Below are 1,153,433 nucleotides of genomic sequence, written 5' to 3'. Positions count from 1 at the left end.
ATTTTATGTATCTCTGGAAAAATCTTGACATTAAAGATATTTTTCCTTTTTCCAAAATATGTCTTTAGATAGTGAACAGGAAACCTGGGAACTTATGGTGGGGAATTTAGATATGTGTACATTAATAAAAGTCAGCCTTTTCATCTCCTTATATTAATTTTTTAAAAATATATTTTATAGAGCACTCCTAGGATAAGCCTTAGTTGAGCTTCTGCATTATTAGCAGAAAATAATAATAGGTGACATTTATGAGGTGCTGTCTGTGTGAGGGGAAGAGAGATGAGCACTTTGCATGTACTATATACAACAATCCTATGATAACACAAATACAAACCCCACAATAATACCAGAGTGTTACCCTGAGTGAGAAGATAGTTGAGAATGAGCTTATGATGGTTAAGGGAATTGCATGCAATCACACTGCTCTTAGGAAATAAAAATGGAACAAGAACCTGGGCAGTTTTATTCAGTCAGGCCCTTGGCCCTTCCATGAGCTGCATCTAGCTGCTCTTTGTGGGTCAATACCTGGGGAAGTAGGAGAACATCTTCCTGCATCTAATAGGCTGTGATCCACTGTTTGCTCAGCCCTTGTTCCATGTACAACATTGAAACTCATAAACTCCAGAAAAAAAATGTCTACAAAATATTGTGGAAGAGAATGAAACTTAATTTACGATAAATTATTTGTATGTTGATGGGCTGAAAGGAACAAGAGAGAGGGACAGAGGCACTTTATTTTGGTGGACAAAAATTTTTGTTGTTTCCTCAAAGCCTTGAAATTGCTGGCTAGAGAGGAAGTGCCAGCCTGTCGATCTCTAAGATTGGTGATAAGCAAGCATAACGGTCTCTCCCCACCCCTTGCTAGTAAAATGATTTCAGCAAACCAGTTTTTAGCAGAGTTTTAAACAAAGGCTGTCAGCTTATAGTCAGTGGTTTAGGAAACTCAAGAATAATATGATAATTCTTGGGAAGTTTTTATTGGAGAATAATTAATGCAGTTAACAGATAAAATTACACTGAGAATCAATGTAATTCATTGTATATTAGATATATACATGTGAATTTTTTTTTTTTCTCTTTAGGGCCTCACCTGAGGCATATGGAGGTTTCCAGGCTAGGAGTCTAATCAGAGTTACAGCTGACGGCCTACACCACAGCCACAGCAACACCAGATCCAAGCTTCATCTGTGACCTACATCACAGCTCACAGAAACGCTGGATCCTTTAACTCACCAGGGATCAAACCCACAACCTCATGGTTCCTAATCAGATTCGTCTCTGCTGAGACACGATGGGAACTCCTTAAAAATAAATCTTGACCTCCTTACTTCACACCATATTAAAAAAGCAATAGTAGAAGTTCCCTGGTGGCTTAGAGGGTTAAGGATCCAGGATTGTCACTGCTGTGGCTCTGGTTACTGCTGCAGCTCAGGTTCAGTCCTTTCCCTGGCAACTTCTGCATGCTGTCGGCACAGCCAAAAAAAAAAAAAAAAAAAAAAAAAAAGTCCGAACAAATGATAAATTAAAAAAAACTAAAAAGCAATTAAATAAATAAATTAATAAGTAAAAGTGAGGAGTTCCCACTGTGGCACAGTGGAAATGAATCTGACTGGGAACCACAAGGTTGTGGGTTCAATCCCTGGCCATGCTCAGTGGGTTAAGGATCCAACGTTGCCATGAGCTGTGGTGTAGTTGCAGATGTGGCTCAGATCCTGTGTTGCTGTGGCTGTGGCATAGGCCGGCAGCTGTAGCTCTGATTGGATCCCTAGCCTGAAACCTGCATATGCTCCAAGTGTAGCCCTAAAAAAAAAAAAAAAAAAAAAGCCCCCAGAAAACAATTCCAAATGGATTATAGAACAAAAAGTACAAAACAAAGCAGTAAATATACTAGGAAATTACATATGATAAATATCTTTGTGACTGGATTAGAAATAGTTTTCTTAAACTGGGTACAAAAAAATACTGACAATAAAGGATAAGATTGATATATTATACTTTGATAAAATTAAGAGCTTCTGTTATCAAAAGACACCATTAAGTGAATAAAAAGGCGTGCCACAAAAGAGAAGAATATATTTGCAATGTGTAGAACTCATGAATTACTCATTGCCAAAAATATTTAAAGAACTTCTATAAATCAAAAAGAAGTAAAACAGAAAATCCAGTAGAAAAATGTGCAAAAGACTGAAACAATTAGACCCCTAACCTGGGAACCTCCATATGCCACGGGAGCAGCCCAAGAAATGGCAAAAAGAAAAAAAAAAAAAAAGAATGGAGAAGGAATACATTTGGAGTTCCTGTCGTGGCGCAGTGGTTAATGAATCCGACTAGGAACCATGAGGTTGTGGGTTCGGTCCCTGCCCTTGCTCAGTGGGTTAACGATCCCGCGTTGCCGTGAGCTGTGGTGTAGGTTGCAGACACGGCTTGGATCCAGCATTGCTGTGGCTCTGGCGTAGGCCGGTGGCTACAGCTCCGATTCAACCCCTAGCCTGGGAACCTCCATATGCTGTGGGAGTGGCCCAAGAAATAGCAAAAAAAGACAAAAAATAAAATAAAATAAAATAAGTTGTGAACATCTTTAAAAAAAAAAAAAAGACTGAAACAGAATTGCCACAAAAGAAGATATTCAAATGGCCAAAAAGTACCATTAACCATTAGGAAAATACAAATGTGATTCTATTATAACTTTCCCAGAATGGCTAAAATTAGAAGGACTGACAATACTAAGAGCTGACAAAGACATAAAGTAACATACCCTGCTGATAGGAATGGAAGTTGGTACAATCACTCTAGACAACAGTTTGATAGTATTTTCCAGAGCAGGAAATATTTATATCCTATGACAAATTATTCACTCCTAGGCTTATACATAATAGAAATGCATTAACATGTTTACACAAGACAGGTAGACATTTCTGGGCCAGGGATTGAATCTGAGCCTCAGCTGAAAACTATGCCACAGCTGTGGCAGTGCCAGATCCTTAACCCATTGTTCAGGCTGGGGATTGAACCACAGAGAGAATGCTGGAACTTAATCCTCTGCACCACAGAAGGAACTCCTGTTCTCTTTTAATGCCTGTTTTCTTCTTCTATCACTAACCCCATCCCATCATATACATGCATACTCATACATTACCTCATTTCCATAAATATACTCACATAATGATGAAGAAAATATAGTTAGAATTATTTAAGGATACTCCCAACAAAATTTTTAAAATAATATTTTTACTGAAGTATAACACACATATTAAAATGTGCACAAATCGTAATTATATAGGTCAATTAATTTTCACAAAGTGAACAACATCATGTAATGAACACACAGATGAAGAAATAGCACTTATTTAGTACCCCAGTTATTATTTTTCCAAAGATAACCAATCCTCAATCAAAACAATTATGACTATTTCTCAGAGGAAGGATGTATTTCCCACCCCAAATTTTGTTCAGATGTCAAGATGAGTAATGTCATGCACATACCAAGATGATATGAGAAGATTTACTATGTAGTGTAGTGACGTTTTTGCAGAGAGTAAGGGAAGCCTCCCAAACGGGTCTAAAATGGCTTCAGTGATCAAGAAAAGGAGACTGGCCTGAAATTTTTGTGGCAGTTAGAGGTTGGGGCCAGAGTGAATGTTCTTTTGTGTAAGAATGGTCCTGGATGGTTTGAACCTCCCACCAGTGTCAAAGAAAGGAGCACCCAAGGTTTTTTATCAGCTTTTGCAGATGTGGTACAGAGAAGAAGGGGGAGGAGTAAGGTTTAAAATATGTCAGCAATCCAAAATCAAAAAATGGAGTTAGGGAGTTCCCCTGGTGGCCTAGCAGTTGGGAATTTGGCATTATCACTACTGTGGCTCAGGTCTGATCCCTGGCCCAGGAAATTCCACATGCTGTGGGTGCTGTCAAAAAAAAAAAAAAAAAAAAAAAAAAGAGGTAGTCAGGCTTTTTATTACATGAAGATAATCTACATTTATTTCTTGTTCATGCAGCTTGTTCATCATGGTTTGAGTGAGGCCTCTGGTCCATGAGGTTTATTCTAAGTTGTCAGAGCAACCATTATCTGGAACATTGCTAATCACTTCAGTGGGGAAAAAAGAAAAAGCCAATCTCAAACTAAATTGTAAAGCTTCTATGAAAAAGAAAAAGCCAATCTCACACTAAATTGTAACTATAATTTGCACTTACATTTCACTGGCCAAAGCAAGTTGTATGAATCTGCTGAACACAAAAGGGTAAGAAGAGTACAGTCTACCATGTGTTTAACAGGAGAAGAAAGGACCAGAAATATTTGATGAATGGTGCAATTGTCTACAACAGGTAAATCTTAGAGGATGAATAGAGTATTAATAGGTGAGGAAAGAGCATTTTTGAAACTGAAAGAATAATGTGAGTAGAGTTGTGGAAGTGTGAAGGGTGTGGCCTACTCAGAGAATGCCTAGAATAAATATGTGGAAAATGAGATCAGAAAGAAGGATTGAGTTTGGTAATAGAAAACCTTGAAAATTAAGTATTTTGTACTTTTAGCATTGGGCAGAATGAACGATTTTGAGCATACTAAACATGTTTTCAGTAAGATAATTTAGATAAATAAAAAGTCAAGAAGTTATTGTAATAGAGAAAAATAGATCAAGGTCTGAACTAGGACAGCAGCAGTGGGAATAGAAAAGTGGGTCTTTGGAGGTCCAATTAGGTATGAGGTAAGAATGAATAGTGAATGTTATTCCATTTTCTTCTATCCTGGATGAATGGAAGAATGGTGAAGATATTTCCAGGACACAGAGGATGACATGGGGTGAATTAATAAATTTTCTTCTGAAAATGCCAAGTTTAATATGATGGAAAGACATTACTATAGACTGAATATTTGTGTCCTTCCCCCTAAATTTATATGGAAGTTTCTGGGGCTGGGGTCAAATCTGAGCTGCAGCTATCAGCAGCAATGCTAGCTCTTTAACCTACTGAGCAAGGCCAGGGATTGAACCTGCATCCTCACTGTGGTGGGTTCTTAACCCTCTGAGCCACAGCGGGAACTCCTATATGTTGAAATCTTTGAGAGGTGACTAGGTTATGAGGATGGAGCCTACATGTATAGGATTAACAACTTTGTAAAAAAGATCCCAGAGAGCTCCTTCACCCTTTTTGCCATGCGAGGACACAGAGAAGATGGTTATTTATGAACTAGGAAGTGGGTCTTCACCAGACACAGAATCTGCCAATGCCTTGATCTTGGACCATCCTTCATCCAGAACTGTTGCTTATATGCCACCAAATCTATAGCATGCTGTTATAGTAGCCTGAACAGTCTAAGACAAACATCCAAGTGTAGAGGAACATTCAAAAATTATTGTCCACCAGCTAAGAACGAAAGAAAGAAAGAAAGAGAGAGAGAGAAAGACTGGTTACAGATTGTAAAGTCAGCCTTGGATAGGAGACAGTTGAGGCCTTGGAACTGGACGAGGTTGTCCAAACAGAGACTATAACGATAGAAGGAAAGAAGGATTAGGACTGAACTTAGGAAAACATCTACATTTAGGGAGCAGGATGAATATAACAGAAGCTAATAAAGAAAGCCAAGAAGAATCTGTCAGAGACAAAGAAGGAGCACAAACTGCAGGAAAAGAGAGATCTGAGAAAAGGGAGAGAGACTCCCAGTGTCCGATGCTGCTGAGAGGACAACAAAGATACCATTGGCTTTGGCTATTGAGAGGCGATGACTGACACAGGGAAAGCCATTTTACAGAGAAGTGGGATTAGGTGGCAGGAGGGTTAGAGCAAGGAGGGAGAATCAGCAAATACAGATTATACTTTCGGTAAGTCTGGGATCGAAAAGGTGAGTTATGTGTGGGAAAGCTTAAGAGAAAGGCAGCGTTTCTGGAAAGCTTAGCTGTGTATCTTGGCATGCCATTCTATATACTTTTTTTAGGGCAAAGGTTTTAGTTAAAAATAAATTATGTTAAAAAAAATCAACTATAATTCTTGGTAAATTCTAAAATACCCCATCAGTACTTTGTAGGTGTGGCCAAGGAGAATTCCATAAGGGTGGGCACATGACTTGAGAGGGACCAGACAGAATCAGCTCCAGGACTGTGTCTGTAATGATCCAGAAATTCTTGTGCTGGGTTTGGAAGCTGGCCGAATGGAAGCTGAGCCCTGCCAGTGTCCATCTTTTCCATTACATGGGTTGAGCCTGCCTGAGAAAGTGCCAACATTGAGGAAAACAGTGAGAGAGACAGTCTGGAGATAGACGCTTGGCCCCTTGTGCTCCCCTTTTAGCTGTGCCTGAAGCAAGTTCTACATCCGTACTTCTCTATTATATAAGCCAACAGCCAATCAATCCCACTTTAAAAAACAACAGCAACAACTAGTTTGTGTTGGGTGTTCTGCCATTTGCCACTGCAAGAATCCTAATACAATATCGCATCACTTAAATCTAGGTACACACACTCTCCAAAAGTACCTTCCACATTACAGTGGGATTTTAAAGAAATTAACATTTGTGAAAATCTGTGAAGCTGTAAATATGAGAATTTCTGAATAGAACTGAATTTAACATTTGTCTTTCTTTAAATTGTTGATGTAGGAATAGGAAAAATGTAATGAGATTAACATTGACTTTTGAGTCATCAGTGTACATAGTTTTCTTTGAGATAGCGTTATGGAATGCATATGCATCTGAGTATTAAAATGTTGTTTTCTTCTAACAGAGCCTTTTAAAAAATACCATTGCCACTAACAAAAAGATAGCATCTTTGATCTTTTTTAAGGACAAATGTTCCATCTTTACAGTGGAAAGTTCAAATTGCAAGGTTCAAAAATCTAAGACTCCTTCTCTCCACACACTGCACAAGCTGGTCCTCCTTATTTGTTTTTGGATTTGTTCCCAATTGACAGCAGTGAAGACCTTTTCTCCTTTGTGTGGTATCAGGGAGCATCAATCCCTCCTAAAGATTAGCCTTAACTAAATTGCCCTGGGGACAAGAAATGAAGAATTCCTCCTCTACTTGCAGAATTAAAAAAAAAAAAAATCTAACTTTCAAAAGGAGCAGGAAGCAGCTTGTCTACAATAAATCACCAGCCAGCAAGTGTTCTGAGGAGGAAAATGTTGATATTAATAGAGACAGCATTTTTCTTTCAGCAGAAAAGATCTTTCAGTGAATTTGGAACTGATGGCATTGAAAACCTAGTCGAATGCCACAAACTTAAGGAGAAATGTTATTGTGTTTTATATACTTGAGACTGCTTCTTTCTCTAATTGGGAGGTAGTTACATTGAAATGTCCAAATCATCTATGGCATTTGTAAGCTCCATACACTTAAGACCACAGCCCACTTTTGGTTTTTATGTCAAGGAGTTTGACTAATCTATATAATTATCAGTGGGCATAAAACATCAATGGGGATAAAATTGTGGCATGACAAAGAACGGTTCTTTGGACCCTGCATGTAATTATACAGAAATTTTCTTAATGCATCATTACATATGAGAAAGCAAAAGGCAATGGCCTGAGGGTCAGAAGACTGGTTCCTAGGCCCTGCTTTACTGTTAACAGTTTAGAACCATGGATAAATTAATCTCTCTGGATCTCGGTTTTCTCAGCTGTTTTTTGTTTTTTCTTTTTTTTCATTTTTGTTTTTGTTTTTTGTCTTTTTAGGGCCGCACTCAGAGTGTATGAAGGTTCCCAGACTAGGGGTCCAATTGGAACTGTAGCTGCCAGCCTATGCCACAGCCACAGCATGCAGGATCCCAGCCATGTCTATGACCTACCACAGCTCATGGCAACGCCAGATCCTTAACCCACTGAGCGAGGCCAGGGATGGAACCTGCATCCTCATGGATGCTAGTCAGTTTCCTTAACCACTGAGCCACAACGGAAACTCCTTCTCAGCTGTTAACACAGAGTTATTAGGGAAGATTCTATGGAGATGTGGATGTCTTCATTACTGTTGTGATGTAATAAATTATCCCAAATTTACTGGCCCAAGTCAACAACCATTTTATTGTACAAACAGACTTCTGAAGTCAGATATTCAGGCAGCACTCAGCTGGGCAATTCTTTTGCTTTGCAAGGCAATTACTGAGATCATGCAAAGGTGCTCAGCTGGCAGCTGAGATAAGTCTTGAATGTTCAAGATAACTTCACTCACATTTCTTGGCAGAGATGAACTCACTCTGTAGGCTGGAACACCTGCACATAGCTTTTCTGGCCTGATGGTTTCAAGGTGGTCAAACATCTTACATGGAAGCTGGCTTCTCCCAGAGGGAGCTTAATAAGAGAAACAAGTCGTTCCGACCTAGCCTTGGAAATGACACACCATCATATTCACTGTACGTATCCTCTTTGTCTCAAGGTTGCCCACATTTAAAGGCAAAGGATATAGGTCCCCCCTTTTGATGAGAACCATGCCAAAGAATTCGGCAGCCATATTTTATTTTATTTTTATTTATTTATTTTGTCTTTTCTAGGGCCACACCTGAGGCATGTGGAAGTTTCCAGGCTAGGGGTCCAATCAGAGCTGTAGCTGCCGGCTTACACCACAGCCACAACAACCTGGGATCTGAGGTGCGTCTGAGACCTACACCACAGTTCACAGCAATGCAGGATCCTTAACCCACTGAGCAAGGCCAGGGATGGAACCTGCTTTCTCATGGATGCTAGCTGGGTTTGTTAACATTCGAGCCACGACAGATACTCCTGGCAGCCATATTTTAAAACCCCCACTTGCATGGTCTCTAATATTATTTCTCATTATTATTCTCCAACAGTGACTCCACTTCCATATTTTTTTTGTTCATTCATTCATAACATATTTTTCTCCCTTCTCTGGGTCAGACATAGTGAGTAGCCTACAGTAAAACTGAAGAGCAAAATAGAAAGATGACTCCTGCCTTTATGGAGCTTATTGTCCAATGAGGGGCACGCACATTAACAGAGTGAAGGTAAGTGTATAATTACAACTTACTGCATAGGAGAGATACAAGGATCTCTGTGGTTCTACAACAGAGAGACTGGTTCAATCAAAGTGCTGGGAGGCTCCCTTGAGGAAGGAATGTTCACTTGGAGATCTAAAGAATGTGTCAGAGTTGGCTATGTGAAGGGATCACCATGCAAGACTTCTTGTGGCCATGTTGCCTTTTTTTTTTTTAAGAGCGGCACAGACAGTATATGGAAGTTTCTAGGCTAGGGGTTGAATTGCAGTTACAGCTTCTGGCCACAACAGCCACAGCAACGCTGGGTCTGAGTCTCGTCTGCCACCTACACCACAGCTCATGGCAACACCAGATCCTTAACCCACTGAGTGAGGCCAGGGATCGAACCCACATCCTCATGGATACTAGTCGGATTTGTTAACTACAGAGCCAAGACAGGAACTCCCCTGTGTTGCCTTTAAATCTTGGCGTCCTAACTGAGAAGACCCTTTCTTTCTACTGTACTGGATTGCTCCTTAGCAGTCGTTCATTTAGAAGTTATATGTCTGAAATTGATTATATACCCAAACTTCTATTTGTTCTTGTGCTCAGAACTTCTACTGGTTCCCAAATAAAGAATCAGGAGGCTCAGTATGGCTTTGGAGGCCCTCCATGTGCTGGCTCCATCCTAACTTCCTGGCCCCATCTCCCCTACCCTCTTTGTATTCTGTGCTCTGGCCATACCAGTCTACTGGCTGTTTCCAGGACATGCCTTCATTTTTGTGCCTTTTGTTCTCACTGATCTCTTTCTGAGATGAAATTCCCCCCTTGTCTTCACTATTAATATACTATTCATCTTTCCATGTCTTGCTCTAGGGCCATCTCCATTATGAAGCCTTTCCTAACCTTTGGGCATACTCTGTCTTCTAAGTATTCTCTATAGCTGTTTACTGATACGTCTTTTCCATTTTTCTTTGTTAGCTGTTTTGTGACTCCACTAAATTTTAAGATCTTTAAAGACAGGAAGCATTAAGAAATCATGCCTCAGTCTATCACAGTGCTTTCCCCACAGCAAGCTTTCAATAATTGTTTGCAGAATGAATGGATGAATGAATGAATGAACAAATATGCATCATTTCGATCAGGTTATAGGGATATAAGTACAGGAAGCTTTGCTACGTTTTTGTATACTCAGCATTTAGTATAGTGGATGGTACCCAATATTGATATTTCATTGTAAATAAGCTTGGAGATTTCATATGTATATATTTTAAATACTGCTGAATCTATTAAAATGTCTTGCACACAATACTGTATACATTTTTAAGCACATAACATTAAACTATAAATTCTTTGAGGCAGGAGTTATGTCTTCTCTATATCTGTGTTTTATACTCTCAGGAATTTTATATATAAATCACTGATATGAAATAAAAGTGCTTATAAAACATTTCTTAATTTCAAAAATTACTCAGATACTTTTCATGCTTATTATACACATCACTCTGCTAAGCAATATGTGAATATTGGTGTATATACACATATATATCAGAACTCTGGGTAAGCACTGCCATGGATTTGGATGTGATCTGAAGGAAAGAATCTACCCTGAAAAGTAATAACCACTTCTAGTAAGTCTTTGCTAAAATAACTCAATAATCCTTAAGTAGATCTCAGTCTTGTCCTTCAGTATTCCCATTATACAAATGTTGTCACTGTCCTTGTTCCTGTATTGTGTTTCATTGTTTTGGAAGAGGATGAAAATGATGACTATCTGTGTGGAGTGGTGGACCCCAAAAGCTGGGAATAGAATTGATAGTCAGAAAGTGACAGATGATTAGAGCTGGAAGGGACTCGAAAACTAGTTAAGCCCAGCTCCTTTATTCAGATGAAGCAACTGAGGTTCAAGTTCACACTCTTGGCTTTGTATCCCACGATGCTCAATTTTGGGACCCAGAAGTTCAAAAGGGTGACTTCACAGATTAAAGGAAGCATAAAGTTTATTGACTGTTTTTCCAACAGATCTCTTCCAAACAGGACTATTCCGGAACAAACTTGCTGGATTCCAGTCAAAGCTTAGTAACCACACGCTTACTTATACCATAAGTGATGTCATCCATCCATCTTGGAAGCCATAGCACTCACCCCTATGGCTTCTCGGCAGTTGCTAAGATGTCCCTTGATTTCATTGACCTCTGTGTGTCTTTGAGCCTTGACCTTTAAGGCTTCCTGGTGCCAGAATGTCTGCAGCTGTAGGATCAAAGACCCTCTGGGAGAAAATCCACTCTAACCGAGATGGAGATGGGATGAGTTATGAGGAAAACCAGCTATATACCCCAGAACCCTTGTTCATCTGGAAAATGCCTGAACTGTATCCCAAATATAAACATCAAGACCTAAGACCTAAACACAACAGAAGCCAGAGACAGTATCCTGCCTGCCAGGCCAGAGTCACATTCCACCTGCCCTCCAAAAAGACTCAATGTGCCCAACACATAATAACTGCTTAATAAAAACTTCTGGCATGAATTTGAATGAATAAATGAGGGTAACACACAATGAAAGATACAAATAAAGCAAAAGTATAAGCAAAAGATCAATCAGAAGTTAAAAACTTTTAACTAAGGGGTTATATATGTAAGTATAAGTCCTGAAATTAAATTGTTTCCAGTTTCCTGGCAATCAAGGTAAAATGGCAATGCAGTGGGCCTCGCCTAGTTCTCAGTGTGGAAGAGAATACCCCATTCCTGGGCATCGCATATTTTTCTCACTTTTCTGTCTTTTGGGAAAAATGAGTTGTGTGATAAATCTTTCTACTACACCAAAGCATTGTTTATGTCTTGAGGACAAGCGAATATTCTTCTTTGGTTTGCGGCCAAAGTGATTTTTTACAACATTTTGGTAGCCCCACACCCAAGTGGTGGTTGTGCAAAGTCTCTGCTTAAAAAGAGTACCTCCATTTTGGTTACCATCCCCCCACTGCCTGTAACTGCTGTTTCTTCACAATCATCAGCCAGGACTTACTATTTGAAGCTGAACCTCAGAGCATTCTTAAAATATTTCCTAAGCCCTCTCTACTTCCAGATGCCCTTCCTCCACTAGACTTATAGACCTAGATGCTAGGATATTTTCAGTCTACTATACTTAGCTTGGTGTATAATCCTTGGCCATGTTATCTCAGGAGCCCCCTTAAGAATCCCTTAACAAATAAAGTAACCTGAGTAGAATAAAATCCTTGTTGATTGATCTGAGACTTGCAGTGCACTCAGCCCAACACTGCTTTACAGCTCTCTGCTCTGGCTCCCTCCCTCTCAGTCTGTCCATACCACTTAGATAATTTCTTCTACTTACAGCCAAGCTCCATATTTTTCCTCCTATTGTTCACTATCTTTATAATAGTGTCCATCTCCCTGTCTACAGTCATAATTCAACACTGAGCTTATCTTCTTCATGATACTTGTCAAGCAACACATGTGAGGGTTTGCAACTTTAAATTCACTTTTAACCCTGGCATTTATTTCTTTTAGTTCCAGAATTTTAGGGTCAAAAAACATTACAATTAATTTTACAGGTTACCTCCTTCATTTTATAGATGAGAAAATTTAAGAGACCCAAAAAGGTGAAATAAATGATTTTCTTTTCAGTCCTTAGCCTGGAAATATTAAATCCATTAAAACTTCTTTGTGTTTTTTTTTTTTTTTTTTTTTTCAGGGTCATCTCTGTTTTGTGGAGTAGGAGATTTCATTTCTCAATTCTTTGCCACTTGTCCTCTGGCTGGCACCCTGCATGGTCTTAATTGAGAATAAATTCATGAACAAAGTGAAATGATATTGTGATGATTTATTTATAAACTGATAAATAAATCACTTGAAAAGAAAAATAAGGAGTTCCCGTCAGTGGTTAATGAACCCGACTGCATCCACGAGGACGTGGGTTCAATCCCCGGCCTCACTCAGTGTGTTAAGGATCTGGTGTTGCTGTGAGCTGCGGTGTAGGTTGCAGATGAGACTCAGATCCCGAGTTGCTGTGGCTCTGGCATAGGTCAGTGGCTACAGCTCCAATTGGACTCCTACCCTGGAAACCTCTGTATGCTGCCAATGCGGTCCTAAAATACAAAGAGACAAACAAACAAAAAAAAAAAAAAAAAAAAAGGAAAAATAAAATACATAAGACCTTTCTGTTATTTGGTTATTTTAAGGCAATGCTGCTAGCAGGTGAGTTTTTTCACTGTTTTCTATCAGTCGTATCATTAGAGTATATTAATTACAAACACCATTTTTCACCTACCAATTCTGACAACTTTTTGTACTAAAAATACCTGTTTTAGTACTATGAATTTAAAAGCCATCATAAAGAATCTATGCAATGGGTAAATTCCTTTTTCTATGATGCCAAAGGGCAATGAAGGGTCTTGTTTATGAGAAGTAGATTTACAGAAAAGAAAAACAATTCAGCTCATGCAGAAGCTTCTACAAACAGGAGATGTGAGACGTGTTCAGAACAAAGAAAGGGTCATCTTTAAAAAATACAGGAAGCTTTGATCTTTTTCCCTGCCTAGAGCAAGGTGAAAGGGTTGAGTCTTAAACAAGCCTGATCTGTGTATTTAAGTTAAATGACACTTTCAACATGTATGGGCAAGCAGAAGTATTACTCACATGGTGAAAAATACCGGCTCCAGATCTGGTGACTATACAAATACACCAAATGTAAATTAAATTGCTTTTTATTCTTCATAGTTTGAACTATAAGAAATAATGAGTCCTTAAAAGGGAATGATTAGATAGTATAAGAATGCAAATTTGACAGAGTAATAAAACCCCAGTAACTTTGGACATTTTACATTCTTGCCCATAATTTAAAGCTCCATACCTCTTTCTAGGCTTGTTATGCTTCCTAGGCTTGTAACCACTAATACTTTTGACAGACTTTGGAAACAGTGACTCATTTATGAAGACCCACACATTTGAGAGAACACCCACAGGATAATGAAAGAAAGGTGTGACAACTATGCTTGTTTTGACTCATCCTGGGGAAATGTATAAGCCCTGCAGATATTTGCAGATTTTTCCAGAGATAGCATATTTGTGACTACAAGGTCTACCCAGTTACCATGTGATGATTTATAGATATGATGCTGTATAAACCGTGTCTCTGAGCATCCCCGACATCTATCCACTCAACAGCCATCGAGAGCTTAAATCTATTGACAAGCCTAGCATAATATCTACAAATCTTGCTTCTCCTATAGAACTCCATCCCAGTTCTAGGACTTTTCATTTCTGAAATCCCAAGTGTTTGTTTTTTTTTTTTTTTTTTTTTTGGTAGTAGAAACTTGTCACTATTGCTCACTCTCCTTCATGGACATAAAAGTGACTTAGTATTAATTTTGTTTCAAAATGGACAAAAGAAGCATCAGGAAGCTGTTTTCCTCTGTCCTATCTGCAGTCTTTGTTTGGCAGATTCCACTAACTCCCCCAGGAGGATTCAAGTAGGGATACAAGTGGAAGAAAAATGACAGACGATAATAACACTAGCCCCCCTTGCTTCACTGTTTCTAGAAGGGGCCTGGGAGTGGTAAATTGAGGGAACAGAGACTTGTTCCCAGGCAGTACTCATCAGGCAATCAGCCCTCAGAACCAACGTACGAGGTGGGAACCCAGTTATTGAAACTGAGTCACAGGCCGCAAGTGGAGAAGCAAATGTGATTTAATGTGGAGTCCCTGAGAGTAGGCCTGCACTCTTAAATAATTCTTGCCTTGGAGTTCCCATTGTGGTGCAGTGGAAATGAATCTGACTAGGAACCATGGATTGTGTGTTCCATCCCTAGTCTCACTCAGTGGGTTAAAGATCTGGCATTGCTGTGAGCTGTGGTGTAGACCACAGATGCAGTTTGGATCCTGAGTTGCTGTGGCTGTGGTGTAGGCTGGCAGCTACAACTCGCATTAGATCCCTAGCCTGGGAACCTCCATATACCTCATCCATGGCTCTAAAAAGACAAAAAGAAAAAAAAAAAGACAAAAAAGTAATAATAATTCTTGCCTTGATTCAGGTCTCAAAATTGGTCTTAAGGGGAGTTCTCGTTGTGACTCAGTGGTTAACAAACATGTCTAGCATCCATGAGGATGCAGGTTTGATTCCTGGCCTCACTCAGTGGGTTAAGGATCCAGAGCTGCCGTGAGCCGTGGTGTAGGTCACAGACACGGCTCAGATCTTGCATTGCTATGGCTGTGGCATAGGCCAGCAGCTACAGCTCTGCATGGACCTCTAGCCTGGGAACCTTCACATGCTGTGGGTTCAGCCCTAAAAAGCCCCCCCCCGCCAAAAAAAATGGTCTTAAGGACTGGAGCAGTTCTTTCTATATGTTGAGTCCAGGACGAGGTCTACCACATAGGGAGCAATAGGCCCACTATAGTTACGTAGATTGCATACAGAGCACCTGGCCAGGCTGAAACGTTTCCCCAGACACTTACTAGCCAAGCCAGGTGCCTCTTACCATCTGTGTTGGCTCACTGAAAGCACCTGTCCCTAAATTCCAAAAGGGCCCCTTATGAGCTGGGGTGACCCTGCCAGGAGGCAGATTTGGCCCAGAACTTTACATGTAGGTATATCCTCAAATTCACACTTCTAGAGACGCCCTGAAGACATTATGCCTACAGTTACAGAGACACCCAGGATTTAAAGCAGAAGACTGGTTCATCATTCAGCTTCCAACTGTGTTCCATTCCAAGACCATCTATCACAGGTTGTGAGGCTTTTGTGTGAATCCAGAAAAGACAGATCTAACCCTGCAACAGTAAGCAAGGTTTGGCCATCAGAGAGTGAGCCAGTTTTGAATCCACTCTCTGCCTTTGGCCAATCTGCACAATCACCCCTGGAGGCTCTGCCTATATGTCAGCTTGAAAAATAAATCTGGAAATCCTTTTGTAAGTGGAAACATTATATCTTTGGGTCTAAATTAGTTAATGCTCTACCAACTAAAAAATTCCACAATTTTCGTAATGACATTTCAGCAAATTTTTATTTTAAATACATAAGGATCACTAAATGGAAGTAGCCTGGGTCTCTCTGTCCCTGAACTCTGGGAAGCCCCAGCCAAGGAAGAGGAGGGAGGGTGGCAGGAATTGGAGCAAGGCAGGCCTGACACCTTCCACTGCAAACACTGCAGCTAACTAAGGCTGCTTGTCAGCTCTAATCATTTTTCCTGCAGGAAATGTCATTGCTTCATTGCATTGCAAGAAAATGATGTCATAGCGTGGGGCCCTGATCCATTTCCTGACTTTTAACCTGAATCTTGTACCCTTTTTTGGTACTGCACCCAGAAAAAATGAAACACATTGACTGTAAAGGCCAATGTGTCTCATTTAGGCTTCTAAGACTCCAGGGTGGGGGTAGCTTCTTCATATATATTAATGATTAACATAGAGTTTTGTTTGGGTGTCATATTCTGAATATGGCATGGGCACAGTATTTAGGAAAGTAAATGGAAAGGAAATAGTCTTCAGGATATGTCTGTATTATTTCTTGGCAGAAAACTTTCCTTTTCCTATATGGGATTTAATTAGTGGTGACAATGTTAAAATTTAATTAGGAAACCTTGCTCAGTTTTTGTTTTGTGGTGGTGGTCTTCACTGTTAAACTCTGTGTGAAAATGCGCAATGGTCCTTGATATTTAAGATTTTACATACAGCATTTGTGTCCCTATATCTTAGGACTGGTTACAACCCCAGCCTAAATGACATTATTAAGCTATTTCCTGGAATGTCAAGGGCTGAAATTGCGCTGTCAAGAACGACTCTGTTCTTTCAGGGGTTTCAGAGAACAAGGGCTCAGATTGCATTCTTGCTCTGTTATTATAAGTTTTTCCCTGGCAGGAAACCACTGGGTCCCAGAAAATTTGCATATATCCAATGAGAGTGATCTGCTGTATGGAGGTTTTCAAGATTGCATGACAACACTGTGGAAGAATCTCATATGGGGAAAGGGGATTTTTTTTTTCTTTCCCTAAGCCCCATTTTAAATAGTTTCCTTCCCACAAGCTGATGTGTCCACATTCAAAGAGTCAGAAGTAACTGAGCCTATTTTCCCGCCTTGGCATCTGTCACTAGGCCAGTAATATCAACAGCCCTACAAAACTGGAAACAGGCTGTTTAAAGTAAAGGTGCCTCATTATTTCCAATCTGTAAAGCAGACTTTTGGGGGTTATGTGACAGTGAGTATTTAGTTTTCCCAGGCAAGGGCATAACATCATGTCTACCCATCTCTTTGTCAATGCGAGAGCAAGAAATAACCCACATGTGTCTTGATATCAGATTAACAGGTTATACCTCGGATTCCAGTTAACCCAAAGCACTTAGTATTGATCTATTTCTCTTATACATCTGTTTTGGATCCTCAGAATTGTGTACCGTTTGCTGAGAACCTCTTGCAAAAGTTCAAGCAACTATTGGAGGTTTACTGGTCTAACATTTAGAGTTACAGGGGCTGGAACTCCAACTGTTGATAAAATGCTCTGGAGTGATCTTAAATCCTTTCAGAACAGAATAGGATATAAATAAGAAAGCAAAATATAAGTAAATAAATAGCTACAGTGCCTAGATCTGGCTGGGAATATTCAATTAGTACTAAATTAATTCAGACAGTTCGTTGATAAATTTGAAGTCCCTCCTTGTATAATCATCAGGCCCAGGAATAGATATTTTATTGTTGCATTAAGTGACAGATAAATGTGTGCCGATTGAAGAGCTGAACACTGGGAGGCACCTAAAGGGCTTCCAGACACCAGCAATTGCTGAAGGAGCCATGTGTCCTTCAACATGTCGCTTAGCCTCTCTGAATGTTATGCTTTTCATTTGTAAAATGAAGTTATTTAACACTGTTATGTCTAAGATGTTATGTCTAAAATTTTCTGTACTTTCAAAATAATGGACTTTATGTAGACTCATATTCAAAGGTATCTAATAAATGTGTAGAATGAATCAATATCACTAGACACTAATTTTGAGTGCTTAGGGTGCCTTAGATTTCCCTCTGTGTGCTTACCCATATGTATCATTGAATTCTCTCAGTGAGTCCAAGCATTAGCTGCACCTATCACCTCCATTTGAAATGGAGGCTATTGCCTAAAATGACAGAGGGCCAGGATCTGAATCCAGGTACTTTTCATTCCAAAGTTGCACCCACTTTCTGCTACTCTACACCCGTGCTTCTCAAACTGGGCATCAGGAGCACATGGCCGATGGTTTCCTAAAACTGATGGGAGATGGGGACCCAATCCCAGAGTCTTGGTTCTTACAAGTTCCCAGCTGATGCTGATGCTGCTGATCTTGGAGCAACATTTGAGAACAACCACACTGGGTTCTCAAGGGCTACAGATGTAGGACCAAGACACAGAGGCTATAAGAAGCAGGTCTCTGGCTAAGACAAAAAAAGACATCTTACGTTTAGAGCCACTCAGCAGCTGACTGGGGTTGCTTCTTGGGAATGGCTGAGCTGTCAGGGGCATAACAATCTTGGGACATTTAAACTAAAAGTTGGTCTAAAGTGTCTCTACTCAGGTGCCTTCTAATTAATTAAACTGTCTTAAGTGCAAAGACAAGCTGTAGAGAGGTCAGGAGGGAGAGCCATCGTCTCCTTGCAGGAGACTCTTCTCACTATGGCCACTATTCAAAATTTTGACTGTGCTTTACAGATTTAGAGTCCTTTTGGTAATGGCAATGAAGAAAGGCTGAGGAAAAGTTTCCTTAATTTGTGCAATATGAAATTACAGTTTAATGAAACATCACACAGTGAACAAGAGGAATTTAAAGAAAACATTCATTCACTGCCAATTATATTTCAGACATAATTTCAATTTTTATGTCATAGCATATAAATCAGAAAAAACAATGTTAATCAAAAAAGAGCTAACATGTACAATTTAATTTTTATTTTATAAGAACATAGAGGGAAAAATTTTAAAGATCACAAAATAATGTTTCAAAATAATGGTCACAAATATGACAAATTTAAGAGGAAACATTGCTTCAAATTTATTGTCCATTCTTTTGACCCTAGGAAGAAAAAGAAACACAATAGTGTTTATATCTACAATTTATCAAGGGAAATAGAGTGTCATTTCTGACATTTAATTTAGCCTTTTTTATGTCACAGGAACCCATTGAAGAATGACTCAAGTAACAGCATCATGGTACCACTTAAGGATTTAAGAGGAATCACCAGAAAGAACAAAATTGGTGGTACTGGGGGAATGGCAGAGAGAGATTAAAAAAAGACATATATGTGTAATAAAATACCTGGCATAAGCATGAAAGAGTCTAGAGAAACTATCACTTTTGTGGGCAAAGGCTGTCTAAGGAATGGGGATGCTCTCTGTTGACTGTGTCTTTTGGTCATTTGCAGTTTGCTTTGTCTGGTTTGGATTTGTTTGGGTTTTTTCAAAAATTACAAAAGGCTAAAGATAACGTTCTTTCTTTCTTCTTCTTCTTCTTCTTTTTTTTTTTTTTGGCTGCACATGCAGCACGTGGAAGTTCCTGGGCCAAGGATCAAACCCACGCCACAGCAGACACCCAAGCCACTGCAGTGTTAATGCTGGATCCTTAACCCGATGCTCCACAAGAGGACTCCGAAAGGGCACTTTCTAAAATCTTTGACTAAGAGTCAAGAGTTTAAATTTGGTTATAAGTGAGGGGAAGATAGTAGACATTTCTTAAGGACTTATCAGGTACCATGCTTTTAATAGTAATAATGTCATTTCATGTTGCACTATGTGAGGTAGGTGTTATCTCCATTTTACCAAGGAGGACCCTCAGGCTCAGGGAGGTTTAGTCCTGGTTTGCTCAAAGCTACTTAGGTAATAGGTGATAGAGGAAGTTAATTACCCTCAAACAGTCTGACTTCAAAAGTACCGTATCAGGTTCTAAATGTCTCATAAATAATGTGACACGCAATAAACCACTTCAATAAACCACTGCGCCTTGGTATGGAAATTCAAATCACTTTTTCTATGTATTCCATTCCAGGGATTCTTTTTGGATTCCATAACCATAGTAAATTTCCCCATGACATGTGAATTGTTTTTAAATTTGAAATACCTCCGTTGTAGGTTTAGGGAAGATTTAACTATGGCTAGGAGGACAGAAAAAATGACCTCTTGTGTTGCAACCTGCTCCTCTGCTCTTCTAGTGACTCTCACACTCTCAGTCCCACCTTTCCTGCTCACCTTGAACAGTCCTCGTCTTCAAGGAACTCACATACTTAGAGAGGAACTGAGTACATGTGGATGTTATTGCAAAGGAGCTTGGCTGTATCCTGGGTGTGAAGGGAATTGCAGAATAATTTAAAGCAGGGGAATGATGAGTGCAGATCTGAACTTTAGAGAGCTCATTTGAGAGCCCACATGGCGGACACTTCTTCATAAAGACAGCTGGAAGCAAAGACTGAGTGAGAGAAGATGGGGGCCAAACCAGTGTTGTCACAGTTGGTACAGAGAAAAAGGAGGACATAATAGAGGAAGACTTAAGAAGTACAGTTGTCAGGATATGGTGATGGATTCAAGTGTAAAGAGTCAAGGATGACTTTAGGTCTCAGGCTTGTCCTGAGTGTCATGGGTATTGGCGATGAAGTTGGAGATACAGGAAGAAGAGCAGGTGTTGAGGACAAGGAGATGATGAACTACATTCAAATATCCTGAGTTTGATGTATCTGAGAGACATTTAGGAGAAAATAGTGAGATGTAGAGCTCATTAGAGCAAGAGAGGGGACTGGGCTATAGATGTGGATATGTGAGGCATCAGCCCCAGAGCGGTAAGTGAGTGTCACAGGTCTTGAAGTGGTGAGCAAAGCAAAGGAGCCTTCAGAGGAGACTGAGGAGGAAAAGCCATGGAGAAGGAAGAGAACCAAAGAGAATGCTGCGTGGACGTCAAGAGAGAGAGTTTTGTGGTGAAAGTGTTCAACAGTTTTAAAGGCTGTAGAGAGGTGAAGATGTGGATTGAAAAGAGTCCATTGGGCTTGGCTATCTACAGGTCATTTGTGGCTAATCTTTTCCATAGAGATTCAGTAGAAGAAAAGAAGAGACACTTTGCTAAGTAAATGGCCCATACTGAAACTGCTTTTTAGCCCATGTTATTCTGCATTAGATTTATTATAAACTCAAAGCAAGGCATCATTTATATTTGATATGTGAACAACTTGAGCCATGGAGTGTCCAGTGGCAAACTTTGGTACCTCATTGGCTAGAATCCCAGGCAGGTGTACTCTTATTTCTTCTATTAAGTTCTTACAATGGCTTTTTATTAACGATGATATGTGAAACATTATTTAGCCTAAGTGACAAGAGTGGAACTCACACATTAAATCCAATTACTCTCTCTTGCCCGTCATGGTCCAGGATCCCTTTGCATCTTCTGGGCTCCTCCCTTGTCCCCCATGCTGTTACTAAGTCCTGATGATTCTACTTCCTAAATATCTCTCAAATGTATCACTTCTCATGTCCACTATCACTACCTAACTCAGATCTTGTTATTCCTCATCTGGGCTCTTGATCCTCCTGTCCCCAGTCTCACTTCCGCCCAGTTCTCATAAGTCAGTAGAGGTTCAGAATGTTTCTTGCTCATCTTTCTGTACTTTAACATGATATCTGACACATAGTATATGCTCAATAAATGCTGAGGATCAAGTATAAATAATTAATATTGTATTTAGGGTTTGGGGTTCATAATTCTCACTCTCTCTCTTTTTTTTTTTAAAGGCCATACCTGCAGCATATGGAAATTCCCCAGCTAAGGGTAGAATCGGAGGTACAGCTGTCAGCCTACACCACAGCCACAGCAACACACTGGAACACTGGAACACAGGCTCCAAGCTCTATCTGCCAAGCTCTATCTGTGACCCATGTTGCAGCTTGCGGCAAAGCTGGATCTTTAACCCCCTGAGCAAGGCCAGGGATCAAACCTCCATCCTCATGGACACTCTGTTGGGTTCTTAACCTGCTAAGCCACAACAGGAACTCCATGAGTTCATAATTATTGATATGGGACAAGGAAAAGTCATTTCCAGTGAACAGAAAATACTCCTCTTGTCAGATAGGTACTAATTACTGTCCAGCACCTAGGAATACTATTGATTTAGCTAGCAGCTTTCTTTTACATCCAGGACACTAGGTTAGTTATATGGTATAAGAGAATAAATACACTTAAGAATGATCTTTTTTGCAAATAAAATTAAGTGGAATCATAGGTCTCAATTATATAATGCTAAGTTTTTGTTTTTAAAAAATTGTTTTAAATCGAAGTAGAATTGATTTATAACATTGTGTTAGTTTTAGGTATACAGGCAAGTGATTCCATTATATATATACATGCATATTTTTTCAGGTTACTTTCCATTATGGGTTACTATAAGATATAGAATATTGTTCCGGAGTTCCCGTAGTGGTGCAGTGGTTAACGAATCCGACTAGGAACCATGAGGTTTCGGGTTCGGTCCCTGCCCTTGCTCAGTGGGTTAAGGATCTGGCGTTGCCATGAGCTGTGGTGTAGGTTGCAGATGCGGCTCGGATCCCGCGTTGCTGTGGCTCTGGTGTAGGCTGGCGGCTACAGCTCCGATTCAACCCCTAGCCTGGGAACCTCCATATGCCGCGGGAGCGGCCCAAGAAATAGCAAAAAGACAAAAAAAAAAAAAAAAGAATATTGCTCCATGTGCTATACAATACATCCTTGTTGCTTAACTATTTTATGTGTAGTAGTTTGTATATGTTAATCATATATCCTCAATTTTCCCTTCCCCTCATTCCCCTTTAGTAACCATACATTTGTTTTCTATGCCTGTGAGTCTGCTTCTGTTTTGTTTATAGATTCATTTGTATTAATTTTTAGAGCCCACATGTAAGTGATATCATATTTGTCTTTGTCTTACTTCACTTAGTGTGATAAGCTCTAGGTCCATCCATGTCGCAGCACACGACATTTCATTGTTTTTTTATGGCTGAGTAATATATAAGACTAAGTTTTTAAAAAGACAACCATCAGTATAATTCTGGTCAGTCTTACACAACAGGTTGAACATGGAGCAAAGAAAGGTGCTTTTCCTAAAGCAGTTAAAGTAATCTGTGGATCTGTGACAGCTCTCATTGTACCTCGCTTGAGTAATGTTGCTTGCGTGTATTGCTTCTTGAACTCAAATAGTGAGGCCATGTGGTGCACCCCAGCCACACATCAGTGTGGCTTAGGGCAGGTTGAGAACCACCTATTGCTGCTGACAGTCTTCGGTTCTGAATGTTAATCTTCTCAAGGGGAATAAAGGTTTATTTCAAAATCATAGACTGAGGCAGATGTGGGAAAGGTGTTTGGAGGCTGGCAGCCAAGACCTGTGGTCTCAGAGATGTGGAAGCTTAAGCCCATGGTGACTGATGTATGTCCGTGGTGACTGATGTGTGCGAGGTGAACCGCTGCCTTCTCCATAGTCCCCTCTGGGTCTGTCTGAGAGGGGACGTGTCATGGTGTCACTTTTCACCCTGCACAGCCCCCTTGTGTTTCACCTACATCACTTCCTCTGTTTCTCTCCCTTCTTTCACAGAGGGAATGAATTCAGGCAATCAATAATAGCTGTCAAGTATTCTTCTCTTGAATTTATACAATTTAAAGTATCCCACCAACATGTTACATTTCCAAATGGTTTTGTACTCACAGATTAGTGCCACTCAGTCATTCTGAAATATTCACTGGTATAAATTCAGTTTTCTTTGTTGAAAACTGAATTTATGTGACTATAGAGAATGGAGGCTTCTGATTTTTACACAAGTTTCTGCCCTTTTGTGAAACAAAAATTTCTTCTTTGTTTTAAATCTATTTCTAATTTTTTAAAATATAACATTTAAAATTTGTTTAAAAATATCTTCATAGTAATAACATTTTAGATTAAGAGTAAAGATTAAGGGGGAAAAAAACCCTCTAGGATATTTTATATTAAAAGATTTAAATGGGAATTCCTGTTGTGGTGCAACAGAAATGAATCCATGAGGATACAGGTTTGATCCCTGGCTTCACTCAGTGGGTCGACAATCTGGCATTGCTATGAGCTGTGGTGCAGGTTGCAGATGTGGCTTGGATCCTGCGTTGCTGTGGTTGTGGTGTAGGCCAGCAGCTGTAGCTCTGATTTGACCCCTAGCCTAGGAACTTCCATGTGCCGTGGGTAAGGCTCTAAAAAGCAAAAAATTAAAAAAAAATTTTTTTAATTAAAAAAATAAAAGATTAAGTTGACTCTATGTCAGAAGGAAAACATGCTTAAATTCACAATAATTTATAAAGTGAAAATTGGCAAAAAGTAGTTCTCAGGTTACTAGCCCCTTCCCATCTATTGCTCCTTTTTTGACAAAGTATCAAGTTTATTTTAATACATTACAATGGATACTTTGGTATCATTTCCTCTCTTAGTAAGTTGCTATCACTCTGGGCATGGTCTCACTGATTAAATAGAAGGAAAATATCCTGGAAAAAATAGCTTCTATTTCTAAAATATGAGTTAATATTTTGTTTGTGAGAAACCTAAGAAGAATTGTCCAGGAAAAGAATGACTATGCAGAATCACTTGGAGTATGTAAAACTAGAGCTACACCACCTAAGAGGTGTGGTCCAGGAGTGAAGAGCCTGACCTCCAGGCCCTGGGAGAACTGGAGAGAATCCTGACCCCACGTGGCTGCCTCAACGTCCTCATCTGTGAAATGGGGACTGTGAGTGAAATTTGGAGCTTCATGAGGAATAAAGTAGGCAAAGCACCAGACAAATAGTAACTACCCAATAAATAGCACCTACAATTACTCTTTAATTACCCGGTTTTATGTCACCACTATTATTAGAGAAAATGATGAGATAAAAGGAATAGTAATGCTCTTTTTCTAGATTCTGATTTTCCTGTGGATTAATTTGAGGAAACTACATAGTTGTGTCTGTGGGGAAGAAATACAGGAGATTCTTACTGTTGCATGATTCTGCTTGAGTTTTGCTTGGATCTACCCAAGGGGATTAGTTCCCAGCAGCACCAGAAAGATCTTGCTGTAGCCCAACATGGGACCTCAGACATTTAGGATAAGAGTCATGGATGAAATTGTTTCAAAACACATTTCTATTGCTAATGATGCCGAGTACATCTGTTGGAAGATTTGGAACCAGTATAATGCTGTTAGTTGGTCTCTTGTTTGGAGAAAAGGATCCTCTACTGATAAATAATATGTTCCCATCTTTTGAGCTGTATTTAAAGGGTTTACCTACATCTTTTATGGCAAATATTTCTCAATTCATTGAAAAAAAAAAACCGCATTGTATCACATGATAAGGGCAAAATATTTTCTTTCCCCCTTTCATTAAAACAAAACAAAACAAAACAAAACAAACAAACAAACAAAAAAAACCCCAAACATAACAATGAATAATGAAAGGAAAACAAACCAAGCCATTCCATTCCATGGAGGAGGGGCAGAGTAGCTGCAGGGGACAGCTGCAGCGCGTCTGGCGTCCCAATTCTTTCCTTTCTCATCACTTTATTACTTACTGGACCAAGAATGTAGACAATTTCAGCTATGGTTGTTTTGCATTTTAGTTTCTCAACTTAATTCTGTGTTGGGCTCATTTGCCTCCTGCACTGAGTCCTAAGACAATAAGGGTCACTTCAGCGTGTTATAAGGAATCACACAAGCAGGGGGCTCTTACTCCTTTCCCAGCTCCACACCTTCCCACGAGGCCCTTAAAATTGGGAAGGGCTCACTGTCTCATTCAGCCCAGGCTGCTATCACACTTAATAGACCACATGGCTTAAACAACAGACGTTTTTGTTGGAGGCTGAAAGTCCAAGATCAAGGTGCCAGGAAATTCAGGGTCTGGAGGGAGCACACTTCCTAGTTTGTGGACAGCCACATTCTTGCTGTCTACTATCGTGGAGGAGAGAGAGAGAAAGTTCTGGTCTCTTCATCTTCTCATCAGGGCACTAACCCCATCACAGGGGCTCTGCCATCAAGACCCCATTTAACTAAATCTAATTACCTCCCAAAGGCTCCACCTCTTAATACCATCATGGTGGGGGTTAGGACTTTTATGTAGGACCTGGGGGCGATACATTCAGCCCATAGCACTGACTCTATGCTCTTGTGATTGTCAAAAATCATTAAATCTTTCATGCCTCTTTCAAGCATTTCTTACCCTGATTTTAGTTGGCTACGACTGCATGCTCATACACCATCACACTGTGATGCTATTAACGTTTGTGTCCCCTCTCCCAAATCCAGAGTTGAACCCCTAATCCCCACTGTGATGATATTTGGAAGTAGGTCGTCTGAGAGGTGATAAACTTTAGATAAGCTTGTGAGGGCAGGCCTGCATCATGGGATTAGTGTCCTTAAAAGAAGAGGAGACATGGAGTTTCCTGGTGACTTAGTGGTTAAGGATCTGGTGTTGTCACTGCTGTGGCTCAGGTCACTGCTGTGGTGAGGGTTCTGTCCCTGGCCAGGAAGAATAGGAGACAGAGAGATGGCTCTGCTCTCTAGGAGCAAGCCCAGGAAAGGTCATGTGAGCACACAGTGAGAAGGCAGCCATCCACAAGCCACGAAGAAAGACCTCATCAAAAACCAACCATACTGGCATTTTGATCTTGGCCTTCCAGTCTCTGGGACTGTGAGAACTAAATATGTGTGTTAAGCCACTCAGTCTGTGGCATTTTGTTATAGTAGCTCTTGAGCTGACTGGGACACAAGATGACTTCAATTCTACTAAACTGAGCAGGTGCAGGGAGGAAGAAATAACAAATGTGGTGATTCCTAAGGGGGTGTTTGATTCATTTCTTAAAACATGTTTTTGAACTTAGAGGAAGAAACCTTTAGAAGTGAATATTTTCTATCATAATATTAACTATTACATAGGAATCTGAAAAAAATTGATTTTGTTCTGCAAAACAATACAACTACAATTTACCCCAAATCTTCTTTCAAACCATCATTTTTTTTTCCTTTTAAACACATTTTTGCTGCTCTTGAGTTTCCTGCTATGTGCTATATTTAACATGAGAAGTTTAATTTTGAAGCAGATGCTTAAAAGTGTAGCTTTTAAAAGCATTTTCAGTGTCTTGTTTATATGTAAAAAGTGTGAATCAGCAGCATATTTCACAATATTGTTATAGTTTTAAATAAAATTTAAAAATATTACTTACCCCTTTAATCATGTAGGGAATCTAATGACATAACTACACAGAGGTTCATTAAATATAGAATCATTTTGTAGAATTCTGTATCCCCATAAATGATCCACCTTTCCTTCCAAGAAAGTTGTGTGTTTTCTAGAATTTTGATAAATAATCCATTTATTTCATAGATGCAATTGTGCCTGATAAAACTGAGATTCTTCCTGGTATCCAAGGTTTGTTCGGGCTGCACATGCTCCTTTTAGGCTCAGGTCATCAGTGGTGTATTTATTCATGCAGAACATCATACCCCATTATGTCAGCCTCTCATCCTCACTCATGAAACAATATCTCCCACCTCTGTAGATGAAGTGGTGTCAGGGCACCCAGAATGTTCACCAAAGACATGCTTATTAAATTTATCTAGAACTCTCACCAAAACTAGTGCTACATTTCATGCAGATGGGAAAACAGATTCTGTCCAGAAGTTACACCAAGTGAATCTGATGCTAGTAAGAAAAATTTCATCAGAATCTCCTGGGGGCATGGTTTAAAAATGCACATTCCCTGCCTCCAACCCAGGAGCTTCTGGAAGGGATCCAGAAATCTCATTTCGCAAGAACCCTGAGGGATTTTTCTGATGTCACCGATTCCCTTTGAGGAACATGTTTAGTTGTGCCGGGTCTCATACCTAGCTAGAAACCATGCACTAAGAAACTGTTTTCAGCAAGATGGGCCAAGACAAAACCCTGAGCTTAGTTTCTCTCTCTTCAGGCACTTTAGGTTGCTTCACTGTTGGGTTTCCATGGGGCTGGCTTACCAAGCTCAGCATATATATTTTTTCATTCTTTTCTCCCTTTCCTCCACCTTATGTTAAATCTCAATGTCATAGGGGTGGTGTCCGAGATGACAGCTAGATGTCTGATTAGTTAACCATGCTGAGGTGTTACAGCTGTCAACTAACTCTTTAATATGTGGTTCTCCTTAGCATACGTTCCTTTTAACAAATGGCTCTAGAAAGTTAGGACATTCACCACAGGGGAGAAATCCCAAATACTAAACTCCTACAGACCCTGGCAGTAGAGTGGGGGAGGTGATTTTGGCCTGCTTGCCTCATCTCTTGGCGGGCTCCTTGTAAAATCAACTCTGTTCCTAAGATTGTACCGGATTTCCTTTGCAGATTTATGTAGAAGTTGAAGAGGACAGACTGACCACAAAAGGCATTGAGAATGCCAAATTCTTGTCTTCCAGCTTTACTGGTTGGTGTTGATAGGATGAAACTGGAAAAACATTTGGCTAACATAACCTAAATTCACTTGACCCTAACTTGTATTATAAAGGCAGTATGAATTTGCACTGGGAAAGATCTTTTTTTCAGAGGGAGGCTGTTCAACCCACAAAGGAGGAACCCAGTGTCAACCCTAGGAACTTGGAATCAGAAATCACTTGTGCTGTTCTCCCAGTGACTCTGCTCTAATCCCCGTGGAGGCCAGAACCTTGTATCTTAATGGTCTGGCAGGGGAGGAGTGGATGCAAGGTGGGTTACCATATGGCCCAGGATAAATCTGGCCTGATTAAGAGAAACAGATCTGGGTTCTGAATCTGGCCTTACAACTCATTAGCTGTGTGATCTTGGGCAAATTATATAAAGTCTGTAGCCTCTGTTTACTATCTGTAAAGTGGGAAGTTCACTAACACATGGTAAATATTCAGCTCATATTTCTATTGCTATCATGTCATTAATATTATTTTTTTATTTTTTAATCTTTAAATTTTTTTTTCTTAATTTTAAGGACCTGTGGCATGTAGAAGTTCCCAGGCTAGGGGCTGAATCAGAGCTGCAGCTGCCAGCCTATGCCACAGCCACAGCAATGCCAGATCTGAGTTGCATCTGCAACCTACACTGCAGTTCACGGCAACACCAAATCCTTAACCCACTGAGTGGGGCCAGGGATCGAACCTGCAACCTCATGGATACTAGTTGGGTTTGTTAACACTGAGCCATAACAGGAACTCCTTCATTAATATTATTATCAGCCCTTTTGGAAAAAGTTAGAAGCTAAACTCATGTTGATGTATATCAGCCTGTTGGCTGGGATAGAAGTAGAAAGAGTGGGAGAATTTTGGTTATACAAGATACAAGAGTAAACAAGAAAGAGATAAGGTATTAATATGCCAGACTTTCCATTTTAGCATTTAGGATGTAACAAGAACTGGCTCCCCCTTTCTGGAAACTTACATTTATGTGTCCATTCCAGAGAAGTCTTGCAGAAAGCTTGAAGAACATGGTCAGGGACACACAGAGCATGGCAGAGCTCAGGCACAAGTCTAAGGCTTGAAGTGTCAGATGGTACTCTTCATAGTGTGGTGGGTCTACACAAACTGATGGGAATTTTGCATACGGAAAAGGAAAGGCAACTGCATAACCAAGGTAATTGGTCCCTGCAATCCCCAAAAATGAGTAGAAGCAATATGGGCCAAGGAGAGCAGATTCCAAGGCCACTGCAAAATGAAGGGCACATCCCATAATGCTCAGAATCACAAAGGTGAAACCAGCTTTCCACTGAAAATAAAGCAGAAACAAACAAACTGTTACTTTGGGAACTAGCTCTTTCAGAAGCAAAATGAGGAAAGAAAAAGATGCTGAGTATTAATCTTTCCTTCTGGGAAATGAAGAAGAAATAGGTTACAGTCTTCTCCTTAGGCCTCTTATTCTCCTCTTGAACCTTCACTATGGGAGAATGACATGTCAACAAATTGGGACAAAAATAAAATCAACTCCAGTCAACATTTATTTACTTATCTTCTATCACGTATGTGTTGAGAACCAGTCTAGAGTGGGAAAAGCAAAGAGGAGTAGACAGAATCCCTGCCTTACCCTGGACCTTGTTGTTCAGAGTGTGGTCTATGGTCCAGGAGCACTGACTTCCCATAGGAGCTTATTCAAAATATAGACTCTCAGGCCTCCCTTAGAGCCACTGAATCAAAATCTACCAGATGATTCACATACACATTAACGTTAGAGCAGCACTGCTGTGGCCATGAGAAGAGGAGCCATAATCAGATCAAGGTAGTCTTTCTGTACCATGGGATTTACTTGGCTCTTTCCTGTTGAAATTTGGGGACACTAACACTGGTTCTGTCCTCTCCCAACTACAATAATTGATTGCAATAATCACAGGAACTTGTAGAAAACGTTTGGAGGAAGTATCAGATAAAAAATATTCATTTAAGAGAGTTTCCACTGTGGTGCAGAGGGTTAAGGATTTGGCATTGCAGCAGCTGTGGTGTAGGTCACAGCTGCAGCCCTGATTTGATCCCTGGCTTCAGAACTCCCATGTGCTGTGGGTGCAGCTGAAAAAGAAAAAAAAAATTACTCCTTTAAGACATGGTTTGTTACTGAAATCCGTCATAGTAAGGCATCTGTTAGACAGAATTCAATTACAATTGGAAATCACAGTCTCTGTGTTCCATCCTGAACTAGTAGAGATTTGACCTTCAAATGTATTCTACTGCTCTACTCAATGTCTTTATATTTACCAGATATCTCTGGGTCCACTCTTTGTGAGCCAACAGCAGGAGTACACCAGTTGTGATAGCCTGTGAAAGGAAAGTGGAAAAACAACATCCATGAGAGAAAGTACCTCTGGAAAGTCTTCAATCTGTTTCATAGTTTGACAACTTTATCATGAACTAGAAGGAATAGTAAATGGCTAAATGGATTTATGGCTCTGATCGCCTCTTCATCCATGATGACAATTAGGAAAAGAAGCCATCAGTGTCACACAGACATGATTCATTCAAGCTCATTTTTTGATTTTCTATGTTGCCTTTGCCATCACAATCATAACCTTTTACTACTGTAAGATGTCACTGCAATAACAGCTTGGCTTTATAACCCTTGCCATATGGTTTATTTTGATTAACTGTCTATTGTTCATCTTTCTCACACGTTACAAAAATTACAAATGGGAGGAATCAGAATGGAAACATGACACAGAACCCCAAAACCCTCCAGGCAGCAGTATGTCTTTTATTATTTGCTTTCTTTTGAGATTCTGCAGCCTCAGCCTCTTGGTGGAATACAAATTCATGGTCCCTGTTTCTTAAGTGACAACGATAATCATTAGAACGAATGCATGATGGGCATTTGTTGTTCTGGAGGCAGTGGTGTATAGCTTTTCAAAAGAGATTTCTTTATAGTCTCTGATGCAGAAAAAGACTCCAAATGCAGAATGAAAATAGTTCAACAAAGGAGGGAATGGTGTCACTGGAATTGAGAAACAGATAATGAAAACAAAAACAAAAACAAAAACAAAAACCCTGGGCTCATCTTTGATTTGGCACTGGATCTGATGGAGACCTTTGTGGTCACTGAGTCTGGAAATTGCTTATTCCCAACCCATAAATCATTTGTTCCCGGTCAAGGAATGTTTTGAGGTTGAGAGAGAAAACCAGGAAGAGATGTGCCTGAAATTAGATATAGAATGAGAACAGGGCTAAAAATAGTCATGATTTAAATTTTTGACAGAGAAATAAACATGACTGGATGTATAATATCAACAAATTTAAGAAGAAAAAAAATCAGAGATTTTACCAATATAGTTTTGCGGGATACTGGTTTTTGTAGCTCTGGGTCTGGCATAGTTATTGTTTTGAGACCTAGCTTTTCATTTTCCTGGCATATTCTATTTTCAATATTGGATTTAGAGAATTTGAGAGCAAGGGGAAAAAGCACACACATGTACACTCACACAAAACTTCTCATGTAGTTAAGCCTGAAATTTCAGGCTTGGCATCACCATACCATAATACTCCCATGGATAAAAACAGAACCATCTGTAGTCAAAAGAGGTTGGCTTGATTCTGCAAGAGGAAAGTTTCCAAGGGACCCTATGGAGGTTGAGCCAGCATAAATAGTACAACAAAACAGGAAAATTGTTAAGAGAAACTGTAGCAGTGATGCTGAGCCTGGGGCCAGTCTGCTTTCAGAGGCAAAGTGCTCAACTGACACGTCACTGCTCTGTGAGAGAGAAACACTAAAGCAACTGAGATAAAAAGCAAAGGAGTTTAAGTCCAAGTAGATAGCTGACGTTATCAAACACTGAGATTCTAGGTTGCCTTAACTACTTTGGCACAAACTGTTTCTTTCCTTTCAAAAGTTGAAAAATCCTGCAGAATTGCAGTTGCCTGGTATTTCTGTTGTAGCTGCCAGCTTGAATTTTGCTTTGTTTACACAAAACTTTGAAAAAGATCTTTCATAAGGTAGGCTAGCCTATAAATGCAGCTCAGTAACTTGTTAAATTCACCCTGAGGATGGTGGCTCAGGGGCCAAGCACACCCCTCTTTAGGGTGCACTGCCATATGTGGGAGACAGAGTGGGGGTGTTTCCCCAGGAGTCACAGGCTTTTCCTTTTTCTTTCTTTCATTTTACTTTTATTTTATTTTATTTTGTCTTTTAAGGGCAGTGTCCACGACATATGGAGGATCCCAGGCTAGGGGTCCAATTGGAGCCATAGCCACTAGCCTATGCCACAGCCACAGCAATGTAGATCTGAGCCACGTCTTCAACCTACACCATAGCTCACAGCAACACAGATCCATAACCCACTGAGTGAGGCCAGGGATCGAACCTGCATCCTCATGGATACTATTCGGGTTTGTTAACCACTGAGTCACGACGGGAACTCCTCATTTTATTTTTAGATAAGGAAGGGGGAAAGAATAAAAATGAAAGAGTTTGGAGGGTAGAGAAGAGAAGTCAAGTGGGAAAAGGAAATGTGGGATGGTCTGAGAGGTGAAGCGTTGGGCAGAGCAGGGCAGTCTGGTTGTGAGGACAGGAGGCTGTGCTTGGGGAGGGCGATAGCAGAGGGGAGGCTCAGCCCTGCCCAGTCCTCCTTCAGCTTCTCTTGACAGGCTATTGGCTTGCTCGTTCCAGGGACATCACTTGGGTTTTGCAAAATTGTTGCTAATAGTCTGCATGCTAATTGTGAACCTTCCCACTAAATCTTTAAATTGCCCTGCTAAGGATTCCGTTCCCAGAAGCAGATTAATTGAAAGAAGCAGAGAGCAGTCACAATAGAAATAGAAACTTTTGGAGTAATCATTGTAATATGGACTAGTTTATTCACTTACAGACATCTATTTTGGGTCTATTTCGAACATGGGATGTGACAGGCACTGTTCCACTGGAATAATGATAATAATGTTTAACATTTATTGAGCACTTACTCTATGCCAGGCATTAAACCAAACACTGTACATGTGTTAACTCATTTCATTCTTATAATGAATGACCTGAGGATGTAAGTCTTCCCCTATTTTTTAAATGAGGCACAGAGAAGCTAAATAAGATAAACAAGCTCACCAAGCAATAATTATACAAATAATGGCTCCAACTCTCAATGGAATGTATGGTCCAGATGTGAAATGAATGCCATATAAGAATGTCCACAAAATTAGGCAAGAGTGAGTGCTTTCTGTGTGAGAAGAGCTCAGTGACAAGATACCACTATTGGGTGGGGGGTGGGGATAGTTACTGATGAAGACACAATTGGGGAAACAGGACAGATTTGAAGGGTGGATGTGATTTCAGTGGGAGGTGGTGGAGGGAAGGGCAGTTGAAGCAGCTAGAACAACAGGGCAGTCAAGCTTGGGGACCAGTGAGAGAGGAGCCTGGTCTTGAAAGCCACATGAGGCCAGGCTGAGGAGGACCTCAAAAATCCAGGCTAACATATCTGAACTTTGGACAATAGAGCAACATGAAAAGGTTTTGAGGAGGGGGCTAGATTGACACAGCAGAAGTTTAGAAAGATGGACTTGCTGTTGCATGCATGTTGGGTTGGAATGGAATGAGGCCGAAGGGCTCTGTGGGACCTTGGTCTTAAAGCTTTTTTATTTTTATTTTTACAAAACCTATACCCACAGTAAGAAATATATTTTGCATCATGACTGTTATAAATATTTTATGTCTAACCAAAATAATAACTTTATTATGTGTGATACACTCTAATATTCTCTTTTCTGTTCTATTCTATTCCATTCATTCATGCTTTACATGCTGCTAGTTACCCTATAGGCTGATTTTATAACAAACTAATGCATAGATTCCCACAGTCTGGTTATCAAAGTTATCAAGGCGTAAAACCTGGGTGGAGGTGGGGTGGGAAGTGGTAAGGGATGGGGTGCAGGATGGGTAGGAAGAAGAAGAAATGCATAGGGGCACTCCTGGTAAGAAAAATAAAAGCAACTCACTGGACAGGATGAGGTGGGAGTGGGGCTGAGGTGGGCTGGTTTAGGGCATTGCTGACATAAGCATGGCCCCAAGGACGAGTAGCATCTCATCCTTTGAGAACTTGTCAGACATGCAGAATCTCAGCCTCACCCTAGACTCATTGAATCAGAGCCGCATATTAATAAGATTCCTGGGTGATTTATATGCACATTTCAGTTTGAGAAACACTAGAGGAAAAGACAGAGTCAAAATTCACTCCAGGGTTTGAAATTGGGTTCGTAGACTGGGAAGTCAGGAGCAAAAAATAATTGTTTTTAGTGGTAAGAGGATTGCATTTTTGGACAAGTTCAGCTTCAAGGAGCTTAGGATATCTAAGTGGAAAATTGACCATCAGCTGGTTGGAAATCACAGGACTTGTTGAAGCCATAAGAGACTTGAGCAATGGTGCAGTCAAGTCCCTTCTCTAATGGATGAGGAAACTGGGATTTGCATGGGTGAGTCTAGCCCTACCTATCTTGAAGGTACCCGTCTCCCAGTGGGGTTCTGAGAGCAGCACTGCTGCTGAGCACCGAGTCACTGGACCCTCTAGGCTTTAGCTCCTGTATTGAAACTCACTATACTTCAGTCTCTTCTTCAGAGCTTGATATACAGGTCAGGTTTTCCAGGATTAAATCAGAGCTCAGTTCTTAAGGCACTATGATCTCCTTGCCGCATACTTTCTAGCAGCTGATGCCTTTAAATAACCTAGTTCAGAAATCCTAGGAAAACTGCTCATCATGTGGCTGTCAGAATTGAGCTAGGAGAGTGCGAGGACGAATATTTGTGAAGAATTTAGAAAGCCTTGAATGAAAGGCACCGAACAAATACAAAGCAAGGGCCACCTCTCAAACTCTATCTCTTCCAATATCAAAAGAGATATGGAGTCATTTTCAAAAGAAAATATGATCGAAACTTACAAATTATCTTTCCACCAGAGGAAGACACTTTGCAGACAAGCTGAGAAGTGATTGTCAGGGAAGGTTGTGGGATGAGTCAGAGACCTTTTGAAGTTGACCCTGATCAGACAGAGCTGTGGTTCACTAGGAAACTCAACTAGCAGAAAAAAAATCATGTTGTTCCAAATATAGACATTATTGAAGGGGTACACATTCCTATTGCTTTCCTTCTCATGAGGATTTTTTCCTGCCTTAGTATAAATACAAGCTTGACCTTTAGTCTTTGCCACCCAATCAGAGTTCAACTGTATAAGGAATTCCGTACTATCAGAATGGGATTCACCACTTATTCAATAATATTTATCAAGCAATATTTATTGAATACTTAGCATGTTACTTACTCACTCAGTTTCAAGTGCTGGAGATATAGCAGTGAACAAAATAGAAAAAAAGTCCTGCCTTTTTATAATCGACTCTTGGGGGAAAGGGGACAAAACAATAAATAAGTCAATTATATTCTACATCGGATGGTGTTAAGGGCTCAGGGGGAAAAACAGAGCAGGGTATGAGAGATTGAGATTGAAGTTTGCAATTTTAAATAGGGTAATGAGGGAAGGCATCAGCGAGAAAGTGACATTTGCTCCAAGAACTGAAGAAAGTTCGGGAACTGGTGTATGAGAAGAAGCTTCAGGCAAAGATCTGCCAGTGCAAAGGCCCCAAGACAGAAACACACCTTGCCATGTTTGAAAACAACAGGGAGCCAGTGTGATGGGAAAGAAATGAGCAAATGGAAGAGTGGTAGGAGATGAGGTCCAGGAGGTAACAGGATAGGGCACCCAGCAGACAGCCAGGGAATGGAATGGGAGAGACAGGCAGGTGGCAAGGGATTAGGAACAAAGGGTTTGGACAGAGACCAGGGCATAAATGAAATCCATGGTATTAACCAGCATTTGTGTGGGGCTTTAAAATTGGCAAACGTCTTTATTATACAATCTTTGTTCAAAGTGTACAAATTGTACAGAATGATCTCTCGGAGCATCTTCAGGTAGACCGTTTCACATGGGTTCTCTTTACCTGTGAATTTCCCCATTCTATAGGTAAAGGCAATGAGGCACTGGCAGAATGAGGGCCCTACTCTTGACCACATACGAAGAATGTCAAAGATGAGACTTGAACACAGGCCTACCTTTCACATCCTAACTGACTTTACCTCCCCAGGCTGTCACTCTCAGAATTAAAAAGCCACCAATGCACTCTGTGCTGGAGACATGTTGTATCTTTGCTCTAGGCCTAATGAGTCAAACAGACCTGTGGTAAAGAACAAGCATATATTCAATAATTCGTGATCCTAAGCAAATCACTATTATCTGTTGACTCTATTATGATAGACCCTGCAGGGATAGGCAAAGAATGATAAGAAATGGATACAGGGTTGGGCTATAATCATGGTTTTGTTAAATGTTGGGTCAGTTGTCAAGTCAGAATTTTTAAAAAATCAGGATTCATGTCACATGGAAGGTGAGGTATAGTTTTGTGAAACTTCTGTTACACAGATCTTGTTATATGTGTATATCAATATCTATTACCTCAAGAGAAATATATAGATGTATTTATGTATGTTCCAGGTCCTGATGTAAAATACTTTTCTTACATGGGGTCGCCAACAAAAAGTTTGGACACTGTTTGTATAAATGTAACTGCCACCTCTTCATGCTATGTTAATAAACATTTCTTTGACTGACTGGGGTTTGAGGTAGGTGTTGGGGAAAAGGAAAAGTTCAAGACTTGGGTGGTGGTTGTAAAAGAATGCATTAAATAAAGAAAAGGAAAATACCATCAAATGGTTTCCACATTCAGTTCCACGTTCCTACCCTCCTGCTTTCCTCCATCTGCATAACACCACCTGCACTAGACCGAGTTCATTTTACATTAAGGCCTTGTTTTATTCTCTATGGTAACTTGAGCAGGTAGTAGGCTATCAATACCTATTTATTTAATAAATTAACTGCAATTATATTCTTAGGGTCTTGCTTTTAGATGGCATCCCAGTTAAAGTTTTTTGTTTTTTGTTTTTTGTTTTTGCTTTTTAAGGCCACACCTGCAGTATATGGAGATTCCCAGGCTAGGGGTCGAATTGGAGCTACAGCTACCAGCCTACATCACAGCCACAGCAACGCCAGATCCGAGCTGTGCCTGCTCGGATACTATACTACAGCTCACGGCAACACCGGATCCTTAACCCACTGAGTGAGGCCAGGGATCGAACCTGCAACTTCATGGTTCCCAGTTGGATTTGTTTCCTCTGTACCATGACGGGAACTCCAAAGTTTGCTTTTTTAAAGACTTTAAACACTGCCCCTCCGGAGAGCGGCTACATTTTAATAGAAAACTCCTTAAGATCAAAAAGCTTCAAAATCAAATTATTTTACATTCCAGTAGTGATTGTTAGGAAGCCCAGGAAACAATGGGAGAAGGTTTGATGGGTCTTCGGGCCTCTATAACTCCCCTTCAATTGTACTACCACAGCAGCCACCTACTCCTAAGGCCAGGTGTGTTTGTTTCTTTGACCCAGGGAACTGGGGAACTGGTGTCATCGTTCCTCTGTGTGATCATTCAACGGGCAGATATTGAACATTTATGTAGTGCCCACATGTATTTGGTACATGTGAAGTCTGAAGTTAGTGAAGTCCATCCCAGAACTTTTTAAATTAAGTTCAGTTCAAACAGTTGTGCGCAAAGAAAAAGATGGGAGAACTAAGATTTTGGGCTTGCCAACCTCTTAATCATGTAAATACACCTCAGTGTTTCTAGTAAAAGTGTTAGTCTGAAAATCGCTTTCATTTGTTCTCATTTGATAATTATTTTCATGGTTTATAGTTTTTCTCAAAATTCAAATTACTGAAGATTGATTCCAATTTCTCAGGATGTCAAGGTGAGATCAACTTTTTAAGAATTTCTTGAACAGCATTTTATTACAGTATACATGATATACTGTATATTAAATGATATTAAAAAACCCTATATTTAAAAGATAATTAATAGAAAACAATGTTCTAAGGTTTTTGATTTTCTGCAGAACTTTGATGTCAATGTTGTTGGAAAACTTAAAAAGAACATGTTATTCTGGTCCCTCTTCCCCCTTCTTTCCTTCATTTCTTCAATATAGGTAATAAAAGATTTTCTCCTACCAAGGCTCCATCCCAGATGGGGCAGGCAATCCAGACACTCCATCCTGTGAACCAAGGCTTGTAGGAAAAGACTGGGAAGAAAGCAATAACTCCAGAGAGTACACTGAGAGCCCCCAGAGTGATGAGAATCTGGCCAGCAGCCTGGTATAAGCCCTGCATTTTCTTCTGTGACTTGGGCCCTAGGTCTCAAAGATGTTTTGTTACCAAAACATGAGAGTATGTCAGGCTTCATAAACACAAGTTTCTTAGAGACGGTAGCCAAGACACACGTGGACTGTTGATCTGCTTGGAAACAAGATTATACTGGTTTTTAGTGAAATAATAATAAAATGTAGTGAAATAATCCTCAACATAAATTGGACACAATAAATTCTTATACCAATTTACTTCACAGAGAGAGAGAGAGCGCGAACTCATTCCTCATTTGGGGTAACCGCCTTCATTCCCTTCATTCTGCCCTGTCGTGGGGAGTGACCACTTCCTGGCTTAATCAGATTCAAAGGCTTGCTGACTGAGCTAATTGTTTCTCTACTCAACCTGCCTGGTGGTTCCAGCATAAAGCCAACATCCTTTGTGCACAATAGATCCACATTCCCAGCACAATTTCCCACAAAACAAAGTAAAAATAAGCACTCTGATTACTTTTCGTTACATTTAATTTAAATGATTTAAAGCAAAAACAAGGCCTCTCCCCTGCTCCCCTTCAAAGTGTAATTCTACTACAATTATTTCTGACTTTTTGACATGGATTCAGCCTCAAAAAGGCTAAGTTCCATGATGGGCTTCTGCACTCTTTTCACTAAACCAGCTTTATCTTAGTAATTTTGTTATTAATTCAGTTATCAGGTTAAGTGCAAAGATGGGAACGTATGCAAGTTGTCAAGTAAACTTTGAGGAATAATTCATTAGTTGAAGCAAATACCGATCTCTATTCTTGAATTGTAGTTCAAAATTTAGGTGACTGGCTTATGTACCTTCAAGCAACTGCAAAAAGTTCGCCTCTGAATTTCTCATGCATTTGAGAAAGTGGTATGTATTTGCTTTTGACCCAAAGAACATGTTTGACTGTCTCTTCCAAGATAACATCTGGAAAACACAGACCACTTTCTGAAGGGTTCTGATTAAATTTCCTATGCAATATTAATACCTTTCTTCTCTTCCCTTAAGTAAAATGAAGAAAAATCATTTTATGGATGGAAATGTGGCGATTTAGAACATGGATTTTGGAGGCAGCTGGAGCTAGGATCCTTTTCTTGTTCTACTCTCTACCAGGTATGTGTGCCTGGGCAAAGGCAAGTTGCTTAGCTTTTCTAGGGCTGTTTCTTCATATGCGAAATGGGAATAAAATTAGTGTTTACCTTACTGGGTGGTGAGTGTAGGGATTAAATGAGCCAATACTTGTAAAATGCTTAGCACTGAGCTCTGAATAGCTTGCGAAGTGACCTGTGATTTCTTCAGGACATTCCATCTTTAGAGTTCTTGCAGTTTGGGACAAAGGCATGGACTTCATTGTTTCTCTTATCATCGTCTTATAGACATTAGGTCTGACTCTTCTTGATCAGTTTGGTAAAAGCTCCCAAAGGACCCTCCTGAGTACAGTGAGGACAGAGGTGTCTCTCCAGTTCTCTCTTTTTCCTTTCTGTCTTTTTGTCTTTAATTGCCATTCCACAGGGTGGCTCAGATTTTGAAGCAGTTGCTTTCCTGAATATACAGAATCCAGGAAACCAGCTCAGGCTTTCTGGTACAGTTATTTTCCATCTCCTTGCAACACTATGGGAGTATATAGTCTTTCTCTCCCCCCCTCCACCAATGCCACTAGGTAAGTTCTACAAGGGCAGAGGCCTCCTATGGTTTAATAAATCCCCTTCTTAAGACATCCCCAGCATCCAGAATTATGTCTAGTTCCAAGTAGATACTCAGGCCCCCCTTGTTGAATTAACTAGTGAATACATTTGCCTTTCCAGACTTCCCAGCTACACATTTGCCTCCCCTGCCCCAGGTCTGCCCCATGTAGGTCTGTGTGTGTATACCATGGCCAGAGTGTGCTAATGCTAGTGTGTCCCCTTGTTACAGAGGCAAGGGATCTGGGCTGAAGAAAGACTGATTTGTGTTAATGTTTGGTTTGAGCTGTTTTGACTTTTTCCTTTACTTTTTATCTCAAGGTTATAGCTACATGGTATGTCAATCTACTGTGGGTCAGATCACTCTCTCCTGTTTGCATGCTTGGAAGATAAAGGCTGTTGAAATACTCATGTTAAACAGTACAAAGATGGCAAACAACGAGAATATTTTTTGTTTTAATTTGGGGGGGGGTGGCTTTTTCAGTGTTTGTGACACTGACAGGCTAACCCTGACTCTGCCATTGTGACCTGTAAACCTACATTTATCAGTGATTAGACGGTTTGTCCCCATTTACTATAACAAAGACGAGGGACAGAGGCAGAACTAGGGATTTTTCTGTGGGTTTTCCTGGCTACAGAAAACCTTTCCCCACTAATTTCATTAAAGCAAGAGGACTTTCAGGGAGGGCAGCTACCAGGAAAGGAGAGAAAGTGTCGTTCTGCTCCTGGCCCGGGGGTTCCTCTCAGATTGGCCACATCTCCAGTTCCAGTGTCCTGCAGCCAGTGAGGCTCACAGGGCCCCTCCAGGCCCCCTCCCTCTCTCTTGGCACTAACTTACTGGAAGGCGGGTCTGTAATCCCCGGTGGAGATGGTGTTTGTCAAGGTCTCTGCAGGCTGCTTTGCAGATCCTTCACTCCCCCCCTCCCCCCTGGCCCCGGGAGGGAGAATCCCAGCATCTTGGCTGGGGGAGAATGCTATAAGTGCCACCAAACTCACCAATCTATCTTTACCACTGAAAAAATAAAAGCCCCCCAAACCAATTGACATTTAGATTCCAACACTCGCCCATCCACCCCCTGGAAAAAAAAAAGAAAAGAAAAGAGAAGAAAAGAAAAGAAAATGTACCCTGGATCCCCAAAGAGGTGTGATAATGTCAGCAATGCTGTGGGGGAAAGCCGATTTGGACTTTCTCCACCTCTCTAGACACACATCTTCACACGTGAGCCCTAGAAACAGCAGCTGTGTGTGTTCAAGTCTTGGGGGTTATTTTCATTTTTTTTTTTTAAGTAGGTTTCAAAGCTACAGAAGGGGTCCATATTTGCCAAGATGAAAGAAGCTGGCGCTCTAAACGAGAGATGGAAAGAAAATGCTTTATTTCCCTGGCAGCTTCAAGTGACTAGCTTCATTTGTTTACACGTTAGAGAGGTGGTTCCTGTAGCGGAAAGAACATGGCCTTTGGCATTAGAAAGACCTGGGTTTGATATTGAGGATTCCATCTGCTATATACAAAAGGAGTGAAAAAAATTGGAAAATTAATAATCTGCTCACCCTAGCGCAGAAACAGATTCAAGCACAACGGATACCTTTACCATGGAAAATACGGCAGTCACCATCTTAACTGAGCACTGGAGCTTTGTATCACCAACCTCAAGACAAACTGACCTCGTTGACCCCTGATAGGATGCAGTGGAAGGACACACCATCACCTGTGTAGTGTTTTCGGTAAAAATGTTTAACCTGAATCTAATCACAAAGAAACTACGCAACTCAGATTACTGGGACATTTTACAAAGTGCTAGCCGGGACTCCTCAAAACTGCCCATATCATGAAAGATAATAAAAAGGTGACTGGGACAATTGGGAAATTTAAATGTGGAGTTTTTATTAGATCACACCAGTAAGTCAATGTTAAGTATCTTGGGAGTAGGGATGGCATTGTGGTTGCATACGGGAATGTCCTGTCAGTGAAACAAGGTAAGTTCATGTTCTTTCTGCTTGCTTTCAGCTTTTCTGTAGGTTTGAGCATTTCAAATTAAAAGATGGGAGGAAGTAAAGGGGGGGAGATCTATAGCTTTAGTAATGTGCAAAAAAATGAGCATGCTGCTCAATAATCTTTGAGAATATTGCTCAATGTAGATGACAGTACAAAGACTGTAAGGCAAAAACAACTTTGATCCCTTCTGTACCAAGGTGAACCTGTCTTCCTAGCATAGGAACGATGGTGAGGTTGCAGAGCTCACTCATACAGACACACAGGTGGATGTGTTTCATACACTTTTTTGTCTTACCAAATACTGCAGGTTCCTAACCGGCTTAAAAATGCTTCCAATGTTCATTCATAATACATACTTCCCTCTGCTTTTCACTGGCTGTTCAATTTCAACTTTGAGTGAACCCTCTCTTCTCATGATGGCTTGGGGTTTAAGGAGAGCAAAGTTCAGTGTTTATCATCCCTCACTGGGAATTGTCAAATTGAAAGGCTTTCAGTCGGCAAGATGTTTGGACCAAAATAGGGATTTGTACATCAACTTGTACTGACCTAATTCAGATTTTTATCTGCCTTTTGTATATCAGACCCTCAAATGTGTTTTGAAATCATCTGGAGTTTATCAGAGTTTTCCCCTGTTTTTGCAAAGCAAAACAACTTAAGTGTGTCACCCGGCAAACTTGTGCAGATTTGCTGTTGGTTGGCTCTCCCAAGCTCTGCAGCTGGAAGGAAACACTCTTATTGGCAGACGTGCTGTGCCAGGCAGCCTCCTACAGGCTACTGTGGAGATGTCTGTCTTTTGGAAAGGCCGTTCCTATCCTGTTTTATCATGGAGATAGAGGAGCCTCAGATAGAACTGATTGTGACAGCCGTGGTGATTGATTGGTGCTTTGGCCACCAAGGAGAGGGGATGAAACTAAGAAAACAGGAAGAGAGAAAACAGTGGGGGTGTCTGGGGAAAAGAGGTGGGGAAAAGATGGAGAGGAGGGAAGGACAACAAGAGGAGTCAGGACATAGAGGAAAACATTCCTGAGGCCAAAAACAGCTTCTTGCGTCACTCACAGATCCAAAGCCTGGGTCTGGACAGAGTTGATTCCGGGACAGAGGAGCGATGGGAGCCATGGGCCGTCTGTGTCCATTTTACGAGAGAGTTGTAGGGAGGACAAAAGGGACAAATTAGGGGGAAAGGGGGGGGGAGCAGAATGAGAAAGAAGCTGCTTGAGTGTTCTGAAATGTTCTCAGATGATGCTTGTTTTTTAAGTTGTTTTAGGGACAAACCTCTAAGTCCTTTTATATGGGAAATGTATATTCACTCAGTTCCTTGTCTTGGCATTTTTGAAAAAGAAAAGAACCAAATTGTTCAATGAGAAACTAAACACCATTTTTGGGTCTAGTTATACCCAGGTAAAAGGCAAAAGTTAGGGAAGAACAGTGAGATGTGTTCACTAAAGCCCTCTACGGTTGTCATTGTTATTCCCATTTTACAGATGGCAAATCTGAGGCTCTAAGATAATAAATAACGAAAGTGACCCAACTAATTAGTGTTGAATCCTTGCTTTGAACTCAGGAATACCTGACTCTGAAGTTTATAATTTTTGTCTGTCTCTAGTAGATCATTATACAGGTGTACTCCATCTTTTTAAACGCCTATGTACATCTGAAAATTGAGCCATGAAGTATCAAGGCACATAGGGCTGCACTCAATTCAAAGATGATGCTGCATACGCACAAAGGAGACCTGATTAGAACTGCTGATTCCACTCCCAGTTACAAAAAAATAAATTAACCAAGAAGTGAACAAAGAGATTCCTTGCTATTTCTTTTCTAAAAATTAGAACAAGGAGGGAACTAAAACCAAAGTTTCTTTTCTGCGTATTGATGTAAAAATCCCAGAATTTCTATCCAGAGCATTGCCAGGGCTGGTTTTCCATTCTGCAGTGCTTCATGTGTGGGCTCTTGCCCTTAATGTGGAGATGGACGGGGATGGTTACCGTATGGAATGTTCCTGAACATCTGTTTGAGGGAGTGTGGGCTAAAACAAATGAACATGATGAGGAGCAGCCTGGTGCAGCAGAAAGAGACCAGGGCTGTATGACCTTGAGTAAATTAAAGCCTCTTATAATCTTTGTGTCCTCAGGAACATGTGGAGGTTAGACCAGATAATTTCTAAGACTCCTCCATATCTAAGATTCCATGGCTTAAAATAAATCCCAAGGGAGCAAACGTACCTAAGTGGCCAAATTGCCTGTCCCTAAGAAGCCTTTATCTGGAAGAATGTTATCTGCTTGAGGACTGGGAACTTCCAACTAGAGCTTCCCCTCTATCTGGTATGAGCAGTGGGCAACTGGTTCTTACTGGACAGATTTCACCCAGAGTTCCTCCAAGGAGCCTCACTTTGACCTTTGTGGCACACAAATAGCCAGTAAATGGAAGCCAACATCCACCAGCTGGACAATTCAAAGGCTCCAAGAAACAAATTGGTGATCTCAGCCCAGCTCTGGTGACTATGTTATAAAATAATGAAAACTTGTCAACAAGCACAGCAGAGGCTAAGGAGGGCAAGGATTGAAGGAACATAAAACCAAATCACTTTTCCTTCCCAGCTTCTTGAAAAGGGATGAAAAGCTGGGAGGGAACTGATAGCAAACCTTTCAGGCATGGAGTTCCTGGTGTAGATAAATGGAGAGATGAGAATTTAATGAGGATGTGGACGTGGCAGAGAACACAAAAGCAAATCCCCGTCCACTGGCCAAAAGGGACTAGGTTGAGTGAACTTCTTGAAACCAGTTTCTGATTAGTCAGAAAACAAAGCCTTACCTAGCTTTCCGAGCAACAGTTGAAATATCAGCAGCCTCATTTCCTATATATTTTAAAATATAGGGAAGCAACTTAAACTAAGTATGTACAAACCACTGATTCACTCCCTTGCTTCATCCAGGCCTCTGCTCAAAGGGCCCCTCATCACAGACCAGCCCTCGTCAACCTTTTCTTCATCCTTTTTCTGAGCTTACTCATTACCACATGATTTTATTCTTCCTAGCTTTTGGCTCACTTGATTTCTATGCGTCTTCCGAACTAGAATGAAAACTAGTTGGACACAGAGGCCAATACTTTGTTTTGTTCACTACAACACCCCAGAGCCAACAACAGTGCTGGACTCACAGTAGATGTTTAGAAATGATGAATGAATGAATGAATTTATGAAGTCACTGCTTATCACAGTCGCTAGTTTATACAGACTGTTTTGCTGTGAAAGCTAGCTCTTCAGGCTTTCACCTAAAAATATTTAATTTCTTGCTACCTTAAATCTCTCCATCCCCTCTCCATGAAAATCCACACAGAAACACAAGGAAAAGCTTCCCGGTTAGCTCACCCAGCTGTGAGACTGCACTGTGACACTTCCGCATTGTATGCAGATCATGGGAGAGGCACCCTGAAGTCACCATCCTGCGATTCTTTTGGCCTGAGGACACCAGCCCCTGACATACTGCCACATGACATTGTGTGTTTTAAAGGAAAAGACACAAGATCACAGACTAACTGCTTAAGTCCAGCAGGAACTTCTGCCTCTGAAAGAAAGCTCTCATGCACATTTTTCCTCCACTGGTGATGCCAGCTTTTAAAGCAGTTCATGTTCATGGTGATCTATCTAATTTAACGGTTTTTATGTATCTCTGCATATTCAAAGGTTTTATCTATTTCTTTATCTGACCACTTTCCATAAATAGTAAGTATTTTCCCCGGTCTATAGACAAATGAAATAACAAAGACATAGAAAACTTGTGCTCCAGAGAATTTGGCTATGAAAACTTATGCTCTTTTTGTATTTCCATACAGATGATATTGTGATCTCTTCTGAGATAGGATAATAAAAGAAGTGCGTCCTTATGACATAAGGAATTGAGTAGCATAGAATAAACACCACCTACTACTAGCAGATGTGGGATCATTTTTTTCATACAAAGGCCCACACTTTCCTTTTTCAACAATGGAGGTATCCTACCCTAGTTTGTACATATGTATATATTTACTATTTTTTTAAAGAAGAGAAAGGGCATTTCTTGGAACTTCCTCATGGCATTGTCCAAGTACATAAACACTTCTGCTTCTTTCTCACAATCTACGCAAAGCTAATTGACATAAAAGGTAAAAGCTAGGCCTAAGCAAGCCTCCTTTATCTAATGGACAAGTTCACTAAGAAGAATGTAGGGCAATGAAAATGAAAAGTACATAAAAATAACCCAACTGCAGGATCACACACTGAGTCTATAAGAACCTTAAAGACCAGCCAGTCCAGGCTTGTCATTTCACAGAATAATTCCATGGTTAAAATACCAAGGAAAAGAGTCATCCTATTGCAACCATAAACTAAAACTTTTTAAAAATTTATTTTATTGAAGTATAGTTGATTTTCAATGTTGTGTTAATTTCTGCTGTGTAGCAAAGTGATTCAGTTATGAATAGGTATACATTCTTTTTTCCTATTCTTTTCCATTACGATTTATCATAGAATATTGAATATAGTTCCGTATGCTACAGAGTAGGACCTTGTTGTTTATCCATTCAGTATAAAACCTAAGGCCTAATAAGATGGTTGTGACTGAGATCTTTCTGCTATATCTGTGCTTAGCACTAGGTGTTGCTCTACTGCTATTTATAGATCAGCTTTTCTTTGATATGCAGCAGGAGTTGAATCTCCTAATTGCAGTTCCATTCTGCAAATGCTGAGTTTCTAGGATTATACTCTGCTAATATATTATATGTTACACTGAACAAGCTTCATTTAAATGGTGTAGGGATAGCATATTAGAAAGAGCCACTCTAGAAAAAGTGATCAATACATGCCAGGGAAAGGCTACTCCAAAGTTAAATTTTTCAAATTGTCCTAATTCAAATATTTACTTAAACTCTGTTTTTATATTACGTGCAATACAAGGGGAATGACATTGTTAGCCGTGTGTTTCCTGGAACTGACCGTCTGCTACAAGGCCACAGATAAAGTTTGTTTATAGAAAAACAAAATATGAAAAAAAAAAGTTTAGCACTGCTCTATTTGGGGTTTGATACTCCCACACATACCAAGTGGGAGAAAGGACAACTTTCTAGAATCTTTCTTGCTCTGTGGCAACAGAGGACAGAAATGCTTCAACCCCCTCTAGTGACAGATGAATCATTACTTAGATTAGTTCAGTTGTTCAAAATTGAAAGATAATACCACAGGGAGAGACCAGTCATGCTTCAAGAAGTTTATAGTTTAGGGAGAGGGCAAATTTTCAATTCATGTGTTAAGTTTTAAAGGGTTTAAATTCAGCTAAGTGTGACTCTTCAACATTATTACTCAGTTCTTTCAACTCAGATCAACTTGGTATAAACCTCAGCATAGATGTTCCAAATTCTACCCATTACATATGTGATAATGATCTAATCTGAATTTTAAATCTTCTGGACTGGATATATGTAATAAAACAATGTCTAGTATATTGTTGCTAAACATGATTTTTTTTTCCACTTTGGTATTTATGAATAACTATTTGTAAGGCCAACAATCATGCAACCATGCTAATAACAGTCCTGGGTTTTCAGCACAAAAGAAAGTGGCAGCCTTAAGCCCAGAATGGGAAAATTATAATCACCATTACAGAGTTTAGAGTAAAGGGAGAGAAAACAGGTCATGCAAAGCTGGCTGCTGGGATGCATAATATAAACCCTTCAATCTAGTCCTAAAGAAAGGGTTTCTTCTAATTTTTATAGTCTTGGCCTCAAGCTGAAAAAGCCGAGTTCTGAGTTGAAGTCTGACTTTCTTGCAAAATATACTTTTCAACTCTCTCCCTAGCACACAGTCATTCTTTCCTAAAGATTCTATTTCCTTTACATCCTTTGAGGATAAAACTATGCTTTGTGGTTTTTATACCATATTCACTTAGGATATTTTAAAACAGAGTGAACTCTACTTTTTCTACCAATTCTCTCTTCATGGAGGCTCTCCTTTCCCCACTCCTTACAGCCTCAGTGATCATGTGAAATAGTTTCCACTATTATTTTTGCATTTCTTTTGCCTGACTCCATGTTAAAGATGGGCAGTTTTTCGAAAGTGATAGGTCAAACTCCTGATCCATGTTCTTATAAACTTGAAGTAAGAAGTGTTTATGTGTTAAGAAAATTATCTATTTTCTCTAAAAGGGAGAGGGGGAAGAAGTTTTGAAAAAATCCATTTTGGAAATCAATGTTTAGTGAATGGCAGGAAGGAGAGGCCCAATGCTAATAAGTGCCAAGGAAGTTTCTGCCATCTCTAGTCAGACCCAAGTCTATAAGGGACCATTTACAGGTAAGTTTACATGTGTGTGTGTAGGCGTAAGAATAGTAAGAGCTATGAAAATAGGCTTGCCATTCACACACACACACACACAGAAATTATGAAATGTTTACCCTTCATTTTTCATAATGCTATATTAACTAATGTTTTTAATAAATATCTGTTCTATAGGATCTTTTAATGTCATCCTCTAATCTCTTCCATTCCTTTCCATCCTCTAAGCAGATTTCATTTGTATAACTCCAAAGAGGTGAATATGAGTCCTGCTCTTCTTAAAAATTGTTTCCAGCCTATAGCTTAACCACCTCCAATGTTCAAATTTGTTCCAAGATTGAGACAAAATCTCTCTACCAAAAGCAAAATAAAAGCCAAATTCCTACCCTTTGGTCTCATTACTTGTTTTATTATTCTATGTTTCCTAATAATACATTTTTTTTAAATATTGAAATGGGCACATGTTCTGTGGTCCAGAGGCAAGGCTATGCACAGTAAATGCAAATTTCAGCAAATGCAAGTTTTGAGCTCCAGAGATGTCCATTTCAAACCCCATGAAATTTTGTTTTTTTCCTCCTTTCTTGATATAGGAAAAGACATCTAGGAAATATTATTGAATCCAACTATATGCATTTTTAGACAAATGATAAACCATAGACTTTTAATGTCTACAGCAGGGACAGAGCTGGCCTGAATTGTAGCCTGGGGAGGGGTGTAAGCTGACACAGCTGTGATATCCACAAACTGGAAAATGTGAGTAGATCATATTATTACAAGGTGTTACTAAAAAGCTTATTTGAGTCCTTCATTATTAAAGTCTAGAAATGTTTGCTTAATGCCAGCTAAGCTCATAGATACTATGAAGAATTCATTTTATGTGTTTACAATGATAATAAGAGAAATAAAAAATCTCCTCAGTCTGCTTACGTTTTCCTAATTCTGGGCTAGAGAAGACAGTAATTGTAAGAAAGACATTTCTTTCTTTTTTTTTTTTTTTTTTTTTTGGCTTTTTTTCTTAGGGCCACACCTGCAGTGTATGGAGGTTCCCAGGCTAGGGGTCCAATTGGAGCTGTAACTGCTGGCCTATGCCACAGCCACAGCAATGCCGGATTCTTAACCCACTGAGCGAGGCCAGGGATCAAAGCTGCGTCCTCATGGGTGCTAGTCAGATTCGTTTCCACTGAGCCACAATGGGAACTCTAAGAAAGACATTTCAAAAATTAGATATACTTTTGTCAAATAAAAGAAGTATTTACAACATGGATTTAATTATGTTTTTAAAAATTTAACTATCTCAGTTAGACAAACCTTGTGCGCTATTTCCTTAGAGAAGAGATCTGCAATATTTTGGGGGTGCACTTTTAGTGAGCAAAAGTTTTCCTTTTGAATACCCACATCAGAGTAACTTTGGAATGAGCAATTAGTAGATTCTCCCTAATATAAAGGTGGTAAATGTGGTGTTTGTAAACAGAGGACAATCCTAAAGCACAGGTGAGTTACCTTTTATCAGAATCTCCTCATGATGAATAATAAGGAAAGATGCTCTTTGAAGTGCATCAGTTTCCTCTTCAGATTTTTTTTCAAAATGTTGCAAAACAATCCCTGGGCCACACTATTTTCCTGAGACTTCACTCCTGCACACAGAATTGCAGGACTCTGCCCCATTTCTGCAGGAGACTATCTTCTCTCCGGATATTTGCTTTTCTTGCAGCAGAGGCTCCCACACTCATTTCCTCCAGCTGCCTCTAGGCGGCCCTGTGCCCTGTGCCTTCATCCAGCAGCTGAGGTGATGCTCCAGCTGCTGCATGTCCTTGGCAGATGGCTGCAGAATGATCTAGCCCATTATCTTTGGACCAGTCCTCTGGCCTTGACTCTCCTTTCTTGTGAGTCTCCTTTTCTAGGGGAGTCCTCAGTCTCATACAAATATAGCTGGCCCTGGAACCTCCCTAGGTTTGTCTGAATTTGCAAAAATTTAGGCTGGCAGGGGATCTCAGTTATGTAAACACTGGAGCTCTTATTGTTAGTCATCAGCTGCTTGGTGCTTAGCACTATTTGATACTGTAGGAAGACAGCAGGAAAGGGATGGAGGGAAGGAAGAGAAAGGAAGAAAAGAGGAAGGAAGGAGGGGACGAAGGGGGAACGAAGGAAAGAAGGGAGGAAAGAAGGAAAGGAGAGAAGGAGAAGGAAACAAGGAAAAGAAGAAATAAATAAATAAATAAATATTTGTTTATTTATTGCTTTTTAGGGCAACGCCTGCAGCATATGGAAGTTTCCAGGCTAGGGGTCCAATCGGAGCTGCAGCTGCTGGCCTACACCACAGCCACAGCAACTCAGGATCCAAGCCACATCTGCAACCTACATTGCAGCTTGTGGCAACACTGGATCCTTAACCCACTGAACGAGGCCAGGGATCAAACCCACATCCTCATGGATACTAGTCAGATTCATTTCTGCTGCACCACAACAGGAACTCCCAAGAAAGAAATTTTTAAAGGATGAAAGAAAAGGATCAGAAATACAAATTCTGAAAGGTACAGGTTTCCTGACTGTAAGAAGTTAATTATCTACTTGGTTATAATTATTCATAGCTAAATACACTGCATATTTCATAATGAGATGACTAAATCAGGGCATATCTACATGCCAACTTAAAGACTATTGGCAAACAGACAATCAATATCAATCAAGCCATTCAGCAAGCTCCTCTTATAGGAGATGTCATTGCAAAAAACCACCTTCTCTGCCTAGGAACAAATCCAAGTTTAAGGTTATAGCAAACGAAGGGAGAAAACTTCTATCCATCAACCTTAAATTCAGCTGTGGCCTGGACTTCAGAAATAAGCTTAGTGCTAACAATTTTTGAAAGTCCTTATGCAATATTTTTTTTTCAAAAATACTCTCACAGAGGAGGAAATTGCAAGTTAGGAAAATTGCAAAAGGTACCTGCTCTTTATCTGATCTAAGCATTGGGTCCAAAGAAATGTGTGAAGTTCAAAGACACCAGCAGCCTCAGCATTGCTCCACTGGTGCTAAAGAATATCTCCCAAATTCTCTGGGATGAGAACTATGCCCTCTACTCATGCCCCAGTCAATGCAACTGGATCAATTAAGGCACAGATATACAAGTAATGAGGTTGTCAACTAATTAGAGAATGAAGAAATATTCCTACCTTATCCCCGTATGTGATATTTTTGTCAACACTGACTCACATCACAGTAGCTCTGGGCCAGGCAGGCAGCACTCTTACATCTCTCTGAGCTTGCAGTCAACCGAAACTCTCAGGTGTGCTATGATCCAAGCTCTTTAATCATCTTCAGCCATATAAATAGCATGGACTTGTCAAACTGGACACGTCACTGCTAAACTTCTTGGTAATTTTAACCCATTCTCTTATTCTACTGAAATCATTGTGAATCTTGACTCTGATATTTTTCCCTCTGTTTCCATCTACAAACTTAATAAAGACATATTTGTTATCGTCACCTACTTTATTAGATGAAGCTACCTGGAATCTTGTGGCAGTCTACTAAAGACTGTGTTCCAAGTTGATAATCACATATTTAAACACTTTTGATTATAAAGAAAACAATTATTCAAGCAATTTTGGTTCCACATAATAAAATAATTGGAAATACCATGTATATGTATTCTCCTAATTTACGAGCCCAGTAGCTCTATCCAAATATTATATTAGGTTTGTTTATGATAACTAATTCCTAGAGAACTCTTGTTGGCTCATTGAAGCTTCCTCATCTGAACAAAATAATATTCACGAGTAGTTTTCTCTTTATAAAAGTAATAAGAAGCTCTTTGTAAATAGTTTTGTTGTTGTTGTTTTGCTTTTTAGGGCTGCACCTCCAGCATATGGAGGTTCCCAGGCTAGGGGTCTAATCAGAGCTACAGCTGCTGACCTACGCCACAGCCACGGCAACCCCAGATCTGAGCCGTGCCTGCGACCTACACCACCGCTCACGGCAAACCAAATCCTTAACCCACTGAGCAAGGCCAGGGATCGAACACTCAACCTCATGGTTACTAGTCAGATTTGCCTCCACTGAGCTGCAACGGGGACTCCCTATTAATGGGTTTTTAAAACAAATACATAAAGAAGAAAACAAAGCCACAGAAAATCTCACCACCTACCACTGAGAACAGTTTGGTTAATCCTTTCAGCTTGCTCCCTCCCTGTCTCCACTCCTCTCCCTCCCTCCTCTCCCATGAACACACTTGATTCAGTCCCCTCTGAGGCTGTTCACTCTGTACCTTCCCATCCCCTAGCTCAAATCATTGGTTAATAGTCACCTGGCACTTTGAGAATATATGGGTGCAAAACTTGAAGGAAAAAAAAGGGGGTAAGGTCAAAAGCTGCAAGACTAAAAGAGAAAGGTCTTCAAATATACTTCTAGAGTGATTTTTCTTGAAACAGATCAGAGGAAGTCAAGGAAGTCTGAGGTGTAGACTTGGACTTGTCATAGTCAGGAGTAGCCTGAGTTCAAGAGAACATGGCCCCAGCTGGTCATTGGCACCAGGGAGACACTGGGTACTAAGATAGTGCCCAGGTCTTCTCATTTATGCCAGTGGAAGCCACCAGCCAACAGTGGCCAGTCAGTTGTCTTGCAAGTTATACTCTTCTGTGGCCAAGACTTTTTCGCATTTGACACAACCCTCTCTTCAATGGCCCAAATAATATTGGAGGAACAGATAACAACTTTCATCAGCCCAAAGCCCTAAATGTGTTGAATGAATTTGAGGCCCAAGTAAAACTATTGCCCTCTGTCCCCCAACAAACCCCCTTCAACATTTATACACATATCAACATGTACATATATGCACATACACATGTATATGTATATTTATCTATAGCTGTACTATATACACTTATACCTATACACCTCTGTGTACTTGCCTGTCAAAGTAGCTGCCTGGTCTCTGCCAAACTGAAGTGCCATCACCTCTCTCACAGCTAGAAATCTACTGAAGCCCTTCTCACCCACCCTTCCAAGCCTCCACCCCTAAAGACCAACTTCTCCCACTGCTTTGAGTCTCAGTGCCCTCAGCCCTCACACTACTTGGCAGCTCAACATCTGTTCAGTTTTAGGTTAGAATGTTGTTTTGTTCCATATAGCTTTTCCTAGTCAGGTGTGCACAAATTTTGTTTATTGCACTTTATTTTACTTTTATTTTTATTGCACTTAAATTTTTGTTTTGTTTTGTTTTTTATGTTTTTTTATGGCTGCACCTGCAGCATATGGAAGTTACCAGGCTGTGGATCTATCCCATACCTCCAGGGACCCAACCTGCTGCAGTCAGATTCTTAACCCACTGTGCCACAGCAGGAACTCTTTATTGCACTTTATATTTTAAAACTCCAAGTGAGATTAAATGCTTTTATTACAATTTATTTGCCATTTTTAATTTTCATTTGCAAACTGTTTGTAAAACTCATTTTCCTGTTTGTCTTCTTTTATATGCCTCCCTCCCTTCCCATTACAAGCAAACCCTTTTCTCAACTATTGGGAAGTAATCTCTTTGGAGGTGAGTTAACCAAAAGTCACTGAGAGTCTTATTAATTCCTACATAGAGTAAAAATATAGGTCTAAATTATGTCTTCTCCTTGACTGCCTATGGAACCCACTTCGATAACCTTTTCACTAAAATTATGAAACTCTGGGTTCTGTGTGGCTCAGTTTGCACAGTCATGGTCAAAGAATTACAGTCCAATCACAAATAGTAATTTTAGAAAACCTCTGTTAATTATATATCACAAAGATCATAAAAGGGGATCTATTTCATACCCCTAGCAACACACAGTTCAGGCCCTTTCATGTAGCCACACCAAATCTCTTGGCTCCATGCTCTAACACTTTCCCTCTACACCATTCCCACAGCCAATTTTCTTTCTCTCTTTCCCCCACTGTCTCCTAGATCTTTATCATATAGACAGCTCAGCTTCTCTCCGTGAGTCTTCTCTGCCTTTATTATTATTATTATTATTATTATTATTTTGCTTTTTTAGGGCCACACTTGTGGCACATGGAGGTTCCAAGGCCAGGGGTCCAATCGGAACTATAGTCACTGGCCTATGCCACAGCCTCAGCAATGTGAGATCAGAGCCACATCCTCAACTTACACCATGGCTCATGGTAATGCAGGATCCTTAATCCACTGAGTGAGGCCAGGGATTGAACCTGCAACCTCATGGTTCCTAGTTGGATTGTTTCTGCTGTACCATGATGGGAACTCCTCTCCTCCTTTATATCTACCTCTCCTGCCCAGGTCCTTCCTACTCATACTCCTAATTACAAGTCATGAAAAACAAGGATAAGGAAATTGACTAGGCACATTCACACTTTGACAATTTTGTTCTTGTGACATTTAAAACATTTGACAAAATCCACTATAATCTGCAAGAATCCACAGGCCTCAGATACCACCAGGAACCATAGTTTCCACCTGCATGGAAATAACTCTATACCACAGACCTATTAACACTGAATCCGATTAACTCCAGCTCTGGCTATCCTCTCTGTACCATTGGCCAGCTCCCCAACTGCAAATGCAATGGTCATTCACACTCACATGTTCTGTGTTTGGTCCTTTTTGCTTCATTAACTACAACACTAACCTACCTCTGGAGTCTTCTTACTGTACTCTTGTGCCCTCTAAACAACTGTTTCATCTTGAAACACTCACAGAACAATAGCATCTCTCTTGCACTCCTGTATTACTACTCTCTTTGGTGCTGACTTCTGGAAGGAAGCCATTGTGGGATTTAGGGCACCAACTTCAGATCATCAAAGTTGACTCCTCTTTTTGCCAATGACTTCAACAGCTCTTTGGAATGATTTTATCTTCCATTTAAAAATGTTTGTGGATCAGTCCCTCCCATCAGGAAGCCTATGGCAAGTACCCCCCCTTACCAACTTCAGCCACAAGGGGGGCAGACACCAGAAGTAAGAGAGGCTACAACTTGATTATCTGTAGAAAGGTCACCACACCAAAAACCTATAAAAATGAAAAGACGGTGAACTATAACTCAGATGAGGAAGAAAGAAAAAACCTCAGAAAATCAGCTAAGTGATCAGGAGATTCTCAGCTTCCAGGAAAGACTTTAGACTGTTGATGCTGAAGATCATGCAAGACATTGGAAATAAACTGGAGGCAAAGATGGACTACTTATAGGAAACACTAAACAAAGAGATACGAGTAATAAAACAAGCAAGAAGAGATGCAAAATACGATAACTGAAATAAAAAATTCACTAGAAGCAGCCAACAGCAGAATACAGGAGGCAGAAGAACAAATAAGCGAGGTGGAGGACAGATTAGTGGAAATTATGGATGTGGAACAGAAAAGAGAAAAAAGATTGAAAACAAATGAAGAGAGTCTCAGAGAACTCTGGGACAATGTTAAACACACCAACATCCATATTATGGGGTGCCAGAAGGAGAAGAGTGAGAGAAAGGGACAGAAAAAAGTATTCAAAGAGATGGCCAAAAACTTCCCTAACATGGGAAAGGAACCACTCACTCAAATCCAGGAAGTGCAATGAGTACCATATAAAATAAGCCCAAGGAGGAACACCCCGAGATACATATTAATCAAACTGACCAAAATTAAAGACAAAGAGAAAATACTGAAAGCAGCTAGGGAAAAGAAACAACAAACAAGGGAACTCCAATAAGGTTATCAGCAGATTTTTCAGCAGAAACTCTGCATGCCAGAAAGGAGTGGCTTGATATACTTAATGTGATGAAAGGAAAAAACCTCCAACCAAGATTACTTTACACAGCAAGGCTCTCATTCATATTTGAAAGAGAAATCAAAAGCTTCACAGATAAGCAAAAGCTAAGAGAATTCAGCAACACTAAACCAGCTTTACAACAAATACTAAAGGAACTTTTCTAGGCAGAAAAGAAAAGACAGCAACAAGAAACAAAAATACCACAAATGACAAGGCTCACCAGTAAAGGTATATATACAGTAAAGATAAATCAGCCACACAAAATTATGCCACCAAAATCAGAAAGTGTGAGAAGAGGAGGGTACAAATGCAGGACACTGGATATGCACTTGCAATTAAGAGGCCAACAACTTAAAACAATCTCATATATATAGACTCATATCAAAACTTCAGAATAACTGCAAACCAGAAATCTATAATTGATACACAAACAAGGAAGAAAAATCAACTAAATACAACATTAAAGATAGTCATCAAACATAAGAGGAGAGAACAAGAGAAGAAGGAAAGAAAAAATAGCAACAAAAACAAATCCAAAGCAATTAATAAAATGGCAATAAGAACATACATATCAATAATTACCTTAAATGTTAATGGACTAAACACCCCAACCAAAAGACATAGACTGGCTGAATGGATACAAACACAAGATCTATACATATGCTGTCTTCAAGAGACCCACTTCACTTCTAGGGACACAAATTGAAAGTGAGAGGATGGAGGAAAATATTTCATGCAAACGGGGATCAAAAGAAAGCTGGAGTAGCAATACTCATATCAGACAAAATAGACTTTAAAATGAAGAATATTTTAAGGGACAAGGAAGGACACTACACAATAACCAAAGACTCAATCCAAGAAGAAGATATAACAATTTTAAATATCTACACACCCAACATACATTCACCACAATATATAAGGCAACTGCTAACAACCCTAAAAGAACAGATCAACAATAACACAGTAATAGTGGGGGACTTTAACACCCCACTTACAGCAATGGACAGATTAACTAGACAGAAAATCAATAAGGAAACACAATCCCTGAATGAAGCATTAGACCAGATGGACTTAAGAGATATTTATAGGACATTCCATCCAAAAGTAACAGAATACACATTCTTCTCAAGTGCACATGGAACGTTCTCTAATATTGATCACATTCTGGGCTAAAAATCCAACCACAGTAACTTTAAGAAAATTGAAATTATATCAAGCATCTTTTCCAACCAAAGCACTATATGACTGAAAATCAACAACAAGAAAAAAACTGAAAAAACACAAACACGGGGAGACTCAAAAACATGCTACTAAGCAACCAATGGATCACTGAAGAAATCAAAGAGGAAATTAAAAATACCTAGAAGCAAATAACAACAAAGATACGACACTCCAAAACCTATGGGATGCAGCAAAAGCTGTTCTAAGAGGAAAGTTTATAGCAATACACGCCCACCTCAGGAAACAAGAAAAAGCTCAAATAAACAAGCTAACTTTACATCTAAAGCAGCTAGAGAGAGGACAGACAAGACCTAAAGTTAGTAGGAGGAAAGAAATTATAAAGATCAGAGCAGAAATCAATGAAATAGAATCAAAGAAAACCATAGAAAATATCAATGAAGCAAAAAGCTGGTTCTTTGAAAAGATCAACAAAATTGATAACCCCCTAGCCAGACTTATCAAGAAAAAAAGAGAGAGGACTCAAATCAATAAAATTAGAAATGAAAAAGGAGAAGATACAACGGACATCACAGAACTACAAAGGATCATAGACTACCATATGCAACTGTATACACCAATAAAACAGAAAACCTAGAAGAATTGGACAAATTCTTAGAAAAGTACAATCTTCCAAGACTAAACCAAGATGAAATAGAAAAGACTAACAGACTAGTCACAAGAACAGAAATTAAAACTGTGATTAAAAATCTTCCAACAAACAAAATTCCAGGACCAGATGGTTTCCCAGGCGAATTCTATCAAACATTTAGAGAAGAGCTAACACCTATCCTTATGAAACTATTTCAAAAAGTTGCAGAGGAAGGGATACTCCCAAACTCATTCTATGAGGCCAACATCACCCTGGTACCAAAACCAGACAAAGACTCCACAAAAAAAGAAAATTACAGGCCAATTTCACTGATGAACATCAATGCAAAAATCCTCAACAAAATCCTAGCAAACCACATCCAACAATACATTAAAAGGATTGTACATCATGATCAAGTGGGATTTATCCCAGGAATGCAAGCATTCTTCAATATCCACAAATCCATCAGTTGATACACCACATTAACAAACTGAAGAATAAAAACCATATGATCCTCTCAATAGACATAAAAAAAGCCTTTGACAAAATCCAACACCCATTTCTGATAAAAACCCTTCAGAAAGTGGGCATAGAGGGAAACTACCTCAACATAATAAGGGCTGTATACGACAAACCCACAGCAAACATCATTCTCAATGGTGAAAAGCTGAAAGAATTCCCACTGAGATAAGGAACAAGACAAGGATGTCTGCTCTCCCCACTACTATTCAACATAGTTCTGGAAGTCCTAGCCACAGCAATCAGAGAAGTAAAAGAAATAAAAGGAATCCAAATTGGAAAGGAAGAAGTAAAACTATCCCTATTTGCAGATGACACGATACTATACCTAGAGAATCCTAAAGACTCTACCAAAAAGCTGTTAGAGCTCATCCACGAATTTGGCAAAGTCGCAGGATAAAAAATCAATACACAGAAATCGACAGCATTTCTACACACTAACAATGAAAGATCAGAAAGAGAAATTAGGGAAGCAATCCTGTTTACCATCACATCCAAAAGAATAAAATACCTAGGAGTAAACCTCCCTAAAGAAACATAAGACCTATACTCTGAAAACTACAAGCCACTGATGAAAGAAATCAAAGATGACACAAATAGATGGAAAGACATACCATGCTCTTGGATTGGAAGAGTCAATATTATCCAAATGACTATACTACCCAAGTCAATCTACAGAGTCAATGCAATCCCTATCAAATTACCAAGGACAATTTTCACCGAACTCGGACAAAGTATTTTAAAGTTTGTTTGGAAGCACAAAAGACCCAGAATAGCCAAAGACATCCTGAAAAAGAAAAATGGAGATGGAGGAATCAGGCTCCCAGACTTCAGACTATACTACAAAGCAACAATCATCAAAACCACATGGTACTGGCACAAAGACAGAACTATAGATCAGTGGAACAGGATAGAAAGCCCAGAATTAAACCCCCACACCTACAACCAACTAATCTATGACAAAGGAGACAAGAATATACAATGGAGAAAATACAGCTTGTTCAATAAGTGGTGCTGGGAAAATTTGGACAGCCACATGGAAAAGAATGAAACTAGAACACTCCCTAACACCATACACAAAAATAAACTCCAAATGGATTAAAGACCTAGATATAAGACCAGACACTATCAAACTCTTAGAGGAAAACATGGGCCAAACACTCTCCAACATAAATGACAGCAACATATTCTCAGATCCACCTCTTAGAATAACGATAGTGAAAACAAAAATAAGCAGATGGGACCTAATTAAACTTAAGAGTTTCTGCACAGCAAAGGAAACCCTAAACAAAACAAAAAGACAACCCATAGAATGGGAGAAAATCTTTGCAAATGAATCGACTGATAAAGGATCAATCTCCAAAATTTATAAATACCTTCTGCAGCTCCATACCAAAAAAACAAACAACCCCATCAAAAAATGGGCAGAAGATCTAAACAGACAGTTCTCCAAAGAAGACAATATGGATGGCCAAAAAACACATGAAAAGATGTTCAGCATCACTCATCATTAGAGAAATGCAAATCAAAACCACTATGAGGTACCACCTTACACCAGCCAGAAGGGCCATCATCAAAACATCTACAAACTATAAGTGCTGGAGAGGGTGTGGAGAAAAAGGAACCTTATTCCACTGTTGGTGGGATCGTAAATTGGTGCAAGCACTGTGGAAAACAGTATGGAGATGCCTCAGAAAACTAAAATTAGAACTACCATTTGATCCAGCAATCCCACTCCTGGGCATCTATCCAGAGAAAACCACGACTCGAAAAGACACATGTATTCCAATGTTCATTGCAGCACTATATACAATAGCCAAGACATGGAAACAACCTAAATGTCCATCGATAGAGGAATGGATCAAGAAAACCTGGTACATATACACAATGGAATATTACTCAGCCATTAAAAGGAATGAAATAATGGCATTTTTAGCAACATGGATGGACCTAGAAATTATCATGCTAAGTGAAGTCAGTCAGACAATGGGACACCAACATCAAGTGCTATCACTGACATGTGGAATCTGAAGAAAGGACCCAATGAATTTCTTTGCAGATGCTGACTCACAGACATTGAAAAACTTATGATCTCTGGAGGAGACAGTTTGGGGGGTGGGGGGATATGCTGGGGTTGTGGGATGGAAATCCTATAAAATTGGATTGTGATGATCATTGTACAACTATAAATGTAATACATTAATTGCGTAATAAAAAATAAATAAAAATGTTTTTGGTCTTCTTGTTTGTGAGTATGGATTACATGCAAAAATTACAAGCTAAAAAAATGCAGCCATTAGTAAATGTTTATTAAATATTATCTGTATGGGAAAATTGCAGATATTCTAATATGTTTAAGAGGGCTTAGAAGGGACCCAGATATATAATACCAAGTACAATCAGTGTGCCAAGGCACACTTTCTTTCTTGAGTCACATTTATTTTCTTACTGAAAACCTGGAAATCAGTTTTTGTTTTCCAGTCTTCTGGTGAGTTTCGTCTTCTCCACGACTCTGCGAATGTTACCAAGCACATATTCTGCAACTACATCTACTGCGTTTTTAGTGACCTGGAATGTAAAGGATCTGTGTTTAGAAACCGAAACTTAGAGGAACTAAGGGTTCTCTTCCTATTTGATATCTGATTCTTTGCTTATCTTAGCCTCAACCCTTCTTGTTGTTCTCAATTTTTTAGCCTGAAAGTTCCTCCCTTTGATAAAGTCAAGGCTAAAATAGAAATCAAGTATTTCTGCTTTCTTTCTGCCCTATCTGACACATGGTTCCATTGTTTCATCCTCCTATATTTTGTTCCAAACCTTGCTTTATAAAATAGTCTTTCAATTTGAACTTAGTATTTGTCACGAGTCTTTCCTTTTTCAAAGCTTGAGCCTTTCTAAGAAAATTCTTACTCTTTTGATTTTGGGTCCTTCTTTCTATCTTTTCTATTTCTGCTTTAGAGGGCTGGGAAGCTCCAATAACATTCCTTGAAGAGTATTTTGCTACGCAATCATGTCAAAATTTCTCTGTTTTTTGAAATCTGCTTTTCTAATATTTAGAGTTTGTTCGTGAGTAGGCTCAGGTTTCCCATTTTTAGCTATTGCTAAGAAAAAAATAGACACTTTCTGATCTCAAATCAATGATCAAAATTTATAATCTAAGGAACTAGAAAAATAACAAAATAAATGTGAAAGCAGAAGGAAGGAAATAATAAAAATTAAGGCAGAGATAAGTGAAATAGAGAATAAAAGAACAATAGTTGCAGTCGTTGAAACTAATTGCTGCTTCTCTGAAAAGATAACAAAATTAACAAAACTTTACCTAGGACTAAGAGAAAAGAGGAAGATTTAAATTGCTAAATCAGAGATAAGAGTGGAGACATTACTATTGATTCATTGATTCAATAGAGATAAGAGAATATAAGACCAGCTGTACATTTAAAAAAAAAAGGATAACTTAGATGAAATGGGTGAATTCCTAGAAACATAAGATCTATCAAGACTAAATCATTAAGAAATAGAAAATCTGAATAGATTTATGACTAATAAAGATATTGAATCAGTAATCAAAAATCTTTCCAAAAACAAAAGTCTTGGACTTGATGGTTTCACTAGTGATTCTACAAAACGTTTAAAGAGCTAATACCAATCCTTCTCAGACTTTTTGAACAAATTGAAGAGGAGGGAACACTTCCTGACTCATTTTATAAGGCCAGCAGAACCCTGATACCAAAGCCAGACAAAGCCACTACAAGAAAAGGACACACATCTCATATAAATATTTATGTCAAAATCTTCAACAAAGAGAATTCAGCCCTATATTAAAAGAATTATACACCATGACTAAGTAGGATTTATTCCTGGAACACAAGAATTGTTCAACATATGAAAATTGAGTAGTATAATACATTACATCAATAAAATAAAAGGGAAACTCCCACTTAATCATCTGAATCGATGCCAAAAAATATTTGACACAATTCAACACCCTTTCATCATAGAAATACAACAACATAAGAATAGAAGGAAACTATACCAACATCATAGAAGTTATACCTTCTTGAATAACGAGGGAATTAGAGGCAACATACCCATGACAGTTGAAAATCTGTGTATAACTTTACAGTTGACCCTCTGCACCTGCAGTTCTGCATCCATAGATTCAAGAATGTATCATGTAGTACCATTGTATGTATTTATTGAAAAAAATGCATGTAAGTGGATGTACACAGTTCAAATCCATGTTGTTCAGGTGTCAGCTGTATATGAAAAGCCATGTTTCATATATAAAACAGCAAACATCACACACAATGGTGAAAGACTGAAAGCTTTTCCTCTAAGATCTAGGGACAAGGCAACGATGCCCACCTCACAACTTCTATTTAACACAGTACTGGAAATTTTACCCAGAGCAATTAGGAATGAAAAAAATATAAAAGGCACACAAGTTGGAAAAGAAGAAGTAAAATTATCTCTGTTTGTAAACAATATGATCTTACATGTACAAAACCCTAAAGACTCAACAAAAAAGAGTTAGAACTAATAAGTGTATTCAGCAAAGTTACAGGATAAACATCAACACACAAAAATTGCATTTCTGTACATGAACAAAGTGAAAATAAAATTAAGAAAACAATTTAATTTATAATAACATCAAAAATAATGAAATGCGATTTAGCTTCACCAAGGAGCTGACAGACATATGCAATGAAAACTTCAAAAAATCGCTGGAAAAAATTAAAGAAGACATAAATAAATGGAAAGACATCCCATGTTTATGGATTGGAAGACTTAATATTCTTACTACCCAAAAGTAAAAGACTTACTACCCAAAGTGACTCAGTGTAATCCCTATCGAAATCTCAATAATGATTTTTTTTTCCCCCAGAACTAGAAGAACCCATCCTAAGATTCATATGGAATCTTAAGAGTCCACAAATAGTCAAAACAATCTTAAAAAGAACAAAACTGGAGGATTCACACTGCCTGGTTTTAAAACTCACTACAAAAAGCTGCAATAACTAAAATCAAGTGTGGTATCAGCACAGAGACAGACATATAGACAAATGGAATAGAATGGAGAGCCCAGAAATAAACCATCACATACATGGTCAAATGATTTTTGAAAAGAGTGCCAAGACTATTCAACGGGGAAAGGACAACCTCCTCAACAAATGGTGCTGGGACAACTGGACATCCACTTGCTAAAGAATGAAGCTTGATCCTTACCTAACACCATATATAAAAATGAATTCAAAGTGGGTCAAGGACCTAAATATAAGACCTATACAATGGAACTCTTGGAAGAATAGATAGGACAAAAGCTTCACAACATTTATTTTGGTAATGATCTCTTGGATATGACACTAAAGGCACAGGTATCAAAAGAAAAAATAGATAAATGGAACTGAAAATTTTTTAAAAATTGTGAAACAAAAGACGGTATCTGCAGAGTAAAAATGGAACCAATAGAATGGGAGAAAGTATTTGCAAATCATCTATTTGATAAGAGATTATATCCAAAGTATATAGAGAACTTTTTTGGGGGGTTATTCCCACATTATGTAGAACTTCCCAGGCTGGGAATCAAACCTGCACCATAGCAGCAACCCAAGCCACTGCAATGACAATGCTGGATCCTTAACATGCCTGTGCCACAGAAGAACTCCAGACTATATAGAGAACTTTTAAAACTCAACAACAATGGGAGTTCCCATTGGGGCTTGGTGGTTTAAGAACCTGACTAGTATCCATGAGGATGCAGGCTGGAACCCCTGGCCTCTCTCAGTGGGTTAAGGCCTGCATTGCCACGACCTGTAGTATAGGTGGAAGATGTGGTTTGGATCAGATCCAAACCACATCTGGCATTGCTGTGGCTGTGGCTGTGGCCAGCAGCTATAGCTCTGATTTGACCTCTAGTCTGGGAACTTCCATATGCCACACTGGTGGCCCTAAAATAAAAAAATGAACAAAGAACTTGAATAGGTATTTCTTCAAAGAATGTAGGCAAATGGCCAATAAGTACATGAAAAGATGCTCAAATCACTAATAATTAAGGAAATGTAAATCAAAACTACAATAAGATAGCAATCCACACCCACAGGATGGTTACTTTGAAAAAAACAGAAAATACCAAGTGTTGGTAAGGATATGGAGAAACGAGAACCCTGTGCACTGTTGGTGGAAATGTAAAATAGTACCACTACTGCGGAGAACGTTATGATTTCCTCAAAAAAAATTAAAAATAGAATTATCATGTGATCTAGAAATTCCACTTCTGAGTATATACTCAGGAGAATTGGAAACAGGGTGTCAAAGAGATAAACGTACACACGTGTTCATAGGAGCTTTATTCACAATTACTAAATGTAGAGCAATCTAATTGTCCATTGACTGATGAATGGATAAGCAAATGTGGTTAAATATATATAATGGAATATGATTCAGTCTTAAATAGTAAGGAAATGGTGCAGTATACTACATTATGGATGAATCTAAAGGGCATTATGCTAATAAGCCAGACACAAAAAGACAAATACTATGTGATTCCACTTATACGAGGTACTTAGAGCAGTCAAAAATCATAAAAACAGAAAATGAAATGGTTGCCAGGGCCTGGGGAAAGGAGAGAAGGAAAGTTATTGTTTAATAGGCATAGATTTTCAGTTTTGTTAGATGAAAAGAGTTAAATGGATGATGGTAGTGATGGTTGCACAGCTGTGTGAATGTATTTAAAACCACTGAACTGTGCACTTAACAATAGTTAAGATGGGAGTTCCCTGGTGGCCTAGTGGTTAAAGGATCTTGCATTGTCACTGCTGTGGCTCAGGTTGCTACTGTGGTGCAGGTTCGGGTCCCGGCCCTGGAACTTTTACATGCTATAGATAGGGCCAAAAAAAAAAGAAAAAAAAAAAGGTAAGATGGTAAATTTCATGTTATACATATTTCATCACAATTTTTTTAAAGAATAGACTCTAGATGCCTTCTGCCAAGATTTTCTTCATTCCTATCTTACCAACCAGTTCTTTCTTTGGGGTCAAAATTAAATCCTGAATAGCAGATTTTTTTTTTTTTTTTTTTTTTTTTTACTGCAGAGAAACTGTGAAAAAGGCAGATTAAGAATTGTTTTTCTGTCATAGATGACAGAATCACTGCCCACAAGTGAGGCAGAATGACGACATCCTTTTATTGGAAAGAGAACTGCAGAGATGTTGCCATTCTGTCCGGCTTGTGGTCAATAGTTCATTCATCTGCGACAGGGAAACATTGAGTCTGTGTCTAGCCAGGTAATTTGTAATTTATTCCTAAAATCATTGTCAGTTTCAAAATCTTTCTCTCCTTTTACCCTCATCCCCTCCCTTTGGCTCATATACTTTCTGTAAGTATATGATTTCTTAATTTAGAGAGTTTAAGAGTTAGCCTTTCTAGTGCTCTATTTCTTTGAACAAATTTTAACTCATCATTTTATCTTCAATATTTATATGAAAAAAATTTCCTGACATATGTAATTTGCATAAAACTATAAAATTACATCGCTCATTATTCACATGCTGTAATTGATGTACAGCTAGCTAAATTGAAAGAAACAAAACCCAAAGGGAAAAAAAGAAAATAAATTAGTATATACCTCATTTACAAATATTGAACCTGGAATGAGTTTCAATATTCATTATGAAAGTCAATTTTTAAGTGCTAGACTAACAGATTTTTTTTAAGTTCTGGATTTGTAAACGACATGAGAAAATGATTCCTTGATTTGGATACATTATGTACTAATCTGTTTTCAAAGGGTTCAAGTCTAGAGAATTTATTTTATAGTGACCAACCAAAAGAATAATATAAGAGGCACTCTGATTAGAATTTATTTCTGATTATTTCCTGAAAATCAGAATTTCTAAGAGCAAATATTAAAAATAGCTACTCTTACAATTCCCTGCAGAGCAGGGAGAAAATATTAAAATTTTATTTATTTTTATTTTTTAAAATGAGGGAAATTAAATCTTAATAAAGTATTGGTTGACATAGGCATCCTCTCCCAAGTTTTTCTTTGAGTAAAAATAATTAAAATAATATGAGGAAAGCAATACGGCAACCAAACACTGGCAAATAATTGTGATAGATACCTAAATCACATTGTGGGAAGGATTTAAGAAACAAGTGTTAGGAGTTCCTGTCATGGGTCAGTGGAAATGCATCTGACTAGCATCCGTGAGGATGCAGGTTCAATCCCTGGCCTCTCTCAGTGGGTTAAGGATCCGGCATTGCCGTGAGTTGTGCTGTAGTTTGCAGATGTGGCTGAGATCCTGCATTGCTGTGGCTGTGGTATAGGGCAGTGGCTACAGCTCCAATTAGACCCCTAGGCTGGGAACCTCCATATGCTGCAAGTGTGGCCCTAAAAAGACGGAAGGAAGGAAGGAAGGAAGGAAGGAAGGAAGGAAGGAAGGAAAGAAAGAAGGAAAGAAGGAAAGAAGGAAAGAAAGAAAGAAAGAAAGAAAGAAAGAAAGAAAGAAAGAAAGAAAGAAAGAAAGAAAGAAAGAAAGTTAGTTTTAGAACAAATTTCACAGCATGGGAGCCTTGCTATTCAGTTGGAGGAAAGATGAATGTTTCTACAATATCAGGGCTTATATTGGATTCTGTTTTAATTATATAGTAAATTTTATGTTATATAAGCAGTGGCAATCAGCAGAGGTCATACTGCTCCTTTGGAACGTTTTAGAAACGGAGTTCATTTTTGATAACCACAGTGATTAGGGAGGAGGCACTTACTGGCATTTAATGAGTGGAAGCCAGTGATGCCATTTGTGGAATGGTTTTGTACAATGAACCATTCTCTTTGATCGCAGACAAGCTCCAAAGGTCTTACTGGACACTCATGTAAGTAAAAAACCTGCTAATTATCTGAGCCTAGAAACAAGCTGTTTTACATAATAAATTCGAAATATTGTTTGTATACTTTTCACATATGCTGCATTTTTTGAGAATATAATCAGTATGCAAAATGAGAGAAAATTGTATTTTGGAACTTCGTTAAGAGTTGTTTACAAACAACTCTTGTTCTTTCAGCAATCATGAACTGAGTTTGTAACTCATTTGGCAGCAAAATCTGACCTGAACTGATCTGAGGCTATTTGAAAAATCAAGTCATTGGTGGCAACAACACCTTTATCAGTAATTTAACTGTCACATTCACAAATCAGTACAAAGAAATGACGTTGACCCTCTCTACTCAAAATGTCAAGTTTTGAGTAGACCAGCAGTATCAGAATCACAAGCTTGCTAGAAATGCCCCACCCTAGACATATGAAAATCAGAATCTACATTTTAACATGAGCCACAGGTGATCTGTATGCACATAGAAATTTGAAAAGAAATGGTGTGGACAATAATTAGATGAAAATCTATCTTAAAAAACAACCAGTATTCATTACAAAGAGTAAATATCTATCCCCTTTATTGTTTTCCAGTGTGGTTTGTTTGAGAATATTACATATTGAGAGTTATTCTACTTTATTATCATTTACCTTCTCTTATTTATCTTTAATTGTCAATATACATTTGTATTTTTTGAAATTATGAATTGTTCCATTTCAAGATAATAAAGAGGATGTTACAACAATAATAAGGGTGTGCTGCTCTGATAGGGCTGAAAGCTACAAAAAAAAAAAAAAAAAAAGAAGAGATGTACTTAAGGAAAAAAGTGGATTTGCAGCATATATGAATTATGTAACAAAAGCTATGTTTTTTTGGAAAAAAAATGTATCAATGTAACCACTGATGGAAGAGTTTCTTTGAGTGGAACAGAATTTGGATTCTGGAATAAAAATACAGAGGTAGCTTCAAAATAAGTTTATTCACTGCATCATTCAGAGGCAAGAAGCTCTTGCAGCAAAGAAGATGAAGCTACAAGTGTGCAAATCGCTATATCACTAATATAGATAATGGTATAAAAATCAGACCTTTAAACCAAAGCTAACTACTCACTGTTCTTGGAAGAGATAATGATGAAAACATTGTGTATCCCAGACAAGGTTGCCAGTTTCATCATGGCTGAGTATTTTTTAGAACTGTCACATTTAAAGGAGTGACACATTCCTATTTTCTAAAACACTAGTGTTCCACACTCTGTCTTTTCTATGATAACAAGTATCTATCAATTCTGTAATAGTAAAGCAGAATTTAAAATTAAACTTGTCTCTTCAAAATAAAAGTATCATTTTCATAACAAGTGGGAGAGTTTATGCATTTGAAAGAAATGTGGGCTATGGTAAAGAGCATAATGATAGCAAACCTTTGGAAGTGCTTCCTTCTTAACTGATTGACTTTGGAAAATATGTGTCACCTGTATAAATTCTCACATCTGCTCACTTGAAAAAGCTTGGAATTGGAGTTCCTGTCGTGGCACAGCAGAAATGAATCCGACTAAGAACCATGATGGGTTGGATCCCTAGCCTTGCTCAGTGGGTTAAGGATCTGGTGTTGTTGTGGTTGTGGCAAAAAACAATGCAGCTATAGCTCCGATTGAACCCCTACCTAGGAACCTCCATATGCCGCAAGTGTGGCCCTAAAAAGCAAACAACAACAACAACAAAAAAAAACACAACACAAAAAAACCTTGGAAAAATCTTTGCCAAAATGACTTTCAAATGGATTTTGAATCTACTTGCTAAATACAATTGTTAAAAACATTACAAAGCAACACATCTGATTAGTTGGCAAAAAACAAAAAGTCTTCTAAGATACTGAATGAATTGGGAGGCGGTAGGGAAAGAGTTTTTACTCCTTGTCTCCAGGGTCTACTCCATTCTGTTTTAATTCAGGTCTGTGATGCTCTATGCAAAATTCTAAAATCCAAAAAGTTCTGAAAACCAAAAATTTTGTTCATAAGTCACTTGGCAGGAAAATCTGAAGTAAGTTGATTCAAACCTATATCTAGTCTCTATTTCTCCACGAAGTGTGTCTATTCATTCCTTTTGCTGCAGAAACATGAGGGTGTTTAATTGTGAGGTGTTTCCCCAACCTTCAGCGGGGGTATTATATAATACATGCTATATGAATTTTCCAAAATTCATAAAATTCTGAATATCATAAATTCATCCAGTCCTAAGGATTTTGGAGCTTGTGGACATGTACAGAGGGGTCCCAGTGGTGAATATAAGATGAACAAAGAATTGCAAAGTATTTTTGATGATAAACAGGGGTCTTTTTCACTGTGTTTTAATGTTAAGGATCTATAACTCTGAAATTTGTTTCCTGAATTTTTGTTTTGTTTGTTTTTTGTCTTTTTGGTTTTTTTTTTAGGGCCACACCCATGGCATATGGAGGTTCCCAGGCTAGGGGTCTAACCGGAGCTGCAGCTGCTGGCCTACACCACAGACACAGCAACATAGGATCTGAGCCATGTCTGCAACCTACATCACAACTCATGGCAATGCCGGATCCTTAACCCACTGAGCAAGGCCAGGGATCGAACCCGCAAACTAATGGTTCCTAGTTGGATTCCTTTCTGCTGCGCCATGACAGGAACTCCTGAATTTTTGTTTTTAAAAGGATAGTGGAGTCACATCTTTGGCCAGAGGGTTCGTAATTCAAAGTCATCGTCCCACTAAAGAAATAATATACGTGTGTGTATGTGTGTAAAAATTTTCTTCTTTCTCTTTTCACTTTGTCCTGGCAGGGGGTTCTGACTCTTGGAAACACTCAGAGCTTAACTGAAGCTGAGAGGTTTCTAAGTGAGGCTTTCTCTATATCTGGGTGTGAAGATAGGGCAGTCTTGACTGGCTTATAAATGAGGCTAAGGCATGAGACTGAAAGTGGACATTTAGTGTGACAGATTGTACAAGTATAAAAAGCTATATAGCAACAATTTAGTGTGAGTGTCCATCTGATTACATTTCTACTGGAAAATGAAAAGTGATGGAGGCAAATGAAAATGTTTTCCAAACCCCTTAGCTGTTAGTAAGTGTTTGCCAAGAAAACACTTCCACATACATATACCCAATGGAATATTACTCAGCCATCAAAAAGAATGAAATACCATCATTTTTAGCAACATGGGTGGACCTAGAAACTATCATGTTAAGTGAAGTCAGCCATACAATGAGACACCAACATCAAATGCTTTCATTGACATGTGGAATCTGAAAAAAGGACAGACGGAACTTCTTTGCAGAATAGATGCTGACTCACAGACATTGAAAAACTTATGGTCTCCGGAGGAGACAGTTTGGGGGTTGGGGGGATGTGCTTGGGCTGTGGGATGGAAATCCTGTGAAATCAGATTGTTATGATCATTATACAACTACAGATGTGATAAATTCATTTGAGTAATAAAAAAAATGAAGAAAAAAAAAAAAAGAAAAAAGAAAACACTTCCACAATTCTCTGGAGGTCCTAAGAGATGAGAAGGCACACAGGCAGGGGTCCAAGTGACTCTTATCCTGGGAAGTTTTGCCATTCTATTAGTATTAAAGAAAACTTGTATAACATGTCCTTCTATTTATAATATGTCCTTCTATATGTAAGTATATCAAACTATACTATTTCTAGTATAACAACTTTCTAAATGTAAACTGAACTAGGAAAGTAAAAAATCAAATAAATGTGTATAGAAATATTTCACTTAGAAAATGCAAAGAATATTAATGTGTAATAGAGTCTGAATCTAGATGCTTTTGAGACTATAGGTATAATATCTGATTTCAACTGGCACTCAATTTCTGATGCAAAAAAGTTGAATTCGCTGTATGTTTATTTTGGCAAAGGCTGAGTCAAAACTTGATGGGAAAGAAATTTGCCTTTAATTTTGAAATGGGAATATGTGTGGTACAGGAACTGGTCTGAGGGCAGTAGAACTGAGTGCTACACAACAAAATTGCCATCACTCAAACTTACATTTCATAAACATTTGCCCAGATGAAAAGTAAAAATGCAACAGTAATGCCTTCACTTATTCATCTCCCCATGAACTTTACATGGTCAGGGAATGATTAATGCCTTGACAAGACGAGTAAGGTTCATCCTAAATATCTGTTTTCTTGAATTTTTTTTTTTGCTTTTTAGGTCCGCACCTGCAGCATATGGAGGTTCCCAGGCTAGGGGTTAAATTGGAGCTACAGCTATCAGCCTACACCACAATCACAGCAACAGCAACAAGGATCCCAGCCTCATCTGCAACCTACACGACAGCTCAAGGCAATGCCAGATCATTAGCCCACTGAGCGCGGCCAGGGATGGAACCCACAACCTCATGTTTCCTAGTAGGATTCGTTTCTGCTGTGCCACAATAGGAACTCCATTTTCCTGAATACTGATTTCTTTCCCATCTACACCAAGATGCAGAATCCGACCCCTTCCAACACTTCCATGACTCTCACTCTAGTCAATCCTTCCTTGAACTGTTGCTTGGTCTCTTGGATTCTACCTTCACTGCCCCCTCCCCCGCCCCCGCCGCCCCAGTGTGGTCCTTCTAAAGCAAAAGTCAGAATGTGTCACTCTTCTGCCTTGAGCTTTCAATATCAATTAACTTCATTTTTTAATGATTTTTATTTTTTTGTGTTATAGTTGATTTATACTGTTTGTCAATTTCTACTGTACGGTCAATTAACTTTAAATTCAAACTCCTCTTCTTAGCCTGCCACCCCCACCCCCACTCCCTCCCCCACTCCATTTTTCTATTACTTTACTCCTTGTTCACACCACTCTATTCACCTTTGCCTCCTTACTCTTCACTGGAAATACCAAATGCATTTCTAATCCACTTATAATCCATGGCCTTTGTACTACCTAGTCCCTCTGTCCAGATGCTCTTCCTCCAGACATCTGCAAACCTTGCTCCTTTTCTTGTTGTTCCAGTGTCACCTTATCAGAGAGGACTTCTCTGTCAACCTCTCTCAACCTCACCCTGGAAGCCCCTGTCTTTCCCTTTAACTTGATTTATATTTTTTTATAGTACTCATCTCCTACATATCTCAGTCTATCCTCCTACAGAAAGCAGAGGCTTCATCTGTTTTATTCAGGTAGTATCCTCTTTTAAACTTAGCATTGTAAAAACCCACTATATTGCAGCTACTAAAACATTTACGTGCAACATAGGGGGGTTTTATAATGTACGAATGAATGAAAACTCATAGTTGGTGTTAGTTTAAAAGTTAAAAACACCTAGATGTGTTTGTAGAAAATATATTAGCTTTGAAAAAAAAGTTAGTTTTTCTTTATGATGGGTTCCTAGAGCATTACTTCCTTGAGATCATTTTTTTTTTTACCTTGCAAATTACGGATTTTTTTGCAACTGATTATAGTTGCTTTGACAGTTACCTTAATATGATTCTGGCAACCAACTGACACAACTATATTAGTCTAAACAAATATTCACTCTTTTACATGATTTTGCATTTTTTCTCATTTAATAATTATGCTACTTTGTATAAGTGAACACATTCATGAAAATGAGTACAATTTTAAAAGCTGCATAAACATCAAAGATATAAGGATATTTTAATCAAGTTTTTAGATTGACTTAATGACTGTTAGGGCAGTTGGATCATTTTGGGCTTTGAGATATGAAAACACTTCAAAGGGACTGGCTGAGACTAACTGAGAAGATTATCTCTGGTGTTTTGGTTGGGGCCGTAGGCATCAGTGTGGCCTCTTTTTAAAAAGTCACCTGGTACCCCACACACTGACCGCTGCTGGGAGAAATTCTGAAATATATGAACGGTCCACAGGAAGCTAAAGTGAAGATCTAGAGTCACTAAGCTTCTGTACACCTTGGCAATATCCACTCTGCTCCTCATTCTCTCTTGAAGGTTCTGGTCCTAACCACTGTCATTTTTTTTTTTTTTTTTAATTTTAAGCCTCTATAATCACACTGTTCTCATCTTTCATTCTGTCACTGTTATGATGGCTAAAGTAATTTATGATGGCAGGTGACCGAGGATAAAATATCCTGCTTCCTACTCTGTGTTTCCTGAGTAACATGTTAATGATGAACCAATGAAGCCACTAATCAGGGGACAATTAGGTGGATGGTATGAGACAGAAGTCACACAGGTTATGTTTGAGAGGGTTATCAGGAGACAAGAAATGAATGTAGATCCTTGCTCTGAAGGAAAAGGCCCCTAGGGGCTCAAAGACTCAAGACAAGGCTGAGAGACAAGACTGGAAACAGCGGATACGAAGGAAGTTCCAGAGGGTTAAAAACAAATCAGGAAATGGGAAACTGTCTCTAACTGGGTCACCGGGTCAGGGCCAAGCTGCTGCGACAGCTACTGCCTCTGCTCAGTGAGCCCAACCCCGAAGCTACCTGCTCCCTCCTTCCTTGGGATTCCCTCCACCTGGCCTACAGAGTAAATGGAGTTGGTGGTGGAAATAGAGAGGAAGGATCTGCCCTTTGCCTTGGAGACTGGTGCCTAAATCGCCTAAATTGCCCTCTTGTTGAGACTATACACATTTGGGGAGATGTAATTCTTCTTTATAAGAAAACAGAATTATCAGATATGACAATGAATCCTGGGCACCCAAAAATAATCCAGATGATTTGGACAGCAGGGTACATATAAAATATACCACAAAGTAAAATCTGGGGGAGCACACTGGCATGTAAATTTTATAGAGTATTCTATAAATAATATGTATATGTATAGATGAACAATATGCTTCTATTAAAAGCATCAGTGCAAATTAACGAGAAATAATATCACAGAAAAAAAAGCAATAGGTATGAATAGATCATTTTCAGTAAATTATAAATAATAAACATGAAAAATAGTGTTCATTATTGATTATTGGAGAAATGCTGATTAAAACACAGTATGATTTTGATCCATCACATTTTCAAATTATAAGCAAAATAATAATATTGGAAGGTATTTTTTCAGCATCTCAAAGAGCTTCAAAAATGTTTATAAATGTTGATCTAGTAGTAGTTCCTCTTTTAAGACTCTATTCTAAGAATTTAGAGTCCTCACCTCAAAATTCTAAATCTCAACAAAGATTGGTATCCACAGTGTTCATTTCAGAATGACTTAAAAATTTCCAAAAGGTCTGGAAACACCCTAAAAGCCATCAATAGATGAATAGATAAGTAAATAATTAGAACAATTAGCAAATAATAAATAGTAAATAATTCTTCAACCACTAAATTGAAAATTTTAGTGACAGCAAAAATACTCAATTTATAAATATTCAGTGAGATAAACAAGATTCTAAATTTTATAATGGGGTGTTAATTTTGAAACAAATGTTTATGCAGAGAAAACAAAAAGGAAATATTACAAAATGGTATTAGTGGTATGTGGTAGGATTATAGGTAATTTTAATAAAAAATTGCTTTCTATAATCTCCAAAACCTTGTATTTTTGTAAAACATAAATGTAAAAATTATAAAAATGGGCATATATTTACTTTTATACTAAGAAAAGATTAAAACTGAAGAGGATTTAGAATACCACTGGTCTGATAAAAATGTCAAATGTTTCCAAATGGATATACAAGAGGATTTCATAGTCATTTTTTCTTGACATCTCTGACAATATGCAAGATTTGGAAAAACAACCACTAACAATCAGCAAATCTCTCAGGAAAAATTACTTACAGAATGGTACTATATATAAAGCTTATCTTTGACAGTCCATAGCTTAAGTTTATCGTTAAACAACATATGGCATTTTCCTATTTTATTCCTCTAGTTCAGGGAAGCAGAAATTCTATTACTGTGAGTGCACTTAAATATTTTATTTCCAATTATAGTTAATAGAAAAACCTATTGCCAAATGTTTTCATGATGACACTTAGAACCTTGGGACGCAATATTATAGCCCACTGCTTCTCAATCAAAAGTGTTATAATTTCTAAATACAAGCTTGTAAGAGTGCATTGCTTGTATGTATAAAACTTATCAAATCATCTGTGACTAATAAAACTTGAGAAAGAAGGGGAGGAAAGGGTATTCAACCTTTCGGTAACATGCTTGTCTTATACTTGCCAAATTCCTCTTAGGCAATACTCTGTTCAGAGAGCCATGTGTTTAATTGTAAAAATCTGTCAGTCTCATAGGATTCAAAAGATATCAATCATTTTTGTCAACAAAGAAAAGAGTGAAGGCTATGTGACTCTTCTTAGGAAAAGATGTGCTCAAGAGGGAAAAAAATGCAGTCCAGGGAGGGCTGAGCAACTATAGGTTACAGGAAAACAAGAGTTCCAGACTATAATTTCATTCCTCCTCCTCTACTTTGGAGTCGAATATTATATTTTTCATTTCACATAGTTCCATGTGCTCAGTAAGATTATGCAACTCGGCCAGTCTCGGCCGTGCAATATCCACTAAATGTTTTATAGAGGCCATCAATATTAGCAGTTTGGGGTATGTGGAGGCCATAGCTTCCTTCGGCTTTGGCAGAATGGCAATGTTGTGTAATGAAGTTGGAGCTGGCCTATATTCAAAGCTATATTTCAAAAGGGCTGCTAGTCAAGCCACATGACAAGTGGTTCTTTTTTTCTTAGGACTTTATTCTAAGTGGCCATCAAAACTGCTGTATTACAACAGTTCCATGGGTGGAATGGGAATTTTCCATGTTTTACTCCTGATTTATTATTTTATACTAAGATTTCTGAATTATACCTTACTCGAGCTTTAAAGACATCAGGACACAAAGTTCAGTTTCCTGAGTTCTTGGTTGGGTGATCTTAGGCTGGTTACTTCACTTTTCTGCCTCAGTGTCCTTGCTTGTAAATTAGTGATACATCTACACCAGGGAGTTGGAAGAAAGCTTATAGATGACTTCGACAAAACTCCAACTCCTTAATTGTGTCACCTCAGGCAAGTTATTTCACTTTTTTTTTTTTTTTTAAATCTTAATCCCTACTTGTAAAATAGACCAATTGTGGTTACCAGCTACAATAGATTATGATTAGATACAAAGTTCCTACAGCAGTGCCTGGGCACTGGGCGGCTCAAGAGGACCCGATAATACAATAAAAATGCTAGCGAATATGCCCTCGGTTGACGCGGCTGGGTTATGAAACTTTGGGAGAAAAGAGAAACAGAAGCGGGGACCAGGAAAGAGGACCAGCTTCCGCGCCCTCCTGACCAGCGGGGCGACCAGCCTGCGCTGCGACTCTCCCGGACCGGCACCACCTCGCCCCACCCCTGCCAGGCCTGCGCGAATCCGGGCGGCGGCACAGCGCGGTCCCCAGTCAGGCCCTCCCTCCTTCCCTCCTCCCGCGCCTCCTGCGGTGCCAGCTGCGTCCGAGCCCCAAGAAACCGCCGCCGCCGTGCCGGTTCCTGCGGCCGCCCTCGCTCCACAGGTAGGAGCCGTGCCGTGGTCCGGGAGCCTGGATTCCCCCGCGCTCGCCCTCCGCCCCTCCTCCCGCCGGCCCCAGGCAGCTGGCTGCTCCCCGCCCAAGTTGGACGGGACCTTGGCAGTGGCGTTGGCGGCCGGCGCCAGCGCCGTGCGGCCTCGCAGGACCGGCTTCCCTAGCAGCCCCACGGGGTCTCCTGTGCAAGCCTTGGTCCCGGGTTCCTGCAGAGCGGACGCTGACAACTTCGGCGCGCACTTTTGTCAGGGCGAGCGGCTGCCTGGAGCGCAGAACCGTTCTGGCTCCAGGCCGAAGTTGGGGCGTGCTCTGCAGGATGCACCCACCCACCTCGCCGCCAGGGACCCCAGTGCCGTGTGTTGGATGCCTCTGTGTTACTTCGCGCGCCCGGGGTTAGCGTGCGCTGTGAAATGACCGGGATGGCGGGTGCGATGGGACTAGCATCCCAGACCAACCAGGAAGTGTTGCATTCCGAGGCTTAAAGCCCAGCCTGCCAGATGCACCGTCCTGGCGTGTGGCCACACAGCTGCTCGCGGGGGCGCCCACGAGATGATGACGCCAGGGTGGGGCTAGGGAAAGGAGGCAAGGAGCTGGGCGTGTGTAAAGAGATTTATTTTTCTCGCCCCATCTCAACGAATTTGTGGCTTAGGTCTGGGATCCAAGAGGGCGGTGCTCCAAGCCTCGGATAGGATTTTGTGACGCCCTTCGGAACTAACCCTTGTGGAATCAGCTCAGTACTACAGACACGCCTGTATTTGTTCCTTTTCCAAGTCTCAGATTATTGTCTTCTTTATTTCCTCTGTAAAGTAGTAAACGCAAGTAGATTTTTAAGGACGACAAGGGTTTCTACGTTTGCTTACCCATAGGTTTCTCCGCAGAATGAGGAATTCGCTAAACTTTACCTGCCGGGCCTGCCAATTAGTTTAGACCACCTTTTGAGTGCTTTCCCAGGGCTTTTGGGAGTCCAGGCACCTAGAGACCTTTGTGTTGGGTTTAATGGCTAGTTAATGGTAGTGCAATGAAAATGTAAGGCATGAAAAGAATCTACAGCTTGAGCTATGAACAGACACCACAATTACACACTGCCTATTTAAGAAAGAATTTCTTTCAGTATTCAATGTTTTATGATAACATATATAAAAGTGAATTGTACACAGGCTTTTAACTTGAATTTGCACTCAGCCTTTAAATGTCGTTTGGGGATCTTTTCCCTAATTGGTTGAGCTCCCAACCTGTCTTCTCAGGATCTGGTATAATTCACAATCCATATTAAAAAAATGTGAGTAGTTAAGGCTTTGAGGAAGATGTGTCTTTACCATGTTTGTCCATGATGTCAGACTATTTGTGGAACATGATGAGAAGTACCTGTAACGTTGGTTGATTGACTTATAACTAAGTAGTGGGGACTCTGTTCTTTGGAAGTTGTCTGATTACTAAATGTGTTTCTTAATTAAAAATTGTTATAAAATTCATTTAACTTTAATTATTACAGAGTTTTTAAAGTTATTTTATTTCATTTTATTTTTATTGTGATAAGATACATATAAAGTAAAAAAAGATACACATAATGTAAACTGCCATTTTAACCATTTTTTTGTATACAGTTCAGTGTCATTAAGTACTTTCACATTATTGTGCTACCATCAAGACTATCCCTCTACAAAACTCTTTTCATCTTTCTTTTGGATTTTAATAACATGTTATTGATAAGGATTGTGATGCAAGCTTTAGGTTTCTCATTAAGCAAGGTTTGAGTTCCTTTTCATAGCTTTAGAGAAATTCATTTTTAAAGAAGAGAAGTGGAAAGCTGTAGCCAGACTCTGTTTAGTAAATCTATTTATTTATTTAATTTTTTAATTACTCAAATGAATTTATCACATCTGTAGTTTATAATGATCATCACAGTCCAAAAAAAAGTAAATCTTTTTTAAAATTAAAGTACAGTTGATTTACAGTGTTTCTTCAATCTATTTAGTAAATTTAATCTCCATCAGGAAAGGATAAGCTTGTGAGCTATTTCCATTTGTAGGTAAAGCTACTGTGAAGTTTAGCCATCAAGTGGGCGAAACAAGTAAGAGAATTATTGTTGATAGTTTCATCTCCTTAGTATCTAAGAGAAAAATGAAATACTTTTGTCTTCTTAGCAGTGAGGTAGCGTGTTTCTAAATTATGCTTGAGCTTAGGTTGTCCACAGCTTTTTAGTAACCAAAAGCAGTTTTGATCAAGCTAGCGGCTACGTTGTAGCAATTTCCTTTCCACTCCAGGTGTTTACTAAAGATGTATGCCAGAGGAGCTAGCACATAAGATATAGCCCTTTAAATTGGCAGTTAGTCTGAGTCATGTAGATGAGGGGAGCTGGAGCTGTGAGAGCTGTGAGAGTTTTATGTTTATAATCCTATAAATTTTAGCACCGTGAAATAAAATGTAGTTTCTGCCACTGGTGTGAATGAATATTGTTGCAGAGTTAAAATGCAACAACTTGTAGGAGTTCCTGCTATGGCTCAGCCCGTTAAAGGATCTGGCCTTGTCTCTGTGGTGGTGAGGGTTGGATCCCTGGGCCCAACCCAGTGCAGTGCGTTAAGGATCAGGGGTTGCCACAGTTGTGGTGTAGGTTGCAGCTGTGCTGGCTGGATCCCTGGCCAGGAATTTTCATATAACATGGGTGCCACACACACACACACACACACACACACACACACACACACACACACGCGCGCGCGCGCACGAAAGAAAGAAAGAAAGAAAGAAAGAAAGAAAGAAGGAAAGAAAAAAAGCTAAAACTGCTAACCTAAGTTTCCCGTAAGCCTGTGACATTTCTGATTAGAAAAGGGATCATATAAACCATATCTCATGCTGCAATGGAAATGCATTCTGAATATTAGTTTTCCTAAATCCATAGTGCAGTTAAAATCTGGATCCCAGATGTTTTAGTGCTGGGTTATTGAACAACAGTGTATGCTATGTAAGTGTTTCATAGTGTCACTGTTATATTTTTCCTTTGTGTTGTGTAATGCCTAATTTTTGAATTTATTGAACACATACTCTGCGACAGAATAAAATGATTTTCTTGCTTAATCGACACTTAAAGGTGTTTACTGTTCGCCAGGCACGGTTCTAAGCATCTTGCAAACGTGAACACATTTTATTTTCAAAACAGTCCTGTGGAGTAGATAATAGTCCTACCATCCTCATTTTATAGATGAGATAATTTGAGGCACAGCAAGGTCGTACAGCTAGCCCATGGCAGAGCTGGAGTTCCATCTCAGGTATCTTTAATGCAGGGTTTTGGCACTGCTATCTTACCAAAAAATTATAACCTGAGAACCTACCCTCCTATCAAATAAACTTTTTTCATATTGTTACATTCCTATCTTGTCCTTGTTCTCGGGGATAAACAATTGGACATAACTGCAACTGAAGTGCAACCCAGACAATCAGTTCACATCAGTGGAGGAGATGAAAGTGGAGTGTGGTTATGTCCAGCTCTGTGAGCAGTGGGGCAGTGTCCTGGAGGCCCTCCACTGATCTCCTTTATTCTTGGTTATGAACAGCTTGGGACAGGGACCCTGGGAGGGTCTGGGGAGACCGGTGTGTTTATTGGGGGGTGGACTTATTTGCCAATCAGAAGGGAAATGCTTCAAAATTTTAATAATCATTATGACCATCCCAGAACTAATCTGTTAAATAAAGGCCTGGGTTATGTCAGGGGTGGACAAAGCAGAAGCCTAAGACTGACTATGGGTCCTAAAAAAAAATCTTGCTGCTCAGGGCTCTAGAATCCTGAATTCCTTCTTCAATTGCTGGTTATGGCTGTGACCTCGGGCTCCCCCTGGATGAGAGGAATATTTTATTCTGTACTCAAATCTTTTTTTTTTTGAGCTTTTTGGATCTAGAGTTGGGGACCTTTTGAAAACTTCTGACGCACAGAAGAAAATCAGCCAAGAGCAACATGGAAATAAAAATAACTTCATTGGGCAGATTGTGTTGTTGAGACAGGGAGACTTCTAAGGGCATAAACTGACAAACTTTGTATTAAGAACTGAAAACTTTAAGTTCAGTATTCAACCATGATTCTTTTCAAAGCAGGCTTTTACAGACAGTGTACATTTGGATGAAGGAGAATAAGGAATAAACAGAGGAAAAGGAAAGCAGTGGAAAAGGAAGGAGAAACCAGTGCAGAGAGAGGAGCCAGCATAGGGGACAACAGGATGCTGAAATCTTTTTCACTTCTTTACACAAGCCCAGGCTTCCCCATGGTTCCTTTTAACAACACCTTTTGAAATGTCAAACATAGTTGAAAATGATCTTTCTTTGGTTGATCCTGGAGTGATTATTTATTATTGTTATTTTCTATCAAGGTAGCATTGATTTATAACATTATATGTTTCCGTGTGTACAACATTATATTTCTACTTCTTTTTTTTAAATTAATTTATTATTTTTTATTTTCCCACTGTACAGCAAGGGGATCAAGTTATCCTTACATGTATACATTACAGTTACATTTTTTTCCCCACCCTTTTTTCTGTTGCAACATGAGTGTCTGGACATAGTTCTCAATGCTATTCAGCAGGATCTCCTTGTAAATCTATTCTAAGTTGTGTCTGATAAGCCCAAGCTCCCGAAGTATATTTCTACTTCTGTATGCACTACAGTCACCAAAATTGAGTTTCCATCTGTCACCATACAGTTGACCCCCTTTATCCATTTGACATCCCCCCTCCCGCCCACCCCTCCAGCCCCTGGTCCTTCCGCTCTGGTAACCACTACTCTGTTCTCTGTATCTACCTGTTTGGTTTGGTTGGTTTGTCCATTTCTTTTTTGTTTTTTATATTCCACAAATAAGTGAAATACAGTTTTATTTCTTTCGTCTGACTTATTTCACTGAGCATATTAACCTTCCAATTCCCTTTATTTTGTGTAAATGGTAAGATTTCATCATTTTATGACTAAGTAATATTACATTGTATATACCACAACTTCTTCATCCATTCATTAATTGATGGGTTCTTAGGTTTTTCCATATCTTGGCCATTATAAATAATGCTGCAATAAATATAGGAGTGCATATATCTTCTTGAATTTGTGTTTTTGAATTCTTTGGATAAATACCCAGAAATGGGATTGCTAGATCATATGGTAACTCTATCCTTAGTTCTCTGAGGAATCTCCACACTGTTTTCCATAGTAGCTGACCCAATTTACATTCCCACCAACAGTGCATGAGACTAATCCCTTTGCACATTCTCACCAACACTTGTTATTTCTTGCCTTTAAAAAATTTTAAATTTTTTAATTTTTTGCTTTTTAGGGCCACACTCGAGGCATATGGAGGTTCCCAGGCTAAGGACTGAATTGGAGCTACAGCTGCCAGCCTACACTACAGCCACAGCAATGCCAGATCCGAACTGCATCTGCGACCTACACCACAGCTCATGGCAATGTCAGATCCTTAACCCACTGAGCAAGGCCAGGGGTTGAACCTGTATCCTCATGGTTCCTAGCTGGGTTCATTAACTGCTGAGCCATGACAGGAACTCCTATTTCTTGCCTTTTTGGTAATAGCCATTCCAACACAGTTGATATCTAATTGTTGGTTTTGATTTGCATTTCCGTAATAATCAGTAATTTTGAACATCTTTTCATGTGCCTGTTGGCCATCTGTATGATTTCTTTGGAAAAAAGTTGATTCATTTCCATTGTCCATTTTTATTATTTTTTTTATTTTTTATTTTTTTATCTTTTTTTGCCTTTTCTAGGGCCGCTTCCAGAGGCACATGGAGGTTCCCAGGCTAGGAGTCCAATTGGAGCTGTAGCCACCGGCCTCCGCCAGAGCTACAGCAATGCCGGATCCGAACCATGTCTGCAACCTAAACCACAGCTCACAGCAATGCCGGATCCTTAACCCACTGAGCAAGGCCAGAGATTGAACCCGCAATCTCATGGTTCCTAGTCGGGTTCGTTAACCACTGCGCCAGGACAGGAACTCCCATTGTCCATTTTTAAATTAGGTTGTTTTTGTTGTTGTTGTTGTTGAGTTGTATGAATTCTTTGTATATTTTGGATATTGACCCCTTATCAAATAACTGACTTGCAAATAAATATCTTCTCCCATTTGGTAGGTTGTTATTTTGTTATTTTTTTATTATCCATAACTAATTTATTTTTATTTTTTTATATTACTCAATGAATTTATTACATTTAGAGTTGTACGGTGATCATCACAACCCAATTTTTAGCATTTCCATCCCAAACCCTCAGTATATCCCCCCCACCCCCAACCTGTCTCCTTTGGAAACCATAAGTTTTTCAAAGTCTGTGAGTCAGTATCTGTTCTGCAAAGAAGTTCATTGTGTCCTTTCTTCAGATTCCACATGTCAGTGATAGCACTTGATGTTGGTGTCCCATTGTCTGACTGACTTCACTTAGCATGATAATTTCTAGGTCCATCCATGTTGCTAAAAATGCCATTATTTCATTCCTTTTAATGGCTGAGTAATATTCCATTGTGTATATGTACCAGGTTTTCTTGATCCATTCCTCTATCGATGGACATTTAGGTTGTTTCCATGTCTTGGCTATTGTATATAGTGCTGCAATGAACATTGGAATACATGTGTCTTTTCGAGTCGTGGTTTTCTCTGGATAGATGCCCAGGAGTGGGATTGCTGGATCAAATGGTAGTTCTAATTTTAGTTTTCTGAGGCATCTCCATACTGTTTTCCACAGTGCTTGCACCAATTTACGATCCCACCAACAGTGGAATAAGGTTCCTTTTTCTCCACACCCTCTCCAGCACTTATAGTTTGTAGATGTTTTGATGATGGCCCTTCTGGCTGGTGTAAGGTGGTACCTCATAGTGGTTTTGATTTGCATTTCTCTAATGATGAGTGATGCTGAACATCTTTTCATGTGTTTTTTGGCCATCCATATTGTCTTCTTTGGAGAACTGTCTGTTTAGATCTTCTGCCCATTTTTTGATGGGGTTGTTTGTTTTTTTGGTATGGAGCTGCAGAAGGTATTTATAAATTTTGGAGATTGATCCTTTATCAGTCGATTCATTTGCAAAGATTTTCTCCCATTCTATGGGTTGTCTTTTTGTTTTGTTTAGGGTTTCCTTTGCTGTGCAGAAACTCTTAAGTTTAATTAGGTCCCATCTGCTTATTTTTGTTTTCACTATCGTTATTCTAAGAGGTGGATCTGAGAATATGTTGCTGTCATTTATGTTGGAGAGTGTTTGGCCCATGTTTTCCTCTAAGAGTTTGATAGTGTCTGGTCTTATATCTAGGTCTTTAATCCATTTGGAGTTTATTTTTGTGTATGGTGTTAGGGAGTGTTCTAATTTCATTCTTTTCCATGTGGCTGTCCAGTTTTCCCAGCACCAGGTACGGAAGCTTTTTAGCTTGATGTAGACCCACTTGTTTATTTTTGCTTTTGTTGCCCTTACCTGAGGAGAAATATCCAGAGAGATATCGCCAAGACCATTGTCAAAGAGCATACTGCCTATGTTTTCTTCTAGGAGTTGTATAGTTTTAAGTCCTATGTTCAAATCTTTATCTTTTTTCCTTTTTTCTTTTTTTATTAAAGTATAGTTGATTTATAGTATTTTGCCATGTTACACTGTAAAGCAAAGTGACCCAGTCATGTATGTGTATACACACACACACACACACACACACATTCCCTTTTTTATATTATCTTTCATCATGGTCTATCCTAAAAGACTGGATATAGTTCCTTGTGCTGTGTAGTAGGACCTCACTGCTTATCCGTTCTCAGTGTGATAGTTTGCATCTACTAAGCCCAGACTCCCTGTCCATCCCATTCCTTCTCCCTCCTTCCTTGGCAACCACAAATCTGTTCTACATGTCTGTGAGCCTGTTTCTACTTTGTAGATAGGTTCATTTGTGCCATATTTTAGATTCCACATATAAGTGATATCATAGGGTATTTGTCTTTCTCTTTCTGACTTACTTCGCTTAGTATGAGAATCTCTAGCTGCATCCATGTCGCCGCAAATGGCACTATTTTGTCCTTTTTTATGGCTGTGCAGTATTCCATTGTTTATATGTACCACATCTTCTTGGTCCATTTGTCTGTCGATGGACATTTAGGTTGTTTCCATATCTTGGTTATTGTGAATAGTGCTGCTGTGAACATAGGGGTGCATGTATCTTTTTGAATTATAGTTTTGTCCAGCTAGATGTCTGGGAGTGGGATTGCAGGATCTTATGATAGTTCTGTATTTCGTTTTCTGAGGAAGCTCCATACTGTTTCTTCATAGCAGTCTTCATGTCTTTATCCTGAAGTGATTTTTTTTTTTTTTTTTTTTTTTTTGCTTTTTAGGGCTGCACCCAAGGCATATGGAGGTTCCCAGGCTAGGGGTCTAATTGGAGCTACAGCTTTGACCACAGCTGCAGCCACAGCAACACCAGATCTGAACCCCTTCTGCAATCTACACCACAGCTCACAGCAATGCTGGATCCTTAACCCACTGACCAAGGCCAGAGATCAAACCTGAAACCTCATGGTTCCTAGCTGGATTCATTTCCGCTGCACCATGACAGGAAGTCCAGTCTTGAGGTGATCTTAATGTTGCTTAAAGCCGTTGCTAGTCAAAAAAGCATGTGGACAAGGAGACACCAGGGAACTCTTAGCCTCTGCTTAGGATCTTCATGCCAACCTATTTTTGTTTACACCGCTTTTTTTTTTTTTTTCTGCACCCACAGCATGTGGAAGTTCCTTGGCCAAGTATTTAACCTGAGCCACAGCAGCAACCTGAGCTGCTGCAGTGACAATGCTGGATCCTTAATCCACTGGGCCACAAGAGAACTCCCTACACTACTTTTATCTGAATGGATTCTACATGTAGATGATATTAGAATCACTGGGTTTGAAATTATTTTATCACCTGTCCTAACTGTGAGAGGTCACAGATTGTGTTTTTGCATTTTTGTGTCTTCACTGTCTGCCATAGTGAACAACAGGTGAGCTAAATCAAAGGGTGAGTTTAATAAGTAAAAGAAGATGGTGTGATTCATTTTATTAAAAAAGTAGATATTTCCAGAAAAGAAGGCTTTTATGGTTAATGTTTTACTTATTTATTCTGCTGTGCTATTTAACTATTTTTACACATTAATCTGTAGATGTGGAGTGGACAGTGCGTGGCATTTTGGATTAGCAGCTACACTCACTTTATTGACCTTTTTCTGCAGTGTTCTCTACCCAAGTTCCGATGAAGGAGTTCTTTGAAATAAGGAGATTGGGAATTGAGATGCAATTCCATGGCTTAGAGCAGGAAAAGATTTTCAGATATGTGCGGGAATAGTAGTACAAATATGCAGAGCCCCGGGGCGGGGGGGGCGGATTTGATACAAGATGCTAGGAGTAGGAAAAAATAAATAAATTGAAGATGTGGTTTGATACTGTTTTTTAAAATCTCATCATTATTTCCACTTTAGAATAAAAACATAAGCTCGGGTAAGGGTACAGGATTTGGAAGCGAAGTATATTTTTTTTGTAGTAACATGATTGCAATGTCGAAAAGATTTAAAAACAAAAAAGGGAGGGGGAGGAGTTCCTGCTGTTGCCCAGTGGGTTAAGAAACCGACTGCAGGGGCTCAGGTCACTAAGGAAGTGCAGGTTTGATCCCAGCCCTGCGAAGTGGGTTAAAGGATCTGATGTTGCTACTGCTGTGACTCAGATTCAGTCCTTGAACTTCCATATACCAGGGGTAGATCCTGAGGACTCTAGCCCCATATGGCCTGAGACAAATAACTTTAAAATCCCCTGTCTTGGAATTCCCATCATGGCTTAGTGGTAACAAACCTGACCAGTATCCATGAGGATGTGGGTCTGATCCCTGGCCTCACTCAGTGGTTTAAGGATCTGGCATTGCCGTGAGCTCTGGTGTAGATTGTAGATGCAGCTTGGATCCCAAGTTGCTGTGGCTGTGGCACAGGCCAGAAGCTGTAGCTCCAATTTAACCCCTGGCTGGGGAACTTCCATATGCTGCAGGTGAGACCCTAAAAAGCCAAAAAAATATATATATATATTTGATTTAAAAAAAACTCCCTTGTCTTGGTCTCCCTGTCTAGTGGGGCTAAAAATAATATCTCAAATAGTAGCTCAAAGGATTATTGTGGGGCTAAAATAGTATCTCAAAGGATTATTGTGAGGACTATAGGAAACAATGCCTATCAAGTATTTAGCTTAGAGCCTGGAACATGGAAATGACCCAATAAGTGCTAGGTTCCCCTCTTTCACATTACCCTCCCTGCTCCACCCCAAATCTGGCAGGAGTGACATGCATAAATAACCAAGCAAACTGGAATTGCTGCTAGAATAGACATGGAGACGGGGCTCTATGGGAATAGGGACAGGGGAGAAATTAATTTTTCCTGGGAGGGATTCTTGAGTGAGAAGTGCCTTCCATGAGATCTCAGCAGTGAGAAGCTGTAGGAAGACTTCTGACAACAAAGCTGGTTATAGTCGGAGAGAATGGACTATATACCTTTGATAAGCAGGCTTTGAGGATGTGCGTTTTGACATGAGGTAGAAAATTTGATTTTTCTTAACTTATAAGCATAGCATGGCATTTAGTAGAAGCACGATGCATTGTGCTTTACCTATGAGTGTATGTATAGAGGTGAATTTTAATTAATTAATTAATTAATTTTTTTTTTTTTAATGATAGTTTCTATAGACTAGAATCCTTACATTATTTTAAGCTCCCTGGGGAGGGAGTGCTCTGAAACACTTTGCCTCCCCTGTCCTGTGCCTTCCTCCTCTACTTAGAATTGGAGTGAGATACTGGGAGAGAAGACTGCTGGAAGCCATTGTCTCAAGTTTCTCCCTTAGATGGAACTTATCTGTCAAAAACACCAAGTTGGGGGCTTTCTTCTCTAATAGTGGGAGGAAGTAACCTAGGTAAGTGTGTCCTCCTGGTGACTGGAACTTTCCCTCTGGGGAACCATCCCAAAGTCATAGAGGTGTATTTTTAAAATGTATTTAGGAATTCCCGTTGTGACTCAGCAGGTTAAGAACCTGACACAGTGTCTGTGAGAATTTGGGTCCAATCCCTGGCCTCGCTCAGTGGGTTAAGGATCCAGTGTTGCTGTGAGCTGTGGTGTAGGTCGCAGACTGGGCTCTGATCCTGTGTTGCTGTGTCTGTAGTGTAGGCCAGCAGCTATAGCTCTGATTCGATCCTTGGCCCAGGAACTTCCATATGCCATAGGTGCGGTCCTAAAAAGAAAAAACAAATGTATTTAGTATTAAGAATAGAGAGTACTTTCCAGGTTAGGGTGAACCAGCTCATACTGTGTTTGGAAAATCACCCTTCCCATCATGTTCTTTAGCTTCATATTAAATGGAAGGAGGGCATCGTGGCACCATCAGCTTTCTAGGGCGTGGGTAACCCATATCCACATGAATCATGGGTGGAAGTGTGGACTATATGTCAGTAACCAACACCAGCAGTTTCCACCCTTAAAAATTTTTTTAGTTACTATTTCCCACCACTGCTGAACCACTTGGGGTTCTTCCCATGCCAAGAACCACTTTTCTGAATGAGCTCTGCTATGAAGCCCCAGCATGTAGAACACCCCGAGCAGAGCAGTTCTTCTTGAGGATTCCTAGATGGGGCCAGTGAGTCAGCTGCTTCCTCTCAATCTCCCCTCCCAACCTGCCTCCTGTCACCAGCTGCCCCTCAACTGCTAGAAGGAAACAGGAGGCTCCTGAAAACAGATGCGAAGGCGATGCTGTGCCCTCACTGTGGGGAAAAGAAGACCAAGGATGCCAAAAGGGAAAGTCGAGGCAAGGCAATGGACTGTTGATTGTTTCAGTTTTTGCCAGTGGTGCCCTGGAACTGATTCATATTGAAGGTTGATTTTATTTAAACTTTTAGGAATTTCATGAGCCAATGGTTAAATATTAACAATCAGGTTACCTAAGTTTAGTTTTTAAACTTATATTATACATGTGATGTTGAAAACAGAGGTAATATCTCCTAAACTTGGAGATGTGATTGGAGGGAAAGGAATACACCCTTGTCATGTTCTTAAGTGTTGGTTCCTATTATCTGGTACAGTTTTGGTTGTTTTCATACTTTTTTTTGTTTTTTTTTTTTTTTTTTTTTTTTTTTTTTTTTTTTTTTTTTTTGCTTTTTAGGGCCACACCTGCGGCATATAGAAGTTCCCAGGCTAGGGGTTGAATCAGACCTGCAGCTGCTGGCGTACACCACAGCCACAGCAACGTGGGATCCTTAACCCACTGAGCGAGGCCAGGGATCAAACCTGCATCCTCATGGATACTAGTCAGGTGGTTTCATACATTTTTATCTCAACTGCATTCATTTTAATCCTTGATTCTATTCTTTTGTAGAGATAGGATTCTTAGTTCAGGGAGAGCCTAGCCTTTCCTCACTCCAAATCACAGGGATTCCAAGGTCTGGCTAAACCAAATCACCTGGGGACTTATTTAAACTCAGACTCCCAAGTTCTATCACATACCGACTAAATTGGGCTTCTCAGGGTGGGGGAGACTCTGCAGTATTTTGGAAGTTCTCTTGGGGGTTTTGATCATCTCATGCACCTGCTGTGCCCCTCCTGTGGGCCCTCGCTGGCCAGCCTTGGGGCCTCATTGCCCTGTGTAGTATCAAGTCATTTGGGTTGCTGGGCCCTGGCCACATTGCGTGGGAGCCTTCATGTTTGTTTGGCTTTAAATTCTCTTCCCGGGAAACAGCTTTCAGAGGCTGACTCTGTGTGTGAGAACCTATTTCTTATACAAGGACCTGATTCCCTGATCTCAGTTCTTTTGGGGCCTGGATTCCCACCTAAGGAGACAGCTCTGCGTGCTGCATGGAGATGAGCAGGGGAGTTGGCTGTGCTGGGTTTATTTCTACTTTAGCCTCAGTTTTCAGTTTTCTGAACTATAGGTTGCTCATCTCTGGGGATTGTCAGGAGGGTTCTGTTTCTGGAACACACCAATCCATTTCCATTTTGGGGTCTTTGCGTTGTGCCATTCCCTCTGCCTGGAATACTCTTCTCCCAAGTCTTTGCATGGCTTGCATCTTTTTGGCATTTGGGTTAGTGGCAAGAAGTTCAAATGTTACCTCTCTGGAAAGTCTTTCCCTGCCTCCTCCTCAGTCTGCATTGCGTTGCTCACAGTGTCATCGTCCTAGCCTCCTACCATGGACGATTTTCAGCCCAGCACTTATCACCGTCCGGATTCTTCTTCATGTCTTGTTGTCTTGAACATTGTGTTTTCTGCATAAGAATACAAGCTCCGTGAGAGCTAGGACTTGCCTGGCATGTTATAGGTGCTCACTAATTGCTTGTTAAATAATTCTCCAAATGCTACATAAGTATATGCTGTTAGTGTGAACCTTGGGTTCCCAAGTGATTCATCTATGTTCCCAGTTGTTCTTTCCTGACTCCATAGATGTTACTTTTATGACTCCATAAATGTTACCTTTATGACAATGATTCATTGCTGAGATATTACTGCCATTTAGAGCAAGGGCCACTTTCAACCTGGGGGAATTAAAACCTGTAGCTCTATATGTGAATGTTATACAGAATGTATAAGGGCTTGATTCAGCTGCACCCATTTGACCTGTGGGTGATTAATCTGTGATAAAATGGATCAATTCAACATGAAAGTAAGGCAAAATAAATCTGATCAGTTTGGGGAAACTCCTGTTTTCCCCTTTTTCTGAGTTCTACTAGAGGCAGTTTTTGGGTGGGATGAGGGGAATATACATCACTCCGTAAGACAGAGGAAGGCAGAAAGTCATGTGAGAGGTGCTTGTCCTGTCTAGCTCACAGGAAACAGACTTGACTAATGAGGAGGTAATTTTGCAGATCTGTGGCCAAGGAAGGCCAGTAGGGCTGGCAGTGAAAGCCATCACCTTATGTTTGCAACAGTGATGCTCTTGCTAGAGCTGTAGAGTTTATCAGCAGAGTCTTTTATTGAAAGTGGAGTTTGGAGAAGTCCCAGAGCTTTGCTCTCTATACCTCTGACTCCAGCTGCTCTCAATCCTAGCTTGCCCCTGAAACCGAGAGTGATTCAAAATCACTAGCATGAAAAAATGGGACATGTTATCATTACAAAACACCAGCCTGGCTGGAGTTTCCCTTGTGGCTCAACGGGTTACAAACCCCACTAGCATACATGGAAATGCTTGTTGGACCCCTGGCCTTGCTCAGTGGGTTAAGGATCCTGCGTTTCCATGAGCTATGGTGTAGGTTGCAGACAGCTCAGATCTGGAGTTGCTGTGGTTATGACATAGGCCCGTCAACTACAGCTGGGGTTGGACCCCTAGCCTGGGAACTTCCATACGCTACGAGTTCGGCCCTAAAAAGCAAGCAAGCAAGCAAGCAGACAGACAAACAAAAAACCCAAATCAAAAACCAAAACCAAAATCTCAGCTTATTTCAGGCAGCCTGGCAGGACCGGCTGCATGATGAAGTTCAGCCTTCAACTGACTGCATTAGACCACAAGTTCTTTTTTTTTTTTTTTTTTTTTTTTTTTTTTTTTATTTTCCCACTATACAGCAAGGGGGTCAGGTTATCCTTACATGTATACATTACAATTACATTTTTTCCCCCACCCTTACTTCTGTTGCAACATGAGTATCTAGACAAAGTTCTCAATGCTATTCAGCAGGATCAGACACAACTTAGAATAGGCCACAAGTTCTATATGGGCAGAACCACAGCTTAGCTGCACAAGTGCATGCTGAGCACTCCATTGGCAAAAAAGACTCTGCTGATAAACTACAGCACCAGTATGAGGTGGGCCTTGAGATCTGGCTAGACAGGTCTGAAGAATTATCTACTATAATCAAATAAAAGACACAGTATTTATTTAGAATGTGTTGAGAAGTAATTATTATATTATACGGTAATTAAGCACAAGTAGAGCATAAAGGATAAGCACCTCACTTAATTGACTGTAATTAGAATTATTTTAGCACAATCAGAGCAAACTTTCCATTCTTATTCTTTCTAATCAAATCAGTGCCTGTATTGACACCGTCTTCTAGTTCCATCCAGGTTTTTTTTAAATCAATTAATGTGTTTATTTGTTAGTCATAGACCTTTAATCTGATGAGTTCTATGCAGTAAAAGTTTCCTTATACCCCGATGTCCTAGGGCCAAGGGCTCAGGAAGCCTATGAAATTTGTCCATAACTTAAGGTGACCGTATGTTCATTGAGCAGGAATGACAGAAATGATGAATATAACTTCTCTTTCTTGTCATGGCTCACAAACCAAGCTGGGTCTGGGGCAGGGAGGGAGAGGCATGGCTTCAGATAAGGCCTGGGTTTCTTTAGCCTTGAGTCCTCTTCACCACAGCCTCCAGAACTGATGTGGAGCAAAAGGGACTGCAGGGCTCCAGGACAGAGAGGATGGTGACTCCCACCCCAGCTGGAGGCAGGTCCTCAATTGGCGTCTGGGCTCAGCAGCCACCCTGGGGCCTCTTCCCCTTAGAGGGAAACCTGGAGGACATTGTTACCCAAAATGTAGGCTTGGTTTTCTTCAAAGTGGAGATCCATTGCTTCATGCTGCAAAAATGCGTTCAGAGTTAGTTATATGAGTAAAGGATGTTTAAGTGATCATAGTTCATTGAACCAACACCCTCATCATTTAGTTCTGCCGCACCTCTCAGCATTTTATGCAGTCCACTTCAGTCTTATCTAACTCACATTCTTACTGTTGCTGATTGTTGACTGAAAAAAATACACAGTCTGAAAGTTGAGAGTTATGTTTTATTTGGCGGACAAAACTGACTAAAGCTGGGAAGACAGCCTCCCAAGTAGCTCTGAAGGACTGCTCCGAAAAGGTAAGGGAGGAGAAACAGGATATATGAGTTTTTGTAACTAAAACCAGGTAGTCAGAACATCCAAAGAGTATCATTAATTAAAACCAGATATCTCAAGTTGATGAATTTAGCTCTTTGTATGGGAAGATGTAAGAGTATGGGCTCACTGAAATCATTCCTTTGATAAGCACCTTAACTACCTACGGCTTTCTCCATCCTGAATCTCCTCGGGGTGCACAGTTGGGGTGGCTGCAGTGGCTGTTGGCTTAATGGCTCTAACATCCTTTGCTTACTGGTATGGCAGGCAATATTTTTCATCCACATGACTATATAACAATGGGACAGTCTTGGAGTTCCCATCGTGGCACAGTGGTTAACGAATCCAACTAGGAACCATGAGGTTGTGGGTTCGATCCCTGGCCCTTGCTCAGTGGGTTAAGGATCCGATGTTGCTGTGAGCTGTGGTGTAGGTTGCAGATGTGGCTTGGATCCCTCATTGCTGTGGTTGTGGTGTAGGCCGAAGGCTACAGCTCTGATTAGACCCCTAGCCTGGGAATCTCCATATACTGTGGGAATGGCCCTAAAAAAGACAAAAGGACAAAAAAAAACCAAAAACAAAACAAACAAACAAACAATGGGACAGTCTTATACAAGTATGAATGTTACCTGAATTCAGTGGCCTGAGCGCTTTTTCCTCCCCTTTAAAGTTTCTTTGGGTTTCACATCGTAAGGGTCAGTGATACTTACATTTATCTACTGTTTAATTTTACAAATAAGTCATGAAAACACAGAAATGGGTTTTACTATTCTCATATGACAGCCATCACAAAACTCATAAGGAGGAACAGCACTTAAGAAATAGTAAGCCTCTAAAAATTCTAAAGATTGAGAGAAAAGGGGTGAACTCTAAAAAAAAATTAGCCAACTTCAATTTTAAATAGGAGGCCCCACACAAATGAGAAATGTATTTACATCAGTACATGCCAATTTTTCCATATTATTAGAATAGTTGCATATGTTTTGGTCAAAAGCTGCTTACTTAAAAAAATATGCTTACTTAAAAACATGCATTCAAAAGAAAGATATCCACAATATAGAATAATGTGTTTTTAAAAAGAAAACCTTCTGAGTTTACCACTAATAATCGTTCTGTGAGTATAATTTACTTGTTTTTTTTTTTTTGGCTTTTTGCCATTTCTTGAGCCGCTCCCGAGGCGTATGGAGGTTCCCAGGCTGGGGGTTGAATCAGAGCCGTAGCCGCTGGCCAACACCAGAGCCACAGCAACGTGGGATCCAAGCCATGTCTGCAACTTACAGCACAGCTCATGGCAACGTCAGATCCTTAACCCACTGAGCAAGGCCAGGGATTGAACCCACAACCTCATGGTTCCTAGTCGGATTCGTTAACCACTGTGCCACGACGGGAACTCCTAATTTACTTGTTAATAGTGAGTTCTGTGAGAAGTTTGAAGAACAAAAATTCAGTGACTGCTTTTTCTTCAGTTCCTGTGGGATTTCTGCTTTCATGCAAACAGGGCATCTCTAAGCAAACCTTCTTGGCCAGCTCAACTAATTTATCGCTTTGAAGATGACATTGAAAATGATCTGATTTGTTGTTACACATCTGTGATTGTTAGGTAATGTAAATACATTTTCTACTCCACATAGCTTTTTATGCATGGATATCTTTGTTTGCTTTTTTTCTTTTTAGGGCTGCTCTTGCCGCATATGGAAGTTCCCAGGCTAAGGGTTGAATTGGAGCTACAGCTACCAGCCTACGCTCCAGCTGTAGCAACGCGGGATCCAAGCTGTGTCTGTGACCTACACTACAGCTCATTGCAATGCCAGAAACTTAATCCGCTGGGTGAGACCAGGGATCGAACCCTCATCCTCATGGATACTAGTCGAACTTGTAACCCACTGAGCTCCAATGGGAACTCCGTTATGCATGGATTACATGGTCTAAATTCACTATTAGAAACTGTAGACATGCTGCAAAGAACTCTGGTCTGGTATTCCAGATCATCTGAGTTCTGATTTTTGTTCCTGCCCCTCACTTATTGTGACCCTGGACAATTTATTACTGGAAATTCCACTGGTACTTTTGTCTGTTTCAGGCCATGCCTTTGGAGTTGGGATGAATTCATCTTGGTCCCTGTCACTGCCCTCGGGGGATTTACGGTCTAGTGCAGTGGTTCTCACACTCCACTGTGCACCAGAATCCCCTGGAGGGCTTATCAAAACACAGAGTGCTGGGCTTCACCCTAGCATTTCTGATTCAGTAGGTCTGGGCTGGGTGGAGAATTTGCACTTCTAACAAGTTTCCAGATGCTGCTGATGCTGCTAGTTTGGGGACCACGATTTGAGAACCACTGATCTAATGGTTTAGCTGACACATCAGTAACCACAATTCAAAGATTAAAAGCTGTGAAATAAGTTCAAGTAATGTGCAGTGGGAAACAGAGTGTGGAGAAGTGGGTCAAAAGATTAATGAGCAGCTGGAGATCTGAGAAGCTCTAATGGAAGAGGGAGAGGTTAAGCAGGATCTTGACAAATGGATAAAGCCTTGACAGGTAGGGTGTTTTGGAGGCTGGCGCCATCGCAATCTCTTGATGGGGGGTGGGGAGTGCAGACTGTTCATAGGAATAGGGGTGTGGTCTAGATGGACTTTAGCCTTGGTTGCGGGGTGGAAGACAACCAGAAACTGATGGAATTGGGAATGAGAGCGCTGGAAAGTTAAGCTCAACCTGTTCTTGGGTTTTGTATTTTGGTAGCAAGGGGAACAGATGCTTAGAGCCATGCTTAAGAAGGGCAACTCTGGCATAGTATGGATGGCTTGGAAGGAGGAGGACTGACTTCAGGAGAGCCAGTAAGTGATTACCAGGGCAGCCCAATCCACAAGCAAGAAGATCACAAAGGTGGGAAGGATGTTGTTGTGGGATTGATTTGTGCAGAAGCCACAGATTTGGTAGTTGATTGGTTTCTGGGGGTGAGGGAGATGAAAAGGTCAAGAGAGATGAAGGATTCAAGTCTGAGTCACTGGGAAAGAATGAGGGTGGCTGGATCTCTCAGGTGAAATGGGTTGTATAAGAAAAGGAACCTAGTGGTTGGGACCTTGGTTTCTTGAGGAGGGAACTTGATCAGATGCCCTTAAAGGTATCTGTCTGTATAATTGTAACCAATGTTATGAGGGTTGCTGATTGTCTAAAATATTAAAGAATATATTTGTACAAAAATTAAATGCCTTGTGTATGACAGGTACTCATATATTTGTTGATTGGTCCATTTGGGTTAATATTAGGTCTAAAATATTTACATCTGTATATAGCCTTCTTTTTGAGCTTTTCTTCATTTTGCTTCTAGTTTTCTTAGTGTGTTGACTTGCTCTTCATTTATGTATTATGCATATGAATGTTTTTTGGATATGTGTTCTACATATACATATATATTTTTAAAAATAAGTATAGCAAATAATTTAAAACTTCTGGACTCATTCTTCCATTATTTGGATCACACAGTGTAGTGGTATATTTGTGTGCAACCCTGGCTTTCTTACTGAATTACAAACTCCTTTTGAGCAAAGAACATGTCTTATTCATTTTTTTCCTTCCTCACTGTACTCATCATAAGTTCTTGTATAAAGTGGCCAGCAAATGTTTGAGGAATTGGGTTGAATCATTGAGTAAAAGTCAATTATTATCTCCTTCTTTAGGGAGAGACAAAATGATTCAGGCAATAAAAAGTCGTAGTTTAAAGGGAAATGGAAATCCTTGTATCCAGGGAGGTTGAAAGAGGAAACATTTAATTAAGTAGACTTTCAGGACTAGAATAGAGATATTCATGGACATTTTAGGAACCAGAAGCAGAAGCCCATAAGAATGAGAAGAGTTTTCAGCTGTCTTAAATTAGCCATTGAAAACCTTGTGCCAGTTGCTGTACTCTGGGACTCAGTTTCTTCATTTGCAAGCTGGTGGCTGTAGTAGCCTTTTTTTTTTAACTTTTTTGTACACCCTTTTGGGGAGAATTCTAAGCAGAACAAAGCATCAGAGATGGGAAAGAGTATGTGTATTCTTATGACTAGCGTGTGCTAAAAAATGCTAGGAAATGAAGCAGGAGAGGGAGAGAGAGGCCATTACTGGTAAGATAAAGAGCTTGGACTCTATCTCGAGGGAGAGTCTCATGCCATAGTTTACTTGAGAAGGCCATTTGGGGAGCAGAAGTGAAGGACCAGAAAGAGTCACAAGCGGAAGGAGGCAAAGCCAACAAAAAGGGGAGTTTATTGAGTTGGCCATTGCTATAAGCAACTGGTCGTTTGTTTCCAAGGAATCTTAGGAGAAACTTTATGAAGTGCATTTGGCACAGTTTAACTGGAGAAAAAAATGGGAGAAGCTTTGATTCATGTTTCTCTTCTCCCATCAATTAAAGGCAGCCCCCGCCTTTTCAGGCAAGGTACATCTGACCCAGGCAGGTTCCCATGGGCACCTCATGAAAATGGCATCAAAGGGGCTTGGGCTAGAGAGGTTTTGTCTGGTTGCACTGTGTGGAGCTGGTTGGATTCTTCATAGAACTGCAATAGCAGGAATGCAAGGTGAGTTTGAGAGGCTTTGAAGTCATGGTTAAAAGATGACTGATAAAGGGAGCCATTGAGGGATTTTGAACAAAGGAACCACTAATCAGATTTATACAATGCTGTGCTGGTAAATGTTTAACAGCCACCTCTTCAGGAAAATAAATGTCTGTGTGGGTGTGTATTAGTAATAAATTGTACTGATATAAAGGATGTATATATACAATTTACAAATAATAATAAAGTAGATAATACTCTTTATTGTAAAGTCCATATAGATAATCGATTCTGACAGGTTTTTATTGGTTTTCAATGAACTCTTTGTATCCATAGCCATCCTCTGGTTACAGTTGACAAGGGGGGGGGGGATATTTGATGCTTTCCTATGACAATATGAAGTAAGAGGAAAGTGAAATAATGAGGGCATATCCCAGAACTTCACTTTCTTATTAAGCATCTTTTTTTTTGAACTCAATGAATTTTATTATATTTATAGTTGTATAACCATCAATCACAACCCAATTTTACAACATTTCCATTCCAAACCCCCAGTCCTTCCCTCCCCCTCAACCTGTCTCTTTTGGTAACCCTAAGTTTTCAAAGTCTTTGAGTCAGTTTCTGTGCTGCAAAGAAGTTCATTGTATCCTTTTTTAAAATAATCCACATACAAGTGATAGCATATGACGTTTGTGTCTCACTGTCTGACTAACTTCACTTATTAGCATAATTTCTAGGTCTATCCTTGTTGCTGCAAATGCTGTTATTTCTCCTTTTGATGGCTGAGTAGTATTTCATTATATGCACTACATCCTCTTTATCCACTCCTCTGTCGATGGACATTTAGGTTGCTTCCATGTCTTGGCTATTGTATATAGTGTTACAGTGAACAGTGGGGTACATGTATCTTTTTGAGGTATGGTTTTCTCTGTATAGATGCCTAGGAGTGGGATTGCTGGATCAAAAGGTAATTCTATTTTTAGTTTTTTGAGGAATCTTCTTACTGTTTTCCATAGTGGTTGCACCAATTTACAACCCTACCAACAGTGTAATAGGATTCCCTTTTCTCCAAATCCTCTCCAGCATTTACTGTTTGTAGACTTTTTGATGATGGCCATTCTGGCTGGTATAAGCTGGTAGTTTACATAGTAGTTTTAATTTTAATTTCTCTAATAATTAGTGATGTTGAACATCTTTTCCTGTGTTTTTTGGCCATCTGTATGTCTTCTTTGGAGAATTGTCCGTTTAGATCTTATGCCCATTTTTTGATGGAGTCCTTTGGGGTTTTTTTGGTATTGAGCTGCTAAGCATCTTCTTTTTGAGCTGGATACTACTAGAAGAACATTTCCTTAACTTTTGGTTTTATTCACAATATAACTGCAACAGGCCCCCCACATTTTATTAACATTTTTTTCCATCACTTTTTTAAGCATAGATAATCAGCAAAACAAAAATCAAGCTGTGATTTGTAGGGTTTGTCAATTTCTTTTCTTTTTTTTTTTTTTTTTGAATCTCTATTTTATTGATTTCTTCTCTGACCTTTATGATTTTCTTCCTTCTGCTAACTTTAGGTTTTCTTTGTTCTGTTTTCTAATTCATTTAGTTGGTAGGTTAAGTTGTTGATTTGAGATTTTTCTTTCTTTCCTTTTTTTTTTTTTTGGCTTTTTGCTATTTCTTGGGCCGCTCTTGCGGCATATGGAAGTTCCCAGGCTAGGGGTTAAATCGGAGCTGTAGCCACAGGCCTATGCCAGAGCCACAGCAATGCGGGATCCGAGCCTCGTCTGCAACCTACACCACAGCTCATGGCAACGCCGGATCGTTAACCCACTGAGCAAGGGCAGGGACCGAACCCGCAACCTCATGGTTCCTAGTCGGATTCGTTAACCACTGCGCCACGACGGGAACTCCGGGTTTGTTAATTTCTATATGAGGAGTTCCTGCTGTAGTGCAGTAGGTTAAGGATCAGGTGTTGTCTCTGAGATGGCATAGGTTCAGTTGGTTAAGGATCTGGTGTTGCCATAGCTGTTGCCATAGCTGTGACATAGGTTGCAGCTATAGCTTGGATTCCATTCCTGGCCTGGGTACTTCCATAGGCAATGAGCTCATCAAAAAAAATTTTTTTTCTGTATGAAAATACTCCCATTATGGCCAATTTCCAGTTACAGGAAATTGGGAAAAGATGTGAGTAGCACAACATTATATAGTATTTCCACAGACAGGAAATAGACCTAAGTAACCCAAAGAGCATAGATATTACTCACATGTACTAAAGTAATAACGAAGTGATGAATTTCAAGTATTTATTACCTTTGGAGTTAATATAATTTATTCCATTGTAAATTTGTATAATCTAATTGTTAATAATTGCTATGTTTAATAACTGACTCATAAAATTTCTGAAAATTTACCAATCAGTTCTTAGGAGCTGGCGTGAACCAGCCCAGCTCACTCCTGGAGTTATATTTTCAGAAGATCACTTTGGTAGCAGTCTGTAGAAATGTTTTGAAGGGGAATGATCTGGAAGCAGGGAAAAAAGTGCCTGAGCTATGTTAGGGGTGAAAAGTAGGAGACAGACTTAGGAAATACCTTTGGATCCCACCAGCATGAGGCTTCAAATGAAACTGGGTTACTAAAGATCATATAAATTTCAGTGGTTTGTGTTTAAACATGAATGTGTAGGACCTTTAATAAAAGTCTCCTCCAGATATTCTTGGAGCCTCCGAGGTATCTTCGGTGTGCTTGCAGAGGCCCTTGGACTCTGGGTTTCTTTTCTCCTTCCTTCCTTCCTCCCTCCCTCTCTCTCTCTCCCTTTCTTTCTTTTGCTTTTTAGGGCTGCACATGCGGCATATGGAAATTCCCAGGTTAGGGGTCAAATCAGAGCTATAGCTGCTGGCCTCTACCACAGCCACAGGCAATGCCAGATCCAAGCCACATCTGCAACCTATGCTGTAGCTTGCAGCAAGGCTGGATGCTTAACCTCCTGAGCAAGGCCAGGGATCGAACTTAAATCCTCATGGAGACTGCATCAGGTTCTTAACTTGCTGAGCCACATTAGGAACTCCTGGGTTTCTTGTTGATGACCACAGGCCCAAGGCATTTGAGGGGGAGGCCCCACCACTGTCATAGCTGCAGGGGCCTTCCTGGAGAATGGGATCTGTGCCAAGGAAGCCATGCACCATGCCTTGTTTTCCCAAGTTTGTAAATCTAGGGAAGGGGCTTCAGAAGGATGGTGGAACCCAGCATGTGCCCCACAGAAATTTATCTCCAGGAGCCTGCAGTTTCTGGGTTTTTCCATGACTCTGATACCTTGCAGCAATCCCAGCCAGTCCGGAGCTGCACAGGGAAACAGCCCCTCTTCCCTCTCCTGGTCTGGCCCCTGCAAGTAACAGAGGTGCCTCTGTCTGAAGGCCCCCTCTCCCAAGGCCCTTCTTTTCTTTCAGATCAGCTGGTGTAGATGAGTGCCTGATGGCCAGGAGCCCTTCTGATCCACCAAACTCCCAGGGTGAGTGAAGTTCATTTGGGGCTTGTCCAGCCCCTACTGCTCTTGGTATAAAAATGAAATAGAATAAGATAAAAGGGTGGAAGTGGCCCTTGAGTGTGTAGTGGGCCCAGTAACTGAGGCCTGGAGTTTGAAGGATGGGGAATGTGTGGCTGGGCTGTGATGGGGAAAGAGGGCATGACTGAGGTTTGAGGGAGAGAAGCTGAATCATGTTCAGTTTTGAATTGATAAAACAGGGGCCGTTGAGACAGTCCAGTGGGTACTGGGCCTTCAGGAGAGAGAAAGGAAAGGAATGGTGGTGGCAGAGTAGTAAAATCGGTAAAACCATGGATGACTACCTGACGCTTCCCCATGAGGACATGGAATGGGAGAGAATCGACAGTAGACTAATAGGGTCCAGATCCTTAAGGAACACCAGTGTTTAAGGATGGTGTGGGGGTTAGGAGCCCAAGAACCAGACACAGAGGAATGTCCAGGGAACTCTGAAAGGAAGGAAATGGCACGAACAAAGGAGCTGAGGCAGGATTGTGGCTTCTCCTGAGAACAGTTTGGCCCATTGTGTTTATGGTCATAGTTTCCTATAAGTTCATCTATTCAGAGTTATGATTATGTTAACCTTGCCCTGCTTCCTCTCTCTAAAAGAAAGGGGTCGAAGACTGTAGTATCATAAATGACACAGAGATAGGAAGAAATCTGACACTCTTGTACCATGTTAATACTTTGATTCATCCTTTGAGAGTCAGGGTGAGAAGAAAAATTTACTTCAAGCTAAAGGTTTTGGAAATGTCAACTTTTTCCTATTTGGTGTTTCTTGCTGTATTTTCCATATTAATCACTTCATTTTCCCCTTGGTCATGGGCCTGATTTTTTTTTTTTTTTTCCTCTCTCATGCTTGTCAGCTGCCTGGTGTGTCAGACAGTTTTTCACCTTGATATAGGGACACAACAAGAGCTCGAGCTGTCAAGGTTACTGTCAAAATTGTCTGCCCCTCATGGTGGTTATGTTCACGAACACCCAGAAAGCCCAGTGCGACTAAAGTGAATTACAGGCTTTGAAATGATCATGTGGTTTGCATCAGTCAAAAAAATATAACCAAGACATGTTTAAGAGTTGCTGGTTTGGGAGAAATTAGATGACTGCCATGAAAAGACAGAGCCTATCTAAAGAGATAGTAGTATGAATTTTCTACAGCACAAATCTGTCAGATAAGTAGGTTTGGCTGTGACCACAGGCCTTCCATGTGAAATTCTGTTCCACGGGGATTAAAGTTAGTGGCTTCGTGAAGGTATTTATCGCAGACTATGAAAACTTTTCTTGCCTTCTCTTGCCAAAGCATAGACACATGGAAAAATAAAGATAGGCTTTTATTGTGATTGTGTATCTGCTCTAATCCTCTTAAACACTTGGTGTGACCCCATGCACATGGCAGTGAAAGTAAATATAGCTATTCCTTATAAAGTAGCAACTTAGATGTGTTAGTTTATGGCTAAGGGTTCAGAGAACTAGAGAAAACAGTCCTTGTGTGGGTTAGGTATTTTGCTTAGTGACAAGTATCAGAGACCCCCAGATAGTGGCTTTATTTGTCATGTAAAAGGAGCCTGGAAGCAGGCAGTTGAGAGCTGGCATGAAGCAGGAATCATTAGGCTCTCCTTAGCTCTGCAATCTGCTATTTCCAGGGTGTGGCCCCTGTCCAAGAGGGCTGCTGGAGCTCTAACCATCATATAGTTGCCTCTCCATTATCCACGGGTTTCCCTGTCCAACCCGGATTGAAAATATTTGGGGAAAAAAAAATTTCAGAAAGTTCCCCAAAGCAAAACTTGAATTTGCCACACATTTGCAACTATTTCCATAGCGTTTACATTTACATCATATTAACAATTTGCATGGCATTTACATCGTATTAGGTATTATAAGTAATCTAGAAATGATTTAAAGAAATAGGAGGATGTTCATACCTTATATGCAAATACTGTGCCGTTTTATATAAGGGAATTTAGCTTTGGCAGATACCAGCAGATAGGGAGTGGTTCTGGAACCAGTCCCCCAAAGATACCTAAAGATGACTGTATTTACATTACAGGCAGAGAATGAAGAGGGAAGAAGGGCATGCCAAATCCCCTTTCAAAGATCTGTCTCCAATTTCTACCATTCTTATTTACCTCTCATTGGCCAGAGCTTAGTCACATAGCCTATGTGTTTAATTCACTCCATGTCTCTAAATTATTATAAATCTCATTATTTATTTTGGCCACACCCATGGCATGCGGAACTTCTTGGGCCAGGGATCAAACCCACACCACAGCAGTGATAACACTGAATTCTTATGAATTCTTAACTGCCAGGCCACCAGGGAATTCCATAAATCTCATTTTTTAAAGAATTAGCCCACAATCTCTGTTTTCCTATCCATTACTGCAAGAGATTGGGAAAGAGCTCATGCAAGAGTGAAATTCTTTTAGTCTTTCTGGGTGATTCCATGCCAAGAGGTCTTCCTCTGTCTTTTCAACAGTGATATGGATAACCTCAGGAATCAGCCAGGGTTTACCCTAGAGGCAGAGCTGGTAGGTTATCTAGATTAAAGGATTAATCTATTAAGAAATTGGCTTACTCCGTTGTGAGGCTGGCTAAGAATGCTTGAAATCGTTAGGGCAAGCAGCCAAGAAAAGAATACTTTTGGTGTGCTGGAACAAGAGTTAAAGCCTTGTAGTCTCTGAATTCAGGGAGGGCCTAAGTCCTCTTTTAAAGGGCTTTTGGGAGTTCCCGGTGGTGGCTTAGTGAAATGAAGATGACTGGGAACCATGAGGTTTTGGGTTTAATCCCTGGCCTTGCCCAGTGGCTTAAGGATCCAGCATTGCCATGAGTGAGCTGTGGTGTAGGTCACAGACATGGCTCAGATCTGGCATTGCTGTGGCTGTGATGTAGGCTGGGAGCTGTAGCTCCAATTTGACCCCTAGTGTGGGAACCCCTGTGTGCTGCGGGTGCGGCCCTAAAAAAAAAAGCAAAAAAATAAAATAAAATAAAAAAGGGCTTTTGACTAGTTACAACAGTCCCCACCCCCAGTATAATCGTACTTCTGAGAATTAAAGTCAACTGTTTAGATACCTTAATTACATCTGCAAAATCCTTCTCCTGCAGTGCTAGGTTAATATTTTATTGACTACCTGGGGCAAGGTGTGTGTGTCTTGCAGCATGGCTGCTGCCTCCCTTTATTCCAGCTCTCAGGAGTCAATGTCTCTCCTAGTTACCCTAACCTGAGACAGGTAAGAAAGGGAATCTTGGGGAATGTAGTGACACTAGACAAGGTTGACACATCACAAAGCCATCAGATACCGTTATTTAGCTGTCATCTAAAGAGAGAGAGAAGGTAAAAACAAACCACTGTTTCTTCATTTCTTATATTCTGGCAGAGGGTGTACCAATTCTCTGATAAGTAGCTAGAATGAGGCCTGGTATTAATTGTACATTTTAATTATTTTTTCTGCTTTGTTTTCCTTCTCTGTTTATCATAGATAGTTAAGACTTTGTTTTTCACGCTTTCATTAGGCAAATGAAGAGCTTTTAGGCTCAGTAATCATTATGAATTCATCAAAGTTAACAGAACTTAAAATTTCATTTTAAAACTAATGGTGAGATATCCTATTTTTTTCTTTCACTTTTATTGAGATATAATTGATACGTAGCACTATGAAAGCTTAAGGTGTACGGCATAATGATTTGGCTTAAGTACTTCATGGAAATGATTATCACAATAAGTTTAGTGAACATACATCATCTCATGTAGATACCAAATTAAAGAAATAGAAAAAAAATTTTGTGATGACAACTCAGGATTTACTCTTTTAGCAATTTTCGTATATATAACATATAGCAGTATTAATTATATTTATCATGTACATTACATCTCTAAGATGTCTAATTTTTTAATAGCACAAATATATTTGCTCTTTAGTTCTTTTTTTGGAGTCTTCTTTATACAGAGATACTAATGGATCCTTTCATTCTTTTTTTTTTTTTTAGTACCACATCTGCAGCCTATGGTGGAGGTTCCCAGGCTAGTGGTGGAATTGGAGCTGTAGTTGCCAGCCTGTGCCACAGCCATGGCAATTTGGGATCTGAGCTGAGTCTGTGACCTACACCACAGTTCACGGCAACACCGGATCGTTAACCCACTGAGCAAGGCCAGGGATCGAACCTGCAACCTCATGTTCCTAGTCTGGTTAGTTAACCACTAAGCCATGACAGGAACTCTGACATACCTGTTTTGTGTTGCACACTCCCTCTCCCCCACTGCCCCTGGGCCCAAGAGAGCAGATAATTTGCTTTATTTGCTGCACTCTCCCCAGGACAATGTCTAGTGCTGTATCTGGCACATAGTGCTAATAAGGACTTGGGGCATACAGGAATGAAAGACTGAAAAAAGGTGCAAATTATAAAATTCTATGTTTCCTTATGCAAGCAGAAATTAATCTTCTTTTTTTGGTCTTTCATAATTCAAATTTCTTTTTTAAAATTGAAGTATAGTTGATTTACAATATTGTGTTAGTTTCTGGTATACAGCAAAGTGATTCAGTTATACATATTATTTTAGAAATTGATTTTCTTAATAAATATCTCAGATGTTTTGGTGTGTATTTATTTGTGGGTAAGCTAGTTTTTCATTACAAAATAGCAATTTGAAATTTGAATCCACCTTATCTTTTCTGTTCTTGGACCTCTGTATGAAGCTGAAAACTCTGGAACTTTGCTAATCTGTCCAATTAAAAAGCATGCTTTTGGAGTTTCCATTGTGGCTCAGTGGTAATGAACCCAACTAGTATCCATAAGGATGTGGGTTTGATCCCTGGCCCCACTCAGTGGGTTAAGGACCAGCACTGCTCTGAGCTGTGGTGTAGGTCGCAGACATGGCTCCAATCCCGTGTTGCTGTGGCTGTGGCGTAGGCTGTCGGCTGTGGTGTAAGGCTGCAGCTGCAGCTCCAGTTCAACCCCTAGCCTGGGAACTTCACATGCTGCAGATGCAGCCCTGAAAAAACAAAATAAATGAATAAATGAATAAATAAATACATAAATAAATAAATAGCATACTTTCGGTTAGGGTTATGGTTAGGGTTAGGGTTAGGGCCTCACTTAGAACAGAAGCTTACTGGGAGCATGAGCTTTGTCTGTTCTCTTTTGTATTCACAGAGTCTAGAATGATGCCTGGCACACAGTGGCCAGCAGATAAACTTCCACCCCTTTCTTAACAATTGACCTTGTGTCTTCTCCAAGAAAACAGGCTGCAGGAATGAATTCCCTCAGAATCCGCTTAGACTCTAAACATTTCCATCTTCCCTTCCCTCTTTCTTATCTATCTCAAACTTCTTGGAAGTTCTGTTTTTCTTTCTTTTATGAGACTTCTTGTGGGAGACTCCCACTTTCAGATATGAAGCCATTGAATCACTATTAAGTCTTTCCCTTCAGCTTACGCAATTCCCACGTGTCTCCCATATGACCAGACCTTGTCTGGGCCTCCAGATCTCTTGCTTTTTCCTCTTTGCCGCAGCCTCCTAATGTATGTCAGGGCTCCTGCTTCCTCCTTTCGTCTCCTTAAACTGCCCAGGAAGAGCACCAGGACACTGAATTGCCTAACCCAGTAGCCTTGTCACAGTATTCAGCTAGTCCACTCTTGGCACCTATTTGAGCCTGCTAACTTATCCCCATCCCCCCAAGTCCTCCTGAACTGTGCCGTGACACTCCACTTCCCCCCAACCCCCATTGTGGCTTTGTACACCTCAGGCCATGGCCTTGCCCACACTTCCTTGTTTAAGTAAGAAATGTGGTTATCTTTGACCTCTTGCCTCCTTGCCTCCTCACGGAGCTCATTATTAAATTCCTGTCTTGATGGAGTACCATAATACTGCCAATTCTCTGCCTCCAGCTTTACAGAGTGGTCTTTCTAAAATACAAATTGGCTTAAATCTTTTATGCTCCCCGTCTCCAAAGGTGGGATCTAAAACTCCTCAGCATGGCGTTCAAGATCTGCCTCAGTCCATTCATGCTGCCATAACAAAACACCACTGCCTGGGTAGCTTTTTCTTTCTTTTTTTTTTTTTTTTTTTTTTTTTTTTGTCTTTTTGCCATTTTCTTGGGCCGCTCTAGCGGCATATGGAGGTTCCCAGGCTAGGGGTCGAATCGGAGCTGTAGCATCCAGCCTAAGCCAGAGCCACAGCAACGCAGGATCCGAGCCGCATCTGCAACCTACACCACAGCTCACGGCAACGCTGGATCATTAACCCACTGAGCAAGGCCAGGGATCGAACCCGCAACCTCATGGTTCCTAGTCGGGTTCATTAACCACTGCGCTACGACGGGAACTCCTGCCTGGGTAGCTTTTAAACAACAGGCACTTATTGCTCACTGTTCTGGGAGCTGGAAGCCCGATATCAGGGTACCAGCATGGTTGCTATCTGGTGAGGGCCCTCTTCCTGATTCATAGCCAGCGTCTTCTCATGGTGTCCTCACCTTTTTGAAGGGGGTTAGGGATTTCTCTTTTATGAGTTCTTAATCTCATTCATTACGACTACACCCTCAGGATTTTAGCACCTCCCAGAGACCCTACCTCTAATGCCATCACCTTTAGGGGTTAGGATTTCAACATATGAATTTGGGGGCGGGGGACAAACATTCAGACTCATAGAAAGACCCTTCTCAGAGCGACTGTCATGTGGTTTTTCAGCTCTTGTTTCCAGCTTCCCCAATATACAAACACTCATCCTCTCTACCTCTCCCTCCCCATCCCTTCCTCTTTCCCTTTCCCCCTCTGCAGGGATTCTCAGTGCCAGGCATGCCATGTGCTCTCTGGTTTTGGGACTCTTTGAATGGGATGGCTTTCCTTCTTTGTCCGCTTACAGATAGAAGCATCCTATACCTCTCTGGAGTCTTCCCTGACCACCTAGTTCCCCTGCATGCTGACTCACCTCTGCCCCCCTCTGTATTTGCACAGCACTTACAGGCACAGCTCTGTACACAAGTCTCCTGGACCATGTTGGCTGCCTCCTCCCTGAGTTTGCCAGCTTTCTGAGGACAATGTCTCTCCTTCGTCATTCTTGAATCCTCAGTGACGAGCAGAGTACATAGCAGATAGAAGATATTCCACAGATATTGGAACAAAGAAATAAAATTGAAAGAAGAGTTCTCATTAACAAATACAAACCAACTGCTGTCATGGCAGCAGAGAATAGCAGCAGGTCCTTGGACTTGGCAGTGAAAGTATATCTGAGCAGCAGGTCATGGACTTGGCAGCAGGTCCTAGAACTTGGCAATGGAAGTATATCTGAGCAGTAATAAGTGCTCTTCTCGGCCTACTTAAGCTATCTGCTGCAGTGACGTGTTTTTATAAATGTGGAGAACCACAGCTCAGCATATGTGTTAAAGCTCTTTTGTCTAGGACTGAACTTGAATGTTGTTGTCATCTTGACAGTACTTTCCTGGATTCAGGAAACGTGGTTCAGGAGATGTGGAAAGTTTTTAGAACAATTCAAAGAATGTGTCATAAAAGTTTGTTATGTTATTTCATTTATTGCAGTATTGTTTTTATCTGTGGGTTTGGGGTTTTATTTGGGATGCTAATGAGAGACAGGCTGTTAGAAAACCAGAGGCAAACTGGTTTACTGACATACCAGCTGAATGAATTCAGTTGTATGGGTGATCCAGGAATCTATACGTTAAAGAAAAGTTCATCCCTACCACCGCCCTGATACTGGTAGCTTGTGAACTTGGCCTGGTGTTCTCAGCAGTTGGTAAACCGATTATCCTGTTTCTATCACCTATCTCATCAGTTTACAGGTCAACATATCCTCTGTTCAGTTCTTACCCAGAGAAAATGCAGCTGCACTCATAAACACAAAAGTTCATTTTGTCCTGGAGGCTGACAATCATACTTTTTAAAAAGAATACTTTTCTTCTTCTTCTTCTTCTTTTTTTTTAAGAAGACTAGTTCTTGTATTATCTGAATTTCATGAGATTATCAGAGAAAAGAGATTTCCTTTTTCCAAATGAAAATGCAGGTACTTCAGACTTGTTGCTTCATAGGACGCATTGGCCCTTAACTTGCCAACTTGTTTATAGCTGCTCTCTCACCCCCAGTACACACCCCACCCACCATACACATTAAACACCATGAATGGGAACACCACATCAAGAACATTAAAAAGGGAAAAATGTTCTTAATTTATTTTCTGAGCCTGTCGATAATCTACTTGAGTTGCTACATAGGCAAATACACCTTAGATTCCTTTCCTGGTGCATAAATCCATAAGATTTTCTCTTGGGTTAGTATTATGGTTGTCAGGCTTTTCTTGGGTGCTGCATTTTCTATAGCTGGCTCTTGCTGTGTGAGAGGAGCATCAGCCACTTGGGGGCACCCAGATATTTATTTAGTGAAAAAACTGAAGAAATTGCCAAGGGAAGGTGATTTGATCCTAAGAAAGAAGGGGAAAAATATTCAAGGCAGAGAGACCATTTCAATATAACTAGTCCAGAAAGTAGGTCTGTGCTGGACACTGATGACCATATCCTAAGGAAAGAAGTTCACCAGACAATCTCATTTACTGGACAGAGTCATAAACCCTAGCCAGATTTTTGTTTGTTAGTGAGACTTTCTTGTTCTTGTTCTTCTTCTTTTTTTTTTTTTTTTAGGGCCTCATGTGTGGCATATGGAAGTTCCCAGGTTGCAAATTGGGGCTGCAGCTGCCAATCTACACCAGGATCTGAGCCACGTCTGTGACCTACACCACAGCTCACAGCAACACAGGGTATGTAACCCATTGAAAAACTCCAAGGATCCAACCTGCATTCTGGTGGATACTAGTTGGGCTTGTTACTGCTGAGCCAGAGCAGTATTGCAATGGCACGTAGCCTTGAGGATCTGAGAAGGAGGCTAGCTGTGGAAAAACAGAAGGAACAGTGATAGGCAAGAGACTTCAACTGTGAGCTTCCCCAGGATCAAGACTATGTTCTCTTGTTCTCTGTTGTGTGCTAGGTGGCCAGCCCTCTCTTGGAGATGTGTGCCCACAAAATACTTGTTAACTGCATGATTTGATGGATGAATTGAGTGAATGTACATTCCATACAAAGAATAGGTGGACAGAGGCTGGAACATTTGAAACAATGGTTACCTATTAATGAAGGGAGCCTATTAGTCTGAAGTATAACTCCAAGGCACTGCAGGTGTCATTAGACATATTTGCTTGGCTCGAACATTTGCATGAAAGATGAGAATTGGTAGAGAAAAATCCCATGTCCCCTATTCTAGTTGAAATTTTGGCAGGGTTGAGATATTGTGTTATGTACATTACATATAATAATATGTATAATAGACTTCTTCATTTGCATTTTGAGTATGTAATCAAACAACACAGAAGTTCAAATGACATGGACGCTCAAATTAGAATTTTTCTGGTACCATTCAGTACAAATTTATAATGTTTTTTGAGGCATAAAAGATTCTGAAATGCCTTTTGAATTCTCAAATAATATTCAATTATGTTAAAATGTATTTTTAGTGTTCTTAATTTTTTATTCTGTTTTACTTCCTTGGGAATTGGAGACCCACACAACTGCTTAGGTAACTCAATTGCTTTGTGAATCCTGACTTGGTAGACAGCACTCTGGGATGGAGGGTCCATCTGTCCAGCTATTTTCAGTTGTGGTCAGGGCTGGGTGCTCCCTGGTTCTAGCTTCCTGAGTCGTCTCTTCAGTTTTGTAGCTTCAGAAACTCACTTTCATTAAGTCAGCTAGAGAGGGATGAACGCTTCACATTTGCTAGAAATCAAACTCACTGAGGACTGATGATGACAGGATACTCTTTTATTTGTCCTGAGAAATTATTATTTCTAAGTAGTCTAGGATTTATTATTTATTGGTGGGTAGGTAGAATAGTCTTCTACCAGGAAAATCTGCTATGAAACCACAGTAATTTCACAAGGCTGCTCAGAGGGAACAAAGCAGAATAAAGGTTCTCTTCCAGCCTCGTGATGGAAGCACTTAAATTGGGGTACATTTTTTGAAGGCTAATTTGGCAATATCCCACAATAAGAAAGTCTGGATCTCTATGCCAGTTCCTCAGTATTAGACACAGAATGCTGAGGTTAAAGAAGACGTACCTACCATTGTGTTTAACTTTCCTTCTGAGTCTCTCTAAGATATAGCTTTGTACTGTCAACAGGTCTTTACTGATTAGCTCTTACAGCAGGCCCTACGTGAGGCATTCTGAATCCAATACAAAGGTGGGTCATGGAGAGCTCCAGATTATAAGGATCCTCACTGAGGGGGCAGTTTCTGTAAGTCCCCACTAGCTCTGATACCAGCCACAGCTAGATAGACATCTTAAGAGATGCGGATCCAGAGCTTTGGCAGTTTGTGTTTGGGCTGGAGCCTGAAGGATAATAGGATGAGTGAGCCCAGAGATTGGCCAGGCGGAAGAGATCTCCTAGGTAGAGGGGAAAGCAAGAGCAAAGGCTCTGAGGTAAGGCAGGAGGGGTCTTGCTTGGGACAGGATGTGTGTGCACATGGGAATAGGCAGGGGTTGGACTTTCATAGTAGGAAGCCAGGCTGGGGAATCTGGACTTTTTCGTGTAGTACTTAATGCTAGTGAGAGTATGGTGCCTTAAAATAGTTTCTTGAATACTCAATTATCAGTCCTTCTAAAATTCTGAAGGCCTGGGAGTTCCCTGGTGGCCTAGCAGGTTAAGGATCTGGCATTGTCCACTGCTGTTGTTCTGGCTGCTGTTGCGGTGTGATCCCTGGTTTGATCCCTGGCCTAGGGTCGTCTGTATTCCCCAGGCATAGCCCAAATAAATAAATTAAAAAACAAAAATAAAAATAAAATTCTGAATGCCTGAAAGAGTGCTAGCATCTTTTTTTTTTTTTAAATCACGAGGTGACTTAATGCTTAAATGTTTTAAAAATAAGTTCTCTTGAATTAATTACTACGAGTCTAGTTTTTTAAGATCCTCTTAATGTGGTATTTGTTTTGTTCCAAGGAACAACATGTTCTTTTCAAGAGGGGGAAATATAAGGCATAAAGGGATATGCTGAGAGACCAAAGAATGAATTTTTCTCTTGCAGCCAATCTGTTGAGATGAAAAATCACATCAACTCTTCATGTCTTATGTTTCCCATTCAATGAAAATAAAAAAACACCTTCTATAAAAAATTATTTTTAAGGACATGAGGGTAAATAGTACCCTTGAGTCTTGGAAAGATCAAATTGGGATACAAATTGTCCAAAAACACAATTGCAGAGGCCAGGAGTCCTGAAAATGCTATGGAATGTTACAGTTAGGAGTGTGGACTTAGGAATCAGATACATGGGCTGAAATCCCAGCTCCACCATCCACCTACTTTTCTGTTCACTTCTAATATCCCACGTCAGTAATTTTACCTCCGATCCTTTGATCTGCCTCTTTTGCTTTCCATCAATGACCTGTGTATTCCCCCTCTATTCACCTTGTATTCCATGTTGTGTCACCTCTCTCCCCCTTTCTTACTCTCCTGCAAAACCTAACCCTGGTTAAAATCAGGGTTATCCAGGCATAACCCTGTACTCCCTGCAGAAACACACACACACACACACACACACACACACACACACACAGAACTCTGATGACACTAAATTGATCACTCCACCCACAGTATCGACTGACACTCAGCACTTTTTCGTGAGCCTACCACCTTCCCTAGTAAATTTGTCCTCTGACTTTCCCAGGTGATTTTTTCATACCTTTGCCTTTACCCAAATCTCCAGTCCCCTCCTATCTCTCTATCTCAGCCAGTGATCTTCCTGCTTATTTCAGTAGGAGACTAGAAGCAGTCAGAAGAGAAGCACTTCATTTCCCCACTACCAGATCCTGCATTCATCCATAATTCTATTCCCTCACCCCCTGCTCTTTGCTGTGGATGAGCTGTGTGTGCTCTTGGCTCGGGTCCACCTCACTCACAACCTGCCAGATCCTCTGCTCTTGCCTATTTGGAACTTTGCATTTACAGTATCCTCCCACTAGCTTCATCAAAGTTCTTCTTTTTCCTGGCTTATTCTTATTATTCAAACATTCTATAACATCCCCCCTCTTTGAAAATGCCCCCCTTAATCCTTTGTCTCCCAGCAGCTTTACCCCATCTCTCTGTTCCTCTTTAAAGCAAAACTCTTTTGAATAAGTTGTCTGTTCTCTCTGTCTCCAGCAGCTTACCTCATACCTTCTACCCCACCCTGCCTAACATGTTATTATGAACGTTTTCAAACATACAGAACAGCTGAAAGAATTTTAAAGTGAACACCCATATAGCAACCACCTAGACGCTACAATTAATGTTTTGTTTTATTTGCTTTAACGTATATCTTGTCATCTATTCAATCCTGTGATCCTTTCATCTTATGTTTTGGATGCATTTTAAACTAAGTTGCAGGCATCAGTACACACTCTCCTAAATACTTCAGTGCACAAATCATTAATTAGAGTTCAGTATTTGTTCAATGTTCTCTTTTGAGGAAAAATTTATATCCATTGTAATGCTCAAATCTTAAATGAATCACTCAGGATTCTGACAAATGTGTACCCAACCTCTGCATTCCAACCCTCATCAAGGCTTGGAACATAACACAGAAATTTCCCTCATGCTCCTTCCTAATCAGTCCCCAGCCCACCCTCCCGTTTCCTGCTAGAGGCAACCTCTGTTTTAATTTTCTCCCATTATATAAAATTTAAGTTGTACAGTATCTGCTTTTTGTGTATGTTCTTCCACTCAGTGTAATGTTTTTGGGATTCATCCATAATGTGTGTATTAGTCATTTATGCCTTTCTATTGCTAAGTATTATTCCATTGTTTGACTTTTTTTTTTTTTTTTTCTTTTCTTCTTTTTAGCGCTGCACCCGAGGCATATGGAAGTTCCCAGGCTAGGGGTCTAATCCAAGCTATAGCTTCTGGCCTACACCATAGCCACAGCAATGTGGGATCCAAGCCTCATCTGTGACCTACACCACAGCTCAAGGCAACACTGGATCCCTGATCCACTGAGTTAGGCCAGGGATCAAACCTGTGTGCTCATGGATGCTAGTCAGATTCATTTCTTCTGAGCCATGATGGGAACTCCCTGACTATACAAGATGTTTATTCATTTGCCAGTTGAGGGATATTTAGGCTGTTTTCAGTTCAGGGCTGTTCTATGAATAAACTTGCCACAAACAGACACAAAGTCTTTTTGTGGCTATATGTTTTCTTTTCTTGTGGCTAAATACTTAAGAGTGAAATTATTGGGTCATAGGGTAGGTATATATTTAGTTTTATAAGAAATTGCTAGAACTTTAAAAAAAATGGTTGTATTATTTGACACTCTGACCAATAGTATATGGGAGTTTTGATTGCTCTGTATCTTTGTCAGCATTTGGTTTTGTCTCTATTTTTAATGTTTATCTGTTCTGGTGGGTATGTAGTGATATGTCATTGTGCTTTTTATTTAAATTTCTCTGATGAATATTAACATTTAGTACTTTCATGTTCTTATTGATCATTGCTTTATCTCCTGTGAAGTTCTCGTCAAATCTTTTGTTCTCTTTTTATTGGATTTTAAGACTTCATGACATATCTTAGATATCAGTTCTTTGTCAGATATATGATTTGTAGGTAATTTCTCCTAAGCTGTGGTTTACCTGTTCATTTTCTTAATAAAGTCTTTCAAAGAGCAGGAATTTTTAACTCTGATTAAGAACAATTTGTTTCCTTTTAAGTTTATTGCTTTTTGTGTCATATTTTAAGCAGTATAGTTTTAGCTTTTATATTTAGGCCTATGATCCATTTCAAATTAATTTTTGTGTGTCGTGTGAGTTTAGGGTCAAGATTCATTTATTTTGCCATATACTTAGTTGTCTTAGCATCATTTGTTATAAAGCATTGTTTTTCTCTATTGGATTTCTTTGTCAACTTGTGAAAATTCAAATAATCATGTAAATATGGGTGTTTCTAAGTTCTCTGTTCTGTCTCATTGATCTCTTTGCTGATCCCATACCAGGATTAGACTTTTGATTAATGTAGACTTACTAGTCAAAGTCTTAGGTGGTATAAATCCCCCAACTTAGGTCTTAATTTTTATAATAGCTTTGGCAATTATTCTAGGTCATTTGCATTTCTGTACATATTTTAGAATTAGCTTATCAATTTCTACAAAAAGCCCAGTGAAATCATTGTGATTAGATTTATTGAACTTATAGATCAGTTTGTGCAGAAAGCTACATCGTAATATTTAGTCTTTTAATCCATGAACATGGTATGTTCACTTAAGAGATCTTTAATTTCTCTCTGCAGTGTCTTGTAGTCACATTCAAATTTGAACCCATTCCATTTAGGTTTTGTACCCAAACTCCTCTGAAACCATTTATGTCTAGGTCACCAGTGACCTCGATGCTGCTGTGTTCTATGGTCAGTTCAGTCTTCCTCTTTCTTCGTCTTTCATTTTCATCTTCATCTTTATGGCCTCTGACATAACTGATCACTCTATTCTGGAAGCATTTTGTTCACCTGGCTCTGTCTCCCCATGCTCTCCTGGCTTTCTTCTAATCTTACTGGCAGCTCTTTTTTGGCCTCTTTTGCTAGATCTTTTCTTTCTCCTTGACATTTAGATGTTAGAGGGCCTTGAGCCTCAGCCTTCAGACTTCTGTCCTTTATCCGTTCTCAGCCTCTTTTTGGTGTGAATATGTTATTTAAAGCCAATCATAATGTCTAAAGCCATCTGACTTCCAATTTTTTATCTCAGCCCTGAATCTCAGATTTATAAATGTATTCTATTTTCTACAGATCTTCATTTGAGAATCTAAGTTACTCAAACATAACCCTTCCAAAACAGAACTTTTAATTTGCCTCTGAAAAGTTTTGCACCTTCTCACTCCCCACTACCCCAATGTTCCTCAGCTCAGTAATTGGACTTTTCTCCTTGTTGCTCATATATACACCAGTCTTAGTGTGTTTCTTGGCACTTTTCTTTCTTTTACACTCTGTATCACCTTACATCACAAAATCCTCTTGGCTGTGCCCTCACTGTATATCTTAGATCTGTCTGCTTCTCGGCCATCACTCTAAGATGCCACCATCATCTCCCATCTGGCTGACTGCAGTAGTCTTCTAAGTAATCTGCTTTCTCTCAGTCTACTCTTTAGTTACACAACTTGAGTCACCTCTTAAAATGTCACGGCATTTCACTCCCCTGATTAAAACCTTCTAGAACCTTTGTATTATATCTCAGGGGGAAAGAAACCTGGGCAATGGCTTGCAAAGCCTTACGTGATCAGACCTCCCCATTTGCTCTCTGACGTCATCCCCTTCTGTTGCTCTTTCTTTCACAATACTCTGACTACTTTGACCTTTTTGTTGTTCTTGAACATTCTAAGCTTCCTTTGGCCTCAGGGCCTTTGCAATTTCTATTTCTTCTGCTTGGAATCTTTCCCCAGATAATTACATGGCTTGTTATCTTACTTCATCCAGGTCTCTGCTTTAAGTGTCATCTCCCCAGAGAGGCCTTTTCTGACCATCCTTTGTAAGAGGTGTGCCCCCCACCCTATTACTCTCCAGTCCCTTACTCTGCTTTGGTTTTCTTCTTAGCACTTAGCATTATCTGGTTTGATATTTGTTTTATATGTTGATAGTCTGTTTCCTCTGGTATAATACCTACAAGCTCCCTGAGGATAGGGATTTTCTGCTTCGAATCATTAATGCTGTTAACAATGCTTGTCACATAGTAGGTGCTCCATAAATGTATGTTGACTGGATGGCTGTGGGCAAGTTAACCTTGCCAGCCTCAGTTTCTTTATCTGAGAAGTGGAGGAAATAATGTATCTACCTCACAGGGCAGATGTGAATGCCAAGTAAGATATTGGGTATAATAAGACATTGTGGCAATAGCGTTGGCTGTTGTTATTGCAATTACTATTTGATAATATAAATGATTTAAATCTCTTATAATCTTAAAATAGATATGAATGCTAGTAAGATGGAATTTTCCTGTAGGATGCATTTTAATGGTGGTTGATTTTAAAGGTATAACTCATGATCCGTAGTTATTGGTAACTTGATTGGAGGAAATAGATATAAATATGTGAAACACTAAATGCCAGAGAATATTTAAATAACCAATCCAGACAACAGTAGAAATGTCATCAGGCTTAATTTGTTGTCTAACTCATCTGCTGCTGCTGATTGTTCTAAGTGTGAGAAATAAAAGCGATTTTTTTTTTTTAAATTAGGGTGGTCTGAGAAAATTTCATGGGAGATATAGATTTGGGCTGCCCCTTGAAATGCTGGGGAGGATTTAATCCTTTATTGGCCATGAGGGGGAAGGCATGAGGGTGGGGCAGTGGCATAAACCCAAAGGGAGGGAAGAACTAGGGGAGTTGGAAAATGGAATATAGGAGTTCCTGTTGTGGTGCAGCAGAAACAAATCTGACTAGTATCCATGAGAATGCATGTTCCATCCCTGGCCTTGCTCAGTGGGTTAGGGATCTGGCATTTTGTAAGCTGCGGTATAGGTTGCAGACACAGCTCGGATTCTGTGTTGGTGTGACTGTGGCTTAGGCCAGCAGCTGTGGCTCCAATTTGACCCCTGGTTGCCAGTGTGCCCCCCCACACACACACAAAAAAAAAAGAAGAAGAAGAAAAAGAAAAATAAATATAATAAATCCATTTGGCTGGATGGAGAGGTCTCATGAGGAAGCGGTTTGAGAGAAACACAAAGAAAACAGGGTAGGAACAAAAGCAAGTGGTTTCAGGCTACAGGAACTGCCAGGGCAACAGGATGCCCTTCCTTACTTGGATTGGGCAAGCAAGGAAGGAAGTGCTTCTGGGTGGTTAAGAAAGAAAGTAACACGTCACGGGCTTGGTGCTGTCAGGTTCAGTCACTTCTCCCCTGCAGTGCAAGTGGCCAGAGCATTACCCTCTGATACCTTATAATGGATGGCTTGCTGAGTCCATGGGTCCTTGTGTCCAGAAGTCTGTAGAGAGGCAGCCACAGGAGAGCACTGCTTTTGTGCTCCCAGGGCCTAGAAACCAATTTTGAACTATCTCTCTTTTTTTCAAGCCACAAGAATTTTCACTCTAAATTTTTTTTAATTCAGTGAGTTTTATTATATTTATAGTAGTATAACCATCATTGCGATCTAATTTTAGAACATTACCATTCCAAACCTCCAGTCCATCCCTCCCCATGCAACCTGTCTCCTTTGGTAACCATAAGTTTTTCAAAGTCTGTGAGTCTGTTTCTGTTCTGTAAATAAATTCATTGTATCCTTTTTTTGAGATTCCACATGTAAGTGATACCACATCTCACTCTAGTTTTTAAGTGGCTGTTTTTAAGAAGGCAATGGACAATTTTCACCATGGCTTCTTATTAAAAAAGGAAGAAAAGAGTAAGGGAACTTAGAAACTAAAGGCCACAAGCAAAATAGTAATTAATGTTTTAATATGCACATGAAAAAATACTCATTTTGTTTTTCAGAAGAACATGAAAGTGAGAAGCATATGCCGCCCCAAAATAATGCTGCTTCGGCCTATTGATTATTTTGAATTAAAGTTAACTTAAGAAACAGCTGGTACAAGGACACTCTGATCCTCCCATTACTCCCTGAGAGCAGGAAATAAACTCCCATGTGAAAGGGACCCTCCCTGTACCAGGAAAGTGGAAGGCATCCTTATTGCCAGAGAAGCAATTCAGGGCCAAAAAGAATGTGTAAACAAACCTTGTTGTCTTCTTCACTAATTTGCTACCTATGTTTTGTCCTCACAGATTTATTCTTTATTTGTCTAAAGGGTATAAAAGCTGCTGGCTTTGGTGACATCTTTGAATCTCACGTTTTTATGGCCTTTCCTATATACAAAATTCTATTTATTTTTCTCTTGTTAATCTGTCTATGTCAATTTAACTTCTAGACCAGCCAAAGAATCTAGAAGGGAAGAAGGAAAAAGTTTTGCTCCCTCCCACAAGTATATTATGTCAGTCATGTAAAGCCACATTCTTTTGTTTGTTTTTGACTTCTTTGATTTTTTCCTTTTTTTTTTTTAAGTTTAGTTGATTACAATTTGTGCTAAGTTCTGCTGTACAGCAAAGTGACTCAGTCATCCATATACATACATTCTTTTTCTCATATCACCCCCCATCATGTTCTGTCTCAAGAGATTGGACCCAGTTCCCTGTGCTATACAGTAGAACCTCATTGCCCATCTACTAATCCCAAACTCTCAGTCCATCCCACTCCCTTTCCCTCCCCCTTGGCAACCACAAGTCTGTTCTCCATGTTAAAGCCACCTTCTTATTATGTAAAAGGAAACACACATTACATAAGAAGAAGCCAGAGTAATCTGTGAGCAGATCAGATTAATTTTTTTAAAAAAGATGGATTATCTAGCCAACCATGAGATAAAATTTGCTTTAATGATACAACTTTGTGTAAATTTGCCCCACTCTAAAAGGGTATCTGTGGGTCCCTTGAGCTTTTTGTTATCAGCAAGTTAAAAAATAAATGTTAGTACCTTTTGGAGCATTAGAATAGATTTCAAAACAATTTAGAAATGTTAGTAATTAAGAAAATGACCCCATAAAAGTACAAGAATCAAGATAAAAATGATAAAATACAGTTATGAGACATGACAGACATTGCAGAATAGTGAATGAATAAGAAGACATTAGGCCACGATGTGTTTAACACTGAACTGGCAACCCACAGCACAGATTAAATAATGAGCGCCCATTGGTGGGCACAGCCAAGAGAAAACAGAGAGCACATTGTTTCAGCTTGTCTATGTAATTTCAGACTAATTGCTTAAGTATAGGCTTCTGTCTTGTTTATAGCTAGAGGAAAATCAAACAGTTAAAATTATTCTAAGTCTTGTAATTCACCCCATCACCAATCAGAACGAAATAAAAGAGCTTTGAGCAAAGCATCCAAATACATTGTTAGCCCTGCCTGCAAATAGAAGCCTGAAGAGAAGCAGGATCTACCCTTCAGGTTCCACACTCACTCTTCCATCTTCTCCTAATTAAGTTCTAGCTAAGGTGATAAGGGCTGGCTCCTCATCACCTGTCTGTGTGCAGAGTAGGGCGGCAGATGCACGTTCCATGCCTGGGACTGGCCCTGGGAGTAGTGTCTTCTTGGGCAGCAGCTTCCCTGAGGTTTCCGGCAGTTCGGCATCACCTGCCTTTTCCTACTCTGGTGTTCGTGATGAGCTAGTGAGTGGACACCTGTGAAAGCACTTTACTGACACAAATGAAAGGATTTTATTTTTATTATTCTAGAGTGTGGAGTTGGTAGAGGAAGGAACACAAAATGGAAATCCTGGGTTTGAATCCTGGTCATCTCATACGTATATCTCCCCCTTTCTGAATATTTTTATTTTTTTAAAAAAATGTAATTAAAATGTGTTAGTTTCAGGTGTACAGCAAAATGAATCAGTCATAATTCATGCATATTCAATGCATAAATATATCCATTCTTTTTTCCCAAGTAGGTTATTACAAACTATTGAGTAAATTTTCCACTGCTATACAGTAGGTTCTCATTCAGAATTCCTTTAAGTGTCTTCCTCTGGTGTTTTTCTTTCTGCCTTAAATTAGATGGTCTTTGCTTTGAGGGTGTGTGCATGGACCCCTTTGACATTCTAGTGAAGCTGATGAATCTCCTTTCAGAATAATGTTTAATGCATTAAATCAAATGCATATATATAAATAACTAAAGTTAGAGGTTCCTGGTATTTTCTCTCCAAACATCTTTGTTGTAAAGCAGTTTTGTTGCACACCTAATTGGCCGTAAAGCAATTTTGCCGTAAAAGATTAAAAAAAAAACAACCTGGTTAACAGTTTGGTTTCAACTACTGTTAAATCAACTTGATAGAAAATACAGTGATGAGAAAACTTACTGATGTGTGAAATAAGACAGAGCAAAGCCATATTGCATAGGATAGTAGAAAATGATAACATAACAGTTTGCAAATCCTTTGGTGAGCATGGTCCTTCCTTTCTCTCATTGGAATCAAATTTGCTAAGTTAGGGCAAAAGTAAAAGAGGTAGCTAGTAATACACAACAGTCTTTGAGAGCATTAATTATCAATTCTCTAGCTAATTTAGAAACAACAGCTTGTTTTGTAGTGCCAGCTTTACCAAATTTATCATGCAGTATTGGAGTTCCCATTGTGGTGCAGCGGGAATGAATCTGACTAGGAACCATGAGGTTGCAGTTTCCATCCTGGCCTCGCTCAGTGGGTTAAGGATCCGGATTGCCTTGAGCTGTGGTGTAGGACACAGATGCTGCTCAGATCTGGTGTTGCTGTGGCCGTGGCATAAGCCGGTGGCTACAGATCCTATTAGACCCCTAGCCTGGGAACCTCCATTTGCTGTGGGTGCGGCCCTAAAAAAAGAGAAACATCATGCCATTATTATTTGAAAGTTGGAGGCAAAAGAAGAATCAAGCTCCTATCTCCCCAAAAGAAATGGTTCTGTGATTCTTGGTAAGTTTTGTGAAAATGGTGAAATTTTTTTGCTATTTGATAGTGGAGAACATGAAGTAGACTTTTGGCATTTGGCATAGAACGTGGCTTAGATGATTTGGTGAGATATAAGGACTGTCGCGGAACATTTAAATGTAGTATAGATATGACTACTTGACATATATGTTTATATATGTTTATATATAGATAAATACCAGCATCCCTTGTCTGTTTGTTTTACTTCCAGGGAAATCTAAGGAGACTTACAGTGGCTTTTTTTTTTTATACCCTGCAGAACTTACATTTAACTTTATATCTGGAGAAAGAAAGTGTCATTGCTTTCACTAAGAAAATATTTTAAACATTTAGTTATTAATTTTTATGTGCTATTATGTCTTTTTAAATGTCCCTGTTTTATTTTATTTTCATTATTTCATCTTTTACAGCAAGAATTGTCTTACAGCCAGTTACTTGTGTGCTGAAAACTGCTTGCAGAAAACCTGCCTATGCCAAAAATACCAGAGATGAAAATTAGAATGCATAGGATTACAAAGGAAACCAACTAGATTGATATACAGTTATCAATATGCCAAAAAGTAATATAATATCTGTCTTTTTTTAATGCACTACATAACCAAGAACTAGTGGTAGGTTTAATAATTACTATAATTTTGAAGTAGCAATGAGTGGAAGAGATACTTTGAGGCATTCATAATGTGATATGAAGATATTTTTGATTTCTACTTATGACAAGTCACAGGTATGGCTAATTATACTGCAAATTATTGCCTATATTTGTGACTGAAGGGAATACTAAATTTTGGTTAAAGATGAGTAAAAATTTCCCTACCCATGTCCTGAATTCTCTTTGGGATTCTTAAATACCCCCAGCGTTAAAACTGCCATCTCTCCTCTTAGGCTACTGCCTTCCAGCTTCAGTCACCCTTTCTGTGCAGTGAGTCCTAGATGGGTACCTCCTGTCCTTGCAGGGGACCAGAGCACCAGACCTCTGTCTCCTGCAGCTCACTATACATACACCTGGGATGACCCACAGGACCTCACACTCAGCCTCCAAAAGCCAACTCCATGGCTTGTCCATCCCACCTACCCTCTCCTGCCAGCCTTCTTTTCCTCCTATGTTCCTGGCTCTGTGGATGGCATTAACAACCTCTGATTAACAGTCCCAAACCTAGCTTTAATAAGTGAGTAAGTGAGCATGGCTGCTGCGAGGATTACTGCCCCACCCTCCTTGATAATGTCTGTGAAAGTAAAGATTTGTACGTTTTATTTATTTATTTACAAAATTATTCTTTATTTTAATTTAATTTTTCTTATTTTTAAAATTTTTATTTATTTTTTAATTGTTATTTCCCCAATACAATTTTTTTTTCTACTGTATAGCATGGTGACCCAGTTACACAAACATGCATAGATTCTTTCTTCTCACATGATCATACTCCATTGTAAGTGACATAGTTCGCAGTGCTACACATCAGGATCTCATTGCTAATCCATTCCAAAGGTAATAGTCTGCATCTATTAACCTTAAGCTCCCAATCCATCCCACTCCCTCCCCCTCCCCCTTGGCAACCACAAGTCTATTCTCCAAGTCCATGATTTTCTTTTCTGTGAAAAGGTTCATTTGTGTGTATATTAGATTCCAGATATAAGTGGTATCATATGGTATTTGTCTTTCTGACTTACTTCACTCAGTATGAGCATCTCTAGTTCCATCCATGTTGCTGCAAATGGCATTATTTTGTTAAAAAAATTTATTTACTTATTTTTAGGGCCACAGGTGTGGCATATGAAGTTCTCAGGCTAGGGGTCAAATTGGAGCTACAGCGGCCAGCATACAGCTACGATTGCCACAGTAATGTGGGATCCAAGCTGCGTCTGTGACCTACACCACAGCTTATGGCAGTGCTGAGTCCTTAACCCACTGAGCAAGGCCAGGGATCAAACCGTATCCTCATGAATACCATTTGGGTTCATTTCCACTGAGCCACAAGGGGAAGTGCTTTCTTTTTTTTTTTAATTTTATTCAAGTATTGTTGATTTACAATGTTGTACTAATTTCTGCTGTGCAGCAAAGTGACTCAGTTATACATATATACATGTATTTTCTTTTTCACATTCTTTTCCATTACGGTTTTTCACAGGACATTGAATATAGTTTTCTGTGCTATACAGTAAGACCTTGTTTATCCATCCTGTATATAATAGTTTGCCTCTACTAATGAAGATGTGTAGCTTTTAAAGTCCTGGTCTGCCCTTCCCATTATCTGGAATGTTCTAAATTTCTGCTTACTTTACAGGGCCTGGTTCCTTCTTACTTCTCTTCCCAGCATGCACATCTGGTCACATTATGATTTCAAATCTCTTGGCAATTCCTCTTTGCCTCCGTAATGTGACATTGGAGGACTCTTGTCTCCATCACAGAATTTTCTTCTATCGGTTCCCCAGCCTCAGCAAGCTCCTTGTGGTCCCTCTTGTGGCCAGCTCCCCACTTCCCCCTTGGCCTTGGCAGGCTGAGTGCCTCTGCCTGAGGGTCCCTTACCTGTCCTATGTGGTAACAGGTCTCAGTTCTGTGGCTGCTTGGCTGGAAAGCCTTTCCCAACCTGTTCCTTCATGAGAATCTGGCAGGGTTTTACATGTGGTTTGCATGCATGTGGGAGGACAGAGTTATCAAAGTATGTGGTTAGCAGCACTGAATGACCTGGGTTCTAATCCCAGCTCCACTACTAGCAGTTTGGTCTTTGCAAGGTGCTTACCCTTTAGATGCCTCTGTTTTCTCATCTGTGAAACTGGTATAATAATGGAGTAGTGTGATTTAAATGAATTAATCTTATAAAGCACTTAAACCATGCCTAGCTTATAGTGAGAGCTTAGACATTAACTGTTATCATTAGTTTTAGTTTCAGAAATATGGCTTGAACTCATTTAAAAAATCCTACTATACTGTTGTTTTTGCAGGAGTTTTAGTAAAGATTGCAGTGTAATTTGAAACCCTGTTCTTTTTTTTAATTTAATTTTTTGGAGCATAGTTGATTTACAATGTTGTATTAGTGAAACCCAATATTTAACTGTTCCTCAACTTCATTGAGGTTGATATCAGATGTCGATTTTAGGAAAAATAACATATATGAGACAAAAAGAAATACTTTTTGAAAGAAAGAAAGATTCCTGGGGATACAACCTTTTAACAGAATGATGGAGACACCATCCTACCAGCAGTTAGCTGGTTGGGGATTTACCTATAGTTCTTCCATTTCAGAGGTTATATTGTCCTCACAGGAAATTTCTTTGCAGCCCTTTGGGTAAAGGAGAAATCAATATTATTTATCAGAGGACTTCTCTGGGAATGCAAATCATCATATGCTTGCAACCAGATCCACATAAAGGAGATGGTTTTGAATATAATTACTTTTTTTGTATTTTCATATCCTCTATAAATATTCCCCCCTGGGAGAAAAAACTTTTCATAATTACTACCACACATTGTATTTAACATTAATATGCTCCTATCACTGATCCTTTTCTTCCTTTTTGTTTTTCTTCCAACATCACGGTATTATATTCTGAGGTTTAACTATTTCAGTTTTTCCTTAATTTGGCCACCAGGTGGGGCACTGGCTCCTTTATAACGTCTGGACAGACCGGCTAGAGTTTGGTTTCCTCACTGAGATGGCTGACTTGCCCCTCCTCATTCTGAAGGGACCCCCTGGAGAAACTGTTGAGCCTTGTCTCTGGGAGTAGGTGGGGGAAACTGGTTGGGCCAGTGTTAGATCTGAGGGAATCTCAGGGCTTTTCAGGCCTGATCTTGTTGGGTTAGTAATAATAGTGGCTTACATTTCATAGGTTTTGAGTAACTTGAATTTTGCCAGAAATACATGTAAACCTACTTGGCAACAAGTGAATCAAGTTTTCCTCAGATTATCTGGTCCCATCTTGATGGCTCAAAAGAAACGTTAAATGTGGCAACCTTGACTGTTATGTTAAACAGGTCTTATTTAAATAAAATAGAAATTGTGGAAGCAAACCATTGCATTTAAAACTGTTCTTGGAGGTGAAAACTAGGGGAAAATTGTGTATAATGCGAATACTTAATGTTAAAAAGCAGATTATGAATTTTTGCTTTTTCTTCAGCAATATGCTGAAACATTATTGACTGTTTTAAGATATCAATGCCTTATGGAATTATCAATTACATTTTTCTAGAATGAAAAACAAATTTAAATTTCTTGCTTTGAAACCCTCATAAGTCATAGTAAGTCCCAATTTAAACCATAAAAAAACTACAAAACTCCCAGCCAAATTTACCACCCCCCAAACTTTTAAATTTTATAATCTACCTGTAGATGGTAAAACTGAATTAGGAGTGATTACCAGATTTATAGACACTAAGTCAGAATCGGAAGTTAGAAGGCTCTTTGATAAGCATTCCTCTTAAACTTGATTTTTAGAGTTTAGTGATTAATTAGGTTTCATGCTTATGTAATGTATTATAAAAATCTAGAACTAGTGGTAGTATGTGACTGTGATTCTCAGAAATAATAATTTCATGTGTCCCTTTTAGGCAATGTGAAATTATACTGCTATATGTCCCATCACCACCACTGCCAACTTGGGCAATAATATACAACTCGTTTATTGGCCCTAAGGGAGGGCAGACTGTATTCTTCTTGTTTAAAATGAATGAGTTGCTTTAGTACAGCGACTGAGAGGAGAGAAGGGAGTGAGAGTGCTCTTTGTTTAAGTTGGTGTGTTACAGTTTTCTTGGGCAGCAAGTATGAAAATGAAGCCCAAGCCTTAGCTCATTCTGCATGCGGGTTTTCTTTCTCACAGCAGCCCAGTGTCTATTTAACATATGGGAGTGGTTTCATGTTCATTACTAAAGCTTATAGGCTAAAGTGCTTTGTGGGCTTGGCTATGACTTAAGTTGCCTTTGGGGAGTCAGCCAGAAAACGGGGCTTGGGAACAGCCTGTCTGTGGACTCTCTGGGTAGTCAGTTTTTTTCCCCTCTCAGCTTTCAGCTGCTTTGGAGATTAGTTTCATAGTAAAGATTCTTTCTTTAAAGCAATATGAAGCGACTGCTTGCACAGGGGCACCAGGTTAGTAAATAACGTTTTGAACTTTCTGCTGCACAGGTCAGACTTTCTTTCTGTCCTCACAGGCGAAAACATGACAGTCAGCAGAGTGTTTGTGCTGTTGCTGTATTCTTTTAGAAAAGCGTATGAGTTCGTTGATCCTATGGAGGTTTGGGGGTTATGGCTCTCCTTATAACATATGCATTGTTGGACAGTAGATCATGCAGGTAGAAGCCGAGAGGAAATGACATGTATGTGCTGGATGTGCGGTCTAGAGAACAGTTCTTGTTTGTATGCATTCCCGGTTCCTTTTTCAGAATTCCTTTCTTGGTGTCTCCCCATTATATCTTCTAGGAATAACTATGCTCTTAAACACAGTTAATTTTACTTTTTGGGACATTAAGCAGCAGCACATTGCACCCCAGCCCGCGGTGTCGACCCTCACACACTTGTGCATGCTTGCCTGATCCATGGTTTTTCTCTGGGCCCTACTGCTTATAGTGACAGGGAACCAGAATATCATTTCAATTTTCTCTTTGAAAAGTCTGGCATTTTTCTAGAATGCCTCAGAAAATACCTGCACGACCGTTGCTGTGGACAGAGCATACAGATGGATTAAACTGGACTGAATCCCTTCCCTTGTCGTCACTGTTTTTATTCTTAAGGGATTCCTCCCAATCTGAGATGACTCTAGGAACAAACACGACTGTCAAGACGGAGTGTGCCTTGTAAGGCATAAAAGTATCGCTAATAATATGAAAGTAAAATTAAGTCAATAAAGCAAAGTATCAAGAGAATATCTTCCTTAATTTCAGTAACTTCAGCATCTAGAGAGCGATGTTACCTTTGTTCATTTGTCACGAAAGCAACCCAGCGTGAAATTGTTCCACAAGAGTAGTTCGATTTGATGGTGTTTTCAAGTTTGCAACACTTTATGAAGTAGATCGGCTTTTATGTTATTTTAAATATGCTTTAGTTCAAGGTAGGCACTAGTGTCTTAAAGTATATTAAGATGCTTCTATTATTGCCATTTTCATCTCTTTTTTTCTCCCCCAAAGGGAAATACAGTGTTTCAGAGAGGGTCTGTTCTCTTATGTTCTCTTCTGTTGGAAAATATAAAATTGAGGGAGAAAGGAGACAGAAGTAGGTACTTAAAAATTTTTGAGGTGATTTGCTAAACTTTAAAGATCCCAGTCCCATCTCTGCCGAGACTGCAGTTGTAAAGTTATGGCTCCACGCCGTCTCAGAATTGCAAAATCGATTGTACTTTATCCCCCCAAGACACAGCTGTACAGCTGTATTATTGCCCGGGCCTCTGCAGATATTTCCTTCAGCAGAAGTCGTCAAAAAAGCAGAGATTGCTATGACTTGCTTAATATATGCCATTATTGCAAATAATATGCTATCATTAATTATTGTATGCTATTAACTTAAATTTAAAGGAAGGCTTTTGTCAATCTGATTGTCGATCTACTTGATGATTTTAAAGGACAATGTTAAGATATTTTACGTGTTGATTTACTTGCTTGTGCTGAGTTGGCAGGGATAAAAGTCTTAAAAACTCACAAAGCTCATTTATGTCTGGTGGGTCTCAGTTTCTGTGTTCCCAAGTGCTTCACAGCCTTTCTTCTACAGATGATAACAAAACAAAATAGCACTGATTAGAAACAGAAATAAACAATGTGGCAGAGGACAAAATAAGAAGGGAAATTCCCTAAAAGCCAGATTTTAGGGTTTTCCCAGAGAATATTCATTACAATAAGTTTCCTCCAAATATGAGGGGGGAAAGACTGTGCAATAGAATGCTGAAAATCTGTAATTTGGAATGGAAGCAAATCTTATTCCTGATTCTAGGCTTGGCACACACATTGCAACTCCTGTTCTCATCTTGCCAGACTGGTTTAGTTTTGCTATATCTCTGCCTTTTGGCTAAAATCAAACAGGGACAGGCATTTTTCCCATTCCCTATCATCTAATTTTAAGTTAAGCTTTGAGCCAATTAATTTTTTTTTTTTTAGGGGCGCACCCCACAGCCTGTGGAGGTTCCCAGGCTAGGGGTCAAATTGGAGCTATAGCTGCCAGCCTATGCTACAGTCACAGCAACACCAGATCCGAGCAGTGTCTGCAACCTACACCACAGCTCATGGCAATGCCAGATCCTTAACCCACTGAGCAAGGCTGGGGATTGAACCTTTATCCTCATGGATGTTAGTCAGATTCATTAACCACTGAGCCACAGTGGGAGCTTGAGAGTCAATTAATTTTTACCCAGCATGCTTTCTTGCTAAGACTCAAGATACTCTGGATTTCTTCTAAATCTCAGATGGCTATGAACATAGTTGATGATCCAGAAGCATGTGATCCTTATTTTCTTTTAAAATGAATCTGAGCTTCGAAGTGGGAGGCAAATCCTTAGGTAAATTATTTCAACATGAATTGGCCCACTCCAAACTCATGAAACATCGGGAAGGTTGAATGTCAGTAGAAGATAAGAACTTGGAGGAAAGAAATCAATAACTAAGAGTCATTGTGCTGTTAGGAGTGGGTTTTCTAAAGACTGATAAACCTTGATAAATACTCGTCTGTTGGCCAGTTCCATTCACACCCCAGAAAGCTGTCATCCCTGCCTTCAGTCTTTGTTTTTGAGGTGCATGTTTTGGGAGCTGTTGGCTTTCAACCTGCAGTTTCTGGTTTTGTCAGATTTGTGTACCCCCCACCTCCCACCTTTACTGGTTCTTGCTCTTAACCTTGCTCATTGAAGATGCTGATATGCCTTGGTCTTGTGCTTACGTATCAGAGAGTGGGCCAGAAAGCAAGGGAGATTGTGATGCCACCCGCTCCGGAAATTCACTATTTTAGTAATGACAGTAAGTGCTAACTTCCCAGAGGGACCACAGAGGCTGAGGTCAGATTCTGCTCCCAGGGCTGTCTGACCATGTACTTCCCCAGGTTCCTCTTTCCTTCTGAAAAACCCAGTTTAAGTTTGACCCTCTGGCATTGCTGGGGGTGATGGGATTCATTCTCCTGGCAGAAGTAGTAGAGGCAGTGGTCAGAGTAATAATATCAACTCACACTCAAAAGGCATTTCCTAAGGGCAGTCCCTGTTGTCAGCCTCTTATTTAATCCTCACATCAACCTTAAGAGGTCAATGGTCTTTATTAGCCCCATTTTACATTTGATAAAACTGTCCCAGGAAGGTTACATAGTTCATCCTAAATCATAGCAACTAGTCAGCAGTCATGGTATTGTGCCTCAGAGGGGTGCTCTGGTGGGAAAAAATGGTACGGGAAGTTGATGTCTTTGGGCAATATAATCCAATCTTTATTATTGATGAGAAGCAACCATGTGAATACTGACATCTGTGCTGCTCTTCTTGCTCAAAGATGCTTCTCTTGACCCACGGTCGGCCCATGAGGCATGTCCTTTGTGTTCTTTTTCCACTGGATGGAAGGTGAGCTTGTGCTCTGCTTTCTCACATGTTCTGCTGGTGACCAGTGACAAGAACCAGTGGCCAGTGGCAGGATATAGAGCTTGCTCATGGTCAGCAAACGAGACCAATGGTGAGCAATCCACATGGAGAATAAGCCCATAGCTTTGAAAACTGTCTTTTAACTACATAAGCTGATCTTGGAACTTTTGAGACTTCTTCAGGCCAAAATAATAAAACCATTAAGGGTAGGAACTTGGATCTTTTGATTGTTTAGCTTTAATTTGCCCTGTATGAGTGTCCTCCTTATTCCTGCCCAGTATGATTTCCTGCTGATAATCAAAGGTCTTGTTATTTTGTCCATGTTTGAAGGCTTTCTGAGACTTAAAGGAAAGCCAAGAATATGAGATATGTATTTCCTTTAAAAACATAAGTGTGTATTTGAAAATGCTGGGCAAATAACTTACTCTAGATTTGCCCAAAACTTAAACATGTGGCAAATATATAAAAATACAGTCATAGGTTAAGGAGTTAAATTTTTAATTTGAAAAAGAAAGAAAAGACATCAATAAGAATCCTGGCCTTTGTATGGGGTAGCACTTTCTCTTCCTAAAACCAATTGAGGAAATTATAAAAGGAAGAGGGCAACAGATTGCAGTTTTCCAGTTAGGTAGGAGTATAAAAAATTTGACCACAAAAGTAGAAATTAAAGTATTATTTATTATCATAAAAAGTTGGAATTAATCAAAACATACAGTGATAGAAGAAAACTGCATGCTGGACCATTATGCAACTATTACAATTTTAATTATGAAAAATTAAGAGTAGGAAGAAATAGTGATGGTAGATCTTTCAGTTAAAACAGTGGATTTCCGACTTCCAGTTGTGCCTGAGCAGTTGACGAACCCGACTAGTATCCATGAGGACTCGGGTTTAATCCCTGGCCTTGCTCAGTGGGTTAAGGATCCTGCATTGCCTTGAGCTGTGGTTTAGGTTGCAGACACAGCTCGGATCCTGCATTGCTGTGACTCTGGTGTAGGCTGGTGGCTACTGCTCCGATTGGACCCCTAGCCTGGGAACCTCCATATGCTGTGGGTGTGGCCCTAAAAAGACAAAAAGACCAAAAACAAACAAACAAAATTCCTGTCTTGGAGTTCCTGTTATTGCTCAGTGGTAATGAATCTGACTAGTATCCATGAGGATGAGGGTTCAATCCCTGGCCTCAATTAGTGGGTTAAGGATCCAGCGTTGCTGTGGCTGTGGTGTAGGCCAGCAGCTGCAGATCCAATTCACCCACAGCCTGGGAACTTCTTTCTGTATGCTGCAAGTGCATCTCTAAAAAGACAAAATACATAAATAAATAAAATAAAATATTCCTGTCTCCATGTGTTTTGTGCTTCTGGAGACAGCAGGTGTGCTTGAGGAGTCATCTTAAGTTAATAGGGATTTAGGAATCGTTTTAAAGGTGACAACTTCTGGCAGTTTTAGTTTTCTTCATATGCTTTCCAGAATATTAATATTTAAAAATGATTCCATTATATTTGAAAACATAAAAACTATTAATGGAGAGAGAAAAATTAAAATAAGATGTAGCAAAATATAAGTTAACACCACGAGTAATCTATTTAAGGTGGTAGCTCTAAGAATGACTTTTTTTTTTTTTTTTTTTTTGGCCATACCTGTTACATGTGGAAGTTCCTGGGCTAGGGATGGAATCTGTACCACAACAGTGACTTGAACTGCTGCTGTGACAACGCCAGTGTGTCATTAACCCACTGCACCACAAAGGAACGCCTCTAAGAATGATTTAATTTCCTCAAATAGTTTGTAAGTTTAAGGTTTCCTTTAAGGAGAAATTTATTATTTTTATAATAAACATTAAAATAGCTTAGGAATGACAGGTTAGAATTTCAATTTTTGTAAGGGAGAGGATGTTTTTACTATGGAGAACAATTATTTCGTTGCATTTATACATTATTTTAGGGAACTGTCTTTTGATTTTTATGCCCCTTTTTTTTTTTTTTTTTTTTTATTATTTTCCCACTGTACAGCAAGGGGGTCAGGTCATCCTTAGATGTATACATTGCAGTTACAGTTTTTTCCCCCACCCTTTCTTCTGTTGCGACATGAGTATCTAGACATAGTTCTCAATGCTATTCAGCAGGATCTCCTTATAAATCTATTCTAGGTTGTGTCTGATAAGCCTAAGCTCCCGATCCCTCCCACTCCCTCCCCCTCCCATCAGGCAACCACAAGTCTCTTCTCCAAGTCCATGATTTTCTTTTCTGAGGAGATGTTCATTTGTGCTGGATATTAGATTCCAGTTATAAGTGATATCATATGGTATTTGTCTTTGTCTTTCTGGCTCATTTCACTCAGGATGAGATTCTCTAGTTCCATCCATGTTGCTGCAAATGGCATTATGTCATCCTTTTTTATGGCTGAGTAGTATTCCATTGTGTATATATACCACCTCTTCCGAATCCAATCATCTGTCGATGGACATTTGGATTGTTTCCATGTCCTGGCTATTGTGAATAGTGCTGCAATGAACATGCGGGTGCACGTGTCTCTTTTAAGTAGAGTTTTGTCCGGATAGATGCCCAAGAGTGGGATTGTGGGGTCATATGGAAGTTCTATGTATAGATTTCTAAGGTATCTCCAAACTGTTCTCCATAGTGGCTGTACCAGTTGACATTCCCACCAGCAGTGCAGGAGGGTTCCCTTTTCTCCACAGCCCCTCCAGCACTTGTTATTTGTGGATTTATTAATGATGGCCATTCTGACTGGTGTTAGGTGGTATCTCATGGTAGTTTTGATTTGCATTTCTCTTATAATCAGCGATGTTGAGCATTTTTTCATGTGTTTGTTGGCCATCTGTATATCTTCCTTGGAGAAATGTCTATTCAGGTCTTTTGCCCATTTTTCCATTGATTGATTGGCTTTTTTGCTGTTGAGTTGTATAAGTTGCTTGTATATTCTAGAGATTAAGCCCTTGTCCGTTGCATCATTTGAAACTATTTTCTCCCATTCTGAAAGTTGTCTTTTTGTTTTCTTTTTGGTTTCCTTTGCTGTGCAAAAGCTTTTCAGTTTGATGAGGTCCCATGGGTTTATTTTTGCTCTAATTTCTATTGCTTTGGGAGACTGACCTGAGAAAATATTCATGATGTTGATGTCAGAGAGTGTTTTGCCTATGTTTTCTTCTAGGAGTTTGATGGTGTCCTGTTGTATATTTAAGTCTTTCAGCCATTTGGAGTTTATTTTTGTGCATGGTGTGAGGGTGTGTTCTAGTTTCATTGCTTTGCATACAGCTGTCCAGGTTTCCCAGCAATGCTTGCTGAATAGACTTTCCTTTTCCCATTTGATGTTCCTGCCTCCCTTGTCAAAGATTAATTGACCATAGGTGTCAGGGTTTATTTCCGGATTCTCTATTCTGTTCCATTGGTCTGTCTGTCTGTTTTGATACCAGTACCACACTGTTTTGATGACTGTGGCTTTGTAGTATTTCTTGAAGTCTGGGAGAGTTATGCCTCCTGCTTGGTTTTTGTTTCTCAGGATTGCTTTGGCGATTCTGGGTCTTTTGTGGTTCCACATAAATGTTTGGATTGTTTGTTCTAGTTCTGTGAACAATGTCATGGGTAATTTGATAGGGATTGCATTGAATCTGTAGATTGCTTTGGGTAGGATGGCCATTTTCACAATATTGATTTTTCCAATCCAGGAGCATGGAATATCTTTCCATTTCTTTACATCTTCTTTGATTTCTTTGATTAAAGTTTTATAGTTCTCGGCATATAGGTCCTTTACCTCTTTGGTCAGGTGTATTCCGAGGTATTTGATTTTGTGAGGTACAATTTTAAAAGGTATCATTTTTTTGTATTCCTTTTCTAATGTTTCATTGCTGCTATATAGAAATGCAACTGACTTCTGAATGTTAATCTTATATCCTGCCACTTTGCTGAATTTATTAATCAGTTCAAGGAGTTTTGGGGTTGAGTCCTTAGGGTTTTCTAGGTATAATATCATATCATCTGCATACAGTGACAGTTTGATCTCTTCTCTTCCTATATGCATGCCTTTTATTTCTTTTGTTTGTCTAATTGCTGTGGCTAAGACTTCCAAAACTATGTTGAAGAGCAGTGGTGAGAGTGGGCAATCCCTGTCTTGTTCCAGATTTGAGTGAGAAGGCTTTCAGTTTTTCCCCATTGAGGATTATATTTGCTGTGGGTTTATCATAAATGGCTTTGATTATATTCAGGAATGTTCCCTCTATACCCACTTTGTTTATGCCCCATTTTTAATATTTTATTTTATTTTATTTTATTTTTGCTTTTTAAGGCCACACCCACAGCATATGGAGGTTCTCAGGCTAGGGGTCTAATCAGAGCTGTAGCTGCCAGGCTACACCACAGCCACAGCAACTCGGGATCCCAGCTGTGTCTGTCCTACACCACAGCTCACGGCAACACCAGATCCTTAACCCACTGAGCGAGGCCAGGGATTGAACCCGCAACCTCATGGTTCCTAGTCAGATTTGTTTCCTCTGTGCCACAATGGGAACTCCCCATTTTAAAAATTTTAGTCAGATGTTATAGCTAATCAAATTATTATTTAATAAAGGATGTGGGAAGAAGCTCACTTGGAATGCTTGAAACATTAGTCCAGGAAAGACACTTTCATGATGTCTTTATAATGCTTCCTTGGTCCAGGAGGAGTTGCTGATGTTTAATTTAGAATGTGACAAGCCACCATACTGAAACGGTCCTTCGAAGATATGACTTGACTGGGTTAATGGAAGTTAAAGAGATTCTTAGAGTAGTTGGCTTCATTCTTCCTCTTCCTTTTACAGATGAAGTCACTGAAGCCCAGAAAGATTGAGTCCCCAGGGTCACATGGTTCTAGTCGATTTGACTGGAGTCTTTTGGGGTCTTTTGCGGTCTTTGATTCCCCTATTGCTATTTCATTTTGTCCACTTACAACTATTTTAGTAATGAAGAATGAAATCATATTTCCATTTTTCCTGGGTTGGTAAAAATCAAAAGCTAATACCATTCAGCAACCTAATGACACTAAAGAGGCTGAAGACTCATTAGGGCGTCTAAGGAAAACTTAGCTTCATAGGCATCATCTTTATTCTCATTGTTGTTCGAACATTTTGTTCTTGAGTAAAGGCTTACTTAACGCACATCTGGTTTCTGTGTTTGTTCTGGAAGACAGCAGCCACAGAGGGTGACTAGAGATCCCTGGATACTGAACCTTGGGAGTTGTTTCTTAACAGCTTTATTGAGATTGTATGATTTACACATCAAAGTGTACAATTCCACATTCTTTGGTATATTTACAGAGTTGTGTAACCGTTACCATAATCTAATTGTAGGAAATTTTCAGCACCCTCCCCCAAAAGAAACCTTGTACCCACTCTTCCTTCTTCTCTCATTTCATTACACAGCCCTAGGCAACCACTGTTCTACTTTTTGCATCTTTAGATTTGCCCATTCTGAACATTTCATAGAAATGGAATCATCGACTAAGTGAGAAAGCTGGAACTTTTGACTTGTTGCTTAGGTGAACATGACTTGGTTACTCTGTGGGCCCTTTCTTTTCAACAAGACACTGTTGAGAAGACCAAATGAATTTAGCATTGTCACCTGTTTACTAGATCAAGTGGCTTATTTTTTTTTTTTATGGAGTCCCTGTATTTAAGATTCAAATAAAAGTATTCAGTATTCAAATCTTAAAATATATGGAAGTACATATCATTAATATGTTGTAGGCTATGGTGCAAAATTTTTAGGTTAGACCACTGCTTTTTAGTTGGGACCTTGAGTGAATTACTTGGCTTCTCTGACTCAATTTCCTTATCTATGAATTGGGGATTATAATACTAGTACTTACCTTTTAGGGTTATTAAGAGTATTAAATGAAATACTGTATATATAAGGTCTTCTAAGATGCCTGATGCATTATAAATGTTAAGTGAATGTTACCTATTGTTGTTATTAGTGTCGTTTATAACACTATAGAAGGTTGTTTTATTTCATTTTTTTTCTGACTTCATCTGTGTCCTACTAAGACTTGCGTTAGCTTGTAAACATATTTTCATACCATTAAACACACACATACGCACAGGAATAAAATAAAACCAGGGATGATAAAGTTAGAAAGATAATGTCAGAGGGAATAGTAATAATATTTATATAGCAGGTTTTCAACATATGGTGATATATCAGGTTAGTTCTTTAGTGTCTTTCCTAGTGGGCTGAGGGAATGTTGCCTGATCAGAAATGGGCAGAGACAGTCAAATGAGAGCCCCAGGTTGGCACCTGAGAGGCACCTTGATGATCTCTAATCTACCTTCATACCCCATGCATGAGACAGTGCCAGAGATGACAACTTGGTGTGATCTTGGAACTCACAGTATGAAGGTGAGTTCATCATCTCGTAATATATGTATAGCTACTATTTATTAAGCACTTACCACAAGCTAAGCAAGAATTAGAACCCAGAATGACTCCAAAACTATGTAATTATGAAGGAAACTCGTCTACCCAAGCAACCAGTTTCTTTGTTAATAGTTCTTTTTTTTCCTAGTTCTTCATAATAGTTCTTAGTTAATAGTTTTCTAATAGTTCTTGCATGTATTAATCTGAAATGTACACTCTCATTGGTACCCCCCCATTCCACTTCTCAGAGTGCCTTTTACGTGTGGAGAAGCACACACCTAATCAGATAGTCCCCCAGATATCAGAAAAGAATTATTATGGCCCTCACCCTGCCTCACTCTCTTGCAAGAATATTTGTATTGTTCTTTAGATTACAGAGTCCAACACACTGTAACTGTTCCTTTTTCGTGGAATATATTTTTCACTTGAGTATGCTCAGTGAACTCCTATCTGGTCTTAAAGATACCTTTCCAGTGGGCCTTTCCAGCAGTAACCTTCCCCAACACCCCCCACCCCCAGGTTGAGCACTCCCTGGTGCTCCTCCTGAACTTCTCTTCACACGCTGGGAATTAGCTGTCAAAACCTGTCTCCTCCCTTGGACTGTGAGCCCCTAATGAGAGTGGTTGACCTTTATGCTCCTGGACTCTGTGCTAGCACCTGACACGTAGTAATTACTCAACACCATGCAAGAGAGAATTTTGATCTTCTCTCATATGGATTCCTGAGTGTAACTGGTGTTACAGAGGTATCAATGATAGAAATGTCTTAGGCAAAAAAGTCTTTGACTCCCTGAGGGCTGAGCCATAGCCTATGGATTCCCTTGTACCATATGGGGAAAAAGACTGTGAAGCTCATCAGCCGATTACTGTGCCATTCGTTTTTACTTGGTAGAAAGAAGTATCCACTCATCACCACTAATCGTAAGCAAGGTACGTTTTTGTTGGGAAAGGTTGATACCTATCACCTTTGCTCAGAGAGACTTAGATAAAATGGTTGTAATACTGGCAATGTAGTTGAATCACAAAGTTCACAGTAAGCTTAATACCAGTGTTTGAATAAATGTTGATAAGAAGATACAGTCCAAGGTTACGCTTTTGTTTTAATCTGGGATCTTAGCAGTTCTTCATAGAGTATGGATGGAGGTTTTTCCTTAAAGCCTGGATATAGGGTTAGAAAAAGTATGTAACTGGGGCAGGAAGGGAGCTGACCTATTGCTGAATGAAAGAATGTGAATCTCACCAAGGCTTTGCTGTAATTCATAAAACTGATCCACACCTTACACGGATTCATTAGGGCCCAGCTAGAACATTCTTTGTGGAGTAGTTCAGGTGCCATACTGCTTCTGAGTTTGAACCTGTCAGTCTTTATCCAAACTGCGTCTTTACCTCCCATGTGAACTGCTACAATACCAGACATCTCCTAAATCCATCTTTTCCTCCCTTCACTTTTTGCCGGTTTTGTGAAGCTTTTCCCTAGATAGTGGAGTCTAAGCTGGCGGAGGCCTCAGGGGCCACTTCTGCTCTGAGTGGTCTCCAGAGGTCTGGCCTAGGTTTGGAGGAAGAAGAACCAGGCATGGCATTTAAAAGGTGCAGCCTCTGAGACAAAGAAGGAGGCGTTCTGGAGAGTGCTGACATGGCACCATCCAGGTGCTGATGGAGCACTTCCTGTTTTAGGAAGCCATCCACTCACTAGGGCCCTTTCACTCCTAGAGAGCTCAAAGTGTTAGGAAGTTCTCCTTTATGCTGATGTGACATGGGCCTCTCGAGAATATCCATCCCTGTGTTCCACCTCTGTCCCTGGAACCATAGAGGAAACATCTACTTTCATCCATAAGTCTTGATATATACAAAACTCTTCTCATTTTCATTCAGCCTAAAAACTCCAGATAGTTGCAAGCGTTCCTTATGATATCACATATTTTAGACTTCTCCAACCTGGCCCTGTTTTCTGAGTATCCATGGTTTGTCTTTGTTCCATGGCCCTCAGACTGAATACAGTATTCCAAGTGTAGACTGACTAGCAGGCTAGGATTATTAGCTCCTTTTCTGGGTCCTGCTCTTCTGATAATGTATACTAAGAGTGCATCAGCTCTTAAAAAATAATGTTAACATGTGCCATTGTGTGGGGAGGTGGAGATAACTATTTTCAAGGCAATGTGTTGAATTGTATTATATATGTTATGTCATTTAATCCTTATAACAATACTGAGGTTGGTATTACTATTGTTATTTCCTTGATTCTAAGACATTGTTGATGGCAAGATACATCATCAGTTAAATTTCAGCTTTTCAGGGAGAAAATAAAGGATGGAGATTGCCATCACACTAAACGTAGACTTAAAATGCAACAGTCATGCCAATTTTAGAAAAGTTAAAATGTGTGTTGGGGAAAGGGGGGCAGAAAGCCCATTTAAGAATCAAGGAACTATATCTTCATTCTGTAAATGAGGAGCCCAAGCTTAAGGGATCTGAGCCACTTGCTACAGTCTGTAGAAGGGAGAACCTATTCAGACCCAGCTCTGCTGACTGGGGTGTGTGCTCCCTCCACTCTTGTTACTCCCTCCTGAGGAGCCCTGCAGGCCTCTCTCTCTGCCACTCAGCAGTTTGAGTGACATGAGCACATTGCTAATCCCTCTACACCTGTTTCTGAATTTGTGATGTGCAGATACTTTGAAAACCTACTTTGTAGGATTATTGCAATGGTTAAATTATATAATATATGAAGTACTTTTAGTAAGTGCTTGCTAAATGTTAGCTGTTGGCGATGATAATTCAGAAAGCATTTATTGAACACTTACTGTATGCCTGGCATGTGGGTGTGTAAAGATTCAAAGGCAGCTTTTAACTTCAAGAGATTGAGTTGGTTTGGGGGGCAGTCCCTGGAGTTGAGATTAGACCTAAAACGTTGGCTCTGTGGCCAGTATTCTTCCTGCCTAATTCATTGGCTGTTTCTTATGTTGGATAGCCATAATCAAGCTAACCTGGTTTCAGACAACTTTAAGTAAGTGAAACCCGTATGTTGAGTCACAGTGGATTCAACACGTGACTTAAAACCAAAACTGAGTTATATTTGGTTCTGTGGGTTTGAGCAAGTTATCTCTGAGGATAGAAATTAAAGGATAGGTTTTTGTTTTGTTTCATATCAGCTGAATTGGTTTGCTTAGTCAGCTGAAACTGAGTGAGATCAGAGGATAAGCGTAGTTAATGTCTATTTCGGTGAATCATATTCTGAGCATACACCTGTCTTCCACTTTGGTGTCTACCTTTTAACATGATTTCAAAAGACTCTGTCTTTGCATTAATTAATTTGTTTTTCTAATAGAGACTAAAATAATTGCATCCTGCATCTTTTCAAACAAGCACTCAGCACACAGTCATGTGTGCCTATGAGGAGCTGAGTACTGCCACTTTTTTATTTATCTTTTGAGCTTTTCTTGGCAACTCTGTCCTGAAAAGGAAATGATCACTGACCTAGAATTTGTCTTTTCTTTAATAGTTTTTCTAGGTATTGAGACTTCATGCTTTTTCTGAGCTTATAATAGTTCTCTTTGTGATACATACTTTTGTAATTTCTTTAAAAGATACTGGTTTGGCAGAAACTTCCTGATGTGACTATTATGTTTGTGAAAACATAATGATCTCACTGGGCAGAGTGTTCTGATAGTGAAAACAGTGGAATTAAAGCAAGATTCAATGTGGAAATTGACAGATTGCTTTCTTTAAGTGTTTTGACAATGTCTTTTACCCTTGTCTTTTTGCTTATAAGTAGCAGTTTGTCTTTTTGTTATAAGAAACATAAAAATGATTTTGGCTGATGGTTATTCTTCTATAAGATCAAGGAAAATTGCCTGCTCTTCCTCTGAGGATTGATATATGTTGATTGATTTTTATAACTCTCCTTACTATTCCTATGTCTTAGCAGATTTTTTTTTCTGTCTTTTTTTTTTTTTTTTTTTTAAGATGACCGCACCCACTGCATATGGAGGTTCCCAGGCCAGGGGTTGAATCGGAGCTACAGCTGCTGGTTCTTACCACAGCCACAGCAACGTGAGATCCGAGCCGTGTCTGTGACCTACACCACAGCTCACGGCAACGCCAGATCCTTAACCCACTGAGCAAGACCAGGGATCGAACCTGCAACCCCATGGTTCCTAGTCAGATTTGTTTCTGCTGTGCCATGAAAGGAACTCCAAGCAGATTGAAAAAAAAAAACAAAACAGCCTTATGGAGATATAATTTACAAACCATACTTTTCACCAATTTAAAGTGTACAATTCAGAAGGTCACAGAGTTATCTTTATAGATTTTTACCAGTACATTCTCTCTAATGAATTTGGCTACGACTTATAGCTTTAGGCAGGTATAGGTACCATAACCAGAAACGCTTAGAAACTACTAACTTACAGCACTTCCTGATTACTTTGTGGCTTTTTATTAACTTTATATTAGTGCTATTTTAATGATGAATCGATAGACTCTGTCAGCTACGCCCATGCGTCATTAGGCCTTGCCTGTTTCTCATCATTCTTTCTGTCCTTCCTTCCTTTATCCCTCACCCTCCACACACATCAGGTTTCATCTTGTTTACCTTAAATATAGCCTTGTTTCTCAAATGTGGCAGAATTGAACTCTGATGGTTCTGTAAAGGATTACTTTCCATACCTGAGACACATCTGGAAATCATTATTTCCTGCAATAACTTTTAAGGAGAGCGGAGCCAGTATTCCATTTAGCCCACTGTCTTTTTTTTTGAAACCACCATTGGTTAGTTGGGTAATAAAAAGTAACCAGTTAAAAGTGGTGTTGTATATCCTACAAGATCCCATTTTAGGCAGCCCCAAATTGTTGTTATTAATGCTTTTTAGCTCTAGGCCTCCAGCATCAAGAGTGGGAGTGAGGGTTGGTGGGTGGGGACTTTTAAATTAAGTATAAATGCCTCACTATAACCTGCCCTTAACCCTATGCCCAGCTAAGCTGCACCCTTTTTCATTTCCTCAAACCTGCCATAGTTATGGAGATAAGATAATGGTTAGATTGAAGAGATATTTAGAATTTGACAGGATTAATTGATTGGACAGGGAATTGCTAAGGATTCAGTTTATGCAGCTGGTAGATGATGTTCCCAGTTCATTTAGGAAGGAAACAAAGGAAGAGGAAATGTTTTGGGATTTTGAAGATGATGAATTCTGTTTGGAGCCTATTAAGATCACCCAGAGCAGAAGTTCAGAGGTAGCTGGGTATATAGAGCTGAAGCTTAGGAAAAAGAAAAAGGTTCGACACAGTTACAGAGGGCCCAGTAGACACGAGTGACTGGGAACACAGAAATGGCCCTTGCCCTCAGGGAGCTCCCTGTTTTCCAGCGAAGACAGAGGGCAAGTGGAAAGGAGTGTACTCAATGGGTATCACCAGGGAGCCATAGAAACACCAAGGAAAGGAAACATTGGCATATTTTTTTTAACCATTAGAATGGGTGAGATCACCCTGAGGGTAGGGAACATGGGAAAGGGGAATCTTAGGACCCTGAAGAATACTAGCATGTAAATGCTGAGCCAAAGAAGAAAGGCTTCAAAGAAGATTCCATCTCAGTGGCACTGAGAGGGAGGAGTAAAACTAGAAGAGTGTGGGAATGTGAATGCCAAGAGAAGAGACTCTTAAGAAGAAGAGTCAAGGGTGAAGCAATAGGGTGAAGGGTGAAGGTTAAGTGAGACAAGAAAGGAGAGGGGTCCTTTGGATCATATACTATGCAGGTGTTTAGGAACTTCAGTGAAAGCTCTTAGAATGGAAAGGTGGAAGCCAGTTTCAGTGGGATGAGGGATGAAGGAAGAGTGATGATATATAAGGAGCAAATAGACAGCTTTCTTAATAAGTTGGCCTTGAAAGTGGGGTAAGAGATAGCCGGGTAGGGCCAGCTGAGGTTGGGGTCCATAAACACTGGTCCATGCCATAGTTGGATGCTTTTTATGCACCTGTTTAGATACCTTGTGGTAGGGGCCAAGAAGGCAGATGGTTGGATTGGCCGGGATGGGTTTTTTTCCAGGTGACTGCAACGGGACAAAGGGACAAGTGAGTAGAGGTTTTCAGCGGGAGAGGAATTAGGGTGATGGATCATGTGCTCTCAGCTGGATGAATGGGCATGAGGCCTCGAAGGGGCTGAGGAGAGGTTAACAGCCTCTGGGCAATGCAGTGTTGCTGGGCATCAAGGGCGTTCTCAGATAAAAGTTGCCTTCGCCGTGCCCTCCTCCTGACCACCGATAGGATGGTGATTTCTTGGCCTTAATAATGTGTGTATCACAGGGCAGATCTGCAGCCATTTCATTATGAGCCCTAAGTCGCAGATGTTTTGCAGGTTTAGCAGGAGGATATGATACCTAAATCATTATGTTCATTCATCCAAAGAAAGGAAGATGGAAGAGGTATCTCCGTTGTTCTGACTATATTACTTCCTTTTCTAGATTTGCTTCCTTTGTTAAAATTAAGCAGAATTCATTTCTGTTTCTTCTAATAAGTAGTTTGGTTAGGCACAAGGCAAGCAGACTAGCTTTCAGATATCAGGTTTGGGTGAGGAAAGTTTATAGAGCCTTGTGTACTTCTGAATATAAAGATAGCAGCATGTGGGGAATGGAGAAAGCAAGAGATATGAAATCCAGGGGCCCTAATTTGAAGGTCAGACCTGCCACTTACACAGTGTGACCCTCACTGAATGGTTAGACCTTTTAATTATTTCAGACCATTGCTACTTCAGCTGAAAAGAGGGTTGAAATAAGACTATTTCCCTGCAAGGCTTAGGAAGGTCAAATAAGATATATGTGTGGGGAGTTCCCATTGCGGCTTAGTGGTTAACAAATCTGACTAGCATCTATGAGGACACAGATTCAAGCCCTGGCCTTGCTCAGTGGGTTAAGGATCTGGCGTTGCTGTGAGCTGTGATGTAGCTTGAAGATGTGGTTCTGATCCTGTGTTGCTGTGGCTATGGCATTGGCTGGCAGCTACAGCTCCGATTTGACCCCAGCTTGGGAACTTCCAAATGCTGCATGTGCGGCCCTAAAAAGCAAAAATAAATAAATAAATAAATAAATATAAAATGTATGTGTGAAATATGCTTTGTAATCTAGAAATCTTTATGCACATGGTGTTCCCTGTTTTGCCCATACTGTGAGGTATTTCAAGTCTTATTCATACTCACACATTTGATCCACAAACAGTAGCCCAGTAGACACTAGGAACTGGGACTATTGAGATGTCCCCTCCCTTCAGGGAACTGAGAGTCTTGTAGAGGAGACAGAGGCCAAATGGAAAAGAATGTTTTCAATGGACTCACCTCTCTGCTGTAAAAGCACTGAGGAGAGGCAATCTGAACCAGCCTGCGAGGTCAGGGGAGGCTTCCTGGAGGAGGTGGCACCTGGGACAATTCAGAACATATGATAAGAGTTAGGCAAAGAAGAAAATTGGAGGGAGACCAAGCTGCAGAAAGGCAGCCTGTTGAAAGCCTGAGAGGTTGGAGAGCATGGAGCATGTTTGGTTATTAAAGTCCAACTAGCAAGGAAACATAATATAACTTCAAAAGCTTGCCTCTGAAGTTACAGGGAGAGAGAAGTGGTGATAGGAAAAAACCCACAAAAAGTTTATTAATGGAGCGATGAGAGGAAGGTTGGAAAGACGCAGAGGTGGGGAATAGATGAGGTGGGCTCTTCTGGGGTTTTGGTGGGAAAAAAGGCAAATGTACAGCATAAGGTGGAGAGTAATGAGAATTCCTCCCTCTTTTTACAGTGAAGTAAACTACGTGAGGTCATTTTGTATCCCTGGCACCTATCCTGGTGCTCAGCCCATTGTGGTTGCCCCTTAAGTACCCACTGCGTGAATTACATCATCCCAAGCCTGGAAAACAAGATGACTTGCCAGTCCAGCTGGCACATGCTGCCTCTCTCCAGTTCACCGAAGTCTGGCAGACTGTCTTTCAGTCTGGCATTTCTTGTTAGCACTGATGCAAGCCGGGTGCTTCTGACCCTCAGGGATGTCACAGAGTCAGGTGTCAGTAGAATAGCTCTGTTCCTTAGGAACATTCACAGGAGTGGTGGTTTCTTGAGCCAGGACCAAACTAGTTCTTTCCCAATGAGGCTGGCAGCTGGTCCACACCCACTGAGCACTGTCTGGGACGACAGCGGCTCATTCTGCCTGTCTGGTCGTACCCCTTACACATTTGGACGTGGCTCAGAGCTGGACTATGTGGAATGAATCTGCCCCTGAAACAGACTTGTGCAAACATGCAGAGCATGCAGGAGGGCTGAGTTCTAGTCTCAACTCTGCTTTCTCTGTGTGACCCTGGGGCTCTATCTTCTTCTCAGTGCATCAAAAGAGGTAGAACCAAATGATTATCTAGATCCTCATGTGTACTGGATGTTACTGGCCAGGTTCTGTATCCACTGGTTTCAACAATCTAAAGATGGTATCCTCAGTTCTTACCCAGTGTCTGCCACCAGATACATGAGCCATATAGGTTTATTGAGTTGATTGCATTAGCTTCTGTTTCCTCTCCCTCTTTTTCCTTCTCTCCCCCTGCCCCACTCATAGTCACTTACAAACACCCAGGATAAAATAGTGCCCATTGATGATGCAATTTCCTGTCTTCATTTAATTCATTATTTCTCAACAAATGCTAAATAAATGAAACAGATCAGACTAGACTTCTTTCAGGGACAGCAAGGAGCTTAAAGCCCCAGAAGTGCAGAGGTCAGAGGAATTAGGAGGTCATATCCAGGTCCAGAGAAGAAAAAGGGCTGTGATCACATAGTGAAGCTAGACATGGGGCTGTGATTGGAGAGGCTGGACCCAAGTTCAACACATTATCAGTCTGGGTGCTCTAGGAGTTCATAGCTCAGTAAGAGTGAAAGAGATGCAAATAGATAACTTTAGCAAAAATGATGCTGGGTTTGTATGAAGGAGACCAAAGGAATAAAAATCCACTGAGTTTTCTACTTCCCACAGTTTGTTTGGCATTGAGTAAACCTGTCTGTTACCAGGTTTTATGTTTTTACTTCACTTGGCTAAAGAAATCAGTGCTTGATGATTGGCCTACCTTTCCTATTAATGATACTAATAGTTATAGTAACAGTAATATTTGTAATATTAACTATGTATTAAGTTCTTACTTTTTGTCATATACTTGGTAAACTACTTTATATGTAATATTCTACATCTTATTAGGTAGGATTAGCCCTGCTTTACAGATAAGAAAACTGAGGCTTAGAGAGACTCAAGTAATATTAGGCAAAGCAAGAGGTTACTACTTACAAGACTAATAAGTGGCAGAGATAGAATTAAGACCCCATGTTTTTAACCCAGGGGAACACTCAGGGTCTGTACATTGGTTGCAGATAAGCCAAAACAGTAAGGAAAGATTGGGGGCTGATGATGGGGATCTTTTGTCAGGGTAAACCCAATGGGTTCAAAGTTCTCACCTAACTTTTGACTAGCTTCCTGTAGGGATGATCCAACTTCCTGTCCTCAATATCACAGAAGAGATGAGGCATGCCCCCAAAACCTTTGAGATGCAAGTGCCACCAAAGACTTAGGAAGCAAGTGCTGCAAAGCTTAATCAGGGGAGATGCTGCCCCTGTTTTCCAGGGATGGGTGGGAGAGCCAGGAGAGTTAGTAAAAGACAGTGTGGAAGGTCTCATCAGGTGGAGAAGTCGAGGAGGGAGGTAGGTAAATGACAGAAGTTGCATGAGCGGGGAAAGGACCAAGACCACATGTAGAGCTTGGTGCATAATTATAAATCGGACACCCACGTGACCACTACTCAGGTCAAGAAACAGACCTGTGCCAGCCAGGCCAGAACCCAGTTCTATGTACCCTGTCTCAGTGCCAAACCCCTGCTCCCCAGAGCAATCACTGTCCTTATGTTTCTTCATGGTTTTTATCACCTGAGTATCATCCCCAGCCCATAGAGTTTAATCTTGCCTATTTTATCATTTTCCTATTTAATTTGGATTTTGAGTCACCTTGAATCTACAAGTTCTCTTGTATTCACTTCCTTATAATTTTTCTGTTGATGAACCCAGGACGTTTGACTTCTGGAAATGCCCACAGTTGGGTTTTTCTGATTCCATCCTTGTGGTACAGTTACTGTATCCCTCTGCCCTCTGCAACTCCTGTAAATTGTCAGTTGGGTCCAGAAGTCTGATCAGATGAAAGCTTAGTCCCTAGGACCTGTTTGACCAGACAGGAGTGAATGAATGGAGCTAGAGTAGGAGGTTGGCCTATAAAGGCATTTTCAGGCCAGATCAGAAAGTGTCTTGAATGCCATGATAGTGAGCTTGAGGTGCAGTGTGTGTTTGTATAGGTGGCAGGGGGTGAGGAGACTCACAGAGGCCCAAATTTGTAGGGTTTTGAACCAAGGAACAGCATCTTCACAAGTATCCTTTCCAGCTACATATCTATGTAGGAGTGGCTGTTGGTCATCATGTTAAAAGGGTGAACTGATGAGTGTGAACTCTTGAAATAAAATGTAGATGGTTGGTTGTCATTTCTATAGTACTGTGATGTATTATAAGGTTGCTAAAAATTTCCTATAAATACATTGTCAGTGAAACTATGTGAATAGTGCTTTAATAAACATGGGGGTGCATGTGTCTTTTTTAAGGAAAGGTTTGTTGGGATATATGCCCAGAGTGGGGTTGCTGGATCTATGTCTAGTCACTTATGATGGAACATAATAATGGGAAAACCAAGAATGTATACATGTGTGTGTAACTGGGTCACCATGCTGTACAGTAGGGAAAAAAATTGTATTGGGGAAATAACAATAAAAAAATTAAAAAATTAAAAAAAAGAAATTAAACTAAGAAACCCATTAAAATAAAAAAAATAAAATGCTTAAACATTAAAAAAATAATATACATATTTTTGGGAGTGGCTTACAAATATAAGACTAGGTCCATACAACATTGTAAATAAACTAAAAATAAATATACTTCAATAAATATATGCATAAAACATAGCAATAAAAAAAGTAAGACTAGGTCTAGAGAGAAACATATGGGTCTTAAATCAAGAAGTGTAAAAGGAGAGTTCCCGTCGTGGCGCAGTGGTTAACGAATCCGACTAGGAACCATGAGGTTGCGGGTTCGGTCCCTGCCCTTGCTCAGTGGGCTGTGGTGTAGGTTGCAGACGCGGCTCGGATCCTGCGTTGCTGTGCTTCTGGTGCTTCTGGCGTAGGCCGGTGGCTACAGCTCCGATTCAACCCCTAGCCTGGGAACCTCCATATGCCGCGGGAGCGGCCCAAGAAATAGCAACAACAACAACAACAAAAAAGACAAAAAAAAAAAAAAAAAAAAAGAAGTGTAAAAGGAACAAATCAAAGAAGGGTGTCTGTTGAGAGGGAAATTTTACCTATTCTGCTTAAGAAATCCAAAAATACTCTTTTCCCAAATGGCATGTTGAAGACTGCCACCACCAGTAGAATTTAAATAGGTCAATGGACTCACAAGTATTATTTCTTAGAGTGTTGAGGAACTTCTTGACTTCATTATTCACCTTGTTTTACTTTTAAAAAGTAAGAAGTCCAGTTTATAATAACAGCACCTCACACAGATAGCACGTGCTATATGTAGCATGACTTTAGGCCATGCATTATTCTTGGCATTTTATACATTGACTGATTTAATCATCACAACAATCCAGTGAGGAAGGCATTACTACTCTCTGCATTTTATGGACTGGGAAATTAAAGCACAGAGAGGAAAAGCTGCTCGTGTAGGTTTATACAGCTTCGTAGTGGTGGAATGGAGATTAAAATTCAGGTAGTCATGGGATTCCACTAGGTTGCCTCTCAGCTAGAATCCAGGTGGGGGCTGGGCCAGTGGCTCAGGTGTTTTCCTTATAGGAAGGCTCCTCCATATCTGTTTTCAGTCTGAAATATCCATTCTCTGTCGTTTCATTGGGACTCCTGGCCCACTGCACACTGTGGCTGAATGACCAGGCCCAGGGCCTCTTTGCTCTTTGAGTCTCAGTTCAACTCACCTCTGCTGTGGCGATGACAGTATTACCTCCTTTCTAGGGTGTTCTGAAGCTCAAATGAGATCAAGGCTAGGAAAATGAGCTAAAAGAAATAAAAAACTACATATTGGTTATAATTTTTAATAATTATTGTTACTTTACTTATTTTTGAGAAATCTGTGAAATGAATTTCATTATATTTTAAATGTTGGGGCTCTTAGAATAAAGAAAGAGACTTCGTAATTTGAAGAGTTAAATGACCCAGTGCTAAGGAGGGGAAATTTTCAAATGAATTTATTAAGGTTTTCTTGTTTTAAAAGTTTAAGTGAAGCAATTTTAATATGTACCCTAGGCCTATATTCTATTGAATTTTGGATCGTCTTCTGTATTTATAGGGGTTTTAAAACATATTCTATGTATGTCTTCTTCAAATCTGGGCTTGTTTAATTTTGCCATTTGCCTAGTAGGTTTTAAAATTTTAGTGTAATGTAATTTACTAATTTTTCCTTTATGCTTTGTGCTTTTTATTTCTTGTTAAGATTGCTTCCTGACCCTGACCTGATGTCATAAAAGCATTCTTCTATATTTTATTGCAGAGGTTAACATTGTTTGTAATACTTTTAAAATAAAAAGTAAAATCCTAAAATAAGGATTTTAATCCACATGGAAATTCTTATAGAAACTGTGAGCTAGAAAACTAATTTAATTTTATATTTCTTTATAAATATCCAATCGTCTCAGCATTGTTTGGTGAAGAATTCATTTTTTCTTCACTAACTTTTTAATGCCACTTTTTGTCATACACTAAGAACCTGTGTATATATATATATATATATATATATATATATATATATATATATATATATATGTAGGTTTGTTTTGGGATCTCTATTTGGTTCTATTTATCTATTTCTGTACCAGTACTATACCATTTTAATTTCTCCAGCTTTATAATAGTTTTGATATCTGGCTGGACAAGACAACTCCTTATTCTTAATTATTTTCTGATATGAATTTAAGATGATTTTGTCAAGTTCTGTGGGAAATTCTTGGGAATTTAAATTAGTTAATTAATTTGGGGAAAACAATGTATATTCTTTTATTCAGTTCCATATTTATTAAATTCAGGTTTTTTTTTTTTTTCACTGTCTTGTGGCCTTTATTTGTTTCTGATGAGTTTAATGGCAGTTTGTGTCCCCTGAATGTTAATAAGACATTTTTCTCAGACTGCTTCTAAGATCTTCTTTTTTTATACTTCAACCGTTTGATTTTAACATGCCTAGGTGTGATTTTCCTTGTATTTATTCCTTCTTGGGTTTCACCAAACTTCTTCAATCTGTAAATTTATTTGTTTTGCCAAATTTGATAAACATTTTAGCCATTATTTCAAACTTTGTTTCTTCTTTCTCTTTTTCTCTCTAGCCTGTCCTCTTGGGACTTAAATTACATGAATGTTAGGCCTTTTGATATTACCACACTAAATCACTGGGGCTCTGTTCATTTTTTTAGAAATCTGTCTTCCCTTTTGTCTGTTTTTCACTTCAGATAATTTCTGTGGATCTATCTCTCTTCAAGTTCATTGACTCTTTCTGTCATTACCATTTTGATGTTAAGCCATCCGGTGAATTTTTCTTTTTTTCTGCTGGGTTTTTCTACTTGTTAGTTCATCAAAAACATATTTTACTTTACATTCTTGAACATGTTATAATATTTGCCTTAAAATTTTTGTCAGTAAATTTCTACATCTCAGAATGGGCCTCCATTGATGGCCTTTTTTCTTCAGAATGGATTCTGTTTTCCTGTTTTTTCTGTGCCCAAATAAGTTTGGATGATATTGTAACTGATTTTTTACAGAGACGCTGGATTCAGTTATGTTCTGTTCAAGAGTTTGTTTGTTTTTCATAGGGTGTTAACTTGTCTGGAGTCATACTTCAAACTCTGTTCCCTTTGTTGGGCAGCAGCAGAAATCTCTGGTGAAGTCATACTAGCTGAGTTGCTTTGGAGTGTACCCCATGTTTATATGGTTCAAGAGTTGGCCTAAGCAGAACTTGGCATTGCCCCGTGTGGCTCTCTCCTTTCTAGGGCTTCTCAATTTACTTTTAAGCTGTCATAATTGCCATTAAATTTATTTTCTGGTTCTTTAAGCCAGTACAATTATGGATTTTCTATCTGAGTTTTGTCACTCTATTAGCATGGACAGGGTGTGCCCTTAGACAAAAATGGTACTATTCCTTTCTTCCAAATGATGATTCCTTTCCAGTTTCTGCTTGCTTTCGGTTATTCTTCAGTCAGTTATTTTTTATATTTTGTCCAGAATTTATAGTCATCATCTGTGGGAGCTACACATCCATTACTGAAAGCCAGAAGTTGTGATCCTGGATAGTTTTTAAAGTTTCTCATTTTGTAGCTTTCACAATTTCATGCAGTTTCTTTCCAGAGCAGCTGAGTATACTTCTTATAGTCTTTTTTAAAACAGATAATGCAGCTCTTTGAGGCTCTCTGTTTTTGTAAGAGTCTCACTTCTAGGTCCCTGCCTCCCACAGTCCTGAGATCATGTCTCCAGGCTGTCATCTGGGGATGGAAAAGTAATCCCAGACCCTTTAACCATGATCAAAATCCTTTAGGCCCCTTTAGCTTAAGTTCCAGTATACCACTCTGACCTTGTTTCTTCACTCTAAGAAACTGAAAGTTCTCCTTCACTGTTGTTTTTGTTGCATGTGCCTCTGTTTTTACCCTTGAGTAAGTATTTTCTAAAAATGATTACAATTTACTCAGCAGTTCCGTTTTTGCAGTGGGAAATGGCCAACTGCATTAATCTGTTTGGTTTCCAGACATACACAGCAGTGTTTTCTATAGTGAGAAGCAAATAGACTCCCCTCCATCCCAACCCCCAGAATACAACTCTGTGGCTGCTAATTCTTTTACTCAGGAGGGAACTGAAGTTCTGTTATTGATATTGATGGACTTTGGACAGAGGTTTTGTAGCTCTTAGAATAACTAAGGGCATAGAAGGAACTAACATGATTTCAGCATCTACTATAGCCCAATCTCTAAGCTATTCACTTTATATCATTTAGTTCTTATAATTCCTTACTTTAATGGTATTACTTGCAGTTAACAACACATTAGAAAATTGAGACTTTAAAGAGCCATAAATAGCTTGTTTCAGTATAAGGAGAATCAGAGTTCAAGCTGTTTGACTCAAAAAATCACATACCTTCCATGGTATGCTGCTGTCTCAATGATTTTTTTTGTAATTATATAGATAAGTAAAAAGTTTGGGATTTTGCTATGTTTACCAGCAGTCAAGACAAAATTTGAGAGCTTATTAGCACTGGAGAATGTCTGGAGGAGTTTACCCACGTGTGTTTGCCAGTTTCATTCTTTTCATAGGTGAAATTCATGGGTTATCATTGAAAATGCTTTATTTGATGCCTAACGTCACACTAATGGAGGTTGTTTGCCAGTTCCTTTGGAGGGAAGTGCAAAAAAGAAATCATAGAATTTTAGACAGCAGGAAATAATTTTAATGATAAACAAAGTCTTTATATGAGAATGTAGTTTCTTCTAGCTAAATGGGACTGCCATCATAACATGCAAAGAACAGTTTTAAGAAAAAGAAGCAGAAAAAGTAGAAATGATTATATTAAAACCCTTGAATAGCTATAGCTTCTTGATCAATGTGTGTTCTTACCAAAAGCAACATTGTGCTCAATAAAAAAATCTTTATTTACTATTCTGAGCTGGTGAAAGAAATTTCTTCTTAAAGTTATTTCAAAAGAGATTAAAGCTATCCCAGAAAAAAATATTTATCTTGTTCATATATTGCTCACCCACTGAATCTTGGTGTTCTAAATCTCCCTTAGTAAGAAAAATGTTTGTATCACTTAGCATAATTTGTCAGCCAAAATAAAGTGTGTTTCTATAATTTATATACAGTTAGCTTCTTCTCTTAAAAGCCTGTCATGATGCATATTCTATTCTTGGCCATAAAAATTGAGCATTTGTTTAGAATTGAAGGATATTATTTTTAGAAGTCCAACCACAGTTTATAACAATGCTAATTATCCTTCTTTTTATAAAGAGGAATTTTCCCTTTGAGATCCTTATTTTTTTATTTTCTTTTTTTTAAGTTTTATTGAAGTATAGTTGATTTACAATTTTGTGATCGCTTCTGCTGTACAACAAAGTGATTCAGTTGATTTAAGACAATTCAGTGGCTTTGCAAAGTCTCTCATCATATCTAATAAACTTATTATTAAACTTCAGAGTCAAGAGGGCTCCCCATATTTTCTCTTCAACACAAATGTTGATAATATACATTGTAATTTATAGAGGCAGGAACAAATCTTACTTCAATTTTGGCTTAGAATCATCACCTGAATACCCTTTGCATTTGGGCTGGGTTTTTAATCTCCTGGTTGGTGTTGCTTAGATGTCTTGTTTTCCCTGACATTTAGTGGTGCTGAAAGAAGAATTTTTCTTATGTGAATATATTTGTTGTAAAATCCTAAACACAGACAGCTGCTTGTTAACTTCAGGATTTAGGTATGGAAACCGAGTACTACAGCCCAGGTTAGTCAAGGCAAAAACAGGAGCAAACCAGGCAGCTGACTCCCATCAGGTAGCTGTGTGACTTTGACCAGATAACTTAACCTGTCTGAGTCCTCAGCTTCCTTCTCTATAAAAGGGAGATAAGGATAGCACCCTCTCCATAGGCCTGTTGTGAGGGCAGGTTGAATTAATGCATCCAAGCACCTGTAGCCTTGCCTGGAACATAGTAAGCACTATTCAAGTTTCTTTTTATTATTACTGTTAACTTGAGCACAAAATGGATTTCTTTAGGAGGCAAGATGGTTCAGTGGTTCATGCTGGTTCTAACAATATCCTAGTCTGGATAGTAGAGCCTGAGCTAAGGTAGGCTTTACTGGGAGCAGCAAGAGGGAAAGGAGAAGAGAAGAGAGGCAGGGAAGAGTGGGAGGTGGAAAGTTACTCAGCTGGGCATAGATTCATAAAAGTCAGCTAATTGATGGATCATATAGGATAATTTCCAGATTGGCTGTGTGGTACCAGTGTGTTCAGCATAGTCAGGAGAGGAGAGGGGAATAAGGTACATCTTCCATTCACACAGGCTGTGTGGCTCAGTTCCCCATGCTCCTCCTGCCTCCTTTTTCCCCCCACCACCCATCCCAACACACACACACACACCCTGGTGCTGTACTCTTCAGAAGACTCAGGATGAGGCAGTTCCTCCGAGGTTCTGGCCAGAGGTGGATGGAGCTAGGATGCTGGATCCGTGGTAGCTCCTGCTGGGTTGTACTATGGAGGCTGTGCTCAAGCCCTGCCCTCAGCCAAGAGGAAGCCATGATGGCTGGTGGCATTAGAAGACGAGGTGAGGGTGGCGATGATGGGGCTCTCCGTTGAGCCAATGGTAGAGGCCAGGGAGCCATCCAGGGAAGCCCGTACACTGGGACCAGCCCCACCACCCACAACTATGCAGCCTCAGTAAGCTGCTGTGGTTCCATGTTCTTGATTCTAAATGAGGTGATCCTGAGGCTTAGAAGTGATGCATGTAATATACCTTTAGCGCTTGGCCCAGAGTAGGCACTCAGTAAATGACAGAAAATGCTTTCCTATCAACTCATATTTGAACTAGACATCAGTTTCTCTTAACACTTGTATTTGTGTCTGGAAATGAAATATCTGTTTGAATTCAAAGATATGACAGAGACGAACTAGAAGAAGCTGATACTACTGCAAAGACGGTAATATTTAATATAACACTAGAACTTGTCAAAAAAATAACTAAGAAAGCTTATGGCAGAGAACAGAGGCCATCCCAGGAGGCCAGAGGATTTAGGGAAAATCATGAGAACTGAGAAATGATTTTCATGCTAAAATTGCTAGTGTAATTGTAGATTTGTTTTTGTTTTTTAGCTGGGGAGTGGGGAAGAGAACATATTTTCCAACCCCTGTTCTGTGGATACAGAGAGTCCAGATTATTTAGCACCATCATCTCCAATCTCAACACCTCAGGGAGAAAAGCAGTCAGTGTTAGGCCAAATAGAGGCTTGGATATGAAACCAAGAAAGAAAGATGACTAAGTGAGAGATTTCTGGGCTCTGGGGGCTGCAGAACCAGATTAGATATGATGCTCAAAAGGAGGATAGTGTTTGGGAATTAAACCTTTATCTCTTAGAACCATATAAGTAATAGCAAGTCTGTCATGTTTGCGTTTTACAGGGGAGAAACGCTGGAGGCTATTGGTTGCCCAGGTTACACTGATAATGAGAGAACGAATTTAGGTCACCTGACCTGTCCCCCACACCACTGACATTTAATTATCTGTCCAAGGCTTATAACCAGCCCTCTAGTGATATTTGTGGAACTGATGTTCTCTTTAAAAAATTCAAAGATCAAAGTAAACATTGAGTTGGGTTCTTTTTGATACTTTTTTTCTCAAAATATATAATCTGGAATGTAAAATATGGTAATATCATTTGCTTTATTCAAGTAAGCTAAACTCAAAAATTTATCCAAGGATTACTGTGTCACTAGAGATTGAGTCTAGTACTTGAGAACACATTTATGACTTTTGTATTTCAGGGAGCATCAAATCAATTCTTTACAAATCACTGCTGTGTAATATATTTAGGGAAGTTATGTACTATGGATCTGCCAATTAACTTCATCAAAATGAAAAATGGGACGAAAGGAAATCCCCATGATTCAGTTTGGTTTTAAATGATCTGATTATAATTCATTCGCATTCATACATCACGATATGATTTTTGGCTTAGAAATCCATTGCATTTATTTCCCTTGGTAAGCAAACATCCCGTATTAAAAAAGTGTGAGGGGAAACTTTCTAACCTATGTTAGGGAAGCGAGAAGGAAATCACAGTTATCATCACAAAATGAAAGTTGAAGGGTTTTTTGTTATTGTTATTCTTTTTTGAATTGTTTTATTCTAAGACTGCAAAGCAAAGAGTAAAGGTATTCCTGTGTCCATCCTTCCTCCACCCCCAGTTCCATCTCTAGCTGGTTAAGGAGCTAGATCTTGGAGTCAGATCAATCAAGGACAGATCCAGGGACGTCACTTCCAGCTAGGTGGCCCTGGACAAGTTGCCAACCCTCTCTAAATCTCTCATCTTAAAAGTGGGGGCGGAGTTCCCGTGGTGGCACAGTGGTTAACGAATCTGACTAGGAACCATGAGGTTGCGGGTTCAGTCCCTGCGCTTGCTCAGTGGGTTAAGGATCCAGCATTGCTGTGAGCTGTGGTGTAGGTTGCAGACGCGGCTTGGATCCCGCATTGCTGTGGCTCTGGCGTAGGCCAGTGGCTACAGCTCCGATTCAACCCCTAGCCTGGGAACCTCCATATGCCGCGGGAGCGGCCCAAGAAATAGCAAAAAGACAAAAACAAAACAAAACAAAACAAAAAGTGGGGGCAACAAAAGGCCCCAGCTCCTAATGTTGTTGTGAGAAGTCAAGACGTCATGTAGTTAGTCTTTTTGTAAAGTGCCTGGCATACGGTATATATCCAGCAGGTATTAGCAAATGTTAATATTTATTTTAACATTAATAGTCATAATTGATATTACTATTCTTATATTTTGGCCAAGGCAATGTTTATCTGGGAAGGAAAATACCTGTTCCCTTTGATGTTCTATTTCCCAATCATGTTGAAAATTAAGATCAGAAGAAAACTCTACATTTCTCTGATTTCACCACTAAATAACTGGAGGTAATTAATGTTCCCTGCAAAGATTTTTAATTCTGGTATTTAACACCAGGGGAAAAAAGAAATCCTATTTACTTCCCGGATACAGATGCAAACAGAAATAAAACACAGCTGCTCTTATCGCTCCATGGGCACCATCTCTACTTGGTACCGAAAGAGATAATGAGCTTGCAGTATAATTTCATAGGGAGGTAACAAAATCAATTGCATTATCTCAAGTGTAAACACTGAAGGCCTTATCCCATTGCTGGTTAAGATGGGCTGTAACTGTGACAGCTGCTCACCCACCATTATAGATTATTGTAGATAAAAGAAAACATGGGCTAATAAATTACAGTTGGACAACGTAGGAGTGTAGATGGCCTTACAGCATGATATTCAAGAGACCAGCAATACAGTTGTTGAATGGAAAGTCAACACAAAGCAACCATGCACTCAAGTGAAGGCAGTGATGGATAAATAATTTGGTTCATTTTCCATTATTAAATGGTAAAGTCTTCACAGAAGCATGAATGCATCTGCAAAGCCTTTGGGCCAACTGAAATGCCATGTAATCTTACAAAATATTATTAACCATAAAAATAAAAGGCTAAGAAGAAGTTTAGCAGGCTGTCAGGATATTTTGTTTCCATAATCGTAATGACAATTTGATCCCTTTAAAGGGTGGTGATTAAAGTAGAGAATATCTATTGTTGTTATAGAACTTCACCTTCATGTAAATGATTAAATTATAGACATTCGAGCCCATAAAGGAAAATCAATAGTTATGAACCTCTGTAACCAAGTGCATGAAATTTCAGAACCAGATAAATCTGTGTTATAAATTCAATACTGACACAACTGGAGTGACCTTGGACAACTTATTTAACTAAATCATCAAAGTTTGAACGCGGATAAATCAGAATAGTTATGAAGTTCAGGTAGGATCATTGTGAGTACTAAATAACATTATCGTGCTAAAATGGTGCTTAGCATGTTGTAAACACTTGAGGATAAATAGTAAGAGGATTCCTTTCTGTTTCTCTTCTCACTCTTCTTTAAAGTTTTCACAAGTGTATATCCTTCTTTTCTCTCTGAAATAAGCTTTTTTAGCTTGATCCAGTTACTCTACAATTTATTCCATTTAGCTTGCAATATGCAAATTACTCTGGTTTCTATATATCTTAAATTAACCTGCATTTTTAACAACAATACTCTGTCCAAAAGGAAAGTCATTTGGAGTAAGTAACCCTTGGTTTCCTCTTATGCTGAGAAAATTAACAGAGTTAACCATTAAGCTGTTTAATCAATGGAAAATACCTAAAGTCTTTGCAGATTCACAAGTAGCAATGATCTGATGTAATTTCTTACTTGTTTTTTCTTGTTTCACTTCCTATCTTTCATTACTTTGTATTTTAAATAAAGCAACTCAATTCACGGTTGGCATCTAATAAGTGTTTGCTGGATCGGAGGGAAGCAATTAAATATTTAAATTATGACTATCGGCAATGGCTTCTCATATTCCTATGAAAAACAACTGCAGTTAATTTCTTAGGAAAGGAAAAGGGTTAAAGTGATTACCTTATAAGAGGAGGCTGAACAATTTATAGCATCTTTTATTTAATTTAGGGTTTGAGTGTTAAAGGGCCCTTAGAGATGAAAATGCTCAATCTCCTTAATTTATAGAGGAGGATATGAAGGCCCTGAGTTTTAATGGCTGGGCTGCAAGAGGAATTCATTTCAATTTTTTGCGTTTGAGTCAGCTTCTAAAGGGACTTGCTCAAGGGCACTGGTTTTTTGAAAACTTCCATCTATTCTAGAGGCACTTACATATATCAAAAAATGTACAGGAAAATAAAGACCATGATTGAGAATGTCAGCTTTTGGGTCAGAGAGACCTGGTTTCAAATTCCTTTCCTGTCACTTACTAGTTACGTGACCTTGGACAGATTGTCCAATGTATTTATCAAGTTACCTAATTTCTCCATGCTTCGGTTTCCTTATCTCTAAAGAGGGGATGACAAACTCCTGTCCTCTTCAAAATGAAAATACCAAATCTTTATAGATCTATTATTGATGATAAATGTGACAAGGTATATAAAGGATTATCACCCAGCCAGGTGCATAGGAAAATTTACATGGTTAAAGTACACATTAACTCTTATTATAATATGAAGTGGGAGAAAAAGTTGAAGGGAAGTGATGCAGGCAAGGATAGTCCTATACCTTGCTCATAGTAGGTCACAAATTTGGCTCCAAGCTTCCTTAGAGCCAACATGGAGGAAGAAACATGATTGATTACATAGTTCACAGAGAACTTAGAAATACTGATTCTATACATCTGGCCAAACCAGTACCACCCTCCTCTACTCTCGTCTTTGTACAGTTTCTCTTTCTAGCAGATGCAGCAGGATAGGTCTTAGAGACTTATCAAGTTACAATAAGGCTGCCCCAGTCTGCCCAAGACTCAGCATTTCTCACAGAGCTGCCCAGCTTCTTGATAGCACCTGTAGGTGAGAACTCAGCTAAGTGTCTTCTGCTGAATACATGCCATTCTCAGGAAGGCCAAGATCGTAGAGGAGGCCAGGCATGAAGTTGGAGTCACATAGCTTCATTTCCTTCACTTACATCAGGCATACCTTCATTGCAGGAACCAGACTTTTTACATATTCACTCATTCTATATCACAATGAATAGGTGGTAAATGCTCCATAAATATTTGTGATTTGCAATAATAAGTGAACATGTGAAGAGGAATTACTGGTATGGAAGCTCTCCTGTTTTGGGGTCTGGTTGTAACAGAACGATTACTTGAGGCAATGCGGATTTTTCACCCAACTCCAATGACAGCATTCAAGGCTTAAGTCTCAGTATGTTAAATGAAAAATAAAATCTCTATGTACTATTCTTCCCTGGGTACTGGTGGGCAATGACCTGTGTTATTAAATGTCAGAATGAAATAGAGCTGGTTTTCCCAAAAAAGGAGAGAAGTACGATTCTTGCCCTTCTGGGATCTTTCAGAATAAGTATTCTAATCAGTTACCTTGCAAGACACATTCATCATTATAACTCACATAAAGTCATGGCCAAAACTCATCTCCTCTCAAAATGATAGTATACACTTTGCTTGGGATATCACCTATAGAAGAAGTGTAGAAAGGTTATCCTACATAAATATATTCTTAAAATCTGCATTCTGAAATTATTGTAAAATGCCCTAAATTTTCTGTGGAAAATATTTAAAGTTGCTTATTTTAGATGATATTCTTTCTTTCCGTATTTTTGTTAGAAAGCCACTTCCTTTTCTCTGAATAACTATTCCCAAACCAATCTCCCTTGAGTCTCTCCTCACTTATCCAAGTTTATAAAATTGGATGAAAGATATATTGGCATTTATTCAATGTGGCATTTCTTTTTCTTGCTTGTTTTTTTACTTGAGGTACGATTAAATGTCTCACTCCAATTTAATTTACAAGCTAGGAATCCTATAAATGTTAAACTAAAAAATAAATTAAAAGGTTGTTTGAGATAACAGGGGCTCACATAGAGTTAGTTGACTTGTTTCCTTAACACTGCTTCTAAGCCTGGATTCAAAATGTAGAATAGGGCTTTATTTGACCAAAATAACATCTAGTAACCCTTTCCTTTTTCCAGCTCCTTCGCTTTTACCCTGTCTCAAGCCAACATGTCACTGAAGAATGAGCCAAGAGTCAACACCTCGGCACTGCGGAAAATCGCTGCTGACATGAGTAATTTGATAGAAAATCTGGACACGCGGGAGCTCCACTTTGAAGGAGAGGAGGTGGAGTATGATGTGTCTCCCAGCGATCCCAAGACACAGGAAGGTACAGACTGATGGTCTGAGTGAGGAGAAGAGAGTTTATCAAGGTTGCTTGGCAGAGCACAGACTTGAAACAACCACCTGCAAATGATGGATCCTGCTTGCTGATGTCACAACCCTGGGCTGGGATTCATTAGCTGTTTTCTTGTTGCAGCATGTTATGAGTCTTAAGAAAGATGCCTCTAACAGACAAGTTATGCTAATATCAATGTATTCTTGCAATAACTTGCTTTACTTATTTGTTTTTCTAGTGTATATCCCTTTCTCTGCTATTTATAAGACTCAAGGATTTAAGGAGCCTAGTATACAGACGTATCTCTCCGGCTGTCCAGTGAAAGTGCAAGTTCTGGAAGTGGAGCGCTTTACGTCCACAACAAGGGTCAGAACCTTTATGGATTCAACATATATTAGTCAATATGTGCAGACTAACACATCGACTTACATTTTCCTCCCGTCTAGCTATAACTATGTTTTCAGCTTTCATTTGTGTTTTTGTTGATCAGTTCTGAATCCTCATCACCTCTCAAGTTTTGGCATCTTTCTCATTTAGTCTTTATTCTCCTATGCTTCTTTCTCCATTCTGGGAAAAAAAAAAAAAAGATTTAAGGCAATTTTTAAGTTGCAAAAACTAAGTTTCAAAGTGCCTCTCCTAGTCCTACTCACTCCCCAATTTTCTGTTCAGTGTGGCCTCATGCGGCATTGCCATTCCACCTAGAATGTCAGATATAAGCCAAAGAAATTTTTAGCTTTCCTAATGCTTGTTTAGCAAGAAAATAACGGTGCTACCTGGGTCCTGGGGAAAAAAAAAAAAAAAAAAAAAGCCGGAATGCTGCACTGACCAGTGCTATTGCCCAGAAGTATGGCTGAACAAATTCTGCTGGCATACCTTGCCTCTGACATGCTCTTAATACCTATTCACAGGTTTTCTCTTTGAGCTCTGGAAGGGCATTGGGAGTAGAATATGTTCATCAAGCAAAACTGTACCTCTTGAAGGGGACTGGACTAAGCCATTAGGGTTGCTGAGTGGCTCCTGCCTCAAGGGAAGTGTAGAGTAACTTTTTTACTAGGGGCAGGGTCTGCCTTCCCTTCCTCCTTGTTTTTTGGAGGGTGGCACAGGCTACCTGCGTCCTGATGGTTTTGCCTCATGCTCTGTCCTGACCGATCTGTTCTTATCCTGACTCCAAGCATAAGAACACAGCCACCTCCATGTCCAGCTTCCCTTCAGGTTCTTCCACATCTCCCCGAAACACCACTGAGCACAGCCTACCCAGAAGTGTCTCTAAGATGACATTTTCCTTCTTATTTTGCTTACCAGCTTTTAGATTGGGAAGTGATAACATGTGAGGATTAAGTGCACAGACTCCAGAGCCCGACCACATAGTTTAATTCCTGTCTTTGCATTGTGATCTCCAGCCAGTTACTTAACCTCTCTGTTTCTCAGTTCCCTCATCTAAATAATAGGTATAAAAGGGCGCACCTTTAGGATTGTTACAAGGATTTAATAATAATAACACATAGTATATAATTCAAGGATATTATATTGTGTATTATACAAGTATACAGTAAATAATACTGTGTACTATTATTACTAGGTATTTTCTAATGTTATTTATAAAGATAAATATTCAAACTACCAAACCAGGGACTTTTCTTTGCTCATATTCTTCTGTTAGGCAAATGAATTTAGTTTTATATAATTTTTCTTTTGGATCCCAATTTTTAAAACAAGGTATCATGTTATTTTCAAGTTTTGTTTTAAATCTTCGTCTGTGCAGGAAAACCAAGGAACCTACTTATGATTAATTTCACTAAGACACATGAACTGAACTCATGTAGTTTGTATGTGATTCCAGGTAAATACAATGACACTTTTCTGAATACATTTAAATAAAAACAACACTTTTCTGAATGCGTTCTAGTGCAAGCTCATGGCTAGGCACTTCTCTTTTCAGTCTCGTGACAACCCCAAGGGACAGATGGAGTCACTTGCCCTCCCAGGCAGGAAATCTCCCACTTTCCCCTCCAGCTCTGCCTCCCACCAGCCAGCACTCTGCCCCTCCAGGCTCCCTGCTTCTGTCGTCTGGCAGGGCCCAGGCAGTGGAGAGTCCAGCTAGGAGACCTGGGCCCCCCAGGGCTGGCTATGTGCCTCAACCAAAGGCACCCTCCCCCGTGCAGCCTCTGTACATGGCTCTCTCCTTCCCACTCCAGCACCTGGTCCTGCCTCTTCCCCTTCAGAACTAAGGATGCCTTCACGAGTCCCAGGTTACTGTCCTCTCACTGTGGTTTCCTCACCCTTATCACTCCTTCGTAGGCAGTCCCTTTATTGAAACTTCTTACACTGTTCCAGTTCTAAAGAATTCCAGTAATTCTGCTGGGACATTGTCTGACAGAACTGATGCTTGGCTGAGTCTTTATAGCTGGCAGGCTGCACCACAGGGTTTCCAAACCTTTAACATCTTCAAAAAGTTTGTGACAGGCTGTTTCCATTGGCCTATCCTGGCTTAGAATTGCTTAGAAGTTTAATGTCCAAAATTTTGGGTTTAAGTGCAAGAGAAAGAACTTGGCATTTGCAATGGTTTTTAAGTATTCAGCTTTCTTAGATTGGGAAATATAATCCTAAAATAGGTGGCAGCTTGCCTACATTGTATAATTTTTCTTATTTATTTGGCTTGTCTTAAACTGAGCATTTTGCACTTGAATGCAGAGTTTCTGGCCACTCTGAGTTTTCCTGCATCCTCCTCTGTGAAACATGATACAGGATGATGCCTATAATGAAAGGTGAAAAGACAGCATATAATAGACCCCAGAGCTGGGTTCTTTCAACTTCTGGTTATAGTACCTGTCATGGATCCTCACTGGATGCAAAGCAAATGCTAGATTTGAATATTTACCAGTGATATGTATGGATTCCAGACTTAAGAGCACAAATTGCATTGACTCTTGTCCTCATTTTTTATATACTACATCTACAGAGTGGTCATGCTTTAGAGTTTTGCAGAATATACCAAATATCAGCGATGAATGGTAGCAGACCAGGAATCACCCATAGGCTTGCTGACACCAAAGCCTGGATGACTAGCAAGGGAGGAAACATTTACTCTCTCCCCCCACCCCACCTCAAAACCTGTCAACACCTGTGGTACCTAAATCTCCCACAGGGGCCAGTGTCCACTCCCCTACCCCACCCCCACACAACATAGGACCTTCCTTCAAGATCTCCTGTCCCCCCATCCCCTGACACTTTCTGCTATATCAAAGCTTTTATCCCCCAGATCTGTTAGCTCTTCTGCTTGAAATAATTCACCAGCCACCAAGATATAGTTGCATTTTAATAAAAAAATATTTTAAATAGAAATTGATTTTAGGTTCATAGTGGGGGACTATATTTTGTGTGTAGGACGCTCTTTTGTTCTTTTCCCTCTAATCATCCTGTTCCTTCCTAGTCACTGGTGTTGCTTCAGGACAGGGAAAAGATTGTAGACAAGGATGGACCTTGCAAGGCGTTTCAGGAGAGGGCATTCATGTCATTTGTAAAGAGTAAAAGTGGGCTAAGATTGTGCTCTACCACGGAATCCATTTCCTCCAGCTCCCCCCTTGCCCCCTCCAATTGTCTGTTCACTGCTTGTACTTTTGGACAATCTCTTGGTAGCTAATTAGGGCTTTCATTCATTGTCTCTTTTACCGAGTTTCTTGTTTCAGAGGTTTGTGTATGTGTGTGTTTGTGTGTATTTGGAGTGATAAGATTTGTGGGAGTTTGTCTCTTTGGTGTGATTCAGAGTTTGTCTTATGTACAAGATGAATATTTGATAGAATATTATTTCTATAATTGGGTGTTTTTGAAACCATTTTGCTCAAGTACTTACACAAAATAAATGCACTGGGTTGTAAGGTACTTCCATGTTACTTATTAATTATTGTTCATTGATTTTGGAATTTTTATCGTTATCTCAAATACAAACCATTTTTATTTATCACTGTAGGTACCAAGCATCAATCTTTACACCATTGAATTAACACATGGGGAATTTAAATGGCAAGTTAAGAGGAAGTTCAAGCACTTCCAAGAATTTCACAGAGAGTTGCTCAAGTACAAAGCCTTTATCCGAATCCCCATTCCTACCAGAAGGTAACTGTTTCAGGACTAATTATAAAGTTATCCTGGTATGCGAGTTGGGTGGAAAGAATATTTTGTTCATCTATTGGCTAACTAGTCCATTGTTGATGGATATTGTTTATTAGATAGGCTGTTCTAAAAATAAGCCATCTTGGAGTTCCTATGGTGGCACAGTGGTAACGAACCTGACTAGTATCCATGAGGACACGGGTTCGATCCCTGGCCTTGCTCAGTGGGTTAAAGATCCAGTGTTGCTGTGAGCTGTGGTGTGGGTTGCAGACACGGCTCAGAACTCACGGGGCTGTGGCTGTGGTATAGGCCAGCGGCTACAGCTCTGATTCGACCCCTAGCCTGGGAACTTCTATATGCTGCAAGTGCAGCCCTAAAAAGAAAAAAAAAAAAAGCCATCTCATCAAAGATGTTATGAGAGTCATAGTTTGAAGGATAAGCTAATAAATGTTTGCACTGTGTGTGTGTTTTAGACACACATTTAGAAGACAGAATGTCAAAGAAGAGCCTCGAGAGATGCCCAGTTTGCCCCGTTCATCTGAAAACATGATCCGAGAAGAGCAGTTCTTTGGTAGAAGGGTGAGTCCTTTCACTCTTCTGCTGCTTTGAACGTACCTTCACAGCACACTATAAACATGGCATCTGCTGAGGGGTGGGGTGTGTCTGGATGCACCTTATCTCTCTCGCTTATCCATCACCCAGGCAGGTTTAGCTTCTTCAGAACTAGTTAGGCAATCCTTCTTCCCCAAGCTGCGCTGACCCTGGGGAGGTTGCCTTTCCCCAGAAGAGGTAGAGTTCTATGTCAGGAGTGACTTTGGGAGGAAGCTGCCCTCCCTGCAGAACCCCCTGGAGTTCATTGTGAGTCAAGATTGAGTTCATCCTTGAGGGCCTTGAGATCTATCCTTTTAAAATAATCTACTTCCATACATTTGTTTCAGAATTTGTGGAGGCTTGTCCTAAATGTATGGTCTCATGTCCAGGCTATATTGGGGCAGTTAGGGTCTGAGTGGAGTAGGACAGAGTACAGACACATACGACAGGAAGATAGAGACCTCACGAGCAGGACACTCTGCTTCGGTCTTCAGGGGGTAGAAGGTTAATTTATTTTATTTTTTACCAGAAAATTAACAAGTAAATGTCGGTTCTGTTTTGTAATCTGAAACTTCCATGTTCTGAAAGGGGTGTATTCAGGGTTCCTCGTCCAGTAATAGCATTAACAAATAATTGAAATAGTTTACAGAAGTTAAAATGGAACAAAGATCACATCATTGTTACTGTTTATGTTTTTCTTTAAGTATGATGACATCTCTAATCTTAAATATTCACATTACAGAAACAACTGGAGGATTACTTAACAAAGTTACTAAAAATGCCTATGTATAGAAACTATCATGCAACAGTAAGTACTATTCAGTTATTTAAATTTTGATGTAATTTATAAAATTGTAAAGTGTTGCCTAAATTTTAGATCATTTTATTACCTACAAATACTTGTATCCACTTCTGCATTATTCCTCAGGTTAAACTAAATGAAATGAATACAAAATTGATTTGACAGCAAGAATCTGGTTTATGGGGATACTATTTTAAAAATACCAAATATAACTTATTATGTCTGTAACAATACATGTAAATGAATTTGAAATGCTACTACAGGCTAGATTATCTGGAATTGAATCTCCTTCTTTCCTCAGGCTTCCAGAATAATGCCAAAAAGCATTTGTATTGCTGAATAAAAAACATTGAGTAATAGGTGATGAAAACAGTAGATTGCAATGGAAAAAAATATAAAAAACAATGTATATATGTATATGACTGAGTCACTTTGCTGTACAGCAGAAATTGGCACAACACTGTAAATCAACTATACTTTAATTAAAAATTTAAAATAAAAACAGTTGAGCAGAGCTGAATACCCAGAGATTATCAGGGGCATACTTAAGATTGCCATCTGATTGGCCCATGATGGCTATAAAAGGGCTGTCTTTTCAAGTGAAATTGAGAAGCATGGGAAAAGCTCAGGAGAGAAAACGCTCTTGAGAGTTCAGAGAAAAGAGAGGAGAGGTGGTAGGGCTTAGAAGTATCTGTAGAGGCTAAGTTTGGGAGACAGATAGCTGGCAAGCAGGAGGCAGTGGGCTTTGCAGAAGAAATCAATGAGCTCTGCCCTCTTAGAGGCCCTCGAAATAGGGAAGGGGGTGTTTTTAAAGGGTCAGCCTTCAATTATCTAAAGTTTCAGATAACTGAGAGTGCACTGGGTTATTATATTTTGTGCCTGTGTTTGTTTGTATAAACTGCACTGCTGTGGAGGTTGAACATGGGTATATGGTATGTGTGCAGAACCTCAGAACAGGTGCAGTTAGGATTCAGCCTCTAGTTTAGGGAATGGCATTAGGTAAACACATGAACAGAAAGAGGGAAGCCCTCTGGTTATTTAGGAGAGGAAGCAAGAGTGCCTTGACTCCTGGGAGTTTCTGGGGGGTTTCACTTCCCTATTGCTGCCTGCCAATGTGTTATTTGGAGGCTGGGTGTGGACCAGCTATTCCCCTTTACACACAAATGACCCTGGGGCTCAGCCACAGTACACCTTCTGCAGCCACTTACACTGTGACTTAAACAAGCTTCTGTGGTTTCATAATCCTAGAGAAGAGTTTTCCCAGTAAGACCAGCAATTTGAGTCCAGAGAATCTCAAGAGAAGGCTAATGGAAGGATTTCTTCCTTTCTAGGACTCAGGAATGTGCGTCTTTGAAAGACCACAACAAATAAAGCTATTGCTTCTAGTATTATGAAATCAGACATGGCTGTTTTCTTCAATAGAGAATTATTTAAATCTGTAGTAGTACCAGTATGCAATAATTTTCCATTCGTTTGACTTTTCTGCCTGCCTATGACTTGACTTTAATATTTCCTTTGGCTCTTGAATAGTACTTGCTGAGTCTTTCTATGTACTTTACTATGTTTTGGGGTCTAATGTTGATTTTAAAACTTTTACAGTTTTTCAAAATGTTCACTTTAATTTCTTTTCCAATCAACCTTTTAAAAAGATTTTAAAAGATTTCCAAAATCTTTTAAAAGTTCAGCCATATTGTATTTAGACATTCCAAAGTGTCTTCTAGACATTTCTGCTGGAAGGGGAAGCCTGGTTACAACTGACTATGTTATTTCTCATTTTTAATGGCTACTTATTCTCCCCAACAGCAGAATTCTCCAGAATGCTTCAAGAAAAGGATACAATTTGATCTGTCTTAATTCTCTATCATTATTTTCCTCTCATACTAATTATAATCTGGTCCAGAGATTAGATTTGCAGGCCTCTGCCTCTCATATTTGTGAAACTAGATTGGCACCTATGTGTTTCCTTTGATAATTGAGACATATGTTAAAAACTTCTGTCTGCAAAAAGCATATTAAAAGTTATTTTTACATAATCACATATAATTAATGTATATTTTTGTATGTGTAAAACAAGCCCCCAGTAATTTCTGGTGTCTGTTATTCCCCCAGGGCTTGTTTCTTGTCCCTTGGCAAGGGCACGCCTTGCTTCCTGTTTCTCTAACATTTAAATGTGTTTTTCATAAGTTCCTTTGAAAACAAAAAAGATACTGCTTAGTACATTATTCAGAGATCTGTAAGTCCAATGAAATATTGTCAGACTAAATTGATCATTGAATTCTTATTCCTGAGAATCACCTGCCCAAATGAGGACTGGAATTCTTTGTCATTTTTTTTTTTTTTTAGGGCTGCCCCTGCTGCATAAGGAGGTTCCCAGGCTAGGGGTCAAATTGGAGCTAGAGCTGATGGCCTATGCAACAACCATAGCAATGACAGATCCAAGCTGCATCTGTGACCTACAACACAGCTCACAGCAATGCTGGATCCTTAACCCACTGAGTGAGGCCAGGGATCCAACCTGTGTCCTCATGGATACTAGTCAGATTCATTTCTGCTGAGCCACGACAGGAAACTCCAGGACTGGAATTCTTATCATTGAAGATGCATTGAGAAGTTTAATACAATCTTTGTTAAATTTCAAATGATATTATTTAGGTTTGTTTCAAAATTGGCTTTACCACATTTGTTTTCATTTCCAAATCTGTACTAGAACATAACATTGCCAAAGATTTTTTTCTGTATAAAAGGACTAGCTCTTTCTTCACAATTCTCTTTAATAAACCATTAGAAATATAAATTTTATCTTAACACAACTTTAAATTTTCTCCATTGCCAATGTGTACCTTTTTATTTAGATGAAGTTCTTTTGCTTTTTTTTTTTGTTGTTGCTTTTTTTTTAGGGCCACACCTGCAGTATATGGAGGTTCCCAGGCTAGGGACCAAATCAGAGCTACAGCTGCTGGCCTACACCACAGCCATAGCAACACAGAATCTGAGCTGCATCTGCGACCTAAATCACAGCTCACGGCAATGCCAGATCCTCAACCCACTGAGCGAGGCCAGGGATCAAACCTCGTGTTTCCTAGTCAGATTCATTTCCACTGTGCCACAGTGAGAACTCCTAAATGAAATTCTTTAGATTTAGCAATTTTGCTATGACATCCTGAAGTTATGATTTCTGAATTATTTCAAAGAATATTTCTGTTGTCAACTATTTGATAAGAGCTGTGTGAATAAGAAAATATCCAGGTATTAGATAAGTGGTTTCCCTGATTTTTGCTTTTTATTTCCTGTTTTACCATTCAGAGTCTCTGACTTTGCATAAATTAGTTACGCCTCTGTAGTAGTTTCTTCCAGTGTAAACTAGGATTAGTGTTTTCTCTCTGCTCCCTAGCGATAAAACGAGAAGTTGTGGCTTAGGATTTTAAGGCATTTTGGATTCTGTGGCTTAAAGTCTGTAGTATCACTTCTAATAACCTATGCATTTCTACATTTTCCATTTAGAAAGCATTTCCACAAATCAGATTTAAAAAATGTATGGTACCGAATCACCATGTTTTGTACAAGAAATAAAATATAAAGACCTTAACTTTCAAAATCCTTATAAAATGCACTATGTGAAGATACATTTTATTTGAGGATTTCAAAGATATTTAAATCTTTTTGAATTTTAAAGATTTCCTCAAAGAACCTTAAGAAAGAAAATCAAGCATTTAATTCGACCTCACAAGTACTGACAACTTTTGAGAGATGTGTAATTTTTCTTACAAAGTTAATATTAGATAATCCCAATCACACATACAAAACTTCAAGGGAAAGTTGTTATGTTTCATTTTATTAATCTCATTTTCAAGCCCAGATCAGATGCCATTTCCTCTGTGATGTCATATTAGCTAGGAAGAAGTCACCTTCTCTTTATAACTATAACTCTGTAACTCCTTTGGCTCTTCCCACAGAACTTGGCTGATGTGGAGTGTTTTCCATGTCTGGTCTCCTCTCTGCCTCCTAAAGCCAGGAGCATTTTTTTTTTTTGCCTTTGATTTTCTATTAAGGTCGATATTGCCATGGTCTACTGCTGTTGGCAGATCTCTCCATGACTTCTTCAGCATTTTGTCTCTACATCTTAGTGCACACATCACTTTCTTGGCTGTGTTTTAACTGCTCCTAATGTGTACTCTTTCACGGCAGTACCACTGTTATTGATCTGTAGGAGTACCCCAGATTGTTTATAAATGGAAGTACCTAATAGTGTTTTTTTGAATGCAAAAATTTCTCCCTCTCTCTCTCTCTTTTTTTTTTTTTCATTCTAAAGTATGGTTTTTTTGGCCTCTTTTTAGACAGAGTTCCTTGACATAAGCCAGCTGTCTTTCATCCATGATTTGGGACCAAAGGGCATGTAAGTTTCATGTTGGGTTTCTGAGAAGTGAGAAAACTTGATGGGCATTAACAATTGATGTATGCCAAGGTGATGGAACTCGCCTGTCTTCACTTAGCCGCTTTTCTTCCCAACAGAGTTAGAGCACCTGCAAGGCCTATTTATATAAGACAGAGTATCTTGCTGCATTAAACAAGAGTGGCAACTGCTCCACCCTCCTCCCCATGTGCTCAGCTCAGATTTCCTCTAACCCACAGCAGGGGTATTTAACAGAGGTGGCAAATATAATGTGTGGGAGAAGGCATTAAAAATCAAATATACAAGATCCTTTTTTTCAATCATAAAAGCTGTGTATCACTCATTTTAATGACTGAAAAATCATACTGTGTGAAATGTATGTTAGTATAACAGGATTTAAATTTACTTAATGATTATTATTTTCCTTCACAATATGAGAGCCTGACATTAGAAAGAGCTTAACTTCAGTAGTTGTTTTAATTTTTTTGTTGGGTTAGCCATTATTATTGTTCGTTCTTTTCACATCTTTCAAAACCAAGATATTTCTCTTTCCAAAGTAATAGCTTTACTCTGTGTTTAGTGTGGCTTGGTTCTAGAACTGTAGGTGAAGAGATGCAGAAATACCCTGGAATCTGTGGGTGGGCACCTCAACAGCAGCTGAAACTTCTCTGCGCAGACATTTGGCAATGTTTGGCATAATGACTGGAGGGAATCCTCAGCACTTAGAGCTAGAAGCTGGGATGCTTAAGGTCCTGCAGTGTGTGCAGCAGAATTATGCTGCCCCCAGAGCCAACACAGGTCTATATCTGTTTTTAAAGATTAGCTGTGGAGTTCTTGTCATGGCTCAGTGAAAACGAATCTGACTAGGATCCATGAGGATGCAGGTTCGATCCCTAGCCTCGCTCAGTGGGCTAAGGATCCGGCGTTGCCATGAGCTGTAGTGTAAATTGTAGATGGGGCTCGGATCTGGCGTTGGTATGGCTGTGGTGTTGGCAGCAGCTGTAGCTCCAATTCGACCCTGACCCTGGGAACTTGCATATGCCACAAACACGGCCCTAAACCCCCCTCCCCCCGCAAAAAAAAGATTAGCTGCTACGGGGACTCAGCCTAGTAAACATGAAGGAGGAAGGAGTGGAGTGGGGCATGTGAGAATGAAACAGTTTATTTAGTCCCAAGTTGTGAGGCTGTATCAGCTAAGTGTGAGTTGGAAGTTTGAAGATGATGGGTTAACTTGATGTCTCTTTCAGAGAAGGTATGATAATGAAAAGATCTGGAGGACACAGAATACCAGGCCTGAATTGCTGTGGTCAGGGAAGAGCCTGCTACCGGTGGTCAAAAAGGTAGGACTTAAGAGTTTTGTTTTAATAAATTAGATATTTAGGGAATTTTTATATGCTAGTTTTTAATTATAAATCTTCGAAAGTCATGACACAGAAAATTTTAAATTAGTTTAGGTTCTAAATTTCAGCATCCATTTAAACACTCTACTCAAACTTGAACTTATAGGCAGCATGTGCAAATTTATGCATTAAATACATAAAAAAAGCAGTGGGCCATAGGATTAAAAAAAAAAAACAACTGGTCAGCCAAAGAATATATAGAGTGGCCAATAACACAAGTAAATATGCTCAATATCATTAGTCATTAGGGAAATATAAATCAAAACCACAATGATACACAACTTCACACCCACTAGGATGGCTATAATTAAAAATAAAAAAAAGATGGACAATAGCAAGTATTGACAAGGATGGAGAGAAACTGGAGCCCTCATATATTGCTGGTACAAATGTCAAATAGTGTGGCCACTTTGGAAAACAATGTGGCAATTCCTCAAATGTTAAACATAGAGTTAACCACATCCCCTGGCAAATCCACTTCTAACTACTTCCAAAGAGTATTGAAAAAAAAATCTATATTAAAACTTATACGTGAATGTTCATAACAGCATTATTCAGAATAGACAAAATGTAGAAATAACTCTGATGTCCATTGATTGATGAATGGTTAAGCAAAATGTATATATCTACATGGTGGAATATTATTTGACTATAAAAAAGGAATGAAGAATACTAAGGAGTATGGAGAGTCTTTCTGGAAAATGTCTGGGATTAGATGGCCATGACTGTTGCACAAATTCATGAATATACTAAAAACCATTAAATTGTACATTTTAAAGATGAATTTTATGGTTTGTGAATTAGTCTGAATAAAATTTTTAAAATTTTAATAAAAAAAGGAAGTACTGATACATGTTATATCATGAATGAACCTTGAAAACATTGCACTTAGTGAAAAAAATACAGAATCAAAAGGTCACATATATAATTCCATTCATATGAAATGTCCTGAATAAACAAATCTGTAGAGACAGAGTAGATGGGTGGTTTCCAGGGGCTACGGGAGGAGGGGAATAGGGAGTTACTACTAGGGTGTGGGCTTTCTTTATGGGTGATGGAAATATCCTGGAATTAGATATTAATGATGATGATGCACAAATTTACAAATATACTGAACTAAAATATATTAAAACCCCACTAAACTATACATTAAGAATAAAAAAAAAAAAGATTGGTCAGAGTTCAGGGATAATTTTAGATCTGTGTTTGCGAGAATATATATTATGGTGAGTGTGACATAGACAGAGAACTTTAATTTATATTCTATGCCCTATCCAGCTAAAGACTCCCCATGGAGCAGTGTTCTTACCTGGTTCTTATTTCTCAAACATTTATCACAATAGTTTGAACATAGTAGACAATAGCTATTTGTCACAATGATAATTTACTGGGATTTTGAAAATGATTAAGAAATATGTTATTTCTCTAACCTTGAGAAAGATACATGAACTCAGATATAAATATGAAATTGAGCTCTATGTGTGCTAAAAATATATAAACTTAAAACTAGGATCTATCTTTAAACATATTTCAGATACACTACCAGCAAAGAGTACTGTTAAGTTGGGCTTTTGTTTTTTGGGTGTTGAAAGGCTAGGAGACATTATAAGAAAAAGATCAAGAGATTATGCCAGAGAAAATTGAAAACTTCTGTTCTACAAAAACCTTTTTTTTTTTTTTACTAAAATAAAAAGATAAATAAAAGACTAGAAAAAAATTATTTTCAAATAGACTAATTAACTTACATAAATGTCCCCAGAAGCTTAGGGTTTAAGTAATAGCACAAGAAATCCAGAAATTCTCACTTGAGGTACCTTCCCACCTCTCCCACCCCCATTTGTACACAACCCTGGGAGACACTAAATGCCAACCTGAAGGAGCAATGGAGTGAGCCAGCCTGCTCCTGCCCTTGCTCCCTGTCCCATGCCATGCCTCTCTAGGAGGCAGGGCTTCCCAGGCCATAGGACCCTGCTGAAGATTCCTCCTGCTTACTTCTCCCCAGTCATCAACTTTGCCTAAGGTTACTGCTGAGTGCCAAGCGTGGATTTGAAGACTGCAAGCACCTGCATGTCTTCACCTGACTGAAGACTTGCTCTGGGCTGCCTGAGCAGAGTGGGCTGGAAGTGTTCGCAGCCCCTAAGAGCAGCCCTCAACCAACAGCTGGCAGGAGTCAACTAAGAGCCATCTTCGATGGCCCCTTCTTGCTCTTCCTTCCTTTCCTTCCCTCCCTGGCTCCCTAAGAAATCCCTTTACAAACTTATGTCCCTGTCTCAGAGGTGCCTTCTGGAGCAACCCAAGAAATGGAAACCTTCGTTTGGTCCATTCAGTCATGTATTGAGTGCCTAATGTTTGCCAGGCTGTGTTCTAGCTGCTGTGAGAACATTGGTGAGCAAGACAATGTCCCTGCCCTCACGGAACATTATTGGAGGGGAACGCAGGCAATGGAGAAGCTGACATGCAATGTGAATGACATCAATGTAGGTGGTGATCAGAGCTTTGAAGGCAGTGGGATAGTGAGGGGTGTGAGGACCGCAGAGGGTGACTTCAGCTACAGAAGCCAAGGAACTGACCTTTGGTTGTATCTTCTATGAGAAAGGGCAGCTGAAAAGATGGGGAGAGGGGAGACTTTGTTATGGAATGGAAATGTACCTCCCCCACTTTTTAAATTTTGGATTAAATCAGACTTCAACCAGGACAATCTAAAAAGATATGATCCTCCCTGGAATGAAATGTGTCATCATTTTAAATTGGGTAAATCTTTCCATGAAGATTGAAGCCTCGGTTCCATATAAATGAGTCACATTCGTGGGATATAAAATATCAGTACCAAATAAAGATGATACGATGTAGCTGACAAAATTCATTTAGAAAGTTTCCCACAGTAGAAAGCTATTGGTTTCTAAATAGCAGTTACTTTTTTTATTTTTTATTTTTCCCACTGTACAGCAAGGGGATCAAGTTATCCTTACATGTATACATTACAATTACATTTTTTTCCCCACCTTTTTTCTGTTGCAACATGAGTGTCTGGACATAGTTCTCAATGCTATTCAGCAGGATCTCCTTATAAATCTATTCTAAGTTGTGTTTGATAAACCCAAGCTCCCGATCCCTCCCACTCCCTCCCCCTCCCATCAGGCAGCCAAGTCTTTTCTCCAAGTCTATGATTTTCTTTTCTGAGGAGATGTTCATTTGTGCTGGATATTAGATTCCAGTTATGAGTGATATCATATGGTATTTGTCTTTGTCTTTCTGGCTCATTTCACTCAGTATGAGATTCTCTACTTCCATCCATGTTGCTGCAAATGGCATTATGTCATCCTTTTTTATGGCTGAGTAGTATTCCATTGTGTATATATACCACCTCTTCCGAATCCAATCATCTGTTGATGGACATTTGGGTTGTTTCCACGTCCTGGCTATTGTGAATAGTGCTGCAATGAACATGCGGGTGCATGTGTCTCTTTTAAGGAGAGTTTTGTCCGGATAGATGCCCAAGAGTGGGATTGCGGGGTCATATGGAAGTTCTATGTATAGATTTCTCAGGTGTCTCCAAACTGTTCTCCATAGTGGCTGTACCAGTTGACATTCCCACCAGCAGTGCAGGAGGGTTCCCTTTTCTCCACAGCCCCTCCAGCACTTGTTATTTGTGGATTTATTAATGATGGCCATTCTGACTGGTGTGAGGTGGTATCTTATGGTAGTTTTGATTTGCATTTCTCTTATAATCAGCGATGTTGAGCATTTTTTCATGTGTTTGCTGGCCATCTGTATATCTTCTTTGGAGAAATGTCTGTTCAGGTCTTTTGCCCATTTTTCCATTGCTTGATTGGCTTTTTTGCTGTTGGGTTGTATAAGTTGTTTATATATTCTAGAGATTAAGCCCTTGTCGGTTGCATCATTTGAAACTATTTTCTCCCATTCTGAAAGTTGTCTTTTTGTTTTCTTTTTGGTTTCCTTTGCTGTGCAAAAGCTTTTCAGTTTGATGAGGTCCCATGGGTTTATTTTTGCTCTAATTTCTATTGCTTTGGGAGACTGACCTGAGAAAATATTCATGATGTTGATGTCAGAGAGTGTTTTGCCTATGTTTTCTTCTAGGAGTTTGATGGTGTCCTGTTGTATATTTAAGTCTTTCAGCCATTTGGAGTTTATTTTTGTGCATGGTGTGAGGGTGTATTCTAGTTTCATTGCTTTGCATGCAGCTGTCCAGGTTTCCCAGCAATGCTTGCTGAATAGACTTTCTTTTTCCCATTTTATGTTCTTGCCCCCCTTGTCAAAATTTAATTGACCATAGGTGTCAGGATTTATTTCCGGGTTCTCTATGGTTCCGTTGATCTGTCTGTCTGTTTTGGTACCAGTACCACACTGTTTTGATGACTGTGGCTTTGTAGTATTTCTTGAAGTCTGGGAGGGTTATGCCTCCTGCTTGGTTTTTGTTTCTCAGGATTGCTTTGGCAATTCTGGGTCTTTTGTTGTTGCATATAAATGTTTGGATTGTTTGTTCTAGTTCTGTGAAAAATGTCATGGGTAATTTGATAGGGATTGCATTGAATCTGTAGATTGCTTTGGGTAGTATGGCCATTTTTACAATATTGATTTTTCCAATCCAGGAGCATGGAATATCTTTCCATTTCTTTACATCTTCTTTGATTTCTTTGATTAAAGTTTTATACTTCTCGGCACATAGGTCCTTTACCTCTTTGGTCAGGTGTATTCCGAGGTATTTGATTTTGTGAGGTACAATTTTAAAAGGTATCGTATTTTTGTGTTCCTTTTCTAATATTTCATTGCTGGTATACAGAAATGCAACTGACTTCTGAATGTTAATCTTATATCCTGTAAATAGCAGTTACTTTTAAGGGCAACACTCAGTCATAACTCTATTTTTTATTTTCGTGTCCATAAAAACCATTCTGATCACTTTATAATTCTATACTGACAAACTGACATAAGGCAAACAAGACAATCAAACTTTCAATCAAGTCTCATGATGATCTTATCTCAGACACAAGTGTAAAGGAAAAAGACAGCAAACACAGCAAACATTTCTTCCCTCAATTGAAACATCTGCTTAAATAGCACATCCTATTGATGGGCTGGATGGTAAGTTCCTTATCTCAAATAATGTCTTAATATGAAAGAGGTAGTGTTTAAGAAATAAGTTTAGCAGTTACTTTACTGAACTGGCAGCTATACAATAATTATAACTTTTAGACAGTGACCATGTCTAAATGATTTCATTTACTCTCTTGGAGCCACTTGTGCAGCCATTATTTAGGCGAGACAGTTGCTTTGCTTGAAGACTTGCTCTGGGCCCTGGAAAGGTACCAGTGGATATGGCATATATTCCCTGCTCTAAAAGATCTCACTTTCTAGTGGAGGAAAGACAATAAACACAAGACAAATAAATACTTCCAGATAGTGATAAATGCTATGAAAAAGCTAAGCAGGATGGAATAGGGGGTGGCTGAGAGCCTGGGATAGCCTCTCTGTGGAGGAATGTTTAAGCAAAGGATTGATTGACAGGAGGAACTGCCTATGTGAGGATCTGAAGAAATAATTTCTAGGTAAGGAATAGCAAATATGGAAGCCCAAAGAACAAGCTTAGCAAGTCTTAGGACCAGCAAGACCAATGTGATGGGAGAGACTAATAGGATATGAGGCTGAGAAGGCCATGTCTAGCTCAGATGGGTCTATCTGTGTTTTAATGATGCGGCAAGTATTATTAGCACAGGTGGAAAGCATCTTGTTAAAATAGACCATGACGTCACCTGATTTAGAACAAGAGCATTCATAGAAGCTTACATTTATTGGTACCAGGCAGTATGCTGAGCAATGTCAGTGAGCCATCTTAGAGACCTTCAGAAACACTATGAGCTGGGCATTACTGTCATCCTCATTTTCTGGATTAGACCTCAGGTTTGGTTATCCAAGCTCATACAAGCAGCGAGTGGTAGAACCAGACAGAATTGGAGCCCAGGAAAGCTGACGTCAAGGCAGACACTTAGTCCCTGTGCAGCAGGTCTTGATGCCCAAAAGGTTGCTTGATAGATTCCTTTCTTGATGCATATCCTTCTGTTAAAGAAAAAAAAAAACATATTGACAAGAGAAAGGAAAGAAACCTGAAGAGTTTTAATGAATGGCATCATTAAGAAGAGTTATAAATAAAGGCCAGGAGTCAATTCACCTGATAGCTAATGGCTGTTACAGAGAACAACACATCATTGTCAAAACAGAAACCATCATCTCCTGCCTTCAGCAGTCACTGAACAGTCCTATGTTTCCAGTCTGCCAGGTCTTAGAAGGGCAAGGGAAGAAGCTTTCATATAAGACACATTGTTGATGGAGCCCCAGGTTGAGCAGTGCCTTGGTCCGACGCTACACTCAGCCCTCTGATTTCTGTTGCTGACCAAGGCTGTTTGTAGCCTCTGTGAGAGAAAAGTTCCCATTCCTGCCAGATGTTGCAGCGTACATCGGCATCTCTCTCAGCTGGTGTTCTGCTGCAGGAGGGTATTTCTGCACAGTGGTACCTCTGGTCTATTCCTGAGGGCTTGTTTTGCAGTACTTAGCCTTGGCGGTTATGCCAAGAGCCTGTGCTTGTTGGTTTTGTTAGCCCCTCGTCCTCCCACTCTGTTGTCTCTGGTTTGGAGCTCTGGCCAGAGCTGGCTCTGATGCCATTTAGGTACCCTTGACTTCTAGGCAGGCAAGTTCCCAAGTCTGGTATGCTTGACTTTCTTTCATAGTTTGGCAAACCTGCCAGCTGTGGTTTTTAAAGCCTGTGTCTCCTTCCCGGTCAGCACCATGGCACATAGGTGTTAGGAGCCTGTGCCCTGCTTTCTGCTCTCTAGCTTACTAAAAAAGTCAAGCCTTGACAAGGTACTGCAGGTAAAGAAGGACCTTTAACTGATACGTGATCCATCTACTCTCTCTTAACCTTGACTGATGTTTATCAACAGGCAGCTGCATGTCCCTGTCTCATAACTCAGCCCCATCAGAATGATCGAGTTACCATTTGACATCATGGCCTTGGCATTCATATGGAGCAGTGTTATGAGAGTTCTTATAAAACATGTAATTTTTGCATTTGCTGAAAATTATTGAAAATGTTTTCCATTATTACTATCAGTTGCCTTAGGTTAGGTTCCAAGTGAGAAACTTTCTTTGAAATTTTTTGGTTTTTTGGTGGGAGACCTCTTTATTTCTTTATTCATTTGATAAGAAAAATCAGGAAGCCCAAACCTACATCGATGTTCCATCAGTATAATTTTATTAGTGTTGTGGTTAGGTTATTTCTTTCTGTGACCTTGATGTTTTTCCTTTTATTAACCATATCACATGTATGTCCTTAACTGTGTTATCCTAATCCATCCCACCCCCTTTTATTGGAAAGTATACAGCCTATAAAAAAAATGAAATAAATGAAACTATGGAAATCAATGGAAATTTGTCTTCATTAAATCCCAAATTAGCCACTAAAATGTAATATCATTAGCAATTTAAGTAACGATTTATCATAGATTTCTTATCAATGCTAAGTTCCCATGTTACAATATTACTTAATTTTTGATCAGGTGTTCTGACCTTACCTATTTCATAATGTGCTTTATGTTGCCTAACATGGGATGTAATACTCCCATTGTTACTTAATTTAGTTATCTACCAAATCATTCCATAACTACACAGTTGAAGGTAAATATGTTAGCTGAAACGTGACAAATTTCCATTTGTTTTCACTTTAAATCAACACTTCCCCTTCTCTCTTGCTCTTTCCATTGTCAGTATCACGCCTATCATATGTGTCCTTACTACTCAATGGATGGTCTTGACCTCAGCATCCCCTTTGAGTCTGCTGGAATGCAGACTCTCAGGCCCTGCCCCAGACCTACAAATCAGAAACTGCATTTTAACAAGATTCCCAGGTGATGCGTATTTACCATGAAGTGTGAGAAGCACTGTTCTCTGTTATTGCAGCAACTTGCTAACCTGATACGGTGCATCCCTCCTTATCCCTCATCCCTTTCTAAAACACGGTTCCCATGATTTATTGTCCCATCACCTTGCCAGAGCATGAGAGCTCCCTCATGTAATAAGCACCTGGATGTCTTCATTAAAAACACAGATTGTTAGGCCTTTTTGAATGGATCTGTGATGGGGCCTGGGAATCTATTTTTTTAACAAGCACTTCAAGAGATTCTAGTGATCAGGCAAATTTTTTTTTTTTTTTTTTTTTTTTTTTAAGAGCTGCACCCACAGCATTTGGAAGTTCCCAGGCTAGGGGTCCACAGGCTGTGCCACAGCCACAGCAACATCAATACCAGATCCAAGATTCATCTGCTGTATCTTCGACCTACATCACAGCTCTCAGCAACGCCGGATCCTTAACCCACTCAGTGGGGAGAGGGATTGAACCTGCCTCCTCATGATTACTGGTCAGATTTGTTTCCTCTGAGCAATGATGGAACTCCAGTCAGGCAAATTTAGAAAACACTGGTTCCATGATATAAAATCAGCCTCCTTGGCATGGCCTTCGTATCCTCCTCAGTGTGGCCTTTGCCCGTTCCCCCCATCTACCCTCATCTGTCTGTTTTCCCTTACTACACTCCCTGAAACTTTGGCCTTCCAAACTTTCTCCCGAGATAGGTAGCATCCTCAACTCTTAGCACCTTTGCTAACTCTCCCCTTTGTGAGGGGGGTACACCTTGACCAACCCCCTAGTCTCTACCTGATGGGTTCCTCCCTGGCCTCACTCAGACACCAGCTCTTTGAGCAAATGCCACCAGCTCATTCTCTTAGTCAGAGCTAAGGACTGCCTCCTCCTTACACACATGACTTTTTGCTCTTTTCTTCTAGCACCTGTCCAGTACAGCCTAGAATTTTCCTTGTGCCCCACTAGCCTAAGAAGCTCCTTTGAGAACTTCACCCAAACTCGTGGTTTATCACTGTACTTTTTCATCACGAAGCTCTTACACATATGTTGAATTGAATGCAGATGTGCTTTTGAGAGATCATGTTCCACTGAACATCACTTATTAATGGTCCTTAAAGCCACAAATAATTTGAAATGAACAATGGAATATTATAAAGTACTGCATGCTTACTGTAGGTGTTTTAAAGGGGGGATTTTACTTACGGAGAGATTTATTTGCCTCTTTTATGGTGGTTTATTTGACCAACACCAACCCAGTTCACTTTGCCAACAGTTGTGCTGCTGCATCTTATGAGCCCTGCCTACTATTATTGGCTTTCTTTCAGGCTTTGCTATTAGTGTGGTTTGTTGTTTGTTTTTACCCTGCCCACAGCTTGTGGAAATTCTTGGCCAGGGATCAATCCAAGCCTCTTCAGTGACAATATGAGATCCTTAACCTGCTTCACCACCAGGGAACTCTCCATTAGTGTTTAAAGAGATATTGAATTGTCTTGAATTGCTTGATGCCAGTACCTCTCAGAAAAAAGTAATAGAAAGATATTTTTATTATTTTATTCTTTCATAGTGAGTTTTATTAAAAAATAAATCCCTTGTGTAGAAAATAAAATTATGTCTGCTGTCTGCTAGAATGTTTAATTCAGACTTGTCTGTTGGTTCATTTCATTTCAGTAAATTCAGTGCAACTCAAAAAAATATTTATTTCCTTCTTGCAGGTGGTTGATAGTGAAAGATTCCTTTTTACTGTATATGAAACCAGACAGTGGTGCTATTGCCTTCGTCCTGCTGGTAGATAAAGAATTCAAAATTAAGGTGGGGAAGAAGGAGACAGAGACAAAATATGGACTACGAATTGATAATCTTTCAAGGTAGAAATTGCAAGTATTTTTTAAATTACACTGAAAAACAGAGTTTTTCTTCCAACCTTAAGTGAAGAAGAATGTGAAATAATTTAGATGTTAGAAATTGTGGAATTCATCCTCAGTCAAAAGTAATGAAACTGCTTTTCTTTATGTTCATTTTTAAGAGTAGAATATCCTATGTTCAAGTCAGAAGAAATGATCCCATGTGTTACTGTGTGCCTGTTTTAACGAAATATATGCCTATCTTAGCAAAATCGATTACTCAATAATACCGATTTACTGAACAGATGAGTGATAATTTGTAGTTTTAAAAAGTAAAATTTTACTTTACAACCTGATATCCTTTAATTAACAAACATGTAAAAAGTTACGTGATTTACAAAAATTCTGTTTACACACAGATTTTTAAGAAAGATACCCTGAAGGAAAAAAAAATTAGGAGTTCCCGTTGTGGCTCTGCAGTTAATGAACCTTACCAATATCCATAAGGACACAGGTTCGATCCCTGGCCTTGCTCAGTGGGTTAAGGAACCTGCGTTACCTTGAGCTGTGGTGTAGGTCGCTGACACGGCTTGAATCTGGCATTGCTGTGGCTGTGGCATAGGCTGATGGCTACAGCTCCAATTGGACCCTTAGCCTGGGAACCTCCATATGCCTCGGGTGAGGCCCCAAAGGGACAAAAGAGAAAAAAAAAGAAATATACCTTGAGGGATATTGGAGTGTATATTTTCGATATTTCTGATAAATATGTTTCTTTCTGGAAGGTTGTAGTTATACAATATAATGTTTGTATTTCTCTATGTATCTATACATTTGTTCCTATAAAGTTTAGCCTCATACACATATATATATATATATATATATATATATATATATTTCTCTCTTTATACATACTGACATTAAATATATGTATTATATATAAATATATTACTCTTACTGGTATATGTTTGCATGTACGTTTGTGTGTGTGTAAAAAAATGCTGAACTTCCTGATCTCTGACAATAGAAGGTTCAGGATTGGTTACTGGAAATGTAATAGTGCTGCCATTAAACCTTCCTCCTGGTACTACATTCTTATATTTCAGAGGACGGAAGAAATCAGGCCACAATTCTCATTGTAGCTATAAGTTACTTTACTCACTGTCTTATCTCCATTTCCTATCCTTATTGACTTGGGCATTGTTGCCAAACGAATCCATGCAGGACCAGGTTTCATCTGCTTCCTCCCTGGTGTAAGTGGTCTTCCTCACTGTATCAAATAAGCTCAGATTCCTCCATTTGCAATCTGAGGCCTTGTGTCTCTCTGCCGTTATTAACACCCCCGCCCTAATGCAGCTTTTCAGTTTTCTTTATCATCCCTTCTCACCTGTGTTTAGATTACCTCTTCACCTTTCCTCTTCCTATCTCCATGTTTGGAATAGTTTTGTTTTGTTTTCTCCTAACTCTGATTCACCCCTGTTTATCATTTATCTTTGACAACACCCCTGTTTGTCATTTATCTCTTCTGCAATATCTTTTCCTCCTAACTGGTTTTCACGTTGGGCAGTACTTACATACTGACTCAAGCCCAGGCACGTTCTGTGCCCTGGTGACCCTGCCCACAGAAACCCGTGTCTGGCCTGCCCCAGCGATGGAGATGCCCCCCTTCCCACCCCCAAGTGCCTCCACGCCTCCCCTCACCCTGCCACCCCGACACCAGAGCATTCGCCAGCCAGACAAAAGCCAGGCAACATTCTCGCACATGTTGAGGGGACCAGCTTGGACATCCCCAATCTTTATAAATAATTATTTTAGCCCCTCCCCTGCATCTCATCAGGATCAGTGCATTTCCCCTCAAGGGCAAACTCTCCCTCCTCACTCTCAATGTGCTTCTCATATTGAGATGGGTTTCTCTCTAAATGGCAGGGAGACTGCTAGCTCCAACACCGTGTTTTCTCTGAACATCAAATTTGGATAACTTATTTTCACCTCTTGGTGGTAGTCGGCAGTTCTGACATTTGCCATGTAATAGCTTTCTGTAATCTCTTACTCTGTATCTTTTTTCAGCACTTAGAAATCTGTAACCATTTAGGATAGATTGGTCATTGATGACAGAAAAATCCAATGCAATCTAGCTTTTATCAGAGGTAATTAATCAGCCACGTTAGGCATGGCTAATGCAAAGTCTCAAACTATGTCATGGAGACACAGTTTCCTAGCTTCTCCAAGCTCTGTCTCCTGTGGGTTTGCTCCATCCTCAGCCTGGTCCTCTGGTGGTACCAAACCTGCTTCAGTGGAAGGAAGAATCTCTTCCTGGAATTTCCGAACAAGTCCTTGGTTTTGTTCTCACATATGGGGTGGAACTGGCTTATGTCCTCATCCTTGAGCCAGTGTTTGGGATCAGGGCTGGAACATGCCATTGTGTTGACTTTGATGGACTCAGAGTAAGGAAGGAGGGAAGAAATTACCCTCCTAAAGCACAATCAGGGTGTTTCCAGAGGCTGAGGGAATAGACACCAGGCAGTCCAAAGGGAAATGTCCTGCACAGGAACCAACAACTCTTACACTTAGATGTTGGACCTCATCTTATGCCTCTGATAGAGTTTGTTCTGGAATGATAAAATTGCTGTTTCCTTGGTCCACACCCTGCTGTAGTGGCAAAACGCTGAAACAACAGGCATTTTACAAATTCATTAAAGTGAAAGTACATTTTTAGAGAGAGAGGGAGTGCCCGTGCATGTGTGAAAAAAGAGGGCCCGCCTCTCTTTACAATTGTTTTTATATCCCATGTTGGATACCTTAAGCATGGGGAACAGGTTTCACAGAGGCTGGTGAGGAATAGGCAGCCTTCCTTCCCTAGTAGGGCATGAGCAGCCCAGACAGCTCAAGTTGGAGGTAGGGGCATTACAATGAGACATGGCCAGAGGCTTTTGGATTTAATCTCCTTGAAGGGGACTTGAAGCCTGTAACACCTCTTCCATTGTCCTCCTCTCAGCATAGCACAGCTAGCTCAAGGTCTATAAGAAGTGCCTTTACAAGTGTTTATATGAGTGAGTGAGGGAATAAGTAAACTGAAAATTTGTTTATGCTACATTGCATATACTTTTCAATCCTGCTAAGAATGTTTAAAAGTCTGCTTTTTTGATGTAGGTAAGGTGTTCTTTGCTTAAAATCTTCAATTTATGCTTGCTACAGTACCATAACAAAATGTGACGTGTTTAATTTTTAAATTATTTAAACAGACAGAACACAGAGTGACCATTCTTTTCATATTTTGCTTTTCTTTGAAGGACACTTATTTTAAAATGCAACAGCTATAGACATGCTCGGTGGTGGGGAGGGGCTATAGAAGAATTCATCCAGAAATATGGCCCCAACTTTCTCAAAGATCATCGATTTGGGTCATATGCTGCCATCCAAGAGAACACTTTAACTAAATGGTAAGATCTTTTTGCTCTAAGACTGTCAAGGTAGTCTTGGCATTTAATATTATAGTTGTCTAAATTCACTTGGAACCAATTTTTGAAAGGATAATATGTATCATACTTAACAAAGACCTTTATTTATAGGACTACCTGAGTGTAGATTAATTTTCCACCATTTATTTTTACGATTTTTTTTTTTTACAATGAGCTTTAGATAGCTAGCTTTAGATTTTAAAGTGTGATTTTAAAAGCTAACTTCATACATTTTCTTTATGATGCAGATGGAAAGATTCTTCAAGTCATTAGCCATAACCTAAGAAAGAGAATTTATTTGCTAATTATTTCTTTGAAATAAAATCCTGCTTAGTTTTTTTTCTACCCACGGATGAGAAACTGGTCTCCTTTCATTTTCAGGAGAGCAACCATGTGTGAGGATAGGAGAGTTCATCTAATCCCATATGATGAGGAAATCCATCAATTTGTAGTTCTCTCAGCAGAAAAGACTCAGATTGCCTACTACTTCCTTCATTGCAGGCAGAAGGTGTTCCTTTCAGTCCTTGTTTTCCAGTTATACAAGCTAAACTGCTGGTCTTGTAGAGACTTGAGCAGTGGCTTCCGTCTTCTGTTTTGCCATACAATAGATCTTTTTTTCTTTTCTTTCTTTCTCCCTCTCATTCTCTCTTTCTTTTGAAAAATGAAACAAAAAAAAATTGTCTTTCAGGTATGTTAATGCCAAAGGATATTTTGAAGATGTGGCAAATGCAATGGAAGAGGCAAAAGAAGAGATTTTTATCACAGATTGGTGGTTAGTATTTGTCCCTGGGGAGTTGTTGTTTGGAGGTCTTTATGTTTAGAATATACAATAGTGTTGTGCTATTCCAGAATCATACATCATGAAAACTGGCAGTACTCACAGATGATTCGGCTAAAGCCGCAACCAATTAACTGTAATAACCTCCAGTGAAAGTTCGTTTAAAAAAACCTGGCATCCATATATATTCTTAAAATATTTAGCTTGAGCAGTTTTGTTTTTGTCTTTCCATTTGGAAGCAGATACTCAATATTCATTTTAGTAAAGATTATGTTGCAGTACACATAGAGATGTAGAGAAAATGGAAAATAATCTTCTTTGAGTATCTTTCCTCATCTTGCTATGACTGTCACAGGTCTGGTGAGTATACTTCTTCTGAATTGTCCCTTTGAAATTGGAATATTTGCATTTGCCTATTACCATTAAAATAGGCTGGGTAATGACTAAAACTTGTGAGCTTTTTTGGAGATGCTTAGGTTTCAACTTTCTGACTCCCTTGAAAATCATCTGTGAGAGTTATGATTCTTATTAAAGCCACTGGAAGTCTTGTATCTAAAATTCATTTAGCTCTTGGGAAATTTTACTCCTGGAGTAGGCTTTGTAGTCTGACTTTAGTTCCAATTACTCATCTGCCTGGAGAGCTAAAACCCATTGCAGATGCTAATATTTACTACAATGGAAGCAAAACTGTTTAACATGTATTTTCCTTCTACAAACTTAGTTCCTTGAAATGCCCTCCACTTTTCCCTATCCTGTTTCCTTCCAAATGCTACCTTACATAAAACTAAGAAAATGCATTTCCTCTTGGTTTGGCAAGGGGACAGTAATTAGGAGTGTGAATTCATCTTCTTCTACTATTTTGCCACAGTGATGAGGAAATCTGTATTTCAAGGGCACACTTTCCCAACCTGGCACTATTGACATTTGGGCCAGATAATTCTTTTTCTTTTTTTTTTTTGTCTTTTTGCTATTTCTTGGGCCGCTCCTGCAGTATATGGAGGCTAGGGGTTAAATTGGAGCTGTAGCTGCCAGCCTATGCCAGAGCCACAGCAACACGGGATCTGAGCCGCGTTGCGACCTACAGCACAGCTCACGGCAATGCCGGATCCTTAACCCACTGAGCAAGGGCAGGGATTGAACCCACAACCTCATGGTTCCTAGTCGGATTTGTTAACCACTATGCCACAACGGGAACTCCATGGGCCAGATAATTCTTTGTTATGGGAACAACGTGGGATGTTTAGCACCATCAGCATCCCTGGCTTTTATCCAGTAGCAAGCTAGATGCCAGCAGCAAGTTTCCAGTTGTGATAATTAAAATGTCTTCAGACATTGTCAAATATCCCCTGGGGTCACAGTCCTGCTCAGTTGAGAATCATTGGTCTAAAGCCAATAGATACGGTGTGTGACAGCCAGCATGTCTATGAATCTATTTGTTCTCATGGTTTTTGTTTGTTTGTTTGTTTGTTTTTGTCTTTTTTTTTGCTATTTCTTGGGCCGCTTCCGTGGCACATGGAGGTTCCCAGGCTAGGGGTCTAATCAGAGCTGTAGCCACCGGCCTATGTCAGAGCCACAGCAACACGGGATCCAAGCCGCGTCTGCAACCTACACCACAGCTCATGCAACGCCGGATCATTAACCCACTGAGCAAGCGCAGGGACCGATGGTTCCTAGTCGGATTCGTTAACCACTGTGCCACTACGGGAACTCCCTGTTCTCATGTTTGTGAAGGAACTTAACCTTGGCCTTTATATTCTTGCCAAATTTTATCTCTTTAGTCAGTTACCAGGAATGAAAATTTTATAATTAGACATTATTTCTTTGGTTAATATTTTCTAGACATTTATGAGAATAGATTCAAGCTTCATATAGGAGCATATTGCTTTAAAAATATTTCTGAAACTTTGATGAGGACATGAAAGAGACTGAAAATTAGTGTTTCCATTAAGCCCATGCTTTCATGTTTTACACAAGCAAATGCTCTCATTTGAAGGTAGCAAACACTGAACTACAGATTCTCAATTAAACATCTAAAGAGATGGAACCTTGAATATTTTTTCTTCTACTGTCAGTAAGAAAATGAATCAAGAGGTTATTCTTTGTTTGTGACTGTGCTAGGATAACATCTTATTATAACACTCTTTGAAATAAAATCTTCACAGGAACTTCCCTCAAAATAAATGGAGGAAATTCTTGTGCAAGTATGTTGCAGAAGAGAGCACTCAGAAAGTTTACCCAACCCTGACATATCTGGATCTGAGAGTGAAAAGCCTCATGAGAGATGCACCTGCCCTTTAGAAGCTTCTAATCTAATTCCAGAGACATCATATACAGGAGTGAGAACTGTGTTAATCTGTTTCTAAAGCAATTAGTATGCAAGCAAAGGCAGATTTAGTGAAATGAGAAACAATCTGGTACCTAGAAGTGCTTCGTTCCTTTGTTCGTTAATTCATTAATCTACCCATCCATTCATTTGTCAATTCATTTACTCATTCATTCCAGAGCTATGTGTGAGCACCCACTCTGTGACAGGTACTGATCTAGGCCAGGTGTTGAGAAAGATGAGTAAGAAGCAGCCCTTGCCCTGGAACAATAAAGTCAGGAAGTCATGGGTTAAGACATGGGACTGGGGCAAGCTCAGTGGTGAGGGTCAGCACAGCAGAAGGCGTGGGGGTGCACAGAGGAATGGGTGGTGCTGGAAGAGCTGTAGAAGTTTCACAGGTGAGAATGCTGGCCTGGGTCCTGGGTGATAGGGTTGACCAGTTGAAGACAGGTGAATGTTTTAGGTAGAGGGTTAGCCAGGACCATGGCATAGAGGGGTGAGGGAGCACTGCAGTTTTGGAGGAAGGCAGAGGTTGTGTACAGACTAAGCATAGCATCCTTTGGGGTGGTGGGTGAACAGCACTCAAAAGATGGGTTAGGGCTAAATTGTGCAGGGCTCTTTGTGAGCTGCTAAGGAGTCTGCATTTCATCCTGTGAACACTGGGAATCACTGCAAAATTTTAAGCATGGAAATTTTAATCAGATTTTTTTTCTGAAAGTGACCATTTTGGTAATAGTTTAGAAGATGAATTGAACAGTGATTATCAAGACCATCTGGCAAGTTATTATTGTGGCCCAGAAGAGGGACGGTGATGATCTCTGCTCAGACCACCTTAAGGGTCTGATTATTACTGACTCGGGGCAAGTCAGGTTAACCTTTTTAAGGGGTAGTTTCTAAGGCATAGTTGAATAACATTAACAGTAAGTAGCTACTATTTGTTGAAAAAAAATTTTTTTTTTTCTGGCTGCACCTGCAGCATGTAGATGTTCCCAGGCTCAGGGATGGAACACAAGCCACAGTAGTGAGAATGCCAGATTCTTAACCCACTGAGCCACCAGAGAACTCCTAATTGCATTCTTACTAGAGGCTGTGGGAAAAGTGAGACTCAGTGAGGCCGATTAGGAAACTGCCCATAGCCACAGTACATTCTGGTGCTGGCTTGGATCCAGGTGTCTTTGCTTTAGTGCCCACATGCTATGGAGCTGCCTCTCCGAGGAGTTGGCTGCACCTCATGGTATCTGAAGTTCCTTTTGGCTCTGACATTCTTTAAGTGCAGACTGAATTTTTTTTTTTTTTTGAGTTGCTGGATATGCGGATAAAGAAGCAATCAGATTTGGGTAGGTTTAGTCAGGAGAAATTTTCTGAAGAGGTCAATTCTAAGGCAGGTTGTCACACTATTCTAGAGAGAATGATTTGTTAAACAGCCCAGATTATCTGAAAATTCCAAGGAAGAGTAAATCCTAGCTAGAAGTTGAAGGCATCAAAATAAGTAGTTTCTATATAAAAATTAGTGAGCGTTCACTTGTTTATCGCTGTTTTATGTCTTTTCTGTGCTTGGTGCTATTTCAAGTCACCTATGAACTACCTATCCAGTGTTCTTTGGAGTGAGTCCTAAAATGAGGCTGGACACCTAGCTGTGGCTTCCAGTCAGTTGCTGTAACTTAGGGCAGATCCACAGAACAGGGCTTAGATCAGCTTTCCTCTTGGTGATGGTGGTTCTGATTCCCACTGGCCAGCAGGGATGTATAGAGCAGTGTGTTGAGTCTTTGCCCACATTGGTTCTCTGTCTGTCCTGTTGGGGTCTCCCACAGTGCAAGTGGGGTCTCCCACAGTGTCTGTACTGAGTCTGTGCATTAAATGGGTCAGAGATAGATAGACAAGGTTAGTAAACTGGAGAATAAAGAAGAAAAACAATAAACAAAGGTTTTTAAAGAAGGTGTGTATCAAAGGAAGAGAAACAGTAGTGACGTCTCCTTTGGGCTGAAGACAAAGGCTATAAAGAATAAACTAGAAGTGTCATTTTAACTGGCTCACAAGCTAAGACTGTTCTATGTAGGAGAACACATTTAAGTTGATTTTAATGTTATGATTTTCAAATAATGGGTTGCTACTTTTTAATAATTATTTATTAAAAGAATTTAGTGGGTTATTTAAAGGATGCAATAGGATAAGAAAAGGAAGGAAAGCAAAGAGAGTTGCCACTTGAGTGGCAGTAAGGGTTATTTATTGTTTTGTGAAATTTTATTTCAGCAGTAAATAGAAGATTGATAGGTAGGTAGGTATGTAGGTAGATAGATAGGTAGAGAGAGAGACAGATAAAAGTATTGGGATGGATGCATAATGTGTTCCTGTGGATTACCACCCCAAAAGCTCAAAATCTGCTGACTTTCCACAGAGTTGGCAAACCTTTTTGGTAAAGGGCAATAAAAATATTTTAGGCTTTGGGGGTCACATGTAGTCTCTGCTGCATAGTGTGTGTGCGTGTGTGTGTTTGATAACTCTTTAAAATGTAATTATTTTAATGGGCCATATTAAAACAATCTATGGACCAAAAGCATAGTTTGCCAACCCTTGTCTTAGAAAGTAGATTCACATTACTGTATTATATCAATATCAAGAGCTAAATATACGACCAACCTAAGAAACTATCAATTTGCTTTCCAAAGTGGTTGTACTAGCAAAGTATGAAAGTTTCAGCCTTTCTCATCATTGCAAGCACATGGTATTGTCAGTCTTTTTAAATGCTAGCCATTTTGAAGGATATGTAATAGTTTCACATTGTGGTTTTAATTTGCAGTAGCAACATCTTTTCATAGTAAACATATTTTCCTGTGATTTTTGGACATTTCCTGATTAGTTTTTATGGAAACATATTCTCATCTTCTTTTTCATCTTTTTTTATTGGATTGTCTTATTACTAAATTGTAGAAGATCTTTATCATTCTAGTTACAATTGTTCTGCTTCATCCTGGCCTCCATGTTTTCTGATGAGAAGTTCAGTCACTTTGAATCATTGTTCCCCTCTAAATAATGCATTGTTTTTCTTCAGAGTGCTTTCTACATTTTCTCTCTGTCTGTAGTTTTTAGAGGTTTGATTATGGTATTTGAGGTTTTCCTGTTTGGGGTTCATTGAGCTTCTTGAATCCGTACATTTATCTCATTCATCACATTTGAGAAGTTTTCAGCCCTTATTTCTTCAGACTTTTTTTCTGCATTTCCCTCTTTCTCCTCTTTTTCTGAGTCTCTGATAACACAAGTAGTGTCTTTTAGCCACAGGTCTCTAAGGCTCTATTTTTTCTTTCAGTCTTCTCTTCTCTTTGTTATTCAAATTGGATAATTTATCTTTATCTATCTTTAAGTTCATTGATTCTTTCCTTTGTCACCTCTGTCTTGGTACTGAGCCTATCCAGTGAGAGTTGTTTGCCTTCTGTAGTTGTATTTCCTAGTTTGAAAATTTCTGTTTAGTTCTTCTTAATATCTTTATTTCTCTGCCAAGACTTTCTGTCTATCCATTCATTTTAAGAATGTTCACCCTTGTTGAAACATTTTTATAATATCTGGCAAAGACTTACATTACCTGAATCCAACATATAAGCCATTTTGGCATTGGCAATTTTCGAATGTCTTTCCTGCAAGTTCTGATTCTTCGTATGCCAAGTAATTTTTTATTGTGTTTTGGAAGTTTTGAATATTATGACACTGAATCTTAGTTAAATCTTATGGAGAATGTTGATATTTGTATTTTAGCAGGAAATTGGCCCATTTGGGTTCATGTAAAATGTTCCAACTTGTTTTATATCTCTGTGTTTTTAGTATTAGTTTTGTTTTCAAAGCCTTTGTAGTGCTATTCAGTTCTGTCCCCCATGTGCTCTACCTAGCGACCAGTTTGGGCCATGGTTTATTGCTTATTGCAGGTCTTAAATTCTTTGGTGTAATATTTAGGACCAGATCCATGCTTGGGCAGCTTGGGAATGAGCTAGAAGTTTATAAACAACTCTGTACTATTGCTTTTTATGAGATCCTCTCTCTCTGTGATCTACCCACTGCTTAAGGGTTGCCTATGACTTTGCATTTTAGTCCTCTAGCTGAATAGGTGTGGCTTCATTTATTCTGCTCTTCCAGACACTTTCTGCAGTGATGCTTTATGTCCAGAGCCAAGCAATGGATATTTATATTGTCATCTTGGAACCACAGCTTTTTCATTGAGAAGGAAATTTCCACTGCCTCAAAGTTTTTGATTTCCATGGGCCTCTCACTGCCAGAAGATCCCACTCTTGCCCCTCAAGCCTGAACTAGAGGACTTTTCCTGGAGTTCTCTCTACCTGTGCCAAAGCCCATTTTCATGTTCTCCTTCCAGGCTGAGAAATCAGAAGGAAGGGAATGGTAAAATCCACTGATTAGATGATATGTCAAATTTTGCTGTCCTCAACAGTGATTTTTCCAATTCATGAACACTATATATCTCTCCAATTTTTAGATCTTATCTAAATTTTCTCAGCAATGTTTTGTTCGTTCCATATGCAAGTCTTGTACATATCACTAAGTAATTCATGTTTTTTAATGTTATTATAAATGGTATTTAAAAAAATTCATGTTCCAATTGTTTACTACCAGCATATAGAATGCAGTTGATTTTTTATATTGATCTTATTTATTGCAGTCTTGCTTAGTTCACTTATTAGTTTGAGTAGCTTTTTTGTAGATGCCTTAGGATTTTCCCCATGGAATATTATGTGATATGTGAATAATGCCAGTTTTCCTTTTTCCTTTATAATCTGTATGCTTTGTATTTCTTTTTCCTCTTTCTTTCTTTCTCTTTCTCTTTTTTTTTTTTTTTTTTTTTTTTGCCTTATTGCATTGGCTGGCATCATCAGCCAATGCAATATGCTGCAAAAATGTTAAATAGAAATAATGAGAATGGACATCTTTGCCTTGTTCTCAGTCTTAGAAGAAAAGCCTTCAGTCTTTTATTATATGCTGTAGGTGGGTTTTTTTAACAGGTGCCTTTTATTGCTTTGAAGAAAATCCTTTCTACTTATAATTTATTGAGGGTTTTTATTGTGAGTGGGTATTGAATTTTATCAAAAAATTTTTCAGCATTTATTGAAATGATTGTTTTTTCTGTTAATGTATTGATTACATTGATTGATTTTCATCTTTTAAACCAAACTTGCATTCTTAGAAATAACCCCACTTTGTCATGATTCATTAAACTTTTTATAAGTTGTGAGGTTTTGATAAAGATTTTTGCCTCTATGATTATAAGGAATACTGTACCTAATTTTTTTTTTCTTTTCTTGGATTGTCTTTGCTTGGTTTTGGTATTAGGATAATGCCTGGCTCATCGTATGAGTTAGTAAGTGCCACCCTGCCCTTTGTTCCCTAGAAGAATTTCAGTAAGATTGTTGTTATTTCTTCCTACTTACATGAGAAATCTAAAATAGTCAAACTCTTTGAGTTCCTGTTGTGGCTCAGTGGTTAACAAACCCGACTAACATCCATGAGGACGTGGATTCAATCCCTGACCTTGCTCAGTGGGTTAAGGATCCAGTGTTGCCGTGAGCTGAGGTTTAGGTTGCAGATGCGACTTGGATCCAGTGTTCCTGTGGCTGTGACTGTGGTGTAAGCCAGCAGTTACAGCTCCAATTGGTCCCCTAGCCTGGGAACCTCCATATACTGAAGATATGTTCATAAAAAGACAAAAATAAAATAAAGTAAAATAAAATAAAATAAAATAATCAAACTCCTTTTTTCTTTTTCAATCTAGCTTGTTTGTCAACTTTATTAATCTTTTCAAAGAGCTAGATTTTTATTTTATTGAGTTTTCTTTATTATTTTTCCGTATTATATTACATTGAGTTCTACTCTTAATTATTCCTTTCCTTTTTATTACTTTAATTTATTCTTTTTTTTCAATCTTCTTAAGATGGAGCTCTGATCATTGATTTTAAACTCTTTCTTTCTCATATAAGCATTTAAAGTATAAAATTTTCTAAAAGGAGCATTTACTTAGAAGTATATTTTAACTACTGTGAAATCAGGATACATTTTACACTCAATAATATAGTTATAGCTGTCATCATTTTTTCTCTCTTGGTGGTACACTTTATGATGATGCATCTTACAATCATTGGTGTCCTAGACTCAAGGTAGTATTATACAATTCTTTTGAATTTTGCTTATCTAATAGCTGATCTCTTCTTGCTATTGCTTATACCTTGTTTATGGCATAAGTCTCATATTATCTTTTCATGCATTATTTTCAAAATCAAGGTCTACTTGAGAGTAGCTTAAGATCCTTCAAAGTATCTAGTAGAATATTCTGCATACAGGGTACATGGTGCTTTTAGATTAAATAACAGGTGATAAAGACTTAAGAAGAGTATAGACTTAAAAGTGGCCCCCAAACTGAAGCTCTTTGAGCAAGTATTGGGAGGTCTCTTATGGTGCAGTCGGTTAAGGATCTGGCATTGGCACTGCAGCAACTTGGATTGCTGCTGTGGCACTGATTCAGTCCCTCACCTGGAACTTCCCCACATGCAACAGGAGTTACACACACACACACACACACACACACACACACAATCGCAAGTGTATATATGTTGTTTGGCATGTCCTACTTTCAGTGAACTAGCAGTACCCAGTGATGCACTTCTCTGTTTAAACAAATGTGTTTTTAATTTATCTTAGATCTTTTCCTATGAATTGCTGTATTTTTTGTTTATTTAAACATAGATTACCTTTGAGTTATTTCCTACTCTAAATATGTAAATATTTATGCAATATATATCCCTCCATTTGTCTGTTTTCCTATTTATATTACCTTATATGTGTTTCCTTTAGAAACTTTATCTCTGTATTTTTATTTTCTTTAATAAAAAGAAATAGAGCATAAAATCATTTCTTTTAATCTCTTTAGCTCCTTAAAACCCTGTTGTTTTCACATGCTTAGAGGACTCTCTGGCAAGCAGTATTCACCCTAGTATCCTGTAAGGCTTTGATTCTTACAATCTACCCCAGATCTAGCATTTCAGCAGATGAAATTTTCTTTGTTGTTTGTTTTTTGTTTGTTTTTTCCCATTACAGAGGAGTTACACCACTTGCCGATTTAACTCAGGCACTGACTTTGAACTAAACCCCAAGGAAAAAAGTAACTCTTCTGTTCTATGCTGTCTGTGGCACTTCTAAAGAGGAAAACCCAGGGGTCCATTTTCACACAGGGAAAAGCTCATCTATCAGCAAAGCTTTCCTTCTTCCCTGCTCAGAAAGCCCCAGGTTTCCACGGAAACTGCTCCTTGTTATAGGAAGTCAGTGTCCATGTTTATAAATTAGAATACTTTTGGCCTGGATTGCTATCATGCTCAACTAAAGAGGGCTCAAACAGTGAGGATTTAGTTGTCTCATTTAATGAGAAGTCTAAAGCTAGGCAGATCTAGAGTTGATGGAGTGATCTAGTGATTTCAGAGTTCTGGCTTTACCCTTAGAATTCCAATATGGCTGTGCCTGTCTAAGCATCACACCCCATACAGAATCTATCCTAGAGGCACTTTTCCTGGGGTTTTTTGGGTGTGTGCATGTGTCTTTTCCTCTCATCAGAAGAAGAACTTTTCCATTAACCCCACGTATACCTCCTCATAATTCTCATTGCCCAGGATTGTATCACGTCATGCTGGAGCTATATAGGAGTCTGGAAAAGAGGTCATTTAGAATATTCACATTCAATAGTGGGAGGTAGGCTCTGACAGCAAAGAAGGATAAGGAGAACACGGCTGTTGGGTGGATAATCAATAGTATCTGCAAGCATGTGTATGTATGATGCATGAGTAAGATAGAGAAATCGAGACTGACTTTTTTGTATAAAGGCTATTGTTCCCAGATGAAGTCATACATGGACTCATAGTGGGACTTTGAATGATCTGCCATAGTGGAGGAAGAGGATGGCGTTTGGGATAAAATTGCCTTTGCTTCCTATGACACAATTAGAAATTTGTGTTTTGTTTTAGTTTCTTGAAATCTTGGTTTCATGATTTCAGGTTGAGTCCAGAAATCTTCCTGAAACGCCCAGTGGTTGAAGGAAATCGTTGGAGGTTGGACTGCATTCTTAAACGAAAAGCAGTATGTACTTTCCTAACGAATGCTGATATAATTTTTAAATGTTTATTTCCTCTGAAATGCCTTTTCCTTTTCAAAGCCTTTCATATACGTTTATAACTTTTTTCTTTAGTGTTTGACAAAAAGTAGACTACTTGCTGCTTTTAAGTTCATTTGGTTCTGATTTTTTTCCTCTTACTCTTGAGTCATAAATATTTTGCCTAATTACAGCATAGATGATATTAGCAGCTCTAAGATTTTACATTTTAATCAGTTATGGGCAGCTAATTTTGTAGGCAAAAATTATAATAAAATTTCATCATTGAATACTAAATGACAACATTAAATAGGATTTTTTTCATTATTCTGTCATTTGAACAAAAGATAAACTCATTTGAAAATTATTTAAGTCAAATGGGATCAAGCTGATCTTGAAGAATATCAAAGAGAAGGGACATTAAGAATTGGTGGTTACGGAGTTCCCGTCGTGGCGCAGTGGTTAATGAATCCGACTAGGAACCATGAGGTTGCCGGTTCGGTCCCTGCCCTTGCTCAGTGGGTTAACGATCCGGCGTTGCCGTGAGCTGTGGTGTAGGTTGCAGACGCGGCTCGGATCCCGCGTTGCTGTGGCTCTGGCGTAGGCCGGTGGCTATAGCTCCGATTCAACCCCTAGCCTGGGAACCTCCATATGCCGCGGGAGCGGCCCAAGAAATAGCAACAACAACAATAACAACAACAACAAAAGACAAAAAAAAAAAAAAAAAGAATTGGTGGTTACAATTTTGGGACAGTTCATGGTAATAGGGTGAAATTGCCCCTGTAGCTTCTGGGTGAGCAATGAGTGTGCTCTTTTTGTTATAAAAAGTAACAAAAAGAGTAACTGAGGCAGTATAGGCTCACCAGTGACTACTTTACATTCATATTTCTCATGAATTTTTTTATGTGATTGGCCCTCAACCAAATTAAATTAAAATTGAATTAGGATCGATCTGGATTTATTATTAATCATGTTCAAATTAGGGAGTGCTAGAATTTTTGCTATTATTTAGCACAGTCTTAATTTTTTATTCTATCATTAAACATTCTAGCAAAATTTATAGATCCTAAGTAATTGGGGTTAGTATTTTCAGTCTCCCCCAGCCATGACTCATTTTTTTCCCATCCTCTATATTCCCCAACTCCTTTCCTCACTCACCTTTCCCCCTTCTTTCAATGTCTTTTCATCATTCCCTTACTTTAGGATTTCTGGGAATATCCATAGATGTGGGCAGACCTCACTGCTGATATGAAGGGCAAAAGAAGTTGATTGTCTTTATTTCAGACACATGTTCTGCCTAACAGCAACATTTTCATGGCTAGTCTAATTTGTCATCTCAACAGACTTCCATTCACAGAATTGGAAAGTCTAATTTTGAAAAGTATTATTTGCACATTCATTAAACAATTCAGCATACAGTTACTGTATCCTCTGAGCCTGGTACTACACTAATTACTAAGGATGCCATGTGTGTGACTAGGATTCCATCCCTGCCTATGGAGGGCTTACTGAAGGACTCATGTCTGGGCTTAGTCCTAGTACTACCAAACATCTTTCTATATATTGAAAGGGCTCTATCTGTCTCCATGTTTCTCTCTGTGAAATGACACCTTTCCCATTTCTTCTTCAGAAGTTAACTCTAGAAACTCCATTCTAGTAATTTTTTCCAGCCATGCCTCCAGTCGACAGTCATTCTCGTAAATCCTTTCCTTGTAGCACTTATCTGATATTTTCCTCTTTTAGGTTTCAATTAACATGCTTTTGTTGAATGCCTCCTATGTGCATATGGTAATGTACAAACATAAAAGATGCTTCTTGACCTGAAGGAGCTTAAAAATCTGCAGAAGAGTCAGTTGGGTACAGAGACAGTGCCAAGCTTCAAAGCAGGAGAGAGAGCATTGGGTAGGTCTGGTGTGGAAGCCTCTCACAACATGAGGACTTATAGGGTATTAAGGATGGGCCAAAAATTTAAAAAGAAGAGGTTTTCAGGTATTGGAAATGTGGTGAGGAAACATTCTGGAGGCAGGAATTTATAAGGCCTTGTCAGTCATAGCAAGGTGACAAAGTTGATGATAGCCAAGTGTTAACATAAGCAGGATGGGGGATCGAGCTAGAAAGCTGAGATGTGGAGGCTTATGAGCCCAAGCCAATGGTTTGGACTTTATGGAAGACAGTGGTGAACTACTGTGGCAGGTGTGATGGACGAAAGGTGATGAGATGAAAATGATGTGTTGCGACGGAGAATCTGATAGTGGAAGGAAGTAGGAAGAACCTGGAGTCAGACAGCTACATTTTAGATCACATGAGTGCAACGTGCCTATCAGATGTCTAGTGTACTCCAGAAAGCTAGTAATTGCCAAAGCGGAGCCTAGGAGGAAAATCCTGCAAGCCTGGTCCTCCATGTCATGTTAGCTGGCCTATGTTTGTCTACTCCCCCTGAGGTACCTGTGCAAGTTCCTTTTCTATCATCACCATGGCTTCTCTTAGCTTTCACGGTCTGTAAAATGAGGTGCCAGGTGAATACCATGGCCAAGCAAATGTTACTGCCTGAAAAAAAGGGTGCTTTGTTTCAATTTCATCTGCTTCCTGAGACTTGTCATTTTTAAATTGTGTGTAAGGATTTTTTAAATTTCCTAAGGAAATAGTTGTAGTATTAAATATTAATTTCGCAGTGGTACACTTAGTAGAATTGATCCAGCTACACCATATTATTATTTTGGACATAAATTTTTAATACTCACATCATTCCAAATTGACATTTAATATGCTTATAAGCAGTGCTTCACATAAATAATTTCATTTCTGAAAGCCACTAGCTTCACACAGTGCTGGGTTGAAAATAACATTTATTCTTGCATTAATGGGTCCCAGTGGTCCACAAAGTTGATTGAAATGAATTATTTTTTTCCTCTATCTGATTGTGCAGATCTTTGGGGAGAAATTTAGTCTCTGCCTTATAGCCAACATATAGGCAAGTATCTCTTTTAATGGTTGTTTCTTAGGGGAAAATGCAATATTTTGTTTCTCTGGTAATAACCAAGTCGATATTTTCCTATTTATTTGGCCTTCTGGTATGCAATGTCATCATTTAAAATAGTGTAAGCCAACATTGAGAGGCGGACTGTTTACAACTCAAATCAGCATCCCAGGGCTTTCACAGTCCTGCATTTATTGCACCAAGAAGTGAGATAAGTTGCATCAGAGTTATACCTGCATCCCTGTACCCAATTTGTATATTTTAACCTTAGAAATATGTGATATTTCTGATGACACTTTCACCAAAATGTTCTTCAAGTACGGCAACCTAGACACATATAGAACCTAGGTTCTCAGGTAGGATTTTTATCCTCAGGTTAATTTCTTAATGTCCTGGACCACAAGACACATTCTAGAGTACAGTCAGTGGGAAAGATGCCCAGGTTTGCAAACAGGATGAATAATCACATCTCTGTACAGAAAAATCAAAGAGAATCTTATCAAAATGGTGGGCTAGAAGGGCATGGCAGGGAAGGAGAAATGGGATCTTCAACCTTAAAAAACAGTTTAAATAAAACTGTTTTGTTTTGTTTTAATGCATGAGTATTTGTGCTCTTACTTAAAAATGCTGCCTGCATTTAAATGTTGAGGATACAATTTTTTTTCAATCCTTTACTTTTTCAGTTTTTCTAAAATATTGTAAACGCCCCCCCCCCCCCCCCCCGGAGAAATCTTGACAAGTGATAAAAGTAGTGATTATCCTGGGGATGTATTAGCTAAACTCTCTTTAGCAGTGGACAAAGGTGGATACATTTAGAAAATATTTTGACAAGAGTGCTTGGAACAATCAGAGGAAAAGCTGATTTAGAAACAAAATGTCTTGATTCCACCTATAAAATTTTTTTTTAATTTTTCATTTTCTTCATACATGTTTGTATGTGTCCCTGAAAATTCCTGCTGTTTATCATATTGTCTGCTTTACTTGATTAAAGACTGATTAGAAAAGAGGATAGAACATTTATATTTTGAAATTCAGGTGTCATAAAGTTAATTCTGTGGAACCCTTGGGTTGGTTGACTTCAGCAGAAATAAGAAACATGGCATAGAAATGCAAGAAGCAGTCAAGTCTAGGCCATCTGTTTTCCTACTTCACCTATTAATACTTTTCTTCTGAGCAAAAAGTAATTTCCCCTAGGTCTCTAAAAGGCACAGGAAAAATATTGGATGTTTCAAAAGCATTTTTTTTAAATTACAGAATTAACATCAGTCCTTTTTTATTTCTAATCTGGGTTTCATTTTGCACAGATATTTCCCATATTTTGTATAAGTCTGCATTATTATGACCCAACAAATGCCTTCATTCCCAAGGAATGTATTTTGCTTTACAGTTTACAGAGTTTATGATAGTGTTGTAATACCTTGGCCAAAAGAAGAGGAATTTATTGCTTTATTATCACAGGAATCTTGTCACTAGTTAACTCTTCATTGTGGATATGGATGTGAGTAAATGATTGTAAACCACACTACATGAAAATGAACTTTTTATATTTAATTACTTCCTTATTAGTCATTCTACTTAAGCTAAAAAGACTTAAAAGTCTCTACCCTATTTCTTTAGGGTTGATTTATTTTAATGAGAAAAGACATAGTATAGGAATTCTATCGTGGCTCAGTGGTGACAAACCTGACTAGTATCCATGAGGACACAAGCTTGATCCCTGGCCTCATTCAGTTGGTCAGGGATCTGGCATTGCCATGAGCTGCAGGCATTGCTGTGGCTATGGTAGGCCAGCAGCTGCAGCTCCGATTCAACCCCTAGCCTGGAAGCTTCTATATGCCACAGATGCAGCCCTAAAAAGACAAAAAAAAAAAAAAAAAAAAAAAGACACAGTATAGAAGGAAATGTCAGATATTAATAGATAAAGGATAATACTATAATCTGTTAACATTAACATCTCTATTATTTCAAAAATCCATTAGCTATGCAGGTAAATGGAATATTGTAAGATTCAAACTGGTTCCTAATTTGCAACTACTGTCCTTCATGGGTAATAATCTCATAAGCTTAAAAAACAGAATGTCATTGTTTAAAACAAATGAACCATGATGAAAGATATCAGGTGTAGTGTCCTATAATTTAGGTTGAAATTTGAGCTTTTAAACTTTGTATTATATCATTCAATGGGAGGCAACTTTTTGTAGCTGTTATTCAGTGCTGAATCCTAAAATATTCAAATAGCAAAGTAAATCTGAATAGTAGAGGAGAAATATAAAATAATGTTTGTTTTCATTTATAACACTCACTGGCCAGATCATTAGAAATAAATCTGTTTACTTCTTGCCTACGCTTTCACTTCTTTATTTCTTTACTGAGGTCTGTACTTATATACTTGATTACAATAATAGTTTCATAATATAATAAATAATAAGCATGTTCCAAGAGTCACCTGTTAACTAGAGGAATAAAATAACACATACACACACACAATTTTTTAAGAGCAAGAATGGGTCTTATCCTTGTACTCAAATGTCCTCAATGCATCCCAGAACATAAATCTGCTGTATCACTTTGAAAATGTATACACTTTCCAGATATTAATAATACCAAGTAAGGTAGCATAGTAGTATTTTGAAGTGATGTATTATTGCAAGGATTTAGGAGCCAAAGTATGCTCGGTAGTATTGGCAGAGCAGTATTGGAGAACTGTATATAAGTTTGGTTTACTCCAGGATTTTACTTCTTACAACCTAAAAATAATAACTCCAATGTTATTTCACATTTTTACAGCATCACAAAAATATCCAGTTCTTGTAAATTAGATGTGTTCAACCCAGTATGTCTTCTTAAATTTGTGAATCAGATTTCCATTCTAAAGAATGCCTAATTACCATGGGTTAAATTTAAACTGTAGCAAAGTATTATGGTAAACTTCCTGCCTTAAATCTCTATGATATTAAATGCCTAGGTATAGCTATAGTATCCAATATGTATATAATGTGTTTCAGAATGCTTTCAGAGCTGCTGGATATAGAAAATGCAAGTTAAAATGTTGCAAACCATACAGCAATGCTGAGGATGCAAACCTAAAAAGTGAAAAAGTGATAAGAGATGGGGGGTAAATAAGATAGAATTTTCTGGAGAAACTGTGTGTTGGTGGGAGAATCACAGGAGAGGATAGGAAGAAGGGGGAGGTGAACAGATGTTGAGCAATTTATCATAGGTTCAAACCTTGTCACCAAGCTGAACAGGGACAGAAAATATAAGTACTTTTCTATACTGCCAGCTATTGTTGGACACTGTCTTTTTTATGGTTAACATTCATGATAAATGTAATTAGTATAGCATGTTAAAAATTACCAGGAACTTGTGATTTAATTTGACCTTGTCTATTTTCTTTTAGGTCCGAGGTCCGAGGATAAATCAGTGTTAATTTCTGTGCCGCTCAGGGATTTTTTAATATTAGAGAAGCTGACTTTTGAAGAAGTCACTTCAGTAGTGAAATAGACAGTAATGATTTAATTATGGGTTAAGAGTGTGAACCAACACATTCATCTCTGAAGATTAAGAAATGTTTCTTTCACTGAAATAACTTTTTAAAGAAAAGTTTTATGAAATTACCCTCATAAACATTTAAGGCATGCTTAGTATAATTTATTGAATGAGAGTTTTTTTTTTAAAAAAAACCTGTTATTTCAACTCATTATGATGTAATAAAAACAAACAAAAAAAATAGCATGAATCAAAACTTTCCTCAAGGTCAAGTGTTTGGAGCTGTTTAAAGGTATCAGATACTTTTAGTATTTGAAGTTGTTATTTCAACTTTCTGGCTGTAATTAGCCAAATAGTGACTCTATTAAAATTCACAGAATGAAAGAGAGGTAGATTTTTATTTTTTAGATTTATGTCTTAAGATACACTTATATTTCACCTTCTATTGAATTTTTTATTAAATATTTTATGGTACTTGTTTATAGAATAAAGTTTTAGGAAGTAAAATGCCCAGGAAGGAAGAAGAAAAAATAAAGTCATAACCTACCCACAGAAATTCTTATTTCTCCCTGTATTTTCTCTTCTAACAGCAACAAGGGGTGAGGATCTTTGTCATGCTCTACAAAGAAGTGGAACTTGCTCTTGGAATCAACAGTGAATACAGCAAGAGGACTTTAATGCGTCTGCACCCCAACATAAAGGTATTTGGGTCATCTTGCTCAACAATGTTTCTTTATTTTTCTGCAGTTTTTCAGATATATTTTGCCTTGAGCAGTGGTAACCTGTAGAGTTTCCTAATGTATATTTTGAATAAATAGTATTGTGAACTTCTCAGAAATAAAACAAATTACTCTACTTTCTAATACTTCTGATATTGATGGAGTCAGCAGAGTTCTCATCTGTTTCTCTTACCCTGATAATTTAGCCCAAAACATTCTTCATAGAGTTATTTTAATAATTCAAGAGCCCTATCAAGTTTCCATACTCCTCTTTAAGATGACTGTGGAGCCTCTTAGACGTGATCTCCCTGAGACATCTTTTGAATACTAATAGCAACACAGAGAGCTGTAGGATTAAAGTACTTTTCTTTTCTTTTTGTGTGTGTGTTTTGCTTTTTGTTTTGGCTGTGCCCAGAGCATGTGGAAGTTCCTGGACCAGGGATCAAACCTGAGCCACAGCAGTGACAACAGCCAATACTAACCACTCGGCCACCAGGGACCATCTAAAGAGATTTTTCTTAAAAGCACTTTGTAGAAAGTACAAATAAAGTGAACAAACATGACAAGCAATTTGAAAAAAGCTGTTTGATATTTTGCAGTAAAATATTGATGGTTAACATTCATGGTAAATGTAATTAGTACAGCATGTTATAAATTACCAGGCACTTTTGATTTAATTTGACCTTGTGAATCAGATTTCCATTCTGAAGAATGCCTAATTACCATGGGTTAAATTTAAACTGTAACAAAGTATTATGGTAAACTTCCTGCCTTAAATGTTGCCCAATCACTGAGATACATCAAGACAATGAATTAATAAATTGCCCAATCACTGAGATATATTAAGACAGTGAATTAATAAATCTCCAGCCAGCTTAAAGTACATAGTGCTTCTGTATTTCTCTTGATTAAAAAAAAATTCCATATAAATAGTAACCAAAAGAGAACAGGGATGGCTATACTAATATTGGGCAAAATAGACTTCATTTTTTTATTTTTTGTTTTTACAAATAAACTTTAAATTTAAAAAAAAGTGTACAGTAGGAGTTCCCATTATGGCTCAGTGGTAATGAACTCAACTAGTATCCATGAGGATGTAGGTTCCATCCCTGGTCTTGCTCAGTGGGTTAAGGATCCGGCATTGCCATGAACTATGGTGTAGGTCACAGACGTGCTTAGATCCTGCTTTGCTGTGGCTGTGGTGTAGCCGGCAGCTGTACCTCTGATTCATCCCCTAGCCTGAGAATTTCCATATGCCTTAAGTGTGGCCCTAAAAAGCAAAAAAAAAAAAAAAAAAGTTTACAGTGGACAAAGATGGACATTATATATTAATAAAGGGTTCAATTCAGAAGAAAATATAATAATTATAAACATTTACATATCTAATAATGAGCATCAAAAAATATATATATATATAACAAACACTGACAGACTTGAAGAGTGAAATAAAGCAGTTCTAAATAATAGTAGCCAGACATTTTAATATCACATTCTCAATAATGGTTTGGTACATACATACAATGGTATATTTTTCAGTCTTAGAAAGAAAGGAAATTCTGACATATGCTAAAACATGAATGAACCTTGAAGATGTTATTCTAAGGGAAACAAGACAGTCATAAAAAGACACATACTGTATGATTCCATTTACATGAGATACATGTAAATTCATAGAGATAGAAAGTAGATGATGGTTGTCAGGGTTTAGGGGAAGGAGGGAATGCGGAGGTAGTGTTCAATAGGTATAGACATTCAGTTATGCAAAATGAAAAGGTCTGGTGATGGATAGTGGTGAAGGTTGCACAATATCAATGCATTTAATACCACTGGACTGTACACAAAAGGGTTAATATGGTAGATTTTATGTGTATTGAAAAATACAATGAAAAAAAATCTTGTTAAAAATAAAGTAACCTCCACATTTTTTGGAATGTTTCAACTTAAAGACATACAAAACTAGAATAGGTCAGTCTAGGATCATTTAGGGACTTCTATTTGAAAGCAGGAGGTTAATAACTTCTCAAAGTACCTTCAAGATCAAGAGCTGCCAAAACATCTATATCCCTGTATCCATATGTTTACTACTTCAACTCAGTCACTGCCAAAATATCAATATACCTGTTAGAAATTTTGTCAGAGATAGATGTTTGTTAAAATGTTTTAGTGTTTTTTAAATAATACTACATATAACATAATCCTTTTGAAGGGAAAGGGAATCTGCTATTCCATTTAGCTGACTTTTATTGACTGTGGCCAAGTCTCAAGCTAAATGGTAGCTGCCTCCAAATGTGGGGGGTGTGGGTTAGGCAGGGGAATTTTATTTTTGCCTTTTTTTTTTTAGGGCTGCGCCCCACAGCATATGGAGGTTCTCAGGCTAGGGGTCCAATGGGGAGCTATAGCTGCCATCCTATACCACAGCCACAGCAACTCAGGTGTTCCGAGTCACATCTGAAACCTACACCACAGCTCAGAGCAATGCTGGATCCTTAACCCACTGAGTGAGGCCAGAGATTGGACCCACAACCTCATGGTTCCTAGTTGTATTCTTTTCCTCTGCGCCACAATGTGACCTGCAGGCAAGGGAATCTTGAAAATAACTTGGTGTCTTCTTTTGCTAAATACTGAGGATAAAAAATGAGAAGATTGGGGATTTTCTTTGATGTCTAGATGGCCCATTTTAGTATTTGAATTGTAGGAAATACTATCCAAGGGAGTGAACAGACCAATTTTATTACAATATTAAAGACATTTTAAAAAGCATATTACATGTTTGTTTTCCTCTTAAGGTGATGAGACATCCAGATCATGTGTCATCCAGTGTCTACCTTTGGGCTCATCATGAGAAACTTGTCATCATTGACCAGTCAGTGGCCTTTGTGGGTGGGATTGACCTGGCCTACGGAAGGTGGGACGACAATGAGCACAGACTCACGGATGTGGGCAGTGTGAAGCGTGTCATCGGGGGACCATCCCCAAGCTCCGCCACAGTTAGTAAATTCCACCTTTATGGAACTGAATGAAAGGGGCACAGTTTGTGTAAGTCCCTAGTAATAACACATTGATCGACTGATGGATTGGATGAGAGGTGGCATATCCCAAGAGAGGTAAAGAACATTGAGTCCAACATAGACCTGATTTCAAATATCACCCAGTGAGTCTATAACTATGCATCTATTAGTCTCAATTTCTTCTCTCTTTCTCTCACTCTTTTTTCTTTTCTTTTAGGGCCATACCTGCGGCATATGGAAGTTCCCAGGCTAGGGCTCAAATCAGAACTGCAGCTGTTAGCCTACACCACAGCCATGGCAACACCGGATCCGAGCTGCATCTGCAACCTACAATTCATCTTGTGGCAACTCTGGATCCTTAATCCACTGAGCAAGGCCAGGGATCAAACTTTAATCTTCACAGAGACAATGTCTGAGTCACAATGGGAACTTTGATATAGCATAATGCTATCTCATAGCCAACTCCTTTGTTTTCCACTTAAATTTAAGATTTATTTCCAATTCGGGGGGAAAAAAAAAAGGCCATGAGCAAAAATGTGTGATAAAATTGGACTTTAAGTTAAATAAGTATCCTTGTTATTGTGAGTATCTGCCAAGGTTTTTTGAGTCTTCCTCTTCACAGACATTCAAAAATAGGATAGGTCAGCCTGGAGTCATTTAGGGAATTCTGTTTGAAAGCAGGATGTTAATAACTACTCAAAGTACCTTTCAAATCAACAGCTTCCAAAATATCTTTATGCACATATTTATATACTTATTATTTCAATTCAAATGGTTGCCAAAAATATCAATACACTGATTAAAGTATACTCCATCTTATTTTATGGCTGGTTATGTGGGTGACTTTCCTGGGAAAATAGAGATTTAGTGAAAAGGTAACATGGAAAAAAGGTAACATGGAAAATAAGTGACAGAAAAAGCGTGGCTTCCTTAATATTTATCAGAGGAAGAAGTGCAATAAGCTCAACAGTGAATAGAACTCTTGTAATTGTAATTAAGACATAAAGGTTAATTGGCATGAAATTTCAAGAATTTGGCCCAGTGAAAGAGAACTATAATGGACTGCCTAGTATTCCTTTGGAAATATTCAAACACCTCACAGGAATCCCCCACTGCCTTGTGGTGACCTCCCAGGTTACTGTATGTCTGTTAGGGAGCCTCCATCATGCATAAACTTTAAACTGGAATTAAAGGGCCACATTGCAGCATATCTCATGCAGGTTCTTCTTTTCTTTTCTTTCTTTTTAATCATTTTCTCAGGCTGAAACAACAGAGTCTATGGAATCCTTAAGCCTCAAAGACAGAAGTGAATCTAATAAAGATCTTTCCATCCTGAAGAATGTTGATGATGCAGATTCAAAACTGAAAGGGATAGGAAAGCCCAGGAAGTTCTCCAAATTTAGCCTGTACAGGCAGCTGCACAGACACCACTTGCACAACGCAGATAGCATCAGCAGCATTGACAGCGCCTCTAGTAAGTCAACTGTCTGAGCTGGAATTGATCTCAACTACACCCTGGTCCTCCACAGCCAGACACTGCACGCCTGTTTTCAGAACCTGTCCTTCTGTAATGGAGTAAAGTGAGCAATGTTGAAAGGTCATTGTATCATGACCTTTCATTATTTAGTCTCATGCCATTTTATGGCTTTGTCTGACTCATTTTAGAACTCTTATTGTTTTAGTCACATAAGTAGTCATAACAATCACAATTCATGCTTATTATGGTAGCAAAATGACTAAGCATTTCTAAAATGATGCCAAGTTATAAAGGAAAAAGAAAAGTATTAACTGCGCTTTATGAACTTTTCATAGAAGAGGTTTCATATCTCTGCTGATCCAGAAATACATCAAACTTTTATCCTTAAACATCAGATTTTCTACATCTTGTAAACTTACATCTCGAATTTGTTTTAAAGCTCTGCAATTTTGTGTTACACACAATTTGTGACTGATTTTAATAGCCTTTCCTTATTTTCAAAAATGATCAAGCCTGCTTTCCAGTTCAGAAAACTTGGTATATTTCTATATACACACACACATATATATATTCCTTTGTAAAAAAAGAACTCTCAACTTTCTCCAGGTTATGGTAATCACTGTAGGAGTCGTCAGAATTTAATCCACGGTTTAAAACCTCACTTGAAACTCTTTCACTCTTCCAGTGAGTCTGAGCAGGGGCTCACTAGACCTAACTCTGGTAAGTATGTGTGATGCACCAGAACCTCCTTAGGCTTTGGCTTTTGCAGCATGAGCAGAGCTTGCGTGTTTCTGGATTGGCTTTCTGTTTGCACAGTTTCCACCCAATGTGTATTATTAGGAATTGGGAATCTGATAAGCTTTTGTAAGAACCAGGTACTCAAATAATTAATCAGGGCCTAAAATGTGGTGGTGGGAATGAAGAGGAATTTGGCAACGGATCAGATACAGGGACAAAGGAATCATCATAATAAATAGCAACCACAGTAACATTGTAAGCTAGTGCTGACTGTGTGCTGACTCTGCCCGCCATGGCCCTGAGCACTTGTGATGCTTGGTAGTAATAGTCTTATTGCCTTTTTACAGATGAAGAAACTCAGGGTTAGAGATGATGAGTGATTTGCCCAGTGAAGTTCCAGTTTATCAGCCACCCACAGATCATGATTCAGACTTGTGATTTGGATGCAGATGACTGCATCAGGCCCTTTTGGCTAAATTCTCAAGGCCAAGGTTCTGTGTACTGTTAAGGAGATGACGGAAATAGAGCTCAGCTAGCCCGGCTGGATGTGAGTCACTTGTGGCTGTCAGGAGCTGATGACCCTGAACATTGAGCTGGATCTTGAGCAGTGTTCCCAGCATTCTTTCATCTGGGAGCCCAGCAATTTTTAAACTGATTAACTATTTATAGTGAACTAAAGCTCCAGTGTAACTGTTAAATAAATTTGCATGTCATAAATCACAACATTGATATTCATTAAAATATGGAGAAGAACCTATATGGGGAGAGATTTTTAAAATTTATTTATTTATTTAGCATACAAAATTAGCCATACTCGGTGCCTCTGTGGATTCAAAGATAGCTCACAGTAATTCAGGGACTCCATAGAGATCATGGTCCTGAGACAGGAAATGAGAAAGTCCAAAGAGCCAGGTCGGAGGTAAATGCAGGAATTAAAGGTAAAGGGTTGCAAGCAGGTCCAGGTAGTGCTTTGTAATTCCATTGTGTGGCATTGCTCAGTTAGGACCAAAGTTAAAGATGAGATGGAAGAATGAAGTTGCCAAAACATGAAGTCTAGGTGACTCAGTGTGTGTTTCTATTGCTTACAGCAGGATTGGGGGCAACTGGAAAAGAAGATGCAAGCCAGGTGCTGAATATGTTAATTAATTCAGGCCAATAGAAGGCTGAGAGGGGTGATCCCCACAAAGGTGATCTGAGGACAGCAATTTGGGTGGTTTTCGGGTGTTGATGGAAACCCTCTTTTTATTTAACTGGATACACATCCTGTGCAGTGTTTTTTATTGAGAAAGAGAGAGTTATTTCATAAACAACTTAAACATCCAAGAGTAGAGGATGGTGAAGAATATAATGAGCAATTCATTACCTTGATAGAATTGCACAGCCTTTAAAACCTGTGAATGGGGATACAAAGAAAAAGTATATGATTCATTTGTTCCTTAAGTAAGTGCTTATGAGCTCCTACAATATGCTCATCACTGTTCTAGGTACTAGGGATGGAATAAACAGCACAGATAAAGTTCAGGTAACTAGTTGCAGTGTAATGATGGGAAGAATATACATAGATAAATCAGCAAACACACTGTATCAGGTGGTAAGAATTATCATGGAAAATAGTAAAGCAGGAGTTGGGGGAGAGTCAGAGGGGAGGAGTTACTATTCAGAGAGAGTCAGAGAATGCTTCTTCAATGAGGTAGGTTTTCAGAAAAGATTAAAAGGAAAAGAAGAATGGTGATAAGAGAATGTCTGGGGAGAGGGAGTCCAGCCAGGAATAACGACAGGTATAAAGGTTATGAGGCAGTGGGGGATTGGTGTGTTCCAGGAGCATGGCTGAGGTCAGATGGGCTGGGCAAGAATGAAAGGAGCAGAGCTGGGGAGGGTTGAGTGAATTATAGAATTTTGGCTTATACTTTAGGTGAAAAGGGAAGTCATCAGATGGTCTTGGCAAAGGACAGACAAGATCTAACTTACATTTTTACAGGCTTATTCTTCAGAGCATACCAGGGTGGTAAGTATTCATTGTGCAGATACTGAATATGTCTTGAGGTGGAGCTGACAGCATTTTCATATACAGGACATGGGATATGGGAAATGGGGAGGACTTTCCATTAGCTACATTAAGTTAAAAATTTAATTTTTTTTAAATGAAAAAAAAAAATTCTTAAAACAGAAAGCCAGAGAATAGCTGAGCAGTGTTTTGCAAAGTGTGTTCCTTGGAGCCTGGTATTTCTTGGGGGAGCTCTGAGGATACTACTGAAAGCCCTGGACCCTCCCACCTCTATTGGTACCTGGTTCAGCCAGAAAAATCCCACTTGCATTGTTTTATATATTGAAGTGGCATGTGAATTTGTTTTGGAAAAAAAAGTAATATTCTACTATTAACAATAAAGGAAGTTTAAAGAGCACAGATCTACATTTAAGTCATGTAATGACTGAAACTTATATTGTCTTATAGGACTTGAGACCCAGACCCAGATTAAGCATAGAGTAACTCTTCATCAGAATTTGAAACTGGGAGTTCTCTTTGTGGCTCAGCAGTAATAAACCCGACTAGTATCCATGAGGACATGGGTTCTATCCCTGGCCTTGCTCAGTGAGTTAAGGATCTGGCATTGCCATCAGCTGAGGTGTAGGTTGCAGATGTGGCTTGGATCTGGTGTTGCTATGGCTGTGGCATAGGACTGCAGTTGCAGCTCTGATTTGCCCCCTAGACTGGGAACTTCCATATGTGCTGCACCTACAGCCAAAAAAAAAAAAAAAAAAAGCCCCCCCCCCCCGCAAAAAAGAGGAAGAAATTTGAAACTGAATGTTTGCTTGAGTTAGTAACTTCCTTTCCTTAAGATATGAACTGGATTAACCTCTGCAATGTCAGACTCATTTGACTGCAAAAGGCCATGCTGAACAGAACTCCTAGTGAACCTTACTGGTGCTGTACAGAAATCAGTACAGAATGTGCACGCGAGAGCACTGTGGGTTTTCAAGTAGAAAACCTGCACTAAAATCAGCTCATCTTAAATGAGATTAGTAATCATGGTAGATTTCTGTATTGTACATTTTAAATCAAAATTACTCAGCCATCTACAAGACCTTTTTTCTTTCAAAATCATGTTGCAAGAGAGAGAATTTGAAATTGACATTGCTTTCCTTGATACTGTTATTTTAAAAGAATTGAATTTTATTCCTCTTACATTCAGTAATTGTTTCCTGATCCTTTCCTTTTAAACAGGATTGACTAGATGGCTGATCAGGAAAATAATTTTTGTCCATTTAGTTGAGACGGATGTTTCAAACTCAATTATTGAATCATAAGGGGTAATGAATAGTTTAGTTGTTTATTTTTTTTCCATTTCTTTTTATTACTCAAATGAATTTATCACATCTGTAGTTGTATAATGATCATAACAATCTGATTTCACAGGATTTCCATCCCACAGTCCAGGCACATCCCCCCACCCCCCAAACTGTCTCCTCCGGAGACCATAAGTTTTTCAATGTCTGTGACTCAGCATCTATTCTGCAAAGAAGTTCCGTCTGTCCTTTTCTCAGATTCCACATGTCAATGAAAGCATTTGATGTTGGTGTCTCATTGTATGGCTGACTTCACTTAGCATCATAGTTTGTAGGTCTATCCATGCTGGTATTTCATTCTTTTTAATGGCTGATTAATATTCCATTGTGTATATGTACCATTTCGTCTTGATCCATTCCTCTGTCTATGGACATTTAGGTTGATTCCATGTCTTGGCTATTGTAAATAGTACTGCAATGAACATTGGAGTACATGTGTCTTTGCGAGTCATGATTTTCTCTGGGTAGATGCCCAGGAGTGGGATTGCTGGATCAAATGGTAGTTCTAGTTTTAGTTTTCTGAGGAATCTCCATACTGCTTTCCACAGTGGTGGCTGCACCAATTGACAATCCCACCAACAGTGTACTAGTGTTCCTTTTTCTCCAGCCCCTCTCCAGCACTTATTATTTGTAGACGTTTTGATGATGGCCATTCTGGCTGGTGTAAGGTGGTACCTCAGAGTGGTTTTGATTTGCATTTCTCTAATAGTGAGTGATATTGAACATCTTTTCATGTGTTTATAGGCCATCTGAATGTCTTCTTTGGAGAACTGTCTGTTTAGATCTTCTGCCCATTTTTTGATGGGGTTGTTTGTTTTTTTGGTATGGAGCTGCAGAAGGTGTTTATAAATTTTGGAGATGAATCCCTTGTCAGTCGATTCACTTGCAAAGATTTTCTCCCATTCTGTGGGTTGTCTTTTTGTGTTGTTTAGGGTTTCCTTCGCTGTGCAGAAACTTTGAAGTTTGATTAGATCCCATTTGTTTATTTTTCTTTTTATTGTCAATACTCTGATAGGTGGATCTGAGAAGATGTTGCTGTCGTTTATGTGAGAGAGTGTTTGGCCTATGTTTTCCTCTAGGAGCTTGATAGTGTCTGGTCTTATATCTAGGTCTTTAATCCATTTGGAGTTTATTTTTGTGTATGGTGTTAGGGAGTGTTCTAATTTCATTCTTTTCCATGTGGCTGTCCAAATTTTCCCAGCACCACTTGTTGAACAAGCTGTCCTTTCTCCATTGTATATTCTTGCCTCCTTTGTCATAGATTAGTTGACTGTAGGTGTGGGGGTTTAATTCTGGGCTTTCTATCCTGTTCCACTGATCTATAGTTCTGTCTTTGTGCCAGTACCATGTGGTTTTGATGATTGTTGCTTTGTAGTATAGTCTGGAGTCTGGGAGCCTGATTCCTCCAGCTCCATTTTTCTTTTTCAGGATGTCTTTGGCTATTCTGGGTCTTTTGTGCTTCCAAACAAACTTTAAAATACTTTGTCCGAGTTCTGTGAAAAATGTCCTTGGTAATTTGATAGGGATTGCATTGACTCTGTAGATTGACTTGGGTAGTATAGTCATTTTGATAATATTGACTCTTCCAATCCCAGAGCATTATATATCTTTCCATCTATTTGTGTCATCTTTGATTTCTTTCATCAGTGGCTTGTAGTTTTCAGAGTATAGGTCTTTTGTTTCTTTAGGGAGGTTTACTCCTAGGTATTTTATTCTTTTGGTTGTGATGGTAAACGGGATTGCTTCCCTAATTTCTCTTTCTGATCTTTCATTGTTAGTGTATAGAAATGCCATCAATTTCTGTGAATTGATTTTGTATGTTGCGACTTTGCCAAATTCTTGGATGAGCTCTAACAGTTTTCTGGTAGAGTCTTTAGGATTCTGTAGGTATAGTATCATGTCATCTGCAAATAGCGATAGTTTTACTTCTTCCTTTTATTTGGATTCCTTTTATTTCTTTTACTTCTCTGATTGCCATGGCTAGGACTTCCAGAACTATGTTGAAGAGTAGTGGGGAGAGCAGACATCCCTGTCTTATTCCTGATCTTGGCGGGAATTCTTTCAGCTTTTCACCATTGAGAATGATGTTCGCTGTGGGATTGTCATGTATGGCCTCTATCATGTTGAGGTAGGTTCCCTCTATGCCCACTTTCTGAAGGGTTTTTATCAGAAATGGGTGTTGGATTTTGTCAAAGGCTTTTTTTTTTAATTTATTTTATTTTTTTAAATTTATTTTTATTTTTTTGTCTTTTTGCGATTTCTTTGGGCCACTCCCGTGGCATATGGAGGTTCCCAGGCTAGGGGTCAAATCGGAGCTGTAGCCACTGGCCTACACCAGAGCCACAGCAACACGGGATCCAAGCCACGTCTGCAACCTACACCACAGCTCACGGCAATGTCAAAGGCTTTTTTTATGTCTATTGAGAGGATCATATGGTTTTTATTCTTCAGTTTGTTAATGTGGTGTATCACACTGATGGATTTGCAGATATTGAAGAACCCTTGCCTCCCCAGGATAAATCCCACTTGATCATGATGTACAATCCTTTTAATGTATTGTTGGATATAGTTTGCTAGTATTTTGTTGAGGATTTTTGCGTTGATGTTCATCAGTGAAATTGGCCTGTAGTTTTCTTTTTTTGTGGAGTCTTTGTCTGGTTTTGGTACCAGGGTGGTAGTGGCCTCATAGGATGAGTTTGGGAGTATCCCTTCCTCTGCAATTTTTTGAAATAGTTTCAGAACGAGAGGTGTTAGCTCTTCTCTAAATGTTGATAGAATTCGCCTGTGAAGCCATCTGGTCCTGGACTTTTGTCTGTTGGAAGTTTTTTAATCACAGTTTCCATTTCATTTCTTGTGATGGGTCCATTCATCTTTGTTATTTCATCTTGGTTTAGTCTTGGAAGATTGTACTTTTCTAAGAATTTGTCCAATTCTTCTAGGTTTTCCATTTTATTGGCATATAGTTGCATATAGTAGTCTCTTATGATCCTTTGTAGTTCTGTGATGTCCATTGTATCTTCTCCTTTTTCAGTTCTAATTTTATTGATTTGAGTCCTCTCTCTTTTTTGCTTGATAAGTCTTGCTAGGAGTTTATCAATTTTGTTGATCTTTTCAAAGAACCAGCTTTTTGCTTCATTGATATTTTCTATGGTTTTCTTTGTTTCTAGTTCATAGATTTCTGCTTTGATCTTTATGATTTCTTTCCTTCTACTAACTTTACGTCTTGTCTGTTCTTCTCTCTCGAGCTGCTTTAGATGTAAAGTTAGCTTGTTTATTTGGGCTTTTTCTTGTTTCCTGAGGTGGGCTTGTATTGCTATAAACTTTCCTCTTAGAATGGCTTTTGCTGCATCCCATAGGTTTTGAAGTGTCGTATCTTCCTTGTCATTTGCTGCTGGGTATTTTTAAATTTCCTCTTTGATTTCTTCAGTGATCCATTGGTTGTTTAGCAGCATGTTGTTGAGTCTCCATGTGTTTGTGTTTTTTCAGTTTTTTTCTTGTTGTTGATTTCCAGTCGTATAGCGTTGTGGTCGGAACAGATGCTTGATATGATTTCAATTTTCTTAAAGTTACCGAGGTTGGATTTGTAGCCCAGGATGTGATCAATCTTAGAGAATGTTCCATGTGCACTTGAGAAGAGTGTGTATTCTGTTGCTTTTGGATGGAATGTCCTATAAATATCTATTAAGACCATCTGGTTTAATACTCCATTCAGGGTCTGTGTTTCCATATTGATTTTCTGTCTGGTTGATCTGTCCATTGCTGTAAGTGGGGTGTTAAAGTTCCCCACTATGATTGTGTTATTGTGGATTTCTCCTTTTAAGCTTGTTGGCAGTTGCCTTATATATTGTGGTGAATGTATTTTGGGTGCATAGATATTTAAAATTGTTATATCTTCTTCTTGGATTGAGTCTTTGGTTATTATGTAATGTCCTTCCTTGTCCCTTAAAATATTCTTCATTTTAAAGTCTATTTTGTCTGATATGAGTATTGCTACTCCAGCTTTCTTTTGATCCCCATTTGCATGAAATATTTTCTTCCATCCACTCACTTTCAATTTGTGTGTATCCCTAGCAGTAAAGTAGGTCTCTTGAAGACAGCATATATTGGGTCTTGTTTTTGTATCCATTCAGCCAGTCTATGTCTTTTGGTTGGGGCGTTTAGTCCATTAACATTTAAGGTAATTATTGATATGTATGTTCTTATTGCCATTTTATTAATTGCTTTGGATTTGTTTTTGCTGCTCTTTTTCCTTACCTTCTTCTCTTGTTCTTTTCTGCCTATAGAAGTTCCTTTAGTATTTGTTGTAAGGCTGGTTTAGTGTTGCTGAATTCTCTCAGCTTTTGCTTATCTGTGAAGGTTTTGATTTCTCCTTCAAATCTGAATGAGTGCCTTGCTGGGTAGAATAATCTTGGTTGAAGGTTTTTTCCTTTCATCACGTTGAGTATATCATGCCACTCCCTTCTGGCCTGCAGAGTTTCTGTTGAAAAATCTGCTGATAGCCTTATCAGGGTTCCCTTGTATATTATTTGTTTCTTTTCCCTAGCTGCTTTCAAGATTTTCTCTTTGTCTTTAATTTTGGTCAGTTTGATTAATATGTGTCTCGGGGTGTTCCTCCTTGGGTTTATTTTATATGGTACTCGTTGTGCTTCCTGGATTTGAGTGAGTGATTCCTTCCCCATGTTAGTGAAGTTTTTGGCTATCATCTCTTGGAATATTTTTTCTGTCTCCTTCTCTCTTTCTTCTCCTTCTGGCACCCCTATAATATGGATGTTGGTGCATTTCACGTTGTCCCAGAGTTCTCTGAGACTCTCTTCATTTGTTTTCAATCTTTTTTCTCTTTTCTGTTCTGTATCCGTAATTTCCACTAATCTGTCCTCCACCTCGCTTATTCATTCTTCTGCCTCCCGTATTCTGCTGTTAGCTGCTTCTAGTGAATTTTTTATTTCAGTTATTGCATTTTGCATCTCTTCTTGTTTAAGTTTTATATCTTGTATCTCTTTGGTCAGTGTTGCCTGTAAGTTATCCATCTTTGCCTCCAGTTTATTTCCACTGTCTTGCATCATCTTCAGCATCAACAGTCTAAAGTCTTTTTCCTGGAGGCTGAGAATCTCCTCATGGCTTTGCTGTTTTTCTGGGGTTTTTCCTTTCTCCCTCATCTGAGTTATAGTCCTCTGTCTTTTCATTTTTATAGGTTTTTGGTGTGATGACCTTCTTACAGACAATAGAGTTGTAGCCTCTCTTACTTCTGATGTCTGCCCTCCTATGGCTGAAGTCAGTATGGGGGCTTGCTGTAGGCTTCCTGATGGGATGGGCTGATGCCTGCCCCTGGTAGTAGGAGCCAATTCTCATCTCTCTGTTGGGTAGGGCTTTGTCTCTGGATGGGATTAGAGACAGCTGTGTGCCTGAGGGTTCTTTAGGTAGCCTGTTTACTGAGGGGTGGGGCTGTGATCCCACCTGGATTGTTGTTTGGCCTGGGGCTTCTCAGCAGCTGGCTGAGGAGTGGGGCCAGATTTCCCCAAAATGGCCACCTCCAGAGAAAGGCACTGCTGCTGAATATTCCCGAGAGCTTTGCCTTCAATGTCCTTCCCTCACAACAAGCCACATCCACCCCTGTTTTCCCAGGATGTCCTCCAAGAATTGCAGTCAGGTTTGACCCAGATTCCCTTGGAGACTTGGCTTTGCCCTGGGACTCAGTGCAGGTGAAAGTCTGTGTGCGCCTTTTAAGAACGGGGACTCTGTTTCCCCCAGTCCTGTGGAGCTCTTGCGCACAAGCCCCGCTGGCCTTCAATGCCAGATGCTCCGGGTCTCTTTTCTCCCTGTGCCAGATCCCCACACGTGAGATTTTGATGTGTGGCTCAGAACTCTCACTCCTGTAGGTGAGTCTCTGTTAACCAGTTAGTTTCCAGTCTGTGGAGCTTCCCACCCAGGAGGTATGGGGTTGTTTATATCATGAAATTGCCCCTCCTTCCTCTTGATGTGGCTTCCTCTTTTTCTTCTGGAATAGGGTATCTTTTTTTAAGGTTTCCAGTCCATTTTGGTGAAGTGTGCTCAGTCTTTAGTTGTGAATTTTGTTGTTTTTAGGAGAGAAGTTGAGCTCCAGTCCTTCTATTCTGCCATCTTAATCCCGTCCCCAGGTTTAGTTGTTTCTAAACTTTGTTCTCAGGGATGCAATTGTTAGAATATATCATTTATTTTCAGCCATCAAAGAGCTTATTATCTAATAGGTTAGGTGTCAGTATTAAATGTTTTATTAACCTAGAACCTAAATAATTTATCAGGGGGAAATATCCTACCAGCAAGAGTTGCCAGTGAAGCCTTTTCCACAACTGTAAGCCTGATCTAAAGTTCCGAAATGCAAGAAGTTTTAATAATCTAAAGATTTTTTTTTTTTTAATACATTGAAGACCTGTTTTGGAACTGGCCCTGAATATAGGCAGAAATTCAGTAAGTAGAGACTAAGAACGGAGAAAAAATAGGCACTCCAGGTGGATGTTATATCTTAAGCACAGGCCTGAGAAATGCAAATAACAAAGGGGGAAACCAACAACAAAACGAAAAGACAATCTACGGAATGGGGGGAGATATTTGCAAATGATATGACCAATAAGGGGTTAATATACAAAATATATAAATATTTCATACAACTCAATAACAACAACAACCAACCCAATTTTAAAATTGGGCAGAAAAGCTCAATAGAATTTTCTCCAGAGAAGACATAGGCACAATAGGCACATGAAAAGATATCTGTTCAACATTGCTAATTATTAGGGAAATGCAAATTGAAACCACAATGAGTTGTCACCTCACATCTGTTAGAATGACTATCATCAAAAAGATAAGAAATAAAGTGTTGGCAATGATGTGGAAAAAAGGGAATCCTCATACACTTTTAGTGGGAATGTAAATTGGTACAGCCACTATGGAGAACAGTATGGAGGTTCCTCAAACAATTAAGAGTAGAACTACCATATGATCAGCTATCCTTTTTCTTGATATTTATCCAAAGAATATGGGGGAAAAAACTAATTCAAAAAGATGTATACACCTCTATGTTCATTGTAGCATTATTTATAATTACTGAGATGTGGAAACAGCCTAAGTGCCCATCAAAAAATGAATGGATAAAGAAGATGTGGTACACACACACACACATGAACATTATTAAGCCATAAAAAGGTCAAGTCTTGCCCATTTTGACAGCATATGAGTATATTATGCTAAATGAAATATCAAATGGAAAATAGGTAAATGCTGTATGATTTTACTCCTATGTAGAATATAAAAAAACAAACAAATGTGAAAACAAAATAAATGAATAAACCAAACACACACACACACACACACACACACACACACACACACACACACAGAACGGAGTAGTGGTTACCAAAAGGAAAGGGGTGGTGGTGGGAGGTGAAATGGATAAAAGGAATCAACTGTATAGTGACAGATAGCGACTAAGTTTTTGGTGGGGAACATGCTATAGGGAATACAGATGTAGAAATATAATGTACACACGAAACTTATATAATGTCATAAACCAATGTTACCTCAATTTTAAAAAATTAGAAGTTTCTGGATTTTAGAAAAGTATTACAATACCTGTACTCTATGTTATGTCACATCCTTGCAGAGTCCAGAAAATACCCTGTAAGCAAGTCATTTATATTTGTGCAACACCAAGCGGGATAAAGATAATAATTTCTTGTAAGTTCAGGTCAGGTTTTGCTAACAAATGAGCTAAACATTTGGATTTTTAGAGCTTCTGAATTTTGGAATTGTGGTTAAGGGTTAATATAACCAGAATTGATTGGGCTAGTGGGATGTACTTGAACTAATGTATACAGGGTCTTGAAAGTCAGGCTGAGACATTGAACCTCATCCACTAAATGCTTGGAGAACCCCTGGGGGTGGGATTTGGAGGGGATGAGTGCTGGAGGTATCTGGGTGGTATTTTATGAAAGTTATTCTAGAGACATGGGGAATCTGGTTAGCTTATTCCAGTGGGCCCAAGAATGAAGTGAATGAGAAAACCTTTTTTTTTTTTTTTTTTTCCCTGAAGAAGGGATCTGTAGAATTTCAATAGAATTTGAGAAGTGGTGATGGGGAGGTGGGTGGAGAAGAGAGTGAAGAAGGGGGTGGGAGCCAAAGGTGATTCCAAGGCTTGTGCTTAAGGAACTATGAGCAGAAAGCAGAAATCTTAAGGGAGGACTTGACTTTGTGGGGCTGACAGTGATTTGTCTTGCCTGTGATTTTACAGTTTGATGGGACAATCAGATAGACAAGGTCAAGTCAGACACCGGAAGTGACTATAGATCTAAAGAGAAGCCAGAGCTCCAGGGTTACATTTAGGGGAAAATTAGAGAAAACCTTGTGAGGGAGGGGGAGCTAAGAAAGATCAGGAAGAGTGGGTTGGAGTAATGGTTGGGGAGTGGACACCAGGACACAAGAAAAAAGAAGGGTGGTATGGCAAAGTCAGAGGACCCAGGGGGACGGGCAGGAAGACACCCTCTTCCTGAACCTAAGCAGCCAGTGTCTGGGCCACTGATGGATGAGGCATGCAGTAAACTGTCATGAAAAACCTGTGCCAAAAGACAAGGCAGATGCAATCATGAAATCAACTGGGAGCCAGATGCAGGCTAATAGGAACCCCCAGACCAGCACTGCTGTCGAAAACGATCCTCTCTTCCTGCTCATAGATGCGCATGCAAGTCTGAGCAGTAATTGCAGCAACTAGGTGTGTTTGGTTCTGTTTAACCTTAATATTTCATTTTGTTCTGAGGAGGACCTGATTTATTTGGAATAGTTTAGGCCACAACTAAAACCAAAACCAAACTGAGATTATGAGCAGGTTTTATTCAATGAGCACCAAGATCATTTTCTGAGACTTCAGAATTTTCTTTGTTCTGTTTTTCTTATCAGAATTGATTATTAGGTGAAAGTTAATTTTTAAGCAAGTATATGTGTATACATGTGAAGATTAGCTTAGAGTTTCCCAATTGCTGAAAACAGTACACACACACACACACACACACACACACACACACACACACACATATGTATACTTAAGTATACGTGTATATATATATACATACACACATTTAAAAATTTCTTTTATTTTGGAATTGACCTACTGTTTATCTCATTCTTTGTCCCTTTTTTTCTTTTCCTTTTTTTTAAAAAAACAAAGTGCCATGCCTACAGGTGAGCAAACAGACCTACCAGTACTTTGGCCTTTCAGTCTTAGCAGGAAAATAAATCACTGGGAGAAATCAATAGAATTCAGTTTTTTAACATTATTAAGTTTCGTTAATTGTTAGCACTTTAAGACATTTTCCTTTTATGGAAAATTTCAATAACTTTGGAGGTTAACTATTCAGTTTGAGATAAAATATTAGCAGTTTGTGTGGTGATTGTTTAAAAACTTTTGCTCTGCAAATATTGATTGCCTACTGAATGCCAGCTACTCCAGGCATTAAGAGGACACACTCCTCACCCCTGAGTTTATAGCGGGCAGGGAGGGAGCATCCTTACACAGGTGGGTCGCAGAGTCAGAGGCCCTGGGTGCACAGTTATCAGTGGTTCTGCAGCAGTGCTAGTGACTGCTTCTCTCTGCTGGGATCTGGGATGTATCTCTAAGGCAGGGCAGGTGGCAGCTAATGAAGCTCTTGAAGGATGGTGAGGAGATCAGACCAAGAGGGAGAGAAGAACATTCCAGGCAGAAGGAATAATGTGCCAGCTGCATGACCGGCCAGGCCTGTCAAAATGAGTGAGAAATTTAGTGTGCACGGGGCCTAGGTTGTATGGGGAAAACAAGGACCAAGGACCAAAAAGATAGAGATTGGCAGCAGTTTGAGAAGAGGCACCTGAGTACACAAAACCCTTAGGATTTGACTCCCTCTAGGCAGTAGATCATCCTAGAAGGCTTTTAAGCAAAGACATCTTCATTTTAGAAAAACAGTTCTGGGCTAGTGTGGTGATAGGGGGCCCAGCTGGGCACTTGCACTGGCTCCTGCAGGTGGTACCATTTATTGATTTAGCATACATTTTGCATCCAGTGTCTATCTGTTAAGTGTCTCTTTTGTGCCAAGTGCTGCATTTTGTGATTTGTGGTTCTGCAGATTTTCCTGCTTAGTTGTCTTTGTGATCAGCATACCCCATAAACGTACGAACCACATAAGTCAATGTATTTACCCTCAAGTAAAATGTTCCCGACAAAGCTCTTTGTGAAATATTGCAGTAGGTTGCTGCTTTTGCACCTATATGATCCTAAGCTTCTGTCTGTTGCAATATTTTTATGTATATCATTTACTATTTTAGAAATATAGAATGTTAGAGCCCCAAAGATCTTAGATGTCATCTGGGACAAAGTCTTCCTTACACACATAAAGGATTTCTAACCTAGAAAAATGAAGCTGCGTGTCACTTAGCTTGTTGATTCAGGGGCTGGAAATTTGAAATTCTTGAATTTTGAGATGCTAAGGACAAGAATTACACATTAGGTGTACACCGTATTTGTTGAGAAAGGGAAGGACATGACTTGTTCATGGCCTCTGCATCTCACGTTCCTTCACCTGACCTGGCTTTACTGCTTTCCCACAGTCCCTTCTAGAAAGTTTTTTATTCACAGTTCAACCTGTGATCCATTTTTCCAATGATTTGGTAGATGGTGAGAATAAGAATTAAATTTCATTGTCAAATGATAAATCTGGTTATAGTCAACTACCACTAATAATATACTTATGAGGGTTTTAAAACCTTGCCATCCTATAGCATCAGGTGTAATGAACACATGCTGCCCTAGTTTTGAGAAAAGTTAAGAAATCTTTAGGTATATGATAAATGAGAGTTGAGCCTCCCTCTCTGGGGCCTGCCTGAACCACAGTCTCTGAGTGGGTCTTCCTTCATTTACAGCCACAGGCTCCATCCGAAGTTTACAGACAGGGGTGGGAGAGCTCCATGGAGAAACCAGATTCTGGCATGGAAAGGACTACTGCAATTTTGTCTTCAAAGACTGGGTCCAACTTGATAAACCTTTTGCTGGTGAGTACCATGTTGTAGATTTCTGCTTATATTTTTGTCTTTTATTTGTCAGCATCTCAACAAATCTGCATGTTCATGACCTCACAGCTTTTGTTTTGCTTTATTTTGTTTTGAATATTTGGTAAAACATTGGAGACTAGGATTCAGTCATATACTTGAGGGCTTTCCCTTGTAAGTATAGTAAGAAAATAAAATGAAAAAGAGCTTACTTGTTTGAAATCTCCAGGTTTCATATAGGCCTATTTTCAGGGTAATAATCTCTAATTCTCCAAGAGATGATACCCTTCCTTTGATCATCTCCTTTTCTGCTTATCCTCTTCTTCTAGCATCAAAACAATGCCTTTCATATTATCAGTGTGCTTATATGTCGAAGAGGAAATAGAAATAACACTGCATAGCTTGGAGTTATTTTGGATAAAAAGGAAAAATGTAATATCAAGTACAGACTTAAATAATTAGCACCAACTCACATCTGCCTTGCCTAGTGAATATCTAATACTAAGCGAAATGGAAACATTTGGGAGAGGCGCATGGGGGGCTGTGTTCCTCAGTGTAAGATCTATGTTTCTCTTGGCCATAAAGGTATTGTTCTACCCAAGTCAAGAAATACACATCGTCGACATTACAAAAAAGATCTGTTTTCTCTTACATATCATAGTTGGGGTCAGAGCTGGGATCAGGGTCTTGTGTTCCTGGCACAGAAGTAGTAGGACCCTTGCCTGGTGCACCTGGGCAGATTTCATTGACAGGTACTCCACCCCCCGGATGCCATGGCATGACATTGCCTCTGCAGTCCATGGGAAGGCGGCTCGAGATGTGGCCCGCCACTTCATCCAGCGCTGGAACTTCACGAAGGTACATGATGGTTTTATCTTGATTCGGTCCACATAAAGAGAGACAGTCCTAAAAGAAGAGGTAAGAAGGTGCTGAGGTGATCACAGCTGTGCCACCCATCCAATGCTGGCTGCCTGATTGTCAGAGCACCTGGGCTTCTGAGCAAAAGAAAAGAAAAAGGTTCCCGAACTTCCATACCATGGGCAGTTTGGAGGACAGAGGGCTCATGGCCCATGGTTTAACCATTTGAGCACCTGGGACACTCAGTGTTGCTTAAGCATCTGGCCTGGACTGATAGTCACGTGGAGGGCTATTGGCTACTCTAGGAGGATGAGAGCCTTATCCAGGTGAGGGAGCTGGAGCTTCCAAGTCCTTTCAGTCCTGGCACTGCCCTGGGTCTGTATTGGTACAGGCTTCTGAGGATGTTCTGAGCAAAGTGTGTGAGAAGACGGAGCCGTTTTTCTTTTCTCTCAATTGTGTCTTACGTAGTGTGATGCCTTCATTACTGATAAGAATTTGACCTAACCTTTGTAGGTTAAGTACCTATCCTCCAGGTGTTATTAAGTTTCCATTTTATTTATTTTAAATAATGACCAGGTAATTTGGAGAAAGATTTAGTTTTAGTAACTATTTAGTAAAATAGTCACCTTATTTTTCATTTATATAACATTATAAACAACAAGAGCTCTTAGAAATAGTGGAAATATTTTTTACAAGAAGCGAATGAATGAATAAGTAAATAGATATTACTTTTCACCTACTGGACTGATAAAGATAAAATCTCTGTGAATACCTACAATTGGATTTGAGACCTTTGATGCTCTTATACCTTACTCCTAGGAGGATAAATAGGTGTAATACCAAATAGCTTCTTTTTCTTTTTTTTTTTCTTTTCTTTTTTGGCCATCCAGAGGCATATGGAATTCCCGGGCCAGGGATGAGATCTGAGCAGCACTTGCAACCTATGCTACAGCTGCAGCTGGGAGTCCCAACACTGCAGAAACACTGCCAATCCCATTTTTGCCACAGCGGGAACTCCCCAAAAAGCTTTTTTAAAAGTATGTAACCTCTGACTCAGAAAATCTATTTCAGGTATTTAAGCTAAAGAAGTTATTCAATAAGTAATTTATTTTGACATTGCATCTAATAAGTGATATGAAATGAGAAATAACTAAAATGCTCATTAATAGAAACTTGTTGCAAAAATTATGATTGTTCCATGGCATTTTATTATGAAGTTATTTTAAAATGATATATATAGTGCTTCTATATTGCTGTTGCAAGAAATCTACAACATAGTAAAAAATCAGCTTATAAAATAATCCCATTTTTGCAGTTGTCTACTTCTATAATCTAGGTCGTATTTACACTTTTTTAAAAAATACAAAGCAATATTGCTTTCTCCAAAAGGTAACAGAAGGAAAAAAGGAGTTTTCTGCCTCTGAGAAATAGAAAGAAAACAAAAATAATCTATTGTCTCTCCACCAAGAAACCCCCACTGTTAATATTTCTTTTTTAAATGAACCTGAATTTTTTTTTTTTAAATAATCACAAAGTAGGGAAGAATGGAACTTTTTTCATTTGAATTTTTTTACCTGTTTTTCTTTATTTTTAGATTATGAAACCAAAATATCGGTCCCTTTCTTATCCTTTCCTGCTTCCCAAATCTCAAACAACAGCCCATGAGTTGAAATACCAAGTGCCTGGGTCTGTCCATGCTAATGTACAGGTAAGTCTGGCTTTTTTTTTTTTTTTTTTTTTGTCTTTTTGTCTCTTTAGGGCCACACCCATGGCAAATGGAAGTTCCTAGGGTAGGGGTCTCATCAGAGCTGTAGCTGCCGGCCTAAGCCACAGCCACAGCAGCACCAGATCCAAGCCATGTCTGCTACCTATACTGCAGCTCACAGCCACGCCTGATCTTTAACCCACTGAGTGGGGCCAGGGATTGAACCCGCATGGATACTCGTCAAATTTGTTAAGACAACTCCAAAGCAAATCTGAATGGACTTTTTAAAATTTAGTATTATAGTTTCTATTTTAAAATATGTGATTTATCCTCTTTTTAAAACGCTTGTATAAATATAATAATTGCATGTCTTAAGGCCAGCCAAGGAGAGGCTTGTTGTGTAATTCCTTCTGAAGTGATCCTAGAAACACAATACCCTGTAAACCTAGGACTGATACCAGTTAAGTACCTGGAGTGTGGCTGAAACCTAGCATCTAAGAAACTAGTTATAGTGCAACCTAATTTTAGTTCCTAATTAAATGGCTTTTAGAGGTACTTTTTTTTTTTTGGTCTTTTTGCCTTTTCTAGGGCCGTTCCCACAGCACATGGAGGTTCCCAGGCTAGAGGTCTAATTGGAGCTGTAGCCTCTGGCCCATGCCACAGCTACAGCCACAGCAACTTGGGATCCTAGCAGCATCTGCGACCGACACCACAGCTCACGGCAACACTGGATCCTTGACCCACTGAGCAAGGCCAGGTATCGAACCCGCAACCTCATGGTTCCTAGTGAGATTCGTTAACCACTGAGCCACGTGAACTCCTAGAGGTACTTTTAATAGAATGAGGAATTTGCTTTTTAGAGTCACAAAATTTTACCATATCCAGTCCAACATTCTCAAATTACAAATGAGAAAAGTAAGACCTGGTGGCACTATAAGACTTGTTCAGGGTCATCCAGCTGGTTATCAGTAGACGTGGAGCTTGAAATCCTAATGTAGTCCATTGTTACCCAATCTGTTCCCTCCACCAAGTCCAGCTTTTATATCTTGAGATCACACAGGGACAGAACTAGGATTGGTCTCCTGTGGCATTGCCTTTTGTTCAAAGTCATCACTATCAGCATCAGAAGTGTTGTTTAAGTAAGGATCCAGTAGTCTGCTGCTGACATCACTATTACAGATTTCTTTAATTTGGACATGGAGTCCAGTGAATATGATTATATAAATGAAAAACATAAATCAGTTACTTTGTACTGTGTGCAGATAGACATACAAGAAATAGACATTTTAGGAGTTCCCGTGTGGTTCAGCAAGATAAGAACCTAATATAGTGTCCTCAAGGATGCAAGTTTGATCCCTGTCCTCATTCAGTGGGTTAAGGATCTGGCATTGCCACAGCATAGGTCACAGATGCGGCTCGGATCCGGCATTGCTGTGGCTGTGGTGGAGGCTGGCAGCTGCATTTCTGATTTGACCCCTAGCCTGGGAATTTCCATATGCCATGGGTGCAGCCCTAAAAAGGAAAAAAAAAAAAAAAGACATTTCAGACCATACATCAAATAATAGAACAATCAAAAAGATAAATCACTTAAGAGAAATACCCTCAGCAAATATTTATTCATCCCAGGCTAAAGAAGACAACCAATTTAAACTTAGAGGCACAGATTGATATGCATTTATACATAAGTTAATGAATATTTTATGAACCTGTTTAATTTCATTCTACTTGGAGGGACAAATTATCTACTCTGTAAGACAAAGTGGGAGCCTTGATATTAAGAAAACAAGAGAATTTAATATTTAAGATGACAGTAACACCAACTCAGTGATCAACTTATCAAAGTTAGCAGATGCTAATTAAGCATCCATTGAAAAGACATTGCTGGGAATTGTGTATTTTTCTGATTAGCAAAAGATGTTTTATCTCAGTGTTGCATATACATACATCTTCTAATGCTTTTTGGTAAAGACCTGTTTTGCATATTCTTATCCTGCCCTGATGAGGCAGATAGATGCTTTGCATGTCCACCCTTCAAAATGCTGTGCTTGGTTTACCTCCTCCATATCACTGGATGTTATGGTAGAAATGCAGCTAGATCAGTGCTTTCTTCTTCCATGTTCATACATTCATCCCTGACATGCCCTAGCTGCCTGGTCTCTGCAACGCCAACATCTTTGAAAGGAAGTTTACCAAGACTCAGTGACTCATTAATTCATTTATTCAGTCACCTTGTATCTATTATGTGCCGTCTGTTTGCACAGTCAGGTCATCAGTGCACATTTGGATCCTGAGGAGGCAGACAAAAGGAGTTCTCTGCCTCAGGAAAAGGACTTGGCTGGGGAGAGACAGCTCTGATGTTAACAAAGCAAGGCGTGGTCTAGGACCAAATGCCAGGCTGAGAGTGCAGACCAGCGTGCCATGGAAGTCAGCAGATGAAAGGGACAGAACCGGGCGCCTCCTCTAAGGAATGAACCCTCTGCTCAGAAGACGGTCGAACTAACTGCAGCAAACCATTTGCTCTTGAAGAGGTGGTAGATGAGGTTCAGACAGCAGAAGGCAAGGTTAGGGGTGCCCCAAAGTGCTGGCCTGGTTCGCTTCTACCTGATCCCGGAGACATTAGTGAACTTTGGAACCTTTTGGAACCTTTTTTTTTTTTGATTTGGGAGGAAGTGTGATACTTGAATATTTTAATGAAGTTTAACCTAGATCGTGGTTTCCTAATAGGCTTTTGCCTGTGAAATGCTAATAGCTAAAAAAGGTTTCTATGGACAGAAAAGGTTTTGCAGATTTTTAAAATAGAAGACTTCTTAGTGCCTTTGTTATGCTGATGTGTGTCATGAAACCGCTAAGAGTGAATATTCTATGAGCATTTCCTTAACTGACATAGGACCTCTCGTTTTGTCACATGTCTGTATATATGTGACAAGTAGAACAAGGAGACAAGTAAAGGGTCCATTATGGTAATTCTAGCATGTACTGATTTTGTATTGGTAAATTAGTTGTCTTTTTCTTTAAGAGGGCTCTCCTGCAATTTTAAAAGGTTTAGACCTCACAAAACCTGGATCCCTGCTGGTTGACAATACATGTTTTTCAGAACTGCCAAAATAATACCAGTTGAGAAAATACTGGGTACTGCCAGGCAGTGCATCTTTTTGAAGACAGGAAAATCTGAGATGACCAGAAACTTAAAAAAAGAAATTACCCTGTTCTATTTCTCCTTTTCTGTAAAGTTCTGACCACAGTATTGTTTCACTTCACATTACCTACTTATTGGCTTTAAACGTTATTTCTCTTGTTCTGGATATTGTTGTCAAGTTATGACTGTAACGTGCTTAGAGGGTACAAGCAATAATTTAGACAAATCCTTGGTTTTCCAGAGAATCCAGAAGGGAGCAAGGAGATAGGAACCTTGCTGTGTAGGAGGCTGCTTAATTTCGAAGGAATTGGTTGTCATACTCTCAAACCATTGACCCTCTTAGCTATTGTGTGGCAATAAACAAATGGCTGTTACACACTCTTGGTAGAGAAATTAAATAAAATTCTTCCTTAGGTGTATTCTTTTTAACATTGATTTTAACACAGTTTATTGTTGATAACATAACCAGAGACCACAAGTTTAATTAACTGAAAAGGAGCAATGAAATGTGGTGAGGGGAAGGGGCAGATTCTAGAGTCAGACTGTGTTCAAATTCCTGTTTCTCTATGTATGAGGCATAGAGCCTTGGGAAATAATTATTTCACCTTTCTCTATGCATAGCCTTCATCTTTAAAACAGGGATCATAATAGTATCTGTCTCATAGGTTTGTGATGATAGTTTAATTCATGCAAATCACCTAGAAATGTGAGCTAGTTTAAATTATATCAATATTAGCTACCACCTTCACGCTTTCCCTAGTCTTTTTAAAAGTTTGCAGCAAAGAAGCTGACATTTCTCTGAATGGGTCACCAAGCTTGTTCTGGACACAAAACCTTTCTATCATTTATACCATATATATTGAAATGGAAAGAAAGAGCGTTAGACACAGTAAGGTAAATCATAGATAAAATTCATCTCATTCTTTCAGCTGCAGAAGGGATCCCAATTATTTAATTTTTTTAATATGAGAACATTGGACCTAATCACCCTTAGGCACATACTGCCAGTAATTCCACACCAACTACAGCTGTTGTAGAAGACTGACACGGCCAGCCAAGGAGACGAGGGCTAGGCAGGCAGGATGGACGCCTGCCCCCACCAACACCAGTTTCTGCTTTTAAGAAAGTCATGCAGACCTGAGAGCTGACTTCAGCAGCTTCCCCTGACACTTTAAAATAATCTTGAGTGTTTCCCCTCAGTGCTGGGTGTTCCCAGAATCCTACCAAGAGCACTTGGAGAAGACAGAGCAGGAGAAAGGCATGGGGACGGGGCTTGGAGGAAAGATGATTCCGAAACTGCTTATGCACAGAGTATATTAAAAGAACTTGTTTTCTCCCTAAAAAGAACAAACTAGGTTCCTGAATGCTGTTATTGCCAGTTTCAATAAATGACCAAGGCAGAGGACATTTGACATGTCTATTAAGGTAAAAGAAAGTGTTTAATGCCACATTAGTATCAACATGGAATCGATACACAAAACAATCCTTTTTATTAAATTGGACAGCTTATAGTAGAAAAATCATTTGTTAGACAGTCATTGCCAAGAAGTAACAATTCCACTGGTGTCACGTCTTTTTTGTTTGTTCGTTTGCCTGTTTGTGTTTTTAGGGCTGGACCCATGGCATATGGAGGTTCCCAGGATAGGGGTTGAATCGGAGCTGTAGGTGTCAGCCACAGCCACAGCCACAGCAATGCGGGGTCTGAGCCACATCTGCAACCTATACCACAGCTCACAGCAACACTGGATCCTTAACCCACTGAATGAGGCCAGGGATCAAACCCGCATCCTCATGGATGCTAGTCAGATTCTTTCCACCGAGCCACGACAGGAACTCCTAGAGTCATGTCTTCAATCTCTTATTCTGTTAAAAGAAAAGAAGAGAAAAAATATATACAGGCAAATGTAGATGATATCCGAATTGTACTACTGGAAAAAAATGTGTACCTTCACCTGGGAAAAATATCCAAATGACAGTTCAAAGGATGTCAATGTAGGAATCAAAGCAGATTTCAAAGGACAGCAGAATGTTTGGTATAGTGATGGAATAAGGTAGGCAGCAATGGTGAAAGAAAGCCACTTGACTTAGTCCTAAGGATATTTCTTACCATAGAAGCTGTTTTCCATTTACAGACCATGTCTTTGTGCAGAAAGACTTCTGTGGATGCTGCTGTGGGTCTGAGCTGGCTGAAGCCACATGAATAGGAAATGTTGCCTCTGTGCCTGGCACTGCACTAAGTTTATTGTGAATTATCTCATTTAAAATTCACCAGTCTATGAATTGTGCTTCTCTTTGACCCTTTATTTTTATAGATGAGGAAACTAAGACTTTGAGAGGTTAAAATAACACAGTGAGTAATGGAGGGGCTGGGACTGGATTCGAAGCAGTCTGATTTCAGCCCCTGAGGTCATAACTGTGAGGCAAGGAGACTGTTTCCAATAAGTCCCAGGATGGTTGTAACCGCCAACGGCTTGGCAAGGCGACAATGTATCTCATGCTGGCCTTTTCATCCTCTGCTGCCACAGACTCAAATCCAGCCCCAGCCACCCCCTTTGCTTCTTTTCGGCTTCCAGGAAGCCCCAGCTCTATGGCTTTTCCCTAGGACTTCTCTCCCTTTTAAGCCTTATTCTTCAAAAATCATATCCTCTTCCTTTCCTTCAGCTTCAAGGTTAACCTGTTGCTCAGGCAAAAGGATCATCCTCTTTGAATAATGGCACATGGTGAAATGAATGGATGACATTCAACTATAGAGAAATGGTTCTTAGAAGGAAGAGCTTGGTAGTCTGAGGCAGATTCTTGAGCAGCCTCCGTTTCTGCTGCTCCTTGCCTGCTCTACTCCTCAATGCAGACTAGAAGGATGAGGCCCAAAAGTTTAAGCACTTCTTTCTCTCCCCAACCCATGTCATTTGTGAGCTGTGAAATGGAGGCCAACTTCTGTTTGAGAGACCAAAAAAAAGTGCTTTTGTCCTGATCGTCTTTGTTCCATAATTGACTTGGGAGCTTAGAGAAATAAAAAGAAATTAAGACATGTACTGAATGTATAGGGAATAAAAGCATTTCAGTAAGAGAATGGGAATTTGGGACAAATGTTAAAGTTTAGAAAGTTTTCCTTCAAGAGGTATTTCAGTCTGTATCTTCAGCTGGAGCCCAATGTATATATGGGGATTAGGGCTTATGGATAAAGATAAGGCTATCTTTTAAGTTAAAAATATGGCACAATACAAAGGAAAATGACTGGTTTTAGTTATAATCTTGGTAAATAAAATCAGAAATATGACCTTTTATATACTTTGAATTTGTATCCTGTGGATTGGATTGGGAGTTTGGGGTTAGCAGATGCAAACTAGCATATATAGAATGGATAAACAATGAGGTCCTGCTGTATAGCACAGGGAACTGTATTCAAGATCCTGTGATAAGGCGTAATGGAAAAGAATGTAAAAGAGAATGTATGTACACGTATAACTGAATCACTTTGTTGTATAGCAGAAAGTAACACAACATTGTAAATCAACTATATTTCAATTTAAAAATTCTTAAACTATTCAAATTTGAGGTTTGAAAAGTGTGGGTTAGATTTGATTCTCAAGCTACTTGGGGCAATGAAATGAGCAACATTTCTGCATGTGTAAGGAGGAGTTTGAGGCTTGTCTCAGTTACACTGGTTTGAAACAGAGATGAGAGACAAGTTGGTCAGGTCAGCTAAGAAAAAAGTGAGTAAATCTTAAGTTTAAAACAAAGAAAAATCAATCAAAATGTCTTTGACCTGGAGTTCTCTTGTGGAGTAGCAGGTTGAGGATCCTGTGTTGTCAGTGCAGTGGCTTGGGTCGCTGCTGTGGTGCAGGTTTGATCCCTGGCCCGTGCTCTTCCATATGCCACAGGTGCAACCAAAAAAGCAAAAAAAAATTTTTTCTTAAGTTAAAGAATTTTATCAAATATTTTAAAATATAACAGACATAAAACCAATTATGTATTGGATCACTTTATGTATTTTTAATAAGTATGGGTATTCTTTTATTTTTAATTTCAGTTTCCCTCAAGAGCAACAGTTTCAATATTCATTTCAAATCAGGATTACCAAATATATTTTTAGAGTGATTCTTCTATGATGATACACTATTGTTTAAGGAAAGTCAGGTGATAAATATTTATTGACACCTACTATATGCCCAACATTATATTGGAACACTAGTTAGAATGCTTAAAAATTGTAACCAGTGGCTTTTAAATGTTGAAAAAGCCTCTCGTGCACAGCTATAGTCTACTCTGAAGCATCCTGGCATGATCTGCCATAGCTCAAATGCATCCTCTAGGGTTCTTATTAATAATATCAAACACTTGTGTACCACTTACTAAGTGCTCAGCCTCCTTTTGCATCCTGCACAGTAATTCATTCAATCCTCTCTACAATCCTATGATGTAGATATTCCATTTTATAGAACAGAAATCTGAGACACAAAGAGGTTAAGAAACTTGACCAACAGCCCAAGAAATGGCAAAAAAAAGAAAGAAAGAAAGAAAGAAACTTGACCAAGATCAAAGCCACTAAGTGTTTGAGCTAACCTAGGCAGTCCCACTGTACATCTGTGTATTAAGCATATACTCAGGTGTCTGAGCTGGAAGCTCTTATTGTAATCCAGGTGGGAACAGGTGAGTGTCTAAAGAGAGGGAGGTGGCATCAGTGAGAAAGCTGAGTTGAAGTGACATGCAAGACCTGACAACTAATTAAAGGCAAAATCAGGATTACATGCCTAAATGAATCTGTTTGTCTTTTAGAATGTATTAATCTTAAGAGTATCTATTTGAGAGAAAAGGAGTTATCACCCATTATCTGGTCAGAGCTAAGGTGACCATATCAATGAGGTTCAAACCAGGACACTTTTATTAGTAAAAGTGGTGTTATTAATACACCAGGTGTTCTGAGGTAATTGTGGAGCTATCATGGAAAAAGAGTGCAAATAGTCACCCTACTCATAGCCATTAAAAGAAGTATTTATTTAAATATCTCTTTTAAAAGTTTATTGAAGTGTTGTTGATTTGCAACGTGTTAATTTCTGCTATACAGCAAAGTAACCAAGTTATACATATATATTATTTTTCATATTCGTTTCCATTATGGCCTTTTCCATTTCCATGTGGCCTTCCTCCTGCCAGCTCTGGTCTGCTTTGAAGGATCCTGGCATGATCTGCCATAGCTCAAATGCATCCTCTAAGGTTCTCATTAATAATAGAAAACACTTATGTACCATAAGTGTTGAATTTCAGATCACAGAGTTTGTGTGTAGAGACTAAGAGAAACTCTGCGGGTAATGGGTTTAGTCTGGGAACCTTAATCATACTTTAGATCTGAAGTACACTAGAGCTAGTGAATGTAGCTCCCTGTGCTGTAAAGTAGGACCTTGTTATTTACCCATAAAAGTATCTCTGAAATGCTCTTTGTAGAAACCACACTATATGGTTTCCAATTTTGAATGAAAATAATCCCGGGTCAAAGGGCATGTATTCAGGACTTAATTTCCAGCTGGACTCCTTCATTATGAATTATGTCCAAGGACCAGTTCCCCACCCACCTACTCTCCTTTGGCCCATCCATGACACACATGCCACTATAATCATTTAGTTGTTTAGATGAAAGAAGATTGACTTCATTATATTAATACTTCTGGTGTCATCTCTATTGACTTATGTTTGCTCCTTTCTGATTGCTGCCTTGTAGTTGCTCCGCTCTGCTGCTGATTGGTCTGCTGGTATAAAGTACCATGAAGAGTCTATCCATGCTGCGTATGTCCATGTGATAGAGAACAGCCAACACTATATCTATATAGAAGTAAGTCTTGCTTGTGTAAATTGGTGTGACAACCTGCTTCCTTAAATATCACATAGAGATTGCAGTGTCCCCAAACTCAAACCTGCTGCAATATATTGAGACATGGAGAGGTCTTGGGTCACCTGAATTTTGATTTCCCCAGCATATCTGACATTCACTTTGCATTTTGATTAACTCAGGACTCTAAGAGGCATCCCTTAAATCCTTGTTATTAAAATGTATCAACTTGTAATAGTATTAGCGAGAAATACCCCAACCTAGAGACATAAATTTTGATTTGGCTTGAGTTGAAAATTATAAATGTAAGGCATGTCCTGCTTCAGGAGAGCAGGCATAGAGGTAAGTGGCTCATGGATGCCGCTGGTCTGGGGATGTGAGAGTGGAGAGAGTGCAAGAAAAGGAGCATAGAAAAGGGAGATTAGAGATTTTTGAGGGCAGGTGCCACCTTCTTCAATCCTGTGTGAACTTTTTTTTTCAGAAAGCTTTTTCAGATCCCAGAGTTTGTGTGTAGAGACTAGGAGAAACTGCAGGTAATGGATTTAGTTTGGGAACTAATTATATTAATCATATGTTAGATCGGAAGTTAGTTTGGAGCACTTGGAAAAATCCTTAAAAAATAGAAAGTCATCAGGAGTTCCCTTTATGGCTCAGTGAGTTATAGACCCAACCAGTATCCATGAAGATGAGAGTTTGATCCCTGACCTCACTCAGTGGGTTAAGGATCTGGCGTTGCTGTGGCTGTAGTGTAGGCTGGCAGCTGTAGCTCCAATTCAACCCCTAGCCTGGGAACTTCCATATGTGGAAGGTTCAGCCCAAAAAATAAAAAAAAAGAAAGTCATGACAATGGAAAAATAAATCAAAGCACATCTTTCTTCTTTATTTTAGTCTTTTCTTCCCATCGAATTAAAAAAATATATGGAGAGGGACAGGGTCACTGAGGAAAACCATTCAAGCCCTACTTCCTTCCCCTTGCATCCTGGCCCTCTCCCCTGCCATGCAGTGACAATTCATTAAAAGGCAAGTAGGAAAGAATTGGAGCTTAATTTATTTCACAGGCCCGAAGACAGAAAAAGCTGATTAAAAATATTAGCAAGCTAAATGCAATGTCGTATCCTGAGTAAGATCATGCAACAGGAAAAGGATATTAGTGAAAAAATTTGTGAACTCTAAATATGATCTAGAGTTTAATAATACTAATACTGTTAGTATTATTAATTTCAATAATTATACCATAATAATGTGAGATGTTAATGGCTGGCTCATCTGTTCCCCAGGATCCTTTCGCGTTGTCTCTCTTTAGTAGTATTCAATCAGCTTTTCTTTTTAACACTACCACAGTACTAAATGAGGTCAGTAAAGCCATGTCGGTACACATAGCTGTGGACATAAATTTGGTTCAAACACCTGTAGCCTAGAAGAGCTGTTGGCATTGACTCTGCTCAGTGTTTCCAAAAAAGGAGAAATGAAGGACACGAGTATGTTACAACTGCTGAGGAATGCTAAGCTTCTCTGTGATATGAATTCAGAAAAGCAAACATGGTTTGGTTGCCGCTGAGATTTTGATTTTCTGATGCCCTAAAGGGAAACATATTCTCAAATGAATTTTTGAACAATGTCTTTCTGTAAGTTTGGCTTCTGGAAGATTTATGCATATAAGTTTAAAAGTGTGCACGCTAGTAAAAATGATAATATGGCAAAGTATGGTAATCCTATTTTGAGTTGTTGCTTATGTATCTCTTTCAGATAATTAACAAAGAATTACACTTTGTGATGATTATACTTATAAATTAGGGGTATATTATGACAGTCTGTATCACTGGTAGAACGTGTAATATTCCTAATATTTGTATCTAATTTTTAACAGTCCTTTATGTGGCAGCTAAATCTTTTATACCATTATAATAATAATGGTATACTCTGGCTTTTTAATAACAGTTTTAAAGAATGTTTTATAGATTCATGAATCTACAAGCAGAAGTACTTAAAGAAAAGGGGAATAAAAATATTTCTCTATGTGATTGGTTTATTTATATATATGCAACACACTTACAAAAGAGTTTTGAAGCTACCTAAAATAGAAGTTCAGGCCTAAAAAGAGACCTAAACAAATGAGATAAGGCCAAAGCAGACATTAGGAAGTAGTGATGAAAACTAGACCAGGATTCTGCCATCCCTGTTCAGAAAGTCAACTTAGCATGAGATAGAATGTTTGCCAATGTAAAATTTTTAATCATAAGCAGTTATATAATGTATGAATCTGAAAAACCTGATTTCCCTGTTGGTTAAGTTCAGAATGTTCCTGCCATTCTAGGAATGTACTCTACAAGGAATTTGCATGATTAAATAATAGTTTAACCTTCCATTTGACTAAGGTGATATAGGTGATATTACTTAGAAATGCATGAGACCCAGCATGAGACTTCTTTTACTGTCAGTGTCATTTACTTTGCTGAGGTGATTCCAAGGATCAGAACATGTCTGCTATGTGAAACATCATTTTTTTAAAAATCAGTGTAGTTTTTGTTATATGCCACGTTTTCCTTTTATGCATATTGCTAAGATAAGAAAAACTTATTACATAATTATCCCACTTATTCCTCATAGAACCAGTTTCTCATAAGCTGCGCTGATGACAAAGTTGTGTTCAACAAGATCGGCGATGCCATTGCTCAGAGGATACTGAAAGCTCACAGGTAACATTTTTGGCCTTTTGGTAGGAGTTGTTCCTCAGGATGTCTTCCATTCACTGCTAAAATAACTTGATAGCCTGTTAAGTACTGTCTTGTCATAGGAGGCATAACTTTGGTTTAGCTAGCAGTAGGTTATGGATTCCTTTAGTCTGAGCCACTTGCTGAGAGTTTTTGAGTCCATTTTGAGGGAATGCAAATGCTCCCAGAGCACAGTCATTTTTTCCTGGCCAGTCTCTTTCCCACGCATTAAATTTGTGATTTGATTTATTTAAAGGCAGACAGTGAGCTGTGTTCACTTAAAAATCAAAAGCAAAATAGTCATAACATTTTTCCATGGGTTATATTTAAATTCTTCTTACCCTCTGTCTTATTATTTCAGCTCATGGGATTATTTTCTTTAATAACTTTTTTACTAAGATATAATTCGCATACCATACAGTCTACCCAAAGTAGACGATTCAGTCATTTTCAGTATATTCCCAGAGTTGTGTGCAACCATCACTGAATCAATTTTAGAACATTTTCATCATTCCAGAAAGAAACCCCATAACTGTTAGCTGTCACTACCCAGTCCCCCTTTTAGCTCCTGGCAACCACTAATCTACTTTCTCTGTAGAGCTGCCTGGTCTGGGCATTTCATATAAATGGAATCATACAATCTGTGGTCTTTTGCGACTTGCTTCTTTCATTTACCTTAATGTTCTCGGGGTTCATCAATGTTATAGAACATATCAGTATTTCATTTATTTTTATTGTCAGGTAATATTCCGTTATCTGTATGTACTTCATATAAAAGGGTTTGTCCATTCATTTGTTGATAGACATTTTGGTTGTTTCCACTTTTTGACTATTATGAATAAAGCTGCTATAAACATTCTATATTAGTTTTTATGTGCAGACATGTTTTTCTTACCCTTAGGGTGGAATTACTGGATCACATGGTGGATCCATTTAACATTTAGAGGAGTTGTCAGAATGTTTTCTAAAGTGGCTACACCATTTTACATTCCCAAAATATATGAGGGTTCCAATTTCTCTACATCATTACCAATACTTAATATTATCTCTCTCTCTCTCTTTTTTTTTTTTTTTTTTTTTTTTGTCTTTTGTCTTTTTAGGGCCGCACCTACAGCATAAGGAGGTTCCCAGGCTAGGGGTCTAATTGGAGCTGTAGCTGCTGGCCTATGCCAGAACCACAGCAAAGCAGGATCCAAGCCACATTTGTGACCTACACCACAGCTTATGGGAACACTGGATCCTTAACCCACTGAGCAAGGCCAGGGATTGAACCCGCAACCTCATGGTTCCTAGTCGGATTCATTTCCACTGCACCACAGTGGGAACTCCTATCTCTCTTTTTGATTATAGTTATCCTAACAGGTATGAAATGTTATCTCATTGTGGTTTTGTTTTGAATTTCCCTAATAACTAAAAATGCTGAACATTTTTTATTGGCCATTCATGTGTTATTATTGTCCATTTTAAATTAAGTTGTCTTTTTATTTTTGAATTGTAAGTGTTCTTTAGTCTGGATACAAGTTCCATATCAGATTTATGATTTGCAAATAATTTCTCCCATTCAGAGTTTTTTTTTTATTTATTTAATTGATAGTGCCCTTTGAAACACAGAAGTTTTAAATTCTGATACAGTTCAATTCATCTTTTTTTCCCCTTTTATTGCTTGTGCTTTGGCTTCATAGATGAATGCTGCCTAATCATGAAATCATGAAGATTTATGCTTGTTCTTTTCTAAAAATGTTATAGCTTTAGCTCTTAGATTTAGGTCTTGGTTCATTTTCAGTTACTTTTTTTTTTTTTCTTTTTTTTTTTGTCTTTTTGTCTTTGTTGTTGTTGTTGCTATTTCTTGGGCCGCTCCCGCGGCATATGGAGGTTCCCAGGCTAGGGGATGAATCGGAGCTGTAGCCACCGGCCTACGCCAGAGCCACAGCAACGCGGGATCCGAGCCGCGTCTGCAACCTACACCACAGCTCACGGCAACGCTGGATCGTTAACCCACTGAGCAAGGGCAGGGACCGAACCCGCAACCTCATGGTTCCTAGTCGGATTCGCTAACCACTGCGCCACGACGGGAACTCCTCAGTTACTTTTTGTATATGGTGTAAGGTAGGGGTCCAACTTCATTCTTGTGCGTAAAGATATTTCTTTGTTCCAGCACCACTTGTTGAAAAGTCTATTCTTTCCCTACTGAATTTTCTTGAAACATTGGACTTTTCATTTTATGGCTGATTTTAACTCTGTGTAAAAAGAGCAAAATAAAATCATTACAGTTTATTAGTATTATTATTTTTTTTGTATTTTTACCATTTTCTTGGGCCTCTCCTGTGGCATATGGAGGTTCCCAGGCTAGGGGTCTGATCGGAGCTGTAGCTGCCGGCCTATGCCACAGCCACAGCAACACAGGACCTGAGCCGCGTCTGCAACCTACACCACAGCTCACGACAACACCGGATCCTTAACCCACTGATCAAGGCCAGGGATCGAACCCACAACCTCATGGTTCCTAGTAGGATTTGTTAACCATTGAGCCACGACGGGAACTCCTACAGTTTATTATTTTAATTCACTTAACATATGCAGTGGGGAATGTTAAGTACATATACTTTGAGACTTAAGACATTTTTTGACTTCCAGTGTTGTGGTACTTTTAATATCTTTCTTTCAGTAATATATGGGGATTTTTAGACCTATGAACATTTTATAGTGGTAGCTACTAGCATTTTTGGTGATACACAGTTTGTATCTACAGACTCTTACTGACTTTTGACAACTTCTCTTGGAAGTAGGTCCTATAGCTTTTGTTGTTGTTATTGTTGCTGTCTATTTTTATTTTTTCTTGTTTGATTTCTTTATTGGCATTTAAGTGAGACATCTTTGGATTTTATAATGGTCGGTATGGGATTACAATAAGCATCTTTCTTTTTCTTTCCTTTTTTTTTTTTTTTTTTTTTTTTTTTTTTTCCTTTTTTGGCCACCCCTCAGCATATGGAGTTCCCAGGCCAGGAATCAGATCTGAGCTATAGTTGCAACCTAAGCCACAGCTGCAGCAATGCCACCAGATCCTTAACCCAGTGGGCCAGGCCAGGGATCAAACCTGTGTCACAGCATTCCCAAGATGCCACTGATCCCATTGCACCACAGCAGGTACTCCTTCGTCCCTATTTTTTAAAGTTAAAACTGAGGTTAAAGAGGTAGTGTGACTTGTCTGGACCACAAACAGTAAAAGGCAAAAACAGCTTTGAGCCCAGGTCTTTGGACCCTACGCTGCCCACACCCTGAAACCCTATATCATTGACAGGATTAGAGACCACTTCAGAGGTATCCCAAATTGAGACAAGCAGGTTGGGCCTTTGTAATCCCCTTCTCCCACTGACTGACTCCAGGAATGGGGATAGCCATGAGTGAGGCAGGCCCCTTTGGCCTATGGAGGACAATTTCTGGAGAAGGACTTCACTGTGTGAGTGGTCAGCAGCCAGCACTCTCAACAGCTGAGGGGATGGCTGTCTTGACCCACAGTGAAGGCATTTAGACAGCTCAGCACAGTACTCACACAGCCTGAAACAAACACTGTTGTTTCCCACCCCTTTCTGCACAGTAAAATTACCACTGGACATTTACCAAAACACAGAGGGCTGGACTCAACTCAAGACTTACTACATCAGAATTTCTTGGAGTGGGGCCCAGGCACCTGTATTGTATAATATTCCACAGGTAATTCTGGGGCACAGCCAGGATTATGTAGTATTCATCTAAAACAGCATATATGGCTGTAAATATTAATGATGGCCTGCTTTTCCAGGTGACCTTTATTCTTTGCCCTCTCATATGCTTTTTTTTGGGGGGTAGGTATACTATATTATTAACATTTAGATTTCATCAACAGTGAGTTCAAGTATATGCTTGTCATATGTTTAAATTTTTGAAATAAAGATAAAAGGACAGACAACTTTAAAGGTGCAGTGTGTTAAACACTGCATAATATACTCAACAATTAGAGAAAATCTAGGGGGTAGTATACCTGTATACCTTTATATACTCAGTAGCACAAGTATATGGACAAGCCCTGCAATTGGGAGGAAAAATCCATCCAGGACTGAACAGAGTTCCTTGGTTACTGACAGAATCTCCCCTTGACTTCAGACTTGAGACAAACCAAGGAATCTGTTAATATACAAAAACCACTGACTTCAGGAGAAACAGTCAACAGGATAGATTGGCAAGAGCCATTCTGGATTGTGGGGGCCAGTCTGAAGCAAGCAGGATTAGCTGGAGCCTGGAAAATGTTGCAGCTCAAGTCCAGGATCTGTAGATTAGATCAGCAGTCTAGAGATAGGATGGTTAGTTCATCCTTTTAAAATCACTTGTTTCCAAACAAGTTCCTAAGATGCTTTTACTAAACAGAGTTATGTCCTTTTTTTTTTTTTTTTAAAAAAAAAAAAAAAAAAAAAAGAAAGTCACCATAGGACTGTTTCTGTGATGACTTAAAAGCAGTCTTATTTACAGTTAAACATAGATGTACACACAGATATTTCTTGCATACTTGCCAGTCTCCCAATTCTGAAGGTCAATCCATGTTTCATTTACAAAATTGCATTATATTTCTGTACACTTTTGCATTTTATTGATATAGCACTACCTGCTTTATCTATAAAGCATATTGGACAAAAGAGAAAAATAAATTTTTGGTGATATTGAAATAAGTCCCAGGGAGTTTCCGTCGTGGTGCAGTGGAAACAAATCCGACTAGGAACCATGAGGTTGCGGGTTCAATCCCTGGCCTTGCTCAGTGGGTTAAGGATCCAGAGTTGCCGTGAGCTGTGGTATAGATCACAGATGAGGCTCAGATCTGATGTTGCTGTGGCTGTGGCATAGGCCGGCAGCTACAGCTCCAATTAGACCCCTAGCCTGGGAACCTCCATATGCCACAGGTGCAGCCCTAAAAAGACAGACAGAAGGAAGGAAGGAAGGAAGGAAGGAAGGAAGGAAGGAAGGAAGGAAAGAAAAAGAAAGAAAGAAAGAAAAAAGAAAGAAAAGAAAGAAAGAAAGAAAGAAAGAAAGAAAGAAAGAAAGGAAAGAAAGAAAGAAAGAAAGAAAGAAAGAAAGAAAGAAAAGAAAGAAAGAAAGAAAGAAAGAAAGAGAAAGAAAGAAAAAGAAAGAAGGGAGGGAGGGAAGGAAGGAAGGAAGGAAGGAAGAAAGTAAGTCTCAGAAATACATGAAGTTGATAGATGAGCTCATTGGGCTGAGCAGTGAATCATGAATTTTGGAACTGTGATCAGCTAATCAGGAGAGTAGGATGAATCTCAATTTTACCATCCCAGTCATTAGTTCCCCAAAGTACATGGTTTAATAAGTATCTGTAAGATTTGTTTTTAAGTGTTTAGAAGCCTGAAAGAGTATTTTTCTTTAGCATGTTAATTTGCCTTTTAAAATCTGGACCTCTTCTAAAATCATAGCGTTTCAGGGTTGAAAGGAACTCGAAGATATTTTCTGTTTGAATATTTCCCAGTGATCCTGGGATCCACCATAAGAGAGCATGGTGAGGTAGCATCTGTTGCAGATTTTATCTCATGCTTGGAAGTTAACAGAGCACATTAAAGGCTGGAAATTTCAAGCTCACTTTGTAGAAACTGGGAAATGAGTTCGTCGAATTTCAAATGAATCGTGTGTCATTTAGCTCTGATCTCTCAATTGTCTCATTTATTTTGACTGTCACATTTCAAAATGGTATGTATATTACACATTCAGACTTTTAGGAGATACACACATAAAACCTGGAAACATATTTTGCACTTTCCCCCTTCTTTGCATCTCCACATTATCGTTCCTCTCCCTTGTTAATTCCAACTGTAAAATATATTTTTATTTAATAATTACAAATCAGTGAGCTTGTATTCTTAGGGAAAAGGTAAAGGGAGAATTAAAAAGCTCATCTTGGAGTTCTCTGGTGGCTTAGTGGGTTAAAGGATCCGGTGTTGTCACTGCTGTGGCTTGGGTCACTGTTGTGGCACAGGTTCGATCCCTGGCCCAGGAACTTCCAAATGCTGTGGGTGTGGACAAAAAGAAGAATGTTCATCTTGCAGGCTGCCTGCATTAGGGCCCCTCCCTTTCACTGAGGGTCATGACATGCCATCTCCAATCTCAACCACTCTCTCTTCCTTCCACACTTCTCTCTACTCTTCTGAGATCAGACCTTCCCTGCCAGAGTCAGGTGCCTAGTAACAAGTATACTTTTGGCTGTTGGAAAAAGACTGGAATATAGCACAAAGCAGATGGAGGGAAATAACAGTCAGCATTTAGCCAGCCTGACCAGGAACACAGGCTCTCTTCTAGGGACCCTCCCACCTTGGAGAAATCTGAGTCTTTAAATTGCTAACTCCCTCAACTGGGCTGAGCCTTTATTTTTATGCCAGTGCTGCTGAAATCTGGTCCACACCAATGCCCTGAAGTGAGTTCTCTGCTCCCCTTATTTCCTCCTGGTTCCTTCTCTGCAGCCATTGATTCTTTACGGAAACAGGGTTTTGCCAAGCCTCCATGTTCTGATTCATGACCTAAAGCCTCAGAATGTTGTTCATCCCATTCTGAACTAAGAATAGCTGTGGGAATCTCTGCTGTCTTGGAGTTGAGACCATCTCCCAACTGGAAGCCTGTCTTTAACAACTCAAATCGAACTAGAGATCAGGGAGAAGAAAACATAATCCACAGCCTAGAATCGACTTGTCGATACCATGTTTGAAGAAGTCAAAAGATAGAGTAGAACCATTTGATCTAAGCAAATCACATTTTAAGACACTGTGTACCATGAATGGATGGTTTTTGAGGATGAAACCATTTTTGCTTATGGACACTTAACATGCGTAAGTTTGCTGCCTTGGTAAAAACGTTTGGAAATGAGAGTGCATTTTGCACTGTTATCACCATGAGATTGACACATGCAATGAAAATAGGCAGTTGACTGAATGCCTCTGTATTTTAATACGAAACTGCATTGAAAAATACATGATCGAACTGCCTTGGAGGATGCATAATTTTGAAAATTGCTCAAAATCCTCACGCTTCCTGTAACTGTGCCAGATAGTGCGTGCAGTTTGCTCACAAGTGAGTGATCTGAGGATGCTCCTCTGGGGAATCTGGAATTAATTGGGAACCAGATGTCTGGAGATCTGGGTTCTTCCCAACTCTGTTGTCTACAGGTATGTGACCTTTTGAATCTATTATTTTTGCCTTTCTGACCCTCCGTTTTTTTCACCAACAAAGAGAATAATAATATCTGCCCTGCCTAGCTCACATGAATAGAGGTGAAAGCAATTTGAAAATTGTAAAGCACCAGTACATGTAAGAAATTACTATGTTATTTCCAGAAAATTCATCATCTGGAGCTATGCTAGCTCACGGTAAATTCGAGCAGAGATAAGGAACCATAACATTCAAATCAGCTATGTTAGAAATAAATGGGTTTTTTTTGTTTGTTTGTTTTTGGTCTTTTTTGCCATTTTTTGGGCCGCTCCTGCGGCATATGGAGGTTCCCAGGCTAGGGGTCGAATCGGAACTGTAGCCACCAGCCTACGCCAGAGCCACAGCAACGCGGGATCCGAGCCGCGTCTGCAACCTACGCCACAGCTCACGGCAACGCCAGATCCTTAACCCACTGAGCAAGGGCAGGGATCAAACCCGCAACCTCATGGTTCCTAGTCGGTTTTGTTAACCACTGCGCCACGACGGGAACTCCAGAAATAAATGTGTAATTAAAGAGATATTTAATGTGCCTCATTTTAAATTGTGAAATGACTATTGCAGGATAAGGAAAATTTGCTTTGGTTTCCTACCACTGGCTCTTCTTCATCCTGTGACAAGTAGAGGCACATGATTAAACCATTGTCATGTTGGGCCAGAAATCTGTAGCTGACTCCTCATGGGAATCAACTTTTGGATTCACCATTATTGATTGGCTTACACCTTCCCCCCAAATAGAAAATAAAATGAAATGTGTTCTGAAACACCATGTGAATTCAGTTTTGCTTTGCTTTGTTTTAATTTTAGGCACTGTTGATTATTCTTTGAAGGTATGCAAACTTTCTAATTGAAATCACTTGCTGTTAATTGATTAATAATGTTATTAAATAGTTTGAGTCATTCCACATCCAAGGTACTTTTTATGCATAACTTCATTTTATTCTCACATCAGTCTTATGAAGTGGATGCATAATTATTTCCATTCTACAGATGAGGCAGCTGAGGCTAAGTGAGATTATGGAAATTTGCCCGTATCATAGGGATATTGATGAGTGGAACTGGGACTCAGACCACATCCCTAACCCTTCAACTTGGGGTCTTTACCTTGTGCTACCTTTGTAATTCATCTAAAAGCTTTCCCCATTGCAGGGAGAGTAAAAATGTTCTAGTGTTGAACCTACCAGAAATCTATGAGAGATATTTTATTTTAAATATTTTTGAAAACCAAATGAATATTTTCTTTTTTAAAAGTAGTTGCTGGGTAGAAAAAATTTTCTTAGGTTTAAAAAAAAAATCTGCATCCTATAATTACCATATCCTATAATTTGTGTACCAAGCTGAAAAGACATGTTGGGTATCTTTCAGAATCACTGTCTTAAAGAAATTTAAGCCACAGTTATAATAAAAAGAATGAAAATATGAAAATGAAATATGCCAACTGCTGGTTTCACATTTTATCTTGTCGGGTAACCTCCAAGCTCTATAAAATTCCTTGGGAAGAGGTTACATTAGGGCAGAGTTGACAGATCACAGCAGGAGAACTTGATTTCCATCATTTAATTGCTTTTATTTGATTCCGAATAGTATATAAATGGTAATCTCAGTAGATAAAGATTAGCACCAAGCAGAGGCCAGTGATCATTTGGAGTCTGAGCATGTGCCCTGGCAGAGAGAGGAAGGAAGGGAGAGACTCTTTTAAAAATGAGAATGGGAGTTCCCTTCATGGCTCAGTGGTTAATGAATCAGACTGGGAACCATGAGGTTTCGGGTTCGATCCCTGACCTTGCTCAGTGGGTTAAGGATCCAGCGTTGCCGTGAGCTGTGGTGTAGGTTGCAGATGTGGCTCAGATCCAGCATTGCTGTGTGTGTAGGCCGGTGGCTACAGCTCCCATTAGACCCCTAGCCTGGGAACCTCCATATGCCACGGGAGCGGCCCTAGAAAAAGGCAAAAAGACAAAAAAAAAAAAAAAAAAAAAAAAAAAAAAGAATGAAAAGGGCTGGACCATTGTAGGAACAGTGTAATAAAAGGTTTTATAGATTCATATTTGAGAGGCGCTGAGGCACATGCCAAAGGTTATCAAGTCCAGAATAAAGTCTAAGTCACATGCTGGGCTAACCTTGAATATTCTTACATTTAAAAGCTTGCCATTTTCAAAAGATAACCGATGAAAAAAAATTACGTGTATGTGTGTGTGCATGCACACATGCACTCATTCCCACAACATGTAATGTTATAGTCTATAGAGTCTCATGTGTAATATGCAAAGTCCATGCTAAGTAGAACCAGCGTTTCTAGTGGACTAACAATGATTTTCGCCAACTCCCCCATTTAGGATGAAAAAACTGAAGATTTACTGTATTTTAAAAGATTTGCCAAACACAAAATAAAACCGTAACCCACACTCAAATCACTGAGAAGCTACAGATCCAGTTCTTCTGTAACAGATACCGCTATAGAATGCAGTTCTCTCCACAGAGAAACACCAAGTCCCAACTGCAATTCTTCTTATTTCTGGCAGTAGATTTTCTACTGCCGCAAAATCTACAATAATGAGAGGATTTATACCGGCTCTTGACATTTAGGGCAATGAAATATGCTCTATAAATCCCAAATTCTCAAAAAATAAAGCATCTTGTCACTGGAAAGCTGGGTGAGCTCCTTTGGGGCTTTCTTATAGATCCTGAGACCCCACTGTGAGCAGACCCCTCTTCTCCTGACTGCCTGCCCTGCTGAGCAGGGAGGTGAAGGAAGATGGAGTTTTGCAGAAGAGCAAGGAGGGAAACTAGAGGAAAGCCATCGCTAAGACCCATTTACCTTAGTCAATTAGGACTGTTTTAAAAGAGACAAACAGCATTTCAGCAAAGAGAAAAATTAAAAATATGAAAGAGCCCACATTCTCGCCACCTAAACAGTTGACTTTTTATCTTCCTATTTCCTTTTTGGTCCATATTAATAAACGTTTTCTGAGTTGTAGTGTATTTCCTTTTCCTTAACTCATCTGGATTTCTGTCTTAAATCCCATTTCCATGCAATAGAAGGAAATTTAGTTTAGACACTTCCTGATAAATGTTGCCAAGTTCAGTGATTTTTCATTATTTCTCCTCCATATTCAGTTCTGTCAGGATGCTCTCTGCTCTTCCCTCCCCTCCCCCATTCTTGGTATAGACATTGATCTTTGGGAAGGGGCTTCTAGCACTCAGTATTGATCTGGCCGAAGCCTTCCTAGCATCTACTAACTGTAACCTGGGGGTTCAGGCTACACCTTTCAAGCATGCCTTCCTGCCACTTCTCCTCTATTGCTGCCACATCCTGTGGGTTGGTAGTCATTTCTCTGGGGTTCCCTAGAAGCAAAGCTTAGATCCTTGTGGCTCCATAGCCTGATTGAAAGAGAATGGGGTCTGTCTTCTTCTCCCTGGAATTCTGCTTGAGGGCGAAGGACAGGGTCTCACTGAAGCTCACTCTTATTTCTTTAAACTCCTGCCTCAGCTCAAAGGATCTCTATCCATTTCCCTAAGTCTAAGAAGCTGACACTTTTGTGCCCTGGTTCCTTTGTGAGGGCACCATCCCAGGAGCAATCTCTGCTTCTTTATCTCCGGTCATAGAGAGGGGGAAGTTATCACACTGAAGAAAAAAACTTATTTAATATTTCAGCCTGCCACATCTGTAATTGTCTTGTAATTAGAACTTTGCATTAGTACAAGAAGTATTTTGCTAGTAAGTCATCACAGTGGTCATTTTAGTGCCTACAAAGAAGTTACATCCATTGAGGGGCTATAACATAATTTAGTTAACCGTCCTCCTATTATTGAACATTTATTTCCAACTTTTAGCTATTATATATAGCACTGCTATAAGAGTTGGTGAATTTGGAAGGAAAAATTTATTTTAACAAAAAGCCTGAGAATGTAATTTTTTAAAATTGTTCTGGACTAAAGTGATGGAGCAATTGCCTGAAAGATGGCCTGGTGCTCACTAGTTCTTCTCTTGTTTTTAGGATCATAAATAATTGTGCACTTCAGGGGCTTCAGTGCTTTTATCCTACACTGATCACTGTCATTTGCAAACTCCAGCACTGTGAGGGTGCAGTGTTTCTGAAGAAGTTAGAATCCTCAGTGGCTGAGAACTGTTTTTTTCTGGGACTGAACCAAGGAAGGAAACTGGACAGACCAGCACATAGAATTTTCTCTTCATTGGCCTAAACTTAGCCACAATTTTATGGTTTGAAATGCCAGAGCCCCTTTTTTCCTACAGCAATGAAAATATAAGTCATTTCTGATAATTTGCTGAACACAATTTAAAATTTTCATCATGCAGGAAATTCAAAAACTACTTTATTGTTAAGAAAAAAAAAGAGCAAAAACTTTGATCTAGAACTAACTGTCCCAAGAACAAGAAAATATTAATATTTTGATTTCTACAAACTAAATTTGCAGGAATGTCTTATCAAAAGGTATAAGATTTTTATAGGACATTTCCAAGTATCTACATTTTGAAGTCATTTTTGCTTTTATAAAACACAAGGACAAAAGGGAACCATCTTTACAATCAGAAGTGCGAACACTTGGTGTTTGAGGGCAGCAATACTACTTCTAAGACTTTTCTAACAAATGTGAAAAATGACTTATGTGGGTCAACACACATCACAAAATAGGTATTTTAGAGTAGCAAAAATTTAGAAACAGTTCAATGCCCATCAATAGGAAACTGGTTTATATATTATGGCATGGATTTGGAACACTGTCATGGTTGTTTAAATATGGACAGCAGCACTTTTTGTACAGATATCAAAGGGTTTCCAGGATATACTGATAAATTAAAAAAAGGGGGGGGGTCCTGTCATGGCTCAGTGGTTAACGAATCTGACTAGGAACCATAAGGTTGTGGGTTCAATCCCTGGCCTTTCTCAGTGGGTTTAGGATCCAGCATTGCCGTGAGCTGTGGTGTAGGTCTCAGACGCAGCTCAGATCCCACGTTGCTGTGGCTCTGGCGTAGGCTGACAGCTACAGCTCCAATTAGACCCCTAGCCTGGGAACCTCATTATGCTGCAGGTGTGGCCATAGAAAAGACAAAAAAAAAAAAAAAAAAAGATAAATTAAAAAAAAAACTTTCAGAAAAAAAGTGTTTATAGTATTCTGACATTTGTGTAGAAGGAGAATATATATATATATATATATATATATATGCTTATAAATTCATAGACTATTTCTGAAAGAGCATGGGAGGTAATATAAGTTGCCCTTAGGGAGGGGAAATGAAAGATGGGGACAAAGAGGTGAGAAAGAAGTTTTTTCATCATGTAATCTTCCAATCTCTGAAGGCTTGTACTGTGAGCATATATTATCCATTAGAAAATGTATTTTGGGAGTTCCCGTCGTGGCGCAGCGGTTAACGAATCCGACTAGGAACCATGAGGTTGCGGGTTTGGTCCCTGCCCTTGCTCAGTGGGTTAAGGATCCGGCGTTGCCGTGAGCTGTGGTGTAGGTTGCAGTTGCGGCTCGGATCCTGCGTTGCTGTGGCTCTGGCGTAGGCTGGTGGCTACAGCTCCGATTGGACCCCTAGCCTGGGAACCTCCATATGCCGCGGGAGCGGCCCAAGAAATAGCAAAAAGACAGAAAATGTATTTTGTTTAGTGGTTCCTCAAAAAGCTAAACATAGAATAACTGTATGACCCAGCAGTGCCATTCCAGCATATATACTCAAAATAATAGAAAGCAGAGAGCCCCGTTCACTGCAGCATTACTCACAATAGCCAAAAGGTAGAAACAGTGCAAGTGCTTGCCCACAGATGACTACATAAACCAAATGTGGTCTGTACATACAATGTAATATTATTCAGCTATAAGAAGGAAGGAAATTCAGACACGCACTACACCATGGATGAATCTTGAGGATATTAAGTTAAATAAGTCAGACACAAAAAGACAATATTGTTTGATTCCACTTAGATGAAATATCTAGACCAGGCAAATTCCTAGCGACAGAAAGTGGATTAGAAGTTACCAGAGGTTGCAAGGAGGGGAAGTGGGAACTTAGAGCTTAGTTATCACAGTTTCTGTTTGGACTCTTGAAAGTTTTGGAAATAGAGATCACAATGGTTGCATAACATGTGAGGGTAATTAATAACACTGCATGGTACACTTAAATGGTTAAAATGGCAAATTTTGTGTTACATATGTATTTCACCACAATAAAAAAAAATCAAATAAAATGTAACCTAATTTGAAGGAAAACATCCTGTTTAACCTCTTGTCTATCAGAGGCTTCCCAGAAAGAGACATTCTTTCCATCTGACCTCATTCTCCCAAAGCAGATAGTACCAGGTACAGAGAGTTTGCAGAGCTCCTTTGTTGGGCACTGCCCCAAACAGAAAGATATGAGCATGGATATCCTATGCTTCAAGAGGGCTTATCATGTGGTCTAGCCAGCAGATGTGCCTATTGCTATTGTGTGAAGCAGAAGGGATGCTGCATAGCCATCCTAGCCACATGCTAGGGGAGTGCGGAGGCAGAAGCAAACCAGTTTTGACCGGCACATCCAGGTTGGCCTGAGCGAGGAAGGAGCCATTTATCAGCCCTCCAAGGAGAGGGCTCCTACGATGCGGAGAAGCGCACTCCGGGCTAAGGGGGCAGATGCGCTATTGCTAGCCTGCCTTAGTAGGATGCACTCTGAACACAGGATGGTGGTTCCTGTCTGTCACTGGAGTGTGGGCCTGGGAGGACCGGACTGAAGGTGAATCTGTCAAGGCAGCAGGAGACAGATGGTGACAATTTTTAAGTGTGAGATTCATTTGGACTTCTAAATACTGGCTGTGGGGAAATAGCTTAGGTGTTCTTTCTGTTCTTCTTCTCACTGTCTTGTTTACCATCCAGGAATGTGTGCCTCTTACTCTTATCTGACAGAGGACTTTAACAGTTCACATTTAAAAATTTAAAAAATTTTTTTCCAACTCAAACTGTGTTTGCCATCTAGTGATTAATCCATGCCATTACAACACCCTAGTCCAAATTCCTAAGCATGGAAGTCAAGCTCACAGGCCTCCAGACTCTGTTCTATTGGCCATTGCTTCTGCTTGGAACTGCACTTTCCCTGGACCCTAATACGGTACGTTGGCATCAGAGACCTCAAATCTGATCGCTTTTAGGGTAGTAATAATATTTTTTTCTGAAAGAAAAATGTAGTTGCTTAGAAGAAAATGAACTTTAGAAATTAAGTATTATGAAAAGTTTAGGTTGGTTCCCACTTGAAAATTAACCTGTAGCAGCAACTTTGTGTGAATATAAACTTCTCAGATAAAAGGGCAAGATTCCATGAACACCACAGTCATCTCCAGACTTTCTCTCTCTTCTTCCTGTGTGTCTTTTAGAGATAAGGACCTTGACAGTCTAGCCTCCAAAGAGGTGGTATCTATTTGAACATAATTTTCCAAATTTCTGACTTTCTGAATACAGATCAAAGGAAGGAGCCGCATTTCTCCCGTTTGTTACATCACTGGGAAGCAAAGGCGGTTCAAAGGCTTTTCCTTTCAAAGATTGTTGTTAATCATCAGTAGGGAGAGTGGGCCAAGAAATATTGTGTTGTATATGTAGGAGATTTAAAACTCGGCATCAGTGACTCAGAATGCATGAAGGGCCTGGGGTAAAATTTTGCATCTGAAGCAGAGTTTTCAGAGATGAATCAGAGTTTCCAAACAATGATGAACATCTGCATTGGAAATCATACTGAGTCCAGTATGTCTTTTAGCCCCTGAGATCTACGCTGTGGGATCTCATTTACTCAGTAATTAACAGCTGAATGCCTACTATTTGCTGGATTCTGAGTTAGGTACTTATACATAAAACTCTTAGGTCAATGTCTTTTTCAGAACTAAATTTTAACCCCTCACCCTTCCAAGGGATCCAAACAAGGCTTTGTTGCAATTGATTTTGTCCTAGAAAGGATTATGCTGTGGGAGGTAGTGGATACAGTCCTCACTTTACTGCCAAGTTCAGCTTATTTTTCAGGTTGCTATGAACAGTTAGCCTGGATAATAGCTTCTGGTCTCCAATGCAACAGCACCTCCTTCCCCCGCAGAGCCTGGGGATTGATAGAATGTATTGTAGGAAGCCATTTGCTCAGTCTTTAAATCCATGTGAACTGCTTGGCTATCTTTTGTTTTTGTTTTTGTTTTTGTTTTGAGTACTGTAGCTGCGTCATACGGAAGTCCCCAAACTAGGAGTCAAATCAGAGCTGCAGCTTCTGGCCTACACCACAGCCCTAGCAATGCTGGATCCAGCTGTGTCTGCAACCTACTCTGCAGCTCATGGCAACACCGGGTCCCAACCCACTGAGTGAGGCCAAGGGTGTTACTGCTGAACCATAGTAGGAACTCCTTGGCTGTCATTTTTAACTGTTACTTTGTCTTTTTTTTTTCTTTTTCTTTTTAATTGTAAAACTTTCTGCCCCTGACTTTTGCAGGGAAAGCCAGAGGTACCGGGTGTATGTTGTGATACCACTGCTGCCAGGTTTTGAAGGAGACATTTCAACCGGCGGAGGAAATGCTCTGCAGGCAATAATGCACTTCAACTACAGGTGCCAAAGTTCTAATATCGTCTTTTTTTCAGCTTTCAATCAGTCACGCATGTAAGCTGGTGAAAGGAATGGAAATGTTTCTCCACATCTATTCAGTGGAGCGTTGAACAAATGGATACTTTTCTTTATTTTGCTTTTGAATTTTGGCCTGTTTACAAGTTGATAAAATTCAAATAAAGCCCAAATACATAAATGTAGGCTTAGAACACATGGCAAGTATAAAAGAATTAAAATATTATCCTCTTTTTTATACTCATTGATTATCATATATATACATATATAGAGAGAGAGAAAAGAGAGCTTGTCTATAAGATATATATATATGTACACACACAATATATATGAATATAAAAAGACTAATATTTTAGTTCTTTATATTTATATATTATAAATGGGAATAAGAACTTTTAATTATGTAGATATAGATATGAAATCCTTTATAAACAATTAATTTTTAAAGATAATTTAAAAATTATCTTTAAGCCACCAAATAGCTATTGAGTTTCATATTCTTTGCAGTAAGTAGATGAAAGAAAAAAATTAAATGCTTAAAATGGCACAATTTGTGCATGTTGGTTTATGATTATTTTAGGCTGCAATCCTTCAACAAGTTTGGCAGTAATGGTCTCTGCTAGTAAGTGAAGGATAAAGGTTCTTTTCTGTCTTCTGGAATTTTAATTGTTTTCACTACCACCTCTTTGTTAAAATTTGGGGAAAAGTTCTAAATCCTATTCTTAATATTTTGAAAAGTAGAGTTTCCATATTTGCTCAAAAAGGTACATGAGGCTTCAGACTTGGCCATCAGAGGATTATGAAGGAGCTTGAGAGGTACTAACTTGGGGAGGGGGGGCGCTGGAGTATAGAGAGGTGGTGTAGAAAGTGATGGAAAGGCAGCCCTGACAATCTCTTTGGGCCACTTACCTGGGAAGAGAGGAGGTAGGTGGACAGGTCTGGCATGAACCCAGCTCCCAGTGACAAACTGTGACATGAGACACAAGAGAGCCTTATTCAAAGATCACACTCTGAGTCAAAGCAAGGACTAGTACTTGAGTATTTTCTTTTCATATCCCCTGTTTTCCAGAACTGCCTGTAGTTTCCCACCTTTCTAATCAGACTCTTTTCTGGGGGAAGGTCAAATGAGACCCAAGAACCCCCAGTGTGTAAAGCAATAAGGGTTCAGGGTCTTGGACAAATTGGGATTGGGGGCTTACATGCCCTCTTACTTGAGTCATCTGAACTCAAGGCAATCCTAGAAGCACCTCTGCAGAATCTGAGGATCCATGGTTTGAGTACACCATTGTAGTGGAAATATATTTTTTTTTAATCCTGTGTTTCTTCCTGACTTTTTAAGCTTGTGTCTTTCTGTCTGCCAAAGTTTCAAATAAAGATGTTGTGTTTCTTTTGGGATAATTATGCCTGATTACAGTATGAGAGAATTTTAACTGGGCTTTGGTCTATCCACTTGGGTTGAAGATTTGTCCATTTCTAATATTATCTGATTTATAACATGACAAACAAAGCTTTTCATGTATGTAAGGCACTGACATAATGTTTAATCGGATTTTTTCCACTTCATTTGCCATGCTAATATTATTTTTGGAATAATGTCAATTGCAATTATTTTCTATGACTATTTTCTTGGGTTTGAACCAGCTGAATGAAATAACATGCTTGGCTTTTGTTCAGCAACCAAAACTATAACCTTTTATTATGCAAAGACATCTCAATTTGCTGGCATCACCTTTAATAATATCAGCATTTCCCAGGAAAACTGTATTTTTAATTACTTTCATAGAGCAGGCAGATGGAGCATAGAATTTTTTGTTTTGTCAGTTTTTATAATTCATCGACTATTATCAGAGTCTTGAGAAACAAAATCATTAGTAGAGATAGTTATTTGAGACTACATTTTTCACTTTTAAGGAGTTTGCTGACTTTACAGAGACAGCTCAGGTATAATAGTTTCTTTAATTCCAAAATTACTCTATCAAGTTTGCCCTTTTCACATCTGAACGTAATGTGATTCTGTAAGTATTCTTATCTGTTGTGGCATTCTAAATTTATCTTTGCACTTGCCAAATTTTCTAAGAGAGAAAGCCCATTCATAATCTATCTTTTTAAAATAGCATCTCTTTCTGAAACCTAACATCAATTTTATAACTTTTCTGTTTACCCACCTTAAAGCAACTATCTTGTCCCATCAGTAATATTAGAAAAGTGATATTTGTATTTTTTTGGCTTAAAAAAATCTATGTAGCATCTTCTCATAAAAGCACTTGCTCTGTTTTTACTTAGATTAGGAATATACCCCACAGGTATTGCAATTGAGATTGGTTCCTTTGAAACCTCCATAATTATTTCTTTCCTTTACATATCTTCAGAACCATGTGCAGAGGAGAAAATTCCATCATTGGACAGCTAAAAGCAGAGCGTAAGTAGTTGCTTTTTTTCCCCTCCATGGTCATTTTTGGTGACATATCAGTAATTATTAAAGTTTTCACATCGTGATTATAGAACTCCTTACAAAAGATAGCCCACAAAATGCTTAACAGAGATAAATTATTTGTTCTCATTAAATTGCCCAAATAGATATTCAAATGAAGACACCATGGCATGGGGTACATAAGTAATAAAAATAAGACTTTTTATAATTTATTTCTATTTATTATAATAATTGTTTTTATAAGAAATGGGATTTGTAAGGCACTTCAAAAAGACCCCACGTGTGTCTTCTGCTATGATTCTTCATCACAGTCCTGGGGAATAAGCAGGACAGGTGTCATCCCTGCTTTAATGATGAGGACACAGTCAACATATATTTATGTGACCTCCTATAGATGCAGAAATCCTGAGGTTCTTGGACACTGTCATATTTAGGGAAGGAAACTGGTTTTATAACTGCTTCGTCATCATAACTTTTCACTAAATCTTTGAGGGTATAATACTGGAAGCAACTAAAGAGGAAAAAAACAAAACAAAACACAGTAATACCTTAACTTCTGCAATTCTTTGTATTTTCAAAGGTACTTTCTCAGATATCTTCTTAATTGATCCTTCCACATACTTCTAAGCTACAATACGTTGTAACTATGGGTTTACTTACCTATATCTCTGTGAATTTACCCTAAGTTTAGCACATAGTAGGGGCTTAATAATGTTCTATACCCTGAACAGTAGCTACAGAATTTTGTGCAAGAATTATGCTGAAGAAAGAACGCAAGTTGTATGACTTCCAATTCAGATTGGGTCCAGATCATGCAAATTTGAAGGTCAAATTAAAAATATTATACTTTGGGAGTTCCCTTCATGGCTCGGTGGTTAATGAACCCAGCTAGTATCCATGAGGATGTGGGTTCAATCCCTGGCCTTGCAGAGTGGGTTAAGGATCCAGCATTGCCATGAGCTGTGGTGTAGGTTGCAGATATAGCTCATATCCTACATTGCTGGGGCTGTGGTATAGGCCAGAAGCTGCAGCTCTGATTAGATCCTTAGCCTGAGACCTTCCATATGCCATGGTTGTGGCCCTAAAAAGCAAAAATAAAATAAAATAAAAAGACTAGATTTTATCCAGAAAAAAAGACAGAATAAGTTGATGGCAGCCTCTGATCTCTGGATTGAATTCATCAGAAAGGTGTTTATGTGATGATTCATTTACTATCAGTAAACAGTATGGTGGACTAGTGGCAGGAGAGAGATATAGCACATTGGTAAAAGAAAGACAGGTCATGTATGAACAAAATTGTAAAGGAACATTGGAGGAGACATGAGAGCAAAAGAGTAAGTGAAGTGTCAGGTAATCCTGTTTTAGCCCAACTGACTGAGAGAATGGAGCTGTCACAGGTAGGTCTGGAAAAGTTAGGAGGAGCCAGAAATTCCCTGGTGGCCTTGTGATTAAGAACTCAGTGTTGTCACTTCTGTGGCTAATGTTCAGTCTCTGGCCCAGGAACTCCCATAGACCACAGATGTGGCCAAAAAAAAAAAAAAGTTAGGGAGAGCCATAGTAATCATATGATGCTATGTGGTGTGGCATTCACATATGCTATAAACCCCAATTGAGTTTTTTTTTAATTTTTACACTGGTAGCCTTCTAAATGGGGTACACAGGATGATGTATCTAAATGTGGAGGGAAATTAGTCCTTCCATGCTTTTATTTTTTCCTTAAAAATAAAGAATTAAGATATCAGCAGGAATGGTATAGTAAAGATCCCCCCAAGTCCACTCCTGCATAAAAGCAACAGAAATACTAATAAAAATGGTCAAAAATCAACTTTTTCAGAACTCTAGAGATTAACCAAAAGCTTGTAACAATCTGAGTGTTTATTCGAGAAAAGCAGCAGAAGCTCAGTAAAAGCAGCAAGCTTTTTAATTTGCCATATACCCATTCCCCTCTCCTCAGTTCCACAGTAGCCTTGAAAAGCAGTTCATCACTGTAAAAGAAAACCAGCAGCCTAGAAGCCACTGCAGGAAGCCAGATAGGTTTGAAGTTATCACTCCCTGGCAATTCTCTGAGAATTGTCATAATATGACCTGTATGACAATTTAAAAGGCTTTTTAAAACAACTAGTTTTACTATGTTCTAAAAACTAAAGGAAACAATATCTAATGAACTATAGAGAAGTATAAAAAAAATCTCTCCTCAAATAGAGGATATGAAATATAGAAAACTTTAGTTAAATTTCATTTTTAATTAAAATTTTCTATAAAAATTATTTTTCTAATAAAAATAAATATATTCAATATATTATGTTGAAAAGTATAATAACTGAAATGAAATGGACATTAGAGGGCTCAGTAGCAGATTGGAGCAAGCAGAAGAATCAGCAAACTTGAAGACAGGTCATTTGAGATTATCCAGTCTGAGGAACAGAAAGAAAAAAAGAATGAAGAAAAATGAACAGAGCCTCAGAGACTTGTGAAATGCTATCAAGCATACCTGGATATATATAAGGGGGGCCCCAGAATGAGAGGAGAGAAAAGTATAATAAAATATTCAAAGAAATAATAACTGAAAACCTCCCATTTGATGAAAATATGAATCTATACATCCAAGAAGCTCAACTAAATCCAAATAGAATAACATCCATACCAAAACACATCTTAATCAAACATTAAAAACAAAGACAAAAAGAGAATCTTGAAAGCAGCAAAAAAGAAATAAATCATTAAGTACAAGGGATTCTCAACAAAATTAGCAGACAGTTTCTCATGAGAAACCATGGAGTTCAGAATGCAATGTAATAATGTATTGAAATGCTGGGAAAAAAAGACTGTCAACCAAGAATTATATATCCACCCAAACTGTCCTTCAAACATGAAGGAGAAATTAAGGCATTTCTAGATAAGTAAAAGCTGAAAGAATGTATCACTTGCATACCTTCCCTATAAGAAATATTAAAGGGAGTCCTTCAGGCAGATATGAAAGATCACTGTACAGTTACTTAAGTCTTCATGAAAAAATAAAGAGGACCAACAACGATAACTACTTAGATTAAATTTGAAAATTAAATTAAATTTTTTCTATTTGTAACTCTTTTTTCCTCCAATTTAAAGTAAAAGACAACTGCACAAAACAATAATAATAAATCTGTGTTAATTGGTATATAATTTTTAAAGATTTAATTTGTATGATGATAATAGCATAATACATGAGGAAAGAATGTGAGTGAAAAGCTTTGGTAGGCTATTGAAATTAAGTTGGTACTAACCCAAATTAGATTGTTATAAATTAAGATATTAATTTTAATCCCCAGAAAAACTTATAAAAATATAGTAAAAGAAACAAGGGAATTAAAACAATACACTGCAAAATATCTACTTAATACAAAAGATGGCAGTATGGAAAAATTGAGGGACAAAAAAGATACAACATGTATGAAAAATAAATAGCAAAATGGTAGTGGTAAGTCCTTTCTGACCAGTAATTACATTAACTATAGATGGAGTAACTTTCCAATTAAATGCAAAGACTGGCAGAATGGATTTTTTTAAGGACCCAAACATATGCTATATACAATAGACTATAGATTCAGGACACAAATAGTTTGAAGGTAGAGGATGAAAAAAAAGATTCTATGCAAACAGTAACAAAAAATAGCTAGAGTTGCTATACCAACATAGACAAAATAGACCTTAAGACAAAAATGCTTATGAAAGGATGGTATGTAATGATAAGAAGGTTTATCCAGTAAGGAGATATAAAAATTAGGGAGTTCCTGTTGTGGTGCAGCTAAAGAAATCTGACTAGTAACCATGAGATTGCGGGTTCAATCCCTGGCCTTGCTCAGTGGGTTAAGGTCCGGCATTGCCATTGCCATGAGCTGTGGTGTAGATTACAGATGCTGCTCATATACTACATTGTTGTGGCTGTGGTGTAGGCTGTCAGCTACAGCTCCAATTCAGCTCCTAGCCTGGGAACCTAAATATGCCATGGGTGTGGCCCTAAAAAGCAAATAATAAATAAATAAATGGATAAATAAATAGATAAAATATGAAAATTATAAGCATATATATACCTAACAACAGAGCAAAAACTTTACATGAAGCAAAAACTGACAGAATTGGATAGAGAAATAGATAATTCAAAAATAATAGTTGGGGGGAGTTCCCATCATGGTGCAGTGGTTAAGGAACCCAACTAGTAACCATGAGATTGCGGGTTTGATCCCTGGCCTTGCTTAGTGGGTTGAGGACCTGACGTTGCCCTGAGCTGTGGCGTAGGTTGCAGATGCGGCTTGGATCCCACATTGCTGTAGCTCTGATGTAGGCTGGTGTCTCCAGCTCCGATTAGACCCGTAGCCTGGGAACCTCCATATGCTGGGGGTGCAGCCCTAGAAAAGGCAAAAAGACAAAAAATAATAATAGTTGGATTTTCAGTACCACATGTTCAAAAATGTATAGAAAATTTGGACAAAAGATCTGTACTGAAACTGAAGACTTAAGACTATAAAGCAACTAGACCTATAAGACATCTATGGAAGGTTCCACCTAATAACAGCAGAATACATATTCTCCAATACACATGGATTATTCTCCAGGATAAACCACATATTAGGCTATAAACAAGGACTGCAATAAAATAAATTATGTTCTCTGGCCACAACGGAATGAAGTCATAGGTCAATAACAAAAGGAAATTTTAGAAATTCATGAATAAGTGGAATTTAAATCATACATGGCTAAATAATGAAAGAATCAAAGACAATACTATGAGAGATATTTGAAAATATTTTGAGATGAATGAAAATGAATACAACATATCAAAACTTATGAGACACATCTAAAACAATGCTTATGAGTTCCCATTGTGGCTCAGCAGTTAGCAAAACCGACTAGTATCCATGAGGACACAGGTTTGACCCCTAGCCTTGCTCAGTGGGTTAAGGATGTGGTGTTGCTGTGAGCTGTGGTGTAGGTTGCAGACACGGTTCAGATCCCATGTTTCTGTGGCTGTGGTGTAGGCCAGTAGCTACAGCTCCAATTGGACCTCTAGCCTGGGAACATCCATATGCTGTGAGTGCAGCCCTAAAAAGACTAAATAAATAAAACAATGCTTAGAGGGAAATTTATAGCAATAAACATCTGTATTACAGAAGAAGAAAGATCTCAAATCAATAACCAAACCCTATACCTTAAGAAATTAGAAAAAGAAGAGCAAATTAAACTCAAAGAAATCAGGAAATAATGGAGATTGAAGGGGAAATAAATAAGAGAATAAAAAAATAATAAAGAAAATAATGAAATAAAAAATTAATTCTTTGAAAAAATTAACAAAATTTGCACACCTTTAGCTAGATTGACCAAGACAAAAAGAAAAAAACTCAAATTACCAAAAAAAAGGAGTATAAAGTATTATTATGAACACTTACAAGCCAAATTAGTTATCCTAGATAATATGACCAAATTCCTAAAAAGGCATTACCTACCAACTGACTCAAGAAGAAATCGAAACTCTGAATAGATTTATAACAACTAAAGAAATTAGTTAGTAATCAACAGTCTTTCTACAAAGGAAAAGCCCAGGCCTAGATAGCTTTGTTGGTGAATTCAACCATCCAGTTCTTTACAAACCTTTCCCCAAAAATGTAGGAAGAATGAATATTACCAACTCATTCTATGATAAAATTATTACCCTGATATCAAAACAAAAGTCATTATGAGAGCTATAAACCAATATCCCTTGTAAATATGGAGACAGCATTTCTCAGTGAAATACTATTGAACTGAATGCAATAATATAAAAAAGATTATATACCATGACTAAATGGAATTTATCCTAGGAACATGGTTGGTTTAATATCTGAAAATCAATCAGTTATACCATGTTAATAGAATAAATGGCAAAGACCACATGATCATCTTATAAGACACATGAAAAGCATTTGACAAAAATCCAAAACTCTTTCATGATAAAAACACTCAACAAACTAGGAATAGAAGGGCATTTTCTCAGCCTTATAAATGGCATCCAGAAATGCCTACAGCTAACATCATACTTAATGATGAAAGACCTAAAGTGTTCTCCCTACAATCAGTAACAAGGTGAGGATGTCCACCCTTGTGAACATCATACTGGAAGATTCAGCCGGGACAGTTAGGCAAGAAGAAGAAATAATAGATAGAAAGAGAGGAGTAAAAGTATCCTTTATGAATGGCATAATCTTGTATATTGGAAATCGTAAGGAATTCACACACACACAGAGCTAATAAATGAGTCCAGCAATATTGCACGATGCAAGATCAATATACAAAAGTCAGCTGTATTTCTATCAGCAGCAATAAGTACGCTGAAAGTAAAATTAAGAAAACAATTCTATTTACAATAGTATCTAGAAGAATAAAATACTTAAGAAATTTAATAAAAGTATAAAATTTTATACTAAAAATCATAAAATATCACTAAAAGAAATTAAAGAAGATCTAAATAAATGGAAATGGATTGGAAGACAACATTGTTAAGATGAGAGTACTCCCCAAGTGCTCCCCAAATTCAACACAATCTCTATCAAAATCTCAGTTGCCTTTTTTTCAGAAATTGACAAGCTTATCCTAAAGTTCATGTGGAAGCACAAGGCACTTAACATAGCCAGAAGCAATCTTGAAAAAGAATAAATTGGAGGACTCAAGCTCCCAATTTCAGACTTACTACAAACCTACAGTAATAAAAAAAATGTAGTACTCATATAAAGATAGACATATGGATCACAGTAATAGTATTAAGAATCCAGAAATAAATTCTTATGATAATGTTCACTTGAATTTCAAGAAGGGTTCCAGGACAATTCAATGGAGAAAGAATAATCTTCAACAAATGGAGATGAAACAAGTGGATATTCACCTGTGAAGAAATGAAGTTGGACCTCTACCTCATACTATACACCAAAAAATAAATCAAATGGATCCAAGACCTAAAATGTAAGGACTGAAGCTATAAAACCCTTAGAAGAAAACATGGGCATAAAGCATAATGACCTTGGATTAACAAATGGTTTCTTGGGAGTTCCTGTTATGGCACAGCAGAAAGGAATCCAACTAGGAACCATGAGGATGCAGTTTCAATCCCTGACCTCGCTCAGTGGGTTAAGGATCTGGCATTGCTGTGAACTGTGGTGTAGGTCGCAGACATGGCTCAGATCTGGCTTTGCTGTGACTGTGGCGTACGCTGGCAGCTGTAGCTCCAATTGAACCCCTAGCCTGGGAAACTCCATGTGCCACAAGTGTGGCTCTAAAAAGCAAATTAATTAATTAATTAATTAATTATGTAAAAAATGTTTTCTTGGGTTTACTCCAAAAATAAAAATAGAAAAATTGGATTTCATCAAACATAAAAGCTTTCATGCTCTAATGGACAATCTTAAGGAAGAGAGAATGAGACGAAATGTTTGCAAATATCTGTTAAGGGATTTGTATCCTGAATAAACAAAAGAACATTTACAAGTCAACAATGAAAAGAATAATCCAATTTAAAAATGGTCCAAGGATCTAAACAGACATTTCTCTGAAGAAGATACAGAAATGGCCAATAAGCATATGAAAAGATGCTCAACATCTTTAGTCATTAGGGAAATTCAAATAAAAACCACAAGATACAACTTCATATCCACTAAAATGGCTATAATTTAAAACATAAAAAAAAGAATGATGAGACTGTGAAGCTATTAGAACCATCATACACTATCGTGGCAAGTTCAAAATGGTGCAAGCTCTTTGGAAAGTTATGTGGCAGGTCCCCAAAAGTTAAACAGAGTTACCATATAATCCAGCAATTCTGCTCCACAGTATATACCTAAGAGAACTGAAAATATATGTTCACACAAAAACTTGCACATGAATACTTATATCAGCATTATTCTTAATAGCCAAAAAGTGTAAACAATTCAAATATCCGCTAATTGGTGAATGAAGAATCAAAATGTGTATATTCATAAATGGAATATTATTTAAATCTTAAAAGGAAGATCCATGCTACAACTTGGATAAACCTGGAAAATATGCTACTGATCCATGCTACAACTTGGATAAACCTGGAAAATATGCTATGTAGAAAGAAGGAAGACACAAAGGTCACATATTTTATTTTATTTAAAATTTTCATTATAGCTGATTTACAATTTTCTGTCAATTTCTGCTCTACAGAAAAGTGACCCAGTTATACATGTATATACATTCTTTTTCTTACATTATTCTCCATCATGTTCCATCACAAGTGGTTGGATATAGTTCCCTGTGCTATATAGCAGATCTCATTGCTTATCTACTCAAAATGCAATGGTTTGCTTCAACTAACCTCAGACTCCCAGTCCATCCCATTCCCTCCCCATCCCCCTTGGCAACCACAAGTCTATTCTCCATGTCCATGAGTTTGTTTCTTTTCTGTAGATAGGTCCATTTGTGCCATGTATTAGATTCCAGATATAGGTGAATCACATGGTATTTGTTTTTCTCTTTCTGACTTACTTCACTTAGTATGAGAGTCTCTAGTTCCATCCATACTGCTGCAAATGGCATTATTTTGTTCTTCTCCCCTATGGAATGGGATAAAATAGTTGCAAACGATGAAACCAACAAGGGCTTAATCTCCAAACTATACAAACAACTCATACAACTCAACAACAAAAAAAACAAACAACCCAACTGAAAAATTGGCAGAAGACTGAAATAGATCTTTCTCCAAAGAAGACATACAGATAGCCAACAGGCACATGAAAAAATGTCCAACATTACTAATTATTAGAGAAATGCTAACCAAAACTACAATGAGGTACCACCTCACACTGGTCAGAATGGCCATCATTAATAAGACTACAAATGACAAATGCTGCAGAGGTTGTGGGGAAAAGGGACCCTCCTTTGCTGTTGGTGAGAATGTAAATTGGTACAACCACTATGAAAAATAGTATGGATTTACCTCAGAAAACTAAATATAGAACTACCATATGACCCAGAAAATCTCAGTCCTGGGCATATATCTGGACAAAACATTCATTCAAAAAGATACATGCACCCCTATGTTCATTGCAGCACTATTCACAATATCCAGGACATGGAAACAACCTAAATGTCCATCAATAGATGTAAGTTTTATTAGGTCCCGTTGGTTTATTTTTGTTTTTATTTCTATTGCCTTGGTAGACTGAATTAAGAAAACATTTGTATGGTTGATGTCAGAAAATATTTTGCCTATGTTCTCACCTAGGAGTTTTATGGTGTCTTGTCCCATGTTTAAGTCTTTAAGCCATTATGAGTTTATTTTTGTGCATAGTGTGAGGGTATGTTCTACCTTCATTGATTTACATGCAGCTGTCTAGTTTCCCCAGCACCATTTGCTGAAGACACTGTCTTTTTCCCACTTTATATCTTACCTCCTTTGTTGAAGATTAATTGACCATAGGTGTCTGGATTTATTTCTGTGTTCTCTATTCTGTTCCATCAGTCTGTATGTCTGTTTTTGTACCAGAACCACACTGTCTTGATTACTGTAGCTTTGTAATATTGTCTGAAGTCTGGGAGACTTATGCCTCCTGCTTGGTTTTTGTTCCTCAAGGTTGCTTTGGCAATTCTGGGTCTTTTATGGGTCCATATAAATTTTTTGATTGCTTGTTCTAGTTCTGTGAAAAATTCACTTATGATGGAACATGATAATGTGAAAAAAATGAATGTGTATGTGTGACTGGGTTACCTTGCTGTACAGTAAAAAAATTGATGAAACACTGTAAACCAGCTGTAATGGAAAAAAATAAAAATCATTTAAAAAAATAAAATAAACTTTAAAAAAATGTCATGGGTAATTTGATAGGGATCACATTAAATCTGTAGATTGCTTTGGCTAGTATAAAGGCCACATCTTTTATAATTCCATTTTTATGAAACGTTTTTAATAGGCAAATTTTTGAAGGCAGCAAAGTAGATTAGTCATAGCCAAGAAGGGACTGGGGAGAGTGGAATGGAGAGTGACTTCAAATGGGTATGGCATTTCTTTTGGGGGTAATTAAAATGTCTTAAAATTAGACAATGGGGATGATTACACAGCTTTGTGAATATACTTTTTAAAAACTCTAAATTGTACCCTTTAAAGAGGTGAATTTTACAGCATATGGATTTTTACATGCTTTGGAGGCTTCAAAAATAACGAATTAAGCTTTTAGGGTATGTATAATTTTAAACTTCCCTGTCTATTGGTGTTGAATATTCAATAAATTTTCGCTAATTGTAGGCTCAATCTAAAAAACTTTAGAGAGAACTTTGGACATAAGACGTGTACCTCACCAATAATAAATACTTTTGAAAATTGTATCTGATTTTATCCAGCACAAAGATTTTTTTCCAGAGCATTGCCCCTATCTTTATTTTCTAACAGCATAAAATGAAGCTGATAGTGAATGAGTAAGGTTCTAAAAGATATATTGATAAAAGCAAAATCAGGAAAGCCATTCAGTAATGACAGTGGCTAGTAAAATGCAAAGGTGAGGTTATAGGAGAATAAAAAGTCAGAACAAGCCTATTATTTAGTTTCTCGACCGTAAAATGTCCTGAGCTTATTATAAAGCATTTCCTTTGGCTCTGGACCCTTTTTCTGCCTCTGCCTATTCAGGGGGAAAATTGGATTTTAACATAAGAAGTAATTTCAATGTTAAGCCCTCTTATGAAAAGAGTTCCAAGTACCCTGGGAACAAGTCAAAATCAGGCATCTCAGTGGGGAAAATGTTCATACTCTAAACATGGAAGAACAGATTAATTGCATAATGCCCCTTTTTGAGGTACAGTGTTGTATTGTTGGTTTTGTTTTTATAAATGTGTAGTGGGTTTTAAATACATGAACCAGCTAATCTCTAATTGGATAGAGAACTGTAGTTTTCCACTGTTTCAATTCTTTAGAAATAACAAAACTACTTCTATGAATATGTTAAAATTCCTGGAAAGAAAACCAGCTGCGATTAATGTATAATTTCTGATACTCCAATAGTCAGGGATTTAGTGTTGAATTTAAAGCATTTCTTTATCATTTTTATAATTTTTGTGAATTATGGCATTTTAGCAGCCAATTTAGTATAATTTACCACAAGGTCTAGAGGTATTTAATCAGGATTAGAAATGTACATATAGGAAGTGTTTGTTTAAGCATCAAAAGCCTGTAACAACTCTTCAAATCCTTTCACAAAATTTCCTTTAAACATGGAATCTATTGTATCAACTTCTTCATCTTTTGATGTATATATGCACCAGTGTTTACAACGGATATGTCCTGGGGGCCTGTACAAACCCCCGATTCTCAAATACCTCCATGATGTGTAATTTGGAAACCACCCCCATGATACTTTTCTATCTATTGCTTCTTATTACTATCTATACATGCTCCTGTCTTATATTTTCTTTAAAAGGCACTTGCTTCGGCATAGCCTCACACCACAAGTTAGCATTACCAGCTCTCTATCTGTTACTTGTTGAGCTACTTTCCTGTGCAGAATAAAGTACAGTCAGCCCTCTGTATCTGTTGGTTCCACATCCATATATTCAACCAACAAACCATCTAAAATATTTGAAAAGGAAAAAAATCCAGAAAGTTCCAAAAGGCAAAACTTGAATTTGCCACTAGTGGGCAACTATTTGCATAGCATTTACACTGTATTAGGTATTATCAGTAATATAGAGATGATTTTAAACGTACGAGAGAATGGACGTGGATCATCTGCAAATATGATGCCATTTTATATAAGTGTCTTGAGTAGGGCAGATTTTGTTATTCTCAGGGGTCCTGGAACCAGTACCTTGAGGATACTGAGGGACGACTGTACTGGCCGAAGTAGTTCCTCAATTTGCTTTTTCTTCTTTGCACTAGAGTGTGTGGTGGATCCATTCACCTCATTTGATAGGTCACAATTTATTTCATCAAAATGCCCACTTTCTGGCTTGGGACCCTTATCTTTCTTTGGGTCCCTGTTACTGGTACTAACCCTTAGCTTTTCTTAAAGGTATTTACTATAAAGAAATAAAGATTTTTATCACTTCAGAAGAGCTATTTTGTAGCAAGGAATGGGAGTAGGTATGGACTTTGGGCTGTGAGGCTCGCCCACTAATGGATGTGTTGCTGAGTCTCTTCAGACCTGTGATGAATGGCACAAATCTGTGTCTTAGGAAATTGCAAATTATTATGCCTTAGGCCCTCAGGGTGCTGGCAGCCAGTACATATCATTAATATTTTAAAAATATTAATGCCATATACCCTTCATTCTGATTTCCCAAATATTAACATTTTGCTTTCTTTGTTTTATCATTGTCTCCAGATAGAAAGGAGGGGGTTGTTTTTTTCCCCTCTGAACCATTTGAAATAAGTTGCAACCATGATGCTCAGTTTCTTCTAAATACTTAACTGTGTGTTTCTGAAAAAGCAGAGTATTTTTTCATCAGCTATAGATAAATATTGAAATTAATGCAAATAACACTGATATAATACTATCATCTTATTTGTAAACCTTTTTGAAATTTTGCCAATTATCTTACTAATGTACTTTATAGCATTTATAGCAAAAGGGGAAAACATTTAAATTTTTTTTTTTTTTGGCCCAGGATTCAATCAACAACCATGTGTTGCATTTAGTTGTAGGTTTTTTTTTTCTTTTCTTTTTTGGTTTTTTTTTTTTTTTTTTTTTTTTTGCTTTTTAGGGCTGCACCTGTGACATATGGAGGTTCCCAGGCTAGGGGTTGAATCGGAGCTGTAGCCACCGGCCTACACCAGAGCCACAGCAATGCCAGATCTGAGCTGCATCTGTGACCTACACCAGAGCTCATGGCAATGCCAGATTCTTAACCCACTGAGCAAGGCCAGGGATCAAACCAGCAACCTCATGGTTCCTAGTTGGATTCGTTTCCACTGAGCCATGATGGGAACTCTGCATTTAGTTGTTAGGTATCTTTATTTTCCTTTAATCTGAAATAATCCCTCGATCCTATTTTTGAGGTTGAAGGGACTTTCATGATCTTGATGTTTTTTTTTTGGCCATGCTCATGGCATGCAGAAGTTCCTGGGCCAGGGACTGAACTCATGCTATAGCAGTGACCTGAGCCACCATAGTGACAATGCCAAATCCTTAACCACTAGGCCACCAAGAAACTTTTATGTTCTTGATATTTTTGAAGAGCACAGTTATTTTGTAGAATGGCCCTCAACTGGAGTACGTGTGTTGTTTCCTCATGATTAGATTCAGGTTATTCATTTTCAGCATGAAGGAACATGGCAGAAGTGATAATGTAATTCATGCACCATGACAGGAGGAACAGGGTGTTGATTTTCCCCATTACTGGTTATATTAACTTTGATCATTTATGGAAGGTGGTATCTGCCACGTTTCTCCACTATAAAATGACCATTTTTCCCTTTATAATTAAATATTTTGTGGAAAAACACTTTGAGTCTATGTAGTAAATATACTGCTTCTTATCAGAATTCACCCACTGGTTTTAGCATACATTAATGATTCTTCCTGAATCAATTATTACACTAAATTCAATTATTATCACTATGACATTAGTTCCATCACTTGTATATTTATTACTTTCCTCTACATTTATTAGTTGGAATTCTATTGTAGGTAAGTTTTCCTTCTTTCCTATTTATGTATTTATTCATGTATGTATGGACCTATGGATTCATAATGTTATTTAGTGAGTTATAAATTTGATATTCAGCTTATAAAGGTTTGGCTAGTGAGTGCCTTTTAAAGCTCATTTGTGTGTGCTTTTGACATATTCCCAAAAGCCTTTTTTTCTTCCTGGCACAACCAGAATCCTGGAACCATCTTATGTATTAAGAACTAGCCCTGGAACCAATAATTTCTTCAAGGAACCTAGGTTCTTTTAGTGGAAATTGGCATTTAGAAACCAAATTTTGGGGGGCTAGATATGATTATTACTGCTAGGTTATCACTGCTTTAGGCCTTTTGCATGCACATTTATCTATCTAGCTATCATCCATCTCCATACTGGTACTTATAATTCCAGCCACAGGATTCCTTCTTGCCATCTCTCTATTTTCTATAACTTCTTCCTCTCACCATAAGAAACCTGGCTTTATTATCTGTAATATATATACTGTTTCAATTTTATAATACACAGAAAATAGTTTCAGAATTGCTAGCCCATTCTGCTATGAAAAATAAATCTCCCTAGAATTCAGTATTTGTTCATAGTTCTTTTTATAGTCTTTAGCCCAAGGGTATATAGTCAAAAGACCATGTTCAAAATTTACTTGGTTTGTGTTATTAATTTAAAGTAGTTAGATTTGTTTGCTTCAGTTTGTATTTCATTTTAGAGTTTTTTTTTCCTGTATTTCTCTTGATTTTTTTTGAGTGTGTGCAATAGATTTCCAAAAGTGAGAGCTATACAAACAGCATACTTAAGCAGTGCCACTCCCTTATACGTCCCTTCCATTTCTTCCCCATCCATCTTTCCTATCCTATTCCACCCATCCCCTACTGGAAACCAATTCTGTCAATTTCTAAATTATTCCTGCTGTGTCTCCTTTTATACAAAGGAGCAGACACGTGTAGGTTTTCTTATTTCTCCCCATCTCTTTCATAAGACTAGCATGCCACATATTTTCTTGTGCATTTGCTTTTTTTATTTAACATTACATCCTGGAAATCAGTCCATATCAATTCACAAAGGTCTTCATTCCTTTTTACCTCTGCATAGTCTTCCATGTATAGATTTGCCATAGTCAACTTGATCATTCTCCTCTGTATGAGCATTTAGGTTGTTTTCAATATTTTTCAATTATAGTTATGCAATGAATCTCTTTGTGCATATTTGTTCTTATTTGTTGGATGTGTATATTTAAGATAAATTTCTAGAGTGGGAATGCTAGGTCAGTAGGTAAACACATAGGTGGTTTTGTTAGATATTGCCAAATTCTCCTCTAAGTTTGTACCAATTTGCATTGTCACCACCAATGTAAGAGAGAGCTTGCTTCAACCTAGTCTCTCTAATAGAATGTGTTACCTTACTTTTTTTTTCCCCAGTCTCATAGGTTAAAAAATGGTTTCTCAGTGTAGTTTTAACTTGCATTTCTATTATTATAAGTGAGGATAAATAGCTCTTCAAATGTATCTTTTGTGTGTGTAAATTGTTAGTGTCTTTTGCCTACTTTTCTAACAAGACTTTGAACTTTTTCTTCCTTCAGATTATTTTTTGGTCTTTTTAGGGCCATACCCGTAGCACATGGAAGTTACCAGTCTGGAGGTCAAGTCAGAGCTGCAGCTGCTGGCCTGTGCCACAGCCACAGCAATGCCAGATCTAAGCCACATCTCGACCTACACCATAGCTCACAGCAACCCTGGATCCTTAACCCACTGAGTGAGGCCAGGGATTGAACCCACATCCTCATGGATACTAGTCAGGTTCATTACCACTGAGCAGCAATGGGAATTCCCTGAGGTTTTTTTGTTTTTTTTTTTAATGTAATTTTGTTATTGAGTTAATTTGCATGTTAAGACTCTTAGCTCTTAATCTGTAATATATACTGCAAATACTTTCTCTTTGTCATATATACTGCAAATACTTTCTCTTTGTCATTTGTCTTTTGGTTTTGTTTGTTGTGTTTTGTATCATGTAAATGTATGTGTTTTTTTATTTTGCCAGTATTAGTGATCTTTCGTTTTATTGCTTCTAGATAGTTACAAGTCTTCCCTGCACTCAGGTTATCAGAAATTCACCGTTTTCTTCTAACACGTGTATGGTTTCCTTTGTTCACATTTTCATCTCTGATTTATTTGGAGTTCTTATGATTGCTGGGAGGAATGCATATCATTTTTAGCTTTTCCAAATAGCCCGCAATTATACCAGGAGCTTTTATTTAAAAGTCCTAGTCCTTTATGTAAAAAGCCCTTTCCTAGTCATTTGAGATACAATCTTTATCATAGACAAATTTTCCATACCTACTTAGGTCTGTTTCTGGACTTTCTATTCTATTCCTTGGTTTGGCTGTCTATTTATATATCAATTCTTCACTGTTTTAGTTATACAGACTTTATAGTATGTGTTAATATCAGATAGGGCTAATGCTCTCTTATAATTTTTCCAGTTTTTTCAGTCATTTTTGGAGGTTAATCTTCCAAATGAACTATAATGTCAGGTTTTCTAGTTCCTTAAAAACTTGTTGGTGTATCTATTGTGATTACAATAAATTTATAAATTAACATGGGGAGAGTTGGCATCTTTTTAATGTTGAATTGTCCTATCCCAGAACAGGGGATGTCTTTTCATTTGTTCAATCTATTTTTGTATCTTTTGAGAGAGTTTTAAATTTTTTCTTCATAATGGCTTCGCACATTTATTTGGTGTTTATCTTTAAGTGTTTTATCTTCTTTGTTGGACTTGTAAGTCAAGTTTTATCTGTGATTATATCCTCCAAATGGTTATTGTTTGTGTATATAAAGGCTATTGTTTTTTATATGTTAATTTATTTTTTCATTTTGTGTTTTATTAAAGTATAGTTGATTTACGATGTTGTGATTCTATATGTTAATTTATATTCTGTCACAATACTTAATTCTCTTATTGTTTGAGGTAATTTTATCTTTTATTCTCTGAGTATACTATCATGTAGTCTGCAAATGCAGGTGATTTTACTTCTTTTTTAAAAAATTCTTTTTCTTTTCTTAAAAAAGGTATTGGAGTATAGTTGGCAATAATTTTGTAGTAGTTTCAGGTGTACAGAAAAGTGAATCAGTTTTATATATAAATATATCTATTCTTTTTTCCTACATAGGTTATTACAAACTATTGAATAGATTTTCCTGTGCTATACAGTAGGTTCTTGTTAATCATATATTTTTGACAGTAGTGTGTATATGTTATTACCCCCCTTTCCAGTTCTTCCCTCCCTTGTTTTACTTCATGTAAGATTTTTCTTATATAAATGCATTGGGTGATACCTCTGAGGCAATGTTAAATAGTATTGAAGATATTACATATACACATATACATGTACATTTTCCATACACACCCATATATATAAAATACATGTATTATGTATTTTCAAGCATATTAGGAAAGTATTCATCATTTCCTACTTTCTTCATTGTTTTTATCAGGAATAGGTACTGAATTGTGTCGGAAACTTTTCAGTGTCTATTGAGATAATCACATAATTTTTCTCCCTAGATCAATTAATATTGCATTTTTTTATTAATAGATTTTCCTCATATTAGGCTAACTTGCACCCCTGGAGTGCATCTCACTTGGTCATAGTGAGTTATTTTCTGAATGTGTATCACTAATCTTAAATCTATAAATACCAAGGCTCAATGACAGTGTCAAAGAATGATGTTCCCTAAGGCACTTATTGAATTATAGATTTCTATTCAATTAGAATCTCTGGGGAGGGTCTCAGATTCTGCCTCTAACACATCCTCACAGAAGTGGTTCTTTGTACACTGAGAACCAAGGTCTACTATATGTTCATCATGGATTTTTTTATGGAAGTTATTGAAAAATTATATTTATTTTAGCAAAACATTTGCTCCATGATTCTTTTAAAAAGCTGCTTTATGTATTAAAATTTTAGATCTTGAGCCAGCTTCCAGAAAGTAAATGATACAGGGAAACTAAAAGCTAAGATATTAGCTGCCAACTGAATATTTATTTATTCATCTATTCACCATTTATTCTTCTTTTTTAAACATTATGCAAGGATTGAAGATACAAAGATGTATGAGACCTCCACAACAGTAGGAGAAATGAAGAATTAAATAAATATTTGTAAAATAATATATTAGGTATCATATTAGAAATATTTTCCAGGAATTTTGAACATGAAGGACTTAAAAGAGAAAATGCTTGAATCAGAGAAGACTTTAAAGTGGAGGCGGTGTTTAGATGAAGCTTCTTTGAAGTATAACATTAGCAAGCTGGGAAGATACTGATTTGCAAAAATCTCACTTACGTGAAACTTTTTAGAAATGCATCTCTTCCACATGATGTACTAGTACACCAATACATAAACTTTTGGCAAACACAACTACAAGATTTTATATATATGGGTTATCTGTAAATGGAGGAATGTGTGTGTGTGTGTGTGTGTGTGTAAAATCTGTGAACGAATTTCTTTCCAAGATACCTAAATTTAATAGACACATTGGGTAACATCAACAGTAAAATGGAAAATACCAGTAATATACGGAAACTTCAGTAAATGAAACATGAACTACCATGCTTCAGATTGTCTTTTAAAAATTTACATTCTCTTTGCATAAGAATCTGTTACAGTTTGGTTCCACTCCATTTATTCTTAGTATCGGACTTTGCTTATCCAGGACAACTGCTATGTGGGAGAGAGACCATAAAATCTTGTGACTAACACTCATGTCAGGGTGATGATTATGGGTTGGTTTGATATGGAATGCATTTCTTCCATTTCTTATCGCATAAATGACCCTCATATGATGAGAGGTCAGCATTTTAAAGTACAAAGCTGCTAGTGCTCATTTAAGAAGATTCTCCAAAGTCAAATGTACCCAGGATTCTTTCATTCCCTAATTTTAATGATTTAGAAGAAAGAATGTTATTTAATTGCCAACATTTTTATTTATCCAAAGTCAATAAAATTTAAATGCTGCTTTGTACTGAATATGCTAGAAACTATGGGCTCACATCCTGCGTCTGATTTAAACCGCAGCAAGGGTCAACCAAAACAGATGCAAAAAGCACACTAAAACTTTGGTTATCCATTTGCGACTATCAAATCATTAAATTATTAAATGATTACTCATCAAATTATTAAAATAAAATGTTGATATTTGAATTTATTTTTGAATTGCTTCAGCATAGGGAATTCATAGAAATCACTTCAATATGATTTTTTGGCCATGCCCATGGTATGTGGAAGTTCACAGGCTAGGGATTGAGCCCGAGCCACAGCAGTGGTGATGCTGGATCCTTAACCCAATGAGCCATCAGGGAACTCCTGATTTTTTAAAATTTTATATACATCCATATTAACAGTATAAAATTCTTCAGAAAGCAAAAATAGATCCTAGATGTATTCTGTATATATACAGACATACTCACAGACATACGTATTATACAATCCATTCTTTATCTGTCTATTTAAGTGGAATATTTATTTTGAAAGACAGTAAAATTTAATGTGCCTTTGTTGAACTTGGTCATATTAATTTTAGTGATTTCTCATTTAATTTACAGTTGGCAATCAGTGGATAAATTATATATCCTTCTGTGGTCTTAGAACACATGCAGAGCTTGAAGGAAACCTAGTCACTGAGCTTATCTATGTCCACAGCAAGTTGCTAATTGCTGATGACAACACTGTTATTATTGGTAAGTATTTTTTCTCTAATCTTGTGTCCCTTGCTAATTGACTTACCTCATGCAAAAATCTTTCTATTCCTCTGAAACTTCCTTTGCAGTTAAGACAGTCACACAATATCTAAAACATTTCTCAAGCAGTCTTCTCCACTTATGTCTAAGCCCTGTTTTTATCTATGCTGTAACAGAGGCGCAGAGCAATTAAATGGCCATTGTGCAAATTACAGTGTCCAGAGACAGCAGTTTAACCCAGCAGTGTAATAATCAGCCTGCTCTCATTAATTCTTTATTATTCCCTTATTTTTATTTTGAATCTAAGTACCTAGATTTGGGGCTTGGGAGGGGGAAAAGTGGGGAGGGAAATGTGCCATAAATGAATCTCTAGTGGTAATTTGCATGTGCTTGAACCACACCCACCTGACCACTGCCAGAGAGCTGAAGTCTTGCCAAAATCAGCATCAGAAGGCTATTAAAATATTGCTGCCTTTGTGCTTACGCTGTTTCCCTAGAGTCAGTGTTTTGGATGTTATTAATCAGGGTGTAGAGTGGACCAGCTTTGCTGGTGTGGGGGTGAGGTGGAAATTGTGTGTAGTCTGATGGAGCTCTAGACTAAGGTCTGCAGTCTGTCCCTATAGTCATCTCCCAGCTGACAGATTTGCGAGAGAATTACTGGTTGTACATTCTACCCAGACTAGATCACCTTGACCAGAGGGGTGGATTTGCAGCTTCATTCTTTTATGCACATGGAGAGCTTCATTTTCCCATTATTGAATGGGTTTGCCTTTTAATATCATGTTTCACGAACACTAAAAGGCCAGGATGAGAAATAGAGTAGTAATAACCAGCCAGACAAATGAACTGACAAGGGTGGGAAGATTGTTACTTAGAGATATGATGTGTCCCACTATTGAAGATTCCCCTCATTCATTTAAAATAAAACATAGTTTCTCAGCTATAATTAGATCCTTACCTGTTGTTTAAGAAACTAAATGTCATAGAGTGGTTTGAAAATTTTGGCAGTAGTTATGCCTTTTCCATCTCTATCCTCCACTGAGAAATGAAAAAAATCTCATAATCTAAGGGTAATGAGTCTGTCTTATCTGGAACATGTTTGAAAAGAAAGAAAAAGTAGTTCTGAAGCCAGAAAATGTAGAGACCACTGTCTGATCACACACACACACACACACACACACTTAATACTTATTCAGGACATTTAAGAAAAATATCTTGTGTCTTCAATCTCTTGCTCTATAGCGATTAAAACTCTTTAAGGATTTATTTCTTCTCCTATTTCCCCAATAAATAAGTTTTCTCTTATTTCCCCTAAGCTATTCTGGTCTTGCTCTTCAGAAGCCAATCTCAAAATATTTTTATATTAAATTTGGCAATGAGGGTAAAGAAAAGGAAAATATCAATGTTTGCTGAAATGGAAAAATAAACAAACAAAGCCAGATAAAATTCAGTTGATCTCTTCAACAAAATCTCAGAACTCTTGAAGTAAAAATTGACATTTTCCTTTTAAAGGTCATTTTGACTTTCAACCTGCTTTACTTTACATCAGGTATAAATTCAAAGTAGTTTTCAGTAACTGAGCTTACAGTTAATCAATTTGTAGAGTTTTTTAATTGACTTATTTTCTAGAAAGGTCTCTGAACCTTCAAAGGCTACAATTTATTTAAACTAGCAATAATTGATCCATTTTGCACATAGTTCTTATCTGCTCTCTTGAAACTGAAAAAGTGGCCTTGGGAATATGAAGAGGACTCATTTGGGGGCTGGTTCATTTCCACCTTCCCCAAGGGTAGAGCAGATTTTCCCCATGGAAAAATCCAAAGGTACTTTTGTTCTTTTTGTCTCAGTGGCAACTCAAGAAGGAGCAGGCTTATTGTTGCTATTCTTATATACCTGCATAAGTTCATAACAGAGACAAGAGTGTTTAAAATTCTTAGAGAGGAGTTTGAGAAGTTAGGTTGAGAATATTTTACAGATGTTAAGCAAGTAGTTAAGAGCTTAAAAGAAGTTAAAGTAACTTGTGATTAAAATTTCTATCATGGCAAACTTATGCCAGAATTATTGAGTAATTGACATGAGAAAAATGACTAATGATTTATCCTTATTTTTTACTCACAAGGAAATATTTGTTTTCTGACACTGAAGATGTCTTTTGTGTATAGCTTTAATTGTCTCTTATGCCCACTGGCCCTGTTTGTCCTGAATTCTGTGACCAAGTCCAGTTTTCTAATCTGTCTTATTGGCACATAGCCAAACTAACATTTATTTGCTTTCCTAACAAAACAAAGCTGTTCTTAAATAGAATTTGTCTATCTTATTGACTAAGTGAAATGATTTTTTTTTCTTTTTTCTTTTTTTGGTATTCACCAATCCACTGCACAGCACAATAGGGAGAGAGATACAGAGCATGAATCACACAGTGTCGCTGCCCTACAGAGCTCATGGGCTAGAAGGGAAGCAGGTATTCTTTCCACAGGAACATCAGGATGGGTATCTGAACATGAACAAGAAGGTCCAGAGGTAGTCAATGAGGGTGGGTATGTGGGCAACTATGTGGAGGGAATGAATATCAATGCTTAAATGGCAGGCTTGCAAGTGGCTGATGAAAGTCTGGTTAAAAGGCTGCTGCCCCAGCTAGGGAAAAGAAACAAAAAACATACAAGGGAACCCTGATAAGGCTATCAGCAGATTTTTCAACAGAAACTCTGCAGGCCAGAAGGGAGTGGCATGATATACTCAACGTGATGAAAGGAAAAAACCTTCAACCAAGATTATTCTACCCAGCAAGGCGCTCATTCAGATTTGAAGGAGAAATCAAAACCTTCACAGATAAGCAAAAGCTGAGAGAATTCAGCAACACTAAACCAGCCTTACAACAAATACTAAAGGAACTTCTATAGGCAGAAAAGAACAAGAGAAGAAGGTAAGGAAAAAGAGCAGCAAAAACAAATCCAAAGCAATTAATAAAATGGCAATAAGAACATACATATCAATAATTACCTTAAATGTTAATGGACTAAACGCCCCAACCAAAAGACATAGACTGGCTGAATGGATACAAAAACAAGACCCATATATATGCTGTCTTCAAGAGACCTACTTCACTTCTAGGGATACATACAAATTGAAAGTGAGAGGATGGAAGAAAATATCTCATGCAAACGGGGATCAAAAGAAAGCTGGAGTAGCAATACTCATATCAGACAAAATTGATTTTAAAATGAAGAATATTTTAAGGGACAAGGAAGGACATTACACAATAACCAAAGACTCAATCCAAGAAGAAGATATAACAATTTTAAATATCTACGCACCCAACATAGGTTCACCACAATATATAAGGCAACTGCCAAAACAAGCTTAAAAGGAGAAATCCACAATAACACAATCATAGTGGGGAACTTTAACACCCCACTTACAGCAATGGACAGATCAACCAGACAGAAAATCAATAAGGAAACACAGGACCTGAATGATGCATTAAACCAGAGGGACTTAAAAGATATTTATAGGACATTCCATCCAAAAGCAACAGAATACACACTCTTCTCAAGTGCACATGGAACATTCTCTAAGACTGATCACATCCTGGGCTACAAATCCAACCTCAGTAACTTTAAGAAAATTGAAATCATATCAAGCATGTGTTCCGACCACAACGCTATACGACTAGAAATCAACAACAAGAAAAAAAAATGCAAAAAACACAAATACATGGAGAGGAAACAATATGCTACTAAACAACAAATGGATCACTGAAGAAATCAAAGAGGAAATTAAAAAATACCTAGTAGCAAATGACAAGGAAGATACGACACTCCAAAACCTATGGGATGCAGCAAAAGCCGTTCTAAGAGGAAAGTTTACAGCAATAAAATCTCAAATAAACAAGCTAACTTTACATCTAAAGCAGCTCAGGAGAGAAGAACAGACAAGACCTAAAGTTAGTAGAAGGAAAGAAATCATAAAGATCAGAGCAGAAATCAATGAAATAGCAACAAAGAAAACCATAGAAAAGATCAATGAAACAAAAAGCTGGTTCTTTGAAAAGATCAACAAAATTGATAAACCCCTAGCCAGACTTATCAAGCAAAAAAGAGAGAGGACTCTAATCAATAAAATTAGAAATGAAGAAGGAGAAGTAACAATGGACATCACAGAACTACAAAGGATCATAAGAGACTACTATATGCAACTATATGCTAATAAAATGGAAAACCTAGAAGAAATGGACAAATTCTTAGAAAAGTACAATCTTCCAAGACTAAACCCAGATGAAATAGAAAAGATGAATGGACCCATCACAAGAAATGAAATGGAAACTGTGATGAAAAAACTTTCAACTGGAGTTCCCCTCATGGCGCAGTGGTTAACAAATCCAACTAGGAACCATGAGGTTGCGGGTTCGGTACCTGGCCTTGCTCAGTGGGTTAAGGATCTGACGTTGCCGTGAGCTGTGGTGTAGATTGCAGACACAGCTCGGATCCCGCATTGCTTTGGCTCTGGTGTAGGCCAGTGGCTACAGCTCCGATTTGACTCCTAGCCTGGGAACCTCCATATGCCATGGGAGCGGCCCAAGAAATAGCAAAAAGACAAAAAAAAAAAAAAAACTTCCAACAAACAAAAGTCCAGGACCAGATGGCTTCCCAGGCGAATTCTATTAAACATTTAGAGAAGAGCTAACACCTCTCCTTCTGAAATTATTTCAAAAAATTGCAAAGGAAGGGATACTCCCAAACTCATTCTATGAGGACACCATCACCCTGGTACCAAAACCAGACAAAGACGCCACAAAAAAAGAAAACTACAGGCCAATTTCACTGATGAACATTGATGCAAAAGTCCTCAACAACATACGAGCAAACTGTATCCAACAATACATTAAAAGGATTGTACATCATGACCAAGTGGGATTTATCCCAGGGATGCAAGCATTCTTCCATATCCACAAATCAATAAGTGTGGTACACCACATTAACAAACTGAAGAATAAAAACCATATGATCCTCTCAATATATGCAGAAATAGCCTTTCACAAAATCCAACACCCATTTCTGATAAAAAACCCTTCAGAAAGTGGGCATAGAGGGAACCTACCTCAACATGATAGAGGCCATACATGACAATCCCACAGCGAACATCATTCTCAATGGTGAAAAGCTGAAAGAATTCCTGCTGAGATCAGGAACAAGACAAGGATGTCTGCTCTCCCCACTACTATTCAACATAGTTTTGGAAGTCCTAGCCACAGCAATCAGAGAAGTAAAAGAAATAAAAGGAATCCAAATTGGAAAGGAAGAAGTAAAACTATCCCTATTTGCAGATGACATGATACTATACCTAGAGAATCCTAAAGACTCTACCAAAAAGCTGTTAGAGCTCATCCACGAATTTGGCAAAGTCACAGGATAAAAAATCAATACACAGAAATCGACAGCATTTCTACACACTAACAATGAAAGATCAGAAAGAGAAATTAGGGAAGCAATCCCGTTTACCATCACAACCAAAAGAATAAAATACCTAGGAGTAAACCTCCCTAAAGAAACAAAAGACCTATACTCTGAAAACTACAAGCCACTGATGAAAGAAATCAAAGATGACACAAATAGATGGAAAGATATATAATGCTCTGGGATTGGAAGAGTCAATATTATCAAAATGACTATACTACCCAAGTCAATCTACAGAGTCAATGCAATCCCTATCAAATTACCAAGGACAATTTTCACCAAACCCAGACAAAGTATTTTAAAGTTTGTTTGGAAGCACAAAAGACCCAGAATAGCCAAAGACATCCTGAAAAAGAAAAATGGAGCTGGAGGAATCAGGCTCCCAGACTCCAGACTATACTACAAAGCAACAATCATCAAAACCACATGGTACTGGCACAAAGACAGAACTATAGATCAGTGGAACAGGATAGAAAGCCCAGAATTAAACCCCCACACCTACAGTCAACTAATCTATGACAAAGGAGACAAGAATATACAATGGAGAAAGGACAGCTTGTTCAACAAGTGGTGCTGGGAAAATTTGGACAGCCACATGGAAAAGAATGAAATTAGAACACTCCCTAACACCATACACAAAAATAAACTCCAAATGGATTAAAGACCTAGATATAAGACCAGACACTATCAAGCTCCTAGAGGAAAACATAGGCCAAACACTCTCTGACATAAACGACAGCAACATCTTCTCAGATCCACCTCTTAGAGGACTGACAGTAAAAACAAAAATAAACAAATGGGACCTAATTAAACTTAAGAGTTTCTGCACAGCAAAGGAAACCCTAAACAACACAAAAAGACACCGCACAGAATGGGAGAAAATCTTTGCAAATGAATCGACTGATAAGGGATCAATCTCCAAAATTTATAAACACCTTCTGCAGCTCCATACCAAAAAAACAAACAACCCCATCAAAAAATGGGCAGAAGATCTAAACAGACAGTTCTCCAAAGAAGACATACAGATGGCCTATAGACACATGAAAAGATGTTCAACATCACTCATTATTAGAGAAATGCAAATCAAAACCACTCTGAGGTACCACCTTACACCAGCCAGAATGGCCATCATCAAAACATTTACAAACTATAAGTGCTGGAGAGGGTGTGGAGAAAAAGGAACCTTATTCCACTGTTGGTGGGATTGTAAATTTGTGCAACCACCACTGTGGAAAGCAGTATGGAGATTCCTCAGAAAACTAAAACTAGAACTACCATTTGATCCAGCAATCCTACTCCTGGGCATCTATCCAGAGAAAACCAGGACTCGCAAAGACACATGTACTCCAGTGTTCATTGCAGCACTATATGCAATAGCCAAACCATGGAAACAACCTAAATGTCCATCGACAGAGGGGTGGATCAAGACGAAATGGTATATATACACAATGGAATATTAATCAGCCATTAAAAATAATGAAATACCGGCATTTTTAGCAACATGGGTGGACCTAGAAACTATCATGCTAAGTGAAGTCAGCCATACAATGAGACACCATCATCAAATGCTTTCACTGACATGTGGAATCTGAAAAAAGGACAGACGGAACTTCTTTGCAGAATAGATGCTGAGTCACAGACATTGAAAAACTTATGGTCTCCGGAGGAGACAGTTTGGGGGTTGGGGGGATGTGCTTGGGCTATGGGATGGAAATCCTGTGAAATCAGATTGTTATGATCATTATACAACTACAGATGTGATAAATTCATTTGAGCAGTAAAAAAAATGATAAAAAAAAGAATGCAATTAGAAATATGTGACCTGAGAAAAGGTCATAGAATTTTGTAACATCATGATTCCACTGCATGTTTTTTAACACCCATATATGCACCCTGTACAATGCTGTGTTTCAGAGTGATTAAAAAATAGTTGGTTAAAAAAAAAAAAAAAAAGGCTGCTGCCCCAGTTAAGTGTGATTACATTTTTTTTAAATGGCTGCACTCACAGGAAGTTCTCAGGTCAAGAATCAAATCAGAGCCTTAGCTGCAATTTATACTACAGCTGCAGCAACACTGGATCCTTAACCCACTTCACCAGGCCAGGTATCAAACCTGAGCCTCTGCAGTGACCCAAGCTGCCAGTTGAATTCTTAACCCACGGCCCCACAGTGGGAACTCCAAAGAGTGATTACATTTAATCTAGTCCTGTGGGTTTCAACCCTGGCTGCGTTAGGATTGCCTGGTGGCTTTAAAAATATGTCATTTAAGGGGAAGTTTGTTCCTGTCTGCAATTTATGTTCAAATTAATTTCCCTAGCCAAAGATGGATTAGTTGATAAATAAAGAGAAGAGAGTGGTATTAGGGGAAAATATTAATGCCTAGTTCTTACTTCCAGAAATTCTGAATAATTGGTTTGGTTTGGGGCCCAGGCATCAAGGTGTTTTTGTTTTTGTTTTGTCTTTGGCACCAGTAACTTTTATGAAGGCCTGTATGACTATGAACTTCCCTCTAAGAACTGCCTTTGCTGTATCCCATAGATTTTGCAAGGTTGTGTTTTCATTATCATTTGTCTCAAGGTATTTTTTAAGTTCCTCTTTGATTTCATTGTTGACCCATTGGTTTTTAGTAGCAAGGTGTTTGGTCTCCATGCAATCTTTTTTTCTCATTTCTTTTTATGTGGTTGATATCCAGTATCATACTATCATGGTCAGAAAAGATGCCTGAGAAAATTTCTATACTTTGAAATGTATTGCAGCTTGTATTGTCCCCTAGTATGTGGTCAGTAGAGAATGTTCCCTGTGCACTTGAAAAGAATGTGGATGTGATGTCCCAGTACCAGTATCTTTCAAAAGCTTCCTAGGTGTTATAGTGTAATTAAAATGTAAGTGTGTACGTATAAAGGATGACTTGTTGCTAAAAATCAAGTGTGTTTCAAAGATGAGTCCCACCTTTCAAGGCTCTAATAGTGCTCCTTAATTTCTGTGAAATGTTTCATCCTTTCTCTGTCACCCAGGGTCCCTGTGAGGCACTGTTTGCATCTGCAGTTATCATAGATTTATATGTTAACTACATGACAATATTGTAGCAAATGGCAGTAAAGCCTCTTCAGGAAGGGCCAGCCTCCACTCATGTCCCACCTTTCGACATTTGGGCTAAGGGAAGGGCTGCTAACACCTTGGACTCTGATGGTCCCCGTCACAGAGGGCAGCTCATGCTCCTGTTCAGCCCGACCATTCGGCTCCGCATCTGCAGAAGCAGTGACTATAGGACCAGGGAAGAAGGAATAAGAAGGAAAAGGGGTCAGCCAGGCCCCTTCTGTAGTTTGTAGGACACCTCAAGGATTCAAAAGCATGGATCCACAATGATTAATGCAAAAAATGTAACCAGGTTTTTGAATAGACAGCAGAGGATCCCAGAAAGCACAGGTTGAACTAATATTAAAATACTTGCCCTTCACATGTGAAAGTAACATTCTCAGCTCATTTGGATTTAAAAATAGAATGGAGGGCAGTTGTTACAGAAGCTGTTGGCATGCCACACAAATGAAGCAAGAGAATGGAAACCCAAAGCCACTAATAATAATCTGTGTTTGAGAGTGGGCAGTATTGCTTGTGAAGGTCCTCTTGGGTTTTGAGATTTATAATTAAATAACCATGAGTTAAAGTCTACAGTCTGATTCTGAAGTATAAAAGCTGACTGAACTAAACTGGTAAGCGTTCTTGTTCTTTGTGTGCTTAATGGCTATATCAGTTAGAATCCTTTGAGCTGCAAGATAGAAAACTCAGCTAGAGGTATGTGAAATAATATGGAAAATGTATTACTTCACATAAGAGATGGTAAGAAAGTTATAGTTCAATGACTTAAAAAACCCAGAGTCTTTCCCCTTTCTGCTCTGCCATCTTCAACTTGTCTGTCTGTCCCCTTGGCTACAAAATGCTGCAGGAGCTCCATTATCTTGTCCTCCTGCACCCCTTCAAGTCAGAGTATCCAAAGATGGCAAGAGACACCACCTTGTTCTGGTATCTGTTTATAAGAGAGAGAAAAACTTTCTCAGAAAGTTTCCTTCACATTGCACTGGCTAGAGTCATGTCTGGTGCCACTTCTAAGCTAGCCACTGGCAGAAATAATGAAATGACCATAGCTGGCTTAGACCAATCAAGCAAGATTCACCCTGGGTTAGGGAGGGCCCTGCCTCCCTAAAGCACAGCGTCTCTTGGCAACCTGAACAAAATTAGGGTGTCGTTAGCAAGGAAGAATTGAGTCTGGAGGACAAATGAGTGTCTGCCATGATGAGAAAATTGTTCACTTTGACTGTTTTTCCTTACAGGCTCTGCCAACATAAACGACCGAAGCATGCTAGGCAAACGTGACAGTGAAATGGCTGTCATTGTGCAGGACACAGAGACAGTCCCCTCCGTAATGGATGGAAAACAGTACCAAGCTGGCCAGTTCGCACAAGGACTTCGGCTAAAGTGCTTTAGGTGGGTCTCCACAGCTGGGTCTCCCTGACGTAGTCCAGCTTCAGTGGGCACGGAACCCAGCCCAGCCTCCTGCCCTTAGCACACATGCCATCTCCAGATCTTCCTTGTCTAAAACAGTGTCTCCTCAAGAGTTCCTGTTGTGGCTCAGCAGAAAGGAATCGACTAGTGTCCATAAGAATGCAGGTCGGACCCCTGGTCTCGCTCAGTGGGTTAAGGATCTGGCTTGCTGTGAGCTATGGTGTGGGTTGCAGATGCAGCTCGGATCCCATGTTGCTGTGGCTGTGGCAAAGGCAGCAGCTACTGCTCCAATTCGACCCCTGGCCTGGGAACTTCCATATGCTGCAGGTGCGGTCCTAAAAAGACAAATAGGAGTTCCCATCGTGGCGCAGTTGTTAATGAATCCGACTAGGAACCATGAGGTTGCGGGTTCGGTCCCTGCCCTTGCTCAGTGGGTTAACGATCCAGTGTTGCCGTGAGCTGTGGTGTAGGTTGCAGACGCGTAACCACAGTTCCGATTTGACCCCTAGCCTGGGAACCTCCATATGCCGCAGGAGCGCCCCAAAGAAATAGCAAAAAGACAGAAAAAAAAAAAAAAGGACAAATAAATAAATAAATAAATAAAACAGTGTCTTCCAGAACATGGGGTGTGAACTACCAGTCGTATGCAAAATGACTTTATGTGGAGCACAAACATTTCTTCTTTTAATATTTTTTTTATTGTTTTTAGTGTAATCCAGAAAACTAGTATTTTAAACCTATTGATTTAGGACCAGGTCAAACCATCTGGTGTTTAACTTTTTTAGAGTGAGTCCATTTTTAGAGACTGAAATAGCTCCAGTGATACAATGACATGTAAAAATTACTAAAGGAGATTGTTAGAGACTCTGGTGTTAAAGTTAAATGTGGAAGCTTCAGTTCTCAGATTTAAGGTGACTCCACAAATGGAAGATTCCCTGGTCTTCTGCAAGAAGACGTGCGTTTTAAACAAATTGTGATTAAGCAGGGGACACTGGGCTAGGAAGCCAGGGTCAGGTGACCCTAAGTCCTTCATTCAGTTAAGTGTTACTGAGAACTTTCCTGGGCAGGGCTCTAACTGACCCCTAGCCCCTGTGGTCTAGTCCCGGGGTCAAAGTGATCCTTCTAGAACCTAATTTCAGAGATCATCACTTCCTCTGTTCAACCACTCCCCAAGGACTCCTTATCTCTTTTTTTTTTTGTTTTTGCCTTTAGTTTTCCTTTTTTTAAAAAAAATTTTAATTGTTATTTCCCCAATACAATTGTTTTTTCTACTGTACAGCATGGTGACCCAGTTACACATACATGTACACATTCTATTTTCTCACATTATCATGCTCCATCATAAGTGACTAGACATAGTTCCCAGTGCTACACAGCAGGATCTTATTGCTAATCCATTCCAAAGGCAATAGTTTGCATCTATTAACCTCAAGCTCCCAATCCACCCCACTCCCTCCCCCCTCCCTCTTGGCAACCACAAGTCTATTCTCCAAGTCCATGATTTTCTTTTCTGTGGAAAGATTCATTTGTGCCGTGGGAGAAAATAATTTCAAATGATACAATTGACGAGAGCTTAATCTCTAGAATATACAAGCACCTTATACAACTCAACAGCAAAAAAGCCAACAACCCAATTGAAAAATGGGCAAAAGACCTGAATAGACATTTTTCCAAGGAAGATGTACAGGTGGCCAACAAGCACATGAAAAAATGCTTAACATCACTGATTATTAGAGAAATGCAAATCAGAACTACCACGAGATACCACCTCACACCAGTCAGAATGGCCATCATTAATAAGTCCCCAAATAACAAATGCTGGAGGGGGTGTAGAGAAAAGGGAACTCTCATTTTTTTTTTTTTCCAAAAAAGTTATAATCTCCCTTCCTTCTTCCTGAGCCACTTCAGACACACACGTCCCCACTATGTGTGGAATACCCTGAACACTCTCCCACCTGTATGCTTTTGTCCTTAAGTTCACAGCTTTATGATCCTGGAACCATATTGGCCAGGATGGGATTTCAGTGTGGCCTCTGCAATAAGATAGACTCAAGTGGCTCTGAAGAAGGGTAGTATTGCAAACTGTTTGCTGAAAGATACTGTACAGACACTGTTGCACTGCTGTTGTTTAACCCTTCCAGTGTTAATGGTTGCTTCTGGAAACAGGCTCACTTGCAGAGAAGCACAGAACTTGTACTCCCCTCCCTCGGGCAAATGCTGACAGCCATTTCCTCATCCCTCCCTCCAGACTCTGGCTTTTGAGAACCAAGCTTCAATTCCAGAGATTCCATTCTGCCTCAGGAGTTTAGTAAATCCATCCTTCAAAATCTGTCAGTACCTTCTCACAGTTTTTATTGCTTTATTTATTGCCTTTGTTACTAATTGTTTTACCAGTAAATTTTTTTTCAGTTCATTGATATTTCAGTTAGCGTCTAATGTTAATTTGTTTTGTTTAGCAAGGGAGAGTTTAAAGTTAGTGTGCTGTTAATCAACTCATTGATTGCTTACTGCAGCTTATATAAAGAAACTAATATTTCCTCCTAAACTAGAAATAAATGTCATACCTTTTCAGTTCCATGAGAACTTTAGTATTCTCTTCAAAGGTGCAGGCTTCTTTATAGCTTTTGAAATTATTATATATGTATGTAATTATAGAAGCAGAGGGTTCTGATGACAACATATTTTCATTGTAGAAAATTTGGCAAACACAGAAAAGCAATAAGAAAATTAAAATTATCTGTACTCTCACCACTCAGTGCTAACAATTTAAAATTTTATGTATCTCATTCCACTTTTTTCTATACATAAATACTACTATACTGTATTTTTAAAAAAATATATATTATAATCTTGCAGTTTAACAAAGTTCTTTATTGTTTAAATGATGTTAGACGCACACTTTTTCATATCATTAAGTGTTCTTCTGTAACATTTAATGGCTGCATCATATTACATTGTGTGAGTATGCCATAATTCCTTTAACCAAAGCCCCATTGACGGGCAGATTTTTCATTGATATAAAAGAGGGGATATGGTTGTAGATAGCATCTTGCTTACTTTCTTAATTGTTTCCTTCGTGAAATCCTAAACTATGGAATTTCTAGCCAAGGGGAGTGTGCAGTTTCCTCTGCCCTCTGACTACTTATTGTATCTTTAGCAGTGTTTCAGAGGCTTTATTCCTCTTATCTTTTCTGAGTTCTACTATTTTATTTAATCTTTGCCCATTTCTTGGGTTTCAAATGGAATTTTATTATTTTAACTTGCAATTCAAGGGGTTAAAAATGCATTCATTAGCCATTTGTAATTGTTCTTTTGTAAATTTCTAGACCATTCATGTCCTTTGCCCATTTTTGTGGGAATGTTTCTGTTTCTTGTCATGATTCATAAGTAACTGAAGTATATAAGAGGCTGATTTCTTTCAGCCATTCGCTACAGATCTGATTTGCCAATTGCCTTTTAATGATATGTAGAGTATTTGGGGAAACGTCAGTTCTTATTAATCAAATCTGTCAGATTTTTCTCTTTTCCCCCTTTTTAAAAATATGCTTAGAACGCTTCCCCAGCCCAAGATAAAATATTTACTTATATTTTCCTCTAGTGCTTGGTTGATATTTTTATATTTAACATCTGCTATTTATTTATTTAGTCTTTTTAGGGAAGTTCTCAGGCTAGGGGTTGAATCAGAGCTATAGCTGCCGGCCTTCACCACAGTCACAGCACCACAGCTCAAGGCAACTCTGGATCCTTAACCCACTGAGTGAGACCAAGGATCAAACCCACATCCTCATGGATACTAGTTGGGTTCGTTACCACTGAACCATGACGGGAACTCCCATGCTATTTATTTTAACAGAAGATATGAGTAGGGATGCTAACTCTTTCTCCCAAACAAATCAACTGATCCAGAATTGCATGACTCTGGTGCCCTTTGCCTCTCTAACCTCAGTCCCTCTTCATGGTGCACTGAACTGCCACTCATCCTGACTCACCTGTACTCTCCGTTGCATCCTACTCAAAATCCGTTGACTTGCCTGCCAGTGCGATACCTCTTTAATTATTGTAGCCAGGCACTTTAATACTACTTCCTGTCATGCCACACCCCCAATTTAGAATTCTTTTCCAGAATAATCTTAGCTACTCTTAAATAGTTATTCTTCCACATGAACTTTAAAATTGTATATTCAAATTCTCTCTATTTCTAAAATCAGGATTATAGTATATTTACACATTGATAGAAAAAGAATCGACATCTTTATAATACTGTGACATTCTACTGAAGAACAAAGTATGGGTTTCAATTTACTCCATTTTTTGAAATAAAGTTTCAGAGTTTTCATTATTGGAAGCAGAAGTTGGTCTTCAGTAATCATTGAAGTATTGTGGGAGTTGCTATTGTGGCTTGGCGGGTTAAGAACCTGATGTAGTCTCCATGAGGATGCAGGTTCCATCCCTGGCCTCACTCAGTGGGTTAAGGATCCTGCGTTGCTGAAAGCTGTGGTGTAGGTCGCAGACATGGATCAGATCCAGTGTTGCTGTGGCTGTGGTGTAGGCTGGCAGCTGCAGCTCTGATTCAGCCCCTAGCCTGGGAACTTCCATATGCTGCAGGAGCAGCTGTAAAAAAGAAAAAAAAAAAAAAAAAAAAAAAAAGGTTTTTTTTGTTGTTGTTCTTTTGTGGGTTTTTTTTTTTTTTTTTTTTTTTTTGCTGACTCTATACATCTCATGCTAAGTTTATTCCTAGGTGCTTTATTTTTCCTGGCGACTTTCAAACTGCCTTAAAGAGGCAATTGTTTTTGAACAAGCTTTTTTACCTTCCCGCAGGGGTAAACACAAATTATGTGTTAAAAAGTACCATGAAAGCCTGGTTGATTTTAGCTTTTTTTAAATTAGGAAATAAGGAAATATTCTCAAAGATAAATATTGTGGTCTAGAGTAAAGCTATTTACTTCCTTAAAAAATGCAATTTCAATCCATTTTCCATCTGGGCTATTTCTGAATAGAAACAGAGAGATACGTTTTGATGTGAAATCAATTCCAAATAGAATCCACCATCAGGGTACTGCACTGAATGTCAAACTACATGCCAAACAGTTCATTAAGTCCTGGAAAATTATACAAACTTTACAGATAAAACATCACTCAACAGATGCCATTATCTACACAAGTAGAACTCAGATTCATTTACAGTGATAGACCTGAAGAGTGGAGAGAACAGAAACAATTTTGTGCATTATTCCTACTGTCCCACTGGAGCACAAGCAATTAAACATTAAATTATTGCCCTTATATGCATCAACATAAAATCAAATTTGTTTTCTCTGAAACCTTAGTCCTCAAAAGAATACCCAGAGTACTACATATTATTTTTACTTTCATTTTACAGCTAAAAACTGTCAGGAAAAATAATTGATTACTGAATACTGCCTGCTACAGACTTAAAATTAAATAGTTTTTCTACACACCAGCTCTTACTGAAAACTTGATAGACACATTGCCTCACCTCTTGTTCTCATTTAAAAGCAAAGTCACAGAAATATTCTTTCTGCTCTGTTTTCACCTGGTTAAGACCTGATTCAAATCAAAGGTACTTTTATAATTGGCTTATTGTTATAACTTGCACTGTCCTTCAATTTGGTGCAGTTAAATTTTGCTTTGGATCTTAAGGAGCTGCAGCATCTGTGTGCAAACATCATCCCTTAGGACTTTTTTGAAAGTTATTTTTATATAGTCTGAAGGAGACATTATTTGAAGTGGAAATAGAATTTTGAGGTTATAAAACTCTAAGAATCCTAGTGAGCCCAGGTCCCAGATCCATTTAGTTTGGAGAATTTTTATATGGTAGGAAAAGTGCAGACTAAAACTAAAATGAGATGCCTTTTTATCCTCATAAGCTGGCTGAGCTTTTTCAGGAGTTGATAATATTGGAGGTGACCGGGGTGAACACGCATGGTTAATAGTGCGTGTGTACTGGAACAGCCTTTCTTGAAGTAAATTTTGCATATCATTTGACCCAGGGATTTTAATTCTTAACTTTCTCCTGGTGAAAATAATCATAGAAAATTCACAAAGTATTATATGTGATGAATACATTATGTTCATCATAGCACTGTTTATAAATAATGGAAAACTGGAAGTGACCCAAAAAGTCATGATGAAATAATTGGTTGAATGAGATTTCACATAATGGGAAATTCCGCTGCCATTAAAAATGATGATGTGAATCTACATCTTAAAATACAAAGAGGATGACAGTATTATGACCACCACACTGTTAAATCCAATGGTCAATTCTCATCTGAATGTGATACCATATGGTTCCCAAACACCCATCTTCTGGGTAGCCTCGCTGCAGCCTCCCTTGCTGCTCCTTCCCCCTCCTATTGATGCACTGGTCCTCTTCTCTTTCTACACTCACTGCTTTGGTAATTTCAGTTAAAGTCACATAGCTTTAAGGGGATACATATGTGGACAATTCTCAGATGTATATCTCCAGCCAAACCTCCTCTCCCAAACTCCCAGTTCATTTATCCAACTGCCCACTTAGCATTGCCACTTGAATATTTAATAGATGTCCCAACACGTTCAAAATTGAATTCCCGGTGTGCTCCCACCAACTGTCTCTACCTAGAGGATTCCCCATCTCAGCTAATGACAGCTGCATTCTTCTAGCTGCTCAAGCCAGAACCCTTTCCATCATCCCGATGCCCTACTTTTTATCACATACTATGTCTACTAGGTCAGTGAATCCTGATCTGGCCACCACCCCAGCCAGCACCAGCTCCTACTCAGATCACTGCAGTGACTCCTAACTGGCCTCCCTGTTTCAGCCCTTGTCCTGCAGTCTAGTCTCAATACCGCAGCTGTATTTTATTATGTAAGTCAGATCTCGTCCCTCCTTGTTTCAGTGTCTGTAGTTATGTCTCAATTTCACACAAAGGTAAAAGCCAAAGTCCTTCCGAGACCCATTTCCCCACTTCTGTTTCCAAGGTAGCACAAGCCCTTTGGATATTCTTTGAACCTGCCAGGCAAGTGAGAAAAGGGCTTTGGACTCAGTTTCAATTCTAGCTCTACTGACAGTATGTCTCCAGTCTTTAGTTCTCCATTTGTAAAATGGGAATCATCTACCATCTACCTTAACAGGATTAAGGTGGAAGTGCTTTTTAACTATCAGGCTTTCTGTAAGTACAGAGACCCTACAATTTTCAAATATGACCTCTAGAACTTGTTTTGCTTGAAAATGTCTTGTTATTTCTAGTCCCCTGTTTATATTTGATCAACTCAGTCAATTTACAACATGGCTTCTTTTATGCCCAGTACTCTGGGGATATGAGAATAGCCAAGTCATGTTCTTTCAAAGAATTTACATGCTAGCAGTGGGAGATCAGCCTGTTAAGAACAAAAGTGTGTGAAGCATTGCAGGTACTCTGATATAAACAAAGCAGATATGAAGCACAGTAGGGGGACAAAGGAAGACAATTCAAATCTCTCAGGATTGATGGGGAGAAATATGATACAGGAGAAGGAGGAATTATAACAAGTTTTATAGATGCGATCTTTTACTGAATCCTGAAAGATGGGAAGGAGGGATAGGCAAATACCTGGTATTTCCACATTTTAATTAATTCTTTTTTTTTTTTTTCTGCTTTTTAGGGCCGCACCCAAAGCATTCGGAGGTTCCCAGACTAGGGGTGGAATCCGAGCTACAGCTGCCAGCCTACAACACAGCCACAGCAATGCAGGATCCGAGCCATGTCTGCAACTATACCACAGCTCACAGCAACACCAGATCCTTTTTTTTTTTTTTTTTTATTACTCAAATGAATTTATCACATCTGTAGTTGTATAATGATCATAACAATCTGATTTCACAGGATTTCCATCCCACAGCCCAAGCACATCCCCCCACCCCCCAAAAGCAACACCAGATCCTTAACCCACTGAGCGAGGCCAGGGATTGAACCCCCAACCCCATGGTTCCTAGTCAGATTCATTTCCACTGTGCCACAACGGGAACTCCTTAATTAATTCCTTTTGAGGGTGATTCTTTATTCATTGTTGATCTAACCCACCAAATTAAACTTCACCCAGAGAGGCTCCTTGTCTTTTGTATTCATTTCTGTTCCCTAGAGTTCAGCACAGTTCTTGGGCCAAGGGAGGGAAGAGAGAAGAAAGGAAGGGAGTGAGGAAGGAAGGAAGGAAGGAAGGAAGGAAGGAAGGAAAGGAGATCAAGTCTTGGTTAAGAGCACAGGTTTGGGAGCCAGGTGGTCCTGGTTGGAGTCCCCAGTCTACAGTTTACCAGCTGTATGACCTTGAGTGGGTTACTTTACCTCCCTGTGCCTTAGTTCCCTTTTCTATAAAAAGAAAATAATAATAGTTGCTTCTCCATAAAGTTGTTGAGGATTTACTGAGATCGCTTGGAAAGGGCTTGAACACTGGCTGAAACGTGCTTTGAGTACTAATCCTGTTCTCCAAGCTCCTCACTCTCTTAGACCAAATGACAAGGACTCTCTTAGAACAAAATGCAGGTCTTTCTCTAACAGTTAAAACTTTCAAGAATCACAGCAACTTAGTGTTTTATTTTTTTTGCAACTTAGGTCATTTTGGTATAGACATGCAGACACACACTTAGTCTTAATTTTGAAATCTTTGATTTCCTGAGAAAACAGAAAAGGACTTGGTGCTGTGGCTGAGTGCCTGAGTTACTGTAACCATTAGAAACAGTACCTGCAACAAACTGCTTTGTCTCAGTTACTCATTTTGGAGGACACTTGTGTTTCAGGGTTGTCCTAGGCTATCTTTCTGGACCCAGTGAAGACCTTCAGGATCCAGTGAGTGACAAATTCTTCAAGGAGGTATGGGTTTCAACAGCGGCTCGAAATGCTACAATTTATGATAAGGTGAGGTTCACATACCCCCCCCCTTAATTGAATTATATCACAAGGCATATCATTACTATTGGTATAGAGAATTCTTAATGAGTGTAAAAAACCAATACACCTCCAAGTTTGGTCGAATAAAATATTTCTGTGTAAACATTAAAATGACAGAGTCAGGAGTTCCCTGATGGTGCAGTAGGTTAAGGATCTGGCATTGGCACTGCCATGGCGCAGTTTCAATCCCTGGCCCGGGAACTTCCACATGCCGTGAGTGTGGCCAAAACAAAATTAAAAAAAAAAATTAAAGTGTTTAAATAAAAATAAAAAAATGAGTCAAAAAGTACTTATGGATTATGGTTTTAGAAGAGACTTCAGTGGCATTCTGGTCTCAGATTCCAGAATCCCATCTTGAGCATCCTTAGTAGGTGGTTATCCAGCCAGCTTTTGTACTCATTTAGTGACACTGAGGCAGATGGGATCAAAAAACGAATCAGACCTGGGTTCAGCCCAGCTCACTCAGTTGCTGGTGATAGAATTTGTATATGGTAACTTGACATTCCAAGCCTTCCATTCTTTCCCCTCCTATAACTTGGGAGAGGTATTCACTAGATAATGAGGATTAAAAAAAAAAAAAAAAGTTTGTTAAATGTATTTAGTACATAGTAAGTGGTATCCATCCTAATGATGAAGCTTATTAATAATGAGAAAATTTCTTTGTTAGACAGCTCTAATTTTGGAAAGGCATTGTAAAACCAGCTTCATTTGTTAGGGAGGCCAAATGCATCTTCTGGTAAGTTCTGTACGGTGATGATAAACAGTGTGCAAGAATTGAGTCATCCAGTACTGGAACAAGTTACATCATGAACTAGCTAACTTTCCATCATACATGTATTCAAGCTGAGATCCGTTGACCATCATTCAGAAATTGCGTAAGAGTGTGTTCTTCTGGAGTTCCCATCGTGGCTCAGTGGTTAACAAATCCAACTAGGAACCGAGAGGTTGCAGGTTTGGTCCCTGGCCTCGCTCAGTGGGTTAAAGATCGGTGTTGCCATGAGCTGTGGTGTATGTCGCAGACGCAGCTCGGATCCTACGTTGCTGTGGCTGTGGTGTAGGCTGGCGGCTGCAGCTCCATTTAGACCCCTGGTCTGGGAGCCTCCATATGCCGTGGGAGTGGCCCTAGAAAAGGCAAAAAGACAAAAAAAAAAAAAAAGAGTGCATTCTTCTGACTGGCAGAGTCACTTCAGTACAGAAAAATTCATCATTTCTAATGAAACGTGACAAATCTCATAGCCTTATTTCCTACTGAGGACTCAAGGCCATGATTAACTAGGTCGTGTGCATGGAGTCTTTTAAAATGTGATTTTTAAAATGAAGGGCACAGCCTTATTTGGATGATGTATGGGGGGATGATAGCTATAGAAGACATTTGGGGAATAATTGGATAAATCTGAATATGAACCATATTTTAAATGACATGGAATTGATTTTCTGAGGTGTGAGAGTGGTATTGTGGTTATTTAGGTACATGTCCTCATTCTTAAGAAATACATGCTGAATTGGAAGTTCCCACTGTGGCTCAGTGGTAATGAACCAGACTAGTATGCATGAGGAAGCAGGTTTGATCCCTGGCCTCACTCAGTGGGTTAAGGATCCCACATTGTCGTGAGCCATGGTATAGGTTATAGTCACGGCTCGGATTCAGCATTGCTGTGGCTGTGGTGTACGCTGGCAGCTGCAGCTTCAATTTGACCCCTAGCCTGGGAACTTCCATATGCCACGTGTGTGGCCCTAAAGAGGAAAAAAAAAAAATGCTGAAGTTTTCAGGTGTGAAGTGTTACGATGTGTGAAACATTTTCAGTTAGCAAAATACATGTACAATTGACAATTTTAAGTAAAAGTACAAATATGAACATTTTCCAAAATCAAAAGTTAGAGAATATGTACTATACATATTTCCTTCTGGATCAGAACCTCCAGTGAAATTCTGGAGGTGATCATTACTCCCAAAATTAACCTTAAAGTGAAGTATCACACATGAAATTCCTCTCCTCTAGCTTGACTTTATCCCACAGTCAACCCCTTATGTAGATCAGGTATAGGATTTATCTATGTTTTTTTGTTTTGTTTTATTTTTGATGGAAGCAAATCTAGCAGCCTCTTTGTAGCAAATAAAGAAGCAACCCTTCAATCAGGTCTGTGCTATAACATAAAACAAACATGTTTCATAAACAAAAGTTTTGTCTGTTGGAATGAGTGTTTTTCATAAAGAGGACATACTTTCTTTTAAACTTATTATTTGGTTTCCCATTTGCATTTTAATCAGGTGTTCCGGTGCCTTCCCAATGATGAAGTGCACAATTTAATTCAGCTGAGAGACTTTATCAGCAAACCCATATTAGCAAAGGAAGATCCCATTAGAGCTGAGGAGGAACTGAAAAAGATCCGTGGGTTCTTGGTGCAATTCCCCTTTTATTTCTTGTCTGAAGAAAACCTACTGCCTTCTGTTGGAAGCAAAGAAGCCATGGTGCCCACAGAGGTTTGGACTTAAGAGTCATAGGTGTTTGCAGCTCAAAGACTTCCACCCTGAAGAGTACATAGCATACTGTGACTTTCTGGAGACACAACAGCCAAAGCCAGACCAAGTGCACTCTTGTATCCAACCTTGGATCCTTTGGATTGCTGGGAAGGGCTGTAAGGACAAGAAATATCAGCAGGGCTTTATAATTCCTCTAGCCTATCCTTGTGAAAGGAGACTACATTCTTAAGTAGCATATACCCCACAGCTTAAACACATACTTAAATTCCATGACGTCTACCAAAGTGCGTGTTCTTCACTAACAAGAATTTACCTGTAACTGTGATCTACATTGCCAAAAGTCATCTCAACCTCCTTATTTTTCCCTGATCCTTACTTACACAGCTGATGTCTGCTGGACGTGCCTTCTTCTTATAGTTCATGAAGGCTCTGATGGAGATATATTCATTGCCAGAAGATGTGATGCCACTTCAAGGTTATTCAGGGTTACATGGGACGGTCCTGCTCATCTGGTCCTAGAGTATGTGTGCACCCAGCCGAGGATGTGGTCTGCACTCCTTTCACGTGACTGAAAGGATAGGACAGACCTTAGTCTACATGGCAGCCCATGTTAGGTGCTTCTGACTGACACCACAGAGCAACAGGAAGGAATTAAATTTGGTTGTTACGACAGAGATTTCACTTTGCCTCCGAGGGCACTGACAAGATGTGTCCTTGTGATAGGGCCCACCTGATCAAATTTGAAAACATGTGGGATATGTGATTACACAGCAACCGATGAAACTCAAAGACAGAGCATGCTGCCTTTAGAAACTTCCATGTCAATAGGGATCTGCTCCAGATTAGAAGAGAAGATTTCTAATAGTCCTGTAAATTTTCTGTCATCCTTAGCTGCTAGGTTGATTGAAATTTGAGTTTCTACATTTCAAAAATCAAACCAGTGAATACAACTTGTCTTTCAAGAGAATCAGGAGCTTCAAAACTCGAACCAAGGGAATGAGTAGGAGCCTAACCTTATTTGATATTCAGCTCTCTAGCTGGGTTACCTTCTTTAAGAAAAATTAACTGATTGCAAAATATATGCTATTTCACTTGCATTATTAAATATATATTAACATTCCACCAGGGCTTCCAAAGAGGTTAGAATTATTTATTAATTCACGTTATCCTAGTCTGTGAATTGTTCTGGAAACTCAGTTTTTGGATGTTAGCCTACCTTTTGGCCCCACATTGCTCTAATTTTATTAAGCAGAACTATTCTCACAGCCTGAAGAACTAATGTGGGCTACCAAGAGGCCTGAGGCACATGTGTGTAGGTGTAATGATTACACATCGAAGGGTTGCCTCATCTGAAGAAGCAAGGATCCAGTCTATGTTTTCATAGGGCTGATGGTCCAGTGGGAAAGGAGCACTAAGTCAGTGACCTGGGGTAGTAGGAGAGAGACAGTGTCACACCTAGGAGAGAGTTTTACAAATGAGGTGGGACTCTGTAACTCACCGTGGAAATGAATAAGCTTTTATGATGGCTGAAGATTGTGAAATGACTTCATTCCACAGCAGGTATATGCATAAATTTGCTATTTATGAAGGTTAGATTGGCATTTAAAATGTTGAGTGTACGTTCAATACCTAATGATTTCTTAGGTTTTCTTTTTAAATGTTTTTTAAAATATAGAACAGTCAACACACTGGTTCTTGATTTTTTGCAAGGTGTTCCCATAAAACCATGACAATTAAAGCCTGAAAGGGACCTTTTGTCTTTTTTAAAAAAATCACTTAATCCAACCTCTCCCCCTCTTATAGATGAAGAAACTGAGACCCAATTTAGTTGCACTCGAAGGACTCACTGAGGTTCACCCATTAGGATCAGTGACATTGCTACAGTTCATGGCTGGTCTCTCCTTTCACTCATTGGTACCCCAAATGAGGAGCTGCAGTAAATGGATTTCAGACATGATGTCCTGAGCTATTTTGAACCCTGTGATATTATGTGTTTATGTGCTTGTCCCTCTCACTTTCCAAGAATGTAAGCTCCACAGGGCAGGGACTTCCCTATGTTTTGTTCATAGTATATCCTCAGAGCCTGGAACAGTGCCTGGCACATAGGAGGTGCTCAGTACATGTTTGTTGGATGAATATAGGAGATGGAGGAGAAAGCTAACGAAATGAAAAACTTATGGAGTCTCAGACAAGAAATCTTCCTGCTGGTTTCCGTAGCAAGTTTCTTTTCTTCTGCATCTTCTCAAAGGCAAGATGATCGTCTGCAAAAATGAGAGGCTACAAGATTTATCTGGGTAGATTTTATGGGAAGTTCAGTGCAATAACTGCCCATTTTGTGGTGGCAGTTTACACAGTGCAGCATTCTGCAAAAACTGCATGGACTGTGGACACAGATGTCCTGTATGGCCTAATTACCCATCATTCTCTGACACCATGACTACCTAACAGTAGTTCAAATAATTTACCTTTAACATTGCCATGTCTGTTATAAACTTTAAAATGCAAGTGATTCAAGAGTTTTTTAAAGCTCTTATGAACCTGTTCCACCTCTTAAGTTGACTATAATCTTTTCGAAGTGCCTACAAATGCCGTACCTGACACTCTGATAACCTCTGTAATAATTTTTGTTTTCAAGAAGGAAAAAGTCTATAAGAATTAAAGGGTAGAAAGTGGTCATGGCCTAGTAAAGCAAGTCAAATTGGCCAAGCTTAGCTGTTAGAGGCAACTCAACACAGCACGTCTGGTGCAAGCATTTTCTCAGGAGCAAGTATCCATTTTGTGACCCACCCTTCCATGGGATTGTCTTAGTTCCCAGGTGTAATGATCACAGAGAAGCTCAGAGAGTTAGATGACTGAATGGCATACTGTAATCAAAATAGTGGTTTTATTTCAGTATCATTTTTGGAATAAAATTTTGTTTGTAGGTAGTCAAAAACACAAGCCACTAATCTCTTAAGTAATAACTTGGGAAATTGTAATAGATCAAGAATTAACAGCCTTTCAGATAAAAACAGCAAGCCAGGAGTTTCCGTTGTAACTCCAACATAGTGTCTGTGAGGAGGCAGTTTCAATCTCTGGCCTTGCTCAGTCGGTTAAGGATCCGGCATTGCCGTAAGCTGTGGTGAAGGTTGCAGACACAGCTCGGATCCAGCATTGCTGTAGCTGTGGCATAGGCTGCAGCTCTGATTTGACCCCAAACCCAGGAATTTCCATATGCCCACAGATGTGGCTGTAAAAAATTTAAAAAACAAAAACAGCAAGCTGGGAAGACTTTTTTGTAGATATAAGGCAACAGACAGAACAGATTTTACATATATCATGAAGAACCTGCAGTTCTTTCTACCTCTCCTTATTCCTTATTCCGTCAACCTTTGTCCCCAGCCAGAGTCCTTCCTTATTATGGAAGCCATTCTAGAGGAAAAGAAAATGATTTCTTGGAAAAAATAACATTAGGCCTCTATTAAATTTTTGGTTTAACTCCTGTTTTTACGTGACTGACAAAATACTAATATTTTTTAACAGAAGTAATGGTTCTTTTTAACATCTCTAATCTGATGTGGCACTGGAGCATTTTCAGAGCTGTCCCCCTCTGTAGCGGGGCTAAAGAGGACCTTTCCTGTCTTCTCATCTCTCTCTCCTCTCTCTTGTATTAAAAGGGTAAACACTAATGGATTATAAGTTTTCTTAGGATACATTTCTATTTCCTTGTAAGATCCTCTAAAACCAATTACTACTGGCAGTTTGGAGGTTTCAAATGGGTTTTATCAAGGGTAGGCCTTGAGAAATTCTTAAATCTAGAATTCCACTGGAAAAAAATAATTCATTGGCATCTCTCAGAACGTTGCAGGTGAAGAATCAATAGACTGGCATTGATTCTTTAGAGTGGGGCAGGTGCCACAATATGATCCTTAGAGCATTTAATTCACATGGGGGACATTGCTTTGACTTGAGATTGGGAGGATTCATTAAAGGAATCCAAAACTCTATGGCTTGATTTCTTATGAGTTATTTTATTTTTCCTTTTTATCAGTTTTAATTTTTAACTTAAGAGCAAAAAGTAGTCAAAGTAAGATAAATGAAAATTTATCACATTAATCATTTTAAACTTTTAAGAGTTAGAGACTGGGATGACAATCCAACTAAAACGTAGGCTTAATTACTCCTTCCTATTCCCCAGCACCTATAATTGTTCACTTTATTCTAGATAAATGCATTTAAGTGAATGTTGTCCTAGTTCTGTCTGAGGCTAGGAAATATAATATCATGCACTCCTAATGTATATTGCATTTGGATTCTTCACATAAGATGGTCTGGGTCAAAGATGCTAATATTCTCCTCGATTATTTTAAAAATTCATACCCAAGTATCGCAGTTGCAGCACATGACTTCAAGACAAAAACCAGATGCTTGATGATGAACATCCATTCCAAAGCTTCAGATGTTCTGAACCGAGCTCGGGCTCCTAGCCTCACACTTATGACAGAATTTGGCAAATTAAGGCTGGGCCTCCTGTTTTTGTAAAGAAAGTTTCATTTGTACACAGCCATGTCCATTTGTTTACATGCCTTATGACCACATGATCCGTAAAGCCGAAAATACTTACCATCCTTAAGAAACACTTATTGATTCTTCCTCTAGAGGGCACGGAGAATGTCCAGCTAGATCACCTCAACCAAACCGATTTGGGTGAGTTTTAACCTCTTCCATGAACAAAGTTTTCCCTCTCCCAAAGCCCTGCATTCTATGATAGATTTATTCTAACAAGGTAATTCCTTTCAGGAATGAAAAATCCCATGGTTTTTGGTTCTGAAAGAGTTATTGTCCATTAACGCAAGCCTGTCCCAGCTGAGCACTCAAAGACAAGCATGGCTGACAATGTTTGTCACTAAAGTGTTAAATGAGGATGGATAGGCTGAAGGGTTTGTATTCAGAATGAGAACTGTGAACTCAAGAAACTCAGTATCCCTGGATTTTCCTTCTAGTAAGCCTTGGAAATGATGCATACATTCTCTGTCTCATAGTTAATGCTTTTTATGCCTGGTCCCTTAATTGCTGTTTTTTAAATGTAAATATTCATGAATTAAACAATTAAAGGTGTGAGATCAGCAGCATCCCTCTATTTGAAAACAAGATTCCTCATTCTGCATATGGGGTTTTTGGAGCTCCTGTGCTGCTGTAGGTCTGACCTAGAGACAGAAAAGTGTGCCTGTGGAGCTGCTGTGGGTGCCCACGAAGGTTGATGTAAGAGTCCCAGCATCCCCTGCTGCTCCCAGTCTTCTCTCGAAAACTGAATGCACACGTCTTGGCAGCCCCCAGAATGAGAAAGAAAGAGAGGCCCCCCCTTTGGCCCCCTCCTCTTCCAGTCACCTCTTATACCCTGAAGGAAAATCATTTTCCCAAGTTCTTGAAACAGATTTGTTTTGCCTATGTTTGTACTCACTGGCCTTTTCAGCAAGGACACCTTCAGCCTTTATCTCAGCTGGACGTCTCCGAAGCTTTCCTTGGCTTCCAGGCGACTGCTCACATTTTAGAGTCATTGCGGGCCCCCCTTTCTCCATTTCATCTCTTCAGAGTCTGGCTTTATCTCTCATTCTACACAAAGCTCAGGTGATCCCATCGACTCCCATGTTTGACTGCCAGCTCTGTGCTCACCTGCAGCCCAGAATCCCTCCTAAGCTCCAGACACATCAGACCTCTAAGCAATAGCTGTCTCTGCTTGCTTCTCCCACACATACCCCACACTCACAATCCAGCCTGCTCACGACAGCAGCCATCATCAGCAGTCCTGAACGCTCCTGCTCCCCGAGTGCTCCTCCCGTTGTTCCCCATACTAGAGAACAGCCCCACTGTCCAATTGCCAAACTGGAGAAATAATTACCATCCTTGATTCCTTCCTTTCTCTCACCCTCCACATCCCATTGCCCCCAAGTCTCCCAATCCCACAACTAAATGTCTCCTGTCACTTAGTTTTCCTCCTGGGGCTACTTCCTACTTTACCTGGTTCACCATCACCTCATGTGGATTAACTGGTCTCACTCAGGTCTGGTGCCTCCCAAATCCCTTTGCAATAGTTATAGAGATAATTTTTTTTTTAATCTTTTTAGGGCTGCACCTGCAGCATAAGGAGGATCCCAGAGTAGGGGTCAAATCAGAGCTGTAGCCTCTAGCTTATGCCACAGCCACAGCAACACAGGATCCAAGCCATGTCTGTGAACTGCACTACAGCTCACAGCAATGCCAGATCCCTAACCCACTGAGCGAGGCCAGGGATCAAACCTGCTTCCTCATGGATGCTAGTCAGATTCTTTTCCACTGAGCCATGACAGGAACTCCAGAGATAATTTTTAAATGCAAATATGATCCTATCTCCTCCAGCTTAAATTCCTTCCAGAGCCTTTGTGTTTAGGGTAAAGTCCTATAAAGTTTCATAAGGCTCTTTACAGACCAACAGCTCCTTAATGCTCCAGGTGAATCACTCACAGTTGACACTGTTCTTTTGAACAATACTCAATTTGGCTTCTCTGTATTCCTTGTCTCTGGTTCACAAAGGCTGTTTTTTGGGGGTGTTTTGTTTTGTTTTTTGCTGAGAAGGCTTCTTTAACTTCCCAAGGGTGGCTTAGTGCCATCCCCTCCTGAGTAATTCACACATGCTGTCCTTCTCAGGACACGCCCAGACCAAATATAATGCCTGCTAAAGCACTACCATGAGCTCTAAGCAACGAGAGGACATGGACCATGGCTGTCCTGTGCATTGGGGCATCCCCAGTACCTAATATACATCGGACACACCAGATGCATGACAGATAGTTGATGGAGAAAATGAAAAATGGGGAGAGGGGTAGGGAGAGTGAATGGAAAAGAGCAAGATAGCAGATGCTGTATATTTACCAAGATATGCAAGAAACAGAAGTGTTCAGATTGTGTCATTGCTGGAGTTAGAAAGTCAAACTTAAGGGTGAAGAGAAGGCAGAAAGGGGAGCTGTCAACTGAGGCAACTTCTGTCTTAGCCAGCCTTCCACATGGTCAAGGCAACCAGCAAAAAGTTAGGCAAGTGGGAATCAGTGTTGACTGCTGGGATTTTCTGCCTTGTTCCATTACTAGGGAACTGGGAAGGGGTGTTAGAGCTGGAGGGGAGGGAAAACTAAAGGGCTGATGAAGGAAACTTTGCTTAGCCCTTGATTAAATTCTTCCATGATATGATAGTTAGGTTTCCCTCAAGGCAAACCCAGAGACAAAGACTTGGATGCAAGTAGTTCATTTAGGTCTCACTTTCTGGAAGCAACATGAAGTGGAAGACAGGGAAAGTAACAAAGATTACATTAAAGGAGTTGTCATTTAAAGCCGCAGGGCCCTTCCCACTGGAGCCTCTGAGAGCTGGGGAGACTGGCTATTCACTTTCTAAACAGGAGGTCAATAGGCTGGTTTAAAATTGCACCAGATAACTCAGGAGGCAAACGCTTAGTGATTTATGAGAAAGAACAAAAATAGGAGCAATATCTCTAAAATGTCTTTTAAACTAAAGACCTTATTTCTGAGCCTCTTTTTCATAACCCTTCTTCACTTATAAGAAATTTTACTTTACAAAGCATTCCCTAGGTGCACAGCAACCCTATGTAGAAGGCAAAATCAGAAATTCTTGATTGGCAACTAAATCATCCTCCCCTCTCCCTGCTAATTACCGTTTATGCTCAGAACAACTCAGCCTTGTATCACAGATTGCTTTTTGTTTTGATACTGGTCTGTGGTTTCATTGGATGCTACTCATTATTATTATTATTATTATTATTATTATTATTATTAAGGTATAGTTGATATAAAGTGTTGTGTCAGTTTCTGCTGTACATCATGGTGACCCAATCATACAAATACATACATTCTTTCTCTTACAGTATCTTCCATCGTGGTCTATCCCAAGAGGTTGGATATCGTTCCCTCTGCTGTAGAGTAGGACCTCATTGCTTATCCATTCTAAATGTAATAGTTTGCACCTGCTAACCCCAAACTCCCAGTCCATCCCACTCTCCCCCATCTTCCTTGGCAACCACAAATCTGTTCTTTATGTCTGCGGATACTAGTCATTTTTTATCACTTTTTCATAGCCTTCTCTTTAGAAAGTCTGGATTTTTTCCCAGCCTTTTTTTTCTCCCTCTAATTTTAGTTTTCAACTTCTAGTAGAGAAGAATGAGTAAATCATATTACTCAGTCCAAGTCCAATTTAGACTCCCACTCTTAATTCATTTGTTATTTACTTTTATCTACATATTCTGTTCATTTTCTATTCTTTGCCATCATCAGCATTTTAATGTATTTTTATATATCTTTTTACTTGAATGTGTTCTTGAAAAATGTATATTGTTCTTTGAGGAATTTTTATTTGCATAAATAATATTATTTCTGGAGTTCCTATCATGGCTCAGTGGAAATGAATCCAACTAGGAACCATGAGGTTGGGGGTTCAATCCCTAGCCTCACTCAGTGGGTTAAGGATCTGGCGTTTCTGTGAGCTGTGGTGTAGGTCAAAGGCATGGCTCAGATCTGGCATTGCTGTGGCTGTGGTGTAGGCTGGCAGCTGTAGCTCCTATTAGACCCCTAGCCTGGGAACCTCCATATGCCATGGGTGCAACCCTAAAAAGACAAAAGACAAAAAATAAATAAACAAATAATATTATTTCTGGGGAAGCACTATTTTTAATACCTAAGTATGTTGATGTATATAGGTCCAGTCTGTTGCATTTAATCATTGAGTTTACTATTACACAATCACCACATTTCACCCATCACTTTCCCACAAATTAACACCCAGTTACCTCGAGCTACCTATCACCACACACACGTTGCAATGAAAATCCTCGTATCAGTTAGTCTCCCAAGGCAATAAAAATAAAAACAAAAATAAACCAATGGGACCTAATGAAACTTTCAAGCTTTTGCACAGAAAAAAGAAACAATAAAAAAAAAAAAGACAAACTACAGAATGGGAGAAAATAGTTGCAAATGATGCAACTGACAAGGGTTTAATCTTCAAAATATACAAACAACTCATACAACTCAACATCAAAAAAACAACCCAATCAAAAAATAGGCAGAAGACCTAAACAGACATTTCTCCAAATGATGGCCAACAGGCACATGAAAAAATGCTCAACATCGTTAATTATTAGAGAAATACAAATTAAAACTACAATGAGGTATCACACCAGTCAGAATGGCTATCATTAATAAGTCTAAAAATAACAAATGTTGGAGAGGGTATGGAGAAGAGAACCCTCCTACACTGTTGGTTGGAATGTAAATTGGTACAACCACTGTGGAAATCAGTATGGAGGTACCTCAGAAAAAGAAATAGAGAGTTACATTATGATCTAGCAATCCCACTCCTGGGCATATATCCACATAAAATTTTCATTCAAAAAGATATATGCACCCCTATGTTCATTTTAGCACTATTCACAATAGCCAAAACATAGAAACAATCTAAATGTCCATTGATAGATGAATAGATTAAGAAGATGTGATACATATACACAATGGAATACTACTCAGCCATAAAAAAGAACTAAATAGTGCCATTTGGAGCAACAAGGATACAATTAGAAATTCTCATACTAAGTCAGAAAGAGAAAGACAAATACCATAGATATTACTTATACGTGGAATCTAAAATATGACACAAATGAACCTATCTGCAGAACAGAAGCAAACTCACAGACATGTAGAACAGACTTCTGGTTGCCAAGGAGGGGGGGAGGAAATGGAATGGACTGAGAGTTTGGGGTTAGTAGATGCAAACTATTACATTTAGAAAGGATAGGCAATGAGGTCTTGTATATCAAAGGGAGTTTGCATCTACTATATCCAACCACTTGTGATAGAACATGATAGAAGACAATATGAGAAAAAGAATGTGTGTGTGTGTGTGAGAGAGAGAGAGACTGTACACCAGAACATTGTAAATCAACTATACTTTAATAAAATTTAAAAAAAAAATCCTTATATCATAGGGCTGCTTGAGTGACTTCACAATATGGCAGCTGGTTTTCCCCCAGAGTAAGTGAGCCAACAGAAAGAAAAGCAGAAAACATGTCTTTTATGATCTATCCTTGGAAGTCACAAACCATTATCCTACTGATTACACCAGTCAGTCCTATTCAGTGTGGGAGAAGACTATAGATCTTCCTCAGCTTACAGTGGAGTTACAACCCGATAAACCCACTAACTTGAAAATATCGTTAAATTGAAAATGTGTTTAATATATCTAACCATCACAGCTTAGCCTTGCCTACCTTAAATGTGCTCAGAACACTTACTTTTGCCTGTGGTTGGGCAAAATCAGCTAACACGGAAACTATTTCAAAATAAAATGTAGGCTATCTCATGTAATTTATGAGTATTGTATCAAAAATGAAAAATAGAATGGTTGTATGGGTACAGAATGGTTATAATTATATCAGTTGTTTACCTTGGTGATCTCATGGTGGATTGGGAGCTATGTGCTCACTGCCACTGCCCAACATCGCAAGACAGTATCATATTGCATATTCCTAGCCTGGGAAAAGTCTAAAATTCAAAATTCAAAGTAAGGTTTCTATTGAATGCTTATTCCTTCATGCCATCATGAAGTCAAAAAGTTTTAAGTTGAACCATCGTAAGTCAGAGGCCCTCCATATCCACAGCATGACTACCAGCAGGCAGGGGTCTCTGGGATCACCTTGGAAGTTTGCTATCACAGACAGCCATTGTACTTCTTTCCCCCCAAATCCCCAGGCTTCTTGTTTTCCCAGGTGGTTATTTGGTTTTGCTCTGTTCTTTTCATGAGTAGATTATTTTTGTGATAACTCTGCTACCTAGAAGATGCACGTTACCTTCCTGCACTTGCAAAAATCCCAAAGCCTTTTGTGTTCATATTCACACTGAGTTCTATTATAAGAATTGTCAAATGGTTGTCAAATTCCATTCATAGAAAGGAAAATCATGATAGATTTTCAACACTTGGGAAAGAAGTGCATCATACTCAGGAACCTGCATTTCAAATAAATTATGGCATTTTTTTATTCATTTAAACCAACCTCAACTGTTCTTTCTATTGTTATAAGTAGTGAGTAATGGGATCTGTGTCACCTGATCTCATTTCATTTTTCAATTTGACAGTATTTTCAAATAACATATATATTATACATGTAAGATACCTGGCCTTTTTTAGAAGTCAAAAGAGGCATAGAAAGGGGAAGCATCCTTTGATAGGTCACAGAAAGCTCCAACAAATGCAGTGGTCTCTAAAAGGAATATTTTATTATAAACAGAAGATGGCATTATAACAACTCTGATGTTATACTGCATGAAATGTTTAAATGTTAAGTATTCTTTCTGTTTCTGCTACTGTGACCCTTGAGTTTTTTTACACATGGATGCACATCAAATAAAAGAACATGAATAATAGCAATACAATGGGGACCCAATGTTCACTTTTCATTTGGAAAAATAAAGAGAAAATTTTATCCTTGTTATGTTTTATTTACTGAAGCCAAAAAAAAAAAAAAAAAAAAAAAGCTATTCATCACAAATACAGCCTCACTAGCTAAAGTGAGATGCAGGTGAGCACTGAGAGTCCCTTAGCCTTGGGAGTTGCTCCCATCACATAGGCCAGATAAATAAATTATTGAACCATGCCTGAGTTTGTATAGTTGCCATGATTGAGAGCCTCAACACAGAAGTGCATGACTATGATTTAATTTTTATCTTGGCTATTTCTTTTATTTTGAGGTGGCCAAAGCTTTCAAGGGCGTCCAAAGGCCCTTTGTTCTTATGCTGATAGGCACATCCTGGACCATTCAGTCTCCTACAGGAAACCTGCCTCTGATGGGGATAACTTGTATGATGACTCTGTTACCTAGAAGATGTGTAGCACCTTCTTTCACTTGTAAATATTCCAAGTGGGTGCTCAACCTGTGTCTAACTAGACCGACGGAAGCCAAAGGACCACCAAATTATCCCCCTCCCCAATGCACCAAAACTGTCAGATTTCAAGCAAAACCAATCAATTTATTTATTTATTTATTTATTTTTTGCCTTGCTTGATCTCTCTGGAGATTTATAGTTAGAAATGGAAATTTCAGGGAATAAAAGATAGATAACATTAATTGGACATCCATCATAGCCAAATTTCTGATTTTATTGTTGAAGGTAAGATTTGTAGTAAAGAACACATTAAGTCCATCAGTGAAAGTGGCCTGAAAATTGTAAAGGGCCATGTAAATATAAAGCATGTACCTGGGGCCAGAAATAGATTCAAGACTACTGCTCTGGGCCTGGCAATTCCAGACAGCATGCACCAGACTCAAGTACCCTGAATTTTCTCTGATAAATTTATCTCTGCTTCTTGGTAGCTAAGAATTAGGGCCAGGAAATAGTTTGACTCTCAGATGATATGGGGTGTATGTGCACGTTCTCCATTGACTCTGCTACTGTTTCACTCACTGCTTCAGGGCCTTTGTGCATCAGAACATGCCAAGGACACATGATAGATATTGACCAGGTAATCCTATGGAAGAGCCACATATTACCACCAAAAGGTCCACTCTTCTCCAAACCACTTCAGACATTTCCAAGTCTAAATAACAGGTAGCGAGAAAGGAACAGACCTGTCAGTGCTTAGAGCTGACTAAGTTAAGCCCCCTTCTCCCCCTGAGGTTGAGGGAGTGTGCCCAGCTAAGCAGCCTATTTATTACCTGTCCTATGCTTCCCTCGTTCTCCCACACTATCAGGCTACAAATAACACTAGCCACAGCCCAGGTTTATAGGCTTCATTAACCTTTCCTGACCTCCTCCATTCCATTTCGAAAACCCTAATGGTTTGCTTGAGTCTCGACTTTGTTTGTTTGTTTGCTTAAAAAACTGAAAGTCCCTCAGACCATACCTACAAGTCATAGTGGTGATGAAGAAATGGAGTAAACTTGACAAGTATTGGAGTGGAGGTCAAGCTACTGAAAGGTCAAGGTATTAGAAGAGCCACCTATCTGGACAATGAGATGACCTTAATTAACAGTAAAAATTAGATGAAAAATCTCAGTGGTTTGGGTGGGAGTGACCAAAGCCCTGGTAGATGACAGGTAGAGAGTGATGAAATGTAAAATTAGGGTATATCACCAAGGCTGGTTTTAGAATACTTCCATCACCTCAAATAAAACCTGTATCTTTTTAGCTATTGCCTCTCAAACATCCACCACCACTTCACTCCTAGGCACCAATAGTCTACTTTCTATATCAAAAGACATACCTTTTCTGGATATTTCACACAAATGGAATCATAAAATAATGGGCTTTTTATGATTAACTCCTTTTAGCATAATTTTTTAAATTTTTTTAAAAATTACTCAATGAGTTTTATTATATTTATAGTTGTACAACCATCATTACAACCCAATTTTATAGCATTTCCATCCCATACCCCCAGCGCATTCTCCCACCCACAACATATCTCATTTGGAAAACATAAGTTTTTCAAAGTCTGTAAATCAGTATCTGTTCTGCAAAGAAGTTCATTGTGTCCTTTTTTTAGATTCCATGTGTAAGTGATACCATATGACATTGATGTCTGACTGACTTCACCTAGCATGATAATTTCTAGGCCCATCCATGTTGCTTCAAATGCCATAATTTCTTTCCTTTTAATGGCTTAGCAATATTCCATTGTGTATATGCACCACATCGTCTTTATGCACCCCTCTGTCAATGGACATTTAGGTTGTTTCCATGTTTTGGCTATTGCAAATACTGCTGCAATGAACATTGAAGTACATGTGTATTTTCGAGTCATGGTTTTCTCTGGATAGATGCCCAGGAGTGGGGTTGCTGGATCAAATGGTAGCTCTATTTTTAGTTTTCTGTGGAATCTCCGTACTGTTTTCCACAGTGGCTGCACCAATTTATATTCCCACCAACAGTGTAATAGGTTTCCATTTTCTCCATACCCTCTCCAGCACTTGTTTGTAAACTTTTTGATGATGGCCATTCTGGCTGGTGTAAGTTGGGAGGTACCTCATAGTGGTTTTGATTTGCATTTCTCTAGTAATTAGTGATGTTGAACATTTTTTTATGTGTGTTTTTTTTTTTTTGGCCATCCATATGTCTTCTTTGGAGAATTGTCTGTTTAGATCTTCTGCCCATTTTTTGATGCCGTTGTTTGTTGTTTTGGGTACTGAGCTGCAGAAGGTGTTTATAAATTTTGGAGATTAATCCCTTGTCAGTGGCTTCATTTGCAAAGATTTTCTCCCATTCTGTGGATTGTCTTTTCGTTTTGTTTACGGTTTCCTTTGCTGTGTGGAAACTTTTAAGTTAATTAAATCCTATTTGTTTATTTTTGCTTTTATTGTTATTACCCTTTTAGCATAATGCTTTGAGGTTCATTATGTTGTAGCATGTATCAGTACCAGATTTATTCTTGTGACTAAATAGTATTCCATTGGGTGGGTATATCAAATTTTGTTCATACACTGATCAGTTGATAGACATTTGCGTCATTTATATCTTTTAGCTATTATGAATAAGGCTGCTATGAACATTTGTCTGTAAGTTTTTGTGTGGGTATATGATTTCATTTCTCTTAGGTCCATACCTAGAAGTGAAAATGCTGGGCCATATGGTAACTCTACCTTTCACTTTGGGGGAAGTGCCAGAAGTGGTAGCACCATTTTATATTCCCATCAGCATGTATGAGGGTTCCACATCCTCACCAACACTTGATACCATCTGATGTTTTTATTATAGCCATCCTAGTCAGTGTGAAATAGTACCTCATTGGGGTTTTCATTTGCACTGACCTGATAACTAAAGATGTTAAGAATATTTTCACTTTTTTTTTTTTTTTTGGCTATTTGCCTATCTTTTTCAGACAAATGTCTGCTAAGATCCATTTTTTATTGTTTTTTTTTTTTTTTTCTGTTGAGTTATAAGAACTCTTTACAATTCTATACAGAAGTTTCTTGTCAGATATATGATTTGCAAATATTTTCTCCTATTTTGTGGTTTGTCTTTTCACCTTCTTGATAGTGTCCTTTGTAGCACAGAACTTTTACTTTTCATGAAGTCCCATTTATCTTTTTGTTTTTGTTGCTTGTGCTTTTGGTGACATATCTGAGAATCTATTGCTAAATCCCAAATCACAAATATTTACCCTGATATTTTTTCTAAGAGTTTTATAGTTTGGGCTTTTGCATTTAGGTCTTTGATCAATTTAGAGTTATTTTTTGTAAACAATGTGAAGTAAGAGTCCAACTTCATTTTTTTGCATGTGACTACCTTGCTTTTTCAGCACTATTTGCTGAAAAGACTATAATTTCCCATTGAATGGTTTTCACGTCCATGTTGAAAACCATTAGTTACCATAGATACATGGGTTTATTTCTGGACTTTAACTTTATTTTATTAATCTATACGTATATCCTTATGCCAATACCACAATCTCGATTACTGCCATATTATAGTAAGTTTGTAAGTTTTGAAATTGCAGAGTATGAGTCCTCCAATTTGTTCTGCTTTTCCAAGCTTATGTTGGTTATTCAGGGTACCTTACATTTCCATATAGATGTTAGAATGAGCTTGTTAATTTCTTGCAAAGAATCAGCTGGTATTCTGATATAGATTGCATTGAATCTAGAGATAAATTTGGAGAGTATAGCCATCCTTTTTTTTTTTTTTTTTTTTTTTTTTTTGCTTTTCAGGGCCAAATCTGTGGCATATGGAAGTTCCCAAGCTAGTGGTCTAATCGGAGCTACAGCTGCCAGCCACAGCCACAGCAACTCCAAAACCAAACTGAATCTGTGAACTACATCACAGTTCATGGCAAGGCCAAGTCCCTGACCCACTGACCAAGGCCAGGGATCAAACCTGCATCTTCATGGATACTAGTCAGATTTGTTTCCCCTGTGCCACAATGGGAACTCAAGTATCACCATCTTGGAGTTCCTGTCATGGTGCAGCAGAAATGAATCTGGCTAGAAACCATGAAGTTGAGGGTTTGATCCCTGGCCTCACTCAGTGGCTTAAGGATCTGCCGTTGCCGTGAGCTGTGGTGTAGGTTGCACACACGGATCGGATCTGGCATTGCCCTAGCTCTGGAATAGGCTGGCAGCTATAGCTCCAATTAGATCCCTAGCCTGGGAACCTCCATATGCCGAGGGTGTGGCCCTGAAAAGACAGAAACAAACAAAAAAAAGTATCACCGTCTTAGTTTAATATCTTCTGATCCATGAACAAATGATTTCTAAGTCTCATTTATTTAGATGCTCTTTACTTTCAGCAGTGTTTTAAAGTTTTCAGAGCTTTGGTTTTGTATTTCTTTTTTTTAAAAAAGCTTAACAGTGACTTAAATAGTATAAATATATCTCATGCATACTCATTCTCAAGTATGGGGCATACTTACACCAAAAAATTATACCTTGTTTTTCTGAAATACAAATTTAACTGATCATTCTGTATTTTATCTGGCAATCCTACCTTAAAAGTTACCAAAATGTAGAATGAAACATATGAGCCTAGAGCTCTGAAGGGCATCTGAGTATCTAGAGACTGGAAGCAAACCAAAGATAATTAGATCTATATAAAAGCAAATATTTAGCTCATAGAAGGTTATAACCGTTAATTCACGTAACACCCTTTATCCCTAGAAGTTGTTCTACTTTCAACTTTACTCTTCAATATCAAGTTGCTTTGAAGGTACTTTGAAAATAAGTGTCATTAATGTGAGCTTTAAAAAGAAATATTTTAGTATCAAGGTTCAAGATAGTAAACTCTGTGCTATGCCTGTTATTCTCAGCAAAGCCATTTCTGTTTCCATGGGCAGAAACTTTCAATATCCTTGAAGCCTCTGTTGATGCGGCTGTGATGTGATGGTATGGTTACATCCCTGAGCTCTTGCTGGAATTGTTTCATGTTTGAGAAATTGTTTTTTTCAGCCTGACAGCTAATAAGAAATTACACTTTATGTCAAAATTCTGATCTGAGAATTACCAAAATTAACATGACAGTGGAAGAGAACACAGCCAGAAAACATGGAATAGTGATGGGCAGAAAAAGAAAATATTCGAAGGGCACTTATAGGGGAGAGAATGCATTTTCGAAGTCACAAGTGGCTTAAGAGCAAGAACTTTTACAGAGTAGACTAGGGAAAGAAATCTACTCTAGAATCAAATTATAAAAACAGGACCTAAGGTAAACTTTTGAAATATCTGAAGATACAAAGTCACAAAGTCTATGATTAATAACTGACCTGAATCAATGATACAATATCTCAGGCAGATCAGCCTGGACCAAGAATATCATGAGACTCACAGAATGAATCAGCAAAACTAGGTGATGTTCTTTAACAGAGAATAAACTGGTCCCTCAACAGAGACTTATTTCTAAGTCACACTTAGTTATTTCTAAGATCTTACTGGATCTTTAGAGCAGCAACATTGCATGTGGTATAAGCTCCCCATGTATTGTATACTTGTTTATATATAATTGTGCCTATGCTGATGTTACAGAGTTTAGTCATACGTATATTTAACTTAGATGTATACAAGGGCATGTCCAAGAACATGAGATGGGCATCTAGTTTCAGGATATGATGGGGGACATATCCTGAAATGTCAAGCAGGTAGCAGTTTCTTTTCTATTAGACTCCAGACATTTGGCAGGCTGACATCTTAGCCAGCTTTTTCCCCGTCCTGGAGTGCTTCAGGCAAAAGAGAATAAAATCTTACTGTCAGAACATCAGAGTCTTCAGTCATGCAAGAGAGGCCATGGTCTTTTCTTCTTTCTTTCCTTTCTTTCTTTCTCTTTCTTTCTTCCTTTCTTTTCTTTCTTTCTTTCTCTTTCTTTCTTTTCTTTCTTTCTTTCTTTCTTTCTTTCTTTCTTTCCTTCCTTCCTTCCTTCCTTCCTTCCTTCCCTCCTTCCTTCCTTCCTTCTTTCTCTCTTTCTCTCTTTTGCTTTTTAGGGCCACACATACAGCATATGGAAGTTCCCAGGTTAGGCTGGGAACTTCCATAGCCATAGCAATGCAGGATCCAAGCTGTGTCTGCGACCTACACCACAGTCCATGGCAATGCTATTTCCTTAACTCTCTGAGTGAGGCCAGGGATCAAACCTGAGTCCTCACAGATACTAGTCAGATTCGTTTCCACTGAGGCATGATGGGAACTCCCATGGTCTTTCTTCTGAGTTTAAGGAAGAGATATGTGTCTGCTAACACATACTTCTATGTGTGGGAGAATCCCATTGATATTTTATTTTTCTTTTTGGTCACACCTGTGGCATGTGGAAATTCCCAGGTCAGGGATCAAACACGAGCGACAGTAGTGATCTGAGCCACAGCAGTGACAACACCAGATCCTTAGTCCACTGAGCCACCAGGGAATTCCAGATCTAATATTCTTTTAGCTGAGACAAACTACCCAGTAGGAATGTTGTGGAAGGGACCAGTGGCTCTCACAACTCCAATCAGGGAAGGCTATTTATATCCACCACCACAGAACCTGAAGTACATGAAAGGACAAACCAACTTCAGGTAATATACAACATTGATTTAAAAAATTTTTTTTCCTCTAACCTATTATTGAAGAAAAGGCCAAATTGGGCTTTTTGGGGGGTGATTAAGATGCAAAGATGGAAGAAACAAGGTGTTATTATTTCTGATTCTGAAGATCCCAGTGAGAATATGTAACTGGAATAATGTTACTGCTCAATCTTCTTATGTTGTATTTTTCTAAAACAAACTAAAGCTGTTTCCAAATCCTAAATTGCCAGTGTGCTGAGAGGTCTGATATCAGTCATTTGTAAGAAGATCCCCTCCCAACTCCCAACCCCCCCAGTCTAAAGTCATTTAAGAAACTCAAGAAGTTCAGACTGCCTAGAAAACTTGGGGACCCTATAGTCTTAAGGACTCTGGTAGCCACTACGGTTATATGCATATACTCTTCCACTAGAGATGGGTAATTACTGGCCCTTCTTCCAAACTTGGCAAGAGGATTTTGATGCTTCTCCCAATGCCATGGCAGTGGATTTTATAACAATGCATAATGAATCACATCCCCCTATATCCATGCCCTCCCAAGTTGACTCAAGCCTTTGCCATATGACTTTCTTTAGCCATTGGAACATTAGCAAACATGATGCAAGCTTGGAAAGGGCTTGCACACTGAAGCTTATGCTCACTTGCTACTGTGGGACCACCATGTGAAGAAGCCCAGGTCATTCTACTGGAGGATGAGACCGCCTGGAGCCAAGCCAAGCTGTCCCAGCTGAGACCTCCTAGATTAATATGCTCCCAGCCAACCTGCCAGTTGTCTGCAGTCACATGAGGGACCTCAGGTACAATCAACAGAACTGCGTGGCTGAACGCAGCCCATATTCCTGACCCCTAGTTTCATGAGGAAGTAAAATTTAAAAACTGGATTTTTTTAAGCCACTATGTTTTGAGGTGGTTTCTATGGCAGGTGGTTTATAGAATGGTCCTCTGATTCCATTTTGGGCCTGTATATCCTGCAAATCTCCTCCCTCCCCTTATGTGTGGAAAGGACCTGTGACTTGCTTCTAGCCAACAGAATATGGGAAAGGTGAAGGGATTTTGCAAATAATTAAGGCCAATTGATTCTGAGTTAATCAAAAGGGAGACTACCTTGGGTGACCCTGACTTAATCAAGTAAAAGCCCTTAAAAGAGGGACTAGGTCCTCTCTGAGACCAGAGACACTTTTTCTGTTGGCTTTAAATAACTAAGCCCTCATGAGTCCTGTGGCTGCGGGGCAATGAATTCTGCCAACAACTTGAATGTATTTGGAAGATTTTCCCAACTCAAACCTCCACACGAAAATACAGCCCAGGTGACACCTTGATTACACCCTCATATGACCCTGAGCAGAGGACCAGCTGAGCCATATCCAGACTACTAACCCACAGAGATTTTAAGATAGTAAATGTTGGTTATTTTAAGCTGCTACATTTGCAGTAATTTGTTATGTAGCAATAAAAAGTGAATTGTTACTAAGCGATATATAACCTATATGGCCACATTATCAGGTATTCAGTCCCTTTGTATCCATAGGCTGACCCTTTAAAGTGCTGTCATTTTCTAGTGCATAAATCCAATGATTCCCCAGTATTCATACTTGAAGTCCTGTGTCCCAGGAAATCCCTTAGTCCAAAGCAAACAAGGATGGTTAGACACCCAACAGCATGGTAGGCCCCGTCACAGGTGTACTGGCCACCCACATCTTTCCTCTCAAGGGAAGATGTAGTTCTTTCTCTAGGGAACCTTGGTCCACCTCCCTTTTAGCTTCCACCCAACTTCAGCTCTCAGTGAGCCATGGACTCAGTCCCCTTCCATGAGCCAGGGAGCTGTTATCCATACTGCCCCTCCCCCAAAATAAAGTGGTGGGGGCACACAGAGATGGGAAGTGGTGTAGATAGAGTTATATGTAAGGAGCTCTGATATTTTGAAGAACAAAAATTAGGAGGGAAAGAAAGACCTTTTCCAGGGAGGTGAAAACAGTCAAAAAATTGGAAGATACAGAGTTCCCATTGAGGCACAATGGAAACAAATCCAACTAGGAACCATGAGGTCACTCAGCAGGTTAAGAACCCGGTGTTGCCATGAGCTGTGGTGTATGTCATAGACTTGGGTCGGATCTGGTGTAGCTGTGGCTGTGGCATAGGCCAGCAGCTGTAGCTCCCATTAGACCCCTAGCCTGGGAATCTCCATATGCCTTGGAGTGGCCCTAAAAAAGCAAAAAAAAAAAAAAAAAAAAAAAAAAACCCAAACCCAACAAAACAAAAACCTCTAAGATACTAGGTAGTCCAGCTCCGCCCCGCCTCCCATTTCTCTCTTCATAACTAATCTTGTTCAAACAGAATAAGATTTTGGAGAAGAAAGTCAGTGTGAATTGGGGCGGATTATTGCTGCTACTCATGATTGGCAGGCTGAGACCAGACAGTTTCTCTCCTCTGTTTCTCACTGAGCCTGCCTCCAAACTAGCTTGGAGTCCTACCCAAACCAAGCTAGGAGGACTTACCAAAATCCTTCCAGCCATGCAGAGAGGCCCAGAGCATCTCTTCAGACCCTGGTCCTTCCTGCTCTCCAGTCCAGTCTGGTTCTAACTATACACTATATTGCTCTTAATGGTTTTAGTGTCCTTCTGTCCAGTCCTTTCACATTGGTGCTCAGGATTGGTCCTTGCTTAATGCCTCTGCCACTCCAACCTCATATCTAACCCCAGGTCCCTGATCTCTAGCCTAGACTTTCAGCCCTAGAACCCCCAGTTACCCAAGATGGGGTTAAGAAGATGGGCTAGCATGATGCTGGCCTCACAAGCAATTAAGAATGTTTAAAGTTCTAAGCTAGATCTGGCCCCAAGCTTTGTCTCAATTTCTGTGTCTAATCAACTAAATTAAGGATTCCTGGGCTTCCTGTGTGGTTCCAACACCCTTTTGCATTAAGGCAAAGCCTCTGACAGCTCTTAGGGGTGCCCCCAGGGTTAATCCACAAGGCTGGCAAATAGCAATTCATGCTGCACAAACCCCAGCTAGATTTGTAAAGAGATGACTTTCTATAGAAAAACAGAAAACTGACAAGGGCTCTCATCCCCAGTTCTCTGTCATCTGGTGAGGGAAGAGGTAAGAAGTTTGTACAGAGTGGGCTGTAGAATTAATTATCTAAATAAAAACATGGGTGCACTTCTCCCCCAAACCCATCCTATATAAATCTACACAGAAATCGTTTTGTTCATTCTCAAATGGTCCATCAGTTTTAGATATGGGGCATGCTCATATTTATGTAGAAAACTTAATTTGTTATTATCCTTACAAGAGTAATCATGAAAACGAAAATCCAACAATCTGTAGATTAATGTTCTTTAAGCCTCTCTTTCAACTAACCCTGTAAAATAGTAACCTATTGTCACAATGATGCTGCTTGAGAGCTTCAAAATCCAGGAGCTTTAAACTTACTCTTGTTTGCACATCTGGTGGTGGGCTGGGGGTCAGGTGCTATAGGTTGAATATACATCCACATGTGCTTCATGGATCTCTCCTCCTCCTCCTCAGACCACTGGGTTGGCCATTTTCTTCTGACGACACTGGCAGGAGCACAAAGAGGGAGAGCACAACTGAAAACACAAATGCCTACTAAGGATTAAGCTGGGACTGGCACAAAGTCACTCTGCCCACATGCCATTGGGCACAGCAAATCCCATGTTCAAACACAGCATCCATGCTTCTAGTAGAAGGAACTGCAAAGTCACAAGGCTACCAAAATTAGAGCCAATAAGTCAATTATCAGAACATCTCATAGGAAGCTCTTTTCTATACTTACAGTATATCCCACCAAATCAATTCCATCTGGTTTTCCCCTAATAGAAATATACCAATAGCATTCTGAACACTTTTGAATTTCTTTGCCTGAGTTCATTCTTTTGGGGACAAAAAAGCACATCCAATGACTTTTCCTCTTCAGATCCTGGCTTTCCCAAACAGTAAGATTTCTGGAACTCACAGTTACTTCCACCTCTTAGATTTATCACTTGGGTGAGTATGAAGGAGGGTACAGCTCATGGAAGACTCATCTGAAATAAAATCCTTCAACTTTTCTTGGGGGAAAAATTCCCTGATTTACATACTTTTGAGTAGTTTTGTCATTTTAAAGATTATAGTTTTGTTGAGTTATTGATGTATTTTCCTGCAACAGGACAAGTATTTCATTCCGTTGTTTTCTCAGAGACTTAATATGGTTCTGGCCATATTTTCCTGACTACAAATCAGGTGCACAGGCTGACAAGGAGAGGGACAACAGGAAGGACTATTTAAAGCTGGCAATTACTGCATGTGACATACTGCCTATTACTAAGAATTTGTATTCCTCATATTTCCCCTCACAGGGTATTAAATTTTGATTAAACCCAAGGACCTCTGACTCTCTTCCATAAATAGAGAAAACTCTATAGAGTCCTAGGCAACATTTCTATATGCAAAATGAATTGCTAACTTATCATGCTAATTGTTCCAGTGTTTATCGCCCTAAGTCCTAACCGCTCCCTTCAGATTTGCACTCAATCTTCTTACCAGCCTATGGCACTCTGGGTGACAAGTAATATATATTTTTTATGAGGTTCCACTTCCACAAACATTGTATCACCTCTAAAGGAAATTTATACCTCTGTTTGCTAGGATCTCAGGCTGAAAGATCCAATGAAGAAAATGTAAAGGGTCTCAGGAATAAACAGAAGTCAATGTCACTGTTTCTGGGTATCTAGAGCACAATCCAATTCCATGCAAATAACTTCAGAATTGACCATCTGCCCATCCCTATGCAAAGTTCTTTGCATTCACCAGGTAAGTGAGTCTGCACAACAGTTCTGTAAGGTAGGTGCCATTGCCTCTCAGGATACTGATGAGAAAATTGACCAGCCAAGTCCTTATACATGTTGACCAAGCCTGGATTTGGACTCAGATGCATCTGATCCCCCACTTTATCTTTAACTTTTGAAAGGGCTTTTTGACTACTATCTTCGCAATAAGGAGGGATTGTAACAGGACCTGCAACTTCAGACACATTATGTCCAAAGTCTGCATCTGCTACATATTGTATTGACTCAAGAAGATGTCCTTTAAGAACTATCTTTGGGAGTTCCCTCCATGGCTCAGAGGTTAATAAGCCTGACTAGGATCCATGAGGATATGGGTTTGTTCCCTGGCCTCACTCAGTGGGTTGGTGATCCAGTGTGGTGTGGTATAGGTCACAGACGTGGCTCAGATTCTGCATTGCTGTGGCTGTGGCGTAGGCTGGCAGCTGTAGCTCCAATTTGATCCCTAGCCTGGGAACTTCCATATGTTGTGGGTGCAGCCCTAAAATAAATAAATAAATAATAAAAAGAAAAAAGAAAAAAAAAAGAACTATCTTTGACCCCTTCTAATCCATCAAAGCATATCCTGAATTATTTCCCTATGTTTATCCTGTGTTTCTCCAAGACTGTTGTTCCAAGAGTCCCCTCGGTTCCTGGGTGTATGTGTTGAACCCAGGACCCAAATGGATTCCCCTTGGGCACTTCCAGATTGTTTACCATATTTTTTCTCCCCAATACACAAAATGTATATAGCTATTCTTCTACACATTTTAGTCACTGCTCTGTTTAGTAATGAAAGTTTCTTGCCTAGAAATGTGACTTTCATACAAATATTCGCAGTAGCATTATTCAGAACAGCTAAAAGTTGAAAACAATCCTTAAGTCCATCAGCTGGTGAACAGACAAATAAAATGAGATCTATCAGTACAATGGAATACTACTCAGCCATAAGAAGAAATGAAATGCTGATAAACGCTACACTAGGCAAACCTAAAAAAACATTACATTAAGTGCAAGAAGCCAGCCACAAAAGAACACATGTTGTATGATTCCATTTATGCAGAATGTCCAGAAAAGGCAAATCTATGGAAACAGAAAGCAAATTGCTGACTGCTTGGGGCTGGAACATGGGGAGGGAGATTAAGTGTAAAAGAGGTAGAAAGGATCTTCTTGCAGTGATTAAAAAAGGTTCTAAAACTGCATTATGATAACGGCGGCATAGCTCAGCAAACCTACTAAAATTAATCAACTGTATATATAAAATCAGTTAAATTTACAGAATGTAAATCACACTTGAATAAAGTTGTTTAAAAAGTAATCAATTCATGGAGAACAGTTCCAATCACATGAAAAATTGGCCAAGTTCTTTGTGCAATAAGCTCATGAAAGATGAATTTCTTCATCTGTACAATGATGATAGAAATTCATACCTCAAAGATAATTACCTGAGTATCAAATGAGACATTAAAATGAAAGCATTTTGAAAACTGAAAAATTGTTAATAGAGTCTTTTGACCTGAGAGTGGATAAAAATTATTTCATTCTCTCCCCTAGGTGGTGCTAGAATCTAAAAATGAGCATGTCACTGGTAAATGCAGCTGCTTTGTACAAAATTACCTTTCTTTATGAGGTTACATCCCTAAAGGGATGTCTGCTTGTCCTTGAGTCCAGAGTGTTCTCCTGAATTAATCTTAGTATAATAGACATCCAACCTGCAACCATCTTCAGCGTCAGCATTCTAACCTCTCACAGTCAGTTGTACAGTCCATGCTGCACAGCTCCCTCTTTGTGCTGGGGAATTAGCCCTCAGATTAAACCACATTCACCTTCCATTTCTTTCCAATTTCATGGTAACTTTAGTTTTCATCATAATTGTATACTTCTCTTCAGTTGCATTTTCAAGACTCTCAAGTGCTCCTAGTGTTTAGTTTAATTCAGTTCATCAAACCACTTGTAAAAGGTCTCAAAAATAAACCCAAGCCTAGTAAACACTGCCACATCAATGAAGAAATGCCACTGAAGGGCCCCTGTTGTCTGGTGCCGTGTGTTGGTAGAGAAACAGCTGATATACTGTTATTTTGCTGTGTGCTGTGTGGCTTTATGTGTAAAATTAATGCTTCAAAGGTTGTAAGAAGAGCTTCTGTATCATGTTCAGGGCTTCAACCTGAATCTAGCATCTTAGCTCTCCTTCTCTCTTTTAAAAGAAAAGGGGGTAGATTGTCTTTTTGCTCTTCATCTGACAGGTTCTGAAGGCATTTGGTTCAAGAGGAAAATGAAGGGCCCAGAGAGCTGTGCAGCAAGGACACTCAGGGCCATTATCTGAGCCCTGAGCTCCTACACAACCACTTAACTCAGCTCCAAAAGGTGTCAGGGCTGGTCTTTCAAGGGAGCATGAAAGCTAAAGCTTGTGCCCCATGACGTGTCTTGCAAAGGAAGAATACAGAAGCATCACAAGAATATGCACGCAGGAGTTGTGCAAACAGACAGCTCATTATTGACAATTCTTTACCAGGGAAAATGCTTTCCCACAAGGGGAAGGAAGGGTTTGAAAAACAGCTCTTGCCTCATGGAGCCTGCTCTTAGGTGGAAACAAATCAGCTTTTAAAATACAATACCATAAAAGCTTTAAAAAGTGGTATTTAAGCACCATGGAAATAGCCTACGAGAAATTAATGCGAAATCAATGCAGGCACACAATTTACATCTGCTGCGTTACCCAGAATGGCTCTCTTCTATAACTGGAAATCTATGGACCTAAATCTGGGATGACTGGAAGGAGTTTTATGTCTTCTGGGATGTAGCTGTACAATCTGTCACGGAAAGGGAAAATCTGTAACCCTTTAGGGCCAGCAGAAGCTGGGGTCCTATTGTTCCAAAATACACACTTAAAATCTTAACACCCAAGAAGTAAGTGTTCACAGGTCTAGGCCTTTAAGTCTGACCCTCTGCCTAAACCAGCAGTCTTTCCACACCCAGCAGGCTTTGCCTTTCCTAAATATAGTTCCTAGCAAACAATGAGCTGCTGCTCCTGCTTTGAAGGTTCACAGTGAGTGCCCAGAAGAGACAGAGCCAAGCTCAACACCATGCTGGAGCTGGAACACATCTTCTAATGGAACCGGTGGGCAAACGCAGGGTGTGCTGTGAGCCTTCCTTGCGATGTTTTTCCCATGCTCACCCCTTGGCATGATGCAGATAAAGTTTATCAAAACCACTATGAGTTAATTATGCATTAAGCATATTTAAAGTTCCATGTTTTGAAATTACTTACAATGAAAGATATTGAGAAGTAGCAGCAGAGGAGTGGGAGGGAAACAAGAAAGGGGTGGTCTTGGAAAGTCATTAGAGTTTCAAGAAAAGGGAGTTTCAAGAAAAAGTTGGTAAGAGTGTCAAATGCCACAGAGAAGATGGGCAGGATAAGGAGTGTCCATGCCCATGAGGCCTGGCATTTAGGGGGGCACTGTTCACCAGGTGGAGCATTTCATGTGTGTGGGGGGGGAGGGGAGGGAGAGTCCAGGGTTGAGTGGATGAACATGAACAGACAATAGGTGTCAGCCCTGTCGCTTCCTCCTGTGAAGGCAAACGGGATCGGTTTGCCAGGTGGAGGCACTAAGTAGGAGAGAGCTTGTTTTCACATTGCGAAGATTTTCTAATACCATTGCACGCCTCTATCCAATGCTGAAATCACAGCCTAGGAACTCTGATCTCACCACCCTTCTTTGAACGGCTCATGGTAGGGTTTCAATAAATATTTGTGGAAGGAAACAAGGCTGTGTTCTCAGAACCGCCCATATGCAGGTGGTTGAAAGAAGAAAATTTTTTTTTTTTTAATTATACTGAAAGATTTCCGCTCCTCTGTTTTTTAAGGTTTTGTACTTCTTAGCTGTGTGACCTCAGACAAGTGACTGAACTTCTCTGGACCTCAGTTTGCTCATGTGTAAAAGTGTAAAAGTGTATGGCTCATGTCTAAGAGTACATGACTCAGAGTAAGCAGGTTACATTGTTTCTTGTTGTTGTTACTGTTATTATCCTCAACATATCTATTTGTCATCCTGGGAACCATGCACGGAAGGCATGTGATATCTGTACTGCATACCCCAAGAACTCACAGAATATTTCTGCTTGAAGGGAAAGGTTTGAAAACCAGCTCTTGCCTCCTGAAGCCCTCCCTCAGTGGAAACAAAATTGCTTTTAAAATACAACACCATAGTAGCTCTTTTTAAAAATCCCAAACACAATTCCAAAAGTTCTTAAGAAATTAAAAAGTCAACCCCAAAAATAAATTCTAATTTGAACTACAGACATTGGGTGATTATATCATGTCAATGTAGGTTCATAAATTATAGCCAATGCACTTCTCTTGTGGAAGTGTTGATAACATGTGGGGGCAGAGGGTTTATGGAAAATCTTTGTACCTTCACCTAAAGTTTGCTGTGAATCTAAAACTTATCTAAAATACAGTCTTGTTTTTAATTGAAGTATCATTGATTTACAATGTTGTGTTAGTTTCAGGTATATAGCAAAATGATTGAGTTATACATATATATCTATTCTTTTTCAAATTCCTTTCCATCATAGGTTATTAGAAGATATTGAATATAGTTCCCTGTGCTATACAGTAAGTCCTTGACATTTATCTAATTTATATAACAGTAGTATGTATCTGCTAATCCCAAACTCCTAATTTATCCCTCCCCTTTTCCCTTTTCCTAACCATAAGTTTGTTTTCTATGTCTGTGAGTCTATTTCTGTTTTGTAAATAAGTTCATTTGTATCATTTTTTTAAGATTCTACAGATAAGTGATATCATATCATATTTGTCTTGTCTGACTTAATTTCACTTAGCGTGATGATCTCTAGGTCCATCCATGTTGCTGCAAATGGCATTATTTCATTCTTTTTACATCAAAAAAAAAAAAGTCTTTTAAAAAGTCTGACAGAAATGCTCTAATTGTGTTTGTGAAAGAAGGAATCACTGCATTTTGTGCCAGGAGGAGAGCAGGCCAGCTGGGCCAGGGCAGCTGTGGCTCTTCGGGGCTGGAGCTGGGGAGATAGCTTTGTGTTTTGTGAAAGGCAGCCAGAGGACTAGAATGGGTACCAGCTGGGGACCGGACTCTGATAGCACCTAGTGAGACATATTCTGTTGCTCTTCCCACACAGTTCAGATGCAGGTGAACTCCTGGGAAAGAGCCTCCAGGTTAGACTCTTGTTACAGGAAGTGCCCAGTGAAGTGCCCAGTACTCTTGCCCATGATCATGGTGAGGTGAACTATGGTTTTTTCTTTTTAAGAAAACACCCTGAAGTGGGACTGAGTAGCAATCTTATAGGAGTAGGCTGTTGATGGCAGGGGAGGGGTGCTGACAGTTTACTGCCCTGCCTTGGTAATCAGACAAGCCTGGTTTGAAATCTTAATCTCATCACCTGGCTAACTGACCTTGGGCAAGTTACCTAACTTCTGACCCTTAGCTTCTCATCTGTCAAGTGATAAAAATAGGACCTGACTCAAGGGCTGATGTGGGCTCTAGGGAAAGAGTGTGTATATAAGGCACTTTATAATGCTTGGTTAACAATGGCTAATTTTTTTTATTTATTTTTTTTGAATCAGAGACTCTAACTCTTTCCACCCTTTGCTTTTGTCCTTCAGAACAGAAAGGAAAAATTTCTGCCTGTTACTTCCAATTCCTGACATTTCATTAGCTTCCACAGCAGATTTCCTAGTGGAGATTTTCTTCCTTGTTCTCACAAAGATCCAGGATTAAATTGGGGAAGGGTTAGTGATGAAATTGTTCTTCTTTTCTAAAGGTCAGAAGCTAAGTTCATGTTTCTCTTACTGGTTTCTCTCTGACTCATCCCAGTGCCTAAAGCAAATTCTATATTTCCGGTCTCATTTTATTTGTCAGAAAAATGGGCTTTATTTAATGATTTTCTCTCCTTGCCTTTCTGTTTGGGGACATTCTATAAACTGCATGTGAATGTTTTGCTTCCAATTCCCTCTTTCAGGAGATGTTTTAGATTCCTTTCCAGTAAAATAAGAAATGGGGGAGGTGTTTCTCCAGTAGTGGCATCAGAGAACAATAACACACAGCCATGCTTCTCAGCTTGGTGTGATTTTGCCCCAGGGGACTTTTGGCTATGTCTGGGGACATTTTGGGTTGTCTCACAACTGGGGGCCCCAGTTGCTACTGGATGTTGGGGGGTAGAGGCCAGAGATGCTGCTAACCATCCTACAATGCACAGGATAGCACACCACGAAGAATCATCTGGCCCAAATGCCAATAGTACCAAAGTTGAGAACCCTTTCCATCGAAGTCTCTATATGTTAACTTTTTCTTTTTACACTGCCATCCTTGAACTCAGTTTTCTTTACCTCCCTAATCAAACCTCCTTCCCTCTCTCCTACCCATCTTGCTATTCCTTCCCCTTCTAGAACTAAGTCTTTTTTCATTCTCTCTCTCTCTTTTTTTCTTTTTTGGCTGCACCAGGGCATATTGAAGTTCCCAGGCCAGTGATCAAATCCCTTTCTGGGACCTACACCACAGCTGCAGCAATGCCAGATCCTTAACGCACTGCACTGGGCCAGGGATCGAACCTGCGCCTCCACAGAGACAAGCCAGATCATTAATCCACTGCACTATACCGGCAACTCTCTATCTTCTGCCCTATCGTTGTTTGCTGCTTCCTAATCCTCCAAAGCTCCCAGTCCTTGGGCAGTATTTATAAAGTTGCTTTTCCACCTTGGTCACTAATTCACTATGTGCCCTTGCACGTCATTCCACTTCTATGGGTCTCAGCTACCTCCCTGTACATAGACACAGGACTGAATGACCTAAGGCTCCAATCTGTGACCAACAATTGTCTTGCTATTTCAAAAGCCTAATAGTCTTACTAGAAAATCTTAGTGTGAGAGAGGGTCCGTATTTAAAAAAAAGAAAAAATCAGTTTCAGTTTACTGGTATATAGTAAGAAAGAAAAATATGTTTATGCCAGTATGTTAATATAAGGAAAATTCAATCCTATGAAGGCAACTGGGGTAAGATAAAATCTGTGGGCAAATCGAATGAATTAAAAAGATTTATTGCAGCATTATTCGTAAGAGTAAAAAGTTGTAAATACACAGAGCCAACAATTGGGGATGAGACAAAGAAGCATGGTGTGTTTATATGATAAAATAATTATTATGAAGTTTTTAATAACTTGGAAAATGCTTAAATGCAGGTAACAAAATTATATATAGTTTATACTCATATTTCGTGAAAGAGAATGTTTCTTAGAATTAAAAATATTTTTTTGGCCATGCCCTCAGCACACGAAAGTTCTTGGGCAAGGGATCTAATCTGTGTCACAGCAGTGACCTGAGCTGCTGCAGAGTCACTGCAAGAACAATGCCAGAACCTTAACTTGCTGAGCCACCAGGGAACTCCTAAAGTGAAATTTTTTAATTAAATTATTTTGCCTTTTCTTACTTTAAAGGCAATATATGCCTACTTGTAAATAAGTTCAAAAACTCGGATAGGAAAAAAGGGGGGAATTTTTCTATAATTTGACCACCAGAGTTAACTCCTGAGACATCTTTCCAGTCTTTTTTAATTCTATTTTTAAAATAATAATAGGGTTATACTCTTTTTATAACCTCCTTTGCTTGTCACTACACAGTTATCTGCAGTCATTTATTTTTGTTGCATAGCATTCCTTTGTATCTGTACTGTATCTATTGGGCAAATGTAAATACATTTTTTTTAAAAATAAAGAGTGTCAGTTCAGTCAGAGACCCATTGGAACTGAATGACTGATGCTTCTCTTCATGACCCATTAGTGGAATTGCCATCAATGGCAGCTTGAGCGAAGTGGGCCTCTTTAGCTCCTACCATGAAATCATCAACTGGCAGGTATGGTGAGGGTCACAAAAGTTGTTTCGAGCAACCCCTTCCCCTCCTTCTCTTCATATCCCCACTAAATGGATGAATGGGTCCTACCTTCCTACTAATCTATGACCTGGTATGTTTGGTATGATCATCCGAGAGCAGGAAAGTATTTGTGTGATCCTCCCCTCCCCGCCAGTCTCCCTCCCCTCCCCATCCCCATCTCATCTGGCTGAAATGATGGGGCTGCCTGTTTCCCATCCACTTTCTTCCTGGATGGGGGTGGGGAGCCTCAGGGCCTTGTTTGTCACTAAGTTCCCATGACATAGGCTCAGTCTCAGACGCTCTTCCCTCTGTGATTCACTGCCAAGTCTGCATTCTGCTTTCCTGTCTGGGGATGTTATGACATCAGATTTATCTGGTTAAAGGGGGAAAAAATGCTTACCAGCTCTTTTTTGTTGTTGTTTTTACCACGGGCACTCTGAAAATCTTCTAAAGTTCACACAACTTCACCACCAGATCAAAGCCTCAAAGGACCCTCTACAACACAGCTCTGGCCAAGGCCCACCTGGCCTGAACAAAATTCTAAAGAAGACAAAACTGGAGTTCCTATCATGGCTCAGAGGAAAAGAATCTGACAAGCATCCATGGAACGCAGGTTCGATCCCTGGCCTTGCTTAGTGGGTCAAGGATCCGTCATTGCCGTGAGCTGTGGTGGGGGTCGCAGACATGGCTTGGATCTGACGTTGCTGGGGTTGTGGTATAGGCTGGCAGCTATAGCTCTGATTCGACCCCTAGCCTGGGAACCTCCATGTGCTGCTGGTGCAGCCCTAAAAAAAGAAGAAAAATAAAGCCCTAAAAAATAAAGAAGACAAAACTGCTTTATTCCAGAAACTCCTCCCTCTGTGTCCATATCCCATTTCAGATCCTATTTTCCAGTGCTCTCCCAGCAGGCAGAAAGTACCTGACAAATGTATTTTCCCACGTCCTGTGGGGATTCAACATGCTGCTATCTGTGAGGACTTAGGTTCAATCCCTGAACTCATTCAGTGGGTTAAGGATCCCGAATAGGTCACAGACATAGCTTAGATCCCAAATTGCTATAGCCATGGTGTAGGCCAGCAGCTATAGCTCCAATTCAACCCCTAGCCTGGGACCTTCCATAAGAAAAAAAAAAATAACCCAAAGATGCGAATTGGTAACTATGGGACCTCAGGGTGTCTCCGCCCCAGGACTTTTTGACTGAGAAGCGCTTATAAAGGCTTTTGCCACGGGCTGAGCCCTCTGCACTCACTCCTGAAGGATTGGGGTAGGAGGAAACCAAAATTCATGAAGCCCATTAGTGTGCCAGCTCCAGTGCCAAATGCTTTCTGTAGGTGTCCACACTTATTCCTTATAGCACTGTGCACTGTTCTCCCAATTTTTACACAGAAGAATGGAGACTTTGAGAGGTTAAGTCATTGGCAGAAGGGGCAGGGGCAGGATTTGAACTCAGGGCTGTTGATTCTAAGGTTCCATCCTAATGTTGCCGCTCTATAAAATTAGAACCTGCGTATCTTCAAAGAAAAACAGAATGCCTGAGCCTAAATTAGTGCCCTTCTGTGCTTCCATTAAAAAAAAAAAAAAAAAAAAAAAGCAAAGATGTGAATGGGTAACTACTACTAGACACAGTAAGTACTGTGTCTTTGGACACAGTAAACACCCCTAACTGAGTCCTCTTGCTATAGGTCCATGGGCTGAGAAAGGTCTCCTCCAATCCATGTGTACTGGCTAACAACTGCCTCTCCTGCCTTCCTTGTTCCTTTGCAGTAGCTTCCCCAGAGTCACAAAAGTGAGCCACAGAGGATCTGGAGCAGTAGTTCTCCAAGTGTTGTCCTTGGACCAACAATAGAAGCATCTCCTGGGAACTTGCTAGGAATGCAGATTCTGGAATCCCACTCCAGACATGAATCCAATTCACAGGGTGGGGCCCCCAATCTGTATTTTAACAAGCCTTCCAGGTGATTCCGATGTGCTGAAGCTTGAGCACCACTAACTTAGCGATGGGCATAAATCCGTGCTTCCATCCTCACATTCAGTCAGTTGCTAAATTCTGTGAATGCCGCCTCTGCCTCCTAGTTTGTCTGCTTTGCCCTAACTCAGGCCTGGTTAACTCCTGTCTGCACCCTGGCAGCACCTTCTGGTAATCTTGCCTCTCATCCCTCACCTACTTCTAGTCCATGTCACCCTCTGATACTGCATTCTCTCTCTGCTCTGACAATGTCATCGGCATTGGAATAAAATTCAAATACCTTAGCTGGATAGTCAAGATCCTCCAAAATATGCATCTGACTTTTATTTGTAATCTTATTTCTTGCTTGTCCTTCCTTTTATGCAACCTATACCCAAGTCATACAAAACTACTCATTGTTTGTATGGATTAACAGATGCACACTATCATATATAACATACATAAACAAGGATTTACTGTAGAGCACAGGGAAGTACATTCAATATTTTGTAATAAATTATGACAAAAGAAAATTTTTAAAGAATATGGATATATACTTATATGTGTAACTAAATCACTTTGCTATACAGCTGAAACTAACACAACACTGTAAATCAACTCTACTTCAATTTAAAAACAACTGCTCAGGAGTTCCCGTCGTGGTGCAGTGGTTAACGAATCCGACTAGGAACCATGAGGTTGCGGGTTCGGTCCCTGCCCTTGCTCAGTGGGTTAATGATCCGGCATTGCCGTGAGCTGTGGTGTAGGTTGCTGACGCGGCTCGGATCCCGCGTTGCTGTGGCTCTGGTGTAGGCCGGTGGCTACAGCTCCGATTCGACCCCTAGCCTAGGAACCTCCATATGCCGAGGGAGAGGCCCAAGAAATAGCAACAACAACAACAACAAAAAGACAAAAAAAAATAAAAACAACTGCTCACTGTTTGCTACAGATTCAGATTTTCTCACCTCTGTGCCTTTGCTTATGTTATTCCTTCTGCCTGGAATTACATTCCACTCATCCCTAGGTTTCTGTTAAGGTCCAGTTCACATGTCATCTCCTCCATGAAGTCTTATTCATCCTTCTCACTACTTTCTATTTTTAAAAAATAAATTTGGAGAACTTTATTTAAATCCCTAAAGACTCGAAATTGGTCTTTCTTACATTTTAAAATTTTGAGGTATAATTGACCTACAATACCATGTTCCAGGTACACAACGCAGTGATTGATATTTCTTTTTTCTTCCTTTTTTTTTGTTTTTTTTTGTTTTTTTACTTTTTAGGGCTGCACCTATGGCATATGGAGGTTCCCAGGCTATGGGTCAAATCAGAGCTTCAGCTGCCGGCCTACACCACAGCCACAGCAACATGGGACTAAGCTTTTTCTGTGACTTACACCACAGCTCACAGCAAAGCTGGGTCCTTAACCGACTGAGTGAGGCCAGGGATTGAACCCGTATCCTCATGGATCCTAGTCAAGTTCGTTAACCCCTGAGCCACAAAGGGAACTCCAATATTTCTACATATTATAAAATCTTCCTTCTTTTTCTTTAACTCACAGAATTGATCTTTACTTCTCTTATGGCACTGATTAAATTATATTTTATGCCTATTTATGCACATGATTTATCTCCCTACTAGATAATAAGGGGACAGAGTTTTGCCGTTTTTCATCTTTGCATTTCCTACAGCACCCAACACAATGGCAGAGCTTGATACATGGTTGTTGAATGAATGAATACGTGAATGAATGAATGAATGAATGTTGGATCCACCAAAAATGAAATTGAAAGATTTTTCATTTCTTAGTTTTCTAAGTAAGCCTATCAAAATCAATGATATTATCATTGTTTTTCTAACAAGGTACTGTCCCTTTTATCTCCTTTCAAAACTGGGTCAGTTAGAAAGCACAGATTATAACATAGAATTTTCAGGGATGACAGTGTGGGTAGAAACAGATTGTTCCTATAATATCTGTGGCTTAAGTAACAATACAGGAGAATGAAATTACAATTTTTTATCGCTAAACTTTACTTTAAATAGCATAATGGACAGCCAAGTCCTAGTAGTTTCTCTTGCTAAGTAAAGTAAGAATAAAGCAGAAATGACTCTCAAGGAAACAACTGCTGGAGCCTTGGAAGTCCTCAGTTACAGTTACTGGCCTGGCTTCATTCCAAAGTTGGGAAAGAGACTTTCTTCTCAGACCAAAATTAGTAATGTAGGTAGCGCAATACTCTGCTCCATCTTAACATCCTCACTCATTGAAGACCTTTTTCCACATGGGCTAAAAATGATGACCAGGGGCAATTTTTTCAGGCGCTCAGCCCTGGGGCACCAACAAATGTGTATTAAGCACTGAACAAAAACCAGAGCAAGAAAGATAGCTCTGGATCCCTCGTTTTACTTCTCAGCGGGAAGGTCTATGGCTGTGGAGAAGCAGAAGGGTCTGGTGTTCTTCAAGAACACCCAGGCTTTTGATGGGTTTTCAGTTTTCCTAATTGCATTAGAGATGCAATTCCTCCTTTTGCCACCTCTGGGCTTCTGGTTCTGTGTTGCACTTGGTCTGCATCTTCTTTCTGACTTAAAACTTGTCTTTTGTTGGAAAAGACTTTGTAACCTTTCTAAGTCACACTTCAAGAGGGCAGTGGGCCCCTTTTCGCCAACCTCCATGTAGGCCAAAGGAAGAGTTAGGAAATGATACAACACCACAGAGTTGTGCCTGGCTGGCATGGCTCCACTGGAAGAAAAGCGGCCATTTCTGCTTCCACCTAGTTACACAGGATGGCTCCCCAGCCACAAGCAGCCCTTTCTGGTTGACGTCTCAGCCCTAGCATTCTTTTACCATGTGTGGTGGTTTCGAGTGACGAGACTCTGGGGGATCCTCCACCATTCTTGCCTTGTTTTCTGCTGCAGGAAGGTTCTTATAAGAAGCAAGCATATTTCCTCTCATATCATTTTTTTGTCTATCAGTGAGATTGTCTATGAATGTTTTGGTGTGCCTGGCATTTGTTTAGCGGAATGCTCAATAGTTCCCCCTCTGTCTCAAGAGGAGTTGCTAGATGGAAGACCACACCGGAGCTGGAGTCACTACAAGGCAGCCTTCCAGCAGTATCCAAAAATGCTCTTGTAGAAAAACGAATGTTTAATGATGTGGGAAGGTGATCAGGATTACCATAGATTAAGTATAAAATACAGGCTCCAAAGTAATGAATGTTAAAACATATATACTCACACACAATTATATATAAAAGGGATAGATACTAAGTATTAACAGTAGTTATCTCTAGTAAGTGGATGGGTTTTTCTTTTTCCTTTTTTTTTTTTTTTTTTCTGTCCTGGTACATATCTTTATTTTCCAAATTTTCTACAATGAACAGATTACATTTGGGTGATAAGTTAAGAGACAAGTCAAAATATTTTCAATTTTCTAAATAAATAGCCCTTGGGGAAAAGAAGTTTCCAGGAGGGCCCCTGGATTAGTACATGTAGGGGTTGAGATATACACATGATGCTCTGATCTCAACAATATGGGGCAGGTGAACAGGGGCTGCAGGGAATCTGCAAAAGCCCAACCCCTGAGGCAGATGAGTCCCTGGCTCTATCCCATTCCAGCCACAGTTGACACCAAAGGAGGCAGCCAGGCAGCAGGGCTCCTCAGTAGTGTGGCAGGTGGGCTTTCTGCCTTAATCAGATTTGGCAACTGAAAGCACATGGCAAGAGCAGCAGTGGTCCCCACTCTGAGGAATTGGGGGGCCATCCCAGGAGCTGAAAAGAGATCCCCTACCTTCTCTCAGCCCTCTCCTAACTGTGGGGAGTGTGTTCCATATGTATTTCAGCAAAGCTTTTAAGCATTGATGCATAAAGACAAAGTACTATGTCTATCTAGTAAAGACTGAGTTCCAGATATAATTGCTTGTTTTCCAGGGCCAGAATAAATTAAGCACTAGAATTTTGAAAGATGCCATGTATGTAGGTTGGTTGAGAAAGTTCACGTAATTATGCTTTCTACACATTACATCACCTTTCCTGCTTCCCATTTCCACCCTAAACTGCTGAGAGGGTCAATTACACTCACGTCTACAACTACTCTGTGGAAAGGCAGTTTTCGATCAGGGACAAAGAGTCCTGAACACATTTCACACTTGAGAATTGCCTTGTGTGGTAACATCAGGGGTCTCTACACCCTGAATCTTGGACTGGCCAGGTTGCAGCAGAGCAAGACCCATTATTCCTAGTATTGATGCTTTTGTGTCTTGTAGAATTCCCTCTCTTCACCTTGTAGTCTCTTCACCGCGCAGATGGATATAACAAGGGAAATGTGTTTAGGGTGGTACTGGTTCTCTTGCTGAAGCTCATGTTTTCCAGATGGTGCAATGGACTCTGTTTAAAGCTTGAGGCTGAACACAAGGTCGTTTGGCACAAACTTTTTTTTTTTTTTGCTTTTTAGGGCCACACCTATGGCATATGGAGGTTCCTAGGCTAGGGCCGAATCAGAGCTACAGCTGCCGGCATATGCCACAGCCACAGCAAAACCATATCCAAGCCATGTCTGCGACGTACACCAGAGCTCTCAGCAATGCCAGATCCTTAACCCACTGAGCCAGGCCAGAGATTGAACCCACAACCTTAGGGTTCCTAGTTGGATTTGTTTCCGCTGTGCCACAATGGGAACTCCCTGGCACAGACTTCTTTTAATACTAAATACACATTTGTTTCTCCTTTCCTTAATGTGTTTTCCCCCCTTCTCCATAAAGACCACCTATTTATACTCCCAGGACAAAATCCTTGTGATGTGGGGGTACACTGGGGACTGCTCCTGAGGCTGCTTTAAAATCTGGTGATTCTAAGTCACATTTCAGAGGTCTGTTGGGAAATAATAAGAATAAAAAATAGAAAAAATATTTTATCAAGTATTTTTAATTAATGATAAATCTAAACAAATGGCTAGAAGTCATATCAAAGATATATGTGGATAAGAATTTGAGACTTTGGTTCCACAGCTTAGGTCCAATACAACTATCACCTGTGACATTTTTTTAGGAAGTACCGAATCTCTTCTCTTGATGGTCAAAACTCTATGGTCCTGGACAAATGTCCTCATCTCTCCTAAACCCTTGAAAATCTTGTTACATATAAATTAAATGACATATGCATTCTATCTTCCCTGAGAGAGATTTAATAGTACCCTGAAAAAGAAAATGTGACTTTAAGAGATGAGACTAGTGTGTTCTCAACTACATTTAGGAAGATATTCCTAAAAGCTTCTGCACAACAAAGGAAGCCATCAACAAAATGAAAAGGCAATCTACCGAATAGGACAAAATATTTGTGAATCATATTACCTGATAGAGGAATTAATATCCAAAATATATAAAGAAAGCATAAATTGTAAAAAAAAAAATCTGATTTTAAAATGGGCGGAGGATCTAAATAGACATATTTCCTAAGAAAACATACAGATGGCCAACAGATACATGAAAAAATGTTCAACATCACTAATCATTAGGAAAATGCAAATAAAAACCACAATGAGATAGCCCTTCGTATCTGTCAAAATGGCAGTTATCCAAAGACAAGAGATATCAAGTATTGCTGAGGATGTGGCGAAAAGGGGAACTCGTGTGCTGTTGGTGGGAACATAAATTGGTGCAGCCACCATGGAAAATGTTATGGATGTACCGCAAAAAATTAAAAATAGAACTACCACATGACTCAGCAAACCCACTTCTGTATATTTACCCAAAGAAAATGCAAATACTAATTTGAAAAGGTACATGGACACCAATATTCATTGCGGCATGTTTTCAATAGTCAATATATGAATACCCCTTAATGTGAATGGAGCATTAAGGGGTATTCATAATACTCATAGCATTCCTATGTACAAGGAATACTATTCAGCTATAAAAAGAGAATGAATGCTGTTGAGGAATACTATTCAGCTATAAAATATACAGCTGCAATACAGGAATACTATTCAGCTATAAAAGTAATGCAAGGAATACTATTCAGCTATAAAAAGAGAATGAATATATACAAGGAATACTATTCAGCTATAAAAAGAGAATGAAATATACAAGGAATACTAGGAATACTATATACAAGGAATACTATTCACCTATAAAAAGAGAATCAAATTATGCCCTTTGCAACAACAGGGATGATCCTTGAAGACATTACCCTAAGTGAAAAAGAGAAAGACAAAATACTGTACAATCTCACTTATATGGGGAATCTATAAAAGACAAAAAGCAAAAGCCCACCACCACCAACAACAAAAAACCAAGTTCATAGATACAGAGAATAGACTGATGGTTGCCAGAGGTGGGGAGTGGGTAAAATGGGTGAAAGGGGTCAAGAGGTCCAAGCTTCCAGTTATAAAATAATTAAGTCAGAGGGATGTAATGCAGCTTGGTGACTACAGTTAATAATACTGTATTGCAGATTTGAAAGTTGCTAAGAGTAGATCTTCAAAGTCCTCAACATGAGAAAAAAATTTCTGTAGGTAAATATAATGAAATTTTTATGAGAGCTATTGCACTGATCATTTCACAATGCATACAAATATTGAATCATAATACTGTACAGCTGAAATATTTTTAGTTTAATAAAATTTTACATGTCATTTATACCTCAATTTTAAAAAATATATTACTGTGCACAGAGAAAAGTCTTTAGAAAATGTGCTAAAATGAGGAGTTCCTGCTGTGGCACAGCAGGTTAAGGTTCCTGCATTGTCTCTCTGCAGTGGCTCAGTTTGCTCCTGAGGTGCAGGGTTGATCCCCAGCCTGGTGCCGTGGGTTAAGCACTTGGTGTTGCTGCATCCATGGCAGAGGTTGCAGCTGGGGCTTGGATTCTACCCCTGGCCTGGGAATTTCCATATGCTGAGGATGCAGCCAAAAAATAAATTTAAAAAAATTTTTAAATGTGCTAAAATGAAATCTTTGGGTCGTGAGGTTTAAGGGTGATTATTTGCTCCCTTTGTTTTCAACAGTGAGTATGCTTGACTTCTGTGATCAGGGGGAAAATTAACCACTTAAGGGAGGAAAGTTGAATGCTAAGCCACAGTCATTATGTGGCTCTTGGAATCAGCTTCTTGATTTTAATCTGCAGTTGGGTGCTTTTTGACTTGCCTCCCTTATCTGTTTGGTCAAGAGATCTTTTAAGGCACACAACTGTCTGGGTTGTGTTTAAGAGAAATGTTTTTTCAGTGACAAAAGAAAATTCCAAGTTGTCAAGGGGGCCAAGCTTATAAAAAGAAAGCTTTTGAGAAAGAAGCCATTCTCCCTACCCTTTGCACATTCCACCCCATGAGCAACACCGTGTTAATGACAGAACTCCTGCATGGGGACGTGGCGGGGGATTTTCTTCAATACAGGGTTGCATTGTACAGACAGCCTGTGTTCCCGAGGCCCACAGCAGCTGTGTGCCCTCAGGTCAGCAGGAACAAATTCCCCTGGAGAAGGGGCGCCCTGCCAGCACTCAAGGAAGCCTACTCAACTCAAGCGCGTGGTAAGAGCTGGAGCTCCTGAAAGAGTCAAGAAGTTGGGGGATTTACAGAAGATAGCCTGCCTTTCAGGCCTCTCTCTAACTTAAATCTGGGATGAAATTCCCTCACAGCATTTCTCTTTTCTTGCCCTCTTTTCCCTCCATCATTGATTCAAACCTTGCTCTTGACAAGAGCTTCTTTGCCCCGTGGGTGATCTCCCCTCTGTGGCCTCTAAGAGTCGAAAAGAGAAAATGAGAAATTAAAATAGGGACCTAGCTGTGTGCTCTCACCTGCTGTATACAAGAGATGGAAAAGGCTAATTCTGTGCCTGCCATGGAGAGCGTGGCTGTCAGCGATCTACAGGAAGAGGTGTAAGAGATGATGTCGTCAGCTCACAGCTGGAAGCACCTGGAAAAGCACACCAAAGCTTCAGAGTTCTGTAATTCTCCTCCTACCTGACTGCTGAGGCTTAGGGACCCTTTATGCCTAGGTTTTCTGGTTATTAGGGTTGGCAACAACATCAGAGGTCATCTCACCAAGGGATGGTCAGCTCAAATGGAAGGTGACATAAAAGAGGGAGGAAGACTGGGGATTAGGTAATGGGGAATGGTGGGGCTAAGGCGAACGGAAATACAGGCATTTTAAAAAACACTATCTAGCCAAAGAAAACAGGGCTACTACCTAACATTGTCATTTAGCCTGCTCGTTTGTGACATATGGCTCCAAACTAATCTAAACTAATTTTGTGGATCAAAAAAGAAAGGCTCAGAGAGGTGAAGTGACTCACTCCAGGTCACACAGCCATGCAGTGTGGAGCTGTACTGGCAGCCCAGTCCCTGGACTCTGTGCCCAGGAACTCCCCACCCCACCATACCACCTCTTAGCCTGCACTGGAGATGGAGCTGGATCACTGAAGAGTGGACCTCTCTCCTCTTAAGCAAGTTGACATTGGGCATTTTAGTGAGACCCAGGGAACTTTTTCCTTAACTTCACATGAGCTCTGGTTTACCCAACAACATCACACCAGCTGCAGATTCCACCACCAGTTAAGGCCTTTCCCACACCCTGAATTTCTTCCTTTGACAGTATACAAAAACTTTCCTGCTGTTGAGTTCTCCTCTGGGTACAATTTAGAAACTGGTTGTTCCTCATTCCAAGGTTTCAATCAATGAAATGATGGCCTGGAATTAAAACTTCTGAGTAAGGTATTCTGAGCATTGGTGCGAATTTTGCAGGAAGTTAACTTTAAATGTGTCATAAGATGTTGGAGAAATTAATTACTAGTTTTAAAGCACTTTGAAAATTAGGGATGAAAGGATCCATGGATCTATAAATATTATTATAATTAATGAATAGCTATCAATAAACCATTATTAAGAATAATGAGCATTCTTCCCAGGTTATCAAGCTAAGGCATCTTTCACACGACTACTTTTAGTATCATCTCTTTTGCCAGAAATATTCTCTTTGTAATTAGCTCATGGGAGTTTTGGTTCAATGTAAAAAGGTACATTTTTGAGGAGAATATCATTGATATTTTTATACACCATGAGTTAGTAACAAGGGATATTACACTTGATTTCCCTTTATAATTTCTTACTCCTGAGAAACTTTTTTTTGTTTTATTTAAATATGGTTAATTTACAAGGCAGTAATCTAGATTATCATAGATTACTGGGTAGAGTTCCCTCCCTGTGCTATATAGCAGGTCCCCATTGGCCAGTCATTTCATGTAACTCAGTGTGCATATGACAATCTCAAACCCCCAGTCCATCACTTCAACCTGTCCCCTTTGGTAACCATAAATGTTTATGCGTCTGTAAGTCTATTTCTGTTCTGCATATAAGTTCATTTGTAACCATTTTTTTAAATTTAGATTCCACATATAGGTGACATCATATGATGTTTGTCTTTCACTTAGTATGATGGTTTCTAGGTCCATCCATGTTGCTGGAAAAGGCATTATTTCCTTCTTTTTTATGGTTGAGTAATTTTCCATTGTGTATATGAACCACATCTTTACCCATTCCTCTGTTGATGGGCATTTAGGTTGCTTCCTTGTCTTGGCTATTCTAAATAGTGCTGCGATTAATTTTTTCAAATTTCCTCAAGCATGGATTCAAGGAGAATCTCATCAGACAATATGTATAGGTTTCCTTCACTTACTGCTCCTCCATCCATTAACTCAATGCCCTTTTCATCTTTCCAAATAGGAGAGACTCTTCTGATTATAAATATTAAACACCATGCAGAGCTCTGGGTCTACACACAGTAAATGCTAAATAAACCCTTGATGAGTGAGTGAGTGACAGGTCATGTTTTCCTGAGCCTAGTTTGGAAGCACGGATGATGTTAGCACTCTGAGTTGAGCAGTTATATTAGTTCCTTGGGTAAATGGACAGAATGTCCTCTGGTAATGAGACCTGGCTGGAATCTTTGATTTCCTGAGAATTGGTTTGCATTTCTGGTCCATCGCTCAGTCCATTTCCAGCCCATATAATGACCTGGTAGTGGTCTCGCTGCTCAGTGGCAATGAAGGAAGGCTTTCTGACTTCATTTATTTGTGGATCATTTATAAAAATTCCAAAGTGATTGGGCCTGAGAACAGAATGAAGCAATTGCAGTGATTCCCCTGAGGCTCTCAAACCACACAGATGTTGCTTTGAGGCAGAGATACTTAGGTTCAAATCCTTAGCCAATAACACTGGCAAAATTTTTTTTGTCTTTTTTTTTTTCAGGGCCACACCTGTGGCGTATGGAGGTTCCCAGGCTAGGGGTCACCTAGGGGAACCCTAGAACTATGAGCTAGTGATCCCAAGATAGCTAGTGATCCCAGACACAGCAACATGGGATACAAGCTGCATCTGCAACTTATACCACAGCTCATGGCAATGCTGGATCCTTAACCCACTGAGCAAGATCGGGGATCAAACCTGCATCCTCAAGGATGCTAGTCAGATTCTTTTCTGCTGAGCCATGACAGGAACTCCAACACCGGCAAATCTTACATTATGCCTAGTACTGTGCTAAGCACCTTTCGTGTATTATTTCATTTGATCCTCATGATTATCTTAATGAAGGTTGTACTATAATGATGCCCATAAGGCATCATTTAAGTTGAGAAATAAGAGGCAAAGAAGTAAAATAATTCATACCAAACAATACTGGTAGGTAGCAGAACTGGGGCTTGGGCTCAGATCTACCGGGTTCTAGGGTCTGACCTCTTAATCCCTATAATAAATTGCCTCTCACGAATCAGACCTTTGCCACTTACTACCTCTATAACCTTGAATGAGTCCCCTGACCCCTCTAAGACTTGGCTGTCTCAGGATTTTTTTTTTTTTTTTTTGGCTGTCTTATCTTTAAAGTGAAGATAGTCACCTGCACTTTGCAGAGTATACCTGAACACTAGCCTCTTCTTTGTTCCTCTCCTGGACTCCAACCAGAAAGTTGAAAGGAAGCTGTTATTTTCTCACAGTGTCCATTCCTGACCCCACTAAAAGGCAAAAGGGTGAGCACAATACCCCCCAAAAGGCCCAATCAGGGTAGCCTATCTCCTTGGCCATAGTTGTTTGATCGGGGGATGGACACCTGACTCAAGTCAGGTCAGTCGAGTTCCTCTCTGGGATTTTTTTTACTTGGCACCAGAGAGGATGAGCTTGAGCCTCTTGGCAGGGGTAAAGCAGAGAGACAGAAGCAGGCTATGCTTCCCTGCAACAGGAGAAAGCCTGTCAGAGAGAATGAAACCAACATAAAGACTGAAGTGGACGGAATCAGTGGAGAAAATGTCCAGGTTTAACCACCCTGAAGTCCTAGCAGCTCCTCTGCTGTTTCCCCAGTGTGGTTACAGAGCCTATAAATCCTTATTTAAGCCTAAGCTAATTTGAGTTAAGTTTTCAGTTACCGGCACCAAACAAACATGCACAAAGGATCCTGTCAAGTACAACATTGCGTTGGGCCTTTGAAAGCCTTTATGAGCACATGCAGGGAAACCATTTATAAGGGTCCAGATTGTAGATATATAATTAGGCTTACAAGGAAGCTTGGGCAAGTCATATCAATGCTGGAAATAGTGTCCCCTGGAGTTTAGAGTTTACAGTATATAACCTTTGAACTCCAGGGCCATAGACATAATCATTACATCACCCTAAACTTGATACCTGGCCCATCTCCTCCCAGTGCAAGCTTTCTGTTCATTCCAGGCCTTTGCAATCTTGGCTTTTACCAGTAGTTCTCTTTTGCCATAGAGCTAATGCCAAATGTCAGAGAGGAAGTTTAACACATGCAAAATGCTCCAAAAAGCAGGCAACATTGATTTTATTCAGGACTTCTCAAGATTACATGCATCGATGGCTTTTTAGGATCTAAACTCCTTAAAGATACTATCAGGATACCTTTTAATTTCTATCTCATCAGAGCCTGGAACTTGAACACACTGAAGAGAATGGAATATTTTTAAGTGTCGAGTATTTTTGCTTTTTAAAAAAATTTCATAGATGGGGGATTAGACCTGTAGAAACTGGTCTACAGTAGCAGAAATAACACTAATGGCATAATTCATGCTATTACAGTTATTTGTACAGCAAACATTAATTACATACATATACACACATAAAGTTATCTCTTGCTTTCCCAAACTATCACTATTTGAATTCAAGAACCCAGTGGATAGGTATAAAATTCCTCTTGTTCTAGTAATTCTCTCCTTGCTCTCCAGATCCGTTTTCTACTCTCCTGTGTCTACTTTATGCCTAAGACCTGCATTACCTTGGATCCCTTATCCTCCAGCTCCTGGTTGGGTATGATCAATGGGAGGTCAATGAGGGGTGTAGTTGGGTTATTTATTTCCTTCCTCCCCTGTGGCAGGCACTGCTGGTGCTATGCCCAGAAGCCTGTTTCTATGTGTCCATGGTCTGCTTCTATGTATGTTCATTTGTGTTTCTGTTTGCTGACAGCTATAACTGTCTTCAGAAAACCACCTTTGGGCCACCAGACCTACTTCGTTCAGTACAGGTAGAAGGTTGGGAGTGTCGAGGAGTTCATGTCCCCCAGAGATTAGCCAAGAGGATGGAAACCCAACTCTCTTTCCTAGAAGTAGGACCAACTCTTGGGTATGATTTCACCCCAGAAAAATGTGTGGAGTTAGTTTAAGGCTGGGATTTTGCTTGTGCTCTTATAAAGCTTTATCCCCTTCCTTGTCTTGGCTCTCCTATTCTCTTACATGAGTCTTCTGTGAGCACTTCCTCAATAATTCACTTACACATGAGTCCTTGCCTCAGGATCTGCTTCTTTTTTTATTTTTTAAATTTTTTTTAATTTTTTTTTTGTCTTTTTGCTATTTCTTGGGCCGCTCCCGCAGCATATGGAGGTTCCCAGGCTAGGGGTCGAATCGGAGCTGTAGCCACCAGCCTACGCCAGAGCCACAGCAACACAGGATCCAAGCCGCGTCTGTGACCTACACCTCAGCTCACGGCAACGCCAGATCATTAACCCACTGAGCAAGGGCAGGGACCGAACCCGCAACCTCATGGTTCCTAGTCGGATTCGTTAACCACTGCGCCACGACGGGAACTCCCAGGATCTGCTTCTAAAGAACCTCAGCCAAGACCTCCCCCACTACACATTCCCCCAGAACCTCAACAGTGGCTGAACTCCGCTATAGCCACAGATCCTGTCATGTGGTCCCTTGTCCATGACTCTAGTTGCCATGCAGGCCCTGGGAACACCATTTCTTCTTGTTCCTTTAGGTCTAAGAATGCTAACCCACTGGTGCCGGTCCTTGGGTTCTTGTTGGTTCTCTTAAATCTTCCCACAAATCTCTAAATAGTGTCTCTCTTTACTCCTCTTTCATTCAACCCTTTAAATGTACCATCTATTTTTGATTGGGACCCTGACTGGGAAGGATCTTCTCTCTTCCCAATTCTGCCACTCATCAGCTAAAAGTTAAAAACCAAGTTGATCCAGATATCAAGGTATAACTTGCTATCCAAATTCTCTGTAAAGAATGTATCCATTTGAATTTAGGATCTAACAGATTATGAATAGTGAGGATAATTATACACATACTCATACTCACATGTATACATATACACTTGCCTCACATAACTATTTTGAAAGTTATGCTGAAGGAGTTCCCATTGTGGCTCAGTGGTTGACAAATCTGACTAGGAACCATGAGATTGCAGGTTCAATCCCTAGGCAGGTTAAGGATCTAACATCACCATGAGCTGTGGTGTAGGTTGCGGACATGGCTCGGATCCTGTGTTGCTGTGGCTCTGGTGTAGGCCAGCGGCTATAGCTCCAATTAGGCCCCTAGACTGGGAACCTCCATATGCAGCCTTAGAAAAGGCAAAAAGACAAAAAAAAAAAAGAAGAAGAAGAAGAAGAAAGAAAGAAAATTATGCTAAAGACAGTAAAAAAATCACTTTGATGAGAAGTGGTAGAAAATGCCTTAAAAATGTTAAGTAGGAGTTCTTGTTGTAGCTCAGTGGATTAAGAACCTGGCTAGTATCCATGAGGATGCAGGTTCAGTATCTGGTTTCATTTTGTGGGTTAAAGGATCTGGCAATACTGTGAGCTGTGGTGTAGGTTGCAGACCTGGCTTGGACTGGTGTTGCTGTGGCTGTGGTATAGACTGGCAGCTGCAGCTCTGATTTGACTTCTACCCTAGGAACTTCTATATGCCACAGGTGTGGCCCTAAAAAGAAAAAAAAAAAAACAATGTTAAGTAGATTTCCAATTCTACCAATTAATTATTAACAGGAATTGCCCCCTTGATACATGCAACCAGAAAACTGACAAACTATATGAAACAACTGTTTGCATATTTCAGACAGGCAAAGACTATAAGGCTAAGAGAAAGGAAAATATGACATGAGCCCTCCCTGTAATTACCCCAGTCACTGCCTGCAAGAAGTTTCGAGACTGCAATGCAGTAAAAGAGAAACCCAAAGAGAAAGCAGCAGTCCCACTGAGATGAGGAGCTGGACATTAGATTTCTTGGAGGCTATAGCAAGAGAATCAGTGGGGCCAAGTCCTAAAAAGGAAGGAAATGCACAAAGAGAAAGTGCTGGAGATCTGCAGATGGGCCCCTTGGAATCTGGGTGAATTCAGACCTGTGCATGTGTAGAGTGAAAGCCATGAGCCTGGAAAAAGAAAAACAAGAAAGAAGCAAACAAAACAATTCAGGGCTGGGAAATATTCATTTTTCTATCAGTCAGGAGAGAAAAACTGCATAATTCACATGGAATTAGACATAGTATTTTGCCTTCTTAGTGAGGCTAAATTAGCCCTAAAACAAAGGCTTCTTTAGTCCTCAACTAACAAAACATAAAAGAAAGCCCTGAAAGAATCAAATTGTTTCCAAGTAACTTAACTGTATGTCGGGAAAAAGTCCACAATTATTTAGAGGAATGCAAAAAAAATCCAGCACTCAAAAACAAAAAAGATTTTTTACAGTGTCTGTTATCTAATAAAAAAAAAAAAAGCTACCAGACATGAACCAAGCAGAAAAATATGACCCATATTCAGTATAATAATAAATCAATATAGACAAAACCAGATATGACAGAAAGTATGGAATTAGAAGGAAAAAAAACATTAAAAAGTTGTTAGAAATATGCTCATGTCCTCAGGAATGTTAAGGAAAACATGAATACAGTGATAAGATGAATAAAAGATACAAAAAGAAGACCCAAGTAGAACATTTAGAAATGAAAAATGCAATATTTTATTTATTTTTTTCAGCTGTGCCTGCAACATGTGGAACTTCCTGGATCAGAGATCTAATTTGTGCCACAAAAACTCAAGATACTGCAGTGACAGTGCCAGATCCTTAACCCACTGGGCCACAAGGGAACTCTAGAAAATGCAATATTTTAAATAAAAAAACACACTGGGTAGAATTAGATGCAGATCAGATACTACAAAATAAAAAATTAGTGAACATAGGAGTTCCTGTCATGGCTCATTGGAAACAGATCTGACTAGTATCCATGATGACACAGGTTCAATCCCTGGCCTCAGTCAGTGGGTTAGGATCTGGCATTGCCATGAGCTGTGGTGTAGCTCACAGATGTGGCTCAGAACCCATGTTGCTGTGGCTGTGGCACAGGCCAACAGCTACAACTCTGATTTGACCCCTAGCCTGGGAACCTCCATATGCCATGGGTGAGCTCTAAAATTTTGACTAAATAAATAAAATTAAAAATTAGTGAACACAAAGACCTAAGGACAGAAATTATCCAAAATAAAGCACAAAGATGAAAAAGATTTTTTAAAAATAAACAAACCTTTGAAAAATGTCAAGAAGCCTAGCATATGGTAAATAGAGTTCTAAGAAGAGAAGAGAGAGTGAAAACAAAATATTTGAAGAAATTATGCTTGAAAATCTCCAAAATTTTATCAAAATGGTGAATGTATAGATCTAAGTATCTCAACAAATGTGAAAGAAAATGAACAGAAAGAAAATGACATAGACACATTATAGTGAACTTGCTGGAAAACAGTGATAAAGAGCAGCCAAAGAAATGAAGTAAGATAAAATAAGAATATATTTCTTGTCAAAAACTATGAACTAGAAGATAATAGAATGACATCTTTAAAGCACTGAAAGAAAACACAATGGTCAACCTAGAATTTTATACTCAATGAAAATGTCTTTCAAAAACAAGGACAAATTAATACTTTTTCATACAAAGGCCAGCAGACCTCCTTTACAACAATGTTCAAATAAGTTGTTTAGGAAGAAGGAGAATGGTGGCAGATGAACATTTGGCATAACAAAGGCATAAAGAACTCTGGAAATGGAAAATATATGGTTTATATAAAAAACATTTTTCTCATTCTTTAATTGTAAGGTTTCTACCATCTGCAGAATTAAAATGAATGACATCAAAGATGAAAGGTTTTATATACCATATATAAATTTGAAGATAGACTATGGTGAGCTAAAGATGTGTAATACAAATCCTAGAGCAATTGAAAAAATAAGTAAAGAACAACAATAACAATCAAAAACTAAGGAAGTAAGATAATAAACCAACTGTGACATTAAAATAGGATCACAAAACATAAAGTAAAATAAATGAGTAAAGAAGGAAGAAAGAAACAAAGAACAGATAGAGAAATGGAAAATAAAGAGCAATATGGTAGATTTAAATCTAGCCATATCAACTATTATACCAAATATAAATACATAGTCTAAACATTCCAATTCACAGAGATTGTCAGCTTGGAAAGAAAAATAAGAACAACTACATGTTATTTATAAGAAACATACTTTAAAAAATAATGCAGCTAGATTGAAGGAAGAGTATAACAAAACAGCTTTTCAAACACTAATAAAATGAAAACCAGAGTGATAATATTAATATCTAAGTAGACTTCAGAACAAAAAATATTACCTGAGATAGAAAGGAACATTATAGAGTTAGAAATAGGTTAATTCATAAAGATGTAAAGATGTCAAAACAATCCTTAACTTGTATGTACCTAATAAGAGCATCAAAATACTTGATACAAAAACTAAAAGAACTGAAAAAAGAAATAGACAAATTCACAATGATATTTGGAAATCTCAATACACCTCCCTTGGGAATTGCTAGAACAAGTTGGCAAAAATCAGTAAGTACATAGAAAACTCGAGCAATACAATCAACCAACTTGACATAATTGAGTGATTCTGGGAATCAAACTATAATCATGGAATTCTGGAACTGGTTCACTCACCAGCCAAGTGACAATGACCTCATCACTAGTGGTAAGTATTGATAGTTCATGGCATGTTGTGACAAAGCAACTGCTAAAGCTTTCACTTGTAGAAAATGGGGATAGAAGAAGAAGCTTGTACAACATCTCTGACATTTGAAAGCTATGAGGGGAAATAACGCTAAAAAACTGTGCAACCGAGTAGCCAATTCAAAGCAAAGGGTGAGGAGTTCCCACTGTGGTGCGTAATTGGATCAGTGGCATCTCTGGAGCACTAGGACGAAGGTTCCATCTCTGGCTTGGCACAGTGGATCAAGGATCCAGCATTGCAGTATAGGTTGCAACTGCAGCTTGGATCTGATCCCTGGCCAGGGAACTCTGTATGTCTCAGGGCAGCCAAAAAAAAAAAAAAAAAAAAATCAAAGGGTGAGTGTCTCTGGATAGTACTTAAAGAGCCCCTTATTTCTTTCTCCAGAGGGCAGCAAGAGCTAAATGCTAGGCATAGTAATTAATTGTAAGAGAAGTAGAATTTAAGAGAAGCTGAGTCCCAAGGAGGCAAGTCCCAAGCTGAAGTTAGAGCCTCTCTATTTGCAAACTGTCCTCTCTATTTGCAAACTGTATCAACACATACCTCAGCATCTTACACAAAATTCTTCCCAAATTCAATTGCTTTCAAGAATTGGTCTATAAGACAAATCCTGAGACAGCCCCTGCCAAGGCCAAGGTGGACAGATGACCATGACTACACCAAGTCAGAGAAGACGACGGTTTTCCCCTGAGACCCTAGCTCTATTGCCCTCTCCATCAAGCAGCCATAGTTTTGCATTGTAGTCATGGAGTAGCAAATGCTTGGAGCAACTCCTCTCAGTTTGCCTCACATCCCTATTGGTGTCATTTAGGAAGACAGCTGATCTTCTGAATGCATTTAAATTCTTTCTGGAGGGTGCTTCTGGGCATAGCAGAGTAGCTGCAGGCAATTTCTGCTGTACACTCAGGGCTGAACTTCAGAGAAGAAAGAAGCAGAATTATTTCCCTAGAGGAAAACTCAAACTTACCAGAGAAAAAGTTATGGGAGCCCCAGCTGTATGGGTTAGAAACATTTTGCTAGTCTTGGTCAGCTCAGTAGAAATTCCTTTTTTGTTATGACTGGTGAAAGTTAGTGCAGTGGGGAGAGTCTCCTACCTAAAGCTGTTTAGAAGGCTGTTTAATGTACTTGAGTCCCCACCTTACTGTAGTACATTTGCAAACCATATTCCAGTTACTTCAGTCTCCTGTATTTTCTTCCAAATCATCAATAGAATTGAACAGTTGGGCTGGTCTTGTCTTTTCTAGGAAAAGAAGGGTGAAAAGCTAACAAGACAGAGATGTAGGCATAAAGAATCACTGTTTATGCTACCTACAAATCGTCTCTAATCACATGAAATGGCTTGCCATCTAGCACTAGAGCTAGCTCCACTTGCCAGGTTGCATTCACCCACTTCTGTGGGATTGCATCATCTGTTTCAAATGCTCTGGCCTTGTCAGACCCCCTCCCACAGGGAGGCAGTTTGTGATGCACATAACCTTATTAGTGGTAGGAGGTAAGCATGGTGACTCATTTTTTGGATGGCTGTATGTTAAAATGTCAAGGCCAGTCACTGGAGGACACTTGAGCCCCGGAGCAGACAGAACAAGCCCTATGACAGGGCTGGTACCTAAGCAGAGTAGCCCTGGCTTCTGATTGGTTTTCCAGTCAAAAACTTGCTTCTTGAGGTACCTCTTCTGTCTGTAAAGCTATGCTTTTTTAGTTTTGTATTTGGCAAACTGAATGATTTGTATTTATTCTGCCTTAGCTACAATTAACCCTTGATTAATCCCCCCTTGCCCTGCCCTTGCCTCTCTCCCCTCTGACTCACCCTGTACAATAATGCCATAAGGTTCCTGAACCCATGCCCTTCAAGCCCAAAAGCCTATTAGGTTACTTGCTGGACCTCACTTTAAGGATGTCCCATTCAAGGCCCTTTCCAAACTTAATGAACTAACTCCCCACTCTCCTCTCCCACCTAATCTTACCCCATCATACATTTAGATTGACTATTTTTCCAATGCCAAATCATAACACTTGCTTCAGCAAATAACAGAATAATTGTGAGGCTATTGGGAGAAAATATTTTTAGTTTGTGCAATATTGGGACAGGCTAGGTCTTACAGCATAATTTCTCTTTCCCATTTCTTGCCTGCTTCTGTGTCACTCTTTTTTCTGCCTAGAAGCACTTTTGACTTCCTCAATTTCCTCATTCTCATTCCCCAGCCTGTTGATATTCTATTTGCCTGTCCAGTCCCAGATCAAATGCGCAGACTTCATGTCACAGTTTAAATTCATTCTCTCTTCTCTATGCCCTCAACCCATTTAAAAAACCCATCCCATATTTTCCCTTCACTGAAGAAGTATGTGTGTATTTTATTCATCTTTACATTTCCCTACACATCTAGTTAGAATAAACCTTTCTTGAGCTTCTGTTATGTAACAGTCCCTTTTATTACCTCATTTGAGTTTCACAACAGATTTCTCATACGTTATTCCCATATTACAGTTGAGGAGAGCTAAGTAACTTATCCAGATTCTCACAGTCTGTAAGTGGTCGGCCTGCAATTAAAACCCAGTTATCTGTGGCATCAGAGCCCTACATGCACAGGAAGTGTTCAAAAAAAAAGTCCTTTCAAAAACTGGATCGAGTCAGGTGCACGAAGAGATAAGGGAATCGCTCTGCAAAAGGGGCTACACTGAGATTAGTGACCCTCACGTTTTTTTCTTCATAAAAGGAAGATACAAAATAATTGATTAGATTTCAAAGATCACTGTAGATGAAGTACGAGGGAAATAAATGAGTACGGAGTAAAAAAAAAAAAAAAAAAAAAAAAACCACAAAAAAGCTTTGCTCAAAATGTATTTCCTCTCTCCTTCATCAGAGGTGAATGTTCTCCCTTTTGCTGCAGGCTGAGCAGCCTCTCAGACATTCCAGGACCCAGAGTCGGCAAAGCCTGCTCTTTCAGTTAATTGTGGCAGAGCTCGGGGCAGTGGGGAGCGGACCCTCGGCTCACCCCTAGGCCACACACTCATCCACCTCTGCGCCATTTACCCACCCGAGTAAGAGGTGACACCTTGACACAGAATGACATTCAACCAATCACCAGGGACAATTAGACAACAAAGCCACCCCTACTCCACTGGAAGTACGTTGATAAGAAGGCTTATTGGGAAAACGCAGCAAGTGTGAGTGTCCTCGGGAAAACATTCTCTATCTCCTCTTGCACAGGAAAGGGCCCAGCCTTGTCTCATAGGTGGGGACGGAAATGGGAGTGGCGTCATAGTTATTACTGCCATGAATAGTAATGTATAGATCCCACTTCCGTCAACCAATCTTGATGACTTTATAATGGGTTCCTTGCGGGTCTGACTCGGCTAAGGCTTCCAGAACGAAATTACTTCATCAAATTTGGACTTTCTTGATGAGATGCCTCTGGCTTCATCACGTGATCAGCTCTCATGGAGTTGAAAGCCAGCTGCTATTCCATTTTAATTTCTTTTTCTTTTCTCCTCTCACCCTTAGGGATTTGGGATAAAAGAGTTTATTAGCTGAGTTCACTGGCCTGTCTCCCCAAAGCTTGGAACTATACTTCAAACTCAGCCAAGGCCCTTTGAGAGAGTGCCAGCTACGGAAGACAGACAAGCAGGTGCAAACTGTTTGTTCCAGTCAGCCTTCCTGCAGAAAGCTTGAGGACATCCCGCTAGGCCAGCGAGAGACACCGCCCCACAGCAGAAAGTGCAATTGGTGATCAGCTTCAGAGTCTGAATACAATTCCATTTCCCACAACCCCAAAGTCTAAAAATGTTTGAAACAGAAAAGTTTCTGTTTCATTTACAAATCTATAGTGAGCTCACTTGGTGGTAAAATCTGACTGATATGAACTGGAGAATGAAGCCATTAATAATCTTTATCTCGTTTACATATTATGCTGCAAAAAAATTGGTATGTTTAATTATGAGGTATTCCTTGCTAGTGGGGGGGGGTTCAGAGTAGGGGGGTGTATCTGAAATATTCTAAATGTCACAGCACAGACAACCCCAGGGATTGCAGATAAGGAACTGTAGACCTGTGGTATAAAAACATAAATAAAAATGCCTGTTAATAACTTAAGGAAAATTTTAGCCCATCCCTATATCCATGAAGTTCTATTTCTCTCTCTTCCTGAGTTGGAACTTGGCTGCTGGCCTAACAAAAGTTAGCTTACTATCACAGAATCAGTCTTAGACTTTTAGCTGGGAGGCCCCAAAGGAATTATTTAACCTCTCTGAGCCCCCGTTTCCTCATCTCTGAAACAGGGATGAAAATTCCAGTCCTACTTGCTTCAAGAGTAGGTTTGAGACTCAAAAGGGAAAGCCCTTTGAAAGGGGAAACTGCCACAAAAGTACCAGACATGATTACAAAACCAGGTCACACGGCCATTCAGTTGATGTCCTTTACAAAATTCGCCCAGGTTAAAAAAAATACATGCCCTATTAGTTCATCTAAGGCCAACCTCCTCCTCATCAGTTTGTGAGTCTTTTTTTTTTTTGCTTTTGCTTTTTAGGGCCACACTCTCGGCATATAGAGGTTCCCAGGTTAGGGGTCCAGTTGGAGCTGTAGCCTCCGACCTACACCACAGTCACAGCAACACGGGATCCGAGTTGTGTCTGCTACCTATACCACAGCTTACAGCAACACCAGATCCCTCTCAATGAGCAAGGCCAGGGATTGAACCCACAATCTCATCATTCCTAGTCGGATTTGCTTCCTCTGCACCACCACGGGAGCTCCAGTTTGTGAGTCTTGATGCCACCTCACTCCTGAATCACATTGGATAAGTGTGGAACGCCATACCTGGGCAAATTTATGATTATATATTTGTGTGAGCTTAAAAGCATGGGAACACACCTACTTAGTTTGCACTAGGATTGAAACAGGATAAGACCTGGTGCTTTGACTAATCAATATCTTTGGTAACACCAATGTATTTTTTTTTTAATTTTTTTCCACATTGGAGAGAAAACAAGACTGAGAGAATGAGTTTATGCAACACCACAGACAACTAGCATGGCTGTGTATGGTGATTAATCTTAAGTGGTTTGTACTGGTGGATCAAAGGAATACCCTAAACTAGGCAGATAAGATCCTAGTCACAGGCTGGAACTGGAGGGAACAGAAACTATCCCAATAAAACCAGATATAAAGAATAGAGAAAAAGATGTACAGCAAAGGTCAGGGAGTCTAGAATTCATTATGGCTTTTGACTGATGTACATTTGCTTTCCATGAGGCGAATCTCTCTGTTCTGAGTTTCAAAATGTACATCTGTGGAACATGACTTCAATGAGGCCTAGGATTAAATATAACAACATTAATCCTGTGTAATTTACTGATTGCCTGGGATGGGCATTTAATACATTATCTCATGTAATCTTCACACCATTTCTATGTGGTAAGTATGGTTATCACCCTCATGCAGTCTGTCTCTTTATTACTACTGAACAAATCACTTCCAAATTCAGAGGCTTAAAACAGTAATTCCTTATTATCCTCATGGTTCTGAGGGTTAACATAAGGTTTCCAAGGTTCACTTACGTTGCATTGTCTCTCAGTACTTTGTTCTTTTTTATTGCCAACTAATATCCCATGGCATGGGTACAATCACATTCTGTTTATCTGTTCATCAGTTAATGGATATTTGGGTTGTTCCCAATTTAGGGCTTTTATAGACATTCATATACAAGTTTTTCTCTGGCATATTATTGTATGTTTCACAATTCTCTTGGTATATACATATCAAGGAGTAGAATTTTCTGGGCCACATGGCAACTCTATATTTAATTTTTTGAAAAACTGCCAAATTATTTCAAATAAAACATTTTGATCAATAATTTTCAGTTTTGCAGTTCTTGCTGTGGCGCCACAGAAGCGGTGGCGTCTCTGGAGCATTGGGATGCAGGTTCGATCCCTGGTCCAGCACAGCGGGTTAAGAATCTGGCATTACTGCAGCTATGGCATAGGTTGCCCTAGCTCAGGAACACCATGTGCCATGGGGTGGCCAAAAAAGAACAAAATAATATTAATTTTCAGTTTTTTCTTAATAAGCTCATAGACCCTAATCAGTTCTTCTGACCATCATGAGATAACCTTTGTGAGTATTTTAGCCACAAGCAGAGAAATTTGCTCTCTAGTCTATACAGACTAATTTTTGGCAAATAGCAGTTTTCTTTAGACTTTTAAAAATGTTCTCAATAGCTTAAGGTATCCTCATGAGAGTACCTTTGAAAGTCCATAGGCTCCAGAACTACATACTGGGAACAGGGCAGAGGAAGAATAGCTTTTCGGAATGTTTTACTAGAGTTTAGGACATCTGTCCTCTTCTCTTTCTCCTTCCTCCTCCCTCAACTAGAGGCCTTAAAAACAAACACACAAACAAACAAAAACCTCTTAACAAACAGTAGATCAATGGTTCTCCTACTTCAGGATTTAATGAACTAGTAAAAAAAAAAAAGTTTTTTACACAGTGGGTTCACATGTTTGCCAACTTTCTATTTTGTCAAGTAAGTACATTTTAAAAATCCATGACAACAATTTAATTAAATAAAGGACAACTCCAGAATGGCAGCTACTAGACTGAGACAGTTTTAAAAATTCATTTTAATAATCATTTTTATAAGCTTACTAGCTTTTTTTTTCTCATGTTGCTATGAACCAATGAAAACAACCTCATAGAGTAGAAAGACAAATCGGATCATACCAAGTGGGAACTGGTTAAGTCTACATAAGTGTTCCTAGCCACACCCACCTTGCTCTTATTAAGGATGTGCTATCATTTCCTAGTAATATTTTTTCCTCTCCTCCTTATTAAGAAAGTTAGATTTCTCTACCACACACGTTCTAGGCTTTGGTGATTGAAAATGAGGAAGAAAGGCCAGAAAAGGATGACTAAAAGAGATTAAGTTGATCTAAAGAACTGCGAGGGAAAGGGGTGAAGAAAACTGAGAAAGAAGGAATAACATCCTCTTGGGCTGAGGGTAGTTTTCTTTGGGTGGGCCTGGTGCTGGGGCTGGCAGATTCCAGAAAGTGTGTGTGGGGTGAAAGACTTAAGGAGGGGCGACAAGAAGAAACAGGAAATGTTGCTGGGATAAAGGGGTCCTCTTTACATTTTTCAGAAATATTATATAAGAAGAATGGAATTCCTGGTTGTTGTTGTTTTACAGTTTTGGCCACCCCTCAGCATATGGGAGTTCCCTGACCAGGGATCAGATCCAAGCTGCAGTTGCAACCTACACCAAAGCTGCAGCAATGCCAGATCCTTTAATCCACTGTGCCGAGCTGGGGATCGAACCTGCATCTTGGTGCTGAAGAGATGCTGCTGATCCCCGCTGCACCACAGTAGGAACTCCTGGGGTTTTTTGTTTGTTTGTTTTGTTTTTGGCTGCGCAGCACACAGATGTTCCCCAGTCAGGGACCATACCCATGCTTTAGCAGCAACAGTGCCAGATTCTTAACCCACTAGGCTACCAGGGAACTACTAGAATTCCTGTTTTAAAAATTATAAAGACTGTACCTCAGGATTCTGGATTTATAAAGGTCATACAAAACTAGACAAATGCTGATGTTTATAGCTTTGAGACCATCAATCTTCCATATTTCAACTGGTATTTCCTTATTTCTCCAAGACATTTCGATTCTCTTCCTCTATCTCCTAGGTAAAACTTTCTCTTAGGAAATAAAGGAACTTCATTTGTATGAGAATAGTATACATGTGGTATATAGATATGATTATTATCCTTTGGGGTTGGAGGACGTAACTACAATGGCAGTCTTTATGCATTCCTAAGTTTATTTGTTCATGCATTCAAAAAACACTTATTGAGTATCTCCTAAGTGAAAAGATTTTGCCTGAGGGCTGACTATATATACAGATAAAATTAATGCCTGGGCCTTGAATTAACAAATATTTGACCTGAGATATGTAAACAAAAGAAATTACAACGGTGCACAACAATATTACAAGGCACAGAGGTGTGGTGTAATCGACTCAGCCTTTGGAGGGGTGAGGCAGGGGAAAGTTCAATGAAGACTTCCTGGAAGAGGTGACAATGGAGCCTAAGAAGGTAAATAGAAGTATATCAGGCAAACTAGGGTGGGGAGAGTATTCCTGGAATAGAGAACAGGGAAGAGTGAACTATATACAAGTATACTGTAAAAAGTATAGGCTGGGAATGGTGAAAGATTAGGCTGGAGTGCAGGGGGCAGAGCATGAAGATGGATTTGGGACTTTGTCATGGGGGTGACAGAAGGACATTCAGAAAGCTGACAACATAAGGTTGAGGAAAATAGAGCAGGCTAGACAGAGACCAACTTAGGCAGCTCTTGCAGCAACCCAGGTGAGAGGGAATTCAAAGAAAGCTATGATAGAGAAACTATCAACTGAGGGTGGAAAAGGGAGAGTCATTCTGCCTGGAAAGACCTGGGCAGACATGGGGCGATAGGGGATCTGACTGTTTTGAAAGAATTGAACTTCAACGGCACAAGCAGAAGGAAATGGAAACTCCTTGGAGATAGTCTGTGTTTGTGCTAAACCCCAAAGCCAGGCACAGACCAAGTCACATAAACAAGCTTTTAATGTACATTTGCTGGATGAATGGAAAACAAATTCCAGCGGTATATGCCTTATCTCTTAACCCACTCCAAAACATGGGACTGAAACAACCACCCTTTAGTCTTGCTTGCCAGTCTACAGAGTAGATGGACAGCTCTGCTGGTCCCAGCCAAGCTTGGTTGATCTCAGTGTCAGCAGTCATCACACGCTCAAGCATCTGCAGTCTTCTAGATGGTGCATTAGAGGCTGGACGGCTATCAGGTTGAGAGACAGGGTGACTGAGCATCTAAGTAGACTAGCCTGGGCTCATTCCCATGGTGGTGCTAGGGCTCAGTAGAGTGAACAAAAGCATGCAAGGCCTTTTTAAGGCTTAGGCTTAGAAGTTGAGGTGCATAACTTCTGTTGCCTCTTTTAGTCCAAGCAGGTCACAAGGCCTTTCCAGATTCAAGTGGAGGGGAAAATACCATTTCTGGATGAAAGAAAATGGAACATCACCTTCTGAAAGGATGTGGGTAGAGTGGGGAAAAGAATTGCAGTTGTTTATAATCTATCACACAGGAAGATGGCAGAAACTGAGCAGGGTTGAGAGGCTGGACTTTGCTGAGCATCATCAGGGCAGCACAGACAGACAGAGATCACTCACAGGAGAGGCAGGTGAGGGGTAGCCAGGGTACATGGAAGACTGAGCTGGAGGAGAATGTAGAAGCCACACTAAGAAGCTTTGAACGTCAGGCTAAAGATGTTTGTAATGTGTTTTATACTCCCCGGGTAGCTCTCAAAAGGTTCTGAGATAGGAAATGACACCATCAAAAGAAACCTCAACCAATGTGGGAGGTTAGGGGAGTTCATTTTAGATGCTGGGTGCTCGTCGTTCAAGAATGGGCTGTACATTGCAGCTATGAGAAAAGCACGTAGAGCAGGATCTTCTGGGTCTCTCCATCATCTCTCACTGCCCAGTGTTCTCTAGGGTGGCAACTGAAACCATTTCAAATGCAAAACCAGAAGCCAGCTTAAGTCTACCAAGACCACCATATGATAAAGATTACAACATTCTCAACAACATATAACACGTTTGCTGGCCCAGGCCAATTTTAAGCTACTTCTTTCTCTCCTTTGGCAGCATCTCGGCCATAAAATGAATGCAATTAACAATCTCTTGGAGTTCCCTAGTGGTTAAGGATCCAGGGTTGTCACTGCTGTGACTTGGGTCACTGCTATGGCACAGGTTCAATCCCTGGCCCAGGAACTTCACCATGCTGTGGGAGTGGCCCAAAACCAAAACAAACAAACCAACAAAAAACTGTTCTATTTGTGGGACATAAATACTAAATACTGTGGTAGAGCAGATTCATTATTTTCAAAGCTCAATATGTTCTCTTTTAAACTTAAAGTATAGTCTCCTCTTGCATAGCCTTTGAATGAACCTGGGGTTTGTTCTCTGTTTTGCAGTGTTGGGAACTTAACCAAAGAAAGGCTATGAACAGAGTGATAAATGATGGGTCAAGAGGAGGTGAGTAGACTTAAATCCTAAGCCATCTTAAATGACAGTCCTTGCCCTCTAAGGATAAACTCCTTCCACTTATCTTTAAGATGTACCAGCATGACAAAATAGGTCCCATCACCCATGCTAAAAATGGCACCATTTCAGACAGTTTAGTTTTCTTAAAAGGAATCATGGGATGTTCCTCTCCTGACTTTTCTGTAATCCCTATGCCTCCTCCAGAGTTCTACCTTGGCAATGTGAACCCAGTGCCATGGCCCTGTGGCACCCTGCTTTATCACTAAAGTCTAACCCTTAATTGGTGCTTCATGATTATTAGTCGAATGAATATAGGAGTGAATACTGGAGCCAAATAGAGAAGATTAAAGAGACTGACAATATTGAATTCAGCACTTACCTGTGCCACTTGCCAGTTGTGTTTTCGTGGACAGGTTACTTGCTTAACCTCCTAAACCTTAGACTTATCCCATGTAAGGCGGCAAGAAGAAACTCTGCTGCAGAGTTTTCATGGAAGAAAGTACCAGAGGAACTGCTGTGGGATGAATGCTCAATAAATAAAAGATGAGAAGGGCAAGTTGGAGAAAGAGATGGCCCCAAATTCTGGCAAGGCAAAGTTCTCTCCAAAAGTACAGAAGGAGACATATGGAGCAAACCAATTCGATTTCCCTGCAGCTGGCAGGAAGATGTCAGGAGACCACTCGCACTTTTTGGCTTCTTGCTATCTCACCAAAACCATTCCCTTCCTCATCTGGAGATGGGCTTTTAAAGTGTAGTCCATATGTCAGATGGCAGCATGATGTGGACCAAACATGAACTCCCATTACTAAATACAGCTCATATATAACTGCAGGGGGTCCGATTACACAGCCCCCAAAAGGTCTGTCCAAGTCTTAACGCTGGTACCTGAGACCTTATTGGAAATAGGGTCTTTGCATAAGTAATCAAGTTAAGACAAGGTCATATCAGATTAGGATGGGCCCTAAATCCAGTGACTGGTGTCTTTATAAGGGGAAGGAGAGGGAGATTTGGACACAGAGACATACACAGGGAAGAAGGCCATGTGATTGCAGAGACAGGAGTTGGACGGATGTATCTAGAAAACAGAGAAATGTCAAGGGTCGTTGGCAACCACCAGAAGCTGGAAGAGGCACAAAAAGACCCTACCCTACAGCCTTCACAGTGAACAAGTCCCTGACAAAACCTTGATTTAGACTTCTGGCCTCTAGAACTGTGAAAGAATACATTTCTGTTACTTTAAGCCACTCAATTTGTGGCAATTTGTTATGGCAGCCTTAGCAAACTAATACACATACAAATAGCTTTCATTCTGGCCTCCAGGATTTGTTACCAGCCTTTCCTGGAAAAAGTTTCATATCCAGAATAAAGCCCTTTTAGGCAATAGGACATTTTCGGACATGCAAAATTAGTGATCATAGGAATAAAGAAGGGGAACAAAGGGATCATCAAGAGGAGGCAGCAAAGGAGATAACGGCCAAAAGAAAATCATCAAGGCAAATGCGGGCAGCAGCAGGGCGACAGCGGGCAGTGTTAGCCAGAGCCGGCTTCCAGCTGAGAGAGGCCAGGTGGGGATGGCCTTGACAGTTGCTACAGAAGACAGGTGTTGTGAAGTCAGCGGGCCCAGGACAACTGAAAGGTCACACAAGATCAGGCCAGAAGCCAGGCCTGGAAATGCCCATGTCAGGCATTTGATCATTCTTTCCATCCTACATCACGGGGATTCTGGGTTTACTTACACTTGCAAGGGCTAGTTTGGCACGTGGGTGGAATTTCTACCTAAATCATTCCTGGAAAGTTGTGTTCCTGTGAGTTTATGGTCTCAATCTGTAATGGACCTTTCATCACCCACTAGGGTATCCCTTTATTTGTGTGTTACTTACAAGGACTTGGGTCATTCCCTCCTCCCCACCTTCTGTATCCTAAGATTGGAACCCAGAGTTCCATGAGTGGGCTGAACTTACCTGGGCTCAGGGCCAGATAAAGGGAGTGGCAGCTTCATGGAAGTGCCACCGCCACTCACAGAGACAGACAAAGAACTGGTGCCAGGCTGTTGTAACAAAGGACTGTGGTTCCTTCCCCATTACCTCAAATAAAGAAAACTGTGGACCACATGATAAGTTAACTAGAATCTCAACATTTCAACAATTTTGAAAGACTCTGGGGCCAACAACTGATTGTAAATGTTATTTAAAATTTATTCTTGGAGTTTCTGCTGTGGCACAGTGAGTTAAGGAGTTGGTATTGTCTTTGCAGAGGCTTGGGTTGCTGCTGAGATGTGGGTTCAATCCCTGGCCTGGTACAATGAGTTAAGAATCCAGCATTGCAGCAGCTGTGGCATAGGTCACAGCTACGGCTCAGATTGGAGTCTCGGGCGGGGCAACTTCCATATTCTGCAGATGCAGCCAAATAAATATAATAAAATAAAATTTATTCTTGAGGGTCCTCTCTGTGCGGGACTCTGAACTAAGTCTGGGGGACCTGAAGTCAGAAGTTATGACTGCTGGCAGCTCATAATCTCTTGTGGAAGGAGGAACCACATGAGCATTTGGAGATCAAGCCAGAAGAAGGCACAGGCAAAGGGCCAATGGGAAGGTGGTGGAGGAAGGGTTACTCATATGGATGCACATGGTTTCTGAATACCTCCTCTGGGCCAGGGGCAGCAGAGACTGAGAATAAGCAAGGGCCTTGCCTTGGGAGTGACTGAAGACAAAATATGTTCAACATAAGCAGCCAGTTTCTGGCAACTTCTCTCTCCCTACCTTCCTCTCCCCACTTCCCTGTCCTTGTCACTGCGACCTACTTTTTTTCACAGCCTTCATCACTTGCTGAAACAGTCTTGCTGGTTTATATGCTACTTGTTCATTGCCTCTCTCTCTCAACGGAATGTGTGCCTAGTGAGTGCATGCTCTACACTATCCCCAAACCCTAGGTGCCTGGCACTTAATAGTTGCTCAATGAATATTTGTTGACTGAATAAACTATAACCCCACAGGAATAAAAGAAGCCAATAATGAAAAGAGATTAAGATTATTGGCTTTGAGTCCAGACTCCCTGGGTTTGAACCTGAGCTCCTCCATCTTTTCCCTGTTTGACCCTGATCTGGTTATTCGACATTTGTATGCCTCAGTTTCCTCAACCACAAAATGGGAAAACTAACATAACCCGCCTCATGGGATTGTTAGGAAGAGTAAGTGAATTCATATATACAAAAAGCACTGCAAGCAGGGATTAACAAAAGTTTTCTTAAAGAGTCATATAGTAAATATTATAGGTTTTGCAGGCTATATGGTTTCCTTGCAATGACTCAACTCAGCTCCTTTAGCACAAAAGGAGCCACAGACAATAGATAAAGGGGTTGAGTGTGGCTGTCTTTCAATCAAAACATTAAGAATTATGGCACAACATGTAACATATAAGAATTATAACCCAAAATAATAATCTATTGGCTAGAGAATTCAAAGTCTTTCTTTTGCAACAAATTCACAGTATGATTTCAAAACTTCCTAAGTCACAGTTTAGTCATCTGTAAATGGAGATAATAACTACTCTTTCCTACCTTGCTGGGTTATTTAGTGATCACATCAGATAAAAGATGAAATGAAAAGTACAGATGTTCTAGGTACAAATAATGCCAAAAAACGCAGGACAAATATGATTCTCCAGCACTGTTTGTACCCCAGGTTGCCATGCAGAAGTTAGGTCAGATATTATTATCCTCAGTTTATAGATGAGAAAACCAGAGATATTAAATGATTCATCTGAAGTCACATAGCTCATAAATGGAGGACCTAAATTTGAACCTAGAAAAATTTTATTCTAGCACAATGTCTATCAGCAACAGGGCAACATATCTCCCCATATAAAACATGAATCTTATACACTGAGTTTCTCTTGGAATTTTTCACCTTTACCTTTTCTATTCATAAATATCCCATTTCTTTAGGCTAATCCTAGGCCAAAGAATTCCATAAGAATTGTAGCAGTTGCTTCCTATCCTTGTAATTATTGAGAAGTCATTATAACTCAGCACACACCTTTTTGTCAAAAAAAAAAAAAAAAAAAAAAAGAAAAGAAATTCCCGTCGTGGCTCAGTGGTTAACAAATCTGACTAGGAACCGTGAGGTTGCAGGTTCAATCCTTGGCCTTGCTTGCTCAGTGGTTTAAGTATCTGGTGTTGCCATGAGCTGTGGTGTAGGTCACAGACATGGCTCAGATGTGGCGTTGCTGTGGCTGTGGTGTAGGCTGATGACTATACCTCCAATTCAATCCCTAGCCTGGGAACCTCCATGTTAGGGTTAGGGGCCCTAAAAAGGCAAAATATAATAAAATAAAATATTAAAAAATAAAAATTTTCATTAATGTTACATCTTAAGCTTTTTACAAAATTCTTCAAAAATATAATTTTTTGAAATACAAGTTTTCAAATTATACATTCTAAAAAAGTATAACTTTTGGCAGCTGCCTAATAATCCGTTGTATGGGCTATGGTAGAAGACTTACTTACCATCTCCCCTTTGTTAGATGTTTCTGTATTTTACTCTTGTAAAGTTAGATTCTGAAAGTATAATTTAGTTCCAAAGGTTATGAATAATTTTTGAGGCTCTTTGTAGATATTTTAAGATATCTATCAGAATCTTTCAGAACTATATTAATAGTGTAAGAGAATGACCACATCACTGCTGCTTTGGTAGCACTGTTTTCTTCTTTTTTCATATATTCAAAATTTTAGACAACTTTGACTTCTGGTGAGGTTGATTTGTTCTTAGGTGCTATGGCCATCCCTGGGGCTGTTCACACACATTTTTGTCCTCCCACTGGGAGCACGATAGGTTTGGATTTCTCCTTCTTTGGAGATAGGCCTGGCTATATGACTTGCTTTGGCCAGGGAAATATGAGTGAAGTGACATGCCACTTCCAGAAAAAAGCTTTAAGGGCCAGCACAAAATTTACCATGTTCCCTATTCCCTACCTGGATGACCATGCAGGTCTGAATCAAGATAAAGCCTCTGCTGGTCTAGGTCATTGAGAGACTCTGATGACCAAGGGTCTTCAGCCAACTCACACTGGGAGGTAGTGTGAGTGAGAAAGAAAACTTATTCAATCACTGAAATTCAGGGTTGGTTTTTACTACAGCATAATTGAGATTGCCCTGTCTCACATATTTTTGTACACTGATAAGGTGAAAAATTGACCAATGTCCTTTCATTCAGGAAAATGCATAAATTGTCACAAGCCACGTGTGATTATGAAACAAAGGAAAACATATGTCTTTATCACCAATGATTTTTCAATTTGAAAATGATTTCCTAATGAATTTCTATAAATAGAGTGAGGAAAGGAAGTTATTTGGCTCATAGGAATAAAGTAAACCATAGGTTTTACGGAAATGTCACCAAAAATTCAGTATGGAAGAGAAAAGTCAATTCTGGGATTCTGAATTGGTCCACATCTAATTTGTTTTCTCCTTCTTCTATTGTTACCCAGACAACATTGTGAGCATTGTGATTCACAGAAGCATGGGGATGCTGCTGTGATGAGAAGTGTTTAGAGCGGGTACACAGGACATGTTATAACAATCAAGCTGCTGCCAATGGATAGAGAAACATTCCATGTTTGGATCTCAAACAGGAAGTTACTTTTCTTGTCAAAGGAAAGAGAATAAACGATCTTTTCCAAGGCCACACAAGCAGAAAAACACACAGGATGCAGGAGGTCAGGTAGAGCAATGGTGGAGGGAAACAGAGGTTAATGTGAACAGCAAGGAGATAATATTTTGTAAATCGTATGGGAAGATAGATCAGAAATGTTCTGACATAGGTTTTAAAGTCCCCAAAAAGTGGCCTCTCCATACAAGTAGCCCTGAGATTTAGGGTCAGAATCCACAGAGCTCATAAAATGCAAGAAGAAAAGAAATCACACCAAATGCCACTGGCTCAGTATTTTCATCCTACAAAATGATAACATTTCCTACATAGTGTTTTTTGGTTTTGTACACATGTCATGTGTGTATGTGTGTATGCATGTATATATAAACATACATATATATGTACTCATATTCTAAGTACAGTCATTATCAAAAATCATTTGCAGGAGTTCCCGTCGTGGCCCAGTGGTTAACGAATCCGACTAGGAACCATGAGGTTGCGGGTTCGGTCCCTGCCCTTGCTCAGTGGGTTAATGATCCGGCATTGCCGTGAGCTGTGGTGTAGGTTGCAGACGCGGCTCGGATCCCGAGTTGCTGTGGCTGTGGTGTAGGCCGGTGGCTACAGCTCCGATTCAACCCCTAGCCTGGGAACCTCCATATGCCGAGGGAGCGGCCCAAGAAATAGCAACAACAACAACAACAACAACAGACAAAAAAGACAAAAGACAAAAAAAAAAAAAAAAAAAATCATTTGCAGAGTTCCTGTTATGGCTCAGTGGTAATGAATCCAACTAGTATCCATGAGGATGTTGGTTCAATCCCTGGCCTCGCTCAGTGGGTTAGGTATCTGGTGCTGCCTTGAGCTGGGGTGTAGGTCACAGACGTGGCTCAGATTCTGCATTGCTGCGGCTGTGGTGTAGGCTAGCAGCTGCAGCTCTGATTCAACCCCTAGTCTGGGGACTTCCATATGCCGCATGTGCAGCCCTAAAAAGAAAAAGAAAAAAAAAATCAATATGCCATCTTTAACAAGTCCCAAGTTTCAGAACCCTTCTAGGCATTGCTTTAAAGAAATATCTGGGCTAGTGGGTTCTTTATGTGACTATTACAGTCAAGATTCTGGTGGCTACAATGGGAAGAAAAAAAAATACACAGCCTCTGTACATACTCATGTCTCTGTTAAAGAATGCCCTGCTTGTGGGTTTTTTGTTTGTTTCTTTGCTTGCTTGTTAGAAAAACTATTGGTAAAGCATGAGTGATTTATTCATTTACTATTGAAATATTTATAGTGACCTTGATCTGATGGAAGAAATATCAAATAGCAAAGAAATAGAAGAATTATACCTATAAACAAGGATTTATAACAAATGTTGGTTAAAATCACAAGAACCAACAAATGACTTTTCCTTTTGGAAGAATTAATGTTTAGATTTTAAATTGTGAGTTCAAAGCCATTTTTAGTGAGACTACAGAATTTTTACTTTTCCAAACCCAGAATATTAGGCCACATCTTTGCTGGATTTAAGTTATCACAAAACATCTATTAAGCAGCACAACTGAGCATGAAGGAAAAATAACTACAGATCTACTTCTGCTGGAGAAGATAATCAAGAGGCAAGAAATCAGGTAAATCTTCATCCCCTGTATATTTATAAATAAAATAGGAATAATCCCCATGGTCACTGGGATGGATTTTGAAGGTTATGTCTTAATAATAGTGACTAACATTTATTAAATATCAACCACATGGCAGCTAATGTAATCTTTGCAAAAACTCAGTCACGTCAGCAGTGGTGGTTTTACATTGTGATCCCTAGCCATACCTTCACTCCCTTTCCACACTGACTCTGGGCTTGGCCATGGGACCTGCTTTAGCCAATGAAACACGGGCAAGCATGGTATCAGCAGAGGCTGGATAAGAGCTTAAACACTGGATTTGTCCTTTTGAGATCCAGTTGTCATGTAAGAAGCTCAGGCTAAATTACTAAATGATGACAGGACACATGGAATGAGGTTCTGGAGGATGAGAGATCATTGTAGATTATTCAAGCCCCAGCCCAGATCCCTGCCTGATATAGCTGTCTAAGTTATTCAAATAAAACCAAAGGAAGAACCCCCCAGCTGAGTGCCACCCCTCAGAATCATTTAAAAAGTAATAAATAATTTTTTAAGCCACTATATTTTGGGGTGTTTTGTTACAAAGCAATAAGCAGCTGAAATCTGGGTGATGAAATTTACAATTGCTAAATATGGATATTGGGGCTCAGAGAGGTTAAATATACTGTCAAAGTCTTATAAAAAGATTGTAATTCCAAATGTACCACATAAAATCTCAAGTTCTTTTCACAACGCTCTCCTCGAAATTCCAAACTGGGTATCTTAATATCTCCTTAGCACCGTAATAAGCGTCTTAAACATAAAATGTCCCAAACCAACTCTTGAGCTTCCCACCTCCTCTTTGAGTTCCCTACCTCAGTAAGTGGCATCTGTTTCCATCAAGTCGCTCAGTAAAAACATGTAGTGTTATCAGAGTCCCCAATGTGACTCAGCTGGTTAAGAACCCAACAAAGTGTCCATGAGGATGTGGGTTCAATCCCTGACCTTGCTCAATGAGTTAAGCATCTGGCACTGCCATAAGCGGTGGTATAGGTCGCGGATACGGCTCAGATCTGGCATTGCGGTGGCTGTAGTGTAGGCTGGCAGCTGTAGCTCTGATTCGACTCCTAACCCGGCACTTTTATATGCTGCAGGTACAACTGTAAAAAGGAAAAAAAAAAAAAAAAAGTACTGTTGTCATCGACCTCTCTCTTTCACTCACAGCAAGTCCTGTCTACTCTAACTTCACGGGATCCTCCGAATCTGACCGAACTGCTCATCACCTCCTCCTCAACCACTCTTGTGCAGGCCACCATCCTGCCTCACTTGAACCACCACCACAGCATTTGGGTGGAAGGGGATAGTGGGGGAAATGGCACCAGAGAGAGCCAAGGGTAAAGGAAAAAGGGATACTAGAACAACATCTTCTAAGTCAACAGCTCTTGTGATCAACCCTCCCCCCCAATCCCCACTGCCTATCCCAAGCACTCTTGGTTATGTTCAGGGAAATGAGCCTGGAATCTGGCAGCAAGAGAGGTCTGCCATCTCTCTTTCCTCTTGTCACAGAGGCTTTAGGTCATTTCTAGAAAAGCACAGCAACTGAATGTTGATGCAACACACCCCCTGCAATTGACTTGGGAATAAGGTTCTACATCTAACTTTAGGGAGATTACAAGGGTAGGGGATTAAGGTCTCAAGCAGGTGTTACCCCTTCCTCTGTACACTAAAATGCTGCTTTGGATTGTGAAGGTTTATTCTCAAGTGAGGAGATCTGGTCAGGGGAAGGTTAATTGACTAAGCAAGGCCAGGACTTCCCATAGAGAATAGTCTTAAAAAAAAAAAAAAGCCTCAGCATGTGTTAGCCCAATAAATAATTCATTGCTCTGTCTATTCACAGACTAATAGCAAAATATTGCAGAATGCCTGCATGTCAATCAATCTTCAGTTAGTTAAACACTATGCAGATGTCACTTGTAAAACCCAGATTTATGCATTAATTGTGTGTTTTACCCAGGCAAAAACATAATATCTAGTAACTTCACTTCAAATTCTATTAAAATCTCATGGCCTTGAAAAGGTTACCTGACATCTTGTAGGCCAGATCCAGGGCTGAATAGACATGTCCCCTGCCACTGAGTGTACAATAGCCAAACACTCAAATGACACTTGCTGCCCATACAGAGAGACATTGAGGGCTGTGATCCTTCTGGGCCCTCTGGAATTCTCCTGACTTCAGGGTGCACAGCTGCAGCAGCAAATGCAAAGGCAGAATGTGTGTCTGCAGATGCTTCAAACCCAGCTCTATCATCAATTTCCATTTTTACATAAAAAATTTCCTAATTGTCTGATATGCTTTTAAAAGAAGAAAGGATAATGATGGACTCTACTACTACTAAAAGGAATGATGGTAAATGCTTTAAATGCCATTTTTTTTTTCCTGTTTAACCTCACAACAACCCTGTGAGGCAGGTACTATTATTAACCCTCTCCCCCTTTTTTTTCAGATGAAATGTCTAGAATATGAAAAAATGGAGTAGTCAAAGTTAGGTCACAGATATACAACAACAAATTGACACCATGTAGCTCCTGATGAGAGGCTCTCAAAAGGAAATAAAATCACTTCTATGGAATTCTTGCTACAGGTGCACAGTCTGAATTCAATCAAGATCAGATAAACCCAGAGTTCCCATCGTGGCACAGCGGAAATAAATCTGACTAGGAACCATGAGGTTGCAGGTTCGATCCCTGGCCTTGCTCAGAGGATTAAGGATCCAGTGTTGCCGTGAGCTATGGTGAAGGTTGCAGATGTGGCTTGGATGTGGCTGTGGTGTAGGCTGGCAGCTGCAGCTCCGATTAGACCCCTAGCCTGGGAACCTCCTTATGCCATGAGTGTGGCCCTAAAAAGAAAAAAAAAAAAAAAAAACAGATAAACCCAAATGGAGTGACATTTTAAAAAAGACCTGGGCAGTTCTCTTCAAATGTGTCAAGGTCACAAAAGACAAAGACAGATTGAAACTATGTTCCATGTGAACGGAGACTAAGAAGATAAGACAACTACATGCTGCATGTGGACCTGGACTGGATTCTGGGCCTGAAAAAGAGCATTAGTAGGACAGATGGTGACCCTGAGGACTATGGTCAGGTAATCATATTTGGTTAATATTAGATTTCTGATTTTTATCATTTTATTGTGGCATGAAAATGATAACATTTGGGTAAAGTATATGATGGGTATTCAGGAATTCTTTGTGTTGTCTCTCCTCCCTTTCTTTGGAAAGTCAAAAGTTATTTCCAAATTAAAAGTTGAAAATCAGAAACAGGAAAAAACAAGTTTTAAAAACCCCACAAAGTAGGGCATCCCAGCAGGGCATCTCAGGAGACCTAAGAGGAGGTACCAAATAAGGAAAGGAAAATGTTACTCTTCCTCTTCCCACACCTCTTGATGCCATTTGGGATGTGTCCTTGGAGTGGTTCATCTAGGAGATAAATTTCTCTAGTGTAAAATTCTTGGGAATGACAGGCTGTTAGATGAGGCTGATAACTTAGGGGTATTCTTGGGGGCCTCGTTGTGCAGAAAAGACACCTGAAGCTCAGAAAGGCATGGAGACGCTGGGCATGAGGTCACACAACCAGAGAGCCAAGATCAGTGCCCCCCTAGATCTTCTGGGTCATGAGATACTATTTCTGTTCCACTACTCATTTCTGAAAGAGGACACCTCTGTGCCTGATGGAACTCAAGCACAGAGTTCATGGTGTAGGAGCGTTATCCATTAGCTGTGAGATTTTTTTTCTATGAATTCGCGAGAAATTTGCTTCTACAGGTCAGAGAGCCACTCATTCATTCATTCTGCATATAATGTTTGAGTTTCTCAAGTGCCCAGCATGGCTTGAAGGGCTACAGACACTGCAGCTACTATCACAAACAAAGTCCTCAGATTCTAGTGGACGGGCCTGGGCACTGATCCTTTTTCCACCACTAGTAACCTGCATGACCTTGGGCACATTCCTTTACAGTTTGCTCTTCTGTAACACAGAAAAGGTAGAATTACTGAAAGGCTATTCAGAGTATTAAATAATACATCACATCTAAGTTCTTAGCAGAATTTTTTGGCATGTAAGTAGTCAATAAATGTTAAATATTACCATCATTTTTTTCTCTCCAACCTGAAACTCTGTCAGTTATAGTACATGGTGGGGATATCAGAAATTCTATAGAATATTTCTTTTGCTTTTTTTTTTTAGGGTCGCATCTGCGGCACATGGAAGTTCCCAGGCTAGGGGTGTAATCGGAGCTATAGCTGCTGGCCTACGCCACAGCAACAGCAACAAGGGATCAGAGCCATGTCTGCAACCAACACAGCTCATGGCAACACCAGATCCTTAACCCACTGAGCAAGGCCAGGAATCAAACCAGCATCCTCATGGATCCTGGTCAGTTAACCTCTGAGCCATGAAGGGAACTCCTAGAATATTTGTAAATGTTTTGAAAACTCACATTTAGGAAGGTGAATTTTTCCAACAGAGTAATTTTCCATTTCCCACTCCATTTCTTTGTTATTTTCAAAGGTAGATAAACAATAAAAAGAAAGGACAAGAAAGGCCAACTGAGAAAATTGGTGCTAAGCAAGAAATTCAAAGGGGAATTGTAATATGCGGAATATCAGATAGGTTTTATCTGGATTCAGATGAGACTGTTCTTGGAAGCTGGTTGCATCAAGCCTCCTCACAGGGGTAATTTGAGTACCAACCCTTGATTATTTCCACAAATGGAAAGAATAATAGATACCATATATAAAACAAGACAAGCAGAACCCAATAGTGCTGCTTGGAGCAAGCTTCTGGTGCCTCCCTATTGCTACATCCTGTCAATATGACATTGATCTTCTGCCGCACTCGTTGTCACTTGCCTCCCCAGGCTCAGGTCCATCTAGGACCTTCTTCCCCTCCCCCACCTTCCCCCAAAGCACCCAGCAGAGGGCCTCAAACATGGGATACTCTACAAATTTCAAAACAAGATTCAACAAATTTGTGTTCAACAAGTTTGTATCCAACAAATGTGTGTTAAATAAATACATCTCTTTGGGGGAGTGTAATCTAGTCAAGCAATCAGTCCAATCATACTGAAATTTCTTTCAATTCATTCAAAATTGAACGTGAATAGAATGTATTTCAGTTTCGCATGTTTCTTATGACAAAATTTTCAATGAGAGGTAGGGTATTTAAGGGTATAGTTTCATATTCTCCAGTCACAAACTCTTTAGAGAAATGACACTAAAGAAATCCAATAAATAGTCCATTTGGCTATATAGCCTATACATCTGGGGGCAGAATTTACTGGTATTACAGTATGTGTATCTTCACTTTTCTTGCTAAACAGGGATTAATCATTACTAAATAAATAAATCACTTATTTATTTGCTTTTTAGGGCCTCACCCATAGTGTATGGAAGTTCCCAGAGTAGTGGTTGAATCAGAGCTGCAGCTGCCAGCCTACAGCACAGCCATAGCAACACAGTATCTGAGCTATATCTGCAACTTACACCACAGCCACAGCAACCCCAGATCAGAGTTGTGTCTTCAACCTATTCCACAGCTCACATCAATGCCAGATTCTTAACCCACTGAACGAGGCCAGGGATCCAGTCCCTATAGATACTAGTCGGCTTCATTACCACTAAACCACATGGGAGCTCCTAATCAATACTTTTTAAAAGTGCCCCACCATGCCGTGCAGTAGAAAAAAAAATTGTATTGGGAAAATAACAATAAAAAATAAATAAATAAAAGTGCCCCAGGTGACTCTATGGAGTAGGTAGGGTCAAGAATCAATGCTGTAGATACATTACCTGGTCAAGTACCCAGCCCAGCAGATCTCAGCATTTGTCAAATAACATTTTCAAATTTCCAGAGGGAAGAACCTGTGTAACTCAGCTTGGGTCAGACTACCTCAATTCCAGTCAAGTTGGCCAGGCAGGTAGTAGTACCACATAGTTTTCTGAGGGCCCCATTGTCGTGATAGTCCAGGCAGTTCTTAAAGAAAATGGTGGGGGGAAGGGGGGTGGTATTGTAGATTGAACAGATACCTAAAAATGTGGTGTGACAGTATATAAAGTCCTAAAAATGTGGTGTGACAGTATATAAAGTTGTTCCTACTTGTTTCAGAATAATTTAAAACAGCTTAAATGACCAAAGCAATGCAAACACTTTAAAAAAACACAATTTGAATGAAGAGATATAGTGGATAAGAAAAGAAGTTGTAGGAGGAATCAGATGAAAAGAGAGATAAGATTGGTGCTCCAGACTATGCCATGAGGCCCAGCACAGTCAACTAGAAGCAAATTCCAAATTTGACTGTGAGTTTCCACGCAGCAAACAAAAAGGAAGAAAATCAGCTACATGATTTCTAGCATTCATAAGTTTAAACATACCAGTCACTAGTAAAAGGGTAGCTTTTCCTGAACAGAGAACTGAGAAGAATTTCTCTTGTGTGGTTTAGTAAGCCCTGCTGTCAATGATCTTCTGCAGGAAATAGGGCAATGAATTGTTTTGACATCACCCTCTGAAGGTCTTTAGCCCAAGGTCAAGGGTAGAGGGCAGGGCAAGTGTAGAGATCGGAGCACAGCCTGTGGTCAGTGCAGAGTGCTTGAGGATGGGTCACAACTGGTGGAATAGAGAACAACTTTTTTGAAGCAAGACTTCATTTTCTTTTTTGAAGAGGAACGTCGTACTTCACATTTCCCTCAAGCTTTCTTTGCTACCCTACAGCCTCAACCTCCACCCTGACCACAAGCTCTGTTATCAAAGTTGGGTTGTTTACTTAACAAGAGCCTAGCAGTTAACTCGACAGAAACCATATTTGGGTTGGCCCCCTTAAAAGAGCTCTGAGGAAGTTCTTTGAGGTTCTCTATGTCACTGACATTAGTCAGAGCACAGAGGACACAAGAGCATTTATGAAATAAGGACATGAAACTAAAAGGAAATGACAGAAGGAAATAATGTTCAATAGGCAGGGCACTGCCATTTTGGGTTCACTTTTCAGAAAATCCACCCCATTGTCAATCTTCTACCTAAACCTGTTTCTGAAACAGATTTCATTCTGAGCTCCACCTTGTCTTATTTAAGCAGGAAAATTTCTCTGTACATGAGTTGAGTGGGGTCAACACATTAAAAAATCAAAATACAATGAAACAACTGTGGCAAAAACTGCCTATTGTGTTGGCAAAAAAACATGATGATGGGAGAGTCAGCCATGGGCCATTTGAAGATCATTGAGATACTGTCCATGCCTGGGTGCATGGGCAGAAATACTGCCTATGAGAATTAAATAAGAAGATGAAAGTAAAAGCACATCTAAACTGTCAAGTGATATGCAAATATGAAAAAAGCAAAGTATCTTGCAGCTCATAATAGGAAGATGCAAAAGATGCCAACTCTCCAAATGACTTTACTTTTTTTAAGAGGCTCCCAAGAATGAAGTTACTGAGTTCTCTATTGGGTTCGGATTGCTAACTGAGCCAGCCTCAGGGCCTAGCTGAGCAGAGACAACCCCAAGTTCTTGGACCTCAAGTGTGGTCCAGTGGGTAGAACAGCGAGTTCATGAGCCTGACCATCCGACCTCAGGTTTACCAACGGCCCTTGTTCAGCCAGGTTACATATTTAACTTCTTGGTGAGTCATTCTCTAAGATTCCCAACTGGGACAATCAGCTTCATCATCTGCTTCACTTAATGATCAAAAAGAAGTTGGGATGACGACTGGGAGAGGAGGGATTTTTACGACCCTGGGAAACATTTCCTCCGAGCGGGAGTGGCAGGGAGGAGCAGGGTGGTGCAGTGGGGAGCCTGCAGGAGTCAGGCTGGGGACGCTTTGGCTGGTACCATCTCCACCCGGTGTACTTCAGTTTTGTTATCTGGAAATTGACAATATTTTTGGCTCTAAACGAGTTTATTTTTCTTTGCAGCTTTATTGAAGCATAATTGACAAATATAAATGAGTTGATTATAATAACTACCTCTGATAATATTATTCTTTATTACATATGATAATGTTTATACAGTGATCTAAATTTATATACATAATGCTGGTTTTATTCTCTAGAGAATCCTGAGAGATAGATAGTTTGATAGTCATTAGTCTCTATATTACAGGTGAAGAAATATGGGCTGTGATGGTTCATTCTACATATCAACCTCTCTGGCCCAAGGGGTTCCCAGAGAGCTGATAAAATATTATTTCTGGGTGTAGCCATGAGCCTGTCTTCAGAAGAGAGTCGCACTGGACTCTGTGGACTGAGTCAAGGTGGTCCTCACCAGTGCAGGTGGCATCAGCCAATCTGTGGAGGACCTAAATAGAACAAAGGTGAAGGAAGTGTGAATTCCTTCTCTCTTCTTGAGCTGAGGCATCCATGTGCCCTTGCCCCTGGACTCAGTACTCCTGGTACTCAGGTGTTGAGACATCTCAGTTTGAATATTAGACTCAGAAGGGCCCCCTACCCCAGTTCTCAGGATGTCAGACTTAGACTGAATTACACCACTGGCTTTCCTGGTTCTTCAGCTCAGTGTTACCAGATCTCATGACTTCCTGGCCTCCATGATTTCATGAGCCAATTCCTATAACAAATCTCTTCTTTACATATTTATATATATTCTATTGGTTCTGTTTCTCTGGAGAACTCTAATATATGGACTAAGAGAGATTCGGCGTTAAAGTACTTTAGTGGTTAAGACACATCAATAGTTCCCTGTTGGCTTCATAATTTAATCCAAACACCTTAGCATGGGCACTCTTCTAACCCCTGATCATATCTTCAGCTCCAACAACCCGCAGTTTCTCCATGGCAGTGGTTCATAAAGTGTGGTTCCTAAACCAGTAGCAGCAGCATCACATGGGCACTTGTGAGAAATGAAACTCTTGGGCCCCACCCAGACCCACTGAATTAGACCCTGTAAGGGTGGGACCTGGCAAAGTCTGCTTTAACAGGCCCTGCAGGCAATTCTGAAGGATGTTCCATTAGAGAACCCCTCTAAAACTTTCCACATCTCTCTCACCTCCAGGCCTTACCTCAGCTGTTCTACCTGCCTGGGGCATCCTCCAGTCCTGTCTCAAGCTCCAACTCTGCCCTTCTTTCCATACTGCTTTCTGAGATCAAGGAGTGTACTTTATTTATTTCTGTTTTCCCAGGGCCATGCATAGTGTTTGGAACACAGTGTCCAATAAATGTTCGTCAAATGGAGAAATAAATGATTAAATGAATAAATCTATTTAGTCATTGTGTGGCAACTAAAATTTAAGTATGGGTCAGCTGACTGCAAGCCAGAAAAGATTATGCACAAAAAATAAATAAATAATGCCACTTGCAGCAACATGGATGGAACTAGAGACTCTCATACTGAGTGAAGTAAGTCAGAAAGAGATAGACAAATACCATATGATATCACTTATATCTGGAATCTAATATACCATACAAATGAAACTTTCCAGAGAAAGGAAAATCATGGACTTGGAGGACAGACCTGCGGTTGCCGAGGGGGCAGGGGAGGGAGTGGGATGGATTGGGAGCTTGGGGCTAACAGATGCAGACTATTGTCTTTGGAATGGATTAGCAATGAGGTCCTGCTGTGTAGCACTGGGAACTATTTCTAGTCACTTATGATGGGAGTCTGATAATGAGAGAAAAAAGAATGTATCCATGTTTGTGTAACTGGGTCACCATGTTGTACAGTAAAAAATTGACAGAACACTGTAAGCCAGCTATAATAGAAAAAAAATAAAAATCATTATATTAAAGAAAAGATTATATACAAAAAGATCCAGCATGATGCCTGGGTCATAGTAAGCGATCTACAGATGTCTATTCTTCTCTCATTTGCTTCCTTCTCTCTTTTAAAACATTTTGCACAAAAACTCAAATACCAAATCAATGTTCTTTATTTTTTTCTGCCACACCTAGGGCATTTGGATATTCCTGGGCCAGGAATCAAATCCAAGCCACATCTGTGATCTGTGCCACAGATGTGGCAATGGTGGATCCTTAACCCCCTGCGGGGGTTGGGGGGGGCAGGGATCACACTGGCAATGCCATAGAGACAAGCCATATCATTAACCCACTGTGCCACAGTGGAAATTCCAACAATGTTCTATTTGATTGATTGACTGAAGAAAGATGAAGAATGGTTTCCAGCTGTCTACCTAAAATCCATGGTTTCCAAGAGCATCACGGCACTCAAAGCGTTGCTCTACCATCATCAAAAATAATTCATCGACTACTTAGAGAAGATTGGTTTTTCTTTCTTCTTATATTTTAGCTTTTGTTTCAAACTTCCTTTAATAAGAATTTAAAATATTTTGGAGTTCCTGCTGTGGTGCAATGGGATCTGTGGAGAATTGGGAGCGCTGGGATACATGTTCGATCCCCACCATGCACAGCGGGTAAAGGATCTGGCATTGCCCCTGCTGTGGCTTCCATTGCAACTGTGGCTCGCTACTGATCCTTGGCTCAGGAACTCCATGTGCTGAAGGGTGGTCAAAAAAGAAAAAAAAATTAAAATATTTTGGACATTTGAAAGACTAGCACTAGCACCATGATCACCCATATACCTACTACCTGGAAAAGGGTTTTTAAGCCTTGGCACCAGGACGTTTGCATACAGATAATTTTTAGTTGTCAGAGGCTGCCCTGGGCATTGTAGGATATTTAGCAACATCCCTGGCTTCTCTACCACCCTTAAATTGTGACAGCCAGAAATGTTTCCAAACATTGCCAAATATTTCCTAGGAAATGAAATCATTCCCCCTCCTCCACTGAGAATCATTTATATCAGATGATTAGCATTTTGCTATATTTGCTTTACTATACAGTTTTTTTTCAAAACCACTGGAAAATAAGTTGCAGATATGCTGGCAATTCACCTCCAAGTACTTCATTTATTTTTTATTTATTTTAATTTAAAAATTTTTATTATTTGGGGGGCTGCAGCCACAGCATATGGAAGTTCCCTGGGCAAGGATCAGATCTGAACTACAGCTATAACATACACCATAGCTGTGGCAGTGCCAGGTCCTTAACCCGCTACACCACAGTGGGAACTCCCACCTCCATATACTTCAGCAAGCACCTCCTAAAGTTAAGGATCTGGACTTGCATTACTATTATACCATTATACATATAAGAATATTTTAAAATCTCCAGTATTGTCTAATACCCAGTCTACAAACTACTTGTACAAAGTAATATTGGTCTTGAGTCAGAGAAGGAAGATATATTTTACTGGTTAATTCTGATCCTAATCTGAAAGACAACTGAATTATAATTCAACTGAAAAACAACTGAAATGCAATTGTCTTTGCTATTAGGTTGAGGCAAGGAATTTGAATTAGCGTCAGTGTTCTGGCCAAATTTTCAAAATCAAACCGCAGCATAGTTGCATTAAGACACTGGGTGATTAAAAAAAATAACAAAAGTGAAAATGAAAGTCTTTTTTTAAAAAATGAGCCATGGAGGACACAAATTGGCTGGCTGTACACTTTGGTAATTTCAATCCTTAGATATTTTCATTTTCTCTTTCCATCGCTTCCTCCCTGACTTATTTTTTTTTCTATATTGCTTTGACAACTATCACATCAATTCTTATCAATGATCAATTCTTTTTTGACTCCTCATCTCCTTTGCCCCTCCCCACCCCACATCCTTTACTCACAATTGTTGGCAAATTTGTGATTTGCTGCGGGATTGTCATCTCGATTGATACCACTATAAAGCCTGGTCCCCACAGAAAAAGAAATCATAAAAAAATTAAAAGACAACTTATAGAATGGAAGAAAATAGTTTCAAATGATGCAACTGACAGGAGCTTAATCTCCAAACTATGCAAACAACTCATACGACTCAAACGCACACATTCACACACAAACAAACAAACCAAAAAAACCCAAGCAAAAAATGGGTAAAGACCTGAATAGACATTTCTCCAAAGAAGACATACAGATGGCCAGTGGGCACATGAAAAAAATGCTCAGCATCACTAATTATTAGACAAATGCAAATCAAAACTGCAATGAGGTACCACCTCACACAAGTCAGAATGACCATCATTAACAAGTCTACAAATAACAAATGCTGGTGATGGTGTGGAGAAAAGGGAACCCTTCTAAACTGTTGGTGAGAATGTAAATTGGTACAACCACTATGGAAAAGAGTATGGCGGTTCCTTAGAAAATTAAATATAGAATTACCATATGATCCAGCAATCCCACTCCTGGACATATATCCAGACAAAACAATGATTCAAAAAGATACGTAGCAACACTATTCACAATAACCAGGACATGGAAACCACCTAAATGTCCATTGACAGATGAATGGATTAAGAAGATGTGGTGCACATACACAATGGAATACTATTCAGTCATAAAAAAGAGTGAAGTAATGGCATTTGAAGCACATGGATGGAACTAGAGATTCTCATACTAAGTCAAATAAGTCAGAAAAAGACAAATACCATATTATATCACTTATACGTAGAATATAAAATATGGCACAAATGAACCTATCTACAAAACAGAAACAGACTCACAGACATGTAGAAGAGATCTGTGGTTGCCAAGGGAAAGAGGAGAAGAAATGGGATGGATTTGGAGTTTGGGTTTTGTAGATTCAAACTACTACATTTAGAATGGATAAGCAATGAGGTCCTGCTATATAGCACAGGGAACTATGTCCACACTCTTGGGACAGAACATGATGGGGGATGAGAAAAAAGAATGTATATATACGAGTGGATCACTTTGCTGTACAGCAGAAATTGACACTTTTCAAATCAATTATACTTTAATAGAATAAATAAATAAAGCCCGATACTCAGCTGGGCTTCCACAGCCTGGAAACGCTATGATATTTCCCCTAATCTCTGCAGTGACCATTTCACAGACCTCTGACTTTTGCTCACTCTCATTGTAGATGACTTCACCTCTACTCACTGAATCTAGAGAAGTTATCAGATAAGGAAGCCTTCAACTTCCTGGTATGCTGCCCACAAACTCATGTGCATTCTCTTCTAGCCTTTGCTCCTTGTTTTCTGTCTTTAGAAAGTTCTTCCTACTTCTTCCTAAGACCCCATGCCTTTTACTCTATTATGGAGTCTCCTTGTCTCTTTCCAGGGACTTGGTCTTCTGATTATGCCTCTCTCTCTCTTGTTTCTTTAATCATCCCCTTGCTTCTTGTTTATGTTCAAGTCTTTCAGCTGAAAAAAAAAAAAAAACCTCTTTCTTGATCCCATGACAACCTTCAACTGCATCCTGACTTCTTTCGTCCTCTTAACAGCCAAATTCTTTGAAGATATTAGTGGGGAAAATATTCACAGGGTTCACCAGAATCTCACTCTTTTATTTCCAAGAAAACAGAAACCTCTTCTGTACATCTTTCTCCTGGGCAATCTTATCTACTCCTATGGCTTCAGTTGCCCGCCATGTGCTGCTGACTTCTGACCCCTCTTCTGAGTTTTCCATTTCCTGGCTTTCCAGTCACAAGCACCTCAAACTCATCAGGTCCCAGGCTGAACTTGTTATTCACCCCCAACCCCCAAACAAGCTCCTACTTTCTTCCTTTCTCACTGAGTGACATGGCCCCTCTTGAGTGCCCGACGCTAAAACTAGGAGGCACCCTAGATAATTCTCAATCTCACTCTCCAATTAATACCAAGTGCTCCAAGATGTCTATTTTATGGATGTGTGTCCATACCCACCGTGACCATCCCCTCCACATGCCTGTGGGACTGCAGCAGTGTCATAATCAACCTCTCTGCCTCTAAGTCTTGCTTCTCTCTAGTCCATTTGACAATATGCAAATTCTATACTCTTTCTAATATGCAAATCTAATGACTTCACTGGCTTAAAACCCCTTATTGTTTTACTGTTATCCTTAGGATAAAGTTCAAACTCAAATTTGGTCAACTGTCCCATTCGTACCTGACAACCTCTCCAGACTCATCCCGAGCCCTTTGCTCTCAGCACCACTAACTCACAGACTTCGTGCTCCAAACATAATGACCTTATTCAAATGCCTCAGATGAGCTTTGTGGTCTATCACTTTTCAAACTGTGCATGTACAATACTCTGCCCACTGTCTTGAAGCTGTTGGAAACCATTGCATATTCTGCACTATGATAGGCCAAAGCCCTTATATTAATAATAGAAATTTTTATGGTTTATATAAAACTTCATACTTGTTTATAAATAAAGTTTGGATTTTGGTGCAATATATATTCATCTCAGAAAATTTAGAAAAGGCAGGTGTGCATGTAATGTGTATACATACAGAGGTAGATATACAGACATAAAGATTTAAAGAATGGGGTTGTCCTGTACGTACATGTATTCTAAAACCACTTTCCTTTGTGCTAAAATTTAAGCAAATAATTTAATAGAACATCTAATTATATGCCCCTCATGGTTAGAATAGTTACAAATTGTAAGAAACAATTCATGAAAGAATTGTTTTTGACCTTCTAAGCATTTCCTGCAAACTTCCAGCTACCTAATTTTTTTAATTGTGGTAAAACATACATGACATAAAATTTACCATTTTAACCACTTCTAAGGGTACAATTCAGTGGCGTCAAGTACATTCACAATGTTGTGTTGCCATCACTATATTCATTTACAGAAATTTTCATTATCCTAAAAAGAAACTCTGTACTCACTAAACAGTGACTCCCCATTCCTCTTTTCCCCAGTTCCTGGTAACCTCTACTTGTACACATTGTTTGTAATTTTTTCCACTTAATTTTCCAATGCCTTTAACTGTTCTCCAACATAATTTTTAATGATGGTAAATATTCTGTTGATTACATCATAATTTATTTAACTGGCTCTTGTGTTTAGATTTTTTAGATTATGGCCAATTCTAATTTTTCACTCTCAACACAACATTACACTGAGCTTTCTTGCCTTATTCTTTGTTAAGCAGCTTTTATCTTCTCAAACCCTGTGAGAATTCAGAATCAATCATGTTACTGACACATTTAAGATAAGGACTAAGATTTGGAGAAAAGGAAACCCTCCTATTCGGTTGGTGAGAATGTAAACTGGTGCAGCCACTATGGAAAACAGTATGGAGGTTTTCTCAAAAAACTAAAAATAGAACTACCATATGATACAGCAATTCAACTCCTGGGTATATATCTGAAAAAACTGAAAACACTAATTAGCAAAGATATATGCTCCCCAATGCTCATAGCAGTATTATTATCATTTCTAGGATATGAAAACAACCTAAGTGACCATCAACAGATGAACATATAAAAAAGATGTTTTATACACACACACACACAATAGAATAGTGTTCAGCTATAAAAAAGAATAAAATTTTATTATTTGCAGCAATAAGGATGGACTTGGGGGGCATTATGCTAAGTGAAATAAGTCAGACGAAGACAAATATTATATCATATAACTTATATGTGGAATATAAAAAATATACAACTAGTGAATATAACAAAAAGAAACAGACTTACACATATAGGGAACAAACTAGTGATTACCAGTGGTGTGGGAGAGGGGCAATATAGCTGTGGGGAAGTGGGAGGCACAAACTATTACGTGTAAGATAGGCTCAAGAATGTATTATATTGGAGTTCCCGTCACGGCTTAATGGTTAACGAGCCTGACTAGCATCCATGAGGACACAGGTTCAATCCCTGGCCTTGCTCAGTGGGTTAAGGATCCGGCATTGCTGTGAGCTGTAGTGTAGGTCGCAGACACGGCTTGGATCCTGCATTGCTGTGGCTGTGGCGTAGGTGGGCGGCTACAGCTCCGATTAGACCCCTAGCCTGGGAACCTCCATGTGCCGTGGGTGCAGCCCGAGAAAAACGGAAAGACAAAAAAAAAAAAAGGTTGTATTATACTGCAGAGGGAATAAAGCCAGTATTTTGTAATAACTGTAAATGGAAAATAACTTTTAAAAATTATATAGAAGTTTTTTTTTAAATTAAAAAAATATAAGGAAATAGGGCAGTGAACTTACTCTTTATGGTGCTATAATGAGGGATATGTTATTATGCATCTCTCCAAATCCATAAAATGTACAACATCATGAATGAACTATCATGTTAACTGTGGACTTGAGCAATTATGATGTGTCAGTGTAGATTCATCAATTGTACCAAATGGGCCATTCTGATGGGGGATGTCGTTAATGGAGGAGGCTATGCATGTGTGAGGGTAGAAGGTATACAGGAAATCTCTGTACTTCTTCAATTCTTCTGAGAACCTAAAACTGCTCAAAAAAATTATCTTAATTTAAAAAATGAGGAGATAGAGCTCAGAGCAACTCTGAGTTTTCCAGTGTCTCAAGGCTAGGAAGGGGTGAGCTGGGTCTGGAGTCCGGGACTCCTAAGGGCATGCCACTGATCTATCCTGTCTCAGTCTCTCATTTCTCAGTTTAGCAGGGATGGCAGTTTGCACAGAATGAAGTATCAGGGGATAACAAACATGTGTGGAGATACGGCCCAACACAGCTGCCAAGTCTGAGTCTAGTGGGAAGCGTGCCGACTTAAGATAACATAGGCAAGAGAGTTGTGAAACGCTCATGGCCAGTAAGCCAAACTGGGATACTACAAGTCAAAGAAGGTGTAGCTATGACATAGTCAAGAAAAAGACGCTAAGGCACCTAAGACAGAAGGGTGGGCACTGCCCTGCTCCTGGGTTCCCCAAAAGCCCTTCATATAAAGATCTCAGGTGAACAGCATGAAATTCCCAGCATCTGGTGTCCACCCAATCTCTATGTTCCAATTTGATCATTAATACAGTTGCAATAATCCTATCTGAGGAACTGTTTTGAAGAAATTTAACAACACACATATGCAGCCATAATAAGGTTAAGTGGGCTAGTTAAAATTTCAGGCTTCTTTGCTCTTTGGCAAAAATAATATTATCTTGGTGGGAAAGCACTAGTATTTAAAGGAGATTATCTTTGATCTTCAAACAATAACACTTATGACTACTTCATAAATACAATTTTTGAATAAGAAAAAAAGAAAATACTAGGTCTGCAGTGGAAAAATAACAAAGAATTCTTGAAAGTTAATAGTTTCTAGCTTTCATTTTTTTTTCATTTTTTTTTATTGTAACAAGACAAAAGCAATATGGTGTCTATATATTATCCTCTACTTTTGTTTGTTTTTTTATAGCCATATTTTTTATTTATTAATTTGCAGTTCTATTGAGAAATAATGGACGTACCTCACTGTATAAGTTTAAGGCATACAGCCTGATTGTTCAATTTACATATATGGTGAAATTATTACCACAACAGATTCAGCCAACATTCATCTTCTCATATAAATAGATACAGTAAAAAGAAATAAAGGGAAAAAATCTCCTTGTGGTGAGAACTCATAGAATTCACTTTCTTAATCTATTTCCTATGTATCATACACAGTGTTAACCATAGTCATCATGCTGCACATTACGTCCTTAGTGCTTATTTATCTTGTAACTGGACGTTTGTACTTTTTAACCACTTTTTGCCAATCCCCCCCACCCCCCAGCCCCGCTGCCACCTCACCACATCTGCTAACCACAAGTCTAATGTTTAGGTATATAAAACATATATATATATACACATAATTATTTTTATTTTTATTTTTTTCCATTATAGCTAGTTTGCAGTGTTCTGTCAATTTTCTACTGTACAGCATGGTGACCCAGTTACACATATATGTAAGCTGGTACAACCACTATGGAGAATGGAGGTACCTTAAAAAACTATACATACAACTACCATATGACCCAGCAATCCCACTCTTGGGCATATATCCAGACAAAACTTTCATTCAAAAAGATACATGCACCCTTATGTTCATTGCAGCACTATTCACAATAGCCAAGACATGGAAACAACCCAAATGTCCATCAACAGACAATTGGATTAGGAAGATGTGGTATGTATACACAATGGAATACTACTCAGCCATAAAAAAGAACAAAATAATGCCATTGGCAGCAACATGGATGGAACTAGAGACTCTCATCCTGAGTGAAGTAAGTCAGAGAGAGAAAGACAAACGCCATATGAGTTTCCAACTTTCCAACCAGTTAATGATGACTTTGGCCATTTTTCACTTAGATATTTTTGCTTATTTTGATTTCCCTGAAACTAGAGACTGGGATGAAGACTTGTGAGCAGGGAGCTTATCTGTGAGATCCTGGGAATCAGAAATGTGAGAGTTGGGATAGAGAAATGCCAATTAAGTGCCTGTTAAGGAGTGGGTTTCTGCTGTGACCAACTATGGCTCACTACTGCTGGGTGTTTCTAAGGACCAAGTAGACCACACCCTGGAATTGCCCCATTAAGGACCAAACACTGAAGAGTTTGTCCATCAACTTCTAGCCCAACTGAGGCTCCCACTCTCTTACTCTCTCTTCCCCCACAACCCCCACGTCTGGGCTCCAGGATCTGTCTTACCAGCTTTCTGTGGCTGTGAAGAAAGACTTGAGGCTCAAAACAGACCCTGAAGGCATGGGCACTCAAGGTGAATACAGGAAGTACTTACTTGGAACTGGCCAGCATAGGTGCCCTGAAGTCAAATGGGCAGAGAGCATGTGGTTCAGAGGCCACTAGTGTCTACATGGATTATTTTGTACAAAAACATCTCCATTTCAAAACAAAACCAAACATGCACATACATACACACCTACAATAAGGCTGTTCTAGCTAGAACAAAAAAGGAAATTAATATTTTAAATAGTGTATAAAAATTTGGAATGTATAAGATGGCTATAATAAAAAAGATGGACAATAACAAGTGTTGACAAGAATGTGAGGAAAATGGAACTTTCATGTGTTGCTGGTGGCAATGTGAAATGATACAGCCACTTTAGAAAACAGGTGGGCAGTTTCTTAAATTAAACTTACCCTTTCCATGTGGCCACCCAGCAAATTCCACTTCAATAAGAGGGCTGAAAATATAGCCTCACATAAAAGCTTTTCACATAAATGTTCACAGCAGCATTATTCAAAATGGGTAAAATTAAAACCACCCATCTGATGATTAGGTAAACAAATTGTGGTAAAGCTATAAAATGGAATATTATTCAGCCATGAAAGGAATGAAATACTAATACATGCCACATCAAGGATGTGCCCTGAAACTATGATGCTAAGTGAAAGAGGCCAGTTACAAAAGATCACATACAGTATGATTCCATTAACATGAAATGTCCAGGATAGGCAAATCCATAGTATCACACGCAAAGATTCTGTGACTAGAGACAAAAAGGTTAGTGGTTGCCTGGAGCAAGGAGTAAGGATGGGTTTTATTTATTTATTTTTGTCTTTTTTTTTTTGTCTTTCCTATGGCTGCACCCGCGGCATATGGAGATTCCCAGGCTAGGGGTCTAATCGAAGCCATAGCTGCTGGCCTACACCACAGCCATAGCAACACCGGATCTGAGCCACATCTGCGACCTACACCACAGCTCACAGCAACGCCGGATCCTTAACCCACTGAGCCAGGCCAGGGATGGAACCTGAAACCTCATGGTTCCTAGTCAGATTCGTTAACCACTGAGCCACAACGGGAACTCCAGGAATGGGTTTTAGAATGAGGTATCCCTGAATTCAACATTACATGTTTTGAAATCTCAGGCAATGTATTTAAAAACTCCTGCCCTCAGTTTCCTCAGATGAGGAAATAAAAATGCCAACCCACTGTGAAGACTCAATCAGGCAACTCAAAAAGTGTCTGACACGAAACACATTTAGTGGAGTTCCCATCGTGGCTCAGCAGTAACAAACCTGACTAGTATCCATGAGGATGAGGGTTTCACTCAGTGAGTTAAGGATCTGGCATTGCCATGAGCTGTGGTGTAGATCGCAGACATGGCTTGGATCTGGTGTTGCTGTGGCTGTGGTATAGGCCAGCAGCTGTAGCTCTGATTTGACCCCTAGCCTGGGAACTTTCCTATGCTGCGGGTGTGGCCCCAAAAAGACAAAAGAAAAAAGAAAAGAAACACATTTCATAATTGGTAATTATTATGAGTATTATTATGAATAAAGAATATGGGGTGAAAAGAGCACAGGATAGGAGACACAAAGACAAAAATACAGTAGAGAGTGGGCAAGGAACCTTTGAGCAAGATTTTTCTGTATTAATAGTTTGATCATTTCAGGCATCAAGGACTGCTTTAATTGAATTCCAACTCTCAATATAATAAAATGTGTTCAGAGAAGTATGGAGAAAAATTAAAACAGTATGGAGAACAAATCAGTATAAAGACAATTTCTAAACAGTTTGCAGAGGGATTTTGTGGACTTCGAAGGTGGAACTTCAGCCTTAGACTTAAGACTTACATCAACAAGTATGTTTGACTAAGCCTGCCCCAGGACCAAGACATTATCTTGTAGACATTTTCACATTTAGCCCATACAACAACACTGGAGGTAAGTGTTATTATTATTCCTTTTTTTTTTTTTTTTTTTTGTCTTTTGTCTTTATAGGGCCATGCCCATGGTATATGGAGGTTCCCAGGCTCGGGAACCACAGCCACAGCAACACCAGATCCAAGCTGCGTCTTCGACTTACACCACGACTCACTGCAATGCCAGATCCTTAACCCACTTAGCGAGGCCAGGGATCAAACCCACAACCTCATGGTTCCTAGTCAGATTTGTTTCCACTGTGCCACGATGGGAACTCCCTATTCCATTCTTCTAAGAAAACTTAAGTAACTTTCCAAAGGTTGTGTGGCTAGGAAGTGGCAATGTCACCATCCAAACCCAGGTCTATCTAAATCCACATGGTGCACTTTACAGTGAATGAAGATGCTAAGGTGGAGGCAGAAATGAAGTCTTGATGAGGACTGGAGTTCAGCTGTGGGCTTTCCTTTTGGGTGGCCTCAGTGACTTTCCACACCTTGGCGCTTCATTCCCACTCTGTTCACTGGGCACAACTCTGGGGACTCCATTTACATAGAACACGTTGTGAGTGGCAGCAAACCAGCTGCCTGCCTCCATAGATTGCCAGGTTGGGTGTGTGTGATGGAAGCTGGAAGGCAGGAAAACACTGGGACCAGAAGCTGGGGAATGTGATAAGGCGTGAACTAGAAATAAATGAAAGGACAGACTGCAGCACCCAGTTGAGGTCAGAAGCAGGAAAAGATGGGGGTTTGTCAGAAAGGGAAGGAAAGAGTAATTTTGGTTCTGGATTCTTTAAGGAAGAATAGCCTTGGGGATCAAAATATCCCACAAGTCCATGGGCTCAGAGGAACCGGGAGACAACGAGAGGAAGGGAGAAGAAAGCCACAGAAGAACCTCGCCTACTTTGCAGTTTCACCAAAGACTATTTCTGAGTTGTTGATCTTGCTGTCGATGGTGGGATGGAAAAGAAAATAGGTTAGTGATTGGTCATTTCACTTAAAAAGCAAGACTTAGGAAGTTTGAATGACTCAGTAATGAAAGTGATATCGTTTTTGAAGTGTAAAGCGTACAGGGGGAATTGTTTTTTTGTAATCATTTTTTTCACCATTTGATTTTTCAAAAAAAACAAACAAACTGGAGATGGGAATATTTTTCCACATGTGTAAGATATGTCTCAGCTATGGAAGACGTGATTTCTACCCCCAAGTTAGCTCAGCAATAACACAGTAGATTTCTCGTTTGATTTTGGATGCCCAGGTTTTAAATGTTCCAACAGTCTCCTGTTGCAGCCATCAGAGTGCAGTCTGACATGGTTTCACCAAGTCACCAAGTGAATGACTAGAAGATAGGGCCAATCTCGAAATCCAAGATATTAAATTTCAATCCTTAATTAAAATTATAATATTTTTACATTATGATAAACTCAAAATCATATCTGAAAACATTCAGAAATTTTAAATCAGCTCTTAGGTTAAAAAAATTTTTTTTGTTATAGTTGATTTACAATGTTCTGTCAATTTCTGCTATATAGCCAAGTGACCCTGTTATACATATACGTACATTCTTTTTCTCACATTATCCTCTATCATGTTCCATCACAAGTGATTAGATACAGTTCCCTGTGCTATACAACGGGATCTCACTCTTACCCATTCCAACTGCAATAGTTTGTATCTACCAACCAAATAAGCTTTCTTTAAAAAATATTTTAAATGGAAGGTCAGTTCAAAGCCATTTGAGAAGATGTATTCATGGTAGTTTAAAGTGTAATTATGCATTAATAGTGTATTAATAATTAGACATTCAAAAATGTATACAGATACCACCCTATACATAGAGGTTTCAGATCTAAACTAGTGTCCCCAAACCTTTTGAAAGCCATCATGCTTTCTCAGGTGCAGGAAGAATGCCACCAAGGTTGTGGGTCGATCATAGTAAAGACGTTTAAGGAGAAAAACCCTCTATTTCATTGCCACAGAGTAACTGCACAGAGTAACTGCAAATTCTAAAGAAGAAATCATATAAATATATACAACTAATGGGCTGAAGGTACTACTTACCCCCACACTGCTAGAGCCAACCATGCCTAGGTGGTTCCCTTATGCACAGTGTAAAGACCAGCAGTGTAATTTGAAGAAAAAAAAAAAAACTGTGAGTTTTAAATTCAGGCAAGCCTTGTGTGGAAACCTGACTGAATAGATACAAGCTGCATATTACTCTGGAGGCATTATTTACCTAATTCTCAGTTTCCTATTTGTAAAATGGAAATTGTAATATTGCAAAGTTCCTTGCACTATATGTTCCTAAGTTCAAACTTGACCTATCTTTGTCTCCCTAAACACAGGTCTGGTGGGCCTGATTTTAAAACAGTATCATACTTTTTTGATTAATAAAGCTTTGTAATATAGTTTGAAATCAGGAAGCATGGTATCTCCAGCTTTGCTCTTCTTTCTCAGGATTGCTTTGGCTATTCAGGGTCTTTTGTTGCTCCACGTAAATTTTAGAATTTTATTTTCAATTTCTGTAAAAAATGTCATTAGAATTTTGATAGAATTTGCACTGAACCTATAGATGATTTTGAGTAGCATGGACACTTCACCAATATTAAATTCTTCTGATCCATGAACACAGGATAGCTTGCCATTTTGTTGTACCTTTTTATATTTGTTTCATTAAAATCTTAGTAGTGTTCAGTGTTTAGATCTTTCACATGCTTGGTTAAATTTATTCCTAAGTGTTTTATTGTTTTTGATGCTATTGTAAATGGGACAGTTTAATTTCATTTTTAGATATTTTGTTGTTGTAGATATCACCCGCTTGTCTTAAATATTCACTGTTAAGTGTGATGTTAACTGTGGGCTTGTCACATGTGACCTTTATTATGTTGGGGTATTTTCCTTCTATACCTAAGTTTTTGAGATTTTTCTTTATCATAGGATATTTTATTTTGCTAAATGCTTTTCATCTACTGAGATAATCAAATGGTTTTTATCTCTCATTTTGTTAATGTTGTATATCACATTTATTTATCTGGATCTATTGAACTATTCCTGCATTCTAGGGATAAATCCCAAATCCCAGTTGACTATGGTGTATGATTTTTTTTTTTGGCTGTGATATGCAGCAGATTGATGTGGGCTCTCAGTTCACAGACCAGAGATTGAACCTGGGCTACAGCAGTGCCCAGATCATTACCACTAGACCACAGGTTACTCCCATAGTGTATGATTTTTTTAACAAGCTTTTGAATTTGGTTTGCTAGTATTATGAGAATACCAGCAAATCGAACTTTGGCATATACATTTCTTCTAGCTTATTCAATTTATTACACTCCTCCATTTTTATAATAAACTTACAAATTTAGAATTGTTTTAGGTCTACCAAAAAGTTGTAAAGATAGTATATAATTCCTATATACCCCATACTAAGGTTCCCCAACTATGAACATCTTGTGTTACTCTAGTATATTTATCACAACTAAAGAATGAATATTAGCACATTACTATTAACTAAACAACATACTTTACTAAAATTTTACTAGTACCTTTCTCCTTATATCTTGTCAGAAGTACATTCTATCAATGACTTATCACTGATCATGTTAAGCTTGATGACTTGGCCAAGCTAGTCTGCTACATTCCTCTACTGTAAAGTCACTTTGTCTCCCTTTCATGCTTTATGCTTTGGAACACATCACTATGCCCAGCCCACACCCAAATCCATCTTTCTTTGAGATACATGTTGGAATATTTAGAGGTGAAATGACATGATGTCAAAGATTTGTTTTAAAATATTTTAGCAAAGAAAAAAAAAGCTTGGGGAGGGGAGAGAGATAAATAATAACTCTGCTGATATGCTGTTGACTGTAGAAGCCAGTGATGTGCATACTAGAAGACTAAGTATTCTAAACAACTTTTCTGGGACTTTTTCTTTCTTTCTTTCTTTCTTTCTTTCTTTCTTTCTTTCTTTCTTTCTTTCTTTCTTTCTTTCTTTCTTTCTTTCTTTCTTTCTTCCTTCCTTCCTTCCTTCCTTCCTTCCTTCCTTCCTTCCTTCCTTTCTTTCTTTCTTTCTTTCTTTCTTTCTTTCTTTCTTTCTTTCTTTCTTTCTTTCTTTCTTTCAGAGCCATACCCTCAACATATGGAAATTCCCAGGCTAGGGGTCAAATCAGAGCTGTAGCCCCCAGCCTACACCACAGCCACAACATAGGATCCAAGCCACATCCGTGACTTACACCACAGCTCACGGCAATGCTGGATACCTTAACCCACTGAACAAGGCCAGGGATTGAACCCACATCCTCATGGATACTAGTCAGGTACATGACCACTGAGCCGCAACAGGAACACCTCTTGGCCTTTTTCATTGAGAGATCACTAACAACATCTGTAAATGTCTAGAACCTCTGTCTAACCAGCTATTGGATACTATTTCTTTTTCTTCATAAACTGGGCTCTGTCCTTAATTCCTTCCACCCCCTCAGCTTTTCTGACATCTTACATTTAACCTAAATTACTTTATGTTCATTTATGAGAGTGGATTTGTCTCATGTTGATATGAACTGAATGTTTGTGCCCTCTGTCCCTCAAATTCCTATGTTGAAATTCTAATCTCCAAGGCGATGAAGTCTTTTAGAGGTGACTAGGTCATAAGGGTGAAGCTTTCATGACTGAGATTATGACCTGTTATAGAAAAGACCCCAAAGAGCTAGCTTGTCCTTTCTGCCATTGGAGGATACAAATGAGAAGATGGCTCTCTGTGAGGAAGCAGACTCTACATCTGTAGGCACCTGGATCTGAGACTTCCCAGCCTCTACAACTATGAGAAATAAATTTATGTTGTTTGTAAACCATCTAATCTATGGTATTTTGTTATAGCAGCCCAAAACGAAATATAACCAACTTTCATTATTCCTTTGGTCCAAGTAAAGGCCTGGCCCATCAAAGATGCTCAAAAAATATTTGGGAATGGGAAAAAAATCATCTGGAGGCTGCCTGCTTAAAAGTGAAGATTCCCAAGCCCTGCTTCCTCAATATTCTGGGAATCTATGTATTAATTAAGCTCAACACCTCTTTTTGACACAAGAACCCAGGGGCCACACTTTTAGAAACACTGCCAAAATAAAAGCAGAAACCATTTTGATGGTCCCTGTATTCAATGCATGTTTTTGATAAATGGATCTATTAATGAGTGAATGTATTTATACTCCTTGGGTGAATGGATGAGAAGGGTAGACACAGAATTGATTTTTATTATCATTTTTTGATACCATCTAGTCTAGTCTTGGTTTGTTCTTAGAATCAGCTAGTCATGTAGAATCTAACAAAAAATGTTGACACCTAGAGGGCTCAAAAGACTTATCCCAAATTTCTGGCTTCACAGTGGCCAGTTCTGTCCACCTTTACCAGTTACTTCTCTACTCTGATTTATTAATTTTATTTATTTATTAACCACAGCATATGGAGGTTCCCAGGCTAGGGGTCTAATCGAAGCTACAGCTGCCAGCCTATGCCATAACCACAGCAACGCCAGATCCTTAACTCAGTAAGCGAGGCCAGGGAATCAAACCCTCAACCTCATGGTTCCTAGTCAGATTCGTTTCTGCTGCGCCACGACAGGAACTCCTATTAATTAATTTTATAAGCACCCACTTTACTTCAGGCATTATGCTGTGTACTAGAGAAATAGAAAAGTTTCTTGGGCTCAACAGATTCAAGGAGGAAAAAAACCCCACCAAAACTGCAATACAGCATCTTAAGTGCTATAAGAGAGATAACACGTATTCCAGTATAGATCTCACAAGTCATCCATGTAATTGTATGAAAAGAGTTTGTTAAATCTCTAGAGAGGTTTGTACTCTTTGGCCAAGTGACCAAAGTAATTCCTCATTCCTTGTTTTGTCTCCTGGGTTCTCTGGCTTACAGCCCATTCAGACAAGTTTCTAGGCTCCATTTTTTGGCACTTCCTCCCACACTAATATCAATACCATGCATGACATACACACTCATTTAGCTTAGAGATCTCGGGCAGCCCACATATTAAGGGAAATATGATCAGATGTATCCTTTACAGTTTCCTTTAGATAAAAAGCACAGCACGAGTGGATTGTATCTGAGGTGCATTATGTATGGTAGAAAGAACAGTCAATCAAGAATCTTGAGGAAAACAATAACAGTAAGTACAGCCTTGCTTTTTTTTTTTTTTAACCACAAAGCCTTGAGTTCCCAAAGCCTTTTCCTGTACTAACTCTGTGACATTGAGCAAGTCACATACATAGTGTCTCTGGACCTTGGTTTCCTTATCTGTAAAATGAGAGGGTTGGACCTTATCTCAAAGGTTCCTTCCAGCTTTAAAAGTCTGATAAAAATGTTTATGTACCTTATGACTTCATGTCAAGATCCAGCTGGGCTGCTCCTCGCCTCTCCCAGCTCCAGGCTAACCTGTGGAGTTATGCCATTCGAATATATGGACATGAACTAAAACTTGGAAAAGTATTTGTATTTGGTGAGGTAAGGGAGGTTTAGAATCTACAATTAAACAGGATATGGTTCTGTAGAAAAGTTCTGTAGAAAAAATGGAAACTAATTGAGATAGCTAGCAGGAAGTGATGCACCACAGGCTTTTGACATGGTCCAGACAAGCCCTGGTGGTCAGAATAGATGTCCTTTTATCATTTCTATTACAGTATATTTGGTCATTGACCAGACATGTATGGAATGCTAACTGTTGCAAGACACTAGGTTAGGTCCTGAAAACACTGAGGAAGAAACAAGCTGAAAATTCCATTATTTGGCTAGAATATAATTAAAACTAAAATTGCTTTAGGATTTAAGAAGATCAAGCAACTTCCAAAAAAATTATAAACAAAATTTTACAATAAATATTGAAGGCTTACAGCTGCATACTAAAATTTATATATATGTTTGTTGTTAGAAATTTCTCAAAGAATGAAAACAGAAAATGCTGTTTTGAAAGGGCTTGCCAAATTTTTAGTAAAAATAGTTTTCCATATTTGGGGAAATGTAATACTGATATTTTAGATAAAGTGTTAAGTTTGCCATTTGTATTAAAAGGTGCTAGGAGTTCTGTTGTGGCTCAGGAGGTTAAGAACCCAACTAGTATTCATGAGGATGTGGGTTTGATCCCTGGCCTCATTCAGAGGGTTAAGGATCTGGCATTGCCATGGCTGTGGTGTAGGCATGCAGTTGCAGCTCCAATTCAACCCCTAGCCTGGGAACTTCCCTATGCTGCAGGTGAGGCTTCCACCACCACCCCCAACCCCTTGCAAAAAAAAAAAAAAAAAAAAGAAAGAAAAGAAAAAAAAGAAAAAGTGCTAGATAGGAAAATTGCTCTGAACCCATTTAATACAAAAGAGATATAGTCACTTGGCATTATTATTCCAAGGTAACTGGGTTAAAAATAAAACTACTCATTATCTATCTGGATAAGAAATGACAACTATAAAACAACTATACTATTTTTCCTCTTCTGTTTTAGGATCTGATCTCAGGCAGTTCAACTCCAAGGACCATGCTCTTCACCTCAGATCACAGTGCATGGAATACAATACATTGAATTTCAGGCTTCTAGACACTTTGAGGTCCATCATGGGAAGGGAAGGAAGAAAGGGTAAGAGAGAAAACCAATTGGAAATGAGAAAAGACTGTCACCAATGGACAGAAATGGCATCTGCGTGAGACTGCACACAGTGATGATATTAATAAAAGCTACCAGGAAGCTAGAGGATAGGGTGTGTAACTGGATAAAGGGGAATTGTAGATGTATTCTGCAAGGAAGAGCTGTTTAAGATGATGATAAATTTCTGATTGGGTTCCTAGGAGTAAGTTTAAGTTCAGGGAGAGACAAAAGTGATTCTAGAGAAGAAAGTGTAAGAATTCTGACTCTCTTTAAATAAATCTGTGACATGAATATTGAAATATTTTGGTAATGTGGTTTGAGAATATGCTGCCTTCTGGAAATTATGAAACCCTGTGCTTTGTAGCCTGGGCAAATTTTATCAATTCCCTATGGCAGATTTGTATATTCTTAGTTTTTTTTTAATTTGATTTTTATTTTAATTTGATTTTTTTTGTCTTTTTTTTTTTTTTGCCATTTCTTGGGCTGCTCCCACGGCATATGGAGTTTCCCAGGCTAGGTCGAATCAGAGCTGTAGCCACCGGCCTACACCACAGCCACAGCAACACGGGATCCAAGCCGCCTCTGCAACCTACACCACAGCTCAAGGCAACACCGGATCGTGAACCCACTGAGCAAGGCCAGGGATCGAACCCTCAACCTCATGGTTCTTAGTCGGATTTGTTAACCACTGCACCACGAGGGGAACTCCATTAATTTGATTTTTATTTTATATTATATAGTTGATTTACAATGTTGTGTTAGTTTCAGGTATATATCAAAGTAATTCAGTTATACGTATATCGATTCTCTTTCAGATTTTTTTCCCATACAGGTTATTACAGAATGTTGAATAGAATTCTCTGTGCTATACAGTAGGTCCTTGTTGATCATCTATTTTATATATAGTAGTTTGTTACGTTAATCCCAAACTCCTAATATACCCCTCCCCCCACCTTTCCCCTTTGGTAACCATAAGTTTGTTTTCAAGGTATGTTCAGTCTGTTTCTGTTTTGTTAATAAGTTCATTTGCATCATTTCTAAAATTTTACATATAAGTGATATCATATGATATTTGTCTTTGACTTATTTCATTTAGTAAGATGATCTCTAAGGCCATCTAGGTTGCTGCAAATGGCATTATTTCATTCTGTGTATTCTTAGCCTACTGGGGTTGTCATGCTTTGTTTTTATATACTCTGATTCTAAAAAGAGAATTTAAACATTTACACTTATTCTGATGTGTTTATGCTTATGCCTAGTACTTTATTTTGCGGTTGCAAGCAACAGCAGAAACCAACTCCAGTTAACATGAACAAAAGACACTGATACTGAGATCAGAGAATTGATAATATAGCTGGAAGGATGTGCTAGATTTTAGTTTCCAAAAATACTGCAACAATTACTTCTGTCCGACATGTTCTTCTACAATGTGACTTAGATACTCCTCCCATCAAAAGCTGGGATGTATGTGTCTTCCTTTTAAATTTGGGTAGATTTGTGACAATGGCAGAATTAAAGTAACAGGATTTCTGAGCAAAGGCCATAAAAGTTGATCCACCTTCTATCTGGGTCCTGTTCTTGGAACTCAGCTACCATGCCACAGAGAAGCCCCAACAGCCCATGGAGAGGCCAACCTGGAGAGGAACAAAAGCTTCCAGCCACCAGCCTTGACTGAGCAGTCAGCACAGTCCAGAACCAAATTTGCTAGGTGTGTGAGTGAACCATTTTGGAAATAGGTTCTCAGCCCTAGCTTATACTCTGTGGAGCAATGAACCTTTCCCACCAAACTCTGCCCAGATGACAGATATGAGCAAAAGAAATAACTATTGTTTTATATCACTGAGCCTTAAGATAGTTTGTGACACAGTAATAGATAACTAGCACAGAGACCAAGCTTGGAAATGGACACAGAAAAGGCAACTTCTGAGAAATAGAAAGGAGGAAAAGACTTTAGTAAATACCTTTTGGTTGGGGTGCCATGATTGGTACGAATGATGACTAACAGTTTTCAGTCTGTTGCCATTTTTCTTCACTTCCAGGTTTCTGTGAAAGTGCCTTCTATGGTTCTAATTTCAGACTCCTTTCACCCTTTGGATACCAATGGGCAGAAAACCCAAGGAACAGCTCTAACAATCTGTAACGAAGGAGAAAGAGACATTATTCAAAAGGAAATATGGATGGGAGTTCTCTGGTGGCCTAGTGGTTAAGGATTTGACATTGTCACTGCTGTGGTTTGGGTTTGCTCCCTGGCCTGGAAAAAAAAGGAAATATGGATACAGGAAGTTTTATTAGCCCCCCCCCCCCACTGCTGTGACAAATTACTAAAAATTAAATGGCTTTAAAAAACACAAATTTATTATCTTACAGTTTAGAGGACTGATGGCAAAAGGGGTCCTCCTGGGCTAAAATTGCAGACCTGTACTCCTTGTTTAAGGCTCTAGGAGAGAACCCATTTCCTTGTCTTTCCAGCTTCTGGGGGCTGCCCACATTCTTTGGCTTATGGCTCCCGTCCTTCATGTTCAAATCCAGCAATGTTCTATTTCTCTGTGCCTTTCTTCCATGTCATTGCTTCTCTATTTTGACTCCTCTTCTACCTCTCTCTTTCACTTTGAAAGACCTCTGTGATTACATTGCGCCCACTCTGCTTAATTCAGAGTATCTCCCCATCTCAAACTCCTTAATCACACTCACAAAGACCATTTTGCCTTGTAAGGTAACATATTCACTGGTTTTGCAGGTTGGAACATGAGCATCTTTGGCAGGGGAGGGCATTAGTTTACCTATCACAGTACACAAAAGCAGAATAGATGCTACATGGGACCCACCATTCCAGAAACATGTCCTTTATACTACATATTCTGGTTTACATTTTTTCTTGTCTTCATTTTATTGAATTCGTCAAGTTATCCTTCTTCCATTTTTCCTACTCAAGTAGTCTGTAACTTAAAATATCTAACTTACACTTGCCTATATGGTGACCCTTATATTTATCATACATAATTGTCTCATTTTTTTTCTGTTTAGAGAAAATATCTATATAATATCTCTAAATAAGACAAAAACCTTAACATACTCTTCTCTCTCTGCTTTTTGTTTATCCTCATGATAAGATTATTTTAGTTTTATATTATCATTTTCTTTTTATTTTATGAATCAGCAATAAAGAAGATGCAACTCAAAGTTTTAATTTTTCTTTTCTCTAGTAGGAAGTGTTTGGCTGCCAGTAACAGAATATACAAGTAAAGATAGCTTAAACGAAAAGAGAAAAGCTTATGTCACATAAAAAGAAGTTCAGAGGTAGACTGTTCCTGGATTTCTTTAGTGGCTCAATGATGTGATTAAGGGTCCAAGTGCTTTTCATCTTCTCCTTTTTTTTTCCTTTTTAAGGGCCACACCCACAGCACATGGAAGTTCCCAGGCTAGGGGTCGAATCAGAGCTAGAGCTGCCAGCCTACACCACAGCCACAGCAATGCCATATCCAAACTGCCTCTGCAACCTACACCGCAGCTCATGGCAACACCGGGTCCTTAACCCACTGAGCGAGGCCAGGAATCGAACCTGCATCCTCATGGATAATAGATGGGTTTGTTATCACTGAGCCACAGCAGGAACTCCCTCAAGTGATTTTATAACAACAACATTTGTTATATATCATGGTTTCTGTGGGTCAGGGATTTGGAAGCAGCTTGGCTGGCTGGACCTAGCTCAGGATCTCTCATGACATTGCAGTTAGAGACAGCAGGGACTGTAGTCAGTCAAAAGCTTGACTGGGCTGGAGGATCCACTTCGAGGCAGCTTACGTGGCTGGCAAGTTGCATGAATGTCTGCAGAACATGGTGGCTGTCTTCCTGGAGAGCAGTGGTTCTCAACTAGGGGTGATTTGCTTTCTAGGGGACATTAGACAATGTCCGGAGACATTTTTGATTGTCCAAAATGGGAAGGAATTATTGGCTTCTGGTGAGTAGGTGCTAGGAATGCTTCTAAGTGTCTAACACTGTACAGGACAACCCCCCACAACATGAGTTTTCAGATCCAAAATGCCAATAGTGCTGAGGCTGAGAAACCCTACCTTAGAGCACGTAAACCCAGAAAACAAGGCAAAAGAGAGAATAAAGATTTCCAGTTTATTCTCTGTTGGAAGGAACTACACAAGGTTATAAATACCAAAAGATGAAGCTCATTGGGAGCTGTCTTGAAGGAGGGCTACCTCAGGCAGGAAGCTTTTCCTGGCTCTCTTCTCTTTTCTTGCTTCCTTCTTTTCTTTGTTGTAGTTTGAGGGGGAAACCATTCTTGTAACCCCCACCAGACTGCTCTTCACTCTTCCTTAGTTAATGTTGTATGATATGCTTATGTCTAATCAAGCATTAAGAGAGAAAATGGAATTACTGTGATGAGTTTAGACCAGTTAACATTCATTCTTTCTCTGGGGGAGAGCCCACATTCTTGAAACACATGGAGAATAAATCCTCAAAATCAGAATTTCTGCCAGTAAAGAAGAAAGGGAATTACTGAGTGTGTAGCAGAGTTCACTACCTTTGGTGACCATTGTCTTTTGTACTGCATGTATTCTTTTTTCATTCAATTTTCTCTTTGGGAGAATACACTTTCCAATAAAATTTAAGAGATGATCAACTATTTGAATCCTTATGTATCTGAAAATAAGTCATTATTTTGTACTGTTTCTCAAATGATAATTTAGGTAGAGAATTCTAAGTTAAAACAATTCCTTTACAATTCTTCCATTATTTATGAGAATCCATTGTTGCTGATGAGAAGTAGGTGACCTGGTTACAGTTGCCTTTGTATCCTTGAGGCTCTGAAATTTATTCATGATGTGTTCAAGTGTGGTATTTTTACTTATACACTAAAGGAGAGATTTTAACTTTAAGATACTGGGTCATTTTCTATCACTTCTTTGAGTATGTCCTTCCATCCGTTCTCTAGCTGCCCTATCAGATAAATGTTGAAACTTCTGGATTTATTCTCCACATTACTTAAATTATTGCTCATCACTATAGCTTTTCTCTTGAAATCTGGGAACTAGGCCCAATCCTCTTTTTTTTTTTTTTTTTTTGTTAGGCCATACCCATGGTATATTCCAATTTTTCTTTCTTTCTTTCTTTCTTTTTTTTTTTTTTTTTTTTTTTTTTGTATTTTCTAGGGCTGAACCCGAGGCATATGGAGGTTCCCAGGCTAGGGGTCTAATCGGGGCTGTAGCCGCCAGCCTACACCACAGCCACAGCGACGTGGGATCTGAGCAGCGTCTGCGACCAACACCACAGCTCACAGCAACGCCGGATCCTTAACCCACTGAGCGAGGCCAGGGATCGAACCCGAAATCTCATGGTTCCTAGTCGGATTCGTTAACCACTGAGCCACGACGGGAACTCCCAATTTTCTAATTTACTACTTCACCCTTCGGTTCAGCTAGTCAGTATATATAGTCAATATATGTAGTCAGTATAGCATGGTGAGTAAGAGCCTGAGTTCCAATCCTGGTTCAGCTATTTGTTACTGTGTTGCCTGTAGTAAATTAATTAACTTTTCTATTTTTCAGTTTACTCATCTGTAAAATGAATATACTAATAATATTGCCTATTTTGTAAGATTATAAAGATTAAATGTTAATATACCAATGTTTATAAGAGTATCTGCAGCATAGTATTACTTATTATTGCTCACCTCATTAAAAAAAATTTCAATAAATATATTCTTATAGTTCTCTAACTAGTTTGCTTTCATAATAATCTGGTTGCTTTATGAATGTAAGGTCCTGTATTATCCTTCTGAGGGTAAAATATATATATATTATAAAACTTCTTTTGGCTCTATTAGAAGTAACTTGGAGCTTTCAATTTGTTTATTGATTGAAATCAGCACCTCTTTCAAGTAATAGATTTCCATGAACAGTGACTGGTCTGTTTGGAAATCTCACCTGCCTATCAGTGCTGCCAATTCTCATTCTGAAAGTTTGCTTTGCTGATTGTGGTAAGAAAGGGGCAGGACAGGACAGGGGATGCAGGGCAGCAGATGGAGGTAATTTACCTTCAGCATGTGTGTGTAGTTGCTAGCAATTGATGGGCAGCTCCTTGGGGTGAAACCTGTTTCCTTGGCCCTAGCACCCATTAGTAACGATTCAGACTTAATTCCAGACATTTAGCAACATTGGCTTAAGATTTAAAAAAAAAAAAAAAAATTAAATTAGCTATCATTGTTGGAGCCTCCTTGGTGCTTTCCCATTTCATTTCTCTTCTTTCCTCTTCGCTGTCCTGAAGTTTATGCTTCTGTATCCTTCCAGCCTGTGTCCATGCTTTTTGTGGTTATCCACACATTTAGACAGACATAAGCAGCATATCTTATTATTTTGCAGGCTTTGAAACTGCACATAAATGATACAATTCTTTCAATCCTTCAGATTACACCAAGAAGAAAATCACACTTTGGTGAAGTTCTGAATGCCTTTTCTGGCATTTGCCAATCTCTCTTTTAACAAAGGAAGGGAGGGCCTCAGGACAGACAGCTAGAATTTAATATTACTGCTTTACTTACCATTGTATTTCTTTTAATGATTTCTTTCTTTTTCTTTTTTCTTTTTTAAGCAAGTGTGGTTAGCTTTCCATCCACAGCAGTGACTTATGTTTCCTTTTAAGTTAAATATAAGAAAAAAAAGAAAAGTGGTGATTTAAAGAAAAATGTTAAGCAAATAACAATAGTCCAGGAAGTACACAGATACGGCAAAAAAAAAATAGGAGTTTGTACTGAAATGGCTGAAATTTGATATACACTCAACCTAAAAAATAAAGTTTGAGTTCCTTAATGGGGTATGCAAAGCTCTACCTGATTTGACCTCTGCTTTCCTCCTTAGCTCAGTCACCACAATTACTTCACCCCCAGCACGAACTGCCTGGAGTTTCCTCCTTCCCTTGGCTGGAGGGGCCTTGGCTATTGTAATCTCTCCTTGTAATGGTGTTTCCTGCACCCAGCATCCCTGTCCTCTACCTGACTCTCATCATCCTCTCAGGTTCCTAGGAAGCCCTCCCGCACTTAGTACACATCACTGTACTGAATATATGGTTTTCTAACCTGTTTCTAAACCCAAGGTAGAATTTAGTGCCAGAATCATGACATCCTCACAGCCTGAACAGCTGTCTAATGTTAAAAGAAATGAACTATTTGTGATGATTCAGATAAGATTTGGGGTATACAATGAAGGTTCTTGAAAAAAATGTTTACCTCATTTTTCATGCTTGGAGTTTTAAAAATAGTTCTGTTCACAGATCTCAATACCTGGATCTTAATTATTTTCTTTCCACACTGAGACAACACATTAATCTAGATAAAAAAGGCACAGAGAAGGGAAAAATAAGGACAATGAGAAATAACAGGTTTTTTTTTTTTTTTACCTCATTTCGACATTACTTGGTGGCTTGCTGCAGTTACTACCTTGAGCTGGATGATTTTATTAGAGAATGAGAGATCAAATCTAATGTTTTGAGGAGCTCCGTTGTGGCAGAGCAGAAACTAATCTGACTAGCATCCATGAGGATGCAGGTTCGATCCCTGGCCTTGCTCAGTGGGTTAAGGATCCGGTGTTGCCATGAGTGTGAGTGGTGATGTAGGTCACAGATGGGGCTCCGATCTGGGGTTGCTGTGGCTGTGGTGTAGGCCAGCAGCTACAGCTCGGATATGACTCCCAGCCTAGGAACCTCCAAATGCCATGGGTGCAGCCCTAAAAAGACAAAAAACAAAAAGAAAAAACTAATGTTTTGAATATCACATATTCCAACGTTTGAATGGCCGTAACTCCTAGAAATGTTGTGATCACTGAGATGTTGGAACAATTTTCAAGTTTCATCATATGCACAATGCATATTAATAAACACAAGATTATTAACAAAAACAGCAGAGCGCATACCGAACGTTTGAAAATCTGATATCTGCAGTCTTGATGAACTAACTGCATTGGCTCCCATTCATTCATCTAAAAGCTTATTCTGAAGCTGATATTCACACTACTCGATTTAAAAACCCTCAGGGCATTTGGCTAGAAGAAAATTCTCTTCTTAAAGGAGGTGGAGAAAATGCTTTCAAAGCTACCGCTGTATTGGGGGAAAAGTTCAATTTTAGCATTTCATCCTATGGATTTCGCGTGGACAAGGCCAGAGAGGAAGGGCTGTGCGAGGGGACTGGGGGAAATGACTTCACACTCCAGATTACAGAATATCATGTTTACCACTGTAAACGTTCAGCCTTTAGAGGAGAAAGAGGGTGGAGGGGAATCGCTCTCAGCCGTAGGTCTTCTGTGTTACATCTTAGCCGACAGCCAAACTTTCTCTATCAGTCTGGGTAGGTCAGCAGCGGAAAAGCCTCCTGAAAGGAAAATGCTGGGTGCTAAGGCGGCGCGTGCTGCCTTAGCCAGTGTTGGCTTCGGAGTTACCTGAAGCAGTCAAGTCACTGCACCCGGAGAAAAATTCTCGTTTCAATTCGGTCGTTTCCGTGCGGGAATTGCGGCATGGGTAGGTTCTGGGTGTGGCGAGGCCCAAAGGAAGCTCAGATCTGCTAGCTTTCCCGCTTCTGGCAAACCTTCCTAACCCTGAGGCGGCGAGTGACCTGCCCTCGATAACTGCCCTCCGGGATCCCGGGGGCCCTGGCGGTCTCGACCCAGCGGCAGTTGCAATTTGGAGAAGCCCGGGGCTGGGCGCCCTGCGAGAGTGCGCGTCTCCCCGATTTGTTCCGCGGCTGGAGGCGGATCCTCTTCCCTCCACACAAGTCCTTATATGCACCGGTTGCACCAGCCCGCGCTACTCCAACCCCACAAATAATTAATGGGGGAGGGAGGGCATCGCTCTTTTCTTTTTTCCCTTCTGGATTTTTTTTTTTCAGCGCTAAAGCAATTGAACCCTGCCGAGAACCCCTCAAAATGAGACTGAAGGGCCATTTTGCTGCAGCGCACGAACTGGACACACGAAAATAAAGCCCCCTTGTCCCTACGATAAGCGAGGCATGGTTCAGGAACAGCTTTTCAGAACCAGCCCGATTAGCCTGCAAATGCCTGGGCTGAAAGGGTGAGTGCCCCTCCCCCACCCACGTTGGTGCAGAGGGACCGGGTCAGGAAGCGCGGCCTCTCCCGAGTCGGAGACCACGCCTCCTCCACCTCCCCCACCCCCACCTCCTCCTTTACTCCTCCCAGGAAGCGGTGATAGACAGTTCTGTGTGGTTCTCCACGCCCCCCCCCACCCCAGCTGAGTGGAGGAGTTGATGTGTCTCATTATAACAGCCAATGCAGCCGCCATCCACGCACAAGCAAAGAAGCATGTCCCATTTAAATACACCCACGCAGCCCCAGCGCCCTTAGCCGATCAGGGCGCGCAGCCCACACGCACCGCGGCTCCGGGCTTGGAGATCCGTGCAGGTTGGGCTCCCGGACTAGTGGACCGACGCGCGGAAGATCGCGTTCAGGCGCTGTGGGGCCGGGGTGGGCGGGGGAGGCTGGGCCCCGGGCCTCTGGCTCCACACCCGCATGAGGACGCGAGTGAAATAGACCAAGGTGGAATTTCTAAGGGAGAAGCTTCGGGGTGGTTTTGGTCCATTTCTCCCGCGAAGAAGTCGACATGGCGAGCGACTCCCCGGCTCGCAGCCTGGATGAAATCGATCTCTCGGCTTTGAGGGTGAGCAGAACATGTTTTCCGATTTCTTTCCAGTGTTTTGGGTCACGGTGAATTGAATGGGCTCCGTGTGTGTACTGGGGCTGTGGCTGGTGGGCAGAGACGGGCGAATGCGACGCGAGGGAACCTGGGTTCTAATTTTGATTCGGGGATCTGCTGAGGTGTTCCTGGCTAGCCCCCCACGGCAGGGGCTGTACGGTTCGTGTCCACCTTCGGTGGTAGCCAAGGCGCTCCCAAGAACGCGTGGAGATTATGCCAGTTTCATCTTAGACCGGTGTAAGAGCATTAAAAGGAAAGGCTCGTGTGTGTGTGTGTGTGTGTGTGTGTGTGTGTGTACAAGCCCCGGACGGTCGTCTAGTGCCAAGGCTCTAGATCCCACTATCTCTTTCTGCAAAAAGAATAACAGCGTGAATAAAGGCACTGGCCCCTCACGTTTTTCGGCTACCTCCAAGATGACATTGTGAGCCTGGCTGTCCCCACGAAGCCGAACCTGCCGCTCCAAGGGGACAGCTATTGCTATGCTGGTTTTGTAGATGGCACCTGCCTCCCCTCTTCCCCCTTTTCTGCCATTGGTGCCCAGACTCCCTCTCAGCGCTATCCTAAATGCCGGTCTGCCACTCACCTTTATTTATGGTTTTAACTCAGCCCTGCCTATGCCTTCTGACTTTGTGGCTATGACATTTCAGTTTTATGGCTGAACTTAAGCAGGTGAAAGGGATGTGTTCTCTGCTTTGCCCCCATCAGACCGGAACTCCTAGGAGAGAGAGGGAGAGAGAGTGTGTGTGTGTGTGTTTTCTCCGTGTCTGTGGCCAGTCCTTTGTAAAGCACCTGTCTCCCCCCAGCTCCCCTGGTTTGCATTTATCCTCACGTGAATTGCCTCAGACGCCGTTTCATTGTATTGACTAAGACATCACTGATATAGAATCCATTTTGCTGTTGTTTTGAGATCAGAATACCAGGAATCCTAGTGCAGCCTCGACGCCTCCCCACCCCCACCCCCCAATCCCAACACACTCCTTCAGGGAAGGGGGCAGAGCTTTCTTGCCATATTAATTAGATGCTGCCTGCTTGCCGGGAAGGGGGTGAGGGTTGGGGGGGGTGGCAGCAGCAGCGGGGGTCTCAGAAGGATTGGCCACCAATGTAAGCACGGCTTTTTCCTCTCTCGAATCAAAAATGAAATTAAAAAGAAAAAAGCGACTGTATATACTTGAAGCAAGGAGGATCGGTGAGATGGAATTGATGGTGGCTCTCAACACAGAGACACACAGGATGGGTGAAGCTTGGAAGTTCACACGCCCTCCTGAGGAATACATTGCTAGATTGATGCTAAATCTTGGGAATCTTGATACCAAATCTTCAGTACTTTTCTTAACATTGCCTCCTTGTCTACGGTTATTTTAAACAACTACCTTTGTGGTGAAAGTGGTACTTTTTCTTTAGTCTTCTTAATCCTCTCTCTCCCTGCCTACCCCCCCTCCTTTTTAAACCCACCCTCCCCTTCTCCTTAATCCTTACATCTCAGAGGTGGGGTTTCTGAGAAGCAGTCAAGGGGCTCAGAAGGAACAGAGATGCCATTTGAAATGGCTTTTTTGATAGTTGGGTAGCAAAAGCTCATTCATGCATTATTACAGTAAGCTGTCTATTTCCCTGGCACAGAAATGCCACATTCAGAACCCGCTGCCCCTTGGGCAGCTGGGGGTGGGGGTTGGTAACAGGGTGGGTGCTTTGGCCAAGTCTGTGGTTTCCTGCTTTACAGACTCTGTGTGTTCATTTGCCCTACTTTTCTGTGCTGGGAGTTGCTGCCAGCGGGTTAATCAGGTGGATGGATGGCCCAGACTTTCATGGTAGGGGAAAGTGGCAAAGCAGGGGAGAGGGGGTGGGGGAAGGGAGTCAGAACAATGGGCAAGGCTTGTGATTTCCCTGAGCTGAAAGGAGTCTCAACATCTCTCTGTAATGGATAGCACTCTGATGTGATTTTAAGTTGGGTTGGGTCTGAAGGTGTCTTGTGGGCTTTTTTGCGGGGAAGGTTTTCTGAGATACCCAGCACAGAGCTTGTAGGCCTATGAGCAACCACAAGGGCTCAACGGCCGACCTGGTGTGAGATTCACACATGGGAGACCTGTGCTCCTGAGATCAGTATTTTGAGAACACGATTCACTGAAATGGCTCTTCGTGGCCTGGGCTTCAGTGCTTTGCCTCTGTATTTCTGACTGGACGAGGGGTAGAAAGAGGGAGGGAAGGCTACAGCTTCCAGCTAGCCTAGGAGAAGAGGAATTGCTGGCTGGAGGACTTAAATGCAGATGTGAGGACAATTACATCCTGGAGGCTGGAGTCTGCCACCAGTCTTGTGGTGGGTGAGTTGGGCAGGCCCAGAGTCCTGTCTAAAGGCCACAGAGGTAATCTCCACAAATCAGGGGTAGGTCATCTCTCTCTGTTTTTCCAGATTAGGAGAGATGGACTCATGTAGATGAGAGGTCTCATATGTTCCTAAACTCTCAGGAAAGCCTGCCTGCTGAGAACTTCCTGGGGGAATGTCTGACCCCTGAAATGCAGCCAAGGTCAGCGGCATCTAGGAGAATTTGCTGCAGTCTTACCAGTCCCTTGCTGTTTTGGTGGCTCTTTAATATACACAATCCATGCCCTTTTTGTAAACTTTGCGCTTAATGCATTAAAAGCAGATCCTGTCCGAAGAAACCTTTATCCTTTCTCACACCGGGGGCTTATCATTCTCAGCCCGCGATCCCAGACTGGACCCAGTCTAAATTTTCCCCAAATAGCAACAATGCATAATTTAAACCAGAGCAACCAGTGACAGCACAGATCATTTAAATTATGCATGATTTGGGTGGTTTTTAAAAAGTAGGTAAAAAAGAGAGTGGTTAGAAAAGAGGTGATTCGAATTCAGTTTTATTAGTTCTAATTTTTAGAGCTCCGGAGATAACTAAGTCTTGAGGGAGAGAAGTGATTTCATAGACTTAGAGATGGAAGAGATTTGGTGAACACTTAGCACTCCTTTCATTTAATACCTGGGAAGCTGAAGCCGAGAGAGGTGTAGTTTATTGCCCAAGGTCACACAGCCCCCCTCCCTGCTTAGATGTGGGGGTACTGGGAGAGGGGAGAAGAATGGTTTGGGTAAAAGATATAGGTTTCTTGACTTCTCATTCAGTACTCTTCTTTTTCCCTAAGTCACATTGTCTATGGTTATATCAGCCATCAAGAATACATTTTCTGCCTGAGCATAAAAAAAGTCAGGAGGAATTATTTCACCAGGGTCATGGAATTTTATTTATCAGAAATAGAGAAACTGCTTCATGCAGGTAAGCTCATACATAATACATAAAACCGTGGAGCTTTAAGGTATCTTTGGAATTTGTCTTGTCCAGCCCCCCCTTCCATTCCTCCTCTGCAGGCAAACTACTGAATCATCCAGGACAGATGGTTGTCCTGCATGTTAACCTCTCTTTGTAACCCTTTTCCATCTGAACATGTCCCAAGGGGTCAGTCTAGACATACACACTCTTCAGATGTCTCTGCATGCAAGGTTTGTAGAGTTCTCTGTGCATTTTGTATAATCTATGTAGATATTTATATATAGTATTATGGATATAAACTATCCATGTGGGTGTATGAAATGTGTGTATACATACATAGGCTGCAGAAAACACTCTACTCATTCAAATGCAGGGCTTGAGTCATTCTTCCTTCAAGATATCACAGAATAAAAAAAATGAAATGTGCCACCAGTATGCTTTATATCATATGAGGTGAGATCAGCCCAGAAAGCTTTTGGGTGATTAGAATATCTGAATCTGAGCACCTTGGCTATCCTTAGTTTGGCCCACAGACTAAGGCTTTCGAGGCCAAGACTGGCCGCTGCTGACTTCGTACTCTAAGTTTCTGCCAGGACTCACACTTTTCTGTTTAAACAAAATTGGATGACCTCTGCTTGTCTTTCTCTCTTTACCCCTCACTCCCTTCTGAGCCTAGCTATTTCTTTCTCCATCAAAACCTGGGTTTAAGAATTGACCTCTGAAGGACTTGCATGCATTCTTCCTGCTTTGCTTTTCACGCTTGTGTGATAAATGATATGGTGTTTTGTTTTGTTTTGTTTTGTCTTATTTTTTTCTATCCACTCACTAAATCGTGGGCTTCTTGGGGCCAGAGGCTAGGTCTAGTTCATCTCTGAGTCCACAGTCCCAGTTAGTTGAGTAAATGAATAAATGCATGAGTGAGTGAGTTAATGGAGTGGACTGAACACTGAGTTCTATGTCCATGTCTTATTAGTTATGTGACTTTGGATCAGTCCTTTAACCATAATTAACTCAAATATGGGAATGATCACAACTGATTGCTGTCTTCCTCATACATGGGTTTCAAAAATCAATAAAGTACTAATGGCAGTGCTTTGAAAACCATAAAACACTAAACAAATATGCTACTCCATGACTAAATAGAATTTTATGTGTAACTTGATTCCACCAACATTTGATTCTAATAATTGCACCTAAAAGAAAATGATCCTAAGAAAAAGATATCAGAAGGTCCTGTATCTTTTTAGTAGTGCTCTTCCACTTTTATGTGTCATTATGCCCTTCTATTCCTCTGATGGCCTGTGTCTTACCTTCTGATGGCCTGGGTTGACCTTTGCTCCAGGATAAGCATTCATTACATATGCGGTGATTGAAGCCCAGAAGCTTTTTGGAGATGAACATAGTTCTAAACCAGGATCAAATATTAACATTATTCATTAAAATCTTTTTCTTTTTCTCAGACCTTTTCTTCTCTTTATGGATTAGCCATTGTTCAAGTAAAAACTCGTTTATGATGCCTGTGCCTTTTCAAAATTTGTGTGGGGTGGGGTGGGGGAGGGAGTGGACCTGAAATGATAACACTATTAGTTCAGTATTTAAAATCTGAAAAAATCAACCTTCTGGTCAGAAGTCTCATGGGCTTAAAGAAATCTTGAAACATTAATAATTCATTACCCCAGGTAATTAATTAAATTTGGTCTTAAATGAGAGTTTAGTAAAATTGCATGAATTGGTAAGATAATATCTCAAAATGGTAATAGTATAGCAGTTTTTAAATTTGATACATTTGTTGTTTTTTAGAGATATTAAACAGGTGTTTTCTTTGCCATGACATTGCCTCACAATAAAAAGAGTGTAATGGTAGTTATCAGAACATCAGAGAAATATGCATAATCATTTTCAGTATTCATTATTAACCAGAGTAATCTTAGGACAAGCACTAATATAAGTCATGGTTTGTTGTTTGAATAATTAGTTACTTAGGAGGTCATGGAATATTTTGTTGATGAAAGAATACCCAACACTTTTCCTTCACAGAAATATCTGTTTTCCCCCTTTATCTGTAAGGCTCTTTGAAATCTCATAATTTTGTCATGCTGATTGGCCCTTTCTTCTTTCTGTGTCTCTGCCCTGGAATTAACCTTCTGGGTCCTTCTTGTTCTCCATCCTTCCTTCTTTGAGTGATAGAGGTTTTAAAGTACACCCAGCTTTGAGCTGCTGTGATTGAATCATGGCAGCCGTGCCCAGCTGAGCAGAATCAGCCTGAGTCTGTCATCCTCACAGAATTTGGGTAACTTGCGTTTGAAAGATGCTTTCATGTCATTTTGGTTCTTCCATTTTTGTGGGAGGAAATACGTCTGTGAGAACAGGGTTTGAACTAGCAGTGTGCTGAGAATCCTAAGAAAATCTGTGTTTTTTTTTCTTTCTTTTTTTTTTTTTTGTCTTTTTAGGGCCACACCCGCGGCAAATGGAGGTTTCCAGGCTAGGGGTCAAATTGGAGCTGCAGCTGCTAGCCTACACCACGACCACAGTAACACAGGATCTGAGCCACGTCTGTGACCCTACGTCACAGCTCACGGCAAAGCCTGGATCCTTAACCCACTGAGCAAGGCGAGGGATCGAGCCCTCGTCCTTATGGATACTAGTCAGATTTGTTACTGCTGAGCCACGACGGGAACTCCAGATATTTTTGAATGAAATGTTATTCTGCACGTATAAATATAAGGTTTCTGGTGGAGAGAGAGGGAGAACTTAAACAGAAAATGTTGGATCAATTCTGCCTATAATTTCTTCCATTCAGGTCGGATGCTTATTTCCCTCTAGAGAAAGATGATTCTCTCTCCACTTTTTTACAGGCCCAGGCTGCCTCCACTTGTCCCAAAGGGGTGCCTGGAAATCCTTGGAACACATTTTGTTACCCCAATCTTAAAAATCCTTCCATAATATCTGTTGCATGGATCCGCTTATCTCCAATCCTCCTGCTGCAAAAACTCTGCCCTGGGCAGCACCCGTGACAAGTCTTGACTCTTATGTCCCTACTACCAGCCTTCTCCTGGCTGGTGTCCCTTGTACACTGCATCCATGTTAGTCTTCCTAAAACATGGTTTTGATCTGGGTATTTTTTATTCATGGCCTTCCCAGACTCCTCACAGTCTACAGACTAAACTCTTTACATTAAGACCAGCTAATGTTCAGCTGGGCCCCCCATCGTGCCCTGCAGTTTTAAGAATCATTCCTTCTGACCATTATCTGCCACAGGGAACAGCTTCCTTCTTCCCTTGGATGCTTTTTGGGGGGTGACCTCCCTCCTTTTCATTTTCTGCTACCCCAATATGCAACATTCAAATACTGCCTTTTCCGCACAATTTTCCCTGATTCTTTGAAATAGAAATTATCCCTTTCACTTGTAAATCTCTCCAAACTGAACTCATACCCCCCCCCTTTTTTTTTTAAAGAGCACTCAAAAACCTTCTATCTTGGATTATGTCTACTACTAGACAGTGAGCTTTACGAAGGCAATGTGTATTTTTGATTCTTTTATGAACCCTACAAGGATGACTTCTGGGTAGGTAGGGAAGGGAGCAAATGTAGGTAGGGAAGGGAGCAAAGACTGATGAATTGTTAAAAGTTTGTTTAATTACAACACAGCTTTTTGTTGTTCTGATTATAAAAATCAATGCATGATCATGGCAGAAAACTTGGAAAATGGAGAAAAAAAATAAACAGAATCCACGATTCCCAGCGATAACCACATATATATCTTGGTATATGGCTTAGTAGTTTTTTTCTATGTGTAGCTAAATAGACAGCTTTAAAAGATTAAGATCGTATTTTATATATTACCTGCAACTCTTTTAAACTTAACAGTCAGTCTTTTTGCACACTATTAATATTTTTCTGTGGCATAATTTTTAAAACTTTTTATGATAGAGAATTTGAAACTTATGTAAAAGTAGAAAGAATACTAGAACACTCATGCATTATTGGTGGGAATGTAGAATGGTGCAGCCACTTTAGAAAACAGGTTGACAGTTTCTCAAAATGTTAGAGAGTTATCATGTGACCCAGCAATTCCACTCCTAGGCATATGCCAAGGAGAATTGAAAACATATGTATACACAAAAATTTGTACACAAGTGTTTTTAGTAGCTATTTATGGTAGCCAAAGAGTAGAGACAATCTAAAGGTCCATCAATTGATGAATAAATAAGCAAAATTCATGTATATCCACAAGATGGCATATTATTTGGTAATGAAAGGAAAGGTTGATACAGGCTTTAACATGGATGAACATTATGCTAACTGAGAAAAGCCAGACGCAAAGGCCACTTGTCATATGATTCCATTTATGTGAAATGTTCAGAAGAGGCAAATCCATAGAGACGAAAAGTAGATTAGTGGTTGTTGGAGCTGAAGAAGAGGGGGAGTAGGAAGTCACTGCTAATATCCTAAAATGAAGTAGTAGTGATGGTCACTCAACTCTATGCATATACTAAAAATCACTTGTATACGTCAAAAGGCTGAATTTTTGCAGTATGAATTAAATCTAAATAAACTGTTATTTTAAAAAGTAGACAGATAGTATAATAAGCATCCAACTTAACAATTATCCACATGTACCCAATCTTATTTCATCTACACCCCCAACCACTTCTTCCCCCATCTTATTTTGAAGCATCATCCTTTCATTTGTAAATATTTCAGTATGCATTTCTAGAAGATAAACACTCTTGTTTATTTATTTATTTTATTTTATTTTTTGTCTTTTTGCCATTTCTTGGGCCGCTCCCGTGGCATATGGAGGTTCCCAGGCTAGTGGGATTGAATTGGAGCTGTAGCCACCGGCCTACACCAGAGTCACAGCAATGCGGGATCCGAGCCGTGTCTGCAACCCACACCACAGCTCACAGCAACGCCGGATCCTTAACTCACTGAGCAAGGCCAGGGATTGAACCCAAAACCTCATGGTTCCTAGTCAGATTCGTTAACCACTGAGTCACGACGGGAACTCCAAACACTCTTAAAAACTATATAACCACAATATTATTTCATGCCTAAAAGATTAATATGTAATTTTTAATTTCTTCAAATATTCAGTCAGTGTTCAGATTTCTAATCATATGTTTTAAGGACTGCTCAGCATTTTACTGTGGGAATGCATCATAATATATTTAACCAATTCCTATTGCTGAAACTTGGTTACTTCCAACTTTTCAACTCACGTGAATAGTGCTTTGATGATCAAACATCCTTCTATATGTCTTTATACACATTATTTTATACTTTATAATTATTTATCCTTTATGCATAAGTTTCTGTATGTATCTGTTTCCCTAGAATAACTTCTTAGAAGTACAATTTACAGTGAAAGTTTAAGTGCTCTTTAAGGCTCCTGACATTGTCAAATTACCTCCCAATTTCCTGTGGGGTGAGTATGTATCATTTACAGATGGACACATGAGACTTCGGAAAAATCAGTTAATTTACCAAAGGTCATAGAGCTACCAAGTTGGCTGAGCTTATGATGACCTGCCCCAAAGCCAGTAGCCATAGTAACTCACATGGCCAGTATTTGACTTACAGACCTTGCCATGACATCAGAACTATCTAGGAGTTTGCCTTGTGGCCCAGCAAGTTAAGAACCCGACGTTGTCTCCTTGAGGATGTGGGTTTGATCTTTGGCCTTGCTTAGTGGGTTAAGGATCCAGCATTGTCCCAAGCTTCAGTGTAGGTAGCAGATGCAGCTCAGATCCAGCGTTGGCTGTGGCTGTGGCGTTGGTTGGCAGCTGCAGCTCTGATCTGACCTCTAGTCTGGGAACCTCCATAGGCCACAGGTGTCACCCCCTTCCCCGAAAGAAAAAAAAAAAAAAAAAAAAAAGAAAGAATTATCTGATGTATTATCTCCCTGGGTTCACAGATTTCCCAGAAACCTTTCATTTTGGGTACAAGATCTCTTTGATGAGCGTGGTTGTGTTTTAATATTTCTTTCTTGTGATTTCGTTTTTTAAAATAACCAAGGTCAGCTTCGAACAAACATGTTAATTGTTCTTTTTCTTGTCCAAAAACCTAAAAGAATAAAATATGAACAATTTGGAGATTAGCACTGATTTCCTGGTACATGTTGTATAAGGTACATTTACCTTTAATCTGCTACTCTCTTTGGGAAAGAATCCAACAAGTGTGTTTGGAAGGCATGTGGAATCAGGTTCAAAGGTTTCTGTTTTTCAAGAATTGGAGACCCCTGAGTTTGTGATTATCATAGAAGATAGCAAGACAGGCCAGAAGACATGTAAGGACAGGGGCCATTCTCAAGCTTTTTTTTTCTCCCAAATAATTATTGAAATCAAAATTTGGAGTTATGCTTTTTTTCATATGGATATAGATATTTTAAGATTACAAGGGAGAAAGTGAAAGATGGAACTGGCAGCCAAAAGAGTATCAAGCCCTGTATTTCCACCTGGTTTATAAGTAAGAAACTATTAAAATCAACATAATTTTGTGGTTCTCAGCCTTGTGAAGGCCAATTGCCTTGATTTACTAGATTTTATAACCTAACCCTCCATTTACAATGCCTATAAATTATTTATACTTAGGGTAAAAATCTGAGCTTCACATGCACATGGTTTCATCATTTCTACTTCTAGGTGTTTTTTTTTTTAGCTGCTTGTAATCAAATTATAGCAGTGTAGTGGGTGGAATAGGTTGTAAGCAGTAATTGCAAACTGTATTTAAATAATATTTAGCATTTATAGAGCACTTTATATCTTCAAAGTACTTGCAAACATTATTTAATTAAATACCCTCTCTGATTATAATCTGGACATAAATATAAATGCACTTAAATCCAGAACAGCATCATGAGAAAAGTATGCATTTGAAGTTAACGTTAGCTATACTTTAAAACCTAAGCAATCACTGGGGAGTTAGAGCTTGGGTTTCCGTCAGATAGGTTCTGGGTGTCCTTTTGTTTAGCCTGATGGCAGTTTTAGATTATATCTGTACCCTATCAATGCCTCTGCTCAATTTCTAACCATGAAGGACTGACTGAGTGTTGATCATCACTCTGGTCCTTACAAACACTAAAATGTTAACAATATAAATCATCTTTAAAATGGGCTCCCTCACTACATTTCGTGCCCTGGCTTCAGATGAAACTCCCATTAGTAAGTGAAATGAAGTGGGGTAGTGAGAGGGAGAATGGCTATGCATTGTGGTTTAGTAATTTCTATCTGAGAAAAATACATTAAACTGCGCAGTAGGATACATCATAAAGAAATGCACTGGAGAAATGAAACATCTTTAGTCTTACCAAACTAATGACCCCTTGCTGTTTGGGACATGTGTTTGTGTATTGCCCCCTTGCATGTGTCCTTTGTTGGCAATTTTGAGAGTGTTTAGAGCAAGGACCAGTGTGGCTTATCCAGTAGGTAGAAAAGGATTCTGTAGCTGGTAGATTCTCAGTAAATGTTATCCTGTACATTGGGGACTTTTCTAAGAGCTGGTTGACAGGTTAACCACCTAAACAGTGGTTCTCAAAGTGAGAACCTCATTTCAGCAGCTACAAGATCATTTTTTAGATCCTACCTCCTTTACCTACTGAATCAGAACCTCGGGGCGGGGGCAGCAAACTGTGCATTAAGAAGCCCTCCAGGTCATTCCAACGCATTTTAGAGTTTCAGAACTACTGGGCTAAATGTTTGAAAGACTTAAAAGACAGTTTTCTTTCTTCTTGTTTCATGTTGGCTGATTTCATTCATTCAACATGTATTTATTGAGCATCCTCTGTGTACCTGGCATTGTTCTGGATGCAGAGGGTAAAGACAAATGTGAACACTGTGTCTTTAGATGTGAGGTAAAGACATGTGAACACTGTCCTCATGGATCTTAGTGCCTAATGAATGGGGGAAGTATATGTTAAATCATAAAAATGGTTTACTAAACAAGGTTGCTTTGGAAAACCATAGACTATATCCACATAAATTTGAATGTGCCTGAAAATGTTGCAGAGTAGGAAATACGGTTTTATGTAAGGTAACTGCAACTTTTTCTTAAGGTGTAGGGCTTCAGTTGTGGAAGGCACATACTTTTAGGAAAATGGACTTTTAATTTCACACTAATATTATATCCACATGAATTGTTTGTAAGAAAGAAGGATACTTGAAATGTTTTCAAGTGTCAACTAGTATCATTTCAACTGATAATCCTGGATTGTTCTTTTCATTGCTTTTTTTTTTTTTTTTTTAATTAGCAAGTTTATCCAGGGGGCAGAAAAAGCCCCATCTCCATGATCAAGAAGATGCATCCTTCTGGTGTTAATTTCCTGTTTTTCCCTGTGGATCTGTAGGGATTCAGTCTAAAACCCCATGAGGTTCTGACATTTACCTAGAAGCTGGAAAAAAAAAAAAAAAAAGAATTGTATTCACAAACTCTTTCAGCCCTTCTTTTGTTTGTGGTCTGAAATCTTTGGGTTATTTATTTTTTGAGACTTGGAAAATGAAATGGACATTTGAAATCTAGACAGCAGCTTCAGGATTTCCTTAGAGAAATCCCACAGGCTTTCCTCTTAACAACAATGCATAAACATCTCTGACCTAGCCACAAACATGTCATATGTTGTTATTTAATCTACAGTTCTTAGTAAACACACTGCTTATATCGCACATCTTTTTATTTGGAGGAAGGTTGATGATAATTTGTACACATCTTGATAGTGAGCATGTATCAAAATTTTATTTCATACTCACTAATGGGGAAGATGCTTTTGAAAAATTGAGTTCAAAGACCCCTCTTGAAAGACCTATTTTAAAGGAAAAGGAGATGATTAGATAATAATCAGACCAGATATAAAAAAAAAATCTGGTTAAGATTAAGATTTTGGAATATTGGGAACATTTGGAATATTTGGAATTAAGGGAACATAAATAGCTTTCTCAGAAGGTGAGGGAGGTCTTAATATTATTAAAGTATCAGGCAATTTTGCAACATTTAAATCAGGAATGTTAATTACTCTTTAGAAGGGGTAGTGAATTAATAGCATTATTCAAGAGGTTCTGTCTGGGACCAAGTTTGGGAACTTCTTGTTTCTAATCCTGGTTGTATCTCATATTCTGAGAAAACTGTGAATTTAAAATGACTTCCTGGAGTTCCTGCTGTGGCTCAGCAGTAACAAACCCGACTAGTATCCATGAGGACGAGGGTTTGATCCCTGACCTCACTCAATGGGTTAAGGATCTGGCATTGCTGTGAGCTGCATTGTAGGTCACAGATGCGACTTGGATCCTGCGTTGCTGTGGCTGTGGTGTAGGCCAGTGGCTATAGCTCCAATTTGACCCCTAGCCCGGGAACTTCCATATGCCATGGGTGTGGCCCTAAAAAGACAAAAAAAGAAAAAAAAAGGCTTCTTTGTAGCCATTTCCATGGTTGAAGGCATCCTTTGAGTTTGGGAGTGCTGTGGTTTTCTACTTGAACCCCTAAGACTCTCCTAGAGGCCAAAGACTGGGTATAGTCTTACAGTTCGTAAAGTCAAAGCCAAGTGTGAGCTGTTCCTAAAAGGCCACCCCCTCTTCTGTTTCCTTTAAACTGGTAGCTCTAGCACCAGTCAGAAAGAACACAGTTTTCTTTCCATGCATACAAATAAAGAGAAGCACCGCTGCACCTTCCTGCCGTTTTATACCCAGATGCTTCTCTGGGAAGGAACACTGCACACCTTCTTTGGTCTGAACGCTGTGTATGTTCTTTCAGTGAGTGTTTTAAAGATGTAACTTGTGCTGATATTGTAGTCATCATTTCTTGAATATAAACAACTTTTATTTTTGGAGAAGAACAGATGTAACAGTGTGAAATACAGAAGTCTACACATCTTGGCAGGGGGAAAGGGGAGGAGGAACAAGGTTTCTTGAAAATCATGGTAACCCAATCTTAGTTACTCCTTTGTTTTCCTTGAGTGACTGGAAATTAGCAGGGGAAATCTTCTGGAACCTGACCAGCTGGGTACCTAAACCTCCACCACTCAGCTGAGCGCCAGCGGGTAATTAGCATATGTCCTCCCAGGTCTTCATCTCTAGGAGCAAAAAGGGTTGCTCCCAGAGAGGAAGCCTGTTGGCGAAGAGAGGCGATTGTACACATTCAGTGAAATGTTTCAGTACACATTCAGTGAAATTTACACATTAGGTAAAATGTTCAAGGGACAGAGATCCAGGCCCTAGACAGGGGGGTTGTTTTCCAGATTGGAAAAGTGTGTGGAAGGCGTTTGAGAGCTTTGTGTTCCTCTGGGGTCCCTGAACCAAAGCTCTTGCCAGTCCTCTGGGCGCCCACTCTCTCTTTTCCTGTGTGCGTACACTTGTAAAAGGTACCTGGGGTTTTCAAAGCAGCAGGGGCAATCCTGTCCCCTTGAGGCCAAGTCTGCTTCTTTTCTTTTCTGGAAGCAGGGCCTCGTCTTTGTGGCTCATCCTCTGATATAGTGCAAGTTGCATCAGATTTAAAGTAAGAGTTCCCTGACCTTTTGTCTGGGTTTCTGGCTAGGGTTGCTGCCTTCTGCAGGTTGGTGCTGGTTTTTAGGATTCACTGTTAAGATTTTTGTCTCTGTGGAAACTATTGAATGTAGGAAGCACATTCTCTAATTGGTCATGCTTGGTTCTTGATAACGCCCTTTTGACAAATATTTTGGTTGAATTTTCTGTGATTGGGCCTACATGTTTTTTTTTTTTTTTTGGTATTGAGTTTTGATACTAAATGATTTCAAGCATGTTTCAGAGGAACATCTCTGGTAATTTCTTTTCTAAATTTCAGAGAGATTTGGAATGTGAATAAATTACAAGGCCACATGTACCCCACAGTTCACAGAAATGGCTAGTTCAAACCTTATTCAGGCTATGCTTTATGCCATAATAAATGTGAATCTGGATTTTAGAATATACCTGAGACTGTGGATAAACTGGAATGCTTATACATTGCTGGAGGAAATGTAAAATGGTTAAGCCACATTGGAAGATTATTTTGGCTGTTTCTGAAAGAGGAATGAAATCATATGTCCAGGCAAAAACTTGTACATAGCAGCACTATTTGTAATAGCCAAAAAGTGGGAACAATCCAAATGTCTATCAATTGATGGAAAGTAAAATAAACTGTAGTGGAAGATGATGGAATACTATTGGGCAGTTAGAGGGAGTGAAGGATTGATTCCTACTACAACACAGAGGTGAAAGAAGCCAGACACAAAAGATCACATATGTATAATTCCATTTATATGAAATGCCCAGGAAAGGTAAATCTATAGAGACAGAAAGTAGATTAGTGGTTGGCGAGCCTAGAGAAGAGAGCCAGGAGTGATTACACATGGGCATGCAGGATCTTTTTCAGGAGATAGAATACGTTCTAAAATTGGATGGTGGTAACATGAGTGAATTGTACCTCAATAAAGCTGCTAAAATATAATATGCCTGAAACATTACTTCATAGTTGGACCAGCTCCATATACCATAAGGGCAAATTCCCTAGTCAGGTTACTCTGGTATTTCTAGGAAGACCATCTGTTCAACACCTTGAGGGATGGGGACCTTGGGTCTGTCTTCTGCTTCCTACTTACCTTCATGTCATCCCTTTTCTGAAGAGCTTCTAGCATGTTATAGTCATTACCATAATAATTTCCTTCAAGAATAACGTGGATAAGGCCCAGATAACTTATCTCTCCTTCCAGAGAAAGGAGGACTTTGGAGTCAGGAGTAGGGTAACTACAGTAGTTCCTTCTTATCCACGGGGTGGGTGGTACAATCTGAGACCCCCCCCTCAGTGATGCTTGAAACAGCAGATAGTACCAAACTCATATACTCTCTTTTTTTCCTATGCGTATATATCTATGACCAAAATTAATTTATAAATTAGGCAGAGTAAGAGATTAACAGCAGTAATAATAAAATAGAACAGTTGTAACAATATACCATAATAAAAGCTATGCGAATGTGTTTTGTTCTTGAAATATCTTATTGTACAAATTTAATGCCTTTCCCATCTTAACTAAGCACTTATCATGCACTATGACCATGTCTTTTGCAATATGAAGTGCAACAGTAAAATTAGCATGGATTTCTTTTTCCTTCTTCACAATTTCACAGATAGAAGATTCATTCTTACCGTGGATCTTAGCAACCTCTTATAAAAATTTTTTTTCTTTCCTTATTAAATTGAGAACTTTCACCTTTTCACTTAAAGGAAGCACTTTACAGCTTCTCTTTAACAGATGCGAATGGCCAGCATCATCACTATTCTTGCCTTGCAGGGCCATTATTAAGTAGAAAGGGTTACTTGAACACAAACATTGCAATAATGTGATAGATGATCTGATAAAGAGGTGGCTACTAAGTGACTAAGGGGCAGGATACACCGGACAAAGGGATGATTCAGGCCACCGGCAGGATGGAGCCGAATGGGGAGATTTCATCACGTTACTCAGAATAGTGTGCAATTTAAAACTTATGAATTGCTTATTTCTGGAATATTCCATTTAATATTTTCAGACCACGGTTGACCGCAGGTAACTGAAACTACAGAAAGTAAAACTGTGGAGAAGGGACCGCTGTACTCCTGTCTAAAACCATCCCTACTGAACTACTTTTAATTCTCAAAATGTTTCAGGCTATTTCTTGCCCCTGTGCTGTTCCCTCTGCCTGACTTCAGTAGTCGTTACTATGGATAGATAATTTGTCTCTCCACCGCTCCTCCAGAGGAGTCTAATCTCTACAAAGACAGGACCTAGGCTTTGTTTTTCCTCATATCTAACTATTGATGAAATGAATATCTCTTGACTTACAGCACAAGACCCAACTCTTTAATTTAGCAAGGCCTTCTATGATCAAACCATCCCCCACTTCTTTATAATATCTGCAGTCACCACACCACTCCCTCTTGAGACACCAACCCAGTGGAGTAAGTTAAATGAGTCGCCATCAGCTTTGAGAAAAAAAGGATTTTTAGAATAGAGTAGAAAAGTATTGCTGTGCAGGTACTGTACTGTTTGCGTGTGTGTATTAGATCACAATGTGGAATGTGTTTCTTGCCAGGTACAGAGACCAGAAGTTTGAAGTTCACTGCTCCAGCTCAGTCCCTTGGACTGCCCAAGACTCAATTAGAGGGATTTTCATTTGCCCATTTCGGTTGAGTAGTTAAGCAGGAGGTTCACAGATCTGTACCTCTGTGGGCCTCTTATAGTTCAGATGCATGTGGTCTGTGTTTTAAGAAACTATTGAGTTCCCATCATGGCTCAGTGGTTAACAAATCCGACTAGAAACCATGAGGTTTCGGGTTCGATCCCTGACTTTGCTCAGTGGGTTAAGGCGATTAGACCCCTAGCCTGGGAACCTCCATATGCCGCAGGTGAGGCCCTACAAAAGACAAAAAAAAAAAAAAAAAAAAAAAAGAAACTATGACAAACTGCAATTGCTAGCTGATTTAGGCCCTTTGTTTATTTATTCATTTATTTATTTTTAAATTTCATTCACTTGGCATATTTATTTAATTTTTTATTATAGTTGATTTAAAATGTGTCAATTTCTGTTGTACAACAAAATGATATATGTATATATATGTTTGTGTGTGTGTATATATGTCTACACACATTCTTTTTCTCATATTATCTTCCATCATGGTCTATCAATGTTTATTTATTTTTATTTTTCGTCTTTCTGTCTTTTTAGGGCCACACCCACAGCATATGGAGGTTACCAGGCTAGGGGTCCAATCGGAGCCAGAGCTGCCAGCCTATGCCACAGCCACAGCAACACTGGATCTGAGCTGTGTCTTCCACCTATTCCACAGCTCATGGCAACGCCGGATGGTGAACCTACTGAACGAGGCCAGGAATCGAACCTGCCTCCTCATGGATGCCAGTCAGGTTCGTTAACTGCTGAACCACAACGGGAACTCCTCAGTGTTCATTTATTAAACACCCATGAGGAGAGGAAAGAAATGTGTGGCCCTGGACACAGTGGTAAGTGCAAGGGCTACGGTCCAGCTGAAAGACTAGTGAATGCTGTTGTTTCTTCTCCTTGGGAACCTCCTTCCCCCATCTTTGCTCCACCAACTCTGTGATTAACAACTGTTCATCTTTCAAATTTTAACTCAGAAGAATTAGACAGGTCTTCCTCTTTTTACGCGGGTCGGTGACATTTGGTATCTGTGTAGAGATTCAAGGAAGAAGAGATGCTGAAAGGAGCTATGATCACTTGAGAAAGGGAATTCTCCATCCCTGTGAGAACAGAGGAGCTGAGCTCTCGGGGTGATAGTGGTGGACTGAAAGCATAAGGAGGAATGAGTTGCTGGATGGCAGCAGCCATCACAGCCACAAGAGCAGCCTCTGGGAAATGTGGGAAACGGAGGAGGCTTGGGAACTTAACCAGTAGCAGAACTGGGTGGTGGCTCAGAGCCAGTTATCACTGTGGTCATCCCCCAGGCTGGCATGGTCTTGATATCATACAAACAGAGACAGAGGAAGAGCCATGGACACGGTCATATTATGCACAGGAAAGCTATAGGGAGCAGCCGGCAGGCTTCTACCATCTGGTGTGCCCTAGTGAGGATGGGGAGGTGGGGAATATGACCCTTCCCTCTGAGCAGTGGGGATACAGGTGGAATGTTCATGAAACAGTGGAAACTGAGTGCATGTTTAGCTTTTGATGGCTGCTCGTGCCAAGTGCTGAGCTGGGGCTGGCAGACAGGTGGTGCAGGCAGGTGGTTCATGCTGGCCTTGGTTAGGGCAGAGACTTTGTCCCCAGCTTTGCATTTCTCAGATGTGATGTTGTCAGGGTACCAAGTTCCAGGTCACATAAACACATAGATGCACCTTACACTGATCTGGAACCTAATTTATATAATAATAATAGTATTAATAGTAATACAAATATTAATGTCAAATACCCCTTGAGACCACTTGCCATGTGTGCGGCACTGTGCTAATTATTTTAAAAGTCTGGTCTTAAGGAGTTCTTGTCGTGGCACAGCAGAAACAAATGCGACTAGGAACCATGAGGTTGCGGGTTTTATCCCTGCCCTTGATCAGTGGGTTAAGGATCTGGTGTTGCCATGGGCTGTGGTGTAGGTTGCAGACACAGCTCAGATCTGGTGTTACTGTGGCTGTGGTGTAGGCTGGCTGCTATAGCTCCAATTAGACCCCTAGCCTGGGAACCTCCACATGCCACTGGTTTCCTAAAAGGACAAAAATAAGATAAAATAAAATAAAATAAAATAAAATAAAATAAAATAAAATAAAAAAAATAAAAAAGTCTGGTCTTAATAATGCGGTTGCTTTTTGTGATATGTGCTATTATTTAAAGTTTATAACTATGGAAATGGAGGCTTAGTTTGAAACACTTATTGAAAATGATGGAGTTTGATTTTGAACTCAGGTTGGTCTGATTTTGAAAAAAATTAAGAATTGGTTTACATTTGTATCTTATTACACCTGTGATATAATTCAGGGATAGGCACGTTCTTAGAGTTAGGCTGTTGGGATCCTGCAGCTTCTCTCTGCACTGAAAGGATAGGGCATTTAGTGGTTTTAGCCTGTGAGAGGAGAGGTCGTGGTATTAGAAAGTGAAACCTTAAGAAAGTGCAGTGACTCCAAAGACATTGGAAAAACCTTGTCCCAGGTAGTTGTGAGACCTGATATTGGTATTATCTGAACCCTCCTAGGGTTTTATAAATTTCAATGGGAAGAAGCAGAAAGGGGTTTTGAGATGGTGAAATGGCCTCTAATTATTACGTTTCTACCTCCCCTCAGACTTTAAAGTCGTTCATTAACACGACAGACCATAAACCTCTTTATAAGCACAGACTCCGTAAATGAGACACTGGTGAATTTTTATTGGCGACAAGTCACAGTAGATGTATAGCAGTAATATTCCCAATTTTGTCCCATGGACTTTAAAAGTCACTGCATGTGGGGCAGCTTCACCAATGATAGCAGAGAGGCAGGGTAAAAGATGTCATATCATGTCATGGTGTGGATAGCTAGTCCTAAATCAGCTGGTTATCAATCCCCTGGATTTCCTCAGCACCTGTTTTTCATGGCACATTGTGGACATTCAGATATTCGTTGAATGAAGTCATCTGCAGCCTTCTAAGCTTACTTTGGAGAAGTGTATGAAGGAGAAAGATTCTCTCCGTAACCAGGAACATCAGATGAAGTTCCAGGATTGCCTCTTGGTGTGGTCAGCAGATGACGCGTGGGTTTCAGTTACCTAATAAGCAACCTTGGCAGTAGACTCACTCTCGCCTCACTGACCACTGTGGCTGTTCTGCCCTGGGACAGAAGGAAGGACCGAACCATTCTTCAGAGGCTAAGGGTCTTGAGAATGTCATGCAGCAGTAAATCCCAGAGCACCCCAGAAAGTCAGAGATACTAGCCTAGAACTAGGTCTTGGGGGCATGAGGAAAAAGCTCTTTTCCTTTTGCCCATGCTGACATTTGTCTATTTCTTTATTTTCAGTTTCTAAATATTGATTAGCTTTAGCGAGTGCTCTCTGGCTCTTGTGGCCTCTTTCTTACAGCCGTAGGAGGATAAGACCCCTGGCTGTTAAATCGCCTTCTGGGAACAGAGCAAGCTAGAGTGGGAGTTTTTTCCATCAGGTCTGCAAAATATAGTTCAGCAACAAAGGCTCGCCCCATGTCTCCATGTTCTCTACTGGGTATTGCCTCTTAAGCCTGAATTCTTTTTGCTTTTACAAATGCAGACTGTTGCACTTCACAGTAATTAGCGGAGATGACGGTAATGGACTCTGGCTTCATTGGATAGAATCTTTGAAATCAAGTGTATTAAATTGACTCTTCCTTTCTCAGGTAATAATGAGTGAAATTCTTGCTATAAACATAGAATTAATAGATTTTAAGCTTTTATAGACTTTGGGGAGGTAATAAAAAGAGAGGGGAACTGGCATGGATACAGCTGCACTTGATTTCATTCTTTTTGAAGTGTGTTGAGATTCTAGAGAACGTGGCTAGGTGATCCTGAGGGGGCAGATGCAGTGAGGGCTCTGGGAGGACTCAGAAGGAAGGCGAAGCTGATACACTGCCTTTTCCAGGTCAGGTTTGTGCTGGAATGCTCAAGTCTTGCACTTGTTCTCAGGGCTTCTAAAATCAGGGAGTGTCGGAGTTCCCGTTGTGGCGCAGTGGTTAACGAATCCAACTAGGAACCATGAGGTTGCGGGTTTGGTCCCTGCCCTTGCTCAGTGGGTTAAGGATGCAGCGTTGCCGTGAGCTGTGGTGTAGGTTGCAGACGTGACTTGGATCCCGTGTTGCTGTGGCTCTGGCGTAGGCCAGTGGCTACAGCTCCGATTCAACCCCTAGCCTGGGAACCTCCATATGCTGCGGGAGCGGCCCAAAGAAATAGCAAAAAGACAAAAAAAATAAAAAAATAAAAATAAAATCAGGGAGTGTCAATGAATGATGATGGCCCCTGGCGTCTGGTTGGGATTCTCCAGGTGACACCTTGGCATTGAATTCAGCCAGCACATTTTTGGCAATGCCATGGAGGGTAACCTATAGGAGAGGTGACTGTGACATAATTTGGGCTGGTTTGTGAGCTTGCGGTTTATTTTGTCTGTCTTCACAGTCACAGGAAGCAGAATGGCTTAGAGGTAACATCAGGGACCAGACTCTGGCCCTACAGCTTAAAAGCTTTGCAATTTGGGGCAAGTTATGTGAATTCTCTAGGTTTTTCCCACACCTGTTAAATGCAGATAATAATAGTACACCTAGGGATATTGAAGAAATTCAAAAACCATATTTCATATAAAGTGCTCAGGACAGTGCTGGCCATATTACAAATGCATGATAAAATGCTCAACACATTAATACCAGCATCATTTTTTCAAATAAGTGGAAAGCCCACTGTATATGTGGGGCAGAGCAGGTAACTAGGTGTACGTAGGGAGGTTTACAAGGTATAGGTTTTGCCCTCAAGAAGCCCAAAGTGTTGTGTAGATACAGATAGAAAAATAGATATATCCAGTAGGAGCACCTGGGTGGATGGCTAGTTATATAGGGGTGAGGAGGGTGGGAAAGTGGACCAAGATGGGCATTGAGACCTGCAGGGAGCTGAAACACCTTAAAGCACTTTGCAGTGATTCTTTGGTGGGAGCACCAGTGATACAAAACATTGATGTGAATCAAGTATGGGTTGTTCCTTAGAAGCAGACTTTGCATCTTTCTTGTGCTCTCCAAGCTTCCTCTCCTGCTTGCCACCCTCTGACTCCGGTCTTTCGGTCTGCAACCTTTATAATATAGGATATGGAAAAATTATATGTGTATGAAGTGTTGATTAGTAAGCAGCAATGTGTGTGTCCTGCTTTGTATGAGAAAGTCTAAAATTGCTAATCATTATGGAATTGTAAACTTTTTCTTTAAAATACTCTTGCTTCCGTCTTAGGAAATATGTTATATATATGATATAACATATTAATAGGCCAAAATATTAACTATCGAATCATCAAAGATATTGGCCAAATTTAGCAGTCATTCTTGACTTTCAAAACAAAACAAAACAGAGTTCCCCTTGTGGCTCAGCAGTAACAAACTCTACAAGTATACATCAGGATTCAAGTTCATTCCCTGGCCTTGCTCGGTGAGTTAAGGGTCTGCCATTGGCTGTGGCTGTAGGCCAGCAGTTATAGCTCTGATTTGACCCCTAACCTGGGAACTTCCATATGCCATGGGTGCGGCTCTAAAAAAAGATCCCCCCAAGAAAACCCCAACAAAAACAAATAAACAAAAAACCAAAACCAAAAAGGAAACAAACACTCTTTTTAAACTAACTCTTGTTTTCCCTATTACTCTTATTCATAAGGGGATTCTTCTCAACTTGATGGAGAATGTGTCTGAAACCAACATCCCACTTCATATCTAATTGTCAGAATTAAGCAACTCTGTGTAGAAACACTGTTGATGACCAGCCTTCCAGCTGTTCCCATCTCCTTTCTTGCTTCAAAGCTCTGGGTTTGTTTAGGGGTTTAGTCTTCCCACCTTCTCAGGGGAGTGGACATCCTGCCCAGCCCCAGCATAGAGGAGGTGGAATAGATGAAGCCAGTCATTTGGCTTCCATTTTTTTGTTGTTGGTGATGAATTTAGGCAAGTTATGTGACACAACCCTGGTCAATGAATGCTCTAGCAGAACCTTACTGAGGATTCTTGGGAGGGTTTTCCTCACTTTTACAAATGGGTTTTTAAAAATGAAACTTTCCCTATCCTGGACTTGGAAATTGTTTATAAGACTGTGCTACTTAGATGTGAGGCAGCCATCTGGGAACCATGAGGGAAGAGCTTGAATGAATAGTCACAGGAAGACAGACTCAGGTCCCCACATTGTTGGGCAGCTGAATTAATCAACCCTAGAACTGGCCTGACTTCAGACTTTATGTTATACCTTCTAACAACTTCCTTATTGTTTAAGCCATTTTCAGTTATTTTTTTTTTTTTTTACTTTGCAGTTGCAAACATCCTAATTGATGTATATTTCTTTTAAAATCAGGCACTACGCAAGGATGTTAGGGTTAAGATAAGGACCAATAATGATAGGTAATGTTCTGGAAATTTTAGCCATCTGAAATAAGGCAGGACATAGAAGAAATGAGAATTATAAATAGTAGATGATAGGGACAGTGTTGTCATTCTATACAAATAGGACTTTTAAAACTTAGGAGAATTAACTGACAACAATTATTAGAAAATAATGATTCAGTGTGGTTGGTTACAAATTAAGTATACACAAATCAGAAGTTATTCTCATTAACCAGACAAAATAACCAATTAAAAAGCACATTTGAAAGAAAATGATAGCTTTACAAAAATTACAAAAATGGTAAAATACATGAGAATAAATTTGCTAAGAATTCTGCAAGACTTATATGAACAAAAGTTATTTATTTATTTGCCTTTTAGGGCCACACCCAAAACATTTGGAAATTCCCAGGCTAGGGGTCAAATGGTAGCTACAGCTGCCAGCTTACAACACAGGCACAGCAGTGCAAGATCCAAACTGTGTCTTCGACCTACCCCACAGCTCATGGCAATGCCAGATCCTTAACAAAATGAGCGGAGGCCTGGGATTGAACCTACATCCTCATGGATCCTAGTTTGGTTCACTACTGCTGAGCTAAGACGGGAACTTCTGAAGGAAAATTTAAATCATAGCAAGGAACAAACTGAATGAGTAAATATAGAGATGCCTCACGTTCCCAGATAATAAGACGGTCGTGTAAAGCTATCTATTTTTCCCACGTTAATAAGGGGTTTCAATAAAAGTATCAAGCAGGAATTTGTTTTAGGATTTGACAGAATGATTCTAAATGTCATCTGAAAGAATTACTAGACCAGAATACGTTCTGAGTCTCCTGGTAAAACTTGTGTTTCTGTTATTTCTATTTGTGTGTGTTATAAATGTCTGTATTATATTATTGGCTGTATAAAAGCTGTAATGGTTATAACTTTACAATAGATTATGATTTTTATTAGTAGAAAAAGATTCTGCCTCAGTTCATGGCTTTTCCTAGGAATTATTTTTGGCTTCTTGGCTTTTCTTTGTGTTTTTGATTGCTGTATTTGATTTTTCTTTTTTTCTTCTTCTGGACTTGGTCTTGATTTACTTTGTTGTATGTCTTCAAAGCAACATAGATAGTAAGATTTTGTTTTGAACCTAATCTTAATTTTCTTCTAAAAAGAGTTAACGCATGTAGTTTTATTGCCATAAATGATATGTTTGATCTTCTGTTATATTTTTAAGTCTACCTTTCTTAGTGTCTGCTTTGTTTTTCTGTGTAGACTGTTTTCAAGTGTTCAATTTAACTATATACTTAGACCTGTAGTTTTCTAATTATGTAAATTAATAATAAAATGGGATCCTTTAATGTCCTTGTTGCATAATAAGAGTGAAACCTTATTTGCCCTACCCTGATCCCGTGTTTCTCCTGCACTTCCCAGTGTTTAATTCAACCTGATATTATAGATCAAGGTCTTCTCTGGTCTCAACTTAATACTGTATCTTTCTTATTTTTTAGAGATTGCATTTTAAATTGAAATTTGACTATATTAAAACAATATGTTGTTTTTCAAGTGTGCTTTTTATGATTGCCTTAAATTCTTTATATTAAATTAGATGTTTTTTTCTGTTATCTTACAGTCTCTATTATGATTTATCTACAACTAGCTGGAATGTACTTGTTTTTAAGGAATATTATGTATGTGTGATATTTATGAGTTATTGCATAGCTTAAAATTTTTCTTTTGCCTTTTTTTGAAAACAACAATTTGGCCATACAATCATTATATGGCAATCCTTTTCCTATCAAACTTCATAGATAATTCCTTGGGTTGTAGTGTTTACTATTGTGAAAGAGAGGTTTGGGGCTGGTGATAGGAATTTATAGTTAAACTGATTTTCTCTTTGATTTGTTGTATGAGTTTTCAAAAATATTCGAAATTACTTTTAGTGCACAGGTGGGGTCTGTTTTCAGTTATTTGCTTGGAACTCCATGCATTTCTGCTTCTGGGAGCTGGTTTTGGTCCATGTATGAATATTTACCTTTACCATTTGTATTATCCACTATTGAATTAGTTCCTGTGGAATAAATATATATTTGCTTTGGATCTCTGTCCCCTATGATCCCTTTTTATTTCCTTTCCTGTCTTCATTTTTGTATCTGCCTTATAAAATTACATCTGGTAGTGTTTTGTGTCTGTCTTTCAAAGCATGGCTGTTTCCACTTTCCCTAGACAGTTCTGTCTGTATGGCCTTCACTTGCATCTTAGCCTTCCTTGTCTTCTTTTCATTTCTGTTCTCATCTCAGTCTTTTCTTCCCTTTGGCTGTTTCAGTCTTTTGTTTTGTTTTGTTTTTGTTTTTGTCTTTTTAGGGAGGTTCCCAGGCTAGGGATTGAATGGGAGCTATAGCTGCTGGCCTACATCATAGCCACAGCAACGCAGGATCCGAGCCGTGTCTGCAACCTACACCACAGGTCACAGCAACACAGTATCCTTAACCCACTGAGTGAGGCCAGGAATCAAACCTGCAACCTCATGGTTCCTAGTGGAATTCATTTCCACTGTGCCACAACGAGAACTCCTGTTCCAGTCTTAAGGAGGCCATCCTCTCTTGCAGTTCTACATTTTGAAGACATTATGAAGGTGCAGTCTAAAATTTTTATATGTTATAAGCTTTGTGTGTTTCCTTTTGAGCTATCAGGACATCATAATGCAGACTGGAAGTGGACTAATGTCCCAGATCTATGAGACTAATGTTCAGGTATCATAGATCTGTTATTATAGTTGGATTGCTGTTCATACATTCTCAAAAGAGGTGATGAACCAATCCTGGGATTTGCCAAAAATCAAGGTGGAAATTGCCAGCCTGGGTGCAGCTTCCCAGTGGGTGACTTTAGTGAACTCGAAGGTCATTCTGCATGGATTTGAATTCTGTGTACGATATACTTAATTTCTCCGTGACTCAGTTTTCTTATCTGTAAAAATGGGAATAATGACTTTACCTATCCATTGTATTCGATATTATAATTAACCTAGAGGTGAGTTAAAGTATTCTCGAGGATTATAGGTAATTTATATGTAAATGCTATGCCATTTTATATAAGGAATTTGAGCGTACACAGATTGTGGTGTCCAAGGGCAGGGTGGGTTGGCCTGCCTGGAACTAATCCCCTCTCAGGTACTTAGGGTCGACTGTACAGGGTACAGCAGAGGAGCCAGAGGAGAGAACCAGAGAAGGGACTGTGTGAACAGTGGTGTGGAGGTGACATTGGGTAAGGCTTGTTTGAGGGGTGGAGAGGCCATCTGAAAGGAGAAAGTGGTTTTTGTTGGACTTTTGTAGGGAATAAATTTGGACAGATCAGCAGAGCCTGGATTTTTAAGAGTCTTTAATATTTAGTTAAAGGGTTATATATACTTTGGCTAGTCAAGGGGATAGGTGGAGAATATCAGAATTTCAAAGGGTAAAGTGTATCTAGAAGAAAGGTTTCTTTTACAAGAAAAGCAAAGATAACCAAATTCAGGACCAGCTTATATACTCTTGTGTTCCCCCCTCCACCCTCCCTGTTTCTCTTTCCTTTCTCTCTTCCTCTCAACTTCTGAAGGCAGGTGTGGAGCCAATAAATAATCATTTATCAGATGAGCAACAGCATCAAAATAGCGTTTAACAAAATTAAGTTGGTGGCAATGTAAAATGAATTGAAGATGGGAGACGGAAGGCACTTGTAGAAATTCTAGGCTTAGGCAATGAAAGTTTTTATGCTGGAATTGTTAGATCCTTACGTGGGGGAGTTAAGATAAAGCAGCTTGTTTTGTGGAGGACACTAAGGTGACTGGTTTAGGCCTGGGGAACCTGATTGGGGAGCTTGATTTCTCTCAGGAATGTGAGTTCCTGGCTGTGAATACAGAGCTGGAGTTTGGGAGACAGGTGAAAACTAAATATAGAGATATGAGGATGGACGAATGGATGGGTTGATTTACTTATCCAGTCAGCAGTGTTCCAGGCACGGAGCTGGAACTGTCAGAATGGAGGAAACAGTCGGAATGGCTGTAAGCATAAAGTCTTGGTTGTGTGTGGCTTCAGAGGATCAGGGAGAAGTCAGAGGCTGTGACATCTGAGAGAAGGAAAAGGTGGAGACAGTGAAAGAGAAAGAGGAGAATGTGGAAGGAAGATCATAGCTGAAACCCCAAAACCTGCAGAACGCGTCTCAGGACTTAGTAAAGTATAGGTTCTTCTCTCTTACTACAGAAAGAATTCGGAGAGAGACAGAGTGACAGGTAGGGAAAGAGTTTGTTAATGTAAGGCTCTTGTGAGAAATATAAGCAGGCGGGCAAGAGAGCACCACAGCCTGGGAACTTAGAGGGTTATGGTTATATAATCAAAAGAAGAATGGGGAGGTGGGGCAGACCACCTTCTTCCTCATTCTTGAGTAGACTTCCATCATCAGTGCCTCCCCCAGTTTGGCAGGGGAGTTTTCTTGTCCCTACATGGTCAAGCTGAGACTGTCATGGTACAATGGATATGAGCAAAAGGCAGTAATGTATTAAATATGCTCAATCCTCTCAGGTTTCAGTATGATGTTACCTTTTCCTATACTTTTGTTTTTGGTGTGTGCAGAAGAACATGTCTTAGGAGTCATTAACTTACTAACTGGGCAAGATGTGGGTCTCAGTCAACCATTGGTTTATTGTTATGGGGCATGTCTCATGCTTCTGTTCCATGGTTTGTTGATAAGCAAATTTGCTTGGTTTTGTTGTTAAGCAAGCTTGCTTCCTTGAGTAATCATTAATTTACAGGGTTCTCCCATATTTTTTTTCCCCTCCTTATAATCCCCTAGTGGGAATAACTGTGTTTTTTTTTGTTTGTTTTTTTTTTGTTTTGTTTTGTTTTTTTGTTTTTTTTGCTATTTCTCTGGGCCGCTTCCGCGGCATATGGAGGTTCCCAGGCTAGGGGTCTAATCGGAGCTGTAGCCGCTGGCCTACGCCAGAGCCACAGCAACTCAGGATCTGAGCCGCGTCTGCAACCTACACCACAGCTCACGGCAACGCCAGATCGTTAACCCACTGAGCAAGGGCAGGGACCGAACCCGCAACCTCATGGTTCCTAGTCGGATTCGTTAACCACTGCACCATGACGGGAACTCCGGAATAACTGTTTATCACCTACTTAGGCCCTTGACTCTGTCCCTACCACAGTCATCACAGTAAAGCAGAATACAAAGCTTTTCCATTGAGGTGAGAATCTGAGGAAGAAGGGATTTGGGCAGTGCCAGATGCTACAGCAAGCAAGAAGCTTCCAACGGAGAATTCCAGCTGGTGGACTGGATGATTGGAATGCCCTGGTTACCCAGCAGGAGTGTTGAAAGGAAGGGAAGAGGAAGTGTCTTTTTTAGTGGGGGTAGGAGGAGGAGAGTTCTTAGGGGAAGGCATTGCAATTGTTCAGGAAATGCAGTATTTGGAAGATTAGGACAGCAGAAAGAGAACGTGCTTTCTTTCTTGTTCTAAAGTGAAGAAGACCTTTGGGTGGTTGATGACAGGGACCAAGAAGCAATGGTGGGGGAGAGATAAAGGCATGACCCTGCCGTCCTGCCCATTTCAGTAAAGGGCCACTCCATCCTTCCTTGGGAGTCATCACCGGCTCTTCCCTTTTTCTGTATCTCACATTGGATTCATTGGAAAATCCTTTTCGTTATATAAATACACACACAAAAATATATCCAGAATTGCAACCTCTCACATCTACTGGCGTCAACCAGCCCCTATCATTTTTTTCCTGAATTATTGACATAGTCTCCTTACTGCTCTACCAGCTCCTTTAGGTTGGACCGTGCCACTACACAAATTTCCCCAGGGGTTTCTTCTCTTTTCCTAGATAGAGTAAACGCTGTTTTTTTTTTTTTTTTTTTTTACAATGGCCTGCGGGGCCCTGGCAGCTAATCTGCGCCCCCCCCCCCCATTGTTCTGCCTTCATCTGCTTTCTCCCCTTCTTTGCTATCTCTTAACCCTTCCAGGAATGCAGTTCTCCAGATATCTGCTTGGCATCTTACCTCTTTGAGGTCTTTGCTTATGCACATGCCGTCCTTGTTTTTTTTTTTTTTTTTTTTTTTTTTTGTCTTTTGCCCTTTTAGGGCCGCACCCGAGGCACACATGGAGGTTCCCAGGCTAAGGGTCTAATCGGAGCTGTAGCTGCTGGCCTACACCACAGCCACAGCAACACCAGATCTGAGCTGCGTCTTCAACCTACACCACAGCTCACAGCAACGCTGGATCATTAACCCACTGAGCAAGGCCAGGGATTGAACCTGCAACCTCATGGTTCCCAGTCGGATTTGATTCTGCTGTGCCAGGACAGGAACTCCTACACATGCCATCTTTTAAGTAAGGCCTCCCAGGACCTGCTTTCAAAAATTGCAACTTTGTAGGGTTTAGCATCTTCTAATTCTGTGTAATTTATGTCTGTATTTTAGTTATTGCCTGTCTCTCTCTCTGCCTACTTGGCTGTTAACTCCAGGAGGGCAAGGGTTTGTCCCTTGGTGTGGTTCCATTGCTGTTTCCAGCAGCTAGAATGCCTCTTCGAAAGTTTACTCTAAGTGAATTTCTAATTAAAGTGAGAGAAGTGTGCATGGTAACTGAGGGAGACAGGCCTCAGAGGGCAATAACAACAGCTACTGTTTGTTGCTTTTATTAGGCTATTGTATTTAAATCTTAGAGCTGCCTTACACAGTGGGCATTATATTCCATTTTACAGCTAAGAAAGCTGACTATTAGATTAATAAACTTTAACAAAGTCAGTAAACTTCTATAAGCTCTTAGATTATGGAGGCACTCGAATATACCTAAGAAAAGGGGATCAAGACAGAGGATTTAGTCTTAGAAATCAGGAAGAATTTTTCTCAAGTTAGGAAAAAAGAAAGATATAATAGGTGAAGAAATGTAAGAGCTGAGGATTGAAGGGAGAGTGTGTATACAGTCTCTTTGCTAATGACCTTGATTTTTCTTAGTAAAAGAGGAAGCCAGCTTATCCATTGAGGTACAGAGGAGAGACTGGGGATTTTAGCAGGGCAGGGAAGTTGTGAATATAGATCTGTCTGGGCAATTTGCCAAAGGATCTACAGGAGATCAAACAGTAGGATTCTTGAGGTGTTTTTAGGGCCCAGTTAGAGTAACCAGTCTACCAACAAAAGGATGTTAGCAATGGATAGCATCTTTGAAATCGTTTAATATACCTCTCCAGTTTTATCCATTATCACTGTGTATCCCTTTTGTCTGCTGTCTGTCAGACGCTTCCACTCATCTTTGGAGATCTTACATCAGTCTGTTTTCCATTTATATTTTAGTTTGTTTACTATCTTTGTCATTATTTTTATTGAGTTATAATTGACATAACATTATGTTAGTTTCAGGTGTGCAACATAATGATTTAATATTTGTATGTATTGCAAAATGATCACCACAATAAGTCTTGTTAACATCTATCACCATACATAGTTACATTTTTTTTCTCGTGGTGAGAATTTTTAAGATTTACTCTCTCAACTTTCAAATACAGCATCATTATAATACATTGCAATACTGTCTCATTAACTATAGTCATCATGCTGTACTTTACATTCCTATGACTTATTTATTTTATAACTGGAAGTTTGTACCTTTTTAAAAAATTTTTTTTATTACTCAATGAATTTATTACATTCATAGTTGTACAACGATCATCACAATCCAATTTTATAGGATTTCCATCCCACACCCCCAGCGCATCCCGCTTACCCCCCAAACTGTCTCCTTTGGAAACCATAAGTTTTTCAAAGTCTGTGAGTCAGTATCTGTTGTGCAAAGAAGTTCATTGTGTCCTTTTTTTCAGATTCCACATGTCAGTGATAGCATTTGATGTTGGTGTCTCATTGACTGACTTCACTTAGCATGATGATTTCTAGGTCCATCCATGTTGCTAAAAATGCCATTATTTCATTCCGTTTTAATGGCTGAGTAATATTCCATTGTATATGTGTACCACATCTTCTTGATCCATCCCTTTGTCGATGGACATTCAGGTTGTTTCCATGTCTTGGCTATTGCAAATAGTGCTGCAGTGAACATTGAAGTACATGTATCTTTTTGAGTCGTGGTTTTCTCTGGATAGATGCCCAGGAGTGGGATTGCTGGATCAAATGGTAGTTCTATTTTTAGTTTTCTGAGGAATCTCCATACTGTCTTCCACAGTGGTTGCATCAATTTACAATCCCACCAACAGTGTCATAGGATTCCTTTTTCTCCACACCCTCTCCAGCACTTACTGTTTGTAGACTTTTTGATGATGGCCATTCTGGCTGGTGTAAGGTGGTACCTCATAGTGGTTTTGATTTGCATTTCTCTAATGATGAGTGATGTTGAACATCTTTTCCTGGAAGTTTGTACCTTTTGACCACCTTCAGCCATCCCTTTACATGCTGCTTCTGGTAACCACCAATCTGTTATCTGTATCTATAAGCTTGTTTGTTTGTTTTTGTTTTTAAAGATAACACATACAAGTGAAATCACACAGTATTTGTCTTTCTGTGTCTGACTTATTTCATTTAGCATAATGCCCTCAAGGTCCATCCATCTTATCGAAAATAGTAAGATTTCCTTTTGTTATGGCTAATATTCTAGAGTCTGTGGCCTTATAAGGAAAGCATGAATGGTTGTCAGTGGCAGGGTGTTGTGAGAATGGGTTAACAGGCGGGTACCAAGGAGATGAGGAAGATTTGGACAGTCTAGAGAGGATGGAGCATCAGTCAAATGGGGAGTGATTTGAGACTATATAGAACTGACTAAAACTCATTCTTGTTTGAAATAATTTTGTATATATTTCAAGATAATTTTGATGTTTAAAAAATATGCAGTTTTAGGGAGTTCCCTTTGTGGCTCAGTGGTTAACGAACCTGGCTAGGTTCCATAAGCATGTGGGTTTGATCCCCAGTCTCGCTTAGTGGTTTAAGGATTCGGTATTGCCGTGAATTGTGGTGTAGTTCCCAGACATGACTCAGATCCCACATTGCTGTGGCTGCGGTGTAGGCCAGCAGCTGTAACTCTGATTTGACCCCTAGCTTGGGAGCTTCCATATGCCACAGGTGTGGCCCTAAAAAGCCGAGAAAAAAAAATGCATTTTTACATTCCTGGTGGTGTCATTTCTTCCTTTTTTTTTTTGACAGATAGGACCCATATTGTTCACATTAAGACTTTTTTTTTACCAATGGGATATCTCCTTCATAGAATTAAGGGTAAATACTATGTAGGTAGGAGTAATAAATATAGCATGAGTGATATGAGTGACAAATATAATTTCTTAAAATTAGAACTTGTAGATAGTCAAATTATACATACTTATTTATATTTAGCTAAAGAGGTGCTAAAAATTTGGCATTTATATTTGTGTGAATTAGTGTTACTATTTATAACATTACCAACAGCTATCTGAGAAAAATTGTTAGTTTGTATACCCATGCTTTGATATTTGGCAGGTTACTTAAATTGTGGTTTTTCAGAAAAATTAGTACATATCTATTAAAAATAAATGTTAACTTCTAAAGCACACAAATTAATCATACATAATGCAATGGGAATGTACATAAATACAATACACCATTTTGTACGAATTCAGATAATGTTTTAATGTAAAGGTAATTGTAGTCATTTCCTCTATTTAGTAACATGTGCACAGGTTTACATAGTTGTGCAATAAAGAGCTAAGCACATATTGACATGATGCCATGCACTGACTGATTTGCACATTGGCCAAAATATCTGCAACTCTAGCCACGAAACTTTATAAAAACAGAAGAAAATTTCAACCTGCCTTAAAATGGCTTAAAAGAATATGATTAGAACCCCATATTCTTATTGGAGAAGGGATGTGCTAGACTTAGGCCACCTTCTCATTTGTGCAGAGGAAGATTCCAAGATGCTGAAGATTGCAATTGCTCAAATCCAACCCATCTGGGAAGTGTTAGAGCACTTGTGAGAACTGGTTATTTCATCAATGAAGAGAATTAGTTTGGTTGGTTAAAAAAATTTTTTCCCTAGGGGTTGGGGTGTGGGGGAAATCAGGAAATATTGGTCAAAGGGGATAGAATTCCAGTTAGAAGATGATTAAGTTCTGGGGAGCTAATATATAGCATTGTGATTATAGTTAGCAATAATGAATTTGAAAGTTGTTAAGAGAATAGATTTTAAATGTTCCCACTGTAGAAATGATAATTATGTGACTTGGTGGAGGTGTTAGCTAATGCTACAGTGGTAATCATTTTGCTATATATAAGTGTATTAAATCAACAGGTTATACGCCTTAAACTCACACATGTTATAAGTCGATTGTATCTCAATAAAGCTGAAAAACATTATTAATTTAAAAAATGTTTACAATTTCACTGGGCTCTGAGCTCTTCAAGGGTTAAAGCTAACTGGGGTCCCTCATAACTTGTTCATCTTTGCATTTGATGCACAGTACAATTTATGGTCCATATGAGGTGTTTGATAGATGAATAACTAACAAAAGTAAGTTTATTTTCCTTTTTTTCTGACCACATTTCTGAAAAAAAAAAAAAGGAAGATATTCTGAAAGAAGAGAGTTGAAAAAAAAAACGATTATTGAATTAAGCAAGCTAGTTTTTTTAAAGCTGTGTAAATCTTTTCATGTTTATAATCTAATTTATTAATTCACAGAAATAAATTGACTTAATTTTAATAGTATGTGTATGTGATTGCATATATATATAAACGTATATATATTTGTGTGTACAACCAAATGGTGTGTGTGTGTGTTTATGTATATTTGTGGTATAAACTACGGACGTCAAAGAGCTGATAATACCATGACCTCTCATGGAGAATATATGTCAAAGTTGAACCACAGCATCACTTTACATGCAATCCCATGCAAAGGCCATGGAAAGAAGTATGTGTTTCCTAGAAGAGAGGCTGGTGGGCTATCCCTTGAGAAAAGATACCCCTCATATGGATGAATTTATCACGATGGGTTACTTCTGCCACACAGGCTCTAGGACCTCACTTTGTGTTTTGGGGGGGATGTATATGTGTGGCAGAATGTTCTGCATCTTGTATGGATATTGTACCAATTTATCAGTTTATACTGAGAACTAGAATGGTCACTAGCACTCCACTATGGGCAACTAGTAATAGATGTGTTAACTAACTTTAAGTGTAATCACTTTGCAACATATACATACCCAATCATCGCATTGTACACCTTAAACTTATGCAATGTTATATATCAGTTATCTCTCAATAAAGCCAGGAAAAAATTTATGTACAATTAGTATAAGTGTTTGTTTGTTTGTTTGTTTTTAGTCTTAAGTGATGGAGAAACTAGTTAATGTAGAGGCTAGGCCTTTTGTATTAAGTGACGGAAACAGAAGCACAAAGGGTGAAGTGATTTGGACTCATGGGAATGGATCTCTGCCCTCTCAGCCTCTGGCCTGGAGGTCTTTCCTCTGGGCTCACATGGATCTGGGCGTGTGAAATGCTGGCAAAGGTGAGCATCACCTTGAGCGTTACTGCTCTTTGCGACTATCTGCCTTCAGGTACTGAGCAGTTTTACTGTTTTTCATGCAGAGAGCTGGATGAGTGGCAAAATTAAAATGAAGGTAAATTTAAAAATTTGTTTAGGACTGAATGCTAGAGTACAAGCTCCCTAAAGTCAGGGATCTGCCGTTCCTCCTGCAGAGCCCCAGAGGTCAGCACAGGGCCTATCTCACCAACATTTATTAACTGCTGTTGAAATAAAATTGTTCAGAAGTCAGGCATGAATAAGTTAATCAGTCAGCAAATATGGAGGGGGAATTCTAGGCATAAATCAGTAAAGTATTTTGACCACCTGGAAATTTGTTGTAATTCTCCATCTGGATCACCTATGCTAAAAGCCATTTTGATTTTGTTGACCTGCCTCTTTCTGAGTCAAAAACCCACTTAGAAGATGGCCAGCTTGCAGGTAAGTGGCACTTACTTCTGCTGTCAGAAAATGAAAAAGGAAGTTTTCCTGCTTATACATGAGGTGCTAAAAACTTGCAGGCACATTCAGTGCCCAAGCTTTGAAATCAGTGCATTTCAAAAAACAGGTAGCTTGGTCTTCTGCTGATGGAATTGTAATAAAATCCACAGCAGCCATTGTTTATTAAGTGTTTGGTGTATGTTGGATACTGTGCATCACTTTATTTAATTTGTACACCAACTGAGAAAGATTGCCATGTTCTCCCCATTTCACAGGTTAGGGGAACTGGGGGTTGAGAGACTGGCCCAAGATCATGCAGCTATTGAGTGGAAGTGTTGGAATTTGAACTCAGGGCTTCTATCAAAAGGTCTTTATTCTTTCAACCTTTGGTAGTAACCTGCTGCCATGTTTGTTTGTTTATTTTTTAAAAACAGTTTTATTGAGTTCTAATTTGTCTATCATACAATTTATCCATTTGACATATGTAATTCAGATGATGTTAAGTATTAGTCACAGAGTTGTATAGCCATCATCTCAATCAATTTTAGGACATTTTCATCACCCCCCACACCCAAAGAAATCTCTTTCTCATTATACTCACTTCCCTCCAGCTCCCTTCTCACTCCAGTCCTAGGCAAACATTCATTTATTTTTTGTATCTATAGATTTTCCTATTATTAAATTTATATAATATGTGGCCTTTTGTGATTAGCTTATTTAGTGTATAAATAATTTCAATATTCATTCATTGCTGTAGCAAGTATCAGTGTTCCATTCCTTTCTGAATAATGTACCATTGTATGGATGTACCACATTTTGTTTAACCATGCATCAGTTGATGGACATTTATGTTGTTGGCACTTTTGGGCTAGAGTGAATAATGCTGCTATGAACATCAGTGTGTAAGTTTTGTGTGGACATGGATTTTCCTTTCTTTTGGGTATAGACCTAAGGGTAGAATTGCTGGCTCATCTGGTTTGCACCATGTTTGAAACCTCTAAGATTTTGTAGGTCATTTTGGAAGTTTCCAGAGTACCCAAAATACGCTGAGGTAGCAAAATACAGAAGAGCTACCCAAAGGTTTATATGGTATTTTTGAAATTTGATTTTCATGTTCCCTTCTCTGTCCTACATAGGAACATTCGATGGAATTATAGAATCTTAGAATTGGAAAGCAACAGAGAGGTGACCTAGTCTAACTGCTTTATTATAAAGATGAGAAAGCTGAAGCTCAGAGACTCACTTCCCAAGATTGTATAGCTGGATAGTGGCTGGACTCTGACCAAACACATAGTCCCTTTTTCTCCCAGGACTTGATTTCCACTGGGTTAGCCTCTCCAAGAAGGAGCGGTTCTTAGAAATGAGGCTCAATTGCCGAAGGAAAGATGATTTGTATATTGTTGCCGCTGGCTGAAATCTATCTGGAGTGACATTCTAGAACTAGGTCAATGTAATTCTTTGGGATATGCTATGTGGCCTTGAAGACAGCTTGCCTTGCAAAGCATTTTGATTATAGCAAGGGGGTGTATGAGGCCCCAGCCAAGGTGGAGGTCTTAGAGATTGTCATAGAAAGGTGTTAGTAAGTATAAAAGAAACATAATTGTGGAAGTTCAGTGAGCAGTCTGATTTCAGTAAAGTAGAATGTGAATATCTCAGAGCTTGCTGATCCAGGACATTTACAAATGTCAAGATTCACAAATGGAAATGGAAATTGAAAAAGCAAGGTGTAAGATGAAAAGCAGAAAGTTAAATGATTTTTAAACGTTATAACACTTTTTACAATACTGGAATCAATTCAGTAAGTACTAAAGAAATAAGCAACTGCAGAATTTCTCATTGAAGAGGATGAGTAAAGATGTAGTTGATATGAATGGAGAAAGGTGTATAAATCATGATGTGAAGATGATTTGGTGAAACAAACCTTGTTAGCAGAGTATTCAAAAGATCATACTAAATGTTCTTAACGCCACCTCAGTTTGAAATAAGGTGTGATACTGCCTTGTTGAGTCACTTACTGAATTTTTTATACAAGGTAAGACTATTTGGACTTTCCAATTTCTTCAAGAAATATATTTTTTTGAGATGTGAAAGTAGTTTTATTGTGAAACATTTCGTGAAATGTATAAGAGGCTTGGAAATTGAATGAAAGTTATAAAATATCAAAGATGTATTAGTTCCTCAGTACCTTGTGTAGCACAGAGAGATTCAGGGTCATTTAAAGATTCAGACAAGTAAGTAGTCATCACACAGTCTAAATTAAAGTGTAGTAATTAAAGTAATTCAACAACTACCTGCAAGCTACATAGTCTATGTGAGGCATTGGATTAGCCTCAAGGAATGCTAAGATTAACGGGGTGTCATTTCTGCTCTCAAGGAATTTACAATTTAGTGGTTGAAGTAGTTTTTAACAAGAAGTACACTAAATGTCAATAGTGAGGAGTTCCCATCGTGGCTCAGTGGTTAACGAACCTGACTAGCATCCATGATGATGCGGGTTCGATCCCTGGCCTCGCTCAGTGAGTTAAGGATCTGGTGTAGGTTGCAGACACAGCTTGGATCCTGCGTTGCTGTGGCTGTGGTGTAGGCTGGTGGCTGCAGCTCTGATTCAAACCCTAGCCTGGGAACCTCCATATGCCGTGGGTGCGGCCCTAAAAAGACAAAGGACAAAAAAAAAAAAAATGTTAATGGTGAGAGAGAGAGAAAGAGGGGAAGGGAGAGAGAAAAAAACATGCAAAAAGAATAATAGAACTGCAGAAGGCAGGCAGGCTTAGGAAATACAGCTTTCATAATCATCTTGTAAATAAGGATTTACAAGCCCTGTCTCCTCCAATTAGCATTAAAGATGCCCTGTGGAGGCTAAGTCCTGTTGAACTCAGGATAGAAATCTTATTGCAACCAGATGTATATAACTGGAGAAGGACATGTGTATGTGGAAAATACATAATGACAAATTGGATCTTGGCTTTAAATTAAATAGAATAAATAGGTATAGATAGTAAAGCTTTGGTAAACTATGCAGTCCATGTTCAACTTTCCAGTTTCAAGTTTATAGCTATATTTTCCCAATGCAGGATCCCAAAGTAGTGTTGCTTTGTTTTGTTTAAAATACAGGAAAGTCTTCCTGTCTTTTTTGTTCTTCCCAACATAATTTTTTGGGAGTCCTGACCAGTTATTTTGTGGAATGTCCTACATTCTGGACATGTGATGATTTTCTCATAATTACATTAAGGTAAAATATTTTTAGCAAGAATACTTCGTGGCCAATGTTGAGTAGTTCTTATTGCATCAGATTAGCACACGTGATGTCCTGTTGTCGTATGTGCAAAATCTGAGAAATAGCTTGGGCCTCTTTTTAGAAGGATAGCCTGAGGCATGTGATGGAGTTGCCTTAGGCAGTGAGGTGTGGTTGGGGTAGACGAGGTGTGTTGGTCATTAATCTGTTCTAATCAATTGAATGGTATTAGTTCCAGTGATGTAACCTCTTTGTAACCGTTGAAATTTTGATTGTTTTGGTCCCAGAGATTCTGCCTCCTTCTTCTGTGTTCCATCCATAGGACTCATGTTTCTTTGCATTTATCCTAATTGTGAGATTTGGTTTTGTTCTTTTGGTTTCACGTGTAGGAGTCTTTTCAACTTGGAAGAAGTAGAGGTTTTAAATAGAGAAATTTATAGGCTGCATCTCTTAGTTAACATATTTTGTTGGGACCTTCCTCTTGTCAGGGACTATTCTAAGTGTTGGTAAACTCTACAAAGACCTGCTCTAATGGGAGCTTATATTCTAGTAGGGAAACCATGTATAGACAGAGAGAGAAGAAAGTTGTCAAATGTCAAATAGTATTAAGTACCGTGATGAAATAGAATGGAAAGCAGTTAGAGTATGTGGGGGGATGCTGATGAGATGAGACGGGCCAAAGACCTCTCTGAGGTGATATTTATGCAGAGGTGTGAGTGAGGTAAGGTGACAGGCCATGCAGTGGGAATGGTCCCTGGGTAGGTATTCAGATGGAGCATACACTGTGTGTCTGAGGAGAGCCAGAAAACTGGTGGGGCAGCTAGGGGGCAGTGAGTTGGGGGAGACTGATAGAAAGCTGGATGTAGGAAGAGTATTTAAACACAGTCCCTGCTCAGTATAGTAACAGGAAGTTCCTTCAGGCTGGAGCTATATACACCTACTTTACTGCAAGAAAAACAAGAATGGAAGAGCCTGAAAATGGCTAGGGCAAAAGCAGACTTTTAACTAAGGTCTCCCACCTAGTCACACGTGGTATAGAACTGCATTAAATACCATGTGACAATTTTGCTTTTCATTCCTATCTCCAAGGTGATAGTACAAAATACAAATTAGCAGTGGGTTCCACTCTCTCCAGCTGGGCATCTCTTTGTGAAGATGTGCAGATAGTTTTAAATCCTGTGGTGCCACAAAAGAAGCATTGAACTAGGAGTTGGAAGATTTGAACCAGCAAACTGGCATGTGGGAAAGCTCTTGAACCCCTCTAAGCATTCCCATTTATCACACTGAGATAAGCCCTCTGGGTATCTGATGGGGCTGTTGGAAAGATGGAAGAGGATGATGGATCGAATGTGCTTTATACATTGTGGTGCACTCTGCAAGTCTAAGGTATTATTATCATTTAGACCTTTATTATAGTTTTGCTAAACAGAGGCAGTCTACTATCTACCTCTCATTTGAAAGCAGAATGACAAAGAGTTACTTCAAGGTAAAATGCTTCTCAAAGAGCAGAATCTGATCAATGCACCTTAAAGGACCTAATGAATTATTCAGCTGTTCTTCAGACTGGCATATCTGTAGTAAGGAAATGATCACTTTTCACTCCCATTTCAGCCTCCTGGAAATCAGTATGCTCAGTATGAGATCCTATCTGGAGATTCTTCTTGAGTTTCAATGTCAGATTAATAAACTAGAAACAGCTTTGTGCTTCTTGGAGAAATGGAAATTTGAGAAGGATTGGTGCATCTAAATGAGGCAATTGGTAAACATTCACTGAGTGTCTAACATAGATAAATGCAAAGGTGGATGGATGGATGGATAGATAAATGGATGGGTAGATGAATGGACAGATGGATGGATAGGTATGTGTGTGTTTGTGTGTGTGTGTGGATGGGTGGATGGATGGATGGATAGGTAGGTAGATAGATAACAAGATCAGATAGTTTGTGCTGTGGGGGACAGAAAAATGAGTGAGAAATGGACATTGATAATAATCATAGCTGACATCATTGAGCACTTATATCAGCTTGGCATGAATCCTCCTCCAAACTGTAGAAGGTAACTAGTATTTTAATCCCATTTTATAGGGAAGAAAAATACTATTTCTCAAGGTCATAGAGCTAGAAAATTGCAGAGCTGGAATTTGACTTTAGATTTGTCAACTACAAACCTGTACCTTTAACCATAGAGGCTCTCTTCATTTGTATATGGCATCATAGGGGAGAGAAGAATTTTTTTCTAAGGGAAGTTATGTAAGTGTTGAACCATGTATATGTGCAGTGGAGAGGAGAAGGCCATACATGTAGGAATTTAGAGGAAGAAGAGAATGGATTATTGGGAGCTGAACTGGTCATGGGAGGTGTGTTAGTTGTTCAGCCTGCCATAACAAAATACCACAGGCTGGGTAGCTTATAAACAATAGAAATACATTACTCTGAGATCAGGGTACCCAGCATGGTTGGGCAAGGCCCCTCTTTTGAATCACAGACTTCCGGCCTCTTTACATGGCAAAAGGGATAAGGGAGCTTTCTGGATTTTCTTTATGAGCCCTAATCCCGTTCATGGGGCCCACTCTCTTGACCCTGTCACGTCCCAAAGGCCCACTTCCTCGTACCATCTCCTGAGGGGTCAGGATGTCAGCATATGAGATTTGGGGAAGAACACAAACTTCAGACCACATCAGGAGGATTGTTGGAAGAGGGAAGCCCTTTAGCAGGGACTACAAAGATTGAGGGAACTAGAATGGGAGAAAATGAACAGGAGCTGGGGCTCAGGGGAACCAAGCGGTGCGGATACAGAAGTGGGAAGGAGCGAGTGCATGTGGCCATGGACAAGTGGGCTCGGAGACCCTGTCCTTCCTGAAAGGAGAGTTCCAGATGAGATATGAGAGGAGAAAGGATTAGAACAGAAGCCTGAATCTCTGCTGCGGTAGAGATGGCCAGACCACAGAGCCTGGGTTTTACTCCCTTAACATGAAAGGTCCTTTTATGACTCTGAAGCCAGCTAGTGATTTAATGAGAGCTGTGTCAGAAGAGGTCATCATTTGGAATCAGATGTAAGGATCTACTGGAGATGAAAAAATGGGATATGAAGAAAAGTATATTTTTATATGATGTTGTTATACCTCGTCTCTCATGGGAAGAGGAAAAAGAAAATGTAGACTGATTCCTTGAGTTATGAACACAGCCTAAACAAACTCTCTCAGAGTCATGCCTGGTCCACTTTTAAAGACAGGGTCAAGGCTGTGGAGGGGGAGCCCTCTCTAAGGTACAGTTTTCCTGCAGAGCTCAACAAGGGGTGTTCGTGTTCCTGATGCTTCTAGGTTTCCGTCTCATCCTTATGCTTCATTTGTGTTAGCCTGACCATTTTCCCTCTGGCCCACATGATAAAAATAGTTATCATTTGTGGAAAACCTAGTTTTAGGCATTCACAGCAACTGAAAGAATTGTTATCTCTATTTTGCTAGTGACAAAATGGAGGCTTAGAGAGGTGAACAACTAAAGTCACATAAGTAGCACAGTAATTGGTGAAGTTGGGTTGACACTAGCCTGACCTAGTCAGAAAACTCCTGTTTCTTTCTTTCTTTCTGTCCTTTTAGGGCCACACCCAAGGCATTTGGAGGTTCCCAAGGCTAGGGGTGTAATCAGAGCTGTAGCTGCTGGCCTAAGCCAGAGCCACAGCAACACCAGATCTGAGCCACGTCTGTGACCTACACCACAGCTCACGGCAATGCCAGATCCTTAACCCACTGAGCGAGGCCAGGGATCGAACCCGCAACCTCATGGTTCCTAGTCGGATCTGTTTCCGCTACTCCACGACGGGAACTCCAGAAAAGTCCTGTTTCTTTTTCCATTCATGTGGTAGGTAAGAGTATGTACTTAATTATTGGGTAACCCTGCCCCCTTGCTTGTTAAGTGCTCTTGGGTAAGTTATTATGTGTATTTCTGCCTCATTTTCCTCATCTGTAAAATGAAGGTAGTCATAGAATCTACCTGGCATCTTATAAGGGTCTCAATTAATCTCTCTTTTATGAGTAATTTTTATTATTATTTTCTATGACAAAATCCTTCTTTTGGCTCTAACTCTGTGGTGCTCAGAAAAAGGCTTTAATTCTGGCACAAAGGAAAAAAGAACAGCTTTGAAAATTCATTCCCGTTTGTGCATATTAATTTGGAAACTCTAATTAGCTGTCTATTTTTTCCCTGGGATTTTTTTTAACCCAGTTTCCACATCGATGCTGTACACCTTCTTCTCTGTACCCATCACAGTGATCATGAGCTGCTGCTCCATGTTGGACTCTGGATACTTAAAGTTGGTGAAGCAGGAAGGAACTTGATGTTGCCTCACTGTCAAGTCCTGCTTTGTCCTTAACAGGGAAGAACTGCTTCTCCCCAAAGTGAAAAGAGTTATTAGAGCAATTCTACCTTACTTGGTCCTTGTGGAGCAAGGACAAACTCGAGTGTCCTCAAGATGGTTTGAGATTTCTGAAGAAGTCACTCAGCAAATTTGGAATAGGCTATTACATAACCAGGGGAGCCAGGCAAAAAAAGCTACCTACTTGGTTGAAATTATCAGGAAGAGAGTAGACAAAGGATTCAGAGAGAACCAGTTTCCACAGGGCTTACCAGTCATCTAAAACAAAACTCCTGGCCCTGTCCTTTGTGTGTTCTTCTGGAGCCTAGAACATTAGAGATGTTCATTAACAAGTCACTGGTGGGAATCAGCTTTGATGTAACTGCTAAGTTGGCCTTTCCAGCAGTTACTTCTTTCTCGTTTGATTTTAATGAGCAGTTTTATATCCAGATATATCCTCTAGGACTGGTACTATTGATTTCTGGGTCTAATTTAAAATAACCTGAAGTTTTCCAGCTCATCTCAATGATTATTCACAACAGGAATTCAAACACAAGTTTGCATTGCTAATGTTCTGAAAATCTGTTTGTCCAGTACTAATTATCCATTCATTTCCACTTGGAGCACCAGCAGAAGAAGATGAACAGTGAAGTCTTACGAGCAATCCAAATTTGAAATTAAACTTCTTGCTCCTCCATGAAAATGCTAATTTTTTTTTTTTTAACCAGAAGGCATTAAAACACTTGCAATAAATATGTAAATCTGATGATTGTCAGTGACTGGAACCAAATCTTTTACTTCTCTTTCTTTCTAATAACTTGCCCAGCCTTGGAGATTGGCAATAAGATGAAAACACTGCTGTAAAGAGCTAACTTGCACAGTTGACCAGTGCCTCTTTCTTTCTACCTCCCAACATTAAGATTGTCATGACCCAGGGTGTGGACAGTCACATGTGCACAAATATGATCCTTTGGAGCTCACTTTGCTGTCAGCTCTTTATTTGTAAAGGAGACCATACAAGGCTCTCTGAGTCTAGTGTGTTAATGCTGACTTCAGTTCAGTTCTCCTATTTACAGATGGAGTCTCTACCAACTTCCTGTGAATTTGGGTCAATGTAATGATGTCTTGCCATGGAAATTATGGCAGAAGTGACTCGATGCCAGTTTTCTGGGCAAAGTCTTCAAGAACATGCAACCTCTACTTCCTGGACCTTGGAACACCTGTTCCATATAAGAAGTCTGAGTACTTTGAGACCGCCATGCTGTGAGAAAGCTCAGAGTACGTGCTTGGAGAGGTTGTGTGAAAAAGAGATGCCAGCCAGCTATCGCAGCAAGGTGCCAGAAGTGAATGAAAAGCCTTCATATGAATCTAGCTTTAGCTGGGAAGTGAGAGCCCCTAGAACCACGAAAAAAAATTTTTAAATGTTATTTTAAGCCAATAAGTTTTGGAGTGGTTAGTTATCCAGTATAAGAAAACCAGAACAAGTAGACATTTTATTCTTTACTAGCAGAAGAGGAAAGATACTTTTGATTATCTAGAATTGAGTAATTCTGTTTCTATAGCCAGATGCTGGGACCTCTTGGGATTGATGTTATCAGAGTTCTTTAGAGTTTCCTAGAGGAGCAAAGAACCCTGTATAAATTGCTGCTTCTTATCCAGATTCTACTTTCTCTTTATTTAACTTTGCATTACTCGTTTGTACAAAATTGTGATGAACATACATTTCTGTTCCTCTGGCATAATATCCATGCAAAACTAGTATTGCACTGGCCAGAAGAAACACTGGAACAGGTAGGAAAAACCTAGAAACTGGCAGAAAGGAGAGAGTAAAAATGCCTCTCATACTAAAAAATGGAGAGAGAAAACTCCAGAAGTTTTTGTTCTGATTTTTTTTTTTTTTTTTTTTTTTAACATTTGGCATGAGTGAAAAGAATTCAAAGTGACTGTGTTCCTCTAAAACCCCACGTGGCATGTATGGTGTCTAGGGGACCATAGGATAAGGTCCCATCCCCGGCTTTGTCTGTGACCGTCAAGTTCGTCACCTTCTTGACAATATGAGTAAGGGGGGTTTATAGAGATCTTTTTTTTTTTTTTTCCCTTTGGTCAATTTTCAACATCTTGGAGTTGAAGACTATAAATATCTAAAGGTTACACGTGGCCCTTGTGTGAATCAGTCAGTAGTACTATGTATCAATAGAAAAAATGTTAGTGCCTTTCAGATTTAGTGTTGAGCTTTTTCTTTTCATTCATAGGTGGTGGTAGATTGATGTCATGTTTTCCTGTAGACAGAGAAAGTGCCCAGAACTTTGCTAGGTGTTGAAGATTGTGGGAAAGTTTCATCCCAGAGGAAGTCACAGTGCTTTTGTTCTCAGCTCTTGCTTTTGTTTGTTTCTTTGTTTTTTTCTATTATCTATTTTCCAAATATCTTACTCCTTTTGGATCCTGGTACAAGGATAAGCAAATATCAAGTTGCTTGCTGCTAATATTTGTCTTTAGCATTTCAAGTTCTGGTTTTCTCTAATTTTACCCCAGAGTATGAGCACAGAAATAAAAGCATTAATTAAAAGCACAAAATGAAAATGAAAATAGCTATAACGCACAGTTTAGTCTCCCTCGGGGGATGCTAATATAAAAGTATATCAACATTTAGCAGTCGGCAGTGGTGTAGAAAGAAACTGCCCGAGAGATGCTTCTTACTCATATTCCATGAAATTCAGTTGTGCGGGAGAAGTACTGATTGGTGCTAATACCAATATTTCCAAAATGTGTATATTAATTTAAAGCTTTCACATACATTAGCCTTCCTTAGTGGAAGAAAGTGAAGCTTAGAGATATTTCCATTGCCATACTACCGGTCTGGGGTTCAGCTAGAGGGGAGGAAGGGGGAGGTGGAAAAAAGCCTGATTCATCTTCTGTGTCTGGTGTGCACCAGAATCTTTAACATGTCCCTTCATTTAATTGCCGTAACAACCCTCTGAGGCAGGTGCTGTTACTGCCGTTCTCACCTGACCATTGTTAGGACTGGGAGTAAGGAAGATAAACACAACTGAGGCAGCTAATGAGGGCCAGGGGCCAGATTTCTGCCTGCTTTCTGATGTCTTCCGTCTCAAAGAGGAGAGCCTGTCTGTCTTGGGACACCGAGTAAGGATCCCTAGAGACAGGAAAAGTCTGTGACACTCTTCTCCTCAGTCTCCCTTCTTTTGAGGGCTTTCCTTGGTCCCCGTCCTTGTTGATGTGTCCCTTTGGGCTGAATGAGCCACTGTGTTCTTCCTTCCTTGAAGCTAAAGTGTTCCTTACTAAATAAGATGAGAATGGTAGGGCTTCCTTAAATAAAAGCTCCGCTTTTGCAAAATTTTCCAAATTGAGTAAGGAAAAAAAACCCCTAATACAGTATTTTTGTTCTCTATGTAGACATTTCCTCTCCCTTCTATTTAATGAAGATATAGAATTTATACCAGGTAGAAAACATAAAAATAATGTGAGAGGTGTTATGTTTACTATTTTTTTTTAAGAAGCTGCCACCAAAATGATTTTAATGGAAATTCTATCTTGTTATAATTCTCATTGTACTGTCAGGATTTTTTCTTTCATCTTTAGCATGTTTCTGGACATTGTTGTACCAGAATGAGTGCTTCAGAATTGGTGTCATTCACTGCCTGCTGTAAAAGCTGACTCAGAACTGTAATTACTGAAGGGATTGGAGACAGGAAGCAGCCGTGAGGCACCTGAACACCTTCCTTTCTAGATGGTTAGATGATACTGAGGATGCTTACATGGTCCTAATGAGAGAGATGGGTGCAGCTCACAGTGCTGAGATGCTCATGTGCATTCCATACTGGGAGATACTGGTGTTTCAGTGTGCACACTTAGGGGAGCCAAGCCCATAGCAGGAACCACAAAGCACTTTAAAGTTAAAAACATTAAACCTTTGGATGTTGCTGGTGACCTGGAAAATGGAGAGAAATGTCCTGCTCTGCCCTTCTGCTAAAGGGTGTTTCCTGAGTACTGATTTGCAGAGGGTAGGCGCTGCTCCCCTGCCTGCCTTCTCTCTCCGTGTCAACAGAATGGGGTGGGGGGTGTGGAGTATCTACCTCCCAGACTCTTCAGGATGCTATGAACCCAGTAAAAATTGCAGTTTTAATAATAGGAGCCAACCGTCCCCCCAACTGCACTGCATTATAAATGAGAGAAAAATGGACCAAAGCAACAAGGCAATTTTCATTTTACAAGTAAAAGACTTTCTAAATTTGGAACAGATAACTGCGGAAGGTTAATAGAATGTTAGCATTGTTGGAGGTCATCTGGGTGGATGCTTCCTTGCTTTTTATGACATTCCTGCCAAGACTGTCATCACCCTCCTCACCCCCGCCCCTGGCCCCCCTCCTGCCCTTGTCATCGTTGACCCCAGTAGAGACCCACCCTAGTTCTCTTTGATGCCCCTTCTCCCACTTTCTTCAGTTCCATGGCTCTTTCTACTTTTCCTTACCTCTTTCACCCACTAAACAGCAGTGGAGACGTCCTTCCTCCTTCCCTCAGGCCCAGTCCTCCTGACCTTTCCTCTCTCTATCCTCACCCCGCCCCCAAGGGTGACTGAGTGGCCTCTTCCAGTCCTATGCTACCTCTCTCCCCTCTTTCCTCTAGGTAGTCTTATGGGATCTGTTATGATCCTTGTCAACAAAGAGTATGCCTTCTGACATATTTAGTACAGACTCAGTGACTTGAGGAATATTACACTTCTGGATGCCTCCATTTTCCTTCTGTAAATGGTACACGGTCACTTACATGGATCAGCTAATCTGTGGGATCTTTTCTGGAGACCCTTGGGACAGTGATTGTTCTGTGTAGGGTGTCTGCTGCATGCCTCAGAGCTCTGGGTTCTTAACCTCTGACTCTGATGGTCAGGCTCCAGAGCTCTGCCAGGCACTCACCCTAGCATCTGATTCCATCATCTAAGGAGGCAGTGTAATGGAATAGCCACAAGGTTCTAAGATTAAGGACTGATTGCTGGCAACAGGGACTGCCAGCAAACCAATAGCAAGTGGTTGCTGTGTTTTTTCCTTCTAGCTCTTCTTTGGTCATCCATCATTGAATATCTCATTATTAACTCAGTTGTGTGCTTGTGGTCCTGGTATTGTTGACCCAAATTATTTAACCTATATTGTAGCATCAAACATAAATTATTACCAAGTTTAGGCCATAGAGAATTTGACTAATGCTCCATTTTCTCCAGCCCTTTCCAATCTTAGCTTGTAGAGCTGTAGTTCTTCTGAGGAGTTAGATGAATGATTTCTTTGGCTGTAGCTCAGGGCTTTCCTTAAATTCTTACCCTCAACCTGGCCTGTTTTTTAGGCATGAGCATGACTCTGGTGTTGTACTAAACTAGTGTTATTTGACAACTGAATTTTTATTTTAAGTAGTGTTTCCTAGCAGGATATCATGCTCCTACTTCTGGAGATTAAATTTGGTTTAAAAAAAAAAATTTGGGGATGCTCTGTAGAAACTGTAGAGGAGAAAATCTGTCAGTCTTCTGCATTGGTTATCAGTCATGGCCAACAAAACCTATGTAGAGTAGAATAGAGTCAGCTTCTCCATTGCTATTTTGAATTAAATGGATCTGTTTTCTCCAAATTGTTCTTTTACTCAGTGGTTGCCTCTATATTAATGTGATCTTTTACCAAATTGGTATTTTGGAGTTCTTTGTACATTTACCTCTTTAGACTTTTTAATATATGCATTAGTAAACTGAGAGTAGAAAAATTTTAAGACCTTCATGTCAACCAAAAGAGATGGTCAAAAGTGCCTAATTTAAATATTTCAAGGTTACTGTGTTTCTACAAAAAATAAAGTGTAGAAAATTGATTATTAAGTGCCCCTTACTTGAGTAATTAAAGTACTGGCTAGCTTGACAGAGTTATGTGAGTGTTTCTATACTGTGAGTCACTTTTACAAATCAACAAGAAAATGAGGGAGTCTGATTTATATGTCATTTACAAAAGCTAAAGGGAACATTTCTTTGTTCACCTAAAGCATTCCACCTACCAGTTTTTCTTGTGATTTATCTTTTAATTTAATATTAAGTTTTCCCTACAGAGTTAGACTGCCTGCATTCAAATCCCCACACTTAATTGATGTGTAACCGTTAACACACTGCTTATCCTTTTCTCTGCCTCTGTTTCCTCATCTATAAAATGAAATAATGACTGTACCTACCTCTGCCAATCTTCATTGACTTATAAAGTCAGCTTTATTGATTTTTAAAAACTGTACCATTTTGAGGACTGTTATATCTGGCCATTATATAATGATTTAAAAAGAGATGCTGGATTTCAAATTTCTAATTGTGTTGAAAGTTTGAATTGACTTGCTGTGTTATAGGTTTAGCATAGAGAAATTACCGTCTAAAGTAAGTATTAGAGCTGAGTGGAGATGTTGTGCCAGCCTGGCAACCAAAAAATCCTGGTTTCTACCCCAAGTTCTGTCAGTTATGTGATTAGAAAAATCACTTAACTGCTCCAAGCCTTAAGACACCATGTCTGTGAAACTGGGGAAAATAATATTTTCCTTGCCAAGCTTATAGGCCCCATAAAGAGAATTAATTAGCGTAATCAATGAGAGAATATAGACGAACCTAATTTTTAAAAAAATTAAACTGTACACTCTGCAGTTGTGAAGTGGGTTTGACTGAAGGCTGGCAGGCATTTTAGATTCCTCAGATTTTCTTTAGCTCCCTTTTTTTAAACTCAAGACGCAAACTATCTTTAGTAACAGCCAAACATATGCAAGATCAGATTGCTCATCATTTCTTAACGAATGTGTTATGAAGATTCATTAAATTAATGAACTGATGAAAATTAGTTGAAGTGATAGGAAACAAAGTTGGCAAGTTTTAATTTTTATTCTGTTTACTTATTCCTTACTGTGGTTCTCAGAGGCTTTTGGAAACATGGGGCGGGTGAAAGGAGCATTTGGGTTGTCATCATGAATGAGGTGACATAATGGCATTCGATGGGCAGGAACCAGGGATGCTAGCCTCCATGCAATAAGCAGGGTAGTCCAGCTTAACAAATAATTGCCCTGCTCAAAATTCTAATTGTGCCCCCCTTAAAAACAGTTTGTTATCTGATTTCTATATCCTTACATAGGTCCTAGATGTGACCTTTTAAAGTCGTACCTAGCCAGTACCACTTTATGGAAAACAAATGGCTGCACTTCATGTTTTAATTAGTTGGAAATGCTTCTCCCACTTCTCTCTTTATCACTGATGTCATTTTCATGGCTGTAGCCATGTCTGGGGACTTTTTGCCTTCGACATTTGTAGATGGGCGCAGTAGGAAAGCCAGGCCGAGGTCAGCAGTGGTTGCTGTTATGTGCAAAACAAGACCAAGTAAAGCCACTGGCCTATCAACTCCTTTTTAAAAATTTTTAGAATCTATTTTCTTATAATTAATTTTTGAGTAGGTAATTTATTCCCATGGTTCAAAAATGAAAACAATGTAAAAGGTACACTTGAACCTCTATTCTTGTCCAAATCTATCCATTGCCTTCGTCGTCTCCTATAGTAGTCATTGCTATTAGTTTCTTACTATGCTTCCATTGTTTTTTTAGTCAAGCAAATGGGGATATGTAGTACTTTACTGCTGTTTCTAATGCGAGCTATTGTCTGTTTTCTTAGTTTCTTGTATGCTCATCCCTGCTATACCCTGGACTCTTGCTCGCGTAAGAGCTGCCCTCTGACAATATATTTAGCTACAGCAGGTGTTTAGCTTTCATCTTTCATCTTAGCTTTCCTTTCATCTGCTTGGAGCCACTTCTTCTGGAACCTTGGATCACCTCCAGTCTGGATGGCCTGTTGTCCTGCCATCCCGGGGTTTCCTTTTACGCTCCTGCTTTGCCCCACTGTGTAGGATTTTTTTTCCCTAGATTCCTTGTCTTCTCTTTCTTAGCCTATTTCTTTATTTTCAGGGAACATGTCTTTGAGGAGTTTTTGGAGAAAAGGTAGAAAATTTTAGACACTGCATACCTGAATATGTCTTCATTATGTTCTCAGGATTTCTGGATAGTTTTGCTTGTAAAGAGTTCTAGGTTGGAAGCTGTATTTATTTGTAGGCCTGTGATTATATGGGTAATGTGTAAGTGTGTGAATTTATTTCCTCCAAAAGATGGTAATGTTAATTGATTTGAGCTGGGTGTGATTCTGCCTACCCTGGAACAAAAAGACTAAAAAAGCAATATAGAAAAGAATTCTGAATTTCAGAGAGCTATCCTTTGATTCTGGTACTTTGTCTTTCCCACTAGGAATGAAGGGTGTTTTGGGGGGATGAAAGAAGGATAATTTTTTTTTTTTTTTTTTTTTTAATGGTCACATCCATGGCATATGGAAGTTCTCCAGCCAGGGACTGAATCTGAGCTGCAGCAGTAACCTACACCACAGCTGTAGCAACTCCAGGTTCATTAACCCACTGCGCCAAGCTGGGGATCGAACCTGCACTTCTGCAGTGACCCAAGCTCTGCAATTGGATTCTTAACCCACTGCACCAGAGTGGGAACTCTGAAAGAAGGGACCTTTTAATCAAGTGACTAAGTGCTGTTTTTTTTTGTTTTTTTTTTTTTTGTCTTATTGCCATTTCTTAGGCCGCTCTCGCAGCATATGGAGGTTCCCAGGCTAGGGGTATAATCGGAGCTGTAGCTGCCGGCCTACGCCAGAGCCACAGCAACGCGGGATCCGAGCCGCGTCTGCAACTTACACCACAGCTCATGGCAACGCCAGATCGTTAACCCACTGAGCAAGGCCAGGGATCGAACCTGCAACCTCATGGTTCCTAGTCGGATTCTTTAACCACTGCACCACGACGGGAACTCCCTAAGTGCTGTTTTAAGGATACTTTGGTAGACATTTCCATTGTATTACTGTCAATTTATGAAGGAAAAAAATGTTCATACCTCAATATGAACAGTACCAGAATTTCCCCTTAGTTTTGGAAACCCTTGATTATTCTGCTGATCCTTTTTCCTTCTTTGCATTCACTGCCAGGTGATTCATAGTCAAATTTGAGACCTACTACTGGCACCAAGAAAAGAGGCCTATTTGCATGTCCATTCATTTCTATTGGGCATCAAATATTTTCTCCTACCCTTCAGTTCTCTTTAGACATTACTTCACTTTCTTTTCCTAATTTTATTCTGCATGTGTCTTTGCCAACTTCCGCAAATCCTTTTCAAATGAGGTGGGAGCAGCAATAATGGAATACACGGGCTCAGATTGTCTTACCCTAGAACAGCCTCACATGGCCTTTCTAAAGAGAGCATTATTTTTCATTCTTTTTTTTTTTAAGTCTTTTGTACTGCCATATTTATAGTAAAAATGGTACCAGTTATTTTTTAGTCGTTATCTAAAGAATGCTCAACCACCAACTATTCAAAAGTAACTATGCGTGGAAACCTATAGAAATGTATGGTCATTAGCATCTCTTGTTTGAAGGGTTTAACACCCCACATTGCTTGTAAATTTTCCTTTTAACTGAGGAGTAACTGCTGACATATTTCACAAGTCCCTAGGAGACAGGGATCACTTTGCTTGGTTCTAGAAGTAAATAACAACAGCATTAGCAGCGGTGACAACTACAGCTAATTTATTGAGCTCTCGTTTTGTGTGAGACACTGGGCTGTGTTTAAATGCATTGCTTAATTCCTCCAGCTGCCCTTTAAAGTTGATATTAAATTGCTTCTTTGCTCCTTCCTGCCAATTTCTCCTGATACTCCCACATTTAATATTCATCTGACCATCTGCTTTTCACTTGGTCTCTGCATTGCTGAGTCCTATAGGGACACATCATTCCAGGGTGGACGTTGGTGCTCATGGACATTCCATAAAATGATGGTCCCCACCTCCTGTCCTCAGATGCCTTGCTCTGAGCTGCGCCCAGAGACCATGCTGAGACTTCATCGCCCCTAAATCCTCTGCTCTTGCCTAATCGCTTGGCAGGACCTTATCCTCTTGTTAAGAACTTTGAACTCCTGATTAGTTTTTGTGTTGAGTCCTTAGGGCTTTCTATATGTACTATTCTGTCATCTATGTAGAGTGACAGCTCTACTTCTTCCCTTCCAATCTGAATACCTTTTATTTCTTTTGTTTGTCTGATTGCTGTGGCTAGGACTTCCAATACTATGTTGAATGAAAGTGGTGAGAGTGGGCATCTTTCTCTAATTCCACATTTGAGCAGGAAGGCTTTCATCTTTTCTCTGTTGAGTATTGTATTGGCTTTGGATTTGTCATAAGTGGCTTTTATTATGTTAAGGTATGTTCCCTCAATACCCACTTTGGTAAGAGTTTTTATCATGAATGGATGTTGGACTTTGTCAAATGCTTTTTCTGCATCTGTTGAGATGATCATGTGGTTTTTGACTTTTCTTTTGCTAATGTGATGTATGATGTTGATTGATTTGTGTATGTTGAACCATTCTTGTAAACCTGGGTTGAATCCCACTTGGTCATGATGTATGATCTTTTTTATATGTTGTTGGATTCAGTTGGCTAAAATTTTGTTGAGAATTTTTGCATCTATATTCATCAAAGCTACAGGCCTGTAACTTTCTTTTTTGGTAGTATCTTTGTCTGGTTTTGGTATTAGGATGATGGTGGCTTCATAGAATGTGTTTGGGAGTGTTCCTTCTTCTTCAGCCTTTTGGAATAGTTTAAGAAGGATGGGTATAAATTCTTTGTATGTTTGGTAGAATTCACCTGTGAAGCCATCTGGTCCTGGACTTTTGTTTGTAGGGTGGTTTTTATTACATATTCAATTTCATTTCTAGTGATTGATCTCTTCCTCAATCTCCTCATTTTTAGGGTTTCAAAAAAATTTTTTTTCAGTAAGATGAAGAATACAATGGAATTTTACTTAATTTACAAAACAGCATAGCAAAGAATATTGTTGGGTAGGAAAGGTCTTTCTGGGAGCGGTCTGGAGCTAGCATTTTTTATGAGGAAAAATGAGGACATCAGGGCACGCATTCATGTATGATTTCTTAAAACCCTTATGAATCAAATTGAGAAAACTTAAAGTTTTAGGTCTTTGGTTTAATCCTAGGATGGCAAGAGTATTGTGTGTCCAGAGTATGTCTGCCACAATTTAAAACAACCCGCTGATCCTAGATCATTTTTGAGCCTGGTTAATTACTGGAAGCTGGGTCAGATCTAGGGCATCCTTGTGTGCACATTCCTGGGAAAGCCTTACTACAGAAGTTTTCTGGGACCCTGGCAATGGACCTGCTTCCCAGAAACCTGCTGGACAATTGCATGCTGCCCAGAGCAGGACAACCCATCAATCAGCACACTTCACTTCCTGATGCTTTGATTTTTTTGTGTTGTTGTTCCTTCCTCCTCTCCTGCATACAAAAGTAAAGCATGTTTTGTTTGGAAAACTTAGAAAATATTGAAAAAGTGTGGATAATAATGTACATTTAATTATCACCTATTATTCCATTGCTCAGATATAGACACCATTAAACATTTTGGTATATTTCTTTTCGGTATTCTTATTTATGCAAATACTCATGTACAGTTTTTTATTAATTAAATATGGATCAAACTCTATGTAGTGTTGTTTATTCTGTTTTTTGGTAATGATCTTTATTATGTCATGAAAAATTCTTATCAACATGATTTTTTTTATGGCTGCCTAGTATTCTAGCATTGAGATGTTCATAATTTATTTAACTAATCCCCTGTTGTTGAACATTTAGGCTGTTTCCAATCTGTGCTCTTATAAATAATGCTACATTTAATAACCTTGAACATAATTACTCCTGCATTGCTGATTATTTCTTTAGGACATATTTCTAGATGCTGAATGTTGCTGGGTTTCAGAGTGAGACCAGCACTCTTGTGATTGATGGCCCTCCAGCTAAACAAGCCTCCAAGAGGGAGGGAGGCTCAAGGGCCAAGGGAATTTGCCTGCTGCTTAAATTTGTTCACATCTGCTTGAGATCTCCTAGACTGCATGCCTTTTTTCAGAGTAAAGAATTTCTTCGGGAATCCTTAAATGGGAAATTCTTCAGGAATCCATGAATGGGAAGCTTTGTCACAGGTGAAACCAAATACATAATGCTTCAGACTAGATCCCCATTTGTTAGGGACTAGGTCTGAATTTCCTCTGTTCCCTGCAGGCTTTGCATGAGTTCTAAGTTATTTCAGAGAACAACAGTGGAGCACCTACTATTTGTCAGCCATTGTGCTCACCTCCAGGGACATAGAAGTAACTAAGCTGTGAAGGGGCTTACTTGCAGTGCAGGAGGCAGATGGGGAGAAGGCTTATTGTGGGAGCGCAGAAGAATCTCTGATTTGGGGGAATAACAGGGCCAGGAAAGCCAGGAAGGGCCTGTGCTGCAAAAATAATGCCTAAGCTGAATCTTGAAAAACAAGAAACATTTATTTTTGCAGAGAAGGAAAGATGTTCCAAGGGGAAGGAAAGGCATGTGCAAAACCACAGAATTGTGACAGTGACGTGACAAATCAAGGGAACCATGAATACATTCCCATAGGTGACATCTAGGCAGAAATTCCCAACTTCTGTGTCATACAAGGTGGCAGGTCTGTATAGACAATGACCTTGTCAGTCCCAAGGCTGAGCCCCTAGGGCCTGGGTAGGGTCACCTGTTAACCTCAATGCACCAGGAGAAAAAGTTTAGTTAACACTGAATTGGGCAATGGTCTAAGGGTGATGGGGGATGGATTGGAAAGTTGGGCCCGGTACAGATTGTGAAGGGCTATGTCAGCCCTGCAAGGGGGAGCTTGGATTCCTTTGCCTGCTATTTCTGGACCGTCCCTCTATGTAATAGAGGCTACTGTGGAGGTAGAAGATACAGGTACTCAAGTCGCTTACAAACACATGCAGCTGGCATCTCTTTTTGCTATCTTAGCAACTCCACAATATGCATTCTTTTCCCCAAATAACAATTGAATGCTATTAGCTCTGCACACTGACCTGATTCACACCTCTTTGGGGAAAATATTGCAATGTTGGAACCACACAGTGGAAACTTGCAGTTGTGAAGTCTGTTTTGAGCTGGCAAAAGGTGACAGTCTAAGGAGGAATGATTTGAAAAGTGCTAATAGTAAAACATCAGTTATTTTGGTATCTTCTGTGCTATTTGCTGTGACTGGTGTGAAAAGAATCAGTAAATGGGAAAATTGTGTTTTGGCCAACATAAATTAAACTTCCACATACTATTGCTGCATTTTCTTTTTCCAGCATTTCCTATTTATTACATCTCACTTCATACACGAGGTCTAAGAATGCCTCAGCAGTGTGGTTAAGAGAAAAAAAGATAAAGTTAAGATTCCTAAAGGGATATGAGATAGCCCTTTGCTTTTCTATTTTTTTTTTTTTTTTTTTTTTTTTTTTTTTTTTTAGATATTGTAAACTTAGACCATAGAACTAGGCAGAAAAACAAGATAAAGTGTTTATGCTGTATAACAGAAACAGTTTCAGTTGACTAAACTCTTCATACTGGTGTCTGGTATATACGGATCATCTGAATGGATTTGGATTTTAAATCCATTGTACAAGTCTTTGTATATGTATTTAGTATATGTATATAGTATAGAGATATAAATATATTACAGAGATATCTGTTTTCTGATGTAAATAAAAATTTTTTGCAAGTTGAAATTTCATTTCTTTCTCCTCTTCTTTGTTAGTTGCACTTCAAGATTAAGGCAATGTGGCATTCCCATGGGTAGCTGGGCAGTCAGCATATTTTCATGCCAGTCACCATGGGGTATGTAGAATCCTTGCTTTGTGGGGCCGACTCCACTTCTTTCTTAGCAATGGTAAACATGAGTCTCAGACACTCAGAAATGCCACATTACAATTCAGAGGCATTTCTGTATTGACCAACTTCTTAACCCCCTCAACGTAGTGAATGTAGAGGCAGGTAATGGAGTCCTTGGTCTGTCACCTCTCTGTGTCCATCAGTGTGGCCACAACTGAGGGAAGAAGCGTGCAGCAGACCATGGAAAACAAGGCAGGCATTCAGTAGGAAAATCAGAGACAGATGCCCTTAGTGCTCTTGTATTGAAGACTTTAGAGTCTGACACATCAGACCTACACTGATCTCTGAGGGTGTAAGTAGATTTTCCGGATGCCACATTTCAGGGGCACTCAGATGAATCGTCTGCACTTACGCTCTCTCCTGTCACTCCCTGCCCACTTTCCAATCATCACATTGGCAGTATCAGCATATTCCTGGCCATTCAGGGTCTTGGTGGGAAGTAGACCTATCTTAATTTTTATTATCATTTCTTGCTGGAAAGTAAGTCTGAAAAAAATAGACTGTGCATAATGGCTTGGTAATTCTGTAGGTCTTCAATATTAGTCAGTTTTTATATTCCACCTTCAGTGGCTTCATTATTAAAATGACAAAAATTGTGCACTGGGTAAAAAAAGAAATGCTTTAAAAATGGCATTCTGAGATTTTCCATTGTGGTTCAGTGGAACTGAATCTGACTAGCAACTATGAGGATGCAGGTTTGATCCCTGGCCTTGATCAGTGGGTTTAAAAATCTGGTGTCGCCATGAGCTGTGGTGTAGGTCGCAGATGAGGCTCAGATCCAGTGTTGCTGTGGCTGTGGTGCAGGCCAGCAGCTACAGCTCCGATTTGACCTCTAGGCTGGGAACCTCCATGTGCTGTGGGTGTGACCCTAAAAAGATCAAAAAAAAAAAAAAAAAAAAAAAAAAGGCATTCTGAGAGTCAAGGGACCAAACCAAGGATGGTAGGAGGTGGGGATGCCTTGATTCTTGTCTGCTTATACTGGCTGACTTTACAGCTACTAAATGTCAATTCTTAGAAGATGGTATCTGCACATATGTGAATAATCGATATGTAACTACTTATAAGACTTGCCACAGGCATTGGACATCTACCTTTGGCTGAAAAGTTTGATTTAGCCCCATAAGTCATTAATGAACTTTTACCTTTTTGTCTTCTGGGAATCAGTATAAAAGCTGGTGAACCCAGTTCCTCAAAATATTAAATAGAGTTACCCTGTGACTGAGCAATTCCACTCCTAGGTATTGTAGTCCCAAGAGAAATGAAAACGTACATCCACTCAAAAAGTTGTATGTGGATGATGATAGCAGTGTTATCCTTAATAGCCAAAAGGTGGAAACAACCCAGATGTCCAGGAGCTGACAAATAGATAAATAAAACTTGGCATTTTCATACCATGGAATATTATTTGGCCATAAAAAGGAATGAAATCCTGATACAAGCTACTACATAGATGAACTTTGAATACATTATGCTAAGTGAAGTCACAAGAGGTCACATATTGTATGATATTATTAATGTAAGATATCCAGGACAGGAGAATCTACAGAGGTAGAAAGTGTATGAGTGGTTGCTCAGGGCTAAGGGGGAGAAGATGAGGGCATGTGGGCTGTGATAGCCAAAGGGCATAGGGTTTCTTGTGAGGTGATGAAATGTCTAAAAACGACTGTGGTGATGGTTGCACACATCTGTGAATATACTAAAACCACTGAATTATATACTTCAAATGACTGATTGCATGGTTTGTGAATTAGATCTGAAGAAAACTTTTTTGAAAAAGGCAAGAAATGATAGACATAAGAAACATGAAATTCAAGGTAGGAGTTTCTATTGGAAGTGGGAGGAAGTTCCTCCAGATGATGTCAGAGTGGGAATGTTCTGTTTGCTAAGCTGGGTAGTGGCTCCAGGGATGGTCACTGTGTTTAGTTTATTGCAGTTTTTATTAAACTGCACACATATGTCATAAGCACTCTTGGTATCTGTGGTTCATAAATAAAAAAAAATGCTTGCTAAAAAGCAGGTAAATCATAAAAAGATCTCTTTTCAGTACCTATTTAAAAAATCAGATGCCACTCCATGGATACTTATTGCTTCATCTGACATCATCTTCATCATTGTCATCATCACCATCACCATTTGCCAATTTCCTGAGAGCATCTCCACCATCCCATGCCATGTAATGGAGCATGTAATGTGATCTCTGTGATTGAAGAAAAGGATATTAGTAATACTGCTTGTAATAATTGAGACCATTTATTAGGAGCCTGTTAAATGCCAAGCACTGTTAGAGGAGCTTTATATGCAGTCTTTAAGAATGACCTTATGAGATGTGTATGATAATCCCTATTTTACTGATATCAAAACTAAGGCTGGGAGGGAGTTTCCACTTTGGCACAGCAGAATCGAGCCCTACTATTATCCATGAGGATGCGGGTTCAATCCCTGGCTTTGCTCAATGGGTTAACGATCTGGTGTTGCTGTGAGCTCTGGTGTAGGTCGAAGATGCATTCAGATCTGGCATTGCTGTGGCTGTGGCATAGGCTGGCAGTTGCAGCTCTGATTGGACCCCTAGCCTGAGAACTTCCCATATGCCATGAGTGCGGCCCTAAAAAGCAAACAACAACAACAACAACAACAACAACAAAAACCTAAGGCTGGGAGAAGATTAAGTGTTCAGAATCACAGAGCTGCTTATAGAAGACAGATTTGGAATTTGAACCCAGAGTAGTACCAGAGACTATGCCATGTTAGTTTTTATAATAGTGTTCTGTGAGCTTCTAAAACCTATGCTACACGTTATGAAAATATCATGCCTTCTCTTCCATAGGGAATCACTGTCTTTTTTCTTTTTCCATCTGCCAAGCTTACTTTATCAAATCTTATCTTCTTTTGCTTGTAATGAAAAAGGAGAGTATTTGTTTTCTAGATCTAAAATTATACTGAATATGCCTTTTCAAATGATACATTTGCCCTGGACTTTTAGACATGCCCTCTCTCCCCAACATACAACCTTGAGAGTCTTGAGCACAGGCTGTTTCACCAGTCTCAGAATCCATTTTCAAAAGATGATTCCATTGTGGAAAGCAGTATTTGATCAGTGCCAGATATCAGAATAGCAGGTAGTTTTCACTGGTGTGTGAATGACAGAATTGTAGGTCATAAGGGAACTTAGAGATCATCAGTCTAGAATTTTCACTTTTCAGACAGAGGAGACCTGAGACTTTAAAAGTAACCAAGAAGACGTGAACTCCTATCTGATTTCTGATGACCTAGAGAGTCGTGAACTTGCAAATGTGAGTCACCCTGTGAAATGAGGAAGGAAAGAGTGTCATGGGGTTTGTTCATCCATCCTTTCAAGAATTTTGTTTTGATCTCCAGCTCCATCATGGGCAGAATCCCAAGGGCTTTGCATCAGAAACATGCAAGATTCAGCCTTTCCCTTCACAGCAATCATGGTCTTTTGGAGGAGATAAAGAACCCCAAATAATCGTAGGGCAATGCTATAATATAGCAAGGAGGTTGTGGGACATCAGAAGATGGACATTGATTTCTTCCGTGGGGAAGAGGAGGTATCAGAGAAAGAGATTTCAGGTAGTTTATCCTTGAGCTGAATCCCAAAAGTTATGTGGGGAGTTCCTGTTGTGAAGCAGTGGAAATGAATCCAACCAGTATCCATAAGTATATGGGTTCAATCCCTGGCCTTGCTCAGTGGGTCAGGGATTCAGCGTTGCCGTGAGCTGTGGTGTAGGTCACAGATGCAGCTCAGATCAGGTATTTCTGTAGCTGTGGTGTAGGTTGGCAGCTGCAGCTCTGATTTTACCCCTATCTTGGGAACCTCTGTGGCCTCTGGAGTGGCCCTAAAAAGCAAAAAAAAAAAAAAAAAAAAAAAAAAAGTTACATGGAATTGAGAGAAATTTGGTATTTTGAGGAAAATGCTCATAATTTGGCAGGAGGCACAAGGAGATAATGGGAGAGAGCAGCTCTGGGCCACGTCCTGGGCCTCCTACTCCTTCTTAGCCACGGGCAAAGGGAATTCTTTGGCTCATTTAAATCAGGGAGAAGGGTTACATGACCCGAGAGGTTGCTCTGGTAACAGTGTCCAAGGATGCACTCAAGAGGAAAGGACAAAGTCAAGGGGAAAGGTGGTTTTACCCAGTTGAGAAGTACTGAACAGTTCCTGTGTGACAAGTGTAATTGTCAGATGCTCTTTTATGTACCAAGGAGGAAAACCCTTGTTAATTTTCAGCAGTATTTCAATTCCAGAGATGATCAAATGTGAAAAAAATATGTGTATTTTAGAATTGATGAGATGCAGTCCTAAGTACTTAATATATATTTGTCGAAGAATGAATGATTTTTTTTCCCATTAGTGTCCTGTGTAGGCTTGGAATAAAATAAAAGACCTGAGAAATGAACATTGAATTTGACCCATTTGTTGGTACATTAAAATCAGGAAAGAAATGACTGATTCTTTTCCTTGAACTCTTGTCCTTCTGTGGGTATAACAGTCACTCTTGATAGAATTTTTTGAGAAAAAAAATTCAGAATTGGCTAAATGAGGAAGTGCTCTGTGGGGGTGACATTATTCCATTTGGATTTCGGGTCAAATAGTGGAAGCTGTGTTTATGGACCTACAACTGACCCCTTAGGGGACCATCATAAGGTTCACCAGGCAGGGTTTACGAATCAGCCATAAGGTCCTGGCGTGACTGAAAAGAAATATCTAGAGATAATTTACAGATCTGCCCTTGGGGGCATTCCTGCAGGGAAATTGCTGTTTGCATGCTTAACTCATGTTTTTTTTTTTTTTTTTTTTTTTTTTTTGGTGACTGTTCCCTCTGGATGCAGCTGGATATTTCCTGATCCTCTGGTCTGTCCTGTCTTCTCTTCCCCCACATTTGCTCAGTGGAATTCCAGCCAGGAATGTCTAAGAGACAAGGGCAGCTGGGTCTGCACTGATCTCGAAATTGCATTTTGCTTCTGTGGCTGTTTCGCTTCAGTTCGCACCATTTGGGGGCACTTCTCCAGGCAGAATGTGGCCAGGCTGCCAAACTTGGATACATTCTTCACATTCTCCATGTGTTTATACTTGTGCAACCGGAGAAAACCCACTGAGCCGGGGAGAAGGCTGTCGCCCTTACATATACTGATAGAGTGGCCCTCCTATAATGGTTCCTAGAAATGTGACTTATATGGGCATGCTACACTGTGTCAAAAGGGGATAGCCAATGTTTTTATTGGAGAGAAAACAGGAAAGTTATGGAACCTCTTTCTTTGGGACAAACTAGGATGGCTATTCTTATGCCCAGTAAAACGTGTTTCTTCTCTTAGGAGACTAAAGAATGCATTTAAAAGATCCTTATGTATGATAACTCTTTAACAAGGCATTAGAATCACTACTGACTGTCTTTGGGCAGATCAAGAATGTGCTGTTTTCATGCACTGAATATACTGCCCATTAATATGTCAACATGTCTTTCTTTTAGGTGGAACCCCGTGAACCTTTTGTGGGGATTTCTGTCACTACCTTTCATCTGGTCTTGCCTACCCCAGCCCTCACCGCACTTTTCTCACAGCCACCCAATTGGATATTGTGAGCTTTAAACATCCAGCCCTCCACCACGTCCCTTCATCTGTCCCTGCCCTGAACTTACCTGCTCTGAGTCCAACTGGATGACTCCTACCATTTGCATTTGTCCAAATGCTGCCTTTCAACATTTGGGCTCAAACTCATGCCCCTAAACCAAATATTCTTTGCTTCTTGCCTATTGGAAGGAATTCCCCCTTTCTCTAACTGCCATGGCTCTGTTTGTGCTTTTGGGGGTACTCCTTTATTATTTGCTACTTTGTGTGATGGATACAGGTATTAATTTTGCTTGAAAACAAGACATTCTGTTGAAAAACTCCCTGGGGCAAATTTCTCTTTAAAAAAAAAAAAAGAGAGAAAATTGATAATGTGTTACATATTAACGCCAAACCCCCAACTAGTTTCCTAAAGTGTAGCTGAAACACAGTAGAAATGCTTGTTAAGTGAGCTCCTTTGTTAGAATATAAAATGCTTAAACTTTAGTTTTCTGATCCCTAAGGATTATTTCATGTGTGAATATGCAGCCACCTACAATTCCTTTTTTGTTGACTGAATTTTTCACTTTCCCAAATTTTCTACACATCCTTATGTTTCACCGCTTGAGTTGGAACTGTAACTTAAAATTTTTATTGTGTGTGTTTAAAATGTTGTTTTGAGTTTTGCAGTAAAGAACTATTTTGTATGTATGCGTTGGCCAATATATTGTTTATCAAGAGATGGGTAAAGTCTCTGCCACTTTAGAATTGAAAATCAAGAGGCATTCTGGGAAACCAATAAGAAGGGAGATAGTCTGCAGGTGTGTCTGATCTTGGTCTTGGTGTCCTCTCCTCTGTAGTCTCTAAGCTCCTAGAGGGCAGGATGCACTCACGCTTGATCTTTGTGTTTTCTGTAAGAGCCCATACAACTATCCTGGGGTGAGTGCTTACCATTCTGGGGAATGAACTAGTAGATTTTATGAGGACTTGATGGGAGGTTTTGAGCTGTTACTTTGTTAGAACTTTAATCAGTTAATCTTCAGCAATTATAAGGTGTTGGGAACTTTGGGATCTTGAAGTTCTTTTCTCTCAGTCATCTAGTAGGTTTTTTTTGGTGTCTGCTATAGGTTTGTCAAAGTCTCGTCCCCTCTTATCTTATGGCCTTATATATAGACATTAAGAAATTGTCCTACAAGTGTCTTGTGACAGAAAACAGAAATAGTTATCTATGAAACTGAAAGTATTTTCCTTCAGTTGACTGATTACAGTTATTGTTATTGTATAATTATATACATATGTATATGAACACCCCACCCCCAATACACACACACACACACACACACACCATAGAAAACAGATAAAAGAAAAAAATCGTTTCTGTCCTTAGGACTTAAGGGTCTAGATGAGAGTGAGTCATCCCAGCCCAGGTGATAAGTGTGAGATGAGTCTTAGAGACAGTGGCCGCATCCTGTGTAGAGATGAGAATGAGGAGGAAGAGGGCTCCCTGACCTTTACTCAGGTGACTCAGCGAGTAGCAGCTGGGAGGTTGTTCTTTCCTTATGAGGTGGGGTTGAATGTGCCACCACCCCAGTTCATGGTGAAGGATTACTGAAGGGGCATCTGAGATGCTGGATATTAGAGTCCTTTCAAATGAGCAAATGTTTGGATTCTCCTCCTTAAAAAATGCAAAGTGCACGAAACATGGAATCTAGTTTCAGGAGGTTCACAGACTCTGGTGGGCACAGGTTAAGAACTATTTGATAAATATAGCTTTAGAGAAGGAAAAGAATCTCTTCCCTTTACCAACCTTAGGTTCATTGATGGGGGCCCTACAGATTAGGTCAGCAAAAGACAAATTAACAGGAGAAAAACTGAGGGGTTTGTTTGTTTGTTTGTTTGTTTGTTTTACATGTACATCACGCATACATAGGGGAGAACTCAGTGATGAATAACTCAAAGGAGTGGTTAGAACTTAGGCTTAAATAGCTTATTAACAAAAAAGCCAAATAAACACAAAGAAAATGAGTTTTAGGCTTCCAAGAGCTGCAAACTGTAGGAAGGTAAATATCCAGGGCAAACCAGTGGAAGATAGGACATGTTAGTTAGATTTGTGGTAAAGATTCCTCTGATGCCATCTCTGGGCCATAAGAATCTAGAATTATCTCTGGGGATTAATAAGAATCACCCAGCCCTTCCTGGTAGAGCAGGAGAGGGTAGAGAGGTTTGTGTGTGTGTGTGTGTGTGTGTGTGTGTGTGTGTGTGTGTGTGTGTGTGTGCATCTGTCTGCTCTTCATTTGTTGTGTGTCTGCTTCTTCAGTTGTTTTCAACTCAAAATAATTCTTATGTCAAAGTGGCCTATTATGAACCCCCTCAGCAGCTCCAAGCCAGCTTACTCATCTCCTGTGTTAGGTTAACATGCATCTACTCAGCTAGTCAGAGAAGCAGGTTGATGGTCTTGGACTTTCATTTGAAAGAAGTAGGATCATCAGCATTATCCAGCAGCAAGTGCTTCCTTGGAAGCAAATGCCAAGTGCAGTGTGGCAGTTCGTTGACAGCTTCTGTGAACCTAACCAAGACATTTAGTTCTACTAATTAAGTGGTTATGTGGGAGACCTTGTGAAATAGGGGTTCTTCAGAGGGATGTGTAAACCATAGTTGCTCAGTCCATGAGGGGATGATGGTGAGAACTAAAAGCCTAGAAAAGAGATCAGATGTGGTTATTGTGACAAGAGGCATAACATGAGGCTGTAGTTTTGCCATTGTTATTTATTATCCATTTTCAGTCCTATTTGTGTTGCTTTCAAAGATGGTGGGGCAATTATTAATGTGGAGTTAACACCGAATGGGGATCTGACAAGAGTATATTCACTTGGATGGCATTTTAATTGCTACATTAAAGTGCTGAGAGTAATTACACAGGGCCTTTTATGGGGTTTATTGTGTGCTTGAACTTTTGGACATATAAAGGCACCTCAGCCATCAGGCTTTGCTTCACCTTGGTCAGTTGGCGCCAGAAAGGGACCGTGGGCCTCTCACACACTGCCTGAAAATTGGATATGCCAATCATGGCTTGGTCACTGAAGGTACATGGGAACCTTAATTCTCTTGGTAGTAAGGACCACTTCTGCTGCACAACATTCGTGGTATATTCCTATCATATCGTGTTGTACTCTGAGTGCCATTCACATTGGCTGCTAAGTGACTGCTGCTTCTTAGAACTGTAAGCAGAGGTCCACCTGGTTGCCAGCCTCAAGGTGGATGTGATGGGTTGGTGGAAAGAAAGGGCTCCTCCAGGGAGAGGTTGGCAGCATGTGTAATAAAGTCTCAGTGATGGATGACTTTGATGACTGCTTTGCTGAGTAGCAATCACATTGCCGTTTCATTGGAAACTCTGATCAGCTCTCTGAGGCCTCATTTCAGTACCCTGGGAGCTAGGAGTCCACATGTGGGCTGCACTTCAATTGTAGCATGAACATTATCTTCCTAAAAGAACCTTCTGTGGCCACATTCGTGGCACAGAGCAGGCTTCTCACTGTTCCATTAAGTGATTCATAGATCCCCTAATGGCAGACCTAATGGGCGTGCAACATCTGCCCATTAAGAATATGTGCTCGGAGGCAATCAGAAGTTCCCATCACTGGCACTTCCACAAATGCCAGCACCTCCCCATGTCCGCTTCTGGAAGACGGGGATCGTGACTTTTCATCCATGGCTCCCCAGTGCACAGTACAGAGCTGGCGCAGAGCAGGCACATGGGAAATATTTGGGGAGTGATTAATGTGCGACTGAAAAAACTGTTCATGAGTGCTGATGCAGATTTTTTGGAATGAGCTTTTTGTTTCAAATTTCCCAAGTGACAGTGTTGACCAACACCATGGAACTTCGTTTCAGATACTGCCCTCCATCACAGCAGTGACATCCTTGTTGTTTGAGCAGAAAGAAGGCATATGCTGCTTTCTGAGGCCCTCAAAGGCACTGGATTCTTTGTAGGCAGATTGTAGGTCATCCATCCAGTCCTGACTTTAATCATTTGTTTGCTGTGGTTGGGCCTCTGTTTTCTCACCTGTGACATTAAAATATTCATGTCCTCCTCATAGAGTTCTTACCAGGATTGCAGATAATATGGGTAAGTGCTTTTAGCACAGAGTAGGTGCTCAAGAAGAGAACCCTGTATCATTCATTTACCACTTCCTGAGGAGCTCTTGTGCATTTTGACAGTTAGAAATTAGAGGTACCACTATGACTCAGACCTGTTTCAAGTAGCTTACTCACAGTTTAGAAGGGGGAGTCAGACATTTGAGCACACAATTACAATAGATGGCAGGTACTGTTGTCATTTTCTAGAACAAATACTGTGAGAATACTGAGGAGGAGCAACTAAACTCTGCTGGGGGAAAGGAAGTGGGTTTTGGGGAGGGCTTGGCGGACGAAGATGCTTAATCTGATTGGAGGGTGGAAACCGGCGGGTAAGGAAGATGTTTGTGAGCAGACTCATTGAAGGTCAAGTTGAGCAAGGGGGTGGTGTGTGTGAGGATGTGTGTCTGTGTGTGCAGAAGGGGTAAGGGGAGGAGTGCTCTCTGTGGAAGAGATACCTCCTTCCCAAGAAATTTGGGAATTCAACAAAATAGCTTGTTCAGACTGCCATGGCCAGCAAGTAGCCAGGTCTGAAATGCTTTCTACAACGCCAGTAGTCTTTCTACTTTTTTATACCTAAATCTAAATAGATACAAAATTACATTCTTAAGGGTGCTTGATATTACTTCTTACAGCCCCAGCCTTTTCAGGAGGAGGGTATCTCTAGTTAATATGGTGTCGCTATACTTCTGTGTTATAAGTCCTGTGTTACATAGATGAGGTTCTAAGCCAGGCCTTTCCACAGTGCTTGCTTGGGTAAAATGAGGTTTGCTGGCCTTCTCCAGCAAGTCAGGCAGCAACCCTGTGAAGGGGAAATGAAGACCTGGCCTTCTGGTCAGGAGGGGTGGTACCAAGAGATGTAGGCTGAGGGCAGGCTGGCCAGTTCTGCACCCAGCCTGTGTCTCCACTTTATAGGGTGTATGGAGATCCCCACAATGTACAAAGGCTGTTTACTAGTGTTATCTTTTTCCTGGAGAGGGTTAAAGTATGTAAGCAATTAAACACCCAAATAGGTTATGGATAGGAATCCTTTCTTCACTTTAGTAAGGTCCTCTCTGTCCCCATTCCTCTGCCCTTATTATTGATTAATGATTGTTCAGTCATCACTTTGGTTCTGTTGGGGTCCACGTTCTGAACTACTAAGCCGCTTTATCTGTATATTTCTCCTGTGGAGAACTTAGAATTACTCCACCTCCCCCTGGAAGATGCTGCCAAGAGAGAACTGGTCTCTTGTGCGTTTCCGGGTAGAACTTCACCTGCCTCAGTCTTAGTGGTTAGATTCTCCTAGTTACACAGTGGTTTTGGTGCAAGCCAAATGGCTCTACTCAAGAGGGAAAGTTTAGTGACTTGTAGATTTTCACGTGTTTCATTAATTGATTTAATAATAAAATTTCCACTTCTTTCTAAAAAATATCTCCAGCCACATATTCCCCGAGTTTCTTGTTTCAGAAAAGCATTTGGATATAGTGACTGAGAAGGGCAGATCAAAGAGTTGTTTGAAAGAACTATCCCTAGAAAAACTTGGAACAATGTGGAAGATATGAGAGCTGTTATCAGATTTTGAGGAAGTGGCCATAGACTCATTTTAGATATATGTTCACTGGCAAACTGTATGTCAATGAAGTAGATATTTTATCTGCAAATGTCATAAGGTTTGTGTTGTGTTTTATGGTATGGTTAACTTCTGAGTGGAATTCAGTAATCAGAGTGAGAATTTCTATACTGTAACAAAAGATACTTACCTACCAGGTTTGTAGTAAGCTTTAGTTTATTGATCTCTGAAGCATTCCTAGGACAGGGAACTGATATTTTAATTGTTGGATTGCTGCTTATGTCTATTTCCGTATTCTTCAAAATTGAAGGCCCCTTTTTCTTGATTAAATTATTTTTAAACCTTTAATGGTGAAATATATACTGAAAAGTGTACAGACCAAAAATATTGAGCTCATTTAATGAGCACCAATGTGGCCATATCTCAATTTGAGCACTAGAAGGATCCTATTTGGCTCACAGAACAACCTCACTGATCCAAAGAACTGGGAGGAGCAGCAGACATGTTTATATGGGCAAAAAGTTAAGACAATAATCCTTTGTAAAGAATCTTAATCCTTTTTAAATTTAGATGATACCTAGGAGGTACTAGAATGGCAGTATTATCACAAGTCCTGGAAGTGCTGGCTGTAGCAGAGATGTCAGATGGTAGTTAGCCAGTGGTCAGATGTGAATGGCACTTGGCTGTTTGAAATGGTTTTTTGTTTTTTGTTTTTTGCTTTTTTTTTTTTTTTTTAGGGCTGCACTCGCAGCATGTGGAAGTTCCCAGGCTATGGGTCGAATTGAAACTACCTACACCACAGCCACAGCAACACGGGATCTGAGCCACATCTTCCACCTACACCATAGCTCACAGTAACGCGGGATCCTTAACCTACTGAGCAAGGCCAAGGATTGAACCCACTTCCTTGTGTATGCTAGTCGGATTCGTTTTTACTGAGCCATGTTGGGAAATCTTTTTTTTTTTTTTTTTTTAAATAAGTATACCTGGAGTTTCTGTTTTGGCGCAACAGGATTTTGATGTCTCTGGAGTGCTGGGACTCAGGTTTGATCCCAGCACAGTAGGTTAAGGATCCAGGGTTGCTGCAACTGTGGTGTAGGTCACAATCATGGCTTGTATTTGGTCCCTGGTCTGGGAACTCCATTTGCTGTGGGGTGGCCAAAAAAAAAAAAAAAAGGAATTCCTTTTGTTATCTTTTTAAACTTTCTTAAGATAAAAACTTTTATCTTTTTTTACTTTCTTAAAATCTATTCTGTATGAGCAATAGAAAGTTAAGCTGCTGTCCAGCTCTGACTTAAGTAGCAAGTTCTGAATGAAGGGAGGTGAAATAAAGGGCATTTACTCTATTTGAAAATTTAGGATATATGTGAACAGTATACTGCTGCATGTTTTTATCAAAACATCACTAGGGGTGAAGGAGAGTCAGTTTGAGCCCCTAGAGATAACCGGTGGACTGACTGAAGTACCTCCGCTGGAAACCTGAAATTTATTAGAAACTTTCTGCTTTATCTTTAACACTGACACACACTTATCCATGCTTAATTTAATATATTCAAATAAACAAACACTTAAATCCTCATGGAAAATTGGCTTTCCAGGAACATGTACTGTGCTTGAATGTGGATTCACAAATTCTCTGGTATCCCAATGTGTACTCTTGAGGAATGAGTATCCATGTCTTCGTATATCTATAAAGTCTACCTTACTTAATATATTGTCTTATTTCATCAAACAGAAAGTACATAACAGCTTTCATATGTAATCTTGTTGTCAGTCCTGGTAAAACTATTTATTTACTTAACCAACATTTATTATGTGCTTTCTGCAAGTTGCTAAGAATATACTTAGTATGAAGAGAACCGGCCTCTGCCTTTTGGGAAGAAGGAGCAGAGTTGAGGGGGGAAGATGAATGTAGACAAATTATTATAGCAGTTTAACTCATTTCTTTGTTCCTTTGTTGCCTGGGAGATATAAGGCTTCAAACAGGGCATTTTGTTTTTTAAAAAATGGTTCTATAGTCCTTGTCCTATGTGTGTCTGCCACTTTATCATAGCCATGTGCACTCAACGCTTGAAATCTGTTTTCCTTATGAAATGTGTATGGAACCAAGGATTCTGGAAATAATCTAAAACTTGTTGAATGAAGGCACAGCCCTATGAGCAGGCTTGGATTATTTCTTTTCTTTTTTTTCCCCTGCTTTATAGGGGCCACACCTGTGACATATGGATGTTCCCAGGCTAGGGGTTGAATCAGAGCTACAGCTGGTTGCCACAGCTGCAGCCATAGCAACATGGGACCCAACCCTCGTCTGTGACCTACATCACAGCTCACGGCAATGCTGGATCCCTGACCCACTGAGCAAGGCCAGGGTTCAAACCCACATCCTCATGGATCCACATCCTAGTCCCTTTCGTTAACTGGTGAGCCACAAAGGGAACTCCAGGCTTGGATTAGTTCTGATGGAAGTAATACATATGATTAACATGTATCCTTTTGAAATAAGACCATTAATACTAGTAATCTTGTTTAAAAAAAATAGCATCACTTATGGTATTTAATCTTAATCTCTGTTTATAAGAAAGGGAAGATTTTGATTGAGCTATATTAGTGTGCTTATATGAACACAGGAGAAGTTGAAGGAGTCGTCTTAATGCTATTATGTATCATTTTAGGAGTGGCTGGATTTGGTATTCTTTCTGAAAGTTTTGAGTACTGCTTTAGAGTGTAGTTGAAAAGAACTGGAAACCAAGAACTCTGGAGTTTATCACAGTTATTGTGCCGTAGCTTGAAGGAAGCTGGTGTTGTGAAATCTGAATCCTTCATAAGACCAAACAACTCAATTTCCACACATTTATATTGGTGAATTATTATTATGTTAGTAAATTATTAAACATTAGTATATGTTTATCATTAGTAATAGTTTCCTCATTTAGTGAATATCTTGCTCCTTGCTGGGTATTTTTCATCAGCTTTCCCTCATTCTCAACATACCTCTGCTATTTAGGTTTTATCAGTATTATCACAACATCAGTATTCAGTGAAGTCATCTGGGATTTCATTAAAATGTTAGTTCTGATTCAGTAGTTCTGGGCAGAGCCCAAAATTCTGCATTTCTAGCACCTCCCGGGTACTGTGGATGCTGCTGGTCACGGGCCATACTTTGAGCAGCATCTGGTCGGTAGGTGAAGAAACTGTGGCTCAAAGAGGTTAATTTTTCAAGGATTACACAGCTGGAAGTGGCAGAGTCCCACTCAAACCCTGATCTCTTTGTGCACAATTGCTTCTCATCTTCCCATGTCACACTGTCAATGTGTCAGGCATCACTGTTGTTCCCCTTGAGGGATTAAGACACAATGAAGACATAGACCTTGCTCCCTGAAGAGTTGCCTTCCAGGGCAGTAAGACAGACACATCCAAGGCAATTTGGGGGATGCATTTTAATGTGGAGTTTACTGATGCAGTGTAATGGGAGAAACTTGGGTGTGAAATACAATTTGAGTTCGACTTCAGGGGAGTAGTAAGGCTTTGACTGACAGAGATGGGAGCAGAGGAATTTCTCCACAGCTAGAAGGACGCAGAATGTAAGAGCATCTTCTGGGTCTGGTAAGCAGTTGGCTGTGGCTGATCCATGGAGAGGAGTGTACTGAGCTTTAGATACAGCATTGGGTTGGATAGTAGAGAAGAATAGGCCAGGGTAGCCACTGGGGTTTGGAGGAGAGGTTTACAATAACACATTGTGAGTGTCCAGGAGATGGGCCCTGGTCAGTTTAATGTGATCTAGTTGTTAGGGATCCATTGCCCATATTATGCCATTGATATCTCCATGGAATTCTGTAGTCTGGTTAATAGGTTGCTTACTCCACAAAGGCCTTTACTTTTGTTTGTGCAGAGCCTGTCTTAATAAAATCTCTTTGCTGGTGGCAATAAAGGGTATATTCCGTTTCCCCCCTCCAAATTTTTCCAGGCTATGAAAATGCTGTTTTTCCACACAAACATTCTTAAAAGAAGCATTGTTCTTTTGGTAGCAACTTATAATGGGAAAAGTGGAGTAGAGACAAAATGTAATCCTGGTCTGAATAAAGACCAGTTTTTCTTTGTGTGAATAACCAGCATTCCAGTCAGGTTGCCACGGTGATGCTGAGATTATAACTGCTCATGCCAGCAGTCAGAGAATGTTGCCCAATTAGTTATTCTTAGCTGCTAGGTTACCTTGACAGTGGCTCAAAAAGCAGGTTTTGAGTTCAAAGGCATCTCACATGAGCATCAGAGCACTTGCAGTTCTGCTGTCCTTCATGGGGTGCCAGGACTACAAGCCTGGTTTAGTGCATACAGGATGTGGTCAGTCCTGTGAGCACAAATTGCATTTTTCAATTCTGTCCCCTCCCACCCCCTTGGTAAAATAAAAGAGTTCCAAGAATTTTGGGTCACCAGTCAACTTTGCAAGGGTTTTCATTGTTTCCAGGGCTGTCCTCAGATGTTGCACTTTGGGGACAGTGGGGAGAATGTATGCTTTGTCTTTGGACAGTCATCTTGCATAGGTAACTCTTTTAGCCTCAGTTTTCTCTCTCGTGAATCTACCTCAGCGGATCAATGCAAAGATCCAATAGATTAATTTTTGCAAAATGTTTTGCACAATGTTTTGGGCATAGGCGACACCTCGTCAAAAAATGCTCCTTCTCAAATATAGTTTCAGAAATCATAAAGTATTATACAGTGAGATTATTATTATCACCAATCTTTTGGTCATTTCTATCAGTCAGAACATGCTAAGTTGTGCTGTGATAATAAGTACTCTTAGAGACTTAATACAACTAAAGTTTATGTCTTGACCATGTTACATGTCCAGAGCCTGTCAGAAGAGGACTCTGTTCATCAGCCACCCAAGGACACAAACCAGTGGAGACTTCATGTCTACGTCCACTTCTGAGTCATCACACTGTCTCCCAATAACAGTCAAATAAATATTCCATCTCAAAGTGGCACAGCACTTTCACTCACACTGCATTTGCCATACTCAACTTAAAGAGGGGTGAGAAAGAGCCTATAATGTGCCAGTAAAAGGAGAACAGGAATATCTGTTGAACAACTCTCCTGTCTGAGACCTCTCCAAAGCAAAGACTCATGGAGAAGAGTACTTTAAAGGAGTGTTAGTTAAACACAAATAAATTAAAATATCTGAACAGTAAACTTCAAAGTAAATAAATTAAAATTCAGCTGTAGTGAAGAGAAAACCCAAAATATTAGAGTGTTAAGGAATATAGTTTTTCCTCTCAATTTATGGAAGTCCAGATATAGGCAGATCTCAGTGATGGTATGATAGTTTCATGGCCGTCAGAGACTTAGAATCATTTTATTGTTCTGTGATATTAACCTAGTGTGAGGCTTCCGTTCTTAAAATCACCTTAGGATCAGAAATGGCTGCAGGGTTGCAACTGTCACATCTACATTCTAGGCAGCTGGGAGGGAGGAGGGTGGAGGACAAAAAGTACTCCTCTCAGCTAAGTCGGCTCCATTGGAGCAACCCTTCTGAAAGTCCCACATAGTAATTCTGCTTACACATCACAGTCACATATTCACCCCTAGCTTCAAGAAAGCTATAGCAGGTAGTTTTTGACCTGGGTACATTGTCTCCCAAATAAAATTGAAGTTTTTGTTACTAAGTAACAATGAGAGAAGGAACGTGGGGTGGCATTGAGCAGTCCCTACTATAGTAACTTAAAATGCAAGCTTTGGTTAAGTATGAATGAGAAGGGAAAGATTGCTGTGTGCTCTATCATTTTCTAACCTATGCTCCATAGAACACCATGCTTAGAGAGATACAAGTTTCCTTTAAAAAGTGTTCCACAGCCAGACAGATTTGAAAAATGTGGAACACTTTACCCTCTTGGAGATTCATGAGGTATAGTAATCCATTAATGGCTCTGGGAGACCCTGCAATAAAGAAAGAGCTAAATTGCTAATCTTTTAAACTCAGTGTTCCCAAACCTATTTGACAATGGAAATCTAACACCTTTGGAAGCCTGGAAGGTCACAGAGAAGTTTAGCTTGAGCTTCTTGAATTTGCCCAAAAACAATTTAGATCCTTGAAAAGATGGTCTAAAGCCCCCATTCAAAGAATTATCTGCCTTGTGAAACAAAAAATTCGTATAACCTTAATGCTAGCCTAGCCATAGGGACAAAAGCCTTGAAGAACAAAAAAATAAATTAGATACCATTGAAGCCATGTTACAAACAATCTGTATAAGGGTTGGTGTTAACCAGCCATCTGGGCCATTAGTGGTGGCACTGAGTGATGGACTGGGATGGGCTTGCACTGCCATCTGCCAGATGAGAGGCCCCTGGCCCAGGTTGATGATGGTGGGCTCTTGGCTGTTTGTCCACGGCTCCTGGCCATTCCCCTCCTCTTTGGAAGTGAGAGTAATAGGGGATCCGACCAGCCAATATTAACTTCCTCAGCCCACAGAGAGGGCCTGTTTTCCACTGCATAGCAGCTTATAGGTATGGAGATAAAGGCTGAAAATGCTTTTAAGCAAGTGTGTGCCACTGGTCTGATGGAAGCAGGTGGCAAATGAATACCTTTGGGGGAAGGGTTACGGCTCTTTTTTTCCAAAATGGAACCTTGGATGGTTTCCTAATCTTTCTTACTTAATTATTTAGGTAATCAGTTCTTGTCTTTAAAGTCCATCTGCTGCAATTGCTATCTTTTTTCTTCATCTAAGCATCTTTGAAAAGGCAAAATGCCAACATCTTTGCTAGTCTGGTTCCCATCATTTCAACCTCGTGTTGCTGCAAATACAGGAAAGTTACCTTGTCCTAACAGGCCTAGAGAGATCCCATGTTTTCATATCTCTACATTGTAGGATACATTTTTCCAAATAGCTCTATGATCTCGAAGCCTGATGATGGAGGGAAGGGACCGGGGAAGGAGGCCTTTATGTACGTATTAATCTTTAGAGCAACTTGATACATTTGAGCTGGAACAGACTGTGCGTGAGTTGAGGAAAGTTCTGGAAGGTGGAGATCTCTTCCTTGCCCCAAATCTGCCTTGTGACCAAGTATCTTGGAGGAATTCTCTCAGTTTGCTTCATGGAGTGAGTGTGACTTTCCTGCACCATGGTTGTGTTGGAATGGTTTCTGAAGAGAGCAGTGGATTCATGGCAGGTTTGTGGCCATGGCTTGGGGACTCCAGGTCAAGAGAGATGAGACAGCCTGGCTGGTGAATCCCAAGAGCTGACAAAGGATTAAAGTACCTGTGTCCCCAAATCAGTGTAAATATCTAAGTTAATAAGTCCTTCTTGGGTTGCTCTCTTTCATTTTGTGTACCTAATTGTATACGACCATGTTTCCAGTCTAAGCCAGCAAACAACAATCAACAATGATGCAGAATTTTTTTTTTTTTTATCATGTAAGGAAATACAGTTGACCCTTGAACAACATGAGTTTTAACTTCACAGGTCCATTTATAAGCAGATTTTTTTTTTCCAATAAATACATAGCACAGTACTGCACGATCCACATCTAGTTGAATCCACAAATGCAGAACTGTGGATACAGACAACCAACTGTAAAGTTACATGTGGATTTTTCAACACCCCTGACTCCTGTGTTGTTCAGGGGTCAACTGTGATTTAGAACTAAGCTGAATATGAGTATCAGCATAGATCAATGGGATTTTTCAAAATATAGTTTTGAAATATAACTTGGCCATGTGTGATGTATCTTGTTACATCATTTCTGGGTATGAAATGAATTCACTTCTCAACCCAAGTACCTGGAATTCACACCTGAATCCTCTCACCCTCCTCACAGTTTCTGCTCTCTTCCCTTCCAGGGTCACTTTTGAAAAGACAGTAAGTGATTCCTTTGGTTTATCAAACGATTTTCTTGAACAGAGAGAGAAAGACTCAAAGTCAAAGGACTAGGGATCTTGACCTAAATCTGCTACCAGCTGATTGAGACCTTGGACATACCACCTAAATGCTTCCTTTTGGAAAAACCTATGATTTTAATGAGTATATACTACCTGTCTGGGTTTTACTTTGTTCTTCTGTAAAAAATGAGGAGAGGGATTTTATTGATATAATCTCAGAAATATCTGTTCCAGATGTCAGAGATTTTATCACATTGTGGCTGTTGGTGGTGGAACTAGTGATGTGGGGACATGATTCATCCAGCGACTATTTATTGAGTGTCTGTAATGTCACAGTTACTGATCTAAGTAGTGGAGATACTGCAGTGAGCAAATCTCATATATGTCATCCCGTCTTAGAATTCGTATTCTAGAATAAAGAATTATTGGTGAATACTTTTGAGTACTTACACATTGCTTTAAATGTTTTATATATATTATTTTGTAGTAATCTTATGAAATAAGTACTATTGCTGTAACTATTTTACAGTTGAAAAAAGTGAGGCACAGAGAGATTAATATGTTCGAGGTCATATAGCTAGTAAATGGTGAAGCTGGGGTCAGAATCAGACTTTCTGGCGCTCATCTGTGGTCTTAACTACTATGGTTTATTGCCTCTTACTGTCAATTAGTTGGTTAACTTAAGTACTCAGTATTCATCCTTACTGCTGGCAAAGTAGAAAAAAAAAGAAACTATAGCTTTGGATGGAAATCTCAGCACCCGTTGGATCTGTATCTTTGGGACTCCAGGCTCTGACGGGAAGGAGAGGCCCTGAGCAGCCATGAGACATTTTATGTCTGTGTTCTCATCCACTTGGCTAGTTGTGTCTATCTGGTTTGAGGTTACTGGTCCTTCTCTGCCTCTACTGTTAACTGCAAGGCCTTCATCACCCCCACTGCCCCAAGTTAATTTCAGCCCTGGCCATTTGTAGAGAATCGGGTAATGATGATGGACTTGGATTCAAATGACCAGGATTTAAATTCTGCCTCTACTATTGACAATGCTGTCATCTCATCTTGGGTAACTTATAACGATAACTAGCAGCAAGAGCAATAATAGCAGTTGCTTTTATTTGTTAAGCACTACTGTGCATAGTGCTGAATGTTCTATATATGTTGTTTTCTGACCCTCAGAACAATCTTCGTGGGAGGTGTTTTTATCCTTACTTTATAGTCTGGTCTTGGCTGCTCTCTCTACCACATACTGTTTAGCCTGAAACAAGTTACTTACCTCCTTGAAGCCTTTGTTGCATCATCTGAAAATTGGGGTTCATAATATCTCCTTCCTACAGTTGCTGTGAAGATTAAAAATGGAAATGTATGTAAAGCATTGAGGCCATCGTCTATCCCAGAGACAGTGATAATGACTGTTATAGCTTATTAACCTGAGGAGCTGGGTTTCCAATCTCATTCTAAAGGCTGCCTTCATGAGGACAGGCTGGAGTTGCAGTGTCCCACTGTAGCAGATGAGCAGTGGCAGGTGAGGGGGACGCTGGTTCACGGGTGATGACTGTTGAGTAGCAGGTGAAATTTTGGACCGAACAGGAAGTGGGGAGGCTCGGGTCTCCCTGATCTGAGGACTGGCAGCTACCAGCATTGAGGACCGCGTCTCTTGATCTTTGGCTGGGACCATGTCCTGATCCTGCCAGAGTTAGTATTGATGAAAGGACACTGATACAATCTAGCTGAGCACAGCTTTAAGGGGCAGACAGCACCCTAGAGTCACCTGCACTGAGCACCGCCCCTCCCGAAGGCAGACACCCTACTCATGGGTCTGGGGAGGTGCCCGCCCATTCTTGTGCTGAAAGTCTGTGGGCCAAACAGGATTATTCCATTTTACAGATGTGAAAATCGGAATAGGAGAGGTGAAACATTAGCAAGGAGCAGAATCCCTCCTTGAAAGCTAACTTTTTTGCACCCATCCTCTGATAGGTCTGCATAATTTAATTTGTTCGACATAGGTGATCGAGTGAAAAAGTTCAGCAATCAGTGTTTTATCTTTATGTTATTTTATATACTTTTTTTTTTACTTGGATAATCTGTTCCGTTTGAGAGGCATGGCTTGGCCAGTATGTAAATAAAGAGAAGTCTGGGATCTATTTTCTTTTTTTCTTTTTTCTTTTCTTCTTTTTTTGGCCTCCCCAAAGCATATGGAATTCCCAGGCCAGGGATCAGATCCGAGGCGCAGTTGCAGCAGCTGTGGCAATGCTAGATCCCTAACCAACTGTGCGTTCCAGCGCTCCAGAGATGCTGCTGATCCTCTTGTTCCTGGGCTCTATTTTACACCTCTCAGGTGTATACTCTTGGAGCACCTTGTATTTTTCCTGTGTGGTGCTTGTCATTGTAATTTAATGACTGTGGACCTGTAGTTATGTGCTCATGCCTGTTCCTTTCCCAGACTAGAAGCACGAGGAGGCAGGGACAGTGTACTTCCTGCTTCCATCCCAGATGGTAGGTGGGTGTCAGGGTGCGGGTAGCACTCAGGGATTGAATAAAATAAACCCCTCTGTGGAGGGCAGGACCTTTGGCTCCTCAGACCCCTGCATTAGTAGGAAAGGTCAGTGAACAATGATTCAAGGGATCTTACTTGGCTGTGAGTGCAGCATGGACTAGAATTGGGGGATGTTGTGTTGCGTCAGCAAATGTTTCCCAGCTCTGTACTTACTTTGGAATAACGATGGTGTTGAAAAGCCTGAAGGCTCAAGATAAATGTGGAGAGTTCTCCTACTGTTCCTGTTTTCTTTGTTCTGTTTTGCTTTTGTAAGCATATGCTTGTCAGTTAGGGCTGAAACTGAACAAAACAGCTGCTAAATATGGTTCTAAGAGAAATAACATTTTGGTCTTTTTAAGACCCATAAGTTTAGAGTAAGCACAGTCTTTTGGCAGATGTCAGTAGGGAATCTGGGGGTAGGTAGTCATTTTGGGAGCTATATCAGCCATCCACATTCTGCGGGGGTTTATTTCACCCTGCCACAGAGCTGGTGACCTCAAGTGAAAGATCCGCCAGAGATCGGCCATGTCTTTAAGAGGAGTTTGGGAGAAGGGTTGTCTAGAGTCTGTGCAAACTATTGCTATGATCCCTCACAATTTCTCTCTTGATTTCATCTTCAGAGAAAGGGGAAGGGGCTGGGTAGAATACGTAACATCTTTTATGATGCTGAGCAGGTAGTCGTCTTAGTTGAATACTTAGGTTTGCCTTTTTCAGTATTGGGGATTTAGTCCAGCGATGTTATTTAGTGTTCCAATAAATCCAGTGTCATTCAGGGGACCTGGAAGAATTAAAGTATAACTCAGTGACTGAGAATATTAACTCCTAGATCTTAAATCACTCCACCCTGCTGAGAAGTCAGACTTGAGCCTGCTGATGCCACCTGAATTTCATCAGCTGAGAGACAGAATTTATTCCAGCATCCCAGGAACCCAAAGAAATTAATGTGTCTTCCAAGTTGTGTCACTAATTTCTAAAGAGACACTTGTTTGTCCACAAATATCTGACCCTGATTGTTAAGTGTGTGGTGATCTTGGTTGACAAACACTAGGTTTTTCTTTTGCTGGCTTTATTAGTTGAAAATAGATGAAATATAGACTGAGTTGTCTATTAAATGAACTCTTTCCCAGGGAAAAAGAAAAGGAAGGAAAGAAGTTAGTATTTGTTGGCCCTGAGCTAGACTGGACACTTTCACAGTCTTCACAGTAACCCTGTCTGGGAGATAATATAGTCCCCGTTTTAAAGATGAAGAAGTTGAGACTTAGGGTAGTTTTGAAAATTTGCCCAAGGCTGGAGAGCTAGCAAGTGGTAAATCAAGGGCCGGGAATGCGGATTCCATGAAGCAGATGAGGTAGTGAGTGGTTAAGAACCCAGGGTTTGGAATCTGACCCACCACCCATCCTGGCTCAGCCACCCCTCAGTGGTGTGATTCTGACTTGGAGCTTACTCTCTCTGGGCCTCAGTTTCCTCCACAGTAAAATGAAGACCACAATAACATCCACTTGATAGAACTATGATCATTAAATAACCTATTCATGGAAAATGCTTAGACTAGTGCCTGGCACATTAAAGGATCATGAAATGTCAGAGATTATTGTGTTTTTATTATTACGACTAACCAAATTTGCCTTCATCAGGACTTGCTGAGAAGTTACATTTTCTTTCATGGAACAGCTTGTCTTTTGATACGTCGTTATATTTCATTATGAAATAATGTAAACTACTCTACCTTAGAATTAAATTTTCTTTTCAGCCTCCCAGCAAAGGTTAAGATCTGAATAAAGGCATGTGTAGCCAACAGGGATTTCTGACTTTGGTAAATGTCAATGATTTGCTCTTTTCTCCTTGGTGTATGTAACCTTCTTCCATGCTGCCCGTCCTGGCTTTACGAGCCACTAAGCAAACATGAGAGGAGAATTAAGCTGATTCTTGTCTCTTAGCTTTCCTGTCTTTGTAACATGATTATTAAGCATAGAGTCTTCTCCTTTTTGCATTGCACATGGTCACATCCTGACAGCCTGTCTTCTCCACGCACCTGCGGCACATCTTACACCAACGGGTTTTATGAATTTTCTTTAGAGCTGAGAATACTGTAGCAGCTTATGCCTGTGACAAGTTTTGTACAGTTGGGAGACGAGTTGGGGGGTGCAGAAGGGGCAGTGGCCGGGACAGCTTTGTCTAGATTGAAAAAGAAATGACATAAGCTTGTTAGACCTTTGGCTCTACATTCTGATCCCCTCCCGCTCCTTTTTTTGCAACTTCCTCTACATATGCTGTGGAGCACTGGAAGTGGGATGTCAACCTCATTGAGTAAATAGTTATGTCTAGCAGTTACGTGTCGGACACCATGATAAGTGCTGGAAAACACTGAGATAAATATGCTCCAGTGCTTGCTCTCGAGCCATTTATAATTCATCAGGGGAGAGAAATGGAAGGGCAAATAGTGTTGTGTGAAAGCAGTTATCATAGAGCCACGCACAACATGCTCTGGGTGCACTGAGGTGGGGCACTGATTTGAGGAAGGCTGCACAGAGAAGGTGTCACCCTGGACCTTCACGGATGGGCTTACCTCATAGAGAATGGTAGAAGGAAGAATCTCTGTGGCAGACCTTATGAACTAAAGGAGAAAGCCATGGCCAAGTGTGATGTATCAGGCAAGTGAGGTTTAAGGTGGTTGGTTTTAGCACACAGCGATGGAAGATGACGCTGGGACTGAAGGCTGAGCCTAAAAATGACAGGACCTTGACTTTGAATTCGAACCACATTGGATGGGATTTTAAAGCGTGGCGTGTTGTGTTGAGAAATGTCTATTTCAGAAATGTTGTGTTTAGAAAGATCCATTAGAAGGATGGATTGAAAGGAGGAGAGAATTGATTGGAAGTAAACAATCCCAGCAAGAGATTGGAGGCGGGTATATTGTATGAACAGTGTGGAGTAAGTGCATATGGTGGACTTTGAGAGAGAAAAATCACTAGTTCTTAGGGAACAAGATGGGGATGGAAGCTTGGGCTCAGCCAACTTTTAAGATATGGGCAGAAGAAACAATCTCTATGAGAAGCTGAGTGGTATGATGGAAGACAAAGGAGAGGTCGGTTTCAACAAGCATCACAGTGCTCAGCAGTGTAAATGCCTCAAAGGGAATAGCCAGGACAGGTTGAGAAGAGAACATTAGAAACAAAGAGATTGAGGTCATTGGTGAGCCATGGGAGAAATTAGAGTCCTGCAAGAATGGAGAACACAGCTGAGTGCTAGCAGTGTTCTAGCTTTGTCACTGTTCCCCAAGAAAGTCACATGTACATGCATTTGTGTAAGAGAACATTCACAAACATCCAACTCTCTAGGTGCTCGGTTAGAGGGATAGTGGAGAGGGAAGCTTAGAGCCGGGACTAAGCTCAAATGTCCCAAAACAATTTCTGCCTTGTGCTTTGTAGGATCTCAGATAGCCCCCCTTTGGAAACACCATGAAGCTGGTTGTGCCATTTTGTCTTACTACTGTCAGTATATTATGGAAGGTAGATGCTTAGAGACTTCTCTTCCGGTTCTAGGTGGGTGCTCATTTCTAGCCGCAATGCTTGTGGATGCTGTGATGGGTCACCCAGATTCCCTCTCCACTATTGAGGCACCTGTTGTCTACCTGCTTGGAGACAGGTGGCTAGCAATGGTTCTCACCTGGGAATTGTCCTCAGTTGAAGAGTGTCACTTCACCCAATATCATAGCTTCTGGGATGAGGCCAAGTAACAGCCTGCATGCAAAGACTAGTCAATGGAGGTGGGGTACTGAGGCCCCCTTGCCTCAGGGGAGGGTAATTTTGAAGAGTGAGTCATTCCCAAACCAGAGCTCCTTTAGCAGCAGATGAAGTCTCTATTCTGCTGCATTGTGTTGACCTTCTCCATCTGTTCAGTCTGGCCTTTCTTCCCTCATTCCCTGCTGGTGTTGATTCCGAGGCACACCCCAATTAACCCTCTGTGTAAATCTCAGCTATTCTCAGAGTCTGTCTCCCGGGGAACCACCCTAATTTGATGATTATTTCCAGTTTGGTTGCCTACCCAAGGCGGGTTGCCAGTCAGACTCTGCAGTCCTGCTGACCTTTGCTTCCGAGCCCCTTGGATGTGTCCCCTGCAAAGAGCCTCTCTCCCCGCAGTTGGAACGGAAGTCTTGGCATTGAGCCTTGGCTCCAACTGGCTAGGCCATATGCCTATTAAAGGACTATTGGAGGAGAAGAAGGGGTCTAGAAGTCAGCTGCCCAGCTCCTCTTGAGACCTGACCATTAAACTCCAGCCCTGAGGAGGGGTCTGTGTGGTGGGGTGACCCCTGGGTGACGAGGCAGGTCCCCCGTTTCTGCTCCTGTTTCCCCCTCTGTCCCTCCTCTGCTTCCCAGGCTCCTTAAGGCAGCTAGTGGTCACCACGTTACAACTCCTTTTTTTCCTTTATATATATATATATATATATCCTTTATATATATATATCCTTCATATATATATTTATATATTATATATAAATATATTTCCTTTATTATATATATATGTGTATATATATATATATATATATATATATAATTAATTTTAGTCAGGAAAAATGAACGTTGAAAACACAATTGAGATATTTCAAGCACATGTAGAACCTTTCTTGAAATTTGTTGCAGAAACGCCACTAAGCAAACAAACTACTGGGAGGCACAGCTTAGAAACAAACAGCAGCTGCCACCATTTGTGGTTTTGTTTTCCCTTTTCCTCATTTCTTTCTAATCCCGTTTGTAATAAAACCTGCTGCTTTAATGGCCTCCTAGTTTAACAAACACAAATTTTCTTTCCCTTCTTGAGGTGCTTCACAGGTGGCCTTGACAGTAGCTTTTAGCTCTGGGGTCTCTCCGTCTACAGAGACCCTTACTGTGTCCTCCTGTGTCCTGGTTCCCTCCAGGATGTTGTCCACACCTCCCTGGCCAGGTGGGGCATAGCTGGAACTTGTGGACTTCTCTTCAGTCAGGATACGAGTCTGTAGTGGGGTTTCTTGCCCTCTTGGTTTTATAACAATGTATAATGCTAATTCCAGTCTTCGTGAGTGACTAAGTGTTTCAACTGTTGGTTTTTCATTTTTGCTTTAAATTGTTTTTTTTTTTTTTTTTTTTTTTTTTTTTTTTGCTTTGCTTTTTAGGGCCGCGCCCGTGGCATATGGAGGTTCCCAGGCTAGGGGTCCAATCGGAGCTGTAGCCACTGGCCCACACCAGAGACACAGCAACGTGGGATCCGAGCCGCGTCTGCAACCTACACCACAGCTCATGGCAATGCCAGATTCTTAACCCACTGAGCGAGGCTGGGGATCGAATCCACAACCTCATGGTTCCTAGTCGGATTCATTAACCACTGAGCCGCAGCGAGAACTCCTAAATTGTTTTTCAATGTGGGATTTTAGAAGGCGCATCGAAAAGGTCTTTTCTTGGGCTTGATTTACTAAAGATTGTCACTTTATTTATTTGCATTTGTATTTTTATTTTTAAGCCCATTTTTTAAGCCCGTTTTTTTATTGAAGTATTGTTGATTTATAGTGTTTCAGGTTTATAGCAACATGATTCAATTATACATGTATATAGTCTTTTAAAAAAAATTTAATGAAGTATAGTTGATTTACAAAGCTGTGATAATTTCTGCTGTACAACACAGTGATTCAGTTATGCATATGCACATATCCATTGATATTTAGATTCTTTCCCATATAGATTATCACAGACTCTTGGGTACAGTTCCAGGTGCTGTATAGCAGGTCCCCGTTGGCCAATCAGACTGCCTCTTTGAAGCACTCTAACTTGTCACATCAAACTCATTTGTCTCCTTTGCCATGAATAGCAGCCCTTCTCCCTTTAAATGGTGTGGGATTCTTCAGCTTGAAAATGATTCCTATTAGATGTGTATAGATTGCTGGCTGTGTACAGGATATGGTGTCAGGCCCTCTCTTCCTTTTCCCCAGAGCTCTCCTGGTAGATGTCATCCCTGTTTAATCTGCCTTGAGACCAAGTTGTTCTCCGGGGCGGGGGGGTGGTTTCTAGGATCCCATAGCTGGGAGGGCAGAGCTGATGTTCAGCCCCGGTCTGCCTGAACCTAAAATCCAGGCTTTCCCCTTCCTGCCTCTCAGACACTGTCATACCACATGGCAGTGCCCCATAAACTTGCTGGAAATGTTTTTCAGGCTAGAGGTTGAAGTCTTTTTTATTTGTCCCTCAGAGGTTTCTTACTTGTTTGTTTTTAAGTGAGTTAGGGAGCTCCCATTGTGGCTTAGCAGGTTAAGAATCTGACTAGTATCCATGAAGATGTGGGTTCGATCCCTAGCCTTGCTTAGTGGGCCAAGGATCTGGCATTGCCACAAGCTGTGCTGTAGCTCACAGATGCTGCTTGGATCCCACGTTGCTTTGGCTGTGGTGTACGCTGGCAGCTGTGGCTCTGATTCGACCTCTAGTCTGGGAACATCCATATGCCACAGGTATGGCCCTTTAAAAAAAAAAAGTGAATCAAAGCCTAACATTTTAAAATGAAGAGATCTGATATTAAACAAAATACTCAGTTTTTCTTAAAAAAAATCTTTAGCCCTGACAAGACTGTGCTCATAGGTTGACATTCTGACTACTGGTACCAGTTAGGATCCCTCTCACCACCCCTACCAAAAGGAGACTTGACTTTCCAGTTTGCCACAGGCCCACCTTGCTCCTTTCCATTACTTGCCTGGGATATGTGGACATGTGTGATTGTGATTCCTGCTCTAGGCCTTTCGAGAAATAATTTCTGTCCAATTAGGAATCAGTAGGGGTCAAAGTCACTTTCTGCCTGAGTTGAATTTTATAGCCTTTTTTTCCCCTACTGTCTGGGACGGTAGTTCAGTGATGATAGCCATGATTATTGGATATTTATTGAGCACTCTAGCATTTAGTTGATGTTGAGGGTTAGCAGACACCTGTTTGGTGGTAAGAACTTGCATAATTCTCTAGTTTGGTTTGCATTCTAAATTCTGCAGGGATTCCCCAGCCACTGAAGGAACTGGAGACCATCTGCAAAAGCGTATTTTGCAGAGGCAGCATTGTCGAGAGGGGAGATGAATCCAAAGAAATAGTTTCTGTGACAGGAAGTTGGGTTGATGCTCTTTTCTTTTGGAAACTATTGACTCCGGGAGGGAAGATTGCCCCACAACACCGGAACACACCGTTTTGAACTGCTGGCGTTCGACACAGTGAACAGCTCAGAAATGTCAAACAGAAAGATCTTAAAAATTAGAGCCCCCTCTGGATGAGTCTTTGATTTTATCCTGATGTGCCTCTAAGTGTATTTCCACTTGAGAGTGAGAAATGTGTTGATTCTTTTTTTATTGTTTCAGTGGAAGACTTGTCTCCTTTTGTCTGATTTAAACATATCTCATAGAAATGTAAAATAGAAACAAATGGATTTTGACTAATTTCATAGCTAGAGCTGAATTAAATTTTAATACTCTTTAATATTAACATATGAGTACCCCCCAAAGCTAAAGTTGTTATTTATTGGCTTATTTCAAATGTGTATTTGCTTTTGATTAAGACAATGCCTGGAATATTATTTCGAATTTTTATTGTTTATTTGTTTTCTTTCAGGATCCTGCAGGGATCTTTGAATTGGTGGAACTTGTTGGCAATGGAACATATGGACAAGTGTATAAGGTAAGTTCATTGAATTTGAACATGGTTTATGTGTGGTTTCGGTTCATAGCAGGCTGAATAGCAGTGCCGTCTGTACTTGTATATGTTTCATAACAGATTTAAAATGAAATAATATACTTATTAATTGACTCTCCATCTTTTAAAATGTATCTGTAGTCCCATTGCTTAAACCAGATTCTGGGGTGTGGGCATTTCGCTTCATCATACATTACAGAGCTTATATCCGACACATGAATTCTGACGTTGCACGTTTGAAGCTCTTTATTTTGCTTTTTAGGGCCATACTTGTAGCATATGGAGGTTCCCAGGCTAGGGGTCAAATTGGAGCTACAGATGCCGGCCTACACCACAGCCACAGCAATGCCAGACCCTTAACCCAGTGAGCGAGGCCAGGGATCGAACCCGAAACCTCTTGCGTCCTAGTCAGATTCCTTTCCACTGTGCCACAACAGGAACTCCAAGTATTTGAAGCTCTTTAAGTGTTTAGTTTCTTTATTTTCATCGCTGCCAGGATTGGTTTTAAAAGGTGAAAAGGATGCTATTTACTTTAGAAATTTAAGCTGTTAAAGTATTGCCACTGTAAAAGAAGATTTGTTACTGGCCTAGGGCATGAGTTAAATGAGTTTAGTAAACAGCATTAGGAGAAAACTGGCCACCTCACCAAGAAAGACCTAGTGCAGCAATGGCTTTCACAAGATAGAAAATAAAAGTCAGACCTGAGTTGAGGTTGAGCTGAGGAATGAAAAGTTCTTTTACTAATTTTGGCTTACAAATTCACTCCAAACATGTTTTTAAAAGGTATTTTTCTCCCAGTGAATGATTTTAGAAAACGACTATTTGGAAAAATGGGTTGGTTCTCCTGATTACCAAAAGAAAGTGGAAATTAACTGTTTTTGGACTAAAGCTCGGGGAGTTTTAGTGAACAAGCTATTGAAATAAATGCTTCAAAACAAAGCAACTGTTTCCTCATGATTATTTCTAGGGAAATATCCACCACTTTCCTGAGTGGTGGTGATATGGGATGGTGTTTCCACTACAGATTATCTCTCTTGTTCTATTTTTAATGAACTGTTTCTCTGAATCCTAAACTTATCTTAGTTGATTAAAATTATTATAGAAGTCATCCAGATTATAATATTTCCAATTCTACAGAATGTAAAAAGTATATGTGTGTATATATTATATATATAATAAATTTAAAATATTTTATATATATATATAATAACTATTTAAACTTTTATTTACCAGGAGGTACACTTTTGTGTCCACTCCAGGGGAAAATTTTTCTCTTACAAGAAATGATTATTTCCTAAAATGTCAACCCCTTGCAATTAGAGATATTGTAGTCTTTCCAAGCTTTTCACTTGACATAGATCCTGTCTGACACAAGAAAGAAAGGTGTCTCAGCAAATGCTTTTAAATACTTTCTGTGAAGATAATTAGGTTGGAAGATTGTATTATTGCATTTTGAGAGATTGGATTGAACTTGTGAATTAACGTGAGCTAATGAATTAAGCCCTGATTTAGGTAGAGAATTACTTCTGATTTACTGTCAATATGGAGGAGCAACTATGCATCGTGTTGGTTTTCTAGTGCCCTGCCCCCATCCTATGCCTCCTGCTTGCAGAATACACATTTGGGAGACACTTCACAGCTTTGTCCATTAATCTAAGAGGTGGACTATATATACATTCCTGCAAGACAGGATAACAAAGAGATAAGGATCCTCAATGAATGATGAGAACATTTGGAAAATGCAGAATTAGCCCTATTTTCTTGTCATCTGAAAAAAAAAAAAAAAGAAAGAAGGAAAAGGAATGAAAAAAAAAAAAGAACAGGAGGTTTCAGAGCTGTAGAGAGGAAAGGAGTTTACTGACTATGGTGTTAGCATTATTGTAAAGAGTGCTCTTCTCTTAGTGGTTGATACAGAATTTTGGCACCTCTCAAGTTGAGGGGAGACTGCAAGGATGGCTATGGTGATCACACTGGACTTTGGGACAGGAGACCTGGTTTCTTTCTACCAGCCCTTTTCTGTGCATTAGTTAAGTGAGAATGCTGTGAGAAATGCTGTGGGGACCTGGAAAGATTTATCTAAAGAATTAAACCACCATACCCAGCTAAGGGTTTGGTTTCTAGGCAACCTACATATATTAGATGGCACCTCCTCAAGGACAGGGAACCTGGGTTTCCTAAGTCACTAATCCAGTCCTGCCATTCCTCTGAGCTCTGAAGGATTAAAACAAACAAACAAAGAAACTGAACTCAAATATATGTGAAGCTAAAGAGAAATGAGTTAGGAAGTGATTGTCTACGTTATAGGTTATACTTAACTTTAGTGGAATAGATATATTTCTAAATACTGTAGACATAAATATAAATTTTATGGCCCTAGGAACAGATTTGAGTACTAAAAAATTCTATGATAAATGTTTTCTTTATGTTAAATATTAAACCTTTGATTTTAATTTTTTGTAACTCCAACTTTGTTGTTCCTGGATTTCATAAAATGAGATATAATTTTATGAACAATTATGTGGATGAAGCCATTCTTTTCTGGAAAGATTCTCATAAGTTTCCTTTATTTAAATTATAGTTGATTTACAGTGTTGGGCCAGTTTCTGCTGTACGGCAAAGTGACTGTCATATATATGACGTATATGCATATATATATGACACACACATATATAAACACGCATTCTTTTTTATTTTATTTTATTTTATTTTATTTTTTTGTCTTTTTTTTTGCCATTTCTTGGGCCGCTCCTACGGCATATGGAAGTTCCCAGGCTAGGGGTCTAATTGGAGCTGTAGCCACTGGCCTACACCAGAGCCACAGCAAAGCGGGATCCGGAGCCGCGTCTGCGACCTACACCACAGCTCATGGCAATGCCAGATCATTAACCCACTGAGCAAGGGCAGGGATCGAACCCTCAACCTCATGGTTCCTAGTCGGATTCGTTAACCACTGCACCACGATGGGAACTCCCACATTCTTTTTTAAATATTATTTTCCATCATGGTCTATCCCAGGAAACTGGATATAGTTCACTGTGCTATAAATAGGACCTTACTGTTTATCCATTCAGAATGTAATAGTTTGCATCTACTAACCTAAAACTCCTAGTCCCTCATAATATGTTTCTTCTAATAAGCTGTCCTAAGAGAATCTTAATACAATTTTATTTACAAGCAGTTTTTAAGAAGCATATTTAATTCAATAAACAAAAGTATATGTAGATATTGAGAACATTTCTTTTTCTTTTTTTTTTTTTTTTTTTTTTTTTTGTCTTTTCAGGGCCACACCTGTGGCATATGGAGGTTCCCAGGCTAGGGATCCAATTGGAGCTGCATCTACCAGCCGACACCACAGCCACAGCAACGTGAGATCTGAGCCTGAGCCACGTCTGTGATGTACACTGTAGCTCATGACAATGCCGAATCTTTAACCTACTGAGTGAGGCCAGGGATCCAACCTGCGTCCTTGTGGCTACTATTCGGATTCGTTACCTCTGAGCCACAACAGGACTTCTTAAGAAAACATTTCTTGATGTATATCTTCATATAAGCCATATACGTCTAGATGTGGAAATGTTTTATATAAAGTTCATTTAGTAATGTTTAGCTTTTCAAAGTTGCTTCTAGTCTTACTCCAAAGTCTAATTTGGTCTGTCCTTGGAAGTTTAGACATGATTATCTTCTAATCACATATTTTGGTCCCAGGTGGTCAAGTGGCAGTTCAGTATCTGTTTTGTTTAGGTTTGCTTTATTTACTGGATAGAATACATAAATAAGGAAGAGTAGAGATTCTCTGTCAGGGTTTTAATGAGGAAATCATCTTTTTGGGCCTAAGTCTCTCATTAAAAAATAAACCAACAAAAGGCCACATATCTGTTTGCTAAAGGCTTTGGCTGTTTATTGGCGTGCCACCTATTGGGACCTAATGGAATCCAGACACGTTTTTGTTAAAAGAGAGTAATTATTTTAGAGGGTCTAAATAATTATTTAATGTTTATTTCTTAAACACCACTAAATTGTAGCCACAGATTTCGAAAAGGAATACTTGTCTATCCTGTTTCTTAATTTGCCTTTTAGAAATATATACTGGTTATTGCAGAGACAGAGACATATTGTATTCCAGGGTGACAACATGAATCAGGAATATAGTGGAGTCCCTCAGTATCTTTCAAGCTTCTTTTAAAACCCTCTTAAGGTTGTAAAGTGTGAAGTAAAGAGGCTATGTTAGTGGGTATAGTGCTTGTTGAGAGAGAACACTATGACCGAGAGAAAGAAAGAGAGTGTGTATGGTGTGTGTTCAAGGGCTGCAAAGGTTCTTATATGTCATCTAGTTCAGTCATTCCTCTGCAGCTGTCTATTCATCCCAGCCTTGATTACCTCTGGTCATGTGGAACTCATTACCTCCCAGTAAATCCGTTTGCTTGAAGTTTCTTTGAATGTTCATTATCTTATTGAGACAAGATTCTGCTTTTCTAAATTTCCAGTGTAAGCTCATTCCATGCCTTCAGAACTATTTAAAAATGTAAATCTTCCTCAATAACCTGGTCCTTCAGATATTTGAAGAAGACTTCTCCTTCCTTCTGCCAAGCACATACTTATGTCTTCTGATCTCCAAGCAGTGTAGCCTTAGTTGCTTAATTCTTTCTTCATATGACATAGACTTGAGATCCTTCATTACCCTGGCTTCTGTCCTGAAGCTATTGTAACATATTAATAAAGACAATACTTAATACTTTCAAATAGTTTTCTATGTCCTGAAACACTTTGTATGTATTGTCTGATTTCTGATTTAATTTCTATAATAATTTCATGAGAACCTTGCTCTCACTTCACGGTCTTTATAACAGTTCCCTCTGTCTAGAATCCTTTGCTCCTGGCTGGCTTCTTCTCCTTCAGGTCCAGCTCAACTGTTACCTCCTCAAGGAAACCGTTTTTCATCCTTGTATCTAATGTAGCCACCCACTGCCTCTGCTTCCCTCCCTTACTGACTTTATCACATCAACTTTGTTTTCTGTCTTCATGGCACTGCCATTCTAAAATTATCTTACTTCTTTGTTTTTTATTCATTAAATAATTTAAATGCATAAATAGAGGAAAATAAGGATAGGGACCTCATATCCTCCATCTGGTACCTAGTAGATAGTGACCTGTGTGGGGTCCAGAATTGAGTTCTGTTTTCCTTGATAGTTCTATTTATATTTATTCTCGTTTTTTTTTTTTCAGCATTTTCCATGAACTATCAGTCTGCTTACTTCAGACATGCATGTTTGCACAAAAGTAATCAACAAAATGCTTTACCTCTTTTTTTATGGTAGGAGATGAGTGTGGATTTTACATTAAATTAATTATTGGTAGTCTGTAGTAGTAAGATCCATGCTGGAAATTTATAAATGAGGCAGATCAATTTTCTGGGGTTCGGTACCCTGGAAGAGGTTCCCAAACTTTACTATACAAAACAGACATTTGGGAAATGACTAAAAATATAGATTTCCAGGCCCAACCTCTCAAATTTTGATGCAGTAGGTCTGGGGTGGAGTGCTGGAATCTACATTTCAAATAACTATATGAGTTCATTCTGATGTGCAGACTCTGGAGCCACACCTCCAGAAACTGCAAAAATGACATAGGTTATCCTGTTATAGGACCATTTGAGTGCATTCTAATCCTAACATTATCTGTAATCATTTACTTTAGGATTTTCATACTGACTCTAACATGCATAAACTGAGAAAAGTAAAAAAAGCACAAAGGTCTTGACCTGAGATGTGATGCCAGTCATTTTCAACATACGCATTCTGAGATTTGACATTCGCTGTTTTTATTTGACATGCTTGTGATTACAGTTTAAGGTTGTTTCTGAATAATTTGACTCAAGACCTGAGAATCGATATGGTCAAAACTGACCTGGTATAGATAGAAGAATCCGAGCCTGTTGCATGAGATTTCCTTAAATCTGTATATTGGGATCTCTCTCTCTCTCTCTCTCTTTTTTTTTTTTTTGTCTTTTTGCCATTTCTTGGGCTGCTCCCGCGGCATATAGAGGTTCCCAGGCTAGGGGTCTAATCTGAGCTGTAGCTGCCGGCCTATGCCAGAGCCACAGCAACGCGGGATCTGAGCAGTGTCTGCGACCTACACCACAGCTCACGGCAACGCCGGATCGTTAACCCACTGAGCAAGGGCAGGGATCGAACCCGAAACCCCATGGTTCCTAGTCAGATTCGTTAACCACTGTGCCACAATGGGAACTCCTGTATATTGGGACCTCTTAATAAATCTTCTGGTGAAGTAAGATGTGGCATTTTCGTAGTAAGCTTATTAACAGTCTTGATATGGAGGTGATTCTGTGACATACTCAGGATGCAATGTAGCTTTTCATTGTCTATTGTAATGAATCATGAATTATGCTATTCACTTCTTGCTTGGTAAGGAATGAGTATGTGAGAATGTTGTTTCTTAGATAATAGTGGCATTTGTTTTTTTAAGCAAGAATTCCAATATAAAGAGTACATTATTTCACATTTGTTTAGTGCCAATGAAGAAAGCCCTGTGCTTTGTGTAGGAAGAATATGGGGCCAACTGAGGTGGTTCCTACTCTAAGACATGTGCAGTCAGCTTAACTAATGAGGACTCTTGAGTGCTAAGTCTGTGGTGAGGATTTTCATATATGTTGTCTTAGTTACTCTTCATGATTTTATTTTATTTTTTTGGCTGTGCCCATAACATGTGGAAGTTCCCAGGCCATGGATAGGACCTAAGCCACAGCAGTGACCTGAGGCACAGCAGTGACAGTGCCAGATTCTTAACTGGCTAAGCCACCAGGGGACTCCCACTCCTTGTGATTTTATTTTTATTTTTATTTATTTTTTTTGCTTTTTAGGGCTGTATAGAGGTTCCCAGGCTAGGGGTCAAATTGGAGCTGTAGCTGCTGGCCTACGCCACAGCCACAGCAACAGGAGCCAAGCCACATCTGCTACCTATAGCACAACTCACGGCAACGCCGGATCTTTAACCCACTGAGCAAGGCCAGGGATCTAACCTGAGTCCTCATGGATGCTAGTCAGATTCATTAACTGATGAGCCATGAGGGAACTCCTTCTTGTGATTTTATAGGGGAGCAGACTAAAGCACATTTACTAAACCGCATTATCCTTTCAAGGCAGGGTTTCTCGACCTAGGCACTGCTGACGTTTTGGGTGGGCTAGCTCTTTGCTGTTGCGGAGGGCTGTCCTATGCATTGTAGGATGTTTAGCAGCATCCTGGGACCCTACCCATGAGATGCCAGTAACACCCCAAAGTCCTGACAATTAGAAATGTCTCCAGACTTTGCCAGATGTCTCCTGAGGTACACAATCACCCTCCATTGAGAACCACTTTTCTAAAAATAAGACAAAATGGTAAAACTCTGTCATAAAATTGATGTCCCAACAGAGGCAGTGGGAGTGTAGGCTATGGAGCAATTACTGCTGTCCAGGCAGATTGGGGACCTGAATGGACTGTGGGAAGGGGGGGAGTTGAAAAAAGCTTATAGGCCTTGGTATCTACCCATCTTGGGGTGTAATTTGGCATTTTCATAAGTGGAAAGCATTTTCATAATGATGAGGACTTTGGAGCAAGACTGAGCTGGCATCCCAGTCTGGTTCTGCCTCGTTCTAGTTATGTGAAGCTGGCCAATCTACTCTCTGAGCCTGGATTTCCTCATCTGTTAGGAATATATAGGGTAGGCTTATTGTGAAAACTGAAGTGTAATGTGTGGAGAAGCCCCTAGCCCAGTTCCTGACCCGTAGTAGGCACTCGGCAACCTTTTCTTCTTCTATACGCATGTCCAGCTTACCAGTTCTTTTCCATGGTCTTAGTTTAACAGAAGAATTTCTGATGTGAAAGAAGCATTCATAGAAGATTAAGTCAGAAACACACATATCATTGTGTTTCACCTTCTACCTTTGATTTCTTGATATTTATGTAGCCTCAGAATTGTATTATGTATATTAAATCTGATTCGTCATACTTCTTATATGGGCATTTGATAAAATTGCCATTTAGATACTATAGTTGGCCTTTAATGTTTTAAAAAAGCCAATTTCTCAACAATTTGTAAAAACAAGGTAGATTATTAGAGGAAATGAGATGAATTAGGTTTAGTACTCTGGAACTTCAGTGAGGTGAGAGTGATTTTTTTTAAAAAAAGGCTATTTTATAAATTTAGGGGAAGAATCAACAATATTTCCTCTTAAGGTAGTCTTACTGTGAGAGGAGTGGGGTAGTAAGGACCTCACTTGGGAGCTGAAGGTCTGTCATTCTGGGTTTTGTTCTACCTCTAACTTGCCGTAGCTTTGAGCTTGCACATCACCACTTAGAGCTTCAGTTTTTCTCATCTGTAAAAGGAGAATAAAATACCTCTCCTGATATGCCCCATCAACTTACTGTGAGATTGAAATGCATTAAGGACTATGAAAGTATTCTGTTAAATTTAAACTGTTATGTACCCTTAAGGTTTGATGATTGCTGTTATCATTTATGAGGTAGATGGTAGTTCTGTGTACAAGGATGAGGGAAGTATACTCCTGTGTTGTTCTTTCCTTTCTTCATCTTTATGCCCATGATGCTGTGTGTTACCAAGGACATGAGAGTCCCCTCCAGGTGGCCTGACTCTAGCTCCAGATTCATTCTTGTACCCCTTCTGTTTTGTGATCTTCAGGCAGACAGGGTCTTTGGATTGAGTGGAGGTCTCTCTGGTTTTGCCTTTGCCTGACCTTTGTCTCACTGACATTTGTTAGCTAGTTAGTCACATTTCCCAAAGTATGTTCAGTGGAACCCAAGATCAGCTCTGTGAAAAAAAGGAGTAGAGTGACAGAAGAAGTTTTCACAGCGTTACTAACCATCCCTGCCTCTCGAACATTAGCATTTATAGTACTTTGTTTTATCCAATATTTCCCCAACTTATTTAACTATGGAATCTTATTTTTCCTCTCCCTGTCCAAGTAACCCCCATTAATGTCTCTTGAAACTATTCCATGGAACACAGAAAATCAGGATGGCTTATGTCCAGTGCCATAGGTAAGTGCCCATCTCCACATTGCTGCAGCCTCTGAATCATCTGCTAGATCGGGCATTTTATGTAAAACATTGCTGCAGGTCTGTCTTTCTCATTTCCTTATAAACCAGGCTCTTGGGCCAGGTCTGTTATGTTGATTGCATTTTAAAATATTTTTTGTACCATTTATAGTAAAAGATTACCTATTAAGATAAATTAATGGTATAGCCCAAGGGTGCTAGTCCGTTTCATTCAGTTAGATTTTTTGTTTCTTTGTTTTTTGTAGCTGCCAAAAATCCCAAGCACTGTTTTTCTAGGAGTGCAGAAATTGTGATTTTTAACATTAAATAGACAAAACATCTCTAAGATGCTGTAGGACATGCAAAAGCATCATTCTTAGTCACAGGTTCATTTGACTAGCTAAGGCTTTAGGATTATTTAGTTATTATTATTACCTCCCAGAGAGTACTTTAATGGCAGTTGGCCAGAATTATAAGTAACAATCTTACTCCTGCCCCATAAATAGAATCATTTGCTTTTGAAATGGGTTGGCTTGATGTGCTTTTCCAAGATCCCTCTGTACTTTGCATCTAATTTGACTCCAGACCATGCTGCCTTATGCTCTGATCCAGTGGGAATAATGAATTAGATGGTTTGCTGGGTAAACACAGAGGGAAGGAAGACCTTTGTGAGTCTGTGTGCCATATGCATCAGGAAGGTCACTTTCTTTGCTGGGTGGCAGGACCTCCAGAGTTGCTTGCAGGGGACTTTGTAGGATTTCTTGTTCCTACTGGTGGTTTTCAGCCCTCACTACTTATGGAAATCATCTGGATAACTTAGAAAAACTGAAACATATCTGGGCCCTTCTCTAGAGATTTGGTTTTAGTGTGTCTGCTGTAGGGCTGGGTAAAGCTGGTTTCCAGAACTTCCTAAATACCTCTTACAGGCAGCCAGGGTTGAGATCCACTGGGCTCAGGTTCTGCCTCTCAGGTGGCATAAAGGCTCTTTTTGGTGTCTTTGACTTTGGGGTGGAGTCTCATCCATCCTTATCTCTATCTTGGGTTTTTCTTTCCCTCATTTATTTCTTTAGCCTCAGCCTTTTCAATAAACATCTATTACTGTCTTGGCAGGTGTATGCCCACTTTTCACTAGAAGTGTTGGGATGGTTTTAGCTTGAAATACTTCTCTTCCATCTCCTATCAGTGAATTGCCAGGTAACTTGATGCACAGCACCCTGGTGACCTGCAGTTTTTAGTTCTCACAACACCCTTAATGACTTGGCGATTATAAAGCAGTCTCAAGTAATTAAACAATCAATAGTTACTATGTTAAGTGCCGTTATTTGAGGGTGTTTGCGACTTGTGAAATGAAACTCCATCAGGATTATGTTGAAGACGTTAGGGCTGTGCCCAGTTTTAACTAGTTAAACCTGTTAAACATTGGAGACTCTTTTTAAAAGAATAATCAATTAATTGGGGCCCTAGATTGAATTTCTTATCTCTGTGGTTTAACCTCAAATATGATTTTACTGAGTCCACTTGGATATTTTGCACACACAGAAATAAATATCTGCTGTATTGTAGGCAAATATATACTCCCTACTAAGTAGGAGCCCTGTTCTGCCGTGAGGCTCTGGAATGGGGGGAGGAAGCACTGCTCAAGCCTCCAAATTAGGTCGAGTCCAACCTCTTCTGTGAGTGCTGTGGCCTTGGGCATGGCTTTTGGTCCTGTTGCTTACTTTCCAACTGCTGTCTCTTTTGTCCCCATCTACAAGAAAGGAAGGGAAGATAGCAGTTGGCTCACAGAGAACCCTTAGTAAACACAATCTAGCTACTGTCATGTAAATACAAGATCATTTTTCTGGTCTACAGGGCAGAGTTCTGAACTAAATCATGTGAAGTGCCCTGTCACCTTTAGGGGGAAGGTGCTCTATCTTGTTTTAGAAAAGCTGCCCATGATTACAAAATCTAGCCCGTTGGGACATATAGTCTTTGGCAGGCTACTGGCATGTTCCAGGTGATGCTTTTCTTTTTTCTTTTCTTTTCTTTTTTGCTTTATAGGGCCACACCCATGGCATATGGAAGTTCCCAGGCTAGCAGTCAAATCAGAGCTACAGCTGCCAGCCTATGCCACAGCCACAGCAATGCCAGATCCAAGCTGTGTCTGCAACCTACACCACAGCTCATGGCAATGCCAGATCCTTAACCCACTGAGCGAGGCCAGGGATCAAAGCCGCATCCTCATGGATCCTAGTCAGGTTCGTTAATCGCTGAGCCACAAAGGGAGCTCCCCAGATAATGCTTTTCTTAACGTGTTTCCTGAGAAATTCAGTTTGGGGCTGTACATCACATTCAGTGTGAGGCTCTTAGATGAATTTACTAGAAATCTTGCTACTTTTAAATTTTGCCTCTCTCTCTCTCCACTCTTCCTCCGCGCCTTTTGTTGTGGTAAAATATACATGCCATAAAATATTGTTCAGTAACATTAAGTGCATTCACATTGTTGTGCAATTGTCATCATTATCCAAATCCAGAACTTTTTCATCACCCCAGACTGAAACTTTTTACTCATTAAACAATAATTCCCTCTCCCCCACTTTCCCCTTTTATCCCCAGCCCCTGGTATTTCTTTTTAAAAATACCCCTGGTAAACTTAATTATAGAGATGATGGTTTCCTGGAGAATTTCTTGTGACATTGGCTCACCAGCAAGCCTGGAAGGGCCCTGCACACCTGCGTGCCCGTGTCTTGGCATCCTCCAGGTGACTGGCTGCCCATACCTGCAGAGCTGCATCTTGTTCTCAGAAGCTGAAACTGGCTACAACCCTTGATTTTTCTACCCCGTTTATATCTTAATAAAACAATTTTTCAGATAGAGTTAGAAGTAGAGGTAGAGGTCAATAAAAAAAATGTGCAAGCGTTTTGTAGGAATTCTAACAGGGTGTTGTCAATGATTTCTCTATTCAGCTATTCCAGGCTGTGGTTATTTTTACTATTTTATTTTATTATATTATTTTTATCTTTTTAGGGCCACACCTGCGGCATATGGAAGTTCCCAGGTAAGGGGTCGAAATAGAGCTGTAGCTGGTGGCCTGCACTGCAGCCACAGCAACCCCAGATCAGAGCTGCTTCTGAGACCTACACCACAGCTCACGTCAATGCTGGATCCTTAACCCACTGAGTAAAGCCAGGGATCGAAACCCATGTCCTCATGGATACTAGTCCAGTTTGTTACTGCTGAGCCATGACAGGAACTCCTGGACTGTGGTTATTTTTATTACAATTTTATAAAGGTGATTTATTCCCTTTTACCTTTAATGTATCAACTATTTTCAATTTTTAGTAGGAAAATGTTTTCCACAGGAAACTTCAGTGTTGAATACAGTGGCAGAATGTTCTGGAAGGAGATAGTGGGGGTGTCCCTCGGCCAGTGCACCACTCCCCTGAGCTCCACTTCTGCATTGACCCACAGGGCGACCCCACACTTGGGTCCCCAGGCCTGGATTCCTCCTGATGTGACCTCTGCCTCCCCCTCCAGCCTTGTCTTTGACTGACCCTGGCTCACTGTGTGTTGAACACTGGGCCTCTATGCCTGCAGCCTCTGCTTACCCCTGCCTGCTACCCAACATCCTTAACACTTGACTTGAGCAGCAGCCCCCCTCTGCCTCACTCTGGGACACACGCTGACCTCTTCTCATCGTCCTGACCTCAATGTTCTATCTGGCTGTTTCCACTCTAAACTCAGAGCTCCTTGAGTTCTGGAACATTACCTTACTTTTTCTTTAGTGCCAATGCAGGGTTGATGGTTAAAATTATCAACTTACAAAAATATATATTTACCACTGTCATGTTTTGCTGAGGTTGGTTGCCCTATCTCAGTGAAATATGTGTCAGTTTTGCTTAATCTCAACAGTTTTAGCATGTTAATCAAGGCAACTGACACTAAATATAATATTTCATAACAACCAACAGCCACTCAACACTGATAAGTTAAATAAAACCAGTGTCAACCTATCATGCAATGTAAGATAAAGTAGATAGGATAAGGAAAAAAACGTTTTCCTTTCTTTCTAAAACTGGTTTCATGGACATGATTCTAAAATTGTCCCAGTGCCTAAACCCAAGAGGCTACAGCCCATTAAAACTTGTAAAGACCCTGTTATACAATTCTGGGAACAGAGGTAGGTTTTCTTAGGTTTTTCCTTTTCTACCCTGACTCTTGGACTATGGACTTAAAAATCAATATTGGTGATTATGACAGTTTTCATAAAACCGTCATGATTTCATTTGATCATCACAAGTGAGATAAAAGGGGTATGATTATCTCTGGTTTTTTTTCTTTCTTTTTTTTTTTTTTTTTTATGGCCACACCCATGGCACATGGAGGTTCCCAGGCTAGGGGCTGAATCAGAGCTGTAGCCGCCAGCCTACACCACAGCCACAGCAACGTGAGGTGCGAGCCACGTCTGCAACCTACACCACAGCTCACGGCAATGCCAGATCCCCGGCCCACTGAGCAAGGGCAGGGATCGAACCCGCATCCTCGTGGATCCTAGTCAGATTCATTTCCACTGCATCAGAGTGGGAACCCCCAGATTATCTCTGTTTGAAAGTCAAAGTTGAGGTCTCAGTTTATAAATGACTTTCCTTAGGTCACCAGGTAAATGACAGAGCCTGACTCATAGTCAAATAGCCTGAATTCCCTTAACTCCATACTGAAGCTTCCCAGGAAGAAATCTTAGGTGGGGATAAGGGTTGGGGGTGAGGTAGATCCTCTTCAGTATCTGGCAGGAGTTGGTTTTGCTCTGCTCTTATATTGCATGTTTAGAATTCATTCCAAGTAGATCTCTGATAAGCCTGAATGTGTAATATAAAGCAGTGATGCCGCAACTTGTTTCAATATATATATATAGTTTATATTAATTAATTTTTATATCCAAAATACTGAAGAGTGATTAATGGTTGGGTAATTAATCACTGATCTCTTAGTAAGTGGGGACACTGTGTTTTCGGTACAGCAAACAAAATTGCTATTTCCCCAGCAAGATAAGAAGGGGATTCTTTTCCATCTACCAAAATGAGCTGGCATGCCTTGGGCCTGTTACACTGTACACTGTGAAATGCTGCTGTGCTGATCAACCTGAGGGAGTTAGTTGCTTTTTTTCTCACAATTTGTTATTGGTGGGAGGGGGTGGGAGAAGCATGTTTCTAGACTTCTTCAAAAAATCAGCGCCAATAGCCAGGTGCATGATTTTTTTTTTTTCTTAAAGACTTTGCAATCAGACTGGAGCTTGATAAATGTTTGTTGAAATGAATTGATTTATTCTCTCAGCTGCAGTTGTGTGCTTTTGTGAGCAAATGGATGAATCTGACTGCTCCGGAGACCATGCAAATATTTGCTAGGTGCATAATCTGTACTTTTCTTTATTCTGAGCAGAGGGAAGGCCAGTTAGCTGTAACCTGGTGTGGCATAGTAGCTTACTTTTTGCCTTTGTATTTCCCTCTCTTGGGGAGGCCTAGATTTGTAAGTTTGGGGTTGAGAATAGGGAGAGGTAATGAAACGGAGGCTAAAAGGAAAGAGCTTCTATGTAGTTGAGAGTGATCTGGCTGCAGTATCAAGATACAAAACATTTGTTGAATAATTTATCGTGAGTGGAGGTTGGGAATCTCTATGTAGAAACTTTTTGTTTTTATTAAAGTATAGTTGATTTACAGTATGTGTCAATTTCTGCTGTACAGCAAAGTGACCCAGTCATCCATATATATATATATATATATATATATATATATATATATATATATAATGTTACCTTTCTTTTATTTTTTTCCATCACAGTCTATCCCAAGAGACTGGATATAGTTTCCTGTGTTGTACAGAAGGACCTCATTGCTTATCCATTCTAAATGTGATAGTTTGCATCTACTAACCCCAAACTCTCCATCCATCCCAATCCTTCCCAGCTCCCCCTTGGCAACCATGAATCTCTTCTCTATGTCTGTGAGTCTGTTTCTATTGTTCTTTGTGCCATATTTGATATATGTGTACATATTTTATATTCCACATATAAGTGATATCATATGGTATTTGTCCTTCTTTTTCTGACTGACTTCACTTGTAAGGTAATCTCTATTTGCAAGTGTGTTGCTTCAAGTGGCATCACTTTGTTCCTCTTTATGGCTGAGTAGTATTCTCTTGTATATACGTACCACATCTTCTTAATCCAGCCATCCGTTGATGGAGATTTAGGTTGTTTCCATGTCTTGGCTATTGTGGCACCGTTTTTAGGTATATGGCCCCCATGACCGAAGAACACCAGTAGTGTCTCTAAAGGCTGCTACCAGATGCTTCAATGACAAGTTTGACCCAAATTCATCTCATTCTTTCTTTTTATGCATCAAAAGATTGAAAGTTAGTGAAAACACAGGACAGTGAGTCTTTTTCTTTGGATGGAGGCAGAGTTGATTGTATAGCCTCTTAAAAGGAGTTTCAAATTAAGCAGATTCTGATTTCTCCCAGCTAACCCTTCTGGCAATTTCAGCATAAGAAGAATGTTTTGTTACCTAATGTTTAGTACATTTTGTTCCACTGTTTTGTACCCACTTACCCATGTTGAGAGGTCCTTCAGAACTTTCAAAACCTTTCATTCCCTGAAAAAATCTATCACGGAAGCTAATCGCCAAAACCGCTTCTCTCCCCAGAGGAATATGTCTGGAGTGCTGAGAGGAGGAGGTGCTTGGCATTCAACTTTCATGATGGGCAGTGGGCTGGGGATGGGGTGGGATGAGAGATGACTAATGAGGAGCCTTGTCTGCCCACTTCCTTGTGTCTCCAGCTTATCTGTGGCTCAGGACAAGACTTGCTTAAACAAGACTCATGACTACAGTTAATCCTCTGAGTACATATGTTCTAAACTTAAGAAGGTGTGTCTAAGAAACCCATGTTTGAGTGTTGGTAGGGGTTAGGGAAAACCACAAGATAGGAGTTAAAAAAACAGTAAGCCTGCCAACAAAACCCCAAACAAAATAGCAACATCCAAAAACAAAATGCTCTCTGTTTGAACATTGTTTTCCAGTCCTGAAGCATAGGGATTTAGGAATACTTGGTTCGGCTGATGAGTAAATCTGTGGTCAAGTATGGTCTTTGAAATTTGGCCTAAATACTATGCATCCTGGCATTAGTTCTCCTTCAAATCCATGTATTTTTGAAGATGTAAAAGGAAGACAGATAGGGACAGTGTCCCCGTCACACCCCACTCTCTACTTCCATCACCCCCAGCTTGTGCATCTGCAGGCTCAGTGTGGAAGGGATTCCTTATTCTGTGGATGGGTCTCTAGGGAGCATCTTTGCATTTCCAAGTCTGTGTTCCTCCTGTATTAGTTCTAACAATCGAATCTGGAGATCAGTTGGGATTTTGATATCCATTTGCTGACTGAGACCGAACATCCTGAGGCTTCGACGTCTTACTCAGTGTCTTGCTTCTCGGGAAGGGTGTGACACACAGAGCCCTCAGGCCCACAGGCCTCTACTAACGAGCTGTCCTCTCCACTGTCTGAGGTCCTGGTTAGAGCCCAGAGGTTTCCTTTCCAGATTTCCTTGAGGAACATTGCTGAGGGAGCTGACCAGCTCAGGTTTGTGGGCATGTGAAGTTTAGCTTCGCTGTGGTTTGTGCTTATTTCCAGAGTAAATATAGGGGAGAAAATCCCCTCTTCACCATCCATGGTTCGGGTTAAAATGGAAGCAATTTAGTGCCTGTTGTTGGAAGATTAGTTTAAAAAAAAATGAGTAGATATACAAGGGTATATGTATCTATTTGGTATTTGTGTTGACAGAGTTCTATGCTTTATTAGAATTGGATTTCTCCCTAAGAAGACGTAGTGGTTGAGGACAGTTCTTTTCCTGGTGGTGCAGTGTCATCCTAAGATATAAATGTGGCCAGAAAAGCTGATTTTGTTAGAATAATGGCACTTACACTAACATACACTTGGGGGGAGGATTGGGAGGGTGGAGGGTATTTGCCAAAAAATTCTCCAGTACAAAAGTTGTGAGAAATAACATGGAGTTTCCTGGTGGCTCAGTGGGTTAAGGATCTGGCATGGTCACTGCTGTGGCTCAGGTTGCTGCTGTGGTGTGGATCCGATCCCTGGCCTAGGGACTTCTGCCTGCCACTGGGGTGGGAAAACCCTACCCTCCCCCACCCCAAATATCAGCTTTGCTCAGATGAAGGACAGGAATATCCTAATGAAATGCTCAAAGCCTAAGAATTGACTTACAAGCTAAACACAGCCCTGTGGCCTGTGTGCCGCAGAAGGTCAGCAGAAGGTCACATTGAGGAAGAATGTTACTTTCTTTCTAGACTTGAATCTTAGAGGTTAAGATGCATTCAAACCTCTTGGTAGAATAGTCTCCTTATATTTTTTTTACTCTGGCCCCTCTCATGTGGTCAGTAGTTTCATAGATTTAATATATGCTTTAGGTGGCAGTTCTTTTTTGTATTGAAATATAGTCAATGTACGATGTTATATTAGTTTCAGGTATACTATATAATGTTTTGACATTTGCATACATTATGAAGTGATCACCACCATAAGTCTAGTAACCAGTTGTCCTCATACAAAGTTATTTGCATATCATTGATCACACTTCTTATGCTGTGTCCCTGTGACACATAACTGGAGGTTTTGACATAATTGGAGGTTTGGACCTCTTAATCCCTTCACCTATCTCCCTCCTCCCCATCCCTTCCCTTCTGGAAGCCATTCGATTTGCTCTCTGTATCTGTGAATCTGTTTTTGTTTTGTTTGTTTCGTTTTTAAGATTTCACATATAATGAGAGCTTGTGGTATTTGTCTTTCTCTGTCTGACTTAATTTCACTTAACATAATACCCTCTAGGTCCATCCATGTTTTTGTAAATGGCAAGACTTCATTCTTTTTTTATGGCTATTGTAAATAATGCTGCAGTGAACATTGGAGTGCAGATAACTTTTTGAATTAGTATTTTTGTTTTCTTCAGGTAAATATCCAGAAGTGAAATTGCTGGATCATGTTGCGGTTCTATTTTTAATTTTTTGAGGAACCTCTGTCTGTTTTCTATAGCCACTTCACCAATTTGGGATCCCACCAACAGTGCATGACTTCATCAGCACTTTTTATTTGATGTCTTTTTTGATGATAGCTATTCTGACCAATGTGAGGTGATAGCTCATTGTGGTTTTAAGTAGAAGTTCCTAACTTTCTTTGTGGTTCATGTGTCTCCCTAAAGTTCAAGGACTGACTTTGTTCTGCTAGCCATAGAAGCAGTACTGGTATGTAAACATATATCTATAGTGTGTATATATAGTATTTATGCCCATTGTAGGAAAGACTCAGTGCCACAACATCATGAGGTAGATACTTAGTACTTATTATCCCTGCCCTTTTGATGAAGAATCTGACCTTAAAAAGTTTGACTCTGACACCTGGATGTTGAGCCCACCTACAATCTTTTGACAACAAAGACCTAAGCAGATGTAATTAGTTGGAAGAATGAAAACATGGTGGGGCTGACTGCTCAACAGAAGCATTCATCTGTCCAACTTTTAAAATTTCTAGTTTAACTGGGAACTACTGTTCCCTTTAAAGTGGAGGGAAGCCATTTTTTCCTTCAGCATTGCTTACATACTTTATTTCTCCTCTTTGACCATTTAAAAAAGGTTAAAGAGAGTTATCCTACTGCTTACAACTGACCTAGTAATTCTGCTAATATGTGAAAAAAAAGTTCAAAATGCTCCACTTAAGAGGATAGGTGACTTAATGGTAGAAACCCAGCCAAAATATTATGCTATTCTAGAGGGTTCTTTGGCTTGAGTCCGTCAAGTAACCTTGACACCACTGCTGCATTTCTGAGTACATTAAAACCTTATTAATTTTCAGAGAGGATATATGGGCCGAACTTGACCTTTTAAAGTGTCTTAGAAGAAAGAGTTTACTAAGTTGTTTAAGAGGATAAACAGAAGTTTAAGAAGTTTGTTGAAAAACCTCTGTCCTTAAGTACCCTCAGGTATCAAAACTGCTGTTTATTTATTCCTATTGATATGCTAATCACAAGTTGTTTTTCAATATTGAAGAGCATTTCCTTCAAGGAGTTTGAACTGCAGGTACTTGTTTCATTAAATTATACAGTAAAATTGTTCCTTATTTACAGAGTGGTACCAACTCTTACATCCAAAGTTGGCTGAATTGTTGAAACTTACTGAGTATTAAACACATTTATGTCACGGGCTCGCCATTTTGGAGAATTTGAAATTATTGTTGCTTATTGTGGCTCATTAGACACTAGAGAACACGTGGTGGCTCAGTGGCAGCAGGAATGCCTTTAATTCAGGTGTGGAATAATGGCCTCCCTCCTTATCTGAGGTGAGATAACCTTGTGGAGTCCAAAGACTGGGGAAGTGAATGGGCATTTCTAAGGATTGTCTAGGATTTTTAATTTCACCTGGAGATAATCGAAAATTTTATAGATCACTATGGGTTTGACCCCAGGGTGGGTCTTTCAAAAATTCAAACACTTTTTTATTTTTATTTTTTTGCATTTGTCTCTGAACTAGACCCTAGACTCTGAACTGCATGTTTCAGATGCAGTCTGCTATGCAGCAGCAGAATCACCATCCCCTGGGAGACTGTTAGAAATGCAGACTCACAGGCCCTCCCAGACCTATTAGATCAAAATTGCCTTTTTTTAAATTTTTAAAATTATTTCCCCAATACAACTTTTTTTTTTCTACTGTATAGCATGGTGACCCAGTTACACATACATGTACACATTCTTTCTTCTCACATTATCAGGTTCCATCATGAGTGACTAGACACAGTTCCCAGTGCAGGATCTCATTGCAAAAACATTCTAAAGGCAATAGTTTTCATCCATTAACCCCAGGCTCCCAGTCCATCCCACTCCCACCCCCTCCCCCTTGGCAACCACAAGTCTATTCTCCAAGTCCATGAAAATCACCTTTTTAATGAGATTCCTCAGATGATTTATATGCTCATTTAAATTTGAAAAGCATGTAATTAAGCCACTTTATTGGCCCTAAGAACTAGATATTGCTTGATTAGGTGAAACACTTTTTCTAAATAAAGAGAAGGCATACATCCAGATTCAGGATAGGCTGGGTACCTGAGTGGGCTGTTTTGCCTCTGTGTTGAACTGTTCCTCTGGGAAGGGAGAGGACGAAGGCCAGGCCTTGAGGTCCACTGCTGACTAACTTGTCACATCCACAGAGGTAAGTCATACTCTTGGATCAGTAAGGTGGAGAAGGCAGATCTGAGATGATGGAGCCTTATAGTCCTTAAGTGCAGAATACATGCAGATTTGAAATATTTGGCTGCTACTATGCCATGAAGATTTTCTTTGGAAGTTTTATAAATTCAGTGATTGTCCTAAAACTTTGTCCTTCAAGATATGGCAGAACTTTCTCTGGTGCTGTTACACTTCATATTAAAATGGAAAAAAAAAAAAAGAATATGAAAGTAAATGAATTCTGTTCTTCTCAAAATGAAGATTCAATCAAATCACCTATTGGAAATATGAGAAGGTAACATATAATGCAATTGGGTGGATGCTTCATAAATTAGTCATAGAGTATCTAAGATGGATTTCTTTCAAAAGTTGAGAGATTTGTCACATGGGTGATGGGGTACAAACTAGAATCATTCACACACACACATATACATACACCTACTTCTATACCTGCAGCCATGCAAACAATATACATACAAATACTCTTCCTATGGTTGTTGGAAATGGTAACTGAGATGATGTACATAAAGTGTATATGGGACGTAGAAAAGTGACCCATCAGTGGTAGTTACTTTTATAGGAAGCAGCAGAACAAGGTAGTTAAGAGCATAGTCCTTGGCATCAGATCTCTTGGGTCTAGAATCTTGGCTCTACCACTTTATTAGCTGTTCAACCTAGACTTAATTGCTTAACCTCTCTGTACCTTGGTTTCCTTTGATGAAAAATAGGAATAATAATAGTACCTATTGCATAAGGATGAAATGAGATAATACACGAAATGCATTTTAGAAGAATTTAAAAATGGAACAAATACTCAAAAAAATGGTTGCTACTTTTTAATATACTGTACACTCTGTTATCTGGAATCCAATTAAAGGATTGAATTTCTTTAGACAATTTGTTAGACTGTTTTTTAAAGGAACAGAATTTTAAGCTTTTTATATGGAAATTTGTCACTTTTTCTTATTTAACTGTAATAGTTAATTTTGGTCACCCATATTGGATTTCAACAAGGAATAAAAAACAACCAAAAAGGATAAGCAATGAGATCGTACTGTATAGCATAGGGAACTATATCTAGTCACTTATGATGGATCATGATGGAGGATAATATGAGAAAAAGAATGTGTATATATATATATATATATATATATATATATATATATGTATGTATAACTGGGTCACTTTTCTGTACAGTAGAAAATTGACAGAACACTGTAAACCAACTATAATGGAAAAAATAAAAATCATTAAAATAAAATATTTCAACAAAAAGTATTTGAATATGGTATTATCTAACCTCTTCAGATGTTTAAAGGAACTCTTTCATTCTAGGAGTTGAGACTAGTTGTAATGTAGCTCCAGAAAATACTTCAGAATCCTGGGTCAGAAAGACCAGCTCCTTATCTAGATTCAGGTTCAAAAATATGTACAGACTACGAGTTTTGCTCCAGGCACTATTCTAATACAGGGGTTAAGAACATGAGTTTGAGTCTAAACAGACCTGAGTTCATATCCTGATTCTGTTTATTCCTAGTTACAATATTTCTGTCCAGATATTGGGTAAGGATGATGGTGTAGCTAACATTGGCAGAGCTGAATGAAACAAGTGAGAATCATATTTACCTTCTTCAAAAATGTTTGCAATAATGTCGTAGTCCATGACTTATTTGCTTCATGGCTCTCCAAATGTTGATGAGAACTATATAGAACAATTTTCTTTGGGCAGCTCTTCTTGCAGTTCCCTAGGGAAAATTTCATGGGCCATTGAAAACAACACAAGACCTTCTTAAGAAGAGTTCCCATTGTGGCTCAGTGGTAATAAACTTGACTAATATCCATGAGGACATGGGTTCAATCCCTGGCCTCGCTCCGTGGGTTAAGCATCTGGCATTGCCATGAGCTGAGCTGTAGATCCCAGACACAGCTCAGATCCTACATTGCTGTGGCTTTGACGTAGGCCAGCTGCTATAGCTGGGATTCAACCCCTAGCCTGAGAACTTCCATATGCCATGGGTACAGCCCTAAAAAGATGGAAAAGAGAAAGACCTTCTTATTGTGAGAGCAGAGGAGCGCCTTCTCTCTGAGTTAACAACTCTAAGACATACAAGAGAAAAAAGAAGCCCTAGAATACTACTTTTTGAAGGTCCTGGATGCTACTGGCTGCTTTGAATTCAACAATGAGTCTATGCTCTGGGGAACTAAAGCATGCAAGAATGAATTCATTTCAAATATTAGTGGGGAAAGTGTTCTTCCCTACACCCAAGATGTGACTGAAGTGGAGTGGATTATTGGAATGTTAGACACATGAGTCCAGAAAATTATTCTGACTTTCCATCATCGTGTGTTGACAGGGCCCCAGACAGACAGTTTTGGGAAAATGTGTCAAATTTGTGTTGAGTAAGGGTAAACAATCTAATTGTGCGATGCTGCCTTTGGGAGTCAAGAGCCTGCTTCCTCCAGACCCTGGAGTGATTAGTTTATGTCCCAAGGCTGTCTGACCCTTCTAAAATTATCCCAGCTGGTCAGACTGAACTTGCTGATCTCATTTTTACATGAATGTCTTATTCTTGTGGAGAATCTCTATCAATTATCTGCCTCTGTCTGTACAATGCAAGAGTTATGTAGGGTCATTTCATGCGCTAGTAAGAAGAAATGCTTTGTTCCAACCAACAAACAACTTCTTGCCCTCTTAACACTGTGACCCACTAATTCTGAAAAACATTTATGATCTATGATTTAGAATGGAATTAAGCAATCAGAACAGTATCCAAATTTCTGATTTTCCCAAAAGGAAACTTTATTGCTACCGTAAATAGGAAGCCCATTATTTTCAATTACACTTTAATATATAATGCATACTTTTCAAATTAAAAATGTTTGCTGTTGTTCTACCACACCATGGTGTTATTTGGACCACCATACTTGATGAAACAGCATTGTTACCTGTGATTCGAGGTTTATCACCATGACAGTACTAACTATCCAAGGTCACAGTGTGACTCTCATGGGCCCTAAACACTTACTTTGCCTTCATGGTCTCCTGACTCCATAAAAAATTTTTAAGTTAGATTTTACAACTCCCATGGTATAAGGACAAATATATTAATATTATATAGTAAAACATTTTCTTTGACCTGAGAGTTGTTTTCTTCTGATTTTAAAACTAGTAGGACCTTTTTGTCGGCTGCTAAAAGCATTGTGGGTCCCAGGTGCTGTGCCCACCAAGTCTTCTAGATGTGTCATCTTCTAACTGCTCCCTTGATATCAAGGGGTCTAGGAGCTTCCCCCAGGGTGGAGGTGGGGAAACCACAACAATGAAATGTATTTGAAATTTTGTGCTGTATCTTAGAAATTCAGGTGGATATTTCTTTTTATAAGTTAGAATAGTCATTGCTATCTTTAACTTGAAATTATTTGAACTTAATTCTTACAGAAAGGTAGATTTTTTTTTTTTTCCTTTTTAGGGCTGCACCTGCGGCATACGGAGGTTCGCAGGCTAGGGGTCCAATCAGAGCGGTAGCTGCTGGCCTACACCACAGCTGCAGCAATGCCAAATCCGAGCTGCATCTGCGACCTACACAACAGCTCGATAGCAATGCTGGATCCTTTACCCACAGAGAGAGGCTATGAATGGAACCTGTGTCCTCAAGGATATTGGTTGGGTTCCTTAGTGCTGAGCCACAATGGGAACTCTTTTTTTTTTTTAAAGGGCAGAAAGGTAGATGTTTAAAAAGAGTTGTGTAGCTTCCCACCCCTACATCGCGTAGTGTTACCAAACCAAGTTTGCTTGCCTGACACACAGCAAGCTGAGACTGTGAGGTTTGCAGCAGAGAAAGGGTTTATTTACAAAGTAGCTAAGTGAGGAAACAAGTCTCAGATCTGAGGGCTTCCGGATGCTTATGGGATAAAGCTGAGGCCAGGAAGTGTAAGGAAAAGTGACTGGTGGTAAGAAAAAGGTACAGTAATTGTCATTCTATGTGGGAGCAACTAAGCTACATGCTTCTTCATGGGATGCACGTATACAATATGGTGGTGTCAGCATGCTCTGAAGGTGGAGTTTTGAGCCCTCTGACCTCTAAAGGTCCTCTAATGGGACACTCATGCACGCCCAGTTGGAGGGTCAGTGGTCCTAACCAGTCTTAACCAGCCCCCTGAGCTTGAACTTGAGAGAATTGACTCCAAATTTCTGAAAAACCACTTGGGCAAACATTTTATTGATTAAGCCATGCAACGTGTGTTTTTTGTAAGAGCAATTACAGCAGCTTGATCAGTGAAGGCAGGTTACAGTTTATTATTTATTAATGGCTGACCAATGACTACCTTCAGTTTCAGTAGGATGGCATGCCCTCTCGGAGTGCACGTCCTCTGTTTTGAAAACCCAGGCATAAGGCATTTGAGACTTAGAAGGTCCCTTTTTTTTTAAACCTATGGTCAAGGGGAAAAATTGGATTTTTGATGGATTTATGGCAAAAACAAATAAATAAATTGCAGTTATTATCCTGACCTGTTGTGACCATGCATGGGTGATCCTAAGATGAATCAAGTCCATTAGAATTCTTTGACGAGACTAGAAGGATCTATAAAGCACTGCTTGGCTTCAAGCTCATTTATAGGAACCTGTTTTCTCAGGGCCTCTTGAATGATTTAGACTCTCTTAGCTATTTCTGGCAAAGAGGAAGGACAGTCACTCTTGATGACACTAAAATTCTTCTTTTAACCTGCTCCTTTCTAAGAAGTCACTTCCCTAGGTTTCCTTGGTATTTAGAGGAGGATGGCTTTTCTTTTTGTCCTCTCATTACTGTCTTATCCAGGACAGGCTATTATAAAAGCTTTTTGTTTGTGAGATCAGTTCTCTGATTTCTAACTTCCTCTCGCAAATCTAAATGCCACACTGGAAGTTCTCCCAAATTGCTGCTGCTGCTGCTCAGACGTCTTCTCGGTATTGTCTACTAAATGCAAGGGTCTTTATTTAGGTGCTTTGATCTCTGGAGAGCAGATCCTAATGAGTCACCCCATTTAATGATTTCTCTGTAGGTGTGACCAGTTAAGTCCCGTCTAATGTAGTCTGCAGTCTTCATCTTCATCTTTTTTTTTTTCTGTGATAGCCCCTTCTCAGCCAAAGGCCAGCTTTAGGGCCAGGACTATTGAAGACTTGAATGCCAGGGATCTAGACAGGCACTACTTAGAACAAACCTAACTACCAAAGAGAAGAAACATACTGTGCTCTGTGTTTGGTGTCTGAGCTATAGGATATCTTGCTCTTTTTTTCTTTCTTTTTTTTTTCCCAAGCAAATTAGCAAATGAATGAGGGCATCATTATGACTCCAAAAACCAAATAGGAACCACCCATAACAAATTAATCTTCTGAATCTGAATCTATCACCAGGCTCTGCTGACTCAACTTTCTTATTTCTTCTCAGTTCTCTCTTCTGTTTTTTTTTCTCTGCCACTACTGTCCTGGTTCAGGCAATGAACATCTCTCACCTGAGTACCTGCAGTGGATTGTCACCTGGAGTTATCCTTGCTGCCCTGCATTGCCCCCGCCATGCAGCCAGGGATGTCATAGAAAAATGTTTATTTGACTGTGCCTCTCTCCACCTACAACCTTTCAAATGGTTTCAGATTAGTTAAGACCAAACTTAGCCTACAAGGCCCAGCAGGATATGACTACAGCTCCTTCTCCAAATTCACTTGTCTTTGCTGTTCCCCCTCACTCTCTGGGATTCAGACACATTGCTTGCTTGCTTGCTTCCTTTCTTTTCTTTTCTTTTTTTTTGTTTTTTGTTTTTTTAGGGCTGCACCTGTGGCATATGGAAGTTCCCAGACTAGGGGTAGAGTCAGAGCTGTAGCTGCCAGCCACAGCCACAGCTACAGCAACATCAGATCTGAGCAGTATCTATAAAGTACACCACAGCTCATGGCAATGCTGGATCCTTAACTGAGCGAGCCCAGGGATTGAACCTGCATCCTCATGGATGCTAGTCAGATTCATTTCCTCTCAGACACCATGGGAACTCCACATTGCTTTCTTTTAATGAAGCAAACCCAATTTGTTCCTGCCCATCTCAGGGCCTTTGCACATGCTGTTCCTTGTTGCTGGAATGCTCCTTCTCCTCTTATTAACTTCTTCATGTCACTTCCTCACAAAAATCTTTCCTCATCCATGAGAAGATTCCAGTCACTATTTCGACTTCTCATAGCCCACCTCCTGCATCCCATCCCTTCAGGGCACTACACTCAGAATACATGGTATGTGTAGTTGAATAATGCCTTTCCCCTTCATCCACCTGCAAGTTCTGTGAGGGCAGCGACTTGTCTGCTTTAATCATCATAGTCTTCCCAGAATTAGCACAGTACCTAGTAAAGACTATCTGTTTAATAAATAAAAGAAAAAGTAGAATGTGGTGCATAGATTATGTGCTTAATATGTCCTTTCAGAAAGGATTTAATTATAGACCATATTTCTCACAGGGCAGAAGGTTACATAACACATTTTCAATGATTTTTTTTCCTTCAAAAAATGACAAAACCAATGTTTGGGGACTTAAAAGAGTGGTTATTTCTCTACAGTGACTCAATTCTGCATAGATTGTTAAGCTTTTAAAGGACTTAATGATCAACCATGTCTTTGTACCTGCTGTTTCCTCTGTCAAAAATTGTCTTCTTCAGGTAGCCCTGTTGCTTGCTTCCTACAGCTCTCTGCTCAAACGTCATTTTATTAGACAAGCCTTCCCAGACCACCTCATAGAAAGTAACACCTCATCCTCTGGCCTGCCTACTCCTTGTTCTCCTTCCTGTGTATAATTTTTTCTTTCCTAGCACTCACCATGAATCTGCTTTCATTCATTCATTCACTCACTAATATCAGTTTCTTTCCACCAAACTGTTGTTCTTTGAAGTCAAGGATTCTGTTTGATGAGTATGTTATCCTAGCAGCTAGATCAATGCTAGATGCCTAGAAGACACTACAAGCATTTCTTCCCCCCCTCTTTTTTGGCTATACCTGTGGCATGAGGAAGTTCCCAGGCCAGGGACTGAACCTGTGCCACAGAATACATGAATGATTGTGGTGAAGAAAACCTCAAAATATCATCCCCTTGCCTCTGAGGAAAAAAAGCCCCTTTCACTTTTTGACCTCTTTTTTCCCCTTCACCAAAAACTGCATCTTCTTGTATTTTTCTCTTTGCTGAGGCAGGAAAAGCAACCCTGGATTAGCAGGTGGGAACAAAGGTCAAGTCGTCATCCCCCCTGCCACCCCTGCAACCAGATTGTGTACCCCATTTCAGCTCCTGACAGTCCTTTGGAAATCTCTAACTCTTAAATACTTCTGCTTCTGGGAGTTTCTTCATGAGCCTAAGATACAACTATAAACACACACGTTTGCCTTGTGGCAAAAGTAAAAGAACTTATGATGTGTTCACCTAAAAATAGCAGCTTGCTCTTCATTAAAGCGGCAGCCTACTGCCTGCTCCTACATTCAGTTCTTCTCCTGGTGAGAAATATAACAAAGCAAGAGGCTGATGGTCACAAGCCAGGACATTGCAGGGCTCATTAATTACTTGGAAAATGCTGCCTGGGTTGCAGCCAGAATCCCAAACAAAGAAAGGAAATAGCTCCTGTTCGCCAATTGACAAGTTGATGAGTGAGGTAAGAATGAAAATCATTTGGGTAAGTTAAAAAGGGAAGAAATCAAATGGAAGCAGTAGTTTTGTTCAAGAACAAGTGTACAATTAAGACATATTCCCAGTCCCAAGAGGGTTGATTCATATCAGTCGAGACCAAAGAATTCATTATCTGCTCCTGGCCATGAGATGAATTCATTTTCTCTAATAAAGGGATTGGGAACACCAATTTAGGAAAAGTGTTGATGGTGTTGGAGCCGGGGCCCAACTACATGATGTGTGTATAAATGAGTTATTAATCTCAGCAGCTTCTCTATTGGTTGAGTCCTTATGTCAACTATGGTTGTAAATATACCAAGAGTTAAATACTCGTCTGTGAAATAGAATCGGTAATTTGGCAAAGCTAAGAATCCTAAACTCTCTTAGCAAATTTGTTGTAATTAAATGGAGATAGTTTCAAGTAGGAGAACATTACAAAAAATAAGATTTTTTTTCACATCAACATTAAGTTGATGTGAAAAATCATTAAGAAAAATACACTTAGTGGTTTAACTGGTGGCATTTTGGTATGATTGTATTTGGGGGCAATGTTCACAAAATTTAGCCCGTGGCTTTTATGATTACAAGCTGTGTCAAATACAAAGGGAGGTCTGATCATCTAATACTTGGCTGAAATGAGGCCATCAGTAATTCCTTTATTGGGTGTAATTTGCACAGTTTTCAGTACTGAATGGCCGTAATATGTTCCTGCCATAAAAACTGCTGCATTAGAGAAAAAGGAAATGAACATACACCCCCACCATCACTGTCACCACAAAACCCCTGCACAGAAGTAAGCTTTCTTATGGCTGTTTCATAACTTATAAAGAAGAGTTGTTTATTGAAAGAAGGAGCTACTTTTGGAGTTTGAGAGTAATCTCAAGGTCAAGCAATGTGTTTGGGGAGGAGGTTACCAAAACTGCCCGCTGAAGAGTCATAATGTGTAAGTTCCACGACATGCGAATGCAAAGTGAAAATTAAAATTGTGCTGTAGTTGTGCAGAGAGAAATGCAAACAGTCAAGAATCAGGCAGTAAGGAAGAATGGTTTGATTTGAGGGGGTTTTGGGGGGTGGGGCTTGGAGGAGATGAGAAATAAAATAGTACTATTTCTAGGAAGAGACAAAGACTGAGAACTAAGTTGAGTAATGAGAGAGGAAGGAGGAAACACCCTCAGTGTGAAATGTTGATTTCTGCTGAGACCAAGCATGTCGAAGGCTCAGTCTGAAAATTGGTTGAGCAGATTCATGTGAGAAAGGAGCTGCCCTTTTTATTTTACTGAAACAAGTGAGTGAGGCATTTAAGCTGATTTGCGCCTTTTGAGTAAACCACCAAACAACTTTTAAATAGCCGATTTGGTTATGATGATACACTGGGTCTGAAATAAAGTCAGAATGATCATTGAAGAAGAAGACTAGAAATCCTGATTATGATACATGACCTTAAGAGATCCTCGGAGGAGCAACAAAATATAGCTGCCATAAACCTGCAAATGGGAACCATGTGGTGTGAGTAATCTCAGTGCCCATTAGGCTACAGGTTGATTCCAAAGATTCTGCAGAACAAGGCTTAAGTAGTTTCAAAAGGATGGAGCAAGTGTTGTGGTAGTCATTGCTACTGTTCATCCCCCGACTCTGGGCACATGGTGGTTCTCACGTATTCTCACCAGCTGGGGGTGATGGGGTGGTATGACTAGTTCACGGCCAATGAATTGTGGGCAAAAGTCACGTTATGTATTTTCAGTCAACCTTTAAAGAATGCCTGTTTATTAAAATAAAGGAATTGATGCCATTTTCAGCAACATGGATGGAATCAGAGATTCTTATACTAAGTGAAGTAAGTCAGATAAAGACAATTATATGATATTACTTATAAGTGGAATCTAAAAGATGATAAAAAGAACTTATTTACGAAACAGAAACAGACTCAAAGATTTCAAAATCAAACTTATGGTTGTTACAGAAGGGGAAACGTATGGGGGAGGGATAAATGAGGAGTTTGGGATTAACATATCCACACTGCTATATATAAAACCGATAACTAACAAGGACCTACTGTATTGGAGAGGAAACTACTCACTATTCTGTAACAACCTATATGGGAAAAGAATCCGAGAACAAATGGATATATGTATATGAATAACTGATTCACTTTGCTGTACACCTGAAACTAATACAACATTGTAAGTCAACTATACGCCAATAAATTTTTTTAAAAAGAAATATTAAACCTAATGTCACCCAAATTGTTCATTCGCCTAAGTTATTTTGAGTATCATTTCAGAGAAAGAGTTGTCTACTTCATCGTGAAACTTCAAGCACCAATTAGTGGATGGGGAATGTTTAAGTTGGGAGTGTCGTTGTGGCAAATTTGGCTCCTGAAATCCATATCCTTGGCATAGCTTGAATTATTGATCAGTGTCTGCCAAGAAGCACTCCCATCTGCCTTTTAAATAGCTTTCTTTATCCATCCTTCATCCACTCATCCATCTGTCCTTCTTTATCCAAATTTGTTCTGCCTTTGAAGAAGAGGAGAAGAGGCTTGTTTCTGAATTTGTGGGGTTTTTTTTTTTTTTTTTTTTTTTTTTTTTTTTAAAGACCAAGGGTCTTTATGTCATTGCAATGAAAGGGGAGAGACTTTTTGACCAAAGAGTCTCTCCCATTGGACTGCCAGGTTAAGATTTCCATGATAACTTTGAAAAAAGCTACTGCTTTGGAACAGCTTGACACACTCTGAAAATTAATTTGCTCCATAGGCACTGTGGCACACCAGTTACATGTGGGTTCTGTGTAGGCAGTCCAGGACTATCCTTAGGGAGCTGATAGCCTTTTGGGAGAAATGAGTAAAGTCCACAAGTAAGTGTAATTAACAGACCATGATGTCAGGCATTCCGAAAGGCTTGAGCTATGTGCCGTGTGCCCAGGCTATACCTCATTCACTAGCTTGAAATAAGATGAGAATAAATTAAAATGCAAATTGTAGTCATCCTGTTATATTAAATTAGGTTTACTGGTAACCACAGGCTAGTGTAATTCAGACCCCAGTGGCTGAGAAGCTTGAGCCAAATATTGTCACGATGCAGTCATAACTGCTTTAGTATATGTTTTCAAGAAGAAATTTACTGATTTTTCACATTATAAAAGTAACACATGCTTGTTGATAGATTTAGAAATTTAGAAAATGTAGAAAAATGTTCATGAACACCTTTAACCATTCATAGTCCTACTGTTACTCCTTTTTAAAAAAAATGTGTTTTCTCATAGTAGGATCATATGGTGTATAAATCTTATAACTTGTAAAACATTATAAGCATTTTCTCATGCCATGAGGTTTTTTTTTGTTTTGTTTTGTTTTGTTTTGTTTTGTTTTGTCTTTATAGGGCCGTACTCGCAGCATATGGAGGTTCCCAGGCTACGGATCGAATCAGAGCTTAGGCTGCTGGCCTACACCACAGCCACAGCAATGCCATATCCGAGCCGTGTCTGAGACCTACACCACAGCTCACGGCAACACCAGATCCTTAACCCACTGAATGAGGCCAGGGATCGAACCTGCATCCTCATGGATACTAGTCAGATTTGTCTCCGCTGAGCCACGACTGGAATGCTGCTATCGGTATTCTTTGTAATATTTTAATGGCAGAATGCAAGTCCATTGTGCGTATCTGCCATACTTTAACAATTTTATTGTTCATCCTAATTCCTTGCTGTCACATCTTTGAACATATCTCTGGGTTTTATATGATTTTCCTGTATACTTCTGTAAAAATATTTCTAGATAAAACTAGGCAAAGACCAATTAACATTGCCAAACAAGGAAAGCTGGGAGGAGCTGGAATTTGGCCCATGAGCTGGTGTGTGCCAACAAACACACCTTGCAGGTGCAGCTAGAAAACCTACTTTGGTGGTCAAAGCATATAATCTGGAAATTGCAGTGACAGACTGGATTCTAGTGTCAGGATTCAGGAAGCTTGCAGACTATCCCAAGGAGTGCACTTAGACAGTCTTTTGTGTGTGTGTGTGTGTGTTTACTATTTCTTGGGCCGCTCCCGTGGCATATGGAGGTTCCCAGGCTAGGGGTCGAATTGGAGCTGTAACCACCAGCCTACACCAGAGTCACAGCAATGCTGGATCCAAGCCATGTCTGCAACCTACACCACAGCTCATGGCAACGCCGGATCCTTGACCAGCTGAGCAAGGCCAGGGATTGAACTCGCAACCTCATGGTTCCTAGTCGGATTCGTTAACCACTGAGCCACAACAGGAACTCCTGGACAGTCTTAAGACTGGGAAAAGGGAGTGTCAGGAAGTCTAGTGGGAAGCAGTATGTCCATGAGTCAGCCTAGGATTCAGCAGAAGGACTTCAGTCTTTTTAGCCAACAAACATTATACAGGGCCTACTGTGTACCAGGAACTGTGCTGGTACCTTAGGATACTCCAGTGAACAGACACCCATCTCTGCCCTCATGGGACTTACCTTCTAGTGAGGAAAATCTTTCTTGGGTGGACAGAAAAAAGCAGTGAAATACCTTCTGCACCATAAATATGACTAAAATGAAAAAGATTGACAATAGCAAGTGTTGGCAAAGACGTGAGGCCACTGGAACACTCACGTGCTACTGATAATGGTGCCACCACTTTCAAAAACACTTAGGCAGTTTCTTATAAACTTATAGCATATGACCAGGCAAGTCCACTTGTAGGTATTTACCCAGGAGAAATACAATGCGGGCTAACAGAAAGATCTGTATGTGAATATTCATAGCAGCTTTAGTCATAATAGCCCAAAGCTGGAAAAGATTCAAATACCTGTCACTTGGAGAATGTAAAAACAATCTCTGGAACATCTAAACAGAATACTGCTCAGCAAGGAAAATAAACAAATGACGGATACATGCAAACAATGTAGATGAATCTCAGAAAGAAGCCAGCCTCCAAAGCTATATACTCTGTGATTTCATTTCTGTGACATTCTAGAAAAGGCAAAACCATGGGGATAGAGAACAAATCCCTAGACCAGGATTATGGGAAGAGGATTTGACACAAGAGCGCCTGAGAACTTTGGGGGGCTGATTGTCATGGTGGCTGCATAACTGTATACACTTGTCCAAACTCATCGTAATGTACCCTTTAAAAGTGTGAATTCTGTTATATATAAATTATACACCAACTTAAAATGTCCAAAAATTTGGAAATCGCCTTACTAAAGCAGTACACAATCTGTGCATCTTCTTATATTTGTCTAGATTTTTAACAAAAAATTATTTATTTGTTTGTTTGTTTTTGTTGTTTTTTTGTCTTTTTAGGGCCGCACCCACAGCATACAGAAGTTCCCAGGCTAGGGATCAAATCAGAGCTACAGCTGCTGACATACACCATAGCAACGCAGGATCTGAGCCACGTCTGTAACCTACACCACACCTCATGGCTTTAACCCACTGAGCAAGGGCGGGGATTGAACCCCCCTCCTCATTGATACTAGTCAGGTTTGTTAGTGCTGAGCCGCAACAGGAACTCCAACAAAATTTTATTTGATACCATTGTTGGCCAGTCACTGTGCTTATCCTTGAGGATGGAAATATCAATAAAATATGACCCTTCCCTGGCTGCTTCTGCCTTAGTTCTAGACCCTTTTGCATTAGGGAGATTCCCCAGTATGACCCAATCCAATAGAAGGTTCCCAGTGACTGGCTTTTAGAAGGAGGACATTTTTGAGGGTGAATAGATCAATAACTCAAGACTCAGGTTTTTAAATTTATTTTATTTTATTTTATTTTTTTTGTCTTTTGTCTTTTTGGTTGTTGTTGTTGTTATTGTTGCTATTTCTTGGGCCGCTCCCGCGGCATATGGAGGTTCCCAGGCTAGGGGTTGAATCGGAGCTGTAGCCACCGGCCTACGCCAGAGCCACAGCAACACAGGACCTGAGCCGCGTCTGCAACCTACACCACAGCTCATGACAATGCCGGATCGTTAACCCACTGAGCAAGGGCAGGGACCGAACCCGCAACCTCATGGTTCCTAGTCGGATTCGTTAACCACTGCGCCACGACGGGAACTCCAGGTTTTTAAATTTAATACAAGCTATGTTGCCTTCGTACATTGCTACTTCCTAAAGAAATTATTGACAATTAATTAAAATTAATAACGAAATTATTGAGGCGCAGAAACAATGAGGTGCTTTGAGACATGGAGAGTAAACAGCAGTGCCTGTTCAGGCCTTCATGGGTTTCTCCCCCCACCCCCTCTCCACTCTCTTTTTTGGCACAGTCTTAGGGTAGTTCATCTATAAAAGAAAGAAAAAGGAATGACCAGAAGGTGGCTTGATGTTAGACTATGTTTAGAAGGTTCTTCCACACTGCACCCGAATGTCATATTTCTAAATCCTTACAGGGTAAGTCTGTTTCCGGATGCCGTAGTGTGCCTATGGATCATCTCTTTGACCTGAAAAATCTCTGATGTCCATATAGGTCCTGATGGAAATGAACCGAGTTCTGCATGCCCCCTGTTTTCCATCATCCTTCTTTATCTCCCCATGCAGCTTTTCCAGTATTCTATTCTACTCACCCCATCTCCTCAGAGAGGGGGGTCCTTTTGTTCCTCCAGTCACAATAGAGGGATGTGTGTGTGTGTTTTGGAGAGTGACAGACAGATAGAAAAACAGGACAGGTTGCAGGCCTCTTGGGTGATCATTCTAAAAGCCAACTCCCACACTGTTCTTCCAGGTCTTAGAACCCTTCTCATTCTGAAATCCAAGCCCTGCTGTGGGATGCTTGGTCCTCAGTTTCAATCCCTGCCCCTCACTAGCACCCGGTGCATTCGTTCTGCTAAACTACTTGTATTTCCTGAAAAACAGTATGGACACTGTCTACTGCCTCCATATCTTTGTTTTTGCACATGGAAGGCCTTCCATCCAAAATGCAGCTCATTGTCTTCTGGGTGAATTTCCAGTTGGCCTTTTGGTGACCTTCAACCTTTTCTTCCCTGACCTCTTCATCCTCTTTCATGAGGAGGTAGGCAGTCACCCTCCCTGTCTTTAATACAGGAGTTATTAACCTCAGGGCTAATGTGTTTATATGCTTCTTTTTGTCACTATTCATTGATTTTCTTGACGTTGTCATTTTGTTCAAGACATCAGTGAATAAACAGTGGTGAAAGAAATGAACCTTTTGACACCAGAAGTTACAGAAAGAAGCTAATAATACCCCATTACCCAGGAGCAGATAAAGTAGCTGATAGTTTATTTTCCAGGTGCAGCTGTCCAGACAGGGACATGTTACCCTGGGTGCAGAGGAAGTAAAAGTGTATTATTCACTAACTTCACATTCGCCTAACGTTTATTGAGCCTGTGCTGCCAGGCCAGGACCCATGAAGGACATTTTCACATTCAGAACCCCATTACACTCCCTGGCAAGCTTGCGAAGGCTGTCCTGTTCTCCCCATTTTACAGAGGAGGAAACTGGCACTTAGAGGGCCTGAGTGATAAGGCCACAGCCAAAGAGAGGTGAAAGCTGAGTCTGGACCAGAGGTTGTGCATCTGGCAGGATCTACTTCCTTGGCAGAGTCCTTTTTTTTCTTTTTCTTTTTTTGTCTTTTGTCTTTATAGGGCTGCCCTCGCAGCATGTGAAGGTTCCCAGGCTAGGGGTCCAATCGGAGCTATAGCCACTGGCCCACACCAGAGCCCCCAGCAATGCTGGATCCCAGCCGCGTCAGCATCCTACACTATGCTCACGGCAACGCTGGATCCTTAACCCACTGAGCGAGGCCAGGAATCGAACCCGCAACTTCATGGTTGCTAGTCAGATTTATTAACCACTGAGCCACGACAGGAACTCCATCAGAGTCCTTAATGTTTCTTATGTCTCCTTTTTCTTGGCCCTGTGCTGGGTTAAGCCTGGTTTGGAGCATAAGATGGACTTTGAAAGTTTCTCTCTAGATTGGGGTGGGGATTCTGTGTGGAGGAGGTGCTGATGCTGGAATGGTCCAGAGAGTGGTGATGGTTGTCGTGGTGGTGATGGTGTGGGGAGGAAGCAAGACTGTGGTGCTGGAAGACTTGTTCTTGGGCTCCAGAAGGAGGATTTCTGGAGTGTCCAGCTCAGCCAGCCATGGAAGGAAAGGTGGTGGTGATTAAAAGACAAACATACTGCCCCAGAGTGAACACTACTTTGGGCAGGAAGAGTTCCCTGTGCTGTATCTCTCCTATAACAGCCTGGGGTATAAAGGGGAAGGGCAGTTCTTGGGGACTTAGAACTTCTCCAGTCTAGCAAATTGAGGAAATCTTTGCAAGACCTTGCAGGAGGTTGGGGCTTTCTGAGCAGGTAATTCTAGTGAGTAGAAGCAGTCACTCCTCTCAGAGCAAAGGGGCTTGGCTACACTTTGCCCACCAGTTGGGAACTTTGGCTCCTTGTTGTCAGGTCTCATGACTTCTTCTTTTTTTTTTTTTTTAGAGAAGCCAGATTTTGTCTTAAATTTCCAAAGGATTGAGTTTGAATTTAAAATGTAAAAGAGACTCCCCTCTCCTCCTTCCCCTCTTCTAGTCAAACAAAATATCGTCAAAAATGTCACAGTGCTGGACTTCCTGCTGTGGTACAATGGAATCGGCAGCATCTTGGGAGTGGTGGAACACTGGTTCAATCCTGGGCACAGCTGGGCACAGTGGGTTAAGGACCTGGCATTGCTGCAGCTGCAGTTTAAGTCATTACTGGGGCTCAGATCTGAACCCTGGGTCAGGAACTCCATATGCCTCACAGCAGCCAACAGCAACAACAAAAAAAGAATGTACTGTGCTGAACCATTCTTATTTATGGAACTCACCTGCAGACCACAGATTAGTAACACTTTCCGCCTCCCATCCAAGATTGCTTTCTATCATTCTGCCCAACAAAATGCCCTCAGATTTGCAAATAACTCCCAGGGAAAGAATAGCCCTACTCCCAGCTGAGGTTTTTTCCAGTTTCATCCTAGACAATATCCAGGTACCTCTATCTGTGTTTCTTTTGCTAGGAATAATCTTGGGCCAAATATGACACTTGAAACTCTTGGTAAAATCTTTCTGCATTTCGGCCATCCTCCTCCTGACTCCAGTTCCGGTGGGTTTTGTTTGAGTAAATGCACCTGGCTTTTGGTTAGAGCTGAATCAGGAGGTGGTTTGGCTGGCAGAAGGATTACCTGGAGACATTTGTGCCTCTCACACCTTTCTTTGGCTCTCATAGCCCTGACTCACAGCAGATATTCAGTCCTGAGGCGCTTTCCAGGAAGAGCCATAGCTTGTTAAGCTGGCAGGGTTCCGGCCACTGCGGAAGGCTGTCATATGCGGCGATGCTTGGAGCTGAGGTTGGGTGATGCTTGCACTTCAAGAATAAATTTAATTTTTTGGAAAGCAGTTTGGCCATGTCTAAAAATGTGCATCCATCTCTGAAGAATGATTAGAAATATGCACAATTATATTACTTGTAAAGCTAATTCCAACTGCTAAAAATAGTAAACAAGTTAAATGAATCACAGTAGGAGAATGATTAAAAAATTTGTGGCTTACCCATGATAGTATACTAAGTAGCCCTTTAATACAATGTTGATGAGAAATTTTTAATGACGTGGGAAAATGCCATATTAATCCAAAGAGAATAGACTATGAAACTACATTTAGCTATAGATTTAGATATAGTTATGTCTATACCTACTTTTATAGCTGTTTTTCATTTCTATAATTGTCTGTATTTTCCCAAATATTCCACACTCTTAACAAAAACAAGTGTTACTTTTTAAAAAATAAACTTTATATTTTAGAATAGCTTTTATTTTATTTTTCAAAGAAAAGATGACATGTAGTTCCAGTATACCTTACCCAGTTTTCCGTATACTCTTTATAAAATTAGAATGAAGGTTATTTTAAAATGTTGAAACAGGCGCTTTCTTTGGCTTGCCTTATCACAAGTCACGTAATTATTTAGGTTTATTTTAAAGGAGATTTTAAAAAAACCAAAATTATGTTCTTCATTAAAAGGCCTGTGTGGCCACCACTTGCTTGTTTGTAATGCTACACTTAATGGAGATCTCAAGGTTTTCACTGGTACTGGATGGGATGGAGAAACATTCAGAAACCTTCTTTAACTTTGCCCTCTGTCCTAAAATGACTCAGATGAACCTCCTGTTTATCATTAATTTTTGGCTTTGATTCCAAAATAGACTCACATTTAAGACAAAAGTTATTCACCCTGCTTCTTTGGGTTAGGTATTTATTACTTCTCAAACTTTCTTAGCCATATAAAAGTCAGTTTTATGTGAATCTCTAATAATATGAGTTTAAGATGCCGTCATCTGAAATTGAATTTACCAAGGTGCTATTCTGATACTTTGTTTTGACCGATCAACTCACCAAAGCTGAAAGCTAAAAACAATAAACCCTATCATTTTAGCAGGTCAAGCCATCAGAGAAAACATCAAGAAATGATAGCCGTTGGTATTTAGTAGGTTTTCTTTGCCATATTGTTCCTGAATGGAAGCTCTTTAGGGAGAAGCCAGGGAGAGGCCATAGGCCTGGGGCAGCCTCTTTCTTCACTCGGAAAGGAGAGGAGCTGCTTCACCTGAGCGTTTGGGAACTGGTTAATGGTCCCTTGCGCTTTGCTCCCAATCAGGCATTAGAAAGGGTACTGCAATTTTGGAGGATCACGAAATCTTGTTTGCACATCCCAATTTCAGGGGCTCCTATCATTCAATGCAAAAAAATTAGTTACAACTGGCACCTCCATAACTTGAGTTTTTCTGTTGTTTAATAGGAAGATTGTCTGTGTCTTTGTCCCTGTGTTTGGAAATGAGACCAAACAGACCCATCCCACCTACTCACCTGCCCTGTACTCTTCTTTGGGTAGAGCCCTATGGGTGTTTTAACTCAGGGTCTGTCAGGCTTGGAAGAAAGTGTTGTGATTGGAATGGTAGGTCTGAAGGACAGAGCAGTGCTTCTCATTTGGGTTTGGTTTGGAGAATGTAGTGGGAATATCAGGATCATTTATCAGTTTCTCTCAAGAAGATTCCCACATTCCCCGTCTATGGATTAAAAATACCCCACTTAATAAAACATCTCCATCCCTCCTCCAATTTTTATAAGGCAGAATCCCTGGGATGTCAAAAAGAAAACACCAAAACCCCACGCTTTGTTTTTAGAATACTGTTGCCTTCTACATTAGCATTCTTAATTAAGGGAGAATCCATACGCTCTATCTCTAAAAGGCCGGCCAGAGAAGGAGAAAAAAAGAAAATTAAGAAACAGTTTGGTTGGCTATCATTAATCCTTGTTTAGCCCTGTGGGAAAATAAGCTTTTCTTCTTCCATCTTTGTTAGTGGGTAGATTAAATTGGTTAAAGAATACTGTAGTCTTTGAAAGAAAAGATAATGGCACTTTACAAAGATACTCCAAAGCCGCTGAAAATATTTTTTTCCTTCAGCTGTTCTGCTTTTTAAGACTCAATGGCCCTTAAGTGATTTGGGGTCAGTTTCTAATAAGCACATTCGAATCTCCAATGGAAAACCAGCACAGCTAGGCCCTCTTCACAGAGCATAAACCTAGGTGTATCTGCTGGTACTTCTTAGCAAAGGAGATCATTGAGAGTTTTATTTTTGCAAATCTTTAAATGCTAAGATCTGAATCATCTATTTAGGGCATTCAGAGCTGCCTAATGGAAGCTGCATACTTGAGTGGAATTAAAAACCACTTTCCTTCCAGCCCCCATCTCTCCCCCATCTGTGGCAACCTTTGACACTGCATAGATTCTGAAAGTCACACTGTAAGATTAGTGCCAGGGTTCTTTCAAAGGATGCTTGTAACTGAAAATCTGTTTTCTTATCCCTCAAAGCTGAAAGCCATAAAGAGAAGAAAGAAAAAAAAAAAAAAAGAAAATGCTTTTAATGAACAGTCTTTGCAGAATCGGCTCCTTGTAACTTTGGTCGTTCATGTAAATCAAAAATAACCTAAAATAGGTCATATTGTAAAAATGAATTAGGCTTCATTTCACATTTTATTGACTTTACTAGACGTTTTTTTTCATTCACAGTGGCTGATTGTTAGTTAATGACTGGCTTAAATAGAAGGCATTGATTCTCTTATTTTCTTTATTTTGCCATCTACTCCTTCAGAATATCAGTGGAGCCCACTATATGCTAGGGGTTTTTACTTTTTTGTTTCTCACCCTCACGACAATTCTGAAAGTTAGAATTTGTATCCTCCTTTTATCAAGGGGGGAACTGAAGCCAGTAGGGTTCAAGGTAAATGGCCCAAGGACACACAGCTCACTAGTGAAAGGTCTGGAAATTGGACACATTTCTCTGTCCAGAAACCTTGGAGTTTTCAATTACATGCTCTTTATTTAAAAAAATTTTATATTTGAAATCTATTAGTGAGAAATAAACTGCAGTAAAATTGCCAATCTTAATGCCTCATAAAACAATGAAAAATATTTACTGTAGTATTAAAAAAATATTAAATAATTTTCAAAAATGACAGTAACCATTAACATTTATTTGAATTGAGACTTAGTATGGAGCAGGCATTATTTAACTCTCACAACAATCCAGAGAGATGAGTTCTATTTTCTTGCCATTTTACTGACACGTCTCAGAAAAGTTAAGGTATTGTCCAAGGTCACAAAGCCAGGAAATGGCAAAGCCAGGACTCAAACCCTACTGTCTTCATAGGCTTTATCTCACTAAAGGAACTGGGGTTTTGCATGAAAAGTGATCAATATAAATGGAAATGAAATGGTAGTCTTTCAAGTTCATGTCCTTATAATCTTTTTTTATAGATATTTATTTATTATAGATATTTAGGCTTAAGGATTAATAATTTTCATCGGCAAATAATTACAGAGTGAGTTTTTCTTCCAATCCTCCTATTTTGGATACATTTTAAAGGGGTATTTAAGGGTTCCTCTGAAAGACTGGTTGAGGATGAAGTCAGGTTCTTGCCGAGTAAGGGATGAGGTTCCCTGCAGGTGTCGAAACTGTGGCCTTGGGAGAGTTAGAAAGGTGCTGGTAGGACACTGAAGGCAAACCTAGGCTTCTCTGCCACTTTGCTTACATCCAGCCCTGCAACTGAGACAACAGGAGAATGGGGACCCTCTTAACCTCCTCCTGCCCAGAACATGCTTCCCATGTCACATGACCATGACTGGGGGCTGGGCAGGTGTTTGGTAACATCCCTTTCTAACATCCCTTTGAGGAGTAGCAGGCCCAGAGTTACATGTTTCTAGACCCCAGCATATACAGAATATGTATATGTCAGTTTCTAATAAGCACACACACACACACACACACATATATATATATATATATATATATATATATATATGGCATATATATTTTAAAATACCATATCTATTTAAACTAGTTTAAATAGATAATTAAAATAGAAAACTAGTTTAAATAGATAATTAAAATAGAAAATGTAAATTTGCAAAGAAAAACCAGAAAGTATTCAATTCAAATATATTTTTCAGGACATGAGAAATTTTCAGGGCAACTCTTTTTACTGCATCTTGACTTCTGTGGTAGATCTGCCCAGAATGAAGCAAAATACCAAATAGGATGAAATGAAAACTCTCCATCCCTGTCATGAGAAAACCCTCTCTTATTTGAATAGTCAAGATGTCAGGGCCCAGTCCACACCCATCTCTTGTTTAAGGCCCCTTCAGATACTCAGATCATTCACTAATCTTTGAGAAGATGGGACTAGCCATTCCAAATATTTGTTTAGCGCCCACTTAAGTGCCAAATTATAAACCCTAGGGATATGTGGGACTTGTGTGAATGAGAGAAATAGGCAGTATACAAATAAACAGTAATATTTAACATGTCAGTGAAAATGCAATAGAGAAAAATTAAATAGGGCATAAAGCATAGACATGTGTGTCTGTTTAGTAAGGGGTTCTTGCTTCGTTGAAGGCCCAGGAACAGTGTAACTTTTTAAAGTATAATTGATTTGCAATGTTTTGCCAACTTCTGCTGTACAGCAAACTGACCCAGTCATACATATATATGTTCCCTTTCTTATGTTATCTTCCATCATGGTCTATCCCAATAGACTAAATATAGTTCCCTCTGCTATATAGTAGGACCTCATTGCTTATCCATTATAAATGTAATGGTTTGAATCTACTAAGCCCAAACTCCCAGTCCATCCCACTCTTTTTCACCTCTCCCTTGGCAACCACAAGTCTGTTCTCTATGTTTATATAAGTCTGTTTCTGTCTTGTAGATAGGTTAATTTGTGTCATATTTCAGATTCCACATATAAGTGATATCATATGGTATTTGTCCTTCTCTTTCTGACTGACTTCACTCAGTTTGAGAATCTCTATTTGCATCCATGTTGTTAGAAATGCATTATTGCATTCTTTTTTTGTGGCTGAGTAGTATTCCATTGTGTGTATGTGTGTATATATATATATATATATATATATATATATATATATATATACACCATATCTTCTTAACCTATTCATTTATTGATGGGCATTTGGGTTGCTTCCATGTCTTGGCTATGACAGTGAACAGTGCTGCTATGTATATATGGGTGCATGTATCTTTTTGAATTGTAGTTTTGTCCCTATATATGCTAACATTTGAATAAATATATATGGGAGGTGAAGGAGGAAATCTTTCAGCTATCTGGAGGAAGACTATAGCAGAAATGGCAAGTGCAAAGGCCCTAAGGTAGAGTGGTGGTATTGTATGGAGAATCCACATGGAAGGGGCAGACTCAGACATCTCAGATGGGGCTCTTCTGCTCTGGCTGATGGAAGCCTTTCACACTGAGCTTCCTCAGTGACTTCCTGTGACAGCCCAAGTACACCCTGTGACTGCCTCCATCCTCTAAGAGCAAAGTAACTCATTTGAAGGGGGTGGGGAAAGGCAAACAGAAACTATACCCAAGCTGGAGAGGCTGGGGAGCTAATCCCGTTTACATATTTAAATACTCCCTTCACAATCCATAAAATGCAAATCATTTTAATTGAGCATTTAAATCTTTCTCACTGTAGATATTTCAGGCATTTCAGGCTTTATGCCAATTATTGCATCATCTTAGAAGAGAAGCTTTTAAATTAATTAAACTCATTACATTTGAATATCTGATTTTCACCCATACATAATTTCAAGTCCTGACTTCAAAATAATCTGGTAAAGATTAGTAACCCTACCAAAATGTCCTAGACTATGCCCCTGGAGAAACACTACCCAGTCTCTGGGTAGGGGCTAATTAGGACCTTTGAAAGGGACTTTTCAGTGTGGACCAGAAAGGCAAATCTGTGGTGTGGCCTGGCTTTAGTCTTAGAGATTCTGATTCAGTGAGTCTGGAGAGGGCTCAGAGTTCTTTTTCCAAACAAGTGATGTTTCAAAATGAGCCAAGTTTGAGAGCCACAGATCAGGACAAAGAAAATATAGGTTCTGTGTAGTGTGGAAGAACAGAATGGGCCATCAATCTGGTCTGGCTCAGATGATGAAGGGGCAGTCCTTGCATCTTCTTTTATGTATCTGTATTGGTTAGTTATGCTGCAGTAACAAGTAGCCCCCAAATCTCAGTGGCTTATTACTCAAAAATCTATTTCTTGCTCTCGCAAAGTCCAGAGTCAGTGTTCTTATGGCTGCTCTCCTCCAAGCAGTGCACACTGGTGACTTCCATTCACTCACACTGTTCCCCAGGGCCTCCTCAGAGAGTCCTGCAGAAACAGCTGAAAGGATTATGTCCATCTTTGTGGGCCATTTTAGGGACCAGGCCTGGAACTGTCCAGCCCTTCTATTTATATACTATTAAGCAGAACTTGACCCCTCCTAGATGCAAGGAGCCAGAAAAGGTAGCTTATATGCCCAGGAGTCAAGAGAAATAGTTGGTGAACACACACATAGCATTGGGTCTGCTGTCATAGAACTTAGTCTTCTTCCTGATGCAATTTTCTTCGGGTTTCCAGTGTGTTTCCACCCAGGTCTGCTGGATACTCCAGCCCATACTCCAGATTATTGACCGCTCTGCCCTCAACCCTAGTTCAGTGTAGCATGAGGAAGAGCCCAACCTGGTTAGACCAAATCATACTGAGATATAATTGCGTAATGGGGTCTCCCTCTCCCAACCCCAGCCGTCTCAGGAATCACTTCCGTCTTAAAGGAAGAGTCTCATTCCAGGGATAGCATGCCTTCTTTCCTTTCATTTCCAAAGAGTCTCTAAAAATTCATTTTTACAATGCTTCTTGTATTTTTGGCAGCAGAGATGTTTACAGGCCAGAGCAGACATCCTGTAGGAGTGGATGATTCTAAGTATGGTGTTTGCGAGTTGGGGACTTTCTAGACAGTCTAAAAATATAAGCAGACAAGATATGAAACCTAGGAAGGACACATTCAAGGGGAGATGGTTTGCCTCTGTGGTATGATGGATCCTAAGTACTCAATATGAACTAATGAATTAAACGGTGTTATTACAAATAATTGCACAGGCCTGGATTTCTCAAAGGATGGTTTGAGCCAGAAGCATCAGCATCACCTGGGAACTTGGATGAAATGCACATTCTTAGCCCCTATTTCAGACCTGTATTCTGGGCTTGGAGAGCAGCAATCTGTGTTCTGACAGCCCTCTCGGTGACTTTGATTCACATCTAGGTTTGACACTCACTGGCATAGATTTTACCTGCTAATGACAGTTTTATTGAAATCTAACTAGTAATTAAGGCATCTGAATGGGCAAGTTTTATTTTCCTTGTGGGAGAAAAGGATGGACATAAGCCTTTCAGGACACTTGTTAGGGAAACTGCTGCTCTTTTGGGTTAGATGACTGCTTCTGTGTTATCTGCTTTCAGTATTCTATAGCGAGAATCAATATCTAGAAAGATAACTAAAGGCAGTTCAAGTGCCTAAGATTACTAGTTATTTTTCATGTACCCTGCATAATCAAGCAGAAGAAATGGGCTAACAGATTTTAAAAGCATTTTTCTTTTTTTTGGCAGTCCTGGGGCATATGGAGTTCCCAGGTCAGGGATCAGAACTGAGCCTCAGTTGTGACCTAAGCTGCAGCTGTGGCAACCCTGGATCCTTAACCCACTGTGTCAGGCCAGGGATCGAACTTGCGTCCCAGCCCTCCCAAGACACCGCCAATCCTGATGTGCCACATCAGTGGGCACTCCTAAAAGCATTTTAAAAGCAAAGATTGATTCAAAACACCTTTGCAGTTTTCCTCTTGATTTTACTGATTACTTGTGGCCACTCTCCTCTTTTTTGATCCCAAACTCTGGGCATGATGACTTTTTAGGGCCCTAAAATGTGTAATTCTATTTTTCAGAAATATTTTCAGCTCTCCTCCTTTCCCACCCCATAACATGTCATCCTAGATGAACAATACTAAACAAATTAAACCTGGGGACCCCTCGGACATGATTATGCACCTCAGTCACTGTGATGTCTGGAGGATGGAGGAGTTGAGGCTTGGGAACAGAATGGACTCAATCCGACAAGTTCCTGAGGTCAGCAAGGTTTGCTTCTTTTTCATACAAGCAGTGGAGGCAGACTTAAAATAAAAATGCCTGACCTCCTGGCCCTTCTGCCAACATGAACTAATGAATGAGTCAAAACCCAATATAACACCCTTCCACAGTGGTCTTCTGACATATGAGAGAACAATCATCTGCTTTCTGGAATCCTTAAAAAAAATGTCACTTACTTTGGCGTTTTTTGTTGGCCACAACTAAAGTTGTTAAACGAAATATAGGACATTCAGTTGAATTTAAATTTCAGATAAACAAAGAATCATAACATTCTAGTGTAAGTATGTCCCATAAACAGTAAATATGAAATATTTGAATAAGTTGACTAGTTGAATATAGAATAAGTGTGAGTGTTTGAATTTTAGGTAAACAACTAATTTTTTTAAGTGTAAGTATATCCCATATTGCATACTTAGTTATGGGACATACCTAAACTAAGGAATCCTTATCTGAAATTTAAATTTACCTGGGCATCCAGAGGAATTAATTGTTAACTCTTTTTTTAACCATAGCTCCTATGACTTATGACAAAGAAATACTTGAGGGCACTAAAATGTCTAGGGCCCCTTACTAATTCCTAGACATAGCCATGAATCAGCAGAAGCCTTTTCGCTTTGAAATCTTTGTTTATTTTTTTATTTTTTATTTTTTTGTCTTTTTGCTATTTCTTTGGGCCGCTCCCGCGGCATATGGAGGTTCCCAGGCTAGGGGTCGAATCGGAGCTGTAGCCACCGGCCTACGCCAGAGCCACAGCAACACGGGATCCGAGCCGTGTCTGCAACCTACACCACAGCTCACGGCAACGCCGGATCGTTAACCCACTGAGCAAGGGCAGGGACCGAACCCGCAACCTCATGGTTCCTAGTCGGATTCGTTAACCACTGCGCCACGACGGGAACTCCTGAAATCTTTGTTTATTAAGCCATTGTTGCTTTATCAACAATCTCTGGTTTAGGGCAACCTCTCTTTGCTTTCATCTTCCTGGTCTCTGCTGTTTTGGCAGAGAAAGGCTGACCTATTAGAAACAGCACCAGCCAATCCAAGTTCTTCCCTTTGACAAACTGGTCTCACCCTAAAGATTAGGTTAATCTTTCCATTTTGGAGATCGGTGCTATCTGGGTAGTTAGAGATGAGGGATCCGGCATCACTGCAGTGGCATAGGTCGAAGCTGCAGCTGCGATTCCTGGCCTAAGAACTTCCATATGCCAAAGGCGCAGCCAAAAAAAAAAAAAAAAAAAAAAAAGCCTGGAGTTTCTGAAAGCTTAGCTAACTCCAGTTCTCTCATGATTTTTATCTGTGGTGAACCACAGAACCTCTCTAACTCGCAAACTGAGTTCTTTGTGAAGGTGAAGGTGGCCCATCTAATTACCATCAATTAGATGAATAGAACACCTGACCCTCACCAGCTCATGTCCTAATGAGAGAACCAGTGCAGATCGCGTCAGATACAACTCACTGAATGGAACTCTGAACCTTCTGAGTGAAAGCAGAGACCTAGCAGCAGCTATGTAAAGTCATTTCGTTCTTTCTGTCCTAGATTCCAGTTGCGGCTTCTCTCTAGAGACTTTTTATGCTTGCTTAGTTCTCTATGAAGTCAACAGGAACATAGGACACTGAGGAAGCCTGAGAGAGTGAGAGACTGACCCAATTTGAATGTCCCCGTGGTTCATTTACTCAAAAGAATTCGAGCCTTAAAGGCACAGAAACTTGAGGTCACTAGAGTTTTACCCAAACGCTTCCCAATGTTGGGTTTGTAGAATATTGCTGAAATCATATTTTTCCATTCCTCTCCTTCCCTTTCACTTTGTGCGCAGGGGAATTTTAAGTGTATAAAAACTATAATGTTGATTCATTTTATTTGGACATGGAAGCTTTGTTTTCTGGGTGGAGTTTTTCTTTGTTGTGACCAGCTGTCACTTCCAGTGGCTGCTCGGGTCACATTGTGGAATTAGGCAGGGCGGTGTTTTTGCTTTTACTTTTTCAATACCATTGGCTGGTTACTAGATGTATAGTAGTCTCATTTATGTTTTCCATGAAAGGGTCTTGGTTTTGGTTACACTAAAACCAAATTAGATTAGACACACTTTAAAAAAAAAAGAAGGAAGAAATTTGAACTCACAAGTCTGTCGATGGTGTATAGCTCTCACACTTTGACATTAGTCATAAACTGGATTGAGGTCCCATTGAGGCTCAATGCTCCTTTTGCTTTAAATCATAGAGAATAGAGATCATAAAGAACAGAGTGTGAGAACCGAGAGCTAGTGAGGTGGTGGCTGTTTTTTCTCATTGTGACTTGATTTTGGGGGCAGGCAGCAACGACACACTGTTTGGAGGTTTTTCAATCTGATGATAGTGAAATTATTTCACAACTTTTCTAATCCCACCCTACCCTCAGACCACAGTCCACCAATCCATGTGTTTGTGATTTGTTCAAATTGTTAACAAATATATTGGCCTGGGAGTCCCTGAAGGCAGAGTTGATGTCCATCTTGTTGACTTTGGTATCGTCAGTGCCCAGCACTGACCTGGAACACAGAGCTCAAGAGAAAAAGGAATGAATTAGACCCTAGTGCAATGTAATCCATGCCGCCTTGACTTCAACAGTGGAGTATGTGTACATCATCTTAGGACCAATTGAGTTTTAGAAAATCTTCAAAGAGAAGCTGGAACTTGATTCATATGTAAATTACCTATTTGTTGGGATATATTAAGAAACCATTTTCTTTTGTTCATTTTTTAAAAAAATTGAAGTATAGTGGGGTTTTTTTGGGGCTGCATCTGCAGTGTATGGAAGTTCCTGGGCCAGGGATCAAATCCAAGCCACAGACATGACCTATGTCACAGCTGCTTCATTGCTGGATTCTTAATCTATTAAATCAGGCCAGGGATTGAACCCAGGCTTCAGCAGCTACCTGAGCTTACACAGAGATAACACTGGATCCTTAATCCATTGCACCACAGCAGGAACTCCTGAAGTATAGCTGATTTACAGTGTTGTGTTAATTTCTGTTGTACAGCAAAGTGATTCAGATATATATATCTATATATATAGATATATATATGCTCTTTTTAAAGGTATTATTTTCCATTATGGTTTATCATAAGACATTAAATATAATTCTTCACGATATACAGTAGGACCTTGTTGTTTATCCCCTCCAAGTATCACAGCCTACATTTGCTCTCTCCAACCTCCCTCTCCATCCGTTCCCCCAGCCCCCTCTCCCTTGACAATGATGAGTCTGTTCTCCTTGTCAGTGAGTCAAGAGACCATTTTCTACTCCTGCCTCCCATCTGACCTCTGATCGTCTTTATCCACTGAAAGAGTGTCCACATAACATATAAATAAATCGTTCATAAGTAAGATTTTGGGAAAATAAATCTCATGTACTGAAATAGAGGTTGGCAAACTTTTTTTCGATAAAGAGCCAAAGAATAAATATTCTAGGCTTTGTGGAAATAGGGTTTTTGTTGCTGCTACCCAGTTACTGCCCTATAGCATGAGAGCAGCCATAGAAAATGGGCAGAGGAAAGAGTATGGCTGTGTTTCCAATTAGACTGCATCTCTGGACAATGAAATGTGAATTTCATATATTGCACCTGTCATGAAGTGTTATTCTCAAAAAAAAATTTCCCCAAACATTTAACAATATGAAAACATTTAATAAAATAAAATAAAATAAACATTTTTAACACACTGGCTTTTACCAAAACAATGGGTAGTGGCCTGAATATGGCCTGCTGTCCAGAGTTTGGCAACTCCTGCACACACACACACACACACACACACACACACACACAAACACACACACACACACACACACACAACACACACACACACACACACACAACACACACAACATTAATAGCAAAGTCAAAGCTTTGTTGGGAAAAGGAGCATTTTTGCTTTATCTGCCTTATAGTTTCATCACTAAAATAAGAGACAAAGAAGCTTTTTCCCAGTGACTTATTTTGTTATCACTTTTTGTTTAAGTATGCACGCATGCTTGCCTCTGTGTGCACATGTGTGTCCTAGAAGGACCAAGTGTTCAGATTGCATTTGATATATTTTCTGAGCCATTTGGGATGGTGAATGGAAATGGTAGAAAATACACTATGATTCTAGTTTGTTTGTTTTTTTTAAAGCACATTATACCAGAAAATGATGTATTTTATATGCACATGTAAAAAGTTCTGGAAGGTACTTACTAAATGATAAGCCGTGAGAATTGAGAGCAGGATTGGGGAAGGAACAGTACTTGACCTTTCTCTGAATTATTTACTTGAAAATGAGAAGGATCCTTGTATTACTTGTGGAATTACAATCAGTTGTGTTTAATTTAAAAAAAAATGTATTCATGAATGAGTAAGTGCTGCCTGCTTCTATGAATCGACAAATACAGTTTATGATTTTAATGATTTTGTAATCTTTTCATATTGATCCTTCTGGAAATACAACTTTGGGGAAATCCCTCCTTCTATGAGAGAATTGATAAATAGGACATGTTCAGATTTTGTAGAAGCAAAAAGATCATCTCCAGGGATGCCGACAATGAAAATAACATGAAAGTACAATAAAATCCCACAGTTGACTCTGCTGTGGATCTAGTGCGTATATCCAGAGTTTCAGAACACATTTCTTACACACAAAGGGCCTTTAAAGCAGGTGGTGTCTTTGTCCCCTGATACCAATGTGTTTCCATAAGGTTCCACTAGATTTTCAAAGTCTTTGGTTAAATTGGAGCTGACATTTATGCTAATTAGCTGGGTTTGGGAGCTTGAAACAGGTAAAATTGAATTACAGTGGGCTCCAAATTATGTTTACTTTCAAAATGATGGCTCTGAAGAATATTCGGTTCCATTTGTCAGTTATTTCATAGCTCGTTATTTCTACCATTTTTTCCCTGCCTAGTGTGTTAATCTGGTAATCTGAAGTCTTTTTGTCTGCCTGTAATACGATAGGCTGTTTTCCTGTGGTCCATCTGTCTCCTACAGGAGGTGAAAGTGCTTTTCAGAAATGGCTTGGGTTGGTATTATTAATCTTTATAGGCAGAAAAATTCCTTGAATAATTTAATAGCCAAATGGCATGAAGGGGACTTGCTATGAAAATGAATTTTTCTGTCAGCTTTAAAAATCACAGCATGGCCAGCCTTTCATCCGTGAAACTCAGATATCAAAACACTGGATGTTTATTCTCTTTTATGCAGGTTTTTCTATTTTGCACCTCCTAAAGTGATAAGGAAACATTTTGAAAATTTGTGTTTACTTTTTTTTTTCTGTTTAAAAAAAAAAAAAACAAAAAAAAAACTCACAACAAACTAACCAGCAGAAGAAAGCCTTTCTTGTTCTCTGAAACAACAGATGCTGCCTTTGACCTTGGGATTTAAGGGCGAATCTATTCTTGTTTACATGTGTTGAATTTCTTGGATTTGCCAGTATGAAGGCAGCAGTTGGGCATGAGGGCTTTTGAAAGTATATGAATGATTTTTTAAAAAATTAGCCTGCACAGCTGTTAAAGAAATGGTTGTTCTCCACTCTTTTTTTCTAGTTCACTAATATCCAATTTTAAAAATTATTGCTATTATTTTGTTTTCTACTTTTCATTGGAATGATCCTAGTTACAGGTGTCACAGCCTCTAGGTATCTGGTATTGCATCTGACAGCCGGCTTCCTGGTGAAAGTGCCTATGGCTGGAGAATTGATTTGCAGGGTCCTGTTGGTCTTCCTTGTTGGATAAGGAAATATAGCCAGTCCTGTCTAGGCAGGCCAGCAGGGATGGGAACATTAATAACCAAATACGTTTTTTCTCTCTGACACAACCTCTTCAGAATGCAATTTGTTTGCCTTATCTTTTGGACAGTTACTTACAAAGGTGGCAAAAGCTTTAGAAAAAATATGAGGACCAGGTAGAATTACTCTGCATGAGGTATGTCTATGCGGGATTAATATTATTTCATTAGACGATTACTAGCAAGTTTGTTGCTCTTGTTGTTTGAATCAAAACCATTAGATAATGCATTAATTTTTTTCATGAATCATGTTTTTGAGAAGGAAATCTTGATGATAAATTCTTACCTTTGAGCAGCAAAGAATTCAATAGTGACTAAATCCTCTTAGATAGTCCTGAGAAGAGAAATACTTTTCCCTTTAAATGTTATAAAACTCAATCACATCTCTTTCCACATAACATTTTCAATCCGAGGAAACTGATAAATGGGTTTCTTTGTTTCCCTTCGTAGATACTTATTGAGTTTAAAAAAAAAATCTTCTGGATGTAACCTTTTATTTGTGGACCATTATAGTAAGGCCCCTACTAACAGTTTATATGATTTTATTTGTCATTCTATGGACAAAAGACAAGACATAGTAGAATATAGTCGTGGATACTTAGCTGGAAAATTTAAATCCAAACACTTTTGTTCTGTTAGCTCTGCCTGCTAATTAAAGAACAGGTAAGCTGCTCAGGTGTTAACAGGTAAGTGTAGAAGAAGCCAGGGGGCTCATGGAGGTCCCTTTTCTTCTGGCTTGACCAGTAATGAGCAAGTAGACCAGGGATGTCAACTTCCCCTGAGAAGGAGGTTCTTTTGCAAGCACTGGCAATCAAATATTTAGTAAGTAGCAAAGGATTGACTTTTGATGCTTTCGTAGTCATTTTATTCTTAAACTCCTCAGGATCCCTCCAAGTTTAGGTTAAGAATAGATGTTTTAAATTTTGATATTTAGAAACTGACTGACCTTGTAAGGAAGTACTTAAAACACCTTGCCTTCTCAAATTGGTGCTCCTGGAAGACATCTTTGGAATATCCATTGGGGTAGTTGGGATATACAACAAAGTGGTTATGATCTTCTGGGGCATTACTTAATGATCTTTTTAGGGCATATTCCTTGTTAACTTCCGTTACCTTAAAAAAGCTTTTTGTTGAATGCCTTGAGAAACTGAAGGCTATAAAGGAGTTTCAAGAAACTTGATTCTCTAATCAACTGTCAAAAAACATTTTATTGGTTCAGGAATCCAAGATAGATGTTTAAAATTTGTTTATTCAACCAACAGATTACGTAGTCAGCCAACCAACTAGCCAACCTCACTGAATATATTGTATTAGAACTCTTTCCTAAAACCTTCCCAAAGCCTTTTTACAATTCTAAGAAAGGACGGTAAAAGTGTGTTTTATAAACTCTGTTAGACTTGTTAATTTTATTAGCAATGGGAAAAACAACCCTATCATTTTAACATGTCTTCATGCTAAATTTTTTCTAGACCATTGTTAGACATCAACTATGGAGAGTTACTAGAACAAAAGTGTTTGGATTTAAATGTTACATTTTCTAAAAATTTATAGAATGTTATTTATTCTGTAAAACTCTAAAGTAAAAAGAACAATACATCCCGCAAGTCGAATTTACTTCCTGATATGTAATTTTAAACACTTGAGTGCAGTGTAAATTTTTTTTTACACTTATTTTATTGGGATATTTGAAGGTATAGTGTTCATTTTTGTTCACTAGAATGAAATATACTGTATAAGTGCTTAAATTAAAATTTCTTTCTTTCTTTTTCTTGTTTTTGTTTTTGTTTTTGTCTTTTTGTCTTTTTTTTTTTTAGGGTCGCACTCGTGGCATGTCGATGTTCCCAGGCTAAGTGTCTAATTGGAGCTACAGCTGCCTGCCTATGCCAGGGCCACAGCAATGTCAGATCCAAGCTGCATCTGCAACATACAACACAGCTCACGGCAACACTACTGAGTGAGGCAGGGATTGAACCTGTAGCCTCATGGTTGCTAGTCGGATTCATTTCTGCTGCGCCATGACGGGAACTCCACAAATTAAGATTTCTTAATTTGAGAGTTTATAAAAGAAGCCTAGTGCATTCTAGAAGCTGCTTTGTTCGGGTTTTTTTGTTTGTTTGTTTTGTTTTTTTTTTTTTTGTCTTTTGACAAAAGGATAAATTCCATAGGCCATGTGAGAAACTGCAGTTTAAAAACATTAGCTTTGAAGATGTATTCTTTTCTTTCTTTTCTTGTTTGAGTAAGAACATGACTAGAAGTTTTAGGAGAATGGGCTAGAACAGAAAAATTATAATATTTCCTAATAAGAGCTGGATTATACATAAAATAGGATTGACTTTTTAAAATATTTGCTTTGGATTTCTCTAAGCCTTCATGTCCATCTAAACTTCTCCTTTTTAAACAGAAATTTAGGAACATTAGTATCTAAAAATCTGTATTTTGGAGAATGATTTCTTGGACTCACTGTTTAGGATGTATGTAGCCTTGCATATGTTTAAATTATGTTATGCTTATATTTTGACTAGACATTAAATATTTGAAACACTCATAGTAAGTAATTATATGGATTGTCTTACAAAGTTGGAGTATTGTGGCTCACCTATTTCTAAAGGTATTTTAATCCTTTCATAAGGCTGGGTTTAGGCCAAAGCATGTAGTAGAAAAAGCACAGGTTTTAGATGGAGAAAGACCTAGCTCAAACCCAAGCCCTTTGCTAATTAGTTATTTAACTTCATGTAAGTTATTTAAGCCCTGTGAAGCTCAAGAATTATATGCTTTCTTGGAGTTCCTGTCATGGCTCAAAGGTTAACCAACCCAACTAGTATCCATGAGTCTGAGGGTTCGATCCCTGGCCTCTCTCAGTGGGTTAAGGATCCAGCATTGACATGAACTGTATAGGTCACAGACACTGCTTGGATCCTGCATTGCTGTGGCTGTGGTGTAGGCCAATGGCTGCAGTTCCAATTTGACCCCTAGCCTGGGAACCTCCATATGCTGTGGGTGCGTCCCAAAAAAAGACAAAAAGGAAAAAAAAAAAAAAAGAATTACATGCTTTCTAAATGTCAGGCACTACACTAGGAATAAGAAAATACTTTTTCTTTTCTTATGGAGGTTACTGTCCTCTGGGAGAGATAGACTCATAGGCATAATTTTAACCTACATAGTGGATGTGTTCAAGGTCAGAGAAACATGCCCAGAGTGCCTTGGAGGTGAGACCCTCCTGCCTGGCAGCTCACATTGATTGGACATCTAACTGTTCTGGGCATGGTGCTAGGTGTACAGCGTGAGACAGATAAACACCGTCCTGACCCTTCCAAGGTATCTTGTGGCCTAAATAACAAAGACAGGACTGTCAATTAGAAATTTTGGGGTGAACCTTGTAGGGTTTGTGAGGATGAGATGAGTTTTCTTTCTCCCTCATGCCATCTCCATCCTAATTCAGGCCCTCTCTCTGCAACCCAGAGCCTGTTTGCTCAGGGAGAACTTGTTGGCTGGGACAGGTTCTCTGTGAGTAGTTGTTTCTCTTGTTCATGAAACAGACCTGCTAATCAAAATCAATTATTTCTTCCTCTCTGTTCCTCTCTGTGAGCCTATTGTGTGTATCACTATTACCTGCCTAGGCTTCTGTCATTTCTACTTGTATTTAATTAATTCATTCACCCATCCATCCATTCATTCAACAATTATTTCCTGAACGCTTGCTGACACTGTGCAAGGAGATAGGAATATAATGGGGAGCAGAAAATAGACATGGTGCCTGTGTTCTGGGAGCTTATCATCTTTAGGTGGAGATGAGTGGTAAGGACATGATGAAACCCACAGAGCTAAGACTGCAGATGTGATAAGACCAAGGGAGATAGAGAGGTTTGTGTAGCTCTGTCTCTCTAGACTATGAACTCCTTCACGTCAGTGGTGGGCTTTTGCTTGGTGGAGAAGGCAAGGAAATAAACCAACTATGATCCTGTAGTGGGGGTATGTGTGCTCTGTTTTGCTTGAATTGCATCCCCCCAAAAGATGCATGATGGTTCCATCCCCCAGCACCTACAAATATGTCTTTCTTAGGAAATAGGGTCTTTGCAGATGTAATCAGCTTAAGTTGAGATCATATTGTTCATGAAACCTTCCACAGACCTTATCAGTAAGGGTGGGCCGTAATCCAGTATGACTGGTGTCCAATAAGAAGAGAAGAGACTAGATGCAGAGGAGAATGCCCTATGAAGACAGAGGCTGAGATTGGAATGATGAGGTCATAAACCAAGGAACGCCAAGGCAGTAGAGAGGCAGGGAGCAGCTTCTCCCACAGAACCTCCAGCAGGAACCAGCTTTGCTAACACCTGGATTTTGGATATCCAGCCTCCATACCTGTGAGAGAATAAATTTCTGTTGTTTTAGGCCACCCGGTTTGCCATAGGTTGTTAGGCAGCCCTGGGAAATGGAAATGCTCTCCTGGAGGGAAGTGCATGTGAACTAGTGCCCCATGCACTAATGTTAGGGTGAATGAATGAATTTGGGTGAGTGATTGAGGGAGTGAGTAAAGTATTGTGTTTGCACTTCTTTAATGCTAAATGACCATGGTGAGGTCAGGATATTTTTTTTTTTTTTTGTTCTACCTCTTTTTTAGGAATGAAAAATGTGGATTTTCATTTAACAACATCATCATCCGCTGAGGAGGCTGAACTGAATTACTTAACTGCCCACAGGGCTCTGTCTTTAGAAATCTGTGTTTTTTGTCACTGTGGCTAGTGAGGGGGTTCAGAAAAGATAAAATCCCTAAATGTTGAAATAGTAACTCTTCCTTTTCTACTTTTTCTACCTCCAAATTAGAATCTTAGTCCTTCCAACTCCAGCTCCTGATTCCTCAGATAGTTTGTTTGTCCCTCTGGTTGAATGGCTCGCTTTAAGATAAAGAAGGAGTTATACATGTTTGAAGGTTGTTGTTAATGGTTGTCAGGATTTGTGTTCCATTTTGTATTTTCGGAGCATGTTACAATTGTTGCTTGATTTCCCTAGTCGTCAGAAAGTCACAGTGTGTTAAATTTTGTGTGTGTGTTAAGAAAAAACAATTAAAGGACCAAGATGTGCAGTGACAGTTGAAACTATGTTAATCAGATGTTCATTAACATGAGGTGCTGCCCACTCACCCCCTTTCTTCTGCCTTGGGGACCCTTCAAACTTCTGCCTCCTGCATCCTTCTTACTCTTGATCCATCACGATGCCAACTCTGTAAAGCTTCCATGACCTTGTCAAGTCTCACAAATCTCCACTTCTCTTTATTCTATGAAGTTTTGTCTGTGTGGGTTTTCCTAAGTAGTTTATGAGTCCTGGGAAGACAGGTAACCCTTCTCTTCCTGTGGGCGTGCAGGAACCATTTCTCGAACGAGGGATAAAATAAATAAGTAAATGAGTGATTTAAATTCCTAGCACTGAGTTAGGTCAGGAATTCCCTGACTTTTAGCAGCCACTTCCCATTTTCTACATGACCATACAACCGTGGCGAATCCCGAGGCAAGTCACAAAGGGGCAGAAATGGGCTGGCAGTAGCAGCTTGGAGAACTTTCAGATCAGCCTCCTTTAGCTCTACATGGGTCTCCTGGTCTTGTTGTTGATGGAATTGAGTCAGATGTTTTCATAGGCTCTCCTCTTGAGACCTTTGCTCAGAGGTGCCAGCCAAGGGTCGCAGGGTCGTAGCCAGATGGGGCAGACCAGGTCAGCTGTTGTAGCTCCTAGTACTGAGGGAGAATGCTGAAGTCAAGATTCTACTAATCTGGAAATCTCTGATGCCTGGAATCTGCAGGCTGCAGCAAGGGATGGGGTTGTCAGATGACCCAGCAACAGAGAACAGAGTGATGCCTCACTCTGGAGACTGTGGCTCATTTTGCTCATGTTCTTTACTTCTCGTCTCCGTATCTGCGTGATTATGAACATCCTGTGATATGGTACCAAGTGTCCAGCATTTACTGAGCATCTAAAACATCCTGGATAGGATGTGTAATTTAGCCTACAGCCAGTCTTCCTTCACATGCCCACTCCCACCCAACACCTCCTGTGCTGCCTCCCACATATCAGATGATGGTACACTTATCAAATGAGAACCAGTTCTCAGGATCACAATACATGTCAAGGGGCAGCACCAGCAGAAATAATAATCATCGAGTGGTTAATGTCATACAATAAAGGATTTATCAGAGGGGATGCATTTTCAGAGAGAATTTCTTTTTTTTTTTTTTAGACAACATTAAAATATTTTATTTATTCATTTATTTATTTATTTATTTTTTATTTTCCCACTGTACAGCAAGGGGGTCAGGTTATCCTTACATGTATACATTGCAATTACAGTTTTTCCCCCACCCTTTCTTCTGTTGCAACATGAGTATCTAGACATAGTTCTTAATGCTATTCAGCGGGATCTCCTTGTAGATCTATTCTAGGTTGTGTCTGATAAGCCCAAGCTCCCGATCCCTCCCACTCCCTCCCCCTCCCATCAGGCAGCCACAAGTCTCTTCTCCAAGTCCATGATTTTCTTTTCAGAGAGAATTTCTATTGCGTTTGCAACTCTCAGGGTGATGGATCAGCTCTTTGTGGAGTGTGTTTTTCCTTATTGCTCAAACGTCGAGACCCTTTTTCTCCACTTCTCCCCAAAGCCAGAACCCTGCTTTGAGGAAACATAGCTATGTATTTCTTATTTCAAAATGCATTATTATTATCGTTATTATTACCATTAGTGAACTTCATGCTGTTAGAATTATTTTTACATGCAGGAATATTCCTTTATGGCCTATCTGTCCAATGACAAAAGGAACAATGATAGCGTTTACTTTCTAGGATTGGTAGGTAAGGAAAACAGCAGTAAGCTGTTTCTGGGACCCTCTCTGCCACTTATTCTTTGTGTCCTCCCTCAAGTCACCTAATCTTTTACATCCACAATTTTCCTAATCTTTAAAATGAGCAGGTTGAAGTTGAGGAACTCTAAATTCCCTTCCATCTCTACTGTTCTGTGATTTTTAGCTGTACGTAATTCTATATATATATATATATATATATATATATATTATTATTTTTTTGTAAGCTAAAAGTTGGTAAACAGTACCACAAATAAAGACAAAGATAAATTTTTCAAAATCAGACAAGCTGGAATCTTAGAGGCAATCGTCCTGGTTTTGAATTTATAAACTACCTGCTGGTTAAAAAAAAAAAAAAATCTCTTGAGCACTTTCTAAACATTTGTATTCTTACTGCCTTCATTTTCAAAACACTGTCTCCGTGATTGCAAAGCAATTTCCCTGGAAGGTAATCTCCTATTCGGTGTAGCATGCTGGGAGCATTCAGCATCCACATGGAGAAGTGAAGCGCATACAGATCTTGAAGGTCAGAAGTACATTTCATGGCACTCCGTGGTCCAATACCCTTGTCTTTAAGCATTGGTAATTGCCATGGATGTTTAAGGAAGTGCCCCACATGGAAACTGCTGGATTTGGGCCATAAGCCAGAATTCAGGAATTTGCATGTGTGAAAGCCAGAGTCGTTAGTGTTGTCAGAGACACACAGGTGATGCTGCAGAATTAATGAACTGGGCATTGTGCCATTCCTGCTGAAAAAAAGTAGGGCAGTTTATTAAGTCTCAACACCACAGACAAAGGAAACTGGTGAGTTTACTGGATGTATTTTAAAATGTTGAAAATTGACAATGAAACAGAAAGACGACCCCAGTTAAGAGTCCTAGCACCAAAGGTCGAAAGCCTTCAGTTAAGGCAATGGTCTGACCCATTGGATACCTGCCAAGAACAGGGCAAACATGTCCCGGGTGGTTTGTGTCTGTAGTGGTTAAATTCTCTGAATGACTTTAGTTTTCTGGGACCTGTCACAGAGCAGCTGTTCTGGATAGTCAAGCCACCACCCTCTAGTTCCAACTTTTTTTAAAAAAATTGAAAATGGAAATATTCAAAAATCCTATTCTACATATAATTACATAGATCTTTCTTATTATAAAAATAACATTTTCTGATAATTTTAGAAGAAGAAAAATATAGAAGGAACTCCCAATTGGTAATCCCAGTTTCCAGGTATAACCTTTTATTAAACTCGTGATGTTATTTCCTTCTAGTCTTTTTATTTTTTTAACCTGTATTTTAAACATAGCAATATATGATTGTACATCCATTTTATTTATTATTTATTTATTATTTTTATTTTTTGCTTTTTAGGGCCACACCCACGGCATATGGAAGTTCCCAGGCTAGGTGTCGAGTCAGAGCTACAGCTGCCAGCCTAAGCCACAGCCACAGCAACGTGGGATCCGAGCCACATCTGCAACCTACACCACAGTTCATGGCAATGCCAGGTCTTTAACCTACTGAGTGAGGCCTGGAATTGAACCTGATCATCATGGATCCTAGTCGGGTTCGTTAACCCCTGAGCCACAAATGGAACTCCTTATGCCCATTTTAAAAGTCAGACAGGCCATGCATTATCTGGCCTTTTTTGATCTGGAGCAGCCATTAGGTATAGCTGAGAGCACGCAGATCAGTGCCACAATGGGTCACCCCTCCCTCTTCCTTTCCCCACTACCCAGTGGGTGGTGGGTAGGCAGGTAGCTTCCTGAGGAAGGGTTAGGCTCTAGGAGACACCCTGCCCACGGTGTGTGGGCACCTTCCCTTGACATCCCCTGGAGAACTCACATGTACTCTTGGGGGCTTTGGCACTTCCTGGCCTTGCATCATGTATGTTAGTTGCTGAACTTCTTCCTGTCTCTTCCATCCCAGCTATAAAAATAGAGCTTTGGCTTATCTTTTTTTTTTTTTTTTTTTTTTTTGCTTTTTTAGGGCTGCATCTGTGGCTTATAGAAGTTCCCAGGCTAGGGGTCGAATCAGAGCTACAGCTGCCGGCTACACCACCACTCACAGCAACGCCAGATCCTTAACACACTAAGCAAGGGCCAGGGATAGAATGCACATCCTCATGGACCCTAGTTGGGTTCTAACAGCTGAGCCACAAAGGGATCTCCTGCTTATTTAAATTACAGCAAAGATAATGAGGAAAGAGCAAAATATATATGGTGGATTTTGTTCTTTAAATTCTGTTGTAATAATAATAATAAAAAAAGGTAGTGTTTGTTATATTGTTCTACCTAACTGAGCTTGTTCAAATCACAGGGAAAGCCAGGTGGAAAATGCTTGGAAGACCTTTGCAATCAGTATTTCTGGGTCAGCTGGGGTCAGGTGACACATATATGGTTGTTGGTGTCAACTGAAAAAAACTCACCATATGAAAGTTGTGACTTAGGTTTTATTTGGGGCAATGTGAGGACTCTGGCCCAGGAACAGCCTTTCAGATAGCTCTGAGCAACTGCTCCAAAAAGATGAGAGGAGAGGTCAGTACGTATGTGATTTTAGTGAAGGAGGATCCTTGCTGACAAGCACACATGTTGGCAGAAGGTTGATGCTGGTCGTGAGGAACGGATGTCTCTGTTAATGATTTTAGTGCTTTTCTAGATATGAGAAGATGCAAGAAATTAGGCTCATAAAATCTCCTGAAAATATCTAATTGTCTGAAGGCCTGTTCTGCCGGTTTGTCCCAGAGCACAGAGTGCCTCCTTCTTGATCTCCACCCTGATCTCCACCTTGAACTCCTTTCAGGGTGCGTTGAAGGCCAAAAACTTCAGGGGCTGGTAACTTCATTCTTACAGAACCAGATGGCAATAGACAACATTTAGTTGGCATTGGGAAGGTTCTTGATATTAAGAGATTGCTTCCAAGAGGAAGCCTAGTATAGAGGAACCAGCACAAGTCTTGAAATGAGATAGACTTGGAACTGAACACTGGTCTCCCTTTTCTTTGTATGATCTTGAGGATGTTGTCTAGCTACTATGAGCATCATTTTCTTCATCTATGGACCACAGATGGTGAAGTATACTTCCCAGATGGTTAGGGAGCTGGGAAACTCCTATGTGGCATTCCTAGCACATAGTAGGTGCTTACTAGGGAACTTGTTTCTTCTGTTTTCCTTGGAGGCTTCTGGGAATTGTGCAGAAAAAATACAGTTCATCTTCAAAGCAATGAATAATGATAGCAAAATGCCACATAAACACATTGAACAAAATATTAACGTTAATCAGCATAAAAGGTTCTCATTGTGTATCATGATATGTTTTCCTTTCATATTACGAAAGTTTGAAAAAGTCACTGAATTGAAAAAATTTTTTCTGCTTTGCTCTCAGAATGTATTTTTCTATTCATGAATAAAGTTTGCAGTGTCTTTCTATTACATTCTTATCACTACCCTCTTTCCAGAATTTTAATAAGTGGGAGTGGTGAGGGGATATTGGGATTTAGGTGTCAATTTGTGGGGGTTTTTTTAATTTTTTTTTTTTTTTTTTCATATGGAAGTTCCCAGGCTAGGGTCAAATCAGAGCTGCAGCTGCCGGCCTATGCCACAGCCACAGCAACACCAGATCCGAGCGAGTCCAGGGATCAAACTGAAATCCTCATGGATACTAGTCGGGTTTGTAAGCCACTAAGCCACAATAGGAAATCCTGTTTTTGTTTTTCTTTTGCTTTTTAGGGCTACATTCATGGCATATGGAAATTCCTAGACTGGGGGTCAAATCAGAGCTACAGCTGCTGGCCTAAGCCACAGACACAGCAAAGTGGGATCTGAGCCACATCTGCTACCTACACCACAGTTAACAGCAACACCAGATCCCTGACACACTGAACAAGGGATCCAACCCACATTCTCATGGATACTAGTCAGATTCGTTTCTGCTGCACCACAACAGGAACTCCCCTATTTTTTTTATTTAATTTTTATTTTATATTGGAATATACTTTATTTACAATGTTGTGTTGGTTTCAGGTATATAGCAAAGTGATTCAGTTATACATATACACATATCCATTCTTTTTCAGACTCTTTCCCTATGTGGGTTATTATGGACTATTGTGTAGAGTTCCCTGTGCTATTCAGTAGGTCATTGTTGATTACCTATTTCATATATAGTATTGTGTGTATATTAATCCTAAACTGATCCCTCACCTTGCTCAGTGGGTTAAGGATCCAGCGTTGCCACGAGCTGTGGTATAGATTATAGATGCAGCCCAGATCTGGCGTTGCTGTGACCGTAGCGTAGGCCAACAGCTGTAGGTCTGATTTGACCCCTAGCCTGGGACCTTCCATATGCTACGGGTGCAGCCCTAAAAAAGCAAACAAACAAACAAACAAAAAAACCAAAAACCTCCTAAACTCTTAATTTATCCATCCTCTCCCACCCACATCCCCTTTGGTATCCATACGTTTGTTTTCAGAGTCTGTGAGTCTGTTTCTGTCTTGTAAATAAGTTCATTTGTATCATTTCTTTAGATTCTGCATATAAGTGATATCATATGGTATTTGTCTTCTTACTTCACTTACTATGATAATCTCTAGATCCATCCATGTTGCTGCAAATGGCTTATTTCATTCTTTTTTATGGCCAAGTAATATTCCATTATATATCTGATATATATATATATATATATATATATATATATATATATATATATTACATCTTTCAATCTTCTGTTGATAGACATTTGGGTTGCTTTCATGTCTTATACACATCCAGGAGTGGGATTGCTGGATCAACTATTTTCAGTTTTTTAAGGAACTATTCACCAAAGTGGTCCCTTTGTGTTTGAGTTGAAAAGATATGGACATGTGGAAACAGAGCTTGATTGTTGGATGATACTGGATAGACACATGTTTTTTAAGTGCTTGCTGTATTCCTGGAAGAAAATAAAAACATAAGTATTTTTGCTTTTTGCTTGTGGCAGTTGTCGATTAGAGCAGCATCAGCTTCTTTTTTTTCCCCTCTGCTTATCAATGTGTAAGATGAGATACTAGTAGACTTTTATTATAATGCTTGCAAAGACAAGCTTTATTTAATTATAAAATATTAATATTTAATCAGAGATTGCTTAACAGTAGTGCAGAACAGGAAAAAGAATTGAGAAAAAAATTTAGTACAAAAAAGTAGAAGAAACTAAGAGAAATTCCTTATTTTCCTGTCTATTTATCTCACTTTTCTAAGCTCGATTCATTTCCTCTCCATAAACTACATTCCCTGAAGTATCTCTCATTTCCCTCAGTGAAATAGCTTTATTTTTATCGTTAAATTCATCCTGAAGGGTAAAAAACAGAGGTTGTAACATGCAGAGTCCACAGCTCGGTTCCATCTTTAGGAACGGATAAGGCAGGTTCCTTCCGAAGTCTCACCCACCTTGAAAAGCATCTTGAGTGATACTCAATCTATCGTTGAACTGAAAACTGAAAACTCAAACTTTGTCCCTTGAGAAGAGGCATTAGTTTACCAGGAGCATTTATTAAGCGCCTGTTCTACTAGATGGAGGAGTGGAACAGGTGAAGTCAAACCCCTATTTTCTTTTCTCTCTTAGCCTTCAGGAAGTTCGGAACAAGATTGAGTGCTCTCTAATTGGTAATTGCAGCTTTGTTACTTTGCTCATTTGCTTCCCTTTTTCTCTTTTTTCACATTTTTTATTTCTAAACTTATCATCCTATGTTCATTCATTGATTCGGTCATCAAACATATTTTCTGTGCTAATTATGAAGAAAAGAAAAAAGCCCATAGGTCTCATCTTCACAGTGGGTGGAAACCCCATAAAGAAAAACGCAGTTCAGCAGAGGCTGTATTGCATCAAGCACTGATCTCCCCCTCCCTCCCCACTTCCCATCCAGGGAGAAGATGCAGACCAGATATAGCTCACGGCTTTGCATGGGAACTTTTTAGTTTACCAGGCAGAGAGCTCTGGGAAAGATGTTATAGGAGAGACAATAAGGTGTATCTTTTGTGATAGATCACATTTAAAAGGAGCAGAGACGTTGTAAATAATAACTAAAAAGGAGTAAAGATGTAGAGGTGTTGGTTACAATGGAGAGAAGTTAAGTAATAGGCAAGGAGGTAGGTGATTAAGAGCCTCTGGGAGTGACCAACTAGATGACGGGATTTTCAGAAAAAGGATTTATTTGCAAAAACAGAATGGAGGAACAGTGGATGGTCAGTTAGAGGAGTGCCTTTTCCCTAAGAGGAGAATCAGCAAACTCAATTCCAAGCAAGGAAAAAGCCAGACTTCTGGGGAGATCTGGAGATGGATGGAATTCTACCACTTAAAGGAAGAAGTTTAAGGATGTTTATAATTTTTATTTTTAAACACCCAGCTGCTTGTATGACACCATGTTACAGAGTTATTATCTAGAATCTTAATGAAAAGGCTCTTAATAAGACTCTAACCCCTCATAAAATTTCAGTTTTGGAACCCCTTTACATTCTTAAAACATATTGAGGACTCCAAAAAGATTTTGTTTATGTGGGTGAGAGTGATCAGTGTTTATCATTGTATCAACAAAAATGGGAATTTATAAAATACAATGAAGAGTTTTTAAAGTACAAGAATATACAAGCACCCATTCCAGCAGCTGCAGGGTGCTGGTGTCCTCTGGAGGCATGTAGCTTTGGAAAACTTCCCTGTACAAACATGGAGGAGGAGAGTGAAAAAGACAAGTTACACTATAGATAATTTAACTTTGTGGACCCCCCAGCCCTGCCAACCGCAGAAAGATCTCAGCGGGCCCAAAACACTTTGAGAACCACTCTATACCACCAACAGAGTAGCTGTTTGTACTCAGTTTGAGGTGATTTTGCTAATTCAGTAAACTGTCATTCACTTCTTTTCCCAGAATGAATAACTATGTATGAAGGGTTAAAAATAAAGTAGGGTGAACTTCACAACTTGTTTTGTGGTCTGGAACTGGAACTGGAGCTGGTAGTCAAAAAGAAAGAAAAGTCAACAGTAACAACAGAAGAAAAAAATTCAGTGGTTTCTATTCAATTTTGAAGTTTTTAATTGTTTTTAAATATATTAAATTAGATTTATAACTCAACTGAGTGGAGGGAGTGTATCTTAGTCATATCATAAGCAACTTCTTGACTCTTGGGGTAAGTGAACCTGGAACGTGTGTGTGCTCTTCAGACTTGGGAATATTTAAGAGGCCTTCCCTTGAAGTTGTGGTTTATGTGGATGAGCCTGGAGGCAGGGTTTGGACTGACCATAGCCTGCCAAGCTCTTCTAGCTTTCCTGGTTCTCCCCAGAAAAAGCACACACAGAAGAGCAAGTCTGCCATGCATAGCCTGTCTGCACGACCTTGTCCTCCCAGCACCACACATAGGCTTCAATGTCTCAGCAGTTTAAAGGCCAAAAAAATGAAATAGAAAACAAGAAGTTTGGAGGCTTGGCAAAGGAAGGTTTGGTATTAGGGGAAATGTTTTTGACACCAGCTGCCCTTTTTTCTAGGCGACCTCTGACTTGTCCAGGAATCCTACTGTCAGTCTTTCCTCTGAAGATGCACAGATTTAACCTTCGTGCTGGTGACTTTGTTCCCATGGCTGGTGTCTGCCAGACCTGCCCAGTCAGGTCCGCTGCTGCCGGCCGAGATTTTCCCATCTCCACAACAGCAGAGCACACAGGCCTTCTCTCTTTAAAGTATTTGTTATTTCAAGAAAAGCTGAGCACAGAATTGCTGCAAATCACTGCTGCTGGGTCTGACCACTGAGAGCAAATTTTCTCTACCGGTTGTTTTTCTTTCCAGCTTCCTGGGCTTTGGTGGTATTTACATTTAGGTCCTGTCATTTCACTGTTTCATGAAAATCCATTTGAGTGAGACATTTGGCATCCAAAAATAATTTTGGGGGGGTTCAAATTAAGTCCAAACGTCTAACAGTCTCACCATTGATCTCTGAAATGGAAAGATTAAAAAAAAATTCATCTGCTTCTTTTTTCTGCTTTTAATCCAATAACAAGTCATTTAGAATGCCCTGAGGGGCAGAGCTGGCATCTATAACCTGTCTTCTTATTCTAACATTGCTTTCTACTCCACACTATCAGATCTGTGATACAAAGCTCCTGAAAGACTTCCAGGTGAATTTGCAAATAAACTATTTGCTTTAACGAGTAAAGATCTTCAACTGTTCTTGCACTCAGTGTGGGCTTTTTCTTAGTGGTCTGGTTGCAGAAAAAGGAGGAAAATTTAAAAATCACATGTGCTATGCAGTGACAGTGCTAAAACAGGGTCACATTTAGCTCTGTAAGTTATGACCACTGTTAACCTGGTGTTTGTTGACATTGTTCCCAAGCCCTTTCCCTACTGAAGCTTGTCCATGGCCCCGTCCTTCTTAGTCCCAATGTCATCGTCCCATTCCTTAGCTTCCCAGCAGGGCTTTCATATTATGAAGCAGGAATGTTACTACCACCCTTACTGCTCATCACATTGGGATGGCCTTGCTTCTTTGCTGACACCCTGTGCTGCATTCTTTCTCTCCCACCTTTTACATAATTCCTCTCGCCTTGATTCCCCTCTGGATTCCTCTCCTTCAAGGGCCAACTCAGGCCCCGCTTCCTCCTGGGGCTTCCTTGAGTCCTTGTTGATTGACTTCTCCTGGAGCACAAATCCAGTCCATGCTCTCTCTACCTTATCCTCCAAGTCCTGGTTGCCTCTGTCCTGGGGACGAGGCCACAGGCTAGCAATGACTCAGGTAGAGCTAGGAAGCCATGTGTAAGTGTTTACTCACACATGCTGGCTTTTGAAGAACTGGTCTTAGAAAAATAGTCCAACACACATGTTTGTCAGACCAGAGACAGCAAAGGAAAAATGTGTGGGATGAACCTTGGGGTGCCTAGTTCTAAGCTTTTTGTGTGAAGGCTGTGCCTTATTATTGCCCCTGACCCAAATCCTTGATGAAAAGGTAAGCATTTAGTCCTATCATCTGAATGTTTTGAAAAGTTATATACTCTATATTTATATATTTAGAAAAGTAAGGAGGTGAGTTGGGCTGTCAAAATATTTTTACTTATGTTGATTAAAAGGATATGTTCCAATTCTACATGGATGTCAGATACTTGATACCTGAAATGTGTCGTATGATGTCAAATAAAAGTTATGAGATGAAAAATCACAGGCTATTAATTTAAAAATTGCTAAAGCCATACATTAGTCCAAATAGAGTCCAGAATTTGGACATGGAAAATTAGGAGGGCTAACTGTCTCCAATTTCAACTTTTTCCCCAGTAGTAACTGCCTTTTTACTTTTTACTATTGAGTGATACAAAATGAAGGAAGAGTCCTTTTGATCCCACTTAATTTTAGTAAGAATATTACTTTTGAGTTGGGTGATAATCAGAAGCTTTATTTTATTTGACTTTATGAATTTGGTGTTAATTCCACTACTTTTGTTATAAATGCTAGTAGTAGAAAATCTATGAGGAAAAACAGTAACTTTGTAAGATGAACCTGACTTTGCATCATGTAGACCCAATTGGAAAGGCTGGTTGATAATGAGAAGGAAACCAGATGACCTGAGCAAGAGAGGTTGGGGCCAGATTTGGAGCAGACAGTGGAGAAAATGGAAACCTAAGATGGAGCTTTTTCAAGTCTTCTGCATGGGCAAAGGGCTTTATAAACGGGCAGGGAGCAGGTGGAAGGGGCCCCTTAGGTTGTCATTCCTTTATGACGTCTTTCAATGTTTCTCTTTGGATTCCTCACCTCACATCTTTCAATGTTTCTCTTTAGATTCCAAAAGATTATTTGTGAAGAATTCATGACTTTCCTTTAAAATGCATAATGAAAAAATAAAATAAATCAATGTAATAAAAACAGCTCAGCAGTATGAAATGTAGGTTCAATGAATGATTATTACACGAATAAATAAATAGAAAACAAAAGAACCACATAATGGATTCATTCATATGTGGACTTCTTCCAGAATTTTAAGGCATCTGTTATTGACTATTCTGTAGAGAATCATAATCCTCAAAAGAGGATTGTAAAGTTTAATGTTTAGGTTCCTGCCACAGCCAGCGCTGGGTTGGGACTGCCTTTGAGGATGTAGATGCACTCACCCGAATTGTCCCCAAGTTCTGACCACACTGTCCTTGAAGTTACTAAGCATTTCATATTATTGCAGGTGTAGAGTTGGTGCTAGTATTCATTGGCCTAAATAAGTGAGAAATCTCTTTTCTAAAGTCTGCATATATAGGAAAACAGATGTTTCTCTTCAGGTAAGGCAGTCAAGGCATCTGGAAACATTTCAGACTCAGAATGCACCTTTGGGACCGTCCCGTCATTCAGATGCGTCCTGCTTGTCAGAAAGGAGCTTGCGACACCAAGAGCAAGGCTTCATCCCAGGGGTCACTAGCATTTCTGCTTTCTGTGACTCTCAGCTGTAACCCCAGCTCAGTCAGATGATGTTTCTTTATCTTTTTCCCCCTGCTTTTTTTTTTTTTTTTTTTGCTTTATAGGGCCTCAGCCATGGCACATGGAAGTTCCCAGGCTAGGTGTCGAATCAGAACTACAGCTGAAAACCTACACCACAGCTCATGGCAACGCTGGATCCTTAACCCACTGAGCGAGGCCAAGGATGGAACCTGCATCCTCATGGATGCTAGTCAGTCTTGTTACCGCTGGCCACAACAGGAACTTTCCCCCCTACTTTTTTTTTAAATGGAAAGTTTCAAATTAAGCAGAAGAGTTGTGAGAATAATACAATACACACCCTTATTATTTTTGTGTAACTTTATCAATTTTGCTTGGTATCTCTTCTCATATATATATGTATAGTTATACATTTTTTTCCCTGAATCATTTGAAGGTAAGTTGAAGACATCATGCTGTTTCACCCCTTGATAATTCAGCATTATCATCAAATAATGAGGACTTTTCCCTGTGTAGTCATGAAACCATCAAGTAGCAAGGAATTTGACACTAATATAATGCCATTTAATACACAGTCCTTATATAGATGTCCCAAGTGGTTCAAATAATTATCTGTACAACTGGTTAGATCCCAATCATGAGTTACCTTTAGTTGTTCTCTTGCCTTAGTATTCTTTAATCTAGAATAGTTCTCCACCTTTTTGTCTTTCTTTTTTTTTTTCCTGTCTTCTTAGGGCCACACCTGCAGCATACAGAAGTACCCAGGCTAGGGGTCCAGTCGGAGCTGAAGCTGCTGGCCTACGCCACAGCCATAGCAGTGCCAGATCCAAGCTTCATCTTCCACCTGCAGCACAGCTCAAAGCAAGCTGAATCCTTAACCCACTGAGCGAGGTCAGGGATCAAACCAGCATCTTCATGGATACTAGGCAGATTCGTTTCCACTGAGCCACAATGGGAACTTGCACTTTTTTGTCTTTTATAATACAGTGCAGTGTTGAAAAAGTCCTCACAAGTTATTTGGTACCAGGTCTCACAATCTGGATTTGTCTGCTTGCTTCCTTATGATAAGATTCAAGATAATTTTGTGAGAGTACCACATAGGCAATATTTTGTCCTTCCTGTTGCATTGTATTGGGAGACACATAATGTTTGTCCCATTACTGGTAGTGCTGAGTTTGATCCCTTGGTTAAACTGATACCCACTAGATTTCCCCATTGCAGAGATTTCTCCTTTTCCTTTTTGTAATTAATAAGTAATCTGTGGGGTAATACTTTGAGAACTGTGTGACTTGCTTATTCCCTTCCAAACTTTGACCCAGTGGTTTTGACATCCATTGAAAATCCTTGCCTGAATCAGTTATTATTTTGATGGATGCTGAAGTTCAGAACCTTTTAACTAAGCACTTCTGGTTACTGTAAGAGTCAAGGAAATAGAGCTTCAAGGCATTCAAAGGACCAAGGCACTGATGGACTGAACATGTATCCTACTCATCTTCATATTATTTCTACCTAGCATCATGCATGGCACAAAGGAAGACCTGGATGAACATTTGTGGTTGAGAGAATAATAAGAAGGATGGCACTTTACTATTTCCTTCTGACTAAATATTACATTTTCTGCTTAGAACATTAGCTATTTCTTTTAGAAAAGCATGGACAATTGAGTGCTTTATCAATGAGTGCTATGATTTTTACCAGCCTGCAGCATTTCCTTCGTCCCCATCATTCTCACTAGTACAGATTTCTATTCACCATTTTTCTCCCAGAATCATCTTTAAAGCAACATATTTCCTAGTACTATAAGGAAGAAAAGGAATGTTTCCTTTTCAGAAACAGTGTGAGGCATTTCCCCCCTTTCTCTTCCTGAGAGAACCTCTCCCTTACAACCATCAAAATATGTCCTGTTGACTTTTACTCCCAATAGGCTATTTGTAAACTCAAGAGGAGGAAAACTCCCATTCCCTGTGGTGCCATAAGGCATGGCTATCCTATGTAATTGCCAACAGAGAATACTGTGTGTGGCTGCACCATTTTAATAAGTCCAATAGATTTACCACTCACAAAGTTCCTATAAATTCTTCACATCTAAGAACTCAAGCCACAGTATATTTCTGGATCCCACTGCCAAGTCAGAAACATAGTCTTGTAGACCTTTTGGTTTACATCTGAAGACGGAATCCTATTTATCTTTGTAAACTCCACCACCACCACAATCCCTGATGCTCAGTAGTTAGTAAACAAATTTGCATTCCATTCATGCTTATTAATATTCAGGAAACTTAATGTTAGCATCACTATTTGAAATAAATTATTCATCCATGTAATATATGTGTCTGGTTCATCAGATTGGCAAAAATGAAAAATACCACAAAATTTCCCCTTGCATGTAAGGTAGTGTATTGATTGACATTTTACAGCATTGTGTCAATTTCTGCTGTATACCATAGTGACCCAGTCACACATATATATACATTCTTTTTCACGTATTATCTTCTATCATGGTCTATCCCAACAGACTGGATAGAGTTCCCTGTGCTATGCGGTAGGACCTCATTGCTTATCCATTCTTAATGTAATAGTTTGAATTTCTTTTATGGGTTTCACCAAAGTCCGTGGCCACCATTCACCTCACTTGAGACTCTGTTACCTTATATTGTCACCAAACATCTGAATCTGGCCCTGAGTTGTTGGAGCTTGCTAAGTTTTGTAAACCTAATGCTAACTTAATTAAAATGTTGAAAAGGCTCAAGTGATGGGAAGTCCACCTGGTTCATGTATTCTCCAACTTCAAATCAGAAAACTGTTTTGTAGTTCTTGTTGGAGCCCTATTTCATTCTTTCATGCAGGAGAGAGACATCCAAGCATACATCTGTCTGAAGCAGAGCAACAAAGAGTTATTTTAAAAGCCACCTTGAGCTTGGGTTAAATAGATGCAGAATGTTGCCTTCGGGATGGATTAGCAGTGGGGTACTGCTGTGTAGCACTGGGAACTCTGTCTAGTCACTTATGATGGAATGCATAATGTGAGAAAAAAGAATGTATACATGTAAGTGTAGCTGGGTCACCATGCTGTACAGTAGAAAATATATATATATATATATATAAATGATAAAAAAAGAATATGGGCATTTCTATTTCCAATAGATTTCACTAAGTTTTTCCAAAAATACTTACAAATATCTACTCCTACTATGAGACAAGGGTTTTTCATTAACTCATAACTCTATTGAAAACTTTAATAACCTGTTAATATTTGTGAATTTTAAACTGAAAATAAAATTACATTCTTTTAAATTACATACCCCTATGCAAGATGTTAGTATGTTTTTGGCAAGGTGCATTTATAAATAAAATATATAAATAAATGTTTTTTTTTTTTTTTAAAAAGCCACCTTGAATTGTCACAGGTGTTTAAGCAGCAGTGTCGTGGCTAATAGGGCAGTTACTACCTCGGGTCACCACACTCTCATAGATTTGGCCATTAAGGACAGAAGGAGCTCAGATGACTTCAGAAGTTTTAGTCCTTAGACAGTGAAAGCAAGATCAGCATGGCGTCAGCTTCCTACCTCCCTTGTTCCTTACACAGAATGACTTGGAGGGGCCAGGTGATAGGTAGCACTGGGTATGGGTCGTTCTGCCCTAGAGGAGCCATCTCTAAATTAGTGCCAAGTAGTTTTATAGACACAGGACCTGCAGCTGTTCCCGGCAGGTTAGGAGCCTGAGCTGGAAAGTCCAGTACTTAACTGAAATGACGAAGATGGATGGGCGCTCCCACCAGATTGGGCATGCCCACAAGGCTGCTTATCTCCCTTCATTTTGGAAGGAATTGCAAGGCATCCATCTAAGATTCAGGTTAGACCTCGGGTAAGCCTTGTCTCTATGCCTATGTGGAGATGTGCATGGTTGCCAGGATGCCCTGAAGGAGCCTTTCCCTACATACTGCCCTTCTTCTCATCTATCAGTGTGGGAGGAAGTTGCAGAAAGAAAGCATCTGGAGTTCTGTGAAGCTGGTTAGGTGGAAATTTTAAGATTTTTGGATTTGAAACATTATTTTATTCAGGGTACGATAGATGTGGTACAGAAACAAATAATCCCATCTTCCCATGGTTTAACACATGAAGATTTGTTTCTTATTTACTCTGTACACTCAGAAAGAGTTGGCGGTGGTGTCATACCCCCACACAGTTGTTCAGGGACCTGGGCTAATGGTAGCAGCAGCTTTGCCATCTCGTAGCTGCAATGCCTGCAACTTGGAGCCCCTTCCATCACCATAACAAGTAAAGACACAGCCAAAAGATCACACACCAGCTCTTCTACATTTTGGCCTGCAAATGACACATGTCATTCTGCCCACATCATATTGGTCAGAAGTATCACATGGCCCAGCCTAACTGCATAGGGGCTGGACAGTGTGGGAGAACAGATGGGATATTTAGTGAGCCTGTTGTCTTTGCCATAGGCAGCCATTGCCCCAAAGGTAACCCACCAGTCTGGCTTCATGCCTTTATAGGTAAATATTCCTCCTGCCCAAAAGTTCCGTGGGTGAATGTTTTACATTTTACAAAGTGTCTTCACGATAGTTGCCTGAAGAGAGAGACCAAGAATGGGGGGGGGGGGTCAGAGGAAGGGACTTGCCCAAGATCCAGACAGTGAATGACAGTGTTACAGTCCTTAGAAACTACACTTGGCCCATGTGTACTGCTTGGATGGCAACCAACTTACTCTTTAGTCTGTATTGATTTTGGTAGAGGCAAGGATATGTACTTGTTCATAGTGACTGGAAAGTTAGAATTAGATGAACACCACCATCCTAAATCATCAAAGACCCTGTGCTACTCTTAAAACAGTTTGCATCCTGCAGGCTGATCTGAGGTCTAAAGTCAAAGGAGCTAAAACTCTCTGAAGTTGAAGGACATGAAACAGTGTCTGTATGGCAGGTGCAGTCGTTTTACTCTCCACATAAGTCTAAGTAGAGGTTTAATTGCTGCTCTTCAGAAGTGCAAAACAAGAGAATGCAATAATTAAAACTGTCATTACTTCTCTTCCTCTGATGCTGATATTAGCTGGTCTTAAATATATTTTTAACCTTTACTTCAGGGATAATTGTTAAATTTTTAACATAAAATTTAAACTTGTTTCATTCTTTTACACTTAATCTAAAAGAACAGATCCAGGTTAAGTTAGCTGATGAAGATGTGAAAAAATAATAAAATTATACCCAAAGTTCCTTTTTTTTTTTTTTTTCCCTCAAAGACATGATGAAAAACAGTCTCTGAATTTTCTGTGATCCATCAGGAATAAAAGAGATGCCCATGTTTGGTTGGAATATAAGTAAAAATTGATAATTTGAGGAAAAAGTGTTTCAAACAGTCCTTCCCCAATGTATACAGTTTTGACATTATCACTTGCAGCCCTGACGGAGATCACCCATGAGTCAGTTATATTAACATAACTCGGGGGAAACCAGCTGTTTATGTTGGCACTCTTGGAGCCCCGGCCGGAAACCATCTTTTTTTCTCCTTAGTGCTTTTCTTATATGTGAAAGTTGAGGGGAGGATAAAAAAGGAAAGTATGTACTAAGCCCAATGCAGTGCCTTCCTTGCCTCTTCTCTCCATGGGCACCACGTCTGTGTTTTGATCACTCCAGATGTTAAGGAATCGGTGGGAGCCAAATGCCAATGTCTTGGTGCTTGAAATGGAATGTGGTACATCCCTTCCCTTGTCCTCTCCTCCACCGGCCTCCAAAAGGGGAGTGATTGAAGAGCTGGAATCTCAGAGCCAACACTGAGTGACACCAAATTATAACTGTGTCCAGACACCTAGGATTTTGACTGGCCTAAAAGAGGCAAGAACTGCAGTGAAATACACATCAGGAGCTGGATTTCTTCCTAGGTCTGAACAGTTGAATTAGTAGAAGAGAAAAAAAAAAGGTAAAGTCCTTCTTGTTATATCACTAACACACGAGAACAGGAAAACCACAAAGAAATAGTTCTGCAAAATAAGAATACAGTTTGCAATATGAGAGTTTTTGTCATGGCTCAGTGGTAAAGAACCCAACTAGTATCAGTGAGGATTTGGGTTTGATCCCTGGCCTTGCTCAGTGGGTTAAGGTTCCGGCGTTGCTGTGAGCTATGGTGAGGGCGCAGACACAACTCGGATCCTATGTTGCTGTGGCTGTGGTGTAGGCCGGCAGCTACAGCTCCGATTTGACCCCTGGCTGAGGAACTTCCATGTGCTGGGGAGCACAGCCTTTAAAAAAAAAAAAAAAAAAAAGAATTCCTAATATGTTCTCTCCTTTTATCTCTGAAATAAATGAGAAAGTTGTTCTGTGAAAGGGCTTGGGAAATTATTTATGCTCTAAGTAATAAAAAAAAAAAAGTACCTTTTCAGAACTAGTTAGGAAAACTTCAAACAAACATGAAAGTAGATAGAATGAATTACTTTCTCTCAGCCGTCTTCAATAAATCATCAGGGGTTCCTGCTGTGGCACAATGGGATCAACGGCATCTCTGTGGCACCAGGACACAGGTTTGATCCCTGGCCCAGCACAGTGGGTTAAAGGATTGGGCGTTGCCACAGCTGTGTAGGTCGCAGGGGGGGGGGCAAAAAACCAAAACAAAACAAAACAACCCATCAATACTTGGACCATCCTGTTTCACCTACTCTCTCACCACTTCCTTCATCTTTATTTTTGGGTTGGAGAATTTTAAAGCAAATTCTAAACATTATATGAAATGACTTCCTCCAAATCTCATAGCTAGAAAGTGGTGAGTCTAGGACTCAAACCTCTGCAGTCTGGCTCCAGCACCCCATCCTCTGTGGAAACAGACAAGGCAGCTGAGAAGACCACTTAGATGAAGTTGTTCTTAAAATCCATGTAATGGACAAACACACACACACAAGCGCAATCTTCCAGGGAACCTCCAAGCTGTCTTTGAAGCTAGGTGTTCCACATACTTTCTCACAAGGGTGTGAGTGTGTGGAGGGTGGGTTTAGGATTCTGTATCAGCCTTCTCACTGGTGTGACATGTTATTGCTACATTCATGAGAGATCAATGTATTGCAAGGGCTGCTTCTCTTCTGAAGCATACTTATAGAAATTAATATTTGCTACTGCACTCTGCCAACAGTTCATGAATTCAAAATAGCAGGGTTGGGGGTTTCGAGCATTGGTCACGTCCAAATGAAGGCCAGCATCCAAGGGTGCCTTCCATTGTGCTCTGACAAGTGTGAGGAGTGACTCTTTAATTACAGCATTCAGGAAATGAGCAAAATTTTGACACTGACTGTTTTAGAGTCTTTAAAATATACTGTTTTTAAGGAAGGTGGAGGACACAATTTAAATGACTGCTAATGTCTCAGTGATGTTGAATCAGTAATTTGCATTGGTTCCCTTACATTTACTGAGCCCAGTCAGAGAACCCAGACCCTGATTTAGGTCCTCTGTGATTTGTGGAGCTCAACGAAAAATCCTGGGGAGGGGCATATCCTGCTTTTAAAGAGCTGGCATCCTTTCTTGCATGAAGGAGTGGCCAGATCACATGAGGCCAGACATCTTAGAGTTGGAGTTGGTGGAGCGACAGTGATTCCATCAGGAAGGTCCACCTCCTTCCCAGGTTCCAAGGCAGCCCAGGCAGGAGCTGCAGTTGCAGCATTTTCCTACGCCACAATGGAAACAACATTGTGGACTCTAGGAAGCCACTGTGTAAGATATTCTTAATTTCCCTGGAGGGAAGGAAGGAAGAGCTTTCAATTAACAAGAACGCTGGTTACTTTTTCAGTTTAGCTAATTGAACTCTCAGAAAACAAAGACTTTGTGGACAAGGTAAAAGGCAGGATTAGTAAATTGTTACAAAAGTGCTGGGAAGAAAAGGATGGGGGTTATGGGTAGGGGGACAGGAGCCTTGAGCAGTTTGGAGCTGTAGTGGGCACCCCCAGTTCCTGTGTGGAGAGAAGTCTGCTGAAGTGGAGAGAACACTTTGGAGGACTGCCAGTCTCTGCGTTTCTTGGGTATAAACCTGATTCTGGGGGCTGAAGGGTGAGCAGGAAGCAGAGACTTAATATCCAGACTCATCCTCACAAAAGGGAGGTTTCTGCTTTGAGGGAACATAACCTCGTACAGAGTTTCCCAAACTTGAGTGCAGTTTCCCAACCTATACACTCACCAAAACACCAAACTCTCTGTCTCCTAGGTGTAGACAGAAACCCACTTCCAAGCTTCTCAGAGTTAAGTGTGGTCACAGATTGAGTTCTGCCAATGGAATGCGGGTAGATGGATGAGCACTTTCTCTAAGCCTGGCCAATGAAAACCTTCCAGACGTTATGATATGCTTTTTCTCTTTCTTCCCTGTCTGCTGGCCAGATATGCTCAAAGTGATCTTAGAATCCATGTGTTGAACTCGGTAGAGACTTGTCATTCCTAGTCTCTGAATGAAAATGTGGACAGCTACTGTAGATCAGAACATCCAGTTGGAATTTTCATGAGCAAAAATTAAGTTCTTTTGTGTTCAGCTACTGAGATTTGGAAAGTGGGGGGTGGGGGCATCTGTTAGAGCAGCTACAATTATCTGCTGTACTACATATCTTTTTCCCATTCTTGTCTGTATATGATCCATACTGTCATTTATTATTTTAAAATCAATTACTCTTCATAAATTTGATTTTAAAATTAAACTTCATATCATTATCACAAATGGAAAACAGTATCACTACAAATGTATTTAAAAATACATCAAGAAAGGAAAAAAAAATGTTATTCATTTCTAGCTAGATGTTGTTGCCTGGAGAAGGTTCTTCACATGAGACCTGCTGTCTCTGTTTGAAAGGGGGCAAATTAGCCCTATTAGAAAGGTGTTAAAGGCATATTAGCACCAAACTGAGATTTATTCCTTGACAGAATTAGAAGAGTTGAAAAAGAATTAAAATAACCTTCCCCTAGTGTGATTCAGTGCTATTTAATGTTGTGTCTCAGCCACCTTAAGTCATCTGGTTTACCAGCAATGCACATCCTACTCTTAGAAAAGAAAAACTTAATAAGTAAAGACCAGGTATGAATGATTACTTGAGGGTAGAGGCTACTCATTGGCCATGGTAGGTAGACCCAATAAGACATGCCTCTTATAGAGGTGGGGTAAAATGAGATTGAAGTGGTCACCAAAAATGTGGCAGCCTGTGGTTCACCATTTAAAGCTTGATTCAATGTATTTTTTTAATGAGATTTTAAAAAAATTGAGATATTTATGGTTTCCACCTCTTGTATGATGGAGTAAACTTTGAACACACTAACTTTCCATAGGTAGCAACTGTGACTCAGGAAAAAAAAAATAGCTACCTGGAACTTTTTGAGAGTGAAAAAGGGCAAGCAGGTTAGGTAGAGTAGTGGGGCATCTGAAAGAAGGGACTGTAATGAGGTGAGTTGTCTGTTTTTGTAGCTTTGACTTGGAAGCGATCTACAGTTGTTGCCTGGCACAGGACAGCTGAAGCTCTGATGAAAACTGCTATCTTCTTGCCTGGGTTACAAGAGGCCCAAGGCTAGAGTGACCACAGTTACCTGAAAGTAAGAGGAGAGTAGCAAAAAAGAGACAACAAGGAAAGCCCTAGGTTGTGTTCATAAACTTTGCCCAAGTCTCTGGTTGGTTCCTGAACCATGCATGCATTGGACAGACTCACCTAGCACAGTAAAGTAAAAGAATTTAGTGGGATTTGATCTCTTCCCTACATCAGGCAAGACACAGTTTGTAGTTTAACAACGTTAATTGCTATTAACATAAACATTGGTGCTGTTCAAAGGAATTTAAGAGAGTAGTTTTCACAACATAGCATTCACAATGATGGGTATACAATCCAAAATCACTTGACCTACAAAGTACCAGGTAAATATGACCCATTCTCAAGAGAATATGGTCAGGAGCCAACCCTTAGATGTTGGAATTATCAGACAAAGTTTTAAAAACAACTATTTTGAGATACAGGAAATTATTCTTTTTTTTCTTTTTTCTTTTTTTCTATTTCTTGGGCTGCTCCCGTGGCATGTGGAGGTTCCCAGGCTAGGGGTCTAATCAGAGCTGTAGCCACCGGCCTATGCCAGAGCCACAGCAACGAGGGATCCGAGCCGCGTCTGCAACCTACACCACAGCTCACGGCAACGCCGGATCGTCAACCCACTGAGCAAGGGCAGGGACCGAACCCGCAACCTCATGGTTCCTAGTCGGATTCGTTAACCACTGCACCACGACGGGAACTCCCGGAAAATATTCTTATAACAAGTGAATGAATATATAGGGAATTGCAGTAAGAAAGTAGACAACATTAAAAAAAAAAAAAAAAGAAAGAAACAGAAAAGGGAAATTTTAGAACTGAAAAGAACAATACCTGAAACAGAAAAAATCCTCCAGGTGGACCATTAATAGTAAAGTGGAAGTAATGGGGAAAAGATTCGGTAAACATAAAGATAAATTAATAGAAATTATCCCTGAAGAAAAAAAAAAAAGGATTGAAATAAGTGAACAGAAGCCTAAGACGTGGGAGAAAATTAAAGTTTAATATATGCTTAATGTCCCAGAAGAAAGGGGATAAAGAATGGGGCAAAAAATTATTGAAGAGATGATGGCCACACTTTTCATGAAAAACATAAATTTATAGATCCAAAAACTCAGTGAAACTCAAACAAGATAAGCACATGTCTGTCAAGTTGCTGAAAACTAAAGATACAAAAAAAAATAGAGCAGTCAGAGAAAAATGGCAGAGTTCATATAGGGTAACTGATTCAAATGACTGTGGACTTCCCATTGAAGTTATGTATGCCAGGAGATAGTGAAACAATACCTGTATAAAATTCTAGAACAATACATATTTAATATTCTAGAAAGGAGAAAAGACCTAGTCAAATCAGAAATCTATGTCTGGGGAAAATATCCTTTGAGAATAGAGGCAAAGATTTTTATTTTTATTTTATATTTTGTCTTTTGTAGGGCCGCTTCCTGTGGCATATGGAGGTTCCCAGGCTAGAGGTCCAGTCAGAGCTGTAGCCACCAGCCTATGCCAGAGCCACAGCAACGAGGGATCTGAGCTTCATCTGCAACCTACACCACAGCTCACGGCAACACCGGATCCTTAACCCACTGAGCAAGGCCAGGGATGGAACCCTCAAACTCATGGTTCCTGTTCGGATTCATCAACCCCTGAGCCACGACAGGAACTCCAAGGCAAAGATATTTTTAAATAAACAGAAACATAAGAGACTTCATTGTCAGAAGATCTATATTGTAAGAAATACTAAAGAAAATTCTTGAAGCTGTAGGGAAATAATATGAGAGGGAAACTTGAATTTTATAGGAAGTAAAACATCAGAAATGGTAGATATCTGCATAAATACAAAAAAGACTATGCTTCTCCTCAATCTGAGGAGATTAAAATATACATGACTATTTATAGCAAAAAATTATATCCTTATCTTATGGGGCTTTTAATGTATGTAGGTGTAGTATGTTTGCTGACCAGAGCATAAAGTACAGTCCAATGGGGGAGGGGACTTGAAATGAATCTATGGTTTCAAGGTTTCTACATTTTCTGTGAAGTGGTACCATAGTAACTCTAAATAGATGGATAAAGGTTAAGGATTGTACTCTAGAGCAACACTGAAAAAAACTAGCGTGGAGAGCTTGGCTAAAAATGCCAATGGGTAAGTTAAAATGGCATTCAAAAAATTAATTGGGGTGTTGTGGTATGGATAAGCTAAACAGAGAGCAGGTCTTTTTTGGTTCTATGGACTCATCATGAGATTCATCATATTTGACTTAACTCTTCCTTCCTTCTACTTCTCTGGCTGTTTTACTTGAATGAACTTTTCCCATAGAGTCCACTGCACTTTGTCACAGTGTTCTTCATTCCCTAGCAATGTGTGACTTCAGACTTCAGCACTGAAAAGTGCTGTTCCTTTGACAATTAAGCTGATGAGGTTTAGGAAATTCCAGATAAAGAAAAATATTTAACATATATCATCTGAGGAATACAGATGACCCTCTCTAATAGATAAGCTACTGGAAAATTACAAGCCAAAGATAACTATGGGAGGCTGAAAGGTAGCTTATAATATTATTAGGAATGGGTAAATGGGATCTGATGTCCAGGATATTTGAGTTTTCTTAATAAAGTCAAATTTTGCTACATAAAGTTCACTGCCATTTATCACATACCGATTATGTGACAGGCAATATCTAGGTCTCATTTTGTGTCCTATATTATTTAATATTCAAAATAATGCCAATGAGAAAAATTATAATTGCATTATTTTACAGATGAGGGAATAGATGTAGGGAGATCAAGTAACTTGTTTTGAGTGTGTGGTTAATAATGGTGGGCTGGGATTTATACCTCTTCTCACACATCACATTTCCCCCTAGTTGAAATTTCCAGATTTAAGTGTTGACATCTGCTTTGTTATCATCATTCATCCATAGATTGTTTTGAGCACTTGAGAATAACAGTTGCAACAAGTTCCATGACCCAGTGGTGATGGTGGAGCTGGTCATGCCTTCCCAAGAGCCCAAGTTGCTAGAAGCTCTTTTTCCCATGCTCTCCTACTTCTACCTTAAAATATTAGCCTACTTAAATCTCATAGCATTTGCAAACATGATTTGTTGTTTTCTGCTATGCAGAGGAATAAACTGAGGCCTGAATGAATGGTAATGTAAGAGCTGGGTGTGAAGTCTGGGTGCACATCTAAAGAGGCCTTCTCTTACACTTTAAATTTGAATCCCTCTTCTAGAACTTCAGTGGTAAGGACATGTTTTTCTAAGTGTTCCAGGATTGAGCTGGCTCCTGGCAAAGTCAGTGTAGTGAGAGGATGGGAATAGCATCTAAGCCTGTCACATTTTCTCCTGTCTCCTGTCTGGACTGTCATGGCAGGATATCAGATCGGTAGTGACATTTATAGGAGATGGTACATTTTTAATTGGAGAGATGAAGAATTTTTAAGACCTGACAAAAACCAAATTCCAAGTTTACTGAGAAATATAGCCTTTTAAAGATGTGAAGGAATCTTAGAGAAAGGCATGCTCATATATATATTTTTTTAAATGGGTGTATGCAAGACCAAGAGAGGTTTAATGTCCACTTCAGAGGGACAGACATACAGTTAGTCATCCTAAGGCTACCACTCAGCTGTTCTAATTCCCAGTTTAGGACAATCCTAACCACATTCTTTTTCCAGTTCCCCTCAGTCTTTTTTTTTTTTAAATTGTAGTATAGTTGATTTAAAATGTGTTAGTTTCGGGTGTAACAGCAAAGTGAATCAGTTATACATATACATTCTTTTTTCAGATTCTTTCCCCATATAGGTTATTATAGAATATTGAATAGAGTTCCCTGTACTGTTTGGTAGGTCTTTGTTTTAGTTACCTATTTTATATATAGTGATGTGTGTATGCTAATCCCACACTCCTAATTTATCCACCCACCCCATCTTTCCTCTTTTGGTAATCATAAGTTTGATTTCAAGGTCTGTGAGTCTTATTCTGTATTGTAAATAGGTTCATTCATATCATTTTAAAATTAGCTTCCACGTATTAGTGATATCATAAGATATTTTCTCTCTGACCTTTAAATTAGGTTCCACATATTAGTGATATCATATGATATTTGTCTTTCTCTGACCTACTTAGAATGATAATTTTTAGGTCCATCCATGTTGCTGCAAATGGCATTATTTTGTTCTTTTTATGACTGAGTAATATTCCATTGTGTTTATGTATCATATCTTTATTCAGTCCTTTGTTGGTGGGTATTTAGGTTGCTTCTAGGTCTTGGCTATTTTTTTGTTTTTATTTTGTTTATATTTTTAGAGCTGCAACCACGACATATGGAGGTTCCCAGGCTGGGGTCAAGTTGGAACTGTAGCCACTGGCCTGCGCCACAGCCACAGCCACACCAGATCTGAGCTGCGTCCGCGACCTACACCAAAGCTCATGACAATGCCAGGTCCTTAACTCACTGAGTGAGGCCAGGGATCAAACTTGCATTCTCACGGATGCTAGTCAGATTAGTTTCTGCTGAGCCACGACAGGAATTCCTGTCTTGACTATTTTGAGGTAATGAGCTCTTTGAGAGGGTTTCTGTAACTATTATCTCTGAAAAGGTACTTATTGTGAAAATGTACATTTTAAAACTTAGAAGTTGTAACCCATCTTGGGACAAGTTGTCATTTGAAAGTGATTAGCAACTTCAAGAGGGGCGGAAATGTAAAGGAGGAAGCTCATTGACTTTGGTAATCTTGAATAGTTTTACTGGTACTGTAAATACTGACCTTGAATAAATACTCAAGACCTTATTTGACCTGCTGTTGAACTAGATTTGATTGGAATCAAAACTTATAATCCTTCAAAGCCATAACTGTGAAATATAGTACAGTTTCCAGCAAGGTTGCAAAATATATCATTTCTACTTGAGTGGAAATTTTTAGAAGAGGTAGTTGTCACCAAGCCAATAGTTAAAGTCAGTAGGCACAAAATACTGTTAGATTCAGATTCTGTATGACTGAAGTGACCTTCTTAGATGTTTTTATCCTAGAGTTTGCATTAAAAGTAAAGAAAAAGCTGTAGAATAATTGATAAGATATATCTAAGGCCAAATTTTAGGTGGAATGAATTTCAAATTTAGCCATGTTGAATGTGAAAAAGATCAACAATAAAAATAGGATTTGACATTATATAATAAGAGTTGAGAACTTTATCAACAATTAAAGTGGGAATTTTGGTACACTTTTTGCCAGGAAAAAAAAAATTTGCAGCTGTATAATAACCCAGGATCATATTGATTTGCCTTGAGGATCGTAGAGGGAGCCCCTATTATCTGCTTCAACGTATTTCTGGAAACAATGCCACAAAGTGATTTATTTTATAACAGTTATATTTTCTTATGAGAACAATATTATGGAGAGGAACAGCTTTCCTGAACAAAGATTTGGCATTATATAAACCATCTAACAATAAGCTGTAAAAACAGATATGAAATATAGAGTAAAACTCCAAAATGGTAAAGCTTCTACTGTAATTGATTACTATAAGAGGTCTCTCTGTACAAAAAATGCTGCACAGAGCCCTACAAATAACAACATTGTGTCATAAATGAGGTTGTATAAGTGGAAGGACTTTGCATGGCTGTGGTTTATATTTGGTAACAGGTTATATTACTTGAGTCAGGTCAAAACAAATATTAAAACATCTATTTGCTCTCCAAGGTAATGTTTCTGCCTTTAAAATGTTATGTTTCAATTTATAGTGTGTGCTTTTGCTATGAAAGGTTATGAAAGAATGACATAGAATGTGAAGTTCTGGAAGATCTAGGCTTCTTCCATAGATGTCTGAATAGTACCTCTCTTCCCTTTAATTTCCAAGTAATGAGTCGAGGCATAGTGAGTTACCTCTTACTCTCAGTTTGCATTGTAAATACTGTAGTAGGGCCTTCTTGGGTATTTTTTACCCAAGGTGGCAGATGATGATGATGATGAAGAAGAAGAAAGAGAAGAAGGAAGAGCATCTTTAAGAATAAAAGTTAACCTGGCTCCCTCCCTTTGTCTCTTTACCTTCTCAGTTAATTCAGCTATGATATTTCAGTGGCTCATCTTTAGCATATTCCTGCTCGTCCCACCCAAAGGTAAACAGGAAATATTGAATTAAGGATTTTTTTTTCTCCTTCATAACCACTGGGTATACGTGATATCTCCCAGGGATGCTAAGATAGGCAAATAAGACTGTGTCCCACTCCTGATTTTTCAGGCCAGTCCACTCAGTCGCCATGTCCCCAAGTAGCCAATTTGTCTCAAATTGATTTTCATAAGGAATTCTCCTAGAACAGTGTTTGTCAGCACTAATAAAGCACCAGAGCCACCAATGCCCAGGCCTATCCCCAGTCACTGTGGTCCAGCTGTTCTGTGGTAGGAATGGCAGGGTTTTGTTAAAGCGCTCCAGGAGAGTCTAATAAACAGCCAAGGTTGAAGACTGTTGGGCTGCGCCTTCTTAACTGACAAATGGAAGAATAAGGATCAATTTTATTAACATCTAGTGAATATGGGGGATTCCTATTGTGGTTCAGCAATAACAAACCCCACTAGCATCCATGAGGATGTGGGTTTGATCCCTGGCCTCGTTCTGTAGGTTAAAGATCCAGCGTTGCTGTGAGCTGTGGTGTATGTGGCAAATGAGGCTTGAATCTGGCATTGCTGAGGCTGTGGTATAGTCCAGCAGCTGCAGCAGATTTGACCTGTAGCCTAGGAACTTCCATATGCCATACCTGTGGCACACACGCAAAAGATCTAGTGAATAGATTGAAAGTTAAAATGGGCACTTCGTCATAATAATTACAATTATTATTCATTCATCACATTTTATTTTATCGCACCATCTCTACCCTTCTGCTTTCTCATCAACTTTTTTCTTTGAGTAAATGCAGTTAAAATAGGCAGGCTCACATATATTCCTACTGCTAACAAATTCAGCGACCTGAGTATTGCTGAGGAATTTCAATGGCTGGTATGTTTGTCCCAGCCTGGGTTATAAATGATACATTATTAACAGCTTATAAAGAAAACAGTTTTATCAAAAATTTATCTACTTGAATTTTATCATTGAAGACAGGTAATTCCTGTCCATGGAAGATAAATAGTCTGTATCCTTTAAATAATTTATGGCATATTTCATACTAATATTCTGTTTGCTTAATGTCTTTCATTGAAAAAGTGTTTACCTAATATCTTAAAGCAGAACTTTTATTAACTTTGTTCTCAAGGAAAGAAGGTTTTAAAAATAATTTTCCCAACTCTCCATTTTTCTTACCGTAAGCATGTGGCGAAGTCTTGGCATTTGTTCAGAATAAATTTTCTGCTTCCTTTCTGCCTTTTAGTCAATGCACATTTTATCTGCATTCTCCCCCTTCCACCTCCTCACCCTTTGGTAATCTACAGGAAACCAGGCCTTACTAATTTTGAGTGCTTGCTCCCCAAATTACTTATTATTGTATTAGTTCATATTAGCTAGAGCTTGTGGAAGATTTGTATTTCTCTATGGGTTATAAAAATGTGTAAAAGACAGGCCTCTTAAATAATGTGCAATTTTGAGAGAAACTACAAAGGCTGGGGAATTTATTTAAGACCGGCTATTGGCAATCCATTGCTCACTCTAAAATGCTGCATGTCGGGGGATATTTTTGGCAAAGGGGAGCAATTAAGTGCAGTAATTTGGGAGTGGAAACTAAGTGTGGGTAGAGAGGTTTTCTCCTACTCACAGGCCTGTCTGTTGCCGAACATCCATCCAGATGTTTTCAAAGCTAAGTTTCGTGTGGCTCTAGAATGCTCAGGGGTTCTCAAACTTTAGGATGCATTGGAATCCCTAAGGAGAACTTGGTAGAGGAGAAATAATTGGGCCCCTCCAGAAAGTTTCAACCGTAGGTCTGGTGTAGAGCCAAGAATTTGCATTCATGAGCAAGTTCCCAGGTGATGCCTGAGAAGATGGCGCAGAGGCAGTTCCCACATTAATCCCCATGCAACACCCTATCTGCCTGGCTTCCTCTGGTCCCTGTGATTTGAAGCACTGCTGGGAACCAGGTATTGGTGTTACAGTGCCTGGAAGTTTACCAAGGCTTCCAGAATCCTATTTGGGTGTGGTTCCTCAGCTGCAGTTCCCATAGTCCTGTATCTGTAGTTTCTTCTAGGCTACACAGAATGCTACTTCCTCTTCTCCTTGATTGACAGAGGGCAGGGGCTAAGGATTCTCCTGGATGGCCCTGACAGAAGGCTCGCCTTTTCAGGATCTTCTGTAGGTAGTCAGCAAGACTAAGCTCCTCAGCATCTTGGTGAGCAGGAGCATTTAGTGATGATGATGGTTATTATTTTGAAGCTTTAGCACCAAAGCTTGAAATTCTCCTCAGTGAATATTTTGGGGGGATCTACTTCCTTTAGTTATACAATTGGCTTTCTCAAATGTGTGTTGAGGTTGCCAAATCTCGTATATAATCCTCATCTCCCATCGAAAATGAAAAAAGGGTAGTTCTATTTTTGTGGAGAAAGAGGAAAGAATCCAGGAAACATTTCAGAAGACTGTATGTCTTCTTAGCTCCTTTTCCTGATACATATGAAATTCAAGGCGAATTTGGTCAGTTGCTAACAGTACATGTGATTTTTTAAAAGTTAGTATAAAATTTAGCTCCCTCCACAACTCCTCCACAAGAAACTGAAAATTTTCCAGTGTACACAATTTGGAGAAAGATTTTCCTCCATAAAGGCCATGGTTTTCTTATTCACAAGAGTTTCCATAAGAAGGTAGTGTGGAAGGGGATATGTATGGGACAGGTTCCCTCATCTCATTGTGCAGGTGACCTATGCTGCTTCCCAGCCTCTAAGGAGCTCACCTACACCATTCTGCTGGTATCATTTAGAACAGCAATTGTCCAGATCTGTTAGAAGATTAGGGTTCTATCCAGGTGCTTTCTCCTCTCTTCCCTCTCTTTCATGGAGTTTGACATTCTCCATTTCTGCTTTGAATCTTCCAGAAAGGAAACAGTTTGTAACTTTCATGAGATTTTTACATCACTTGTCATGAGTCTCAGAGAATACTTCAGTATAACTGTTTTGATATCTCTATTTTTCTTTTCAGTTTCATTTGTTATTTTAAAAAGCTTAAGATACCATTAGGAAAATCCACAGATAGCTCCTTTGGCAGAGATGGTGCTTAAAAAAAATTCTTTTGGCCCTGCATCAAGTCAGTGACCTATAAATACTCCTGCTGGCTCTTCTTTGTGATTCACCGGCATGGAGATCTTGGCCTGGTGCTGCGAGCAAAATGTTATTTTGATGATGACCAAAGATTTAGCATGTACCAGAATAGAAGACATTGATTTTGGCTTGGATGATTTCTTGTAGCCCAAACACTCATTCTCTAGACCACATCTCAAGTCTGTGCTATGAGTGGGGGAAAGGATGCCAGTTCACATACTCACAATTTTTCTTTTTCCCTTTTTTGTCTTTTTCAGGGCCACACCTGCAGCATGTGGAAGTTTCCAGGCTAGGGGTTGAATTGGCGCTGTAGCCACCGGCCTACGCCACAGCCACAGCGACGCGGGATCCAAGCCACATCTGTGTCCTACACCACAGCTCACAGCAACGCCAGATCCTTAACCCTCAGAGCGAGGCCAGGGATCAAACCCGCATCCTCATGGATACTAGTCGGGTTCACTTCTGCTGAGCCACAATGGGAACTCCCACAGTTTTTAAATTGCACTGTACAATGGCAGAGAACATTGCCCTCATATACCTTCAGGTATGGCAGATCAGCGGGCTGCCTAAGATATATATAAATGTATATGGATGCGTGTGTGTAAGAGAACTATTTACTGGGTACAGTTTTAGTGTTAACTGTTGAAGTATCAGAAACACTAATTATATTTAAAATGTGTTGTTTGCTCTTTTGGACTAGGCACTGTGTTGAGCACTTTCTGTGTGTCAATTTATTTAATCCTCACAACAGCCCTGGGAGGTAGATTCTGTTACTATCCCCATCTGCAGATTGAGAAACTGAGACTAAAAGAGGATAAATAACCTCCATGATTTCAGAGAGGGTAAGTGGCAGCATCAGAATTTGAACCCATGTCTATCTTTGAAAGCAAAGTTCTTATACCCTTTGCTACCCAGAGGAAACTTCCAGTTGTGATCTAACCTGATCAAAACTTGTTGCCTGTGACGTGCCATTCGTCTTTGTCTCCATCTTTGGATTTTTCATATAAGAAAGGGCTGGCTGCCTCCCACATTCCTCCCCCCCATGCTAGTGTTTCACCTTAAAAGTTCTTTTATTTTTATAAAGCACAAGGGGAATAAAAAGTAGCTCCAATCAAGAAAAAATTGGGGACTAGATGTCATCCTCCTCAACTGAAGCAGAATAATTGATACTACTTCCCAATAATTGATAGGAATTATTTGTGTTTAATGCTGTGCACTCTATAAGGATGTTATGAATCCTTTGCTTCTTCAAAGGGGGTACTTCCTGGAAGTGTGGCTGAGACTATTTATTCAGGAGGTTCCCTGCACCATCTGTTTTACTGACTATTCTAGATACTGTCAGGGTATTTCTGTAGAGCTACAGTCATTAAATGACTATGTAACATGCAATGCCTATCTCTCTAGTGCTATTACAGTAATGATTATATGTGATTACATTAATGTCAATAATAATAATGATTAATTTATTATATGAATAGTGTATTAATATTGATACCTAGTATTTATTTTAACAAGTATTTAAAGTATTAGCCCTAATTTATAGTAATAGCATGGTCCTAAAGCTTATGGACCTGATATTAAGAAAATTTTATATAGCATTGTACATTAATATTGATTTCTTTTAAAGTAAAGAATGCTTTTATCTCTTATTTTGATATATCACTGAAGAATTATTCTTTTGGAGGCAGTTTTTTATTCAGAGACTAACATCATAATAAGTCTCAAGGTAAGATCAAAAAGAATAACAAAAGGAACTAACATTGGAAACTTCTGCAAATAACAGTAAACTGCTCTTGATCAAGGATCTACTGTCTGTCAAGCATAGTGCTAAACATTTTATAAAAATTTCATCACATCAGCCCTATGAGCTATAAATATACAGCTCCTAAGTGGTGGACCCTGGAAGCCTGGGCTTTGCACATCATGCCCACTTGTCTTTTAAAACCCAAGAGTCTGTTATCCTATTCAAACGTCTTGTCTACAGTGATCGGATAACACTACAGCAGTTGTGAGAGCCTTTGAGGCTCAGTGGACACTTTGTGGGATTACCTGGATATTGCATAGGGCCAAGGCCATCCAGAAGATACAAGGCTGAGAGCTGTGACCCATTGACTGGTGAGAACAATGCAGAGTTAGTGCCTCTCTATTCACCAGAGCCCTGTATTCAGGAGGGAACGGGCAGGGCATAGGTGCTGATTTAAAAGGGAGAGGATCCCAGATAGCAAAGTACTTGGCTAGTGTATTTAACTAAGCTCACATCTATAGAGTGGTATAAGTAGGTATGTATTGACCCCTGGAGAGGCGAGGTTGGTTCTGAAGGATTCTAGCATCAGACAGCATGGGCTTGAATCCAAATTCTAAATCTTATTAGCTTTGTGGGCTTGGGCAATTTACATCATCTCTGTGTACCTTGGTTACTTCATCTGTACAATGGAAATGATGATAGTAGTATTCCATTTTATTAATTAATTTATTGCTTTTTAGGGCTGCTCTCATGGCATATGGAAGTTTCCAGGGTAAGGGTCGAATCAGAGCTGTAGCCTCTAGCCTGGGCCACAGCCACAGCAATGCTAGAACCGAGCCGCGTCTGAGACCTACACCAGAGAGCTCATGGCAATGCCAGATCCTTAACCCACTGAGCAGAGCCAGGGATTAAACCCACATCCTCATGGATACTAGTCAGATTCATTACCACAGAGCCATAATGGGAATTCCATTATCCCATTATTGAGTTGTTGTATCAGTTAAATTAGATAATACATGTGAAATGCTTAGAACAAAGCTATTGTTTTAAATGTTAGTGGCTGTTGTTATCTTCACCACCATCATCATCATTGTTGCTGATGCAAAAGATGTTTAGTGCCTTGGATAAAGTAGCTTAGACAAAACCCTGAACAAATTATGAACTATTTTGAGAGTCGTTAAGACAGCAATTATGGAAATGAATGCCAGTAGCTAGAGTTGGCAAAGGGGTGGCTGTCTGGCACAGTTGTATACTGGTTGTGGGAAGGCGAATTGGTATACTTCTTGGACATCTGTTATCAAAGATTCTAAATGGGTGCAAACTCTTCGACCTAGGAGTTTTGCCTCTAGAAGTAATTTGGCATATATCTAAACTGGGTACAAAGATGTTAATTGAAGCTGCTAAAAATAGAGATTTATGTTTATGGACATGGAAGATAGAGTAAAAGTGAAAAAAAGCAAGGCAGAAATACTATAACTATTAAAAGTATATATCTTAGTAAATACCTCCAAATTAGTTTGCTTTTTAATTCATTTGAAGCCAGAGGTAATAAGTTAACATCCTACTTTCAAAATTGGTTTATACTCTTTTTTTGCTAGTTATACACAGTTTTGTCCATAAACATCTACATCTAAACTTTTCATCCAAATACTAAGAATTATGAGAGCCTGCTGGGAGTCTGTTTTTCTCCTACGGAGCATTATGTAGTGCTATCTTTTTCATCAATATTCCTGAGGCAGATTTCAATCAGTACAGTAATATAACCTGGGGTAGTACAGTCTAAAAAGGTTTCTTCTGCCCTGAAATTTCGATACAATTCTAAGAAACGTGAAACATTCACGTTCCACCATTGCACATCCATCAAGAATCCCTGATATAGAACAAAGATTTTGTCACAAATATAAGTTCTTGTGAAGGTCAAATGAGTTCTATGCAGAAAGATCTTCTATGAACTAGTTAATAATGAAAGAGTATGATTGTTTGATATTCTTTCTAAAAATGCAATTTAGGCAAAGTCAGCCCTTGTTATTTGGGAGGAATAATGCTTTTTAAAAATTTTTTTTTATTAGCAAACTACTTTCCTTTCTCTATTTTATCTTTCTATAATTTAGATCTACCTCCAGGCAATATGGCAGTTTAAAGGACTGTGATGAAAAAAGTCAAGGACATGGCATTCAGACTCATGTATCTTTTTAAAATAATCTGTAGTTTGTGTTTTAATCCCTAGCTGCTGAGTATTTGACCTAGAATTCTGACTGCTTGTGTTAGTTGATGTTGATAGGCTTCATTCTAATATTTACATTAAGGTAAAGGTAGAAATTCATTTTCATGTGAGCAGGTAGGAGTTGCTCTTTTTGGACTGGAAATGTCCAGTATATAGCAATAAAAAATACAAGAGTCAGGTTCTTATTGTCCTCTAGAAGATCAGGAGAATTATAATTTAATGTCAGACTCTCCTCATTGCTGTATAGTGGAGCAGGGATCTTACATTCAACTTTAACTTGCTCTACACAAGAAAACTTTGGACATCCAATCTTGGGGCATGTCTGTTTCTATTAGGTGAGCTATGCTCATAGGAGAGGCATCTCTCAACTTAGAAACTAATTTTCCTTTAAAAAATCAAGTTGGCTATAGAAACATTTCCCCAAAAAATCAGTGTTACTAATCACAGGGATCTGTGAAATTTTTCTATAAAGGGCCAGATAATAAATAGTTTAGATTTTGTGGGCTGTACAGTCTCTGTTGCAGCTACTTGCCTGTGCTGTTGTAGCAGAAAGCAGCTCTGTCATAAATAAGTGGGTGTATAAATAAATATTGGGTTCCAATAAAACTTTTACAGGCAATGAACCAGATTTAGTTTGTCAACACTTGTTATAAATGGCCATTCATTTCCCAGACCAGATCACAGAAACTTATTTTATAAGTTGCTAATATTGTTGTACATTTACAGTACTATTTTTAGTTTATTTTTTAATTAAAATAATGCTTGTACACTTCTAATAAACATAATTTCAAGAGCAGACTGCCTCAGGGTGAATTCTACCTAATGTTTAAAGGAGAATTAATATGAATCTTTATCAGACTTTCCCTAAAAATTAAAGAGGAGAGAACACTTCCAAACTTTTTATGAGGCCAGCAATACCCTGAAACCAAAAGTAGACAAGGATACCGCAAGAAAAGAAAGTTTCAAGCCAGTATCCTCAATGAAAAGAGATGCAGAAATCCTCAACAAAATATTAGTCAACTGAATTCAACAACATCATACCTCATGATCAAGAGGGATTTATTTCAGGGGTGCAAAGATGAGTCAACTTCTGCAAATCAATCAACATGATACCACATTAACAAAATGAAAGATAAAAATTGTATAATCATCTCAGATGGAGAAAAAGCTTTTGATAAAATTCAACATCTATTTGTGACAAAAATTCTCAACAAATTGGGTATAGGAATGTAGCTTAACATAATAAAGGCCATATATAACAAGCCTACAGTTAACGTCATACTCATATATCACATCATACTCATGTATCAACATCATAGACATATGTCAACATCATACAAGTTATAGGACAAAAAGTCAATATACAGAAATCAGTCATACTTTATATAGTAATAATGATCAGAAAGAGACGTTAAGAAAACAATTCCATTTACAATTGCATCAAAAAGAATAAAATACCTAGAAATAAATTTAATCAAAAAGGAGAAAGACATGTATACTGAAGACTGTGATACACTGAGGAAAGAAAATGAAGAAGACACAAATAAATGAAGATATTCTATGCTCATGGATTGGAAAAATTGATATTGTTAAAATGTCCATACTGTTCAGAACAATCTACAGATTCAGTGCAATCTCTATCAAAATTCCAGTGGCATTTTTTACAGCAATAGAATAGGTAATCCTAAAATTCATTTGGTACCATAAAAGCCCTTGAATAGCCAAAGCAGTCTTGAGAAAAAAAGAACAAAGCTGGAGGTATTAGGTTCCCTGATTTCAAACTATATTAAAAACCTATAGTTACCAAAACAGCATGACATTGCTATTAACGTGGACACATAGATTAATGGAACAGTACTGAGATCCCAGAAACAAATCTATCTGAATATAGTCAGTTAATTTATGACAAAGGAGCCAAGAATGTGCAATGAAAGCTTTTTCTCTAAGATCAGGAACAAGACAAGAATGCCCACTCTCACCACTTTTATATGCCTAGGGACCACTATCTTATACCATACACAAAAATTAACTCAAAATGGATTAAAGCATTGAATATAAGACCTGAAACTAAAAACCTTATAGAAGAAAACATAGGCAGTAATCTCCTATACATCAGTCTTGGTGATGGTTTTTTGGATTTGACTCCAAAAGGAAAGGCAAGGAAAGCAAAAATAAAAGCAAGTGGGACCATATCAAACTAAGAAGCTTCTTCACAGTAAAGGAAGCCATCAATAAATTGAAAAAGCAACCTACTGAATGGAAGAAAATATTTGTAAATCATCTATCTAAGAGGTTAATATCCAAAATACATAAAGAACTCATAAAAAACTCAAACAACCCTATTTGAAAATGAGCAAAGGGTCTGAATTACATTTTTCTTCAGAAGATGTACAGATGGGCAATAGGTACATGAAAAGATGCTCAAAACTAATCATCAGGGAAATGCAAATCAAAACCACAGTGTTATATAATCTCACACATGTTGGAATAGCTAATATAAAGAATATGAGAAATAATCAGTGTTGGCAAGAATGTGGTGAAAAGGGAACCCTTGTGAACTGTTAATGGGAATGTAAATTGGTACAGCCACTATGCAAAACAGCCTTCTCAGAAAATTAAAAATAAAACTACTGTATGATCCAGTATTTCCACTTCTGAGCATTAAACCAAAGAAAAGGAAACCACTAACCCCCCCCCCAAAAAAATACATGTGCTGCCATGTACATTGTAGCATTATTTACAATTGCTAAGATATGGAAACAACCTAAGTGTCCATCAGTGAATGAATGGATAAAGAAGATTTTGTACATGTATGCAATGGAATATTGCTCACTACACAAAGAAAGAAAATTACCATTTGTGACAACATGGGTGGACCTAGAGGGCATTATGCCCTCTATGTATCATGGGGATGTAATGTAGAGCATGGCAACTATAGATAATAATGCTGTATCAGATATTTGAAAGTCTCTAAGGCAGTATATCTTAAAATTCTCATCACAAGAAAAAAAATCTGTAATCATATTTGGTGATAGTTGCTAAGCAGACTTCTTGTGGTGATCATTTCACAGTGTATACAAATATTGAATCATTATATTGTGTACTGGAAACTAATACAATGTTTTATGTGAATTATATCTCTTTTAGATTCCCTATTCTGTAAAATTAGAACTTCAGCTCTCCTGAATTCCACACTTCTTTTTCCTTTTTTCACAGTAGTTCACAGTAGTTTATTTCTATAGCTTTCTTTTTCACGGAATTTCCAAATGCCATTCTTTCCCCAGCCCTTTAATCACAATTTCAGCTTTTGTGGCTCCCACAGCAGAGTTTACTCCTGTGCCTTTTCTCCCCAGATGCTCCTCCCCAGGGCCCTCCCTCACTCTGCTGGTCACCTATCTATTAGGTATGTCCTGCTTCCAATCTCCTGGTTCTCCAGAATCATCCTCCCCTCATTCAGTAGCCACACATTCCTTTTGGTTGTGCATATATATATATCTTCACTTATGTTTCTACTGAATGGTGTAAAGGAACTAACTCTGTGTTTGAGTGTTTGAAGATGTTTTTTATTCTCTTCTTATGTTGGATTGATGATTAGCATGAATATAGAATTCTAAGATGAAAGTCAGTTTCCTTTGGCTCCATTGTTAGGGGTTGGGAGGGTTGGTGCTAAGAATGGGGCAGAGAGAAAGAGTGACTTTTCAGTGGGAGTTTGATTTGCCTTCAGTCTTCTAGGCTCCTGAAAAGTTTAATCCCTATTCCTCTCTGATTTCTATCCCTTCTTAGAGGACCAGTTTTCCCATTTTCTTCTTTTTATATGAAAGTACCTTTTGTAATGACTTCAAATTCTGAAATTGTCATGATTTTATGTGAAATGAGAATAGTTTCTGATTCATCTTCTTTTACTTTTTAATTTGAGAAATAATTTTTAATGAACAGGATTTTTTCTTGCTTACCCATTCTTCTTTTCCTATGGCAGTCTCTTCTTGTTTTTTTTTTTTTTTTTTTTTTTTTTTTGTCTTTTTGCTATTTCTTGGGCTGCTCCCATGGCATATGGAGGTTCCCAGGCTAGGGGTCTAATCGGAGCTGTAGCCACTGGCCTACGCCAGAGCCACAGCAACGCGGGATCCGAGTCACATCTGCAACCTGCACCACAGCTCACGGCAATGCTGGATTGTTAACCCACTGAGCAAGGGCAGGGACCAAACCCGCAACCTCATGGTTCCTAGTCAGATTTGTTAACCACTGCGCCACTACGGGAACTCCTCTTCTTGTTTTATGGATATCTTTTCTTGAGTCTCATTGAGATATTTGAGGTTCTTTTCCCATGCCTGTTTTATTGTATTTCCTTCAAGACCACTTTCTCCCATTTATCTTGTTTGTGCTCTTTCTTGTTGGAGGTTTTCTTCATTTATCATGTTACCCATTCATAATGAAGAGTGAGGCCATTAACTAGCTGTGATTCTCTGTGCAGGCTTTTGTGGAGTCTTTTTCTCTGAGACATTCCAATTTTTTTATAGAAGATTGCTACAAATTTCTTTCTTTTTTTTTTTTTTTTTTTTGTCTTTTTGTCTTTTGTTGTTGTTGTTGTTGTTGTTGTTGCTGCTATCTCTTGGGCCGCTTCCGCGGCATATGGAGGTTCCCAGGCTAGGGGTTGAATCGGAGCTGTAGCCACCGGCCTACGCCAGAGCCACAGCAACGCAGGATCCGAGCCGCGTCTGCAACCTACACCACAGCTCACGGCAATGCCGGATCGTTAACCCACTGAGCAAGGGCAGGGACCGAACCCGCAACCTCATGGTTCCTAGTCGGATTCGTTAACCACTGCGCCATGACGGGAACTCCTACAAATTTCTTTTTTGAGGAGGGTAGCAAGGGGGCAGGGTTAGGTATGTTGGAGAGGAGTGGGGGAGAATAAGAGGAAGAGAATGTTAGTTGGTAGGATGGAGGGGTCACAGGGTTGGGGTGACTGATTGTTACACATGCAAGCTTTCAAATAATTTTTTTTCCCTGCATCTCACTTTCATCCTTGGTCCTAGACTGAATCTCAAGTGTTGCCAAGTTCTGCAAGATCAGTTGAGTCCTCTCCATGAGGCTTACCTCATGGTGGACTCTTCTGCCATATTTTGCTTCGCTCTTTGTCTTCTTTCTGCCGTCTAGATTTATATTCTCAGGGCCCTTTGCATTTAAAAAAAAATTGTAGATTTATGCCATTGTTAATCCTTTAACTCTCATTATAGTGGGGTTGATGGGGGAGAGATAGTCAACCTGTGTGGTCAATCAGAAGTCACAGTGCTGTTTTCTCCATCTGTGTTTCGTATTGCTTTTAGACAATATTTTATTCTACTGTCTTGTTAACACCCATGTGTTGGATCCTTCTGCCAACTTGGCCTTCATCTTCATCCTCATCATTAATTGTCACCTGTGTGAAAATTAAGTAAAACTCGGGAATCTAGGACCATATTTCTATCCTACATTATAACATTACTTTTTCTACTTTCCTCTTCTTAATCCCTCCTCTTATCCTGTGTGATGCTCAGCGGAAGATGGGGGCAGGAGGGAGGCTTCTTATTCATTAGTCAGCCAAAAGCTGTCAGCTGCTTCTGAGGGGATTTCTACTTCTTCCTTGGCCCTTATCCCTAGAAGGAATCTGAGAGAATGGTTTATCCATAGTGTTGATGATAAACTGGACTTCAGTAAGTTAGAGTAGCCCACACATGATTGTGTCTTGCCTTTTGATCCTGAAAATTCACAACATCCCAAATTAACTCTGGAGAATTACAAAAAAATTAGAATGAGGATGTTCCTGTGTCTTCTGTGCTTTTCCCTTTGCTAAGGCTTACACTGTGCTAAAAAATGTTCTCTGGCTGGTCTCCCTCTGGGATTTAGGGCCCTGTGCTACTTATTTCACCTTAAACACAGAGCAAAGCATGCTAAAAACAGAGGCTGCTAACTCACTTTCTCCCTCGCACTTTCTTTCTTTCTTTTTTGTCTTTTTAGGGCCCCATCCTGGGCATATGGAAGTTTCCAGGCTAGGGCTCGAATTGGAGCTGTAGCTGCCAGTCTACACCACAGCCACAGCAACGCCAGATACAAGTTGTGTCTGCAACCATCATCACAGTTCATGGCAATGCTGGATTGTTTAACCCACTGAGCGAGGCCAGGGATTGAACCCACATCCTCATGGCTATTAGTCGGGTTTGTTACCACTAAGCCACAACGGGAACTCCCTCACGTGCACTTTCTATCTGGTCGTTATGAATATACATATCTATGTTCCGCAAGATGACAGAGAGAAATTGGGAGTCTGGGATATGTGTGCTCAGTTCCTTAGGAAGACTTATGCCTTATTGATGTTTCAGGCTTTTTCATGAAAGTTTAAAAGAAATCAAGGCTGTTAATTCATAGTTTCTTACTTCAATTTCCCTCCGAGAAAACAAAACAATACAAATACTTTTTGTTCTTCATTGTCGATTATCAGAAATTCTGTATATCTCTATGCCAGTTTCTTTAGGCTCTAGTCACATTTTTTAAATTAGAATAAATCATATTAAATAATGTTTTGAGTTTTTTGTTTTTAAAGCAACACCTACCCAAGTGCTAAGTTTTGAGCTCCTAGGCTAAAAAAGTTATTAAAAAGCTGTAGACTTCTGCTTTTTTGACTGAAGGTAATTTGCTAAGCCTTTCTACACTCAGATATTATCAGACCCAAGGTTCCCATGAGGCTTTCCAGAGGTAGTCCTGGTGGTGGCCTGTCATGTGGAATTTGAGACTCCATCTAATCCCACTTGAACCCATTACTCCCTGTGTGAGTGTGAGTTGTCACTTCTCTACAACCACATCTCTTTCTTGGGTAAGTGTCCATCATGGCAGTGTACATCATCCCCTTCTAAGTGCTCGTGGACTTTCCAGAAAGTTTGTCCAGACTCATCTTCAGAAATCTGGAACATATTTGCTGTTCTGAGAAAGCATCTAAGTGTTGGCACCTGTCCAGACTGTGGTGGTCTCTCCTGTCCATCTCTCTGCACAGAACACTTCTCTCTGAAATGTGAGAATCTCTTTGAGCGCAGAGTAGGCTATTGTGTATATGAAACCAAAATGTAATGAGAACTGGGACTGGTGGTGGTGGGAAGGTTTAAAAGGGAGGCAGCAGCTATCAAGTCAAAATATGCCTAATTCTGTTAACCACAAGCTATCCCTGTCCTGTGACCTTGCACTCAAATTTGAGCTTCATAAATAGATGCTGGGGATAGTTTCCTATGAAGGTTAGGTAAGGCAGGTTTTGGAAATAACTTGATTATCGGCAAATGTAATATATTGTAATATAATACAGTATAATATTTTAGCTGTATTATAGTATTTATTATATTATGATTATATATTAAGTTTAAGTTGGCAGACCAACCCATATGCAAACATAATAAAATATATTTAAAATAGTACAGATAGGAGTTCCCGTCATGGCTCAGTGGAAACAAATCTGACTGGTATCCATGAGGATGCAGGTTCAATCCCTGTCCTCACTCAGTGGATTAAGGATCTGGCATTGCCATGAGTTGTGGTGTAGATCACAGACATGGCTCGGATCCCACCTTTTTGTGGCTGTGGTGTAGTCCGGCTGCCGAAGCTGCAATTCAACTCCTAGCTTGGGAACCGCCATATGCTGCGTGTGCGGCCCTAAAAAAGAAGGCAAAAAATAAAAATAAAATAGTATGGATATATCATAACTTTAATTAATGCAAAATGGGACATATTTAAATTGAATGAGGAGACTCATGTGTTACCACTGCTTTCTTACAATTATGTAAATAAATATAAACTGATTTTTTGATAAAATTTGGCAGCATTCAAACTGCAACTTTTAAAAATCCTTAATAGAGACTTCCAGCTCTATTAAAATGAAAATGATATATAAACTGTTGTTTTGTTAATTTTTAAGTATCACTTAGTATCTGAGGATACGTGCATGTTTTTATTTTATTTTGAGCACCTATTGTGTACAAGATTCTTCAGAGAATACAAAGGAGACTTTGAAGCTTTTAATTGAATAGTGGGGTTCAGGCAAGTATCTAACACTCAAGGGTAATTCTGAGAATGAAACTTAATTGGAACTTAATTAATTAAAAAATTTAAATTTGCTGGTAAGCAGATGTGTTAGCATCCTATGCATCAATTAAATTTTTTTGCTTTTTAATTCAGTTTTAAAAGTGTGTGCAGTAGGTTGTGGAACACTGCTCTAGACACATTCTTGGATACAGACATGATTAAGACAAGATCCTTGTTTCTTTTTTCTTTTTTTTTGTCTTGTCTTTTTAGGGCCGCACCTGCAGCATATGAAGGTTCCCAGGCTAGGGGTCTAATCAGAGCTACAGCTGCCAGCCTATGCCAGAGCCATACAATGCCAGATCCGAGCTGAGCCGCGTCTGCAACCTACACCACAGCTCATGGCAACACTGGGTCCTTAACCCACTGCTCGAGGCCAGGGATCGAACCCGCAACCTCATGGTTCCTAGTCGGATTTGTTTCTGCTGCACCACAATGGGAACGCCAAGATCCTTGTTTTCTGAGAACTTAATATATATAAGTAGCTAGGATAAAGCTGCCACAGATATTTTAATAAAAACAGCCTTTTTGCAAAGAGTGCTTTGAAACTATATGGGAAGTAGAGATTAATTTTGAAAAGAACTTTTATGGAGGAAATGTTATTTGGTTTTGATCTTGAAGAATAAGATTTTAACTGAGGGACATGAGTGTTTCTAGAATGAAGGCCCAGGTGGAGGTCAGGCTTGAAGACAGGAAATGCAGTGTGAGTTGGCAGTGTATAAAGGGCCGGTCATGGGAAACGATGTGGAAAAGGTAAGTCAGGCTCTTATTGTAAAGGACTCTTAGTGCCAGGCAAGGGAGCTTGAACTTGATGTTGACAATCTGAATGAAACTAATAGTTATTTTCTTTTTTAAAACAATAATCAGATGTGCTTTTATAAAGATTATTCAGATGACAGGATAAGAGGAGAAGGAGGGCAAATGATAAGAATAATGCCAAATGTGCAAGTGATGCGCAAATGCCAAAAATGTTGGAGTTGGCAGCCCAGTGGGGAAGGGGCACATTTAGAAGCACAGCTGTTATAGGACTTGAAGACAGATTTTGAAATCACACACAGTGAAGATAAAGTTGTTCTTGGGGGAAGCTAGAACCCACCCCTCCCTCCACATGTAGTGTGTCTTGATTGTGTATGAGGAGCCGTGCTCAGAGGATGCAGGGGGAGTGAGAAATAGTCTCTGAATTCATCTTAGTAGCAGAGGCAAATAGGTGAACAAATGAGCATTGTATTAAAAACATTTACAGAGTCCAGCTGTAGGATGAAATACCAGAAACAATGATGGCTCTCATTCAACATCCACCTACGAATGTGCCATTCTCCATTGAAGTCATTTTACCCCTATTGACTCATTTCACCTTCCTGACAGCCCTATGAAGTAGGAATTTTTATTATCCCTGTTACACAGGTGAGGAAACTGGGGCACTGAGTATAAGATTCTTCTCCAGGATCACCCAAGTAGGGGTTGATAGAGAGAGGATTCAAACCCAACTCCCTGCTCTTGGGTTCAGACCCAAGAGGCAAGATTCAAACCCAAGTATAACCACTGCACCCTCTCAGGAGTTTGGGTGGTGGGCAACTGTAAGAGGAGCCAGCAAAGTTGGAGTAGGATATTTCTGGAAGGGAAATTAACACCTGAAAAGGCATAGAGAGAGTTCGAGGAGGAGGTTGGAGATTGGAGATGAGCTTTATTTTGGGCATTGCTCGACGGCTGCTGTGATATTTGGGTGGGGATGTCTCACTAAGAAGATGGGTGTTTTGGAGAAGTTACCAGGCATTTTCTCTTTGGCCTCTTTCCTGTCTATGCTGGCAGACTCTCTCTCATGCATTCCATTTACATTTCATCTCAGTGTGAGTGATGAAGTAGATCTCAAGGAGGAAGTGGTGGTATACCTTCTAGCTCTTTTCTAAGGGATTCAATTGTTTATTCAGAATCCACTCCAATTTAAAAACAGGACAGTATTTTCCTTAATAGTGGATGTTGTGGGAGTACTGCTGTGACTCACTGGCCCCCAACAGTTGAGGAAATCAGTTTGAGGGGGGTGTCCAGCCCAACCATGGTAGTACCTGAGTATCTCTTTCCAAACTTGGAAAGGTAGGGTTAGCAACAACAACAACAACAAATTATCTTTTCGGTTTCCAGGCAGGAACTGAACTGCTTGAAGTGAGTGTGGGTGTGAGTGTGTATATATCTCAATATGTGTGTGTGGTTATGAGTGCATTTTCTATTGAGGTCAGGAATCAGTGTAGATAATTGATATCATGGATGAGAAGAAGTCAAAATCCTTCTAGATGTTCATTATTTCTGACATTCTCTGAAATACTCGAGACAAATGAAAATTTTTATGGTTCCTGTCTTAGAACAGTTGCTTTATCTGCTTCTTCCTAAAAATGTTTTCACTTTGATCTTAATTCAAGAGTGAGGGGAGTTCCCGTCGTGGCGCAGTGGTTAACGAATCTGACTAGGAACCATGAGGTCGCGGGTTCGGTCCCTGCCCTTGCTCAGTGGGTTAACGATCCGGCGTTGCCATGAGCTGTGGTGTAGGTTGCAGACGCGGCTCGGATCCTGCGTTGCTGTGGCTCTGGCATAGGCCGGTGGCTACAGCTCCAATTAGACCCCTAGCCTGGGAACCTCCATATGCTGCGGGAGCGGCCCAAGAAATAACAAAAAAAAAAAAAAAAAAAAAAAGAGTGAGAAAAAACCATTTCAGCAGTGATTATCATATATATATGCATACATACATATATGTATATATCACCTTCTCACTGAAGATAAAGGAAGATGGAGCCCCAATCTTCCTAACATAGGCCATTTCAGTGGTTTTTCACGTAGGAAGTTATCAAAGAACATCAGCTGTGGCTATGGTTTGTGGAATAACTATTCCCTAGTATGAGAGAAATCACATTTTGAGACAACCCCCCCCCCAAAAAAAAAGTTGCCATTGTACCCATGGTTCTGTTTTAAGTGGTACCACTGAATTAGAGCTCTCTAAGGAAATTAAATATTGGGGTAAGGGAGGGGGCCTTGTGTGATGTATGTTAGCTGAAATACTAAACACTCCAATATAACATCAATATATAATTTGTATGGTTACAAATATTATTGGCATAAATAATTCATGCTGTTGCTTTTTATTCACTTGATTAACAGTGTCTTTGTCATTTTTATCAGTCTTGATGCCATTGCAATCTTGCACATTGTGTTTAAAGAATACTCGGGGAAATGTTTCAACTGTGTGTCTGGATGGAATAATGTATTTATTCATTTAGTCAGATGAAATGAAATAGAGAGTGTTTAATATGCATGTCTGCGTTACACTAGATACTCTCTAAATAAATTATAGACAGTATTTCTTTCATTGTAAGAAAAATTATAGTTTGATTTTTTTCAAAAATCCAGAATGCAGCCATTTTGTACTTTTAATTACAATTTTTTGAAGCTTTTCAAATGAGCTTTGAATCATTCTCAAAATTTTTGTATTGAGATGTCAATGGGAAAACTTTGATAACTTGAGTAAGCTATATCAAATGGGTTGAATTACTGTGAAAAAGTGTAAAATAGATTTCCTATTCATGGGGTGAATATGTTTCTGGAAAGTGTAAATTGCTATGACATAGGCATGCCTTTGTAGTTGCGGTGTTCCATGTAACAACAGCGTTTTTTGGCCACTGAAGCACTCAGGAGAGCAGCCAGCTCTTGTCACTGGCACAGGGCAGATTGTTCCCTTTTCTCCTTCTCTTCCAATCCTCTCTCCAGCTCTCTGGAGCTCTGATCTTCAGCCTATCCAATGCCTCCTCTTGCAGTATCCCACCCAGGTCTCCTTAGTGCAGTTTCCTCCCCTACCCCGTCACCCCCAAGAAAACAACAATTCCTTCCCACAACTGGCCTCTGTCTAAGGTTAGATCTTAGAGGATGGTTGAAGTAGTTAATTTATGTTCAGTTTGGATGACTGGTATCAGAGAAAACCAGAACTGGGCAGGAGTGAATGCTATAAAAACAGATTACTTTCAGGACTACTGCAGTAGGGGAAAAGAGACCTCAGTGTAGAACTGGGTTCAAGTCTAAATACTTAAAAGAACATGTGGGGATTTGTAGCCAAGGAACAGGGGGCGGGGGGTGGGGGTGGGGGTGGGGCTTTGGATGGAAAATTACTCAGGGTGATTCTTGCCAACTGTCCTAACAAGATTCTTATTGAAGATAGTCCAGGGTCATCAGATATTACCTGGAGCACAGTGGGAGTTGAGGAAGGTGATCAGATATCGAGGGTGGGGGATTTGGCACAACTACTTGACAGAATTCTTGCTAAAATTGGGCAATGTAAAGAGGGACAGTTGAAAGTCCACAAGTTGAAAGTTATTTGGAAAAAGGACACAGAGAGCTGGACTGAAGTTTAGTCAAGGAGAGACTTGTCATTGGGAAGCGTATTATTCTTAGAGGAGCATTTGCATATTAAACGAGGAGCAAGTCAACTCCAAATCAAGCTCAAGTTTGATAGTCTTTAGGACTCTTCTGAGTGCAGTCCTGACTGTGACACAGTGCAGTGGAAAAGTCACGTTAGGCTTCTTCTAGTGAGGAGGGGAAGGGGAGCCAAGGGCTCAGGGCCACAGTCCAGGTTTGAAATTGGTAGGGAGTGGATGTGCAGTCTGTGTCTTACCTTGCATACTCTGGAATCCTCAGCCCCCAGGGACAAAAAGGGAGAGCTCAGTTAATTCATTAGATAAACAAATGAGTTTCACAGGTCAGGAAACTGGCACATAAGAGAGGTTGGAGAACTTTGTCCTGTTCTCTCACACATTTCAGTTTTATGACAAAATTACTTTTCCCTATCCAAAGGGTATGGTCACGAGATAATTGCCAGTACTTTCCTCCTGGATGGCACTGTAATTTATCCATACAAGGAGATAGGTTGATTGTCATGTTATGTCTCTGGAATAAGAAGGATGAAGACAAAGCATTTTATGATCACATTAGTTTATTATAGTACAGAAACTTGTGTTGAGAGGAAGATTTTTTTGAACTCATGACCATCTCCGTGGCTTGAGCTTTCAAGTTGTGAATATATAGCCAGTGGAGGAGGGATTAATTAGGCCTAGGAGTGTCTGAGCTCTGATTTCAGGCTCCTTTCAGTCCTGCCACACTCCTTTTTTAAATTACGTGTACTCTCTGTTCTGGATCTTATTTCACTTTGGGAGAAGTTGGCACCTTCTTCTCTCTTGGAATCTGCTGAGGCAGGAATCCTTTGATACTGTACTGAACCAAGCCAGGTGAAGAGAGCGCCCCACACCAGCAGTCTTGGCTGGTTTTCGAAGAACCTTTTGGCTCTTCTATGCAAGATGTTTATTCTATATTTACCAACACAGTGACTAATGACTGCCACAGAGAATGAGAACCACTGTAACACCAAGATGGTTTGATCACAAACCCCCCTTTAATTTACACGCTAAATAATATTTTTTCCTTACTAACCTTTAACAATGGGGAAAAAAAAGTTGTATCCCAAGAAATATAAAATTGATTTCTCTGTGCCAGTTTCTTATCACTAGAAAAAGTCTATTAAAGCTGAAAATGCCATTTGCCATGTCTAGGCTTGTCATTATAAGAGAGGTATTTTAAACGGCAGTCTGAGAGTGAAATGTTTTTGGATTTTACACTGGCCAGGCTGTTCTGAACAGGCTCTGAGTGAGAATAGTCCAATATGATAATCATCTGCTTTGGAGAACAGAAGGAAGCCCCTTTTATTTAAGCTGGCCTGGTTTTTCAACTTGGAAGACAGTGGCTTCTGGTTTCTCAAAGGCCAGAGGAAGGAAGTGTTTTCAAGGCATTCTCTAATTTTTTTTTCAAGTTGTTTTTTCCAAACTTCTATTTAGTTCCCTTTGTGTAAAATGTACTCTTTTCCAGCTAAGATGCGGGTTTTCCAATGTAAGCATCCAGATTTCACAACTCGGTTGGATTAGACACTTGGCAAATCTCAAAGTGTGGTAGAGCAGGGCTGCATTCTAAATCAGCAGGAGAACAGAATAATGAGGGTTGAGAACCTGGAACAGGCATTGCAAATAAAGAGCCTAGCCTTTCTATGTGCTTAGGTGACAAGTTTGGAGGCGACGTAAGCAAAACTCATTCCTTGCTCTGGATCAAGATGGAAGGAAACGAGTTGGGGCTTCTGGAAGCTTGGTTGTTGCTGTTTAATGTTCCCAAGCATTAGGTTCTAATGTAGGCTTTTATAGAATTTCAAAATATTTATGAATCCTTTATCTCCTGAGTAGTTACACCCTGGGAAGGGTGGTGAAATGACCTTTCCTGGAAACCTCAATTGCTTGTATTTGTATTCACTTGGTAAAATTCATGTCCACAGTCCTTTGTCAACAGTGATCAGATTTGTGAAGCAGGAACTTCCTTCACTGCCTCCTCCCTTCCTTCTTTACTTTTTTCTATTCTCTTAGCCTCCCTCCAACCTTTCTTCTTCCTTCCTGCTCTTCTTCCCCCTTCTTCCCTTCCTCCCTTTCTTTTTCTCTCTCAACTCTGACAGCTCTCTGGAATCCTGTCGCATTTGCACCTGCCTTCTCTTGATTCTAGACTGCATTTGGAGGTATGCTGAACCAGGAAGTGTGTGAAATTCAAGCTGCGAGTACAGGCTGGCTGCCTCTGGAGGCCCCCAGGAACTGCAGGGTTACTGAACAGGCAACCGTAGATCCTTATCTGACAGTTCTTGCCTTTTTCAAGACTTTACAAGGAAAAATATATAATGCTTTTTTAAAGCAAACACTAGTGATTCAGGCCAACCTTTCTTAGGACTCTACCACTGTCCAGTCTCTTATCTATCTATCTTATCTATCTATCTATCTATCTATCTATCTATCTATCTATCTATCTATCTATCTATTTATCTATCTATCTATCCATCTGCTGCACCTGCAGCATGTGGGAGTTCCCAAGCCAGGGATCAAACCTGAGCTGCAGCTGCGACCTATACCACAACGGCAGCAACACCAGATCTTTAACCCACCGCACCACAACAGGAACTCCCTAGTGACTTTTTTAAAGTCCCCCTTTCCTTCTCTCTTCCAGTTAACCTTAATTAAGTTAACACTAGCTTATTGAGTCAGTGGTAGCATTCACAATTGAATCATGTTATGAGGATGATTTTAATTATCATTTTCCTGCAACCTTTAGCCATTTTTGCATATGTATTGGTTGGGAGCATCTGTTTGAATTGAAAATGAAAAAGAAAAAAATTAAACACTTGAAGAATGGCATTCTTCCAGGTTTTTGCTTTTTTTTTTTTTCCCCCCCAGACAGTTTTGAAGTCTGTTTTTCTACCAGGACAAATCCAGGTCTGAAACCACAGCAGTTCATGGAAATACCTGTTGTATCATTAAAAATGAAAGAATCAGGTTCAACTAAGGAAGCTCTGCTAGGTTGTGGCTTTTTTGAAAATAAGTCAATGTAGGTTTTGAAAATGAGCATTCATACATCTGAACATTCTCTGCTTAGAAATCCTATCCAAATTGGTCCAAGTCACAATTCCTCCAGATTTTCTTTTATTATTTGAAATATTTTCAGTATTTGATTCTTCAAATGGCAAGCATCTGTCCCATTTTCTTGGATTCTATCATTTGCCAGCATTTTCTTTTGAAAATACACTTCATGCACCATATTCTGCTTCTTGGTGCCCACATTTGGAGAGAACCAGGCTCACTTGCACTTTCTCACATTACGTTATGTAAAGAACAGCTGCAGGGGCCTCCCTTCCTCTAGTGAACATTTAACAGGCCTGTATTTTGTGTGCCCTGCCCTGCTAGGCACTGACAAAGTTCCTGTCCTCACCAAGCTTGTGGTCAAAGTGTTTAGGAAGGTAAGCAAGACTGTTCTTAGTAGTTGGCATTTCCCAGGGCCTCAGTCCACAGCCTCTGAAAGGAACCCCATTGCCACCATCCAAAATTATCTCTGCTGCCCCACAGCAGAGATCTGAATGCTGCAAGTGAGCTTGGGGACCATTCCACAGCATTTCTGGGCCTCTGTTTTATCATCTGTAAATTGAGTTGACCTTAATTTGCCTCTCAGAGCTCTTTCATCTCCAAAATGTGGGACTGTAGGAGTTCCCATTATGGCTCAATGGAAACAAATCCGATTAGGAACCATGAGGTTTGGGGTTCGATCCCTGACCTTGCTCAATGGGTTAAGGATCCAGTTTTGCCGTGAGCTGTGGTGTAGGTTGCAGATTCTGCTTGGATCTGGCATTGCTGTGGCTATGGTGTAGGCCAGCAGCTGTAGCTCTGATTCGACCCCTAGTCTGGGAACCTCCATATGCTGTGAATGTGGCCCTAAAAAGCAAAAAATTAAAATAATAATAATAATAATAATTAGAAATAAAATGTGGGACTATAGCTTTATTCCTCTGTGTATGCAGTTGTACTTTAAGCTGTATTCATTCACTTATTCCCTAGTGTAAGCTGGTGTGTAGGATCTCCTTCCAATTTGAGAGCCTCCTGAGGTGAGATTTGCACAGCAGATGGAAAGTGTGAGGCACGTGGGGATGACGGGCCTGGACGTAGGGGAGGAAGAATACCAATGCACATAGATTTTCTTCTGTTTCACAGTTCTTCAGACTGCTCATGAGAGTTCCCAAACTCCTCAGCATGTCTCATGTCGTCTGGCCCTACCTTTCACCTCTCCAGCTTCACAGATCCCTGCCTCACACCCAACATCTGGCCTTACTTAAAATACCATGTTCCCACAGTGTACCAGGTCTCCTCTCACCCCTTTTACTTCAAGTCTCAACTTAAGGGTTGCTTTCACTAGGAGGACCTCCCTGTGCCACTTGCTCCAGGCCAGGGTAAGAGCCCCTTATCCAGCATAATCCCTCGTGCTTTCTTCCACTAATGGCTCTTGTCAGAAATGTTGTGATATCATTTTACTTCTCTGTGGCTTTCACTGTAATGTTCACACGTGAGGAAAGGCATTGTGCTTTAGTACATCATTGCTTATAGGCATTGCTTGCCAGACTCTGGGCACTCCATACATATTTGTTGAATGGATAAATGAATAAATGGAGGCTTAAGAATAATTAACATTGTTGAAATTATTTGATTCTGAAATTATTTTTAAATCATTGAATTTTGAAAGCCTTACTCCTTATTATCTCCTCAAAAGTGTTTTGCTCCATTAACAGAAATGCAGTCCAGCGTAGGTAGTACTTTATATTTCTTCTAACTAATACCCTCCCTTCACCCTCTCTCATTTTTGATTCACTCCGAAAATTAAATTTTGAAAGCCTTTAGGCATGCAAATCTCAGTCTGCATCCCTGTACGAACAAAATCCTCAGTGGATCTCTCATCCTCTGGCAGGGTCTTTACAGGGAACATTACATACCCCATAGCTCTGCTACCCAAAACAGTGCTGCTTCTGCCTCCCTGAGAATCCCACACTTTTTTGAGCTAGAAAGGACTTTAAGTCTTACGTGAGGAGTTCCCATCATGGATCCATGAGGATGTGGGTTTGATCCCTGGCCTCACTCAGTGGGTTAAGGATCCAGCATTGCCTTAAGCTGTGGTATAGGTAACAGATGCTGCTTGGGTCTTGCATTGCTGTGACTGTGGCATAGGCCAGCAGCTGTCGCTCCCATTTGATCCTGGCAACTTCCATATGCTGCAAATATGGCCCCTAAAAAGGTAAAAACAAAACAAAACAAACAAAAAAACTTATGTGACCCAAGTCACTTTTTTTTAAGTCTGCTAGTGGCATGGCAACTTTTCAACGTGATAGAGGTCATGAATTGGAAGGCTTTCAGTTTGTCTGTAGGCTGACTTAGCTGGAAACCCAACATGGCCATTGACATTCTTCGTGCAGCAGATGTAGATGGGATGATGTCCACAACCTAAGATGGGCTGTTTCTTTCTATGGGTGTTTCATGAGCAAGGAAACATCCCAGAAGACCTCCAGCAGATTTTTCCTCCTATCTCATTGGCCAGAATAGGTCACACCCACTCCTAAGCCAGTCAGTTGCAAGAGGACTGCGATTATCAAGATAGGTCAGGGTTCATACCTGAACTTGGAATTGTGTCATTTCATTGAGGAGTGGTTAAGAGAACAGAATTTGGGTTTCCTTATCCAGAAAGTAGGGGAGAATAATTTGGTTTTGGTAGACAACCCACTGCTTGGTAGCACACCTGAAACTTGAATTCCTTTATAATGTATCCTCCAAGGCTGTATAACTGCCTTTCATAGTGCTTCGACCACAGGGCTTGGCAGATGCTACTCCTCTTGGAACACCAGGTGGAACTACTTCAAGGTCAAGAATGGGTGGCTTCCATTCTGTCTTGTTGATGCTGCCTAAAGTGCTTGAGAGAACTTGCTTCCAGGCATTGATCTTTCATCTTCCAGAGTATTGCTAGAATTTTTTGTTTTAGTTATGGGCTCAGGGGGGCAGGCAGATAAATTGAGATGTGGAATGCCAGCTTTTGTTCTTTCTGTCAATATCTAGATGCATGTGATGAAGAGTGGCATTCGGACTCATTTCAGAGAGGAAGTGGGATGCGGGTGAGGTAGGGTGTGGTGGGAGGGAGACATGAGGAAGATGGGCAGAAGCTCAAGCTGGTTGTTTATGCAAAGGTCAGTGAAATCAAACAGAGCAGCCAGTTTTCACAAGCAAAACTAAGGAAAGGTAAATATCTGGGTCAGTCTGTCCTTGCTCATCAGTCATGACAAATCCCTTTGAGATGTCTGCAGTGAACAGAGTTAGGCCATGCTCCCAGTGCCTCCAGAATGGTCTATTGTTGACCCCACTGCTGGGCTAGGATTGAAAAGGTTATAAGCAGGAGTATTCATGTTTTACCCCAGTTATTCTTACTGTGTTATCCAGGAATCAGCTCAAATGTGACCTCTTCAGAGAGAGTTTTATTTTGTCTTATTTTATTCTATTTCTTTTTTTTTGGGGGGGGGGGGCTGCACCTGTGCCTTATGGAGGTTCCCAGGCTAGGGGTCGAATCAGAACCATAGCAACACCAGATCCGAGCCACATCTGTAGCCTACACCACAGCTCACAGAAACACTGGATCCTTAAACCACTGAGCAATGCCAGGGATTGAACCTGTGTCCTCATGGATACTAGTCAGATTCGTTTCTGCTGAGCCACAACAGAAACTCCCAGAGAGATTTTTAATACCCAAACCAGTCTAACATTGTGTGTCCCCTCCCTCCTAACCACCTGTCCTCTGTGTTTTGACTCCTCCTGTATTTTTGAAATACCTCATATGTTGATCTGGCATGATCTTATTTGTATATTTACTTGTTTAAATTCATTAGAACGAGAACCTATTGCTATAGCCCCAACACCTAGAACAATTACCCATAGGATAGATGGTCAGTTGTTGAATAGATGAGTCATGCTTCAAATGAGGAAGTCATCTTTATACAAGGAAAACAGGAAATTGAAATAGGTTTCTTTACCCTTGGTCTTGTAACATAGCCATTTGCCTTGATTTTCACAAAAATGTTATTCGCTTACCCAACCACCAAATAAACATTTCTTCATTACTAACCAGGAATTATCATTGGCACTGAGGCCCTTGTTTGAAAGCAGACTGCATTTAGTAGGGAAGACAGACATTTACATGTGAAGGTGAAGATACCATGATTAAAATTATGTACAAGGAAAGGAGGAAACAATTGATCCTGTCTAGGAAGAAAAGTCAGGAAGATTTGTTTACAGGAAATAATGCTTGGGCTGGATTATTAAATAATATGTGACTATTTAGCAAGCCGAGAGAGAGAGAGAGAGTGCAATACTAGCAGTGAAATCAGCATGAGAAGAGGTGTAGAGATGTGACATCATCTGGAAGGATGGGAGAAATGCTATAGTCCCAAATGGCCAGAGAGGAGCCCTGTAATGGTGAAGGTGGGGGCAGAGGGCACAGTACCAAAGCTGGGACTTGAGAGCCAGAGAAAGGCCCTACAGGGAAAGCTTTGATTATCACGCTAAGGATTTTCACTGTAATCCATAAAATACATATGAATAGAATATGAAGAGCTATCAAGAAATTTTAAACTAGGCAATGTAGTTATCAGTGTTGTGTCTTGAGACATCTTTTATGAAAATATACTCATTAAATAAGAGTAGAGATGGCTTGATTTATGGCTTCTCACACAGCCCTGTGCTGATTTATGGACTATCATCTATCTGGTAGAAGTTTTTCTAATGGCACCCATCTTTCTTCTCTTCTCTCTTTTCTCTTCTCTTCTCTTCTGTCTTCTCTTCTTCTCTCCTCTCCTCCCTTCCCATCCCCTCCTCTCTCCTCTCTTTTTCTTTTTAAAATCAGTGCCTTTGAAAAAGAGATTGGACGTCTAAATATAGAATGTATAGATAACACAAAAGTGGCAAGGATCCCTAATCTGTGGCCCCATAAAATCAGAATGATCTTAGTAGAGTGGAGGCATTGTGAAACAAGGTGACATAGGGACAAATGTAGCACCCTGAAATCAACTGAGCAAGCCAGGAGAGGGAGGAGGGACAGCCTTACAACAAACTCTTCTTAAAAATGCCTGGGTGTCCTCCAGCTCAGGAGAATGAACACCCCTGTTTGCCTCTGCCCAGCACTAAGGTTGTATTTGGGCTTCCAAATCTTAGCAGGGATATTGACCACGTGGGGTACTTTCAGTGGAGGAAAACAGCCAAAATGGTGAAGAGTCTGAGATCCATATGATAGTTATAGAAACTAGGACTAATTATTTAGCAATGTATAAATAATTATCTGAAACACAAGATCAATCTCTAAAATGTTTGAAAGACTGTCATGTGTGAGGGAGCTTGAAAAAGAGGATGACCTCGTGAGTCAATAGAAAGGCACCAAATGTCTACTGTGTGTCAGGTGTTCTGCCATGGAGACTAGTAAGAATGGTTCCTTCTCGTTAAGGTACCCTCTTGGTGTTTGTTGGATGTACGTAAGCATGTCTCAGTGTGCCCACTGAGCAGAAGGAGGTAAGAAAAGATGAATAAATATTAGGGTATATTATAAAGTATTCCTCATGTCACAGTCAGGTGTAATACCAAATGCCTCTCCTCTTTTGGGTTTGATGAACTAAGTTTCCTTTTTGTGTTTACTTTTGAAAAGAGGGAACACAGTCCTAATTCGAAGCTTCTATGTAAGGTTGGAAATAGCGATGAAGAAAATGTTGCTATTTATGGTGTAAGACCTTATTAGCATTTACTACAGAGATGAAATTGTATATTGAATATACATCAAATCCTGTATTGCAAGAGATTATATGAAAATCTTTGTCAGTTTTGAGTGTTGCCTTGAGAAGAGCTACATTTATTCAATCAAAACATTGAATACCTCCACTTATTTGCATGTAGTAAGTTGAGAAAAAGGAATTCACTTACTTTTAAGTAATTTGGGCCACATGAATAATATATTTTTATGTTTGCATGCAATTACTATGCTCCCCTCTTCATATATAAAACTTTAAAGTGAAAAGACCACAATAAAAACACATATATGACCATCAGTAGAATTAGTATACAAGGATAAGTTAGTTAATGTCTTTAGCATCTCCCTAAAATATACTTGTTGCTGTTCTGGGTCCTTTATATGTGCTGCTCTTTCCATGAACATAGAGGCCCTAAGAAATTAGTACAAGTGAGGGTCTGAAGCTTATGGAAGTGGAACAACCTCCCAGAGTCACATGGGTCAGTACCCAGCTGACCAAGGGTTTCAGAGCCTTTGCCTTTTCCATTGCAATTAGGAAACTTTAGGGATTCACTGGGGATGACCAAGGCTTCACCTAGACCTACTGGGGACTCTAGAGGTTTCGGTGTAGTAAAAACAGTCAGTAGAATTATATTTTGGAACTTTTACATTAAACAAGGATTGATGTAATGATGCAAGGATTCTAGCTGTCCTTTGAATTAGCACCCTTTCAAAGATATTAAAACATTGATAGATGACAGATGAATGGATAAGTTTATGTGTGGATGGACAGATGGTCAGAGAGTTGTAAGTATTAGGTATACAATGTTTTGTTAAAATCAAAATTGCATATGCTAACTTTTCAAGCTTGTCGCTACCTTTGCTTCTCTTCTGCAATGGGTAGAAGACATTTCATGAAACGAATTTGAAATTTTTCTTGTATATCCTATATTATTCTGCGAACTGTCCTATAAGGATGTTTTTATTTAAATCCATCCATCTCCTCCCTATCCAGTTATGAAAAATGGTAGGTTTGAGGGCAGGCTGACCATCTCCAAGCAAAGTTTCATTCAGAATGGATGTGTTGAGGAAAACTGTGGTAAATACTACTGGTATTCCTGCTCTAACTATGAGCCGTCCCACCCATACCAGAGAAAGGGCTTTACATCAATCCTTGTTTAGATCGCACAACTTCGGAAGTGGCCAGGTTTCCCTTTGGTTTACAAAGATTAGGTAGGATGTTCAAGGACATGCACTGGTGGCGGAGCAGACCTTGGACAGGGGCCCTGAGGTTGAGGCTTTGCTTTTTCCTCCACACCACACCACTCAAGTGCACTGACAGTGTCTTCCTAGCTGCTGGGTCTCCAGCACTTATGTTATACAGTATGCCTTTGATGGAAGAAGAAAAGAAAGCAGACAAAATCTCTATAAAATATGACTCATGAGCTTTTAAATAATCAAGTATTAGTCATCCCAGATTTTTATTAAATGCCTAATGTAAAATAAACCCTTAGTCTAGGAAAAGATTTAAAAGTAAGATTCTACAATATTTTAGCAGTAACCCTAGTTCTCCTTAAAGGAGTTGGTTTTGGAAAAAAACACCTCATTTGACCCAAAGGGATTTTGTAAAGTGTTTTAGCCATTAAAGGAAAGGAAAGTTCTATTGAGTTTTTTTAAATGCTGTGTGAGCCCATTTGTTTCAACTAAACCCTGAAGTGTCTTAGATTTTAATGAACCTAACTGAATATTGAGCTAAAAACAACTCATTGGGAACCAGAAGATGCAGCCGCCATTGTGAGCTGAGTTCGACTCTCTTGCTTTCTGAAGTGCATGTCAATTTAGCTCCACAGAATCTCAGGACAAAGATGCTATTAATTCTGGGAGCCTGTGTACTCGAGTTACCCTCTCCACCCCATCCCTACCAAATCCACACATCCTTCCTTTCTTTTCTTTTCTTTTTTTTTTTTTTTGTCTTTTTGTCTTTTTGCCATTTCTTGGGCCACTCCCGCGGCATATGGTGATTCCCAGGCTAGGGGTCGAATCGGAGCCATAGCCACCGGCCTACGCCAGAGCCACAGCAACGCGGGATCTGAGCCACGTCTGCAACCTACAGCACAGCTCATGGCAATGCCGGATCCTTAACCTGCTGAGCAAGGCCAGGGATCGAACCCGCAACCTCATGGTTCCTAGTCAGATTCGTAGACTCCAACACATCCTTCCTTTCTTGGAAATTAATGCTCCCAGGAAACTCTTTGTCTTGGGGAAAAGGAGAGAGTGGGAAGGCTTGCCATCTCCCCAGGTTTTCATCCTCTTTCATCTTGGTCAACTCAAGACAATCAAGCCCTGCCCTGCCCTTCAGATCAACACCTCTAGGGCTATAGTTCATGAGGGCAAGAAGAAAGGTGCAAGGCTCATCAGGAGTGCAGAGCTAGCTGTGTCTTGACCGGATCTCTCAAAGAGCATTGGGTGAAGGGTGAGGTCAATGAAATAGGCAATGACAGAGCTCAGAACAATAATTTTATGATATTATAAAGAGTGCCTGGCTATAAAGTGTAAGAGGTGGGTGCTTTTCAAGACTGGCTCCCACTTTTCACAGTTTGCCTCAATTTCTGTGAATCCTTGACTTTTAGCCATGCAGTTAGACAGGTGGTTTGTTTTCTTTCCATTCTATTTAGTGATCTGCTGGGTTATCGCTTATGGGTACCTGCATCTTCCCAGCACATGAGGGAAGCAAATTATAAGGCACAAAATTTCTTTTCAGCCTTCTTTGTTCAAGGGCTTAGTGCTAACTGCTCATCACATCTTCAGTGATCTTGGTGAGGGTTAGCTTCTAGGCTACCAGGCAGAGTTTTCAGAGGTGGTAATCAACCAATTCTTTCTTCATCCTAAAACCTAAGGCTTCTTATCATCCATGAGATAAGTCCTAATCATAGGCCCTAAAAGATCAACACAGCTGCCTCCTATTTAAAGGTGTCAGCACTGTGCCCGAATGTAAGGCCTTGTCTAGAATTTGTCCCCTAAGTATTTATTAAGCACACACATTGTGTGCCAGGTACACACATAACACACATAGTCATTGACTTTGTGGGTTATAAGCTGTGTACCTGGAAATCACAAACATAGGTTATTACAAAGCTGATGGTCTCATAGACACTTATAGGAAGAAATCAAATTTAAGTGGTGTGTGTATGAGAGAAAGAGAGAGAGAGAAAGCAAATTGAACAGTTCAGTCATCATCTAGTTGTCTTGCTTTTAATTCAGGGGAGGATTAATACCACTCCCCCAGTTTCTGAGAGGGCCAGGTGGAACAGAAAGTAAAATCCTGGGAACCAGGTTGAAAGGGCAGAAAAGGGGCAGGACAAAGCATGGTGTCCTTGGAGGAAATGGAGAGAAGTCCTAAATTGGGCTTGATTTGAAAGAACTTCCCTTTCATCTGTTGTAAGTTGGAAATTGGCTGACCCTCACCACAAGGAGCCTGGGCTGTGCATTTCTTTCCTGGCTCCACGGGCAGCTTGTGCCAAGGCTGTACGCAGTTGTTTAGAGTCCTGGTTCCCTGTTGGCTCTCCCTTCATTGACTGACAGGGGGCATTGGAAATGGGTGAAGGGTATTAGAAAACAGCTAGAGGGAGAAAATAAATGAGTCATCCTCTCAACCTCCTAGGCCTTTATTCCTTGCATTTTCTCCCTGAAAGTTGATTTGGGTCCGTTGGGAAATCATTCGTGGGAGAGAGAGTGACTCTTGATGGTTCCGTATTTGTCAATGCCGAGGGCTCTTTGGAATGCACATTTCCTTTGTTCTCTTCCTCCGTAGTGGTGGGAGTTTTAGATAAAATATTAATCATAAAGGTTTTTTTTTAATCATTTCCAGTTGCACAGAAATATTAAGAGTTATGGCTGCGAAGCCTTGGTACAGCTATATTTTACTGCCCACATGTCTTCCTTGAGATGACACATATGCTTTTCATTTTGTTGCCATTACTCTCCATGAGATCTCAGGGCATCAGTCATCTCTGTGGTGGAAAAATGAAGACAAGGTAAAAAAGCGCTGGTCTGTAAGCACAGGTGATATGTTTGTCTGCAGTGGTAAGGGACAGTCTCAGACTGCAAAAACCCGAACAGACTCTGACTGGTAACCTTTGCAATGAGATTCATCAGTAGTGAAACCAGAACCCCAGCCAGCAGTGAGTATTGCAGAAGTGTTTGGAGAAGCTGTGTTGCCGGCAGGCAGCATATGTGGAAATCACTCCCCAAGGGCAGTGCGGTGCAATCAGAGTCTGGGCTGGGGTGAAAGAGCAGGAATGCTGGCCCCCAGAACATCACATCAAAAGCACCGATAATGTTCCCCAAGGAGGGTGCTCTGGGCTGATGGCCCCCCGGCTCTCTCGGGTGCCCGTGGGAACCCAGGCTGGGCTTTACAAGCTGCATGGCTTTTCAAGTACCTGTGATGCCCAGGTTGCTTTTATTATCATCAAAGTGTTATTTTCCATACTGAGAAGACAGATCACAAGGACAGAGGGCTGTGATGAGCATAAATACAATTAAATTAGGCTGCGGTAGAAAGGAGAGTCATCGTGTTGTGAGTATCTGTTTTGTGTTTTACATGGACTCTCTGTGCCTTTCTGAGTTGGGAGCTGTTATTATTCTTAGATGAGGTGACTAAGGGGCACATGGCTGGTAGCAGTCTAGCTGGGATTTGGATGCCTGCAAGGCTGAGTAAATTCATGTGCTGCTCTAATGGGGACAGGTATACGTCATTGGCTTAAATTTGCTTCTTGTTGAGCATGGGGAAAGTGAATTCCCAGCCCCAGAGCAGCACACGCCCTGGTCCTCCCCACACACAGTTCCCTGATTCTTCAAACACTCTAGGACCTCCACCGAGAGCCACACGGGGGCAAGCGGCACCTTCCACTGAGACGGAACAGGTCAAGGCTGCCTCCTTCATGGCTTCCTTTTTCTCCCGACCATTTCAGTGCAACCGCTCATCCTGTCTGCTCCACTTTAGAGCTAGAATAAATAGTTCATGGTGGGTACTGTTCAAGTTTAAAGAAAAATGGAAAGGATGTTCAGACCAGGGGAAGTCAAAGTATCCCTCTCAGTGACAGAGCTCGTTTTTTTGTTTTTGTTTTTTTCCCTGATTTTTCACACCAAACTGAAAACATGCACTGTCGGTCACACATCCACTCCTTGGTGAAGTGTGAACAACTGTCTCTGCCTAAAGGAGGCCAGAGTTATTGTACTGTCCTGTGTGAGCATTTAGTTTACTTTGATCCTTGGCCTCCTACCCCCATTCATCCCAGCGAGGCTTCTTCCAGATGCCCTTCTGCTGTCATAGAGAAGCCCAGCCATCAGAATGGGGATGGTTCCAAATCCATCCATCCCCACTCGTGGGAATAAATGGCCTCTCTCTTGTGTCAGTAGGAAGTAAATCAGATGACCCTCAGTTATTCACCCTCTTCAAACTTTTGTCTGACCTCGAAGCTTAGAGGAAATTGGCTGGGGGAGAATATAGTGTTTCCCGAGGTTTCATGAACAAGCTGCCCATGAGCCTTTGTCCTGCATGTCTGTGGCTTTTGTGTTTGAGTGCTTGTGAGGTATTGCAGAGAAGAGCTCCCCAAGCCTCTCACTTGGTTAAGACGCCAGCGTCTCCCCAGGGGCACACCCTGGCTATTTCCCAGCAAAAAAAATGCTCTATATCCCCGACTGTACCACATAAGCTAATTAACCTCTTTATAGATTTTTCCTTCTCCTTATTTTAATTCTCAGCTGGTATTTCTCTAGGCCCTGGGCCTTGGGAATTGCAGATTCATTTGTTGAATTTCTGGCAGTGTGAGAATTTCTAATAGTTAGCTTTCAGTTCTCACATGCAGTGAAGTAGGAGAAAATAATGGAGGAAGAAAACAAGACTGGGAAACATTTTGAAACAACAGCCATACTTGAAACTGGCTAAGTGGTGAGGCCACAGACATGTTTCCTTTTGGCCTTGTGGGGATTTACGTTTTCCTTCTTTCTTTCCTTGCACGGCCATGCAGTAAGTGTCTGTCTCCAGGGCTGCTCAGAATACTTTGTTGTCAGGGCCCTTCTGTGGTTCTGTAGACCCACCTTCCTTCTGGTTCCACGGGGAACTAATAATCCAGTACCCACTGTGACTGTGAACCCAAGGAGATGTGTCAAATTTCAAACCGTCGAGGGCTTAGAAAGTACAGAGCAAACTCTTGTGGTGTTTGTGGCTTTGCAGTGTCCTTTCAACGGAAGGACATTTCTGAAACACTGAGCAGCAGCCACCCCTGTGGTGTCTAGAGGTTCCTGGGGCTATGAGCTATGGCACCTGAGGATACACAACAGAATCAGCTTTGTTCCTTTGGGCCTGAGACACAAACCATTCTTCTGCCTGTAGTCACAGCCCAGCCTGAATTCACCTCATCTCCTGACTTACCAGACCACTTTGTATTTACTCTCCACTGCTTTTGAAGAGGGAGTAGAGTAGATAAGTACTTGGGCTACCTGTGAACACCTTTTTTGGACATTTGCCCCTGCAAGATGTTTTAAAATCTGTTGATGAGCAGGTGATGTCTAGGGGGTGCATAGAAAAATAGCTAAAGCTTGTATCCGGTGTTTGCAAAACAGGGTACTTTCAAGATGATGTGTAGTTTGATTCTGAAACTGCCTTGGCTCTACCTAAGTCAGGAGCGTCGCTTATAACCAGACAGCATTTGTCACCCAGGCTGCTTTAGAAAAATCTACTGTTTCTTCATGCAGAGTCAGGCGATAGACGTTGAGGGATCTTTTGGATTTATTTGAACCTGGGATTTTCTGTAAACCAAAGGCATGATTAATAGTGTCTCTGCCTGTATCAGGTGTTATTAGCCAGACGTTTCTTTCAAGAGTTTCGCTCTTTTATTTTCTAAACTAAATTGGCATCAAGCAAAACACATTTCAACTTCAAAACCAGCTTTAGCCTGGCAGAATAAGATGTTTTGAACCAAAATTGGGGGATGGAACTGAGGCAGGATGAGCACTGCAGATTCTAAGTGATCTTCAGTGCATTCAAAGGTTTCCTCATTTTGAATCTTTGCAAAAAGCCATATGATTAATCTACATGCTAGATTCCTTTTCATTGTGCTTTTCAGACCACAATTCCCAAAGCCATTACCATACCCCCAATGAGAAAATACTCATCTTCCTTATTTGAAGACAGAAAAATCATATTTTCCCCAAATAGACTTTTTGTGCTTATATTTTGCACATCCCTTTCAGGATCTCTATTGTGTTATCTGCCCACAAACTTTATCACAATATGATGGATTGAGTTATGAAACTGAGATTTTTTTATTTTATTTTTTTATTTAGGACTTAGCTCTTAGTTGGAAAGGGGTAGCTAGATAATGCATCTCTTTTGGTCAGTAGTTGAGAGTTTTTGTCCAGTAATAGACATGTGATTCATAATAATATCATAGTTTGTTTTCCATCGAAAAGAGAGGCTTACGGTTTTGTTAAAATCAACGCAATGTGAACTTCTGGGTGATGGTTGTATCTTAGCTTATTTTGGTGATATATACCCAGAAACGAAATTTACAGGTGCAGGGAGTCTGGTTTAATAGAAAGTTGGGAGCAAATATTAAAACCCTAGGAATTGACTTCTCCAGTCATCCAGGTAAAGCCTGAAATCCTATAAATTAATTCATCATTTCTTTGTCTTGTGACAGCCTGATAGGGGAAGAGCGTGGGTGGTCTTTGGGGTCAGAAGAATTGGAGAATGGGCTTAAAGAAAATCAGTTCATCATTTAAAGACTATTTTGGGGTTTTATTCTTTAAAATGCTTTTAATAACGGATACCCCACATTAAGAAGATAAGTATAATGAGTTCCAGAATGTCTTTGTTGTGTTGTTCTGTAAGTACTAGAAGTTACTATTATTTATTGCTTAAAATAATGTAATTCTTATGAAGGAGGGTACTTAATGTGTTACTAGTCATTTGTATTTTGGTATGAATTGAGGAGTTAAGAGCAGATTTTTTTTTTTTTTTGATGAAATCTAAAGAGAGGTTGAGATGGCTGATTATCTGAGCCATGATCAAATCCTAAAAGTTATGAAACATCATAATTTTGCCAGTTGTGTGTGGGGTTTTTCTTTTTGTTTTTTATGGGTTGCTTTTTTTTCTTCGTGTGTGTGTGTGTGTGTGTGTGTGTGTGTGGCGGGGGCGGGGGGGGGGTTGTTTCGTTTTGTTTTGGTACCAGGAGTGGGGTGTGAAAGTTGTATGTTTTTAAAAAGAGGTTAGTGAAACAGTGGAAGGCCAGCTAGTTATATGTTTTGTTCTACTGAATTCTCCAGAAGTATTTGTAAGTAGAATAAAGACATTCCTTGCTATTTTCAAATCTTTAACATCTAATTTTAAACCTAATTTTGTAGGTTTTGCTGTTTAAGGGAGAGGGTGGCTAGATTCATTGATCGGAAGTTTCCTTTGGGGAGGGTGGTAGAGAAGGTTTGTCACTTGCCTTTAATCTAGGATCTTGGTGGCCCTGCCAGCCTAGATCTCTTCCTAGTTGTGACATTTGAGATAATTTAAAAACAAACAAACAAACAAGAAAACCTGCCTCTTGATTTCTTATATTCTTGAAGTCAGATCTCCAGGCAGGAGGGTAAAATAGCCATTTAGTCCCAAGCTCAAGTTCCGGGTTGGGGTAACAGAGAAGCAAGCCAAGGCTTCATTGCAGATTTTGCTTTTAGCTTGATTTACCAGGTAAACCAAATCTGAGGGTGGAAGAATGGAGCCAGAGCAAAGGGCCTGAAATCAGAGGCCTTCCCAGCCTCCCACAGGCTGCCAGAGAGACTGCTCTCTAGTCCTGGCTTCATATTCCCAAATACTTCTGTTCTTTCACAAAACTAAGGAAGAGCCATGCATTCTAAAATACTAAAAGCCTCATTACCCCTCATACCATTTACATTTTCTTTAAATGCCCACTTTTTCTGTCTTACATGGTCAAATCCCAGCTGTTGATGTTCAACTTCTAAGGGACCTGGATGGTGTCACCTGGTTCTAGTGTAACGCAACCCACTGCCTCCATCCCTGTTGCTTTCTTACAAAACTTGGATTTGTTTTCTCCTCAATAAAGAGATAAACTCACCAAAGTGCTTTCTTACTCATCAAAATTACATCGTGAATGTCAAAGAACCAATTCTATCCAAAGATGGACAAAATTGCTCTGACTTAATTCACACTGGCAGGCCACATACTTGCTTCAGTACTTTTCCTTCTAAATGGGGAGAGCAATGCAGTGCTCCCACCATTATGCCTTAATATGCACACACCCTGACTTGAATTATCAGAAGATAAATGGGAATTTATGACACTTTGAGGTACGATATGTATACACGATGCCGGTTCTTGCTATGATTTTGTTTCCATCTTTTTTTTTCTTCCCCCACCCACAGTGTTTAATATTACCTGTTCATATAAGTGATGTGTTAATTTTCTACCAGATGCACAAATGCCTTTAATTTTCTAGTTCTTATGTTCAGAAGATTCATCCAGAGTTAAGTTCTGAAGCCTCGTCAGTCATTTATTCATTACCCACAGTAACACTAGGCTGGAGCCAGCTGGCAAGCATAGCGAAGGCATAGAGGCCTTCCCTTTCCATAAACTGCTTACAGTTAAGATGTATTTATGAAAACAAACACACACACAAACTATAGAGTAACACAAAAGGTTTCTTAGGTGATCAATTAAGTAAAGAGAACACCTGCATGCCCCAGAATTTAACTGGGCAAATGAATGTCCTTCCTTCAAAGTAGAGGACAATACCTATTTCTTTAAAAAATAATGCAATTGCCTTGCATATTTGGGGGCTACCTTCTTTTAGAGGTGAGATGCACAAACCACAAAGTAGCTTCTTGGTCATTTACCACTTTGCCTTTCCAGTAGTTATATCCAACTTGATCTTCCTCCTTCCTTACCTGTTTGGAAAGATATTAAACTCTTTTTTAATATCTAACAAATATAGATGGGTCATAATTAAAATATTTAAAAGAATGTGGTGCAGGCAATCTCAAAATGATTTTAACATCAATGGTATTAATGCCTAGAGACAAAATCAATTTTGGGTGCAAGTCCCAGTAGTTTTGTTAAATAAAGTTGGATATGTTATTTACATTAAAGATCAAATAGGTTATATAAGAAATTCAGGTTCTTGATTATTTAGGCCCCAGATAAGCACATATATGCTCTGGGTCTGAGTTAGATGAAAAATCTCATAATAAGAAGCATCTTGCAGTGGCCTTGCACCTTGCTTGTGCCCTAGTCCTGGGCTGCTAAACTGCCTGGGCCAGAGGAAATTATCCCAAAACAGTGAGAAAGGTCGATAACTATTATGGCATTTCCTTCTCACTTTTGGGCCCAGATGTCAGTGCAGGTTGTCAAAATCATAACCCAAACATGTTCAGACATCATCTGACAGCAGGACTGACCAGCCTTATGCTGAAACAGACCAAAGCAGCCTTGACGCTCTTAAAATCACCATATTTTACAAGTATTAAGACATCATCATCTCTCCCTCCTTTAGGAAGTCTTTCCATCTGTGTGCTGGTCTCTGCTGTTTGTCCAGGTCTTCCTAGGACAAGCAGGCAAGTTACGACGTGTGCTCTAGTTTATCTTCCAATATGCCATTTTTCACCTTTGAACTGTCCAGCACTCAGTCTATGTAGGTGATCCTTTTTGGTGGGTTTTGCTGATTTTCCCACTGCCATTTAGAGGAGCTATAGTCATTCTTTTGTCACATAGTTTTAGATGCACCCTAACACTGTAAGCTGGTGGTCCTTTGTTAACTGGTGCCTTTGAAGAAGGTACATTGTATTTGACAGTGATCGCAGAACTATCAATGGATGATTGCTGCAACAGAGGGCTGTAAGGGAAAAACAAAGCTCTGACATGGAAGTCTGAAATCCCAAATGGAAAGTAATAATGGAAATGTGTAGCATTTTCAGAGCATCATGCCTTTTATACTCATCTGTCAGCTCCTTTAATTCTTACAACAACCTTAGATGTCATTACTCTGGCTTTACTGGTAGGAACTGAGACCCAGAGAGATTAGTGATTCACCAGTGGTCACATAGCTGGTAGGTGCCAGCTTGGTGCAGAACCAAGGTGTTCCCTGCTCCCACAGCTGAAGGAGTTGGAATCTTTGCTGTTCTCCAAAAAGAGCTGCATGGCCTTGGAGGAGGAGGATGGAAGGAGTTACTATCATTGGGCACAAAGGTCTCCAACAGCTCTAACATTCTTTTTTCCAGTCTCTCAAGTCTACCAGGTTTGAGCACATGAGATTAAAGAAAAGGCATAATTCAGATTTCCAGGAATCCCTGTCCCTGAACACTTTGAGGAACCAGGGCTTGGAATCCGTCTTGGAATTTTCTAAAATGCTGAAGCTGTTTAACCCAGCCTCACTTCTGTGAAGAAGCAGTCTCATCAGTTAATACCAGTTTCCCAGCAGACAGGACCGGCTGGTGTTGCCCAGTGTCCTCCCCACGAACTTTAGAGGGTGCTGATGCCAGCACAAAGCAAAGCTTCCACTCAGGCAGGAGGAAGCGCCCTCTGAGAAAGCAGTGGTCCGTGCAGACCCATATAAATGGGAAGTTTTCTGTAACACATGCCATCTGAGATGTAGAGTTGGGTGCGATCCAGATGGGGAAGTAGTAAAGGCAGAGGCATGGGGAGGGTGTGCGGGCCTGGCAGAGAAGCAGCCCTCACTGACTTCGTGATTTTGTGGCTGCTCACGCTCTTCATCCGTGGAATGGGGATGGCATCAGTACCTACTCCACATAGGTGATGCAAGGCTTAAATAGTAACCCAGGTAAAGTCCCAACCTGCCCAGTAATTACTCAGGGAAGACAAACTAGTGGCTACTAATAGTGAGACTGGAACAGGAACAGCCAGAGCATCTTGGTAGGTTGGGTTGGACGGGTCTTGGCTGACAGGGGAAAACCCTGCTGCTTCAAGAGTGGGTGAAATACATTTTTAAAAAGTTAAAAAAAATAAAAAAGGATGCAAAGGAACTTAATTTACAAAAGAGAAATAGTCCCGCAGACATAGGAAACAAATGTATGGTTACCAAAGAGGAAAGGGTAAACAGGGATAAATTAGGTTGGAATTAACATAAGCAGACTACTATATATAAAATAGATAACCACAAGGACTTAGTGTACAGCACAGGGAACTATATTCAATATTTTGTAATAACCTGTAAGAGAAAAAAATCTGAAAATATGTGTGTGTGTGTGTGTATAATTAATCATTTTGCTATATATCTGAAATTAACACAATATTGTAAATCAACTATAATTCAATTTTTTAAAAAATAAAATTTAAAAAAAAAGTGCAGGGAGTTCCTGTCGTGGCTTAGTGGTTAACGAATCTGACTAGGAACCATGAGATTGTGGGTGCAATCCCTGGCCTTGCTCAGTGGGTTAAGGATCCAGTGTTGCCGTGAGCTGTGGTGAAGGTCATAGACGCGGCTCAGATCCTGCATTGCTGTGGCTGTGGCTGTGGCGCAGGCCGGCAGCAACAGCTCCAGTTGGACCCCTATCCTGGGAAGCTCCATATGCCATGGGCAGCCCTAGAAAAGGCAAAAAAGACAATAAATAAATAAATAAAATAAAAATAAATTTAAAAAGAGTGGGTGAAATAAATAGCTTTGGAATAATTGTATGTGAGAATGTGTGAAGAATATTTCCTGCAGGCTCCTCACTTCAATGTATATTAAAGAGAGGGCAGGGATAACTAATGTCATAAGTAGCAAATTTGACATCCTTTCATTTGCCTTTTGTAATGAATTATTCCAAGCTGAATTATGTTTACCACCAGCGTTCCATGTGAATATGCCTCTTCATGTATAATATCCTTAGGGCTGCCCAGGATGGGGTTAGTGGTAACTAACTGCAGCAGGCTTCTAATTTACCATTCCGCCAGCCTCCAGCATCCTCAGCCTCCTTGGATTATCTGGGTGCTAGTGAGTCTTCTTAAAGAAAAAGACAGCCCCATTTACATTTGAACAAATCTGATGTTCACATTTGGGTATATACCTCGACATACCTGGGTTGAAAATATGTGATGTTCTATCTCCTTATCATCCTAAAACATCTTGGTACTTGATAGCTAGTGGCCTGCAGTGCGGTGAAATAATGACCGACATTCCCCTTCAGGCTAGATTTATGTTTTATAAGCTAAAATAATGCTTCACTATTTTTGTTGCCGTGTTAGATAGCTATTTACTTTTAATGTTTTTATAATAAGAAAACACTGCAGAAAGATTCATTTTAACAGAGTTTCATAAGCTTCTACACTAGAGGTAATAACCAGAACACTGAAAATAATACTGTCATGTTCACTTGCATTTTAAGTCAGATTTATAGCTTTCTTTGATTTATAACTCGGTTCTAGACTGAAAGCAAAATCACAGTCTTATTACTTCTTATTCAAAGGTTGGGGGGAAAAAGTACCAAGTGAAATGAAATACCACAGGATTTGGCAGCAAAAGTCTGGATTAAAACCTTGGCTTTACCATTCTTTCACTGTGATTTTGAATAAGTCCCCTAATCTTTGGCTCATTAGTGAAATGGGATAATATCAATACTGTAATTGTATTACTATTACCTGTAATGTCACCCCACTCTTGTGATTCACACCTGGACTTATCATGACCCTGGTCTATTCTGCTTTTCAGATCTTCAGTTTGGAGCGTCCCAATCTCAGAACACAGCCCTTGACTCTCCTGTTTACACTCCCTACCACCCTGCACACCTGTTCTTTGTGAACAAGCCCTCCGGTCTCTGTCAGCCTCTCAATACCCTTGAAACTTGAATAATCTGTCTTTCCAACATTGGGCCCCACCAGTCCTTATTTTAGTCATTTTAAGCCAACAAGTGCTCTCTCCTCTGTTATTGCCAAATGTCCACCTTGTAGTCACCTTACTTAAGATCATTTCAACCATTTGCTTTCTTTCCTGCGTTTGAGCTGTGCAGCACAACTGGGGTGGGGAGAGTGCAAACCCCAGCCTCACTGAGACTCAGGACCACTTAATCATCTAAGGTACATACCTGCTCAGTCCCTTCTCCTGTTCTCTGAAAGAATTACTCCAGACTTTACCTCTGTCCCCTTCCACTGCCCCTGGCTTCAAATTCTCTCCACGGGTGAACTTCTTGCCTGCCTCTTAGAGGAAGCCGAGCCAGTGGACAGGTATCCTGCAGTGTCTCTCTGCCTCCTGCAGTGCATCTCTGCCCACCCACCCTCTTACCTCTTCCCATCCTGTCTTGGTGCAAGACCTTTCCCTTCTTCTCCTGGAGATTCGACTGCCCTCCTCTATGGGTGTGAATGCCCTCCTTCTCCAGTTTCTGGGACCTCCCCCCTTTCTCCCTGTATCACCTCTTCCCTCAGGTGACCCTGTGGGCTGACCAGCCCTGTGAGCACAGACTTCTTCAGTGAGATCTCAGTATCAGTTTCCATCTCTCTCCAGACTCAGACAACATTTTTCTGCCTTCTTTGTCTCCAGTTGGTCACCTCCCATTTTTTCCTCCCCTCTGTTTAATCTAGCTTCTATCTCTGCCTCATAATTCCCGCTTCTCTCCCCAGGGGGGTCTCATCATTGCCAGATGGAATGAGCCCTTTGCAGTCCTTGTTTCATGTGGTCTCCTGTAGCCTCTGATTCTGACTATACCCTCCTTTTGAAACTCACCACACCCTCCTTTTTGAAATTTTCTCCTTCCTTCACTTCCTTTGACATTACAACTTCCTCTTTTCCCACCATCTGATTATTTTTTCTTAGTGTCCTTTGTGAGTTCTTCTGTCTCAATCAGACCAATTCAACCCCCTGAGGCTTAGCTTCCCCAGCTGGTTGCCTAGTGGACACGTGTCTGGGTGTTAATCCAGCCTCTAAAACCATGTACATTTCAAACTAAAGTTACCTCCTCCCCTCTTCATGTTTTCTCAGCAGTCTTCTGTCTCAAGAAATGGTTCCCTGACCCACCCAGAGTCACACACCAGAAAAGTCAGCTCCTTCCCATGTAAAAATTCTGTTGGTTCTACTTCCTATTTATTCATTGGATCCATTCTCTCTGCCGCTGACTTGGTTTCAGAGCCTGACTGGTTAAAGAGTCTCCAAATCATGGTAGGGGATGAATGAATTATAGTCCTCTAGCTGGTGGTGGTTATTGGAGAGACAAGGAAGGGGTGTGGATGACAGTGACAGAGTGTCCTTTCTGGAATCCAATCTGATCCTGTGACTCCCAGATGAAACCCTCTAGTGTTATACTCTTTAGCACGAAATGGGAAGCTCATCTGGATTGACCTTGTCTATTTCTTCAACCTTCTTTCCTGCTGTTTTCAATACACATGTTGTCACAGCCACACATAGAGTCTGGCTTTTCCAAATATGTGGACCAATACCTTTAATGCTCAGTGCCTTAAAAATCCTTCCCTGTCTTTCTCCTCATCTAGTTCCTTTGATCATTTCGGACTCAAACTCTTAAATTTGCTACCATTCCTGTCTAGCCCCATCTGAGTTGGCTGCTCTGGCTCTGATTCTCTGAAATGTTGGTCATCTGTCCATCATAATATCAGTTTCTCAAGCTCAGAGTCTGAAAACCTCATTTTGAGAAATTATATATAGCTGAAAACACAAGATTTTGTGGGAGAAACTAATGCTAGAAAGATAAGGTTGCAAATAAACTCCTGAAAGCCTTGTGAAATATTTTTTGCTTATTAACAAAGCATTAAAAAATGCAGTAAGTGAAATGAACATCAATGAGATTCTACGTATCTTAAAACAGATATTTTCAACAAGTCAACACCTCATTGTGCCTTAGTTTCCTTATCCATAAAATGAAGATACTAATAATACCTATCTCAGAGTTGGTTATGGTGAGTTAACATATATAAAATGCTTAAAGCAGTCCTGACATAGTAAACAGTCAGTAGGCATTAGCTGTTAAAAATAAAATATATGCTCTTTATTATTTCCACCTCCTCTATTTTTATTGATGTAATTAGAATCTCTCTTGTTTTGAAGTATGAATATGAAGACATTTTCTTTAACCGATTCTCTATCCCAGTGGTTCAGTGGTGTCTAATTTATTACTTGCAGTTGCAGAGTCATCTTAGTTTCCACTGTTGTCTCAATCGGAGCCCCTTTTTATTTGACTTGGGAAGTGTTTGGATGATGTTTATCTAAGCAAGTCCAGCTCAAAGTTGCCTCGTACACATTTCTCCTCTCCCTTCTTCAGGACATGGGACCACCTCAGTCCATGATTTTCAGAATATGGCACGACAGGGTGATCTGTGTTTATTAACGTCTTCTGAAACATTCTCTCTGTCTGCAGCCTCTTTCCCTCCCACCCTCTCACTGTCTCTCCTTTTCCTTCTGCTTCCCTCGCTCTCTCTCACTCTAGTTCACATTTAGCACTCTGCCCTCTACCTCGAGTTCCACTCTCCAGTTTTCCTTACCTTTGTTTCCCTCATGTTTTCAAGACTGCTGTACACAAACACCTACCTCTATTCCTTTTCTACTCCCCACCTCCAATTCTCTTTTTCTTACCATTTAAACAGGACTTGATATTCATTTACTTAAAATATCCACAATATTAAAAACGTATCCTCTAGGAAACCCATGGCTATGAGTTCCATGAGTGCAAGCAATAGTGTTTTATTCATATTGTGTGGGTAGGTATTCAGAGGAAAGTTACCAAAAGCAAATGAGATGCTCTATGGGAAAGAAATGTATAAGTTGTTTAAAAAAAGAATTACTGTACATATTTTTAACATCTATTCTGGTCTTCTCTTTTTCCATTATGGAGTACTGTAACACCTTCATCATATAAGTCCTAACGATCTAATTCTGTTTGTGCGGAAGTATCTTAAAAGATGTCCCAACCTTCTGAGCTAACTGTGACCCTTCAATCACTCTCACAAATCTACTTTATAGGAACATTTTTAAAATTTAAATTATAAGTCAAATCCATTGTTCCCCTTACTTTTCATATAAAAAGGAGATCCATTGTTCTGGTGACATTCATATAGTTAATGCTTGTTACTATATATTCTTTTCAGCCTGTTCTTAGCTTATGATATAAATCTGTTGACATCTTTCCCCAAATTGTTCAGACCACTCTCACAAGAGTCTCTAACTTTTCTAACTTTGATTTAGGTTGTGGACTTAGTATTAATTCCATCTTTACCTAAAGTGTAGTAACGAAGAGGAAAGGCCTAAGGCCTTTGTTTTATAGGACCCTGCTCCCTACACAGCTGGCTCCTTTATACGCAATGGAGGTAGACATGTCATCAGATCTGAATTCCTGTGTCCTTTTATTCCAACCTGCTTTTCCAAATCATTTGCTTTAATACTGTATTTCCCAAGAGTATCTGAAAATATTGGTAATACAGAAAGAAAGTGTTCATAATGGTGTAAAGTGCAAAGTGATTAGGAAGCTTATACAAATCTTTCTAAGTAGCTTCCTTGCTCCTTTTTCATAATCTCGTAGTAATTTCAGGTCTCTCGTTGAAGTCTAGGCAAGCTCCTGTGATATATATAGAGAGAACCAGTAAGTTGTTATCTTTTTGCCATTGAGTTAATTTTTCAAGTAAGTGAAATCAAATATGGGTGTGTTGATTAATAAAACACAGTCATAAGGTTCATTTCCATCTGACCCTTGTGACACACAGGCTAGTAGATTAAATTTCAAATTGAAAAACATGGTATTTTCTTAATAGTATCCTCCCCTAAAACTGTGGCAGAAATAGTGTGTGACCAGACTGGAGAGTAATTTTGTACTAGCAAATATATATTGGAATCCAGAAAGTTCCTTGCTGTCTTTTATTAAACTGCTTGAGAAGAGTTTTGTTTTTTCAGGAATAGTGTGTATATTAGAAAATGTATTATTATGTTGATTGAGTAAAAAAATATCTTGGATAAGAATAGCTCTAAGCACAAAATTGAAATTGTTTTATGGCCTTAGAGAAATAACCTTTCTAAGATCTCAGCCCTCTTCAGTTTTGGGTTTTTTTTGTTTTTTGTTTGTTTATTTGTTGTTTTTGTTTTTTGTTTGTTTGTTTGTTTGCAGTAGGGTTGTTCTTGGAGAACCTTGCAAAATAAGTTAGAAAAGAATATTCTGGACCCAATAAAAATGGTTCTCTCTCAATGAGATAAGATGGATTTCTCTCTTGCTATTTTTCTTTAAGGTAATTATAGTGTCTTGGATAGACCACATATATTATTTTCTTTTTGATGGTGTCTTCCCCAAAATAAGATGCCATGACTTGAGGAAGCTTCTAAAAAGGAAATAAACGTGAAACAAAATCATACTGTTATAAATCTTCTTTTAGGAATAGAGCCTTTAAAATGAATTTGAACTAGTGCAAGAAATTTTAATAATTTTTAAAATTATGATTATTATGATTCTGACCCCTCAGAGATTGACACACACACACACCCCTATGCATAAAACAGTCTCAGTAAGTAGTCTATGAATTTAAATTTTCATTATAGGGATGCCATTTTGTTGAATTCCAGGAATTTTCCATTCATATAGAAAAGAATGGGATCAGTGTTTCTTGGAGTTGTGTAACAATGTGGGTTGTGACTAGGGTAAGAAGTTTTTTTACAAAAAAACTTAACTACTATGCCCATTTTATGTGAAATTAGTAGATTTCCTTCATAAGACCTATTGTAAAACTTGACCACATTCCAGCTTGCTCTGAAATTCATTTCCATTTATAGAAATGATATCTTTTGGAAAGTTTTTATGGACTGTCATTTTGTTTAATGATGGAAAATTGTACTGATTGTATTTGTGATATGCCGTGAACCCCTGCACAGAAATTGTCAAGATTAGACAACACTATTGGAAGTTATCATGAACCACACAATGAAATGTTGACTCAATAAGGCAAGTCATAAGAATTCACTCTATCTGGTTGCTTCTGTTTGCATTTTTGCCCTATAAAGGAAAACAGGCATAGCAAATATTTCTATTTCCCTTCTGAATAAAATGCATGAAAAGTTAAAGAGGTTTGCCTAGAGTCTTATTGAAAAAATGAAAACTGATCAAATTCTGAATAGAATATCTATATTGTTACCTTCAGCTCCACTGCGTTTACTGTCTTCCAAAGAATTTTTTCATCAATTTGTTTTCTGAAATATCTTTTTCTCAAAAAGAACAATATTAAAAAATGTAAAAAAAAAATATAGTATGTTTTAAAAAGTATAATTCAAGGTTTTTATGCATAGTATATACAATTCTTATTTGCATTTTGATCATCACGTGTAAATTATTGAATGTCCATCAATGATTAACAAATCAATACATTATATTATTATTGGCATTAAATGGTTTATTAACATCATTTAATGGTTTATTAAATCTAAGACAGATTTTTCTTATTATGAGATCCTGAGTGTCATAAGCCCTATTTTAATAATAAAATTCTTTGTTCAGTCATTTGCTTAAAGGAGCATCATTTGATTTTTTTACCATCCTTCCTGAAGACAGAAACCACCACCAATGAAATAAGACATTAATGTTGCAAATGCAAGGTTGCTGGGCTAAATGCCTAAGAAATGCAGATAGATACTGATCTTTTTTCTTTTTTCTGTCTTTTTTGTCTTTTTTCTAGGGCCGCAGCTGTGGCATATGGAGGTCCCTAGGCTGGGGGTCCAATCAGAGCTACATCTGCCGGCCTACACCAGGTCCGAGCCATGTCTGCGACCTACACCACAGCTCATGGCAACACCAGATCCTTAACCCACTGAGCGAGGCCAGGGATCGAACCCGCAACCTCATGGTTCCTAGTCGGATTCGTTAACCACTGCGCCACGACAGGAACTCCTGATCTTTTTGATAGTATGCAAGTACCTAAGGCCCAAGATGACAGAAATCAGGTCCTGATGACTAGGTTTAAAATTAGACTTAAAAGTTGAAACTTGGGGCAATTCCCGTCGTGGCGCAGCGGTTAACGAATCTGACTAGGATCCATGAGGTTGCGGGTTCGGTCCCTGCCCTTGCTCAGTGGGTTAAGGATCCTGCGTTGCTGTGAGCTGTGGTGTAGGTTGCAGACGCGGTTCGGATCCTGCGTTGCTGTGGCTCTGGCTTAGGCCAGTGGCTACAGCTCCAATTCGACCCCTAGCCTGGGAACCTCCATATGCCGCGGGAGCGGCCCAAAGAAATAGCAAAAAGACAAAAAAATAAATAAATAAATAAAAGTTGAAACTTGGGCCATATGCCTATATCTATTCAACAACTGGAAATGAAGAAGAGGAGGAAGAAAAGGTGATTCTTCAATCTTTTGTGCAGATGACCTTAACTGATTGAGATCTGAAATGTTTAGGCAAATTCGCTAGCTCCATCTTTTCAGATTTGCATCAAGGAAAAGTTATCCAGTGTCCTCTTTGGTTCAAAAAGCACAGACAACCACATCCTTAATTTCTACCTATAAGGCTGATCTGTTAGCTGCTGCAGGTAGTTATATAATTTGGAGATGTAGATTCTATACACCTCTGCTTCTATACTTTATAATGTTTCCATACTCATATCATTTTTAATCTGTTACCAATATTTGAATAAAACAATTATATATATTTACACAAATAAATCTTCCTAGACAAGAAATACTCTGATAGTCAAGCATTTTGTTTTATATCTCTAGTCTTTACCCTTTAGCCTTAAGGAGAATTTTAAATAGAATAAAAAAGGGGTAATACAGGGAGTTCCCATTGTTACCAGCAGGTTTAGAACCTGACGTATTTTCCGTGAAGATGAGGGTTCGATCCCTGGTCTTGCTCAGTGGGTTAAGGATCTAGCATTGCTGCAAGCTGCAGCTTAGGTCGCAGATGCAGTTTGGATCCAATGTTACTGTGGCTGTGGCCTAGGTCTCAGCTGCAGCTCCAACTTGACCCCTGGCCCCAGAACTTCCACATGCCGCATGTGCGGCCTTAAAAAGAAAAAGAAAAACAAAAAAAAGTAATACAGGAAGTTCTCTTGTGGTGCAGAGGGTTAAGGATCAGGCGTTGCTGCAGCTGTGGCATGGGTCGAAACTGTGACTCGGATTGGATCCCTGGCCCAGGAACTTCCACATGTCATAGGAATGGCCAAAAAAAAAAAAAATTACGTTAAATTTTTAAAAAGGGAGTGGTACATTCTTGCTTGCTTTACCTATATGCAAGGCCAATCTGAATGCAAAGTGTGGCCTGCAAAACACTTGCTTCTCTGAGCCTCTCTTTCTTCATTTGATTACCATAGTTTTTTATCAGTTGCTATTGCCTTCAAATAATAGATGCTGTGATTTTTTTATAAAGAAAACAGAGTGACCTGGGAAAGTTTTTCCACAGGGGTTTGGAATGCATTCTTGCAGCCCATATTGACTGAGTGCAGACACTGATCTGCCGCTGAAGATAGAGAGTGAGCAAGACAAAGAGAAGAGTCTGCCCTTAAGACACCTCCATTCTAGAATGATAGCTGTCCAATACACAAGATAAATAATAAAACCCATCATTTGTTTGGTGAAAATAAAGCAGGGAAGGAGGATAGTAAGAGCTAGGGGTAGAGCTGAATTTTTATACAGGCTGGCCAGAGAGAAGGACTCCTAAGGAAGGTGACTTTTGAGTCAAGATCTGAAAGAAGTGAGCAAGAAAATAGAGCAGAAGGAAAAGAAATGCAAATAGCAGATGAAGTTAGAAACAGAACCTTTTAGTAGCACTGAAAACACTGCAGTATCGCTATCATTTGCCCAGGAACCATACCAAGTGTTTTCATATATATTAATTTAATTCTAACAACAGCCTGGTGAGCAAATAATTTTATACCTGATTTAGACATAAGAAAACTATTGACCAAAAGTAATTCTAGACCAAGGCTTCTCATATCTCCTCCAAAGCTTTTCCCCTTAATCTCCATACTCTCTCTTAGACTAGGTGAAATCCCTGTTTGAGATGAGAAGCTTGGCTGAAAAGTGAGCAAGATTCCCTCCTTGCCCTTCTCACCATCTCTGAGCAGTCAGTCTAGGCAGGAGGCATGAAAATGTGGTGGGAGAGAAAATTTTCACTGGACTCAGGGAAATCTCCCTGTCTAAGAGGAAGCTACCTGACAGGTCACAGTAGGATTGCAACTAAATTTACCTGCAAACCAATGTACTTACTAACTAGTAAGCTGCCTGCCCATTCCGGCTTGCCCAGATCCTGAGGCATGCATGTCATATTTACTTAAAAGAACCCTTTTTCTTTCAGGGTGTCATCATATTTTGCCCAGCATTATTGAGGGAGGGTGATGACTTGTGAGAGGCACATGAGTGCTTACTTCCAGCAGCTAGCTTCCTAGAGATGGATGTGTTTGCTGACAAATGGCTATAGTCCGCGTTGGCCACCAGTTTGAAAGATTATAAATATGTAAGAGCCTTCCTGCCTTTATAAAACAGCTTTCCTTTTTCCAATGTCCTTTTTGGCCTTTTTGCCTCCTACCAGAAGAACAATTTGCAGGCCTTTTCTTGGAAAACACAGTCACTAATGCAGTCCGTGCTGACACAGAAGACCTCTGTTGCTGGGGGAGAAATTTCCAGCCTTTGCAGAGATCTGGTGGAACCATGACTGTACCATAATCATTTCATACACTGTGGAGGATCCATATTTGGATAGTTTTCTTTGGCTACTTTCAAGAAACTTGAGCTCTTTGATTCTCCAGTTGCCTAAAATGGGTGAACGGTGTTATTAGTATAGAATAATGTTGTGTATCTTATTCTTTCTTTAAAAAAAAAAAAAAGGAGCTGCTGTTATGGCTCATCAGGTTAAGAACCCAACTGGTATCCATGAGGATGCAAGGTTCAATCCCTGACCTCACTCATTGGGTTAAGGATCCGGCATTGCTGTGAGCTGTGGTGTAAGTCAGCAGCTGTAGCTCTGATTCAACTCCTAGCTTGGGAACTTCTGCATGCTGCCCAAAAAAGACAAAGAAGAAGAAGGAGAAGAAGGAGGGAGAGGAGGAGGGGGAGAAGGAGAAGAAGAATTCTGCTTTCCTTATTAGAAGCAGATCACTTACAACAATGGCAAGATTCCTATATCTGTCCTTTCATTCAAAGAACTTATGTTGGATAAAGGCAAACACCTTTTTTCTTGTATAGTTGACCTTTATGTTTTAAGCATAAAGTTTCATCATGAGGTGAAGGGTCGTTGACAAGAGCTAACAATTGTTGAGGAATGAAAATAGTATAGTCTTTCCAGAATTAATGTAATTAGCAAAAATTTTACTTCTGTGTCCAAACATAAACCAAATTCTGTTTAGCCTCAATATTACTTTATCAGTTGTTTCTTGAAATTTAGAAAATGCTGCTTATTTGAGAGTCAGTGAAGATTTTGGAATTGGCTACTAGCAAAACACGAAAGTCAGATGGACGGGCTCTTGGGTATTATCTGAAATGCTAGGGGTGTTGGAATTTGAGAAATATGCCCCTCACATGTAAAAACTGCTGAGCAAAGTGGAAACAGTGACACCTCCATCTCCTCCCTACCTCCATTAAAGATTGCAGAGAGCAAGGCCTTATCTTTTGATCTTTGTAACTTTAGTGCCTCTGGGGCTATGACATTCAATAGAATTCGGCATTCATCAAGCACTTAATAAATGTCAAATTTAAGTTCTTTTGAAATCGGGATTTGTCAGTCTTAGCCCCTTTGACATTTGGGACCCAATAATTCTTTGTCGAGGGAGGAAAATGCCCTGTATGTTGTAGGAGGTTTGGTACCGTCTCTGGCCTCTACACACTAGATATCAGTAGCAGCAGTGAGTACTCGTGACAATCAAAAAACTCCCCCAGGCATCCCCACATATCTCCTATGGGCGGGGCTCATATTGCCCCCTAAAGGGTGTGAGGTTGCAGGGGTTTTTTAGGCTAAAACATATATACCTGATCAAAATTTTTATCCCCAACATCTATATCTTTAAATACACACACACACACAGACACACACACACACACACACACACAGACACACACACACACACATTCTTACAGAAGAGGCATTTAGTTGAGAGCGCTCATTGTAGTCTTTTTTTTCATGGAAATCATTATGACTCCAGTAAATTGCTCACTAAATTTCATCTGTCGCCTGTGTTCCTGCTCAGATACAACTAAAGCCTATTGAAATTGATTTTTGTGTCAGCAACAGAGCAGGGATTCAGTAAGAACATGAAAGCTTCCCTTTCATTACTAGTCTTTTTTTCCCCATATTACTTAGATTTGGTGGGCCCTAATTATATTCCAGTGCTTCTCCTGCTGACATTTCTTTTGTTTTAATTAAAACTTCTGGAGATTTGAGGACACTGTGGGAGAGGGTTTATTCATCAACAGCCCTGGTAAAGAGTCAAACGGGTTCCTATTTGTGTTCCTGCCGCCCCAAGAATGATAGCTGGGAACACTGTGGTCCTTTGCCTTTGTTTTGCTCTCCACACTGGTGGGATCCTCTCCCTTCCTGCACAGCTCCGAGCTTCCAGACCCATTCTTGCTGCTGGTGTTAAATGATGTCCTGGTGTTAAATGACCCAGACGGCACTGTGGGTGGACTGGATTCCTATTAAAGCCATAAATTAGGTGAAATGAAATGCAGCACTGCCTTTTTATTATTATTATTTATCTCTGCCCCTGTGCCTTTGGTATCTCCTAGGGCAAAGCCAACCCCGCCCACTCCTGACCACGTGGTTATAAATCTGACCACAGGGACCGGTGTCAGGCTGTAACTGACCAACCTATGCAAGGCCTGAAAGGATGACATAATATATCTCCTTAATCTGCAGCTGGGAGGTGTGATGGAGCGAGCACGGGGGTCTGCAGAGGTTCTCTGGGGAAGACAGAGTTGCCTTGTAAAATAGTCCATAGAGAGGGAGCTATTGATTCAAAATCTAAAAAATGTGCTGCTCTTCCCCAGGAGTGGTTGGATCTGTCCTGCCTGAGGTTCGTATTCTCTCTAGAAGAGGGGAGGCAGAGATAGAGGAATTGTAGCTGGGCAGCATCAGGGCCTTGCTTTTCCCTTGTCGTAGATTTCTCTCCCTGACCTTTTCCTCCCTGCAAGATTCTGAAATGCAGAATTCAAATGTCTGCTCAGGCCTCCAGGGTCACTCTGCAGCCCCGTGTGTGTGTTCACGCTTGGGAAGGAGAGCACAAACCAAACCTTCTTGAGCAAAACACTCACAGTGGACCAAGTGGCTTCTTCCTCTGGTTCCCGTACCATGAGCCATCCGTACAGTCTCCTTTTTCTCAAGAGAAAAGCTTTCTGCCCCTCTTCAGCAGGCATTTCCTCCAATTTTACCAAGCTTCTCCCAGGTTACTCCATGATGGGTCACTTGAGTCTCTCTGTTCACTGTGATTGGAGGCCTCTTAGAAGGTCCACCAGGACTGGAAATGTCACATTTCCCAGCATGATTTAGCACCTGCTCTTTGCAAGATGCTGTCCTTGGCAATGTCAGAGGATTAAACAGATGTAAGGCAATGCCTCTGAGAAGCTTTCTGTGTAGAAGCCATGTGCCTTATATACTGAAAGTCCAAAGGTGTTAGGGACTAAGGATGAAAGAGAAGTTGGTTCTGATACAATGCACATGGGTAAGCCATTAAGAGCTATACACTTTGTTACATTTAACTTTCTGCAGACTGCATTGAGAACAGCCCATCTTTGTATCTTCAGGGTATTCCTGACCTCTCTGCCCAAGTGGTCTAAAACACCTGTGCCTGGCTCTCAGATTGCATCCAGCATGAAAATCTCACCCAGCCACCCCTATAAAACCAAAAATAACCATTGGGAACCAACATAGAGTTGTTTATTTTGACTTCTTAAAAAGTGAGAACATTTAATGAACGGACCTTCTCAAGAAGTTTGCTTAAGTTGAGTGGTTTTATGTTTCTGGAAAATTTTGTAACAAGCTTTTTATTCCTCTCCTTTTACTGAAGTTGGGTGGCATAAATTAGATGAGAGCCAGTAAGGTCTTTTACTTTGTGCTCATTTTTTGGGTTGAGAGAGGAGGTTATTGGGAAATGTGTTCTTGGCTCAAGGCCATGGCCAAGAGACTGGTTCTGCTACTTTTTTGAGCTCTCATCACCCCACAGCCTGTCTGCTCGTCACTGCTGTCACTTCAGCTGTGCATGCCTTTCGTGGGTACAGGCATCAGGCTTCCTGCCATGGAATCTGCATACGTTAATGATTGTCTGCTCAAAATTGTGACTATTTGATTTTTTTCCTTTAATCATCCATTTTGATTTTTATAAACTGAGCCAAACTGGCAGCCGTGAAGACAGAAGAATACTAGTTTCTAACAAAGAAAAATGAGATGAGATCTTTTCTTCCCCGCCCTGTGTCTGTGAACAAGCCTCAATTCTCAGTTGGCCCAGCCCCGAACAGTCTTGAAAACAATCCATTTTCTGCCTCTTGGATGTGCCAAGCAGAGGAATTCACAGTGAGTGGTGTTGAAATGGAGAGCTGTTGCTTGGGAACTGTCCTGTATCAGTAGCTTGCTTCATCTTTGCCACAGTTTGGGAGTGGTGAGGTCCGGATCACAGTTCTGCCTATATGGGAAGGAGGATTTTTTGAGCTACAGATGGATGCATATGCAGGCCAAGGAAAAAGAGAGGCTCTGTTAACCTGGGGAAACCCTAGGAGCAGACACTGTGCCAAGCATATTCTGTGAACATTCTTGTTCCTTGATCATAAAGATTTAGAGTCTTTTCATAAAGTTGCCTTGTCTACCTTTTTTGCCTCAAGACATGTTATATCAAAGAAGGGTAGCATTCCTGAAGATGTTCAGATAGGTATCTTAACTATGCTTTAATCTTTACTGTGAGTGGAAAAGTCAGAGTTCACCTTCACTCTCAGAGGAAAAGCTAAAACCAATTTCTGGTTTCTCTGTGATATATGGAGAGGGGAAGTAAATTGGCCTTTCTGTAGAGTTTAAAGAAACTTTATCCCCTAAAATCTTCTAATTTATTTGTAAGTGAAATGATTGTAATTCCTGCTCACAACCTCACATCAATCTGCTCCCATATACTTTGTGGCTGGATAAAAGTGTGTGTGTGTGTGTGTGTGTGTGTGTGTGTGTGTGTGTGTGTGTGTGTGTGTGTGTGTTGGGGGGAAAGATGGAAGAAACTGATGTGGATATATGGATGGTAATAACCAAGAATCTGAATACAACCCTCAGACGTCACTACTTCATTCAGTCTGTTATTTAGCAAATATTTATTAAGTCTCTGCTGTTATCAAGCATTCTGAAAAATGGGGGTGATTCTCAAGTCTTGTTGATTTGACCTCCTGAATATCTCTGGACTCTTTCTACCTCTTACCTTCTCCATTACTTCTCTCCTAATCCAAGCTGTCATTATCTCTCACATGAATTACTAAACAGCATTGTGCTATTATTCTTCCATCATCTTTTCTAGTTTCCTCTCTTCTCTGCCTTGCTTCCAGAGTGATCTTTTCAAAATGCCACACTTGTAAATGATTCTACATCCTTGCTTCCATCCTTTCAATGGCTGACCATTGGTCTTAGGATAAAGATGAACTCCTCCAAGTGGCCTGTGAAGGACTCACTAGATACATATGCTCTGTTCCAGCTGTACTGGACTGCTTTCAGTTACCCAAAGGCTTAAATATCTACTCCACAGGACCTTTGAACATGCTATTCTTTTTATGCACATACACTTCCCAGTGCTTGATTTAGTTTATTCTATTCATCCTTTAGGTCAGAGCTTTTCTAAAAACTTTCACCCCAGATCTAGTAGGAAATATTATTTAACATTAATACCAAGAACACAGTTAGACAGGTAGGTAGGTAAGTAGATAGGAACATACATGGATAGCTAGATAGATACATAGAGTGAGTCTTTGATTGAGTTCCCTAGGAAATAGATTCTGAGGAGGAGATTTGCTTGTAGGAAGTGTTTTGGGAGGTACTGTCAGGATCAGTTCTATGAGAAAGTGCAGGCAGATTTGGGCAAGGAATTGCAGTTACAAAGCCCCAGGCAATTCCAAAAATAGGAGCTCTGGAGCTAGGATGGCCCTTCGAACTTTGACGTAAGTCATGTATGCTTTTACATTCCTGGATCAATCAATCATTGAATGTTTGCAACCTCCAGGTAAGGGGCATTGCCTTCTACAGGGAGCATGACCTTGGGCCCAATTTCTCTTTGACTAAAGGCACTTCCTCGAGAAAGACTCAGAGAACCTCGGTCCTGAAGAAGGGATAGGGGTAGCACACCACAGCATCCACTATAGCCAGTTTCTTATGATGCTTGGATCTACTTGCTTTGTATAATAAGTTCTGGAAACAGCTCCTCTAGGATTCTGGCTGGTCTCTTTTCCTAGGCAAAGTTGCAAGAAGAAGCTGCCACCATTACATATTGTCTAATGGCTACACCTGATGCCCTTCATATCCCTCCTCTACCACCTACGTAATCTCCCCTACCTTGGTGAGCATCTTTGCTGGTCTATATGGCAGACTTGTTGGGATGACCCATATCTCCTCATTCCTGAGAAGTCTGAGCTCCTACTCACCATGCCTTTCTTAGGCTCAACTGCTGCTGTTTACAAAAAAAAAAAAAAAAAGGAGAATGTAAAAAGACTCATCTTCTGCAGCCTGCTGATAGAAAAAGCTGAGGACCAGATCCAGGAATTAATGACTGGGGTAGAAGTCAGAGTCGGATTCTCAATTCAAGCCTGATTGGGAAGGAATGAGACTCTGAAACTTGGAAAAGAGACATCCAAGTTGATGTGCTTTAAAGCCTGAAATCACCGATTCCCCGAGCCCTTGGCACCTACGGAAGTGATGTTCCCATTTTGATTGAAGATATTGCACACACCTTGGAATATTAAGCTGACATCCCTTACGATTGTCACATATTGCCTTCAGTTGATGATCAATCACCTCTGTTCTCTATGGTCTTTCTCTAGTATATCAATGTCTATCAGCAAAAGCTGTTGATTCTGTTTTATCAAATAGAATTTTGATAAAATACTACTACTATTTTCCTAATAAACTCTCAAAAGTCTGAAATATTGAACTCACCAGAGTGTTCCCTGGCAGCTGTGCCCTGCTTCGGTTACCCACTAGCAAACATATTGATGGTGACACTGCTATAGCATGCCAGAGGCTATCAGTGAGCCACCTGCCACCAGTGATGGGAGTTCTATTGACAGCTTCTCTGAGAGCCCATCTCCTTAGGCCCTTCCTAGCACCAGCTGTCTTAGGTGGGATTTCTCCAGAAACAGATCTCGAGATGGAGATTTAAATGTAGGCATTTTACTGTAGAGTTCTTAGGATCCACACCTGGGAAGAGAGTAGCATTGTGTAGAGGAAGGGGTTTAAGTGCAGTGCAGTCTCAACAAAGGGCTTTGTCCCAAGGAGTGGTCAGGAGCCAAGCAGACTCCTCAGGATTGCCTGACTTTAGGACTAAAGGACTGAGGCTTCATGCTGCTGTATCAGCCATCCATTGGATCTTGTTATCTCCAGGAGGGAGCGTGACCTTGGGCTGAGAGAAATTCCCAGAGAGGGCCTTGGCTGTGAGCTGTCTAATACTTCAGTCTTGAAAGGAGAATCTGGGTGGTGCATCAATTCCTGGACCCGGTCTTCAGCCTTTTCTATCATCAGGCTGCAGAAGATGAGTCTTTTTATACTCTACCTTTTTTTTTTTTGTATCAATGACAGGTGGTAGATGTAACCGTAACATTTGACCCATGAAACAATGGCTGCCGTTATTACATGTTCTACACTGTGATTTTTTTTCTATTGTGTTTGATTTATTTTCATGATTCCTATGGTGCATATTTTTGAAAATCACCGTATTGGATATGATTAGTAGGTTCGTGTAGGATGCTGTGAAAACACAAAAGTGAGGGCACTTGCTTGCAATTAGGAAATTGAAGAAATCTTCCTCTATAAAGGCAGGATCAAATCTAAGCTAAGCATAAAGAGCTAAAAACACACTACCTGTATGAGTCCTTGGACAAGGAGGAATGGAGATTGTGGGTGGAGTGTCTGCATCTTCCACAACCCAGGTTTGCTCATGTGTTCTGCTGGAAACAAATATTTCGGTGACCTAGAAATGAAAGGACTCTCTTCCAGGCTTACATCAAGCTAGCAGTTCTAAAGCCATCTTGCTGTTCCTTAGAAAATAACAGCAATAGCAGAGCCCAGGTTTGCATGACCATTTCAGACAAAACTGTAGTTTTTGTCTTGTATTTATTTTAGGGAGTAGGTAAAGGGGCAATACAGTTGCTCAGTATCTGTGGAAGCATGGGGGTTGGGGGTGGGTATTGGTCCAGGACCACCCCCGCCCCCCTTGGATACCAAAAATCTGTGGATGCTCAAGTCTCTTACATAAAACAGCATAGTATTTGCATATAATCTATGCACGTTCTCCCATAGCATTTTAAAATTATCTCTAGATTACTTGTAATACCTAATATAATGTAAATACTAAATAAATAATTGTAAATACAGTGTAAATGCTATGCTATATAAATTGGTGGCATATGGAAAAATTTGAGTTTTACTTTTTGAAACTTTCTAGATTTTTTTTTATTGTTATTATTTTCTATCTCAGGTTGTTTGAATGTGTGAATGTGGAACCTGCAGATACAGAGGGCTGAAGGTACTATAATCCTTGAATGGTTTAGATTTGACTGCGACGTTGAGATATTTTGTATGGAATAAGGGTCAGCACAGTTCTTTACCTCAAACGTGAGGTAGAAGAAGGGGAACAGAATGGGTTTGTGAGTCTGTCTAAGCCCTGGGATGAAGTGCGCCCACCTATTGTCCAATCCAAGTTCATGTGCCTGACGCACAGTGAGGCCAAGCAAACCAAAACGTCAGAGTTTGGAGCAGAAAAATGTTTACTGCAAGGACCAAGTGAGGAGAATGGCTAGAGACCCTCACTCTCCTATTGCTTTCACGCAAGGGCTTTTAAAGACAGTGTTAGGGAAGAGGGTCTTAGAATGTATGATCGGCTCATAGGCCTTCTTTTGATTGGTTTGTGGTGAGATAACAGGATGATGTTTCTGGAAACTCAACCTTCTGGTCAGTGTGTAGTCACCATCCTCCACCTGGTGGCAGGGGTGGGGGCAGGAGGTTCGTTTCTATACAACAACACAAAGATAGCTGTTGAGCCTGCTCTTTGGAATTCAGAAAGGTCTAGGAGACTAAAGCCTTTTTCTACAAACAGGAAACAGGGCACACCCAGGGGCTTTTATACCCAGGAGGGCCCTGAGGGCTCCTGCTCAATTTCAGTCCCCTCTTTTCTTTGATATCCCTCAATCCTGAGGGGAACAGATGTGAGACCGGAACGGGAACAAGGTTTTGGATAGAGAGGCTGATCATAAACTCAGCAGAGGAACTCTGTTTTAGGGGGGCTCAGTTTCATACCAGCTGAGTGACTGCATGGCTTGTGCTTTCCCTGATTTGATTTGAAAGAGTTTTTTGCCCTCCTTTCTTTCTGAGCTGCTTTTTATGCTTGTGGATATGATTGAAGCTTTGGGTCATACTAGAATATCAGTTTTGTCTTTCTATATTTAGTCTGTTGTTTTTATTATTGTCGGTTATTTCAGTAGTAAAAAAAAAAAAAAAACTTCCTTCACTCTTTTATTAAGAAATGACTCAGCAGTTGTAATCTGACAGGATATTTTTTCCAAATTTTTGTGGATAAAAATTTTTAACTCTTTGTCTCTTTTAAAGTTTCTTTTTTAATCCTTGCTTGAATATGTATTTTGGATACAAATTAAATGGACTCTGTTTATATTTGAAATATCTCTTATAAGTGGAAGTAAGTTAAAATTAGGAGTAGTATTGAACTTTTACCTCACGTTCTCCTGTAATAATAACATCCTCCTTGTTTCCTGTCCTCAATTTAAAAAAAAAAAAAAAATTAAATCCTACATGAAACAAAGATGATTGGTTCATGTTTAATTCAGGTTAAGTGAAATGTGAAAAGAAAGATTATTTTAAAATTTTGTTTAGGAGTTCCTATTATGGCTCAGTGGTTAACAGATCTGACTAGCATCCATGAGGACACAGATCCCACTCCTGGCCTCTCTCAGTGGGTTAAGGATCCGGGGTTGCCATGAGCTGTGTGGTGTAGGTCGCAGATGCAGCTCGGATTCTGTGTTGCTGTGGCTCTGGCATAGGCCAGCAGCTATAGCTCCTATTTGACCCCTAGCCTGAGAATCTCCATGTGCAGCAGATTCAGCCCTAAAAAAAAAAAAAAGCAATATATATATATATATATATATATATATATATATATTTAAGTTTTAGTGATAAGGATTTCTAATTCAGGAGTTGGAAGGCAACAGTGGAACAGATGAGAAAGTGCCCTAGGTTTGGGTTCCTCATTAGTTGTGAGATTTTCACCTCATCTCTGTAAGATTGTAGTAGGCACCTTAGGGGCTTTTCCTACTCAATTTATTTGTGACTTTATGAAGTTGTCTCTTGAAACATCATCTTAACAGTGACTGTGCCTCAGGTTTCCAGTGATCTTTAGGTCAGCTAATTCCTAGCCATTCCCTCAAAGTCTGCCTTCATCTGGATCCTAATTCTCTTTGGCATCCTCCAGTGATGTCAAAGGCAACTCACACTGGGCAGCCTCCCTCATCGAAGGTTGGCAGCTCAGCAGCCTTCCTGTTCCAGAGCACGGGACACCTTCGTCTGGAACAGAGCTGAGGCTGCCAATTGTTCCACCTCCAGGAGCTCATTTAAGCCCAAACCGCCATCCCCGAGGTGTATTATTCAGTTATCTGTCAGACCCATGGAGAACTCTTCTTTTAGCTTGGAAGTGAAATTTAAAATGGAGGAGAAGTGGATTGTTTTCTTTTCCAGTGTTACCTTCAACAACTAATAATTACTAAAACAAAGACAAAAACAACCATGTACCCTAAGTTCAAAAAAGCTACAGATATTTATTTCAAACCAAGAACAGCTCAATGCCCAACGCTCCTTCCATTTGAAATGTAAAGTGGATTGCTTGTATCCTGTCTGCTCCCTCCCTGGCTGCTGATGGAAAGAACTAGGTGTTGACATGTCCCTGTAACAAATTATTCGAAGAAGATTCCTTGTTGCTAGTGTAACATTTCTCAAACTGTGTTGGCAGAGGTGTCTCACAGTTTCCCACAGGGAAAGAGAGGGAATTGGGAGGCAGAGGGTCAAGCCTCTGCTTCAGTCAAGGAGAGAAGGAAATCAGTGGTCCTTTGGGGTCAGTGCATAGTAGAAACATGGATATGTTCATTAGTAGCACAGAGGCCAGGGGCAACTGGCAGTGAGGTTTCAGAGGAGGCGATACTTGAATTGAATCTACAAAGTAAGTTTAGGAGTTCCTGTTATGGCTCAGTGGTAACGAATCTGACTGGTATCTATGAGAATGTGGGTTCGATCCCTGACCCCACTCAGCAAGTTAAGGATCTGGCTTTGCCATGAGCTGCAGTGAGGTTGCAGACATGGCTCAGATCCCATGTTGCTGTGGCTGTAGTGTAGGTTGGCAGCTGTAGCTCCAATTCGACCCCTAGCCTGGGAACTTCCGAATGCCATGGGTGCAGACCTAAAAAGAAAAGACACCATCAGAGAAGCAGAAACCATACAGTACATTTAGAGAATGCAAATAATTTAGTGTCAAGGACCACAGGTAAGAGTAGGTGGGAACCTGCCAAGGTGGTGTGGGAGAGAGGGAGGGAGTCATTTTTAAGGGTCCCTGCAAGACATACCCAGGTGTTCCTCTTCTCTAGCTGCTTGGTACCATTAAGAGAATTTCAGGGTGATTCAGCTGTGTGATGTCAGCCACACCCTCGGTATTTGTTTGCAGTTCCCCTACCCTCCTTCTCTGCTTTAGCAGAGAAGTAGCCATTGTTTAAGGTATGATTCATGGTCTTTAAAGACTTTCTGTTCCTAAAGAGGAGCTGCTGATTCCTTTGCTAAGGTGATCATGATAGCAACACAGACTCTATTGGGTCTAAGACAACCCTGGAGGTCATTCAGTGCCTCTCAGCAGAGGGCACTGTTGGTACTTCTCCTTTATGGGATACTGATCCAGGCTCTGAAGGAAGTTTGTGTTTCTGGCCCCTGGGCACTGAATATCACTAGCACTATTCTCCCTACTTGGTCATTGTGAAAACTAAATTTTTAACTAATTTTCCTAAATGTTCTTGGAGTGGGAAGGGGTGGTCCCTCCCTCCAACCCCTGAGCCTAGTCTCCCCACATTTTGAGGATGGGGAAACTAGGGCCCAGATGGGCTACGTAGCTTGCCCCCAGTGAACTACCTGGTCACAGACAGGACCAGGCCTCTGGGATTCTGGTCTAGGACTCTTTGTGGGGTAACACTTCAGCCCCCTCCCTCAAGTTCTTAAAAGTTGAAGTCCCTACACAACCATATTGGATGATTGATCGAATGTCTTCTTCGTGCTCTTTCCTGAGTGAGGAAGAAAGAGAAGGAGCAGAATTGCTTGAGAGGTGAAGGAAGCTGATACATGCAAAAAGCTGAGCTATATGCAGAGTGCAGAAGCAGGCAGTGCCAAGCCTCTCTCCTCCAGTCTCACGTGGACATGCCCCCATTACCTGCTGTGTCCATGCATAAACATGCCACCCCATCCACAGGAGAGGAACCACTGCTCCAGGTACTGAAAGTACAGTGATGAGACATGGTCCTTGCCTTTGTGACACATGGAGCCCAAAAGGGAAGACAACATTAAAAATTAATCACAAGGGAGTTCCCGTCTTGGCACAGCAGAAACGAACCCACCTAGGACCCATGAGGTTGCAGGTTCGACCCCTGGCCTTACTCAGTGGGTTAAGGATTCGGCATTGCTGGCTCGGATCCCGCGTAGCTGTGGCTCTGGAGTAGGCCGGCAGCAACAGCTCCGATTAGACCCCTAGTCTGAGAGCTTCCATATGCTGCGGGTGTGGCCCTAAAAAGACAAAAGACAAAGAAGAAAAAAATTATCGCAAGACAGGACCACACCTAATTATAGCCAGCATCTGCTAATGGCTGTTCTGTGCCAGATGCTGCCAAGCACTATGTATACATTATCTCCCTTAATCCTCCCTGTTATACAGTGACTTAGATACTATGATTATTTCCATTTTTCAGATGAGGGAGCTGAGACCTAGAAGGTTGAAGGACTTGCCTAAAGTCATGCGGCTGGAATTTGAATCCAGCTGATCTGGGAGAGTATCTCACTGCCTGATATCACTGGTAGGGAAATGCATTTAGAAGTGAATATTGACCATCTTCACTACTGAGAGTCAGATGCAGACTCTAGGTTTCTCAAGGAGCAAGTGCAAAGAAAGCTTCTCTTTAGGGATTGCCCCTCACCACACCCTGTTCTCTTCCAATTCCATGTGGTTGATGCTTCCCTGTGGTTCCAAAGACCAGAGACACCCTGTCTGGGGAAGTAGTTCCTTATGCTCAATACTGTCTCTCTGACCATGTATTTGGATTGATTGCTATCTGTTTTGTTTTAGGCCCCCTTTTGAGATAAAGATAGATTAACAGGCTTCAGTGATTAACAGCAGAATCACATCCATTTGAGACTGTTACAATACAAGATTACTTTAATAATCAAGGAAACGAAAGTCTCCTCACATACCCACACACTGAGTGCTTTCTGACCAAGGAGCTACCTGTGTCTCCTCTACCCAGAACTGGCTTCCCTTCTACATAAATCCACCTCTCACTCAAGCCCTCCTCACCTTGGAGAGGAGGTAGAACCAAATCATTCAGTGTTGTCTTTTTTATTTAACCTGATAACCACTGTGAAAAGAAACCCAGAAGACCCGAAAAAAAACCCCGAAAGTGATGGAGAGTTTTACAAAATAAACATTAAATGGCGATCAGTCTTCAAAGCATTTAAGGTTTATGTGTTGGAGTTCCTGCTGTGGTGAAATGGGTTAAGGATCTGGCATTGCTACTGCTGTGGCATAGGTGCAGGTGCAGCTCGGTTTCAATCCCTGGCCCAAGAACTTTCATGTGTCTCAAGTGCTACAAAAAAAAGAAAAAAAGGGAGTTCCCATTGTGGCTCAGCGGAAAAATCTGACTAGCATCCATGAGGACTAAGATTTGATCCCTGGCCTTGCTCAGTGGGTTAAGGATCTGGCATCGCTGTGAGCTGTGGTGTAGGTCGCAGACGTTGCTCGGATCTGGCATTGCTGTGGCTTTGGTGTAGGCCATCAGCTACAGCTCTGATTCGATCCCTAGCCTGGGAACTTCCATATGCTGCAGGTATGGCCCTCAAAAAAATAAAATAAAATAAAAAGATTTATGTGTCTGTCTGTTTTAGCCATTGGCACTGTGTAACATTAACCTATGTAATTGTTCTTTACATTTGGAACCTAGTAGTGCTCAGAACTAAAGTCTTTAAAATTTCCTTTTCTTTACAGGGTCGTCATGTCAAAACAGGCCAGCTTGCAGCCATTAAGGTTATGGATGTCACAGGGGTAATGTATCTTTATCTTGCCATTTCAAAGCTATATATTTGTAATAGAGAAGTTAGTGATGGAGAAAAACCGTTTTTTGGAAATAGAATCTTTTTAAACATCTAAGACCTTTCCCCATTTGTGCTTAATAGAGTATTCCACAGCTGACCGAGGTGACCATGGATAAATCACTCTAATTAAATTAGGTACTTAACACACTGCCTTATGTAGCCGGAGTGAAGAACAGTGTGTGCCAATAATTTACATAAACACACCAAGGACATTTGCATATGAAGACAGGACAAGTATTTGAAGGTATTAAAAGAGTAATACTGAGATTACATAGAAGAGGTGGGTCTTAACAGTTTTCCCCAAAGTCCGCCTAACACTGGAGTAGACAAGAGTTGGGATAGCTCTGAAATCCTAGCAGGATATGTAACATGAATATTTCCCTCTGCAGAATATTACTGACCAAATAATCACAATAACCACAAATACTAATTGTTATAGAGCATCACTGAAACAAAATTTCTACCTGGATGATCAAAAGCAATCTGAGGAATAGACTTTATTTTAAATACAATTTTATGCTTTCAACCCTTTTTTGCCAGGTCTATTTTAAATATTTTAATGCCTTTTCTAGAATACAGAGCAAAAATCAGACTTGAAAGGACTCATGGACATCAAAAGCATGTTAATGATTTTCTGTTGTCGTGGGATTTTTCTAAGCTGTCTGTCAGCTGTTCATAAAAGCTGAAAGACAAGAGTCTTCCCTTTGGCCCAGAAATGGATTATTTAATGTAAAGAGAGATAGAATGAATGGGTCACACAAAGGTAATCAAGAAGCAGTATATAAATAAGAAAAATGCAAAGAATGTCTGTAAGTTAGACTTCAATCTGTACCTTCTCTGGTCTAGTTCCTTACCTTTGATAAGTATACATTATATACTACACTGTTAACTATGATACTAATTTCACTATTTTTTATTTATATCACACATTGTGTTGACTTCCTTCCTTTCCTTATTATTTATCAGAATTTCTCTTTAAATTATATGCATTTTAAAATTTATATGCTTTTTTAACAAGTAAAAAATTTTGTTCCCATATGTTTATAAGCACTTGATAACGTAATACTTATATTTGTCATAAATACATTGTTCCAGTCTCAGAGGTTGCAAGCCAGTTCTAATATTTAATCCCAGTTGATTTATTAATTCACCTGGCCTTTACTGAATAAGAAAATCCATGTAGTTTATTTTAATTAGGTTTAGGTTCTGCCACTTGCAAGAGAAAGCTCAAAATAACAGAGGCTTCGGTGTGATGGAGGTGTTAGGCTCTCTGATGCTAAAGGTATCTAGAGTCGACAGCCCAGGAATGTATAGCAGTGATGTGGTGGCATAGGAGGGTGTTTTTATCTGCTCCATCATTCTAACACACAGCTTCCACACTTAAGGTCAGTTCCAAGACTAGAGGTGGTTGTTGGATTTCCATTGATCACATTCTTTGGCAGGCTAGAAAAAGGGGAGTAGGAGGTGGGGAGGGGCGGAGTCGGTGAGGGCAGAAGGGTACAGAAGACAGCCTCTTCCAGTAAAATATTTTCTACTTACGTATAGCATTTCTGCTTACTTATGCTTTCATTGGCTCTATCTAGCCACAAGGGAAACTGGGAAATGTAGTCTCTGATTCTACCAATGTGTCCAGGTAATTGGAGTTCTATTACTAGTCAGGAATGAAGGGAGAATGGATGCTTGTATTGTTTGTTAATTAGTAGGGTCTGACACAAAAAAAGTCAAATCAGATATTATCATTCTCTGCATAGAAACCCATTAGAAATGTGTAAATCTTTTGCAGAGCTCTCACCACAAAACAAGTTAGAATTTATTTTGCAATTCTGCTGAAGTCATACTACTGTATTTTCCTTGGATTGAATAGGATCTCCAATAATGTGATGCACTTGGCAGTTGCACAACTAATGGATATGGATGGCATCCAAGACATTCATGCTGTAAAGTTCTATTATGTGGTCCTGCAGAACTGCAGCTGAGTTCCAGGACATCATTAATCACAGAGCACGAGTGTGCACAAAGCTGTATATTGACGCACAAAGTATGACTTGAAAGCACTGAATATCACTTGTTCTGGTTCTATTTGTGAGACCTAAAATAGCTCAGAGAACCATATACTATTGCTAGACCACCTTCCTTGGAATCATAAAAGTTGCACAGCGATTTATCCCAGTATTTGTATTTTTAGTTTAAGGAGAGTCACTTAGCCTCTCTAAACGGATTCCATAAGGCAACTGAGGCCTAAAGAAAATGATTCAAAGACTATTTTCTCAATTCTCAAGGATGATACAGAGCTAGCATCATTTTCAATGCATAGGAGTGTCAATCCATTGCACACAATGGATGCTTTATAGTATTTAGGCTTAATTCTCTTGAGGAATTTCTGTTGAAAGGGCTGGCTAGTTCCCTGATTTAGGCACATATTGCCCATTACGTAACCACTGACTCTTGACAAAGACAAACATGGATACACATCGGGAAATGGTTTTCTTATTTCCCATGGTGTATGATACATCATCAAATGACTCTTGTATCACCCCTTACATATCACAGTCAACATAAGATTTCCTTTGTGAAACTCATGTGGTATCCTCAGAAAACAATCTATTTCATTCTACCATGTTGTCTTTTGTGTATTATGGAACGCTGCAAAAGCTTCTTACCAATTATTATAATTGTGCTCATTATAGCTGCTCTGAGATGAATTCTCAAAGGTCGGCTTTGTTAATTGTTTGCAGTGATCTTCTGCAAAGTTACTATAGTTTATTGTAATGAAATTGATAAAACTGTAATCTTGAAATCAATTTTTTAATTATTGTTTTTATTCTCTACCACTTCCTTTTTTAAAAGAAAATAGCCATGGATAAAACTAGATATAATGCTTATGTTCTTCAGTTTTTAGAGCTGAGATGCTTCCACATTTGCTAATATTTGCTTCAGAATTAGGCCTTAAACTCAGACTCAGTCTTTGAAGTTCTTTCAGTTTCTGAAATAATTATGAGAATTTCTGCATTTTGTCGCTTTGGGGGATTCCTTCCCAGCTGGATTTGTGTACTCTAATCATCTAAACAAAATTAGACCCTTTAGGGTAATGTTACTCGAAGTGGACGAGCAGCATCTGTGGACTATCAGCACCCCTGGGATGTTCATTAGGAATGCAGATTCCTGGGCTTGCTGAAGAGTCCTGGGTGGAGCCTCAGAGGTTGCCTTTTCTGCTGCTGAAAGAGCTTCATGTGCATCAGAGTTAGAGAACAGTTTTCTAGGGTCTTGTATTTCTTGCTTACTGGTCACTGAGTAGGATGAGACTATGATTCTTTAATAACCCTGCAAATAATCCCCATCTTCATTTGGACAAAAATTCCTGGTGTAAACTAGTCCCTTTACAGTGATACCTTGGACCCCATATAGGACTTAACAACATAATAACTTAGTATGCTAAGCTTCCATCTTTACAATGCCTGGTTGCGATCATATTCCTCAGGACACTCTGAGTTGTGGTACCAAAGCCCCGCTCAGAATGAATAAAGCTGAAAACAGAATTCATTGTCCTGCGTATATTTAAAAAAAAAAAAAAGCTCAGCAGGATCTAGGAAGTCACCTGATTGACTAGGAATTTTATTTCTCTCCAATTCTGGGCTCTGCTTTCTTTCCACTAGCAGCTTCAGGTTCATGTTCTAATTACTCCATTACCCTTAGTCCCAGCAAATGCCAGTCTGAATATCAGTGGCTCAGCTTGGGCCATGTCACCACCCCATAACCAATTCATGTTTCTCTTCAGCCATGTCAGGGTTGGATGCCTGGCCCTGGAACCTACCATAGGGGCTGAGAGTTGGGAAGAAGGATGCCCCAAAGAAAAACCTGAGAGCTGTTAAAGCAAAGGGTAGGAAAGATGCTGGGCAGGTAAAAACGGGAGAAATATATTATTATGAGACCGTATCATTATAGTGGATATATTTAAAACCTATTTAATCATTAAGCAAAGTGCCTCTCTAGGTTATTTTTTATATTCCAGCCCAAAATAATAATAGTGGCAGAAAACATTGATGGAGTGATTATTATGAGCCAGCACTTTTTAAAATACTTTCCATATCTTGATTTACTGAATGCCCTCAACAGCCACCAAACTCCATTATTAATCCCCTTATAGAGATGAAAAAACTAGGTGCATTAAGTACCTTGTTTAATGTTAAGGTGCAGATGGTGCAGTGAATATTTCAACCTGGGTATTTTAACTCTATCTTTGAAGTTCATCCTGTTAACCACATTGCCATAGGTCCTCAATTAATATAGGCTATTTAGTGTTTAATTTAGCATGATTTTTTATTAATTTATTTGATAAACTTTACAAAACACCTACTTTATGACAGACATTAGAAATTCAAAGATGAAAAAGAGTTCCTTCCCATTGTGGCGCAACGGAAACGAATTCAAGTAGGAACCATGAGGTTGCAGATTCAATTCCTGGCCTTGCCCAGTGGGTTAAGGATCTGGCACTGCCGTGAGCTGTGGTGTAGGTCATAGACGTGGCTCAGATCCCGAGTTGCTGTGGCTCTGGCGTAGGCCGCCGGCAGCTGTAGCTCTAATCAACGCCTAGCCTGGGAACCTCCATATGCTGTGGGTGCGGCCCTAAAAAGCAAAAAAAAAAAAAAAAAAAAGATGAAAAAGTGGTCCTTTGCCTGAAGGGGTGCTCAGAGTAATACAACGTTGCTCTAAATACTTGTAAGTAAAACTAATCCATTTTATAATCGTCATAAAATTCATAAATAAAGTTACTGATAAAGTTTGATATGGCAGTGAGGGGTAGTAATTAAGCCCAGGAGGACAATCAGATGAAAATGTTCCTGGCCAAGGAAACAGCCTGTGCCAAGGCATGGAGGCTAAATGTGGACACATTCTGGAAACTATTACATAGTTGCATCTTAGGATTAAAAAAAAAAAAAAAAAAAAAAAAAAAAAGGCGCTGAGAAGAGAGTGATACAAGATGAATCTGGACAAGTCAGGGCCAGGTCATGAAGGAACTGAATGGTTTTCAAGCTTTTTAATTTTCCCAATAGAACCCTTAGAACAAATAGTCTTAGGCAAAAAGCCAAAATATAGAAGAGATATAAAAAGGAGGTGGTTTTTTATACCCCCCCACCCCTTCCCAACAATTGGAAAGCTGTCTATCCTGGCCTCTTCCCCACACCACTGGAGCCAGTGTGGGAGCTAGAAGTTAAACAGCAAAGTACCTTGATGGGATTTGCCTACTAGAAGGATCCATTTTAATCTCTGCTCTACTGAGTTTCTATTTCTGTCTTCCTTAACTGAATTCATAGGTGAAGCTTACCACCCATCTCCATCTCTTTTTGAAGAGTGAAGAAGTGGTCTTCTCCCAGTAGCTTCTGGTAGAGTGCTTTGCCTACAGTTAATGGGCTTGTTGAATGTTTACTGACATGGGACCAAAAAAATTTTTTTTCATCTTAGGTTATTTGAAAAAACTGAGGGACACATTGCTTCAGGCACATTTTGTTCCTTCTTCCCAAAGGAAGGTAATTCAGTGGAGTGACTGGTAGCATAGACTGTAATATTAATAATAGTAACAACAACAAAGAGCCATGGTCAAAAATTAAAACTGCTATCATCAATGGCTTATTATGTGCCAAGCATTGTTCTTAGTATTTAATACAACAAATACTAACTCATTTAATCCTTGGAACAATTCCCATTAGAGGATCAGTGCTAATATATCCATTTTATAAATGAGGAATTAAGTGACAGAAAGCTGAATAATGTGTCCATGCTCCACAGATGGCAAATGGTAGAGTTGGAATTCAAACCCAGCCCCTCAAGGTGTGCCCACCTCCCCACAGCCTTGCTGTAACAATGAAGAATCCATGAGGGGGCGGGGAATCACCAGAGCCTAGCCTTCAGATTCAGATAGAGCCGGGTTGACACCCCACTGCTCTCCTTACCGACCTTGGGAACACTTTTTTAACTTGTCTGAATCTCATGTTTCTTACCTGCTGGAGGGGAATTCAAATATTGCAAACTAAAATTATATAATATCTAGTGCCTAGTACATAACAGTTCCTCAATAAATATTAGTCCCGGTAAGAGGTGGTGAATGCCTGAATAGTGCAGTCAATAGAAATGAAAAGAGGATTTTTATAGTGTGCCCTGAACCTCTGGAGCTATAGCTGAGGATGGTAGCCTGTGTTATGAACTGCCTGTCATATGTGCCATAGGAGCATTAGCTCCACTGTTACTGTGTATAAGTAGTTTGATTCAGCCCTGTCTATACCACCTCAGAGTTATTAGTCTTCCCCTGAACAATAGGGAGCTCTCAAAATGACTTCGTGTCCAGCAGGATCCAGGAGGGAAAGTGAGGCTACATCCCAGAAGCTGGAGACCGAAGTCACGGTATTTCACTTGTTATTCACTTAAGAATGAATGAAAGTGCTCCACTCTGGGGTGAGAGTGGTAAGTAGCATAAGACAGACATGGGCACTGTCTTCTGGACTCTTCCATTCCAGCATGAGGGAAACACATTTAACAAACAATTGAACAGTTATTTCATCAGAATATTGATTAACTTTCAAGAGGTGTAGAGAGTGTAAAGGGAGAATTTAAGAAGGAAACTGGCCAGTAGGTTCCGAGATGGAGTGACAGCTACACGCGATCAGGGGATGGGCAAATGTTGGTGATGCTAGTAGGGCTGAGAGAGGCAACCCCCCCAGCTATGGAAGCTTGACCTTCAGCAAAGTCCAGGAATCCCTGCCCCTGCTCCTCTGCCTCAGGCACTCCTCCAGACACCTCTTTGGGGCTGTTCAGGTAGATAAAGTTAGCAGACAGACCAGTCTGATAGAGTGCATGATGAGAACTTTAAACAGGGAAAAGATAAACAAATACTTTTTTGTCTCCATAATGCCCTCCACCTTGGAAGCTAGTTCCAGTGTCTCAGTTCCGTGTGCTGTGCAGCACGTAGAACTTGAAAAGCTTCTGGAGTTCTAAAAATGGACAAGCTGAGCTGCTCACTCCATGCATACTTCAGCATCTCTCCTTATATACTGATTACCCCTTCTGTTGGTGGCTTGTGGGTGCCTGGGTCTCTGCACATGCGCATGCATGCTGAGTGGGTGGCCTTGTCGTATGTGTGTACATGCATGCTGGAGAGATTGCTGAAGAGCAGAAAATGGCCCTGGGACTACTGTCTCTACCCTGCACTAATGAAGATGGACATTTCGTTGCACTGGTTTTTAAAAGTATTTTTCCATCATGATGGTCTCTATTCGGTAGAGTCTTTCATTTGTGCACCTCAGAGCATTTTATCAAATGATAATTAATTCTTTTATCCCCCTACTGGAATCGAGATGCCTGAAGGTGAGATTGGCACACAGAGGTAGGGGTGCCTGGAATCACTGAGCTGGCCATTCGGATCCAGATTTGTTACCAAGTTCCTCGGTCATGGACTGTTGGGGGTCTCCTTCCATAGATCCATCCTCCTTTGCCAGGACATCTTTCCTGTCTCACATTTATGTCCCTCTTCCGACTTCACTTGGTTCTCTTTTGTTGAGCTCTTTGGTGGCTTGACTGCCTCATCAGTATGTTAGCTTTTTAACATACTTGAAGCTCACCTTTTGTTTTCCCTTCATAAAAAGTCATCTCTTTTTCATTTAAAGCCTGCTCACTTTAGTGAGCCCGGAACTGTGCATTAACCATCCTGGTACCTCCTGCAGAGCTGGCTGACCTAGGACCTGGCACATAGTAGATGCTATATGAAATGATATCATATTTGTAGGAACAAGAGACCAGAGAAAATATAAAGACGAGAAAGTAAGATAAAGGAAAATCAAAACCAAATTACAAGCCATGGGGGATTTGATAGTTATTTTTTCTGGTTTCCAAAGCCAAAAGGGAAGATGTTATCATTTACAATGTTAATACCTCCAGCAAAGAAGACCTGCTCCAATGTGGGCTGTTACCTGAGTTGTAGGTGGAGGATTCCTGAGAATATAGGTCATATCATATACAATAGACTGTATCCACATGAATGACAGCACACCTAGAGTTAAAACCTAGTTTTTAAATTCACAGTCATACACCAGTGCAGGCTTGGGTGTGAGAAGGTTGCATGTCACCCTTGGGTTACACATCGCACCCTAGTAAAGAGAGAGCAGGTTCGTCTAGTGGTGAAGAAGAGCACTGCACATTGTCACTCATCCAGGTTTATCCTAGTTTTGACATGGCTCTCAAACCCAGGCATTTTGCTCAACCTCCACTTACTCCACATGTATGAAGAAATATAGTTCTTTATAAAGAACTAAAGAGATCAATATGTAGAACCATGACATGTTGATGTTCATCTAGTAAGATATAAAAAGTGCACATCTATTAGTGTAGTGTTTATTAATTAAATATTATGCCATTTAAGAGAGGAAGGACCAGGAGTTTCCATTGTGGTTCAACAAGATCAACAGTATCTCAGCAGTGGTAGGAATCAATATGTAGAACTGTGTTTCAATAGGTAGAACAGTGTTCAGTGCCTATAGTTGTTATTAAGGTGCCTCTTGCAGACATTTTTCATTTTTCTCTCCACGGCACCGACGATCCCCATAGGATCCCCACAGTACGCCCTACCTTGTCCAGCTGCAGGGCCTTGGCAATTACTGTTTCTCTGCCAGGAAACCCGTCCCACCTCAATCACATCACAGTACACTTTTTCTTTCTCCCTAACTGGGTAACTTCCACATCGCCTTTAGAATTCAGCTCACGCTTGGATTTCTGACCTGTCTCCCCTGATGCCCTCAATTAAATCAGCTACCTTACCTCTCGTGTTAGTAATTTTGCATGTATCTGTGTCATTCTTTGATTTCCATTTGTGTTCCCCACAAATTCTTTGATTTCTACTTTGAAATCAAAATTCTTTGGTTTCCATTTGTGTTCCCCACAAAGTTTCATCATGGAAGAGCATGAAGCTGTTACTTCTGTTGTTGGATTATAGTTGGCCCTCTGATTCAGTGTTAGTTGAATCCAAGGATGCGGCCAGCCAACTGTACTACACCATTTTACAGAAGGGCTTTGAGCATCCATGGATTTTGGTATCAATGGGAGATTCTGAAACCGATCCCTTACAGATACTGAGGGACAATTGTATATTATTATTGTTGTTGTTGTTGTTGTTATTTTTGTTATTTAGTATTGTATTAGCTTGGGATATAGTAGACAGATAAACATTCGTTAAAGAATTCCTTTAGTTTAGAGTTACATACATAACAAATCCAGGTGCTGCCTGCAGAAAGTCGTGACTAAGTCCCGAGTTCTATCAATGCTGTAATAAGAGTTGTGGGCTTAGGGAACTCATTGAGCTACACTGAGTCTGTTTCCTTAGATCTGTAAAAATATAGTTCGCAGGTGCTTAACCCCACCGCGAGATAATTTTAGAGTATCCATACATGCTTAAGTCTCAGTTAAGTCTTAATATATTTTAGTTATTTAATAAACTGATTTAAAAAAAAAAAAACCTTCAACCTGTATGTTATATACAAACTTGGAACACACTAGCAAATGACAACCTCTCAATTTACAAATTTACAACCTCTAGGTTGCTCCATTCATGTGCAGGATGTCATTTGGTATGAATTTTACACTGAAATTTTAAGGCCTGCTCTTTTTTTATATATTACTCAATGAATTTATTATGTTTATAAATTGTACAATGATCATTACAACCCAGTTGTATAGCATTTCCATCCCAAACCCCCGGCGCATCCCCCCATGCCTTAACCTGTCTCCTTTGAAAACCATAAGTTTTTCAAAGTCTGTGAGTCAATATTTGTTCTACAAAGAAGTTCATTGTGTCCTTTTTTCAGATTCCACATATAAGTGATAGCATTTGATGTTGGTGTCTCATTGTCTGACTGACTTCACTTAGCATGATAATTTCTAGGTCTGTCCATGTTACTAAAAATGCCGTTATTTTGTTCCTTTTAATGGATGAGTAATATTCCAGTGTGTATATGTACCACCTCTTCTTGATCCACTCCTCTGTCAATGGACCTTTAGGTTGTTTCCAAGTCTTGGCTATTGCAAGTAGTGCTGCAGTGAACATAGGACTACATGTATCTTTTCGAGTCATGGTTTTCTCTGGATACATGCCCAGGAGTGAGATTTAAGGCCTGCTCTTTAAAAGCAATTATTACCATTTACAATTACTTATCTTAGGAAATGCAGATTTTCTCTATCCTTCAGAACCAAAACAAAACTGAAAATTAATAATGTATTGAAGCTGATATATGACTTTAAATTTCTTTCAAAAATTTTAATTTTCTCTTCATTAAAACAGCCTTTTTTATCACTGATTAATTTTACAACTAGATAGTCCATAAACTTTTAAAAATAAATGTTTACAAATTTTAAAAGTCTGGTTTTTGTTGAGGCTATATATTGGCACCCTGAATAAAATTTCTTTTGGAGGAAGGAATTTCATGACTACAAATTATTAACTTTAAAAAAAAAATCACATCTTAGAAGATGTCAGTAATTCTTACAAATTCTAATAGTCTATGATTCTTTAACAGTAAATTGTCTTCAAATTATTGTCACATTGTCACAAATTTTTGTCATTCAGGCAACAACAAAGGTGAGAATGACAGATAGGCTAATACGAACACCTGCTTAATGCCGGCAACCACTATGGAAAGCAGGGCAGGTGAGCAGGAACAGAAGTGGTTCTAGCCAGTGTCCAAACATCCAGGGGGTAGTGGCATTGATGAGTCTATAGACCTCATACTTCCTTGTAGAGTTCAAGCTGACCAATTCCTTGGATTGTTGCAAGAATTACACAGTTTTATTCCTTTTCCATGGATTGAGCACTGAATGTTGGACAAATTTTGTTGTAGAACACACTAATATTAAGTCTCATTCCATTTTTAAATCCTACCATATTGTAGGTGCTCAAAGTGTGTTCCCCTGTGTAATAAATATGCAGCTCAAAATCCTTCCTTTATTCCCTGAAATCATTCAGAAGCAAATATTAGCACGTGTTAATAAGCTCCTTTGGTTGGAGGACCAAAGGCAAGTTTCTCTTCAGCCCTGGTTTGAGGTGCTTTTGAATGCTTCTTTCATGGTTAGCAGCTTTGGTTTTATCACTGTGGGTCATTGCCCTGCTTCTGTCTAGGAGTTTTCAGTATAGAATTAAGAGCACTGGCTTTGAAGTTAGATGGATCTAGCTTTGGATCTTAGCTCTAACATTTAAAATAGGAATGAACTCTCTGAAACCCATTTCCCTCATTTGTTAAATGGGATCTTTAAAAAAAAAAAAACATGTACTTCATAGAGCTGTTCTGAGTATGAGGTAAGATAATACACATCCAACCTCCTGTACAGAACATTACAAAAGGGTGGCTTTGGCTGTATTTTATGACCACGGTTGTGATCATCAAATAGGCATCGGAGGTAATCGTTGGCTTGAAAGCATTGCCGGAATCATTCATTTCCTTGTATTTGAAAAGCACTATCTCTTAACATGTTTTATCATCCTCCAGGAGGCTGTTTCTAGTTTTTTCACATGGACTTTGCAAGCAATAAGAGAGGTCCACTCCAACACAAACAGACTTTTGAAGTCTCTGCTGCATGACACTGCTCATGTCCCATTGGACAAGTCACGTGACCAAGCCCAGAGACAAGGAGAGGAAATGGACTCCACCTCTTCGTGTGGGAGGCTGCCAAATATCAGGGCCATTTTTTCTTTTTAGTCTACCACAAATAGTAAGCAATAAATAGATTCCTCAGATCTTGAGGAAAAACAATCCTCTTTATGTTGATAATAAAGCTATGCTTAAATAAGTACTTAATCATTTCTAAGCCCTGACAGGTGATTTAGATTAGGTATTCATTTTCCCATTTACAGGAGAAAATAACTGACATTCAGAGAGTTTAAATGCCATCCCTGAGTTTATATAATGAATCAGCCTGGACTACATTTTGAAGTCTTCTGATTGAAATAATGGTTCTTCCTAGAGTATTGGACTTAGCTTATTAAAATCACTGCCTTTTAAAATTTGTGGCAATTTGGTACCATTACTTTGATTTTCATTATGACCCAAAGGTCGTTAGTTTCCCATTGAGCTTAGTCCCTGTGCTTACTTCTTAAGACATAAGAATAATCCACTTACATAATAGAAGATATGCTTCTTATAAATCCATAATCTAATTCTAGCTTCAGTTGGTGTTGTCTTGGTCTTTTTGAAAGCATCATGAGAGTTCCCATCGCGGCACAGCGGAAACAAATCTGACTAGGAACCGTGAGGTTGCAGGTTTGATCCCTGGCCTTACTCAGTGGGTTAAGGATCCGGCATTGCTGTGAGCTGTGGTGTAAGTTGCAGATGAGGCTCAGATCTGGCATTGCTGTGGCTGTGGCATAGACCAGTGGCTACAGCTCTGGTTGGACCCCTAGCCTGGAAACCTCCATATGCTATGAGTGCAGCCCTACAAAGACAAAAAGACAAAAAAAAAAAAAGAAAAAGAAAAAGAAAGAAAACATCATAGCCCATCTCCTCAACAAGCCATAATGAAAGAGGTTGGCCTGCTTATTAAGTAGTTAAATGAGCTCTTAGATCATAATAATTCCCTCCCTTTCAACTTCTACTGAGTAACTTATAGTCATTGCTGCCCTAGACTAGAAATCTGGATAAGCAGTAGCCCTGAAGGCCTGAGAAATTGCATGCTCACTTACAAGGTCATATAAGATCAAGATCAAGGTTCTATACTAGAGCAATATAACCATGACCCTTAGTGGTTCCATAATTATGTTTGGAAACAGTGCAATTTAAACCCAATATTCAAGTTACTTGCATTCCTACCCTTCCATCCTTGTTATTTATTTACTTTTTGGTTGAGAAGATTAATAATAATGTTTATTTTATACTATACTTTAAAACTTTCACACACCTGTTTTAATTTACACAAAAGAGTGGGACATAAAATAATACTATTATAAAATCTATAGCTCATTATAGATGAGAAAAATTAGGCTCCAAAGGTAAGTTATTTTCCTGAGATCATGCAGCCAGAAAGCAGTGGAACCCAAACTAGAATGTGCACCTCACCTGCCTACCCTCATTTTTCTGAGGAAAATGCCTGTAAGCTTTCTTCATTGTCACGTGGCCCCAGTTCACCTTTGCAAAGCGATGGAGAACGCGCTTAACTTCATTCTGATCTCCAGGACTATTTATTTTGGATTTAATTATATACCAAATTACACTGTTATTTAACTGTTACATAAGTTCTTATTTTCTTAATGATATGGTAAGCTTTTTTAGGCACTTTTATCCCCCTCATTCTCCCACATCAGCCACCATCCTGTTGAGACCCTAGGAGGCAGGCAGCAAATACTCATAGAACCAGCCCAGCTTCTCACTGAGAATGACCAAAGCTGAGTCTGTCTGCCACTGTCTGTTGTCCCTTGGGAAGTGATTGGTGTTTTTGTCTTATGTACTGTGTTATGTACTTGCTTCTTTAGTCCAAAGCCGCTGTTGATGCCAGGCTGCCCCAGAAACCCTCAGGTTTGTTTTCTTCCCTTTATCTAGGCTTCCCTAAGTATATATACTCACATCCTACATTTGTCCACTATTGGGTTTAAGATAGCTACTACACACCATCGTCAGACATTTTGAGGCTTGCTGCAGGGACCCTCTACCAAGTTGAAGGACTCTGAAGGTCAGTCTCTCCTTAGGTCAGCGGAGTAGGCGCAGGCAGTTTCCAAGAGCCAGTAGCCGCAGGGAAGATTTCCTGGGTCAGCAGTGTGCCATCCCCTCCCCTAGCCCCCAGCCCAGCCCCTCACCCCTCTACCCTCCTCTGCTGTGAGGGCCACATGCTTCTCCTTAGCTCAGCACCTCAAGTACATGTTCTATTTTGAGATTATCTAGTCTTTGACTTCGATAAGCTATGTGATATGTAACATGCTTCGTTTTCCTGGGTTTGCAAATTTCTGCTGCTTTTTAACTAAAACATTTTTGTATGGTCAGGAAATGTCAGCATTTCACCACTCTCATCTTCTTCTTACCAGTTTCTTTCGGGCTGTAAGGAATGCTGCTGTAAGAGGTCAGGCCCTTCATAGGTATTCATTCTTTTTTTTCGTATTTATTCACAAGGCATTTTGCTTGATGCTGGGATATTATGAATAGCAAAAGCAGACAGGACCCCTGGGTTTAAAGTTTTTTATGGATTGATAGGGAAGAGAGGCTTTGATCAAATGATTAGACAGATAAATGTGGGCTGTAATTCTGGTAGATGCCACAAGGGAGGAGACGCCTGATAATTCCTGGGGCTAGAGTCACAGCAGGCAGATCAGCTGTACTGGGGAGCGGACTCTGGAGCTGAGATCTGAAGGCAGAAGAGAGTTTACAATCCATGGAGAAGAGGGTCTGGTAAAGCAGCAATCACAACACAGTATCACCCTTACCTCTATTCTAGTACCAACAAATATGTGTGCAGGTTTTGGGGTGGACAAGATGTAGTGGGGAGACTTGACACTTCCTGAGAGAATTAGAGGAAACATCCCTGAGAGTGTCCATTAAACTCATTCAGGAACAGTGAGTAGAAAGTAAGTGAAGAAGAGGAACAGAAAAGAAGACTCCCTGGGGAGACTGCAGAAACGCCCAGCCACGTGCAGACACTGGTGGGAGGCCAGGAAGCCAGAAGGGGTAAGAGTGCAGACACACACCCACTGTGAGTGGTCTTTCAGGTAATGGTGATGTACCTTCTTACACTCAGAGATTCCTACTGCTGCCTCTAAAACAATTTTCCTGAGCTAGAAATTTTTCCACCCACTACAAAAATAAAATATTATTTAAAAGTCCTCCAAGCTCCCTTCATGGCTCAGTGGTTAGTGAATCCAACTAGGATCCATGAGAATGCAGGTTCAATTCCTGGCCTTGCTCAGTGGATTAAGGATCCAGCATTGTCATGAGCTATGGTGTAGGTTCCAGATGCGGCTTAGATCCCGTGTTGCTGTGGCTGTTGCGTAGGCTGGCAGCTGTAGCTCTGATTTGACCCCTAACTTGGAACTTCCATATGCCACAGGTGCAGCCCTAAAAAGCAAAAAATTTAAAAATAAATAAAGTCCAATTTATTCTGTGTACACATCAGAATAAAATTATGAGAGCGCACACACGCACACACACACACACTCTCTTCACCAGTCACGCCATGGCCTCTAAAAAAGGCCCACATTATTGCACTTAAAAGTGAAGCTCAGAACGAACAAAATTTGTATTAGGAAACTTACTCTGTAGGAGGGTTATCCCTTTTCATGTCGTGGTACTACTGCATGTCCCCTCTCTTTTCATGTGTAGCTTCCTGAAGCCAAGATGGTACTCCTGTTTTGTGAATGTCCTCAGATCTAGGGAACTTAACCTTGCTCCCTTTCCCATCTGACTTTCATCATCTTCTGTAAGGGACTTCAATAAAAGGAGACTTCAAAGAAAATGAACTTAACAAATTTTAAATCGAAGAGCCTATGTTTTTTTTTTTTCCTTTCCACTTTGCTTAATCTTCCCTATGCCAGGTATGCTTAGTGATAGGTACTTGATAGACATAGTCCCCAGAGGTCTGGAGTGAATTTTATCTCAATAGCCTGTCTGCCTTGATCTATTCCAGGTGAAAGGATATGGAATTTTTCTTTCCCTAGCAGGTTTTACGCCATGTTGCTTTGCTGTATAAACAGAAGATCTCCTTGGACTGCCAATGTGTTGTCTTGTAAATTTTTCCTTTGTAGTCAAGAAAGAAAGTCAAGCTGTAAAATAATTATGCTTGTTTGTTATGACAGAAGAAAAATCTTAGGAAAAATTATTACATGCTTGATATAGATGATGATGAAGCACAGAATCCTACTAAAGACAATGGATTTTCATGACACAATATTTATTGTTCTAAAACAGGATGAAGAGGAAGAAATCAAACAGGAAATTAACATGTTGAAGAAATATTCTCATCACCGGAATATTGCTACATACTATGGTGCTTTTATCAAAAAGAACCCACCAGGCATGGATGACCAACTTTGGGTATGTAGTGCTATCCAAATTTGTATAAAGAACAACCAGGGCTGAGTGGTCCATTTCTCCATCCTCATTACTAAGTTCAATCTAGGTACTCATTCTTTGAAATCCTTTACTCCATGATTCCCATAATTTTGTGTGTTCAAGGTTTTCTCCCATTTCCTTAAACACTTCTCCATCTTTTCAGTATCTCTGTCTTCTATCCCTTAATCTGGACCATCCTTAAAGCTGATTTTTAAATTATCTGGTTTTTTTTTGACTAATGACTACCTTTACTGTGTTTTTATTATATTTTAGGTACCATCTTATTTTCTTTTTATAAATTACATTTCAACTCTTTGAGGCAGACATTATTATTATCTTCATTTATTTGGATGACAAAACTAAGACGTTCAGTGATGTAAACCGATGTCCCCTATTTTTGATTTTTTTGAATTTTTGTTTTCTAAATATTTTCATCTCCAGTTGGTTGCATCTGTGGATGCACAGCCTGTGGTTAAGGAGGCCCAACTAAATTCTCAAAGGTTGATTTCCTTTCTTGTTTCCCTTTGTCCACTTAGCTTCGGCCCCAGTCCTGTATCTTTGACAATCTATGCGACAGCTCTGATGAGCTGTCCCATGAAGAATAAACTCAGTAAATGTGGTACCAAAATGACTACCTCTATCCGTGACCAGCCCAGATTTCTTTCTTCCCACCTTTCTGATATCTGCCATTGGAACTTTTATTCACTTAGTTCTGTGGGCAGGCTTATAATGCTATCTTCTTTTAAAAGATTTATTGATATGTAGTTGATTTACAATGATGTGGTAACTTCTGCTGTATAGCAAAGCAATAACTTCTGCTGTATATACGCACACATATCCATTGACCCATTGACCTCTTTTGCCAAGTTTATACCCACCCCACTAGTATGTGCCCGTTCAATGGAAGCCTAGATTTTGCAGTACCCTCCTATTTCTTCTTCTTTCTCTCTCTCTCTTTCATCTTTGTTCATCCCACATTTTGTTGTTGAATTAATGGCTCTAGAAAACCCTTTTAATGATGTATTGTATTGTTCATTTTCCTGAGGTCTCAATATGTGTCTTAACACAAAATTCATTGGATTATCCATTGCTTCCTATATGCCAAATTGTGTATTAAACTCTGGATCCAGTGACCACCACTGCATGGGTAGCTTCTCAAACAACTCAGTCTTGGATAGGAGTTATTCTCTTAAGGCATAAGACATTTATAGTCCAGCTGAGAAGATAAAACTTACACAAGGTGACCAAAAAGGATATGATAATGTTAGCTCAGAAAAATAACAGAGATTTTCGTGTAATTTGACATTGAATTCTCTAACCTCTGGAAGTGAAAAGAGCTGGTTGGGAATTTTTTAACCCCATAAGAGCCATCTCCAAATTTTAAAAATATACATACTTTAAGATAAATAAGCCTACCTTGTATGATCACATTGATTTTGTATAGTCTTATTTGACTTCTGAAAGTTACAATTGGATTTTAATTATGGCCTCCTAAGCATATAGTAGATATAAATGTGAAAATTAAAAATGTAAAAGTAGTAGGAGAGAATAAATGTGACTGTATAATACTAAAGAGAAATCTGTGACAGTGAGGGCATAACCACAAGATAGAATGTTGATACACGACTATATCAACATTTAAATTACAAAAAACACAATAAACGAGGTAAAAATGCAAATAGCCAACTTCAGATATATGATGAGAAAGAGTTTAGAGAGGAAGAGCTTTTATAAATCAATAGGAAGATATGTGAAATGACTAATAGAAAGATTAAGACCACGGCAGCAATAAACAAGTAAGAAATATCTGTTACCAATAAAAATGCTTTTAAAGTACAATCTTATTAACCATATAAGTGCAAAAGAAAATAAGAATTAGATATCACTTCTTAGCTTCGGAATGATATACTCAGAATGGACACTCACACCCCCTGCTTGTGGAAATGAATGTTGATACAACTTTACCCAAGGGCAATTGGAGTACACACACACACACACACATCTATATCTGTATCGATATTTAATCTCCCAAAGAAAGTGCCTTTTGACTCAGTATTTTCACATGCAGGAATGTATCCTAAATAAATATTTGTGTAACTGAATAAAGATATATGTAGACATTAACTAATAAGGAATTACTTAAGTAAATCCTTTAAGGGACACTATCAATGTTTACAAATGGATGAAAAATAACAATTACAGTAAGTGTTTTTAAAGCTGTTTTTAGAGGCTATGATGAGATACAGCACATTTTCGTCTTTGTCAAAAAAGAAAGAAAAAGGAAAATTAGTGTGTGTGTGTGTGTGTACACACATTTATATATTAGATATATGTGTATATTGACAGGATGGGGATGTTGAGAGTAATGTATGGAAATAATAATCCAGATGATTGTTTCTGGGTGGTAATTTCAATAATTTAATTTTTGAAACACTTTTTGTCATGTCTTTTTAAAAATTGCTTCTCATGGGGCTACCTTTTTGCTCCTCATATAGACAAGCTCTCTAAGGACAAGGAATGTGTCTTTTGTATTTTCCTCAACACTGGGAAGGGGCTGGGCGTATGATGCTGACAAAATAGTTGTCTTATGAATGAAAGTGATATTATTGGTACCAGTTTGATCACTGTTGTTATTGTTACTGCTATTTTTGATTCAAACCAATAATTGCTACGGGTACTTCTGAGAGGTCAGTTTCCCTGTAGTCGGCAGATAGGGTGAGATAACACACATTTAAATATCTCTGTGTTCCCAAAGGACTTCTATATTGCCAAGAATCCAGCATTTAGCAATAACCCCTGCCTTGCCATAAGCTGCAGCAGATGACAAGAGGAGAGGAATAGCTATTTTGATATTGTCTGTCAAAGCATTTTTGTTTGTTTGTTTTGGTCAGAGCTATAGCTCCAGATTAAAAGAAAGTATTAATGTAGCTTTGGTATAACCTCTGGCTTATCACCTGACATAGTCCAACTATTTCCAAATGAGTCATACCTGTCTATTAATATCATTCCTTTGCGAGATGGGCGAGATAGGATCATTTTCCTATTAGGTTGAACTATTAAGATTTGTATATTTATATTACAAGTCATTGGTTCAGGAAGGAGAGGAATGGTCAAGCAGGGCTTGACTTGTTTTCACTTTTTCCTAATGCTGAGTTTTTTTAAGCTGGCTGGAAAGAAAATTAGTTGTCATTTATTTTACTGGATCCTAGCAAGGCTAATTGTCTTTCTCAGAGCCTGTGGGTTCATTAATAGTAGGACACAAGACAAGATAGCAGATATCCTGAAATGTGACAGTTTAGCTTGACCTGTTGTTCTGTGAAAGGCACTGGAAGTTTTTTTTATTCTTTTTAAATGAGCAAAATCTACAGTCCATTTTCCGATTGGCACTGGGAGAAAGCAGTGAGCTTATTTGTATCAGCATGGCACAAACCAGAGGTTTTCTTCTCTAGAAATGAGTCGCCACCCACCAGTTCTTACCCCGGCCAATTGTTCTTCCCATAGAGACAGCTGTGGTTGCTGGGAAACAAGAGCCTGCATGTCTATGTGTTCATTTCTTCATCCACTCATTCATTCATCCATCAAATACATATCAAGCACTTTCTTAGGCATAAGGCACTCTTATAAACACTTGGGATATATCAGTGAACAAAATTGATGAAAGCTCCTACTTGCATACAGATTACATTCTTGCTCCAGACCACAAACAATAAAAATGATGTCAGAAACTATTGAGTCCTGGAAGAGCCGGGGAAAGTTAATGAGGATGCAGTGGTCAGGGGCCACCCCATTGTAGATAACTCGAGGAGGGACATTCCAGGCCTAGTGTTTTCCAGGAATAATAACGAGGCCAGTGTGACTGGAAGATGTGGGAGATGAGACCTGGAACCAAATCAAGGGGGCCTCACAGGACACTGGCAGGATGTCGGCTTTACTCTGAGTGAGGTGGTGGCCACTGGAGGTTTTTGAAGGTGGAGGGATGGAATCTGACCCACAGGTGAAGGGTTCCCTCTGGTTTCAGGCTTGAGATGAGATCAGATGGGGGCCTCCTGGTGGTGGATGCAGGAAGACCAGTTAGGAGACATTTAGCAAGCTGGTCCCCTTCCTGATGTTCACAAAGGGACATTAGTAAGTATGGATCACTTCCAAACCTTGGCCACGTGGGGAGGAACTCTGCCTGCAATCAAATGCAGTTGGGAAAATGCAGCAATTTTAGCCTCTACATTCTGCTTGGAAGACAGAGGGCCTCCCATTTGTCATATTTGTCCCATGCAGAGGACTTTTCTGACCGCTACCAATGATCCATTAGCTTCTCTGTCACTGGGGATAAAAATGCAAAGCAATGAAATACCTCATGAGTGCAAGAGCATCATTTCTTTTTCTAGCTGTTCTTTGTCTATTTGATAACAAACTAAGGAGGAACTTAGAAATTAAAGCAGAAAAGAAAGTCAATAGTTGGTAAATTAATACCAGACCTCAATATTAGTAGGAACTTGGTTATAAGATTTAATAGTATGCACGTGTTTCTTTTTGTTTGATTGCTTAGTGTGAACTGGTCCCAAGGCCTCTGACTCACTGTATTTGGGCCGTTCTGTGTTAGTAACAATGACAAGTAATATTTACCACCTACTTATCCTGTGCCAAGTACCATATTTGTTTGCATTGTCATATTATTTCATTAGACCTTCAGAACTTCTCTACAGATTAGGTATTCTCATTGTTCTCACTTTACAGATGAGGAAATTAGGCTCAGAGAAGTTACGATGAAGCCAGTGTATTAGTTAACCCCAGGCTGCCTAATGCTAGAATCAAGCCCCTGAACTCTACCCTCTTCTCTTTCACTCTTCTCTTTTTAATTGGGAAAAATAGTTCAAAGGTTAGTGTTCCAAATAGAACAGAAGCTTTGTGTTTAAGCAAATTTATATTGTTTTTCCTCTTCATTTGTCAGTTTCCCCAACTTTCAAAGAGGACAGGAAGCCCTGCTAGCTGCTAGGAAGACAGTATTTCTTAAGTCTAAGAAATACACTTTGAAAAGTACATTAAATCTTTTGGGAGAGGTTTAGCAAATAATTGCAAAGGTCACGGATAGTTGAGTCTTTGGGCTAATGGCATTCTGTTAGGATTACATTTATATAGAAATATTATTACAGGGTATAGAGAGACAGCTTGGAGCAACCAAGAGCAGTGCTCTCTACCTTTGTCCCCAGTTTTCAGGCTACAGGAACAATTCCCCAGGTATTTCTTTTGCTGTGGCTAGGAGACAGAGGTTTATACATATCCCAACAGCCAATATATGCACTGTTTCAGGTGTCTGATTGAATTATAATCGGCGTGAATTCTATCAGTCTTGTCGTGGAGATAAACTCTTGTTTAGTACAAGCTCTTTGTGGAAATACAACTACTTCTGATAATGGCCAAGTAATTCTCCCTTATCAACTGCTCGGGGCTGATCCGGAAATCAAAAAAGGGAGCTCTTTCAATAAAGATTCCGATCTCTCAGAAACAAGGCGAGCTCTGACATACAACATTGCCATCTCATTCCACTGCATCTAGGCAAAGAGAGGCTCTCCACTTTCCTGCATGCCATTCAGACACTGGGAGTAAGAAGCCCTTTCTGTTAAATGGGCTAATTTCCTAAAGTTAGAAAGAAACATCACACATATTTTGCTGTCTCTTTTGATACCATCAAAGCAATCACTGAGTCGAGAATATCTTATAAAAGGGAATACATTTCTCATTAGAATACATTTCCACAACATAGGTTGGTCAAGTAAGATAGGAGATTATTGTTCTGAAATGACTCAGTAAGCCATTCGGTAGACTGTTCCAGTGAACACTTGTAGAGCTAAGATTTAAGATATTATACTGTATGCACTTTAGGGGCAAACATTTTAGCACTTAGCTTAAATTTGGCATGGAATCCAGAAGTCTAGATTCTCACTTTGGCAGAGGCAGCATCACTGTCATTTGGTTTCTTCCTTATGAGAATGATAACTTTGGACTAGGTTTGTGCATTTAACTGGCAACCCAGGATGGGATTAAGATGGTGGAAGAGAAAGACTGGAGCTCAACTTCTCTCCTAAAAACAACAAAATTTAAACCAAATGCTGAGTAATCTTCAACCAAATGGACCAGAAACCTTCAAAAAGATATCCTATTCCAGAAGACAAAGAGGAGGCCACATCAAGAGGTAGGAGGGGCGATTATACAATATAAGCAACCCCATACCTCCTGGGTGAGAAGCCCCACAGACTGGAAACTAACTGGCTCACAAAGACTCACCTGCCGGAGTGAGAGTTCTGAGCCCCACATCACACTCCTACGTGTGGGGATCTGACACTGGGAGAAAGAGCCCCTGGAGCATCTGGCACTGAAGGCCAGTGGGGCTTTTGCACAGGAGCTCCACAGGACTGGGGGAAATGGAGACCCCATTCTTAAAAGGTGCACACACAGACTTTCACATGCACTGAGTCCCAGGACAAAACAAAGTCTCCGTAGGAATCTGGGTCAAACCTGACTGCAGTTCTTGCAGGACCTCCTGGGGAAACAGGGGTGAATGTGGCTTGTTGTGGGGGAAGGACATTGGAAGCAAAGTTCTTGGGAATATTCATCAGTGTGCCTTTCTCTGGAGGTGGCCATTTTGGGAAAATCTAGCCCCACCCATCAGCTCTGAGAAGCCCCAGGCCAAACAACAATCCAGGTGAGATCCCAGCCCCGCCCATCAGTAAACAGGCTGCCTAAAGACCCCCCAGGCACACAGCCACCTCTAATCTCACCCAGAGACAAAGCCCCATTCACCAGAGGTATAGGAATCAGCTCCACCTACCAGTGGGCAGGCATCAGTCCCTCCCATCAGGAAGCCTACAGCAAGCCCCCATACCAACTTCAGCCACAAGGGAGGCAGCCACCAGAAGTAAGAGAGGCTACAAGTCTATTATCTGTAAAAAGGTAACCACACCAAAAAAAACCCTATAAAAATGAAAAGACAGAGAACTATAACTCAGATGAGGGAGAAAGGAAAAACCCCAGAAAAACAGCTAAGTGATCAGAAGATTCTCAGCCTCCAGGAAAAAGACTTTAGACTGTTGATGCTGAAGATGATGCAAGACATTGGAAATAAACTGGAGGCAAAGATGGATAACTCACAGGAAACACTGAGCAAAGAGATACAAGATATAAAACTTAAACAAGAAGAGATGCAAAATACAACAACGGAAATAAAAAAATTCACTAGAGGCAGCTAGCAGCAGAATACAGGAGGCAGAAGGACGAATAAGCAAGGTGGAGGACAGATTAATGGAAATCGTGGATATGGAACAGAAAAGAGAAAAAAACTGAAAACAAGTGAATAGTGTCTCAGAGAACTCTGGGACATTAAATGCACCAACATCTGTATTACAGGGGTGCCAGAAGGAGAAGAGAGAGAAGGGGACAGAAAAAAATATTTGAAGAGATAATAGCTGAAAACTTCCCTAACATGGGAAAGGAACCACTCACTCAAGTCCAGGAAGTGCAACTAGTACCATATAAAATAAACCCAAGGAGGAACACCCTGAGACACATATTAATCAAACTGACCAAAATTAAAGACAGAGAAAATCTTGAAAGCAGCTAGGGAAAAGAAACAAATAACATACAAGAGAACCTCAATAAGGTTACTGGCAGATTTTTCAGTGGAAACTCTGCAGGCCAGAAGGGAGTGGCATGATATACTTAACATGATTAAAGGAAAAACCCTCCAACCAAGATTACTTTACCCAGCAAGGCTCTCATTCAAATTTGAAGGAGAAATCAAAAGCTTCACAGATAAGCAAAAGCCAAGAGAATTCAGCAACGCTAAACCAGCTTTACAACAAATACTAAAGGAACTTCCCTAGATGGAAAAGAAAAGGCCACAAGTAGAAACAAAAGTTCCACAAATGACAAGGCTCACCAGTAAAGGTATATATATAGTAAAGATACGAAATCATCCATGCACAATTATGCCAACAAAATCAGAATTCATGAGAAGAGGAGGGTGCAAATGCAGGACACTGTACATGCACTTACAAATAAGAAACCAACAACTTAAAACAATCTCTTGTATATATATAGACTCTTATATCAAAACTTCAGGGTAACTGCAAACCAAAATCTACAATTGATACAGAAACAAATAAGAAAAATCAACTCAAATACAACACTAAAGGTAGTCATCAAACCACAAGAGGAGAGAACACGAGAAGAAGGGATGAAAAAAAAAGTAACAAAAACAAATACAAAGGAATTAATAAAATGGCACTAAGAACATAAATATCAATAATTACCTTAAATGTTAATGGAATAAATGCCCCAACCAAAAGACATAGACTGGCTGAATGGATACATAAACAAGATCCATAACACAGTCTGTCCTCATGAGACCCACTTCAATGCTAGGGACACATACACATTGAAAGTGAGAGGATGGAAGAAAATATTCCCTGCAAATGGGAATCAAAAGAAAGCTGGAGTAGCAATACTCATATCAGACAAAATAGACTTTAAAATGAAGAATATCTTAAGGGACAAGGAAGGCCACTACCTAATGATCAAAGGATCAATCCAAGAAGAAGACATAACAATTTTAAATATTTATGCACCCAACAAAGGTTCACGACATTATATAAGGCAACTGCTGACAACCTTAAAAGGACAAATTGACAATAACTCAATAATAGTGGGGGGCTTTAACACCCCACTTACAGCAATGGACAGATCATCCAGACAGAAAATCAATAAGGAAACACAGGCCCTGAATGAAGCATCAGACCAGGTGGACTTAATATATATTTATAGGACATTCCAACCGAAAGCAACAGAATACACATTTTCTCAAGTGCACATGGAACATTCTCTAAGATTGATCATATCCTGGGCTACAAATCCAACCTCGGTAACTTTAAGAAAATTGAAATCATATCAAGCATCTTTTCCGACCACAACGCTATCTGACTAAAATCAACAAGAAAAAAAACTGCAAAAAACACCAACACATGAGACTCAACATCATGCTGCTAAACAACCAATGGATCACTGAAGAAATCAAAGAGGAAATTAAAAAATACCTAGAAGAGGAGTTCCCATCATGGCATACTGGTTAATGAACCCGACTAGGAACCATAAGGTTGCAGGTTCGATCCCTGGCCTTGCTCAGTGGGTTAACAATCCGGTGTTGCCATGGGCTGTGGTGCAGAACATACAGACGGGGCTAGGATCCTGCGTTGTTGTGGCTCTGGTGTAGGCCGGAAACTACAGCTCCAATTCGACCCCTAGCCTGGGAACTTCCATATGCCACAGGAGCAGCTCAGGAAATGGCAAAAAGAAAAAAAATACATACATACATACATACATAAATAAATAAATAAAAATACCTAGAAGAAAATGACAACAAAGATAATGACACTCTAAAACCTATGGGATGCAGCAAAAGCTGTTCTATAAGGAAAATTTATAGCGATACAAGCCCACCTCAGAAAACAAGGAAAAGCTCAAATGAACAAGCTAAATTTACATCTAAAGTAGCTCAAGAGGGAAGAACAGACAAGACCTAAAGTTAGTAGAAGGAACGAAATCATAAAGATCAGAGCAGAAATCAACGAAATAGAAACAAAGCAAACCATAGAAAAGATCAATGAAGCGAAAAGCTGGTTCTTCGAAACGAACAACAAAATTGACAAATCCTTAGCCATATTTATCAAGAAAAAAAAGAGAGAAGACTCAAATCAATAAAATTAGAAATGAAAAAGAAGTAAGAACAGACATCATAGAAATACAAAGGATCATAAGAGACTGCTATATGCAACTATATGCCAATAAAATGGAAAACCTATAAGAAATGGACAATTTCGTAGAAAAGTACAGTCTTTCAAAACTAAACCAAGATGAAATAGAAAAGATGAAGGGACCAATCACAAGAACTGAAATTGAAACTGTGATTAAAAAACTTCCAACAGACAAAAGTCCAGGACCAGAAGTCTTCACAGGCGAATTCTATCAAACATTTAGAGAAGAGCTAACACCTCTCCTTCTGAAACTATTTCAAAAAATTTGGAGTTCCCATCGTAGCACGGTGGTTAACGAATCCAACTAGGTATCATGAGGTTGCGGGTTCGATCCCTGGCCTTGCTCAGTGGGTTAACGATCCGGCGTTGCCGTGAGCTGTGGTGTAGATTGCAGATGCAGCTCGGATCCCGCATTGCTGTGGCTCTGGCGCAGGCCAGTGGCTACAGCTCCGATTAGACCCCTAGCCAGGGAACCTCCATATGCCGTGGGAGTGGCCCAAGAAATGGCAAAAAGACAAAAAAAAAAAAATTGCAGAGGAAGGGAAACTCTCAAACTCATTCTATGAGGCCACCATCACCCTGATACCAAAACCAGACAAAGATAACACAAAAAAAGAAAACTATAGCCCAATTTCACTGATGAACATCGATGCAGCAATCCTCAGCAAAATACTAGCAAACCAAATCCAACAATACATTAAAACGATTGTACATCATGATCAAATGGGATTTATCCCAGGGATGCAAGGGTTCTTCAATATCCGCAAATCAATAAGTGTTATACACTGCATTAACAAACTGAAGAATAAAAACCATATGATCCTCTCAATATACACAGGAAAAGCCTTTGACAAAATCCAACACCCATTTCTGATAAAAAGCCTTCAGAAAGTTGGCATAGAGGGAACCTACCTCAACATAGTAAAGGCCGTATATGACAAACCCACAGCGAACATCATTCTCAATGGTGAAAAGCTGAAAGAATTCCCACTGAGATCAGGAACAAGACAGGGATGTCCACTCTTACCACTACTATGCAACATAGTTTCGGAAGTGCTAGCTAGCCACAGCAATCAGAGAAGTAAAAAAAATAAAAGTAATCCAAATTGGAAAGGAAGAAGTAAAACTATCACTATTTGCATATGACATGATACTATACCTAGAGAATCCTAAAGACTCTACCAGAAAACTCTTAGAGCTCATCCAAGAATTTGGCAAAGTCACAGGATACAAAATTAATACACAGTAATAGACTGCATTTCTATATACTAACAATGAAAGATCAGAAAGAGAAATTAGGGAAGCAATCCTGTTTACCATTGCATCCAAAAGAATAAAATATCTAGGAATAAACCTACCCAAAGAGACAAAAGACCTGAACTCTGAAAACTATAAGACACTGATGAAAGAAGTCAGAGATGACACAAATAGATAGAAAGATATGCTATGCTCTTGGATTGGAAGAGTCAATATTATCAATACAACTATACTACCCCAGGCAATCTACAGATTCAATGCAATCCTTATCAAATTACCAAGAACATTTTTCACAGAACTCGGACAAAATATTTTAAAGTGTGTTTGGAAGCACAAAAGACCCAGAATAGCCAAAGACATCCTGAAAAAGAAAATGGAGCTGGAGGAATCAGGCTCCCAGACTTCAGACTATACTACAAAGCAACAGTCATCAAAACTGTATGGTACTGGCACAGAGACAGAATTACAGATCAGTGGAACAGGATAGAAAGCCCAGAATTAAACCCACGCACCTACACCCAACTAATCTATGACAAAGGAGGCAAAAATATACAATGGAGAAAAGACAGCCTGTTCAATAAGTGGTGTTGGGAATACTGCACGGCCACATGGAAAAGAATGAAATTAGAACACTCCCTAACACCATATACAAAAATTAACTCCAAATGGATTAAAGACCTAGATATAAGACCAGAAACTATCAAACTCTTAGAGGAAAATATAGGCCAAACACTCTCTGACATAAATGACAGCAACATCTTCTCAGATCCACCTCTTAGAGTATTGATACTAAAAACAAAAATAATCAAATGGGACTTAATGAAACTTTAACATTTCTGCACAGCAAAGGAAACCCTAAACAAAACAAAAAGACAACCCACAGAGTGGGAGAAAATCTTTTCAAGTGAATCGACTGATAAGGGATTCATCTCCAAAATTTATAAACACCTTCTGCAGCTCCATACCAAAAAAACAAACAACCCCATCAAAAAATGGGAAGAAGATCTAAACAGACAGTTCTCCAAAGAAGACATACAGATGGCCTATAAACACATGAAAAGATGTTCAACGTCACTCATTATTAGAGAAATGCAAATCAAAATCACTATGAGGTGCCACCTTACACCAGCCAGAATAGCCATCATCAAAAAGTCTACAAACAAATAAGTTGTGGAGAGGGTGTGGAGAAAAAGGAACCCTATGACACTGTTGGTGGGATTGTAAATTGGTGCAAGCACTGTGGAAAACAGTATGGAGATTCCACAGAAAACTAAAACTAGAACTACCATTCGATCCAGCAATCCCACTCCTGGGCATCTATCCAGAGAAAACCATGACTCTCAAAGACGCATGTATTCCAATGTTCATTGCAGCACTATATGTAATAGCCAAGACATGGAAACAACCTAAATGTCCATCAACAGAGGAGTGGATCAAGAAGAGGTGGTACATATACACAATGGAATATTACTCAGCCATTAAAAGGAATGAAATAATAGCATTTTTAGCAACATGGATGGACCTAGAAATTATCATGCTAAGTGAAGTTAGTCAGACAATGAGACACTGACATCAAATGCTTTCACTGATATGTGGAATCTGAAAAAAGGGCACAACGAACTTCTTTGCAGAACAGATGCTGACTCACAGACACTGAAAAACTTATGGTTTCCAAAGCAGACAGGTTTGGGGGTGGGGGTTTGCGCTGGAGTCATGGGATGAAAATCCTGTAAAATTGGATTGTGGCAATCATTGTACAACTATAAATGTAATAAATTCATTGAGTAATGAAAAAGTAAATAAATAAAAATATGAAAATAAATAAACTATCAACCCAGAAGCCTCTGTCCTGGTAAAGGTGTTTAGTTTGGTTCGCTTAAAGTAGTAGTGCTTTAATTATGCCAACATTAGAAAAAATCATGCAGTTGCACACAAATGTCTGGATTCCTTGAAAGGTTTGGAAAAATCAGATGATCTGGAACTTTGGGGCCTGAAAGTCCCAAATAGCAGCAGTACCTCAGAGCAGTAGCCCAGCAGGGGCCCTGTCAATACCAGCTGTCTTCCATGCCTGTGCCACTTCATGTGCTGACATTATTTGTCCACACCCTGCATGAGATCATCTAGGAATGAGGTGCTGTGATAAACCAAGATGTCATTTAGTTACCAATGAGAGGTCCTCTCTAGAATCTGTAGTGATGTTGGTCATAGCCAACACACCCAAGTTTATTATAGTCTGGATTTACATTGCTATAACATCTTGGTTTGGTAAAAAAATCATGCCTACTAATATATTGGGTTGTTTTATAATTGAAATGTAATGTGCTACAGTTAGTACCATTAAAATCCAACCACCTTAACTGAATCTTCTGCATAGTTCATTGAAATTTACTCCTTTCTTAGTTTTTTGCATCAGACATGAGACTTTCATTTGGGGTGGGGGATGGCATTTAGTTAGCATCTGGCACTTTTATTTCTAGAGAATTCTCTTTCTTCTTAAATACAGCTTAGGTTGCTTGTCTGGAGAAATGATTGAATATTCTTATTGTTGAGTAGAAAAGTTTAAGGCTGAATTTAAGTGCCTAAAATAGTAGTAGGAGTAATTATAAACAGTCTCCAAGTTTGGGGGCTGCCCCACTGCATGACCTCTTGAGACAGGATGTAAGCTACTTAGATACAAACACAGAGGTAAAGCTACACCTGATTTCATACTTTGCAGCTGGGCTTGAGTTCAACTTTAATGGAGCCATTTAATGGGCGATTATATGACAAGCATGTGAAAGTGATTTCTTCTTTTATCTCGGTGAATTTCACTTGAACTATGCCTAAACCCCTTTCCACCTTAGCAAAAGGAAGACTTTATGTATGCCCACAGTTACTCTGCTAATGGTCTAGACAACCCTCTGGTTCCTATTCTAGGTTAATTTTGAGACAAAGTCAATGTTCCTGTTTATGCTGCATTTCTCAACATTCTTAAATACCAAGTTACTAAGTCTCTAGAGCCAGTTTTTTGGGTTGTTTTTTTTTTTTTTCTTTTCCTGGTTTGTGTGTGTGTGTGTGTGTGTGTGTGTGTGTGTCGTTTTGTCTTTTTAGGGCCACACCCATGGCATATGGAGGTCCCCAGGCTAGGGGTCCAATCGGAGCTGTAGCTGCCGGCCTACACCACAGCCACGCCAGATCCGAACCATGTCTGCGACCTACACCACAGCTCACGGCAACACTGCATCCTTAACCTACTGAGCGAGGCCAGGGATCAAACCCACAACTTTATGGTTCCTAGTCGGATTCGTTTCTGCCGCGCCATGAGAGGAACTCCTCTTTTCCTGTTTTTGACTTGTCTGAAAACTTGCTCCTCGATCCATACCTCAGATTCTCTTATTTGAGTATAACATTCTGAGAGGCAGAGCTATAAATTTCTTATAGCCTTTAAGGTTAATTAGTTACTATGATTGAGTCCATGGCTCAAATGGACATATAACAGAAAATACCTTCCAGAAGATCCTAGGTGCATCCTGAGAAATTTGAGCACCAAGTACCAAATCCAAAATGCGCCTAACTTCTCGTTCCTTGAATGCTGCCATGCTGTCTCTGAGATGGGTGTATCCTTAGACATGGGCGGCTACAGAGCATTTCTAGTGGGCTGTCCTTTGGGCAGGCTTCCTGTAGCTAAAACACCAGTTGGCTCCGAATATTCAAACGGTCATTGTCATTCTCAAGGTACAAAGTTGTTCATATCTAGAAACTTTGTTGACAAAATCTGAGACTTCACATCCTTGGAACTCATCTTTTTATCTTCAGAAGACTAAGGATTTGTAGTTCAGGCATTCTCTTTTCAAGCCCAAAAATATAATGCAGAAGCCAAAGAGTTTTTACCCCCCAATACATGTTAGTTTAAAAATGAATGCAAAAACCTACTTAGGTTGCTTTTCCAGTTTGAAATTCCCAACAGTTTTAATTTTATTATGAAAATAAAGTTTGACTTTATTTTTGCATCAGTTGAATAAAATGATAAATTGTATACCCACCAATTTTTGTACTTCTGTACACACATTTTATATTGTGCAACTTAAACTACCTTTGGCACATGAAGCAGCATTCTGTAACAAAGTACTGAGTTTGAGTTTTGTTTACACCTTCATAAATCATGCAGATGGGATCTGCAGCTATTCCCAGCTACACATGATAAAAATATCCTGTGCCTTGCTGATGTTTCTGGACCTTCAAGGTTCGTAGGCTGATCCTTTGCAATCTTGTGAATTCTTGGAAGTTTATCTTTCCTCTCCTGTTCTTAGGGTGCCCCTGAAGTTGCTTGGTGCAAACCTCTTTCATTTTAGGTAGACTTTCATCCTCCTTCCCCCTCCTCCTCTCCCCATCTCCCATCCTTTCTTTTACTATAAAAGAGAAGGAATCTGTTAGTAGTCAGTTCTTCTTGTGGGCGACTGACTAGTGACATCTGTAAGGAATGTGTTCCTGTCAACATATTCTGCGCTAGTCCTACAGTTTTAAAATACCTTAAAGCTTTGTTTCTTGTTATAGGAACTTAAAACTGGTTATACCACAGGGAACCCAGAAATCATCCTAAGCCTTTAGACTGGCTCTGAGCATAAACCTTTTTAAATTCTTTCAGAGGTGACTGGGATTGGAAAGTGCAAGTAAGAAGTGACCACATCTGCTGAGTCCAAACCTATGCCCCTCCCAGTGAGGGGGTGGGTGACCTCAGTGAGAACTCAGATGGTGCTTCTGGAATTCCCCCTGGAATCAGCTGAGGCCAAAGTCCTTTTTCTAAAAAAACTGTCCTAAAGGAGGAAGAAAGCATAGGACACAATGATAAGTACCCACTCACTCCACAACCTCCAAGAGAAAACATCCTGCTCATCAGACAAAAACAAGTGATGCACAGCCATGCAATTTGTGAAATATATTGGAACACCTTGTTTTTTAAAATTAGCCATTTTAGTTTACATAGAAATAACTACCTGCATCCCATAATCCAAGCAACCCTTTCCCAGACAGCTGGGTTGCACCACACACCGTGCTGCTTTTTCAATGTCTCCTCCTTGACATTGTTCCAGATCGGCGCCCAGGCCCAGCCCCCGTGGTGCCCGAGCACAGGTTCATCCTCACCTTCAACTTAACCTTCCTCCTCGCTTCCTAAGTGACATACAGGTGTATTTAATTTTCTGACCCAATTATGTAGGTAATGTTGAGTGAGAATTTCAAATGTAAGATTCTTTTTAAACCTCTTCCACCATCATCTGACTTTCCAAATAAAAAGATCCAGTGTCCTGGAATGTACCACGGAGTCTTCTTGCTGTGTGACACGAGCTCGAAAAAAAAGACATGTGTCCTTGGTGTTCTTTCATGAATGGAAGTTTTAGAAGCACACGGGCCCAGTGCCCTTTATAGGTGCCCTTTCAGCTGCTTTCTCACCATCAGAGGGAAGTAGGTCTTGGGGAACTGTTAATGCTGTCTTCCAAGTTGGAAGCTTTTTTTAGAAATGCAAACAGACCAAAGAATGGATAAGTGATACATAGAGATTTCTGGCTACTAGAAGATTTACATTCAGAGACACAATTAATGTTCACACCAAACATATAAGGCTGATGATTTTATCTTGTTTTTATAATGATGGTGGTGGGGTGCTGAGCCCAGTGGGGTTAGGGGACATGCCCAAGGTCAGATGGCTACTACTTGAGAAAGCATGATGCTTTCAACCCTGCTTTAGCTACTTAATGAGTATATAGACCATGGATAAGCATTTCCAAAGAAAGAAAGAGAAGGGAATTAAAGAGAAAGAGGATTAATGGAATAATAACTGCAAATCACTTAGCCCAGTGCATGGCACATGGCAACTCCTCTGTAAGTGTTAGCAAGTATTGTTGCCCTAGTATCAATTCTTTGAGGACTTTCTTTCCTGGAGAATATTAATGATGCATTATTTCTTGCTTGTGAGATGTGAAGTTATTGACTTATCGCTGCTGGGCTTGGCATGTTGAGCCCTGTTTCTGTTTATTAATGTGATGAGGTTACTTGTGGTGAGGGTAGGTCCCTGCTGTGCAGTGGCAGTAATTATCAGTGTTGCTGTGTGGCTGCAGGAACCGATTGCTAGCAAATGCTGGTTTCTTTCTTTCTTTTTCTTAAAAAAAAAATCCCATTATATAATTTAACAATCATTTTGTTCCATAGTGAGATGAAAAGAATTTAGCAGCCTTCAGCTGGAGCTGAATGGCGAATCAAATTATAGAAATCACTGACATTAGTGCCCAGCTATAGCAGGATTGTTTCCTCCTGAATATCTGAAAGTGTTTTGTCCAATCTAATTTTGAAAGACTGGAGTCACTGGGCTTCCATTGCTCTCCTTGGGAACTGTAATTACATGGCCCAGTAGAGCTCAATGGTGGGGCATTTTCTCCAGCTGATACAGGCACCATCGATAAATTTGTAGGAGGTCTGGTCACTGTTTTTCAAAATGGGATTTGGAGAAGGGGCGCAAACATGTTTTGCTCACTGGAGAAAGTGTTCTTTTCTTTCTACCCAAGGATGTTTCTTTGGCCCTTCCTACAGCTGCTAAACCATGATATACATAAATGGGATTTTCTTTAACATTGTATTTTTAGCGAATTCCCCAAACACACAGAAGTAGACAGAACAATATAATGTGCCCCAAACTAGCTCCAACTGTCTTCAGTCAGTAGTCAACCATGCCCCATCTACATGCCCTTCTGTTTCTTCCCTTCTGTTATTTTGAAAAAAAATCTCATCACCTTTTTTAATGCTAATAAAATACACATAGCATGCAATTTACCATTTTAATACTTTTAAAAAGTATAATTCAGTGAGATTAAGTACACAGTGTTGTGCAACCATACCTCTGTCTAGTTCCAAAACTTTATCATCACCCCAAAAGGAAACTGTGTACCCATTAAGGCAAGTGCTTGGTAGCCTAGTGGTTGGTTTCTATCTCCAAAGACTTGCCTATTCTGAATATTTCTGTGAAAGGATTCATACAATGTATGGCTTTTTTCCTCTGCCTTCTTTCAATTAGCATAATGTTTCCAAGATTCATCCATACTGTATCATCCATGTTGCATCAGTACTTCATTCCTTTTCATAGCTCACTGGTACTCTGTTGTATGGATATACCCATATTTTGTTTATTCATGTAATGATGGACAATTTGGTTATTTCCACCTTTTGTATATAGTGAGCCCTGTTGCTGAACATTCATATGCAAGTTTTTGTTTGAACACCAGTTTTCAGTCTTTTAGGGGTATATACCTAGAAGTGGAATTGCTAGGTCATGTATATGGTATTTCTGTGTTTTAACTTGTTGAGGAACCATCAAACAGTTTGCCAGTTTATATTCCCTCCAGCAATGTAGGATGTTTCCAATTTCTCCACATTCTTACCAACAATTTATTTTCTGCTTTTTCTTTTTTTGAACCAGTCATCTTAGAGGGTGTGAAGTGGTATCCCAATGTGTTTTGCTTTCATTTTCCCAATGACTATTGCTGTTGAGCATCTTTTCATGTGATTGTTAGTCATTTGTGTATCTTTGGAGAAATGTCTATTCAAATGTTTGGCCCATTTTAAAATTGTATTATTTATATTTTTGTCATAGAGTCATAAGAGTTTTTTTTTAAATATATTCTGGATACTAGACCCTTCCTACATATATGATTTGCAGATATTTTTCCCATTCTGTGGGTTGTCAATTCACTATCTTGATAGTGTCCTTTGATACAAAAAAATTTAATGTTGATGAAATCCAATCTGTCTCTTTCTTTTGTTGTTTGTGCATTTTTCTTTGGCTACATCTGTGGCACATGGAACTTCCTAGGCCAGGGATTAAATCTGAGCTTCAGCTGTGACCTATACCACAGCTGCAGCAATGCTGAATCCTTAACCTGCTGCACTACAGTGAGAACTCCTTGTCTGTGCTTTTGTTGTCATAGTTAAGAAACCATTATCATAGAAATTTATCCTGTGTTCTCTCCTGAGAATTTTATACTTCTAGTTCTTATATTTCAGTCTTTGATCCATTTTGAGATAATTTTTTGTATGTGGTATGAGGTGAGGGGTTAACATCATTCTTTTCATGTGGCTATCCAGTTGACCCAGCACTATTTGTAGTAGAGACAGTGTGCTTCTATAAAATATAAGACCATTTTATCACATAATCACAGTACTATAGTCACACTTTTAAAAAATGTCAACCATATTTCCTTAGTATCAGCAAATATCTAGACTCTAGATTGTCTCAAAAATTTTATCAGCTCTTAAAAAAGAATTGGTATCTAGATAAGTTGCATCCATTGAAATTTGTTAGTATATTTTTAAGTGTTTTTAAATCTGAAGACCTATGCTCCATCTTTTTTCCCCCCTTTTGGAATATATTTGTTAAAGCAAATGGGCCTTTTACCCTTGGAGTTTTCTATTCTAGGGTATGTTGATCATATCCTCATGATGTAATATGTTCCTCAATCCTCTAAATTTCCTATAAATTGGTAACTGGAACTAGAGGCTTGATCAGATTTAGGTTTGGGTTTTTGTTTTGTTTTATTTTGTTTTTGACAAGTTTCCTCCTTAGGTGATGCTGTGTTGTTCTAATCAAGAAAAAAATCATAGCTGGGTATTTCATTCTTTCTTTTTTTATTTTACGTTAACAACCACTAGTGATCAGTGCCTGAATCTGTTAGTTTAAAACACTATTGTAAAATAGTGATATTCTAATTCTACTGTGTATTCTTCATACATCAGGAATGGAATATTTGCTTTTGGTGCTTTTACGTCTTTTATTATTTAATCACTCCCTGGTCAAACCTGTGTAAGAAATACAGGATAAATTCTTGATTTTTTTTCCCTTTATTTACCAGACTCAAATAAAAAGTTGGTTCTTCCTTTCCTTTAAACAGTGTCAATTATATTCTTTTTGAGGGATATCTTTATTAATGCACATAATTAAGCATATTTAAGGTGTTTCAAGACATTGCAGTTATTACTCTTATTGATGTTCAAATTATTCCATCTTTAATTAGTGAGAACTTCTTGAAGTTGATTCCTCAGTCTTTTCATTTTTTTACCTTTTATTTATATTTTTTTTTATGTAAGTGTAGTCAATTTACAATGTTGTGCCAATTTCTGCTGAGACCCAGCATAGCAAAGTGGGCCACAGCAAAGTGACCCAGTATATATGTATGTATGAATGTATTCTTTTTATTATATTATCTTGGTCTATCCCAAGAGGTTGGATATATTTCCCTGTGTTGTACAGTAGGACCTCATTGCTTATCCATTCTAAATTTAATAGTTTGCATCTACTAACCTCAAACTCCCAATCCAGTCCACTCCCTTCCTACCCCCTTAACAACCAAAAGTCCATTCTCTATGTCTATGAATCTGTTTCCATTTTTTAGATAGGTTCACATGTGCCATATTTTAGATGTCACATATAAGTAATATCATATGGTATTTATCTCTCTTTCTGACTTCATATAATTTGATTATCTCTAGTTGCATCCATCTTCCTGCAAATGGTATGATCTCATTCTTTTTTATGACTGAGTAGTATTCCATTATATGTATGTATCACATCTTAATCCATTCATCTGTTGTGAATAGTACTGCTGTAAATATAGGGATGCATGTATCTTTTTGAATTATAGTTTTGTCCTGATGTATACCCAAGAGTGGGATTGCTGGATCATATGGTAGCTCTATTTTTAATTTTCTGAGTTACCTCCATACTGTTTTCCATACTGGTTGTACCAGTTTACATTCCTACCTCCTCAGCCCTGTCTAACATTATCCTGTGGTCTCTGATCACTCTGGCTCTCATATATGATAATTTTAGTGTTTTTATTGTCTAAGAACATGGTCTGTTGTGGCACTTTTCAAACTTCCTTACAAAAGCTCCCAATCAATCTCTATGCTTCCACTCACACCCTGGAGAAGATGGGAGGGTTTCGTTACCCTTTGTAAATTCACAGGAAGGTAAATCAGAACAAACATTGAAAACTCATTCATGAAACTCATTTCATGAGTTTTATTGAGTTTCAACTAGGCATACAGAATAAGAAGAGAACATTATTTCTGCCCAAAGATTTTACAGCTTGGTGGGGGGTGTCTTTTAGGACCTGCTGACATGGTGCTGATGTTAGGATGTACATGGACAAAGCCAAAACCATCAATGTTATTTATTTCATTATAGCTCTGTTTTAGTTCTGCTTCTAGTGTCAAGTCAGAGATTGATTGCTAGTCATTCTAAATTCTTTTCATATAATTAGTTTTTAAAGTGACTTCTGTTGAAAACATTTTGAAGAGAAAGTATGGAAATGAATGTGTTTTTCTAAACCTATAAAATGAATGTAAAAGCAGATAGATTGCTTTTCCTCTTCTAGTCCCTACTTCTCCATTAAAGGAGATGTTTATTTTCTGCCTATTTTATAAAGTTGCTGAGTACTGTAATGAGTTTATATTTATAGAGAACTTGCAGCTTTTTGGATGAAAGGTGCTAAATTGGGGCTTATTGTTTATTGAATTCATTTGATATGTCCAGCCTCCTGGGAACATTTGCTGAAGTTAATTAAAAGTGGATAGTCTTCATTCTGACAGCTTACAGAGTCAGTTCCAAACCAATAGCATAAACAGTGCACCCTTCTATTGTTCTAACTTGGAATTGCCTAGACAACCACAGCTCTTTCAGACAAAGAATGACCTTAACTTTTGTAGGGAAGATGAGTTTGACCACCAGATTAAAAACACAGGGGATAGTCTTAACTATATCTGAACCACCTAGCTACCCTCATTTAAAACAAATACTTAGGGAGTTCCCATCGTGGCTCAGTGGTTAACGAATCCGACTAGGAACCATGAGGTTGTGGGTTCGATCCCTGGCCTTGCTCAGTGGGTTAAGGATCCGGTGTTACCGTGAACTGTGGTATAGGTTGCAAACGTGGCTCGGATCCTGTGTTGCTGTGGCTCTGGCGTAGGCCAGTGGCTACAGCTCTGATTGGACCCCTAGCCTGGGAACTTCCATATGCCGCAGGAGCAGCCCAAGAAATGGCAAAAAAGACAAAAATTAAAAATAAAAAATAAAAATAAATAAATACTTAGAATATGGAGATTTTCCTCATTTTCCAGCTATAATTTTCCAATTGGGAAATTAAAAATAATCTTTATTTTCTATTCTTTTGGGAACAAATTAAGATAAAATTTATGTTTTTATATATTGTTTTATGATCACTTTTTCTTTGCAGGAATGGCATTTCAAAGCAGCTGACTGGGACTCTTTATGCTTTCTTAATGCATGGAAACTGTGAAGTGTAACTATAATAATGGCATGTTTGCTTCCTTTGCCAGTTGGTGATGGAGTTTTGTGGCGCTGGCTCTGTCACTGACCTGATCAAGAACACGAAAGGTAACACATTGAAGGAGGAGTGGATCGCATATATCTGCAGGGAGATTTTACGAGTAAGTGGCAATATGGGATATCTGGGGAGGTGTTGAACTCTGTGCTGACCTCGCACTGATTAATTCATAAACATGTTAGAAACCTCCTTAGTGCATCATTCTAACAGTGATGGCGGCAGTGGTTGTGTGTTGTGGTCTCTGTAATGGAAGTGTGAGCCATTCTGAATGGGTGTGTGCACTTTGATTTGGAGGGTGAACATTGGGTGATTTCTCTTCACCTGGGATTCATTTCCTATGGGATTTCCACAGCCACAGCAACACAGGCGCCAAGCCATGTCTGCGACCTTCACCACAGCTCATGGCAATGCCGGATTCTTAACCCACTGAGCGAAGCCAGGGATCGCCGTTCTCATGGTTACAAGTTAGATTCATTTCTGCTGCATCACAATGGGAACTCCCGGAAATCTGATTTTTAGATCACAGCAACACTGTCCCACTTAGAAAGTGGATTATTTAAGGATATTGTGATCACTCATTTGAATTTTTCCTTTGTAAAAGTTTATAACTAATTTAAGTCTTGTAGTGACTTCGGCCGTTGTAGTACATACAACCTAGGTTAACTGATTTTACCTTGAAAAAAATTCCTTGCAACTTAATCTCTAAAATCAATCAAAACAGCTAGACAAGAATGTGCCATTTCCCCAGTTTTGCCCACAGATCCTACAGACAATCTAGACAATTGTGCCATATTTGCTGAGTTCAGTTTAGGAAGAAGAGGGAAGTTGATCACATTTTAGCTTGTTTAGACTAGTTTAATTATTTCTTACTACTAATAAGGAGGCTATTACATGTCCACTGAGCATTCTTACTAGGTCTTCTTGGCAATTATTTATTTATTTATTTACTTATTTATAAGCTCTGACTTCTTAATATAGGGAACAAAAGATAAAAGATTGCTCGGTGTATCTAAGATATGCCTTTGACAGCTAGATTATGTGCTGGGGATAGATGGATGGAAGGAAGGCAGGCATTAAAAAATTATGTTATTCATTTGATTCAAACCATATTAGGCAAAAAACAAATAGAAAATGAAGATTGTAAATAACATTTGTATTAGCATAAAAAACAAAATTCTTAAAAATAAACAGAAAGATTGAGTGACTTCTACACTGAAAATTATGACATTACAGAAAAATTAAAGAAGCCTTTATTAAATGGATTAATTAATTCTAATCTCTGAATTAGAATGCTCAATATTGTAACAATGTTATTTCTCTCCAATTTGATCCTTGATTTTGCTAAACTGCCTATCAAAATACCTCTAGGTGTATTTGTGGATCTTGACAAGCTGATTCTTAAAACATTATATGGAAACACAAAAGGCCAAGAATAGCCAAGGCGATTTTGAGGAACAAAGCTGAAGAATTTATGCTGCCAGTTATCAGGATTTATTATAAAGCTTCTAAGTAATTAAGGCTGAATGGTATTGTCACAAGAATAGACAAATGGCCAAAGAACAGAATGGAGACTTTATGCACAGCCCCACTTCAGATGGATACCTAATTTATGACAAAAGCAGTGCTGCAGTGCAGAGGAAAGGGTGCTTTTGTCAGTAGGTAGTACTAGATCAATTGACTATCCATAAAAACATGTTTTATACCATATTTATATATACCTGCTTTATGCCATATTTAGAAATTAATTCCAGCTGGATTATGGATATAAATGTTAAAGATATAAAAAATAAATCTCTTAAGAGAAAATATAGGCTATTACCTGCTACTCCTTTTGCTTGGAGTAAGCAAAAAGATTTCTCAATCAGAAAAAACAAAATTTGAAGGAAAAACAGTGAGGTCTGGCTGCTGATCTCCTTCACCTCTCACATGTATCTCCAAGTATTGATCTACCATTGTGTAAAGTTCATTTGAATTTCAGATTTAGAATTTTACCCATTCAGGAAATCCTGACAGATTATTTAGTCATCCAGACCACCCCGTGGGTACCAATAAGCTACTGAGTGTCCAGGACTGGCTCTGCCTACTCTGCCTTTCTAGACTCCTGGGTAACTCCCAGGGGATCTGCTGTGTGATCCACAGGGATCTACAAGCAGCAGGGAGGTTTCACCCCATGAGTATCTCTCAACAACTGGCTTTAACATGTATGAAAACATGGTTCTCTTCCTTTTTCCAATACATTCTCCCAAATGATACTGGTATTTGAGATAAGGCGACCCATTGGAAGGGATATTCAATTACCCAAAGGTGATCACCAAAACTTCTCCTGGCTACAACAAGTTTTCAGAGATAACCCTCCATGCGCCATATGATTTCATTAAATACAACCTCTGGCTCACTTATGTGCTCTTGTATCTGCTTCCATCCACTTTGGTGATAAAAGAGGAAATGGAATCTTCAATCCCTCTTTTTTTTAATTAGTTTGTTTTAATTATTAAAATATAATTGATTTACAATATTGTGCCAGTTTCTGCTGAACAGCATAGTGACCTAATCTACCTATATCTACATTATTTTTCTCATATTGTCTTCAGTCTCTCTTTTAATGATTCATGAAGTGTTAATATGTTGTGAAAACTATACATTTTAATCTGTTTGATGCCTTCTTTAAGCCAAACTGACTAGATAAAAAAGATAATTTTTTAAGACCCAACCGGTGCCTCCAACTGAACTGCCTTATAGTTTATGTTTACTGATATTCCTAAACATGAACATGGACCTATTGGGGCATTTGTATTCTCATGCTGAATTTCCTCAACAAAAGGGGATTCAGATGTCTTGATTTTTTGTTTTCTTTTTGTTTCAACTTCATCTTTCATACCATGGTTTTACTTTGGAGAAAAAAATTAAAAGTACAGACAGTCATAAATAAAAAATGACAAAACTTGAGTATCTAATACCTTGAATTAGCAACCATTAAGATAATTTGCTCCATGAGTTCCCGTCGTGGCTCAGTGGTTAACAAATCCAGCTAGGAACCATGAGGTTGCGGTTCGATCCCTGGCCTCGCCTCGCTCAATGGGTTAAGGATCCGGTGTTGCCCTGAGCTGTGGTGTAGGTCGCAGACACGGCTCAGATTCCACGTTGCTGTGGCTGTGGTGTAGGCCGGCAGCTACAGCTCCAATTAGACCCCTAGCCTGGGAACCTCCATGTGCTGCAGGTGCGGCTCTAGAAAAGGCAAAATGACAAAAAAAAAAAAATCTTTAGATCCAGCATCGCCCTGAGCAGTGGTATAGGTCTCAGCTTGGAGCCTTCGTTGCTGTGACTGTGACATAGGCTGGCAGCTGCCGCTCCAATCTGACCCCTACCCTGGGAGCTTCCATATGCCATTGGTGCGGCCCTAAAAAGCAAAAAAAAAAAAAAAAAAAAAAAAAAAAAAAAAAAAAAAGTCAAAATCAGAATAATTCATGGAGAAGTAGAACACAGTCAAGTTTAGATGTCACTGAATAATTATTTTATGTAATAAGCACAAAGTCACAAATATCATAAATTACTAAAAATGCCAGTGACAAGCATCAAGAAAGGAAATGGAAATTGCTGTTCTCCTTTTTCTAATGTGCAACACTGGCTCAAACCAAAAAGAAATTTTCTTGGCTGGTCTGAGAGATGCTTTATTATGCTTAATTGAAATTGTATGACAGAAGGTAACTTTTAACTTTTCAGTTCAAGATTGCCCCCCCAAAAGTGGAGGATTCATTTAAATCAGTTTTCTGTACAAACTCTGTAGATGTTCCTTTTCCCAATTGACAAATCAGGGTGGTCCTCGCTGTTCACAGAACTATTAGCTGAAACATGTGCATGTCGGAACCATATCATGACTTGGGTGGTTCTTTGTTACCTGAGACCAAAGCTGATATGCAAGTGTTTCATTTAACACAGTACCGTGCATTGCAAGGGCTGCCTGTATATTTCAGTTTATATTGATCCATAGCCTGCATTTTAGAAAAATTGAACATTGTGCTGCATTTAGAATTATGACCACATGAAAGATATGAATCAAATAAGGAAAGTATCCCTGGATGAGTTTAAATTTGGAGGGGAGAAGGGGGTAATCATTAACATCCAAAATAGTTATTTTGCACCTGGGGTTATATATTCTTATTAACCCTTCTCAACTCTCCGTCTCTCCAGGGACTGAGTCACCTGCACCAGCACAAAGTGATTCATCGAGATATTAAAGGGCAGAATGTCTTGCTGACTGAAAATGCAGAAGTTAAACTAGGTAAGAACAGAATCCAGTGGCCCTAAGAATTGCAGGAATTGGTAGAATTGTTTCAGAAGTCTCTTTTTTTTGAAAGTCATGAATGTATATTTGTCACTGGATTTGGAGGTCATTGTACCTAAAATGGAAGAAAAACATCTATTGAAAAAAATATTTCCTACCCATTGATTAAGCACTTTGAATAGGGATTGGTATACAAAATGGTGAGCAGAACCGTGTGCTTAATCAATGGGTAGAAATAATGGTGTTTGTTTTTTAAGCAAAAACTGACTGTGAACTGGTTTCCTAGATCTTGTAGTTTTATTTTTATTGTTGCTGCTACAGCAGACCAATGATGGCTCATTTTTTAAATTGAAAATATCCACACTAGGATGTATTTAGAGGAATGAATTCCTGCCATATTCCCATATGTTTTGAGTTCTATTTACATCAATTTTATTATTGTCTAGGGTACCTGTACAGAATGGATGCTCAGTATCCCAATTTAGATGCATTACTGATTCCCCACTTCCATCTGCCAGAGTTATCAGTGAGGGAGTCCTTTTCTCTGGTACTGTCCATTAGAGTCCTTCCCACAGTAAGTTCTGGATTTTCCAGATAAAGAATTCATTCCCGCATGCATTTGACTGCCTGTTGAACATGAGTAAGAGCATACACTGACAGATATCCTCTAGGACATCCAGTTTGTCTTCATGGAGAAGAATCACTGTCCATGTGATTGTTTATTTTCAAGGAGATTCAGATATCTCCTAGATTTATATCCCAAACATTGGCACTTGCCTTTTTGTTAAAATATATAATTTCCATTTTTTCTTAGTTAGCATTCGGGGCCAAACTTTCATCTCATGAATATTCCCCTTTAAAACAAAGGCATACATTATGTAGAGAAAGCAGTTATATATGTACTGACTACATAAGCTGTCTTCAGAATATTCACTCACCACTAATTAACAGTTCCTTGTTGACAGAATATCATACACCAGGTCTCGTGCAAGATGCTTTTACGTAAATGGGCTCACTTAAACATCAGAGCAACTCTTGTGAATCTCATCTTCATTTTATGGATTAGGAAAATGAAGCTCAAAGAGGTTGATCTACTAGTCCTAGGTCACATCTCTAATAATTGTGAGAAATAGGATGCAAATTTAAGCAGCCCGATTCCAGGAACTTAGCTAAAAACCACTTTCTTTGTATCCTCTAAATACTATCTTTTATGGCAACCAAGCTTCCCTTTTATTTAACACCTATTTTTGGTCCCCCATGGAGCTCTACTGTAACCATATATAACCCTTTGTGCTTTTCTTATTGGTACACTTTATCCATTTATACATGAAGTTTAAAATATATATTCACAATAGTAGAAAGGAAGAAGCAACCCAAGTGCCCATCAGCAAATGAATGGATAAACAAGGTGTGGCACCTGCATACAATGGGATGTTATTCAGTCTTAAAAAGGAAGGAAATTCTGACACATGCTGCAACATGGAGGACATTATGCTATGTGAAGTAAGCTAGTCCCCAAAGGACTAATACTGTGAGATTCCACTTATATGAAGTATCTATAGTGGTCAGATTCATAGAGACAAAAAGTAGAATGGCCCTTGCAAGGGACAAGGAGAGAGGAGAAAGAAGAGTTATTGTTTAATGGCTACAGAGTTTCAGTTGAGGAAGATGAAGTTTTGGAGTTGGATAATGGTTATGGTTGCACCACAGTGTGAATGTTTTTTATGCCACAAAAGTGTCCGCTGTAAAATGGTTAAAATGGTAAATTTTATATTGTGTATTTTTACCACAATGGAAAAAAAAATACATGTTCATTTTATCACCATATAAGACCTTAGATCATAGACTGTATTCTTTTGTCTTCCCTTAACTAGTGGACTTTGGGGTCAGTGCCCAGCTTGATCGAACAGTGGGCAGGAGGAATACGTTCATTGGGACTCCCTACTGGATGGCACCGGAAGTCATTGCCTGTGACGAAAACCCAGATGCCACATATGATTTCAAGGTATGACTTCTTCTTCATTAAGTTTCCAGCTCTGCCTCACATCTCACCCTGAGACTTATAGAGGATCCCCCCATGGCTTTGGACTTATGATTTATATAATCCAAAGGGAAAACTACAAGACATTACTGAATTTAAAATTATGACATTCATCACAAGTGATTAGATATAATAAAAATTTAAAAAAAAATAAAAATAAAATAAAATTATGACATTCAAGTGAGAGTCTTTTTAATGAATTCACCCATCATATCTGATTGCCTATTTGTAAAAAAATGTTTAATCCACTTTCTATATTCTTTTGAACTTCTCTTACTTATTAGAAAATAGACTTCTTCATTGGTTATAGTTTAAAATTTTGGCAAAGTGGTTGTGTATATTTTTCTGTATATTCAGAATATATACATATTCTGAGAGCTCTTTATGTTAAAAGAAACCAAGTTTATGAGTTTGTTGTCTTGGATCATCTTTTTCTGATTAAAAATAATCACTTATTAATTTCTATATTGCTCAAAGTTTAATAATTAGAGTTTCTTTTCAATGAGAGAAAAGCAAATGGAATGTCAGTAGCTACTTTGTGGTGTTTCTGTAGCATGTTGCAGTATTTCACAGAAATTTGATTTGTGACTTTTACTTTATAGCATAAACTGGAAATTTGCTAATAAATTCAAAACAATGTTTAAGTAGAGAGGTAGGAGTTGTCCCCTTCTTCAAGAAGCCCTTTACTTTTCCATTCTGCTAGACAGTAATCAAACATAATTTGGGGTCATTGTCATACTGATAGCTACAATGTCAGGTGATGACGTTATGAATTACAGCTGAGAGTCAAGATCTTATGATTGGTGGCAAATGGGATATAGAAACTGTGGGTTTCCAGATGGTGCAATAAACAGAGAGACACCCTGTGGTCTTTGTGTAGACCACAGGATAACCTTGGGAAAAACCTGATAGTACCTAAACTAGTTTCATAGGTGAATAGGACTTTTTTTTTTTTTTTTTAACTTAAGGTAACTTTGGTCACGTACAACATTATAATTCGACTTCTGTATACACTACAGCATGCTCACCACCAGAAGTCTCATTTCTATCTGTTGCCATACCATTCATTCCCTCTACCCATTTTGCCCTCCTCCCACCCCCTTCCCCTATGGTAACCACTAATCTGTTCTCCATATCTGTGGGTTTGTTTTTGTTTTGTTTGTTCGTTTATTTTTTTTAATATTCCACATATGGGTGAAATCATAGGGTATTTGACTTTTTCTGTCTGACTTATTTTACTTAGCATGGTAGCTTCAAGATCCATCTTTGTTGTCACAGATAGCAAGATTTCATCTTTTTATGGCTGAGTAGTATTCCACTTTATGTATATGAAAACTAGGTTGTTTTCATACCTTGGCTATTGTAAATATTACTGCAGTGAACATAGGGGTGCATACTTCTTTTCAAAACAGCATTTTAGTATTCTTTGAATAGATACAGAAGTAGAATGGCTGGATCATGTGGTAGTTTTATTCTTAATTTTTTTTTTTTTTGTCTTTTTTGCCTTTTCTAGGGCTGCTCCTGTGGCATATGGAGGTTTCCAGGCTAGAGGTCCAATCGGAGCTGTAGCTGCCAGCCTATGCCAGAGCCACAGCAACTGGGGATCTGAGCTGCGTCTGCAACCTATACCACAGCTCACAGCAACACCGGATCCCCAACCCACTGAGCAAGGCCAGGGATCAAACCAGCAACCTCATGGTTCCTAGTTGGATTCCACTGAGCCATGACAGGAACTCCTATTCTTAATTTTTTTAAGGAATTCTGATTTCCATAGTGATTGCACCAATTTAAATTCCCACTAAGAGTGTAAAAGGGCTTCCTTTTCTTTACATACTCACCAACTCTTGTTGTTTCTTGGGGTTTTTCTGTTGTTATTGTTGTTTGTTTTGATACCTGCCACTTGAGCAAGTATTAGGTGCTATCTCATTGTGGTTTTTATTTGCATTTCCCTAATAATTAGTGATAGTAAACATCCTTTTTTGTTCCTGTTGGTTATCTATATGCCATCCTTGAAAATAATGTCTGTTCATCTCCTCTGCCCATTTTTTCAATCAGGTTGTTTGGATTTTTGTTGTTATTGCTGAGTTGTATGAATTTTTTTAATATTTTTGATATTAACCCTTTACAGGATATATGACTCACAAATATCTTCCCCCATTTAGTAGGTTGTCTTTTCGTTTTGTGGAAGGTTTTTCGTTGTGCACAAGCTTTTTAGTTTTATATAGTCTTCTGTTTATTTTGGCTTTTGTTTCCCTTGAGGAGACATCCAAAAAGATATGCTAAGACTGATGTGAAATAGTATACTGCCTTTGCTTTTCTTGTAGGAGTTTTATGATTGTACATCTTACATTCAAATCTTTAATTCATTTTGAGTTAATTTTTTTGTGTGATGTAAAATGGGGATCTGATTTCATTCTTTTGCCTGTGACTGTCCAGTTTTCCCAACACCATTTTTTAAAGAGACTGTCCTTTCTCCATCATATGTTCTTGGCTTCTTTGTCTTAATTAGTTGTCGATATGTGTGAGTTTCTTGTAGGTCTCTCAAATCTGTTGCATTGATCTGTGTGTCTGTTTTTCTGCCAATATCATGCTGTTTTGATTACTACAGTTTGTAGCCTAATTTTAAATCAGAGAATGTGATACCTCCAGCTTCATTCTTTTTTCTTAGGATTGCTTTGGCTATTCAGCATCTTTTGTGGTTCCATACAAATTTTAGAATTGTTTGTTCTATTTATATTTAAAAAAAAAGTCCTTTTGATTTTGATAAGGATTGCATTGACTCTATAGATTATTTTAGGTGTATGGACATTTTAACAATGTAATAGCTCCAATCTCTGAGCACCTAATATCTTTCCATTTCTTTGTGTCTTCTCCAATTTCTTTCAACAATGTCTTATGGTTTTCAGTAACAGTTTCACCTCCTTGGTTAAATTTACTTCTAGGTAGTTTATTATTTTTGTTACGATTGTAAATGAGATTGTTTTCTTAGTTTCTCTTTCTGCTTATTCATTGCTAGTGTATAAAAAACACATCAGATTTTTGTATTTTGATTTTGGATCCTGCAACTTCATCATATTCCTTTATTATTTCTGGTTTTTTAGTGGAATCTTTAGGGTTTTCTATGTATACAGTCAATAGAAAACCAATGTTATCAGCGTTTAGTGAGTTTCACTTCATCCTTTCCAGTTTGGATGCCTTTCATTTCTTTCTCTTGCCTGTTTGCTCTAGCTAGGCCTTCCAGTACTATGCTGAATAAGAGTGGTGAGTGGGCATCCTTGTTTTGTTCTTGATTTTAGGTGGCTAGCTATCAGTTTTTGACCATTGAATATATTAGCTGTGGGTTTGACATATATGGCCTTTGTTACATTGGGGTATGTTCCTCCTATATCTACCTTATTGAGGGGTTTTATCATAAATGGATGTTGAATCTTGTCAAATGTTTTCCCTGCATCTTTTGAGATGATCATATGATTTTTAGCCTTCATTATGTTAACATCGTGTATCACATTGATTGATTCCAGATAGCAAACTTTCCTTGCATCCCTGGAGTAAATTCCACTTGGTCATAGTATATGATCCTTTTAATGTGTTGTATTTGGTTTGCTAGTACTTTGTGATGGATTCTTGCATCTATGTTCATCAGAGCTACTGGCCTGTAATTTTCTTTTTGGAGTGTGGTCTTTGTCTGGTTTTAGTATTTAGTAATGTTGGCCTTGCCAGATAAGTTAGAAAGCATTTCACCCTCTTCAATTTTGCGGGAAGAGTTTGAGAAGGATAGGTATTATATCTTACTTGAATGTTTGGTAGAATTCATAAGTGAAGCCTCTTGGTCCTGAACTTTCGTTTGGGGGGAGGTTTTTTCGATATCCTTACTAGTGATTGGTCTATTCAGATTTTCCTTTTCTTTATAACTTGGTATTACAATATTATATGCTTCTAAGAATCTGTCTATTTCTTTAGGTTGTCCAGTTTGTTGTCATATTGCTGTCCATAGTAATCTCATAATCCTTTGTATTTTTATGGTATTTGTTTTAACTTCTCCTCTTTCATTTCTGATTTTATTTGAGCCTTCTCTCTTTTCTTCTTAGGAAGTCTAGCTAAAGGCTTGTCACTTTTATCTTTTCAAAGAGCATAGTTGCATGGACTTTTCACCAAAGAACTTTACTGATTATCTTGAAATACCCTTATCTTACAGATGTGGAAACTGAGACGTAAGGCCTCTGCACATGCATATCCACTTCGTGATCTTCCCAGAGGCTTGAACCCACATCCTCTGACTATGTGTTCAGAGCTCTTCCCAATATATTACCCTGTTCCTCTATGATACACTCCTATATAAATATCCAATTTACCAACAAACCAGCCTCTGAAGAGTATATTTGAAGAATTTCTCTTTTAAAGAACATTTTTAGTTCTCCACATGTGGGGTTATTATTGAAATCAGGTCACAAAGATGCAAACATTGCAATGTTTGGCACCCAGTGTCTCAGAGCATTGACAAAATCATTTGCCTCTTTGGAGAAATGCAAGCTTGAAGGTCTAAAAACAAAATAATCTCCTGTAAATTTCCTCCTTCTTTCAAAGTTAGTCACTGTAATAACCTGACAACAATCTGGCTGAAAACAGCTGCCAAGTTAAAAATTAATCTCTTGCCAAAATAAATGTCATTTATTTAAACTGCTAATGATAAGCACATTTAAATAATTTAATTTGAAAACCCCTTCAGAGGAGCCACTACAAAATATATGTCCCAGACCAGATATGTGTATCATAATTGGCTTTAAGCAATTCTTAAAACTATAGTTATACTCAACAAAGGCTAAGTAGTCTAAATCTAGGCCATGGATATGTCAGACTACTTTATAACATAACATGGGGAATCAGAGTGTTTCAAACGTTGGGTTTTGGGTTTTTTTTTGTTTGGTTTGGTTTTTTGTCTTTTTAGGACCATACCCAAAGCATATGGAGTTCCTAGGGTAGGGGTTGAATCAGATCTGTAGGTTGCTGGCCTACACCACAGCCACAGCAATGAAGGATCCGAGCCATGTCTGTGACCTACAGCACAGCTCATGGCGATGTCGGATCCTTAACCCACTGAGCGAGGCCAGGGATTGAACCTGTGTCCTCATGGAGGCTAGTCTGATTTTTTTCCACTGAGCCACAAGAACTCCTCAAACTTTTAACCTTAGATTCACCTTTTAAGTATTTTGGCTGACTATTGTATATATGGGACTTATGTTCTGTGGCATAAAATATATCCCTGTGATTGAGTTGTTTTTAGTGGAGTAACTAGAAGAGGACTTCCTTCTGGGCAGGCCAAAGCTTGGAATTAAATTGATGTCTTGAGTCTCTTTCTTCAGATTATGGCCAAGGAATATAGTTTGGGATCAGTGAAAAATTCTTGAGCCTAATGAATAACTCTAGGTGTGAACCAAGCTTGGTGTATGAATAATCCCAGGGGACATCATGCTGCACAGGGTGACCCCGGAGGTCCTGGAAGGTCCCTGTGTGACTGTGAAAGTATCCTGAGACATTAATAAATTGAAAATTAACTTCTGCGACTCTTAGTAAAAAATAAAGAATCCTGATGAGAGAATAGATTCAACTGCCTCAGTCATTTCAGACCTTGGCACGACTTTGTTCAACTTGTTGTGAATGTAGGTTGTATAAGAGGAGGAAGAAGTCACGGCGAGGATGTGAACTTCCCTGGTCACTCGTCACAGGGTAAAATAAAGAAGGAGCATGACAAAAAGGTGGATTAGGAAGACCAAGCAGGAGGGAGGGTTTGGAGATTTTTTGAAGATTCATTTCAACAGCTTTGCAGTTTTACTGTGGATCAGAGAAGCAGCTATTCATTAAATAATCTTTCTTGACATCATATATTATCCTTTTTTCTTTTTTCTTTTTTTTTTTTTTTGTCTTTTTGTCTTTTGTTGTTGTTGTTGCTATTTCTTGGGCTGCTCCTGCGGCATATGGAGGTTCCCAGGCTAGGGGTTGAATCGGAGCTGTAGCCACCGGCCTACGCCAGAGGCACAGCAATGCAGGATCCGAGCCGCGTCTGCAACCTACACCACAGCTCACGGCAACACCGGATCGTTAACCCACTGAGCAAGGGCAGGGACCGAACCCGCAACCTCATGGTTCCTAGTCGGATTCGTTAACCACTGCGCCACGACGGGAACTCCTGTTATCCTTTTTTCTGTTCACTATTCTTAGGGATGTGATCTGTCCTGTGATCTGTCCCTAGGAGACAACTTAACAGTACATTGACTTTCAAAACCATTCATTTGTTACCTCAGCACGTATGTATTGAATAGCCACTAGGCATCAGGAATCAGCCAAGCTCTATCTGTATGTGCTGTTTTCAACTGCAAAGTTCATTTGTGACCCCGTCAAAGATCAGTGGTTTGGTCCTGTGTGTTTGGTTGTCCCTTTGACCCAGCTGTTATCCCAGCCCCAGAAAACTGATGGCAGCACTTTGGGCCTTCACGTGCTGTAGATGCTTCCTCCCAGAGGGCACGTGTAGAATAAAAGATGACTTGAAGGCCACTGGACTTTCAAGCCCTTTCTTTAAAATAAAGACAAAATGCAAAAGAGTATAGTTTGGTTTTATTATTCGATTATTTCTTACTTAGTACTTATAATTTTATTTATCTAAAATGTCTTTAGAAACCGCCACAAATTCTCTCTCTTTTTTTTTGTTTTTGTTTTTGTTTTTGTTTTTGTTTTTGTATATTGGAACCATTCAATAAAATGAGGGCTTCTGTAGGAAGGAGGTCTGAAGAGGTCATGCTTTTGATTACACCCTGGTTTTGTTTGATATCTACCGGGTACAGTAAGTGACTGAAAATAACCCCTATCCTAAAGAGGAGTGCCAGAATCTCATTTTCCTGGTGTGTTCACTTTCCCCTAGAGGCCCTGCCTTTCTTGTTTTCAGAAAATCTGTCAAAACACTTCAAGTGAAAGGAAAGGTTTCATTTTCCTGATAAGTATGTGGGGCAATAATGAAAGCTTTCTCATTTAATAATAAGCATTCAGAAGACCCGAAATTAATAAAGCTGTTCAAAATTCCTAAGCTGTTTAAATTGTTATTTTTTAAACTTGAATTTCATTTCCGTTGGATGGGATTTGCCAAGTATTTTATAGTCCTATATATTTATCGCTTTAACAGAACTACTCAGGGAAGAAAGTTCTCTGTGGCCAAAAGCACATTCATAGGGAGTTGGTTGAATAAAGACTGGCACATCTGTCCCCTGAAATACTACACAACCATTTATGCAATGGCTAAGTAGCATCTGTTGAAGTTGGGCAGATCCCAAGATACAGTGTTATTAGGTACACAAAGCAACTTATAGTAGAGTACACATATTAGAGTCTTATTCTCCCCTACCCCATGGCAAGTGGAGAGAGAACTTAAAACTTTATTTGTATATCTTTCTGTCCTGTCCTAGTTTTTTAAAACATCAATTGGTCATGTTGGGAATTTAGTAAAGCAAGAGAAGTACAGTGAAATCACACAGCCCTTCTACCCGACCCCCCATCCTCTGTCCCTATCTGTGTTAATGTTGTCTATTGTTCACCTAAACTCTGTTTATGAGACTTTGCACCCAGGTGCTGAGGATTTGCAGGCATTGGTGTCTCCTGCAGGGTTTGGGTGAATATTGTGCTCTGGCTGCAAAGCAAGTACTCATTCTCTTGGGTTACAGATAATTGGCTTTATTCAGGGAGGTTGGAAAGAGCTCCTCTAGGTAAGAGGCTTGGCTGAAGATGAAGAGAGCAACCTGACTAGTCTGGTGTAGGGTCACTGAGGTGCAGGCAGTCATGTGAGTGTCACGTGGGAGGATGCTTTTCAGATGGCAGAAAGAAAGAACCTCTCAAATGAGGCCTGGCCTCTGTCTACAACAAAGCTCCAGTCCCCGTACAGTAAGAAGGATGATGCACGCGTCTACACTGCTATTATCAGTGGAAACACATTTCTGTTAAACACGCTCCATGTTCACACCTATTTGTACAGGATTCCTTAGTCAGACATAGCAGTACCACCTCCATGGGGCTCCAGGCTGATCCCTAGGCGCAGAGAAGACGCCGTTCTTCCAGCATTCTCAGTGACCCTGAACTCTCCACCCTCCTTCTGTTTCTATAGAAAGTAGTATATAAGTACGTGAAGTACTGGATGAGAGTCAGGCTTTTGAAGTTGGACAGGACTGGTGTAAAATGTATACCTCGCCCCCTTGTACTGTATTGCTTCAGGGAAGTTACTCAACCTTTCTAAGCCTCTGTGGGACTAACAAATTGTATATGACAAGGCTATGTCAGAATAAGTGCGGTAACATAAATAACGGAATGAATTCAGTGCCTAACCCTTGGTAAGTCCTCAATATATGATAGTTAATATTTGTTTTTATAGGTCGTATGAAGGCACTGCCATTTGGAGCCATTTGGACCTAAAAAAAACCCATCAGTATTATAGAATTTGAACTCCTGTTTGTATTATACATCTCACTTGTCGGCTCCTGTTGAACCAGGATCTACTTCTTTATAAATTGCACCCCTAGTTTAAGGGGCTGCCCTTAGAGCACATACAGTAAATTTAACTTCCTTGTCCCAGCTGGAACTTTTCCAAAAAGAGGATAATAAATAAGTGACGAAAGGCCAATTTCCGGTCTTGGTGAAGTAGACTGGTGTCTTGGTCTTGGCGAAACTTGGTAGAATCTACTGTGCCAGTTGTACCTGTAGTGAAGCTGTTGTCTGTCCACTCTTGACCACCTTACTGCCTTCTTTGATGGGATGATGGGGCTAGGACTCAGCTAACCCCATTTCTGCCTATCCTTCTGGCTTACTACTCTGCTCTGCCAGTGGGGGTGGGCTGCCAGCCTTGGGGAGGAGGACGTGCCCTTCCCTGCTGGCTTCCCCTGAGCTTTCTGTGTACTCCCGTGTCACCCCAGCAACTTCTTTGAATACCAGAGCTCATTGGCTCAGATTTGAGGCTTGAACTGCCAGTCAATGATCATTGGACCCAGGATCTATCTGCACCAGCACTTGTTAAATACCCACTACGGACTACGGACTACGGACACAGCATAGTGTTATGCACTTTGCACACATTACCTTATTGAATTTTCTTATTAACCCTGTGACATAGGTTCTCTTCGTGTTACAGGTGAGGAAATGGGGTCAGAGGAGTCGAAGGGCTTGCCTTTTCTGCCTCTCGTGTTCTCTCTGGCTCTGGGGCTCTTCTGGGCCACCTTGCCTCTCTTTCCTTGTGTGGCTGGTTCAGCCAACCTAAAAGTGTTCTTTTCTTCACTTGTTGGGCAACCCAGCCCCATAAGGAATGTTGTCTCGTTGTGCCTTTGTGCCAGCTGTACCCAGCCCCCCAACACCAGCCAGAAGTTGTGTGCTTGCCTCTGCCTTCTCAGAGGCACTAGAATTTGTCTCTGTTCTGTTTGCAGTGCACACAGGGCTGGGCTATTAATCATGCCACAGGCCAGGCTGCACAGCACCACTCGAATAATGTATTACCCACCTCCTGCCAAAATGAGTCACACCACGGCCACGAAGGAAACTTATCTCTCCCGACTCTCTCCTCATCTTGTTCCTCCCTCTTCCCTCTCTCATCCCCTGTGATCTGTCTTGCCAGTTGTAATTGGAACATTTTCTCCCGTATTTAAGTTCTGAAGTGTCTCTGGGAGTTGCTAATGTATCCAAAGGCTTAAACAAGGCCCGTCAAGGACGTTTATTGCTTTCTGGCATGGGCAGTTAAGCATAGCTTGCAAGCAGCTCTGGGTGGATATGGCCAGGAATATAAATGTTCCTTTTGGAAAATTTTCTGGAATCCCAGGAAAAAAAAAAATCCTAATGATAATATCAAGCAAAAGCTTAACGAAGAAGTCATTTCTGGCTGGTCACGTGACAAAGGAGGCGCAGGTGTTGGGATGCTGTGACCTTTGGTTTGAAGGCATTATTTGGGAGGCTTGGAGGAAGCACCCTAAAGGAGGATCTGAGAGGATGGGTACTGAATAAAGGAAACATCTCCCTTCACTAACCCTTCCTGCTTTTTGTGGGATAAATCCAGCATCACCTCACAAGTGGGACCTCTCCTTTTCCCTACTGTCAAAATATGCTTTGCGAATTATCGCTGTATACATATTATCACTAGGAAATGCATTTAGCTGTACTTACATTTCTTATGTCACCAAAGCCTGGAGGCAGGTATTCGGGGGTTTGTGTGGTGACTCATCGATGTCCTCAGGACCCAGGTGCTTTCCTTTCTGCCCTGTCATTAATACGTTGACTTATTGTCTCATGGTTGCAAGAAGGATGCTATAGCTCCAGGTAACATGTTTTTATCCAAGGCACAAAGTAGAGGAGAGTTGTCAAGACACAGGCTGTGTTTGTCACATTTCAAGAAAAGCTAAAGTTTTCCTAGAAACTCCCAAAAGATGTTTGCCTGGGTCTTGTTGGCCAGAAATAGGTCACATCTTTAATTGTCATCCTTAGCTGCAGGAAAATCTAGATACACAAGTTTAACTTTCCTGTCCTCTGAAATGCAGCAAGGGAAATAGGAATTGAAATGCCTGTTGGGTTAGCCAACAAACAGTACTTGCCACAATCGAATAGAGGGAAATCATAGAAGACTAAACTGAGCAGGCAAAGCCAGTCTCACCTAACAGAAAAGGACAAGGAAATTATTAATATTCTTGAGCTTATTATGTGCCAGATTTTGAGCTAGGCAGTGCACCTGTGTACATACCCGTCACAGTTGCCTCTGTTGTGTGAAAGCTAACTCTGAGCAGTCTTCTGGAGGCAGTAAAATTAGGAACCCGGCTTTGAATCCAGGTCTATCTAACTTAAAAGACTACTTACCATCCCTCTAGGAAGTGGAACCCTGGTTTGCAGTGTGCTTCACTGCATCTTGGCACTTTCCTTTGAGTCACCGGCACCTAAAGTCATCTGTAAACAAAGTAGGAGTCTGAAGCAATTACTTTGTGGGCCCCTTTTTTTGTTCGTTTCTTTGCTTTTTAGGGCCACACTTATGGCATTTGGAGGTTTCCTGGCTAGGGGTCGAATCAGAGCTGTAGCTGCTGGCCTACACCACAGCTCACAGCAATGCTGGATCCTTAACCCACTAATCGAGGCTAGGGATCAAACCCGAGTCCTCATGGATATTAGTTGGGTTCTTTACTGCTGAGCCACAGTGGGAACTCCCAGTTTTTTGGGTTTTGTATTTTTTTAAGTGAATTCTCAGCTCTTTACATTGTGATGACAGTTGTAAAAGAATTAGCCTGGAAAGCAGGAGACCTGGCCCTGAGTACAATCTGGGGCTGAGTTGCTCTGTGATCTTGGGAAGTCGTTTTTCTCTCACCTGTGAAATAAAAGTTTGGACTAAGTGATCCACAGACAGTCTAATGGCCTTAAAACACTTAGGTTTTGCTCCTTTCTCTTGTGTATCTTTCATTTGTTCATTCATTCATCAAATATTAAGTGCCTGGTATGCCAGGCAACTTCTGATACTGTGTACCAGTGAACAAAACCAAGCTCCCTGCCCTTGGAAATCAGAGAAGACTAAACTGGGCAGACAAAGCCAGTCTCACCTAAAAGTAGAGGACAAGGAAATTGTGTGTGTGTGTTCGTGTGTGTTGGGGGCAGGGAACACAATAAACAAAAACCATAATAATTGAGTGATGAGTAAATTACACAGTTGTTAGAAGGTGATCAGTTCTCTGGGGGAAAAATGTGGGAAAGGGAGGGGAGGTGCAGTGCTGGGAGAGAGATTTGGTCATCCTCACTGAGAACCAGCATTTGAGCACAGACTTCAGCGAGAAGAGGAAATACGCTAGCATGTAAGTGGGGTCAGTGCTGCAGGCAGAGGGGAGACCTGGGGCAAAGACCCAAAGGCAGGAGTTGGCCTGAATTTCTGAGCATTTTCTTTCCCCATCTGAGGACTGGCCTGGAGCCTTCTCAGACCAGCTCCATCATTTCCTTTCAGCTGCATTGGCTCTCAAACCAGCTCCAGCTTCCTAGACTTGTAGGCTGTTTAACTTGGAGCCTACTGCACAGGAAGGGGCTTAGAGCCTAGCCACCTCAGTTCACACAGCAGAATCACTCGATTCCTAGAGATGTTGGGAAGGAGCTGGGAGAATTTCCAAGACCTGGAGTCTTATCAAAACAACACACTCACCATTTTCAGACTGCACTTGCTGTGTTTCCTGTTGAATGTCTCAAGCACAGTGAGTGACTCAGAGCTTTCATCATGTTCCCAAATGATGGTCTGTGTCAATCAACCATAGCATTGCAGGTACCGCAGAGCTGTGTTTTCATCTTTACCAGTTGCTGCTCCTGAGGCAACCTTGATGGTGCACTGGGCTTTCCCCATTAGCTCCAGAAGGAACCTCAGTAAGCAAGGCCAGGAAAACTCAGCCACTTGCTGGGCTGTACCAACTCTGTGTGTGTGTGTGTGTGTGTGTGTGTGTGTGTGTGTGTGTGTGTGTGTGTGTTCAGTGACAACTTTGAATACATCTTGAAATGGAACAAAGAGAAAGGATGATAATTGCCTTCTTGAGTTGTATTCTATGCAGAGAATTACTTGAAATCTTGTGGACTATGTTTTTGTGCACATGCATTATTATCCCTGACTGAACTTACAACTTTCATGTGGACAGGCCAAGGGGCTCGTGAATTAAAGAATCCCCCCTGGGTCCTAGTGGAGGTTAGTGTGTTCCCCGGCCACCTGCTCTAAGGTAGGTTGTACTTTGGGCAAGAATCTAGATCCCCTTGAAATTCCCCTCTGAGTTGTATGGACCTTGGTCCAAATACTGAACGGGCCTGGGTGTCACTCACAGGATATTGAGTTTAGTCCTAGGGAATGGCTTAGGGTAAATTTCATAGCTTGCTTCCAGTTCCATCTCCTTTCTGTGTGTCCTTGACCTGTGTTTGATGGAAATTGCAAGGAAACTTAGCTTGAATCTCTGAAATATGAGTGAGGTTCCAGGGGAGACTTCAGAATTTTGTACAAAATGCAAGATATATTTAAAGTGAAAGGAGGGTGAGAGTCTTTATCAGGATTGTGGGCCATTGAACCAAATTGTACATGGTTTCTTACCAATCATTTTGGGGTTTCCTAACCTGGTTTTCCCATCTCTTGACTTGTCACCCTTCTATGCAGTGTTTAGAAACTGCTAAGCCACAGACACAGAGTGGGGGAGAAGCATGTTGTTAGATGGAGATTGGAGATTGCACATGTAGAGGTGGAGGTTTTGGCCTAGAAATTTCTGATAAGAGCATAAAAGTCAGTCTGAGACGAAGAAAGACTGTAGGGTATAGGGTTTCTATTTTACATGTTCGTGTACTTACAAGATAAAATGTATTGTTCACTCTTTCAATAAATATATCATCTGCTCTAAGCACTGAGATATAGCAGTGAGCACCACCATCCGAGAGCTTCCCTGTCCTCATCTCGTTTAGTTAAATGGTACGAAATTATGGTTTCTGTATGTTAAAAAAATTGACTATAAATATGCATCTTCTATATGACTCAGCCATTTCACTTCTAGGTACTTACTTAGAAGAAATAAAAGCATATATCCTTACAAAGACTTGTACATGAGTACATGAAGCTTTATTTTTATTTTTATTCTTTTATTTATTTTTTCATTTCATTTTTTAGTGATTTTTATTTTTTCCATTATAGTTGGTTTACAGTGTTCTGTCAGTTTTTGACTATAGAGCAAAGTGACCCAGTCACACACACACACACACACACACATAGATAAATACATTCTTTTTCTCACATTATCCTCCATTAAAACATGGAATGCTTATGAATTTGCATGTCATCCTTGCGCAGAGGCCATGCCAATCTTCCCTGTGTCTTTCCAATTTTAGTATATGTACTGCCAAAAAGAGCAGGGTAGCAGCTTTATTTTTAATGATGTTGACTGGAAACAACCCAAATGTCCATCAACAAGTGCATGGACAAATTGTAGTCTATCCATATGATGTACTGATTCATGCTGCAATGTGGATCAAGCTTAAATACATTATGCTAAGTGAAAGAAACCAGAAGATTTTATTTTATACAAAACTTTAGAAGATGCAAATTACATCCATAGTGACAGAAAACAGATCAGTGGTTGCCTCAGAATAGGAACTGGGATTGGGGACAGGAAGGGCAGGAGGAGAGATGACAAAGGGGCAGGTGAGACCTTTTGGAGTGATGATGTGTTACTTTCTTGACTGTGGTGATGGTTTCACAGATGTCTACACATGCCACAGCCTTTCAAACGGTACACTCTGAATATGTGAAGTTAATTATATGACAGTTATACCTCGATTGAGCAGCAGTTTCTTATGGTTCAATCAATAGATAAATTTCAGTGATAAATTAATGTTTAAAACTTCTATTCACTTTTCATAGATTTATTGAAAACGCACCGCATGTCAGGACCTGTGAAAGGTATTATTAATGAAAAGTGAATGAGACTGTTCCTGCTTTTAAGCTCAGTGGACAAAATCAGCTTGTAAGGAGATGGCTGGAGAGCTTCCCCATGGGCGGTTCTGAAGCCATTACCAGGTTTAGCCAGGTTATCCTTTGTTGACTGCTTTTATGCATATGTCTGTACCTTTCTTCTTTTTCAGAGTGATTTGTGGTCTCTGGGAATCACCGCTATTGAGATGGCAGAAGGTGCTCCCCGTAAGTAACTTCCTCTGGGTGAAATCTGTTGCTGGTCTGCTCTGCAGGTCCTGACGCTTCCTTGCCAGGAGCTGCAGTCGCTTCACTTCTGCTGCACCAAGCCCCACATGGACTCGAGCTGTCGTATTTAGAAAGCAGAGTCATCTTAAATCAGCCAGGAATCCCTTCGTTTCAGAGTGGTGTGAAGATCTTGTATTTATGAGGGGAAACAAGAAAGAAAAGGAAAGCAAATGTTGAGGAATCTTGTTTGTTTTATAGATCCAGTGTCTAGTTTATTCCTGAACACCTCGATGCCCAACATCAAACTGGGACCAAACCACAGAGATGCTGAACTCCAACATAATGAAAATTCAAAGCCGATTTTCAGTGCATGGGTCATGAGAATATTTGTACTCGATTGCTCTCGCTCCAGTTAGAATACCGATGTTTAGCTTTTTAGATTTCCTTGCTTTTTTGAGGCAGAGTGGCCAGCTCTGGATACCAGGAAAACCTCTCCGATTCCTTGAGGTCTGGAATACTGGCGCTGCAGAGCGCCTCCACCAGCCTCTGGGGTAGCCATGAGCCTGCGCCTCAGAGACTCCTGACTAGGGGCCAGGGGCGCAGGAGTGCAACTAACCAGACAGTGCAACTGACAAGGGGTGGCTGCCAGGAAGGCAAGGAGGCTGCAGCTCCCAAGGGCCCCTTCTCCCAGTGACCCAAAGACTGTTAACGCCTTTCCTGGAAGACAGCTCCTTGGCCTCACTCATTGAATTTCCTTGGACTGCAGGACAGTGGAGCACACTTCCACCTACTTTTTCTTTCTTTTGCCTTTACTTCCTGTAGACTTGCATAGCAATCTGACCCCTCTCCCAGCCTTCCCAGGCTTCCTCTCTATTTCCTTTCAAGCAGGAATGCCCCCTTCTCAACCCCCATAGTATCCTCTCATGTCAAATACCACCCGGGTGTCTGCTTTTCAGAGGACCCAGACCAAAACAATCCCCTTATTTGCCTGGCATGTCCCTGTGCTCATATATGCTTATAGCACTTTTTATCCTCAAGTTAATCAGACTCTTTTTATTTCTCACTCCAGAGTTGATAGAATCCATCTGTAGCATGCTTGATTTGGAGTGTTTGTTGACAAAATTCCCCTCATGCACAATGCTAATAGTAGGCTTTTATGAATCAGAAGAACAATATATGGCAATCTTAGCCATATTATCATTTTTAATGGATAGTAGAGAGGGCTAAAAATAAACTTCTATCCATTGAACCCTTTAGCCTTAGGGAGCATATAGCTTTAGTCTAGGCACAAAGGAAAAGATCCTCCCAGATGTTTGCAAAGTAAGCTAGTGAAATATTTTGATTAAAATAAGAATGTAGGGGTGTTTTCACTATAAATGATAATGTCATCTTTACAAGTTGAGATATTTTTCTATGTCTTGTGCCAGACTCCCTCTGCCTTAATCCTCTGGTCTTCTTGAAACCATTGAATGAAACAAAGCCAAAAAACCCATCATGAAAAGCCTGAATAAGCTGTTCAAGGTGTTTGGAAATACACAGAGAAAGTCCTTCTAGACTAGTGTTTTATAGTCCAAAAACCCAAATGATAACCCTGCCTTTAGTGTATGAGAAATAGACCATGAGTTATCCAATATCTTTTATTTTATGACTTGCAATTTTGCTAATTAAAAATAACTTATGGCTCCATTGCAGTTGTGATCTTGATGTTGTTTACTTAGTGTCTTAGATGGTTATTTATAGCAAAGCAAAGGGGATGGAACCTTTACCTTGTTTTCCTTAACAATAAAGTGAAAGTAGAGGTGTTAACAATCTCTAGTTGAAATGTGTCGGATTTTATGAGACTCGGTAATCAGCTCATTAAAATGCTCGCCAAACAGAAGCTTTATGATCTCCTGGCTCTGCTCACTGGTCCTGCCTGGACTCAGGGAGCCACTGGCAGCAGTAGCTGCACAGTGAGGCCAGGCTGGGCCTGGGTTTGGCCCCCTAACCCAAGCTGGCCCTTGTCTCGGTCTCTTGCAGCTCTGTGTGACATGCACCCCATGAGAGCCCTCTTCCTCATCCCCCGGAACCCCGCGCCTCGGCTGAAGTCTAAGAAGTGGTGAGTCTGGTCTTCATCATCTTGCAGATCTGAGGGCAGGGTTTTCTGTGATTGGCTTTTGGATGAGCTCAAATCCTGAGGTCCTGCTGACAAGATTAGACTGATATGTACTAAGACTTGGTGAGTGACTTCCCACGTGCTGTCCTGACATCTTAAAGTACATACTGAGTACCTACTGTTTACACACTAAGTCTTCTCTTCACACCTTCAAGGTAAGAAGGTTTTAGCTAAAATGAGCAGCAGGACCCAAGTAATAACGTGGAAACACTTTGACTGATCAGTCCGAGTAATATCTTTCCTGGCAGCTCAGAGCATCTTATCTAATGGGCTAACTTTTCCTCTGTTCCTTAAGACAATAATTCCCTAAGTGCACCTACACATTTATGAGAGACGATTTCACTGCTTTGTGCATGAACATTTATCATGTTTGTTTTTAACTATGGCTTTTTTTGTAGGACAGGTGATACCGGCTTCTTATTTGGGGGCTGTGATAGAATTGTTCCCTTTAATAAACTAATTCACATAAAAGGTGACTTAATTTAAAGAAAAATACTAAATGAATATTTGTATGGATGGTGTAAGGGTGTGGTAAAAGTTGTGTTGGTAGTGTACGATTAACCAGAATTTGCAAACTGAATTCTACAGGTTAGGCTGGAAGTTGGACTTTTGACTTTTTTATGCACTTACATCAGGGTCCTTGTGTCTTAACATTCTGTAACAAAAACTCATTGATCCTTCCCAGACCCCTGTGGGCATGGTATATCCTTCCTGATATGTCCTCAGTCCTGATTCCCTTTGCCCTAGGGCCAATTCCTGGACCACTTATGGTCTCTGGCCTTTTCTAGAGACATAGTCTAGGTAGTTTCAGCATGAAGGGACAACACCCTTCTGCTCCTATTCATACTGCTCCACAATCGGGCCCCTGACTGAAGCCCCCTCGTTCTCATGCGCCCACTCCCAGGGTCACCCTCCACTATTCTTGAGCAATCTTAATTAATGCCATCAACTGGGAGTGACATAGCAACCCTGGAAGAACAAGAGGAAGGCGTACTGCACAGAGAGAGGCAAAGGAAACAACCAGAAGAGACGACAGCCTCTGAGTGAGTTGCCGGTGGCTGTGCAGGGAGAGAGCAAGTTGCTATTGGTAACAGGAGACAGAGCATCCCTCCTCCCCTCTCTGGAGGGTCACCGTGGTGTGAGACAGTCACTCTCTCCCCAGCAACAGCCTTCCATTGGGTACCACACAACATGTGATCCACAGGAGCCCAGAAGCCCTGCTTCCTCCCTTCTTCCTAGAACAGACTCCCAGGGAGGAGTTGGCAGCTTCAGTGGCACTTGCAAGCCCTCTGCCAGCTTTCTGCTTATCCTTCATGCCAGACCTTCCGGGGTGGGGGGGAGGGTGCTGTGTCCAGTGGGCTTCACTTGCCCTGTTCCCTCCCTCCCTCCTCCTTCTTCACGGCTGCTGAACAGGTGTTTCAAGCTCCTCCCCAGAGGACAAAGCAACCATCCACATGTGTGCTATTTGCCTGGCAAAGTGTGGCCACACACACCACATTTCAGAATTATTTGTATTAATTGCCAACATTTAAAAAATCTGGTGCTTGAACATCACATGGAGATTTCTGACCTTTTTTTTTTTTTTTTTTTCAACAAAGGTACAGTAATTCTTCCCTATGGAGGGGTTCCCACTCCCTTTCAGGGTGAGAGCTAGTCCTTCCTCGCCCCAACCCAGATGTTGAAATCTGTTGATCTCCACACTGATCCAGTTTTCCTCTTATTTCTGGTCCGTACTACCTTTTGGCCATCTGGCCCCTCAGGAAAATGAGTGACCAGCCCCTGCTCTGACCTTGTTTGAGAAATACAGACTTGGGAGAAATACAGGCTGACTTGTCTGTTTCAGATCTTCGGCAGTGAGAGCTAATTTTGAGGATGCTGCAGAGAGCGGGGTCAGGCTAGGACCAGTGAGGAGGCCTGGCCACCTTCATCTCACCCAGCCTCCTTGCTCGCCCTTCCCTAGCTCGGAAGGAGCCAGAGTCCACACCGCCAGGCAGGGGGAGAGAAAGTGACTTGGCTGTTGAAGAGCAAGTGGGAGGAGCAAAAACCCTTTCTCATTCAGAACCCAGCCTTTTTATAAAGATGGCTGTGCAGCCCCTGGCCACAACACACTTGGTGAGCCTCCCGTTTCTCTGCAGTAGAATTCCAGTTTTTAAGTGAATATTTAGGCACTTCAGAGTTCTTTGTCTTGAACGATCAGGTCCAAAGAGATTTAAAATAGGTTAGGGTTTGAGAGAAAGTAAAATATTTCTATTATGCTTTTCCTTTTTTTCCCGCCTTTCCCCCAGAAGAAACAGAACTCTAAAATGTTCTTTTATGTCCACCTATTATTTACCTGAATGAGTTGTCAGATGTTCCCAGTGTATATTCCAACAAATGCCAAAGGGGGCACCATTGTGCAGAGACAGCAGTGAAGTCTTCCTGAAAACATTCAGCAGAGGGTCACTTCCGAGGAACTTGACTGAATTTACCACATACAAGGCATACAAGGCACATGTAGTTGTAGACTTAGCAACTATATTATATTTGATATGTGTAAATTATATATTTACTCTTCTATATTTTTATCGAATGAAATCTTCTTTAAATTCTGTAGTGCTTTACAATTTTCAAAAGTTTCACACACATAATTTCATATAATAACCCTTTTTTTTTTTAAGCACAACCCTGCCCAACAGATGCTCTGAGTCCTTATTTCACGGATGAGCATCTGAGGCTTAGGAAGGTTATGCTCTTTGCACAAGGCTGCACAGTCTTTGTTTCCCAAGTTTGTAACCTATGGCGCATCATTTGGCCTCTTAAAATTCAAGGTTAAAATAAGGTCCTATTGTATAGCATAGGGACCTATACTCAATATCTTGTAATAACCTATAATGGAAAAGAATCTGAAAATACAAAGAATATATATAATAAAAAGTATCTATATATATATAGATAGATAGATACATACATATATATATGTTAGTCACTTTGCTGTACATTTGAAACTAATACAACAATATACTTCAATTTTTTTAAAAAAGCCAGAAAAAAATTTCAAGGGTAAAGTGGTAGAGGAGCTATACGAGTCCCTTAGTATGAGCACTTTTCCCCAAGCCTTCACGTTAGGGACAGAGAGGCAGCAGCAGTGCTCCTTCCCCCATTCATTGTGGGAGGAGAGCAGAGCATCACCGAGAGCAGGAGCCAGTCTGGTCCTTCCTCAGCAGCAGGGGGAGGAGTGGCCTCCGCCCCAGGAAGTCGTATGGTCAGGGCTCCAGTCAGGCTCAGGCATTTGACAGTTAGGCCTCCAAGAGGGTTCTCACCCCGTTGAATCAGCAGAGAAGGATGCTCTCCCCGTGGGTCTCCAGGTCACCACTGAGCAGTGTAGGGGGATGCCTGTGTTGTCCTCCAGTCTCTCCTGCTCCAGGGTTAGGATTCAACCCGCCTGGGTGACCATCTCCTTCAAAAGAATTCCTCTCCCATCTCCTCCCACCCTGCTCACCCTGGCTCCCTCACCCTCACAGGGACACTCAGGGGCATAGCTTCCTTCCCGGGGTCTCTGGGGTGACTTTGTTCCTGTGAAAGATGGTCGCTCTTGTCCTTTTCACATGCCCTTTAAACGCGAAGATTCCACACAGGCAAAGCAGCATTCCATCGAGCTCATTAGAAAACTCATATCTGCTTATCACTGGAACAAGGAATAAGATCCCTGGTCCAAACCACGGATGCTCCAGGCAGGAGGCCTGCTCAGGTTAAGTGGCTTATCCTGAGTCCCAGGCTCCTCCCAGCCTGGAATCCTAGCCCTCTGCTTTTACTCCAAAGCTTACAACCATTCTGTAAGTTTATGACTTGCCAGTTCTGATTCTTGCTTAGGTTATCAAGCAGTTTTGTTTTAGAAATGGCAATGCTCTTTCTCGAGGGGGCAGGGAACGAGGTGGAGGGCACTAAAGAAAATAATGATAATAGAAAGGAAATATCAGAAAGTATTTCAGAGAGACTTTACTTGCTCGTAGGAGTATAACTTTGGACTTCATTAAAATCAAAATGAAAATTGCTATGCAAACTTTTAGAAATAACCTTTCTTTTCAGTCTCCTTGGAGAAAATGGTCCCTTCCCGCTAATGCTTCTAATCCTAATGCATGTAAATAACTCCCTTAAAGAACTCTGTATTATTTGGTTCAACACAAGTAGAGAAAAGCACCTTCAAGTTTCTACTCATAGCCCTTAAGGCAGATCTTCCTGTTCTTTAGGTCTAGAGATTGTCAGAAGTTTGGGGGACATTGTCATCATAGTAATAATAATAATAGCAAACACACATACAACATTTATGATATAGTGGGCACAGCTAAGTATTTTGCATGAATTAACTCATTTGATTACCACACAGTCTTTTGAGATAAGTACTAACCATATTCCATTTGCAGCCAGGGAAACTATGGGACAGAAAAATCAAGTAATCTGCCCCAAATCACTGAGTTAGTAAGCATAGAGAAAAAGCATAGTTCTGGGCAAAAGCAGATTTTAAAGATCAGACTGCATTTAGGGAGTCTGAAGATTATTACCAAAAACTTTTAGCCCAGCTGGTTATAGTGAGTAATGTAATAACCACTGAGGCATTTTTTAATTCCTCCAACACAATTTAATATATAAACAGGAAAAATCTGGGAGGATAAAGTACTCAGTGACACTGGCATTAGAAGAGCCAGTGCCTCAGACTGTAAGCACCATTCACTAACATTTATCTCTTCATGCCAACCCTTGGGAAATTAGTATGACTAATCTTTGACTTTTTTTTTTTTTTTTCCTAAAGAGATAGAACCAGCCGAGATTGAAACAATAAAGTTATATAAATGTACTTTAAACCCATTAGGCCTCTCAGCAAAGAGTCAGGTGATGTTCAACATAGGTGAAGTGTTTTTACTTTTAATTAAATGTGTAATTAAGCATATCGATCCTTTGGACACACTAACTTAAATAGAAGACAAGAAATCTTTCTTTGAAGGTTTGTTTTAAGTAAGCATTACTTTCTCTTCAAGCAGAACCATTTCCAGAAGATGGGCAGTAGACTGCCAGCTTCATAGATCTGCAGTCTTGACCCATAAAATTTTTCTCTTAAATATCTCTTGAGGTTCCTGCCCACCAAGAGAGATCCTGGAAAAAGGGCTCTGTGCTATATAGCTGGTTCCGTTAAACTCCCTGAACACTTTCATTTTGGAGAGGTCTCTGATTTTTGTTAGGTGTGGGTATTGGGGATTGGAATGTACAGTCTATTAAGTCTGAATCTCATTTTTAAATTGGGTGTGATTTATTTATCATCCCCTAATGAATAGTTGAGCACTTTATAAAAAAGCACGCTCTTCCTTCTAGTTGCAAGCAGGAAAAAAGAGAACTTCCATTTGCATTCTTGGTGAATATTTAATAGCTTTCTGTCTTCCTTTGGTTTTGCGCTTATCTTTTTAGTACTGATTTTCTACCTAGAAGAGTACCGTGTGGAGTTTGTCTATTTATTTATGCAGGTTAACCTTACTCACTTCAGTTTATTCCATTATTTTGTTATGGTTTTGTTGTTGTTATTGTTTTTTGCAAGGTCCCTCCTTAGATGATATCACATTAGCACCTCTACAGAGTAACCTGATGGCTAGAAAGAGGGCATATTAAATAATACCTTCTTGGGAGTTACCTTTGTGGGTCAGCAGTAATGAACCCAACTAGTATCCATGAGGAATTGGGTTCGATCCCTGGCACCACTTAATCCCTGGGTTAAGGACCCGGCGTTGCAGTGAACTGTGGTGTAGGTTGCAGAAAGCGGTTCAGATCTGGTGTTGCTGTAGCTGTGTTATAGGCCAGCAGCTGTAGTTCCAATTCAACCCCTAGTCTGGGAACTTCCATATGCCACGGGTGTGGCCCTAGAAAGAGAAAAAATCTCTCCAAGTCTTCCTTTCTGTCCCTTACAAGGACGTATTTGAACATAGCCACATTACAGCTCTTGTCCAGAACTCTCAGCCAATAATCACTCATGCATTCATTTGTCAAGCATGCAGTGTGCTTGTGATACAAAGATGGCTCAATTATGTCCCAGCTCTGGGGAGAATTTCCAGTGTAGGGGAAGCAGAAATGTGGGCTGAAGGACCTAGAGGGAGGTACCATTTCTAGTCCACAGTGTTGCCAATCCTGATACATCCCCCGCTGACCCCAAGCATGGCAGGTGACTTTTATTTCTATGTTAAATGATTTAAAAGTTCGATCATTGCCTAGAAATTTAAGGTGGAAAAAAAGACCAATAATTTAGTACTACTTTGAAAAACACAGAGTGCAATGTGTTTTTTGACTCGGGCAATCATGGAGAGCAGTGCGTATACCAGTGCCCTCTCACATCTGAATCCTGAAGAACATGCCTGCCGCTGTGTTCCATGTGGTGAGGACACTTTTCCAGCCTGAAAACTGTGTATCTCGCCTGCTGGGAAGTGTGGGAAAGCTGGCTGTTGATCTTCTCCTGTAACTCCCGAATTCTCCACAGGGGGGCAACAGAGAGCACAAAATGGTTGCATTCCTGAGCAGGGCTGGGACACTGAGAAGAGTGACTCTGGTTCCCCCATGGACTCTGAGGACAACGTGCAGTGCTGCCAGTGGAACACCTGGGAAAGGCATGCTATAGAGTCATGAGCTTAATTATTTATGATGCTGAACAATTTCTAGAAACTTTCAGCAAGAACACGCATGCCCAACTCCTGAATCATAGCTGAAGTCCACCATTAACTTCTACCACGTTGTGAACTTTACCCTAAATGCTGGTGTCACTCGCCAGCTTTCCCCAGCCCCGAGGAATCTCTGGGACAGGGTTTATTCCTGAGGAAACGATGCCTTTCTAGAAGGAGATAAATTTGCTTATGAACTTAGCCCCTTAAAGTTAGTTTTTCCAGTCGGTGGATTAATAGCAGACATGCGCACACATCCTATTTTTATTCTTGGAAAGCAGAGTTCCAAAGTGACTGAAATCACCAATGAAAAAACATGCCGTATAAGAATCTTGCTCATTTCTACAAAGTGTACTCCCCCTTACCTCTTCCACCCTGGTTTTACTTTTCCCAGCTTGCATTTTCTTCCTCATTTAGACAACTCACCTCAGTGTCCCCTGACATATAGTATGCTATTAGGTTTTCACTGATTGCCTACCTCCCTGAACTATCCTTTCCCAAGAATGATTTTCTCCTAGTTCTTGAAGATCTAGCTCTGGTTCCTTCAGTCCAACAGACCTTCCAAACAGTGGTTCTCATCAGGGTCTTTCTCTTCTCTGATGCCTATTGGTCTTCCATGTGATATTCTGTATAAACTGCGGAAAAAACGCTTTCACAATGTAACTGCCATGCACTGCCTGAGCTATGATGGTGATGGTGCCTTTGAACTCCTAATGTCTAATGAAAAGCTAGACCTACTTTGTGATTGGTTGACCCCTACATAGCTGATTGGACCTTTTTTTTTTCATTCTAGCATTTCAGAAAATATAAGCTTGCTTTTCTACGGATTGTCTTTTTACGTATGGGTTCATCTCTTCTGTTTGGCAGGTCAAAAAAATTCCAGTCCTTTATTGAGAGCTGCTTGGTAAAGAATCACAGCCAGAGACCCGCAACAGAACAACTGATGAAGCATCCGTTTATCCGCGATCAACCTAATGAACGACAGGTCCGCATCCAGCTCAAGGACCATATTGATAGAACAAAGAAGAAGCGGGGAGAGAAAGGTGAGATGCTCACCTGTATTTCAGCAAGGGAAACAAAAGACAGAATGAGTCACAGGCCCTTGGTGTATTGGGAGGTGACTGCAGAATTTCCAAGAGGGCTGCATTATTCTTTAAGTATTCTTTTTTTTTTTTTTTTTTTTTTTTTTTGTCTTTTGTCTTTTGTCCTTTTAGGGCCGCACCCAAGGCATATGGAGGTTCCCAGGCTAGGGGTCTAATCGGAGCTGTAGCTACCGGTCTACACCAGAGCCATAGCAATGCAGGATCCGAGCCGCATCTGCGACCTACACCCCAGCTCATGGCAACACCAGATCCTTAACCAGCTGAGCAAGGTCAGGGATCCAACTCGCAACCTCATGGTTCCTAGTCAGATTCGTTTCCACTATGCCACTACTGGAACTCTGTAGGACTGCATTATTCTTTATGGTGAAGGGCTGCCTCTGGGATCACAGCCTGTGGATATCAGCGGAGGGAAGCTGCTGAGATGAAATCTGTCAGTAAAGAATAGAACTGTGAGAAATAGTCCCTTTTCCAGGCACTGAACAAAGTCATGTTGAGTGATACTATGAAGTGGTTTGGTATGACAAGTGATTTTCTTAATTCGAATGAATATTCATGTTTCAAAGACAAAAAAAAAATCTACAGAAGACAGGCAGCCTTAAAAAAGAACCCATCTAGTTGACATTTTTCAGTCCTGGCACTCTTCAACATTTAAGTTTTTGTGTTCTGAGGCTCATTCTAATTTAGTTATTTGGAAGTCAAAATGACTTTTCTTATAGTCACAGTGATATAAAAGAGGTTGCCAGGCTTGCTATTTGGAACATCGCATTTTGAACTGGAAGATTACTTAATGCACTTGTTTAATGAAAATGCACTTTTACAGATTCAAAAACTCTGTTATGGCTGTAGCTGTTATACCACACTGCCTTTTCTGTCTTTCTTTCTTTTTTTCTTTTTATGGCCATACCTGCGGCACATGTAAGTTCCCAAGGCTGGGGTCAAATCGGAGTCACAACTGAGGCCTACGCCACAGCCGCAGTAACGCCAGATCTGATGTGTGTCAGCAACCTACACCATAGCTCACAGCAATGCCAGATCCTTAATCTACCGAGCAAGCCCAAGGATCAAACCTACATCCTCACAGAGAGAATGTGGGGTTCTTAACCCTCTGAGCCACAAGACCTCCCCACGGTGCCTTCTTACCACGTCATTGGAAAGGACCAATGAGTCCAAACTCAGGGTCCTGGGACTGTGTCCTAGTTGGTTGAATAGAGATTCAACCCTCCTTTTATTTGATTTTCCCTTTCTCTTTGCCTCTGCAGTTAATATCTGTGATGACCTGGCAGGGTATAAGCAGAGTCCTAGGGATGGGGCAGTGTGAGCAGTGTAGGAGTCAAGACTGGGCAGAGGTAAGATCAGCAGAGGCTAAGGGAAAAGGAAGCTTCAGTGAAGCTCCAAATTTCTCCTTTGCTGCCAGCCTCGGGGACTTAGGAAAACATGTGAGCAGATTGCCCTGAGGAGCAGGAGGTTACGAGGCAAAGCCAAAAGTGAGGCCCATTGCCAGTTATTAGTGGGTGGAGAGGGATGAGGTGTCAATCAGAAGCAAAGGGCTGGGAGGGCAGCCCGGGCTGGAGGAACTGGGCTTGGAGAGAAATGGATGCGTCAAGGTCAGACAGGGCCAGGACTCGTTTTTCAACTGCTATTTATTAATAGTGGTCTTAGGCCACTCCAAGAAGTCAAAATTTTAGAAGGAATAGTTTAGGGCAGTGTATCAGACATGCAGCCATTAAAGGTCAACTTCTCAAAAAAAGAAATTTTATTTTTCTGAAGGTATCAAGAGTTAGTTGTGTTCATTCTCTTGTTTTCAGACTCAAATTCTGAGTTCAAATTCTCCTTCTACCCCTTAATGGTTATGTGAACTTCATCCCAGCTTTCTCATCTTTATAATCTTTATACCAGGAATTGGAGGTATAATAATTAGTATTGTCTGGCATTGTTACAAAGATTAAATGCATGGAAAATGCTTAATACAATGTCTGGCACATACATGTACTCAATAAATATAAGCTATTCTTATTTAGACAATTCTTTACTGACCTATAATTTTTCAGTACTATTCACGGTTACTTTCTGAGATCCTGTGACCTCTACTTCTGACATGTAAGAATGGGTAAAGCTTGAGCCTTGGGTCATTTTCATATTTAGGGCACACTCCGGAATGTGGCTCAGAACTTATCATCCCATGAAAATAGACCATTTTTAATGTATTCCTTCTCTGCAGAATAGAAGAGTAAGATTCTCAGTAGTAGGTATACTCAAGAGTTGCATGGTGATTTCAGGAACCTAATTCTGTTTAGACTTAGCCCTCCTTTTTGTTCGCTCCCCAAGAAAAAGTATTATTCAAGTGAGACTTCATTCCAGTTGCTTCATTTGATTAAATGTCTTAATTTGCTCCTTCTTATACTTTTTCACTCTCTTCATAGCTCTAAGACCAGCTTTTGGTAGAATCAAAAAAATTTTAATGTGTACTGCTTTATGATTCTTTTAACCTGATATTATTTTTTTCCTTAAGATATGTTGATGAATGTTAATTTAAGCCAGTAATATAAAAGCAATCATGCTGGATTCTGGTGAAGTATTACAGTTGAGAAGCCTGACCAATGAAAGTTTTACCCTAGAGAGTAGAAATAATTAGATTAATTGTGTGCTTTTCCTTGCTATAATTCCCTTTAATAGGTAAAATTTCTGCACTTTACTTTGAACTCTCTGTTGATTCATTTCAGGAAAGTTTGGAATATTAAATTTTCAAAGTGGAATATTAAAATACTTTATGAAGTTTCCTTACATTTTGGGTGAAATTATACTTTAAAAAATAAGTAGCCTCTAAACTTCACACATATCTAAATAGACGAAACTAATTTTTATGTGATTTTTTAAAATACACTTGAAATCATCATGCTTTGGGAGTTTCCATCTTGGCTCGGTGTAAACGAACCTGACTAGCATCCACGAGGATGCAGGTTTGATCCCTGGCCTCACTCAGTGGGATAAGGTTCCGGCGTTGCCGTGAGCTGTGGTGTAGGTTGCAGACGTGGCTTGGATCTGGTATTGCTGTGGCTGTGGAGTAGGCCAGGAGCTACAGCTCTAATTCAACCCCTAGCCTGGGAACCTCCATATGCCAGGGGTGCAGCCCTAAAAAGACAAAAAAAAAAAAATCATCATCATGCTTTGACTTCCTTTCATCATCCCTTTAGTGGCTAAATAGTCAGGTAAGCAAAGTGTGTTTAAATCAATTATACTTTAATTAAAAAAAATAAAATAAGATCTCTGAAGGGAAAAAAATTCATGATCAAATTCACCAGTTCTCATCATGTAACTGCTACCTCCTGGTGGCAACATAACCAAATTGCAGTTTCATTTCCTTTTTAGGGGTGCGCATTTGTCTTCAAAGTTGTAATTACTAACTTGAAGTTATGCAGGAGTGGTAGCACCGAGACAACCTCCCTTGCTTCAAATGAAAAGCTCTTCCAAAGGCTCCCCATTGCCCACAGAAAAGTCCTCAGTATGATGTATATGAAGAAAAGCAGGCCACATCAGACCTGCTAGCCTTTCTCACTCCATCTGCTCTCTCACACCAGACATCTAGCCACTGGCATCTGGGTGTTTCCTGAACTTCCATGCATTATAACACTGTCAGCCTTACTCAGGTGGTTATGTTGCTTGTACTGTTCCTTCCCCACCACTTTCAGTCACCATCTGCCTGGAAAAGAGCTCCTGACCTTCCAAGGTCCAGCTCCTTTCCTCCTCAAAGACTTCACTCTTCCCCTCCCCCATTATGACCCATGGCCTTAGCTGCTCCTTTCTCTGATATCTCACTACTCTTTTAAGTACTTGTATTTAGTATATAGTGTGTTGGGAAGAACACTAATTATAAAGTTGGAAAAATTCTGGACTGAATTCTAAGTCCAAATCTCAGATTTATTGAGATGACATGGGTCATATTACTTAACTGTTTGTACTCTCAGTATCTTTGCTTGCAAAGGGATATTATGTTAAAGGATTGCTTTGGGAAATCCATGAAAAAGCATATGTAAAGTACCCAGCACAGTGACCAGCCTGGGAAATATCCAAGAAAGATGAGTTCTCTTTCTTCTCCATAATCATGGAGATTCTGATGATTTGCTTGTCCATCTTGCCTGTTAGGTGCTAATCTTCTCCAAAGCATGGAATCAATCTTAGTCATTATTGCATGTTAACTTGCTTAGTTAACATTATTATTATATTAGTGAATTAAATGAATCTCCCCGGTAAGTCCATCAAAATGCATGTAACTCTCTATTTTTAATAGCACATGTTGTCAAAAGTTTCTTTCTGGTATTAAGCTATCTAAAGGCAACTTTTGAGTCCACAGGAGTCATAATAAAATAACTATTAAGAAATGATTTTAAGGAGTTTGATGGTGGCCTAGGGGTTAAGGATCTGGTGTGGTCACTGCTGTGGCTCTGGTTCAACCCCTGATTTCAGACCCGGGAACTTCCACATGCTATGGGGACAGCCCCTCCTCCCGCTCCCCAAAAAGATTGCTGCTGTCAATAAGTTACCAGAAGGCCCATTAAAAATTGGATTAGGTGTCCCTATAATGGAAATTAACACAAACTGAAGAGTTATTTTTCAGCTTCTGGTCTCACTTTGATGTGTACATCGGGCATTAGGGAGAAGTCTCTATAGAGTCACCTTGGAGGCTCATGCCACTTGCTTGAATCCAGCTCTTGGGAACTGCTGGGTCACAGGTCAGGAGGTCTGGAGCCTGTCTTGGGGCAGCACCAAGGACCTGACACAAGGGCTGGGCTTCCTAAGCAGTAGCGTCTCTTTGCTCACTGACAGTCCATGGGTCTCTCCTCAGATGAGACGGAGTATGAGTACAGCGGGAGCGAGGAGGAAGAGGAGGAGAATGACTCTGGAGAGCCCAGGTAGGCAAGCAGAAGCCCTCCGCTCGTTCCCATGTTTGGAATCGGGATTGTGTGCAATTCACCTCCTCTTGGTAAATGGGTTCATTTTTAAAACTCTAACAGAGTGGTCTTCCTTAATTTATTGCTCACAAACATTCATTAGTGTAGGAAAATTTTCCCTGGGCACACTCATACAAGAACATGGAAATCAGCATATTCTTTATCTTGTCCTCCAAGATTTATTTCCTTGTTTCCTCACATATGTAAGTGTGTAGAATGGGTAGGAGGCATTTATTTGGGTAAGTATAGGACTAAAGTTACCTAAAATGGCAGTTTTCTGGAGACCTAAGTGGTATGTTGAGTTCTTCAGTCCATTGCTTCAGACCTTCTGAGACTTTCGGCAGTCACTGCCTTCGTCGTCACATGCCTTGGTAGTTTCACCACCACCTAATCCAAGGTGGGAGACTGTTTCCAGGAAATTGAATTATATTCCAGAGGTGACCCCTAAATAGAAACTTCCATGCCTGGTCCTGTTGTCCCATGTTGGACCCCAGAATCAAGTGCTGCTTTATTAGCATTATCCCTGCGTTTTGAATTTCACTTGACTTTGATTCTGACTCTCTCCTGGTCTGTGTTTATAAATAATTAATGCCAGTGTGCTCACACAGCCAGGAATTCTCTCTTTAAGAGAAATCAGCTGGTGCCAGTTTGCTAAAGGCAAGCACGCCATGGCGATGCATTGTGCATGTGAACTGAAATTTATTGGGGGAAATGCACAAAGCAGAAGGGTCACTGGGGTATACAGTCCCCATCCTCTAGCCATCTAAGGAGCGATCCCAGTACTCAAGAAGGAGCAGTTCCTATACCACTGGGGCAGATTCTGAGCCAGGAAAGGGGCCAGCTCAGCCACGGCTGCTAGCGTGAGCCAGTGTGTTCTATTTCTAAGCTAACTCAGCCTTACCAAGCTGGATTATTGCTAAAACTCCTGGAAGAGGACAGGACTGAGCTTACAGGGCCATTAGTTTTTCTTTCTTCAGCTGCTCTAGGAATTTTCAAGGTCAAAGACAAGAGAATTCTTTCCTTCCATCTGGATACTTCACATGTTGGCCGCCCCCAGTTTAGCTGCATAAGGATGCTGCCTGCCAAGTAGTGACATGGAAAATGAACATTCTTATCAAGCAGAGGACCCAATGCCCTGCTTTTAGAGAAGTTGTACACTCTTGTTCCAAAGCTCCCCCAGACAGGCACGTCAGCCTGTCTGACTACTCTCTGTGGAGCTGAGAACCTTGTCTTAGATAACACTTGCTAAACCACCTGTTGGGTGTCACGTAGTGGGTAACCTGGCCACCTCCTAACACTTCTATAATTGTAACGCGTCATTATATCACATTGAAGATTATGTTCCAAGTCCTATTTTATGGACACATCTAATTAATCTTACTGAAATCCTGAAAAGTAGAAAGGGACAGTGGTTATGTCACTTTAGAAATGAGGTAACAGCCCAATGATGGCAACCAGGTCACACACCGAGTTAATGATTGAGTCACTAAGACAGCTCAGGTGGCCTGAGATTGATGCAACATCAGTTAATATTAATCAACGGAGCATCCTCATGCACCTGTGAAGTTGGGTTCCCAAAGCCTGGCTGCCTTTGCCCAGAGTAGGTCACCCCTGTTGTCTGGGGGGTGTTTAGCGTTCTACACAAAAGCAGTAGTTTTAAATGAGGCTTGTTAGTAGGATCTAAGCACTGTCTACTGCCATGTCATGGCAGTATCTCACAGCATGCCACCCCCTCTCCAAGACAGAATGATCCCCTTGTCAGCCACCACACTTGCTCCTCCCCTGTCGTCCCCAGTTTGCCTCACCATCCCAGCCCAGATGCCAAGGAAAAGCCTGCAGGTCATCCCTCATTCCACACATTAGATCCATCAACAGGTGTCATTAACTCTGTCCCAAAATGCTTCTCCCAGCCTCCATCCCCACCATTCCTACCTGGTTAAAGCCTCCACCCCAAAGCCACTGTGGTATCTGACCAAGTAGGGTCCTTACTTGCCCGTGTAACCCCCGCAGAATATCATCTATTAGGCAGCCAAACCAATCTGGTCTTGATACTCTTCTGCTAATAAGCTTTCCATGAGTGGCATCTACCGCCACTTGTATTAACCTCTTTATCCTTCCTCTGACGTCCTCTTGTTTACTCTGAGAAGACTGGTTTGGGTTCTGTCCCTCTAAAAGGCCACCCCTATAAGGTCCCATCCTCACAGCAGGCCTCTAAACGTGCCTTCCCTTCTGCCTGGAAGGTCCCTCCCTACCTCTTCATGTGACTGCCTCTTCATCATTTGGTGCTCAGCTCCACTGTCACCTTTTCAGAGAGGTCTTCCCTGGTCACCCCAGCTAAAGCAGAGAGCCCTTCATCCTCACCCCAGCACCATCACCCCAGCGCCCTGACCCTGTCACTCTGAAACTATTATACTTGTCTGTCTTCTGTGAATATCTGAAATTATGCTGTTTATAATAATTTGCCTTGTTCCTCCACAAGAAACTAACTAGAGAGAGAATTTATTTACCTATTTCTGTATCTCCTAGAGCCTATTCCAGTGCCTGCCACATAGCAGGTGCTCAGTAATTATTTAATGGATTTATTTCAAGTGGAAGCTACCCAAAAGATTAAAAGGACTAGGTCTGTATGAACCAGTAGGAACCATTTCCCATCTCCTTGGGCTACTATGCAAAACTGAGCAGCCTGTAACTGTGAGTGGTTCAAGGAGGTGGTATGGGTGAGCATGATGTACCCATCTAAGTAGAGCAGGCCCCCTCACTGCTCCCCATTGTCCATTTTATTGCTGGCTTAGTCCTTATCTTTCTTGAATGTGAAAACAAGCCTGTCTGGGGCTGGGGGCTTGCGGACTCACTAAAGCTTTTAGAAACAGAGAGTGAGGGAGCAGTGTGGACGGTGGCGCTAAGAGAGGAAGACTCCAGGAATGTGGCATCCCTGTGCGGATGAAGACAGCAGATGCGTGCAGTGGTCACACTGCAGGGAGACTGGACGTACCTCTCTTACCTGGACTGTCTTTTGGGCGGGGGCGGAGGAGCAGTGGCGATAACAGAGGGTCTGAGAGCCCGCGCTTGAGCTCCATGGCCACTTCCCCCGCAGGTGAGTGAGGCCCAGCTCTGCTCCTTTGGGACCCTGGGCAGCCCCTCCGCCCCCAACCTCGTGCCGCCTTTGATGTGTCTCTCCTGCTCACAGCTCCATCCTGAACCTGCCTGGGGAGTCGACGCTGCGCCGGGACTTCCTGAGGCTCCAGCTGGCCAACAAGGAGCGGTCCGAGGCACTGCGGCGACAGCAGCTGGAGCAGCAGCAGCGGGAGAACGAGGAGCACAAGCGGCAGCTGCTGGCCGAGCGCCAGAAGCGCATTGAGGAGCAGAAGGAGCAGCGGCGGCGGTTGGAAGAGGTGAGGGCCGGCCTGGCCACATCTTGTGGCTGGGGTCCCTTCTTAGGTGTCCATCGTGTCCCCAGGTCCCACCGGTGAAGTCAGGGCACTGCCTGTTCCGGGCAGGCACACATACCTGAACTGCAAAGGAGGATGCTGCCAAATGCTCTTACAAGCAGGACACTTCCCTTGCTGGAGGTGCTGTGACCTTGGTGTGGTCACATCAGAAAAGCCAGTGAAGGTCTCAACCCCTTCAAGTCTTGCCCAGGTATCTCCTTCTCACTGATGCCTCCTTGACCCCCTCTCTTAAAATCACAACCCCTCCCTCTAGCTGGTCCTGTTGCCCTTCCCAGCTTTATTTTTTTCACAGAGCTCTTGTCACCACCACATGTAATCTATATGTTCTTTCATATGTCTGTCTCTCCCCACTAGAATGCAAACTCCCCAAGGACAATGGATTTTTGTCTCTTTTATCCCTTACGTATCTCTATGTCATGTACCTAGTATCTAAAACAATGCCCGTCACACAATAGATGCCTCCTAAATATTCGTGGAATGAATGAACTAATATTTGAATGGACAAGTCTGTGATTGAGAAGTGAAATATAGGTGTTAGCTAGATCACAGTGAATAGGCATAGAAGTGAAATGTCAAATGTGGAAAAGCAGGGCTGGTCTGTTGCTACTCCATTGCTACTCTTCTGAACACTGGAGAAAGTATTTCACAAGTCCTTCCACACAGGCCTCAAGGCCCGGGGCCGACCTGTATCTTGTGGGCAAGACTTGCCTTCAATAGGTCTACTGTCATCTGTGTGGGAACCCATGCCACCAGCCATGCTTTCCTGCATGGCATGTCCTGAGGCCAGGCTCTCACCCATGGGGTCTTACAGATGTTTATTAAAGCCTCCCTCCCAGAACTTTGGTCTGGGGCCTCTCTCCTCTGCTAGATAAATCAAAGCCTCTAGACAGGAAGCTGAGAGACCTTGGCTGTTGGGGAAGTTGGATGGCAGATGAAAGTTTCACTAACTGCACAGTAATAGGATAGTAATTTTTTCCCAAACACCATCTTGCTCCCCATTAACAGTTTACAGCAATTCACTTGCTCTGTCAAGTGGCAACTGCAACTAGAGGGTGGTGAATTGCAGACTCCAGGAGCAGATTGCTTTTTAAATGGTATATCCACGTCCAGCCTTCCCAGTTTAAATCAGTGAGGGCCTCCATTCCAGTTTTTGCCATAAATCCCATCAACCTCATTATGTCCCTGGAATATTAGTATGCAGACCAGCAACAATAATACCCAACAGTTACAATTATTGAGTGACTTTAGTGTGCCAGGTAGCGGGGGTGCTTGGCTTATACCCAGGATCTCACCTATTATCATCTCTTTGTACATATCCATTATCTCTCCTGCAGAGTACACAAATCCCCATTTAACAAAAGGAAACTGAGGTTCAGGGAATGGAAGTAATTGGTCCCAGGTGGCAGAGCCATTAAGTACAAAGCTGGGATTTGCACCCAGGTCTCCTTGCTCTGCGTCTGTGTGGGCCCTGAGGCAGGCAGTACGTGTAGGTGTGTAATCAGAGCCTTGAACTGTGAACCTTGTAAACATCTGCAGACAGCAGTAGGCAAAGGAAGTGCTTTCCAGTCTAAGTCTAGGATGTTGTCCGTGTGACGGATGCTCAGTACATGAAAGGTTTGAGGTTCACCTGCCGTTGTCTGTTCTCAGAAATCTGCTGGAGTAGACAGGAGCACTGAAGGGCTGCAGGCAGAAGCCTTCAAAGGAGCAGGCAAAGGCAGGGTGATGGGAGGTGTGGGTGGAAATTAGCCAGCTCTCAGAAGTGAAGTACGAAGTGTAGAAGTGGAGGCGCCTGCATCACCTCCAGTTACTCTCCTGGGCACAAGTAGAAATTCTCAGACAGCTCTTTGCAGCTGTGCCTGGATATCATCTCCTTCTGCCCACCGGGCCGGCTGCAGCCTCTTGTGCAGCCCCCAGCCAAGTGCTGCACCGTTTCCTTCAGTCTCTGGAGGACCAAGGGCCTCTGCTGTTTGGATGCAAAGCTTATTCCTTTCGACTTCTGATCAAACCTCTCTCCCCTCTCAGGCTCTGCCCTGAATCCTGCCTTTCCTGCTTCTTTTCTGGCCTGTGGTTTATTCCTTCTGAGAGCATTTCCCAAGGCCCTCACCTCACTGGAGCATCACACCCTGGAAATCTTGACCGTCTGCCTTTCCCCTGTGTGGCTAATGGGCTCCTTCTTTCACGATTTGCTACACTTAGTTTCAGGCTGAAGGCACGTACCATGTAATCCTAGAAAATCCCCACTGTCATCCCAGAAAACATTTAACCTACTGAGAATGCAAACATGTACGCATGTACCTCGGCACAGACACACATATATGTACACACACATTTATACGCATTTCCGTCTTTTTCTTTTTTAATTTTAATACAAGAATGTTTGACCTTTGAACCTAGACTCTCAATTGGTACGTAAGCAGAGGATGCATTGTATTGTTTTCTTTTATTTTTTAGATTTTCTTCCCCACATACCTGGTGTGATTTACTTAAACATGATTTTTTTTTTCATCAAATTGCTAGAATAACAATTTCTGACAGTTAGGAAGCACTTAACCATTAAACAGGTACTCTGTTCAGTACTTCATGTGAATTGTCTCATTGAATCCTCACAAAACTCCCCAGTCTAAAGATAAAGCAACTGAGTCTCAGAGAGGTTAACAGCTTGCTAAATGTCACATAGCTTTAGAGAAAACCAAATTTCAAATCTAGGGGATTGGACTCCAGAACCCAGCCACTGTCACTGAGTCTCTGCTGCCTCTCCCCTGGTAAGCAAGAATCAGCATGCTTTTCCAGCATCTTCCCTGGCCTCTGCTTCTGATATCTTTTAAGGCTGAGAATTTAAGGATTTCTGAGCAAGGTCAAAGAAGCCACGCCCAGCAGGTGCTCATGTTTGAGCTGGATTCTGGCTCTCAGGACCCAGTCAGACCTTCTGCCAAGGCCTCCTTGTATCTGTTCTTTTGCAGGATTTTCAGGAGTCCCTCCGTTAGACACAAGTCAGAGCTCAGACTGAGTGGGGCAGGAGTGTCCAGAGAGGTGTACCCTCTATGTCCCCGTGGGCACATGGAAGGTGGCACAGAGACACTTTGCACTACGCACTGGTGTGCACGTGCCCTGGCTTTTCACAAGAAGTGGGAATGCTATGGCCACAGGGCATCAGAGATTATACTGGCTTTATCTTTGATCCTTTATCTTACCCTTATTGCTTAATAGAGGGGAAAAAATACTCAGATGGCTGTAAGTTCTGAACCCCTAAGTAATGTCTGTCCCCGCTGGGGACTCCTCTCCCACCTCCTTCTCTTGCTGCATTCCATCCATATCTGTTGCCCTGGCCTACGGTGACCTGTGTTTCTTGTCCCCAGTAGGAATTTGCACTACGTTGTCACACAGAAGCAGTTAAATCCCAGTGTTAGGCTTGTGAATTTCACTTTATTATGGGTCGGGTGGCCTTGTGCTGGCATCCTGGGAAATACATTCCTTTGTCCAAATAAAGGCCCTTCAGACACCGCTGTGGTGACACGGGACCATGTTGGCTTCAACTTTCTCAGTGATCTCAGATGTCACCTCCTACCAGAGATTTCTAAGGAATCCCTGCCTGTCCTTTGCTATTTATAGGTAACCATGTGGTTTGCTAAATCAGTATGTGTATATTCTTAGAAGGACTCTCACTGTACACTGAATGGAGTCTTTTATCAGCTTCATGAAAAGGACGTGGTTTCAGGCCAATTAAATGGTAGGTACATGACTCTGCTTTTGACCAATGATAAAGTACAATTTATAACCAAATTCCAGGAATCTGATTAAACCCAGCGGAAGTGAATGGGTCCATCAGTAGAAGAAAGTACCAAGAGGGCTTCTTCTGTTTTTACTCAGTTCAACACATTTCTGTCACTTGGCCTGGACAATACACAGCTTGTTTTACCCTTCATCACAGAGTTAGGGTCCAGGAGTCAGGACCTTGAGGTGTTGAGGTGCCTACTCTGGTCATCTTTGCAGATTGTCCTTGGGCAGCAGATTTGTGGTGATGGCTTGATTCTGCTCAAGAGTTTTGAAGTAATATTAGTGGTTAACATATGTATTTCAACTTCCTGAGTGCCTTCTGTATCTTCATTCTGGGCAGAGTATCTCGAAGTCACAGAAGTGAATCACATTGATCCCAGGAATACCATTCTGGCCCATGGTAGTAAGTTTTATTCTTTGGAGAATTGTGTTCAGTTCTTTAAGCCACCTAGATTTCACTAGATGCCCTCACGTCCGTTGTAATGTTATCCAGTTGTAAAAACAATCAGCTCTAGCTGAAAGAGATTACATGCTTTCATTCTGTCACTTGAAAAAAAATTGTTTAAATATCTTACTGGCCAGCTATAGTGGAGCACTGATGAACAGAATGGGAACCTTGAGTCTAAAACTTCCTATGAGCCTCTAATTTTTTTTACTGCAGGTGACAAGGTCTTTCAAGGACACTGGGCTCAACTCAAGGTTTTTTTTGTTTGTTTGTTTTTTGTTTTTAAGTATACAACAAAATTAAAACTTTTTTCCTATCCCTACAGGCAGTCACATGACAGATTTAGTGAACATAGCTCCACTATGCGGGCAACTATGCTGGGCGTTGGGAATGGTCTGCCCTTGTGAAGATGAGAAGGAAACAGCCTTTAGGCAAATGACCACCCAAATAACCATTCATGGTCATTGCTAGACTGCTAGTGTGGAAAAGAATGGTGGGAACCTCACCTGGCTTGGAGGGCTGAGGGTCAGCATGCAGCTGAAGAAAGTGAGAGGGCCCCGCAGGGATGCTAGGCAAGAAAGCCACAGCACAGTGTTGCAGGGCTTTGTAAGCCTGGCTCAGGAATTTCAAATTCTGTACTAAGAATAGTGAGAAGTCATTAGCATGTTTCAATCCAGGGGATATGATCAGATCTGTGTTTTTTAAATGAAACTTTGGCTGCTGCAGAGAAAGTGATGGAAGGAAGCCAGAGTGGACTAGAGACCACTTAGTCCAGGCCAGAGAGGGTGGTGCTTTAGAGGGATGGTGGTTGGGTGGGGACTGGGGAAGGTGGGCATGGTTGAAATATGTGCAGGATGTGGTAGTTGATCAGACATCTTCAATGGTGGAGAGCAGGTGGTCACAGAAGATTCCCCAACATCAGACTGGAGCATCAGGGTGAAGGTGGAGGACCAGGTTTGGGAGCAGGAGGATAAGGTCAGTTTAGGATGTAATTTAAGATCCATATGAGGTGGCCAGTGGTGATGCCAAGGTTACAGTTGGATTATATTAGAAAGAACCATAGAGGAGGGGTCAAGAGAGGAGGGTGGGGGAAGGGAATAGGAATGACTGGTTTATGGTCATGGACATGTACATTGAGGGAAGAGTCCGGGAACTAGACTCTTTGAAAATTAGAGCAGGAGAGGAAAGCGAGCAGAGAAGCCTACTAAGGACGTGGGAGGGACACCAAGTGAGTTTGATGTTGTTGCAGAGAGGGTTGAGTGAGTATTCCAGCAGAGGATGGAGCCACAGGGCCAGCTCTGCAGAATGCTGCCCAAAGGTCGAGGAAACTAACAGCACCCTTTCATTTCAGTGACAAAGAGGATATTTAAAAGGTAGTCATTGGGGAGTTCCCGTCGTGGCACAGTGGTTAACGAATCCAACTAGGAACCATGAGGTTGCGGGTTCGATCCCTTGCCTTGCTCAGTGGGTTAAGGATCCAGCATTGCCGTGAGCTGTGGTGTAGGTCGCAGACGTGGCTCGGATCCCACATTGCTGTGGCTCTGGCATAGGCCGGTGGCTACAGCTCCGATTAGACTCCTAGCCTGGGAACCTCCATATGCTGCAGGAGCAGTCCTAGAAAAGGCAAAAAGACAAAAAAAAAAAAAAAAAAAAAAAGAAAAGAAAAAGAAACAAAGATAGTTCTTTAGAAATGTCTCTTTTCCTCTCTGCTTTGGAGGGAGAGACGCAACCTACATCGACTTGGAAGTCAAGAGGTCTGGATTTAGGGGCCACCATGTACCACCCACTTGCCCAAGTAGCTCCCTGGTCTCCCCAGAGCCCCACTTCTTGACCTTTACTGGGAGGTGTCTTAACAAAGCTAGTTCCCACCACCAAAGTAATTCTGAGGATTAACCAGGGAAATGGATATGAAAGGCGTGGCTTTGTCCAACACCAGGAGCTAGATAGATCTCGCTCTTGAAGGACTTGTCAAATCCAAGTTAGACATGGATGACTTTTCATAATTACATGTGCATCCGTTGTGGGCAGCTTTGCTCATGTCATCTCAGCATTCCCTTTCACTCAATGTGATCGACATTCCCTTTGACACACAGAAGCCACACCGGCTGGAGCCCAGACCCAGAAAGACCACTGGTGGGTAAGGTTACTCCTTGGGACCTAAGTGGTTTCTCCCAGATGCTTTTAGAGCAAAAATGGGGAGGAGAGGACCAGGAAAAACTGCATATCTCTTTAAGAGTCAGTGAGCAAGAGTTTCTGCTGTGGTGCAACAGGATCGGTGGCATCTCTAGAGCGCTGAGACACCCTGGCCCAGCACAGTGGGTTAGGATGCAGCATTGCCACAACTGCAGCATAAGTTGCAACTACGAGTTGAATCTGATCCCTGTCCTAGGAACTCCATATGCCCATGTGCCTTGAGGTAGCCCAAAAAAAAAAAAAAAAAAAAAAGTCAGAAAGCAACAGAACATTTGGGGAAATTCTGTTGAGACGAGCGTTTTGATTAACACTATCTTTCTTTTTTCCTCTTAACTTTACTGTGCCTCAGTTTCCTCACCTGTAAAACTAGAAATAACCATAGCATTTGCCTCCCCAGGATATTGTAAGGATTAAAGGAGTCAATTCCCAGGAAGCCTTAGCATAGCACCAGCACTTAATACACACTCAATAAATGTCAGTTGTTAGTATTATTGACGTGGGTGCCTTTGGCTGAGGTCAAAGGTATAATTTCCAAATGTTTACTCTTGTATGTGTGGCACTGAAACCTTCGTGAATTTATTAAAATAAATGTATGGATAGGTAAACTTTTATTCATGCTTTGGGAAGAATATTTGTTATAATACTAGTGGGAATTTGGTTAGGTCATTAAGAGAAAAAAAATATCAGTAGTTTTTAAACGGCTGGCTAACAGGTGAGAGTAGGAGCAAAGTACATCGGCTTTGAAGTTGTGGAGGCCAAGGTTTAATTCTAGTTGTGTGGCCTTGGGCAAATCACTTGTCCTCCCTGAGTCTCAGCTTCCTTAGATACACAAATCAAGATGATATTTGCTTGGCAGGATTGTTGTGAGGTAAAGGGAATCAGAGGTACAGAAGGCTTGCACCATGCCTGACACAAGCACCGATTGAGAGAGTTGCATGAATATTTTACTGGTATTTTGCAACTGGTGATTTCAGAGTTGTTAGGTGTTTTGTTTATGTTAGGGGTTTTCTATATAGGTAGCATTTCCCCTTGCCTACCTGCTTTAATTCTCTAAGGTACCGTCCCTGTTTACTTCTCCATCCCTCTTTGAGGGCTCTTCTCTGAGAGTGCCCCTCTTGTTTGTCTTGCTGGGGTCTCATCTGCCGTTAACATAGCCACAGGTCCCAGCCTCCAGCGCAAGGAGGCAGCCCATTCTCCATCCTTCTGGATGCACCTCATCTTGTCGGACCAGCTGCCCCTTGGAAGGTCTCCTCTTCCCAGCCAAGCTCAGAGGCCCTTCCCCTGGAGAAACTGCTTTTTGGTGGGTTGTCTCGTCAATATTTCTTGCTGTCCCTTTCCATGCTGTGTAATTATGATCCCATCGTTGCCACAGCAGATGCACCAAGCCTCACCTGCTACCAGTACCCCAACAAAACCCATAAGAAGGCAAAGACCTTGTCATGTCTGGTCAGCCAGTGGGTGGCGAGGACACAGTGCCTTGGGAGAGGCCCCTTCACCAGGAAGGCAAAGACAGAGCAGTCCCGAATACAGCAAGAGACTGCCTGGGTTTGAATCCTGGCTGTACCGCTTACTACCTTTGTAATCTTGGGCAAAATATGACTTCCCTCTGCCTCTGTTTGCTCATTTATAAAATGGGATAGTAACTGTTTCAAGGATTAAATGAATCACTACCTACAAAGCACTTAGAACAGTACCTGGCACTGAGCAGTTACCTAACTAATCAGGAAAAAAAATTGCCCATAATGGGAAAATTTTTTTCTTCCCACCGTCCGCCTGCTGGTGCTGCTCTGAGTCATCCCTTTCCTGGTGACCGCTCACAGCTGCGGGCGGCCTGAGCGGGAGAAGGCAATGCGGCCTTCCCGCCCACAGGCCACACTCCCAGGCCCTCAGCCGGAAGAAAGCGCTGTGAGCAAGCCTAACCCTCCCATTTCAGGGCCTGGAGTGTTAATTCACCAGCACTGCTGAGACACGGCCTTTAATTCACTTAATCATTAACTATAGGCATCGTAATGAGTCCTGTGAGCAGCAGCAGCTGGTCAGAGGCAGAGCAGCCCTTTCTTCCTGGATGCTGTTAGCATCGGCACGAAGATTGAACACTTTCTAGCTGGACGTTTGCTCTATTATTTCAATAACTGAACAGAAATTATGAAACAGCTGGAAGCCAGGTTGGCAGTGGATGCTGACTGTCGGGGGAGGAGCCACCCACGGCCTCTGATGGGGTCTGCCTCGTGCATGTGTGTAATTCACGCCTGTGCTTCAGGAGGATACGTGGTTTGCACGGATGTATGGACCCTTGCTTCCCAGTGGATCCTGGAAGGGTTCTCTGTTCTAACTTAGCTGGCTTTGTCTGCTTGGTCACCTGGGTCCTGTGATGGGAAGGGTTCTCTGCCCACAGCTGAAAGTTGGGCTGAAGTTCCTGCACTGCCACTTAAAAGGCTACTGATACTTGAAATCCTTTTGCTCAGATCCCTTCCTCCACTTGCAGGGAATCCATGGAAAGGATGTGCTTATATTTTATATTTATAGCATTTCATACTGGGGGGAAAAAAACAAACAAAACAGTGTTAGGCAGTTTCTGGCCCTTGGTGTATCTAGGGCAGTTTAGGGGTTGCTTATAAGTGACAGTGAGGAGGAGGCATTGTGACCACCTTCCATTCCATTCCATTCTGACCATTGTCCAGGGTCTTCGTGGAATCTCTTTTATTACATCCAGTCTGCCTCTCTTGTGTTCCACAGTCATTATTCTTAGCTATTCCCAAGCTTAGAACTATGACAACAAAATAGTTTCACAAAAAGTATTATTTCATAGAAAGTATTATTTCACATGACACTTAAATCGAATCATTTTCATTTCACTCTTGTTTTCTTCAGTTGGCGAGCAGTTTTATAGAATCATAGAGGCTGGGGAACATAAGGGACCTCAAAAGTTATCTAAACCAATTCTTCTCTCAGGGCAAGAATCCCTGTGTCAATATTCCTCAGTCATTTAACCTGTTTAACATATTATCTCTTCATATATTTTTAAAGGCTTGAGGCAGCCTATTCTATTTCTGAACAACTACTGTTAGAAAATGTATCCTGTTATTGATTCACGTCTTTGTGATATCCCTGCATTAATACAGATTATGTCAAGTAAACCTAAAATGCCTTTCACATAAGCCCCAGAAATGTGTGAAGGCAATGATAGTGTTCTTGCCCAAATGGAACCAGTTCCTGCAGTCTTTCTACCTATGATATAATTTAGCATCTGCTCTACTATCCCAGATATGCCAGAGGGGCCCTCTCTGCAGACATTGTATTAATAAACTGGTTTACAAAGGGCTTGTTTTCATAGGACTCAATATGAGAGTCTCATATTATGTCTTCAGAGTGATACCAGAAGGAATCCGAGTTACATCTGCACTTGTCTTTTACACTAACCCACAGAGTCATAGGTACTCAGGATGTCCATGCAGCCATTCTTTGTGTGCATGAGCGTGTGTGTGTATGTCTGTGTGTGTGTGTGTGTGTGTGTGTGTGTGTGTGTGTGTGTGTGTCCACCCTCATGGCATATAAAGTTTCTGGGCCAGGAATTGAATCCAAGTCACAGCTTTGGCAACACCAGATCCTTTAACCCACCATGCCCAGCTTAGGATCGAACCTGCTCCTTCATAGTGATCCAAGTCATTGCAGTCCAGTTCTTAACCCACTGCACCATGGTGGGAGCTCCAGATGGTTTATCTTTAATAGAGTAAAGTAGGAGTGTAAGGAAACGAATGAGTTACATCTAGCTGGTCTAGTTTTCTCAGTGATTCTCTGATTACTGTTTCTTTGCGGAAAAGACAGGTAACAAAGTGAAAATAGATGAGAAAACAGCCACTTGAAAAAGCATTAACACAGCATCCTTCACTTTGTGCTCATCAGTGTCTCAACCATAGATGTCGTTCAGATCCATAGTGGCACCATGGCAAGAGCCAGATGGAAAGTAGAGTCTGGCTTTGCACTTACCAACTGAGTAAACTTGGGCAAGATATTGGCCTGTGCATTTCTCGGTTTCCTTATCTGTCAGATAGAGACAGTGATGGTAGTATGTACCTTGAGGTGAGAAAGAAATGAGTTCCCATGAGTGAAGGGCTTGGGACAGTGTCTAGCGTCACAGGAGGCACTATACAGCTGTTTGTTCTTAACGTGAATGATTATTATTCTTTTTTGTGATTCTGATTACTCTGTTGTGTAGTGAAGTCAGAGGTGCCAGACTGCTTCACTGTCAGTCTCACGTCTTCCTATAAACAAAGACTTGGAATCCCAGGGTCAGTTGCAAAGAAGCAGGCCCTTGCCCTGCAGTGGTTTATGTGCAATAGTCTTTCCAAAAGTGAAATCTTTACAGATGTTAAATTGGGTAATTGAATACCCAGAAGCATGAATGCCTCTCATCCCAAGTACTGCTCTTGCCAAGCTTCTACAGAGTAGTTCTGTTTAAGTGAGGGGGCATGTGTGCAGTGCAGTTGATTCAAAAGACAGCACTGGGGCCTTTCATTTCGGGTGTCTTTGAACAGAGAGCCCCTGTGTTGAGGGGATGGTTTGAGGCACATCCCAAGGAGCCTGACTGGATTCTGCACTAGCTGCTCTGATGTCCCCCATAGGCCGGCTCTGGTCTCCCACAGCCAGTGGGGTCCCCTCTCACCACATCCAGGAGGTCACCCAGGATGAAAAGAAGCCGAGGTCTCCAAGAACAGGCCAGAATTCTGCTTTGCCCGACTGCTCATTTTGAATCGTTAGTCGATTTTTGCTTTGCAATGTAGCCTGTTCTTGCTTTGACTCTTGGAATGAACAGATGTGTAAGATCACCTCATCTACCCCCTGGTTGAAGGTTTGGGTTAAGGGGACTCATTCAAGGCCATACAACATTCACTCATTCATTACGTATTTACTGAGATTGTGTGGTCCATACTATTTATATCAATAGCAAATCTAGTCTTGCTTCTTCTGATCCACTGTTCTTTCCCCCAAGTCCCGTGTCCTCTCACACCTCCTCTCTTCCCCCCGGTGGCATATCAGCTTGCAGCTGAGCGATATTAATTCTCAAATGTGGATGTTACTTTTGAGTCTGTATAATGGGAAACACAATGTGTATGTAATAGATAGAAGGGCCCAAAACCTTTACGCAATGGCATCTCACCTTGTTTCCCCTCATTCTACCAGATAGTAGAACCAAACTCAAATTCAACCTGGACACCAGGTAAGTAGTACAAAGCAGCCTAGTATCCTATCTGGACTGGACACATCTCTGATTGATAGAATATTCGCCCAGATACTAGGGACTGGGAGCTAGTGGGCGTAGAGTGGAAGAGGTGAAGTCAGACCAACCTGGGCTTGATGATCAGCTCCACTGTTTTGTGTGACATGGAACAATATAAAATTTAATTTCTCTCAGCTTCAAGTTGCTTATCTATAAAATGAGAATGATAGCAATAAACTCTAGAGTCACATTATGTAATTAAATAAACTGAAGCCTCTAAATCACCTGGCACACAGAGACAGCACCTGATATAATGGTACGTATTCCTTCCAGGATTTCCCCCAACTTGTCTTGTGGCCATTGACAAAGCATTGAACCTTTCTGAAAGTCTTTAAACAAGGGAAATAAAGAAAATGACATTTATCTTACCCAGCAGGCTCCAATTAGAATAATCTATGATGAGATACTTTTTTGGTTAAAAAAAAAATAAAACAACAAAAACCCACCCTTCAACGCAGATTACAATCTTGTGCTTTTTTCCCAAAAGATCTGTATCTTTAGAATGACAAGTGAGCTGTATGTACCTAGCCGTGTTTGCTCTGGGCCATCGTACAGACTTTTAGATTAGAAAGGAGATTGGGTTCTGTTTCCCTGTAAGTCCCAGCCAGATCTATACGTGGGACTGTAGCTCGGTTTAACCCACCCTCCATGAGAGACCATGGAAGTATCAGAGCGAATTGATCTCCACTGCTGGGAAAATGATGTGGTATCTTCATATGTTTAAAGAACCAAATTACCAGTCTACAATTTTTCATTTATCTCCATTTTGATTTTTCCAAGGAAGATTTTGAGGTTTCAAAAGACTTAGAGGGCCAAGATAAGGTTTTCATTGTTTACCTGTATATACTCTCTCTCTCTCTCTTTTTTTTTGTCTTTTTGCCATTTCTAGGGCCACTCCTGTGGCATATGGAGGTTCCCAGGCTAGGGGTCTAATTGGAGCTGTAGCCACGGGCCTACACCAGAGCCACAGCAACTCAGGATCCAAGCCGCATCTGCGACCTACACCACAGCTCATGGCAACACAGGATCCTTAACCCACTGAGCAAGGCCAGGGATCGAACCTCAACCTCGAGGTTCCTAGTCAGATTTGTTAAGCACTGAGCCACAATGGGAACTCCCTGTATATACTCTTCTTTATGACTTTTCTTCATTCCAGGAAGCCTTAAGGTGGCTTGCAAAGATTAATACAGAAACTAAAAGTAAAAATAAATGATAAAAATAAAGTAGAAGGAACTAAAAATTGAAGAGAAAAACAAGATGAAGCCAGGGTAGTGTCAGGTCATAGGATACCTGTGCAGCATGGCATCTGCATGCTGGGAGGGGAGGGGTGGCAGGGGCAGCCTGACTCTGAGAGTCTTAGCAGCTAAGGAAAAGGCAGACTTGAATGAGCCAATATTCATGCTGTCCAGATAAGAGTAGACCCATTTCTCATTGAAAACCTGTACACTCACCTGGGAATGGTTGAATAGTGCTATGAATAACGTCTGAGTTATTCACAGGAATAAACTCAGAGCTTAGCTGTATTCTGCTCTTCTGATCACACTGTAAAATGCAATCTATGTTCTAACAGTTCATCAAAGTCACTTCTATGAGGCCAGAGCACTTTGGTGCAGTGCACACCTGTTGGTTAAACTTAATCTAAAAAGAACATTTAAAGAAACAAAAGGAAAGAAAGACTAACTCCATGGCCTTTGTGATGACCACCCATGAGGATTATTTCCTACTCCTTTAATAAGATTTGAATATTTAAGTGTTAAGGTAGTATGCTCTTGAAGAGTCAAAATTCTGCCCAGTCAACTGGGAATAAATGTATAACCTTTGCCAGTCCCGTGAGCAAAGGGGCAGGATTATTTGCTCATTAAAATGAAATAACCAGTTCATATCCTTGAAAGTACAGCCATACAACCTCCGCCTGGAGATGGCCTGAGGGGAACATTCTTTAGGGAAGATCAAAACTGTTTGAAAAAAGTGATTCTTTGGGAACACCGGCAGAAGCCAAAAGGATGAGGGGACCCCTGTGATCTACTCCATAGATCAAGGCAACAGTGATTATAGCCTGGAGAACTTTCCGAGTAAATATTCTCAACCATTCCCCAACCAGGAAAAAGTTAAGAAACTTATAAGAGCCTATTGAATATCTAATTTTATGTGCTATAACTTTTGGAGATGTCTCCAAGAAGATGTGGATGGAAATATACTTCTAAGCAATTCAGTATATGGGGGAGGGGGGGGTCTGCCAAGAGTTTTGGAGTAGTTGGTTTAAGCTATTCTGTTTTAACAGGACCACTGCCATCTTTCTGCCTCAGTGAATTTTAGAAATATTATTTAATTCTTCCCTTTTCAATTCTTTCCAGCTTAGACATCTCTTCTGTTATTTTCTTTTCCTGCCTTTCTCTAAGATGGAAAATCGATCCCATACCAGTGCCAATCATAGGTGGCTCTCTTTTTAGAAAAAAAATTGTCAAAGATTATCTATTCTCAGCATAAAAGACTATTCTGGCCCAGGAAGGTGTCAAAGGGTAAAGAGGTGTCTGGGAGTCTGTGAACCTGTCTCCTCTTCTCTTTCTACCCCATCTGTGGTATATAGGTCAACAAACATCAATAATATCTGGCCTTTTATGGCATATAGTAGAAGATAAAAACTGGAGTAGAGGAGTTCCCTTGTAGCTCAATGGGTTAAGAATCTGGCATTGTCACTGCAGTGACCCTGTTTACTACAGTGGCACAGATTGGATCCCTGACCCAGGAACAGCCAAAATAAAACCAAAAGAACAACAACAACAACAAAACAAAACAGAGTAGAGCAGGGACCCTGCCCACAACTTAGATTGCAGAGTAAATAAGACATCTCAAATAACCACAATATAAGGAACTGCAAGTACTGATAGGAGAGAAAATGCCCCCTCCAAAAAAATAACAATAATAATAATAATAATAAATGATATTATATTGTCTTCCTTTGCCCCAGATTTCTTGCTCAGTTCAGTTCAACAAAATCTCTGTACCCGTCAGGTGCCAGGCCTCACATGGGGGTCCAGTGGGGATCAAGCATAAGCCTTGCGCTTGAACTGCTGCTTCTAGCAAGGGTCATCAGAGCTTTGTAAGGGGTCTGCTTGAGGCCAGGGACTTGGTCTTTTTCTGACATGATTTGATATATACCTTCAAGCAATCTCAAATTCAAGAGGAGAGAGAACAAACATTTTTCCAAGAAAGGTATTAGCATTGAGAAACAACACCTGGAAATTGGCAAGGTGCCTTCGGCAGGTTGAGGAAGTGATTTATTTTTCCAACCTCACTGCAGGAACCAAAGCCCTGGCAGATGCCTCCATGCCTTAGCGGCTGCAGATCCAAATGAGATCATTATTAATTATTAGTCACTTTTAAGTGTCTTTCTCAGAAACTACAGTGTACTTGGGAAGCTCAGACCCTCCTGAGTTGCAATCGATAGTGTGTACACCTCGCATAGGGACCTGAGTGGCATGTTAATTATAAAACAGTATCGATTCCTAGAAAGGGGGTTGAAAATGTACAAATCCTTCACATAAAAATCAGCTAAATCTTCAAAAGCCTTGATTATATTTTTTTTTTCCTCAAGAAAGAGACTGATGGTGGGAGTATAAAACTTGAAATGTTACTAAATTAGGGCTGTTTCCTGCCAGGAGCCAGATCTGTACACATAATTATTTTATTCTCTGTGCTGGCATTGATTCGCTTTGGAGGAGTGTTGGAAATATCTCTGTTTGGGGTCTGTAATCCAAATTTTTCAGTCAGTTCCTATGATGATGTTTTCTCCTCGCATCGCCCATGTTATTTTTCTGTAAAACAAATAATCATATGTCTGGAACTTGACTCACCCCTATCCGCCTGCATACCTGTCATTCCCTCCCCTAAACCTGCTTTTCTTCCTCCTTATCACAGATATGCCATGCTCCTGGGCCAGAAACTTCACTCACCACTCTCTCTCATGGGCCCCATGGTCACCAAATTCTGACCATTTAATTTTGGCCTAATTCTACTTTCTGCTTCTAAGTCAGGGTCTACTGTTGTCCTGTTGGAATGACTAGAAAGCTAGATCATTTTTAGTTTTTCTTCCTTTTGGCTGCACTTCAGCAGGGATTACAAACATGGACTTTCCAACTGCCTTTGCTTAGCTCATGGGTGCCCTGGCATTTCCTACCCGGGTCCTTAGGATGACCTCACATTGCATTTTCAGCTTCTAGTCCTGCCCGTGCCATGGCGGGAATGAGCCCTCTTAAAAATGCAGGTCTGGTCATACCATTTGATGGCAGACAGTCCTCCAGCAGCTCCCGGTGGCCAACAATCTAAGATGGACAAGCTGTGGTTGAACTGGAAGGGATAGACATTGAGTTTTAAAAGATGCTGCTTATCTCTGGAGCCTCAGAGGCTGTTGGATGACAGCAGGTCTGGGGGATTGCAGGCGCCAGCCACATCAGGCAGGCCTCCTCCTTCGTGGGCTTCTTTGGAACTTCAAATATCTATGTTGAGTTGGCTAGGACTGGGACAGAGAGCCTTTGTACTAGAAAGTTCTTTCCTGTTTTTTTTTTTTTTTTTTTTTTTTTTTTTTCTTAGAGCTGGTTTATCAGTGTAATTCAGCCACAGTCCATTTTATCTTGGATACTGTGTGTTTCCTCAGCCAGACAGAGGAGTGCTGTCGAGATTGTTACCAGGGAATGGACCCTCTGATAGGGCCCCTCCAAACCTCACATTTGAGGAAGAAAATCCTAATGCTACTACAGGGCTCTGACACACAGGGCCTGTAGCATACCTCAAAAGGTGTACTCCTGGCACGTGCCGCGGGGAAATACTTTGTAGTGTAGGAGGTTCCTGCACATTGTGGGATGTTTAGCATCCCTGGCCCCCTGTGCTAAATAGCAGCCATGACCCTCTGTCATTGGGACAACCAAAAAACTCACACATGCCCCCACACATGCCAAATGCCCCAGGGATCGGGGAATGCCTTAGCTGAGGAACATTGGCTCCTGTCACTGCTCCTAAGAGAGTCTTTACTGAGAGTATAACGAAGAGTTGGATTAATTCTGATCTGTCCCTCCTGTTTTCTCTTCATCTTCTATATTGATTGAGCTCAAACTGGAGTCACATTGCCTGGCTTTGAAATCAAACTCCACCACTGACTGAGTATGACCTTGAGTGTGAGCCTGACCTTGAACAACTATATAATCTTTCTGTGGCTCCGTTTTCTTATTTATTTATTTATTGACCTTGAATAACTATGTAATCTCTCTATGTCTCCGTTTTCTTATTTATTTATTTATTTTTATTTATTTATTTATTTTTTTTTTTTTGTCTTTTTAGGGCCGCACCCACAGCATATGGAGGTTCCCAGGCTAGGTGTCAAATCAGAGCTATAGCTGGTGGCCTACACCACAGCCACAGCCATACAGGATCCAAGCTGCATCTGCAACCTACACCATAGCTCACGGCAAGGCCGGATCCTTTAACGCGCTGAGCAAGGCCAGGGATCAAACCTGCATCTTCATAGATGCTAGTCAGATTCGTTTCCACTGAGCTATGGCGGGAACTCCCTGTTTTCTCATTTAAAATGGGGGATAGGAGTTTCTTCTGTGGCTCAGTGGGTTAAGGACCTGATGCTGTCTCCGTGAGGATGCGGGTTCTATCCCTGGCCTCGCTCAGTGGGTTAAGGATCTGGCATTGCTACAGGCTGTGGTGTAGGTCCCAGATGCAGCTTAGATCCTCTGTTGCTGTGGCTGTGCCCTAGGCCTCAGCTGCAGCTCTGATTCAGCCCTTAGCCTGGAAACTTCCACAAGCCTCAGTAATGGACCTAAAAAGAAAAAAAAAGCGGGGGGTGGGGGGAAATAATAGTAATATCTACCTCAGAAGACTTTTGTGATGGTTAAATCAGATAAAGCATGAAAGGCGCTTACTGTGCTTGCCGGCTCTTGGAGGCATGATGGTTTCTGAGCTTAAGGTTTCAGAGCAACAAGTTGAAACTGACACTTAAAAGTGAATACTCCAGATGATAAAGAAGGGCCACACTGTGTATCAGAAAGGGAAGGGGACTAGATGGGAGTCAAGGTATTGTTTTGCACCCTCAGCCGCAATTACTGTATATATCTTCTAGAATATGTCCCTTCATTTCTCTGGCTTTTGCTTTCTTTATCTGTGATACTTTTGCCCTCCATGGTATGGAAAAGATTGAATGGCATGAGCATTGCAAATGCACTTTAAAGCCTATAGAATGTCACAGTTTGATGATATATAATAAGTAATTTATTATACATCAGTGTTACCTACACTTGATTTGAAAACCCTCATCGACCAATTGGGAGGACATCCTTCATGGCAACTTCCTGGGATATGTATAAACCTGGGAAGCCTATCTGCATGGTAAACTCTGGCTCTCCATCACCGGGTCCGGGCCAGTGCGCCCCCAGCCACATATGCGGACCTTCCGGCATGCCGGCATCGAGTTAAGAGCTCATGATCCACTTTCCGCTGATCTCCTTGCTGGGTTCCCACCCCACCACTGCCATTTCTTTCATGCCTTTCTGTTTGTTGCCCCACAGCAACAAAGGCGAGAGAAGGAGCTGCGGAAGCAGCAGGAGAGGGAGCAGCGGCGGCACTATGAGGAGCAGATGCGACGTGAGGAGGAGAGGAGACGCGCGGAGCATGAGCAGGTACAGCCAGGGCAGTGAACCCTGCAGAGGGACGGCTGTGTGGACACCAGTGCCAGCCGTCTCTGGGATGGGGTCACCTTCTCTTAGGTCTGCTCAGTTTAAGAAGGTTTTCACACTTTCTCAAGCAACTATTCTCACCTGTTCAAGAAGTCAAATGCACAACCTTGGCACAGCCCACTTATTCAACCTGGCTTCCGGCCTAGGTCGAAAGCCCCTGACATACCTTGATCTTGTGATTCTCCCAACCTTGGGTATCTACTTTGAAAGTAGCACTGAAGCATGATAAATGAGCCAAGTCCTTGCTCTTTTGTCACTTCAGAAGAGCTTTTCTACTCACACAGCTCTGGTCTCAAGACTTTGAGCAACCGATACAGGTCCCTCTCTCTATTAGAATCACATTCTGACAGAGCAGTGAAACTGCAAGATGGTTCCATTACAAAGATGGTGCATGATCACATTCAACCATTATTTTATCCGTGTTGCTTGCACAGGAGCCCCTGAACTTTACAGCATCATTTATCCCAGGTAGCCCATAAAAAGGGAACCTGTCATGAAAAGTTTTCAGAGAAGCTGGGTTCTCACAACCAAATAGGAAGAGCAAAGCACTGAGCCCATCTCAGTCCACTGCTGCTGCAGGCAGAGGGCTTGTGCTTTTGACTGTATTGAAATGCTTTTGCTTCGGTGTGGGGTACCTTTCCTGTTGAGAAAGGAGGTGTCTGGGTATTTTTTTTTTCCTCTTTCCTTCCACACTTTACTTGGCAGCGCTTATCACCTTTGAAATTACCAGTTCTTTTTCTCTCTCTCTTTCTCTCGTTGTGTTCCTCTGAATTCTCTGCTGCCTACCTCTCCAGGAATACATCAGGCGACAGTTAGAGGAGGAGCAGAGACAGTTAGAGATCTTGCAGCAGCAGCTACTGCATGAACAAGCTCTACTTCTGGTAATGGGAAAGCCTAGCCAGTTGACCTGCCCTGTGTCCGTCGTGTGTGTGTGTGTGTGTGTGTGTGTGTGTGTGTGTGTGTGTGTGTCTGTTGTCTCCTCTAATGTGCCAATCAGGCAGGAAGAAGGGATCCTTCAAGCTTCATGGATCTGGAAAATTTCCTTAAACTTAATGCATTTCTTGACCCAGTGTGCCGAGTGTTAATACATTGAATACGCTTGTTATGCATTCTTTATTAACTCCAGCTATTTATGAAACTTTAACATGAATCCAGTCTTATTATAAGTTCAGACGGTTTTTGAGACCCACTGTGTTTATTGCAGAGTAATATGTAAGGTCATTTGCAGCATGCTGGAATACAATCACAGCAAAGTGCCCTTCGTCCGTAAGAACCCACTCAGCTCTGGAGTTATATTTCATTTGCAGACTATTAGCTTTACCCTGACGATGGGAACATTTTGTGTTCCCTGCTCAGGCGGCTTCCACTTGAAGTACTTCTTTATTATTATTACACTGCTCTCCAAATGAGCTTCTTGGTGTATCTTTTTTTTTAACTAAACTTTTTATTCGATGGCACTGTGATATTTTTTAGCTTGTACATAAACTGGCTGATGGCTTTTGTTGGTCCAAATTTTGTTAAACAAAAGATGATTTAGGCAATGTCTTTAGGTACTCGTTTAGTTTTGAACTTAATTGTACACATTGGAATGGTTTAATTACCAAACCAGGAAGTGGATGGCTCCTTATAGGACCTGTATGCTGGTCCAAATGCCTTTATTATCGCCACTTTCTCGGTTACAATTCATCAAGAGCAAGTCACTTTGCAAAGGGTGGTGTTCTGTAGGCATGGCCATTAAACAATAATGTTTTCAATAAATGCCACCTTCTGTGTAGATGCTAACAAGTGAGGCTGTAGCTTATCTCTATGGCACATCCTGACCTCCTCCTGTGGTTCTGTTGGTGTTAAGGCCCTTTGTTATTTATCATCTCTCTTGCTTCCATTGCATGCTTCACTGGTACTGGCCAATGGTTTCCATATGGTGATTTAGCTTTTTCTTTGCTCCCCCTTCCTGATCTGGACAGGAATATAAGCGCAAACAGTTGGAAGAACAGAGACAAGCAGAAAGACTACAGAGACAGTTAAAGCAAGAGAGAGATTACTTGGTTTCCCTTCAGCATCAGCGGCAGGAACAGAGACCTGTGGAGAAGAAGCCACTCTACCATTACAAAGAAGGGATGAGTCCTAGTGAGAAGCCAGCCTGGGCCAAGGAGGTAAGTAAGCAAGTACCCCCAGGTCCTGTTGGCCATGGTGAGTTTATCTGGTAGCAGTAGAGGGTTAAACTAGTGATACAACGTTGAAAAATAATTCAATGTGAGACACACATGCTTTGCTTTTGGAAGAACTATAACATTACTTCTGTACCTTAATCCATTTGTGGTTCTTTTTGTAAGTAACAACAGAAAGTAGAAAACCCTTTTCCTTCTTGGAGACTAAGTGAGTTTGTGAGACCAGGATTCTTAGTGACTTTTCTATGGAAGAATATGATTTAAGGCTTAAGGAATTCTAGGCAGGATCATTTCCAATCCATACCTAGACCCCAAAACTGATCATTAGTATTGTCACTAACATTCCATGCTCTTTTGTCATACCAGTGAACACACAGTTGGTCCCAGACTTGTGGTTGTGGCTTACTTGTAGGGTCAGAGGTCATTTATATTTCTTTTGCAAATACTTCCAAAGTAACAGTGCTTCATTTGCTCAACTACTAGACTAAGGAAGGATTGGGGAAACTTGACTCTGTGATGAGCTATTTTTAAAAAGCTCATTAAAAATTAATTGAATGGCAGGGGGATAAATAGTGATAATCAAATCAGCAAGGCAAACAAACAAAATAGTAACTCCAGCCAAGGTCAATAACCGTTCCAGGAAGTTAGTGTATAAACTAATATGCCTGACACACTGATTTTCAGTTCCGTCATTAACATGGCACCTAACGATTTCCTTACTTTCTTGTGAGCATAACTGGTCATTAAGAAGGGTGTTTTATGCTACTTTGCATTTTGTTCTAGAATCTTCAGGTATTTATAGCTAGAGTTTATTTCAAGTTATCTAGACTACAGTATTACCAGAACCAGATTTCTTACATAAGAGCCTATTTTTATAAAAGGTTTTTATTATCTGTTCAATCTTACATATGTTCAAAAAATGCCTAAAATTATGTTGTCCTAATGTTAATAATGGTTGTTTACAGGAAGTAGAAACTACAGTTTCACTTACAACTTTTTTGTGCTTATATATACTGTTTAAATCCTTCATAATGATAATGTAGTATTTTTACAAAACTAATAACTTTTTTCTTTTAAAACTTAAAAACTAAATCTGTAGAGAAAATAATTTGATTCAATGTAAAGAACTTTTTTTTTTTTTTGCTTTTTGAGCCTCACCCAAGGCATATGGAAGTTCCCAGGCTAGGGGTCAAATTGGAGCCAGCCTGTGCCACAGCCACAGCAACGTGGGATCCAAACCGAATCTGTGAACTACACCAAAGCTCACGGCAATGCCAGATCCCTGACCTGCTGAGCAAGGGCAGGGTTTGAACCCAAATCCTTATGGATACTAGTCAGACTCATTTCCGCTGTACCACAGCAGAAACTCCTAAAGAACATATTTTATTGCTTTCCTTTAGAGTGTATAAATGTGATTTGTAGTTACCTATATCTATAAAAACTTTCTCGTTCTCACAGGTGAGTGATTCAGTTTTTGTGATTCCACTCCCAGGTATAGCACCAACCCCTTAATAACAACACCCCCCCCCAGTTATTCCAGCTAAGTAGAATCACTGCTGTTAAACAGTAGCTGATGTGCTTCATGGCTGGCAGAGATGTGCCATCTTCCTCTTCTGCTAAGTCATTTTCTAGCCATGCCAAACTAAAACACTCAACTAAGCCAGACTCATAGCTCTTGTGTTCAGAAGGCTGAAAAACTAGTCTCTGCTAAGCTAATGCCAGTAGCACCTAAATTAACAATTCCAGATCATGACTTCTGTTTGAGCGTCACTCACAGAAGAAAGATGAACCAGCTTGTCCTATTGGATTTGGTCTTGAAGATCAGCTGCAACTCAGGAAGCCTCAAGGATCACAGTGAAATCAAGAAAGCAGTATCACTCCCGAGGTTGTTGCCCAACTTGAGAGTTAGGAACTAAGGTCATATGTGTGTCCTCTCCCAACACCTCCAAAGTGATGAGTCCTCAGTTGCCTATCACTGCAAATTAGGAGGTCCTTGGAAATTCATGTGGACCTCAGGGCAGAAGGGGCATGAATTCATGAATCCATACAAGTATCCTGACTCCTGTAAGAAATGCTGCATCACTAAATGACCTCTCTTTGATGCATAACCACCTGGCTCAGCCCCAAGCTCCCAGTGCTCCCAGCCCCAAGCATGAGTTTAGGAAAGGGACACCTACAGATCCCATTGGAGAAGACCATGATGCTTTGCAAAGCATCCCCGATTTTCTTCTGTCTCTCATGCAGCTCCCTCATGCACAACTGTACCAGAGGAGGTGAGGGAACCATGAAGCAGTTTCCACTTCCTTTCTTCTACCCTCTACGCTGCATGTTCTGATTCAAACTTAAACAGTTTCACATCATCATTTTTTAGTTATTATTTATCCTTAGCATTGAATTTCCTGGCCTGTCCTCTCTATTCAGAACTAATTCACAGGTCCCAAGTTTTCAGAAGCTATGGCATTCTGGGGGCAAATCTTTGCAGATGTCATCAAGGAAAGTTTTCTAGACCTCCTAATTCCCCTGTGCTTCTCAGCCAGGCTCCTAGCAATAAACGAAACAAAGCAGTTGGGCATGCAAATAACATGGCTGTGTCACCAAACACTCCCCATATGAGGTTCCTGGGTCATCCTAAGCCTGGGTGGTGGGTGACAGCTTCCTGGGTCCATGGCTTCCTAGCAGCTGGTGCTCTTCCTTTAGACTTCATGCACTTCTAGACAATTGAGACCATTCTTTTAGGATTTTATATGTAATCCCATCCTCCTGAGTGTGGTTAACATAATCCAGCCTCCAACTAACCACTTCTGGATTCATGAAACAGTTCCTAAGTCTGAGAGTGGATATTCATATTTTAGAAGGAAGATGAATAATTTAGATGATAGGATGAGAGACAGTGCTAAATTGGGGACTGGAGCAACTGGTATACAAATAAGAACAAATAATTGTCTGTCTCAGTTTGAGTCATCATTTTTTTAACACCCATTTCTTAAAATAGGAATAAAAATGAGCATAAAGATCCTTATCTTGATCTTTCAGTACCTTTAACCAGCAATGTATGAACTTTTCTACTAGACCTTTATTTACAGGTTTCTTTCCTTATAGTAGGGAAGTAGTGGGGATAAAAGCAGCCAAATTGCAAAAAGCATTTCCAAGACTTTAGATCTAGACAGAATTTCTAGCTCAGCAGTATCTTAATTATAAACTGATAAAAAGAGCCTGGATTAAACTCTTTTTTGGAGGTAAAATAAAACGTACCATTTGTTTTGTTTTTTCAGATGCATCCTCTGCCAGGATATAAATGTGAAAATATCATCACCAGGGATGAGTGGGCAGGGGCTATGCCATGGTCTCCTGTGGTAGAGCGTCTGAGCTTTTTTGCCCCATATGCCATTGAAGGCACCACCCAGCCCATCCATCTCACATCCACAGCAGCCTCTTCTGTAATCCGCTCCAGTGTTTGTTGTCTAATTCTGCTCCATACCTTCTCATCAGGATAGTTTTTCCTTCTTTGATTACTTTTCCATCCACTTATTTCTTTTATTGCAAATCAACATTTTTTATTAGCAATGTAATATTGTTATAATGATTCATCCTCCATGTTTTTATTGCTTCATTTGGTAAAACTAAGTCACCACCACATTTCTCATTTCCTTATTAATTTCTCGGATGTAGTAAGAACAAATGAAAATACTCAATTATTGGCAAATTTTGTTGAGTGCTTATCTCTCCTTTTACTGAGTATTTTAGCTGTTCTAAGTGTCACATTGGCTTTGATTTTCAGATTTCAGCCAGAAAGAAACATTAATGTCTCTATTAACAGGAGGGGGGCATTCTCACCCCTTTCAAATTCTCTGCCATTTCTGGAAGTCAGATTTGTCATATATGTTCTATGAAATCATCAATATGATATTCTATTAAACAGCAAAGATTTGAAGGTCCCCACCCCCCAGTGGCACTTTTTGAAAGATGGTGTTTCCTTTTCTTATAATGCCTTTTCTTTATAAGGTACAGATTGTTGTTACTTACAGTCCCGTGTAATTGTCTGGGCCTGGCAATAATTTTTTTTTTTTTATTTCCACCAACACACAGCAGTGACAGAATGCTCTGTCTGCATGAGTATGTCATGAAACTGTATTTTAATTTTTTTTTAACACTCCATCATGTTCTTTCTCTGTAATGCATGCCAGTCATCTGGCTCTGGTTTTATCTGGCAAATGACGGACCAAGATGTCTCTTTATATCCCATCAACCCATTGGACTTTGAAATCCCTGTACATAAGAACTCCTTCTCCACTTGTTTTCTCTGCTCTACGCTGATGGATTTTTCTTTTTATGTAAGTTATTTTATACATGAGGTCCCATATTACCATTTAGAGAATTTATAGCTCTGCTCCCATCTTTCCTCAATTTCTGCTTCTCTCTCGAGATTTAGCATGAGAGAGACCTGGAAGGAATAGGAAAGAGTTTGAGTTCAAGGTCTTCCACCCCCTGGCTGTGTGACCTGAAAGTCTCACAGCCTTCCCGAGGTGCAGCTTCCCCATCTGTACTTCCTGTCAAAGTCAGGAAAGGCAACCATGTGGCTGAATGTGCCACTGAAACTGCGGGCACTGTGCAAATGCAAATGAAATAGGGAATTCAGCATAGTTCTCCCAAGGCCATTGTTGCCCACAAGTAATAAGTGTTTTACCTTCATTGTTTCAGGTTTGGATTTCACGGGAGCAGTACACGTGGCTCTCTCATCACTTCCACTTTCCTTCCCCCTCCTCCCACCCCCAAGATAGATACACACTTTTTATTTATTTATTTATTTGCTTTTTGAATCACACCCGCAGTATATGGAAGTTCCCAGGTCAGGGTCAAATCAGAGCTACAACTGCCAGCCTACACCACAGCCACCGCAACATGGGATCCAATCCGAGTCTGCAATCTACACCTCGGCTCACAGCAACGTTGGAACCTTAACGCACCGAGTGAGGGCAGAGATTAACATGCGTCCTCATGGATGCTAGTCAGACTTGTTTCCGCTGTGCCACAGTGGGAACTCCAGTGCACACTTTTTAATTTCCCATCTCAGCTTGCTAAAGATCTGCCTTTTTACTTTTAAGTTATGTGCTCCATTCACAGGAGATCTGTACTTTTCTGTGGGATCGTTTAGACGTAGACCCTGGAAACGTAGTCCAGGCCCTTATCTATAGACAAGACTAAATTTTAAGCATTCCCTCTGAATGAAAGTCCCCCTCCACGTCACCCCCATCCTCAAAGGTGCCCCAGAGAACAGACAGCCCCAGTCTTGCCCAGTAACTGTCTCCCCACATCATGTGATTTTGCCAAAAGACAGTCTGACTCAACTCTGTATGTGCCCAGTGAGTGCAAAGTCAAAATACCTAATGAGGGCTTCAGAGTTCTTTGACATCTTTCTCTTCCTCCAGCATTTGCCCGGAAAGACAACAATCAAACTGTTTTGTCCAGTTGAGGGGAAAAAAAAAATTCCTATACGATTGTGTTCAATTCACCCCATATTAGCTCATAAGTTAGGGCTTCTAAGACCTGCATAGACTCTACAAACATTAAAATGCACACTATGACATAGTAAACATAACTTTGTTGTCAACGTTTTGCTTTCTTTTCTCTTTCTTTTTTTTTTTTTGGTTTCTGAGGCTATAACTGTATCTCTTCTGCTGGAGAAGAGTATGGTAGACCATCTTTATTAAAACACTTGTAAAATCAATTTAAAGCTATTAGGATTGAAAGTATTCAAAACAACAATTTGAATCATTACTATATTTGTGCTTTTTTTTTTTTTTTCCTGCAAGAGTACATTTCAATCATTACATTTGTGATTTTTTTTTTTTTTCCTGCAAGGGTACAATGAAACCTGAAAGATGTTATTTTTTTTTCACATCTGTAGTTATATAATGATCATAACAATCCAATTTTATAGGATTTCCATCCCACAGCCCTAGCACATCCCTCCACCCCCCACACTGTCTCCTCCAGAGACCATAAGTTTTTCAATGTCTGTGAGTCAGCATCTCTTCTGCAAAGAAGTTCAGTCTGTCCTTTTTTCAAATTCCACATGTCAGTGAAAGCATTTGAGTTGGTGTCTCATTGTCTGGCTGACTTCACTTAGCATGATAATTTCTAGGTCCATCCATGTTGCTAAAAATGCTGGTATTTCATTCCTTTTGATGGCTGAGTAATATTCCATTGTGTATATGTACCACATCTTCTTGATCCACTCTTCTGTCGATGGACATTTAGGTTGTTTCCAGTCTTGGCTATTGCAGATGGTGCTGCAATGAACATTGGAGTACTTGTGTCTTTTTGAGTCGTGGTTTTCTCTGGATAGATGCCCAGAACTGGGACTGCTGGATCGAATGGTAGTTCTATGTTTAGTTTTCTGAGGAATCTCCATACTGTTTTCCACAGTGCTTGCACCAATTTACAATCCCACCAACAGTGTACTAGGGTTCCTTTTTCTCCACACCCTCTCCACAACTTATTTGTTTGTAGACTTTTTGATTGATGATGGCCATTCTGGCTGGTGTAAAGTGGCACCTCATAGTGGTTTTGATTTGCATTTCTCTAATATTGAGTGATGTTGAACATCTTTTCATGTGTTTTTTGGCCATCCATATTGTCTTCTTTGGAGAACTGTCTGTTTAGATCTTCTTCCCATTTTTTGATGGGGTTGTTTGTTTTTTTGGTATGGAGCTGCAGAAGGTGTTTATAAATTTTGGAGATGAATCCCTTATCAGTCGATTCATTTGCAAAGATTTTCTCCCATTCTGTGGGTTGTCTTTTTGTTTTGTTTAGGGTTTCCTTTGCTGTGCAGAAATGTTAAAGTTTCATTAAGTCCCCTTTGATTATTTTTGTTTTTAGTATCAATACTCTAAGAGGTGAATCTGAGAAGATGTTGCTGTCGTTTATGTCAGAGAGTGTTTAGCCTATATTTTCCTCTAAGAGTTTGAGAGTATCTGGTCTTATATCTAGATCTTTAATCCATTTGGAGTTTATTTTTGTGTATGGTGTTAGGGAGTGTTCTAATTTCATTCTTTTCCATGGGGCTGTCCAGTTTTCCCAGCACCACTATTGAAGGGGCTGTCTTCTCTCCATTGTGTATTCTTGCCTCCTTTGTCATAGATTAGTTGGCTGTAGGTGCGTGAGTTTAATTCTGGGCTTCTGTCCTGTTCCACTGATCTATATTTCTGTCTTTGTGCCAGTACCCTACAGTTTTGATGACTGTTGCTTTGTAGTAGCCTGAAGTCCGGGAGCCTGATTCCTCCAGCTCCATTTTCTTTTTCAGGATGGCTTTGGCTATTCTGGGTCTTTTGTGCTTCCAAACACACTTTAAAATATTTTGTTCGAGTTCTGTGAAAAATGTCCTTGGTAATTTGATAGGGATTGCATTGAATCTGTAGATTGACTTGGGTAGTATAGTCATTTTGATAATATTAACTCTTCCAATCCAAGAGCATGGTATGTCTTTCCATCTATTTGTGTCATCTTTGATTTCTTTCATCAGTGTCTTATAGTTTTCAGAGTTCAGGTCTTTTGTCTCTTTAGGTAAGTTTACTCCTAGGTGCTTTATTCTTTTGGATGTGATGGTAAACAGGATTGCTTCCCTAATTTCTCTTTCTGCTCTTTCATAGTTAGTGTATAGAAATGCCATCAATTTCTGTGTATTAATTTTGTATGCTGCGCCTTTGCCAAATTCTTGGATGAGCTCTAAGAGTTTTCTGGTAGAGTCTTTAGAATTTTTCTAGGTATAGTATCATGTCATCTACATATAGTGATAGTTTTACTCCTCCTTTCCAACTCGGATTCCTCTTACTTTACTTCTATGATTGCTGTGGCTAGGACTTCCAGAACTATGTTAAAGAGTATTGGCAAGAGCAGACATCCTTGTCTTGTTCCTGATCTCAGCAGGAATTCTTTCAGCTTCTCACCATTGAGAGTAATGTTTGCTGTGGGTTTGTCATATATGGCCCTTATTATGTTGAGGTAGGTTCCCTCTAGGCCCACTTTCTGAAGGCTTTTTATCAGAAATGAGTGTTGGATTTTGTCAAAGGCTTTTTTTATGTCTATTGAGAGGATCATATGGTTTTTACTCTTCAGTTTGTTAATGCAGTGTATAACGCTGATTGATTTGCGGATATTGAAGAACCCTTGCATTCCTGGGATAAATCTCACTTGATCATGATGTACAATCGTTTTAATGTATTGTTGGATTTGGTTTGCTAGTATTTTGTTGAGGATTTCTGCATCGATGTTCATCAGTGAAATTGGGCTGTAGTTTTCTTTTTTTGTGGTATCTTTGTCTGGTTTTGGTACCAGGGTGATGGTGGCCTCATAGAATGAGTTTGGGAGTATCCTTTCCTCTGCAATTTTTTGAAATAGTTTCAGAACGAGAGGTGTTAGCTCTTCTCTAAATGTTTGATAGAATTCGCCTGTGAAGCCATCTGGTCCTGGACTTTTGTTTGTTGGAAGTTTTTTAATCACAGTTTCACTTTCAGTTCTTGTGATGGGTCCATTCATCTTTTCTATTTCATCTTCGTTTAGTCCTGGAAGATCGTACTTTTCTAAGAATTTGTCCATTTCTTCTAAGTTTTCTCAATGTTTTACTTTCTTTTTTCTTTTTTTTTTTTGTTTTTTTGTTTTTTAGGGTCCCACCCATGGCGTATGGAGGTTCCCAGGCTAGGGAATGAATCGGAGCTACAGCTGCCAGCCTACATCACAGCTCACAGCAACACCAGATCCTTAACCGACTGAGCGAGGCTAGGGATTGAACCCACAACCTCATGGTTCCTAATCTGATTCGTTTCCACTGCACCATGACAGGAACTCCAGTTGTCAACATTTTAAAAATTAATTACTTCTATAACTTTGTTTTATTTATTTATATATATATATTTATTATTACACATTCAGTTATGTAGGTTTAGATTCTTTTTCTGGTGTAAATTTCTCTCTCAGCAGATATCATTCATTACTGCCAAGTGAGACATTGGAAGCTATAAATTGTTTTTAAGTGTACAAAACAATTTAACGATTGATGTTGATGTAATGTTTACACTTATACATGTTTCAACATCTTTTTATTTATTAGAAATTTGTTTTTGAAATCTTGTAACCAGCACATTTATTTTCAGGTTGTCTATATTTGTACAGCTTTTATACATTTCAAAGGCCTTAGACATCACTCCTGTAGTACCCAGTGGATAACACAGCCCTGCCTGGAGCAGAATTTAATTTCTGAGATCACAGTTATTTTTTTTTCTCCCTGTAATTCAATAATAAACAGGGTAGCATTTCTGCAGAGCTGATCTAAACATCTTCAAAGTTTTTTCCATTTTTTTGATGTTAAAATGATCCTTTTCATAAGAAAAAACATGATTCTATGGTAAAATTGATCAGTCTCTCCACATACTGTTCTCTATATTCATTGATAAGCCTTTCAAGTATGAAATCCTTTGTAACAAATGTCTTTGTTGTTATGGTCTGGCACCTTGACAATCTTTATCTAATGCTACTAGGACATTCTTTTTGTGGTGGTACTTATGATGTTTTACATCTTCTCGGCAGCAGGAAGTTGGAGCAGAGGCTCAGCTAATAGGGTTTTTTTTTTTTTTTTTTTTTTTTTTTGGTCTCATGAAAGGCGAGTTGAAACACATCTTGACTGTAACCCAATTTTTAATCACATTTTTTTTTTTAATGGCTGCACCTGGGGCATATGGAAGTTTGCAGGCGAGGGATTGGATCCAAGTACATCTGCAGCAATGCCAGATCCTTTAACCCACCTCGCCAAGCAAGGGATCAAACCCATGCCTCCACAGCAACCCAAGCTGCTACAGTCAGATTCTTCACCCAGTGGGCCACAGCAGGAACTCCCATATATTCTAAATCGGGAAGTGGAGGGGTGGGACTCTTTTTTGTCTCATTCACTGTCCAATTAGTAGACATAAGATGTGATGAATTGGGAGAGAGGCCATTGCCCAGAATCAGAATAACCAGCAAAGCTGCTCCTGGACACACTATCCAGCTTTCATCTGAAACTGTTTTTAGGATGATTGATTTGATATATTTGCTCCAATCCCCCTGTTGTTCCTTTGATGCAAAGGATTCTCAGCACTCTCTTTCTAAAGACTCTGGGACAAGGTCTTCTTGAGCCAAGGTAGCCTGACGACTCACCGTTACACCTGTCACATAGATTTTCAAATTTCTCTGGACAAACTCCCACCTAGGAAATGTCACCACATTGGACTCAGCCTGAAATAACCTGCGGAGTATAACAATAGATTATTCATAGCATATAATTTAGAATGGTACTGACTAAAACATACAAATGATAGGATTTAGTATGCAAACTCAGAGAAGGCATAAGAAATGATACTTTAGTAATATCTCCACATGACTAATCAAACCTATTGACTGACTGTGAAAATCAGCACTGCACTTTGTATCCCTTTCATTTCTAGTGACAGCTCTAGGACCTGTTGGCCCATGGTCTGTGGTCCTGTTAGAGGCCAGGATGCTCCTTTTACTGGAGCCTTGTTGCTGGCAGTTTCTGAAAGAATTCTTTATTTCAAAAATGGTTTCATTGTTCAAGGTGAAGTCTTTGGGGACAGATTTTTCAACTGTTGTTTTGAATGTGCTGTTTCCCAAAGTGGTTTTAAAACCATCTGAGGATATTTTACAGCTAAAAAACTAATAATGATTCCCTTACAGTATTTGGTTCCTCAGTGGCTAAAATAGCCATTTATAAGTAATAAATGGTTATAGTTTGGATATCCAGCTATTTATCTAAAAATGAGTCTGAACCTCTTGGATTCCTGACCTCAGACAACAATGATTTGGGTGATGAGTGTTCGGATTGTAAGGGAGGGGTTCTTCTTCATCTGATTTATCTATTAATGACCCTCCCTGGAAATAAGAAAAAGGCCAATATTTGACTAATTCCAATGGTGTGGAAATAGTCACCTTTTCAAAGAGTCTAGTATTTGTAAAACCAATACATTGCATGCCTTGGTCTCAGTTTATCAATGGCTCTCTTTGAAGGACTTTCTCTTCTTTGTGGTCTTATCTCAAAGCTGGCTTTGTTCTTTGCTTTTGCTCAATGCCATAATAGCCAAATAATTATTGCTGATGTAATATTTTGCATGCACACACATACGCAGAGTATACATGTTTTGGTTTATAATCCTGGCTTTTTGCAGTTAGTCTTATTTGGTGGTAAGCTTCTGGGACATGGAATTTCAAAAATCAGTTAGATGCCAAGTAGATGTACCCTGCACAGCCATGATCTGGGAAGAAGTGTTCAAATTAGCCCTAAGTAGAGGCAGAAGGATGGTTTTCTGTACTATAGCACATCTTCACATGTTAACATGTTTACAGTTAATGTGAGAGTTTTAGAAACAGACTTATTTTGTGTATGAGACTGAGTCGACCTCTAGAAAGATTTAACATGGAACAGATGGAATGGGAAGGAATAGCCCTTCTGAATTTTTATTTCAAATCAGGCAGTGAAATGAATAAAGACTCTTAGCTGCCACATGCAAATAAGTGTTAAGGACCTGAATGTTGTGTTCCATGACAGACTCTTGCAACACAAAATAGTGAGTCAGCAGAAGAGAGTTAAGAGCCATCACAGTGGGGTACATTGCCCTGGTGGGTTTGGAAATTACAACTGTCAAATTAACCCTAAAGAAATAAAGGACACTAGAATTCCTGTTGTGGCTCAGTGGGTTAAGGATCTGGCAATGCTGCAAACTGTGGTGTAGGTCACAGATGTGACTCAGATCCAGTCTTGCCGTGGCTGTGGCGTAGACTTCAACTGCAGCTCCAATTCAACCCCTAGCCTGGAAACTTCCATTTGCCACAGGTGCAGCCATAAAAAGAAAAAAGAAAAAAAGAAAGGACAGGACAAGATGGATCTGGAAGAAAAGTCCTAGATCTCCTGAAGTTGTCAAAGATTTTAAATCGAGTCTTGCTGTGTACATTTTGTTTATCTAAATGTTCTTTACTTTGTTCTCTGCCAGTCTTTCTGCCGCAGATAAGTGCTGAGGGTAACTTTCACCTGTAATAAGGGCCTTCTCAGGTACTGTGAGCCTTCCCCATGAAGCACTTCTGATCAGAGATCTCCTCTGGGCTGAGAGAAACTCAGAAGGAGAATGACAGGGAAGTGAAGGAGCCAGAGAAGAGAGAGGTTTGGAGGGGGAGAGAAGAGGGCAAGAGTGAAGCCATGTGTGAAAAGAGAGTCAGGAAGAAGAGGAGAGGGGGGCAGTGGAGTCCAGGCTGGAAATGGAAAGAGTGCAGTGGGGCTGTGCATTTTAGGTAGCAGGGAGAGACATTGAAGAGAGAAAAACAGAAAATGATACAGGAAGTCTCTCTAAGACAGACCATGCTCAGACTTCTCTGGTAACTCAGGGGGCTAAGGATCCAGTGTTGTCACTGCTGTGGCTCCAGTCACTGCTGTGTGGCAGGTTCAGTCCCTGGCCCGGGAACTTCCACATGCTGTGGGAGAGGTCAAAAGAAAGAAAGAGCAGGCCATGCTCACTCACTGAGCCTGCTGACACACCCGCTTGCCCATCAGTAGGGAATGAGAAGACATGGACGGTGCGTGCGCTCAGCATCAGCCCTCCTTTGCTCGTCCCCTCCTTGTCCCATGAGTCAACTCAAAGCAGTGTTCTCCTCCCCCCAAGCAATCATAATCCCTGCCATCATTGCCTCTCTGCTGCACTGGCCCATGGCTTTGGGACCAATCAGCAGGACAATGTTCCAACTAATGCAAGATAAACTCTTAAGCTGATCCCCAATTCCCAGCCAATGGAATAGCACGAGATAATGGGTAACGGAAGGGGGATGGCTTAAGCATTGCGTGTGTTTCATGCCCGTATTTACTCCAACAGAAAAGATCTGTTTGCAAATTCTTGATGCAGAGAAGATAGGGAGAGTTTCAGCTTTCTAAAATGATTTGATCAGAGGGACACCAAATGGACGTGCAGGGTGACTACAGAAAATCCTTACTAGGAAATAAATCAGCTTCTGTCCATTGAGACACTCTTTTTCTCTCTGTTTTTTTTTTTTTTTTTTTTTTTTGCTTCTAGGTAGAAGAACGGTCAAGGCTCAACAGACAGAGTTCACCTGCCATGCCTCACAAGGTTGCCAACAGGATATCTGACCCCAACCTGCCCCCGAGGTCAGAGTCCTTCAGCATCAGTGGGGTCCAGCCTGCTCGGACACCCCCCATGCTCAGACCAGTCGATCCCCAGGTACTTCTCCCTTCATCCCCCTGGGTTTTTCAACAGGGTACAGTAAGACTTAATAAAAACCTTGGGAGTTGTAACATGGATTGAGGCATAGGACCAGCCAAATGATGGATTTTAATGTCAAATCTCTAGTAATATAGGAGAGCCCACTGAATGTGAAGGGTAGAGGCAGGGATGAGAAAGAATAAAGCACCATCCTTGACTCTGAGGCAACCACAGAGTCCCTTCTTGGTAAAAAGACCCAGAAAAGTTCCTGCCAGGTCAGAACCAGCATTCTTTTAGCTATAATTACCAAAACTAAAATTCATATAGATCTGCAATATATATAAACTATTATAGCTTTTGTTCCTTGGGATTCTGGCATCTGCCTGAAACTGGAAAAATTAAATGAACTAGGTTAAGTAAGACTGTGTCTTCTACTTCCCACTGTGACGCAGTGGAAATGAATCCGACTAGCATCTTTCAGGATACAGGTTTGATCCCAGGCATTACTCAGCGGGTGGGGGATCTGGCGTTGCCATGAACTGTGGTGTAGGTCACAGACACAACTTGGATCCCACATTGCTGTGGCTGTGGTGTAGGCCAGCGGCTACAGCTCCGAATAGACCCCTATCCTGGAAACCTCCATATGCCACGAGTGCAGCCATAAAACACAAAAATAAAAACGAAACAAAACAAACGTGTGTCTTCTAAGCCAGTGTATTTCAAAGTATGATCACTGGGCCAGCATCCCATCCCCATCACCTAGAAACTTGGTGGAAATGCAGATTTCCCAGGCCAACCTCACCCCTAGATCAGCAACTCTGGGGGTGATTTGATAGCCTTCAAGTGATTCTGTTGTAATTTGAGGTTTGAGAACCACTGTTGTGGTTTGGAAGAAAAAAGAAAAGATGATTTCTGTGCTTTTAGGTAAGGAGGAAGGTTCTGGAAATTTTAGAGGATTTTTAAAATTACATACACCAAAACTGAAATATGAATTGAAATAAACTGTGAAATTTCATGAAAAATAAAGTCAGCGCAGCTGTTTTCACCCAAATGTATTATGTTTCTTCCAGGACTCTACCTGTGTTAACACTTCCGCAAAATATCTTGAGGTCACCTTTGAAATATGTAGTGCTGTTTGAACTGGAGTTTTAAGAGTAGCGATATGATCAAGAATTCTTGGTTTTACGTTTGTTGTTAGTGCATGAGGTCTGACATTCTTCTGTACCAGACAGCTTACTGTGTCTTGCCTTTGGCTGTTTTCATTTGTATATAATTAGTCCAGGCTCGACCTTTCATGAGGTACATTTTTATAGAAACTTCTCTTTTAATACACAAACTTCCTCTTTAAAAACTACTAACTTTGTGAAGTTCCCATCATGGCTCAGTGGTTAATGAACCCGACTAGCATCCACGGGGATGCAGGTTTGATTCTTGGCCATGCTCAGTGGATTAAGGATCTGGTGTTGCCATGAGCTGTGGTGTAGGCTGGTAGCTGTAGCTCTGGTTAGACCCCTAGCCCGGGAACTTTCATATGCCTCAGGTGCAACCTTGAAAGGATAGATGACAGATAGATAGATAGATAGATAGATAGATACATAAATAGATAGATGTTTTACCAAGTCAAAAAAAATAGGTTTATGCGTACTACATTATTTGTAAGGTAGTCTTTGTTTTAATGTTACTACTTAATATATTTAAAGATATTTAACCTTAATATAAATTTGATTGGTTCCAGTTCTGTTCTGGTTGAAGTATAACATTCAGCTGAGCTGGACTTGGAGAGTTTTCTCTGAATTGTAATTAATAACATTCCAGATTTCAGACCCCAGAGGGTATGAAGAGGCTGAGGCAGGGCTGCTCCAGGAATAAGACCTCCAGGGAATGGAGAGCAGGACCAGGCTGATGAGGGAGGGCCCCCAGCAGTCTGGGCACTGAGATTTCAGACTGAAGAGGGTCTGGTAGGTCCCTTGCACAGCACAGATACTAGATTAGTGTTGGTTGAATTAACAGCTTAATTAAGAAAGTATGCTAGATATTTCCCAGCCAAGATTGACTGGCCGCCTTCCACATGCCAGGCACAGTGCTAGACTCAGAGATAGGAGGTCGGACACGGCTCTTGGCTCTGGGGAGCTTACCTTTGTGAAGAAGGAGCAGGCAGGCTTACATGAGCATGAACAGTGCGGTGTGAGCAGTGCTAATGGTAAAGGGAACCCAAGCTCTAGATTTTCATTATTTGTCTTAAAAAGCTGCCCTTCTGCCTAAAGACTGCATTTCTTCCCTGAGCCAGCAATACCACCACATACCAAATCGTGAGACTTCACAACTCGAAAAGAAAGGTCCTGGGGTCAAGAGATACATAATCTCCTAGGTGGTAAGAGCCAGTTCACCAGAAAGCAGGATCGCCAAGCAGTCAGGCCTGTGGGCTGTGGGGTTGCAATGTGGGAACTACAGTTCGTCATGTGTAGGGGTTACAGTCCAGGCTCTGGCATGCATCGGCTATGAAATCGAGGTTGTTTCTTAACCTCTCCATGTCTTATATTCTCATGTGTAAAATGAGAAGAATATTTGTGCCCCTCTTGTGGTAGATGTAGTGAGTCACAAGAAGTAAGATATTCAGAACAATTTGTATTTCACAGAGGACCCTCTGAGGTCAGAGTTAGGAGTTTGAAAGGAGGAAAGTTTGTTAAGTTCAGAAGAGAAGGGCTTGTAAATATATTGTACTGCTGCTCAATGAGTGTTCATTAAAAATCATTATTGTTATTATCCTCACACTTTTTCCATTGATCTCTCAGCAGTGCTACGTCAATCTCTTTTTTTGCTTTTGATTTTTTTTAGGGCTGCACCTATGGCACATGGAAGTTCCCAGGCTAGGGATCGAATCAGAGTTGCAACTGCCAGCCTATACACAGCCACAGCAATGCCAGATCCAAGCCACATCTGCAACCCACGCCACAGCTCCTGGCAACGCCACCCTTAACCCACTGAGCATGGCTAGAGATCCAGCCCACATGCTCGTGGATACTAGTCAGGTTCTTAACCCACTGAGCCACAACAGGAACTCTCCACATCAATCATTTATCTCTTTGCCAGGAACCTTGGTCAAGCCCTCCAGGTCTAAATGGGGAATTCAGGTGTGCTTTGAAAAGCCTGCAGCAGAGAGCATAGATGGGACCTGTGCACTCCAGATCTTTCTCTCTAAAATTTTATTTTCCCTTCCACTGAATGAGATCCTAGCTGATCTAGGATCAGCTGCTTTTTCTTCCTGCTTTTTCTTCTAATAACACTGCTGTGATGCTGGTTTGATGCTTAGATTCCACATCTGGTAGCTGTGAAATCCCAGGGACCTGCCTTGACCGCCTCCCAGTCGGTGCATGAGCAGCCCACGAAGGGCCTCTCTGGGTTTCAGGAGGCTCTGAACGTGACCTCTCACCGCGTTGAGATGCCGCGCCAGAACTCAGACCCCACCTCTGAAAACCCTCCTCTCCCCACTCGGATTGAAAAGTTTGACCGAAGTTCTTGGTTACGACAGGAAGAAGATATTCCACCAAAGGTGATGTTACTGGGGTATTTTTTTATCATCGTCACTATGATCGTCATCGTTTTTATTATTATTATTATTATTATTATTATTATTATTATTATTACCCCTGTTCCAGACCCTTCATGGTATTGAAGAACATTACACTGTCCCTTTTCACTTTAGTTCTGGTCCCTCCTCACTACCAAGCTAAGACTTGGATTGTCAGTTACTCTTTCTACCTCCATTTTGCCCGAAGAAATGGAGGCTTGGGTAAATGAGTGACTTGGACGCATATATCCTGTATCCAGAATTAGAGCTGCCAAACTGTTTTGTTACTATTCATATGAAGAAATGGAGTAGTACGGGTATTTTCATTGATGAATGAATTTATGTTTAGATGAATTGAAAACTTCCAGGTGAAAAGTAGAAAATTCATTTATTCTTAGAGTATTTTAGTTGCTTCACGTAAGGAAAGCTCCTTCTTGGCCAGGTTGTAATTTAATTCCAACCTTAATCAATTACTGAAGATTAAGCTAGAGGGTAAAATGACCAGCCATTCCGCTGGCTTGGCTTCATTTATTTTATGTTTGCCTATACCAACTTGTTATACATTCCAAAAAAAAGGTCCTGAAATGTGGCCGTGCATCTCTCTACAGACAACCTGGAAGTATTTCAAAATAGTGGAGAAACCGTTTGCATCAGATTCTTCCCAGTTCAGGATTCCCCTTTCTCCTGAACTCAGCATAGGAGCTCTGACAAATGGAATGTCCTGCAATTTCCAGAGATCGATGCTGTTGTTGATTCCAGAGAAAAAAATATGTTTTACCCAAAGGTTTTCAAATATTTTTCATCTTCCTCTCAAAAGGATATTATACCAGGACTTCCATTATTTTGAAAATGAAATTATCCAATAATGGCTTTTTTTGTTGGTGATCTCCTCTTGTGGAAGCAGAGATGCCATTAGAAAAGGTTATTTAGGGAGCACAGAGTTCCCATCGTGGCTCAGAGGAAATGAATCTGACTAGCATCCATGAGGACAGAGGTTCGATCTCTGGCCTCGTTCAGCAGGTTAAGGATCTGGCATTGCCATGAGCTGTAGCGTAGGTCTCAGACACGGCTCAGATCTGGCATTGCTGTGGTGTAGGCCAGTGGCTACAGCTCTGATTCGACCCCTAGCCTGGGAACCCCATATGCCATGGGTGCAGCCCTAAAAAGACAGAAAAAAGAAGGAAAGAAAGAAAAAGAAAGAAGGAAGGAAAGAAAGAAAGAAAGAAAGAAAGGAAGGAAGGAAGGAAGGAAGGAAGGAAGGAAGGAAGGAAGGAAGAAAGAAAGAAAGAAAGAAAGAAAGAAAGAAAGAAAGAAAGAAAGAAAAGAAAAGAAAGAAAGAAAAGGTTATTTAGGGGAGCAGAGTTCAAGTCGGAAAACAGGAAGGGCAAAGGCAACGACCTGCTAGCTGGGGAGACACTTGAGGTTACTGGTCCTCTCTCTCTCAAAATAGGCGGGCACACATTTAGAACTCTAGCAGGAAAAAATTAGATTAATGCAAAGATTTTAGGTTTTAATAATTCAATAGACTCTTCCCTCTACAACTATTTCAGTTCACCAAATGCAAAAGAAAAAATAATAGTAGTACTATTGAATTTGAGTAGCTGGAAGGACTGATTTGGTTATTCTGCTTCATTTCACTGGCTCATCTTTCTAGGTCTTTATCTTAAAATGTATTGTAATAACCAATAGTTTGTAATAATGTTAAGTATCATTCAATATATTAAAAATAATCTTAAAACAAGCATAATTTTAAAATACCTGGTACAAAGCATAAACCCACTTTAAAAGAGCCTCCAAAAAAAAAAAAAAATAGAAATTGAAGCACCTGACAAATATTTAGCCCAACCATCTGTCACAGGATATGTACGTTTTTCATAAAGTAAGTTCTTCCTCCACTTGCCTCTCATGTTGGCCTCCGAGGTGCTCTTAATAGCATTTGATTTCGTTAGAAAATGTTTCATAAAGTGAGGCAAACTTGAATTCTCTCTTGGGCCTCTGACAGATAACTTAATGATACATTTTCCTTCTGTACTTCACAGTTCTTGAAGACCTTCAGTATTTTCAGTATTAATTGTGTTCTGTATTACTTGTGCAAATTGACCTTCCAAAGCACAGTGTTGGTATTTTTGTTTGGTTTTTCTTTTTAGGGACTTCACCTGCGGCATATGGAAGTTCCCAGGCTACGGGTTGAATCAGCTGTAGCTGCCGGCCTGTTCCACAGCCACAGCAATGCCTGATTCAAGCCACATCCGCGACCCATGCCGAAGCTTCCAGCAATGCCAGATCCTTAACCCACTGAGCAAGACCAGGGATCGAACTGGAATCCTCAGGGATACTGGTTGGGTTCTAAAACCACAGAGCCACAACGGGAACTTGAGGGGGTTTGTTTTTAACTAGCAAGTTGACTGGAAAGTGAAGACATTCCAGACCTATTGTGGTAGCTGCTTTGAGCTCACTGGCATGTGGGTTATGTCCCAAGTTCTAGCCTGATAGCCTAGTTTCTCACCGGATTTCGCAATTTCCTTATCTGTTTATCAGTTGTGTTGTGAGTATAAAATGGAACTCGGTTTATCTGGATGGCTCTCCTCTGGTACAATTTCCAGTCATCAGCTGAGTTAGTGATACCCAAAGAAATGTCTGGTATTCACCGTTCTTGTGCAAACAAAGAAGATCAATTATTTTCACCCAGTGAATCAAAATAATTTGTTCAGTCTGTTTTTAAGTTTGTTTTTAAAATTGAGGACTGCATTCAATGGTTGCTGAATGTGTCTTACTGCCTTTCATTCAATTATGCTTAGGGAGTTGAATGTTTCTTTGAGAAATGAAAAATGTTTCTGTCCTGTTTCTGAGAGCTCTGTATCTCCTGATGAACCTTATGAGAGGAGTAGGCTGTTTTTCAGACAGAAGCCTATGGAAGCTAGTTTATGGAAAATATTTCTGAATTCTGTTTTTGTTTTTGTTTTTGTTTTTGTTTCAGGTGCCTCAAAGAACAACTTCTATATCCCCAGCATTAGCGAGAAAGAATTCTCCTGGAAATGGCAGTGCTCTGGGACCCAGACTAGGATCTCAACCCATCAGAGCAAGGTAAGGCGAGGAAGGTGGTTAAGGTGAAGGGAAAAGTCCCCACCTACCATTGTCATTATTGTTTCCTAAAAAAAAAAAAAAAAAAGTCTTTCTTCTTTTTTTTACTTCAGAGGCATGTTGCCTGGCCACCTGAACTGTCAGCTTTGTTGGGCCAGCCACATACATGCCTTTTATTTCTTCAACAGCCTTCCACAGAAATCAGTGTACAGTGGGGCTCCTGAATGAATGAGTAGGTGAACCACAGAATCAATGAATGAATCAACTCAGAAACCAATTGCGTTTACCTTACTTGACAGTTTTTAAAAATGTGGGAGTAAAACTACAAAGATAAGGTTGGTTGTAGTACCCTAGACCATTACTTCAGAGACCACTTCATGAGTCTGGCCAAACAAAACGGCCTGATCTGAGGTGATTTTTTAGCATCAGGTCAACAAATGGGCCCTGGGAACTATTGAGACCCTACAAAGTGATTGCGAAAGAAATTCTGTCATGACCAGCTGCAGAGTTTCCCTAGCCTGGCAAATGACAGAAGGACTAGTTCTCATGAGGAAGTCACCTTTTACATTACGGAGCATCCCTGAAATACAGTTAAGCTCCCACTGTTGCTCCCTGCCCTCCTAGAATTTTCTACCAACTGTGTGTATTCCTATAATCAGGAAGTTGCATCCACCTGCTGGTTGGTATAAAAGTCTCAAGAGAAGCTGGAAAATAAACAATATCCTTGCAGTATCTGAGCAGATTTTCTGTGGTAGCAGATGCTCTTTGCTGCTATCGTTCATCCAGCTTCCCTCAGATTTTTCATGATGAGTACAGTCCTTTTTAGGATCCACTAAAATAGCAAATGGCCTCTGCTGAGACTATAAAAAGGAACTTGGACAGGCTGTTTTGTTCTTCTTCATTGTGTTGATAATAAGAGAAGGACTCTCTCCTGTTAGTCAAAGAGAGGGAGATTGGGAATGAAGGTTATGACTATTTGTACATATCCTAAAATGTGGAATGCTTTTGATCATAAAGCTTTCATTTTCCTGTTCACATGAAAAGCCTTAGGAAAGGGTCAGTCCATAAATAAGATGGAACTGTACTAAGAACACTACTCCCATGAAGGCAAAGAAGCTAACCTGTTTTGAGTGAGACCGCCAACTGCAGGAAGCTCTGAATGAGCCATTTTTGTGCATCGACCTGTCAGGTTCACACTGAGCTGCCGTTGTGAGCAGCACCAGGAGGCCCGGAGTGGGCAGTGACCAGGGAGCCAAAGGCATGTCAGCCTGGACTCTCTCAGTCCCCCTCTTCAAGAGGCCATGAGCCCCCAGTTATCAGCCCTTCTTGCTCCTTTGAACCCTGCCCTCCAGGCTGCATTCATTAGATCAGTTGTTTAGAGTTGTAGTTGCATCATTTCAACTTGAAACCCTTTTCCTTCTCTCAACCAAAAAAAGAACTGTCCTTCTGTAGTCAAATAAAAAGCAGCTCTTTGTCCCTTCTGCAAGGTTATTTTCATGACACCAGGGCCCAAGATAGCTGGTGTGTGATGCTCAGTGGTTTGCAAAATATGTGCTTTCCCCTTGGAACCTCTTAAACATTGTACTTTGACCAAAGAATGCAGATCTTGTGAGGACAGCTAACATTTTTCTATTTACAGAGAAAGTGGGGAGGAAGTGAGCTAAGAGGTAATAATGAGTTACCTACAATGAAAGTCAGAGGGATCATAGGGAGGGGGCACTGTGGACAGTCCCCATCTCTGTCATGTGAAACAGTCCTGTCCAACAAGCCTGCTTCTTACTGTCAACATGTATCTCAAGTGACCAGCATTGAAGATATGAATCAGACCTTTCGACTCCAAATTGGATTGCATTTTTTGTCATAATACATCTTTTTTATATTTTTTAGAGTATAGTTGATTACAGTGTTGTGTTAATTTCTGCCATACAGCAAATTGACTCAGTCATGCATATATATATATACATTCTTTTTCTCATATTATCTTTCATCGTGTTCTATACCAAGAAATTGGATATAGTTTCCTTTGCCATACAGTGGAACCTCACTGCTTATCCATTCTAACTGTAATAGTTTGCATCTACTAACCCCAAACTCCCAGTCCATCCCATTCCCTCCCCCTACCCTTGGCAATCACAAGTCTGTTCTCCATGTCTGTGAGTCTGTTTCTGGTCTATAGGTAGGTTCATTTGTGTCATAATTCAGATTCCACATATAAGTGATATCATTTGGTATTTGTCTTTCTCTTTCTGACTTACTTCACTTAGTATGAGAATCTCTAGCATTTTAAAACGTTCCGGGATTTGGTATATTTACTGCGAAGGGGTGGCTTTAGTTCACCTTTGCTGCATAATAAAGTACACCAAGACATCATGACCTGGAATAGCAACAGTTATTACTGCTCACAGTTCTGTGGGGCGGCTACAAAGTTGTTCTGCTGGTCTCACTTGGGTCAGCTTATGCAGCTGCTCTGAGCTGATGGGTCAGCTGTACCTTCATGTGGTCTTTCATCCCAGCCTTCTTGACTATTTAGTGATTTCGGAACAGCCTCACAAGGGGAAAAGTCCAAATACATGAGCACTTTTGAAGCCATTGCTTCCGTCATCTTTGCTGATGTCCCATTGGTGACCACAAGTCACATGGCCAAGCCTGAGGTCAGTGTGTAAAGGACGCACCAAGGGGCAGGCACACTGTGGCATGAGATTCATGGCAAGGCCGTTACTACAACACAGAGACCCTCCTGTTTTCTGTTGGTTTTAATGAAGTCCTTATAGTTCTTTTTGTACCATTTGTCAGGCAACTGCCCATCCATAAAGCCATAAAAAAGAAAAAAAGGTTGCATTTAATTTGTCCTTTGCAATGCTTCATGGGCTCCCAAATGCCTTATACTGTCAAGGTAACAGGTTGAGTTTGAATCACAATTTGATTTGTTCATTTTTTTAAATTTTTTTTTAATTTTCTGTTTTAAAACATTCCGTGCACTTTAACATTTATTTACATTTGATTCATGTATTCCTTTTTTTTTTTTTTTTTTTTTTTGCCTTTTTGCCTTTTTGTCTTTTTTAGGGCTGCACCCGCAGCATATGGAGGTTCCCAGGCTAGGGGTGGGATCGGAGCTGTAGCCGCCAGCCTGCACCACAGCCACAGCAACATTGGATCCAAGCCACATCTGCGACTTACACCACAGCTCAGGGCAAAGCCAGATCCTTAACCCACTGAGGGAGGCCAGCGATTGAACCCGCATCGTCATGGATGCTAGTCGGGTTCGTTAACCACTTAGCCATGACGGGAACTCCTGATTCATGTATTCTTTTAAAGCAAGTTAAAATTTGGTTAAACAAGTACATTCAGAGTATGAAAAGATTTAAATGAAGCCAGTAACAGCCAGTCAAAACCCAATGACTAAATGCTTAATTTCAAAAACTAATTCTCTGTCCCATCTCAAACCTGTATCTTCTTATGGCTCATTTGTTCCCATTAGCTATGTAATCAAAGAACAAAGTAAAATGAATTTTGGCAGGCAGCCAGTTAATTATAGACTTGGCCCAAGTATTTGGGCCAAGAAATCTCTTTGTAATCCTAATTTTCCGTTTTTATTTTTTATATGACTCAAGTAAATGGAATAATTTTCACTTTGTTATGTGTTTTGTAGACCAAACCATGTTGTCTACAGGTCAGCAAATGTCTGAACTAAAAGTTAGCATTTAGAGCAATCCTATATGGATGTTTTCAAGTTTTTACACATTTGGCTCTGTTAATAGGTAAACAACCGAAATTTCATGGAATTCTTCTAAAAGTGATCCCCCTTAAGAGCATTTATCTCAGACCCCTGGGCCCCAAGGCCAGACCAAATTACTGAATAATAAAGAAGAGAAAAATATGTGACATTTCCTCAAAACGCTCATGTTTTATCAGATAAATAAATAAATAAGGTTGAAAAGGCATTTTTACAGTTTTCCCTACTTCTGTGTGTGGTTATATAAAAACTAAACAGTTCCTTCCCCTTTCTGCAGCAAAAATAGCAACCTATTCAGAGCAGCACCCACACTGGTTAGCTCTAGTGAGGGGACTTGTGCTAACGAGGCCCAGGTCAAGGATTTAACGCCCATGGGATCCAATTAGCTTCACATTGAAAGATGATCTGAGCCCCAGGCGAGATGCACGCTCACCACAGCTGGTTCTGCTGATGCCTGGGCCCCTCCTTTATGCCAGGACAGCCCTGGCCCTGGCCTTAGCCTCTCATGTGGAAGCAGCTTCCTACCTGATCAGCCTGCCTCCATCCTGACCAGTCATTCATAAGCCATTCCCAGGAGGCTCATGTTTCCTGCCAGGCTTTACAGGCCTTTGCTGCATAAGCCGTCCATTCCAATGTCCCCAACTCTCCAAGGCCTTCCTGACACAGACTTGGTACCACTCAGGGTGGCATCCCCTTTATACCAGCGAGCCCCAGGAAAACCTCAGGCCATGTCTTTGCTCAGGCGATTCCCACAGCCTTCCTGCTTACCCCTCCAGAGCCTAACCAGGTCCTGTCTCCTTATAGACACCGATGACCGCTCTAGGCTCTGTTCCCCTAATTTCAAGACTATTTACAGACCATCACATAGCCATATAGTGTTTTGCCTTGCCGGCTGTCGTCTCCACAGCATGAGTCTCATCTCTAGAATTATGCTGCAGCTTGACCATCTGCCCTGTGGCCTGTACTCTCCTCTATCCCTCATACTGGCCCAGGGGTCTCACAAAGCAGGTGTTTAATAGAAAAGTTTTGGTTAAATGATCAAAGGAGTGCTATGTCCAAGCAGAGAGCTGGATCCTGTTACCACACCACTGCCACCAGAGAGAATATTCAGAGCTCACAGAACTCCCTTTTCATAGATTTTATCTTTATACAAAGAGTACTGCTACCTGTTACATCTCCATAAAACCACCAAGAAATCTTAGTATGTCCATCACCCTTAATTTTTGGAAACAATGTTTTTAGAATTTATTAATTGTACATAGGAATTCCTGACCACTACTGTTTAATAAAAGAGGACAATTGAGGAAGAATTCATTATTTGGGCAATGGAAGGGATAGGATTGTTTCATTATGAAAAAAATGAAAAATTTGAAATGTGGGATACTACAGAATTATCCCACATTTATCATTTTAGGTATTCTCCAAGCTAGAATGGAGGGTTTTTCCCTTACAGATCCAAATCTTTTTAAATCAATTAAATGCTAACACTTTTCCCAAAAATTACTACCCAAAGGACTGCCATAAAAATATCAAGAATTTTTAAAGTCTTCCTTAAGTTTACCAATACTCATTTCTGCTGTCGCCTTAACTTTTAGGTTAACTTAGCAACTCCTTTACCATAAAGACATAGAAGGTGAATATTACCTTAAACTCTACATATATATGATCAAAATTAGTAAATTATGAAGATATTTATTTTTACATGTGTTTTCCAGGACCACCAGCCATGTCTTCCTATATCCCAATATTTAGAAATTTTTGTAATTCTATGGAGTTCCCATCATTGTTCAGCGATAATGAACCCTGCTAGTATCTATAAGGACTCAGGTTGTGATCCCTGGTCCCATTCAGTGGGTTAAGGATCCAAAGGTGCTGTGAGCTATGATGCAGGTAGCAGACACAGCTCAGATCTGGTGTTCCTATGGCTGTGGTGTAGGCCAACAGCTGCAGCTCTGATTCAACCCCTAGCCTAGGAACTTCCATATGCCGTGAGTACAGCCCTAAAAAGACAAGAAAAAAAAAAAAAGGAAAAGAAAAGAAAATAATTTTTTAAGTCAACCAAATGTTTTTGCCAAATACATTACCACAAAAGCAAAGATTCTTGTGTTTTCAAAATGAAATTGTTTGGCGGCCAGGTTTTTATGAGCTAAGTGACAAGTGTCTCAAGGGAAGGGGCCTATTATTTTCAAATTTATATGTGAGGCATCTGACACCCAACACAGTGCAGTGTCTGGTAGCTGCTTTATACTCTTGAAATGGGCAGAGCAAAATGAAAGCACAGAATTACATTTTAATGTGATATCTCGCTGTGTTAAAATCGTAGCCCTGGAGATCCTCCTGTGGCACAAAAGGATCAGCGGCGTCTCTGGCACGATGGGACGCAGGTTTGATCCCCTGCCCAGCACCATAGGATAAGGATCTGGCGTTGCTGCAGCTGCAGCATAGGTCAAAACTGGCTCAGATCTAACCAGTCTTATCCCTGGCCTGGCAACTCTGTATACCACAGGACAGCTGAAATAGAAAAAAAAAAAAAAAAAGTAAAATAAATAAATAAATAAAAGCATAGCCCTTATGATGATGCTGTTAGTGAAGTTCTGTTTGGGGAACTGAAAACGATGAAAACATGAAAGAGCCAATGTTGCTCCCTGGGCCATTGGACAACAGCGGACAGGAGCTTTGAATTTCAGGTCTCGCTAAATCATCCACTTAGATCCAGCATTATCGAAGTCTAAAGAAAAAATGGAAAGGTCTATGCGTTATAAATTTAAAAGGAAGGGCTTAGTGGCAACTTCCAGAATGCTGCTCATTTTTATAACAGGATCATAAAATCCTCAGCAGTTGATCCCAGGACCACTGCTTAGATGTCTCCCTTTCTGTACAGTCCCTGTCATCACCAGAAGCAGCCTAGGGGCCCTGCTTTGTGCTCCCACACTGCTCTGTGCTCATTGTAGCCACAGCATGAATGGAGACGGTCCTGTGTCTGGCTGAGCTGGCAGAGGGCACAGGCTATGTCTTGTTCATTACCGTATCTCAAAGGCCCGACTCAGTGCCTGGTATAGACCGAGTGAGAGAATAAATCGGACCTATTTGGGGGGTAGCAGAGATATGAGGATGAATTACAGAGTAAGGTTTATAACAAGTGGAGGCTGCTCGCCTGCCAACAAATGAATTTGTTCTTGAGTTAGCACTTAATAATTATTTTTAAGCACACCTCCCTTTGATAGTAACCACAGTGTGTAAAGATTTCCCATAAGACATTTGAAAATGCAAAGATACTGCTAGCTATGTGAGCAAAGAACTTAGGTAACTCACAAAGGAGGAGTTATAAATAACAAATAAATGTGAAAAAAAATTTTTCTACCTCAACAGTAATTTTTTAAAACTGCACTAAAGCAATAAAAGACTTTTTTTAAACAAATTAGTCAGCTGTTCGTAATAAAGCCTGGAAAGACTACAGTGAGGTGGATGTCTCATACACTCCAGCAAAAACTGGCAGTATGGTTATACATTTGCATACATATACATGCACACATATGTACCCCAATTCATGCCCTTCCACCCAAGAATTCCAATTCCAGGAAAGATATGGTTGAATATTTGTGTGCATCCAGATGGTTCTTACAGTGTTCTGTGGCACAGCAAAGTATTGAAAGCACCTGATGATAGAAGAATGGTTGAACTAATTCTTCTATTTGATGAACTAAATACTATGCAGCCACTGCTGTTTTTAGAAGCATAAGAAGCTGCTTATAATGCAGTCTAAGGGGAAAAAACAAGATGCAAAGCTGAACATACAGTACGCTTCCACAAGTACAAAAGAAAAAAAAAGACTAGAAGATAATAGTCCATATAGTAAAATATTGTTGAATATCTCTTGATTCAGAGGTTACATGCATTTATTCCTTGTTTTTAGCTTTAATATTTTCAAGTGTTTTACAATGAGCACAGGAAAGGGAGTTTAAAAGAAAGCCTCCTTTGAAGACTCACCTTTTCAGAGATAATGTGTTTGATGTGATGACCCAAGAGTTGGGTCAAGAGTTCATCCCATCCAGATGCAGAATCCAGCCAGAAGCTCCACAGAGGGTAGCATGACTAACATTACCATTGACCTCTTTATTGCAAAGTCACATGAGTGCTCCCTTTACCTCTTTGCACCGCGGATGGTATTGGACTATGCTTGTGTCTACCCGTGACACGGTCTTGAGAGTGGTGTGTGCTTTGCTGTCTGTGCAGCAACCCTGACCTCCGGAGAACCGAGCCTGTCTTGGAGAGCCCCTTGCAGAGGACCAGCAGTGGCAGTTCCTCCAGCTCCAGCACCCCTAGCTCCCAGCCCAGCTCCCAAGGAGGGTCTCAGCCTGGATCGCAAGCAGGATCCAGTGAACGGACCAGAGTTCGAGGTAAAGCTTTCCCCTGCCTTTCCAAGACAGCACTCTCTGGAGAGGATCACCATGGAGAGGGCATCAGATTGCTTCCTGACTTCTGCGACTTCTGGTGCTGGAGTGGCCACCACTGTGTGATGCTGAAGAGCCCCTTAACTGCTCTCAGCCTCAGTCTCCTTAGGGAAGTGAGCCACCATCCCAAGTTATACATGTGACATCAGTGTGGACTAAAGCCTTTCAAAGTGTGGATACCAGTGTTCTCCAGGAAGATCACAGGATATTGGTCTTATTTGAAAATGTAATCATCAGTCACCTGAATTTCCATTTCCATTTGATTGCTGGGTTAGAGTTTCATGGACCTCAAGTATCCTTTTCCCCTTGTGTCAGTAGTCCCTTTTTATATTCTGAGCATAGTTCATAATGCCAGGTATTTTTCAAAGTGAAATTAAATGAAGGCTAATGTAGAATAAATATACACTTGAGAGAAGATATAAAATCTTTGACTTAGAAAATATATTTGACTCTTCTGGTTATTCCTATTAGAGAGGTAAAAATTAGCCTCTCTGACCATTTAATTCAAGTCATTCTCCATTGTTTGGTTTTCATTCATGAGGAAGCTTGTGAAAAACTTTAATAAGTCCAGCTAGTTATACATGGCAACCTATTTTTTTCCAGCTAATCAAAATGTACTCTTCCTGCATAACCTTCTTCAGAAGATAATTTTGCTTCCAAGTAATAAAAACCCAGAAATTTTTAACTGCAATTCGAAAAACACTTATAAATTACTCTTCCTGGTGAACACCACTAGTTCTTTTTTCTTTCTTAGCTTCGTTATTAGACACAATCGTAGCTCACCTTCTGATATGTTTTTAAGATTTTAAATAAATAAATTCACTGTATGTCCATTTTAAAAAGGTAGGTGTCAGACATGCAATGCTAGTGTCTCTGAATTGGGTTATGAACTGGCCTGTGGCTGCCGTTAGATGCATTCTTCTGACATCAGTGGCATAGCCCACAGCTGTGTATACTTTTGTTGCCTTGATCCAAATAGAAACATACTTTCTTCAGAAAGCTGCCATTCCCTTACCTTTTTTTCCTATCCATAAGAAACGTAATACCCTTAGAGTAAATACTAAAGATGACCAGACTTAAGCATATCATTTTAATTCTCTGATCTGGCTCAAGTTCAGTTCTTATCATCTTCCCTTTGACCTCTAGTTCTTCTGGATGAAAAACACTCTCCTATTCCTGGTGTGTCCCTGCCCAGGAAAGGCTACTTTAAAACCAAAGAAAAGAATCCCTCCCACCCTGGATTGCGCCTTTTCTACCTATAAACTCAGAAGTCAGAGGGATGCACTTCACTGCTGGTCTAGGGCCCTCCCCCTTTATCCTTCCTGCCCCCACCTCATTCTTTCTTCCTTAAGGGACCCAGGCAACTACCCCTTCTTCCCACCATTTAAAAACCATTCCTCCAAACAAAACAGATTTCTACTTTCCCCACTACATTTTATAAAAAACAAAACAAAACAAAAAAACTTATCCTGATAATTAAATGGTAAAAGAAGAAATCAAAGAATGTTTTCTCCGGGGTTGGTTTAGCATAATAATTGAGAATGGGACTTTGAGAAATCAGACAGAATCCCAGCTCTGCTCACAATTTCAGTGTGACCTCAGGCCAGTTGTGTCATCTCTTTAAGATGGTGTTCAGCTGTGAAATAGAAAAACAATGCCACGTCATTGGGCTGAAGCAAGGATTTGATGAGACAATTGACATAGAAAGCATTTAGCAGTAAGCCTGATCCATAATTAGCGCTCAGTTGAACGGTAGTGGTTGCTAGTTTTTCTTATTATTACCAGTGACTTCCAGGTTACAAGCCTAAATGTGCCTGGCTGATTTTGTATGCCTGAACATTTACTGTTTTGTGTTTTTGTTTTTGTTTTCTCACGGTTGCGCTTGGGAGGATTTGCCTAAGTGAATGATGTGTCCCGCTGAGTCATTCCAAAGGATGACTCACCACAGAGTTCCTGCACTGACCAGCACTCTCTGACTGTCATTATCTCTCTTGGCCCTCTATGTTTTTCTCTAGCCAACAGTAAGTCGGAAGGATCACCTGTACTCCCCCATGAACCTTCCAAGGTGAAACCAGAAGAATCCAGGGACATTACCCGACCTAGTCGACCAGCTGTGAGTGTGTTTCAAAATCTCAAAAAGTGGTGAACTCCTTTCGTTTACCAGAGAACCTGCAGGATGAAGTAGTTGGGGATACGCTCATGACTATGAGACAAAAATTGTTGAGATGAATAAGAAGAATAGATGCTAGAAGCACCTGAAGGAAGTCACACCTGATTAGGAAAGAACTGAACAGGTCTTGGATTGCTTATCTGCTTTTGGGTATTTTGCTGATCGTGAGCACTATGTTAGAGAATAAAACAAAGAGAAATAACTCATATCATTCCAATGTCTACTCAGCAGCTTTGGCAAAAAGATGTTGAAAATAACAGTTAAGATTTGGGCACTTTCTATGCATTTTTCTTCCCTATTCTGGCATTGCCCCACATTATTTTCCATATGAATTAGTATTGCAATTTTTCTGCTGCATTTCTGCTGCTCTAGCACTATATTTTCTGGGCCAAAACTTGATAAGCATGGTCTGATAGGGGGCCTGACAACTTGAGCTCTAGTTTCATTACTGTAACACAACAGACCCCAAATAGCCTTAAAGAAAGAAATAAGAACCTAGAGGCTGAAATTTGAAAAGTTGGAAAATAATTTAGATGAGTTACTAGCCACTTATTTTTGTTTAAATTCTCCAAGAATCTTTTCTGTGAAATGACTTTTGAAAGCATTTTGGTTTACGCTGTAGTTTTACATTTTAAAGTAAGGAAGGACAGCGAGGGTAACACCATTTGGGGTGGAGGTTCTTCTTGCCTTTTGCGTTTATCAGTTGTGTAGTGACTTAACACTTCCCATTTTGTGTCTAACCTGCTGTCTTTCTTCTGGCTTCTCCTCCTCCTATGGATTCTTCTGGATTGGGTTCCTCTTATATCAGAGCTATAAGAAAGCTATAGATGAGGTTAGTATTACCTTTTCTTGGTCGTGCTTTCACAAGGTGTAACTATAAACTGACTCCCTACGGTTGATATTCAGAAAGGTGGCCAGTTGGATTGCAAATTAAAGTTCATTCCTTGGGAGTGATCTGCCGGGAGGAGAGCCTGGTCAACAGAAGCCAGCTGAACCCCTCAGAGACCTGAGTAAAAGCTTGAGACCTTTCTCCTAAGCCAAAATATCACTTTCCCAATGTCCCCATCCGGCTAAAGGGAAACATTCGTGCTTTGTTATTGGCAGTTTCTCATTCCAGTACCTTCCAATAGCAAAGCCTGAGCTCTCAACCTACACTAAGCAGCCTTGCTAGGGGATGGCGGTTTTACTAACAAAGAAAAGAGACATCGTTCTAGGGCAGCCCAAATTTATAGTGTGTGATTTGTGAACAAGGAGTTACCGGTATTGTTCCATTAATTTTGTGGGACATTAACTACAGCATCAGCAGCAACATCAACTTTAGTTAATGAATCCCGGCGAGTTAAGTAACTTTATTTCCTGATCTGTGGAGACATTTTTCCATTAGAAAAATATATGGCTTTGCCAATCTGAGGTAGCTTGCTAAGAAGGATGACTGCCTTACTGCTCTGTGTCAGACCTGCATGACTACAGCATAGTGGAGTTGTTTTTAAAGAGGCAGACCTTCTGCAAAGAGTCCTAACTGCATGGAATCTGAAGACTGACTAGCATTATGGCTTTAAGGCTATAGCTCTGCTGAGCACCATTTTTGTGAAATGAAATGGAAAAAGCACTGGCTTTGGGAGTTAACAAGCTGCATTCAAATTCTGCCCCCCCCGGGGGGGGGCCAATAAATAGCGGGTGGAGCCAGTCTCACAACCCCTCTGAGCCACTATTTCCTCATCCATAAAATGGGGATATAAGCACCTGACTTGCCTCGCTCACAAGATTGTTCAGGATTGCTCAAGATCGTGTGTGCGAGAGCATTTTCTGAAGTGTGAAACACTGTGTAAAGCCAGGGCCTGAGGCATGGAACTGATTTGGCAGGGGGGAAAAGCATGCTTCTGTGTGTCCTATCTTTACCAAAAAGCCTCACTCTTTCAGAAATATGACTGCCTCACCATTCATGAGTGATTTAGAAAGTTATTGTCATAAAGAATTCTTACTCATAAAACAGTGAAACTCTACATGCCTATAGTCTGTGGATGGCATTTATAGAAAGAGAAAGGGGAAACATTTTTAATTACTCTGTGCTACAGCCTTGCCTCTTCTCCTCATGATAGTGAGGACAGGGATTATCCCTTTTATCAGTTTTCTTCCAAACAGTTGTGGTGCAAAGGCTGCGTGTAAAATGGCCCTGTGTGTGCACAACTCTAGGGAAATCTCATGAGTCCAGAAATTAGCTTGGAGGCTGCTGTCATGAGGAAAGAGCTCCCAAGATTTTGTCTGGTTGACCCAGGATATTTTAGGCTATTAGAAATTGCTGTATTTCAAGACTCTCTAGCACACCAGACAGAGATGAGAGGTAGGCAACAGAGGTATAGGTAATTGAGGGAGTGTGAGCTATACACTATGTATGATTGGAAAAACCCTTCCAGAATATTCTTATACCCCATCCCCTGAGTGTCATTGATCTGAACCACTTAAAAAAATACAAGATTCCTGGGTTCAAACAGGGAAAATTATCCCCCCACCTTCCCTCCCCTTAGAAGACAGCTGGCAAAGTCTGGAATCAGTTTTGATTGTCCCAACTGGGAGGTGGGAAGCAGTACTACTGGTGCCTTATGCATAGAGCAGAAATATGCTGCTGAACGTCCTACAATCGCAGGAAAACAACCTACTATGGACAGTTATCTGACCCCAAATGTCAATAGCGCCACAGTTGAAAAACCTTGACTTAAATCTTTCTCCATCTCCATTCCTAGGTTTTGATATGACCTCCATCTCTAGTGACTGATAACCCATTTAGAATCAGGATCCAGTGTGGCCATGAGCTGTGGTGTAGGTTGCAGATGTGGCTCAGATTCTGCGTTGCCATGGCTGTGGCGTAGGCCAGCAGCAGCAGCTCTGATTCAACCCCCGGCCTGGGAATTTCCATATGCCATGGGTGTGGCCCTAAAAAGAAAAAAAGAAGAAAAAAAAACAGTCCTAAATTACTGAAAACGTGTTGGGCATTATTGCCAATTTAATGGTTTGAATTTACATAAAAGTCAATCTGAGATAGTGCCCATTCACTTGGCATTCATTCCTAATGGAATATGAGCTTGCACAGCATAGTCTGTGATTAATTAATACAACCTTTCAAAATAATATTCTTTTTACTTTAACACAAATAGATGTCATGAAGATTAGGTACATAAGTACTGGCTTTACCACTGTTTTTGCATTGGTATGAAGAAATCTGACAAATTCCAGAGCACATCCATAGATTAGAGCTGGAATAATAACCAGTGGTCCAAACCTTTTTTCCTAAGTTAAAGATACTGAGGTCAGAGTTCCCATCATGGCTCAGAGGTAACTGATCCAACTAGGATCCATAAGGATTCCAGTTCCATCCCTGGCCTTGCTCAGTGGGTTAAAGGATCCAGCATTGCCATGAGCTGTGGTGTAGGTCACAGATGAGGCTCAGATCTGGTGTTGCTGTAACTTAGGCTAGTGGCTGCAATTCCAATTCAACCCCTAGCCTGGAAACTTCTGTGTGCTGCAAGTGTGCCCCAAAAAGCAAAAAAAAAAAACATACTGAGGTCAAGTGACTTCCTGCCATCATGTTTTTAGATTTCCCAAAAAAGGAAATAAAGTGTCTTAATATGGAAAGAAAAGACCAACTTTAAAATTTTTAACTATTAATAATTTAAAAATTGAACTAAAATCTGAATAAACTATATAGTTTTTTAGAAAGCTACCTAAAAGAGCACAAATTAAATAAGCTTTTCTGAAAGAAAAATTTTATCAGGTTGATCCTAAAAGGTGTTACATCAAAGAAACCTTCCAATAAGAGCCCCTTAGCTATCTTCCCATTTACTCTGTAGTCAAAAAAACTTACCATTTTGCCATATTTCATTTTCTGTTATACATTCTGAAATATTTTCATGGTAAAATAGCACTTTTTCCCTCTTTTTTTTAAATACTTTTTTAGCTGCAGGCTTGAGACACCAGGCAATAAATTAACACAAAAATTCATTTTATGGAGAAAATTGGAATTGTCAGGAAATGAAACATGAAAATGGATCTGAACCCAGTGGTGTCAATTTTAGATCATGTCTATTTCCTGCAACTTTGCTATTGTTAAGTTTTTCCAGAGTGGGTGGATAAGGAGCCAAACTTCAGCTAAACGCATAGACTATTGGCAATGGAAGATTCATTTTCTTTGGCTGAGGTATTAGTTTTGAGTTATTCATTACCTTCACCTTGGGATTTTCATATATGTCTCACCCGCCAAGCTGTTACAAATTAAACTTATAAGGAATTTGCAATTATTTCTAATGTTTCAGGAAAGATAGCTTTTTAATAACACAGAAACAGACAAAAAAAAAAAAACCAAAAAACAAAAAACCTCTTAATTAAAAGTGACATTACAAAGCAGGTCAGAGCTTTAAAGTGTTCCTAAATACAGTGTTTGGGGAAATTTAGGTCATTTTAACAAGTAAGAGTTTCCTTAAATCAATGGACTTTGGACCAGCTAAATATTTCTAAATAGTTTTGATTTTTTTAAATCTTCTTTGTTTTGTTTTGAAATGTCAGAGATAACATAAACCAACCCATGGGGAAAATGTATTATTAATTTAAATCAATCCTAGTTAATATTATTACATTTTACTCATAATTGCTGACATTAAAAATAAAGTCTTTTAAACCATATTCTCTCTTTAAATTTTAATAAAAAATTTCAATAAGTAACATTTTAAATGCTAGTTGTATGCTTTAATGAGACATAACATGGTCCTATCATAGAGAAGGAAAAATACAAAATAAAAATATCTAATTTTTTTATTATTTCTTTGGTTTGGACGATTGTAAGTTCCTTTTCCATTAACTGCCTTAACAAATATCCCAACTGTATTTTCCCAGTGTCCTCAAGTATAGCATACCCTTCACTTTCTCCTCAATTTGGTAAAGATAATTGGCAATTATCAAGAGGAAATAAGAAGTAAAAATGTGAAATCTGAATATTAGCTTTTCTTACTTTGGCCTATTGCCCAAAGAAAAAGAAATTTGCATAAAATTCTGTGTGGTAATTTTCCTCTTCTTGAATATGTATATGTCTTGAGTCTTTTTAATACAATTCCAGGTTTGTTTTCATGGATGCGATAAATATATCCACTGAGGTTAAGGCCATGCATGTGTGCATGTGTGTTAAAAGCCCAGCAAGCATGTTTGGGTGGAAAATGCACAATCGGAATTTTCAAAAGCCTCACTTTCCCAAGGGCTTCGATTCAAATGAATACAGAACAGCTGTAATTGCTTTCGTTTGGTTTTTATGAAATTAGAAAGAAATGACTCCTTCATCTAACACCTTGAACTTCCTAAAATTTGGTCCTTTTGAGACTAAATTAAAAATCTGAAGCATTTTCTGACTTGTCTTAACCAGTATAGTAATGCCTGACATATAGGGGACAGTAAAGGAACAGGATGATCTGTTGTCTTCTTAAAATCAAATTCTGTTTATAATTTAGTTACACACATATGTCACAGTTTTTCTTCTAAGCAATTAGGATAGATTTTCAAAAGTCATTTAGGTCACCTAGATTGCTCTAACCTTGCAACAGGTGAATTGGACAATTATGTTTCTGGATTGAAATAAAGAGAGAATATGGCCATGAGAAAACTGGGATTTAGTATCTTCAAATGAGTTTCTTTCTCCCTAATCCCCTGTCTCTCACTGAATGCTCTGATTCCCACATGGGTCACTAATATAGGGAGAAATGGTAAGACTGATGTCAAATTGCTTTTTCTTCATATGCATGCTGTGTGCCAAGGGCAGTTTAACCCGTGCAAATTAGAGCGGCCATGCTTTTGCAGAACTGCTTCCCTCTGCATTGCTCTGAAAGCATGTAAAATAAAAAGGTAGTCAGATCTTCAGCACTCTGCCTGCCATGTGCCTGGTGATTAAATACCACATCATCACATCCATAAGACTAAAGGTTTCATCATGCTCATGGAAAACTGAAACTTGACCTCTTTCTTTTGGTGTTTGCACATTCATTTCAGTATCCTTTGCCAGGGTTTCTGCCAGGTGACTGCAATTTAAAACAAAAGAAAATGAAACACCTATCATTCTGGAAGAGAACTCTTGTTTGTTTTCGTTTGTTTTATTTTGTTGTTGTTCCTCTTGATTAACTCAGCTCTGTGGCTATACATTTCAGTGGCACAGGGCTTTGGGGTGGGCCATCCTTTGATGTGGTGCCTCTGCTCTCCAGGGAATGATGACACACCAAAAGAGTCATTGTAGTAGCTGGAACCTTGGGAATTGCTCTGTTCTGTGACTGATGCTAGATTTTGGTGCCAGTAGCCATCATAAGAGGGGCAAGGCCATGACTGTGGCTTGAACAGGAGTCCCAAAATACTGGGGAAAAATTTCTAATCCTGTGTATTTTCCCATTAACTCTGAGGGCGGGTGACTAACTTCACCTTCCCAAATAAAACATGAACCCAATGTTTGTATATATGTGTACACGCACAATGCACATACACATATATACACGTGCAGATTCAGAACTGAACAGTCTCAGTCTAGCAATTGGTTGTGAACAAAGTTTAAATTTATTTCATCTTTCTTTTCTAGTTTTTCTGCACTACAAACATCGTTTTCTTGGTTTCATGCAGTAACTATGTTTGTAACAGTTCTATATAGAGCTTTTTTTTTTCCCCTGGTTTTGTTTTTTTTTTTGTTGTTGTTGTTTTTTTCCTTGTTGCTTAAGCTGAAGACTTGCTGAGAGATATAGCTTTGGTCATACCTACAATTCATATATGCTGGACAAACTTTTCTTTTGTAGGATCTGACGGCATTAGCCAAAGAATTAAGAGAACTTCGGATTGAAGAAACGAACCGCCCACTGAAGAAAGTGACAGATTACTCCTCCTCGAGCGAGGAGTCAGAAAGCAGTGACGAAGAGGAGGAGGATGGAGAGAGCGAGACCCAGGACGGGACAGTGGCGGTCAGCGACATACCCAGACTGATGTAAGAAGCCTGCCTTTTCATTGTAGACCAGAAGGGGTAGGTCTCCAAAAAGAAAGGACAAGAAATATGAGTTAAATTTATATGGGTCTCTGGCAGGATCGGTTGACTTTGGCAATATGAGTTTTTATTAGAGCACAGTTCTCTAGTCACCCCCTCCCTAGACACAGTTACCTAGAATAGGTAGCATTTCTAGGACTGCATATGCTTTACATAGGCTGTTGTTGGGTTGACTGTCCCTCAGGTAACACTTGCTGGGTTCTTGTCATCTCAGGGCAAGTGATATTGACAGCCACACTCTAGAACTGAAAGAGCGAAATTAGAGGCAGGGGCACTTAGAGTTAAAACTGACAGCAGGAAACACACATTTCACCATCACCACCACCACTAAAGAGGAATGCAGGAGGCAGCATGGGCTGGTGCCCCAACAAGAGAATCAGGAGTCAGTTCCTACTATGGTGCAGTGGGTTAAGAATTCGACTGCAGCAGCTTGGGTCACCTTAGAAGCACAAATTCAATCCCTGGCCCCGTACAGTGGGTTAAAGGATCTGGTGTAGCTGCACCTGGGGCTCGGATTCAGTGCCTGGCCTGGGAACTTCCATATGCCACAGGTGTGGCCATATTAAAAAAAAAAAAAAATCAGGAGTCAAACAGACCTGCAGAGAGACTTCTGTTTGACTTAAATATACCCTGTTATGATTTTCTGTATCATCATCTTCATTATCTTTTATGTGATCCTTTTTTCTGTGACCTGTCACCACATACCTCCTGTCAATCTCTCTGCAGATTTCTTTTTTAGGTCTTTATACCTATATGTATTTGCTACTTATATTTCCCTTATTATATTGTAGCCTTTACTTCATTCCTTTTATTAATTGAGAGGATGCTCACTTTTTCTTTTTCTCATCAGACTGGATCCTATAAAAGAACCGCTCCTCTCACCCTCTTGCTTCCCCAGTTTGAACAAACATATGGATACAATCGCACCCACATACCTCTCTCATTTCCTCCCCCAGATAAATACAAGGCGCCCAACCCTGGTTTTCAGTAACTTGATAACTGAAAGTTTGGTGCTAACCTTTCTACCTTCACTCCTCCTTCACTTCCATTTCTCTGGCTCAGCTACTATTAGTGGTCATCACACCACATTCACTTCCAAGAGAGAAGATGCCATTCCAGGCTGCAGATTACTGTCCCGTTCAGCAGAGACTAGAGTGACAGGGCCAGCCAGTCTGCAGGAAATGTCATCTATTGATTAATGATCCCTACATACAAGCAATTCTGAGAGACAAATCCAATTATCATAGCTGAAAATCCATACTTTGTATTATACTGCTGATAACCCAGTTATTGACAATCATAAATATGCTAAAATATGACATTTTGAAACAAATTGCCTTAAATTGCTTTTTTGACAGCAAATAAAATTGTTCTAGAGGCAAAATCACTAATCCAGAATATTCCTGCAAAATATGCTTGTCCTTTCAGTTTTTGTCTTGACTTAGCATTGGTTAATTTCTGAAATAAATGTTTTGAATTCCCTTTAAGCATTGAGCATACAATCATGAGGGTAAGGGTGGATTATGTCTTTTTTTTTTTTTTTTTTTTTTTTTTTGTATTTTCTAGGGCTGCACCCACGGTATATGGAGGTTGCCAGGCTAAGGGTCCAATCGGAGTTGTAGCTGCCGGCCTACACCACAGCCACAGCAACACCAGATCTGAGCCGCATCTGTGACCTACACCACAGCTCACGACAATGCCTGATCCTTAACCTACTGAGCGAGGAATCGAACCTGCAACCTCATAGTTCCTAGTTGGATTCGTTAACCACTGAGCCACGACGGGAACTCCATGGATTATGAATTTAAAAGTTTGGTAAGACTTCCACTGTGTGTTAGACCCCATCCCAGGGGCTTTGAGGCATTTGAGAAGTACGTACTTGAATTCCGCCTTCCAAAAGTTTTCATTCTAGAAGGAGAGAGACAAAATTATACATGGAAAACTTTAGAGTAATAGAAATAGTTGGAAGAATAACCAAAGTCGGGCTTGGAAGAGATGTTAAATTGCGTTTGGTTAAGCCTCTTGTCACATTTTGCAAGGCTGTTAATGATGTTCACTCTTGTTATCACTAAAGACCAGTCCATCTCTTCCCCCACTCTGGAAACACCCACCTGTCTAAAATTGCCTAAACACACCATGCTGCACTTCTTCTCTGCTGTCTGGCACTCTCTTGTTCCTGTAGAAATCACTTATCACAGCCCAGCCCACACAGGCAGAGCCCATCCCTGTTTCTTTGCTGCATTGCATCTCGTGTGTGTTCCTGCCTTTTCTTAGAGTGCCTTGAACCGGGTTATTCATTACACGTTGCCTCCCTCTCTGAGCAGTGAGATCCCTGAGGATAAAGGACTGTGCTTTATTTACTCTCTGCTCTTAATACCTTGCCTGGTGTCTGGAATAGAGTTGGTCTTTAGTGACTTTGATTTACATTTAACGGCACTGACCTGACATTGCAAATCCTGGCCTAATCCAGAGGAGAGACATGTACACAAATAACTGCCTTCAAGGTAGAAGGGAACATGGAGTGATATTAGAATCCCAGGCAGGAGGAGTTGAAGTAAAGGCTACCAAAGGTTAAGTTTGGTGGGAGTAGAGAGGTTTGAAGCGGGGGAAGCCTGGACCAGTGAAATGAAGCCAAACCGAGAAGGGTACACTTTATGAGTAACACTTGGGGAACCATGAAGGTCTCCTGATCTGAGTGACCTGATTGGTGCTGTGTTTGAGAGAAATCACTTCAGCCAGAGGATGATGTGGAAAGAGAAAAGACTAGATGCTGGTAAAGGCATTCGAAGGCTTTATTATCGTAATCCTGAGAAATAGTAAAAGTCCCAGCATTAAATGCTTATTAGTGGAGGCAAAACTTGACATGGCTCTTAAAGAACTGGTGAATTTTAGACAGATTGACATGATCGTCTGTTCAAGAACATTTAAAATAAGTGATTGCATATGAAACATACTCAGAGCAGAGAAAAAACAGGATATGAATTGTGTGTTTATGTGTTTATTCCAGTTTAGTAAATGCATGCATTCTTGTGAATATAAAACATATCCAGCCTGTTCTGCTATAGCATGATAGCTATATGCCTAAGAAACTTCATATCATTAAAAAAATCCATTGTTGGAGTTCCCATCTTGCCACGACAGAAACGAATCTGACTAGGAACCATGAGGTTGCAGGTTCAATCCCTAGCCTCGCTCAGTGGGTTGAGCATCCAGCGTTGCCGTGAGCTGTGGTGTTTGACGCAGACACGGCTCGGATCACGAGTTGCTGTGGCTCCAGCCCCTAGCCTGGGAACCTCCAAGTACCACCGGTATGGCCCTAAAAAAAAAGACCAAAAAAAATCCATTGTTTCTTTAGGAATGGGATATTTCTGGAGTTAGACTGCTTTTTAGGGCTGCACCCATGGCGTACGGAGGTTCCCAGGCTAGGGGTTGAAGCGGAGCTATAGCTGCTGGCCTACACCACAGCCACAGCAACCAGGATCCAAGCCGTGTCTGCAACAAACACCACAGCTCATGGCAATGCTGGATCCTTAACCCACTGAGCAAGGCCATTGATCAAACCTGAATCTTCATGGATCCTAGTCAGAATCATTAACTGCTGAGCCATGAAGGGAACTCCTAGACTTCTTCTTAAATACATTCTTAGCATTTTTATTTTCTACTGTTAAGATAACCCTTCATATTTTGTTCTATATATTTTTGGAGCAAAAAGTTAAAATATATTGCAATAGAGTTCACTGCCATGAATTGTATACAAAAGAGCTTTTCAGAAATGGAGCCCAGCTATTCTGATAGGCAGCTATTGATCCTGATGTGCAAAGCAATCCTTTCTTCATAGTGCTGGCTTCATAATTATAGTATAAAGTACAGCCTATAAAAGTGCACATAACTAAGATAGTAATCTGTAACTAACCAATTGCACTATTTCCCAGTGCCTCATGCATGGAAAAAAAAAATGAGGGAAGGGAAATTATACTAGTGGTTACCCTGGATTATACAGCTCCAAGGGATTTTTATTTTATGAATATTCTCAATTTTATAATGAGCATGTACCATTTTTATAATCAGAGGGGAGAAAAGGTTATTAGAATAGGAAGGAAGGAATGGGAGGTGCATAAGCTGACTTGCATCAGAATAAGCATGCCAAAGATGTAGGCTTTTTTTTTTTTTTTTGCATGCAAAAGATCCTGGACCAGGGATCGAACCTGATCTGACCTATAGCAGTGACAACACCAAATCCTTAACAACTAGGCCACCTGGGAACTCCAAGGAAAGCTTTTGTATCAGTTTTTTTCCTCTAGTACCAGCCATGCTTCATATTAGCACATGTGAGGCACAGTTTTGACCATTAGGACTATTTATTGCGATCATAGTCACTAAATTTTGCACAGTTTCACAAAATGCAGTCCTTGTAGGCCCATGATTGCCCCAGCAGGCACCCCCTGCAAACTGACCTTCTTTACAAAGGCCTTGCACTTTCCCATTGTTGTGCCTCTTCTTGGAATGACCTCTCCCTCTGTCCCTCATTCTCACTTACATCCTGCCTTGCATTTGAGTATTTGTGTGTTTTTACGCTCTTCTGGATGCTCACCACTTTGGTTTCAGGAACTGTGTCTTCTTCTGCTCTTACATCATCCACTCAGTGCCAAATCAAGGGCTTTTCATGCAGCAGGTGTTCGATAAATGTGTAGTGAATTGAATTAAATCAATACCTGCAGGAGCACTTTGACAAATCCAATTAGAGGGAATTATTGTTCTAAACATGTGGCCTAATTACAGTAAATTTTCTATAGTTTTCCTTCTAATTAGTTCATGTGTTTTTTTTTCTCTTTATAGAAATTCACACAACTATTTTATTCTATCCAGACTCTGTATCAGAAAAATAATTTTCAAAACAAAGGATCATTTCAACTATAAAATGTTATAGTTGTTTTAGTCTTGGTGTATTTTATTTTTATTTTTTTGGCCAGGCCCACAGCATACAGAAGTTCTCAAGCCATGGATTGAACCTGTGCCACAGAAGTGACCACTGAGCCACCAGGGAACTCCCCTTAGTGTTTTTTAAATCATTGCCTTTTAAAATTATGTTATTACTAATAAACATTATTTTTAGAACAGTTTTAGATTTATAGAAAAATTGAGCATATAGTACAGATAGTACATGTTACTCCCCTCCCCGCTCACGGTTTTCCCCGTTATAAACATTGTGCAAAGGTTATGGAGAGTGAAACAGAATCCTGAGGACCAGTAGCATTTAAGACTCCCCCCCAAAAATGTATAGCAAGACACTTTGAAATTACTAAACTGGAGCAGTGGATTGACTACCTCTAAGTACAGATTAGAACTGATATGTTTGGGAAGAAAGTCTAAAGAAGCATTTTGTGAGATTTCACTCCCAGAAAGGAGTGAACACTATTCATAGTATTCCAGAGACATGGAAAAAGAAATTGCTATAATAGATCCCTAGTGAATTGCTAGATCGGTAAATCAGAAGAATTCTTAAAACTATGAGTTCTTTACCCATTTATTTGAAAATTTATTTTATCTTATATGTATTTAATTTTTTAAAAGCTGCTTTAAATTCCTGTTTGGAACAAGATGGTGTAAAACAAATAAGTCACTAAAGAAAGCATTTACCAGCCTCCTAGAATGGGAGGCACTTTCCTTCATCACTCAGGGGCTAGACTGACCTGGTGACCAGCACCAGGCAGAAGCTATATGATTGAGTTCTCTCTCACCATTAGAGAGTTCTACCTAAGTTCAAAGATTAAGGATATTTTGGCTCCACTTATTTTTTTTTACCCTGATGAAGTTATGATTCTATCCAAATATGTTAATCTGAAATGGCAATGTGGGTAAATGTTCATGAAGAAAGTATTTCCTGGAGTTACCGTCGTGGCGCAGTGGTTAACGAATCCGACTAGGAACCATGAGGTTGCGGGTTCGGTCCTTGCCCTTGCTCAGTGGGTTAACGATCCGGCGTTGCCGTGAGCTGTGGTGTAGGTTGCAGACGCGGCTCAGATCCCGCGTTGCTGTGGCTCTGGCGTAGGCTGGCGGCTGCAGCTCCGATTCGACCCCTAGCCTGGGAACCTCCATATGCCTCGGGAGCGGCCCAAAGACATAGCAAAAAAAAAAGACAAAAAAAAAAAAAAAAAAAAAGAAAGAAAGAAAGTATTTCCTAAAGCTCTTTCCAGTAAGACAATTCCTTGAGTAATTTTCTACGTTCATATCAGTACACGCGAGGCTCAGTTAACATGTCTCAATTAAACTCTTCCCCAATTTTTGCCTTTTCATTATTATTTTACTGATATTACCATCACTGGTTCCGGTTCTTTTCTACATAAATGTTATAGCAGAGATTTGATACACCAACCAACTTTTTTGCCTGTATCATCTTTCAAAGGCACAGGACGCAATAAACATCAGTCTCTGCTCTCAGAGAGTATGTCGAGATCCTATTCCCTTCTCCCATTGTATCTTAACCTCAAGAGTAAGAAGCAAACTGGAAATAAATACAAGACAGTGTAGGGTGGTTACAGAGACTTTTTAAAGTACTGGCTATTCTTTGAGTTAAACAGCCTCATTGATGATGCCTGGTACATAAGAATACTCTTAATTGGTGTTTCTTCTCTATAAATAGTGTAAAATGCATTTATCAGATGATTATTTTTTTCACTCTTACTCTGTGCCATGCTCTCTGCTGGATCCTGGGTGTACAGGAATGAGCAAAGACAAGCATTGCTCTCATAACCTGAAATTCTAATGAGAGAGGAAAAGTTAAAAGAGTCAAAAAGATAAAGAATTACAAATTGTGACGAGAACTATTGAGGAAAAGGATGAAGAAAAGAAGAGGGGCCGGTAGGCTAAGACACTGTTGATAAGACTTCTCGGGGAGTATGAAATCCCCGATAAATGAGAGGGAACCATCCAAAAGCCAGGGTGAGAGAGATCTTTCTAGGCATAGGGAACAGCATGTGCAAAATCCAGGATGCCTGCTGATCAGAGGCAGGGTAGGGAGGGCTTGGAGATCACAGAAAGCCTGGTTGCTCATGCTGGCTGCGAGGTGGAGGGAGGGGATGCTATGGGAAATAGGACACAGTTCAAGTATTACTGCATCATTAAAGGTTAAAGTGGAATGTGCTTAAGGCCACTGAACATACACTTAAATGGTTAAAGTGGTGCATTTTAGGTTATGAATTTGTTACCACAATAACAAAAATTACTATGAGCAGGGAAGAGGTATTCCCTAAGCATGCACTGCCGTGAATATTGTTCCCTCCCATTTCAGACCCACAGGAGCTCCCGGGAGCACTGAGCAGTACAACGTGGGGTTGGTGGGCTCACATGGGCTGGAGACCACTCACGCAGACACGTTCAGCAGCAGTATTTCACGAGAAGGAACCTTGATGATAAGAGAGGTAAGTTGGTCTAAGAACTGTGGAGAGGAAGGGGGTTTCTGAATTGGTTTTTCTGTTAAAACTTTCACAGAGGCTGCTTACATTATGTATCTTAGGGAATGGGGTTGGGGGAGGATCCATGTTTCTAAATGGCTGAGTGATTTTATTTATTTCTTTTTCTTTTTTTTTCTTTTTCAGATGATTTCTATTTTTTCCATTATAGCTGGTTTACAGTGTTTTGTCAGTTTTCTACTGTACAGCAAAGTGACCCAGTCACACATACATATATACGTTCTTTTTCTCCTGCATCCTTCTAAGCTTTTGCAGCATGACTTAATCACATTAGTCCAGATTCAGTAGGATCTATGCAAATCGGAATATGGCATTTGAGCCTGAGGATATAAAACTAGCAAGCCCAGATGTTTCCTAGCATAGGACGGCAGAAATGAATGAATGGGCTATCCGAATAGCATCAGTGGCCCTGTTTTGCCTCCCCACCCCAGGTTTTATCCTTGTGGATTTTATGTAGAAAATGCTTGATAGTTTCAAGAAATGGTGATATCATCTTCTCTCATTAAACTGACATTAAGGACTATTAAGCTATACTGGTGAAAGAACAAAGAAATATGCACATGTACTTCAAAACACACCGTAGCATGTGGAGTGAGTTTGTTTTTTCAAACTCTGAGAAACATCATTTCATGGGGGTGGGAGGCCGTTCCTGTTCCCTTTCACCGCCCCGCCCCCAGCGTGCCTTGCTGCCCATTGTACCTGTGCGGAGCAGACAGCCCAGAGATAGAACCTGTCTTTTGTTCCTCTTCACTTTATCCTCACCATGCAAGTTTGACAACAGGTCTTTTCTTGGAAGAAAAGTTCATGGCGGGTGACTTTGGGCAAAAGTTACTTGGATCCCCTGCAGCCATTTTGTCATCTATAAAATTTCATAAGTAATAGGAGTTAGGAGGATTAAATGGGTTAAGGCATGCAAGCATCCAGTACCTGTTAACTATTTTATTTCTTTCTCTACGATGTTGCACTTTCCCTTTGCTTATCACTCCCACCTCTTCCTCTTGAAACACGAGCATGTATCATCTGTCATCCCCCTTCCTCAGCCAGGATAGATTGGAAAACATTAAAAGCAGGCTTTACTCTCCAAAAAGGCAGAGGGCATCTCATTTTTGTAAGAAAGAAAGGACCTGTAGTTTTGAGATGAATAAGGTCTTTGAAATAATAATTGGCAGTAGAGCTACAACTGGAAGACTTGTCCACAAAGCAACTCACTAGAATTTCATTTTATGGCCCTGCCGAATCTTTCAAGTAGACTTTAAAGAGTCTTTTCACAGAAGCCTGAAATGAAAAATGGACTTGGCTGCTCAAGTTGACATTGTGTCGTGCTGGTATGTAAATCTCCCAGTGTGGTGAATGGATAATTTCAGCGGAAGTGTAGAGGGCTTCCATCACAAGAGAACCTGCCACTTGGGAAAACGTGAGGGGAAATGTTCTGGAGTGAGTCATTCCCTGACTCCAAATAAAAGGACTCCAATTTCTAATGTGATTCCAGATTTGCTTGCACCTGCAGGACAGAGCGAATACCTTGAAGTGTGTATTTGGAGCCACATTTCAAGTTCAGTTGCCAGCCACATCCAAGTGGCTCTGTATTATTTAGTGTTCCCGTACTCTATTACTACAGTCAGTCTCCTTGAAAACAGCACTCACCGTGTCATATATGAATTTGATCTATTGAGGGCCCTAAAATGTGTTTGTCCTCTCAATTTCTAAATTGTGCTTTTCCCAAATGCAGGCTTTTAAAATAACTCGAATTGAAAGCCATTGGAAGTATATGTATTAAAACGATAAATACAAATTAAAGTATGAAAAATAACAAGAAAGGAAAAACTCTTTCTGGTAGAGCTTAGTTAGGGCTCTTGACTCAGTTCCCCAAGGTGAACATCAAGGAGAATCATTCAACTCGTCCTTCCTTATGAGAGTGGACGAGATGGTTCTCTAGGAATGATGCACTGGCTCTACTACCTCTGATTTTGTCAGAGGCACAAATCCCCCCTTTAGTACACTCCCCTGACCCTGTGGTTCTAGCTTTTCCTCTTTTGCAGCTCCACAGGACCTTTCTTCACTCTTTTTCTAGAACACATCACACCAGCTGTCATCTGCCACTTTGCCCATGGGGGCCCATTTGCTGGAAGAGCTCTCCTTCCTCCCCCACTGCATTCTTTACCCAGCAGACCCTGTGGGTCTGGCTCAGCTTCCCTTTCTCCTTGAAGTCTCTCCTGGGATTCCATGGGCCTCTGTCCATAGCCCCCTCCTTACGAACCAGCTGGCATCTCTCCAGGGTCGGTCTGTCCACCCACCGAACCATGACACTAACTTACTGTCATGAAGGTCTTTGCGTTACAAGAGAAAAAAAAAAACCCACATAAAAGGACTAAAGAAAAAAAGGTTGGGTATGTATCAGGGAAAGGGGAATCAGGATTCAGAGGTATTTCACAAAAGGAATCAAAGGCAGAGGGTGAGTTAGGACTCTGTGTAAGGTTGGAACCAGGAACTAAAAAGGGATTAGCTCATGCAGCTGCTCATGTGCAGATCTCTGGCTCTGTCCTTACCCTCATTGCTGTTTCCTCCACTTTCTCCTTAGTTCTCTCTCTCCAGCACGCCGGGTTTCTCTCCTTCCTCAAGCATGCACTCTCTCCTCACCCATCCCCCATCACAAGCTGCCTGGCAGCAACTGACCAGTATTGCTCAGGCTTAACCGGAAATTCCAATGAGGAGCTGATCGTGCTTGGCTCAGGTGTTCACTCCTGGTCCAATCAGCAGAGCCACCTAGGACCCTAGGATAGTAGCTGCCAGAGCTGGTGTCTGCCACCAGACAAGCCTAGGTGCAAACCCTAATATCACCACTTACAATCCATGTCACTTGGGACAAGTTAATTGAATTCTTTATCCTGAAGGGTTTTCTTGTTTGTTTGTTTGTTTAAGGGCCACACCCATGGCACATGGATGCTCCCAGGCTAAGGGTCCAATCGGAGCTGTAGTCACTGACCTACACCACAGCCATAGCAAGACAGGATCCAAGTGCGTCTGCAACCGACACCATAGGTCACAACAACAACGAATCCTAACCCAATGATCAATGCCAGGAATCAAACCTGAGTCCTCAAGGGTACTAGTCAGATTCGTTTCCACTGAGCCACAACGGGAACTCCTACCGTGAAGTTTTCCATCTGTAAAATGGAGATAACAGGAGCCAGCCCATGGTGGTATTAAACATAAAGTGTTTAGCAAGGTCCCCAGCAGATACTGAAACTCAGAACACCTTAGTGCCCACCTCCCTGGGAATGGTGATGACAAGATCAGAGAGATTGTTGGGGTTCTATTAATTGGGTCCTAGAGGGCAGAGCTTCTGATCATTTATCTTGTGTTCCCAGCAGGATGCCTGGCACATAGGAGGTATTTAATTCTAAGAGTGTACTGGCTGAATGAACAAAAGGGTGATGACTCAAAAGTGGGAAGATTCAGGGGTCACTGCTGGCTTCCTTCCAGCTTCCCACTGTCTGGGCCATTTCCCCCTCGTAGCCTCTTTGGGGTTTTCTTTGATAACCAGTTAGTCTGGATCAATTTTTGCCTTGAGGCAGAATGCCACTGATACAAGAGAGACCACAAAACTCTAAAGGGACCATGTGTGATTTATGTTTATGGGAAGTTGGTGGGAAATGTTAAAAAGCTTTTCAGTATTTGAACAGAAGTTAGAAGGAAGGAGAAGCTGCCCAGTACATATAAAATAGAGGACAATAGGATAAATTAGGACCAAATCCCCTAAATGTCCTTAAGAAGAAATGTTCAGATGAGCACAGTCACAAAATGAATCCAGAAAATGCCCCTCTCCAGGACATTCGTGGGCCAGGAACATTATGCCTAAGGTTTTCCCGTCATTTTCCAGGCTTCCCTGTAACATCAATTGCATGCACTCCTTCAGGAACTTGGGAGTCTGTTTTGTCTTCCCTCCAAAGTGCTTCCTCTCACTTCCAGTCAGAGGCAGGTGCAAAGCTGGAATTGCAAGATCAGAACAGACTCTGATAGGAAGAAGCCAGGCCAATGTGCTGGTCAAAGAAACAGCACAAAGCCTTTCTTGCCTGTGCCAGCCCCCCAAAAGGCAGGAAGTGCTTCGGCCTTGTTCCTGACTGATTCCTCCTTGTTCAGCAAAATGCTTCACACTTGGTAGGCTCTCAGAAATGTTGGGGAAATGAATGGAACAAGAAAAGGCAAATAAGGGAATCATTGCTTAATCATGTCTGCTGTAAGAAACCTCAAAGAGCCAGTTCAATAAATGTTAAATCAGAGTGCAGGGGTTCCCATCGTGGCTCAGTGGAAATGAATCTGACTAGTATCCATGAGGATATAGGGTTCAATCCCTGGCCTCACTCAGTGGGTTAAGGATCCAGAGTTGCTGTGAGCTGTGGTGTAGGTTACAGACACAGCTCAGATCCCAAATTGCTGTGGCTGTGGCGTAGACCAGCAGCTACAGCTCTGAATAGACCTCTAGCCTGGGAACCTCCATATGCTGCGGGTACAGCCCTAAAAAAGACAAAAAAAATCAGAAAGTGCAATGCTAGCTAGGACTACAGTGTGGGCACTAGCTTTTGGGGAGCAAGATTTTCTTTTAGGTCTATTTCTTCCCTAGAATTTTGAGAGGAGGCTTTGCTCTCCAGGGCAGTGATTTCCAACTTGTTGGGTCATGCAGCCCTAGCAGTAAGAATTTCAGGGATTGCCACATAAAACAGTGTAGTTATTTATTTAAAAATCCTGAGTTTGTTCCACTGCACTAACATATCAACAAAACTATATATAGTTTTGTTTTTTTGCCTTTTCTAGGGCCGCTCCCGTGGCATATAGAAGTTCCCAGGCTAGGGGTCTAATCGGAGCTGTAGCTGCCAGCCTATGCCAGAGCCACAGCAAAGTGGAATCCGTCTGCTCACGGCAACGCCAGATCCTTAACCCACTGAGCAAGGATTTGTTAACCACTGTGCCACGACAGGAACTCCTACATACATTATAAAATACTTTTAAAGGACATTAGAAAGGGATGCTCTAAACAATATTTCAGATATTTTGCTAGCCATGACGACTTCTTTTTTTTACCAGCTCCTAGCACAAAGCTCTGCAGTAGCTAACTGAGAGATTCAACATTAGTGACGGTGATTGTAAATCCTTAGTTTCAAATAATCTTTAGATTATTTTCATGTTTTCTTGTAACTCCCATCAGATATGATTAGTTAATCATTGAGTTGACCTCTTGATGGACAGAAAACACTCTGAGTTGAGAATTGTCTCTGCATTTTCTTATAGCATGCTAGGCATTGGATTATTAGTAGGGACTCTTCTGGCTTTTCTTCAGCAGAATTTTAGGTCACATCTCTGTTTTGTGGGTTTGTGTCCTTTTCTCCTGAGGCACATATACACACCAACACTGCATAAGAGGATGGGCTCCCCTAAGCCCCCCAACCTGTGGCATTCATGTCCTCCCACAGGGAACCTCCACCTCATCTGTGACCCTGGACTGTCCTTCATACAGGAGCATGAGGACACCAGGTCAATCCGTATACTACATAGTAGCAACGTTTAACTTTTTTCTTATTTTCTTAGATGAAATGGAAATTGGCATATCTTCCCACACCTGTGTGGGTGATTTGAAGGCTCCATCCCTTTGCCTTCCCTCTCTAACTGCCATCTGTGTTTTGTGCCCCTTCAGACGTCTGGAGAGAAGAAGCGATCTGGCCACAGTGACAGCAATGGCTTCGCCGGCCATATTAACCTCCCAGACCTGGTGCAGCAGAGCCATTCCCCTGCAGGGACCCCCACCGAGGGCCTGGGGCGCGTCTCCACCCACCCCCAGGAGATGGACGCTGGGACTGAAGTAGGTGCTGGGAAATAACCACCACAACTCCATTCCTCAGGGGCTTCTGAAACCCTGCTCTCCTCAAGAAGGAGGCTTTGCCCAGCTCCCAGAAACATGTTTGGTTGGGTTCTACTGTATAACTACTTATGCATATACTCAGTTGGGGGAAATCCTAGAAGCAGAGCAGTGAAAAGTTCTCAAGTAGCATCTGGGCCAGTACATGTTTTTATAGATGAAAATACTGAGGCTCGGAAAGATTAGGTTCCTTGCCCAAGACACACAGCTGGTTTGTGACAGCTGGGACCAGAACTGGGTCCTCCTTTCTCCTAGGCCAGTGGTGGAAAGTTCAGCCTATAGATGTTCTAAGGCCAATAATTGGTTCATATTTACAATAGTTTAGTCAAACTAAATTTGACTTAGGTAAAATACAGTCAGAATGGTTTGTTTATTAAAAATAAAAATAAGTAGCTATGTTCTCTAAGTATTCATCTTCCTAAACTCCAAATCTCACAAGAAAGGGAGAAATGAAATGCTACCTTTTTTTACATAGGAAAGGTCCCATTTAAAAAAAAAAAAAAAAAAAAAAAAAAAAAGCAAGGACAAGCACGATCTATTAGGCAGTCCTGGCAGATGCAATTGACCAAGCTTGACCAGTCAATGGAGCCACAGTGCTTGGTCATGTTTCATAAATAGCCTGTGAATCACACATAGGCCCTATATGTATTTATAAAGAGTGTGTGCTGGAGTTCCCATCATGGTGCAGTGGAAACAAATCTGACTAGGAACCATGAGGTTGTGGGTTCGATCCCTGGCCTCACTCAGTAGGTTAAGGATCCAGTGTTGCCATGAGCTGTGGTGTAGGTCTCAGACGCAGGGCTCAGATCCTCATTACTGCGGCTGTGGTGTAGGCCAGCAGCTGCAGCTCCGCTTGGACTCCTAGCCTGGGAACCTCCATATGCAGTGGGTGTGGCCCTAAAAAGAAAAAAAAAGAAGTGTGTGCTCCTGTTTTTGGTATTATTCACACACTGAGTTTTATGATGTACTCTTTGGATTCTAAAGTTATAGAGCAGATGAGCTTCATTTGCCCCCAAGGGAAAGAATACAGAGCTTCCTATTACAGCTTCATGCAGTGTGGACAGGTCTTATCTGCCTGACCACCTCTGTGGGTACCAAGGAGCACTCTGTGCAGTTGGACCCCGCTTCAAATTTTCCTGCTTTCCCAGCTCCAAGTGGGAATGTCAGTACTTGCCATACTTCCTTCACAGATCAAAGAAGAGAATATATGAATGTATGTGAAAGTGCCCTGTTTGGGAGGGGGGTCCTACCTTGTAGAGGATGAAATGGCGCTGTTTTCGTAAGGTGAAGGGGAAATCTTGAATTAAATCAGATTAAACCTTTGTGGTTTTCTCCTAATATGTTTAGGTGTCTAGGGATATTGGCTTTATTTCTGGTAAAAAAAAAAAAATTAAAAATACAAACTTATGGGGTTCTCTGGTGGCCTAATGATTAAAGATCCAACATTGTCACTGCTGTGGCTGAGATCACTGATATGGCACAGGTTTGGTGCCTGGCTGGGAACTTCTGCAAGCTGTGAGCTCAACCAAAAATAAATAAATAAAATGGAATTCTTGTCATGATGCAGTGGAAACGAATCCGACTAGGAACCTTGAGATTGTGGGTTTGATCCCTGGCCTCATTCACTAGGTTAGGGATCCAGCATTGCTGTGAGCCATGGTGTAGGTCACAGACATGGCTCAGATCTGGCATTGCTGTAGCTATGTGGTAGACCGGCAGCTGTAGCTCTGATTAGACCCCTAGCCTGGGAACCTCCATATGCTGCAGGTGTGGCCCTAAAAAGCAAAATAAATACGTAATATAAAAGTGTAAAGACATTTATCCCCCCAAAAAAGATGCTTCTTGAGTATAGATCTGTTTTTGATATTAAAACAACCTGAGTATAGTAGAATGGAGATAACAGACAAAATTGGGAGTTGGTTGTTGAAGCTCCATGGCAAACCTCAAACATGGAATAGCTTGACATGAAGCCTTGATAACTTACTGTTCCATAGTCTAGTTCTGATTCCATATCTTAATGTTGCTGTTCAAGCCCTTGAGATTATTTTTTAAGTAAACCCTCAAATGCATTATCTACAAACCTAGTATCTTCATGACATCTTCAGACAGGGCATGTAAATATAAGTATCCCTTTAAGAAAACTATCATGGGAAGGGAAACTCTTCCAGCCCTGGATGAAAGTGTACCTGAATTACAGATTTTAAGGTTTCTTGGCTTAAAAAGGCTCAGAAAAGTTAGGTACCTTGTTGGGCCAACACCAATTCACCTGCATCACCAGGCCAGTGTGGAAAGGCCCAGAGGACCCAAGAGGGAGCCGTTGGTTGATCATGTGTTCAGGTTGAAGTGCTGCTGGTAGACATGCTTACTTAGTTTACTGCAATTGTGTCAGCTTTTCTTAGAACCATTTGATCAAGGAGTTCTCTTGTAGCTCAATAGATTAAGGATCTGGTGTTGTCACTGCAGTTGCCCAGGATCTTCTACATGTCATGGGTGTGGCCAACAAAAAAAGGAAAAAAAAAAGTTTGGTCAATAGGAGATTGCTTTTCCTTCAAGAGAGAGATAGGCTATGTTACCACAGTCATCTTACCTGGCATTAAAGTGCCGCACATAGTCCATAATGGAATTTGCTCACTGCAACTTTTGCAGTCAGATAATTCATGAAATCTTGCAAAGAGCCAATGGTTAGTGAGGATCCAGCACCAAGGGAAGCTGGAGAGAGAAGCAGTTTGATGTGCAGGTTAACATGAAAACAGTTGGATGGTTTCAAGAGTCTCTACTAATTTCAAAGCCCAAGCAAAGTACTGTTGCATTGTTGTTGCTACAATACTTATCTGCTCTTCTTCTTGTTGTTTATTGATTAGTATGGCATGGGGAGCAGCACCAAAGCCTCTTTCACCCCCTTCGTGGACCCCAGAGTGTACCAGACGTCTCCCACTGATGAAGATGAAGAGGATGAGGAATCATCAGCTGCAGGTAAGCTAGAAAGCCCCAATGTTTTAGAAATAGCTTGGTTTTCCTTTCCAGTATGACTTGATGAAAAATCATTAGTTCAATAATTAAACCATTAATTGCTTAGGCTTTGTCTTAATGGGAAGATTTATTGTGATGATGATGATGATTGTTGTAGGATTTCTCAAACAAATTTCTTTCTATTTTTTTCCATCTCTATTTCAATTCTGGTAGGAACCCAGAGGTATCCAGGGGCCCTAGGAAAAGCTGTTCCTCAGAGATCTCCAAACTCACCACATATTTCTCAAAAGCAATTTCTGGGTATAATGCCGTGCACGCAGTAGACACTTAATAAATGCGTGTTGCATTGTGTTGAGTTCTAGGTGTGTGCATCCCAGCGCAAAAGTCTGGCTAATTTACAAGAGTGTCTTGCTTTCTAAAAATCTGCAACTCACTAATCATCAGACTCAACTCAGGCCGATTTGTCAATTGACAATGTGGAATTTCAAAAAATAAATCTTTCCTGCATATACTACAGGAGATGGGGATGGGGTATTTAATTTTATGAGATGAATATTAATTCCTTAAACTACCCAAGTAGTGTCTATAAACCTGTTTTACTAATGTATAAAATACCTCTTCTACAAATGACTTATACTTTATTCTACTAAAAAGTAGAAAATAGCTATAGTTTCAAAATTTCTTTGCCTTTTCTATAACACACACTAAACAAGGAGAAATCATAATGTTTTTGAAGCCCCTTCTCCATATCTCCATTGGTTTTATTTTAAGATGCCACTGACTTCTCTGATTCTTTTTCTCAAAGCTCTGTTTACTAGCGAACTTCTTAGGCAAGAACAGGCCAAACTAAATGAAGCAAGAAAGATTTCAGTGGTAAACGTAAACCCAACCAACATTCGGCCTCATAGCGACACGCCAGAAATCAGAAAATACAAGAAGCGATTCAACTCAGAAATACTTTGTGCAGCTCTGTGGGGTGAGTTGGTGCTTTTTACTGTTCATTAATGAATTGACCCTCAAACGTGAAAAGCCTATGGGTCTTAACCATCAGAAGGGTGCTGACTGAATTGGGTGTTAGACTTGGGATCATCTTGACCTCAGGAAAGTTCGAAAACAATATTATATGGAGAAAGAGCTAATACCCTAATTCCCAGGATAACAGAATGGGACTCGGAATGACCTTGTCATGTAATAGTGATGGACTAAAGCCAACAACAGGACTAGCTACCATTCAGTACCTACCCCTGTGTGCCCAGCTCTAGGTGATGTGCTCCACATTCTGTCTCCCTGATGCATACAACATTCTACAAGGGGATGTGACCCCTTGTAGAAGAAAAGCAGCCCAGAATCTATCAGTGAATTGTCAAAAGCCATACCAGTAAGAGTAGCAAGATAAAACCTGAAAAGGGCGACAAATGATGAGTCTTCCATTTTAGTTCAAAACATCAACCTGCAGTTCTTATAAAAAAGATCTGCAGGTTTGAGATGACCTCAGACTCAGGATAGGTGTGATGAGAGCCTATCAAAATCCTGGTCTGTGTTACCATAAACATCAAGAGAGGACATGGCCCATCTGTACCCACATATCACACTAGGCCTAGTTCAGGGCACCACCATTTTACAAGGGCAAACGCATTTGAGATGTTAGCAGGGCCGAGCATGAAACCTAGAAGCTATTTCATGGGAAATGTGGTCAAGCCTGTGGTTGAAACACTTGATGGTTGAAAGACATGTGTCATGGTTTCTATGAACATGTGGTTGAAAGAGCAGACCTTCATGTTACTTAGAAGAAAGTTGTACAATAAGCCAGAGAAGTTGGACATTTACCTGTTTGTGAATATAGGCCATTGTATAGTCGACCTCCCAGCATGTGTACACGTCTGTGTGTGTGGTGAGAGTGCACGGGGTGCTCATTTGCCTAAGGATGAATCTTCAGGATCGTAGCTATTCAGACAAGACCACTTACCTACCTACCGGAGTTTTTGTAACAGGAATTAACTGCATGGGAGGTGGACTGGTCTAGAATCACAGTCAGTATTTGCCTGACCCTCAGGCCCTTAACACCTTCACTTGAATTGGCTCATCATGTCCCCAGCAAAGGGTGTAGGACACAAATTAAGCCTTGGTGTGAGGAGGAGGGAGGGCTTTTCCTCCTGTAGGATATGGGAGGAGGGCATCTATGCCCAAGGTGGGTAGGCTGGAAATCACTGCATGAATAGGAGTGAGGTGAACCTTGGGGAAGTCTCGGGAGGATTTAAAGAGAGAGCCAAGAAAAGGGTGGGTGTTACAGGAAAGGAATCAAGGTAAACTGTGTCAGCTTCACAGCTGTGCCTCAGGCCCCTCTTGAGAAAAATTCTATTCTAGGTAGTACAGAGCTACCTGTAATGAACGCTGCTGCCACTTCATAAAAGAGAACTAATTTCGTTACCAGAGGGATGGTGATTTAATTACTGTCTCAGAGTTTCTACTTCTCCACTCCCTACTGTAGTGCCTGCTTGCCCGTTAGTTTATATTTGCAAGGGAGTTTCTTAGGTTTTTTACGGGGACCCTAGATGTAGAAGAGTAAAGCCCATAAGAGTCAGTCTTGGGGGGCTTCTTCAATTTGCAGGTGTAAATCTCCTGGTGGGAACCGAAAATGGCCTGATGCTTTTGGACCGAAGTGGGCAAGGCAAAGTTTATAATCTGATCAACCGGAGGCGGTTTCAGCAGATGGATGTGCTAGAGGGACTGAATGTCCTCGTGACAATATCAGGTACGTCGCTGGATGGCCGAGTCCTCCGGGTCTGCGCAGGTGGGAAAGGCAATCACCTTGCTTCTGAAGGAACAGCAAGCTCTGCCCTTCCCACGCAGCGAGCTGAATTACGGCAGCAGAGCCAGAGTGACATCACCCACGTTTTGTCACTCTAGAGGTTCTCACCTTCAAAGGGAAGTCTCTCACCTCTGCCTGAAATCTGAATCAGGACATAGCACAAAGGCTGTGCACTTAAGGGCCCGAATGCTCTGCCGGGACTCAGCAAGGATCTTTTTAAGGTGTCTACATGCTGGTCACTGCCATCTACTCTCAGATGCAAGTATAAAAAAGTAGGCTTCTGGGAGTGAGGAGTTTTGTAAGCAGAAATTTCTCTGGGCTCCTTTCTAGTTCACTGACACCTTGGTAAATGCAGCTGGCCCATTGAGTGATTGAGTCTGCAAGGTGATTTGAATGTAGGAATCATTATGGCTACACTGCAGCTTTCTGGTTCCCCAAAAGAGCTTCAAAAAAGATGGAGACAGAAGTGAAGGCTTTATTAATGACAAGTTAAAAATGTGACCTGAAGGAGTCCATGTTTACTGGAAGTTTTTTTTTGGGGGGGTGTGTGAAGGCATTTAATAAATAACAACCCTCTCTTCCCTTCCCCTCCCATCCCATCCAGTATGAAACTGACTGTCCCCCATGCATTAGAACCCCATGAGGAGATGTGCAAAATCCAGGATGTGCCTCAGACTAGCGGGTCAGAATCTCAGGGCCTGTGGTCCAGGTCTCAGAAGCTTTCATAGCACCTGAGGCATTTCCACTGTGCAGCCATGCCTGAGAACCAGCCATTGTTTCACAAAGAGAAACCGAGCTAAGGTGGGGTGGGGGGTGGCGGGGGGGGCAGTTCACCCCCTCTGTGCCAACACAGATCAGAGGGCAGTTCAAGAATCTTTGGCTCCTATTTCCGTTTTCCTCTTTCCCTACCAATGGAAAGAAGAACCTGGATCGAACCCTGAATAAAGTTTAACTCTACAGCTGCATTTCTGTTTTGAGAAAATGCCTTCATTTGCAGTTCCCTCTTTCTTTGACCTTTCCACTGAATACTCAGAGGTTTCATCTCTTTTTATTCTCCCCAAATAAAGGTGAACCCAGTAAATTCTTCTTGTCCTATCATTCGAGTTCAATTCAGTGTAGTCCTTTATCCTGGTTAATGCTTTCTTGATTGCTGCACTACCAATTCAAATATATCTGCCAGTCACCTACCAAAAGTGGAAATGATAGAAGAAAATTCATGGTTAGGCCTCATTGTGTTGTTAGTGACAGATCCCATTTTTAAAAGTATAACAGTTTCCTGCACGTTGGTAGGGAAAGAAGAAAATGGAAATAGGAGCCAAAGATTCTTGAACTGCCCTCTGATCTGTGTTGGCCCAGAGAGAAGGAAGCACCCCCACCCTCCTCCCACCCACCTTAGCTGTTGGGGTCCATGCATAATCAGTGCTTTCAGTTATAAAAGAATAGTAACTGCACAGGGGTTCCCTTAATTTAAGTTATAAACGTGCTCTCTTGTCAAATCCAGTGTGCAGTGCTTTAGTGAATCTGTTTTTCTGGTGTATATTACATCTGCAACTTATAAAACATGTTTTGATGCCTAAGAGAAATCAAAGGAAAATAAGGACCCAAGAAGTATACCCCACAGGCCTGAATTACTGATCACGTGGTAAAAGCCACCCCAAGGGACATGTTCTTATCTGGTATTTGTACAATCTTAGATCGTATATTAAGTTTTTCTCCTTACTTACTCCTTAATGTTTTTAAGATGTTTTCATATCATACTAAGAATTCTTTTCTTCCTTTTTTTTTTGTTTTTGTTTTTGTTTTTGCTTTTTCTTTTTAAGGCCTCACCTGTGGCATATGGAGGTTCCCAGGCTAGGGGTCCAAGCAGAGCTGCAGCCTCCGGCCTACGCCACAGCCATAGCAATGCAGGATCCGAGCCACATCTGCGACCTACACCACAGCTCACAGCAATGCCAGATCTTTAACCCACTGAGGCCAGGGATCGAACCTGCAACCTCATGGTTCCTAGTTGGATTCGTTTCCACTGTGCCATGATGAGAACTCCTCATACTAAGAATTCTTTACTCCAGGATCACTTTGCAATCTTTTACCAAAGGAATTTTTACATTTTTTCCCCCCAAGTACACATCTTTCTTTTTAATAGCCACACCTCTGACACATGGAGGTTCCCAGGCTAAGGGTCGAAATGGAGCTGCAGCTGCCGGCCTACGCCACAGCCACAGCCCCCTGAGATCCGAGCTGCATCTGTGACCCACCCTGCAGCTTTCAGCAATGCCGGATCCTTAACCCACTAAGCAAGGCCAGGGATCAGACTCGCATCCTCATGGATACTATGTTGGGTTCTTAACCCACTGAGCCAAAATGGCAACTCCAACCAAGTATACAACTTTTTCTCCTTTCTTATTTTTTTAAATATGCCTTTCAGTAATCTCAGCACGATAAACGTGTCCAAGGATATTTTCTGCACTCAGATTGCCTTCACTGAATTTGTTTCTCTTGTCTCCTTACAAAATTCCTTTTTCTTTTTGTTGGGTAACAGAGGCTCTCCATTAACATATGCTGTTGGTCAGAAGGTGAGGGAAAGGCAGACATGACAAGTATGCTGAAATATCCAGTTGTCCACACCTTCCTTGTAGATCTAACTAGACTGTATTGGAATGCTAATCGACCATCCCGTTAGAGTATTGGGTCTTGCTGAGTTCAGCAGACACTGCCCTTTGCATTGGGAGGAGAGAGTAAGAGCAGCTGAAGGTAAAGACACTTTATAAAATAGTGACTGGTCCAAAACACTTGGACTGTTTTAATCGTCAGTCCTGGCAGAGACATTACTTTGATGCTGGGGATACTGGTTCTTTGTGCCTTCAAATGTACACACACATAATTGTTAATAAAAGTAAGTTAATAAAATATAATGGAGCTGGGGAAGGACTGAGGGAAAGAGCTGTCTCAGGGCCTTGAAAATTAAAGCTCTGTTATTTCAACAGGAAAGAAGAATAAGCTACGTGTTTACTATCTTTCATGGTTAAGAAACAGAATACTCCACAATGACCCAGAAGTCGAAAAGAAACAAGGCTGGATCACGGTTGGGGACTTGGAAGGCTGTATACATTACAAAGTTGGTAAGTCTCAAGACATGGAACTGTTCACTCAATCCAGATTATTTGGTTAAGTTTCATTTGTTTTGTTTTGTTTTTTTCTGTCAGATATTGTTGATGCATTTGTGACTGGTTTAAGGCACTCTAGAACCTTAAGTATACTTGTATTATTTCAAAAAAAGTCAGACTGATGAAGTTCAAAGAGTGCTTTCAGAATAAAGTCCTGAGCCCCAGCTTGAACTTCTTCTCAGAGACCCATTAAAATGACAGTGAAGGAATAAAAGGGCCAGAAGAGAAACCAAGCAAGAGATGTCAGCACAATTGGACAAGAGTAGTTAGCTAACTAGAAATAGACCCAGCTGACCAAGAAATGCTGAATTCTAAGTCTGCAGTGAGGAAAGTCATCAAAATCAATCCAGTCACTCAACAAAACCCAGAGAAGCTGAGGACCTGAGGCTCCCGAGGTATCAGAGGTGGAGATGGAGGGTGGGACTGAAGAAGGGAAGATAGCTGGAAAGTTGATGAACAGCAAACCCTCCAGAACTCAGGCGGCCACCTCCCCTGACTGCAACAAAAGATGAAAGGCTGGCACAGCCAGTCTGGGGGTGAGGAGTCCTGAATTATGAGGTTACACACACACACACACACACACACACACACATCCTTTCTTCCCTTGTTTAGGTCCCAAAATAGCCATACTTATACTCCCAAGCAAGAGATTGAAAGATTGTCTTTTGAGAAACTAAACAGCCAGAAAGAAAATATGTTCAGATAGTAATATTTGAAATGCCATGATAAAAGCACCTGACCACCTTAAATGGAAGCCTAGTAATCATAAGCCCACCTATATCAGACAGCAGGGAAATCTACTAATAGAAAGGAAACTTAAACAAAAAGTATGTGTTGCTGTTTTCTTGTGATTCTTTTTTCATTCTCTGAATGAAAGGATAATAAGGAGGGGAACAAAGTTTTTTAGAAAGAAACTTTAAGAGTTTAGAAATACCATTTCCTTAAAAGAAGAATAGGGGTTATTTTATTTTATTTTATTCATTTTATTTTTGTGTGTCTTTTTAAGGACGCACCCATGGCATATGGAAGTTCCCAAGCTAGGAATCAAATCAGAGCTGTAGCTGCCAGCCTACACCACAGCCACAGCAATGCCAGATCTGAGCTATGTCTGCGACCTACACCACAGCTCACAGCAACGCCAGATCCTTAACCCACCGAGCGAGGCCAGGGATCGAACCCACATTCTCATGGATACTAGTCGGATTTGTTACCACTGAGCCACAACAGGAACTCCAAGAATAGGAGTTATTTAAAAAAAAAGGGGGGGGGGGATGGAGCAGAGTTGGAGGAGGTCATTCAGAGACTAGGAAAAAATCTTGGAAATTAAAATACATTGGCAGGAATAAAAAATGAAATAGAACGGTTGGAAGATAATGATGAGAGATGTCCTAGAGAATAGAATGAAAAGAAACAGGAGAGAAAAGGTAAGAAAATAAAAGATCCAGTCCAAATGGTTCAAAATCTAAGTTATGGGAATTTTTGCAAAAAGGGAAATTAAGAAATGAGAGGGGAAGAAAGTATCAAAGAAAGAGAATTAAGAAGTTTCTACAACTAAAATCTCAAAATCTCAAATTAAAATATTCAAAGAAAATGAAAAAAGACTCACAAGAAAATAGCAACACATAGTTCAGTACCCAGGAAAGGAGAACATTCTTAAATCTTCCAAATTATAAATAAATAGATAAACAGTTTACAATTACATATGGAAGCCCCAGAATTAGGTGGCCTAGCACTCAGCAGCAACACTAGAGGATTAGAAGACAAAGGATCCTCCAGTATTCTAAAAGAAAAATTATTTTCACTCAGTGTTTTATAATCCATCTGTATTAGTCAGGGTTCTTCAGAGAAGCATAACCTCTAGGGTGTGGGTGTGGGTGTAGAGAAAGAGAAAAAAATAAATAAATAAATCCAGGCAGAGTATCATGGAGGGTTCCAGAAGAGGAACCTCCAAGGAAAAGAAAATGTTACTAAAGGATTACCTGCTGTATTTGACTGCATTAAAGGCGTTTAGAGCACTAACAAAGTTTGCATGTACTTAGAGATAGATACATAGAAAATAAGGAAGTGAAAAATGGAGAAAACAAGAAAGACAATATAGTAATGGTATACTGTGTGACTCATCTATGAACAATAATAATTTAAACACAGGACATTGACTTAACCAAAAATGTTACATGTAACTGTATTGGAGGTGCGGGAGAGGAAGAAATGTGTATGTTTGAAAGAGAGAACTAGAGAGAGATGATTATAAGAGTAAATCCTACTTAGAATAGATTTACAAGGAGATCCTGCTGAATAGCATTGAGAACTTTGTCTAGATACTCATGTTGCAACAGAAGAAAGGGTGGGGGAGAAAATGTAATTGTAATGTATACATGTAAGGATAACCTGACCCCCTTGCTGTACAGTGGGAAAATAAAAAACAAAAACAAAAAAACTGTCTTGGTCTGTTCGAACTGCTGTAACTGAATGTCATGGACCAGGTAGCTTATAAACAACAGGAATTGATTTTTCACAGTTCTGGAGGCTGGGAAGTGCAGGGTTAAGGCGCTGGTAGATTCAGTGTCTGGTGACAGCCCCCACCCTGGTTCACAGACAGTTGTCTTTTTGTTACAACTTCACATAGCAGGGAAAGAGGTCTGTCTGGGGTCTCACATTAAGGGCACTGGTCCTTTTTAAATTCCTGATAACTGGAATCCAAATTTGAATAAAAGCAAATGAAAGCCATTGTGTCTCTACCCATTTGTTGGTTTTTCTACCATCTTGTCTTACCAGCTCTCAGCTACATATATGTGGGTGAACATAAAAGCTAGGTAAGGAGAGCTCCCGCTATGGCACAATGGGATCAGCAGTGTCTTGGGAGCACTGGGACAAGGTTCAATCCCTGACCGGGCACAGTGGGTTAATGATCTGGTGTTGCCACAGCTGTAGCTTAGTTTGTGGCTACAGATCAGATCTGATCCTTGGCCCAGGAGCTCCATATGCCACAGAGCAGCCAAAAACACCACAAAAGCTAGGCTAGAAAACATGAAGGATATTTATACAGAGTCTTCTTACAATGAATAATTCACATCTATATCTAGTAGTTAAAGACAATCATGTATATGCATATATAGTGATTTACATCTCTGTTAATACAAAAATTTGAATAGGGAGTTCCTATTGTGGATCAGAGGTAACAAACCCGACTAGCATCCATGAGGATGTGGGTTCAATCCGTGGCCTCACTCAGTGGATCTGGCGTTGCCATGAGCTGCAGTGTAGGTTGCAGATACAGCTCAGATCTGGCATTGGCATAGGCCAGCAGCTGCAGCTCTGATTCGACCCCTAGCCTGGGAACTTCCATATGCTGCAGATGTGGCCATAAAAACATTTTTTGAATAAACATTTCTTAATTAATACTTTTTCTGTTACAGTTAAATATGAAAGGATCAAATTCTTGGTGATTGCCTTAAAGAATGCTGTGGAGATATATGCTTGGGCTCCTAAACCTTATCATAAGTTCATGGCATTTAAGGTAAGCAGGCATGTGATTTCCTAACAAGGTCCTATTTTTTAGTTTAGGTTCCCACCAGTTAACAGTGATCCATCTTTCACATAGACTAGCACCAATTTTTCTATGTATAATAAACCTCCTTAAAAGTGTAGGAACTCAGGAGTTCCGTAGTGGTCTAGCAGTTAGGATCTGACATTGTCACTGCTATGGCTCAGGTTCAATCCCTGGCCTGGGAATTTCCACATGCCACAGGCAAGGCCAAAAAAAAAATGTGGGAACTCATATTTGTTTGCAACGACTAGGTATTAGTAAATGGTATTGAGCTGGTGAAATTAAAATCTGGGTACCCTCTCCTCCATTTCAGGTCTATGCATCGTCATTTCAAAGTGAGATTTAGTATGGAATGGTTACCAGGCAAACCATTCATTGTGATCTTAGGCAATGAAATTCATTGACAGCCACCCAACTAGGTCACTGTCTGATATTTCGTCTGAAAAAGGCAGACCAACAGCAGCACTGAATCTCAAAGTTGAACTGAGTCTCTAAATCTTATAATCCTCTTAAGCCTTTTGGGTCAAGTCCCTAAAACTCACTTGATGTTCCTATATCCCCATTGCTTATTGGACTGCTCTAAAATGAATACTAAATGTAATCACGTATAGAACTGGCCTGGTTTCTCTGCATCCTTCAATTTTGACACTTTTTCATTTTTTATCTTATCTAAGTCTGTACCCACCATGGCTGGCTTGATCACTCATGAGCTTCAACAGAATTAAGATTGGGATATGCTGGTCCTGTTGACTCCAGCTCATGAAAGTTGACCCCCAAATGCCAGAAGGACCAGTATTTACAGGCACCCTGATGTTTTTCAAAGCTATACAGTCTGTCCAGAGCCAGTGTGAATTTATCTTCTGTTCATTCTTTCTTTCTGCCTACATCTCTCTCCTTATAAAATCTCCATGGCCCCCCCTTTTTCTCCCTACCTTTATGACTGTTGCCTTTCTTTGACCCATTATGTATTCTTTCTTAATGCCATGTGAGGGCAGAAGCTGCCTTGGGAACATTATGTGGCCCTCATCAAGGCTGAATCACCCCACTTCAATCTTGTTCTTAGCACAAGGAGCTCATCTGTGATGTGCTCAGGAAGATAGGTTCATCCATGGAAATGGGCTCCCCTCCATAACCCTGCTTATGGAGAAAAATTGGGGGGATGCTTGGGTTAGTAATAACACTTAAGGCCTGGCTCCTGAAAACTGAAGTGGTGCTGCTGTTCTGCCAAAATCTGTCTTCGCCAAAGCTTTTCAATCAAGACCCCGTTCCAGTTCTGAAGTTACCGCCATCCGTTCACTAGCCAAAGTGAACAGTTGAGTGCAAAATGCTTTGTTCAGCAAACCTTGCCCAGCCTGGAAAGAGGGACGAGCAAAGGCAAGGACTTGAACAGGAAAGACTGGAGCTGGCAGGGTGTCAAGCCCTGCCTTGGGACAAGGAGATGAACCTCGAACGTCCCATACTTGGGAAGGATGTTAGCATCATTGTAACATGAAGAGGGAGGGGTCTGTTAGGTGGCCATGGCATCATAGCTGAGGCACCTGTGGTTTCACAAAGACTCTCCCAGACTTGAAGGTCAATACAGGGAGAGTGTGGATTAAATAATGGCAAAAGAAAACAGCTAGCTAGGGCTTAGACTCTGGGTTCTAATACACAGAACTACAATAAACACAGCTGAAGCTCTTTTTTTCCTTGCTAGTTAAACCCAGCTAGCCAGTGTAAACCATGAGTCTTGAGATGTGCCCACCCCCCACCATCCTTCGCTATGGCCCAAATTGGAGAAAGTGTCAATCTGATGCACTCGCTCACTGAAGGATGGTCAGAACGAGAGTATGTGCCTGTTAATCCTGAACAGGCTTAGCACAGAGCCAGCCCGCTGCCCACCCAGGCTGTCTCTGCACAGACCTGGCTGTCATTGGGAAGGAGGGACCCAGAGAAGTGACTGGACCTTCTTCTTAGAGAAAAGGCCAGAAATAAAGAGGAAAAAAACAGCAGCACCCAGGCACAGGTGTTTCATAAACGATGAAGTGGCAACTGTAGACCATCTTCTCTGCCCTGGAGGACAAGGGGTAGAGAAAGGGGTGCCAAGCTCTTCCTCCTAGAGCCAGCATAGAGATAAACCTAATACTGAAAGAAATATAATATAAGTAAAAGAATGTGTATGTATATGTTTGTCTGGGTCCCTTTGCTGTACATCAGAAATTGGGACAACATTGTAAATCAATTATCCTTGAAAGAAAGAGAAAGAAAAGAAAAGAAAAAAGGAAAGAAAGGGAGGAAGGAAAGGAGGAAGGGAGGGAAGAAAGAGAAAGAAAGAAAAAGAAGAAAGAAAGAAAGAAAGAAAGAAAGAAAGAAAGAAAGAAAGAAAGAAAGAAAAAGAAAGAAAGAAAGAAAGAAAGAAAGGAAGGAAGGAAGGAAGGAAGGAAGGAAGAAAGGAAGAAAGAAAGAGGAAGAAAGAGAGAAAGGGGAAGGGAGGGAGGGAGGAAGGAAGGGGAAAGATTTCCTAGCCTTTCGGTTTAAGAAAATTAGACATGAACTTCCATAGGAAATAGCTCAAGGAAAAAATTATTAAGATAACTTCTTTGAATGATGTGAACACTCATGTGGTGATTTTTAGTCTTTTGCAGATCTCCAGCACAAGCCACTGCTTGTTGATCTCACAGTAGAAGAAGGTCAAAGATTAAAGGTTATTTTTGGTTCGCATACTGGTTTCCATGTAATTGATGTTGATTCAGGAAACTCTTATGATATCTACATACCATCTCATGTAAGTTCCTGGAAGCGGACTGTCAAGGCACTCTACAACAACCTGCATGTACAGATTTGTTTCAGCACCTGTTTAGTGGAACTCATGCTAACTTTGACTAATCAGTAAAGCAGATGGACTTTCAGCCTTCACTAAATAGATGATGCTGTTAATAAATAAAACATGTAAATTTAATTCGTTAAGGCTGCTTAAAACTGAGTAACGCATAATAGCACTTATTTGCTATTAGCTGGACATTTTGTCTCATTGGATTTTACACTAAAATGCATATCATGTTTTTATGCAAGGGTAGCATTCTGTTTTTTAAGCAAGAGCACAATAGATGAGCTCCTAGTTTCAGTTTTTGAAGGAAATAGGTTCATTTTATGTGAGAGAAGGCCAATTGTCCTTTTCTTGCTATTTGTGTTCCTCTTTACAATTTGATGTGGTGGAATCAAACCAGAGCACATACTCAGGCTCTAGCATGTTTTTGCTTTGCAATAATGGATGCATTAGGCAGCCTTTCCATTCCTCATCTTTCACATCTATAAAATGGGGCTAAAAGGACCCATCATACAGGGTTATTATCAGTATTTAATGAGGTGAAACATCTAAAGTACTTGGCACAGGGCCCTGCAAAGTGTAGTATTAATATCACTATACTGACACATTGCTTAAAACATGACTTTTAAGGGAAATGCTACCCTGTTTCATGCAGTAGGATGAATGCAGTGTAAATTCTGTTTCCTATATATATGTAATCCCAAGGCTAACTTAGGGTAGAAACCCAATCTGTTGCTGTTTGGTATATTGGGAGTTTAAAGACTTTACTCCAAAGAAGTACAACAATTGAAAAGAAGTGGTTTTAGTGCATGACACATGTCATCATTGCTGCATCACAGCTTTTCATGCTGCCATGTGTGTGCACACGTGTGTGTGTGTGTGCGTGTGCGTGTGTGTCTGTGTGCACAGAGGACTCTTGGTGAGGAGACAGGGCCATCGTGGTGATTGTCCTCATTCATGTCCACCAAGCACCTGTTGCACTACCATGACATTCTCAACCAGGGGATCAGAGCAACACCCTGTCTCTCTTTCTTGAACAAGTCAATCTACATTTATTTGAACAGTATGTGTTTTTTTTTTTTTAATGAATGGTAATTTTTAATTTTTTTTTTCTCAGTAAGCCATTAATTTGGATTATCCTCTTATTTAGCACCCAGATAAACAATCTGTGTTGAGTGTTCATAGCCTGTTTTGGTCCCAACTTTGGGCCCCACTTAGGCAACCTCCATCAGATTCCCCTGGCTTGCATTCTCCTCATCTTTTTTGGAAGTAGATAGAAAATACAAGATATTCAGTGTTCATGAGAATGTGCTCAAATCCCAATTCTATCATCAGCTTTGGTCAAGTTATATAACCCCTCTGAGATGCAGCTGTCTCATCTATAGACAAAGACATTGAGCATGGAGAGCTATTCTAAGGGCTAGAAGTTACCTATGTAAAGGGCCCTCTTTTGACACAGGACAGATGCTAGGTAGTTGTCCTTTTTGCTTTCAAGAAGAGGTAAATTGGATTCTTGACCAAGGGCCTAAGTTTGTATTTACCAGGGTATTGGAAAGGTCAGCAGTTAAATTAAGCAAAGCAAAATGTCAGTCCCTATAGTGCAACTGGAAAAAGAAAAAGGAAAACCCCTTTTTTTTAATTTTTATTTTTTGAAATTCTTAGAGATTAACAGTCAAGAGTCTGTCTTATTTTTAAAAAGAATAATGTCTGGCCTTTCTTTGTCTTCTAGATTCAGGGCAATATCACTCCTCATGCCATTGTCATCTTGCCTAAAACAGATGGAATGGAAATGCTTGTTTGCTATGAGGATGAGGGGGTGTATGTAAACACCTACGGCCGGATAACTAAGGATGTGGTGCTCCAATGGGGAGAAATGCCCACGTCTGTGGGTAGGTTAACCATTCCTTATCTCCTTCAGCAGTTACACCCCCCAAATGAAACGAAAGTCAAGAAATGTGAAACAACCATTTGATTCCACAAAAAAAAAAAAAAAAGTCTGTGAATAACACTTGTAAGACTTGCTTTGTCTGTTTATCTCAAGTCGTTTGTCATTTTTGTGGTTAAGATGTGAACAGATGCTGTGAGTTATTGCCCATCTAATGTTTTTAATGCAGTTTTGGAAATTCCTTTTGACAGCCTACATTCATTCCAATCAGATAATGGGCTGGGGCGAGAAAGCTATTGAGATCCGGTCAGTGGAAACAGGACATTTGGATGGAGTATTTATGCATAAGCGAGCTCAAAGGTTAAAGTTTCTATGTGAAAGAAATGATAAGGTAAATCCGTTTCAACATTTGCATTAGTGTTTGCATTTTAAGAGACCACCAGGTACCTGTGAAACCTTCATTTTCCTTTATACTGATTTGAATCACATCTGTGTTAAGCAATCAATATTATCTTAAAATGGCATTATTTGGTTTGATTCATGTGAACCCTCAAAATATGTTATTCACACATCAAAAAAGACATGAAAACATCTAAAACTTTCTTGTAAACTCTTAGTAACTTTTGTGGCCTGCAGGCCTTAAAATGACTCAGCAGATACCCTAAATTCTCCTAAGCACTTAGAAGAGTTGGCCCATCATTAATCACCTCACAGTGGGTCAACGTGTAGTCCACTTTTAGACTTTTCACAAAATCACTATTGGGACCTAATCCATCACATTATATTCAACTTTCAATGTAAAACATTTGACATATAGAAATATAAACTTTTTTGAGAGTGTCGCCCATTCCTCAAAGAATGAAAATCACAAACTCAACTAGTGCCATGTCCTGTGTCATTCCAGCCATGTTTCTTCAGAAGTGTTGTAGGGGGACTGTTTTCCAGTGAAATTGGCAGTGTCCATCTGGCATGATCAGTCGCCCAGAAGGGAATTCTGCAGCAGTGCTTCTCCCTTGCCCTCCCTGTAGACTAACCCAGACTTTTTAGTAGCTAAACTGTACTGTATTTGTGGATTCATCTTTTGTGACTATGGCCAACCTAGAAATGTTGTCCCCAGAACAGCAGACACAAACCTCTATAGAAAAGAATGTGATGGGTTAAACAGATGTCCATCTCTTAGCCCACGCCCATTCCTCAGAAGCCAGGCTAGTCTTAGTCCAATCCCGGAATAGCCAGCTACTCTGACCTGGTGTGGTCTGGGTGGACAACAGCTGAGCGTGGCAAGGAGGGTTCCAGGGTCTTATCAGAGGATGTTAGTAAACAGAAGTGACCCCAAGTAAAACTCCAGCTACCATCTAGTCTCTGGGGATCATAAGACTAGGAGTGATCTGAGCATGGACCCCCACATTCCAGTTCATTGAAGACCCATCCCAGAAAGCTTACTCCACACCATGTCCACACCCTCATGAGCAGGCTGGGACCACACCAATATCCAGGGTCCAAGGTTTAGAGCCAGGGCACGCAGAACCCAGAGAGAACAGCAGCCCTTTCTTTCCTTCATTGTGTTTCCATGGGTCCCCTGTGCTTCCTTCCCCATTTTAATTCATTGACCCTAACAGTAGCTTTACTTACATATGTAGCATTAGTTGAATGACAAGAATTTCCACAGAACTTCCTAAATTGTTGGGAGAGAACATTCTTCTGAAGAAGTTGTGGAAATGAGGTAGCAGAGACTTTATACTAGTGATAAAAGTAAATGCCTTGGACCAAAGTTTGGTGCTGGCTGACTGAAGGGCTAGGCCACAGCCCAGAATGTTATTTTCCTAGGGCAGTGGTTCATTGATGTTCACCTCAAGCAAGCAGTACCCCAAATTTTGCTCACTGCTCTCATCTGTTTGATAAAATGATTTAGCAGACCCAGACTTAATGGACTGTGATTCTTCTCATTAATGCTGTGATCTCCTTTGGGCTAGGCTATGCTTCATCAGCAGAGAAGCTACAAGTTAACTCTTGAAATGCCAAAGTGAATAGACATTAAACACCTTACCGTAGCTAACCAGAACTACTTTTTTTATTTTAAAAATTTATAACCAAAGTTGTATCATAGTCAGTAAGCCCCCACGTTCCCCCTTGACTTTGTGAAGTCGACAGGATTCTCTTCATTCCCAAGGTCCGCCCTCTTGTCATAATGAGAGAGCAAAGGAGAGCCCCTGCGGTTTTCCAAAAATTAACAAAGGACCTGTTGTATCCTAGACCAGAAATCCAGCATATTTTCCCAGTAGGAAACTCCCTTGTAAAATGTGAACCCCCAAAGGGTTGCTCCAAATCAAGATATAGCCCCTTCTGGGTCCCTGAAGGCCAATACCATGATAAGTAATAGCAACCACTATAGGAATAAAGGCAGAGGATGCACTGTATTAAAAGGCACTTTATAAACACCTGCCCTTGAGTCTTAAATGCTGACACATGGCAAGGATAGAACATGTGAGAGAAAATGGATGGACGGTTGAAGAAAAGAGGGAAAGAAACCATGCAGTTGAACTAACTTTTTTTTAATTTCAAACAGGTATTTTTTGCATCCGTGCGATCTGGAGGAAGTAGCCAAGTGTTTTTCATGACCCTCAACAGAAATTCCATGATGAACTGGTAACAGAAGAGCACTTGGCACTTATCTTCATGGCGTTATTTCTAATTTAAAAGAACATAACTCATGTGGACTTATGCCAGTCTAGAGGCAGAATCAGAAGGCTTGGTTGAACATACCGCTTTCCCCTTTTCCTCTCCCTCTACCCGTCCCAATACAGTCCATCTTTCAATGTTGCAGCCTGGTTGAGAAGGAGAGAAAAGGGTGGCAGGAATTTCCAGGAGATCCCCAAGAATGCTGCGTTGTCTGTGGACAAAGATGGACCATGTGCCCTTCGGAGTTAGGGATAGAAACAAATATTGTGTGCTCTTATGATTAAGCTGTGTTACGGTGGATTGTTTTGTTTTGTTACTTTTTTTCTTTACCCCCTTACTTTGTAAGAATGGGGAGAGAATGCATACTGAGAAAAAATGTCTGTTTTTAATTCTGTCTGCCTGCTAGGTTTAAGTATATGATATGTTGTAAAATTTCCAATTTCAAGTGGTGAGAGACAGCACAATAAATGTACCTTATCTCTTTACACTGAAGGCTATAACTGCATAGTGGGGTGATTTCAGAACTTCCGCCTTCACCAACCCAAAAGGTTGCTTTTTGATAGCAACTGCTAATGAATTTTTAAAAGAGAAGAAAAATAGTAGTTTTCCCCTCTTTTGGGAAATAGATTTTAAATGGCTAAACTACTAGCCTTAGACTAATAAAATCAGCTACCGTTTGTGGGGACAGGCCCTATTTGAGATGGCCCTGTACAATGGGATAGTAGTGCCATTGAGTTGAGTTGGCTCCAGTGGATGAGGGGCTCTCTAATAAGATATTCCCTCAGTGATTATGCAACAGTTCAGGGCAAAAGGCGGGATGACAGATGGGGTCAGACAGAAAGAGCTTCTGGAAACAAGCTAAAAATGTATACACACACACACACACATATTTTTTTTTAATGCACAAAGCTCCCCACCTAAGAAGTCACTCTGTTCAGGCTTTGTTGGGAGTTAAGCCTGTTGAGTTCTTTTCGGGAATTGGGGAATAAATGACAACCAGGCTCTGGTCATTCCCAGCTTTCTCCTGAAGGTGCCACTTTCTCCAGATGAAAACTGTGACTGAAAAAATAATAATAATAAATGTTTCTGAGCTGCCTGTGTTCTCTCTGGGTTGGTGAGAGAAGGGACTAGACTACTAAGCCTGCCTGAGACCCAGCAGGCATCACTGGTTCAGATTTTATAGAAGTTGAAAGCAAGGCTTTGGCCAAAATTCTGAGACCCTAATCATTTTACCTTCCTCCAAATTACCCAACATACGGTAAACAATATTTGTGCAGAGATATGTATGTATTTAGTTCAGGTTGACTCGTGTCCTTATAAACTCTTAAACGGATGATTCGAACTTTTATGTGACTGTCTGGGATTTTTTTTTCCAAAGCTACAAGCATGGCCGCCTGTGGTATCAAGGTGTTGCAAAACAATATCTGTGTTGCGCTTCCTGTTTTAACCTACCTCGTTTTGTTTGTTTTGTTTTACTGTTCATCACAGCAGTGTTATCTCCAGGAGACATATAGAGAGCTCAACTGGCAATCTCAGGTGAATTCAATAATTTTAAAATAAAACAGTAGTTGACCAAATTATCCTTCTTGAAAAATTGGAGAAAAGTAATCAAACAACAACAAAACTAATGTGGCTTGTTTCTGGAGAAAACAATTACTGTAAGCATATTTTAAAAATCTATGATCCTACTGATTTTGCCTAAATCCATGAGCAGCTGATGTACTATTAATGAGAACGAAATACACATTAGGAAAATGGAGCCATTTCAGTCTGGTGGTTTGGGCAAGGGTGGACAGGAAAGGGAACATATTCTAGTTTCAGAGGTAGATGATCCTGCCTCCCGTAAAGGTGATTGTCATTTGCATTTATTTCAAGCAGGTAACACAGGAATGGAACTGAGGATTATCTTGAGGTGATCACCAAGATGTCCTCATTGTGGTCCCTTTAGCTCTCAAAAGCAATGAAATCCTCCTGTTCTCATTTTTACTGAGAAGGTTCTGCTGCTGAACAATGCTATCTTTGCAAATTCCATCCAACAAATTCAGCAATAACGTTTTGGATTGAATTTAACAACTACTGTAATTGGATGCTGACACGGACAAGATATATTGATTTGGGTCTCATCCCTGAATGTGATTGCCATCAGCTCTTTATATTGCTGCTGTGGTATTTTAAACCAGAAGCTTCTTTAAATTATGTTGCAAACTGATCTTTGTTTGTATGTTTTGTTTTGTTTTTATTTCTAAGTGATAAGTTTGAAACACACAGCTTTAAGTGATTTTTTTATTGTGGGATTTGGGGTACAGTTAAGAAATAAAAGGGAATCATTGTGTTTAAACATAAGGTAGTTTGTGAATGTATTTTTTAAAACCTAGATTCATTGGAACAAAAAAACATAAGAAAACAATATTAATGCAGTCTTGTTTACAGTATGTACAGTGACATAACATAGAACATGAGCTTTTCTGGTGCCAACAACAATAAAACACAGACGTTAAACATCAAGCCATGCCTTTTATATTTTTGTACAGATATTTTACACAGAGTACAAGGCAAAACCAAATTTAAAAGGGCCTCCACAAATCTGTGCTCCTTAAAAGATTTCTAAAGAATTCCTTGTAGCTTTTATCTCCAAAAATACATTTTCCTCCATCAGGACAAGCCCTAGCCCTGATGTACTGAGTCCTAGGTCATGCAGAATATTTCGGAATAGCTGTTCTTATGGCTCATGACAGTTCCCAACTTTTTGGTTTGCTTTAATTCTTTTTTTGGTGGGGGCGTAGGGGTGGTTGTGTTTTTCATCCATCTTAATATCATCTTAAAAATAAAATGAGCCAGTTCTAGAGAGAAAATCCTACAGGGAAACTTAAACTAAAACCTGAAGCTAACTAGTTTCAAAAGATAAAGAAATTTTTATTAAGACTTCTACACAAAGAGAAACTGAGTCTTCCCCTAAAGTAAGTTTCACTAGATCTTTTCAATCCTTGCTTCTCTAAATTGAGAATCGTAGTAAAATCCACCATGGCTGCCCAGACCATTGTCATGGGCCAGTGTCTTTTGGGTGACCGTCATTGCTGGGTGGTAGTCGGGGACACTGCACCAAGGCTTCCTCTATGCAGTGGGTGGTGAGAACAGATAGCCTTTAAATGGTGAGCGTCCCCCGCCCCATGCCAGTGACTATTCAGACCACTGTCCTGTGTACAGTGTAAGTGATGGACAGCTTGCCCTAGGTTCCACATAGAATCTAATGACTCTAGATAGATCTCATTTTCCTTGAAGACTTCCAAACAGTGCTTCAAGAAGACGTAGAGTTATTTCAACAGCACAGTTTAAGACACAGGTGACATCCCACAAGGCCACTCAAACAGGGACTCCATTTTTCTAACACTTTGACATTGCTTTCCAAGATACACTTACATACATCGCATGGAGTACACATTTCCTGAAAGCATCTTAATTCCTGGTTGTCAAGATCTACTAACAGTTTTCTGTCTGCTATTGTGACTTATCGGTAATTGGTGTCTCTGGTCCCTCCTGTGCAGTAGATTAGAAAGAGATGTGAAATGCAAGCCAGAGCCATTTTGGTTTTGTCCATTGCCAGATGAGGAAGTGGCTGAAGTCTGACCTCACATTCCATGAAGTTAAAAACAAAAATGTTTTTCCCTACTAGTATGTGTCCCAGTTCACGTCACTGTATTCTTGAAATGTTAAAGAGCTCTTTGTGTCAATAGTGCGTGCTGTCTTTGAAAGTCTGCTTGAACAGGCATCACTTGGCATTTGTGCTGATTGCTTTAAGAGATAAGATGTGCTACATTATTTTTAAGAAAGAAGATAGAGCTACTGCTCAAACTTTTTCAGCCCTCTGGAGGGAAAGAGAATATCCACAACATGCTGATGGCAATTCTGAATGACCCTGCCATGCTCCCAGTATTTACATGTCTCCTGATTCTATGTTCTGACCATCTCAGTGGTTTCTGTGAATTGTTATTTACCTTTTAGTTCATTCCTAAAGACTTTAAGTTTAGCCAAATCAAAGAATAATAAACAAACTCAAAAATGGCCTCCCCTGAGACTACATAGTTACAACATAAAATCCAAAAGTCTCCATTTGATTTCATTTACCTGACAATATTTCTCATAAATACCATTACATGTTGGCCTTGATGTGCTGCTGTCCTTCTATGGGTCTCAAAATGGATATAAACTGATCTTTCCAAAGCCCTGACATAAAAGGAAGCCTCCTGAGAATGTGTTAAGTTCAAAACTGACGGTTTGTACATTTCTACCAAACATTTTCTTTTTCTAGTGTTGTTTGATTTCCACACTCTATCATTGTTCTGGGATTTTTCCCCATAGGCAAGTAGAATATTCAAAATTTTGCATAGCATTAAACGGTATGAAGCCATAACTCTCTGCTTTGAACTTTATTCTCCTAAGGCTGCCATTCCAGAAAGTGCCAGAATGCACCAAAATAAGAATCCTCATAAAAGCGTTTTAAGACAAAAATCCCTGGATACGTTTTGAGTTATTTTAAATTTAGATCAAAATCTTGGACTCTGTGTCCATGATGCCAAACATTTGGATGCAGACTGGAAGATACAATTTAAAATAGAAATGATCTGAAGTTTTAGGATTTTTGGCTTTGTGCAGATAGCTTCAAACTAACTCAATTCCTTATACAATAAAGTCTGGTTTTGATGGTTTGCGCTTATCACACTGAGTTGCATTGCACAGTTGAAGCTGGGCAAATACTGGAAGAAAGGTGTGCTTTCATTTCCACCAGTAGATTATTGTTTGTCTATAGCAAACATCTAATGCCCCAGTTGCCCCTTCCTCCTATCTCTCCCTTGGGGGTAGTGTTAAGGAATTCCATATGATGGTTTATTTTAAAACCTCAGACATCACTCTGAATCAGAATTTCAGATGTTAGGTGACAGTAAGAAATAAATCTACAGCAGGAGAAGAAAAAAAGATGACAGCTTGGATGAATTTTTAAATTGGGTGTTGTGAAACTATTTTTGTGCGTTTTAGCTGTCTTATTTACAATGTTAACATAACTGTAGAAATGCCAAATTTATAATATGAGAAAGGACAACTATCATTTTGCTATGCCTACAAGTGTTTACATTGTTTAAATTTCCAGTTTTCTAAAGTGTTTTAAATTGTCAAAATGTGCTGAAACTGGATAAGTCTCACCTGTGTCAAGATATAAGGGAAGGAAATCTTGGCATATTTTCTAGTCTGAACCTTTTGGTTACTTTCAAGTATCTTTTTTCCCTGCATACAAAAGGCCTTCAGTTACTGTTTTCTTAGATTGTTCCAAGCAGTAGTTAGAAATGATTTGGTACATTCTAAGCCGAGATTTTCCCATACTGTGACTGCCATGCCTTGGAATATACGATTTTATGTTATCTCTATCAAAATGTGAATAATAAAATATTGATAGTAGTAGGATGCCTGCTTGTTCTTCATTGCCACTTCTTCCTCCTAAATACTTCAATGCTTTGAAGTTCTTCCCATCAGCTTGTAAATTGTCTAGTTACCTTCAGTCACTACCCCTCATTGCTTCAGTATTTGGCTTTTAGCGCATTGCCGCCGTCTGTCTCCAACACCATTAATTTTTGGTGATTTCATTATCTACTTAGACAATCCTACATATACCCTGGCTTCTCAATTTCCTGATCTGACCAGTGAAACTTACCATGACCAATTACTGCACCCCCTTCCTTAGCTAGTAGCCAGCAATTTCTTCCCCTTTGTTCTGGGTGGATCCTATCTGTCTTCACCAAATAAATGCCATCACCCTAACAGTCTTCCTCTCTCTCTCTCCTGCAACACTAGCTTCACCCATCCTGTTGGAGGTTTTTGCTACATTCCCGCTGCTATCTCTTACATCATAAACATCCTCTGCCCCATTACCCTTCCTGTTTTGTTTTTGTTTTTGTTTGTTTGTTTTGCGTGCCTTCACACACACACACACACACACAAATCCTCCAAGGGGGGACCTGGGTATACTTTCCATCTCCAATTCCTCTCCTCCCTTGGTCGTTTGAACCAACTCAAATAAGAGTTCCATCCCCATCCACAGCAGCTCTGGCTCCTTAGCCCAGTGATGTCCCTGCTGTCGAAGGCAATGGCCAGGTCTCTTATGTCACCCTGTACACAAAGACTGCTTTATCTGCGGTCTTTGACACAGGTAATAATTCCTTCCTTCTTGAAGAAGTTTCTTGGCTCTGGACCATCCCTCTCATGTTCTCTCGCCTCTCTGGCCATTCTTTCTTCATCTCCTTTGCTGAGTTCCTGGAGTATCCAGCACTGAACACCCCCCTCTCTAAGTGACGGCTTCTAGTCTTGGGACATGAAAAGCCATCTATATATGAACAATACCCACATTTTTATCTCCAGCCCTAACCTCTTTTCTGAAAACAAGATTTATGTCTAACTACATACTTAACATTTTCACTGGATGTGTAATTGGTATATCAAACTTGACATGTTCAAAACTAAACTAATTTGCACCCCACCTACCAATTAACTCTCATTACAGTCTTCTCTATGTCAGTAAATGGCAATTTTGTTCATCCAGACCATAAAATATTATAGTTTCCCTTAATTCCTTTTCACATACCACATGCAATCCTTAAAAAAAAAAAAAAAAAAAAAGTGTTCCCCTCAGCTTTAGAGAAAATATCCGTAATCCAAGCTGAGACAATGCACATCTTACCTGAGATGATGCTTTACAAACATACACCAACATCCTGGGTTATGCCACTTTTCTGCTCAAGTGCTCAATGTCTTCTCATCTCACTCAGAATCTCAATGTCCTTACAATGGCCTGTAAGACCCCAATAAATCTGACCTACGCTATGCCTCACCCCAACCACTACCACCACTCCTCTGACTTCATCTACTCTTTCCCTAGTTCACTTTGCTCAAGCTACACTGCCCCCCTTGCTTTGACCAGAAGACCCTCGAAGCATGCTTCTCTCTCAGGGTCTTTGCCCTGGCTGTTTCCTCTGTCTGAAAACTCCCCCCTCACGTATCTGCATGACATGCTCTCCCCCGCTTCTTTGGGTTTCTGCACAAATATACTTTTACTGGCAGAGACCTATATAAAATAATTTACAGTCCCCACTTATTCTCTGCTTTATTGCCTTTCATAGCACTTATCTACATTTACTTTGTTCACTGGCCAATTTCCAGTACCTACAAGAAAGCCTGACAAATAGTAGTCACTCAGTAAGTATTTAATGGATGAATGAATGAATGAAAATAAATATTAAAAAGTTTTGGAATTTTTTTAAGGTATAAAACTATAAGGTCATTTTCATTTCAATATAAAAACAAAAAGCTGTGTCCAAAGTTTCTATCATAAAAGCCTAGGTCTGCTTTCATGTAAAAAGTAGAAAATCCAAAGGATTTTCTTTCCTGGAAGGCTACTGTGGTTGGAAAACACCTGGCTATAATCCTGGGTGTACTTTCTTGCTCCGTGGATCATCTTAACAGGCCAAGTTGCAGGGTTGGAGGAAAGGCTGTCATACAGTAGTATTGAGAAAAGTAGTATTTCAAAACTCTTATATTTACACAGGTAATGATCCATTGGAAGCTACTGACATTGCAGTAAGTGTAGAGTTACTGGAAGTGGGAAGAGGATTCTGAATTTCATTTTCTGGTCTAAATGTTTAAAAATAACGACATATTTTTTCTAAAATAAGAAATAAACAATATTAAAGGTATCTTCCTGCCAAATGCAGCTTTGAGAAAGCCTAATGACATTTGGGTCTTATCATTCTTTCAAGTGACAATAGTGCTGAGGCAGCCTCTAACATCTGTATATATTCAGCTCCACTGAATGTTGTTGCATGAAGTTTTGTTGTAGGAAATTGACACATGCCTTCTGATGAATTTATTGTTTCACTCAGTCTTGTAAAGGGCACACAACTTGTAGTTTCGATTTGTTCAATCATGTACTTTCCTGCTCACTTAATAAAAGAAATATTTTAAAAAATAAAGGAAGGAGTTCCCGTCGTGGCTCAGTGGTTAACAAATCCGACTAGGAACCATGAGGTTGCGGGTTCGATCCCTGGCCTTGCTCAGTGGGTTAACGATCCGGCGTTGCCGTGAGCTGTGGTGTAGGTTGCAGATGCGGCTCGGATCCCATGTTGCTGTGGCTCTGGCGTAGGCTGGTGGCTACAGCTCCAATTAGACCCCTAGCCTGGGAACCTCCATATGCCATGGGAACGGCCCAAGAAATAGCAAAAAGACAAAAATAAATAAACAAATAAATAACAAAGGAAGAAGATGATGAAGTGATGTAATATGAATCAACATAACAGTGAAAGAATTTTTTCATTCCTCTATTATTTTCTGTGTCTTTTCAAACATCTATTGAGATGAAGCATAATGTGTAATTCACACTAAATAGCCACAGTTAAGGTCTTAATCAACCTTTTCCAGGACCAAAGCCATTTCTGGATTCCATGGTGCTTAGCTGTAGATTTCTGAAGTCCTTTACAAAAGATACAGGTCATTGGTTCCAGTTACAGATGGAGATTGTGAAACAGATGCTAAGAAATGCCCAAGGTGTCACAGTCATTGTGAATAAGCTAAACATTACAAATTCCAGTGGTAGGAAGTTCCCATTGTGGCTTACCAGTAACAAGCCAGACTAGTATCTATGAGCTTGGGTCTCGCTCAGTAGATTAAAGGATCTGGCATTGCAATGAGCTGTGATGTGGGTCACAGATGCAGCTTGGATCTGGCATGGCTGTGGCTGTGGTGTAGGCCTGCAGTTGTAGCTCTGATTCGACCCCTAGCCAGGAAAATGCCATATGCCACAAGTGCAGCCCTAAAAAGCAAAAAAAAAAAAAAAATCCAGTTGTAAAGACACCATAATTGATTTTAATGTGAGTTCTGAATAATTTATGTGAAATATTTTAGAATGTTAGTTTTCTTTAAAGTTGAGTATCACCAGCATGAATACATGTTTTTATATATAATTCCATAAGTAACTAAATTCATGTTCTGTGACAATAACAAATTTTAAAGAGGGTCACCTCCCACCAAAAAAATAGTCATCTTGATTTCCAAAGTTAAGTTTATCAGATGATGTCATGAGGATATGAACTAGCAGCATCATGGTCTGACCAAATTTTTCAGCCCTACAACTCAATGCTCCATGATCTCCAGTTATCTTGTATTACTAAACATGTTTAGTAAAATAGATGACAGTTATGATTGAGGGATTTAGAGCTAGGAGACATAACTGGAGCAGAAAGAAATAGTGTGGACTTCAGGTGAACCTGATGCTTTTCCCTCATCTCATCCTTCCTCCTCCTTGGACAGCAATTCATAACAAAAGACCCATCAATTGGGTCTGTCCAAAGTTATCACCACCCCAAGAAAACAATAGAGTGGATTTTCCATAAACCTCATTTAAAGACATTCTTATCTGGAGGTGGCATGTTCTCACTGTATACTGGAAAGATATATTTGAGAATCTGATGTTGATAACATACATACATTCATTTAGCTAAACATTCCTGTTTGGCAAAATTAAAAATTGGTGGCCTTTTTGTCAGACCCCATAAGATTTTGGGTTGTATGGGAGAGGCTTTGATTTTGTTTTTGAAATTAAACTACTCTAGAGTACTTATAAAAGTTCAGATCTTTTTTTAGTATAGAAATGTACTACCATCTCAAAAATTGACGGGATAAATACAGAAAGGGGGGAACGGGGAACAGTATCATCCAGCATTAGGAACAAAGCAGATGTCCCATCGGGTGTCCATGATTTAGACTTCTGTTTCTGGCTTTCTCAAGGTAAGCAGTGGTGGTTAACCTCAGGCAGAATTTGAAGAACTTCTGCAGACCAATGTACCATCTCATAGTGGACATGCCTGAGACAGAAGACATTGCACAATACAGAAGTCATCAGCTAACTGCATTCCAGCCACCTTGTAAGCCCGAGTTTCCCAATCTTTTAAAATACTATGACTTTCATCAGAACTACCTAAGAAACTAAAAAGCAGCAAAAAGTTCAGTAACACTTTTAGATAAAACTTCATTTTATAAGCCAAATTCATTTGAAAAAAGGTATTTATACATGTGAGTCATTTAGTCTACAAACAATGCTTGGAATGCACTTGTATACTGGACCCCTTATTAAAGCACCACACAGCCCAGCCCTGCTGAGGTCTATGGTCCATAATTTGGAAAATAAAACTGTTGTTTTCCCTAAGAACCTTCATTTGTATCTTGGTTATGTTTTATGGCAATGCTTAATGTGGATATGTTAATAGTCATTGGTTCCGTTCATCTTAATAAAGCTGCTTTACCACCTTCAAGAATCAGAGAGCTCAAGAAAATACAATCATAGTATTTTTATTTATTTATTTATTTATTGCCTGTTTATATGCCATCTTATTTTTAAAGTGTTTGAGACAGCTATGGTCTGAATTTTGACAAGCCACTAAATGCAAACCCACCTGTGTAGAGAAAAGCAGAGCAGCCATTTATTTACCAGTTGCCTATTATATAGCTGGCCTCACACTGAAGGTTGAGGCAGAAAGAGCTGATGAAGAACTAATCCCTGCTTTTGAAGAGCTGCAATCTCCTTTTGCTGTAGGGCAAGGGGGGGAAGGCAGCGAAGGAATACAAACATCCACAGAGACAATAGCAAAAAGGCAGAGCCCATCATTTGACAGAGGAATGCAGGGATTGCTATGGGACTGAAGAGAAGGGGCACTCTGGGTGGAAAAGTTATGGAGGGCTTCCAAGAAGAGTTGGCCTTTACCGGATTATGGGACAGGGAAAAGAGAGACAGAAATTCTGAGAGGGAGTGGCTTGAACAAAGGCACAGAGGAATGTAGAGCATGTGGGCCCAGACAAGGCAAGTAGTTCAGACTACAGAAAGTCCTGGTGGAGCAGGAAAAACAATCTCCTGACTACATGAATGTAGACCATATTCTCCGCACCCCACACCCATCCCCTAACATAGGCCCCAGGGGTTTCAAAATCCTGATTCAGCCAGCTGCCTGGCCCCCATGCACAATGTTTGATGAATGAATCATGCTATCAGTTAGGAATGCAGGATTCCTGAGTGTTAGTGGTGGATCAGTTCCTTTATGAAATTCCAGTCATTCTTTTAGTTGCTCTCTTTAGGACTAAGTCTCCAAATTTCTTCACTGAACCCCAACTTTGAAGCATGAAGCTGGTCCTATTTGCTCCAATTCTTGTGGTTATGAGGATCACCTGTGAGCTTGCTACTAAGGCAGACTTCTGGAACATGCCCACCTGGTATGAGCAGTAGTCTGTAATTTTGATGCCCATAATCCTGAAAAAACCTCAGTCACACACTTTGAGAAACACGATCCTTCTGGAGTTTTTCTTTCTTCCCCTTTGAATAATTCTGCATGTTTCCAGTGTGTCTAGATACCAAAAGTGTGTCTAAACAACCACCCTTTTTCATGTTGTTCAGGCATCTTGGTATCATCTTTTGTCCCAAGTGGGGCATTGTCAGGAAGACTTGTTCAGATGCTCCTGTGACCAGCCAAATGGGATGGGCTATCTGGGCCAAAGACCTTGCTCCCCATCTACCATGAAACTTCCATTTATCACTGGGGCACACTCCTCCTGACAGCCAGCAGCTCTGCTGCCCACAGGGGCCTGAGCTTCCTATTTGAAGACGTGACACTGAGACAAGTGCCTCAGCTCAGAGGGCTTTGCTGAAGACATAAGTAGCCTCTCTGCTCTTGTCTGAAGGTCACTTTCTTCTTGTTTTCTTGAAGTTAATTTAATAACACCTTTTATTTTTAAAATATATCCTTTTAAAAGAACATTTTATTGCTATCACTTTTGCCTATTTGCATATACTTTGTTAATCTTACTTTTATGGCTCTGAATTGCTTTTTTCTTTTTTTTTTTTTTTTGTTTTTTGGTTTTTGGTTTTGTTATGGCTGCACCTGCATCATATGAAAGTTCCCGGCCAGGGGTCAAATTGGAGTTGCAGCTGTGGCCTATGCCAACATTTATGGCAATGCTGGCCTGAGTGAGGCCACGGATAGAACCCAAATCCTCATAGAGACATCAGATCCTTAACCCACTGAGCCACAATGGGAACTCTTGAACTGCTTTTCTTTTTTCATGCTGACACTCTTTCTATCTCAAAATTTCAAATCTCCATTTATTTTTACCATCCTTTTAACGGTCTCTCAGATTTAAGTTGAGATAAAAAAGTTTTATTTCTACTACTTTAATACTTATCTTTTTATACTCAACTTCTAATCTCTTTTACTTGGCTATTTATTTTTTGTTCTATTTAACCTCTCCCTTTTATTTGGTAGCTGTCTTGATTTCTACTTCTTTGTGACTTCAAATTCTTCACACTTTGCTTTTCTCTGCCTTTGAATATTTTATGCTTAAATATCTCCACTTATCTTTGTATGTTGCTTTTAACCCTTTTCCCTCTTATTCTTTGCATTTTATGCTTTAATCTTCCCTTATATTCTTTCTTTACTCTTAATTTCATGGTCTCTTGGTTTGTTTCATTGGTATTGAGTTCTATACCAATAATATATATATATTATATATATATAACACATCTATAATTATAATTATTTTTTTCATTGTGTATTTTAATTTTTCCATTGTATTTAAATTTTCCCCTAATTTTAATTTTAATTTTGAGCTTATGCTGTATAAACCCCTCATTTTTTCATTGGGGATGCTGATATGAAAAGAGTTAAAAATAACTTGCTCAATGGGCAATGGTGAGGCCTACATAAGAAGGTAGCTTTTTGATTACAGTCTAGTGCTCTTTCCACCAAACCATTCCAATAACAATGACCATGTGAAGAGAGCCTGTCTTCCTTTTCTTTTTTTTTTTTTTTTTTTTGTCTTTTTGCCTTTTCTGGGGCCGCTCCCACAGCATATGGAGGTTCCCAGGTTAGGGGTCCAATTGGAGCTGTGGCCACCGGCCTACACCACAGCCACAGCAATGCTGGATCCTTAACCCACTGAGCAAGGCCAGGAATAGAACCCACAACCTCATGGTGCCTAATCGTATTCACTAACCACTGAGCCATGACGGGAACTCCAGAGAGCCTGTCTTCTTTAAAATGAAGAACACCTAGTAGCGTCTCATCAAAGAGCATTTAGTTCCTGTGGATATTAGGGTCAAGACTATGATTCAATGTCAGTGATCACCCTGAGAGAAGGTTTTCCTTGGCCTTTCATTAAAATGACAAGTGAAAGTAATGTGAAAAGAGGAAAGCTGAGAATTGGGACTTTATTTGTAAAATATGCAGAAGAACAGCATCTTAAGTCAGAACACAATGTGGGAGCTGGGTGACCCTAAGCAAACACATATCTCCAAGCCTCTGTTTTCTTATTTCTGAAGTGGGGATTATGAGGCCCTTCCGGCCCCACCTCACCTTTGTGCTACGTTGACCAGTTCAGATCTCCAATAGAAAAACTCTTTGTAAATTTTGTGCATAGTTGTTCCTATAATGCCCATAAGATTCAAGAGAAATGTTAGAGGAATAACTACCTAAAAAGAATACCATTTTCACTTTTTAAATATGTATATTGGTTTATCTAAAGAGAGAAAGAATAAGGTGTCATGTCACTCTCAATACTCAAAATCATATTTTCCCCCTTTTTTTCCTTTTGTAAAAAAACCAAATTACTTTTTGGTGACTTTCTGTTGTTTGGTGCACATTTCCATCTGGAGCTCTTGGGTTTATAGTCTTGGGTTGTATGCTTGCGTCATTTCTTGAGTTGTGATTGTTAAGAAAATGAATGTAACTCTACCTTAATGAAAGATATTTTTAAGAATATCTGCCTTTAGATTCAAATTTAATCTTAACAATTAACAGTAACTTCTGTGGCAAACTCATAGTTTCTTCCCTAATCTATTTCTTACTTCTACATTCCCACCAAAATTGTGCTACAATCTTTGTGGAAGCTAGCAATGGCAGTCAGAAAAAGCATTACCCTGTGCATCTGGTATTTGAGAGGCTTTTTTATTTCATTACTCAATAAAATTTTCAGACAGCAATCTTAGGGTCTAAGCATCTGGAGTTGTTATCTCCTAAGCAGAGCTGGCTCTGCAACAGCAAATAAATGGATTAAAATGCTAAGTGAATTCCTACCGGCAAGAAAACTGTGAGTAAGGACAGAGGATGAGTCAGGCTGGATGCCATGTGATGAGGGCAAAAGGATCAGGGACATTCTAGCGTTGGGGCTGCCTCTTGGCCAGTGCTGTAACCACCAGAAATGAACTAGAATAGAATTTGTCACTCAGGACACTTATCTGTGGGAACACTAGGCCATCTCTTTGCCCTTTAGCATGAAGCCATCAGCAAGGTTCCTTAGAGATACTCTATCCTTGCTGTGATCTTACATGTCTTAGAGAGACAAAATCGCAAGAAACTTATGTAACTGAGCTAGTGCCCTGTGGGGCTCCTAGGCATACACGCCTTTCTGTGTCCTCCATTGCTTGTTTTTAGGGAATAAGCCTCAGCCTCCATGACCCTCCCTATATTCAAAAGAGCAGTTGCTAAACAGGGGAAGAAGGGGATGCAGAGACCAGGGAGGATCAGTGCAGTCTTGGGGCAGGGTCCTGGTTCCTCCTCAAGGAATATACATAACAATGTCTTTGAGCCTTTCTGTAGAACTAAAACCCCCAACAAATGGAAAAACTACTTGAAGCATTCTTCATTCCAAGGACCTCCAGAACAAGTCCTGAGGCCACTAAACACCAGCTTTGAGAAACAATGCAAGCTTGCCTCTACCCTGATCTTTATCTACTCCTCTGATCCTTATTCCATTCCCCAAACTACCACCTCATTACCCCTTCCAAGGGGTGCAGAGTCTCTAAGGCATTAGCTTACTCTGGCCCCCTTTGCCTGGCAAAGCAATAAAGATTTTTTTTTCTTCCTTTATCCAAAACTCTGTCTCTGCGTTTCAATTTGGTACAGCAGACAGAGACTGGATTTCAGCAACATTTAGAGCCTAACCCCTCAGAGACCACAGCCCTAAGTCAAGATGGCCTGAAAGGCTCCATCAGCAGTGGAACAAGAAGTCTTCTAGGAAAGCACTATTTTTTCCCACTAAGCCACATTCCTACCCTCTTCACCCTGTTCCCATCAGTGGCAAAACAAAGGCAACACAGTATACCCTTAAGGCTTGGCTGGAGTCCTACCAAGTGGGTCAAGTAAGAAGCCTCAGCTCTTGATATAGCAAAACAAAACAACTTCCTCTTTCAGTTTGGCACAGGCAACGAGAGGAGCATTTGGAAAAAGAGAAGAAAAAGAAGTAAAGGGAAATGAGAAGAAAGGCAAGATGCAAACTTAGGGCAGACTCCACCTGTGAGGGGAGTCCATGGCTACCACAAGGAGGGCTCCATTCTGCAGCTGCCTTGAACATCCCCAGAGGCCCATAGGATTGCTCCTAAGACTGTGGACACTGCATTATTCACTGCATGGAGGCACTGAGGCACTGATCTTCAATTTTTGATAAGCTCATTTGACTCAATGAAGAAAAATGAAAACCACTTCCTCCCCACAAACTACCACGAAGTGCTTCCCCAAACCCACTTGCCCTGCTCAAAGATGAGAGATGATTAAAAGTGGTAAGAGAGAGAAATTCTATTTGCCTTTATTTTTACCATCTTGCCACTGACTCCCAAAGTCCCCAAAGAGATGCCAGAGCCTGCACTGGGTGTTTGTAAGCACTGGGGATTTTCTAAGGAGAGTGGGGCTATAAATTGAAACTGATTCTGCCTTTTAGAGATCTCATAAGAAAAAAAAGTACCTGGTCAACAACTCACCCACCACTGAGTTGCACCATCTGCTTGTTACAATACATTCCTGGAACTCCTCTGTCTGGTAAACAGCTGTCATGAGAACCATTTCTCCCTGACACTGCTCCTTTTATTGGTGACCTATTGGTCAATAACATCAAGCAACGTTGTTTGTTAAACCTCAATGATGACCTCATGATCTTCGCTCTCACTTTTTTATGTCAACCTTATAAGCTTCCCTTCGTGCCCTGAAAACTAGCAGCAAATGATATTGAAGGCAGTGATAGAAAATAGCACACTGATGGAAAATGATTAACTGACAAACATTCAAGAGACCCAAACTCATAACAGAAAGATGCCCTGCAGAACATTGTGGCCATTTAGGCACACTTGATTGAAAAATGCTTAGAAACAGAGGATTTTAATTGACTTAATTTAAACTGAGATGACTCAAGAATTGCAAACAAAAATTTTCTTCATGCAGCAGCACCATTCAATTTAGACTGAATTGCCCAATGATTAATTAATTTGGTACAGTGTTCACTGATAAACTGCTGTAAATGCACATCTGTCAAAAGAATTTGTCACAGATTGTCAAACCTTCGTGACATGAATGGCACAAATCCAGGGAGCTGCCCACAGTAGGTGGCCTGTTGTTCTTTTAAGGAGCCTTCATTGACCTCATTGCTAAATAAAACAAACTCCAGGCTAAAAGAAGAAGAAGAATTCAGATAGCTAGTCAACTAGAGGAGTCATGGGACCTTATACTAAATTTTGGAAAGGATGCTAAATTGAGAACAAAGAATCATGGAAACTGAGAGCAGAAAAATAATATAAGCTGGATTTTATTCTAAGCACTGTATCCATACTATCTTATTTAACTCTCACAGAAATCCCATGAATTAGATATAATCTCCACCTTGCACATGAAGAAACTTAGAGATTATCTAGTTTGCTTTACAAATGACGTCTAGAGAAGTTAAGCAAGACTTGTCTGTAGTCAAATAGTCAAAGCCTTTGCAGAGGGAGAACCCAAACAATGTCATCTGACCCCGGTCCAGTGCTCCAAATTCTTGTGAGTGGGTGACATGAATTCATTTTACATGGTGCCTTGGGTTCAGAAAAGACATAAAACCATTTCAGGAAGGGGAAACTCTTTATCATTTCCAAAGTGATGGTCAGCAGGTTAAGGGGTCGGCTAAGTATCATCTGGCCTGGCAGAAGTGATGACACAGGAGTTCCCCTCGTGGTGCAGTGGTTAACGAATCCGACTAGGAACCATGAGGTTGCCTGCCCTTGCTCAGTGGGTTGACGATCCGGCGTTGCCGCGAGCTATGGTGTGGGTTGCAGACACGGCTCAGACCCTGCGTTGCTGTGGCTCTGGCGTAGGCCGGTGGCTACAGCTCCGATTTGACCCCTAGCCTGGGAACCTCCATATGCCGCGGGAGAAGCCCAAGAAATAACAAAAAGACAAAAAAAAAAAAAAAAGAAGTGATAACACAGCTAGTCTTCTTCTCATGCTCTCTCTTAGACAATCAGAGGCTTAGGGTGCTGGAAACGGGTATCCAGACACCTGAGGAATTGGACATCTCTTGTCTACAGGCTTCTGTGCCATACCAAGGAGGGCAAATTAAGAGGAAGCTTCTTGAGAAGTAGTAAGTAACTTAAAACTTTATCCTAACATGGCAGAGAAGACAAATCTGGAGAGGCAGCAAAGTAATGGAAATAAATAAGAGTAAAAATTCAAAGGGGATGATGGTTTGGAAAGACACCTCCCAAACTGAAAACAGAGACACCTCTGAAGAGCTGTCTTGGTTAAATGTGATGGTAGAAGGTCATTTTAGCTTTATCTGTATACTATGACATTTTCTCAATGACAATTGATCTAATGTATTTATGTTTAATTTGCTATAAAAATGAAGTAAACATTTTTTTGGTCTTTTTGTCTTTTAGGGCCACACCAGCAACATATGGAGGTTCCCAGTCTAGGGGGTCCAATCAGAGCTGCAGCCTCCAGCCTACACCAGAACCATAGCAACGTGGGATCTGAGCCATGTCTGTGACCTATATCACAGCTTACGGTAACACCAGATCTGTAACCCACTCAACGAGACCAGGGATCGAAACTGTGTCCTCATGGATGCTAGTGGGGTTCGTTAACCACTCCACCACTAGTGGAGTTCCATGACAGGAACTCCCTGAAGTAAACATTTTTGAAATGAGAAAAAGAGATAAATGAAAGGGCTGAATATGAGTAAATATGGCTAGACCAAAGAACTATAAGAACTCAACATACCACTAAGCAACAGGCTCTACCCAACATTAATACAACACTCCACACAACAATAGCAGAATACATATTCCTTTCAAGTGCTTATAGAACATATACCAAGATAAACAATACCCTGGGCCATAAAGCTAACCTCAGTTTATCACCTGACATTGTCTGAGTCTTTTCAGGTGACCACTGAGCTAATCAGAAGAATCTGCTAATCCCTTCTAAGCCACCTATAGAGCTGTGGAATTTACTCAATTATAGGCAAGTTTAAAAGAAGGAAAAGAAAGGGAATAAAGGAAATAGGCCAATTTATTGGCTGCCAGAGACAGAACAGGCAGCAACTACCTGCCCATGTTCTTCTCCTTTAGTCCCTGCATAGGATACTCTCTTTAAGTCCTAGCAGGCTCCCCTAGCCATGCATATGGCTGAAGATAGAGCCCGTGACTGCACTGGCACCAAGACTTAAACTTTCTGGCCAGGGTTCATTTCCAGGGGGTGCTCAAGAGGTCAGTTGGGTCCCAGAGGGACACTTACTCAGCACAGTAAAGACGTCAATTCTCCCCAGGATGATACACAGAATTAATGAAATTCCCATCAAAAACCCAGCAAGACATTTTTGTAGAGACATTCAAGATTATTATAAATTTTGTATGGAAAAGTAAAAGGAACTGAAGTTTTCACAAAGAAGAATAAAGTAGGAGGCATTAGTCTACTTGATTTCAAAACATACAGCTATAGTAATCAAGATGGCGGTACTAGTAGAGGGATAGACACATAGATCAACAGAATAGTACAGGAAATCTAGAAATAGTCCATATAAATATGCCCAACTGACTGTTGACAAAGGTGCAGAAGCAATTTAGTGGAGGAAAGACAGCCTGTTCAACAAATGGTGCTGAAGCAAATGGACATCCATAAATAAAATATGAACCTCACTCTAGGTGTCATATTTTACACAAAAAGTAACTCAGAATGGATCACAGGCTTAAATTTAAGATGTAAACCTATAACAACTTTAGAAAAAACATACATAGATAAAATCTTCAGAATCTACGATTAGGTAACAAGGCTAGCCTTAATACCAAAAACATGATCCATAAAAAGGAAAATTGATAAACTGGACTTCAGCAAAATTAAAATCTTTTGCTCTGTGAAAGACTATATTAAAAGAATGAAAAGACAAACTACAAAATGGGAAAACATATTTGCCAACCATACATCCAATGAAGAACTAGTATCTAAAATATGTAAGAAACTGGATTTCCCACTGTGGCTCAGCAGGTTAAGAACCTTATATTGTCTCTGTGAAGATGCAGGTCTAGCTCAGTAGGTTAAGCTGTGGCCTTGCTCACCGTAAGCTGTGGTGTAGGTCACCACTGTGGCTCAAATCCAGTGTTACTGTGGCTGTGGCATGGGCCGCAGCTGCAGTTCTGATTCAGCCCCTGGCCAGGGAACTTCCATGTGCTGTAGGTGTAGCAGTTAAAAAAAAGAAAATAAATGAATAAAATAAAATATATAAGGAACTGTCAAAACTCAACAGAAAAAAACCCCACACAAACAATAATTTAGTTAGAAGATGAGCAAAAGATATATAAACATTTCACCAAGAAAGATATATAGATGTCGGATAAATTATAATATGTTCAACATCATTAACCAATAAAGGAATGCAAAATAAAACCACAATAACATATCACTACACACCTCTCAGAATAGCTTCAGTAAAAAATAGTGATGACCTCAAACAATGAGATGCAAAAAAGTTGAATCATTCATACATTGCTGAAAAGAATGTTAAAATGGCAGTTTCTCAAAAACTAAACATGAAAATATCACATGACCCTGAAATTGCACTCATGAATATTATTCCAGAAAAAAAAGGTTTTTCTTATTTTAAATGCCGCTTTATTCATAATAGCCCCAAATTAGAAATAACCCTGATGTCCTTCAACCCTTTAATGTTTAAACAGGCTGTGGTACATCCGTATTGTGCAACACTACTCAGCAATAAACGAACAATTGATACCCACAAATTATGTGCAGCTCAAGGGATTTACATTGAGTGAATAAAGCCACCCTCAAAGTTTACATGCTATGATGATTAATTTGATGTCCCAACTTGGCAGGACCACAGTGCCAAGACATTTGGGTAAACATTATTTTGAATATTTCTGCGATGGTTTTGGATGAGATTCATGTTTAAATCAGTGGACATTGAATACAGTGGATTGCATTTATTGGGTGGGTCTCATCCAATTAGTTGAAGGTCTAATGGAACAAAAATCTGATGTTTCTCAAGCACGAGGGAATTCTCAGCTGACTGCCTTTGGACTCAAACTGCAACTTCTTCTAACTTCCCTACTTGCCAACATCCCCCAATATATTTTGGACTTGCCTAGCCTCCACAATTGCATGATACAGTTCCTCAAAATCTCTGTGTGTGTGTGCATATAAATAAATAGATAGATAGATATAGATATATATATATACATCTTATTGGTTCTAGTTCTCTGGAGAACCTTGACTAATACACATACTAATTCCATTTATACAACATTCTTAAAATGACAAAATTACAGACACAAGGAACAGATTAGTGGTTGCCTCAGGTTAGGAGTCAGTAAGGGTAAGTCAGTAGGTATGGCTATAAAAAGGCAACAGGAAGGATCCTTGTCATGATGGGAATGTTTCTTTTTTTTTTTTTTGCTTTTTAGGGCTGCACCTGAGGCATATGGAGGTTCCAAGGCTAGGGGTTGAATCAGAGCTTTAGCTGCCTGCCTACACCACAGCCACAGCAGTGGGATCCCAGCCATGTCTACGACCTACACCACAGCTCACAGCAATGCTGGATCCCTAACCCACTGAGTGAGGCCAGGGATCGAACCTGCATCCTCATGGATACTAGTCAGATCCATTTCTGCTGAGCCACAACAGGAACTCCTGGGAATGTTCTGTATCTTTACTGTATTGACAGCAATACCCTGGTTGTGACACTGTACTATAGTCTTACAAGATGTTACCACTGTGGGAAACTGGATATATGATATCTTTCTATACTATTTCTTATAGCTGCATGTGAATGTACAATATCTCCAAGGTTTAAGTTTTAAAAAGTGGGACAAAATATATCTGATTATTGTATAACAGGCCTCCCAGAAGTCTGGGAGATGAACCTGGATTATCACTCAGATGAATAAACAATCCAGCACTTAGAGCATTACATGGCATCAGAGTCATCCCATATTAACAAGCCATAAATCTACCTGCCATCCTGAATTTCCTTTCCCTCTTCTCTCAAAAGCAATTATGAAAAAGTCCCATTTATTTTGCCACCAAAATATGTCATGAATTTGTTGCTTCTCATTCCCTATTACCACCATTATTACTGATGCTCAAGCAAGCATGAACCGACCCAGGAACCTTGCAATTGTGTCTCTCCCTTTTTCTGCATGCCCCCATCCAATCTACCCCTCATTCAATAGCATGAGCAATTTTAAAACATAAATTAGGTTGTATCACTCCCATACTTTATCCCCTCCCATGACTTCCTATCGCCCTTCACATGAATCCAAGCTCATTCCCATGGCCTACAAGGCCATGCGTGACCATGGCTGCTGTATGGCTCTTGCTCACGTGCTTTAACCACATTTCTCTTCTTCTTCAGTGTAAGATCCTCACTCCCTCAAGCTTTGCACATACATTCCCCCTCCTGCCTGCCTATTCTTCAGGTATCAACTAAAAAGACACCTCTTCAAAGAACATTTTTCTGAGCCTTTTTTCTAAAGTGGGTGCTCCTGCTTTCTCTTCCTCAGCACTCATTTAGTTTCTTTCATGGAATGGAAGCCCTATAAGAGCAGATACCCTGTCTGTTCTGTTCATTGTTATAACTGCTACCTAGAAAAATGTTTAGTAAATACTTCATTTATTGAATGTTAAATCAAAAAATGGCCCAAAGCCAGCCTCAGACACCTCCTACCCTATTGCAAGAAAGTATGTGGTAAATTTTTTTTGGCCACACCTGTGGCATGTGGAAGTTCCTGGGCCAGGGGTTGAACCTGAGCCACAGCTGTGACCCAAGTTGCTGCAGTGACAATACTGGATCTGTAACCCACTGCACCACAAGGGAACTCCTGTGGTAACTATTTTTGGACTTCCTTCATTTGTTAAACAAATACTAATTGAGTGCCTGCTATGTACCAGGCATTCTCACAGTCACTGGGAATAACAAAATGGGCAAGGTCTCCACATTCATAGAATTTAAATGTGATGGGGAAAGTAGACCACAATAGTAAATAGGCAGGTAAACAATAAAATAATAACAAATAATACATTTCAAAAATAATTCCAACAGTTAATATTTTAATAATTAAGTAATTTGACTAGATATTTTAGTTCATTAATTAAACATTTAGTTTTTTAATAATAAAATAATAGTAAATCAAATTTCAGACACAGGTGCTAAGAAGAAAATATAGCAAAGTACCAGGCCTGAGAATGAGTTGGGATGGGTAGGTGGCGTCCAGGTGGTGGTAGCAGTACCAGGTGGTGTCGCCTGGATGGAGAACCTCTCTGAGCCTTCATGGGAATGTAAACGAGCCAACCACACACAAATCTGATGTGGAGTGCTCTAGGCAGAGCCCCATCAAGTACAAAGCTGCTGGGCCTGCAACACATTAATCAAGTTTTGAGGCCAGGATGGCTCAGTCCAAAAAGGAGGAGAGTGGTAGGAGAGAAGGGCTCAGCATTAAGGAAAGCTATATCAAGCTGGCCTCTCAGGCCATGGTGAGGAATGTTCTAGGGTGATAGGGATGACTATGGAGACTTTTAAGAAAGTGGTGTAACTGCCCTGGTTTAGGTTTTTTTTAGCTTTTTGGAAGTTCCCACACTAGGGGTCAAATCGGAGCTGCAGCTGCCAGCCTACACCACAGCCACAGCAACTCGGGATCCCAGTCAGCTGTGTCTGCAACCTACACCACAGCTCACAGCAAAAATGGATCCCCAACCCACTGAGTGAGGCCAAGGATCAAACCCGCAACCTCATGGATACTAGTTGAATTTGTTTCCGCTATGCCACAATGGGAACTCCACTGTCTGGTTTAATTTTTATTTTTATATTTATTTATTTATTTATTTTGGTCTTTTTTTTTTGCCATTTCTTGGGCAGCTTCCGTGGCATATGGAGGCTCCCAGGTTAGGGATCCGAACCGCGTCTGCAACCTACACTACAACTCACAGCAACGCCGGATCGTTAACCCACTGAGCAAGGCCATGGATAGAACCTCATGATTCCTAGTCGGATTCGTTAACCACTGAGCCACGACAGGAACTCCCGGTTTAATTTTTAAATCACTGTTAGCTGCTCTGTCAAAAGGGGGCTGTAGGGCAAGAATGGAGGCAGGGAAGCTAGGTAGGAGGCATCACTCAGGAGAGATGCTGGTTGCTTGGACCAGATGGATCTGTGGAGGGAGGGAGAAGGGGCAGGCTACGATGGGGACAAATTTGACTCAGCAACCTTAAAATATACTGGCCTTCTTCAGAAACTAGGACTTTCTAACACTCTCTTGCATTCCTGGTGTGGCCCAGTTTGAACTCATTTGATTCCCCAGAGATGCCTTTGCACTTCTCCACACCTGATCTAGAAAGAAATGCAGCATGCTGAAATAGCTGGCTGGCTTTCTCCCAATTTATAGAAATGAACTAAACTCTTGTTTTACTCAAGGGAAAGATGATAAAGAAAAAAAGGAGAGGTTACCATTTTCTGTCCTTGGGAAACTTACCACCTAGAGCTACTGGGATCTACAACAAAGATTAATCAAGAAATCAGAGCAGTTCCCACTGTGGCACAGTGTATTAGCGATCCAGTGTTCTCTTCTGTGATAGCTCAGGTTGCTGCTCAGGTACAAGTTCAATCCCTGGCTCCATGCAGTGGGTTAAGGATCTGGCATTGCCACAGCTGTGGCTTGTATTCTATCCCTGGCCAGGGTGCAGCCAAAAAAAAAAAAAAAAAAAAAGAAAGAAAGTAATCAGAATGTGACTTGAAGGGCTTAAAGAGTGAACCCTAAACAAACAATCACACAGAGCTAGTTTCACATCTCCTACCAGGGCAAGCTGGGTGATTCTGGGCACTGACGCACCTCACTGAGTGGCCCCCATCCCAATAGCAAAGCGAGAAAAGCCAAGGAAACACGAAAGCGCCTCCATGCAAACCGCAGCTCTTCAGGGAGGCGCTAAGGAAACTAACTTCTCCTGTGAGGCCGAAACTGATTATCAGTTCTCCAAGGACTAAATCCATCAATATAATCACTGTAACAATCCCTCCACCCTACAACTGGAGATAAACTTTCAGCCCATCCCTAAAAGGTGCAGAGATGACTCACTTCTGAGTAAGAGCAGAACAGGAGAGGTCTGGGTTAAACCAGAGGAAGCTGGTCAGTGTGGCTCAAGGTCCTGCGTCCCTGGTTAGCAAGTGGCAGGGAGTGTTTTCAATGGAGAGAACAGTTCCCTTGCACTGCGCGCCTCCAACCCCAAGGGAGCAGTTAAAGGCTTCCCAGCCCCACTACGCACTCAAGGACATCTCTTAAAAGGAAGATTCAAAAAACAAAGGTTGGTAAACAGAGGGAATTATCACTTTTGACAGCTGCACAAAGACTTTCTGGCAGAGTGTCCTGTCACTGCAAAATGATTGCTAAGGAATCCTCTCCTGTCTAAAGACTCTCTGACAATTGGTTGTTGAGCATGAGCAGCTGAAACTGGGGCAGAAAGCCCAGAGCTGGTTATGCTCTAATGGTAGTGCAATGTGGCTACTTGGGCTCTTTAAAATCTGATTTCAAAACCGCTCCCCAAAGCTTTGGCTCTACAAACGGAGAGTGCCTTATGTTATGATCAAATGAGTTAATCCATGTAAGTGCTGAGAGCAGCACCTGGCAGCAAGCAAGAACTCAATAAAGATTAACCACCTTTGCTAATAATATTCGTTCATGCTTTTCCACTAAGAAATTACTCTATTGCTCTTTATGGTTACGTTTCTTTCTCCTTATGCATTATGAGCTCCTAAGTGTCTGTTTTTCTATCATGCATTTCAGAGCTTGGGACTGTGCTGGACTCAGTAAAAATTTGTGGTTTGAATGGAATTATTTACTCATTTGCATTACATTGAGGAAGTGATAGAAATGAAAAGAGGGTGATGAAACAAAAGACAAATGAAATCTGAGTTTTCTTTACCTCTCACCCTCTGTTTCTTCTCTCCTCATTTAGGGGGCTATTTGTTATATTTTCTCTGCTGGAAACTGGATCCAGTTGAGTCTCAGTGGAGCCAGTGACACTCTTCGCCAAGAAGAGTTCAAGCTTAACCAATTTTGCTATCACCTGGGTTCCCACAGGGTCTGGATATCATAGAGGATACACAGAAGGGCACAAGCTTAAGACCTATGAGCAGATTTGAGACCTCTACTGCCTCTAATACGGGCTTCTTGACACACACTGAAGCAATAAAAATAACAGCAAAAACAATAACAATCAACATTTGCTGAGCACTTATTATTCACTGTGCTAAACACTTTCATATATTACCACATTCAACCCAACCAAAAAAACAAATTGTATATTCTGTTATTTTCATTTTATCAGGTGAAAAAACTAAGGCACAGAAAAGTCACAGTGAGCCACTTCCTTAAGGTCACACCACCAGCAAAACTGTGAGATTCAAACCCATGTTCATGACTCTCCAAACTCATTCAGATAGCCGTTCAGGCCTCTAATGACCACTGGCCACACAGCCCATCTCTGAGGCAGGAGCACCACAGTCCTGGTTCTCTGCACGGCAGTACATGTGCCTTCCACGCACCTGTCTTTCTTGTCCCCACAACATAGCATGGCAGCCCAGCATATCTCATTTTCTACAAAAGACCCCAAAGATTTCTTTTTTTCACCTGCCCTGGTTACTGTCACACTTAGCACATGCCTTAAAACGTGACAGCCTCTGGTTTGTCACTCATGTCTAAGGGACCTGCTCCTGTTGTCTTTCCTGGTGGAACAAAGGCATTGAAGCCACAGGTCACAGAGGCAAAGCATTTATTGATTAGATTCTCATCAATATTCACCCTCTGCCTAAGATTAGACCTGCCTCATGCCTTCTCCTCATGCCTTGCTCCTCCTACTCTAATGTATAACTAGTCTCGGAAAGCTAGAGAAGAACAGACAGAGGCTGGCTACTGCATCTGCCACAGTCAGTACAGGACCTGGAATTAAGAGGAGGACTCTAACCCATAAAATGACAGAAGATAAGGTACAGTAGTAGTATGTCCATTTGAGAACATAAGTAAGGAAATTGGTTCAACTCAGTGAGCCTATTGAGGATTTGGGGGGCGTTGAGTGGAGCTACTTTTCTTGGCCAATTGATAGTTAATTTGTCTGCTAAAAGTCATATTTAGGATTTTAAGGATATTTTCTCTGTTTTCTGACTAGTCTGTGAATGTTTTCTCAAGTGGTACTGCATAACCATATTATTGAAGGAATGTACAAAAAAAGGCACATTAACCTATATCTAACTAATCATGAAACTTACCTGAAATCTTCAAAAATAACAATATATGAAAAACACAAGGTAAAAGGACTGTTCTAGATTAAAGGAGACTAAGAAGAACTGACAACCAAATGCAACAATGATCTTAGATATTAGAAGGAAAGTTCTAAGGGATAATATGAGAACAATGAGAAATTTTGAAAATGGTATATTAAATAATTTTTTATAACTATTATGTTCTTAGGCATGACAATGGTATTGTAATCATGTAGGAGAATGTCTTTGTTCTTAGTGCTTGCTGAAGAATTTAGGAGTGGAGTGACATAAATATCTGCTACTCACACATACAGAGTGAGAGTTAAACAAATAAGGTAAATATTAACCGTTGGTGAACACAGGGGAAGGTTATGGAGTGTTCACTGCACTACTCTTTGACTTCTCTGTAGATATAATACTTTTCAAAATAAAAACTTCAAAATAAAAAGGGCATATAGTTCTGTTGCTCCCTTATAAGTGTCCCACAACCAAATGCATCCACCTCAGCAAGCAACTGTACAAATAGGTGAGAGGGTGGCCCTGTTAGGGTAGGACCTCTAAGTTTGGAGCTTGTGTGATTTTGCTGAGCCTTCCGTCATGTCTATAGGTGACAAGGCTAGGAGCACAGGCTTTGCAGTCAGTGGACTTGGATTTGGAGTGTGTGTGGTGATGCTACTTACCTGCTGTGATACTGGGGTTAAGATACTTAACAGGTCTTGGGTTTTCTCTATTGCAAAAAAATAAGAACACATTGGGATATAAGGATATGTGTGGGATATACAGGGGTTATAATAATTCTTTACTGTATGGGAGTAATTAAATGGAATAAAATTAGAGAAACTCAGGTGACAAACATTTTCATGTCAATAGTTATATATTTATATAATGTGTATTTAATGAATAACTAGGACTTGCGATTTCCTATTATAGCCCAGGACAAAGCTAAAGTTGTTAAGATTTAAAAACAATATAAAGACAAATACTGAATTAATAACTGTACAGATGGTTAAAATCATGAAAGTAGTGTTCAAACAACTAAAGTTCAGTAAGTATTGCAAAAAGGATGGTAACATGCTTACCACAGTGCCTGGTACACAGCAGATGCTCAAGCTTCATTTAGAACTTTCATTAAATTCCCTTAGGGGCCTTTAGAAATCGTGTTGTAGCACTTTTCTTAAGAATTGAGGAGTTCGGAGTGCCCATCATGGCTTAGTGGTTAATGAACCCGACTAGTATCCATGAGGGCTCGGGTTCGATCCTTGGCCTTGCTCAGTGGGTTAAGGATCCACCGTTGCGGTGAGCTGTGGTGTAGATTGAAGACGCAGCTCGGATTACACATAGCTGTGGCTGTGGCGTAGGCCGGCAGCTACAGCTCAGATTGGACACCCTGGCCTGGGAACTTCCATGTGCCTTGGGTACGGACCTGAAAACATAAAAAAAAAAAAAAAAGAATTGAGGAATTGCCTAATAAGGGAACCCAGAAAGAACAAGAACTGATGTAAGGCACAATGTCTCAGCTATGTAAATCTACCCAGACTATGAAAGATGTAGGAAAGCATGAGACTGAGGGTTAGAAGACCTGGGTTCACTCTGGGTATACCCAGTAATGCACTGTTTAACTCAGACAAAGGACTTGGACTCAGATTCTTCAACAGAAAAAGGAAGAGATTAGACTAGAATCCACTGCTCTCAAGGTCCCTTTCAGCTTGAAAATTCTGTGGTTTGAGAGGCTCCTGGACTTTTCCAACATTGGGTGCAAGATCACCTTTGGGTTGGTGTTCACAGCATTTTGTAGAGGAAAGAGTACAAGGTTCTCCTCCTTACCTAGTCAATCAAGAGCTGCTGAAAATCTGCTTTTTAGTTTAGCAGTTGGAATTTAAGATGAGCTCTGGGTTCCAATACAAGAGTATCTGTCATTCATCAGCTGTGTGTGTTGAGCATACCACTTAATCTCTGAGCCCTGGTTTTATCACCTGCAAAATGGGGGTGATTTCATGTACTCTGTGGTACTGTTGTAAAGATTATTGGTGATGTCTGAAAAATTGACAGATGGTTGTTCGGCAAGAGTGATGAGATGATAATGATGTGGTTAAAGACCTGTTGTTTTATAGTCCTTTCACTATTTATAGAAAGACCACAGTATGTGTCTTATTCGGTCTTTATAATAATTCTATGCATTAAATATTATTATGATACCCAATTTTGGAGCAAAGAAACTGAGACTTGAGGATAAGGGCCTACCTGGGACTCTTCCAGGTTTTCTGACTGCCAACTCTATTTGTTTTTCCTAATAGACCCCATCTGATTTCTAAGCCAAAAAATAAACACCACATTTTGTTTTAGGTTAAGGTTCAGCCACTTGCCCCATTCTTCTCCTCTGCATTTATCTAGTGGCATATTTTTCATTGGATATAGAGTGTAGTACTTTTTACTTAAAATTATTAAGCTCCCAATGAAGAAATTCTTTCTAAAAGTGCAAGCTTAATACCTTGTTGCCCATGGAGAGGCTTGAATATCTTCTGCCACTTGGTGGGTATTTGGCCTGTGGACAAGTTCCTTATCCTTTCTGAACCAGTTTTCCCCTGTGTAAGATGGCGTAATAATTCCTACCTACAAGGCTGTTGAGAGAACAGGTAAACAATTTAGAACCAGAGCCTGGACAGAGTACAGTCCTCTCTAAGTTCTCATTGCTTTCACCAGCTACTTTGTACCTACCCTTGGGTCAACTCCTTAAACATTAGATTGAATGTATGAGGGTTAATGGACTAATTCACACTTAGTAGTTTTCAGAAATTTTCCCTCTCATACACAAAACTTTCTCTGACCAAGTAGAACTATATAGGAGGTTGACTACAAATGTTATCTCTTTTTGTTTCACAATGGAAAAAGAAAAGATGGGAAGCAATTATCCAGTTTAAAAGGGAGCTCAAAGAGGAAGATCAAACCTGAAAATATGAGGTACAAAACAAGAACAAAAAAAGAAGTGCAATCCAAATTTTCAGAGACTTTGATAGTTGGGAATTCAAGTGACCTGCTTAAAATAAATGGAATTGTTCCTTATCTAACTTTTTTTTGCCCTTTTAAGTTTTTGTAATTTCTACCTCAAGGAGTTAAAGTGGGGAACTCTAGGCCACAGAGTGCATAGTGACTTTTTTTTGTTATCCCTATAACATGAGAAAGTGATCTTAGGGGCAGCTCCAGTTTTTCCACAGCTATGACTTAGAATAATTTAATCGAAAGGTAAGGGACACAGATCTTCTATTTTTGAAAATTAACTTAGATTTTTGTCAAAGAAATGTAGGAGCAGCTAATACTTGTGACTAAGACTGCCATTTGGAGTGGCAGAGAAAGGCTGAGGAAGATTGTAGGGAACCAAATCTGCTGCAGCCACCACCTTCACCCCCAATGTCCATTTCTATAGCACCCCTGCTCACCATTGCCATGGTCACCACTGGATTCAAAATAAAAGAAAGGAACCATATGCTTGTCTGGTGAGGATAGGAAGAAAGAGCCAGCAGAGAGCAGAAGCCTTGGGGTGGAGTGGGAGGGGTGGTCACTAAGACAACCAGTGCTTGGAGACTGTACCACAGGAAGAAAAGGAGATGCAGGGATGAAACTGGGTGAGTATACCGTGGCCTTGGGCTTGACGTTGGGTAGGACTTGAGATTCTTCTTCAGCTAGCTACAGATGAGCAGCTGAGTAGACTTTTTTTTGCCCTTTTAAGTTTTTGTTCAGAGACCTCACAAAAGTTTTCTATGGGTGTGTAAGGAAGGAGCAGATTTGTGTGGTGAGTGGTGGGAAAATGGGAAATGCATTTAGAATTGGTGAGTGTTTGGTGATTTGACTTCAGCATCACAATTGGCAAATTCTATGGATATGTGCACTTATGGATTTTTTTTCAGTGTAGAAAGATTAGGAGTGTAAGTATGCAAATGTGTTAGGCTTTTTTTTTTTTGTCTTTTTGCCTTTTGGGGGCCGCTCCTGCGGTACATGGAGGTTCCCAGGCTAGGGGTCTAATCTGAGCTGAAGCTGCCAGCCCACACCAGAGCCACAGCAACGCGGGATCCCAGCCACATCTGTGACCTACACCACAGCTTATGGCAACACTGGATCCTTAACCCACTGAGCAAGGCCAGGGATCGAACCCACAACCTCATGGTTCCTAGTCGGATTCGTTAACCGCTGAGCCATGACGGGAACTCCCCTTTTTTTTTTGCTTTTTAGGGCCTCATCAGTGGCATATGTAGGTTCCCAGGCTAGGGGGCCAGTTGGGGCTATGGCTGCCAGCCTCTGCCACAGCCACAGCCACACCAGATCCGAGCTATGTCTTTGACCTACACCACAGCTCATGGCAATGCCAGATTCTTAACCCACTAAGCCAGGCCAGGGATGGAATCCACAACCTCATGGTTCCCAGTTGGTTTCGTTTCACTGCGCCATGACAGGAACTCGGTGTTTGGCTTTCGAATATCTGTTTCTGACACCAATGAGAAATGCAAAATTACCAAGTAATTAAAAGCAAAGGTTCTGATCCAGATCATTATTCTATAAGTTACTGGCTGTAAGACGTTAACCTAGTGTAGTTAGCTATAAAATAGGGATACTAATAGTACTGTCATGAGGAGTATGATTGGCAGAATAATGGTCCTCAAAGGATGTCCACAATCTCATCCCCAGAACCTGTGAATCTATTACCCTAGGTAGAAAAAAAAAGGGGGCTCTACAAATGTCATTAACATTATGGAACTTGAGGTAGGAGATTCCTAAATTACTCAGATATGCCAAATTTAATCCCACAAATTCTTAAAAGGGAAGAACTTTCTTGGCTGCAGTCAGGGTCACAGAGCTGCAACATGAGGACTTGACCAGCCTATTTCTGTCTTTGAAGATGGAAGAAGGGCACCTCTAACCAAGGAATGTTGTGGCTTCCACAGCTGGGAATGACTCTTGCTTTACAGCCAGCACAGATCTTGGTCCTACAACCGTAGGGAACTGAATTTCACATCAACTTGAAATTTCCCCTACAGCTTCGAGAAAGGAACACAGCTTGGCAACACCTTAATTTTAGTTTGGTGAGACTTGACCTCCAAGAACTGACCTACAAGAACTGTAAAATAATAAATAAAATAATAACCACTGCTTTGTTGGTTTTTTTGTATTAGCAGCAAGAGAAAACTATTATGGGTAAATGAGATAATACACACACAGCAGCCAATGGCATGCAATAGGCAATATTAAGTATTAGGCACCGAAGCTGTGTTTGCATTGCACCTAACATCAGATGGTCCAGATTGTAGTGATAGAGATTATCAAGGAAGTGAATTAAAGCCCTCTTAAGGCACCTCCTGCTCCCCTCACTGCTAATGATGCTACCTGTAAATACGATGAAATTCCTTGTCCTTGGAAACAGCTTGAAGGGGAAAAGATTTTAAGGAGAAATCACCAACCAAGTGAGTGGAACCCCATCATAGTCTTGGCTGCCTGAGCCACTGGGTTTTAGATGTCTAGTTCCATTTTAGAGGATAATTCAAAATCTCTGGTAATCCTGTAAACCATATACCGTACTGTGTATGTTTATGTATGTGTGCAAGCACCCACACACATGCAATTTTTATGTATACTTATGTACTTATTTATAATTATTTTACTATTGATTATTAATAAATAACAATATATGTATATGTGATTTATACCTGACAAATACAAATGTGAATTATATAATTGCATGACATACATATGATTCGTAATTGTATGATATACATATGCCTCTTTCTATATATGTATAGATATGGAATTAGCACATATTAGTACATATTTTGGATCAGCTTGAACTTCTTTCTTTCAAGGAAGGAAGTTGCTGGGAGGGAAGTCTATACAGGTGCCACTTGCAATTAATTCTGAATTAGTGGAAAGAGGGAGCAAACCTACAAATTCCCAATCTTCACCCCAGAGATTCCAATCTGGTAGCAGATCCGGAGTGAACTCCAGGAAGCTACACATGTAATAAGCTTTCTGAGTAAGGTCTGGTTTTAGGACCACTAGATAGTGACTTCAAAGGTTCTCAGGGTGGTACTGGGATAATACTTTATTGATGATGACACTGAAATTTCTGATCTCCAGTTTAATTGGGGAATGAAGGGGCCTGGGTAATTACCTATTCTTCATGCTGGAGTAGGGGATTTACGGTCATCCACCAAATTAGAGAAAACTGAAGATCCTATGGGGGAAGTGGCTTGGGTCATCTACCTACTAAGTATCAGAGTAGAAACTAAACTCTGTGTTTTTAGGTCTCATTCATTTACTCAACGAAGTTCCTACTATATCGCATGTCATTTAAAATTTTAAATTACACAGACATACATGAAATATTTTCCTTATAAAATGTATAATAATGTAAATAAAAGAAAAAAATACCCTTTTCCTTGCCTCTCCAATCTCACATTCCTCCTCAAAGGTCGTCCTTTTGTTACTTGTTCTTCAAGAAAATATTCTAGGAATTACATACAACATGCACAAAGCAAAGAATACTTAGGTTTATGTCTTTTTTAAAAAAATGAATTTACACAGTTTCCTTTGTCACTTAATAAGCCAGCATGTAATGATTACCTTATTCTTTTTAAATGCTGTGGAGAGTGTTGTTTGCATCATGATGTATTTGAATCAATTTGGCTATTCCCCACTGAATGACATTTAGGTTCTTTCTACAATTCTTACTATTACACACACACACACACACACACACACACACACACACAAAATAGTGCATCAAATATCCTTATATGTGACTGTATGCATGATATGATTTATCTAAGATGGTTAGACATGTTAATTTTGAGCTGAAGGGGATGGATGTTCTGCCACTTTCTACTCTGCTTTTTGTAGCTACATGAAGTTGGAAAGAAAATAATATCTCTTAATCCACAAATCTATGTTCAACAAGATGCAGATCCTGAAAAGTACCCTTACCTGGATGTTGATGTGCCTTGTTATGTCTCTTATATGAGTTTTGAGGTGTTCTCATATCATAACAATGTCCAGGAGAACTCCCTGTCTCTTTATTACTGGTATCTAATTTGACTTTTCAATGATCTTTTCAAAATTCTATTTTAAAACTATTTTTATCTTAGCAGTGCCTTTTAGTCAGCAGCAATTCTAGTTCACATTCCTGATTTTGAAACTTATAGGGGAAAAATGTATATTATATATATAAAACATACATATATACACACATTATACATACGCACATGCACACACACACACACACATGCATATATAAAAGAATGTCTGGTTCCTTCCCTGGATGAAACTGTCCCAGGCTTTTTGCCACTTTAGCAATGTACGGAAAATGCAAGGAGCCCACACTCCCGTATGACTTAGCCCTGCCTGGAGCATAGGGCACGTGGTGAATGAGTATCAAGGGGCAAGAACCAGTCTCTTGGAGGTTCTTGCCTCTTGATAGGTGGAGCTGTCAGAAGTCCACACTGCGGACTGATGGGACAATGGGTAGCTGAAATTACTTCGTGTTTCCCAGCCCTGTGCTTCATTCCTCACAGATCACTGGAACTTTGGTTTTTGCTGTCCTCACTGCCGTGCTGGGTTCCTTCCAGTTTGGATACGACATTGGTGTGATCAATGCACCTCAACAGGCAAGTGAAACATGTACAAGTTCTTGTTTTGGCAATTTCTATCAATGAGAGAAAGCTATCTGCTCCTCATCCAGAGAGATAAAGTGTGCCCACGTGAGTAATCCCGGTCTTCTCTCGGGTACCACGTGCATGGTTCCAAAGTTGATAACTTGGCCTTGACTCCTCACTTAATAACCCTCACAGAAAAAGAAGGGGTAGTAAATAATTCTTGATCTCTAATCCTGCTGTTCGCTGAGCTCACAGAAAACTCCAGCCAGAATACCATGTGCCTGAGGATTTTTTTAAAGCTTAACAGCTTATTGCAGCATACATTCAGAGCTCCCAGCCATACATGGATGGAAATGCCAGGGAATAAGAGGAAACAAAGAAGGATAGGGTTTTTTCAATGTATAAGCATATACTGAGCACTAACTCACTGTGTGTCAGGCACTTTAATATATGCTCTCCCCAGTTTTACTCTGTCAAACACCATCTTATGTCCATTACTTGGCCAGATCAAAACATTTAGGAGTCCTGGTGGGGAGTGGAGGGAGGAGTGGGGGTGGGCTGGAGACAGAATTGGATGAAGGTAGTCAAAAGGTACAAAATTCCAGCTGTAGGAGAAATCAGTACCGGGGATATAATACACAACATGACAAATATAATTAACATATGTTGTATATAAAGGTTGTTAAGAGAGTAAATCTTTAGAGTTGTCATCACAAGAAAAAAAAAAAAAGGCAAACAAACAAAAAAAAAACCCTTTAGGAATGCTAACCCTAAAAAAAATTCTAGTCCTTCCCCCTACTCCTGTATTCTGTTGTTGATCTACAGTAAAATAATAGAAAACTCTTAAATAATAGTCAAGAAGTCCAACAAAGTTTGGCTTTTCTCCAAATGGATGGGTATTTTTAAAATATCAAACAATTTCTACCATTTTCCCTATTTACTTTGTGCATCTCTACTCTGATCTCCAGTAAATAGATAGGAAAAGGATGTCATTTTTCTCAGATCCCACAGCCTGTAAGTGGGGAAACCAGGACTTCATTCCTTCTGCTCTACCTCAGACTGTCAGGTCATTTAGGGTGGGATTGATGTTTTGTTCCTCTTCCTATCATCAGTTCCAAGCACAATGATTGATGTAAACAATAAAGTGGTTAGTGAATGAAAAAGAGAGAGAGACAGAGAGAAAAGCTGGGGAAAAAAGTGGCATAAGGTGATGGTACAAGCATTTGGTGGATGCCTTCTATGAATCCATCATATTTTATCTGCTTCTCTTCCAACATTAAACTCCAAGGAAAATGCAAGATACTTTAGGGTATGAAGGTGTGCAATGTGTACTTGCAGCAGTTCAGCTGAAAAGGGTTGCCCTTGGGCCAAAAGATGTGCTCTGTTTAGGCAACACATAACATTATGAATACGGTGAGACTTGTCAAGGCTGAGAGATTTAGGGAATAACCCTAGGGGTCATATCTTTTTTCTGGGGGTGATGAAAACAGGTGCCAATTTAGCAAGATTCCTGAAATTTGGCTCAATAGCATCACAATTTGGAATTGGTGGAACCTCTTTTCTTCTTGTGGGAGATAGTTTCAAATCCTTCTTTAAACTATCCTCTTCAGCCTTATAGGGGAAATTAACCTAAGGTTTCCCCTCCTCCAGTACAAGTCCTAGGGTCAGACCTGAAAACAGAGATCCTCCACTGGCTTAGTGCCCTCTCTATAGCCCCTTGCTTCTGTATTTAAAGAGCTGCTTAAACACTGTTTAAGAGTCATTTGGGCCCATTTGTTTTTATTAGCAGATTAACATTTGGAATTATTTTAGTTTTTTGTTTTGTTTTTGATTTAGTTTTTGGCTGTTTAGGGCCATACCTGCAGCATATGGAAGTTCCCAGGCCAGGGGTCAAGTCGGAGTTGTAGCCGCTGGCCACAACCACAGCCACAGCCACGCCAGATCTGAGCCACCTCTTTGACCTACATCACAGCTCATGGCAACACTGGATCCTTAACCCACTGAGCGAGGCCAGGGATCAAAACCACATCCTCATGGATACTAGTCAGGTTCATTACTGCTGAGCCACAACAGGAACTCCCTATTTTAGGATATTTTTAAATGACACTTTTTAATGTTATGATGACTATGCATGCCTATTGCAGAGTTTTAGAAAAAAATCCATAATTATTTCACCATGTAGATAGAGCAAACTGCTGAGAACATTTTGGTTAGTTCCTTTCAGCCTTTCTTCTCTGTACATTATCTTTATAGAGTGGCCTTCCAATGAGGCAAATGTCTTGATCAGACCGCTTTTATTGTAAGAGGATGTCGGTTCTCTCCCTCACTCAGCTGACTTGCCCACATAGGACATTGCCCGTGACTGGCAACGTAGGGCAGCTGCATTTCAGGTCCTTGTTAGAGGTCCTCTCAGCTCAATGTGGCTGAATTGTGACCAAATCATCTAGAAGAATGACACGGAAGGAAAAGAGCCTGAAGGATGTGCCTTTACTCGATTATACTTTTGCATGACCTTTGCCTCTACTGGAACAGATTATAAAATATGACTGTGAAATTTAGTTTTAAACACTGTTCATTCTATTACATAGTGAATTCTATGAGGACCCTAGGAGAAAATTCTTTCAGGTCTCAATACCTTCTCAGGGACTAGAGAGTGGTTTTTGATCTTCAGAATTCACTAATATACATGATTGTTTTCTTCTCTTTTCACTGGCTGCGAGGAAACTTATTAATAAATGTATAGCTCACTTAAAGCAGGGATACAGCACTTGGTATTTGAATTTTGTGTAGTAACTTTATTTTTGCCCTTGTCTTTCCCAATTTTTTTTCTTATATTCATGTTTGTGTTTCTATTAAAGCATTTATGCAAGTCAATTTAAATCCTGTTATGCAGGGTAATGGTGGCGAGAACATGTATCTTTTCAGCCTGCAGGACATTTTCAATTTGAATAGTCACCAACCTTTAAAACTTGAAGAATTTAACATAAAACCCAGATTTCTATTTCCCCTTTAAAAATTAAAGGTCATAACATGAGTCTCACACTGCAGCTCCCTCCTTCAGATGGGACAGATAAATCTGTCCACTCGCTATGATATGCTCAATAAGTACAGAGAGTGTTTCAGTCTAGGCATCAAGGCATCAAGGTTCGTCTTGCCTCCTTTACTTGTTTGTCCTGCCTAGTTCCTTTTGGCACTGGAATTTGTGACCTCTGTTTTATAGGATATGGTCAGCAGTAAATAATATATATATGTTAGTGTGCACATAACACAAATAATTGAGATAATCCTGTTTAAATACCTAACAAACATTTTAAAGGAAAAACAAGCAGAAAATATACAGAATATTTGAAATATTGGAGCTATTTTTCTTTATTTTATCTCCTTAGGTAATAATAACCCATTATAGACACGTTTTGGGTGTTCCGCTGGATGACCGAAAAGCTATCAACAGCTATGCTATCAACAGTACAGAGGAGCTGCCCACAGGACCATACCCAGGGGATCCAACACCAACCTCTTGGGCTGAGGAAGAGACTACGGCATCTGCTAGCCTCATCATCATGCTCTGGTCTCTGTCTGTGTCCATCTTTGCAATTGGTGGAATGATTGCATCATTCTTTGGTGGGATGCTTGGAGATCGGCTTGGAAGGTATGAAAATTTAATAAATAAGCACAAACACAGAAATGTCAATGTTTTGAATTTCTAACAATTTGTTTTGAAAGAATTAATCTTTCCTTTTATGAAACAGTTTTAGAGTTATTTTTTTCAATTCATGACCCATGAGTTTGGTTGGTGTTGGACCAAATAATGGAGATAGCTGTTGGAGCAGTATGCTTAGCTGTGGAGGCATTTACAGCAAAAGTGAGTTTGGTGTGTATTTCTAGATAATGACTTTGATTCTCTTTGTTTGTAGCTTATAAAATATATTAAGAAACAGGGCACAAATCATTAACTCAAGACCTCAACAGAAGAGTCAAGAGTAGAATTTTCAACCTGGGAGTCTATTGTTGTCTTCACCAAATCACTCCATTTCTCAGACATCCAGTTGTTCATTTTCAGATTAAAATTTGGCATTTGGATCAGTCAAGTCAATATCCCCAACTCCCAATTACACAATATACTTGGCATGGAGTTTCTAGCTGCGGCTACTGCTCTCTCAAAGCCCCAAGCAGAGATGAAGCCAGTGGTGTTTCCATTTCTCCACCCTGGTTTCTATTAGGTGTTTTGGATTAAAAACATCCGTGGAACCCCTTTACTTTCAAAGTTCATTTAGTTTAATCAGGTGACATACTAAAGCTCCTGGGATTTCCCCCAACCCCAAAAGAGAGGAAGTAAAACAGAAAATCAAGTCTATTTCTTTAGATTTATTTTCTGCTTGTGGACTTCATCTTTTATTTATTAATCACTTTTTTCTGATTAGTAAAAAATGCAACTGTGGAAATTGAGAAAATGCAAAAACCTTTAAAGATCTAAATGATATAGGCAACTATCTTAGTAATTCTGGATTACAATTCACTTAGTTTTTAAAATTCCTACTTTAAATTATAATATTATATCTCTGGTTGTTAAATTCTGGTAACTTCTCTCTCTTGTACCAGAGCTTTTGTATAAGATTGTAAGAATTTCTCTTTAAGTAAGAGTAGCATGGTAACCCAGGTTTTATTCTTGTTCTTATTTGAAGGGGACGTTCCTCTACTCTAAAGGAAAATGATCAGTTCTTGGAGTTCCTGTTTTGGCTCAGTGGTAATGAAACTGACTATAATCCATGAGCACGCAGGTTCAATTCCTGGCCTCGCTCAGTGGGTTAAGGATCCGGCAATGCCATGAGCTGTGGTGTAGGTCAAAGATGCGTTCAGATCTGGTATTGCTGTGGCTGTGGTATAGGCCAGCAGTTGTAGCTCCAATTTGACCCCTAGCCTGGGAACTTACGTATGCCACACGAGTGGCCCTAAAAAAAAAAAAAAGAGAGATCAGTTAGTTCTTCAAATTTTCATCAACTCGCTGGTGTTTAACTGAACTTTAAATCAGTATCCATAAATTATAGTAGTCATAAACTGGTTTTAATTATTTAAAAAATTCAAAGATCATTTTAATTTGCACCAAGTTGGTTTAAGTGTTAACTGGAAAAATTTCTAAATTAATTATGTCAAATAAATAGACATAATTAATAGAAATAGAAATAATTTAAAAATACGCAAAATTATTAAATGTTAAAATATGTTCATACCAATTCTTTTCACAGCTATTGATGTTTTATTCTTCTCATCCCTGAAGAAAAAATTTAAGCCCTTGTACCTTATTTAGAAATGAGATTCTAACAACCCACTGACTTATTCTAAAATATTTACTTAGTGTCCTAGTGATGGAACCAGGATGCAGGTCCTCTCAAGTCTTAGGATTTAGCATTAATAATGGTCATATCCCAAAATAATGTCAAATGACCATTTATGAAATAATTTATGGTGAACTAAAAGTGAGGCTTCTACCAGCTTGCGGTGCAAAAATGATCCTCCTTGAAAAACAGACCTAAAATTAATAACTTTAACTTCAAAATTAAGAAAAAAAATAGATTAGTCTCTCCCATAAAACTATTTTTTCTAGGGAGATTCACTGAGAAATGACATGATCGTCCTTACTGTTAGGGTCATTGCTTTACCAGTTTAAAGCAAATAAATAAAAATGTACTTTTCCACTGCTGCTTTTTAAAAAAGTCTTTCCTTGTAATTTCATAATAGTGAATAGAAATCTGTGACCACTATTTTATACATTTGGGTTTTCTAGGTCAATTTTTACCTAAAATTTAAGTACCAGGGTAAAGCAGGGGAGACCATGGTCTGTGCAGCCCACACTACGGTGAGTGAAGGAACGTGTACATGGCTTGCCTTTGAATGTGTTCTTTCTTTTGTATCAGAAGTGGAACTCACCTAAATGAGGCATTTTATGTTTGGTTTCACACAGATCATCCCAGCTCTGTCACTTAATAGCTATGTGAAAATAAGCAAGTTACCTTGGTTCTCTAAGACATCTGCATTGTGGGGGAAAAGTACCTCCCTCATGGATTATTATGAAGATTAAATGAAAACAAATATAAAAAGTTTAGCACACTGCCTGGCATATAGGGAGCAGGCAGCAAATATCGATGATGATGATGATGATGATGATGATGAAGCATAGGCTAACAAGTATTTAGAGCAAGATTTAAAGGAATATACTTAGAAAGACATTTCTTTCTTCCTGATTCAACCATTTCATGTATTTTTAGATTATTTATTCTTGGCTGTTTCTCACGTCTGAGCTGAAGTTAAATCCTTTAAGTTGTATAAAGTGCTCCAGCATCCACCAGTGGTAAGAAAGAGGGACTTTAGAGCAATCTGGCATCAAAAACACTCCCAGGCTATCTCTTCTACAACTTTTTTTTATCTTTTTCCCTCAATGGAATACACTATTAGTTAGCTAGTAGAAATTTCCCAAGGACAGCCTGCCATCCAGTCTGTAGAAAAAAAGCACTTCACAGAGAAACACCCCTATCTCGTTTTCTACTCTGCAGCTCTGAAGCTGGCCAGCCGTAAATCGCTTTATTTTACCTGCCTTTGAGTAGTTGATATCGTCCATATACTAGTTTCTTGCTACTACTCTAATGCATTACCATGCACTTAGTAGCTTAAAACAACACACATTCGTTTTCTTACAGGTTCAGTTTCATTTGACTGAAGTCAAGGCATCAGCAGGGCTCCTTCCTTCTGGAGGCTCTGAGAGGAGAGTCTGTCCCATTGCCCTTCCCAGCCTCTGCTGTCATCTCTATTCCTTGGCCCTCTCCTCCATCTTCAAATCACATCAATCAAGCTTCACTTCTTTCATCACATTACCTCCTCTTCTGCCTTCCTAGTCTAAGGATAGTTGCAATTACATTGTTGAGCCCAACTGAATAATCTCTTCTCTCAAAATCCTTAATTTAATCATATCTGCAAAATTCCTTTGCCATATAAAGTAACATATTCCTAGAGTCTGTGGATTAAGATATGGATTTGTGTAGGGTATTATCCAGCCTATCACATGGTTTATTGGGCAAACACTGCAGTATGAGATTATAAGGTTTTATTTTCTAGAAAAAAAAATCTGTTTGGTGTCTAAGATACTTGCTTAGAAAAAGCTCACCTATTACAGTTTGAAACATTAAAATAGAACATAACAGTGCTCGCTTCGGCAGCACATATACTAAAATTGGACCGATACAGAGAAGATTAGCATGGCCCCTGCGCAAGGATGACATGCAAATTCGTGAGGCGTTCCATATTTTTAATTAGAGCAAAAATAAACCCATGGGACCTAATCAAACTGAAAAGCTTTTGCACAGCAAAGGAAATCAAAAAGAAAACAAAAAGACAACTTACAGAATGGGAGAAAATAGTTTCAAATGATGCAACCGACAAGGGCTTAATCTCTAGAATATATAAACAACTTGTACAACCCAACAGCAAAAAAGCCAATCAAGCAATGGAAAAATGGGCAAAAGACCTGTAGACATTTCTACAAGGAAGATATACAGATGGCCAGCAAACACATGAAAAAATGCTCAACATCATTGATTATAAGAGAAATGCAAATCAAAACTACCATAAGATACCACCTCACACCAGTCAGAATGGCCATCATTAATAAATCCACAAATAACAAGTGCTGGAGGGGCTGTGGAGAAAAGGGAACCCTCCTGCACTGCTGGTGGGAATGTAAACTGGTACAGCCACTATGGAGAACAGTTTGGAGATACCTTAGACATCTATACATAGAACTTCCATATGACCCCACTATCCCACTCTTGGGCATCTATCCAGACAAAACTCTACTTAAAAGAGACACATGCACCCACATGTTCATTGCAGCCCTATTCACAATAGCCAGGACATGGAAACAACCCAAATGTCCATCGACAGATGATTGGATTAGGAAGAAGTGGTATATATACACAATGGAATACTACTCAGCCATAAAAACGAATGATCTAATGCCATTTGCGGCAACATGGATGGAACTAGAGAATCTCATACTGAGTGAAATGAGCCAGAAAGACAAAGACAAATACCATATGATATCACTTATAACTGGAATCTAATATCCAGCACAAATGAACATCTCCACAGAAAAGAAAATCATGGACTTTGAGAAGAGACTTGTGGCTGCCTGATGGAAGGGGGAGGGAGGGGGAGGGAGTGGGAGGGATCAGGAGCTTGGGCTTATCAGACACAACTTAGAATAGATTTACAAGGAGATCCTACTGAGTAGCATTGAGAACTTTGTCTAGATACTCATGTTGCAACAGAAGAAAGGGTGGGGGGAAAAATGTAATTGTAATGTATACATGTAAGGATAACCTGACCCCCTTGCTGTACAATGGGAAAATAAAATAAAAAAATTATAAAAAAAAGGTGTCATGGGCTATAAATAACAGAATTAAGTTTAGCTATCATCAGGCAATTATGCTTTAAAACAATCATCTTATAGAAAACTTTAATTGTTAACTATTTGAAAAGTGTCAGAAGTGTTATCTTAAAGCAAACCAATCACTATCACAATTGAATCATCTCTTAACAAAATGTGGAGATTAGGTACGTGCAACCCAAATTCTCTCATTATAAACATTGCTTATTGTTAATGCTTTAACTCACAGACAAATCAAAACAGCAATAATGGTTTAAGAGACCCCAAATAGCTCTATCAGCAAAATTAAAATAATCACTTTTAGGTAAAAATCTCAGCATGCTCTAAACCAAATAATTTTTTCACGTTTTGATGTTGAACTTATAATCTTTGCTTTTCAAATTTTCAGAATAAAAGCCATGTTGGTAGCAAACATTCTCTCATTAGTTGGAGCTCTCTTGATGTGGTTTTCGAAATTGGGACCATCTCATATTCTAATAATTTCAGGAAGAGGCATATCAGGACTCTACTGTGGTAAGTTGTGCACACACACATGTACATACACTCACACATGCACACATTTGAAAATTATTCTAAAGTGAATTTTTTGAGCCTTAGATGACATCACAAAAGGAAAAGGCAATAGCATAAAGGTGCAGTACTAAGTCAGGGAGATTTGGGACCATTAAGTGGGAGTTGCAAAGCTATGTCTTTATCCATAGAAATGCCATCATATCTAGTTGTATGATCTCTGACAAATTATTTAACTCTCAATTTCCTTATTAATTGTATGAGAAGGATAACAATATCTACCTCTTGAAGTGCTCGTGAGAACATGGGTAATGTGTTTGGCATAGGATTTTACTACAGTAACATGCTGAATATACTAGCTGTTACTATTACTCCTGTTGTTCAGTAGACAGTGGAAGACTGCTACTCTCAGAACCCCTACCTCCATCCTCATGGCCAACCTGGCCACTGATGTCTCAGTCTTTCCTATCTAGGAAGACCTTGACATCCCAGCCCATCTCTCAGACCACTTTCCCTAGCCCCATCTGCTTCCTCATGCGACTGGTTGAAGTGCTAAAGAGGCAGTGGCCAAAGGGAGAGAGAATAAGGCAAAAGCAGCTGGTAGCAGAGTTCAGAATGGAGGAAAGATATTCCTCCCAAGAACGTCACATCTAAATAGCTGAATCACTATTTCTTGGAACAGCTTTTCAAACTTCCTGAAGAAACTTATCAGCAGAGACCTAAAGAAAGGGAGAATCATACATTCTCTGAAATGGCCAAATCTTTTGTTTCTCAATGCCAGTGACACCCACTGTCCCAAATTACAGCTGCCACTAATATCCATTGGGGTAAAAGAGAAGGGGTTGAGGGCACAAGATGGTCTATATAGTATTTATAACACTTTTACCTTCAAAGAAGAAAGACTATAATTCCATGTGTCTCCATTTTTTTAAAATACAGTAAGAAAAAAATACAAAATATTTTTGATAAAGTTGAAAATAAATGCTATAAATATATTAATTATATATGTATATAATTATATATAACATATAAATATATTAAAATAGAAATATAATATAGAATTATTATAAACATACAAATGCTATAAACATATGCAAAACAACCTATTACTAGTATAGTCAAGTAACTTGTCTTCTCCAACTACCTTTTAAAATTATATCTAATCCTATTATGAGCATTAAAATTGCTAAAAATTATAGGAATATAATTTGACTTCAGGTTTGTGTGACTTCAGACCTGGGAGCTTATCTGCATTTTCTGTTCTTGAGGTATAATGTTAGGAATTACACAAAAACAGTACAGTCTAGAATAGAGCCAAACAAATGTTTTTTTCTTCTTCTTTAAAATCAACAGACCACACATTAGAGTTACATGTAAAAGTCAGCAGAAATCCAGATGCTGTATCAACCATGAAAATTTTTATGTGAGACACTGAGAACACTTGGAAGCATTTAGAAAAATACTGAAACAATTCCCCAAAGTATCTTTTACATAAACGCCATCCATTTCCATTTAATAGGCAGGCAGTCCTTCCAAAAGGAAGGCTCTAACAAATCTTATTCTTAAATTCTTAAGAAAATGCCCAGCATTGCACTCAGCCTGGCTCATTAATAGTCTCTGACCTTTTTATGCACTCGGCAAATGAATAACTAGATACCCCACCATTTCCGTAATGATGAATTACATCTGAATTTAGGAAAAACTATAGAAGGCAGAATAGTCTAGTGCTTTTCAAATTTTTGCATTCCTTTACGCACCAGAAGTCTTTATTCAAATAAAATCTTTTCTGAAGCCATTCTATTTGGAGACAGTAAAGAAGAAGCTGAGCTACTCAGGCTGGAGTAATTGAAAGAAGAGCCCCAGAGTCCCTCAGCCCTTTATCATCTCACTACGTGTCCCTGTAGTGATCTTGAGCACCTCTACATTGTGGAAACTCAGACAGGGCTTATAGTTCTGCTAACACTCTATTGCACTGTGCTCTTGGGTAAGTAATTTCTCATCTTTATCAAGGAAAGAGGTAGACATAGATATGTTTTAATTTCCTTTAATCCTATGAATTTAGAGTAAGAATATTTTTGCACTTTTAAGAATATTGTTAAAGCATTCTTCAGTCTTCCGATGATAACTTAAGGCATTAAGATATAAACTCAATATTGACATGGATTTTTTAATTAAATAAGACAATGCTATGAATAATTGCCAAATGCATGACTAATCATTTCTTTTTATTTGCATATCTGACTACAACTTCATTTGGAGTCTCACCAAGAAGCATTCTTTGCATAAACTGTGTCTGTGGTTGGTGACAAGGGTTCTTCCAATGATCTCAGGAAGGGACTTTCAGCAGAATAGTCACTGTACTTGAACAAGATTATTGTTATTGAGATAGTCCTGGCTACACTTTAACATTTATGTTCATGTTTCGTGCAGGGCTAATTTCAGGCTTGGTTCCAATGTACATTGGTGAGATTGCTCCAACCAAGTTCAGGGGTGCTATTGGTGCTCTTCATCAGCTGGCCATTGTCACAGGCATTCTTGTTAGTCAGGTAAATACTCTCATCTCTTACTTCACCCATCCTCTACTTTGCTCAACTTCTCCCTCCCTGACTGTCCACTCTCATTGCAGAACAAAACAGAGGGCAAAAACAGTTCCACAAGTGGTCGTGGAGGTAGTATAGAGACACAGGCTTTTTTAGTTCAAAGCTAAAACACTGCCACTCCACTCCTCACTTTCCCCTTTAGAGTTGTGCTGGAGTTGGCACCGGAGGTGACCTGGTATGCCAAGTCTTGAACTGCTGAAGTTATTCTAGAATTAGATTATTCTGTGTAGACTTCAAGGCATAAAAATTTTCAAATATTTGGCTGCCTGGGTTTCCTTTGTTGTGAGCATCTTAACCTGCTCAAATTTAATATGGAAATGATTATAATAGCATCTCTCGTTCAGCTGACTCTATGCTTTCCTTCTGTCCTGTGTTCTCAGAGGGGGTCCTCAGAACCTCAAATCCATGACTATCTAGAGGATAATTACTTGGAAGACATAACTGGTTCTCATCAGAGTAATTGTTCTATTTATGTAACTCTAGTCTACTTAAGTTCTGGGTAATCTGGGAAGAAAAATTTTAAACATCCAAAGTTATGCATGATTTTTCCTGTTGTGTTAGTTAGCAAATGTGTGCTTAAAAGTTTTGATTCCCATCCGAAATGACCCATAGAAGTTAATGAAAACAAACCTAAGTGAATTCTTTGTAAAACAAAGAATCTCTAGATCAGTTAAGGTGAGACATTCTCTTAATAGCTTTCCATCTTGTGCATCCTTGAATTAAAGTTGTCAGGGCTTACTATTAAACAGCCAACGTGCTTTCTCAACAAATTGTTTTAGAAGGCAGATTCAGAGTCTTATGCAGTTGATATGTTCCCTCCCTGCCTTTTTAGATCATAGGCCTCGACTTTCTCCTGGGCAATCATGAGCTATGGCACATCCTGCTTGGTCTATCTGCTGTGCCAGCTGTTCTCCAATCTCTGATGCTCTTCTTCTGTCCAGAAAGCCCAAGATACCTTTACATCAAGCTGGATGAGGAAGCCAAAGCAAGGAAAAGTAAGTCTATGGGTGGTTTTACTTTCTTCCTCTTGTTTCGGAACTATCAATAATGAGAAACAGTGTATATGAGTGGATACTCATAAAATTGGTACCAGGGCTTTCCAAATGAAGTCAGTGATTACGTGTAAGAAGAATATGTAAGAGGATAACTTAATATGTCCAATGCATGCCATTTTGCAACCATAAACACTCACACAAGCACAAATAGAAAATCCACATGCAAACTGTTAAACTCAAACAGAGACTTCTAAAAGAAGTCTTTGCCACATTCTGCTTCCATGATAATGAGGATCAGAGTTTTCTTCATCATGAGATGAAGTCAAATGTTCTGCTTTTTTAAAAATGAAAAAGCAGGATTTAATTTAACAAGAAAGAACTTCCAATGCCCATGCTATTAAGTGATAGAAAGGTCTATGCAGAACTGTAGCTCTTTCATTAACATAATAAAAATAAATTTATTTTTGTTTTGACCTGAGTTGTGTCAACCTGATCATTTTGGGGGACAGGCTTGAAAAAACTCAGAGGAAGTGATGATGTCACCAAAGACATCACCGAGATGCGAAAAGAAAGGGAAGAAGCATCAAGTGAAAAGAAAGTCTCCATAATTCAGCTCTTCACCAATTCCAGCTACCGACAGCCTATTCTAGTAGCACTGATGCTGCATATGGCTCAGCAATTTTCTGGAATCAATGGGGTAAGTTTAAGAACACCCCGTAACACTTTTTTTTTTCTTTTTCTTTTCTTCTTTTTTTTTGTCTTTTTGCCATTTCTTGGGCTGCTCCCACAGCATATGGAGGTTCCCAGGCTAGGGATCGAAATAATACTGAGCATTAATTTTCTTTGTTTTGCCTTATCTGCTTTCTAAAATTAGCTTACAATTTTTTAAAATATCCGTAATCAATGGTACTATATGTCTATTAAGATGAAGGTTAAAAGACAAGTCATAATAAATACAAAAGGAGAAAAGAATAAATATACCTAAAAAACTAAATTACAAGAGGTTTCTAGAGTTGAACATCAAATTTGGAATTTTGGACAGCCTAGGCAAAAAGAGCCCATGGTTCCCTCTACCTGTTTAAATAAAGTATACCAGATAGCCAAGTGCCAAGAAGTTTCCTGCCATCCAAGAAACTTTCATTCTATTTGTGGAGATAGCACACAAAATAAACAATAGAATGAATTGATATGATATAGTGGGTGAGGGTAATAGAAAAGACATGATTGAAAAACATACCAAGTATTAAACTAGCTAGTTTCTTAGGTTCTTTGCTTTGTTTTGTTTTGTTTTTAGTTTTTTAGGTTTTGAATTGAAATCCTAGTATTATGCAGGCTGAAACTGTTTTACTGACAATTAGCTATTAGAAGAAAAAAAATTAAGTTTTTTTTCCAGTAGTTGTTTCTACTTAATAAACTAGATAAAGAAAATCACCTGCCCCCTATATCTGCTATTAAAAATGCAGTTTAGTTGTCTATACTGAGCCAATCCATATTCACAAGGACACTTTGGGAGTTGACAGATGGGCAGAAACTTAGGGAAAGCAAAGGAAGTAATGCTCATGAGTTGAGCAAAAGGAGACCTGAGCCTCAGTCTACAAGCTGAATGCTGCTCTGCTGTGGTCTTTCTCTGTACTCCTTTAAGGGGTCCTTGATGTTCATTTTTATCTCTTAACTCCTTATAACTTTGGGGCTCAGAGACCAAATCTATATCCTCTCTCTCAGCTCTGCTTGTATATCCAACGGCACAGCACTTAATCCCTCTGAACCTCTCTGCTTTAGCTTCCATCCCAGTGCCTGACTTAGAGGCATCCAGGAAATGTTAAATGAGAGGCTGTTGGGCAGCCTAAAAATAATGGGATAGTGTGCAGTGAGTAAGCCACTCCTCACCAAACAGAGTCTGAATAGTCCTGCACTGACCCTGTCTGTCGGAAAAGGCACCAGCAACAGGACTCATTGCACAGCAAAGGAATGACAGAGGATGCTGGAACAAAAAAATACCTAAAAAACTATTATAAACATAAGGACATAAATAAATAATAAAGGCTATTAAGAAGGTTGTGAATCAGATTCCTCCATCTCCACTGAGATTAGTAGAAAATTTTGGATTAAATGCAATGACAACCAGAACTCTTATACACACTAGTAAGTGTGCAAACTGATATCACTTCTTTGGAAAACGTTTGGCAGTATCTACCAAAGCCGAGAACATGCATACACTCTGATCAGCAATTCTATCCCTAGGTGCAAATGTGTACATATTTTACCAAAAGGCTTGTACTAGAATGTTCATAGCAGCATTATTCATAATCATCTAAATGATAACTATCCAAATACCCATCTCAATTTAGGATAGGTGACTAAATTGTTTTATATTAATACAATAATATATTATATAGCAATGGTAATGAACAGTCTACAAATACAGCAATATGGATGATTCTCACAAAGGTAATGTTGATGCCAGACACAAAATTAACACTACACGGTTCCATTTATATTGAGTACAATACTACTAGTCAAAATTTATCTACAATGTTAAAAGTTGAAAGAGTTTCCTTTGGAAAAAAGGTGACATTAAGGGGGCTTCTGGAGGGTAGGAAATGATTTGTCACAGTGCTGGTTATTCAAGTATTTTTAGTTTGTGAAAATTATACATTTAAATGCTATGTGTACCTTTTTGCATGTATTTTATACTTTAATGAAAAGCTTTAAAATTGAAAAAAAAAAATAGAGAGTTCCCGTCGTGGCTCAGCAGAAACAAATCTGACTAGTATCCATGAGGATGCAGGTTCGATCCCCTCATTCAGTGGATTAAGGATCCAGCACTCATTGGGTTAAGGATCCAGCATTGCCATGAGCTATGGTGTAAGTTGCAGATGTGACTCTGATCTGGCATTGCTATGGCTGTGCCATAGGCTGGCAGCTGTAGCTCTGACTGGACCCCTAGCCTGGGAACTTCCATATGCTGTGGGTGCAGCCCAAAGAAAGGAAAATAAATAAATAAATAAATAAAAGTGCAGATGTAGAGTTTTCAGATAAATATAAGGAGAACTTTTAAGTGATTGGAAGCTTTACACACTAAAGGAAGATTGTGGTTTATTCTTCCCTGGTAGAAGACGATGGAGAAAAAACCTTTTGAGAGTTCTAAAGATCCTGGTTCCACTGAAACAACTAACAATAAACAACTTAAAATATTTCTTGCCTTAAAGCCATCAGTTCTAGGCTTCTTGATTAAGGATAAACTATTATTATTTTGCAGATCTTTTACTACTCAACCAGCATTTTTCAGACAGCTGGAATCAGCCAACCTGTTTACGCAACCATTGGAGTTGGCGCTATCAACACGATTTTCACTGCTCTCTCTGTAAGTAAAATACCCTAGATAAATATCCTGCTTGCTCCTCCGTCCAGAAATGGGAGTTAAAAAACCTTGTGATATAAAAGCAACCAATGATTTATTGTCCACAAGTACTGGGTATTTATATAGAACAAAGTGGGTCACAGGAAGAGTGTTGAATAACCAACCAGTATATTGAGATTTGACATAACTGAGTCGGTAGGTCACAAATGCTGAGGAGGCCATTTGTTACTCATTGTGAATTAATAACTCACTTAGGGACACAGACACTCAATATTTTTTGTAAATACCTGGGTTCCTTCTCCTTTGCTCTGTACTTAAGCCCCTTGGGATTAGCAAACAGCTGGGCGTTTCTATCAATATTGGATCTTGCACTTAGATTCCTCTCCTTCCATGGCTGAGATTCTTTTTTTATCCTGATGTCTTAGAGAAAAAAAAATTTTTAAATAAACATGGTCCTCTCAATTAGATATCTAAACCTCTAGCAAAATGAAACCGATTCAGTAAATTCCTATGATGTTAGGCCATTTGGCAGAGCTTCCAGGTAGCTCACAGGACAAGGCTTCTGGTGATGCATATGACTGTGTAATATTAGGAGAGGATTGAGTAAAAGTGGTATAACTTGAAATATTATTGTCATTTTTGAAATGTAACTTTTTTCAAATGTCAAATGTTATTATATATTTTTGAATTTTTTTTTTTTTTCTGACATGGGAGGAGGACATGTACTCTTCTTAAGACCAAACACCTAAGTGCTTATTTTGGCAGCACATGTACTAAGACCAAATATCTTGTCTAAGGAATGATTCAGTATCTTGACATTAGCAATTCTTAACCTAGCCATCTAAGAATTAAAGTAAATCAACCAACCAAAAAAAAAAAAAAAAAAAAAACCCAAAACTTCCCAACTAAAGTAACTCACTTAAAATGAGGATAATTGGGTTTACTTTTATCTTTGAATGCAGGATGTTCAAAGAGACTGTGCTTTTAAGTTTTGGCCACAGTGCCATATACTCAATATACTTTAGTCACTTGTTTTTCATTCTCTGCACATGGACTTTTAACTATTACTGAGAGTGGTCAATAAATTACAGCCTGGCTACCTAGATCAAAAGGCAGGTTTGTCCAGTGCACATTAAACAGAACTGGACCTTGGAAAGAGGAGGAACAGATAACAAGGGAACACCAGCGTTTCTGTAGATATGCATTTAGAGAGAATGCCTGTTCAAACCAAAAGGCATTCTAAATCAACAAAGCCCTGGTGCTGGGATGGAGTCCGAGGGACTAATCACATTCTTGTCTCCTGTGATAATATTTTTGCAAATCCCACTGCAACATATTTTTCTCATATAGAGATTATGATTAAAACATTTTATTTGTAACAGGATTTGCCATGTAAAGTTACCAAGATCAGGTTATCAAGGTCAGGGTAACCTAAACTCTAAGAATACCTAAAGAGGAAACTACTGCAGAATTTCTTTGTGTTTCCTCCTACCAATCCCATGGAATGGAAGGAATTGTTCTGAAAAGTGTCTTGTGTATTTTGAATATACCTCTTTAGAACTCATCCTTTTATTCTGTGAAAATTGTGTACAAATGAGTGACAAAAAAAAATCAGCTCTAATCAGCTGTCTAATTAACTCTCCAGGACTACAGATAACATAAAAATTTAATTATATTTATTTTTGAAAAATTGTTTTAAAGTTCAAATAGATACAAAAAGGATAGCCTCTCAGTGATCCAGTTTCTCTTGCCAAAAAAAAAAAACAAAACAAAACCCAATGTTACCAAATTCCATGTATCCTTTCAAATAAAGATGTACACATGTACAAATAAGAATATGCACTGATAATATATTAAGGTTTCAACAACTTAGAAGGACTATAATCAATCTTTTTTTATGTTTTCCCGAATGATACTTGGAGAGACTTTCCTAACTCAACTCTGTATTATGTTCCACATTCCATATTTTCTTTTACACTAATGAGCCAGGAGAAGGGAGCCTGTAATCTTGAGAGAGAAAACAAAAGAGAAAGAAATATGAAGGACACTACAGGGCAGCATGAGTCTAGAGGAGAAAGTCCCTCTAGGTTGTCATCCGGGATCTGAGTGATGCACAGTGCCCAGGGCAAAGACCAAAGTTAAGTTCAGGCAGACATCTCCAGTCCCTGACCAAGTCTTACCCTGTGTCACACTCCTTCCTGAGTCTTCATCTGCCCCAAGAAAGGAGTCTGAATCAATTTTCAAGGTCTATAGTCTTAGATTTATAATTCTTTTCATAGCAATTGTTCAGATATGAAGAAACAGACACAGTAAAAGCCCTTTTTCCTGAAGAAATGCTCCAGTTTTCTTGGCAGCTTGACATGCTGTCATCAAGTCATCTTTAAAAGTCATAATTGGGAGTTCCCTTCGTGGCTCAGTGGTTAACGAACCCGACTAGGATCCATGAGGTCACAGGTTCGATCCCTGGCCTCATTCAGTGGGTTAAAGATCTGGCATTGCCATGAGCTGTGGTGTAGATCACAGATGAGGCTCAGATCTGGCGTTGCTGTGGCTCTGGTGTAGGCCAGCGGCTACAACTCTAATTCGCCCTCTAGCCTGGCAACCGTCATATGCCGAAGGTGTGGTCCTAAAAAGCAAAAAAACAAAAACAAAAACAAACAAAAAAAACCTAAAAGTCGTAATTAAAGAGGTACAACATAGAAATTTTATGAACTTGAGAGAGATTTGTTTTTCCCACTTTCTCAATAATTAAATGTAGACTCTTTTTTTATCATCCTGAAGAGATTTGAAACTCTGATATGAAATGCCTCTGAGATGAAACAGGCTTTTACTATAGGTGAAAAGAAAGGTTTCTCACAAATTTTGGGGGGGGCCTTTTTTTTTTTTTTAAGCTATACCCATGGCATATGAAGTTCCCAAGCTAGGGGTCAAATCAGAGTCACAGCCACAACCACAGCAATGCGGGATCTGAGCTGCATCTGCAACCTACGCCACAGCTCAAACAGCTCCTGGCAATGCTAGATACTTTAACCCACTGAGCAAGGCCAGGGATTGCACATCCTCATGGATACTAACTGGATTCTTAACCTCCTGAGCCACAATAGGAATTCCCTCTCAGATAGTTTCAGAGCCAGAGCTCACTATACTAAGGGTATTGGATTACTATTGATTTACTGATAGATTTATGAGCCTAGCCAATTTACTCACTGAAGTAAGAAATTATGACATGTAGCTTTTGCGTGTGTGAGTCACCAGCTTGGCAGTATTCCAAGGATCAAGGAAGAGTCTATTCAATAAACTCTGGTCCTGGCTAATTGTAAATCTTAACCATTATTGCAAAAGTCCGTAGATGCAAAGGAATCAATAAAGTCTCCTGAATTAGGATAAGAAAGCACTTTTAACCTTTTGCTTTAAAGCCTTGTCTTTTCAAGTGGATAGTTTATTACCACTACTAGGTATTTGGGCTCACTAGAAAAATGCAGACTTGATTATTTTGACCGAATTCTGTGTTGTCCCCTGAGTGGCCACAATTTGACTTTATTTGCAGAAGGAAATTTGGATGAGAATAGTTGACACATTAACAGTTGTACTGCTTCAGGGGTCTGCAGTGCTCGAACCCTTGTAATTATAACTTAGGATAATCATCAGAAAAGAAATTAACGTCATTTTTTTATGTAGAACCTTCATATTTTAAGTGCACAGGAAATATACTGGGGGAGATCCAAGATGTCTGGCCTCTTAATACTGTACCCAAAGTGATCATAATTAGGTGGTGGTAATGCTATGGTTCTTTGTCTAGAATGGCCTGTTCAAGTCATTGTGACGAGAAGGAAGCCACTATTTATTAATCACCTCTGTTCATTGAGACCAGCTCTGTCACCTTGGGCAAGAGTCACTCCCTTCCTCAGTTCCACATGTGTAAAATGAAACAACAGAACTTCCTCTTCCCAGCTGTGTAAATTAAAAGGATCTCTCTGGCTAAAACTAAACAAACCAAAACCAATATGTTTTTGAACTTTCCTAGGTTTTCCTTGTAGAGAAGGCAGGGCGACGCTCTCTGTTTCTAATTGGAATGAGTGGGATGTTTGTTTGTGCCATCTTCATGTCAGTGGGACTTGTGCTACTGGTGAGTTCAGTGCCTGCACTGAGATTTTTGGTTACCATATGATAGCACTTCTGTGCTCCAGGTTAATGTGCTTTGTATGTCAGAGACATCGAAGGCTGTCTCACATAATAAAGCTGGAGTAAAGACATAAATACAGGGGAGAAATGTAAAGAAAAAGAGAATTCATTTGGGAGGTCCAAGGACTGAACAGCATCGAGTAAATCATGCTTGTCACCCAGTGAGGAAGTGTGCATAATGGTAGAGGACAGGCTCTAGGATTAGCCCCAACCAGCTTCTAATGCTGGCTGTGCTACTTGGCTTACTGTGTGACCTTGGGCAAGTACCTGGACCTTTCCAGCCCAGCACAAGCACCCTCTACTTCACAGGGGTCATGCATCCTGTCTAGCAACCTTGGTATGAGTAGAAGCAAAGGGCACTGGATCCTTGCTTTGCCTCTTTCACTGGAAAATAATGACTAAGAGTCATAGAAAATCCTAATCCAGAGGATTTCCTAAAGCTCAAAAGATTTAAGGATAACTCAGACTAGAATAAACTTGTCTATGACTAGAATAACTTTCACTTAATTGAACATAAACACATCCAGAAGAGAACTATGTACCTTCTGAATGCCATAGAATCTACTTAGCTAAAGGAAGAAGCAACCAATGATCCCAGTGAAACTTTTGTTTTATGTTTTTTTTCTCAGGATAAATTGCCTTGGATGAGTTATGTGAGTATGACAGCCATATTCCTCTTTGTCAGTTTCTTTGAAATTGGGCCAGGCCCCATCCCCTGGTTCATGGTGGCCGAGTTTTTCAGTCAAGGACCACGCCCTGCTGCTTTAGCAATGGCTGCATTCAGCAACTGGACCTGCAATTTCATTATAGCTCTGTGCTTCCAGTACATTGCGGTAAGAAGCCTAATGTTGTGCAAATTTACTGAACATAAGATAGGGTCGAACAGCTGCTAACTGGAACTCTGTTTATTCTCTATGCAGGACTTCTGTGGACCTTATGTGTTTTTTCTCTTTGCTGGAGTGGTCCTGGTCTTTACTCTGTTTACATTTTTCAAAGTTCCAGAAACCAAAGGGAAGTCCTTTGAGGAAATCGCAGCAGAATTCCAAAAGAAGAGTGGCTCAGCCCAATCACCAAAGGCTGCTGTAGAAATGGAATTCCTTGGAGCTACAGAGACTGTGTAAAGATAACCTGCTTTTTGAACAGAAACTGGAAGGAAGCAGTGTTTTTTAAATAACAATTTTTTGAGAATTTTATATCTACATTTTGAAGTACTGTTTTATTTTTTAAAGAGATTTATGGGCTCTGACCAGAAATGTCATTGAACATTACAAAAGTATTTTTTTTAACTTAGGGAATCTATGTTGGGTGTTAAGACTCTGTAATTAAGTAAACCAAAAGTCTAGCTTATTTTGCTACACTAAATGGCAAATACATTCTAATGTTCTTAGCTCTGTCCTTTACAACAAAGGTTTCCTAAAACTGAAGCAGTTTCAGTATATCATGCTATTGCTATTAAGCACATGATTAGAAACCCAAAAACACAACTGATATTTACATATTTAAATATGATTAAGCTGAAATTTTCTTCCCCACAGACCTCTAGTGGAGGTCTGACTCCTAAAGAAGATATGACAGTTAGGACCATGTTAAAATTGATAACTTTTCCATTTTTCCCTCTCAGTTGTTCTCGTGGATTAGAATTTATGTTGTGCTTAAAATCTTATTTTTTTCCTGTATTTTCATGTGGAATGGTTTATTAAGCATATTAGCATGTTTATAAAGAAAAACTTTTATTTTGGGTAGGCTTGCCAAATCTTTCAGTACTTGGAGTTAAAAAACATTTTTGTTATTTTGATGACCAAATGGTTTTATAAGATTAACTAACACGAAAAGGTTTTACTTGGTCATTTAGTGTGGGTTATCAATTAATATTAACATCTATGATAAACCCATGTTAATTCCTTGCTGGGTCAATCCTTTGAGCTATATATTTTGCTTTGTTTTTTAATTCAGCACAGCCTGGTTTTCTGAGTTGTGTTATAAAATACACTCAAACAAGGATAAGTCAAACATTTTGTATATCTTCTCAGACCCCAAATAAGATAGACCAGTCTAACTTGGGAAATTGGAAGTAAAAGATTGCTCTGTTTGCTAAAAAATACTTTCTGAATTACTATGTTTTAAAATAAGTTGGAAAACTAGGGTTGGAGGATCTTGGGGTGGGGGAGATCCTGAAAATTCATGAATGTTCAATTTCAGACTTGATCAAAATTCCTATTTAATTTTCCTGGAAAGACTGAGTAACACAAGACGGTCATCCTCTTTGATGTGCCCTTTCTGCTTTAGCAGTAGACGGATGCTACTGAAGCTGTTCTATTGTGATTGCTAACACTTACTGCACACTACCTATGTGCCAGGCACTGTTACAAGTGCTTTTACCTATGTGGACAAATGGGAAATACAAAGATGATTAAACAGACTTTCACTTACATGCAATTTTGCAACTATGGAAATACAGTTCTGATGGATACCAAAGTCTTAGCGGGGGAGCTAAAGTATATCCAGGCTGTTTTCCTCACAAAATGGAGCACTGAATCAATCCTTTTTATGTTTGGTTTAATGTACATAAAAGAAAGGCACTTTTTAAAAAGTACTTTTTAAGATGAGGGGAAAAAAAACACTTGGAGGTTTTTAGTTTGCTTTTTCTGTCCTCCCCTTTTTTCTTTCATTTTTTTGACCAAACTTGTTTACCTTTATGTAATTTGATATTCCAAACAACAGGAAATTATTTATTTCCATTTTGATTGATTTTTGTTTCCTCTGTGCCAATTTTGGATATACTGTTTTCACTTAGAACTACAGGACATGTCAAAGTGGGCTTAACTAGTTCACTATAACTTTTTGATAAACTGTAATCTCTGTTTAAAAGAACATGCAGGGACTCTGAACAGGGCAAGAACAGGAAAATGGCTCATATTGCGGTTCCCGTGTCTCGGGACGCTGACTGACGCCTTGAGGAGCCCAAAGTTATACTGATAAAGAAATTTAATATTTTTATAGGCGATGATGAGATTTATTCAAATCACTATTCCTAATCTAATTTAGAATAAAGTGGTAAAGGTTTAAATAAAGAACCTCAAAGGCCCCTTTTTAATTCTAATTAATTATCCTGACTCACAAATACCAGAAATTCAGAACCTGAATTTTTCACCCTCAGAAAAATGTAAGTAGCATACATTGTTTGCCTTCTATAATTTTTTCCTTGCAGAGCTACAAGGGGATTGAAAAGAAACATCAAAATGAAATAAGAGGCTGTTAAAGCCTTATACTAAAACAAAGGAACTAGCTTAACATAAAAACTCCTAGATTTTCAACAGTACACATCATAACACATAATAATATCAGCACTAATTAATTATATTTAATCCCAAGGAAATTAGATGTGAGTTTGAATACTTAACTTTCATAGGACGATATCATTTTTGTGGAAGTATTTTCATACCCCAGCATCCTCACAAATGTGATTTTCTCTTAGCTTTCTCAAAGCATGATTACAGTTCCTGATCTGATCACTTACCTGCAATACCTGGGGTTCTTCACTGTCATGACACCAAAGCAAGAATCTTCTCTCACTTCCTCCCCCTCACTTTTCTCTACAGGATCAGCTCTGTAATGTGTGCTAAGACCCATGAGACAACGCCCCTTCTCAAGGAACTCACAGTCTATTGAGGAGTTCAGGAAGACCAGGGTATAAGTGTCCCCATCAGTGTTTTTGCCTTCCATGAACCTCAGTTTGGAGGCCTCTCTTATAAAAGGGGCTCAATAACATACCTACCTACCTCAGAGAGTTGTTGTGAAGATTAAATGTAAAGTGCTGGTACAAAGGGGCCTCTTAATAAGTATTTACCTAGAATTAGTATTCATGAAGATATTGATAGCATACAGGATTATCATATACAAGATAGTTTCAAATTTTTCTTCTGAATAAAAAAAAGGTTTTATAAATTCAAGATAATATTATCTTCTTTTTTTGCTTTTTAGAGCCACACCTGCAGCATATGGAGGTTCCCAGGCTGGGGTCTAATCAGAGCTACAGCTGCCGGCCTACACCACAGCCACAGCAACACCAGATCCCAGCCGCATCTTCAACCTACACCAAAGCTCACAGCAATGCCGGATCCGCAACCCACTGAGCAAGGCCAGGGATCAAACCCACAATCTCATGGTTCCTAGTAGGATTCACTTCCACTGTGCCACAACGGGAACTCCAAAGATAATATTTTCTTATTTTAAGTAACACTCTCACAACAATAAGAGAATGATAAGAATTAGGGGAGACTAAACCCATAGTTGGTATTTCTAAGTGGATTCTAAGAGTTTTTAACGTATTTTTTAAATTTGTTTTTGCCTAAGTTATTTTTAAGAGGTCTGTATGTAATATTACTTCTTTGGATAATACTAAGTACAAAATAAAATGCTATATATCGTATTTAAATTGAATTTAACAGGATTATAAACACAAGACAAGACCAAACCTTCTTGATAATCCTCAAAAATTGCAAAAGTGTATAAACCAGTGTACATGCATAACCTACTTCTTCTTGCTAGCTCATGCTGTATATGCAGCAAATAAAACAATGTTAAGCAATATCTTGTGCTTACAGTATTCTAAGCAAAGGTGCTGAGTAAAGTGTAAAAATATATAATTTTTCATTATAATTTTATATTAGTGACCTGAGGAGAAAAGGTTTATTGCCAACCACTCTGAGCCATCTGCTGGTGTTTTTACTGCTTTCTAATTTGGTACACATTGAAAAGAATCATCATGAAAAGAAACTGGTTTTAGTTGGGAGTATATATTCACTACAGTTTTATGTCAATAAATATATTTACAAACATTAGTGTTGTTTTATTTTAGAAAGAAAATAACCACATTTAAGAAAGAAAAAAAATTTTTTTTGTCTTTTCTAGGGCCGTACCCGAGGCATACAGAAGTTCTAGGGGTCGAATCGGAGCTGTAGTTGCTGGCCTATGCCACAGCCACAGCAATGCCAGATCCGAGCCGAGTATGTGCCTTACACCACAGCTCACGGCAACACCAGATCCTTAACCCACTGAGCAAGGCCAGGGATCACATCTGCAAGCTCATGGTTCCCAGTCAGATTCATTAACCACTGAGCCACGACAGGAACTCCACATTTAAGAAAATTGATATTGGTTTACTGTATATATTCATTTCCTGAGTTACATTTTAAACCCAAATTTTATTTCCATCAAGCAGTTGTTTTGATTATAAGTAGTAGAAAAAAACTAAACTGTAAGTTAGGTAAGAAGTTAAAGAGGAATGAATGACTCCCTTATGATGAAAATAGAAATAATTTAATTGAATTCCTATTATGAACAAGACACTTTGTTAAAGTTTTATGAAAGTTACAAAGCTTAGAAAACATGGTCCTTATCCTCAATCACCTGCATTCTTATAAAGGGGATAAAATGTGAAAATAAAGTTACAGTACAAAGGAGAGAATAAGAAAAACTATGAAGATAGTGGTTTTATAAATTTTAAGTCGACATCTGAAATTTTTTATTGTATGTTTAAATAGCAGCAAAGGATATAATTTTTCAAAATATAGTATATATCAACATTTAAAAGCTGTTTGCTTTACTTATCCAATGTCATTTAATTACCATAGCAATATTTTACTCATGATAACCATTTTAAAAATGTATATAAGTATATTTATATATTTAGCAGTTTGAAATTTTACTACATTATTTTCTATTCTCATATTTCTGTTCCATTTCCCCAAAAAATTATCATAAAGTAATAGATTTGCTTTAAATATTTTTACAATTCTAAGTTTCTGCAACAAAAATGTAATTTGAATTTGAATTTTTAAAAATGTCCTGTATCTACAAAGGTCAGAATGTTTACCCTTTTTCTCTTTTCTAGATTGAGTTAGCATTTATGATAATTAGTACATAATTGATGAAAATCATTTATATTATAAATTTTAATAAAATTATTATTATTATTGGCTGCAGCATGCAGCAGCTTGATGTGAGAGCTCAGTTCCCAGATCAATGACTCAGGCCACAGCAGTAAGTGCCAGGTCCTAACTGCAAAACCAGCAGGGAAATCCCAAAATTATTCATTTTAAAGAGAGTTATTTTAGAGTATTTTATCTCAATGAGAAGTATGGGTTTGTTTGTTTTTTTCAAATAATTTAAATACTAATGGGTATATATTTCTTATTGCTAATGTGAAACAATGTTCACATTAATTCTATCATTACTTTTTGTTACTATAGATGTATTGAAAATCTTGTTTTGTAAATAGATAGGATTGAAAGGACCAATGTCATTTAATTCCACAACTATTTCTCAGTTATAGCCAAAAAGCACATAAAAATTAATCATCAAAATAATTTTTAATAAACTATCAGTTAATAACTCAATTGGGCCATTTAATTTTGTTGAAATCAAACAAACTGTATCATGAAAGGATTTGTTACCCAGTTGTTAAAACTATTCTCTCCCTAGTTTCTGGGCAGTGTACAAAAAAGGCTTTACCAAGGCTTAAAAGACTATTAATTATACTGTTGAATCTTTCACTTGGAGGCGACTTGCTTAACCTGATATACTCAGAAGGGGTTGGGAGAATTGAAATGTTAAATTTTATGTGTTTTCACATATAATAAAATTATGCTATTTTATCATATGCTCTACTTACATCAAACCTCAGATGAGGGCTCAGATATAGCTTGTTTGCTTGTTCAATTCATGGAAAATGTCTGTCATAACCTAATGGGCAAACTTAGTCTTCATTGTCAAAGCAATTTTCTAAATCAGACTTACTTCCTATCTGACATAATTTTTCACTTCCAATGAGTACCTTACTACTCATTCCCATACAGCTATCTCATGTCTGAATTCCAGTGCTTCCACAGGTAAATATAAATGAAGCATGGATACTTGCCATAAGTCTGTCTCCTGCATTTCTTACAGATACTTTATTTTCTTTACTTTTACTGGCCTTTCCCTCAGGAACAAAGGCACTTTGAAAATAACTGTGTAAGATCTTCTAAACACAAGTGGTCATTATCCCGTTCTACAATGTCTGAATTCAAAAAATCCTAATTCAGGCTAAATATACTATTTCTTATGCCACCTTAATTAAGGTAGGAGTCACAGGTAAAATTATTTCCAAGTATCCCTTTGTTTGGCACTGCTAAAGGTTTAACACTCTGGGGCAATATGCCATGGTGAGAGTCAGGATCTAAGGAAGATTGTATCTGTCTTTTGTAAAGTAGGAGAAGGATGACTATGAAAGAAGTGTTGGGAAAAGAACTGACCTAAAGCCCAACTGCAGGCACATTGAGAATGACGGCAGACATTTTTTTCCATGAATAAGAGATAATTTGTCCAATTCTGAAAACAGTTGTAATTTATTTATAAATAAAATGCTGGGGGAGGGGGAACAAGAGGAGAAGAAGAAATGAACTTAGTGGATCAGCCCAGAAGATCCAGCATCCAAACAACGGGAATTCAAAAAAGGAAAAAAATCCAAGTAAAAGGAAGAAAATTATCAAAGATAAATCATATTGGAATTTTGCTGCACTGAAGAATAAGACTTAAGTTGAAAGTTTATTGTGTGCCAAACACAAAACCAAAAAAAAAAAAAAAAAAGGCCCAAAATTTCATGATGAAATTTCAGAACACCAGGAGTTCCCGTTGTGGTGCAGTGGTTAACGAATCCGACTAGGAACCATGAGGTTGCAGATTCGATCCCTGCCCTTGCTCAGTGGGTTAACGATCCGGCATTGCCATGAGCTGTGGTGTAGGTTGCAGACACGGCTCGGATCCCGCGTTGCTATGGCTCTAGCTTAGGCTGGCAGCTACAGCTCTGATTAGACCCCTAGCCTGGGAAACTCCATATGCCACGGGAGCGGCCCAAGAAATGGCAAAAAGACAAAAAAAAATTCAGAACACCAGCAAATAAAAGTACATCTGTAAGTATCTAGAAAGTAAAGACAGGTAACATACAAGCAACGTGATTCATAAGAGCATGCAATACCTGAAGAGCAACTGTGGAAGCTAAAAGGCCATGGAACAATACCTATAAAATTCTGAAGGAAAATGATTTTTCAGCCTAGAATTCTGTCCCCAGACATACTATCGATTGAGTGTTAAAGTAGGATTAGGCATATTTCTGGGCATGCAAGACTCAAAATTTTACCTTTTCCATACCTTTTCTTATGAAACAAGTAGAATGCATATTCTGCCAAAAGAGAGAGAGAACCAAGAGAGAGGAAGACATGGAACTCAGCAAAAGGGGAGAATGAAAGATAAGTCTCAAGACAAAAGTCATAGGTGACAGCAAGCACTGGAACCTAGGAAGCAACCAATTTGGGTTGAAGCAAGGAAAAGAAGGTTCCAGAGAACAGAACAGAAAGATTCTCTGATGTGTATGGCTGTATGAAGAATAATTTGGAACATTTAGAGAAAAATAGTGCCAAACACATAGAAAAGTAAAAAAATGCAAGTAGGAGGCAATTAAGAATTTCTGGGGAGAGAGTGAGATAGGGAGGGAGTAGCATAGAAAGGAAGCGTCCTGGTACCCTATTTGGCTCAATAGTGAATAATTATTTACGTAATTATGTAAAACACTGGATTGTTAAATTGCTACAATTCTTATTTTCAGATAATTTTATAATAGTACTATATTCTGAGATATGTGGAAAAGAAAGGTGAGAAAGTATGAGAAACAGAGCTTAATTATTGTTTATCACAATACGTTGTTGACACAAAACAACCAAAAATCTATAAAGCAAAGAATACCTATAGAAGCCTACGTGCTGGTAATTTTCACTGTGCTCCTGAAGATCTATTTATATACCCTTTCCACCTCTGTGGCCCAGAAGGATGAAGAAATCAGACTGTATCATCTAGGCTCCTTGTCTTCGGCTTCTAGTTTTCTTAGTGGGATGCCCTGGTGGAAAATTGGAGGCCAAGAAAAGGCAGACCAAGGGCTTTTGTTTCCTTTAGCCTCCACCCTCCCACCCCTTGGACAATGACTACATTCTTCCACTTAAGGCCACAGCCCCTGTACAGCTACAGCTACAGTTCTTACTGAGTTCTGGTCATTGCTCCCCAAAATCTTGCCTCTTTTAATCTTGGAGTTGGTAATGGCATCCTACTACTGTTGATTTCACTACTACTAATCTCAGGTGCTCTATCACCTCTGCTGTTTCCCTAACTTGACCCACTCCTCTGTAAGTTGTTTCTTCTTTAAACTTCTTTAACCACTCCTCTTCAGTGGGCCATCTGTTTCTGCTGGGACCCTGAACAATACAGCATATGAATTAGTACATGGAAATTAAAGCTTTAAGAAATGGTTAAAGCCTTTTCAAGTATTCACCTATAATGAGACTCATGGTTAAAGAGGGATGGGGCAGGAAATTTTTGTGTTTTTAAAATATATTTAATATAAGTTTTATACTATTATTTGAACTTTAAATTATAGACAAGGATTGTTTTATAAAAATTTTTAAATTATTAAATAACAATAAAAGTTTTAATTTAAAATATCAAAGCAACTAAAAAATGCTATGTATCATCAAAGTAGATGAGATAATATATACACAATATATTTTGGATAGATGAGAAAGATTGAGAGAGTAAAGAGGGGTAGAAAGGAAAGAGGAAGAGAGGGGAGGGAGAGAGAAGAAAAGAGAAGAATGTACAGTGGTTAGTGATTAGTGATTATCAGTAGGTGATGGGATTTCAGATAATGTGTGTGGTCCAAGTTCTCTTCATTGTACATGTATATTATGTTTATAATAGTCTTTTAAAAAGTGGGGGGAATTAACCTTCTTCCAGAAATAGATGGTGAGAAGAAAGGGAGAAATCGAGGAACAATACAGGGCTTTATTTCAATGGGGGAATGTATGACTGTGTCTATAGACCAAGGGAAAGGAGAAATAGAAAAGGAATTTTAAGATTAGTGACAGAGGATAAATGAGCATGGGAAATTTTGATATAAAAATCACAGTCATGTTAGAAAGGAGGAGGCATAAAGGTGAGAGAAAATTTAAAAAATGAAAAATGATATGAAGACTTTTTTTTCAGATAGACTAGCCCTTTTAAGAAGAGAAAGTACTAGGTGAGCTCCTACCCTGAGCAGGAATCCTAGCTATCACTGATTCCTGAGCCAACTCCTCTAAACCCATTGCACCCTAATATTGAACCCTGATCATAGAATCATTAGCCAAGTCATCTTGGGCAGGTCACTTAATCTTCTAATGTTTCAATCATTTGCTCTCATGTAAAATGAAAATCCTGCCCAAATTATAGGATTTTTGCAAGATGCAAATAATAATTGTTAAAAAACTTTTAGCTGAAATATGACACAAGATACACAAATAATTTAGTCCTCGAATGATGTTTTTGTCTGCTCACACTGGCATGACAAAATACCATAGACTGCGTGACTCAAACAATAGAAATTTATTTCTCATAGTTCTAGAGGCTAAGAAGTCCAAGATCAAGGTGCCAGCTGATTTCCTAATGAGAGCATGATGGTCACCTCCTGGCTGTGTCTTCACATGGCAGAGAGGGTTCTAGTGTTTCTCCCTTTTCTTATAAGGGCGGGAGCTCTATCAAATTAGGGGCTTTACCCTTATAACCTCACTTAATCTTTATTGCCTCCTCCAGGCCCCCTCTCCAAGTATAGCCACTTTAGGGGTTAGGGTTTCAATATACAAATTTGGGGGGACACAAACATTCAGTCCACAAGAAATGGTAAAGAACTTTTGCCTGCAGGAGAGAAAAAGAAAAGACACACTGAGGGAGGGGTGAGAGTGGGAATAGAACCAATCCGCCTTGGAGGAATTAATATGTTTTAATATTATCCTATTTTGAAGGGTGAAATGTAGCCAACTTTTGTTTCTTTTGCTAGTGTAGTCACTACTCACACTCACAAACTTTCCCAAAGCCCCTACCCATCAATTTCTTAAAGGACGCTATTCTTTTTTTTAAAAAAGATAATAGGACATTTTGGATAATGAAGAAGATTGGGGGCAGTATGTATGGGCAGATATTAAAATTTAGAGTTGCCAGATAAAATATAGAACACTCAGTTAAATGCGAATTTTGGGAGTTCCCTGGTGGTACAGCAGGTTAAGGATCCAGTGTTGTCACTGTTGTGTTGTGTGTTCTATCCCTGGCCTGGGAACATTTGCATGCCACAGGCGCTGCCAAAAAAAAAAAAAAAAAAAAAGGAAAGAAAGGAAAAAATTTTTTTTTCAAAGAAAAATATAAATTTTGGGATCTCATGCAATATTTGAAACGTACTTACACTAAAAACTATTCATTGCTTATTTAAATTCAATTTTAACTGAGTAGCCTGTATTTTTCATTAGCTAAATCTAGCAATACTAAAAACATCACTTTAAAATTGTAGCATGGTACAAATAGATAGATTGGCAAAATAGAATTAAAAACTCAGAAACAGCCACAACTATATAAAACTGATTAATACTTTTAAAATAGGTATTTCAAACAAAGGGAAAGTATATGTAACTTGATAACTGTTACTGAACATATACTTACCAATTAGAAAAAATAAAGTTAGATGTCTACTTCACACTTACCAAAACAGTTGCAAATGGAGGAAAGTGCTATATTTAGAAAACAGCAATTAGAAGAGCCAAAATAAAATGTGGATGAATACTTATCTAACTTAAGGTATAAAAAGATATTTCTAAATAAAAGTTAAAGAAAAAGTAGAGGAAAAAATGATCACTTTTCCTACCTAGGAATTAAATATTTGTGTTTTTTTTAAAAAAAATAAATAAATGAGTAAAAATTGGCAACATATACAGAAAAAAGCACAAATATTCTCAATGCCTAAAGAATGAGATGACATTTTTTTCCTCTATATTTGGCAAAGCTATTAAAAATGGTACTACTGAGGCTGGTAAAAGTGCTAAGAAACCAGGGCCATTATACACTGCTTGTGAAAGCATAAGTTAGTATATCTAGGAAAAATATCCTTCAGAGATGAAGGGAAAGAAAAATCATTTTCAGATGAAGAAAAACCAGGAGATTTTTGTTGCCAGTAGACCTACTCTAGAAGAAACTCTAGACATTTTCTTAGCATTTCTTCGGGCTAAAGGGAGTAATATAAATAATGATCATAGTGGTGGTTTTACTGGACTAATATATTTATATTTGTCTAAACATATAGAACTATATACCAAAAAGAGTGAATTTTACTGTACATAAAATTTATAAAAAGTAAATTTAACGTTTTTTAAAATTTGGATAAAAGGCAATGAGCTTATCTTCTCAGATCACTCAAAAAGAGAATTTCTTCCATTTTTTTCTACCTATGGTTAGTCAACAAAACATGAATCAAAAGCAAATCAATTAAGCCTTGTTTATTCTGTTAACTCTGGGTGACTTGCAGCAGAAGAGGAATATGCCAATCATCAAGATCCAGAGATAATCCTAAAGCACAGTTTGAGCTTCTCTTCACAGTTTCTGAGCTAACACTCAAAACCTCTTTCCAGAACTGCCAAGGAGGCTTGACTGAGTTTCAGCATCATTTCCAGTCTTTCCCAGGTGGAGCCATTAACAATCAGTGAAATGGCCCAAAAAGAGTACACTGAAAGGAACATGAGTTTTAAAAATCTGCTAACTGCATCACCAATTTCTAAATGATTGAGAACTGAATAGAAAGGTCATGGTACCCCTTTCCCTGTCTCACAAACCTACCACCCTCTGAAGCAGAAATCAACCCCACAACAACAATCTCAGGATACTGCATAACCCCGAGGAGGCATAGATGAGGTCATCTCTATCTGGAGTTGTACTGATTGTCCCCCATCAATCTGCACAGTCAGGAATGCCTTGTACCCAGAGCCTCTGACAACCAGTTCCAGTTTAGACTTGTTCCCAAGTGACACTGGTGATTATTTTTATCTCCTAACGTTATAGTTTAACTAATTCACTAATGATTAAGACAATTTTAAAGACTGAGCAAGCCCCACTAACTAAATGGCTGTTGCACTTTAGTTAACATGCAAAGAGTGTCCACTGCAGGCAGTTAGCTAATAATGCATCATAATTAATGGTACTTGGGGAAAGTGTCCTGTCAGCGGGAGCCCTGAGCTTGTTTTCCTAATGCGCCAAGATGATCTCCATCAGGGCTTTTCTGTTTCATCGGATTAAGTGGATGGTGCTTTCCCTACACTAATTCTTTAAATTCTAAAAGTAATTTGTCTTCTGATTCCAAAAACTCACAGAATTTTCTTTATTAGCATTTTCTTGAACTGATATGTGGGGTGCTGTGATGATAAAAATGAATAACCACCTTCTTATTTACTCATTTCCAATGCTGCCTTGCAAAAAGCACATCTATCTCAGCAGGAGGGCATGGATAAGCAAAACCCAGGACACCAATTCATCTATCCAAGTAAAGATTTCCCCATTTGCTTGCTCCATCTCATGCTCTTCTCACTGTTTTTGTTTGTTTGTTTGTTTCCCTGTGTATAGGATCTACTATGTTCCATTATTCTTAATTGGTGATAAAAAGTGTATTTTATATCAATCTTGGATGTCCTACACAGTTAACTAGCACATTTCCTAATGTCACTTTGCTAGAATAAGAGAGATCATGATGGTTTCTGAGACTAGAGCTGTTCAGTAAAAGTCAAGTGAAATAACAACAAATAGCTTGACAACATAGCCAGAGACCCATCCTCATCTACCACATCATTATGACTGCCAAATAAGAACACATAGTAATACGTTTGGCAACTTAGTACTCATCTCCCTTTCCCATCTCTGCCATCCTCCATTGCCTACCCACATTCCTGGCGCAGTGGCAGAAGAGGAATGAACAGTATACATGTCCCTCATACCACATTTTCCAAAAGCAAAAGACACCTAATCGTGTAAATATGGTAGAACTATCAGAAGTGAGAAAACATAAGATGAGTTATACATACTATGAAAAAAGAATCATTGTTCTCTTGATTCTTCAATTATATAAAATTTCTTTTTTCATCAAATTAGAAGTTAAATACAAAGGAAACCTCTAATAACTTTGGCAGTTGTCTAGTTGTGTACTCTGTATTGTGGGGTAGAGTGTCCTATGAATGTCAATCAGGCTAATTTGGTTGATAGCGTTGTTCAGGTTTCCCATTTCCTTACTGATGATTTCTTCCTTTACTTGTTCTCTGATTACTGAGAAGGAAGAATTGAAGTCTCCAGCTGTAACTAGATTTGTCTATGTGTGTAACCTGTGCCACCATCATACATATATCTCCCCAATATTTTTACTATTATAAACTCTACAATTATGATGATGACTACTTTAAAAATGAGGAAACTGAGTGATGGGGAAGTTAAGTAAGTTGTACAAGACTACTCAAACAGTAAATGCTAGGGCACAGTTCAAACTAGTTTGAATCCAGAGTCCCTGCTCTTCAACCTCTTGATATGCTATATCCTGTCTTATCTGTGAATTTCAAGAGCAGGTCAGATGAGGCCATGACTTTATTCACTCTTTACAAGGCATTTGCAGAACAAACCAACTTCTAGGAAAGCTCAGGTACCACCTGCCTCTGCCTTCTCCTGCCTTCACCCCTACTCAATACAATCCCATCCTCCCCTCATGGAGCATTGGAGGAGATGTTCTTAAGGATGTTGTTAGGAGTTACAGCTTTCAGTGGGTCAGAAGAAGGTAAAAACCCTTGCTTCTTTGGAGTTATCTCTTTCTTTAGAGTTTCTCTCAGTTCTTAGCTTCCTCCACTTTGTTCCCTTCAGGAAGCTGGTGAGGACAGATCTGAGCCCTCCCTTGAGAGGGTCCTCCACCCTAAAGAAGCCTGGAGGTGGGGAGATAGAGCCAGTACTGCTCTGGCAGGTAGCAATTCATCTCAACTTGCTTCTTTTTGTCATCAGTGTAGTTAAGACCCCAAAGGTCAAATATGGAGTGTGGGCTTTGAGAAAGGACTTGTTAGGTTAGATGTGCAAAAGGGAGTCCTCCTGGTTTACTCACAGTTCACAGATTTAGTAAGGCCAGGCTATCTCAAAGGAGAGGGGTCAAAGTTACATAGGAGTAGGTAATGTGTATCCCTTGGAATAGAATTTCTGTGTATAGAGTTCCTGGGGACACTGTAATGATGAGCCGCTGGCCACCTGTTTCCATCAGAGAAAAATTCAAACTATAAGTTTCTCCATGGGAATGGAATAACCCCCTCTAAACCTAATAAATATAATTTACTGTTCAGAATATGGCTGAAGAACTGTTCTGCTATAGGCCTTATAAGTTTTTTGGGTTTTGTCTTATGTTTTTAGAAATGAGGGCCTTTTGGATTCAGATTAGGGCAAACTTTGGATCCAATGCAAGGAAAGCTGAAATCTCAGTGAAGCCCAGTGCATTTGAAATCCTGAAAGCAAGAGATAACCAATCACCCTCTCTAATCAGTTGAAGAAGGACTATGAGGCCTGAACACCAAATCCAAGTCTGATATCCAGACACTTTGGAAGACCAGCTTTCAAAGGCACCCTGACAAACCTAGTGAAGTGGTTTATCTGCTGCATTTACCACAGTCAGGGTCCGAACTCAGCCTTGTGGGTTCAGGGATACAGTGCCTGTAGAGTTAAAGAACAAGGACTCTGAAGCCAGTGTTTGAATCTAGGCTTTACCCTTTACTAGCTGCAAATTACTTAACCTCCCTATGCCTCAGTTGCCATATTTAAAAAATTATGATAATAGTAGCTACCTCCTAGGGTTGTTATGAGAATTCAGTTAATATTTGAGTAGTAAGATTAGTGTCCGGCACATAATCAGTGCTTTTTGAGAGTTATTACAAAACTAGTAAGAGACTGGTCATAATACCATAGTGGCGAGTTATTTTACAATGAGAAAACAGAGCTGTGGAGCAATGGAGAGACTCATGTTGGCCCAAAGATCAAAGCAGCATGGATCTTAGTGAACACGGAATGTTAGCAAGCAAGAGGAGTTGTTATGACTGAAGTATCTAGTGGCTTTGGGCTCTGAGATTGTTTCAGATTGGAACATTCCCACTGTAGATATGTTGGTATATTTATCAGGCAAGAATTATTGTCCCGAGAGGGGAATTGAGTGGGGAGATCATCTGGTTGCTATATGGTTATTTTGCATATCTCTATACTGATAATCATAGCAGTTGTAATAATAATGATGATGATAAGCATAAAAACAATTTGGTGAGCACTTACTACGTCTATTATAAAGATAAACATTTCTCACTTATTCCTCACAACACTCCTACAAAGTAAATATTACTACAGGTGAGGAAACCAAGGTTTAGAGAGGTGCACATGGTCTCTCTGTGCTTTTGCCCTTGTAGTTTCCTTGCCTGGAACACACATTTATTTGCCAGTCATCTGGACCACTCCTACTTATCTTTCAATATAAAGTTCTAGTGTTTCCTAGTCTAGAAAGCAAGACCAACTCCCCTTTCTGGAGCCTCCTCTGGGCTAGGCACCCTTCCTCTCTTCCCCAGCATCCTCTGCAAAGCACTCACTGCATCATGTTAAGATGTTCTTAGTTGTCTCTTCCACTAGGGCAGGATGTGCCTTGTTATGACTACATCTTCATTCTTTTCAGAGATGTTCATATCTGGCAGAAATGATTATTCAGTATCTGGTACCGAGTAGGTACTCAAATACTTGGGGAATCACAAATTAGATAATAGTAAAGACTTTGAGCATCAAATGGGTGATTGGACTAAGGATCTTCTAAGGTCAAACTGTGAAACAATACAGTTTTGAGACTCAGATTTTAGCCTGGCTAGCTTGAAGAGATGGTGCCAAACTTCACTGTGAAAGAAATGATTTCAAGAGAAAGACAAGGAAGTCAGTTCTGAGTTCAAATGAGAAAAATTTATCTAAGTTGGAAAACTCACCTAAAAGTGGAGGACCCTGGGGAGGGGGAGGGAGTGGGATGAATTGGGAATTTGGAGTTAATAGATGCAAACTATTGCCTTTGGAATGGATAAGCAATGAGATCCTGCTGTATAGCCGTGGGAACTATGTGTAGTCACTTATGATGGAGCATGATAATGTGAGAAAAAAGAATGTATACATATATGTGTAATTGGGTCACCTTGCTATACAGTAGAAAATTGACAGAACACTGTAAACCAGCCATAATGGAAAAAATAAAAATCATTATAAATGAAAAAAATTTTTTAATTTTTAAAATTTTAAAAAATAAAGGTGGTGGATCCACTTTTTTAAAAGGAAAAAAATCCACAGTATATTATAATACTATTCTATGTAACACTATTTCTAATCTTCAAATCTAAATCTCCACGTAGTTGCCAAGAATTATAGTAGTTTGACCCCTAGAAATAATCCAACTTGAGTCATATCCTCAAAGAATAAACTACTCAGTTATATAACTCAGGTTATATATTGAAGGATATGGAAATGCCTCACAGGAAGGGAGGGTTAGCCCCTCCCTGTTATAGAATAGCCAGTGCAGCAATAGCAGAGGGCTCCCACAAGGCTCCATTCACAGCCTTGATTTACTGTTGGCCTCTACTGACTATGCCTGTGGATCTTCACCAAGGTGCTTCATGAAATAATCATTCTTTTCTAACATCTAAGGGCTTATGAATTGTAAATCAATTCAAAACTGATAAACACACATCAACTCCCATTTAAACTCTGTTTCAAAGCATAGTTGTTTCCATTAGTCAAAAATCTGTCATAAAACTTTCACACTATGAAACCCATGGTGAGACTTTCTCTCAATAGAAAGAGTATTTCACTTAAGCCTTGGAAATCAGCTTAATAAAATATAGCATGGTTCCTTTTGTCTTGTTTCTAATGTCTCTTCTTTGCAGGGGTCTCTGGTAGAAGATTGGCTTTGACTGCCAATGTCATAATATAAATTTCATCATAAGTATTGATTGATTTAAGAGTAACAAAGGAGATTGGTCCCCAATTCTCTGTTGTAGAACCAAGTTTAATCTGAGTGTTGTGGGATATTAATTCCTCTGTGGAATTCAATGCAAGATGATATGCTCAAAGGCGTTCCCGTCGTGGCTCAGTGGTTAACGAATCTGACTAGGAGCCATGAGGTTGTGGGCTCAATCCCTAGGCTTGCTCAGTGGGTTAAGGATCTGGTGCTGTTGTGAGCTGTCATGGACACAGCTGGGATTTGGTGCTGCTGTGGCTGTGGTGTAGGCAGGCAGTTGTAGCTCCAATTAGACCCCTAGCCTGGGAACTTCCATACGCCATGGATGCAGCCCTAGAAAAGACAAAAAAAGACACACACACACACAAAAGATAATATACTCATGGTCTTAAGCAAATCTGTCATTTCAAATTGGGTTTGCCAATCACAGTGTCACTATAGTACAAAATCAAAGTTTAATGTCTGTGTGTTCACGTGCTTTCCAAATGCGTTTCATAGTCCACTTGTAGTACAGATAAGCTCTGAAACCTGCTATTTTGGATTTTATCCAGGGAATGGTCTACAACCAAGAGGCTGTATATTTATTTTAACTTGTGAAAATCACCCCTCCTTAGCCTGTCTATTTCTGTTAGACAACTCTAAATGTTGGAAGCTACTTCATTAAATTGAACCAAAAGCTGCCTTCCTAAAATTTCTTCCATTTTTCAGGTAGGAATATATTCTAGGTAAAAGCTACAGGGGCCCAATTTCAACCTATCATGAAGAACAACTTTCTAATAATCAAATGTTTTGGTGGGCAGTGAGTTCCCTATTAACACGACCACTGTGTGAATTGAGTATACATTAATTGCATGTATAGATGCTCCTTGACTTATGATGGGATTATGTCCCAATAAAACCACAATATGCTGAAAATGTCTTAAGTTGAAAATGCATTTTTTACATCTAACTGACTGGACATCATAGCTTAGCCCAGCGTACCTTAAACATGGTCTAACACAGGACACTGTAAGATATTGGTTATTTACCCTCATGATTTCATTGACTGGAAGCTGCGACTCACTGCCTCTTCCCAACATTATGAAAGAATATCATTTCATATATGCTGGCCTGCAAAAAGATCAAAATTCAAAATTCAAGGTCCAGGTAAACATCTATCACTTTTGCACTAGCAGAAAGTTGAAAAATCGTTAAGTCAAACCATCATAAGTCGGGTACTGTGTACTATGTGGCAGACCCTCTTTTAAGTGCTTTGGATGGGATTATTAAATCTTCTATCAAAACAGCATCTTTACTTGGAGAAGAGACTTGTGGCTGCCTGATGGGAGGGGGAGGGAGTGGGAGGGATCGGGAGCTTGGGCTTATCAGACACAACTTAGAATAGATTTACAAGGAGATCCTGCTGAATAGCATTGAGAACTTTGTCTAGATACTCATGTTGCAACAGAAGAAAGGGTGAGGGAAAAAATGTAATTGTAATGTATACATGTAAGGATAACCTGACCCCCTTGCTGTACAGTGGGAAAATTTAAAAAAATATTAAAAAAAAAACCAGCATCTTTAAATGGGTACTATTATAATCCCATTTTAGAGATAAAACACGAATTTTAAGCAACTTGCCTGAAATCATACATGCGGAATAGTAAATTAGTATAGCCAGGACTCAAATCCAGGGAGCCTAAATCCACTGACCACACTGCAAAGCCCAGTGTATTGCATCACCACTTGACACAGAAAATTCTAGCAATGAAAGAGGTTTAAACTAAATAATATCTGAAGTATTTTCCCACCATGAGAATATACAGCACAAGGAATTCTCATGCAATATGAACATTTCCCCTTTACCATCCTTCCTCAGAGTCTAGAATAGTTGACTCTTATGTTCCTGCTTGGATGCATGTACCTCTTCTACAATGACACCCACCCAATGATTTATAATTATTTATTGTGTTTCTCCCACATAAAACTATTTCCTCAGATTAAGGACACCTCTACCTTCTTCATCTTTGTATCCTGAGTACCTTGCACAGGACCTAGCACAAAGTAGGCAGTCAATGAGTACTCATTAGCTTAACGAATGAAGGGCATAATGAACCAATAGTAACATTCTACTATTCTACGATTTAAATTGTGGTCTTAATACAGAATGAGATGCTGGAATGAAACCTAGAAAAAAACAGATACACACACTAGAAATTAAAGATCTTTAAAAAATACATCCTTTTATGTTTATTGTATGTTGCTTACTAATGAAAGAATATAAATATTTAACAATAGGAGATGAGTTAAATAAATTATGATCTGTTCACCCAGGGGAATATTGGACATTATTTTTAAATGATGCTGAAAAATAATAGTTAATAGCAATGGAAATACGTTATCAATACATTAAATGTTTCAAAAAAATTAAACTCATTTTTTGTGCATGTGGAAAAGGAAAAGAGAAACAAATAAAATGGTATATGCACATAAACATGTGTATATTTACTAAAAGGACATGTTATAGCCCTACAGAGCAAGAATTTTTTTCTTTACTGAAGAACCAGAAACTAATATTTTTTACAGGTGAAGGTTTTTTTTCCTGTTTCATTTATCTCTATTTTCTAAATTTCCACAATAAATATATATTACATTAGGAAAAGGAAAAATAAAAAGGCTTTTTTGGGGGAGGGGTTGCTAAGTACAAATAACTTGTATAAAATAATTAGAAAGGAATGGTTTCAACTTCTACCCATGTACTCAATTATCTTTTGTCCCCAGTACTTTAGTTGAAATACTGAATATAGGCATGTGTAAGAGGAAGGGGTGATGCTTGAGAAATATTTTTTCAAGTGGAAACAAAAGCACCATAGATTATCATCACCCAAACTTGACCAAGCTGTTCAGAGACTACTATGCTGCATGAATCCTCTCATGGTTTTACCTTTCTCCACTGATTGTAACAAATGCTCTAATTCCCAGGAAGTGATTAAAACCAACCAAATAAACAAGCAAGCAACAGCAAATTCTTTGTAATAACAAGTGCCACCAGGAGTACCTGTCGTGGCACAGCGGAAACGAATCCAACTAGGAACCATAAGGTTGCAGGTTCAATCCCTGGCCTCACTCAGTAGGTTAAGGATCCGGCTTTGCTGTGAGGTGTCACAGATGCAGCTGGGATCTGGTGTTGCTGTGGATGTGGTGTAGGCAGGCAGCTATAGCTCCAATTAGACCCCTAGCCTGGGAACCTCCATATGCCATTGGGTGCAGTTCTTAAAAAAATTAAAAAATTTAAAAAAAAAATGTGCCAACAAAAAGGAAAAGTACTAGTCGTAGAAATGAAAAAAGTTGAAAGGAGTAAGATAGCGATGGTCTTAGCCTAGAACTACATAATTTATGGGGGAAATTATTACAAAAAATCCAGGCAAAAACAGTTTTTCTAAATATTTTCTTTAGGTCTTCCTATTTTTTCCCTCCAACAACATCAGACTTGGCAATTTATGAAAAAATGTTATGCCAAGATACCAACTTCTTACTTTCTCTGCCTGACATAACAACAAAAAAGTTCATTGAGTTCTTAATTATAAGCTTAAAATCCTCTTACTTCTTTGCGAGGCTCTGGCTAGTTAAGGAAAAAAAGAAAGATATTATGAGCATTATAAATATCACTCTGCACAAAAGAGACACTCTATTTGGCAACCTAAACCATTCTGGTTACCAGAGAGCCCCACCCCACTATGAGACAGGTGTATTGCAAGTATTACAGCCTTCGTGACATTTCTGTAAGGATCATCCCTCTCCCTTTTCTCAGTCTCCCGAGCAGCCTTCTAAATGCTTGTTCAGTCTCCTGGGAAAAGGCTAGCACAACTCTTGTGCCTGAGAGACCAGAGTTTAAGTTGTACTCTCATCAAAATGACCAGTTTGGGGAGTTTGGGCATGTTCTCCATGCCTTGGTTTCTTCATCTGTAAATGGAATGCTAAAAGTGTAAAACATCTGAGGCATCCACATTTTAATAAATGTTCACTAATTTTTAAAAATACAATTTCCCTTCCTAGGTAGGAGAGAGTATTTTGAGTAATAAATACAAATTATTCTGGTCACTGGTACATACTCTTCTCCTTGGAATAATACTTCAGCTTTACTGTGTGCAGCTATCCTGAGAGCTGATCTTCTATCGGGGAGAGGAGAAAGCTCCCATCTCTGGACTGTACAAAGTTGAGGCCAGGCCCACTGTGGAAAAAGCTGCTCATGAGGCCTCAACAGAGAAACCTACCTGCCTCTCTCCTCCATCCACCTCTCTTTCTACAAGGAATGGTTGATGGACAAATTTTCTCGGGTGACTGATGCTTCTTTCAACCTGGTCTCATGACCTTCTTGTCCCTTTACACAAATACTTCCCCAGAACCCATGATGAACTGCCACACTGGGGTCAAGCCAAATGACTATACCCTCTATACTTTTTCACTGCTTAGTTTTACCTGGGAGTCTTTCACAAAGCTCAGAAGACCATCTGAGTTTGTATTTTCAAAGATGACATTCTGGTGAATGTCTAGCATTCTAGCATTTTTTGTAATTTAAAATAAGAATGTCTAGCATTCTAGCATTATTTGTAATTTAAAATAAGAATACAGTAACTACCTGTTTATGTGGTTAGCAGCCTGCTGTTTGCAAAACATCTACAGCTACTGCTGCCCAAATTAGATAACTGTTACCACAGACAGGGTGGTGTGGCTTGGATGGTGCTGTAATGCTCCGCTAAGGACTGCTGTACACAAGGCGGCCTCTCTACCACTCTACTGCCAGTGTCAACTACAATCAAAGTGCCACTTCACTGTAACCATCAGCAACTTTTGGCCTAACTGTTTCAGCTGAGACAATAGCACTGCTATGTCACTCATTTAAGACAGTGGTTTTCAACCCTGTCAGTACATTAGAATCACCTGTTGAAGCTTAAAAAAAAAAAATTACCTTTGCCGGTTTCCCCTCCTCCCCATACCCCCCAAGGATTCTAGCTCAGTTGTTCTGGGATGAGACTGGCCGTAGTTACATTTTTAAAAGTCCCTTAGGTGAATCTAATGTATAGGCTGGGTTCAGAACTGCTGACTTAAGTCTAAAGGCTGTAAACCAAAATATGAATACTGGGTCTATCAGGGTGATAAAGTTAAATACAAATTCTATTCTCTTTTCTGTTGTTTTTGTTTATTGTTGTCCAATCTTTAAAATATGAGAATGTTGAAACAGAGTGGGGAGGGATAAATTAGGGGGTTGGGGTACATATACACGCCACTGTATATTAAATAGATAAGTATCAAGGACCTACTTATAGCACAGGGAAATCAACTCAATACTGTGTAATAAACCATACAGGGAAAGGATCTGAAAAGGAACAGGTATATGTATAACTGATTTACTTTACTATACACCTGAAATTAACAAAACCTTGTAAGTGAACTACACTTCAATAAAATATATTTCAAAAAATCAAAGAAAAATTTAAAAAATGAGAATGTTTAAATTGCATATTACATTTTTACAAAAATAAAATCTGCAATTTAAACATGAAGTCAATTTTTTTTTTTTCTCTTTAGGGCTGCACTCATGGTGTATGGAGGTTCCCACGGTAGGGGTCCAATCGGAGCTACAGCTGCCAGCCTACACCACAGCCACAGCCACATCAGATCCGAGCCGTGACTGTGACCTACACCACAGCTCACAGCAATGTTGGATCCTTAACCCACTGAGCAAGGCCAGGGATCAAACCCGCAACCTCATGGTTCCTAGTCAGATTCGTTTCCACTGAGCCATGACAGGAACTCCTGAAGTTAAATTTTTATCCCCATTTTTATTAAAGTCATAGCCCATCTTTGGAATAAATTTGAAGCAAACTGTGGAAATAATAATCAATGATACTGATCTTTAAAAAATAAAACAAATGGGATTAATTTAAACAAAACATACTCCAAATTTGGGGGGGATTTAACATGGTATCACAATTTGAAGAGTTATTATAGAGTCCTCTCTACCCACAAATAGTTCCAGAGGGTCACAACCCCCTTTTCTTATTTCAGTCCTTATCTAAGTCAGGGAAACTCACTTATGCATATTTGGATCCCCTCAGGTCCACTCATCTTAAGGACCCAGCTCTACATAGACAGGAAAGATATAAGAGACTCCTTCCTGATGAAGTTGGGCTTAAAAATCAATTACACAAGATGCTCTGTTTAGTGGAAGCTTGGGTTGATTTGCATAAATTTGGAGCATATGCCTACTAACTATAGATATGAAGTTTTCCTGGAGTTCCCGTCGTGGCGCAGTGGTTAACGAATCCGACTAGGAACCATGAGGTTGCGGGTTCGGTCCCTGCCCTTGCTCAGTGGGTTAACGATCCGGCGTTGCCCTGAGCTGTGGTGTGGGTTGCAGACGCGGCTCAGATCCCGCGTTGCTGTGGCTCTGGCGTAGGCCGGTGGCTACAGCTCCAATTCAACCCCTAGCCTGGGAACCTCCATATGCCGCGGGAGCGGCCCAAGAAATAGCAACAACAACAACAACAACAACAACCACAAAAAAGACAAAAGACAAAAGACAAAAAAAAAAAAAAAAAAAAAGATATGAAGTTTTCCAGAGTTCCCTACCAGAGGAGAGCACTCTATGGTGAGATATATACTGAGAATTTAAGGAAATTTTATGTAAAAAGGTATACCAGTCTTAGTTTCTTGAACAACAAAATGCCTCCCATCTGTTTTTCTTTCGCTGGGAAACTCTCCTTTCTTTATTAAAATTGACATCATCACTTACCCCACACCAATGTACCTGTTCATATGAGGCGATTCTCCACATCAAAGAAGTATTGGTCCAAAATGCCAATAGTGCTAATGTTGAGAAACCTTACCTTATATATATGACCTTGTTTATCCTTTTTTTTTTTTTTTTTTGGCTGCTCCCACAGCATGTATGGAAGTTCCCTGGCCAGGGATCAAACCTGAGGAACAGCAGTGGCCCAAGCTGCTGAAGTGACACCACCAGATCCTTAACCTGCTGAGCCACGAAAGACCCTTTATTTATACTTTCTGAATGCTAATTTACTTACTTGTGAAATGGGAATAAAAATACCTTCAAGAGTATTTTCTGACCCTTGAAAATATAAATGATTTACTCAAGACCACCTACTCAGTAAACAATAACACTAAATATTGTTCCCATGTTTCTAAGTGTAGTTATCTTCCCCCTACGTTACAATCTTGGTATCTGCTTGATTTCTCTGGTTCTCCTACTTGTACTCCTCTCTCTAGTCTTACACATGGTAACTGCACTTCTTAACTCTCTTTTTTGTTCTGCCTGGTTTCCTCACCTTCTCAGCCTCTAATACTGTCCTCCACTCACTGTGTCATCATTTGGCCCTTCCAGTCCCCGGTTCTTTTTTTTTTTTTTTTTTTTTTTTTTTGCTTTTTAGGGTTGCACCCGCGGCATATGGAGGTTCCCAGCACAGAGGTCCAATCAGAGCTACAGTTGCTGGCCTACACCACAGCCACAGCAACGCCAGATTGGCAATGCCAGATCCTCAACCCACTGAGCAAGACCAGGGATTGAACTCGCAACTTCATGGTTCCTAGTTGGATTCATTTCAGCTGCACTGATGAGAACTCCAGTCCCCTGGTTTTATGTGAAGCCCAAGGACCTGCATTAGAGACTGAAATTCCTTCCTGTTTTACTGAATCTTACGTATACAATAGAACTTTTCAGGTACAATTACTTTCTAAAAATAAATTCTGTTGTTTTCTCAGTGTAGCTGCTCATTGTTTAAAAAAAAAAAAGACAAGAGAAAATTGAAAATAATCTCCAAACCCAGAAATATCTCTGCCATCATGTTCAGTCTTTTTCCTTTTTTCTATGTGTTTATGTTTTTTCTTTCCATTAGAAGGTATTATGATGTCAACACTATTCTGTCATTTTTTTTTTCCACTTAATACTTCAGGGACCTCTATGTCACTAAATGTTATTCCCTAAATATTTAGATAATTCTCAGCTCACTAAATATTATTAATGGCTCCATAGTAATTCATTGTATGAATTTGTTTAACCAAGCCCGTATTTTTGGGTAGTTAGGCTACTTCCAGTTTTTATCGCTTAAAAGCATGACTTTCAAATATTTTCCAAATAAATCTTTGAGAATTCTTATCATATTCTTACCTAGGAGTGGAATAGAGGGATCAAATGGCATGCAAAGGTTTGAGTTTTCACATATAGTATTAAATTGAATTTTACTTCAAACTGGTTAATTTTTTTGTTAGTGCGGGTTGATAAGCCATGAACACCTTTCATCCAGGTTGGTTTCTTACTACAGTGGTCCCTCATTGCGTATTTGTGAAATGAAAAGCCAGAGTAAGATTGGCAATTGGTAGTGACTAGTCAGCACTTTCATCACAACCACAACTAGCTTTGAATTAATCCTGAAATTGAATTCCACTGACCTTTAGTGAATGCCACATAGTAGTAAACACAGTGTGTAAACTATAAAGATAAAAACTCTTGAAAGTTTTTATAATTTAGTGTTCACACATAATTATTACATTATACAAAATGTCAAGTCAATAAGAAAATTACAAAGTACTGTACAAAAATTTCTGAATAAGGTGCTTAGGGAGACTACATAAAGAAAATGACATTTAACCTGTGCTTTGATGAAAGTAAGGTCAGACTGTCTAGTGCTGGACAGAAGGGCATTTGGATATGGAGACAGAAATAAAGAGAAACACTCAAGGGCAACAAAGCGTATAAAATCCACTTTTTTTTTTTTGGTCTTTTTGCCATTTCTAGGGCCGCTTCCACGGTATATGGAGGTTCCCAGGCTAGGGGTCTAATCAGAACTGTAGACACAGGCCTACACCACAGCCACAGCAACTCAGGATCTGAGCCCCGTCTGCGACCTACACCACAGCTCACGTCAAAGCCAGATCCTTAACCAGCTGAGCAAGGACAGGAATCAAACCCGAAACCTCATGGTTCCTAGTCAGATTTGTTAACCACTGAGCCCGATGGGAACTCCTAAAATCCACTTTTTTAAAAAAGGACAGCAATCAAGCTATCTCATGAGTAGAGTTAATGCAGGGCAATAATGAGAGATACACTGGGAAAGCAGGCTGGTATCAAACTTTAACACTTTGCTGAGTAAGGAAAATTATGCGGAAGAAAATAGGGAGCTGATGAAAGGGACAGAAATGCTGCAGGAAGGTCACTGTGTCAGCAGTGTGGATCAAAGCGGCCTCTGGGTGTATTGAATCACTGCAGAAGGTCTTGTGAGAAGTAAATAAGGGCCTGGAAAGGAAATGGACAGAAGATAGGCAGACAAAGAAAATTTGTATCTGAGACTCTTTGATTTATATAGAGCATAATAATGCAAGCAAGAGTGAATATTGACAAACTTTAAAAGCTGGATTTATAGTCTGAGACCCCTCTCATACAAAACTTTCCTAAATAAATATCCAATTAATTGTCAACGGACAGTTCCTGTTTATTTAGCTTTGTTTGAAAAGCACCAGCACCACCTGGTGACAATAATTCAGATTAGCCTCTAAACCATCCTGAATTGTCTTTTCTTTCAATTTTTCTTATAAAAAAATTTCATACATATTTTCGACATACATAAATGTTGAAAAAAATACTAAAATAAACATCCCTAACCATTGTTTTTATTTACAGTTGTTGATGTCTTGCTACACTGACTTTAGCTCTTTCTATGTGTGTATATGTTAAACCATTTGAAAATAAACTTCCTCTTGAAGTTGTACTTTTAAATCTTTCCTTCTTTCTGCCTTTTTAAAACTATTTAAAAATCTACCTCATTTCTTAGTTATTCATCCCATCACAATGAGTGCTTCTCAAGGACAGAGATAATTCCTTATTCTATTCCACTCCCTCCATTTCACTATTTACATAAAGTCATTTCCAAGACACTGACTTATTCTTTCCTTTCTTTTGGCTATGGTTCTTATCTACTTTTTAAACTTCTACTCTAACATAGTCCCTCACCATTTATGTTCCCTATCTAGAAAATCTTTTTTCTTTTCTTTTGCTAATCTATGTATTTCAAAACTTTTCTGATCCAACTCATCTCTGAAAGACTTCTTCAAATGCTTCTTCACTCCTCTTAAGCTTCTATTCACTTCACCTTAGTGCTTTGAGTTAGCTGGTGCTACAATATGCAACTGTTGTTAAATTGCCCTGTAAATCATTCTGAGTACATATGTGTGTACATTCAAACCAACTTAATGTAGGCTCTTTGAAGTTAGGTATGGTATCTCTTTCTTTTAGTATATAGATAATAATTTTCATATACTAGTTGTTTAATAAATACCTTTTATTTTGTTTTTTTGTTTGTTTGGGTTTTTTTTTGTCTTTTTGCCTTTTCTAGGGCTGCTTCCATGGCATATGGAGGTTCCCAGGCAAGGGGTCTAATCAGAGCTGTAGCTGCCGGCCACAGCCACAGCCACAGCAATTCAGGATCCGAGCTGTGTCTGTGACCTAAACCACAGCTCACGGCAACGCCTGATCCTTAACCACTGAGCAAGCCCAGGGATAGAACCTGCAACCTCATGGTTCCTAGTCAGATTCGTTAACCACTGCATCACGATGGGAACTCCAATACATACTTTTTAAAACTCAAAAAGAAAGGAGTTCCCATCATGGAGCAGTGGAAAAGAAACCAAGTAGGAACCATGGTGTTGCAGGTTCGATCCCTGCCCTCACTCAGTGGGTTAAGGATGTGGCGTTACCATGAGCTGCGGTGTAGGTTGAAGACAAAGCTCGGATCCTGAGTTGCTGTGACTGTGGCATGGGCTGGCAGCAATAGCTCTGATTAGACCCCTAGCCTGGGAAACTCCTATGTGGAAGGTGCAGCCCTGAAAAGACAATAGACAAAAAAAATAAAAAATAAAAACTCAAAAAAAGAAGGAAAGCTATAATCAAGATTTATGTTTTCCCTTTGTACTTGATTATGTTTCTAAGGACTCTCTTAATCTAGAACAATTTTCTTATACTGTTTTTTTTTTTTTTTTTTTTACTTCCCATGACATCATCTTTTTTCAAGCATTCAGGCCAATTATCTTGCAGAATGTCACACATTCTAGATTTTTCTTATTATTACTCCCATGATTTGATTCACATTAAACATTTTGTCAAGAATGCTTCATAGGTGACTTTGTGTATTTTTTTACTGCATCACTTCAGGAAACACTATCAGGTTGTCCTACTTCTGGTGTTGCTAAGCTTGATCACCTGTTTAAGTGATGACGGTAATTCTGGCATCAAATCAGAGATTACCAGTCATCATAGGAGCAGGATAACATAATACATAAAAAGGAAAATAGGAGTTCCTTTGTGGTGTAGTGGGTTAGGGACCTGGTATTGTCATTGCAATGGCTCTAGTCGCTGCTGTGGCACGAGTTCAAACCCTGGGAACTTCCATATGCTTATGGGCACAGCCAAAAAAAAAAAAAGGAAAATAATCAATCACTAGAAACAGACTCAAAACTGACAAAGATGTTAACAGAGAAAGACATTCAAACAGTTTTTACAACTGAATTCCATATGTTCAAAAAGTTGAGTAGGCACTTAGAAATATAAAAAAAAATCCAAATCAAACTTAGGATAACTGTAATGAAATTTCAGTGAACAGGATTAGTGGCAGATTTGACATTACGAAAGAAAAATTGGTGAATTTGAAGGAATAGCAATAGAAACTAAAATTAAACACACAGGAATACACACACACACACACACATATGTACACACACGGTGTGTATACATGAGTTAGTATGCATACATTTATTTCCTAGTTCTTTCTCCAGAGAGGCTAAAAACAACAAGCATATCTAGTAGCCACAAGATCTTGATTGGTAAATGAATACCATTTGATTCTAGGGCCAGGAGGGAAAAATATAAAATGAGCCTGGTGTATCATATCAGTCATAATCCCAGAAAGTAAGGAAGTATTTTTTTTTTAAGTAGATGGGGGCATATCAAAAGGACATCGGCTCCCAATAGCCAACCTAGAAAAAATGGCTACAAAATCATGATACTGTTGATTATACACCAAAGAGTAAAATAAATATCCATGAGTTCATATCGATGAAAATAAATACACACATAGAAAGGGCAAATCTTTACAGAAGAATTTCAAGTGATAAGTGAAGAAAGGATGAGAGAAATAGAAAAATCACCATTAGAATACCACAGTAATAATTGCTGCAAGCAATATCCACTAATGAATGCTGTAATTGGTAGGCAAAACTTGAAGGAGAGACAGGATATGCACATAGCCTTGAAATATCTGTCCAAACATATTTATAATAATAATGTTGCTTTTTTAACATGTCCCTGAATGCTCTGATATTTTTCCCACTGAGAGGTGGACATTAATTCCTCTTCTTGAGGGTGTGCTGGATGTAGTGATTTGCTTCCAATGAATAGAATATAGAAAGGGAAAAACATTAAACTTTACAGCAGAGAAACCTGACAGATATTACCTTAACCAAATACTCGAGGTTAACATCACCAGTAAGTCATGTTGCTATCATTTGCCCCTGAAATATGATAAGCAGAGCATTTTACTACTATAGTACTCTTTCAAACTCCTAACTCCAGCCTAAAAATGAGAAAATGTATTACAATGTATTCATGAGATTTTAATTTATGGAGGTGAGATGACATGGAAAGGCTAATGACATTGAAAGCAGAATTTATTACTTACATTTCCCAAGAGAAGGGGCCATGCAAGGCCATATGGGAAAGTACCAAGTTTGGTCGAAAGGCAGAAACAGGAGCAAGGGGAAAGCATAGCCTAAAATCTTCTTTGTGTTTTTCATGGAAAAGGCAAGCCAGGAGAGGAGAAACAGTTTAGGACTGGCTAGTTTGAATACTACCAATAGATTCTGAGCTATAGGATGATATCAGGCAGGGGAAATACTGGCTCACTATGTGAGAGCTAGAAAAAGGAGTTGGTTGGGGATTTGAATCAAGATTGGTTGGAAGGTTTGTAAATGACTTTTTTTTTTTTTTTTTTTTTTTTTTTTTTTGTCTTTTCTAGGGCCACACCTGAGGCACATGGAGGTTCCCAGGCTAGGGGTCTAATCGGAGCTGTTGCCGCTGGCCTACACCAGAGCAACAGCAATGTGGGACCCAAGCCGCATCTGCTACCTACACCACAGCTCACAGCAACGCCGGATTCTTAACCCATTGAGCAAGGCCAGGGATCAAACCCTCAACCTCATCGTTCCTAGTCAGATTCATTATCCACTGAGCCACGATGGGAATTCCAGTAAATGATTTTTATGTGCCTGTGAATACTGAATCACAGGGTAAGTGTAAAGAACTTTGACCATTAATTTGGCTTTGTGATTAATGGATGCCAAAAAGATGGATACAGAATCAAAGGAAACACAAAACATAAACAACACATAAACTCACGTTAAGGGACATTTTACAAATATCTTCAGTTAAGTCATGAAAAACAAGGAAACACTGAGGAACTGTTACATATTAGAGGAAATTAATGAAATAGAATGGTGTAGTATCCAGAATTGGATCTTGGAACAGAAAATCAATGGAAAAATTTATGAAATTTCAATAAAATTTCAACTGTAGGAGTTCCCGTCGTGGTGCAGTGGAAACAAATCCAACTAGGAATCATCAGGTTGCACGCTCGATCCCTGGCCTTGCTCAGTGGGTTAAGGATCCGGCGTTGCTGTGAGCTGTGGTGTAGGTCAGCAGATGAGTCTCAGATCCCACCTTGCTGTGGTGTAGGGAGCAGCTAGGGCTTGGATTAGACCCCTAGCCTGAGAAACTCCACATGCCACGGGTGCAGCCCTAAGAAGACAAAAAGACCAAAAAAAAAAAATTTCAACTTTAGTAATATTTACTAATGTTAATTTCTTAGTTACGACAAATGTAAAATGGTTATGTAAGATATAAACATTAGGGGAAACTAGGGTATATGGGAACTTTTTATTCTATATTTGAAACACTTCAATAAATTTTAAATTCAATCAAAATAGAAAGTTTAAAAATAAATAAGTAAAATAACTTTCCCTTGATTTCACATCTGACTCTATTATTATATTTCGCTCCTCCCTTTCTTGGCAAAAATCTCTGGGAAAAATTACCTAATCTTGAATTTTTTTTTAATGTCTCTGCTGATGGTTTTTTTGTTTGTTTTTTGTTTTTTTGTTTTTTTTTTTTTGTCTTTTGTCTTTTTTGTTGTTGTTGTTGCTATTTCTTGGGCCACTCCCATGGCATATGGAGGTTCCCAGGCTAGGGGTTGAATCGGAGCTGTAGCCACCGGCCTACGCCAGAGCCACAGCAACGCGGGATCCGAGCCGCGTCTGCAACCTACACCACAGCTCACGGCAACGCCGGATCGTTAACCCACTGAGCAAGGGCAGGGACCGAACCCGCAACCTCATGGTTCCCAGTCGGATTCGTTAACCACTGCGCCACGACGGGAACTCCCATCTGCTGATGGTTTTTAAAACATAGAAAGAATATTCAAGGATTTTTTTAAGAAATAATTATTTAACTTATTAAAATTACCAATTCAAAATCCTAGTTGTTCCTTAAGCTTTTTCCTTTATGAGTTTTTTATTTAGGTAAAATTTTTCATAGTGAAACTCATATGTCTTTATAATATGACTTTTTTAAAAGCTGTTTTTGTTTTTGTTATTGTTTTTGGCTTGTTGAGCAGTGGCTTGATGTGGGACCTCAGTTCCTATGCCAGGGGTTGAACCTGGACCACAGTGGTGAAAGCATTGAGTCCTAACAACTAGACCACCAGGGAACTCCCAATATGATGACTTCCAATAAATGCTTACACCTGGGTAATACACTCATGTTTAATTCTAAGAAAATTCTCTCATTCCCCTCCCCAGTCCACCCCCTCTCAGAATAATTTTTTTATTCTTTCATAAGTAATTTTTCTTTTCCTTTGTTTCTTACTTTTTTTTTTTTTTTTTTTTTTTTGTCTTTTGTCTTTTTAGGGCTGCACCTGTGGCATATGGAGGTTCCCAGGCTAGGGGTCAGATCCAAGCTGTAGCCGCTGGCCTACACCACAGCCACAAGTAATGCAGGATCTGAGCAACGTCTGTGACCTACACCACAGCTTACCATAACGCCGGATCCTTAACCCACTGAGTGAGGCCAGGGATCAAACCTGTGTCCTCATGAATGCTAGTCAGATTCGTTTCCACTAAGCCATGATGGGAACTTCTCACAAGTAATTTTTCTGATTTTTTTCCACCATAGTTTAATTTTGCCTATCCTGGAACACCATATAAAATACATTACAGTGTAAGTTACTTTGTATTTGGCTTCTTCCATTTAGTATAATTTTCTGACTTCTTTCACTTATCCATATTGCTATGGTTATCAGTAGTTTGTCCCATTTTATTCCTTAATAATGTTCCATTTTATGAATATGGCATGATTTGTTTATTCAATAAAGATAAACACTGATGGACTTTTGTATATTTCCAGTTTTCAGCTATTATGAATGAAGATGTAGTAAACTTTCATGCCTTTTTGTAGGCATTTTTTTCATTTGGGGGGGTAACTAAAATTGGAATTGTTTTGTTTTATAAGAAACTGTCAAAAATTTCCCAAAGTGGTTGTACCATTTCTTAATCCCACTAGCAACATATGGGAGTTATACATCCCGGCTAATATTTGGTCTTTTCAATGTTCATTATTCTAGTAGGTTTATAGTGGTTTTTCATTGTGATTTTACTTTTTTTTTTTTTTTTTTTTTTTTTGGCTGCACCTACAGCATGTGGAAGATCCTCAGGTAAGGGATCAAACGCCACTATTTCAACCTGCATGACAGCTGAGGCAGTGCTGGACTGCCAACCCACTGCACCACAAAGGAACTTTCATCATTGTGGTTTTAATTTTGCATTTCCCTGCTGACTAATGCTATTAAGTACCTCATGCACTTACTGGGCATTCAAATATTTTCCTTTGTGAAATATCCATTCAAGCCATTTTCCCATTTTATATTGTTTGTATTTTTTATTAAGTAGGATTCTTTTAATTAGTAGAAATATAAGCCAATTGCCATATACATTCTAATAGAGTTTTTTTTTTTTACAAAATTTCTTATCTACAGAATAATTGAGAATATAGTACAATGAGTTTTCATATACTCCATCACCCAGTTTTCCCTATTATTAACATCTTTTGGGGGGTTCTTTTTTTTTTTTTAGGGCTGCACCCACGCACGGCATATGGAAGTTCCCAGGTTAGGAGTTGAATTGGAGCTGCAGCTGCTGCTCTACACCACAGCCACAGCCACAGCCACAGTAACACCAGATCCAAGCTGTGTCTGTGACCTTTACCACAATTCAAAGCAATGCCAGATCCTTAACCCACCGAGTGGGCCAAGGATCAAACCCATGTCCTCATAGATACTAGTCAGATTCCTTACTGCTGTGCCACAACAGGAACTCCCTAATACTAACATCTTATGGTATTTTTGTTAACATTAATGGAATAATATCACTGTATTATTGTTAATTAAAGTCCACAGTTTATTCAGATTTCCTTAGATTTTTTTTTCAATTAATGTATATTCCCATTCCAGAATCCTACCAAGGATATTATGTTACATTTACATGTCATGTTTCCTTGAGTTCTTCTTGGCTGTGGCAGTTTCACAAACTTCCTTTATTTTGATGATCTTTATAATTTTGAGGAGTACTAGTCAAATATTTTGTAGTATGCAAAACTACAGTAATCAAGACAGTAATCTGGATCAGTGGATCAATGGAACAGAATAGAGAGCCCAGGAATAAACCTACACACTTATGGTCAAGTAAACTTCAACAAAGGAGGCAAGAATATAAAATGAGGTAAAGACATTCTCTTCAGCAAGTGATATTACAAAAGTTGGACAGCTGCATGTACATAAATGAAATTAGAACACAGCCTCACACCATGCACAAAAATAAACTAAAAATGGCTTAAAGACTTAAACAAAAGACATGATACCATAAAATTCCTAAAAGAGAGTATAGGCAAAACATTCTCTGACATAAATCGTAAAAAAGTTTTATTAGGTCAGTCTCCCAAGGCAATAGAGATAAAAACCAAAAATAAGCAAATGAGACCTGGTCAAACTTAGAAGCTTTTGGACAGCAAAGAAAACCACAAACAAAACAAAAAGCCAACCTATGGAATGAGAGAAAATATTTGCAAACAATGCAAATATTAATCTCCAAAGTATACAAACAACTCATACAATCCAACAACAAAAAACAAACAACCCAATTGAAAAACGGGCAGAATAGACATTTCTCCAAAGAAGATATACAAATGGCCAGTAGGCATATGAAAAGATGCTGAACAACACTAAGTATTAGAGAAGTGCAAATCAAAACTACAATGAGATACAACCTCACACCAGTCAGAATGGCCACAATTAAAAAGTATATAGGAGTTCCTGCTGTGGTGCAATGGTTAAGTATACAGCACTGGGTTGCCGCTAAAGCACAGGTTCAATCCCAGTGCCATAGGTTAAGTCCACAAATAACAAGTGCTGGAGGGGTTGTGGAGAAAAGGGAACCCTCCTGCACTGCTGGTGGGAATGTAAACTGGTACAGCCACTATGGAGAACAGTTTGGAGATACCTTAGACATCTATACATAGAACTTCCATATGACCCCACAATCCCACTCTTGGGCATATATCCGGACAAAACTCTACTTAAAAGAGACACATGCACCCGCATGTTCATTGCAGCCCTGTTCACAATAGCCATGGCATGGAAACAACCCAAATGTCCATCGACAGATGATTGGATTAGAAGAAGTGGTATATATACACAATGGAATACTACTCAGCCATAAAAACGAATGACCTAATGCCATTTGCAGCAACATGGATGGAACTAGAGACTCTCATACTGAGTGAAATGAGCCAGAAAGACAAAGACAAATACCATATGATATCACTTATAACTGGAATCTAATATCCAGCACAAATGAACATCTCCTCAGAAAAGAAAATCATGGACTTGGAGAAGAGACTTGTGGCTGCCTGATGGGAGGGGGAGGGAGTGGGAGGGATCGGGAGCTTGGGCTTATCAGACGCAACTTAGAATAGATTTACAAGGAGATCCTGCTGAATAGCATTGAGAACTTTGTCTAGATACTCATGTTGCAACAGAACAAAGAGTGGGGGAAAAAAATGTAATTGTAATGTATACATGTAAGGATAACTTGATCCCCTTGCTGTACAGTGGGAAAATAAAAAAAAAAAAACTTTTATGGTGATTACATGCTGATACAATAATGTTTTGGATATACTGGGTTAAATAAAAACCTAAATTAATTTCCAAAAAAAAAAGAATATGGCATTGTTGCAGCTCTGATGTAGGTCTACAGCTCGGATTTGATCCCTGGCCAGGGAACTTCCATATGCTGCAGGTGTGGCCAAAAAAATAAAAGTCTACAAATAACAAATGCTGAGAGGGTATGGAGAAAAGGTAACCCTCCTACACTGCTGGTGGGACTGTAAATTGATGCAACCACTATGGAAAATTGTATGGAGATTCCTCAGAAAACTAAAAGTAGAATTACCATATAGTCCAGCAATCTCATCTCTGGACATGGAGCTAGACAAAACTGTAATTCAAAAAGATACATGCATCTATGTTCATTGCAGCACTACTGACAATATCCAAAACATGGAAACAACCTAAATATTCATCGATAGATGAATGGATTAAGAAGATGTAGTGCATATAAACAATGTATATAAAAAAGAATGAAATAATTCCATTCTCAGCAAAATGGATGCAACTAGAGATTATTATACTAAGTGAAGTAAGTTAAGGAAAGGCAAATACCATATGATATCACTTATATGTGAAATCTAAAATATGGCACAAATGAGCCTACCTATGAAACAGAAACAGACTCATAGGTATAGAGAACAGACTTGTGGTTGCCAAGGGGGAGGGGGGAGGGAAAAGGATGGACTGGGAGTTTGGGTTAGTAGACGCAAACTATTACATTTAGAATAGATAACAAATGAGGTCCTGCTGTATTGCACAGGTATAGACTTTGGAAAAGACGATGATGGAAAGAATATTAAAAAGAATGTGTGTGTGTGTGTGTGCATGTATAGAAATCGGCACAACATTGTAAATCAATTATACTTTAATAAGAAATTAACAAATTTTTTAGTATGTTCTAATGGAATTTGTCAGTTATTTTTCTCATTATTAGACTGGGGATATGGGTTTTAGGATGAAGACCACAGAAGTAAAGTGCCATTTTCTTCACATTATATCAAAAGTACATATTATTGATATTGTTTATCACTGTGATATCAGCCTTAATTACCTGGCTCAAGTAGTGCTGACAGGTTTCTCCCTATGAAGTCTGTTTTTTCCTCTTTCTATTGTCTTTGGAAGATAATCACTTTTCACAGCTGGGATTTATGCTCCTATTTGAGGGCAGAGCATCTTCAAAAATGATTTGGAATTTTTCTGCAAGGGAGACTTATCTTTTCCCTCCATTCACTTATTTACTCAATCATTTATATCACTATGGGCTCATGACGCTTTATACTTAGGGTTATAATCCAATACCAGTTCATTTGTGGCTACTGACCTTGATCACTTGGCTGAGGTAGTGTCTGTCAGGTTTCTCCACTGATACTTTTTCTCCATCTCCATAACGCTCTGGAAGAAAGTCACAATATGACTCTCACACTTAAGGAGTGGGGAGTCATTTTCCACTTTTCCTTGAGTTTGGAATAACTCCACAAATTATTTGGAATTATTCTGTGCTGATAACTTATCTATTATTCCCATTTGTTTACTGATTTAAACATTTGTTTACATCAGCTTGCACTCATGAATATTTATTTTATACTTTGGGTCATCATCCAATATGACTTTATTTTGTTATTCAAGGTGTTCCAGATTTAGCAACTGGAATCTTTTTCAGTTGGTTCTTGTATAATACCTTTGACATACCCCCATCCACATAAGCCTTTTTTTTTTTCATCCCCAATCCCATTTTGGTGGGGGTTTGGGGGCTTGGATTTTTGTTTGTTTTGGTTTTTGGTTTTGAGCATTTTATTACGTTCTGGATCTAAAAATTCCTAGGCTTATCTTGTGTATTTCCTGCCCTAGTTGCAGAATCAGACATTTCTCCAGGAAGCTCTAGTTCCTTTTATTGTAAGATGATATTAGAAAGTAACATCTGGGCAATGGATTTGCTCATTACTATTTCCAGGCCTTCTCAGCTGACAGAGCAAGGAAATATATACGTGCGTATTAACCTGTATAATACACACATCTATAAATATTTCTATTTATATAACCATGTGTAGTTATACTGCGCTAAACATGACTTCATTTTGATGTCTACAACTCTTACCCATTACTACATAGATCATCGCCATCTCCTCCTCTGTAAATTTACACTCTGACAATGAGAAAACTGCTTTCTGTCCTGCACCATCCATTTAGTTCATTGTTCACTTCCAGAATACATGTACAGCAATATGAGAATTGTTCATCCACAACCCCACGGCAACTACCTTTATCAACGAGTGTGCTTATGTACAACTCCTTTTTTCTTTAGCCTTAGAGAGCCCACTCATTTCCATAGTTACCTAAGCCATCAGCTTTCCCCAACATCCTTCAGAGGGTTGTTCTATACAATGTAACATAATTAGATTTCACTTGTCATGTCTGCATTCCTCCCTGGATTCCCCAGCCTCCTAAATGATTCATTTTAATTGTATATATTAAGCTTAATTCTAGTGCTGTTGCATTGTATTACTTTTTAAAAATGCATAATGTCATGTACCCACCATTATAGTATTACACAGAATAGTTTCACAGCCCTAAAAATAATCCCATTTTTCAACTAACTGTTCAACTCTCTCTACTTCACCCCAAACCCCTGACATCAAATGATATTTTACTGACTCTATATTTTTGCCTATTCCAGAAAGTCATATAATTGGAATCATTTTCAAACTGGATTCTTTCACTTAGCAATATGCATCTAAGGCTTACCCATGTCTTTTTCATGGCTTGATAGCTCCTCTCTTCTTTCTCTCTATTGATGAATAATAGTTCGTAGCATGGATAGTCCACAGTTGGTTTATCCATTCACCTATTGAAAAGTATCTTAGCCACATATATTTTTCTTATTTTCTTCCAGTCTATAGTTTGATTATTCATTTTGATAAGAAGTCACTTCATTTCATTTATAGTTGACGTAATTTAACATATTTTTTCTTTTATGGTTATTGCTTTCTATGTCTTGTCTAAAAAATTCTCTGCTTATTCTCAGTGTACAAAGATATTTTCCTAAGTTTTCTTCCAGAATTTTTATTTTATGTTTAGGTCCATGATCTACTTCCAATTAATTCCTATGTAACATATGAGGTAGAGACTGAGGTTTTTTTGTTGTTGATGTGGAATTCATATAGCACAGAATTTACCATTTTAAAGAGTACAAATCAGTGGTACAGTTCAGAATGTATGCAAAAGCTACCTGTATTTATTTCTTACCCTGTCATCACTCCCAAAGAAAACTCTGTACCCATCAAGCAGTCTCTACCCATTCTTCTCCTTCCATCGCTGGCAACCATCAATCTTCTTTCTATCTCTATGGATTTACTTAATCTGGATATTTCATATAAATGTAATCATAGAATATATGACTTAGTATTTTGCTTTTTTTTTTTTTTTTTTTTTTGTCTTTTCTAGGGCCGCTCCCACGGCATATGGAGGTTCCCAGGCTAGGGGTCTAATCTGGCTGTGGCTTGCTACAGCCACGCAGGACCGAGCCGAGTCTGTGACCTGCACAACGGCTCACAGCAACACCGGATCCTTAACCCACTGAGCAAGGCCAGGGATCGAACCCGCAACCTCATGGTTCCTAGTCGGATTCGTTAACCACTGTGCCACAACAGGAACTCCTATTTTGCTTCTTTCACACAGCATATTTTTGAGATTCACCCACGTTGTAGCACATATCAATGCTTCGTTTCTTTTTTATGATTGAGTAATATTCTATTGTATATATGTAACAATTTTATTTATTTACTTATCCAATAATACAACATGGGGTTGTTTATACCTTTTGGCTAATGTGAGCAGTGCTGCTGTGAACAGTTGTGTACCAGTATTTGTACTTGTACTGTTTTCAGTTCTTTGGGATAATTGCCTAGGAGTGGAATTAATGGATATGATAATTTTATATTTAACTTTTTGAAAAATGACAATTCTTTTGCACAGTTGCTGCAGCATTTTACATTCCCACCAACATGTACAAGGACTCCAATTTCTCCACTTCCTCAACAATACATGCTATTTTGTTGGTTTTTTAAAAAAATTACAGCCAATTCTAGTGGAAGTGAAGTATATCTCATTGTGGTTTAGATTTGCATTTCTCAATAATGATGAGTATGTTTTTATGCACTTTTTGGGCATTAGTATGGTCTTTAGAAAAATGTCTGTTCGAGTCCTTTGCCCATTTTAAAAAATGGGTTGTCGTTTGTTCTTTGAGGTTCATCTTTTAGTATAGTTTTGTAATAAGTTTTGAAATCAGTTAATGAGCATTCTCCAGCCTTGTTATTTTTGCAAATTATTTTGGTTAGTCTAGGTACTTGGAATTTCCGTACAAATTTTAGAATAAATTATCACTTTTTACACAAAAGCCTATGGGAATTTTTATTAAGATTTAATCTATAGATCAGTTTTGGAGGTACTGACATCCTGATAATATTGCGTCTTCTGATCCATGAACATGGTGTATGTCTCCAATTATTATTTTATCTCCAGAATATTTTGAATACTTTATAGTTTTCAAAATATAGTACTTGCACCTATTTTAAAGTATTCAATTTTTGATGGCATTATAAATGGTTCCCTTTTTAAATATTTAATAATAACTGTTAAGTCATTAACAGAGAAATATAATTGATTTTCCTATTGGCCTTTTATTCCACTTACTAATTCCAGTAAACTCACTTGTGGTTTTTTAAAATGATTTTTATTTTTTCCATTATAGCTGGTTTACAGTGTTCTGTCAATTTCTACAGTACAGCAAAGTGACCCAGTCATACATATATTCTTTTTCTCACATTATCCTCCATCATGTTCCATCACAAGTGACTAGATATAGTTCCTTGTGCTATACAGCAGGATCTCATTGCTTAACCACTCCAAATGCAGTAGTTTGCATCTATTAACCCCAGACTCTCAGTTCATCCCACTCCCTCCTCCTTCCCCTTGGCAAGTAAACTCACTTGTTAATTCTTCTTTTTCCTTTTTATGGCTTTACCTGTAACATATGTAAGTTCCCAGGCTAGGAGTTAAATCAAAGCTGCAGCGGCTAGCCTACACTACAGAAACACCATATCTGAGCCTCATCTGCGACCTAGGCCAGAGCTTGCTGTAACACCGGATCTTTAACCACGAAGTAAGGCCAGGGATAGAACCCACATCCTCACAGACACTATGTCTGTTGGTGCCATTTTTCCAACAGTCTTTGCTCATTTTGTGTCTCTGAGTCACATATTGGTAAATTTTTGCAGTATTTCAAACTTTTTCATTATTATATTTGTTATGACAATGTTGATCATTGATCTTTGATGTTACTACTATGAATTGCTCAAGGTTCAGATGATGACTGAAATTTTTTAGCAACAAAAGATTTTTAAATTGAAGTATGCACATTTTTTAAGACATAATGCTACTGCACACTAAACCACAGTATAGTGTAAATCTAACTTTTACACACATGGGAAAACAAAAATTGTGTAATTCATTTTACTGTGATATTTACTTTAAAATAATGGTCTGGGACCAAAACCACAGTATCTCCATGGTATGCCTGTACTAATCCAAGTACTACTGTATAGAGATTCTGAAGATGGAATTAAGATTATTAATCAGCTTAACCTTAAATTAGGAAGATTGTCCTGTTGGGTCCAATGTAATACATAAACATTTAAAAGTAGAAGAATACTGAAAAGTCATTCAGAGAGGTGTTGACGAAGGAGAAGTAGTAGGTAAAAGATGAATAAAAATTGATGGCCAAAGAGATTCAAAGTATAAGAAGGAGGAGTTCCCGTCGTGGCACAGTGGTTAACGAATCCGACTAGGAACCATGAGGTTGCGGGTTCGGTCCCTGCCCTTGCTCAGTGGGTTAACGATCCGGCGTTGCTGTGAGCTGTGGTGTAGGTTGCAGACGTGGCTCGGATCCCACGTTGCTGTGGCTCTGGCGTAGGCCAGTGGCTGCAGCTCCGATTCGACCCCTAGCCTGGGAACCTCCATATGCCGCGGGAGCGGCCCAAAGAAATAGCAAAAAGACAAAAAAAAAAAAAAAAAAAAGTATAAGAAGGACTTGACCTTCCATTTTTGGTTTTGAAGATGGAGGAAGGGGACCATAAGTCCAGGAACAAAGATAACCCCTACAAGCTAAGAACAATCTCCATCTGACAGCCACCAAGAAAGTAGTGCATGGAACTGAATTCTGCCAACAACCCGAATGAGCTTGGAAATGGATTCATTCTTAGCGCCTCCAGGAAAACAAAACAAAACAAAACAAAACAAAAAAAAAAACACAGCCCTGCTGAAACTTTGTATTTGGCCTGCTAAAATCCAGAACGGAAAACAAATTGAGCCATGCTGTACAAGGACTTCTGATGTACAGAACTGTATGATTTTTAAATGGATGCTATTTTAGGGCACTAAATTTATGGCACAATAGAAAACAAATACAGAGAGAATAAATTCAGTCTTTCGCAGCTGAGTATGATGTTAGTTGTCCCCATCAACTTGCCCCCATGGGCATCTTTTATTGAGTTGAAGAAGTTACTTTATAGTCTTAGTTTGCTGTTTCTCTCAGGAATGGGTATTGAATTTTGTCAAATGCTTTTTCTCCATCTATTGAGATAATCATGTTTCTCAACATTTTTTTGTTCATTTGGTGAATCATATTGTTTTTTCCTATCTTTTTATTACAAAAATAAATAACAAGTGGAGCTTTTCATGTGAAGCATATAGAGGAATAGGCTTACAAAAGGACCCTCACTATGGTATGGCAAAATATGCTGAGTGAATGAGCATTAATCCTTACTTTTCATCTTCTCTTAGGTAAAAGCTTTACTGAGATATAATTCATATAACATATAATTCCCCCTTTAAAGTGTACGATTCAGTGATTTTAAGTATATTCAGTTGTACAATCATATTATCTATTTTCAGTACATTTTTATCACCCCAAAAGAAACCCTGTATCCATTAACAGTCATTTCTCATTCTCCTCTCCACCTAGGCCCTGGCAACCACTAATCTACTATCTATTTCTATGGACTTGCCTATTCAAGACACTTCACATAAATGGAATCATTCAATATGCAGCCAATTGTGACTAGATTTTCCATGTGGCATAATTTTTTAAGCCTTATCCACATTTACTATTTATAAGTATTTCATTCCTTTTTATTATTGAATATTCTATTATATGGACTAGAACATTTCATTTATCCATTCATCAGTTGATGAACAATTGGATTGTTTCTAGTTTTTTGCTATGATGAATGATGCTATGATAAACATTAGTGTATAAGTTTTTGAGGAGACATGTAGATTTTCAGTTCTCTTGGGTATATAGCTAGGTGTACAATCCCTAGGTCACATGCTGTCTCTATATTTAATATTTTGAGAAATTGCCAAATTGTTTTTCCAAAACAGCTGCTCTATTTTACAATCCCACCACCATATGAAGGTTCCAATTCTTGCCAACAATTGTTATTGCCTGTGTTTTAATTTCAGCCATCCTCGGGGGTGTAAAGTGGTATCTCATTGGAGTTTTGATATGCATTTCCCTAATACTAATGATGTTGATAAACTTTTCATGTGCTTAATGGCCATTTCTATATCTTCTTTGGAGAAATGTCTCTTGAAATCCTTTGCCTATTTTAAAAATTGGGATATTTGTCTGTATATTTTTGAGTCATAAGAGATCTTCATATATTCAAATACAAATCCCTTATCAGATACATGATTTGCAAATATTTTCTCCATTCCATGGTTTTCTTTTCACTTTCTTGGTGGTATTCTTTGAAGAATAAATGTTTTTTAATATTGATAAAGTCCAGGAGCTCCCGTCGTGGTGCAGTGGTTAACGAATCCGACTAGGAACCATGAGGTTGCGGGTTTGATCCCTGGCCTTGCTCAGTGGGTTAAGGACCCGACATTGCCTTGATTTGTGGTGTAGGTTGCAGATGCGGCTCGGATCCAGCATTGCTGTGGCTGTGGTGTAGGCCGGCAGCTACAGCTCCGATTAGACCCCTAGCCTGGGAACCTCCATATGCTGTGGGAGCAGCCCTAGAAAAGACAAAAAGGACAAAAATATAGATAGATAGATAGATAGATAGATAGATAGATAGATAGATAGATAGAAATTTAGGTAGATAGATAGATAGATAGATAGATAGATAGATAGATAGATAGATAGATAGATATCTAGATAGATAGATAGATAGACAGATAGATAAAGTCCAATTTATGTCTTATTTTTTATGGCCAGCCACACTCAAGGCATACAGAAGTTCCCAGGCCAGGGATCGAATCTGAGCTGCAGGTGCAACCCTATGCCTACAGCAATACCAGATCCTTTAACCCACCGCAACCATCCGGGGATCAAAACTGTGCTTCTGCAGAGACCCAAGCCACTGCAGTCAGATTCTTAACTCACCACACCACCGCAGGAACTCCCATCTTTTTTTCTTTACTTATATTTTTAGTGCCATATCTAAAAAATCAACACCTAATTCAAAGTCATGAAAATCCATTTACTCCCACATTGGTTTTCAAATACTGAACAGATTTTGCATTCCTGCAGTGAATTTCTTATTTTCTTCATCATGATGTATTACCATTTCATATACAGTGAATTCAACTTGCTAATATTTTGTTAAAGCTTTTGACATCTATTTTGACTATTATTTTGTTAAGGATTTTGAGGAATATTAGATTATAATTTTCTTATAATTGTCAGTAGTTGGAAATAGGGTAATGTTGGCCTTAAAAAATGAGTTAGGGAATGTTCTCTTCCTTATCGTCTAAGAGTTTGTGTGAAATTGGTGTTATTTCTTTCTCAAAATTTTGATAGAATTTAGAAAACATCTGGACATTTATTTTTGGAAAAGTTTTTGATAATGAGGCTTTGTTTTTTGTTTTTAGGGCCACACCTATGGCATATGGAAGTTCCCAGGCCAGGGGTCAAATTGGAGCTACAGCTGCCAGCCTAAGGTACAGCCACAGAAATGCCAGATCTGAGCCGCATCTGCAACCTCTGCTGTAGCTTGAGGAAATGCCAGATCCTTAACCCCCTGAACAAGGCCAAGGATCAAATCCACATCTTCACAGAGATAACATCAAGTCCTTAACCCACTGAGCCACAGTGGGTACTCCAAAAATGAGTTTAATTTTTAAAAATAGACATAGGTCTATTCCAATTTTGTTTCACCTTGTGTCACCATTTTGATATGTTGCCAGATCCAAGCCATGTCTGCTGTCTGTAGGCCAGGGATCAAACCTACATTCTCATGGACTAGTCAGGTTCGTTACCACTGAGCCACAGTGGGAACTCCTGTTTTTGTGTTTTTTTTTTTTTTAAGATGTCTTTAAGGTTTTCAATAACCAACATTCAGCATTGGGTATTTTCTCTATTTTTAAAACACCTCATTGACCCTGTGCTTATATATTTATTCTTTACTGCCTTCCATTTACTCTAGATCATGGGTTTGCAAACTACAACCCACAGGACAAATCTAGCCAACTTCTAGTTTTTGTAAATAAAATTTTATTGGAACACAACTATGCTCATATAGTTACCTATTGTCTATGTCTGTTTTTAGGCTACAATGGTAGAACTGAGTAGTTCCAACAGACAATGTATGGCCCACAAAGCCATACAAATATTATCTGGCCTCTTAAGAGAAAAGTTTGCAGACCTCTGCTATAGGTTTACTTTGCCTTTTTCACAGCCTTCTTCAAGTGGAGATCTGTGTCATTGATTTAAAAGTTTTTTTCCTTTTTTAAAACAAACATTTAAAGCTCCTATTTTTACTCTAAACTGAATTAGCTGTAGTCTACAAATTTTGATATATTGTATTTTTGTTGTTTTCTTATTTTCCTATTTTGACCTACAGGTTATTTACAAATGCGTTTTGTTTGTTTGTTTGTTTGCCACACTTCACGTTATATGGAAGTTCCCGGGCTAGGGAATGAATCCGAGCTGCAGCTGAGACCTACACAACAGCTGCAGCAACACTAGATCCTTAACCCACTGTGCAGGGCCAGGGTTTAAACCTGTGCCTCAGCAGTGACCCAAACCACTGCAGACAACGCAGGATCCTTAACCTACTTCACCACACAGGACCTCCTACAAATGTGTTTTAATTTCTAAATATTTTCATCTCAAAAATCAGTCTTATTAATTTCCAATTTAATTGCATTGAGGTAAGTAAATGTCCTCTAAAAATTGATCTATCATATTTTGGATTATGATAAACGTGTACTTGAATTCAATATGTATTCTGCAGTTTGGGGTTTCTGTGCTCTTCCATTAGATCAAGGTGGTTTATGGTCTTATTAAGATACACATTCCTGGAGTTCCCGCTGTGGTGAGGCAGAAACGAATCTAAGAACCATGAGGTTGTGGGTTCTATCCCTGGCCTTGCTCAGTGGGTTGAGGATCCAGCATTGCCATGTGCTGTGGTGCAGGTCGCAGACACCGTTCGGATCTGGCATTGCTGTGGCTGTGGTGTAGGGCAGCAGCTATAGCTCCGATTAGACCCCTAGCTTGGGAACCTCCATATGCCACAAGTGTGACCCTAAAAAGACAAAAAAAGACATATATTCCTCACAGTAGAAAAAAAATAAAAGGTTAAAAAAAAAGAAGGTATACATTCCTAATGATGTTGTGTCTATTGTTTCACAAATTGCCAAGAGTATTTAAAAATACCCTCCTGTGATTGTAGACCTGTCTATGTCACCATTTAGTTCTATTAGGTTTTGGTTCATGCATTTCTTTCTTTCTTTGTTTTTTTTTTTTTTTTAATTTTTAGGCCTGCACCTGCAGCATATGGAAGTTCCCAGGCTAGGGGTTGAATTGGAGCTGCACCTGGTAGCCTACACCACAGCAATGCCAGATCTGAGCCACATCTGTGACCTTTACCACAGCTCATGGCAAGGACAGATCTTTAACCCAGTGAGAGAGGCCAGGGATTGAACCAGCCTCCTCAAGGATACTAGTCCGGGTTTGTTACTGCTGAGCCACAATGGGAAATCAGCTTCATGCATTTTTAAGCCCTATTGTTATGCATATATACATACTTAAATTAGATTTTCTAATGATTTGATCCTTTTATCAAATCTTTTATCAAAAGAGGTATTGTGAAATATCTCTTTTCTTTTGGTAATACTCTGTCTTGAGGTCTATTTTATCTGATATCAATGTAACCGCTCTACATTTTAATGCTAACTATCTGAATAGCATCTATTTTTTCATCCCTTTACATTCACAGGTGTGTGTTTTTATTTTTAAAGTGTCTCATGTATTGTGAGATTCTCCAGCCTGACAATCTCTGCCTTTTAACTGGAATATTTAATCCATTTATATTTAATGTAGTTATTGATAAGGTTATATTTAGTTCCCTATTTTTGCTATTTGCTTTCTACTTGCCCCACCTAATTTTTTGAAACTGACAATATAGTTTTAATCTAACAGATCCAAATATAATTTCAATAACTAATAAATATAAGAAATTATTAATGAAATATCTTACACTTTAAAAAAATTTTTTTTTAATTTTTTGTCTTTTTAGCTATTTCTTGGGCCGCTCCTGCGGCATATGGAGGTTCCCAGGCTAGGGGTCTAATCAGAGCTGCAGCCACCAGCCTACGCCAGAGCCACAGCAACGCGGGATCCGACACGTCTGCAACCTACACCACACTCACGGCAATGCCGGATCGCTAACCCACTGAGCAAGGGCAGGGACCGAACCTACAACCTCACGGTTCCTAGTCGGATTTGTTAACCACTGCACCACGAAGGGAACTCCATATCTTACACTTTTTTTAAACTTTATAGTGAGGTATAAATATGTAAGGAAATTAAAGTGTTCATCGTGATGATTTGATAGACATATATATTATGAAAGGAACCTTCCCATCTAGTTATTTGACACACCATCATGTCAGAAATTTATCTTTTTTTTTTTTTTTTGGCAAGAACATTGATGTTTGACTCTATTATACAATACAGTGTTAATCAATTATAGTCATGTTATACATTAGACCCTTATACCTTATTCATCTTACAGGTGAATGTTTATACTATTTTATTAACCTATCCCTATTCTCCTCAGGCCTTGGCAATAATTTTCTACTCTGTTTCTATAAGTTTGACTTTTTTTTTTTTAAGATTCCATATATAATGAAATCTAAATGAAGTATTTTTCATTCTCCATCTGGCTTATTTCACTTAACATGATGCCCTCAAGTTTCATCGATGTGTCAAAAGTGGCAGGATTTCCTTCTTCCTCATGACTGAATAATACTGCATTATATATAATATATATATATATACACACACACATACACCACATCTTCTTGATATATATAGTGTATTGATGTGTGTGTGTGTGTATCATGTCTTCTTTATCTGTTCACCCACTGACAAACACTTAGCTTATTTCCATATCTTGATTATGTGAATAATACTGAGACAAACAAGGGAGTGCAATTGTCTCTTTGACATCCTATTTTCATTTCCTTTGGATATATACACAAAAGTGGGATTGATGGATCACATGGTAGTTCTATTTTTAATTTTTTGAGGCACCTCCATGATGTTTTCCACAGCCCCTGAACCATTTTACATTTCCAAAAACTACACACATATTCCCTTTTCTCCACATCCTGCCAATATTACAATAGGTGTGAGGTGATATCTCATGACTTCAATTTGTATTTCCCTGATGAATAGTGATGTTAAGCACCTTTTTATGTATCTGTGGGCCATTCATATGTCTTCTTTGGAAAAATATCTATTCTGTTTCTCTGCCTATTTTAAAATCAGATTGGAGAATTCCCTGGTGGCCTAGTGGTTAAGGATTAGGTATTATTGCTGTGGCTTGGGTTAATCCCCTGGCCCAGGAACTTCCGTATGACAGAAAAAAAAAAAAAAAAAAAAAAAAAAAAAAAAAAAAAAAAACAGATTGTTTGGTTTTTTGCTATTGAATTGTGTGAATTATTTATATATTTTTTTGGATACTGATCCCTTATCAGATACATGACTTGCAAATATTTTCTCCATTCCAGAGGTTGTCTTTTCATTTTGTTGGTGGTTTCCTTTGCTGTGCAAAAGGTTTTTAATTTGATGTAGTCCTTTTTATATATATTTTCTTTTGTTACCTTTCCTTTCGATGAAATACCCAAAAAGATCATTGCTATAACCGATGTTAAGAAGCTTACTCCCACATTTTCTTCTAGGAGTTTTATGGTTTGGGGGCTTGTGTTCAAGTGTTTAATCCTTTTTGAGTTGATTTTTTGTGTATGGCATTAGATAAGGGGCTATTTTCGGGGTTTTTTTGCATCTGGCTATGCAGCTGCACCAATGACATATGGAGGTTCCCAGGCTAGGGGTTGAATTGAAGCTGCAGCCGCTGGCCTACACCACAGCCACAGCAATGTGGGATCTGAGCTCCATCTATGACCTACACCACAGCTCATGGCAACACCAGATCCTTAACCCACTGAGTGAGGCCATCCTCATGGATGCTAGTTGGGTTCATTAAAAACTGAGCCACAGCAGGAACTCTGACCCAACACCATTTATTGAAGAGACTATCCTTTACCCATTGTATATTCTTGGATCCTTTGCCATAAATTAATTAGCCATACAGGTATGGGTTTATTTCTGGGCTACTTTTCTAGACAATTGACCTATATATCTGTTTTCATACCAATACCATGTTGTTTTGATTACTATGGCTTTGTAATATAATTTAAAATTGGTTAGCATGATGCCTCCAGCTTTGTCCTTCTTTAGATTACTTTGGATATTTGGGATATTTTGTGGTTCCATATAAATTTTTAGGATTTTCTATTTACATGAAAAATGCCATTGGAATTTTGATAAGAACTGCAATGAATCTGTAGACTGCTTTGAGGAGTATGGACATTTTAGCAATATTAATTCTTCAAATCCATAAGCATGGAATATATTTAATCTGTGTCTTCTTCAATTTCAAAGTTTTAGAGTTTTCAATGTATAAATATCTCACTTCCTTGGTTAAATTTGTTCTTAAGAACGTTATTCTTTTTGGTGCTATTGTAACTGGGATTATCTTATTTTTATTATTATTATTGTAATTTACAGAATATGATATACAATTTTATGTTATTTTCAAGTGTAGGACACAGTGATTCAGTACTTTTGTAGATTACACTCATTATATATTATTACAGGTAATGGGTATAATTTCCTGTGCTTTACAGTAGATCCTTGGCTATGTAGGTTTTTTTTTTTTTTTTCATTTAAAAAAAATTTTTAAATGAGAATTGCAATGATTTTTAATATTTATTTATTTTGCTTTTTAGAGACGCACCTGCAACATAGAGGCTAGGGGTTAAATTGGAGCTGCAGCTGCTGGCCTATGCCACAAGACCTGAGCTGTGTCTGCAACCTACACCACAGCTCACTGCAACACCATGTGCTTAACCTACTGAGTGAGGCCAGGGATCAAACCTGCAACCTCATGTTTCCTAGTCAAATTCATCTCTGCTGCACCATGACAGGAACTCCAGTTATCTATTTTATATATAATAGTTTTATCTGTTAATTCCATACCTTAATTTGTCCCTTCACTGCCCCCCACCCCAACACTTTGGTCTCTTTGAGGATTGTTGTTTTAGTTTCCCTTTCTGATAGTTCATTGTTTGAGTGCAGAAACACAACTGTTTTTTGTATATTGATTTCGTATCCTGCAACTTTATTGAATGTATTCATTATTTCTAACAGTTTTTTTGGTGGCGTCTTCAGTGTTTTCTATATAATATAATGCCATCAGCACATAGAGATAATTTTACTTCTTCATTTTCAATTTGGATGGCTTTTATTTCGTTTTCTTGCCTAATTTCTATGGTTAGAACTTCCAGTACCATGCTGGATAAAAGCAGCTAGAGTGGACATCCTTGTCTTGTTCCTGATCTTAGAGGAAAACTTGCAGTTTTTCACCATTGAGTATATGTTAACTGTATTTGTTATATGTGGCCTTTATTATATTGAAGTATATTCCCTCTATACACGGTTTGCTGAGAGTTTCTATTATGGATAGATGTTGATGTTTTTTAATGCATTTTCTGAATTATTGAGATGATCATATGATTTTTATCTCTCATTGGGTTAATGTGGCATATCACATAGATTGATTTCCAGATGTTATACCATCCTTGCATCCCTGGAATGATCCTTTTAATGTACTGAATTCACTTTGCTAATATTTTGGAGGAGGGATTTGTGCACTCTTTTTGTCAGGGATATTGACTTGTTATTTTCCTTTCTTGTAGTGTCCTTTTCTGGTTTTAGTTACCACAGTAATGCTGACCTCATTATATGAATCTAAAAGTGATTCCCTCTTCTTCAATATGTTGGAAAATCTTATGAAGGAGTGGTATTACTTCCTCTTTAAATGTTTGGCGTACATCACCAGTAGAGCCATCGGTTCTTGGATTTTTCTTTGTTGGAAGGTTTTGATTACTAATTTAATCTCCTTACTAATAATTCATCTGTTCAGATTTTCTATTTTTCATGATTCAGTCTTAGGCTGTGAGTTTCCAATAATTAATCCATTTCTTCTAAGTTGTCCAATTTGTTAGCATGTAATTGTTCATAGTAATCCTTTGTGTTTCTGGGGCATCATTTGTAATGTCTCTTTTGTTTATAATTTTATTTATTTGAATTTTAGCTCTTTTTCTTGGCAAGTTAAAGGTTTGTTCATATTATCTTTTTCTTTAAAAAAACTTTTATTTTCTTTGACCTTTTTCATTTTCTCTTTAATATCTATTTCATTTATTTCTGCTCTGATCTTTGTTATTTCCTCCCTCTAGTTACTTTAGACTTTTTTCTTCTAGATTCTTGAGGTGTAAATTTAGGCTGTTTATTTGGAACCTTCTTTTTTTCTCTTTTTTTTCTTTTTTTTTATTACTCAAATGAATTTATCACATCTGTAGTTGTATAATGATCATAACAATCTGATTTCACAGGATTTCCATCCCACAGCCCAAGCACATCCCCCCACCCCCCAAACTGTCTCCTCCAGAGACCATAAGTTTTTCAATGTCTGTGAGTCAGCATCTCTTCTGCAAAGAAGTTCTGTCTGTCTTTTTTTCAGATTCCACATGTCAGTGAAAACATTTGATGTTGGTGTCTCATTGTATGGATGACTTCACTTAGCATGATAGTTTCTAGGTCCATCCATGTTGCTAAAAATGCTGGTATTTCATTCTTTTTGATGGCTGAGTAATATTCCATTGGGTATATGGACCACATCTTCTTGACCCACTCCTCTGTCGATGGACATTTAGGTTGTTTCCATGTCTTGGCTGTTGTAAATAGTGCTGCAATGAACATTGGAGTACATGTGTCTTTGTGAGTCGTGGTTTTCTCTGGATAGATGCCCAGGAGTGGGATTGCTGGATCAAATGGTAGTTCTAGTTTTAGTTTTCTGAGGAATCTCCATACTGTTTTCCACAGTGGTTGCACGAATTTACAATCCCACCAACAGTGTACTAGGGTTCCTTTTTCTCCACACCCTCTCCAGCATTTATTGTTTGTGGACTTTTTGATTGATGATGGCCATTCTGGCTGGTGTAAGTTGGTACCTCATCATGGTTTTGATTTGCATTTCTCTAATAATGAGTGATGCTGAACATCCTTTCATATGTTCCTCGGCCATCTGTGTGTCTTCTTTGGAGAATTGTGTGTTTAGTTCTTCTGCCCTTTTTTGATGGGGTTGTTTGTTTTTTTGGTATGGAGCTGCAGAAGGTGTTTATAAATTTTGGAGATTAATCCCTTGTCAGTTGATTCACTTGCAAAGATTTTTCTCCCATTCTATGGGTTGCCTTTTTGTTTTGTTTAGGGTTTCCTTTGTTGTGCAGAAACTTTTCAGTTTGATTAAGTTCCATTTGTTTATTTTTGTTTTTATTGTCAATACTCTAAGAGGTGGATCTGAGAAGATGTTGCTGTCGTTTATGTCAGAGAGTCTTTGGCCTATGTTTTCCTCTAGGGGTTTGATAGTGCCAGGTCTTATATCTAGGTCTTTAATCCACTTGGAGTTTATTTTTGTGTATGGTGTTAGGGAGTGTTCTAATTTCATTCTTTTCCATGTGGCTGTCCAGTTTTCCCAGCACCACTTATGGAACAAGCTGTCCTCTCTCCATTGTATAGTCTTGCTTCCTTTATCATAGATTAGTTGGCTTTAAGTGCATGGGTCTAATTCTGGGCTTTCTATCCTGTTCCACTGATCTATATGTCTGTCTTTGTGCCAGTACCATGCAGTTTTGACGACTGTTGCTTTGTAGTATAGTCTGAAGTGCAGGAGCCTGATTCCTCCAGCTCCATTTTTCTTTTTCAGGATGTCTTTGGCTATTCTGGGTCTTTTGTACTTCCAAATAAACTTTAAAATATTTTGTTCAAGTTCTGTGAAAAATGTCCTTGGTAATTTGATAGGGATTGCATTGAATCTGTAGATTGCCTTAGGTAGTATAGTCATTTGGATAATAGCTCTTCCAATTCAGGAGCATGGTATATCTTTTCATCTATTTGTGTCATCTTTGATTTCTTTCATCAGTGGCTTGTAGTTTTCAGAGTACAGGTCTTTTGTCTCCTTAGGTAGGTTTACTCCTAGGTATTTTATTCTTTTGGATGTGATGGTAAACGGGATTGCTTCCCTAATTTCCTTTTCTGCTTTTTCATTGTTAGTATATAGAAACGCTATCAATTTCTGTGAATTGATTTTGTATCCTGCAACTTTGCCAAATTCGTGGATAAGCTCTAACAGTTTTCTGGTAGAGTCTTTAGGGTTCTCTAGGTATAGTATCATGTCATCTGCAAATAGCGATAGTTTTACTTCTTCCATTCCAATTTGGATTCCTTTTATTTCTTTTACTTCTCTGATTGCTGTGGCTGGGACTTCCAGAACTATGTTGAAGAGTAGTGGTGAGAGCGGACATCCTTGTCTTGTTCCTGATCTCAGTGGGAATTCTTTCAGCTTTTCACCATTGCGAATGAGGTTCGCTGTGGGTTTGTCGTATATGGCCTTTACTATGTTGAGGTAGGTTCCCTCTAGGCCCACTTTCTGAAGGCTTTTTATCAGAAATGGGTGTTGGATTCTGTCAAAGGCTTTTTCCGCGTCTATTGAGAGGGTCATATTGTTTTGATTCTTCAGTTTGTTAATGTGGTGTATCACACTGATGGATTTGTGGATATTGAAGACCCCTTGCATCCCTGGAATAAATCTCACTTGATCATGATGTACAATCCTTTTAATGTATTGTTGGATGTGGTTTGCTAGTATTTTGTTGAGGATTTTTGCATTGATGTTCATCAGTGATATTGGCCTCTAGTTTTCTTTTTTTTTGTGGAGTCTTTGTCTGGTTTTGGAACCAGGGTGACGGTGGCCTCATAGAATGAGTTTGGGAATATCCCTTCCTCTGCAATTTTTTGAAATAGTTTCAGAAGGAGAGGTGTTAGCTCTTCTCTAAATGTTTGATAGAATTCACCTGTGAAGCCATCTGGTCCTGGACTTTTGTTTGTTGGAAGTTTTTTAATCACAGTTTCAATTTCAGTTCTTGTGATGGGTCCATTCATCTTTGTTATTTCATCTTCGTTTAGTCTTGGAAGATTGTACTTTTCTAAGAATTTGTCCATTTCTTCTAGGTTTTCCATTTTATTGGCATATAGTTGCATATAGTAGTCTCTTATGATCCTTTGTATTTCTGTGATGTCTCTTGTTACTTCTCCTTTTTCTTTTCTAATTTTATTGATTTGAGTCCTCTCTCTTTTTTGTTTGATAAGTCTGGCTAGGGGTTTATCTATTTTGTTGATCTTTTCTTAGAACCAGCTTTTCACTTCATTGATCTTTTTTATGGTTTTCTTTGTTTCTATATCATTGATTTCTGCTCTGATCTTTATGATTTCTTTCCTTCTACTAACTTTAGGTCTCATCTGTTCTCTCTCAAGCAGCTTTAGATATAAAGTTATCTTGTTTATTTGAGCGGTTTCTTGTTTCCTGAGGTGGGCTTGTACTGCTATAAACTTTCCTCTTAGAATGGCTTTGGCTGCATCCCATAGGTTTTGGAGTGTTGTGTCTTTGTTGTCATTTGCTTCTAGGTATTTTTTTTTTTTTTGTCTTTTGTTGTTGTTGTTGTTGCTATCTCTTGGGCCGCTCCCGTGGCATATGGAGGTTCCCAGGCTAGGGGTTGAATCGGAGCTGTACCCACCGGCCTACGCCAGAGCCACAGCAACGCGGGATCCGAGCCGTGTCTACAACCTACACCACAGCTCACGGCAACACCGGATCATTAACCCATTGAGCAAGGGCAGGGACCGAACCCGCGACCTCATGGTTCCTAGTCGGATTCGTTAACCACTGCACCACGACGGGAACTCCTGCTTCTAGGTATTTTTTAATTTCCTCTTTGATTTCCTCAGTGATCCATTGGTTGTTTAGTAGCATGTTGTTTAGGCTCCACGTGTTTGTGTTTTTTGCAGTTTTTTTCTTGTTGTGGATTTCCAGTCGTATAGCGTTGTGGTCGGAACAGATGCTTGATATGATTTCAATTTTCTTAAAGTTACCGAGGTTGGATTTGTAGCCCAGGATATGATCAATCTTAGAGAATGTTCCATGTGCACTTGAGAAGAGTGTGTATTCTGTTGCTTTTGAATGGAATGTCCTATGAATATCTATTAAGTCCATCTGGTTTAATGCATCATTCAGGGCCTGTGTTTCCTTACTGATTTTCTGTCTGGTTGATCTGTCCATTGCTATAAGTGGGGTGTTAAAGTCCCCCGCTATCATTGTGTTGTTGTTGATTTGTCCTTTTAAGGTTGTAAGCAGTGGCCTTATACATTGTGGTGAACTGTGTGGGGTGCATATATATTTAAAATTGTTATATCTTCTTCTTGGATTGATCCTTTGATCATTATATAATGTCCTTCTTTGTCCCTTAAAATATTCTTCATTTTAAAGTCAATTTTGTCTGATATGAGTATTGCTACTCCAGCTTTGTTTTGATCCCTGTTTGCCTGAAATATTTTCTTCCATCCTCTCACTTTCAGTTTGGATGTGTCCCTAGATGTGAAGTGGGTCTCTTGAAGACAGCATCTATATGGGTCTTCTTTTTGTATCCATTCAGCCAGTCTATGTCTTTTGGTTGGGGCGTTTAGTTCATTCACATTTAAGGTAATTATTGATATGTATGTTCTTACTGCCATTTTATCAATTGCTTTGGATTTGTTTTTGCTGCTCTTTTTTCTTTCCTTCTTCTCTTGTTCTTTTCTGCCTATAGAAGTTCCTTTAGTATTTGTTGTAAGGCTGGTTTAGTGTTGCTGAATTCTCTTGGCTTTTGCTTATCTGTGAAGGTTTTGATTTCTCCTTCAAATCTGAATGAGAACCTTGCTGGGTAGAGTAATCTTTGTTGGAGGTTTTTTCCTTTCATCACATGAAGTCTATCATGCCACTCCCTTCTGGCCTGCAGAGGTTCTGCTGAAAAATCTGCCAGTAACCTTATTGGGGTTCCCTTGTATGTTGTTTCTTTTCCCTAGCTGCTTTCAAGATTTTCTCTTTGTCTATAATTTTGGTCAGTTTGATTAATATGTGTCTCGGGGTGTTCCTCCTTGGGTTTATTTTATATGGTACTTGTTGTGCTTCCTGGATTTGAGTGAGTGATTCCTTCCCCATGTTAGGGAATTTTTCGGCTATCATCTCTTGGAATATTTTTTCTGTCTCCTTCTCTCTTTCTTCTCCTTCTGGCACCCCTATAATACAGATGTTGGTGCATTTCACGTTGTCGCAGAGTTCTCTGAGACTCTCTTCATTTGTTTCCAAACTTTTTCTCTTTTTTGTTCTGCATCTGTAATTTCCACTAATCTGTCCTCCACCTCGCTTATTCGTTCTTCTGCCTCCTGTATTCTGCTGTTAGCTGCTTCTAGTGAATTTTTTATTTCAGTTATTCTATTTTGCATCTCTTCTTATTTAAGTTTTATATCTTGTATCTCTTTGGTCAGTGTTGCCTGTGAGTTATCCATCTTTGCCTCCAGTCTATTTCCACTGTCTTGCATCATCTTCAGCATCAACCGTCTAAAGTCTTTTTCCTGGAGGCTGAGAATCTCCTCATGGCTTAGCTCTTTTTCTGGGGTTTTTCCTTTCTCCCTCATCTGAGTTGTAGTCCTCTGTCTTTTCATTTTTATAGGTTTTTGGTGTGGTGACCTTCTTACAGATAATAGAGTTGTAGCCTCTCTTACTTCTGATGTCTGCCCCCCTGTGGCTGAAGTCAGTATGGGGGGGTTGGTGTAGGCTTCCTCTTGGGAGGGGCCGATGCCTGCCCCCTGGTAGGAGGAGCCGATTCTCTTCCCTCTGGTGGGTGGGGCTTTGTCTCTGGATGGGATTAGAGGCAGCTGTGTACCTGAGGGGTCTTTAGGTAGCCTGTTTACTGAGGGGTGTGGCTGTGATCCCACCTGGGTTGTTGTTTGCCCTGGGGCTTCTCAGCAGCTGGCTGATGGGTGGGGCCAGATTGTCCCAAAATGGCCACCTCCAGAGAGAGGCACTGCTGCTGAATATTCCAGAGAGCTTTTCTTCCAATGTCCTTCCATCACAACAAGTCACATTCACCCCTGTTTTCCCAGGATGTCCTCCAAGAACTGTGGTCAGATTTGACCCAGATTTCCATGGAGACTTTGCTCTGCCCTGTGACCCAGTGCATGTGAAATTCTGTGTGCGCCTTTTAAGAATGGGGTCTCTGTTTCCCCTAGTCCCATGGAGCTCCTGCACACAAGCCCCACTGGCCTTCAATGCCAGATGCTCTGGGGCTCTTTCTCCCTGTGCCAGATCCCCACACGTGAGAGTTTGATGTGTGGCTCTAACTCTCACTCCTGTAGGTAAGTCTCTGTGAACCAGTTAGTTTCCAGTCTGTGGAACTTCCCACCCAGGAGTTATGGGGTTGTTTATGTCACGAAATCTCCCCTCCTACCTCTTGACGTGGCCTCCTCTTTTTCTTCTGGAGTAGGGTAACTTTTTTTTTTTTTTGGTCTTTTTGTCTTTGTTGTTGTTGTTGTTGGTATTTCTTGGGCTGCTCCCGTGGCATATGGAGGTTCCCAGGCTAGGGGTCGAATTGGAGCTGTAGCCACTGGCCTACGCCAGAGCCACAGCAACGCGGGATCCGAGGCGCGTCTGCAACCTACACCTCGGCTCATGGCAACGCCGGATCGTTAACCCACTGAGCAAGGCCAGGGATTGAACCCACAACCTCATGGTTCCTAGTCAGATTCGTTAACCACTGTGCCACAACAGGAACTCCAGGGTAACTTTTTTAAGGTTTCCAGTCCATTTTGGTGAAGTGTGCTCAGTCTTTAGTTGTGAATTTTGTTGTTTTTAGGAGAGAAGTTAAGCTCCAGTCCTCCTATTCTGCCATTTTAATCCCATCCCTCGGAATCTTCCTTTTTTCTTAAGGTAGGCATTTATCAGTCTAGCTTCCTTCATAGGACTATTTTTTTGGCCTCCCATAAGTTTGGGTATGTTGTGTTTCCAGTTTAATTTGTCTTAAGATATTTGTTATTTTCCTTTTTACCTCTTCTATGATTCACTGGTTGTTCAGCAGTATATTGCTTAATCTTCACATATTTGTGAATTTTCCAGTTTTCTTATAATTTCTAGTTTCATATCATTGTGGTTGGAAATGATGGTTGACATGATTTCAACCTTCTTAAATTCATTACGATTTATTTTGAGGCCTAACATATTAGCTATCCTGTGGAGTTGTCCCTGTGTGATTGAGAAGAATGTGTTTTCCGCTGCTATCAGGTGAAATATTTTGTAAATGTTAAATCCATCTGGTCAAAGCTGTAGTTTCAGTCCAATGTTTCCTTACTTATTTTCTGTCTGGATAATTTCTCCATTGTGAAAGTGGAATATTGATGTCCCCTCTAAGTAACTTATTGCTATTTAGTCCTCCCTTTAGGTCTGTTAATATTTGTCTTCTACATTTAGGTGCTCCCATGCTGGATGCACAAATATTTACAAATGTTAATCCTCTTTCTGGATTGACAACTGTATCAGTATATGACTTTCTTTATCTCTTATGACAATGTTTGTCTTAAAGTCCACTTTGTCTAAGTATAGCTACCTCATATTTCTTTTGGTTTCCATTTGCATGGAATATCTTTTTCCATCTCTTCACTTTCAGTCTGTGTGTGTCTTTAAAGCTGAAGTGAGTCTCTTGTTTTAGCTTTAATCACCATCTATATATTGATTCACAAATGTCTATTTAAGATATAACACTCTCCCACAGGAAACTTAAACTTGATCCACCCAAAAGTGAACTCAACTTTCTCTGAAAATTTTTTTTCTCTTATATTCTCTATTGCAACAAATGGTGTCACCATTGTTCCAGTTTTAAACTTGACTGCTTCCTCTTCTTCACATCCTGTGTCTCCCTTCCCATTTTGATCCTCAACATTCAATTGATTATGACATTCTTTCCATTTTCACTTATAATTTTCTTGAATCTGCCTTCTCTATGTTCTCCACTGTCACCACTTTTTTGTTCACCAACATAACTGTTTCTTCCTAATTGGTTTTGTATTTCCAATATTTCTCCACTTAAAAAATTCTCCTAATAACAATCATAATAATCTTTCTAAATGTTCTTGTCATTTTCTTATATGCATTGTTTCAATGGTTCTCTACTTCCCTTAGAAGAAAATCCAAATGCACCCATCTCTTTTTAGAGAACATACCAGTCACACTAAATCATCTGCAGTCCAAGATGATGCCACGATTCTGTCACCTATAGGTCTTTCTACTCCCAATCCTTTTGCCTAAAATGCCTTTTCCAAACTCCTCCTCACTGTTTACTTTTACTCATTTTTCAGATCTCAAATTAAGATATTACCCCCGGAGACAAAGTCTTAAAATTTTCTAGACCTGTAATGTACAATATGATAGCACTTATCACACATAGTTATTGAACAATTGAATGTGGCTAATCTGAATTGAGATGTACTCTTCAGCAGATTTTGAAGGCTTAGTATAAAAATGTAAAATTATATTTTTAATAATTTTCATATTTGTTACATGTGAAATAATATTTTAAATGTATTGGGTTAAATAAAATATATTATTGAAATCAATTTCATTTTTAACTTATGTGGTTATAATTAATAGTCAATTATATGTGGCTTGCATTATATTTTACATGGACAATATCTAGACTAGATAAGGAGGACCAAACCCCCTTTTTCAGCACCCTGTAGTTATTTCTTTAGCAACATTTATTATATCTCTTTAAATTGCTAGATTGTACCCTGCACTGGACTGCAAGCATCTAATAAACAGGGGCTATCTTGGTCAACACAGTAATTCCAGCGCTGAGGAATTAAAACAAAAACAGTCCATCTTCATTATTCATGGATTCCATATTTATGAATATGCCTAGTCAGTAAAATTTACTTGTAACCCCAAAATCAATACTTGCTGTTCTTTCATGGTCATTTGTGGACATTCACAAAACAACAGGTTTGAGTCACCCAATACACATTTTCCTAGTTCTGGTCAAACAAGGCAATGCTCTGCCTTCTAGTTTCAGCTATCAAACTGTAAACACGTGTTCTTTTCACAGTTTATTAGTGCCACTTTTTCACATTTTTGTGACTTCTGTTGATGATATGGCTGTTTAAAATGGTCCCCAAGCATAGTATTCAAGTGCTGTCTAGTGCTCCTAACACACAAAAGCTGTAACATGCCTTATAGAGAACATATATGTATTTGATAAGCTTCCTTTGAGCACAATTATAGTGCTACTGGCTGTGAGTTAAATGTTAATGAATCAATATACATTAAATAGAGTGTCTTCAAATAGAAACACAAATAAAGCAAGACTATATGTTGGCTAGAGGCTCACAAGAACATAACCACATGCTTCCTTTAGGAACAAGACTTCAGTTTTTGCTAATTCAATGTTCCAGCAGCTTTACTAGAATCAACTGTATTTGCTGAATGAATGAAGCTGGATTATTTGATTCCAAATCCAAATCTTGTGTGAATGCAGTATACAGTGGTACACAGGCAGCATGTGTACCACATGGTGGTAGCAGCGACTGTGGAGCCAAATCACCTTAGAGTTCAATCCTGGCTCTCTGACTTGCTAGCTGTGTAATTTGGGGCAAATTACTTTCTCTGCCTTTTTCCATAACTAAAAATGTAGATAAAAAGACTAGTTTCTAATGGCTGTTAGGGGCTGGGAATGGAGGGAGGGGATGATCACGAAGGGGCACAAAGAAACTTTTGAAATGAGGGAAATATCCTCTGTCTTGTTTATAGGATTATAGTGGTAGTTACATAGCTGCCTACATTCTTCAAAACTCGTGAAACTAAAAAGGGTAAATTTCAATTTATATAAATTATAATTTAATAAATGTGGATAGAAAAAGGAGTAGGAGTCAAAATTAAAGGAATATACATAAAATACTTAAGGTACGTCCTGCTTACAGAAATACTTTTTAAATATTCGTAATTGTTCTAGTCATAATAGACAGGGAAAGGTTAACTGGTATAAAGAAAAGCAGAGTGGACTCATGAACCAGGTTCTAGTCTGGCTCTTCCATATGTTAGCCAGTGTAAAGATTAGACTGGACAACATGTGTGAAATGTCTGTGTAAACCACAGCAATACAAAATCACAGCACCACATAAAAGAAGGTGTAAAGGTCACCTCTCCGAGGCAAGAGAATGTGATGGACTCTGTTTCACTGTGAAACCACTGAGAATAGGAGAACACATCTCTTTTTTTTTTTTTTTTTTTTGGTCTTTTCTAGGGCCACTCCCGCGGCATGTGGAGGTTCCCAGGCTAGGGGTTCAATCAGAGCTGTAGCCACTGGCCTATGCCAGAGCCACAGCAACATGGGATCCCAGCCGCGTCTGCAACGTTTACCACAGCTCACTGCAATGCCGGATCGTTAACCCACTGAGCAAGGGCGGGGACCAAACCCGCAACCGCATGGTTCCTAGTCGGATTCGTTAACCACTGCGCCACGATGGGAACTCCAGAACACATCTCTTTTTAAGAATCTTCGTCCTGGAGTTCCCGTCGTGGCGCAGTGGTTAACGAATCCGACTAGGAACCATGCGGTTGCGGGTTTGGTCCCCGCCCTTGCTCAGTGGGTTAACGATCCGGCGTTGCCTTGAGCTGTGGTGTAGGTTGCAGACGCGGCTCCGATCCCACGTTGCTGTGGCTCTGGAGTAGGCCAGTGGCTGCAGCTCCGATTCGACCCCTAGCCTGGGAACCTCCATATGCCGCAGGAGCGGCCCAAGAAATGGCAAAAAGACAAAAAAAAAAAAAAAAAAAAAAAAAAAAGAATCTTCGTCCTAATCCTATTCAAGTCGCTATTGGTACCACGTTGATTCCAAGACAAACCAAACTGCTCTAATGAGGTATGGACACACCTCAGACTTGAAGGAAGGCAATTCCAGGACGAAGGAAGAGCTGAGTTTGGCAAGAACATCTTTCTGCTGGATAACGCAGTAGGAATCTGACACTCATTTGCCTCCAAAACTCCGCAACAGCGTCCGGTGTGAGAAGTGAGTTAGGTCATTCCACAGCTTTTTAGTTCTTGGACGTCTCAGCCTCCTCTTCCCCTGCCCCGCCAGAGCGCTGCTGATCCAGGCGGGGCACCAGTGGCAGTGGCTGCCAGAACCTCATCATGGGTGGCTGGGGTCACCCGCACAGCCTGCAGTGGGGGCCAGGTAGACTACATTGGCTCTTCCCCAAGGAAGAAGCATGGTTTTGAAAGCCAAGAAGGGCTGCAAGTTGGGCCAGAAATGGGAACCCAAAGTTCCCTCCACAGCCACAAGGGATAACCATTGAATTATCAAGCCTCGCGAAGTCTGACAGCTGTCACGTGACAACCGCCTGGCACCTGAGGGCAAAGGCCACGGAGCGCGTGGCTTGGTTCTCCTTAACTTCAACTGAGACGCCAACGCAAAGAACTCAAAAGTTTGAGGGAACAAGTTTCCTTGCCGGCGTGTTTACCCTCAACAACCGAACTCCAGAAAGTGCTCTTCACGCCGGAAGTGCACTAATCCGCAGCACGTGGGGTTGCCAGGTCGCTCTTCACGTGACTGGGCGGGCCCTCGGGAACCATGTAGCCAATGGTAGCGCGAGAGGGCGGTGCCTATGACGCGCCGGGACCTATCCCGGAAGTGGAGCTGAGGTGGGGGCGGGAAAGGGCGGGGAGGCCGGGGTGTGGAAAGTGTGACGGCCCCGCCCCGTCTCTTGGAACTGCGGCGGCCGCCACAGCTGCCGCCGCCGCAGCTGTGGGGGACCCGCACCGGTGCGCAGGCAAAAGGCACTCTTTCCCGGCTGAAAGGTGAAGAATAGGGGAAAGGCTGGTGGGGCCGGGACCGGAGCGAGGCAGGGCAGAAGAAGCCGGCCAGAGCCCAGCCCCAACCGAGGAAAAAAGGAAGGATGGATGGGGGACCGAGGCGAGCGCGGGACCCGCCAGGGCTCAGGCCCGTGCGGGACCGGGCCGGGGATGCTGGCAGGACAGGGGGCGTCTGAGAGGTCGAGGTGACGGCGCTGCGGGCTGGGAGGAGAAGTGCGCACACGCTGCCCGAGGGCCAAGTGCTGCTGGCCAGGTGCTGTTATCCCCATCCTTCGCGGGGACGTGCGGCCTGGGCTGGGCCCCCCCACAGTGGGGATCCGGGCGGCTGCGGAGGGCCAGACTGCGCGGCACAGTGCGGGAAGGTCGCCAGCTTCTTCTGCGATGGGACTGTGGGGGCCGGGATTTGCTGCCCTCAGCGCGGGTGAGCGCCCAAGGCGGGGATTCCCCATCCACAGCCAGCTTTTCTTCGACTTCCCTCCCACCTCCCTACCAGAGGATGGAAAAGTTTGTAAGGCCAGAGTTAGAAAGTCCCTACTCTTCTGGGTGGGTGTTCTATAAATGCAAAAATAATAGACCCATAATGCTTGGAAACCCGAAATGAGGGGTTTCCCTGCCTGCATGCCAGTTGTTAAAAAGCAAACAAACTTTTTGCATAGTTCCCTCAGAAAAGCAACCATCTTCCCAGCCCACCATGGCGGATGAAATTGATTTCACTACTGGAGATGCTGGAGCTTCCAGCACTTACCCTATGCAGTGTTCGGCCCTGCGCAAAAACGGCTTCGTGGTGCTCAAAGGTCGACCATGCAAAATAGTGGAGATGTCAACTTCCAAAACTGGAAAGCACGGTCATGCCAAGGTAAATGCCCTTTCAGGTCTATCTCGGGGTTGGGATTTTGATTATTTGTATTCCATTACAGAACATGAGTTTTCTGTACTTATAATTGTTTAATATCCCATAGTTACTGGGTGATTAGCTATTTGAATACTGAAAGGTAATATTTCCTTCTTCGGCTCTTATAATGTTTCATTAACTGTAAACTGAAACTTTCCTGAATCCTAGTAACTTAGTCTATTTAGTTTACAAATGAAAAAACCTAACATCATTCTAAGGAACCTAACTTCATTTTTCTTAAGCATTCTTATGACTGAATTATTAGACTATATGATATTGGGTCTTGATATGTCATGATATTCTTTAGTTGTTCACTGCTTCTCAGTTGTATGCCACTACATTTTTTTTTTTAAGAAAGTAAAATTAGATGACCTTGGAAGGTGAAAGAATCTGTCATAATCAGTGCTGGTATTATGCTCCTGTGTATGTAATGAGTGATATCTTGGCAAAGATTAAACAGGTTTCCTGTTCTCCTTTCTCTGTTAGGTTCACCTTGTTGGAATTGATATTTTCACTGGCAAAAAGTATGAAGATATTTGCCCTTCCACTCACAACATGGATGTTCCAAATATTAAGAGAAATGATTATCAAGTAAGTACTAATTTCCTTTAGAATACTATTCATGTCCTCAAGGTGCAGATACTTTCTACTGCCATTGTAATTTAATAAAACCCACAAGTAGTTTTGTAGGTTTTTCTAACCAATTATTAGGTACCACTTACCATAGAAGATTGGAGAAATAGTAATATTTAACACCTGTACCTTAACTAGGATGATAGCTAGTCTGCATTTTTAAACATTCTTGCATTTTTTAAAATTCGAACAATCATTGTTTCTCAGATCAAGTGACTGACTCCCTATTGTTAGTCCAGTGTTTATTAAAATTACTATTCTCTTTGTTATAAATTATTTCAAGTTTAGATAACTCCCTCCTGGGTATTTCTTTTCACTTATCAGACTTCAGGTGCTCAAGAAATTATTGGAATTCATCTTCTGCCGACCAAGTTTGTGCATATTAATGAATGTGTGTCAGAATTTGGTGTTCTTAAATGGGGAAATTAGTTGAAAGTGTATAAAATATAGCGTCACTGAATATGGTGAAGAAAATACAAAAACTCTGTTTTTTGGGTTTTTTTGTCTTTTTGCCTTTTCTAGGGCCGCACATGCAGCACATGGAGGCTCCCAGGCTGGGGGTCCAATTGGAACTGTAGCTGCTGGCCTACGCCTGAGCCACAGCAATAGCAACATGGGATCCAAGCTGTGTCTACTACCCACACCACAGCTTACGGCAACACCAGATCCCTAACCCACTGAGCAAGGCCAGGGATCGAACCTGAAACCTCATGGTTCCTAGTCAGATTCGTTAACTACCAAGCCACTATGGGAAATCCGAAAATACAAAAACTTTGTAATTGTTTTATTTATGTTCCATGACCGTGCTGTGACCTTTGGTTAAATTATGTGTATAAACTGCAATTTTTAGTTACAGTTATACATTTGGATAAGTCATATTTAATGATAGCACTTTCTTGTTTGGAGTATTCTTGGTAACTAAACCACTGACCTCATAGGATGTGGGAGCTCAGATTAATCTTGAAAGTCTTCAATTTTTTTATCTTGTATTGAACTCTTTTCTATTCATTTTACACAGTGAAATATACAAGTGTAATACTCAGATTTGTTTTATCCAATTTAAGCTGATTTCTTTCTATACCTTATACTGTGTTGTATAATTTTTTTTTTTTTTTTTTTTTTTTTTGTCTTTTTAGGGCTGCACCCCTGGGTATATGGAGGTTCCCAGGCTAAGGGTCTAATCGGAGCTGTAGCCATCGGCCTACACCACAGACACGGCAACATGGGATCTAAGCCACATCTACGACCTACACCACAGCTCACGGCAACACCAGATCCTTAACCCACTGAGCGAGGCCAGGGATTGAACCTGCATCCTCATGGATGCTAGTCGGGTTCGTTAGTCGCTAAGCCACGACAGGAACTCCTGTATTGTGTAATTTTTAAAGAATATTACCATTAGCTGCAATTATCCTTTAATTGATACTTTAAAGAATATTACCATTAGCTGCAATAATTTCCTTTACTTTTGTCTACATGTAAACATGTTTTTACAGTCTTAATCTAGTAAGCAGTTTTATATTTTCATTTTCCCACTTATCATAAATGTTTCCTAAATTGCTTCGGAGTAATATAGAAACTTGAATTGTCTGAGTATAATAATAGCAAGTGGTTTTTTTTGTTTTTTAAGTCAGGCAGATCTGAGTTTCTAGCTGGGTGACCTTGGACAAATTATGCAACATCTCTGAGCCTCGGTCTTCCCATCTACGAAGGAGGGATACTATGAATATTAAATAAGTACCCCATAATAACTTCATAAATAAATACATACCCAAAAGTAGTTTTTTTTCTGCTGCCCCTTTTGCTGTAAAAAATTTCATTTAATCAATTCATTATTTTTGGAGCACCTAATTTAGACATGGCATAATGTGGGTTGTTCAATAAACATTTGTTAAGTGCATACATGATTATTCAATGAGGTAAGTATAGTATAGCCAACTAAAGTTAAGCATAGAGTTTTCTTTTGCCAAAAATGGATTTCTATTTTCATCTTTAACATGTGAATGCTTTGAATATTCAATATTCATTAATATCCATTCAATATACAATACTTTTGTATGGTATTAATAGTTCAGATAACTACTAATATGATCAAATTAGCCAATCATTGATTGGAGCTCAAGATTTAACATTAAGGAAGATTTTGGTTTGTGTTTTATTTTGGTATACAGCAGGACTTGGACTAGAGTGAGGGGAATGAGATGAGTGAGGCCTTTGCCTCAAGCACAAAGTTTTAAATAAAGACAGGACCAGTTACAATGCAGTGCCATAAAGGGGCCCAAGTCAAAAGGAAAAATCACTAATTCTGATCCTGTCTGATATTTTGTTCATTATAGAATTTTTGCATTCAAATTTTAAAAAATATTACATTAACCTGATCACTGAGGGAGGGGTGTGGGCACGTGTGTGTGTGTGTGTGAAGTACACAGGCCACCTTAAATTTTGCACCTTAAATTTTGCACCTGAGAGAAGTGCCTCACTTGCCTCGCTCTAGCCCCAGTCTTTGGTGTGTAGTCTGTGTTGCAGGGTGGATAAGAGAATGATTCAAGCCAGGCAGTCTGGTTCCAGATGCTTGCTTTGGCATTTACCAATTACGTGACCTCGATTAGCAAGTTATTTAATCTCTCATGTGCCCTTCTTTATTTATAAAATAGAATAAGAATAATAAATTTATGGAATCATTTTGAGGTTTAATTAATTCTTAGAACAGTGGCTTGCAGAGTGGGTACTCAGTGATCACACCTCTTCATTATCAAATCACTGTAGAATACTTACTCTGTTCATTTAAAAAAATCAGTTCTGTGAGCCTTTCCAGTTAATATTTATTGTGCTTTGGTGGTCTTCACTTACCTTTTCAAGTGCCTTTATTAAATTCCTACTTATTTGGCCATATGTAGTCCTTTGTATTTGCTGAATTCAGTATTTTAAGTGCCAGTTTGGCAGTCAGCTAAAGTGAAATATATACATATACATACATATTCATTATATTAATTAAAAAGTCTTTGTCTAGGAAAAGAAATATATTACTATATATAATTTTAATTTTATGTACTTTAAAATAAGCTCAGAATGAGAGGGAAAAAATGTCTCCTCAATTCCATTCCAAGATGTAGCTTAGATGAGAATTGATAATTTCCACCACATCTCCCAAAAGTGGTTATAGTTGTTTGGGGCTTACTGGTGGTGTAAAATACAAATGTACCCAGACATCTTTGGGAATTCCCAGACTCTTAAACATAGAAATGCTTGTCCAAACTCTGGTACTTGCTTGAATCATATTTCTTTAGAAAGTTCTGTGTTTCTGTGCACCACACTACAAGTTAAATTCCTTTTCTACATTTACTTAACTTTTATCTGTCATTTAAAGACCATGTTTTAAAAGGAAAACTAATCACTACAAGACATATTAAAGTATGTATTGTAGATCTTTGGATAATCAGTGAATTGTCAAAACTGTGAATTATTAAATCCTAGTATACTCTTCAAATAAGTAGTATGCCTTTGGGATATGGAGTTGAATTTTGTTGTCTCAACTTAAAATAGATTAACAAAGAAAATAATAATGTTATGAATTCTTTGTGCCTAAAGTCTTTTTATAATTTTTTCCTGTTCTTTGGAATCTTTGTTTTTGTTTTTACGGACACACCCAAAGCATATGGAAGTTCCTGATCCAGGGATTGAATTCGAGTCTCAGCTATGGCCTATGCCTATGCCACAGCCGCAGCAGTGCCAGATCCTTAACCTACTGTTCTGGGCCGGGGATCAAACCTGCACTACACAGCAAACCAAGCCACTACACTCAGATCCTTAAGCCACTGCACCACAGTAAGAACTCATGTTCTGTGGAATCTTTTTGTTCCCTGGTAGAAGCAGTCTTTCTTGGGGAAGTATTGCAGAAGAAACAGATGTTTTGCTATAGTATCATTAAGGGTAATAGTGAGAAGAGCCTCCTACGTTTGATTGCTACATCTGTGTAGCATATATTGGAATATATATGGGAGAAATACCATATATTGGAATATATCATAACCTGTAAAACAGCACCCAGGCCTATAAAGTGTCATCCAGCGGGTGGTATGATGCAGACCCCACAGGCAAGCTGTTGTAGAATGATTGAGTATATGGACCAGTGATTTTGTGTGTGTGTGTGTGTGTGTGTGTCTTTTTAGGGCTGCACCCACAGCACATAGGTGTTCCCAGGCTAGGGGTCAAATCAGAGCTATAGCCACCAGCCTACACTGCAGCTCACAGCAACACTGGATCCTTAACCCACTGATAGAGGCCAGGGATCGAACTTGTGTCCTCATGGATACTAGTCAGATTCATTTCTGCTGAGCCACCATGGGAACTGCTGTCCTATTGTCTTTTTATTTTACCTGTCAAAGTAATTTTTTGGCCAGAAATGATACTGTGTAAGGTACCGACAGGAATGTGACATTCTCTAAATTCACAGATGAGATTTTAGTAGAAGCACTGCAGGCTGTGAAGGCAAATTTATATGTAGAATAAGGATCTATTGCAATGAACACAAACTCCTGCCTCTTCCATGATGGAAGATGTATAGTATATCAGGCTATTCTTACTGGGGAATGGTGCCATACCAGGGACTCTTTATTGTCTCTGCTGTGATATACTTAGTAGTGGCTGTAGTCAGATCAGCTTTGGTGAGAGAAAACCTGTGTCACTGAGCCCATACCACTATGGCCAGTTGTACATGAGCCAATTGAGCAAGGACTGGGAAGACTACAAAAAGAAGCTAAATGACATTCACAGATAGAATCATCTTGTTGACTAATTGTCCACCTCTTCAGTAGTATATCCCAGTGGTAAGCATTTATATGGACACATTCTCTATTTGGAGAGGTCCCTCCAAGTACCACTTCCCCAGACCTTATTGTCAGCAATCTTCCTATCTTGTTCTTTCAGTGTTGTTGATCTGCCATCCAAACTCTTAGTCATTGTCCATAATCAGTGTAAATCCACACCTTTGGTTCTCTCTTCTTTCAAGTCCAGTGCATGAAGCCCTCATTCCTACTCTTTCAGGGCCACTTCTGTATAGTTTCATCAGACCAGACATAACCATCTAGAAACCATTCTGAATATAGTTCTTTTTCAGTAAGCTGGTCATAGGGAACTCCCCACAAAGCCATTGGCATGAATTGAGGGAGAAGTTTTTGATTGTGGCAGAAGAAGTTTCTTTCTGAGTCTGACTACTTCTCATACAATTGTCTGTGCCTTCGGGACCTGCTCAAGTTGATCTCAAGTATGCAGCTTCCACTTGGTGATGGGGTGCTGTTGTGCATACCCAGCTTTGTGGCCTGGTGGGTCGGATAATGCTCCACTTGATGATAGCGTTATTTGCTTGGGCTGTATGATAAGAATGATGGAGCATTGGTCTCTCCCAGGGACCAGCAGCTCTAAGGAAGAAGCTTGAGAGTGCAGGAGAAAGAGGAAATGGAAGAGAGAGAAAGGAGGTCTTACCTGAAGGTCTGTTTTGGTAGATTGAAAAATAAAATTAAATTTAGAAATTAGGACTAAGAAGGCACCTGTAGTGATGCTATTCCTTCTTCAGCCTTCTGCTGTTTTATATCAGTAATACAAATTCAAGCCAAAAAGTTCCACCATAATTCTTTTTCAATGTTCTTTCTTGTCTGACCTCATCACAGACAGAATCTGCAGTCACTAATTCTCCTCATATTGTTCATTTCAGTTCATGCTTTATTTCATCAGCTCCCCGTGACTCCAGCTACTTAGCTGTTACAGTGCTCTTTCTAGAATTCTATTATACCATAGCATTTTTGTTTTTTACTTTTTATTGTTGACATTTTAAAAATATGATGAGGGAGTTCCCATTGTGGCTCAGTGGTAACGAACCCAACTAGTATCCATGAGGATGCAGGTTCGACCCCTGGCCCAATTCAGTGGGTTAAGGATCTGGTGTTGCTCTGAGCTGTGGTGTAGGTCAAAGATGCAACTGGGATCCCTTGTTGCTGTGGCTGTGGCATAGGCCAGCAGCTACAACTCCAATTTGACCCCTAGCCTGGAAGCTTCCATATGCTGCTGGTGCAGCCCTAAAAATAAATAAGTAAATAAATAAATAATAAAAATAAAAATATGATGAAACTTACCCATAATCTTTAGCAATTAACAATACATGGCATCTTGTTTCATCTATACTCTACCACCTATTTTTATTTCCTGTACTTTCTACCTCTTGATTATTTTGAAGCTAAACCCAGATATTATATCATTTATCATTGTGTCTGCAAATATTTTTTTTACACATTTTTAAAAGATAAGGGCTGTAAAAAGCAAAATCAAAACAGACTGTGGCACCTTCCAAATTAGTAATTGCTTCATATCTTCAAATATCCAGTCAGTATCCACATTTTCTTAATTGTCTTTGTCACTTTTTTGGATGCTATAGTTATTATTTTTGTTCTATAGTTTGTCTAAATAAGGTCCACACATTGAAATTGGTTGAGGTTATCTCCTAAATCTACTTCATAGGTTCTCCTCTCTTGTACATGCACTTGAGCTTCTCTTTCCTTTCTCACTTCTCTCTCTGTATCTCTCTCACCCTGCAATTTTTTGATAAAGAAACTAGATCAGGAATTCCCACTGTGGCTCAGTGGTTAACGAATCCAACTAGGAACCATGAGGTTGTGGGTTCGATCCCTGGCCTCGCTCAGTGGGCTAAGGATCCAGCATTGCCAAGAGCTGTGGTGTAGGTCGCAGATGCGGCTCAGATCCCATGTTGCTGTGGCTGTGGTGTAGGCCAGCAGCTACAGCTCCAAATAGACCCCTAGCCTGGGAACCTTCAGATGCCGTGGGTACGGCCCTAGAAAAGACAAAAAGACAAAAAAAAAAAAAAAAAAAAAAAAAAAGAAACTACATCATGTGTTCTGTAGACCTTCCCACAGTCTAACTGCATTTCCTGTTTAACACATTCCTTTGTCCCACATACTTCCTAAAAATTGATAATTAGATATACAGGCTTGACCATATATAGTTGAAATTTTTATTTTCTTCCTCCTTTTTCTTTGAAATAACTATTCCATTGGTGATGTTCTAAGCAACTGTCAAGAAAATGAATCTGATGGTTTCCATTTTGTGATATTATTAGATATGTAATAATTGGCTCAATCCGTTTGTATTAGGGGAGACAATAGTAGGAGTTGCTGTGGCTCTGGCATAGGCCAGCATCTACAGCTCCGATTAGACCCCTAGCCTGGGAACCTCCATATGTCGTGGGAGTGGCCCTAGAAAAGGCAAAAAAAGACAATAAAATAAAATAAAATAACAACCAGTTTTCAAAATTAGTTGGTTCCCTGGCATCTGCTGAAGATAACCACTATGTTTTTTCACTATGAATTCAGTCATTTAAACACATTTGTGCTTCAATCCGCTGTAGTTATTATCATCATTGATTCTCAAATTGTATTATCTTTGACCAGAGGGACCTTATTCCAGCTAGCTCGTGAATCCCTTTGATAGGGACCTAGTGGTCTTTGATAGCACTGTGCTTTCTTATCTTGTATACTTCCTACCCTGGACCTGTAATTATCCATTTTCCCAAGTAGCCTTATGGAGAAAAATAGCACGGTACTTTGGGTTATTTTAGTGGGAAATAATAGATACCATTGGGAGGTATGATATAATTTCAAATGTCATCCAACAGTTCAGTATACCACCGCATGCCTGACTCCTCTGTTACAAGTTTTCTGACCTTGCCCTTTCCTGTGTCCTTGCTTGCTATTAACAAAATGATTGTTCTCTCTACCCACCCCCCAAAATTGTTCATAAACATCACAAAGTTATCAAATGAGTACATTGCTTAAAGGTGAAGGATCAGTGAGTTCCTGTCATGGCACAGCAGAAACGAATCCAACTAAGAACCATGAGGTTGCCGGTTCGATCCCTGGCCTCCCTCAGTGGGTTAAGGATCTGGCATTGCCCTGAGCTGTGCTGTAGGCCACGGACAGATGTGGCTCGGATCTGGCGTTGCTATGGCTCTAGTGTAGGCCAGCAGCTATAGCTCTGATTAGACCCCTAGCCTGGGAGTCTTGATATGCCATGAGTGAGCCCCCCTGCCTCCCAAAAAAGGTGAAGGATAAGGAGGAATTTTTTTTTTTTTTTTTTTTTTTTTTTTTTTGTCTTAGGGCCACAGCCTGTGGTGTATGGAGGTTCCCAGGCTAGGGGTCAAATCAGAGCTGTAGCTGCCAGCCTACACCACAGCCATAGCAACGCCAGATCTGAGCCTTGTCTGTGACCTGCATCACAGCTCACGGCAACACCAGATCCTTAACCCACTGAATGAGGCCAGGGATCGAACCCTCATCCTCATGGGTAGTAGTCAGATTCATTAACCCACTGAGCCACAACAGGAACTCCAGGAGGAAATATTTAGAGTTGACTTATAACTGCTTAGAACTGTCTCCTTACCATCTTCTCTTTCCAATTCTGTAGAGTCAGAGAGGGCTTGGAAAGAAGACTGAAAAGGCTGCACAGAAATACACTTGAAATGCAACAATGACACCATTAGCTTTTTTTTTCTCCTCCAATATTGTAAATTACAAAAGGGGAAATGGTATCTTGAGAATGGAAAAATCTAGCATATAATACCTTAGCCAAATGATCAAAGTTAACATCACCAGTAATAGAACGAATTGACATCATTTGTTTCTTGATATGATACTCTGAGGAAACATCATCCTCAAATCCTTCCCCAAATGCACTACCTGAATTGTTAGGATACAAACTCAAACTGAAAACATTCTATAATAAAGTGAACCTATGCTGATCAAAAATGTCAGTGTCATGGAGTTCTCTTTTGGTGCAGCTGGTTAAAGATCCAGCATTGTTATTTCAGCAGCTTGGGTCACTGCTGTGGCTGGGAAACTTCCACATGTCACAGGTACAGCCACAAAAAAAGATAAAAAAAGTCAGTGTCATGAAAGATAAAGAGTCAGAAACTGTTCCACATCAAGCAAGTAAACTGACATGACAGCCAAATAAATACAAAGCTTGATCCTGGAGTTGAGGGGGAAAATTTATTATCAAAGACAATGCAGGGACAATTGGCAAATTTGAATATGGACTGAATATTGCATAATGTGTTACATATATTGAATTTCCTGGTTTTGAAAAATAAACTATGGTTGTATAGGAATATGTTCTTGTTCTTGAGAAAAACCGCTGAAGTATTAAGGCTGAAGAATCATGATGTATGAAACTTACTCTCAAATGGCTCAGTAAAAATAAGAAAAGAATAAGAATGTGTTCGGTATACATTTTATATATTCCATATTTAGAGAGAGAAAAAAATGCACATGTGGTTAAATGTAAATATAGGTAAGAAATAAAAGATTTTATTGCATTATCTCTAACTTTTCTTGATATCTCAAAATTTTAAATAATTTATTTAAGAAGATCAAATAATTGGAGTTCCCATTGTGGCTCAGTGGTAACAAACCTGACTAGTATCCATGAGGATTCAGGTTCGATCCCTGGCCTCAGTGGGTTAAGGATCCAGCATTGTTGTGGCTGTGGTGCAGGTTGCAGATGCAGCTTGAATCTGGCATTGCTGTGGCTGTGGCATAGGTTGGCAGCCACAGCTCCAATTCGACCCCTAGCCTGGGAACTTCCATATGCCTCAGGTGTGGTCCTAAAAAAGAAAAAAATAATAAAATAATTTTGTCTTTCTATAACTTAGTTTTATTTTTGAAAAATTTAATTTAATTTTATTTCATATATATATATTGCTTTTTAGGGCCACACCTGTGGCATATGGAAGTTCTCGGGCTAGGGGTCAAATTGGAGCTAGAACTGCTGGCCTGCAACACAGCCATAGCAACTCAGGATCCAAGCTGCATCTGCAACCTATACCACAGCTCACAGCAACACTGGATCCTTAACCCACTGAGGGAAGCCAGGGATTGAACCCACAACCTCATGGTTACTAGTCAGATTTGTTTCTGCTGTGCCACAATGGGAACTCATATAATTTATTTTATGCTGCATGTTTTATATATATGTCTATGCATTTTTTGTACTTGAAATGCTTTATATTTGATCCTATGCCTTATTTTATGAATTCCTCATAAAAAATAACCATATAAATATCAAAATACTAGTATTATTATTTGGCTTATATGTTTCAGTCACTAATGGAGTGAGGACTTTTAATTCTTGAAATAGACAAGTTCCAGTTCATGGAATTGCTGAAAGTGCTTAAATTAAAAAGATTAGCCTGTGGTTGTTTAAAAATTACACTTCTATTTCAACCTCCTTGCTTCCCACTTTTCTACTATCTATCCACAAATGAGTGACAAAAGATTAATTGAAAGTGTTTGTAGTGGCTCAGTAATGGGTTTTTGTTTTTGAGGCTGTAGACATGTGCAAAAACTGAAATCTTCTGTGATAGGTGGGGTTTCTGTGGAAGCCATTACCAGATTTGGTAATGCCACAGAGGACAGCTTTGAGACTCCACCTCTGTGGTATGCCTGTGTTATGTCATAGTGGTTAAAGGGCACCAAGGACCATGTCTTTGAGTCCTGTTGTGCATGTCAATGTTAATATCTGGTATGCTGGGTTATTGCCTTTTATAAAACCTGTTAAAATTCTTTTTTTTTTTTTTTTTTTTTTTTTTTTTTTGTCTTTTTGCCTTTTCCAGGGCTGCTCCTGTGGCATGTGGAGGTTCCCAGGCTAGGGGTCTAATCGGAGCTGTAGCTACCAGCCACAGCAACTCCAGAGCCACAGCAACGCAGGACCCGAGCCACATCTGTGACCTACACCACAGCTCATGGCAACGCCGGATCCTTAACCCATTGAGCAGGGCCAGGGATCGAACCCTCAACCTCATGGTTCCTAATCGGATTCAGTAACCACTTCGCCACGACAGGAACTCCAGCCTGTTAAAATTCTAGGCGCATTGATAGTGTATAAGATTTTAGAATAAATGAATGTACCTGGCTGTTTCCCCATAACCTGTAATGAAAGAAATTCAATGATATCAAAACTGTACTTTTTGCAGGTAGGTTTCTTTCATTAATGTCATCAACAGGCTAGTGCTGTCTTTTTAAAAAATCTAGTGTTGTTAGCAATGAGCTGGAGATCAAAACTTTTCCACTTCAGTTTGTTCATAATCACATTATAAAACACATTGTTTGTAATCATGAAAAGGTGAAAATAACTTCTATGTCTATTAATACAAAAGTGGTTAAATTAGTTACAGCATATCTATGCATTTGTGAAGTTATTAAAGAGAAGACTAAGGTAGGCCTCTATTTTCCAATAGAGTGAAAATAACTTGCTGAAAAATACTTGTAATGTCTCACTTATTTATTTATTTTAACCATGCCTACTTCTTGTGGAAGTTCCTGGGTTAGGGATCAAACCCGTGCCACAACAGCAATCCAAGCTGCTGCAGTGACAACATCAGATCCTTAAGATACTGCCCCACAAGACAACTCTGTATTTTTTAAAGCAACTATATTTGTATTGTATACATAAATGTTAATGCTTCAGGATACCCTGTTTAAAAAGCCTAAACTGTTTGATAATGCAGAGATTTGGGGGAAGGGAGAGTGCAGGAAGGAATGAACTTACAGTTTTTGTTTATATCTATTTTACGCTTTTGTATGTGTAGCATTCTTAAGCAACAAAATTTTATTAATGTATTACTGTATACTTATACAAATTAATGTAGATTGAAATTTAACTATGTAAAAATTATGAAGGAGTAGATACAATCTAATCAGTGCAAATGATATAATTTCTTTCAATAGCTCATATGCATTCAGGATGGTTACCTTTCCCTGCTAACAGAAACTGGTGAAGTTCGTGAGGATCTTAAGCTGCCAGAAGGTGAACTAGGCAAAGAAATAGAAGGAAAATATAATGCAGGCGAAGATGTACAGGTAAAGACTTATGGGGATATTGTTTTTTAAAACCATTTTATAAAAACTTTGAACTAAACTAGTTAGCATAAAATACTTTATGTGAAATGTAGCTTTTAAATACTGCTGAAATGTTGAAATCAATCTCTAGAACTGGGCAGTTTTCCCATGATACCCTTTTACTATGCCCATTACCAAAGAAAGTATCACAGTTCAATTTTTACTGCATAGACACTGTCCAACCCAAATTTGTTTTGGAGATCAGCCTGAGATATTCTTTTTAGGGCCACACCATGGCATGTGGAAGTTCCTGCTCTAGGGTCGAATCAGAGCTACAGCTCCTGGCCTACGCCACAGCCAAAGCAACAGGGGATCTGAGCCACATCTGCAACCTACACCACAGCTCACGGCAATGCTTAACCCACTGAGTGAGGCCAGGGATCAAACCCACATTCTCATGGTTCCTAGTTGGGTTCGTTAACTACTGAGCCACGAAGGGAGTTCCAGCCTAAGCCATTCTTAAGGCTGAGAAAGGATGCTATGGTAATGCCAAAGAGTAAAGGTGATATACTTTATCTTTGTCATAACTTCCAGAGGTATAATAACATCTAATGAGTATTGAAACTTTTTTTGTCTTTTTAGGGCCATACCTGAGGCATATGGAGGTTCTCAGGCTAGGGGTAGAATCAGAGCTGTAGCTGTTGGCCTATGCCATAGCCACAGAAACACCAGATCTGAGCCACATCTGCAACCTATACCACAGCTCATGGCAATGCCAGATCCTTAAACCTACTGAACAAGGCCAGGGATCAAACCTGTGGTCGTCATGGATGGTAGTCAGATTTGTTTCCACTGAACCAGGACGGAAACTCTGAAAAATTTGTAGTTCTTATTCTCCTTGTTCCCTGGAAGTTGTCTTAAAAACCACAATTTGAGAAATTCTGCTTTAGAAAACTGTAAAGAAAGATTATTTGGTTTTGGAATGCCTCTTTTCAAAATAATATGCATAAATTATCCACAGGAGTTTCCGTCATGGTGCAGTGGAAACAAATCCAACTAGGAACCATGAGGTTGCGGGTTCAATCCCTGGCCTCACTCAGTGTGGGTTAAGGACCCAGCGTTGCCGTGAGCTGTGGTGTAGGTCACAGACATGGCTCGGATCCTGCATTACTGTGGCTGTGGCTGTGGCTGGTAGCTGTAACTCCAATTTGACCACTAACCTGGGACCCTCCATATGCCACAGGTGTAGCCCTAAAAAAAAAAAAAAAAAAAAAAAAAGCAAAAATAAATAAATAAATATCCACAAATATCTGGTGTGTGAGGAATTAAATATATCTTATAAATGTATTGCCTTCTGAATAACTTTTTGCCTACATTTTTTTTTCATCTAGGTGTCTGTCATGTGTGCAATGAGTGAAGAATATGCTGTAGCCATAAAGCCCTGCAAATAAATGGAAACATCAGGGATGAGCAAACTGTTTAAGGTCTGGATCAACTGCAGATCTAAAGTTTGGTTCCAGTTGTCACCAAAGTTATGGCTTCATAAGCAACCTCATTTCTTTTTTAATTGTTTTGAAATTGTGCCGAGTTAGTTTTGCAGGCAATTAGTAATTTAAAAAAAATCAATATATAATTCTTTTTTTTTTAATTTTTAGGTGTCTTTCCCATAACATTCCTGTGGTTTTCAGTATGTGAGTCCAAGAAACAGATAAGATAGCTTCAGCAGATGTGTCTGAGCAAATTATTCGTGAATTTTAGATAAATGATAAATAAACCAGGGTTTTAAATCAAGCAATGTAGCATCTAGTGGTATTAAAGTACCACATTTAAGGTGAATTGTTCTGCATTAATTTTAAACTTAATACCATAGAATAAGTAGATTATTGATTGGAATCATCACAGTTTTAGCCTGGGTGTGGCAAGTACAGATCCTTAAACAAAAATCATGTTATTGGAAAGTAGCCGTGTGCAGCTACCTGTATTACCTCAGTCATTCTGTTCTTTGCCAAATTGCTGGTAGACTTAATATAACCTGTATTATGGTGATTTTAGTACTGTTTGTGGTTGACAGAGGCATTAAATTGTTATATGACTGTTAGCAAGTTATAAAGACAACGCAAAAGATAGTGGCATAGAGTGTTGGTTAAAGCTATAGGTTTTTATTTGAGGCCTTTGTAATCAGCATGAAAACAGGAAATTGAAGTTTCTATTTGTGTTTTTGCTTTTAAGTGTTTTTTTCTCTTTATTTAAAGGAGTGACATGCTTTATAGGATACTATGCAGTGCTTTTTATTAATTATGTTGAATAAATGTTGGGATTTGTAGTAGTCACTACTTTCCAACCATTTTTAAGTAGACTTTTTTGATATCAAAATATTTGTTAGACAAAAGCTGGAAATTTTTATTTTAAATTGATTTGGAACATTTGTTAAATTTATATATGTTTTTTCCAAAGTGAAAGTGAATCATGGAAGAAAAGTTAATTTATGTGGTAATTATTTAACTTTAAAAAGTATATGTAATTTATCTGATTGTCATGTGACTTAATTCAGTTACTAGTGTGAATATAACTGAATATAATAAGAAAAATTGTATAAACTGAATTATTTTCAAAAGTGTTTTAGTTGATTCTGCTACATTTCTGTTTAGTCTTTTGGATCATATATCTCTCTTATTTCCAGAGTTCTAGGCATTGTCACAGGTGAAGACCTTTGACTCAATAGCAATCATTATAGTGAAAGTTAGAAGAAAAAAAATCACCATTTCAGTAATACTGTTATGAGACCTCTCCCATCATGCTTTGACTTTTAAAAGGCCTTTGTACCTATCATCTAGAAGAAAATATGTATGATGCTATAACTGGTCTAATCAGTGACTGGAAAAAGCATTAGGAACAGAATATCCCAAAGTTTTAGTACTTAATTTTCTCACACATAAAAATCTTGTATTGGCCTCAGCAAACTATTTGGAAAAGAAGCAAGATACTTAATGAAATGCAAGAGGAATTCTAAAGCACAAGAAATATTGGGGTTGTAGTTAATCGTTTTTAATATAACATTTTAGCTTTTGCCCATATAAAGCACAGTTAGTAATTAGGCTAATTCTTTCCAGTATTCCATTTAAGTCTCTGCTACATACTGCTCTAATTTTTTAGCACTCTGTAATATGTATCTTACTTGCAGCTGGTTGGCACTGTTAACCCACAGGAACTCCAGAACGTTATCAGTCTCTGCTACTTCCTGGTCATTCATCTGACCCCAGTTAACCACACCAGTATTCGGGTTTAGTACTAATTCCAGATTAGCATGCCCTTGTTCTTCCTAATTTTTCAAACTTCACATAAATATATTTTTGATTGTGAGGTAAACATACATAAATTATAATAATGCATCTCTATCTTCATGTCTTGAATGGCAAAAATATTTATGCATAAATATTTCATTTTAACTACTATAATGAAGTGTAAATACTCTTCTGACATATAATTATAATATAGATTTTAAATATATCGGATTGTTTATTTTCACATAAGTCAATACATGTTTCTCTATAACAAAATACTTCATTTAGTAAAGCTTTATAAATTATATTAAAAGGAAGCAGGGAAACATTTTTTAACAGAAGTGACTTGACTTCATTCTTTTATGACATCAGAAATGTTAAAAGTTGATTCCCAGTATTTGTTGTACTTTTTTGTAGCAAATGTTAAATATCAGAGTTACCATGTATAGAATGTAGATTGTCATGTTGATTATAAAGTGATACACCTTTTTTGTCTGCAGGCATTTTCACCAATTTATATACACTATGATAGTAACAAGTGGAATATTTGTTTCTTTCTAGGACAGCATATTTTATTGCTACTGTGAAAACTTTGTTATACCTTATTTGCTACAAAGTTGTATATCCTCTGAAATAGGTCAAATTATTGCTACTTTGACTTAGCATTTGCATCATAAACATAATTATGATGTTTTTGTCATGCTCCCCTCCAAGGGCTGTCAGTCACTTGAAATTGCTGTTAATCAAGCTCTTGAATCCGTTTCCATTTATGGTATAAAATTCTGTACCAATGCTTTTTAACAATTACCAAAACACTCTTGCAGCCAGAGCATGATATCTTTAATAGAAGATGCTGCAATAAAATGTTTAGGCTATAAAATTTGGGGAAACAATTTTTCATTATAGCACAATGTGAGTGTGTACATGTGCACACATAGCTTTCTTTGTTTGTTCTTTTTACAAAGTCCTTCCAACTCTTAAAAGTACTGTAGTCTAGTAGTGCCTCAAATGTTGGAAAAACTTTTTCTTTTTTTAATTTACAACTTTTCCAGAATTTGTTTTGTACCTTAAAGTTTCTCAATTAGATTATTTCTAGCTGAACTGTAATTTGAATGCATTGTTCTCAGGGCTGTTTGTGCTAAGAGTTGAAGTTTCATTATTTTAAAGCTAACTGCTTGAAAGTCTATTGCAAAATTTTCTCAAATTGTAATACGACAGTACATATAAATAAAAATTCTTAATATCAACATACTTAAACTATATGCTAAATATGCAAGAAAAATTGGAACATTGATAACATCTATAGTGGAATCTTACCGTATTTTTTTCATTAGGATAGAATTTGGTAGTCTTAGAACTTTATCATTAATGATATACCTGAAAGCATTCTTTTGGCATGGACCCCAAAGATAGGTTTAGAGCTAGATACTGATGTGGTGATTCTCAAACATATTTAGGGACAACAGAATGAAAATTTATAGTTCTTTTGGGGGGGTACATAAAAATGTTTATATATTGAATTCTGTAATATGAACTAGGGACAAAATTTGCTATGAGAAAATATGGCTCTTAAGCAATGTATGTGCAAACTATAAGCATATTTCCATAAACAGTATATTATATTGAGATGATCAACAGTTTGAAATTTTCTGATATCATCCAGGTATAATATTTCATAGTTTTCAAGCTTTTTTTTCTTCTAGAATTCAGATGAGTAATAGGCAACAAAGGCTTAAGAAAAATTTACTGTGGAAAATCTTAAAATTGAGAAAATTCAATCTGTTAACTTTATTAAATTTTTTTCTCAGAATTGGATATATGGCATTATTTGATTTTAGTAGGAAGCATTTGGATTTAGCTTACAGAACACAGATGTTCTGTGGGAACATGGCCTGAAGTCCTATATAATGTAATGTTTTTTCATTAAATAAACTTCTGAACATCAAACTTAACTACCAAGTGAGGTCAAGTGCCTGAAAAGTGCTGTATACATCTCATTAGCACGTTTTCCTTACGTGAAAGATGCATCTTAAAGCAATGCCATATCAGGCTTTCATCTGCTAAAAACATACTTGTTGCCAAACTTTATCATCCACCACTATTCCTCTCTCCTTAGAACAGGTTGAAACCTATTTTACAATTGAAAGAGAGGTTCCTTTATCTATATAAAGTCCCTAAAACTATGTCTTGGTATTGGTAGACTTAAGCTTATCTTAGTATAAGATTGCACTTTTTAAAAACTCTGGACATAAACATTATTAGGTGATGACTATAGCTTGTCCTAAGTCATAGTTGTGATCTTTCTTGAGAGGAATTCTTTACTGTGGTTAATACCTACTGTAATTAAGCACTCTTTGCTTTTTACAAAGTATAATGCAAATTATTAGTTCTATACTATTTTTGTCCTCTCCAGAAAGTAAATGGTTGAAATGGCATTGTCTAATCCAGTGGCACTTTATTAGTAATACATTTTATTTGTCGTAGGTGTAAGAGAATTCATGCTTTTACTTACAGAGACTCATACATTTTTAGCTAACGCTTTTAAGTTGTAAGATACGTAGTGTCAGTATTACTATAATTGCGCATTTTATATTTCAAAAATGGGTAAAATTCAAATATTAAGCTTTTGGCTATATTAAAATAATTGTGAAATCCTTTAAATGTAGATGGTAAACTTATCAACTATAACTTTTTGTTACGTTAAAATATATTTGTATGTTAACTTCATCTGTTATATTAAAGAAAAATAAAGTTAATTTAACAACTTACACTATTCCTGTATATATACATTCCTACAAACTGTTTTTGGCTGCAGCTGCAGCTGCAGCATATGGAAGTTCTTGGGCCAGGAATTGAACCTGTGCCTCAGCAACAACCTAGGCTACTGCAGTGACAATACTGGATTCTTAAACCACTGTGTCACAAGTAGGGAACTCCTAGAAACCCTTTCGTACTAGAAAATACAATGAATTAATGTGTATATTGCTGCTAAAAAAAATCTAACTTTTGTGTTTTATATTTTATGGTATTAATATACAGTACCCTAGCTTTACAGCTGCTAGTAAATGTTAATTTCTAAATTTTAGTTCCAGATTTAAGTACAGTTTTTTAATCTTTAAATTTTTAATAATTACAGAATATATAAAATATGTAGCACAACATTCTATAGGTACAAGAGGAAATACATCTTCCCATTTTCATCCTCTTCCTGTGCATTCTTCCAGAGATATTTAATGTGAGAGTCTAGTGGAATCTCTCCCCCCACCCCCGCCATACCCCTAACTGCCCAAGGTCTGAGGTGTTCCTTCTCTACCAGAGGTACTGTTCTCTTTCTACAGTGATGTGAATGGTGTGATGAGTCCTTCTAACAAACCCCTCACCGCTTTTCCAATACTCACACGTCTAATCAACACCATCTGGACAGATTCATCCAAAGGTGGCTTAGTGGTTTCTTTCTTTTTTTTCCTTCCTTCCTTCCTCCATCCCTCCTTCCCTTCCCTTTTTTCTTCCTTTCTTTCTGCCACACCTGTGGCATGTGGAAGTTCCCAGACCAGGGGTTGAATTGGAGCTGCAGCTACTGGCCTAGGCCACAGCCACAGCAACACAGGATCCAAGCCACATGTGCGACCCACACCACAGCTCACAGCAATGCTGGATCCTTCACCCGCTGAGTGAGGCCAGAGATCAGACCCACATCCTCATGGATACTAGTCAGGTTCTTAACCTCCTGAGCCATGACAGAGCTCCCAGTTTCTTCCTTTTATACCCTGTGTATGCTTACTCCCTGACATGTGGACCATCCTAAGACTACCAGCATGGGTGTCACCTCATATCTGTGATTAGTATGACTGATACCCATAACCTTCCAGATCCAGCAAGTGTAACTGATCAGTTAGACAAGCCCCAGATTAAGTCTTCTACCCCTCAGCCCCACTCTTTTTTGCCACTTTCAAGTACCAGTGGCTTGTTACTCAGAGTTAAGCATGAGAGGGCAAAAAGAAGAATGAAGAAGGGCTAACTGTATGTTACCTATCAGCCTGTCTGAGTTTCTTCCCCTCACCACAATCTCATATTGAAATATTCTATCCAGGAGTTCCCACCGTGGCGCAGCCGAAGCGAATCCAACTAGGAATCATGAGGTTGCAGGTTCCATCCCTGGCCTCTCTCAGTGGGCTAAGGATCCGGGGTTGCCGTGAGCTGTGGTGTAGGTCGCAGATGCGGCTCGAATCTAGTAAGGCTGTGGCTGTGGCTATGGCCAACAGCTGAGCTCTGATTAGACCCCTAGCCTGGGAAGCTCCATATGCCATGGGTGGGGCCCTAAAAAGACAAAAGATAAAAAAAGAAAGAAATATTCTATCCAAGTAGAAGGTGCCCTATGGAACTGCCACTTATAAAACCCATACTGCCTGTCTGAAGAGTGTTTTCCACTGGGAACTTAAAATATCCATTCCCAATGCATTTCAGCAAGGTCAGTTATAATCACTGGGTGTGTATTGGCTCAAAAGGGCCCACCTACAAGGTTTTATCAATCTGTTGTCCAATCTGAGAATTATTTTTGAATCCATCTAGTCAAAATATTTTTTTTCCCCACCCATGGGTACTACCCACCTTCACAATGACTTGTATCCCAGTGTTTAGGAAGGCCAAAAAGCCTTGGGAACCAGCAAGTTGCTATCAGATCCCTAACGAAGATTCTAACTGGGAGAATAGAGGTTTATATAACACTGATAGTGTATCTGCCTTTTTTGCTCACAGTTATGTGTGTGAGTTTCACTTAAATTGTTGTTACTCTAGTTCATTTTAATTGCTGTACAATCAATGAGGTAAATCTTTGGAGAAAAATATATATACACGGAATTTTCAGGAAAAAAAGGATATTTAGGGCATAAAGTAAATAGTTTCTATAAGGTAGAAATATTAAAAATAACACTCTGATACCAATCCTAAGTGAAATTGAAAACAAAACTAGAAAACACAAAGACCATTCTACCTGGAAATTTTAAAACCTATTACATAATTCTATAATGAAAGAAGTATTACAAAGAATTCTTGAAAGGTAATGATAACGAAAACACTATATATCAGAATCTATGTAAAGCACTATAGAGGAAGATTCATAGCCTTAACATCTAAAGCAACAAAAATGAAAGAATGAACCAAATGAATTAAATTTCTAAATCAAAGAGCTAGGACAAAACAGCAAAGTAAACCAAAAGGGAGCACAAGGGAAGAAATGATAAAAGATAAAAACAGAATTAGGTGAATAGGAAAATAGTAAAAAACAAAAACAAAAAAAGAACAAACCCAACAAAAACAAAAAAACAGGCAAATACAAATAGTTTCACAGGAGAATTTTTACCAAACTTTTAGAGGCCAAATGGTCTCAAAATTATATAGATTGTTTTAGAGCATAGAAAATAAGAACTTCTAAATTCTTTTTATGAAACAAGTATAACATTGATACAAAAACTTGACAAAGACACCAAAAAATAAAAACAAGCACTTATGCAAATATCCTAATATACTATTAGCGATAGACTCAAAGTCCACATGAAGAAAATAATATAAATGCCCACATGGAGTTTTTATCAGAGATGCCAGAATAACTCAATAGTATGAAATCTATTAATTAATTTCCATAGAAAATAGATTAATATCTTAGGAAATCTCTCTTAATAGTATTCACCATATTAATAACTCTAAAGGGGAGTTCCTATTGTGGCTCAGTGGGTTAAGAACCCGACATAGTGTCCACGAGGATGCAGATTTGATCCCTGGCCTTGCTCAATGGGTTATGGATCCAGCGTTGCCACAAACTGCAGCATAGGTTGCAGATGCAGCTCTGATCCTGGATTCTGCATTGCTGTGGTTGTTGGTGTAGGCTGGCAGCTGCAGCTCTGATTCAACTCCTACCCCACGAACTTCCGTATGCTGCAGGTGCAGCCTTAAAAATAAATCAAAAAATTAGAAAAAACTAAGTCTAAAGGGAGTGGTCATATTATTTTCTCCATAGATACTGACAAAAAACAACAACTGGATAAAATGATACCCATCCTCAAAACATCTCTTGAAAAAAACAGTGGTGGATGAATACTTATTTAACATAAAGATACCTATATATTTACATATGATAACAGTATATGTATAACGTGTTTATGTGTGTGCATGCTTGTGTGTGTGTGTGTTGTAAAATTCTAAAAGCTAGCCTTTTACTTAATGTAAAAACACTAAGAATTCTCAGTTAGGTCAAGTACTAGGCAAGAATGTCCACATGTCCACTGTCTTTACCACCATTATATTGATCTGGAAGTATTAGCCAATACTTAGACAACAGAAAAGAGTTAAAACATTAAATTGTAGAAGTGGAAGAAAATATTATCTATTTTCAGATGATTGATGATCTGATTTTATACCTGGAAAACCCCCATACAGTCAGTGAGAAAACTAACTCAATAAAATTATTCATCAAAGTTGCAGGGTATAAGGTTAACACGCAAAAATCAATAGACTTTTTTTTTTCTTGCTTTTTTTTTTTTTTTTTTTTTTTTTTTTTTTGGCCGCATGGAAGTTCCTAGGCCAGGGATTGAACCCACATCAAAGCAGTGACCTGGAGTTCCCGTCGTGGTGCAGTGGTTAACGAATCCGACTAGGAACCATGAGGTTGCGGGTTCGGTCCCTGCCCTTGCTCAGTGGGTTAATGATCCGGCGTTTCCGTGAGCTGTGGTGTAGGTTGCAGACACGGCTCAGATCCAGCATTGCTGTGGCTCTGGTGTAGGCCAGTGGCTACAGCTCCGATTCGACCCCTAGCCTGGGAACCTCCATATGCCGTGGGAGCGGCCCAAAGAAATAGCAAAAAGACAAAAAAAAAAAAAAAAAAAAAGCAGTGACCTAAGCCCAGCAGTAACCACGCTAGATCCTTACCACTAGGCCACCAGTAAACTCCTCAATAGCTCATATATATATATATAAATAAATAATAACCAATTAGAAGATATAATGGAAGAAAAACCACATTTATAGTAGTAGCAACAAAAAGATATAATGAAGTAACATAAAGAGAAATGTTCAAAAACTATATGAAGAAAACAATAAAAACACTCCTGAGAGACATAAAGTTAAATAAATAGACATTCCTTATTCTTGGCTGATGGTTCAACATTATTGAGATGCTAGTTCCACCTAATTTGATTTATAAATTTAATGTAGTTCCCCCCAAAATATAAGATTTTTATGGGTTAAGCATGTTGCTAAAAAGTTCATATGGCAATATAAACATACAAGAAATAATCTAGGAAAATATGGAAAAGAAAGAGCTATGGGTGGTAACTAGCACTACCAGAAATTAAAACTTACTACAAAGTTTATGTAATGAAAAGAGTGAGGTACTGGCAAATGAAGAGACAGACCAGTGGATGGAATATAGTCTAGAAAGGTCCGAATAAACATAGAAATTTAGTATTTGATAAAGGTGGTTCTGCAAACCACTGGACAAATACTAATTTAACTTAATTGTGCTGGGACAATTGGAAAAAACAAAATGAATTCCATACAATATACACAAGGATAAACTCCAAATGAAGCAGTGGTCCAAATGGAAATAATAAACTATACAAGTGCTAGAAGAAAACATGGGTGAATTTCTCTATAACTTGGCTCTTTTCACAGGACTGGAAGTCTAGATATAATAAAAGATTTACAGATACACTGTAGATAAAGAAAGAACAAATAATAATTAAATGGAGAAAAATATTAACAAGTGAAAATCCAGAAGCTCCCTGGTGGCTTAGTGGGTTAAGAATCTGGCATTGTCACTGCTGTGGCACAGGTCACTTCTGTGGCACAGGTTTGAGCAATCCCTGGCTTGGGAACTTAATGCTTACTGAGGGCACGGCCAAAACAAAAATCTAGATAAAGGATATATAAACAACACACATACATATTTATATATTCTTTATTTAGATTTTTATATATTTTTATGTTTTGAACAACTTCTACAATTTTCAGTAAGTTTGAGATAATTTCTTTTTTTTTTTTTTTTCTTTTTTTGTCTTTTCTAGGGCTGCACCGGAGGCATATGAAGGTTCCCAGGCTAGGTGTCTAATTGGAGCTGTAGACTCCAGCCTACACCAGAGCCACAGCAACACCAGATCCGAGCCACGTCTGCAACCTACACCACAGCTCACAGCAACACCAGATCCTTAACCCACTGAGCAAGGCCAGGGATGGAACCCGCAACTTCATGGTTCCTAGTCGGATTCCTTAACTACTGCGCCACGATGGGAACTCCGAGATAATTTCTTTATTTTATTTTATTTTATTTTATTTTATTTTGTCTTTTTGCCATTTCTTGGGCATATGGATGTTCCCAGGCTAGGGGTCGAATCGGAGCTGTAGCTACCGGCCTACACCAGAGCCACAACAACACGGGATCCGAGCCGTGTCTGCAACCTACACCACAGCTCACAGCAACGCAGAATCCTTAACCAACTGAGCAAGGCCGGGGATGGAACCCTCAACCTCATGGTTCCTAGTCAGATTCGTTAACCACTGCGCCATGACGGGAACTCCCGAGATAATTTCTAATTAAAAAAGTTTTTTTAGGAGTTCCCGTGGTGGCTCAGTGGTTAACGAATCCAACTAGGAACCATGAGGTTGTGGGTTCGATCCCCGGCCTCGCTCAGTGGGTTAAGGATCTGGGGTTGCCATGAGCTGTGGTGTAGGTTGCAGACCCGGCTCGGATCCAGAGTTTCTGTGGCTGTGGCATAGGCCGGCAGCTACAGCTCCCATTAGGCCACTAGCCTGGGAACCTCCATATGCTGCAGGAGCAGCCCTAGAAAAGGCAATAAAAAAAAAAAAGACAAAATAAATAAATTTTTAAAGTAAAAAAGTATGTGTAGTACCAACTAATAGTCACAAATATATGTAATTACTTGTGTAATCAAAATTTGTGATGTATACAAATACACATTCATAAACATGCATACCCTAAAGAATTAAATAGCTATTTCTAAGCAAGTGGGCTTTGTAGATATATTTATGCGTTATCTTTTTTGCTTCTCTATATTTCCTTTCATGAGCACTTCTATTGGCATAAGAAGACAATAACTTGGGGGGTTTTGTTGTTGTTTTTTGGCTGCACCCCCAGCATCTGGAAGTTGCTGGGCCAGGGACCAAACTCAGGCCGCAACAGCGACCCAAACTGCTGCTTTGACAACACTGGATCCTTAACCCATTGTGCTATAAGAGAACTCCCAATATTTTTGTTATTTAAAAGTTCCTCAAAGCATTGTTCATAGTAGTAAAAAATAGAAGTACTCTAAATGGCCACCAATAGTTAAATGACTAAGCTGAAAATGGTAAGTAATAAAATTAAGCAATAGATAAAGATACTTGTTCTCATTTTATAGGTTGAGCAATTATTCAGAATTCCTGTGGCACTATAGAACAAAAAAACATTTACTTCTGAAACTGCAATTGTTAAGGATAATTTTAAAATAACAGGTTTTTCTAAATATACACTGAGTGGAAAGATGCAATGAAGCAAGCATACTTTTTTTAATCATAGATTTCAATGCTCTCCAATCAATTTAGTAAAGAAAAGGGCAAGCAGCAGGGACCTCAGTTCCTACTTCCTCTCCCTGATACCCTCAACTTTCATTTATGAGTATCTAACAAAGAACATCCTTAGGTTGGAGGAGTTAAAAGCAATATTCTTCAGCAGTAATAAATTTCTCCTCAGCACCTGACTGTTTGCACAGGAGGACTGGAGCACATCCTTTGTCAAACTGTGCAGTTTACTTCCATAGGTCTGTTTGTCTGCAATGTCATTTGAGTACATTTTTTTACAGATGGGTAGTGCAATGCCTCGTGACCTGCAACATGCTTCGTGTCATAGCACATGGCACAGAAAGAAAAAATTCCAATAAAAAACTAGTATGGGAGTTCCTGTTGTGGCACAGCAGAAACGAATCCAACTAGGAATCATGAGGTTGTGGGTTTGATCTCTAGCCTTGCTTAGTGGGTTAAGGATTCATCATTGCTGTGAGCTGTGGTACAGGTCGAAGACTCAGTTTGGATCCTGCATTGCTGTGGCTGCGGTGTAGGCTGGCGTCTGCAGCTCCGATTCGACCCCTAGCCTGGGAACCTCCATATGCCGAGGGTATGGCCCTAGAAAAGGCAAAAAAACAAAAAAAGAAAAAAAAATTACTATGAAATGGTATTTTTTTCTACAAATACATAATATTTTAATGCAATATTTGAATGATGATAATAACACTGATGACTGAAAGATCTGGATAAAGGAAAACTTACAGATTACTGTTTTATAAATAAGCTTCTAGCAAACAAAATGGGTTTTAATAATTAATAAGTAAATTTCAGAGATGCAGATACTGTATGCTTTCTAGGTTACAGTGTGATCCTTTGTGATGTTAATAGAGCTGAGGTCTTCCAAAAGAGAACAGTGTAGGAATGAAGTACACGATCTGATACTATAAAAAATTTTATAATGCACAAACCCAGTACAGATACAGAGCTTCAGAAAGAGAAGATATGTGAAATACAAATGCAACATGACAGAGAACGCTGTTCAGAGCCTTGCTTGCCTAAATGTCATAGCATTGTGTGTGTGTGTGTGTGTGTGGTTTAAAATATATACTGGTACCTACACGGATAGATGTTTATTAGAATATTATAAACATGCATTAAAATATCTATAACCTTTCCAGTACACAATGCTAGTGTGGATTTTAAAATTCTCTGCTGACCCCAAGGTCTATTTTTTTGCAGGTATACACTGATTTGCATATTAGAAAAATTATTAGAAAACAATTAGAAAAAATAATTACAATTGTGAGAACTTTCCTCCCACTGATCTGAAGTGCCATTTGTCCATAAATGGCAAAAACACACATTTGCATGTGTTACTTCCTGGGTTCTCTGTTCTATTGGTCTATAAGTCTAACCTTGAAATAATATCCAATTGTTTTAATTATGGTATCATTAAATCTTAAATCTATAGAGCAAGGCCTCCCACTTTATTTTTCCTTCTTCAGATATAATCTGTCTTTTCTGCTATCTGTATTTCAATGCAAATTTTTTAATTGGTTTGAAGAAAGAGAAAGAGATGGAAGGAGGGTGAGAGGAAGGAAGGAAGAGAGGGAGGGAGGAGGAAGGGAGGGATTTAGGGAGGGAGGGAGGAGAGACCCAGAGAGGGTGGTGGGTGAGAAAGGAGGGAGGGAGGAAGGAAGAAACATCTGTTGAGCTATTGTTTGTGATCACATTCAACCTATAATTCAGTCTGGGTAGAACTGACATCTTTATTATATCGGCTGTTCCAATAAAGACATAATGAATGTCTTTCTATTTATTTAGTCTTCCTTAATTTTTTAAAATTATATTTTATAGTTCTACATAGAAGTACTATGCATCTTTTATTTTTTCCATAGATATTACATATATTATTGAAAATAACTTCCATCTTCTAATGTATTGCTAGTTTATAGAAATGCAATTGATTTTTGTACCTGAACTTGTATCCAGTAATCTGGATAAATTCACACATTAAATCACAGATAATTTACCTGTAGATTCTTTTATTTTTAAAAAATTTTTTATATTTATTTTTTTAGGGCTGCACCCATGGCATATGGAGGTTCCCAGGCTAGGGGTCTAATTGGAGCTACAGCTGCTGGCCTGCATCACAGCCACAGCAACTCCAGATCCGAACTGCATCTGCAACCTATACCAGAGCTCATGGCAATGCCGGATCCTTAACCCACCGAGCGAGGCCAGGGATTGAACCTGCAACCTCATTATTCGCATTCAGATTTGTTTCTGCTAAGCCACGATGGGAACTCCTATAGATTCTATTTAAAAATTTTTTTTTACTATAGCTGATTTACACTGTTCTGTCGAGTTCTGCTGTACAGCAAAGTGACCCGATCATACTTTTACACATACTTTCTCATATATCTTTCATGTTCCATCGCATATCTGTAGATTCTTTTAAATTTTATACATATCCAATTGCATATCAATCACAAATAATGACCCACTTTGCTGCATGACATATTGTTGGATATGGTTTGCTAATAGTATATACTTTAATATATATTTACACTAATATAATCATAGATATATTCTACACCAACTCATCCATCAAACTATATTAATATAAGTATTAATATAAATAAGTTGATGGCTGAAAGAGTTTGTAAAATTGGTGTCTTAGCCTATTGCCTGGATGCATTTAATTTACTTCGGGAAATGATCCCAGGTAACAGAAGGTACCAGGAAGTGTGAAACTGGGAAGAAACGTAAGCAAAAAGAAATGTACTGGGGGGGGGGCGGTTCTCGTTGTGACCCGGGGGGAAGCAAATCCAACTAGGAACCATTGGGTTGCAGGTTCCATCCCTGGCCTTGCTGAGTGGGTTGAAGATCCGGCGTTGCTGTGAGATGTGACGTAGGTCGCAGACAGGAGTCGGATCTGGCATTGAAGTGACTGTGACCTACGCTGGCAGCTGTAGCTCCGATAGGAGGAGGGGGAGAAGGAGGAGGGGAGGGGAGGGGAGGGGAGGGGGAGGGAAGAAACTGGGGACAAATGAGGCTTGGTCCTGCTGGGATCATCCATGCAGTGATGCAGAGCGTACTTCTGAACTGTTCACTCAAGGAAAAGAAGGGAGCAGCAGCCACTTTGGGGCAGGTGCAACTTGGCAGCAACTCCTCACTTGTTTTTCACCTTCCACTTCTATGACTTCTCTGGGAGGCACGGGACTCTCGCGGGAACCTCTGTACTAACACTTATTTACACATGCACAACCTAAAAATACAAGGCAGTTACCACCCCAGGGACAACCCCTGACCAATGGGGGACAGGAAACTGGGGAAAAACGCTCCTCTCTCCTAAAAGAGAAATAGACAGAATGTAGGTTTGGGCATAAAGGGTATCTGTCACAATTGTCATTATTTTTTCCTGAGATGTATGGTAGCATTCACTGGTGAAGATATCTGGGTGTTTTTCCTGTGGAAAAGTTTTAATTACAAATTTATTTAAAAGATATAGGACTATTCAGATTTTCTGTTTCTCCTCATGTAAATTTTAGGTTGTATTTTTCTAGGTATTCATTTAACCTAATTTGACATATTCTGGCATACAGTAATTTCAACTGTTTTCTTTTTTTAATTTTTTTCTTTTCTTTTTAGGGCCACACACTCGCAGCACATGGAAGTTCCCAGGCTAGGGGTCAATCAGAGATACAGCTGCCAGCCTATGCCGCAGCCACAGCAACGCAGGATCCTAGCCACCTACATTAGAACTCACCGCAAGGTTGCCTCCTTAACCCACTGAGCGACGTCAGGGATCCAACCTGCAACCTCATGGTTACTAGTTGGATTCGTTTCCGCTGCACCACAATGAGAAAACTGCCAAACTGTTTTCCTTTTTAACTGAAGTATAACATATACATTTACAGAAAAGTACACAGATTATAAATTTACAGCTTGATGAATTTTCACAAACTACACATATTCATGTAACCCACCACCAAGATCAAGAAACAGACCACTACTAGATCTAGATGGAAGTCAGGTGTCCTAGGATTAACTCTAAAGCCTATAAAACCTATAAAATAAGAATAAATTACAAAATGTGAACAGATGAGTACTACATATTTTTCTCTTAAAGGTTTTTTTCCCCCTCAAGAATCTAGTTTATTTTGGCTCTCTGAAACACTGATTTCCCTCAAGAGTCATTTAGAAAACTCATAGTCAAAACATAGATAAATAAAGTTTTTGCTGGAAGACTATAAATGCAAAATAAGACAGGAAATCCCAAAGCAACCTGAGACATTGCCTTGACTTGACTGGAAAGAAGATCCAGGCGATTAGTGACTAATGTTTCCTGCTTCCTCGGTGTGTGCATCTGAAGAAGCCTCCCTGCAAGCAACCGCAGAGACCACTGTGGTCAACCAGCGTGCTGTCCCCAGCAGTGTAAAACTGCGAATCATTTCAACTACAGCCGCTGGCCGGTGCTCCTACGAAACCTGAGCGCCTCCAGGCCACGCCCTCGGTTTCCTGGGTTACTAGCCTCCAAGCACCTCCCAAGGTCTGTTCCGGGAGGCGGTGATCTTACGTTCTCGACGCGTGACTCAGCACGCTTTGGTATAAATACGTGCTGCCGGAAGACGCTTTCTCTCTTACCGCGTGGCCGGCCTCCAACATGGCGCCGGTGAGTGAACGTGATCTCGCCGGGAATTCTTACTTTGATGTAGATGTGTGTTTCAGGTGGCGAGTTGGGGGAGGCTAGTTCTAGATAAAGAGTGGTTAGAATTGGAGACTTGGGTCAGGAACACAACCAAGATTAAGGTTGTAAGTTTTTTCCTGACTCTTGACAACTGCTACGCGGCGAGGGCCCGGTATTGGCTTAGGATGGGTCGTGGTGGGAGCGCAGGAAAAGCGGAGGCACGACGGTGAAGGGGGCTAATAGAACAGCATTTGGGCTTTGTTTTTTCTCCCTGGTGCATGGTAAGGCAGTTGCTACTCTTTACAGTGGAAAGCAGATGTGGGTAATCGAGCGGGTCTTATAGCCTTACGAGGGCGGAGGGAGATAGGCGTCTCTCATTTCCCAGGATAGCCGCGGTTGTAGAGGTTTCAGAGAACTTTAGAACTAAGTTGGGGGAAAAGTTTGTTAACCTCACAAAGGAATTTTTTTAAAACGTGAAAGTCAACGACTCGGGCAAATATAAATGTTTGCTTCAAAGGTTTTATTGACCAGGGGACCAGTAAGGTCTTAAAGCTGGTCCAAAGAGCGTTTGAAGTGTTAGGGTAAAATTGCTGGGTTATATACAAAACTAGATAATGTGCAAAGGGGCCATAAGCCCTCTGGGCATATTTGTTCCACCGACAAATTATTTGCATTTCTGAAGTTAACTGATGGCCCAGCAGAGCTGTAAATTGCTCGGTCAAGCCCAGCTCCTGGGAATCGCTATTAACTGTTCGAAAGTTTAGGATGAATTTTTTTGGCACAAGTCTAAGGTAAAAAATAGCAGTTTAAGTGGCATTTTTTGGTGGGTGGATTTTAATGTGTAACTTTATTCTGTGGTATTGTTCGAAAAGTTTAGAGTATGGTAAACAAAGTACTTTTTCTTTTTTTTTTTTAAGACCACCAGACTGGTATCCTTTTCCTCACCCATAACAGCATTAAGGTTTAATTCCTTAGAATAAAATATCCTATTCTTGCATGAAGCTTAAGTTTTTCACGAAACTTTTCTTGATAACTTGAAACAATGTGAACCTGGTTAGAGGTCCAAACCAACGCAGATAGGTATTTATTAGTTTTGACTTGTAATAGAAAATAGATGCTTTTAGTCTCTTCCAATTGCAAAATAGGATTCTTTAGGAATCTTCTGATGAAGGAAACTGAAAGTATACTTTTTTTTTTTTTTTTTTTTTGTCTTTTTGCTGTATCTTGGGCCGCTCCCGCGGCATATGGAGGTTCCCAGGCTAGGGGTTGAATCGGAGCTGTAGCCACCGGCCTACGCCAGAGCCACAGCAACGCGGGATCCGAGCCACGTCTGCAACCTACACCACAGCTCACGGCAACGCCGGATCGTTAACCCACTGAGCAAGGGCAGGGACTGAACCCGCAACCTCATGGTTCCTAGTCGGATTCGTTAACCACTGCGCCACCACGGGAACTCCCTGAAAGTATACTTTGAGCTTTCTTGAGTATTATTGCACTTGTAAGACACTTGAATGATGAATAAGTGAAATTTCCATTGGACTTCATGTAACTTAGTTTTAACCAAATTAATGAGTGTACTCCATAGTGTGGCTTTGTATGTCCAATAGATGTTAAGCAATTTTTTAGAATTTTGCACCATTTCATATATATAGCCTCACAGTACATTGTACATCACTGAGCTGGTATAGATTTTTGGCTTTGAATAAAGTGAATAAATGGTTGTAGAGAGCCATAATTATATTGCCTTTGTAGAAGAAAGACAAGAAGCCTAAGAAGTCAACCTGGAAGTTTAATTTGGACCTGACTCATCCAGTAGAAGATGGAATTTTTGATGCTCGAAATTTTGTAAGTATCACTCTACCCAGGTGTTTTTTTTTTTTTTTTTTAAGTCATTGTAGTAGAATTCTTAATGAATTGAATATGTAATATTTGATTTTAACCTATGCTGTGTTCCTAGGGTGCCTTCCCTAGTGAATACCTAGGGTTTTCTTCCCTAGTGTGGCATTTTTTCTATTTTAAAATAGGAACAGTTTCTACGGGAGAAGGTTAAAGTGAATGGAAAAACTGGGAATCTTGGGAATGTTGTTCACATTGAACACTTCAAGAATAAAATCATGGTTGTTTCTGAGAAACAGTTCTCTAAAAGGTTGGTATTTGTTTTCCATGGTATATATTTTTTTAACAACATGGGGTGTTTTAATATTAGAATATGTTTGGAGTTCGTGTTGTGGCTCAGTGGAAACAATCTGACTAGCATCCACATCCACACAGGTTCGATCCCTGGCCTCTGCTCAGTGGGTTAAGGATCCATTGTTGCCATGAACTGTGGTGTAGGTCGCAGACACAGCTTGGATCTGGCGTTGCTTGGATCTGCCAGCAGCTATAGCTCTTGATTCGACCACCCCTAGCCTGGGAACCTCCATATGCTGTAGGTGTGGCCCTAAAAGACAAGAAAAAAATATATATATATGAGTATGTTTGAAGAAACATGTCCGTTGTTGAGCGTGGCAGTCATGTCCCAACTTAGTTCTGGTTGTCTGGTAGAGGCAGTCAATCAAAGGTCAAGTCTCTAATGTTAGTTTTGCTGTCAGTTTACCTGACAAATATGTAATACATAGCACTGTTACAGGACTGAGTAGCCTAGCAGTGAACCAAGAGAACTAAGTACCCACTACCAGGCAGCTTAAATTCTAGTGGAGAAGAGAGAGAATGGAATGCAATATTAAATTATTGATAAATGCATGTAAGTGAAGATTGATGTCCTTATATAAGGTGGTAAGGGAAAGCTGCATCTAAATGAAATGCAGTAGTGAGCCATGCAGTTAAGGAATTGATCATTGTGGCTGTGAAAGATTGGTGGTGGAAACTGAAGACTTAGGACCCTGTTATAGTATGAGATGGTGGTGGCTTGGACTGAGGTGGAAACAAGAGACAGGGTGGCTTGAGAGGAATGCTTGGTAGTTAAGACTTGTTATGTGAATGGAGAGAATGGTTGGAATGATGAAATTTCTAAGAGCCATATTTAATGTGTTGGTAAGACTGAAGAAGAAGCTACTATTACTGTTTCTTTTCATAGTGGTCTCCGGGATAGAGTTTATTTTAGGGGAGTGGAAAAGCAAGGTTTTTGGTAGGACATAAACTAAGTCTAATTAGGGTTGAGATGCTACTTTATTTGTATCCCTAGCAACCGTGTGCAATAAATAAAAGTGAAAGGAAATATTTTGGAGGGAATTGGGAATGCAGAAAATGAATAGCTTATAAGCTTTTACTTGGTATATATTTAATGAAATTCATGGTTTTTTTTAAAGGTATTTGAAATATCTTACCAAGAAATACCTTAAGAAGAACAATCTTCGCGATTGGCTTCGTGTGGTTGCATCTGACAAGGAGACCTATGAACTTCGTTACTTCCAGATTAGTCAAGATGAAGATGGATCAGAGTCTGAGGACTAAATGAAGCTGTCTTTTATAGGGCTTCGTGTGCTAATAAAACAAATGAAGCAAGAGAAAGAGACATCTAGAAATTGACCTTTAGTTTATCAATGAATAAAAAACATTGTACTCTGTTAAGGATTCATCTCTTTATTTATTTAAGTGTATATTGTTGACATGGTGCCGACTTTCCTTTCTGTAGGCAATATGTAAATAGCTTATAGCTAGTGGAATTGTATCCAGTATTTCTGATATGTATTGATTTTACAAATGTCCTTTTTATACACTAGTGTATAGTATAGGAAAAAGGCACAATTTTGGGTGTAATTTTATATAATAAAGTATATAAAATTCTCTTGACAGTCTCAAATATCTCTGCAGTTTGTAAATGCAGTCCTGAGTGCTTGGAACAGTTTTTGCACATAGGTGCTCAATATTGAATCACTTTTGTCCTTTTGCTTCAGAGGAGCAACTTTCCTAATTAGCGTAAAGGCTGTGAGTGAGCATGGTGCTGCTCTAAGCCGGTGGTGGATTGTATGTTAGGGATCTCTGTCCAGATGCTTAGTTTTAGAAACTAGAAAAATTTCAAATCTGAGCTCTTGCCCACTAACTCTGCTTCTCTGATCCATGTCTGAGAAATTACAATTTACTCAGCCAGTTGGAATCTTCCCTTAACTCCTCCACTGATAATTCTAAAAATGTTGGTATTCTGTTGCTTAAAACTTCTCAGTAGCTAGCCATTTTGAGAAAACTTAAAAGTGGGGTGGTTTTGTCAAAATCCAAATGGCTAGAGACTACAGAAAATGAGAGGGAGGGGCTAGAGCCATATGAGTTTGCTTTTCCAGTAGTCCCAAGTAATGTGCCTTTTTCTACTTTTGACCTGAAAGTTGTAGTGTTGGTACTTTTAAGTACTCCCTAATATTGCACAGCAACTCCATACTTAATTCTGCACCATTCTTTGAATTGTTTTTGTTTTCTACCTGTGGTTACCATATCTTACTGTGCCTTCTTTTTTGAGCATTGTGAATGCAAGGGAGTAAAAACAGCCTTTTTCCTAGCATGGTGAGGGAAATGGTCAAATAATAGCAAAAATTAAGTACAGTAGGAGTTCCTGTTGAGCAGTTCCTGAAGAGTTTGCTTCTGTTGAAGTACAACAGGAGTAACCTCAGCAGGTTAAGAACCTGAAGTCTTGGATTTCTGGCCTTGCTCGGTGGGTTAGGGATCTGGTGTTGCAAGCTGAGGCGTAGGGTCGCCTTGAATGCATCCAGAGTGACTGGCTGTGGTGCAGGCCCCAGCTGAAGCTCCTTTGTTGGCCTGAGAAGTACAACAAAGGAGAAGGGTGTTTTAAAGGATTTGATGACATTCAAGGAAAGAGCTGATCTAGAACAGGCAAGATAATCTCTGGGTAAAGAGAACAGTGGTGTTCAGGCAGAGGGAACAGCATAGGTAAAGGTTTCAGGACCTTGAGAATCTGGTTGACGATGCATCAGTGATAGAATGAATAAGTTGTGGAGTTCCCATCATGGCTTAATGGAAATGAATCTGATGAGCATCCACAAGGACACAGGTTCGATCCCTGGCCTTACTCAGTGGGTTAAGGATCTGGCATTGCCCTGAGTTGTGTAGGTCGCAGATCTGGCTAGCATCCCACGTTGCTGTGAGTGTGGCATAGGCCAGTAGCTGCAGCTCCAATCCGAGCCCTAACCTGGGAACCTCCATGTGCAGAGGGCGCAGCTCAAACACACACACACACACACACACACAAGAGAATAGTAGATTGTAAGAATCTGGAAAGGTAAGTAGAAACTAGCCCATGCAAGACAGAGGTAGATAACTTCCTTTTAATCTTGAGAGCAGTGGTAAAGAATCTGGAAAGGTAAGTAGAAACTAGCCCATGCAAGACAGAGGTAGATAACTTCCTTTTAATCTTGAGAGCAGTGGTAAGCTGCTGAAGATTTCAAGCAGAAGCTAATGAGATCTAATGAGATGGGCATTTTGAAAAATCAGTGGCTGTGTTTTGAAGTATGGTTTTCAGTGGCAGTCATATTAGAAGTGAGAAAGAGGCTTATGGCAGTACCCATGATGGTAGCCAGGAGTGAGATGTTAGAGACGGAAGAAGATAGGTTTTTAGAGATTTTTCAGAGGATAATTTTTTGGGGACTTAGTGGTGGACATTGATGGTAAGGGAGAAGTGTAGGGGCTAACATACAGTGGGCTTAGACGGTGGTGTTTGCTATTTGGTAACAGTGGAAGAAGGCAAGAATAGCGGAAAAGTTTAGTTTAGGCCATACTGAATTTGAGGTCCAGAAGGTGTCAAGCATGAATCTGAACAGAGTATAGGTCTCAACCCCAGAGGAGGGATATAGGTAAAGTTACCTGCTAGTCTTCTGTACGTGGCGGTAATAAACAGTTGGCCTGTCTGAAATTCCCTGTGGAGAGTGTGGAGTGAGGGTAGTGTTGCAAACACCAACTATCTCCTTGATTTTTTTTGGCCACAGTGAGGCATGTGGAGGTTCCCAAGCCAGAGATCAAGCCTGTGCCACAGCAGCGACCCAAGCTACAACAGTGACAATACTGGATCCTTTAACCTGCTGCACCACAAGGGAACTCCTCTGCCTTCCTGTGTAAACAGATATACCTAGGGAAGAATTCCAAGCCAGATCATTAACAGTACCTTTTATTGATGAATGTGGAAGAATCAAACCAAGGATGACCTAAAATGAATAAGACATCAAAGAAAAAACATTGGGATGCGCAAGTTGAAACAACTGGCCTAGATATAAAAATGCAAAGAACAGATGAAAGTTTCCCTCAGTCTATGGAAACCTGGATCTTCATATTAAAAGTAAGCCAGGGAGTTCCCGTTGTGGTGCAGTGGTTGACGAATCCGACTAGGAACCATGAGGTTGCGGGTTCGGTCCCTGCCCTTGCTCAGTGGGTTGGGGATCTGGCGTTGCCATGAGCTGTGGTGTAGGTTGCAGACGCGGCTCGGATCCCGAGTTGCTGTGGCTCTGGCATAGGCTGGTGGCTACAGCTCCAATTCGACCCCTAGCCTGGGAACCTCCATATGCCCTGGGAGCGGCCCAAAGAAATAGCAAAAAGACAAAAAAATAAATAAATAAATAAAAGTAAGCCAGGCAGAATGAAGGGAAAAGCTCATACTTAGACACATCCTGAAGAAACTTTGGAAGTCCAAAATATAAAGATAAAATCCTAAAAGCTTCCAGAGGGAAAACAAAAGTTTGCCTACGAAGAAGTAATCATGAATGGGACCTTCTCAGAATATTTTTATTCTTTTTCTTTTTTCTTTTTCAAGATATTATTAAATTTAGCAGCAGGAACAGCTGAGTTTAAGTCCTAAGCTGTGTCCCTCATTAGCTGTGAGTCCTTTCCTGTTTCTAGGCATCATGTCCTCTGCAAGTGAAGAGACTAGACCAGATGATTTCTGGGGTCTTTTTTTAGGGCCACACCCACAGCATATGGAAGTTCTCAGGCTAGGAGTAGAATTGGAGCTACAGCTGCCAGCCTACACCACAATCACAGCAACATAGGATCTGAGCCGCGTCTGCAACCTACAGCACAGCTCATGGCAACACCAGATTCTTAACGCACCGATCGAGGCCAGAGATCGAACCCGCATCCTCATGGATCCTAGTCAAGTTTGTTAACCTCTGAACCACAAAGGGAACTCTGATTTCTGGGGTCTTGATCTCAGCTCTAACTTGTACCAATTCTTGTTGCTCAACTGCAAAGCTGATGTCACCACTGGAGCTTACCCCCAGTGAATCCCACCAGGCCGTCCCACTCCATGACTGTAATCTACACAGCTCATTTTTTACTGCCTTATCCTTTAAATGAGCGTGTGTGTTTGATTCCTGCTGATTCATTAATTCCATCTTATCACTTGAGAACAGAAATAGTGTTTTCAAGTATAGCACACTATAAATGGAAAACACACAATAAAGGTCCCAAGGAATCAATCTATCAGCAAACTTTTTTGCACATCTTCAGTGTGTCTTGCACCATACAAAATCATGGAATTCTGAGAAGACCATTCAGAACTTCTCCTCCAGTGTTTATCAGTGAGTGAAATAGGACTCTAGTTCCAGGTGAATATAATACAACAACAACAACACATGCGGAAGGGCACAAATAAGCAAAATTAAACATTTCCTCACGTTGGAACTTTTCAGGTCTTTATGTGTGAATCTCTATGCATTGATTTACAAAAATGTACAGCATTTGCCAAACATACTGCATCATAGAGCACTATTATTGACTAACTCTAGAAAATGTGTTGATGGAGTTCCCTTCGTGGCACAGCAGAAACGAATCCGACTAGGAACCACGAGGTTTTGGGTTTGATCCCTGGCCTTGCTCAGTGGGTTAAGGATCCAGCATTGCCGTGAGCTGTGGTGTAGGTTGCAGACGTGGCTTAGATCTGGTGTGGCTGTGGCTGTGGCTCCAATTAGACCCCTAGCCTGGGAACCTCCATGTGCTGCAAGCCCTAAAAAGCCAAAAAAAAAAAAAAAAAAAAAATATATTGAGTTTCTAGGTCTGTCTACTTGCTTACAAAAATACAGTGGATAAAGATGTGTTAAATGACACTGGTGGAGGGGGGTGGGGGGAGGCAACCAGCCATATGCAGAATGCGAGAAATTCTACAGGATAAATGAACAGTTTCTTCAACAACAAAGAAGTAGCATTAACCAAAGGGGATGGAGCTGTTACAGAATAAAAAGATTTAAGAGAATATTCAACCACGTATAATACTTTTTGGATCATGATTCAAACAAATCAAATATAAATAGATGTTTTTGAAATAAAAAAAACATTTAAACATGAACTGGGTGTTAAAAAATTTAAGGATTGGAGTTCCCGTTGTGGCTCAGCAGAAACGAATCTGACTAGCATCCATGAGGACATATGTTGGATCCCTGGCCTTGCTCAGTGGGTTAAGGATCCTGCATTGCTGTGAGCTGTGGTGTAGGCCAGCAGCTGTAGCTCAAATTCGACCCCTAGTCTGGGAACAAACAGTTGCCACTGGGGCGGCCCTAAAAAGACCACCCCCCGCCCCCCCCCAAAATTAAAGGATTAAATATTTAAAATTCTAATTTTTAAAAAAATTATAATTATTGTTATTTTATTGGGTATGATAATGGTATTATGGTTATTTTTTTATTATTTTATTACTGGTATTATGGTATATGTTAAGAGTGTCAATCTAAGTACAGAGGTAAACTGAAGCAAGCTCAAATCATTGGAAATTGAGTTTATTTGGAAATAGCAGAGGAATTGCAATCTGGGACATACCAAGCCACAGGTGAGTCCTTGAGAGTTTGGGGTAGGCTATATTCATAGGCAAAAAATGTAAAGAGGAGGGAGTTAAGGCAGTGTTGGGACAGTGAATTCATTGAAAATACGGACTCTTGGTGGATGTTCATTGGTCAGGAGATAAGTTCCAGGAAATCAATCTTTCCGTTCTTAAGTTTTATTTTCCTGAGTGCGCATACTTGAGATTCTCCATTTTGTATCCTCCAGTTCCACTTTAGGTTGAAATCTTTTCTCAAGGGATACATACTGAAAAATTTACAGGTAAAAATTTTAAATGGCTGGAATTTTCTCTCAAATATACAACATTAGTGCTTTTATTTCTTGATGTGAGTTTTTGTTAACTTTATAAAAAAATTCTTTACGTTTATGATTTGTACACTTTTTGTACAGAAGTTCTGTTTCAAAAATTTTACAAAACATTGAATTTATTGGACTTTTGACTTACAGATAATACATATAGATGGTTAAAAAGTCAGTTTATATGAAAAGTGTATACAACGAATAGTTAGTCTTCCTCCTCCTGATCTATTTCCTCTCTCAGGGGCAGTAACTATTACCAGCATTCATCTAGAGTTATTTTTATACATGTACAAGTGTGTATATACAAGCATGTCTTAGAGACAATTCCATGTCAAAATTTGTAGATTTTCTAACTTTTTTCCCCTAACTTTTAATAGTTACATGTATTTCACTATATGCTTTACACTAGCCACTGAGTGCTGGACATTTAAGTGCTTGTGTGCGTGTCCATGGTTTTAGTATTCATGGGTTTTGAAGCATTAATAGATACTGCCAAATTGTCCTTCAAAATGTTTGTATTAATTTACTTCCATTTCCACTCACCAGTATGTATCAGAGGGATCGAGTTTAATAGTATATTGGTGCATAAATAGTAATGCCCTCAAGAGGGAGATATTTTCAAAAATAAATGGACATTTGATTATAACAGTTCTTATTTAAGTACCTTAAACAAGGAAGATGTGGCTTGTTCATTTATAAAAGTAGTACTGAGAAACGTCAACTGAAGTACATCCAGAGTGAACGGTTTTCCCTAAATGGTGTGGTAGGTACATAAATTTTAGAGAAATGAAAGTAAGAAAACTTTGAATTATCCTTAGTTATTAACAAGAAGACTAATGAGATAAAGTCAAAAATTTTAAGAAATGGATTTTCAGGTCCTTTCTCTCTGACCTTATCCTTGTGGTTGTTTGGTTAAAAAAAAAAAAATGCATATAAACCTTATGGGGCAGGCCTAGTTATAGGATTATAGCTTGTGTTAGGTGATTTGGGGAGGATTTAAAGTAGCAGCAATTTGCTCAGGAAGTAGGAGTAATTCTGTGATTGGGTTTCTTTATGAACCTTACCTAGGAGGTAGGAAGAATTAATTGGGGCTAAGGTTATAATAATAAAGCAAAAACAGTTCCTTATATTAGCCAGAAAATGGGAATAGTTGATCATTTTTGTGGTTTGGAGAGTGCTGTGTTTGTCTTGGTGCAGATGTAATTACTAAATTGCCTTATTTTTGTCTTGCTCTCTCATATTCACAGAGTGACTTTGTCTAATGTTAATGTTTTGTGATTTTTTTATGTTTAACAGAATACCTTGATCTGCCTGAGTGTCAGTCCAGCTCCTGGCTGCTTTCTCTTTTTTAAGAGGTAAGACTCATGAAGTTGCAAAGGACAGAAAACCCAAACCAAAATGACTTAAGCAAAAAGTTATGTCATTTTTGGATTATATATATTTTTATTTTATTTTAATAAATGAAGTAATTATATTTTAATAGATGAAGTAATTGAGACTCCATGATTAAGTAGCTGAGCTTGAGTCTGAACATTCTGATTCCATGGCTTCTGTTTATTCCACTACTTCCAGGTGCTAAAGTATGAATGAGCAGAAGGAAATGTAGCTGCAGACCTAGGATGAATGGCTGGGAAGGGGGAACAGAGAGGGAAAAGCATAGATAGTTAGGGTGGGCTAAGAGTAAGGAACAAAATGAAAGGAGATGTGTGTTTTAGGGCAGGTGAATGAAATGATGAAGGCCATGTTTTAGGAAATCTAGTGTATATGAGTTGAGAGAGAAACAAAGCTAGAAATTTAGCCTATATGTATGTGTATATATATATATATATATATATATATATATATATATATATATATATATATAATCCAGCCAGGAAGAATTAAAGGTTTGGTTTGAGAAGTCTATCCCAATTTCATTTATTTAGTCCAAATCTAAGGAAAAGGGCAGATCTTGCAAAAACTATGACTAAGCATAGTTTAGTCCTAACTGGTTGTGGATCCTAACTGGTTTCAAAAAAATAAGAGGTCCAGAAAAGAGTGTGTGTGTGTGTGTGATCTACACACATTTTATAGTTTTACTAACACTCTTGGAAATATTCCTAGTTCCATGAAGAGCTGTAATAGGATGTTTTTTCCATTAGATGGAGCTATATCTTTGTTACAGGAGACTTTTATAAATTTTATGAAAAGAATGTTTCTTAGATGAGGAACTTTAATGTGGAAAGGAAGGAACTGCAAGTTAAAATGATTTTTAGAGTAGCCATGTTACTTCTAACCTTTGAACTATCTTGAGTTGTGAATATAGGTGCCTTTGCACAGGTCTATATATTTTATATACTCTGTTGATATAAAGTATATTTAATAAAACTTTGTTTATTGTGCCTCCCTTTGAAAAGGCCCAAACCAAACCCTAGAAGAGTAGCTATAATAGTATTTAAATTATGATATTTCTCTATACAGGTTCATAATCACTCATTTGTAATTCTGAAATCCAAAAAGCCAGAGTTTGCAAATAAAAACCCAGAAAACTCAGTTAAATTTGAATTCTAGATAAACACTGAATAACTTCTCTAGCACAAGTATGTTCCATGCAATATTTGGGACATATATTAAAAAATTATTGTTCATCTGTAATTCAAATTCAGTTGGACATTCTGTATTTTATCTTGTAACCCATTCTGAAGGCCAAAGGTTTTCATAACTTGTTTGGAAAATGTAATCTAGATTGACCTGAGGCTATTTGTAGCCTTTACCTAACTTACTGGGAGTATTTGTATATATCACTGCAGAAATATTAATGTATTTGATTGTGGATACTGCCTCAACTCCACTGGGGGTGTTACATAATATGTGACATTTGTACCATATTATCATTTCAAAATCAGAAAAGTGCTGAATTTTAAAATACAATTGTTTCTGAGACTTTAAAAAAGAGATTATGAAACTGTGGTAAGTTTTTTTTTTTTCACTAAGAACAATTAAGTATGCAAAAAGTTATTTCTGAAGGTAATGTAAAAATTTTAAAAAATACCCAAAATGAGTTTATCATAGGTAATAAGACTGGAAATAAACCTCATTGCTTTTGGAAAGAGGGACTCAGTTTGTTGCTACTTCAAAAAAAGGTCAAAAGCATAATGTAGAGGATAGGGCACCTACAGTTCAAAATGAAAAAGCAATGGAGAAATTATTTACTCATCCCCAGCCAAAACAGAATTACCTCAGACTCAAAGAGAGGCGGCCATTTTCCCTTTCCTTCAAATAAAACAAGCCCTATGGAGGGTCACTAACTAATTTCCTTGGCATTACATTCCAGAATGTTATTTTTCTACTTAGGAAATGCTTTCTAATTCATCTTAAATTTCTCTGCTTTCAGTTGATATTTGATAGAGTTAGTGTTAAAGACCATTAAAAGAACTGGATATGATGTATGTTATACATACACAACTGAAAAGACTAGCATTATTTCTTAATTAATGACACAGACCACCACCAACTTGCTGAAAACATGAGGGTATGTGATAAAATTTTAAGTTGAGTTTAGAAAGTTGGAAGATAGAAGCAAAACGTATATATGAAAAAGAGAACACTAGGAAGCGTGATTGGCAAAAGTCTATTTTCAAAGTTATCAGAAGAAATTGATTCAATATAAAAAGCCCTAGCCGGAAAAGACATAGTAAACACATTATAAAAATACTAAGACTGCTCTGAAACATAATTCTGGGTGTATATATGTATTAAAAAATGCCTACAGAAAGGTATGCAATCCTCTTATGTATCGTGCCTTTAATATATCAATACATACTAGGATGAGGCTAGTTGTTTTATAATAATAATAAAGTTTGTTAAATGGTTCTAATGGAATAATCTTAAAGGGAATTGAAATTATCTAAGATGGACATAGAAGCTGAGAAGAAAATCAGTAGATTTTCAATGAAGTCAAAGGATGAAGGGTGACAAGGAAAGCCCCAACTGGTAGCAAAGCTGGAGAGTGAGGGAGGAGAGGCAGCACTGATTTGGATGTTTGCAGCAGTTTGCTGAGAGTGTATGATATAAGACTTTTTTCTGTTTCCCACTTGAAATCTGTAGTAAAGTTTATCTTTTAAAAAAATCTCAAAGTTCTAGGAACGACTGTGTTTCTTGTGTAAAATAGGGCAGGGGCCTAAGTGCTACTGGTGTTGGGTGAAGACAAAGCAGCCTGTAAGGATGAGTGACGGCCTGTATCTTCATTATAAAGGAAAATACTGCACTGCCTGGCAGGTCCAGGAATCTCAGCCCCATGTGCATTCATTGTCTGAGAGTGAAGGAGGTGTTTTATAACAGGAACAACAGTGGACATTTATATGGCATTTGAACAGAGCCATATCTTCAAAGGTCTGTGATACAGCAATTAGCGACTGAAATAGCTGGCAACTAGCAATATAATTAAAGAAGACTTTGTTTCTTGAAGTCTGAGACTTGAACAATTGGAGACAGAAAGACTAAGAATTCCAGCACAATATAGAGAAATAAAATGTTAGCATGAGGACTGGGTCTGGCATGTGATATAGTCCAGCGAGAGGCACAGAGCTGTAGCCCTGGATGATTCTGAACGAGGCTTTGAGAATATAAGACTCTAGATGGGACCGTGGCTCCCTAGTAATTCCTCTAATCATTTCTCTTTTTCATCTAATCATTGCTGATTCACAGTTATTTCTGCATCCTAGAGAAAACAGTTTGGGGTAATACAGTTTTAATTATACCATTTATATGGTATTATTTTTGTTTTGCTTTTGGGCTTTGTTGAAATGTTCATTAGCTTTATCACAAATCATTTTTTATTTGGCTCTTCTTAATTAAACATTTACAAAATTCTTAGAAAAGACACTTATTTGTCTAACCTAGAGGGACACAAGATTACATCTATGGCTCTGTTTTTGAATCCTAGAATGTGGAATAGGTCAGTAACCATCCTTATAAAACCCCATGAAGTCCTTGGGGTTGTTTTTGAAGACTGTCTTGAAAAAATCTTTGTTCTTTCTCTCCTGGTTTTCTCCTACAACCACTGTTGAGAATTGTTTGTCCTTACTCATGCACTTAGAGTAATCCTTGGTTTCTCATACCAAGTCTCTGATTGATGTCTATATTTGGTCTTTAATTTATTCCACACTGTAGAACACTTATGGTAGTCGGCTGCATTTGAATTTTTTAAAAAATGATTTTAAATGAGGCGGAATCCAAAATAAACAAACTAAAACAAAATGAAACAAAAAAACTCCTTCTTCACCATTGTGCCATGACTTGTGGGCTGCACTGTGTGTGTATTTAGCAATCCAGAATTTTTTGTTTTCCAAATATCCTTCCCATGAATTATGAAAGTGATAAACACTATAAAAACAATACAAAATAGGAAAGCATAAAGAAGAAAATGAAAATCATACTTAATCTCATCACCCAGAAATAAACATTTTGTTTCCTACAATGTTAAATTTGAGTTTTGGAAACTATGTTAAACTCTGTAAAGAACAACCCTGGGAATCAAAGATTTGCCCTTGGCCAAGACTGAGGTATATATGTCTTATAAAAATTCTTAAAATTCGCACAAGAAATCTTTGGTTTTAAAAATTGTTTCTTGGAGTTCCCGCGTGGCTCAACGGAAATGAATCTGACTAGCACCCATGAGGATGCAGGTTCAATCCCTGGCCTCACTCAGTGGGTTAAGGATCCCGCATTACTGTGAGCTGTGGTGTAGGTTGCAGATGCGGCTCGGCTCCTGCATTGCTATGGCTGTGGTGTAGGCCGGCAGCTATAGCTCTAATTGGACCCCTAGCCTGGGAATTTCCATGTGCCACAAGAGCAGCCCTAAAAAAGACCAAAAAAAAAAAAAATTATTTCTTAAGTACCCTGGATTTAAGTATTTGGAATTGCAGAAATGACCATTTGATTGATTAAGGTAATTGTTAACTATTACTTCCTTGCTGAGTTTGCTTACCTGCAAATTAGAAATGTATTAATTGTTCCAGGTGTCCTATCACAGCTGACATTTGTGTATGCAGAAACAGGGAAAACCATCCACTTTATCTCTTATTATCACAAAAAAAAGAGGACTTCTTTTCTCTTTTTCTATTATATATCATTTACTGCAAGTGCACAGTTTATTATAGTGTTTCTTAACCTCTTTTTTTTTGTCTTCATTCTGTGCGTTGCTTTTCTGATTTCACTCTGAGAAATAACATGGAAATGAATGAAGGATGTAGTTTTAAATACTTAACACTTGATATATTGATCCTTCTCACTGTGTGGTCACTTAGAAATTATTAAATTCTATGGACAAAGTCACAAAGCATTAAGCCTTCAAGGAATCTGCATACATGTCTGCTTTGGGGTGTTTAATGCAATGCTTTGGTAAAACAGAGACCTCGCCTGGAAAGGCAGTGAGAGCAATGTTTTCTGGGGATGTGTTTAACCCCCTCTAGTGGAGAGGAAGAAGTGTAGAGAAATTCCTCAAATATTTTGATTAGCCGACATAATTTATCTATTTAGATGATTTTCTCCAAGCACATTAGACTTGCTAATTAATTTTCACCTAGTTAAGCAGGAGAAAGCTGTTACTATTTTAAAAAGCCTTCTCATTCCCTACACATTTATAAACTAGATCATCCTTATGGAGATGTTTAGAACTGAAATGTCATTAGTAGATTTCATTTCTTAGTCAAACCAAACAAGCCAGAATCCTGACATAGAAAACATGTCATTTCATTCTGAGTTAAATAAGCTAAAAAACAAACAAACAAACAAACAAAAAACAGCCAAAAAAACTATCTTTGACCAGGATTCTCCTCAAATCACTATTTTAGGACCATGTCTCATTCCTAACAACAATCATCCACCAAAGAGGAAAAAATAATGGTGTTTGGAAAACGTCCTTGCTGCTGCTGTGTTTAGGAGGAAAAAATGTGTCTTATGAAGGCATTTTCAGCTGGCATTTTTCACAAACTGATGGACATCTGTTCAGCCTATGCACTGTGCAGCTCAGAACACGTTTATTCCCTCAGCATTCTTAAGGGGCTCTGTGCACTCGCTGGATGCCAAAGATAACATCTAGATCAGCAATTTCTCATAAATCATTGGAACACAGAACATGAAACAAGAAGAAGAAATGAGGAATTCAATAACAAATATGGCAAGGTGCACAAACAAGAGAATTGAAACCAGATGAAAAGGAGCCTTTCAGAACAGAAGGTCAAGAAACAAGAAACTTGTTTCCCTGGTTCCCTCAAAGCTTTAGAGTAATCCCTCTGATTGTGCTTCCCATTCAGCCATCAGCTTACTGCTCTGAGTTGGTTTTAGAATATTTATGTGCTGGATTTAAGGCTTTACCAAACAACTGAAAAATTAGTGTCGTTTATTTTAGTTTGCTCAAGGCCCCAGGCCATTATGCAATAAAGAGGAAAATAGTGTTTATTGTACTTTAAGGAGTACTGTGCCCACATGCCTTTACATGAATTCCAGATACATGTATATAAATGTAGCTCAATTTATACACTAGTTTTTTTTTAACTTGAAGTTACATAAATACAGTAATGTGACTAATTCTGTTTTTTAAACAAAATGTCAGAAGTTCTCAGGAGCCATCTCCTAAGATATACTTATCCTCACACTGTTGACATTACTGAGTGTGTTATGGGGATATCTGTGAGTCTGAAATGCTGCAGTCCATTTTTTTTTTTTTTTTTTTTTTTTTTTTAGGGCTGCACCCGCAGTATATGGAGTTTCTCAGGCTAGGGGTCAAACTGGAGCTATAGCTGCCGGCCTACACCACAGCCACAGCAACACCAGATCTGAGCCATGTCTGCCACCTACATCACAGCTCATGGCAACGCTGGATCCTTAACCCATTGAGCAAGACCAGGGATGGAATCTGCAACCTCATGGTTCCTAGTAGGATTCCTTTCCCCTGCACCATGATAGGAACTCCTTTTTTTTTTTTTTTTTTTTTTAATTTCTCTGCAGTCCATTTTTAAAAATAGCTTCTGTGATGGCAAACCATCATTTGTCAGTGGGTTTGAACTTGTGGAAACATAGTCATTTGTTGACAAGTATGGTAAATGATGAAGGTGAAATTATTTTTTAAAAACAATGTAGAGTAATAAATTAATAATAAAAGTATGTTTGAAAGCATTTTCAAGGAAAAGTTACAAAATATGAGAAATGTCTCCCCATACAACTATTCAACATGTAAACTGAATATTAAAATTTTTTGAACTATGTTTTATCTCATAACAAAGAACCTCATCTTGCTCTTTCATTGTGAATATTTTAAAGTGCATGATGAGAGGTCTAAGCAATCATTATAAGAAATCATTATAGAAATTATTCTGTGAGAAAATAAATAAATAGTTGATCACTTTATAAGTTCAGGGTTATAGACAATTGAATGTTGTTTCTCTAAATCTGAATGCTTTCATGGCATATTTTGCAAGTAAGTTATCTTTAAGATACTGAGTTGATGTATTTTCATCCCTTCCAGATATCCTTAAACTTATTTTTTTACCCTTGATTTCAACTTCCCACATCAGCCTTGTCAGACTGAACCCTTGAACCACAGATAGACTAGCCTTGGACCCACCTCCCTCCTGTGCCTCCCTAAGCTATTTTCAGAAGATGAGTTCCTTCTCTTCAGAAATGTGTTTTCTCCCATGTGGTCACCATTCAAAAACAGGCTAGTTTTGTTTTGTTTCTTAGCTTTCTCAGTGCATAGGCAGACATTGTCACATGTGATTGAGCATGAGGGTATAGCCAGAAGACCTGGAACCAGTTAATGGCCTTCTACTTGCCAATCATGCCATCTCATCCAGGTGGCTGAACTGCTCTGTGCCTCAGTTTCCTCATGGGCAAATTTGAAAAAAATCATAGCTTCTAATTTAGGTGTTGTTAGGTTTTAAATGAGTTAACATTTAAAATACTTCAAAGAGCATCTGGTACATGGTGAGTCTCCATAAACATTTGCCATTATCATTACATTAAAGTAAATATACAGAGTGAGGTTTTTTGCTGTCATAATATTTTTTTTGTCCTTTTATGGCCACACCAGTGGCATATAGAGGTTCCCAGGGTAAGGGTTGAATCAGAGCTACAGCTTCTGGCCTACACCACAGCCACAACAACGCCAGATCCGAGCTGTGTCTGGGACCTGCATCACAGCTAACGGCAACATCAGATCCTTAACCCACTGAGCAAGGCCAGGGATCGAATCTGCATTCTCATGAGTAAGAGTCAGATTTGTTTCTGCTAAGCCACGACGGAAAATCCTGTTATAACTTTTAAAATAATTTTGAAATCTGTGCAGAACATTTTCTCATACCTGTAAACATGTTTCTAGCTGATAATATTTTAGCTTGTGGATGCACCATAATTTACCACATTAATCCCTTATGTTTGATATTTAGATGGTTTCCATTTTTTGCTATTTTAAATAATATGAAAATGTTATTCATCCTTGTTTTCCTAAAATCATAGGAGATCCTGAACAATTCCATAGGGTGTGTGCATTTTAATCCTTTTGATATCTTTTTTTCTAAATTGGACACTAGAAATATATCAACTCGCATTCCCATCTGTGGAGACATCGATTTCTGTAGCTCACTGTGCACATTTCAGTCTGACCATCCAGCATAATCCCCCTTCTACTTCTTTAATCTATGAGCTACTTCTGCACATTCCCCAGATTCCCCACATAGAAAAAAAGGGTTTTTTAACTGGTTCAGTCATCCAAATCATCATTGGTGATTCATATTACTTGGAATATATTATCCCAAATGTTTTGTTCTTTCACTTTGCCTTTGTCTTTTATCTTTGTTCCATTTCCCGTTGTTCCCTCTCCTTGCCCCTTAAATCTTGTCACAGACCTGTTTCTCCAGAAAGGCATAAGCTCCCAACCTCAGGAATTTTCCTCAGATATGCTGTCACCAGAGAAAGCTTAGAGTCACTGCAACACAAAGACGGACTTTCTTCCTTTACGCCAGACACAATGCTAGAGGAACAGAAAGGAAGGCTTACAACAAAAGCAGAGACAGAAAAAACATAAAATAAGGGACAAAACAGACACAAATGAGGGCATTTGGAAGGAACCTCTATTATTGGGCATAATTTTTTTAATTATAGTTAATTTATAATGTGCCAATTTCTGCTGTACAGCAAAGTGACCCCGTCAGATATATCTTCTATCATGGTCTATCCCAAGAGACTAAATATAGTTCCCCATGCTATATAGTAGGACCTCATTGCTAAACCATTCTAAGTGTAATAGTTTGAATCTACTAACCCCAAACTCCCAGTCCCTCCCACTCCCCTCCTTTTCCCCCTTGGTAACCGCAAGTCTGTTCTCTGTGTCTGAGTCTGTTTCTGTTTTGTAGATAGATTCATTTGTGCCATATTTTAGATTCCACATACAAGTGATATCATATGGAATTTATCACTGTCTTTCTGACTTAAGTCACTTAGTATGATAATCTCTAGTTGCATCCATGTTGCTGCAAATAGCATTATTTCATTCTTTTTATGACTGAGTAGTAGTCCATTGTGTGTGTGTATGTGTGTGTGTGTGTATATCTGTATCTATGTATATATCACGTCTTAATCCATTAATCTGTTGATGGACATGGATTAAGACTGTTTCCATGGATTAGATTGTTTCCATGTCTTGGGTATTGTGAATAGTGCTACTGTGAATATAGGGGTATATGTATCTTTTTGAATTGTAGTTTGCCCAGGAGAGGGATTGCTGGATCATACAGTAGTTCTATATTTAGTTTTCTGAGGTATCTCCACACTGTTTTCCATAGTGGTTGTACCAATTTACATTCCCACCAACAGTAAAGGAGGGTTCCCTTTTCTCCACATCTTCTCCAGCATTTGATTTTTGTAGACTTATTAATGATTATTATTCTGATTGATATGAGATGATACCATTGTAATTTCGATTTGCATTTCTCTAATAATTAGTGATGCTGAGCATTTTTTCATGTGTCTACTGGCCACCTGTATGTCTTATTTGGAGAAATGTCTATTCAGGTCTTCTGCACATTTTTTGATTGGGATGTTTGTTTTTTTGTTGTTGAGTTATATGAATTGTTTGTATTTCTTGGAGATTAAGTCTTTGTTGGTTGCGTCATTTGCAATTATTTTCTCCCACTCCGTAGGTTGTCTTTTTGTTTTTTTTAATGCTTTCCTTTGCTGTACATAAGCTTGTAAGTTTGATTAAGTCCCATTTGTTTATTTTTGTTTTTATTTCTATTATCAGGCATAATTTTAAGGTAGGGATCATGTATGGGGGAGTTCTTTATATACTGAAAGGAAAACATATTCAATAGATACTGTTAAGTGTAAAAACAAGGAATGGGACAGCATATGGAGCAGTGTGTTCCTATTTGCACTGGAAAATAGTACCTAAGAATACATGTGCATTGCTTGTTTATCCATAATATACCTCTGCCAGAACACAGAGAACTCTGGGGGCTCTGACTAACCCTGGAAAGGAAAACTGGGGAGTTGAGAAGAGGGATGTTAAAAGATTCTTTTCGCTATCTTTTTATCATCTGAATTTGCAACTATATGAATGCGTTGTCTATTAAAAAGTAGAAGTAAAATATATTAAAACTTCTCTCTCACACATGAATGCCTTGTTTTACTCCACTTACATAATGGTGCTTTCTTTTGTAGAACCTACCTACTTCCTACCTTTATCCTTAATTGTCCCATTAGCATACATAATAAAGGACCCCTGAGATTAAAGACTTTCTTCTGACAAAATTCTTAATTGTAAATCTCAATTATCCACAGGCTAAATATGACAGATCTCTGTCATATAAAATCTTTGCAGGTTATCTTCATTTTCATTTTAGGTTTGGTGAAAACTAAGGGCTTGGGGGATGGCGGTAGGAGGATGGCAATTGCTTCCAGGTTTCATAGAATCAATGGCAGGCTTAGGGAAAAAAGCTTTTCTATATTTCTTTTTCTTTTCTTTTTTCTTTTTCTTTTTTCAAAAGAAGGAACTCATTATGTTTGGGCTCCCACAGCTACATTGTCTAAAAACATTTTGGCTTTTTTTTTTTTGTGGTACTTGAATACAATTCAGAATGAGTCACTTGGACAAGTGGTCTTAACGGCACGGAAAACAAACACTTTATGAAAACAACATCTATAGGCCTAAGCCTCCTGTCTTTTATCTTTACTATTTTCTCCGAGTCTGGCATGAAACAGACATACACCAATCTCCACAGGGGTTAAATAGAGAACCATCCAAACATCACAAAGCACCGTCCAGAATGTTGATGACTTCCACTCCCCAACTCTAGTGCACAAGGCCTGGCTGGTGGTGCAGAGACCATGGTGTCCTGGCTGGGACAGGCACTCACAGTGTGTGCCAGAATCAGCAGTTCTCAGCCTCAGCACAAGGCACACACGTCTCAGAATGAGTCTCCATCCTTTGTCTGGTGAACAGTATAAATAGCTTGCTCCACATCTGGCTCAAAGCCCGTTTCTGCTCAATCTTAGAGTAGGGTCTTTTCTCCCACTTTGTTTTAGGTCAGCTTTTAGCATCACTTGTTTAATGCACTAAGCTCTTACTTCTGTGTATTATCAAACCTAGGGATGGAGGGAAGACTGAAGGATCTGGACATGTGCTTTTTAGGCGATCAGACAAGGCTGAGGGCTAAGGCATTAGTTCTTGGGTCTTCCGATCTCAGAGAAAGGAACCCTCTCTAGAACGTGAACTCTAAATCCAGAGGGCTTATACACAGGGGAGGATATACTACGGAATCACATTAGATGCTAGAAGTGGTTTGTTCTGAGAGGGGTTGTGGGTAATCCCTATGTTGTTCTTCTTTATAACCTTGTATACTTTTCACATTTCCTACAGTGAGCCCCCTCCTTAGTAAGTCTGTAAGCGTGAATAGGTACATCATCTTGTAGAATCTCTCTCTTTTTAAGAAATCTTTAAAATGGAGACAAGAGTAAAAATACTTAGGGCTATCGGAAGGGTGACCCGAGATCGTAAACATGTCCTGACTTGCACACTGTTTTCCTCACCCCTGTGCTCTTCTTCACCCTCTCCTTTCGTTAGGGGGGCCAGTGATTTGATTTAGGACCAGCTGAGAGGATTACTTCTGGGAGAGAAGATCCGTCCCCAGCTGTGCTTCTCAGAATTTAATGTACTTCAGAATCACCATGAGGGCTTGTTAACAACAGACTGCTGGGTTTTTCACTAGTTTCTGATTCAATAGGCCTGAGGTGGGGTCTGAGAACTGGCCTTTTTAACATGTTCCCAGTGATGCTGATGCTGCTGGCCTGGGAGCACACTTGGATCTACAAGATGCACAGCAAGAATTAATTTCAAGTTATTCTAAACATAAATACCTCATTTCTGTCTTTCCTCCCTCCCTTTCTCCCTTCCTCCTCACTCCCACTCCTCCCACCCCCCTATTTGAAGGTTATAGAAACCTCCAGAGTCTGTATTTCTCACCTCTGTGTTTTTTGTCGACAGGTCAAGTCTCTTCTTATGTCAAAAAACCAGTGGGGGAGTTCCCGTCATGGCGCAGTGGTTAACGAATCCGACTAGGAACCATGAGGTTGCAGGTTCGATCCCTGCCCTTGCTCAGTGGGTTAACGATCCGGCGTTGCCGTGAGCTGTGGTGTAGGTTGCAGACGCGGCTTGGAACCCGCGTTGCTGTGGCTCTGGCGTAGGCCGGTGGCTACATCTCCAATTCGACCCCTAGCCTGGGAACCTCCATATGCCGCAGGAGTGGCCCAAAGAAATAGCAAAAAGACAAAAAAAAAAAAAAAACCAAAAAACAGTGGGGAGCAGTAATGTTGTTTTGCTCTAAGTATCTTATTTCAGAGACCAAGAGAAAAAGAAATACGCATTCTCCGGACGGTTCCTAACCTGAACTGATATTGTCTACTAATAATAGAAAGACAGTCTTTTGATGACTGATGCTTAAATAATTTGGCATCTTGGTGCCATAAACATTTGAAAAATAAAATGGTCAGGAAAATGCCTAAAGAAAACATTTCAGGTTAGTGCATAGACTAGCAGGCCATGTTTGCCTTGAAGACCAAAAAGGCCTTCTTGGTTTTTCTAAACTCTATAGGATAGAAGTTCTTTGCTTGGGATTCACGAAGCCCTAGATGTGATTGCAAGATGGTGTGTTTGCTTATGAGCATTTTTGAATCCCTAAGAGGGTTCATGGCCTTCGGTGGATGGTCAAAGAGATTGTGACTCAGAAAAGATTAATACTGCCATAGAGACTTGTTTGGTTAAAAGCCACATGTTCATTTCTTGATGAAGAAAGCAAATTCCTAGCATGGGAGGAGAAGCTGGGAGCATGGCTGGCAGTTGGCCCATTGAAACATGAGTGAGGAGTGAAGTCTACCAATGAATTCTGTCAGGAAACCACTGCTAAAGCTAAGGTTAAAAGCCTTCTCAGTTTTAGTTTCTTCATCTGAATCATATAATTAATAAACATCCTCACCTAGCTGAGTTGCTGTCCAGTTTAATGTGATGTTTGCAAGGCCCTTAGAGTAGTATTTGGTACCTGGTAGATGCTAAATAAATGGTACCCGGTAGCAGTGGAAGCTGTGGTTGTCAGCTGGTGTGCCTTATGGTGATCACTACAGAAGCATCGGGAGCAAAGATGCAAGGAGATAGCTTTATATTTCCTGCCTTTCTTCCTTCCAGCAAGTGTGCACATCAGTACCGGGTATATTTCTCAGCTCTATGGAACTGCACCCTTGTCTCCCCTCCGTGGCTTCTAGCTCACTGCTGCATCTGAGGATGTGCCCCCACTTTGTCCAAGGTTAATTTCGACCTTCTCCAGGAAAGACCAGAGCCTGGAGAATCAGCAATCAGGCAGAAGCAATCCTGTTTCACCAGTCTTTCTGGTTGGGTGCTAATGCACAAAGTGTTAAGACTACACTCCCAACAACAGAGCTCCTAGAGCAAATTTTAAAGGACTTGATGAAAGCAATTTCTAGGGCTCTAACCCATCATAATTAGGAGCTTGCTGGAGAAAAGGAGATGTTAGGAAGGGATGAGCTGAGGAAGGGAGATATATTTAAGTTGAAACATAGTTTCACCTTCTTGTTTTAACCCTTGCTGGAGTTATCTTCTAGGTACAGGTGAGCCATTTACCTGACAGGTCTGCATTTGGTCAAAGTGCATTATCCCAGTTCAAGGGTGCTGATTTTCAGGAAGCATAACTGTACTGGGGAAGCAAATTTTATTCCATTATTGGCCAAGAAGAAGCTGACCATGTGGATTCTGGGGCTGTCATTTCAATGTCACTATCACCAAGGAGTTGGGGATTATTATTATTATTGAAATGGTACCCAGACTTGGGGGCAAGACAGCCCCAAGGGACAGGGAAGATGATGGCAGCTCCCCAAAGAGAGAGGAAGAAAGAAGGCATGTTGAGGCCCCATGGGTGGGAGCCAAGGTGGATAATCCTGGTGAGGCCAGACTTAGTCATGAGAAGGAGCCCAGTGACTCTGCAGCAGGAAGTCCTGTGTGTTCTCCTCCCAGGCTTGGGGAGATTATGTGATTTGGAAGGGTGTCATGGAAATAAAAAGAGGGAGAGCTGGAACTGGAGTCAAGTTCAGTGGGTTCCTTGGTCTGAGAAATCCAGTTCAGTTTGCTTTAGTTGCCTCATAATCACCTGGAGGGCTTGCTGAACCCAGAGTGTTGGGTTCCACCCCAGAGTGTTTGGTTCAGTAGGTGTGGAGTGGCATCTGAGGGACTGCATTTCTAACAAGTTCCCAGGCAGTGCTTGTGGTCCAGGGACCACACTTTGAGAGCTATTGCTCTATCAGCTCCAGCCCCACCCCCACCCCGCTCCCTGTTAGATAGACAGTCCCGATGTTGCTTTTTGGACAGCCACTACCATGTTCTTAAATTTCCAAGGTGGGCTTGTCTACTGAACTATAGCAAAGAAAAATATTAATGCTTAATAGGGACAGGAATGATCAATGTATACATTCTCAGATTTCTCCTCCCTTCCATCTTCCCAGTGGGGGAAGATTCTTGCTTGATGGTCAAATCCCAGGCTTTTTTCTATAATGCTCAATGCTGGAAAGGCAAACAAACTGAAAGAAGTCCTGAGAGGCTAAATCAATATATACAAAAAAGTGTTAAAAGGAAATATATTAAAAATCCACTTTGGGAGTTCCCACTGTGGCTTAGCATTAATGAACCTGAGTAGTATCCATGAGGATGTGGGTTCGATCCCTGGGTGGGTTAAGGATCCGGGGTTGCCAAGAGCTGTGGCATAGGTTGCAGACACAGCTCGGATCTGGTTGCTGTGGCTGTGGTGTAGGCTGGCATCTGCAGCTCCAGTTAGATCCCTAGCCTTGGAACTTCCATTTGCTGCAGGTGTGGCCTTGAAAAGTGGGGGGGTGAGAATCCACTTTGGGCACTGGGAAGAGGAATGAAGGAGAACTGGGAGTAGGAATTTTGGAAAGTGAGAGGCTCTGGAATAACTACAGGAGGTGAAAGAGGAGAGGAGACAAAGTTTCAGTGGATTACGGATAAAATGCCTCTCGTTTCCTTCAGCAGATGCAATTAGAGATTGAAGTGTCTTTTTGCTCCTGAACTGTTTTTTTGAGTGAAACATCACGTGAGTCTGGGCTCCATGGGTCCTGGTATTGACTGGGGACACAAAATTGGTCTTGCAGTAGGGACGTTGGTTATATTCTAACATACCTTATCATCCGGTTCCTGTTACAACAAGGGGCAAGGCAGCAAGCTGGGAAAGCAATAATATCAGGATACCCAAGGAAATTTAAGAACACCGATGTTGCATATCTAATGCTGAATTGTTTCTTATTTTGCACTGTGATTCTTCTTTGTTACCTCCAAACATTCCATGCATTCTAAACAGCATTGCTTTGGGGAATGAGGAAAAGGCTAGTGTGTCCACACTGGGGATGAAATGATAATGAAAAGGACAGCAGGAGTTTTCCGGTGGCCTAGCGGCTAAGCATTTGGTGTTGTCATTGCTGTGGCGTGGGTTCAGTCCCTGGCCTGGGAACTTCCACATGTCGTGGGTGCAGCCAAAACCTGAACCAAACAAACAAAAAAAGAAAGAAAGGAAAGGATATCAGCTGATAAGAGTAGTGAGGAAGGCAGAGGAGACAAAACTAAGACCAGGAGTAAGGTTTGGAGTGAGAGGTACCAGGTGAACACCAGGATGATGCGAGTTTTCCCAGAAAATTTGTGGAAAATACAGATTCTTAAAGTTATAGTTATTTTGTTTGGCCATTAAAAAGCAAAGATGATCCCAAAGCCTGGAGAACAGAGCCTCTTAACCCTGGAGAAGAGAGTTGGATCCGTTATGCAGTTGTTACAAACTCTTATAACTGATTTAAATGTACATATGATCTGCCCTGTAACAAGAGGGCCATTATGCTAAGAGACAAGTTACCCACCACCAGGAGGGCTCAGACTTAATGGGAACCAGAATACGGTGAAGAAGCAGAGAAATCTCATAGAACAGCTGCATTTTGATATGTTCCCATGTGAATGTGCCCCGGTCTAAGAGTTTTGAACAAGGAGTTAAACATCTGGATTACAAGAAATTTTGAAAGAACACTGGTATTCACAAAAGACTTCAAAGTGTGATTTAACTTAACAAGTTAGTTTTTAGACTAAAAAAGTCATCTGCCTGCCTCTGAAATACTTGGAGAGCAATTTTTATATGCCAATGCACAACAACACACAAAAGATCAAATTTCTGTATTTTTTGAGGCTTTAGTTTTGCTATTCTCATTGAATCTTATCTTTAGAACTGAAAGAAGTAGACTTTTTATAACAAATCACAGTTGTATTTATTATATGATTATCATATATACCATTACTATATGATATAATATCGTAACAATAGGCTGGATCAGCAGCCCAGGATGGCTAAAGTGACCAGACCCAAAAGACAGATGCCCACATCTGTGGTGTGACTTGCCAATAGTTCTGATAAGGTGCCCAAATTCCCCTTCACTATAAAGGTCATTTTACCCAGGAGGTGATACATTAGGCAGTTGAAGTAGGTGCTGATGCAAAAGCTCTAGTGTCACACAATCCCAATTCCAGCATTTACTAGCTGAATCTCTCCATCCTCAGTTTTCCCGTCTGTAAATTGCAGAGAATAAGAGTTACTGTTTCACAGCACAGTGCCTGAAACTCAGCACAGGTTCAATAAATGATAGATAGCATCCTGCTCCCTTTGGTGATAAGGGCAGTTAGCTGGGAGGGTTTCTCCATAGCTCACTGAGAAGGGCAGGTTAGGAGCACAAGGATCAATTTCACCTACATGCCTTGAGAGACTAGGACAGCTAGAGGCCAAGGTGCCAGGCAGGCAGAGAGTCCTGAGTCCTGGCCTGTCTTTGAAACCTCTTAAGTGTCAAGCATGGTCTGTAGTCTACATACCTAGAATGTCTCACACATTCCATTTTTACAATGAGTATAGCTGCTATTATAGCTCTTAAAAAGTACATCTTCATTAAAAATCAGTTTCAATAGATGCAAACTATTGCCTTTGGAATGGATTAGCAATGAGATCCTGCTGTGTAGCACTGGGAACTGTGTCTAGTCACTTATGATGGAGCATGATAATGTGCGAAAATAGAATGTGTACATGTATGTGTAACTGGGTCACCATGCTGTACAGTAGAACAAAAAATTGTATTAGGGAAATAACAATTTAAAAAAAAATCAGTTTTGGGTTGTGGTGTAGCAGATTAAGGATCTGGTGTTGTCACTGCAGCAGCTCAGGTTGCTGCCGTGGCGAGGGTTTAATCCCTGGCCTAGGAACTTCCACATGCCATGGGTAAGGCCAAAAAGAAAAAGTCAGTTGAATTTATGATAGCTTTGGTCATTTTAGATGTTCTCAACTAATGGCTGATAAAAGCATGACAGCTAACAGAGGATGTGCCTTTCTCTCCACTACCCCCATCCTTTTGTTATTGTTGTTGTTGTTAAATAAAAAAGCCGATTCAGGTTGGAAAAGGCTGGGACTATCAGATCTGGTACTGGAGTCTTGTCCTAAACTGGGAAGGCAAGACAGCTTCAGATGCCTGGGTTTAGGGACTCAGGAGGGAAAAGGAAGTTAGCTGTAGGAGAACATTGTTCTGAAAAATGTAGTAGGGTCAGTTTTGCTTAGACCACCCCCAGAATAGATGCACTATGTCAGAAAATGGCAACATCCTCAAAGCAAACCTGGCTATGTGAGGAATAAGCAGATTCTGCAGTGGCCTGGGAGATCTGAAATCCCTTCAGCAAGCCAAGATGCACTTCTGTTTTTTCCTCACATGCTCCATTTCCTTTGTTTTTCTCCTCTGCGAGGCTTCCCTTCTTTCTCAGTTCCTCTTCTCTTCACACCCACAGAGAACCAGATTCTAATGGTGAGAAAAACTTTTGAAGCAAATATTTGGGTTGTATTATAAATCACTTGTCATTTGTTTTCAGTTTCCTCTGACTGTTTACATCAGCCTTCCTGCCTGTCTTTGTTTGGAGGTGGGGTGCTCGCACACTTAGTGCTGGAACCAAAATAGGGGTGACTTCACAGCATCATACATGCCCGGTCAAAGTGTTGGCTATTAAATGATTCTCACTTTGGCAATATACTTTTTAACCATTTGACACTTGCCCTCTGAAGGAGATAAGTGTCTAAGTGGGGCCTTACCAAAGGCAAACAACTTTGTAGTGTTACAAATTTCACAGTATTTGCCATTCTTGGAATTTGTGGGAGTTAGGGGCCAGGGATCGAACTCACTCCACAGCAGTGACAACAAGGAACTCTGAAGCGGAATTCTTTGGCAAAAGATTGTGAACACTTTGAGGGCTCTTGGCATATATTGCCAAGTTGTTTTCCAGAAAAGCTATGTTATCTTACTAGTCCACACCAAATACCCCTCCCCTGTCTGCAGTCTCCACACCAGTATTTTTAGAATAAAATGTGAAATGCTTGGCCTATAGTACTTGGCACTTAGGAGTGACTCGGTAAGAGGTAACTGATGATGTTAAGGATGGACAAGTTTATTTTTATGTTGCTCTTGGTAGAGGTGCGGGGCTTCTCGGCTCTTGAGGGTTATGCATCTGGATGTCCAGGACCACCTGTTTATGTCCCTTCCTGTGGTGCACTGCCGAGGGATTGATTAGCTTATGTGACAGATTTCTCAGAACTGGAGTGGTTGGAAGGAAAATGACTTAGCGTGTTGCCTACCCTAGATTTTCAATAGGTGTCCAAAGACTGTAACTCAGTGGTCCTGAGCTCAGGCTGTACAATAGAACCATCTGGGAGCTCTATAAACAAGACCGGGGCATGGCATTGGTTGAGGATGGGGCTGGATGTTGGCATTTTAAAAATGTCTCACAGGTAATTCTAATGTAAGCAAGGGATGACAATCCTAAACCCAAAGAGGAGCGGTTTGGAAATGCCAGGCACCACGTGGCATCCACTGAGAGACTTATCTGGAAGCTTTCATGTGTCTCTCAAAGATGAGACTAAGAATGCAGGATGAAACCCTTTGGGGCTGCAATCTTCAACATGCTGGCAAGTATTTACTAACATCCTGTCTACTTGAAAGGCCAGAAAGATCAATTCCTTCTAGAAAAGCAGTTTTCTCTGCGCTTTTAATAACTTGCATAGTGCCTCCTGGGGAAGAACTTGGAGCTCAAAGTGGTTAATTAACTTGCTCCCAGTTTCTGCTAGCAAGAGGCCAATTTGGGAATCAAACCCAGGACCCCAAATCTCATGATTTTTCTACCACACCGTATTGCCCTTTAAGAATTGCATTCATCTTTTGGTGCTCATGTAACTGATTTTGATATTATTTTTTTTGCTATATGGGGTGACTTGGTTCCTCATTTTTAGAGAAGCTGGCCTGTAAAAGCATCACCTTCCCCTCCACAAACAACAGTTTTATTTTGATCAGGCATTAAGGGTGTGTTCTACACATGGCTCAAGAAGAATGTAGCTGTATCTAGTCATCACTTTATAAATATTGATGAAGAATGGTACAAATGTTTTAAGGGAAACTTTATCTCAAGGAGTGTCTTGGAATTCAGCTGTTTCTTTTCATGTTTTTCAGACCTCCTACCCTGGCACTGAAATCCAAACAGCCAAGGGTGGGCCAGATCCAAGTGTTTGCTCTTCACTGTGGCACCAGGGATCCTGTACCTGGTAGGAGTCAGGGTAGGGTGACTGCAGGGATTGCGGTTGGCATACCCGGTCATTGTTCCTGAGCTGTGATGAATATTCCCATACACCGCTGCTCCACAGGGGGAGGTACTTAATGGCAGATCACTTTATGAACTCCTTTTATTCTAAGAGTAAGAGAAAAGAAAAAGCCTACTTTATAGCAGAGAAAACTGAGGCAAAAAACCATTGCTCAACTTGTCTGAGGACACATGGTCACCACGGCCATGCCTAAAGGGACCTTGTCCCTGAGATGGGCCTACTTCATCACCTTCATCTTTTTCCTCTATTAATTGTTCACTTAAAACCTGGGGACAGAGAGTTGCCTCAGATCTAGCGGTTAAAGATCTGGCCTTGTCACTGCTGAGGTGCAGGTTCAATCCTTAATCTGGGACTTTGCATGCTGTGGGCACAGTCAAAAAAAAAAAATTGATGTAAATAATAAATAATATATTAAAAACAATTTGGGGACAAAGAAGTATGCACAAAGAAGTTTAACACTGCATTGGTTATAATAAAATTGAAAAATAATTAAATTGACAAAAAACAGGGAAATGGTTAAGGGAAAAATATGGCCTATTCATTCTATGAAATATAGAAATATTGAAAATATTAGTTCAAAATTGTTTTTAATAGCTTGGGAAAATGCTCATACTGTAAATAGTTTTTCTTATTCTTTTCATCTTCCTGACCTCTAAGCCTGTGGTACTCAGATCACTGAGCTTGTGAGAATTGCAGAAGCTCAGGCCCCACCCAAGCCCTGCTGAATCAGTATTTGCATTTTAACAACATCTCCAAATGATTCATACCACAGTCATTTTTGAAAAGCAATGATCTAAGTATGGAGTTCTGGAAGACTCAGTCCTCAGACATCTTCTCCATGCAGTTGTACCTTGAGTTAGTGATTCCATCAGTCTGGGAAAAGAGCCTTGGGGACTGTCACTTACATATGTACCTCAGGGATTCAAAAATGCAGACAAGGAGTTCTTGTTGTGGCTCAGTGGAAACGAATCTGACTAGTACCCCTGAGGATAAAGGTTAGATCCCTGGCATTGCTCAGTGGGTTAAGGATCCTGCATTTCCATGAGCTGTGGTGTAGTTTGCAGATGCAGCTCAGCTCTGGTGTTGCTGTGGCTGTGGCATAGGCCAGCAGCTACAGCTCCGACTGGACGCTTAGCCTGGGAACCTCCATGTGCCTCAGGTGTGGCCCTAGAAAAAGACAAAAAAAAAAAAAAAGTGCAGACAAGGTTGAGATCCACTGTCCGTGTATATGATTTCCCCTGTGATACAATTAAATAGAAAATGCATGCTCCCAAAGAGTATATACCTTGTATATTAATTGTGGAAAACTACATAGAAGAAAGACAAAAAGAAAATATACCAAAATATTAACCATGATACAAAGAGAGGTGAGTTTTTTTTTTTGGGGGGGGGAGCAGAGAGTGGGTTTCTTTATATAGTTCTCTATATAGTGGTCACAAACATCAGGCCACAGATTCAGATATGCAAGAAATAAAACTATTTTTATGTCCTACAAATTAATTTCTACTTAGAGTCCCAGTATACTTGTGAAAACTTTTCAGTCAGTTCAGATGGATCTCTGCAAATCAGGTTTGCTCAGTCAAGCTGCCACTGGCCCATGACATCATTGTGTGAATTGGAAAAATACCCCTCCAGGCCCACACAGCCCTCACAGGGTGTGATGGCCAAGCACAAGCCAGATTTTGATCTCTACCTGCTCCCTAGGGCATCTCTCTGCAGTGACTGTCACCCCTGTGTGTGGTAGTCCTGGGCTTTATTTAGGACCCTAATTTTTTTTTTTTTTTTTTTGGCTTTTGGCTTTTGGGGCCACACCCGTGGCATATGGAAGTTCCCGGGGCTACGGGTTGAATTGGAGCTACAGCTGCCAGCCTGCACCACCGCCACAGCCACAGCAACACCAGATCCGAGCAATGTCTGTGACCTACACCATAGCTCACGGCAACGCCGGATCCTTAACGCATTGAGTGAGGCCAGGGATCCAACCTGCATCCTCATGGATACTAGTTGGATTCGTTTCCACTGCTTCACAACAGAACTCCCAGGACCCCACTTCTTAATCTAATGTTGAGGCTCTCATAGTGGCACTGGATTAGGAGGAGGGCAAGGAAGGCAGAGAGTCCCTATGGTCTTCATCACTGACATTGTCCTTGCTAGAGGCTCTGATTACCATCTGGCCTCCAAGGGAATTGGTTGACCAGACAGGTGCTGGAGCCCCTTTGCTGGTCCAGAGCTTCTCCCAGCTGGGTTCTCTCTCAGGAATTCTCAGCCCCACTGGGAAGTATTCAGCCTCTCCACAAACCTCATGGGAAACAGGGAACTTCTGAGGCCATCCCAGCCCCAGCGGCCAGGATATGCCTTCCGCAGCCCCCCACATTGTGTGTGGGATTCCTGCAGAGCACTTGGAGCCCTCCTGAGCTCCCCACACATGCCCCAAACCCTCCTGTGGGTTTCTGCCATCTTCCCCTCCCTGGGATCGGCCAGGAGAAGGCAGAACATGGAGCCCCTTCTTAGGGCTGTTCTCTGCATTTCTACCCAGAGCATCTCTTGCTCCTCTGGGATGGGCAAACTGCCTCTTTTATCACCCTACAGTCTTCCAAATCTGTTGTTTATTCATGTACTGCTTAAGCCTGGTCTAGAATTTACAAATCAAAACGTTGGCTTTAGCCACCAAAGGCCTTTCTTTTCCTTTTCTCCAGTGAGACCCTTCTCTGGCTCACTGAGAGCCTCCCACTGGATTGGGGGGAGGGAGGGGTTCTTTTAAGGAAACAATGGGGTGGTGGGGGGAAGATGGTGATTAGCATCTTAAAGTACTATTCTGCCACATGTTCTTTCTATATATTTTTTTACACTAAACCAACAAAAGAAGCTGCAGGAAAAAAAAATCTTGCGGGAATATCTTTATGGAGAAGGTTCCACGTTTTAAACAATCACTTCCCTCCTCTGATTCTCCCCCTGATGGGAGGACAGCTGCTGGCTAACTCTTCTTGAACGCTTATAATTTGCTGTGCCCTACGGAGAGTGCTCTGTCTGTATTACCTCCTTTCATCCCCACTATGATATTATCACCAATTTTGAGCTGAGAAAACTGAGACATAAAGAGGTTAAGGAACTTTCTCAAGGCCTCAAGTGGAGCGACTGGATTCAAGGCCTGCAGCTCCTGCAGAGCCAGGCACAGGACGCGAGGCTGCGCTGCTCTCCGCTCCTGGACCTGTGCCTCGCTTTCACCATCAGGATGAAAAGATTCTACTGGCCTTTCTTTCCTCACAAATCTGTAGTGAATATTTATTTTTTGAAAAGTCGTTAGTAATTGTGGACATGTTTTTGCAGGTGGTCTGGTGTCTGTTATTGAAAGGAAAGACAAAGTTTGTGATGACAGCCTGACGCTGGTTTTGGCTCATTCCTCACAGGAAGCCAGGTTTTCCCACTAAATTCTGTGGATCAAAATGGAACGAAGTCCATAAAATCCAATGTAGCATGAGAAGTGCACCATTTGTACCTGGGGGCTTACAGATGTCCATGGGGACATTTAGGGGCTAGGGGGACAGGAGAGTATTGGGCTACCCAGTTTCACCTTACCTAGTGAAAAGTTGATTCCAAGTTCACATACCTATGAAATCTCAGATGGACAGTAGCTGGAAGAACGTTCTAGGAGGTGAAAAACGACACCAAGGCCAATGCTTCACCCATGGGCGTTTAGGTGGATGCACACAAGTTTTCCCAGGATAAGAAGACAGCTGGTGAATTTCTTTGAGAAGCAGCTGGCACAAAACTTCCACATGCATTGACTTAATCAAATTAGTTTCTGCCTTCCTCCGTCTTTAGAATTTAGAACCATGTTATGGTCTGGTTGTAGGAATTTTGTTAAAGAGTTTTCCTTTATGTATTGTTCTCAGGCTGCTGTAAAATAATACCACAGACTGGGCAGCTTAAATAACAGAAATTAATTTTACTACTGTTCTGGAGGCTAGAAGTCCCAGATGAAGGTGCTAGCAAGGCTGGTTTCCGGTGATGCCTCTTTTCTTAACTTGTAGATGCTGCCCTCATCCTGTGTCCTCCACGGCCTTTCCTCCGTGCCCACGAGGAGAGAAGGAGAGAGCAAGAGAGCTCTCTGGTGTCTCTTCCTCTTCTTATAAGGACCCCAGTCCTCTTCCTTATTTTTTTTTTTTTAACTGTTATTTCCCCTTCTTATAAGGACTGGATTAGGGTCTCACCCCTACCCTATGAGCTCATTTAACCATAATTATCTCCTTAAAGACCCTGTCTCCAAATACAGTCTCACTGAAGGCTTCAACATATGGATTTGAGGTGGACACAATTCGTCTATAACATATACTGGGCCCTGTGCTAGGTGCTGGGAATAATAATTTCTGAAGACATTTCAGTCCCTCCCTTAAGGAGCTCCTAATTTGGGGACTGACCCTGTAGCTGGTAGAACAATGGGATATACCAGGAGCTGAGGGGACCACTGAGAACAGACATCTACTTTATGTGGTAATTTCTGTAGGGCCTTTATTATGGTTGTATCTTGAGCAAGCAAATTCCACAAATATTCTGGGTAAATAGTGATGGAGCTGTTTTTTTTGTGTGTAGCAAAGTTGTACACTGAGACCCTTAAAGGTATAGAGGAGGTGAATTTCTGTAAAATCCAAAGCAAGAGTTGGGAATGAACTTTGGCAATTGGTACAAATTAAATACGGGATTTTCTTAGGGTTCCAATGTTTTGACTGTCTTGGACAACCTCTCTCACCCACACTACACCACTTCCTTGACCACAGCTACAGGTTAGAGTGGACAGGAAGCTTTGAAGAGAGGACAGAGAAAAGTCTTTGGGCTGGAAAATTGGGGATACAGGTTGTTGAAACAGAAGGAGGCCACCAACTCTTCTCACATTACTAGCTATGTAGGAAGAGGGAAAGTCCAAAAGAGATACATGAAACACAGGACACTGAATGGTCCACAGATACAAAGACTTTTAAACCCTTCACTAGCTGCATCAAAACCTCCACACTGCAGGCCCAAAATGTCCTTGAATTTGGACTTGAGATTTGCCACAACCCTGCTTGTAAAACTGTTAGTAAAATAGGAAAGGAATGAAAGACCTGGGAGTGCAATTTTGACCTAGAGTCACTAGGGGGCAGACACGGCTTCCCTCTGGTGGGAAGAGAAAGGACTGGCATTTTTGGGGTGTAGCATTAGGGTGGGGCATTCAGTGTTGTACTGGGGATGGAATTAGCAGCTGTTATAATGGTGTGTTTTGGGGGAAGGGGTAGGTGGCATGTCAAAGACCTAGTTATTACGCAGTAATAAGTGTTGACCTTACACAATAGACTAGCTGGTGAAAATCTCTGGAATATGATAATAAATAATAGTTTAAGATAACTAACTGACATGTTTGAGTGTGTTTTGTAACATACAGGAGAATCCTCTATTTGCATGCGCACACACACACACACATACTCACTCAAACTAAACATGCTCACTGACTTAAATACATTAACACAATGTGTAAATATTGCTTCAGGTTAGAAAATATGTTATGTCCAAATCATGTACTCTTTTCAAAATACACCTGGAGGGGAAATGCTGCCTGTATTTCAAAGAGCTTTTAAATTTCATTGAGTAGTGGTGTATCAGCCTAGCCTGCCAAAATCTAGAAGGTTATGAGTCAAGTTGAGGATGCTGATCACAGGTAACACTGGATCCAGCCCCCCACCATCTCTGTCCTCTCTTGGCCCTGCACAAATCTGTGGCTCATAGCCAGAATGTATTGGTATTCCTTACTCTCCTGGGTCCTGCTTCCCCTAAATCTCCCAGCCACTGTAACCTGCTTTCTTCTCATATACTTTCTCATATACCAAGTCGAGAACCTCTGAGAGCCATCTTTATATTTGGGATTATGGTATAAAAAGATCAGAATCATGAAGCCAGGTTCCCCCAGAGCATCCTCACCTGCAGGAAGTGATTGTCATAAGCAGGGGTAGGGCTAAGCCCTTAGACACTCGTGGGGAAGGGAAGGAAAGCGTGCTCCTCTTGGGCCAGGAACTGGGCTTGATCCTTTCATTATCTCATTTAATTCTTTATACTAATCTGCAAGTTTTCTGTTATTTTCTCCATTTTATAAATGAGGAAACTGAGGATCAGGGAAGCTAAGTACTTTCTAATGTTCATGTAGATCTGGGATTTGAATTAGCTTAGTTCTTCTGAATAGTCCTGGCTCCAGTGCTGCTATTTTAGCAGCATCACCTAAGGGCTTCCTCTCTGTTCTCCAGCTTCTCCATGTAATTGAGGATCTCATATTGGCAATGACAATGTGATGATGATGATCCTGACAGTAGCTAACTTGATTGACCACTTACTGTGGGCCAAGCAGTGTGCAAAGCACCAAGCCTTCATTATATTCGATTCTTACAATGACTCTGTGCTGAAATCAGTGTTAGTATCACCTGATGCTTAGGAATGTAAAAACTTGTACAAGGTCACATAACCAGCAAGTGATAGTGCCCAGATTTGAACCTAAGTCTGTCTCTAAGTTCAGAACCACTTTGCTGTTCTGTGCATCTTGAGAGTCTGAAGTGTGTAGAGACATAATCAGGGCTACAGGACTATTCAGAAGATCCTTTAAAAATCTAAAATAATACTTAGCAAAAAGGGAACAGTCATATCTTTATGTGGCATGGTATAATGATGCAGCTGGAAAAAATGCTTACATGCTAAAACAGGGAACTTTCTAACTCTGCTTAGAAAAATAATCAACTTTGATTATTTTCATTTATTCTGTTCTTGCATTGAAATTCCTGGAGTCTGGTTTTAATTGCATAGAAAGTCTGCTTGGGCTGTTTTTATTTGCCAGGAGCCCCTTTCATCATTTCTATAACCAGTTGATGGACTTACTAGGATCTAGGAAATCTAGTTCATTGGTGTTTCTGGTTCAGTGAAGGCCTTCAAGTAACCAGGATGAAGGAATGAATGACTATTTTGCTGTCAACTACTAGCATCTAGCTATAGAACAATGAAATACAGCATGATCAGGGGAAAGTGGAAGTATGGTTAACAATGAACTTGAGTTAATATATCTTGACACATTGAATCTGATTCAGTTGCTCTGCTATTCTTTTGTCTGCAACTTTGGAAATGAAGTAGATAAGTCCCTTCTTACCAGCACCTTGAAAAGGATCAGACATCAAACCAGATCTCAGGAACTTGTCAATACTCCCCAGAGCAATATTTTTTAAACCTCAAGATTTGAATACTTCTCTAACAATATTTCAAAGAATAAACACAAGGATGGGTTCATCAACAAGGGTCAGATGGGTATTACTCGAATATCTTGGGTGCAAGTCGTTCTGCTATTTGGTGTGTGAGCATTGAGCGTGATTCCATACGAAGACAGGCATTGAACCAGGGGAGGAACGTGGCCACTGCCTCAAGGCAACCGGCCAAGGAGGAGGACTCACTTTAATTCCCCAGGTGGCAGCAGCCAACAAGGATTTAACAGTCCCCCAGGGCATGGCATCTGGAGGAAAGTGTACCTTCCAGAGATGCAGAGAGAGTCTGGATTTAACATTGGGTTTAAGATTCTGAGAGGAGTGGTGAGGAGTGTGGGAATGGGAGGCAGTGTAGCACAGGGATGGGTTAAAACCAGGAAGCCCGTCGCTAAGTCCAGCTCTGCCACTAGGTGGCCAAGGGACCTGGGGCAACTCTTGTCACCAGTACCACCCCCACCCATCATCTTTCTCATCCTTACCCTCAGCCAATAAGTGTGGTTGGATGCGGTCATCTCTAAGTACTGTTAGATACTATATGACTCACAATTTGACAATGTCCCTGGCATTTTCATCACATTCTTTATGATGAAAGAACTTGATTACATTGGAGGGAGTTGCAGAAGGAATGGTCAAATGTGGTATGTTCTAGAGAGATGCCACTGATTATAGCTGTAATTTCTTTGCTTTTTAACTATGTTCCAGGCACTGTGCTAAGCCCTTACTAGATCTCACATACATATACCTCTTTTACTCTACCTTTAAGCAGCTTTTAATTATCTTTGTTGAAACAAACCAACTTAAGTCAAATTCACCTTAGTAATAGCTAAGGAGGTAGTTGTTAAAAGATGGAGAAATGCCATTAGGAGAAAAGAGGCAAATGTTTTTGGTTACAGGTTGTCTGAAGAATAAAGTTATAATGGTTCAAGTAAGATTCGTGTCTTGCATGAGTCCTTTACAATGGGCAGCAGAAATGAGAAATGGTGAAGACACTGTGTCAGCAGGAATGCCAAATGTGGAGGCAAAAGTAACCTCAGTTGCTCTTGAAAGAATGGAGCTGGAGTCCAAGGTCACATTGGAGGGGCCCCTGTAAATGTTCCATGGCAAGGAGGCTGAGGACACTCTATGTTTCTAAAGCTTTTAATCCTGACTTCAGGGAGATTGGTCTTCTTTACAGATGTCTCTCACTTACTATCCTTTGGAAGGATTCCAAACTCGTGCCTCCATTTTTGAGATGGAAATGTGAATTTTGGAATGGTTAAGTGGCTGGTGTGCAGCTCGCCACAGCCCTGTGGAACCAGGAAAGTAGCTCAGTGTCCAGTAAAGGTGCCTCTCCTCCTCATCCTATTTCCTTTACATAAGAGCAGACTCAAGTGTTTATGTGATGTCTGCTTAAGGCCAAAGTGATCATAGAATATGTCTTCTGCACATTTTGTTCCGTATTTATGCATCTCTGAGGTACCCCAAATCCAATCTCAGAGCCAAATTGGCCATTGGCCATTGACTTCAGTTTCCCCAGAGGGAGGGCTGACTAAGCAGCCAAAGGCTCTTATTCCTAAGGAATTTAAATTACAATCAATCTCTGGTCCTTAGGGAAGAAACAAGCAAGAGCAAATCTCACAACGGTGTGAGTTTATTACTTACATGATACAGTTGGGAGCACACTGTCCCAGTGATTCTTGGCAAGTCAACAAAGTTTTTCTCCAGCATCATACTGTTTGGATTTCAACAGTATTAAGACTGAAGTCTCATGTTATGTGCTTCCTACACAGAGCCTCTTCTGAACTTATTCTTTGGAGGATGTCGGTAAGAAGACACCTTAATCGTAGGAGCACCTGCAGTGCCAGGAAGGAATAGAGTTGAGAATAAGTGCCATCTGAGATCCATCCTTGACTTTCCTATGTGCCTTGTCAGTACCTTGAACCTTTTACATGGGAGGGAGATATTGAAAGTTCCTGAGGGAAAACTCTTGAGTTCTGGGGACAATTGACCTACCTTCTTCCCTCTAGGAGATGTCCCCTGACTTTCGCTCTAAATAAGACATCTTGATTTATACAGGGTGCTCTAGAATACTTGGCAAAAAAAAAAAAAAACCCTGATTATTTTATCACTTATTATTCTGAACTTATTGGGCCGTTCCCTTTCAGAAATTCAGATCTCACTAGCATTATTTTACTAGGTCATAATAAGAAACACTGTTGTTTCGTCAATATTTCCCAGTCTTGGAGTTCCCATCTTGGCTCAGTGGAAACGAATCAGACTAGTATCTTTGAGGATGCAGGTTTGATCCCTGGCCTCGTTCAGTGGGTTAAGGATCCTCTGTTGCCATGAGCTGCGGTGTAGGTCGTAGAGGCTTAGATCTTGCATTGCTGTGGTTGTGGCGTAAGCCGGTGGCTACAGCTCCACTTTGACCCACAGCCTGGGAACCTCCATATACCTAGAGTGTGGGCCTAAAAAGACAAAAAAAAAAAAAAAAAAAAAAATTCCCAGTCCTATAGGGCTCCTCTGAACACATATTTTCTAGGAATTTCACAATAGCTCTATGGAGCTAGGTTATTAGAATTTCTAATTCATTATCTGAAAAATAATGGTTGGGGAAGTTAAATGACATGCCTAAAGCTACACAGGTAATAAGCAATAGGTATTCTAAATGCTTTACTCTGTGTGGTGTTGCCATCCCCAGCCTAGATTCAACACACAGATTCACATTCTCTTTATGGCTTCCTCTGTTATCTTCTCTGTTCAAAGAATGTTCACCTCAAGTCCTGGCTGTCCAAGAAAGCTAACTTTCAGAGTTGCCGTCGGCTCCATCTTGATCTATAGATCTTCCACACCTGGTTTGAAGCCAAGTGGTTGGGTGGGTCTGTAACATTTTCCTTTAGGTCACACCTCAGACCTCTGACACATCATTTTTTTCATTTCACCAGAAGAATGAAGAGGTAGCCCAAATGACTATGAAGGTTTCATCCAGCTCAGAGGTGTCAGGGCTGCTGCACCTGTGGAATTACACATGAGCTGGAACTGGTCATCTCTACCCTGTTGGCTGTGTCCTCTCTCCTCATTGGGCCCCATCAGGGCCCCCTCTCCAATCCACCCAAGGCCACTAGAAGGATGAGTTTAGCATTCAATTCAGCTCTACTTTGCTGGTTCTTAAAATGAGCTGTGGATCACAGGGCTCCTTAAGACAGGATACGGGACTCTAATGAGAGTTTCCAGAGTGAGAAGGAATCCTTGTAGGAGGAAAAGTCAAAAAGAGGCATTTGTTTGCTAACTCTTGGAGGAATAAGCATAAGCTTCAGGAATTATAGGGCTAGCCCATGAGAACACATGTGCACAAGAAAATTGACCCTGAGGCACAAGCTCTGAAATTGGAATTTTTACTTTAGGGTCCACAAGCCCCTTGAAATTAAATGCAAAATTGTCTCTGTGTGTGTTCATGCAGGCTTTAGGAAGACTGTCCATAGCTGTTTTCAGACCATCAGAGAGATATGTGACTCTAAAAAGATTAAAATTGAGTTCTCATTGTGGCTCAGTGGGTTAAAAACCCAACTAGTATCCATGAGGATGCGGGTTGGATTCCTGGCCTCGCTTAGTGGGTTAAGGATCCGGCGTTGCCATGAGCTGTCACAGACACAGCTGGGATCTGGTGTTGCTGTGGCTGTGGTGTAGGCCAGCAGCTGTAGCTCTGATTAGACCCCTAGCTTGGGAACTTCTATATGCCAAGGGTGCAGCCCTAAAAAGACAGAAAGGCCAAAAAAAAAAAAAAAAAAAGCTCTGAGATTGAAACAGAATTAAAGTTGACATTTATGGTCACCAAGCAAGTTTTTAAGGGAAGGGAAAAAAATGTTTCCCATCCTGCCCTCTGACAGAAATGTTAGCAAGCTTTGGGTTATTCGAGAAATTTTTCTTAATGCCATTAAAAGACATGTCAGTGATTAGACTTTCAATCCACGCACCTTAATGAATGGGTGATAAAAGGAACCATGGGTGAAACAGTCAGGCAGCTGTTTCATCAAAAACAAGGGAACATGTAGTTCCTTTGTGAACAAAGACTCTGGTTTCCTCAAACTGGGATGGAGGCAGAGGCATAGCTGACTCACAAGAACCCCTGAAAAAAGCACAAAACTTCAGAAAGACTGCAGATCCCACAGTCTGAATGTGAGGGCAGCTGCCTGTGTGATCTGGAAAAGATATCCTTTCCACATTTTCCCTGGAGGGGACAGAATTTAAGTTGTAGACAAATCATATAAAGAAAGGGCAGTGATGATTGTTTTAAGTCTTAGACTTCATTATTATTATTATTATTATTTTGTGATAAATAAAAACTGTAGTTCCTGGTGCTATACAGCAGGCTTTATTATTATTATTATTAATATTATCATTATTAAGTTATACCCAGACTAGCCTACTGGAGCCTGAGCATACCCACCCCCAATTTATTGTAAGACCAGAGGACCGCATATCAGGAGTCTCAATATTTACAAGCAATAAACTAACAAACTACTAAACAAAATATATTCTAGCTTCTTACCTTGGCAAATATATCTTCTTATCTCCTGTCCTGGGATAAGAGTGTTCTTGGAAGGGAATTTGTGGTCTTTCATGACAGAGTCCAAATACAAGTCCTGGGACTGGTCTGTAGCTAAATTAGGACATGTATGAATTATCTGGAATAGCCATGATTTAAAATATGCTATTCTGTTGTCTGACCACAGATCAGGCTTTTGTGTTTTCTGACCATGGATGCAGATCAGATTGTAGTTTTTAGTTTATCACCACACACATAGGTGTGAAGGTTGGATGTTTCTTAAAGGCAGTGGCATCTGCATTTTTGTTGGGATAATTCTTCATTGTGTAGGAGTATCAAGAGCTTTGTAGGAATTTTAGTATTCCTGTCTCTTTCCCAATAAAAGCCAACAGGAGACTTCAGCCATAGCCAAACCCAATTTGGTTTCAGGTGCCCCCTGAAATTATATGCTCTGGCTTATAACTTCTGGTAGATTATATCATCAATATTTTCTATCATGGGTTAACATTTATTGAACACTTCCCAAATACAGAACACTCTCTTGGGCTCTGGGTTGGAAATAGAGGCTTGATCTGGTGACATTGTCCTGTTAGTGGTATCACTAGGATAGCTAAGTAGAAGGTGTAAAAACAACCACTTCTTAAATGTGTATTGTCTTAAATCTGTATTGTCACAATGGCATGGAGCCCTATAATGATAAATAAAACTTTGAAGAGCATTAATGTTTACCTCATCCTATATTTGTTTTGTAAGGAATATACTTATGATTTTTCAATACACTGTTATATATATTAGTCTTTTGGGCAGCTAGAAATAGGCAACTTAATTCACTTCAAATAATAGGATATTTATTATTATTGTGAGAATACTCTTGGGTATAAGTTGATGAGACCATCAGCCCCAGGGTCAGGCCCTGTGAGAACCCAGGAATGGTTGTTCAATCAGGCCTCAGAGGGAGAAGAGCTTGTGAATTAGGAGGTCGTTGGGGTCCAGTGCAGTTCTAGAGGATAAGTCAGCTGGAGTACTCGGCTCTTTGACTTTTTTTTGGTCCATTATAGCTGGTTTACAGTACAACAAGGTGACCCAGTCACACAAACTTATATACATTATTTTTCTCACATTATCATGCTTCAACTTAAGTGACTAGATATAGTTCCTGGTGCCATAGAGCAGGATCTCATTGCTTATCCATTCCAAAGGCAATAATTTGCATCTATTAACCCCAGATTTCCAGTCCATTCCACTCCCTCTCCATCCCCCTTGAAATCCACAAGTCTGTTCTCCAAGTTCATGAGTTTCTTTTTGTGGAAAGTTTTATTTGTGCCATATATTAGATTCAAAAGATAAGTGATATCATATGGTATTTGTCTTTCTCTTTCTAACTTACCTCAGTATGAGAGTCTCTAGTTCCATCCATGTTGCTGCAAATGACATTATTTTGTTCTTTTTTATGGCTGAGTAGTATTCCATTGTGTATATATACCACATCTTCTTAATTCATTCATCTGCCAATGGACATTTAGGTTGTTTCCATATCTTGGCTACTGGGAATAGTGCTGCAGTGAACATACAGGTACATGTATCTTTGACTTTTTTATCCTCCAACCACCTTCTTCTCCAGTGTGTATGTCCTTTAGCTTCCACCTACTCAAAACTCCTTTTTGTTCTTCTTCTTCTTGTTCCCTTGGTCCTCTTCCCTTCTTCCCCCCTTCACTTCCTCCTTCTTTAATGGCATCTGCCTTTTATCTTCTGGTCCCCCTGTGGCTTTTACTTACTCATGTCTCCTATCAACTCATGACTTCTGCCACTTCTTGGCCTTTGCCGTTATCTTCTGTCTGCATGTCTTTCTGCTTCTGCAGTCCTTCCCATACCTTACATTCAAATTCTTAAGAAAAATACTCAGATTGGCCCAGATAGTCACTATCATTTGTTAGAGCAGATCTCTCATGCAAAGTATGAGCTCAAGCAGGGGTGCACAAAGTGTCCATCAGGGACCTCTCTGGGGTTACCGCCCTCTTCTGTGAGTGTGGCACGTGTCTAAGGTTGGTAGATAACCCCCCGTATGTGAAGTGGTATAGCATGAGGCAGTACTTTGCAGTGTGGATGGAAGAAATACTGTGGACAAAAGTGTGGAATGGTAGGAAAATCCTACTTACAAGACAGTGAAACCTGGGTTCAACTTATTATTCTGTTTTTTTTTTTTTTTTTTTTGAGTTAAAGTGAGAAATTGGAGTTCCCTGGTAGCTCAGCAGGCTAAGGATCTGGCATTGTCACAGGTTCAATCCCTGGCCTGGGAACTTCCACATGTTGAGGGTGTGGCCAAAAAAAAAGAAGAAGGAATCGTATTCCCTTCCAGGCATTAAAGTCTGAGTCCTTCATACCAGGCAGGTTATAAATCACAAACATGAGATGGATTTTGCAATAGAACTCGTGTTGAAGATCCTTTGGCAGCAACTCTTTCTTGCCTCGGCTATTTTTTTCAGAGGAGCATCTGTCAGGGGGTTGGAATGTCCCCCCGTGCGTATGTTTATTTCCCTCCTTGGTAAGGCCAGGCTGCCGCACCCCAGGCGTGGGACGACTGTGGTCCTCCTGAAGCCATTCCAGGAGCCTGTGTTCAGGCCGTGTGTCCAGGGTGGGAAGAGGTAAAACAACCATATAGAAATCCGCTAAGAAAAGCCCCATGGACAGTGTCCAGGGGACCGTCCCACTGAATTCCACTTTCTACAGAAGATTCTGTCAGTGAGGTTCTAGCACCCACACGATTTGTCACTCCAGAAGGCACACATGCGATCTGTGTAAAATCGCCCAAATGCCGCACAGAGGAATACCGACGGGAGGGAGAAAGTATACTGAGGGGAGGAAAATTTAAAGGACTCAGGACATATTACTGAGTTATATGTTATTTTTACACACATTTTAAAAGTAGAAAAACAGTAAGAATCACTTGCAGTGTTTGCACACGCAAAGCCCCTTCACAACTATAGTCTCATGGGAGTTCACCTGGTGCTCTATGAAGTGCAGTCTTTTGTGTAAACTGTGAAGTTCAGACCACTTAAATCAATTGCTTAAGGTCATCTAGGTCTTTTATAATCAAATTATACATAGTGGCTTTAAAAGAGAAAAAAGACAACTTTCTTTCTCTCTCTGTGTTTTTTGTTTTTTTGTTTGTTTGTTTTTGTTTTTGCCTGTGCCCACAGCATGCAAAAATTCCAGGGCCAGGGATCAAACCCACGCCAGAGCAGCAACCTAAGCCACAGCAGTGACAATGCAAGATCCTTAATCTACTGAACCACCAGGGAACTCCAGGGAATATGATTCTTTAGCCTGAGACTTTACTGTCTACTGCGATATGGGGATAAAGAGGGAAACTGAAGAGCAAAGCTTGTGGCTTCCTTAGCTCTGTGCCAGTGTTGGTTTTACTGCTGTGATTCTCAGCGTTCCATTTCTAACTGATGATTCTCAAATTGGGAATAACAAACTATGGTTTAGGGTCCTTTATTTAAGATGTCTCTGGTCAGAATCCGAATACAGTTGGCTGTGAGACATGCGAGAACATCCACAAATTTGTCCAGGCATTCTCTGAGACTCCTCTCAGTCAGAGGTAGGGGTCTGATCCTTTTCTCTTTGAATCCAGGCTGGCCTGTGATTGCTTTGAGCAACAGAATATGGCAGGAGTGATGCTGTGCCAGTTCTAGGCTTAGGCTTTAAAAGGACTGGCAGCTTCTGTTATAGTTTCTTGGAGCCCTTGGCTCTTGCATCGGAAATATGACTAACCTTCAGGAAGAACCACACGCAGAGGCCCTGAGGCTACATGGAAGTGGAGAGGAGACCTACTGAGTCAGCCTTCTAGTTGTCTTGAACCCTCCAACCCAGCCCAAATGCTAGTGAATAGACCTAAGTAGCCCCAGTTGACACCATGATGTGCATAAGATTTGTCCAGCCCAAATTTCTGACCTACAAAACCATGAGATATCATAAGATTGTTGATGATTTAAGCCACTAAGTTTAAGGCAGTTTTAAAATCTAACAGTAGATAGCCCAAATATTCACCATAGCAGGAAAGGGAGTTGGGGTGGGTGTGGACTGAGGGAAAGAGCTAAAAAAGCCAGAGGCTCATGGGTGAGTCATAAGAGGACTATCCCAGTTGGATGGTAGGTATCATGGCTGAGAGGTGGGGCATCAAAATACCTAAAAATTCAATTAACTATATATCACTGGGGCTTCAAAAACTCAAGACCCATTTAGGCAGTGACAGAATCAAGAGTATAGGCTGGAGATTCTAAAAGGGGTCAAGCTGAAAGTCAGGTTGTGCGGACATTGGGGTCCCTTGTCTTCTGGCTGATTTGCGAGGAGCTCAGCCCCCAAAGAAGAGATGTTAAGTGGTGAGAAGTGTTTCAGAGCCTCAGATGAACAGCCTGATGAAGTCAGCCTCCTGGGGTACAGCACAGGAGAGGGACAGTGAAGAACGGATTTGAGGGAGCATACAGAGAATGGCTAGGATACATTTAAAAGCAAATCATTTGTAACTGTTACTGAGCTAAGTTCGAAAGTCACCTTATTACTGAAAGGTGATATTTTGTGACATTTCATTACCCAACAATCTTGGATGGATCCTCATTGCACATATAGGATACATTCCAAATTATGTAGCATGGCATTTCAAGGCCCTTCTTAATTGGCCCAAGATTCCAGCTTTATCTCCCATGCTACTATCTCCTCACCCCACAGGTGAATACATTCCACACCCCCATCCACCATCATTTGCCATTGCTTTAACACAGCAGCATCTCCAGTCTTCATGTATTGTTTCCTCTTCCCTGTACTTTGTATGCCCATTCCTTGTTATTTCAACTTGGTGAAGTCCTACCAGTTCTCTAGGGCCCAGCTTAACTATCATGCTTGCAAAGCCTTCTTGAACCCCAGCTAGTCTCCTGTCAGAGCGACCTCACCCCCTGCTATTAATGAGTCAGAGTTGGGTCAACTCTTCCTTTACCAGCCTCCCTCAATGTCCAGGACAGAGGCCACAGGCACCCTCTAGGAGTGCCCAGCTGAGCCCTGTTCTATGAATTTTTTTTCCCACACATTGGCTTCCATTGTGTGGCATCCAGCTTCAAGCTATAACTCTGGAGCTGCTCTAGAACCCTGACAATGCTGTAGATATAACTGCCCCTTTGGTTCATACCCAACCAGTGCAGTCTCCAGCCCTGTGTTTCTGCAGACCCCACAGCAGGTATTGGGACTCTACCTGCCAGGCCTGGAGTGACTCAGTCCCCTGCTTCTTGGAGACTGACACTGAATATTGTGCACATGTCCATTTCTTCGCTAGTTTGTGCCTTTCTTGAAAACAGTGACTGTTGCCAGATCATCTCTACACTCTCCACATTGGTTAGTACAGTGACTTTTGCATACAATGTGTTCAACACACATCACTGAATTGAATTAACTGGAATAAAAATAAATTGAATAATACCAATTTTTAAAAATTTTCTAATCTGCGTCACTTTTAGAAGTCAGGAAAATAGATTGTTCTGGTTTCTAGTTCTGAACCTGGAAGCCCTAAGAAACAAGAAGAGAATAAATCTTCTCTGAAGGAGGACCTTTTCTGTACCCTGCGGTTTCATCTTTGAGAGACAAAATTAGTCAACCTTTTTAAAAGGAAGGACAGGATTCTGTGATATGACCTCTCCTTCCACTTATAAACTGCTACATAGGCTAAAACTTAAAATTTTAAAGTCAGGTTTTTCAGTTTTTAAATAAAAAATGAGTTTAGGGAGTTCCCGTCATGGCACAGTGGTTAATGAATCCGACTAGGAACCATGAGGTTGCGGGTTCCATCCTTGGCCTTGCTCAGTGGGTTAAGGATCTGGCGTTGCTGTGAGCTGTGGTCTAGGTTGCAGACGTGGCTCGGATCCCACGTTGCTGTGGCTCTGGCATAGGCCAGTGGCTATAGCTCTGATTAGACCCCTAGCCTGGGAACTTCCATATGCTGTGGGAGCGGCCCTAGAAAAGGCAAAAAGACAAAAAAAAAAAAAATGAGTTTAGAATTATTACCAGAGATTTAAACTTATTCTGGAAGCTGTTTTATGTGGGCATGCACCTTGCTTTCTTCATTTCCTAGAGCCATGTAGAATAAAAACTTGATTAGAAATAAATTTTTAATATTCCAATAGGTCAACATCACAAAGAAGTAGTATCCTAGCAACAAGAAGTGAGACAGTGGGGTGAGTAGATGCAAAATGTGGATAGACAGTCCACAAGAGATTTTTCAGAGGCAGTTGATAAGGTGACCAGCTCATGGACATGACTGATCATTAAATTATATTCTTGAATAAAAGATCCAGTGGGGAGAAATGTTTCACTTAATTTGGCTATGTCTTATGGCTTTATACTTTTTAGACAGTTTTTGAATGAGCCATTCTGAAATTTGGCCATTTAAATTTTCCATAGGATTTTAGGGGATAAACCAGAATGCAATTGTTCTGCACACTTAGTTCTATAGGATCTGTCTAAAGAATCACTTCGATAAAGAAAATGTAGTTAGCGACTTTTGCCAAATAATAAACAATAATCTTTGTGGGGTAGTTAGAGAACTGGGATGTAGACTTTCAATTTGTTTTAAAACACAAATCAAGCATTTACCAGGTTTATTTTAACTGGACCATACATATTAAAAATGGCAAGTGCTTATAGTCCTCTGGAATTTTGGGGACAGTTTAATAAACTACTACCACATTCTAGCTCTTGAGTTATTGCCAACCCAGTCAGTTATTTTTACAGCAGCTCTATTGACACATAATTCGTATGTCGTAAGATTCGCCCTTTCAAAGTGCACAATTCAGTGGTCTTTAGTATGTGTGCAGAGTTGTGCAACCTTCAACACTCTCTAATTTCAGAACACTTTTATCTCCATACAAAGAAACTCCATACACATTAGCAGTCATTCCCCACTGTCCTTTCCAGCAAGCTCCTTACAATCCCAATCTTTCATTTCTATGGATTTGCCTATTCTGGACATTTATATAAATGGAAGTATACAATATGTGGCCTTTGCATCTGGCATCTTTCATTTAAGATAATGTTTTCAATATTCATCCATGTAGCATGTATTAGCATTTCATTTCTTTTTATTGCTGAATAATTTTCCATTGTATTGATATACCACATTTCATTTTTCCATTGATCAGTTGATGAATATTTGTGTTGTTTCTATCCTTTGCTATTGTGAATAGTGTTTCTGAACTTTAATGGACAAGTTTTTGTTCAAATGCCTGTTTTAAATTATATTGGGTATATACCCACGTGTGGAATTTCTAGATCATATGGTAATTCTCTATTTAACATTTGAAGAGCTGCCAAACTGCTTTCCAAAACAGCTGCACCCTTTTACCATTCCCAGAGCAATGTATGAGGGCTCCAATTTCTCCACATTCTCAGAACGCTGCTGTTTTTAGTATATCCAAGTGGATAGCTAGGAAAAGGTGTCTTGGTGCAGTGTTGATTTGCATTTACCTAATGACTAATAACGATGAGCATATTTGCACATACTTTTTGGCAATCTGTAGTCCTTCTTTGGCAAAAATGTCTATTTAAATCTTTTATCTGTTTTTAATTGGTTTATTTGACTTTATTATTAAGCTGTACAAGTTCTTTACATATTCTGGGAACAAATCCCTTATCAGATATGTAATTGGCAAATATTTTTTCCCATTCTATGGGTTGACAAAAAAAGCCTATTTTTTTAGAGCAACTTTAAATTGACAGCAAAATTGATAGCCAAATTGACAGCATATATGAGAAGGTTCTCATATGTGCCCTGTTCCTGTACATGCACAGCCTTCCCCACTGTCAGCATCCCCCTGAACCAGAGTGATATATTTGTTACAATTGATGAGCCTACACTGACACATTGTTTTCACTCAAGTCCATAGTTTACATCAGGCTTCACTCTTAGTTTTTGTACATTTTATGGTTTTTGACATATACCCACCACTATAGTATCATACAGAATAATTTCACTGCCCTAAAAATACGCTGCTCATCCCACCCTCCCCATTTCCCTTGGTAACCATTGATCTTTTTATTGTCTTTATAGTTTACCTTTTCTAGTATGATTCCAATGAATCATACAGTATGTGGCCTTTTCGGAGTGGCTTCTTTTTTTTTTTTTTTTTTTGTCTTTTTGCTATTTCTTTGGGCCGCTCCTGCAGCATATGGAGGTTCCCAGGCTAGGGGTCGAATCGGAGCTGCAGCCACTGGCCTACGCCAGAGCCACAGCAACGTGGGATCCGAGCCACGTCTGCAACCTACACCACAGCTCACAGCAACGCCGGATCGTTAACCCACTGAGCAAGGGCAGGGACCGAACCCGCAACCTCATGGTTCCTAGTCGGATTCGTTAACCACTGCGCCACGACGGGAACTCCTGGAGTGGCTTCTTTAACTTATTAATATGCATTTAAGTTTCCACTCTCTTTTCATAACCTAATTGTTCATTTCTTTTCACTGCTGAAATATATTATGTTGTCTGGATATACTGCAGTTTTTTATCCATTCACCTGTTGAAGGGTATCTTGGTTGTTTCCAAATTTTGCTGATTATGATTACAACTGCTATAAATATGTGTACAGGCTTTTGTGTGGACATAAGTTTTCAGTTCCTTTGGGTAAATACTAAAAAGCATGATTGCTGGATCATGTTGTAAGAGTATGTATAGTTTTGTGAAATACTGTCTTTCAGAGTGGCTGTATAATTTTAAATTTCTACCAACAATGAATGAGTTCCTATGACTGCACATCCTTATTAGCATTTGGTGTTGTTGCTATTTTGAATCTTTGCCTTTGTTGACTTTTCACTCTCTTAATGGTGTCTTTTAAAGCACAAAAATGTTTAAGTAAGTCCAATTTATCCATTTTATATTGAAATTGCTTGTACTTTTGGTGTCATATACAAGAAATTATCACCTAACCTAAGGGATGAAGATTTACTCCTATGTTTTCCTTTAAGAATTTTATTGCTTTAGCTCTTACTTTCAGGTCAATAATCCATTTTGAGTTTTTTTGGTGTGTTTGTGTGAGGTGGGGGTCTGACTTCATTGTTTTGCATGTGACTATCCAGTTGTCCCAACACCATTTGTTGAAAAGATTATTCATTCCTTATTGAATGGTCTTGGAATCTTTATTGAAAATTAATTGATCATAAATGCAAAAGTTTACTTCTGGACTCTCAATTCTATCCTTATGCCCATTCAACAATGTCTTGATTACCAAATCTTTGTATTGTTTTTTAAAAATATTTAAATTGAAGTATAGTTGATTTACAGCCTTTCAGGTATATAGCTAAGTGAGTCAGTGTGTGTGTGTGTGTGTGTGTGTGTGTTTTAAGTTTTGAAGCCATGAAGTCTAAGTACTCCAATATTCTTTTCAAGACTGCTTTGGGAGTTCCCTGGTGCCTCAGTGGATTGAGGATCCAGCATTGTCAGTACTATGGCTCTGGTTACTGCTCTGGAATGGGTTCCATCCCCAGGGACTTCTGCATGCTGTGGGTTTGGCAAAAAAAAAAAAAAAAAAAAAAAAAAAAAAGAGCAAGAAAGATTGTTTTGGATATTCTAGGTCCTTGACATTTCTGTATAAAGATGGTCCTTGACTTACAATGTTTCAACTTGGGATTTTTCAACTTTACAGTGGTGCAAAAGCGATACACATTTAGTAGAAACCACACTTCAAATTTTGAATTCTGATCTTTTCCCAAGCTAGCAATATGCAGTACCATACTCTCATGTGATTCTGGGCAATTGGCAGTGAGCCACAGCTCCCAGTCAGCACATGATCTGCAGGCAAACAACCGATATACTTGTTATCAGTCTATACCCATAAAACTATTCTGTTTTTCACTTTCAGTACAGTGTTCAATAATTTACATGAGATATTACACACTTTATTATAAAATATAAAATGGGCGTGTTACATTATTTTGCCCAACTGTAATTTATGTGTTCTGAGCATGTTTAAGGTTGGCTAGGGTAAGCTGTGATGTTCAGAAGGTTAGGTGTACTAAATACATTTGTGACTTACACTTTTTTTTTCTTTCTTTCTTTCTTTTTAGGCCAAAACCCATGGCATATGGAAGTTCCCAGGCTAGGGGTTGTATCAGAGTTGAAGTTGCCAGCCTACACCACAGCCACAGTAACTCTGGATCCGAGTCTGAGACCTACACCACAGCTCACAGCAACACTGGATACTTAACCTGCTGAGCAAAGCCAGGGATCAAACCTGCATCCTCATGGATACTAGTTGGGTTTGTCACTGCTGAGCCATGAGGGGAACTCCTATATTTTCAACTTATGATGGGTTTATCAGGATGTGACTGCATTGAAAATTAAAGAAGATCTGTAAATTTTATGTTTGTTTTTGTTTTCTTTTTTTTTGTAACCTCATGGCATGTAGAGTTCCTGGGCCAGGGATCAGATCCCTGGCTACAGGTGTGACCTATGCCAGATCTGTGCTGGGCAAGGGATCAAACCTGCATCTTGGTGCTGCAGAGATGTACTGATCCCACTGCGCCACAGTAGGAACTCCAGATCTGTAAAGTTTAGAATAAACATGTTACTTGTTACAAAAAAAGTTCATTGTGATTCTTATTAGGACTTCATTGAATCTGTAGATCAATTTGGAAAAAAACTGACATACTAACAATGTATTTTCTGGTCCATGAAAATGATGTATTTCTCCAGAATATATGGTAGTTTTTTTTTTTTTTTTTTTTTTTTGTCTTTTTTGCTATTTCTTGGGCCGCTCCCGCGGCATATGGAGGTTCCCAGGCTAGGGGTCTAATCGGAGCTGTAGCTACTGGCCTACGCCAGAGCCACAGCAACGTGGGATCTGAGCCGTGTCTGCAACCTACACCACAGCTCACGGCAACGCCGGATCATTAACCCACTGAGCAAGGGCAGGGACCGAACCCGCAACCTCATGGTTCCTAGTCGGATTCGTTAACCACTGCGCCACGACGGGAACTCCTATGGTAGTTTTTAATGTACAAGTTGTGGACATATTTTAAAAATTAATTTCTAAGTATTCAATTTTTTTGCATGGTATTAGGAAAATAATAGGCACATAGATCAGTGGAGTAGAATAGAGAGCCCAGAAATAAACCCACACAAAAAATAGTCAATTAATCTTTGACAAAGGAACAAAGGCAATTCAGTGGACAAATGGTATTAGACAATTGAATATCCATATGAAAAAATGAATTTAAACACAGACCTACACTTTTCACAAGCATTAACTCAAAATTGATCATAGATCTAAATGTAAAATGCAAAAATACAACACTTTTTTTTTTTTTTTTGGTCTTTTGCCTTTTCTAGGGCCACTCTCACAGGATATGTAGGTTCCCAGGCTAGGGGTCTAATCGGAGCTGTTGCCACTGGCCTACGCCAGAGCCACAGCAACGCGGGATCAGAGCCGCGTCTGCAACCTACACCACAGCTCACGGCAACGCTGGATCCCTACTGAGTAAGTCCAGGGACCGAACCCGCAACCTCATGGTTCCTAGTCAGATTCATTAACCACTGAGCCATGATGGGAACACCAAAGGTATAACACTTCTTGAAAAAGTAGTATAAAATTTACACAGTCTTGGGTTTGGTAATGAGTTTTTACATATAATACCAGTAGGAGTGAAAGAAAAAATTATGAATTAAACTTTTTTTTTTCTTTTTAGAGCTGTCCTGTAGCATATAAAATTTCCAAGGCTAGTGGTCAAATAGGAGCTGCAGCTGCTGGCCTACACCACAGTCACAGCAATGCCATATCCAAGCCACATCTGTGACCCACACATCACAGCGATGCCAGATCCTTAACCCACTGAGCATGGCCAGGTATCAAACCCACATCCTCATGGATCCTAGTCAGGTTCTTAGCTTGCTGAGCCACAATGGGGACTCCATGAATTAAACTTTCTTAAAAATAAAAACTTCTTCTCTGAGAAACAAACAAACAAACAAACAAACAAAACACTGAAAGGACAAGCCACAGACCAGGAAAAAATATTTGCAAAACACATATCTGACAAAAGGCTTGCATACAAAATATACAAAGGACTCTTAGAATAAAAACATTAAAAAAAACAATAAAAAACAAATAATCCAGTTTAAAAATTGGCAAAAGATATGAACAAACATTTCACCAGAGAAGATACACAAATGACAAATAAGCATACAAAAAATACCCAACATCATTTGCCATTAGGGAATTTCAAATTAAACAATGATGAGAAAACACTACATATTTATTAAAATGGTTAAAATCCCTAAATCTGACAATACCAATTGTTGGTGAGAATAAAAAGCAACAGGAACTCTCATTCATTGCTCGCTGGAATACAAAATGATATAGCAACAATGGAAGGCAGTTTGGCTGCTTCCTACAAAATTACAAACAGTTTTTCTTATGTTCCAGTAATCACATTACTAAGTATTTACCCAGTAGATTTGAAAACTTAGGTTGCCACAAAGAGCTGCACATGAATGTTTATAGCATCCAAAGAACTGGGAACAATGACAATGTCTTTCAATAGATGATCAGATAAACTGTAGTACATTTATTCAATAGAATATTATTTAGTGATAAAAAGGAATGAGCTATCAAGCCATGCAAAAACATAGATCAATCTTCAATGCATGTTACTAAGAAACCACCTGAAAAAGCTACATGTTGTATAATTCCAATGATAAGTTGGAAAAGACAAAACCATAGTGATGGTAAAAGATTAGTGCTTATTAAGGGTTTTGCTGTGGGCTGGGGGAGACAGGGTTTGAATGAGTAAAGAACAGGTGACTTTTTAAGGCAGTGAAACAATTCTGTATGATACTATAATGATGAATACAAGATATTGAGCATTTGTCAAAATCCATAGAACTTTACAGAACAAACCCTAATAAACCTTAATGTATGTAATTTTTAGAAAATTATTTAGGAAGTCAGAGATTGCCAGTAGGAAGTGTAGAATATGACAAACAATCTAAATCTATTATAGGTGTATGAAACAATCTTACTAAAGGGGATGGGAGAAAAAGTGCTAATCTAAATAAGCTGGAAATGAGTAGAGTCTGTAAAAACCAAAGGCAAAAGAAACTATACATAAGCACAGTACTCTAGTTAGTACCATTGTTTCAAACAGAGGTAGTAGTAATTCTGAAACCATGTACATGAATAGTGGAATTGAATAACTGAGCAAATGTATGGCAAATGGTAAGACCCAAGTTTCCCACTGTTAGAGTGGGAGGTTACAAAGGGGAGGAGGCTAGAATGATGCTTGTAGTCATGGACTGAGTTGGAGGCATCAGTATGAACTTATATTTGACTTAATATAGATACACATATTAGAAATTTTTATTGTTATGCATATATACACAAGGAAATATATTCACACATTGATCTCCTTGCTTTATTGACAGAGAGACTAGATGCAGTGACACCTCAGTAGTAAAGAACACACCTTGCACCCAGATCTTGGTTTCCAAAAACATTTTCCAACAATAAGAACCAAGTCACCTTGGAGAAATGGCTGCTTCTAGGACTGGAGCAGGACATACACCAGATGCTCCAGGAACCAAAATGCTACTACCAAAAATTTGGAGAGTGCTCAAAAATTAAAACCCACAATGATGGGGATGTGTCAGAGGGACACTGGAGGCCATTGAAAGAGCTCCCAGTGGCCAAAACTGGAAAAATCTGAGCAAAAAAATAAAGTAGGATTGAATTATAACTCAAAATATAAAATAAATACACATAAGTCCATGCCTATATAAATAAATGATTGAGTAAATAAATGGGGAAAAATAAATAAATCATTCGTTCAGAAGAATCCCAAATAATTTATGTAGATACTCAATCCTTAAGAACGGGAAGCATCACTCCACCCTCCTTAAGTGCAGATTATACATAGAGACTACCTCCCAGAGAATAGAGATGGAGGTGAGGGTGAGGGAAGAGAAGCTTTAGCATGGAGAAACAGATACTACCTCAAGCCGGGTGATCAAGTGATAAGTGACTCCATTCAGCAAAATAAAGCATCTGTACTTAGCCAGAGCCACACTTTTTAGAACACAGACAGGAACACATCCTACCCCTGCCTAGATCCTTTCTTTGTTAGATAACTTTTTTTCTTTTTCTTTTTTCTCTTCTTCTTCTTCTTTTTTTTTTTTTTTTTTCTGCTTTTTAGGGTCACTCCCATGGCATATGGAAGTTCCCATGGGAGGGGTGGAATCAGAGCTGCAGCTGTTGGTCTACACCACAGCCATAGCAGTGCCAGATATGAGCCTCTTCTTCGACCTACACTACAGCCCATGGCAATGCCGGGTCCTTAACCCACTGAGCAGGACCAGGGATTGAACCCGAGTCCTCATGGATACTAGTCAGTTTTGTTTCTGCTGAGATGCAATGGGAACTACAGATAACTTCTTCATGTCATTCAAAGCTCAACTGAGGTCTTCAACACTGCAGCATAGCCAAACACTGGTGCACCTCCAGGACCCTGTGGATAGCACTTACCTGACTCTTGAAATGAGCTCTTTATGTGTTTGGTCTCCTTAACTGTGAGCTCCTCAAGGGCTGGGATCAGTATTAATTATCCTTGTATCCTCTAAGCCTAGAACATTGTGCCTGACACACAGGTAAACAAACATTTATTGAACTATACTGAACTCAATATTCATTACATTATTGGAAACTTAAACATAACGTTATAGTGGATTAAAATAGTTATTTCCAGAGTTCCCATTGTGGCGCAGTGGAAACAAATCCGACTAGGAACCGTGAGGTTGCGGGTTCAATCCCTGGCCTGGCTCAGTGGGTTAAGGATCCGATGTTGTGGCTGTGGCGTAGGCTGGCAGCAACAGCTCCAATTAGACTTCTGGCCTGGGAACCTCCATATATTAATGTTAAAAAAATTAAAAAATAAATAGTTATTTCCAACTTAAGAGTATCTTTTGTTAAAGATTCTCCTTAGCATGACTCATGTTGTCTTTAAATATAAATGACGGCTGTAACTATATGAATTCGTATGATTTCTAGATTGAACTCTCTCTAGCTGCAGGGTTGATGACTAAACTTTTTATTGAGGTGCTACCTTACTTTGCCTATGCCTTCCCCAAAAAAATATGACAAAGGAAGAAGATCTTGTAAGAGTTTTACTAATTCTTTCAAAGCTTCTATTTAGTGTCATGATGCAGAAAATTACTAAAAGCTACCCTGGGATTTTGAAGGTATAAATACAGCTCACAAAGAGCCCTGTGAATTCCCTTGGAAGAAATTCTGTTTTAGGAGAATGTGGTTCATTAACTGCAATAATGGATCAAAGAGAGATGGAAATAGAAGCATTTTTATAACAAGAGTTCTGAATGTGTGTAAATGATGCATGGACTAGATGTGGGTGTAACAACATTAGTGCAATGTGATGAGCGGACCAAGTGTAATCTTGGGAAGCCTGTGAGATCAAGGTAGGATTTCTAAAATAGTTTTGACTTGACCCTTCCGGAAGAAAATAATTTTATGTCATGATCCAGTATGTTTAAATATATGCATATGTATTGTATATAACTGAAACACTTGCCTTATGATGTGTGTTCTATTCTATTTTACTTTAGAAAAAAGATGATCTAACCCACTCAGTTGATTTTACCTCTCACTGATGAGTCATGTTTCACAATTATTTCTCCAACATGTTATAAAAAAAATTTCAAATGTATAGACATGTAAAGAATTGTATATTGCTCAATGTTGTACAATTTTACATTGACTAATCATATACCCACCGTTCACTTTCAGTAATTCAAATTTAGTTGCAAACACTTAAATGCTTCACATATATATTATAAATTAGAATCCAAAATGTTTATGGTTATCTTTTTAGAATAAAGTTTACATATTATGAATTGTACAAATGTCATTTGGTATGTATTTCCTAGGGTTGTTACAACAAATAACCATTAATTATGTGTCTTTAAACAACAGAAATTTATTCTCCATTTTGGAGGCTAGAAGTCTGACATCAAGGTGCTGGTAAGATTGACTTCTTCTGGAGGCACTAGGGAGAATCTCCTTCAATGTCCTCTCCTAGCGTCTTGTAGCATTCTCTGACTTGCTACAGGGAATGTAATTCCCAGAGATTGCTGTGATCTCTGCCTCTGTCATCTCATGGTGTTCTCCCTGTGTTTTTCTGTATCAGTATGAGTCTTCACGCAGCCTTCATGTAAAAACATCAGTTATTGGATATATCTACCCTAATTCAGTATGACCTCGTCTTTTTTTTTTTTTTGCTTTTTAGGGTTGCACTTGCGGCATATGGAGGTTCCCAGGCTAGGGTTCTAATTGGAGCTACAGCTGCTGGCCATAGCCACAAGAATGCTGAATCCAAGCCGCATCTGTGACGTATACCACAGATCACAGCAACTCTGGATCCTTAACCCACTGAGCAAGACCAGGGATCGAACCTGCAACCTTATGTTTCCTAGTTGGATTTGTTTCTGCTGCACCACAATGGGAATTCCATTATGGCCTCATCTTAACTTGATTACACCTGCAAAACCCTTTTTTGCAAATAAAGTCTTAGTCACATATACTGGGAATCAGGACTTCAACATATCTTTCTGGGGGACATAATTCAACTCTCAATAAAGTACGTAGCTCATTCCATGAGATTTCACAAATACATATAGCTGTGCAACTGAAGTCCTTATTAAGAGATACAGTTGCCCTTCCTTATCTGCAGTTTCCCTTTCTGTGGTTTGTTACCCTAGGTCAACCACAATCTGAAAATATTGCATGGAAAATTCCATTAATAAACAAATATTAAGTTTTAGATTGTGCCCATTCTGAGTAGCATGATGAAATCTTGTGCTGTCCTGCTCTGTCCTACTCTGGACGTGGATCATCCCTTTGTCCAGCTTATCCAACACGTTAGTCACTTAATCCATTCAGTTATAAGATTGACTATAGATACCACTTTGCTTGTGTTCAAGTAACCCTCACTTTACTTAGTAATGGTTCCAAAGCACAAGAGTAGTGATGCTGGCCTTTTGCATCTGCCAAAGAGAAGTTGTAACATGCTTCCTTTAAGTGAAAAGGTGAAAGTTCTCAATAAGGAAAGGAAAAAAAATCATATGCTGCAGTTGCTAATATCTACAAGAACTCTTCTATCTGTGAAATTGTAAAGAAGGAAAAAGGAATTCGTACTAGCTTTGCTGTTGCACCTCAAACTGTGAAAGTTCTTGGCCACAGTATGTGGTAAGTGCATAGTTAGAATGGAAAAGGCAATACATTTGTACAATAAGATATTTTGAGAGCGAGAGAGACCACATTCACATAACACTTATTACAGTATATTGTTATGATTGTTCCATTTTTATTACTATTTATTGTTCATCTATTACTGTGCCCAACCTCTAAATTAAATTTTATCATAGGTATGCGTATATAGTAAATAAAAGACATAATATATATAGGGTTTGGTACTGTCCATGGTTTCAGCATCCACTGGGGTTCTTGGAACCTATTCCCTTTGGGTAAAGGGGACTATTCTACATTACCTCTATCCCCAGAAGACCCTCAAGTTTCTTCCCAGTCAGTCCTACATTCACTCTAGCCCAGAGGCAAATCAGGGGTCCTTTTTTAAAAACCATAGATTAGGAGTTCCCATTGTGTCTCAGCGGGTTAAGCACCCAATGTTGTCTCTGTGAGGATGCGGGTTCAAACCCTGGCCTCGCTCAATGTGTTGAGGATCTGGCATTGCCATGAGCTGCGGTGTGGGTCACAAATGTGGCTTGGATCTGGCATTGCTGTGGCTGTGGCATAGGCCAGCATCTACAACTCCAGTTCAACCCCTAGCCTGGGAAATTTCGTATGCTGGGCATGCAGCCCTAAAAAGAAAAATAAATAAAAAGATAAACAATGATTAGTTTTACTGTTTTAGGACTTTGTATAAAAGGAATCAGCATGTTTTTGAAATCCATCCACATTGTGTATTTAAGCAGTTTGTTCCTTCTTTTTGTTTAATAATATTTTATTATATGAATATGCCACAGTTTATTTATCCATTATCCTGTTGGGGGAGATCCAGGCTATTTCCAGTCTCTGGCTATTATGAATAAAACTGCTGAGAACATTCTTGAGACATATGCTTTCATTTCTCCTGGGTACTGTATTAGCTTTCTATTGCTGCTATAACAAATTGCCACACACTTATTGGTTTAAACAAAACAAATGTATCATCTTACAGCTTAGCAGGTCAGAAATCTAACACTGGTCTCACTGGGCTGAAATCAAGGTGTTGGCAGAGCTGTGTTTCCTTCTGGAGTCTCTAGGGGAGAATCTGTTCCCTTCCCTTTTCAGCTTTCAGAGGCCACACACCTTCTTTGATTCACAGCCCCTTTCTCTGTCTTCAGAGCCAACAGTGTTACATTTCTGTGACCATTCTTTTGCAGTCACACTTCCCTCTTACTCTCTTTATTTGTCCACCTCTTCCACATTGAAGGATCCTGTACTTAACACTGAGCACATTCAGACAAACCAGGATAATCTCCTATTTTAAGGCCAGCTGATTAGCAACCTTAATTCTATCTGCAACCTTAATATTTTGGGGGGCCTTATACTGTCTACCACAGATAGTAGAATTGCTAATTATAGAAAATATTTATGTGTACCTTTTTAAGGAACTGCCAGGACTTCCCCTAATGTGGTTGTAAGTTTTTGCATTTCTACAAACAATGTGTGAGAGTTACTTGTACCAACAATATATAAGCATTATGATTGCATCACATATTTACCAACATTTGTTGCTGTCTGTCTCTCTTGCTTTGGCCATGGCCATTGTGTCCCATTGTTGTTTTAATCTACATTTCCATCATATAGCACTTTTTCATTTCATTTGCATATAAGCCATTTTTTAAAATTTTTTACTTTTTTGCTTTTTAGGGCTGCACCCATGGCATATGGAGGTTCCCAGACTACAGGTCGAATCAGAGCTGTAGCTGCTGGCCTACACCGCAGCCACAGCAACACAGGATCCTAGCCGCATCTGTGACCTACACCTCAACTCAAGGCAATACCAGATCCTTAACCCACTGAGTAAGAAATCGAACCTGCATCCTCATGGATGCTAGATTCGTTAACCACTGAGCCACAACAGGAACTCCCATATAAGCCATTTTTATATTTTCTTTTGTGAAGTGTTTTTTCCAAATCTTTTTTTATTGGATTTGTTGGTTTGTTACTGAGTTGTATGAATTATGCTCATATGCTGGATACCAGTCTCCTTTCATATATTATGTTTTACTAACATTTTCTCTCTGTCTATGGTTTGTCTATTTATCTGATTAGTAGTATCTTCCAATAAACAAATTTTAAAAAATTTTAATGACTTTGTTTTCTCTGTCCTTCTAGAAGCTTCATAGTTTTAGATTTGACATTTAGATCTATGATCCATTTGAATTAATTTTTGTGAAGGGTGTGAGAGTGGGGGTTGAGGTTTCTTTCTTTCTATATGCGTATCCAGTTATTCAAGAATCATTTCTTTTTTTTTTTGTTTTTTGGTTTTTGGTTTTTTTTTTTTTTTTTTTTTTTTTTGTCTTTTTGCCTTTTGTAGGGTCACTCAAGCGGCATATGGAGGTTCCCAGGCCCGGGGTCGAATCGGAGCTGTAGCTGCCGGCCTACGCCAGAGCCACAGCAATGTGGGATCTGAGCCATGTCTGCGACCTACACCACAGCTCACGGCAATGCCAGAACCTTAACCCACTGAGCAAGGCCAGGGGTCGAACCCGTAAGCTCATGGTTCCTAGTCGGGTTCATTAACCACTGCGCCATGATGGGAACTCCAAGAATCATTTCTTGAAAAGATTTCCTTTCCCCATTGAGTTGCTTTGGTGGCTTTGTTCAAAATTAGCTAACTGTATAAATATGAATCTATTTCTAGATTTTCTGTTCCATTTCTCTTGCATTGATCTATTTGTCTTTCCTTACCCAAGTACTAAACTGTTTTGATTATTGTAGCTTTATAGTATCTCAAAGTCAAGTAATATGTCTTCCAGCTTTACTCTTATTCCAATTTGCTTCAGATCTTATGTTTTTTTGTTTCCATATGAATTTTAGGATCTGTTTATTAATTTCTACCAAAAATCCTGATGGAATTATGACTCACAATTTATTGAACCCATAAATCAATTTGGAGATTAATGGCATCTTAAAAATATTGAATCTTCCAATTCATGTAAATGGCATTTCTCCATTTATTTATGCCTTTACTTTCTTACATTAATGCTTGAACTCTTAGTGTAGAGGTTTTGCACATGTTTTGCACAATTTATTCTCAAACACCTTGTGTGTTTTAAAATACTATTGCAAAAATAAATAAATAAAATAAAATACTATTGCAAATGAAGTTGTTTTTTAGTTTAATTTTCAGATTGCTGCTATTAAAATATAATTGATTTTTTTGCATATTGACTTTCTATCCTTGATATGACTAAACTAAAATTAATTCTGTAAGTTATTTTGTAGATACTTTAGTATTTTACAGATAAGCAATCAAGTTATCTGTGAATGGATATAGTTTCATTCATTCCATTCCAATATTTATAGTTTTTATCTCTTTTGGTTATCTTCTTGCACTGACTAGGATGGCCAGTATGTGAAGATGCAACATCCCATGAAATAAGACCTGTTTTTCTTTTGTGTGTCTCTTTTTAAGAGCTTAAAACAAAACAAAACAAAAAAACAGGAAAACTTTGCCAGATGCATGCTCTCCAGTAGAATTCTACACACATTTCATTAGCCAGGAAAAGCCTACCACTAAGTTAATCAGTGACAAGGGAAATGTCACCACCATAATTAGCTTAGTACAATCAGAATCTACATCAGGAGGGTGTGAAACAAAATTTGGCTCTCCCAGTGTGGAAAAAGGGAATTAGGTATGGGTTTGGGGAAGATAACAAACATTGCCACCGCCCCCCCCCCCCACTGGAGAACCTCTAGGGTGTTTCTATTATTAAGTCCTAGCACCAAACCTCAAGAGCAGACCATCTACCTACCCTTCCCTTCAAGGGGAAGCTACCACCTTCTAGTCTATCCCCTGAGATTCCTGTCTTTGGGGTTCCCAGTTCCTTTTCTCCCTCATGCAAATGTACAGCTCATTTCATTATAGAACCTTTTAATCTACTGTCTTTATATAGGAGAATGCAGGGAACAATGTTAAAAATTAACCATGGAGGAGTTCCTGTCATGGCTCAGTGGAAACAAATCTGACTCGCATCCATGAGGACGCAGGTTCGATCCCTGGCCTTGCTCATTGTATTAAGGATCTGGCATTGCCGTGAGCTGTGGTGTAGGTCACAGACATGGCTCAGATCTGAGTTGCTGTGGCTCTGTTGTAGGCCAGCAGCTATAGCTCCAATTCGACCCCTAGCCTGGGAACCTCCATATGCTGTGGGGGTGGTCCTAAAAAGAAAACAAAAAATAACCATGGAGGAATTACAAAGCTTTGAAAAATTTTAAAGCATTTACTATCATGGTCCCTGAACCAGAGTTCCCAAGTCCCTTCTGAAATGGTACTTAAATGCCTGCTGGATTATCGTTCTCAGCTTTCCTTCCATTCCTGAAGATGCCCTGGCTAACCCACAGTATCTTGCCTTTTAGCAGCATGGCAATGCTTAACTCTTTATTCATGAAGGCTTTCTTTGCCAGTGCTTGCAGAGGTTATACACTCTTCTCTCAGGTGGGAACTAGTCTTGGGAGGACCTCTCGACTAGGTGGCAGTGACACGCCCCACAGAACAGCCTCTTTGGTCACCTCCTACTGGTCCACACTTGGCTTCTCCTGGTTCAGTCTTGCCTTAAAAAAGGAATACTATTCTCTTTGAGCTGTAATTTAGGGAGTTTATGGTTGAAATAGTCAGAAGTGAGTTGTTCTCTAGAATCAACACAATTTTTCTTTGCCAGTAAATTGACAACTCTGAAATACTGTGCCAATTATTGGCACTCTGTTCCTAAGGAAAAGCCTCATCTCAAAGTCCTTTAAATAGAGCTCCTAAGCTCTGATAGATAGACTGTTTCTAACCATACTCGTAAGATAGAAAGCAGGCCCGATGGCTGTGTGGCTTATTCTCTCTCTCTTTCTGTCCAATCCTCTGAAAATGAATAATACAGAGCTGAAGGCTTCAGAAGGAATAAGAGTATAACATGAGGGCAACAAAAATTAGGAGTGGAGTTAGGTGAGTCAAAGACTCCAGAATTTCATGTTATAGGTGTTCCTGCTTGGGGCAATGGTTAAGTATCCAGTGTTACTGCAGCTGTGGTATAGGGCACAGCTGCGGCTCGAATATGATGCCTGGCCTAGGGACTTCCATATGCTGCAGGTGCACCTCTCCCCCGCCCCCTGCAAAAGAACCTACGTTATATAGTATCCAGAGAAATGTCCAGAGGAAAAGGTAGAAATCATGTTTGAAGATCTTGGTGGTGAAACATTTAATAAAGACTTGATATCAAGTTGGTAAGGCAAAGGCCAAAAAACTAACAGTTGTTTCTCAGCTGTTAGGATATGGGGAGGAGTTTAGAAGTTTGGAGTTTAGGCAAAGAATTAAGGGAAAGTATTCAGAGAAGTTAGTTGTTAGGATCAATAATCCTGAAGGTTAGGTGGTAAAAACAAAGGAACTAGTAGTCATGGGCCAGGAGTGGCACTGGTCCTGAGGTAATGGATGGTTTTTCTTCTGATCAGAATTATAATTCTGGTGGGTATGGAGGTTCTGGGTCTGCAGGTGTGCTGAGAGAAGCATGGTGTGTCATGGAAGGCACACAAGAACAGAAGCAAGAGAGCTGGACTTCCATTCTAGCTCTGTTCCACACTAGCCAGATTTAGGAGCTAATATGGTGTAATTTCTCTCTGTGACTTTTCCCTCTCAGCTGTTTCCCTCTCCGTGGCCTTGTTTGCCCTCACACTCACTGCTACCTCATCATATTGTTTCAACCTCGCAACCTCAGCAGAAGGAGAAATTCCCTCTCCTATTTTCCATGTTCTAATCTGAGGAAAAACTGGTATGCCCACCAGCAACTAGCATCACCCTCTCCCCAACTTACCCCGAATAAATCCATGAAGCCAATGCAGCTAAACTGTAAAATATGCCAAAATAAATATTTTAATCATATCTCTTTCTCCTCTGACTTTCCCTCCATCATATTTACCCTGTACCCAGCAACTTGTACTCAACTTGGGGCAGTTGAGTTGAATATACATTTTGTTTGGCTTTTGTGGGATATATTTACATGTGTTGCAATGACTTCCATGCATGGATTAGATATTTCTATCCCCTCTGGTATAGAAATAGCTCCAGAAATACTACTACAGGACTTTGGCCCAACTTACTTGACATGTTGTCATGAAGATGCAGTGTCAGAGATCATATATGTCCAGTTGGTACCCAGGACTTGGGAAAGGATAGTGTATAAAACACATGGTTTGAAATGTGTAAAGCCAGAAGCTAGTCTGTAGAAATTCTTTCTAGCATCAGTTGTGTAAAATTTTAAGTGAAGGAATCTATTCTCATTACCATTTGGTCAAACCAGAAGTTCTCTCCTATTGAGAATATATTTGATAATACAGCATGTAGAATTATAAATATGCCAAGTGTTTTTCCTTCTTTTGATAGAAATCACATAAAATTGAATTTATTAGAACTCCTGAGTTTGTAGCCTATGCCTGTGGTATTTTTAGAATTTGTAGTTTGTTTTGTTTTCTCTTTATTTAACACTTTCTATGTGCCAAGTGCTTCTCTGGTCACGGGGGATAGACAAGTAAACACAGCCGACTCTCATGGAATTTTACACAAATAATTGTCAGATCTCCACCATTAAAACAAGAGGGCCTCCAGCAGATGTCCCTGGGGACCTTTGGGCAAAAACTGTAGCTGCCACTTCATGACATACCTAAACTGATTTTTTTTTTCAGCTTTTAAAGTTTAATTGAAGTACAGTTGATTTATGTTGGACTGACTTTTTTTTTTTTTAAACAGCAAGGAGCCCAGGAACCTTGCAAGACATACAAAAACGAGAGAAACATACTAACTTCTATTAACAAAACAGAGTGAAACAAAACAACAAAAGCATGACTGTAGTAACAGCAGAGACTAAATTTTTCTGATTATTTGGGGTTGGATCTTGAAACCGATGTTATATCAAATTCTTGGAATTTTATTTTAGCTACTTATATCGTATTAGAACGTATATAATAATGACCAGGAAATGCATAAACTGTGAAATGTTACTTCTCTGTACATAGGAGGATATTCAAAAGGGTGAACCAGGAAGTAGCATAAAATCCAGATACTATTGTGCTGGGAGACATTTTTAAAAGGGAGAATCAGCCTAAAATTTGTCTTCAGCTCAAAAGGCACAAGTTTATAAAACTCTCCCTATCACCAGGAACAGCAACATGGAACACAGAAGAGTAAAAAAGTTCAAAAAGACAGGGCAGAGGGATGCCATGTCATTTAAACAGAGACAAAACACCTTCCAGATAATATGCAACTTCAGCTGGCATTTTGCAGAATGCATGAAAGAGGAATAAATCTTCTTCAATTCCAGCATGTAGTGAAGACTTAAAGACTGAACTTTAAAAATCATTGCTGCCAAGAGATTTGTGAATTCTCTAAAACAGTATTAAAATCTCTGCTATAAGGAAGCAGCCCTTTTACATGCAGATGGTAAGGGTGGTGAATGCCTTCAGAAAGAGAAGGAATCTGTAGATTGACAGCAAATGAAAAAGAGGCATTTCCCTTGGTAATCCTTGACTAAAGATTTCAGCAGTTCCTAGTCAAGAAGGATTGAAGAGTTGGAAGTTGTTACCAGGCCAGTGCTGTTTATTACTTGTGTCATGTACACACACACACACACACACACACACACACACACACACACACACAGATCTGGATACAAACATGGGATGGGTGTGGATATGAAACTACTCCTTCTTGGGTAGGACTTGAACCCAGCCAAAACTCAGATTGGGGCTCGAACGCATGGGCTTAGACTCGAATCCAAAGTCTTTTAATTGAAGCTGCTCACCTGGTATAAGGAGTTACTGAAGCTCAGGTTCTTTTCTCATCACAGAAAGAATTCGACCTGAGGCAAAGTGGAAGGCAAAGGGTGAAAATACCAGAGGCTGCTTGTGCTTTCTCCACTCCTATCTTCTCTCTCTTCTCTTTAAATAAACATTTATTTGCCTCACTTTAACAACAACAAAAAAGGTGAATTTATTAGCATGTTTATGAGAGACACAAGTGGGCTGGGAGGCAGTGAAGACCACCTTCTTTCTCGTTTTTGGGTAGACATTATGGCTTTCATCATTAGTTCCTTCTTTGACCCTGTATGATTTAACCAGGACTGTCCTGGCGCTATTTAAATCTTATGTGTATTAGCAAAAGGGTGGTAACATATACTAAAACATAGTCATTCATCTCAAGTTTCAGTATGATGTACCTTTTTACCTTTTTCCCCCCATCTTTCTGTCTTGTCTACATACAGAGATGGTATTCTTTAAGGATTATTAATTCCCCAACCTCATGTTACAAGATTCAGGCCCCATATCTACTGTCTTGTGTCCCAAATATTGGGGTTTGTGTCTTGAATGTGTCTGGCACTTAGATGCACCTGGTCTTCCTTCAAGGTGGTGTAGATTGTTGCTAGGTTACTGGATTCTTTTCCTGAGTGGCCATTAGCTTATAGAGTCTCCCCAATTCCCTAAAAGTTCTGTGTCTTTAATTTCCTAGTTGGATTTTTAAACTGACTATTTAATTATCCTACTCTATCCTTATCAGATACAGAAATAAATATATATATAGATGTATAAATGCACACACACACCCATTTTGGAAGGGCTATTGGATATCTGACCTTGTGTTTTTGTGCACCAAATTCTAAGCATAAACACATGCACACAGGTATTCAGGTTTAAGTCATCAGAATAGTAAAGCATATTTAATTTTCATTCTATGGAATGAATTTAGATGTGTTTGTGGGGAAATCTGAGTGCCACATCTAAGTCCTCTGCCACCTTGATCCTTCCCATCTCCATGGAATTAATTTAGTTAATTTTACTTAACCTCTTTGTTGCCATTACAAAGTCTTGGATTTAATACCTCTTCTAGTGAGCTGAAGATTTTTTTTTTGTCTTTTTGCCTTTTCCAAGGCCGCTCCCACTGCATATGGAGGCTCCCAGGCTAGGGGTTAAATCAGAGCTGCAGCCGCCGGCCTACACCAGAGCCACAGCAATGCGGGATCCGAGCCGCGTCTGTGACCTACACCACAGCTCACGGCAATGCCAGATCCTTAACCTACTGAGTGAGGCCAGGGATTGAACCCATAACCTCACAGTTCCCAGTCGGATTCGTTAACCACTGAGCCACGACAGGGACTCCAGCTGAAGATTTTGAAATCAGACCTGAGTTTAAACCCTGAGTCTTCCATTTCCCAGATATAAGACCTCAAGGAAACTGCTTCGTCCCCAGGCTGGTAAAATGAGGAGACTAAAACTAATACCCAAGTCTTCTGTGAGGACTAAATTACATAAAATATATAATGCTCCTATCTGATTATATTTCTCTTGCTCATACTCCAAAGCAAAACTTCCTTCCCCAGTTTCCCACTGATGGTCATTAGCTGCCATGTTTAGTCTACCATCTTCTGCATTCATTTTGCCCCCCTCTGGGGCCAAAGAGGAGAAGGCCCTGGTCGCTAGGCCTGTGCCCTCTGGAGCCATGGCAGTTGCATTGCTGCCAGCCTCAGCATCCTTGGCTCTTCCTCAAAGTCATTCTTCCTTCTTGTCAGCTTATCTCTGTTCCTTTCAGTCCAGATTGGCAGTGTTTCTGTTGATAAAGAATTCTCAGAAAACATGCTGGCCTCTTATACAGTTCATGGGGGTCCAAGACATTAGACAAGAAGATCCCTAACAGACTTTTCCTGGACAACTGCATCTTTATTCCCAGCTTCTGCTGAGATGGTTGATTGGCTCCTCAAGTTACAGTCTTAATCTCTGTAGAAAATGGCTGTCCAGCCACACCCTAGGCTCTGTTTCCAGAGCAGGGCATCTGGATAGGCTGAGAATCTTCCAAGTCATTAAATGCTGGTTTCTTTTTGCTTTGCAGTTCCTTCTTCAATTTATCTCTCTTCTCTTATATTTTACTATAAAAAATAAGAAGAAACCAGGATGCGCCTTCAACACTTTGCTTGGAAATCTCCTCAGCTATATGTTCAAGATCATTGCTTACAAGTTTTACTTCCATCCAACAGAACACAGCTCAGCAAAGTCCTCTGCCACTTTAGAACAAGGATCACTTTCCCCTCAGTTTCCAAGAAACATGTACCTCTTTTCTGTCTGTGACCTCTGTAATGGACTAAGGGTTTCTAACTCTTCCCGCCCCCAATTCTTTTGTTATAGCCCCAACCCCCAATGTGATGGTATTTAGAGATGGGGCCTTGGGAGTTAATTAGGTTTAAATGAGGTCATGAAGATGAGACCTCTGTGATAGGAGGAGGGTCTTTATAAAAGAGGAAGAGAGACTGGTGGTCTCATGTGAGTAAACAGCAAGAAGGTGGCCATCTGATTCAGAGACCCTCACCAGGAACCAAATACGTCAACACTTTGGTCTTGAACTTCCCAGTCTCCAGAACCATGAGAAATAAATATTTGTTGGTTAAGGCACGCCATCCATGGTACTTTGCTATGGCAGCCCAAGCTGATTTCATAAAAAGCATGTTTACCACTCATATTTCTAGCAATATTCTGTTCATAATTTTATGTATATATATATATATTTTTTTTTCTCCTGAGACAATAGAAGCTTTCTCTATAGCCCTTCTCTTTTCTTTCTGAGTCCTCACCAGAATCTCCTCTTTCAAAAAAAAAAAAAACTGCCTATCTCTTTACTTATTTGGCTGTGGCATGTGAAAATTCCCAGGCACAGCAGTGACCAGAGCCACAGCACTGACAACACTGGATCTTTAACCTGATGAGTCACCAGAGAACTTCAGAATCTCCTTTAATATCCATATTTCTACCAGCAGTCTCCATAGGACAATCTAGGCTTTTTCTATCATGCACTGTAAAATTTTTCCAGTCACACTCATTACCCAATTCTAAGGCTACTTCCACATTTTTAAGGTATTTTTTAGGCAGCACATGACTTACAGGTACAAAAATGTATATTAGTTTTCTAGGGCTGCCACAACAAAGAGTACACAATCTGGGTGTCTTCAACAGCTGAAATTTGTTATCTCACAGTTCTGGAGGCTAGAAGTTTGAAATCAAGGAGTTGGCAGGGTTGTTCCTTCTAAGGGCTATGAAAGAAGGATTTGTTCCAGGTTTCTTTTCTTTGCTTATAGAGGACTGTCTACTTCTTATGTCTCTTCACATAGCTCTCTCCCTGTTTGCATGTCTGTGTCCAGATGTCCCCCTCCGATAAGGACACTAGTCATGTTGGATTAGACTCCCACCGCACTCTAGTGTAACCTCATCCTATCTTAACAAACCAATGCAGTGACCCTATTTCCAAATAAGGGCACATTCTGAGGTACTGAGGGTTAGGACTTCAACGTTTGAACTTTGAGGACATGCGATGTAAGCTATAATACCTACTTCATTCTGGTACAAGCTAACTGGGCCAGGACTACCAGTTTACAGTTGGCCATTGGCCTATGACATTACTTAGACTGGAAATTTCACTCTTGGGTTTCCAGATTGAGAAATTTAGAGATAACTAGACAGTTTTCAGGAAGAGCTGAAGTTGAAAGAAACACAGAGAGAGTCTGTGAGGTAGACAGCGATCTCTGAGCAAGGCAGTTCTATGGGAGCAGTCGCTGTGAGATTTGAACAAGCTAAGATCTGTGGTTAGGGTAAGAATGTAGGGCAGAGAGAGCCTGCAAAAGGAGACTCGAAGAGCAGACAGAAGTGAGCTCAGGGAAGGTCCAGCCATAGAGAAAAATGGGTGAGAACCCCAAGGATGGCTAGAATGTGGTTCCAGGCTCTCTGAGGCCAGGTCCTGCTTGTGCCTCTGCCTCTTATGCCTCATACAATGGTCTCTGTCTCCATGCGAATTTCTGTCTGCCTTCCTCTCTCTCTCTCACACACACAACCTAAAACTAAAAACAAAACAAAGCAAAACACCTGAGCCATCCAAAATCCAATTCTAAAAGCCCAGTTAAACTTGCACCTAGTTAAGATACAGCAAAAAGTTGGTACTCAACAGTGTCATTTCTATCCCTCTCCATCAGCTGAAAATTGGGTCAAGATTCTAAGGCACAAAGATACCAGGGCAATTAAGCAACAGCCCTTCCAGAATAATTGTTGTCTGAACCTCTTTTGCTCTTATACAGGTTTTAAAGTGTTAAGGCACCATTCGAATTTAACTTATTTTAATAACAACTTTTCAGACTGTAGAAACCTTGGTGCAGGCATTAGGGACCATTGCATTTACACAACCCTCATTTTTCTGTTTATGAACTGAGGAGATGAGGTCATTGCCAAGCAGTAGCTTTCCCCTCTCCTTAGTCTGCAACTGCAAAGGTGGGAGAGGAAACCACAGAGAGAAAAAGAGATGGATGACTGTTGCTAAGCAACCTTTGTTGGCAAGAAATATAAAAACAAGATTCAAAGAGCCTGTAATTGGGCAGATATCTTAGAGAATATTTATAATTCCTGAGAGATTTGTTTTCAGACCATTCCTTTTTTATTGAAGCACTTAATCACTTATTTTAGAGATGATTGTCATAATTACATAAAATGTTACCACTTAAAGCTGATTTTGGAGTGTCACTGATGGAGTTCCAAGTATTTGCAGAAGACACATTGCATTTTGTTAAATTTAAATAAGCCTCAAAGTATATATAGTATACCCATAAGTCCCATGGTTTCCCATATCTATAGCTAATTAAAGGATCCCTCTGGAGCCAGAATAGCCTAGAAATGGAAGCATGACACCTAAGCTCACTATTTACATAATTATGGTCTCTGGTAGAGTGACCAATTCATCCCGATTTTCTCAGAATTTCCCAATTTTGGTATTGAAAATTTTGCATCCCAAGAACCCGCTTAGTCCCATTGTCTGTGGTTGGCCAGGCTCTCTCTGATTTTATTGTTTTACCTGAGATGGTTAGAGTGGATTCAGGCTGGACACTGCAGCTAGAGTGGTCTTGGAAGATATTTTCTGGGTATAGATGAACGTCATATCTGGCTGTTCCCCTGGGCAGCTGGCTGGTTTGGACTTGATAGGCTCTAATCAGCTTGGTGGACTCCCAAGAGGGGGTAGTTTGGTAAAACCCATTGAAATTCCTTGGCAGTGAGAGTGAAACTGATCTGTTTCTCTTCCATTTCAGGTTTCCTTAATCTGTTGTTGGCCCATATTCTAAGATTTTAACTCTTTCTAGACCCCCAGATGGTCTATATATGGTAATAAGTGCCCGTCAGTAACATCTGCCATCATACAGAGCAATTCCTACTAGCATGGACAAAGTAGGGGCCCAGCATGAAAGAGCATGTGCTGTGTGGAAGAGGAAGCCACCGGGAGCTTCCTATGTTTCCCAGGGGAGGGGCAGTATTACCCCTATGGGGGTACTTATACCCTCTTATTCAAATATGGAAGAATAATGCAAAACCACCTTGGCCATTAGAGGGTCAGGCACAGTAAATTGACCAATTTGCCTACCTGTCCCTGAGGGTCTTGGTGTATAGTTTAGTTGGCTACATGACCAGCTGACCTGTGTCCCATTGTCTAGATCAGATTTTGGGTCTAGCAAACTGGGTACTTTGGAGCATTGCAGCTATGGATCACTGCAAACTGGGTACTATATGGAAGCATCCAAGATGAATAAATGGTTGGGAAGTAAGATAGCTAGAACAGGGGTAATTTAACCTAGTGCAAACAATACTGAAGGGGAATAGATAAGGGTTTTTGTCAGGTAAGGGCTGTATCTTTTGCAGAAAGAGAAGAAATAAGAAGAATTGTGTGCAATCCAAATATGCCAGATTTAGATGAGATATCCTGGTATCCAGCATGTAATGACTCTATCACATGTCGTCTGGCAATAAGGGGATGCACCATGTCCAAACCTGACAAAGGACTACTCAGGGTTGGTCCCACAGTTCTCTGTATGATCAGTTTATACCCTGTGGGAAAGACCCTAGTAAATGTGCCACATGGTGTCCCTCAAATTAATCCATGTAACACTCACACCTTGAATGAATACAGGAAAGCTCTCTGGTGATTTGTGTGTGTTTGTGAATGTTTAACTGATGGCTAAGAGGCTGATAGATGAAATAAGGATGCAGATTTAGCAGCTTAGATTTACTAGCTAAGTTGTAAAGATGTGGAATGAAACTCAGTTGACAGCCATTAACACACCACTCAGTCGAATGAAGAGAATTATTTTTTAGGCTGGTACTAAGGAGGGACAATGGTGTTGCATTTTAAATTAACAACTGTTGAGGGGATTAGAAGTGCCTTTAAGAGAAGATATGGGATTTTTGCAGAAATGTAGAGAACAGCTAAGAGAGAAGCAAAACAACAAAGAATCCTTAGCATACTCTGTTCTGGGAAAACAGGAAGCTAACTTCCATGTTGTCTTAGAGGGCAGTCTGTGCACTGTGCCCCTTGATGCTGGAAGAAGAGATGGTACCCAAAAAGGTTATAATCAGTGAGTCAAGCAAATACATGGATTTCTAAATTTATGAGTTCAGTTCTTTGGGCTCAAGGGATAAGCCTACCCATACACGCTGAGTCAGCAAGATGAGGGTGTGGGAGTTGGTTGCAGTGGGGGGACCTGGTGGACATTCAGAAGTAGATTTCCACCTCATTCACCTTGTCCCCAGATTGTACCCTCACTGTACCATCTCCCTTGTACCACACACACACACAGAGTCACATGCCCCTTTTAAGCCTTTTCATTACCTGCTCCCCACTCCTCATGGTGGGGGGCTTGCTTCTTCAGATCCTGACGTGGGTGTCTCTACAAATACAATGCCGATAAGGACATCTAGGATAAGTTATAGCCTTATCTTGCTAGAAGAGTGCTTCTCTCCAAACTTGAGATACTATGCAAAAGCCTTCTCTGCATCCCTCAGCCCCAGGAGCCCCCAGGTTCCAGAAAAAGGAAACTTGGCTGGCTAGGAAAGCTTTTGAGGTTAATCACTGTTAAGTGGTCTGTCCACTTAAAGAGGTGGAGCCGCTCATTCCAGAAGCTAAGGAGGAGGAAGGCAGGAAGGCAGTTAGGAGGTAGGAGGAAAGCAGGAAGTGAGAGAGAAGGAGAGAGGGAAAGAAATGAAGGAAGGGAAATGAAGGAGAAGGCAAGGCAACACCCCTTTCTGCCCCTCTATGTCACAGGCTGTTTTATAGGGTAGCCTGAGGCACATAAGCTCCTCTCAGGACTTTTGCCTTTGCTGTTCCTTAACCTCAGAATGCTCTTCCACCAGGCTGTGTGGCTGAATCCCTTGTTCCCTTTAGCCTGTGCCGGAAGGTCACCTTGCTCAAAGACATTTCCCAAGAGCCTCTGACCCCTTATCCTGCTTTATTCTTCATCTGCAGACTCCTCACTACCTGCTGCATTCTGTAGTTATCTGCTTATTGTCTATGGTTCCTGTACTAAGATGCCAGCTCAGTGTAAGCACAGTTTGGTTTAGTGCTGTCCCCAGAACAGTTTCTGGCAACATCACAGCAGCTCTGTAAGTGCTTGTTGAACAAAAAGTAGAGATACAGGCTTCTGTGGAACTTTACCGCTGTCTCTAGGAATCCCTTTATTAGTTTAAAGCGCATAAGATGGGGACTGAGGTATTAGGGCTCTGATGTGTGGTCTTCAGCTAAAATAATAAACAACAGAACTAAGCTAGGCACTCCTTGCTTTGTGGACCCCCAGGTGCTTCCTGGCAGATACATTTCCTTCTGATTGTCATTAATGAGGGAGAAGGCATATTGCCTGGAGTGGGAATGATCAAGGGCTAATCTTTCAGACACTGCAAGCCTTTTGGGAATACTAAGTAAATGTATATAAAGCAAAGCAACTGGAGACCCTGTTCTTTGGGCCCCATCCCTTATAGTTCATCTCCAGGTAAGTGGAGGTCTTGGTTGGACTGGTGGGCAAAGCACTTCAAGTTTCTGCAATAACGTGGACAGAAAAACATCTGCTTTGAAATCCCAGAATAAAGAATAGATGACCCAAGATCAGACAAAGGGGAGTCCGCATGTGAGAGAGTCAATTAATTTGAATGGAACATCCCACTTGGGGTTTGGTTTCATCTGCAAAACGCCTTGTTTGTTCCATTCATTGTGATTCCCCCTGACTGCTGCAGGGAACTTGCATTTTATTCAAAGTAAATATTCCAGTAGATGTAATCCAAGCAGAACACATGAACACTATAGAGATGAGATCTGATGCGTTTCTCCCACGCTGGGATTTGACATTTTATGGTGGAGGAGGAGGGTTGGGAAGGTGGAATTGTGCTTTTGAAATGAGCACTCTCTTGTCTCTAAATTGATTTTTAATGTGTCTCCACCTCCAGCCCCATCAGTTGTCTCAGGCTGAAAAATAAAAATTTTCCTTCCAAGTAGTCTCCCCACTCCACCACCTAATATAGAAATTTTGGTATTTTTCTAGCTGTTTGTATCTTTTTTGCATTTTATTTTCACACTTGGATATGCTCCTTTCTCATTTCATTAACCTGCAAGATTTTCATGTCTTTTCCTTAAACTTAATGGACATCTAAGGGAGATTTGGCAGCTGTGATGTGCTCCCTGTCAAGAAAGTCATGTCTAAGACAGAGGGGTCATTCAAATCAAAGACAAGCTGAATAGCTGGTAGAGAAGGTCAATGGCTTTAGAATGGCTTAATATTTTATTTTATTTTTTAAAATTTACCCTTCCCATAGGGTCAAGTAGAAAAGGTCATCCTGCTGTGCAAATCCAGAGCATCCTCTTTGTGCAAAACCGTTGACCGCAGGACTGAAATATTTCTGTCATTGTTTCCACCTGAGGTTTGAGTCAGAACCCTTTTCTGAACACCTGCTCTATGCCCAGGGCTCTGCTGTGCAGTAGGGACAGGGGCTCAGAGGAAGGAAAGATATGACATAATCCTTTGGCATTCCCAAGTGGCCTCTGTACCAGAGACTGCTCATGAATGCCCTAGAATATGTGTTCCTAGCTCAGTCTTGTGCCCTCCAGGCTGCTCTCCCCACAGCAGTCCAAGGGGCCTTCCAAAAACAGTCAGATGGGGCCAGGGTGAGGGGAACATTATCCTGCTTGAAACCCTCCGTTGTCTCCTACTGTGTAACACAGGATAAAATCCAACATTTCTAGTATGACTTACCCCTACCTTCCTCTCCAGCCCCATCCCTCACCTCTCATTTAGAGCACCAACTGTAAGCAACATTCCTCCTTCCTCCAACACACCTGTCCCCTTGCTCTCAGACTCTCCAACCTTCTCTCGGCCTTTGCATATGCCCTTTCTTCTGCCTCACACTCCTAACTTACTCCTTCCTTGCCCTTTGTCACCTGAGAAACTGTTCATTGTTCCTTCTTCAGACCAGGTTAGGTCAGCTTCTATGTGTTCCACACAAGAATCTTCAACTCAGTAGTTCGCATTGTGGCTCAGTGGAAATATATCTGACTAGCATTCATGAGGATGCCGGTTCAATCCCTGGCCTCGATCAGTGGGTTAAGGATCCATCGTTGCCGTGAGCTGTGGTATGTGGCTTGGATCCCACGTTCCTGTGGCTGTGGCTGGCAGCTACAGCTCTGATTTGACCCCTAGCCTGGGAACTTCCATATGCTGCAGATGTGGCCCTAAAAAGATTAAAAAAAAAAAAAGAATCTTCAACTCAGATATGTTTGGGTGCAGGACAGGTAAGTTGAATGGGTGAAACTGGCCATATATGAGACAATGAGGAATGGTGGAGAGTGCATGCTTCTCTAAGTAGCCACTCCTCAGTTCTAGAAAGTATGGCCCTTGGGGAATACAAGCCCATTTTTTTCCCCTCTTTTCTGATTTTTAAAGAAAAGTTAAAAATCTGGATTTATATGGGAAATGCCATGACATTTAACATGCTGTGTAAGCCAAGATGTGGTCTGAGGACCATCAGATGCTGCCCCTGGTTAGTTGATGCAGTCACCTTCCGCCCTGGGCTGTAAGGGCTAAGGCGAGGGAGGCATGAGCCTGTCTTATTCATTGCTCCCCAGTGTTTACCATGCCTAGCATGGGCTCTAGCCTATAATAGGTGCTCAGAAACTACTGGTTGAATGAACAAACGGCTAAAGTGAAATATCAGCTCTGGCCTGCTTTACAGGCTGCTGCCTCTCATCACCAGGATCTGTCCAGAGTGAGTAGAAAGGAACTGACCCCTTCTATGAATACCATCCCCTCCAAATTCCCTCGTTTTTCTTTTCCGGAGTTGACATTTATCCAGAGGTGGCACTGACTTAGGTACAATAGTGAGGGTTGAGGACATTGCATCTACTTCCCTGACTGATTTATGTTTCCCAGAATCAACTGGCCCAGAAAGAGGTGGATAGATTCATGGACAGAAGAGTGAAGCCCAGAAGGTAGATAGTAGGCAGACTGTACTGGGAACCCTGGGTTCCTCCTGAACTTTCCTCTCCTGGGCTGGACTTCAGGGCATCTCCATATGCATGAAGCATGCCCACCTCTTGCATGGTTAGGCTGCTTGTCTAGCTGGGAAATAGCCCTGTCGGGGACCCCACACTGAGGATAAGAAAACAGTCTCTTAGAAACCAGATTATTTAGTTACAAGCTACTGTCTGCTTATTTTTAATTCCAAGGCCTTTAGCTCAACCTTGTTGAAAATTCCAGCCTTGTTTGGAAGGGGAGACATATGAGTAAGAGCAGTGCATGGGGAACAGCACCCATAAGAGGCTACCCAGTGGTGTTAGTGGCAGTCAGGAGGTGCATCTAAAGTGTGGTCCTGAGGATCTTGTTAGAAATGCAGATGCCCAGGTATCCTTCCCTCCCCAGACCTCCCTTCCTCTAGGAGTGAGGCCCAAATACACACATTCAGCAGATGTGCTCACTGCAGTGAGAAACACTGCGTAAGGGGAAGGGGAAGTGGAGGTAGACCTTTCCCTCCTTCATGGCTGCCTTGCAAGCTTGGGGTGTGATTTCGTTATGAAAGATGGCAGTTTCCTTTCCAGGACACAGGTAACACCTATTTCCTTATGGTGTGTCTTTCATAGCGTGAGCTAACAAAGGAGCATCTGTCTGTCCAATTGGTCCTAAAGACTTGGACCTTTACCGTGGCCTCCACTTCAGCTCTGCTGCTCACCTGGGTCTTTGGGGGTGAGGATATGGATTGAGCCCCTTTAAAGGGGCTACTTCACAGTCATCCCTCTTGCCTGTTTTCCTAGTAGCCAGCTGCAGGAACAGACTGTTCAAGTGCATAAAAAGAGACATGTAGTGACACTCAGCAAGGAAGCAGGTCTTTTCTAAATAAGCAACCTCATTGTTTCCCTGCTCTGTGCTGTGTTTACAGCGTGGGAGTCTGACTAGCTCAGTTGACTCCGAAACAGAAAGAAAAACCAGGGTTCGGGGAGCTGGGGGGTTGGCTCAGCCCTGACTCACTGCATGGTCTGTGGTGAAGTCATTGTGCCCCTCATGGCCTCCCCCACCCCAAAAGGAGAAGGTGAGGGTGATAGAATCACAGATTCTGGTTACTCAAAAGCAGTTTGCAAGTTCCAAGGTAGGCTGCGTCCGGCTGTTTGGGAACAGAGGTGAGAAGGGGCTATGGACTACTGTTGAGTCACTTGTGATATTGTGGAGAAAATATCCCTGGAGCTCCTGTCCTGGATCAGCGGGTTAAGAACCCAACTAGTATCCATGAGGACACAGGTTCGATCCCTGGCCTCGCTCAGTGGGTTAAGGATCCTGTGTTGCCATGAGCTGTGGTATAGTTCACAGATGTGGCTCAGATCTGGCCTTGCTGGGGCTGTAGTGTGGGCTGGCAGCTGCAGCTCTGGTTCCACCCCTAGCCTGGGAAGTTCCATAGGCTACAGGTATAGCTATAAAAAGAAAAAAAGAGAGAGAGAGAGAGAGAGAGAAAAAAATATTATCCCAGAATCAGACCAGTTTTTCATACACGCTTAAAACTGTGTGACCCTGAGCAAGACCCTGGTCAAAGCCCCTCCCTCAGGCAAGACACCCAACCTCACTGTCCCTCATGTTCCTTAATGGCAGAAGGGTGGTGGGTGAGCTCTAAGGGCCTCCTGATGGCTCCAGACCAGTCTACGAATTAATGAGAGGAAAACCACCTTTGCTCAGAGCCCCATTTATTGCTCTGTCTTCCATCAGAGGGGTCAGAGGTGGGTTGGTCTCTAAGAAGATATCATCTAGCAGAACAGGCTGGCCTAGCACCTCTGGTGTGCCTTCATATATAATTTAAAATAAAAACACTGTGAAACTTTAAAGCAAATGTTAGGAAGTGCAATGAAGTTCTCATTTTTCCTATGATGATTGTCTTGACATCTTTGCTTTGGAACAGTAACCAAATTCTTTTAAAAAAAATTTATTTGTGTGCCCCTGATTCTCAGGGGCAGGATGTGTGTTTATTCTGCTTCCTGGTTAACTCAGCAGTAGAAAGATGGTCTTGCTGTGTCTGCAAGGATCCTGCCGGTAACAGAGCCTCTTATACAGAGAGATAACTCTGCTCAGAGGATAGGAACTGGAGTGTGAGGTGTGGTGTGGAAAGGAATCCTGAGGAAAACAGTCACTGTAAATACCTAATGGTAAACTGAAGCCCATGGTCCCAGCTCAGGTTCGGGTGTCCAGTGCATGTTTTGATCCAGGCAGCTGGGAAGGGACAGCTTCCCTTAGCCCTACCCCAAACCCAAGTTGGCTGCTTAAAAAGATGCTCTGGGAGTTCCCATTGTGGCTCAGGGGGTTAAGAACCCAACTAGTATCCACAAGGATGCGGGTTTGGTCCTTGGCCTTGCTCAATGGGTTAAGGATCTGGCATTGCCATGAGTGGTGGTGTGGGTCAGATTTGGTGTTGCTGTGGCTGTGGTATAGGCTGACAGCTATAACTCCAAATGGACCCCTATCCTGGGAACCTCCATATGCCATAGGTGTAGCCCTAAAAAGAGAGAGAGAGAGAGAGAGAGAGAGAGAGAGAGAGAGAGATATGCTGTGAATTATTATGAGAAGAACTCTGAGGTCAGTGATACTTCTGTTCCCTCCCTTCGGCCCCCTTCAGGATGCAAGACTGCTGGGTGGAGCAGAGAACACAGCAGAAAACCTCTGTCCACTGGAGCCCTGCACTTCCAGAGAGGGCCTCCCAGTCCCTCTCCTCTTCTCTGTGTCTTGTCTTTCTCTTCCATTGGAAGCTGCGTCACTGTGCAGCTCCTCTGCCTTGGGATTGGAGACCCTACCCTGTGCTTTGGAGCAAAAGGCAAACAGTGGCTCAGTCATCTGCCAAGACCCAGCCTCGTGGGAAATGGCCAAGAACCTGTCACTTCATTACATTCTTAGTTTCTGCTGTTTAGAAACAAGGGACAAAGGGTCGGATGATCTACCCCAAGTGGCTGACACATAATCTATCGAATTTGTAAAGTTTGGGTGGTGAGCTGGGGGCCAGGGTAATGGAGAGCTTTTTTTTTTTTTTCCTTAGGAGCTTGGGATGGAGATACATTAAATATTTTTAAACAGGAAGGTGAAAAGCCAGATTTAAAAAAAAAAAAAACAAACAACAACACAGTGATGAAAACATTGCAAGACATCAAAGTGATTGTGAGGAGACATAATGGTGGCCAGAATGGGGGAGCAGGAATGGGAATGGAGAGAAGTGAGCAGATTCTGAGAGCTGGGACGTGGAGCTGCCTGGTCTTGGTCTATTGAAGTGGGGGTGGGATGGGGTTGGGAGTATGGGAGAGGGAGGAAGCTGGGCTTCTGGTTTGGACAAATGGTTGATACTGAAACCAGTCACTAAAACTGGGAACTCAGATAGAAGCACAGTTTTATTGTTTGGAGGAGGAAGCTTTGAAATGATGAGTTAAATGTGAATATTTTCTAAGGTATTCTAAGGTGACTATGGGACATCAAATGCAGATGCTTGTTAGACAGTAGCATATATTTGTCTGGAATTCAGGAAAGAGATTAGAGCCAGAGAAGATCTTTGAGACTGTTGAGATTGTCCAGGGATGGGATGCCAGTGACCCCCACAGAGGTCCCAGGACTACACCCAAGGGGACACTTATATTAAAGACCTATGGAGGAAGGAGGCCTTAAGGGAAGCTGAGAAAGTGGAGCTAGAAAGGGAAGAAGAGAATCAGGAGATTCTAAAGGAGGAGTGCTCAACAGCATCAAGTGTGGCTAAAAAGATAAGGATGGTAAAGGGGAAGTGTCCATGGATGTATGGATGTAGCAGAAAGGAAGTTGTTCAAGGCAGTTTATAGGTGTGGCAGGGTGAAGCCAAAATGCAGTGGGTTGAAGAAGGAGTGGAGGAGAGAGAGTAAAGGGATGACTGTTTCAAAAAGTTGAGCTACAAAGTGGAAAGAAAGGGGAGCCTGGGGACAGGCTATAGAACCAGAGGTTTATTTATTTATCTGTTTATTTTGTTTCATTGTATTCATTGCAGATGACTCATTTAGTAGTCTAAAAGAAATAAGAAAGAAAATAGCCATTGTGTACATGCGACGACATAAATGAATTTTAAAAGCATCATGCCAAATGAAAGAAGCCAGACACGAAAGACTTCAAACAGCTTGATTGTGTTTATACAAAATTCTGAAAGAGACAAAACTATGGTGACAGAAAGCAGATCAGTGTTTGCCAGGGCCTGGGGGTTGGGTGGGCAATGACTGCAAATGGGCACCAGGGAGCTATCCGGGGTGTTGGAGATGTTCAATACAGGCAGTCCTTGGTGTCCGTGCTTTTGATATGCCCAACTTTCACTTATCACCATTTAGTTAAATAACACCGGTCCCCAACAACATAGTTCAAATTTCAGTTACCATAGTATCTTAACTAGGAGTCATTGCTTTGCAGCTAGCTCCTCAGTCCACAGAGCTCTGTGTAAAGAACAGGCATGTGTCATGATCAGGGACCGACCACGTGGCTTCTTTCAGTTTGGTGATTGTTGGTCACTGGTCACCTGTCTCCAGCTCACTCTCAGACACCTTTGTGTTCCCACCTTGTCTTCCAGTGATAGACCCACTTGCCATTTTACAAAAATGGACCATGGAAAGAAGGAACTAGCCAACAAAGATGAAAGGGCAGCACAGAAGTGGAAAGTAGTAATGTCCGAAAGGCAATTCGAAATTAGATGTACATAGAGTTACCGAAGGAACAGCTGCCCATGGGAGTGCTGGCACTACCACCATTCTAGAGACTCTAGATCAGCAGCTGTGGAAATTCAGTGAAGGTGAAATTACTGTGGACATAAATGAGGGAAATGGCTGTAATGAAAAGGAGGAGGGGAAGGGACATTGGTGAAAAACAAACAAAACCCCATATGAAAGGCATTAATCTCAGAGAGATGGTTCACAAGCTGCATTACATTATAAGTGCAGAGGATTCAAAGTTGGGAGCTGATCCAGAGTTAAAAGGGGGCATGACAATTTGCCAACGTGTAGAGAAGATGCTCTCTCTGTATATTAAATTACATGACAAGGGAGTTCCCATTGTGGTCCAGCGGAAACAAATCTGACTAGGATCCATGAGTATGCAGGTTCGATCCCAGGCCTCGCTCAGTGGGTTAAGGATCAGGTGTTGCTGTGAGCTGTGGTGTAGGTCGGCAGCTACAGCAGCTCTGATTTAACCCCTAGCCTGGGAACCTCCACATTCTGCGAGTGCGGCCCTAAAAAGATGAAATAATAATAATAATAACTACGTGACAAGAAAAGAGCAAGCGCTGTTCAAACTGCTCTAGGTAAGCTTTTCATAAGTAAATAAAATACCCTAGTTTTCAATTTTTTTGTGTGTTTTAAATCATAGTGCACTAAATAACATTTGTTTAACTATTTTAAATTTTTTTCTGGAGTTCCATGCTGACCTAGCAGTTAGGGATTTGGCATTGTCACTGCTGTGACTTAGGTTCAATCCCTGGCCCAGGAACTTAATTTATTTATAACTGAGAGTAAGAGAATTTTTAATATTTTGACAAACATTTTTGAAGGTCATGACCAAAATTTTCCCCATTTTAAATTACGATCCCTTTTCACAGCCTCTGCTTGCAAGGTCATTTTTATGGTTCCATACTACCTTACAAAGCAATGCAAGGTCATTTTTATGGTTCCATACTACCTTACAAAGCAATGACTACCTATGTCTTGATTGAGGGGTGGTTATAAGGCTAGATATACTAGTCAAAACTCATCAAATGGAACATTTAAAAGAAGGGACTTTTATTGAGTAGAAATTACATCTCAATGAAACTTAAAAAAATAGTTGTTGTATATTGAAATGGCTATTTGACATTTTTTTGTTTGTTTGTTTTTTTGCTATTTCTTGGGCCACTCCTGCGGCATATGGAGATTCCCAGGCCAGGGGTCCAATCGGAGCTGTAGCCACCGGCCTACACCAGGGCCACAGCAACGCGGGATCCGAGCCACATCTGCAACCTACACCACAGCTCACGGCAACGCCGGATCGTTAATCCACTGAGCAAGGGCAGGGATCGAACCCGCAACCTCATGGTTCCCAGTCAGATTCGTTAACCACTGCGCCACGATGGGAACTCCGGCTATTTGACATTTTACCCTTGTCTGTAATCTTGCAGCAACCCAGCAGTGTAGTTATTTTTATCCCAATTCATAGATCAAAGAACAAAGCCTCAGAGAGGTGGTGTGACTTACCCAGGCTATACAACTGGAAAGTACCAGGGCTGTCTCCAAGCCCTCCCTATATCGGTTCTCAAACTTGGCTGGTTATCATTAGAAACATCACAGGAGATTTTTAAAAGTTCTGCTGTCCATGCCACACCCTCCCCAAGTTGGAGAACCAGGACCTATATCACTCTGTTTTCCATCACCAGCATCAAATAATATGTGGTGACATGTTTCAGGAAAACACACATATTTTAAAATGGGGGGCGGTGTGTCTAATTTCTATAAATAAGAAATAGTGAAGATTCATTACAGCTTTTTCTATTTCTATAGAAAGGCCCAAACTGCAAGCTAAACTTATTTATACAGTTTATAATATTCTCTAGACAAACCAAAAAAAAAAAAAAAAAAAAAAAGTAGACCCGAGATTTCCTTTGCAAGTTGGAGATTTGGGTTCTGAAAGACTTTTTGGTTGCCATTGTCAAAACTTAATATTTTTAGAGTTGTTTTAGGTCCACAGCAAAATTGAACAGAAGGTACAGAGTTTTCCCACCTACCTGCTGCTCCCACACATCCACAGCCTCCCCCACTATAACATCCCCTGCTAGAATAGTACATCTGCTACAATCATTGAACCTTATCCTTATCATTGACCCATCCTTATCACCCAGAGTTTATAGTTTACATCACAGTTCACTCATGGTGAAAGACTTTTAAATCTGTTTTAACTGATTTTTCCATCCTCAATTTTCAGTGGTTATTGAGTACCTACTATGGGCTGGGCATTTGCTAAGGGCTTTTTATATACCATCTCTTTCAGTCTTCAACCCTATTATCTTTGTTTTTAAGTGAGGTTCTGATCAGTTTTACAGTTAGAAAGTAGCAAAGCCTAGATATAAACCCACATTTGACTCTGAAGCCTGTGCTTTTACAGGCATTACCTCACTATTCTTACTATTAAATTGTTAATACATTATATTATCTAAGCAAAATGTCTAGTCAACTTCTTGGTTCATAGACAGCTGTCAGCAGCCATGAATTCTCTCCCCTGAGGATCTTGTCATCAATTTTTGGAGGGACGTCCTGGGGCGCAGCAGGTGGCAATGGGAGGGCCCAAGAAAACTCAGTGGCCTGAGCATTGCAGGTTTTGACTGGGACTCTGGGCAGGTAGACAATGAAGCAGGTAGGATCTGTGGTTTTGATGACTCAGGGGTAGGATGGGCTGGTAGGAAATGATCATGTGATATGAATCATGTGCTGATGTCACGAGGCTGATGCCTTGGTAAGCAAGAGGCAGGATGACTGCTGACCTGTTGGAACAGGCAGGACTCTTGCTTAGGTTAGATTTGTTTTCTTTGGGGAAGGCCTATTTGGAGCAAGTTGATGTTATGTTTGCTAATTGGGAGACAAGATTTCACTGGCTATAAAGCATAGGAGTTAAAAGCCTGGTGGTTAAGTGCTTTGGAGTCTGGTGTACCTGAGGCTAAATCCCAGCCTGACCACTTATTAACTGTGTGACCTTGAGGAAGTTAACTTAGTTATCTTATTCTTAAAAATGCACAGGACCTAAGCCTATTGTAATTATTGAGTTCATGTATGTAGAAAAGCTAGCACAATGCATATCATATAAGAAGTTCCCAATAAGTGGTAGCTATTTTTTTTAGCTTTATTGAGATATAACTGACATATAGCATTGTATTAGTTTTATTTTTTTTATTAATCAAATGAATTTATCACATCTGTAGTTATATAATGATCATAACAATCCAATTTCACAGGATTTCCATCCTATAACCCAAGCACATCCCCCCAACCCGCAAACTGTCTCCTCCAGAGATCATAAGTTTTTCAGTGTCTGTGAGTCAGCATCTGTTCTGCAAAGAAGCTCAGTCTGTCCTTTTTTCAAATTCCACATGTTAGTGAAAGCATTTGATGTTGGTGTCTCATTGTATGGCTGACTTCACTTAGCATGATAGTTTCTAGGTCCATCCATGTTGCAAAAAATGCTGGTATTTTGTTCCTTTTAATGGCTGAGTAATATTCCATTGTGTATATGTGTACCACCTCTTCTTGATCCACTCCTCTGTCGATAGACATTTATGTTGTTTCCATGTCTTGGCTATTGCAAATAGTACTGCAATGAACATCGGAGTACGTGTGTCTTTGCGAGTTGTGGTTTTCTCTGGATAGATGCCCAGGAGTGGGATTGCTGGATCAAATGGTAATTCTATGTTTAGTTTTCTGAGGAATCTCCATACTGTTTTCCACAGTGGTTGCACGAATTTACAATCCCGCCAACAGTGTCATAGGGTTCCTTTTTCTCCACACCCTCTCTAGCACTTATTGTTTGTAGACTTTTGGATGATGGCCATTCTGGCTAGTGTAAGTTGGTACCTCAGAGTGGTTTTGACTTACATTTCTCTAATAATGAGTGATGTTGAACATCTTTTCATGTGTTTTTTGGCCATCCATATGTCTTCTTTGGAGAATTGTCTGCTGAGATCTTCTGCCCATTTTTTGATGGGGTTGTTTGTTTTTTTTTTGGTATGGAGTGGTAGGAGGTGTTTATAAATTTTGGAGATTAATCCCGTCAGTTGATTCACTTGCAAAGATTTTCTCCCATTCTGTGGGTTGCCTTTTTGTTTTGTTTAGGGTTTCCTTTGCTGTGCAGAAACTTTGAAGTTTGATTAGGTCCCATTTGTTTATTTTTGTTTTTACTGTCAGTACTCTAAGAGGTGGATCTGAGAAGATGCTTCTGTCATTTATGTCAGAGAGTCTTTGGCCTATGTTTTCCTCTGAGAGTTTTATACTATCTGGTCTTGTATCTAGGTCCTTAATCCATTTGGAGTTTATTTTTGTATATGGTGTTAGGGAGTGTTCTAATTTCATTCTTTTGCATGTGGCTGTCCAGTTTTCCCAGCACCACTTATGGAACAAGCTGTCCTTTCTCCATTGTATATCCTTGCCTCCTTTGTCATAGATTAGTTGGCTGTAGGCGTGGGGGTTTAATTCTGGGCTTTCTATCCTGTTCCACTGATCTATAGTTCTGTCTTTGTGCCAGTACCACACGGTTTTGATGATTGTTGTTTTGTAGCATAGTCTGAGGTCCGGGAGCCTGATTCCTCTGGCTCCGTCTTTCTTTTTCAGGATGTCTTTGGCTATTCTGGGTCTTTTGTACTTCCAAACAAACTTTAAAATATTTTGTTCATTTTTGGGTGAAAAATGTCCTTGGTATTTTGATAGGGATTGCACTGAATCTGTAGATTGCCTTAGGTAGTATAGTCATTTTGATAATATTAACTCTTCCAATCCACGAGCATGGTATATCTTTCCATCTATTTGTGTCATCTCTGATTTCTTTCATCAGTGGCTTGTAGTTTTCAGAGTACAGGTCTTTTGTCTCCTTAGGTAGGTTTACTCCAGGGTATTTTATTCTTTTGGATGCGATGGTAAACGGGATTGCTTCCCTAATTTCTCTTTCTGCTCTTTCATTGTTAGTGTATAGAAATGCCATCAATTTCTGTGTATTAATTTTGTATCCTACGACTTTGCCAAATTCATGGATGAGCTCTAACAGTTTTCTGGTAGAGTCTTTAGGGTTCTCTAGGTATAGTATCATGTCATCTGCAAATAGTGATCCTTTTACTTCTTCCTTTCCTATTTGGATTCGTTTTATTTCTTTTACTTCTCTGATTGCCATGGCTGGGATTTCCAGAACTATGTTGAAGAGTAGTGGTGAGAGTGGACATCCTTGTCTTGTTCCTGATCTCAGCGGGAATTCTTTCGCTTTTCACCATTGAGAATGATGTTAGCTGTGGGTTTGTAATATATGGCCTTTACTATGTTGAGGTGCTTCCCTCTATGCCCACTTTCTGAAGGGTTTTTTTTTTTTTATCAGAAATGGGTGTTGGATTTTGTCAAAGGCTTTTTCTGCGTCTATTGAGAGGATCACATGGTTTTGATTCTTCAGTTTGTTAATGTGGTGTATCACACTGATGGATTTGCGGATATTGAAGAACCCTTGCATCCCTGGAATAAATCTCACTTGATCATGATGTACAATCCTTTTAATGTATTGTTCGATGTGGTTTGCTAGTATTTTGTTCAGGACTTTTGCATCAATGTTCATCAGTGAAATTGGCCTGTAGTTTTCTTTTTTAGTGGAGTCTGTCTGGTTTTGGTACCAGGGTGATGGTGGCTTCATAGAATGAGTTTGGGAGTATCCCTTCCTCTGCAATTTTTTGAAATAGTTTCAGAAGGATAGGTGTTAGCTCTTCTCTAAATGTTTGATAGAATTCGCCTGTGAAACCATCTGGTCCTGGACTTTTGTTTGTTGGAAGTTTTTAAATCACAGTTTCTGTTTCAGTTCTTGTGATTGGTCTGTTTTCTTTTCTGCTTCACCTTGGTTTAGTCTTGGAAGATTGTACTTTTCTAAGAATTTGTCCATTTCCTCTAGGTTTTCCATTTTATTGGCATATAGTTGCATATAGTAGTCTCTTATGATCCTTTGTATTTCTGTGATGTCTCTTGTTACTTCTCCTTTTTCATTTCTAATTTTATTGATTTGAGTCCTCTCTCTTTTTTTTCTTGATAGTCTGGCTAAGGGTTTATCAATTTTGTTGATCTTTTCTTAGAACCAGCTTTTCGCTTCATTGATCTTTTTTTATGGTTTTCTTTGTTTCTATTTCATTGATTTCTGCTCTGATCTTTATGATTTCTTTCCTTCTACTAACTTTAGGTCTCGTCTGTTCTTCTCTCTCGAGCTGCTTTAGATGTAAAGTTAGCTTGTTTATTTGAGCTGTTTCTTGTTTCCTGAGGTGGGCTTGTATTGCTATAAACTTTCCTCTTAGAATGGCTTTGGCTGCATCCCATAGGTTTTGGAGTGTCGTATCTTCCTTGTCATTTGCTTCTAGGTATTTTTTAATTTCCTCTTTGATTTCTTCAGTGACCCATTGGACATTTAGTAACATGTTGTTTAGGCTCCACGTGTTTGTGTTTTTTGCAGTTTTTTTCTTGTTGTGGATTTCCAGTCATATAGCATTGTGGTCGGAAAAGATGCTTGATATGATTTCAATTTTCTTAAAGTTACCGAGGTTGGATTTGTAGCCCAGGATATGATCAATCTTAGAGAATGTTCCATGTGCACTTGAGAAGAGTGTGTATTCTGTTGCTTTTGAATGGAATGTCCTATGAATATCTATTAAGTCCATCTGGTTTAATGCATCATTCAGGGCCTGTGTTTCCTTACTGATTTTCTGTCTGGTTGATCTGTCCATTGCTATAAGTGGGGTGTTAAAGTCCCCCACTATTATTGTGTCGTTGTTGATTTGTCCTTTTAAGGTTGTAAGCAGTTGCCTTATACATTGTGGTGAACCTGTGTGGGGTGCATATATATTTAAAATTGTTATATCTTCTTCTTGGATTGATCCTTTGATCATTATATAATGTTCTTTGTCCCTTAAAATAGTCTTCATTTTAAAGTCAATTTTGTCTGATATGAGTATTGCTACTCCAGCTTTGTTTTGATCCCTGTTTGCCTGAAATATTTTCTTCCATCCTCTCACTTTCAATTTGGATGTGTCCCTAGATGTGAAGTGGGTCTCTTGAAGACAGCATCTATATGGGTCTTCTTTTTGTATCCATTCAGCCAGTTTATGTCTTTTGGTTGGGGCGTTTAGTCCATTCACATTTAAGGTAATTATTGATATGTATGTTCTTATTGCCATTTTATTAATTGCTTTGGATTTGTTTTTGCTGCTCTTTTTTCTTTCCTTCTTCTCTTGTTCTTTTCTGCCTAGAGAAGTTCCTTTAGTATTTATTGTAAGGCTGGTTTAGTGTTGCTGAATTCTCTTGGCTTTTGCTTATCTGTGAAGCTTTTGATTTCTCCTTCAAATCTGAATGAGAGCCTTGCTGGGTAGAGTAATCTTGGTTGGAGGTTTTTTCCTTTCATCACATGAAGTCTATCATGCCACTCCCTTCTGGCCTGCAGAGGTTCTGCTGAAAAATCTGCCAGTAACCTTATTGGGGTTCCCTTGTATGTTGTTTCTTTTCCCTAGCTGCTTTCAAGATTTTCTCTTTGTCTATAATTTTGGTCAGTTTGATTAATATGTGTCTCGGGGTGTTCCTCCTTGGGCTTATTTTATATGGTACTTGTTGTGCTTCCTGGATTTGAGTGAGTGATTCCTTCCCCATGTTAGGGAATTTTTCGGCTATTATCTCTTGGAATATTTTTTCTGTCTCCTTCTCTCTCTCTTCTCCTTCTGGCACCCCTATAATACAGATGTTGGTGCATTTCACGTTGTCCCAGAGTTCTCTGAGACTCTCTTCATTTGTTTTCAAACTCTTTTCTCTTTTTTGTTCTGCATCTGTAATTTCCACTAATCTGTTCTCCACCTCGCTTATTCGTTCTTCTGCCTCCTGTATTCTGCTGTTAGCTGCTTCTAGTGAATTTTTTATTTCAGTTATTGTATTTTGCATCTCTTCTTGTTTAAGTTTTATATCTGATATCTCTTTGGTCAGTGTTGCCTGTGAGTTATCCATCTTTGCCTCCAGTCTATTTCCACTGTCTTGCATCATCTTCAGCATCAACCGTCTAAAGTCTTTTTCCTGGAGGCTGAGAATCTCCTCATGGCTTAGCTCTTTTTCTGGGGTTTTTCCTTTCTCCCTCATCTGAGTTGTAGTCCTCTGTCTTTTCATTTTTATAGGTTTTTGGTGTGGTGACCTTCTTACAGATAATAGAGTTGTAGCCTCTCTTACTTCTGATGTCTGCCCCCCTGTGGCTGAAGTCAGTATGGGGGGTTGGTGTAGGCTTCCTGATGGGAGGGGCCGATGCCTGCCCCCTGGTAGGAGGAGCCGATTCTCATCCCTCTGGTGGGTGGGGCTTTGTCTCTGGATGGGATTAGAGGCAGCTGTGTACCTGAGGGGTCTTTAGGTAGCCTGTTTACTGAGGGGTGTGGCTGTGATCCCACCTGGGTTGTTGTTTGCCCTGGGGCTTCTCAGCAGCTGGCTGATGGGTGGGGCCAGATTGTCCCAAAATGGCCACCTCCAGAGAGAGGCACTGCTGCTGAATATTCCAGAGAGCTTTTCTTCCAATGTCCTTCCATCACAACAAGTCACATTCATCCCTGTTTTCTCAGGATGTCCTCCAAGAACTGTGGTCAGGTTTGACCCAGATTCCCTTGGAGACTTTGCTTTGCCCTGGGGCTCAGTGCACATGAAAGTCTGTGTGCGCCTTTTAAGAATGGGGTCTCCGTTTCCCCCAGTCCCGTGGAGCTCTTGTGCACAAGCCCCACTGGCCTTCAATGCCAGATGCTCTGGGGCTCTTTCTCCCTGTGCCAGATCCCCACACGTGAGAATTTGATGCGTGGCTCAGAACTCTCACTCCTTGTAGGTGGTCTCTGAACCAGTTAGTTTCCAGTCTGTGGAGCTTCCCACCCATGAGGTATAGGGTTGTTTATATCACGAAATCGCCCCTCCTACCTCTTGATGTGGCCTCCTCTTTTTCTTCTGGAGTAGGGTATCTTTTTTAAGGTTTCCGGTCCATTTTGGTGAAGAGTGCTTGCTCAGTCTTTAGTTGTGATTTTTTTTGTTTGTTTTTAGGAGAGAAATTGAGCTCCAGTCCTTCTATTCTGCCATCTTAATCCCATCTCCTATTTAAATCTTTTTTAATGACTAAGTAATATTCCATTGTATGTATATCTGTTGTTATCATACTAAGTGAAATAAGCTAGACAAAGACAAATATATGATATAATTTACATGTCGAATCTGTGGGTCACAACACCTGCAGTCCAAACAAGCTCCCTCATTTAGCACCTGGGTGGCCTTGGGCAAGTCACCTCACCTCCTGGTCCTCCTCCTTACGCAGGCCCCTCAGGTATAAAAGTGCACAGTGAAGAAGGTCTTTGTCCTGGTCCTGCAGGTCTGTCCCAATGCAAGGCACCTAAAAGTTCCCCTGAGTTGCCCTTGGGGCTGACTTTGCAGATTCCGAGCTGTCAGACTCCACTGAGGAGATGGGAAATATTGAACACAAGGTTGGCTGCCTTCTGCCATTGCTTTGAGGATGCTGCTCATGCACAGTATTATTTTAGACGTACAACATGATGATTTGAGGTGTGTATGTATTGCAAAAAGATTACCACAACAAGTTTTGTTAACATCTATCACCTCACATAGTTACAATTTTTTTCTTGTATAAGAAATTTTAAGGTCTACTCTCTTAGCAATTTTCAAGTACTATACAACACATTACTGGTAGCTATTATCACTGCTGAAACACACAGTTGAGAGGATAATGCTCCCTTATTTCTTGTTTCCTTTCTGTATGACTGTTCTTTTTTGGAGGTCAACTATTACAGTATAATGAGATGACAGCTGAATTTTGCAGTAAATCTAAATATAGACCATTTGTACCTTTTCCACACATTCCTTCAAGCACAATTCATGTGTTAACTTCTCTGCAATGCAATTTTCTTTCCTTTATGTTTCCTTACCCTGCTTTTAAATTTTTATTTCACCTTTATTGTGACACTTCATAGCCTGTTTTGTGCAAAAATAATAATATTGGGATCTATGTTAAGCTTTAAGATATATATGAGTGTCCTTGAAGAAAGTGCTGGTTCTAGCATCTTTTTTTAAAAAATACTTAAATAACCAAATGGAAAGTGACATTCTAGTTTGTCAATGCCAGTATGAACCAACTAGGTACCTCACACTTTGGAATGGGTGACTAAAAAACAATCAGAAAATAAGTTTGATTGAAACTAGAGAAAATGCCTAACACAGCTCCCCAGACTGTGAACTATGAAGTGAGAGAATAGTAGAAAACAGCTGTGGTTTAAATAAGGATCAACCTATGAAAAATCACTTCATAGGTTGCCTGGCCACCTAATCTGTTTTTGAAATGTGCAGGATCCAGGGTAGGACCCAAAAAGAATAAATTAATAAATATTAATCTTTTGTAGTATATATATAGGGCAAAATCAAATTATCAGATGGCATTGTTCTAAATACTGAAGAGTGTCAAGATGTTGGATATGGTCAAGAAATGAACAGAGTTTAAATGCAATTAAAAAGAATTAAAAAATGGGAGAAGTGACAAAGAGAATAATGCAAGGAGAGAAAAGGAGAGAGTTGGCATTTTTAGATTCTCCACAAAGAATTTCTCAATAGAAATTTTACCCCTGTGGGGTGAAATTTGTGAAATGGATGGAACTGTCTCCTTGGATGCTTTTTGAAGACCACATTCAAAGTTAAGGATGGACACAAAAGGACCTCAGATGGTCCCTTCCAGTGCTGTGATCCCATGAGATCTGGCTTTCTGGCTTGTGTCCCTGGACACAGTATATGTTTCTAGAAATCAAAAATGAAAACTTTGCAGCTTGCGTGGCAAATGCATTCTTCAGAGGACTCCAATCAGATTTCTGGCTTTCTTGCTATGTGGTCATTATTTAATTACATTTATGAAGCAGCCAACCAGACCCTGGAAGAGTGGAAACAATGGGTCAGCTCAAACAGGGAAAAGACTCTCTCCAACCAATCTGGACTTCATATCAGGTTCCAAATGATTGGAAGTGCACTCTGATACACCTGGACAATGCTGTACTTGTGATTCAGTTGCTCCTGTATAAAAGTTCAAGCATGTACTTTCACCTGTAAGGTTTGTACTGCATTGTCTTTTATTTCTGGGTCCCATTGGACACCAGGACAGAGCACTGGGACAGGAGCAGATAACCAGTGTGAGGAATGGGATTTGGTTCAGTTCTGAAATGTTAAAGTGTCAATATTTCTTGTTGAGATGGTTCCTGCTTCCTTAGGCTGGAAAGTGTGACTGACTGGGATACCTTGGGAGGAAATCTTACAGAAGGGAAGTCACAGGATTTGATTCATAGCTGACTGCTTCCCCGATTCGGATGGATGGCACCACAATGCCTGCCCGGGTATCTGTAGAACCAAAGAGCTCATAAAGAAATCCAACTTGTTATTTTCAACAAGAGCCCCCCAGAGTGCAATAAAACAACCACAGACTCTGTGCTTCTGAAAAAATGTGATTACAGCTGTAACTGAAAAGTTGCTGCATAAAACCCTCCCTGATACTAATTGAAAAATGATCTGTAACTCCACTTAGTAAATTATATTTTTAAAAAGTTCTTCTGTGCTTAAGAATCTCATTTGCCTGCTACAAAGCTCAAAAGCCAACCTCTCTCTTATTGTCTTCATTTGCACCTCTTCCCCTGACCCCAGAGATTTATAAATATCACTTTCCTTTACCAGCAGCTCACGCTTTCATTGTACCTCAGTTAATGGTTCTCATTTCCTGTGGTGGTCCCATTACCTCCCAAATTAGGCTCCCCATTGCATTAATATCCAAGCATAAAGTGATTTGGAAGCCAAGTCCGTTTTTTTCCACAAGGGCAAAATGCTGGTTGAAATAACCATGTTAGACTAGGTCTCTTTGAGGATGCTTTTTTTTTTCTTTCTCTTTGTGTGTTTTTTAGGGCTGCTTCTGCTGCATATGGAAGTTCCCAGGTTCTAATCAGAGCTGTAGCCACCGGCCTATGCCAGAGCCACAGCAATGCTGGATCTGAGCCACATCTGCGACTTACTCCACAGCTCAAGGCAATGCCAGATCCTTAACCCATTGAGCAAGGCCAGGGATCGAACCCACAACCTCATGGTTCCTAGTCAGATTCATTAACCACTGAGCCACAATGGGAACTCCTGAAGAATGCTTTTTATCAAGTGATCAGAGTGAATTTTACTTCCTGCCTAAGGTCAAGGTCGAAGAATCACTTCATAGGTTGCCTGGCCACCTCTGTTTTTCTACCTAATCTGAAAATAACAGCCTATCCCTAGAGTGTTTTTCTCTCTCTCTGGTGTCTGTTTGCAGATGGTCATCAATCCCCTTTACTTCCCAGCTCCCTGGTGACTTATTTGGCTCTGTGTGTTGGTGGTAGAGCCTATTTTCCCAAGGAGAAATATAGCAGGAGATAGCAGAGTGGCAGAGCAGCTTTATTTAGACTTTGTTTATTGACTGCACCACTTTATTTCTAGGAAGATCCCATGATCAGTATTCCGATCATTCTCTGGGATGTCTCATCACTGGGTCAATAGCTTCACATACCAGAGAAACAGGAAGGCAAATCAATTTCTTTTCTCTGAGCTTACCAATCTGAGGTCTGGACAAGAGACTTAACCCCACTGAACCTTATTTCTTCATCCATAAAATGAAGATAATATACCATATGAAGATTAAATAAGACTTGTTTAAAGTGACCAGCACAGTGCATAATGAAGAGTAAGAGCATAAACTGGAGCTGGACTGTCCTTTCCAAATCCCCCCTCAGGCTCTCACTGTATCTGTAGTTTAGGGCAAGGCAAAGAACTTTGTGCCTCAGTTTGACAATCTGTAAAATGGGTCAATAATTGAATCTACCTTATAGCATTGTTGTGAGGATTAAATGAATTAATGAACACTGCTCAAAATAGTGCTCAGAACAGTGTACTGGGCAAGCACCATGAAAGTGTTTGCTGTTGTTATCAGAAAATGTTAGCACTATACCAGTTACTGAAATAATTTTTGGCTTTGAAAACACTGTCTTGAAATACTGATAAAATCAAAATGAAGCAGTAAAGGTTTAGTCTTTGATTATACATAGACTAAGATGTTTCATTTTTTTTTAATTTGACAAAAGGAAAATGCAGAGATGGTGTTGTCTTGGGGAGACCATCTGGGAAAGAAAGATGTCCCAGGTAATCTGGTTATCTTGACATTCCTCAGGAAGTCTGCTGGTCCCAGAAGACCTGCACTAAGAGGCAACTCTGACCTCATGATTGAACAAGCTGCTTTTTTAAATCTGGAAAGACAGAGCTAAAGGGGCGATTATGAGAGGTAACATTTCCCTTCAGGGAAAGAATTTAGTATAGCTGGAGGTCACATGAGATATTCCTCAATCCTTATTAACAAATTACTATTTGCTTATTTTAAAAAGAGTGAGGGCAGTTTAATGCATGATGATAAGGTTTGAAAGACAACACATTATGCCCTTTTAAGTCTTTGCTAAAGTTTATCTGTTCCAATTATTTAGTTTTTTCCTATTCTTAAAACTACTGGAAGAATATATAACCATTGTAATTGAGAGAGGCATGAATCATGTAATATAAACAAACAATGAAAAGCTATTTTCCTAAATCTACACACACACACACACACACACATATATTTTTTTTTTTTTGGACCACAACAATAGCATATGAAAGTTCCCAGGCCAGGGACTGAATCTGAGCCACAGCTGCAACCTATGCCACAGTTGCAGCAATGCTAGATCCTTAACCTGCTGCACAACATTGGGAACTCCACCTGCATGTATTTAGTGTAGCTTTTTAAAACCCATGTCCAAAAGAACCATCATATAGAGTGGTGTCTGTAAACACTGAATCAAAAGTCTTCTGGGTTAAGTGACCTTTGACAAATCACTTCTCTGAATTTTAGTTTTTATTTCCCCCCACTTATCCCAGAGGATTTTCGTAGATGCTAAACAAGATGAAAAAAATGAGGAAACTTTTTAAGTGCCAAAGTGGTATTAAGGGAAAGATGTTATAAATGTAAATTTTTAAAGCTGAGATTAGGAGAAGCAGGATGATGAGCAGAGAGAGAAAGGCATTAATAGGAAGAAGGAGGTGAGATGTGAGAGAAAAAAATGAATTTTCAAGACATTAACTTTAGGCACAAGAAGAAAGCGGTGTGGAAGTTAAAAAATTTGGCAAATGAATGACAATAGAAGGAAAGCTAAAAATAAATTGCCTATAAGCATAAAATGGACTGTTACATGGTTATTAAAAGTTATGTTTATGAAGCATTTTAATGGCATGGAAATACTTATGACAGAATGCTGTCCAAAAAACAGGGTGCTGCATTGCATGTATGGAGAGAATGAAGTTGATTGTATAAGGCAAATTTCAAAAAAGATTGGAAAGAAATATGCCAAAATGGATTGCCCCTGAGAAGTGACCAATTTAAGCAGAATGATTTTATGGTTTTTTTTTTTTTTTTTTTTGCTTTTCAGGGCTGCCACCTGCAGCATATGGAGGTTCCCAGGCTAGGGGTTGAACTTGAATTGGAGCTACAGCTGCCAGCCTACACTACAGCCACAGCAACACAGGATCCCAGTCATGTCTGCGACCTACACCACAGTTAATGGTCCTGCCAGATCCTTAACCCACTGAGCGAGGCTAGGGATCAAACCCACAACCTCATGGTGACTAGTCGGATTCACTTCTGTTGCACCACAGTAAGAACTCTGATTTTATGTTTTTATTCTTTCTGAAAACTAAGATTTTCTTTAGTGAACATGAATCACTTTTAAATAAACTAAATGAACCTCAAAAGATGTGAGAAGAGCTAGATCAAGGAGGCTCTCTGATCAAGAGAGCATCAGAAATGAGGTCCTACTGTATAGCAAAGGGAACTATATCTAGTCTCTTGGGACTGAACATGATGTTAGATAATACGAGAAAGGGAATGCATATATACATATGACTGGGTCATTTTGCTCTACAGCAGAAATTGGCCAACAGCGCAAATCAACTATAATTAATTTTTTTTTTTTAAAGAGAGACATCAGAAAAACATCCTGAAGATTCTTTGGGCCTAAATGTGGGGTTTGTGCCTGAAAGATCCTACCAAGTACCTTGTTAAGCCCCTCTCTAGCCGTCTAGAGTGTCGGTAAGGACAGCAGCAACAACAAAACAGCAACAGCAGCTCTCAATTGTATGTTCTTTATCTAGTGCCAGAAACCACTGAACGTGCTTTATATGCATAACTCCTGAATTCTCACGGACATCTCACTCTATCCTTGTGCTGAGGCTGCTGTAACCAAGTACCACAAACAAGGTGGCTTAGAAAACACAAATTTATTATCTCCCAGTTCTGGAGGATGAAAGTCCTAATTGAAGGTGTTGATGGGGCTGGTCCCTTCTGAGGGCTGTGAGGGAAGGCTCAGTTCCAGGCTGCTCTCTCTGGCTTGCAGATGGCCATCTTCTCCCTATATCTCCTCACAGCATCTTCCCTCTGTGTGTATATCTTTCTTTTCACATGGTGTTCTTTTTATAAGGACATTCATCAGATTGGATCAGGAGCCTACGCTACTCCAGTGTGACATTGTCATAACTAATTGCATCTGCAGTGACCCTATTTCCAAATAAAGTACTTGGGGTGGAGTAGGGGGATTAGGACTTCAGGGTATGAATTTTAGAGGGACACAATCCAACCCATAACATCCATGAAGAAGACAGTACTTTTATGCCATTTTACAGATGTAGAAACAGAGGCCCAAAGAAGTAGTAGATTTCCGAGGTCCCAGAGCTAGTTAAGCACTAGAGCTGGGATTCTAAGGTGGGCAGTCTGACTCTAGAGTCCATGTGATTATGGCCTGTAGCCTCTCTGGAAAACTAGAGGAGAAATACCATAGAAATAGATTTCTGTTTTCTTACATAGACAGGCAAGAGAACCATGTAAGCTGGGAAAGCAGAGTCTGACACTTCACTCCTATAAAGTCCTAAAAATTCCCTTCTAAACTAGACAAGGCTGGGTTTGGTTCGCAAGGACTGCCCTAATAATTGCCCCAGACACTGTATGTGTCTAGTTTATACCTCAAGATACCTCTTACTCAACTGGTTTCACCTGTTTAAAACACTGGTTTCATGTACTCTAACTCTGTGCGGAGGGTACAAAGCAGATGGCATCAGAGCTTCTGAAGCTTCAGTGAAGCTGATCTACAGGCAAGTGAATGAGAGGAGGCATTCACAGGAGCAGAGCCTCAGGGACCAGCATTACAGCATGGCCCGTGGTGATGAACTTGACATTCTCACATTTTCCCCACTTGAGGTTTGTCTGGTACTGTAGTTTGACTGGGAGACCTAATGAGTATTACCAGGAGGTGTGGTCATAACTGGCCAGAGCTTCATCTGATAGCCTTTTGTGAACCTAGAGTGATGTTATGGGATAAGTTAGAAATAAACAAAGAGGTTGGGTCACTGAAATCTGGCTTGGCTGCTCATTGCTCAAGAATCTAATACTGAGAGACAAATGTTGGGTAAAGGAAAGATAGCTTTATTGAGGAAGCTGGCAACCCTGGAAAGAAGGTGGACTCGTGTTCCAAGAACCAACTTCCCCTTGTCAAGCAGAGGACAAGGACTTTTAAAAAAAGGAATTTCAGGGAGTTCCCATTGTGGCTCAACAGGTTACAAACCTGAATAATATCCACGAAGATGCACGTTCAATCCCTGGCCTAGCTCAGTGAGTTAAGGATCTGGCATTGCTGTGGCTGTGGTGTACGCTGGCAGATGAAGTTCTGATTCACCTCTAGCCTGGGAACTTCCATATGCTGCAGGTGTGGCCCTAAACATCACCAAAAAAAAAAAAAAAAAAAAAAAAAAAAAAAGGAGTTTCAGGGTGTGTAGGTAGAGGGGGGTGGCTATGTGTAGAGCCACACAGTCAGCTCTGACAATCATTTTAAAATTGGTCATGTGGTGGTCTGATCAGTGTCATCTTTATTGTTCTAAGTATAGTTAATCTTCAGTTCCAGGGTCAGTTTGTCCCCATTTCCTTAAGGCCTGTTCTCAGGATTGTGTAAGATGGAGCAGCTATGTCATGGCTACAGTCTGGTCATCATGTAATTAACTTCTTCCCCTGGTGGGGGGTGCGAGCCCTCCAGGAGGTACTAAAAGTCCTTGACTTTGTTTAATGACTAAACTACTATTATTTTGTGCTGTTTGACTATTTTCCTTGCTTCTGCATTTTTTTTTCATTTCTCTGATTAAATTTATTTTTTGGTTAAAGTTTTTCTATAGACAAAAGGCAAGCAGAAGTTATAGGAGTGATAGGGTCTGTCCTGGGAAAGCCCCATAGGGTCCTGCTCCATTATAGCTAAACAGCCAGTGCTTTATTTATTTATTTTAATTTTTTGTTATAGTTGATTTACAATGTTCTATCAATTTCTGCTGTAGAGCAAAGTAACCCAGTTATACATATACATATATATGCATTCTTTTTTCACATTATCCTCCATTATGTTCCATCACAAGTGACTAGATATAGTTCCTGTGCTATACAGCAGGATCTCATTGCTTATCCATTCCAAATGCAATAGTTTGCATCTACCAACCCCAAACTCCCAGTCATCCCACTCCCTCCACCCCTTGGCAACTGCAACTAACAGCCATTATTTTAAAAGGAATTCTCCTAGTCAAGAAACTTTGCAGACACGCCCACACCAGGCTTTCTTTGCTTGCTGCCTCCCCAGGAAAGTCCCTCCCTCCTGAGGTCACACAAGCTCTCCCTCACAAGCTGAGAAGTGCCTACTGAGGGCCATATGGTAAAGGAGAAAGGACCACCTACCCTGACAAAGTTAGGGTCACTGGCATCATGGTGTCCTGTTGATCCCTCAGGCTAGACCACCAGGGCCCATTGGCCATAGTAGAAAACTAGGGCTGGTGTCATGAGAATTTGCACAGCCAATCTCATGGAATATCTGAACCTGACTTCATGGCATCTGTCAGCCCCTAGCACATCACCATTATTTGATCATTTGAATCACAAGTTTCCCGTGGGATCTTAGAATTTTAGGGCAAGCTTGTCCAATTAGCTCTTTTTTACAAATGTATAGCCGTGAAGCACTGCAGGGCAATTTATAGCAAAATCAAGGCCAGAGGAGACATCTCCAGATACCCCACTCCACACGGTCCAGGAGGCCTGTGCTGGAAAGATGCCTATTCTGAAGTCTGCTTTGATGGTTTGTTTTATTTATATAAAAACAGATTTCCCCTTGCACATTTCAGTCAAGCTTTCCTTTGCTTTCTATACCTGCTTCCCCTTCTGGAAAAGGACGGGTAATAAATAGTAACTACCATAAGACCAAATGAGTTAATACATACAAAGCACTTGGAATTATTACTGGGACATGGAAAAACTCTCAGTGTGTGGGATACTGTTACAGTTTTTAACATTAATATTATAATAATCATTGTATTAGTTTCCTGATACTGCAGTAACAAAGCACCACAAACTGGGTGGCTTAAAATAACAAACTTTCTTCTCTCACTGTTCTGGAAGTTACAAGTCTGAAATTAAGGTGTTGGCAGGGCCAGGCCCGTTCCAAAGCCTCTGCCTTCCTTATCCTCTTTCAACTTCCGGTACCTCTAGGTGTTCCTTGGCTTGCAGCAACATAACTCCAGCCTCTACCTCTGCCTTTATATGGCCACCTTTCCTTGTGTCCATGCTTTTTTTCTCTCAGGGACACCAAAAATTCTTTCTTTTAGGGTTTAGGAGCCACCCCAGTCCAATATCATCTTAACAATTATGCCCGAGACAACACTACTTCTAAAAGATTCACATTCACAGGTACCAAGGGTTAGGACTTGAGCATATCTTTGGTGGGAGATACAATTCAACCCATAGCAATCATTATCACTGTCAAATAAGCACATTTTTATTTTTTAATTTTTATTTTTTATTTTTATTTTTCTAGATTGTTACTTCCCCAATATATATATTTTTTCTACTGCATAGCACGGTGACCCAGTTACACATACATGTACATATTCTTTTTTCTCACATTATCATGCTCCATCATAAGTGACTAGGCATAGCACCAGGATCTCATTGTGAATCCATTCCAAAGGCAATAGTTTGCATCTATTAATCCCAAGCTCCCAATCCACCCCACTCCCTCCCCCTCTCCCTTGGCAACCACAAGTCTATCTCCAGGTCCATGATTTTCTCTTCTGTGGAAAGGTTCATTTGAAATAAGCACATTCTTTTTTTTTGGTCTTTTTGCTATTTCTTGGGCTGCTCCCGTGGCATATGGAGGTTCCCAGGCTAGGGGTCGAATCGGAGCTGTAGCCACTGGCCTACGCCAGAGCCACAGCAATGCAGGATCCAAGCCGCGTCTGCAACCTACACCACAGCTCACGGCAACGCCGGATCGTTAACCCACTGAGCAAGGGCAGGGACCAAACCCACAACCTCATGGTTCCCAGTCGGATTTGTTAACCACTGCACCACGACGGGAACTCCGAAATAAGCACATTCTTAAATGGGTATTTTCACGTGGGGTAAAAGGTAATCACTTCTTGTCATAGCTCTGGACAGAACTGCCTCAGAGCTTGCCTGTACTCATTTTAATTAAAAAACTGATTTCATTTTTCATTTTTATTTTTTTGCTTGTTAGGGCCGCACCCATGGCATATGGAGGTTCCCAGGCTAGGGGTCGATTCAGAGCTGTGGCTACTGGCCTACACTACAGCCACAGCAATGCGGGATCGGAGCTGCATCTGCGGCCTACACCACAGCTCATGGCAATGCCGGGTCCTTAACCCACTGAGAAAGGCCAGGGATCCAACCTGTGGCCTCATGGATGCTAGTCAGATTCGTTAACCACTGAGTCAGGAAGGGAATTCCAGAAAACTGATTTCAATACCAGAGATGCAGAAGCTTCAGAACTGCTGGAGAAAAAGGAAAAGAGGGTTTTTAATTTGCAACTAAATTGCAAAGCCAGCACATGAATGCAATTCTCTTGTTTTCATTGAAGGAAGCTCTAAAGAAAGTCAAGGTTCATCAATAACCCTGTTATCAGTAGAGTAGATTCATTGTGTCCATTTATTTCTGACCAGCAATTTCTTAGTATTCTGAGCTTCCATATCCAACCCTTGAAAAGTTTCCTAGATGGGGAAACTTATATTATATGATAATGTTATATGATAACTTGAAATGACTTTCAATATCATTTCAATGACTTGAAATGATAACTATGGCATTCTATGTATATCTTAGCCCAGTACTGAAACTCTCCAGGACAGTTTATTCTCATGGTGTATTCAGAAGAGGGTATGATAAGAAAAATGCACACATACATGTATATAATATAATATAATATAATATACATGTTGTGTAATATATATAATATACATATATGTATACATTGCAAATTATCATTGCTCCCCAAACTGGTTATTATTTGCCATTGAAGATTTAAGTGTAGATATTCAAATGTTACCAATCAATTCCAAGGGAAATGTATAAATAGGAAAAAGATTTCAGCAACATTTCATGATGATGTGAAACCCCCACTTTTACTTGGCAATGTGTCACAAGCTCTTGCCAATTGACTGAAGAATTGTGGGCTATTTCACCACTCTGAGGTACCACCTTACACCAGCCAGAATGGCCATCATCCAAAAGTCTACAAGCAATAAGTGCTAGAGAGGGTGTGGAGAAAAAGGAACACTAGTACACTGTTGGTGGGATTGTAGATTGGTGCAAGCACTGTGGAAAACAGTATGGAGATGCCTCAGAAAACTAAACATAGAATTACCATTTGATCCAGCAATCCCACTCCTGGGCATCTATCCAGAGAAAACCACAACTCGCAAAGACACATGTACTCCGATGTTCATTGCAGCACTATTTACAATAGCCAAGACATGGAAACAACCTAAATGTCCATTGACAGAGGAGTGGATCAAGAAGAGGTAGTACACATATACACAATGGAATATTACTCAGCCATTAAAAAGAACAAAATACCAGCATTTTTTGCAACATGGATGGACCTAGAAACTATCATACTAAGTGAAGTCAGCCATACAATGAGACACCAACGTCCAATGCTTTCACTGACATGTGTTATTTGAAAAAAGGACAGACTGAACTTCTTTGCAGAAGAGATGCTGACTCACAGACATTGAAAAACTTATGGTCTCTGGAGGAGACAGTTTGGGGGGTGGGGGGATATGCCTGGGCTGTGGGATGGAAATCCAGTGAAATCAGATTGTTATGATCATTATACAACTACAGATGTGATAAATTCATTTGAGTAATAAAAAATTAAAAAAAAAAGAGTAAATAGTAGTTCAAATTAGAATGTTAGCTACACTATAAAACAGAATGGATCAAATTGGTTTTGGGATGTTACTTTTTATAATAAAATGGCAATATCTGTACTTAATTAATGTCCAATAGATAAGACTACTTCTAGTACAGTAAATTCTTGTGACAAATAATTTATATAAAAAATGTGGCATTGTTCTATATCCAACAAATTGTCTTGATATATTTTCAAATTAGTATTTTTACAGTGAGACAATAAAACATATTGCTTTATTATTACTATTGTTATTGGATGTTACCTAGATAAAATATCTTATATATGCTGTCACCTATATATTATATTATATCTAAATTCCTTCTTCTATTCATCATAAGAACAATAAAACCTTTGTAAAGGTATTATAAAAAAAAAAGAATTGTGGGCCATTTCCCCCACTTATTCCCTAAGTCAGAAACATCTTAAATTAGTCCTTATTTCATTATTTCTATGGCCACTACTAGAATCATGTTACCCTATCAAATTGAAAGAATTATGGAGATCTTATTTTTGCCTTAATTCATGAGCTTTGGGCTGTTTATTATTTTCCTATGAGTCATTTTAAAACCCAGGATGCTGCCCAGGACCTCAAATTACAATGCTTCTATACACTATTGTTCATTTTCTTCCACATGGAGAACAGATTCTAATGTGGATGTAATTGAGTTAATATAATAAGTGCACTTTTCATGTGAGCAAATCCCTGGTGGGCTGCTGTTTTCTCTTTGAACATGAATCACAGGTTAAGAGATCTATAAATACCAAAGCAAATTTGCCTGTGCATCTAAAGGAGGAAAGATACCTTGTCATATCTTATTTTATATTCAAAATTCGTTTTCACTGAAGGCAAGATATTTACTTTCCAAATCTTTGACAACTAGTAGATTTCTCAGTACCTTCTCCAGCTAGGAAAGCGAGGTAAATGAGCTAAAACGGACAACATAATAACGATAACATGAACCAGTTTTGAGTCTCATCCAAACCATGTTTCAAAACATCACACAGGAATTCACATATCACATTGATTTTTGTGTTTTTACATTAATGGTTTGCTCATTCTTGAATCTTGCTTGTTCAAATTGAACAAGCAGCAGTGACAGGCAGGAAAGACTCTGTCCTCTCTCATCTTCTGAAAATGGCTTCAGGCAAAAATCTCATTTTTCTCTTCCACTTTCCACATGAAATCAGAGAGGGTGATGGCACTTGTCCCAAAAAGAGGACAGCAGTTTGAGATCTGAGGTGGAGTCCAGTCGTCCTGACTTAAATCTGTCCTAGTCAGGTATCATGTAGGGCACCAGGAGCTCCTAACAATTGCTGTCAAACTTTTCCCATCTTGACTTGATCACCATGCTGCTTTCACTAAGCTTTGGAAGTCCCTCTACCATCATGCATTAGTTTATTAACCAACATTTATTAAGCAACTGTTACATACCAGACACTGCCCCAGCTGATAGGGACTCAAACATACTGTCCTTATTCCCAAGGAAAAAGCTTACTGATCTCTTTTTCCCTTGGGGCTCCTCTTCCCCACGTTGCCCTGGAGGGCATAAGACATGCCTTGTGCTCTGTCCTGAGTGACTGGAGTCTTCCTTCCTGATATCTTTCCCTGCTGCCGACTGAAACAAGAAAATAGGGCTGAGAGGCCAGCCAAGTGGTGATCTTGCATATTGGTTCAGACTCTGGCGTCAGGCAAATCTGGGTGTAAATTCAGGTTCTCACTTGCTAGTTTTGTGCTTTAGAACCAATTATGGGACTTCCTTAATGATCATTTCCTGATCTACAAAATTGGGGTAATGATAGTTCATACCTCGTTGGTTTATTGCGAGGGTTAATTGATGAAATGAGTGGCAAGTGTTTAATTCAGAGCCTGGCACAGAGCTAGAAGTCTGAATAAAATTTCTCCAAGAGCACTTTCTGAGGTGCTCTTTTCCAGTGCTTCCTGAGTCTACCCTGGCCTTTTCAACTTTTCATAGTTTCTAGCATCCCTGTTCTTGGAGGTTCCTCTGCTTGACTGCCTCTTTCTCTTCTCTTTCTTACCCCAACTGGAGGTACAGACTCTGTGGTACCCTGGTGTGAAGCTCTAGCTCCCAGGAGTGGGTGTTCCCAGCCAATACTTCAAGGGCAGAAGATTTTGCAGGAAGACCTAAAAGTCAAAAGTCTCCCTGACCCCTGCTCACTCTCTGCCAAGCTCCTCCTGGCTGGTTAAAGGTGGTTTGTGGTCTGAATGAGTTAACACAATAAAGAATAATTTTTGGAGTTCCTATTGTGGCTCAGCAGGTTGCAAACTCGACACAGTGTCCATGAGGAGGTGGGTTTGACTCCTGGCCTCACTCAGTAGGTTAAGGATCTGGAGTTGCTGCAAGCTGAGGTGTAGGATGCAGATGCATCTCTGATATGGTGTTGCTGTGGCTGTGGTGTAGGCCTGCAGCTGCAGTTTTGATTCAACCCTCAGACAGGGAACTTCTTTATGCCACAGGTATGGACCTAAAAAAAAAAAGAAGAAGAATTTTCCTTGATTACAAGTTATAAATGTGTTTTGATTTTATAGGCATCAAGATGTTTAATAAGTATTTGTTGCATGATTGAGATACTTGAGGGAATGTTATAGGCAGAGCTCAGTTGTAGGCACTGTAGAAAAGACATGAACAAATATAATTCCACTTGTGCTCAAAAAACTTAGTCTAAGAGGCATTTACATAAATACTAATTTAGTGAATACTGGTTTGTTATACATTTCATAGACAAGGTTCAAAATAACTGGAATTTTAGTCCTTTAAGCCAGTCTTTTGCATCTTGCAAAACACATAGGACCCTTTAAAGGAAAAAAAAAATTACTGCATGTCACCAGCATTCACATAAAAACTCTGTTCCTCAAAAGTAACCTTTAAGAGAGTGGAAAGTCAAGGCATAAAGTAGAGAAGATATTGGCAACACATAAAACTGTTGTATCAGCAACACAGGGGAATACAGTCAAAGACTTGAAAGAGTTCTTTATTTTAAAAGGTTATCCAAATGTCCAAAAATGTGTGAAAGGTTCCCAGTTCGCAGTCATAAGAAAGCAAATTAAAAGTACACATCTACCTTTACGGCAAAAATTAATAAACTGACTACGCCAAGTTTTGGTGAGGATTTAGAACTGTGGAAACTGATATATTGCTAGTGGGAGTGTAAATTAGGACAAACACTTTGACATTGTTTACTGAAGTGGAAGATACATGCAATCTGTTAATCAGAAATTTCACTCTTAGGCATATCCCCAAAAGAAATGTGTGCCCACACATCAGAAGGCATATATAAGAATGTTCATAGTAGCAATATTCCTACCTCCTCCATCTGAAAACAACCCAAATGGCCATCAACAGTGGAGTGGATAAAATGAATTATGGTATATAGTATGGAACACTATAAGAGCAATAAAACTGAATAAATTATAGCTAAATACAAGGAGACAGATCAATCTTACAAATATTATGTTGAGTGAAAGAAGCCAGATTCAAAAATTATATATTGTGTGGTTTCATTTGTATAATGTTCATAACCAGGCAAAGCTAACGATTAAGTGGTGCACACTAGTGGTAAAAGAATAAGGAAAAACAAGTAAGTAATGGACATAAAAGTCAAGATAGTGTTTGTCTTTAGGAGGGTGGTATAGGGATTGCAGGGTCACAGCCCATTCCTGAGATGCTAGCACTGTTTAATTTCTTACCCTGGGAAGTGATTGCATGGCAGCAATCCCTCAGGTGGTATATTTATGTAGTATGCACATTTTGTATGCATGTGCTATTTAAGAGTAAAAAGGTTTTTGTTTTTTTGTTTTTTGTTTTTTTTAAAAAGGAAGATTAAAAACTTACAGATATTTCCATGTGGGGTTTAGGTGGATGACAGCAGGGAAAGACTCCTGGCTTTGTGAGTTTTTTATCATTAACCTTCAAAAATGGATCTGGTGAATTAAGGATCTGGTGTTGTCATTGCTGTGGCACAGGTTCAGCCCCTGGTTCTGGGCACTTCCATATGCCATTAGGCATGGCCAAAAAAAAAGAAAGAAAGAAGTTTCAAGAAAAAATGTGAGGGCAGTAGCCACACTTTTAAGGGGTTATAAAAGAAATAGATTTTAAGGGAACTTGAGGCTAACAGTAAAGACTTGCAAAGTTTTCTGATGAAAGGAAGGGGAATGATGAAGAAGTAGCTTAATTGGGTAGAAAGTCTAAATTTTTTTCTATTTTATTTTTAAGGCTGTGAGAGACTTCAATAAAAAGACAATAGTGAGGGATTGAAAAATGCAGATGATAGAGAAGATAATTGATAAGGTCTACAGCTATAAACCACAGGTGGCAGGACTGGTGTCACCAGGAGGGGGTTACTTCCTTAGTGATGGGCATAAAGAAAAAGATCTAGAGGAATGGAACAGAGAGGGTCAAAGAGAATCAGCTGAGAATCAGAAGTCCCCCTTCTGCTCAGAAGGTAAAGTTGCTCAGGTGCTAGAGTAGCCTTGGGGACCTGGGAGAGGTAGGCTTGCCCCAAGCAGATGCCAGGGTTTGTGGGTAACCACCCAGGTCCAGCTGAAGTTGACAGTAAGAATTTGGGCAAATTCAACCAGTAAGGCTTTGGGGATTCTCTGGCAAGCACAATACTTTGAAAATAAAAGTAATAACCTGGGCAGTGCCCTTTATCATGGTCTATATATTGGTGGTAATGGCGAGCATTACTGTCAATATATTTGCAGGGAAAATTCAGAAAACTGAAGGAGTCAGAAAAATTCTACTTCCTTGTTTTTCTCAATAATAGAGAATACAAAATTATTTTCTAGAGGTGGAAGGATTGAGAAAGTCTTAAAGAAAATGGAGAAAATTTGAAAGAGCCATTGAGGGCAATGGAGGAAGGAGCTGATCAAAGTCAAGGGCAACACTGAGAGCCTAGTGGGGGGGGTGGGGAGTGTCGAAGCCAGAAGTCTGCGGTTGCACGGGTCTGTGTGGTTGTAGGATTCTCTCCACCAGCACTGAGCTTCTGGAGCAGGAAAAGAAAACTGTAGCATGAATCGGGTACCATATCTTTCTGGATGGGTACAGCAAGAGACAGGGAGGGGTAATGGAGGGCAGCAAGGAATTTGAAGATACCAGCAGAGTGGTCTAGGCTCTCACCATGGGATGCAATGTTGGAAGGAAAAGCCAGTAAAGGGACTTCTGGATAAAATGGAGGTGCTATGGTCAAAGAACAAGGGCAGAAGATGTGGAGCCACGAGAGCATTGGAGAGATTGAAGATTGTTGTCACTTGGAAGGTTATGAAGACATCTGTTTCAACTGATGACAGTTTCTAGTGTGGGAGTGGGTGGCTGAAGTGGAGAACAGGTCATTCAGATAAGGAGGTCTAGGAACTGTAGAACCAAGTTATTAGATGAATCTTTTAAATGAAGGTTGAATGCTTCATAGGATGGTAACAAAGTTTTAGGTTTTATACCAACTGTGATAGAATATTCTGACTGCCTGGATTGTTGTGTTGAGAAGAATTCTGAGGCCATTTTAAAGGTTTTCTAGAAAGAGCACCATGATAGATCAGCAATATCAGAGGAAGAGGAAGAGTAATAAATGTGCCATACCATTTGTGACAGCTGTTCAAAGACTATGGCAGGGGTTAAGATGGAGAAGAAAACTGAGTGAAGGATGACCCAGGAATTCAAAGAATGAGAGGTAGTGACTCTCTCTACCTAGTTAGACCAGTAGTTCAAGACTAGTTGCATGCAGTAAATATTAATCACCAAGTTGATTTTCTTTTCTTTCTAAATAGGTTTTAGCTCCTCCTTTCTTCATCTCACCTCAACTAGTTTCTCTCATGAATCCAAGCTCCCATCTATTTTAAAGTTGGCCTAAAATCTCCCTTCACCAGTGCTTTTGAGATTTGCCTAATCAAAGGTAATTCAGTGGAAATTTGTATGGCAATGTCCATACACATTTAAGGAATTCCAAACTGTTCTTGCAAAACCACACGGGGTGCTGAGGAATACTCCCAGTGCTTTGCAGAAGGGAACAAAAGCAAATTGGATCTTTTATAGATGATATACTTTTTATTATCTGTGAAATTGAACTGGCTATTTAGAGTGTGATTGCTCTATACTTAGAACAGTGGAATGATCTTATAGCTGCACTTTTTGAGCATGCATATTATTTCAATTAATATTTATGATGGACCTGTGGATCAGACATTATTTCTTATGTATATTTTTATTTTAAATTATTTTTTAAATTACAAGAAAACTCACCCTCCTCGTAACAGAATGTGGAGGTATACATAGTATAAATTGAAAATTTCTTTCTTAACACAAGTCATTTCTCACCCTTGCTGTTTTACTGATAGAGACAGTGGCAGAGGCAGTAATGAAAACCAGACTTGTTTAACTGAAGACACTTCAATCTCTGTTATATTACTTAAGCACTACTGCCTAGCCTTGGTCTTTGCCAGAAAGGTATCACAATAAACAGAAGAGATAATCAGCAGAGATCCTATGGGCTACTTTTTGTTCATTATTAACTAAACAGAAAAATGAGGTGATGTCAAGAAAGTGAAATCTGCTGTGAATAAAGAAGTTTTATCAAGACAGGATGATCTAAATTGGCTTCACGTGTGGTTCTGGACTTGCTCATAAAAGCAAATGAACTTCCACTCCAGCCAAAGGTGGAGAAATAAGGAGAAGTTTTACCCTCCCATCTGAAAAACAAACAAAAAACAACCCCAAAACAAACAAACAAAAAACTAAACTGGAAAAGAAAAACCTAGACAGAATATAAGAAACAACCAGGACAATGAACTTGTGTATCAGCAATGAAAAACAGTGAGTGCTGTAATTGTCCCAGTTCCTACCTCCAGAGAATGTCCAAGCTGTGGTGCTGGCAGGGGAATGCAGGTGGGCCCTGTGGCCTCTCTGAGTGAAGAAGATGAAGTGAGGAGTCTGGAGTGGCCATAGCAGCTAGATTCTCAGGAAGAAGTGGTAGAGAAGGGAAAGCTGCACACACAGAGAACTTGAGACATCTACAGATGGCCCCCCTGTGTCTTCAGCTTCAGTACTGCTTGGCACATGAAACTATGTGGGGCTAGTAAACGAATCATTCAAAAGGATTATGGAGAACGTAAATGGGGTCCACACATAGCAGCAAATGGTTTCTGATTCCACCAGCTAGAGTGGAAAACCCCATAATCCACATCAGATAGAGCACTGAAAAGATCCTTGCCTCAAGAGAAAAAATAAAATTTGCTCTAAAATAAGTGCTACTCTGGTTCCACCTAAAATACCTTGAAATCAAGACCCAGAAGGATCAATCTGTGTCTAGGTAACTTAATTGTGTGCTGGAACAAAGCTTGTGAATAGCTTAGAGGAATCCAAAAAATATCCGGCACTCAACAAGGTGAAATTGTCAATGTCTAACATCGAAAAATTAGCCAGCATGCCTCTTCCTCAATACATGTTCTCAGTTCTAGTCAATCTGTTGCATGTTATGGCCCCCCCATACCTTAGATGGTAGGGGTTAAATTGGGCTTTCACTCCTCTCTGCCACTTTCCCTGAGCTCTCAGCAACTCCTACTTCACTAGACTTTTTCTCCCCTGGGAGAACTCTAGGTGTCATTTCTCTCTCTGCTTTCCTACTAAGGTTATCTAAAGCCACCTTTTAGAGGAAAGGCAAAAAAAAAAAAATCACTCTTTAGGCCCCCAGCTATTTCTGTATAATTCATTTACTCAGAGCTGCCACCTTGGGAGTGAATGATATAGCGTGCCTGACAATTTCTTGATATTATAATGACATTCAATACAAATTCCAGAAAACTGTAGGTTTGATAAATAGCGTAGCAGTTTAATGATGGCAAGATTTGCATTCTGGGTACTCTTCTCAGCAAACCTCCTCAAAAAAGCTTAAGGTTTAAAGGCAAAAAATAGGGAAAGCTTAAAATTTGACTTAGCCAGGAAAATAGGACCAAAAATATAAAATTCAAAATACACACTCTAAAAATAACCACCTCTTCCTATGGTGCATGCCCCCTCCCCATCCCGTGTAATTAAGGCATGTTTTTAAGATATTTTTTAGAAAGAATTTGATTTCATTCTTGGAGAAGAGCTATTGAATTCCAAGATCTGTGCATTGTCTTATCTCAGTCTCCTTATTAAAAAGCCTCAGGCAGTAATAATACATCAAAAACAAAATCAGCATCGGAAAGATTTGAAAATGGAGAGAATTGCAATAATCTTCCTTCCAGAGGAAGTTCTCCTAGGCTGGAGACAGACTCATAGGATTCACCTGGAAATTCTTGGTGTCCTTGAGATGTCCTCTTAGACAACCAAAGGGACAAATACTCAAACATTCCTCATATTTATACCATGTGCCAGATGCAGTGTTGCGTGTCAAAGGGTCAGAATAAAATGAAGCTAAGACCAAGCCCCTTGCTTAGAAATGTTCTTATTCAGGTAGTTTTGGTTCAGCCTCTACCAATAGTTTACTCCATATTACCTTATGGTTAAAAGCCCCTATTTTGTAGCCAGTGCATCTTTCTGTGGGTACCAGAAGACTGTGAGGGAGGGGAAACCCAGATTTATCCTTCCCTCTCTCTCTTCCTTTCATCCCCTCAGGGCTGTGCTGGCTAGGGGACCTCTGTGTTCTCAGCCTTAGTTGTAAACTGTTGTTTTGTCCAGCTTCTCCTCTAAGTACCATTCTCTACTCTGCCTCCTCATGACTAAGCCTCACCTCTACCTAGCTATACTTATTCTTAGAGCTCAAAACTCCTTTTGGTATATTTTGGCTTGAACCTAAGGCTAACTTCTTCTGGCCCAGCCAAATTCAGCTCTCCCCTAAATTATGACACACTCAGAAAAAAATCTACCTTCTGTGAGGAACAACATCTTTGTCTGCCAAACCCCAAGCGCTCTTATAGCCATGACCCTGGTGATCAGCCCTGCTGGGCTGGGCTACAAATGGCTTGTGCATGAATGGTCAAGGACCATTTCTGGCCACCTCAAGTTCCTCCCATGAACTGTACATGGTTATGCCTGACTCCCTCACTTCCAGTTTTTGTGTATAATGTTTCCTCTCCCTGTAATTCTTCTCTCACCATCGCTGCCTACTGCTCCAGTTTTCACCTAGTCAATGCTATTCTTCAAATGCTACCTCACAGAAGTCTTTTGGCTTAGGTAGTAGTTGGGTTGAATTGTGGCCCCCAAATTCATCTGTTGAAGTCCTCATCCCCAAAGAGCTCAGAATGTGACCTTATTTTGAGATATGTTCTTAAAAAGGTAATCAAGTTAAAATGAGGTCTTTCAGTTGGGCCCTAATCCAATATGATTGGTGTCCTTATCAAAAGGGAAACTTTAGACAGAGACATGAAGAGAGAATTCAATATGGAAAGACGTTAGGAGAAGAAAATCATCTGCAAACCAAGAAGAGAAGCCCTCAGCCCTCAGAACAGAACCAATCCTGCTGACACTTTGACCTCAGACTTCTAGCCTCTCCAAGTGTGAGGCAATCCATATCTATTGTTTAAACCGCCCAGCCCATGGAAGTTTGTTATGGCAGCCCTTGCAAACAAATTCTGTTTTTCTAGGAAAAGAGAATCTGAAATGAAGATCTGTATTAAGCAATTTCTGTGGAAGTGTCTTCAGGATAAGCACCTGTCAGGGAAGGATAGAAGGAGACTAGGTGGAGGGAAGGAGTTGAACTGCAATGATTCCAAGGTCGCCCTGGAGCCAGGAGGGCCCTTTGGGCTTGTCCATCTTGAGCCTAAAGAGATAAGGAGGGGAGGCCAGATCTTTATGCTGAACAACCCTCTCCTTCCTGCAGGCATCAGTCACTGGGTGTGGGAGGGACGTCTTGGCTGAGGAGACGTTCTTTGACTGAGGGCAGTTCCTGCGGAGGGACTCACAGAGCTTGCAATACCACCAGCAGCTGGGCACTGAGTCATCTGTCCTGCAGGGGGAGCCCAGAGGCATCACAGCATCTGCTACATCCTCCTGAACCAGGTCTGCCCCTCTGCTATACTCCCCTAAGCTCACCAACCTCTGCTTCTGCTCCATAGCCTCACCACAGTGGTCTTTTATTTGTACTTTATTGTACCCTTTTCACTTATTCATAAATTTAATACTTTTGAGTAAGTTCTGGGCTGTAAATGTGCCAAGATCTGTTTGGTTTTGCTGTTTTATATCATCTATGACTAGAAAAATATCCAGACTTGTACATAATAAATATTTGCAGCACATAATAATGGGCACATAATAAATATCTGCGGCCAAATGAAAGAATTACCAATATCCTTGGACCTGCATGTGATGTACTTATCACACTGAATCCCCCAACCTCTGGAAATGCCCCCCTCCTCAATTTACCATCTACCATCCTTCCTGCAATGTTGGTAAATGAAAGCAGATAAAGATACTTTGGAACTGGAGTAAAAGGACCTGAGCATGGATCTTTGCTGTATCAAGTGGGTCCTTTGGTGTTATGGACTGAATTACCCACCCACCCCCACCCCAAATTCACATGCTGAAGTCCTAACACCCACTACCCTAGAATATGAGTGTATCTGTAAATATTAGGGTTTTAAAAGAAGTAATTCAGGTCAAATGGATCAAGGGAGTGGACCTAATTCAATAGGACTGGTGTCCCAACAAGAGGAAGAGACACTAGGGATTCAGGTGCACAGAGAAAAGGCCATGTGAGGATACAGTGAGAACACAGCCATCTGCAAGCCAAGGGGACAGGCTTCAGGAGGAACCAACACTGCTGGCACATTGATCTTGGATTTCCAGCCTCCAGAATTGTGAGAAAATTAATTTCTATTGTTTAAGACAATGCATGGTATTTGGTTATGGAAGCCCTAACCAACTGTCACACATGGCTTCTCTGAGTCAGTTTCCTCATCTATTAACTAGGAGTGGTCTTTTCTATTTCATGGATGAAAATGAGGATTGAATGAGAAATATGTGAAATTCCTGGGAGGACAGGGGTGCCATTTACAGTTGCGGGGTGGGGGGAGGCAGGTGGGGCATGTCTGTGCTACAACGGAGAAAGATTTCAGCCTGGGACTTACTGATTGCCAGGCGCCTGTGGGACGTCCAGGTGGGCATTCCAGCAGGAGGAGGCACACACAGTGCTGGATAAGTGTTAAATCAATATTGTTCAATCCCTTTGTTCCCCTGTCCCCACACTTCCCTCTCCCTCATTTTCATGCATTTCATAATCCAACAAATCTGGCTTTATCCACCCACCTCTCCGCCTCCTCTCTTCTCTCTCCCATTCCTTACAACTCATCAGCACAGGGAATAAAGCATCTCTCTGCCTGCGTCGGGTCACTGGGGAATCATTTGCTTTATGGAAAAATATAAATAATGGAAATGCATGAAGTGTATGGGAGATAAATAGAAAGCTTCAGAGTAGAGGAGGGCTCCCTTTGTGTTACAAAGATGAGTCTGGGTGGTGTGGAATGATTTATGAGGTTTCTGATGGCAGTAAGTGCGAGGAGAGAGCTGGGAAAGCAAACCAACTCATTTATTAATAGGAACTATTTCCTTCAAGAATTGTATATGGAGATGTGTAAATAGAAATACCGTGGGCATGGATTCTCTGCACTTTTGTTGCTTCTGGGTTTTAGAGAAATAAATTTAGAGTGTGTTAATTGACTACATCTGGGAAACTGTATCTTATTGTTTATGTGTCAAAATGAGGAAAGCTCTGTCCTGAGCTCAGTGTATGTGTGTTTATCCATGTGTGCACATGCCTGCACCTGTGCGTGTGTACATACATGCATACATGTGCTTGGATAAGAGTGCATTGAGGGAGAGGACGAGACCGATGTTTGCTTGTATTTACTAGTCTTTATCTTATCTCAAGCTGAATTTTTTCCTCTGGCCACCTGTAGTCCTCTAATTACAAATGTCAGGTTGGACCAACAAAATGGCCAGAAAGAAGAAGATGAAAAGTTAAGTTACCCATTGAAAAGCCCGACTGGATTGGAAACAGTCTGACCCACTCCCTGACTTACTGTCACTCACAGATTGATGAACTACATCATGTTACAACCAGGAATGGACATCAAGGTCACCCGGTCCACCTCCCTCATTTCAAAGACAGGAACCAGAGGAAGAGAAGCTGAGTGACCTGAGTCCAAATGGCCTGTGGAAAAGCCCATGGAAAAACCCCACACAAGTCTGGGCAGGTTTCCATGCTTCTAGGCCACTGACTGTGATCCGCCTGTGAGTCGAGGTCAGGGATGACAAGTTTTTGAAAGGGCAATGCTAGAGTGGGGCTTTTTAATTTATGAAATTGAAGCCTACTTTGCAGTAAGCAGCTCATCTGCTGCTGGGGCATAAAGTGCCTTTGTGACAAATTAGACAAAGGCACCTCCTCCGTGTATGTGACACGAAGAAACAAACGTACCTTTGAGTGAAATAGGCAACTCTCCCTTCCCCACCCTGAGTAGGCAGTCTGTTCACAGTGCCTGGTTGCAAAGTGGAGTGCAGGCTGGATTTCAGCATCCACTTGCCCCTCTACTGGGGGCTCTTCTGCAGATCAACCTACCCCGGGTTGTCCCCAGGCAGAGCTCTGCCCTCCTTGGCTGAGTGCTTGAGTAGCTAGATGAGACCAGGCTTCTCTAAGCTGCTCCACCATCTCTTCCTGCCTCCTCCCTGTCCCACCTCCTTATTTCTTCTTTCTTTTCTCACTGTCAGCTAAAGTGACTGGCATGGCCCCATCCTGGACACAAAGATGCTATTTCAGAATAACATCCTGAGACAGTTACGCTTGTACCTAACCTTGCCAGTCATCGGCTCAAGGGAAACCTCACCCAGATCCACCCTTGAAATGTCTGTAATCATTTCTTTGATAAATGAAAACCATGTTCATACCCCACAGTGGTTAATAGTTTTCTCAGGCTTTGCTTTTTAACTTATTCAACACACCTTTGGTAGAAGTCACAAGTTAGGGTCATAAATACATATTTCAGGAGTTCCCGTCGTGGCGCAGTGGTTAACGAATCCGACTAGGAACCATGAGGTTGCGGGTTCGGTCCCTGCCCTTGCTCAGTGGGTTAACGATCCGGCGTTGCCTTGAGCTGTGGTGTAGGTTGCAGACGCGGCTCGGATCCCGCGTTGCTGTGGCTCTGGCGTAGGCCGGTGGCTACCGCTCCGATTCAACCCCTAGCCTGGGAACCTCCATATGCCGCGGGAGCGGCCCAAGAAATAGCAACAACAACAACAACAACAAGACAAAAAATAAATAAATAAATAAATACATATTTCAGTTCATCTGCTTCCCTGGTCTGTTTTTCATAGCTCTTCAATCTCTCTAACTGTTTCGCTTTTGGAGTCGCCAAAATAAATGCAAATGGAAAACAAGAGGAATCCTTTTCATATCCTCTTAGGGCTAGAGCTAGACAGGGAGAAGTAGAGGGAAAGGCATGAGATTAATAGCCAGGAGACTGAATATAAGTCCCTGTTCTGTCACTTCCTAGACAAATTTATACAGGTAAGTCATGAATTTTTTTCCTCCATTTGGAAAAATGGAAGTAAAAATAAAGTCTAAATTTTTCAAATGAGACGATGTTTGTAAAAATAATCATAATTCCCAAGAATTATGCAAATGTTCATTATTCATTTTTATTGTACTTGTGGCTCATTAAAGATAGCCACAAATTCTTTGCCACTCCTAAGTGGCAAAGCAGAGATGGAGTCTACTTCCCCTCCCATATGAATGCTGGACTGGCCTTGTAACGCTGTGAAACTAGACTAGAGGTCAGAAAAAAAGTGAGACAAGCAGTAATGTAGGAGGGAGAGGCCTGGCCCTCGGCGAGCAAGGGATGGGGAGACCTATCTCTATTGGGGTACAGCTAACCTTTGCCTCACACCGTCGATAATGCCTGGGGATTTGCAAAGCTGAGTACACAGTGGAGAAGGCAAAGTGGAAAATCTGAGATGTGAGAAAGAGAGTAGATTTTTCACACTAATACTCAGGCTTATGTTGGGTGAAAAAAAAAAAAAAAAGAATGGATTATTCCCCTTACCTAAACTCCTTACCACTCTGGAGAATGTGGTGAGGTTAAAAGAGGAGAAAGCAATGAAGAGGTGAAGATGGGATGGAAAAAGTTACCACAGGAGGCTGAAGATGTGGAGGAGGTCCATGGATACTGGAGTCAGCCACCCTACCAGCTGGGAGATGCTGCATGTTCAACCTCTGAACAGGGGCTGGTACAAAATACTGGAACGGAACAAAACTGGAGGCAGGAGACCTTGTGCTGGAGACCACCAGTGTCCCCAAACCCACTATCCCTTCTCTGGACATTTGCTTGGTCTATGTTTTCCAGACTCCCTTGCAGGTAGATGCGGCCACGTGACAGAATGAGAGAACAAGGGTTGTGTTCCATTTCTAGGCCAGGCATAAAACGTGCTCCCATGCATGTTTTTCCATTCTTGTTCCCTTTCTGGCAGACAAGTATCAATCCCCACAGAACCCTTACCTCTACTGAGCAGAGACAAGCCTTCATCACTCAATGTCTCAGAGAGATTGTGTCATAGAGAGCTGCCCTATCAGCCATTAGAACTTTGGGGTTTATTTGCTTCCCCAAACCTAATACAATTTACTTAGGAAACTGTCATCCCAAGAAAGAAATGGCAAGGATCTAGACTACTGATGTGGCCACATGGGGCAGAGTAGCAAAGCTAAGATAGGATAAGGTAAACCCCCTAGGAGCTTTTCCCATCAGAAAGGATGATGAGGAGTTAAGGAGTCAGGCATCCTCTGGAGTCAATTTAAAGCTCTACTGTCTGGAAGGAAGGAGCAGCAGAACCTCCAAGCAAGTAGCTAAACAGATAATGAAGCTGATGGTGGAGGCTTTGTCAGGAAAAGTAGTAGCCATGGCAACAGATATCCAGCAAGGCCATCAAGAAGCTGGGAGCACAGAGTGACCTGGCAAGGATATAATCAACAGGCAAACTTTAATAACAGAAGGAGTGAGGAAGCAGCTTGAACCTTCTGGGCAAGGTAGAGATGGGGGTCCTGGGTTTAGCTTGGGGAGTGTATCCTGTATGTCCCCTCCCCGTGCATATAAAACTTGGGGGCATCCAAGCTACAGAAGGAGCAGAGGAAGATAAAGAGATTTCTGCTTTTTTGTCCTCATCCTGAGAACTTGCCTTGAGAACTTCTTGAGCCTCCCTGGCTCTTTCCTAAGAAGGGCAGAGCCCAGGCGCTGTGCCAACTAAAATGTTCCCGTCATGAATGGAGTCCAAAACACTTGCTAATAACCCACTTTAGGAGTTTATGTGGATTGTGGGGGTGGAGTAAAATAGCTCATTAGAGGGATAACTGATGATTTGGGTGGGTCTCAGAGGCAATTGTTTTGAGCCATTATTTATCCTGTTTTCCACCTTCTCCCATCTTAGCCTAATTTCTCAGATCCTCTACCAAGTGGTTAAGAAATTCATGTGTTCTTCCATCTCTTCCCCAATCTATTTTCTTTTGCTGTCAAAAGTCTCTATTTCCACTTTGATTTTCCCCCCAGATTTTAATGCAGAAAACCTAATTGAACCTTTTTTTATTGTGAGGATTTAGAGCAGAATGGAGCTGGATGGATGCTGTGCAGAGGATCGATTCTAATTCAGCAGAGCATTTTTTATTTGCTGGGAAAGACATGACATTCATTAGAGGATAATTTTCAAAAAAAGGCATAATCATGACTCTCATAGAGCTATAAAATGAACACATGTTAAAGATTTTATTTGACTCATTAATTGAGAGAATGAGGCATATGTATAACTAGCTTAAAGAAGTCAAAGAAGCAGAGATTTATAGCCCAAATTTATACAGAGTAAAGGAATGTTGAAATAAATATGCAAATGGAGGCAAAACTGCCTTTTTCTTAGAATGGGGGAAGGGTTGTCCTTTTCCTGGACAGAATTCATTAGCAGGTTTAGAAACAGAATTGCTTTGCATTGCTATCAGTTGTCTACAATTTTCAGATTAAAATAGCTCTCATGGAATCAAAATCAGACAACCCAGAAGCATGTGCTTTAGACAAGGCATAGTTTTCACTGAAGCATACATATTTTCCTACACAGTTAGACCAAATCCTTCCAGCCCAGGAAATTAATTCACTGGCTTCTTCCATGGATGACTTGGACTACCTCAGAAAAAGCAGATTACAATTAGTATCTTAAATTTATAACAATCTAGGTTGAATTAATAATAATTTAGCTTCAATAGTATATAAAAACTCTGTTCCTAACAAGCTCCATCCCACTTTAGTTTTTTATTGTCTCAAATCACATTGAGCTAAGAAGGAAACTTTGGTCTAATTGCAGTTTGCTCTGCAGTTGCCACACAAATAACCCAAATCTAAGCTTGACCTTCTCTAATTTTTATGGAAGGTCATTAGATTGTTTCTCATGTTGAATTAAACAATGAATACTGAATTTGGCAGGCAGAGAAAGAGTCATGGACCTGAGATCTAGTTCCAGCTTTCTGGCTAAAGAGGTGTGTAATCTCTGAGCCCTGTTTTTCCTACCTGCAAGATGAGGGAGGGCAGACTAGATGTTCTCAACACTTCCATTTTGTTCTTAGTTCTGATGACTCTACTTGTCATGTTGGTGGGCTGTTTGATGTTTTATATTACAGTGATGATTAATTTGTGTGTCAACTTGTTAAGGCCATGGTGCATAGATATTTGATCAAATGTTATTCCGAATATTTCTGTAAAGGTTTTTTGGATGAGATTAACATTTAAATTGATAGACTTGAATAAAGCAAATTACCTTTTGTGATGGGGGTGAACTTCATCCAATCAATTGAAAACCTTAGCAAAACAAAGACTAACCTCCCCCAAGCAAAAAAAGGAATTCTTTCAGCAGACTGCTTTTGGACTTGAACTCAAAGTCTTCCTTGAGTCTCCAGCCTGTCAGCCACCCCCAGGTTTTGGACTCACCAAGCCTCCATAATTGTGTGAGCCAATTCCTTAAAATAAATGCCTCTTTCCACTGCCTTCTTTCTTTCATCCTTCCTTCCTTCCCTTCTTCTTTCTTTCTTCCTATCTATAATAACATACATATAGAGAGAACCAACTGGATGTGAAATGAATACACACACATACACACACATATCCTGTTGGTTCCTTCTCTATATTTTTCTCTGGAGAACCCTGACTAATACAATTACTGTGAGGAAAAAAGAGAGAGCTTTTGAAAATGGATATCTCTAGATTCTTGTAAAATCTTATAAAACCAACACCTTTTGCCTACAGAAGAACAAAGTTTTGCATACAATGTCTACTTATTCAGAGGACCTTCCAGACTTCTTTCATACAATTCAGTACATTTATTGAGTAGAAAGAAGAAAAGAGCATGTTTGAAAGTGAGTCCAGTGCTCTGGTCATGGTCATTTCACATTCTGACCATCAAGTGGAATGGGCAGGTCACATAAGTGACCTGGAGGCTCAGGAGCCTATAGGTCCCTTCTCAACTTCTCAGTGAATTCCTTCTTCCCAGGAACTAGAAAGATTATTATCCTTGATTTTCACTACCATGTCCACATGAAACAGGATAAGAATCATCAAGTTTAAAAACACTCATTTGACCCATGAATTTATTAAGGCCCAACAGTAAAAGAGATGGCATAAAGCTGAAGAAGCTGGTTGGGAACCCAGGACCTATTCCATGCCAGCAACACATCAAGCCCATTTATATAATGACACCAAATGTGCCAGTAATCATTAAGGAACAAGTGATTCTTGCAGCAGTGACTTTTAAGTATAAAACATACTGCATAGGACACTATTCACACATTAGTGCTAATAAAATGTCCTTACATCCTTTCCTATCTTTCTAATTGTCTCTTTACCTTTTTGTAAAAAAAGAAATAAGAAAACTGAAGGGACAGTAAAGTGAAGTGACTCACCCAAGGCCACAAAAATAGTAAGAAGCAGAAACGAGCTCTAACTCAGATTCTCTGGTGTTGGCTCCTTCTTTTTCCACTGTGTCTACAGCACCTCTCCTTGGCCCATCCTTTCCCTGCCACCCCTCCTACTGAGTGACCATCGACAAGTGTATCACACAGAATGCCAAGTGTGGGAAGATAAAACTGCAGTGAAAAAGAAGAAAAAGAAACACCACTTCTCAATGCAGTAATCATTGGCAACAGAAGCAATGTTGCTGTAAAAACAGGGCACCCAGAAAGTTTTAGTGGTGAGAAGGTAGGATTCATCATTACACACACACACACACACACATACACACACAAAGACGGGTAGAGTCTAGACTGCAAAACCAATAGTATCATCTCCATGACTGTTTCTGACTGAGGAAAGTTCCCAAAAGACTTCTCTATGTGGTTTCCCTACATATGCCTCCTGTGGAAAAGGCTTAAAAAATTTCACATGATGGATAAGCTTGATGGTGTATAGGTTCTCAGTCATTCAAAGAAATTTGTTAAGTATCTATTATGGTCTGATTCCAAAGAAGCTGGAGAAGAATTCCAACATAACAGAATTCCTGAGTTCTGCCCTCCAGGTGCTTTTTATCCAGAATTACCAAGGAAAATTAAAATTAGAGCTGGAGAGACATACAACCACTCTGCCTTACTAGCTCCAAGGGAGAAGTGTTTGATTTCAACTAGGAAATTGAGAGAGGCTTTATAAAGTGGATGAAATCTGATCTGGACCTTACAGGCTGAGAGCAACTTCACTTGGCAGAAAATGGAGGGAGTTGCATTTCCAGCTAGAGAAACAGACTTGGAAGTGTAAGTGTGTGGTGTTTAGGGGAAAGGAGACCAGTGGATGTGACCAAAGCACAGACAAAATAAGGGATATGGAGGCACATGAAAGCTGCCTCTCCTTCGGGTTTTCAGTGCTAGGATAATGAACGTGCAGTAGATTTTATTGTGGTTCCCAGCCCTTCACTTCCTTCCTGAAGGAGAAGTAGCATTTTCCGTGCCTTGGTAGGAAGAGTATACATATCAGCCCACTGACACTGGGCTTGGTCATGTGACTTGCCTCGGCCCTGATATATAGCCCACATATACCATGCTTGAGTAGAAGCCTTAAGAGCCATTCTTTGTTTCCAATAGCTTTCTTGCTTTTTTCACTCTGCACTAGACTGGTCTATCTCATAGAGGACCTGCTTCTTCAGCTGAGTTCTGGAATGAAGATGACCCACAGAGCAGAACCACAGTTGACCTCACAATGACCCATAACAAACAAGTAACATAAGTAAGAAATAAACCAACTTTGCTGTTGTAGCTGAAATTTCAGGTTTGTTTGCTGTTACAGCAAAACTGACCAGTAATTTTTTTAAACTTTATTCTGAAGGCAGTGGGTTTTGGAAAAGAAAACAAAAATTCTCCCTTCTCCCCTCCCTGGCAGTCCCATGAATTTCAGTGGTGAACAAAACCATGTTTTAACTCCTGGCTCTATTCAGATTCGATTTCTTTTTCCACATCAGAGACATTGGGGGGTGGGGCTGGAGGAAGATAGAATAACAATTAGCTTAATACTCACTCTTTGTAGCCACTGGATTAGATTCACCTGGAATCTATGTAAATCTGATAAACTGCACTGTAACCATCCAACACTTTGTAGCTGATGGCAGCAAAAACATCACTTCCATCCAAATTGTTAAGGATGGCACCAATTTGCCAGAGAGGAAAAAAGATTTCAAATTTAAACCTGAAGCTTTATTTTCCAATGACGGAATATTCCATTCAGCCTCAGCAAAGAAATAAACTGACAGACATTTCATGCTGAGATGACCACCAAAGAAATGGCTTCACAATGCTGGCCACGACACTGAAACCAATATAAGTAAACTCAGAGAGGTTTAACTTTCACCAGGCTAATGAGAAGGACTTGTTAGTGCCTCTATTCCTTATGTATCACTTAACTGAGTACCAACATGCAGTGTGGGAGGGAGCAAGATACAGGGAGAGGGCATGATGATAAAGAAGTGAAGAGAGGAGTTCCTGTTGTGGCTCGGCAGTAACAAATCTGACTAGGATCCATGAGGATGCAGGTTCAATCCCTGGTCTTGCTCAGTGGGTTAAGGATCCAGTGTTGCTGTGAGGTGTGGTATGGGTCACAGATGCAGCTCGGATCTTGCATTGCTATGGCTGTGGCATAGGCCAGCAGTTGCAGCTCCAATTTGAGATTCAACCCCTGGACTGGGACTTTCATCTGCCGTGGGTACAGCCTTTAAAAAAGCAAAATAAATAAATAAATAAAATAAAATAAAAATTAAAAAATGAAAAGAGAAGGAGATTAGGCTCTGGGTTCAGTTAAACCTCAATTGCAAGAATGGCTTGAAACTTACTAGGTATAGGTTCTGGGAAAAGCCTTTTTAAATCCCTAAAACAAAGTTTCTAGTTCTACAAAATGGATGTAATAATAGCTCTTTGCTACAGTGACCATGAGGATAATATGAGATAATGAATGTGAAGTACTTGGCATATGTAGTAGATATTCAGTAAATGTTGTTGAAGTTTTCTTTCTTCAACTTTTAGTTTTTACCTGCTTCTACCTGAATGCTTTTTCCTAACCCTATCAAAATTCTACCCATCCCAAAGTGTCTGGATTTACCATCTCATCAAGACTTTCTCTGACTTCTGTATATGATACTCTACCTTCTCTGAAACATCAGGGAAGGGCATGGATGTTCATTTTTTGAGTTAATCTGTTTATTCATTTATTCAACAGATATTTCTGGAGTACCTACTCTGTACCAAGCATTGCTGGAAAAACAGCTGTGGACAGTCTTATTCTCATTGAGCTTACATTAAAGTAGTGACTGAAACCAACCACCCACCTTGGCCAGGTGCAGTAATAACAACTTGCATGAGTGGTCTCACAACAGGAGGCTTCAATAAGGAATATGCTGCTACCCCAAAATCTAACTGGGAGTGGTGGGAGTGAGCCATGAGGAAACTATGGAATGGCATTTCAGGGTAAAGTGTCTAGCCAGGGCAAAGACCCTGAGGCAGGAAAAAACATGTTCAGGGAAGGACGCTAGTGTGGCTGCGCGCCGTAAGCCAGGGAAAGTGCTGGGAGATAACGTCAGGAAGGTAGGATCTGGTGGTTGATGGGGGGGACTTTGATTTTTATCCTGAATCAGTTGGTAATCCATGGGAAAGTTTTTGAGCAGAGAATTTACATTATTTTACTGAGATGTTTTAAAGGCTCAATCCATATCCTGTGTTGAAAATAGATTTCAGAGGAATAAGGGCAGAAAGAGAGACAAAGGGGCTTTTGCAGTGAGAGCTGAGAGACAATGGTGATTAGATAAAATGGTAATGATGAAGGGGGTGAAAAGTGGAGTTTGGATATATTTTGAAGAAGGAATAAAAATGATTTTTCTGATATACTGAGAATGTGATGGGAGAAAAATAAAGTGCTTAAGAATGACTCCAAGGCCTTTGGTCTGAATAACCAAGAGGATGGGGAAGATTGGGAGGAGCAGATTGTGGGTAGAGGGAGGATTATGTTCACTCTGGAGTCTGTTGAGTTATCCATCTGATATCCAAGTGGAGGTACAGCAGGCAGATGGATATGTGAGTCTGGAGTTAGAGGGAGACATCTAGGCTTGAAATTCGAATTTGGGAGTCAAAAGCATATAAATAAAATTTGAAGCTATGAGACTGGAGGTTACTGAGAGAGAGTGTTCAGGGCTTGGAAAAAAGGAGAAGGAATGAGAAAAGAAGATGAAGAAGGAGCATGCAAGGACAGAACTGCAAGTCCTGCCCTGGAAGCCAAGTGATGGGAGTGTTGAAGAAGGAAGAGGTGATCAACTAACTGTAAAGGGCTTCCAATAAGATGAATAAGGTGAAGACCAAGAACCAGCCATTGGATCTGCTAAGTGGAGGTCACAGAAGATCTTTTTCTTTTGTTGCTGTTGTGTTGTGTTTTGTTTGGCTTTTTTTTTTTTTTTTGATTCTATTGTTCTTTCATTTAGAAAATTAGTCCCTATTTCATTTTTTTTTTTTTTATTTTCCCACTGTACAGCAAGGGGGTCAGGTCATCCTTAGATGTATACATTGCAGTTACAGTTTTTTCCCCCACCCTTTCTTCTGTTGCGACATGAGTATCTAGACATAGTTCTCAATGCTATTCAGCAGGATCTCCTTATAAATCTATTCTAGGTTGTGTCTGATAAGCCCAAGCTCCCGATCCCTCCCACTCCCTCCCCCTCCCATCAGGCAACCACAAGTCTCTTCTCCAAGTCCATGATTTTCTTTTCTGAGGAGATGTTCATTTGTGCTGGATATTACATTCCAGTTATAAGTGATATCATATGGTATTTGTCCTTGTCTTTCTGGCTCATTTCACTCAGTATGAGATTCTCTAGTTCCATCCATGTTGCTGCAAATGGCATGATGTCATCATTTTTTATGGCTGAGTAGTATTCCATTGTGTATATATACCACTTCTTCCTAATCCAATCATCTGTCGATGGACATTTGGGTTGTTTCCATGTCCTGGCTATTGTGAATAGGGCTGCAATGAACATGCGGGTGCATGTGTCTCTTTTAAGTAGAGCTTTGTCCGGATAGATGCCCAAGAGTGGGATTGCAGGGTCATATGGAAGTTCTATGTATAGATTTCTAAGGTATCTCCAGACTGTTCTCCATAGTGGCTGTACCAGTTTACATTCCCACCAGCAGTGCAGGAGGGTTCCCTTTTCTCCACAGCCCCTCCAGCACTTGTTATTTGTGGATTTATTAATGATGGCCATTCTGACTGGTGTGAGGTGGTATCTCATGGTAGTTTTGATTTGCATTTCTCTTATAATCAGCGATGTGGAGCATTTTTTCATGTGTTTGTTGGCCATCTGTATATCTTCCTTGGAGAAATGTCTATTCAGGTCTTTTGCCCATTTTTCCATTGATTGATTGGTTTTTTTGCTGTTGAGTTGTATAAGTTGCTTGTATATTCTAGAGATTAAGCCCTTGTCCGTTGCATCATTTGAAACTATTTTCTCCCATTCTGTAAGTTGTCTTTTTGTTTTCTTTTTGGTTTCCTTTGCTGTGCAAAAGCTTTTCAGTTTGATGAGGTCCCATGGGTTTATTTTTGCTCTAATTTCTATTGCTTTGGGAGACTGACCTGAGAAAATATTCATGATGTTGATGTCAGAGAATGTTTTGCCTATGTTCTCTTCTAGGAGTTTGATGGTGTCCTGTCTTGTATATAAGTCTTTCAGCCATTTTGAGTTTATTTTTGTGCATGGTGTGAGGGTGTGTTCTAGTTTCATTGCTTTGCATGCAGCTGTCCAGGTTTCCCAGCAATGCTTGCTGAATAGACTTTCCTTTTCCCATTTTATGTTCTTGCCTCCCTTGTCAAAGATTAATTGACCATAGGTGTCAGGGTTTATTTCCGGATTCTCTATTCTGTTCCATTGGTCTGTCTGTCTGTTTTGATACCAGTACCACACTGTTTTGATGACTGTGGCTTTGTAGTATTTTTTGAAGTCTGGGAGAGTTATGCCTCCTGCTTGGTTTTTGTTTCTCAGGATTGCTTTGGCGATTCTGGGTCTTTTGTGGTTCCATATAAATGTTTGGATTGTTTGTTCTAGTTCTGTGAACAATGTCATGGGTAATTTGATAGGGATTGCACTGAATCTGTAGATTGCTTTGGGTAGGATGGCCATTTTTACAATATTGATTTTTCCAATCCAGGAACATGGAATATCTTTCCATTTCTTTACATCTTCTTTGATCTCTTTGATTAAAGTTTTATAGTTCTCGGCATATAGGTCCTTTACCTCTTTGGTCAGGTGTATTCCGAGGTATTTGATTTTGTGAGGTGCAATTTTAAAAGGTATCATTTTTTTGTATTCCTTTTCTAATGTTTCATTGCTGGTATACAGAAATGCAACTGACTTCTGAATGTTAATCTTATATCCTGCTACTTTGCTGAATTTATTAATCAGTTCAAGTAGTTTTTGGGTTGAGTCCTTAGGGTTTTCTATGTATAGTATCATGTCATCTGCATACAGTGACAGTTTTATCTCTTCTCTTCCTATATGGATGTCTTTTATTTCTTTTGTTTGCCTAATTGCCGTGGCTAGGACTTCCAAAACTATGTTGAAGAGCAGTGGTGAGAGTGGGCATCCCTGTCTTGTTCCAGATTTGAGTGAGAAGGCTTTCAGGTTTTCCCCATTGAGTATTATATTTGCTGTGGGTTTATCATAAATGGCTTTGATTATATTCAGGAATGTTCCCTCTATACCCACTTTGGTGAGGGTCTTGATCATGAATGGATGTTGGACTTTGTTGAATGCTTTTTCTGCGTCTATTGAGATGATCATATGATTTTTGACTTTTCTTTTGTGAATGTGGTGTATGATGCTGATTGACTTGCGTATGTTGAACCATCCTTGTGAACCTGGGATGAACCCAACCTGGTCATGGTGTATAATTTTTTTGATATGTTGTTGGATTCGGTTGGCTAAGATTTTGTTGAGAATTTTTGCATCTATATTCATCAATGATATTGGCCGATAGTTTTCTTTTTTGGTGGTATCTCTGTCTGGTTTTGGAATGAGGGTGATGGTGGCCTCATAGAATGTCTTTGGGAGTATTCCTTCTTCTTCAACCTTTTGAAAGAGTTTAAGGTGGATGGGCACCAATTCCTCTTTATATGTTTGGTAAAATTCACCTGTGAATCCATCTGGTCCTGGACTTTTATTTGTAGGGAGTGATTTTATGACCTCTTCAATTTCATTTCTAGTGATCGGTCTGTTCAGTTGATCTGTTTCTGCTTGATTCAGTTTTGGCAAGCTGTAAGATTCTAGAAAATTGTCCATTTCTTCCAGATTGTCAAACTTGTTGCCATACAGTTGTTCATAGTATTCTCTTATGGTTTTTTGTATTTCTGCTGTATCCGTTGTGATTTCTCCTTTTTCATTTATAATTTTGGTGATTTGGGTTCTTTCTCTCCTCTTTTTAGTGAGTGTGGCCAGGGGTTTGTCAATTTTGTTCACCTTTTCAAAGAACCAGCTCTTGGTTTTATTAATTTTCTCTATTGTTTTTTGAGTCTCTATTTTATTGATTTCTTCTTTGATCTTTATAATTTCCTTCCTTCTGCTGACTTTAGGACTTTTTTGTTCTTCTTTTTCTAATTCGTTTAGGTGGAGGGTTAAGTTGTCAATTTGGGATCTTTCTTCTTTTTTGAGAAAGGCCTGGATTGCTATAAATTTCCCTCTGATCACTGCTTTCGCAGCATCCCATAGATTTTGAGAGGTTGTGTCTTCATTATCATTTGTTTCAAGGTAGTTTTTAATTTCCTTCTTGATTTCCTCATTGACCCATTGGTTTTTTAGTAGCATGTTGTTTAGTCTCCATGGAGTAGGTTTTTTCTCTTTGCTTTTCCCATGGTTGATTTCTAATTTCATGGCATTGTGGTCAGAGAAGATACTTGAGATAATTTCTACGCTCCTAAATTTATTGAGATTCGCTTTGTGTCCCAATATGTGGTCGATTCTTGAGAATGTTCCATGAGCATTTGAGAAGAATGTGTATTCTGCTTTTTTTGGATGTAGTGTCCTGAAGATATCAATGAAGTCTAACTTTTCTATTGTTTCCTTTAGGATCTCTGTTGCTTTATTGGTTTTCTGTCTAGAGGATCTGTCCATTGATGTGAGGGGGGTATTTAGGTCTCCTACTATGATTGTATTCTCATCAATATCTCCCTTTATGTCTGTTAATATTTGTTGTATGTATCTGGGTGCTCCTGTATTTGGGGCATATATGTTGACAATAGTAACATCCTCTCCTTGGATGGATCCCTTAATCATTAAATTGTTTTGCTTTTTAGGGCCATTTCCATGGCATATGGAAGTTCCCAGGCTGGGGGTCAAATTAGAACTACAGCTGCCAGCGTATGCCACAGCCACTGCAATGCTAGATCTGATCCATGCCTGCAACCTACACCACAGGTCACAGCAACACTGGATACTTAACCCACTGAGGCCACAGATTGAACCTGCATCCTCATGGATACTACCCAGGCTCATTACCACTTAGCTACAATGGCAGCTTCCATTGCGAAGATCTAAATAAGAGCAGTTTGCAGGAGCAATTTTGAGAATGAAAGCCTGACTGCAGTGTATTCAGGAAAGACTATGTAGAGAGAAGAACTGGATGTCTGGGGTCTAAGAGGTTCATTCGAGGTGATTTGTCATCAAGGAGAACCGTAGCTACAGGGGAAGGTAAGATCAAGGCAGATTTGGTTTTGTTTTTCTCAGATGGGTGATAATTCAGCATGTCGTATGCTATTCAGAATGACCCAAGAGAAAAAGAAACATTGCTCATCAGGAAAGAGAAGAGATAATTGCGGGAACTACGTCTGTGGATAGGTAAGAAGGGCTGTGATTAAGTACACAGTCGAGAGTTTGACTTTAGATAGAAACCCAACTAGAGCATCAAAGCAACAAGAGGAAAAGCAGGATACCTAAGTACAGATTCAGTTAGTTGGTAGAAATGGGAATTAAGAGAACAGGAAACTTCACTTCTGAGAGCTTTTTTCCCCTCCAGTAAAATAGAAAGAAGTAAAAGAATGAGGAGATTGTAGAGGTTTGAAGAGAGAACATATCAAATAGTTACCTAAGGAAGGAGAGAATTGAATGGATCTTGACCACATAGAAGGATTGCCAGCAGCTCTATGGACCCACTGAGTTTAGGAGTTGTGAATTTAAAATGAGACTTGTCACTGTGGATGTGGTGATCTTCTTCAGCCACAATCAGCTGCTGGGTAGAGGTGAAGAGTAGGAGGAGAGTTGAGCTTAAACATGGTTTTACCAGGCAGATGCCAAGAAGGAAAAGAAGGAAAGGTGACTTTAGGGAATGTGAATAAGGACAGTGAGTACAAGTGAGCAATTGTTAATGATGGCCATGGAAGGTAAGCTGAGTAGGAGGGGGAAGTGCAAATCTTAGAGGGACAAGAGACAGTGACAGGGATGGGACAGTGACAGGGATGAGTTCCACCTGGTAAGGTTGAAGAATTGTTGGAGTTGGAGTGTTAGATAAAGTGGCCTGAAAAGACAGTCAGTGGGTCTCAGAGTGGGATGCATGGAACTGCCAGGACTAGGGTTGGACTATGAACTAAGTGACAGAGGCGAGTCAGAGCACAATCATTCATCAGTCCTACCTGGGTCTAATGTCCCAAATAACACCTTAGAGGGCAGGAGCCTTATTTCAGGTCTTTGCCTTTCTCCCTTAGCATCCAGCACAGCACTCTGGATTCAGGAATAAACATTTACTGTATAACACAGGGAACAATATTCAGTCTCTTGGGATAGACCATAATGGAAGATAATATGAGAAAAAGGAAAAAATATATATATATATATGACCGGGTCACTATGCTGTACAGCTGAAATTGACTCAACCCTGTAAATCAACTATACCCTAATAAAAATTAATTTTTAAAAATTTCAATCATTGAGAAATTGGGTCAAGGAGATTCAGATTTTCTTTTTTTTTAAATTGAAGTATAGTTGATTTACAATGTTGTATTAATTTCTACTATACAGCAGGGTGATCTATTATAAATACATTCTTTTTATCAAAGCACATTGAATTATGGTTTATCAAAGGATATTGAATATAGTTCTTTGTATTGTACAGTAGGACCTTGTTTACCCATTCTACATGTACTAGTTGACATCTGCTAACCCCAAACTCCCACTCCATTCCCTCCTCCAACCCCTCTCCCCCTTGGCAACTATAAGTCTGTTTTCTCTCTTTCTCTTTTTTTTTGGCTTTTTAGGGCCCCACCCATGGCATATGAAAGTTCCCAGGCTAGGGGTCGAATTGGAGCTACAGCTGCCAGCCACATCTACAGCCACAGCCACAGCAACATGGGATCCAAGCCACATCTGCGAACTTCACCACAGCTCATGGCAACACCAGATCCCCAACCCACTGGGTGAGGCCAGGGATTGAACCTGCATCTTCATAGTTCCTAGTCAGATTCATTTCCCCTGCGCCACAGAGGGAATGCCACAAGTCTGTTCTCTATGTCTGCGGAGACTCAGATTTTCTATTACAAACTATCACTCTCTGCATTTCCCCCATCCCCAAATTATTGCCAAGCCATTGGGCTCAACTAAAGGGGATTCCTAACCTTGGAGGTATTAAAGTAATGGTTTCAATTATTCAAAGCCAACCATAGATTTCCATGGCAGGGGTCATTTGCAGTTTGTGAAAGCATGAGTTTGAATTTAATGGTTTTGAGCCCTAGCTGGTAAGTGAGACTAGCCAGCTATTTAACCTCAGTGTGGTCATATTATTTTACAGCTATTGTCAGATCTGTAGGCACTCTGTGAAGAGAAGAAAATTAATTATTTGTAAAAATTACCCCAAACCAAAAGCAGTACTTTCATTGGGGAATTCACAGAGGTATCTGCATACAAACCTCTCAGAGATGTGAAAACAACCAAATTTTACATCCATCTTATTTAAACGGACTCACTGCTTTAATCTGTATCTTGGTATGTTGCTAAATACTGAAGCCAAAAGTACCAGGCACTGGGGGAAATGATCTTCAGCCAAAACTAGCATTAGTGACAAAGTCATGGAAGTAATAGAAAACAATGTTTTGGGGTCGTGGGCTTAAAGAGTGAAAACAAACCAAGATCTTTTTTTTTTTTAATTCACCTTGTCAGATAAAATGTACTGCTTACCCAGCAGTGGAGGGATAATTGTGAGGCTGAGGCTTAGCAAGGTCAATCAAATCTGATCACCCAGAAACTTTGGCAAGAAAGAGAACAGGGGCTTAATATAATGTTTTTCACCAGCCCTGCCCAGAGAGACAGTCTTCAGAGCCATAACAGTAACCTCCGTCCTCACCCCCATATAGCCCGCACCCTGGCGTGGCCCTGGCGTGGTTCTCAGCAATCCACAAATCTCACTGAATGAATTCCCGCAAGTGCCCTAGGCAATCAATACCAGTATCTCACTTTGAGGATGTGCGTCGGAGGCTCAGAGGAGGGTCTGCTGGAGGACTTCCAGACATATCTGTGATTCAAACTCCAATCCAGGTGAAGCCTTTTTCACACCCCAGCCAGCCATATGTTGGTGAAAGTCTAACCTGAGCTCACAGTGGGCATTTGTGCTAGCTCACTCATGGTGCATTTCAATCAGGATTACCCCTGGGGAGGAAAGAACATCCCAGAAGCAGGTTTTCAGCCTTGCCTTTAAGAGGACTGTGTCTTCCTTCATGCTGTCCCATATCTGTTTCTTTCTTTCCCTTTTCAGTCCCCCTGCCCCCCGCTTTCCTCATATCAAACTATTATGTCTAAGCTGAACATTCTGCCACATGTGTCTTTTTCGTCCAAACCAGTTTTCACATTGATGTGGATTAATTTTTCCAAGATGCCTGCGTCACCACTGATTTTAAAACGTTCACTGGCTGTTGTTCTCAGGATGTGGTACAAACTCCTTAGCTTGGCATTCATAATTTGGCTCCATAATTTGGCGCCAGACTATCCTATAATCTATGTCCCTCTCCTCTGCCCCTTGTCACCCTAGAGTAAGCATTTTCCAAAATCGGAACCTTTATGTCCTGTGATTACTCTGCATGCACTGTCCTCATGCCTCCTCCAACACCTATAATATTCTACTTCCATCTGTCAAAGCTGAGGTCTATCTTTTCCTCCTTGCAGCCTTCACCAAAACATTCCAGAATATGGCAGTTCCTTCGGGGCTAGTGTCTTCTGTTTGCCCCTCCAGATCCATTTTCTACACTCTCCAGCCTGCCCCCACCTCAAGAAGTGAGTGCCATGGACTGGCCCTTATTCCCCAAATATTAAACTGTGTGGTTTTCTTCCACCAAACACTCACCTTTGTAAACAGCCTTTTAAAAAAAAGTAGTCCCTTTAAATTCCCAATATGAATCTGACACCTGCTTCCTGCTAGGGCCCTGACAGATAACTCTCCCTTCCTCTACATACTTGCAGGACGTCTTTATGGCTTTAAGCCCTCATCTACCATATCAAAGTCTGCTTTGAATTAATAGCTATTTTCCCCTGTGATTATATATTCCCAATCTCACTAAAGTTTCCTGAGGGCAAGAAATATGTACTACACTCCTACATATGCTTGACTATCCCCCTCACCACCTGCTATTCTAATAAAACTTAGCACATATTTTATTGTTATGTGTCCTTGGGTAAAGAATGCCTACATGGGTTGGGAAAAGCAGACCCATTTAAAGCCTAAGCAAACACACACTTGAAAGAACCTAATTATAAGGAAAGAGGTGATTGAATGGTGCCAGGAATTGATGATATATTGCGCCTTCCTTCTCTAGGTAATTGGTTCTACTTTAGTCTTGCACAGAATTAGGTAAACCATTACAATAATCCAAATACATTTCCTTTGGCCTCAGCTGACTTACTTTCTGGCCTGTGGGGGACAACTACAAAGGATGGCACCAACTTTAAGAATCTGACAAGATTTCCATCCCTTAGAAATGGCCTCTAGGAGTTCCCATCATGGCTCAGAGGAAATGAATCTGACTAGGATCCATGATGAGGCAGGTTCGATCCCTGGCCTAGTTCAGTGGGTTAAGTATCTGGCATTGCTGTGAGCTGTGGTGTAGGCTGGTGGCTATAGCTCCAATTCAACCCCTAGCTTGGGAACCTCCATATGCTGCAGGTACAGCTCTATAAAGACCAAAAAAAAAAAAAAAAAAAAAAAAAAAAGGCTTATAAGAAGACCTGGGCAATGATTTTCCAGAAATAAAGGAAACAACCAAAGTTGTTGTTTTAAATTTACCTCTCATGACTTTTGTAAATACTAAAGTACTAAATATAAAATAACTAGCTCAGTGCCTGGCACATGGTATTATTCAGTGGGGTAGCTCCCTTCCCCTTAAATTCAGATGCATACACATCATGTATATATATATAAAATTATATTAAAATCTAGTGTTATATACAAAGTGTACATGGGTTTAAATTATAAATGTGTTGTATACATAAAATGCAGCATGAACATAATACAGATTGTGCTTTTGGAAACAAACTGAGAACAAAATATACATGCTTTTAACTATAGTAAATATGCCATACATTAAGACAAATTACCATTTCCCAAAATTCATAAGCAAGAGAATCACTGCCAAAGACAATCTGCTGAAAATGAAATGAAATCTGTACAGTGTCTTTGTAGCTATTGTGAAATGCAGATATGGAAATGCTTTGATTATTTTAATTGCCTGAGTCATTATAATTGGTTATAAATGTAATCTCTATAGATTTTTAAAAGATGCTTGAAAAAGAAAGACCACTGAATCCATTGACAAGAAAAGAGTTATAAAGAACAAGCTTAAAAGTATTTTTATTTTCTTGTAAAAAATCTCATAAATAATGGGAAATTGAGGGATGTATTACATTGAATTCCAAGTCTAGATTGGACTGGAGTGAACTGGGCTTTGGCAGATCACCCCCATCTCTACTTTCTTCTCTTCCTGCTTTTCTTATTCCTCCGATACTTTGTTTCTTGGGCTGTGCTTCTCTTTCTTTTTAAAAAAATTTTTGAAGTGTAACTGATTTAAAATATTACATTAGTTTCAGGTCTACAACACAGTGATTCAAACTTTTTCTAGATTACATTCCATTTAAAGTTATTATAAAATATTGGCTATATTCCCTTGCTGTACAATATATCCTCATAGCTTATTTATTTAATTATACATAGCAATTTGTATCTCTTAATCCCCTACCCCTACCTTGCCTCTCCCCCTTCTCTTTCCCCGTTGGTAGCCACTTAATTGTTCCCTACATATGTGAGTTTGTTTCTGTTTTGTTATATTAACTCATTTGTTTTATTTCTTAGATTCCACATATAAATGATAACATACAGTATTTATTTTTCTCTGTCTGATTTATTTCACTTAGCATAATACCCTCCAGGTCCATCCATGTTGCTGCAAATGGCAACATTTTGTTGTTTTTTATGGCTGAATAATAAAAAAACTATATATATATGTGTGTGGGTATAATATAAAATTATATATATAATTGTGTGTGTATTAAATCTTCTTTATCCACTCATCTGTTGATGGACACTTAGGCTGCTTCCATTTCTTGTAATGGATAAAATATGGCTGTAAACATTGGGCTACATGTATCTTTTCAAATTAGTGTTTTTGTTTTCTTCTGATATATACCCAGGAATGGAACTGCTGTATCATACTGTAGTTCAATGTTTAGTTTTTTGAGTAGCTTGCATACTGTTTTCCATAATGGCTGTACCAACTTACCTTCCCACTAAGTAAGTGTTCCCTTTTCTTCATGTCTTTGCCATCATTTGTTATTTGTGGTCTTTTTGACGACAGCCATCCTGACAAGGGTGGAGATATCTCATTGTGGTTTCGATTTGCATTTCCCTGATAACTAGTGATGCTGAGTATCTTTTCAATTTGTACATCTTCTTTAAGAAAATGTCTATTCAGATCTGTCATTGGGTACTGCTTCTTTGACGTTTTTGCTCATGGCTTCTACTGTTTGGTGGGTCCCCTGGATTCCCCTCCACTTTACTATTGGCTGAGTCTGCGCATCTCAAATGTCACAAATCAGGGGCTCTTCTAGGAGGTTGGTCACCACCCCTAGAGCCTGTATATTAGATCAAGCTTTAGCACCAGGTCAGTACCAGCATAGAGACAGATGGTTATTCTGGTTTAGGAGCTTCTCCAGGCTCTGCCTCAAGCAGCTGTGGCCAGGGGATTGGTGATGGCTACATTTGAGTAATTCCTCAAAGTGGTTTATGGACTTCTACACACTGCCAGTGTAATTGGCAGAAGAAAATAACCATCCAAGGCTAACTCTAAGAGTTTCTGATCGTCTCTGAATAACTGAGATTCAATTTGCATGTGTTGGATGACTACTGAATGCCAGGTATTTTCCACATGCTGTCTCATTTATTTATTGGAAATAAACAGAAAGTATTTTTATCTTAGTTCACTAACTCTAAGATACCACTAGCAGTGAGCCGAAACATTATTTTATGTACCACTACAATTGAAAAAATATTGCCAGTTAAATTTTGACACAATATTCTCTTGTCATTTAGCTTTTCATTTTGTACATATCAAAAGAGTTTTCTTAGACTTCTATAGACACAGCTTATTACATATTTTTTTGTATACACATTGAAAAGAAAATATAGCAAAATAAATTAGTTAAGGTATTCTGGAAACCTCTTCACTTTTAGGGTCTGATTCTTCTGAATTACTTTTCCATTGACTCGTCCAAAGATGCTTGTGTTTTTGCAACTGATATCGTCTTCCAGGCCATGAAGTGCACTGATGAGTCTGCTGTTCTTTAAAAAGTGTTCTACTACTGTCTCTGATATTTTCTTTCACGTTGCTGATATCCATTTTGCAGTTTGGATGCTAAGATATGATTTTTATGTTATTCGAAGCTGTGGGAAAATTTCCACTCACAACAAGGACTCACAGCTCTTCCTCAAATTGTTCTCAAAATGATCAGGAGGGCTGTAGTGGTTTAGTCACACCATCAAGGTAACCATTCACAAGCTGAAACAGCCATGTCACAACTTCCCTCTGGCCATGAGGACTATAAAATGTTGCCAATTATAAGATGTTAAAATGGCAAAAGGATATCTTTGGTTTTTCGGGTTTTTTTTTTTTTTCTTTTTAGGGCCACACCTGTGGCATATGGAGGTTCCCAGGCTACGAGCTGAATCAGAGCTGTAGCCACTGTCCTACACCACAGCCACAGCAATGCCAGATCTGAGCTGCGTCTGCAAGCTACACTATAGCTCATGGCAATGCTGGATCCTTAACCCACTGAGCAAAGCCAGAGATCAAACCTGCATCCTCATGGATACTAGTCAGATTCATTTCCACTGAGCCATAGTGGCAACTCCAGCAAAAGGATATCTTAGAAGCAACAAAGTAGGTATTATTATCAATTTATAGCTGAGGCTCAGGGCCAACTCTGATTTTCTGTACACTATGTGGGAAGAAAATTAAGTTGTTGAGCATCCACTTGTTTGGGTGTTTTAGACACTTCATTTGAGTCATGTCATTTAATGCTGAGAAAAATTCTTTGAAGTATGTTGCTTTTACAGTTAAGAAAACTAACTGTCCATAATCATAGGTCATTAAATGGTAGAACCAGAACATAAAACCAGGTCTTTCTTTTTCTGATCTAAGCCAGTCCATAAAGGTAGGAGTGGGCTTGGAAGTTTGGGCAACAAAGACAACTAAGATTTGGAGAAAGCCTTCTTTAACAGATAGCAAGCTACGTATCAAGGATACATGTAAATGAGTGGTTGCAGCTGTCTGGTGTCTGAGGTCCGGTGGTTAGTTCTGCCTGCTTGGAAAGAGAAACCAGCCCCTGGCTTGCTGCCTCTTATACACAAGGTTTTTGTAGGGGTCTCATCAACTCTCAAGAGCCTGTCACCTATCACACAGGAAAGTTACACACTATATTGGTTATATTCTGCATTCATTTTTCACCATATCATCCAGCCTCCTGCAGATACCACTATGACTACTGCATAGTCATATGCAGTATGACTTTTTTTTTCTATTCTTTTACTGCTTTTTTTTTCTATTCTTTTACTGTTGGCAGTGGTGGTGGTGGTTTGTTTATTTGTCCCTAAAGTACTAAAAGGATTCCATTTTATAAGAAGATCCCAAAGATTTAAGTGATTTTTTTTCTCCATTCATTTCATTCAATAGGTAGAAAAAGAATTCGAAATGGGGACAGAGCTGTTTCAGCATGTTCTACCTGAAATTAAGATTTTCACTATGGGCAGAGGGGAATGCCTGGATTAATCTGGATTATTATTTCAGATTACATTGCTGCTCTGAGCTCCTCAAATTCTTGGCAGGCAGGCCAGGGGCTGTGTGTCTAAAATGAAAAGGCGAAGGGGAGGACGTCAGATGAAATGGAGCTTGAGCTCTCCATGAGACAGGAACGTCTGATAGGACCACTTTTCAGTTCCAGTTGCCCAGATGTTCCCACTATGTGGCTGTAGGAAGCAGAACCAATTGCTACTCCTATGACATCACAGCAGACAGTCTAATTCCCAGCTCCCTGAAATACCCTTGGACAGAAGTAACTGATGTGGGGGAAAAAAATGTCTTTTTTAAGGGTCAGAAGAGCTAAATAGACATTTCTCCAAAGAAGACAGACAGGTGGCCAAAAAGCCCATGAAAAGATGCTCAACATTGCTAATTATTAGAGAAATGCAAATCAAAACAACAATGAGCTATCACCTCACACCAGTCAGAATGGCCATCAACAAAAAGTCCACAGACAATAAATGCTAGAGAGGATGTGGAGAAAAGGGAATCCTCCTACAACAGTGGTGAGAATGTAAGCTGGTGCAACCACTATGGAGAATAGTATGGAGATTCCTTAAAATACAAAATAGACATAATGCCATTTGCAGCAACATGGATGGAGATAGAGAATCTCATCCTGAGTGAAATGAGCCAGAAAGACAAAGACAAATACCATATGATATCACTTATAACTGGAATCTAATATCTAGCACAAATGAACATCTCCTTAGAAAAGAAAATCATGGACTTGGAGAAGAGACTTGTGGCTGCCTGATGGGAGGGGGAGGGAGTGGGAGGGATCGGGAGCTTGGGCTTATCAGACACAACTTGGAATAGATTTACAAGGAGATCCTGCTGAGTAGCATTGAGAACTTTGTCTAGATACTCATGTTGCAACAGAAGAAAGGGTGGGGGAAAAATGTAATTGTAATGTATACATGTAAGGATAACCTGACCCCCTTGCTGTACAGTGGGAAAATTAAAAAAAAAAAAAAAAAAAGAACTACCATATGATCCAGCAATCCCATTCCTGGGCATATATCTGGAGAAAACCATAATTTGAAAAGACACATGCACCCCAATGTTCATCAGCACTATTTGAAATAGCCAAGACAAGGAAAAAACATAATAGAGGAATGGATAAAAAAAGATGTGGTACATATATACAATGGACTATTAGTCAGCCATAAAAAGAATGAAATAATGTCATTTGCAGCAACATGGATGGACCTAGAAATTATCACACCAAGTGATAAGTCAGACAGAGAAAGACAAATATGATGAGATCACTTATAAGTGGAATCTAATAAAAAAATGATACAGAAGAATGTACAAAACAGAAACAGACTCAAAGATTTTGAAATTAATGGCTATGGTTATGGTCACCAAAGGGGAAATGTTGGGGGAAGGGATAAATTAGAGAATTGGAATTGACATATACACACTACTATATATAAAATAGATAGGTAATAAGGACTACTACACAGCACAAGGAAATCTATTCAATACCTGTTTAATAACCTATATGGGAAAAGAATCTGAAAAGGAATGGATATATGTATAATTCATTTACTTCACTGTATACCTGAAACTAATACAACTTTTTAAGTCAACTATATTACAGTAAAATTTCTTTTATAAAGTAAAAAATAAATTAAAAAAGTAACTGGTGTGGACTCCAGATTTCTCGCCCTATCCTGGACTCCCTTCCCACCCAGGACAAGCAATTCACAAAGAGGTCTCTGTCGAGCTCTGTGAGACGGATGGATTTCAACAGCAACGGTAAATAACTACCATATATTAAAAACTTACCATGTGCAGCAGTTGTTTTACACATTTTATTATTTTATTCAAGCCTCACAACCATCCCATGAATATTTATTGTCGCTTGAAAAATGGAGATACTAGATTTGGAGTGGTTAAGCAACTTGCCAAAGTTTACACAACCAGCAGACTTGAATCAAGGTCTGAGCTGTTTCCCAGACTGCCCTCTCTCTCCTGGGCTACACTGCCTCTCTGATTGGGTACCCAGGGCTTGGACTGGCCAACATAGGATGACAAAGCAAAGATTTCTACTCCAGGAAAAAAAAAAAAAAAAGAATGAAATGCCTGCAAGTTGAGGTAAGCTCTGCTTTAGTTCATAGAATCACAGATTTTAAAACAAATAAATAACCAACCCAAGCATTTTGTGTTTTCTCTTGCCTTCAGGTTTTACCTTGTTTGAGCTGGGTGCCAGCCCCTTCCTTTATCTCCAGCTCTCTCTGACCACCACTTCCAACATTCCATCTAGTTCCAGGCTTTCTGGTACCCCGACTCTGCCCTTTTTGACCCCCACCTCTCGCCTACATCCTATTTCTATCCTGGATCACTCCAATTGAAAGCTTTCTCCTTTGGCACAATTCTTATCTGTATCTGAACGCCTCTTCTCTTGATCTCAGCAGACCACACTGGTGAAACAGCTTTACTCAGAGGGTCTCTGGGAAATGGGTTGGCATTGAAAAGATGAGTCTCCCCATGAGGCCTGGTCTTTACATAAAAACAGTGGAATGGGAATATTCAGGACACAGAGATCTGCATGGCAAGCCAAAGCTGGGTGGTCAGGTTGTGTTAGACTCCTGTGGTTGACTGTTGGGTCTCTGATACTGAAGACCTGGCACCAGAGATGTCTATAGGCATCCAGGTCTACTTAGTCCTGGTTCAAGGTTCAGGGTTGACTTTCTAGATATGGATTAATATAAATCATTGGAGTGTAAGCAGATATGGGTATTTTGGAACCTGAAGAAATCTTTTCTACTCATTCTCCATCTTTTACTTTCATAATCCCTTCTTCCTTTTTCCTCATTGGTCAGTTTATTCACTCAGTAGCTTCTCTTTTGAGTTCCTAGGATTCCACATTCACTGTACTCAAGGGAAAGTTCATTCTCATTCAATTTCCTGACAAAAATCAAAACTACCATGAGGTACACCTCACACCAGTCAGAATGGCCATCATTAATAAGTCCACAAATAGCGAATGCTGGAGAGGGTATGGAGAAAAGGGAACCTTCCTGCACTGTTGGTGGGAATGTAAATTGGTACAACCACTATGGAAAACAGTATGGAGGTACCTTAGAAAAATATATAGAACTACCATATGACCCCAAAATCCCACTCTTTGGCATATATCTGGACAAAACTTTCCTTGAACAAAACACATGCATCCATGTGTTCACTGCAGCACTATTCACATTAGCCAAGACGTGGAAACAACGTTAATGTCCATTGACAGATGGATGGATTAAGAAGATATGGTATATACACACAATGGAATGCTACTCAGCCAAAAAGAAGAACAAAGTAATGCCATTTGGATGGGTGGAACTAAACATGGATGGAACTAAAGACTCTCATACTAAGTGAAGTAAGTCAGAAAGAGAAAGACAAATACCATATGATCACATATCTGGAATCTAATAAATGGCACAAATGAACCTTTCCACAGCAAAGAAAATCATGGACATAGACAACAGACTTGTGGTTGCCAAGGGGGAGGATGGGAATTTGGGGTTAATAGATGCAAGCTATTGCTTTTGGAATGGATAAGCAATGAGATCCTGCTGTATAGCACTGAACTATATCTAATCACTTATGAGGAAACATGATAATGTGAGAAAAAAGAATGTATACACATATGTATAACTGGGTCACCTTGCTATACAGTAGAAAACTGACAGAACACTGTAAGCCAGCTATAATGAAAAAATAAAAATCATTATAAAATAAAGTAAAAAAAAAATTTCCTGATGAAGAAGAACATTATTTGAAACAAGACCCCAGTTATCCTCTCTGGAGTGCATTTTTGACTCTTGATGGCATCGTCTTGCTCCTCAAGACAGTTCTCCTTAGGGAGGTTCAATAAATGCTCAACTTCCTCCCACAGAGGAAGTCTGAGGCAAGATTCAGGACCCCCCCGCCCCCACCATATATCCAGAGGTGCGAGTTGTTACCTTAGTGCTGAAAATTCCAAATGAAGCTCATGGCATAGCAGTTTGAGAGACTTCCCAGTTCTAAATAACTGACTTGTCCTTCCAATGGCACCCCATCACTGTTAAAATCAGGGGCAGAAGAGAAATAAGAGAAGAGAAGGAAGAGGGTGGAGAAAAGAAGAAAGAAAGAAACGGGAAGGGGAAGGAAGGACAGGAAGGAAACAAAATAGCCATTTCACCCCACTAAATAATTAACACGTCCTTCCACTGGCACCCCATCACTGCTAAAATTAGGGGCAGAAGAGAAATAAGAGAAGGAAGAGGGTGGAGAAGAGAAGAAAGAAATGGCAAGGGGAAGGGGAAGGGGAAGGAAGGACAGGAAGGAAACAAAATAGCCATTTCACCCCACTGGTCAGAGGCAAATAGTTCAGTAGGTCATGAAGATCATTCTAATCCAGGATCAAATTGTGGGCATGTGTGTGTGTGTGTATGTGTATGCATGCATGCACACAAACATGCACACAGGCATGCATGCATGCAGGCATCTGCATGTTTGTGCACAAGAGCAATGTATAGTTTTTGCTACTGCTTCAGAAGTTTGATTAAAATTTACCACATTTTGTCCATGTCCAGGGTACCATTTATGTGCTTCACATTTAATATACAATTAATTTACTAAATAAGCCAAGATGAACAGCCCGCAAAACTGAAAATGAGATACTCTTCTTTCCTCGATTGAACTACTGACTGGTCTGTTTCAATTTAGACTGATTTATTATCTTGAAAAAGGTCAGTTCTATACCAAGGAGACAATATATTTTCAACTTCTATCCAAGTCTGTGACTATACTAATACAGAAAATAAGCACTAGGATGAATAAGGTCCAAAGGCATTCTGCATAGTAACTATCTGTCTCCCTCCACCCAACCCTTCCCTCTTCCTCTTCACTTGGTCTTCAACCTTAGGGTCAGCCAGAGACGCTCCAAAGCTCTGCAGGGACAGATTTATCACTGCTGGCTCTTAGTGTCAGTGAGTTTTGGCATCTGTTTCTCTTGTTATGAGTTTTCATGGACTCTTATGTAAGAAATTCTGCTTGAAGAATTAAGCTATGGGAGTTCCCTGATGGCCCAGGAGTTAAAGATTATGCATTGTCACTGCTGTGGCTCGGGTTTGATTCCTGGCTCTGGAATGGTCATTTTACTATAATGTTCACCAGAGTTTTCTGTAATATGAGTGTTTATCAGTGAGTTACCACTGACATTGCAGTTACTGGTGTGCATGTTTGTTTTATTGCCACAGGTTATGATACTATGAGGGGCAAGAGCCTCATCTTTCTATTCATCTTTCCATGCACTTAGTAGAGGCTTAATAAATGCTTGTTGCAGAACCATAAGTAGTGGTTATCTCTAAAAGAATGCTCTTTAAGAGTGGATAAGAATGCTCAGGTGTTGACAAATGTATTTCCTTTGGTAGATCAAGCTACAAATTGCTGAGCATTTTGAAATTTGTTTAATGGTGTCAGCTTGAGCACAGCATCATTATTTTCTGAAGCAAATACCATTTTTAAGTGCTTTCTACCTGCCAAGAACTGTGTTCAACATGTAATTTTTTTCTGACCTATTCAGTAAACCTGGCTATGAATTTCATTATTTTCATTTTAAAGATGAAGAAAGTGAAGTAACCTGCCCAAGATCACATATACAGTGAGTAGCACTGGGATTCTTATCCTAGGAGGTCTGCACGTATCCCCTACATCTTCCTACATCTCATAATGGAACTCTAAGGGAAAAATAAGGACGTAAATTTTTTTTGGGGGGGGGAGATGTGCAATTTATATAGCTGGTAGCTTTTCTGAAAGTAAAACTGTTCTGCCATTACACAGCATTTTATTTATTTATTTATTTATTTATTTATTTTTTGTCTTTTGTCTTTTGTTGTTGTTGTTGCTATTTCTTGGGCTGCTCCCGTGGCATATGGAGGTTCCCAGGCTAGGGGTTGAATCGGAGCGGTAGCCACCGGCCTACGCCAGAGCCACAGCAACTCGGGATCCGAGCCGCGTCTGCAACCTACACCACAGCTCACGGCAACGCCGGATCGTTAACCCACTGAGCAAGGGCAGGGACCGAACCCGCAACCTCATGGTTCCTAGTCGGATTCGTTAACCACTGCGCCACGACGGGAACTCCTACACAGCATTTTATAATGAATTAAATACCTATACATATATTACCTTATCTGACCTTTATCCAAACCTTACAAGACACTCCTTTTATTTTTATAGTCTAGAGAATGTATAATTTTCTTGCATCAGAAAGAATAGAAAACCTGCCCCCAGAACCCCTGGACAGAAGCAGCATAGCCAGAACTAATCACAAGATTTTTATGGTTTCCACCGCATGATTCAACATCTCAAAGACAGCAAGGATCCTAAACGACCGAACACAGAGGCAGTCAGCAGACAGGCACTCGTCTAACACTATGGAAACAGAATCGAAAGTCAAATATGTGCTAAAACACAACGCTTCGAGGACACACATTTAAAGAACATATATAGCAACCATGTTTCAGTGGTGATTGGGCATGGTTTCCATAGCAATATGATTTATTGCCAGTAGAATCTGTCAACTTAAAATAGTAGGTTTCCCCTCATTTAAGAGAAACAAGTAAAAAGTTCATAGATATTTGTTTTTCCATTATGTGAAGATCATAATGTTTGGTTATGGCAAAGAGACAATAATTCTTACCACAGAGCAAAACAGGATATAAGGTCACCATTGTTTTTCTGGAACAAAATGGATTCTTTGGTCTTAGGATGCTGCAGCAATAAAGGACACCGAGTGCCCAACCAAGGCTGGAGGTTGATGCAGTGCCTGCCAAGTGTCCTAGAATACACAGAAGTTCACACTGGCTTTCTTTAGTGAAAAAAAAAAATTTAAAGAGAAAGGATTTTCCCCAGAAATAAGCACTTAGTCTGGAATGGAGCAGGAAGGCACAAAATTAGAAGAAAATAATGGGAATTAAAGCTAACAGGAATTAAAGTATTCCCCACCAAACACTATTCAAAGAGACTCCTATGAATGATCTCAGTTACTCTTCCCAACAATGCCAAGAGGCAGGTGCTATCACTAGCCCTGAGTTACAGGTGTGAAAATCAATGCACAAGCCATTCACTGTCTTGCCCAAGGGCACAGGGTTGGGAATGGCAAAGCTGGGATTTGAGGTCTGGAAATCTGGCCCCAGAGTCTGCACTTTTAAGCAATCTTCTACATAGGCAAGGAAGTGAAAAAGAGAACATTTCTTGCCCAAGATCCTACAGTGACTAAGTGACCGACCTTAAGATCTTAGATTTAGGTTCACTGACATTTCCGTCATGCTGGGCTGGCTCTTCATGCACAGGCTACAGGATTAGGAGAATGAAAAGACTCAGGAGAAGCAGAGTGGTGGAAGTGCCAAAGGCACCTGGTTTCCTCCACCATTTTTTAGTTGTTTTGTTAATTTAATTTTATGGAAGTTCCTGGGCCAGGGACCGAATCCAAGCTGCAGCTGTGACCTATACCACAATTGAGGCAATGCTGGATCCCTTTAACCCACTGCGCTGGCCAGGGATTAACCCGTACCTCTGCAGCAATCCGAGCCACTACAGTTGGAATTTTAAAACTGCGCCACCACAGGAACTCCTCCTCATGCTTTTTAATAAACATAGTTATCCCTCTAATTTTAAATGGTTCTCTCCAAAACTCCCTTGACAGCTCAAACCCTGCCAAAGCTGTAAGGATGTACCCCATGTTTGATGAGGCTACAATTTGATTATCTGATAATTATTGAGCCTCAGATTTGAAATGGAAATTCCTTTGCCATACAGGTATTATTGTGTTTGAAGGAATGGCGTGTGATTTGCATTCCTCTTAGTCAAGGTGTGGCATGCCCCACACCAGCTACCTCTGCTGATCTTATGAATAAAAATATCTTGATTATAAACGAGTTTTGGCAGCTACTTGATGAGACTGAAAACCAAAAAAGTTTGTCTATGAAGCTAAACATGGGGGAGGCAGTTCTGCATAGTGGTCAATAATGTCACTTCTGCAAATGAGACAAATCTCAGCTCTAACATCTGCTAAGTCTTCAATCTTGAGTAAGTTATATAATACCTCAAAGCCTCAGTTTCCTCATCTACTAAATGAGGCTAATAATACCACCCTCACAGTATTGTCAAAATTAGGCAAGATAATCAATATAAAGGACTTCTAGGTAGTATCTGGCACATTCAGCCTCACTCCCTGCTTGCCTTGCTTTTTGCACTCCAACAACACTGCACTTCTCTTAGTTCCCCAAATGCCTTGTTCTCTGAACCTTTCACTCCGCCTGGAAGGCTCATCCCCTATTTTTCCTCTTGAAAAATCTCTCTTCACTCTTCAAGTTTAGCTTCATGACTCTCCCAGGCAGCTTTACATATCTCTTCTACCTTTCCACCATTTTTAGTAATCTGCTGTTGTAAGATTAACTAAATTGGGGTGATTCGCTAACAAGTTTTTCTCTTTATTCTATTTCTTAAACATACATTAATCCTTGGTGTCCAGGGCAGAGCCTGGTACATCATGGGTGTTTAATAAGCAGTTGAGTAGATAAACAGGCAAATGAGTTTCAATATAAAGTCCAGGCTTAAGTTCAATAAAATAAAATCTTCTGGAGATATTAACAATCTAATATAATCAATCAGGAAGATATAACTATAAAAATCTAAAGTGTATTCCTATTTTTTTTGTCTTTTTAGGGCCTCACCTGCAGCATATGGAGGTTCCCATGCTAGGGGTCAAATTGGAGCTATAGCTGCTGGCCTACACCACAGCCACAGCAACGACAGATCCAAGCTGCATCTGTGACCTACACCACAGCTCACAGCAATGCCAGATCCTTAACCCGCTGAGCGAGGCCAGGGATCAAACCTGTGTCCTCATGGATGTTAGTCAGATTTATTTCCATTGAGCCATGATGGGAACTCCTTCCTACTTTGGTTTTTAATCAAGTCCAAAGCTTTAAAAATTACAGTCCATGGTACAACCACTATGGAAAACAGTATGAAGGGTCCTCAGAAAACTAAATATAGAACTATCATATGATCCAGCAATCCCACTCCTGGGCATATATCCAGACAAAACTATAATTCAAAAAGATACATGCACCCCTGTGTTCATTGCAGTACTATTCACAATAGCCAAGACATGGAAATAACCTAAATGTCCACTGACAGATGAATGGATTAAGAAGATGTGGTACATATATACAGTGGAATATTAGCCATAAAAAAGAAGGAAATGATGCCATTTGCAGCAACATGGATGCAACTAGAGATTACTATGTGAAGTAAGTCAGGAAAATAAGAATAAATACCATATGATATCACTTATATGTGGAGTCTAAAATATGGCACACGTGAACCCATCTACAAAACATAAACAGACATGGAGAACAGACTTGTGGTTGCCAAGGGAGAAGGGGGAAGGAATGGGATGGATTGGGAGTTTTGGGTTAGTAGATGCAAACTATTATAGTTAGAATGGATAAGCAATGAAGTCTTACTGTATAGCACAGGTAACTATATCCAGTCTCTTTGGACAGACCATGATGGGAGATAATATAAGAAAAGTAATGTGTGTGTGTGTGTGTGTGTGTATACATAGTGGGGTTACTTTTCTGTATGGCACAAATTAGTATAACCTTGTAAATCAACTATAATTTTAAAAAAGAAATATATTTATATATGACTGAGTCATGTTGCTATGCAACAGAAATTGGCATAGCATTATAAATCAACTATACTTTAATAAAAAATGAAAAAAATTATAGTCCAAACATAATTAGATCCAGAAGAGATTATAGTTTTGTGACAGAAGGAGACTCATGAGGCCCACTGGGTGGAGGCTGAGATCATGACCCAATTCACATCAGAGACATTCCACAGTTTTCAAATTCATGTCCCAAACAGCATATTATTATTGATTTTTTGCCACATAGTAAGTATTCTGAATTATACTGCACTGAGAGACACAAGTATATAAAAGCACATCAAGAATAACTAGGAGGAGTTCCCGTCGTGGCGCAGTGGTTAACCAATCCGACTAGGAACTATGAGGTTGCAGGCTCGATCCCTGCCCTTGCTCAGTGGGTTAACGATCCGGCATTGCTGTGAGCTGTGGTGTAAGTCGCAGACGTGGCTCGGATCCCGTGTTGCTGTGGCTCAGGCATAGGCTGGCTGTTACAGCTCCGATTAGACCCCTAGCCTGGGAACCTCCATATGCCACGGGAGCGGCCCAAGAAATGGCAGAAAGACAAAAAAAAAAAAAAAAAAAAAAAAAAGAATAACTAGGAATTGGAGTTCCCGTCGTGGCGCAGTGGTTAGCGAATCTGACTAGGAACCATAAGGTTGTGGGTTCGATCCCTGGCCTTGCTCAGTGGGTTAAGGATCTGGCATTGCCGTGAACTGTGGTGTAGGTCGCAGACTCGGCTCAGATCCAGCATTGCTGTGGCTCTGGCGTAGGTCAGCAGCTACAGCTCTGATTAGAACCCTAGCCTGGGAACCTCCATATGCCGCAGGAAGCGGCCCTAGAAAAAGGCAAAAAGACAAAAAAAAAAAAAAAGAATAACTAGGAATTATCTTGCACACTAAACTCAAGGTGTGGAAATAGTTATATCCCTTTCATTGTTCCAAAGGGATATCCAGGTTCATTGCAATGAAAATAGAGCTAAGAGCCAAGTCTGGAAACCAGCCCATTTATACAGTTCAAAGCTTCTCTGGCCTAGATTGTTCTAGCAGGTAGGACACCAGCAGATTGATAAAGGCAGAATATTTCCACATTTTCTAAATGAGAACATGCTCTTAAAAAAAATAGAAGAACGTGAAGACTCACTGAGGCATGCCACCTCTCCTGTGGCCTGCTGACTAGCCCGTGTAAAGTATCAGCTCATAACTAATGAAGAGAGTAGAAGTCAGTGGTTATCAGGATGAAGGCCAGGTGCAGGTGTCCCAGAGGTTTCTGAGGCAGCCCCACAGAGAAGAGGTAAAGGCAAAGCTTACCCTGAGATAGGTCCCACAAGAATGTTCCACCTATGGCTGGATTACTCAGGATGTCTCAGACTTGAAGGGGACTCTGAGGTTTCATAATTGTTTTTATAGACATTTTCTTTTGTAGACACCTTCTGCAGGGTCATGGCTGGAAGATGTGTGTGTGTGTATGTCTCTGTACACACTCAAGTGCATAGGAACACCACTGCCAAATATTCCTCTAGATATAGGACAATCTGATACTTTAAAAAATATCCATACTGCTGAACACAGAACTGTGTCCAGACTGAGACCCGCAGAATCCAGTTTATAGGGCTTCTTCTGGCCAGGCCAAGAGCTAGCTGGGTCTGTTGGCTGCAGAAAAAGGAGTGTACTTACGGGCTCCCTAAAACCCCAGTAGGTTTGTGGACATGGATGATATGAATCACCATGTTACCACCTTGTCTTTGCCACAGTGGACAGATGGCTGTCTACTGAGCAGCCCCTGGTCTTTCAGGGAGACAAGCAATCAACTGGATCTCTAGGATAAAACCCTCTGGAGTGAAATCTGCAGAGTTTACTGATTCTGTGGTGCAAATACCCACACCATGGCTGATTTTAAGCTATCCTCAGCACGTCACTGAACAGAGTTGGGAGGAGTTGTACACAATCTGCTCTCAACAGCCAGGAAGAAGCCCACTCAGCCAACTTGCTGCACTTCTCTGTAGCCAGGGAAAACATCCTTCCAGAGAGGCAGATGGCTGTGGCACATGGCTCGATGCACATCTCTCAGCTGGAATTCCTGTTGGGTGATTATTTGCTGCCCTGAGAACTGGCTCAACTGAAGGGAAAGGCCAAGCCCTTGTGCCATATTCCCTGGCAAGTCTACTGTCAGTTCAATATATAATTAAAAGAAACAAGGTGAGAACAAGGTCACCTTGCAGGTGGCCACACCAGGAGCCAGCCTGGTGTGGATTAGAAGGACTGTCTTCCCAAGTTCCTACAGTTACACATTCCCTAGTCTTATTTTTGGAGTTTGGTAATCACTTCCTCAGAACATAAGAAAGGTCATTTTTCTGTCCCTGGACCTTATTTTCTAAGCAGCAGAAATACTAGAGTTTGAATTCTGCAAACCAGTTGAGGGATCATAGGCTGGATGCTTACATCATCTTGATTCTTCCTGCTCATATTTGAAAAAATAGAGACTGTATTTTCCTAGAATGTTGTTAGAAATATTATAAATGATGTTTCCAAAACAGTTAGGATGCTGTGGGGCATGCAGTAGGCATACAATAAATGACAGACATCTAGCCACTCCTTTGTTGGTGGCAGGAGTGCAGACACAGCCCAAGGAGGTGAAGTGGTGAGCAGAGCTGAGTGAATCAGTTCCTTTTGATTCCCTTCCCATGTCCTCAATTTGGAATGTTTATACCACTTTGCCAGACTGCATGTCTATCCTCCTTCCAACTCTTATCTTCTTTTGGCCACCCTCTCGGAATCATCACTTTTAAGGGCTATGGGAACTATAAGCAAAAGCATGTGGAGGCACGGCTCTGGCTTCTAGCAGATAAAGAGAAAATGTCCTTAACATGCTTATATTATTAGCATGATTCACATTTTAAAATAGGCATTTTAAATACATGCACAAAATTCCATTTAGTAGACACACCATAATTTTGTCAAAATTCCCTGACTAGATCCTCAATTAGGTTGTTTTCAATATTTCACAATTATCAAAAATACTTTGCTAAACATCTATGTGCAAAAATGCTCACCGACATTCAGATTATATATTTAGAAGGAAATACATATGTGTATGTGTGTGTGTGTGTGTGTGTGTACATGTATATACATATTGTTAAATATTACAATGTGCTTATATATAGCAAGCAGGAAATGCATGCTTGTAAGAAACACCTTTGGGGAGTTCCCACTGTGGCGCAAGGGATCAGCAGTGTCTCTGGAGCACTGGGATGCATGTTCAATCCCTGGCCCGGTACAGTGGGTAAGAATCTGGCACTGTCACTGCTGTGGCTCTGGTCATGTGGTCAGTGCTATGGCATGGGTTCCATACCTGGTTCAAGAACTTCCCCATGCCGCAGGCTTGGCCAAAAAACAAAAAGGAAACACCTTTGAAGCCATTTCAAGCCGTATCCAAGGAAAGTTGGGCAGTTTTCTTCATAGCAACCCACAGTGATCATTTTGATTCATTCCCTCCTCCCTCAGCACTTGTTCCATTATTTTTGTATATAACTTCCTAAAATAATCCAGTAGATACAGAACAAAAATTACTTACCTCAGGGTCTTTGTAAATCTGTTTCTTAGGTTGGTTTCCCCAAGAAGCACCATTAAACAAACATTCAAGCACAAGTCGTTTCTCTGGAGATGAAGGAGTAGGAAGATGAGATTAAAAAGCCAGGAAAGGATGCCTATGAAGCCAGTCACACGGTGGGTAACTGGAATCAAGCCCCTGAGAGATCCACTTGGAAGCAGGTAAACATCCCCAGAGATACCCCACCCTAGGCACAGAGGCCTGGGGTTTTAATTCACCACCTCCTCTTAGTAACTAACTGAAGCTCCTGCTGGAGGGTGTGAATACCCTGGCACCTACTGTGGCATGGGTGAGCAACATGGCTTTTGCGGCCAAGGAAAACCCTCAAGCAAAGGAATGGAAGCGTTGGTAGTTGGAAGACGGCTGCCAGGTACTGCAGTTGTGGGGTGAGGGCGTATGGGTGAGAGGCCAATAGCATCTGCTAGAATCTACTCCAAGGGCACACACAGCTGAATTCCTGGAATACGGCTGTTGTTTTAAGTTGTGACATGCATAAAAGAGGACATTCGTGATCTAAAATCCATGTTCTCCATCCTATTATTTACCTATTAAATATAGGATAAACTTTGTAAACAGATCATACACAACAGAAGAAAGTAGATAGGGCTTCACATCTAGGAAGATGACAACCAGTAGTTCAAAAAGCATTTAGAGGGTCTTTTAGTATGCACGTCTTGATGATAAGCACTAGGATATAAAGGTGAATTTGACGTAATCCCTGCCCATAAGGTGCTTACTCTTTCAGAAGTCCAGAAGGCGGGATCTGAGAGCAGATAACCTGGGAGGCAGCAGTAGCTGAGATGAAATACCCAGATTTGGTGTGTCTAGGCAGACAGGACCTCAGAGAGCCTCACAGAGTTTCCCAGCACCAGTGTGGTCCAGAAGTGGGGAATGGTCCTGTGCAACCCCAAGAGTGCCTGTGGGTTTGTGTCCAAGAATGGCAGGAGAACAGCAGAGAAAATGGTCAGGCCTGAAGGGAGTTTGTTATGAGACTGAGGAATGCTGGACATGACCTGAGGGCAGGCTGGATAGCTTGGCTGGCCCCAGTGCTAGCTGATGACCACTAAGAACCAGATGCCTCCCCTCCAGCCCAAAGTCCTCCCAGAGCTTGGGTAGAACAAAAAGCAGTCAGGAGACAGGCAGCCTAGAGTAAGAATTCTATGGGATCTTGTCCTACAGATTCTACTGAGTTATAAACAAAGCAAGGACATTCCTTCTACATTCAAATTTGTGGATCAAAAGCTGTTCCTACTGCTCAGTGATCCCCCTAATATCTCATTGTTCTCATCAGTAAGTCTTCTGGAGCAGAAGTAGAGGGCACAGTTCTTGGGGTCAGACTGATCTTGAGTCAAGTCCTAACTCTCCTGATGCCAGTCCCTGGATATGTGATTATGGGCAAATTAAGAGTATTTAACTCCTTTGAGTGTCAGCTGTCTCACCTGTAAAATGGGGGTTCTATGAGGATTAACTAGATAAGACAGAAGATCGTTTCCCAGAGAGTCCAAGCAAAGGAGCCCTCCAGAAAGGAATGGTGTGGTGCTGTGCTCCCTGGCTTTACAGGCTGCAAGGTGACATCACCACAGCCCAGGGACAGAGCAGAAGAAGCTCTGAGGGATGGACCAGAATGGCTCCGCCCAAGCTTGTGACATTGTGAAAACCTCATAGGCTTCATGGAGATGTGCCAGGTACACAAGCTGAGAGGGGAGTTTGCAGAGGAAAGGCTGTGCTGGAGGAAACAGATGGCACTGAAAAATCTCCTCAGAGGAGCCGTTGCATCATCCTCTCCTTTGATTTTGCAGATGCAATTATACCAACTCCCAAGGATGAGGGAATCTGCCACAGATCAGCAAGCATTCCCAAAGAATAAAAATTCTACATATATACGTACATAAATGTTTTACTCTTTAGAAATATATTCTTTGTGTATATATAGCATCAGTTTTTTAATTTTTTTATATATAGCATCAGTTTTAAGGGGATGAGTATTACAAATTCTGATTTTTCATTATGAGAACTACTAAATAGAATGTATTATTTTTGTATACATGCTTATGTGCCTAGAGATTTAGGGTTTTACATAACATGCCATTTTTTTTCCTTTTCAGAAACATCCAGATGTTTTTAATCCATGCAAAGTAATGCATAGTAATGATGGATATGCACTGCATTTTTCAACTGCTTTGCAAAATGTAGTTATATAAAAAAGTTTTAAAAACACAATTCTTTCAAAATTTGTTGTTTTTTTTTTTTTAACCACACCTGGAATATTCTTTTTCTATTATTTTGCTCTTTGGAGTTAAGTTACTCAAACTTCAGAAACATTGTTAACCTGGGATGAATCAAGTCTCAGAAATTTTGGAAGCAGTCACCATTCTGTAACATTTGGCATATAGTTGGTGCCCTCAAAAATCATTTTCCTCCCTCCCCCCATCACCAAGGGTCATCTGGGAACAAACCTTAAGGAGGTTCCCCATCAGGTTCCCAATCATTCCCGTATATTGGCCCTCCCATTCCTGTTCCTAGTCTGCCTCCAAACATGAAATAGCTCCAGGTATTTCTGCTTACACTTCCCTAGGTGCTGGGAGTGGCAGGGGAGACTTAATCCCCAAGGAGCTGACAGTCTAGAGATGGAGAAGCACATGAAAACCTTGGACAGACTGCTGGTCTGACACTCACCTGTCTAGATTTAATTACACAGTTTCCTGTTATATTATACAACGATCTTCTCACCTGGCCAGTTCCCCAATGGCTTCCTTCTTCCTCAGGACACCCAACTCCATGATGGGGTCCACCCTTAAAAATGAGGCCTGTCTCACACAAGTCCTTCAAACTAAACTCCAACTTGCAGAAGACAAATTCCCCATAGTCAGGCTGGCTAGATTCCTTCAAAGGCTCTCTAAATGAAGGGGAATTGTCTCTTTACTTGAAGAGGGAGATATTATTTCAAAGCAATGACCTTAGGAGTTCCTGTCATGGCTCAGCAGAAACGAATCTGACTAGTATCCATGAGGACACATGTTCAATCCCTGGCCTCGCTCAATGGGTTAAGGATCCGGCGTTGCCATGAGCTCTGCTATAGGTCGAAGATGCAGCTCAGATCCCTCATCTCTATGGCAGTGGTGTAGGCCAGTGGCTATAGCTCCAATTTGACCCCTAGCCTGGGAACCTCCATATGCTATGGGTGCGGCCCTAAAAAAACAAAAATAAAAATAAAGAATAGATAAAAGCAGTGACTCTAAATTGGAAAGAAAAAAGAAAAAGAAAGCAATGACTCTATATGTAGCTAATAAAAATTTAGATTCAATTTTTTCTCATCCATTTTCACCCATGGAAGCTCTCATTTAATAAACATGTTCAGCGTGCCTTTTTGAACCAGACACTGTATAGGCACCGGGTTAAGATGAGTTAAACATGGTGCCTGCCCACAAAGACGTTGTGGCCAAGTGGGGACAGACAAGCAGCAAACAAGCAGAGGAGAGTGTGGTGAGGGCTATGGCGCAGTCACGTGGAGAGAGCCCTAGAATTCAGAGGAAGATCCCCTCAATCACTTGGGAAACATTTGCTCTCTCACAGTGTGCCCCAGCCAAGTAATCTCCATTACTCTAAGAGCAGTGATCCTGGCGCAGAGAAAAAGAAGTTATTTTTTCTGATTCTAATTTGGCTCCTGAGTGAGGTGCAAGTGGTGTGTCTAAATATTTGCATTCTTCCTGCTAAAGCTGTAAAGCCTGTGGTACTGATCTCAATTTGAGCATCTCCTGTGTCCCCAAGGACATCTCAGGAAGGGGCAGCAGCAGGACTGTCAGTGGCATCATCGCATCTCCTCCCGATGGAGTCTGGGTTCAGAACTGTTTGTCCACATCAAATGGAAGCTTATCTCCTCAGATTTCCAGACCCGGCCCATTGGAATCCTCCTAAGTAGGCACTCACCACCACACCCTTGCCTATCACCACCCATGAGCTGGAATCAATCAAGTAGAAAGTCTTCATTTCCTCTAATTCTCCCTTCCAGAGGGGTATCCACTGAGCCTGTTTATTCTCATAACAGAATGGTGAGCTGAGGGCCTGAGGAGGTGCGCTCAGCTGATTCCAACTCAGAGAACTAAGAGATGGGGCATGCTGTTTCTCTGGGGGTCCCACCGTTGCCCTGTCAAAAGGAGGAAGCTGACTCCTTAGTGCTGGAGGTGGAAATGGGGCTGGAAGAAAAGACCCAGGAGAGGCCCTATGACCTGTGGCAGGATGGGAAGGTGGGAGGAGAAGAGGGACCAGCAGCTGCGAGCAGGCCTGGCAGGGCAGAGGTAGAAGCCAGAAGGAACCAGAAGGAAGAAGCCATCAACCAGGCAGAACTCAGCATGCAGAGGAACTACAGAGGATGGTGAGATTTAAAGCACAAGCAAAACAAAACAACTCACAAAGTTCTTTTTGTGTGTGCGTGTCTTTTGTTTAGGGCCGCACTGCGGCGCATGGAGGTTCCCAAGCTAGGGGTCTAATCAGAGCTATAGCTGCTGGCCTACGCCAGAGCCACAGCAACGCCAGATCTGAGCCATGTCTGCGACCTACACCACAGCTCATGGCAATGCCGGATCCTTAACCCAGTGAGTGAGGCCAGGGATCGAACCCACACCTCATGGTTCCTAGTTGATTTGTTTCTGCTGAGCCAGGATGGGAACTCCACAAAGTTCTTAAAATAACATTAAAAAATAAATAGAAATCAACCTTAAAATATGTCATGCTTTGAAACTGACAGTTGTTTATAATTTTTTTGGTAAAGAGGAAAACTCATTTACAAATTATGGGAGTTGCTGGAAATACCACCTCAGGTTCTAAGGAGGAGTTGTTTATGAATTTAGGGGGAAGAGTGAGATTTTCTTAGAAGACAATTTTTTTGATTGGAAAGGATTTTTACACTGCTATGTGACTATAGTGTGACCACAGTGTTACTTTTTCTGGTTTTGCTCTGGGGAAGGAAAAGAAAGGCACCCCTCCAAGGAGGGGAAGAAAAGTGATGCTGTGTTTTTCTCGCTCTATTCACAGTTCTTCCTCAGTTTAATGAATGGCAACATGACTGAAATAACAGACAGCAGCTATGGAATGAAGGCTCTGAGAACAACTATGTTACTCCAGGGCAGAGCTAAGCTTCAGATAAGTCGAGAAACTTCAATGGCAAATCAAATAAGGGCTTTGTCTAAAGAAAGGTATAGGAAATTAACCAACGATAATGAGGCTTGGTAATAAGATGCTAAAAATACACAGGCGTTTATTTTTTTAAAAAAAAATCTTACTCTATAGGAAAAGCATGTTTAAATATAATGCTCTTTCATGTTCTTATAGTTCTAATAATGTTATATTTTGTAAGATTATGGCTGGGTAGAAAAGCAGGGGTTTTTTTTTCTCAATTAACTTGCCTGCCATGCAGACTTCTGACTAAAATTAAGATACCTCAGTGACCTCGAATCAGGATATCCAAATTTCAGGAACACTCTGTAAGTGATAGGGATCAGCACACTCTTAAGTGATGAATTTGTAACCTAAAAATGAAATGACAAAAAGTACTCGATAAATGCTTATCTGAATAATCATATGTCAAACTCATAGTGACCAAAATGTCTTAAAGATTGAACCTAAAGCACTGCAGGAAAACATCTTCTACTGAGCTCTGGAGGCAGTTGACATGAACAAAGGTCTCTGCAAAAATGATTTTGAAAGTGAAACGGGGGCTTGTTAGGGATTAGCTGTCAGAGGTAGAATCAAAGCTAAAGAAGCCTCTGATAAAAATGTAATCCCACAACACTAAGGATGATGCTGTGGTTTTTTTGGTGGTTCTGAGATATGGCAGATACTGCAAAACTATACATTGGGTTCATATTTTGAAAGAGATAACAAGAAAGCCATATACTTCTCTCTTCCCTCATGGACACTTGCTTTAGGAATCCAGCTGCCGTGCTGTGAGGGAGCCCAACAAGCACAGGCAAAGGGACCTCCGTAGGAACCACACAGAGGTGCTCTGGCCAACTGAGCCCAGCTGAGGCCCACAGTATCAACTGCCAGACATATGGGTGGAGACACTTGAGCTTGATGCTCCTACCACCTAACCATTCCAGGCATGTGGGGTAAAAACAAGTTGTCCCCCTGCTGCCCAGAACAGGAAACTACTCAATATTCTGTGATAACCTCTATGGGAAAAGAATCTGAAAAAGAATGGATGTGTATACATGTATAATTGAATCAACAGAAATTAACACAACATTGTAAAACAATTATACTTCAATAAAATTTTTAAAAATATAATTCAGTAGATTAGTAAGCATCTAGATTTTATAAGAAGATAAAAATGGTTTAATATAAAACACATAACAGGCCTAATGGGAAAAACTATATGATAATTTCAATAGATGCTGAAAACAAGTTTTAGAAAATCCGCCACTTATTCCTGAATAAAAATCTAAATCAGCTAGTTATAGAAAGATGTATTATAAATAAAAAATCCACATCAAACACAGTAAGGAAAGACTTGACAGCCCCATTAAAGTCTAAATCATCAAGTCTAGGTTGTTGTTTATTATTCCTAGTACTTACCATGTTCTGAAAGTCTTACCATGTGTAGTAAAGCATGAACTGTTATTTTCAAATTATGATTGTCTAATTAGAAAACCCAAGAAAATCTAGTGAAAAACTCTGAGAAGTAATAAGAGCTTTTAATAAGTAGATACCTATGAAATAAATATGTAAAAATCCTCAAACAATAGGTTTCCTATATATCAGTAAGAAAATTTTAAAAAGCTGCCATTCTCAATGGCAATAGGAGAACTCCTATAAAATCTTCACCGAGGGATCTAAAGGAGGACTTGAATAAATGGAGAAATATGTCATATCATATTCTTGAAAGATTACTAAAAAGATGTTAATTTGTCCTAAAATGTTGTCAAATTCTCACCAGAAGTTTTCTATTTAATTGTTCAAATTAAAATAATTATTTGACTAAATAACTCTAGTTTGTCTTGAAGAATGGATTAAAAATAACAAAAATATTTTTACTATTTTATTATAGTTGATTTACAATGTTGTATTGCTAAAAATATTTTTAAAGGCTTATAATAAAGAACAACTAATCCTATTACATTTTTTTGAAATATGGAACATTATAGTATGTAGACCAGTATGGCAGCTATACAAGAGTATATCTCACACACACTCACATGCACACTTCATATAATAAAGAAGGCATTCTAAAAAATAAAAATCCAAAAATCACAGAAAAAGAAAAGAAACATGTTGTCCCTGTCATGCAATGTCTGAATCAGCTGACTGACAAAAATCTATGCACATGACAAAACAGTTGTTCTATCCCACTATGGGTTTTGGTGGGGAGAAGGGGGGTGGGGGGAAATTACACAGCAGTAATAACTGCAATATTCAGTATCGAGTTCCCCAGGCCGGAGACCCTCTGTTACAGTAGCCAGAGAATAAATGCCCAGTCTTTATCCGAGATGAAGGAGAGGCACATGCCGGTCATTTGGATGTGGAAAGAGGATTTCAGGATGTAACTGCTTTTTTAATACACTTTCAGTCCATCTTGTTTTTGATCACACATGTACTCCCACTTCTAGAGGTCTTGGTGCCATCAAATCTGAGCACCGTGAGCTATCTGCTAGGTTTTTATTTTCTTCACCGGTTCCTTCTGCCAAAGCTCAGGATTCCACTTTCTCTGGTCTGCTAAGGTCAGCTGTCACTCAAGCCTTTAATTTCCCAGATTCAAAAATTTAGTTGTTATAATCTTCTCTTCCATTTCTTTTCTTTGTGAGACTATGTTTTAAAAAATGTCTTATTGGGGTTCCTGCTGTGGCACAGCAGGTTAAGGATCTGTTGTCTCTGCAGCAGCTCAGATTGCTGCTGAGGCACAGGTTCAATCCCTGGACCAGGAATTTCCATATGCTGCAGGTACAGCCAAAAATAAATAATAACAATAAAAACATCTTATTGATAGTTTAGTGGTACTTTTGGAGGAAATGTGATTAAATGCATATGTTTAATTTAGCATCTCTAATTAGAACTTTACCTAGATTTTTTTTTTTTTTTTTTTTTTTTTTTTGTCTTTTGTCTCTTTAGGGCCACACTCACGGCATATGGCGTTTCCCAGGCTAGGGGTCGAATCAGAGCTACAGCTACTGGCCTACACCACAGCCACAGCAACGCCAGATTCTAGTAGCAACACCACAGCTCACGGCAATGCTGGATCCTTAACCCACTGAGCGAGGCCAGGGATTGAACCTACAACCTCATGGTTCCTAGTTGGATTAGTTTCTGCTGCACCACGACATGAACTCCTATCTAGATTTTTTAAAAACTTTTTTCTGGATATATTGACTTCATCTCCTTTTATTTATTTAATTAAAATAAATTACTGAAGAATATTGGATACAAAAAGACTTGTGTTTTATTGAAAACAGCAAGACGACGACGACAACCTTTCCACTCCCTTTCTTTTTTTAAATATTTCAGTTCTCTGAGATTAGCCAAATGCATGTGAATCTGAAGTTTCCCCCTTTCTTTAGTTCTAAACCTAACTATTAAAAAGATTTTGTACTTGGTCTTTGTTGCATATTCATAAGAAGTTAGAAAACACAGGTTCATCCCTGAAGGAGAAGACAACCTAAAAATAGAAAGCAATATAGAGAAAACGCAAAGACTGTCAAAGAGTATGCCATGCTTGTAAATAAGCAGAATGGATGAGATATTTACAGAATGAATGGGCTAAAGTTTGCATACGCCAGTGGGTGCTTTGGGCCATGACGTCAAGAGTGAAGGTTTTGCTATGGTCACAGCTGTTACCACTTATTAGGATGGCCTACATGTCCCTCCTTGCCCTGAATGCAGGGCCTGGGAGGCTACTGTTTCTGCTGTTGGCTCTTCTGGAAATGGAAAAGTCTCTCTCCTGTTCTACTTGGGCAGAAATGAAAACTCTCTGGAGGACACTTTTCTCTAACCTCTCAGCCCTAAGTCATACCTTTTCTGTTCCCTGCTGCAGGTCCTCCTCCACACAAAAGGCCACACGGAGAAACCGTCCTCCACAAAGTGAGCTGGCCATCACCTCTGCTCCCCCTTTTCCACCTGCTAGATGCTGGGCAGCCGTTCGGGTTTACATCTACCACCTGCTGACCCATCCAACACAGGTTCTTCTCGACATGAGAAAAATCTCTGTCTCAAACAGCAGCGACTTCAGAGTTCTTTTGTGGCACAACGGGTTAAGGATCTGGTGTTGTCTCTGCAGCAGCTTGGGTCACTGCTGTGGTGTGGGTTTTATCCCTGGCTCAGGAATTTCCACATGCCGTGGGCATGGCCAAAAAAAAAAAAAAAACTTATGTATATTCTTGTTTTAAAAGTTAGGGCAGAGCCTGGCATGATTTTTCACATACTCACTCTAACCAATGAACATTCAAGTATCTTGTAGTTATGTTAAAAACCACCATCATTAATTCACAAGTATTTACCTTGATTGATAACAGATAGGTAGTTCTTAGAAGAACTGTATGTGTTCAAGCAGTTAATTTTTTAAAGTAAACTTAGAATTTCTTTAAGTGTAACTTCAAGCTGGTGTCACTTATTTTAAAAGTAATACATAAAAGCATTTCTGATCATTATATGCATCTGTGAGCATATATTTATACAAATATTTTCGTGTATTTTGGAGAATTTAGTCAAGAGTCTAAATGATTCAAGCAGTAAAAGAGTAGTTGAAAAAAGACCATGAAGACAAAGCAGAAACAGAAGTACCAATGAGGTAACTAACAACCTATAACCAAGGTACCAGAACATGATGGGAAATGTGTCAGCTTTCTCTAAACTTTTATATCAGTCTTATGCTACACACACCTTTCATCCCATCTGACACAAGTATACTTCTCAGAGGCGGATTAAGACGGTTCTTTAAATACCACACATTTCTACAGTGACTATTAACAAACCAAAGGGGTAGGTTTTGTTAACAGAATGCTTATGCCTCTGTTTTTATCCACAGTTATACATTGATCTCTCAATAATTCTAGCACTGAATCCACTGGTGTAGCACTGCTTACTACAGACTGAAATCTTATATTAAAACTGAGATTGGGGAGTTCTCTATTTGGCTCAGTGATAACAAACTCGACTAGTATTCATGAGGATGCCAATTTGATCCCTGGCCTTGCTCAGTGGGTTAAGGATCCGGCATTGCCGAGAGCTGTGGTGTAGGTTGCAGACAAGGCTCAGATCCTGTGTTGCTGTGGCTGTGGTATAGACCTGCAGCTGCAGCTCTGATTTGACCCGTAGCCTGGGAACCTCCATATGCCACAGCTTCAGCCTTAAAAAAAAAAAAAAAGAAAAAAAGAAAGAAAAAAAGCCTGAGGTGATATGTTAAAACCATTTCATCTACTCTCATGAAACTTCTGATATCCAATATGCGGGTTTTTCCACACTGAGCAATTCTCCAATTCTCAGCAGAGTGAGGGGCCTATATTTAACTCAATTCTGACACTACCTGAAATTAGCCCAGACCCTAGAGATCAAGGGCTCAGTCCCACAAGCCAGCTTCTCCATTTCAGATGCCATTGTAAGTCCCAGGTTGTCATCTGTACTTTTGACCAAAGAGCCATAAATTGGGGTGTTCCTGTGACTCCCACCTCTCAGGTTCAATAATTTCCTAGAACAACTCATAGAACCCGGGGAAAGTTTCCTTAATGTTATCAGTTCATTAAAGGATGAAAAGAAACAGCCAGACAAAGAGCTACACAGGGCAAGGTCTGGAAGACTCCTGAGCACATGCACTTCTGTCCCTGTGGAGTTTGAGGCAACCACTGTATTTTAATTTGCTCTATAGTTAGGTATATATCCTTCCAGTCACTTTCTGTGCATTTACACACATATTAGTATAGAGACAGTTGTGGTAGGCAGAACTAAGGCCTCCTAAAGATGTTTACATCCTAATCCCTGGAATCTGTGGATATGTTACAGCAAAGAGAAATTAAGGTTGCTCATCAGATGACTATAAAATAAATTATTCTAGATGATCTGGGTGGAACCAGTTTGATCACAAGGGTCTTTAATTGTGGAAGAAGGATGCAGAAGGGATCAGAGTGATGAACTATGAGAAAGACACAACCAGCCGCTGCTGGCTTTGAAAATGGAAGGGGGCCAGGAGCGAAGAATGCAGACAGCCTTTAGAAGCTGGAAAGGACAGGAAAACAAAGTCTCCTCTAGAGTCTTCAGAAAGGAACACAATACTGCTGGCATTTTCATTTTAGCCCAATGAGACTTGGGAATCCAGCCTGCAGAACTGTAAGATAAACAAATGTGTGTTGCTTGAAGCCACTAGTTTGTACACATTTACAGCCAGAAAAGAAAGAAATTAATATATGGACTTTGGGAATTCCTCAATAACTGACCCACCCAGTTCACTCGACGGGGAAGTTCAGTGTCAATACTCCCAGTGCACACACTTAGTTTCCAATCAGCTCTTCCCGATACTCAGAATCATGAGCAGAGGAACAGGGATCCCCAGACATCTGACGAAACCCTCAAAATGAAAGATAACAAATCAGCTTTTTTTTAAAAAAGTCTTGATACCCAGTCTGTTGATCTTCTCCTGTAGGGATTCTGGGATTTCGTGAGCTGGTAAGTGAAACTTGTCCTTCTTTCCCACCAAGATGCTAAAATTAGTTTCTTATATTTTCTTCCAATTCTTATGAGGTTTCAGTTTTTACATGTTCCCCTTTCCATCTACAATGAGCCTGAACAGATGGTCTCAACCTTCTAAGGCATTTATAGATTATCAACACCATTATAACATGGTCTCCCATGTCCCTGAATTGTTCTTAGCTCTCGAGGTTTTGTAAGAACAAGTGGGTTAACAATTATGAAAGACATCTGTAAAAAAATATTTTTTTAACATTTTTAAACACTACTGAAATATAAAGTTTAAGGATGATGACAATAATGATTATCAATATTTCCAAGACGCCTGCTCATCATTTGTAGGTACCTCTTCCCATCTAGAGGTGGGATCATCTCTGTATGCCTGACTTCCCTTTTGTTCCTGCCTCATGTCTGAGGTCCCAGAACCCTAGTGAGGAACTCTGCATCACCTAGGAAGACCAACTTTGCATCATCAGAAACAGGCCTGGGCAGCACATAAATCTTGGAGCCCTAGTCATGACTCCAGCATCACCACTTGTAACAACTTTGATGATGGTGGAGGCTGCTCCACACAGACAAAAGCAGTTCATCTTCTGGCTCCACCCTGCTGCGTTTATTTACCAGGCCAGTATTCCAAACAGAAGCTCCATTCACTTCATCTCTCTTTGAGGCTTCAGAGGGTGGCAGAAACACACCCTAGGCCATCATGGAACCAGGGTAGGCTTGTTAATCAAAGTTTCTTTAGCTTCATCTAACCACAGGGGTGTGTTGAATAAAACTCCCAGAGTCAAGTGTTGGCTCTGCCTCCTTGAAAGGAAAGTGGTGGAACAGGAAAGGCATCCAACTGAGATAAAAGCAAAGCTAACAAATGATAGCATTTCCAAAACAAATCATTGGGCTTGAATGCCCTGGAATGAAACAGAAGAGGAGGGAGTGTCAGAGAAGAGAAAAGGCTGAACTCAGTCCCCTGGTCAACAGAAGGCAGGGGGCTGATGGAAGACCTTGGTATAAGATGGAGTCTTTTTGACAGATTTTCCAAGAGCCCATCCTGCCTGTATCATTCTACTCTTCCTGTTTTCTCTATATTTTCTGTCTTCTTCACAAGGTGCATGCTGTTATTCCATGTTTAAAATTATTTTCACTGTTTTGTCTAAGAAAACAATCTGTTGGAGAGAGTCACAGAGCAGAATAGCCTCATCATTTTAACATGGACAAGGAGTGGTGAGAAATGTGGATTGAAGGCAATGATGGAAAGTTGTCTGATGGTAGAAAATTAAGCCCAGGCCTCTTAGGTCACACACTTGCTCCTATATCCTAGTCAGACCCCCACTACAAATCCCTGGACATACACAGGTGATCTCTGGATCAGAGAGCTGAAGAAACACAGATGGGCCGCTGGGGCATTCTCCAAGAAATCATCTCAAGGCAATCATCTTTTTGGTGCCTCCTTTGTACCAAACATTGTGCTAGATTGGAAGGCGCATAAAGATAAGCCAAACACCATTCTGCCCCCAGGGACATATCTATCCTCCTGTAGATGAAATGGAAAAGCAGGAACGTATGATTCAGTCATTGAAGAGTTTCAACAGGACTTGGTGACTGTCTTCATTAATACTCTTGGTTTTCTAAAATTAGTCAACAAAGATCTTCTTAGGATTTTTTTAAACACTCTTGTTTTTGTTGACGAAAAATTAGTTGATCAAAGAAAGAAATGGAAAATTTAATTTGAGCCAAATTTGAGGATTATAACCCAGGAAGAGCATCTCAGAAAGCTCTGAGAACTATTCCACCCATTAGAAGTCAATGCATACTTATATAAGTTTTTTGAGACAAAGGGCTGTTCATCAAATGATATACTATTGACAGTTCACATAATACAGATCTATGTGTCATCGTGGTGGTTTATTGACCCCTTACAAGATGAAGCAGGAATGTTATCTTTTAAGGAGCTGTCTTGTTGATGCTGGGAGAATGTTGCTCTTCATGGTTGAGCAGGTATTCCTGCCCAGGAAGGAGGTCTGGCCGACGCATTATGCAAATATGCAATGCTCAAAGGGGAAGGGGGAGACCAAAGGGCAGAGAAGAATCTTTATGTTTAAATTTTTCTTGTCTTACCATAAAATATGAATTTTATTTCACAGTTTCAAGGATGAACTTGAACTAGCCTTGAAGTGAGAATTGATTTTATGGTGCCATATTATGGAAAACCCAAGTATTAAAAAGGGCAGTAGAGTCTTAAAGTCACCTGGAACCAGGGACCTTAATACTGCCAAGAACTCTTTTTCTGTCTCAAGCAACTGCGTCTTTCTTTTCCTCTTTCTCTGTTGACTATCCTTGCTTCTCTAGCAGAGAATTCAGTAGCATTCAGGTATTAGAGAGAGATGATTTGTGTTCTTTCTTGATTCCAAGTCGAAAAGAGCTGGGAAGAGTCTCACTGATCCATCTTGACTTGTGTTCCCACCTCTGACCTATCCATCGAGGTGAGGGAGCAGATCCATGTTGGAGCATAGCTCCATCATGTGAGTTGGAAACCTCACAGCCACTCTCTTCACAGCGGTAAATGCTTTGCCTCCCATACTCACTTTAAGCCTTCTCTTGGTTATCTGGCTTTTCTGTTTTTCTCATGGAGTCTTGTATCCAGATTCCCCTTCTCTGCCCAGTTCTTCCAAAATGATAAGTTATCTGAAGGTCAAGAAGCTTTCAAGGTAGGAGAAAGAAGGTGAAGAGAATGGGTATTTGATTGCCTTAAATGATCAGGTGCATTACACTGCAGGCATCTCAACTATCCAATGGTAGAGATGCGTCAGATCCATGATTTCTCCCTGTTTTCTATTTCTGGTTCTCCATTTCATTACTTTTGGGGAACTGAGAAGGCAGATGGAACAATCTCATTTTGCTTCCAAGTACTAGACCTGATGAAAAGGGATTGACCGGATGGGGAATGACTAAGGTACAATGTAGACATTTTTATTATTTTCTTACTTATGGATTTTTCTTCATCCCCAATAATGCATTAAAATTTTACATAATTCCACAGTTGCTAGGACTCTAAGCAGCAAAGTGACAGACCTCCAAGTTTAGGAGGCCAAGGTATGTAAGACTGCCTGTTATTCTCTAGAAAGGCCTTTGACTATAGGAGATCCCTTTTTATGTCATCCTGTTGTCCTTTTATTTACATACTTGGCATTTAAACCATAGCAGGAAATGAACAAGTCTACTGAGAAAAATATGTGTCTGTGTTCGTAATAGCATCCATTGCCTAACTGCTTTGGCTAATTTCCAGGCTTCTGAGGGTATGTCTAAGATGGCCATGCCTAGCAACTGTGAAAGGATATAACCATAAATTAATGTAGTTGTAGGAGGTCAGAAATCATTTAGATAAGGAGTTTCTCTCTCCTTAGTGATGTAAAATCTTCCCCTAAGGTTTCAAAAATCGAATTCTGTGGGTCAGATTAAGGTTCTTTGCCAGGCATGTCTCATCATGTGTTTTTAATAAACAGCTCATGTTAATTTTCTGCAAAGCCATTCATCCTCAGCTTCCCAAATTAGCAATAAAGGAAAATTCCCAGTGCCCTTTAAAGATTCATTTCTTTTCATATTCTGGATAATGAGCCAATTGAAAGAAATCAGAAGAATCCTTGCAAAGAAATAGCAACAATCATAAGTAAAAGTAGCAATCATAGTAGTAGTGGCACCACCCTGGAGTATCAGTTAAAGTAGCAACCATAGCAGTAGTGGCACCACCCTGGAGTATCAAGTAAAAGTAGCAATCATAGTAGTGTGGCACCACCAGTACCACACTCAGAGTATCAGTACAAGTATCATAATCAGGGTATTGATACAGGGCCACACTCAGTTGGGCATTTCAGATATTTAGTGACAAGGGTCATGCTAACTCCTATGGGGTCTGCACGGCTCTAGCCTTTCCATACCCACCAGTCTCCTTCACAGTTCCAGTCATGTTTCCTGCGCTTTTCTTACCTTAGACATTCCCCTCCTCATCCTCTCAAGGGTCCCTTTTAAATGTGGGGCCCAATTGCCTTTAAGCAGCATCAGGACTCATACTTCCTGGCATCTGAATATGGCATTTCTTTTCTGCATAAACTTTGATAGCAAGTGATTTATTAGTGACCTCCTTTTTGTTCACAAAATTATTTTGTAAATCATCACGCTTCATCGAGAAAATTCTGAAACTTAAAGGACAGGAGTTTTGGAGGCTGAGAGAAATTTGGAGAAATGTTTCTGCCTGCAGAGCCATGGCCAGAGAGAGGGGGCACAGATACAATAGCTTACTACTCTTAAGAATGAGGGGAAGGCAAAAGTAGGTTAAGAATTATTAAGAACCATAGTAGAAGACTCTGACTGAAAGATGGGGTCACGAGTATGATATGGCAGAGAAGAGTAGAAGTAAACTTAAGGCCACAAATTGAAGGACTATCCCAGAGCATCTTCTTTTTACAATGTCTTGCCAGTGTTTGGGGAATAGGAAGCATGGTTTATTAGATTAGGCTAGACAAGATCTATTTAATTAAACAAATTTACAACAAAATCAGATGAAACACTTATAAACTCCACCTTCATTGATGGTTTCTGAATGCAAAATAAAACCTTTGATCTTAAGCAGGGTAGTCATTCGTGTATTCACAAATTTGGGCATTGTATTTCATCTCCCCTTTGAGATCTGATGTGGCCCCATGATGATCTTTAGCCAGTGATTCATGAAAGGTGGCCTTCCAAGTCAAGGTGCAGTTGGCCACAGCTCCTTCCCACTGCTGAGATGATGGTAAAAGCATGTGTCAAGATGATTCCTCTTCCAGCTTGAGCAAATACAGTGGACTAAACCTTCTCTGACTTGCTTTAGACATGTAGCATGATTGAGAATTAGGATTCCAAACTGAACAGTTTTGAGAGTAAAAGGGTCAACAGGCCCATACAATTCAAAACGTATGGTCATCCTAGCAAGATCTAAACTTGTGTTAAGTCACTGAGACCTGGGTTTGTTTGTTTGTTTGTTTTTACTGCAGCACAACTTAGCTTATCCTGATTGATACATCAAGGTGTGTGTAAATAATAGGCAATAACCCATTTCAAGAAGGCCAAGTGACATATACACACTACTATATGTAAAATAGATAGGTAACAAGGACCAGTTGTATAGCAAGGGTAACCTATTCAATACTGTGTAATACCTACCTGGGAAAAGAAGCTGAAAAAGAACAGATACAAATATATATATAACTGGTTTACTTTATGTACACCTGAAACACAACTTTTTAAGTCAACTATTCTCCAATAAAATTTACTTAAAAAATAAAATAAAATAAGGCCAAAAGATCAGCCATGCAGTCCTCACTGTATCTGTGCAAGGCTGAGAAGGGGAGGTCAGATGAATTGGCTCTGACAAGAGAATAAACTTCAGGATCCAGAGCCCCTGGTTTCCAAGTGAGGGCTCTCCTCTAGTTCTTGCAAGGAAATCCTTGCCGAGGAGCTGCAGTAAGGTTAAAAGTAGCTAACATCAGCAAAAGGTTTTATTGTCCAGAAAGACAAGCTTCAGTCTTGCCTGTATGACTTTTTGCTTAAAAGTATGGAACCAAGTTTCCCCCGCAGAGTGCCTGAGAGCCAAGTTTAGCTAAAGAATGTTTGATTTGGCCAGCAGGATATTATAGAGGAAACAAAAAAAAAGAATTTGCATGCCTTTAGTTTAAGCAAATATTCTCAGGTTAGCCATTGCCTTCTCCTCCTCTGTGTTCTTATATCTAATTCTTTTCCACTTCATTATATTATCTCTTGGTTCCTAAAAGCATTTGAGTTTGAACCTTTTCAGAGAGGCAGTGTGCTTAAGCAGGAAAAGATACATAGGGCCAATGTTCAGGTGCTCAGGGTGACACAGGGGAAGGCAGACACAAATGTTAACAACTTCTTGGAGAACCTCTTTTATCACACCCCAATACTACCAGCTTGGCCCGTTTTGTTGTTGTTGTTGTTGTTGTTTGGTTGGTTGGTTGGTTGGTTGATTAGTTGGTTTTGGGTTTTTGCCATCCCCTTGGCCAAAATGATGCCCAGCTTCAGAATCTAGATGACCCCAACTAGATGTATATGAAGAATTTCTTGTACATGCCATGAGGTAGGAAAAAAAGAGGGTAGTCACATATCTGGGAACAGCCAGGAATATCTTTGGCTCTTGCTGGCACATGCAGGATGACTTTATTCCTTCTTTTGTGGTTACATAGGAGATGGGAGGGAGACAGGGATAAGCTCTAAATATTACAGGAATCAAAGCAGTAGGTTTAAAATGTCCTATTTCACAATTAAGCTCCAGTAGCAATGACTATACCTAGCATCCAGATCTTGGTTTCTAAAGCCATTCTTTTATAAAGGGAACCAGGGCTCCTTACAGAAATGGCTGGTTCTAGATCTGCACTAGAGAAAATAACTAGATGAGTCTGGAGCATCTTGCTGTCCCAGAGGTCAGGGAGTATTCAAAACACAAAATAATGGGGGTCAAGTCAAATGTAGCTGGAGCCAACTAAAAAAAATCTTCTAATGGTTAAAGATGAAACAGTTTTGGCAATAAAATTAATAACATAATATCAGATTATAACAAAAGTACAAAATAAATATATATACATGAGTCTATAATGATATAAATAAGTGATTGAATAAATAAATGGGAAAGAAAAAACATTTCTTCAGGCTGTGTCCCTTCTCACAGAGCCATCTTCCCTTCCTTACCACACTCCAGACACTCAAGACCCTGTCACTCCATGCCCACATGTTCCCCAAACCCGTGCAGGGCTCTCCATGGCTCTGCCTTCCAGACGGTGGGCTGTGTTACCGTTATAAGCCCACTTGGGCCCTGGTGGGGCCAAGCAGAGGCTGTTGGCAAAGTGGCGTGGGCAGAGATTGGGCCAGGGGCTCCCTATGGGATATTGTGGAGTCAGGGGGTGGGAAAGGAAGGTGGATGGGCTGTTATCAGGGATTGGGAGCCAGGGGGTGCCTCTTTCATGCCATTGTGTTCTGGGGAGGAAATTTGAGGAATCCAAGAATTCTGAAGTTGAGCCTGGCCTCCCAGATCTTTATCAAGATGTATTTGTGAGAGTAGGAGAATGGAATATATTACTTTATCAGTGTCTTATCTTGATGTAGAACTTTTACATATTTAGACACATGGTGTTGGGTGTCCACCGGTATCTTGTCCTGAGCCCCATGTATCTGTGTGGGAAAGCACACGGGCCAGTCTCTGTGATGCCCTCCCCCACCACCCCTGAACCCCAGAGATGGTGCTCAAAGTGCCCCCTAACCCTCTGCTCTGTTGTATCTACATCACAGTAAAGGGTGCAGAATCCCAATTTAGTATTAGAAGATGAACCTCTTGGCCTCAGGATAGGAAAAAATCATTCTCCTTGTACCCCTAACCTCTGTCCTGGGGGAGGATGTTAGCTAAGTGGGGATAAAGGATATTGTGACTTCTGTACAGAAAGTCCATATGTCAGAATGTATGTTGTTGGCTTTAAGTGTGAGGAGAAAGATGCAACAGGGTCAGAGTTGGGGAAAACCAAATCCAATGCTGGCATTTTAGGAAAGGACAGGCATATCTTTGTTCTGCTGCGAGTGGAGGAGTGTGTGTATGTGTAAGTTGAAGGGGCGGGGTAAGAGGTGTGTCCACCAATCCATCTGGAAGGCCACTTAGCCTCAGGTCTTCAGAATAAGGCATCAGACCCTGCCCCTCTGTGTGGGCCAAGCAGTGACCCCAGATGCATTTCCCTAGGTCTCAGAGCAGAGCCCACACAGAGGGGCAGGGACATTCATTAACTTACAGTGATCTCCCAAAGTCCCCTAGACTTCCCTCTCTATAATCCTTTATTGGGACTTCTACAACTACCTGTGCCTACGCTATCCTATCAATGCTAGGTGTGCTGGGTGCCTTCTCCAGCTTCCTTTGTATAAAATATATATAAATGGATGAGTATATGTTTATATATTTGTATATTTAAATTGTATTTTATTTACTTATTTATAATGATGATATAAATAATGTAAACATATAAAAAGGAGGCAGCCACAAAGAGCTCTAGCGTATTCTGGATTTAGAACAGGCAACTCCCTCCACTTACCCCACCGCCACGCCTAGGAAGAGGTTTTCAGTTTCCCAAACTGTCCTGCCACTGAGACTTCATTCAGGAGAAAGTCATCCCTAGGTATCCCTTCAGCAGCTTTGGGCAAATCTGTTGAGCGCTTGTAGACACAGTAATGGTGAACTGGACTTAATGCAGTGTCTGCTGTGTGGGTGGGTCCACAATACACTCTCTTCCCTCACTGGTTAAAAATACCACTTTGGCAGAGATAAAAATCAATATAAAAATAGCTGAAACTTAAATACCTAAACCATTTCACTATTTAAAAAACAATCCCAGGCAATAATTTGCATCAGGATAAAACTTACTTAAGAAAGATTTTAAACTGCACAATTATAATACTTATTCTTTTCATTCGCAAAGAGGTCTTCTGCATATGAATCTGAAGGGACTCAGCTCACCCACCTCCACCCCACCCCCACCGTGGACTGTGCTCTCTATAATCCTCCTTGCTGATCACCTGCCCTCAGGCCAGAGGCAGCCAAGTCCCAAGGGGAGCTCTCAAACCTCTCACAAACGTCAGTCTTCCTGCTGACAGCTGCTGCCACAGACTAGCTGCTAGGTCCTTATCCCCTGCCCTGGCCTGATGGTACTTTTTCTGTTTGTGGGAAGACATTGAGAAGTAACCCAGAAGAGAATTTGAAAAAGAAAGTTAATTGGAATGCCACTGATAATAGTCTCTGCCTCTAGGTAGGAACAAGGAAAATTAATCTGAAAAATAAAAAAGGGGGGAGGCGGTGGCTTGGTAGATGACAAGAGATCGGGAGTCATGGCAATCATAATATAAGACCGTCCACAGAGCTGGTTTTCAGTTTATGATGGCATTTGCTCTTTGATTAACTCACAGCTAAGAAACAAGACATTTTCTACTTTGCTAGTGATAAGTCAACACTTTTACTCCAAAGAATGATGGCTTTCATCTTTTTCTTTCACCTAAATGAAATTCTTACATGATTAGTGTTTAATGATTAGTGTTTAACAATGTAAAACATTCAAACAGAGGTGTTAGGAGAACACCTCTTGTTTAGGACAGAGCAACATATGCTCCAGAACGTGTCAGCCCACCACGGAAGTTGTTCTGTGGCGTGGGTACCTTGCCTCTGCAGTCAGTGCACCTGGCGTTTGCCTGTTACAGATGACCAAAGAAGATTCTCTCAGAAACCTTCTAAAGGGGAGGGGGGGCGAAGCAGTGCTAAGCTCTCTAAATCCCCCAAACAACCCTGGAAATTGTAACTATGCCCCTTTCAAGATTGGTATGTCAGGCTAATGAATAAAGACAGAGGGGTTAAAAAAAAAAAAAAGGACCACTTTCAATTAGTAATAGGAAATATTTTCTGTCATAGGAAAATGGATGGATTAGGTTTTCAAAAGAGCTTATCTGTTTTGTCTAAATTATACTTCTATGGAGGGTGGTATGGCAGTTGAAACCCAGCAAGTCCCCGTGGGGCTCCTGGGCACAAAAGCCTTTCTGTGTCCCCCATTTCTTGTTCTTGGGAAATGGGCCTCATTCAACCACCTTGACCTTCCCTGAATTCCAAGGGATGGATTCGGACAGTTGCTGATCAAGGAAGGGAGGAGATGCAAAGACCAGGGAGGGACAGTCAAGGCCAGCTTAGAGATCTTCCTTGTCCTTCTTCCCGGCTTAACTGCACCCCAAACACAATCATCCATAAACTAAAGATTAGGCACCCTGAGAACAACTGCCTGTGGGTTAAAGATGATTAGCACATGAAGTTTTTCAGGAACTTTCCTAGTTTGTTCTAATCTCTGATCAATATGCCCTTGTTCCAAGTACTGCTATTCTAGGCAATAACCTGGAAAACCGTCATGATCATACCAAGATCTCCTGACTCCAGCTTTGATGACTAAGATTCCCCCAAAGAAAGAGGAATGCATTTTTGTCCCAATCCTGATTCCTATCTGAAAACCCGTTTTTCTCTTTTTTACTATAAAACTCTTTGCAATTCTTTCCAATGAGGGGGGCACAATCTTTAGGGTATTAGCCTGCTGTGACCCTCCTTTGCCTGGCAAAGCAATAAAGCTATTTTTTTTTTCTCCTTTACCCAAAATTCTTTCTCTGTGTTTCAGTTCAGCACTGGTAGACAGAGGCTGAATTCCGGCAACAATGTGTACTGAGATGTAACCATACGTACCCTATGACATGATAATTTATCCTACAGATACACGCAGGCCTGCTAGACGAACATGTTCATTGTATTCATCTCAGTAGTGTTAAAAGAGCAAGAACATGGAAGCAAACTCAGTGTTCATCGACGGTGGACAACTTAAGTCAATTTATGGCACAACCTCCAGTGGAATATTATGTGGCCATTAAAAGGGAGGCCACTCTTTCTAGTGTGGAAGATCTCCAAGGTATATTTAGAAGCCACAGAACAGTGTGAATGCTGTATAAAAAGTATACATACATTTATTTATATTCATATATTTTATATATTTATAAGATACCTCTAGAAGCATACAGGAGAACCTGGTAACTCTGTATCCTTGTTACACAGTGAGGCTGTGAGGGGATCCAATTGGCTTCAGTGAGAGATAAGGGAAAGATTTACTTTTCACTTTGACCTTTTGAAGTTTGTACCATGTGCATGTATTACTTATGGGAACTACTGTTTCTAATGATTTATTTTTAATTTCTTTTTTTTTTACTTTTTGTCGTCTTAGGGCCACACCCACAGCACATGGAGGTTCCCAGACTAGGGGTCTAATCAGAGCTGTAGCTGCTGGCCTATGCCAGAGTCACAGCAATGCCAGATCCAAGCTGAGTCTGTGACCTACACCACAGCTCATGGCAACGCCGGATCCTTAACCCACTGAGTGAAGCCAAGGATCGAACCCACGTGCTCATGGATGCTAGTTGGGTTCGTTAACTGCTGAGCCATGATGGGAACTCCTGTTTCTAATGATTTAAAGGGAGGTCTATACCTGAAACCATGAAACTCCTAGAAGAAAACATGAAATAAAGCACCTTGACATGGGTCTTAATAATGAGTTTTTGGATATAACACTTAAGGCACAAGCAACAAAAATCAAAAATAAACCAAGTACGATTACATCAAGTAGGCATGGGGGGCTCAGGGTCTACTGAGGCAGAATAATAACCCAGGTAGTCAGTGTAGGAGCATGGGCTTCGTTGCCTTCTTTGATATAGCCATTGATTAACCTTTGTAGCTGAGGGCTCCCCACAGGTCCTGTTTACTATAGGGAATGTACCTACGCTCAAATGGACATTAATCTCTAATACCCTGTGACTCAGTGTACAGGAAGAAAAGGGCAAAGAAACCATGAGACTTACAGGACATTTCCACCCCAAGACCCTTATTGGACAAGGACTGATATAAGTAATTGGGAAAGGGCAATAGGAAAAAACCACATCTTTCTGGACCCCACGTTGGCAAACCACCCCCATCTTTAAGGGATAAAAACCCCTATAAGACAATAGAGAAGGGGGCTTTTCTCCCCCTTCCCAGCTGTCCTGGGAGCTATTTGTTTTCCTGAAATAAAGACTTTGCTTGCTTGCTTGCTACTTGTATGTGCAAAGTTCATTCTTCGGCTGTGTGAACAAGAAGCTGGATTCCGGTAACACTATCTTGAAGGGCAGCCACTGTTCTCTCTGCTATGGATGCCTCAAAGAATGAGGGCCAAAGTGTCACCAAATCTTCCTATTTTATGTGACACTCTTAACTTTTTTCCTTTGAAGAAACAAAGTTCATTTACACTATTATATTAGTTTCAAGTGTACAGCATAGTGATCAATATTTTTACAGCTTATACTCTATCTAAAAAGTTATAGATAAGGCATATGTCCTCTTTAGGAGCTGCCCAGAGAGTAACTGTGCCCATAGAAACAGCACCTCTCTCCTGCAGACTACTCCCAGTGACACAGTCACAGTTTCCTTGGTCTCCCGTCTCACCATAGCAAAGCACCGAAAGGAGGACATTTTACAGATTAAAGTGAAAATACATTTTCAGAGAGAGGAAGAGGAAGAGAGACTGCGTGCCCACAGGCAAGTAAAAAACGAGGGCCCACCTCACTTTTACAATTGTTTTATACCCACACTGTGGACCTTGTTTGCATGGGGAACAAGTAACACAGAGGTGTGGTGAGGAATGATTGACATTCCTTCCCTAGGTGGGGAAAGGGGCATTACAATGACACATGGCCAGAGGCTTTTGGGTTTAAACTCCTTGAAGGGGACTTGAAGCCTATAACACCACCACATCCTTGTATTGACTCCAAAGCAGGGCTTCTCTCACACAGAGCTGCCTCAGCAACAGGAGGATACAGGAGAAGGGGCCAAATCCAGAGTTTCAGAAAATTTTCAAAAGATTTCCTAAGAGAGGACAAGATGGTGGAGGAGAAGGGGGACATGCTCGCCCTCTCCCACAAACACAATAAAAAAAGCACATCTACAGAATAAATGACTCGCACAGAACAGCAACCAATCGCTGGCAGAGGAACCTAAACTCCAATAACGGCAAGAAGTTCGTGACATTACTGGGCAGAACGGGAGAAAAGAGGAGAGTGAGAGAAAGTGAATCCGAGTGGGACGGGCACTCCCGAAAGGGAACTGCGGAGGAGAAAGGGATCCCGCACCCTGGAAATTCACCTACCGGGGGAAAGATCAAACGAACCGGAGGAATCTCCAGATGCAGAGAAGATTGTAGCAGTAAGTTGGAGTACTGAAAAGCCTATCAAGAACCGAACGGACCATCTTAACTATGGGCACAGTCACCAAAAATTGAGACGCCTGGGTGGGGGCTGGGCACAGAGACCTCGCCTCTGAAGGTTAGCACAGAGGTGTTGTTTCTATGGGCACAGTTACTCTCTGGGCAGCTCCCTGAGAAAGGGCCGGGGGACGCCTGGGTGGGGGCTGGGCACCGAGTCCTCCGCTCTGAATGTTAGTCCCCGAGAAAGGGCTGGGGGGGCGGGGTGGAGCGGAGACTGCTTGGGAGGTCTAGAAACCGGTCTGTCAAGTTTGACGGGGCAGAGACTGCCTGGGAGACTAGAAAACAAAGCTGTCGCAGAGGAAGGGAGCAATACTCTAGGGGCGGGGAAGTGAAAAGCCGCATCAGAGGGAACCTGGGAGAAGAGCCTGGTCTGCGCCCGTGCTGGGGAGGGGAGAGAAGAAGGGGTGGGTCCCCATAGAATACTCCCCACGCCACAGCAAGCTTACAGGCCCACTAGCTAACAGAAAGCTGTGCTACCCAGTGCATCCCCTCCCCCCACCCCCACCACCCCCTACGCTCTCGCAGGACCTTGAGCTGCCTGCCATCCGGGAGGGCTGGCCTCAACAATTGCCTGAAGCCTATCACCGCAGGGGCTGTCCCTACACAGGCCTGCTTGCCCTTTGGAGGGACTACACTTCCGCAGAGCAGCACCAAACACCACCAGCCCCCGAGCAGAAAAGCTAGAACAAGCCTAGCCAGGCCATGAATAGATCTGCCTAATTCTCGGATGGTTTTTCTGAGTCGGGCTGCCCCGGGGAGGAGCCTCTTGTGTTTTCAGTGGCCCTGCTACCCGCCCAAGCCCCCAGGGGGTGCCGAGCCCTAGCGGATCAGCTGCATAGGACTGCCAACTCCAGGCAGGACCCCCTGCAGCCCAGAAAAGCTGCAACAAGCCTGGCCGAGCCATGAAAAGATCTCAGACGGTCTTTCTGAGTCGGGCTGCCCTGGGGAGGAGCCTCTTGGGTTTTCAGCAGCCGTGCTACCCGCACAAGCCCTCAGGGGGTGCCCCATTCCCGTGGAATAGCCGCTCAGCACCACTGCCCCCTGGAGGAGCCCCTGCAGCCCAGAAAAGCTGCAACAAGCTTGGCCAGACTGTGAAAAGATCAGGCCGTCCTTCTGAGTCGGGCTGCCCTAGGGAAGAGCCTCTTAGGTTCTCAGTGACCCAAATAGCTGCTTCAGCCCCCAGGGGGTGCTGCACTCCTGAGGAACAGCTGCCCAACACCGCCAACCCCCTGCAAGAACCCCACAGCCTAAAAACACCAGAGCAAGCGCTGCCTGACCAAGTGAAATCTGCTACCATCGTGGTGTGGACCTCCCAGTCCTGTCTGCCCTCAGGAAGTCCTCCTTTGCTTCAAAGAAACCCTGTTAGCCCCATCAACACTCCAGAAAAGCCACACTGCCTCAAAAAAGATTGACCAACAACGCCAGCCCTCAGGAAATATTCCACGGCAGTGACAAGGCAAACACTGCCCGAACACGGAGAGTACAACTCCCTCAGGAGAAAGAAAACAACAAGCAAGATGAAGAAGCTGAGAAACCACCCCCAGTCAAACCAACAGGAGAACTCACCTAAAACAGTCAACAATGAAACAGATCTCTGCAGTCTGACAGATCTGGAGTTCAAAAGAGAAATAGTGAAAATACTGAAGGAATTAAGAGAACATATGAACAGTAAGGCAGATACCCTCAGAAAGGAACTAGAAAATATAAGGAGGAGCCAAGAAAAACTAGAACATTCATTTGCAGAGATGCAAACTGAACTAAGGGCAGTAAAAATCAGAATGAATAATGCAGAAGAACGAAGCAGTGATATGGAAGATAGAATAATGGAAATCACTCAATCCGGTCAACAGACAGAAAACCGAATCAAAAAACTGGAAAGCAATATAAGAGACCTAAGGGATAATATAAAGCGGGCCAATCTACGCATAATGGGAATTCCAAAAGGAGTAGAAAAAGATAAGGGGATGGAAAATATATTTGAAGAAATTATCGATGGAAACTTCCCAAATCTAAAGGATACTGGGTTCAAGGTACAAGAAGCACAGAGGGCCCCAAACAAACTGAACCCAAACAGACCCACACCAAGACACATCATAATAAAAATGGCAAAAGTTAGTGATAAAGAGAGGATCCTAAAGGCAGCAAGAGAAAAACAGAATGTTACCTACAAGGGAACCCCCATAAGAATATCAGCTGATTTCTCTACAGAAACACTACAGGCCAGGAGGGAATGGCAAGAGATATTTAAAGTGCTAAAAGGAAAAAATATGCAACCTAGAATACTCTATCCAGCAAGAATATCATTTAAAATAGAAGGGGAAATAAAAATTTTTCCCAACAAACAAAAACTTAAAGAATACAGCAACACAAAACCCAGGTTAAAGGAAATATTGAAAGGGCTTCTCTAAACCAAAAAGAAAGGAAGGAATGGGAAGAAAAAAAGAAAAGAAAAAAAAAAGAAGAAGAGAAGAACTAGGACTGAGGAAACCTCAATCAGAGAGCAGTCACTCAAATAAGCCAGCATACAGATTTAATCATGAACATGCTTCAAACAAAATAAAAAGAAAAAAACAAAAAAGAGTCATCAAAACCATAAAATGTGGGCAAGGGATGTTAGGAAATAAAGAACCCTTTTTGTTTGTTTCTTTGTATGTTTCTCTTCTTAATTTTAATATAATAATGAAGGGTTTGAACTTACAGGACCATCAGGCTAAAACACACAATTATGGGAAGGGGTTAGCATACTTAAAAAACAGGGCAACCACAAGCCAAAACCAAATATTGCATTTGCAAAAAATGAAAAAAAAATACACTCAAGCAGATAATAGCAGGAGACCATCCAACAAAAAAAAAAAAAAAAAAAAAAAAAAAGGGAGAATGGAGAACCATAGAATCAACTGGAACACGAGGTTCAAAATGGCAATAAATAATCATCTATCAATTATCACCTTAAATGTCAATGGACTGAATGCCCCAATCAAAAGACACAGACTGGCTGAGTGGATAAAAAGGCAAAAACCTTCAATATGCTGCCTACCAGAAACTCACCTTAGGACAAAAGATACATATAGATTAAAAGTGAAAGGGTGGGGAAAAATATTTCACACCAATAGACATGACAGAAAAGCAGGAGTCGCAACACTCATATCAGACAAAATAGACTTTAAAACAAAAGACATAAAGAAAGACAAAGAAGGATACTACTTAATGATTAAGGGATCCATCCAAGGAGAGGATGTTACTATCGTCAACATATATGCCCCAAATACAGGAGCACCCAGATACATACATCAAATATTAACAGACATAAAGGGAGATATTGATGAGAATACAATCATAGTAGGAGACCTTAATACCCCCCTCACATCAATGGACAGATCCTCTAGACAGAAAACCAATAAAGCAACAGAGATCCTAAAGGAAACAATAGAAAAGTTAGACTTAATTGATATCTTCAGGACACTACATCCAAAAATAGCAGAATACACATTCTTCTCAAATGCTCATGGAACATTCTCAAGAATCGACCACATACTGGGACACAAAGCTAACCTCAATAAATTTAGGACCATAGAAATTATCTCAAGTATCTTCTCTGACCACAATGTCATGAAACTAGAAACCAACCATGGGAAAAGGAAAGAGAAAAAACCTACTACATGGAGACTAAACAACATGCTACTAAAAAACCAATGGGTCAATGAGGAAATCAAGAAGGAAATTAAAAAATACCTTGAAACAAATGATAATGAAGACACAACCTCTCAAAATCTATGGGAGGCCACAAAAGCAGTGCTCAGAGGGAAATTTATAGCAATACAGGCCTTTCTCAAAAAAGAAGAAAGATCCCAAATTGACAACTTAACCCTCCACCTAAATGAATTAGAAAAAGAAGAACAAAAAAGACCTAAAGTCAGCAGAAGGAAGGAAATTATAAAGATCAAAGAAGAAATCAATAAAATAGAGAAAATGAATAAAACCAGGAGCTGGTTCTTTGAAAAGGTGAACAAAATTGACAAACCCCTGGCCAGACTCACTAAAAAGAGGAGAGAAAGAACCCAAATCACCAAAATTATAAATGAAAAAGGAGAAATCACAACGGATACAGCAGAAATACAAAAAACCATAAGAGAATACTATGAACAACTATACGGCAACAAGTTTGACCATCTGGAAGAAATGGACAATTTTCTAGAATCTTACAGCCTGCCAAAACTGAATCAAGAAGAAATAGACCAACTGAACACACCGATCACTAGAAATGAAATTGAAGAGGTCATAAAATCACTCTCTACAAATAAAAGTCCAGGACCAGATGGCTTCACAGGTGAATTCTATCAAACATATAAAGAGGAATTGGTGCCCATCCTCCTTAAACTCTTTCAAAAGGTTGAAGAAGAAGGAATACGCCCAAAGACATTCTATGATGCCACCATCACCCTCATTCCAAAACCAGACAGAGATACCACCAAAAAAGAAAACTATCGCCCAATATCATTGATGAATATAGATGCAAAAATTCTCAACAAAATCTTAGCCAACCAAATCCAACAACATACCAAAAAAATTATACACCATGACCAGGTTGGGTTCATCCCAGGTTCACAAGGATGGTTCAACATACGCAAATCAATCAGCATCATACACCACATTAACAAAAGAAAAGTCAAAAATCATATGATCATCTCAATAGACGCAGAAAAAGCATTCAACAAAGTCCAACATCCATTCATGATCAAGACCCTCGCCAAAGTGGGTATAGAGGGAACATTCCTGAATATAATCAAAGCCATTTATGATAAACCCACAGCAAATATAATACTCAATGGGGAAAACCTGAAAGCCTTCTCACTCAAATCTGGAACAAGACAGGGATGCCCACTCTCACCACTGCTCTTCAACATAGTTTTGGAAGTCCTAGCCACAGAAATTAGACAAACAAAAGAAATAAAAGACATCCATATAGGAAGAGAAGAGATAAAACTGTCACTGTATGCAGATGACATGATACTATACATAGAAAACCCTAAGGACTCAACCCAAAAACTACTTGAACTGATTAATAAACTCAGCAAAGTAGCAGGAGATAAGATTAACATTCAGAAGTCAGTTGCATTTCTGTATACCAGCAATGAAATATTAGAAAAGGAATACAAAATACAATACCTTTTAAAATTGCACCTCACAAAATCAAATACCTCGGAATACACCTAACCAAGGAGGTAAAGGACCTATATGCTGAGAACTATAAAACTTTAATCAAAGAAATCAAAGAAGATGTAAAGAAATGGAAAGATATTCCATGTTCCTGGATTGGAAAAATCAATATTGTAAAAATGGCCATACTACCCAAAGCAATCTACAGATTCAATGCAATCCCTATCAAATGACCCATGACAGTTTTCACAGAACTAGAACAAACAATCCAAACATTTATACGGAACCACAAAAGACCCAGAATCACCAAAGCATCCTGAGAGCCAAAACCAAGCAGGAGGCATAACTCTCCCAGACTTCAAAAAATACTACAAAGCCACAGTCATCAAAACAGTGTGGTACTGGTATCAAAACAGACAGACAGACCAATGGAACAGAATAGAGAACCCAGAAATAAACCCTGACACCTATGGTCAACTAATCTTTGACAAAAGAGGCAAGAACATCAAATGGGAAAAAAAAGTCTATTCAGCAAGCATTGCTGGGAAACCTGGACAGCTGCATGCAAAGCAATGAGACTAGAACACACCCTCACACCATGCACAAAAATAAACTCAAAATGGCTGAAAGACTTAAATATATGACAGGACACCATCAAACTCCTAGAAGAAAACATAGGCAAAATACTCTCTGACATCAATATCATGAATATTTTCTCAGGTCAGTCTCCCAAAGCAATAGAAATTAGAGCAAAAATAAACCCATGGGACCTCATCAAACGGAAAAGCTTTTGCACAGCAAAGGAAACCCAAAAGAAAACAAAAAGATAACTTACAGAATGGGAGAAAATAGTTTCAGATGATGCAACCAACAAGGGCTTAATCTCTAGAATATATAAACAACTTATACAACCCAACAGCAAAAAAACCAATCAATCAATGGAAAAATGGGCAAAAGACCTGAATAGACATTTCTCCAAAGAAGATATACAGATGGCCAACAAACACATGAAAAAATGCTCAACATCACTGACTATAAGAGAAATGCAAATCAAAACTACCATGAGATACCACCTCACACCAGTCAGAATGGCCATCATTAATAAATCCACAAATAACAAGTGCTGGAGGGGCTGTGGAGAAAAGGGAACCCTCCTGCACTGCTGGTGGGAATGTCAACTGGTACAGCCACTATGGAGAACAGTTTGGAGATACCTTAGAAATCTATACATAGAACTTCCATATGACCCCACTATCCCACTCTTGGGCATCTATCCAGACAAAACTCTACTTAAAAGAGACACATGCACCCGCATGTTCATTGCAGCACTATTCACAAGAGCCAGGACATGGAAACAACCCAAATGTGCATCGACAGATGATTGGATTAGGAAGAAGTGGTATATTTACACAATGGAATACTACTCAGCCATGAGAAAGAATGACCTAATGCCATTTGTAGCAACATGGATGGAACTAGAGAATCTCATACTGAGTGAAATGAGCCAGAAAGACAAAGACAAATACCATATGATATCACTTATAACTGGAATCTAATATCCAGCACAAATGAACATCTCCTCAGAAAAGAAAATCATGGACTTGGAGAAAAGACTTGTAGCTGCCTGATGGGAGGGGGAGGGAGTGGGAGGGATCGGGACCTTGGGTTATCAGACACAACCTAGAATAGATTTATAAGGAGATCCTGCTGAATAGCATTGAGAACTTTGTCTAGATACTCATGTTGCAACAGAACAAAGGGTGGGGAAAAAATGTAATTGTAATGTATACATGTAAGGATAACTTGATCCCCTTGGTGTACAGTGGGAAAATAAAAAATAATAATAATAATAAAATAAAATAAAATAAAATAAAAAGATTTCCTTAATGTAGGGCAGCATAGCCTTGGATAAATTGGGTTTGAGTCCAGGTTGTGTCACTAGTTTACCACATGACCCTGGGCAAATCATTGCCTATTAAACTGCCATTTGCTTATCTTGACACTACAGTATCTGATGAGATTATTCCTAATGTCCCTTCTGGCTCTTACTGTCAAGAGTTTCTCATCCCCAGCAGTACTGTATGGACATAGAGAAAGCCACTCTCACCCTGTGGGTTGACACGTGGCAGACTTAAACAAGGGCTACAGGGCAGGGGAAGTGGGGAAGCAACCTCCAAAGGCATCACATTCTTCAGCAAGCCATTAGAGGATGATGTGCAGATTCTGTCAAAGTTAAGTATTTGTCTTTCAAGGCTTGAATCAGAGTGAGGACACACAGCACAGGGCCAGGAGAAATGAACCACTGACCACTGGGCTTTCCCATTTCTCCACCTCTGAGCCCAGCTGGCAATTCCGGGTGATAGTTTCTCTGATGCAGAAGGATAAAAGGTTGGTCATGGGAGCACAGAGGGCAGGCAACTAACCCAGGGTTAAGAGGAGTCCAGAATAAAACCATCTTTAAGTAGAGGTCTGAAATGTGAGATGGAGGTAGCAGGCAAACAGAAATGGGGAAGACATTCTAATTAAGGAGAACAGGGAAGATAAGGGGCCCAGAGTTGCAAAAGAGTCAATTGAAAGAACCAGTTGAAACTCAGTATGGCTGGAACATGATACCAGTGGTTGGGGCATGAAGAAAGAGACTGTGTCTGGAGACTTAAACAGACGCCACATCATGACAACTATAAGGCATGAACTTCTATGACCAATTCCTTGGTTCGTTCATTTATTCATCCATCTATGCACCTCTTCCATCCAGTAATCCACTCATCCATCTATTTATTTATTCATCTGTCACCCATCTGACAAATAATGCAATGCCATCAACCTTGACAGGTCATTAGACTTACGTGAAGAATCCGTAATTATCCCAAATCCCAGGCCACATCCCAGAACAGCTAAATCAGAATCTCTATGGGTAGAACCTGGGCATCAGTAATTTTTAAGTCTTCCCAAGAAATTCTAATGCACAGCCAAATTTAAGAACCACTGAAATGATGCATTAATTCACACACCTGTCAGGTTCACCAAGGTCCCATGATCAGATACTCCACTTTCCTTTTCTTGCTGTGTATCCTGGATTCTCTGTCCCAGGCCTATGCCATGTTGGGACTGGACATTTGGTCTAGACCACCTATGATCTATAGGACATTGTTATGCAAATTAGAACAGCTACCCCCACCCCAGCCAAAAAAAAAGCAAAAAACCACCCATGTTGCTTCATTCTATTTGAAATTGTATACTATTGATGCTAGAATAAAATTTGTCCACTGGTCATGAAATTGTTGTACTAAACATACAAATCAATGATGTCTACAGTGTGAGTAGAGAATCATTCTATGTGGCAGCCTTGTACAGTACACAACCTGTACAATCATACATGATGATCCTCATTTAGTCAGGGGAGGTATATAATTCCAAATCCTTTACTCTTTGATTTGAGCCCAGCCACCTTCCTCTTTGACTCCTTTCTAGTCAAGATGACCCACAAAAAAGGGGAATGTATTTCCAAAGCCTAAATACATACCCTTGACACTGAGAAAGGCTTTTATTTTTCTTATTAGTGGGTTTATTTAAAGGAAAAGACCTATAAAATGCATAGAAATTAAATCACATTTAGTTATTTATTTAATGAGCCAACTTTATTAAAAGTAATTATGTTGCATAAAATTGGAACTGTTCTGGAAAATGTGAGAAGGAAGGCTGCCAAACTAACTTCTAGACTGGAATTCTACAGCTCTGCTCCCCATTCCCCTGTGATAGGATATCTGTGCCCCACTCTATTCCCTGTTCCTAGTGGGTTCCTTGCAATTGAGAGGCACCTAGTGACTAAGATGGTTCTAACCAGAAAGCGAGAGCTGCACAGGGTACCATCTTCATCCTATTCTCCCTCCATGGCCTCTCATGAGCAGAGGTGGCTGCTTGAGTCTCTCTCTTGACCGAGCCTTGTGGGCACACCATGGTGGCACTGCCACAGGGAAATCTGGACTCACTGATGACCAAGGAGAGGAGAGGTGAAAGCTGACAAGGGTGATGATGGTCTCAGAGACCCATGAGGCACATTTGTCCCATGGATGGTCTGAAGGAAGACAAACGCACATTGAGATGAGGAAGTACTGTGCTTGGCTGAAAGACACCACTTGTGAACTTAGGCAGAGAACCTCCTACCCACTCGTGGGGGACAGAATGAGGACTACTAATGAGTAGACAACATAGAAAAAATAGTAGTGAAAGAACTCCCATTCAAGGGGGGGAGGTGTGAAGGTGGATATAGCTAAGTTCTCATCCTTCACAGAATTCTTTGCCCAATAACCTAAGGGTACAGTGAAGAGTCATGTTCTAGAAGATAAGATTCTAGTCCCAGTTTTGATATTAACCAGCTGTTTGATTTTGTACAAGTTACCACCTGGGAGTCCACGTTTGTGGAATAAGAGGGTGAGCTAACTGATCTCCCAGATCCCTTCCAGATCTAGAGACATCACAGCACAGAGCAGAGACTCCAGAACTAGACACCTGGATACACATAATGGCTCTCCCTCCTGCTAGCTGTGCAACCTTGGGCACATTACTCGTACTGTCTCTGCCAGAGTGAAATGGTATTAAAATGAGCAGAACTGGAGTTCCCGTCATGGCTCAGTGGTTCATGAATCCGACTAGGAACCATGAGGTTTCGGGTTCGGCCCCTGGCCTCTCTCAGGGGGTTGAGGATCCAGCGTTGCTGTGAGCTGTGGTGTAGCTTGCAGACGCAGCTCGGATCCCACATTGCTGTGGCTCTGGCGTAGTCTGGCGGCTCTGGCGTAGTCTGGCGGCTACAGCTCCGATTCGACCCCTAGCCTGGGAACCTCCATATGCTGTGGGAGCAGCCCTAGAAAAGGCAAAAAAAAAAAAAAAAAAGAAAGAAACGAGCAGAACCATTTTGCTGTGAGGATTAAATGAGATCACATATGCAATATGCTTATAAGAGAGCCTGGCACATCGAATATGTTTGCTATGTTTTCCACTAGAATAAAAGCCACATGCAAGCAGAGATCTATGTCTTTTTTGATCACTGATGTGGTCTAAGTGAATATTATCTGGCACATAGAAGACACTCAGTAAATATCTATGGAAAGAATTAATGAACCACTACACCTATTAGAATGGCCAAAATCCCAAACACTGAAAAATTCAAATATTGGCGAGGATGTGGAGCAACACGAAACTCTCATTCATTGCTGGTGGGAATGCAAAATGGTACAGCCACCTTGGAAGACAGTTTGACAATTTTTTTTAAAGAACTAAAAATACTCTTACCATATGAATCAACAACTCATATCTTTATTTACCCGAAGGAGTAGATAGTTTAGGTCCACACAGAAACCTGCGTATTTATAACAGCTTTAGTCATAGTTGCCAAAACTTGGAAGCAACCAAGATGTCCTTTAGTGGGTGAATGGATAAATAAGCAGTGGTACAACCAGACAATGGAACAGTAGTCAACACTAGAAAGAAATGAACCATCAAGCCATGAAAAGACATGGAGTAACCTTAAATGCATATTATCGAGTGCAAGAAGCCAATCTGAAAAAGGCTACTGTATGACATACAACATGACATTCTGGAAAAAGAAAAGCTATTTAGACAGGAAAAAGGATCAGTGGTTGCCAGAGGTGGGGGTGGGGGGAGGGTTGAGGGTGGGAAGGGATGAATAGGTGAGTTTTTTTTAGAGCAGTGAAACCATGTTGTATGATACTATAATGGTGGATATATGTCATTACACACTTGTTCAGAGCCATACAAGGTACAAGGCCAAGAGTGAACCTTAATGTAAACTATGGACTTTGGGTGATAATGATGTGTCAGTGTAGGTCCATCAATTGTCACAAATGTAGCACTCTGGTGGGGGATGTTGATGAGGGGCAAGGGTGTATACAAGAACTCTCTGTGTTTTCTTCAAATTTGATTGTGAATCTAAAACTGCTCTAAAAGATAAAGTCTATTTCTTTCAAAAAAGGATAAATACATGAATAAACATTCTGACTCGACAGGCTCATGACTAGGGTTTGCATTTGGGTCTCTGCTGCCTTCTCCTCACACTGAGGTTTCCCACCATCCTTCTTATTAGCATGTAGAGAATCTTGAAGAATAAGAGAAAATAACAAAATGTGTAAATTATTTTTTAAAAGGTACTTAGTTACTGTAACAAATTGTATTTTCCAAAAATGGCTGCAATATTTTCAATCCCACATACCCTCTTGCCACTTGCTCACCAAGAGAGGGAGTCTAGGAGCTCTCCACTTGAATGTAAGCAGGCCTTTTGCCTGCCTTGATTAATAGAGTATGGTGACTGTGATGCTTTGTGACTTTCTGAGGCTAGGTCATAAAAAGCAATTCAGCTTCCACCAGGGCTCTCTCTTTTGAAATATTCAACTTGGGACACTGAGTGGCCACATAAGAAGCCCAAGCCTCCCATGCTGTGGGGAAGTCCAAACTAGTCCATGTGGAGAGGCCCCACAAAAAAGCCCTGAGACCACCTGAAGAGAAAGATGTACTGGCCAGCCCCCAGCTACTCCTGAACCCAGCTCCAGCTAAAGCTTGACTGACAGGAGAGACGCTGAGCTGGAACCACCCAGCTGAGGTGTCTCTCAGTTCCTGACCCACAGAAACTATGAGAAATAATAAATGTTTTTGTTTTAAGCCACTGTTTTAGGATGATCTTCTTCTGCAGCAATAGATTAACTGGGCAAACAGGTTGGCAGAGCATAACAACCAAGTCTGGCTTATTTAGGCCCACCTCTCTCAAGCCCCAAGTGGCTACTTGGTCCTTGAGAACACGGGTGCTTTTCTGGTAGGAATCCAAATGCAACTTCCCCTAATTTGCCTGGGAATTTCCCTCCCAGCAGGCAGTACACCAAAACCCCAAGCTCCAGCTCCCACAGTTGAGGCCCAAAGCATCACTGGTTACTCTAGCCTTGCTGACCCTTGTCACTCTTCGGCAGGGACTGTTTTCTCCCTTTGCTTCTAGAAACAGCTCAGCATCTCAGAAATCCTACCTCATTGGCACTCTCTTGAGAGGCTTCCCAATTTCTTCATCTTTCTGTCATTAGCCATCATTGTACTCAAATCTCAAGATGACTAATTCTAAAGTCTCCTTTTGTCTTAATGTTTAGTTATGAAAGTCAACACCTATATCCTATATCTATACTGATAAGCATAATAAAGAGCTGATTCTAGGAGGATAAGGTACACTTATCTTGATGAGGGAGGAACTATTTATCACAATGGCAATTCAGGGTATACACTTACACATTTTAAAAGAGTAGCTATACTTTGAATAATTCCTTATAAGGCAGTGTTCAAGGAGCTGTTCACACAAATCTCCTCCCTTAATAAATTCAAGTCCTGGCTGCCCTTCTGGGACAGAGACGTCGAAGCTCGTGTCACACATAACATGTGTCGGATGCCTGAAAAGGAGACTCTGAAGTTGAGGATAGAAAGGAAGAAAGTGTAACTCCAAGCTTACCACGGGGGACATGTCAGATCTGACTTCTCAGAAGCGGCTCACGGTACAGTGGAAAGAGCCCAGAATCGGGAGTCAGAACTCAACACTAGTATTCTAGCTCTGTGACTTACTCGCTAGATGACCTCAACAAGTAGGATTTCCAAGGATTCTTCATTTGTAAAATAAGATATTAATAAATCCACTTTTAAGAATATATTTAAAAGAATTGGGAAAAAAGGTGTTCAAACAAAAATTTGTGAATAAATCTTCATAATGTTATTTACAATAGCCAAAAGGTACAAAGAATCTAAATGTCCATCAACTGCTAGATGGACAAACACCATGTAGTAGAGCATACAGTGGAATATTACTCAGCCATAAAATGGAAGGAAGTACTGATACATACTACAACATGGATGAAAACATGTGAAGTGAAGAAGTCAGACACAAAAGGCTTTACAGTATCTGATTCCATTTTTATAAAGTGACTAGGATAGGTAAATCCAGATATGGAGAGCAGATCAATGGTTGCCAGGGCTTGGGAGTAAGGCAAGATGGGCAAATGACTCCTTAATGAATACTGGGTGTCCTTTGGGGATGATGGAAATGCTTTGGCACCAGATAGTGGTGATGGTTGTACAGGATTGTGAATGTCCTAAATGCTACTGAATTGTACACTTTAAAATGATGAGATTTATGTTATCCATGTTTTAACACAACAACAAATAACCCGTGCCCCTCCTCCCCTTCCCCTAGTGATTAGACTGGAAGGAAATGAGCAGGAGCCTGGAATGATTTGTCCCAATTGTTCCATCACAAATGGTGATTCCCATTAAAAAGTGCACACAAGAGAAAGGACAGTAGATGTCAGAGATTCTGCTTCATTTGCTTTGGGTGCAACAAGGGCATGTATATTTTGCAAAATTTCCCTGGAGGGTTCTCCCATGTGCCCCTCCTTAGGAACTTCTTTATTGATCAGGCAGCCTCCCACCAGTGGGCCCTGGCCAAAAATACTGCTTCCTACAGACAGCCCTGTTTATCACCCAAGTTCACCTACAGGGATGTTCTCTCCATCAGAGACACAGAGCTTACAAGACATTCTGTTCAGGAACACTTTCAGGAGGACAGATAAGCCCCTTGGTGGCCCAATTAAATGAAGCTACCTATCTCAAGTGGGCTGAATTGCAATCAAAATTCTATCTTTGGCTTTTATCTCTGTGAGAGACAACTGTTAAAAAGTACCTCTAATTATTTTGTAGAATTGCTATTGAATGCTGTGCATAGTGATTTATTTGAATAGTGCCCCCACCAAATGCTACGTCCAAATCCAAATCTGATACCTAAGAATGTGACCTTACTTGGAAATAATATCTTTGCAGATGTAATTAGGTTAAGATCTCCAGATGAGATCACCCTGGATTAATGGTGGGCCCTAAATCCAATGGCTGGTGTCCTTATAAGAGAAAGGAGAGGCAATTTTCAGACACTTCCCCTTTCAGAAGGGAAGACCATGCAAAGACACAGGAATCAGAGACACACAGACAGAGTGTGAAGATGGAAGCAGAGATCTGAGGGAAGTATCTATAAGCCCAGGAACTCCAAGGATTGCCTGCATCCACCAGAAGCTAGAAGAGAAGTGTGGACTTTCCCTCAAACCCTCCAAAAAGAAACAATCCTGTTACCACTTTGATTTTGGACCCCTAGACTCCAGAACTGTGAGAAAATAAATTTCTGTTGTTTTAAGCTATAAATTTGCAGTAATTTGTTACAGCAGTCCTAGAAACTAATCCCTTTAGCATCTCATATGGAACTTAATATCAGGGACTAGACAATAAATCTCCTTCTAGAATTCTGTACAAGAAAGCAGAATGTCTCTCCAGGTAAATACATGGGTTACCCTTACCCAGCAAGGAGTAAGAGGGTTGACTCCTGACACGTTTTGCACTTTTCTGATTAGAAAGCTCACATGGAGGCTATGGCTCAAGTCCTGTGACTATCCATCCTGAATTCTTGCTATCAACTTCTCCTTGGATTTCATGTTTCTGTTCTCTCTTTCATTTTGAATTTTATTTTTAATTTTATTACCCTCTAAATAGGTGGTTTTATTATAAATCACCTAAAATTGCTTTTGAAAAGAGATAACTATAAAATTGTAAGTAATAGCAAAGTGGCTAAGAGAGTGGGCTCAGGAAAAAAACTTCCTAGATTCAAATCTCAGCTCCAGATTTATGAGTTTTGTAACTGTGGGGCATTCCATACCTCAGTTTCCTCAGCTATGAAATGGGAATAATATTAGTATGTGCCCTATAGGGCTATTTTAAGGATTAAATGACTCGGTGATATGCAAAGTACTTAGTACATTGCCTGACATATAAAAAGTATTCATTCAATAAATGTCAACTAGGGAGTTCCCGTCGTGGCGCAGTGGTTAACGAATCCGACTAGGAACCATGAGGTTGCGGGTTCGGTCCCTGCCCTTGCTCAGTGGGTTAACGATCCGGTGTTGCCGTGAGCTGTGGTGTAGGTTGCAGACGCGGCTCGGATCCCGCGTTGCTGTGGCTCTGGCGTAGGCCGGTGGCTACAGCTCCGATTCAACCCCTAGCCTGGGAACCTCCATATGCCGCGGAAGCGGCCCAAGAAATAGCAACAACAACAACAACAAAAAAAAAGACAAAAAGACAAAAAAAAAAAAAAAGTCAACTATTACTATTACTTGTCTATACTACTGCCTTAGTTAAAACTCTCTACCAGTGCTTCACTGCCCGCAGAATGAAGTTCAAGCTCCCCATCACAGTACACAAGACTTTCCATGAACAGCTTCTTCCTGGAACTGCAGGTGTGACCCAGCTGACCCTCCAGTGATACTGACCACATCCACATACCTGGCCATCTGCTATGCCAGGGGTACACTAGTGACTCCTACTTGCCCATCCAGACTTGTTCTGGGTTACTTTCTCTAGGAACCCAGCCCATGCCTCCCCATCTGTGATGGCTGGTCCTCACCCTAGCTCCACCTCCAGCTCACCACTTCCACAGCCTGTTAGAGTAATGTGCATTGTGTCTTCCTCCAGAATGAATCCAAGGCTCCTGATTTCAGCTGTCTCTCTGGGCAGGGAATAAAAGCACTGAGGCCCTATTGAAGATTGAGTTGTTAGGCAGTAGTGAGGGAGGATCTATTTGGGGTCTATATCCTGATTGACCAGGCTATCCTTGGAACGGACAAATAGTAACCAACAATTTAAAGCACAAACTCTTTAGTTCCACAAAAGAGGTTCCACAAACCACATCCAGTCTGTTAATGCTTAGCGTAAACATTGGCTTTTCCATCAAAGCCTTTGATCCTCAAGGCTGGTGTTACTCAGTTGGCTAAATGTCTTTCTGCATTTAGCACCACAAACCCCTGCTTTTGAGGGAGTTAAAGAATAACAGCCTCTGGGAGAAAGAATTTCCAGATGGCTTTGTTTAATCAAGTTTGGAAGTGTGACATTAAATCCTCTGAGAGCTTTGCCTTCGTGCCCCCCCCCTTTTTTCAGTTTATTGAGGTAAAATTGACAAGTAAAATTATAAGATATTCAAAGTGTACATTGTGGTGATTTAACATACATATACATTGTGAAAGGATTCCCACCACCAGTTAAGGAACACATCCATCACCATAATTTTTTTTCTTTTTTTCTTTTTTTTTTTTTTTTTTTTGGTTAGAACATTTAAGTTCTACTCTCTTAAAAAATGTTGACTATACAACACAGTGTAATCAACTACAGTTATCATGTTTTACATTAGATCCCCAGATCTTACTCATCTTATGTTGTTGAGCTCAAGTTCATGTGCCTGATGCATAGTGAGGCTAACCAAGCATCAGAATTTGGAGCAGAGAAAGATTTATTGCAAAGATCATGCAAGGAGAATGGGCAGTTTATGCTCAAAAGACCTGAACTTCCCAATGGTTTGGGGGTAAGAGTTTTTTATAGGCAAAATTTGTGGTGAGGGTTGCAGGGATGTGACCTTATGATTGGTTTGTGGTGAGAAAACAGAGTGTTGTTTCTGGAATTTCAACCCTCAGGTTCCAATCAATCTGGGGTCTGTGTGCTTGGGGCCAGCATATACTCACCATCCTCCACTTGGTGGGGGGCTTAGTTTCTGCAGAACAACTCAAAGATAAGTGTCAGATCATTATCTAAACTCCTTCAGGAGGAACTAGGAGTCCTGTGACTCTATTGTCCTAGTAACTACTTGAACCTGCTCTTTGGAACTCAGGGAAGACCAAGGAGACTAAAGCCTTTTTCTCCCCTACAAACAAGAAACAGGGGACATGGAAGGGTTTTTGTACCGAGGAGGGTCCTGCCTGGTTTCACTTGTAGTTGAAAGTTTATACCATTTTACCAACCTCTGTTTAATTCTCCCCAGCCGTTGGCAACCATTTTTCTACTCTATCTATGGGTTTGATTTTACTTTCTTTCTCCATTATTTTTTTTAGATTTTACCTCTAAGATCTCACTTATATCAGATGCAGCATTTATCTTTCTCAGCCTGACTTAACTCAGCACAATGTCTCGAAGGTCCACCTATGAAATCACAAATGGCAGGATTTCCTTCTTCCTTATGGCGGAATAGTATTCCTGAGGACCTCATGAGCTTGGTGGTAGTGGTGGTATTGTTTGTGTCTGTCTGTGTGTGTCTGTCTGTTTGTGTCTGTGTGTGTGTGAGAGAGAGAGAGAGAGAAAGAGAGAGAGAGAGAATTGGTCAAACACTGCCCTGTGATATCATGGAAACATCCCTATTTGAAGGATATCAAAGTCAAGGGGAAAACCCGGGTCCTAGTTTATCTGCCTGTTAGGTTTGCCGAAGGAGGAATGCGCAAGGCCTAGTTGGTAAAGCAAAAGATTGAAAAGGTTGATTTATTAAGGCATTAGAGGGTACGGGCTGAGCTCAAGCCCTGACTGTGAGGATGTGCTAAGCTCATAGCTGGATCTGTAGTGGGAATCTGTAGCTGGAGTTCATGATGGAACATGTGGCAGGAATAAAGAAGGAGGAGTTCCCGTCGTGGCTCAGTGGTTAATGAATCCGACTAGGAACCATGAGGTTGCTTGGCCTTGCTCAGTGGGTTAAGGATCCGGCGTCGCCATGAGCTGTGGTGTAGGCTGGCGGCTGCAGATCCTAGCCTGGGAACCTCCATATGCCGTGGGAGCTGCCCTAGAAAAGGCAAAAAGACAGAAAAACAAAAAAACAGGAGGAGGGGAAGGTCAAGGGAAGAGTGGGTAGGGAGGGGTAGGTGGTTGAGTCCTGTGACAGAGGCAGTTAATCCTTGTAGGTGGTTAATCTATGCTCCACATTCCTCGAAAGGGTGTAGATCTAGTTCGGGGCTGTACCCATGTCCCCAGCAGGTCTCCAAGGTGAATAGTTACATTTAGGGGGTGGGGGGTCTGTCTCCATCCTCCTGGGAACCTATCACTCCTGTGTCCCACCCCCATTCACAGCCCAGCTCTCCAGCTTCTTCTCACAAAGTTCAAGGTATCCTCTCCCAGGACCCCCTCCAGGAGCAGGATATGTGAGGGTGGAGGCAGCAGACCTGGTCTGTAAGGAATAGGCCTTTCTTGGGGTGTTTATTTCTGGTCTAATAATGGAGTTTTGTATGGTTTATTATGCATTAAAAGAGGAAGAGGTAGAAATTATTTTTAAATTTAATGGGCTTGGGGATTGAGTAATTTATGATACAGGTGATTCAGGAATTTTTAGTGAGGAAGCTATGGGGATTGCTGCTTTATATAGTTATGGTACTTGACTAGTTATTGTAGCATAGGGGTAGAAGTGGAGCCAGCAGGCTATAGGTTTCCATACACAAAGGGACTTCCTGCACTCCCCAGGGCCCTCCCAAGGCTGTAGCTTTTGATATTCTCCCATTCAAGGAAGCCCCTTAGTGACCTTTGTGCCCAGGATTCACATACAGAAAAATCAGGAGTTATTCAGGTGCTGAAAATGAGGTCTTTGTGGGTGAATGGAAAAGGAGCATAGGATGATTTCTCTCGGGATAGGCCTATGGCCATCAGCCAGTGCGGAAACAAAAATGAATCCTGGAGTCAGGCAGACCTGTGATAGGGCCTGGGGTAGAAAAAGGAAGGAAAATGGGAATCTGTTACATACAGACTGGATTTTGAAAGCCTGTGGATGGGTAGCCAGTGACAGGCGCTCCTCCTTGCAACCTACCATGGACCATGGAGGCTGGCTCGGTGCACATTCATTCTCTTACACACAGAAATCCTGGCACATCAACCTCTACCCTATCCCCACCTCCCACCGCCACCCTCTAGTTCCCACCTGCCAGGAGTGAAGGCATAGGAAGCTTGGTACTCCTTGAGATCATCTGGCCCAGACTCATCATTCAGCAGGTGGGAAAATGGGACTCAACGGCGCTCATGCCAAGATTAAGCCGGCTTTAAACCTGAGTTACAGAGAAGCCACAAACAAAAATCAAGTGCAACCCAGGAGGCAATACATGAAGTAAAAATCAGCTCAAGTACAGGACAAAAGGCACTAAGTAGAACAAATATATGTCTCCAATGTGGTCTAGAGCTAGTTGTACATCACCAGCAGCCAACAGGTAACAGGCAGTCAATGGATATTTACTAAACACCTAGTAAGTGTCATATGCCCCCTTCTAGGTACTGAGGACAGAGCAAGTGCTTACATTATTCCCTGCTGAGAAGATACTGATGGGCCAATCCCAGTCAAAACAGGCACTGTGGTGTGGTGAGGAGCCTGGGTTTTGTCTGACTCTGCCCCTCACATAATTGACCTTACAGAAAGCCATGTAGCTCTTTGTGCCTCAGTTTCCTCATCTGTAAAGTGGAGCTAATAAGAGTAACAGCCTCAGAGGCCTGCTGTTGAGTAAAGCACTAAGCATGGTGAGAATATTATCCCGGACACTGCTTTTATAAAAACACTGGGATTGTTCAATGCTTGCACTGCAGAACATTTTAAAGAGGCCACCTCAGGGCTCTGACAGCTTGTGTTCCATTATTGGTGACAAATTGCTGCCTAGCCTCAGACAGGTCAGGTCACTAATTATTCTTAGCCTCCATTCCTTTCCCCCATCTGGGAATGCCAGAGGAGGGGTGATAGCAGCTTGCTCACAAGGCACTGGGAGCTGATATGAGGCCACCTCCAGCAGAGTCTGGGCAAGTGGTCCTATGTGTGCCATGGAAAGAAAAGGCAAGGCAGCCTGATCACAGAGGGGCTTCATCTGGCTGGGAGCTTGGGGCTTCTAAGGTGTGCACTCCTGAGTTGCTTGAAGGGTATTGTCTGGCATTGTCTTGGCATGATTTATTGAAAGCTGTATTCAAGTTAAATCAAGAGTGAAAAGGTTAATTACTGGGTACATAGTTTTAAATATATATAATTGGCTTATTTCAATGAAGCTAGGGTAGGAACAAGCAAGGAAAGGATTCAGTGTCCTGCAAATAAAACTCAGGAAGACTTTCATGATTTGCTCTGGTTTTATATCTCCAGGACACAGTCTGAAAATAACAGGAGTCTCTAGCCACCAAAAACAATGTCCTTTGCTGTGTTTAGAATACCTGTACTGTCCAGTATGGTAGCCACAAGCTATATATAGCTACGGAGCACCTGAAATGTGGCTGGTCCAAGTTAGATATGCTGTATGAGTACCTGCTGGACTTCCAAAACTACGTATGAAGATATATTAATGATTATCTCAATAATTTTATATTAATTTCATATTGAAATGCTAATATATTAGATATACTGGGCTAAGTAAAATACATTATCAATTAAAAAAAATTTTAATGTGGCTACTAGAAAATCTGTTACTTATGTGGCTTGCATATTTCTAATGAATAATGAAGTTTAAACAGAGGATGGTATTCAGGGGTCTGCTCTTCCCAGCAGTGCTGGTTGAGCCATAAATGATTCTTTTTTCTCAAATAGCAAAAAGACTTTAAGGTGGAGAAAACATTGGACTAGGAGACTACAGATCCAAATTATCACTACACACTGGTCATCAAGTTGCTACATGGTCTTGATAATGACAATAAAAGCAGTAAACACTTCTACTGCATTTTTAATAGTTCAGGCACTGTTCTAAGCATTTGGCACTTGTCAGTGTCTCACAGCAATCCTACAAGATGGGAGTTATTATTAGTTCCATTTCCCACATGAGGACCCTGAGGCATGAAGCCCAAAGCTCACAGGTGGGAAGTGGTGAAGCTAGGATTCAAACCCAGGCAGGCTGGTTCCAGGGTCTGTACTGTGGACCACTTTATTGCCTCTCAAGTTATCCAAACTTAAATAAATTCAGTTTATTTATCTATAAAATAGAGTTAACATCTGTTCTGTCTACCTTATGGGATTGTAATGAGGCCCAGAAGATGACATGGGTGACCACAGACTGTAGATACATAAGGTGACAGAAGCTTAAGAGAGGAAATTATACTGAAAGAGCTCCCCACCTGTAAGACCATTCAAATCCAGACCCAGTTCTTTCATACAATGTTTCCCCAAATGGAATTTGCTCCATAGTGTTCTGTGATGCCTCACAGTCCCTCACACACTTTGTCTTTCATTGCATTCATATGTCCATTTCCTCCATTATGCTTCAAGTTTCTTAAAGGCAAGCTGTCTTAAAGACCAGACAAGCTTCTCAACTAGAAGGACATTTGGCAATGGTTGGAGATATTTTTGATTGTCACAACCTGGTAGGGGGAAAAGTGCTACCAGCATCTGGTGGGTGAAGGTCAAGAATGCTGGTAAACATCCTACAATACACAGGACAGGCCCCCACAACAAAGGATTATCTGGTCAAAATGTCAATAGTGCTGAGATCGTTAACTACCTATTGAAGTTCAGACATGCATGAAACAGTGGGTACTCAATAAATGATGTCAGAAACATGCAATGAATGAATAAATCACCTACCTGCCTTAGATATAACTTCCTTTTGGTTGCACTCAACTAACACATATTAAATGTCACTATATGCCAAAAACTTGCTGAGTCTAGAGGACAGCAAGACTGAAAGACAGAATCCCAAAAATCTAGCTGTCTTCTAGGGCAGTCAGAGTCACAACAAAGAGACCATCATAGTAAGTGATGAATGCCATGGTCCTCACCAACGCTAGGCAGAAGCACCACTCAGGAGCTTGTAAAAAACAGAAACAAAAACCGATGGCCCAGCCAATCTACATGGAACAAATAATTTTTTCTTAATTTTTATTTTGAAAATCTTAAAACCCAAAAAGCCAGCATAATAAACACTTATATACATATTAACATTTAGATAGAGAGCTAGATATAAATATACACATATACATACTTTTCTGAGCCACTAAGAAATAAGATGCAGATACTATGACCTCAGCTAAAAGGATCAGCATGCACAGGACAAAACTACTAATTTAATGTTTGGAGTGGGGCCATCATCAGTTTTAAAAATTCTCCATTTGGACACACAGCCAAAGTTGAGAACTCTTGAGGTAGAGGGATTATGGAACCAGACCACTCTTGGGAAAGAAGCTTTTCTGGAGGAGGCAAAACCAAAATTGAGTTTTGGAAATAAGAGTCATCCAGGTAAATAAGATGTACAGAGAAGCTCTAAGAAAAGTAATGCTGTAAACACAAATTCAAAGGTTAGAAATGCTATAGCTCTCCTAAGATAACCTAGCAAGCATACAATTTCAATATTCAGTGAGGACAAAGCCATCAGGCAGGATTGTTTGTCATCAATGTACCAACAAAATATGCGTTGGTTGGTTGACTGCATTGTTGAATAATCTTCTGCTAAATATCTCATTAATGTCCTCCTACCCACTAGTATTCTGGCTAATACTTCACTCTGTCCATCTGAAGGACAGTTATCCCTTTTATTCCCCTCAATTCTTTAACCAAGGCAAAATACCTCCATGCCCTCTCTGATTTCCAGAGAGTCTACCAAGGCAGCTACCTTTAAAGAAGTCAAAACAGAAGAGAGATGCCACTTGAGGACAAATGAGGTCAGGTCTGGCCCTTGGACTTGCCTCTTCAAGTTCTGTTCTGTGGCTGTACACAGAATGAATGTTGGCACCCAGCTGGCTGCAGTAGCCTAGACCCAGGGACACTGTGTCTGTGGGCAGATCATAAGGGCCACAGCAGTCTTCCTTGTCAAACTCCTCCCAGGCAGGAGGTTCTGATCTCAGGAATTCTCAAAGTGGAAAGTACCAGCAGGTCATGTAAGCCAACACTCCACTTTTATAATTAAAAAAAAAAAAAAAAAAAACTCAACAATAAAAACAAGGTTCAGAACTATCAAATGCTTTCTCTCAGGTAGCACATCTAATTAGGATGTGTTTTGCTCTCTCTGTCTGACCCAGAACTTTCCACTTCATGGAGTTTTTATCAGAGATCTGTTCACATGCAGGCACAGGGATGTACAAGCAAGGTTATCCATTGCAGCGCAGAAAAGATAAAAAACAGCCTCAGTGTCCAGCAGAGGCCCAGCTGTTCAAGGGAATACTAAGCACCTGGAAGAAAGGACAAGGCAGCTGTCCAATGTG

At 39.9% G+C, this 1,153,433-nt stretch overlaps 6 protein-coding genes and 3 long non-coding RNA genes across 46 annotated transcripts; 6 read left to right on the top strand and 3 right to left on the bottom strand.

Moving 5' to 3' along the window:
• On the bottom strand, window positions 18,651-38,619 carry TMEM212 (transmembrane protein 212). The gene is made up of 4 exons (XM_003132532.3): window positions 38,427-38,619; window positions 30,610-30,669; window positions 29,309-29,632; window positions 18,651-18,959 (listed from the first exon to the last, which is right to left on the bottom strand). The coding sequence occupies exons 1-4, from the start codon at window positions 38,583-38,585 to the stop codon at window positions 18,939-18,941; spliced, it is 564 nt and encodes a 187-aa protein (XP_003132580.1). The 5' UTR covers window positions 38,586-38,619; the 3' UTR covers window positions 18,651-18,938.
• Window positions 76,689-300,740, top strand: PLD1 (phospholipase D1). Of its 14 annotated transcripts, none has more exons than XM_013990128.2 (28): window positions 76,829-76,932; window positions 100,771-100,832; window positions 159,650-159,840; window positions 160,088-160,215; window positions 163,817-163,962; window positions 164,433-164,538; window positions 165,293-165,358; window positions 169,687-169,745; window positions 170,990-171,082; window positions 180,782-180,934; window positions 184,198-184,347; window positions 185,054-185,137; window positions 195,500-195,581; window positions 202,651-202,761; window positions 205,566-205,766; window positions 207,048-207,261; window positions 207,871-207,984; window positions 222,265-222,393; window positions 223,130-223,248; window positions 224,843-224,956; window positions 233,806-233,916; window positions 236,521-236,609; window positions 252,310-252,423; window positions 254,805-254,854; window positions 274,118-274,252; window positions 284,033-284,186; window positions 292,981-293,098; window positions 295,401-300,740. In XM_013990128.2, the coding sequence occupies exons 3-28, from the start codon at window positions 159,681-159,683 to the stop codon at window positions 295,623-295,625; spliced, it is 3,225 nt and encodes a 1,074-aa protein (XP_013845582.1). In that variant the 5' UTR covers window positions 76,829-76,932; window positions 100,771-100,832; window positions 159,650-159,680; the 3' UTR covers window positions 295,626-300,740.
• On the bottom strand, window positions 316,408-400,553 carry LOC106507999. 3 transcript variants are annotated; one of them, XR_002338109.1, is made up of 6 exons: window positions 399,919-400,532; window positions 398,715-398,813; window positions 398,031-398,123; window positions 395,689-395,834; window positions 393,442-393,614; window positions 316,408-317,720 (listed from the first exon to the last, which is right to left on the bottom strand). It is a non-coding gene; the product is annotated as an uncharacterized LOC106507999 (long non-coding RNA). The 3 variants fall into 3 exon arrangements; XR_001304469.2 differs by lacking the exon at window positions 395,689-395,834; XR_002338108.1 differs by lacking the exons at window positions 316,408-317,720; window positions 393,442-393,614 and having other exon boundaries at window positions 395,587-395,834; window positions 399,919-400,553.
• On the top strand, window positions 400,663-810,160 carry TNIK (TRAF2 and NCK interacting kinase). 21 transcript variants are annotated; one of them, XM_021071151.1, is made up of 35 exons: window positions 400,663-401,149; window positions 486,621-486,686; window positions 635,650-635,706; window positions 651,671-651,796; window positions 674,230-674,340; window positions 678,426-678,516; window positions 680,394-680,524; window positions 695,195-695,249; window positions 697,269-697,347; window positions 704,943-705,118; window positions 710,019-710,085; window positions 713,312-713,516; window positions 731,830-731,940; window positions 732,792-732,878; window positions 733,962-734,150; window positions 747,269-747,433; window positions 750,726-750,965; window positions 753,961-754,067; window positions 762,031-762,194; window positions 764,264-764,361; window positions 765,227-765,250; window positions 770,151-770,159; window positions 771,228-771,412; window positions 778,758-778,887; window positions 784,628-784,792; window positions 787,711-787,822; window positions 788,033-788,119; window positions 788,625-788,795; window positions 790,428-790,571; window positions 793,613-793,747; window positions 797,209-797,309; window positions 799,954-800,103; window positions 801,875-802,034; window positions 802,282-802,421; window positions 804,597-810,160. In XM_021071151.1, exons 1-35 carry the CDS (start codon window positions 401,093-401,095, stop codon window positions 804,678-804,680), a joined length of 4,179 nt encoding a protein of 1,392 aa, XP_020926810.1. In that variant the 5' UTR covers window positions 400,663-401,092; the 3' UTR covers window positions 804,681-810,160. The 21 variants fall into 21 exon arrangements, with proteins under 21 accessions (XP_020926810.1, XP_020926815.1, XP_020926827.1 ...); XM_021071156.1 differs by lacking the exon at window positions 732,792-732,878; XM_021071168.1 differs by lacking the exon at window positions 750,726-750,965.
• On the bottom strand, window positions 814,365-820,858 carry LOC106505743. The gene is made up of 2 exons (XR_001300438.2): window positions 820,542-820,858; window positions 814,365-814,608 (listed from the first exon to the last, which is right to left on the bottom strand). It is a non-coding gene; the product is annotated as an uncharacterized LOC106505743 (long non-coding RNA).
• Window positions 838,903-860,413, top strand: SLC2A2 (solute carrier family 2 member 2; the record flags this gene model as incomplete). The annotated part of the gene is given in 10 exon segments (NM_001097417.1): window positions 838,903-838,995; window positions 842,370-842,632; window positions 847,809-847,933; window positions 850,361-850,476; window positions 851,363-851,525; window positions 852,035-852,222; window positions 854,785-854,889; window positions 858,911-859,012; window positions 859,698-859,901; window positions 859,989-860,413. Coding segments are annotated over 10 exon segments (1,560 nt in total), but the record flags the coding sequence as incomplete, so codon positions are not given.
• On the top strand, window positions 922,558-942,193 carry EIF5A2 (eukaryotic translation initiation factor 5A2). Of its 2 annotated transcripts, XM_021069799.1 has the most exons (6): window positions 922,558-922,704; window positions 923,376-923,575; window positions 924,098-924,202; window positions 936,034-936,165; window positions 937,536-937,628; window positions 937,800-942,193. In XM_021069799.1, the coding sequence occupies exons 2-5, from the start codon at window positions 923,411-923,413 to the stop codon at window positions 937,593-937,595; spliced, it is 462 nt and encodes a 153-aa protein (XP_020925458.1). In that variant the 5' UTR covers window positions 922,558-922,704; window positions 923,376-923,410; the 3' UTR covers window positions 937,596-937,628; window positions 937,800-942,193. The 2 variants fall into 2 exon arrangements, with proteins under 2 accessions (XP_020925458.1, XP_020925457.1); XM_021069798.1 differs by having other exon boundaries at window positions 937,536-942,193.
• On the top strand, window positions 953,513-957,237 carry RPL22L1 (ribosomal protein L22 like 1). The gene is made up of 4 exons (XM_003358680.5): window positions 953,513-953,652; window positions 955,420-955,512; window positions 955,692-955,813; window positions 956,976-957,237. The coding sequence occupies exons 1-4, from the start codon at window positions 953,644-953,646 to the stop codon at window positions 957,118-957,120; spliced, it is 369 nt and encodes a 122-aa protein (XP_003358728.2). The 5' UTR covers window positions 953,513-953,643; the 3' UTR covers window positions 957,121-957,237.
• Window positions 962,192-1,115,843, top strand: LOC106505741. 2 transcript variants are annotated; one of them, XR_002337750.1, is made up of 3 exons: window positions 962,192-964,088; window positions 1,105,701-1,105,823; window positions 1,114,730-1,115,843. It is a non-coding gene; the product is annotated as an uncharacterized LOC106505741 (long non-coding RNA). The 2 variants fall into 2 exon arrangements; XR_002337751.1 differs by lacking the exon at window positions 1,114,730-1,115,843 and adding an exon at window positions 1,107,813-1,108,725.

This window comes from Sus scrofa, chromosome 13 (assembly GCF_000003025.6).
Source record: "Sus scrofa isolate TJ Tabasco breed Duroc chromosome 13, Sscrofa11.1, whole genome shotgun sequence".
In the NCBI taxonomy this organism is placed as follows: Eukaryota; Metazoa; Chordata; class Mammalia; order Artiodactyla; family Suidae; genus Sus; species Sus scrofa.
This window is presented reverse-complemented; position numbering and strand designations above follow the sequence as displayed.

What these genes read in the sequence shown, in the direction of transcription:
- TNIK (XM_021071151.1), top strand. Translation starts at nt 401,093, where the DNA reads ATGGCGAGCGACTCCCCGGCTCGCAGCCTGGATGAAATCGATCTCTCG. An exon ending in AGCCAGCCTGGGCCAAGGAG is followed by an intron (nt 734,151 to 747,268) that starts GTAAGTAAGCAA and finishes TTTTGCTTCTAG; the next exon opens with GTAGAAGAACGGTCAAGGCT. An exon ending in TCTCAACCCATCAGAGCAAG is followed by an intron (nt 754,068 to 762,030) that starts GTAAGGCGAGGA and finishes CTGTCTGTGCAG; the next exon opens with CAACCCTGACCTCCGGAGAA.
- PLD1 (XM_013990128.2), top strand. Translation starts at nt 159,681, where the DNA reads ATGTCACTGAAGAATGAGCCAAGAGTCAACACCTCGGCACTGCGGAAA. An exon ending in ATTTTTATCACAGATTGGTG is followed by an intron (nt 185,138 to 195,499) that starts GTTAGTATTTGT and finishes TCATGATTTCAG; the next exon opens with GTTGAGTCCAGAAATCTTCC. An exon ending in AGGATACTGAAAGCTCACAG is followed by an intron (nt 236,610 to 252,309) that starts GTAACATTTTTG and finishes TGACTTTTGCAG; the next exon opens with GGAAAGCCAGAGGTACCGGG.
- TMEM212 (XM_003132532.3), bottom strand. Translation starts at nt 38,585, where the DNA reads ATGCAGGGCTTATACCAGGCTGCTGGCCAGATTCTCATCACTCTGGGG. An exon ending in AGTGGACCCAGAGATATCTG is followed by an intron (nt 29,633 to 30,609) that starts GTAAATATAAAG and finishes CTTTATTTTCAG; the next exon opens with TGGAAAGCTGGTTTCACCTT. An exon ending in TCTGGAATGGACACATAAAT is followed by an intron (nt 18,960 to 29,308) that starts GTAAGTTTCCAG and finishes TTTTCTTCCTAG; the next exon opens with GGTCAAAAGAATGGACAATA.
- EIF5A2 (XM_021069799.1), top strand. Translation starts at nt 923,411, where the DNA reads ATGGCGGATGAAATTGATTTCACTACTGGAGATGCTGGAGCTTCCAGC. An exon ending in GAAAGCACGGTCATGCCAAG is followed by an intron (nt 923,576 to 924,097) that starts GTAAATGCCCTT and finishes TTTCTCTGTTAG; the next exon opens with GTTCACCTTGTTGGAATTGA. An exon ending in ATGCAGGCGAAGATGTACAG is followed by an intron (nt 936,166 to 937,535) that starts GTAAAGACTTAT and finishes TTTTTCATCTAG; the next exon opens with GTGTCTGTCATGTGTGCAAT.
- RPL22L1 (XM_003358680.5), top strand. An exon ending in TTTTTGATGCTCGAAATTTT is followed by an intron (nt 955,513 to 955,691) that starts GTAAGTATCACT and finishes ATTTTAAAATAG; the next exon opens with GAACAGTTTCTACGGGAGAA. An exon ending in GAGAAACAGTTCTCTAAAAG is followed by an intron (nt 955,814 to 956,975) that starts GTTGGTATTTGT and finishes TTTTTTTTAAAG; the next exon opens with GTATTTGAAATATCTTACCA.